We start from the raw sequence: 1,008,433 nt of genomic DNA on the forward strand, positions 1-1,008,433 counted from the left end.
TGGAAAACCTCCCATGTTTTTATAGAAAATAAACTTTAGTGCATGGCAACTCCAGGGTGTAATTTGAACAAACTGTTGCAGAACAGAGAGATCCAGCAGTCTGAGGAACACTGTGCCAAAGTACATGACACTACCCAAAAGTCAGCCCTTAGGATGTTATCACTTATAGTACTACATGTTACGTAAAACCACCTGATGAGTTCCAAAATCTCATAGGCGAGAAGAGTTCTTGCTAGCTGTGGTGCTGCTTGTTTTGGCGACAGAGGTCGACATTAAGCAGTGCCTTTGCAGAACCACCCTTTGCTGCCACTTGTAGCTGTGAAACTGGTTCTGATGTCAACAAAATGCATTTTGTTGTAACTTAATAGGACAGAAACTGCCTAAAAGGGACAATAATTAGGATCTCTGAATGAGTTTAGCTACCCAAGTAAGGCCCTGTGCAGGGGAAATGCTGTATTTCTGAGCACAGCCACAGGGAGGAGTAGGAATTAACAACATCATCGGATCAGATCAAAGCAGAAGGCCCAGGAACTTGTGCATCAGATTATGTACCGATCACAACATGAATGGAAAAAGGTCTGTCAGTCCTAGAACTCAGATAAAACTGGTCATGGGGTAACCCGCAAATACTGCAAAACAGCCTTCGGTTAAGTATAAGGATGCAAAACTTCTAAAATCTGCAACTTGAAAAATTATAGGAACCAGCAGAAATTGTTTCCATAGAGGTCCAAGTTCATCATCCTGTTCATCTCAGTAGGAAATGCCCTGTCTTTCATGCACTTGAGGTAGAAGACTGATAAACTGTATTTCGGTTAGCAAAATGCAGGGAGTCATTTGCCTTTTCTAATTTGCGTAGAAATTATGAAGTAGACACACATCTTAAACTTTTGTTTTTCTCAGATTTGGGCTTCCTCTCCTGCTAGGATAAGGAAACACAGCTTAGTTTGTCACCAAACAAGCCTTTGGCTGTGTCTCAGGGACCAGCAGTAGAAGAGCATCCACCCTGAACCCACAGACAGCACACACTCACCATAAAGTCCAGATACTGCCCAGTTGCCTATTGATACTGGCCTGCCAGAGGTGATTAAAAGATGTATTTAGGCTCTAACAGCGGAAAAGTTACCCATGTCTATACAGCAGATATGGTGGGACTATCCTGTTTAATGGCAAGAACAAAGATGGGGAAAGAGGCTCACACATCTCCCAGTGAAACACATTCCAGATTCTGGGCAAGTTAAAATCACTGGCACTGGCAAGGGAAAGGCTCCTGGGAAGCACTTGCATTTTGGGTCTCAAATTGAGAATGTGAGATTAAACTGAGGAGACGTTCTGATAGTAAAAACAAGTCAGACGCACACAGTTAGGTGTCACAGCTGAGCACAGTTGCAGCACAGACTGACTGTCATAGGCCTCTGGGTGGACAGGCTGCCTCACCAAATGGACCAGGGCACCTCATTAGGCAGCAAATTCCTCTCCAGTGAGAAAGATGGAATAAAGATTTCATAAAATACATAAATTTCAAACAGCACCCAAGTCAGAGGCTCCCTGGTGATGCTGCATCACTGCCACAGTCCTGGGTGGGGGGGATTCATCCCCGAACAAGAGCGATTACCTTCTTCACTAGAAGCAAGTTTGGGTTTCTCTCATTTGATGCACCATCCAGAGCTCTAGCTGCCATTCAGGTGGGCTTGAGTCTCCCATATGACCTGTATCGCACCTGAATGCTTGTACAGATGTCTTTGACATCCTACAGGTCTCCGGTGCCACCAGATACCTGCATGTGGGGAGCCAAACCCTGCCCACACCCAGCGAAACCTGCCAGCACTCACTTGGGAAGCGATGGCTGTAAGACAACCCAGCGAACACCAGATGCCACTGTTCCCTTAGCCATGCTGCAGCATGCTGAGGGAAATCATGTTTACAATGCAGGGGAGATTTTTCCAACCTTTTCGTGCATGCATCAAGTCTCTCAAGCCTGCAAGAACTGGCTTTCTGTTAAAGGTTAGGGTTTAGATATTTAATAATTGCTCTGGCGCTTTCCGGGAGACAGTGGTGAGTCCATCTCTCTTTCAAAGGGTCACAGGGCTGGGGCCCTGGCCTCTGCTCCTGCTTGGAAGTGCCACTCAGCGTGGGGCTGCCTGCTGCAGGAATTAGCATGTTCACTTAGAACATTTATTTTTCTAAATAGAGGGTGACTTTGGCACTGCTTCCTTCACCAGGAAAGGAAAAATACCAAGAATTCTTTAAAGTAAGCAATGTGAGAGGGTTTAAAGTACATCTGGGTTCACCTGGCTTTCAGATACCTATTTTTTTTTCTCGACTTTGTATTTAACTAATATTTCAACTGTGAAGAAAGAAAGAAAAAAAAAGGGGGGACATCTTCCTTCTAGCCATAAGCCATAGACATGCGTCACTCGAGTTTCCTTTTCCTAAGCCACAGTAGAAGCAGACACAACTAGCACAGTTCATGTGATAATTTGAAACAGATAACCACTGGCTATGAATCAGGGTAGCTTCTCCAAAGTGAGAAATCCTGATTTATACCAACTGATGGTCTAAGCTTTATCTTCCACCAGCACCCATTTGGTTATTTCAGACATTGCCTGTATCAATCAGGCTGTTGAGCAAACCTTGAGAAAAACACTTGTGCCTAATTGTTGGCCAATATGTTGGCTTAACAGTGGCTGAGCAGAGTATTTTAGGGTTTTGGGTCATGGGGAGCAACACTGTAGAGTTTCCTTCCTCTAAATTAAAGCTAGGAATTAGATATAGTGCAATTGCTGTCTGTAATAGAAACCAGCTAGAAACAAAAACCAATTTACAGACCATCTTGACTGTGCATGTGCACACGTGGTTTCTTCTTTGTATTTCAAGTTTTCCTAGGACATACATCATGAATTTGGTAGGATGAGAAAAGAAATGGTGGAAATTCACCTGTGAGCTGTAAGACAGGCAGAAGGTGGCAGTGCAGGTGTTTGGTAAAGGCTGGAGCAGCAGCAGGCAAAGGAGATGGGAGGCAGTGGCCTGAAAGGAGTCAGACTTTCCATTTTACTTGCTATGGATGTAAATCACACCGTAAGTTCTGATAAATAATGAGAACGGACATGGGAAAGAAAACTGTCATCTTTTAAATTTCAACTATAGGAAAAATTACCATTTCAAACCACTCAGTTTCAATCATTTCTAATGTTAGAAAGTCCAACACTTACATGCTCTTCCTGGAGGGAAGCGTGTACTTTTCTAATCTAATGAGGATCAGTAACATTGAGTGACTTACCACAAAATAGCTCTCCAAAAGCATTTCTTTGAAGACAAAAACCCATTTTTGCATGGGGAGTCCTTGTTAGGCAAGTCATGGATTATAAGAAACATTTCATTGGCTTAAAACTTGCAGACCTTGCTGACACATCCATAGGGGAGCTGCCCTTGCACAAGGGAGGCCATGGAGAAATCTGCTCACTGGCCACTCCTAAATGCCCTAAGAAAAGACTTGCATAGCCAAAAGCTTGTCTGTTTTTTCTACCAGTTGTCTAATGAAACGTACCACCTTTCCTCATAAGGCTTATCCTTATCCTTTAAGGAGAACAGTCATTTTTCAAAGTGCTAATAAATTCAGGTGACTATTTTGTCTTACTTAGATTATGAAAGGAAGACGCCATGGAGGCTGTGGGCACCCTTGACATGACAGGATTCTAGCAGCATTAAAATAGACAAATTTAGGCAGTGAAGCTAGCGAACAGCCAAAGAGGTACAGCCATATCAAAGCAAAGACAAGAGGGCAGCAAATGAAGGCAAATAGGCACAGCCCAGCCAGTGCCCAAGAAAAGGAAAGAGTACTTGGCAGGTGGAGAAGGTTGTGTGCAATGGGTACAGTGTCGGCGCCAAAATATGTTGTGATGGTGCGGCAGAGCCCATCATCTGGGTAGCACCAGCAGGATGAAATGTGTTTGTGTAAGCCTCTATAACCATCGTTAAAAACCCTGTTTGATGATAGCTTACCAGCAGATCAGAAAGAAGAGATATTTACGAAATTATGTCCTTTCAAGACTGGCAACTTTGTATCTGTTAAGCTGCTGGGATTCTTTCCATTGGCTTGAACTGGGTTTGAGTCAGACTTTGGAGACACAAACACCAAGGCAAGTCCAGACACCACTGGAGTCAAAAACAAAACTTCTGCCAGCTGCCCATCTATTCCTCATCTGCACCAAAGTCTCAAGAATAACAAGTATGGTTTCTGAAAAGATTTCCAGAAGTGATGAAAGGATCTACCTGTACTTGCCTGAAGGAAGAAAATAAAGCCCAAACCATTTCTCATGGCCAAGGGAGCACAGGGAAAATTCAGGTCAGAGGAGACTCCAGGAGGTCATCTCAGCCAAACACCTCGCTTGGAATAATCTCTCCCCTTTTGAAAATGGTGCAAGCAACTTGTATAGAAAGCATTATTGGCATACACAATATTCCACCTAGCCAAAGAAGTAGTGGTTGGTACAATGGAATTGTATTAAATTTTATTTAAAAAGTGGAATAGATTTGTGAAACTCATCTGGAGGGCAGGTTTGGAATGAATTAATCCTTCCATGAAATATTACTTTGATACCTCTAGCTCAAATGACCAGGGTTAGCTTTAAACACGCATTTCCATGCTTCCTTAAGTGAAGGAGCCAGACAGAGGAGTGACGGGAGCCCGGAGCCATGTGGGTTGGTTTACTGTGCCTGGGACATCCCCAGCAGGGTGATCTGGTTAGCAGGGAGCCAGCAGCACCTGTGGAGTCAGCAGTTCCCAGGGAGTCATTTGGGGATGAAGGGAGAAGGAGGGAAGGGAATGGTGTTATCTTGGTGATAGGGAGTTGGCCTAGGATTTCAAAACTCAATTTCCATTTCCAGACCTGCCCCATCTCTGTCTGCCCTTCAGCTCATCCAAGTGCAGGATGGGGAGGTCATACCTACTAAAGCTGATGGCAAAATGGTCTTCCTGCGCTGGAGGTATTGTCAACGTCTTGATATTTCTGCATCTGTCTTCAAGCAAAATTTCATATCTCTAAAACGTTCACAAGGCTATTATCCAAAAGACTCTGCTATAATAATTTCAAGATGTTTTGCTTCAATTTTGACTTTTTTTAATGCTCTCCAGCTTTTTAGTATAAGCCAAATAAAGCATTGTTTCTATCCAGAAAATAAAACTTCAAATTTAGATCACAGCACTGCCTTTTAAAGCAGTGCTAAACCAGGGTTTTTTGTTAATTCAGGGGAATACCTATTCCCACAAATAGTTTCAATTCTGATAAATCAGCATTTCCAGACAGAAAATTGTTTAGTTTAGTTTTAAATCCTAACCCTGCCTAATACTTAACTCTTTGTTGTGAACTACTTTGAGATCTACTAACAAAGTGTGCTGCATGGCGGTCAGTAGTATCATGATTATTTTTCAAGCAAAAATTATGTTTCAAAACATAAGCAAAAGACATCTTTTAATCATTTTGACGATGTTTAAGTGAGATCACTAAGAGACACTACAGCTCTGCAAAGGACACGTGCAGGCATGCCTAGGAATTTGGCTTGCCTGCAGTTTATCTGTCCCAATTAAAGGCAGATGCAGCCTTTCACTTGCATGAATGTTTATGCACTGGCAGCTCTGCTGAACACGGAGACAGTTAACATACAGCAACTGGTCCTGAACTAATCAGACACACACTTTTACAGTGTTGTTTGGCTTTAACTTGCCCAATTGCATGAAGAAGATTTTCAGTTTTTGTTCCTACCTCCTTGGACAAGATGAAACACAGAAATTACCCAAGTTTGGGTAATCATGTAGTTTGCAGTTTGCGTCACTTCTCCAAAGTCTATGACAAAAGAAGGGAATTACAGGATGCACAATGTATCAACGTGGTTTATGCTCTAATTCTGCTTTGCAGAAGAGAAGGAGCTTCCCCAAAGTACATGCAAACATACTGTGAATGGTGAACAGTTCAGAAAGCCCAACAGCTACTTAAATCTGCCTCTCACTTAAATATTCGAAGAGTTGCGCTGGACCTGAACACCACCATTCCCATACTGAGGTGCTTAGTGTTATCCTGCTGATGAGCACATGATCCCTGGTGAAGCTGCAGCCAGGTCTCCACCAGGGCAGCTCCAATGAAGTGAGTGTACCTACATACCTGGGTCATTGCACACTAGGAGAAAAGGAGACCCAAGTCAACTCCCTTGCAGCCCTGATGTCTCCCATAAGCTCAATTCAGCCCAGACACACTTCAGAGGTCAGACACAGTCACAAACGCAGCATCCCCTCACTATTACTTGCTCCTCGTACAGCAGCCATGCACAGAAAGCTTAGTTTCAAAAGGCTGTATGGGCAATCAGACCAGCTGCATGGATCAGGCCCCACTGGTTGCAAGCCAACACAAACCCTGCTAGACAGACGACAGACAAGCAGGATGTTTAAAGGTAAGCTCAGTACAGTCTTTGCTCCTATACTCATAAATACCACTTGCTAATGTTAATTTCTCTTTAAATGATGTATATGTGTTATTGAAGGTCTCAAGAAGTTTAACAGCAATGCTCATGCTTCACGCTACTGCAGAACACCTGCAGGATCAGAGCAGCGGTTTCTTTCCTCCCCAGCCTGTATTTTTCTTAACATGACAATTTACATTACTAGTTATAAATACTGGGGCTCATTTTTCAACCCATCACCTTTTTTCACATTCTTTTCTTACATTTTATTATTCTCATTTCGTGTTAGGTTTGCCGTTACAAGTTTTTTTACCTTTGAGCCTTACCTTTCACACCTCCCTATTTCCTAGTTTATATTATTGTAAACCTGCACATTTTAAAAGCTAATGAGGTGGTAGGGGGCTGACTGGGAACAGGACCACCTGACGTCAGTGATTATCAGGCTTTTCCTATATTTAGAACACGATGTAACCATGAAACTACGTGAACTGACAGTCGGCAAACCTAACAGCTATACTGTGAAATATGTGGTACAGACATAACCGCCAGCCTGGGACTGACTCTCCCACCCACCACACTGAGCAGAAAGACTTGCTAGAGATAACAAAACTCTTTCCTTTTTTAATGATTCATGCAAATACAGCCATTTATTTCAGTGGAGAGAGCTCAAGGCTTAAATCTCAGAGGGCTGGTAGTCACCGTGCAGTTTCTAGGTAAAAAATAAACGCATTTCTCAACACTGAAGAAGGATCATCCAGAAAGGGAGAGTGGTCCACACCACCCAGCTTTTCATTCTTGTGTTTGCAGCTTCTTTTGGAGATGCTATTCCCTATTTTTTCCATTTCTTTTACATTAAAGATTAGTTGCACTTGGTGAACTAGCACTGGGTAAAAAGGTAGCCTTCAAGGAGGGGAAAAATGAAGATGAGCAAGCTGGAGAGGGATGCCAACAATCCTGATGTCTTGGACAGTTAAAGATTAGGTTTTCCCTTGCTAAGCTACAACTATGAGAACTAGGCCTGCAGGGCAATGTCTTCCAAATACACAAAAGGACATAATAGATCCATTTAATCTTACAATCTTGCATGGAGAGGGGGTTTTATATGCAGGGAACAGCGAATTGTAGGTAAAGAAGAGGTCAGCATGGATGTCTGTGACTAAGCTGTAAACACACCTGATTGAAGCAGTTTATCTTCTTGCTTTAAGTGCACCAAATGCTATTTTTCACTTGGATTCCTTTCTCAAACCCCTCCCCGGTTCAGCAGGATGTCAGCCTGTGTCCCCCAAGCCAATGGAGCACCATCACTCACGGCAGACAGCATCCTCAAGATGCTTCTGTAGCGTCAAATGTTTATGAGCAGCAACAGGGTGTGAGGATACCCAAGCCTTTGTGTAACAGGGTTTCCAGGATGCCATCTCGTCAGACTCCTTCCTATCCTGCAATAAAGGTGGATGTTGCTCAGGACACAGCCCTCTCTTGATGGCTTTGGCAAGCTATCCTGGATGAGATCAACTCTTCAACCGATGCACAAGTGGAGGGGTCTGTGCCCCAGAGTTCGCTCACATAAATCACCGCAGCTCTGCCAATTCCAGGTGCCTCAGGACCTGGCCCCAAACACTGTATTTGTACGATTTCTTCTGTCCATGACTCCCTTTGAATGATTTGTGTCTTTTGAAGATGCAGAATTGATTTCATCCTGAGACAGGGCAGCAGCTCCCTCTGAGAGCTGGTGACCTGTTGCCTGGGTTGATATGTGATATATGACAGCAAGGAGTGAAGGGCATTTGCTCTGGCTCTCAGATATAAGTCTTCAGTAAACAAGGGGACAGAATCAAACACACGCTTTCCTAGCTGTTAACTTTTCAGTTTGAATTTACAGCACTTCTTACAGCTTTTTTCAATGATTTTCTACACCAGGAAAAGGCAGATGTGATGTTTTCATAGGCTGCATGTACTTTTGCTTGCTTTGCACTGCACAAGTCAGCATCTTGCTTGGCTGGAGGATGGGGGGCTGAAGAACATCAGTGGGTACAACCAGTTTTTGCCATTTCAATTGAGGTTTTTATTTAGTTTTAGTCTTTTTTAGGATCACACATCTGCTCTGAGAGGAAAGAAGGATTCCTTGCCAGGCAAAGGTGAGCATTTAGGCAACACAATTTGATGGGCAAGCTGAAAAAAACCCCAGGACCCTACATTTGCCCACCCTGGAGCACAGCAGTCTCTCTGTAAAAGACTTTGGGAAGAGGAGGAGGTAGCAGTCAGCTGTCTCCTTCTACCCTCACAGGCACTAGCCCCTCCTGAGCTGATATTATTCTCAATGAAAGACCCTATAAAAGATTAAATTCAGGCTATCTGTTCCTATTTGTATTCCTCCTGTGTACTCCTTTGAAGCATATTTTAATTCTCCCTGTTCCCCAACCTCATTTCAGCTGGTGGTGCTGGAAGGTATTTAAAGTTACAGCCATACTCCCCTGGGTCACCATGAAAGAAATTAGGAAAAAAAAAAAAAAAAAAAGGAAGAAACCCAGAAAGAAAGCCTGAGTCTGTCTGATGCAGACTAATGCTTATATTTCAATTACAGAGAGTGAGGGGCCAGACTCAACAGAGTCTGAGACAGGGAAAGGAAAAATTATGTTGAAAAACCAGACACCGAAGCCATAAAAGAGCAACTGCTTGTAAATGGCTAATCCAGTTAACAAAGCAGGCAGGTGGCAACCATGCTTTCAATCCGAATCAAGCACTAACACGGCAGGGCACACTTATTTACTCCGCCTGAGGGTCTGACCTGCAGCTGTGCTGCTCCTGCAGGGCAGGAATGATCCACAGGCCCATGTGTGATGGTATTAAAAAAACCAACACACCAAAAAAAAAACTGCTCAGCCCTCCCTCCTCCATCTCACACAGAGCTGATTCAGAAGAGGCAGCTTCCCAGCTCCCCAACACCATTTCCTTGCTCCTTCCTTCCTCAAGACATTGGTAGAGGGGGATTACTGTCCTATCCGCTGGCAGTAGGTGCTTGCCTCCTGCAAACAGTATTTCTGGCAGGCCTGATCCTGCTGCTGCCAAACCTTGCACACACACACACTGCAAGGGGAGACGAAGGCATACCCCAGCTGAGCCAGCCTGAATCCCCGCAGGAGGGATAAAGGCACAGCCCCATGCTGATAAGGAGGCTTGCTTGCGCTGAATCCCAGCCCAGCCCAGCCTGGGCAGGGCTCCCTTCACAAATATAGGGCTTTTGTGGGATTTTATGAATGAGGCTGGGCAGGGATTTGTGTGACAGAGGTGACACGGTGCAGCTGCCTCCCCAGGGGAGACTGAAGGCGAGATAAACAGCCCAACTGGCTCCTTGAGGCCACTTCTCTGATTACCCAATATTTTCCTCTGGGCTCTGGTCTCCATGTCCCATAAATCCCCTTGCTGTTTGGCCCCCCGAGCAGTGATGGGGGCTGTGAACGTGCGTCCAAGCAATGCGCCCTGTTCCTGGGCTAACAAGGGACTGTTTGAAAGAAACACTGAGCAGGATGACGTCAAGCCAGAAACCTCTCGGAGGATGTTGCAAGCTGGGCTTTGAAGGCAGGGTTTGTTTAGGGACATCAGGTTTCAGCTGGATCCACTGATACTGGACATGCCAATAAGAAATCCCAATTACCAGGCAAAATTGAGTAAGAGACTTTCAGGCTGCGGGTACCTTTAGCTGAGCAGCATGTAAACATCCTGCCCTCTCCTTGGCATGGACGGAAGGCAAAACCACTCCGCCTTATGTGCTCTGTCTGAATTAAATCAGGGCTCTCAGACTTCCCCAATAAGCACTGCCATCAGCAACTCTTCCTTCATTATGCACCCAGCAATAACAAACCAGGGGTAGCAGAAAGCCAGCAGAGACAGTATGTGTTGAAGAGGGCTTTGCTGTGCCCCCCCATCAGCACCTGCATGCACAGATCCTCTTCAGCAACAGCGTAAGCCTCATCCTCATCCACTCAAATCCACATGCAGAAGCTTTTCTTGAAAACGAATAACCACCCGAGATCTTATGCATCTTTCTTTAGAAATGCTATGCAAATAGATGGCCTAAGTTTTGAGAAGGGGCTAGTAGCTTTTGTTGGATTTGCAAAGGGCTACAAGGAGACACCAGGGGAAGGACAGCTGTTTGACACTTAATCCTCAGGCACTGCTGAGGATTCTGCGGTTTGGGACTCAGCATATCTCTGTAGGACATTTAGGGGCAGGGTGGTATAACGAGACTGCGCTACACTGTTCTAAATCAGTGTAAAGGAGAATTACACCTGAGACTAAAGCCGAGATGCTAGATTGCACTGTGATCCTATATAGATGTCAGTCCAGGCTTATTGAAGTCACCAGGAGAGCTGTAAACATACAGTGCTTCATCTTTATAAATAAACTAGTCAGAAATCCTGCCTGACATCAGGGATAACCAAAGAATGGGACATGGCCTTCTGAATTCCCAAATTGTGGCTTGTATCCAATGCTATTAAAAATAGGGTTTCAACAGGAGTTTAATTCTTTCTGCTCCTGCCTGCCTTTGGCCAAGCTTTTGCAACAGGAGATGGGGCCACCCTGGTCTTTGTCCAGAAGTTGTCACTCAAAGTTGGGGATGCTTTGTTTTCTCTGGTTTGCTGCTCTCAGTTGGGTCACATCAGAAGTCCCAAGACCTGGAAGCGGTATCAAACAGCTCGATGCTTTTAGAAGATGCAACAGATGCAGTCAGGCTTTTATCTTCCAGGGCCTCCAGATTGCTGGATCTGTATTTTATTTCAATGGTCTCTCAATTGCTAGTCATTTACACAGAGCAAAAGAACAGACCCATTTGGATAACTTGTTGTTTCGTCAACGCCTATATTTAACTACAATTCCTGCCTCCCTTTCCAACAGTCCATGATAGGGCTTCTTTTCCAGCCTGCACCCGAACACCCAAAAGTCCTCAAGAAATCAACAAGTAGAACTGGAAATGATCCATGCTACCCTACCTGCCAAGAGCAGAGACCTACGCTTCTAATTGCTGTGAGCTTCCTTTACCCATCAGTGAATCACCAACCTGTAAAAGTGACAGGAGAGAGCTGCTGCACCCAGCTCTCCACACAAACAGTAGCCTCTCCAAACGATTTCATTTCATGCCATAGCTATCCATCTGCAGATGTATTCCACCAAGTTGCTCTTTGGGAGCTTGCTGACCTTATAAAGCATGATTTGGTTTTGTTTAAAGAAACAAAACTGACTGCCTGCAGCATACTTTGATCCTAAACAGTATTTTTAAGTAGTGGGGCTGGGTGAGGCTATGAAATGATCTGCTGGTGAGTCACGACACCACTTTCCACAGCAATCCGCTTTGTCAAATAGCATACCTGATTTTCTTGCTCAGTTTCAAATATTTGCTGTCTGTCTGAGTATAAAGGATATTTCACAGCAAAACCAAATGTCTATCTTTACAGTGGTGCATTCGTTCACTGCTGGCTATTCTCTCTCACACACGTGTAGACACACTCAGTTGTGCAGAAGAGCCAGACATAAAGTGAAGGTAAAAAACCAGTAATCAAAGTTGCACACAAAGCAAAAGAGACACCCCAAAAATGCCATTAGCTTCCAGGAAACAGCAAGCTTTCAGAGTCCAAATCACCCTTGGTGAGAGCAAGCCCAGCTCCATTAAATTCAACAGACACTGTTACACTTCACTGAAGTAGGTCTTTTAGGGTTTATTTGAGGTTAACTGCCCAAATCCCTGGCTTACAGACCTCTTTATGTCCAAGATAACAAATGCAAAGGCAAATAGGAACTAAGAAAGAAGCCGTGCTAGCAGCTGGGTCCCTGCCCTCTGGCTCACTGTGTTTGCTGACAGCACAACTATGCAAAGCATTTGGCTCGACACACATTGTGGCCGTCCTGCTTTAATTTCAGCAGTTCGCTGGATACAGCCCTGCTCTCCTGTGTTTGCTCTACAAGGACTTTGCATAACAGCCAGGTAGGGATACCCACATAAAGACGGGGTTGCCAGCGCTGAGGAGCACTGTTGTACCCAGCTCCCAAAGGCAGTGAGGTGTCTTATGTTCTATGCCCTTGGCATAAAATGGTACCTTTTGTATCTCCACTGAGACAGCACCATGCACAAAAGGAAAAAACAAAAAGCCACCAAAACCAGACACCCCCCACCTTTGTTTTCCCATACTTGCCTTTCAGTAAGTACGATTCTCCTAAAAGAAATAAGAGAGTGTTTAAAAAATGAACATTTATAAGAGTAAAGCTATGGAATAACCTAAGCTATTAGGCTCAGCAGTGGGGAAAAGGCTTACTCTTTATCTTGGTATTTTTTCCTCAAAGCACATCTTAGCCAAGCCACCCTTATGCTGCAAGAGGCAAGAGCTATTGGTGTTGGAGAGCTGCTATGCAGGACAAAGGCTCCTAGACCAAGGACAGTGGGAGAGCTGGCCATGCCTCAGCTTAGCCATGGTGGGGTTTTCCACCACTGCTCAGCTCTTTGCAAGATACAGGTCCAAGATGCTCCCACAGATGCAGGTCAGCAACAGGCAAATGTCTTGGTGCCTGGTATCCCATCATCTCTCTGTATCATGCTGTTATCTCATACCCAAGCAAGTCTCTCTGCTATGTGCAAGTCCACTGTTTCCTGCAAACATTGCTTACCCCATAGTCTCAGTGTTTAGTTCCAGGCCAGCCCTAACCATCCTCCAGTGGAAAGGAGAATGGCTCTGTGGGAAGATGAAACCCGAGCGACCTCTGAAGTGCCTGCAGCTCCTGACCCTGTATATTTTCAATCCCTTGTTGAGCTGGTCTTACTGAAACCAGACTCTTCTCAGGAGTGCAATTAAGCTTGTGTTCAAGTCTGTGTGATCCAGACTTTGGATCCATTAACCATATAGTGAAACACCAAAACAGCCTTTTTTAAATATATACATATCTCAAAGATCAATAATGGACAGATAAATTGGGGGGGGGGGCAGGAAGAAGGAAAATGCCATTAAAGACTAGGAACTGAACAAAATGGTGCTATGATTTTATTTATTTATTTATTTATTTTTTAGTCATGCCCCTGGGATCAGCAGTAAAACAGATCTGGATCTCAAAAGATGACGCACACTGGGTGCAAGCTGTTACAAAGCAGAAATCACATGTTAATAAGACAGGGATGTCAGCACACATGCAATCTGGATCAAGAGGCTGGTTTGCATTGCTATGAGATGTGTTTCTTCCTGGTTAGCATTCAGACAGCACCTCCCTCCTGGGACTTTTTCTCTCGATATCAGCAAACAACATCCTCAGACCCAGCACTGGTCAGCATATTGTGAATAACATGCAAGCAATTGCTCACACGCCCTTTCCCAGTGCTTTCATTTTCCAAGATGCAAATTCCCATAACACTGCACCCACACTAACCTTGGGTAACTCCAGGCCTTCAATTTTACCCAGCAGATTCACAAATGCATGCTGTGATTAAACATCAAAGAGGAAGCCAAGAACATGGTGACCAGTCCCAGGCACTGAGCTCTCGGAGATATGAATTAAGTGGAGAAAGTCCAAAAGGGAACAGCAAGAAGGGGCAGAAGACACAATTTAGGAGGAGAAGGTGAAAGAATAAGGGTTGTTTGGTCTAGAAGACATATGATCATGACCTTCAAATACATGCAGGACAGAGGAATAGATTAATCCTTTCTCAGCGGTTGTGGTGGGCAGTAGAAGTAGTAATGAGCTTAAGTTGCATCAAGGATTATTTTGGTTACACATTAAGCAATACTTTCATGCTTTCCTATGCTTGCTCTCCAAGCTTGCCTGTGGAGGCTTTCTCCCCAGATTTTTAAAAACAAGATGAAAAATTTTTTTTTTTTTATTTGCATCTAGTAGGAGTGAGGGGCCTTAGTTTCTCCTTGTTAAGTTGATGGGGTTTTGGGGGAGGTTTTGTTTGTTTGTTTGTTTTAAAATAGAATCAGTGCAACCCTCACTTACCAATCTACTTGTTGGTATGGAAAGAGTTCCCATGTGGAAAGGAGTTTGTGGATCAGAGCCCATTATTATCTTGGAGCAAAACAGGGTCCTTCATAACATAAGAAAAAGCCCCAAACTGCCAGACACCTCAGGTGAGATGCTGTGGTGCCTCTCCCAAAGACACAGCACAAAGTACCAGTTGTGATAAGGGCTGAAGCACCATTTCTTGCACTACAGGAACACGAGCATCTCCCTGGGCTCCTGCAGAGCTTCAGGAAGGAGCCAAACAGTGGTCAGGGTAGCGCTTGTACCTGGGTATTCCCAGTATTTTTGTATTTTCTTTCTCTTTTGGGATCATCTGCCTTCATCATCCAGTTTCTCTCCTTGCTCTCAGAGCCTCTTGCAGCTATTTACACTTCCAAGAGAAGCGTAACTACCAACAGTTGCTGGCAGCAGCTCAGTCTTTCCAGGATGAGGCAGGGAGCACCATCCGATTTACTTACTGCAAATAAATGCTCCTTGCCTGTAATTCCCCAAACCATGCAGGAGTGCAGAGCCAGCCTCGCTGGTCTTGCTCACTGTGCCTGGGGACACCTGAGAGGTGGGAGGTGTGGGAGAAACACACCGTTCCTTACAACCACTCATGCCCGCAGCCTTGGGGAGCTGTGGCGTTGTGGCAATTAAAGACAACCACCTATTTCCTAGCTGCTGTTTCCTGCTGTTTCCTCTCCCACGGTCTCCGTGGCCACAGCCCACAGGTTGGGACATGCTCCACTGACTGTTTTATTCAGGATAGAAGCGCCTCAGTGAAGATGCCCTATCTCCACCTATCACACAGCTTGTAGAACGAAGCTTGTTAGAATTGTACTTAGTCCTGGCATTGGCACACGCTTGCAGCAAATTGATCCAGTTGCTGCCTTGTGTCTTAGGTTTGCTGATGTGTTTAATCAACCGCCAATGCCTGATTGATGTCTTTGGTACCCAGCAATAACCAATGGGATCTGAGCTGCATTACAGCTAATGTGAGTTAGCAAAGCTTTGCTCTCAGACCTCCACCAAGCAACACCCCCAAAATTGCCTTGAGTGATTACAGTCAGCCAAGGGCCTTATTGTATTTTTTTTTAATTAATTGTGACATTTGGTGAAAAGCTGTCACCAACTTTCCTATCAATTTATGATCATCACATTCTCACCCCCATATACAATACTAGCATTTCTTTGGACTTGAAAGACCCTGCTACCTTTTCTTCCTCTCCTAGTAGGCAAGGCTCAGTGGTTTGGGGTAGTTTTTTCTTTTGACAAATAGATTCCACCCCCCCCCCCCCCCCCCCCCCCGCCACACCAGAGACCCTCATTTCCTGCTCCTCCTATTTTAACCACTGGTCACAACAGTTCACGAATACAAATCCTGTCCAAGTCTCTGAAGTCTAAGAAGAGATCTGTTATACCAGGCACTATATAAAAATAGCTACTGATGTCAAACGCTGACAAGAGAAAGCTGTCACAGGGTGAGCTCGTGGGATCATATTTAGGTGTAAAATAGAGCAGTTCAATGTCCATTCTTCCCCAGCGGCACCCAAAGAGTTTGCTTGACCCCATGCAGCACACCAACAGCGAAAACTTGTTATCCTGACAGCAACTGATCCCCAAATTAGTGACATCTCACTCTCTCAGATACTGGCAACCCTCAGAAATGGACCAACTCAAAGCATCAACTCCACAAGTTGCTTCAACCCGGATACCAGTACTGATAAGCTTAGTCCTTCTAACATTAGGTTTTTAAAAAGGTCCATAAACTCTCCTGAGAATCGAGAGGAAAATTATCCACCTGCACCAGATTCTCACCATTTCCAACCAGGCTGTTGTTGCTTGCTTGCAACAGAGCCTAAAGCCAGCAAGTCTAATTCAGGCTGCAGTCCCACGTCAGACAACTAAGTTGGTTAGCAGCTGATTTGGGGCTGGTTTCTAGAGCCCTGGACACAGGGGCAAGGACATAGCGAGTGCTGCCCTTGCGCCTCAGCAGGAGATGGTGGGATGTGTTATCTCAGGACTGCCAGCACGTCCGGGACAGAGGAGTTCCCAAGGGATGCTCTGGTCAAGGGAAGGCAGCTGGGGAGATGGTGGGAAGGGAAGGAGGCAGTGGGGGAAGGCAGAACAATAGTTATTTATTTTGATTTTAAAACCCAAAATTTCTAGTTTGTTTACTCTGCACTCTGGGGAGAGAGCATAGATTCCCAGAAAAAGTGTCTGGGAAAAAGAGGATCCCATGTCCTTCAGCCCATCAAAGAATAGGACCACAATGTTTATTTCACTTAAAAAAAAAAAAAAGCCAAGCAACAGCCCCACAACAGCCCTTGTCCCCAACCACACATGTGCACGGGCACACATGGACACTGGTACATGCTTGCCCAGATTGCCACCTTGGTCTTCTCCAAGCTTACCTTGGTCACAGAGCAGGTCTGCTCAAGTGGGTTTTATGCTCTGAACAGGCATCTTTATCCCCCACAGCACTGGTCCCTTCATCTTATATTCACCGCCTTAAGATTTTGGAGGGAGGATGTATGAGAGAGCAGGGAATCAAATGAGCAAGTATCTTAACTGACAATCCCATTGTTTCAGTTCACATAAATCCACAATTTAGGAATTAAAGAGGACATCTCTCCTCAGCCACTCAATCACTTCTGTCACTTATATGAATTTTTTCGATTTTCAGGACAGCTCACTCTCACCCCAAGGCTGACAGCCTATCTCAGGATATGATTACACACCTGAAGCACACACCAGGACTTGCTATACTTGCTATTTCACTACCCACCCTTTTGCCAACTGCAAAGCACTACAAGGAATCCTGAAGCAAACCTTGAGAAGTGAGGTAAGTGGCTTACCAAGTAGTAATAACTTGGGTCCTTTTGATCTCAGTTTGTCAGACAGTAGTGTTATATTTTCAGGCTTTGAATCTACAATTACAATAGCTAGGGTTTTATTAACTGTTTTCACCTCTTCAGTTTATCTCAAGGTCCTCAAGCACAAAATAACACAAGAGTTGCAAGAGCTGGTGACACTGCCAGAGAGCAAATTTTGCATCCTTCTGACCTCCACTCTTAGAATTGCAAAGGGACATACATTCAAAGAAACAGAGCATCTTTCAGTCTGAATCCCTGCTCCTTTTGCAAGAAAACTCTTGCCTCTGCCTGCTGCAGGGTGTGAGATGAAGCTGCTCTGCAAGAGCAGACCTGGTGGGCTGCAGTGGACCTTGATAAAGCAGAGAAAGGGCTTTGTAGTCCCAAAAAGCACAGCTATACCAGAAAGAGAAGAGCACCAGATCCCCAGGATGGCAGAAGAGGGAAGAAAAGGGGGAAGTCTATTTAAAAAAAAATTATAAAAATATTAGAATAAGATGTAAGAAAACACACTGCACATGTTTGTACTTGGCAAATAATTCCAAATGTAAAGCAGACATCAGTCTGGATGAACACTGAATGGCTGCACACCACAATACCTCATGCCATTAGATCTATCATAGAGTCCAGATATAGCAGAATTAAATTTATTCCATTTTTCCTGGATAGGTTTTAGCCAAAGCAACAGCTTAACTCTTTGGTGTCCTGTAGCAGGCACTATGAAATATTACACATCAGCCTGATGTGTGACCTAAAAGACAAAGACCCTTTTTTTGCTTAGGCCTCAGACTGGAGAAGTCTGATTTGGCACTGCTTCAGTAGGGGAATAGAGCTCACGTTCAGCAGAAAAACACCCTTGAAAGCAGGCTTATTGCAAATGTTGGAGAAGGAACCTTGCCTGCAATTATTCATGAGCAGATATCTGGTACATCAAGTTCATGGGAACAAAAAGCGTATCCATAAGCCCACCTGGGGACAGCAGTTCACATGCTGGTGGAGCAGAAGCTGAAATGCCTAGTTGCTGCCCAGGAGAGGTGTGTTTCTGCAGGGAGTGATGGCAGGGAGCCAAGTCAGCCACAGCCCATGGCTCAGCTCCTCACTGGATTTGGGATAACCCATGTCAAGTGGCCAAGGTGAGATCAGAGAGTGCACAGCTTTGCACAGGGAATGGGAGAGATGCAAGAGATTCTGTCCCAGCCAGGGGAGAGACATGCAGGAGAAAGACTGGCACTGAAGAGACCTGGCATGGAAAATACGTCAAGGAAAAAAAACTAGGTGGAAAACCACCTCAAATACATATACATGTCTTGGGGGTTAAGTCCTGAAGCAGCAACAGGGTCCAAAGTACATCTATTTGCCTGGCTCAAATCAGCTCAGGAGCCATTTTCACTAAATTGCAAGAATTAGAGACAGATGGCAAGGTCTGTGTTTCTCTCACCCATCACAAGTACTGCAGGCGTACTCCCCCGACATGTTTTGCAATAGTCACTTGCTGCAATATTCCCTGGATGTGGTTTATCTCCACGCTTCAGAGAGGCTTCCTGGACTCCCACTTTAGCTACATGGGAGGGAGATGACTGCAATTCCTGTCATTTCTTCCCCTCCTCTGCAGAATGTACTTTGAATTTAACACCCTTGGTGGACATTGGAGATCTTGGTGATGCTTTCTCAAGGCCAGCCACTAACCAAACCTGTCCTAACTTCACTCTTCTCACTGTTTCTCTGACATATTTGCAGGCTTCATAGTTACTGGGGCTCAGGGGGTGTCCATTGACATTAGACCCCTGTTCCCAGTCTCTGTTTGTGATAGACAAGACAGTATTTGGTCAAATTTTGGTTCTCACCAGGGGCTGAAGGCAGGGAATCGCACACCAAGAGGTGCAAAAGGCTATTTTTATCCTGCCTGGGTTTACACCCACATGTGTGGGTTTGCTGCATGAGCCAATTCTCAGCTGGTTTGTTGATAAAAGCAAAGAACAACTCATAATTCTGAATGGAAACACCCTGATTTAAAACAATGAGTGATCTGGCCTCTAAGATCTACTGCAATAATATAAGTATGCATTCCTTGCTAGTAAGTTGTCGAGAAAATAAACTGACAATTAACTCATTCCAGTGTTATTAATGTCTAAATATATTTAACCTCACAAAAGGAGGCTATTGGAAGAATTTCTGATATGTAAAGTGCCATTAAGTTGAAAAGGAACATACTAAAATTTGGTATCTGGTAGTCAGCTCAGAATACTAGAGAGAGTAAACCAGACAAAAGATGTAGACACAGCCTTTGGGCTTCAGAGGTTCCCAGGCTGGAGTGGCAGATGTTGGGTGGGTAAGTGCATAGACACTGCACTTTCTATCGTGCTATTCTTGCATTCTTGCCCTCTGTACCCAACGCTGGTCACTTGTGAAGGAAGGATACTGGGAAAAATTAACCTTTGCTCTGAGCCACTGAAGATGTCCCTACATTTGGTAAGCAAAGATGATTAGGCAGAGCTTTTATTCCCTTCCTGTAAATTTCCATGTTTCCTTTCTAATAAAGTAACCATTACAGAAACGACTTTAGGAAATAAAGTGCAAGGAGCAGCCTTGTCTTGTTTTCTGGCAGCAAAAACATGGAACAACATGCAAGAAAATTCTCTTGCTTTGCAATTCTGTGTATCTTTCAAAATGCTTCTCCCACTGCAAGCAGGCCTTGAGATTGACGATGAGTGCTTCCCAGCCCATGGAAGTGTTGCAGCAAGCAGGATTTACATTATGAACTTCCCTTTCTTCCTACCTCCTCTCCCCAGTACACCTACACACTGATGCCTACCTACACATCCAGAAGATCTGTGGAAGCAGAAACTAGAGGCTTCTCCTTTGGGGAAAGTGGGAGTTGTTTTCTTTTTTTAATGTTGAACTTCTTACCCCTTCTTTATCAGAGGCATTACACATCCTGCTGACTAGGCCCTTCATACACCAGTTCAAGCTAAGGAGACATCCCTGACCACATCTGAACAATGACAGCACAAATTCAAGATTGTGTACATATTCCCCCCCACCAAGTTTCCATCCAATGCGATTGATCAAATATTTGCTTTTCTCAAAGCAGATAACATTTGTGAACTTACAAACTTCAGCCACAAACCCCTATTCCCCTGTGCTACTTATCTCAAGAGTACAAAGGCCAATGGATTTCTTCCATGACAGCCAGACCCAGGCTCTCAGCTTTCACCCCTGCTGTGGTTCCTGGTTTTAGTATTTGGTTTGGACTCATTTGATTTAGAGAACAAGGGAGAATACTAAGGAGAAGAGGGTCAGCAAGGAACAAATGTGAACCTAAAATAGACTTAACCAGTCATCTGAGTACAAAGAAACCATTCAGTTCCTCTCCACAGTGAAGGACTAATGCAGCCCATAGTCCTTTAAGGCAGTCACATCAATTTCTGGCACTCTGAATGGAGGCTGGCACTTGCAAAAGGCAACTCCAGCCTCCTAAACGAGTTAGAGAAACTACACACCCCACTTCCAGTGGCTAAAGTTACCTGAGTAGAGTCTTCAGTCAGGGAGTGAATGCCATCCTGCCAGGTGCTCTACAGACCCCCAGATATCAAATCTGGTTACAGTGTCTCAAAATTAACTTTTGAACTTTGAAACATCAGGTCAAATCTCCATCTTCAATTGAGAATCAGAAGCAACATGCTAGTCTGCAAGCCCCAAAGCACAGAAGGAGGTAGCTGGAGATACTGGCAATAAGAAAAGCACAGCTTGGCATAGGGACAAGCTATCACTGCTTCTTAGTTTCCCTAACAATTTTCAGGTGCAGGCCCACCAGGCCAGGGAGGCTGCTGGAAGAGCGATACCATGAGGATCTGCAGCCTTACGATGACCTTGAGAAATGGAATCACTTCAGAAAACAGAGCTATGAGAAAAAGATCCATTTAAAAAAAAATACAGTGGAAAAAATGCATCACTTGGCTTAGTTTTAGTTTTGAATGTAGGGGAAAAGCCTTAAGTTTCTCACTCCTGCATTTTGTTTTTCTTAAGCCTTCATTACAGAAGAGAGATCAGTTCTGCCTGTGACTTGTGGCTGTTGCCTGAATGCATGGAAAGCTGCATCCACTGTTTGTGGGGGCCTCCCTTATTACTCCAAATAGCTCAAGAGCCAGTCTTTTAACTCTGTATTATGTCTGGCTTTAAAGTGGCAGAGAACTACTCCGCAGGTTTCCCTGCTGCCCTTGTAACGACCCTTTTCACTCTTCAACTGAGCTGCCTAGCAGGACAGTTGGACACCTCAATCATTCAGTTCAAAGAAGGCCTAATGGCAGGGTATTCTCCCCTTTAACCTATTTGAAATTGTCCCTTCTTGGGCACTGATACTGTGAATGGAAAGGAGACAATAAGAATTAATCCTTTCCAGGAGTGCCATGAGCAGGAAGAGTCAGAGCCAGGGCTGGACAAGCTCAGGAGCATGCAGAGGGCTCATGTATAAAATCAGGTGGGCTGGAGAAGCTGGTAGAAAAAAAATCAGAGGACAGAGAAGCAGCCTCCATATTCACAGACCAGCAGGGAAGCTTCTCGGGAAAGCAGACCTCTTGCTGGCAGCCTTTTGTGGTATTAAATTTGGCACCCTGAAACTTTGGGTTCCCCCTTCAGGTTCAGCTTACCCATATCCTTTCCTCCCCCATGTACCACTCTGCCTTTCCATCACGCTTTGTAAAAGACTCCTTTAAACCAGTGGTCTAATTCAAGTTTCTCTTGTTTCAAAGAAAGCTGCTGGGGAAGAGAATATATAACTGGGGAGATGCTTTTTGCTTTTGAGCCATGCTGATGAGTCCTATACCCAGAACATGAATGGCTGAGATGGTTCTTGAGCCAATTTTCCCCACTACATCTGTTCCTAGAATTAGTCATCATTGGAATAACAGTAAGAGTGGGTATTGTTGGAAGCCAGTTGCAGCCCTGAAGACCATGAAATAACTTGATCCAAAAGCTCACTAAGGCCTGCCTGGCACTGAGGGGGAGACACATGATTTCCTACTCAGCCGACTAAGTTTTTCCTGGTATTTTCTCATTTAATCACAAATAACGTCATCTGCATAGCATAGATACAGGAGAAAAAAACACAACGCAAGAGCTTCATGCTGGAAACAGAACACAAGAATCAGCCAAGAACAATAATTTCTGATAAGACTTCTCACTTCAGACATCTTACCCAACTGTTTGAAAAGCATAGTGGAAAAGGAGACCTTATAATGTTTCCCTCCTACAAAATCCCTTAGTTCTTGCAAAAGAGCACTGAGAATCCTGGCTGTGGGTAGATGTGCCCTGCAGAAAGCTTCCAGTATCCTCAACAGGGGACCCTATTGTTTTCAGCTTGGTTTTCTGTCTTCCAAAAGACACAAATAGAGCAAATTCTGCCAGCCACTACTATCCCAAAGGGTACCTAGGTGTGCTGTCAAGGCATGAGTTGCTATACCACTTCTTCCAGAAGCATAGCTGTTCTTCCAACTTCCCTCACCCACACATGCCCTTGAACACCTCACAAGATTGAATGAGATCATTAGACATAGACAACATAATTCAGAGCCCGTCCTCCAGGTTTTTTGCTTTTTGTTGTATATTCCACTCCCCACCTGGTACGTTAAAGGATACCATAACATGTTATCTCTCCACAAACCAGAGGTGTTCTGCATTGTTGTCCTCTAGATACACAGGACATTTACTTTCTTTAAGGATTCTGAAAGAAAGGGGGGTGGGGGGCAACAAGATACTCTAGAAACAGGCATAGCTCTGTTGAAATTGCCATGGTTAAATCAACATACGGAAAGCCGGAGTCAGGAGCAATCCCATTAATTTCAGTTTACATCAGTTCAGAACATGCCCTCAAAGTTTTAGGGTCACTTAACCTAGCTTTAAGGAGCTATGTATTATGGGATCCCATTCACTTTATCACCGTGAAATAACATATCTGGAATTTGGGTTGTTTGTACATGAACTCAATAGCAAAGATTAATGAAGTGGGAACTGCCCACATCTCTTGCATATGGAAATCTGTATTTAAAAACAACAACACCCACACAGCTAATCATCATGAGATGAGTTTCTTGTTGTTTATAGTTGTGCTCACAATAGAAACACTGTTCTGTGGTACAGTATTTTCAGCCTCAGGTCTTATGATTCTCATGGCACTTTTATTTGCACGTCCAGTCTCACTGAAGCCAGGAAAGTCAATATCAAATGGATATTAACAGCTTAATGATTCACATTAGAGTTCTTGATGACTCCCTCATCAGAACTGAGAATCAAAGATGGGGAAGAAGAAAGTGCCTAGGCTTTAGAGGATGTAAGAAGAGTCCTGTGTCAGATCCATGTTGAACCAGTGGCAGAACTAAGTGGTTGCTTTTAATCTAACCTCCCTCATCCAGAAAGGTTGCTTATCCCCGTTTAATCTCCTCATTTTAAGAGCTTGCTAGGAGCAGCCTAGAAGCTGCCAAGCCCATTCCCCGTGTGAATTTTGTCAGATGCACCTCGCACCAAGTCCAAAGGCCCCACAAGCATGGCAGCCAGTCATGCCGTGCTTCCCAGGTCAGTGCCATTTCTGGTTCCACTTGGGTCAGGCTGGAAGCAACTTCTTTGATTAGGGACCTGTCACCACATGCAGCAGCTGACTGTCACAGCCCCTCCTTACCAGTAGCATCTACTGGCATGGACCCTTACAGTCTCTGCAGGAGTACAAAGCTTTTATCATTCCTCATATTTTATAGGGGAAGCAAAATTGAACAGGTTTACCCAGGAAATCTGTGATAAAGAAGAAGAAGAAGGAAAAAAAAATGAGCAAGATCTCCCAAGTTTCTGCTGTTCCTAAACCAAGAGTCAAGCCTAGAAATACTGCATGACACCAGGTTCCTAGAAAGGATTTCACATTAAAAGAAGTTTTTAAGAAGGATTTCGTAAGCTATTTCTTCATTTGCTTTTACGTGCTGCAGTAGCACATGAGGAAACATAATGTCTCACCTATTAGCAGCTATGGACTGAAATGCAAGTCTCTTGTCTCCAGTGCCTCTTTGATTATGACTTCCTACAGGGAAGGCAACAGTGAACATGATCAGCATCTCCTAAATGGTTGTACCTTTGGCTTAGCATGCATGCTTGGACCAGAGTCACTTAGAACAGGGCTCTCTAAGACAACATTATTAGAAACAGATACAGCATCAGCCCAGCGGCTGCTCAGCTAAGACCAGTGAGCTCCATGGTGCTCCAAGGAAGCAAGGCATTGCTCTTGAAGGTGGTCTGAGGCAATAACATTTGACAACTGGGTTGGATAAAGGGGAAGCAGCCACATCCCCTCCCCAGCCACACAGTGGGCCAGTTCAGCAGAACGTGAGAATAAGGCCCACCCTCACTTCTTCTTTGGACAAACTCAAGCCCTGCCCACAGCCACATTCCTCCACAGGAGGAAGAGAGCGGTAACATCAGCACTCCTACTTGTTGACAGCCCTTCACACTCAGCTTTCCCTGGAGAGCAGTGAAATATTGCTTTCAGTAAGCAAAATGCATTTTTTCCACAGTGATGAACAGGAGAGGTTCTTCCCAGCCAACCATGAGAACACCCCCCCCCCCCGTAAGTCCCCATAGCATGCACACGCCCCACAGACAGTGAGAGGATTGCAGCAGGTTGCAGCTAACCGGAGTAGTGCTGCCCTCAAGGGACGGCAGCATTGGGTCAGCATGAAGCACTGAACATCACTTGAGACTCCCTATAAAACTCCTTATGTCCCACATAAGCTGCTTGGAAGCTTGCATTAGACACAAGGGGATAGGTGAGGATGTATTTTTCGTGCCCTCTTGATTGAGGAATAGGGGATCTGCTCTCACCAGACCAAACTATGCAGTAGCAAGCATTGGCCCCAACGACCACTGTTTTGGTTCATCCAAAGCATCATGCAGAGACCACTGCAGTGCCTGTGGCTGGGACCAAAAGACTCCTATCATCACGGCCTCGGGCACAGCAGGGAACACACATCATGTTACTGGGCTGGTTTTGTTAATATTCACTGCTGGTTCATGGCCTCAGGCTGGTTTCTCCAGAGCAAAGAAAGGGCGTGAAGTGGAGGAAGAAGCAGCTGCAGCTGCCAGGACTTCTCCTGCATTCAAGGGCTCATAATCAGAGGTCAAATCCATGTTGACTCCTGGCAACATGCACACCTCTTATAGAGGACAGATAGGTCATAACCTCTGCTCGAGTGGCTCAGTACATCTTCCAAGAGACCTGTGAGACAGCACCAGAAAAACACCCCAAAGACACAGCTCTCCTATTCCCTCAAATACTGTTCCATCCGCCACACAGAGGAGAGTCACTGGCCTTTGGACCTCTGGGGCTGTAGAAGCTCTCCATGATGCTTTCCATGCCTTGACCCTTTTGGCTAGTGTGATCCTACACTCAGGTAATGAAGCCAGCATTAACACTTCACAGGATGGGTTTAAAGCCAGGATGAAGATGCAGAGATGCTGACATGGCTTTCTAAGCCCATGGGGAGCTCGAGTCAAAAAACTAGAACGAGCAAAACCAAAACAGGGCAGAGGAGTCTTTGTCTTTCAAATTGTGACAGTTGCCAGCTCTCCTTTACCTGCTAAATATAGCTCAAGCATGTGGAAAAGCATTTGGGAATGAGATCATGACATCAGCTGATCTTGACATCATCTTCTTGCCTAATGGGCCAAGATGCAATCAGCTTTCTTAGGAGCAGAGCGTGCTTGGGGCCAGGAACAGGAGGACTCACGCCTGCAGGGAAGCTGACCCGGGGCAGGATGGGCTGATAGCCACCTATCAGCAAGATTTCCATGGCTAGTAGTTGGCAAAGTCTCAAATCTGCTTGGACTGCTGCCCCACTCCCTCCTTGTTAACCCAAACTTCCTCTGCTCCCAGCCACCTCTCAGCATTCCTCCACCACAGCCCTACCAGGTACTGTCCCAGGTGCAGCTCCTTAGCCGATCCCATCCAAACATCTCTGGAGGGCTGTACACCCCGGTGCAATGGCTGGATCTTTCAGTGGGAGGTATGGAGGAAGGAGGATTTCACTCCTTCAGCTACCTGCAGGCCCACCAAGGGCCACACAAATCATACATGGTGACAACCAGCCACATCTCACTTCTTTCAGCCTGTCAATTCTTGGAGCATATATAAAAAACCCTACCCTAAAAACCCTACAACAAAAAAGACCCAGTGGACATCTGTGCAAATACTTGGTTCAGATGTATGTCAGCTGGCTGCCGGTGTGGGGTGTGTACCACATTTAGCAAAGCATCAAAAGACCCGTGGTTATAAAGGGCCAGGGGAGACATGCTAGAAGTGGGAAGGAAGAAGGGGTTTTTCCTGTTTGCACTGGATGGATTTGTCTGACATGCAGTACACTTGGGCATAACAAGTCCTTTGGAGACTGGCAGCAAGGGAGAAGGGAGTTGGGGTTTAGCCCATCACCTGCAGCACAAGAGTCAGATCACACTTGGTCATGTACAGAGGAAAAAAACCAAACCAAAATACATGCCCACAAACACACATACCGAAACAAAACAACCCACCACATTTTTCAGTGTAACAAAAAACAAGTAAGGGGCCATGAAGGTCCAGGCCAGGTAAGAGGAGTCAGGCAGGGAGGTTTGGAGCAGGACTCTGGAAGAAGCTATGGTTGGGAGTCAGGATCCCACCCTTCCTCATCATTGAACTTTATCCCCTTCACTGCCTTCAAGCTACCAATCCTCCAACATGCCTGCAACACCAGCAGCAGCCCCCTACCCCCCAATGCCTCTTCAGCTGACCACACTAGTAGGGCTGCAAGTGGACCAGATGTGCCCCTGGACCCAAAGCTTGTCATGGCCACAGGAACACTGTGTGATGCTACATGAAGAGCAAAGCCAACAAATGCCACTAAAATACTCAAGCCCTGAGAAACGCTCATGTCCACAAGTGGGATTTTGACAAGTTTCTACAGCCTTCTGAATCTTAAAGTACCACAGCTTAAAACACAGAATTAAGTAGGTCTGAAAAACAGAGGCTAAAGCCAGGAAAGAACCCCAAATACTTCCACTTCAGGGACAGCAGGAGAAAGAAAAAGAAGTGGTTAGTCCAAAGAAAGGAAACAAAAAAAGTGTTTAAAATATATTTCTCAGCCTGGACTTATCTAAGGGAAATGGTTCCTCTTGTGTAATAGCAACAAGTTGACAAGGGCTGAAACAAAAAACCCAACACAAACATAAAACCAACACATTACCCTCGAATACCAGAAATGCTTTCCTCACCAGTGGAACCTTTGCTGCAGGACATCACCTACAGTCAAGCACTTGCAAGATCTCAACTACGCACTGCTATGAAAAGTGAGGGCACTCAGCGCTGTTACGCAGCATTTTAAGAGGTTACAGACCTCCTACTTCAGAGCAGGACCCAGGCTGAAGGGTTGGGAATTAGCCTTATCTATGAGCAGTTTATCATTCATAGTCTGTGTTTTACCATGCTACCTGGAGGCAGCCAGAAAAACCTGCTGAAGTCTCTCATCCATGTCCAGCTAAGATTAGTAGCACTGTGGGTTTTAATGTCACCCAGCAGAGATGCTGCCATCCTCACAGAGTGGTCACAGGGTAAAATATTGGATGTGCAATCTCTGTAACAGATTGCTACTGCCTATTCTCATTGGTACCCCTTTTAGACGTTGCCAGACTACTTGCTGCTAAATCTATGGCTCCTCCTGCTGTCAGCGTATAGAGGATGCATATTTTCCCAGGAGACATAACATAACAAGGCAGTAGGCCCTTGTTTCTTGGCCACAAGACACAGAAGTGGTTAATGTCTCTGCCAAAATAGGGCTATGCTTGGCCTGGATCCACCTGCCCACCTACCAGAGGTAAACTTGGAAGACTTTGGTGGAAATTGAACCAGGCCCGCATGAAGGGAGGAAGGATATAATGAAAGAACAACAGGGATCTGATGAAAATCTAGTAAAGTCACGTCTTTTGAAATAGATTTCTGAACTTTCCTGGGTGCCCAGCTACTCTGGTCAGACTGAACACATTACCCATGCCCATTAATGGCCCAGACTGACCAAGAGTTTCACAAGAATGACAAGAATTTGTCCCCAAAATATGCAGAGAAGTTTGGAATCACCAAGGCAGTTTTACCACTTCAATAAAGGAAACCAACAGATTATTTTTTCCTCCTTCGAATTTGTCAGGTTTCCATTCAGTTTGAGGTGGAAAAAAAAATGCGTTTTTAATATGCTGTGATAAAGACATAATGGGTGAGCTACTAAGAGATGCTGTGAAGCATGAAATAGGTTTTTAGATTCACTCTGCTTTAGCACGACTTCACCATGACAAGTTTGGTGAAGGAATCTGGCAGAGGGATACATTCCTGGAAGTTCCTACACTTGTTGTCTGTGCAGCAGCTATTATCAGGTTACTGAAACTCAGTTCAAAGGACAAACCATGGCACCTGATTCAGGACACATGTCAAGAGGACGCAGATCTTTGAGGGAAGAGGCAAGAGCCAACCACAAGGAGCACAAGCTAAGCACTAACCTGGCTTCCCAGAAAGAGGACAGGCACTCCCAGGCTGGCTTGGCTTTTGTTTCTTCCCTGCTTGTTTACCAGGAGCATCTCCATCAAGGAATAAGGTCTATTTTATTTGAGGACATATGAAGTGTCATATCTTCTTTTAGGAGCTTGAAAAACGCACATAAACTTTTCACAATAAACTGTCCACAGCCCCATCGGCAAGATCTTCTTGGTAATTAATTGGACAAACCATTTATTTAGTCACCAAATGTGACAAAGCAATTGTCAAAAATTTCAGGTCATAAACTCAGCACCGAAATTCCCATCCCAAGATCACAGCATGGCTCCTGGTGAGCAGAGCAGGCAGCGATCCAACCTTCAAGAAAAAACAAGGCACCCTTATGTGAACCCAGCCCTTGGGGCTTCTCTTTGTCGTACAAGAGTAATTATTTTGCATATCTCATCCCTGGGTAAGCTTGATGGTTGCATTTCATTACACCCCAGGCACAGGTGTTGTACCAGGCTTTAGGGAGAGCAGATCCTGAGGGGGGCAAGGAGGACCAGATATTGAGAGACTATTAATATGTATGCACTACTAGAAAGAACACAGTAGGTAAAACAAATATGGCCCCCTTAATTATGCCCAGGCAGTAATTAATTCACGTTATTAACTAATTAATGACTCACTTCAAGGACAAGGGAAAATGGTCTGTTTATAGCTTAAAATGATGTTATTCCTGCTTAGAAAACAAAAACAAAACATCAATTGAAGATCAAACAGCACTGTCAAGGCCTGAATTTGTTTCCAGGAAATCCTGTGTTCTTCTTACCAAGGAGCAGTGATTCATAGTTGTGTCTTGCTAAACAGACTGAATCTGGGTGCTCTCATTTGCTCCACACTGAGAAGTTTTTACATTTTTTTGTCCAAATTCACAGATTCCCAGAGCCAAAATAAGCTGCAGAGTGTCAGACAATAATAAAAATTTTAGATTTATTATAGGGCTAGTATTATTTTAGCACTTCGGAGACCTGGTAGGAAGCCAAGATGCCCTTCTCTTTCCTCTTTGCCAAGTATTGTATGAAACAGAACAAAACAATATGGTGCCTGCCCTCAAACACTTGCGTCCCAGCACAAGGGGACAAACACAGGCAGATGGCAAATGCTCCAGGTCATGCAAAAACAGTGATTTTCCTGGGAGGCTGCGATAGCAGTGCATCACACAGTCCCACACGTGGGATTGGTGCAACCAAGTTTTGGAGAAATGGATGGTGATCTTGCAGTCCTGTTGCTCTTCTGTCTCCAGTAAAGACTAGCGTAAAAAGGCACAGTCTCTGAAGGGAGGCAGAGATTTAGAGATGATTCTACTCTCTCTCAGTCCATTTCAGTGTCCCATGAAGCTGGCTCCTTTAAAACGGTTATAAGAAGCCACCTGTTTTGTACAGAGGGGGCCCCAAGCTCATACAGCTGCTCCTTGGCTGAAAAAGCAGTAACATCTTAAACTAAACAAGTATGTCATTTCCCATGCAAGATGCATGCTGAAAAAGGTTTGTTGGTGCTGCTCTAGAAATGAGAGATCTGGGGCCAGAATCTCAACTATCCAAACTTGTATGAACTGGAATAACTCTGCTGATTAGTTTACAGATGATCAGGTTGTAAATGGCAGTTCTGTCCCATTTTGTTTTTCTTCCAAATTTCTCACAAGAAGCCTTTCTGAGACAAAGCAGAAGATACAGCTTCTGTCAATTGCTTCTTGCTGATTCTCCTTCTTTCTATTATGATGTGAATTTAGTCACCAAGCTAAGCAGAAGCAGATGGGGAAAAAGCCAAGTAGGCCTATAGCATTGTAAATCAACTGCCACGGCAGAAAAAAAAAGAAACAAAACAACAACAACAACAAAACCCTCTTCCAACAATCCCTCCCCCCCCAACTCAGCCCACCCTTATTACTTCAGTTGCACTAAGAGACAAATTGGTCTATCTTGAGCATCTGACAAGAAATACAACCATGCCCTAGGTAACTTATAATTTCCAGGTCCTAGTGGAAGGACCATTTCAGGAAACAGAGGGGCAAATTACAGCACCAAAGAGCACGCATGAGCATTTGCAATGGGTTTGTCAGTAGATATGCTAGTACTTGACTCCCCAAAATGCTATGGAGAGCATCACTTTCCTCTTTTCAACTGAACTGATGGACAGTTGCAAATGATAAAATTACCCAGATGGTCTGTCATTCTGATTATGAAAATAATAATTGCTGTTATTATGACAATAATCACAGTGACTACAACAATGAACTGAAAAAGGGTGTTTAAAGGCGGAGGGGATCAGCTTGAAACTGTCATAAGTATCAGATGCTAAGCAACAACTAGGTGATGAATAAGAAGAATCTCAAAAAGGGCAAAGTAATCATGGTAAAATTATAATGGTAAGTTAAGTATTATTGTGGCTTTTTCAAGGTTCTTTTAGATTTTTCTTTAATAGTCCCCCAGCCATTAATAATGTTACATGTTTAAGGGTCCCACCACCACTTGTCCACTCTGCTGCTTCTCAGCAGAGATGCTTGAGGCCACCAAGTCAGACTGGGAATTCCTGACCACTGAGCGGTTTGCTATTTTGCAAACAGCACTCAATGACTAGAATAGACATTGAAGACCAGGCTGAAAAAGACGATGGATATGAGGACTCTGGAAACATAACTTGGTTCTGAAACTCTTTTCTGCCCTGAGCAAACCATGTTACAAGAGTGCTCAAAGCACTTTCCACATTAGCTCGCACTGAGAACAACAGAGGGGAAAAAAAAAAATTCTTTCAAGAGGGGGAAAATATGAGAGGTCTTGATTTGGCAACTCTTAGAATAGATTAGCCTTCATCTTAAAAACACATTCCAAGTAAAAACATCAGTTCAATAGGGAAAAATACCACTCCAAAATAGTATTGTTTAGGGGAAACAGCAACTGAATGTTTTAAATTGTATTGTTTTCCAGAAAGCTTTGAAATTAAAGTAGTTTTGAAATGTTCACAATTCTCACCCTAACTCTTTTCAAGCTGCTTTACAGGGATAATTTAAGAAAAAACATCCAGGTCTGCCTTGCATGTGGCTAGATGTGTGCAAGACATCAGTACATGGGCAACTATAGATATTGTAGCATTTTTTTCCAGACACACTGGCATGCTTTTCTGTAATCTTCTATCTGTTTCCAACAGGATTAGAGGGCACAAAACACTGCCTTCAACAAGTTATACTCTTTTGGATGTAGTTTGAGTTAAAAAAAATAAAAATCAGAAAACTGCTGTCAAGGAAAAAAATGCCAGGGGTGGAGGGTGGAAAGGAAGGGGATTGCCAAGAGGGCTACAGTTTCCAGAGAACAAAGCATGAGTCAGCAGAGTGATTTATTTTTTTTTTTTTTTTTAATATCACAGAGCACAGGGATGTCCTGAAGACCACAACAGATGAAACCTCTTTACTCCAAGCCTGTGTGTATTTTATCAATCAGGCAGCAAGATCTCATTACTTCCTGACAGAGAAACTCCCTGCAAAAACAGCTGTGATGCTTTTTTTTTTTAAAAAAAAAAAACAAACAACAAAAAAACCCAAACCAAAACCTTGTTTATTTTTTTAAAGAGAGCTTGGGCAATCTACATGCCCTTGAAGGGCTTGCCAGTATGAGCAACTTCTATCTGATTTGTCACCACAACATACGTGAACTTGCTTTTCTCTCTCACTGAACTTACAGCTTTGTAGGATTTGGGAGTTCTCAAGGGTTCCTTTTATTTGCTCTTAAATCCTGCTGAAAACTTTCCCTTTCAGAAAATATTCCCATCTCCTGGTGGCTGGCTATCATTAACATCTACCACAGCAGTCAGTCCCTTTTGCTCCACTTCATTGGCACTTACACACCACCTTTGTGGCTACATTTGACCAACACCACACCTCTGCAGAGAGAACGTGTGAAAGCTGCCCTGTACAAAATCACATACCAACTTTGTCTTACCATAGAGACTAGAAGACGCACAAACAGGCAAAACCCCAGAAGCAGTCATACATGTCTGCACACCTCAGTCTCACCACTCAAGCCTTCCCTGGGGTCAGGTCCAGGTGCTTCAAGACCCTTTAGTCCCCCAAACACCTCTGAGCTTTCATGCAACCTACCAAAATTGCCTGGTTTTTTTTTTTTTCCTCCCAGTAACATTATAATTTCCAGCCCTCTGCTACGTAAACCTCCTGAGGAGCCTCATACCACCTAAGTGCCTGATTAGGATATTTGCCACTCAGGTACCAATAACTCGCTGTCAGACTAAGGACTCTGGCTGGCAAACCCCTGCAAGAAGGATGGCAGAAAAAAAAGATGCAATACCTGCATATCAACCGCCAAGCCCCAGCACAACAGAAGGAAAACAAACATTGTAAAATGATAAATACCTGTCCCTCCGCTCCTGGGAACAGGCAGGATCCAAGGGTCAGAGTGCAGATCTCACCCTATAAGAAGAGCTGCCTAATTGGGTGGCAGAGCAGAGATGTTGGGGAGAGCTGGACCTAATGCAGCTGAATCAACTACCCATTTAGCAGCTAGGGCAGGTATCCTTAGCCAAATTCCCACTCTTCACAGTTTTGGCCTGAGATGCAAAAGCACTTTTCCCAAGCTACCTCAGAAAGCATCTCAGGAGTGTTGCTTTTGTGCCATCTGCCTCTCCAGGACTGTACCAGGCCCCTACTTGCCTTCAGGGCTGGACCAGGGCAATCATAAACACGTTGCCCGTGGAGGCAGACACTTTCTGGGCAAAGTGACTCAGAGCTTGGGTCAGAGTGACCCTGAACTTTCTACATGTTGCAGACAGTCTGATGGTCCTTCACATCGCTGGAAGGGATAATTAGAGCTCTTCAAATGCAACCAGACTTTCATCAAAAAGACTCCAAATTGTGACACTTTAGAAAATGCAAAAGTGGCTGTGTCTAGTTGGTAATTTCCCTAGACCATCAACAGAAGCCTCCAGCACTACCCATGTGGGGAGTGCCTCTGAGCTGGTTTTTCTTAGGTGTCAGGAACAAGCTTGTCACTTTTGAGCATTGCATGTCCCACCTGCACAGGCCGAGGAAGAGCGTTATCATGCTCAAGACTTGATAATGCAAGCAGGCTTTAGGAGAAGTGGCTTGTTTCCCTGTCCCTTCTGTGTGAGCACATGGCTTTCTCAGGAGAGCTGGGCTTTTATTCTGAAGCAAGAGCTGTAACAGCTTATCCAGCCTGGGCTGCGCCTTTCGTCTCACAAAGCATTCCTCCCCACGTCTGTGAAACATCAGACGCTTTCTGTTTAAGCACATGTGGGCTCTTGCCCAGCTCATCCTCTCCTCTCCCTTGTCTCTGAGTAGAGCCAAATACTTTTCTGTTCTATTTCCCCTGACTGCAATGAGTTTTGACCTCAGTGCTGTCAGACCTGGGGGCCTGAATGTGTGACCTCACCACTCATTTGTATAAAAGCAGGCTGTGATACCACAGACAGAGGAGCGAGGAGATCCAGCATTGACCCAAAACCTATAAGTGTCAGTAGGAAGGCACTCAGGGATGTCATCAGGTTTTGCATATTGCCGTGGATGCCAAGTTCAGGGGCTAAAGCAGAGAAGGCGGCAGTGAAGGGGTTCTGCTCTTGGCACTTGGCTGCTGGGTCCCTCTGTATTTCATCATACTGCTTCCATAAAACATCTCTGGCGTGATACAGGCCCCCTTCAAACCTTTGGATGGAAAGACTTAAGAGCCATTAAAAAAGCAGCCCACTTTTCAGATATCAGAAGGCTGAAATGGAGCCTTCTCAAATGAGCTGTGCCACCAAAATTAGTTACCAGGTAGTTCTGAATTATGAATGTATCAGGGAAAGTCAAGGTCAATTTGCAAACAGACTGAACAGGAGGAAATCTGATGCATAAATAATCTGTCATGAACTATTCACCCGTTGCTATTCCTATTACATCCTCAATAAGCTAATAAGCAGTACTGTTGCTCAATGAAAGATTGACAGATTTGCCTTCTGTGGTGTGATGTGATCGCTCCTAATTGATTTTGGCCACTGACTTGTAATGTGTGGTGGATATCTGGGAAGAGCAATAACTTTAACATGCAATCATCCTGGTCAGTGACCAAGACAAGCTATTCTCCAACAATCACTGGATACCTTCCCACATGTAGCTTCAGTGCTCCAGCTTAGCTCATAAATTGGGTGTCTTTCGTTTACAGGCCTGAAGCACCTGCTTTCCGGAAACTAGGCCCCTCACTCCTGGCCATTTAACCTTGTATTTCAGGACTTTGGTCATTTATGGTGACATATTTTATGTTTTTCTTTGGAAAAGGTGAACTCCTCTGTTAAAAGGACTTGAAAATCTCTGTAAAATAGTAACTATGTGACAGACTTTGGAGGTATGTAGAGACACAGCTGAGCCGCTGTGAATGTTGGAGTGGGTGACACAGTACAAAAATAACTCGAATCCTAACAGAAAGATAGCCCCCTCCTTTGGTACTGTTGCATTAGTATTTCCATACCCATTACAGCCCCAAACCTCCCCCTCATCATCAAATACTCTTTTTTCTGGCGAGATCTCCTTTCAAGATCTACTGCTTGCCTTGTTGGATTGCTCACAAGAGGTGTTTAATTTATTGCTCTGAAAACAACCACCCTCAGTTCATTGCATAGGTTCATCTGCCACCAGATTTTAGGACTTCCCAGAAGTCTCCCACCAGGATCTTGGACCAGAGTTTAAACTGTTGGTGTCAAGAACAAGGGTAGATAACCTTACCTAGCTTGAATGGATTTTTGTTTTGTAAATCAAAAGTAAGTACTGACGGCACAGATTTAAATAAACCCAAAACTTCTTTACCAGAATGGGAGCTTCCAGCTAAGAGTTGGACTAATTTGTAAACCACTGCAGGTTCATAGACCTGCTCCTGGGAACTCTCTTCCATCCTGTAGCTGTGCATAAAAAGGCATCAGTGCCCTTAGCTTCTCACCACCTTCCTTTCAGCAGAGGTTGCTTGCTGATTCCCAAAAACATTTCAGTGCAAGCATGGCCCTTTAGCTTAAGCACTTTAAATAAAGAGACTTCACTAACACATATAGCTTTGACTGAGAAGGACCAAGGGCAATCTGTGCTAGAAAAGGGGAGGATTATCTTTAGGAGACGGTCATGGCAAGCTGCTGGAGCAGGTAGCATTGTAAGGTCTTCAGCTAGAAAAGAGCATATGAATAGACCCTAACGGCAGCTAAAGATATGGCATAGGGTAGGAAAGTATCACACGAACAGCTCCTTCTGAGGTCACATCAAAGGCCCATCAAAGCTAATATGCTGACCATAGATGGGGAGTGAGGGTAAGAAGAGGGCAGCCTGCAGGGATCCTTCTCTTCACATGCCCTCCTCCTTGCAGTCAGCAGTGGGTCAGGGACCGCCAGCGGCATGGGTGGACTCTTCCCTGAACCTGACCTGCTCTGTGCTGAATTCTGCTACATTTTCAGTCCCTGACGAGGAGTTTCTATGTTGTACTCCCCGTGCCATGTGTGATTGAAAGCCCGCTCTCATATCCCTTCAAGGCACTCATTCCTTTACTTGTTTTCCTCCTCTGTGTCTTTCTACTATATCCTTCATGAGACAAGATGAATAGAACTGCACACAGAATCCCTACAACAGGGATTTATATAATCACAAAGAGTTTTTTCTGTGCTGTTTACTATTTTTCTGTGAGAAGTCTTACTTTTGGTGTCTAGTGAACACTAAGCTGATATTTGTACAGGCCAATCCATAGTAAACTTTCTGGACCAGTGATAACTGGGTATGCCTGTGCTTGGGGTCCCTTTCTCCTGTGTGTTTTACCTTGCATTTGGCAAAATAAAATCTCATCTGCCATTTTACTGAATATCCTCTCAGTACCGGGAGATCCTTCTGCATCTCTTTGCAGCCAGCTTTAGTTCTGAATAATTATGTATTAGTAGCAAACATGATCACTTTCCCTGCCACACTCCTGAGTGTTTGTAAAACACTTCACTGTAAAATCTGAAGATTTTGTCCTGTCCTTTGTTTGCTATTAGTACAAGTTTGTAACTGGTGAAAACTCTTTCCCTCTGGTGAGGGCCCTTGTTAAAATTCTTCTGACTCTGTCAGCCAGCTCAGCCTTAGCTAAGGGTTGTTTGACACTTCAAATAGTTGTAATAGATTTGTGAAGTGTGATTTCTCCCTACAAATGCCATGCTAACTCCTCCCCAATCTATCAGTTTTATCCAAGTGCCTACTAATTCTAAAATTTCTGCCAGTTTGTCTGACATAAAAGTCAGGTGTCCTGGTATATGGGTCCCGGGAGACATTTTAAGAACTGGTGACATATTTACCGTGCTCCAAACTTCAGGCACAGAGACTGATTTAAGCAAGAGGCTTCACACTATAGCAAGTGGTGCCGTAGTTTCCTATCTAAGCAACAGTAGAGCTTCTGGGAGCAAAAAATTCTAGCAATTTATTGCTGTTTGTTCTCTCAGCTTGGTCTGATCAAGTTATCATGGGTTAATGAGCCATCACCCACCAGGCACGTTGACCGCATTCACGTCCCATTACAAAGACAGGGGATTTTAAGCTGTTGAGTTTTACTTCACAACAGAATTGATTGAAAAAGACTCATTTATTGTAGCTTTTCTGTCAGGCAGTAACTAATTAGGTAGGACAATTTCACTGCTTGGAATTGTAAGTCACTGCCCTTGGCACACACGATGTTCATATTCCAACCAGCTGTAAACTGCCCCCAAATATCTACCAGTTCTATCAGCCACCAAAGGACTTTCAGTCTAAGGACATGACAGGCACAGGGTGCAGATGTTTTCTGAGGATGGGGGAGCTCTGCACAAACCCTTCTTTTTGCTGTAGAGCCTGGATTTCAGGCTTACAACCCCAGTCACTCCAAGAAAATTGTGCCGTGGTAGGATAAGCTGGGACTGAGTTTGCAGGGGTGAGAGGTTAAACAACTCTTGAGCTACACACTAGCTGAAAATACATGAAGAGAACCGTTGCCAGGTTAACTCCTAGAAAAATCAGCCTTGGCCCAAAGGGCAGATAATAAATCGGTGTATAAGCTAAACAAAGTGCTGACGCAGCCTTCACTGGAACAGCACTCCTAGTGCCGCTGTAATACAGGGCCAGGATGAAATTCCGCTGTGATTGACACTCTGCCATCACATCATTTGTTACCAATCCCATTTTTCCTCCCTTCCTCTGCTTTTCACTTCAAGGGACAGGACCTGCAGCAGCACAGCCTGCAGAACCTTCCTTCGATCTGTTTTCCATTTAAGCATCCTCCTCTGAGGATTGACTCATGCTTCTTGACATAAAGCACCGCCTCTTTGGGCTCTTATAAGGAAATAGCATGAGAGAACTGTCTAATTCAGACTTTTTGGCAGACTTCATATACTATGCATTATAGTGTACATTTCTAGCCAATATCTTTGCCCTTTAGTGGTCATCTCAGAACAAACTGAGCTGCCTCCCTCAACATTTTGGGTACTTCTGCAAACTTGCAATGTCTTAGACCAAACAGAGTTTTGGAATAAATCAAACTTTGGTGGAATTATTTTAACATATGATCAGTAAACACTCCTCTTCTATTTCTGCTTTGCTACTAATTCACATCACAGTTACTCCAGGATTTTGCTACAGGGAAATACATTTCAGCATCAGACACGACAAATGAGATGCACAACTATTATCATGGCTATTGCCTGTGTTTATGGGAGCCCTGGATCTGTCCCACGCTCAGGTCTTTAAAACGAGCTGTAAAAAAATGTCTGTAGTGAAACATGAAACCAAATGAGACTGACCTGGACTGGGATTTGGTTATACATGGGAAAGTCAGGCTAAGTTCACCTAGAGAGTTGTGAAGGTTCATGAACCTTGGCAGTGAGCAAAGGTCCAGTTCTGAACAAGCCTAGTCAAAAGTCTTCCAGCAATTTTAAACAACTATGTATTTGGGAACAGAGAGACCCTGTAAAATAAATAGTTTTGATAGGAAATCCATTGGAGAGACACCTGGTGGGTTCAACAATGTTTGGCATTAATGCGTTGAATGAATTGAAAGTTCAAGCTCACACAGAGGCTGAGAAGTGTTAAACAAGTAGGACTGAACCACAACCCCCTTGTTCCTGGGCCTCCAATTAATAAATGTGTCATTTGCAGCTCTAGAGTTAAGGAGAGTTGTATTTTGCTTTATTGGATATCTGCACTATGTCTGACATATGGATGTCTCTAGCTGGCTGAGACCTTCACATATGAAAGCATCTCCTCATTTTCTCCTGAAAAGCCTCTCAGGAAAATTTTTTTACTGTAAAATACCAATTTGCCATTTGTGGTCCTCCTTTTGGCCATGCTCAGCAAAATACTTCACAAACATGGATGCAAGCTAACTGAAGTAAGAACTATTGTTAACAAAGAAAGTATTCTTCTGAAAATCACAAATATTTCTGCAGAACAGATCCTTAGAGACAGGTCCTCTGATTATCAGTATTATGATACCCTAAGATAAAATCTGGGAATTCACCAATATAACAGATTTTCCTTGATGCAAAGAAATATGCCAGCAACTTGACAGGGACTGGGGATTTTGCTTTGGGTCATGACCCCAGCTTTTTTTTCCAGATTTGGCCAGAGGAAGTGGAAAAAGATTTACAGTACAGCTAAAGACCAGCCACACAATCTCTTGACTTATAGTTTGGTATCTAATCTTTAAATTAGAAAGGAACCAAAGCCACGGCTTCAGACTTTCGTTACACTACCACGTTCTTAGAGCTGGGGGAAAAAATACAATAATGCTTTTAAATGACAGATCCACAGTCTTATTAACATTCTGCCATATGGTAGACAAGCTGGTCTCAAAGTGACTCTTTTGTCCTTTAGTCTGTGGGTCTGAGCAGCAGTGGTGATGCACAAAAGCATTTATATTCTGCCCTGAGCTCCAAACAGGAGGCACATTGGTGGTCTTGGCCTCATGACCATGTGGTACTGTCAGCAGAAGAGGAAAGTGGGTGTCAGGGGATCAAGCTATTTTGGTGATGAACCTACCCTTGATACACCTGGCTCATGCCCCACCTGATACACTCACTCCAGAAGTGAACAAAGACAGACAGGGCAGAGCAGTCAGGTCACCTAGGAGCTTAAAAAAAGAAAGGGGGAAAACTTCACAGCCAGATTTTTTTTTCTCAACAGTAAGCCTAGAAATTAGCCTTGCTTTCCCCAAAGAAAACTCCCCAACCATACTGTGATGGGCAAAGGATTAAGAATTAAGAGACAGAACTGTGGTGCGCATGCCATAAATATCACTGCCATGTGCACTCAGTTGCCAGAGCACACATAATAAAGCTTAATTTCCTGGTGCTGTGCCCTGACTGTAATACACTGCCCAGATCTTCCTCCTGTTCTCAGCTGAGAGCCAAGTCATTCTATAGGATTATTTTGTTAAGAGTAAAGCTGTTTGATCTGAAGAGATTTAGCACTAGATTATGACCACAGCTTTTTCCGGATCAGCGGCTGCAGAGGAAGAGGGCAGGAGTTATCTGGTGATTTGAGTTGGAGCCTGGAGCTTGGGAGACCCAGGTTCAGTCCTTACAGCAAGTTCCCCATATATCCAGAGATAAGATACCTTCTACTGCTATTTCCACACTGAAATATAGGGTTTGAGGAAGGTGATTATGTTAAAGACAGTGAGATGCTCACCTATTATGACAGGGATAGACAAAAGCTTTGATGCCAGCATACCCCAAACCATCTGGAAGCCAGAAGCCACACGCCCTTACAACACTCCTGAACTCCCTTCCGCCAGCCCCATGCCCCATCTCATGGCCCAGCACCTCCACCCTGAAACCAGCTGTAGCACTGTACGGGCTAGCAGGGAGAACCAGCCCCACGCCAGGCCTCAAAATGAACTGCGGTTTCTTTTCTGCCTGGTTGGAAGTGCACATGCCACTGATATAACCTCACCTTTCACCTCTCCTCTGTCATGGGGCTGGCACTTTCATTGCCCTAGTGCACCAGAAAAAGCAGGTTTTAATAGAGGTGGTGATTTAGGGAGAACTCCTGTTTTTCATTGCTGTCCTTTGTTTCATGAATTGTTTAAAACAATGAAATTGTTTTAATGAACTGAAAACGAATTCTGCCTTGGACTCTTTAGATTGCAAATACATCTTTTTTTGCACATAAATATTCACTTTACATACAAATAAATCTAACTTGCATGGGGAGTGGGAATAGTCTTACAAATTTCATAGTACCAGCTTTCCAAATCAGCCAGTTCCAGCCCGTGCGGTTTACAAAAATTTTCTTTGGACTCTCGCACTGTTGGAAAGTGTTACCTGAATATTTCTAGTGAAACACATGTATGAACACCTGTCTAAAAGGTGTACAAAAGTAGATTGTACAGATGGGTGCCATGGCTTTCTGGAGATATGCATAGACAAACTGCTTATAAAAGTGCTCTGTGACAACTGTTTGCTTATAAGAAATGACTGTTGCTACCATATCCTCCCCCAGAAATGCTCTTCTGCCACACCTGCAGCTCTACAGGGAAGAATGTCTGTCTCAGGGCTCTCAGTTGGGTTGACACCAACATAACATCATTGCTACCACCATGAAGAAGTCTTTCTGTAGTAAGTACAAGTTATTGTATAGAGGGAAGATCTTTTCAGAATTTCAAATTAGCTCCACAGTTGGGAAAATGAAAGGTACCACACATCCATTCCACCCCATGGGCTGAAACTGCACCTGGACTCCCCATCCCATCCAATCCCATCCCATCCCATCCCATTCCCCTCCACTTCCCCAGCCTGTCTCTATTCCATACACCAAAACCATGACTTTTTGAATTTTATGCACCTGGAGCAAGCTGTGACTCAAAGAACAGCAATAGAAACCATAATCGTAACTCCCATAACCCAAAGCAGCCATCACAGGATGCTCTGAATCTCTTCCAACTTCATAAAACAATGTTAAAATATCCTTTGATTGCTGTGGGAGCAGGTTTTAGCTCTTTCTGAACCAATTAAATACTTCTTTCTCCAGGGCCATGCCTTAGGGTTAATTCTTTGTAAAATACTGACAAAGCCATATTCCTTTGAGAACAAGAATGTAGTAGGTAAGTGGTTCCCAAATCTGTTTAATTTTCGTGTGTGTGTAACTACTAAGCAGCAACAGGAACCATCACATACTGGGGTCCACATCTAACATGTGAAGCCCTGTGGCAGTGGGACATAGAGCTTCCTATCAGCTGGGGCGGGGGGGGAGGGCCTCTTTGAATCTGCAGCCTGGTGCAATCCATGGACCAGCTCTGGGACAGTCAGCCTGCAGGGTTTTGTGGGCCTTAGTTTAGAAATCACAGGACTACCTCACAAAAATAACATAGTAACATTACTTAGACTGGAAAATAAAAAAGTTAATTTAAATAAAACATCATGGAATATAACTACAATTGCAATATTACCAACTGTGTCTCCACTTGCACAGCCCTGCCAGTTACTGGAAATACTGATCAACCTAAAAATACAAAACAGCTACTCTTAGAATTGGATATACTAGTGAATCTTTCTTCCCAGCTCCATGATGAATTCCTGGATGGCTAAACAAGAAATTAGTATTGGACATGGTACACGTGCTATAGGTATGAACCACTAATGGGCAGATACAAAATGATGGTAAGCGATGGAGACGATTTCAAGCCTTAGTTAAAGGCACTCTATTCATTTGATGGACTTGCTAATAGCTTGTGCTAATTATTACATTTTTACTGTTATTTATGGATTAGCTCTTTATATTTCACTTGCAGATTAACTTGACTGATGTAACAATAACCCCAGGCCTTCAGCTTCCCTACTGTAAGAGCAAAGCTGAAGGGCTGGCCAGTGAGATAAAGTCTGCAAAGTCTGATAATGTGAGAAACATGGCACAGACAGACATGGTCTCCTGAGACACGTAAGAAGGCATAGACTGGCAGTCCTGAGCCTCTACTGGCCCTTGGGAAAAGGCGGTACTGAAAAGGTGGTGTGTAGGAGCCATCACGGTGGCTCTTCCTGTCCACTCAGCTGCAGAAGCCATGACCTCTTTAGACTACAAGCGATGCCACCGGGATTGTGGGCATCATGTTGCTTAAAAGCTTCATGCTGAAGACTCTAGCTGAGGCAATTTATTACCTTTCACAGAGGAACTGTGTACAAATTTGGCTAGGGACATAAATAAATATGAGATCATTTTCTTAGTGCTGACTTACGTGATGAATGATTCATGTTTAACTGTTTCCATTGTATGTTGTTCAAATCCTGGAGGTAGTGTCCTCCTGAAATCAACAGAAGCTGCAGATGCTCTTCACCTCAAAAAACCAGGTTTCTTAGAGCCAAAAATAAGCACCAAGCACTTTTCAACTCTCTCTTCCAGGATTTTGTATTTGCAGCATTAGTTACCAAAAAATCAAACTAGTAGTTGTTAAAGCCATGAGAGACAAATCATGACTTGTCTTTTTCAAATTTCCATCTAGACTATTTTTTACACTTATACTAAAATGCTCACCAAGTCTAAGTGTTTTGCACCAGATTTTTCTTCATGCATATATATATTGAAAGAAACCTTTAAAAGTAACAATTTGTAGAGGAAATGTCAGTGTGATTTCCAACTGTTTGAGATTCTGATTATTCAAAAATTTATCACAACGCTCAGATCTCAATATTAAGCCTCATGTGTGGAGTTCTGTCTGAAAGGATCTGACTTTAGTGGCATGATTATGCACACAGCATTAATAAAATGTAGAACATGGCTATATATACTGCTATAAATCAGAGTTTGCACTGGTACCCAATTAAGCACTCCAAGTACAAAGTTTGGTTTCTACCATCAAAGCACTCTGTGAACAATAGGAGTCTGCACTGAAATAGCTGCATGTTTGTATCGCAGATGGAGGGAAGCTGTGGATGGCCTGGGGGGAGACTGAAAGGAGGAAAGCTCTGAGCTCCGACAGATTTGCTTTTGTCAGAGGAAGCACCAAGTTTAGCATAAATCTGTGCAGCATCCTTCATGCAACTGAAGACACATTACCAACAAGCTTTTGAACCAGAGACAATATCACAAGTCATGAAGGGAAAATTTCCAGGTCAAAACCCTATAGCTTTTGACTGCCCTGGGAATAGCTGCAGTAGTATTATAAGCTGGAGAAAAACTGTGCTGTTTTAAAAGCTGTGGGCTTCTATGTTCTTAAAGTGAGATATACCATGTAATCAACCCCTGAAATAGTATCTTGGGCTTTTGAGTGTTTTACTTGAAGCTTCAGCTCATCAAGTCATGTACCAAAGACCTGTAGAAGGCAGTCTGGGGCTCAGTGGAGCATTTTAAAGCTCCTTCATGCTGCCAGACAGCTCCTGTGGCCCTCACCAGGGATGCTTTCATGGGGATGCTACCTGCCTCAGGTCCTGTGCACCAGGAATCTGAAAGAGAACAGCTTCCACTCTTGATCCAGGTCTTGGTGAAACCTGCTTCCCATCCCAGCCCTGAATTTCTAGGAATAATCTGCACATACTCTGACAGCTGCTAAGGGAATCACAGACTATTCCTGCATTCATCTGCAGTGTTTGTTCCGCCAGCCTGAGAATTGATGTCCCCAGAGAAAACTCAGGTAAAACAGGCCAAGCAGAACATCATACCTTGTTATCCCAGGGTGCTCTCCTAAGATGATCCTGTTATGCTTCATGTTTCTTTAGCCCTGACTGCAGCCAACTTGACTGAACCACAAAGAGCTACGAGCCATCCCTGCTAGTACTGCAGGGCCATTGGACTCTGGAGCATAATGTGTTTCTTGCAAGTGGCTCTCTGTGCAGACAGTCTGGGGAAGAAAAACAGACGTAGCAATGGTTACCCCCCATGCTCCTAATGTCCACCTATACTCAGGTCTTTAAAAAAATAATGTTGTTGCTACAAGCACCTTGCTGACAATAAATCCTTTCTCGTACATCCTTTTAATGCTAGCGCCCTCAGGCAATGCCGAATGGAAAGAGTAAGGTTTCAGGCTCTGTACCGAAGAATTCCTGTTTTCAAAAGGCCAGGCACAACAGCTAGGAAATTTTTGGTTATTGCTGCTTTGTGTCAGCTCTTACCCTTCCTAGAGGGGGGTGTAATTTCTGAAGCCTAACAGCATTTGAACAGGCTGTGCAATCTTTGAATTATTTTTTGGCTGACATTTCACAGAGGTGGGAGTGTGTGTACTAACACATAGCTATATGTGTGTTTTCTATCTGTATATATACACACATGCCTTGCGGGGAGGAAGGCGGGTAACTCAGCAGGTCTACCTTCAAAATGCTGATTCAGTAAACTGGAAGCTGCCTCCAAGTTGCTGATTTACCAGACCCTGCCTAGCTTTCAGCCAAGATGAGTCCAGGGATGCTTGAGATAATCTGCTTAGGGTGAGGGTCCAGCCTGAAAAGCAGCGGCTGCTAGCAGCACTACTGGGCCGTAATTACTAACAGATTTGTTTTTGTGGTATTCACATTCTCAATGCTTCCCCTGCCTTACCCCCCTCAGGGAGCTGTCTCCTCCTCCTCACATACATGCCAAGCCCCTGCAGGGACACATATTTCCATGGGTAGCAGCAGTGGAGAAACCATAGTGCTAGCCCAGTTGTCTCCTAGAAGCTGCCCCTTGCTCTCTCCAGCACCGCATTTCCATTACATCATGAGGGGGCTTTTCTGTCCTCTCACAGGTTCTTTCGCCCTTGGATCCTGCCATGAGCAACAAAAAGGTGTCATTTTTGCTGGTGCCTACAGTGGTAGTGTGGCTGCCCACACAAATGCACACATACCCACAACCATTTCTTTCCCCAGACTCTTTCAAGACACACATGTGCACAGAAGAGGAGGGAATCTCCTCATTTCCAGGAAGGGCAAACAAAGCTGTCTGAACATTTAGCCCCCAAAATTTCTGGACAGGAGGTGAGAACTTCAACACGTAGGACAGAGCAGTACTGGAGACCTGAGACTAATCAGACTGAGCTCTGAGTGTTTGATCAGTCCTTCACTGCCCTCCTGTACATGCATGCTTTTGAGGGCTTTGTCCTGTTTTTGCCATCCCAAGCATGCTCTGCCATGGGCAGGGAGTATCCAGCTGCATGAGCAGCATCAAGACATGGAGTAGGGAAACAGAACCTCTAACCCTTAAGACTCATCTCCTGATAAAAAGTCTGAGGCATTTCAAAGCCATGGCCATCTTTTCTAGCAAAGACTTTATGCCTTGAATATTTTGCTTTCACAAGTTCTTTGGGCCTGAGCCTAAGGAGGAATATCTCCTCCTCTTCCTCCCACCCGCCTGGACCTACAAATGCAGGTGGTGAGGGCATTTCTCAGCACTTGCCTGCAGGATCTTGAAGAGGCTCTGCAGCAAGTCATTGTCGCTGGGTCTGCCGGTCTGCCTGTCTGTCTGCCTCTCTCATGTGGGGATCAGGACTCTGCTGAGAAAAAGCAGATAGGGTTTCACACAATCCAAAGCACATGTACAGTAACTAAAGCTGCATAAGCACTTTTATTTCCTAGGGAAATTTTCCAACGTATGTTTCAAAAGAATGTGAAAATATTCCCCCTCCTTTCTCGCCTGCTTCCTATAAATGCAGCCTGATGCAGATGATCCCCTTGGATGCTCTTCAAGAGGGCTTTAAGGCTTGGGAAGGGGCAGGGATGACAGCAATGAGAATTCATGCCCCGAGCAGCCAGTGCAGAGCAGGCCCTTGGAAAGGACTTATCAGCCATGGAAACCACTTAAGGTTAATCACACATTATTGCTGTGAGGAAACACGCTCAAGCAATCAATTCCAGTGAAAATGGACGTGTTTGGGGTTTTTTTTCCTCTGTTTAAGCATCATCAGATATTTGCATCCTCCACAGGCAATTCAGCATTTTGGGCATCCCCTCCTTCTCCAGAAATGTCCATGCAAAAGGTAATTTCTCCATGGGAAGTAGTTTGTCTAAAGACATTTTTCATGGGGGAGGGGAAAAGAAAAGCCTTGACCAAACATTTCTGACCAGCTGCTTTGTGCACATATAGGCTGCAGTGACCAGCTGCTGCAAAGAGCTCCAAAAACAGAGCTCAAGGAGGAGAAGGCAAAGACAATGTGTGATGGGCAACATCCACTGTCTACAGATAGCCTTGTTGTGGCCGGCAACTCCAGCTGCAGGAGCCAAGCTGGGGAATGAGCCTTTGGGACAGCCCGCCATGAACACAGGGCCACTATGCCCTGCTGATCCTGTGATGGCTGACTCCAGATCATATGTCCTTCACTTACTATGCGAGAAAAACAGATCTTTCTGTGGTGAAGCAGGTACGTCCATGTGTACTAACATGCGAGCATGTACATAGCTCCTACAGACTCCTGCTTCTTCCACCTGACCCCAGCGGCTGAGCATGGCCCTTGCCCAGGGTGGAGGGATGCTGGCTATGAGCAAGGACCTGCAGGGCCGTGTGGGAAGCAGCTATCCCTTGAGAAAAGGTTGAGAAACACTTTCATATCCTCGTTTCTGCACTGCAGATCACCAACACAGAGCTGAGTCATTCCAGACAAACTTATGGGAGATGATTTCTCCTTTGAAGCATTTGCTGGGTTATAATTACTCTTCTTTAAAAAAATCATTAAAAAAAACCCCACCAGATAAAGCCTCCTCCTCCAAACACTGTATACATAAAGTCATGGAGAAGGAATGATAAACTTCCAGGGTTTCTGGTGGGTCACCACATTAATTTGCAGGCTTTTTTATTCTTGCAAATTGTCATGTCAGAGATCTGCACACAGTTCCTGTTATGACTGTTTTATTTCATATATAGATTTAACCAATAAACCTACAGATCAATTTACGCAGAAGGAAAGCTATAGGTTTTGCAGGAGACTAAGTTCCAAAAACCTTTCCAGTGTCTCAGTCTGTACAAGTGTGCATGCGGGTATGTGTGTGTGTCTGCGTTTGAAAGACAGACAGAAGAAGTGAAGAGAAGGAATAAATGTTTGGGCCTTATTCCCAGTTAATGTCAGTCAGCATAACTGCATTGTGTATTTGTGTCTATTTATACCCACCAAGGATCTAAAATTACAGCTTTAAGCAGGAAGCTAAACCTAGAGTTTTTAACAAGTCTAAGCAGTTGAATTTAATGCTCAGGAGCAGGGGGGACAGTTCTAGTACTAACTGGGAGGAGAGCTAGACTTGAGAAATTGTAATAGGAGACAATTTTCACCTTATTACCCACCTTATGAAAACCATGCCTTGCTTAATATGCCTCAGGATAGAAGCCACAAAATGTTATTAATGTTGGAAAAGCCTTTCTGGGACTTATAGCAGCTTTCAGTCATGGAAAGGCAAAAATACACCCAGATCCTCTTTTCTTGCAGACAGCTCCAGATCAGAAACTCCTGACACCAAACCTGCCAAAACTGTCCAGACTTGCTCAAAATCACAAACACAAATGGATTGCAGTCCCAGAAATGGGAAGGGTCAGAGGCCACTAACCAGGAATCTAATTTTGTAACCGGGACCTTTCTTTGATCTCTTTTACAGGTAACTTAGTCCCTTGATAGACCTCATGCTCAGCATCCCTTAGAGAGGGGTGAGAGATAGGCACGAGCTAACTAATCCTGAAAAATTCACTGTGTGGGGGAAACTAAGGCAGGCAGCTGTGAAATGACTTCTTACAATCATGCTGCCAGCCAGGAGCAGGACTGAAAAGGAAATCTCATCTCCTGGGTCCCAAGGGCATACAAATGCTGAAACTGAGGTTACACCTGGCCTGCAGGAAAAAGCGTGAGCTGGAGTGAGGTAAAAGCCCTGACCTGTCATCAGCTTTCCCTCCCATGCCCCATAGCAGAGCAGCAAAAAGCAGATGATAGGAGAGTTACCCAATTCTTCCCATCCGTCCCAGCTGCATCTGGGGCTGATGACCCCTCTCATCAGCCTGCAAAGCCCATTGCCCAGCTGTGCTGGCCACTGCTGGGAAGCTCAGGTGCAGGGTGGAGCAGGTGAAGACAGGACTCCTGCAACTCCGGGCAAGGATGCAGCTTCCACTTTAAAGGGAAAATATCACAGAGGGAGCTACATGGTCCTATCCCCAGCAGCTGCTGCATCAGCCAGTACTGCTTCCCACCATAGCATCATTTTTATAATCGCATTTTTAGCTGGAAACACTCTTCCCTCCACTACAGCTCTCTCTCTCCAACCTTGTTCCAGGGGAGTCTCATAAGGGTTTGTCTGAATCTGAACTCAGCATATAACCCTCTGGCACAGAGGAAAAAAAGCGTTCTTCAGTAGCTCGCAACCAGATCTCAGTCTCAGTTCAGTTATTATTCACAACAGCTCTGCCTGGAAATGACTACGAACACAAGCAAAAAGTACCAGACTGTGGGGATGACCATGCAAGCAAACTTCCAGGACAAAATTTCTGTCTGTCCTGCTCTTTTTGGGAGAGGCTGAAAAAGCACAGGATCCCTTTTTTCACTGTGGTCCAACAGTGTGATCCTAAAGCACCCAGGACCTAGTGCAATTCTCAGGCATGAGATTTCCTCTAATATGCAGCCTCTTATATTAGCCTTTTCAGCAGGCTCTGCAGCGATTGAGTACACTTCACAGTGCAGTCTGATTTCTAAGTGATGCACAGAGTTCATAAATGGTCAACAGAGCTCCTTGAGCACGTTACAGACAGGAAAATTACACACTAGCAACAGCAAGCTGCTGGGTGCTACCCATTGATTACTCACTAAAACACAAGCCCCTTTCCAACCACTTATAAATAAAAGACTTGCTATAAAATGCAACTCTTTTGAAAGCACAGAAGTGCATGGAAATGAAATTCCTTCCCAGACATGGAGGTGACCTGTATTTACTGTAAACATTATCCCACATATAAATTTGGAAATGAAACAAGGGTGAGGCAAGAAGTCCAGATTCCGGTCAGAGCTTCCCTGCAGTTGGAGGTGAACTCCGCTGCCAAGGCTTACTTGAGTCCTCCTGCCTGCCCACTTTCACAGAAACATCTACTTTCTTTGGATCACTTTGTATGTGTCTCAGACTGGGTGGGGAAAACGTTCATTTGCACAGACATCTGATGAGGCTTACTCACATGTGTTACTCACCAGCTACTTGCTTGTGGGGAAGGAGAAGTTCGAGCCCCAATCTTTGCTCAGACCCAAGAAATAGCTGCAAATTACCTTAAAGTGCTGGGTTTGATTCAAGATCATGTACCCTGCAGTTTGTATAAAAAAGCAAGGTTGGAAGGAGTTTCTCTCATGTGAAAGTCAGGAAAAACATTTATGGCTATTGAATGGTCTGGGTATTTCTTGAATGCCAGAGCACAAAGAGAGTTCTCCAGGGTGAGGAGCAGGGGGAATCCTTCCTCGCTGCCAGTTGTTGTCTATATGGCCAGCAAACCCTGTTCAGCAAACCACCCTAAACACGTGCTCAACCTCAGAGAACCACATAACCCCTTTGACTGCCAAAAGTAGCAGCACAAGGCTAAGTGATGCCTCAGTGAATTAGGATGCTAGCGAGTAAGTTCTCTGTGAAGGAGTTACTAACATGTTGCTAACTATAGTGTGCTATATATGTTGTACAGGGTGTGGGTTTTCACCTGTGTAAATGGGAAAGGGAGGCATTTGGCATTTTCAATGAGTGTATGGAAACCCCTTTTCAGGAATGGCCCTATCTTTCTGCCTGCCTTTTCTGAAACTCAGCATAAGTAAGGAGTCAGGAGTCTGGTTTGCACATTTAACCAGTGTCCCATTCCCTTTATGTGAGGTTGGAATTCTCACTCAGGCTTTTGCATCCTACACTCACATTCTAGCTGAACAAAACCAGACGTTGCTGACTTGAAGTTTGAAGCTAGCTCCCATTCTGAGAGGGGCTGAACAGGAAATTCAGCTTGCTTCGATCTAAAGTTTAGGAGGTCCCACTGATGTTGAAACATGCCCGGATCTAGATTCAGCTCAAAATTGTATCTCTACAAGAACTGGACATCTGCAAGCACAAAGCTGAAGGCTGACAGCACTCATCAGACAGGCTGTTCTCCTGGGCTTCCCAGCCCAGCCCTACAGCTCTGAGAGAGCTGCAGTGAGGGTCCAGTTAGCCTGTAGACTATAACAGGTTGTTCTTGTGACTGTCATGCCTTGTCCTGCATTGCTTTTTTTTCTTGAATCCAGCAGTATAAAGAGTTCAGTAAATTAAAAATTGCCTAAAATCAGTTTTAATTAAAAAAAAAAAAAAAAAGAAAGGGAAAGAATACTTTAAATATTCCTCCACCACTGCATAGACTCTGTTTCCTATTAAAGGCAACTGTGTGCAGCATTTCTATTAAGATTCTGCTTCCTGTTGTGTAATATGGAATGTTAAAAATCCCAATATCACTTAAGAAGTTATTACAAACTCCAGAGAGTTTTCTATTCCCAAGAAATCTCTCCCAGTGGGAAGCTGGAAAAGTTCCTGTTGAATTTACAGTAAATGCCTCAGACCCTATGTAATATTTATGGTGTCCCTCTCATCTTATCCAGGCTGGTTTACTGTTTTGCTGCTGTGAAAGAAAAGCCTGTTTCAATGGTTAAGGGCTGTGACATTCACTTTGAAGGATATTGAAGCGGATACGATAGCCACAGGAAATGTTCCAGTCTCGCTGAGGTACCTCAGAGAGGTATTTGGTCAAATGAGAATTCACTAATTTGATTCCCAGGAAAAAATTGCAGTAACTTCATGAAGAAAGAGAAAGAAATGTGACAGATCCGCATTCATGGCTTACCAGATCTGGATTCCCTGAAAGCCAGAGGAAAAATTCCCATTCGTTTTCATGGGAATGGGATTTTGACCCCAAAGAACTTCCATTCAAACAGAATTATGTTGCATTTTTAAACTTTGTGAGAATTAGGTGGTGTCCATTTGCATTAAAAAATAAGTCACTGTATGATATGATGCAGATATGTATTTGCATGGCCACAGACTACAGATACTACAGCCCTTCTTATTAGCATATCTCAGAAATGTCTAACAGGGGCAGCAAAACAACCTAGGTAGGGTCATCCACCATTTCACTAGCTGAGTCAGGAGCAGAGATGCCACCTCCACAGTGCCAGTCCAATATTACTCCACATAGAAAAGTGCCTGGGCCGTAACAACTGCAGAATAAATGTCTTCTCAAAAGCTGTTCCGACTTTACTGCCTGCAGAAGACATAACATGCAGTGGAAATAGTTGTGTATTCAAACCTGCCAGAGAGTGTGGAGATAAAGGGAGGATGCCTCGTTTGAGTTGAGCTTGGTACAATATGTAAACGATACCTAGATGATGTATGCGTACTGACAACTCTCTTAGCGAATCCTTTTTCAGTCCTACATTACAGCCCACTTTCAGAACTAGAGGTTAGGGCTTAAAGTCCATGTTTAAGTATCTAGAATTGACCACAATTCACATGTGCTCAGCACACAACAGCTTTCATTGGTCCTTAGGGAAGATGCTGGGTGCACAATATTTTTTAAAATATGGGCATTTTCTGAGGAGATGTGAAGCTTGTACCCAGAGACAGCTTGTCCCAGAGGTGCTGGAGGCATCAGACAAATTGAAAGGTGAGGAAATGGCATGTGGCACCTGGATGAGGGGGATGAAACAAGCAAAGAAGAAGCTAGGGGTCAAAAATGAATCCTGACTGTGAAATATGCTAGATCGTAGCATTAGCTCTTAAAGGGAACAGCCTGAGCTTGAGTCATTGCAAGGTGATCTGAGCAAAGTCCTGGAAAACATTGCCAAGATCAGCCTGCCCTGTTCTCTGTGGATGGGCGACACAACCCAACAGGTCAGCCCATGTCTCTCACTGACTCCATAAACAGAGAGAAGATTATGTGGGAAGGAGGAACCCATATTAGCTGTATCCCTGAGGGTAAATTATAGTTCAGGAGACAAACAGTACTATGAGCAAGAAACAGCAGGGGTGCTAAGCCTATATGTTTCTTTTTAGTCTCGCTTGCGTATTGACACGTATGCAGAAAGAGAACTCATTGCACCAAATAAACCACAACCCTGGTTTAGACATGGACAAATAGTCCTGAACAAAATGGAAGGTGATGTTGCAGTGAAAGGAAGAAAACTTTTAGTATGATGTCTCAAGAGGCATTCAGAGTGGAGAAGATGTGAAACCCTTCATCCAGATAGCAAACTGATGGAAGAACCATAGAACAAGAAGAAATAGTAGTTGTTCCATACTGAAAAGCAGACATACTGAGGGGAGCGGTAAAAAGATTAAAATTGGTGTCTGGTTTTAACAACCTCATTAATTCCCTGAGAATAAAAGGAGTGAGTACATTCACATCTGAAACGCCTTTGAAAAATGCAGCCAACATCCGTGTTGCACTGACCACTTAGAAATCCGAGGAGGAAATAGTGAAACGAGACTCAGTTTAGAATAGTGAATGCCAGGGAGGGAGAGTGATCCAAAATGCAGATATTCAGTGGAAGCAATACAATTTGAAAGTGGGCATCAGGGTGGAGGTTATCACCTGAGACAAAGATTTATAAAACAGTAAGGCAAGATAGCTATAATAAACTTGTATTTAACTGTGCTGTGTGCATTAGAGATGGTGCATCTCTGGCATAGGGATCACTAGTGAGACTACATGGAAATTACTGGTGATTCCAACCCTAAATGGAAAAAAAGGAGAAAACTCAGGCACGAATAATAGGAATGATTAAGGGAGAAATGCTTATAATTTTAAGACACATTGAAATACTTAAACTTAGAAAAAAGAAGATAAAGTTACCCTTCGAGAGTTGTGATACCACTACTCCAAAAACACTTACAAGCCCCCACTAGGTACTAGGTATTTGTTCAGAAGAATATTCCAAAAAATGTTCAAAATCTCAGACTTTCATAAATCTAGTAAGAGACCTAGGATGTGGGACAAGTCAACTAATCTTTCTGTGAAATGGCAACAACTGCAGTGCAGAGATACAGTCATCTAGGTACTGAAGACATGTTATCAGCTCTCTGGTATGCAAAACTAATCTCTAGCCAGGATATATGCCTGTTTACCTATTAACCAGATTTTAAGATCGCATCTGTGAATCTACTGTTTGGGGAATGTTGGGAGAAGCTGAGTTTAAGAAGATATATCTCTGCATATAAGATCTATTCTTGACTTGTTTATATTTTTCTTTCCTGGGGTGATTTCAAATGAGTTTTGCTCATGGCTGTTGGTTACAATTGGAGCATGCAACAAGGAGGAACTGATGAAAATGCCGTTCGGGATATTCATGCTAAATATCAGAGCACTCTCCTTCAGTCTAGCAGCCTGATTAGACTACACAAAGCACTTGAAGAACGAAAGTTTATCTCAGGAAGCAAGTCTGCGTGGAAGAAGGCAAAGACAGGCCTGGTTCACATCAATGGCAAATCCTGTGCCCCCAGGAATCCTGGATTTCTGCAAGCCTCTCCACAGAAGCAGGAGCTGGGCTTGGGTCCTGGCTCTCTCAGCAGCAGACAGCACGTGGTTGAGGCTGCTTAGACAACATGGTGTAAGGGAGCCTATCTTTCATGCACAATGTTTGGGAATTTCTTGCGGGACTAATGGCTTGATAGTTAGCCAGAGAAGTGCTGAGTTCAACATACATTCCTCTCACCACCTCATTACCTCCCAGCCATTCCCCCGTCTGCATCTGTTTGTTTAAATGCAGCTCCTTAAGACAGAGGATGCTTGTTAGGAGCCTGGTATGATAAACATGGCACTTGTATACTTGCCTAATTTGATACATCTGATGAGCCAGAACTTAATAAATGCAAACTGCTACCCAAATTACTTAGATTTGCTCAGTTGCTTTCTGTCTTCTTCAGCATATTCTATGGGCTGATCTCATGACATTCTCCTTCATGCCAGGTTTTTTTTGTCTCTCTGAGCTTTCTTTTTCCACTAGAAGCCTCCAAGCTGGGCTCCTCTCAGGCACTTTGCGCATACTATTTCACTGCTTCAGTAGAATGGTTCAAATTATAATTTTCCAGCTGAGATACGAAGACTAATTCATTCAAGACCACTTTTGTGTGTATGACAATGTGGATTCCTCTGTGGCCCTTGAGGAGATAAAATGCACCCAGAGTGGTGTGGGAAAACCAGCATGCTAGGAGCAAGTGTTTGGACAGAGGAAGCAATTTGTGCTCTGTAAGTAGAGCAAAGTCATGTGCTTTCAAGGGTATCCCATCTACTCTTTGTGGATGAGCTGATTGTCATCTTGGGATGATGGGAGAGAACACAAGATACTAGACACTGAGTAGGAATAACAAATGACAGATAAAAACCTGAGTTGAAATCCTCTGCTGATACTAATCAAATGTAACCTACAGTAGTAGACAACGCTGAGAAATTGGCTGCTAATTTTTGTGGCTAACCAGCATGGCTGCCCTCAAGGCTGCTCCAGCAATGATGATCGGTGCTGCACGAGGAAGCCCAGGAAGTGATATGCATTCTTTGCCTTGAAAACTCGGGCCACCTGTGAATGTTGTCATTGTTGATCAGGACCTGGGGTGACATGGACCTCCTACCTTCAGCTGTCTGCCCATGGAGTGGGTGGCCCAGCCTCCTGCTCAGGATGGGATACCTTAAGGAGAGGGGAGATTAAAACAGCAGCTTTCCTGGGCCAGCCAGCCCAGAGCAGGGCTGGGAGCCTGTGGCTTTGAGAAAGGCAGGAGATGTCTGCTCTGGTGTTTGTGTCAGGGATGATCTCACCTCTAGCTTGTAGGGAACCAGGCTTAGGTGCTTCAGAGCTTTCCTGGGACAGACAAACTGGGCAGAGAGGCTGGGGACTGGTGACATGCCAGGAGACTTCTGGATGCAGCACAGTGCGTCATCATCTGCGCGTCAGCATGCAGTGTTTACAGCTCCAGAGACTGTTTCATGGCCGTAATCCTGGAGAAGGAGTTTGGGGCACCTGAGAGATGTGCGAAGTAGATGCCTAAAATTAAATGTAGTGAATGCAGGCCTTAATGACAGCCTAGCAGAGCAAAAGCAAGCAGCTGGGTCTCTGATCAATGCACAACCGTTTCTTCTCCTGCTGGCAAAGCATAGCTGATACTCAGGCTGCCCTCCCGACACTGACCTGCATGTCTTAACAAATGTCCATGCATAATTCTCCTGGTACACTGATGAAAGCATATCTCATTGGAGTGGCCCCACGATGACAGTGAGGAAAGCAGGCTGGCCTGGAGCTGGCCCAGGAGGACACTGAAGAGATCATGCACAAAAGCAGATCATCCACAAAAGTGCATTTGGCAAATAACAAATCAGTGTGGGCAGTGGGATATCACGGCACAAGGGGAAACACATAGGGAAGGCTGAATCCAGGTTTATTTCCACCACTCAAGAAAGAAAAAAAGGGCTGTTTCGTGGCCATAATCCTGATACTTGACAAGTAGCTTAAAAATTCACTTCCGAAGTAATCTTATAAAGTAAACAGCTTTGAGCTGGTGTGTTTAATTTAAAGCACTTGATGTTTTATTTATTCTTTTACTGTAAGGAACAGATTGCACTTTCTTTAGTAATGTCTAAGAAATAAGGGTTTCCAATCCCTACACAGAGGAAAATTCATACCAGCAATACAACTGTGAAAACTGATTTCCTCGAGCCTGTTCTCATGGAGAAGAAACAATTCCTGTGCCTTAGGAACTGATGTGACCATGTATTGAATTGCAATGCACCAAATACCTGGATGAATATTTTGAAAATTAACTCATGGGTGATTCGAGAAGTTGGTAAGTGCTCAGTCACACCAGCAGCAAAGAGCAGATATGATGATAAAAATCCTGGTATGCCATGGACAATTTATTAAGGACCTCAGGAAAAAAAAAGAGAAGAAAAGAAAAAAAGACAAGAAGAAATCAGTTTGCAAAATATGATTGTTTTTGAAATGTTTGCCTAGCAACAGACCAACAAATGCTCCAACTATGGCCTTATTTCATATTCTTACAGCAATACCACATAGCGTTTCAACACAAGCCAGCTCTCACTCTGAAATCCACCCTGGTGACCTCAGCTGCCCTCCTCTGATGGTTGGGCACCTCACAGCTCCCACTGCACACCCTTCCCAAGCCATGGCTGATTGCAGCGCTGGCCAGCCGTGGCGAAGCAGAGACTGCATCTGTTTCCGCTTTCCTACGTCGCAACAACCTATTCCCCCCAATTGCTCTCACTTGGCACGAAGGAAGAAAACAACTTGATGTGCCAATTTCCTTCTCTCTGCTTCTGGTGCCGTGCTTGTGCTGCCCACCTCTGCTCACTCAGCTCTGCTTGACCACTTTCCCAATACGCCATCCGGATTCTCCCTCTTGCTGATGGAGAAGTCAAAGTAAGGTCAAGTTCTTATGTCCTTTCTTGTTGGACACAGAAAACAAATCAAAGCCCGGGTAAAATCTCTTCCTCATGGAGCTGTGTTTACTTTTTCCATCGTCTCACACATGCCAGTCCTCAGGCTTTGGGAACACAGCTTTGCTTTTCAGAGCAGACTCAGAGGTATGAGATGGTACGCCACTTCCCCAACTTCTTATTTTGCTGTTGAGATAGGTATACCACCAATTACAAAAACAGAGTGGATTTAGGTGTCCCTGCCTCTCACAGCTGCAAGACACATCTCAGCAATGGTATTTGCCTCTGAAGAAAACTGCAGGATCCTAGATTGCCTGCTAAGCTCTGTGGCACCCTGATGCTGCAGAGGCAATATCTTGGGAGAATGGCTGGGTCTTGGAGCTCCTGCTGAGCTCTGAACTGTGAGGAAGCTGCAATCCAGCAGCTGTTGTAACCTACATCCAAAGATGTCTCTCTATCTACTTTCTTATTTCCTTTGCCAGTAGAATAGCAGAGTGGTAGGCAGCAGAGCACCAAAGGCAGAGACAATTCAGCCCTTAAGATCCAGGGCTTCTTGCCTTCGTGCCTCACTGCCCTGTTTGTTAACAGGGACAGCAGCACAAAGCTATCTCCCAAAGCTATAGTCTAGCCAGCAGTTTAAAGGCTGGATATTCTGGTGATGGACATATTAATGCATGCTAGATAAAGATGCCACTAGAGATGAATCGCTAGCTAGAAGCATTTTGTGGGTCATCTCCAAATATGCCCCATCAGCAAAGAAGAGGCGTGTGCCCAGGCAACGGCTGGCGTGTCTGGAGCAAAGGCTGAGCAAGGCGGACGTGCGCACAAGCTTATTGCATTAACTTACATATGTACGTACCCTGCTGAATCAGATCTTGGTGACATTTGAATTGGGCTGTGCTGGCCAAAGACATCCTCATCCCTGACACAACCTCACCATGCCATGAATTAAGATAAGCACATATTGTCTTCTGCTAATGTTGCTCTGGATAGGCAATCTCTGGCAGAGGGATGAGGCAAACAACCAGGCAGGTATAGTTTTAACCAGACCCAGTTTTGAGGCAAAATTCCTTAATTTCATCACTTTTCATTACAGGTTAATCAACATTGTGTCACTTTGCAATTTGGGCAGGCTTTGAGCACATGCATAGGCAGTTAAGTGCAGGGCAGCTGACAGGTACCTGCTAAGCCTCAGCAGCTCTGTTGTATTGGGTAGTGCACCTGAGCACTTACTTCAGCTGCAGATCTTTTGCTAGTGTAAATTTTGTCCACAGCAGGAGGGCCAGCGAGCTCAGTTAGACCAGCTAATCTTTAAAACACAGACAAAGCCAAACCCAAGGCCACCCAGAAGCAATTTCGAAGCTAGAGGCTCAGCAACTGTCCTTGGGTGGCTAAAACCTACTTTTATGAGCCCAGTTGCAGGGAGTCAGGACTGCAAATTGTCACCTTTGTCCTGCAGACCTCAGTTCCACAGTAACTGGAACGAGATCTATGTACTTGCATTGTGGATGTAACCCTCATCAGGCCAGCTCACGCAATCACATTTTTGTAAATTATCCAGAGTATATGAGAAGGAATTGAGCCTGGCTTTGTGCTTTTATGCTAGTTTTGGCCTGGCTGTCAGAAATCAGACAATACCTAATGTAGCATAACACTTGCCAATGCTGAGTTAACCCAGCTGCATTTTTTAGAACATTTTTGAGGTAGAAAAGTGTCTTTACACTGGTTGTCTTGTTTTGCATCACTCTGCCATCACGTTTTGATGTAGTGCTAGGAACCCGAGAGCTGGATTTACTGTGCTACCAAATCATGGTCTTCATTACCCTATCACGAATTGGAGGCAGACAGGTCAATGGCTAATTAGTTGCTGTCTGCAAAGCACTCTGAGGCCCACAGAGAAAAGCATGGCAGTAAGTGACAAGTGTTGCTTACTATTTTCCAAGTTAATAGTCCTTTACTTTGTGGTGTATCTTTGACCTTAGCTATCATACCCTTCCTACCTCCCCACTCCAAACCACAGAGGGTTACAATACAGAATACATCTGTTTCCTGTTTCATAAATTGCAATTGCACATTTCCAACAAGCACTCTTGTCCGAGATTTAGAGGCAAGCAATTTTATTTACAAGTATGTGCTCCTGAACCTAGCTGGCTCCTTTGCATTGTACTGCCTGCTGAAAATGAAGAATAGCCAAATATAGTAAAAATTACTTTCCCATTATTTAGAGAAGTTTGCATCATCCCCTTTTTCTCTTACTGCTATTTAAAGTAAATAGGTATCTGATATATTATGATATATTTGCTAGAAATAAATAATTTAACACACAGACAGAAAAGACATGCAGCAATTATTCAAACTTGTCATAAATTTTCCTCAATAAGTTATTATTAATATTGTTCTTGTTTGTCTTGAGAACCTTTGGGCCAAGTAAGAGTATGTGCTGGCTTCACTGCTTCACTGAAGTGAGGCCAGTGGGTAAAATCCTGGCCAAAAGAAATTAGTGGTTAGAAGGCCCCAGTGACTTGGCTACAGGCTACATCACACATTTCTGCAGAAGTCTCTCGCAAGCATCATCTTTCACCTACTGAGAAGCGCAATGAAACTTAGAAACCAAACGCCCTTTTTCTACACCATTGTGCATTATGTCTTTGCAGACTTTGGGAAGAGGCTTGGGGTTGTGTATGCCAGTATGCCAGTGTAACAAGTCACCACTGTTGTCTGCTGAGCCACAGAAATTTACTGTCCAATGGGGAAGCAGCACAGTCCCACTCCTGGAGATTTTGGCCCAGTTCCTTTCCCTCCCAGGCGGGGAGGCTGTGAGCACACCCTGCCAGTATCTGCACCTCAGTTGATGAGTGGTAACTTCTTAAACTGCTGAAAATCAGTTGCGTGTCTGGGCTCATAAGCTGACATCCACTTGATGAGGTTACCCTTGACTGAGAGCATCAGCCAACCTGGTGGGATCTAGGCAACACCTTCAGGAAAGGGCACACTTTGTAACAAATGCACACCAAGGCAGGGGCTGCTCCCAGCAAGGTTAGAAACAGAAAGGTTTTGTGCAATATCAGCTATTCAGGTCCATCCAAGATGCTCTGGGACAAAGGCTGGCCATCCCACAATTTAGGCTTTCTATCACCTTCTGCTAGCACTTTGGACGCAGACTGAAGCTCTCTCTTCTGCCACGATGGTAGCCAGTAAGGCCGAGAGAAATGCATCCATTTGACCACTCCTTTCCCTTTGCCTTTTCTATGCTCTGGTGCTGTTTAAAGGAGGGCTCCCTCCAAAATGAGCACAGCTCCCTGCTGTTTCAAGTTAAGCAGCTTGAAACCGATGGGCCCAGCCATGTGCTTAGGGATAAACATTTGTGCAAATATTTGCAGATGTAGGACCCTAATCTAGAGAGTAACATCTATCCCAGATATCATTTTGTTTATGAGCATCAATCCTGGGGCCTTACCAGAAGCCTGAGGGAAAAGTCTGTGTTTCAAGATGCTTACAGTACCAAGGGCTTATCCCACGCCTGTCTCAAGCGAGCTGCCTTTACTTGCCAGAGCAATGAGTAGCTACTACAGGACTGAAATTGCAGGCTGGTGTAGAATGGATACATTTTGCAAACAGAGTTGGAAGTTGAAAACATGCAGACGTGCAAAAGTATTGGCACTTTGCAGGACAAGAATTTGCAAATGTTTTGGCCAGCTCTAAGTCCATCCACAGTAAAAGCTTGCATGGACTGACTGTGTGCGGAAGGAGGAGAGAGAAAACAAAAGAATGGCTGCATAGGCCTGCTGTTGCTTAAGAAAGTGAAATACCCATCTCATTAACTTCATGCTTGTTACTTAGCATATTCCTTTCTCCTTGCTGATGCACCAAATGCAAATGTCTGGATCTCTCACAGGCTCCATGTTGTGTTGATCCGCAAGGTATCAACTCTCTGCTACAAGCTCTTGTCTCTCCAGTTCTTTCTTCTAGCTCCTGAGCTGCAACAAGGTCTTCCAAAAGAGTTGCTGCTGCCCAAACGTGGAATAGGAACCAAACTTCTGAACCTCAGGTGCACACTGTAGATGAACATTCCTTCTCCCCTCCAATAAGTCCACGCTGCAGTTCCTCTTTTTGCCAAATAAAAGTTATGGCACCTTAGCTTTTAGCTTGGAAAATTGCAGCCTGGGCTTTCAGTTTGGCTTAAACCTCAGCATGCAGACCAATGCAATGACCATCACGCACAGCTTCATTCCAGAAGCTAATATTTTTTGAGACGTAATTTTAGCAGGCGCTTTCCAGGCTCAGCGTCACAGTGCTGCAATAGTGACAAACCTGTCAAGAGAAGGGAGAACTGAAGGAATGCCTGAATTGCAGGCATTTGGCTGTTTTTTCCCGGGGCAGAAACCAGTGTTTGGGAGCTACAAAGTTGGCTTTGTGTGTTTACAAGAAGATCTGCTGTGCACGCAATTTGCTGATGTTTCCCAGGCAGCTTCACAGATGTGACAGGGATAAGGATAGGCCCCTTGAGACCCAACTTGCTTATAAACAACACTCGTATTTGCAGTGGCTCTTTTCCTGTGAGATCTGAACCCAGCTCGTCTAAGAGGTTTTCTGCAGAGAGTAAATCAATTAATGCCCTTAAACACTGAGCATCATTTATCATATATCATGTTTCTGTAGTGAGAAGCTACACTGTGCTGACACTGTGATGCCCTCTTACGGTGATGTGCCAGCTTCTGAAGAAACTTTTGGGCAAGATCTCTGCTACATATATAGCTGTGAATATGATTTTATGACAGGCAATGGGGCTCTTTTTCTTGGACCATCACTTGATGTGGTGGTAATGATTTTGCAAGAGGATAATATTTTTATTTACCTCCTTTTTTTCCTAAACTTAACAGACTGTTTTTGTTGTTTCTTCTTTTTTTAGCCTAAATTTCATCTCAAAGGAAGCTTTGATTCCCCTGTGTACACAGCGACAGTCGCTGGTAGATGATGGAGGCTGGAGAACTGTGAAGATCCTACTTTTATAGACTACTCAGATTTTAAGCTGTATTTCAAGAGGCCATACCAGATTTAGGGGGAAGGAAAGAGAAAACATTGTGTCAGATCAGCATTAATTTCAAGAGAAGAAAGGGGGGAATCCTTATGTGTGTTTTGTCTACCACAAATAGGAAATGCAGCAGACACATCTCTTCAGCATCATCTGCTGTCCTTATTCGTTCTCCTAGGTTGAGGCGCACTGGAGAGAAAAGATTTTGCAGACCCAGCAGAAATGTTTGTGAAATGTTTATCTGATCAACTAAAGATTTTGAAGGCTTGCTTTGGGAAAGAGTTCTAACACTTCATAATTCAGATGCAACTGAAACACTTGGTGACTCCTTCTTGCTAGAGAGGCTGGCTTTTTTTAGGGCAGCAAATTGTTTTTTTGTACCAACAGCAAGAGTTAGGACGAAGTCAGAGTGCCACAGTTCACTGAAAATATATATTTTTATTTTTTTCTGGCCAAAGCTAGAGATGAGGTTACACACTGTTTCATGTTATCAGACCCTCTGTACTGTTCACCACACAAGCCATCCCTGGAAGGGGGAAAAAAACCCAATCCCAAACCCCAGTTTTGTGGCTAACTGCAGAAATCATCTGCAAATGCACAGTGAGATGTATGCTTTCTCCCTCTGCTCTGCATGGAAAGAAAACCTGATACTAGCCTTTATTATTCCTTTCTAGGTCAAAGAGGAGACTGCACAGTAGAGAAAAAGCACTGTATACAACTCTGTGCTAACATTAAGAGTACTGGCTTTTTGACATGGAAAAAATGATGCGACTGTCAGAGATACATAAGCAGCTTGGGAAGAGCCAGTTTACTGACCTGCTCCATAGCTTATCAAACTCCTGCCAGGCTCTGCTTCCTGCTCTATTGCCTGTGATAAGGGTGAAGCTTAGAAAAAGCAACCCCTGTTATGATCTTTTTACACTACCCAGCACATCCAAACTTCAAGGTCAGACTAACAGAAAGATATATGGAAAGGTTTTGGTGTGACTCGTTGCCAAGCTAGACAGTTATGGCTCACATCAAGCAGAACTGTGTGGGTCTACACAGTCATGTTCTGTGTTCAGGGTTACATTTGCAACCCTGCAATCTCTGCCTTGATTTCAGGTGTTCCTAGCAGCCTGGCTACTTGATGCATTTCAATGGACAAACGCTTCTGACTTTCCATATGATGCCCACTATGGACACTTAAGACACCTTAAATGGCAGCTGTACTGAGCTCACCTTTCTGACTACTGTTTCAGAAGTTTTCAGCTTTCTCCCCAAGCTAGATCTTTGACTGCAACATTTCTCTTTGCCTGCAGGTATTACGTATTCATTCATGTCATCCCAAAGACCATGAGCTCAGATGTATGTCAGTCTGAATTTCCAGCTTCAAAGGAAAATAACCCCAAACTCAGAGAGACTATAACATGCCTGCTCCTACTTCTAACCACTTGGAGAAATACCATTTTGTCATAAGACATCAGCTCACCATGCAATTTCTGAGCTACATCAGATTCACTTTTAAAGGACATCTACCCTTCAGTCCATTTTTGTCCAGGAAACACACGCTGTTCTGAGCTCAGCATTGCAGTGGTGAGGACATATTGATACTTCAGCTAGTAGTTTAAAGCTAGCTCCTTTTAAAGCTAAATATTGAAATACTAGGACTGCAGTAGAGACAATCTGGGCTGAGTCCAACCTAGTAATGCCTGAATTGTCAGCAGAGAAATTCATACCAAGCATACTCAAGACTCATGGTGGGAAAGTCTCCCAAAAACGAGTGATGATCCCTGTAACTTCCATTGGCAGTAACTTGCTTAAATGCAATTAATTCCCATAAATCTCCTGATGATAACAGTTATCTCCTACAGATACTGCTGTAATCTCCTATAATCTTCATCTGCAGAAAGAATATATAACTTTCATTTTCTCTATGGAGTACATCATTACAATTTCTTTCTTACTTTTCGGTGTCACAGAGTTGCTCTGAACCTTCTCCCAAGTCTCTTTACCTTCACCTTCCTTTTTTTTTTTTTTCTTTCCCAGAAGTGGGTTGTAATTTGATTGTATTGTTCCTGGTATTGCTTCATCTATGTAACTTTCATTGCTGAAGCAAATGGGACTGGGGCTTGAGCAATGTAAGTTCAGAGCAACAAATGAGATGATAACTGAGGTGGGAATGAGACAATATGATGCCTTGCTCATGCGAAGGAGAAACAAATTGTTGAGATTGTAAACAAGTCCTTCCTGGTGGATCAAAAACACAGCATTACAGGCAGCAGCAAAGGATGATTTCAACATTTTCAGGGCTGTGGTGTTTAAGATTAATTTAGCATATTTGCTTCTGCCATGATTTTAAATCTCTCATATCGCCACAAGGCAATGAGCAACAAGCACTGTGTATTTTAATCTTTGCACTTCCTCAAAGATATTGAAATGTTTGAAACTTGTTGCACATTATGGGATGCTTGAAAATATTCCTTCAAAAGGAAATTATGGTTGAGATGATATCATTTTTCTGAGTTCCATTAGCTACAAAGAAAATGTTTATTTTGATGTTTCCTTCCATGATTCCTTGAACATACTGAGGACTATAAATGTTTCTAGCAAAAATTACTTTTATTTACAAGTTTTATTAGCACTGTTCCAGATGACTAGATGTTAATGAGTAGGTTGGTGAAAATATTAAAAATATTATTGAGTGTGACTATCACATTCACACCCAAAGGGGGAAAAAAACTATAAAGAGGCAAAAACATCCTGCTTTGAGGAGAATAAAATCTACAAGAAAACTCTAATTTAGAGGATGAGGTGAGGCACAGAGAAATGGATGGACCTGCCCAAGGTCACCTAAGAAAGTCACATAGTCCCAGATTATCCTACATTTCCTCATTCTTACTTTGACTTATGTCCAGGGTGAGAACCATAGATATTTCACAGAGAAATCTTTGGCCACTATTAGCTGCTTCTAGAGCTGTATCATTATTCATGTCCTTTTGGGGTTTTTTTGCAAGCTCCAATCCCATCTTGGATTAATTTAGGACACAGTGCAGCTGGGCACCGCAGTGCCATGCATACAGTGAGCTGACAACAGTTAAATCCCACCCTAAATTTGACCCACTTAAAGTCAGCAAAATACGTTGTCAGGTGTCAGACCTATCTGCACTGATTTTCTTCAGCAATGCTTCAGGCTTCCTCTTGTATTCATCTACTTGCAGTTTGTATTCAGGAAGATCTGGCTTGCAGCGGAGGCACAGGAATTTGCTTGATCCTACATAGTAGGAAGAGGTACAAAATAAATAGCTTCCTGGGGCAATGTCAGCAGAAGACTGACAGAGGTTTTAGAGCTTAGTATCAGAGAGTTTAGAAAATCTCAGGCTCTACTAATTAATTAATTGCTTCTGTGCTATTACATCTGATACAGGACATGCTGATAGGCTGTTGTTTTCTGATGAAAAGCCATTAAAATGAATGCAGTCTATATTTCTGCTCTTTGGATATGTGTTTGCAGTGCCTGTCAGAAAAACTACAGGAGTATCTTCTGATTTCTAGTTTTGTGCTGGGCTGCATCTCTCTCTGCTCTAAGATGTAACAACAGAATGAAATCTACGCTGACACTGCATTTGTTCAACATTGCTTTTCCTTGTGAGCACAATGCAGGAATTAATATATGACTGTGAACTTTCCAAATTCACTTACAATCTGGATCTCTGCTAAGCAGATCGCTACAGATAACTGTTTCTTCTTAAAAACTAAGTTCCAAGTTTCCTAACAAAAAAGTATCAATGAAATCCACAACCAAAATAATAAAAATTTTTTTTCTAACTTTTATCCGGTTTTATTTTGACTTTTATACATTGACTTTTAGACATCAGCAAATGTCATCAGTATGACTACATCTATCAGTACGATTCATCTATTGGTACAATTTGCTATTTGATTTGAACTTTGAGTAAAAACTCTTTCTGTCCTACACCCTGTATCCTTGTGTTTTGATTTTCTTCACTGCAAAGGAAAACAAAAATAAATATTTCTACCCCTTTTGCACTGGTATAGGTAAATGTCCAAATGTGTAACACAGCTATGGAGAATGTGGTTGTCCTGTAAGGAGAAGCTTGGGAAGGAAATGGAGGACAACCAGCACTTGTGAGTGGGTGATTTGAACTCAAGTGAAAACCAGCATCCTTTTCTTATCTATACCCCCTGCTGAATTCACTTTGGCTTAAACCACCCCCACAGGGGCTTCTCTGTGTGGAGAGGCTGCAGTCAGGGTTCAAGCTTAAGCTAAAAGTGCAGTGGAAACTCATCCTGTGTCAAGGCACAGTTCAAAAACTTCGTATTTTTGGTGTCCACATTTCTAAGATGTCGTAAGCTGTCCCAGTCTTGCTAGGGGGAAAAAAGAGGTAAAAAGAGTGTTTCTGATATTGCCAGTACTAGAGACCAAGCAGAAAATCATATTTCCTGATGGAAGAAAAACACTTGGCTGCATTATTTTCAGAGAAAATACTGTTCTCTGTTGTTGGGAGAGAAAGAGATAGTATTTTGGTCCACCATAGCGCTAGCCTGTTTCCTCTAGCCTCAAAGAAAGCTTTCCACAAAGTATCCTGATACAGCTACAGGTAGAAGGATGAGCCTCATCTTCCTATGCAGACATCTCTGCACTGAGAATATCCTACGCAGGATTAGTGAGCTGCTCACAGCTTGCCTGCAAACAGAAAAGATACTCAAAACTTTCATTTCAAGCAGCTAATTACCACTGATCTGAGGAAACAGCCCTCACCTCATTTTTTCCATGCAGTACATGGCTAGTCCCTGCCACTGAAGAGCATGAGCCTGTCAGCTTAGCAGGGACATAAAGAAATTATGGATGACAACTATATCCAGAGTTATCTAAATCAATCAGAGACACTTGGAAAAGTTATAATATATATTTCAGGTTGAAGCTGACCTTTAACTACTGCAGGCTGAAATATTTTTCTGAAGCAGAGTGTCTTGAGAACTGGTTCATAAAGGGGTTTCTACACATTCTTCTGAAGCACTGAGCAATGACCACCCTTGTAAACAAGAAACTAGCTATGTGAACTGTTGGTCTAATTTGGGCTTGCAACCCCTGGTTCTTAAAGGTTTCAGGTGTGTATAAACATATGCATATACATGTGTGTGTAGTTTAGCAGAAAAAACGAAGGACAGATGCTTCGAAAGACTTAGAGGCAATCAGGATATCATTACTAGAGTTGTACTCAAGTTAAGCTGTTACTATTCTCAGTTTTATTTGGATTTTACTTTAATCCTGAAGAATCCCATAAAATATACCTTCCTGGAAAATATAATATGGAAGGATCCTATTGAAGCACCTGCTGTCCTTGCCAATGAGCTGTAAAAGAGAGAAAGACATTTGGAAACTAGTGTTCAGAGACTGGGCAGGAGAACTGGAAACTTTGCAGAGATGCTGTTCTGTTGTCCTGTCCTGTTTATCTTCTTTTTCTCTTCTTGCTCAGCTGGCCAGTGGTTAAGGAGAAGTATTTTGACGCTTGTGAGTCATACTTACCAGAAACATTTTGCTTTGGGCATTTCCTTGTTGCCATGATCCTTGTCCCCCTTCTTTCTGTCTTTCCTATTTAAATGGAAAGACATCAACTACTATGTGGAAATATCACATGTTCTTGTATGAAGAGCACTGTATTGGTCATGTCCAAATCTTTCCATTACAGCAATCCAGGAACAACTGCAAATAACATTTGTAATCAGAATAGGACCCATAAGATGAGCCACTGATGTCAGAGAGGTTCCTGTCTATGGCTTAAGCAGCTCCAAATTCATGGGAAGGGGGTGGTTAAAAAGCAGGACAAAACAAAGTTTGGCTCTGGTCCAGACTCATATCTGTACTGGAAATGTGGAAGAAAAAATAAAAATTTTCCAAAAACACAACACAAGAAAACACCCATTGTTTCTTCCAGTCGTCTGTTATCTTATGGGGTAGTGTAGTTTGCTCATGAGATGAACTCTGACCACATACAAGCAGCTGCTCCAGAGGTTTCTAAAAGGGTGCAAAAATTATGCTTCCAGTGTCATGGAGAGGGAAGCAATGGTCATACTGCCCTGTCTCTGCACTGCGGGGGCTCCTAGAGTAGGGTGTGCCCTGCCTCTTTCTTTGGGTGCTGAAATCAGTGGCAAGTCCCTCAGGACTTCAAGTTACTGTGAATCACAGTCCCTTTTCAATTTTGAATCACAAAGAAAACAATCTCAGTATGAAGGAATTATCCACAGGCTCTGTTCAGAGTGCCCCGGTCCCATCTGATGGAAGCCATGGGCCTGCACCAACCATCAGAGAAGAGGCACCAGCTTACAGCCAAAATAGCTAGCATGGATTCATGCCTACCTCTGCCCTCTCCTGGATGCATGATGAAAAGTGTGGCATGCCTCCAGACAATAAAGTGTTTCAGTTTCAGGTTTGGTTATAAGCAAAGTTTCCTCATTTCTGTTATTCAATACCAAGAATTGCATTAGAGTCAATAGAGATCCACCAAATAGCTGTGGTGAGAAAGGCCACCAATATAAACATTTTGTCAGATATCCTGACTATCTGAGAAGTTTTGAAAATCAGAGTGATTGCCTAACTCAGAAACAGGTGAACCCTCAGCAGCCATCCCCTAAGTTTCTACAATGTTCCTCATCATCCTTCTCAGTACTGTGTCCTGAACCGAGGGCAAGTCCACTCTTCTTGGTGTCTACTATTTGCAAATGTTACAGCTGAGTGGATCCCAAACATTTCTGAGGAAGGAGCCCCTCCCTGTCCTCAACATTACTCATTTTTTAACAGATGTGTAAGTGAAGGATGGTGTCTTGAAGGTCACTCTACAGGGCCTAGCAGACAGCCAGCAATCTTCAAAGAATATCTGGAATCACTGCGCAAGTGGAAAGTATTAATAAGCACATGTCGCAAATCCACATTGACTCCACCCAAAAATGCAGTGGGGTTATCCTTCCTTTCTCCAACAGCCTACCTCAGCCTGTGAGCTATGGTAAGTATTGGAAGGAGCTGGAGGTCTGGATCATAACCGCTGCTTTTTGCAGGGCACGTTATAAGTTATAATAATATGGTACAAACCCAACCCTTTCCATGGCTTCTGACTCCTGTAATAACGTGTCTTTCACCCTGACATGCAATCAAGTTTCGCCTGTTGTGCTGCCAGTGCTCTGACTGCTCCGATTGCCTAGCTTCTTCAGAAAGATCCTAAAGTTTTCTGGCCCTCAGAGGCTTATCTTGGTCCACGGAGTCCAGCAGAGGATCTCTGCACCAGAAATTTTCCTTTTTTTTGTTCATCTTGTGCTGAATATCCATCCTCCTACCTCCTGAAATTAATATAGCAAAAAAATTATTCCTTTCCTATCTATCAGCAATCCATCTGAGCCACACAGGTCTGTTCTCACCCTCATTTTAATTTGTCTGGACCAGGACATGAAGTTCAGACCTCTATTCAGGCTTGACTCTGCTATATTTAACTTCACATCTGATTTAATCCTCAGATTTTCCAGAAGGAGCCCAGATGAGATTTTTCAACTATGCACCATTCACAGCTGAGGTCAGTGGACCAGCCCCCCCCCCCCCTGCTTTCAAACATGGAGATATGCAACAACATTTCCAAGACAAACTCAGCATCCTGTACTTTGACACCCAGCTGAAGCCAGACTTGGTTTAAGGGACAATAATTCTCACCCAGGAGGGCTGGGTATGTTTCCCTGTTAGAACAGGAAAAAAGTTTTTGTAACACTCAGTGGCCTCACACCTGGCTTGAGTGTTATGTCTGGTTTAAGTCCTGGAGTCAGTCCCTGACCATCTTTGGTACAAATTTAAACCAAACCTCAGGCTGCCCTAATTTATGCTAAGAGTCAGGATGAATGCCAAGCCAACTCATGATGCAGAGATTCAAAAAGTGACTGAGAGTCGTATTCTTTCCTTTATTCTTGTAATGACGACTCCATTGCTGCAGATCTGAGCTGCAGAATGAATACTGCAGGAAGCCAGCAGAAAGTGAAATAATCTTGTGACATGCCTTAACTACTTACTTGTGGTTTCAACAACATGGCTAGTGACAATTTAAACTTTGGGGCAGGAATCTGTAAATTTGACTACTTCAGCGAAAACTAAAATCATTGCACTCAGGGAAACTTCTGCAGTGCAGAACCTCTGGTTTGGCTGACGACCATCATTTCCCGCTATCTTCTGTAAGCCAAGTGCCTCCCATGGTACATCAGCACCCTACCACAAGAAAAGACATGACAGGAAGGCATCCTGGGAAATGCTGCACAGCTGAGGAAGCCTGGTGCTATAAGGCATCTGTGCTAGAGCTCCCATGAATTAGCACAGTATCTTTTCCAGATCAAAAAAATGTGGTTTGGGGTGCAAACCAGAAGCATTTCTGTATTTCTTGAGTGCTCATCTTAAAGGTAGAAGTTTTCCATGGATATTTTTCTATAGTTCACGATCTTCTCATTAAAAAAAAAAAAAAGCAACATTTGCTTTTTAAAAAGTCATATTCCCTGATAAAAAAACCCTAAATGGCCAGAGCATTTCTGATCAACCACAGATATGCTACAGATTTATCTGACTTATCACTTAAGAATCCTTAGCAGTGGATAAAAGCTGGTGTTCCACCTCAGCTAAGCAAATGATGTTTGGGAAGGTGCAAGGCATAATGTAAAGCAAAAGGAAAGTGGAGGGAATGAATTACTGGTCTGTGGCTGTTTATCAGCTCTACTCTCACTTCTCTTATGCAGCTCTGTGGGAGGCATTTCTGTGCACATGATAATAAAAGCTGGGAAGTTTTTCCACCCAAATTTTTTCATGCTTTCTTTGCTCTTGCTGTAGATCCCAGAGACCAGATGTCTCATATTAAAGAAATAATAACTTACTTAACTTCTCTTTGGGGACATATTTGGGGAAGGAAGGGAGAAAGAGTTTGTTCTTTTTGAAATGAGAGTTAAATTGACACATGGTGGATAAACGGCAAGCAGAGGCCAGGCATGTTGTTGATAGGGAAGAGGATAACCCTGAACAGCAAGGCTGATCACCACAGGAACTGAAGCTATTTTCTGAAAATAACTTTCATCAGTACAAGCTTCTCTGTGACACCTACAACAAAGTACCTACACTTAGAAATTCCCCTCTAACAGCTCCCACTTGACACTGTCTATTAAAATATGCTCTCAGCTTACCTAGCCAATTCATGAGATTTTTACATATCTTTTAAGTTTCCATTGAGTGTATTGTATTAAAACACATCCCATGTGCTACAGTCAACTGGTGAGGAGAGCTGGAAAGTCAGGAAGGCAACACTACCTTGACTCTATCCATGACTGCAGCTAGCCACCATGCAGATGGGAACTGGAAAATGGCACTTCACGTCATTGCTCCTGTGGCTCCTACCTACCCTGGGCTTCAGGCTGCTTCTGCATCACCCGGCTCTGGTATGCATGAGCACAACACCCAGCCTGCCCAAGCCCCATGAAGCTCCCTTGGCCATCCTATACCTAAGAGTGACCTGGGCACTTGGTCATTGTGAGGACCTTTGTCTCACAGGGGATCCTCCCCATCTCCTGCTTTTCGGTGGACCCTGATCCAGCCCAGCCTTGCATCAAGTGGGGCAAGGCTGCAAGGGATGACATAACTTCTTCATCTGTGCAGCTGCCTCAACTCTGACAGCAATGAACAATGGCAGTGTGTTGCAGTGCCTGCTGATTACAGACACGTTAGTCATCCTCCCACTGTTATTTGCGCTTCTGTGTCTGGCTGGGTTCATCTGTTAGTCCTTGTAAAACACTGACAACATAAGCCATTTCCCTGCACAAGGAATCACTATGCTTAGCAAATTGGGACCCCAATCCCCCATTTGAGCTTCTTGCTGATACTTTGTGCAAATGTCATCATTCATGAAAGAAGCTGTACTCAGTAAATCACTCCCTTGACAGTGCTTTGAGAATGGGATATGGCAGTCACTTACTTTCACTGGACTAGAGACCAGCTGGGGCACTGAGATCACTCCCCATAAATCCCAGAAAAGCACAGCAGTGGTGTTTTAGTCCAGTTAAAATCTACAGCACATCCATTCCACACTCATTGCAACCATAAGACAGACCTAACAAAATAAGGCTGTTAGCAGAAAAGACCAAAAGCCTCAAAAACTATAATATGTTATTGGAAGGGAGTGAGACACCGCAGGCATTTTGGTATCCTGAGGTCTTGCAATGGTAGAGAACTGGCATGTCCTTAAGAAACAGACTACAGCTGATTTATTTCAATGCAAACACAAGGGCATTTCAGTGTTAGGTGGCACCAACACATGGTAAAGCAAACAGATTGCTGCAGTGTCTTCAGCTACAGATGTGCAGAACAGCTGAAGGACCGCCACATGTTCCTCAACTCTTCCGAGCTTCCTTCAGTCTTCTGATCTAGTGTCCTCCATTCATGAAGAGTCCTAACAGAGCTCATTTCCTCCATCTTTCCTAGAGTTATAAAGTGGCAGCTACTCAGTTAGGATTTATTAGCTCCCACTGGGAGAGAGGAACAGAGATTCATATGAGTCATTAAGTTTAAGTCCTGCCGGCAGGACGACCATGAAAAATGATATTTTAGAAGGGTTTTCATTGGCACTGCTTACCCAGTTAAATGCTTATAACATAATTACTAAGGGAAAAAGGATGTTTTCTGAGAAAAAAAAAATACAACCCAAACAAAAAAATACTCCACAGAACCCGAACAAATGACACACATTTCTGCAAATTATTTATGGTGGAATTGGCTGTTCTGCTCAAACAACTTACAGGGATCAGGTCCTCTGTGTCCACAAAAGCAATAACCTGCCCAGAAGCTTGATTTTCATTTAAGGGTGAGCAACAGAAAGAACTACCGTCTGCTGCAGAGGTCATTAGAATAAAAATAGACCTGGTCAGACACTATTCTCAGAATATCTTTTTCTTTTGTGTGGCATAAAACTCAAAAGGATGCTTGAGCTCAAGCTTGCTTTTTACTTTCAGTCCGTGCTAGGAAACCCAAAACTTCTAGCCAAAAAGCATTCATCATGCAATCCATGCAAGTATCTGAATGATATTTTTTTTTTCTGGTATTTTGACTAGATTTAATGAAACTATGTCATAACTGTAGATAATTATTAGCAAAAATCACCATCAGCAAGCTCTTTAAATTTTTCATTTTGTCACCCCTCAACAGAAATTTCGCCTCCTACAACTTCAGTATTACCACCATAATTAGCGCAGCTTCCTAACATATTGTAAACTCAGATTATCCGTCTGCCTCTGCACTGATTTACAGGGAAGCTGTGGACAGCAACTTACAGACGATACTTTCCAGCTGTCCATAATGTTCCTGCCACAACACTGGTGCAGCACAATGACACCTACGTGCTATACCTGTGAGGTGAGCTGTTCAGATCAACATGTGGCTGCCTTGTCACACTGCTCTCCTTGTGTTGGACAGTGCACTTATTTCTCCACCTAGTCCTCTAGCAAGGCTCCTTCTCCCTCTCTTGCACTATTCAGTCTCTTCTTACCACCTTAGCAAAGCTCCTGACACACTGATGGGGACCTAGGGAACGAGGTCCAGCACCTGAGCCCACTGCTACTCTACAGCACGTAGCTAGAAACTGTCCTGCCATACAAGCACTGCTTTGTAACATACTGAGAAATACAGGTTCCTTGGAATTTGCCTTAGCCAGAACGATCAGCTCCTGATGACCATCTATAGCGATCCCACCAGGGCAACAGGAATTGATTGTATTGAGAAAACATGCTATAATTAGAAATGGGTTAAAAACAGATGGACAGATCTCATCACTTGTTTTGTGTTTGCTTTTGCAAAACCAATACCAAGAATGGTTTGGCTGCAGGCCTTATTTCTGAGCTCATAATATTCATGGGTGGATCTTGGGATCAGAGAAATGGTTTCTGTCAAAAGCTGTCAGCAGAAAAAGAGCAAACTATTATCCATTTCAGCATGCTCCCACATTTGTATAGCTGAACCTGCTCTGACCATCACCACATCTGTCACTATGGCTTTAGAAATTAAAGGACTGAATGAATCTGTGAAGCTGCTTCACTGCACTTCAGTGATGGAGTATCCCCTCTGTATTCAGACTGGGACTCTACAGAAGATGCACCCATTCCTCAGCCAAGGATCAGCAGCTCTGTAAGGTGTTCATAGAGCGGCCGAGCACAAACTAATATTGTAGACTGTAGACTCTGCTCAGGTGTGAACAAGGGGCTTTGGTCATGCAGCAGACAGTCCCCTCCCTATTCAGATAGCTCCCCAAGTCCCACAGCATGGGGCTTATAGATACTGTAATATCTCTGGAGACGGATACTGCCAGAAACACCTAATTTCCCAGAATTGAGACAGGACAACAGGAAAAAAAAAAATCTAGGGGCAGTGCTGACTCCCCTTCTGTTTACCTCTCTCCTTCCTTCCACTCACATCTATGCAAGTCCACATGTACATGAGTATCTGACCAAAGTCTTGTCAAGTGTTACCCAAAGGTAATACTACTAAGTTCAATGGTATTGTTTGAGCCGCAGCTACGTGACCTGACAATTGCATAAGCCCCTGTATTTTAGGAGCCTAATAAGTCTCTAGTTAATGTGCAATAAGACAGGTTTAAGTGCTGTTACAGCTCCAGAATGTCTTATGGGTCCTACAATCTCAACCTAATTCAGGAAAACGCTTAAACAAAATTTATCTTCCACACTACTCACATCCATTGGACTACATTTGCATCAATACACTGCTTTATAAAGCATTAATCAGTAGAAAGCCCCATTATTTTTGGTGTATTAACTTTTATGGAAAATAACTTCTCACCTCTTTGTGATTTTACTATTCCAGTATCAAGTGATGGAATATTATTATTAAAAGTGTTTCTTCAGGCCTTATCACTCTCATGTTCCATCAGCTGCCTTTTTTTTTTTAATAGATTCTTTGTTTGTAAGGAAACATTAAAGCCTTACTGCATGGAAGGTCTCATTCTTAGTCATTTGTTGTTCTTCCCAAGCGTTAAAAGTTCTCCAGCTAAAGGATCTTCTGGTCCCTACGATGCACTGCACAGAGTGATCTACAGACAGAAATACTCTATCAGAACACCTACTGCTGCAGAAGAGTATCAGCACAAACTTCTGTACATATTTCAGTCATCAAGACTGAAGCTAGATCTGTGGGGACCATGCCTGGGTACAAGAAGGCATTTAAGCCTCCAAGCCAATCATTCCTATGTATGTGGTCCTTCCAGCTAGGGTGTGAATTTGTGCCAAATGAAGTGATTTGCCATCCTACATCCTGTCCACAGCATTGCAGCAAACCAACTTACTTTGTACAGATGTCTGAACAGGCTGTTGTAGGATCACTGGCTTCAGTAAAGATGGGAGAGCCACTGCCAATTAACTTCCCTTAGCATGAAGCAAAGTGTTTCAACCTTGGCAGGACATAGAGAGCTGAAATTCACTCAGGCAGTGACCGTTATCACTGTTCTGTTTGCTTTTGCCTCACTGTTCACAATGTATTTTACTTGGTTTCTAGAAGTAATAGCAATCTTTTTGTAACTATAGCAAATAAGCAGGTATTCAGCTCTTCTCCCATTTAATCGGCAAAGTTGTGCTATTAATGGTGTTAGACCGATTGTTTGCAATTGCAATTTAGCCAGAGTTACAGTGATTTTTACTAACCAAGGATCTGATCTAATACCTCTGAATTCCTCTGCTTGCTCAAGCAAAGGTACAAAGCCTTTGCTGTGATTCTGCCAGCTTTCATCAGCTAAGTTGGTCAAGCCCAAACTCTTCCTGGATGGGAGCGTTCCAAGAAAAATCCAGCGACAAGCCAGCCCTCCAGCACAGTGTTCGTGGGCACTGTGCTGTCAGAGGAGCTGTATTTCAGATGCAGTCATACCCAGGCATGGATTCAGGACTGATTCAAAGGGAAGAATACCATGCCCTGAATCACCAGCACAGTTTCCTGCAAACCTTGAGGTTTTCTGGCCATACATCAGAAGAGGTTTCTGTTCCTTTTGACATTTTTGTTTACCCTCGGTAATTTTCCACTATGCTAGACTTCCATGAATTTTTCTCATTGGAGCAAGACAGACAGTGACCCAATCAGTTTACTTTGTTTATGACATGCCAAAGACCTAGCATCCCACACCACACCCTAATGTGAGGAGCTGGGGCTTTCCGGCAGCTCTGCTCAGCCATGCCAAGGTGGGCACTCTCACCAAGTCTCACATAGGAGCTTGGTGCCTCAGCTGATCTTCTCTAGGGCTTCTCCAGTGTTACTGAGAGGAAAAATAAGGAAAAAAGGGAAAATTCAAAAGGGAAAAGGAACAAACCCACCATTCCAACTACTTCTTATTTCCTCCAGAGCCTGTACCTGGCCCAGCAACACTCACCATCAGGTTCTTATGCAGCAAAGGCTTTGCATCCAGCCCACCATCTTGCCAGAAACACTATGCAAGTCCAAAAGCAAGGCTTCCTCCACCTAGACCCTTGCAGTGAGCTCAGGTACAGATCTATTCTTTCTCCAGGACTACTTCCCAGTTCAGTGCTGGGCTTTGCAGCTGTATGCTTGTGGGTGGCATGAAATTGCATCAATGGATAATAGCTCTTTCATGTCTCCCTGTGATATAGAAACAACTTTGACAAATTGCTGAGACTGAGGGTTTGAAATCATAGAAAAGACCTTTAAGATCATCAAGTCCAACCATTAACCTAGCACTGCCAAGTCCACCACTAAACCATGTCCCTGAACACCACATCTACATGTCTTTCAAATACCTCCAAGGATGGTGACTCAACCACTTCCCTGGGCAGCCTGTTCCAATGCTTGGCAACCCTTTCAGTGATTCCTAATATCCAATCTAAATGTCCTCTGGCGCAACTTGAGACCGTTTACTCTTGTCCTATCACTTGTTACTTAGGAGAAAAGACCAGTACCCACCCCACTACAACCTCCTTTCAGGTAGTTGTAGAGAGCGATAAGGTCTCCCCTCAGCCTCCTTTTCTTGAAACTAAACAGCCCCAGCTCCCTCAGCTGCTCCTCATAAGACTTGTGCTCCAGCCCCTCACCAACTTGGTTGCCCTTCTCTGGACACACTCCAGCAACTCAATGTCTTTCCTGTAGTGAGGGGCAAAAAACTGTGCTGAGTACAGGGGGGACAATCAATTCCCTAGTCCTGCTGGCTACACTATTTCTGATACAAGCCAGGAAGTTCTTGGCCTTCTTGGCCACCTGGGCACACTGCCAGCTCTTACTCAGCCGGCTGTTGACCAGTACCCCCAGGTCCTTTTCTGTCAGGCAGCTTTCCAACCCCTCTTCCCCAAGCCTGTAGCATTGCATGGGGTGGTTGTGACTCAACTGTAGGACCCAACACTTAGCCTTCTTGAACCTCGTGTAGTTGGCCTCAGCCCATCGATCCACCCTGTCCAGATCCCTCTGTAGAGTCTTGCTACCCTCAAGCATATCAACACTCCCACCCAACTTGGTGTCATCTGCAAACTTACTGAGGGTGCACTCGATTCCATCATCCAGATCATTGATAAAGATATTAAACAGAACTGGCCCCAGTCTCTGCCACTCCTTCCACCTCAGGGGGAGGACTCCTCATTATTCCCCTGCTCCAGCATGAGGTCCCTCCCACAGGAGACAGTTCTTCATGAACTGCTCCAGCATGGGTGCTTTCTGCAGGCTGCAGTCCTTCAGGCACAGACTGCTCCAGCGCAGGTTTTTCCGTGGAGTCACAGCCATCTTCAGGGGTATTCACCTGCTCTGGTGTGCAGTCTTCTACAGGCTGCAGGTAGGCATCTGCTCCACCTTTCACCTCCGTGGGCTGCAAGAGGACAGCCTGCTGTCTCACCACGGGCTGCAGGGACATCAACCTCCTCCAGCGCACCTCCTCCCTCTCCTTCTTCACTGACCTTGGTGTCTGCACAGGTGTTTCTTTCACATTCCACGCCCCCTCTCCGCTGCATGTTTCCCTTCTTAAATATGTTATTGCAGAGGCGCTACCACCATCGCTGATGGGCTCAGCTTTGGCCAGCAATGGGTCCAACTTGGAGCCAGGGAAGCTTCTAGCAGCTTCTCACAGGAGCCACCCCTGTAGCCTCTCCCCCACTACCAAAACCCCACCACACAAACCCAAAACACATAGGTAATCATTGCTTCTTCCCTGCCCTGGGAAAATAGTTGATACACCTTTTGAGGTTGTGGGCTTTTGGTGGGTTGTTGTCAGGGGACTCAGGAGAGGGGGAGGTGCTTATAATTAAGGAAAGATATGTAGGCGTTGGTAAATTCAGAGCATGAAAGAATCTGCATTCATTCATTGCACTCCCCGTTGTTCTTTTCCATTCAATGCAAGGCTGCAACAGCCTCAGAGTCCCAGAAGCCTAATAACATTCAGAGAAGGTCCTGGAGAGGTAAAAAATCCCTCCAAAAGCCTGAAGCTGAGATCAAAAAGCCCACACATCTTTCTACACATGCCCTAGACTTCATAATTATGTTCAAGGAAATAAACTAAGCTCCTTTATTAATCTCCTTTACCTGAAACTGATGCTTCCCCTGACCATACAGTTGGAATACAGGGTCCAAACTTTATTCCAGGACATGGTTTTGAGCTCAGATTTGGGGGGCTTCTAGGATTCTGGTTATTTACTCAGGGCTGTGCAAATTCCTCCTACCTACAGGCCAGTAACAGAGGCCTCTTTAGCCAGACTCTAGTGCTGGATGTTTTGACTCAAGGCTGACTCATCAAGCCTCTTGCCCCTGCAGATGCTGCAAGACCATTTGTGTGTGACCTGACTGGTATCCTGTTTGTCCTCTTCTTGCTGCAAGAATGGGATGGAGGGAGACGCCTCATCTGCATATAGCTACAGAAGGCCTGGCGTTCAGAGAAACACAAAAGAAGTAATTTCTAGGTGCCCAAACTTCTGGGAGGAAGCATAGGGGGATCAAAACCAGAAACTGTCTGATCTGCACTGTGCCTGAGAGAGAACACAGGCTGGCTAGCCAGCCCTATGAAATGGGCGGTGTGAAACACTCACAGTATAGGTAATAAAGCAGGGAAGCATTTAGGAGGAAGAAAGTGGAAATTAGATGGGAAGGCACCTTAACAGAAAAGATCCTAGCCTTGATAATGACTCAAAAGAAAAACAAACACAATGTTTTTGAATCTGTTGGCCTATCCTGGGCACTTGCTATTGGAAAATACTATACCAATAAAGGAAAAAGTAACAGTGCCAGCAGAAGCAAAGGAATGACAAAAGCCAATTGTACTAAAGCTAGAAAAAGGAGGAGAGTTTCTTGCTGTGGTAATCTAGACTTCCCAAGAAAATTCCTCTGCTGATTTTAGAAGAAGATCCTTCGACTAAATATTTTGTTAAGGAAGGTGTGCCTTTGCATGTGCCTTTAGTTAGCCTAAAAGAACACACACTAGCAAACCTATTGTGTTTCTCAAGCTGTCTAAAAATACTTTTTGGAAGGGAGTAATACCACACTGACATGGCTTTAATTAAAGAGATCACCTGGTAAGGTAGACAGCACATCTGGTCTGCTGGCCAGCTGAACTGTTCCCATGCCAGAGAGCTCTATAAGCCTACGTCATATTTAATCAGGAAACCATTTTCCTTTCATGCTCTTTCTTACTGCATGTACTTACTGCAAAAGATACTGCAGACTACTTTTGCATGCTTCAGCTCTTCCTCTGTTCAGCGAGAGCTTTGCTCAAGTCAGGAAATTTGTGGATTCATATATTTTGCTAAGGCCAGAAAGGACCCCTTTGTTCATACACCTTTACCTCTTCCATCACCCAGGCCAGTGAGCCTCTGTTATAACTTCTCTGTCGGTGGGAAATACCTTTCTTTTCTACCTAAGCCACCACTAACAGGCCCAATAGCTTGTGACTGACTTGGGACATATTTTTCAAGAACACATTCTTGAACTAAGGGAGGAACATGAACTGTGATATAAATGGTTGTACTGGAACATGCATGTTTCTTCTGCAGCCTTTCTGCTCTGTCTCTTTGCATTAACAGCAAAGTAATGTGATCTTGCAATGATTTCCAACAAAATGGTATTTGATATCATGAGTGCAGAAAGAATGTGATAACATGATTCCTATTCTCTGTTGTCACTGTGCAAAATTCACAGATCATTCAGATAAAGAGGCAGACTCAGATTCCTGCTAAATTGGTAAGAAACTCTACTGATTTCACCTGGATTTTCTGAAGAGAAAAACTTCTGCATACAAGTATCAGCTTGGCTGGTTTATGTGTTTTTCCTTACACCCAATGCCTGCTCAGCTAGCTCAACCTGATGCACTTTTGACAAAAAGAAAAATGTCCTCCATTTGCTCCACCCAGTGGAAAGTGACCAAAGACATTTATTAGACTCAGGTGCTTGTTTGGTTTTCCTTGGTCATAAGCTCCTGAGAACAGTCAGAAGTATTTCCTATTACTTCACCCACCTCTGCACAGGCCTCCACATTTGCACAGAAATTCTGGAGATGGAAGGAGAGAAGGAGAAGAGTCCAGCTTCCACAGTCCTTGGTGAGCATTGGGGCAGATGCTCATACACAAGCACACCCACGTGAAGATGGGAAGTGGAGCTCTGCACTTGAGGGAGCCTCAGCAGCTCGCACTTCTGCCAGCAACAGAGCACACAGCTTCTGTGGTTTACCCAGCCCTGCCGTCAAAGCTAAACCTTCTCAGAACTGGCAGAGTAGGGAGGCATTCAGCAGCTGCTGGGGAGATTGGCCTCCATAGCAAAGGTGCCCTCCTCTCCCTGGCCACAGTTTAGTCATGACACCCAGAGAGACCTCTCCCTATCCACTCACACCCACTATGCTTCCAGACATTACTATATTCAAAAGGAAAATTAATAGATTCTCCTACTTTATATTCCTTGTGTAACACACAAATATGTAGAAGCCAAGCAGGTATAAAGTTACTCAAGGAAAAAACAAAATCACTGCTGGAAAACAGTAACACAGATATGGGGGACCCTCAGACAACCACAGCTGTACCCACAGATCCTCACAGTGTTGTATAAGATAAATGTGCCCAAATAACAGAGGCAGCTGCCCCTAATCCCTGTGTGTTTCTGGCTAAGCCAGGGTCTCCCTGGGGCCAGTGCTGACCCCATGCCAGGCACAGCAGAGCCACGTCCCATGACAGGACTCCTGGGCTGGGCAGCAGTTCCAATTAAAAACACTTGCCTGGGCAGCGGTGGTGTCTAGGCATCTCTCAAACTGTGTTGATTTATTCTCCTCACAGCTCTGCGTGGTGAGAAAACACTGTTGTCTGCACTTTCTGCACAGGAAAATTTTGGCATCTAAAGGTCACCAAGTAGCTTTGTACATCCCAGACAAGCCACTTACGCAGACAGGCTTCCTTCCTCTTTCACTAGGGGCATGCTGCATGGGTTATAGCTGACCTGGAGGAAAAGGTTACTCCTCCAGCCCTTTCCCACCCGTCTGATGGCACCCCAACATTAGAGCTTACTGGCTCTTTAGTTTTGTGGTAACAGTGCTGTTTCCTAACAGCTTCAGGCAAAATGATCCTGCTTAGCTTTACTTAATTCTTCTCTTCCCCACCCTGCCCCAGGTCATCATTCTGAGAAAGGACTACATGAGAAAAAAGAACTGAAATACTCAAATGTGGCTCTAGCTTCTCAATACAGTTTGGGGGATTTTTAAAAAATGCCTAAAGAATTAAGGGCTCACTGAAGCCAAGAGATCTACTCCAGTCATCCTCAGGAGGCATCTGGTCAGGCAGCAGAGTCCTGCTTCCACACCATTTGTGCTTACAAATGTTGCATCAAAAATCTCAAAGACAGCACAACAAGGACATAAATGCACTTTCCCTCCCTTCTCTGACTCCCCTTGCAGGGCCTCCTGTTTCTTTTGCAAAGCCTTGAATGGCTGATGTGACTTTGACTGCAGGCTTTGCGGAGTCCAACAGGTCTGGTGCAGGCATTAGTAATCCTAGAGCCTTGCAACCTACAGCAGGCAGCAGCTGACAGGTACTGAAAAAGAATGTAAGGAAACTTTGCTAAAAGTCAGAGTCCTGTTTTTCTGCAGAGACCTAGCTTTTCAGACCTCCTCTCCTCTTCTCTTAGCTGACATTTGTCTTTGCAGAGCGATGCATGTCACTATTTGGGGGAGCTGGGCGAACAAAGAGGAGGTTTGGGGGAACACAGACACGTGTATAGAGAGGGAGACACAGCCAACAGCTTCTGCAAAGTCACCGAATAAGAGCCAGCCTTAACTGCATGTGCTTATTTAGTGTAACTGTATGTATGTAGTCAAGCATATGCACGTGTGTTTGTATATATTAGATTCTCCAGCATCTATATTCAACAAAGGCATATAAAGCTGCATTTTCACACACCTCTGCTATATCCTTTGATGTACTCACAGCATTGCCAAATTTTATGCGCTAAAGAACAAGGCAAGACTCAATGCTGGAGGCTGCTTTAAAAAACATAGCCTACAAACACAACTAGTTTTGTATTTCTAGTGCTTTAGAGGTGCCAGAACATGAAAAAGAGCTTATAGACACATACCCAACTGAGCATTCAGACATCTCCAGCTGATTCTGGTAATTCTGCACTGCTCCAACATATAATCAGCCTGGTCCGTAGGCCATAAAGAAATAAATTCTGCATTTTTTTCCCTAAGAGTATGACACTGAAATTGCCCCCCTTTTTTTTCCTCTTTCAGCACCTTCTGCGTCTGTTAAACAAAATATCTTACAAGGATGCAGAAACAAAAACAAATTCATCAGTGCCTTCCCACTTTAGCATAACTAGCTGCTGCTTAAAGAATTGTATAATAATATGCAGTAAAAGAAAACCTCACTGAAAATGAAAGTTTTTCACAAAGCCCCTTTACTTTTGTTCAGTGGAAACTCATTTAAACTTGATTTATTGCACCTTGGAATTTGAAGCTTTGGATGAGATTAATGGGCTGTTTTCTGGTTACATCATCTTCATGGATTGTCAAGACAAGCCTACACTTAAATCACAAAGGAAAGTTTGGTTACAGTCCCCTGTTAAAACACTGGAGTGACTGCTGTTTCTAAGTAACTCAATTGGATAACATAACAGATAGGATTCATGAGAAATAAATATGGAATTTCCACTGTATTTGAACAGCAAGCTGTAGCAATGTTTTACATTACAGGAACAGGCCATATATTTTTAAATAGATCAGATATGACTCATTCATTTGTCCATGCTCTGATTGGCTGTGAGAACATTTTTTTCCCCTTTTGGACTGCATTTTTTTGTGAGTTTGAGCACTATATTTACCCTTTCTGGTATGGTTAGGTTGTAAATTGATAGCGATAGTGGATAGGCTGGAGGGGGAGGATTTTCAAAGGCAGAAAAGATCACTGCATATACTGCTGCTGCAATCTAAAGCCAAAGTGTAGGGACAAGCAGCACCTGCTAAAAGGTTTATATTAGAGTGGCACCTACAGACACCTTGAAGTTTGGATCCCATAGGTTCAAAGCCAGCAGCAAACCCATCCTCCTATCTTGCAAGTGAAACAGAATTCTTAATTGCTGTTGTGAAAAATGAAGGTTTAGTCCACAACCATGTTCCTAGAAGAAAGATCAAAATTGTCTAGCACTTCAACTTTGACACATTTTGTTGTTGCTCTGAGATTTCCTTAGGAATAGACAGTGATTTCCATCAGATACCCATACTGGTACATAAAGAAAAGTGAAAACTAACTGCAAGTCGCACAGTCAGCCAGCAAAGCCTTAGGACCAGATCACAAGTGGCACGTGAGGGCTCAAGTGCCCACCCAGAATGGCTGGCAGGAGGAAGGACAGAAGACAGGATTCCCCCCTACACCAGCCTGCAAACAGAAATTCTCAAGAGGTTATGACACAGGTCCTTGCAGAAAGCCACATCCATTCCTCAGCTGGTAACACAGCCACTTGTTTTAAGGTGGGAGCCTCCCCCATAGCTCCCCGACAGGCTCCACACATTTTAGCAGCTTGACAGGCTTCCAGGAACGCAGCCTGAAGCCAATAAATAAATAGCTTAGTAAATATAAGATGCGAAGAACGATACTGTTTGTTAATGTACATCCACCAATACAGATAGCCAAGCAATTGGGTTTGGCTTAGTTTCCACTCAATTTCATTCCCTAGGGGTATATAGTTCAGAAAGCAAGTTTCTTTACAATGAAATGGATTTGGCAGCCCTGCTGCAAATGAAGTTCATCTTCAGGGCAAAGAAAAAAAACCCCAACACCCTCCAAACCCTGCTAAGCAGTTGCTGTGTAATTTATGTCAAATTATTGGTTGCTAGGAGGAATAGATCCAGATTTGGCCACATTTACTACAGAAAAAAGATTATAGATCTTTCATTCAGCCCATTAGAAGCATTATCAGAGCTGCTACTTAGTCTGCCAAATGTCTGATAAATCACCTTTGGGGGATTTTGTCCTTAGAGGTTTCATTTCTTTAACAGCCTTGTTTAAACCATGGAGAAGAACATCAGCCGACTGTAAAGGTTGAGCCATACATGGAGCTCTTGGAGGACCAATAAAATCAGAGTATTTGAGCTTATAAACATCTCAGATTTTTAAATCTCCAGAGGGGAAGGTGTGAGAAGGTGCAATAAAAACGGAAAAGTAGATATTTCTCAAAGATACAAACCAAACAGGAAAAAAAAATAAAAGGAAATTAAAACAGACTTTAAAATACACACTTCCCTAAAAAAAAACAAAAAAACAAAAAAACCCACCAACCCCCCCCCCCCAAAACCCCTTTAGTTTTTAGACTTCTTTGGGGGTTTATGGTGAACCAGTTTTACTTCCTATGCTGCTATAAAGAGCTCACATTCAAGCAGGAGTCAGGATTAATCAGAAATTAGTAGCACTGCAATTTTCTTCACAAAATCACATCTACAGAAGTGCTCACACTTTCCTTCGTCTCAGATTTGATCTGAAGGAGTTATAGGATCCTACTGAATAAATGAAAGCCAGCTATCAATACAAGCCTGACTGTTCAGAACTATCAAATATATATCTTTTTCCAAAAAGATGAACTTTGTAACACTTGAACAGCTGTTATATCTAGCTCTGATGTATTTTTTTAATGTATTTCCTTTGTATGGGTTGGAAGTACATAGTAAAGCAGCACACAGGGTAATTAAGACTGAGACTGAAAGCCAGCACATTTATGGGCCCTAGTAGACATTTCTCAGTAGTTCATAGGGCTTACCATGAATTTACATGTTTGTTTAACTGACACTATTTGCTAGATGGGATTTTTCTTCTGCTTTTATAGATAATTTTTCTAATGTAAGAAAATATAATTCATGCAAAACCAACATGCCACAGCATAGGATTCTGCAGCTCTGCTCTGGCAGAAGTGCTGGAACAGGCAGAAGTTAAATTTACCTGCCTAGTGCTGCTGACCAAAGATTTCCAGATTGTGACCCGTGACTTGACCCATGGTTTGCAAAGCAGTAGCTTGTGGTCTGGGCACAGGTGAGCAGCACCAGGGTCCTTATTCTTCTCCTTTCTGTCCACCTGCTCCGTCCCATTCAACTAGGGCTTGAATTGAGCTCAGTCCAAAGGTGCTTATTGGTCCTTAGAATGGAAAAACTAAAGGTTGTTGCTCCAGTTGCTGAAGAGGCCATCTAATCACCAGCGGGAGTGGAGGTGGCCTTTACCGTGTGAATTTACCTTGGGGCCATCTATGATTGTGGATGAGACCTATCATGAAGTCAAGATATAGCTGTTTAAGGACAAAAGTTGAAATTCTGCAACATCAGCTGGCATTATTATGTGATTCACATTGCACTGGCCAAATCCCTCCCTCTCTAGAGCAAGGTGGCCTTGAACTTCAACCTGCTGACACACCTTCCCTGGGGTCCCCCTCCAGGCTCAAGCTGGGCTCTTGGTCATTGCAAGCACTGAAGCTGCCAGAGTAGGAGCATGGTGTAGCTGTCAGGGTGCAATTCAGCTCTGATCCAGATGCAGCATCACCTTCGCAAGACTTATTTGTGTGCTGTATGGTGCAAAACACAGTAGCATTGCCTTTGAATTAAAGCGAGTGCATCCATGTACTGCAAGTAGGGGCATCTCTGCAAGCATGGGAAATCAGCTTTGTGGTATGGAAATTCCCTTAGTCTTAGGGTCTCCTAGTGTATCAAATCAGCATAGTAGGAGCTAAGAAACTCCAAGCAGGTTTGCATCTGCATTTACCAGTGTAGCAGCCTAGGCAACTGCCTCCACTGCCCAAGCATAAAAGGTCACCTATTCTCCAATACAAGCGGATGACTGGACAATGTCCCATTAAGCAGGTGTAAGTTTGCTTTTGGCTAACCATTAACAGGAGCTCAATGTACAAACAAATCCTCTTTCCACCCACTCCTCTAAGCCCCACACGGGCAAACCGCAGCAGCAAGTGTAGTTACAGTGCAGTGTGTGCCCAGTGAGCCTTTTACAGTCTTCCCTTTGACCTTTGTTTTGCCCAGGGTACAGCCTTGTTCAGTAGCATTACTTAGTACCCCGTAACATCACCCCTGTTTTCTTGTGGGGAGACACGGCCCTGTGAGAACAAACTGGGTTTTGTTTTGCTGTAATTCCTAAGTAGTTTTTCCTTTGACTTGGGAAATCACATGTATTTGACTATAAGACTATGGAAGCTGTATAGACAAGGATGTATTTGGGACCAACAAATCTGATGAATACACTGCATCAAGAACTTGATCAGAGTTCAGAATAGGGCTCTCATTTCTTTCTGTCATTTTGTATGTGCTGTTTAATAATAAACTCAAAAGATGTTCTTAAGTGCTTCATGAATCTGGAGCCTTCTGTCAAATAACACACAGCACAAATACAACACCTAAGATACACGTACTAATTGATGAGGCTGTGTAAACATGGTTGGGTGAAACTTGACAATTTTTGGCCACTCTTATTTTGGTCAAGAAAAACACAGATAAAGTTGTAGCTTGTTTAAACCAAAATCACTGTTGAAATGAACAGAGCTACACTGATTTGACAGAATTTCTGGTCTTTGATATTCTTAAAATATATATTGCTAGTAGCTGTATTTGCAAAGAAACCTGGTGCTTTCATTGTACCTGTTAACTGCAGCTGAGTGAAATGCATTTTAGAAGTCCCATGAAGAAATAATCTCTCTTCTATATATTCAGTGGCCTTACAAGGGATTCGCTTCAACAAAACACCATCAAGAATCATGGACACTGGCTTTTTTCTGTAACTTGTAAATTTTTATCCTCAGTTACTGCAAGTTCATTAATATGAATGAAAACATAATTAACAAAACATACTAGCCCACCACTGACTCCTTGATAACCATTTTGGTGCTCATACATGTGACTGGTTATGTCATGTATGCATGCTGTTTGCAAAGTATTCCACAGTAACCAAGAGAAATTGGGGGGATGAATCACCTCAATACAAGTTCTGTTACAGGTCAGCAAAGGAAAGGGAGGGAAAAGCCAACCTAAACAGCACAGGTAATTGATCTCAAATTCTTCTGTTTATACACCCAGTGCCCTGAAGGCATATTGCAAGTCCCTCCAGATTGCTAGAAACGTCATCTCTTCCCCACGTTTCCTTAGAGACAGGGGTGAATCAGCCTGGAGAAAAGCAGCTGGAGCCGATAAAAATTCCAGAGGGATAACCTGGCCCCTCCACCTCTTTGCCTAAGACTTCCAGAGCAAGACTCTGCTTTCTCCTGTTACTTCAACCTCAGGGACTTCTGTTTTGAGGGAGGAATGCAACACCATCACACTAAAACTGCAAGGGTCTCAGAGGGGTTCCTATTTCTCTCTGACATTTCAGCTGTTTCCCTATTTTCCCATGCTTTGTTTATCCTCTAGTATCTGTTGTTAAGCGAGTGGCTCCGGCAGTCCTGTTCGTCTGTTCCTGAAGTTTCATTAATGTACAATCTGAGCTCCTCAATTAATTAATTCATTTCCTCTGTTCCTCTGACATACAGAATTATTAATATCCTGGTGAGGTGCTTAGGGACCAAAGATTACAGGCATCATTTGCAGCCCACCGGATTAGAGTCAAGCTCTCATTGCACTGGATCAGGACCAGGAACTGTGCAGCAGAGTTGAAATTTTATTCCCTCACCCACCCTCTTCACCTTCAGCACATTGCCCCTCTAGCTGTAACTTTGGGGTTACTTAGGTGATAAAATATAGTCCTGTTCAGATCCTCTCCTTCCAAGATCATAATTTCTGAAGAGATGCTCTGGCTGGTGGAAAATGCCCTGAATCATCAATGAAGGACATGAGATGTAGCCACCCTTGAAAGGCATGTTAAAATATTCCTCTGAAAGCTGCACAATTCCTGAACCTGTGGGCCTTTTTGTAAATGCCATCCAAATTACTTAACAGGTTAGATTTATTCAGAAAGCAGAGGAATCACAGAAGGGTCAAGGAATGTAAATAAATACAGTTAAAACTGAAAGAAACAGAAGCCTTTAAAAGAAATGGCATATTTGTTATCATTTACCTCTTGGGTTAGAGATAGTGACCAGTGGCCAGAGAAATATTTTCAAGCTGTCTCAGACAATCCTTTTAAACTGATTTCTTTTGTGCTTTAATTTGTATGTTACCTTTATCTCTTTAATAAGCTTAATGCAATCTACTGACTTATTTTTTTATTCTAAATTCTAAGCCTTTAAGCTACTACTACACAGCTCCAGACATTGCGGGTATATATTTAATGTGTTAACGTGTAACAGGTTTCATTCATAAGTCTCAATATACTCTGTAGCATAACACAGCCAGAGTCAGTTCTGCTGTAATTAGCTGAGGCTCCATTCAGGCAGAATGAAACTCAGCCTTCTTGTGAGTGTCTTTTTCTGGGGGAAGCCTTTGAAATCCATAGCAGACCGGAAAAAATGAGAAGTTCCCTCCAACTCCTTCCAATTTCAACAAGTTGCTTCTTTTTTTCATTCATGAGCATAGAAGCTATTAATAACATTACTGAATGAGAATGGTTAACCCCAAAAAGTGACACATACCTTATGCTTTGCAAGCCAACATGACAACAGTCAAAACAGAAATCAGCCTTTCAATACCTCAGCACATAACGCTGTCTGCAGTTTAAAAAAAAATACTGGACGACATCATATCAGTTGCAGACAGATGAGTCACTAGAAAGCTTGAGACAAGCAGACCTAGAGTCACCTCCAGCCTGCAAAACACTTCCCATCTTCAATAAAAAGCAGTGGAGGATTCTTGTCAATGAAGTGAAACGCCTGGCACACAGATGCACGGTACAGAACCCTGTGCGTCCCATCCCCTCCTGGGGAAGGGGGAACTGAAGGTGAAAAGGAATGGCAGGGGGAAAGGGAGAATGAGTTTCTCTCTGGCAGGCCTGCAGTTGGTAGAGCAACAAGATTTTCCCCTGAGCAAAGGAATATGAAAACAGCCTTCAAAGGAAAAACATGGGATGAAGCATAGACATTTGGGGCAAGAGGATAACAAAACCTTTGGCTGGTTGAATTTCTTACTCCTGTTTCATCAAGCAAACCTGACATTTGCTTCTCCCCTCCTAAAAGCAACCCCCCCATCACAAGATTTTGTGCCAGCAAGCACTAATATCTACCAAAGTGACCATGTGTGTTACAGCAAGCGGTGCTAGAAGGGCTCGCAGCAAGATTTGGGCATCTGTTTAGAGGGCTCTCACCCTTAGCAGAATCAATCTATGAATGCAAATGCCTTCTCTCTCCTCTGGCCTGTCTGTTAATAAACTAGCAAACGACCCAATTACCAGGTCCTGTAGCATCTAATTGAGAGCAGTGCAAAGAGGAGGGAATGTTGGTCTCAGCTCAAGGGATCCCTCTTTCCTGGTGCTGGAGATGTCCCAGGTGGGACTCATATCACAGCCTTCCTAAGGCAGCGTGGGTCTGCCTACAGCATGAACAGCTTGGGTTAAAACCTACTCCTCTCTTGACTCATCAGCTTTATTTACATGGTTCTTCTGTTGACAAAATCTTCACCAGTCCTCCCCTTCCAGATTTTCACCAGAGAAAGGAGAAATACAGACAAAATTTCTGCAGCCGAACTTCTCTAAATTAGTTTTCATGGAGGGGAAAAAAAAAAATAAATCAGTAAAACAACTCCCATCACTACCTCCCCTTGCACTTCTCAGATCCCTCTTTCAGGTTTTAAAGAAAAAGAGGCTGCACAACCTCAGACGTATCCTTTGTCGTCAAGGCTGTTAGACCCCAGGCCCCCTTGTGTCCTGCCTTTTGCTACCATCTTCCCTCAGCGGCTCTGCCCTGCAACAGCGAGCCTGCCATGAGATGCTTTCAGGGTGGAGCAGGTAGGGCACAGCTCCCAGCCCCTGGAAAAACATCTCTAAAGGTTTGGCTTGCTAGTTTTCCAATAGATCCACACCCATCGCAAAGCAGCACTCAAGGGCAACCGAGCGCTCAGCCCGGGAACGGAAGGAGAAAGGGGTGGCTGGGCTTAAACCTGGGCAGTTTGCTGGGCAAGAAGAGAAATCAAGCACCTGCACTGCAGCCTGATGAGCCCCTTAGAGAATCATATGCAGCCGTGCAGCTAGGGTATAGGCTTGAATTTCTGTTGGGCATTTGACATGAAAGTTATTTCTTTTGGACAGCTTGCTGTGGTCAGAAACAGCATTTACTGTCTTCACTACCAGGGCAGCTGCAGAGGGAAGATGGGCAATCTAAGAGTGCCTCTGTCTTCAGAGGCCAGTTGAGCTGCTGGACACACGCTACAGCATGTCCAGGCAGGGGAAAAACCCCCAGCCAGGTGAGAAGTGATACACTGAGCTGGAGTGGCTTTGTCAGCCACATTAGGGTGGGTGAAAGGGAGAGCAGAGGTGAGCAGCCTGAGCAAGCCACTTTGCAGCCTGGGGAAGAAGAAGAGGGAGAAGTTACATACAGAAAGAAGAATGTGTGTTACCTTTCATTTAAAGCTAGAGACACAGGGAGGCATTTTTCTTACCCACAGATGATTCTGAGTTAAAAAAAGCCAGATGCAACCACTGGATTTAAGAAAATATAAAAATCTGAGCACAAGTGCAAGACCTCCTTTGATAAATAACGTGCCAAAGGGTCGTTCACCCCTAGCTCAGGCAGGGCCCCTTATCTGACCCTGTGCAAGTCTCTAATTGCCCTATGTTTCTCCCATCTGAAAAAAAAAGAAGGAAGCTTCCTTATCACCCAGAGGTGAGTGGACAAGAGGAACAAAATACAAATGAATGACAGTGAGGGATGGAGAAGAGGGTCAGATACTTGGGAAGAATAGTACAGCATCCATTTGCTCTCAATGGGATGAATGAGACAGCTCAGCTCTGAACAAACATAATGCTTTAAACCCAAATATTTATGAGCCCTGCTTAGTTATTGCTTGTCTGTGCCCCCCCCTTTTTTTTTTTTTTTGCTTCTGTTTCATCCCTTACCAAGATCAGGTCCAGTGTGCTAGGAACAGTATAGGTATACATTAGGATATAGCTCCTGAATATTGTAGAGCTTAAAACAAGCAAAGAGGGGAGGAACACACAACAACGTACTACAGAAGGCCCATGAGTTTTCCAACACCATAAAACTGGAAAGCATTCATCCAGGAAAATACCTGCCTCAGATACTGTATGGTTTTCAAGCCCAATGAACAGAAGTGAATGGCTAAGGGCTGTGTCAACATAGCGAAGGAATTCACATCTATCTGTTGCTAACTGTAGAAATAGTGTTCAAATTCAGGTGTCCAGGCTTGGAAACTTGCATCCTCTAAAATTTTTTGTGTTTTACAACATCTCTTGAAATTTTGCTGTCACTGCCAATTTTGTACATTAGCTGGGTAGCCATCCAGGCTCCTGTTATTCAGCACATTACCCTATCTCTAAGCCAGCCCAGTGCAGGCACTTTCTTTCTGTCCAAGGAAAACAGGACTCTCTGACCCTCATGGTTATTGCTGATTAGCCTGACAGCCTGCACTCGGCTGACTTTCCCACAGAGGACTTGTGCTTCCCCACTGCCTGACTTGTCAGGTGTTCCCAATTCGGGAGCAAGAAACTCACCTTAAACCTAGAAACAGCCTCCTATGTTACATTGCAATTATTGTTCGGTCAACAAACTATCCCCCAGAAAAAAAAATTTCTAATAAGAAAACACAGCTTCCTAACCCTTTTTAGCTACATGGGATAAGGGAGCTCAAATCAATTTCCTTTCTGGACATCTGTAAAATGTTTCATTTTTGAGGACAGGGTAAGTGGTTTTTTGCCATTGTTTGAGTGGAGCTGGGGAGACTCCCCATCCCCAGTGAGACTTCCCAACTGCCGGCTAACCATTTCCCTGCCCATCTTCCAGCTGCTCAGGCTCTCAGCAGAGCTAGAAACAAAATTTAATGTGCATTCAAAGCACTCTACAGATAGTAGTTAAACTTCTCAGCATGTAGAGTAGAGGTATTATTGTTCTGCTCTTGGCTGAAAGGATTTCCCCACAAAACACAGCTCCTGAATGAATAAGGAGCAGTGTACCCAGTGCCATTCCCTTGGGGACACCTGGCCATGCAGCGTCACAGGGAATACCTCTGGCCACACTCTACTCTGCAGCAGAAGATGGGGCAAAAACTTACCACATTATCTCCTATATGCGCCACTGATCCCCCTCATAATCTCAAGCATCCCCTTTTCCAACTGTTAAGTTCCAAAGGAAAAAAATATCCTTTTGTTCCTGTGAAAAGCATCACCTCAAAAAATTGTGTTTAGTCATAATGTCCTAGTATCTGGCAAAAAAACCAAATGCTGATTTATTTTTTTTTATCCCTAGGTGGAAAGGGGAAAAGATTCCCTGTCCTAACTCAGTCCTTTACTGTCCTTTGCAAAGGACTGAGTTAAGACAGGGAATCTTCTTTGCACAGCAAAGGACTAGCCCATCCAAAACATTCGCAGTAGTGATACACACACTACCCAACACCTCTACTTTCTACTAACACAAATACCTCGAGAGCTATAATAGTCATCTCTGTGTAATTTCAATAGCGTATGAAGAAAAATGATACAGAGAAAGAGAAGCGGGGAATGCTAATGGCATGAAGTTTTAAGTGTTGGATGCAAGTGCTTTATTAAATATTGTCCACCAAATGCTCTAACGCTGGAGGAACTTTGCCAAGGAGGAATTTGGGTCTGTGCGCTCCTTTGTCCATTTATCAGGTTTCTTTAAGTCTTATTCCAGCTCCTGTTTCAAGGTATTCTGTATGCATAAGTAGGTCTAAGATAGCAATGCCTCTATTAAGCATTTATGAAGTAAGACCAATAAGGTTTCAAGAAATTCATACTCTGGTCCTAATCTAGCAAAACACTTAAGCAGAATTTAACTTTTCAGTAAACAGGTAGTCCCTGCTGCTCTGTGCAATGGTTACACTTATGCCTGTGCTAAAGATTTTACCTGGTTGTTGCAAAGATACCCTGCAAGTCCCAACTTCATTTTCTGACAATCATGAATATAAAAATCATTACTTCTTCCTTGATTCATTGACTGTTATTTACATTAGCTGATTCCTTCCTTTCTATAACTCTAAACCATAAAATCTTGTTTGACTAGATAACGAGCTACCAGCAAGTGATGTATATTTAAAGCATCTTCAAAGAGCCCCAAAGTCAACAGAACCCAAAGCTGCTCTATACAATCTGCTTGCCTGTTTATGAAACTGCAAAGCAAGCCAGTGTTTTTATATGCCTATTCAAGATAAAACCCGTGTTGAAAAAGACCAGTCTGATAGCTCGGGTATTTTGAACACTGTATATAATAACAGTGACAGATATCTTGATTAAAATGAAAAGACAGGTCAGAGTTGCCCCTATTGGGACTGGCTGGCAGAGACTCTGACCACACAGACAGACTGACACAAGCAGACCATGAGTAACTATAGCAAACCTGAGTCAAGGAAAAAGGAGGGATTAGAGAATGAATGGCTCAACCATGAAAAGGCCTCCTATCTGTTAAAAGCAAAATAGTTGGGTTAGATGAAATCCAGCTATTTGGCTAGAAAAGCTGATCCAGGAAGACACAATTAGGGTAATTTAGTCCTGAGAACTGTCTTAGACCCACACATGGCCATGCTCAGTGGTGAGAAGGTACTGATGAGGTGTGTCCACAGGCTTCCTTGGCTCCCCACTCACCACTTCACTCACTAGCAAAGATGTCGCATATGAGTTGGAAGGAACTTTTAGTCTTTCCACTCATCGGCTGCTCCTATTTGCCACTGGACTTAAGGATTGATGCTGAATATATGAAGTCATTAGTATCCTTTATATGCCTTTCATGCCAAAGCCCTTGGATTCCCTCTCGTTTTTCCTCCCAGGCAATAAATAAGGCCACCACTGTTTGCTACAAGCCAGGCGTGATTCTCAAAGTGGTTTTCAACAGCAAATTTCGAGAAGTTGTAGAAATGCTTCATGGTCAAAAAGACCTTTCTGGAGCAGGAGGATCAATCGCACACAGGCCAGTGGCTCTGAGCATAGTTGAAGGCTGGCATTTGTTATAATTAATAGTATATATTTAAGAATATAATCACCCCTCACTAACCCAGAGTTCTGAATTGGAGTGCAGTTTCACCTACTGAAACTCAACCATCCAAGTTAGATGCACTGCAAAGAATATGGCAGATTTACTGCCACAGAAGAGGAATTGCTCTGTGTCAGGAACTGCACCAGAGTAGTTCCTAAATCCCATCTTCTTCCCATGACTTTAGCACCTAACTTTAAATTGCAAGCAATTCCTTCCACTTGTGATTTCCAGCTCAAAAGCTTTCCTGGGAGCTTATCTTTTAAAGGCTGAAGGAGTAGTTGTGTGGTCCCCCACTTCATCTGACAGTTCAGTGCTTGGTGACAAATTGCAAAAGGGTTCAGCTCACTGCTGGAGGGACTTGAACCTGCAGATCCTGCTTTGCAGGAGACTGCCCTAGGACCCAGGTTTTTTGTGATCGTGCTGCTTTCATTCCCTTCGTTTCCCAGCATACCATAGCCATTAGGCCAGGAGAAGTGAGCTGAGAATTAGCTCAACTTTGTTGCTTAGTGTTTTGGGCAGCAACCTGGAAACAGAGAGGGTTTGGGCGCTGGACTCTAAGCTTGCAAAGAATATGACACTTGTAAGGGGGACTGCTCCATCCCACCATCAACATTTCACAAGCTAGTAGCTAAAATAACCATTGGGGAACAAGGGGGATGATGTGCCAAGTTTGACTCTCCTTGAGAAGACCTGAAGCTCAGCATAACTCATTCTTTGAGTGTGTTATAGCCATAATTCTTGGGTAGAGGCAAATGTTACTGTTTCCCTGAGCTGTGCTAGGCATCCAGCCTGCCTCTGCCTGGTCTAAGAAGGTGCATTAGCTTGAACCCTGTGCATAAGACAAACCAGAGGATAGCTAATTTATGGACGAGCATTAAGAACTGAAATGTCTGGCTCTGCCCAGACCACAGGCATACCTAACTACAAGCAGGATTTTAGGTGGTTGGCAAAGTCAGCCCATGTTAGTCTCAGCAGCTATGCCAGCTTAAACAGCTCCCACCTTTGCCTGTGGCCTATCAATCACCGCCCCTGCTTTGACAGCCCAGTCGATCTCAGGGCTGCCCAGGACACAGCATTAGTGAACACATCATGTCAGACTTTTCTTCTAGGATTATTTTATACCCTGGAACAGTTCACCGATCAAATTTACCATGCTGGTTTACCAAACAGGCATGCCAGGCACTGGGCCAGAAACAAGCAGGTAAAGGGAGGGGACATAGGGGACATTTTAGGCTACTATTGCTACTGAGGAAAGGACCAGTGGATCTGTCTCTGGGATTAGGCAGCAGCTAACTGAGGATGTCGGGATCCCCTTCTGGATTCAGGTGCTTTCAGTCTCCTCTGGGGCAATTCTGTCATTTTGAACTAGGGAATCATTGGCAGACAGCCTCTTTAGGGTTGCTCAGTTAAGTTACTTGTAATTAACATTTAAACCTTCCCTATGACAATGCGTCTGTGCCAGCCTTCTAGATGCACTTTTCCCTAAAATCCCACTAATTTGCCAGTATCGTGCTGTTGATGAGTTGCTCAAAACTGAACACATGTTGCTAAGGGCCATAAACACAGTGCCTGTTACCTCCTTGTCTTGGAAAACAGTGCTTCAAGGCACTGAGCCTACCATTTAATTAACAGTTATCAGGGGTGGGAATTGTACATATTGCAGAAGCAGCCAGTGTAGAAAGACCGTCTGGGCAGGTGTGTCAGAAAAGGGGAACTCTCTTATCCCTGCAGCCTGTGTAGCACGGGGCTCTCGGGGTTAGATCTCTATTGCTGCTTTAACCAACACACTTGTAAATGCAAGGCTAATTCCAGGACACAAAATATTTGTGGCTTAGACGCAGCTCTAGGTAAGCCACAAATGTTTGTGTCCCAGAGCAAGCATTTCCAGGGTGTCCAGACAATCCAGGAGAATGAATTTGATTGAGCTGTCAGGCAGATGCACAGACTCCTGTCTAGACGTACAAAGCACATGTCAGGACAGGGCAGGTGGACAGGACACGTATGAGGAGAATGTGGGTGGCAGCAGGAGATAGTGAAGAGAGTGTGTTCAACAGCATAGCAGATGTCTCAGCTTTCCGTTTGTCTAACCAATGCCAGACAGCCTTACAGGGAATTTATTTGGCAGACAGACCTCCTCTTTGGTCTTCCTTGAGGCCACATCCTGTCACAAGCCTGCGTGAGATTTGGTATTTGCTGTCATGCTTAAGAATGCAGCAACAGAAAAATGGGCACGTAAAGAAAATTAGATTCTAGCAGAGAAGATGATTTGGGCATAAATGCAGCTTTTAAACATTTTTCCCCAAATTATAACTTGTTTCCTTGAAAGAAAACCTATGGACACTTAACTCAAAAACTGGAGCCTCAGCGCTTTGTTGGGGATTCATCTCGGTCTCTTTAGGAACTAAGGTGGAAAGAAGCTATAGACACAGGTGGCCAGGATGTGGCAGGTTGGTTGTTCAACTACCTCTAACTTGCAGGGGATGTGGCAGTGTTGGATTTCTCAAAGGATTTAACACCAGCTCATGTTATTCAAGGGACTTTGATCACAGACAGAGAAACAAGGTAGCAATTAGGCTGCAATGCAAGAGGAGCTTTCACTCTTGCCCCAGATTTAAGTAGGACAAATAGTCCCAAGCAATGCTAAAAACTGAGGCTGGGCAGATCTCAAACCACTGATGAGCAAGATTTGCCAGTCAAGATAGAACTTAGCAACAAAACTTTCCTGAATGAATCCAGCAAAGTATCAATACATCCAGCTGGAACATCTGCCCAGACCACAGAGTTGTTTAAACAGCCTTGCTGGAGAAGTAAGCACCCCAGAAGTCTCCAGTCTGCTTTAACAAACCTTTGCTAAAGCTGGAGTCTCCCAAAAGCTTTAATAAAAAAATATCTCTGCACCCAGTCATTAAAAAGAGGCAACACTGTGTCAGTGACCAAAGGAAACGGCAGGTTCCTTGCTAGTTAAAAAAGTAATTACATATCTTGTTTGTAAAAATGTTCCACTGCCAATGGAAACATAATTTTTAATAATTTTTTTTAAGAGGCTGTTTTTTTAATAACCGCTCTATAAAGCAAGCTGGTAATAAATACCCATTAAAATCAGATATAGAAATCAATATCAAAGAAAAAAAAAGAAACACACTGGGTTTAACTTGGTAAACTTTCTCTTTGTGTCCCAAACCCCACAGAGCTACCTCACTGTACTGCACTTTTTGCAATCCTTTCAGCAATTCCCCCATCTCCACTAAAACCCAGTTGCAGACATAAACTGGACAGGCCAAGCTCTTCGATGATATCAAACCATGTGGCTTTTTACCAGATTATCCAGACCTTCCAGCCCCTGTCCCCTTTTCCTCATTTTTCCCAGCCCCCTTCTTTCTCAATTTCATCTGAAAGGCACCTAACATGAAGCAGTCCTTATACACAAACTCCAGAGAAAACAGGTACCATCCATCACAGCACTTTGGGCAGAATACACTACAACAGAACTGCAAAGAAGAAAAATCTCTAAAAAAGAAAAAAAAAGTATATTTTTGCACTCACATATCAAGCAAATCTCTAAGCATGAGCAATAAAATACACCCTGCACCCAAGAACTTTTTTTTTTTAAATAAAGATGATCAAGTCCAGACAGAAATGAAGAAAATTCCACCCTGCCACATGAGCAGTGCTCTCCCAAGACAGCTTGGTGCCTAAATCCCTTGGGACACTAGCTCAAACTGGAGGTATGAGGAAGCCAAAGGGACAAGCTGGTTAAATTATATAAACCTATTTTGCTGGTATAAAAATAAACAGAATTTTAAATTATTTTTGTTCTGAAAGCATTTAAAGCAGACATTTTTTCAAACCTTCCCAAGGTTTTTAAGAAGGTTCCCCAAGGTTTAAATGCAAATATCAAAAGTACATTCTGACTACCAGAAGACAAAAATGTTTTGATAAACAATTTTGCTGGAAGTTTTATAAGTTTTAAAAAAATGTTGTCATAAAAAATACTTTCACAGAGGTACCTTTCTGTGGAAAATTTTGTTTTAAAAAGCCCATTGATTCTCACACAATTTTTTTTGACTGCTGCTTACGGGATGAAAGCTTGCTCCTATTTATTTCTAAACAGGAATTGGTAGGCAGAAGTTTTGGAGCCCATGCAGGTGTGCACACATAAGCGTAACTTCATCCTTGCCTTCAGCTCCACACAGCCTTGTCTGCTGCATCTTGATGCCGGTTAGATTTTTAACAGGGAAGAGGATTACATTGATGGAGTTGTAAATACAAGGTCAGTACCACATTAACACAGCACAACAGCCCATAGCAGAGGAGGAGCTGCGTTCACTGATGAATCAGTTTAGATGTATCTTGAGTTTCATACTGTAAAATGCAACCTGTTAGTCGGGATGCTACAGCAGTCATCAAAATAGCAGGGCAATGGTCCTCCATTTCCACAGATGCACAGAGAAGGGTGCAGAACTCATGGCAGGGGCTGGAGTGCCCTCCCCATGCACCTGGGGCTCCAGAAGGAGTCACATCTCCTTTGAAGTATGATTACAGCTGTGCAAATAATTACATTTTGGTTCCCTAGGTGAACCTGAAAACACAGTATTTTGTTTCAGACCCATCCAAAATGATTTAAAAATTTTGAGTACACCAAAAAAAATAAAATTCATCTGCCCCTGACCCAGGATCAAACAAAACATTACATTCAGCCCAGAAGGAAAAAGATAACATATTATTTTAAATGTGTGTTTTTAGTCACATTTGTGACACTACCCTCAGCACGCTACAAAAATATATGCGACAGAAGTGAAGCAGCTTCATTTGAAGGGCTTACAAATCAGCACTGCAAATACATAGCATCTTTCAGAAGGATTGACACAGGGCCACGTCAGCACAGGGAGGACAGGCAGGAGGTATAACAAAATGGCTGTAGGTCTCATTCCTACTTTGCCCAGGTGCCACGCGGATGCTTTACTGCACCCTCCCTTTCCCCATGCCCCTTTCTATAGCAGCCCCAGCCACTGACAATTAGAGGACAAGACTACTTGAGGTACCCATCTGAGAAGCCCTGAGCCAGCTTGGTATAGACACATTTCCTAACCCAAACACTTGAGCTCACACGTCGCTGGTGTGCTCGTCAGCTCTGCAGCTCGAGCGCCTCAGGGTAGACCCCATTCCAGCCTAATTCAGCCATGACCTGTATTCAGTAAATAGGTTCCACATTTACACATAGGATCAGGCACATGAAAAACATATGGTCCTTGAAGAAGTCACTCCTGCTGGTATTGAAGTACATATCCCCTTTTGGAGAAGGGCATGGGCAAATACATGGGCAAAGTGATCTCCTTCCAGAAATGCAAAGCAGTTACACATTAACATGAAGGTGTGAAAACCTCTCAAACACACTTTATTCCTACCTGTAAGATCCAGAGCTACCACCACATTTCCACTATAAGAGGAAAGGATCTGGACCAGCCAGACACATGCCAATTCCCCCATCCCAGCTGAGGGCACAGGAAAATTGCAGCTTGTTCATGCACTGGGAGGATTCAGCATATGTAGAAACTGGACCAGGGCAAAGGAGGATCCTGGCCGCGTGTAAGCTTGCGTTCCCTTGGGAGGCCAAGAACTGCTGATTTCAGGGGCTCCTGCCCTCCTTTCCTAAAACATAAGAGCTGGGATGAGGGGTGTGGAGGAACATGCATGCCTATCACCTTCCCCTCATCTGGGATTGCTCTTGGGCTACTAAAACTGCTCCATCCACATGGTGACTCCCTCACACTGCAGGCAATAGCTGTGAAGTTGGTTCTTGCCTGGTGTTGCCATGTGGTTCCTCCTTTCCTTCACAGGAAGGATTTGCAAAAGAGACTACATCAAGCTCCTGAAATTTGTCAGGAGGGAAAGACGCACATAAGCCATGTGAATGCTAAACAGCAAAATATTAGACTCTAGCAGGCCAAATTCAGCAAGTCTGATATACTATGCAAAGGGGAGTACTGAGAGCAACCCTAAAGTGTTTCCAAACATGTTTGGAAAACAAAGTTTGCTACTTATGTCTTTACTACCAGTATCATCTTAAAATAATCTGGAAAAATATTTTGGCTTATTAAAATCAACTTTCTAAGAAGTCGGCATTTATCTGCTCCCATAAAGGTAGAAGCAGTCATCAACAGCATTGCCATCACTTGCTCTACAGCCACACATGAAATGCCAGCTAGGACTCACACAGAACAGAGCAGCCAGTGCCCTGAAAGGCCTCAGCACTTTGAGCTCGGTTTGGAAAAGACCCTCCATGCCAGAAGAGCCCCACAGAAGTCAGTGGGAGTCCATATGACTGAGATTTTGTGGCCAGATCTGGGCTTCATGCATAGACGGAGTGGATGAAAGATGACAGAAATAACAGAGGCACTTGTGTTTACATTGCCTGACACAGCAAATGCCAGTTCTCATCCTCCAGGTACTGCTATCCTGGCCTGACTGTGGCAGTGCAGCTCCTGCTATTATCATGAATATAAGTCTGCACATAAGTCTCCTTAGAATAGTTTGCATATAAAGTGAAACTGGCATACTTTGGCATATAAAACTGTATTTAATGAAGGACTGTTTTAAAAATGCTTGGTAGTTGCCAAGAATATTTCACCAAATCAGAACAGGCACCCGGCCAGGCTCTTGCTGTTCCAGATGCATTAACATTAGGCTCCTATTCTGAGAGGCTGGATGACTCAACTGCAAAAACGCACTCCAGTCCCAGGCTCAGGGCAGAGGGTGGAGGAAACAGGCTGGTCCAACACGAAGACACAGACAGAGTCAGTGGGAGCTTGTGGATTGCCTTTAGTGGCCTTGGATCTGGACCTGGGTGCATTTATGTTCCCAGCACACATTTCTCTTCCCTACCAATATCCCAGCACTGTATAAGCAGCCTGGGACATCTTCCCCAAATCTTCATCTGCCATTTCCTCAGATTTTAGTTTGGTGATCAGAAGTCAAACCTCTCCTGTATTTTTTCCAGGTTCATTTTCTATGCTTCATAGCACAGACTAACCACAAAAATCACATCCAATGTTCTTCAGTCCCTGCAGACTCAAGTCCAACAGTGAGAATGAGACAGTTTAATTACTTGTCTTTTATTTAAGTCAAAGCTGCAATATTATATTGGGAAGCACTTTTCCTCTATTAATTGTTAAATCAGATTTATAAAAGGCTTCAGCTAATTGATATTTACCTATATTGCATATATAACAGAATGAAAAAATGACATCATGAATGTCCATAATAAAAGTCTTAGGGGCAAAACTGTTTGGAAATTTGTGATTTAAGGTCTAGATTTGCCATCCAACTCCTGACTGCAGTTGAGGATTGAACAGAAATGGTCTTATATTCAACAGCTTTAACAAGATATAAGAAAAGGGCCCGAGGCAAAGATGATGGATTGAAGTAGTAGAAGGCACAAGATGGAGGATCAGTCACAGCAGAAAGGGGTCCTCTGTGTTTGAAGATTGCTTGCACCCAACCTAATTCAAACTGGAATAGATTCACTGTCCTAAACTACCAGATTGAGGATAAACAACAATGAAGGCACAATATGAATTAAATGGGTCAGGTCCTCAGTTAATGCATGTAAGTCCATTCCTCGTCTGACACAATTGTGTAGCAGTAAATTATTTGAGACAGCAGTTCAGCCATTCTTTGGGCAGGAGTTATCCTGGTTTACAATGTCAGCAGACCCTTGGCCAGCAGCCACTCTGAGGCTGAATCCTGCAGCGCTGAAGGGGTGCAAGACTCCTTTGCATTCAGTGGGTTTCCAGCCTTATAGCCTATCTATTACAGATTGATCGTGCCATAATAGTGATATGCTACTGGAGCATACTTCACTCCTTGTACTGATACTCCAGTCAAAGTTTCACTGCAATGCACCTACCCCCAAAAAGTGTGCCTGTGCTTCTTTGAAGCCTAAAGTTAAACTTAATAGCGTAACAAAAACAACTGAGAGATTATTCAATGTATCATCCATGGCATTTATTAATATTAGATCACCCATGATCATTGGCTGCTTTTCTTTTCTGAGTAGCCATCAGCAGAGATTTATTTCCTTCCAAATGATGATTTCTCCCTTTTTGAGTCAGAAGGGACCTATGTGGAAAAAGTCATCTTTTGGAAAAATACAGTAAAAGAAAAATATCTATCCCTAAATTGCTCCTTTTCAACACAGCCTGAATTACAGTAGCTTTTAACAGAGTAGCAGAATAGCTCAACATACAAGGCTTCCTTTCTGTTGCAGAAGAGGCTAAGACAGAAAGTTAAAACTTAATGTTTACATCCTTTTCTAGACAGATGGTTGTTTTTCTTCTCTAACCAAATATGTGTATTTGGCCTGCCTCCAGTGCCCCGGTGGTGGTGCTGTCATACTTTACCCTGTTTCCTGAAAAAAAAAAAAAAAAACAAAAACCAAACCAAACCAAACCAAAAAAACAAAACAAAAACACCCCCCCCCAAAAATAAAAACCAAACAAAAAAACCCAACCCATGCTTTTCCTAACATACCAAGCTAGACGCTGTATTTTCCAAGTCTACCACTCAAGCAGTCACTGCTTACCCTTTCAAAATCCTGGAAATGCAAATGACAGCATCTGAGCAGTCATTACTAGCACTGTTGCATCTTTTCATGGCTTAAATCTCTTCAGCAGTGAAACTGCTGCAGATTAATCTTCTGCAGCTCCTTCTGCTAAGCAGGGTGAAAGGTATAAACTGCCCATTTACAGCTTTCTCCATAAATCTTGTTTCTCTCAGGGCTCAGAACCTTGCTGATGAACTCAAGCAAAGGGCTTTCCATTGACATCAGCAAGAGCTGGATCAGGCCTGAAACAGCTATAAACATAAGCTTTTTTTGCCTCTAACAAAACTTGTGAACTTCCGTGCTTGGAATTTTTCACTTTTCAATCCAAACTCGTCAGACTCTCACTCTCTTTCTGGAAGCTTTCAAAAACATTCCAGGGAGAACCTTTCTTGGACTTGCAATCATGTAACTTATCTTTACACCCAGCCACTAAAGAAGTGAAGGCAATAAATAAATAAATTTGCAAATTCTACCTTTCTTCAGCATGACATTCATTTTTAAGTGGCTCAGACAGCAGAAAGCTATAATCACAATTATGCTCTACTTTCCTGAACTGAGAGATTGCAGTTCTGATTTTTGTTAGGTTGACTAAGCCATTTGCAAGGAATTTCACCTTAAGTCAGGAAATGTGCCAGCACATGTCTGGGTTCACACTCAGTGAAAGCACCCTGTCCATGTCATGTATTTTCTTGGGCCCTGTGAGCATGTCCTCCTCCCTAAAACGGAGCCTTCCCAAAGACTTCATGGATTTTGAGTTAGGTATAAAATACTACCATTAACATTGGAACACCTCTTTTCCTGCATGTCAGAGAAACAGTTATTTGCGCTATGCCATCTGCAGTTCTCCAGTTGAGGTTCATCACTGCCTTCCTGACAGCTTCCTTCTAAACTAGTGGCAATTACATGAACATAAATAAGACATCATAATCCTCTAATGTTTAATTAACACCTCTCAAAGTAACAGTTCCACCACAGATCCCAAATCAAGGGAAACTTCATTTCAAGCACCCAAGTGAGTTTGGGTTGGTCTCCAAAAAGCTGATCCATGCACAGTATTATCTATTTCCATTAGGCAAGAATAAACTGAAGTTATGGTTAATGCAACAGTTTCCTAGGGAATCCCCTGTGTCCTTTCCCCACCACCACAAAGGATGAATCATTTGTAAAGTACAGGCACAGGAAGCTTTTCTGAAGATGAATGGAAAGGTCATAGATACACTGCACAGATAAAATTAATCAGAGATACTTACTTTTCGCAGGCAGCCAATTTCACCTTACTGTAACATAAAAGCCTGGCAAACTTCATGTGAAGAGTGGACATGTCTATTAAGGTAAATATTGGTAGAACATGATCCTAAATTTAGTATTTACATGAAGTGGAGCTATTTTAAAGAGTGATTTTTCTCCATTTGAAATTATTAATAAATCCCACAAGTTCAAAAATCAGAACTCCCCAAATACTGAAATTGGGATTCTCACCTTCATTGGTATAGTAATCATGCAAGTGTAAGCAAGCAGAAGGATAAAAGGGGAGATATATCACTGGATCCATTGATTAGATATGAGAAGAAAATGGTACACCAGTTCAGACTAAGACTGGACACTGGATTCCCAGAGAAATAAAAAACAGTTCATATTTTTAGTGAGGACCAGAGAAGATACCAAAGAGCATTCTCTGCTTCCCACTGACAAAAGCACTAAAAGGAAACCCAAAACCTTTGGTTTGGGCTGCTGTTTCTCTAGACCTAAAGGGCAGAAGTTGAGCATTCAACAGGCAGTTGAAGGAAGTTGTCAGGCTGGAACCCACACTGAAAGGTAACTTTCAGGAACAGGAATGCAGAGTGGAAACAAAGATATGGAAAAACATACACTTGTAAGGGCAGCAGAACACCAGAAGGTAATGCGTAAGCTAGCAGGAGAGTACCACAGTCAACAAGTGTTACAACTCCCTTTACAGAGCCATCATCCCTCCTTTCCCTTTTCTTTATAGCCCAGGAAAGGGAGGAAAAAGCAGCAAAACTCAGAAGCCATCTGCAGGGACTAAGTCCAGCCACTCTGGATTCAAGAACACAGCTCTTCTGCTGGTGGAACCACACTTTGTGTTCAGCTTTTGATGGGTATAGGGTCATGAACCCAGAGGGCAACAGGCAACAAGAGGCCACAGACTCACAGTTGGCTGTATAGGCAAGTTGTCTACAGGTTTTTATATTAACCACACTGAGGGCTGCTACAAAGAAAGCAAGCTAGAGCAAGATTTCAGATGGTTCCATTAAATCTTAAAGCACGAGAACTCTGAAGAATGAGCAGATCATATCCTTTATGCTCTCCATGGGAAGGACACAGCATGGAGTTGCATGAACCCAAAGATAATGGAGATGTGTTATTATGTGGTGCCTCTGCAATGGGAATGTAAAGACAGTCTTTCGGTTTCTCACTGTAAATCAGCACAATGTCAGCTCATTTTCAAGTGTTTAGGCAGCTATCCCCATGTTGCTTGGTAGTTTCATGAAGACACTGTCAAACTATCTGTAAAACAGCAGAAGCTCCAAGTCCTTTTGGATCTGTGAGCCATGGTTTCATGCTGTGTCTCAGGAACCTCTGTATACCTGTACCATTAAGCTTTAAATAGAAAATGCCAGAAAGTTGGCATAGTTCCGTGGAGGTGAAGCTAAAAACTTTTCCCATCAACCAGATATTGTCATTTGCCCCTCATCAAGACCTCTGGGGCCAACTCTTCCCCAGTTTTCATAACAGCAGGGGTCTGGATTCACAGTTAATAATTCCCATTGATCCCTGAAGCAGATTACAGAACTTGGGATATGTAGGATCTTAGTGCACATATTTAAGTTAAAAGACTGTTAACTTACAAGCAGCAGCTGAGTCAAACAACTTTAGGCAGCTACTAGATAGGGACATAGTGTGCACTAATAGACACACACACACTCTGTTAATCAGAACATCCCAAATGATATGTTGCCTTGATGATTAAGAGGGACTCAAGACCTCTTTTTAATCTATTGATTCACAGACCTACAGAAACATTTTGTCCCCACTTCCATAAGAGACATATCTTGAAAAAGTGTTTCACATCAGGATATCTTGATAGGCAGGAGGGAATATTTTTGGGCAGGAATCATAATTCTTTCCTGACTGTTAACATCTGTTTGCTAAAGCCTACAGAACTTCCCTGGAGTTTTGAGGTTTAAAAACATTGCTTGAAGATGACATACTAAATATTACGAAAATGTGCCTCACGATCCACACCCAAAACCCCCCAAAGAACATTTCATATTTTCAGACTTTGGTCAACAAAACTTTTGGACTGTTTTTAGTTCCTTAAATGATGGGTGTTCAATTAAAAATGAGCCCATGTACCAGAATTGAGAGGGAACTAGACAGCCATAAACCCACAAGACCAACTTTGAACTAGACTATCATGGGAATATAGTGGTTATATCCAACAACATCATCTTATTGGGAACTGGGATCATTTGCAAACACATTCATTGACCCACCATGTATAGGTAAACAAATGGTAGACAGATACTTCCCATCTCAGACACCCTTGAATGGTCTGCAATGGTGCAGTATACTCCAGTAAACTGTCACCATTCAGAAGGGTGCCTAATTCATCTTTCAGCATACCTGTGATTTGATAGCACATTCTGCAGCCATCACTCCTCTTCCTAGGATGATATTCATTGACACTGCTCTCCCAGTCTTTTTCTGCACTAAATTTGCTAAGCTTTTTCTCATTTATTAATTTCCCCGAAAATCAATCTTGTCCACATTTGTGATTTATGAAGCTTCTCCCCTGCCATCATTCATTTGCTTTGTGCCACCGAGCGACTTGCTCAGATAGATGGACCAGCCATTTTTAAGTTCCCAAGTAGAAACTCACATGTCTAAAATCCAGGAATGGGCAAAGCCTTGTGAAAAAAAAGGGGCCTTTACCAGTGCCAGTAGCTAGAGAAAGGTAACCCTTTCTGCTGATAAAACAGAGCATAAAAGAACTAGGCATACAGGTCTATTTAAATATAGGTGAACTCTTTTTTTCGAAAGATCCATAAGGATACAGATTTTTCCTTAAAATACATGGGAGTAAAATGCCCAAGCATCTTTTTAAATATCTAGCCCTTATTGCCTTTTAAAAAAAAGCAAGCCCAGAATACTAGCTCCTCAAAGGAAAGAGGGTAGAAATCCAAATGGTAGCTCAGGGGATATGATGTCTCTTTGGTTAGTTCTGCAATACAGCAGCCAGCCTTTCAACTTTAGCCTATTGAATCAGGAAGTTTTTACCTGTCTTGCAGGACTTGCGTACCATGGATTAGACTACAGGGCTATCCAAGCCCAGTAACCTCCCTTCAACTGCTGCAGCCAACTATATAAGGAAGCATGTGAGGATAGGCATTTAGCAACACCTCCCATTATTCTCTCAGTTTTTGGTGGTGGGCAGCTCAGACTTCTTGAGCCAGAGTCCGCATGCTTAAACAGACCTTTGTGTTTAATAATCCCAAATAAATCTTCTTTCCAGTAATTTCTCTAAAGCCTTTTTTTGGATTTCAGCAGTTACGTGGCAACTTTTGGCAATGACTTCCACACCAGATTCATATATTTTGTGACAAAGTACCTCTTCTTCATTTTGAGGAATCTAGCTAGTAGTTTAATTTGATGCCTCTGATTTTTAAACTATGAGTGACTAAGCCTTCCCCACTGACCTTCTCCCTGCAGGTCATGAAGCTAAAGACAGTTCTTTCTTGTTCATCTCTTCCATGCTGAAACAAATAACACTTTCAGTCACCTCTTGTACAAAAGCCATTCCACACCCTTCATCTATTTTTGTCCTCCTCTGTATACTTTCTTCTTTTATATTTGAGTACCAAATACCATATGCAGTTCTTAAGGGAAGGATATGCCAAGGATCTATACATTGCCACAAGTTTGGTTTATTCTTTTTCCTGTCCTCATAGGTCTTAGCATCATTTGATCTTTCTTACCCCAGCTGAGTTGCTATTTTCATGTAATCACCTATTACAGCTTTTAAGATGTTGGGTTTCAAAACTTTCCTATTCACTAGAAGTTAGAGTTGCATCTGCATGATGAAATGACAGCCTGGTCAGAGATGGGATACAGCCATATTAACCAAGGCAAAATGGCATTCTAAAGTGAAAGTCCCTCTTTGAGCTCAGGAACTAGCAGAGCATCTCAGTGCTGCTGTGCGGCAAACCTAACGTCACCTCAAGACCTGGATGTGAACATAGTTCTTGCAATCTGACACTGTCCACCAGCAAGGGACAGAGCAGGACTTCATCCTTTAAGCAGGCAATGGGCAAACATCAGCTTGGCCATAATGTGTGTTTATATATGTATAAATATATATGTTTATATAGGTATACATATAGAGAGATTTTTAATAAAGTCAGTTTGAACTTTATTTTTAGGCCAGCAGAAAGCCACAGATGAGGAGGCCTGCTCTGTGGCAGAGATCCAACTGTGCACATTTTTGGCATCTGGAATGCTAATGAGTCCAGCTCTATTAAAATGAGCTCCTTACCACTTTGCTTGTGCCAGCTCCCTAAAACAGCAGCCAAACAGCACTTAGCATAACACTCTTCATAAAAGATGAAAGGACAGCTCAAATACCTGTTAAAGCTTCTCTCCAAGGTCACTTCCAGGATCTGTCTTGCTTTCAGGATCTGACTTGCTTTCAGGATCTGACACACGTGAAGCTAGAGTATCCAAAACCATCAGTAGGGAGTTACTAAAATTTGTAGCCAGTGAAGAGAGATCAGAACCAGACCATTAATGAAGTCAGCTCACACTCTGGTACGGTAGAACACCATCTCTAATACTCTGCTGTGTTTCTCGTATAATGAAGTCTCGGCGATCTTCATAGTAGACTTAAAAAGTACAGACTACCTAGAAAGAGCATCCAGTTAAGTACTGGACCAAGATTCTCATTTAGCTCTCAACTCTGCTGTAGGTATGCCCTTTCAGCATTGATCTCTGCAGGTATTTTGCACCTCTCGTTCTCTTTCAATTTCAGAGTTGGAGACTCTCCAAATTCGGAACTTAGATTTGCCTGGGGTTTCTCTTCTGCTAAAAGGACCTAATTTCTCCTATTCTCAACCTTACCTGTTTAAAGAGAGAGCATTTGAAGTGGGAAGTGTACTCAGGTGCCCGTCCCTAACTGAGACTTCAGTATTGGCTGGGTTGCAAGAGGTAAATCACTGTCTAATATGTTCAGAAGTTAATTAATACAGCAATAGGCAGCACTAAGTTAATACCATGTTTTAATATTGATTATCTGTGCTAGTTTATGAGTAAATAGCCATGACCATTCTCTTACTCCTTTTTTTGAAAGCTCTGAAACTCACCCTATTAAGTGCAACATTAGGAGATACGTTTCTTATTGCCATATTATTTTTCCTGAAAATATTCATTTGGTAAATGCCATTATAAGCCATCATGCTTCTTTATTCACCTGTAAAAACTGAGCACAAAGCCTGGGTATTTTCAGTCTGTTTGGATTATTTACATTTTGCCCAGCAGTTTAATAGATATTACAAGAAGTTAAAAATGGAACGAAAGCTGAACAGTTTGTCAACAGTTTGACCTGTTCTGGAATATGAAATTTCAAGGAAAAATTCCTACCATTTTGATTAGATTAATTCAAGGGCAAGGGAAAACAGAAATCCCGTAAAAAGTTAAGTCCCTTTCTCCAACAAAATTCAAAGTGTTGACAATGTCAAATCTATCTATTTCTTGTGTTCTTTTCCCTTGAATCTATTGGAGTCTATCAAAACACATTGGACCGGTTCAAATCAGGGTCCTCAGCTCTGATACCCCATGTATAAGTGATTGGGCCAACAACAAACGGCCCCTTTTAAAGATTGCTCAGCACACAGCCAGCTCTGTCGTTCCTCATCCCCTCTTCTCCCCATCAATAATGAAAAATCACTTTGCAAACAGAGCAACAGATGGAAGGGGAAAAAGAAATCCTTTGCCTTGCCTGGGCATGCGCTCAGTAAGTGGACATCTTCACCATCATCATACAATGTAAAGCCTGGGGCCCAGGTTACACAGGTCACCTTCTGCCTTTATAGTTTTAAACAAGCTATGCTATCCCCAAGACATAAAAGTCTTCCAGGTACGAGTTAATCTACTTTCTTTATATATCTGATACTTTTGACAACCTTGGTTTTGTTCAGGTTTATGTTAAGACTCATATGATGCAATGTTTCTTGTTAATAGGGAAATGGACCAAGATTGTCCCCAAACATGCCAGCCTAGAATATGCTGAGTGCATCCACTGTAATCGAACTCTGAAAAGGACATGGGGAGGTTCCCTCTCTTGTATACTCCTGCAGAGAAAAGCATGTTTCTTCCACTAAGCTACAGCAAAAAGGTAAGGCCATTTTACTAACACTTTCCCAAACTCCATTTCCAATCATATTGACAGTAATTCATGAAACCTCACCCCAGCACCAAGACAGCCATCAAACATGATAAGTATTAACTTTTTAGATGAAATCTAAAAACTAGCTCTGTCTAGACAGGAAAGGATGAGTAATCAACTCTCCAATCAATCCAGCTGCACAGGTTTGTAAGGATATTTGTTTTAGCCAGCATTTCACTTCTTACTGGCAAGTTCTACCTTATGCTGATACTCCTATTATGCTTCAGCTTCATTTTCTAACCCCAGGCTTATGAGGCCTCTAATGAGGGGGGTCCCTTTGCTTCCAACTGGCAATGCCTTCCAGCTTTGCACAGCTTCTGTTTCTCCTGGACTAGAGAACAGAGAAAACTTTTTTATACATAGTTAACTCTAATCTGGTGAGTTACCTAAACACATGCCTAACACAGAAGTAATCTCAGTGAAGCCAATAGGGCAGTCCCATGCATAAACCTAAGTACATATTTAAATACTTTAACTGCAACTCTAAGATATAACTATGAAGGACACTTAAAAAAAGTAGTGATATTTAACTGCCATCTATAAGTGACAAGATCAGTGGCAGGGAGCTGCGTTGGTAGCAGAAGTCACTAGTGAGTTCACAGGATTAGTAAATTGATGAGGCTGGTCTAAAGTGGCAAATTCAGCTGTTTTGAATAAATGGTCATCAAAGGTCCCAGCCTGCTGACTGAATGGCAAAGTGTTGTCAGCTGACACCAGCTCATTACAAGGTCTTCCCAATTAAAAAAAAAAAAATCCATTTAATTTTGTTGAACACTGCTCAGTGTCTTCACTCTGTTATAACATAAAAGCCATACTCTACATAGACCAGGAAAAAAAGTGACTTTTGTCAGAGGTAGCCACATTATATAAGGATTGTACAACACAGCTGTCCTGTTCCTTCTCCACTAGTTCAAATTGTTTTGGGCTTTCAGTGTAACTACTACAACCATTAAAATATAACAGAGAAACAGACTGAGCAAATGCAGGGAGCCAAGTGAATATAAAAGATGCAATGGCCCTTACTTTGTAATGAACTGAGAATTTTAGATAGTTACTGAATGCCTCAGACTACATTTACTGCTGCAATCAGGAACTCTTTCCAGTGGGAATCCCATGGGAGCAGATTCTGCACATAGAATTCCACATCTGAGATCAGCCAGTTCACCCAGCATCATTAGCTGCTGCTCTTTTTGAACATGGTGTGGTCTGATTTTTCAAAACTCAGCACAAAGTAATAATACTCTCTGGAGGAGAGGGGAACCTCAGCCTTCAAGATGCTTAAACAGACTCAGGATATTCTCCTAGTCATGAGATTTTGATCCTTCCTTTGCTTTCCAATATAACGGAACATCAGTCAGCAAAGGTTTTCAGAGGCTGTTCAAGCCTTTAGGTGGCTTCAGGAATTTTAAGAGAGCTTAGCACTAACTACTGCTCTCAAGGCACACAATGCACAAGAGGTTTCAATCTGCTGGGCACTGTTTCATCTTCAGCCACTCATGGATTCTCCCATCTCTATCATCCCCATTCACAACCCTGAATTTCAGACTTGACCCTATTTGTGGCCATCTTTGTTGGCTCCCTCCAGATGCAGAGAGAAGACATTGGTCTGAAAGTAGGTCATGTTTCCAAGACTGCTAAAAGAGCTCCCCAGATCAAAAGACTCAGCTTCCAAGAGCTTTGGTTCCCAGAAAGGGACCAGGTCAGAGTGGGTGGCCACTTGGTAGAACTGCTCAAGAAGTAAAAGAATTGTGATTTTTTTTTTTTTTCCATATAGGTATGTGTATATATGGATATTCTAGAAGAGTACCTACATTATAGAAGAGTTCCAGAATTTTTCTTGTATTATTTGTGGAACCAGAGTATTCAGTATCTTCCGATATTGGACAACAGCCCAATTCCCCAAAGTTTCACTACAACAGACCCTTTTGTCTGACAGCTCATTACAAAGTTTATTATTTGCTCAGTGCTCTTACTCAGAGATGTTGGTCATTCAGCTGAGGTGACACAAATCCCAATGGCAGAGGTAACTAATTACAGCTCCCTCCCCTCTTTCACCTCCAAACTGTCTGAAGTGAAGCGAGAACAGCCCAGAAGCAAACTCACATTTGCCCACCTATCTTCCCAGTGGGTGGGCTTCAGCACACTATGTGATATTTTACTTGCCCATGCCAATGGTGAAAACTTACATGTTTGTGCAGAAAGCAACCAGCCAATAATCCATATTCTCCTTTTAGTTCCTTTGGATGAGTTCAACTTGTTAGAAAAGGGCTTTTGGCTCTGATAAGCAGAGGAAACGGAAAAGCCCAGGTCTGCCTTTATCCGAGACTTACTTGTCTCAATCTGTGGTAGGTTTGAAACTAGTGAGTTGTTTTGGATAGCAGAGTGGTTGGCTTTTTCAGCTATGGCAGGTTTAGATTCAACTTGAATGGGATTCAAGATGAGAACAGCTAGTAGAAATGAATGGTCAGATAAAAAGCTTTCTCTGGAGAGTTTCCAATACTGCCACCTATGCAAACTGAACTCTGGCACAAAATCTGGAAAAAGCGTTGGCTTGGATTTGTCATAAGTTTCCCTAGTACTGTGGGAAGCCTATAACCACAGCAAGTACTATTATAATCTCTGCTTTAAATATAGCATTCTAATCCAGCCTATTTTTTGTCTACAGTGATAAATGGCAGCTCAAAATGTACGTTTATACACCAACTTTGGCAAGGGTGTGTGTTAGATGTAAAGGATCCTATGTCATACCATACACAGGCTAATGACCAAAGCTAGCACCAACACTCGGTTGGCATTCCTATCACAGTCAGCAGCTCCCAGAGCTAACAAAGTTATGCCATTAGCCTATAGACCTCTTCTGTCTTCCCAGATAAAGTCATTTTGCCCATTGAGCCTGATGCTCAAATTGTTGCATTTTCTTAAGAACTGTTGCTACATCTAATATTGTTTCTGCTCATTTTCCCCCCATATGTACATCCTCATGCAGCCTCCTTTCAGGAGATCCTCCCCAAAAAACACTTGGCAGTATGGAAAGCAGCTTATTCCTTACCCAGTGAGAGCAGGGGGCTTATTTGATAAAAATCGTACCAGCTAGACTATGGTGTGATATTTTTTTTGGCAGTTCAGTGGTTTCTCAAGCAGGGGCTGCCTCATACAACATTATCCATGTAACACTGACATTGAGGGATGACTGGTACCCTGCCTACTATAAGAAAGAGATAGAGGTTGTCCCCTTTGCTGCTTTGAACATCTTATGCATGGTCTCCTGTGACCATGAGCTTTGTTACTTTAAGACAAGAGCTATGGTAATACAAAAGAGAAATTTTCAAGGTAACTTAAAAGAGCTAAAATGGCCCATGTTGGGAGTGGGACATGTGACTCTTCCGGGCTGTTGAGCACACCAAGCTTTTTTAAGTAGCAGAAACAGGCATCTGCTTTTCCCCTGGAAACAGCAACAGAATAGGTAGTTACATGAATAAATGAATAACTGTTGTCTGCATGACAGCATAGATGAATGTGAAATGATATTTTAAAAAGGGCAAAGTGTTCAAACACAGCATTAAAGAGCAATATTGCTGAGCTGTCACCATTGGACCACCACTGTGGCCTGAAGATGAGCTGGGGAGAGGAGAACACAAAGCCATCTGCCCCCGAACATTAAAAATATAAGCATGATCAATATTGCTTTATTAAGAGACTAGCCTGAGAACTATGGAAAATGAAAAATGCTTAGAACAGAGGCACAATTTCCAGCTCTTAAACCACAAATTTCAAAATAAGTGTTTAAAATAGACAATTCCTACCCACACAAATCTAGCTCCAGAGTTAGATGAGTTTGGGACACAGGGGAAGTTGGAGGTTTTCAGTTCAGTCCACTATAACTTAGGGTATTTATCTAAGTGGATTTTGAGGCTATTGAGAAAGCAAGATACTATTTATACAAAGAGGTTTGGTTCAAACACTCCCTCCCCAAGTTTAAATGTAAAGAACTGAATGCCAGCTTAGACTAACAGCTCTTTGCATGACACTTGTAGCATAAAAGGGATCTGCTCAATAACCTTTCCCAGAATCATGCAGAAAGACTTAGTATATCATTAAGCCTCAAAAGGTTCTTGGTTTCAATAGGTGTGTGATAGTAATATATTGATAAATTTAGACTTTTAACAAGTATTTCAATTCCCTCCCAAAATAGACCATGAAAGTGATTACAGATCACAAAATGTTCCCATCAGCTTTTCAACAGCACAGTCATAGCCAACATTTTTATCCATACTATGTTTGAATACGAAGAGCAAGGCTCACTAGTAAGTTCTGGTGACTTTGTGCTGCTCTGGCACTGCAGAACTGTTAATACAGCACCATTACAGCACCTCTTGATCAATGGAGAAAACAGCCAAAATACACTAGTAAACTTCTTGCTAAGATTATATTAAAAATAACAAACCTTGCTGAATAATAAAAATAATATTCACCATTAATAGAAAAAGCAATCAAGAATGAATGATTAGACAGGCAACTGTCTACAGAACTGATCTGGTTCTAGATAAATCAATAGTTATTTATCCACAATAAAAAACAATAGAATCAACTTTTGGAGGTTAGCAGTTGGGCAACTATGATTTCTGCTATAGCATCTGGCTAAAGTTTATATTTCAGTAAGCACCATTTGATTCAAGACCCTAAGTCTCATTTTTCTAGACTGAATTAGACAGGTGAAGGCCAGGGCAGACACCTAAACACCTTAAAGATTCTGGGACACAGGACCAAGTTAAGATCCATTCTAGGCATTTAAAGATGCAGGCTGACACTGATTAAAAGAGGTAACTTTTTTTTTTTAATAACTACCTTATTGAAAGTACATGCAATTTTTAAAGGCTCTCAGTGACTTGGAAGATTAAGTAATTCTTAGTACATCCAATGTATTTTAGTTTGTGTATTACATGCATAGAGAAAAAAATCACTTAGTTCATTCAGCTCATCAGCATTTTGTATTTTCCTTCAAAGAACATGATTACTTTTGAATTCCCCATCGATCTAGCTTAAACTTCAGGGAACGTTAGGCATAATTGTAGCTAAAAACTTATTCCAAGTATCATGCACATCTCATAAAACTTAACAGCTCCACTTACAAACTCAATGCCTATCAGAATTTAGTGTACCGATACCCTCAAAACCTCCAGACAGAAGACAGGAAAGAGAATGAGCCCTACATGCACAGCACCAGCTACACGCAGAGACAGGGCATGATGCTACAGAAGTGGGAGCTGAAGAGTCCACAGCTTGTCTTCTTTCCCACCAACAATACAAATATAGCTGTATACTTCCACACACTCAGCTGTATCCTTTCCTAAGTAAGGACAAACACAAGATAACAAAAATTGATCAATTCTTGGCTAATGAGACCTTTCAGCTGCTCACAACCAACATCCAGCAGTAAGGACAAACACAAGATAACAAAAAATGATCAATTCTTGGCTAATGAGACCTTTCAGCTGCTCACAACCAACATCCAGCAGCACCACAAGTGCATTATAGCAGATGCAGACCATGAGTGAAAATAACGTCTGTAACACCTACAGCAAAAGAAACCAAGACCATTTCCACTTACTGGCTCCTGCTTCACTCTCCAGTAGGAGTTGGCCATTCATCTCATATATTGCTGGTCATCAGGATTCACAGATATTTTGCAGCTCCTTAGTTCATAAAAAGCTCAGTGAGATGTGAAATAGGTCAAGGATTTATCAACTGCTTATACAGTAACCTTTCATCAGCCTCTCAACTTCACAACTATTTTTATATATATTATATATGTATGTATATTTGGCTTGCAGCAAAATAGGTCGTGCTCAGTAAAAGGCACATTCTGAAATAGTTTTTGCCAAGTCAGCCATTACACAGATTTCCACCCAAGGTGTAGTTCCAATACTACTGTTCATTTTGATTAGGATCTCATTGAGGGGGCAATCATGTTGATTGTAGATGGTGACATCTGTACCTCACTGCCTGAGGCTTTTAGAAAGAGTGCTCAACTAGATGGGAGCCACACCACCAGCCCTCTCTGGGCAGAGACATAAGAGATATACAAAGACTACATTGAAACTCCATAAATTCTGTTAAAGTTATTGAGGCTGGTCTTTGTTAGATTACAATATTGATGGACAAGACTGACTCCATCCCTATGCACTACCAGAAAGATAAGGTGTTGAAAACTCCCAATCCCCCTTGACATCTTCTGCAGGTTTCAGTGTCCCTTGTCTTTCAAGACTGCATTCTCCATCTGAGAGCAGCCAGGTACACGGTGCACAGGAAAGGGTAAGGTCTGAGGCACTGGCTGTATCCTACACCAGTCGGTCAGACAGGGAGTGGTGGCAGAGGTTCTCCCCTTGGGCATCCACACAAATGCAGCCACATCACCATCTGCAGCACAGGGAGGAAATGACTGGAGCCTCCAGACTGAGACATGGGGCATTTCTGCCTGGTCTACAGTGGCAGTGCTTTCACAGGAGTCGGTTGTTCAGCCTGTGTACTTAAAGACTTGGTAAATAACTACTCAGGGGATGGTTTTTTCAAACACACTAATGATATTTTCATCAAAAGACCCTTTTTACAGAAATAGTCGAAGGAGAAAAAAATATTTGTTCAGAGTGTGTTTCATGGAAGCTCCATTGGCTGGTGTTTTATGGTAAATGATTACAGTGTTCTGGGGACAAACAGACCTGGCAAGTCAGACTTACTCCTGTTCTTGAACTAGCACAGGTGCAAGAGAAAGAGCTTGTACCTTGTCTACTCAGACTCTGCTGAAGGAGAAGGGATTTTTCCCTCCAGTCTTCTTGAGAATAGCCCTTTAGTGCACAGATATCCACTGGAGCATAACATTGTCCCCATCATAATACCTCTTCCTTCTCCATCTCTTACTGAATCTTGCCAAAGAGACGGACTGATTGGAAAGCAATGGGTTCACCCCCACACCCTCCAGGCTTGCTGGGCTGCTCAGTCACACAAATATTCAGCTCCCCTTTTGGAATAACAACTTGCAGAAGATCCTGCAGATACATCTGCCTCCAGTATTTGGTTACATATTCTCGTCCCCAACAGAAGTACCTCTTACCAGCATAACCAAGACAAGTTTCCAAAAAAGGAGGAGCGTAAGGTCATTCTAAGCAGCAGTAGGCCATAACCTTTCTTCTCATCTACAGAAGCGTTCATCCCTAATTAGTATTCCTACCTTTGGGCAGGAATTTTGGGTGGTCTCTTTTAGGAGCACTTTGGAAATTTCCCTCTAGCTCTGCAGTCAGCTGCTTTTAAGTCTGTCTGCATCAGCAGACAATGGGAAACAGCATGAAAGGATGGATCCAGTTGGGCTAGCACTCAGAAAACTGTTCAAACCAGGATCTCTCTCACAGTTGCTCAGACAACTTGGAATATTATTATTCTTAAGTGACTCATATGGTGGCATACTGTCAGTAAGGCTGTGGCCTTCTGTACAGAGCCACAAGTCCATGTCGTGCCTCTGTCCAAAGAAGGGAGAGATGCCACACTGTTCCACATCTAATAAGCAAGCAGAGACATGCTGCCAGTGGTGCAAAAAGGGACATTTGAACTGGCCAGCTACTCAGTTCTCAGGAAGATATGCAGTCAAACAGCCTGATACTTGCCACAAGGTCTGAAAGCTGCAGAAATGGAAGGAATCCCTCCCCCTTCTCCAATGCAACATATTTTTGGTGGATCCCAACAGCTGAATTTTGAGCTGTGCTTTAGGATTGGAGACAAGGCTCCTGCATTGCTATCCCCTATGAAGTAGGGGCTCCAAGGAAGTCAGATACCTGTAGAAGCTTGCATTCACTGGAGCTCACATCCTGCTTGTGACCCATTCATTTTGGAGTGGGAATGCAGGTTTAACCTCCTGCAATTCCCTCTGTTACTCCAAGGATAGAAGTGGTCTCCCTCGCTGCAACTCAGTCCAAGTTCGTCACCTTATCCAGTAATGAGCACGCCATCCTGTAACAAGCCACAAAAGTCCCTCCAAGGAGGAATACTGGCTTGAGGAAAGTGGAATAACATGGTCCTGGCTTCCTGCTTTGGCCGATCACACATGGCTGAGTGCTCAGAGCTTAGTAAGTTACATGACTTTACAATGAAGGACCACAAATGTTTATATCATGCAGATACCCCAAAACTTGTGGATTAAGCTGCAAGCATGGCAAGATTTCTCTGCTTTGCAAGTGTCCAACAGCAGCAATACATCATGCAAGCCGCTCCCAGCTGACCTTTTTAGGCAGATTTAGACAAAGATGCCTCCAAGTTGTCCACAACAAACTGATACTTTTCCAAAAAGATGCATCAGTGTCCTGAAATCACTTAGACTAGTAACAAATACCACCCACAATAAAAAGAAGGCCAGTGGGCCTCATAGTTCACCCTACTCTTTACATGACATGATCTTCATAATTTATTTATATCATAGCTGAGCTCAAGTACGCTACAGCACAATGAGCATCTGCTTGTTTTTTCAGCTCATTCATTATGGGCCAGATTTAACCTCACTGCATGTAAGTGGGAAACCCTCTGATGATTTGATTTGGTCCTGTGATATGCAAGAAATTGGTTTGTGTACTCAAAAGTTGCAGGGGGAGAGAGACAGACACATTCAGGTAACAGACAAATGACTAACAGATCCTTATAACTAGATGAAGATGGAAGAGTTATTATTGACTGTTTCATGCACTATAAAACCTGTTAAGGTAATTGGACATGAGGTAGCCTTCACTCCCTTTTATACACTTTGCCATGTGGTTCCTGCATTTACAAGCTTGCCTGGATTAATACATTAAGTGGAGTTAGCCTTCCTCTGGGAAACAATGCAAATCTGCTCAGAATAGCATTTCTGAGAAACGTAGACAAGCAGTGGGCCAAAGTCTCTTCTGGCCCAACTCCACTGAAATCGAAGCAGCAGCAGATAATTCAGCCATACATTCTTAGAGCATTACTGCTCAAAAATCTCTCCCAGAGGGGGACAAAAAAAACAACCAAAAACAAACAAGAGATATATTCTCATTAACAAGAAATTAGATAAATTTATTTAATCAGAGATAGAAACATTCAACTCCTACCTCTCTATATAAAGAGTTTCCCAAATGACCATCACTTCAGACTATGAAACCTCTGAACTTCAGGAACTAAGAAAGAGAAACAAACAGAAATGGAAGGGAGGTGCTGTTAAGGGGAAAATAATTTATTGATTTCCTCAGAGCTAATATTTCTTTTTAGGAGACCAAAGCGACCATTGCTTCATTCAGCTTAAGCAAACAAAGCAGCAGATCTAAACAAAGCATTTTAACAGTAAGTTCCATTAAGAAATTGCTTCACACATACAAATTGGCATGACTAGATAATTGCAAGAAACAAAATGCTTTAAAATTAGTGCTGCCAGTTAGGACACAGCACCCTCTTAGTCAAAGTGCAACAAATGACCATGTCAGTCCTACTAGTCTCTTTTGATGCAAATCAAAAAGGGGGGGCATGAATTAGTCTCCCCTGCTCCAGCAGAGAAAATGGTGGCATTCCCAAACAGGCAAGCAGGACATTCCCAGCAGTACCATAAGCATTTCCAACCTCGAACGACTGATATCACAATATTGTAGCTCACCTACTCTTCTGTAATTGTCATGATATATCTCCTAGAGGAGAAAGTGCATAATATTCAACCAGGTAAAATTTCTCCAAGACCTATAAACTACTCATGTCCCTTTCAAGTCACCGGAGTAAATGTTCACAGCATCTAGTAGAAGCCAACCTGCCATTTCCCTAATGAAAATGTAGAAGTGAGAAATAGAAAATATTCCAGTACCACCACAACCTTCAACACCCTCTGAAAACATTCTTTACATTAAAGAAAGTAAATACCTTACCATTGGTACACTGCTAAGTGATGCTAGTAGCAACGAGAAGAATTAGGATGCTTTAGTATGCCAAAGAGGGCTAAAAGATATATTGAAGTTCAGTTAATTCTTATGTGTGCTGTCTCACCAGTACCCAGAATATCCTCTCCCCGGTACAGTCCACCAGATGTGCTCAAACTGTGCATTGCTTCCACTTAAATAGCATCACACCCGCACTTTGCGAGATATTTAACAGAGCAGAGAATATATCTGAGGTTTTAGGTGTCCTGAGGTATCTCAGTTTCCAGGCTGCACAATGGCTTCTGGTTGTAGCCATCTGCAGTGCTGTAGCCTCAATGTTTTGCTGGATTATGACACCTCATTCTTCAAATTGGTGATATCTTTCAAAGGAAAGGGCTCCAGACACAGGTGCAACTGGAAACAGAATGTCATCACAGGGAAGAAATGTAGACTGAGAACATGCAAGCCAAAAGATTTGAGCTAATTTCAACCTAAATTAGTTCCGAATCTTTTGGTGCCTTTCAAAGCTTTTGCAATACTGACCTAAGTTTTTGGTATTGATGGTTTTGGGGGGGGGTTTTTTACTACCAGTTTTTTCAGTGCCCAAATTCAGTTCCAGATAGGATATTGCACCTCTGAAAATCCCACTTCCTTCAAGATGCTGCAAATTGGTTACTCTGAAAAAAAATAAAACTGCAGACATCTAAAAAAATGTAGGTCTCTTCAGCTTCAGTGGTAGCTCAGCACTGCAAGAAATAGTGACACTTGCCTTTCTGCAGCTCCAAACAAGCACCTGACACCCGGACTGCAGAGCATCTTTCACTTTCCCCTCCATATTTGATGGGACAGATCCCCCCTCCCCCCCCCCGCATCCCTGCCATAGAAAATAACCACTGTGAGACTGCTTTGATTATCAAGTTTTTTATATAACGAGATGATGGAACTTAAACAGTTCCCAACACCCACTACTCACTGTATTATCCTCCATCTTGTGACTTAATGAGCATTTGTAATGACTCAATCAGCTTGCAGTGAGACACATGCACTGTTTCTCACTTTTTTTTCAACAGCTTTTCTGAGGCAGGAAAGAAATTTGACATGGTAAAATATCCACTTGTCAGTCCTTGCATTTCTCAAGTGTTACATGGGGTTTCATTATACACCTTGGAGGTAGTTAGAATTAGAGATTTGATTAATTTGCTAAATATGATCTACATAAGCAGTTCACTCACTTTCTCTTGAAAATTGTTCCTAAGCTCATGTTTTTCCATCATGAGATACTCATGAAGGGCAAGTAGGGCAATCTATTCTGCTGGAATTATGAAGCAAAAATAGTTTTATTTATACCTAAGATGAGGGAGGGAAGAGGTATTAAAATAAACCAAGTGTTCTTATGGGTTATTATTTTTACACTAAGTTTGTTTGTTCACATCCCAGTTGTGGGAAACAACAATTTGCCTCTTCTAGCAAGCAGTGAATTTCCAGCAATAGAAGCCAAAAGAAGTAGACGAATTCAAGCTAAGCCATCACTCCCCAAAGCTGTTTTTGCTCCACATCTGTCCAGATTTCTTGAGGAAGTGTCTCACCCCAAAATACCCATCTCTGCAATGTATCCAGTACAATCCAATAGCTTTCTTCTCCATTTCAAAATTGGGTGCACTTGTATTTAGACAGAGGCTAAGCAAGATGAGATTAATTCTTTGATTCAGAGTTAAGCTCTTCTGATGAAACTACCATGTATTTGTTCAGATTCAAAATACTCCCTATATCCTCTACCAGATGGGCAAATCACTTTCATCTGCTACAGCATCTTTTACTCCTGAGGAGTGGCCTTCTGTGTAAAAGAAAGGCAGAACTGAGCACTAAACAAATCAATTCACTCACTGTTACCCTGGTCAACTGGGATTTTGTTTGTTTGTTTTTACACAAAGTAAAGCTTCCCTGGAGAGTTGTTTCACAAAGTTTCACCCTGCTGAAGTATTGTTCTAGCATGCGAACTGGAAACAGCAAGATCTCCCAAATAAAATTTTATTCCAAGCCCATCTTATCTAGCAATGCAAGTTTTTAGGTTTTAGCTGTTCTGCTTTCTCCACAGAAGTGGAATTCAGCTCAAAAACTGTAAAATAAGGAAAGTTAAAACCTCAAGCCTTACCTTTAGTCTGGTACTGCAGTCAGTGGGTATGGCATTTGACATTAAGAACTGTCAAGCTAAACTCTGACCTCTTGGCCACATCTTATCACAACTGAAATCAAAGCTGTTGAGGGTTGATGCCAGTCTGGAAATTTCTCCCAATAAAGTTGATATGGTTTCAGAGGCTCTAGCACTGGCTCTTCAAATTAGTTTATTTATTATTTCCTATTGATGGCTTTGTTTCTCACATATGAAGCCAGATCATAACCTGGGGCACCCTGAAGTTTGGTATTTTTTAATAATTCTTACCCAAGGGTTTTGCAAGCAGACAGGCCAGAGAGAAATGGGTTCCTGAGAGCCAAATGAGTTCATCCTATATCATGTATGAGCTCTTATCCTCCCAGATATAGACCAATTAGAAGGCCGCTACCAGATAATACCCTATAGACTTTGAATGTACCCATGTTATGCAAGTATACTATCACAACAGTTCTTATCAGAAATGTGGGAATCTGGAACGTTTACTATTTTCTTGCACTCAGATTGCTGATATCTTGTTGAAAAAGGACATGGTAAAGAGAAACATGCGGCTCTGCAAGAAGAGGGGGTATAAAAGCTGGATGGTATCCCTGCAAATCTAAACATTTAGAAACAGCTTAATCTGAAACCAGAAAAAACATTCATGATTACCAGTGCATTTAGAAACCCCCAAGGCAGAGACATGTGGTATAGAAGTCTCTGCCATTCTCATCCCTGTTTCACCGAGATCTGATGCAACTTGCTTTCAAATGTTAAGCTGCCTGTGCCATAATGGTGCAGAAACTCTCCCTGCAGGGGTACAAAACAGCACTGGTCCTTTCCAGTATCCCAGGCAGCAGAGGAACTTGAAGGCTAGAAGAGCAGATCAGAGCTATTTAGCCCACCCACCCACTGTCAAAGCTTTCTTTGAAGTATAGCTAGGCAGCCACTCTGACAACATTTACTGAAAAAGAATGCTATTTTTCTTCTTAATTAAGAGTTAAGCATCAAACAGGGATTTATTGGTATAGAGCTGCTGTAAATAAAGACTACAGGCTTTGAGTACAGCAAGAAAGCACAGTTTGTCTACCATGAGTGCTACAAAAAAAAAGCTGCCTGCCTGCAACATATTGGTTAAACACAACACAAATATTAATACAAAAAGTGTAGTGCAGAAGAGGTGGACTCGGGGAGCCAGCACAGCTGCCAGCAGCAGCGAGAATGGAGAAGCGTGGACTTTTAGCACAGGGAAATAACCTACTAGGTGCCCCAAGGGTCTTGCATCACCCTTCTTGAAGTTTGATCTATAATCCTTCCCTGATTACTTATATATTAGCTAGGTGGACACTAGTTTGGACATAGGCATACTAGTGACCACAGTATGGAACTGACCTTCTTAATATTTAGAAGAGCAAACCAAGTGTTTCTAAGAGCATTCAAAAAATCATGAAGCCAGACTGGCATGTAGCATGAACAATAACTTCACCAGCTGTTCCCAGGTGCTTTCAGGAGCATCCTCACATCTGATTAGCTTTGAAATCTAAAAATCAAAAGTGCAAGCTTCAGCTTCAACTGCAGCTTTTCCTCAGCTTGGACCATTTACAGAAAACTCTCCCTGATGGGGACTCCCAAATACCTTCTGTGTATGAGGTTACAGTTCATAGCTCAGTTGCTCCACAGATGTTGAGTAATATTCAAAACTCAAATCTAAAGTAAGAACAATCAGATATCCGCAACTTGATTATTTGATAATTATACTGAGTTTTAGAACTGAGATTTCTTTAATGATTTAAGCACCTAATAAAAGAGACAGTGTACTTAATATCTAGGTTAAAGAGAAAAAAACATTTGGAGATTGGGGAAGAAAACAAAAAGCTTAGAAATAGGACAAGGAGGGCTTTCTACAGAAAATGAAAGTGTTCAAGAGAAACACTGGCTGGCAGAAGGTAAGAAGAAATGCCTGGAAGAGATGAAACTACATGTGGATTTACCAGTCTCCTAAGACCATTCCTATTGGAAATTCACTGCTCATCTGCAAGAACAAGGGTTTACTTGACCATAGCTGGATAGAAATCAAAATCCTCAGGAACATGTTCTAAAAAGCAAGACAACTTAGTTCTTGACATTTTTCTATTTTGCTCCTTACATAATGATAACATTAGAAAGACTGGACCCACTGTGTCTCTGGAATACTTACTCAAAACACAGACTATTCTGTAAGCGTTTGGAGCCATAGAAATGCTTGAAACAGCTGGAATCATATTTAATGACAAATCAGGGAATGAATACCCTGATACATAAAATACAGAGGAGAGCAGCATCCATGTGACATGCAGCAACAGTGCAAGGTCTCATGCAAACTCACTCAAAGCCTTGTGAAACAGGACAAAAGTGAAGACCTCATGATATGCACAGGTCAAGGTGCAACCCTGGAAGCACAGGGGGAGGCAGGAGCTGGCTGTATTTGAAGACACAGGTCTAGGAGAGTCTAGAAATGGTGTGGGGCCTCCCTTGCATCAGCAAGTTTCTCACTGCTGCAGGGAAAAATAGGAGAAACCCAGAATTTATTTTAAAGTGTCTCTAACTGGTCCTTTATGAGGACCATATGCTTTGTTAGAAAAAGACAATCAGAACTTGTGTATATTTCTTTATACCAAAACAATAGTAAAAGCCTTTATACATAAATGTTTCGATAACATTCTTACAGTCATAAGTGATGGCTAAACCTAGATGAGAAGTTTTGGCAGAAAGAAGCAGCAGGAACCTAAGGAAGTTTTTTTTTACCAAAAAGACAACAATATGTGTTCTTGTTTGCTTCAGTTCAGTGGATAAGGCATTCAGGGATACTTGAAATCTTTATTCACATCCCTGCTCTACTTCACTGTGCTCTATATGCCAGTCTCAACTACAGCATTGTTGATTCTGATACAGATCTTGTTATAAACTTCTAAAGCAGAACCTTAATTGAAGTGGTTTAGGATAAACTTTTCATCAAAACAGGTATGTTTACAGTGAAGCTTATTGTTGAGGAGGCTTCCCCTGATAATACAGATTATCCTACGGAAAAAAATAGTCTCCACAATGATGGTCACTCAGGAGCAAAAAAAAATAATTCTGTGCAAAGTGTGAAACATCTGATCCAAGAAATCATAGGAAATGATCTTCCCAGTCATACAAATAGAGATACCCCCTTTTCTCTCTTTTAAGCCGTTGCTTAAAAGTAGAAAAATAATATTTGGAACATAGCAGAAGTAGCAAGAATGACTGTGAACTGCATGGCTATGTTTGCTGTGTCTTAAAGTGCATTGCATCTGCAACTTGGGACAGTGGGTTTTTTGCTTGTTTTATACTTCTCCAAAGTGTTCTTTTCTGGCAGGAAATTGATGATTTTCAGCTAGAGTTTTAGAAGTGTTTTCTTGAGAAGCTGAAAAATTCTTCAAATTCTTATTTTAGTTATAAACCTGTGTTATACTTGATCTGAACAAAATCCAGGTGAATCAAAATTCCTAATTTGGAATGCATATTGGCATTAATCATAGTGCCAGTCATGACATGTTTGGGGGAAGGATATGCTGCTGTTATACTTGATTTTTAAACGTATATATTTGTTCATTACATTTAGAAGACTTGCCATACATTCTCCATCATATTATCCACACATTTGAAGTCACTGTACAATTACAATCTCCTCAGTGATGTTGCAGGGCCAGGCTCTGGCAATGCTCTCTTTTAGAAGGTAACCCCTTGCATTGTACACCGTAGTCTCCAAATTAAGCATAACCCCCCAATAAAAAGCATGTAATTCTACACGCTAGAGAAACATCTAGACAGGAGGTGGTCTTCCCTTCATTTCTTTACATGCCCAGTTTACAGCTGCTCTGACAATTCCCTGTTCACATTTGAATATATTAATATTCCTACACTATCATTTTTACCTATTTCTATACCTCTTTGATAAGCCACTAAGATAATTCACATTTGTTGCTTTTTGGACACGTTGAGGATATAAGAGCAATGATGTTAGATCTAACACAGTATCTACCCTCTAACCACAGCTAACAGCAGATTTGGGGAGAAGAGGGCTGGGTAGAAGAATAAGGCCACAGGAATATCTCCCACTATACTCTCCTGGCTTTTGGAGATCAGTGGTTTACTAACCCTTTATCACAATTGCATCTGTTTAATGCACCTTGATACACAGAGTTACACAGATAACGTACCTTAAAATATTGCATATATTTTGGATTCATAAATACCCAGCATTAACTCCATGTCTTTTCACAAGTTCTCACTGGTTCTCACTTGCACTTGCGAATGGGGTGAGGTGGAAGGCACCATTCTCACTCTCTAACTTCAAGCACCTTATTAATAAAATTCAATGTATGGGCTCTCTGCCTCCCAAGGGAACCTCCCTCTTGCTTCCAGACTTAACCAGACCAAATGCGCTCACAGAAATGCATAGCCACCCCTCTTTTGTAAGCACACCTAGTGTTGTTTGCACATACAAGCGGATGCATGTGTGCATGCAGCACATACCTTGCTCTCATCTACACACCATTAAACGAACATTTTCCATTTTATTCTTTACATCATCTTCTTGAGGGGTCCCTCTCAGTCTCCCAAGTTTTCAGGGTTTCATGTTTTTACTGCTTTTATTTTTAATAAGTATAGGAATTTCAAAGCACCGAGTATTTCCACATGAAAAGCCTTCACTGTTGACTACCAGGATCTAACACTGAAGGACACAAAACCCAAATAAAAGCCATATTACAGGTAAGAACATTCCCCCCAAGCCCTTAGGACTGTATTACTTGAAAAACTACAGCCATTGGGGTGAGTGACTTATTTCATTGTGCATTTCAGACTTAAAATAACTTTTGCTTATGTTTATTTATAATGACATTCGTAAGAACAGCATTGTGGATGTGTATAAATACAACACTGTCATAGCTGAAACAGTATCCAAGATCAAATAATTAAACCTGGGATATGGTTTTGAACATACAGAGTTGATTTAAAGCTGCATAGCTCTGCAGCCACACTATTTTGAGGCATGTATTAAGTGTGCAGCTCTACAAACCCAATTTATCATTGCCTTAAGTACATAGTCTTAATTATGCTCCTGTCCAAAAATCTTTCTTACTATTGCTCTGTGAAATATAGAGTGTATACTGCAAATGAAAAAATTAAGAGAAAGGGTTTTATTTGGTTTTTACATTTAATGTAGCTTTTGTATGAATAGTTAAACTGACTGTATTTAGTTTGCTTTGCTGTTTGTGTGTTTTTCTCTTAGCAACAAGGAGAAAAACAGTCTTTTAACTATAGGAAACCATAACTGCAAGATCATAAAAATTGGCATAGAAAATAGGATATTTGAAACTACCTATAAATCATTTACATTGTTTAAGCTACAAATTGAAGGTATTCCTTTAACTTTGAAGGAATGTAGTTTTGTGTAAATACAAACAAACATTTAGAATTGTATTTTATACAGAAACTTTCTTCCCAAAGAGCTTTACATGTGGAACTCATTCAAATCCTACGAAACCCCTGAGGACTTTTGTTTATGTGAATATTCCCAACTCAGTGAGATTATTCATTTTTAAAATTCATCAACAGTTTTTGTATTTGCAGAAGTGAGTCTGCATGAAAGATTTCTTATATACCACTGAAATACAGACACCTCTAAAGCAAGATAAAGTTGTTCAGCAGCTCTATACCACAGAAGGCACCAAGAAATAAAGCCATCAGGTTTGAATGAGAGTTCAAGAAAGACACAGAAAGGCAGAATGTAACAGACTAAGTTGAAACTTAACCAGGACTGGACTCTACATAATTTCTCTAAACAAAAAACATACTGCAAGGTATTTAGCAAAATGTTCACAAGTCAAAACCTTGCCTCAGCATCTCATGAAAAATCTGGTCTCTGCCAGAGACGGTGTATCCTAATTTAGCAAACCCCAGAGGAAAGTGCCACTGGTTTGAGCACCATTAGCATCATCACCTGCAAGAGATGTGATCATGCACAGCAAAGCTTAAGAGAGCTGGAGGGGAACATACTCCAAAATTTCACAGCCTGGAGGCTGCAGAATTTCTACTGAGTAACTGGAGGGGGGAAGTTTTACTAAAGGAAAACTATTAGCATACAGCTGACAAAAAAACTCAGAATGTTATCATCCTGTAAATCTTAAGCTGAGAATCACTGCCATGGCCTGTTAGGCATGTCCCACACAGCCTTAAGGCCTTCTAAATACCTCACTGCAATGACCAGCTCCAAACCAGTAAGCAGTACTGATCTCTGCTTTTCACAAAAATATTCAAAACACAAATATTTGTTGTCAGTAAAACATTAAGAAAAACATGCTCACCTTTGCACCTTTCAGCATGGTTTGGAAATTAATGACCCATGAGTTGGCAGCACACCTTCTTCCTTGGGCTTGGAATAACTCAAGTAAATTATGATAGCAAATTGCAAAACAGGGTTTAAACAAGAGACTTCCCAGAGTGTTGAGATTTTCAGCGAATTCCTTTTTCTTAATCTCCATTACTGTATAACCAGCTGCTGTTTGAGAGTTTTCTGTGGGAGGAAGAAACTAGCTCTTATCAGGTGGGAGAAATCAAGGTTCAGAAAAAGAGCTGGGCACTGCTTAAGCCCCTCAGGTTTTCTTTCCTCCATCATCATGCTAATCTCAGCCTGAATATGCCCACAGGTAAAAGCCAAGCCCCCCTGCAGTTAGGAGAACAAAAAGGCAAAAAAAGATTATGATCTTAAAACAAGACAGGGGAAGCAGGTGTTATTTGCTGCAATGTTTTTGAGGGTCAGCACAACTCTAGCAGGACTAGTCATATGCTAAGTGATTTAGCTGACAGCAGGGATGGTGTTATCCCTTTTCCTGTACAAGACCAGGTATAGTGGGCAGTGACAAACTTCAGCAGGGTCTTTGAACATTGCAGTATCACCAGTACTTGTGTTGCTCTTAAGTACCTATATTGATCAAGTCCTAAGGCCACAAGCTAGTTTTGTATACGTAGCAATAAATCGCACAAAGCAAGTCCTTCAGCATTTAAAAGTATACCTGCACTAGCTATTTGTAGAGCCAGAACAGCCAAGACAAGCTGGTGCATCTGTACTGTCCCAGGCTTAGTAGTCAGATGCATTTAACTATTTGTGCACCGTGCAACACCCCAGCTGTGTCCACCAAGTATTATTCACACTGACAACTGCTTGCTCTGGGTTGACACAGAGACTCCGGGAGCTGGGTGCTAAACTCGAGCTAATTGCTAAGCTCAAGCTAATAACCCTGCAGCTTTTGATCCACTCAGCAAGCTAAAACTGCATCTGATATACCACAGATTTTCCCCAGCACTCCCTGCAAACCTACAGCACACCCTCCAGAGGCACAGTTCTGGCTCACGGCATTACATTCCCACTAGAGCTGCCACACAAATGATCTGGTGGCACACAAACATGCAAACACTGCTCCTGGCTAGCGTCTTATCAAAAAGGCACCTTTTTGGTAGGAACTGTTGAACAATAACTTCCTTCCACAGCATGTAGCAACTTTATCTAAGCAGTTCTGCAGACTGAACTATACTAGCAGTCTTGGTGGAGAAACATTACTGTAGAAATGTGTTTCCTTTTAGCAAACTCAATGTCTCTTGTCCAATTTCAGAGTGGAATTAGTTGCTTTCATTCAGGATTTTCATTTTAACTCAAGCCCACAATTAAACTGTATGTAGATTTGAGCTATACAGGTTTATTGGAAGTGGCAACCTCTGAATGACTGGCATGCTTCCAAACTTGTGAAATAATTACACTCACTGCAGTCCTGCTACATCCAGGGGACCTTGAAACCAAGTCTCACCAGTTCCTGTGACCTAAAGTATGTTCGCACGGTGTCTGGGCAAGCCCAAAACAGTCAACTGTACCTGTGAAGATCAAGGGGACATCAGTAGACAGGATCAGCAGATCCAGAATGCTGGAGTTTACAACATTTACTGGAGGGGTTTTGAACAACAACCTGACTGCATCTTTTGTTTACTCAAAATAGACTAGATCCTTGTTAATGTACTGCTGCCCATGGTACACTCCCACAGAGCAGATGCAGCAGCTGGGTATAGTCCCTCTGGTAACCATATCTACCTCATCCCCTCTAATGCATCCTGGAAACGATCCCATCAAGGAAGAATTCAAGACAGGGAGTCAAAGAGGTAGCTGCACAAAAACAGTCTGTAGGCTTCCGTCACAATCTCTTTGGGGTCAGTTTTGCAACCTACAGAATAGGGGGAATGTGATGGAAATCCTGAACTTCCTATGAAAGCATCATCACTTGATATAATGGAAAATGATACAAGACAGCCTCATGGGTCCTGGGGCTCCTGCCATTCCAAGCTGTACATACTGTCCTACTGCAGGCAAAAACCTTTGTGTCAACAGGAATATAGCTAAATTAGTCCTTAAATTAGTTAAATAGTCTGAGGTCCTTACATAGTAAAGCCAAAAGCAGTTTAAGTCCTGAGCAGAAAGTATTATGTTTGGACAGACTGACAGAGCACCAATATAACTATGCTGGTGCTGATTAAACACCTTCATTACAAAAATGTAAGCTGTAAGCACATGCAGGAGCACTGTTATTAGCATGAAACATGAGACTTTAAAAGTAAACTGTTTACACATATAAACATGAGATATGTGAAAGAAAACCGGCAGGATGAATCAGAGAGGTGGTTTGAAAAATGCTTCCAGGACTTGCTGTTAACAAGGCTGACAGCATTCTGGTTTCTTAAATGATTGCACAGAGAGCTTTGAAGAAAAAGAACACTATAAAAACACTTCACAGAGCAAAGTAAACACTCCACCCTAATAGGAAGTCTCTTGCCCCCCCTTTGGATCAGGCATTTTGTTATGTTTTCAAGCCTGAATTTCAGATCCAGCCTCAGAAGAAGTCACAGTCTGATGGCTATTGGACAAAACTCCAGTATCATGCAGTAAGCCACCTTATTCCAGGCAGTGTCCTCACAAAAAAAAAACAAAAAAACAAAAAAACCCAAAAAACCAAACAAAACCAAACCAAAAACAAAACCACAAAACCCCCACACCAGTAATCTGGTTTTATGTTGGATTTCCTGTGCAACATATCTTGGTATAAGGTACACAGGAAAATTCAGACTCTTATGCTAATTAGAAACAGCAACTTAAAAGCCATTGAGAACTCCAAATTAAAAACAAAACTTAAGAAGTCAACATCAGACTTCAAGTGATTCTAATCCTTTTGGTTTTGTGACAAACTCAAGCCAATACCATACATGATCAGCTGTTTTAGTGTCTGATGCAAAACACATCAATTCTAATCAACAAAGTCCCATCAACTCATTCCAGGCCCTTTGGATTACTTTTTATTTTGTATTAAAAGAAACTTATGATTGATGTGACGTACTTCTTCTTCCCTGACCTCCTGCTGAAATACCACTGAAGCTTTTTGCATTCATCCCATTGAACATTTTTCCAGTGCTGTTTAACCCCTTTTGCACATTTCTGCCTAGCATTGTACCTATTGTACCTACCATTTACTTTCACTGTCAGGTTTGCACCCGGTCTCATGGCTCACTGCATGTTTGAACCCAGAATTAACTGCACTAAAGTGGGAGGCGAGGACCCATTTACAACTACAATAGCAATAGATTATTTTTTTTTCCCTAAAGTGGTCAAGAGAAATCACTTTAGGATCAATACTGCGGTGACAAGGAACAACACACACTTCTAACAGTCATCGACTAGCTTCCTCACCTCAAATATTAGCCATGTCTAGAGCAGAACATGAGCCAAACCATTTGGAGGTTCAAAAAGCACTGAATTTGAATGTTTTTTCCATTTGCCCATTTGGAATAGGCAAGATTACTTTTGGCTTGTAGAGTGTGAGAAACTTCCTTCTCAAAGCTTTTCCAAAAAATAATAGAAGCAAAAAGCACCTTCACTTATTAAAAAAAAAAAAAAAAGAATAAAAAAATCTGTTTCCAGAACATTACAGCAATTGTTTGTAGAGGCTGTGAAAAACTGGATGAGCATTAGCTCTCCTACAAGCAGAATCAAATTCTGGGTATTCTGAAATGAGTCCGTCCTTAATCATTAGCGCAATTGTTTTTTGCCCAATGAGTTACTTTACACTTTCAGTAACCATCTCCACACATGCTTGAAAATACAATCCTGAAAGTTTCAGAAACTTAAAAGAAAGTAGGAAGAAGTGACTTTCCACTGTTTTAGCTAGTAGACCAGTATGAGTTGCCTGAATGGTAGGATAACAAACCACCATTACACCACTTAGAAATAATATTTATCTACTGAAGTTGTGTCTGCTGCAATAGAGTCATCAATTTTGAGCAGTTTAAAAAAGGCACTAAATTATGGAGTGGAAGTGCTTAAACAAACAGCTTTATCTGCAAGGAATTTGCATGACAGTTTTGTTCTTTTATTAAGAGCTGGCAAACACAGATTTAGCATGGTTTTATGATCCTGGCATAGAGTGGATTGTGGCTGATGTGACCATTTAAGGCCTGATCCAAACACGTACAAGCTTTTGCCATTTACTGACTCCATTCAGTGCACTCAGACATCTACATCTAGTCTCACAAGAGACGATCAGCCCTGGTCCCAGTAGGACTGGTTTGGGGTTTTTTTGTTTTTGTTTTTTGTGACCTAAACTCCACCCAGAGCCAGCCAACTGCCAATATTTTGGATGTGGAGAAACATTTTATTGCAGGACTGGCATCAGTACCTACTCCACCCTCTTCACAGTGCTCAGAGTACAGGGCATAGCCAGGGCAAAATGAGGTAGAAAATGCTGTTTCTAGGCAAGTAACACTAGGAGTATTGGAGGGCACCCAGATCTTATTTTCTTAGCCCAAACCCAATACAAAGCTCTGTGGCAGATAGAGAGGACACGGACTTGTAAAGCAAGATTTCTGAGGTCTGTTCCCGGTCTGTCACCTACCTTGTGATCTTGGACAAATTCTCTTCTTTCTCCCTCTGGGAGGATACAGCTCATGGTTTATTCATATGACCCAGAGGTACAAGATTCCTCCCACTTTGTGTATTAGTGTTGCTTTCCAGTTTTGTCTGAAAGCCTGACATCAGCAAGAACGCAATACTCATCTTTAGGTGATAAACTTCCCAAGTAACAAATCCTTCTCACAACATACACCATTCCTTGTACATCACAGAGCTCTGATCTTATACTTAGCTTTCTGGGGACTACAGTGAAGAGCAAGAACAGTCCCAGAACTCCTCCAATTTGTGCTAGCAACCAAACTACCTCATCCACTACTGCCTCTTCTTGATCGGTCTGACATAAGAACTTCATAACACAGAGGGCAGAGACTTTTATTGAACAAACAGAAAATCTCTTTTGCCTTTACTTTTTCAAACTGTTCACATTTTTCTGTCACTACTATTAAGCAACTGTTTCTTGTCTGGGGGTACTTAAAAGATCCAATCTACTGCAAAAGCATTCTGCCTAAATAGGCTTTATTCCTTCAAAGCAAATAGTCATTATTTGGGAACAAGCAAAGGCTCTTGTTCCCCTAACTATCAAACCCTACAGCTGACCCCTTGAAGAAAGCTGTCCAAAGGGGAAGAAGTCTTTCTACTCAAGAGAAGCAGAAACCAGGGCAGACAGCTGGCCAAGGAGACAGATATATTCTACAGAATATTTTAAGAGAATTATGTCCCTAGCACTGAGAGGGCAGCAGGAGGCTGGTTTGCAAAGCCAGGCTACCATCTCTCCTTCCATGCTTTGGTCATGAGTCAGCAGTCTGATGTTTAGTCAATGCAGCTGAAGTGTTTCTTTGCTGCGCTCCCCCCCCCCCAGTCTTCTGGAGCACAGTCAGAGTCAGCTGCTCTGGGACGGGCAACAGCCGGCACCTTCGTCCTACAGCTGGGGAAGGAAGAAGTCAGACAGCATCAGCTTCAATCAGTGGCATTCCTAACAGGCAGGTTTGGCCATGCCTCAGGGAGGACTGGTTTGATAGCACAGCTCTTGGGGCAACAGGCTATGGACACAAGTGGTAGGTGGGGAGAGGGCCATCGGGAGCATTGCTTAGCAATCCTTGACAACAACAGAGATTTCCAGCCTGGAGGTTTCTCACTTCAGGCATCTGCCCCTTTTGTTCACCTTTGTGGACTCCCTCATAACTTCCACAGAGGTAGACTCAGCTAAAAAAGGTCACCCCATGGGACTTCCTACCTTCATAAGCCCATGCCAGCAGTATCTTAAATTGTTTCCTTCTGTAGATGTTTTCTTCACAGTCTCCATTTAACACTTAAATACACACCCAGCTTCAGCCACACAGGAGCTCAAATTAAAGGCTAACTCATGTTCACAGCATTGACACTCAATGTTTTGAGGAGTGCTTAAGCTAGTCTCCACACCGCCTTCCTAGCACAGTGGGTCCCCAGCTCACTCCTACAGTAAGTGAACCACTTTCTCTGTACTCTCCCCCCCCCCATCATTTGTCATTTTCACGGCCACTTAATTCTCCATTGCAGTTTGGAAAGGTAGCTGGAAGACAGCTAAATAAGTTAGAAGAGGCTTTAAAGATTCAAATCAGCATGTCGCCTTATCAGGTATGGATTTGAGGATCTCCGAAAGAAGCAGACTACAGTTCCTCTTCCACTGCCAACTTGTACTGAAGTTCTGTGAACTACTCCCAGCACTGTGGTATGTAGTAATTGATTACATAGGAATTAAATTCATGAAAGTGACATTCTTGGAGTTATACATTTAAAACAGGGTTTCCCATTCCCCCCACCCTGCCATTCAAAGTTTCCTTCCGTATGTTGGACATAGTCAGAACTCCCAATTAGAGACATAGGAACTGACATTTCAATTTTACTGAAAATGTCCAAGTCAGTTTTCATCCCAAATTAGAGAAGTTTCATGTTTCAACAGTTAAATTACCATCTCAGGAAAATGTCTGTTGGAGTCAAAAAATCATTCTATTTCAATAAAATGGAGAAGATTTGTTCAAACAATGGTGTTTTGAAGTTTGATAATACTGTAACTCAACATTTTTAGTGAAAGCATTATTCTGAAAGGAAATCCTTCATCTTCATTTGCTTATATGACAGAGCTACACCGATGCCAGCATTTTACCATAAAGGCTTTGAATTCATTAAAACAAATTTTCTTTGTGCGGAAACTTTCTGTCAGGCTTCCTACCACATCTGCTCTCAAGAGTCTGCCTCCCTAGCTGTCATCACAAGCCTCTGTTGAGCAATACACCCTGTGAAGAGGAGTCAGTAGATTACTGACATGACTACTAGTGATCAGCATCTTCGTACTGCTAAGAGAGCATTGTTTACGTGTCAACGAATGTTCAGCAATATATGGTTTATATTCCCTAAAACTGCCCCCAGCTTCTCTTCCTTGCCTATTGCTTCAGCCTCATTTATGCACAGTTTCTCCACCTCATAATGATTTTAGATTAACAAACAAAGTAAAAAAAACTTAAGGCTGTAAATACGTCATTTATAAAGCTTCCAATCTCAGTTTCTACTAGGCATACTTCAGGGTGGTAATTATCTGGGCAACACCTCCATTAAAACCACCAATTTGCTGTCCTGGGGGTTTCAGCCAGATGAGGAGTACTCTAGGTATCCATGAATCATATTCCCACCCAGGCTTTTGAGACATACTTAACATTTAATAAATGGTTGACTTTCTGTAATATAGGACTAGAACCAGCAGAAGGTTCACTCATAAGCAGTTTCCACTTAGTAAACCATTTGCACTATGCACATGAATAATAACAGCTCCTGTAATCAATGTTCTTCTGCATGGAACCAGGGAATCGGTGGTAAATTGTATTTGCATGAGAGCAGGCACAAAGCCCACACCCTGGGACATCTCCTTGAAATAACTATGTTCAAAGACGTTATGGCAGATACCACTGTTCTACTCTCCTGTATTTAGAGAATGAAATGCTTCCAAGAGGTAGATTTCAGACACACACACCAAAAATTAATCGTACCAGTAACTTTCCAGTGAGTTGAATTTGTTATGTTTGTTCAAAAGTAGCAATCCAATGGAGAAAAAGTAGCCTTGATATTTTACTTGCATAATCAGCAAATGAGCCAGAAAGAATGTCAAAGCAAAAAAACAAAGGGCTGGCCAGCAGAAAAGAAATATACAGATTTAGTGACAGTAATGTTAAGACCGGGATAATCTGAGATGGGGAAAAAATGGGGAATATTGGGACACAGCCTCCAGTCTTTTCTTTTCTGCCTGTGCTGTTGAATGTGGTGCAAGGATGATGGATTTCAGCCACTGTTTGGAAAATGAGTTATCCACTGTATAGGTGTAAAGCCAGAGGCAGCAGTAGGGGGAGGGGATAATATGGTTGATCACAATAGCCCAATTTCCCAATTACCTACTGGTAGGAAGATTTTACAGTTTGCCATCACATCAGAAATAGCACAAACTAATTCTGTCTGTTATTCTAGCTAACTACTGCCTGCACTCAAGATACTCTAAACTGACTCAACACAGACTGGACTCTCAGCTAGTTAAAAAAAAGGATAGTACTTGGTTATATCAAGCTTGTAACCTCCCCAAGCTGTGAGCTGAATGCTGCTTTACATAGCATAAAGTTGATAACCCACCACCCCCCCCCTAGCAGGAGGTCAAAGGATTCATTTTACCACAGAAGAGAACTGCAGGGTGAAGCCCAAAGGCATTGATGTCTGCAGCTGACTGAAGTGCAAGCATTTGGATTTGCATGTGCTGTAATAAAAGTACCAATATGATATTTCAGTTTAAATACATGAAACTCAACATGACAATGGTTCACACTACACTTCTTGAGCCCTCAACAGAAAGCCTTGCCAGAGTTGTAGAAGCAGAAGCAAGGCAGGGGGAAGACACAAGTCTCCAGGAGGGATCCTACACCTTTGTGGTAGACAGGAGGTATCAGACTTGGTGTTTTAAGTTGGACTATAGCACTTCCCTCAAATCTATTAATTTTGGGGTAAACTTCCCATCAGCTTATATTGGCCACAACCATAGGCAAATATAGCAGCAGAAAACAGTCATTAACTTGGACAAGACTTTGTGCCACAGCTCCTTGTTCACAGACACTCCAGGTGGAGATTATCCAGTTCATCCCACACTCAAGACATGCCTTGCAGGCTGACAACATACCTTAGAGGAGCAATGCTGCTCTTTCACCAGGAAAAGTGGGACAGACAAGAGGTGGGAGCACCAGATGCATGGGGAAAGGATACATTGCCTTTCTTCGCATCCTTCTCTCACAGTTAAAGAATGGCTGTTTCTGACAATTGGCCAACCACTATTTGTTTCAAAGGCATCAGCAAAAGGCTAAGGAACAGGCTTGCCTCAAATGAACATCTGTTTCTAACAAAAGCTGAAAGAAGTTGGCTGACAGACATCCAAGTGCCCTCAAGACCAAAGTAGTACCTGGCTTTTAGAAACTGGCATGCAGAAGGAAATACATTTTGTAAGGATCACCAAGAGCACCAGGAAACCTTCCTACTTTCCTTGGTTGTAAAACTGTCCAAACAAGGAGAGGAACTTTTAAGAGCTTTGGGGGAATTAGTAGTACCAGCATTATCCACATTTTTAAGAGAGTATTCACAATTACTGCCTTCCCAGACCATTATCTATTTAAGCTTAACATATACTGTTCCCAAAACAGATCGTTAACAACAGGAATAAGATGACAGCATTTTACATTAATACCTTACTCTGCTTGTTCCCCAGGGACTAGGAGTGTAAGAAATGGGTGAGTCTGTATGGGGAAGACAGCAGCTATGAAAGGATTCCTCTAACCCTTAACTGCTTGCAGCTGCTATCTGTGCCATACTCCATAAACAAGCCAGGCTTTGTCTCCGGCTGTGTTTCTGTGCATTGCTCAAACAGGGAAATATCACTCTGTCTAGACCTCCTTACAAAAGCACTTTCAATGTTTTCTGCAGAAGTATTAACACTCCCCCAAATAAGAAAACAAGACTTTTACCACTTTCATATGAGAACAAAGAAGTGGGTTTAAAATGAAAAAAAACACTAGAATTGGGATAATTGACAAAATACAGTAAACTCCTATTTATGCCCTACACATTTTCTTCTTAAAATAAATTTGTCTCCTTGTCATAATGGCCACAAAACTGAAGCAAAATTTATTTTTAGGACAAAAAGTAATTTTATTTTTCTTCTGTTTGCTAATACGATCTTTTCAAACACTGTCTGAAATGTGCAGAGAAAACTACTCCCTAGGGAAAAAGCAAGAAAAAAAACCAGTATTTGTGATGCTATTTCTCAAGAACATCATGGGTGATGTCTCAGGTGAATCAGTATCTCTTCATCATGGTCACTCATTCACTGTTCATTTGCTCATTTCCCACACACATGAAGAGGTGCTGTCTTTAAGTTTCTGGACTATGAATGGCCTCAATTTCTCCACATGACAATATGGAGAGCTATTTCAGAATACCTGAAATTTCTACTGCTACATCTTCTTTTTCACTCATTTCCACATCAGCACCAAGAATAGTTGTCTTACCTGTAAAACTCAGTGAACCAGACTGAAAAAAACCCACAAAGCATACCGATAACCTGGTAAATGAAAGGCATTACCTGCTGTACACATTGAGGCTGTTCTCTTCACTCAGTCACAGAGCTGTAGCAGATCACTTGCTGGCATTAAATGTAAGTTCATGCACAGGAAAGCACAATGCTGAAGGAGAGCACACAAAAAACCCCCATGTTAAGTCATCTTCACACCTGGTCTTTCATGGGGTTTTCTACCCAGTCTCACACTCTAGAGCTGCTCAAACCAAGCAGGGGTAAGAGGAGTACAAGGGTTTATTCCAGTCACCATTGATCAGTAGGAGCAGAAAGCACAAACAACACTGAAAGCAGCAAGAGGTTGACTACTCATTTTAAACATCCTCCTGTGCAAAAGGAAGATTTAAAAAGTCAACTCGACTATCTGTAAGGCTTTTTAGCTTTTAAGGTTAGCAGGGCATAATTAGAATTGAGCAAAGTTGTCAGCATCTAGAAACCCTCCTCCACACACAGATACAGCACCCTTCTAAGAGCAGATTTTAGCTTCAGAAAAGGACAGTCCTATATAACAAATTTTCACACTTTTGAGCTTGGAGAAAGCATCATGCAAAGTTGGGTCAAGCAATAGAAAAAACAAGTAGAAGGGACAATCAAACATAACCAGGAATACCTCTTCAAGCAACAACAAGCCAATACCCATCACAAACTTTACACCTCTAGGGATACCTAATGAGAGACTCTCCCTTATAAAGCACCACCCAAAGAGCTTCTGCTCTTTCTTTTCACTATCCCCCCACTAAGAAAAGTTGGAAAAGGGAAATCCACCAGGAAAATGTACGAGAAACAGCTTTATTAGTTCTCCTGCATACTTCTAACCATCACTCTTTAAGCAGCATGTCTTGCTCCCAGGGAGGTGAATGGCAAAACTCACCCTGGTTCAGTGGAGGGGAGGGTGATTAAAAGGCTGGAAGGGAACCACAGACAATATTTCCAGGTTACTGGTCCAGGAGTATCCCACATCATCTGCTACACAGATGTGTCCAGATGTGACAGCCTCCTGCTCAAGGGCAGTCACATCTTACACAAAGACAGCTCCCAGGCAGGGTAGGGTACGGCAGCAGACTCTAGCTCCTGAGCTTGGGAACACCAAACAAGAACCACTCTCTTCTCCATTAGCAGCTATATCATGATCTTATTTTGCATAGCCTCAGAGGAAAGCGTTAGCATTTTGACCAAAGTAGCAGCTACCTTTGAAAAGATATAGCTCAAGAGAACTCACACAATTCATGACTGTGGCCTTGGTGGCAGCGAAGGTATCAATGCCTCACCTCTTTCTCATGTAACCAACAAAGTATCCTATTGCAATAAGGAAAGGGTCAGATGGTGGGGCAGAAAGCAGGTAAAGCCTACGTATCTGTAGATTTGCCTGGGTCAATAGATCATGGAAGCTATAGAAGGGGTTTTTTTGGTTTTAGTCTACAGACAAAAATAATGCTCTACCAGAATGTGATATAAGAATGGCCAAACGAAGGTTGCACACAGCACACATCCCATTTCTGCACATACAAAAGGGCTTTGAAAGAAAAAAGTATCCACAGATCTGCAGTAATGATTGTTTCCAGTAGAACATAGGAAATCCTCACCAGAGGGAAGACTGAGGCCAGTGACTCACTTGGTGCAAAGCAAAATGACTACTTCAGCATCAATTAAATTAAGCTGATTTACAGAAGCTGATGCTTTGTGTCTAATGAAGTTGCACAGAGAAGTTTTCTCAGTCAGCGTTTTTCCTCACAGTTACCAAGAGCTTGCATGTGTCCTCTCCACCCTGTCTCCCCTCATTTTGGTTGGAGGGTATATTATTTCAGTAATACCCACCACCACCCCATGGAAGAGAGTTGAAGTTTATCTTGGAAATAGGCATTTACTCTCAGTTATAATTAAAAAATTAGGGGCCCTGGTCAGCCAGAGAGACACTCTGAAACCCAGTTTGTCACATTTCTTACAGTCTTTGCCAGCAAAATAGAGAATCAAATGTCTACAAAAAAACATGTTACCATTTCTTGCCATTTTTAATGGGTCTTTCGACATTTGGTTATTCTCCTTAATGCCCCGGCTTCTGCATAACATGGTAAAATACTTGTCCTGTTGCTAAATTCCTGTTCCTGTTGTTATGCTACCTAATAAAGCTAGAGTCTAATGTAACATCTTTAAAGATATCACCTAAAAACCCCTGGTAGGGGAAGAACAGGATTTATTGTGTATAAACCCCTCATGATAGCTAAGCTAGCTTCATGGTCTGAGAGTGCCTGATTCATGAGTTCGTTGTCTGAGAGGCACAGGTCTTTGAACTCTCTCAATTCTTCTAGGCCCTATCTCATTTCTAGTTTTCTCTTTATGGGCCTTGCTTAAATTTTCCGGATGAAAAAGAGAGATTTGGGTAGAAAAAATCTGTGGGAAGTTTCCATGCCTCTTTTTTCCTCTGAAACTTGAAAAGCTTGGTTTCATATCCATGTAGAACAAGGGAATAAATCATGGATGGAGAGAAAAAGGCCTGCTATTACTACAGACTCTTGCCTCCTGCAAAAGCCAAACCCTAGATATCCCCACGTCCTCTTCAGCAGAAATAGCAGACTCAGCTATTTGCTTTTCAGGTCTGGCATGAGGAAGTGGGTAGCAGGACCATGATCTTTTTTTCACACCTCCAGCAGGCTTCTACCCTCAGCAACTCTGCCTGCACTCAGACCTAGATCTGGAGGGACTTGTTGGCCTCAATTTCCCTCAAGCTGTCCAAGTCTTCTAGTTACAGGGCATTGGGTGCCTGCCAGTCAGATTGCATATGTCAGCTCAATTCTTCAGCCTTATTTCTGCCCATCTTTCAACAGATTGACACAGAGTGAAAAAAAGAGGATCCTCAATACTGGACTGCTTTGCCAGTAGTAGTTGACTTTCCCTTTGATGACTGGACAGCTTGCAAACATCTTCAAAGGGTGTTCCACAATGAGCCAGCAATGTCACAAGAGTCGTAGCATCGGACTCAGAGGCCGATATGGGTTGGAAGGGACTTCTGGACGTCATCTGGTGCAACCTGCCTCCTCTTCAGAAGAGAGACAGCTTTGATTAGGCTGTTCAAGACCTTGTCTAGGCAAGTTTTTAATATATAACTTGAGCTATTTCAGGAAGCACAAAGAGACCTCAGGGGTAATCGACGGAGGCAGCGGAATAAGTCAGTTGGTGGGAAGGTATAGGGAAATGGAGTGAAGTGTATATACGGAAGCATATTTTTTTCTATCAATTCTACCCAGCATAATGGCCATGAAATTGTTTCCTGAGAGTTCATAGATTCATGGAGTTCCTGTGGCACATTACCTCTGGGCCTCCATACCATTATAATCCAAGATTCTCCAAAGACCTCTGCTGTGGCATCAACACCTTTAATTTTACCATTAATCTCAATTTATTTGGCATTTTTCTTAACAGCTCAGCTTCTAAAGACATAGAGCTGTAGAACAATGTCAACTTTCATGGTAAAAAAAAAACCTGCTAGATTGTAGAGGAAAGCAGAACAGAGAACCTTACAAATTCAAAGGCCACCAGTCAAAAGAACTCCCAATTAATTTTACTAGTTCAACACACAGTGAAAGCTGGTTTGCTACTGAGCCACATTGGATGTGTGGATTCTCAATCATTTCCCCATTAGTGGAGCTTTCATAACATCTCTCCTGGGGACATTCAGACCTACTCACGCCTGAACTCACACTTCAATCTTTCCTTTCAGTCACAAGATCTCTCTCTCTCCTACTCAACAATTTATTGCTGACTCTTACAGAAACAAAATTATCTTTGACATTTCTACCTTTCTGGTGAAGTTCATTGACATTAGTCAGTGAGTTCAGAAGTTGAGGGGAGAGGAGTATGATCATGTAAGGAAACAAAGCGTAGGCAACACAGCTAAAATGATCTCACAATTTGTAAACCAACCTCATCCTTCTCAGGGATATGACTCCCTCTTTAAATGCCTGTCCTTGCAAGGTAGAAAGACTCAAAGCAAGGCTAAAGCTGATAGCAGAATTTATCACAAGGAGGCTCAAATATGAAACATGTTTTAGTATTATGGTATGGGTGTATAGATAGACAATATCATGCTTTATCCTAGGAAGTAGGAGGCATGGAAAACAGCTGCTGAGAGCATGACCACTTATTTAATACATTAAGTACAGACATACTATAAAAGCAGATCACCCCATGTATTATCAAATTAAAAAATAAATATTGCAGTGATTTATATACTGGTTTCCTGTTGCTGAAGAGACACTTGTGACTAGCTTTCCAAGGAAGTAGTGTTTCACAAGCAGCTATCTAATTCTAGCTGGTGCGTCATGTTTTAAAACAATACCTTTTTCAGAACGTTGGGCTCACCACCCATTTGTCTCAACAAAATTCCCTACAAATCTTTCCCTCTTTTTTCTCTCTGCTACCAATTCTGCCCTTCATGTCTGAATGATGTTTTTCTACAAAGAATGATAAATCCAGTCTTTTCTCTGATCACCTTACTCTTTTTCTAATAAAAACCTACTTGCTTCTATTAATCACCAGCTACCTGATTAAGCACTCTGTTTAATGTCCTGTGGTTGGAAAGCAAGATATTATTGCCTGGGTTTTTTTCCCTTCCAGCAGTTTTGCCCATCCGCACCTACGGAAAGTGTTTAGCATTTGTCCTTATCTTGACCCTGCCTTTCTAAATGATTTCTGCCTTGTAAAAGACAAATTGCCAAATCCTTGCTCTCAGAAACTTGTAAAGATCCCAAATGCATGAACAGAACAATCTCTTGCTGCAAGAAATGGGGGTAAATCTCCCCCATTTTCAGACACATTGACTGATTTTATACTTCTAACCATTCATCCAGCGTTTAATCCAATTAAGAGTTACTCCCTGGATTTTAAAGATCTCCCACATACTCATCTCATCCTACCATTCTGATCTCATGTTAACTTGGTCCCCCAGAGACTCATCTTATTACTTTCATTTGGACTTCCGCTCTGCCTAATTCACCCCAGTGGAGAATTGTTATTTCATTTGTGTGGGTCCATCTCTTTGGGATGCTTTCTCCTGTTATTGAATCACTTCCTCTACAACAAACTCTTTTTTAAAATTAGGCTGTGTAAGAACTGATGGTAAAGCAGTTTACAACATGCTCTTAAAAAGACCCACAGGGGAAGAAAATGTATGACAATATTTCTGAATTTGAGTTTCTCGTGAGCTATTCAGCAAGGGCTCCATTTAGAAATCATGTTAGTGAAACCATCCAACTTCATAAAGCCAGGTTTTGGGGAATTAAGTAGATCTTTGGTGGTCAAGACCAGCTGAATGTATTCCAGCCTTAGAATAGTGAGTAGGCTGTGTAAATGGCCTCTAAACTGCTAAATTACATGGCATTGTTTTTACTGAATGATTAAAACACTCCAACACCCACAAAGAACTTCCAAAACAGCTGAGCAAATGCTTTCAGAGGGTGTCACACTTTTTCCTTTCCATATTTGAAGCATGCTCTTTTCCATGAATACACTGTTGTAAATAAAAATGGTCGGACAGATGTTTGCAGAAAACAAAGAAAAGGAATCACAAAACCCATCAAAGCAAAATCAGCCCTGTTTTGAGATGGAGAAATGGCTCATGGTTTCTTTTAAAAAATAAACACAGATTCATCTAACTTTATCAGCAAGTCACAACCCATGTTCATTGTACAGTCTTCCGAGGAGAGTGAAGACTGATGTAATAACCATACAACACTGAGCCATCACCCAGAGAAGGAAGAGCACAGAGAAAAGAATAACACTAGAATAGAAAGGTCAGAAATCCTTCTAAAAACAAAGCACATGATTAAATGAGAAAAACAGTTCCATTAAACATACATTCTCTAATATCTGAGACAGCAATGTTCACTTTTATCTTATGCTAGCACCATGAGGCCTAAAATTGTGATCAAGAACTCTAATGCATGATGTTTTGTAAAACAAACTATAAAAGAGTCCTTGCCTTGAAGTATTTACCGCTTCAGCATGAAAAGCAAGAGGCAGAGGAAAAGAAAATCAAGGCACCAAAGAGTTGTAGCAAAGGGAATGGAAGCAGCACACTGAGTCCCCTGACACCTGTTAAATGTTCAGTGCAACAACTCCCTAGTCTATTATTTTCCTGGTGGAATAATAGATCTCTGTCATTTAAGAAATATTCATAACTTAAAACTATTTTTACTACAAAGTCTGAAGTGCTATTTTGTAAACCCTTCAGCCCAGTCTTTCACCAGTAATGTCTTTGTATCAATAAGGACAGTAAGAAAGGTAGAAGGAAAGAAGTAAGGAGAGGCTGTCCCAGTGCACAGGAGTGGCCTGATAAAGCTGCATTCTTGTGGTCACAGGGACTAAGGTCTTCCAAAAGTATCTGGTCCATGGATCAGGACAAGATTGCCAGCTGAGTTATCCTGAGATGGGAATCAGTGCCACAATGAAATGACCTTGGTCATGCCACAACACAGTTGCAGTTCACAGCTATCTTTCATCACCATTTATAACCTGACATCAGGGCAGGGTTTTCCATACCTGCATGTTACTGGAAACACTTTGCATTCACGCAGCACTCAAAACAGGGCTATGGAGGAGACTGAGGACATTTTGGAAAAAATAAATCAAGTTTCAAGTCACTCCAGGACACGATATATACCTCAACATGAGATACACAAACAGTCCTCTTCCCTATCCCAACCAGAGGATATAAATAATCAGCTGTCACAGTACTGCATCATGTTGTTGTGATACATGTTGGGCAATAAGACACCCATGTAAAAGGAACATTTCAAAGTTATGATGCCAGTTTTCACCAGGGCCAGTCTAGGGGGTGAACAAAGATCACTTCAGAGAAGGCAGGTCCTGGTTGAAAACAGGAAAAATTAATTCATACAGTGTCAGTCATCTCCATCAATTCCAACGGGTGCCCACCAGAATAGATCTGTGAAAGTGAACTGGCACCAGTTGAACATCTTGACACTAAATACCTGACTTCAAAGAAATAGAAGTGAAGCGAATTTTGGTATTCACATGCCAAGCATGAAAATATCCCCTCTTTGTACATATATGCAGCAATAATGCCCCACTCTAACAACCAGGGCCAACACTGAGTTGTGTCAACATATGACTCAGAAGAGGAGGAGGAGAAGATGGAAAAACAGACCAAAGAAAGGCAAGACTGCTGGAAGAAAAGCAAACAAAAAACAGCAGTCAAAGCAGCTGTGTTCTGAATGGAGAGTACGCAACTCGGAAATATGTTAAATTAAGGGGAAATTCACCTTTCATACTTCCTAATACCTATAACAAGCCCATCTCACATTCTCAGAGGGGGCAGGGGAATGAAAGACATACTTTGGGATAATTAAGCAAACACAGGGTGATTAAGAAGGTAAAGTTGCTCTCCCTTCGATCCAAACCACCATTACCACCGTTCCAGCTCAGAGCACATTCCATCCTTATTTTTCAAATCAGCCCACTCCTGAACTGCCAGCTGCTTCCCTAAGCAGGGAATATAGCAGGTTTTGCAAGCCAGTGGGACAGAAGTCCAGCCATGCACAAAATACATCAGGAGCTGATATACCCCGTACAGGTATTTACAATAAAATGTTTCAAGGGAAGCAGCCCCATCCTACTTGTTACAATTCCTATTTGATTGAGCAGGGCAAAAAATCCCAGAGGATCTCATGCTTGTGCTGCTCCCAAGATCCAGAAAAAATAGAGGAAAGAGGCAGTTGTTTTTATTTGGTGGCCTCCCCAAGACCGTAACACAGAAGAAGCATTTAACAGACATCAGGTACATACCTGTGCAGAAAGGTGAAGTTAGCCCTAAGTCATTAGAATTTCTTGCATATCAATGAGGTTTAGTACAGACCTGTATTTGAGCTAATAAACCAGCAATCTGACTTTCTGATCAAAGCAGACTTGCATCCAAGACATTTCAAAAGTCCTGCAACTTCAGCATTTATTTTCATTCCACATTAAAGAGGTATATTACTTTTCAAGATTCTGAGCAAAACAGAAGTAATCTGACCCATGTTTCATTTCCATACCAGCTTTTAGAAGAAATTTTTCTTTAAATTTTTGAAATTTGTGTAAATTTTAAAATTCAAATTTTCTGCAATTTTGGAGGTATTTGATATTATCAAAATGCTGGATCTAATTGTCTATTTTTCTGGGCATTTTACTTACATTTCCAAAGTTTTGACTTTGAGTACCTGCCATGTATGTTCCACCAGAGCATTTGAGTCCCACAGATTTTCACCCAGGAGTGCACTCAACACCCAAGCGCACTTGGATCATGAAAGAATTAAAAGTAATAGCTATTAAGTTAAAGAAAAAGAAAGATACAGATTCCTAAGCAACATATAAGACATTGCACAGCACTTTTGATGACTGTCACCTAATGACAAGGACATAGGATAAAGTCCATTGGGAAGGTAGAAAATGTCAATGGAAGGGGATCCTCCTGCTTCTCACAGGAGGCATTGCTCTACATCATTGACTGTATCTTATTATTAAAAACCCCATCACACTTGCCACAAGAGTAGGAGTGGTAGCCCACAGCCCTGGCTCAGTTTCAAAGGGAATTTCACCTGCTTATAATTTCACTTGTGGTTTCAACCAGGAAAGTTGCTGTTTCCCTCCTGTAAATGCTGTTATGCACGAATGGTGCGTAGATATGCTGCTTCATTCCTCCCTACTTTCTCCTGAGTAATTATTTCCCTTGAATAAGTATTTCCACTGAATAATTATTCTAGTGAATAATTAAAAGAACTTCAGGATCTTACAGGATGGAGCTGTCTCTGATCAAAATACATTGTGCAGCACATCTCCCATCCCAAATGTGGAACAGCTACAATAGCTGTACCTTTGGCCTCTCTCCTGAACCCTTCATTTCAAGCCTGTTTCAGAATTGCCTATGGTAAAAATAAAGCTCTGTAACAGCCAGCTTATGAATAGCTAAGTCCTCAGTGCAAGCCTTTCTGAGGATTTCCATCCACACTGTGTGAGGGAGAGTGGCTCCTCTGGAATCTATTAAATTACACCAAACTGCACCAGTTAAAGATCTACTTGGGTTATTTTCATCCTCCCCTCTTGTCCCAGCTCTGCAGCAAGAGGAGTTCATGCCTCCACAAACACCCTTCATCACACTCTCCCTGAAGTACGTCTCTGACTGTTTTGCCCTGCTTTGTCTACACAACATGCTGGCTGTTGTAATATCAAGGTATTTGTATTACCAGGAAAAGTCTTGGGTGTGAAAGGAAATTTTAATTTCCTCTTTAGCTGAGCGCTTTACAATATGTGTTTTAATAAAACAGAGAGAGTCAAATTATTTGCTTGTAAATGCCAATGCGCAAGAGAATTAATTAGGGCAGCAGCAGCCCGGCTGTAGAGCCTCTCTTGAGGGGTTTCATATGCTCAGGACAGCCAAAGCATGGATTCCCTGAATAAAGGTCTTCTAAAATTGCAAGCTTATACATTTAATCTCTATGCAAAAATGACTGCTTTTGAAATCAGACTCATGATACACCAAGGGCCAAGTTTATCTCTGTTCCTACAGTATCATCCATCAGCCCTGAAGTCAATGAAGATCCTGATATCAGGGAGGTGTGGCTGCCAATGAGTGTAACGTATTCAGTAACCTGGTGGAGATTACACGTTTTTTTTTTAGCTCCCAGCTGGAATAAATCTTGAGGGGTATTAGGCAACATGGCATAATAATCCTGCTAATCTGCTCCTCCAGAGATTGGGTTTAGGCCAGTATGTAATCATTTAGTAAAAAAAATTAAAAATGTAGGGGACAATCAGCCACTATAAGCTTAGATCCAATAAATAGCCTGAGTGTTTAATTGTGCATCATTTTACATGCTGTAATTCCTCCACCAACACCTCTCTGCAGCTCAAAATGCTGTCAGTCACCTTAAGCTTTCACAAATCCTTCAGCCGACTGTAGGAGCGAGACATACTTTCTTTGTCTCTCAGAGCTCAGTATAACCTCTGGCACATCCTCCAAAATTGAAAGTCAGGTTACAAAATCAGGAGAGAGTGCAGGATGGTGTGATAGGCAGGGTTAATGTGGCTCCAGAGAAGGGAATAGGAGCAAGCAGGATCTTATGCTCACAGGTGGCTGCGGTGGGTCAGAGGACAGAGGATGTATCCCCAGAGGAAGCCTGGGTGCACAAGAAGAACCCATGCGGTTCCCAGAGGCTGAGCATGCTCATCAGAAAAAGCACCACCATTACAAAACCTGCAATTTCCATCACACCAGGGTAGCAAAAAAATGAGCAAATGACGCAGTAGCTTCTCCCCATGCAAACCCTCCCTGAGTCAGCTTTTCTATCAAAGGTAGGCTGGAGTGCTTCACTTGCAGCAGTCTCCTACCCACTGAGTGCAACAGTCTTGGCAATATCTTCATTTTTGCCAATATTAATTCCCTGCAAAGTCATTAGAAGAAATCGCATACTCAGTGTTATTGGTAGCTGTGGGTACTGGGGCAGTCTACTTTCTATAATGAAGACTGGTAAAAATTCTCTCAAGTAATGTAGTTACCCCACTGAATACCTACCAAATAATCCCTCATTTTTCATGGGCTGCAATATATAGAGTGTGGTTAAACCAGTAGCATGGCTGGATCTATGTTTAAAAGTCTGTTGGTGAAAGAACACCATCAGTCCTCAGTATAATTACTGGGAATGCAGAAACAGACACAACTGATTAGGAATATGAAGTGAGGGGAAAAAAACCTCCTTGTGATTCATGCAAGTGAGAAAACAATTGCCCTCCCTACCTGCCTGCTGGCAACTGATTTTTCCATGAGACTGCTATTCTAGACTCTGCCAACAGCACAAGTCTGTGAAGCTCTTCCAATATGATTCACCCCAGTTTGTTTTCAAAAGGCACATATATACACAAACATGTACATGAGGCACATAAACTGCACTTTGCGTTAGGAGCAGAATTGCTGGTTTTATACAGCTCAGCCAGAAAGAAAGGAATTTTTGTTGAAAGTTGTTCTGTCTATTACTCTGTATGTAAACTTTACATATTTCCTGGGATGCTACCTCCACAGCAAGTAAACAGAATGCACAGAAAAAAAGAAACATTTGCCACATAATCCAGTTTCCATTTCTCTTTTGCTCCTGCACTTTATTAGCACATTGAACATAACTGCTAAGGCTCACTTATAAAGACTATGAATGAATCACTTCTTTGGCCTCTTTCAAAAATCAAAAGAAAGAAGAGATAAGGTAGGATAAGTATTCCATTAAATATGATTATGTTTAGAATTTCTTCAGTCCTGAACACTCTTTTTTCAAGGACTGACTTTAAGCTAAAAATTCAAATTATTTCAATTAAAATATGGTTCCTTAATACACCTGTCAAGAATAAATAGAACATAACTAGGACATTTGTGTGTGGTCAAAAGTCACAAAAACTTCCAAAAATTTCAAAGACAGTGTTAGAATCCAAAATGACATCACCCCTGAAATCACTAATATGAAAACTGGTAGAGACAAGTGGAGATTGCTCAGTGATAAAGTAAGCTTATGTGGTTCAGCAGCAGAACTCTAGCAAAGAATTAAGGGATAAGAAAAACTTCAGATTATAAAAAAAATCAGTGAGATTCTGTTGCCAAAAATTACAATTCTCATTCTGGGCTGTAGGAATAGAGAAAAGCAGTTATAGTGTAGCCAAGACTCAGAGGATTATTCCCCAGCTCTGCCTGATTGGATGTGATGCCACTCCCGTTATTCTGGTGCTCCAGCCTTTCAACAAGTTGGCTAGGGACAAATTTGAAAGAGTCTGGAAGGGAGCAGTAGGAAAGCTATAAAAGGTGATCAGACATGAACTATGAAGTGGGTTTTATCTGGGGGGAAAGAAAAAAAAAAAAATAAAATAAAATAAAATAAAATAAAAGAAAAGAAAAGAAAAGAAAAGAAAAGAAAAGAAGAAAAGAGGAGAAGAAAAGAAGAAAAGAGAAGAAAGAAGAGAAGAAAAGAAGAAAAGAGAAGAAAGAAGAGAAGAAAAGAGAAGAGAAGAAAAGAAGATAAAAGAAAAGAAAAAGAAAAGAAAAGAAAAAAGAAAAGAAAGAAAAAGAAAGAAAGAAAGAGTCACCAAGTCAGTGCCCTAAAGTATGTACACAGACATGTTTAAGAAAATCAAGATTAGCCACTCTCCAAGGCCACTGGGGAACACCAACAAGAAGAATAACTTAGTAGAGTTTTCAGCTCTGGTGGTTTAAGAAAAACTTTCTGAACTAGGAAGGTACAGCCCTGAGAAGGGTTATTGAAGCAATCTCCTTCACAGGAGGGGCTAGAGTCAAGGACAAGCCAACATCTGCTGGAATAGTCTACACCTCTGGCATATTCAAGCCCAGGATTAGAGCATGCAATCTTTTGAGTCCTGTAACCTTACTTTCCAATGATTACAAGCACCCACAGCAAACAAGCCTACATCCAATTCCTCTCTGCCGTCAAGATGATTAATAGCTGAAGCCTTGAACTTCTTAGAACTGATGGAGTTCTGCCACAGACTTGAAAGTAGCCCAGATCTCAAACTTTGAATCCTAACTTCTTCAATGTGAAGTTGAAGGACAATAACCAGTGAAATTCATGGGCTTAAGTTTTCTCTGCTACAGCCTTGCGAAGTACTTATGTCCATCACGTTGCAGGTTAGCTGTACTTCTCAGATACAGCTCGCCAATATACACGGCTGGTATGAAATACAAGCTGTGACACTTGTCCACCTATACACACCTGTGTTTCACCAGTGGAGCCCAGCATATGTTTAAGTGGAGACAGAAATGACAGTTCTTGGAAAATAGTATATTTTTTTTGGAAATGCAGTAAATTATTTTGAAGACTCAATTCATCTTCTGTGTTTGTTCTCAGGGTAAGGTTTTTATAAATCTGAATACACTGGAGATGCTGAATGTTCTTTATCTTCTATACAGTAATACCTTCAAAACAAACTAGCATGCATTTGCATACACACAGACACATTAGCAGACTAAGTGGTTGACATTAGGATCTGCAGAGTGGAGATCTCCATCTTTTTCTTTTGTTTATTGTACCTTATGTCATTTCCACTTATGATATCCAAAATAGATAGCTGGTTTTATGGCCTTTTAACATACTTTGCAGGAAACAATCCTTGCATTAACATCTTTCCTTCCTGAATTTCCTCGGTATTGTTTTTCAAGTCAGTATCAGGATAACTAGAAACTTTGATGGACATAGAATTGGTTTATATTTTCATTTATTATTAGAATTTGCCATGACATTTAAGTTGAAACATTTACCTGACTTTTTTCTTTACATAAATGATACATTTAGTTTGTTCAAAATACTTTTTTCCTTACACAGATGAACTTGAAAACTGATTTTCTCCCTGTAAACTTTCAGTTTTTCAAAGGGGAGGGCTCCCAAAGTCTTCTGACTCAAAAAGAATTTGAGGATAAAAAAAGATCATAGTTAGCATCATGCTATTCCATGTAGCACCTGACCTGAGGAAACCTAGGGAAAAGCAGTCAGTGATTATTTGAGATGCATTTGTTTCAGAAAGGGAAACAGGCTTTCAGAAGCATCTGGCCACATGTGAATTCCTTCTGAACACAGGGGGACCAATTCTTGCAATCAGAATATTTCAGTTCTTTAAAAAAAGAAACATATTTCTTAATATTGCAGTTGGGTTGAGGACAATCTGCACGTACCAGAGATGTGGTTAAGGGAGGATTCCTGGAAGAGGTATCTGTGCACAGGGATGACTGACAATACAAAATACACAAGGAGTCAAGGTATTTTACCATAGTGGTAGCGGACATGATTTAAGACAGATACATGCAAGCCAAGGTTTGTACATAAAGGCCTTTGATATTTTAAACAAAAGGAAAACAGGCTGTGATACCACCATAAAAGATGGCTATTACTGTAGTCATAACAGACCCACTATAAATTCACTTTTTGTCTAGCTTGGTCCTCTGCCATCATCTGTTGTAAAATATCACAACGATGCCTCATAGCCTTCTTTGACATAGCATCCAAAAATGTCTTGCTTTGGAAGTATGCCTCCAAATTTCCATGTGTAGACTGTTATTTTAATTCCTTGGGTCATCTTGACACCCTATAGTGTTTTTTAGATGTCACATAGCTGCATATAGGTATATATACACTATGTTAGGAGAAATTAGACTTGTTCTCAGGAAATCGTTTTTCCAAGATCTAGCTGTCTGCAAATATTAGATACAAGCCATGTTAGAAACTGTCCACCAGAGCACCACAGAACAATAATACCACTGTTAGCAGATAAGAATAAACACCTTATGTCTGCGTTTCACTATCATAAAATCTATGGTTTCCTGCTCTGAGTCCACTGCAGTGAAAGGGAACATTTGCTAAAAATGTCACAACATTAATTTTAAAAGAAGTTTTGCAATCCAATATAGCAGCAATTTTATTTCGAGAAGCATCTGGATTTTATTAGATGCAAACACAGTTGGTAGAAGTTTGGAAGAGGAGAGAGATAAAAAATGTTCTCTCTGGAATATTTTAAATCAGAAGCATTCATCATGCTCAGCATACCCTTATAATATAACACAGGGGTTTAGGGTGACTGTGCAGTTCACTGCAAAGCTATTGCTACTGCAGTGAGTTATTGTATTTATACTTTCATTGCCTCTGGCAACTTGCAAATGGTGACAGGTGAAAAATTTTCTTTCTTCTTTGCAGGATTCGGCAGTTGCTTGCAGCCTCGCTCAGATTCCCTTGCAGCAGGAAAGACTGCAGGCTGATTTCTAGACATTTCCAGGAAGGTATGGGCATTTGCTGAGCCTTTCCTTACAAAAAACCCTTACTTTTGGGAAGACATGACTCACAGGTGATGCTTGCGATGCTGCCCCTGTTGTTGACTCTTCCAGCACCAGTTTAGCAAGGTGATGTTTTCTAGTTCCCACCCAATGAACATTATGTAATTTGTTCATATATACAGAATTTATACAACATGAATATCTAGTATATATATGAATGTAAATTTGAACATGAATCTAAATTTAAAGGTCCCAGATCAAAACACCCTGAAGCTATGCTTGGATTTAAAATCAACATCAAAACTTCAGTTTTATAAATGAAGTCTCTTCTTTTAATGAGGCAAAACAAATCAGTGACTGATATCTAGTGTGGCATTTGAATGTCAGAAAGTGTTACCTTCCCTGGAGATGAATCTCCTCTTTAAACACATAACTCAACTGGAACTATATATGCAAACAAGAACGTGCTTGTCTAAAAACTACATAATCACAGCCCATAGTCACATACACTATGACATAACTTGCACTGGCAATGATATCAGCCGTATAGCAGGATGGTTAGATGCTGATCAGCTGGTATGGCTGGCTGCATTCACACACAGGTGCTAAAAAGGATCCTCAGAGATCTAGTGGATAATTTTTATGGGGCAGGAGGTGCACAGGGCTGCTTTCTCAACCCTACTCTTATCTGCCTGTGGTCACTAGTCCAGGCAGCATGGCAGATCAAATGGACAAGAAAGCAACATGGAGAAAGCCACATTCATTACAGCAGCCTACAGCAGGTCTAAATCTCTCCTCATATTTGGAAACTTTTCTCATCAGGGAAGTGTATGGACTGGCAGTTTACAAAGCTCCTCCTTGCCTTAAACCCCATAGTAGAAGAAAGGATAAAAAGACACTCATCAATTACGAGCATTGTGCAAACTAGCTTGTTTGAGAGGTACCAGTCTCTTTTCCACTTTTAAACCTCATATGGCAGGCAATGCCAACTTCAGTAATGTTTATTTGCAGCATTCATGAGGGAAACCCTGAGTACGCCCTCTGTTCCTGGGGGACCTCATTCTGCCAGCCGGCTTTCTACCCTGGGGCTCCCATTCACCTAACACACTCCCACCACTTCCAAGAGTGAACACACCATTCTGACCCCATCTTGTCCCCAGGACGGATAATTTATCTGGGGAAGGAGGTGAGCATAGTTCACCATTTTATTTATGTTCTGTCTACCATTTAGAAGAGAATTTGAGCTAACAGGACTTAAAGATGTAAGCAGTCACCCTTAGCTGAGGTATGTTTGCAGTGTCCCTGTGCATTCATAAAAAGAAATGGTGCGCATAGCACTGGACACACTATGGGGCATGTTTTTGAAATTAATTTTATCTGCATATGATTTCTGATTTAAAGTGCTATGATTTGGGAACTTGCTTCAAGTGTGTGCCCCACTAGTGAGGTAGTGAAGCATGCCCTGAATGCACTGGCATATTCTTCCACTCCTAAAAAAATGCAGTAATGTATGCAGCAGTAATAAATAAGCAGACTTCTGGAAAAACTCAGTAGTAGTGAAACCTGCTGTGTGGCACTTGAGGACAACCGCAAATGAATCATTTTAAGATTGTCTTGAGGATGGATTAAGCTCAGGCCATTTCCTATTCCCTCCAGCAGATTGGATATAAGCAGCAGTGTTGGAAGGCACATTTTGTGCATCTGAGGACCGGATCTAAAAAGCCATTTAGTACCACTTATAAAAGTCAGCTAAGAGCATAAGCACACAAATATTAACTCATGAGGTCTCACTGATTCATGGTATAAGCCTACGCAGACAACAGCAGCTCTCCAGGGAGGGGACTTTGGCCAATATGCTTAAATCATGGGAGGGATTTTCACAGATGCCAAAAGGATTAGGATGCTCCGTTTTCATTACTAATCAGCCATCATGCAAGGACCCACAATGTCTTTGAAAATTGCTCTCCATGTGTTGGTTTCAATATGAAATCATCCAATGTGCTGTATCATCCAGTAGATATCTGTTTCTTTCTTTTAAAAAAATTGACTGCCTTCAAGAACAGGAATAAACTCTTAGTAATGGGGTAGGATTTAATCAGTATATACAGACCATAACCAATACGGCATTATGGTTTTTTACTTCCTGTTTTGTGTTGATTTTTAATTAATGTTGACATTTATATATAAAATAGTTGGTTTTCAAAAGGCCAACTGGAAACCCTCTTGTGGATTATCTCATCTAAGCACGGATTTTTTTGTGTGCATATTTCTAATTGTTTGAAGGTTTTCCAAGCATGTCTTAAAGTGACACTACAGTTTTCAAACACATTTATAGGAATGTTACAAGGTTATGAAACTTCAAAGAAAAAAATTATTTTTACACAGTAATGGTGTTTAGACTTTGTGATGGACACTAGACGTGGAAAGAATATTTAGGCCCATATCCCATGAAAGCTGGTATACAAATTTAAGGATATAGCTGCAGTCCATGGGTTTAAAGATAGGCATGCACAGCATACATGCTTTTGTGGCATTGTTCTGGCCTGCTTAAAAAACAGTTGCACTTTATGGTTTTGATTTTGGCTTTTCTATAAAGAAGGCAGAATTTCTAACAGTCTGAAAGCATCAATCCTTCCCTGCGAGGTTAGACAAAAAGAAAAACATTAAACAGAAATTAGGAGACCAAGCCTGCTCCTGAAGAAACCAAGGTCAGAAATGGTCTCATTTCAATGGAACAGAGTCTAGTAATAAAATTTCTGCCTTCCTCTTAAATATTAGTGTTCCTTTCCTTTTCTCCTCCTCCTATGTCTGCCATAGCTCTCATCTCTCCAGTGGCTATGATCTGCCACCAAGATTTGTTCTACTCTCCATGTAATTTATGACCCTGTCATGCAGCTTATTCATACACACTTTCCCAGTGGCAAGGCTGAGGATACTGATGTATTTAAATGCTGCTCACAGAGGTGCAGGGAGCGGGCTCCAGAGAGACAAAGCACATGCCTAGCTTTATTCAGGTGACAGTCAAGGTAAATCAAATAGTGGAATTACTGCAGCAGGTAAAGCTAGACACTTTAATTAATCCTTGCAGGGTCAAGATCTGAGCCTTTCAGCTACAAAAATTTCCTCGCAGATCTCTAAGCTGTGAGTCAACAACAGCAACGAGTTCAGTGCACTGGGTTGCCTCTAGCCTAACGCTGCTTCCCCCAGCTGACCTACCTTCTTCCCCTTGGCAATGTTTCTACCAGTCACCGGTGCCAGAGGCCTAAAAGGCATGTCTATATAGACTCAGGTACTGAGAAACCTAAATTGTACTGTCTTTCAGTGAGACTTCTTAGGCTCACAAGTATTTTGGACCTGGCCTGTCAAACAATCTTAGGTCTCAAACATATGGGAGGCAGGTGTCCATATGTCAACCCAAGCCCAAGGCATTTCAGAGGTGCCTAAACACCAGTACTCTAGAGCTCAAAGCTCTACCATAGAGTCATCTTACAACATTGGTAAAATACCACTGATTTTCATGTGATCCTTGGAATTTTTTGGTCTTAAATATTTCTTTCCCATGCACAGATGCTCTATCTTTTATAAAAAATTCCTATCAAAGGTATGTTTCTCTCTCCCCTTTTTGTTTCCTCCTTCAAGGTTTTCCATATAAGAAATGCCTCAGGCTGTTTTATTTGCCAGAGGAAAAAAGAGTAATTTTTAGAAGCTATGTTTCAGCAAAATATTCTCTAAAGACAGGAGACTTACACAGGCCCTTTACAGCCTCCCATTTCCATGTCCCTGAACACCACTGAAACAGAACCTGAAAAAAGTGAGAAGGAAGTGTCAGTCAGGAGATAAATGCCATGTGTAGCACTTATTTTCAATATTACACATGACATTTCTGATTATAAATTAATCGAAGAGACATACTGGCAAAAACTTTCCCTTCATTTAATGTGTATGTAATTTGCATTTTATACTGAGGCACTCTATGGAAAATATGAATGCTGTTCCTGGAAAGTCAGCTATGACCTCTTTCCACATCATGTATAAATCTGGAGAGTATAATCAAATGCAGAAGCAATGTATATCTCTAGACTCTGAAGCTTCTGCCTGCCCCTATAAATCTTTCAGTTATGGAATGGACAGCAAGTGGGTTTATACTAATCTAGCCAGATTAATACCTTGATTTGATGATACATATTTAGATAATGTTTTCTTTAATTTCTGTATGACCCAACTAAGCAAAAATGTGCCTCCAATAAATATGGCTGGCTTGGGACATATTCAATGAGTAAAAACACCAGATGCATCATCAAGAGCTTTGGGATATTTGTTTTTAGCATATGACCACAAGATATGATGCATCTTTGCAAAACTTCCTACTTCACTTAAGAATTACGCTCAACTTTTTTGGTGTTGCCAGAAGCTACCCTGGACAACATAATGATAAGCTTTCCTCTCCAGACTGTGTCAAACTATTTAGGCTTTTCTTTCCTTTGAACCCCTCCTTTTTTTTTCTCTGTTTCCATATCTATGAAAGGGAAATGCTAACAGTTACCCACTTTGGAAAGTGCCTAGATCAACACACTGACAGTCCCAAATCCCACTCCTTTTAAGACAAATGTGAATTTTACTGTTCAGTTCAACAGGCTGGACTGCAATCACCTTATTGTAATCAAGTTAGGGATTCAGTTTTCCATCCATTACATGCCTAAGTGCCTGCCTGGCGACTGCTCCTATGCCTTTACAGGAGAGGTGTACACAAGAAAGTGTAGGTTAAATTATGATGCTATCCCTTCCCCACACACCAGTCAAAGGTGCCTTGAGAGGAGAATTCTGCAAGAGAAGAGGTGTGTCTGAATCACCAGCTTTCCTGCAAAACACTTTGAAGCTTTAAATCAGTGTGTAAGTGCTCAGAAGTAGTGAAATGGGTTTCTGGAACATGGGCACAGCTCCTTGTTCTGGGTAGACAGACATGTTTTCACTTGTGACGTCCCAGCGGAAAACCTCTTGCAGCATATCTAGCTAAGCCAATCATACATACATCAATTGCTAAATACTACCGGTGATAAAACTTACATTTGCACACAGAAACTCCTTTGGTGTGACTGTATCAGTATAGATGGCAGAAAGAATTATGTAAAATGGCCCAAGAAAACCATGTATATTTATTGTTACTACAATAATTCATCATCTCAACAATAAGGAACACTGCAAACTCCATAAATACTGTCAGAAAGCTAAAAAATGTAAGTGATGACTGTTGGAAAGCATCATTTCCAATCTGTATGATTTCATGGATAGGTAGTTCAGTATAGACTGAGAATACAAACTCCAAGCCAGTCCAAGATGCAAACCAACCCCAAAACCAGAACAAGGACTATAATCAAAAAACCACATGCAGACTATTGTAGCGTTCGCTACATATCAAGGTGCCACGCTTAGATCACTGGTCGGCCCGGACCAGGGAAAGAGACAGATAACACACGCAGTGTGAGCGCCAACTTCCGCCTTTTATTGCGCAGTTAATTCCTTTTATACTAACAAGGGGAGGTGGGGTTACAGGTACATCACAAGGCTGCGACTGACCCTCTAACTTTCCGTGCCATCGCGAGATCTTCCGAACGCCGAACCCTACAGACTATTATCAGTTTTGAGTGCCAGCAAAAAAAAAGATCTAGCCCACTATAATCAACATTTGAAAGTAAGGAATTAGTTCAAAGGATTAATGACAGAGCAGAAATTCTCTGAGTCAGTACAGAAAGTCCTTTGCCATGAGGTCCAGCTTTCAACCAAAAATTAACCAAAGCACATATAGATTTAACATAAATCCACACCAGAAACAGTTAAGCAATCAGATGTAGGACTGAGGTAGCTCCATTTCTCAGCCTGACTCTAAAGTTAGAGGTTTCCAATGGAATTGACTTGGGAGGAAAAAAATCTTATCAATACCTATGCTTATATAGGACCAAAACTCTCCACTGGCAAAGTTCTTCAGACTAATTAAGAGTCTACTGATTGACATAGAATGAAACTCCAGCCCGCTTTACTAAAATTTCTTGCTAGAAGCTCATCTTCCACAAAGGGTTTGAATAAGTCAGAAACAGCCCTTATGCCTTGCTCTGGGCCTCTCTCTCTGGGCTGGATTCCCACCCACAGAAGAGAATTAGTTGTGAAAGTCCTACAGGAGAAGTGACACTATTGCTGGGCCACAGAAACAGCCAAGTTAAAATAAATACATCAGAAACCAAGAAACATCTTGCTGGCCAGGAGACCTGGACTACCGGCAGGGAGAGCGTTGAAGATTAGGGAAAAGAAAGTGAGAATGAAGATGGAGAGAAGACCCAACTTCTTCCCCAGAAACTGGAAAGTATAAAAGGCGGCCAACGAGAACTTCTGGGCAGGGCTGAAAAACAAGTGAAAGTAAGAGCTTCTCTCATCTCTGAGAGTGCAGCCAAAAAATCAGGTTACCAACAGTAAAAGAACGAGGGGGGCGGGGGGGAAGCAAACCCTTTGAAATTGGCAGCAAAGAACTGTCCACACTCCTTGGCTCCGTGTAAGGCTGGGTGGAAGGGGTAAGAAGGAAACAGGGGACAAACTGCAGCTTGGAGCTAAAATATTTTCCTTCTGGATGCTCCTGGCTCAGTTCAGCCCTTTGTGACTTTCAATTTCAACCCGTTACACACTCCCCCATAATCATCATAATAAATAGCTGTTTGCTTGCTCAGTGTATTCAACTTCCTTGCAGCAAGCCAAGCTCAACCCAGCACTAGCATTTATTTTTGGATTTTGACCAGGCCTGCCTAAAACCAAACAAGACTCGGTGTGATTTGCCATATTCACTGGGACAGAATAAAAGCAATTGCACTCAAACATCATGATTTGTGGTCAAGTTCATCTCATGCTCCTGGTGGTGATATCACCATTATTTCACTTTGCTTTAGTACTTTTAAGACTGCTGTGGAAAAAGGGAGGGTTTCAATTCTGTTTCTGGGCTTTGAGGGAGATGCAAGTTAAGCTAACAACATGGACATAACTAACTGTTGTCCTTCCATTACAAGAAAAACCCCTCTATTACTCAAAAGTCAAATTATTGTTAGAAACCCAAAATGACTAAATAAAAACAGCCACTAGAATTAGGAGCCTTTCCCCATCACCACCACTGGGTGGGATTTTGGCCAAAACGCAAAAACTGAAAAGAAAATAACAGTCATAAGAAACTGCGCTTTTCCAGCTGTCATAACTTTTTTCCTTCCTTTGTCCATGCTTAATGTGTACTGGTTTGCACACAATTGCAGGCACTGCTAATTCTCCCCTGTTAATTGTGGAGGAGGTTTCTGGCTCCTGATGGGTGATCTGTCACCCCTGTGCTCAACAATGCAAACTCCTGTGCTGCCCAGGCTCCTCACAGCAATCCTCTTTAGCACATTTTGTCCCAGTAGCCCCGTTTCAGAGCCTTTTGGAGCTCTCTCATCTTTGCTTTGGTGAGAAGCTACAGCATCTCCTTCCATTCAAGGAGTACTGGGCCATGAGCTGAAGGAAGAGAAGGCTTGCCCGTTCCCTGCAGCAGTCCTTGGGGACTGCTTAACCTCTGAAAGGAGGAAAGTAAGTGGCACAAGCAGCCAGTTAGATGGGTATTTCCTTTGAGCAGGGCAGACATCAACTGGGGAGATGGAACATCCCTCATTAAGACAAAATTGTTCCAACTCCACCTAAAATAAGATCTTTCAAGAGCTGGCAACACTGTGCTTGTTGTCCCAAGCGAGGTCCCACAGCACCTCAATGGTGCTCATGACACATCCTAAAACACTGATTCAGACTTCCAAAGCTGCCCTGAGAAGCTCCCAGAAGTGCAACAGAACTTCCCAGGCAGGGTGTCAGGCTGGGATTTCCAGAGGATTTAGGGCAACATGAATAGGATTTGGGCATCTGTGAAAATCTCTGCCAAACATCTCAAAATGTGATGAAGAACACATTTTCAGCTCTTTCAAGCTGTTATTGCCCTTTCAAAAGCTTCTCCTGTGAAGGAGGGTCTGTCCCATGCTACTTGCCTGGCAATTCATATTGTCATGGGTCTCATGAGAGTTCTCATCTCTCTTGAAGTTCTGGCATTAGGAAGCATGGCAGAATCTCAGTTTCCATTCTTAAATCACTTTGTATGTGATGTAAACACGTCCTTAAAGAATGAGGAAAACAAACAAACAAACAAACAACCTGAAACCCCCCAAAGAACTCCTCTACCTGGAAAAGAATGACAATCTCTCCCCCGCTGCCCTGCAAAGCTGTTACCCTGATCCTGCAGGGTGTGACCCACGAGTGTCAAACACCTGGGGCTGACAGTACTGCAGACCCAATTGCAAAACCAGAGCTGTGGCTATGAACTTCTCATCACTGGCAAACTACAACTGTTTGGTAGACCAAACTGAGTAACATAATCCATGGACAGCTAGAGAAAGGAAATGCGTTTTTCTGTGTTGATGACACTGAACATTTTGTTAGGAAAGACTGGGGAGCAGGGAGAAGAGAGAGGAATTTCCATTGAGAGTGCCAAAGATCTAATTAATGCCTTACTATGGACCATTTACACACGATGAAATTAATTCCTATGCTGAGAGCCGGCATAAAGTTACATACCGCTGAAGTTGCAGTTAACCAGCAGAAGGAATGAATTTCATTTAAAGAGCAATGTTCCAGATTCCTGGATGAGACACTCAGGAGTGAATGAAGCACTGTGCAGTGGATCCTCAGCAGTCTTGAAATGAATTTTGCTGTGACTTAACAAAAACCACAGACTTGAAATTGTGATGATTCAGAAATTTTCAGCTCGCAACAGGAGTTCTTGCAAAATATTTGGGAACTGCAGGAAGCATTTAATGGTCTCCCTATGTCAAGGAGAGGAATCCTGACCTCTTGTCTTTATGGTTCTTGTTCCTATGAGTGATAATTTTAGAAGGTGATGATTAAGCCCATGTGGCCTTTCTTCTAAGGTTGCTAAAAGAATAACAAGTGACCTGGCTTGGTCCTTTCTGTACTGATTCATCTTCTCTCTTTGCTATTGGAATTTGCAGGAGAATGGTTACAGGGACAGACTGTGCTCCCAGTCGTATGTGTAGCCCCCCACAACTGTGTGCAGTAAAGGAAATCAAGTCAACGCAGTGGAGAGGTTTTTCTGCAGAGCAATACAATGGAGCAACAAAAGTCAGGAGAACCTTATAAGGGCATGTGCCTTTTCTAACCAAGAATCGAAAAGTTAGGATTTCAGTAGAAAAAAATTTTGAAAAGACCAAGAACATGAATCAGAATACCCATGGCTTAAGCAGAGGTTTAGGACATTCTTAATCCTTATTCGGATGCAAAAACCATGGAAGGGTGGTTATAAATTCAAGCTGATCTCATTCTAAGGAAGACTTCAGGTGAATCTTCCTTTCATTTCCTGTTAGCTTGAGGGACGAACTGACAGCAGGACAGACAAAGGAGTTACATCCATTTCCCAAAATAAGACACATCTCAGAAAGTCTAACCGCATGCAATATAATAATTACTACATGTTTGTGTCATAATTACTGTCAGAGATTCCTTTAGAAGTGAAACCAGGCTATTCCAAATTGTGTTGAAATACAACTCATAAGATTATTTCTGGCTGCTAATAAATAATGACTATGCAAGAAACTAATTTCAGCATCACTGAAAAGGATTGTTTTGTTTTGTGTGCTTCCAGTAATGTTTTCTTAAACAAGAATCTTACATTTGTGTCTGTATTTGTGTAACTAATGCTGTGGAAAGCATTAGACACAGTCACACACTTGCTAACACTGTATTTCTCATTCAATTTTCAGACTGAATTCCATTTTCAGTTTTGTGAAAATACTTATACTGTCCTTGAAGACCTAAGTGCAATGCAAAATTACATGAACTGGACTTAAAGCAGACATAAATGAGGTCAATGTCAATCATTTAGCCTTCATGGGGAGTATATCCAGTATATGAAACTCTTAAATGTCATTTTAAAATAGTCGCTAAAAGCAGTATGCTGGAAATGGGGGTCACTAAAAGCAGCGGCCTGAAAATGCATCTAAAAGTCTTGTTTCTTGGGAGCCCGGACTCTCCTCCTCTAATGCCTGCAGAGAGCTGGTAGGTACTATGTGCCTAGACCTACAGAGGTTATAGACTGCCAGGAGTACTCTTCGGCTATGTCTGCACAGCATCTAGCACTCACAGGCTCTTGCTCCACAGTGAGGACTGCTGGTTGCTTCTTCATGTTTGCTTATTCCACCATAGCCTGTTCTTTATGGATTACCTGTACTTAGTTAGCTCTTACATTTTAAGCAGGTTTCCCCTAGCAATTTTTATCTATCATAATCCTCCTCTACTTGACTCCTCATTATCCTTTCATTTTCCATGTCAATTTAGCTTAATTAGCAGCTTCCAGCAGCAGTAGGACCTATTCACACACTCACTGGAAGGGTATGCAGAAGCAAGCACTGTGCAGAAGCAGTGCTACACTGCATACTGTCCAGAAGAAACTGAAAATTTGACCAAGACCTATACATAGTAACTGGAAAAACAACCTAAAATTGCCTCCTCGTTGCACATACATGTTTCCTAGAAGGAAAACTTCTTTTCCACTGATTTCCACTCAGTAATGTTTCCTTTGGAGCCAGCTAGGTAAAGTACATCCCAGTTACAAACAGCCATACAATATCATTTTCTGACAGTGTGCTTTTCACCTTGCTTTTATCAGAGAATTCCAGATATGTTGTAAGCTGGAACTTGAGGATGGCATTTCATATCTTAGGTCTCAGAAAAGCAGGAACACTTTCTGAAAAGAGGTTCTCATTTTAAGAAACTGGGTATTTGCTAGTTTATGATGATGTGTCCCACTTCAAAAGCTAATGCTCTCCTTCACTATGGCCACCTTAGTTCTGTGATTATTTTGAGGGATAATGTGTGTCTGGTAACTCAAAAAAATGCAGTGCAGTAGATCTAAAAATAAAAATTAGGAAATATGGGAATTAGCTCACCACAGCTCACCTCAATTGCCAGGTCAGGTTTCAATTTCCAGTAAGTTTTCAGCAAGGATGCTTGTGTTAATATATCTGTGGGCATTCCTCATACAGAGGAATAGAAATTTCTTTGAAAACAGATACCTGACATCACAACTATGTGCTTTCCTGGAACAAAGCATGTGCTGGATCTGTACACTGTCTACTGAGTCCTCATCCCAAGTGAGATATTACTGCTTGCATTTCAGTAAAGATAATACAATTGGTTTGCAGTAAGTGGAACTACAGCTTGGTGCTCAACTTGCTGAAGAACTCTTATAGAGACCTGTGGATGTTTAGCTTAAGGTGTATGGAAACACTGTAGACTACTTCACACTCACATTTGTCTGCAGAGTTGTTTTAATAGATCAGGAACCACAGTAGACTTTTAGATTAAAAATCCCTTTGCCAAGACACAGTATGTGTGAGAGGCATGAAAAAGGTTAGCAACATGACCTTCCTATATGATCTGCAATGCTGGTCCAGGCATAGTACCAGCATGGGGCACACTGTGCTTCGCTCACTAATGGCTTCCTGCTTGAGAGCCATAATTACTGTGCATGCTCTCTGCTTTGCAGTATTCCTTCAACCTAGGGAAAAGAGATCCCCCTCCAAAGCAGCAGAGATGGTTATGGGAAGAAGACAGAGGAAAGGACAAAATTTGCATACAGCAAGGTTACATTAGATCATCACGCTGGCAGTCCCATGTACTTAAAAGGGGTCCAAGGCCTAGCATTTCTTTTTTCACTTTTCTTTTGTTCTCAAAATTGATTTTGCATAGCAAGAAATCAAGTCAAAGAAGGAGGCTATTAGATTTATTTTAAGCAGAATGTAACCACACTGTTTTTTCCAAGTGAGGTGTGAAAGATTTTAACCTTGAGTCATCAGCAGCAGATGAAACATCACTTAGGGTTTCCTATCTCAAACCTGTACACTTATGTTATGTCTCACCTTCTCCCCCGTGCAGAGCATTATTTCTGCTGAATGGAGCCCTATCAGCTTACAGGCAGCGTTGCTCAAAGGAAAAAGAAAAGTTTGCCTCTCCCCCAAAAAGCCATTTTGTTAAGCCAAACGTTCCACAAAATGGCACGACCTCCTTACAGCCCGCTCTCCTTGCGGGGACGGGCCTCCCACCCCAACTGGGCTCCCCGCGCTGCCCACCGCTCGCAGCCCCCGCCCCGCCCGCCTCGGCTCGGCTCGGCTCAGCCCGGCCCTTTGTGGCAGCCGGGCCGGGCCACGCCGGCTGCCTTCGCTGGGGCGGCGGCGGCCCCCGCCCGGCCCCCCGGCGGCGTCGAGGCCAATGGGCGCCGGGGCGGCGGCGGCCGCCCCCTCCCCGCGCCGCCCGCCCTATATAGCGCCCGGGCGGCGCCACTGTCCCGTCCGTCGGGCTGCCTGCGAGCGGCGCCGCTGGCCGTGCCGTGCCGTGCCGTGCCGTGCCGTGCCGTGCCGTGCCGTGCCGTGCCGTGCCGTGCCGTGCCGTGCCGTGCCGTGCCGTGCCGTGCCGTGCCAGGATGCCGGGCCGCACCGTGTGGCGGCTGGCGCTGCTCGCTCTCTGCCTGGGGGTTGCAGCGGCGGGAGGTGGCGACGGACAGCGCCGCGGAGGCGGCGGCAAGAGCCGGCGGCAGGCGCAGACCACCTCGGTACCGCAGGGCACCCCGGCGCAGGGCAAGCGTGAGTACCGCGCCGGAATGCGGTCCCGCGGGCGGAGCAGGGCGGGGTACGGTGGAGGGCTCGGCTCGGCCCGGCCCGGCCCCCGCGCAGCGCGCACGGGACGCGAGCGTCGCCCCGAGCCCGCGGAACGCCGCGGCAGCCGGAGCCTCGGCCCCGCTGGGTGCCTCCCGGGCGTTTTTTTCTGTCCCTGGGGCTCGGCGGCTCGGCTCTGCGCTGCCCCTCGGGCGCGGCGGGACCCGCACACGTGCGAGGCTGTGGCGGAGCAGCCGGTGCCCGCTGCCGGCGCGGTTTGCCTGTGCCGTCCCCCTTCCCTGCCTGCCTCTGCCGTCGGTAACTCCGAACTTTTCTTTCTCTTCCCCCTCTGCATCTTTCCCCTCCTCCTCCTCTCCCCTCCAGAGACCTGTTATGACAATGGAAGATACTATCAGATAAACCAGCAGTGGGAGCGCATTTACCTGGGAAACACGCTGGTCTGTACCTGCTACGGTGGAAGCAGAGGGTTTAACTGCGAAAGCAAGCCTGAACGTAAGTTCGTGGTCTTTTTTTGTCTGCTTCAAGACCCCAGCATGGCTTTTGATGCCGAGTAAGCTAAGCCTTGTGCCGAGTTATACCTGGCAGACCAGGTTTTCAGCTGAAGTTTGATACTTAGGGTCAGTAACGGATCTACGCTCAATTACATTGAACATCTGGCTTGGCATTTTAAGAAATGCTTTTCATTAGCGATGGGCCTGCCACCAGAACCCTGAGCCAAACATCACTCATCTCTCTGGAGGATTGGATCTAAACATTAATTTTGGAGCCAACCTCTTCTTTATAATGAACTGAACTGACTCCTGGACTTGCATGGGGAAGTTCAAATCTGGAGTCACTTTGCAGCTCTGGCTCTGTGCTGTTTGATTGCTTCACCCCAACTTTTCATAGCTGTGCAGTGTCGTCAGCTTGTTTAAAAATATTTCAACTTGCAACTTCCCACAGCCCCCCGGTCATGCTGTGAGCTTTCTATAATAGAGTGTAAAATGAGATTGTTTAGTCTTCTGCAGAAAAAGTTTAGGTAACAGAAAGAACTTTAAATGCAGTGTCTGCTGGAAGATGTGTCTCTCTAGGATGCAATGTAGTTTATCAGATGTGATCGGTCTGTATTTGTTGGTCTGAAGCCACTGGTTCGCCATAGCTCTTTATGTTGCTCTGGAGATAAGAGGAAAAACTGGTTCCTGGCTGACAGTGTTCATGTAACACAGATGGGAGCATCCCAGCAATCTGTTTTGCAAGGCTTGTGTGCTGCCTGCCTCATGGCTAGGATATTTTAAGGAATACTCAATCCCCTTACTCCCCCATAAAGGGGGTTTAATCTACCTTTCCTTCCCCTGCAGGGATTCCCAAGTTTGACAGTTTTGAAGTCCAATAGTAAGTTTCCTTTATGGCACAGTTAACTTTGTCCAATAACGAAGAAGGTTCTTCTGTTGCAGATCTCGAGTCTGGTGGCAGCACTGACATAACCATTCTGTAATCACTTACTCATGCGTGAGTGTGAACAATTAGCAAGTAGTGCTGTTGACTTCGGTGGGACTGCTGCAGAATTTGGGATTAATATACTCAATTTTTTGCCAAGTCAGAATGAGGAGAATTAGCATGACAAAGCACACAGCTTCTAGGGGATGTTTGCTCCCTCCTGTCTTCTGTACTGTTGCACTTCAAACAGCTGGGATTGATCCTTTCAGGGCATGCCTGCCCATGTGCCATGCTCAACTTTTGGCTCACTGGGGAAGTTGAGGTTATTCAGCATCATGAGGACCCTGAGGGGGTTAATTTCACCCAAATTCCTCTCTGCTGTTCCATCCCAGGAAGAAAGAGGAGACTGAGATGCATTTTTTTTTCCCCAGAAAAAAAGAGCATCTGTGTGAGGAGGCAAGGAATGTGTGTTTCTGTTGACTGTACATGTTACTGGTATTGTTACATGAAGTTGACTTTTCTCCCCTCATAGCTGAAGAGACTTGCTTTGACAAATACACTGGATCCACTTACCGAGTAGGGGAGACTTACGAGCGCCCCAAGGACTCCATGATATGGGACTGTACTTGCATTGGAGCTGGACGTGGGAGAATCAGCTGCACCATTGCCAGTATGTAACTAAGAACCTATTACTAGAGCTATTGTCCTTAGTGTCATATTTTCCAGAGCAATTTACACAGTATTCCCAATGCCCATTAGCTAGAGTTGGGGTGTTTAATCCGAACAAAGCCCACTAAAATCTTGGAATTGAAAGTCCTTGCCCAATGTACATACACTTGCACAACCAGATTCCCCTTTTATTTAAGAGGTAAAGTGCTATGTGTAAAAACATAGGACAAAAATTACTGTTAGTGTCCAGCCATAAAGGTTAGTACATTTACTACGTACAAGAGTGTATTACATCTTCACAAGCGCATTTACAACAGTAGTATTTTGACTGGAAAAAAAATAGTGAGGGTCTGCTCTGCAGCTGGGGAGTCAGAATAACACCACCAGCATTAATGGTACTACTCTGAATAAATAATAATAAATACCATCTGAGAGCCAGTCCCCCTGTCCTCCAAAAATGTCATGCCAACACTTGTCCCTGAGGGAGCTAGTATTTGATACCCAGACACCAGGTCAACATGTTTATGCAACTCCTTTTTCACCAACCTGACCCATACTTTCCTCTTGTTCCTCTCTCTTCCCTTGGTCCTTTCTCCCCAGCTCTCCTTTTCATGTCTCTGGAAATCCTTTCCTTATTAAGTCACTGAATTGTTCACATTTTCCCTTCAGTTCATAATTAGACTTTCTGTGAGCAGAGATGAAGATCACTGTGTGTCAGGACTTTTAGACTGAGATTTCAAAGTCCCTGAGACACCTTTTGAGAAGAGCCTTATTCTTGAAAGTATGCAGTTTCTTGTTTAAGACACACATGCTGATCCTAGTAGCATTTCCACAGAGGGCTCAGAAGCCAGCCATCATTATAGCATGGAAAAAAAATGCTTTGAATCTAACAGGTAGAGCTGAAGCCCTTCTGAATTTAACAGCATTTTATTGGGCAGGGATGTTAAGACTTGTAAGAAAAGAGTCGGTAAGGAAATTGCAAACATAAGAGCGGTCTCATTTTGTCATCATCAACCTGGTTTAGAGGTCACTGGAGAGTTGCATCGACTGCAACTGGCTTTGAATCAATCTTCATAACTCTTAGATTCCTTGCTTTCATAAATGAGCTAATGAAACATTTTAGTGGCTCCTAATAAATGACCAGGTATGTGTTTTTCCTCATTTCCTTGGAAGAAGACCCTATGTTTGCAAAATGCCCTTCACCTTCTTTCACTCCCTGAGCCTGGGCCAAGTGGTGGGTCTGGACTGCCTCAGGGCTGTGGGGCACCAGCGGGTTGGGAATCTGCCTTTCCAGGGCAGGGTTTCCAAACCCAAGAGGACTAATGTCCCACTGGGGTGTCACACCAAGCACCTCTTTATTCTCCACATGCTGGCCTGGCCACCATGTCCCTCATGCTATATGGGGATGGCCACGGAGAGTCCCAAGCAGTACCACCTCAGAACAAGATGGAGGCAAACCCTCCCTTGCCAGCCCTCAGGCTGTGAGCAGGGCCTGAGGGAGAAACAGCACCTCCTCAGGCCCTGGGAATTCCCCTTTCACCAGCCAGGTCTCAGCCATGGTTTGAAACCTGGAGGGGGTTAGCTGAGGAGAGAAGACAGGGCCTGGGAGGGTCAGAAAATGGCGGGTACCAGTGGAAAATGGTAGGTGCCATTTTGCAGGCTGGAGGAGGTGGTGGCCATTGCCTGCCCCCCTCCTTCTCCTCACTGCCTCCCACCTCTGCCCCAGCTGATGGCCTTCGCCCCTGGCCAGGTGCCCCTTACCTTGTCCCTGTGATGCTGTCCCTGGTGGTGTCACTCACCTCAGCTCCCATCTCTCCCATGGCAGATCGCTGCCATGAGGGTGGCCAGTCCTACAAGATCGGTGATACCTGGCGCCGGCCCCATGAGACTGGTGGCTACATGCTGGAGTGCGTGTGCCTGGGCAATGGGAAGGGCGAGTGGACCTGCAAGCCTGTGGGTAAGTGATGGCTCCCTTCTCCCCCAGCTCGGTCAGGGTGTATGGCCTTTTATTCCTTGTCTTCCTGGAGGCGTCCCAATGTGGGATAGCCCTGGGTGGACTCTTATCCCCTTCCCTCTCGCAGCTGAGCGATGCTATGACAACACAGCCGGGACGTCCTATGTGGTCGGTGAGACCTGGGAGAAGCCCTACCAGGGCTGGATGATGGTGGACTGCACCTGCCTGGGGGAGGGCAGCGGCCGCATCACCTGCACCTCCAGAAGTAAGTGGTGGCCTGGCACCTGCTGGCTGCTCTGTTTTATTCATCTTGCTTATTTTTCAAATCTGTCCATCAAAAAGAAAAGGTATTCCTTTTTCTGCACTGTTGCAAGTGACAGTAGTTTTAGAGGGATGGCCGTTGCCTGAAAAGAGGTGGGAAACGGATCCCACTGAGGTGAGAGGGGAACGTTTGCGCATACTGGTTGCCATTTGTCATCTGGGGACGTGCGGGAGAGCTCATGATATGTGCTAGTGACAGAACGGCTGGATTATTTAGGGTTTTAAGCTGCTTTAGAGAGAAAGGTTTAAGAAAACCACAGGCCAGCTGAGTCACATCCGCGCATCCCCCAGGAAGTCGGGGGAATTGCTTGGTCTGCAAAATGGCAGAGAGTTTGGCTTAATATCTGTTTCTGTTTTTTAAAGTAGCCTCCTGAGGGAGAATTAGGTGCTTTTAGAGAGAAAGAGTTACCTGCTCCAGCAGCAGGATCTGCCAGATTAGAATGTTTTCTTATTTTTTCTCTTTATTACTGTTCAATGTATATGTTAGCTGAAACAGGGTTTGTTTTGTCTGCTATCCCATCTAGCTTGTTAGTTTTTCCTACCGTTTTGTCTTCAGTGTAAACATGCTTCACCAGTGCAGGTGACTTTTTTAGTTTTTACATCATTGAAGGACATTACTGTAAATATTCTATTTTATTTGTGTTTGCAAAGCAAACAGGGCTTTTCAAATCCCAAATCTTGCTTGTTTATGTGCCTTCTGTTCCAGTTTTGTTAGGAGCAAGCTCTGTTGTGGAGCTATCATGGTTTACACCAGTTGCCTCAAGAAGAGTTAACTTTGTACCTTATACCTTTGTTATGCAAGGTTTGAGAAGCTCTTCTGTAGCCTTTAAATTGCCTCGTATTCAGTTGTCTTGGGGCACACAGATAATGGCTTTCTGCTGGTATAAACAGCAGAGCTGTAAAGAACTAAAACACTAAGGAGGGTTGTGATTAAAACTGAAGATCTGGAGAGACTTGGTCAAGAAATAAGCTGTAAAAATCAAACCAGCCTTGACAATATTAAGTCTGTTAAAAACACATGGGGAAAAATCATTAATTGTCAAATATGAATTAAATAAAACAGAATGTGTTGTTTGTGAATTTTGGAGGAGTTGTTATTACTAATAAAAATGATTTGGCAATATCTTTCCTCCCATTAACTGAGGCTGGCACTGTTGTATCCTAGGGGAAATTGCAATAAAATGACCTGTTCATTTTTCATTTTGTTTTTTTCAAATGTAGTCAAATGGAGAAATTCAAATTTATGTATGTAAAACAATAGCTGTAGCCCACAAAGTGGCATTAAGCTTCAGTATGTGTTGCTGTTACATATCTTAAGGCCAGTGTTTTCCAGAATCACAGCTGATTTCTTGGGGGACATTTCAGCTTTCAGTTGTCTAACTTGAGAATCTGAGTGTCCGTAAGACAGGGTGGGGTTTTTTCGCATTTGCAAATTTATATTGTGAATACTACACCAATTTACCACCGTTCTGGCAAATACTCAATTTTTGGTCATTTTAACTACTGCAAATTAGTAATGTGTATTCCACATTCATATTCTATCCTGTGTGATCCTTCAGTGGCAATCTGGCATGATGCATATGTCCTTCCACAGTTCTTCATAAATCTGTGTTCATTGATCCATGATTATATTTGAGCCACTGTATCAGGTTGCCCTTGAATGAGAAGGTAAAATGTTGTAATGGAAGAACAACTAGTTAATCCATGTGGATCTGGCATCCAGACAAAAGTAGTTTGTTATGCTGTCCTTTGAACCCATTTACTCAATTCATCAGGGGCTGTGGGTTATTAAAGACAACAGGGAGATTTAGAAAGTCTAATATTCCTGGTACGACATGAGCAGCTTATATTAACTTTACTGGAGCTTCAAGCACACTTCTTTTGGAAGAAATGGAATTTAACATATTGCCCTCAAACAGGTTTTGGTTTCTTCTAGCTGAAATAGAGCCCTGAACTTGAGCTGTGCACTGTGTATAATATGAAATGACCCAGCTACAAACAATTCTGCTTTTAAAAAAAAAAAAGACATTAAAACAAGTTTAAGCTTTAAAGGTGTATGTCAGACAGAATGGGCTTAAAATAGCTTTAAAAGTAACTAGCAGGAATGTTTTCAATCCAGAATGTGCTTTTTCACATTGATTTTGAAGATGGCTTACTATGTTCACACTGGTAATGTTATGGTGCTAATTTTCACAATGGCTACAAAGTGAAATTGCAGTTTTGAAATAAATGGGTATTTTCCCTTAAACTAAAGCATCAGGATTTTCAGATGCTCTCAGCCTATGCAGTTTAATGCAGGCTTTAGTGCATATGGGACTTGCAATAGTGGGCCACAGAAAATGATGTGGGCTTTCAATAAAGGTTTTAAACTATCAGCTCATTTGATAGTGTTAGTGGTTCAGTACTATAAATTGCATGGTGAAGCCATCTAACGCAGAAATAGCTAACAGTCATGTTCCTTGTACAGATAGGTGCAATGACCATGACACCAAGACTTCCTACAGAATTGGAGACACCTGGAGCAAGAAGGATAACCGTGGAAACTTGCTTCAGTGCATCTGTACCGGTAATGGCAGAGGTGAATGGAAATGCGAAAGACACACATCCCTACATACAACTAGCACTGGTAAGCAGGGCATCATAGTGTGTAAAGTAGGGGAAGGGACAAGGAATGGCACATTTTGAATGGCGAGGACTTGGTGTTGAATTGTGCCATCCTAATTTAGGTATTTAAGAGTCTTGTCAGGGAAAGATCAGCAGCAAAGAGGGTCAGAGTTCCTGAGATGCTCCTTGTTTACGCATGTGTAGAATAAGATTAATTTATACCTTGTTTCCATGTACAAATGGGGCTTGCACATACAGATGTGATTGCCTCCACAATCACAGTGCAGTAAATCACATCTAGGACCATGCATCCACAGGAACTATCTACTAGCTTTGTCTTGGAAGCATGGCACTTCAAGTTAATAATTGAACTTGTATGTATTTGCCTCAGGGTAACTTTCTTGAAATGTCCTTAATTTAAACTCCACTGAGACCATCTGGTTTCTTTGACAAGATAAATACACCTACTAATGGTTAAGCTTTAAAAACCAGAAATGTCAAGGAATGCATACAATGCTATTTAATACACGTACAGTAGATAGCTTGTAATTTTGGTATGAAATACTACCTGGTTTATAGGTAGTATATATTTTTTGCCCAACATTTGTTAAAGTCTTAAGCCTCTAAATTCTTTTTTGCTGTTTTAAGGATCTGGGTTTCCTGTTGGTGAGTGCAATGTAAAACTTCTCTGATTTCCTGCAGTACCTACGTTGAATTTTTCATGGTAAATGACCTTTAACTATTCAGTACCAGCAGGTTAACGTCAAACTCTCAGATCGAAACTTCAAAATGCACAAAGCTTCAAGGGTGCCAGTATTTTGTTTCCATTATTATTTCCCCTATTTCAGCAGAGCTGAATTTGTGGAGGTTCCTGTGGGAATCATTAGCAAAAATTTCCATAATGTAGACAACAAGCCTCTTTGTCTCTCAGTATTATTCCAAATGATAATGGGCCAAAAACTTTGATTCAAAGTTTAAAAATTCCAGAGTAAATGAATACATTTGTGTTTTATTTTTCTTTTTCAATGAAAAATTCGAAATGAATCCTTTTGCCTTATCTCCCTGCTTCCTCGGTAATTTTTTATTGTCTTGTCACTGATCTTGATTTTTCTATTCTAGATTTCCTTCAACTAAAAAAATTTTTCCAAAAAAATTGTTTCTAAACAATTCCTGTGAAAAGCAGTTGACTCTCTTAATCTTTTCTAAAGTCACTCTACAGAGGTGGAAACCCGAGGCAGTTGTTCTTTTAATTTTGAAGTTTGCTAAGTGGAATAATTCAAATGTGTCTAGGGAAGCTGAGAGAGTTGTGCCTTCAGTCTGATGGAGTGCCTAATGTTTTATTATCTCAGCATTTAATTGAAGCATTCTGTTCTTCAGCTTTGCATGTAACGTCTCGCTTCTCTCCCATGTTCTGCTGCAGGATCTGGCTCTCCTAGCTTCACGAATGTGCAGACTGCGTTGTACCAGCCCCAACCTCAACAGCCCCAGCCTCAGCCATATGGCCAGTGCATAACTGATAATGGAGTGGTGTACTCTGTGGGTATGCAGTGGCTCAAGACACAGGGCAGCCAGCAAATGCTTTGTACCTGCCTGGGCAATGGAGTCAGCTGCCAGGAAATAGGTATGGATTTGTGTTTAGTGCCTGTTCAGTTCAGTGAGATCTTTGGGACTGCCCTGTGGTTTAATTTCAAAGTAGAATCCTTTTGTGTGTGTATCAGAAATGTCTTCTGAAGAAGACATACTGCAGAAAAGTGCAAGGGGTGAAGAAACAGTTGTTTTGGTTATTTGAAGCCTGGTTCTGTAGGGCAGAAACATTTCCCAGTGAGTTATATATAACCTGTTGAGGGAAAACAGAGCCCTTGGGGAGTAGCATTAATAACTTTATTCAAATCAAGCTGCAATAATATATGTTTGCAAAAGAATGTAAAAGAATGACACAGCTGCGGAGCTAAGTCATCTGTTGGTGTGTATTGGCCCAGGTCCATGGCAGTCAGTATGGGTTCGTAGCAGCCAGTGACTTGGCCCAGAGGGGCTATTGCTGTTTTAGAGCCATAAGATTTGGGGATTGCTTTAAGCCAGAGTCTAATACTGTGATTTGCTTGTTTTAAAGCCATGACCCAAACGTATGGTGGCAATTCTGATGGAGAAGCCTGTGTTCTTCCTTTCACCTATGATGGACGGACTTTCTATTCCTGCACCACAGAAGGCCGCACAGATGGGCACCTCTGGTGCAGCACCACTTCCAACTTTGAGCAGGACAGGAGATACTCCTTCTGTACTGAGCAGAATGGTAAGTTCTTCTTGGAGGATCTTCACATACACGTGACCCTCGTGCACAGATGGAGGGAGGAGCAGAGAACATAGGGACAGGCTGCCTGAACAATTCCGGTGGTTTGGAGGGACTCTAGCCATTCCTCAGCAGCAACGCAGCCCTGTGAATGGGAGGGCTGCCTAGTATCAGGGTACTTTTGTCCCCTTGGCAACTTTGGAGGATGCTTAGGATGATACAGGTGTAGTCTGAGTCCTGTTCTCTATCCTCCGAGCTGGCCTTAGAACAGGAGTACCTTATCAGGATAGAGCTTTGGCCCAAAGGATACTTGGACTTTGCCTTTGCTTGGATGAATTGCTATGGTAATGTCCATATTAGGCTGCGAAGAAGAAGATATCCATGGAGTACAGTTTGTGCAGTCCTCTGTCACTCCCTCCGTCCTGACTATCTAGCCACGTTGCCATATATAGCAGTAATTTTAATGTGATTTGTGGTCCCTGATCAAGAGCTGGTGCATGACTAATGTGTCAGCATTCCCTCTTGTCTGTGGATGGTCAGTGTTCCCTTCACAGCACAGATCTACCTGTGTGGTTGCACTTCCTGGAAAGCCCTTCAGACATCATGGAACAGTATCCAGGCAGCTTCTCTGGGATCTGACCTTGGAGAGAATTTTTCACATTCCCACATGAAAATAGTGCTTACTCTGCATAGTTTTTTTTTTTTCTCTGTTCTACTTTAGTTGTTTTTTCTGACAAAAGTCAAGCCTTTCTCTGCAGCACATAAAATATTCTTCTTTAAAAAAACAAAAATAAAACCAACCCAAAACAAAAAAACCCCACTGTCCCTGTCCACACGCACATTCTTGTTTTAGTGAGACTTGTAATACACTGTGGGGAATGAGAAATATCAATATAGAAAAACTTCAGCAAATGCCTCCTTGTTCTCTGTTATTTGTAAAGCAGAGTTGCTCAAGAGGTGAGTAGTTCAGATAGATTACAGCCCTCTTTCCACTGCTGCTTGCAAAACATGAAGCTTCCAACCAGCAGAGAGGTTTTGACTTGTTGTATTGTACATAACTGAATTCTAACCCTTTCCTGAGGGCTAAGGCTTTACTTTAAGCCAAAGGGCACAACAGGGTAATAGCCTCAGTGAGATAATACAGGTATGCTGAGAACTGTGAGTTTGATTCCCTGGGCTTTGGCACAAAGGGTCTGCAAAGCTAATTCCCAAACACAGTAAGCTTTGGTTTTCCCTATTCCCCAGGAATTCCCATGGTTGGCTCCGCAGCTCCTTCCAAAGCAATGTTTGAACTGAATTGACCTTGGGCAAGGCTTATGTTTCCAGATCTGAATTAATTAAAGCCAAGAAGGAGGCCTGTGGATAATATACAGGGTACATGTGGGAAAAAATAGTGCTCGTGGTTTGTTTTCCAAGCTCTTCCACGCATGCTAAGGGAGAATGCAGGCTTCATTTGCATCTGTTTTCTTTTCACTTTTGTACAGTTTTGGTCCAGACACGTGGTGGCAATTCCAATGGTGCTCTGTGCCACTTCCCCTTCCTGTACAACAACCGCAACTACACTGACTGTACTTCTGAGGGACGGAGGGACAACATGAAGTGGTGTGGAACCACCGAGAACTATGATGCTGACCAGAAATTTGGTTTCTGCCCTATGGCTGGTAAGGCTGAGAGCCGTAAAGGTATTATGGAGTACCTATAAGTGGTTCTTTGAGCTGGGAAGTAAAGAACTGTCTGTCGTTGGTCAGTTATTGATGACTTCCAGTGAACTGCATTCCAGCGTAAAACCCTTTAAGGCATTTCTGAAGTTTTGTTTTGTCTTTTTTTTTTTTCTTCCCACTGATCACCTCTAGCAGAGACTTAGGCAATGCCAGGAGAAGGCAATTTTCATTATTTCCTTGCTATAAGCCAGTGGTAGGCACACTCCTCAGCTGGTGCAAACTGGTGTAGATCCATTAGAGAACATTGAACTATAGTGCTTTGTAGCAAGTGAGGTTTTTATCTTGCATCTACCAAAGCTTCTCCCTCATGGCTTATCACTTCATCTTGTGCAGTCTGTGGTTAGGACTAAGTCTGTACTTGTAATATCAGTGTGTTACCCTGAAAATGGCGGTTATGTCAAAATCAATGTTGTAGTCCGTTCCTACAATCTATGCTAGTCTCCGTGATGTCAGGAGGGGACATGTGTGAGGGAGTGTGTCTGCTAATTCTTAAATGAAATTTGATAACTAATGGCAATGCAGCATCCGAGTCCTTAAACAGCTTGTGGAACATGCAGGTCTTCAAATGGCTATGCTCATATAAAGGCATGTATGTAACAAGAACTGCTTCTTTCACGCAGAACCCCTTGGACGTTGTACAGAAGCTATTTCTAGTAGCTTTCAAAAGAAAATTGAAATGAATGAGCCCCTACAAGGGATCTGCACTTACAGAATGTCACCACCCAGCAAAAATGCTGTTTGAAATTGAGTGGATGCCTAAAGCTTCCTTGTTAAGATGCAGAAACCACTACACAGTATGAAGGGGCATTACAAATGCTCTAAGCCCTCAAAATCTTGTTAATTCTAGCCACATAAAATATCCTCTTGCTTTCTTCTCAAACAGCCCATGAAGAAATCTGCACAACCAACGATGGTGTCATGTACCGTGTTGGGGACCAGTGGGATAAACAACACGACATGGGCCATATGATGAGATGTACTTGTGTAGGAAATGGCCGTGGAGAGTGGACTTGTATTGCCTATTCACAGCTCAGAGGTACTGATTCTCATGTTGATATCACCCCTTTAGTCTAAGTGTTTGGGGGGTGGGAGAAATTGTTTTTCTTTTCCATCATTGTGAGTTAGAGCCTAGGCTCAAGAACTATATATTATCAAGCTTTTCTTTGGAGTAGAAGGGGAATCAGAGGAGCTATGCAAAGTTCCCGTCTTGTTTACGTGCTGGAAAAGTACTATTTCAGCTTGTGCAGGCTAGCAAGCAGAGGGAAACCTTGATTAGCTTGATCAGTAGGTATCCCTACCTCCTTTTGTCTACCTTTAGAAATCGGTACCACTGTGACTGTGGAGAGCTTGGTAGAGGCACCTCCGCTTCTCAAGAACAGACAAAACTCCAGAGTAGTCTGCAGTTTGAATGCAGAGCCATTCTGTTTTATAGTTCTGCAGTGAAATTTTCAATTCCTCTGTGCTGGATTAGCCCTTTGCTGGCTAATCTATATGAAAAGTTGGCAGGACAGCACTGAGATTACTCTTATTTATTTACTTATTTATATGAGTGGTCCAAGTGGAGAAGTGCTTAAGCAATACCAAAAAAAGAAGACTTAAAAGCACAGACATTTGATCATCCTACAGCTAGCTCACAGCATTGGCTTCATGTCTGGAAAAGGCAGGGGGGTTGTTGTCAAGCAGCCAAGAAAGGACTTTTAACACCACTGCTGAAATGGGATATAATTTATAGGGAAAGGCTCACTCAAGGGCTTTGGGAGGGGTTTTTTTTTCAGGAGTTTCCTTCAGAACAGTGAGAAATGCACTGCTAAAAGTTCTGGTCTGTAAAACTCCTTTTTCCACATACACAGCTAGTTCTCTGCAGTTTCATTCTGGAGTTAGTTGCCTTTCTTAATGAGGGGGGTAGAAATACTTTGCTTTTTCAAAAGGCAAAGGTTGTCTAAGTAGAGCTATTTAAACATAGCATCCAGAGAAGGTCCTTGGTGCCCACAGGAGGGTCTGAGCGCTGTTTGGTTTATCCTAATGCCGTGCCCGTGGTGTGGGAAAGTATGATGGGGAATGAAAGCCTGGGATTAACTGAGTCAATTCCCCAAGGACAAATGATCTGTGATTGACTCCGGAACTAAACTTGGGTTACTTGGGTCCCAGTTAACAAAACAACATGCTTTTGGGGTGGTTTTTGTGTTTGTTTTGTTTTTCTTCTCCTTGCTGTCATTAGACTGGCATTAAGAATTCTGGGTCAGATATCACAGATGGATGCATCACCATTGAAACTAATAGACTGATACCATTGTATTTAAGCATGGGATTGGGATCTGGTTACTGTGTTTTGAGGGAACAGTAGATTAGTAAGCACCAGTAGCATCTTGGAAGTGTAATAGATCTGCTCCTGTCTTCAGATTACTACAAAGTGTAGCAGAGAGACCCAGCAGAATAACATCATGAGGGTGTTTGTACCCCTTTGTGGTATCTTTATGAATTTGGAGTAGCCCTTTTCTAATGATTCAGACAGTAGTCACTGAGGTATTTCAGTCTAGACCTTCCTCAGAGGAGGCAGTGAGAGACTTGGTGTGCTGTTTTAGATTTTCTTTCACACGTGGAATCTGTCAAAAGGAACAACCAGGCAGTTTTGTAATTTGAGTAACGTATAGTACTTTGGACTGCATCCTACAGATCTTTTTTCTACAAGTGTTGCTTATTTGCATACTGCTGATAAATGAACTTGGGAGCAGTGGTGTGTATGCAGCACTAATCTGTGATGATTGCAGATACCAGGAGGGCTCCCTTTTGCGTGAATGGAGCTTGTCATGGTCAGTCTCTGTAAGCTGATCAAAAGGAGGGAACAATACGCCAAGCAGAAGGATTTTGTCTTAAATTTTAGAGCTATTGCTGACAAACTGTCTCTGCACTTTCTTAAACAGACCAGTGCATTGTGGATGGTATCACCTATGATGTGAACCAGACCTTCCACAAGCGTCATGATGAGGGGCACATGTTGAACTGCACATGCTTTGGCCAGGGCCGGGGGAGATGGAAATGTGATCCTGTTGGTAAGTCACCAGCTGTTCCTGCTTGCCAAATGCACTGTGTGGCTGTGTAGAAACTGGTTATGGTATGGTGAAAATGATGTGTGAATTTGGGCCCAGTCTTTGCCCACTTTCTGCCCTGAATTGCACAACTGCAAAAGTAGAAGTAACACTGGATTTGCTGGAGGGTAAGTGAAAGGGCATTCTTAGTTTTAAGGACATAAACTTGGGTTATCAGACATGCCACAGAAGAAGTCAATGATGATGCATTGGTAATGGATTGTGGCCACATACCTCTTAAAATGTAGCAAGTTGTGGTAACAGGGCACATTATTCCCAGGCTGGGGTGATTTGGCTGAGTCCTGGTACTTAAACTGTTGGCCTAGCAGGCATGGCTCTCAGACTGAATGCTGATAAAACAATATGCAGCTAGGCACTAATGCTAGGATCAGTTTTCTTTCCTTTCTCTATCCTAAAATCTTCAGGTCTCCTCATTGAACTGAAAAAGGAGCGCCAGCATATATTAACTTACCTTGGAATAAATTGATTATTTTTGGCTGCCCTTTGTTCTGGCAAAGAGAGAAAGCTCAGGATGAGAACACGTGTTAATAGCACTCTGGAGGTTAGCTAAAACCATCGTGGTTTTCTGTAGGAATGACGAGATTTCATCTCTTCTGCCTCCCCCCCTTCCCTAGTGAACCTTGATTGGAAGATAAGACCTGGCTGTTTAGTTTGCAATTACTAAATCCAAGAGAACTTCAAACTATTGCCAAGAAAATCTATTAGAAATTACTAGTGGTTAAGTTCTGCTTTATTTACAGTAATATCTGTACAGGTTTACTGGAGGAACTTGGATTGTAAAGCTCCTGAAAATTACTACTTTGGAAGAAGGGGAGGGGGAATGATTTTGGCTATCTGTAAAGGTGCAATCGATTTAATTTTGTTGGCTCTGTCTAAAGAAGGCTCCTGTTTAGCCAAGTGAGCATAATGCTAGTTCTCACTGGAAATTTCCATTGAGCCAGAAACACAGGCATAGGTCAGAGTAGAAAGTGTACTGAAGCACTGGTACTGTGTTGTATTTATGCTAGCTAAGCTGATTTCAGGATTTGATCTGTCCTCCTTTGGTTTATACAATAGTAAATCTAGAAAGACTCTGCTGAAAATTAATGGGTCACTTCAGACTTATAAAGTATAACTGAATTCTGCTGAAGCCAGTAGGACTTTTGCCATTGATTTTCTTGAGAGCAGCATGGTTTAGCTTTGGATGAGAACTTAGTTGACTGGAGTAGAATTGGGCTCCACAATAGATAGTTCAAAATAAATCCTTTCTTGAAGGAACACCCCATTGACTTCCGTGGAAAGCTTGCCAGGTGGACAGCCTGTATGTAACAGTATCTTAAGAAATGCATCACAGCTGAATTAGCCCCCTAGTATCTAACTTAACACATGCAGTGATACATCAAGAACCTTGATTTGAGATTCAATTTCTGTTGCCACTTTCTCTTTATGTAACTATATTTGTAAATAAATGTTGTTACATTTCTTTGTGTAAAAGTCTCTTGTGACTTAACTCTTCTGTGTTCAGCATAGATTTTTCACTATAGTTTCAGTCACAGGCAGTGGTTAACTGTCTCTTTTGTGCCTTTAGATCAGTGCCAGGATTCAGAAACCCGTACCTTTTACCAGATTGGAGATTCATGGGAGAAGTATGTCCATGGTGTCAGATACCAGTGCTATTGCTATGGTCGTGGTATTGGAGAATGGCATTGCCAGCCTCTGCAGACCTACCCTGGTAAGAAACCCAACAGATAACTGACTCATCTAACTGCTAAGACACGAGGAAAGCAATTTTTCCATCCCTCACCTGTTCAGGTTTCTGTATGTTATTCCTTTTGGTTTCCTTTTTAAACAGAGCCATTTCCCCCCCTTTGTTAGCAGGCACAAACAGGTGTCATGATTATAAAGAGGGGGCCAGGCCCTATTCCTGAGGCCAGGGTTCATTGAGAGAATGACTATCAGTCCACACAACAACTTGGGTTTATGTTGCATCTTAGTATTTAGTGATATCACACCTGCAACCTTCAGTTTCTATTGCTTAAAACTCTTGCATGTCTAGTCTTTCCTTTTCTACTCACTACAGAAGCAAAATCCACCATAGAATGAAACATTTTTCCTGATCAGTGCCCTGAAGAAATTAAATATTTGAACTTTCGTTTGCCCAGTCTGTTCCAGGAAATCTTTATAGGGACAGGCAATGCCTGTTTGTTGGCTTGTTCTGTTTCAGTTCCATGAACAGAATATGATAAGGGGAACCTCCCTACTTTCCTGTTTAAGGTTGCAACTGCCACTGTCTTAATCTGAATAAAATGAAATATTAAGGCTGTGTTTTGGCTTCCCTGTTGGGAAGAGAAGACTGTGCTCATGTCATTGGTTCCCCAGCCCATCTCCGAGCATAAATGTGGAGGAACTGCATAAGGATTGGATGTAGCAGTTTCAATGCTGAGGTGATTCTCTGCCTTTATATCAAGATAGATTAAGAAGAGTCTGTCCACTCAGTAGCTGCAATGTATTTATACCCCAAGTGCCCTGCGAGGTAAGAAAGGGAATGTGAGGCTCATTCAGAAAGAGGGTTTTAATATAGGTGCCCCTGCTGTAGAAGGGCACTAGCCCCTTTGAAGTCTATTGCAACAACATACTTCATGTAAATAAGGTGAGTACCTCTTTATGACTTGCTTCACGCACACTGTATAGAAGGTCTTTGTGACAACACCCTATTGAACCTGACCTATACCCAGCAGTGTTGTCACTGAACTGACTGCATTTGTATTTGTGGCCATACAGCTAGTGAGCTAGAGACAAGGCAAAAGGACACTTGGCAGACAGAACTATGGACTTGCCTTTCTTTAGGGCAGCAAACTAAGGAGGGCAAGAATAGGAAGCAGGCCTTCTTTGGACTTTTTTTCTTGAGTTTCTTACTGGGGCTTGCTGAGCTTCATTGACTCCTGTCAGACTGCTTAAACAAACATTTCCCTGAGCTATGTGAAATATGCATGCTTCCAGACTGGAGTCCAGGGCTTTGGGCTTCTTTACACACAAGAGTGACTGAAAATGTGTAAATAACCCAAATCTAATATTTCTGAATGTAGGTTTGGGGTTAGGTGAGCTTTGAAATTTTCTGCCTGTGGGCACATGTTTGTTTGCCTGGAAGTCCCATTAAAAATGGAGCAGGTATATATGTTACACAGTTGTCCAAATAAATTATAATTAGAAGTGTTGGGAGTTGAGGGAGGGTGAAGGTATTTAATGGCTAAAATGAGACACTTTCCTGCAGATTCCAGGGTGCTCTTTGCTGGGATTTTCTGAGAACTAACATGAGGACAGTGCTGCTGAGCGTTCGGTGAAACCTCCCCAGCAGGGCTGGGAGAGACTGAAAGGAGAACCATGGGATCATAAACCTTTTCCTTCTCTATTGGAGAGCTTTGTGGAGAAAATACACCTGAGCCTGATCTAGCTGAATGCAATTGGTTGTCTTAAGCATTAGAGCACTGCTGAACTTGTATTTTCATGAGTTTATGGGCCTGATCTGTCTCAAGATTTCCACCAACCCTTCTGGTGTGGTGTGTGTGCAGAAGACATGCCTCACTACCTGTGGAGTGCTCCACAGTGTCATGAAAATTCAGTGTTTCAAATCAACTGATTGAGAAATTTAGTAAAATAGTAAAAGCCTAGTATCTCTTTGCAGGGTGTCTTCAATGTCAGATCAGGAGTTTGCCCTCATCATGCCACAAAATTAGACCTGGATTTGGCAGACATTTCTCATCTGTTTCCCTGCTCTCATTGCAGAAGATATTAATTGATGAACGTAGTTAGTTGCTGAGACTCTCCCTCTCTTTGAACAGTATGACTTTGCTTAGCAGACTTTTTCTATACTAGACCACTCCGGTTTTCTATTTCATTGATAACTCAGGAAATTAACCCCAAAAGTGCATGTTAAATCCCCCCCCAGAATATATTCTAATTCACCAGTTTTCTATGTAGTGATGAAGCGTTAAGGATAGGAAGACAATTTAACTTGTTTCCCATGTATAGAAATAGTATACCAGCCACGCAACTTTCTTGCTTTTTGATGACTCCACAACGATGGCAGAAGAAAAGCATCCCCAGTATGTTAAAAATGGCAATTCTTTTTTTTCAGGGTCAACTGGGCCTGTTCAGGTGATCATCACAGAGAGTACAAATCAGCCAAACTCCCACCCTATCCAGTGGAATGCTCCTGAACGATCTCACATCACCAAGTACATCTTGCGCTGGAGACCGGTGAGTGCCACGTTGATCATCATTCATTCATCAAAAATACTGTATTTGGCTTTTTCTGGTCTCTGAAAGAGGCTGACACAATTTCAGTAAACTTTAGCTGCTGATTCAGTCTCCTTGTCCTTTTGAGGTCAACAGTTACTCTGAGGATCAAAGACAACCAGTCCTGTATGTTACTCAAACACTTGATGTTTTCCTGCCCTAACTTTACTAGTTGCTGTTTTCATGAAGTATCTTACTAACCAAAGCACTAGCACAGTAAGCGGACAAATTTATATCCTTGCTCACTTTAAGTAATGTAAATCCTTGTGGAAGCTTCTTTATTCTAAGAAACGTTGCTTTAGTACCATGTGCATATCCAGAGACAAGTGGGATAGATTTTATCCTATTAATGAGGAGGTAAAAATGAGTAGGATATGAAGATATAAACAGCTAGCATTGGATTAAATAAACAGTCATCTCCCATCTTCTCTGAAGTCTAAACCAAAGCTGGTTAACCACTGCTTGTTGGCTCATTCATATTTGAGGAATGATTAGGTTTAACCAATGTAGATGAGTTGTGTTACAGTTCTCCTGAGTACAGCTTCACAAAAGACCACTTAATGATTAAGAACATTAGTACCTCGATGCTGCCTGTTATTAAGAGAACAATAAAGGCCCTGATCCAAAGCCATTAAAGGCACTCAACTCTTTTTACTGACTTCAGTGTATCTTGGATCAAGGCCTGAATGAAATGGACTTTAAAGCACTGGAGTACAAACCTCAGAGGATGGAGCATTATTTTAGAGCTTCCCATAGAGTTCAAACACAGGGTAGAAGGGAAGAACTTTTCTGTATATTGTTTTCAGATGATGGCTTAGAGTATTATTGTGAACAGCCTTCAAATATGCATTTTCCAGCCATGCCTTCATGCCTTACTGCATTTTTGATAAAGGAATGAGTTTAGTTTATATATTACAGATAATGCTTCTTTTAAAGGAAAAAGTTCAAAGCTAGATTGTTTTCCAGTTTACCCCAGTAAAACTTAATTACCCAAAAGGTCATTAGCCCTGCTTCCTGGCATACTTTTCTCATCTCCTTCAACTTGATTTCATCTGTGCATTAGCCATTCAAGTCATATTTGTGTTTGAGTATCACAGTCCTTGGTAACCATATCGCAGCTTAGGTCACTAGATACCCCTGCTTGCAGGCTAGGGAGTGTCTCACTGTTTAAGTGCCCTTGTTCTTGCAGAAAAACTCTGGAAGGCAGTGGAAGGAAGCCACCATCCCTGGCTACCAGAACTCCTACACCATCTCAGGCCTGAAGCCTGGTGTGATATATGAAGGACAGCTCATCAGTGTTCAGCGGTATGGCCACAAAGAAGTCACCCGCTTTGATTTTACCACAACCAGCACCACAGCAGTAACAAGTAAGTTGAACAGTGGGGCATCTGGAAAAACCTAATCTCCTTCACATAAGTCTTTGTTCTGTGCATCCCAGTTAACACAGAAGTAGCAATGGTTAATTAAACCTCTCTTTCTTCTCTCTTGTAGGCAACACTGTTTCAGGAGAGACAACCCTTCTTCCTCCCGTGGTTGCTACTTCAGAGTCAGTCACTGAAATCACAGCCAACAGCTTTGTTGTCTCCTGGGTTTCTGCTTCTGACACAGTTTCTGGATTCCGTGTCGAGTATGAGCTGAGCGAGGAGGGTGATGAGCCACAGTATCTTGGTGAGACAATATTTGAGTCTACTAGACCAAAGCATTGTTAACAGTACATTGCTGTTTTCTGTGATGATCAGTATAGCTAGCGTAGTGAGGGTCTTGCTATCTTTCAATATGATTCAATTAGGATATGAGAGTGGCAGGACTAGCTCAGATTAAAAGCTCACTTAGTTCATTGTCCTTTCTTCATCAATGCCTGTAAGTTCATGTCCAAGGAAGAGTATGAGCACAAGGCAAGTATATAGCAGTACCCCCTCATAATACTGTCCCAGAATCCTGCAGAGCAAAACTCCCTGAGCCGGAGGTGGTGGATTTGTAATAACTGTGGGTAGATCTATTTATTCTTTTCAGCTCCATTAATTTGTCCAGTCTTTTTTACCTTTTGAAATCATGTAAATTTACTCGCTTCCAGAGCATCCTGAAGTGAGGAGCAGTGCCGATGAGAAGAGAACCAAATCTATTTTTCAAACCTGCCGCCTGGCTAATTTCCTTTGCTGTTTCTTTGTCCTTCCATCAGAACGGACAGAAATCTTTCCCAAGTGCCCTCTCTTGGCTACTTTTCATCTCATGGATGTCTGTTCCAGTCTGCTCTGTTAGTTGTTTTGTTTGGATCAGATCTTACTCATCTTTGATTATGTGACAACTTAGCTAAGCTGGGAAGCTGGTTAAAGGCACCGGACTCAGACCTCGGAACTGAATCCACTTTTCCAACGTCTACTACAGAGCCTGTGTCACTACGCATAATTTCATCTTAACTTCTTTTTCCTAATTTCCTGTCTTAACAAAGGTAATAGCAATAACTTACAAGGATTTGAGGTTATAATAGTTATTTGGACTTCAGTGCGATAGAACAATGACATGAGAAAAAGAACAGTAATCCTCTGACCTAATAATTCTCCCTGGACTGTTGCTCCCTGAGCTCGCAGGCTTGGACTCATGAGCAGAAGTGCCTTACACTGGGACTGCCAGCACTGTCACCACCTTTCTTGTCTGCACACTGGCTTCCCAGACAGCTAAGCTGTGTTGCGAAGCAGCTCCTGAGCTCATCTGTGTATAGACAGAGGTTTACAGGCAAATTGAAAGGCAGTTCCAGTTTCCCTTAATATGCTTGGCTTCAGTCTGGCCAGTAAGGAGCTGCTTCAGGGGGAATTTCCTACATCTGGCATGTAGGTGGATATGTGGGGGAAGGGATGGGGGAGAGGAGTTCCTCAGCCCTCATAATGTCGTCATTCTCCACTCATGAGTCAGTCTTTCCACATAATCTATTCCTGTGAAAGTTTTTCCATATATTTCTGTATTGAAAATACAAGTCAGGGTATGAAATGAGTACTCAATTAGCTGAGATGGCTAAATGCCAGCAGCATGCAGGGGGCTTGCTGCTCAAGTTGCCCTGGCATATCACACATCAAGCCTTGCTGTTCTAGGTGTTGTCTGCTTGCTGAGTGTGGAGTCCTGTCCCAACTCTCCACACAACTTTTCTGATGTGGACTGAAGATACAGTGCAGAGCAGTTGCTGTTTTATTGCAGAAAGACTGTGATTCAGCCCAGATTAGAACAGAGGTCTCTTATTTCATTTGGAGAGAAAGCAAGAAGATAAAATTGCTAAGGCAATTTTTTCTTTCCTGCCTTCCTTAGATCTTCCAAGCACAGCCACTTCTGTCAACATCCCTGACTTGCTTCCTGGTCGCAAGTATATTGTTAATGTCTATCAGATCTCTGAAGAGGGAGAGCAGAATCTGATCCTGTCTACTTCACAGACTACAGGTATGTGTGGGTGGGTGTTGCTGCAGTTTGAAAACTGTTTTTGTTTGCTCAATACATTTTTGTTACCTCTTATCCTCATGCTTGCTGTCCACCTCTTTTTATTCCCTTAAACAGCTCCTGATGCACCTCCCGATCACACCGTGGAAAGTGTAGATGACACATCAATTGTCATTAGCTGGAGCAGACCACAGGCTCCGATCACAGGTTTGTCTAATTGAAGTGCACCTATTTTGCACTACTGGTAGAATCTGAAATCTAGGTAAAATAGAAAATGAAGTGTAACTCTGGGACAGAGGGCTAGTGCATAATCCTGCCCAGTCTGAGACACCAGCTGGAAATCACGTGGGCAGTTTAGCATTTGCTTGGTTTCACTGTCTGAACCAAGCAATTCAGGAGGCTGGATGGAAAATGTTTCCTTCTGGATTTGTGTTAAACCAAAAACAAGCCCCATGACCTTCTCTTCGTATCTGTCACCCAGACCATCCCTTAACAAGCATGAGAACTGTAAAAAAAATCCACATGTCAAAACTCAAATAGTCTAATCCAGGTCAGTTTATGCTTTGTAAGGCATTGAGTGTGTGATCTGTAGATAGGACATGAGTACAGGCAAGCCACAGGTCCTGCTGAAGATTAGGACTATTTTTATGAAACCTCAGTAGGGAGATCAGTTTAGCTCTCATTTCTAGCATTCCTTGTGCTGGCTTACAAATTGTGGCTGAGGACTATATATACTTCTCTTGCTTTAGGCTACAGAATTATCTACACACCCTCCGTGGAAGGCAGCAGCACAGAGCTCAACCTGCCTGACACTGCAACCTCTGTAACACTCAGTGACTTGATGCCAGGTGTTCAGTACAACATCAGCATCTACGCAGTGGAAGAAAATCAGGAGAGTACTCCTGTCTTCATCCAACAGGAAACCACAGGTGTCCCACGCACAGGTAATGGTCAGCATGTTCTGGATATTAGTCACTGAATTTTCTGTTAGTACATATGCCAAATGACAATGCAGGCTCACATTGCTTTAGCGAAATGAATCTGTAAAGGAAGTAAATTCTGTTTTTTGTCATGGTTGTTGTGGTTTTTAATTGTAAATGTCACTGGTATTTAAGTTCTATAGTGAAGTCACACTCACTTATGAATTGACACAGTCAAGACACCACTCTGTATTAACAGGGTTGTAATTCCTAGGGATCAGACTGGAGGCAGGTCAAAAGATTGGTCTTGCATTTTGTCTACGGAAAAGAGAGATCAGAGTTTCTTAAATTGTCTTAAGGGGATTCTGCTAAGAGATTTTCTTAAGAGCCTGGTAAATCATTTTGCCTCAGTACTTGGCCTGCAGATGTTTAAGGTTAGGTACTCGGATGCCACAACACAAATCTGAATTGTTCACCTGACTTCTCCCTCTCCCTTCCAGTCCTAACCATTATTTTCCATTGCGGTCAGTGGGGATGGGAGATTGCTCACCATACGATCTAAACTTGAGGCACCCACAATTTAAAAAACTGCTGGTTTCAGGGTTCTTTAAGTATCCAATTGGGCTGAATAGCCAAACCAAAAGAAAGGATAGTGAAAGAATTGGGATCTGATGTGGTAGCAGTGGAATTTGATGGTCCTGCAAGTTGCAAGCACGTGTTTGCAAATGGGAATTTACCAGGAATGAACTCAGCTCAATGACTTTATGGTTTGGCATCTGTATCTTCCAAAAATGTGCACTGGTTAACCTTAGGGCAGTATTAGTCCTAATCTGAAGAAACTTAATTTGAACATAGGAATTCAAGGGTGCAGTACTGGGGACAACACAGAGGGAACTGGATCTTGCCTTTGACTATAGTAAGGCCAGATCAGCCCCTGTACTTGTTTAATTATAAAAAGTGGATTTGAAGTTAATTATAGACATGCAGAACATGCCATGGGTTTTGAAAACCCTGTCTTAATTTTAAAAGGAGGTTCCTGTTTCCAACCCCTGGAATATTCTGCGCCCCCCCCCCCAAGCTTTTGGTTCTGGATATACTTGAAGTTCTGTAGCATTTTACATCTGGTCTTTCAGTTCTCTTTCTGTGACAGCAAGATACCTTCTATGACTGAAGATGTAAAATACTTGGGACCATGTAGTGACATTTTGAATTGTAGTCTGCTTGAATATTGTCTGGGAATGTGTGTACACATGTTTACACTAAGGTTACCATGATGTTTTTATTTTGGTAAATATTCTTGGGCTAGCCATTGTTCAATCAAAATTAACTTTTTTTTCTTCCATGTAAACCTATAGCCTCTCCTGCCAATTGCTAAGGACTCCCTCTAACACTGTTCTGTCACTCTGCTTTCAGATGAAGTTCCTTCACCCAAAGATCTGCAGTTCGTGGAGGTTTCTGATATCAAGATCACCATCATGTGGACCCCACCCCAGAGCCAAGTGTCTGGCTATCGAGTGGAAGTGATCCCTGTCAATCGCCCCGGCCAACATGGTCAGAGACTGCCTATTACCAGGAGCTCTTTTGCTGAAGTTGTTGACCTGCTCCCAGGAACAACCTATCTCTTTAAGATCTTTGCTGTGAGCCACGGCAGGGAGAGCAAACCTTTGACTGGAGAGCAAACCACCAGTGAGTGTCTTTCCTTCATGCTTTTTTCAACCTTTTGAAGTGCATGTTTCTCTGTCGCTTAGAGAAATATAAACAGAGCACTTAAAGTGCAACAGTTATAGCCCAGGAGGTATCCCATAGCTAGGATGACAGTGCTGGGAATTCATTCAGTCAAACAATGATCTCTTCAGCAGATTTATCCTCCTCCAGGGCTTTCCAATGGGAGTTTAACTCTCATGGCACTTTAAAACAATTTTGTATGGCTGGAATTCAACTCTTTTATTACTGACTGAAAATTGATGGGCCCTGTAGTTCTTTTACAGCACAGATTGCAGCGTGTGGTTTTTTTGGGGTTTTTTTTTTTGATGATACCTTGGGGCAGATTTCAGCATGACTTAGGAGCCTTGCTGAGATTTCTCTGAAAATCCCATCTCCTTTCTGACAGCTATATACCTATTTGGCTCCACTGTCAGCAGTAGGAGTTCTGCATACACATATAAGGATAGGCCTTGTCATTGAAAGGACTGCATTTCAGCTTTGCCAGGTCAGGCCTGGCTTTCCACAGGCTGTCTCACCACCCCAGAAATTTCACTGTCAACCCAGTGAAACCTGGGGAACTGGTTTGCAGCAACCTCAGTGGACTGTTGACAAGAGCCATGGGGAGCATATGTTTTTCCGGAAAGGTGGTGCAGGATCTCTTGGAACCCGATTGCTAATGATCTAGTGGCAGTGCAGCACATCATCAGTGTGAGGCAAGATGACAAGCAAAGTACACAGTCTGTCAGGCATTGCTTTTTGCTTTGCAGAAGTGCAGAGAAGAGAGGAGCAGTGGCTGGGCAAGGTGTAGGCTTTCAGATGGAAGAGGAGGAATTGAGCATGGGTTTGGGTGGTTATCTCCATTTTTGATCAAAGAAGAGCAGGCCAGACAGAACCTGGGATGGGGTTCATTTGAACAGATCCTGTTTATTGGGCAATAGAAGAGTGACTCTGTGGTGTTCTTTGAGTGGGTCACATTATTCAAAGGACGAAAATTCAGCTATGCACATCTGCTGCTGTTCTGATACTTTTCAGTACAAGAGAGCAACTTTTGAGAATCCAGCCCAACTCTTAGAAAGATGAGAGAGAAGGAAAGGAAATGGGATAATCTGTGAATATAGCCATGCTGTTTGAGAAATAGTATTTACTTACGTCCATAAAGTTAGGAGCCATGAATAGTCCCTCTCTCTCTTACCATCTCCCTTGACTATGCAGGGACAATGGGATCCTTATGTTTGTCCTTTGACATAGGTATCTGATTTCGGTGTAGCATAGATGGCGCGAACACCCTCCCTCCTCTTTCAAGTGAGGCTTTCAAAAGCAAGGATGCGACTTAGGAGTCTGAACTCTCTTAGAAGCATTTAGAACAAGTAGGGCTCAGTTCCCAGTTAGATCTGTAGTTTTTTGTGGTTGTTTTCAGGAGCGTTGGCTAGGTGTAGAGCTCCTCTGAAAGTCCACACAGAGAGGAGTACATCAGAGCATAAGCATTTGATTCAGACAGCACAGGGCTAGTTACAAACGTCTGGAAGGAAATGTCCTAGGCTATGATCATCCACTTAACTGCTTTGCCTAAACCACATTTCAGAAAGTATTCACATAAATTGCATCCTGTAATCGAAAGTCCTGGGAAACAAAAATCATTCAGAGTTCCCAAGGAAAACCCTGCAGCAAAAGTCTCTTCCCACGGTGTAAATGTGATCCTCTTTTTGGCCTTCCGTTAAAAAGCAGTCTACAAATAAACTCTGAGTGTGTGTGTGGCTTTTTAATCTTCCCCCTTTTCCTTTAGTATGGGGGGAGGAAGTGATAAAAGCCTAATAGAATTGGCAAATTAAATTGTGCAGAAAGGAACTGACTGTAGGCTACAAATCGGAGGAAGATACAATCCTTGTCAGATGAGACTTAGCACAGATCTAAGTACCAAGAAGAGATAAAACTGACTCTCAGCCCATGGGTTGGAGATAGGCCTGAGGAAGGTCACTCTCATCCTTTGTCTTTTAGAACTATCTCCCCCATCTTTGCAAGTGGTGGAAGAAGGAAGTCCTCGCTTCCTTTTTTCCTCCCTCCTCAAAAAGGGAGAAGGCAGGGGGGGAGAAAACAAAAAGGACAAAAACTGCTTCCCGCTGAATCACTGGGAGAGTGATGAAAACATTAATTTTTGTCACAAAAATGTTATTTAGTCAGGGGGAGAAAAAAGCATTTGCTATCAAAAAAGAGCATTGATGGAACCTTTCCTCACTGCTTGTAATTTCAGCATATGATTGGGGCCTAGAAAATGTGCAGAAACTTGCCAGGTAGATGCTATAAATTCTTTGCTGCAGCCAGTGCTACACTGCCTGCTGTGGGGGAAAATTGCTTAAGTGCCTTTTGCCCTCTGAGCCTCATCTTGTCTCAGCCAAATGTAGTGACTTCTCTGCCATTTGCTGGACTCCAGTGCAGTGCTGAAGAAGCTGTGTTGCTTCAGCCTCTTGTTCATGTATTTTTTTGGGTTATCAGTTTCAGCAGCTTCCCAAGGGCAGTGATAAAAAGGGGAGGAAGCCTGATAAGAGCTGTTGTGTGAGTCCTATGGGAGAGATGAGCATGCTTAGAATTGTTGTATAGTCAGTTCCACAGTGTGATTATTTTTAAGTAGATCTAGGAACTGGTTTTCTGCAGAAAGTTGCTGACTGCTATTTATTTTTACATTAAAATGACAAAGTGGGGGTGTTTTGTTTTGGGAAGGGACTTTGAGAGGGCAGGGAGTAGGACTGGGCAAAGATTTAAAAGAATAAATCTTTTTAACGAAAAAGGGCTAAAGTTAGGTTTCCGTGCTTACACTCACTAGTCTAAACTGAGCTAATTTTTAAAAAATGCTCAGCATTCATGAGAAACTATTGAAATTCCTGAGTGCAGTTGGGTTCATCTGTCTCAACTCAGCCATTAGCCTGACTTCCCCATGGGATGAGCACATATGGCAGCAACCCAAATTGGCGCAGCCTAGAACATGCATGTCTGCCTGGCCCAGCATATTACTGGATGGCACTGAGGCATGGGTATATTTATTTCACTTCTATGTTCAGCTCTCTCATGGTCCCCACCTTCTCTCTTCCCCCCTGTTGCACTCGTGCCCCAAGTGAGGAATACAGGCTCAACAACTTCACTGTACACCCATGTTTTGTGCGTAGTAAAGGACGTGCTTTGGAAGTAGGGGTGAAGTAGAGATTCAGCTGGAAAATTGATGCATGTTATGCTTTTTCTTCCCCAGAGCTCGATGCCCCCACCAACCTGAGATTTCTCAATACCACGGAGCATTCAGTGTTAGTGTTGTGGACACGGCCCCGTGCTGTGATCACAGGATACCGGCTGACTGCAGGTCCCACAAGAGGAGGTCAACCAAGGACCTACAATGTGGGACCTTCTGCCACCAAGTACCTTCTCAGGAACTTGCAGCCTGGCACTGAGTACACAGTGTACCTTGTGGCATTTAAAGATGACTTGCAAAGCACCAGAGAGACTGGAGTCTTCACAACTTGTAAGGACAATAGGCACATATTCCTCTTCCCTAACGCCCTAGCCTTTCTCCAAAACTTGTGCTGAAAGTGGCTATTGTGAATTGGTTTATAGAAGAAGCCTTTTGAAGTAGCATTCCAGCAGAACTGCTTGGGAAATATTCCTTGTTCTTCTTTCTGAACTATTTGGCAGGGAAAAGAGAGTTATTTGCATCAGAAAGCTTTTAGTAAAATACATCTCAGCTTTTTGGTGATTAAAAAAAAGGGAGAACTTACTACTGGTACCTCAGATTTTGTTTAACTGAATGACAAAGAAATTTAATTTCACTTGATCTTTCTAAGTTGTTTGGTTTTGGCATGACAAATCAAGGAAAGCAAACAGCTTCTTTAAAACGGGTAAGGAATAATTAGTCTGTCATTTCTATAAAGCTGAAGGCAGTCATTTCTCAAGCCCAACCATACCATCTAAGGCAGCTCAACTGCAGTTACAGAAACTGACACAAACATTGCGTTCTACCCTTCCTTTATTTTATTTTTTTTTTTACATTTCAGTCATCTGTACTTGTGCTGTTGGCTTGGAAGAAATATTAAGCAAACTTTGGGAGGAAAGGAAGTTCCGTAAGAACCCACACATACTTCTACAAAGAACAAATAGATTCACTGTTTAAATAATGATGAAGTAGTCATATAAACTAACAAAATTCAAAGCCATCCAAGCTCAGAACCACATCCTCTTTTCAAAAGAGAGTGTGGTTTCTTTTAGAACATAAAATAAAGGTTCAAACTTTTAACCAGAGTAACACTGTTGACATTGGCAAGGTGGCAGCCAGACTTATCTATCTCAGATGAATATTGCCTTCAAATTCTGGTTTATCTGAATGAAACCAGTCCAGTTTAAGACTATAGATTAATAAACCAATCTCTTCATTAATAACAAAGCCAATTCAGATGAAACTCAGTGGAGTTATTTAGACCGGTTCTGGAGTACGCAAAGGCTTTGGCTTCTGTGTGATGCTCCTGACAGATATCAATGAGACCACAGATTCCTCAGATTGACTTTGAGCTCCTTTTCACTCTGCTGACTTGAAAAGAGTTGAAGATATTGGTGAGGGATGAGATGGTCCTAGCTGGGACAGCTGGATGACAGACAAGGGTGTAGTATTCTGCTGATTGAATGGCATATGATGGGTGAAGGAAAAAAAAAAGCTGTTTTTTGAGGAACACTTTAGATATCATGCCAAAAACAATATTCCCCAAATTCTTGGGGTTGGATGCATAGAGGACTCATGAGGCCCAGTTCAATATTTTCTTTTTCCTCAGGAACAACAAAAGCACTGGCTATGATTAGACCACTTGCATACTCTGTCTATCAAGCTCAGCAGCAGACAGAAGTCATCTGTCAGATCCCTCCCAAATCACTGGATTTTCAGAAGTAATATAGTTCAGCACTTACTACATACCTCTTGCTATTTGGACTGCTGTAGGTCAGGTTTTCTAACTGTTTGGTCCCATCACAGCAGCTAGACTTCAACTCTGTCAATTCACTTCACAGATCAGCCTGTTGGCTCTGTTCCTCCTTATAACACAGAAGTGACTGAGACTTCTATTGTCATCACCTGGACACCTGCCCCAAGGATTGGTTTCAAGGTAGGAGAAACTGAAGTCCTGTGTTTCTTCTTCATCTTGCTTCATTGTGATAGGGAGGACAGATTAAAGCTGTTTATTATGGACTGTGGTGAAGATAGTAGCACAAAGGAACAAGGTGCAAAAGACATGCTGCTTACAAGGGGCAGGTCTAAGTCACAGAGGTCATTGCAAGCATATCCTCTGGGCTTCAGGTCAAGTTCATCAGTGAGACATCTAAAACACAAGTTACAGGATTAACAGTTGACATGAAGCATGCAGACCCATGATAATCATGTTGGATGATAAGTCTGGATGCTGATAGTTAGCTGAAATAGGAATATTTGAGACTAAAAAGCAAACTTTGCTGCTTCTCTGCAGCTGGGTGTGCGCCCAAGCCAAGGTGGAGAGGCTCCCCGGGAGGTCATCTCTGATTCTGGCAGCATTGTGATATCTGGCCTGACCCCTGGAGTGGAGTACACCTACAGCCTCACAGTCCTGATGGACGGCCAGGAGAGAGAGACTCCGATCATCAGGAGAGTGACTACACGTACGACACATTTGCTTTTCCACAATTATTCCTTCTTCCACTAGCTTCCCTTGTGCTCCCAAGATGAATGGCTGTCTTCTGGGAGTCAGTTCTAGTCTTTACCTCCTGTTGTGGTCTGGAAAGTGTTTTCTTTTTGATGCGTAGGTGACAGTAGCACTAGTTCTTGCAATGCAGGGTCACAACTTCAGGAGAATATTTTTTAGCTAATTCTGAAGTGTAAGGATAGAATCTGGGGAGGAGGGATGCTGAGGGAGCTGGCATGATTCTCAGTGCCATAAATGACCCATTTGTCTGAACGCTTGCAGCATTGTCTCCACCAACCAACCTGCGCCTGGAGCCCAATCCTGATACTGGGATCCTGGTAGTCTCTTGGGACAGAAGCACAACTCCGGGTAACTATGTGAACTCACACTATGCTCGAACCTCCTGTTGTACCAGAATGCTAACATTTGTTCTGCAGAGCCTTGCAGTTCATTAAGGAGACTTTGATGGGAAGCTTGCTGTTGAGTAATTTAAGGAAAAATGTACTTATTTCTAGATATATTCAAGGATATAATTCACAGTTAAGTATAGGTTGCCATAGGACTCTTCATGATTTACATTCCATGTAAAATGCTATTTTGGAGTATGAATGTGTTTAAATATTTCAGCTGTTCTAGGGGTTTGAAGGATTTTTTTTTTAAAAGTCCAAGGGAAGGAAAGCAAAACGGACCAAAAAGATTTCTGACAGTGTAGAATGAGCTCATGTTATTGAGAGTAAGCATGGGATTTCTGAAAGTGTTCAAGATGAACTCTTCTCCCACAATAGCTGATGGGAGCTGTGCAACTGACTTCTGCAAAACAAGGATTGAAAGCTTTTGAAAACCCCGCTCTCAGTCAGTAGATGTATCTTTTTTTGACATGTCATGAGATTTTCAGTTTGGTAAGGTCTCAAAGGGAACTGAAATTATGCTGTAAGAGTGGCATGGCTACCTCCCGGGAACCTTATTTTGGGGTGCTTGAGAAAACAACCTCTTGCCTGCTGGGCTCAGGGTTTCAAAATCACTTGTAAAAGGTAATGTGCTTGCTTCAGTCGTTTATACTGAGACCTGATGTAAATAAATATAGCATAAGATTACTGCATACTGGTATATCTGTATTTCAGGTATCAGTGGGTACCGAGTGACCACAGCTCCTACCAATGGGCAGCAGGGCTCTACCTTGGAGGAAGTAGTAGGTGCAGATCAGACCACCTGCACCTTTGAAAACCTAAACCCTGGTGTGGAGTACAACGTCAGCGTTTACTCAGTCAAGGACGACCAGGAGAGTATCCCCATCTCCGAAACCATCACACAAGGTAATGAAAGGATGAGCAGCAGTTTTAGCTACTCAAAGTCAAATTGCTGAGCCCAAGAGCCCTACATTGCAGAACTCCTATTAGTCTGATGGCAGAGGGCTTAGGCTTTATATTTAGTCTCAAGAAGCAGAATAGCCATGTACCAACATGTGACAGCAGTTTTTATACCCGTGTACTTCTCTGCATGGGCAGCCTAGATTGTCTGTCAACAGGGTGGTGGTAAGGAGATGGATCTGTTTTATCAGTACACTGAACTGGAGAGCAACAGAGATTTAACTTGGCCCTGCAGTGCCCCAGCATCTGGAGCACAGCTGGTGGGAATAGGAAGTAGGTGAAGAGAGCTGTGAGTGGGAAGCAAGCACAGGAGAAATTTTGGCAGCAATGGTGGGAGAAGATCACTTCAGCACAATGGAGAGGAAAACCAAGATTGAAAGGTCTGTCTCTGTAGCACTTCTGGGACACAAAGTGATGTGTGCCACCTCACATTACATGCTGTGATGACTGCAGAAACTACCTTTGTAGTCACAGTAGCAAAATTAATATGCATCTCCTCAAATGGTTTAATTTCATTTTCCTTTATGAGGGCTTTGTTTGTTTTTGTTTCTGCTCAGCCCTGAAATGATGCCAGCTACTGTGTTTGCTTGCTCTTGTAACACTGCTTTAAAATTTCTATGCTTCACTGAAGTGCTGTATGCTCCCTGGGGGGTGGACTAATACTGTGATACTGCATAATTAAAGCAGTAATAGCTTTAGCCCTTTACCGTCTTCTGGTGGGGGAAAGCTAAGAATGTATGTCTCTGGCTTTTAGCACTCTTTAAAGGTGATATGGTACATGCATTCCATGTGGATAAACAATCATTTTACAGAAAACTGGCATTTTTTGGCATCTATTCTGTAAAATAAGTCTTCTCCTAGAAGGGCATTAAAATAGAACATAACTACTATTATTAAAGCCAGTCTTTTGCAATATTACGGTCCCATAATTCTTTTTCAGGCTAACTTGTAATGATCCAACAGAATGGGTACCGAGCCCTGCATCTTTGACTCACCTACTGGTGATTGATCCTGAGTGAGGAAGAGCATCCATTGGCTCCTACTGATTTCAGGATCACCCTGCTAATGTTACACAGCCAAATCTTGTGGCTTAAATCAATACCAATCCATTGACTTGAGCAAAGAGGGTTTGGCCATTGTTGATTAAAGATGCATCTAACATTCCCCACTCCCTGCCCAATTCTGTTGGTCCTAACATGCAGGAAAAGAACAGCTTTGCTAATAGGAATAATGTTGATAGTGAAAACAGTCACAGCTGTGCTTTTTTGCCATACAGAAATTTAGGCAACATCTAGAAGGTCATTAAAGAGGATCCTTATTCAGTGGCTCAGTTCTGAGATTTTGAACAATTTAGCCAACAAATCAAGTCAGCCTCTTGGCCATGTCATGTGCTAGGCATAACCTCTGAATATGGGGATGTTGTCACTCTTACAGAATTCTTATCATATAAAGGTCATTTTTAACCATTTGCCATCTTTCCAAGAAAGTGTTTTATTACTCACTGTTCCATATCGTCTGTTTTTAGCACATATATTGCAGCAGCTAGTGGTAAGTAGAACTTGAGGAATTCTGTGCCAGATCCTCAAGCTGTTACAGGGATTTGAGACTTTTTTCCAAGTCCAGTGTCAATAGTTCATATAGTGGATGATCTACCCTGAAGCTTTGTGATGGTTCTCACCAGCTGAGGGCATAGTCTGATTTAGCCCCTTCAAATGGGTTGATATTTTTATGATCTCAATGATAAAAGTTAGACTTACCATTCAAACAAGTAAAAAATTCTAGAGGGTCAATCAACTATTATTTCAGAGGAGTTGTTTTATTTATACATTAATGGACTTTGATCTCATGTTTTCTACCAGCAAAAAAAACCCCTCGGTATGTTTTTTCGGTTCCAATTCTCATCAAAAAATGATGGGTCTTTATGGCTCATCATTGCTCAAAGTAACTTAGTTGCAAGTTAACTGCCTCTTGTAGGTCTTTCTGAAAATTGTATGTCTAAAGTGGAAGTGCATTGTCTCAGGGGACGGGGGTTTCAGCTTCTGTCTGCCCCCGGGGTGGCAGCTGGAGACTACATTAAAGGGTACAATATAAAAAGAAAAAACAACCCCCCCCCCCAAAACCCAACCCCCAAAACCAAAAACCAAACCACTAAAAAAACCTCCTTTTCCCCCAAACCCCAAGAGAAACTTTGCATATCACCGCAATTGCTTCTAAAGTTCTGTCAATGTTAATAGTGATGAACACTGCTTTTTTCTCCTTTGTCTTTCTTTTGCCTCTATATGTCTTTGCCTTTCCCGTTTGCTCTTTAACTCATTAGAGGTGCCCCAACTCACTGACCTAAGCTTTGTTGACATAACTGACTCAAGCATCGGCCTGAGGTGGACCCCGTTAAATGCCTCCACCATTATTGGTTACCGCATCACAGTAGTTGCGGCAGGAGAAAGTGTCCCTATTTTTGAAGATTTTGTGGACTCCTCAGTAGGATACTACACAGTCACAGGCTTGGAGCCGGGCATTGATTACGACATCAGTGTAATCACACTCATTAATGGCGGAGAGAGCGCCCCTACCACTCTGACACAGCAAACGGGTGAATTTTGAAAACTTCTGTGTTTTGTGACATGGACGGTGTTTCATGCTGTCACTGGCTGTCGGGATGACAGGGCTTTGTCCAAAGAGGAATTGAGCCACTCACTGGGGGGAAGCCAGACAGACCCAGCTCACTCCTTTTTCTAAATGGCAGCTGGGGATGGATATGCACTGCTCAGTTTTCTAATTTGAGGCATTTTAATACTGTGTATGGCTGCAGACTTACCAGGCTCATTCACCTTCTGCTATTCAGATTTCCAGCATCCAGTTGGAACCAAGAGCCTGAAACATGAGCTGTATATTTGCCAGACTTTTAAACTGTGATTCCCCAAAATAGAGTGCCAGAGGGCGGAGCAGTTCAGCAGACACGCTCAGCCTTGATAGCTGTTTGAGCTTCCAGCAGTCTTTTTCAGTGGTGGCCCCACTCTTTCCACAATGCCCCAAATGATGCAGATGAAAGGCTGCTCCCTGAGTACATGCCACTGACAGCCATGCCACACCGTCAAGGGTCTCTATAGTGCATGAGCAGAAGGCGAGCTGAAAACTGGTTCTTGCATGAAATCCTATTGTCTTTGAAAATCCTGAGGCTGTAAATCCTTCGACACAAGTAGAAGTAGAGTCATAGGAAATTAGTGATATACCCTCTCCTCTCCTGTGTGTGCATGTATGAATTCTAGATGAGATTACTTTTCCATCTGTAAGCTGCTGTATGGCAACTTTAAACCTCTCTTGGCTCCGCTTCTGTAATACGAAATCCAGCTGCAAGAAGCACATTACTGAAACTTGCTACCTTGTTTTCAAATTAGCCCCACAGGGTATATTTAAAGTATCGGGAATTGCCAAGAGGCTAAAGGAGCCTGACAGTAGTACAGACATATTTTTCTCTTAACTATAGTAGAACCGACTGTAGTTTAGAAGTCTGTTTGCATGGGTCTGACACAGTAGTCTGTGATGCATGAGATACTTTCTCTGGTGATACCCTGAACATACATCTTGATCAACTTTTATGAATCAGGGAACTAAGATACATTTGTTCTTTGCTATGTAGCTGTGCCTCCTCCCACTGATCTCCGTTTCACTAATGTGGGGCCTGATACTATGAGAGTGACTTGGACTGCACCAACTTCCATCGTTCTGAACAGTTTCTTGGTGCGCTACTCGCCTGTGAAGAAAGAGGAAGATGTTGCAGAGCTGACAATTTCACCCTCAGACAACATGGTGATCTTAACAAGTAAGAAAGTTACATATATAAGCCAAACAAATATAAGCAGCCCCTTATATATAGGTGGAGACATGACATAAGGTGAGGCAAAAGAAAAATTGCTTGCTCTAAGTGTAACTGGCCAAATTCTCGGCTGATCTAAGCTGATGCTGAAGTAGCCTCATACAAACTCACACTAAATGAGGTTTGGCCGCTTGCTTTACCCAAGTTAAAGCCAAACCATGGGAAAGTTTTTTTGCCATCAATCCAAGGACAGTGATGAATCAGACTATGGGATAATTGCATTGATTTGCAGCCTGGTTAGGTATTAAGAGTAAATACATATTACTCACCTGGTTTGCCATAAGTGTCAAGGACTTGCAGTGCAGAGCTTCAGGAAGAGGATCAGAATGTGCAAAAGGTCATTGCTCCTTTGGCTTTGTATGCTCAGTACCAGAAAATAAATACTGTTTGGAAACTTACAGGACGTGGCAACAAAATGTGGGCATTTTCAAAGAGCCGATGTTAATTTTTGCTGCTGCAAAAGCTGTGTTATATTTGAAGTTTTTTTTCTCCATCCTAGAATGAGCTTGGTTGAGTGAGAGACAATACCCACTTTCAGAATAAAAGACCAGATGTGGAGCTCATCGGAGTTAGAATAGCTGTGTTGGAAATCCTTGGTCCTATTCCAGTTTATATGAGCTAAAGCTTTGGCCTGGTGCATAACTAAACTACTAGATAACTAGAAGGGACCTTGCAGAAAACTAATTGGTTCTAGCCAGTCTCCACAAACTAATGAAGCAATGATACAGGATACCGTGCTCCTTCAGGCTAAAACATTGCAAGCAACCATAATGCCACAAAAAGAACTGATTTAAATTTTTGACTGTCCTGGAGGCTCAGATTTTCCATCAAGCAAAACCTGATTACCCCCCTTAAACACAGTTAAAATTGTGTAGGCTGAGTGACTTCTAGCTATTAGTAAAGAAATATGTCTGAATGCCTGTACTTAAACTCCACAGATCTGCTCCCCGGTACTGAATATCTGGTGAGAGTCTACAGTGTTTCTGAGCAACATGAAAGTGCACCTTTGTCTGGAATCCAGAAAACAGGTACTTAGGCGCAGCCTAAGACACATGTGCCATCCATTAAGATTCATTAATGGGACTTTGTTGTTCTTTCTTATGTATTGTCACCTCGTTGATGGGGCATCAGCTAGATATCAAAGAGCAATGCAGATGCACATCTTGGGAAATGCTCAGAAATCTCACATCTCATTATGTCTGAGAGCCAGAACTTCTGTTGGTTTTAAATAGAACATTGTAGACCCTGTTGTGAATGTACCAACAGTGTCTGCCCAAGAACGAGCCTAGGCAGAGCCTATCATATCTATCACTTTCGTGTTTCGTAACTGGGTAACAGAGTTTGCTGGTCATGTGTGTTGTTTTTTTCTGTGTTGTCTGTGTGTGCCATATACTCTTTCCCTGCAGTTGCGTTCCAGTGCTTGTTTATCTCGCTTTGATCCTGAACACATATGTGTTTAGTTCCACAGCTGAATAGCATCTGGCTTAGGATCTGGCAGTGTCGTGGTACTGAGCTTAACGAAACATGACCAGTAGTTCAGCTGAGCTCAGTCTCTTGTCTCTTTGAAATGCCCAGGTCTTGATTCCCCCACTGGCCTTGACTTCTCGGATATAACTGCTAACTCTTTCACTGTCCACTGGATTGCTCCTCGTGCCACCATTACGGGCTACAAAATCCGGCATCACCCAGAGCATGGTGCTGGCAGACCCAAGGAGGACCGTGTGCCCCCCTCGCGGAATTCCATCACCCTTACCAACCTGCTCCCAGGGACTGAGTACGTGGTCAGCATCATTGCCATCAATGGCAGAGAGGAAAGTGTGCCCTTGGTTGGCCAACAAACAACAGGTAAGCCTTGAGAGAAGGCTGGCTAAAAGTTACCTCGAGGATTTTGGGTGTCTTCTAGCAAAGTAGTTGCTGTTAAACCAGATCTTCCCTACCATGAGCTGGTGAAACTGCTCATGAGGAAGGCACCTGTGATACTGATTTAGAAAAAGGTTGGAGGACCCACGCTACTTTCAGATCAAGTCAGATATCTTTAGAGCCAGCAGAACTTTTTTCATTGAATCTAGTCCAATGCCAGATGGTTTTTTAACCAGATATATCATTTGTAGAGGTGTGTGCACTGGGCTAGAACTTAGATGAGTAGCAGAGGAGCATGATATAATAGGTGGAATACGTAGCCGATATACATTAATTGTGTTTAAACTCTCTCACTTCTCTTTTTTCCTAGTGTCTGATGTTCCGAGGGACCTGGAAGTCACCCCCACCAGCCCAACCAGCCTTGTGATTTCCTGGGATGCGCCTGCAGTGACAGTCAGATACTATCGGATCACTTATGGTGAAACAGGTGAGAGCAGGCTGCTATGGCCAGTCACAGACCAGAAGCTCTATTCTGAGGCCATTAGGAAGCTACAGAAAATGGCAAAGGCAAGTTTGACTGCAGCAGACAAACTCTTGTATCTCTGAGATTCTTGCAACATACTTGGAGAAGATTAAAAAATAAGGCACCTATATTTGACAAAGGAAAGCAAATCATTTTTTGTCTACCAAAAAGAGCATCTGGAGCACTCCAGTCATTTTAGATGTGGTTCTGTGTATGTATTTCATTCTTTTCCTTGGGTTGGTCTGAAAAAGACTTTGACCTGAGATTCACTGAAATCAACAGGGTCCTATGTTCAATCTGATGCATATAGGATTGTTCAGGTTTTTTGTGATGATTTAAAATGTATAATTTAGAGATCCATTACATTTCTTTTTCCACCCCACCCTCCTTAGGTGGAAGCAGCCCTGTGCAGGAGTTTACAGTGCCTGGCACCATGTCCACTGCTACCATCACTGGCCTCAAACCTGGTGTAGACTACACCATCACTGTGTATGCTGTAACTGGCCGTGGAGACAGCCCTGCCAGTAGCAAGCCAGTCACTGTTACCTACAAAACAGGTGAGACCTGTTTGAACAAAACAAAAAACTACAAAAAAACCCTACATCTTTGTGTTGGCTTATCCCCATAAATTTGTATCACTGATCCCTGGTTTCTTTTAGAAGTCATGGGCTATGTTGTAAGCCTCTCATTTTCAGTGGAGCTGCATATCGTGGTGGCCCAGCATGATAATGACATGACACAGAAGGGGATCGTGGTCTTGGACTTTTGGAGGAGGGAGACCCTGTGGAGTCCAGATGGGGTTACAAGCAATATTTGACTGTTTACTGCAGAGTGGAAATTCTGTTGGGCCCTCATATCATGGGGTCACTGTTGGCTTAACTCTGGTGCTTCTGGGGCACTGCCATATTATGTGATCCTGATGAGACCTGACTTTCTAACTCCAGGACTGTCGTCTCACTCCTGATCTGGAGATAGCCTAATCCTACTCCTACTGTAGCTGCAGATAAAGGCATTTAGTAGCCTTTAAAACAACAAAAATCCTCAACTAACATTGATACGAGGTCAGTCACCCCCACATCATAGTTAAGGATTTTTTGCTCTGGGCTAGCATGAGGGACAAATAAATACAACATGTGTTTTCTGTTCTAAAAAGCACAGCCTAGAAAAGAAAGAGCAGAATAAAATTCAGCTAGGAGGCAACAGTGGAGGGGGGGGTTTCCTGTACCAATATCCTCAGAAAAAACTGCTTTTGTTGCCCAGAAATAGACACACCATCCCAGATGCAAGTTACTGACGTCCAGGACAACAGTATCAGCATCAGATGGCTCCCTTCAACATCCCCCGTCACAGGGTATCGGGTGACAGCTGTCCCCAAGAAAGGACATGGGCCCACAAAAACTAAAAATGTCCCTGCAGGTAAGAGTACACAACATCCTTCATCAGATCTATAAACAATACAAGACATGACCGCTAGAATCAACACTATCAGGCACTAGGCATATGCTTGAAGCCAAACTTTCTCCTGCTTGTACCTATTTTTTTTGCTGTCCTGCTGACATCGGTTGGGTCTTACCCAGGAGAAGCTAGGGCATATTTTTGCCCCAAAAGCTTCACATATCTTTGATACCACTGTGCTGCAAAGGTTTGTTCTTTGCAACCTCAGTGTCTCTGAAAGGCACCTGGATTTCAAAGAAATGCCATTGGATTTTCTAGCATCCAGGAAGTCTTCCTCTGAAATCCTTTGAAGGTTACATAATGTGACCCTTGGTCATAGCATGGACTCAGTCACATACACTACAGGCTTGACCTCGTTACCATAGAGCCCGCCTCATCAGCTCTCAGGTTGCTCTCGGCAACACAGTGTGTTTTGTGGTATTTGCAGAGATTAACACTCAGGGATGCTTGTAATGCAGTTGGGTTAGTGGTCAGTCTTACCCCAGAAAATGATGAAAGCTGGTCTTTTCCTTTATTTTTTTCTACTGTGCTAACCTGCCCTTTTGCCTGTGGGGCCTTTGAGCAGGTACAAATTGCAGATGCCTTGTCGTGCACTGCCAGAGAAGCATAGTGCAAGCAAAAGGCAAACTTGATCTGTCAATCCCGTCTTGTTTTAATGACGTTTATTCATGGTATGGTTCATACGGGCCCTTCAATCAAGGACAGCTCTCTGCAGCTGCACAAAGCTGCAGATGGACTAATGTTTTTCTTTCCTGCCAGATCAAACACAAGTCACTATTGAAGGCCTGCAGCCCACAGTTGAGTATATGGTCAGTGTCTACGCTCAGAATCAGAACGGAGAGAGCCTCCCCTTGGTTGAGACAGCTGTCACCAGTACGTATTTCACTTCACGGTCACAAAACAAATGTTATCTGTCGATGTCTGAATCTACCATGCCCAGTGACAGCAAGTGGCAGGTGCCTAGCCTCCAGGAGAATGCAAGGTGGTCTGCCCTGTGATAAGTACCATGCACCCAAATTGCAGATGCTGGCAAAAATGCAGTCCCTCTCCCTCAAACACTGGCAAAATGCAATTCCCCACCCCCTCAAAATGCTGCACTTCTGATTTTCTTTCACTAAAGCCTGAAAGTCTTTTGGGGTTTTGTTTGCTGTCGGCCAATCGGTGGAAAAAATGTGCAAAGATCTTTCTTGGAGCTAGGTGGCAAAGGTGATTACTGTTAAGGGACTGCTCTGGGCTTGGGAGCACTTGGCCTGTGTAAGGGAGTAAAGGAAGCCACATGAGTTACATCAAGAACTTGGGATGAAGCACTGCAAAAGAAAGGACAGCTCAGCCCTCGAATTTCTCTATCTGCCTGTACAAAACAGCAGTACTGCTCTGGACACAAAGAGGAGGCAAGAGGGAACATGTAACTCAAAGGGATATCTGATGTAAAGTGTTTTTTTCAGGGACACCTCTGGGGTAGGGATTTGCATGCATGTTATGCCCTTGCTCAGGCTTGTATTCAAAACCACAGCTCAGCCCCATATACTTACAGAATTGTCCTAAAGGCAACAGGAGCTTCTCTGAAGCTTTGCAGAGGTGGGAAGAGAGTCCACATCGATTTCAAGCCAACAAATTCCTGGACAAAAATCACCTTTGCCAACTAGAAAATGTAGAAAATTCAGGACTAATATAACATAGCAAATGAAAAAGTTGAAGTCTTATAGAAAAGCATAATTTGGATCCCATATAAAAATGATATGCCAGATCCTCCCATTTACAAATGGGTATAGCTCTGTGGTAGCCACACTAGACTTCTCTGGAGCAAGGCTCACTTACCTTGCTGTCTAGCAGTGAGCTCCCACCTTGCTAGGAAGATCTGATGAATTGGTCTAATTAGGAAGTGTGCATCTCACCCAGTTGCACCTGTGGACATTCCCTATGCACTCAATACAAAGCTGAAAAGTTTGTTTCTAACTGATTTTAAAATATAATATACTGAGTAATTTGCTTTCTTGATTTAGTGTGTTAATTGGATATTAATTTATGAAAGAAAATAGTGGGACTGATTCTCCTTGGACTGGCACTTTGCACAGCAGCTTACAATAGTGAAAAGCAAATGTAGCATGAATCCAAACTTACTGAGTCAGGTGGGTTGTCTGGCTGCCTTTAGCACTAGCAACCAGTTACTGGTTCTGATAGTAGAAATGGGTCTTAAAATTCCCATTTCTTTTTTCTCTTGACCACTTTAAGGTAGTTTAATGCTGCTAGAGTTGTGTAAAAGGGGTTTCAGTGCCAAGGGGACTCAAATGTAGGTAAGGATTGGTGTCCTGCCTGCTTTGAAGGTGGCAATGCAAGTCCTTTTGGTTTCAACAAGGCCAAGATTGCCTTCCTCCTGTCTGGCACCTGCAAACTCTCAGCCTTACTCTGCATGGGTGTAAGCATGTGTGCAAGGTGCAGCACAAGAGGAGAATCAAGTACCCCCTTTCCTGCGCAAAACTGAAAACTGCTTTGCATGTAATAGAAATGCTTTTTATTTTCCTCACCCACAACCTGCTTTTTATCACATAACCTCTTACCGTTAATTTGCCTAACAGACATTGACCGCCCTAAAGGACTAACATTCACTGAGGTGGATGTTGATTCCATCAAAATTGCTTGGGAAAGCCCGCAGGGGCAAGTCACCAGGTACAGGGTGACCTACTCAAGCCCTGAGGATGGAATCCATGAGCTATTGCCGGCCCCAGGTGGCGAAGAAGACACTGCTGAGCTGCATGGCCTCAGACCAGGTTCTGAGTACACTATCAATATCGTTGCCATATACGATGACATGGAGAGCCTGCCCCTCACTGGGACCCAGTCCACAGGTACACCTCTAACTACACCACCCAGCAGGTCATGGCAGCAGTGGCTTCTGCCCTGTTGGGTAAAGTGTGCTTCCATGTGCAACTGGTGCTCCGTGCTGGGGAAGCCCCAGGGGCAGCCAAGGGGATATGATTGCTCTTGAGAGATGGCTTACTTGGTGCTGGAGAGCTGGCTGTCAGCAGAGTCAGCCTACATACACATTAGGGAAGGCAGGGAATGCAGGAAAGATCAGCAGGATTGAAGGAGCAGATTCTAGAGAATGGAGGGATGTTACCTTATAGCCTTCTCTCAGTCCTCAAGTGGGTCAGTAACGTCCAGTCCCTAGTCATGGGGCCTAATTCATGGTGAACCACCCTCTCACAAAGCTCTTGTCTTGTGTTTAGGATATGGGGCACCTGCAAGCAGAGGCAGTTACCAGCAACAGAGAGATTAGGGCAGCTTTGATCCCCCAGGGTCCTTGCTGTTGGATGGAGCAAAAGATCAGCATGAAGGGCTAGGAGGTTGCTTAACCTTCAGGTCTCACAGAGCCTCCAGATCCTTCACTGGTACTGCCCTAAGGACCACAGCCAATGTGCATGCCCACACCCTGTGCTCACATCACCTCGACAAGAAGAGGACATGCTCCATTTGGGGGAGTCCCCTATGTGCCAGTCTGATCCAACTTCATGTAGAATACATTTAAAATACCTTTGTGAAAAAGGACAAGGAAGCTAATTGCTTGAGATGAAATTACTTCCAGCAATATAGAATCCATTGCAAAGCTTCCAGCATTACCAAACATCTTTATTACAAAGGTAGCACCTTTGTAATAAAGGTTCCGCATTCATTTGTAGATGAAAAGTTGGCACTATAATTCCAGGGGTGTAATGAAGACAGTGGTTCCTAGTGTACAGATTGCTATACTAAACGGAACCAAGGTGCTGTAATGATTGAAACAGCTGGCTGACTACCTCTCAGGAATGCAAATATAGTAATTTTTAAAACCCTCTCTCTGTGGTTTACCCTTTGTGGGCTGTTCAAAAGCATATTTGAAGTCATTCAAGACTTTCCACTGACTCTCATGGGCTTTAGCTTGAGCTCTGAGCAAAGCAACAAGGGAAAATTATCTTGTATTTCCACTCTATAAAATCAGAATACTTCACAGAAACATGCTAATAGCAGGCACTATGGTAAAGGTATATTTTTCCCATGTTTACAGCCCAAGGATTACCAACAGTAAGGCAAGAAAATGTTTCAATGGATGGTCCTTTTTTATGCAAACATTTGTTTTTAAAGATAATCAGATGTGTTAGCTCGTGAACAGACCCTTGCGTGATGAGCCTTATGGCCACCACAGCTCTGCTTTTCCATTGCCTTGCTCTCTGTGTAGTAATTTACACTTGTGTAAGTGGCTGTAAAATGCTTCCCCTCTGCATTTGCAGTATTTTTATATCCTCTTTGCAATTCCTGTGCCTGCTTCCTACTTACTTTTGTAAATCATCCATCGTATTTTAGAAATGAACAGAGATAGGCAAGTGAAGCAGGACTAAACTATTAGCTGTGTGATGAAAAGCAGAGACAGGCAGAAGAATTAAAACAGGCTGGGCTACTACAGATTTAAGCACTTCCCGAAGCCTTCACCTTATGTCACAGCAAGTGTTGTTACTCACTTAACTTGAGGGTTGAAGCATCCAGATCTCCTTATTTCTGCTGAAAAGTGTTCCTGTAGATTTGAGAATCTCCTGAATGCATTGTCCCCTTCCATGGTGCTTTATGCCTGCATCTGCAGAAGGCACACCACTTTCCTGCCCACATATTTCAGGCCTAAACATCTCTCATGTTCAGGAGAAAATATTGTTTTATCCAAGATTGTCTTCTTTAAACTAACCATGTGCCAATCCGGATTTTTGCAGCAATTCCACCACCGACAAACCTGAAGTTTACTCAGGTAACTCCCACCAGTCTTACCGTCAACTGGAATGCACCAAATGTTCGCCTCACTGGCTACAGAGTCAGAGTGAACCCCAAAGAAAAGACTGGACCTATGAAAGAAATCAACCTTTCTCCAGACAGTACATCTGCTGTTGTGTCTGGATTAATGGTAACTCTTTTCTTTATGTAATGCAGACTGTGTTGTGGGAAGGAGATGTTAGGAGAACTTGAAGTGATTTCAAATTCCTGGGTCAGGAACCTCAGCTGGAGTAGATCATTACAGCTCCTAAGGGTCTGACTCTGAAGTCTGACTAGCCATCAGCTGTAACTACTCATTACCATAGTTTTTAAAAGGCAAGGAATTGGCCTGCTGAATCTGCACTCTTTCCCCTTCCTCATTTAGCACAGAGAGACTGGATGCCTTAATCAAATGCAAATTATCATGTTCACAATCAACAGGAACCCAGTAAAATGCTTTTACACATCTTTACAAAAGTGGTCAGATAAAGTGACCTAATGCAGAGGTTTTCAAGCTGTGATGTGGGAGCTCTGGCAGTCTATTGCCTATTTTTAAGACATTTGCAAAATGTAAGTAAAAAATGCAAGTCTTTTGTGAGTAGACCTAAATTTGCTATATAGCCGTCTTCTTCACTGGAAACATTTCGGGAGTTTCTGAACTGGAAAGGGCTGAAAATCACTGCTTTTATGGTTTCTGCTATCTTAAAAAGGTACTGATCTGTTTTTAAGGAGTTTTATGAATCATTTTCAAAAATGAGCCTTGAAAAACATTCTAATCTAAGTGGACTCCTGGTCTGATGCAGTCAAGGACAAAAGATCATGCTGTAACTTCCACCATTCTCTTTTCTTCACAGAAAGAGCACTTTATCATAGCAAATGGTATCCATTCACCACAGGAAAAACAGAATGTAAATTAGTTTTTTCTGAAGATTCAGCTTTGAAGCACAGATTCCAAAATGAGGGATGACAAATAAGCTTCTTCCAGGATTTCCTCTGCTCCTGGGTGTGCACATGTGCACTACTAGTATTATCAGGGTCCATGTCTACTCATATTACAGCTGGAAATAGTTAGAATTAACATGTCAGTCCTTTACTGATTTGAGTTATTTTAAGGTTTCAGTAAGTTACTTCAGTAACTGATGACCCAAGAAATGTGGCTCCACCAAACACCGAACGAGGGCAGGAGTATTTCCCACTGTGCCGGGTCCTTCTCATAACATGGTATAACTTTGTCCATTCTAGGTAGCAACCAAGTATGAAGTGAGCGTGTATGCCCTGAAGGACTCTCTGACCAGCCGACCAGCCCAGGGGGTGGTCACCACTCTTGAAAGTAAGTAGTGATCCTCCACAAATGACCAATTAGTTTTGTGATGGATGCAGAGACCCAGAGGCAGAGCTCTTACTCTGTCTCAAAAGCTATGATCTATACAAAGCTCCATCAAAGGCCTTCACAAATGCTTAGCTGGTAAGATTCACAATCCCCACAGTACTGACAAGAGACCTTTTCCTTCTGGTGCAGATGTTAGTCCCCCTCGCAGGGCCCGCGTGACAGATGCCACCGAGACAACCATCACCATTACCTGGAGAACCAAGACTGAGACCATCACTGGCTTCCAAATTGATGCCATCCCAGCGAGTGGCCAGAACCCCATTCAAAGGACTATCAGCCCTGATGTTAGGACTTACATTATTACTGGTAAGTGAGGTGCTTCTGTAAGTGCAGGAGCTTCCAGGGTCATATCAGAAGGTACACTAAAAGACATTCTGATGCCCTTTTTAGATGGCTTCCTCAATTAGCTAACATTTATGTTTCAACTTCATTTTAGGCTTGCAACCTGGCAATGACTACAAGATCTACCTTTACACTCTGAACGAGAATGCACGCAGTTCCCCAGTAGTGATTGATGCCTCCACTGGTAATGATCTTGTCTGATTTTTCTGCTCATGCTAACACAGTAATTACATATGGTCAGGCAGAAGTTGTCTATATCTGATCACGTATAATATTTACTATGACTTGCAGCAATATGGTTTACTACTGAGTTTGAGAAGGGCATCAGATGATGCAGTTCAGGTAAAGAATATGCTTGCCTTTACTGCATTTGACTTGTTTCCTTTTGTTTTCACCTAGCTATCGATGCTCCTTCTAACCTGCGCTTCCTTACAACCACAAGCAACTCCCTCCTGGCTACCTGGCAGCCTCCACGAGCCAAGATCACAGGCTACATCATCAGATATGAGAAACCTGGCTCACCAGCCAAGGAGGTTCTGCCTCGCCCTCGGCCCAGCACCACCGAGGCTACTATTACTGGTACCTGTCTCTGTTTTGTTGGGGAGCTCTTCACCTGAAACACTTAAATTTGAAGAGAGAGGGGGAAGGCCTAATTGTAAATTGTTTGATGGTCAGCTAAGAGAAAGACAAAATTTTGTTCCTTTAATGACGGACAGCAGTTTTATAAGCACACCTGTCCTACAGACACAATACACTTCACTAATCCGATCAACCATCAAATTTGAACAATCCATAGATGTTTGTTTCCACTGCCACCACAACTATCATCCATTCAAGGAAAAAAGCCGATGACTCTGGCACCTCATCAGTCACACATTTTGAAGATTTGTTATGTTTCATGCTTGCAGCGTCCATGATCCCAGCTGCCATGGTCAGATTTCAAACTCGCTTTGAGGAGCAGGAGGCTGGACTCTTTGTACTGTCCTGAAAACCTCAGATCCAAAATGCACATACCCATACTATCGCCATACCCGCCTCTCATTCTGCCTTAGATCCCACACATAATCATAAAAGAAAAGCAGCTTTTAAGCTTATGATAGCTTTATGTCCTTCCTCCCTCCTTAGGTTTGGAACCAGGAACTGAATACACCATCTACATCATTGCTGTGAAGAACAATCAAAAAAGTGAACCCCTGATTGGCAGAAAAAGGACAGGTAAAACAAAGCTCTGGATTGTTGTGTGCCAATAGGAGATTATGTCTTCCACTTGAAGAATACAATCTCAGGACTGAAATAATTTATTATTTTATTCAAAATATCCTGTTATTTAAAATATCCTGTTCATACCACTCAGCCACACCTTTTTTATGAGTCAAATAGGCTTTGTAAGGAGGTTTTCCTTTCTAGGATGCAGTAGGTAAGATTCTGAAGTTACATTAATCACATATAGCTGTGTTTGAACGCTAAGAACAGAACAACATGCATGGTGCTTGATTCTTGCCTGGGTACCTAACTGATAATTAAATTAGGGTTAACATTCACATTTCCGTCTAGCACATGATGGCATCAAAGGTGGAATCTATTCATTTGTTGCCCATTGAATTTCTCTTACTTTCACACTCCACAGTGTGACATTGAGATACCTGTAGCAAGCAAAATATCAGCTGTATATCCAAATGTGATCAAGGAGCTAGTTTCTTACTGCACACCAGTGATTTTTCTTAAACTGATAACCTGTGAATATCTCTTGTAATAATTTCTTCTCAATTTGAGCAGTGGTGGCTTCTTTGGGTTGCAGTGTTCAAAACTTTTGCTCAGCTGTATGAAATTTTCATTCCAACACACTTCTTACGCCTATGTATGAAAGATATACATATATTTATATAGTATATAAATATATATATAGAGAGAAATTACCTCCGCAATCACGAGGTCATAAAAAGTGTGTTGCATCTTGGGATGATTGCTAATCTTTGATGCTTGGAGCGGTGTACAGCATCCACTCTAGGTGTTTAATATACCATTGTTAATTTGCCACGCTCTGCTTTATGGCTTCTAACCTTTCTTTGGCTAGATGAGCTTCCCACGTTGATTACCAGACCGCACCCCAACCAACCCGACATTCTCGACGTACCTTCCATTGATGAGGGGACCCCTTACCTCACAAACAATAGGTATGACAATGGAAACGGTATCCAACTTCCAGGCACCTCTGGGCACCCGCAGACAATAGGACACCAGGGTCAACAAGTCTTCTTTGAGGAGCATGGCTACAGACGGCCTGTACCCACTACAGCAACTCCCCTTAGGCCAGGGTCGAGGCGGCAACCACCAAATGTAGATGAAGCAATTGAAATCCCTGGGTACCAAGTGCCTATCATAGTTGAACCTTCATACCCTCACTCCCGTGGGCCCAGGCGCAACGACAGCACAGGTCAAGAAGCTCTTTCTCAAACAACCATCTCTTGGAGGCCGTTGCTGGAGAGCTCTGAATACATCATCTCATGTCAGCCAGTCAGCCAGGATGAAGATACTCTGCAGGTAACTGAACGGTCTTAGCAGAGGAATGGTGTTAGCCTCACCTGTGGCAGTAGATGTCTCTTGGGAGTCTTTACTGTGTTAAGGGAGTGACAGTTGGAGTTGGCTTAAAGTTGTACTAACATGTAGCTGAGAGCAGGATAAATGCCTCCTTCCTTTCCTTCATGGAGAAGGCTACAGGATAAAATTGCTAAAACAGAAAGCCCTTGACATGCTGTCAGTATCAACATTTCACCAGGGAAGGGGGCAGTCAGGGAGATGATTGGGAGTTTCAAAGACTGAGGTGCTGCTTCTCCAAGTCAAAAGACTCCCTTAGCTCCTCTCCTTTTGTCTCCCTTGTTTCTCTGAAATGGCAGTAATAATATATCCCTCATGAACCATAGTCCAGAGTAGTCAAGTTTAACTTGGTATTGTTTGAAGTTCTCAGAATGTCTAAGGGGAATGGGCTGGCTCCATCAAGGTGTAGAGCATAGAAGTCAGTCTATCACTCTTCCCTTTCCAGTGACTTCGCATTGCCTTTTGTTGCAGTTCAGGGTTCCTGGCACTTCCTCCAGTGCTACGCTCACTGGTCTTACAAGAGGGGCCACCTACAACATCATAGTGGAAGCCCTGAAAGATCACCGGAGACAAAAGGTGCTGGAGGAGGTAGTCACAGTTGGCAATGCTGGTAAGTAAAAGCTTTATGGAGTCTAGGTGAACCTGTGCTGTCCCTGACTCATCTTGCTTACTCAAGGCAACCTACGTGGTGCCCAGGCTTGAGAATAGTTCAGAAAGGAAACTTCTCCTGACAAGGAGAGTTCACAGCAGGGCACTGGGACGAGTGATTTGTGAAGTCCACTGGTTTTGGATAACTGACATGCTGATGGTGTGACTGGAGCTGTTCTGTTGTCTAATCATGAAGAACGTGCTTTGAGGCTGCATACACTTGTCTAGGGTCAGTGCCCGAGAGAGCAAGAGATCTGGTACATACTGCTCTCAAAGAATGTCTGGGATGACAGTGGTGTTGCAGATTCCTGCCCAGCAGCAAAGATCTCCTGTCACAGTAACACATCATACTTAAGGGAAGGTGCTGGTGGCCAGCTTAACTGCTCTGTCAGTCATTTGCCACTGCTTCTGTGCTGGTTATCCAGCAGCACTGCTAGATCATCCTAAAGGTCTGGCAGCAGGGCAGGCTGCCTGCAGAGATGCTGATTAAGCACAAACAGGCAGCACTTACAAGCCACGTGACCAACCACAAGTACTTGTGGTCCAAGACAGCACTTGCCACAGCTGGAAAGCCCAGAGCCCACATGCACCCTGTGGGGCCTGGGCTCTGCTTTTAGCAGCACAAGCGTCTGGTCCACAACTCTTTCTCTCCCTCCATCTCTTGTGTGTGTTTTGAGGTCAAAAAGAAGAGGAGGACAGGATGGGAGAAGAGGAAATGAAGAGTTAAGGTTTACTTTGGCCACCCATTAAGCCTTTCCATGCAGCCTCCTACTGCCCCCACCTCCCTGGGAAATAAGGCTGTTTCTCCCCTTCCAGCACCCCAATTGCCTTATGTCTGTCATAGACTGAACCGAGGGCATTAACTCTTGACCCTGATCAGCACACACCAAACTGGTGGTTGTAAAACACCCACCTTCCAATCAAGGCACACCCCTAAGGTGGAAATCAGTCTGTCCAACAGCATGGTCTGGTCTCATTCTCCCATTCCCCTGCCATGAGCTTGAATCTGAAGTGCCCCCAAAAAGTGCACACACAGCTACCAACTTCTTGCTGTTCCCCAGCATCTCACAGCACGTTTCTCTTAAAAATAGGATAAGTCAGGTTGTTGCTTTCCAGCAGCAAATGTGAAAACTCACACTTGTTTGAAACTTGGCAAATCAAAATGAAAATGGCTTTCATGTCAGGTTTTTTTATCATTCAACTGCTCTGACACATGCAAATGGAAAATAAATCACAGGGCGTCTGGACTGCTGACAGAACCATCAAGTATATGCCCATGGGGTAGCTCCATTACTGCCAGGATATTGTAAGAAAAAATTTTAAAAAGCATGTATTCAGTGAAAATCATTCTGTCTTTCACTAGTTCCTATTGCTGTGTGTGATGACTGTTTCTTTTCGTTCCAGTGTCTGAAGGACTAAACCAGCCAGCTGACGACACCTGCTTTGATACTTACACTGGCTCCTTCTATTCCATTGGCGAGGAATGGGAGCGGTTATCTGAAACAGGCTTTAAACTCTGGTGCCAGTGTTTAGGCTTTGGCAGTGGTCATTTCAGATGTGATTCTTCTAGTGAGTAGCTTGCTTTTGACCATCCCTGTCTCCAAGCTCCCTGAGCACTAATGGCATGTTTGACAGAACCAATGTCATCCAAACATGATGCAAATGAATGCAGGCTCTTAAGTTTTTAAACCAAAACAGTGTTTTGCATCATGAGAAGTGATGGAAAACTTTGGTTGCTTCTGAGCTGTGCAGCTTATCTAGTATTGCCATTCACTGCATCAGCAACAATCAATATTCTATTGATACGTAATGACTTTTTCACCAAAGTTAAATGTTTGTTTTATTTTCCCTACCCTTGCTGGGTATGTCTAGGTAATGTGTAAAAGTGAGATAGGCAAGATGCCTATGTGACAGCATCTGAGTAGCCATTTAAGAGGACAGCTCTGAATACTGAATTATGGTTGAATCTTCAACTCCTATTATACACATCATTGCAGTGGGCCAGACAGAACTTGTGTGGATTTCAGGGTATTACAGCATCTGTTCTGCATTGCAGACAGCCTTTGCAAAGCATCTTGTGGAACCAGTTTTCTAATTTTTTTAGCTGTTCTTTGAAGCTCTGTCAAGCAGGCAACACCTCTGCTGGGGCACTAACTTTTATTCTTTACAGGACTGTGGTTTACATGGAAGAGTATCAAACTTCACATAAGGGAACGGAACAAAAGTCTGTGATTGAGTGCTTTAACACAGCACATATCCAACTAATTTAAATTGTGCTTTTAAATTGTGGATTAAGCTGAGCAAAGAGGGTATTTCTGCAATTTGCATAGACTCAGAGGAGTGACTGCAGGGAAGACACTTGTTCTACAGGATTAATATTTATATTTCATCTTTGATACACATGGCTTACCCATTGTGTTTTTCAGTCTCTGTGATACAGTTTTACTGGGTATTTGCTCAAAAAAGAGCATTTAAAATATTTTTCTCTCCCTTCCTGCCCCACGTCTATTAAATTCTCTTTCATTTCTCTTCTTCTCCCCCTCCCCACTCTTTGTCACATCCTACTTACTCTTTTCCTAAGAGCCTCTAGCCATTTCCTAGAGCTGTAACAGTCCTCAGCAGTTAAAAGCTGCAGGAGCTGAATCCATTTCCAGCAGGAACCCATTTCCTCTGTGGGACTTACATGAGCTGGAAAGATTCTTTCTCCTGCCTCTCTCTGGGTTCCTGAGACAACACCAAGCTGTTCTCCTCCTGCTATATCGCTGCAGCGTAGGGGATAACTCCTGCTTCTCTTGTTCCTCTGCCTTCTCCAGAGTGGTGCCACGATAATGGTGTAAACTACAAGATCGGGGAGAAGTGGGACAGGCAGGGGGAGAATGGCCAGGTGATGAGCTGCACCTGCCTTGGAAATGGAAAAGGAGAATTCAAGTGTGAACCTCGTAAGTCTCCTTCTGATGTTAATTTCATTGAGCTCCCATTCAGGAAGTTTCAGCATCTCGGGGCATTCCCATTAACGTCCTGCTGTGGGGGCAAGCAGAGTATCAGTGTGCCTGATTCAGGTTTTGGAGGCTGAACTAGTGACAGATTGAACCTGTTCTCACAGGAGCTGAAGGCATAAAACTCACATTCCCATTCTTAAAAAGAAGAAAATGCTCTTTTGTTAGCTAAGGTCACAGCACACTCAGCATCTGTCTGCCTTTGGCCCTGGAGCCACACAAGAGGGACATGTCACTGCACTAAGTGGTGTAGATTACCCTAATCAGTAACAAAGGACTTTTCTGCAGGGCCTGTCACCTGAAGATCCTCTAGGCTTTACACTATGGACTAAAGTGCATTGCTCTTGTCACACAAATACCCTCATGTTTGAGTTTAAAGCTGGAGAGCTATAAAAATGACTGATGTTCCCCCTGCCAGTCAGTGAGCCTCCAGTCAAACAGGGAGAGCTCACTGGCCAGAGGCTCCTGTTCTGATCGCCAAGCTGCTCTGAGAATGCTTAAAGCCAAGCACAGGCCGTGCAACTGAGCTCTTCTTGTTCCTCCACAGATGAGACCACGTGTTATGATGATGGGAAAATGTACCAAGTTGGAGAGCAGTGGCAGAAGGAGTACTTTGGGGCCATCTGCTCCTGCACTTGTTACGGAGGACAGCAGGTAAGCAGGAGGGACTTGGCATGCTGAACACAGGGAATGAAGAGAGGAGGGCTGTGCTGGAGACTGCTGGGTTTCAGGTCAGATGGTGTCTAATGCGTGGCCAAAACAAGCCCATAGAAGAAGAAAAATAATTAGTAGGAGAGCTTAAGTACTTGCAGGGACTTGGAGTCAGGGCCTGCATGGTATAAAATGGGCATAACCTCACTGGTGTTGGTGGAACTGTACCCACATGTGTGGATACTGGCAGCCCCTTGGCCATCCGCATCAGCGGGGTCTGACCGGTGCATGCACCTTCTGTTTCTCCAGGGCTGGCGTTGTGACAACTGCCGCAGACCCAGCGTGGAGGTGGCCCCTGAAGGCTCTGCTGGCCACACCTATACACAGTTTACACAGAGATATCACCAGGCCACAAACACTGTGAGTACACTTTCCTTCTCTGCCCTCCCTTAGCTGAGAGTCCGGTCTATGGCACAGATATGTGGGGGTCTGTACAGGGCTCGAGGGATAAGAGCAGCGTGTAGCTTTCTGCTTGGTCAGAAGTGCATGATAGCCACTGATCCAGCAAACCACCACTCTGCACAGCACAGAATAGACACTTGAGCTCATGCTTCCACACACAGTGTTCAGTACCACACTCACATCAGCGGGACTTCTTGTGCTGGGATGTGCCTGCATGCTCTGGCTGAGGCGGTAGTGCATGTAGCAATTTCCTAGTGCTCACTTGCTGCTGAAAACCAGCTGTGTGCTTTGTGCTGAGAAAGCTGAACAGCTACTGGGGCTGGCAACAATTCTCAGCCCAAACCACACCACAGAAGTGTCCGTCCTTACAGGACAGAGCGCTAACTGCTTTCCTTCCCTCCTGACAGAACGTCAACTGCCCAATTGAGTGTTTCATGCCCCTAGATGTACAGGCAGACACACAACATCCACGGGGAAAGTAACATCCAGCAAGACTTCTTGCGGCCATGGCAACAGACAAACCAAAGTATAAATACCTATGTGCCACGATTACCATCCAAACTGGAGTGATGCTAGCAAAACTGCATCTTTTGAGAATGGCCCTCCTGCTCTGGAGCCATTTTCCCAGCTTAAGCTCAACTCACAGCTTCTCCAAGCGCCACTCTTGGAGTGTTTCAGACTTTTCTCACAATTGATAGCGATTGTCTTGTTTTTGCTCAAAGTGTTGAATACTAGTCAGTATTTTCAAATTTAAAGAAAAAAAGGGAGAAGATGCTAAATCACAAATTGGTGAGGGATCAAAATATTAAGGGGGAGGGAGGGTGTAGAAATTAAAGGCTCCCATGCTATGCCAAGAACATTTGAGTACAACATTACTGATGTTTAGCAATAGGAAAGTCCACCAAACACTTCTGCTTTCACATAAGCGTGCAGCCAGCAATAAGATAGGAACAGTAAATCCAATCACTGTGATATTTAAAATATGCACAGTCCTAATTCTTTCTCAATGATCCTAGTATTTTTTCTAGCTGTATCTTTATATCTTATACCGTTATTTATCAGTTTTGTTCCCCTGACCTTCAAGTGTTTTTATATGGGAATAAAATGTATTGAAGACACTTAGTATGCAGTTGACGAAGAGGAATTTGGTGTAATTATGATCAGTGATTATTTTTATACTGTAAGTGCCAAAGCTTTACTACTGTGGAAAAGAAAAAACAACTCTTTTAATAAAAAGATTTACAAACCAGACATGTAGTTTTAAGTGATTCTCTTTACTACCATGGAATCTAGGATGAAGATTATTATTCTGAGCTGGAGTAACATTGCCTTGAAACAAGATGGAACAAACATCTCAATGAAGCATGAAGTAAACCTTCAAGAGAATATATGTAGAGCAGTTTGTTAATTAAAGACTTCCAGCTGCACCCCCTGCCCCAGTAGAGCGCAGAGACACTCTGAGTATGTATGCCATGCTGCAGGAGGCAGAGGCTTGCTTTGCAGGGAATAGGTGGAGGAGAGAAAGCGGGGAGGGAAAGGAAAATACTTCCTGCTTTGGACATTAACTGAGGTAAAGAGATGGTCCTCAATGCAGCCAGACACTTAAATACCTAGAATCAACTATGCTTTCAGTGTTTGAGTTGCCAAAATTAGCAAGGCCATCCACACCTGTGAAGTTGGATGTGTTCAAAGCTTAACTGCAGTGACTCCCCCACAAGTCCAAATGGCTGCTGGGTCTCTGAGACCCTGCTCCGTGCCTTGCCCCTGGGGAAGACCACAGTTCACCCCTCTCTGCAGTGGAGGATAACTAACTTAGCTGTGACGATCTAAAGAGGGGCTATCACAGCCTTCTTTCAACTCTCAGCTATTCCATCTCTATTTGCAACATGGTAAATTCAAATAAAGTCTGGAACTGAGCCTGTTTAGGTCCTAGTGAGCAAGCTCTCAGGCACTGCTGCAACAACATCATAGAAATCCTTCCCTTAACCCCTGCAGAAAGTCTCACAAAATGGAGGGGGACGGATAGCACCTGGGCCTATGTCCACATGTTACAGGCAAAGACAGCTTTCAAGTCTACTGTGCTGCTACCTCATGGGGTGGGGAGGGAGGTAAATGAAATTCTCCTCAAAACCTTTTTTAAAACAAAGCCAGTCTTGGTTACAATGAACAAAGTTAGCAGTACGTCCCTTTAGCTTGCGCTGCCACCGCTGCAAAAACCTGTACAGCATTTGTAAATACTGAAAGGTTCTGTCATGATTCCTCAGGCCGCATTCCTCCTTGCTACAAAAGCACTGTATCACTCAAGTCAGTGGCTTTCTCTGGATTGAATAAAGCATAGCATGAAAATAGAATTTGGCTTCTTGACATGAGACACACATAACAGTTGTTTTCACAGATTGCTAGCTATAGAGCAACCAAAACATTTACAAATGGTAAAACGATTGCAGCAGAAATCAGTTAGATCCACCAATGTTCAAGAGCCAAACGAGTACCTAAAATACATGAGAACTAAAAATGGCATAGACACAGAATACTTGCCTAATAAACCAGGTTTCTATTAAGTTGTCCTTCCCACATGAGGGTTGTCTACTGGTTTCCATCAATTGCAAAGATCCCTACTTAGTCACTTTGCCACTAATTCACTTCAGAGACACAAAGGAATTGCCCAGCTGAACAGTAGTCACAGTCCACCTATCTCCTCACTCTAACATCACATCACTTGTAAGAGCAACACCTCTTCCTTCCCCACAGTAAGCATTATAGGATAAAATTATTTAAACAGTGCATTTGCCTAAGAAGTTCTCTGTAGAGGTTTGTCCATGCCTTAAAGCAGGAGGGTTTACATTGCTGATAATTTCTGTTGAACGTTTACTACTATAATGCTGGGTATTCTGTCATTCAGCTAAAGCTTTTATTTTCAGTTACATTTGAAAACCACTAGCAGAGCACAGCATAGAGGCAGTAGAAACTTGTGAGATCCAAAGCATCAACCACAAGCCTTTCCTTTTAGAAATAATCAATCAGCAACAAAAGGAACCAAGGTTTTTGAAGGTTCCCATGCTTCACCCAGGCCGTACTGCATAAAGCAGCAACCAAACAGCCGCTGGACATCAAAACACAGGCTCGATTTATATCTGTGATCCACCTGAGCACAAAGATCAACTAAGGTCCAACCCAAGTTACCTTCAAGGCAGGGTCAGCTGCCCAGGTGGGGATGAAGGGAGCATCTGCCCCTGTTAGCAGGGAGCTTTCAGACGCTCTGGGCTCCCAAACAGAGCACTTGCAGTTATGCCAAGCCCAGTGGCATTTAAGACCTTGGCTGTTTGAGAAGTGGAGGTGCATCTCCACATGGTTGCCTTCTCAGCTAACTCAGAGCTTCTGTTAGAGCACAGGAACAACCAGAGCCAGGACTCTCTACTCCAGGGAGGCGCCCCTTGGTGGCTGATGCAAAAAAAAAAAAAAAAAAAAAAAAAAAAGAAAACAAATCCTCTGTACTGACTGCAAAGGCTGAGAATGATTCCTCCCTGCTCTCCGTTTACTTCCACACTTTTGGGAGCTGCTGTTCTGCCAGCACAAGACCAGCCAGGGGCAAGGCACCATACGGTGATGGTGCAAAACAGAGCCTGTCAGCAGCCTACTCTTCAAAAAACATCAACTGAAGGGAGCAGACCTAACTCCCTGTGAGAAGAGACATGTCCTTTCCTGTGGGAAACAGATACTAAGCAGAGCTACACAGTTCACTTTTAATTATTGTAAATATCAAAGGGAGAAGTCATTCATTGAACTAGCAGATCAGCATACCTCATAAAGAACCCTTATGGACCAAGGAAGCCCTTTCTTACAAAGAATTACTCATCTGGCCTGCTGCCCTGGGGGAAGGCTCACAGCTCTTAAGCCTGACTGTCAGCAGGGACTTACTACCAGCAGGGACTGGATCCCCCTTTCAGGGCACCTCCCAGCAGTTTAGAAACAGCAGCTTGTGATCCAACCTCATACAGCAGCAGCTGGAGCCCTTGCTTCCAGACCTGCAGCCTCCTACAAGGACACCCATGGCTCTGCACCCAAAACAGGAGGCGGTCAAGTGCCTGAGCTTCACACAATGACAATTCCCTTCAAGGGGAAGGCTTCAGGCTAGTTGAAATTGTCACCGCAGCCGGCATGACAAGCAACCCTGGGAGGGCATTCCTGTGAGGTCACCCCACACCTGGAACTAGACCAGAGCTTTTCACCAGCCTTTAGTCCGACAAGTGAGGCAGGGTAGTCAAGGTCACTGCTTGGGACATGGGACTCTTAGGTGCAATTCCCCAATTCTGTATGACTCCTTTAACCTTACCATAGGCACAACAGGAGGCAAAAGCATCCCTCTACAGATGCTGTGTATGTAGAAGACTGCAAGCTCCTCAGCACAAGTAACACAGCAGACAGGCCCCAGATGATAGGTATCACCTTAGTTAGACATTTACTAGCATCTCATGCAGAGATCTCATCTGGAAGATTAGTACCTATTAACTTCCATCAGTAGATTAAACAGTGCCCCAAGGACAGCAAACAAAGGGTAAATGATAAGCAGGAATACACAAGAACAGGAGCTGCCAGATGCTTATTACCAGTCTCTATTTTAGCCGAGGCTTTAGAAGAGGCAGGTAAAGAACAGGCTAACGGATTCCTGAGAGAACCTCACAGTATGGTATGTACCAGTTACAGTCAAAACAGCATGACAGAAAAGACATGTAAGGAGGAAGAGAACGGTGGAAGAAAAGAGTCCAAAACCCAACTTCTAAAGTATAAGCTAATAAAAACAGGGAAGACTCCAAACAGTGGCAATCTATCAGAAGCAATGGCACAGAAAGCAGTCAGGGGCCAGGGCTTGCATTAGCACAGCCGACAGGGAGGCCATTAAGCAACAGACCATTTTTATTTTGGACTACTGTCTTAATCTGGGCCCAAAAAGTAGAACCCTTTCTACCCTGTCCTGCCTAATTCAGCCACTTGGAAATATTCTACTGTAGAGATCAGAAAAGAAAAAATAATCCACTGTGGAGATCAGGAAAGAGAGGAGACTGCTTCCTTTCAGGCCAGAGCAAGGGCAGTGCTGGGCACACAGAATTCCTGGGCAGTGCCCAGCGCCCAAGACACAGGAAGGGCAAGGGGAGCACATGTACATAGACCAGAAGGAATGACAGCATTAAAGGAAAACAAGCATGTGGATTATGAGATCTTAATTTACTCATATCCCCCAGGAAGTATTTGTGCTTTGCTCCGTTCGAACCAGTCTGGATCAAATGGGCAGTTGGGTAAAATAAAATACATGCCCACAGTGGCGGCAAGTCAGCAGCAGAGCCAGGAACACAACCTGAATTCCCCCTCTTCCAGGACTGCCTCCTACCTATGCACCCCTGCTACTGCTTGAGCAAAGGGAACACATGCAGGCTTTCTGCTCTGTACCAGCTGAGATCAGAGCTGCGACAGAAGTGTTTATTGCAAAACTGTGGACTGTTCCTTGCCAAAACTGAACAGATTTTATAAAATGGAACCAAAAAAATCCCTTTGAAATGGTCACAGCAATTGCCAGCAAAAACGTGTCTGGGCTGTTACTTCATTCATCTCACTGTGCTCCAGATTTTCACTTTGTTTTTCTAATCAGAGTTCAAATCTGCTTAATGCAAATTGTGCACAATGGAGAAGGGAAGTGGCTTCAGGCAAGATGCTTCCCAGATGCCTGCCTATGAACTCTGAATTGAACTCTCCGGTATGAGAACAAGCATGTCAAACTGGCAGGAATGAGTCTTTTACCTTGGAGAAAGCAATCTGACACTGCCTCTCAGCCCAAAGCACACATCTAGGGCAGGATTCAGAGCACCAAACTCAAGGTTGCCTTGCACAAAGGACCCACTCCCCTCTCCTCACAGGGGAAGAGGATAATAGATTAGAAGCACCTGGAGAAGACTACCTGCTGACTCCCCCCCCCCCCGCAAAGTAGTTCAGTTTACAACACCACAGATTTTTTATCAGTTCATTAAGAATTTGGATATAAGCCAGGCTTTCATACCATCCCATAGGCCTTCTAATGAATTACTAAAGTCTGGACCATAACATTTACCTCAAAAATGAACCTTTTTCCTGAGGATACAGTATTTGGAAGACACAAGACTACAGACTCCACGTAACTAAGAACCATATGTTTATTTGCAAAAGAGACTTATTTTCTACCTTGGAGGCCAAATTCTTGCACCTTCATTCTCTGTTAACACAGGGAAAGATCTCATTTACGGATCTTACAAACACTTGCTAAGCACAGACTGCAGGTGCCTCCTAATTAAGCTGGCGATTTTCCAGTCACTGCTGCTGGTGAGACTGTGACCAAAGAGGGACCACAACATCCCACGGCAAACTCAGTGATGAAACAGCCGAAGATTGGTGTGAATGAGAGTTATCCCCAGCTCATTGCAAGCTTCGATCACAACCTCGTCGGCAGCTGAGCCAGATGGGGCAGCAATGAACTGTACTCCGCTCTGAACAAAGACAGAGATAAGTGGAAGGATTAGAGGATGGAAAACCAAAATCACCCTGAAAAGGAGCTGGCAGCCCCAGCACTTCATCCACATCCCACAATACTAAGCGTTGAACAAACAAAGGCTTCCATTGCCCAAAGACATTCACAGGCGAGTTCCTCGTGTGAGTAGTCAGTTCTCTCCACAGCTCAGAAATAAGAGTAAAATGGTTCCTCTGGAAGCAATAGGCCTTGTCTTGATATTCTTAAAACGGTTTAATAAACTTTAATCCTCTATTCATCCCAAATGAATGAACTGAGCAATGGCTGGATAATTACTATCCGTGTGAGACCAGTAACCACGAGAAACATCCTTCCCAGGATGCGCTCTTTTAGCCAGCAGTGCAGAGCAGAGACATTCCTCAGCAGTCCACAAAAAATTAAAATGAAAAGCCTGGGCTGCGCAGACATTTCCTTGGAGTCACCCTGACATCCTGGCCCTGCCATGACCTTACCCGTTTAGCTCTGTCAACGTTATCCCTAAAAGGGAAGAACGCATCGGAGCTGAGGGAGACAGCAGTCAGCTTGGCAATCCACTGCTTCTTCTCTGCTTCCGTTAATTGTGCAGGCACCTCTTCAAACAAAGCCTGCCATTTCACCAGGTCTTCATCCTGTGAGAACAAAAAGAGCCAGCTCAGCCCCAAAGCACGGGCTCCTGGCAGTCCCCTGCCAGGAGCACCTAAGGATGAGTGATGATGGCATCCCTCTGACACTCAGCTCAGCTGTAATTTCTGCTCCCATAGCTCTCTGCTGCTGGGAGCTTCATCCCAGGGATTTTAAAATCCCAAGTGGTGGTGGGAACATGTTACCACCACCCACTCTTTTTGCATCCTTTTAACTCCTTTCCTTCCTCTCCTCACCACAGGGCTTGAGGGAATCCTTCTCCCCCAGCCTTTAATTCCAAGGTGCTCTGCTTGGCTTGCCTGCAGAATGCTGCTCGGTGTAAATGCCAGCACACACAAACAGGATGTCATAGATGACTTAACACATGACAAATGCCAGCTTGGTTTATGATTCACCTTCTGAAACAGCAACTGCTCCAGTTCTTACCCCCTTAAACAAGCAACTGCTCACAGAGATGATTCATGAGGTCCCCAATCCAGCTCTTGGTTTTCAATACTTAAAAGGACATACTGTTTTCTTGTCTCACTATTGCTTGTAACAGGGAGGTCAGAAGGATTCTGAGAATCCAAAATGCCACACAAGCAAATAGCACCATGCGAGAAGGGAAGGACAGCTGCCCTGACAGGGCAGTGAGAGTTGAAACATTAACTGGAGCTTTAACCCTTCCTCACTGCTGGAGGGAATTATCAGATGAAACCAACTGCACACCAAAGCACAGGGCAAGTTCCAGCACCTGGAGTGGTGGGTGCAGTATCGGAGGGGCAAATCAGGACACTTTGCCACTGGGCCATTAAATGACCTTGGGGAAGTCACCGTCCTGGGCCCTGGCCACTTGATCCCCCAGCTCTTTGGGATCATCTGTTACTAACACTCCCACACAAAACTCAAGCCAGGCTTAAGTACCATGTAAAGACTTTTGTTTCACAGAAGCTGGACTCTCCAGGGAAACCTCTCAGCCAGCCCTTACCTCACCGATGGTCCCAGTGACATACTGATCAATGGCATTGGAGATCTCTGCTCTCTTCACACCCGCTTTGAATTTCATGGAGAGCACACGTGGGTGGTGCCGGAGCCACCAGTTGTTTGCCTTGTCACCAGCCAGACGAGTGCAGTGGATCCGGGACTGCTGGCCAGCTCCAATACCTATGACCTAAAGCATATAGGTACAAAGCACAATCACACCTTGCTGCACAGAGATCACAATCAGAGCTGCATTCCAGCCAGGCAATTAGGAAAGACCTCCCACAAATTAGCTACTCCTCACTGAAGCAGATAAAGAGTGTAGATAATTAACGAGGAAAACTTTGAAAATACCTGCATCCCCAGTCCTGTAAACTGGTTACAGGGTAAGCTCTCTGCCCTGCTAACTTCCATGGCTCTACTGAGCCAACAGTCACTCTGAACACACTACGTTCTTTCCATCCATCTAAATAAGATTAGATTAAGCAAATTAGATTGGAAATTAGGAAAAATTTCTTTACTGAAAGGGTTGTCAGGCATTGGAACAGGCTGCCCAGGCAAGTGGTTGAGTCACCATCCCTGGAGGTATTAAAAAAGCACGTAGACAAGGCACTTCAGGACATGGTTTAGCGGGCATGGTTGATGGTTGGACTCAATGATCTTAAAGGTTTTTTCCAATCTAAATGATTCTATAACACAGCCCTAGCCATCAGAGTCAAACGGTTAAACTCAGGAGAGTGATCCAATTACGGCTTTTGTTTAAGGCAAAATTGTTGGTTGTAGAAACAAATGTGACTGCTAAGAGATGGTAGGCTGCCTACCTGTTCTTGAAAAGGGCACTTCAGTTAGAGTATTAAAGTCTGAGCCTGGGTCACCCAAACACCATCAACTTTCCTGGTGGGCCAGGCATACACAGCTTAAACAGATGAACTGTGATATGTAGCGGATTACAGGGCAGTTTGTCAAGGCTAATAAGAAAGTAAATCCACTGCTCAGTCAGGAAGGCTGCTCAGTAGGACCATTACATCACATGAATTGTCAAGGCCCTGGAGCTACCAACACATTTCCTACTCTGCCATCTGCCAGAGAGTTCCGGATTTTTAAAATAGCTGCTGCTAACCTTATTTAATAGCACTTGTGCTTGATATCAAACAGACCTCACGCTTCTGGAAGCAAAATCCAAAAGGTGATCTTTTCCTCAAGGAAGCCACTACGAAAATACGATGTTTGCTCAGTTTCCATTTGCTTTTATCAGACCACTTTCTTTGGAGTTCTCAGCAGACACATTCAACCTCTGTCAATTTTTTTCAGGTACACTATAGATTAAAATGTGTAGGGACTCTTTGGAGTCTGGTGGTCAGGTAACTCTGCAAGCCATTTGTCACAGTTCAATGCACAATACAAACCAGCTCTTGCACCCTGTCTGGGCTGGTGCAAATTCCCACTGGAGACAAAGGCAACTCTTAGGTGCTGATGCCACTGAAAACTGAATGTGGCTGGAGACATCTTGGTGACTGGACACTGGCAGAACAACCCCTGCATATACCATCTGCCTGCAGTCACAACTGGCAAATACAAAGGACTGAGCTGAGGTCTCTTGGGCTCCAGACTGTCTGCTGTCCCTCAGCTTTGCCTCTGCCATGACAGTATGCCAGGCACACAAAGGCCAGACCTAGCCACCATAGCTGTCAAACTTGGGCTGGTAACCTTTCTCTGTGGCTTTCAGAGCTGTGGGTCCTGCTTTCCAAAGAATGCTCCTGCCATTTCAAGCCAGAGATCTGACAGAAAACAAGTCTCTCTCCCATAATTTCCTCCTCCTCCTATGAAGCCACAGCTGAACTGTTCACCAAACTGTTCACGTGGGGGACTGCTCCAGGGACACTGTGTTGAGGCTAGCGGTTCTGGCCAATGCCTCAAAGTTTCCAGCTCAGACTGAAACAGATGGTAAAGCTGTAAGTCAAAGGCTGCCCTCAAAGGAATGAATCATTTGTCTTCTCATTCATCAAAACACAGTGACTTCACCTCTTACCAGAAGCATGAAACACGCTGCTGGAGACTATTCCCCCAAGGAGCAAATGAAATACTTGGGCTGCTATCTAATATCATCTGCTCAGCTATAACTGAAGTCATCGGTGCTTAATAAATCCATAAGGATATTAGTATTATCATAAATACTAAATAGATGCAAAGTTTCTCATGGCTTAGTGACACCTTCCCCCTCCACAAACACTCCTGATGTCCAACCTCCGCTCTCACACCCACCCTGTTTAACCTTGAAACTTGCAGGGGACCCTGCATCTCAAAGGAGCTCAGTGCCAGCTGCACGTAGGTATACTGTCTCTTCCACAGAGGTTTTTCCTCTCTCTGGACAAAGAAGAGGGCTTAAAATAGTCATACACTGCACTTAACAGTGGGCCTAACAAGCCAGGCTAGGCTGAAATTTTTAGCTGGGGGTGCAGATGTTAGAGTGTACTGGACAGACTGCTGGTAGCAGGGGCCAAAATATAATGAAACATTCCAAAGCTGCTAAAAAATGTGATGTCACGTGCCAGAAGTGCAATGTCCTCTCTGCCCTTTCCCAGCCAGAATGGTGCCTCATCTTCATCACATAATTGCACTCCTGTGATGGAACTGGCTAGTCTGCTGCAACCCCTGGTCTTCAGTAGGCAAGGGCAACGGTACTGGAGAAAAGTGTTTCCAGGCCAAAGCAGCCCCAAACATACACAGCTCCTTCATGGGCACACATTAGAAATCAAGCTCTCCTACCTGTCAGCACCCAAATCACCCTTCCCAAAAAGAGTGTTTCTCTTTCCTCTATGAGCTACTCAAAATATTTTACATTTTTTGTAACCTAAATTTTGTCAGAAGATCCATAACTGAACCTTGGCTCGCATTCAACAACTCCGAAATGGCAAGAACTTTGTACTTCAGTTAAAGTGATGTGTCCTGTAAACTCTTCACAGACATCCCCAAATCTACAGAGATACTATCTGCAACCCATGGAACTGTTTTTATAATGGCTTAATGGGCAAGACAATACAAAAGCTGCTTCTCTGTGTCTCCTTCTGATAAGCCCACATTGTTCTAGAAGGAAGTTCACAGTTATAGCCTGGGAAGAACGTGCTGATCAGATGCACTTCACTGGAGAATGGTGATCCAGGGGAAGGAAAATCCTTTTTTGCAGAAAAATGTGTTTTGATGCAACACTGCTGGGGAAGACTTCTTCAGTCTAGCCTGGAATTTCTGGTCCAAAGAACAGAAATCTGAAGGTTGAGCTTCTGCTTAATGCAAACTATAGACCTGTACCTGAATCTCTCTTCATACTGGCCTGTCTGAATATACCTATTCTCCACCTTTTTCACTCTGTGTGAAGTGAAAATCCTTCTTCCTACACCTCATCTCTCTCTTCCTCAGATGTTGGCTTTCTCCCATACAAAACCAGCTGAAACCTCAAAATCCTCCAAACAAAGGAATCCTTCCCCCTCTATTTTCTGCCTATTTTCTATTCAAAAATTAAGTAAGTTTCTTTCAAAGTTTAATCTCCTGGGAATCGAAAAGTACTTAAGCAGAGCCTAAGTGTGAGGCGTGAAAGGAGACAGTAATACAAGGTGAGTAGAAAAATCACTTAAAAAAACCAACCAAACTTGGGTGAAAATTGAGAACGACTTGAACGAAACACTTTAGCTCACAGGAGAGCCAAACATGCCCCATAGCTGGAATACTGTGCAAAAGCATGGAGCGGGCAAGATGGATAACACCCAAAGGATCCTTGCAAAATGATCCAGATTGGCCTGGATTTACTCAGATTTACCCTGAATAATGAGTGAAAACAGAAATCCTAAATACAGTTGGAATTAGAAAAATCAAATAAAGGACTTCACAATTGGGAAGACAAACAATGAAGTAACTGACAAACGTCTGCACCATTGGTGGAAAACAGCAAGGTAGATTAACAGGTTTGGTTTATCCTACTGTGCAGAGAATAAAGAAAGAGAATAATTTTTAATTGCCAATTTAAAACATGACGGTATCATTAAAGAAAGTGTAAATCAACGTTATAGACTGGCTTCACTGTGCTGAAAGCAGACAAAACAAATTAAAGTGTTTATTGCAATTAGTGGCAGCTGGCTTCCTGCAAATTAAGTGACACTCAAGTCCATAAACGCTTCCTCCCACTCCATGCTTTCCTAGAACTTATTAACACAAGCAGCAGCCCTTGCTGGTGTGGCCAATCCACTCATGAACCCAACGAAGCCAAGCTGTCAAAAATGTTCTGGTTGTCTGATACAACAGTTTTGCTAGGCAACAGGGATGCTGTGAGGCTGAAGTAACCCCTGGAAAACTGAAAGCAATGGAACTGAAAGCAAGCTGGACTTCCCAGGCTTGGCTCATACAACCCAAAACGAGCCAAATCCTGGAAAAGCATTTTAAGTGTAATAGTGTGGAAGTTACCTTCCATCCCTGGTTCTTGATTTGTGCTATTTTTTTGTTTGCACCCAAATTTTCCTGTACACATCCGATGGTGTCGTGGTTTAATCCCAGCCAGCAACTAAGCACCACGCAGCCGCTCACTCACGCCCCCCTATCCAGTGGGATGGGGGAGAAAATTGGGAAAAAGAAGTAAAACTCATGGGTTGAGATAAGAACGGTTTAATAGAACAGAAAAGAAGGAACTAATAATGATAATGATAACACTAATAAAATGACAACAGTAGTAATAAAAGGATTGGAATGTACAAATGATGCCCAGGGCAATTGCTCACCACTCGCCAACTGACACCCAGCTAGACCCTGAGCAGCAATTCCCCACCCCACTTCCCAGTTCCTAAACTAGATGGGACGTCCCATGGTATGGAATACACTGTTGGCCAGTTTGGGTCAGGTGCCCTGGCTGTGTCCTGTGCCAACTTCTTGTGCCCCTCCAGCTTTCTCGCTGGCTGGGCATGAGAAGCTGAAAAATCCTTGACTATAGTCTAAACACTACTGAGCAACAACTGAAAACATCAGTGTGTTATCAACATTCTTCGCATACTGAACTCAAAACATAGCACTGTACCAGCTACTAGAAAGACAGTTAACTCTATCCCAGCTGAAACCAGGACAGATGGTATGTCTCAGTAGGGGATATGACCAGTAGTTAGTTCATCACAGCATCACCGAAAAGAACGTAAGCAAACCATTATCTTAGTAAGACTGCTTTTCAGTGGACCTTCTTCCCCCACCTGTACATTAAGAACAATGGCCACAATACTTAACAGTCTCTTCAAAACCAGAAAGGAGCTCCTGTCTGAGCTCCTCCATCATTACCTATAACATGCCACACTGCTGTTTCTGCATTTAGACTGTGATGAGTCTCTTAAGAAAGATGTTAAGCTTTGATTTGAAGACCCCAACACAGATTCACCACCTCCTCAAGTAAGTGATTGTAATGAATGCTGACCCTTACTGTTAACAAAGTCACTTGTTTCTTAGTGCAGTACACGGACCTCTGATCTTGGCCTCCCTGTCACATACACAGCAAACCAAGCCAATGTACATTTGTATTTGATTAAAACATATGCCTGCAAATATGCAAAATATCACTGAAGCCCAGCTAGTTAAATCCCTGTCTGCCTACACTGCTTTTCACTCCTCCCTGATGCCTTCTCCCTTCCATATGGTACATGCATTACCACACACATTTCAGAAACATCTGCAGCACCGCTTTAAGTCCAGACTTGCAAAAGCACTGGGGAAATTGCTGCCGTAATAAGGGAAAAGGAGCAAAGATAGTGACACCTTTGTTCTGGGGCTACAAGAACTAACACTCTTGAGTACACAGAACCATTTAAAAGCAAGAAAAAAAAAAACAACCAAGCTGAATAAAAGAAAAATGCCAGATCTCTAGAGACATGTTTTCAAGAGCCATACAGCACATGACCCCAGAATGTACTGTGAGACATTGCTCCAATGTTTTCAGGCTGTAACAACAATCTGACAAATGCATATGAGTACCAATGCAAAAAAGACACAGCACTGCAGTTCATTCAGTCCTCTGTACCGGTAGAGTACACTGTTTGGCCCATTTTGCTGATTTATGATGTACTAAAGTTCAAGAACATTCTTTGCCTTTTTCTTCTGTATTTTTTTTTTTTTTTAATAATCCTGGCCTATGGAAAAGTTACCATGGAGAGCAGAGAACCAGCTAAACAACAGCATTACAAGAAGGAGCTGCTGGGCAAAAATACCATTTTCAATACGCTTACAACAACTTTTGGATAACTTATTTAAGCTGAACACCTAGTGATGACTTGGAAATAAGGGTTTGTTTGTTTGGTTTTTTTAAATTCAAGAATCATATATCAACTACACATTTGATAATGTGCCTGTAAATCCCAACATCCATCATAAGCTTTTAAAGAAAAAAAATAAATCAGGCACAACAGAAGATTTCTAATGCCAAAAGGGGAAAAAAGAAAGCACATCCCATCTTTCTTATAAAAAAAATGAAAATAAAACTAAGAATCATTTGGACAGTCAGAATCCAGCTGTGAAAACTACTGTCATTTCCTAAGGCTCTATACAGACTACAACATATGTACATGCCCTCAAAAAATGATAAAAAAAGGACGGAGTAGTTAGAAAGAAATGACTCTAGGCCAAACTTGCAGAAGCACATAAGAACTTTTCCAACCTCATTATTGAAAGGGCCAGCCCTGTCATTACCACAAAAAAATTACACCGAGGTTTTGAAGCAGCCTTTTGAGAAACAGAGATTTAGCTACTGTTCTGCATGGCACTGTGTCTAGGGCAGTTAATCTGTACCTGTTTAATAGCTTCCTGCATGCTAAATTATTTTAAAACTCAAGCCTGACAAAAGCACTCTCTGACCAGCCTGGCTGTGAAAGCACGCTCCAGAGAGCTGTCTGGTTTGGTTACCTGCCCATCCTTGGCGTAGCAAACCGAATTGGACTGGGTGTATTTGACAGCGATGCTGGCAACAATCAGATCTCGGACAGCAGGCTCAGGCAGCTGAAACAAAATCCCATTGTCAACGGCCCATCCTAACAACCGTGACTAGCCAACTGGCTAGTGATCCGCAAAGCCCCAAAACCATCATGAGTACTGTATCATAAAAAGGGAAAACAAGGTAACTAAAAATAGCCTGTTTTGTTCAATTATCAGCAAATTTTGTTTAGATTAAAAACCGTAAATGATTGGTTTGGCAGCTAATCTCATCGCTGATAGGGATAAGACTCAATCTTACCAGGTCAAGAGGGGTCTATCATTGGCCCTAAGCCTGCAAAGTCTTCTGTATTTGCTCACTGTCATCAGATGTGCTCGTAGGCAAAAAGCTAAGCACACGCTTAAGTACCCACAGGACCACAACAATAATAATAGCTCCCAATATCTGCATTCAGTATTATTTTTAAGTCCATTCCATTACTAATTTATTAAAATTTTTATTACCTCAATGTCTGAACTTGCTTCTAAGCCCGTGACTAAACACGTGCTCATTAACATCTGTTTTTTAATGAGAACAAGATCAGAGACAAAGAAATAACTGATAACTTTCTGATGATGTGAACTCTAAATGATGAGCAATACCAGTAGGGCCAGAGTTTACACAACACACTGTACACAGGAGGGAGAAGTAAACAGTGAGTCAGAATAAGATCACAATGGATCCTTAGCACATGGCTGTCTTACCATAAGACATTATACATGCTAGCTTCTTATCTCTAAGAAATAAAAATATTTTGGTAGTCAGAGATAACGGGCAAGGTCCAGCTCCTCTCATTTTTGCAAGGAATCAAAACAAAGGCAAACTACCCTGATCTACTCAAGTATATTTGGCCCAGAAAGTTTCTTGCATTGTTTTGTTAAAAGACAGTTAAATCACATTAAAATATTTTAAGAGCTCTTAAAATAGAGCAGCGATGACTTCCTTGATGAAAGCACACCAGTTCATTCCACCAGTCTTTAAGCTCATTTATCTTCTGACACTTACATTTTTATTCTTTGTAACAATGTTCTTGAATAATGACCGGTCGATGACTGCATTGTTCCTCTTCTGCATGAGATGCAATCCATAGAGGGTTCGAATCTCATTGTCATCTGGCTCATAACGGGGATCCATCTAAAAGCCAAAGGATAGGCCAATAAAACATTCTTAAAGCAATTCAAAGCCAACATCCAGTAATAGCTTAGGTTAAAACACATTATCTAAAGAATCCAAGAGAAGTCAACTGTTTAAGGAAAGCAATATCAAATCATCAGAACTAATTAGAATTAACTGGAGCAGCAAGGTCTCAACAGCACGAAGTGACATTTACAGGGTGAAGAGAGGTAACACAGTATAGGTGTTTATATACAAATGTCCATGTTCCAAGCCACAAAAATCTACAAAGCCTTTCACAGAAAGGGGAAAACATCCACACACAAAGAGTCTTCCAGAGGAAGGTTGAAATGTTTTGAGTTGCTTCATACATGCCTCAAGGTACAACTTGCAACCTTCTTTGACAGTAAAGGAAACGGTGAATGCGATTATTTCCAGAGATGCACCCTCTTGGGGCACATTTCCAAATAAGCATGCAGCACAATTAATTTACACCAGAGTAAGGGATAAAGTTAAATGGAACTGTTCAACTGCATTCAGGTCTCTCCATGCATGGGCTTATTTAGAATTTTGGTAGCCCCAGTGCAGGTTATTGGGACATGAAGTAAAACAGATTAAGGCTACCAGCTCTAAATAGGAGTGTGCACATGCTTTATGTGTTTTCCCCAATCCATTTCAATGTGTTCAAAGCAACTTTCCTTAGCAACCCTCTGCAGACAGGCCTTGAAGATACAGGCTTAACCAATATGACCTCATCCTTGCAAAGCTAATTGAATGCAGGAGGTAATCAGCTGCCAACATTATCTGCAATTTCATTGCTTCTTGCCTGAAGCTCCTAAGCCATCTTCTACAGCTCCTCTTAGTAGTAACACTACAATTGCAACTTCAGCTAAGCCTTGGATTTTCTTTTTGTAATGTTATAGTAAAGTTCTCTGCCTATTTGTCTCTCCAAGTCAGGCAGAAATAGGACCTGTTTGGCTGCTCTGACAGTGTTATGTAATCTGTTAGTCATGTTCACCAAAACTGGATGATTCTGAAGTCCCAACAATGACTATGGGAACTAGGAAGGCAACCTGATGCTGACTTGACCACACTATATTAATATTCCTTGACAAGCATCCTGGTTGCAGTATGTAAAGGTGCATCATTCCAGGTCCATATTCTGCCAGTGCTGCTCTGTTCACCACTGACTGTACTGAAGACTGCTCTACAAATACCACATACCCAGACAAGGCTTCCCCCAGTGATATACTACACATGCTTCTCACTGCCAAGACTCACAACATCACTGAGGCACTATATCTTAAGATATAAAGAATTCAGGGAGGAAACAAATTCAGCAAAAGCGAGAGGAAAGCTGGCAAAGAGTGGAAAGAGAGCACAGAAGTTCTGTTTCTTTGAAGTACTCTTGCTGGTCCATAGATCCAATTACTTTAAACCCACATAACTTTAAAAGCCAAGGAAGGCATTATGAAAATACTCTGCTCTAGGACTATAGGCTAAACGTGACCACAACACTGCTGGTGGAATTCCAGCTCATACAGGAATCCCCAAAGACCCAGAGGAAACACTTCCATGCACTGCAGGGGTGCCTGGATCAGCCCCCCAGCTATTTGGACACTAACATCTGTGAAAAGCAGGTACGGTAAGAGCAGCAGAGGGTTATAGTGGAGCAGAAGTACAAACCTGGAGGACACAGTAACCACCATTCTTCTTTTTGGCAAGTATTTTGAGAGCTTCCTCCTCATAGCCAGGAGCTACCACACCATCAGATACCTGCAACGCACACAGATTTCAGCTTCCACACACAAAAAAATAATGGGGCTAATACTGAATGCTCCACCTGCCATTTCCAGAAAGGCAATGAAGGCACATCTCTCGGGGTCCATATGTACCATACAATACCAAAGGCACTATTACAATATTGGTTTCAGTCCTGGAAACAGGAAACAGCAGAGTGCTATAAGCTCTTGGCAGGAGTTAGTAAAAAATACCCCACCATCACTTTAAGCAGAATGGAACTAATATCTGCCTCCAGGGGGAAACGGCTCATGCATGACATCCCTAACAGTAAACATGGCTTAAAAAAGATAAATCCTTATTTAAACAGTGACACTCTGGATGAGACAAAAATATTGGCAAAAGAGCTGTTAACAGCATTGAAACTAAGAGGAGTTTACATTCATCCGTGCCATGATGTGATATGCACCTTTCACATTCTTGTCCCACAATGTGGGTGGGGTTTTTTTGTTTTTAAGTAATAGTATACCAAATGTTATCCTCACAAACCAGTCAAGCGTGCTCTTTCATCTGTTTGAAAAGAAGTCCCCAATGTACAACACAGTCCTTTGCATTGTGCCTTCCCCCTCTCAGAAAAATTGTAAGCAACATGTAACAGGATGAACGTGTTTAGCAAAGCATTAACTCCCAGTTGTTTAACTCTGTATTGGAAATAGTGACTTGTGCAATGCAGTCAGCTATGCAGTTAACATTGAATCCAGCGAAGTAAAAAGTGCAGCCTGGTAAGTGGCTAAGCCTACAGACAACTTGTATCAACTGGTACGTAGCAATCTATATCCACATGCCTGCCTTGGGCAAGAGGCTGGCCATCAGCTCTCTGGTCCTCTATTGTTCCAATCACAGCCGTTCAACCAGATACTTGTGACAGTGTAATCAGGGCTCATTTCCAGAGGCCTACTTGGAGGCAGAGGTTTGCAATCATCTCTTGAAAAGCAGCATTTCAAGCACTGCTATTTCACAGGCTCTTGCACACAGCCAGGTTTTAACTGGTAGGAAGAAAAATGCATCAAAAAATAGGTGTAAATTCTGCACTCCAGATACCAAATTACACAAATGTACCAATAAATAGTCTTCAGTAAAATGGGTCAAGTTCAAACAGAATGGCTGTTACAAACCAATGACTCCATCTAGTGTGATTCTCCTTTCTACACTCGAATGATCTGCTGCTGTTTAACTAACCTCTCTGGAAATAATCTTGGCAGTAGCCACATCACAGGTATCAGACAGGGCAATGAAGTCACCAAAAGAAGACATGCGATCAGCACCTGCAAAATCATATTTTTAGTAACTTAGCAAACTATAGCATAATGCAAAGAAAATTCTTTGCATCTAGTCAATTTCCGTGAAAGCTAGTAATTTAATCCCACAGCAAAAAAAAATAAAAAATAAAGGCCATATAAGAGCAACAAGGATAAAAAAATCCTACCTCAAACAAATGCACCTTTAAATATTCTCATAGTTCAGATACTCTTCCCTCTTCACTGCATTTGTCAAACCTCTAACTCTGTAATGACTACCTCCATTATGGCAAGCAGCTCTGCTGTAGCCATGGTGGCAAGAGAACAAGGAGAGGTAAGGATCATACAGAAAGATTTTAGATGGGAGACAGCTGGAAAAAGAGGAAAGCTTTTAGATGCCTATACTCCCATCTAGCTTTTCCTGCAAGAAACCAGACCCAGAAATGTAGCTAAAAGCAGTTTTTAAAATATTTTTTTTAAATAAATATTTTCTATATTTAATGTCATAACTAAGGTGAATTCAGCTCCCATCACAGATACTCTACTACTTAGCAAGGTCAAGTCTTTCCTCCCTGCCATTCTAAAGGTTTATTTTTCTACCAGTCATGCAATGGTTTTCTGAGGGCAGTGTTCAAAAGTGGTCTTTAAAAGTAGTGAAAAATGAATCCAAGCCAATGTGCCTCTTACCAAGTAAATTTGCTTTGTTTTCTATAATCTGTCCAGATTTTCTACGAATGCTGTGGAAACTGAGAGAATTAGCAAAGTATCTCAGCCAAGCAGAGGAAGCTATTTTTATTTACTTATTTTTAGCTTTTTTGGTGAGCTCTGCAGTACAAAAGCATTAAAAAACCATCCACCAAATACCAGGCAGAAACATTTCTACTCAAGTTAAGTATTCCTGAGCACCCCATCTACAGTGGAAGGCTGAGTGTGCTACCAGCACAGCTGTTTATCCAGATCCTTTAGCCAAAACCCCACAGATTTATGTGTGTATATTCACATTTAAATGGAAAAAAAAAAATCTCTACAGGTCTTCTATATACAACAAGGAATAGAATCCAAAATGGTTTTAGCCTCTTTGAAACAATATACAAGGTCTGCTCATGCGGAGAGTAATTTCTGATAGGCAGTCAGTTCATTTAGTCAGTCAGTCAGATCCTTATGGAGAAAAACCCTACAGAGAAGGAGTACAGTGCAACAGGAAGAGCCTGTGAAGTGCTAAACATGCTGCTCAGGTGCTGAAAATTAAGCTCAGCTCTTGAGACATGCTAGTTTATTCCTGGGCTTCTCACCTCTGCTTCGTGCGTAGGCAGATGCTAAGGGAGTTAAGATCTTGTGGAAGTCATGCACCATGCAGACTTGTGCCTCCTCTTCACTGAGAGGTATTCCAACAGCAGCACCTAGTGGGAAATACAAGCCAGGGCACTCAAACCAGAACCTCTCGCTGGTCCCTGCCCCTGGGACCTCCCCAAACTGCCAGGGTAAGGGACACAGATACACCACTGGCAGGGCCTGCCAAAAGTCATAATCTGTTCCAAAAGAAAAGGCAAGGCAACAAGGAGCCACCCACCTGCAGGACTGACATGTTTGAAGGAGGCTGCAGCAGGAATGCCTAATGCCTGCTTGAGTTCCTTCACCAGCTGCCAGGCATTGAGAGCATCACACAGGTTGATGAACCCTGGAGAGCCATTCACCACTGCAAACAGAGCAGACAAATAAGACACATTAAAGTGGGCAGACCCCTCCCCCCAGAGTCTGGAGAGCAAGCAGAAGAGATTTCTTCCACCAAGAATTGAAATCACTACAAGTTGTTCTTGTTAAATGACCCTGGCTCCTCAGCAACTGTTTAAGTGCCCTGAACAGCTTCAGTGACTTGTGAGGAATGCCCAGGCTTGAGACTTGAGAGATGCAAATACAATTCTCTTCCCTACCAGAAGCTGCTGATATGACCTTGGAGCAAGACACACGCTGACTCTGTGCACCTCCCCTCTTGTGAAAGGGGAACAAAAAAAAGAACATTTCCCCCTCATGTTCTTTGAGTTCGACTGGCAGCCATTTGAAACAAGAGCCATCTCTTTGAGGGAGCCTGCCAGAGCTTGATTTTGATCAAGGTGCATAGGCAGAACTGTCAGGGAAGAACACAAAAAGCACATCCCCTGCTCCCTAGCAGGTAGATTTCTTTACAAATCTCGTAAATAAATTTCATATAGTGACTATGGCTCTGATTCAACAAAGTACTCAGGCACTAGCCAAACTTCAAGCACATGTTGTCTCTAACTGATGTCAACAGAACCACTCACAGCCACAAAATTTAGGGCAAGTTTTTATTAAAATGCATAACCTGGTCCTGTCATCAGAAATCCATGCCAAGAGTAAAGGTCATTTAAAAGTCTGCTCTCAAAACCTTTTGCTCTGGCAAAGAACTGCTTGTACTGACATGGCAGGACTGTGAGCGTTTCAGGAGATGGGAGGAAAAGATCATTTTGGCAACAGTCCATGGCCAGGACAACTGAACACAGTGTTGTTCTGCTGCCATACTGGGAGGCAGACTTGCAAACAAATCAATTTCCAGTGCAGGATCGGAAAAAGCTTCCTAAGAGGTCCCAGAGCTGAAATCAGGAAATGCTGCAACATAAAGCTTCACTGTCTACTCAACAGGACAATGCCTGCACACAAGGCAGAGCTGGTTTTCACCAACATTGAAAGCAATCTCAAGAACAAGAGTAGGCAGACTTTCTCTCCAAAACAGGGGTCTCCCTCCCTGTAACAATGCTGTGATGAGTGGCACACCCTGTAAAATGGCAGAGAGACACACCAGACCTGTCCCAAACTCTTGCAAGTGAGACCAGTATCCCTTCCCTCTACCACCATCAGCAGAAGCAGCATTCTGAAAAACTAAGGTAATAAACCTCTTCACATAACCATCAACAAAAAAGAACAAAACCCATTCAAACCTAGAGAAGAACAGCTTGGTTTCTAGACAGGGTAAATGGTATCTTCCCAATCTTTTTTGTATCACTAAATAAGGAAAATGGGAAGTAGCAAAGCATCTGAAAAGGATGATGAGGTTTTCCTTTGCAAAATCTGGATCCAATGTCAAGAAGAAGGTGCACCATGTAAATCTGCTTCAGCTGTCTTCAGTGTGGACACACAGTCCTACACCAACAGAGAAAGTGGAGCTACAGTAAGTCTTGTGGGGGTCAGGAGACAAACTTTTGTCTCGCACAGCTCAACCTTTTAACTGCAAAGCTAGTGCCACCCAGTAATAAAGCAGTTGTTAAGGCACTGCTGGCCATCCCTTGGACTAAGGTACAAGATGGTATTTCAGTTTTAAAGACAACCAGCAGACATGTCCAACCATCTCCTTTCCTAGCTATCCCAGAGCTCCCTTTTGGCCAGCATGGCCTAGGCCTCACCTGTCAGGGGAAGTTTGGATCTCATCGTGTAGAGCTGCGCAGGACTCTGGTGAGGATTCATGCCATACCTCAGGGGCAGCTGGGACACCCCCTTGCTGTACTCTTTCCTGAAGTAGTCAGAGATGGCTGCATCATACTGGGCAGTGTGGGTGAAAGCCTGGAGACAGAATGAGGAACATCTGTCAACTTACAAACATCAACTTACAAAGGACTTGGTGTTTAAAGAAGTGAATGAATGAACGGCAAACAAGTCTAGCCTAGCCCTTCACAGCAAGAAAACATGACCAACCTTCAGTGCAAGGTGACGCCTGGTTTCCATGGAAGTGTCTTTGTCCCTTGATGTTGCCATCTCTTTAGCTACTGCAGAGTAGTCTGCAGGGTCACACACAACTGTCACACGAGCATGGTTCTTGGCAGCTGCCCGCAGCAAGGCAACTCCTCCTGCAAGGACATAATCAAGATCCACATTTGAAGCCAAGATGGGACATGCACCAATCGATCACTCGTGCCAGATGAATGTGCCCCCCTCTCTCCAGCAAGAAGGGACTTGTAAGAGTACTCTTCAAAACGCACAAGGCTGGTGAGTTTGACTCAATCCACTGGTGAAGGTGCACATTCATTGGCCTTTGCAGATAGAGGCAGAGCTGCAGGGGCAAGAAGACAGGTTATGCGTGGGTTGTGATGAGCAACTGGGGCAAGAATACCTTCAAGCAGCACAGCCACATCCTGAAGAGGATGGCTGTCTCAACATACCGCTTAAGCACCATCTTCTGCAACACTGGGCTGGGAAGGGGTCTATTGAAAGATTTACTTCTACACTGCCAAGCAACTGAGGTTCCCAAATCTCTCTGCAAGTATTAATGAATCCTGTCCAGGTCCTCTGTGTAAGGTAAAATGCCACACTTCTCCCTTAAATCTGACTCTGCGCAGCTATCGCAACACTTTAAATCATACAAGATACTATGCTGTTGGAAAGGAGAGTAGAGGCTGGCACTGCTACATGCAGAGTGAGTACTACTCCATAAAACATTTAATAGAGAGCTCTGCTGGGCATCATTTGGACTAAACTACTGCAAGAAAATTCAATCCCAATCCAACCTCATGGCACAAAACTGCCTGTACTGTTCACAAGCTGCCAAGCAGAGATGCTGCAGTGAAGGAACGGCAAGCCTTTTGGGGTTAATAACTAGCAGGAAGAGCAAAACTGCTGATGATACAGGCGTCCACGCTTCCAAACTCAGGTACTAACTAACTCTCCCACATATGCAGATCAACCCCTTTCCTTGTAATGGCTTCCTGCAGTAAAGTTTTCAGCAATCCCCAGAGCACTTTCAGCCGTTCAGCTTTTTCTCTCCAAAGCACATGGTTTTTATTTTTATTACACTGCCAGAGGCTGCAAAAGAGGTTTAATCTGCTCTCTGTGTTTCAGTAGGAAGCATGCTCCACCTGGTCTTTCCTAGCACAGCCTTCTACAGTACATCAGGCTTCTTACTTTGGGCAGTGCATGACTTGCCCACCTATGCAGCATGGCTTGCCAGCCTGTTACAATAGCTGCCTGCCATTTTAATTGTAGGTCTGCTTAAAAGCAATGAAGTTTACCCAACTATGCTTTCATTCTGGTCCTTGCAACTCTTGCGCTCTTTAGCAGACTTCCTTTATGGGTACGCAAGGCCACCAAACAGAAAAGACCACTTAGAGACCAGAACCATTCTGCTGGGAGAATAGATCTGCTCTCCCTTTAACTTACCAATATCAATCTTTTCCACTGCCTCTTGTACAGTTACATCCGGAGAAGATACGGTCTTCACAAAGGGGTAGAGGTTACAGACTACAACTCTGGGAATTGAGGGGAAAAGCAGGTTACTCAATGAGAAATAAAAAGGCTAGACTGGGCTTGGAATGCACAAGATACCACCAGTGTTTTTATGGTCTTGTCTCTCAGATCAGGGACCAACATAAAATCCTGTAGACAAGGCTTCTTTCTCCAAAAGACTTAAGAGACGGTGGTGTTCAGCCAAAGGCCAAGTGATGGTACAATGCATTATTTAAGCGAACTCTGTGCACTAAACAATGTTACAGCAGAGAGAACCACAATTTACGGAAGTTAGTTTAAAGGAAGTGTTTCTTTAAATACGTGGGCCTGTATTTAAATTTTAGTGATTTTGGTGCACAACTTGAGCCATTTCAAAGGACTTCTAAGTGGACTCTCAGCAATACTGAAAATAGGCATCCACCAACTTCTGTAAGAGTAAGCACCCAGGGCAAGGTCCATTGCAAACAAAGTACAATCAATCTAATTTTCCACAACTTTTCCAAGAGCAGAAAATGACCTACATATCACCTTCTGGACTTTTAAAATACCAACAGCATATGAAACATGAGTGCACCGTCTGGATCACATAAAGCCTCTGTAGCACATGAAAGCAGGGCGGAGAAATTACCTTCCCCTCTCAAGGTAAGACTGGACTGTACTGGAATTAGTTTTTTGACCTGATCTGGAAGCAGCCACAGCCTGTATTCCAGAAAGCATGAAGTAATAACTTGCCCTGTCCCATCCTACCAGTGCAACATGAACTGTAGTGAAAGAAGGTATGTGTTTTGACCTTCACAAACAATGTTTTTAATCCAAGAGAATTCATGTACTCCCTTGATCTGAATATATGAAGGTATCAAACTTCAATGCACACCCAGTATTGGCAGTGAATTGCTGTGATGCATACACTTGTGTCCAACTTTTAATATTCCTTTGTTTCCATACTGTGTGATGAACTCAAGTGGAAGGGATGATCAGTTTCCAGTTTGGTTTTCAGAACCCCCTATGTCTCTAGATTTCCTACGATGTCTTTCCTTGTCTGTTCTATTTCTAATACCTCTTCCTCCCCAATCCATTCATGCTCCCGACCTGTTGCAAACCATCAGGAATCTGTGGACTTTAACACTGCTAATGCTTTTATCTGTGTAAACCAGATAATCAGTATCAAGGTTTCCTACCTTGACTTGGGTATGTAAATTTTATGCAACTACACAAAGACACTCCTGCTGAGGATCAGCTCCTTCTGCTTTATGTAAGACAACCCAAATCCAAATTATTACTCTGGATGCAAGTGCACTATAAGTCACTGATGTAAAGGCATGTTACACCCTTGCAATTCAGCAGAGCCTGCTTTAATATGCAGCATACTCTGAAGAGCCACCACTGCTGAGCCATCTATGAAGATTCCTGTGGGTTTAAATTTCAGGTTTTCAAATTCAGCCTGGGAATCCATCCATCCTAGGCACATCATTTTTTAAAAGTATTTTAAAAGCTAAGATGCATTCTGGCCCAATCACCACAGTCAAACTACACCTTCCACTACGGCTACACCTACAATTTTCTATGTTCAATTCAGCCATTCGTTTCTAAACCAGGAGCTACCCACTGACATAGAATCAGTTACTCACAATCAATCACTAGTTAGACGCTAAAACCAGTTAGTTAATCATAGTCCCAAACTGCCCTGTGAGAGTGTACTGAGTAAATACATTCTAACAAAAACAGAAAAAAAAATCCTTGGTAGTTAGTGCACAAACTGCGTTACTTCAATTTCTGGCTGCAGCTCACTTGCTCTCGTGATGGCTCTCAAAGTAAGCTTTCTGTCTGTTATCTGTGTGTTTTCTGTCTGTACAAATGATGTGTGTTCCTGACCTGCTTTTCACGTCTACTCTTTATTTATGTGTTGAAACTCAGTAAACATTATGCAAATATCAAAGGGTATATTTACTAAGCAAGTATTTCAAAATCAGGCATTATCATCTGATCAGACACCCAGAGCCAAGCTGAGGGCAGATGCACCAGCTTCTAAAGCACTGAATTCAACTCTGCAAGAAATGTAATGTGGCCCAACACTGACTAAATGTAAACTGTCAAAATTCCCAGATAACCAGAAGAAATTAAAGCCTCTGTGCCCTGTGGAAACTACAGTGTAACTTTGTCTTAGTTTTCTCCTGCTACAAGTTATGAACATGCATCTGTAGAAAATTGTATTTTTAAAAACATAGTATCTCCTGACAGGCAAAAAGAAGAAGATTGCAGATCTTCTGTTGTGCAATGTTACAACCCCTACTGCTCCCATTCACTGGTGTTGACCGGTCTCCAACGTTCATTTTTGATTACTGATGAATTGCACCATGTCCCCAACATTTACCTTACAAGGCTGAAATCTTGTTTGTTCATATCAGCATCATCTTCTGGAATATTGCGAGCCAAGATGCCTAGTTACAAAAAACAGTACATCTTTATTAAAAAATAATTAAATCACCAATATTTTTTTTTAATTCAATATCTTCCTTCAGATTGTGCTCTTCCTCAGAGACTTTCTATCACAAACTTTCTGATTCTAGTTCAGACAACAGTACTCGGCTCCAACACCCCTCCTTTTACTCCATTTCACTGACTCTTTGGCTGTTCAAATTCCATACTAACAGGTTTTTTTTCCCCCAATGCTAAATCCTACAGCATTCCAAGTGCTGAACAGCAACCTCAAAAATGTACTTTATAAGCATTCAGTTGCTACTCTTAAAACACCAAAACTGTCATTAAGGAGCTCATGGAGTGGAAAAGGGCACCTGCTGCTCATCAGCCAACAACACACAAAGCCTATGAAACAACAGAAGCAAGAGAGGCTGTGCCTCTAGCTGACCAGCATAGGTGGCTGGCTTGGGTCGAGGAACTTGGAGAAACACACAAGCAACTGGCTGGCACAGAGTACGCAACAGCACAATCCTGGGTTCAAGGTTGTCAGGAGACTGACTCCAGCCCTCAGGTATGATGGGCAACAGGTTCCATTTGAGGGATCTCAAGCACAGTAGAAGATGATGAAAAAACAGATGGGTTAATGTGCAGATTGACCAATTATCAGACATCTTCCTTGCTGAAGAGGAGGAATATTGGAGCATGCAGAAATCACCCACTGAAGACTGTGCTGTCGAGTTCCTTATGCTGCACACCAGATTCATCCACAAGTTAAATTCAGTGGAGCTCTCTGCCTGAACAGGTCTGAAATTGACTCTGCAAAGGCATTTACAGAGAAGCCCTGACACTTGCAGCCCTGAGGAAGAAAAGCTCTGCTAACTGCATAGATGCCAGCGTAGCAACAGAGGAAGTAATGCAGCCACCTAGCACCACTTCTCCACCCCGTGCTTTTCACCTCTCCTGCTGCTAGAGCAAATCTGTTCTCATTACTCAGTTCTTCCACACAACCCTTAAAAAAGACATCTGTCAACCCGTTCTTCCCACCCTCACTGCCCATGGATTTCTGTTTTAGACTGAAAATATATTAGCAGAAACATACCAGCATGGACTGCAGGATGAAGGGTTTTCACACGTCCACCTAACATCTCAGGAAATCCTGTCAGGTCTGAAACATCTCTGCTCAATGAGAAAAGCATAGCATGACAATAGATGTGGCATACTAACTTTATCTATAGGTTGAATGTTTATTATTTCCATCAGGGTAGTAATTCAGATCTACTGGCAATGCTAGTTTTACTGGAAGATTTAAACTCTAGGAGTTTTGAAGGCAGCAAGTGGTGGGGGAATTAAACTTAGCTTTCTTTTGAGCCATCTGTTAAAAAAAAACCACCACCCTTCCTTCAATGACAGGAGGAGTGTAGAGGGAAAACACATGTATGATTGCTCCAAACTTCAGTATCTTGTATCTCAGTAAGAACACAACATATGGAAGGTGTATTACTAAACTGCTAGGAAAAACCTATGCTGAGTGACAGACTAGGATACATCCTTCTTGCGGAAGGCTGGGAACTAGTTCTGAGATGGGGCATTCGACATTAAGACAGATCTGACTTTTTATTATGGTTGGCATCTGTCAACTAGTTAGCAAAAGCTGCTAGGTACAGAAGGATTAGTAGAAACAGCCAAAATGTTGGTTTAATGCTCCCTCACTCTTCACAAGGTGTTGATCTAAATCTTAAGCAAAAGCTGCATCTGACAGAAAACAGAAAGGATGCTGCTTTCTAATAAGTGACCCAAACCAAAAAATTGTATAAATTTCACTACAAAACCCTCCTATGCCGAAGGGGCAATAACTGCTTTTTCCATGAATGGAAATAAAGTTCATGGGTCACACTCAACTAAGCAGTAGAGTTGTTTTTTGAATACACTGAAATAACCAAGATAAGCAAATCTCAAGTCAACATGGTTTACAGAGAGAATGGAAGACCATGCTCAGAAGAAGCAATACCTCAGTACCTCTCTTCCCAGCTTAGCCAAAACACTGACATTTTACCACTCCCTGTGACTGTTTGTGATGGTAAAGGAACAATAAATTGGAGATAGAAGGGGAAACATGACTATCCTTTGCTTCAGGCTTCACTGATAGTGCAACCAAGCAAAGAAGTTTGAGAGACATGGCCAAATGCTGGATAACAGCAAGGAGATGTGTCCCAGTGGCCTACCATTGCATTCACTGGAAGCAAAAAAGAGTCACAGTCACCCGTCCTGCCAAATAATTGACACATTTTTCACCACTGTACTGGAAAAAATTTTTATTTGGCCAAAGTTGTTTTTTTAATCACAGGATGGAAGAAACCAAAACAAATTTCCCCAGAATCATGGGCCAAAACAGCCAGTGACAGTACATGCCCCTTCTCAATCAGTGGATGCACAACACATAAAGGCTCTGTCTGAAAAAGTTGACCATCATGCTGGGAAAATTACTTGTGATAAATGATCTCCAGTGAGCTTCAACATATTCCTGACATATGTCAGTCCTGTCCCAGGACCAGACAAAGATCAGCTTTCACCTGGCTGTGAAGAGCAGCACTAGGGTCAGATTATGAATTTCAAGACAACTGACTGTCTCATGGGAAAAAAGCTGACTCAAGGCAGACAAGGCATCATCTCCAACACAATGCTCCTGACACCCCTCTGTGTGCTGACCTGCACAGTAACACTCTTTGACCTCAGTCAACCAACTTCTGGCCAAGAAAGTTCTGAGGTTTCCTTTGGGGCAGGGGTTTTTTTGGAAGGGAAGACTTGCTTTCAGACCAGTTTTCAGTAATTTTTGCTCACAAATGGAGAAAACAATTTAAACAACCTCAGGACCCAAATGAGCATTTTTGGTGGAGATGTGCAAGAAAGGGTCAGTACCTGACAGGCAAGCCAGCATCCCTCAGGGATTTGGCTGTTCCTCCAGAGGCAATTAAACCCAGGCCAAGAGCATTCAGACTCCTTGCAAATTCCACCAGGCTGGTCTTGTCAGAGACGCTGAGTAAAGCTAACAGGTGGGAAAAGCACAAATATTTTGCTTTTGAAAGTGGAACAGAGAAAGAAGACAACAGGATTAAGAGTTGGGAGCCTTTATAAGTTCTGTAATTTATGAATCTTCTCTGATGTGAGGTGACGGGGGAGGGAGGAACTGACCACCAGTACCTCACGCTTCCCCACCTCCACAACGGAGAAGCCCCCCCCGCCCCACCCCCAAGGCGGGAGGAGACAGCACTGCCCCTTTCGCGCCCCTGCCTGAGGGCTCCAAACGCGGGACATCCCCTCACCGCCGTTCCCACTCCTCTTCCCCCCACTCTGGAGCTCAAACCCCTCTTTCACACAGCGGCGGCCAGCTCGGATCGAAGCCAAGGTATAACCAGCCCGGAGGGAAAGCAGCGCCTCCCCCACCCCCCTCAGGGCACGGGAACTACGCGGTTGGAAGCGGCGGCCCCGCTCCGAGATGAGCGGCACCCGGCCGCTCCTCTCTTTCCGCGGCCGCCCTGTTTAGCTGAACCCGGCAGCCGGGAAATACCCCTCCGCCCGGCGGCTCCGGCCCACCCGCCTCGACGGCTATTTCGGGGCCCGGCAGGAGGGCAGCCCCCCTCCACTCCCCCCACCCCGGCAGCTCCAACGGCCGCGACCTGTAGTCGCTGCTGCTGCTGCCGCCGCCGCCGCCACCACCACAGCGGGCGGGCGGTCGCAGCCCACCCCGGACTGCCGGGGCCTCGCCGCCTCCGCGTTACCGAGCTGCTGCCGGGCGGCCATGGCGCCGTCGGTGGGTGCGCGTTGGTGGCGGCGAGGCGGCAAGAGGGCGGGCGGGAAAAGAGCGAGCGGCGGCAGCCCGGGGGGATTTGGGCGCCCGCTACACGGGGCGGGAGCCTGAGGGGCCGGCCCGGACGGGGAGGGGAGGGGGCGGGGTGATAACGCGGGTATGCAAGGCACGTGTGTGTGGGGGGCAGCCGCTCCTTTGCCCCCCACGTTTGCCCCGTCTGGGCTGCAGCTGGTGGTGCCCTCGCTCACCAGGTCCCCGTGGGGACGGGGTGGTTGGCCACAAGTGTGGTACACGCCGGCCAAGCACCTTCAGGCCAGGGCGTGGGGTTTTCTGGGGCCTCTTTAGGGATAGGAAACCCAGCTTCCTAGGCAGGTGAAAAATGAGGTGTAGGTGAGGCAATACCTCGTTGCAGTGAAAGGTGGTGCAATAAGGACAATTAATTTTTCGCAGAAATAACTCGCTGGAATTTCATCTGTGGAAAATCCTCTCGCAGAGCTTACAATCTACCGAGGAGTGGGGGCAAAGACAAAGCGCTTGTTTACCAAGTCTGAGGTAAAAAATTAAGCTTGCAGATAGTAAAGTTATGCTTTTCTTCCCTTTATTTATTTTTTATTTTTCCCTGTAAGGGGAATTAACAGGGGGAGCTTTTGTCCCCTGCATGCCTCCAAAGTTCCTGGAACTCCTTGCAAAAGAGTTTTCCTTGTTTTCATTTTGGCACTGACAAAACATGTTGAGTTTAACGTTGCTGGTTAAAATCTCCACTGTGCTCAGATACGCCCCAGCAGGGTTAAAGTGCAGCAGTGCAACAGCAGCAACCCATGCTGCTTTGCAGGTGGAGAGCTCTGCAGTTAATTTGCAGCACAACCCCTCGCTGCCAGTGTTTGCAGGAGGCCTCTCCATGGCAGCCCTGTCACTTCAACAGCGTGCAGTCAGTGCTGCCATTCCCAGCGGGTAGCATGGCCCAGCAAAATGGCAAACATTTTGCAGGTATCAGGTCTAGCAAGCTGGGACCTGGTCGCCTTCGTATAACATGCACATCCCTGACATATGTTACCTCTGAGGTGGTGGGGGCCTGGTATATGGGTTTTGAATCGGGTCCTTAAGCAATAAAGCCAGCATGGGCAGGCCCCCAAGACATCCCTGTATACTTCTCTCATGTCTTCATCATCTACATAGGTGTTCACTGTACACTTGCAGCTCCTAGAGCTGGCAGACTGCATTAGGCTCTCCACTATAATTAAAAAAGAACAAATAAATGAAAGTTTCTAGATCTTGCAGACAAAAAGCTGGGAAGTGCAAAGCAAGTGCAACTGGAAAGCCCAGAAACTTGGCTGTTTTGATTTGTGAATCTCTGGGCTTGGGCAGTATTGTCTGTATAAGAAAGAGTCAAACAAGAAATACTAAACACACTAAATAAACCCAGTATATGTGTTACTCTTAGTAGCAGCTAGTGACAAGCCGTAATAAATTACTGTTCAGAAGTGTGGCTGGGGCCAAATGAAAATATACTGTTAAGTGGTACATGAGCACTATCATTATGAAAATACACACCTTTGAGAGAATAAAAGTTGTACGAAGAGTACAGATCTGTACAGCTGAGGTGGGCTTTGGGGATGATTAATATATGTGAAAATGAAAAATTTGACAGAGCTCTGCATATTTATCCAATGTTGGAGAGCAATTGCTTATTCTAGTGCAGCGCCCGAGCAGCCAAGGAACAGCACGCATGCTGTTTGTGAAGCAGGGTGTTTTGTGTTATTGTAGAAGCTGCATGCGAGCGGGTGGCCATGTCAGCCTATGCACAAGAGGACAGGGCCACTACTGCTTTCAGACAAACAGTCGGAGGGACGTTATCAGCGTAAATAGCGGCATTTGCTTTTTCAGCTTGTCCAGCAGTTTGTTGTCCCTTGGCACATGAGACCAGGTTTCTGTTTGCACAGGGACTTGCGTGGCAGGAGGGCAGTTTTGGTTTACCTGTGTCCTTTCTTGGATTGACATCCAACAAGGGGTGTTCTGGCTGCATGCTAGAGGGTTGTATGGATTTGGATGTGACAGATATGTCCTGGTTTTGGGATGGCCACGCAGGGAAAATAAACAGTCTGCCTCCCCCAAGGTTTAGTTTTGCTTTATAGAGCTTAACCAATTAACTGTTTTCGGTGATGTTTAGAGGATATTCAAATATCCTGTGTTCTGCTCATGTCCCATCATTTATTCAGTAGGAACGAGGTCTCACTGGAGTTTTTTCCTGGTGATTTAAATCATTGCAGAAGCTCGTCTTGAGCCAAGAATGCAGTAACATCATATTGGAAATCATGGGAAGAGGTAAATACTAGAATTACAAATACCAGATTAAGGTTATTTCTAAATCATATGAGGGCCTACATCCAAGAAAGAAAAATCAGGCTTAATTAGCAATGTACTCTGCTGTGTTAATAAGGAGAAGTAAAAAGAGGATGAAGCTGAATAGAGACATACAAAAGGGATAGTGTTCCTGGCTTTGCCGTTGTTAGGACAACACTCTAGATTCCCTTCTCTTGAGACTGTAGGGAGTAATAGCAATGCTTTTTAGCTTGGCTCTGAGTCCCTATTGTAAGTCTGTTCTCTACTGGTTTTTTTTCCATATAGCACACCAAGAGGAGTGTAGGAAAAACGGGTTAATTTGGCTATGTGTTAGTTTGTTAGGGTAGGAAGTCAACAAGCTAGGATTCTCCAGCTAATACTGCAGCTGCCTGGGGGCTAGCAGAGGAGTGGGCTGGGCCTGACAGCGGACCAAGGAAGAACCCAGCTGAAACATAGGAAACCAAAGTGGAAGTCTGTGGTTGGTCTGGTTTGGGGCAACCTGCACTTCAGAAATGAATTGTCATCGGTGGTGTTACAGCAGTGGTCTGATCTGGATCTGCCCTACCCCAGTAAATGCATCTCACTGCCATGAGGCTGCTTTGGAAAAGCATGATATTGTGGGCATCTCTGCCTCTATAAAAACAATCTTCAACTTTGAAATTCTTCATCATACGAAGTTTATTTTCCTTAACTGGGCCCTGCTTTCATTCATATACCTCCCCACACTCTAGTCCCATACAAACAACCTCTTGCCTCTTCTATGCTCTTTCTGAGCTGCCTTCAAGCAGCAGTTGCGCTCTTTCAGCGTGGTCATATTTAACATGATCTAAGACACATACATGTCTGTCCTACCCAAACTCCTGTTTTCTTCACTGACAGTTATTTAAATGGGAAGCAAGGAAGAGTAAGTGAGGAAGCTGTTACATTCACAAGGGGCACTGCTATCATCTGCATTGTTCTGGTATCTGGTATCTTCCTTCAGGATGCTGTTTGCCAGGCGCTGGGCCTCAATTTCTCCAGTCTTACAGAGACCACAGTCTTGCAAGCACTTGTATATACCCCTACGCTCAGTACTATGGGATTATGTGCCTCAAAGTTGAGTACTTGTGAAGGTGCATGCTCAAGCAGGCTTCAAATGGCCTATCTATCTCAAGTGTTACACAACAGTAGAGATGGGAGTGGAATTTAATACAGGCTATTTCTCAACATTTACTGCTATATCCAGTCTTTTGCTTTATCTGCCTTTTGCTTTAAAGGTTCATGAGAACTGCAGGGTGAAGTCTTTTTGGTGTATTCCAGGAGAAAAAGAGCTGCTAAGTATTGCTCTGCTGAACCTTGTTCAAAAGCAGCATCACACTGCCCATGCCACATGCCACCAGTTACCAGATCTCTGGGGTAACTTCAGCAGCTGAGCTGATGAACAGGCTAGCCAGGAGTACTCTACAACAACTGAGAGACTGAAGGCTTCTGATGCATCTTCAGTTTCTTTTTCAACCCTTATCAGCTTGGAACAGCTTTTGTTTTACTGTGTTCCTTGGAGGTCCCATTTAAATCACATGCATGGGACTAGCATACTGTCTGTATGATCAGGGTCCCATGTCACTGCAGAGATGATGGCTAGCCTGTTAGCTAAAGTTCAGAGACACCAAAGAGCTTTGCGTGTACAATTTGACCTCGGGTTTGAAGGTTACATCTCCTGTTCGAGCACCAACATAAGTGGTCGGTTTTCCCAAACCTTTGATATTGCTGTCTAATGCTTTTCCTGCAAAAGAAACAATTTCCTTGTAATAGAATAAATATTGCAGATTTTAACCTGAGTTTTTCTTGTAATGCTCTGGATTATGAATGAGACGCAAAGGTGTATAAACCAAACAACAATTTATTTTCTGAATGATCCCATTCCTTTCCTCACAGAGGCTTGTTCCTATCCAAGCATAGAAAGAATAATAACAATAAAAAGGTAAAAAATAGTTTCTCCTGTTGGTGAATTGGTGCCTACTCTATTGTCTGAAACCTCCATGCAGAATGAATCCAAGAACATGAAACCCTGTATCAGTGGGTGAGGAAGCAGCCTGTTATGTGTAAGCAAAGGGGCAAAGCGGTGTTTTACAGAAAGGTCTTGTGCCCTCAGAACAGCCTTGGCTGGGCAAGGTGGAGGCAGTGGTGGTGGTATGTTACTGACGTACAGGGTGCAGGTATGGGAGGAAGATGATGCTTGAAGGGTGTGAGTGAACAGGGCTGTGTGTACTTGCAAATACGGGTTTTGCAGTAAAAAAAAAATCTCATCCACTCTGAGTTTCTTTACATGTCTCCTTGAGCTATTCACGTGATAGGAAGAATTCCCATTGAAAAGCAAAGCGGGGAAAATGTTTTGGGGTTTGTTTTTTTTTTTTCTGTAGTTGCAAAGAAATGACATTATCCTCAAATAATACCAGGCTGGTTTACCTTTTCTCTAATCACACCACTGAAATCACTGACCCTTTCCCAGTGGAGCTGGTTTTACAGTTGCCTCCCTTCACCCCCAGCTCTTCGGACACCTGCATTGGATAGTTTTGTGTCCTTGGGTGAGAAGGAGAAGGGTGCTGCTGGGAGAGCAGCCTTGCAGGGATGCTGTCGCGCTGTGCAGGGAACGGGCTCCCACTAGAGCGCGCTAGGACAGTTAAAATGGGGATAGTTTTCTTCTGGGATCAGAGTGGAACCTTCAAAGATGCCTATGTAAGAAATGGCACCTTCGTTTATAAAACAGGGAATCTAGCTAGTTTCCTCATCTTTTGCCTATAGTTTCCCCGGATGAGGCTGAAGTGTGCTGCAAAGCCAGCTGTAGCTGCCTGACTGCACTGAGGTTTGGGCTGAGTCAAGTGCTGGGAAGGACGTTTTGGAAGACTCAGCCTGTATGCAGAGGGCAGGGAGAGGCTTTGTTCTCAAGCCTTTTATTTAACTTGTCTCATCTCACAGTCCCTCTGTTTTAGCTTACTGCTCTGTACGACAGAGGAACTGGAAATCTGTGTTGTATTTCGACAAGGACAGGAGTCCATCTCAAGGTCCCATTAATGGCCTCCTATTGTCATTTGTGCATTTCAGAGCTGTCCCTAACAAACTTGCCCATCATCACCCTAGAATTTTCTGCCTCAGCCAGTACTTGAACCCAGGCTCCTAGACCCTAGCTCTTGTCTGCTACCCTAGTTTGCTTCATGTTTGCTTAATTAGCCAGCTGAAGCGTAATTCCTTTCACGATCTACAGTCTAATACATAAAGATGACAGTGACATGAATCTCAGCTTAGGATTCAATTTGCATGTTAATTCATTGTGGTTCCCCAGATATTTGGAATTTGTTCTGACAGGATCTGGGAGATGATGAAATGCTCCCTGGGTGGGGTGTTCTCCTGTCTCCCAGAGAGAGCCTGGAGGGATAGGTGACGTTAATTTTACTGTCCACTAGGCATCATCTGTTGTAGAGCGTGGGGGATCTACAGCAAAAAGCAAAGCAAAAGCAAGAAGCAAAGCAAAAATCGTCATCAAGGAGGAGTTCTTAGTACACAATGCAAATAGAGTCAAGGCTGATAGTAAAGAGTTGAGAAGCATCTGGAAATCAGTGAGAGAGAGCCTGCAACAGATTAAGAAGGAATGCAGGCATTTTATATAGCAATCCAGCCTCAGTCATCTTTGGTTCATGAAGTCCCTGAGACACTTCTCTAGGGAAGAGAGAGGCTTTGGAGACAGGGAGGAAAATGTAATTTCCCTGAGTGGAAGACTAGCCCGTGTTCACTTTGAAGGGTTTAGGCACAAACCCCATCACTCACTTCCATCAACTTTCTGCTCACCTTTCTGTCTAATATCCGGGAGCTGGCTTACAGGGAAGGGCAAATGCTGTGAATCTGTATTCATTTCCAGCTCACTGGGGGACCCTGTGAGATTGCTAAAAGGCTCATAGGAGACCTGACAGCAAATGCAGACAGAGCTGCCAGTTTGCAGCATGCCTGAAAAAACGGCAGCTTACCAAAGATAGCACAAGGAGGGTCTCCTGGAAAGACAGTCATGGATGGTTATTTATGTGTGTTACTTTGGAGCTAACTGTGATCTGGACCCCCGAGAGCCAGGATATAGGATAAAAACAGGTCTTGCCGCAAGACCTTGTGATGTGAATAAAAATTATGGCAAAATAGGAGGATGAAAAAAGAGACAGAGTCATATGAAGAGACATGTCCAGCATCGTCCAGTATCATCCAGCAGTCAGTGCCACAGCCAACGAAGGCTTGGAGCACTCTCTAACTGGCAGGTGTTTTTATTCTAATAGAAGATGTTCTTAGTTGCAGCAAATCGTCCTTTTTCAGATTTTGCTGCTTTTACACATAGTCTAATTTTAACAGCAAAAAAAACCAGAAGGAAAGAAAGAGTGAAACATTTTTTCATAAATCACTTTTTTTTCCTCCCAAGAAACTGGACCAGGTCACTGTATTTTGGCCTTAGAAACATGGATAACATATTAATAAAGAATTGTGGAGAAAAAAATGAAAATAAATGTTTCTTTTCTGTGTTCAAAACTCAATGGCTTTGGATTCCCCAGGAGTTTCTTGTGCTTTCTGAAAGGCTGTTATCCTGTATGCCCTGCATTCATTATCAGTTGTGGCTCCTTCTTTCTTTCTATTCTGACCTTCCTTGCTCAGTTTCCAGTCGCAACAGGACAAATTCTGGCTTTTCAGAATCATCTTACTGAAGTTTTGTGGCTAGGAATGACTAGAAAAGGAAGGGTATTATTGCCCAGAAAACATTATTAAACCATACCCTTTTATTTTTCACCTCAATCAAAGCCAAGTTTTTCAGCTTTTCATTAAAAAGCAAGTATTTGAAATTGATCAGGAGGCCTTAAAATGAACATTTCCACGTTCTAGAATAAACAATGTCATTTTCCAGATAATATTTTTCAGACAAATAGTATTTAGTCATGTAGCTACTATTCCATTAACCTGAGTCCCCAGGAAAACTTTTGAGCAGGCTTTGCATGGCTCTGGACTTGGGAAATGCAAGTTCTGCTTCCTGCATGATAATCCTATGCAAATTAAGTGAGGGTTGTTTGGGTTTCCCTGCATGCAAACAGGGGCAACAACATGTTTGCATTTGCAGTGCAGTTGAAATCTATTGATGAAAAGCCCCGGGCAGGACTGAGTTACATTAATCGTAGGCACAGACGCTGCCTATGTGGATGTGGCAAATCCACCTGTAAGAGGCAGGGAGCCTCCAGGATGGGGGTGACAAATACTACCCCTCATTAGGCAGAGCTGAGGCAGGTACTAATTACCCTGGAGCTGCAGTTGCGATGCTTGTGGTTCCTACCGGCGTGCAAGCTGTGTCCTGACTTGCTTGTTGATCCCTGCAGATTAGCAGCAAAGAAGGTGGCTGGGTCTGACCCTTTTGGAGCGAGAGCAGGATCAGCATTGGCTTTGCAGTAGTGCACTTTTCCTCCACACTAGCTTTCAGTTGTCTCCGTACATTTCAGGCATTGAAACTGTGTCTCTGTGCCCATCTCTGCTCAGTGGCTCTTGTTCTGGAGCCACTGGAGCTATCAGTCATGCTTTAATTGTGTGGAGCTGTTTTCTTGGGCTAAATTAACAGATGCATGGGGGTGACAATTTGAGTTCAGTGGTAAAAACTGAGCCTGGGACTCAGACTAAGGCAGCAGGGCCAGAGGGAACTTAATGGGACTTCCTGAAAAACACAACTACAGACTTTCAACCGTGTTCTTCAATTTACCTAACTAATGTTTTCTCAAGCCCTGGTTTTTAATTAATGATAATATCATTAATCACATAATTATGGCCTCATTCCATTGTCTTCTAAGACTTGGGTGAGTAACAAGGACAGGGTAACACTTCAGTTTATTTTGCTGTGTTTTATTGACTAATTTAATGTAGTTGAAAAGAAGAGAACATGCTGAGGACAGAATTCCTGAAACATAAAATTTTGCTGACAATATGCAACATTTAGCTATTTCTGGAGAGCTGGAGAGTAGCTTTTTTTTTTTATCTACACTATTTTTCACATAAATACACACCTTGTCAGAACCTGGAAAAATACTTGCTGCTTGGGTCTGGTCACATCCATTTAACTCATCTTGTGGCCAACAAGCACACACCAGCATTATAACAAATACATGGGGCTAGAACAATTTCTCCAGGCAAGAGGCAGTTTAATCACAATGGGTTAAATAAAAATCCTTTAACTAGAACATGGGGAGTTCTTCATTTATAGATTAACTCCTGCAAGGGGCTGAAATCCCAATGTTAGGTAGCATCAAATCCCACTGATGCCATAAACCATAGCAAAGAGCACACTGAGACTAGGAGTTGAGAACACATGTGCTTGAGTTGTGAAATGTTTTTTACTCTTGGCTTAATGTTAGAGACTCAGGTCTAGTGTTGTAGTTTGGGGAAAGGATGGTTAATTCTTCACATCCTATCTTTTTGTTCAGTTTTGATGTTTCTCTGCCAAAGTCCTCCTTTATTGATCCACTGTTCCTAATTTTACTAGACCATCAGCATCATCCCATCTGGAAAGAGGGCAGCTCTTTTGTTCAGAGACATTTTAGGCTAAAGAGATCCTCTTCTAAGCCTCTTGGGTGTAGGGAAGACCCTGAATGCTGAATTTTGTGGGGTTCCTTATATTCCCAAAGAAGCAGAGATAAATGACAAGGCTGTGGGAAGTCCAGCATTTGCAGTCTGATCTCCAGCTCTGTTGTAGACCTCCAGTGTGACAGTTGGAGCAGATTCTACCCTTGCACAACAGAAATAAGCCAAGGCTGTAGTAGGGAGTAGATTTAGCCTTCACAGTTTAATCCATAAAGAAGTTTCCACATTATTAACAAAAGCATACGCCTTGGTTCCTGCAGCCACAGCCGACATTGCTGACTACGCCAGCCTTGGCTTATCACAGGGCTGTGGCTGGTTCTTCGTGGCTGGTGCTGGTTGGAGGCTGTGCCTGGGTCTCCTGGTGTTCGCCCTGGCAACCCTATCTGTGTTCAGGGGTGGTGTGAGCAGGAGTGGATTAAGGTGGGCTCTCTACCTTCAGTGCCTCACTGGCACCAGGAGCAGCAGCCGCTGCTCTGCCTGCTGTCACGCTGCTGTCTGTGCACGTGTTGTTTTTATAAACCTGTTAATTTTCAAGGCAGTTTCAGTTTCCAAGCCTAACTTGAAAGTTTTGAGTGTTGGGGGTAGGCAATACTACACAAATGATATCCAGCTCTTGCTGGATTCACCCCATCAGTAGTACCTATATATGCATTTCCCTCTGAAATCAGCCCATCTTGAAAAATGCTCAACCAAATACACTCTACTGGTTTTCTTCCCCACAGGCCAGTCTACCATTCTGAGTTGGGCAGAAAGGACCCTGCTTAACAAGGTGCCTCAAAGCTGCTCATCTGAACCAGCCACCATTAGATTAATTCCTTCCAGTTCTTTCCCATCTTCTGATTTTACCTTTTCACTGCCATCAGTATTTATGTTCTCCTCTGTCCAAAGACTTATTGTTACTTGGTTTGCAGCTGGCTTTTGCTGATCGCATGATTTCACTGCAGATCTTGGAATTAGTGGTTTGGATTTTTTCTGAGGATGAGGAGGCTTTTGGTGGTTTGTTTTTTGGTTTGGTTGGTTTTGGGTTTGTTTTTTTCTTTTTTTTTTCCAGAAAATGCAGCTCTAGTTCAGTTACTGCAGAAAACTGAAAGTTGCAACTGAAAGTAAAAGGTTGAAAACCAGAAGACAGACATTCAGAATATATGGAGTGTTTTGTTTTTATAAACCTGTTAATTTTCAAGCCAGTTTCACAGTTTCCAAGCCTAACTTGAAAGTTTTGAGTGTTGGGGGTAGGCAATACTACACAAACAATATCCATTTCAAACACATGTGCAGCCACAAGACTCTCATTGTTGGCATGGTGAAAACATTGCTATTTCTGCTACAAATAATACCATGCAATATTATTCATACTAGTTTGATGTCTCAGTTGCAGCTGTGTCATGCAATGCACCAGTTTTGTTTTCCTCTTGCTACTAATTTCTTTTACTTCCACCTGGTAGCTGAAATACTACAGCCCTCTGAGCTTGTTTTACTGTTTTCCCGATTTTCAGTTGTGCTCAGATTAGCACTTACTCGTCTTTGCAGTCCTTGCCTTTCCCCCTTGTTCTGTTCTCTACCACATGATCAAAATTTGCACAAGATTTTTATGAACTTCTGCACTCACTAACAATGGGCCAACTTGTCTCTTTTGAAGTTTCCCCCATCAGTTTTCCACTTTGACATCTCCTGCAGCCTGCCATTCCTTAGCATTAAGTTCTATCACTTCCCCCAGTTTTCCAGGAAGAAATTCTGATTAGGCAATAAATGCTGGGCTATCCATCATTTTATGCCAGTCACAAGTTACAAGGTGCTTCTCGGCCTATAAGGCACAGATTGTTCTTCATCAACTGAAGTGAGCCATGGGTAAAAGAGCTAAAGACCTGATTTCCATTGCCATCCCCTTGCAGTCCTGTCTAACACTACAGAAGTAAGGCAGAGCCATTGTAAGTGCCATGTAACAGTGCAGCACAGCTGATTAAAAACCTGCAAAGCTCAGATGGTTTCACAAAAGTCCTGTCAGTCAGCTTTCATTTGATTTCAGGGCTTATTTTCATTTATTTACAGTATCGCCCATTATGTGTAGAGTGTTTGCTAAACACTGAAGAATAATGGTCCTGTCCCACATAGCTGAGAGCAGAAGGGCTGACAAAGGGAAGGAATGCAGTAAAAGTGGTAATTTATGTATAAGTCAGGCTTCCCAGCCAGCTGTGCTGATAAAAAATGGCCAGTTTTATGGGAAGGCTGGAAAACAACAACAACAAAATTACCTTTGTGAAAAAAACCCACAAAGTATTTGGACCAGCACTTTGATTAAAGATGACTTACTGCCAACATCACAGGGAAGGGAGTCCTGGAGAGGCATTTAGATTTATCAGATGCAGGCCTGTGTAGGGGAAGATGTTTCTGGCATAGACATCTGCACCTAAGAAAATATGGAAACAGCAGCAGCAGATCTTGCCTACGGCACAGAAAAAGCTGATAAGGAAGCAAGAAAACAGAAGATACTAAGTGTGAGAGATTAGAGTTGATGAGGCAGGGTGTCCTGGTTTCGGCTGGGATAGAGTTAATTGTCTTCCTAGTAGCTGGTACAGTGCTATGTTCTGAGTTCAGTATGTGAAGAATGTTGATAACACACTGATGTTTTCAGTTGTTGCTAAGTAGTGTTTAGTCTAAAGTCAAGGATTTTTCAGCTTTTCAACCCCAGCCAGCGAGAAAGCTGGAGGGGCACAAGAAGTTGGCACAGGACACAGCCAGGGCAGCTGACCCAAACTGGCCAATGGGGTATTCCATACCATGGGACGTTATGTCCAGTATATAAACTGGGGGGAGTGGGGGCGGGGATCACTGCTCGGGGACTAGCGGGGTGTCGGTTGGCAGGTGGTGAGCAATTGCACTGGGCATCATTTGTACATTCCAATCCTTTTACTACTACTGTTGTCATTTTATTAGTGTTATCATTATCATTATTAGTTTCTTCTTTTCTGTTCTATTAAACTGTTCTTATCTCAACCCAAGGGTTTTGCTTCTTTTCCCGATTTTCTCCCCCATCCCACTGGGTGGGGGGGGGAGTGAGTGAGCGGCTGTGTGGTGCTTAGTTGCTGGCTGGGGTTAAACCATGACACCTGGGTAGAGTTATGAGCAGAAGGCAGTTGGTGAGGCAGGGAAGGAAGTGATTGGAGGTAGTTTTTTGGCAATTTGCCAAATAGTCCCATATCCACCTGATGCAGAGAATTCTGCAGGGAGGTTTGTGTTTTCATCCACCAGTGTGACTTGGGGTCTGACTTTGCTCCGCTTAGAGGCTATGACAGGCTCCTGTTGATTCATGGGAGCCTTAGAAATCAAAGAAAACTTGCTGTGGCAAGTGGCTAATTCAATAAAAGCATTGATTTCTCCGGCTGGACAATTAAAGAGCATGAATGCAGTGTGGCTGATTTCTGTCTCTGAATTAATTTAACAAATGATCATTGATTCAAGTGAGAGGAAACTGTACCCCAAAGGAAAGGACCTTCCATATTAAAAAATCCCCCAGCCTGTGTGAGTTGATCTTTAATGTGCCACAGATAGAGCTAGTTACCATTCATTGGGAACCCTTTGCCTGCATTGCCCTACCTAACCTGTCACTCTGTTGTAGAGCACGCTTGGGTTCTGCATCGACAGCCATGGAACAGTGTGGGGTTTGTCTGAAACCCTGACTTTATCAGCCAGAATTCCTATGGAGAGTTTGAGAGTCACTCTTTTGGACTGAGACTCTTTGGTACCCACAGAACAAAGAGCAGCTTAGAGCCATGCTTGTCTATACTTGGCACAGCTGATTTGTCTGTGCCTGGTGTTTATTGTAAAACAAAACCAGTCTTCATGTTCATACTTTTCTCCCTTTAATTCTCCAGCAACTGAAAATGGGTTTCCCTCAGCCACAGTACAGTGGCACCAGTCTGTAGGTTGTTTCAGCCACTTCAAAAAATGGGATGAGGAAGAATCTCAGCATCTTCTCTATCTTTCCTCCTTAGGCAGTTCCTTGTTTCTCATGGACATAGAAATCAAATACCGTATCTGCATCCCCACTGCAGCTAACGGGAGCAGGCACCTGGACGCATTTGTCCCAGGGCAAAGATGAAGGTGACTCATCTCTGCTCTTCGCAGTAGGCATCTGTGTTGGTTAGAAGGACTTAAAAGAGTTACTTGACTGGGTCCTCCTCACCTCGCAGAGCAGCTGAGGTAAAGGCAGACACGCAGGGACAGGGAAGACCCCAGAAAGGGGATGCAGGAGCCTGTGGGGTTCAAAACAGGTAGTGGGAGCACCTCATAGCCATCACTTCAGATGAATGGCACTAGTTTTCCCCTGGGTTTGAGACAGCTGTCTCTTCCCCCACAGTGGGGAAGGTGCTTTGAGCCCCACATCAAAGCCATAAAAAAGGAACATCTCAAAGCACTCACAGTAGCTGAGAATGGGCCCTGATATTTTCAGGGCTTCTGGGTAGTTGCAAACTTAGGTTATAACTTCATGCTTTGCTGCACTAACTCAGGAGTCAGTGTCTGATGCAGTATGATGATACTTCCTTCACAGGCAACTTGTTTGCCACTGTCCATTTGTAAACCCCTTTTGTGGGTTGAGAAGAGCTTTAATGGTCTTGAGGCATATGGCTGAAACTTGAACTAACTGCACCTAACTACACCACAGAAGCCCTGGCAGGTCAGACTGCAGGGGTCCCAGCTGCTGACAAGACCATCCACCAAGGGTGACTAGCCTTGCAGCAGGGAACACATCCCGGTGTCCCCGGCTCCTAATTTGCAGGCTGGCTAGTGTATATGGGCTGCCAGCGGAGGTGGGTGCCACGGGTATGCTGCAGTGCTGGCACAGAGGCTTCTGCTGTTCCCTGCTAGGTAAGGTAACTTGGGGTGCAGGGGCAGGACAGGCAGTAACATTTTAACAGCTATGGTTGTTTGCGTAAGTGTATGAGAGGCAGGGCACTGACCTGGGGAATGTCTCGTTTTCATTTTGATCCATGGGCTTTGATGTAGAGCAGGCTCACCTTGATAAGAGATGGGACATCCCAACACATGCTGACCTGCCAGAGATACCATCTCCTATCATCACCTTGCAACAGTAGGCCACTGCTTCCATGCTTGATGCCTTTTTTTTTTCCTTTTCTAGTAGCCCACACCCACAATAGTGATGTTCTGAGAGGCCCCAGGAGACACAATGCACCTTTTGCTCTTCATCACAGGAACAGGACTTAAGAGGTGTGATAAGAGTTCTGAAGCATTAATGGAGCAGGATGCTCAATGCTAGAGGGGTGGAGGGATATTTTGATCAGTCAACAGGATCAAAGCTAAGCTGCTTTACAACATAACCTGATAGAAAGTGGCTGTTAGAAAAATGTGTCTATTAAAAGGTCAGGTGTGGTCTTGCGTTCTTGACTGACACTTGCACAAGCTGGTAGATGATATATAATGAATACCTCATTAAGTTAATTTTGTCTATTTGGGGTCGCCATGAACAGCCCGTTAGAAAATGACAGTTTTCTCAGAGGATGCCAAATTGCTGGTTGTTATTATTTCTGCAAATAATACTGAATCTGTAACTTGTTTGAGAGCAGCTTATTGCAATATTTGGTGGTCAAATTTGGAGCATTAACTGGTTAGATAGCTACTTAGTGTGCTTCTCTGCTGATCATGGGAGCATAACTCCTAGAATCAAATTTCTCATGTGCAATGGGCATAGGGACAACCACAAGTTCAGTTTCACTACCCCAAACCATTCAAAAATTGTGACATCTTTCCATTATGTGGTCTTTCTGTTGTCCATGTCTTTTTAGAGTTTATGTTTTTCAGAATTTTTTTTCAATTGTGAGAGCTGAAAATGGATCTTTTGCTTTAAGGAAAGATGGTTCTCTCACTTATACCCCAGATCCTGGCACCGGGAACATTAGGGAAAAAATGAAATACCTGCAAGGACAAAACTGCAAATGTTCTTTCAGAATAAAACACAGGATTTGCTCCCAGTAAACTGTTAGCGCTCCTGCTGGAAGTATAGAGTGCTTGCTGAAAAGCTCTGTGAAAAGGACCAGACTTCTTTAAAAATTCAGATACACATTTACAGACTTAGAATTTTTTCCCCTGTAGTAACATAGCTCCACTCTTGTAACTGCTGGTAGCTGTCACAGAAGCTTTTTGTTTCCTAGCAAAAAGTACCAGAGGCAACAGTGGTACATTCAAGAGAGCTTTGATGCAGAATGTTCAAAAGCATGATTTCTATTCCCTCTCCAAAGCCTGGCACCCAGAAACCTTCCTTGACCTCTTCCAGGTATGAAACAGTCCCCCATGGACTTTGGTGCTCTTCTTCATAAGATTCTTCCATGTCCTCCCCACATGCATCTTGCCAAACAGAAAGCTGAAATGTTACCAGCAACGCTTTGTTCTGTGGATGGATTTTGATTATTAATGAGATGGTCAGGAAGAATGGGACTATTTCATGTCTTGTCAAAGCAGCACAAGTAGGATGCTGCTTTTATGAGACTTGCCACTGCCCCTCCCTCCTCTATATCATCCCTTTTATGTGCCTGAGCAGGACTGAGATGATAGTCTGCTTCATGAAGAGCTGTAACAGCATAGGAAACAGCTCAGGAAGTAGTTTACAAACAGCAAGGAGAAAACTCAGAGACAGAATGAAAAAGAGAAAAAAAAAAGAGCTGATTGCTGTTTTAAGTTGAATTTCCACTACCTTCCAAGCAGGCATTCCAGTATGTGTACATTAAATTCATGTATTACTCAACAGCCAGGGCTATTTAGCAATAAAGACCTCTGGCACTGAAAGAGACTCAAACCAAATCTTTCCAGCCAGCAATAAAACGCAAGAAGCGTCATGCTTAAGATCACTGGGTCGCATAGCTTGTTAAGGCAAGAGGCTGAGGCTGATTTGTGCAATTGCTGCAAGTGACGTCCTGTGACACACTCACTGTCATAGATAACTGCCTTGGAGATTAAAAAAGAAAAAATTAAATATACTCCTACAAATGCAGTTCTCTAGCCATCGTAAATTAAATTGTGCATACGCGCACACACACACACAGAGAACATGAGGGCTTTTTGAAAGTTGATCCAGGCTGCATTTGCAATTGGTTTTACAGCTGTTGATTGTTGTCTGTGGAAAAAAAATAGCTGCAAGCGACGCTTGTTGTGCGTCCCAAAAATGAGAAAAAAAAAGGCTCGAAGCCAATGCATGCAGCAGAGTCTTGTCAGGAAGTCCCCAACTTCCAGTCCAGGGCAAAGGAAGAAGGCAGTGCAAGGTTTTCACATTTTCTCATGTGAAAAGGAGAAGATGCCCAACTCCACAGTTTTCCCAAGATTTGAATAATGAAATAGTTCTGATGTTTATATTAAGGTTTGACTTCTGTGGTGTTTTGCATTGCATCCACAGCATGCAAAGTGCCTTACTGCCATCAAGGAGAGGCCTCTGGCTCCCACAATCTGGAGCCCCAGTCCTGCAAGGATGCCATCACAGGCTTTTCTTCCCATATGTGGGTAGCTGTTCCACGTTAAAGTTGTCTGTGGAGTTAAGCATGTGTATGAATGATTGTAGAAGTGGGCTTTGGGTTATTTAAGGGCTACAAATTTTAAGATGGTTTCTTCTGGGGATTTTGCAGGCAGATGTGAATTTGCTCTGCCCATACTCCAAGGAAAACCTCAGCTGTGGAATTGTGTCTATAGTTAGCTGATACACGATGCCTCTCATCATGGCTGCATTGGCATTGTCCCTGCTCAGCTTGGAGCTGAAGGAGAGGTCACATCTGTATTATTGATTGTGGCTGGACTACCCACACCATAGTGGGAGTCCTGGCTTGGATCTTTCTTCAGCAGCAGGGAGGAGGGTGATAGGAGAGTGACTCAGTGCATCTAAGTTGGCTGCATGCACAGAAATGGTCTATGAAGCCCTCTGGCACAAGAAAACACCTGAATGTAGTGTTACCAAGCTACCTTACTACTAAGTGAAGTCAGAGGCCCCCAGATAACCTAATTTTCAGGGGACTGAACATACTTAACTCTAAGCATTGCAGCTACAGCTATTCATGCCTCTAAAAATCAAGGGAAATATAGGGACTCTTCAAGGAAAGGTGCTGCTGAAACTACCTACGCTTTCACCCCAGAGTGTGTGTGGGGCGGGGAATTATTCCACCTTCTCACATGCATGAGAGTTTTTTGTCAAAGTCTATCATCTCCCTTCCCAAAAACATTATTTAACCAATGTTTGATAAGGATTTTAAATTAAGATTTCCATCAACTTTTCAATGAAATTTAAGATACTTCACTGTCAAACCCCATCCATTTGGACCACTTGTAAGAAATTGCATCAAGGTGGCATTAATGTATGAGACTGAGCAAGTCTCTGTAAATACCAGTGGTGTAGGAACGCAGTGTTTTACATTAATGGAGCCCCAAGGCTCTTGCCTGTCTCAAAATGATGTCTTCTTGGGCAACCTTTGTGCCCAAAGCAATGTGAAGATAGTCATGCAGCTCAGAATTGTTTGCAATATTTTATTCCATTGCTAGCCTAGCCTTTCCAAATTAATCTGTGCCTAACTCGTTTCATGTAAATGCAGGAGACAAAATGTTGGTTCTACGGTAGCTGGAGTAGTCATGCAAGCCAGTGTCTTGATATCACAGACTCCCCAGTGTTGCTGTTCTTGTGCTGAGAGGAGAATTTTTTTCCTGTGGGAGACAGTTGATCTGTTGGTTGACGGTTTCTGCTATTACATGTTATGTTATTTGCACACCCTAGGTTTCTTCATACGAGTTAAACAGCCTGCACTGGTGAGAAGGTTAATGTCATCTGACTGACACTGTATATTATCTCCACATTTATCCTCTGGTTTAACTTCTAGGAAGAAGTCATTTCCCAGATAAATATCACAATCCCATTTGCCCTCAGAAGTCCTTACTGCTGTCTTTGAGTTATCAGAATGGCACAAACTGAGGCTTGTTCACCCATTTCTAGTGAGATACATATATATATGTATGTATATTATAGTCTGTCTTGAAACTAGTTTTGGAAAACAAAGCATCAGCTAGCTCCTTTCAAAGGGTTAAATAGATTAGTGTCTACAGAGAGTGCACTTTTCATGGTATTTTTCCTCAAGCAGATGTCTGATGCTACTTCTGTTTTCTTGGAGGCAATGAATGTTGCTTCCAGTGCATCATCAAATGTCTCGTTATTAAGTAATTAGAGAATGTTTTTTATAAGCATTTTGACTGTAAAGAGCCCCAATTACTGTTATTACTACTACCTTCTGGCAATGGAGAGGAAGACACTGATGAATCCTCCTTTGATGTCTGTTCAAACAAGCTGAAGAAAAAGGGCAGACCTTTGGATTCTAAATAATGATATTATCCATAAATAATAAAGCTCTTCAGGGCCCTTTGTAGACAGACTGTAACTTCCTGCCAAAAGGTATTCATCTTCACGCACAGGCACAGTGGCTATCCTGTGGTCCTCTCTTACCACTGGTCCAGCTGCATTTTGTGGCTATAAATTTCTTACAGAACATATTTCTTATTGTGGTAGTTGTAATGGCATCCAAAAGGACACACATCTAGGGTGGGGTGGGGGTTTTTTTGATAATGTAAAAGTTTTTCCAGACAGAGATTTTGTTTGGGCAAGAAAAAAAAAACAGAAGCAACAAACAAGGTCATTTGAGACTTCCAGACATCCAGACTGGAGTGACTAGAATTCTGGCCAGTTCTGCAACTTGGTAGCTGCAAAACCCAGCAAGTCATTTGGGATATCTTGGACTTTGGACCAAGGAGCCCTGAATATAGTCACCAAACAACCTTGCTAACAGTTGGGGGATCTGCCAGGCCTGCCAGACATCCAGAGGTCCTGGACTCATGGCTCTAGACAACTTGCTTTTCAGCTTTGCAGTGCACATGTAGTAGGACCAGTACAACCAGGACCTGTCTGACCTGCTGAGGAGGTCCTGCATGGTGGATTGCTATATGGCCACCAAACATGGCTTGTTTTGGGTGTGATTGACTATCTGTGGCTATCCAGAAGGTGCTGGACTTGCTGTGCCCTTAGTACAAGTTCATCCAACAGTACATGAGTTTAACTTCTCCTCTTTCTCTGTTCCATACCCAAGAAAGATTCCATGTGATGGCAAAGTCACAGTATCAACTCTAGACTTTGTCTTGCTGTCGTTTCTATTTGAAGAATGAAACTGCAGCATGCTGTTAGATAAGTCCAGCAGTGAGAACATCCAGGGGCGGGCATATCATAGCTAAAGAGCTCTCTGTGTATCAAGGGCAACTCCCAAGATAAGGGCACATCATGCAACCACTAGTGAGGGCGTACTGGTGGCAGACAGCTGTGTAATTGCAAACTCTAGGTCTGCAGTTGAGGCCCAAGTATATGGCAGCACATGTTACAGCAACTCCCAGGGAGCCGCTGTCTTCCCCAGCATGTGTACCACACCTGCTCCCCAACTCTCCAAGGTACACGCTGTGTGCCTTGTGCTCAGGCACATACAGATTTTGAAATAGGGGCCATAAACTCAGAGCATGCCTTATAATAAGCACTTCTCATGTGCACTGCCCTGCCTTCAGCTCAGTGAATGAGATAGAAGCCCTCATGAAAGACTAGACTGTTTTCTCTCAGGAAGGGTGCCTGGGTGCTAGTCATTAGGGAAAGGAGGGGTGAGCACTCTCTCCCAGGCTGATTGCTGAGCCTCAGGTTGAGCTACCCTCCTCACCCATTCAATGAAGATTGCCCATCTCCATGGTAGAGTCAGAGAATCAAACCCTCTTTTGGGACATCTTTTATCAATGACCTGAAGAGGGAAAAGGGTTTTTTAACCATTCCTTTGCTATAAATTAAGGAGCTTTCAAAAACAGTCTGTAGGTGAGCTAGGTTGCCTCTGCTTCTGTCTGTGCTCCTCCATCAACATAGTCCTTGTATAGGATTATTACAACATATATTTTTCTTCTACAGCAAGCAAGTTCCCAGCTATAGAAGGTTGACTAGCCCTGTGTAACTTGTCATTACTCATCAGCACTCCCTATACTCGTTTAGATCTCAGGGTGTGGTTTTAATTAGCTGATTTTGTAATAACACCCAGGTGACTTGGTGATGGATAGACACCCTAGAAACCTATTAAATAGGAGTGTAGTGACTCCATGTTCTTAAGAGTACTCTCTCAGCTTGTTGTTCGCTTCTAGAAATTGAGTCTGTGGGCTTGTTTGTCTATCCCTCCCCATAGCTTCCAAACCTGTTGGTTGAATTCAGGCAGGTTATGCTGGTGGATAAATCTCACAGAAATGATCAGACCTGTAGATATTTCGTAGCAATGTGCAACTAGGTAGAAGAGGAAGAATATGTTAAGTGCCTGGACTGAGAATCCTGTATTTGTTTAGGTAACAGAAAATCCATGTGGGAAGGAACATGTATGAATGCCCCAGCTATGGGGGAAAAAAAACGTTGCTCACAACTCAGTTACTAAATCTGAGCAAACTGGACTATAAGTAGGTGTTTTATTATTCTATAATAACCTATGTTTTTTTCTGTTGCTACTTTTAAGTTCTCTTATCTCAGCAGCTTAGTGAAGTCTTCAATTTTGCTGAGCTTCTGTGGTCTTCAGCATGTGTCAACCAAGTCTCGTGGGCTTTTGCTGAAGCTGCTCGGGGCTTTGAAATGGTCTGCCATCAAGGTATGTGCTTGGCCAAGGACTTTTTACTATTTGATATCAGATAAAGTCAGCCTTGTATATCCAAAGACTCTATATTGTTTGGTTCTAAATAAAGCCTTGATTTGGTTGTCTTTATGACACTGAGCAGGTTTTTGGTCTAGTTGGTTGCCTTTTGAATAGCTCAGTAAAATCAAGTGGTACCCTCTATACAAGTTGAACTTTCACTTTACCTCTGTTTTGGTGGGGTTTCATTGGACTTATTTTTCAGTGGTGTCCTTAGATCTGAAATAACAAGCTCTTTTTTAACCTTATGCAGTCAAGACCATTAAATACCTTCCCAAGAATGTCTTGCCCCATGTTCTGCAAGTTAGACAGTTGTTTGGTCATCTGCATTCATCTATACTTGACCCAGAGATGTATTTTGGTCTTTAAGCCTGCTATTTCAGGCTCAGTGGAAGGGTGTCTGTCCCTACATAAGCATACTTGCTGGCTGGTCCCATTTTTATATGGGAGGAGCAAGATGAGTGTTCTTTTTTTAGTACTGGTCATCACTGCTGTGTTGATACTGGCTTCGTATTCTGTGTTGCAGGATCTATTAGGATATGAACTCTTCGTGTTATTTCTTTCTACTTTTTCAAGTCAACTAGCTGTGAAGCCAATCTTGCATTTATTATGGAACAAAGAAAAAAACTTCTTTTCTAAATCCACATGACTGAGGGTTTATCTTCCCGTAGTGTGCAGGTGACTATAGTTCAATTTTTAACTTGACACAATTTTAATCTTTCAGGAAATGTATGTTTCCATTGCTTACAGAACAGCACACTCATGATACAGCTGTTGTCACAAGCGCATCTTGCCTCTGCTGTTTTCTTATCCTTGCAGCCTGTCTTTAGGCCTTTTAATTTGAAAGCTGGTTTGTTGGAGTTTTTTGTCAGCTTTACTGACTCTTTCATTTGGAAAGCACGGTTGTCCCCAGCCTTGGAAATACCCATTGTTCTTTGCAAAGTCAAATCCATTTTTCACAGTGACCTTGCTTTGACCTTGTTATCAGTCTTAACATAAATAATGTGATCTCTAATTAGTCCATCTGTCAGCTGTCCAGGTTCACGTGACAGGACATAAGCGTTGCCACGCAGTTTGGAAACTAGCTGAATGCACAAAGAATGATAAATGAGAAATGTCAGAAGATTTGGATGCTGATAGCTGTCTAATGTTTTGTTGCAAGCCTTGGCATTAGATCTGGTCTTAACATTGTTAATAATCTGGAGGAAGGGTTAAAGGACATACTAATGAAACTTGCAATGATACCATCTGCTTGCTCTTACAAAGCAAGGCTCTTGAGCAAAGTTTGCATTGAAACAGACATGCCAGTTGTTGCATTAGGTAATGCCCACTTGCAAGCCTTGGGATTCAGTGGGTTTGTGTAGAATGAAAGTTAGACCCTGGCCCTGAAAATAAGAAAGGGGAGAAGGGAATTTGGTTGAGGCACCACACATAACTGAGCACAGTGGACCCCAAGTTAGTGAGCTTGAATGCATAGTCTGAAAAGCTATACGTTGTTGGGTTTAATTGATGAGCAAGAAGGTGGAATACAAGGGGTGCGTGGCTCTGCTGGTGAACTTTTACTGTACCAGGGAGATACTAAACTGGGGTAATTGGTGCCTGCCAGGATCTATCAGGAGTAGCTGCCTTTCACTGTCCATTACTCGTGCCCACAACTCTTTTCTGACTAACTCTTAATCCTGATTCAGTGTTGTGTGTGAATGGTATCACAGGAGTTTGTAACCGATGGAAAAGGGGCAGTGTGAAGCCTGCAAACAGTCTGTAGCAAGGTAGGTGTATACGTGGGAGCCTTACAAATAAAGCCCTCAGCTGCTAGGCGTGGTGGGAAATGATCCATGGACCTGTAAGTTTGCTAGGACCAGATGTAGATGAATGTGACCTTAGGAGCAAATAAGCAGAGTAAAGGGCTGGCTGGTAACACTGCAGTTCTGAACAGAGGCAACTGTGGCTTTAAAGCCAAAAGTTGCATTTCCCTACCCTTCCCTAAATCTGCTCCTGCAGAACATTGTTGACATAAGAAGAAAAACCCATTTATGACTTGTTCTGAAAATCCTTTCCCAAACATTTTCAGACTGGGATGCCTCTAATTCACTTGGCAGGAACTCAGACATTTTGATTTTGGTGCTTAACTGCTTTGATAGCAGAGTATCCCAAAACTTGCACTTGGTCTGAGGGCTTGTTCCTGGAAACAAGGCTGCTCTGTAGAAATAAGCAGTCAATATCCCAGGGCTTTGAGCCAAAAATCAGCAGCACAGTTCTCCTTGAACCCTTTGGAGTGGGTCATGTGTGACAACATCCGTGTATTTCCAAGCCAATTGATGACTGTGGACCACTGCAGGGAAATCTGCTTCCAGGAGGGGCTGTTTTGCAAATGCATTTTAATAAGGGGGGAAAAAAATCACCAATAAATTGTGGAAATGTTTTTGCTGGTGGCAGAGTGGTACTGTGGTGATGCCACATCACCCACAGTTTCCATAGTGGCTAAAAATACTGCTGCCCATCTTAATTTTTCTGAGGGTTCTGATTTTTTTCAGAAATGCTGAGTGAGCATCTCTCTAAAAACCATGCCTTGTTCAGGTGCCTGAAATTAGGCACCCAGGAAACGTGGAGGAATTTACATTTCTAGGCTCCTGCCATGCCTCTGGAAGGAATTTGGAGTGACCCAGAGAGTATGTGTAGTTTCTCATTGGGGAATGCCATGGGCTGCTCAGCAAAAGCCTTTTTTATCATGTAGCAAATGGTGTTCCAGTTTGCACAAGTGTCTTAGGCCATTTCAGCATCATCCTGCACTGTGCACTGTGTTGCCTAATGTTGTCAAGTCCTCAGGCAACTGCTTCTGTACCTGTGAGGAAGGCAGTGTTTTAAGCTGGCCATAGACTTTTAACTTTTACTTTCCTCGATGCTGCAAGGGTATGTGATATTCTTTGATTCCTACTCATTCTGGTTTCAGAGCATCCCAAAACTTGGACTTGGTTTGAAGACCTGCCCTTTGACAGAGGGCTACTCCATGAAAACAAGCAGCCAAGGGCTTTGAGCTGAAGATTAATTGTACCCATTGCATGAAGGCTTTTCTTGCTCTGTTCTGCACCAGTCTCTCTGTTCTGGTAAAAATGGTGACACTTGTATTTCGTAGTGTCTTGCTAGTGCATGCAACCTTAGCAAAGTGCCGTCTAGTAAGACATGTAAGCATGCACTTACCTTTTAAGCAGATAGGTCTGCTTAGCACTGGTTTGTGAGTGCCCTAGAGCTTGCAGAGTGTGGGGCTGAAGCCTGTTCACTCAGCAATCTTTGGCCTGGCTGGGTTTGTGGATAAGAGATCACAGCTAAAGTCTATGCATAGCATCTTTGAGATTTCTGAGGGGAGTGTATCAAACATTTGAATAGTATTAGCTTACACAAGCCATGAGGAAAGCCCATCTGTTGCACAGTCTGGACTTGTTCCTAAGCTAAGTTCAGTAACTAAAGACACTGCAAACTCTGTAAGAGGAAAGTACCAAATTCAGAGTCCTGCCTCTTCATGAGTCATGGCATTACCCCATCGCTCCCCTTGCAGATCCCTTTCAGTTCATTTTGCTTTGAGTATATTTCTCTAGCTTGGTAGTTAATCTGGTTATGCTTCTTCACTGACTGCTGGTGTAATCTCTCCTCCTCCAGGCCCCCAAGGGCACCTAACCACTGTTTGCCTGTGTGCCTCTGGAAGTCTCTGCTGTGGGTTAGTTGTAGCATGCACAGCCACTGCAAGATTAGTGTTTTGGTTTGGTTTTTTTCCTGGTAGCCAGCAGAATAGGGATTTTTCTTTCTTGTCTGGCACTGACTTCAAGGGGGTAAATATTCTGCCCTGCCAGATTTGCTCCAGCTACCCCATCTTTAAAAGCCAAGAGTGGTAATGGGCAGACAGCTGTTTGCATTTTCTGTTACTGGTGTGGGGACCTGTTATTTTGACCAAGCAACTAGTGAAACGTTAGCTATAAGGCTGCCCATTTCTTCTCCTCCTCCCAATGTGTTAGATCTGGAGGGAGCCCTCCATACCCCTGATGTGGCCCTTTGCAGCAGCTCTTCCACAGGACAGTTTTCTCTGTTCATGGGTCCTTCCCTTGCATTGCACAGTGCTGCTGCCTGTGGCACACACAGCTGCTGGTCCTGATACAGCAGGACCCATAAGGGCATGTCCTTCTGGAACCTTGTTTCCAGCACTCTTGCAGATTGTTTGCTCATGGACTTTATCCTCTTGTCTTACCAATTCTGTCTTGCATCACTTCCTTAAGCTTTCATTTCTCATAGAAGTAACTGGCACACCTGGAAAGCATGGGTGCATTCATTTTTACTGAAGTAAAAACTCCTCTACTTGAAAGAACGCCCTGAGGAAAGGTCTCAGTTTGTGAGTTCTTGGTGCATGGGGAGAGTTTTTTTGCCGTGGAGGCTACAACCCCTGCTTGGCACTTTCATGAGCTACAACCACCACTGTGGTACATGTGATGAGTAATGTCCCTCAAGACCTTCATTGAATGAAATCACAGTTCAGAGCTCCCCTGAGGGTTTCCTCAGCTTCAGTGTCACAGAAGCAGATTCTGCCTTTCTTGCCTGTGATCTGAACCAACCATTTGCCCTTCAGCCCAGAAGAGCCCTAGTTCTTCAACCAGAGGAATAGACCAACTGAGGATTTATTGGGAGAAGGAAGAATTTGGCCTTTCCCTCCTCTGCCTATATGGACATTTGCATTGTCACTGGGATATCTGTCTGCTCTGGTCACTTTGTCCAGGAGTGACCATGTAGTTGCACAGCCTCCTGTGCCATCTGCAGGAATTGTTAAATAAAGGAATTAAGAAGCAAAAAGGTATAATGGCTTAATAGAGTTCTCATCTTGTGTTCTCAATCTGGAACAGTATGGTGTTTGGAGAGTTGAGTGCAAGTGCTCTGGGAGCCAACTGACATTGAGTTATTCTGGTTTTACAGTGGTGAACTCAAACAGTTTACCTTTTGGGTACATCCCAAGGGGAATGTTTGTTGACTCAGTTCACAAAGGAAGTAAGGATGTGCATTTGCTTGGGAAAATTATTATCCAAATCACAGTGTTCTTTTGAAACGGTTGTTTGACTGAATACCAAAAAGAAGCAATCAGACGCTTGCCTTAAAAGACCTTGGCAAAGCAGTGAATGGTGAAATTATAAATTTCTTCTCTCTTACCCCCTCAGAGCAGAATTATCTATATTTGGATTTCTTTTTTCAGCCCCAGAAAGGAAGTGAATCAAGTTTGCAAATGCTCTTTGGACCAAATGCAATGAATCTGGCTGTGCCTCTTACGTGTAGCTGAACTAGAACAGTGCCCTGAGGAGCAGTGCTTGTTCTTGACTCACAGACCAAAACACAATCCCTCTCTCTCCTAAGGACATTTGATAGAAAAAAAATGTGAATGTAGAGCTGGGAGGTTAGACGTTTGGGTTTCTTCCCATTGCTATCAAAACTATACCAGGGAAGCCTTTTAGGCTCATTGTAGTTCCACTCCCACCATTGGAATGTCCAATCTATTTAGACTGAAGGTATGTGGGGCAGGGACTGCTCCATCTCTGTTGCTATTCCCACCTTTGAAGTATTTCCTAACCAATCCAGAGAAGCTGTTTCTCTTCACTGTGTACCACATCTCTCTCTTTCCCTCTCTCTTACTCTCACTCAGAGCTTTTTGCAACCCTTAGATCAAAGCTCCTGTGCTCCAAGATCATTCTGGATGGAAGGGCTGCCTCCTCCACTTTTGTCCCTGGGTGAAGTTTGGCAAGGACTCATTCAGAGTGTTTTTCACTTCTGAGGCACAAAGTTAGTTTGTGGCTGAAAGAAATGCCATGTGGGAGATTCTTTTCTGACCTCTTCTATGGAATATGCTGAGAGCAGTGAAGTCTTCCATGGCTTGCCTAGGTACTTTGAGGATGATCTCAGTGTTAGCGGATGGGGTACTTGAGTATAAACGCTACTCGTCTAAGGAGGACTAGAGTTCTGCTAGATGACCAGAGTTCATCAAACAAGTCTGTATCTGGTTTCAGAACTCAGATTTGTTATAGTCCTTGGTGCAATGAGCAGTCCCCTCTGCAGTCATTGCTTCCCTCTGTACCCACAGTTTACTCTTTCCTTTTATGTCTAGCTGTTTTTTTAGATATCGTTCCACTAACTTAAAAAATTTAATGATCAGTTGAATTAGAACAGCGTTCAAGCTACACTGGTGTTCTGAAGTCTTTGTGGGGTCTGATTCTGCAATTCCATTCCCAGTGGATTTTATGTGTAATATTGAATTCAATCAGTGAGAACACCAGCACTGATCTCCTGGAGGAAAGGGAAGATGCAAGAAGCTGAGCAATTAGATCCATCCCTGAGATTTTCACTTATATATGTTTTTAACTCTTCAATTTAATTTCCCTGGATGGGTAGGTTTGAGACATTCAAAAGTATTAAAAAATCCCCTATATCCAAATCAGCAATGCCAGGAAGACGCAGGCTGTAGCTGTGGATACTTTCTTCTTCCCAGCCGTTCCCTGTGAACTCAGGGAAGTCTGACTGGCCTGGCAAGTGGCCTAACTCTTTGCTGTTGATGACACCTCTCCAGCAGAAGCAGTGTGTGGGCAGGCAGGTAGTTTCATCATGGGGAGGAGGAGGAGGCATGCATCACCTTTTGTTTAAGCAGAAGCATCTTTTTGGAATGCTATCCATTTTATCAGTTAGGGCTTGAACAACAAGCAGCCAGGAGAGGCTGGATATTGTAATTAACACAAGTGGAGGCAGGCTGCTGCATCTGCCTGCCTGCCTGGAGAAGAATTACCTGTTGAATTTGCTAGGAGCTATTGCTGTGAGGACAAGAGCTACAGTTACTGGGAGTACAGCAGCCACAAGTGGATGAAGTAGCTGCTTCAGAGCTATGCTGTGGGGAAGAGACACAGGCTTGGATATCGGACACTGGATGCCCATTTGGGTTAGAGCCTGTGCTTTTGCCTCCTAAGCCTGGGGAGGAAGAATACGTAGCCCATACGCTTTTGGTTGGGTCAGCCAAGGATGGCTGCACTCTCTCAGCACTTGAGGATCCTGCTGTGGAAGAACTGGCTGAGTGTCAAGAGGCAGCCGGTGAGTATGGAAACAAAATAGTAGAAGAGGGGTAACCTGAAAATCACAGGAGCTGAGGAGCAAGGGGGGCACTGCAGGAGAGGAAGGTCACAATATTAAAACAGAAATACTTTAAAGGCTGGTGATAGAGGCAGAAGGAACAAAGGGAATGGCATGGAAGTGAAGGTGGGTCTTTTTAAGACAAAGTGATTGGGTCTTGCGTTGGAGCTCGTGCATGAGGGCTCAGGACTCCAGATTGAATACCATGGATACCACTGTTGTTCCCTCAGGGCAGTGGTCTATGCAAACAAACCCATGCACAAACTTATGGGCAGACTTGAATTAAGGCTGCAGTTCTGTATCAGTTCTCATGTGAGCAGACCCCATGGTTGGCATACAGCCTCCAAGAAATCCCTGGGATTTGGGGGTGCTGGAGGGGGTGCCCTTATATAGAGCCATTTGTAAAGGATGGACAAAGAAAAAAGTAGCTCTCAGAGATGGCAGGTAGGACAGATTTCCAGTGCAGTCCAGTGTATTGCAAATCAAACACCCCAAATGGTCTTTCTTTCCAAAAGATAAACCATTGCCAGCAATGTCCAGAGAACAACGTGAACTGCAGCAGCATCAGGGAGACAAATGTTCCTTTGGGTGGTATTGCATGTCCAGGCAAAGCCTGCCCAGTAGTTTTGTACCAGTCTGGTTTCAATACAGCTGTGCTGTAACTTCACCATAAGCATGCTGCAGTTCATGGACTTGTATTGTGACCTGACCGCTTGCTAGTAATCTAAATGTGATGGTTTTTAAACTTGCTTTGGTTGAATGGAAGCCTTGACAGGTGCAGAAAATGCTGACAGAAGAGAAATGGCCATGGAGGGTGTGATATGAGGATACAGTGAAAGGCCTTATATCACCGCATGCTTTCTGCAAGGTCCATTCTTGCCTGCCCTGTCCTGCTTCTCTGTTTTGGAGCCTGATTCAGAGAGATGCTGAGTTCATCTGACTCCTTGTGATCCTCCACAGGAGCTGTAGACATGCTGTGCACCTTAGAGTATCCTTCACTGCTGCGAAGGGTACAGGAGACTTTTTCTGAGATGCAGAGGAATCCCCCAAAATGACCTGTAATTTCTCAAGAGAAATTGTAACTGCCTTTTTAAAAGCAGAAGGCTTGGGTCTCTTTCAGCTCTTGTCTACCCAGAGTAAATGCTAACCTAAGCCCTGCCTGTACTTCTGACCATAGAGTCTCACTTGCTTTAATTCTGGTTTCCTGTAAAGTTGAAATATCAATTCTGTAGAACTGAAATGCCAATTAAAATAAAAATCTGGCCACTACTGATTATTTTATGGCAGGCATTCGCTGCAACCCTCCTTCATTTCTCTCTTGCTCCAAATTAGGGAGCTTTCTCAGACTGGAGAGGGTGTGAAGAGGTAAACCCAGATCTCTGCTCCCAAACGCATTCCGATTCCTCTGTCCTCCTGCTTCTGTTCTGTTGTGCTTCTCAGTTTCTGATAATGAATGAAGGTGGTTCCTGCCACTGCAGTAGTGTTGGCTGCCTTTGCCAGGGCTGATTGGAATGTCATGGAATGGTCTGACGCTAGGCAGCCCCCGTCCTCCCCCCTGCAGACTCGAGTGCTTTCCTGCTCTGTTTATCAGCCTCTCCAGGGCTAGCAAACACATTTGCTTCTGCCTTTTGCTTTATACTTTATTTCCTCTGGGAGTTCTCCGCAGACCCCGTGGAGAGACTGCCTCTATCTGTGCAGCATGGGGAGAGCTACAGCTTGCTTGACTGTCAATTTGTTGAAATCAGCTGAAGCTCTGCATCCATGGCCAGGGAGTACCTCAATACAGTTTACTCCTGCTGAGAAGGGAATGGTCATGAGTTTAGGTGGCAGTCTTCTCGGGAGCAAGGTTTGGCCTGCACACCAGGGGGAACTGGAGAAATCAGTGTGTCTTGCACTTCTGTTGCTTTCCATCTGTCACTTCTAGGCAGCTTGGTTATTTAAACAGGGGTAGGAGAGAGAGAAAAAGTGCCTGCATCCAGAGATACTAAGTAAGGTCTGAGCAATTGCATCTACTTTTAGCAGTGAAATAATCCAGCAACCAAAGGATTGTGCAACCTACATCACAGTGCTTGGTGTCCCAAGAGCCAAACTGAGGTTGGTTATGGCTCCATTCAAGTCAATGTGTTCCACCTCCAAGCAGTTTGGCCAGGGTGGTTGTCTTGGTTTTGTTAACTGGAAATGCCGGAGACAGTGGGAGTGCTGTTATGTTGCAACTGATGTGCCCAGCTACTATTAAAGCCAATTAAGTCAAAGGACAGAGAAACTAAGGGAAGAGCTGTCTGGAAAGTGGGGAGTATAAGCACTACTTTAGCTCAAAATGGGGAGATACAAAGATTTCCCTAGGTAGAAACAATCAGTATTCATTTCTTGTCCCAAGAATATGACAGATCTCTTGCACTTCCTTTAGGCAGCTTCTGACTAATATCAGTTTCTGTGCTGTTACCCCATAATTTTACTTTAGCCTACGTAGTACTAAACAAGGAGGATACATTAATAATACCATTTGCATGTGAATTAATCAGAGTTAAACAGCGTGTTTGGGGACTGATTATAGGGAAAGCACATGATATAAAAATTATAAAAAGATGTTAGTTTCAGTGATCAATCTTGTTATAAGTTGGCAGTGTATATATAAAAAGCAGGAAGAGTACTGTCTGTAAGAACTAAAATGTTACTGAATGCTGAAATTATAGGAGTACCTTCTCTGAAGGGATGTGTGGGGAGGTGCCTTGTGGTTTGATGTCTGTCAGTTGCCTATTTTGGGGCATGAATCTTGCTCCTACTTTCATGGCTGTGTCATCTCATCATGGATGATAGGGATGGTGTTGCTGTAAAACAACCATCTTTAAGCTGAATTGCTCTTCAGGATTTGTTTGTCTGTTTGTTTGTTTTTATGTCCCAGTAAGTGTTACAGGAAATGAAAACACTGTTATGGGCTTGGAATTACTTTGGAAAAACAGTTTTGGGCAATATGTGCTGATCTGAAGAAAACAGCAACACAACAATGAAAAATGGGATGATTTTGAAGAAAGACATCTTTGCAGTTTCAAAAATTGGCATGAAGATAGCACAGCAATTTTGCAGCACAGAGTAGTTTGAGCTTAACTACTGATGGATGGAAAACTCTAATCTAGTAAGCACAGTAGCAAGCTAGCCAGCTAGTGCAAAAGCAGTTGATTATTTGAATAATTGCATTTTTCTAGCTCACAAAACTCCAATGCTTGTAGTTTTAAGACTGACTTTGGGCCTCCTACCTAGATTGATTTACTATACTAGATGATTAGCAGACTGTATTTTCTTCATTCTCGTCTATTGAAATGGTCAACCCTCATGTCAGAGACAACAGCTCTATAAATGTTCATGGTTTTTCCAACATACTAGGCCAATTTTACATCATCTCTCTTCCATCTCAGCTCATCTCTATGGACTGCTACAGTCTGGAAATGGAAAGGTGCCAGGCAGTTAAGTTCCTGGGGTCAGAAGCTCATATGAGGGATCCTGGTGATTGGTGTTCAAATGTGACTTCTCCAGGTGACTGGTTACACAGTTCAATAAACCCTTTCCTTCACCATGCTTGAGCACTACATCTTGTAAATGACTACTATGAAAATCCTTTCTTTCTGCTCTACTGTGAGGTTCAACTACTGTTTGTGAAGAACAGTGAAACTTTTTTGGGGAAAAAAATGCAGTAGACTTGTCAATGTACTTGTCAAACACTTTAATTTTGAGGTATGATCAAATCGAAGTCATCTTAACCCATTGTTTGAGCAGTGCTGTTCACTGAAACTGAAACCAACCTTTTGCCCTTCAGCTCTCTTATCTTGCAATCAGTGCGTCCAAAAGCCTTGTACTTCTCAGCGTGCTTTTACTGTTACATAGCAGTGTCTCAAATCTGTGTAAACACTGTCCCCCATAATTATCAGCCAAACTGAAACACTGGAAGGCTTGTGTTATTTTCAGTCTTGTTATTTGCTCTTGAAATCTTACGTAGTTTTTCTTCCTGCATAGATAATACTTGGGTTTTAATAGTATGCATACCAAGACAGGCACGATTTACAGTGCATCCTATAACTCAATTAGGGTAGTACTTGTACATTCCAGACAAGCTCTGAAACACATCAATACGACAAACGTAACCAATATATTTTCATTGCTGTTTTATAGGTATGGTCGTTCATTTTAATTTCCTGGCCTGTGGTTGTTTTCATAATCTTGGCCATTATCCGTCTCAAATTCCCTCCAGAACCACAACCAAACTGTAAGTAACTGGTTTGTTTTTATGTCTTTGTGATTTAGTTCTCATTTTAGTGACTGATGTGTTAATTTGACATGTTTTGTTACTTTTACAAATTTGGTTCTTTGTAGTTTCTGGTGGAGATTTCCTGGGATGCAGCATGCTGTAAATAAAATGTCTGTGTTCCTCTGAGGTTGTTTCTGTTTGGTTTTTTTTTTCAAATTAGTTTTAAAATTAGAAAACAACTTTAAAGAACTGTCTCATCAAGATGCACTCAGATGTTGCTGTTGTAGACAGCAATATAAATTTACATGATAAATTGAGGGACAAGAGGGCAGCTGGGGGAGATCTTACTCAGTAAAATGAATAAGGGCATAGGCTTCAAGTGGGATTATGAAGGTGAGGTAACAAACATGAGCTTGGTCAGCATGAAAGATTTTACCTTGTGTGTGCTGCAGGCAAAAAAGCTCCTGTTCAGGCAGCTTGCTACTAAGGCTCAGCTGAAGAGTGGTAACTTGTTTGGCTCCTGTGACCTGATGGTCTATGTGAGCCCTTTCTAGCAAGTCAGAGAGAGCAATTTGGGTGGGTAAATAGTTGTTGGTAGTTAAATGGGTAAAGAATTTACATAAGGTGGTTTTTGCTTGCAAGCCTTGCTTCCTTGGTCAGGAGAACGTGTCTACATCTCAGAGCATGGCTGTGCCTGAATCTGCTTTAAAAAGCTTACGCTGCTTTAGTGGGTCCTTATCACCATCAGAAGCAGCATACCCCCAACCCTGGCCACATTTGTTCATGAAGTTATATGGTAAAACAGAGCAAGGAGTTTACACAGTTGGAAGCCTTTTTGCCTACCAAAGTGTTAATTTTGAGTTGGATCAAATCCCTGATTCTGATCTCTGTGGCCTCAGAAGTGCAGTCCCAAGGGAGAGGGGAGAGGAGTGGGTGAAAGGACTGGGCCCTTCTTTTCAGTGGTGGCCTACCTTTGTGTACCTTTCGAGCTGCACTCTTTGTTACCTGCTCATTAGAGGGGTTCCTTGCCCTTATTGCAGAAAGCCTGAAAGTGTATGCAAGATTCTTGCTTCATGTTGCATATCTAGTCTGCTGAATTACATCCATGTGCTGCAGCACAAAGCTGTGTGGAGAACTATTAGTGAGAGCCATAGTTTCCTAGCACAGGGTAGGAATAGGCCCTCAAAAATTACCCTTACAAAAAGATTTGCAACATCTGATTCATAGGAGAGACACAATCATGGATGACCTGCATCAGAGTGTCATTGACTTGACAAGAACAAACCCCTGGCATGGGCAATGTTGGATTTTTGTATTTGGCATGAGGAGTCTGATGCAGGGGGAGAGAAGGCAGACTCTGGCAGCAGTGAGGACAAGCAGTTGTCTTCCAGAGTTTGTAGCTATCATCACATGTGTAAAATGTGGTTGTGAGGGATCTATACTTGATGATGTGTGTGCGCACTGGAAATGTTTGACCCAGTGACCTGTGTGATTCTCCTATTAAGGAGTCTTTGTTTCTGTATGGTGTGTGAGAAAGGGACACATTGTGACAAATACTGGATACACAATTAGGATAGCCCTTGTGCCAGAGAGCTTGCAGCCTAATCTGACTAAACGTTTGTGTACCTCATATTATAGACAGGGATGGAAAGCCAGAATAAGTGACTTTCTGAAAGTATCACAGGAAATCTTTAATGGAGAAGGACATTCTTGGTGTGTTAGGGTGGTCTTTTAACTCCAACACCATCTGCTGTCAGCAAAAGGCCTCTTTAGGCATGTTACATATTTCAAGTTCTCCCAAATTCCCTTGAACCAGTTGGAGCAGGCAAGACAGGACACGTTGTACTTTGTGAAAACCCCAGGTGTTGCCAAGTGTGGAAATGGCTGTCTTCCCACCCTGCTCAATTGGTTGTACTTCCTGTCCCTGATAAATCTGATAAGATGAATGTCAAGAGAGCCAGCTGGATGGTAAAAAAAATTCTTTTACTCTACATGGCTATTAGTTTGAATGTGTATTTAATTTGAGCATGTTTGCTCTGGATGGTTGCATCTCTGAATTAATGGATTGAAAGGAATGTTCTTAGGAACAGCAAGTAGCTCCATCAGTTGTGCTTTGCAGGAAAGGGGAAGATTGGGCAGTATCATTGGAGTAGTTCCCTTTTCTTCCATAGATTAATTCTATTTTGGGGCAAGTGTCAGTAAGTATGCAAGTAGGTATCTATCTCTCGGAAGTGGATGATAGGAACTCTCTATTGCAAGAGAGGTTTTATAATGGAAAATAATGGTTGTGGTGTATTCTTGTGCTCAAGTTGTTCAGAGACCGTCTAAGAATCCCAAGCACATGGAGAAGAACGTTAACCAGAGCATCAAACAGCCAGTTTCTGCTGGCTAGTTATCTTTTCCAGTTAAGTCAGAATAGCTGCTTGACAATTACCTTCTTTTTTTGACAACTGGAAAAATGTATCAACTTTTTGCTTGAAAAGCAAGAGAGAAATCATTTTGGAATTTTCTCTTCTGATAGAAAAAAAGGGCAGGTGGACACATCTAGGAAAACTATTACAGGAGGGGGCTTTTTGTTCATTTTGAACAGGAATAAAATCCCCTTTATGCTGAGTTCCAGTGCCTGCCTTAAAAGGCACAATTGTTAAGTAGTGACAAGAAGCTGTTTCCAGTTCTGCTGTCAAGAGACTATTGCAGGTGGACAAAAGTCAGGAAGCACAGAATCAACGGCACAGAAATAGAATAAGCTACTAAAATGCTGAGTTTTGAAGCCTTAGAGATAACCCCAGAGAAGATCTTGGTCTGTAAGCTTATCTCATGTATTCAGGGCCACAGAAATATCATGAAATCTATTATTTGCTCAATTAAAACAGCTCAAATTTGAGGCAGTAAGTTCTTCTGAAAGATGTCTAATACACATTCAATAGATTGAAGATTATGTAGAGAAATTACCTAGCAAATATCCATCAAGAATGAACAAGTGGCAAGAGCTTCCTGCAAGAGCAAGTTGCTTGCTTTGAATTATGTTGGTAGCACCTAATGCAATGGGAGCTTATGCCAGACGGAACTCCGAAGGGAAATGTCATGCCAAATAAATGTCACCAGTCAAGAGGATGCTCATAGGAAGATTAAGAACTGAGGAAAAAAAGGAGCTGATATCCATCTGATATATAATTTTCTTCACAACTAAAGCATCTAGTATCTAAGAGGAAAAAAACCATCTCTCTTCTTTCTCCTAGGCATCTGTTTGATTATGTATTTCCAGGTCAGCAGAGATTGTTGTCAGGAGAAATGAAAAAGAGATTTCTCCCTGCATACCCAGTTCCTGTGATGATCTGGGGGTCTAACCAAACAAAATCCCCATCCAACTTACTATGCACATCGCAGTTGTGGCTTTTGACCTTTTTATTACAGCCTTTGTATTTGCGAGGAGGCATTGGGATGTGTTTTGTGGCATACGTGTGGAATAGGAAGCTCTGGATTGGAAGCCTGCAGTGTGAAAGTCAGTGAACTGGGTTTGATGGTATCTTCTAGGCTTTTGTTCTTGTATCACCTGTTTTCTAGAGTGAGTAGGGACAAAAGTCCCTTTCCATCACTACAGGTTTTTGCAAGGTATGGGAATTGTGTGTGTGAGATACAATCTGTCCCTCAGGGCTCAACCCACTCAGTCTACAGAGAAGCCCAATTACACTCCTGGCTTTAACTAGCACTGTCACACCCTGTCACGCCCTCCCCACCTGCTTTCTTCCTTTTCTGTTCTCCTTCTCTCCCCTCCTGCCAGTTTGACCTCATCATTATTCTCCATAGAAGCTCTCTTGGGTGTGGTTAGTTGTCCACTCATTCAGAAACTCTGCTCTTTAGTGCTACAGAGAAGATGTGGTAGAAACCTTGCACTCTTGTTAGACCCAGGGCTCTGCTCCCCCTGGCTTTCCAAGGGACAGCCTGTGGGCTGTGAAAGCCATGCCTCATTCACACATATTTTTCCTTCTTCATGGAAGGAAGCTGTGCTTTCGGATCTGGTCTTAAAATCCACCAGATTCTTTCTGCCAGGGAATTGGTTGCTTGAACTCTTCTCAGTGAAGCACATCTTACCCTTCATCTCTGCCCAGAATTTCCACTGGGATTTCATCACCATCATGGAGATGCCTGCTGGGTGTATCGCATTCACTCAGATATTCGTGATAGACTCAGTAGCAGAGTGCTCTGCAAGGCTGCTCTTTGCAGCCAATATTCTGGGGGAATATTGTAATAGTTGAGCACTAGACTGCTTGCCAGTACCAGCATAGCTGTTTAGGCCTAGTTTAGAGCCAGAGCTGTGTGGCACAATACTACAAAGGAGCAGATACTCATAGTCTTCTCTCATTCTTGGCTCCGGTGGTCCTGGGAGAGGGCCCAGGATAGGAGGGTCTCTGAGCTACACTGCATTCAGTCTTACTGTGATCGATAGCTAGGGTTTGAACAGGTCCAGAATTGGCTGGAAAAATCTGTATGAATCACAGAGCAGAGATCTGAGATGCCGTAGGAAAGAGGCTGCAGCTTGTTGTACCTGCAGATGGAGCTTTCCTGTGATTTCTGTGCTGAGCGCTATTACCATGTTAGACGTAACTGAGGCACAAGTTACACTGGTCAGAGCAGTGTCAGAAAAAGAGGCAGGATGCTCTATATAGCTTAGAAGAAAAGGATAAATGCAGATAGTATCCCCTTTCCCATATCACTGGGAAAGGGGATAAGGCAGCTGGTTGTGATGGGTGCAAGGTGTCTGTTCTGCCAAGCATATGGCAGGCAGTACCTGTCACTCTCCATCCTTATCACCCATGCATGTCTCTGCCCTTCTGACTGTTGCAGCAATGTGCTTCTAGATGAGTTCAGGGGGTTCCTGCCATGTGCATCTGTGTAACTAAGGACCTCAAACCACTTTTAGCTCTGACAGTTCCCTGCCTCAATCCCACCGTGTTGCTCTGATGCAGAAACCCTTACACTAACTTTGTCCCACTGCTAACAGAGAAGGACCTTGAGCTGGGTTAGTTCTCCATGTGAGTGATGGCTGTGGCTGTCAGGAGGACACATGTGACATCAGATGGCCACAGCACTATCCTTCCTCTGAGATACCATCCTGGAGATGAGGAAGCTCTGAAAAGATAGTTGGAAGGACCTGAACTCATCTTTTTTCCCAGTAGTGTGGAAAAAATTAATAGGTTCCCATGCTAATTACAGGGAGTTGAGATGGTGGCTCACCTACACAGGTCACTCCATTCATTTGGGTAAGTCATGGGTGTTTATGCGAGGCATAATCCACCCCAAGGATTCAACCTAATCTGTATACACAGACAAGCCCACATCAGGCTCCCAGCTCTCCTTCACTATTTGCCCTTGATGGAGCAACCCCACTCCTCATTTTCCTTTAGATTGCTTCATTTTCCTCCCCTTCTTTTCTGTCCATTTTTTCCCCTTTTCTACACGACCCAACACCAGATTTTTGTCTGTGCTCAACTGCGGCATGATTAGCAAAATAGCCTCATCAGGTCCCTCCTTAGGCATCCTTACTTTGGTATGAACTTTTTTTTGTTTCATTTTGTTGTGTTGCCATTATGCCAGGGAGCAGACTGCCATATAGTGCTCTGTTTCATTGAAACAGTGCTGAAGGAGAGTATGAATTGTATCAACTGTCCCCACATTTGCTGGAATAGACATGTACATTGATCTCCTTACATACATAAGCAGTGCCCAGCCATACAGTTCCCTGCAACTTGCCCAAGCTTCCACTTAGCTCAGAGACCCATAACCTAAACAGAGTGCTGTGATGTTTATGCCTCCCTTTTCATGAATCTCCACACCTCCATTTCTTTTTACAGACTCTTCCACGTCGGGAGGTGTGACTGAAGGATGTTTAGAGTTGGAAATGGGAACTCCTGAGTTACCAGTATTTTTTCCTCCCCACTGAATTACAACAGGGCCTTGAGCAGTCACTTAATTCTAATTGACTTCCTAAAGCATCTGAATCCAGATGCTGGGACTGAGAAGTGCAGAAGTATTTTTTCAAAGGTGCTGAGCAGTTTGGCTTGGACAGAAGTCAGCAGTTGTTGATGTCTGTGTTTCTGGAAAGGAAGTCACTTTTGTTTAAAGAATGTTAACCTGGACTCTGGAGACTGCCTGGAGGCACTCAGCATTGAAAGACGTTGGTTTAGTAAACATAGCTTTTGTGCAAGTTTTTTTCAAGACTCTAGATATGGATTTAAACTTTTAGATTCCAGCTTCTTGCTGGGAAACATTCTGACTCTCTTCTTAGGTCCTGTTTGTGCAGTGCCCTAGTGCTCGTACAGACAAGAGCAAGTTGGCTGTATTACAAGAAGACCAAGTTAGCTTTGTCTGCATTAAATATTGCTTTAAAAAGCCCTGTAGGAAAAGGACTAGTGCACAGTTCCTCCTCTCTTGGTGTGTTTGTGCTTCAGGCAGTGGAGCACCCCTCCACAATGCAGTCAATCTTCAGTGTGATCCTTCCTCATCAGGTCTGCCCTGTGGTACAGACATCAGCTCTGTCATTTCCTCATCTTGACCTGAATTTGTAATACCTCTTAGAAGGTTTCCATCTCCCTTCCTTTGTTATTTGTGTTTGGTTTGGGGGTTCTTTGTCCTCCCTTTACACCTCCTCCTTCTCCCACTCCTTTGCAATTTTTATTCTCTCTTGTCTTTGTGATCTTCCTGATCAGTATGTGAACGCAATGCATTCAGATTCAAGTGCTGATTTTTAATTTATTAGACAAGGGGGTGGAAGGTGAAGGTGTGTGGGCAAGCAAAACTAGCTTGCATAGTCTTAATAAGCATGGAAGTAGATGCTGTCTGCTGTGGGCCAGCCTTATTTGCAGAGCCTGAATTGCTTGCGGGAAGAATTAGGCAATGAAATGCTTCCCCCATTGAGGCCACCGACACAGGGAGGAGTCTTGTAGTGAGTTGTCTGCTGCTTCAGTCTCACTGTCATAGGCAGACAACTGAGGACATCGTGTTATTGGGACAACTTGAGAAAACAAGGATGCTGTTGCTGTAAAGATGAAAAATGGAAGCTCTTGAATCTCTCCCAGCCATCACTGGGCATCTGGGGGGTTGAATGGAGTTATCTGGGGTCCTGCTGAGTTTTCATTTTGAAAAACAGGAGCTGGGTAGTGGGTGTATGACTTGTAAATCAGGGTAGGCTATGTGGTACACAGGTGAACTGATGTATCTGCAATAGATGCTCACAACAGCTTTTTGTTACTTAATGATTTGTATGGGGGAAATAAAAAAAAAATCAAATTAGAGTTGAGGGAAAGAAGACCAAGGATGACACTGCTTAAAGCATAATAGGAAGGCAGTGAGGGAATTTGTGTGCTCCAGGGACAGTGAGACTTGGGCTAACATGAGGTCGTCATAATTAACGTGCGTGGTGCAGAGCCCAGCTGGCAGGTTTCCCTGTGCTGCATGCCATCTGGACCTGTGCTGGTGTGCACAGGCAGCAGTATGTTGCACTATGTGTATTTGAGCTTACTGGGTGCCACCTTGCAGCATGAACCTGTCCTGATATGCAGCAGTGATGGAGGCTTGCAGAGGAACAAAAATTACTCCGATACAATAGATACTGAGGCCGTTTGGTGTTTTGCAACTTGAGGGTAGGCTCAGGGAATCTTTTCTTCCAGTGCTGTATGCTCAACAGGTGAGATTGCGGAGGTAAATGACAGTTCTGCTGGCTGGCCAAAAATAGGGTGAAAGAAATCGCCTGCTAGCTCTAGAGTGGTTTTAAAAATGGGCTTTGTGATATGAAAGGCAAGAGTGTAGGGTCAGTGCAATAGGGAATGCAATACTGAACCATTAGCTCTGATCCAGCACAGCTCTTAAGTATGTGTTTAACCTGAAGTCTGAGTAATCCCATTAAAATCAGTAGGGCTAATCGCTACTGTGCTATGGGCTTTGGACACACTGAACAAGATTTGGGCTGTACTGCCAGGAACTGTAATGCTTGCTGCCCTCACCCCTTTTTTTTTTTTTTTTGCAACAAGTGTGGGACTTGTGTGGGCATTGGTCTTGCAGGTGTGAAAAAGGTAAAGCAACGGCTCAGCTGGGATTTGCCACCTGATCCTGCTCCCACTAAAGACCTAGGTAACTAGGAACATGCAGGTCCTTTTCTCCAGCTTCAAGGTCAGATGTGAGTTTCAGAGTGCATAAATGTCACAGCTATACACATGCCATGGCAATTAAATACTGTCTTTTTATAGACCAAGAGATAGGCCAGCTGGCTATTTGGGCCATTCTCCATGTGTTTAAAAAATACCCTGGTTCAAAATTAATCTTATCCCATAGATTTGATGATCAGGTTTAGTCTTTGGAGAGAGATCAAAAGTCCTAGCATTATTATAAAGCTTTCTACAAAAGATAGGCAGTGTAAGTTGTTATTCATAAGCAGATGTGAACAAAGCTGGAAATGGGCAGTTGCATGTGGTTGAAGAGAAACAATATCAGTCATCATGTTATGGAACAGGCATGTTTGTCTTTTTGACTCTAACAAAGCAAAGGAATAAAGTTTAAAACAATGCTGTGTGACTGGGAAAGACTAGAAAGGAAGTGAGAAAGTTGTGTGTACAGAATATAGCTAAACATTTTGCTTAGAAAGTTGGAGCAGATCAGCATAGCAGTAAATATTTTCATTGTATGTTTTGTGACTTCTTAGGTAAATATAAATTACAGCTGATAAACAGTCAGAATTACCACTCTGCTGCTGCTCAGGGATGATTGAGAGAGTGTGCAGGAACACAAAGCACAGAGTGTTTGCTCCCTTGGAAAATTTTGAAAGGTTTAAGGTTTCTTCAGCCAGAAGCTGAAGAGCTTGAATCCAAGTGATCATACTTAATAGCCACTGACAAATCTATTTTTATGAATTTGTCTAATTCTTTTTAAAATGAATGTCTACTTTTCAGCATACACCACCCTGTGGCAGTGAGTTCCACATTTTGGTGATTGTTAAAAAAGGTACTTTCTGTCTGTTTTGCCTCATGATCTCATTGTGTTTCTTTGTCCCTGTGCTGTGAGAGATGATCATTTACTCACCATTTTCATCACTGATCATGATTTTATTTACTTCTCTATCAAACCACTTTTTGGCCATCTTTTTCTTTGCTGAAAAGTCCCAGTTATTAAGTCTCTTTGTATGATTTAGCAATGATTGAATGCATTTTCAATTAAACACAATACTTCCTAATGAAGTAATTTGCTCATTAATGCCTTTAATTCACCAGTGGGGGAGTTGAGATTTGTATGGATTTTTTATGAACTGTGTAAGGAATATGGAAGGACTTAATGCATAAGGTATATGCAGTATCAGAGTGTGTGAAATCTGAAGTCAAGAGAATTTTTTCATGCCCAGGGAGCGATAGTGATATGACACTGAACTATGGGTGGTTAGAAAGCAGAAAAACTCAGCATTCCTTTTTAAATTAATGGTAAAGGAGGAAGAAAATACACTGAATGTACCTAAATTTATTTAAGAAATAGCCATTCATAATGAAAATCCAATATCTTTGATATGAAAACCATGGAATATGAATTTTGTTCAGTTTTTGCAGTATGGATGGCAGAGCTAGGTAGGAAGCCCTGAAACCAGAAATACAGTGTGAACAGAAAAGGAAGAAGGAATGCATGGGTGATATTTTGCAAGCAAAAGATATGGTCTGCATATCTTCATTACATTTAAGGGGATTTGCATGTTCAAATGATGGGGCTGCAATATATATAGTTCACGTCTCTCAGGGTAGCAGAGCTGAGACTGGGGAGTTGAGGGAAAGGAAGGTACTTAGTAGGACACTGAGTGAACTGGTTGCTAGTTTACACTGGAGACCACTGGCTGATATAAATCAGAGTGTAACCTGTACTGAATTGGTAATTTGAAAATACTGCCTATTTACTGGCCTTTGCTCTGGTGTGGATAATAATGGCTGCTATCCTCCCAGCACTTACACCTCCTCAGGGACAGGCAGCCCTCACTGCCGCAGGCTGAAGGGGCTGACATCGGGGACTGCGTTCATGGTGCTATGCCTGTGGTCCACTGAAACGCCCAATTCCTTGAAGTGAATGGTTGGACTCAGCTAATGCAAATGCCTGAAACTTCAGTGCGATGAAAGCAGCAAAATCAATGTGGCAATGTAAAACATGGTCCTTTTAGATTTAAACATTTCAGTCAATTTCAATTAATCTTACAGATTGTAGTGAAATAGTAATTTTCATCTTTCTTGTATGAGATTTATTATTACCCTGACATTTTTCATCATTATTATACCAAACACCTTCACCTGAAGAAAACAAAATGTTTTGCTCATGTTGAAGGGAAGTATGTTGGAATTTACAACATTCAGGGAAGTAAGAGAAATTAATTTTCTTCATTTTATTCCAAATAAAAGCAAATGTGGAAATGCCAGAATTTCCAGTGGCATGCATGTATTATAGGTATCTTGTGTTTATTATTACTGCTCTGCATGCCTTATTTCTTTTCAGCTCTTGCAGATGTGGCTGGCCTAGCTAGATGCTACTGAGCAGGGAGAACCAGCCAGCCCATGCAGCACTGAGCCCTTGGCCTCTTCTGCCCTTTGGGATGCCTGTCTTGGTTTCTTCAGGTTCAGCACCCTTGGGGATAGAAAATCAAAGCGCTTGGTGAGAGGGGACAGCATAATCCTCCGCACTTGGGGTTCTGCTGCTGGCAAACCCAGAAGTCAGTCTTTACTAACAGGGTACACATCTGGGCTCAGATTTTGGTTGCAGACAAGTCAGTTTGACCAGAAATATGCTAGGGTGACCTCTCAGCTCAGACATGGGATAGCAGTGGGTGCAGTGATCTCTCCCTCTTGGCTCATAGGCAGTGTAGTGGGACCCTCCAAAGGTAATTATAGTTTTAGGAAATTAAGAGGTTTAAAGCTAAAGGCAGTGGGGAGAATGAAAAAATCTGTCACGTATTGTGGATCTGCTCTATCGTGTGATGTGGGATCATAAAGTTGGGGACTACAGGGCTAGGGGAATCCATATTCCTTGGATATGGCATTGCCATAAACTTCAGTGGGAGAAGGAGCTGCTTCCTGCAGCATGTGGAAGATTGAAGGGATTCCCAGCAGTAGAAATACTACAAAAATCACTAATGGTGGTAATTGTTATGCTTCAGATTGTGAAACTATCCCCATCAAAAGACTGTCCTTTAAAATTTGCAGAGCGTTTACAGCTTTCCTTCAATAATGTTTCATAGCTAGTGCTTACGTTGTGTACTAATGTAATTGATGTGCTGGCTAAATCTCAGCCAAGGGAGGGACAGGTATGAATGTCTCCTGAAGCACTGAAAGGAGTCAGGAGCCAGCTTTCTCCCTGGCTGTCCTTGCAGCTGCGTATGGGGCTAACATGGGTGATGAATTTGTATGTGTGGGCAGAGCAGCCTATGTGGCTCTGTGGAGTCAGGTCTCCTTACTATGAGCAAGTGGATGGAGGGCGGGAAGTTGGAGCAGGGAGCTCATTAATCTTTTGACTCACCTTCTAGTCAGTAAATTCCTTCCTTTGCAGGATGAGAGGGAGTTACAGGGAAGAACTCTGAGGCTACGCCATGTTTGTCTGGGACTTGGACTCCCAAATCAGCCATGCTTCTTGCGCCACCTTACGCTCTGGCTCTGCTCTGATCTCAGGCACACCGGCCAGAGGCAGCATAGTCAGAAGCTGAACTTCCTGTGGCTGTGCTGCTCAGCTTTTATTAAATTAAGTTGTTGGCCTCTGTGGCCCCTGAAGGACATGATTTTCAAGGCAGTATGAACAGAGGGACAAGTGCTTGGTGGTTCTGATGGTGGTGAGATTGACTGCTTGTTATCTGGGAGTGACAGACGTGTCACACTATGCTGGCCACCCTGTTCTTGGCTTGGTAGGGCCAGTGCGTAAAGAAGGCAGTGTGAACAGTGTGGCTCCTTCAGTATCATCAGCTTGCCACACAAGAAAGCAAGGATGGGATTCATCTCCCAGCAGTACGTGTCTGTGGAAGGGGTGCCTGCATCGGAACCAGGTCTTTAAACTTTCTGTGGAGTCAGTGGAGATCTCATCAATGCAGGCAGCAGAGCCAACGTAACAATTAATTTCATCCTGATGGATAAGCCTGTGTGTTATTTGTGTGCTTGACGCAGAGCGTGCTTGTGCTAGATACTCAGGGTTAAGAACCAGCATAGGTCTAACTTACACCAAATGGGAATTTGGCCCAGACTTTTCAGATTTTTCTGTGTCATGGTCTTTCTCAAAAAACTTCCTTAATTCTCTAATTACTGTCAGAGTCCAGGCCTCTTCCAGAAAAGTCCTCTCTGGCATCGCCACTGCTTTTGTGCCAAGAACTTCATGGGGTTACACTGGTTCATGCCTGCAGTTGACTCAACGATGGGTCAGGCCCCATGGTTGTATCCAGGTGCCAGCGAACTACTCAACATCTGATGCGAGCTGGCAGAGCCTCACTTAATACCTCAATCGCATTGGGCCAATGATGTCTTCACAGGCATTGTGCCACCACCATGAGTAGCAGTGCTTCCAAACTTCAGGTCGTGAATTCCTGTCTCTATTTTTCAGGCTGGTGTTTCAAAAGAAAAGAAGAGAAAGAGCTGGTATCATCACTGTGCTCTTACGCTGTACACCTCGCTTGTGATACAGCAACTGATTGTTTAATTGTCCACTTAGTTCAAAGTGTATTGCCTTGGAGTCCAATTTTAAAATCTTTTTATTGCTACTTATATCTCAAGGAAGTGTCTTCCTCTGCTCTGGATTCATCAGGATCTCTTGCATAATTGTCTCTGTAAACATCTTGCATCTCTCCAGAGAAGACCAATGCTCCCCAAGCTTCCAACCCCATCCTTGTGTTCCCTGCTCTGCTGTCCAGCTAGGAGTTATGCAGCTTTAGCTGCTCCAGCTCTACTAAGAGACATGAGCTTAGATCCTGGCCCTGCTTGTCATTGATAAATGTGGATGGCAGTGGAGGATGTAGCCATTTCCCTTCTAGCTCCTACCTGTCTCACTTCATTGTGGTTATGCTCTCCATCGTGAACCTCATGGCTTCTCAGGTCTTTGAGGCTTCATTTTGGTAGGGATGCTGATAAAGTGAGGTCTGTGGTGTGCATTTTTGGACTGGCATGAGTCAGTTTCCTGCATGGGAATGAGGGTGCCGGAGATCAGAAGGAAGATGAGGGAAAAATGCCATTTTGCAGGGTTGTAATTGGTGATCTCAAAGGGACGTTTGCCAGACACAGCAGGGATATTCACACAAGGATGCTTCTAGATTTAAAGTGCCTTACTCTAAAGTTTCCCTCATGGGCAGCAGACTTAATTACACTTCAAAACCTTTAGAGTGACGTATGTTTGGTCCTTTGGCCCTGACACCAGAGGGACTGCCTGTACGGACAAGAGAGATCTTTTACTCTCCTTGGTGCTCCATGGGGCTGGCTCAGTCTGCTGTGTAACTCGTGGTCGCCGAGGGGTGCAGTGAGTGTTGGGGGTGCAGTGAGTGCAGGTAGCCTTCTCCTCTGGCAGGGTATCTCCTTTAATTTTCTAGGGCAGTTCTGCACTGAGGTATACAAGAGAATCACAACAACACTCAAAATGGGTGCCTTTGACTCTGCAGGTCTCAGCAGGTCTCAGCAGTCCTCTGTGCCAGTTGCTATCTATCTGGCCCGAAGCAGTGGGAACTCCTGTGCTAAACCATGAGTTTTTGCATTTTGACCCTAAAATGCAGTGCCCACTGATGGGCTGTGACCAACTGTGATGAGGAAAGCTCAGGAAAGTCAAGTCTCCTTCAACGAGACTGACAGCCACGTACTCCACCTAACACTGCCATCCCCTTTGGGAACATCGGGTTTTTGACCACTGCTATAATTAATAAATGTAGTACAAATGTAGTAAGGTGTCCTTGTTGGAGGGGTTCGAGATAAAGCTGTGCCTGGGCAAGAGTCACAGGTCGTCTTTGGAGACTAAAGAGCAAGGTAATCAATTACCACAAGCCTGCCTGCAGGCCTTTTGTAAATCTGGCTCCTTTCCATAGTAGAAATAATAGCAATGTCCTTTGCCAGGTAATTTTCCAAATGATTATTTTAAATAATATGTTGCTGCAATCCAGCAAAAGAGTTTGGAGATTTATTAGAGCATTTGTCAATGAGAGGAAAAGCAGCCAGTGAACTCTGTGGGCTGGCAGTAAGCAGCACGGGGCAAGTGGCACATAAAATACTAAAGTCTCTAATTGCTCAGGTCCGCTCTGTGTTTGCAGAAATTGGAGACAGGGACATACATCTCACCCCTCAGCGCTTGCTGCCAGCATCACAGGTCACCAGGCAGATGGTACGGGAGTTGCTCTGAGATGGCAGGAGACATGGAGGGGGTGGTGGTGATAGATGGCTCCTCTCCCTTCCCTGGGCAGGTCTGCACAAAAAGCAAAGGAGGTTATCTGGTCCTGGATCCATTGCCCCTTCTTGTGGTGAAAGCCGAGACAGAGCCCTGTTTTAGCAACCTGGCTTGAAACTGAAGATTGTGGCTTTGCATAGAAACTGATCCAACCAAGCCTTGGAGAGCATGCTCTTATGGGTGCTTCAGTTTACGCTGGCTATGTGTCTGCTTTTATTTTATTTTACTTTTTAAAGGCAGAATTAGGATATTGTAAACCTAGGGTGCTTTTGTCATTTCTTGACTGTTTCTTGCATTTTGGAGCAGAGGGGGGAATCTGCGGTTGCTTTGGGACTGACAGATATCTTATAACCAAGTAGCTTGACTCTTTTTCCTATTAAATAGCCTTTCATGGCTTTGTCAGTGTTGAGGAGGTGCTTCTAGTAGGATTTGGCAGATAGTGCTGCCAGGGTGGAGTGAAAGAGCCTCAGTGAAACTAAGAATCAGTCCTATGGTTTGGGACGAGAAAATAGCACATACTGATAGAAACACAGGGCAAAAAAGTGCATGTCCACATCATAATGGCATTTTCTTTTTAATCCTTCCTCCAGGTTACCTTGCACCCCGAAACCTTCCTAGTGCAGGCTTCTTCCCATTCCTGCAAACTGTGCTGTGTGATTCAGATGCCAGATGTAAAGGCACACCGTACACACCAGAAGATCTGTTGCCAAGACTTAATGACATCTCATCTCTCAGACTGTAAGGGAATCTGAATATATCTGGGTGTTACAAGCTGTAAAGCAAAACTTGCTTTGAGGTGGCGGGAGCAGCCATGTGTGTCTGTATGTGCAAGTGTGTCCACAACAGATAGATCATCTCAGGTATCTGTTATAACAGATATAGTCTCAGATATCTGAACACTTAGAAATGAGAATATGGGCTGCAACATGGGACACTTTAAAAATGTCCCTATAAGGGACAGCTCTCAGTAATGTGTCAGTTGATCCAGGCTTCATATAGTAGAAAAGAATTTTAGTCCCTGAGAAAAATGCTTCTGCTCACCCAGATCAGAGCAAAAAACCTTTTTTTTTTTTTTGCATAATTGTGGGTTAAGTCCTGTAGGGTGTCAGTGGATAAGATTTGTACGAAGAGCAGCCCAGTGTGCTGATCTGCCACTGTGGTGATTGGCTCAGGACACTTTAGGTGGAAGTAGCAAATGTTTTCCAACATGTCTAGTTTGAGTTACACTTGTTCTGGAGTGACTGCTCTTTCAGTAGCTCCTCTGGGTGCCAACCAGAATGGGTGTCTTCTCTGCATGTCATCAAACATTGGGAAACAGATGAAAATGGGGAGACAATTTTTGCCCACAAAAGCATGTAGATTTGCAGCGTGGAGCTGGCTGGCCTTGTTTTGTTGGAATGTCGGTTCGTTGAAATTGAAATGTTCGGTGGAGGCATTTCAATTTCATTGATGTTCCAGTCAAAGCCAAGTAGCATTTGCTTTGAGACATGCCAGCCAGCGTTGTTTCTATGTCTTGCCTGCCTGGTTCTGGCACACCGCTGGGGAACATGGTTACTCTGAGACCTGGCTGTTTAATGGAGAGCTGAAAATCTGGGTGTGTCTCATACAAGGTCCCTGGTTGCTCATCTGTGCTTTCAGGTGAGAGGCTGCTTCATAGTGGCTATCTCAGAGCCTCAAAATCCCCCTTGGCCAGAGCTTGAGAGTCTGAAGAGGTAAGGTGGGGCCCATGCCTTCCACCGGAGAGTCCAGCAGGCAGGATGGGGGATCCTGGGGTTGGTGGCTCCTCAATGGTCCTCCTTAGTCAGTGCAGAGGAATGGGCATTTTCTCAGGCTAAGTCAATGGTCAGGATCTGTCCATTGATTCAAAAGAGTCTGGATGGCTAAATATGTGGATGACTGAAGTAATGCAAGGTGAATCCTAGTCAAATTCAAGGTCACACAGCAGAAGAGGACAGAGCTGCACAGAGACTGGATGTCTAGATTCACAGCTCTCTACTCATTTCCTCAGTGTCATTGTTTTTCCTGGGCATGTTAAACAATGCTTAATTTGGGGTATTGAAATGAAGAAATGGGAACTTCTATCGCCAAAGCTGGAGGTCTTCCATGCATTTCAATAGCTACAAATCTTCCTTGCTTTCTGTTTTTGGTTTCTGTACAGCTGTTTAGGAAATAACTGTTTTTTCCTGCCAACTGAAAATCAAAGGATTTGGCCAAACTATAGCTCAAGTCACATGAGTCATTAATAAGCATCTTGACATCTATTGATGCTGAAAGTTGGCTATATGTGAAGTATCACGCAACTATGTGGGTATACCTACCGTTGTGTGGTCAATGTCAGCTTTAGAAATATATTGTATTCTACAGGAAAAAACACCCAACTATTAAGTAGTCACAGCAAACCTAGCAGGATATAGCAGAGTATAAAACCTCAGCAGAAGGTTGACTGGGTAGGGGAAAGATCCAGAAGGCAACATGAATAGATGCAGGTCTGCCCCAGGAGCAGAATGACCATGGGTGAGTTTGTCATGAAGGCAAATTATTTGAGCTGTGACCCTTCACTGGATATATTATTGTGTAATATTCTAGAGTTTGTAATATTCAGCTAACCCAGACTGGGTTTTTTCCCCTACCACTGTGCAACTCACTGAAGCTCTTATTAAACTGTTTTATAACTTGCCCTAAAACTGTGTCTTACCAGTGGCCAGCAGAGAAAATGGGAAAGGTTCTTATCTTTGAATCTGTTCCTTAGAAGCATTTACTAAGGTGCGCAGGACATGGTTGCTTGAGATTTCCTTTAATAAAAGGGAACTAAGTAAAAAAAACTGAGCTCAACACCAACATCTTCCATCCTTTCTTTTACCCTGCAGTGAAATGTTTGGGAAGGATGAAGTAAGGTCCTGACGTCTTGAAGGATTTCTTGGTAGGGACATGCAACCTGCTGTTAATAGCTTAGAGCTGTTCCAGCTTACATCAAAGGCCTCTCTGCTCAGTCCAAGTGTCATTAACAGTGCCATGAAGTTCTGCATTGTTTCTTCTGCTGAGCATATGTTGGTGGAGGAAAGAATAGGACTTGATAGAATGAGGCCGCCTTTCCAGAAGTGGGAATTTGTTTAAGATTAGACCAAATACGTATGTCAAGCCTTGCCTGTCCTTGGTGTCCCTGCAGAGCAGGCAACAATGTGGTCCCCTCCATCTGTTTTGTGTCTGAGAGCACTGCAGTGTGCTTCTCCAGAATACATTCCAGGCCTCTAGAAGGAATCAGAATTTTGCACAACCAAAATTTCAACACACCTGCCATGAGTCACGCAGTAGTTAAGTGTAAATTTAATCATAAGAAACTCTGTGAGTTGTTACAGGTGTCTTTTATTTTTGCCTTTTTTTCTTTTTATTTTTTTTTTTCTTCCTTCCCCCAGTAAGCAGAGGAGCTCATTCAGTGCAGCCAAGGACAACCATCCATCACCATGGAGTGCAGAGGTTCCTAAGAGCAGGAACGCTTCACTGGGTAGGTTATGCACTGCTCTGCAAAGTTCTGGTCTTTAAAGGCTATCCTTTGAAGCCCTCTGGACAGAGATGCAATTCTTAGAGCACTGCTAAAATGATTTGTGTGTTCCATACGGGGATGTGACCATGGCCATGACATTAGTGTAAATTCTTGAGAATAATTACAAGTAACTGTCTGTAGAAAAGACTTTTGGAATTTGTCCAAGAAGCCAGGATTAAATCGTTGTGCTTCACAGGAGCAATGTGAGATTGCAGACTGTTTGGACGTTAATTAAAGATTTGGCTATTTATGGAATATTGCCCTTTTACTGCCCACAAATTGTCCATAAACAGCTTACGATTTTTTTTTTCAAACATATTTCTTATTCACAGTTATCCAGCAAATAAGTCTTCCTCTGTGCCACAGTGGATATTTATTGTTGGTGATGTTCTGATGTGATTCTCTTTCCTGAAGGAACTTTCAGACTTAAATTTTCCATAAAATCATTACAATTATTATTTATTGATGGTAATGGCTAGTACTATCTGCAAGCCATCATGATGGATAGTCCTTTCTCCAGGGAGCTCATGATCAAATGAATGATTACAGATTTGCATTCTCTGACTGTTCTGCCCCAGCCATTCACTATTGCAATTAGCATTCCTGCCAATGCGCTCACTCTTCGGTCTATGGGCAGAAAAAGGCAGAATGCAAAAGGGACTGAATGCAGAGGCGTGGGGGAAAAAAATCATTGAACAGTTATGGGAACTATCAGCGCATGCTGGTGGCCACAGATGGTCAGGGAGGAACTCAGTTCTACATCTTATTTAAAAAAATAAAATAAAAATCACAGGTCATAGCTTTTGCTGGTGTAAACTGGCATAGCTTCTTTGGTTTCAGTGAGCTTTGAGAGTGCAGCTCAGTGCAAGTGTTGGCTTTGGTGTGTGTAACCTGGAGACCTGGCAGTGTGCCACCATTTGTAGTGCTCCAAATCTCTGTTGGAGCCGTTTCTGAATAAAGAGTACCACCCACTGGTGCCAAAGACACCTGGAGAGTTCTTCCTTACAGCTATCAACTTGAGCCAATGCGGGCTTCCTTGTAAGGCTACTCATTTCTCTTCCTGCCTGGGAGAGCTGCAGTACTGGAGAAAAGAGGTGGAAATTAATATTGAACTGCAAGCACATGGTTAAAAGCATTTAATTTTTAAGAGTTGCAGAAGTAAATAATGTAATCCAGGATTTAATTACGCCAGAAAAAACCTTAAGTAAGTAATTACAGGATGCCATTGGCTGTACCTTTGGAAACAGATTAATAATGATGGCATGCCCAAAGCTGTAGTCAGCTATCCTCTGTCATAGTTTGATGTAGCAAAGAGGTTAAAAGACATTAAGTAAAATACAGTGTTTCAAACTGTATTGCAGCATTTGGGGATTTGGTATTTCATGGAGAAAAAACCCTTCGGAATATTTCATCACCATCCAACTTGACTTCCAGCATCAACATGTTCAACAAAATCCTCAATTTTGGGAAGGTAAGTCTGTATTTGCATAATAGCTGAGTGTCAACATTTATGTATTGTTGTATTTAAAGAGTTAGAAGCTCAAAGTACCAACATACAGCTTTTACTGCTTTGAGATCTCCCCTATTATGTGAATGTGCTTTATTTTGGAAAGAGGAAGGCAGTAACTGTGGGTGGACTTTTAAGCTTTGTGGTAAATTTATTATCCTCTAAGCAGAAACCAGATAAACCAGACACCTTGGGACATAATACCATGAATTACCAAATACAGTTGCACAAAATACCCTGAGATATTTTGCTCAAAACTTGTGTGAGTTAAGGTGTTTAGAGTCTGTTTTCTTTCATGTGAAATTAAAGATATGATGTCACAGGCTTTGCCATTCAATTCATCATTTGCCCACAATACTACTGCAGTGGTATCAGAGGTATTGTGTGTTCATTATGTAGGTGTTGACTACGTATAGGAACAACTCCTTTGTAACAGAAACTTGGAACCATGTAATGGACACCAGCGTGCTTATGTTTTTGTATTAAGGCCTACAAACACTCACACATTCCTCTTTGTCTGTATGAGGAGTTTGAGGGATTTCAGTGACACTGTTCACCTGTTAGAATTCTGTATGTGTGTAAGTGCTTGTAATGACAGTGCTTTTCAGATGTCACTACTACCCTTTAAAAAAAAGTCTCATCACTGCATTTAAAACCATAACAAACAGAGTATTGCTTTAAAGCTACCTTTAACGTTACATCTTAATTTTAGAGCCAGACCCAATATTCAACTGCAGCAAATCTCAAAGTCATTCTGTGTGAGGTCTTGTCGCGATACATAGCACATCCCATTCTCACTGAAGAGAAGATGGCAGCCAATATCCACCAGACATTCTGCTTTACTGACTCATCGCTTTTAGAGTCATTTACCCAAGAGTTCAAAAGTCAGCTCTCTCAGGTAAGTGCCTGGGACCTTTCCTAATATCCACATCTAGTAGCTGTGTTAGGTCACATGCGTTATTGCCATGTTTGGGAGATGATAGAACGTGACCCCACCTTGCTAGGAGTTGCTCATCTCTATACCAGAGTGCAGATAGTGCATGATGAGGCTGAGCTAATTCTTGTGAATGGGATTAGCCCAAAAACCTTAGAGTTGAGTACACAGCTTGGAAAGGCAAGGACATCCAGCCATCAGGTAGTGGCCACTAAGGGTCCTCACCATGCCTAGGTCTTGTTTCTCCTCTTTATTTGCCCTGCTGCAGTGTGAGGATGTGGTGTAAATAAGAATATTTAAAGCTAGAGGAGGCAATAAATTTAATCGTGTATTACCTCAGCCGTATAACTCCATCTAGTAACTCCTGCATCTGATCCAACAATTCATGACTGAAGCAGTACTTTTCTTTGGGAAAGCTATATAATTAAAGCAAATGAATACTTTAAAGGTAATGCCTTCTTTTTTGCCAGGGTGAGGTTTAATATTAATTTTTCTTGTATCCCTAGTCTTTGGACTGTTTGGGACATTCTGAATCGTAAGGCATGTCTAAACAGAGAATTTATTGTACAATCTGGGGTGTGAAGGTAAAGCACAGTCACTCTCTCAGTTATTGCCTGTCACTGGAGTCCTTTGAATGTATTATTTGTAGAGTTGTGTACAAGTGCAGTGCAAACTGAAAAACAAAAAGACACATCGGCAGCAAGGGTTCTTGTTCTTAAATAATTTCTTGCATTGTTTTTGTTAAGGTGCAACACAACACACAATACCAGGCAGCATTCGTCAATGAAATGGTCTCGTTTCTAATGCTCATCTCCCAAGTGCAGAATGACACCTCTCTGTGGCATCAACTTTTGCTGGCTCCAGATGTGTTTCAGGGCAGCATTGATTTCCTTCAGAATCCAAGCAGGTAAAAATACAGAAAATGGCAGGAGAGGCACTGAAAGTTGGTGGGTTTCTCATCTTGAAGAAAGTGTGTTAGCTTAAAAGCATGATTTATTTGAGTGATGGTATAGCTCCATAGTAATGCATCTCTAATGATCTCTATGGCCAGTGAGCAGTGTTTTGATTTTCAATGACTCTTGTGTCACTTTTTAAATGGGAGCTTGTTATGAACTCTTAGTTTTCTTCCAGCAGACAGAAAAGGTGGTGAGTAACAGCCACTGCCTTTGGTTGAACAAAAGCCCTCCTGGCTGGATTGTTGTTCCGCTAAAGAAAGCAGCTGGCTGCTTCCTTCTAGAAAAGCACAGAGCCAAATTCAAGTTGCTTTGGAACACCTCAAGCATTTGTAGGGGAGCCATAAATTCTCTCTCTATTTTTTTAAATTGATTACCTGATTTACTGCTGTTTTATCTTTCAAGATTGTTCCCAAGAAAGCAGAGAAGAGAGGGAGCCTGGTTTTTAGCATATGGGGCTTTGAATATGTCTAACTTCAAGAAGAAAGGACCAGTTATGTTCTTGCTCAATGGTTATATGAAAAACAGAGCTGGCTTAACTGCATTAATTAACTGTGCTGAAATATTTGATGCTGTATGCAGCTGGGACAATAAAAACTCTTCTAAAATGGGCTTAGCCTTGAAAATCCCTTTCCCGGTCTGTATTTGAGCTGAAGTCTCACTGATCTCTAGAAGACTTGAGTTACTCAAGAGATTAGGGAACTCTGCTCCAAATCATCTACAGGATATGTGACTGACACTGCTATAATTATTCTGAATAATCCACTTGTTACAGCACAGGAAGGATAGCAAGAAACTGAGTGTCTTCAGACTTTTTTTTTTCCTTGGATACATGAGCAGTTGGGTAAAGATGCCAAAAGAGGTTGTAGAAACTTTGCCACTTTGATTACACTCAGGCTTAGAGAGACTCACTTTTCATCACTGGCATGTTGCCAAGGCACTTAAAAACCTGTACATTTAATATCTAGGTAGTTTGCCATATTGCATTGTGAGAACTATTTGTAAGTTGTAATGTCCTTATCCTTAAAGGAGTCAGTAGCAGTGTGGCAAGAATTTTAATTTTATTCAGAGTTGTTTTGTCCATGCTGCTGTTTCAGTCACAGGATTATTGCATTTTTTTGCATTTATTGGCTTGCAGAATCAAGCCTAAGAACCAGCACTGTTTGAGTGCCCAGGAAGAATTAATATTTACTGTGCTGCTCTGCTTTGCTCTACAGCTGCAGAGCTAGGCAAAGTTATCATAGGCACAACAAAGAAGCACATAGAATTTCATCACCAGAACTGTGCAGTGCTTTTATGCCTAGCATCTGGCAGTGTAAGTGCATGAGTAAAGAGTTATTGCAAAGAGATTGCACAAATAGTTTTTTTAATGATGCTTACAAAAGCACATCTTAGCGAGCCTGGCCATGTCTTTTACTCAGGCAGTACTGACCTCCTAAAGAAATGCTGTACAGGGATTTTTTTTGTAGTATAAATATGAAGATACAGAAGAAAAGAACTTTTACTCATTGTGGCATCTGTATTAACCATGTGATAAACACCACCACTGTGAAACCAACTTCAAAGTCATGAATACTGTAGAAAGTTTAGGAGAAAATTTTATTACCCATACCACCCTGGTTTACAGACAGAATTCCCAAAAGCTCCTGTTTGTTGCTTTAAGATGGTTTCTCAGAGAAGCACATAAGCTGAACTTTTTCTCTAAAGCCAATGTCTGCAAAAGCGCTGCAAGACTGAAATAAAAGGACAACAACACTTGTTTCCATGTTTTCTACCTTCTGATCTATATATGCGTCCACTTTTGACAAGCCTATGCCTCCCTCCTCCTTGGCTCTGCCATTGCTCAACTAAATATGTCATTTATAACTGCAGTTTCTTACCCCTCTTACCCCTCTAAAATTCTTACTAACAAGCACCTCTGCAAAATGGAAACGGTGAGCACCAAGTCCACAAAACCTGCATGGAGACATTATGTTAAATGAGGAGAAAATAGATCCCTGGTGCTCTGTCCTCACTAGAAGTCTGTTCCCACAAATCAGTATGTATTTATTCATGCCACTGAAATCACCTCAGCTAGGTTCTTCGTGTAGCACCTGCAGAACTTCAGGCAGGCAAGAGATTGTGCATTATTTCACAGTGACCCTATGCCCACAGTGAAGAGCTATTCTTTATACAGGAGAAGCAAAAGGGACTAATAATCACCATGAGGTTTTCAGTAACCTGCACACATTGAACAGTCTTTTAAATTATGTCCTCTGTGATACAATATGCCTGATTATCACCTTGTTCTTTCCTAAGACTGAAAAACATTCCTTGCTTTCCTGTCAGCCTGATTGTTACAGTATAAATGAGGAAAGAAGGAGAATTGGAAATGGTAACAGTTATTTGTGATTGCTTCTTCCTTCCCCAGATGTTGTCCCCTAGGGATCCCTGCTCTCCCTGGAGCCTAGTCTGCTAGCTTCTTGGTTTCTTTTAGGAAGAGATTCACCCACAGCAGTGAATCACTGGGCTGGCATATCACCTTAGTGTTTTCTAAGACCTATTGTGAGGACTTAAGTGGTCTATAGATTTTACATAACCCTTTGAATAACTGCACCTAATGAGTGCAACACATATGTTTGTGCTAATATACTGCTGTGGCTTTCCCATCAAAGCCCTTTACATTTTGTGCATGATCAAACAAATAATTAAAAATAGGGGCAATGAGTTGTCTGTCAGACATTTTAAGAATGATAGGCTGTACTCCAGCTGTTTCCTCTTTGAACACTTGTTTTATTTCTTCTCATAAACCTGTAACCACAATTTATTTTTCTTGGTTTTTTCTTCCCTTTAGTGTTGTGCTGGCAGCTCAGAATGTCTCTGCATTACCTGTGACTGATGATAGATTCAAAACTGTTCAGAATGGGGTTACAGATCCTCCATATTCCCTGAACTGCTTGGAGCGAGGTAAGATGCCTGCATGTAGTTATATCTCTGCTGAAAACCTGTGGTGCTAAGGAGAAGCAAACTGCAGGCTAATAAGTAACCATACAGATTGCGTACTGTTCAGGGCTCAGCATAATGAATTCTTCTTTCAACTTTTTACAAATGTGAATAAAATACCTCATTTCAAATGGAAAAGTAAAAAAGCTTGGTTTTGTCAGTAGACAATGAATTAACATGAGTTTGCAGTCTTGGTGGAAATGGGGAGCAGTAATTTTTTACTGTGATTTTTTGGGGGGGTCCAAATCAGCCTTTAGTTGTGGGTTCTGTCAAACTTGCCTCAGTATATCAAGGTAGGGGCTGAGGCTGAGCTGCACAACAAGGTGTATATGTCAAGATTAGCCATTTCTCTAAACCCCTGTCGGCTTACAGCAGAGGAAGAGACCTCGGCATCTAGCTCTAACTGAGGTTATGTGAATGGGCAAGGGAAGGGTACAGCATCTAAATGCTACAAGGGACAGATTGGTAAATGCCATCCATTCTCTACCTTTTGTTTGATAGAGATTGTGGAAGTTGGGGTGGATAAGAAGAAAGCAGATTAATGCAGTGCAAGTAGGGAAAACATGGAGATGTGGCTAGTGAGAGGACTGGATGTGTGGGCATACCAAGATGGATGTAAATGGCTATGGGAGACATAAATGATGCTGCAGTCAAAGCCTATGTGTGGGTAGTAAAAAATCATTCCAAATGAAGGAAAAGAAACAATAATAAATATTAGGCCAGCTTGTACTGCATCACTGATGGCAAAGTGCTCCTAAAGCAGGAGGAGAGCTCTATTAGCACCCAGATCACAGGGGCATTGAACTGTTCCAGAGATGGAAAATCATTTCTGTGATGACAGGTAACATCCTGACTTCTTTCAGAAGGCCAGGAAGATTTATACCCTAAAAGAGCAATCAAATTTTGAACCAGGATCTTGTGTCTTGTCGTAGGAGCTTAACTTCATACATGCATGTTATCCTTAATAGATTTGCCATAGGGCTCTTTTCAGTTTCCAAATTAATGTGATCTTGTCCTAGTTTCAGCTGGGCTAGAGTTAAATGTCTTCCTAGTAGCTGATACAGTGCTATGTTTTTGAGTTCAGTATGCGAAGAATGTTGATAACACCGATGTTTTCAGCTGTTGCTAAGTAGTGTTTAGACTAAAGTCAAGGATTTTTTCAGCTTCTAAACCCCAGCCAGCGAGAAAGCTGGAGGGGCACAAGAAGTTGGCACAGGACACAGCCAGGGCACCTGACCCAAACTGGCCAACAGGGTATTCCATACCATGGGACGTCCCATCTAGTTTAGGAACTGGGGGGAGTGGGGGTGGGGAATCGCTGCTCGGGGACTAGCTGGGTGTCGATCGGCGGGTGGTGAGCAATTGCACTGGGCATCATTTGTACATTCCAATCCTTTTATTATTGCTGTTGTAATTTTATTAGTGTTATTATCATTATTAGCTTCTTCTTTTCTGTTCTATTAAACTGTTCTTATCTCAACCCACGGGTTTTACTTCTTTTCCCAATTTTCTCCCCCATCCCACTGGGTGGCGGGGGAAGTGAGTGAGCGGCTGCGTGGTGCTTAGTTGCTGGCTGGGGTTGAACCACGACAGATCTTTAGTAATATACTCTTTACATATTTGTTGTAGATAAAGAAGAAAACTTGATGACCAGATACATTTGTAATCACTTTAACTGGAAAGACAATCGGACTTTAGTGTCTGAATTGGAGGAAGTTCTGAGGTAAGACATTAGCTACAGAGATATTACTAACAGTATAATTCAAATCTATGAACTTTGCTCTAAATCACTTTACATTTCCACTTGCATTGATTTCGTATTCACTAAAATGTTTTGGGTTTTTTTTCCCCTCCAGAAAAATAAAGTCACCAGAGATTGGTGGAAAAGACTCCAAGAGGTCCATTAATTCAGGTGATTTAGAAGCCATACAAAAGTCTCTACATCGTCTAAAAGGCTTTGAGAAAAAAATGAATAGAAGTGAATTAAAAAGCTTAAATCTATTCAGAAATTTGAAGAATGAAACATTACAGAAATTGTATGCAATTCTTGAACTGGGAATGAATCCACATCATGATTATAAATTAAAGGAACCATATAATAAGGAAATAATTGATGAAATCTATAACTTCACATCACTGCAATTACAGAGTGACTTTAATGGGACTTCCATTTTCAATATAATGACCCAGTGGAAAGAAATTCAGAGTGCTTTAAAATTAGCTGCAATGATTTGGAATCCAGTTCTGTTAAATAATTCTAAGTTTAGTACAGCGCAAACTAAGGATCCTCTCAAAATGTTGCTCTCCACTAGCATGCCATCATTTCTGGAAGACTTCAGAGACCGTTTAAATGGAATGCACAAAATACTGTCTTTGTTTTCTGATTATGTACTTAAGCCTGTGTCCTACAGAAACTTTCCAGACCAGCTCCTAGCTCTTCAGAAGATGTTTTTTATAATGACAGACACCAACATAGGTTATCAGTACTTACTGATGCCTGTGTTTGAACTGATGCGGAGAGTAGAAAGCTCCATGGGTGAAGCCTGGTGGGATGAGTTGAATGCCTATTGGCGCATTGGGGAAAAACTGAGATCGATGAAGTGGAATAACACAAGCATCACAGCCTATGGGCAGTTTTTAGAGGTATTAAACAGTCATTTACAAAAGCTGAATAATAATCCAAGTAGTGTCTTCAGTGGACAATTGGATCAACTGTCAGAATTTGTAACAGCCGTGTTTAAAGAGTTTGGGGAAAATTCTGAAGTAGCCAGTATCTCACTAGTCAGTCAAGCCATACAAAAGACCTTGTACATATTAAAAGACTTACAGCTGAATTATAATGTCAATACATTAAAGTCTATAGATATTTTCTTTAATTTTGACAATAAAACCTTGGAGAGCTTGTCTGAACTTCTGAGGACAGGAATGAAAATCCTTCATTATACAAGTGCCAGTGAAGCTTCAAGTGAGGAAATAATCAACCCTGTCTATAACTTAACACATCTTCTACTGCAGGAGTTCAGCCAGTATTCCTCACAGCACAATACTTCGCTAGAGGCAAAGATTTGGGAGTTCTTGCATTTAGCCTTGAGTCCTTTCCTTGAAAAGAGCAACAATGGTTATAGGACACCCCAGAACTGCTCCGCTGGGGATATGCTCCACATAACACTTGAGATGCTGTTTGAAAATGCCACTCTAAGCAAGTCCTTAGCCGGGAGCCCCTGCAAACCCCTCTTTGATTCCATGGGCATGGAGGGTGGAACAGTATGCAATGACACCTTTACAAAAATGTTCCAGCTTGCCATAGCAAACCTGAAACTGTCTCCAGAGCTTGCTGCCATCTACAAGAACCGCAGTGAATGCTTTTCCAAGGAGCTGTCGTGCATCATCCAGTCTCTGCAGTTTACTCTGAGTTTCCTTTCCAAATTAAACCTTGTCTCTGAGCTGGAAAACTCTTGGGTACAGGAGAAAGTGAGAGCTCTGACTGCTGTCACAGAGGGGCTGCTGCAGAGTAATGCCTCCTGCCCCATCCCAGTCCAAGATGTGGGTGGTGTTCTCCCATCCCAGCTTTTGAACATGCTCCTTCCTTTCATGCTGAGTGAAACAGTACTGAACTCCCTAAATGTCTCTGACAGCTCAGCAGACTGGCATAGGCTGCCTGTGTTTTCCCATCTGTTACCGACTGTTTTCATTAGGAACAGCAGTATATATGAACTGCTACAGGTGAGCAGAAATGCTTCCAACCAGTCTGAGTGGAGACATTTCTCACGGCTGTGGCACGCCACTGGCAACTTGTTGACCACCAAATGGAACCTAACAGAAGTAGGTGAATATGTGAAACTCCTGGAAATTATGAAGAAAGCTCTAATTCTTGTGGACTTTGGGGTAGCTCCTGGAAAAACATTAGTATATCAGATCTTTCATAATTCTAGTGGAGGAATTAAACCCTCAGATCTGAATTACTTGTATAGTTCATTAAAACTCTTCTTCAATTCAACTTCTGCCACAAACAGCACACTGGACTTGGAAAGAATATTTCAAGAAATATTCCCACTGTATGAAGTTGATGGTGAAGGATTGTTCTACCCTAATCCCTATGGAGAAGAAAATCAAGATGTTGTAACTATGGCTGCAGTGATTTGGAATCAGACAATGTTAAAAAGGACTCATTTTAATACAGAGAAAGCATGGGAGGTTATCAGAATGATTGCACTTCATGCGGTCTCGCTTGAAGACACTGAAAATTATCTCAGCACAAATGAAAAAGTGTCATCATTATTTTCTGACTTCTTGTTGACCCTGGTAACTTCTGAAAATTTTGTAGAACAGCTCTTGTCCCTTGAGCAGCTTCTTGCTGCCATGGCAAAGCTGAATACCAGTGATCATTATCTTCTGATGTCTTCTTTGTCTAAGCTAATGCAGAAACTTCCGAGTTCCCCTCATGGAAGGCAGGGAAATGAACTTCATGCTTTCTGGCATATTGCTGAAGTACTCCAGTCCATGAACTGGGATAGTACAGACAGTCTCACTTCCCAGTCACTTCTAGACATGCTGCAAAATCAGTTCAGTACCATGAAAAATGATTCCAGTCTTCCCTTCAGTAAGGAACTGAAGCACTGGATAAACTTTGCATCCTTCATGTTTGAGCTGTATGGTAAAGAAGACTCCAGAGGAATGAACATCTCCATATACTCGCAGGCCATGCAAAGCAGTATCTTAATTTTAAAAGGTTTGCAGAAAAGTTATAATATCAGTGAGCTTGAAACTATTAGCCTATTACTTGATTCTTCGAGTAACTATACCCAGAGGCTGATTGAAATATGGAGAGCAGGAATGAAAGTCCTTCATGACACCAACTTAAACAAAACTTTTGAAGAAAAAATGGATATTGTCTACCATTTCTCACATTTGCTGCTGCAAAAGGAGTTTAGTGAGTCTTCCTCACAGCACAATACTTCGCTAGAGGCAAAGATTTGGGAGTTCTTGCATTTAGCCTTGAGTCCTTTCCTTGAAAAGAGCAACAATGGTTATAGGACACCCCAGAACTGCTCCGCTGGGGATATGCTCCACATAACACTTGAGATGCTGTTTGAAAATGCCACTCTAAGCAAGTCCTTAGCCGGGAGCCCCTGCAAACCCCTCTTTGATTCCATGGGCATGGAGGGTGGAACAGTATGCAATGACACCTTTACAAAAATGTTCCAGCTTGCCATAGCAAACCTGAAACTGTCTCCAGAGCTTGCTGCCATCTACAAGAACCGCAGTGAATGCTTTTCCAAGGAGCTGTCGTGCATCATCCAGTCTCTGCAGTTTACTCTGAGTTTCCTTTCCAAATTAAACCTTGTCTCTGAGCTGGAAAACTCTTGGGTACAGGAGAAAGTGAGAGCTCTGACTGCTGTCACAGAGGGGCTGCTGCAGAGTAATGCCTCCTGCCCCATCCCAGTCCAAGATGTGGGTGGTGTTCTCCCATCCCAGCTTTTGAACATGCTCCTTCCTTTCATGCTGAGTGAAACAGTACTGAACTCCCTAAATGTCTCTGACAGCTCAGCAGACTGGAATAACCTGTCCATGCTTTCCAGTGTGGCACAGGATGAGCTCCACATGAGCAACCTGCTGCAGAGACTCCAAGGCACCTTCAGCCTCACCAAATGGAGTTATTACTCAAGGTTCTGGGATGTGGTTGACAGTTTCCTAAACACCAAAAGGAATCTAACTGAAGCAGCTGCCTTTGCAAAGTTGTTGGAAGCAGTGGCAAACAACTCTGCCAATGATGTGTCAGCTCTAGAAATCACAGAAGCCAGTCGCTATATTCTCAAGAGGCTGAACTCCTCTGATCTGCTAAATGAATTCAATATACATTCCAGTTCGGCTTTTCTCTCCAACAAAACTAGTTTTGACAGTGTGATTGATATTGTTGCTCGTCACTTCATTGTCATGGCAGAAGCCCTGTATAACAAGACCCTACCTTGGACTCAGAGTGACAAAATGTTGTCACCAACCAGTTTGATTACGCGGTGAGTTTGCTTTTTGGGTATTGTAATTGCATTTATAGGTAGTGACCACCATTCTCGTTCCAGCATGAGAAGTATGTAATTTTCTTCCAGTGGAGCAACTTAAGCCTGAAATCACCATAATTTAGGATACTAGGTGTAATGTGGGTTATACTGAAGAAGAAGAAATTTCTCCTTGAACTGAACAAACAGCTAAAAGTGAGGCTTTCAAAAATTTTCTGTGTTGGCATGTATCAGTTCACAGTAGAAGCAGAATCCTGTAGGAGCCTTGCCACCAGTGGTAAACTCTTTGGAAACCCTTTCTTTGTGGTATGGCTCTCTAATTTTTGATTCTCAGTCTCCCCTAGGCAGGCCTTTTCATCTATATATTGTATCCTCAGTGAACCTTTAAAGTGCGTTTTCTTATCCATATGGTTTGAAAGTGAATGACAGCTTTGGGAGATAACAGCAAAAAGAATTGATAAAATAAAATTGCGAGTATACCCACTTAGGAGGTGTCATGGGAGACACATGGCTTCATCTGGAATTCTTATTTACACTGCTAAGGAACAGCATCTACACAGCTGACAGGTTGCTCACTAATATACCTTGTTTCTGAAAGAGATGCTGGTTTAACATCCTATCTTATTTTTCAGATTTCTGTTTTTAGAATTTGAAAACACCATCTTACAGGTGACAGTGAATAACAGCTATAACCCTTACCTGATGTGTTTAATAAATGCCACTGAAATTGAAGACAGAAAATTGACAGGTAATCATGATTTCATTAGTGTTGTGGGACCTCAGCTGGAATATGTTGTGCCTGTCTTTTTAAAGTGTTTTGTCTAATGATGGGAAGGAATGGTGCTATGTGTTTTCATCCATTGGCAATTAACTGGAGCTGTGAGACCTTGGGAAGCCAGACTCCCTTTTTGTTTGAGTTATGTCACATTGTGGATTTAAGTTTTCCATCCAACTCTATCCAAAAGACATGTCTGCTCTTCACTATGTGATGGCAGGTTGCTGACACTCAGATAAAGAAATCTTACAAATAGAAACCTATATTCCCTTCACAGCTTTATGTAGCCATAAGATAACAGCAGTTATTTTTGAGAGTTAACATGGTATTTCACATAGATATTCATCTTATGAGCTTATTGTAAAATCTGAGAGGTTCATCTGCTCACAGAATAGAGATACTGCGTGTGCTCTGAAGGGCACTGTCAGAAATCCTGTTACCAGTGTGGGGTGGATTTCTTTAGACCCAGAGCACCTACTCAGACTGGATCTGTTATAATCCAGATTACAACCTGGGTCTTGGTCTGTGATTTCAGAAGTCCCGAGCCATGTGAATTTGGTGGGAAATAGCAGTGCTCAGTAGGCCTCGGAATAAAAGTGCCAATATTCCCATCTGCAAAGTTTCTGCAAGTCTGGTATTTCTGTCTCAAGTAACTTTTGTTTTCTTCCTTGCACAGAAAACATCACACTGCTTTTGAAGCAAGCTCATCTGAAAAAGAACCCTTTTATGCAAAATAATACCTCTGAGAAACATTCATCCATACCAGAGCTCCTGAAGCTAAAAGTGAGTCTGCTTAAAATGCTGACTTGAAGGACATCCCGCAGTGATACATGAATGTGCAATAGAGGTTTTGAAACACAGCATATGGAAAAAAAGTTTCTTAAAAGAACAGCTGATAAAAACTAGAACTGAAACTCTGTTTTCTGCCTGCTGCCTATATTTAAAGGTCACCATTAAATTGGGCTGAGGAACTTGTTCTTATATGAGTCCCTACCCAGTGTACACCCACTTTTCTGAGAAGGTAGAGGTGTTCCTATCCTCCCAGTCCGTTGGATAGAATGGCTTCTGCTTTCCACCAGCCATCCCAAAAGGATGAGCACTGGATAGGTTGCGAGTGGAAGCATATTCCTTATAAATCAGTGCACCAGTATTTTTAAAGTTCAGTACTTTGAGACTTAGCAAAGCACCTTGCAGAGCTGAGATCATTCTGGGATGCCTCCGCTTCATTTGAGAAGTATGAAGGGAGGAGTCCTCAAAGGTACAAATAGCATTTAGATTCCTGTGCCCTGCTGAAAATCAGTGGAATTGTGCATACCCAGTTGGCAGTTATAAGGATGACTAACTTAGTTACCACTGTGCATAAGGAGCTATACAACACCAGCTTGGCTGGAGTCCAAGTCCCCATGTGTTCCCTTAGCCCTAGATGTCTCACAACACTATAATGGTTTCTGAGATTAAGCACCTAAGGAATATTGATTCATGGATTTCCCTCACCAGCTTTGGATTTGGCAATGCCTCATTTGAATAAAATCCTTCTTACACCATACATACATGACTGCACTAATAGCTGCTTCATATATCTGTAACAATAATATGATGAGTCTCAGTGTGACAGGTACTTATATGCACAAAACAGAAAACAGTTCTTGCCATAAGAGACTGATAATGTAAATAATGATGTCAGACAAGAGGGAAGCCCATAATAGCAGAGTAGGCAAAGGACTATAATTTTACACAGGTTGGCAGATATGGAAGTCCTGACTTCTAGCCAACTCCATTTTGTATGCTGTAGTAAGGATGACCTGGTGGTATCTGGAAGGCTAAACCTGTTGCACAAGGTAGATTTATTTGGTCTCTGGGAAGATTAATTGGTTAACAGGTAAGTCGAAATGGAGTATTGCTGTGTATGCATGTTGGGCAGGGGAAATGATATGTTAAGGCTTGCAAGGTTTATTAGATCCTGTGCAATGTTGTGTAGCCAGGTCTGCTACCAACTCATGTAGGAATGATTGTTATGAACTGTTCTGTTGGAGACCTTTTGAATGAAATAAAAAGATATATTAAAATTTTAATCCTAGAGAAAAATGGAAAGGGACAGCTAGACTCTTTAAAACTTGCCTTTTATAATTCTGTCATCTAACTGGTGTTTGTGCATTTGTCTTCCTTTTCAAAATTTCTTTGAAGATCTCTCGCCTCCGGGATCTGACAACACTTCTTTGTGACTATGAGAGCTTTAAGTCAATACAGCATATTTGCCATCTCCCTAATGTTGGCTTTGGAGAACTGTGTGAAAAAAGTCAATCTCATGAGCAGCTCCTCCGCACCATTGAACTGAGCAATCAAGTTGTGACCAATGTACTGAATTACAGAAGGATCTCCCAAGAACTTCAAAATATACTGATTGGGGATGCCACGAACATCCAGACACAAATGAAGTGGTGAGGCTCTCCCTCTCAGTTAGACTGCTTTACTATTCTATTTATGAAATGATGAAATGGCTTCTTGCCTTCTTTTCATATTCCCAATTTTGTTCGTTGTTTTGTTTTTCCAATTTAGGCTTCAAGAAAATGTACCAGAAATTGCTTTCTTTCAAGAGATTCTGCAGTCTATGTCTACTTTGAATTCCTTGTTGAACATCACCGAGAATTTAACAGATTCTAGCAAGCAAGGTAGTTTTCTGTATTTACTTTAGAGTGTTGGTAAACACCATCACTGGTACCATACTTTCTGCTGGAAATCCCAAGACTTGCTTAGCTGCCAGGAAGAAGTGATATTAATGAAATAACCATACACCATGTCCTTGGGATCCTACATCTAGGGTAATTCTAGAGCCTATTCTAGATCGCCCTTTGTTTTCTGTACTGCCCAAATAGTCCTATGTGCTGAAAGTCCCAAGTCTCTTTGCATTTGAGCAACTTTTGCTATCACTGGACCTGTCAACTGCAGCCCACAAATCGGACTGTAAAACCTAGAAAATATGACTGTATTTTGCAAGTTGTTGGGTTTTTTTTATCAGCGGTGATGTACCGCACTTCTGTACTTTACCTAAAGGCCTCTCTGTGTGCTTGAGATTGCTGTATGTCTGGAGAAAGCTGCTACATCAGTTGTTCTTTGTTCTTTACAGAAAAGTTAAGAAATGTGTTTAAAAATGTGGACCAGCTCAAAGAGGATCTCAGAAACACAGTAGGAATGTCCACAGCCAGTATTGATGCTCTTCTGGAAGCATCTCTCCCGGAAAACAGCAGTCAGGTGAGTTTGCTGTCATCCTGGTAGAGATCTTGTTGCTTTCTAACTCTCAGACCATTAAACCCAGAATTTGTTAGTGAATGCAGCTAAGCAGATCACTGCATGCATGACAGCATAGAGAGGTAGATAATCCCACAGGGACAGACAGCATAGCATGTTATGGCTCAAAACAGCCATCAGAAATGTAGTAAGAGCAGTCATTGACGTCAGTTCAGCCATTGGAGAGCAAGAGCCATATGGTCTTTTTGGCTGTCACCAGTAGCTGGTAAGCAGCCATGTACTGCCTGGTGAGTGATTGCTCTGATCCGTTGCAAGGGCACAGTTCACTGTAACAGACTAATGAGGACTGAGTGGGGTCCTTAGTGGGGTCCTCAGTGCTGAGAAATTGTTGCAGTCCAGATGGAAAAGCACACTTCTAATGACAATTTATGAGAGCACTTGGGGTCCAAAAATAGCCTCCCATAATGAGAGATGAGCTTGCCTTCCTCAGCCTCCTGCGCAAGCAGAGTTCCAGATGCTTTTCTCCTTCCCAACCATCTTGTCTGGACTGAGCCCCGAAGAGCGCACTCTTTTCCAAACTTCACAGGCATCAGTCAATGGGAAATTGAAACCACAAAAGCTTTTACTACTGTGCAAACTGGGCAGTAAAACACAATCCTTAGGATTTGTCCCTGGAAGCAGGAGTAATGGGTAGGCATTTTCTGGTTCTCAGGGACACTGCGGAAAGAACAACAGCAAGGCAAGATTAATCCATGCATACTGGAGCAAGCGGTCTACCCCCTAACAAATCTTTTCTTCCTTTTTGCAAACACAGCTCATTTCTCAGATCTTCCAGCTGGAGTCCTGTACCATCCGTCCTACTGACCCACAGCTGCAAACAGTAGCAGAGGAGTTCTGCAATCTCTCTCTTTCAGAGAGGACTCGTGAGACATACATCTTGGGGGTCACTCTGTTACGACACTTAGACATTTACAATTTCTTATACAAGGTTAGTGCTGGATTTGTAGAGTGCTTTCTATAGTCTTTGCTGCATATAGTGGCTGAAAGGTCATAAAATATCATTGCAGTGGCCAGAAGCTATACTGATTTACACAAGCCAAAGATCAGGCTTTGCTCATGCAGTAATTTTTATTGCATATCCATGCTGTGACAGTGTGGATATAAATGAGGATCTCAGCTGGTGTAAACCAGCAAACCTCATTTAAAGGCACTGGACCTACTCTAAATGCCTCCCTATCTGCTAGTATCATTTATATGCTGTCACAACCTCTTGAGCATTCCTAGCTCTGTCCAGGCTTCCCAAAAATAAGGCACTGGGCTAAATTTTTTTATTCCTTGAAAAGGAAAGCCCTGGAAAAAGTCCTGTAAAATATATTTTCCTGATCTAGTTGGCACTGCCAAGTTACTAAATGATTCAAATATCCCATGCACACAACTATATAAACAGCATGTAAAAATACCATTCACGGAGAAGTACGTATTGAATACATATTTTAAAATGCTGCAGAAGTGATCCTGGGGAAAAAAAGTTATTAAATGAGAATGCCAATGAATTTGGCTCAGGTCAAAAGTCACTCGTAGTGTTTGACATCTATGTTGTGTGAAATGCTACCTCTCAGAGACTCAAATTATATCCCAGCCAATATCTGATACACATTTCCCAACTGCAGGTGTTTGGAAACATGCACTTTTCAGAATATGTAATATCCTCAGGGGATTGGTTTGCAAAAGCGCTTGGGGATTTAGGAATACAAATCCCATTCATTTCCCATGGGACATCCGCTCCCTAAGCCTCCTAACAGTTTTGAAAATCCCACAGTCTTTGTCTTGGAATTAATACAATATGGGTGTGTACATGTTTGTGTGCACAGATTCTTGCTAATCATAATTTATTTCCTTCCTGCCTCTTGTAGATGTTTTTCCCTAAGGAACTTCAGAAACCCGTGGACAAGATGTTAGGTCTTCTGACAAAAATGAAATATTTCAGACACCAGGTTGAATCTGGCGTTGATCCATTGCTACAAGCTATTCATTCCCTGAAAAAGCTCCGGCAGTCTAGAAATGTGCCACTGACTAAGGTACGTGTAGTCTGCATGTGCTTTGGAGGCAAAACACCACTGGAACAGTTTGCACAAGAATTTCTTACCCTACAAGCCAAAGGTGCATTAAATCATAGATTACTGATTCTCTTTTAAAGCAGCGGTGTCCTAAGAAGAATCTCTATCAAACTTATATACTGCCTTCCTGGGAGAGCTTTGATTTGGAACAGTGGGACCATCATGTGCTTATGACAGGGGGGACAATAGGAACATATGCTGTGGGGAGGGACACTAGGAACAAAAATGCAAGGGATGAACAACTGTCTTGAAGGAGGGTAGAATTCCAACAAAATACTGGAAGGGGTCAGCTTGTGAAAACAACTGGAGAACTGCCCACTAAAGGCTATCCAAAGCCACGTAAGTCAACAGCAAAAATTTGCTCTAGCTTTAGTGTGCATTAGATTACACCTAAAGCCTCAAGACTGCCCAAAACATTCAGTACAAACCCAGTCCTGCTCCAACAGCTGCAGTAATTTCAGGTTGCACTAACTTCATCCAGCACTGGATCCAGTCTCTCTGATCCATAGTCAATGACAGCATAGATCACAGGAATCGCTTCTGGTAATTAGTTTGCCTGTGGATTGCAGGACCATGTGCAGTGGGTCACCAGGCACACATTATAGGCAATTCCTGTACACACGTTATAGGCAATTTCCATATTAGATCTCATACCTGGAAATGAATTTACCACCTCTGTCATAGCAGAGGTTAGCCAAAAAAGCATGATTTCCATGGAAAGTCCTTTTTTTTTTTTAGAGACAAACTTCTCATAAGAAAGCAGTCTAAAAATGTTCAATCCATGCCTTCTAATTTTATTATTTTTTTTCTCTTGGAATGGGATGCTTTTAGTATGCAGGTTTTATTTGCATTCTGTCTTTTCTGCAGGAATTGTTTAAATCAAACAACTTTAGGATAACACGTGACACATTTAAGTCCATGTCAAAAGTTCTCTGCAACCAGGAGATCACACCGCTGTTTTTTGAGTCCTTGCTTCCAGATTTTGGAGACCCTGTAAGCAACAGTTCTTCTGTGGAGGATGTCTATGTCCAAAAGATGATGAGGAAATATGGGATTCCTCATGACTCCAGTAAGTCTGGCTTTTCCTTAAGGCAAAAACATTTCAGAGCCAAACTCTACTGTTTCCAGAGAGATCCAGTGCTGAACTGTTTCCCCATATGTCTCTGGTGGGCTGTAAGTGCTCATGATTTATGCTAGCTGAAGATCTGCACTGCCTTAACTATTGATGTTTTATTTCCATAAATGTTAAAAGGAAAACAGCATATGTACCAGAGCAGTGCTTGACACTGCACTGTTTTCCATTTGTTGATGATCTGGTCTTAGGGCTTGACAGGCCACTGCTTTTTCTTGATGTGTAGTTTTTCGACTATACTGACATTATTAGCTCCTCTGAGTTCACAAAAGTCCATTTAACCTTCAAGCAGAGAATCTTGGCTCAAACAGTCAGACTCTTGTTGTTTTGAGTTCAGCAACAGGAGATCTTGGGGGTGGATTGCTTTTGTCAAGACACATTATATCAGCCAGTGAAGACGGCCCTGAAGTCATTCACCGGACACAGCAACATACTGGGCAGATGGGAAAAAATACACTGGTAACTTTCTTTGTCTGGTTTATTTGTGCTCTGTGCAATTTGTTTGCTTTTCTCCCCCCGCAGCACCATTTTGCTTATCCTTTTACCTGGACCTGGTCAAGACCCCAAGTGGAGCTTTAATTTGGTCTTTTTTAAAACCAATGGTTCTTGGGAAGATCCTTTATACACCAGATACCATAGAAACTCAAGCAATCATGGGAAAGGTATGGCTCTGTTTATAGTCCATCAGGATATGCCCACTCAAAAGGATTGTAATTTATTTAGCACGGTCCTGTTTCTTTGAGAAGCAGAAGTCTATTTTCTGACTGTTTGGAGTATTAGTCAAATTATCTTTTCCTAGTTGCATTGCTGGTCATATGAGTCATCTTTTCTCTTTGAACAAATCTTACCTCCAAAAACTTGCTGTTGGTCTAATATATATAATACAATTTTTTAAGGCCTTCAGTTTATGAAGTTTCACCCCCGTATTTTCAGCCAGTAGTAGAGAAGTCTCCCAGGACAAATGCTATAACCAGTACTTGTTCGCAAACAGACCAGTGGTAGAAAGAAAGCTGATATCGAAGACATACTCCAAATGTCACATGAGGCCATATTTTTAAGTACTTGCATCCAAATTCAGTGTGTTAAGGGGCATTTTTCCAAACAGTGATAGGGTGCTAAGAAAAATCCTAAGGAAACCAAATTTGGTCTTAGCTATTTTATTGATTTATTTATTGCCTAAAAGCTGTAAGGTAATGAATAAATGAATCCTTATATGTTGTGGGCTTTTTTTATAGTCTAATGCAACCCTGAAGCAGATGGCTGATCTAGCCCTGAAGTCCCAGGAGTGGTTGGACAAGTCTCCTGTCATCATGAATTCACTGACTAAGTTAAATCAGACAGTTCCAATGATCAAGGTATGAGGTCCTACCTCCCCTGTCTCTCTTGTGGGAGGGAATTGGGAGGATGGATTCCTTCACTGAAATAAACAGGGGTTCCAGGGACCTTAGGGACATCTTAGGTCAGCTGGGGAGACCCTTCTCAGGCTTTTGTCCTGGACTTCGCAGTGTCTGTGCCTGCCTGCCTGTTCCCATAACAGAAATACTCCTGACACACCTTTCCATGCAAATCCTCTTTCTGAAATGATCTGTTTGTAATATGCTCCCTGACATTGGCCACCCTGAGGCCTGCTGGAGGGCTAAGATGAGCAGGGAATGCTCTTCATTTTGTAAATTAACTTTCTGCTTGATGGAGTGATCCAGCCAGCCAAGACCAGGCAAGAAATGACTTTTTCAGAAAATGAAACAGTATCTATAATAAGCATGTAGCTCTGGGTACACACATAAGAGCTAGAAGATGTCTTTGTAACTCAGTGAATGTAAATAAAATTTCTTTTTCCTCCACTAAGGAACCTAGCCTTGCATGGATACAGAAAGCAGTAGGCTGTAATGTTTCACATACTTGCTTCCCATTCTCCACAGTAAAAATTGTCCTCTTTTCTTACAAAACTATGAAAATGAGGTCTCTAGAACCCTAAAGCATTAGGAGTTAATTTCAGTGGCTGAAATTCATCGTAATTTCCATGGTAGTGACAGAAAATCCAGAGTGGAATATGCAAAAGTGAAATGAAGTATTCTTTGCTGACTGTGCTCATTGGTAAAATAATAAACTATTCAGCCAAACAAAAATCTGTCTACCGGTCTCCAAGTTGAATTTTGGTCACCTACCCACTATGCTCTGGCTGTGTTCACAGGACTTAAGCAGACACAAGTGAAATGTACTGCACTTTTAGAATAGCAAAGATTATTCACGATTTTCCCATGGGACTCTAGTGCCTCGTGGAGACTCAGTAGGCATCCTCTCTTGACTCCAAGAAACACTAGCATGTATTCACAGGGCTCTGTATGACATTTTCATTGCTAACATTTCCCTGTCCTGATAAACAGAGTGAAATATGGAAGGTCAGGAAAGGAGTAGGAGGGGGCTGAACAAATGCTCAGTGAAGGCAGCTGGTCTGTTGTATTTTAGAAATACACTGAATAAGCTCAAGGGGCTTCTGATCAAACTGATGCTTTTTCTTTTTGCTTGTTGATAGAACACCCTGCAGAATCCCTTTGTGCAGGTCTTTATCAAGCTGATGGTGGATTTGGATGCAGCTGAACTCCTGAGTCAAATAACTGAACTGGGTAAGTTGTTCCACCACATGTATTGCCCTCCTATTTGCACTTCAGGTCTGGGAGCCCCAGAGTCATCAAACTGTAGCCATGCTCTGCTACTGCTCTTCTCTGGTCAGTATCAGATACTTTAGTGCAAGGCAATCGCAGCTGTGATTCAAAAATCTTGTGGTCTATGGGAAAAGACTCTTAGAAAGCAAAGGGCTTGTGTGAAAAGATGTTTCTCGTGAGTGTTGAAGGGATAGTAGGATGGGAATCTCTACAGCTGAGTGTGGCCACTGGAGGACACTGTTTAGCCATAATTATCACTTCAAATGAGCTACCTGGGACTCTCCTGGGAAATGTCGTGGAGAGCTCACTTGCATCACATCAGGGTTCAACTTAAAAGTTTTTCAGAGCAGAAGAGCAAGGGATGAGATAAAAGTGCCCAGACTGATGAAGCCAGAGGCATCATTACAGGAGATGGTCTGCTGGAATTTGCTGTTCTCTGGTGGTCTTGGATGTTCCTTCAAGGTGGGAGTTGCTGATCTGCACTCTGGGAATTATCAGCCAACAGCGGTGGTGGATACATCCCCTGTTAGTGCACAGCACAGTGATCACAGTCCCTTCCTAGCTGGTCTTACTGTCCCTACCTGCTTTTTCAATGAGTGGCCCTACTCATTGAAGTCAACATAAATCTGGATTATGCCAGCAAAACCCAGCATAAACCAAGAGTAGTTGTAGTCAACTACAGTCAGGAGGATATTTACATACTGCTCGTGATGACCCCTGTGTTATTTCATGAGTAGCATCTCCTGTCTTAACTCCCCATAAAATCATCGTGCTTGCAGCAGCTGTTCCATATTAGTTATACTGCATTATGCAGTCACCTTTTAAAACAGCCAGGAAACAGCAGCATCTTTATTAAACTGCATTATCAGGTTTAGTACACACATCAGCACAACAGACATAACTTTTCCTAGATGTGCTTGGATAAAGCACATTCTCCCCTGAGACAGAGCAGCTCAACAGAGGAGTTGATTACATCAAAAACCATAAGATGTGGAATGAATGGTGAGCACCATATGCGAGTCTAAAACCTCAGCAGGTTAGTAACAACTTATGATTTGGGATGGCTGTCACATCCCATTGCTGGCATCCCCCCAAAGGCGAACTCACGAGCATAGTACAAGTGATTAACATAAAAATTGGGTCAACAACTTGCCTTCATTGCGCTGCTAAGTGCAGAAATGTATTGTACACTTAATGTTTAGTATGGTGGGTTTTTCTTCCTTTCTAGTGTCATTGTTAGTGTAAAGAATGGAATGATGTGATGGATTTTTTGCTGTGTGTAGTGATGCTGCTGGTTTTGTTTGTGTTTTGGTTTGTTTTTTTTTTTCAGATGATATTCGGCTGGAATTACAGAACAACGTTGACATTGTCAATCAGCTGAATACATTAGCTACCCTTGCTGTAAATGTGTCCTCCTGTGTCTCATTTAATCGCATTCAGGCAGTCAGAAACTTAGAGGAAATGGAAATGGTGGCTAAAGAACTCTTTCTGAAGAATGAGCTTTTCGCAAGTATGTGACAGTCTCAAATGCCCCTGTAAATTAAAGTTAGCCTGGTACAGGGTGGGAGTCCAGAATAAGAAGTTTGGCTTTCCACCAGCAACTGTTGTGGTCACAGCTCCCACCACACAGCAATCGATTTTGAGCCAGTGTGTGTGGGACCTGCACACTGAGGCCTCCTTATGGTAGTGTTTTACACTCTCCTTTTTATACCTCCTTATCTCTTACACCTCCACTGTCTATATAGAAAACCTTTGGTCAACTGGGGTTTTCTCCTAGTTAATTATCAGTTTGAATGAAATTTCACTGCCCTTAGGAGTTTTTCATCACAGCTGCCTTCTTTCAGCCCCCCATGGGAAAAGATGTTTTAATCGAGAAAGATATCATGGAATCACAGAATCGTTTAGGTTGGAAAAGACCTTTAAGATCAACTCCAAACATGAGACAGCTCAATTTATTAGAAGGTCATAAAGCTCTTGAGATGTTCCAGCCAAACACTGCAATATTATATTGGGTCTTTCCAGTCACTTTTCACATTTGTGGGGTTGGACTGCAGCTTCAGATCAGACCACAGAGAGAGGCAGGGGAGTAGAGAATAGGAACATATATTAATTTGAATGTTACAAATGTGCCTTAATTTTTAAAGAATCCCCAATATCTCCTCAATTAGTATTTACTTATAAGTCTTGTGACCTGTTTGGTTTTATACCTTATAAATAATTTTTCTTTTCTTGGAACTTCAGACCCTGATAATATTTGTCTATTCCCATAAAAGCATTTTTCTTCCATGTTTGTCCTCCATTCCATTGTATGCTTTACATATGGAATAATCAGGAAAAATATTTTGGAGAGAAAAACTTCTGTGGTATTGCCTCTACTCAAACAGACATTTTAAAGGAAAAAAAGTCCTGTCTGTCAAACTGTATCTACAGCATGCCATTTTGTAACAGGAATTTGCAAAGCTTTTATATTCTTACACATCTCAGCTTTGCAGGAATTTGTGTAGGCACAAAAATATGTGTGTAGGTCATGAACAATTTTCAACACTGCATTCCTGAGGTTTTTATGTTACAGCATCACTATGTGAGCTCTACTGATAGAGTACCTTTGGGCACATTCATGAGAGGTGTGTGTGTTGAGTGACATACCTAACAGATATCTGACAGTCATGTTAACAGCAAGATTTTTCTAAATACAGCTGGTTATTTCAAGAGCCTTTGGTTTTGAGTGCTCAGTGGGAGAAGATTTAAAGGCTCTGGGGGTGTCTTTCGCACCCAGAATCATTGGTCACATTTGAAAGTATGAGTAGCTGCAGTGATGTATAGTTTCCGCTTCTAGACCCTCGATAAGCAGCCTACTCATGTGAGCATTATTTGTGCAGCAAAGAAATGAAATGATGGATTGCAATGTAGAAAAGGTTTATAAAGATGAGTTCCTACATATCTGTGTGTACTGCTCCTGTGCTGTTGGTTCTGAAGGAAAGCATTTTCCCTTTCTTTTCCAAGGTATCATTTTCAGGCTGCCTTCAAGTCGTAGCAGCCCTGGACGCTCAGTTTATGGGCACTTGACCCTCCCTCCTGTGCTCAACTACACCATCCGAATGAGCAGCAGGATCACGCAAACCACCAACAGAATAAGGGAGCGCATCTGGACAGTGGGCCCGCATAATTCCACCTCACAAAGCCAGATTTACAGCCGCGCATTTATTTATATCCAGGACAGCATTGAAAGAGCCATTATTGAGTTACAGACTGGCAAGAATCCAGAGGAAATAGCTGTTCAAGTCCAGGCCATGCCTTACCCCTGCTACAATAAAGATATGTAAGTTTGTGTGGCTTTTGTCTATGCTTTGTGTAAGCTCATCTTGTCTGACTGGTGGAGTTCACCAGCTGCGCTGGTCTCCTTAATACCATGTTCACATGGCACAGAAATAATTTTATTTGGTGTTTGTTTTGTTTTGGTTTTTTTCCAAGTGTCTGACCAAAATAGGGAATTTTGGACTCTAGTATAAATGGTCTATGTTTAGTTTGCCTAATCTTTTGTTTTCAGTGCTCTGTATGTACCTGAATTGTCATGGTAACTATAGGTTTTACAGCAGGTAAAATTCGCTGTACCTGTTTTACTACACCTGGTGGAACTGAGACTGGGGTTGGCAGGGCTTGGGTTAAATATGAGTGTTGACTTGTTCTGCAGATGTTTACATGCAGACAATGCAGCAGAACTTGGGAAATGTATTTACTGGGCAAAAAAAAAGTCCCTAGTTTTATGAGCTTTGTTCCTAGAGATTGCTATCCAGCTGTGCTATTTGTTACTCATTCCAGTGATTCTAGCTAACTTTCAGTGTATAGTGAATAGTTCTCAATACAGGTGCCTATCAGATGCTTTAAGAAGGATAAGGGGGAAGATGAAATTGTACCATTCATCTCTGCAATAATGAGGGAGGACAGAAAAGCTTTTGATGCACTGAGTTGCCAGGGTTAACAGCCTGTTATACAGAGCAGTGCAGCGTGAACTGTGTGTGTACCAGAATAAGATTTGAATGGTGAAGCAGATCAAAAAGTTTTGGATCATCTTCCTTTCCGCTCATCTTGAGCCAGATCTGCAGCTAGTGTAAACTGCATCTCTGCCAAATGCAATAGAGAGAAGCAAATCTCTCACAGCTGAGGACCTGCCCCTCTGGCAAGGCAATTTTGGTCTGTGTTGGAAAGCTGGCAACATGGTACTTCCTAAGAGTTATTACCCTGACCACAGCTGGTGGCCAAACTGAGTGGAAAACACACAGGGAAGGGATTTCAATGTCCATCAGAAAGCACTGAAGGATCTTCAGCAAATAGTATTGGTTAGGTTGGATGGTCGCTCCGCCCTGACATGAGGGTCTCCCTTGGACCAAAAGTACAGACTAGACCTAGGAGCTCTTTCTATTGAAAAGCCTGCGTGACTACTGCGTGAGCTAAAATATTATCTGGGAGCTATAGCTGCAGGAGCTATAGCAGACCCGTTAACTTCCTGTGTCAGCCTGTCACTTAAGAGAGCTGGGGACCTATAAACTCTTCTCAAGGTAACAGCACGCAAAGTGCCTGCAAATACACAGGCAGTAAGCATTCAAGCCAAGTGTCAGCTTCTTGCAGCAAATACGTGGATTATTGCTGTGAGATAGTTTTGTACAATGATTAACTGGCTGCTGGAGGCATTTACTACAGTGCTATCTGCTCCTTTTCTTGTTCTTGGGCTGCTGAGAAAACCACTTGCCTTCGGGTTTCCATCCCCACGCCAGATTTGGAGGGACATGAGTTTGCTCAATTATTAAAATACCTAAAGGCGTGGATTTGCATCCAGTAGAAGTCATCATAAAATGACTGTTTATCGATTGTTATTGCATAGTTACCATCCTGTAGGGAAGAGGAGGGAATATATATACCAGTATACAGAAGGTGATGGGAAATGCTGAATTTTTAATAGCCTAGAGATCATGCACAAGGTGGTAGCCAAAAAAACCCCAAACAACAAAGAACTAGTAGAGCTACTGAAATGCCTTTTCATTGTTCTTTATCAATATGGCTTCATTTGCATGGAAGCATTTCCTGAAAGCGCTGGTTTATGGGAAATTTTTGGCTGTACAGGTAAGAAAATTTAAAAAGAAATGTAATCATATCAATTTCTTACTGTTGTTGTACATTAAACCTTTCCCAGGAATAATACTGATTTATTTTTTTTTAAGCCAGGTTTAGAAATGAGGAAGGAAAGTATAAGCCCTGTAGATACAATGAAGTGAATCTCCTGCTATAAAAACTTTCTTCCCATCACAAAAGGAGAAATTTACTGTTGGCCATTGTTGTCTTTTTTCTGTGCACATTTGGCACAGGAAAAAGATTTTAACTAAAGTGAGGAGCCAAGAATTGTGAAGCCCACACTGTAGACCTGGATCTGCAATACCTGTCCTGTGGGGGAAGGTATTCCGCTGAGGGGAAGCACCTATATCCAAACTCCGGCACCAGGAAATATGGACTGATAACAAAATTTGGCCATTATATCTATTAACAGAAGTGGGAATTATGGATGGCTGCTGAGATGTTTCAAAATGGGATGTACCCCATCAGAGAGCCAGGAGATGCCACTGCCCATGGCAGTTCCTGCCCCTGCCAGTGGTGCTGCTAAGCAAAACTTCCAGAAGGCATCTGGAAATCCCTAAAAAGAAAACAGTTTTGAACAGTCAGGAGTTTCATGAATAGAAAATCCAATGCAGTGGCAAAATAGCCTTTTTTGTAATTATTAATTATGCTCCATGTTTTGAAATACAAGCATGTCTTCTCCTGTGCCAAAGTATTATTCTGAAAAATATATTCTGTATAAAACCTGAATCCCCAGAACATTTCATATTCAGCTAAAGCCTGCATTTGCCTTTTACAGGTTCTTAACCAGCGTGACCTACTCTCTTCCATTTGCTCTGATGGCTGCCTGGGTGCTATTTATAGCTGATTTTGTTAAAACACTTGTTCAAGAGAAAGATCTGAGACTTTATGAGGTATGGTGAAACCTTCTGGGACGTGCAATATTATAAACAGATTTTCCTTATTAGTTGGTAGTATGTCTCATGCAATATTAAATGAAGCAAAACAAGCATTAAAGAAAATAATATACCAAATACCTATTGTTTGACCTGAAGTGTTTGAATTCTGACATTGTAACCAAGCTCAAAACCACAGAAATGCAGGGCATTTGCCCTTCAAGTGGTGAGAATATTGCTTTGCAGTTCTGAACACTGGAAACATGGGCACCTCACAAAATTACAAGTTTTCTGAAGATTTAAAGCTCTCTAAAAATTGACTGAGTCATACCTATTGGGGACAAAGACATGAAAAGTGACTTATTTCCTATCCTTGAAGTTATTATACTTAATATTTCAGAAGGTGGTACATATTACATTAGCTTCTCTGAAATGAAGTTCTTCATTCACGTTGTCTATTGGAAAAGAAATGACATTGAGACATAGGGAATTTATTAAATTAACTCAGGTTTTCAGTGTGAACACCATCAACAGAGATGAGCAGCAAAGAACTTTTGTAAAACTAAGCTTCAGCAAGCAACAAAAGCTCAAGCAGATTTGGGTTTTATCTGATACCATGGAAACAAATACTGATTCACCAAAAACATTTCCAAGAAAGGGCACTCTATGAACTGATGAGATTGAAAATGAGTGAACCCCAGTGGCTAGCTGACAGCCAGCTACTCTAGTTTAGGGAACCCAGTTTCACTGTCTCCAAGAACTAGGGTGTCAGTAGTCTTTTTAGGTGTGTAATAAACTGCAATCAGACACCAGCACCTGTGGTTTCTTTTGGCTTTAACAATACAGTTTTATACAAGTCTTGTGGACTTGATTATCAGCTAATATATTATATTGCTTCCTCATAACTATCATAATTTAGCTATTATTCGTTGTCTTGAGGTTATGTGGGAAATGGTTTGGTTTCAAAGATACTTAAGAGCCATTGGATTGGTTAGCATTATTTTAAAAAATAACTAAAATACTTTAGAAAAGTTACAAATCTAAAGCCAGAAGTTGCTTTGGAGCTTGTGGGCTGCAATGCTTCATACTTGCAAATCCTGTCTGTGCTGTTCTTTTGCAATAGACTGCTTTGCAAACCTAGGGCATTCCAGAAATGTGAGTGCATGGTTTCTCCCTGGTTATCAACATGCCATATACGAAAGTATAAAAGAGCATAATTTGGTTGCATGCCCTGTCCAGAAACTGAAAAAAGAAACAGTTCAGTATCAGCAGAAAGATCTCTTAATAAACAGTTGTCATTTGTGATTCTTTTTTTCACCTTTCTCTCTGTAGTACATGAAAATGATGGGTGTTAATGCCAGCAGCCATTTCATTGCCTGGTTCATAGAGTGCGCCATCTTCCTTCTAATTACTATCACCTTCCTCATCATTGTTCTAAAAGTGGGTGACATCCTTCCCAAAACAAACACAGTGCTCCTGTTCCTGTACCTTATGGACTACAGCCTGTCCATCATAGCCATGAGCTACTTCATCAGTGTTTTCTTCAATAACACCAACATAGCAGCCTTGGTGGGCAGTCTCGTGTACATCCTCACCTTCTTCCCCTTCATCGTGTTGCTTGTCATCGAGAATCATTTGAGCTTCTCTGTGAAGAGCCTACTGGTAAGTTCTGCTTTTCAATGACAGGGACCACGTGTATGAAGCAGACACTCACCTTCAGTAAACTTCAGCTCTTATTATAGCTTGTGTCACAAATATACGTGAGTTGGGTGCCTTTCTAAATTCCATCAGTGGGTGTTGACAGGTATGACAGCACGACAGGAGTGTTAGCTATGGCCTGTTTGAGGGACACCTGAATTAATTGTGTCCCATGACTGAAAGCAATACTTGTGGAATTTTAGTGAGTTCCCACCTGCCAGCTGAATCAGAGTAGCTTGAGCTATGTACTTTGCCCTTTTGAGTTGCAAAGCAAAAGCACTGTGAAAAATGAGGCTGTCTCAGCAAAGAGTTAGGTAGCAGGGCTGTGAAGGAGGGCTGGCTCTGCTCGTCTTTTAGTTTCATGTGTCTCAAATTCCTAGCCGTGGAAATAGATGTAAAGCCTTGTTTCTTACCAAGGGTGGAAAAAGCTAAGTATTGGGTTCCAGAAGTCAGCCTGTATTTCAGAAGTCTCAGATAAAGCCCTGTATGAGAGATGAAGTTGGGTCCTGCGTGTGAAGGAAAAGGCAGGCAGGCTGTAAGAAGACATTACAGCCCATCACCAGAAGTGTTATCCATCATAAGCCTGGTCCAGTGTTCTTTGTGACTGTTGGAAAAAGAAACCCACTAATTTTTCTGGCTACTGGACCAAGCCAATGAGGTAACTTATTGGTTGACTGACTTGATTTCTCTTTGAGACTAATTCATAAGTTCTTTTTTTTCAATTTTGTTTATTCCGCAGAGTCTGTTGTCTCCAACTGCATTCAGTTATGCAAGCCAATACATTGCCCGATACGAGGCACAGGGCATAGGTATGTTTATTGTAGACAAAACTAGGCTTTGAGCTCCCATGGTTGTAACATTTCATTAACTAATATGGATTCTGTTTGTATTTCTAAATTCCTTTCTACAGGCCTGCAGTGGGACAACATGTACAAGTCCCCAATGATTGGAGACAACACTTCCTTTGGCTGGATGTGCTGGCTCATTCTGATAGACTCTTTCATTTACTTCATCCTGGGATGGTATATAAGGAATGTTTTCCCAGGTAAGGATACAAAGCATTGAGTCTGGTACTGTACCATCTCTTTTGGAAAACAATGAATATACCACTAGCCAATTCCATGGTTCAGACAGTAAGACAGTGTGCACATAGAGGACACTTCTGTTTCTAGATCAAAGGGAGCATGACTTTGTAGATGTCCGAGAGCATTAATGAAACTGAGACAGAGCAGAGCAAGGGACAATTAGGGTCCTTCTTCTTATCACATGGGTAGGTGGGTCTCCTGAAGAAGCTGAAGCCAAGGACATGGGAGGATGTGTTTGCGGTCTGCTCAGTGAAAATGAGAACAGAGCATGTTAGCCTGCATTTGACAGTTGAGTGATTTTGTGTTGTGTTACTTACATAATTTGATTTCAAAAAGTAATTCCTGCCTTGGGCAAGAGCCAGTACATTTGTCTTTTGCTTTTCTTTACCACCTAATGAAGCAGTCCACTGGCATACGGAAATCTACCCAGTGGAAAATGTAAAGTACTCCTGCCCTCCAGCTATGAAGTTACTCAGAATAACAAATTAGTGAATGCTTACTATTGTGTCAATTGGGCAAATTCTGCACCAAGTATCAGTAGTACATGAGCACATCAAGAGGGGAGAGACCTCTGTGGAGTTTATTTTTGCTATTTTGAGTGCTCCTCAGTAGTGATACTTCCTCAGAAACAGATATCTGAATGAGTTTCCTCTTCTCCTTGCAGGTAGATATGGCATGGCTGCTCCCTGGTATTTCCCATTGCTTCCATCTTACTGGGTCGAATACAACAGTTACCTCCCCTTTTGGAATGAGAAACGAAGAGGCCTTCTCTTCACCAAGCTGATGTTAAGGAAAGAAGCCACCCTCAACAATAAGATATGTATGTGAATGCTAGATGGGGTAGAGATACTAACTTATGTTTAAGGTAAACGAAGCCAAATTTGTAAAGGGGCACCATACTCAGAAAGCACATTTGTCTATTCATCCTTATTTCGTAGCTCAGGAAAAATAGGAAGCCATTCTTACATGAATGGAGATTTGGCTTTTAAATTATACTTGTTCTTCCTTTGTGGTGTGGAAATCCAGTACTGATTTTCACATGCATATTTGTGTATGTTGTAGTTGGGCAGTTACCTTAAATGCATATATATCAGTCTACAATGCTCTGTGTAGAAATACGCTTTGGTTTGTGCAAGCAAATACAGGTTTCCATATGGCAAAAGGGATGAGTGCTTCTTTGTTCATCTCTTCAAATATTTAGCCTGTAAAATACTGTGAGAACACATAAAAACTTGCTGATTCTACCTAACTGAAAATAACTCAGTAGTTTTGCTGTATGTTCTCCAATTTACTGTGCTTGCTTAGTATAAATTTGTTAGGTGCTCCAAAACATCTAAATGAGACCTTTTTAAAAGCAATTAATGCTTATCATCAAGAGTTATTAGAAGCTGCAGAAGTAAAAAGGAGAAATCCCAGAGAGAATGATACAGATCCTGTGAAATGTTCTCTACGTTCGCAGCTGAAAGGCACCTACTTTTGCCGTCTTTTGTTTTTAAAAGCCCTGCTTATTTCTGAGGTGAAAAAGTAGCACAAACACCTGCTGCAGTGCAGTAACTGTCCTCTGACCCTTCCCTTTGATGTCAAAGGTGCCCCCCCACCTCACCTGGAACCAGAGCCCACTGATCTCACCTTGGGAGTCTCCCTCTGTGGTATAACAAAGGTTTATGGATCCAAAGCTGCAGTGGACAACCTCAGCCTCAACTTCTATGAAGGGAATATCACTTCCCTGCTGGGACACAATGGAGCTGGGAAAACTACAACCATGTGCGTATCCTTTAAAGCTGGGGGGTTTTTTATATACTGTGGGGCATGATTGGGTGAATGAAAGAGCAAGTGGGGCTCTTCAATGTTGGGAGACTAAACAAGATACTTTATTAGGCCAAATCTCTCTTGTAGTTTTATCTTGCTCATGGATGACCTCAGCAGTCCCTTCATCTATTAGAATTAAAGGTTCTTTTCTGCTTAGGAACATGCTTTTTAATCTGGTGGGATACCTGTAATACACAGCACAACAACTGTTCTAGCATTTCGTTCCATGACACTTTGGTCCCTGGGGTTAGGTTGTTCTGAAAACTATGGGTAGCTTTTGCACACGCCAAAGCTGAAGTGATATTATCAAAAAAGCTTAATAAAGGTATACTTCAGCTGTACATACTCATGTGTTGGCTGGGCTGGAATGGCAGTGGGTTAATACATGAGCATTTCGACCCTTCCAGCCTTGCCATTTATAAATTATTGTTTGAGTTGTTAGATAACAGCACTTAAACGGACCTGTAGAACTTGATTTCTCCACTGATATATATGTGCATCACTGTGAAAGCAACATTAAGCTGATAAATAGAAGCCTCAGAAGAGCCAAAATGAGTAAGACAGATGTGTACTTCATCTCAGCTCATTATCAATTCATCTCATATCCTGTTTGCAAAGTGTAGGCAAAGGTGATACGCAGAAAAGTATAATAGCTTCTTGAAACTTAGTGCAGGCTTCAAATTCTGAGTAAGGTCAGAAGTAAGTTACTTCTTTCCTTTCTAATGATGGTTAAAAGTCCCAGGAGAGAGAAGCTCTGGGAGAGTGAAGGGCAGTCTGAGATGCATCTTCTCCCTTTAGTCCCTGCAGGACAGCACCAAAAATGACCGGTAATGTGCAAGTAGTTATTCTGAGCAGAAGGTGTTTGACTTGGGTCTGTTGGGTATTCCTAGGTAGGTAATTATTTGCTTGAACTAGATGAAAGTGCTGCCCACTGTGAGTGTCTTGTCTGGAAGTCCTCTCCCATGTCTTGTTAATAATGGCAGTGAAATCATGTTTTCATGCTCTGATGTGGTTAGTAAGATGAAAATGTGGTTTTCAATCTCTGTTGTGGTTAGCAATATGAGGCTGTCTGGATACTGCAGATAAACCTCAAAGAATGAAGAGTAACTGCATTATATGAATTCCCAGTGATTAAATTGGAAGTCAAGGGCATTCACGAATATTAATGAATGGGATATGCAATGCTCTGACTTCGGGAGATGAAGGCTGAAGAAGATAAAAGTACATGTGAAAAGTAGTCAGAGCTCAGTGTGTGAGCTTGGTACTTGCTCTTGCATTTCTGCAGAGGGGTGTGAGGATGTCCTTTGATGTTAATTGGCCACCGCTCTGCCAAAGCATGGTCAGACAGCAGAAGAAGCAGTGGTCAGTAGTGTCTGGCTGGAAGAAGTGTGATGGTGATGTAAGGAAACTTTGAAAGTGGCGATAGGTACAGGACCATGTGAAAAAATTACCTATGGCTTTCTCCTTTTTCTAACTCCCTTTTCTATTTATTTTTCCCTTTCAGATCTATTTTGACTGGGTTGTTCCCTACATCATCAGGTACTATCTTTGTGTATGGCAAAGACATCAGGACTGACCAGGAGGTTATCAGGAAGAACATGGGCGTGTGTATGCAGCACAATGTTCTCTTTAACTACCTCACCACGAAAGAACACCTGCTGCTCTATGGGTACATCAAAGTCCCTCACTGGAATAAACAGGAGCTCTACCAAGAAGTGAAGAGGTATAAAAATAGCAGGGTTGTAGAAGGGAGAGAGGGCTGTCAAAATTATTGTGTGGTAGTGCCATTGCCACTGCAAAGCTCAAATGAATGGTTTTGAGAAGTGTTGCAGACCCAGTGTAGAGTTCAAATAATGCCTTGGTCTAACTAGAGGAATATATTGGTATCTGTGGCTGTAAGAAAACAATGTCTCTTCTCCAGGGGGTTTATAACCTTCTGTGGCAATTCTTTGGAGATTAATTTATAGGCCTCAGGATCTAGTCCTTGCTGCTTTACAATTTTCCCCAGAAAGAGATTTAATCAACCAGGCAGAAAGATGGTGTCAGCTTTATTGGTTCTGCAGAGAAGTGAAGCAGCCAGAACATCCCAGGGAGTTTGGATCTTGGTGTTCTCACGTGATGAGGTTGAGCCTTTAACCTTGACTTGTCAGATGGAAACTTTGAAAACATCCTAAAAAAATGTTTTAAATTAAAATCCCAGTGACTGAGTTACAGGGTGAATCATCTCCCTGCACTGTGACCATTCAGTCAGTTTGAGTAGTTTTTCATTTGCACTTATGGGTTTTGGGGTATTATCAGATTCTCTGCCTTTAAAAGATACCTGAAGGACAACCTTTGGGCATTGTTTTTTCTTTGTTTTCAAGGACTTTGAAGGAGACTGGACTGTACAGCCATCGTCACAAGCTAGCCGGCTCCCTGTCTGGGGGGACAAAGAGGAAGTTATCTATAGCTATTGCTCTCCTGGGTGGATCGAGGGTGGTGATACTAGATGAACCAACCACAGGGGTGGATCCGTGCTCTCGGAGAAGTATTTGGGAAATTATCTCCAAGAATAAAAAAGGTACTGTGATGAGACAAGATGCTGCCTAGTGGCAAAGGTGATTCATGGTATCAGTGGCTTTGAATTATGGGTTTTGGAGACCACAGAGAAGGAACTGTGGGAGACTGGGATTTTGCAGGCCCTCTGGGTGCATCCTGGCTGGTTTCTGTAAATTCACAGGTTCATTTGAAAAGTAACTTTACCATAATACACAATTTACAATACAGTAACTTTCAGCTTCTCTTTAATGTTGCCTTTCATCCAATTTCACTAATAATTGCAAAAAAGCACAGTTGATTTTCACCTGATACTCTGTGTCCCCTCATTCAGCATAGCTTTCACCTGTCTCATGTAATCACATGTATTTATTCTGTGGTGGCTGACATCAGCTTTGTTTTTTCCAGGCAGAACCATCATTCTCTCAACACATCACTTGGATGAAGCAGAAGTTCTGAGTGACCGAATCGCCTTCCTAGAGCATGGAGGGCTCAAATGTTGTGGTTCACCATTCTACCTCAAGGAAACGTTTGGTGATGGATACCACCTGACACTCACAAAAAAGAAGGTTTGTGTCTGAGTTAGTCCTAAATTTTCAGCATCTTGGGTGGGAAACTGAACCAGTTGTATGACAGGAAGGAAGGAGGCATGTCATAGTGTCCCACAGAAATTTAGCATGCTGCAGAAGGTTTATGTCAGTCTTAGATGTCTGCAGTGGAATGTTTGTTCCAGTATAATTTCACTTTCATGGAATAACTTCTTAATGCAACCACTTTATGCCCAGGTGAAAGTGGGGATATATTTTGGATTTAAACTCTTGGTTTTGGCCACACAGGTTCAAGAATATGCTGGACTGTTTCCTTGGGCTGCCAGTAAGATCACTTTTTCATATTGCTCAACCACTGAGATACCTGGGTTACAGTGCACTCTGCTCTCCAGCTCACTCTGCCTGTCCCATGCTGGAATTCACATGCTTTTTTAATAAATAAGTTTCCTTCAGGAACACGGCCTATATGGAGAGTTCCCTAAAACACAGGAGTCTTAGCTTCAGCCCTCTACACAAAGCCTTGCAGCTCTAATAGATAAGGTGGAGGTCTGAACTTGTGCCTCCTGTATCCCAGGTGCATGATGCAGTCCTTTTTATCCTCTCTTCCCTGCTGGGCCTTAGCTCCCTTTCGTGTCCCTTGAGCACGGTCACCACAGTAGGCACTGCTGGGGGCAGAGGCAGAGATTTTCCTGTCTGCAAGCCTGCATGGAGCTGAGCTAGAGCTCTCAGCAGCTTCATCTCTGAGAGGGGCCATCAAGGCTTGTTCAGGGATGCAGGCACCTACAGCTATATCGGCAGGAGCTGAGTGACAGATCCAAGGACAGTAGTGGTATCAAACAACTATTGAGGATCTGGATGTGAGCACGCTGCTTCTTGGTGAGAGATGCTAACAGAACGTGTGGCCTCCACTTCCCTTGAAGCAGAGAGAGGCTCTCCAGCGGGGCCACCAGACCAGCCTCCATGGCCTTTGGAAAACAGGAAAGTCAGTGCTCTGCTTTGTTGAAAAAGAACAGTGTCTCCTTGAGGGTTAAAGGCAAGGCTGTGTGCATAGTGTGAATTCTGGAGTTCAGAGGAATAAAGCAGATGGGAAGAGTCCATCGATAGTATCTGGCCTGAGGCAAAATGTTCTGCTTGCAAAGAGGAGGGAACTCTGCTCTTGATAGCATTTATTACAGTGCTGTTGGTAGCCCCAGCACACAGAATAACGTGCAGATACCATAAGAGATCATTCTCTCTTCCAAATTGCTGACAGTATAGATAGAGAAAATGAAAAAATACCCACGTGCAAGCCTCATTTTTCATGGGAAAGAGTGTATTTGTGCTGGCAGCCAAGTTCAGGTGTCAGCTCTCTTGTGGCTAGGCTTTTTCTCTGTTGTACTACAAACCCTCTAGCTAGTGCAAAGTGGTTGATTCAGCCCAATCCCAGTATCCCTGTAGACAGAGGGAGCCCAGTAAGGTCTTGGATGGACCAAGATGGACATAGTGCCACACCTCCCTCTTCAAGGGCCAGAAACCCACTTTCATCTCCTTTTGATATTTAACTGCAAATGTTGCACACCTGGATTGAGCTCACCTAATGATTATGCTGAGGGACAGAATTTGGGCTAAACCTGCGGTGGAAGTTTGATGTCGCAACCTTCTTGGTGACCAGAGTGTTTTCCTTCTTTTTCAGAACATGATAGAGGAGTGTGACACCACAGCAGTGACCTCCTTGATCCAGTCCCACCTCCCAGAGGCTTATCTCAAGGAGGATATTGGTGGAGAACTTGTGTATGTGCTTCCCCCCTTCAAGTCCACAGTCTCAGGGGCCTACCAGGAGCTTCTCAGAGCCCTCGATACCAGCTTGAGTGATCTCCACCTTGGTTGCTACGGGATTTCAAACACAACTGTGGAAGAGGTATGAGCTCAGGGTCTGCTTGATTTAATGAAATGTTATGGAGATTAACTTCACAGCACTGTGTAGCTCTGCTTTCTGGGCTAGACAGTGGCATGTTTTGGAAGTAAGAGTTGCAAGCAGGGGAAGAAGTGGTTTTGTTGTTCAACTGTGTTACACTTACGAACATGTGAGTGTGTAGATATATTCATAAATCTATACGTGTACTAATGCACAAAGTGTACCACTGTCTGACCTTGCTAACAGCTTTTTGGCATTTTACTCAGAAAATGAGATACTGGAGTTAGACTAAGGAGAGAGAGCAATGATGTGTTTCTCTTTGAACTATTCTCCTAGTCTCTGCGAGTCTGGGTTTGTCTGCAGATGCAGCCAGGAAGGAGGGAGTTAGCAAACCATCTAAATGATGAACTTCAGCATAGATGCTGTATTATACAAGTGAGTCACCTGGTGCATCTTGGAGTAACACAGGCACCTTTCTGCCCAGGGGAAATCTCTGGTCAAATAAACATTTAGTTGCATCAGAAATAAAAATAAATTATGAGCAGTGATGACCCTTGTCTTGCAGAAAGGAGGGAGGAAGATTGTTAACATTTCTGCTCAGAAATTCTTGCTTGCTTTTAAGGTGTTTTCCTAAGGCAGCAAGAATGAGTTACACAGCATGTACCACGTGCAGCTTGAGTGCCACGAATGTGCACACTGTGAGCATGGAGGCAGCTGGGATTGTTCAGAGGCTAGAGGGGAAAATATCCCAGGGAAACAGCCCTCCTGGTTTCTTCACTGGTGCCATGCAGGGAGAGCTGTCTGTGCGCTGCTCATTGTGTGGGTGTGGAGGGAGTAGAGTTATGTAGGGCCCAAGCTGAAATGCAGCTTTGTTTACACCTACTCAGTAGTCACGTAGCAGGTGGTGTTAGGACAAGGTAAGTCCAGGGTGCAGCTGCAAAGGTTTAAGTTTCCACTGCTGTAGCAGAAGAGAGACAGGATGTGACAAGGAGCTGGACAACAACAATTTTATACTGGAAAAAAGTGAATTTCTCTTGCAGAGCACAAAGGGAACAGAAAGGATTGTAATTCACAATTGCTGCACCAACTACAGCTACAAAGTAGGAGAGTGGATTCTGATTATTATTTTGGTAAATGGAGTCATTTGGACCAATTTTCCTTCATATTTTCTTGCTCCATAGGTGTTTCTCAATCTGACAAAAGAGCTAGTGAAGGACAAGCAAGAAGATGCTGAACTGCCCCAACAGCTGCCTGGAGCCAGTGCTCAAACTGGCAGTGACGAAATGTCTATGAGCACAGATACCTTCACAGAAAGAGACGGTACTAAATTACCTCCAGGTTTCATTCCAGATTTGTTGCAGATGCAAACAGTGACAGATGGACTGACTGAACTCCCCATCTTCTTTCTTCATTGAAAACCATATTTCACCCAACCAGGAACCACAAAACCAGTAAATCACTAGAAGTACAGCACTCAACAGTTGGTTAGATCTACTGGTCTGGAATAGTCTGAATCACAGAATAAATTACAGAGGGGTTTTGTTTGCATCTGCCTTCCTTTAAACTGATCCAGGTTCTAATCTAATCAAATACAGTGTGTGGGTGCAAGAGCAAATGTATACCTCTGAAAGTCATTGCAGAAACTGATGTAGAGAATTGTTTCTACATAACTAGTAGAACTGGAGAGAAACTTTGTGAAAACCCCTTAGCCTGTTGCAAAAGCAGCACAGCTCTGAGCTGGGTCCTCCTTGCTGCTTTTTACTGTGTCTCAGCCATTGCAGTATGGTAAAACAGCTCAAAGGGCCAGACAGTGGGATAAATTCACATGCAGAAGAAAATCAAGCTACACCACTATCTCTGAGGGTTTGAGAGCTGCAAAAGGTGGCATGGACCAAAAATGAGCAAATACCTGGTTGAAATGCTTCTCAGAGCAGAAACATTTTTTGTATTTATAAATTTATGATTTATAGTTAGGGAGGCATCCAAGGGACAGCGAAGGGGTATTTTCGTACTCACTTCTCAAAGCTGACCTGCACTGTAAATGTTACATATTGTAAACAGTAACTCATATGCATAGAGAAGTGGTTTGTGTCACCCCTAATGAGAGCACTGAAAAGGATTTGCTTCATGTTGTATCATATAGGTTAATGTTTCATGAAGAGGAACAGGTTGCACAGGATTTGGCTCTGCTTTTAGTATACCACAACCCTGTCCATGCAAAAGATCAACTGGTTTATGTGCCTTGTTTTCTTATTTCAGGATTAATTCCCTTAGTGATTTGTCTGAGGACCTGCTTTCTAAATTATGAAAATTTTCAGTTTGCAAATAGAATAATATGTTTCCCCTGTAAGTTGCAACTGGGTAGGTGGGATGTAGATAATTTCTTGCATCTGGAAGCCTGTGTTCCTCTTGCAAGATCTCAAAATGGATTCACTACATGTACACATTTGAAATTAAACAAAAAAACTGGTGTCACATGAGCTTATGACTCAAGAGCCAAAATCTGAGTCCTGTCCCAAGCTTGACCCCTGTGTATGTTCCAACTTAGTAGTTTTGATTTGCCATCTGTAAGAGGAGTGCAGGAAACTAAATGTAATCCCAGGGTGCTATAACCATCAATTCCCTGCATTTCACAAATACTGATCCATGACAAAATGCATTCTTTTGTACCCAGATCAGCTTCTGATTAGATCAAAAAGCCTGCAGGGTTTGCCATTGCTGCTTAAGAAGACATCAGCCTTGTTCATTAAGAGATTCCACCATACCCGGCGGGATGTCAGAGGCTTCATTGCTCAGATTGTCCTCCCAGTCCTCTTTGTGATGGCTGCGATGGGACTTGGGACTCTGAGAACTAAGGAGACTGAATATCCTGAACTGATTCTTTCCCCCTCTCTGTACGGCACATCCGACCAGGCAGACTTCTTTGGGTGAGTGGTGTTCTTTGTGATCCTTAAACCCATTTGTTTGTAAACCATCAAGGTTATTTCTAAGCACACCCAGTGGAAAGGTGTTACACAGAGAACATGTAGCTATGTTATCTGTGTAGTTATGTTACGCAGATAATGTGTAGAAATCCTGTTCCTAAAGGATCTCTGGGGGTGATGGCTTGGCTCAGATCAGCAGTCAGAAAGCTTTAGAAAAACAACCTCTCAGTTGGAATTCACGAGGAAATATGTGAGGAATATTCTTTGTGTTTCCCATCGGAGTCCTCTGGCCCTGTGACAGCCATACTATCCCACAGGGATTTTCTTAATGTATATACTTTTCCCCCGATGTGAAATAGAGGTCATTTGTCTCCAACATTACAACTCTGGGATCAAATTCTATTAATCTTGTGAACTGTCTGCATGCTTTTCTGCCCAAGCCCCCCTTGTCCAAGGCACGCAGTCAGTTTGAAGGGTGTGCACTTTTTCAGTGTGATTAAGATGTCACCACTGAATTATTTCATTGTGCTTAAAAATCCTATTACCAAAATGATTATAATTTCTATCATTCTGATTTTATGATGGAAACAGCTGTCTTTCTCTACTGGTTCTCAGCTTTAAGTTGGAAGTATAAAATTTTACTCTAAAGCAAGTATGTGTGCTCTTAGGTATTCTTTCCAAGGACTGCTCATGCCTTTCCACTTCGGTCCTGCTAGATGGGGGAATGAGCCAGAACTGCATGTCTGAGTCCTCTATTCCTAATGTTCTCTGCTTCTCCTGATGAATCATTGCTAGAGAGCTGGGTCAGAAGTGAGAAGCATTTTCTTGAATGACCAAAACCAAAGGGACATCACAGATGAGAGAGCTGATTGAGACAAGACTGGAAGTAGTGCCTGAAAATTGCAGTAGATGCTTTTTCCCTGGAAACAGAATCTTGATTGTCCAAAAGTTCATCAGTATCTTGCTTAGATCTAGCAGCAGCAAATCACTGGAAGAGCTGTGCAGTTCTAAGCAATGAGCAGTCCTTGTAGACCTGTGTGACTGTCCTCAGGTACTGCATGTACTTAAGTGATTTGCAGGGCTAGCACCACAAATAATCATTTATTTAACATCTTAAATGCTGTTTCATTCAGATACAGTTTTCCTCTGCTCAGTGGTAGTTGGAAGTACCTTGAACATTTTCCTGTTTTCTTTTTTCCTTTGTTAACTCTTAGGAATTTTAATGAAACCACAGATGCTTTAGTCACTTCGATGCTTGCTTTCCCTGGAACAGATAACACATGCATGAATGAAAGCAATTTGTAAGTAGTTCTTGGTTTTCTTCCATTTAAATTCCAAATCTGCAAGAGAATTGACATAACACCATTAGCCATTAGACCTTAATAACTATCTTTGATTATCTGCAGAATTTTCATACATCAGTGCCACATGCAGAGAAAAAAAATATCTCCTGCTTCTCTTCAGATTGACTTGCAGACTCTTTCAGCTCATTAGGAGATGTCTAACTGGCCTTTTGCAGGCAGGCACAAGCTTGCACTGCTCACGGACTTGAGCTGGCAGGATGCAAGTCAGTTCTGAGCAGAGAGCCGTATAGTCATGACTGGTGTGAAGCAGACCTCAGCCCTGCCGAGAGCCCACGTGGCTCCCATGCGGCTTGGAGCAAAGGCTTGCATCTGTCAATTACAGAACAGTAGATATCCTTGAAGACAGGAAACTGTACTCTGCTTTAAGGCTGAGACTGAGACTTCCACACAGTCCCAGGACCCGGTCCCAATTTTAACACTGAGCCCACCCAGGAAGTTGTCAGCATAGCTTTTGTTATCTGTATGTAAAAGCTGTGCCATGAGGGCTGGTTTGTTTCAGGCCCTACAGATAATTTTTCAAAGAATTGGTAGTAAAATCCTGGGCAGACTTGCATGCTCATATCTGCAGGTAAATATTTCTACTGAGTATTTACAGTGACTGCCTAGTCAATACAGTCCATCGCAGGACTTCCCAGTTATTGCAATGACAATAGCCATTATTTCTGCACTGTAAGATGATTTTGGCCTTTGCGTGCTAACTCCTTACACTGTCTACTGTGGGAATGAATTGGTGTCTGGATTCCTTCTCATCAGCTGAACAAATCCAGGCACAGAGAGCAGTAGTGAGGGCTCTCTGCTGAGAGGCACTGAAGATGGTGGGAGGATGGGTATTCCCTGAAGCACCTGGAGCTGACAAGGTCTGCTTTTCTGCTGAAGCTACTCACTGCTATCCTTGCTGTCATTAAACATGACAGCAATTAGCATTGTTTGCACACCTGAGCATAGAGAACCTCAAAGGAAAATGTGTTCATTTTCAGGCAGTGTTTAAAGGAGGACATGCTTGGCCAGTGGATTATCAGTGGAAACCAGAGAACTAAGTATTCTGCCTGCAACTGCACAGATGGCATCCAGGTAACTTGAATAAACCCAAAAGTGCGGGGCTTTGGGGGGATATTTGGGGGGCTTGTAGGTTGGGAGTGGTTTTGTGGGCAGGCATGACACTAAGGGGAACTCAGTGTTCAAATTCCTCCTGTCTCTTTCTGGCCTTGTTGAATTTGTACACTGGATAACCACTGTCTGCACGAGTTTGGGGACAGGAAGGGAAAGAGCATCCTCAGAAGATTCACATACTAATATATCTGTCTTACTCCCCATGGTGGGAAAAGGTTTAATGGTGTTTTTGCATGCTGTATCATTGTCCCATTTAGCAGAGGTGAACATGTATTCAAGAGGAAAATTGCATTTTATACAAGCACTGTCATTATATGAAAGCACAGCTATTATTGTTGTTGGCTCTTCAGAATTTAACTTTATCCAAAGTCTAGATCCATCTGCTTTTACTCTGTGCTGTACTATAAATAGTGATGATTAATAGTACTAGTTATTTGCTTTACAGTGGTACATACAGTACCAGATATGGGCACTGCTGGGCTTAGTGTCTTTACATGCACATGGGGAAAAGGCAGATTCTGTCCCAAGGATGTTACCATTTTACAGTCCAGTTTGAAGTTGAGCTCTCCTCCCTCCAGTGCTGTTCACCTGTCTTCAGATTTTTTCTAGTAGGAAATCAGACTGATGGTGCAACGTGATGCCACTTGTAAGATAAAGCATGTACTTAGTGGATTGTTCCTAGTCATTCCTTAAAATGCAGCTATTTTATGCAGTTTTCTGGACATACTTTTAATGATGTGAAATTAAGTGTTTTGGCATCGTTTCTTTGGTAAGTCAGGATGATGTTCAACACTGACTCTCACTTCTAGCAGGCACAGGCAGGTGTTCTTCAGCATGAAGGAAGCTATTTTGCATATTCTGATGCAAAGTTATGAACAGATACACAATGGAGGAGGCCAGGGTTTTTGTTATGGATGAGCTGAAAGAAGCAGCTAGCGTGCTGTCTGGTAGGACACTTCAACCTTACGAAACAATGTGACTTTGACCCTCAGCATGTTAAATTATATATTCAGGACTAATCCAGGGTTTCTCTGAAGCTCGGGAAAATACTCCCAATGACTGACAGTAAAGCAAAAATGTAGAGTGTAGCTGCTGTGAAATGCAAGATGAGAGTTTGAGGCCATCACAGAGTTTTCTGCTCTGTGAGTTGTTCTGCCCTCTGCAGTTGTCTGTGCAGTCACTCTGCTGCTCTGCTAAGTAGGATCAGCCTTAATTCAGCAAAAATCTTCCTACGTAGCATGAAGCACATTTCAAGGTCTTACTGATGTCAGTAGAACTGCATTGTAGATTTAGGTAAATGTTTTTAAGCACCTCACTAAGTATGTTCAGGACAGTGCGCAGGGATGTATGCCATGTGTCTTTGCACCCTGATTTGCGAATCACCTTCTGTAGGCATTAGTCCCAGGACCAGAATGTTGCCATTGCCTGCTCTCAATCTTGTCCTGATATGATAGTTTATAGTTAAAACACAGACACTAACATTTTTGTTTATTTTTTTCCTCTCAGACATGTCCACAGACAAACTACACTCCCCCACACAGAAGGACCTTCTCCACGCGGACACTTTATAACCTCACAGGGCACAATGTGGAGACCTACATTCTGGCAACTACCAAAGACTTCCTGCAAAAACGGTACAGCATAAACCTCTAGTCCTTCTCCTCTGAATTGCACTGGGAGCAGCCTCTTATACATATCATATCCACTGTGCTTGAAGAGGTGACAGTGCAGTAGGGGTTTAGAAGGGCCTCTCTGCTGGTGGTCTCCGTGAATCTGGTGAAAGGAGATAAAATGTCCTGCAATCATGGAGTTAAAGATAAAGGTTCATGCAAGTACTCTGCTTGAGCATAGCAGAGATAGCCTGGGGATAGCCTGTCAATCATCTGATACGTTGGTGGCTGCATCCGCAGACAAGCCTTTGTCTGACTCAGAAATGCTTAAAAAGAGGAAAATCTGACACAGCCTGTCATGAATTCTATATGATTCTATGAAGTAAACACTGGGGAGAGACTTTCCTCCAAGTTTGATTCTCTGAAGAGTCTCAGTGTGTTCTTCACTTAAACATGTGCATCCGTTCCAGTGAAATTAGAGGCTGAATGGTTTCTTGCACCATGGAGCTGTTAGAGCTATTAGTGTGTCTGGACTCTGCAACACAGCTGCACAGCGTGTCTTGGGGCAAAAATAGCCTGCCATCAAAGTTGTCAAGGAATATGTTCATCTGCCATTGATTTAAACTAACCTGCTCATCTTTGGGGTAAGAAGCAGTCATCTTATTCCTGTGTGGTAGGCAGGTGGGTTAGGAGTCCACACAGCTCCAAAATGTTTCTCAAATGGAGGCTTGCAGAACAGTTTTGTGATAGTGCTGCCAAGTTCCTGTTTCCCTTTTTTCCCCCAAAAAAGGGCTTCTGCAGCAGTTTTGGCTTGGCCACACACTATGTACTGGGATAAATTCTTTTAAGTCAAGCTACAATTAACTGGTGTGACAGTGGCATGCTAACATGCACCAACCAAAGGTATTAAAACTTTTGAATGAGGATAGTAATGCATTTCCCTCTGGTTTTCACTCAGGTATGGTGGCTGGAGCTTTGGGCTGCCTTTGACAACAGATCTCCAGTTCGACATCAAGCCGGTGCCCCCCAACAGAACATTGACTAAGGTAACTAACCTGGATCTGCTCATCCTAGCATGGAAAGTGTGGGACCCAAGAGAAGTGATGTCGAGTTCAGGGATATTTCAGAAAATAAAGTGAAACCCTCTGAAATCTGCAGCTTGGCATAGGAGAGATGACTTGCAGTTCATTTCCTTGTCTCTCCCCATTCTGCTTTATTGGTCTGACTTCTATTGCTAGCAGGAGACAATTTTTCTGCTGCCATAACTTTATTATACAGAGGTGAAAAGATCAATTAGCACCTTTATCTCATGAGAGAGTGTATGTACCTTAACTAGGGCTGGCTGGTGCATTCCGATATACCCGTTTCTCTGTTTCTGCTCAGTGAAAATGTTGTAACACATCAGTGTTAAAATCACCAAGGCAGAAATTTGAGGTAGCAGGGAAATGCAAGTTTTTTGACAGGTTCCTATGATCTTATTGCAAAACCTAGCTACCAGGAGAGTGTTCCTGCAAGAGCAGTGCTGTTTTCAGAGGTGGCTCCAAAAGGGAATTTCACTAATTCAAAAAGGTTTGTTTCACTAACACTCAGAGCTTGTGTAATGAATTTGCAGATGTTTTCACCCCTCCAATCTTACAGCTTCATCTTAGATCTGAAAGCTATAGCTATTTGCTTATCACGTGTCAGATTTAATACCTGGAAACCTTGATAGTGTTGGAAGCAGGGCAGACTTCAGTCCTTGCTCTGCTAGGGCAAGGAGAATGAAATCACTGAGCACACAGGACTTGGGGATATGCAAAGGTGGGTGCTGTGGTCTGTGTTTAAGCCTCTAACCTTAATAGCCTAAGCTCTCTGTCCTTTGGTAGGTAACTTACACCTCCAACCTGGGTGCTGTGGGTTGTGCCTAAAGTAGGTGATGGTCAATACGCCCAAAGTGCATGTCCTGTCATCTGATTTTTCCCCTCAGTTCTCAGGGTTTATCATGGCATAGGCAAGAAAAGTTATCATGGGGAGGGAAGAGCTGTTGCTGAATGAGAAGGTGACGACTGGCTATTTTTTGCCCTAAAGCAACCTTTGTCCCCCTGGCTTTCAAAGGGGTGCTAGACATTTGACTGCTTAGCCTTCTTTGGGAAGTCCCTGCTGCGGGTGTTCATCACATCTGAGCAACGTATTACAGAGAAGAAACCAAATTTCTGTACACTTTATTTCACATATCCAGCTAGTGCTTCTTTCTTCTCTCCCAGAAGGCAAATGAAGCTGATGGGACTGCTTGGGCTGAAGGTGAAACGTGCTTTTTTACTCATTCAGTACTTGATGTGGTTTAATCATTGGACTTTAACTTGTAGAGCTTATCACTTTAGATAACAACCATGGAATGATTCATTTGTGCAAGCAGAACAAACCAAAATGTTATCAGTAACAATTTCTCTCCCAAATTGTTTCAATTTCTCAATTGCATGCAGGTGTGGTATAATCCTGAAGGTTATCATAGTCTTCCGGCCTATCTCAACAGCTTGAACAACTTCATTCTTCGAGCTAACTTGCCAAAAAATGAGACTTCCAGATATGGTAAGTGTCCCTTTACAGCAGCAGATAATTTGTCCCTTTTGGGGGGAAAATCCTGGTTCTGTCGAAACTGATAACAGCACTTACCTTGACTTGAATGAGGGCATTTCTTTATTCCCAATTATGCAATTCCTTTAAAATGGAATGGAAAAACACGAGTAAATCACATATTTCATTTGTCTTAGTCAAGGACTCAGGGGAGCTGGACAAGGAGGACCCCAGCTCCTACATAAGACGTTTCCTTCATCCAAAAAATGCCAATGGTTGCTATTTGATTTATTGCCTCTCATCATGGTACTGAAATAGCTGTCTCTTGATAGGTGCCCATTAGTTATGCATAGAAAGGCTACTTTAGGTCATCTCTGGGGGTGGTTTAGATTAGTTAATTTTAATATGTCACCCTTCTGCTGAGAGGAACTCAGGATGTGTGGGTATGTGTATGTTTGTGTTTGAATGAGAATGAGAGAGAGTGAGATTAAGTGAGAAACATAATTTTCAGCTATATTTTTCCTCTGACACATGACACACAGTTTCCAAGGAGTGTCAGTAGCCGATTCAGGGTTATTGGTTCTCATAGCTTCTCCTCAGTAATGTAATGAAGCAACCCAAATTCCTGCTGATAAATCAGGGCACCCTTTCTTAGCATTTATGGTTTAGCCTACATTAAGGGTGCAGCATAGGCACAAACATGTCTGTGTATGTATGCCTCTCTCTAGAGATGGAGAGGATGCAGGGAGAAAAGAAAGATTTATGTTGATGCCATTTTGAGAAATCTTATACAGAGATTTAGGGGATCTGACAAGAGTAGCAATTGTGTGCAGAAATGCCCTACTGATTTATTTTCTTTGACAAATGGCGCCCTTCCAGCCATGGCCTGATCATGCCTAGCCCCCTCACCTCAGAGACTTGCTGTTCCAGGTGACAGTGAAATAGGTGACAGTGTCTCTGCTCATAAGACTATTCCTCACTGATGTCTCTGAATTGAACTATAATGGAAAAGGCGTCTGGTCTGAAGCTTTGAGTGTCATGCCATGAATTAAAGAAACAGCAGAATGCTGATTACAAGTCAAAACAGCATGTCTCTCTTCCCACCTCCACATACCGATGCACTGAAACTCCCCTCACAGCAAGCCCAGCTCACAACAAGCAAAACCAGTGTCTTGTCCCTGACGCCATCCTAAAATACTCACTGGCTTGTGCCTTTGAGATTTGCAGCATGCCCTCCAAGTCAGAAGGTTCAAGTTCTTTGGTGAGCGCCGCAAGAGCATATCACAAAGCTGCAGCCCCTGCCTGGGTGCAGAGAGAGGAGACCTGAGCCAGGCACTTCCAGCAGCAGGAGCATCCCAGAGCAGCTGAATTATTAAGCAGTGAAGTTTCTTGCCCTGTCTCTGTATTCCCAACACATGCTGTAGCAAGAGCAAAGGCAGGAAGCTTGTGTGAACAGTCAGAAAGTTTCCACAGGGAAAGTTTTATACCAGCAAAATAACACTTTTCAGTGGGAAAGAATAGCAGTTTTTATTCCATCTGTCCTGCTGCTTATGTGTTTTTGGAAAGAAATGCTTAGTAGTAAATGACCAGACAGATAATTCTCTGCTTCCCACTAATGATCTAAGCCATAGAATGGGGGAAATAAAATGAATGGATGAGGATAGCTCCCCTGGGGTAGTGTAAATCCAGTTTCAAATACAATTGAACAGACGTTCTGCATGGTATGTTCCTGGCAGCTAAATCTATTTGTTGTTGAGACAAATAAATGACAGTTTAAGAACCATTGAAATGACCAGATAAAAGTGTGTTGTCATTTCAGCAGTTTGAAAGAGGTGCCAGTCCTGCTTTAGAGGTTTGACTTAGGCTGCGTATATTTTTAAAAAATACATAAAAAGCTTTTTACCCTGTCACTAAGCAAGTCATAATAGCTTTTGACTTATGTATATTGTGCTTTCTCTTCTCTCAATCCCAACCAACAAAAAAGAGAAAGCATTGAAATGGAAATTTTGACTTCTAGCCTAAGCTTCAGTAAAGGAAAATGGCTTTATAGTGAAGTATTAACAGATTAGACAGACGGTATCTTTCCTATTCTCTCTCTCTTTTAGAGAAGGGAAACATTTCCTGGCTGTTTGTGTGGCTTTATCAGCAGCCTGAGATTTTAATTCCGTTTCTCTCACTGATGACAAGACTGAGGGTTTTTTCCCCTCTGAAATGAATTTCCTATGAAATATTCCCTTTCAAATTTATTTGCTCAGTATGGCATTTGGTCAGCTAAACCCACAGTCTCCTCCTTTCTGGTCCCCATGTCACAGTGCTTGTTCTTAAGAAAAATTGCCCAGAATAGTTCTTCCTCGTTTAACTGCTGAAAGCCAGGCACCTGGCTGTAAGGAGCTTAAATTTTATAGGTAGCATGTTTTAGCAAATCTCTGTGGATTTAATAGCAGCCAGAGGTCCTCCAGCACACCCTGAGAACTGAGGCATTTACTTAGGTGCCTAAACATAGATTGAGAACCTTGGTTTTAGGCACATAAACATCTTAGCCTAAACCCCTTCTCAGGTGCTAGAGTCTTAGAGACTGGGCTGTCATCATGGTGGGACTAAGGCAGAGACCTTCACTGGAGGTTGGAACTGGCCCACCAGAGCCCCCTAAGTTCCTCCCTTTGTTAGAAAACTCTCTTTTTATAGGCACAAATTGCCTCCGAACAAAGCAAATGCACCGTGATAAACAATACCAGTATATTTTGAGCTAGATGTTCTCCTTGGCAAAGTACTTAAACTAAATCTTATGAAGACAACTGCACATGAGCAGAAAATTTCTCTCTTGCAGCTTGTGCCTGATACAAACCCATTTTTAAGGGATCTTTTTGGAAAACATCACACTGGGCTTACAAACACAGTAACTAGATTTTTGCTAGTTCCTTTGGACAAAGCAATCTTTTTTTTTTTTTTCTTTTCTTTTTCCTAGCAGCATAAGACAGAGTAGTTCAGAATTAACTCATTGCTAAATTGGGAACAAAAGTGTCTGTAGCTTACTTGGTTTATGCTAGCATCTCAACAGGTGCCTGTATTGAGCAAGACATATATCATTGGAAGATTGTAGTTGTGCAGAAAGCCAACATGGAATGATTTGTTTAAGATGAGAAAAGAACAAATGAAGTGAGATCATCAAAAAGCACCTTTAAAACAAAACATATTCATCAGTTTTGAATGTGTCGGTGTTGAGGAATCTAACCTAAAATACATGGACCCACAAGCATGTGCCTAATTTTAGGTGTGAGAGTGCTCTCACTGAAGTGAATGATACTATCAGCCAGATAGATGCTGAAACAAGGCCTAGGGTTTGAATTTCAGATCTGCTGTGCATTGAAGTGAAGTCATAGGAAAAATGAGGATGCTCGAAATTCTGCCCAAGATCACACCAAGACGACAGAGCAAAAACCAGCTTTTGATCTGCTTTTCTTCTCTACTCACAGTTTTCTGTATTACTGTCAATATCAGGAACTGGTGAAGGAAGCTTTAAGTTAGCCACATTTTAAATTTCTTTTTTTTTGTTGTTTTTGTAGGTATCGTCTTATCAGCTCACCCATATCCTGGAGGACAGAGTCAGGAACAAGTAATGTAAGAAGATTCATTTGGCTGATGCCTGAATTGTTTAACTTCAAAAGAAGCAAACCAGCTTCTTGGAAACCATAAACCAGCCTAAATTACTGAATATCTTTCTCTAAATGATGAAACTGCTTTCTTCCTTGTCTTCATTCCCTCTATGCATGAATAGCATCCTGCGTGCCACAGAGCTGCAGATTCCTGTTAGGATTTCTTTGCAGGATCCCATATAGATCTGGAGGTCACAGTTACAGCATCACACACTTTTGTCCTTTGGCACAATTAATAATAATTACATGATTTTCCCTTCGGCCTTTCCAATCAATGCTGTGGTACAGCGTTACGACTCAGTGCTGTGAGTCCTTTTTGCTAGGTGTAATTACCATCAGCAAAAGATGGTGGCACAGAATTGGGACCTCTTTGCTTCTGAGCTCTGAGTATTGCCTCTACAATGAGGGATATCTGCCACTTTGATTCACCATATACATCTTTCTCCACTTTCTCCCCAGGCTCAACAGCTTACTCGACATCATAGTTTCAATGTCTGTTTTGGTTGGCTACTCTATCACAACGGCAAGCTTTGTGCTCTACGTGGTAAAAGAACATCAAACCAAAGCCAAACAACTGCAGCATATTTCAGGCATTGGGATGACAAGCTATTGGGTGACTAACTTCGTTTATGATCTGGTAAATAATTCACATTCCTAAATGCACCAAGAGTAGCATTACACAGCAGGGGAAAAAAAGTTCTTTATTTAAAGTTGGTTGCCTAGACTTCTTAATAGTATTATTACCAAGAGTGTTATGTACTAATTGTTCTCCAAGGCATTGAAGAGTATTAAATGTGAACTGCAACACCGGATTTTGCTAAGCGAAGGCATTCCTTCTCTCTCATGTGTATGCAAAATACTCAGCACATTTATATGAGCGCAACACACAACAGGCCAGAGCTTGATTTCAATTTTAACATGCAAGCAGCAAGCTGCTTTTCTGTTAGCTTGCAGGGCTAGATTAGTTGTCATGCAGGCTTTACGTATCTGGGGTAAGGCTTTGGAGCTTGAGGCTACAGCCATTTTGGAAACCCTGAGAGCACAGGGTGTGACATTAGCAGACATCTCACAGCTGACACTCCCCTTTTGGACAAAAATCCATTGCTGGGTTGAATGCTGTCTTTAAGATTACATATTATAGAGGTTTTTAAGCCAAGGAAAGCTACTAATGCAGCTATATGCCTTCCAGGATCCAAGCAAGTTCTTTTATACAGTGCTGCACTGCGCTGTATAGATTTACCACCTTGTTCCTATAGACAGTTGAGCTCCCCAGCACTGTGCTGCATTATGTGGCATAGGCATGCCCTTGTTCTCCCTGAATTTAAGTTTCCTCATGGTAAAGAAAGAGAGTTAATAGCACTGCTGGAAAGCATCGCTGGGCTAAGAGGAAAAATATGCACAGTGTCTGTAGACTAAAGTGCTTTGTGTCTTATGAATTACCTTCAGTGCACAATGTCAAACCATCCACATAGTTAGAGATCTGCAAGTGCAGACTATCTCTGCTTGTGAGCTTTGGCATTGCCAGCTATGCTGTCATGGTAATCAACTCTACGTATCTGACAAATTTCTATTGATGCAGTTTTGCTAGTGCCTAAAATCCCAGTGATATCATCAGTTCCTGAAAATATGAAATCTTCAAGGGCATTTGGGTAGCCAGCCCCCTTTGATGCAGTGAGGGCTAAGGGCTGAAATCCCTTGGGGAATGTGAACCTTGACTCTCTGCAGAGCACAGCCTAAGCTTCTAGGTGTTTTGGTGTGGTGACACTGATGCACGCTAACAAAGCAGTCCCAACAATACAGTTCTCACCACTAAGTAGTCTAAACTGCCTGCTTATAGGGGCTGGTGTGATTAGGCAACAGCACAAGTATCTCCTGCCTTGCAGGAGGAGCTTGAAAGGGGTCTGAAGGCAGTGTGGCTGCAGTCTGGCCTGGCAGAGCAGCCCCAAGTCATAGCACAGGGGTGAGGATGGGGTAGGCCTGTGCCTGCTTCCCTGATCCAGGCGCTTGCTCCAGCACTGCATATTTGTAAATCAGCCTGTGGAAAAATCCCCAGAGTCCTTGCCACAATCAGTATTCAGCGGGCTGAAACTAATCCAGCGCTCTCGGCAACTTGATATTTCTCAGTGAATCCCTGCCAGTAAATTCTGTTAAATCCCAAAGCTGGGGAAGAGAGGAACCTTTCAAGGCAGACGTTGGTAGGCCCCTGGCTTGACTTAACGTTATAAAGACTAGATTTACAGGGCACAATGAATTGGTCTGACTGCAAGGCTAACAGAAAACCCAAAGGGGTATTTTTCATTCACAGCCTTTTTTTAAGGCACTTTCTGCCCACAGTCCTTAATGTTGAGGCTTAGCCTATTCAAAGTGGCTTTGTGGGAATTCATTTGCAAGACTCCCAAAAGTGTCAGGAGGACTGAGACCCCTCCTATATTTGGTTTCCCTTAGAAAACCCAAGTTGCACTTGTGGGACCAGATTCAGACCTGGCGTTGTTGCTTCTACATAGTTCTAGAAAAATGTTTAAGAATTATCTTCCTTATAACATCTTTTTAATATCATTTTGCAGGTACTTTTTATGGTCCCTATTGGACTCTCAGTAGGAGTTATTTCATCCTTCCAGATACCAGCTTTCTGCAACAATAATAACTTACTGGCAGTATTTCTTCTGCTGTTACTGTTTGGGTAAGTAAGTGTGGAGCTTCGTTATTTAAATATCATTGCACGGAGTGAGGAACTGGATATTGCAGGCTGCTGCAATTTGAGATCCAAGGGAAGAGTACGTGGGCTTTTTTCTTCAATGTGCACTTTACGAATGGTTACTAGTTGCTCCTTCCAGGAGCAGTGAGCTAAACTACTGTTGTCATGCCTGCTTTATTCAAAGTAAACTCTATGTGAGGGTATGAAATATTCAAGGTCACACTGACAGCCCAAGCTGGAAGCAGATGCTTACTGAACTATTGCAAAGTTCAAGATACAGAAGCATTTCGAAATCAGAGAGGGGGAAAAAAAAAACCAAACAGCGGCACAATTCAGGAAAACTTAGCAAAACTGTCTCCCTGGCTTTGAATTCTCCAGGCCCAGTCTGTCTGCCTTCATTCGAGGCTCCATGTTCAAAGTGTGTATTATAAACTTTTTGTCCAAACTGTAACAGATACAAAGCCGTTTTTCCTTCTCTAAGCTCCTGTAATATGGAAATCTAGTCACATGCCAAAACAGAACTGTTGTGTTGTCTGAGGTCTTTAGTTGTTTCTTTTCAATTGCTGTTTGAGTTACCATAGTATTCTCTGCACTCTGTTACTCAGTATTCTCTGGTAATTTATAGGTATGCAACGTTTTCATGGATGTACCTGCTGGCTGGGTTTTTCAAAGAAACAGGAATGGCCTTTATTGTTTATGTCTGTGTCAACTTGTTCTTTGGCATCAATACCATTATTACTCACTCAGTTGTATTTCTGCTCTCCCAGGAAAAGGCCACGGACCAGGTAGGAATCCTACTAATACTAAACCCTTGGTGAAACAACAGGAGGCTTCTTGTTGAGTTTGGTGGCTTTGATCAGGTCCTTAGCAGCTGGCTGGTTTCAAGATATTTGAGGTAGACCAAGCAGAGGACACTAGTTGCAGGCCTTAATGGGGTTCCCTATAGACAGGACATGAGTCAAATATGAATCTTGCTTGTCTGTAAATCTGCACCCCCAGCAAAGAAGGAAATTATGGTGACAGAGGGGAGAATACAAAAAGAGAGGCAGAAAACTGCCCGTGCAAAGAAGGGCAGGAGGTGGTTGTAGATGTTTGATAAAAAGTTGATAGGGGCTTTGAACCATTGCTAAGTTCTTGCAGCAGAAACTGCAAGAGTGGAGAGTGACAACTCGATGTCATTGCCGAGTCTGACGTGCTGCATTAAGCCCAGCACCGTCTGTGTGTTATCTAGATCTGTAATGCAATCATCTTCTCCCTGCAAGAATGAAAAGTGACTCATAGGGAGTGATGATTCCCTAAACTAAAGCCTTCTCTTAAACTGAGATATCCCTGGGAATCACTGGGATAAAATGTACACCTTACGTTTAGTTTTCTTTTTTTTTTTTTTTTTATAAAGGGCAATTACATTGTAAAACAATAGCTGGGTTGGATTTTTCTCTTTAGCTGGACAGTGCTTGTTTAGCAATGCCCTGGATTTTAAGGATGTGCAATTATGATCATCTTTATCCCTCTGTGCCCCAGTGGGAGGGAGTCAGTTTCTTTCCTGCCTCTCCACTTTTCTGTGTGCTCTAATCCTTTCTTCTGCCAGAAACGTACCCAATCTCTCTGTACGAGAGTTCATAAGCATGAGACTGCGCACTGGGCTGTTTTGCCATGAATTAACTGGAAAAGGCCTTCTAAGTCCATTCAAGCCAAATCTTGTGCTTTGTGGAGACATTTGTCCAAGGAAAACAGCACAGTGCTCCAGGGGAGTGGGCTGTGCTCCACAGTGGGCTGGTACGGCAGCTGTGTAGTTTTGGGAGCCACAGTGCAGCTCAGTGGCAGGATTCAGCTCTGGCTTACAGGTAGGTTTCAGGCTGCTGCATGCCCAGGGTGAGGTGGCTGGAGCAGCAGTGAGGGACTGCACTGGGAGCTGGCTGCTGTTTACTATGGGTGATCACAACCTCAGAGCTGCCTGTTGACTTCTCTGACCTTGTGTCTGTGAAACTAGCTGTCTCCAGAGCTCTTTGCTCTCAATTTATCTCTGCTCTGAGACACAAGCAAATCCCAATGTAATTGTTACACTTCAGTCCCACAGTAAAACCTATGAATTTATTCCATGAATAAAAAGAGCGACTGACTGTGTGAAACCTAACTTTTTGATGTTTTTTCAGGGCTTGCGTGATCTCGCTGAAAACTTAAGGCATGTGTTCCTTCTGTTCCCACAATTTTGCTTTGGCTATGGCTTGATTGAACTGTCGCAGGATCAGGCGCTGCTGGGCTTCTTAAAAGCCTATGGAGTAGACTACCCTAACAAAACCTTTGAGCTGGACAAGACCACATCCAAGCTGTTTGCGATGTTTATCCAGGGCACCATGTTTTTTGCCATTCGTCTTGTGGTTCACGACAGGATAATTCAGAGAGTCTGGAACAACATACTACAGTAAGTAACATCTGGAGTCTCGCAATGAAAACAGACCAGGCCAGTGTTCAGTGGCTTAATTCTGTGCTCTTGCACTATCATTGTCAATTATGAAGCCGATAAATTTCCAAGATACTTTGCAAACATGGAGTAAGTTTTCTCTGGTAGCAGTCCTGGTACCTACCAGTAATTAGAGTATTAAATAATGGAAGCATAGGTTACTGGAGTCCCTTGGTAGTCCTTGCTGGCTAAGACTGTGGCCCTTGTTTCAGGGCTTTGGATTTGGTGGGCTGATGTTCAGCTGGTTGGTAAGAACAGTCAGTCCACTGACAACCTCCTCTGTTTGAATCTCCCCATCTCCTCTGGCTTGGGTGCACACAGGGAGAAGTGAGAACAGACTTGTCACCTGCATTATGAGTGTGTCCACAAGGCAGGACGTGCTCCAGCTCAGAATATTTGCTGAAAAAGAGAAAAAAATTTAGGCAGAAAGAGAATACTGGAGTTTTAAATTCCCAAAATGGAGCAAATATCAGGAGACAATAGAAACTGTCTGTATTTCTGAGTATTTTTTGTATGCCCTGGGATCTCGTAGGAAGGCTTCTTAGTATCTATCCCAAGCACACAGGCCCACTGCTGTCTGCTTGCCAGAGGGTAAGGTTCACTCTCTGCCCTCCCTGTAGGTTCCTGTTTGACAAAGTACATGGGAAAGCATCACTTCTGCCACCCGCAACTGAAGAGGATGGGGATGTCCAGGCAGAGAGGAACCGGGTGGAGTCTGGCAAAGCTGACTTTGATGTGGTGCAGCTCCAGAATCTCACAAAGGTCTACCACCTTCCTCACAAACGCATTGTGGCTGTGAAAAACATCAGCCTCGGGATTCCTGCTGGAGAGGTAAGCGAGGGAAAAGGCTGCAGGCACCTTCTACCCTGGGCAGGGAAACTGGAACAGATCCACAGTCCCACTGTCATCTTCTCTCCCAGTCCTTGCCACTGTCCCAGCACAACTGTGATGGTTTGTTCTGCTCTGACCCCTTTGTTTGCCTTATTTGTTGATTGTTGGGGTTACGGTAGTGATGAAAGGCTCCTGGTGGATTTGGGACACCAAGTGACAGTTTGAATGCCATAGAAAGAGGAAAAGTGGATGGGACAGCGATGGAGCTGTATTCAGAGCAAAATGTCTGCATGCTGTGTTTGTACAGCACCTAGCACAGCGCAGTCTTGGGGGGTCACTGTGGATTACCATATGGTAAATGAAGACAGCACAATTTGTCCAGTTGCAATTATTCACCTAAACTGCATGGGAGACAGTGAGTCAGGCTTATCTGCTTGTATTTTCCCATAAGGGAAAGACAAATCACTTCAGCTGAACACACATTTTCATGAATCAGGACTTAAAACTAACTCTAAAGAAAAAAACGTTCTTTGGTCATGTCAGTGCAGTTACCTGCAATAACACTGACTCATGAGAAGAGAAAAGACAGGAGCACACAGAGCACCTCTGAGATCCAGAGGAAAGTGGAGACCAGATTCTACCTCAGGCCGTGCACCTGTGCACAGGGGAAACTTGGAATTAATCCTTGGTACCTCATTTTTTTTAATCGCCTGGATCCCACTGAGGTGGAAGGACGTGGGGTGCTGGGCAGGAGGAATGTGGAGACTGTGGTGTTGATCTTTCTGGCAGAGGATTTTTTCAAAGCCACAGCTGGCATTGAGGTTTCTAACTTCTGGCAAAAGTCACCCTGATGCTGGTGGGGTTTAGGATGCCATTCCCCATCCGTCAGCAGAGGCCGTGGCCCTGCACCGCAGACTGTGCACAGATACTGTCCCTGCATGGACCTCAAAGTGGGAAAGAGCCTCAGATCGATGCTGTGCATCTGCAGTGGGCCCAGCACATGAGGATTTTCAGATCAGCTCATCTGTATTAATGATATCAAAATAATAGTAATTATCAACACAATGGCAATTGCTTATGCAACACACAACTGCATATCTCCAACCTTGGCAATAAAACATAGATTGTAGCATGAGATACTGAACTGCACTACAGGGAGCCAGTTCTTAATCTTATTAATGTAGTGCATTAGTGAGATTATTTGACAAAAATCTGGTGTCGCATTAAGGTTTTACCAATGACAGCACAAACCTCACTCACCTCATTCCTATGAATAGCTCTGTTCCTGTCAATGGGAGGTTTTGCACAAATTAGATGATCAGGATTTGGCCTGTCAGATGAGCGCGCTGCAGAAATGCACCGTGCAGTAAAAGGAATGACTCTATTAGAGACACATCCTTGATTCTTCACCATATTAAACAAACGGTCCTAATATAAGCTGCGGTATATTGCACCATAAACAACCTCCATTATAACATTCCTATGCTCCGAGTACCTCTGCCTCTCTTGCAATTCATCTTGCTCAAGGGTCCAGAGAAAAGAAGAGACAAGATGCACTGAGCACTCATCTTGGAACAATATTTCTGCAGTATAAATACAGCATGGTTACATTTCTCCTTTTCTTTCCCACAACCCAGTGCTTTGGCTTGCTTGGTGTGAACGGAGCTGGAAAGACGACCATCTTTAAGATGTTGACGGGTGATATTGGAGCATCCAGTGGAACGTTGCGGGTTCAGGATCATTCTGGGTATGGAGGATGTGATTTCTGGGGAAGGCGCGTGAACAAATCAGCCTGAGAACAGTTTTCAAGGCTGGATGGCAAAGGAAAAGAAATGTAAAAGTCTGAAACAAAACAAAACATTCAAAACAGTGCAAAGATAAATAAGGCAGGGAATTTCATCCCTTGGAGATGGTATGGTTGCTTCCCCAGGGGGTCTGCATTTTGCTGTCTGTTGTGGTTTAGGCCCAGCGAGCAACTAAGCACCAACAAGCTGCTGGCTCACTCCTCCCCCTCTGGTGGGATGGGAAGTAGAATTGGAAGAAAAAGGTAAAACCTCATGCGTTGAGATAAGTACAGTTTAACAGGACAACATAAAAAGGGAAGAAGTAATAATAACAATAATACTAATAAAAGAATATATAAAGCGAGTGATGCACAATGCAATTGCTCACCACCTGGAACCTGATGCTCAGCGCATTCCCAAGCCATGATCCCTCTTCCACCCGGCTAGCTTCCCCAGTTATATACTGAGCATGATGTCATATGGTATGGAATATCCCCTTGGCTAGTTGGAGTCAGCTGTCCTGGGTGTGCCCCCTCACAGCTTCTTGTGAAAATTAACTCTATCCCAGCTGAACCCAGGACACTGTTGTACCTTTGCTGTTCTCAGTGGCGTTTCTTCCACTTCATTCCATTGCAGATGGGATCAGACTCAGATCCTCAGCTGAGTGTGATCCCATTTCTGAGCTAGTATCTGGAGACCAGTAGGACTCATCTCAAAGCGCTCTTTAACTGCAGTTGGCTTGGTGGCAGCTGTGCCATCTGAAGTGCTGGCAGTAATTGGAAAGCTATGTACTAGACATCGTGGCTAACAGACATTGAAAATACAATTCTTCCTTTGCAGAACTGAGGGCCGAAAAGCTGAAGGTCTGCAAATTCATACCATTTTCCTTCAAGGGTTAGGGAAGGGAGTAGGAAGCAGGAGGAAGGGTTTCTCTCTCTCCTGTCTGATTCCAGAGTGTGTTGGCAATTCAGTGTGTTTAAAATGACTTGTCAACTTCCTTACACAGGTCCTTGAATGACATTAGTGAGGCACACTGGTCACTCTTTGGCTACTGTCCTCAAGAAGATGCCTTGGATGACTTGCTGACAGTGGAAGAGCACATGTATTACTATGCTAGGCTCCACGGCATCCCAGAGAGAGAGATCAAAGGAGTGAGTAACACTGGGGCTTGACTTAAAGCATTTTCCTGTTACTGAGAGCCTTTACATTGATATAATTAGTCTTTCAATAAATAGATGTGTGTGGGGTAATTTGTGCCTGGACTCTTGCTCCCATAGGTTGTACTCCAGCTTCTCCACCGGCTGAATATGATGGCCTACAAAGACAGAGTCACCTCTATGTGCAGTTATGGCACCAACAGAAAATTGTCAACTGCTCTGGCTCTCATTGGGAATCCATCAATTCTGCTGCTGGTGAGAAATGGGGGCCTTGTTGGGGGAAAGATGGGCAGATCTTTGGGCTGGCAGGGGTACTTTGACAGTCTAGCAAAGCCTCCTCAGGCACAGCTTACAGGACACGCCCCAAATGCCCACACTTAGCCTGACAACATAGGAATCAGAGGAAAGTTTAGATTCCAGCAAGCACCCACATTTTCTCTGAGGGCATAAGAGAGTGGTGAGTCTGCCAGTTTCTCTGTTAGCATCTTTCGGAGGTCTAAAATAGATCCTGTATTTGCCAATTAAACTCTCCTTGTTCCCAGCTCGCTCTTGGTTTTTTTTGTATCGACTAACCTGCAGAGTCTTGCAAGAAAAGCAGCATCCAAAGCTCCAAATCTATAGCAGAGCAAAGGAGCAACTTCCCTCAGGATTAGAACATAAAACTATTTTTCTAGGTTTGGCTTCCCCTTTTGTCTTTCACTTTGAAATTTCCAGTTCTTCCATGAGATATGCCATTGCTAAGATATACCTTTTTGTGCAGTTTTTCCACTTGCTGTGTTTTGAATGTGTGCAGTGCTCTGTGAGCAGGTTTCCCAATATTAAATTTGATACCTAGTGGACATAAATCTCCCTTGCCCCAACTTGTATCGAGCCCAGCACTGCTGCCTTTACTTCTGATCACATATACCAGTGCTCTAGCTGCTTTTGTGAGATAAAAAATCCCAATAAAAATAGAAGGTGGGGAAATTTCCTCTGTACAGACTTCTGCCTGAACCCAAGCTGTTTTATTTCTGCATTGTCCTCAACAATAACAATTTGTCAATCAGAAATTGGCTAACAATTTTATCAGCAATGCATAAGATAGGAGATAGTATACCATCTTTCATCTCTGGCTTACTGTCTTTCTAAATGGAGAAATGCAACACTTGCTTCTTCAGCACATGAGAAGGAGGCGAAACGCAGGTGATGTGGGAACCAAGTGCCAGTTGATAGCTGCTTGTCTGAGATTATGCCTGTGGTGTTTATGGATATTTAAAATGCCATGGTATAAAATGCACAGTAGGGTTGATCTTGGGTGGTGCTATCACAGCCAGTCAGTTCCTCTAGAGTCCAACAGAGGTTGAGAGTTCCCACCAGTCATCAGGGGAGCTGTGCAGCTCCAAAGGGCAGCAAGGATGGAGGTCTTGGTCAAGCTGATTTGCTTCTGCTTGAAGGGAGCGTAGGATGTCTCAGTCAAATCCATAACGCAGTTGAAGATAAACCTTCTCCTGGATCTGCACCAGTGTAGGCTCTCCTGTGGGTCCTTGGTAAGAAACATAGCACTAATGATGAACCTAAAAAGACCACAAGTTTTAGGAAGATCAGATTTTGAGTGCAAATTTACATTCAGTCCTGTCTTTCCCAATAGGATGAACCAAGCTCTGGAATGGATCCAAATGCTAAACGCCACCTTTGGAAAATCATCAGTGAGGAAGTGCAGAACAAATGCTCGGTGATACTCACATCCCACAGGTAGGGCTGGTTTGGCTCTGCCTCCAGTGTCAGGATCTGCAGGAGGTATGGAGAGGCCTGTCCTTCACGCTCCCTGTTGGTCCTTGCAGAATTTCAGGGCACTGAACTATGACAGGTTCGGGAATTTGTTGTGGCTGAATGTGGGTGCCCACAGAGAGTCACAACACTTTAGGGAAGATCAATAATGCTCTCCGATTACTAAAATAACTATTTTTTTATACCTTCTGAATGACTTATTAGAGTTTCTTGCTTGGTTTTTCAGCATGGAAGAATGTGAAGCCCTCTGTACCAGGCTGGCTATTATGGTGAATGGGAGTTTTCAGTGCATTGGCTCTTTGCAGCATATCAAGAGCAGGTCAGTAGAATGTACCTATTTCACTTTTACTGAACGGCATGTGGAGTTAGTAACCTACAGCTTTGGGGGCTCAGAAGATGAGACCTGTGTTAACAGGGCATCAAAATAACGTCATTTTCTGGTTTATGTTTCTTACTACAGCATTGAAATTCTCTGTTAACTAATGCACTTTCTACTCTCTCACAGCCTTTTTTCCCAGACATGTGTTCCCCAAAGTAATCTGTTCACTGCTGAAAATGTGAAATACATGTTAGGGTTGAGCTTCGATTTTATTAGTTATCACAATAGCTCGGCTTCTTATTAAGTTTCACTGCAGGTTAACAACCCTGACCCCATTCAGGCTGCACTCTGCCTGGATTAGATTTCCCCAAAGAGGCTGTGCAGCACTCTCAAAGGATTTTCTTTATCTGTTTCTCTTTTCTACTGTGTTAACTGTGATTTTCTTTTACCCCTAGGTTTGGAAGAGGATTCACTGTGAAGATGCACTTAAATAGCAACACAGTTTGCACTGAGATGTTGACAGAGTTCATGAAGTCACACTTTCCAAACACATGCCTGAAGGTAAGCAGGACAAATGCTTTCAGGAAGGGCCCTCTCAATCCCTTCAAATTAACCAAGAGGATCTTGCAAGATAGACATCTTGTAACATACTGTGCATATAGATCTGTACTCTCAGAGTGTAAGGGATTCATACACGCACACTTGTCAGTGCTATCAGCAACATCGTCCAAGGACTGGAGCACCCAAGTTCCTTGGTGGCTTAAATAACTTCAGCCAAACAGCTGCAGTGATCCTATAAGGCAGCTGTTAGGTGACCCTGTGCCCCTGGTAATGGTCCCACTGAAGTCTGGACTGCATGGAGACTCACTTCATATTCAGTGGGTAATGAGATGGTTGGGTGCTTCCAGTAACTGAATAACTGTAAAACCGGAGTAACTGAGTCACAAATCCCATCTGTTGTCCATAACCCAGTCTCTGCATTAATCAAAACGGCAGACTTGGAGCCGGAAAATGCTACCACCACCCTCCAGCCTCCAGCTCTGGGGCTTAGTTATCATCTCCCAGTCACAAAACCCACAAAAAACTCTCAATAGGGAAACACGGGTCAATACTGGACAATAATATTCTTCACCTTTAGGAGCCAGCAGGGGAAAACACACCCTCTGCCCCTTCACTCTCCCATCATTCAGCTCCTCTTTGCTTTCGTTCTGAGCCAGACAACCATCAGATCTGTTGGCTCTTCATAGGCAGCAACCTCTTAACTTTACTCCATTGTTCCTGTTCCCACAGGATCGGCATTTCAACATGGTGGAGTATCACGTTCCAGTCTCTGCAGGAGGGGTAGCAAATATATTTGATCTCCTGGAAGCCAGCAAAGCAGCCTTCAATATCAGGCACTTCTCAGTGAGTCAAACGACGTTAGAGGAGGTAAGGAATTAAAGATGTGTGGCCATCCATTTAAAACTGTTAACAAGGGAGCAGAGTGATGGTTACACATAATGGACTGCTGCACACAATAGACCACATTTTGAAAGGGATTTCCATCTATATTCCTCCTGGGGATACTTTATCAGTGCTACTGCCTCCAGATACCTGTGCTGGTGCTAGGAGAATGCACATAGAAAGCTGCCTGTAGCATAAAGGATCTGTTCTTCCCTCTGTCCCTGCTGATTTCAGCAGCCTCGTGGGTGTGGATGAAGGGCAGGATTATGAATCACCCCTGAGTTCAGTGCTAGGCTTTCCACCAGTGCTGGAAATTTGCTTGATTTCGCTCTTTCTTGTACTGTATTTAGGTTGTAAGTTCATTTAGCATTACTCCAAACTTAGCTTCATGGCTAAGTTCCTTCCATTTTCCCTTGGAAGAACATTCCCACTGGCATCAAAATCTTGTAGGAAACACATCAGCTGAAGGGGTGCTGCAAGGACTATCCAGAAGAAATCATCCTGTTGAGCATCAGCTTCTGATATATTAGGTCTGTCCCAGAGAGAGGAGCAAAACCTGCAGCTCTGTAATCCTATGAATTGTTAAACAGAGATCTGGGGGAAGAGAGAGAGAGAGGTCCTCAATACTGTTTTAATAAGGGGCAGTGGTTGTGAGAGAAACAGGCAGGCAAACCACAGGAAGCCCCGTGTCATGTTTCATGGGAGGACAGCTTGGATTTGTGTATATGCAAATGTGCAGGCAGCGTTCTAGTAAGAATATTTTATGTATTCATTAGATACTGTTCAAATGAAGACTGTTACGTGTGATTATATATACCTATCTATATAATGTGCAGTTGTGCATGCACAGATGTCAATTATATATAGACAGATAGGTTTATAATAATATAGCTGTATTACACTGTGATCAAAACGAGCCACCACACGGGTATTACCTCGCTAGTACTTTTGAAACATGAACTGCAGGACAACTAGGTTCTGTACAGGAGTGTCTAGCTTTGCATCCCGGCTGTTGATTCAGCGGTACAGGAGCATCCATTTATTTGCGTTAGCCCATAGAAGCCCAACATTTCATGGAATCATAGAATGGTTTGGGTTGGAAGGGTCCTTAAAGATCATCTAGTTCCAACCCCCCTGCCATGGGCAGGGACACCTTCCACTAGATGAGGTTGCTCAAAGCCCCATCCAACCTGGTCTTGAACCCTTCCAGGGATGGGGCATCCACAGCCTCTCTGGGCAACCTGTTCCAGTGCCTCACCACCCTCACAGTGAAGAACTTCTTCCTTACATCTAATCTAAATCCACCCTCTTTCAGTTTAAAGCCATTACGCCTCATCCTATCAATTTGCATTTCTCAAATCCAGCATGAATCCATTCCTGAGTACTTTCTCCAGGCTCACAGTCAAATAAACAGCCATTCCTTTTTTATATTCATTCAGATTGTAAATTATTTATGCTGTCACATACTTGTCACACAATGTTTTCCTTTAAACTTCTAGGTTTTCATCAACTTTGCTAAAGATCAAGCAGATCCTGATGGCTCAGATGCAGGCCCCGATGTGGCACTGGACAGCTCTGACACAAGTAGTCAAGATAGCACCATAAGCTCCATCTATTGAAGTGACCCAGCCACAGGGGATGATAGAAGCTGAGGAAAAGACCTGATGGCCCCTCAGGGTTCTTCCAGCCCTGTTTTCTATGATTCTGGGATGGTGGGGATAAAAAGTCCCATTTCCTTAAAGTACTTTTTTTTTTTTTATATGCACTTATTTTGTTAGAAGGAACATGGTAGGCATTTGGTTACAAATCAGATTGGTCTTTCCACAGGTTCTTTTTTTTCCTGTTCCCCAGTTCTTGTTTTATGATCACTTTAATGACTGTGAGGACTTAGTTGACATCACCTGGTGCTCGTGGCCATTTGTTTACAGCAGAAATGGCTGTGATGGAGCAGAGGAGCTGTCAGCAGTGCAGGGTGTTTGACAAAAACACAGCCCCACGGCTGCCCTCTCTGAAAGCCCAGGCTCCACTCCTTGGTCAGCAACAGACTTTCTGGGTGACCACGAAAAAGTCACTCAGTTTTGACAGCTTCCCCACTGGTGACATGGGGTTCATGGCCTTGCCCTACCTCACAGGGGTGTTGTGAGGACATAGGTGTTACATACTGAGAGTCACATATACCGTTGGTGGGGGCCATCACATCTTTGGTAATGACATAAAGCATATCTGTATGTGTGGGTTATGTCAGTACGAATAGAATTATTTTAAAAGTCAGCACTTCCAATGGTTTTGGTTTGTTCCTGTAGTTTGTTCCAGCTCTGTGTAACTCCTCAAGTTCTCCAGTTCCAGGCAGTTCCTGGATCTTGGTACCCAACGGAAGATCATTCCACCAACCAGCCCCTTTCTCCTTTTGGCTGGTGTTCAGGGCTTCTCCACTACAGCAGAAGAATGGTACGAGGCAGGTAGAGTTGTTGAATCTGCTGATATGAAGAAGTTTACTTCATCAGATTGTGTTTCCCCAAGCAGAGTAAAAGCAATGAGCATCTCCCTTGCACAGAAAACCTCCCTCTCCTGGGCAGCTCTGCCTCTCTGCTTCCTTGTCAGTGACCTTCCTCCTCAGCACCCGAGTGGAGGCTGCCCCTGTAACTCTAGAGCTGTGTTTTCCCACATAATGAGGCATAATTAGCTTCTCCTTCAAAGACTCTGCCCACTGGCTTTAAAGGAGACCTCTGCCTACCTGTGAGCAGCAGCCCCCTAGCAGCTGAGTTCAGCACACCAGCATGCACATCCTGCTTTTTTCCCCCAGAATCATTAATAGATAGAATAGTTTAATACGGCTCTTTGTTATATGTATCAGCATAAGGCCTCAAAGACTCAGTTTTGGGTCATTGATGTACGTGGTGCTATTCAAGCACATAATGAACTTAAACTGTTTGAGCTCAATAAACTTACTGTTGCTGGTAAAAGAGATTGCCAATAAAGCCAGGTCGTACTTACCTTGCAACACCTGGGAAGGCCTGTACGGTACTCAGTTTTGGGTTCACATGCACAATTCCAGCCAGAGGGGCTTTTTTTTTCCTTTTTTTTTCCCCAAAGCTGATTTGACCAAAGGAAACTTCAGATGAAAGCTGCAATGACACATCTTTCTCACCCTGACCATCAGAGTGGTTTTACTAGTTCAGTTCCCATTTGATGCTAAGGCTTGCTGAGATAATCACGCAAGGATTAGGTACTTTAAATATCAAGGGTGTTCGGGATTTTACAGTGGGATACTGAAGTTCAGAGTTTAGCTGTTGCAAGGAGGTCACTTTTCCTCCTTGATCTCAGTGTAAACTTCTTACTAATAGCAGGAGGAGTTCTGTGCAGATCAAAGGTTTTATCAAGCCTTGAATTATGCCTCAACCTGCTGACTGTAATTAAAACTGGAATTCGGCTTCTATCCAGAATGCATTTGACACCTGCAGTTTATAAGTAACTGAAAAAGCTGCCCAGACATTCATTGTAGCTTCTATTATTATGTCTCCAGCTCTGCAAAAGCTCTTTTTTTCTCATTTTCATTGCATATCTTATACAGATCACAGTACAAAATTAAGCTTTTCTCTAATGGTGGAAGGCTTCTGCTCCCTGCAAAGGACTCAGAGCATGAATGCAAATGATTTAAATGCTGTCTTGTAATACCAATCAGAGTATTATTTTATTATGTCGATGGCTTTGCAACTGCCAGTGAAGGATGGATCTTCAGACTCTGTCCAGATGTACTTTACATTTAATTGAGGGAGACTGATACAAAGCTATTCTTTTGTTCCTTTACAGCCTGCTAATCAAAAAAAAAAAAAAGGAAGTGATTCATTGGAATACTTCAGCAAGTTGCAGTTTAATTGGGTAAAACAGAGTTTTCAAAAAAAAAGCAAAAAAGCATCCTTTGAATTTCCACCCAATTCTGGCATTAATAGAAACATCTGCTTCACGCAAAATGTGTCATGGCCATTATATACACTCCCTGTTTTCGCTTGCAGGTAAAAATAAAACATCTGCTATTGCAATCAAGTCTGTAGGTATTGGTCCAAACAAGCCAAATTTTACATACTTCAGGGAATTTAATTGAAACCTGTGGAGAAGCAGTTACAACTGTTTAGGGGGTTGAAGCATCTGGCAAGGAGGTTGTATATAACATCACCAGGGGCTGAATTACCTCTTGTGCCACGTTACAAATACTCCTACTCCCTGCAGAGCCTCATGGATTCAACCTGTCCCTTTCAGAGGTAGGACACACCCTGGGCTCGATTCTGAGGCAAAAAACGTGGAAGCTAATGCTATCCTGCTTCGGAACACTAGCTCCAGGTTTCTCATTGCCCTTTTGTCTCCCCAAGGAGGGTTAATCCTGGTTCCAGGGGTGGCCAGGAATACAGAGCCCTGACTAAAACAACTGATAAAATCTGTGTCAAAGATCATGAGCAGGCTGTACATGTCAGGGGAAGGGTGGGGACGCTCCCCTACCTTTGGTTCTTGCGGTGATCTTCACCCCGCTGACGTGCGGGGGTAATAGCAGGTGCCCCCTGTGGTCAGCCCTCTCTGAATCCCCTCAGAAATTTTGGCTTTACATGACTCTGCTTTCAAAACAAGCCAGGCAGCCAACAAGCTCGGTCCCTTCTTTGGTCTGAGCAGGGGGATAAGATCATTGAAAACCCTGACCCTGGTGCTCCAGGAAGGGACAGAGGAGCGCTTTGCGTACCCCTGCATGTCACCTCTCCGGGTGCTAGAGATGAATGCTGTAGTCTGGGGTGGGGTGAAACAAGCTTTTCATCTCACTTCTTCAATGCAATCTTACTTCAGCTACCCTAATAACCCCTTTTTGAGGCAACAGGGAAGCCCTGCCAGAGCAGCCCGTATGTGTAAATTGGAACTGCATGGGCCTCAACTGAGCTTAATTTAAAAACGCTCTAAAATATTACAGACACAAGGTATACGCAGTGTAATCGCTGAACAAGTCCAGGGAGTCAAGGAGGAATTTCATAATTGGTTATGTGGATTGTGAGACTGATTCAAATCAGGTTTGTAATTGGAGCTGTGGACTCGGAGAGGACAATTCAAATCTCCACCCTGGCTCTCCTTCATTTATCACTTTGCGGTGCTGCTGAGAGCACGGCACTTCTCCAGCCTGATCCTTGCTTAGCTTCGGTCTCCATGCAAATGGCCACTGAGGGCTTAACTTGCAGGGTCAGAAAAAGTCAGGCAGGGGCCAAGGAAAGCTGTCCAGAAGGGCCAATGTTAAGCAATGTTTTTCTCACCCCTGACCAGTACCATAAATATAAATTCAGGGTCTAATTGGATTTTTTTGTCCTTTCATGAGAGCTGCAGGAGTGTGTTTGTTACTGGGTTGGATCAGGAAACACGTTTACAGGTCAAATGAATGCATCCAGGTCAACATAACTCGGTGACTAGTAAGTACAGCACAGGAGCGGGTGGTGTGCCCACAGACCTGTTGCCTCTGCGGACTCACTCTTGGGATCCAGGATTTGCAGGATCCAACCTCATAACAAGCTCAGGATGGGGCCCCAGCCTGTTGTAGGGGCTTTGGGTTCCTTACATTGCTGCAGCTTCACTGAAGCCACTGTGAAGTTTTTTGGCTTTTTACAAGCTAAGAAAAATGTATGCTCCTGCACTTAATAGGGGAAGGGTTCTTTTGTGAGCTGGTGAAGGAAGAAAAATGATTGTTGGATGGCAACAGCACATAGCATGATTTTACTCTCTTCTTTTTTTTTTTTTTTTGCAGACAACAGCTGTGATCTTGCATAGCTATAACAAAATATCAACAGTGTATTAAAAGAGAGCGCAACTGAGAAAAGAAGCAGTGGGGAATGACAAAAAAAAAAGAATTCACCAGAATCATTATTATTCCACAACAGTATTTAAATTAAAAAAAATCACTCTAATTAATTTAGTTGTTCAGGGAGAGGGTGGAGATAAGGAAGGTGGCAGTGAAATAGTAAGAACAACATTATTAAGAGACACAGCCAGCACTAACTTACTGTTGGCTCTGCTCCTCACGCTACTCGCATACGCAGCACTGGTAACGAGGGAAGACGATCAGCCCCGCAGTGCTGGAGCCACGTAGGGGACACAGCCCATTGCTGGCCAGACCAGGCCCCTCAAAATATCTGTGGCATGGGGGGAGCTGCACGAGACCACCCCAAGGGGTATCAGTATTTTGGGACTGGGACCTGACCCATGTCATGGGACAATCCTGCAGCACCTGAAAGCTGGCATGTGCCAAAGCAGGGGCGAGTCAGAGTGGCCACATTCAGCCCAGGGTGAAGAAAAAATACAGCTTGTGCTTGCGACCCCATGGAGCAAAGCTTGAAACCATGTGCCTCCCCACAGTGCTCGGTTCCTGGGGGGTACAGCCCCCCACTTCATCTCTAATTGCTGCTAGAAGAGACTTTTGGAAATAGGTCATTGGCAGGGAGAGCAATTCTGAGGGCCCCGTGCTGGGAGATAACAGAAATAAATGGCAGCGCTCCCACAAGCTTTCACGCTCAAAGCAACAATCTGATCATCTGCCCCAGCCTCCAGTTTGATGGAGGCTCTTGAATTTTAAGCAGTGGGTCTTTCACTACAGACAAATGCATTGGGTAGAAATGAAGCATCTCTTAGAAAGAGCTCAGGTCTTCACGGACTCCAAAGAAACAAAAGAATGCAGCTTCAGGGCACGACAGAATTTATGGTAACACATACGAGATAAAATCCAAGTGAAGACAGGGTAATAATTGAGGTTTTTACCTCCATTAGCAGGTCAAGGTGAACTCTCAGACCTCTGCTGTCTGTGTCCCAGTTACCAGCTAAAGGGGTTTTACACAACCCTCTGCTTTAACGTGCAGCGGCTTTCTCACAGCCCAGAGCCTAAGAAATTGAAGCGCGTCCAAAATGCGATGGGGAGGAGGAAGCAGGATGATATGCCTCTCCATAACCAGACCCAATTGGGTTATTCCTATGCAAGACAGCAATGAATTTAAGTTAAAATGATACCAACCAGATTGAAATGCAATTAAAGGAGTTCCCTTAGGGTTGCACATCCAATTAGTAGAGTACCTTAATTATACCAGTGCAGTTTCAAATAGGCACGTGCTGAGAGGACCATCAGCACAGAGCTGAAGTCTGCCTGCTGACCTACATCCATGAGGGCTCCCGAGGAGTTTTGCATGGGTTTGTGTCACCAAGTGGTGGTCCACTCTTCTACTGGGGGAAGAGCTCCTGGGGTGGCCCAGCCTGGCCTAGGAGAAGGGTGATGGCTTGCACAGGGCACCCAGCGCTCCTCGGGGTGTCAGTCCCAGTTTTGAGCACCTCTGTGTGAGTGCTTTTCTTTTGCTCCTGCAGCCTCAGCATAGCAGGGCCAGTGGTGGAAAGTCTTTGCAGACAGATCTGCTTTGGAAGGATCTCAAGGCATGGAGCTCGACAGAAAAAGCCCTGAATCACCTTCTCAAGGATCCTGTCTTTGCTGGGTGGCTGTAGCGGGAGCCTGGAGAAGCTCCCAGGCTGCGTCGGGGCCCTTACCTGAGCAGGGTAACCTAACCCCAAAGGGCTGCCTCTTCTTTATCTTCAGCCAGCCCTAGGAGCAAGGCAGAGAAGAAACACACAAACCATTTTCAGCTTTTTCCCAGCAATTTTCTCTAATAAGTGTTTCATAGAATCATAGAATGGTTTGGGTTGGAAGGGTCCTTAAAGATCATCTAGTTCCAATCCCCCTGCCATGGGCAGGGGCACCTTCCACCAGACCAGGTTGCTCAAAGCCCCATCCAACCTGGCCTTGAACCCTTCTAGGGATGGGACATCCACCACCTCTCTGGGCAACCTGTTCTAGTGCCTCACCACCCTCACAGTGAAGAACTTCTTCCTTACATCTAATCTAAATATATCCTCTTTCAGTTTAAAGCCATTATCCCTTGTCCTATCACTACGTGCCCTTGTAAAAAGTCCCTCTCTGGCTTTCTTGTAGGCTCCCTTTAGGTACTGGAAGGCTGCTATAAGGTCTCCCCGAAGCCTTCTCTTCTCCAGGCTGAACAACCCCAACTCTCCCAGCCTGTCCTCATAGGAGGGTGCTCCAGGCCCCTGATCATCTTCGTGGCCCTCCTCTGGACTCACTGGAACAGGTCCAGGTCCTTCTTATGTTGGGGGCCCCAGAGCTAAACACAGTACTCCAGGTGGGGTCTCACAAGAGCAGAGTAGAGGGGGAGAATTGCCTCCCTTGACCTGCTGGTCACACTGCTTTTGATGCAGCCCAGACTGTGGTTGGCTTTCTGGGCTGCAAATACACATTGCCAAGTCATGTTGAGCTGGAAAGCAATTAAGATCCAGGTGCTTCTGAAAGGTAAGAGATGTTTACACTTTTTTATACATAAGGTTTCCCTCTTGCAGTAACTGAACACACCCTGCTCCCCGGAACTGTGGAAGCTAAAAGGTTTGAGGTGACTTTGATAAAAAAATTAACAATGCAAACATTAGAAATGCTAGAAACACCAGAGTACTTCTAGGTGTTCCTCAGCCATCTCTGGGGAGTTACGTGAGGTATAGGAACTCAAAATACTTTTCCACTTCTAATCTTGAGCATAACAACACCCTCAAAGCAGCCAGATGCAGCGGGTGCAAGTCAGGAGTGCAGTCCTTGGCTTGGAGCCTTGGTTGAAGTCCCTGTCAAAGCCCTGACTGCACTGGACTGCAGCAGGCTGTGGGACCACATTTTGCTCCCCCCAAATTCCTATTTAAAATCCCATCAAAGAGAGAAAACAAAGCTGGAGAAGACTCCTCTTTGCCCATTGTACCACCAGCCTGAGGGCTGGTGTGTGTTGATAACCTAGGGATCCAATTTTAATGCAAAATCACGTCACCTTGCCCCAAGATCCATACTGATAGGTGCACAGAAGCACGTGCTTCATACATCTTCATATGCTCCTTCTCAAGTGTTTCTTTAAGTACCTTCAATGTCACTAAGACGAACAAAATTTGAGATCACAGACTTAATCAGATTAACAATTATAATAATTCCCATCCATCACCACAAAGCAGGCTGCAATGCTGCTGAATCCGTTCTGCTTCAGGAACCCGGGAAATCAGAGCTGCACCTGATCAGCCAGACAAGGGCAGCTCGAGGCTTGCTGTGGAAGAGGAAGAGAGTGATTGCTCGGGCTGACTTCTTTATTCATTTTTTTTACTAGCCTTCAGAGCCTCCCTAGAAATTATTAACGCTTCTCCAGGGAGTGCAGCGCTGCAAAGGAAGTGTTTACTCATGGGCTGGTGCTTCATGCTGCAATAACCCTCTGTGTGAACATGCCGGAACGGCTGTACGGGTTTCCTCCCTCACATGGGCAGTGAGGCCACTGCTTTAACCTGCTTTCTATGTCTTCAGCATTTGACTGCCCTCATTACAGACTCGGCAAGCAGCTTTGGCTTTTTACCTGTAAACAGCTCTTTGCCACGCATCAGTGGATGGCAGCAAAGGCAAAGCTCGTATGTTTGTTATAAATCATCCTGGCTGGCTGGCTGAGGTTTGCTGGGTTAAGTGGAGCCTTCTGCTCCTCAGGGTTGGGTTGTAAACTGGGGTTTGTGAAACTGGGCAGGATTAGGTAATACCACGGGGTTGCAGCAATGGGGACCTTCACTGGGAGGTTTTGGGCTGAAAACTAGGCAGTGTATGCACACTGGAGGTACAAGCCTGTGCTTGGGAAGGCTGCTTGTGAACTGTTCTCCCATCAAGCTTGAGTTTTAAATTGGGAAAAGGTCTTCTAAAAAACAGCAACAACAACAACAAAAACCCCAAACACAAACAAAAAAAGCCCAAACCTTCAAAGGTCCTTAATGTGCCAGAGCTTGTCCCCCAGATGACTGCAGGGATGGAGATAGCAGTTGGAAAGGGCTCAGCCATGGCTGCCTGGAGGAGGGATGGGACGGTTTGCTCCCTGCCTGTCGCCCTGCCTTTGCTGACAGTGGAGGCAGAGCAGAACTGAGGGATGCAGTTTCAGACAGAGCTCATATTGCAAATGTTCCAGAAATCCCATGTGCTGAAATGACATAATTCTGTCAGCGTACAGAAAAATGTAATTACTGGGTGAGCATTAGTGGGGCTTCAGCCCTGACCCATGAGAGCAAGAAACCTCCACAGCTCCCTTGGAGACTCTTGATGTTATAGGGGTTATTTTTCCCCTGTGAATATCCCACACGGGGTTATTTCAGTGCTTGAAATCAGCTCGTATGTGACACTAATATAGTGACCCTTTGAACAATATACCACTGCTTTTCAGGCTAAGTTAAATGGGAGAGATAGGTGTCATCCCAGGACTGCTAAGTCTCCGTATTACTCATCAGGCTCATCCTGATAAATCAAAGCTGCTGTGTTGTATTTCCCTCCCAATCCCTTTGGTGTTTTTGAGCTCTGGCTCAAGCAGAAATTACCAGGTGAGATCGCTTGGCCTGTGTAATGGAGCATGCCAGCCTACGTGGTTATACGAGTCCTTGAAATCATCTTAAAAAATGGGAAGCTGTTTTTCCATCCACCCAGGCTGTGACATTCAGAGGTGCTCAGCACTGATCTAATGAAAAGAGGAGGGTCCGTGCCACTGGGCTTTCCCATCCCCAAGGGCCTGTTTGTGTGGTGAAGCAGGAAAAAGGAACCTTTTGGGCTTGGATGGCTCGGGGCAAGGGGAGTCCTGGCAGTGGGATGGAGCAAGCATGGGCGCAGGGCAGGGGATGTGCACTGGCTCTGGGAGGGGAGGTTTCTGCAGAGGAGCTCACAAACCATCTCAGTTGCCTCAAAGATAAACCAAGAGGAGGGATTATAAGAAAATCAGAGCACAAAAATAGGGGTTAGCGATTACAGCATGGTACGTTCGAGTGACAGACCCTGATAACTCGGAGGGGAGGGTGCGATGGTGTCAGTTGCTGCCACAGTTTCGGCACTCTTCCTTGCAGAGGCTGGCAAAGCCAGACCTGCCCCCCAGGCCAAAGGGAAACAGCCCCTGCGGCTCTCAGGTCAGACTGGCATTCCTTCTGGCAGTTTATAGCAATCCTATTTGTGGATTAAAATGCAGCCGTCAAGGCTGCTCGTACAGGATTTACGACGTGGCCTCAAAATACAGGAGAAAAGGAAAGTTGAACTCTCCTTTGATGTTTGCAAGTGTAAACTGCAGACCTGAGCTGAACACACTGTAAATAAGGATCATTAATCATCAGCTAAGCGGCACGCGGCTGCTGTTATTTATTATAACAACATAAATCACTAGGAACTGCTATCGTGTTAATTTGGATTTGGTATGGATTAGCATAGAAAAAAGAATATCCTTACCTATTTACAAAATATATACCCTTACTTGTAAACACATATAGATGTGCTGGGGCTTTTGTCCTTAGTTTCCTCCTGCTAGGAAGTGAGTCGAGAAAATGCTCTATGCGCGCTGCATGTGAGTGTGAACAATGGTTCAGGCCAAGCTGCGGCTGAGCAAAATCTGTCTTGTGATTACACACTAACTCGGCACATAGGGAAAAGCAAGAGCAGGAGGTCTCCAACGTGTTTTGGAGGGGCAGGTCTCTGTGCCACCCCCCAGCCCTTCCTCCAGCCCCTGTGCAGGGGACAGGGCTGGCATTTCCCAGGTACTGCATTGCATCCATGTATCGCTGTGGTGACCCCATGGTTTTCCTTAATTTTTTAGTTGCAGCTCAGTTGTGGCTTTTACGTTTAAATAGCGTGAGGCATGGGTTTTGTGGGATGCTGGAGCCCTCTGCTCCTGCCTTTGGAAGGAAGGCTTAGCAGGGAAGGAGCATTTTAATTTAAATTAAGGGAGCATTACCCACGTATTTCATATTCTCCAGAAATGCCAGCAATACTCCTTGCTGATACATTTTTTTTTTCTCCTGATTTGACTTTTTCCGAGCTAAAAGGTGGGGCTGAGCTGCTCATGCACCAGGGCATGGCTGGCAGAGGCACCAGTATGACCATACCCAGTGTTTTGGCTGTGGAGCTCACGCCAGGACTAGAGAGGTGGCCCCATCTCTCCCTGCAAAGCATTTCTGAATTCGGTGGGGATGGATCTTCACCCTACAGGGATCCCCATCTTGGTGCTTGGACACATCAGTCCCTGCCCTTAAGCACTTGGGCATAGCCATGAGGTGTCTACTCAACCCCCCAAAAATAACTTGAATTCTTCAAAGTGAGTCAGGTCTGTTGTTAACAAGTCATGGCAAATATCTCTCCGAAATAAGCACAACACCTGCGGTCCAAGTAATCTGTTTTATCCTGATGAAACTGGAGCTGCTGAGCCCTGACTGATGGTGTGGAGATCTCTGGCTGACCTCATGGAGCACACAGCAATGAAAAGTAAATTTAAAAGCAAGGGCTTCAAAGGGACACTTGGCTGTGCGTCTTCAAAAGGAGACGTACAGCGTAAAACGGAATTAAATCTTGACAAAGGCACCCTGACAGAAAGGAAGTGATGGTGCTTTCTTCATTTAAAAGAAACCCCACAACACCAAAAACCCCAATGTTTACAGTGGAGCATGTGCTGCCTTCAGTGTTTTCCCTTAGGATGCGATGGACACGGAGACTCCAAACAGATGCAGGGTCCCATTGCGGCACGTCTGTCACAGCCCCATCGTGGCTCTGGAGCTGTGGTCCGCTGCCCCATCACCACCCTCAGCACAGCCAGGAACCCTCGCCAAAACCTTTAATGTCACCAGCACTGTCTTAGCCGGGGGTTAGTCCCAATTAAGAAATGGGCCTTGATATCTGGGAAACTGAAGTCAGAAGAATTAGGGTTTGGGTTTTTAAACTTTAACTAAAAGGGAAATAAAAAGGATTGTATGTTTTGGGGTGGCCCAAAGATTTCCCACAGGCTTGATACTGCAAGGCTACATTTAACAACAGGGTTGTAAATCACAGGTGAAAAGGACAAAAATGATGCTGCACCCGCACCCTGACTCTGCCGTGTCCGAACACGCAAGCAATTACCTTTAATTGCCTCCATTGCTTTTAACCTTTTTTGTGCATGCCAGATGAACAGTCACCAAACCAGGGAGAATTTCTCCAAGTGCTGAGCCAGAGCTGAGGCTCACATTAATTAAAATGGGTTAATTATAATAACTCTAGTACAATAGGAATAGTATAATAGGACTAATTAGAGTGGGGCTAATAATAAGAGGGCTCAAGCCACAGCAGCCACTGTACAAAGCCTGCACCCAAGTTCTTCAAAGGTTTCCCTGGACTTGCATCCCACTGAACTCAAGGGCAATCCCACATCTAAAAGCTGCTGCAAAGCTTTGACTGCGTTTTCCTGAGCATCCAGGCTTGCATCGCACCGACCATATGTCTGCCTCTGCCTGCTAGCAGATTGCACCAAATATTTTCCTTTGTTATCGTGGCTGAGCAAACAAACACCATCTGTGGGGCTCATCGAGGGAAATCCTGGCCCCCTCCATGCCAATGGGAAGGCAGCCGCACACGTCCGTGGGGCCTGACGTTTCTGCCATCCATACCCTGAGATGAGAGCTTTTCTCTGCTCCTCATCTCTGCTCATCTGCCAAGTTGAGTTAGGACTTGGCCTTTTGCAAACAGATTTAAAATTTGGATTTTCTTACAGAAATGCTGGTTTCCTTCAAAGGAGAGTGCCTAGCATTGACCCAGGCTTGTGGGACTGCCTTGGGGTAGTGGTAGGTGGAAGAGGGCAAGAAGGCTATTTTATTTGGTGGCTCTGTCCACACAGGTATTTCTTGGATGTATCCAGGCTGCTGGGGGCTTTGGGTCCTTTCCAGCCATGCTCGAATCCCTGGCCCAGGTCTGATGGGGATTTTTGGTCCTGCTTGACCTGCTTAGAACCAGGGGTCAGGGTGGGCAGCTGACAGAGAGTGCAAATTATTCCCTGTTCAAACCTTTATTCCTCTGGAAGGTAAAACTCCTGGGGGACACCATTTGATATGGAATCTGTCATCCATTTGTGCACCCCAGCACTGGCTGGGAGCAGGGGAGCATCAGCAGCTGCTGAAGAAAATGTTTGCACGTGGTCCCCAGCTGCATTGCTGGGCATGGGGCTTCCTCCTGCTTTGCTTTTCTCTGTTACTTGCCTTTCTGCTGGAAACCCCTCTCCTCCCTCTTCTGGAAAAAACAGAAGGGTGATCTCAATTTTGTAAAATCCCCCGCAGTTTTGACCCAGCTAGGGATTCACAGAGATCTCCTGCTGAGTGATGGGCCCAGCAGATCCAGGTGTAAATTACCTGTCAGCTCGGTTGCTTTTCCACTCACGCCTCTGCAGCACCGCGTCCAGAGCATGTGCTCTGACCAAATCTTTTGTACAAGTGCCCTTTGGATTTAACAATTTGTATGGCAGAAGCAGAACCGATGAACCACAGGCTTCTCTGCTGCTGCCTTTAATTAAAAATGCCATGTTTAACACCAGCAGATGTTCCTGCTATCAAGACTTGACTAATAATTTAATGCCGTGTAATGCGATGCTGACTGTGCTGCTTAGTCTGAAAGCATAATAGAGGTATTTTTATTATTATTATTTCTTTTTGGAGATCAAATCCCTCAATATCTGAAATCTTAAAACTTGCTAGTCTAATGGTCCTAACCAATCACTGTGCTGGCTGATCTTAGCAGTCCCATGTCTTTCAAGTTGGCACCGCAGCCCACAATGCCTCTGAGACCACAGTGAGCTCGCAGGGCTTTGGGTCTGTGGCAAAATTGGCCCCAGAGGGGCAGCCTGAGGAGCAAACTAAGCCTGTAAAAGGCTTTGATTCAGACATTCGTGGAAAGAGGGAATTCAAAGCATGAGGCTGCACCTCCTCCCATTTTTTTTCAGTCTTCTGCTGAAGCAGATTCATCCTGTCACTTGCCGTGGGTGCTCGGCACGTTGGAGCTGAGCACCCTTTCCTGGCAGGATGTGGTGGTTTTGGGATATGCTCCATATTTGGTTGGACAAGAGGAGAGGCACCCCCTTTTTGCAGATGCTTTTACTCTTTTAACCCTCAGGAAAATGACTGACTTGTGAGACCTGAGGGAATTGCCTCCCTCTGCACGCTGCTTCCCCATTACATGGTGAATCATGTAACAATTGTATATTTATTGAAAAACAGCTGGAGAACTTCACTAATAAATAAAATTTCAGGTACTGGTGTATTTACATAAAAGGGTCTTTACCAGATGGGCAACACTTTGAAATGAAGCAGGAGGTAGATAAGGATTTTTTACCTTCCTCATCAGCTGGGAAACCAAGCACCATCCTTCAGCACAGGTTTTGCTCCAAAGCCCCGCATTGTTTGAAAATCACACTATCAGTTTAGCACAGTGAAGATGATCGTTGCCTCGGTGGGGTACAGAGCAGCTGATTCAGGCACGTACCGAACGCGACGGTTGCACTATATCACACCACTGCTGAAACCGTTTTACTGGCTTTCTGTCATGCAACAAATTTATTTTAAAGTGTGTGGGCCTTATACTGCCTGGAATGGCTTTACTTGTACTTTAAATACTGCATAAACCAAATTTAGAGATATATTTCTTGCTCCCCCCTGTTCTCTGCATCATTTTTTTTGCTTCTGGCTGTCCAATTGGTTGCAGTAATTCACTGCAGAGGAAGACGTTTCTCAGATTTCCAAGAGTGCCAACTCCTTAACCTTTATAAAATTAGGGAGAATGAATCACTCGTGACTTTTACATCTTTCTCAAACACAAGTATTTGTTAGATGCTGGCTGCCCAGGGCAGTGCTTTGCCTCAGTTTAACTTAGTTGTAAATGTTTGTAAATTCGCACATAATGTCTCAGCACAATGGAGACCATGCGTACGCACGTGGATTTATTGAGAGGGACACTAAACATATTTCAGCTAGAGGAAAGGAAGACGAGGTACTTATCTGTTTTATTGTCCTATACAGTATATATTGGCATCTCATATTTCGTAAACATAAATGCCAGGTTGACTCAAGAGATCTATGGATCAAGTGTTGTTTGTAACCTGCGCTGAACGCTTCAAATTGTGTTAAAGTTTCATCTCAGCAGCAAGGCCTTTTGCCATCTTTCAGTAACCCTGCTGTACCGGGAGACACTGGGTGCTGCTTTTTTGGAGCACAGGATCACACAATGGCCAAGTAGGAGGGACTAGGATGTTAAGCTTGCATCTGGCAACTGTTCACTTTTAAGGGACAAGTGACTGTTTTAGCTTATTTTGTGAGTTTATTCTGGTTTTGGCGGCATGAGGGAGCAGGTCCCTGTCCCAGCTCCATCCCCTGCAGCCCGAGTAAAAGAGCGAGGGTGCCCTGTCCAGCTATGTCCCTTGCTATCATCCCTCTCCTGCATCCAGATGTTTTGGTGCATGCACACAGGATAGGAAAAGGCACCATGGGATGTGCCAGTCCCACACCTCGCTGGGCTTGGGGACAAGCTCCCCTTTGGGCAGGACAGGGCCCAGGGCACCTCTCCCTGTCCCCTTCGTCCTCCAAGATAGGCAAGGAGGATGCTGTGCTCTGAAGCAGCTCACCAGTCAGCTCCTGCCAGAAATATGCTTGAGCCTGCCTGCTGCCCAGGAGCATCCGACACCTATGCATGTCTCTTAACAAGGTGTGGTTTGCATTTGATTTTGTTTTACTTCCACGTTTGCCTCTGCAGCTGTTGTTTCTTTCCCCAGAGCTGCTTCCCTCCGCGGCAGAGGGCCTGCCGATCCCCACCGCCGGGGATGACAGGCCGTTAGCAAAGGGGACACCGCTCAGTGTTATTAAGGCAGAGGGGGGTTTCCTGAGCACCAGAAAACAACAGGGTATTATGGAGATAGAACCACACTTTTCACAGCTGGATTCAAGTGCACAGATGCAGCTACTGTGCTGTTGATGACAAGAAAGAGCCTTCCTCTCTGCCCTGGCAAAAATGAGATGCATGCGGATGGGGACACCTCTCCATCCATCTCTCTCCCTCAGTGCTCAGGCCCTGACTCTGCAAGGACAGAGTCACCTGCAAAGGATGGGCTGTTGTATCACCCTTCGGACCCTATACAGTTTCCTTTCACATGGATAAGGATCAGGAGTTACCATGAATGCAGAGAAAGCCAAGGCACCATTTGCTGGGGTCAAGCAGGTTAGGAGATACAACGGCATTGATTTAATAAAGGCTGAATATGCCACCATTCAAATCAGCATGACGGTGTTTCACCCTGTGACACAACAGCTTGTCCCATTTAACAGTAGCAAATTTTCCGGGATCAATAGAGCTGAAAGATTTCACAATTCCCCATCCTGTATGGTGCTGACCTCCTTGCACTTCTGGCTAATATTAGTAGCAAAGATAAATATTTAACCTTCCATAAACAAAGCAAAAAAAAAAAAAATCCCAATTTAAACCATCCCTGGTGTTCAGGAGCTACGGAGGGAACGAACTACCAAAGCAGAGGAGAGTGAAACCTGAAAACTGAAGAACCTCCTTCTTGGAAGACATGAATAACTTATAAAGAAACGTTTTCAGCCCTGATTTAACGCTCATCTGAGGAGAAGTCCTTCTCTCTAGAGGAGGTAAGAGCTGTGGACAATGCCCCTGTTGCCACCAGTGGTCAAATGAGTCCCTTTCGTCAGGCTGCCATCACTCAGCTGAGCAGCAGTACCCAACATCTTGCTGCTTTTATTCCGCCTGATGAGTGGGGGCGAGGGGAAACCATTCACCCACAGGAAGCAAACAGAGGGAGACGTGGGATGAGAAACACCACCAAAATTTCAGACAGGCTGCTGGGACACCGCTCTGACGGCTGTTTTCTATGACTGTCACCAACCAAATTTTGTGGCCTCACGCTGCCGCGTCCTTTTATGATGAAGTTCCCTCAAAGAATAACTCGCTCGCTTTAATCATGTTTGCTCCGAGATTTATGGCTTGATGCTTATTCACTGGCAGAGCTTCTCGACACAAAATGTCAGTAAGCCTGTTATAAATCGCTCCTGGCATTCCTGCTCTATCTTTTATTTGGCCAGGAGTTTTTCTACCTGAAAGTGATAAATTCCTGCTATAACTGCTTTATGTGCTTCAGTAATTACACTGTACAGGGATGGCGGGGGCTGCATCTATGGAGGTGCCACCTCAAAACCAGCAACCTGTAAAAAGTGGGAGATGGGCTGAACCCTGAAGTGCTCACTGGACGCGCAGGCTGAGGAAAAAAACCACCCTCAAAACCCAAAGTGACAGTGACCGGTGAAGTATCTCTGCAAGACTGAAGCTGGTGAATGGGTGGAAGAGTGGGAAGAAAATTACATTTTTAAAGTCAGAGTGGAAAGGCATCGTGACAGGGTGGGTGCCCCTCCCTGGGCTGGGTGCCAGGTGTGAGGGGAGGAGGCCGCGCACACCCACCTGTTTCAGGCGTCCTTTGGGTAACAGATGTTTGTGCTGCATTAGACACGTTCGTTACAGATAAACAGATACTGGCAAGGGGTATATAGACGCATTGGGTGTGAGTATTTGGTCGATCTGGAAGCTATTGAGGCAGCTCAACCCCGACCTTCAGGCTGGCTGGCAGCCATCCCGCCGTTCTCCTCAGCCCGCCCCTCACGGGTGGCCCCGCCCCTTCCCGCGCGGCCCCTCCCCTCCCCTGACCCCGCCCCGCTCCCGAAGCGCGGGATGCGCGGCGGCTTGGGGGCGGTGAGCGCGGCTCCTCCCGACGCGCATGCGCGCTGGCGGGCGCGCAGCTTTCGGCGCTTGCGCAGTGGTGGCGGGCGGGGAATTTGGAGTAGTGGCGGCGGCGGGAAGCGATGCGGGAGGTGCTGCGCGGCCGCTCGGGCAACCGGCCCCTCACCGCCACCCCCATGGCGCTGCCCGGTCCCTCCTGGGCCCGCACCCGCGCCGCGCTGGGGCGGCTGGAGAGGGCGCTGAGCTGCTCCCGCTGGTAACGGATGCCCCCCCTCCCCTTCCCCTTTCCACCCCGGCCCCGCGGCCGTTACGTCCCGGCTGCCGGCAGGCGAGCGGAGCCGCTGGCGCTCTCCCTTAAGGCCGCGTGTGTTAAAACTGCCGCGTTTCTCCTTCCTCTGCCCACAGCGCCGGCGTCCTGCGGGAGCCCGTGTCCCTGGGGCACTGCGAGCACGTCTTCTGCCTGTAAGTAGCGGGGTGCGGCGGGGCTCGGCCGTTCCGCCTCCCTCCCCGAGCCGCCGGCGCTTTGAAGGCCCCCCCCGCCCTCCTTGCTGCCGTGTTTCGGAGAACAGGCTGGCCGGCCTTAGGGAGGTGGGCACCGGTGGTGCTTTCGGCCGGGGGGGTTGAGTGGGAGAGGAAAGCTGGAGCTGCTGTTCGCCTGTAGGTCCGGCTCGCTGCTATAGGGCGGGTGTCTGGCTTGCCCGAAGCGAAAGCCAAGCTTTCCGAGGACTGGTTTAGTCTTCAGGTGGTTGGCCGGGCGTAAAGGGAACCGTCAGCCTGATGGACGGGGAAGTCCACTCGCAGTGGGGTAGGAGGCGGAAACAACTTCCAGTTCTTCTCGTCACCTCCAACTCCTTCTTCTTCCTCCCTTCAAAACAAACCAAAAAGAGCAGCCTGGAAAGATGCTTCCTGTTTCCAATGCGGTTTTGCTCTGCTTGAGAGGATTGGTGCTGCTTGTCATTGCTTTGGCCTTCTGCTATGCTAATGGCTTTGCTCCTTCAGATCTGCCACTGTAACTGTTCCTGTATTTGTGCCCATCTGAACATGTTGGGACAGCACGAGTACCTCTACTTATAGTTTGTAAAATAATCTGAGTGTTTAAAAAAAACCAAAACGAGTTAAGTTAGAAATATCCTGCTGATGAGGCAGTTCTGAGGAGATGGTAGTCACTTGGTCTGTCTTAGGGCAACTCACTGCATTGTCAGTACAGGCAGAGTGTGAAATGTTTGTGCCCCAGAACCTCATTTGGGGAAGGTGGTGGAACCTTCTGGCTGTCTTGTATGTCACTGCTCTTCATGGCATGCAAATGCAAACATGGGGACTTAAAAGGTCAGTCATATATCTTAAACAGTTTCTCTGCAGAGCAGAGATGTGAGCTGGCTATGAAAATCGTATGCTTTTTATGGTGGAGAAGGTAGACGCTTTCTAACCTCTGCTTGTAAGCCAGTCTAGAGATTCAGCTTTGCCTCATGTTGATACTGTAGTGACCATGCCAACTATGTCAAAAGCAGAGGAAAACCCTTCCCTCCCTCCCTTGTGGCTGTGTATTCACTCCCTGTCTTCAGTTGCACCTTTCTAATGGGAGCTTAAATTGTTGAAGGCCTGAAGACTAAAATACTAGCAAAAGATTTTCTTGCTTCTTAAGGAGTAACTTGGTTAGGGGACAGATACCCTCGGCATCTCTTCCCCCCCAGTATGGATGTATTAAAACATGCACAAATGATTTATTTCTATCCAGAACTGTGGGTTCTTTCCCAGCTTTGGCCATTAACTCCTATATAAGATTCTGCCGTCTGAAGCAAATTTTTTGTCATGTGTTCTATTTGTACTACCTGTCCACAGAGTACTTTGTAAAATAACCCCCAGAAGCTTGTATGAGTTACTTATAAATATGTTCATATCTATCTTACAGAATCTTTTCTTTCTCAGGTGTAGTGTGGATTGCTGAACGGTAGTGCAAGGGTGGCTTAATAACCATAATTGTTTAGTTGTTGGGCATCTAAAGCCTTGTGGTTTTATTTTGGATAACGCCAGTGTATTCTAGGTGATAGATTTCAAACACCCACTGTTTGTTGAAGTTTGTTGTTTTTTGGGTTTTTTTTTTAAGAAAAATTTTCAAGACATCAGAAGATGAGGCAGTTTGCATTGATGATGCTGGAAAGAATAGCTAATAGGAGTCTTAAGCACTCATTAGCAGCTGTTTTTTACTCCAGAAAAAGAGTTTATTTGCTCTTATCCAAGTTATTGTTATGCCTGTTCTTTTCTCTTTTGTATGCCTGACCTTTTAGTCATCAATTTCATGTGCCCTTTGATGACTGAGTCTTGGATAGCAGCAATTTTTTTAAATAAACCTAAGGAAATTTAGATTAATTTGTTTACCAGCAAATTCGGTAGGGTATGGGTTGATTCTGCAGTAGTCTGACATGAACTGATTCTGGTCCATTGCTAAAAACAGGTATTTATTAATATATCCGGGAAGGAATGGGGTGAATGGCTGGAACTGGCTTCTGACTTATGATGTGAAATATGTGAAACTAATGAACTGAAATAATCAGGTCACACATAATGTAACTGGTTCTCCCTCAGCATGGGTTTTATTATGGGCAGGGATATTTATTAAGATCTGTTTCTGCAGTTTTGTCTGAGTAACTCTACTAAGTTAGTTACAGTCATTATCCATTAACTATAAAAACTCAACAGCTAGAAGTAATTAGGAAATGTCATGGTATAAAAGTCATTCTGCATTTCCTTTGCACTACCCTTTACAGACGTGGGAGACCTGAGGCCAACTTTCCTAGAGAACAAGACCTGGTTGGTTTCTATCTTTGCTCCAAGTGATTTGTCAATGTCATCTAGAATATGTCAGAGCCAAGAATTGTACTTCAGTCTCCCGGCCATAGCAGTGTCTCAATCATGAGATCCTTTGCCTACTCCCGGCAGGCTGTTTAAAGCACAAAAACACCTAGCACAATTTTTACATACCAAATTTCCTGTCTTGGAATTAACTGAAGGCATGATACTTGTGTGGTGTTTGAGGGACAGGTGCCAATGCAGAGAACAGATCTGAACATAACTCTCTTCTTAAGGAAAGTGGTGGTAGTAGTTATGATTCTGATATTGTTAACTGTTACACTACTAGTTTTGGGGTGTATAACTCAGATTCCAAGCTGATTATATGTTTAGACTCTAGATCCATAGACTTTGATCTTCCTTTCCAAGTAGCAGCACATTGATATTACTTGCATTCTGTTCCTCTGAATGTTTTAACATGATCTGCTCACATTTAATTTTATACCTTTGGCTAGAATTTTGTGTTCTGTGTGGTGGTAAGATAACGGAGACCTTTGAAGTTAATTCAGTCTTGGGTATATGAAATTATAACCTATATTTAATAGGATAGATTGGAATTGAGACGTAACAGTGGCCATTGAATGTTGCAGCTCAGATGGCAAATCATGAGGTCCTCTCACTGGACTAATCAAATGAGTAAGAGATTTTAGGCTTATATGGGAGAGTAGTATTGCTAAGAAGTTACAAGTGTTAAATGACCTTTATCAAGTAAATCTGTTCCCCCCACCCACCCTGCCTTGATCATCTCCTGACATAAATGCTCTGAAAGAGAAAAGTGATGGAATACTCTGAGCACCTGCAGATCCTCATGCGACTTCTTACAGAAAAGCATTCAGACAGGTGAAACTTGACAATATCAAGAAAACTAAGTAGGAAAAAGTGGAAAGATAGTTTACTATAGGTTCGCTTTCTGTCACTTGTTTAAAAATAGAAGGCTACAGAAGAATAGCTCTACCTTTAGCTGAGGTGTAAAAGAATGTGTAGTTTTAACTGTTTGAGCCTAATTGCTGTTTGTCTCCAGATAACAACGGAGGTTTAGCATACCTGGAAAATTTGTGAGTCTGTGGGAGTCACAAGATACCATGCCTTTCATGAGAGCGTCCTGAGAAGGCTCTGGACTTGGCTTGCTTAATTATGGCTTGTCACTTGCCATGATAAATATGTCCTCTCCTGCATTTGTGACTAAGTCATGTAGGCTTTACAATAGTGGTTTGTCAACGCTAAAATAAGAGATTCTTGCTGAGCGTTTGGCTGTGAAAAGGTTGATAGTGATTATAGTGGATAACTTATGCTGGATAATGGATTTTTACATTTGACTTTCAGATCTTGCGTGGGTGACTGTGTTGGCACAGAATGCCCAGTGTGCCACATGCCAGCCTGGGTGCAAGATGCACAGATAAACCGGCAACTAGACAACATGATTCAGCTTTGCAGCAAACTGCGGCATCTGCTAGGTGCGGACACCTCAGGTAAGAGCAAACCTGAGTCTCTGACAGCTGTTGAATCCAGACTGCTCCATTTCATTTCATGGGCTTTGTAGAGAATGAGCAGTGCAGCCCTGTTTAAGATTCTGAAAGGCTGTTCCAAATCATGTTTGGAAATTTTGATTTGAAGAGAACTGTCTGTATGGATTGCTTGTTCTGTGATCTGTTCTACTAAGAAATCTGCATGAGCTCTTTAGTCCATAATTCATTAGAATCTGTCTTGCAAAATTAGATGAAAGTGGGATAGATTCCCAAGTCATGTGGCAGTTAGTTGCACAAACCAGGGGCACAAGTTGTCTTATCCTGTGCTCTTAGGGGAGCACTAGTGTGTAATGTTCTGCAGTGTACTCTTCTGTAGGGGGGGCCCTGTTAAAGGATTAATGCATATATTCCCTTGCCTCTTGTGTATTTGTGCACTGAGACAGCATGCTGGCCCAGTAACTTTCAGTTTAGGGTTTTTGCACATGGCAAAAATGATATGTGTTCCTTGCCTAAAAGGGGAAGGAAGCAAATCTTAACTCATTTATTTTCTGGTCCCTAACAATCAGCTAGTCTGCTGCAATGGAATTTTGTCATTGCTGACTGTGCTAGAAGATTGCAGAGATTGTACTCTGGGAATTCATCTCTTTATCAAATTTTAGGCTGATTGTCAAAGTAGGAGAAAATGAAGTGAAATAAGTATAGGTGAATGTGTCTCTCTTCTGCAAGCTCAGAGGGGAGCATATTTTATGTAAGACCAAGTTTTAGAAAACATTAATTTAGCTGTCAGATACAGAAAAAGTAATTCTTCCTTCATTGTTGCTTCCTAATATGTTTGTCTAAATTAAAGATTCTTTTTCTAAGTCTAATCCCATCAGCACCTTCATGCTCATTTATGGGGTAGCTCTTTATTGACATCAAAATGCTTGTAAGTGAGGAGGCTGGAAACCTATGTCCAACTGTAAAGGAATACATTTTATATAGATATAAAATCCTATGGTGACTAAATCTTCTGGAGCATAGAAAATATAGATGATGGCTTAAATAGGATTTCAGGGAAACATTTTAAGTGGTGAAGGCTTTCAAAAACATAGTTGGAAGAGAATCTCTGAGAGGAACTATTTGTGATGCTATAAATAAAGCATTTAAAATACACCATGAAAGTATTATTGATACTGTTTGGACATTTTGGAGAACTCTTACAGATGGATTAACTCTTAAAAATTGGTCTGATGTTTAACTGTACTAGAAGTTGAATAATACATTTAATCCCATAGTTCTTCTAAAATGAAGTTTGTGTGGTGTGGCTAAACCACAGAACAAAATGAGGTTCTTTCTGTTATTCTTTGTTCTGACTTAAAAGCAAGCACAAAATTGAAGTTTACAGGAGTGTTTTATTTGGAGCTAAAATTATGAACTGATGTGGGAGATTAATTTCCATCACTTGTAGTCTTTGCACTGTACTACAGATTAATGGCCTTTCGGATGTTTCATACCGAGGTTGAGGGAAAAACCTCCTGAATTGGTGATAGTTCACTGTCAGGAATGGTTTGGATAAGTAAGTAAATGAGCATACCTCTAAAAACAGCCAATTATATGTTGTATTATGGCAAATCACAGGATGCTGTAGCTTTAGAGATTTTGAGAGCAAATCCTTTAGGATATTTTATCCCTCACCTCTGGCAAATCTGTCACTTCCCATAGATCTGTGTCTTGAACTTAATGTATACAAAGTACAATACGTTTGAGTTTGGAGAATTGGGGCTTCTCTTGTTAAGGAGTTGCTTTCATGTTCTTACAGCACTGTACTTCTGCCACATTCCTGTCAACAATATTTTCTTTCCTTTTTTGTTAGAAGGTCAGAAATTGTATTTTATGTTCCAATAAAGCAAACAAGAATGAAGAATCAGTTCTGTGGAGGAAAGGAAGAGAAGCAGTTGAAAAAGGAGTATTTCCTTATTTGTTTTATATCCCTTTTGCATATTTGTTTTATATGCCTTGTTTTGAGACAATTGTGGCTTGTCTCAAGGCTTCTGTTTGAGATCCTTGTTGACACCAAAGTTTCTAATGCAGATGCATCATACTACCATTTTTTAATCTACAACAGACCTAGTGAATGCAGTAAGTTGTGTGTTGTCTTTAAAAAACCACAGAACTACTGTGACTGAAAAGGATAGGGTTAAGCTCATGTGTTGAGTATTTCAAGTATAAAAATCCTGTGGAACCTCAGGTTACAAGTAGGTATGAGAGAGATCTTACTTCATACTCCATTGGGATAAGAATAGCTTTTTGCCAAACAGCATGTGCATTCTAAGAAGCAGCAGCAAGTAATTCAGGAAAGACTGCACAAACCAGCTAATACTTCCCTTTTAAATTAAAGGGAAGCACAGCAAATGACACTACAGGATAGTACTGGGGTGACTGAAGGGGAATTGGCAATCAACGAACATGAAACTGGCTAGAAAATAGGTAGCAAATGCTAAGTTTCAAAATTAATTTGCTTGTTAGAGATGTCCTTAGTCTGTGGCAAGAAAAGGAGAGCTGTCTGACCTTTTCGCTGTGGTGTGTTGTACCTTTATGAGGGTAATGGGAAGCTATCTGGCTGGCAGCCTTCATAGGTGGGATGTCTGCACCTCAAAATCTTTAGCTTTAATGTTGCAGAGTCCAAGACATCTCGAGAATTGGAGTTGGTGGGATGATAGGCTTCATAGGTGAGTAATTAGTAAGAACTTGTTGAATTGTGGACATAGTGTGTGTAGTATACTAGAGTTGAAGAAAGTTGATTTACAGTAATGATTTTGAAAGTGAATTTCTAAATACTTTAGCAGATTCTTCTGTGTGATGTTCTTTAAAAATAAGAGATTGTCATAAATTTTTACAACATCCATTTATAGATGATTTAACCTTATTCTTTGTAAAATAATCTGCTTTGCTCTTACACAAACAGAAAGCCTTCCTCCCCCCTTCTCAGAAAGCTAGACCTTGCAGGTGTTGGTCAAAGCTTCCTAAGCTCATGTTGGTGCTGGTAGACAGTAGGAGAGATCAACTTTTGATTAGCCTTTATAGTATCATAATTCAGTTTCTCAGTTACTGTTGTGGAGGGAAAGATGTTGAACTCCTCTTGTAACAGATTACATTGCACTTCATGTATACTATGACATTTTTCATAATAGCTAGAGATGAATTTTTGCATAGCTGGAATTTCTCCCTTCCCCCCCTCCCCCCTGGTGTTGAATACTTAACTTGCAAAATAATCATTCTTCAGTGAAGGCACTAATGTTGCACAGATGGTACCAAAGCACTTCCCTTTGATTTTTAATAAGGGACTAGTTTGTCAAAGAGATTTCTCAACTTCTGTTCTGAAACCCATAATAGAGAATAATTTGAAAGGCATGCAATGTGCATCATTATATTCCTTTGATGCAGATTAATGATAGCTAAACCACATTTTCTAATTGCTCCTTTTTTTCCTGCTCTAGCCTGTTATTGCACTACAGCAGAACTTGGGAGATGTAGCTCTCTATTTGCAATGCACTGTGTATCTCCTCTAATATTTTTGTCTACTCTCAACCCTTTCAACACTTAAGAAATTCAAGTCTGTTAAATTCCAGCATTAAGAAACTTGTGCTTATTATGTGCAAATAAGTCTAAGTTAGAAAGATTTCAGTTAATGTATTGTGTGTATCAATGTTATGTTTAATAGGTAACGGAGAGGAAATTTACTGCATTTGCTATAGGCTGATTCTAATACTGTTATCGTGGGCAGTCTTTACATTATTGCAAATGCTTAAAATCTAGAATTAGTAAGGCATACTTCACTGATTTACCTTGTCTCAGTGCATCTCTAAAAATTTTGGGAGGATGTTTCTTATGTATTAAAAAGACAATTGAATCTTAATCGTATATAGTAATTTTTTCACTTGTGTTGAGACGCAAGCTCTGGCTTCTAACTTGGAGTCAGCAAAGAATTCCTTTGGATCGATTTTTCTATGAGCAATTTTCTCTGAAGGTAGTTTAACTGAATGCACTAGCTACCAGATAATACCCTCTTTATATAAATTAACATTTCCTTATTAAACCATAAGAACTTCCTTTTGGTTTCTTAGCACTGTGTCTGTTTTCTTTCTCCCTCTCACAGCTCTGGGTCCATCAAAGGATTAGATTTTCAGGGAGGGTAGAGTGGCCATTTGTCCTTATTACTTCTACTCCATACCTTGTACACTTTGGATATGGAGGAAAGGGGCAGCAGAGTCTAAGAATAACGTTTTTTTGCAGATGCTATGCAGAACTGTTCAGGTAAAGTTGATGTTAGCTACAGAGTATTCTGAAGGATGGATTTATTGAAGAGTGGCTGAGAGACAGCACACACCTTGGCAGAAATTGCAGTTTCTTCGCCAGTAGGCTATGGAGATGCCCTAGGTGTGCATGGCTGGCCTCACGATGTGACAGATCTCTTTCACAGTCTGCATGGCCTTTTAATCATGTTCTGTGAATGCCTCCCTGTTCTAAAACATACAAGATACTCTTCTACACCTAAAGTAGTTGCATGTGAGGAAAAATAATCCTGGGACAGTATTTATTTGGTGTATTTTCAGCATGTTTTTAATAACCTGACTAGTAAGTTCCTGCTGAGCAACTAGTAATAAACAGATCAGTTTAAGAAACTTGTGGTTGATTTTTCACAAGCTTTCTTGCTACCAGAACTGGTATATACATAGCTTTCAGTGTAAATACTTAATTGTCTTATGCTGCTTTAGATTGTACTTCTGAAGGACAATGCCTTTGATTGAATTTGTCACTTGGACTTCAAAGTCTTACTGTGCTATACACATCAAAAAGAATTCTGGCCATCATAAAATAGTTGCACAAATGACTTTTGCAAGCTGATTTTATTCCTCCTCTTTACTTGGAGATGACTGATAGTTCTAGCAAGGTAAATATTTTAGAAAGAAATCTGCTAGTTGTCTAAACAGTGAAGGCAAGACAAGTAAATAGTAACTGTGGTTTATATTTTGCATCTGTTTGCAATCAAGCTCTTCCTTTTTTTTTTTTTAGATGTTATTGTCAGAACGAAATTGGATATGGTATCTTTCTGAAGGCTAGCTAGTTAGGAGATTTCAGTCTCAATTTCAGTGCTTTTTTTCCTGTTTGCACCAAGCCCAGCCCTACAGGAAAACCAAATAGCTGCAGTTCTGTGCTTGATGATTATCTTTAGATACCTAAATGATTGATTAGCTAGCCTCAAGCTGTATTCTTAAAGATGATTTTGGTCTGATGTCTTACATATTCCTCTAGCTAAATCTCCTAGTATCTAGCACATTTTAATTCAAGGGGGTAAGTAGGGTAATTTAAATCAAGCTTGAGGAAACATTTAACCTTGAAATATTGCTTTAAAAGAAAACAGCAAATGCCTATTTCGATGTTGAATTACTAGCTATACAGTTCTGTTTTAAGTGAAATTTCAAACGTATTTTTTTGTGGCTAAGGGAGTGGGACTCGTTTGTCTGCTATCTGTAAGTTTATCACAGTTTGCTGTGGAAAACAGACTATAGTTACTAACACCAAAAACAGAAGAGGAGGTATGGGGATAGAAAGTTAATGCACTGAAGTGAAAGTAATGCACTGTTGCAGTGAGTGTCTGTCACTTTTAATAGTCGAGACCTCGTATAGTTTATTTCAAGAATGTTTAAAAAACCCCACTGATCTTTGTCTTAGTTCTGTTTAAAAATAATACTAATAATACCCTACTTGCCTCACTAGGCAAAATTAATATTGGTTTTGTGATTGAGTGCTATAAATCACCAAGACTTTTGTGAATGGTAGTCCCTGAGGTTGGGGGCAACAGACAGAATGAATTGTGCATTTACTTTGGAGGACTTGTCCAAGTACCCTAAAATAACTGAGGTTTCCAAGAAAGAATCTGTAAAATATCTGTTATAGTTCTTTTGCATTGAAAGAGTTGTCAAATTAAATTAGTGTCTAGCTTAGAAGTCACTTTATGCTCCTTAATTTATTCTTGAGCCATTGAGGACACCATTTATAGCCCTTGTTCTCAACTGTTATTTCATGCACTGGGAGTACAGGATATTCCTCCGTCATCTTGGTTATTGATTTGTAATATGCTGTACAATGTGACTTATAAAATTGCTCCACCGCATATTTTTAAAGAAATGTTTGAGATCATAAAAATGTTTAGCTTCCTTGGAATTATTTACTATCAAGGGGTAAAGGATCAAATGACAGGACACAATTACTTACAGATCTTCTATATATTCCTCTGATTCATCTGCTATATCTGTGGAATCAGTCAAAATTTCTCAGGAATGTTCAACATTTTTATAAGGATTTTATTTTTGCTTGCTTGCCGTTATTTTTCCTGTTCATCTTCAGATGAACTGTAATATCTTTTTAGAAGAACATTTCTGTGCTCTTTTGTGTATGCACAGACTACTTTGTTAAACCTATTTCCAAGGAAAACTCAGTGAGAGAACCAGCTTCTCTCCTCTTTAATCTGGTCAGAAATCTTCTGTCCAGATGCTGCATTATGAACCCAGACTGTTAAAGAAATTTCTCTACCAGGCTGCTGACTTGCATAGCAGATAGCTTTAGCTGCACTGGGATCCCTCAACTCCAGAGTGGTGTGTGACCTTGCCAGTTGTTTTAAAGCCATTACATGTGTCTTTTCAGAAGAAATGAAGGCACTCATAGGTTGTATTTAGTGACATTTCATCAGTTATTACAGTTGTTATTCTGATGTTTTTTCTTTGCAATGTTCTATTGAAGAGTAGTCTATAAATGATTTTTCCTCTTCCCTGATGCACTTAGGTTCAACAGAAGCCACATCCACACCAACTGACTCAGACTTTGGAAAAAAGAATAAGAAGAAACAGTTAAAAATGTGGTTCAGCCCAAGAAGTAGGAAGATTCGATGCGTCCTGAACAAGAGTCAGCCTGAGACTAAAAGTGATGACCTTTGTCTAGACACATCTTCAATTTATGATTTCTTTCCTTCCCCTCCTCATGAAAAGCCCTCCAAGCCAACAAAAAAGCCAACACAGAGACAGAGTAAGAAGATGAAGAAGAAGCGTCTATCGGACATTAACAAAGTGTGGAGTTTAGAGAAACCTGAGCAGAAAGGAGGATTTGAGAAGACTCCTAAGGAAAAGTGTGTGACCATCTGCAGTCAACCGGTAGCCCTGTGTACTCCAGAACCCAATAGCCCTGAAGAGACATTTCAGCAGGAGTCTATGAAGGAAGCTGACTCCAGCAAAAATATGGAAAATGTGGAAGTATTGCCACAGGTAAAATCCTCAGAGAAGAAAGATAGCAGTGAGGTTGCGTGCCCTGTGCAAGTCAGCAAGGAAAAAAATTGTGCTACAGAGACATCACTGTCAACAGAAAATGAAACTACATCTTATAAACGTGGAAGGGAGCAATCCAGACTTCCATTTACTTCTCAGTCTAAAAGACCAAGAAGAACTGAGAGGGCCATTATTGGGAAGTCAGTCAGTCAGGCAGATTGCTTAGAGGAGTTACATCAGGGCTGCCCCACCTCCCCAGCAACTGAACACAAGACACCAGTTCAGATTTCTTCCTCTGTATCAAAACTTACTGACACCGTAATGAAGACAAGAAGCTCTGCAGTCTTTCAAGCAATAAATAGTCCTTCACTTTCAAAACTTCCCTCTACCCCATCTAGTTCTAAGACTTGTGATCAGGTAGGAATACCACACAGCCCTTCTGTGTTGAAATCCCCTGGTGGTAACACAATTGCCAGAAGAAATTACAAAGGAGAGACTTTGCTCCATGTTGCTTCCATCAAGGTAGGATCATCGTCTTCTAGTTCAACTTTAAACAGGGGTTTAAAAAGACAATGTTGTATTAAAAATATCCTGGAAACCAGTTACTTCAGTACATCCTATTTCTGGGGGGGGAAATCTCATTTTGTGTGCTTTTTCTTCTAGGTTTATTGGGGAGTTTCCAACCTGTTTCTCTGATTTCATAAAGAAATGACTATTGGAATGATGAATGATTGTTATACTTGAGAAATGCGGTGTACTACAGTGTCAGTTATGAGTTCTAGGAAGTGATAAGTATTCGAATGTTTTGGCTTTATATTTGCCAGAAAGCTGGCTCTGATTTGTCATAAGGAGTTTTGCTATGTATTTCAGAGCTCACAGAGCGATCTTGATCAGTTTAACTTGACCTGGTGACTCAGCCAGGACAGGATCTGAATTATCTGCATAAAGATAACACTATGCAACCTTAATTGAAGTTAACTATTGTATAATCTTTGAGATCCTCCACCTGATGCAAGTGTTGGCTCAAGAGGAACAAAATGCTGCTCCCTGGGATTCCCATGCTGAGCCCTATGTTCTGAGCATGTTGTCATCACAGACTGTGGAGAAGGGAGAATTATGAGATAGTTGGGATGTTCTCAGTAGACTTCACTTTTATGTAGGCTCAATGTTATTCTTGGAATGACAGCTGTCACTCATTTTGCTGTTGTTATCTTAGCCAGTTCCTGCTGTGGTAGAACTTCATGTCTTTGCTCCTTAGAAGGGCTGTCCTTCCCTATTACTACGCAGAAGCTGGATGCAGGTAGGGCGAGTTGAATGCTTACAGTCAAACTCGTCAGATGCACTAACATGGCAGCTCTCTTCTGAAAGGTCATTTCAAAGAGTTTGTAGTCTAGCAATTTAAATGTACTTTGTGCTAAATCATAATATAGAAATACTGTGTAGCTAATAGACTGCCCATACTGGTAGAATTGATTCACCTGTAAGCATCCTGACATTTATACAGCACTTCTATTTGTTGAGACAAAAGCTGTTCTTGATAAATAACTGTATCCTCTTTCAAAGGCATTCTAATAAGCCACTCCTGCTGCATGAGACCTTTTTAAATGGAAGTGGCAGCTGAGCTGAGTTGAGTTCAAGTATCTTACTTGATGCCATTAATACAGAATTAGGGAGGAGAAAATGAAACATTGTCCTCACAGGACTCAAGAGCTTGAAAGGATAGATCTCCTGTTACCTCTCATCATAAGTCTTGTATATTCCTCTTCATTAAAGCACTGTTTACAAATTATCCTTCCATGATTTTCTGCGAATTTGTAAGGAATACTGTCATGACTGACTGGTTTGGGAAAAAAAAAAAAAATTGATCTGCCTTGGCAAGTTTTCACACAGGTGTGATTTCCAGCAATGTCTGATACTTCTTTGGAACAGTACTTAATCTAAGAAAACAGAGCATCTCTGCTGCTTATTGTGAGACTTGGAGTAAACAGTGATATGCCAATAAGGTGGTTTTTTATTGCAAAGCATTTTGAAGATAAATGAGTAAAAATTAAGCAGTTCATGCTATAGGCAAAAAGGATAAACAAGTTTTGATTATCCAAGTTTAGGGGTATTAGCTGGCACTGCTTGTTGGCATTGGTGCAGCCCTCGGAGAAAGGGATAGGGCTATTTCAGTGGGCTGAAAAGCTGATCTCCAGCTGTAGTGTAGGTGGTGGGGTGGGCATACACATTAATGCTTTTTTCAGTCCTGTGTGTGAATACATTTTGGTGTTGTCTTTTAATGTTTATAATTATTGAGCTAAAATGGGAGTTTGCTTCTGTTCCTCATTAGTTCTGCTGTGGTTTGAATCCATCAATTCCATTTGCGTTGAGGTGCTCATTAGTAAAGGCTTGTTTAACTAGGTAGGGCTTCAGGGTGATCCAAAAGTTACCACTCTCTTTCAAATGTAATTAAAATAAGGCAGGAGAGCAGTCTTTTGGTTGTGGTTGTTTACTTGCATGTATCTTTATTATGAAACTTCCAATGGAACTCTGAGAAAGTTGTTTTACTGTCTCTGAACCTCAGTTCCTCATCTGTAGGAGTTTATACAGATTATCTCCTTTCATTTGTGGTGTTCTTTGTTCTTGTTATATAGCTTAATCATGGGTATGTTATAGCATTCCTGAGAAGTTGCTCCGTCCCCTGGTAGCCAGTAAATGTAGGCACAGTTACTAGCCCATGTCAAAGTGGATTAAGACTTAAGTTGCTCAAGCCAGCATGATGTGAGGAGTTGGTCTTTCTAAAGAACTATTGGTCATGGGGTTTGGTATCATTTTACTTTGTGAAGCAGCAAACAAGAAACAGTAGTGATTAATTGCCATGAATCTGCTGATGGTATGTGGCAATTGCAAGAAAACTTTTTTTTTTAAATGCAGGTATCTTTCATATAACCTGTATGTTTCTAGATGACTCTTCTAAGTTGTAGGAACCCTGCTATGGAACTGATAAATGTGTTTTCTCAAAGAAATTGATCTTGAAAATACTAGGCTTTATACTGTATGCATATTCTCATTGTGGTGTTTTTGGTTTTTTTTTCCCAAATAGCCCTGTCATTTTTTTCTGTTTCTGGAAGAAGTATTTCTCTAACAGTGTTGTTTTATAGGTTATTTTTTTCTTGTTCTTTCTACAGCCAGTAATGTTTTTCCATGTGCATAATGGGAAATAGACTTGTAGCTGCCACCCTCCAGCCAAAGTGAAGTAAAGTCTAATTCGCTGGGACTTCATTAATTATAAAAATAAATATTATTTTCAAGAGTAGTTAGGGTCCAATACCTTGAATTTAATTAAAGCTAATTGAGTTCTCCTGTTTTTCTTATTTAAAAGAGATAATAAACAACATTATCAGGCATTAAAATTAAATGTATTGTGCTGTTTCAAATGATTCTGAGGGATTGTCCTTGTTTACTACTACTAGTCATTAAGTTACTGAAATCAAAATGGTTCTCAAGAAAGGGTCTCGTGTGGATGAACTTAGTGCTGAGTTAAACTAATAAATTAAAATAAATGTGGCTCTTCCCATAGCAAACAGCAGTCATGTTTATCTTCCTCCATAGTCGTTAAAGGTAAAACTTCCCATTAGTTAAAATACAAAACATGTCCTATTGTGCTCCTAATATTCTAAAGTAGTGGGAAATTGCCCAATCAACAGCCCTTCCACATAGGATTTTTTTTACAGTGAAGTAACAAGTTGTTCACAGGACTAACTCTTATGTGGCAATTAAAAATGCAGCACAGTACTACTCAACTAGTTAGTACAGAGTCTTAATTCTAGTACGGAGAGAAAAAAATCATAGTTTCTTGGTACAGTATTTCTGGTTGTGGTTGTGCCTATGTTTCTTCTGCTTTGACAAGGGAGCTGATGGCACAGTTCACAGTGTGGAATCGCTGCCACTACGGATTCGAGGCAGAGGAATAGCAAACTGCAACACAACAGGGTAGCAGAAGACGACAGCAACAGCCACACTGTTACAAAGGAGTGGATGGGAGGTAGCTGGGAGAAGGTTTTGATTTTTATGCTTTAAGTTAGAAGCAATTGGAGAGTTGTCCCTGTTCTGAGGAAAGAAGAAATTGCATCTATGCAGAGCATCTACTTAATCAGGAGAAAGAGAGAAAGAGCATTGGGACCAGTTTTGGTTACCTCCTGTTTCAGGGATCCTTTAGTTTTGACAGCTGACCAGGAGGGCCTTCATAAAGGCTTCACCCATGGCTAGCCTGTTGTGCTGGACCCTTCATATTCATTATACTTAACACTGTAATAACTACTAGGTAATTCCTTCTGAGCCTGTGAGACTGTTCTTCCTTTTTATTGCTTTGTTACCAGGTAATGACACATTAGAAGGGAGAGTGAGAGAAGATTTTGTGGTTTTGTGATGATGAGATGGCCAACATCAGAATACTTTTTAGGTCTTTTTTCAGGTGTCTGACCTAGTTGGCTGTTCAGTTCCTCGCTTTTGGTACCAGATGGGTATATATCATGGTTGAGTGTTGGGTCACATGTGTACATAGGAAGAACGTGTTCCCCTCCCTCCTTTCCACTCGCACCTGTAGGTACAAGAGGGGTTTGTGCTGCTGCGCAGTCGGGCACTCCCAGCCTCCCCTGAGTAAAAAGCAGTGGATGGACAGCATCATTCCTGCCAGCTGCTTCACAGTGAATGAATGCAGCTGTTGGTCCAGAGTCTTTTTGTCTAGACCTCGTGATTTTGTGTGGCAGGTGACTTAGCTGTGTGTATAATATCCATTTCATTGGAGCAATGAGGTCTGCTGGCAGAAACTAGCAGGATAACTCAGATGCAGGTGTGGCACCTGAGACTGCTTTGAAGTTGTAGTTTGACATTGGCTTTCTAATGTTAAAGCCAAATGGTATAGGAATGGCAAGCAGCTTCCTGATTATGGGTAGTATCCAGCAGGTAGCTTAAGACAAAAATGAAGAGGTGTAATGGTTTCAAATGTATAGAACTTAAGAATATGAAAATTGGTCACAAGTCAAAGCAATCCATCTTCCCAAGTGTTGATTTGAAAGCTTAGAAACAAATTGCCATTTCTTTTTTAATAATGCTTGGTTGTCATTTCTCTTGTTTCTGAAGTGGGTTAAACTGAACTTCTTGAATGTTTGCTTTTTGTTAAAGGTTAAGCATAGCTATTTGTATGCTTGTTAGTTAATAAATGATCTGCTGGGTAGGAAATTAATTTGGAGAAATTTGAGGTGAGAAACTTGCTGGTTCCTGGAAAGAGTTGGTTGTAGCATTCACAATTACTATAAGCACACTGTAATTCATATTTGCCCTCTTTGACCACTTAGGAGTAGTAAATAACCTAGTTGTCTGTCCTGTCCCCCTGCTGTAACTTAAACAAGCAAATGTATTTGGGTTTGAAAGGGGGGGGTTGTTCATTTTTTTTGACCTAAAGATTGAAGTCACTTGGTTACCTTTGCAAATAAAGGGAGAAGTGTTTGGTTGAAATGGTACAGGTTTTTAGCTTCATCTTCATGTACTGCCCTAATTCTTTGGGTCTCTCTTGAACTGGTAGAATATGTTTTCATTAACTTAGTAATTTTGATGTGACTTTTGGGTGGAAAGTATCGATGGTTAATGGAAATAGTAAAGGGTAAAATGGGAAAAAAAACCCCTATAAAATAGGGCTGAAAGGACGCTTGCTGTTCTTAACCATCTGTCTGCATTAAAGGTTGTGACACAATGGACTTGGGGGGGAAAAAAAAAACCCCAAACCACAAACAGGCCCAACCAAAAACCTTGTCTAAGCCAAGTGAGGATGGTTTTCTGGGCTTATGCCATCTGCATCTGCAGGAACTAAATTCTCATTGGGAGGGAAGTATTTCTGAAGCTGTGTAAATACCCTTCTCTGTGTAAGCTAATGCTGTCGTCTAGATCTGCCAACAGATGGCCCCAATGCCTTTCTTGCTTCTGTGGTTTTCAGAGCTCTGTTAAGCTGTAGCAGAGGAAGAGCAAACCCATTGCATTATTGTGTTGTCACTATACATAAGCTTTGTTTTGAGCTTAAAATGTCCTTTGCTTTGTTTCTTCCAAATGGGTAACTTTACATTCCGCAGTAGTTTCTGCCTCTTCAGAAGCTGGTTGTAATCCTTCATTGATAATGAGATTTAAAAATAAACACTTCCCTGTGAATTGTTAATGTTAGCATTTTCTACCTGGTGTTTATCCTGTTTTCTGTTTCTGGACAAGTAGTATCTCCAGTTATGTTTCCACTCTGCTGTTGCTACAGACTGCTAAGACAAGCTGTGAGGGCCCCTCATCATATCATCTGGTATGGTTATGACTCCGTATTTAGGACTGGTGATTTTATGCTGGCATTGCTAGATCAAGTAAACTCAAGGGACTAAGTGCACAAAGTCGATTTCAATATTAGTCAGAGCACAACTTTATGAAGCGTGTTTGAATTAGCAATTCCATACCAGTCGGTGTAGTCTCTTCTGCTTTCTTACTTGTGGAAGACAGACATATGGTATATAGATATTTGTGGCTGGGACTTGCCCCTACCAGGTCCTTATTCTTTCTTGTTTAGAGCTGAGCGAAACATTTATTAACTTTTAAATGTAGAGTAATTCCATCAACTTTGATAGAACTGGTCAATGTGTTAACTGCACTTTTTTTACTCATGGATCACTGTCAGATGATCCTTGCAGAAGGGACTTGATAACGCATCTGTTAAGGATGTGCTTCTTGAAATTTAGTCTTCTGCTTTTTTTTTTAAAAAAAAACCTAAATATTCACAATATGGTAACTCGCTGAAGAGCCACTGAGGGGACAAAAGGCACGTTCTAGCTATGAACAATTTTGTTAACATCTCTTGTAATCCTGATTGACAGCACCCATCTAGTCATTGTGCAGTACAGCTGGCATGACAGCTTCCCCTCCCTTTCTGTCACTCTCATTGCTAGGTGCTGGTTGCAGGGAGCAGGTTCCATTTACAGCTGAGGCGATGGCAATATTTGTCTTCTGTAAACAGCAAAACACCAATTTTCTAATTTTGACTTAGACCTGGATTTCAGTCTGTGGATGTTGTCAGTACTGGTGTCCGCACCAGTGACATTTCCTTTGATAAAACTGCAGCACTGTTTTACAAATCAATGTTAATATAAAGTTCTGAAAACCTGTGATACTACCTAATGCCCACACAAATTATTAGCTATGCTTGCTGCTTTAAAGGAGTACTCTTGAAATGTCAAACCCTTGATGTACATGTTTGCAAACTTAACTTTAAATGATAAGCTTGGATCTCACTCATTATAGATAATTGTATCTTCTCTCTGTAGAAAAAGATCTAATGCTAAGCACTCTTAACTGCCTCTGAATAACTTTTCAGATTTGATGCATGTCTGTCACCTTGTAACCATAATGAATAAGCTGCTGTTAGAATCCTTTAATTGCTTTGAAAGGCAACATTTTGCTGGGACCAAAAAATGGGATCGAGTTTTTGTTGTATCTAAAGCTTAATTTAAAGTTCTCTCACTTTTTCTAAGGTACACTGTGGAGTAACATTTAGGAATTCCTTGATTTGCTACTACTTAAGGGCATGGAACTTTCTGTATATCATGGATTAAACTTCTGTTCCCCACTACAGGTCCAAATATTCATATATTGCAAGTTTGGCCAAGGACAAGAGCTAGATACCAGTTTGTATATTAGTCTTTTCATTTGGGATCACAAAACCATGGTCTAGGGAAAGTGTTAGTGGATCCTAAAAACCCAAACCCTAAAATAGAAAGAATTGGGGCATTAGTGGCAAGCCATGCAGAAACTTGAGGCCTACTAGGCTAGTTTAGTCTTTGAAAAGCTTGCATTATTTAGGTAGTTGTGGTCATTAGATGACATTTGGCAATCTCCTCCTTCCCTGTTACCCTGTCAGCTGAGAAATGGTGTGTAACTGCTCCTGATCTGTAATAGTGCAGGTAAATCATTGCTTTGGCCTGAGAGGTGGTACCTGATGCTAAGAGGTGTGGGTCAGCCTGGCCCCATTAGTTGTGTACCTGCAGCTGTGGAGGGTTCTCAACATTGCAGCAAAGATATTTTTTTTGAACAGAATTATGGTGCCTCTTTCAGTAGGTCAGACCTTTGCAATTGCTACTCTGTAGTAACAAATGCTGGAAGCAGGAACTGGCTGATATTGCACAAACTGAGTTTTAAGTACCAACATGCTGGGGGTGGGGGCAGTTCTGTGAAAGAAGGGCATCAGAGTCTGTTTGGTTTTAGTCTCTTTGGGTTACTTTTCCCACCTGCCTTTAAGAAGACCTGCACTGCAGAGATTTCTTTGCCTCAGCTTCTGCAGGAGGCTTCTCCTTGCCTATTTATAGCTGCATCTGTATATGCTCCAATCTTATTACCAACTTTCTTTCTTATACTTGTCTTTTAAGACTGTCAAAACCTCTGATTCGCAGTTCTGCCCAGTTGCTTCCTTCGCCTTCTCTACTCAGCCTCTTTTCTCTTCCCATGATCTCTGCATCAGTTTCCAGCCTTTCCCACATACATTTCCTTGCTTATAGTAAAAACTGAATATAGCGTTCTTCCAAAAAGCAAATGAAAACTATTTTGGTAGAATAACTGTCAGAGAAAGTGTCAGCGAGATTCAACATGAGTAGTAACTGCAGTGTTAAATAAAACTCTTTTCCTTTTGACTTGTGGGAAGACAATTTCTAGAATCTTCTCAGGCTTATTAATCTATTTCGCCTATGCATGTTTCTAGCCAGTTATTTAGATTAGTTTGAAAAAAATTCAGTCTGAAGGACAAGAAAATTCTCAGTAAATGTTCCTGACTTTAATCCTTGCAGTTGACTCTAGTGGACAGATTGCAATCAGCACAGACTTATCCATTTATTCTGAGTTAAGACTGTTACGTGCATTGTTTTTATCTAGAAATATATAACTGTGTAAAATGTATAGCTGCTTCTAAACAAACAGTAATGATAAACTGTGGTCTCCAAACCAGTTGAGTTTTTGTCATCCTGACAATATCTAACGGAAGACTTGTATCATTACACTTTTTTGCAGCTAAATTATAATTTTGCATCTCTTAAATTTTTGTGTCTTTGTGTATCTTCTTCATTACTTTTTAATAACTATGTTTTTTTCCTGTGTAGGGTGACTTAGCAGCTGTTCAACAGCTGCTTAAAAATGGGGCAGATCCCAATGTCAAAGACAATGCTGGCTGGACACCACTGGTGAGTGTTGAAGACTTTATTTTTTTTTTTTCCTGTCACCTGTCTTCTGATCAGATTTCATTTCATCCCTCCTTTCCTCTCCTATATTTTAGTTCCCTTTACATGCATTTAGGTGACAAAAAATTATGTGAAGTGAAGAAGTGACAGTAAACAAGTTTAAAAGAATTTATTAGCAACTACTGACCTGCCCAAATCCAACTGCTTTGCTGAGGTAGGGCATGCCAAGAAATCTCTTAACCTGCGATTCTGTAAATGCAGAGGATATAACTATGATAACTAGAAAATGATCAATTGCAGACAATGTGTATGTTTTATGGGTTCTTAATGTCCTAGGTGTTTTTTTACCATTTTGGAAATATATAAAGTAGTTGAATGAAAAAATTGCTCACTTGAATTGCAGAAAACAAACAAAAGGTTCTTTTCAACCACGACTACTACTTCTCCTGAAGAATACCCTTGACAGAGTCTGTAATCTGGGAGGCTTTGTTCCCTGTAGTATAATTTGCACACAGTTGGCCTTTGTTCAGTTCTTCTCTGTGCTTTTTATTAGTGCCAGGTTCCAAGGTTAATTCATGTCAGGAATGTAATGCAGTATCTTTGCATCGTCTTCCCCAAGCATCTACTGAGAGGTGTTTGAAAATGAATGTGTTACTGGTGTGACAGGTCCTTCCTCTGAATTCTGTTTTACTTGAGTTTTCTCTCTTTACTACTTACGGATTTACCTAACTAGCACGAGGCATGTAATCATGGGCACAAAGAAGTGGTGGAGCTGTTGCTACAATACAAGGCATTAGTGAATACTACGGGGTATCAGAACGACTCACCGCTTCATGATGCTGCCAAGAACGGGCATGTGAGCATTGTTGAGCTGCTGCTTTTGCATGGTGCCTCCCGTGATGCAGTGTAAGTAGATGTGGGATGTTCTTTTAACTGCGGCATTCATTACAGCTACAGCTTCCAGGGTGTATGTTAAGTAAATACAAAGCAAAGCTAGTAATACATGTGATTTATTTGAAGCGAGGGGGTGGGTGTTAAATGTATGCTCCACTATACTCGTATCCTCCTTTTCCAGGTAGGGCTTTCTGTTTTGCTTTGTCCTAAGCTTTACTGAGGACGTCCGAGTCATAGATAGCTGGAGTATTAGAGATGGTACTAGGAAAGTAACAAAATAGGCTTACCCTATTGTTACACTTTTCAGTTGGCATCTTGTTATAGCTACTGTCAGATCTAAGATGCTGAGCTAGATGAGTTTTGAACTGCTACAGCTGTCTTTTTGTTTCTTTACTTTTACTACACTACTTGCTAGCAGAAGGTGTTTCTGTCCAGTCTGTTCTACCTTCACAAATGGCATAGACACAGGCTGAGATCTGGGTAACGTTTTTTATTTTTTCCATTCTGGATCAAAGCTCTAATCCTTAGTATACTTTTTAATTAAAACAACAACAACAAAAAAAAAACCCAAACAAAAAAAACCCCAAACCCTTAGAAATATTTTTACTTGAATCTTCTATACAGTTATGCCTTCTGAAGATATTGGCATTTGTGTATAAGAGGTGCTAAGGTATCTGTTAGTCTATGAATAACCCTGTGAGCTATTAGTACTTCAGACACTAAATGTGGGTTTAGGTGTTGTAGTATTGTGCTAGGGCCTGTGTGTATAAAATGAGTCCAATGCACGTTGTCGATAGGTGTGTGTGTGTATATAGTAACATGATAGGGTGAAGTCTTGCATAATGCATAAAGAAGCATAAATAAGTTCAATTTAATCACTTCAGCTCTCAGTATTCACTCTTCAAGCTTACAGAATTAAGATACTCTATGCAAAAGCATAGGGTTTTCAAAAAGAGTCTTAATCTTCAATACACTGGATTTAAAAAAAAAAAAAAAACAACACAAAACAAACCCACAAAACTTCAGCATGAAAAAGTAAAACAAGGATCATTTGTTCATCTTCACTTTGTGCTTGAACAACAAAGACCAGCGCATTACACCTTGAAAAGCTGACAGCTTCAGAAACTGATTTTCAAGCCACTTGAATATTGGGAACTGGTTGTGTGACACTTATCACTTGTCTCTCTGGTATTTGAAAGCATAGCACAGACAACACCTTTGATGCAAGGTTTTGACAGGACTTAAACACTGGAAGATTTGCACAGCAGAGACTCCAGATTGCAACAGTGGACTCTTTGGGTGTCTCATTAGCCTTAGTTTCTGCTGCATGTGTTCACACAAACCGAGATGAAGCTGAACCTCTTTCAGCTCATTCTACATGAACAAACGTGACTTCCTATTTTTAATCATGGAATGAAAGATGTACGTAAACCTTAAGCTCTGGCTTAGCTTTTCACTGAATACAGGTAATGTTCAGTTGTATATTAAAACGGTGTGACGTGGGATATGTCACAACTCTGCAACTAGGTACCTCTTGCAGTACCTCTGAGTATCAAAAATGGCTTCTAACCCACTTCTAAGTATGCACTGTTCTTGACTTAATATCTAGGGTACTTGGAATCTCTAGTGTGTGGTGTTAATAAGTTAAAAGAAAAAAGTATATATATTTAAAATCTTTTGGGGAACAAATTTAGCTGCCTTTAATCTTTGTTTTATTTGTCTGGTAAAAGGAACCACAGGTGCTTTGGCAAAAATCCAGTCCTGTATGCCCCCCCTGGAAAAACTGAGGCTTCCAAATCTTCTGTAAACTATCTCTGGCTGAAATGCTACTGTGCATGTTACTATTGCATTGATGATGGAAAGGGGTTGGGGTTTTTTTTCCCTATTTTTACAGAGAGTGTTAGAGACACAGAGGAAGGGATGTACAAGCAAAGTGTTCAGGCTTGAATAGTAAGACTTTACAGACCTCTTCCAAACACTACCAAGAAAGGATAGAAACAAGAACAGTATGTCTGAGACTTCTGAGAATGTCTTGTGCCTTCCTTCCTGTGCCTTGCTAGCTTCCAGCAATGAATTGTACCATGATCTTTCCCTGGATCATGACTTTGCAAACCTTATGCCTTTTTTTTTTTCTGCCACTGCCTCTGGTAGTTGTAGTCCTGATTAAACAGCGATGGATTTGTATAGGTAAGTGGATTTGAATGTTCTTTAAGGTAGAAGGTTTAAATATTTTTTTTTCTAGTGGATGCAGGTACCCTTATAATGAAGTCAAATCTGACAAGAAGATTGCTTTTCTTCAGTGACTTTTTTCCTAGATCCCTGAGATCTGCAGACCACAGTTTTAAAAACAGAAGGTGGAACAGGGTGATCACTTAAGATGGTGCAATTATAGTTCTTTTCAGTATGACTAGTTATAATTGGCCTCTTTGTACTTAATGCAGGATCTGCTCACCTTTACATCATTACTCTAGGAACTTTAAAGTAGAAATTGAGCAGTGATGAGTAGAACTTGCATCTCTTAAAGTTTTATTTTATTTAGGAATATACTTGAGGAGTGCCTTAACTTTAGAGGTATGCAATGTGTGAGCTAAGACTATACCAAACCAATTTTGCCAATCTGATAAATTTGTCTAATTTCAGTTTGCATTTTGTTTTTGGTGTATGAAACTTTCTAGTCCTTTTGTGGGCTCTTCAGGCTTTCAATGAACTAACTTTCAGCCCAGGAGAGGGCCCTCTTTGTCCTGGCATATTAAAGTGATTCTTCATTTCCTCACGGAGGCAGGAAGGAAAGTTTGATTAGTTCACTGTGGTTACTTAAGTCTATTCCTTTAGCTAAGCTAAGTAAAATGTGAACATGATAAACGTATTCAAATGTTACTTGGGACACTGAAATGTATAGCATGAAACCTCACAAAAGTGACTGATGTCTTGCTGCTGTTTTGACTGTAGAATTAACTCAGTTTTGTGTCTTAATGTCCCTTGTGTGTTGGAGAGTTAATCTACTGGAATAAAAACAGAGCTTGTGTTGAATAGCCTGCTTAGAGCAGTAGTTTTGAAATTTAGTATGATACTCAATTGTGCAAGATGAAATACTGTTTTTAAATTTGTGCAATATTTAGTGACTGGAGGCCCAAAGGCAGGTAAGATCCACTGGTCTGTAGAGGAATGCAAGATATATCTGGGAGCAAATACAGCTACTTTCTAAGGGACCTCAATTCATGAGGCACACAGATGTTAGCATAGCCCTAGCCATCAGGGAGCTGAGACTTTGCAGTTTCAGATTTAGATCATCAGGTTCACAGACCCATCAAGTACATCTCATTCCGAGTGTCTTTCAGGCTAGTTTTTTTCTCCTTGCGTGTTAATACATAGTGCATTAAGAAGTAACTGGATGTAATATGAAGCAGCTACATATCTTCTGGACCAAGTGAATACAGATGAGAACTACGTCTTTTGCCAGAAAGCAGTCCTGGGATTTCAGTATTCCTTGGTAAAAAATGTTTTGGACATCTGTAAGATTTAATAGGTGTGGCACTTCATTTGCCATTTGAAGTTTTCACTGACTGGGAAAGATATGAACTACAAATGAAAAATATTACGTGGATCAGTGGACCTATTAATTGTCCTGCTGGTCTAGTTAATTTTTTTAAGTTAATCTCCTACACATAGCTAATTTTTATTTTTATAGCTTTTTTTCATGTGCTCTCTCTCTTGAATTCTGTCTTTTTTCCTTGCTTCACAGCAAGCCAAGTGATTTGAAAAATTAGATCTGTGCATTTGCAATTTCACAGTACTTCCTAAATGCTTTCACTCAAATGGGCTATCTTGCCAGTTCTTCATGCACAATAAGTTTAGCATTAGTAAAAATTGTTGTTGCCCTATTTTTTCTAGGTGTTAGCTGTCTTTGAGAAGTTGTGAGTCTGATTCTGAACAAACCTATGGGAATGCTTAGGGATAGACCATGGTCTTCAATTATGAATGGCATAGGGGCAAAAGCTACTATAATCTACAGTTAATTCCAGGAAGCATTAGACCCATGACACTGACATAACTTTGTCTGCTTTTTCTAAGTCAAGATAGTGCAGGTCTTCCCTGTTTAAGTGCAAGACAGTATGCTTAACTTCCTGCTGACAGCAGGTTAATTAAAACCCTGGCCCTGTTTAGTTATCTAAGATGGTCTTTTTGGCTATGCAGATTAAATTTTTTTCCTTCTGTCAGGTTGAAAAAAGATTTCTGCTTACCACACTCTCGGAATACGGATGCTGACTGTAGACCCCCAAACTGGTCAGATTTCCATACGGGAATTAGTGGTTACAGTACTGCACTGGGACCTGGTTGTGGGACTTTCATTCAATACTGAACTCTTTTTGTGAGGCTGGGGTAAAACTTGGTTTATGCTCATCTGTGGAACAGCAAATAACTTCTGGTGTCAAAATGGAGCAGCTTAAAACTCCTGATTACAAAGTATTATATAGTCATTGTTTGATTGTATCAAAAGCTGTGAAAGTTTGGGGCTTCTAAAGAATTGACAAGGGTGTGTCTCCCTATTTATCTTCTCTCCTGGCTGCTGAAAGTTTAATGAAATATTTAGAAGGTAGCTGTTAAGTTTCTTTTTGACTACAGCAGTAACCTATGTTGTCTTCATACCTAAGACTTCAGCAATGTTGCACCATAAACTGAATCCCATTTCTAAAGCTTTTCATAAGAAGTTCTTTGATCTGTCACTCCTTAAGATACCATCTGTCATCTCATGTAAAGTCATACTCAGCAGATTACATTGAGTTGCTCTTCATTGGGCCCATCTTTGTTCTCAGCACAGACATCCTACTCTTTGATTGGAATTTGTTCTAGTTGTAAGAGCCCTCTACTGACTATTCAGTACCTTGATGACTGACTAATAGGAGACTGCTTGCATCAAAGGATACATCTGACTCTTGAATGTTTAAAACAACTTGCAAAAAGCCCGCTTGCATTCTGGTAGAAAGAAGTATGCCTTAGAGACCTGGTCTTCTAGCCTAAGCACCAAAGATAGTTACTTCTCTCTTGTAGAAACAATTGTGTCTGTCTTCTTTCTGGGTGCAGAACTTGTCCTGTTAAGCAGTCACATGCACCAGACCCATTCTCAACAAATCCAGACCTGTAGTAGGAGCACACAAACGCAGTTATGGATATTTCTAAAAATACTGTGGTTTTGTGTCAGGGTGGACCTAATGTGCATGTCCCACTTAATTTTGTTTTGCAAACTGGATCAAAATTCATTTTTTACTGTGACCAAGGTAGATGATTTCTCTTGTTCAGCTTGGCTGAATAAAGACAAATTTGAGCACACATTTTTTCCAAAAGCTTCTGTTTCCCATTCCCATGCCTTACTGGTGTTCTTGTGGCTGCATAGATCTGGTCCTTGATCCTGATCATAGGGCTAAAAATGACATACGTTCCTAATATATTAAAAACGGTTCCTCAAGTAACTGCACTGGTAATTGTACCAGCTCGGCAGACACTGGGCAAGGTCTCTTTCTGATCATAATTATCTGCCTTTTGGATGGTTAGTGGGTGCCTAACTAAAAAGAACAGATCTGGTTTTCATCCTTTTTCTTTGAAAAGGATGTGTAAATTAAAACATTACCATGCTCAAAACCTATTGTCTGGATATGTTCCTTGTCTTAGTTTTTATTTTGTAAACTGTCTTTTCTCCTATTTCAGCTACTTTTTCTCACTTTCCTGAAGGTCAACAAGCTGCTTTGTTGCAAATATTCCAAACTCTTAAACCCATCCCTTGGGCTGGTGTTCCTTTTGACAGACCTGAGCTCCCAAGTTTGTCACATTTTACTTTAACCGTGCCACCTTAACATCCTGTGATTAGCCATTAATTCTTCAATGCTGCATGATGATGGGATAGCATTTTGCAACACACTGGTAAGAAGTGACTGAAATGATCTTAAAAATGGAGAAAAGAAAAATTTAAGTGAATACAGAGGGGGTAGCTGGAGCTTTTATTTGTACATTTTTTTTGGCAAAAAATGTTCTGTATTTAACTGGTGGCCTATATATTTATCTATGGTAAACATTCATGAGGTTTTTTCCAACAGTCAAGGATCTTCCTGTGACTTGGGAGGGGGAGACACTCCCAAACCTCTGCTACTGACATGCAGTGATTTCCTCCCCCTGCTTAGTTCACAGTAAAAGGTCAGCCATCTAGTCTAAGGTGATTTTAGTGTATGTGCTAATATACTCCCCCCACCCCCGGATGCATTGTTCAAAGTTACTCTATCCTGCAGCAGTTTGAGTCGAATATGGCCCTTATTTAAAGAAAGGGCAAGAGCTACCCTGGTGATGCATGACAAAGCAGGAACAGCATGACAGTATTTAATGGGCTGCAACTCCCAGGACTGGGCTGAGATTTAACCAATTATCTTTTAGTCTTCAGAATTTGTATTATCCTAGCTCATTGCTCATTAGTAACACAGAAGAGCTTGGGGTTGGTAATATCGTAACACTAGCTATTGTAAAATACCATCCCAGAATCTTCTGTGTGGGATTTTTGTGGATTGTTGTTTTCCTAAGAGGCTATATCAGTGAGCAGTGCTTGCTTAGTCAGGAGCATAGAAAGGTGCTAAGGTCAGATGCATCTTTCAGCTTTGTACTGGCTAAAGCCCCCCAGTTAAGTCAGAATGAAGACTTAATGATTTGAGCCTCTCTTTGGGCTGGAATGGGTTATGACCTTATGTGGAATTCTCTATAAAGCTTCCTAGATTTTTACGCTGCACAGGAACGTGTGGCTCACTAAGAGACAGTGCTTCGAAGATGCAGTGGTTTTTTGACCTCTTTAAATGTTTCACTGTTTGATGACTATGCTTGCCGGATTTCAGATACTGAGTCAGGCCTTTGTTCTCGGTGACAAGCTTCCCCTTTATAACAAGCTCTTATTATGCCTTTTGAGAGCCAGAGCTACATGAGGTGGGGAGAAGAGGATCAGCTGGAATAGCCATTATTCTCACAAAGGGCAAAGCAAGCAGAATGTTTCCCAAGAGTACTGGCAGAGGATCGTGTTTGTTAATGGCAATTATACCTGTTCTGCAGTTTCAAGCTTTCCTCTACTCACTACTGTCCTGCAGCTGTGAAGTTGTGTGAAGAAGAGATAGAAGCCATGGCTGTGCTTGATGTTGTGTTTACAGCAAATCGTATCTGTCTGAGTAATAGTAAAAGAATGGGGGAGAAAATGGGTCTTGAAGTATATCTAATAACTATAAGGTGCCACATAGGCTGGATAGTATTCAACAAAATTGGCAAACCAACTAAAATCTGAATGAATTGGCTGTAATGTGTTCTGTGGAACAGCATATTGAGGGGAAAAAGAGATGCATATTCAAATTTTGGAAGTGTGAGCCACAGTTCCCAACTAGGAAGCAGATAGCTTTTCCCATAAAAGCATAACCCCATCAAGCTCCAATGTTTAACACAGTATGTAGAATCAGGTAAGCCAAAAATACATTTCTTCATTATATGACTGCAATGAAAGATTAAAGCTGAAATTTCTGGGTCTTGTGAATGATATCAAAGCGCATCTTGAAACGGTTTAATAAGGACTGTGGTTTATTTAACTGAACATACTGCCCTGAACATCCCTTACTCCTCAGCTGAATGCAGCAGCTTGTAATTCAGTATCCATCTGTCTTGGATGCAATTCTTACTTGAAGCTTTGTGGTTTTTAGCTGAAATTACATATTAATAAGAAAGTGGGAGGGAAAGCTACCCTGCTAATGTGCCCAGTTAGTTAAGAATCAAGTCACATTTTATTTACTTAAACCCATCTGTGCTTGTTTTGCCAGTAATATATTTGGTCTGCGGCCTGTGGACTATGCAGAAAGTGAAAAGATGAAGTCTGTGCTAATGTTACCAGTGAAGAATGAATCATTTTCACTTAACCAACCCTCTGAGGTAAGTGTGTGTGTGGTTTTTGTTTTGTTTTGCTTTTTAAAAAAACGTAAGTTCATCCTGCCACTAATGAAGGCTTGGACCTAAGTACAATACATCACCTGCCTTTACAGGGGGATTTAAAATAGGCTAGGAAACTGACTTGGGCAATGTTTGTAGAATGTAGGTGGGACACTTACCAGCTAAGATATTCTGTGTTATAGCTTTATCTGGGAAAACAAAGCATGTTTCTTGTAATGTGGCTTTATTATAGGAGAATGAATGCTGTGTTATTCTTGAAGTATCATTGATTGACCTTTGCTATTGTTATTGTTTTTCTGCATATTTAAATTTGTTCTACTTGCCAAACTGGCTGAAAGCAGCAGCAGTCTTTGCTCCAGGTGCCTTTTGTGTGCCTTTAAAAGGCTGCTCCAGTATTGTCCTTTGTCCCACAGTGAAGATATCAGTTCAGCAGTTGAAAACAGCTTTTGGAAGATTGTTTTTGGGGTTTTGTTTTTGGTTTTCCCCTCCTTTTTGCCAAGAACTCTCAGGACTTGTGGCCAAAATCAGGTTATTCAGACTTAAAAAGCTACTGCATTGTGAAATGCTTTGTGCTTCCTAATGAATAATGATTAAACTGACCTGGCTGATACAAGCAGTCCTAGTCTATCTAGGGTATACAGCCTGTTATGATCCCTTCTCATTGAGGTAATAAGATACCCGTTAGCCAAAAGTAAACTGTTGCAGCTAAATCGGCAAGGATATGACTGTTCCTTCCATCTGTAGCAAATGTAAGATGCAGCTCTTCTGTCACAAACAAAACACTCGGTATTTGCAATTTGCTTTGTGATGGGTGTGTGCTAATGGACGGTTACCAGGTCATAAGGGTGACTTGATCCAAAGCCTGAGGCTTTAGGGTAACTGGGTCTCAAAGGTATGTCTGTACTATGGAATCTGGGAATACTTACGAAGACCCAGGAGCTGAAGTATCATATCGTTGTCAGCATAAAACTTGAGCAAGCAGCTCCTCTTACTTTGTGTTAGTAGTATCCGCATAAAAAAACTTAAACATTCATTACTTACAGGGCAATGTATTAGGGACTTTTAGGAAATGCAGGTGTTAATTATATAGGTTACTCAACGTATTGTTAGCGTATCTGTTGGTAATACTTCACTAAAAGTAGGAGGCTTTACTACTTTATTGGCAAATTTTTTTCTTTTTCAACACTGCTGTCAGCCAGGCTGTTTACAGTGTTTAACGAGCTATATGTGTGCACACCAGCACCTTTTTAAAAAAAAAAAAAAAAAGGGCAAGGAAGAAAAAAAACTGATGCACAAGCTGTTTTGGTACCTTGCGTAAGCTAAATGAAATACCTCTAATGTCAAGCTTTTTTCCTCTAGAGCTGGTTTGTTATAGAGACTTATTTATGGACCCTGTCCCCTAAGCTTGCTATGAATTGTTTTTCAAAATGCTTATTCCTATTAAATAAAGCTGTCAAACAAGTTAGTTGCTTTCTTTGTTCCCAAACATTCAGCTTATTGTAGGATTTTCTGTTTGTGCAGGCACTGAGCCCCAGCCAGACAAGAGATGGACCTCTTGGTATACTGGGGAGCAATCTTAGTTCAGAGCAACAGAAATTGCTGAACAAACTAGCAACAATTCTGAAGGCTCGAAGGTGTACTGAATTTAATGGCAGAGGTATGTAGTCTTGTTGAAATGTCTCTGTCCAAATAGAACTAACTACAGTTCTGCACTTTATCCTTTAAGATAGTAGCTCAAGCAGGTGTTTTTTTATTGTTCCTAATAAGTGCAGTTTCTGAAATCCCTGAATTATAGCCGTAGTAGAATGATGGTGTGTTGTTGCATGTAAACACATATAAAGCCTGCCTGGTTACTGAGGCAGGAGACTTCTAGGGGAGCCACAGTTTGACAGTATATTGTCTGTTATTTAAAATCCCCAAGTCCTCCTCAAAGACCTCTTTTCTTTACACTTCTTTTAGGTCTTTTGCAACTTTAAGGTCTATGCTCATATGAGATATCCTGTAAGGCTTTTGTCTTCCAGAAGTGAGTTTTAGGCAGGTAGTGTCTTTAGAAAGAGCATGTCATTGACTAAAAGTTGACAAATTTCTTCTCACATGCTACCTTCCTTCAAATTTTGTTCTTCATTAAGATGATGGAGCCAAATTATGGGGCTTGGGGGTTTTTTTTGTTCCTTTTTGAGGAGGGAAACATTGTCTTAATTCCTCCTATTAGTTTTTCTTTGGAGTGCTGCTCTTCCTTCTTGTGAAAGGAATGCTAAAGTAATTTTCCCCCACCATCTTTCACACCCTGATTACTATTCCAGAGTTGTGAGTTGAGTTCTGTTAGCTTTATGTTAAAGCAGTGAGATCCCATAGTAAGATTCCTGCCAGAGTTAAATATAACTTTAAAAGGATTGAAAAAATGTACTATTCTATAAACCGGAGCCTCCTCCGAAGATTTAAGTGTTAGCTTAGAACTATAAAAACGTGACTTCCCTTTTTCACAGCAAGTATATGTTCAAACCCACAAAATTTCTAATAGTGCTTCTACTTACTCGTATCTTAGTCTCAAAAAAATCACATACTTGTGCTGGAAAAAGTGGTTGATAAATTATTATAGTCTGTTTATTCTTTAAATGGTGATTGATTGCTTTACAGCCAGGCATGGTTCTGATTTTTATGTGCTCTTAGTTCTACTGATGTAATCTTTCTCCTAGTAACTCACCTTGTTATCCCTGATGTTCCAATGCCAAGTACTGTCAAATGCATGATGGCTGTTCTGACTGGATGTTGGGTCCTCAAGTTTGAATGTAAGTATTAAATATATGGGATTCTTTGGGCTTTTTAACCAGAAATTGTAGATGGGATTCCAGAGAAAACTTTCTTTTTCAACAACTGCCTTAATATCAATACTAGCTGAACATAAAGTGTGAGGGTTTTGTTTTTTAACCTCCTGAATGACAAGAGATTTAATTAAATACAATTACTCCTTCCTTGGCAAATGTGTGCATTTCATTATTAGATGTATCGGGTAGGTCACACCCTGAGTATCAGTTAGGAGTGAATTTGTTCATTGCTCCTGGGAGAGGAGGAAGCAATGTGTTAAGATCTTAGATTTCTTATAAGCAGCTGCCATTGAAATTGATAGGAAACTTTTGCTAGCTTGGGGTATGTGATCAAGGCCTGTAGGAAGGTAAGGTGTTGCCTATTTACATGTAAGCTGGGATCGGTTGAAAGTTATAACTTCTAACTGAAGTTAGGCTGTCAGCTGTTCATAAACCCCTGTTTGTACTTTCCACTAAAGTTCTCTACTTGTTGAGAAAATTGCTTTATGCAATCATAGGCTCAGGCAGATCAAATCTATATGTAACTTTTGATACCCATTTCTGTATATGCCAGCCCTGCAGACTGGAGTACTCTTCAACTAAAATAGTAACCTCCAGGGAAAGATGACTTGCATAGTGTCCCCTTAACATGCAGGTAGTTTTCATGTCATCTTTCATGCAATCTGTAATTAGGTTTTATACAGTACATGCTTTTTTGTACAGATGTTCTGTGGAATTACACTCCAAATTCTGCTTTTTATTCATTGTTTCTAATGTATTTCTTAGTATCTGCTTTCACAGTAGTTGTAAAAGCCATCTTCTTCCCCTTGACCTTTATGGCTAAGTTCTTTTAGCTAATAAGTACACTACAAGTGAGTTAATTATCCATGGAAAACTCACAGACAAATTTCATTCTAGTCTTCTACTGTGTGACTAAACATCAGAATATAAGGATTCTTTAACGGTCTAAATTTTCCAGTCACTAATGTTTATGAAGGCACTGCTTAAAGCTTCAAAAGATGCATAGTAGTTTTTCAAATAAGGCACATCATCAGAGTCTTTGAACATTGGACTCTTTTTCAAAGAGTGTTCATTTGGCTTCCAGATAGTCAATGGACTTGTTCCCTGCTTCTTCTAAAGGGTCTGTTGAATTAGTATCCCCTCAGAAATGTCTTCTGCAGCACCTGCAGTGGCTTCTGTTCGTGGCCTTATAAGCATTTGAAAAAGGAGAACGTTGTGTTGTCTTTTTCTGTGATTCTTAAAAATAGGAGTAGCTTGTTATTGAATATGTAACATGGAGAAATGCTGTTTATGCTTAAGCAAGCAGATGGATTTAATAACCTCCAGACACTTTGTTGATAAGCGGAAGGGAGATGGTTTCCTGTTTGGAGGTAGGAATGCAGCAGGAAACTCAGAAGGCCTAGAGGCGATGTTTGGGTTGTGTAATTGGAAAGGGTGTATTCAGGTGCTCTGGAATGATATCCTGTTAAAGACTGAATAATCAGTTTCTGTGGTGAATCACTTTGCGGTTTCTTGGCTTCGCTCAGTTCCGGAGGTCTGCATACCCTCTATCATATGTGCTAGGGTGGTTTCCCTTTCTTTCATTTTATCTTATTGCTAATCAGCTGCTTAGAAAACTTTAGCTGAGTGGTAGGGAGGTTTAAGTAGTGAGACCTGAGTTTAAAACTTTGTGGAAGAACTTTCATATTTAGAACTGATTGGAAAAGAAAAAAATAAATAAGATAGTGTGGGTGTTATTCAGGAAATATTTTCATATTTTTTGTTTGCAGCTGAGTTTTATTTTATGTTGTTAGTACTGATTAGTTACAATCCTGACTGCTAACGTTCCCAGCTTAGTAAGCAACATACTACTTAAAAGCAAATGATTCTCCTCCCTAGTGGGAAATGTTAGTAATAACTCATGGGGTCTGATGCAGCTAAGTGCCTATAATTAACAGCACCACTCCATCTGTTCCCACCAGTCTGTTATTAGTCTTCTTCAGAGTCATTACAAGTTAAAGATTGTTATAACAAATAATGGGACTCCTGCTGATGGAACATTTGTCTAGGAAAAAGAGGTCTTTGGTTTTCTTTTCCATAATTTCTGTCTTTATCGTGGCTTTTTGACTTCTGTTTGGATAAGTTTCCTTAAATGTGATGCAAATAAACTTCCAAAAGTGTGTGCATATTCTGGCTCACTTCTGCCAAAGCCACTGCAAATAAATTGAAGGAGTTGCTTATAGTTCAGTGTTCTAAACCACTGACTTAAAGTAAATTCATGTTCAAAACTTCACTGAAATATATGAAAAAACAAAGCTCAGTGTAGCACTTAATGAAATGCTGACTATGCATAAGTGAGCATTTGAATTTTTTTTTCTTACTACAAAGTAAGCTGCATTTGACTGTTATTTGTAAAGTTATATTTATAGACTACACATAATTATACCACTTTTTAAAAAAACATTGCATCCTTGCAAAAAAAAAGTATTTCATTTAAGAGTGTATTTCTTATGTTAACTTTTCCATTATAGCAGGCTTTCAAGCTGTGTTTCTCTAATAAAAAGCGATTTCCTTCTCCTGTATAATTCTATGGTGCTTCTGTTTACGTGTGTCTATACACATAGATATAGCATCCATTAGTATCAGTAGAGAGGTAATGTGGAATTTTCCAGCAGAGTTTGAGCTAAATGTAAGGCCTCTAAGTATTAGAGCACTAAGATTTAAATATATATCTTTAGTTTCAGGGTTCCCTTTTGTCTTCAGGTAGAAGATGAGGATGAAAGCACGTCACCACTGTGCAATACAAGATCTTCACAGAAGAAAAAATTCACCTTACCCATTGCAGTTCTGTATTTTTCATATATAATACATCATCAGCAATATATCCACTTTCAAAGCAGCATAGAATTCAATTGACACTGTTGTCGCTGTGCTCCTTGCCCTTGGCCATATCTTTCATTGGTTTCATTATTTTATTGCCTTCATTATTTCTGGGATGGTAATAGGGCACAAAGTAGCATATCATTATCCTTCTGCAAGTAGGCTGAGACAAAGATTCAAGTATCACTGTATTTCCCCTATGCTTTTTGTAGAGCATAGAATAGTGTAATTAAAACCAGTAGAATTCTTTAATAGCTTTTCAGCTTGTTTTTTCTTAAACTGATTGTCATCTGTTAAAGCAGGGGATGAAAAATGATCTCAGTAACGATATGCATTGAAACAAGCTTGTGTCAGTCTTTGCAGTGAAGTATCTGGCAGAATTTTAAGCATCTGATTGCTTATTCCTTCATTTGTTTTGCTTTCCTGGAGCGGCAGCAATGATTCAGCTCTGATCGTTTAAAAGAATGCAAAAAACCCCTGCTTTTCCTGTAAGGACTCAGAACAACTGGGAGTTGACTGGAAGAGCTAGAGGATTGCATGACTGACATTTCAAGGCCAAAACATCTTTCTGAATCTCTTGGAGCAATATGCCCATCCTTGTTTAGACTATTAGACAAGGGAAGTGCAAAGCTGTTTGAGCTGACTGCTTCTCAGGCTGGACTGTCTCTCTCCCGTACATAAACATCTTTTAGATAACAGGCTGATAATTGGCAAAGCCCTTCCTCCTTAAAACAGCTCAAAACTTTTGATCCCTGGAGTTTCACGCTTGTTTTGCAGTTGGAGACTTACTTCAACTGCCTCCTTCTACAAAAGGACTCACAGCTCTGTGGGAGATGGTAGAAATCTCTAATATGCATATGCATGTTCTAGTTATATTGGGTGTATAGCTGAGGGGAATGTTTCACATGCACAGGGTCTGAACTTCTGCACTCCTACGGTGTCTGCACCTTCTGGAAAGGACGAGGGAAACAGCTGTGCTTCAAAGTCAGCACAAATTCAGACCATGAAGCTGCTGGGGTTTGCAGAGGAGAAAATGGGGGTGAGAATGTCTTAAATGTGGTGTTTGCCTTTGTCTGCAGAGCTAGGAAGTGGGCCGATATGAAATAAGGTCTAGAGGAAAAGGAAACCGTGTTTCCACTGCTCCCTTTGTTCTGTGTCATCCAGACACTCATTTTTTCATATTTAGAGAGTCTTTTTGCTGTAATTCAGTTTTGGTTTGAAGAAAACATTGCATTAAGGAAGCCCATTGTAAGGAAAAGGATGGGAAATATTACCTCATTCATTTAAAAGCATGTGACAGGATCCAGAGGATGAGCACTCTCAGTGGAATTTAACCTGACTTCTGCACCTTAGGAATGGCTACCTCCAGTCACTTTGATCAGTCTAGAAAACAGCTGTTGCAAAGTGGTTTCTTAAAGAAGACAGGACACTTGGGTGTTTAAGTGAGGTAATGATTTTTATATTACGTGCTCCTAGCTTCTGGGAATTGATGTTTAAGGACTTCCTCAGCATCTGCTCCATTATGTTTAATAAATATCACCTGGATTAACTTGTTAACTACCATTCTTAAGCAGATTCATTTTAGTCTCTGCAGCACCTTGTGTCGTTTCCATGTGTTAGAAAAACAGATTGCTCTTGTCTCACCAAATGACATCTCTACCTTGCTCCATGAAAATCTGTGATTCTAAAGTTACTTTATAAGCATGTAAGAGACAGTATAAAAATTCTTTGCTGTGCTATAGCAGAGACCAATAATGCTGTTGATGAAAGCAAACTGAAGCTAGCCATGCCAAATTCCCCTAAGGCTTTATCTCAGTCCAGATTTCTTCCTTTTCTAGGAAAATAATCTCATCAAGCTTTACTCAATCTGCATGTAAGTCTTAAAACCCAGTGCAGACTGAGCTGAGGAAGTTTCAGCTGCAATCTCTACTAGATCTTGGATGTGTAGTATTTTATCTTCTTTGTTGCTATTATGTATTTCTAAATTACTTTTAGCTGTTCTAAGATTTTTGGGACTAACCCCTGCTCTTTGCTTTATTAATGCAAATCCAACAAAACTCCACTAAGGCTAATTGAGTTACTGAGAGCTACCCCTGGGTATCTGTGGGTGATTACAACTTGTTCTTGGCAACCCGTTCTTTTTGTACTTCATCCTGTTTAAATTGTTTTTACTGATGCAGTTAGTTTCATTATAAACCAATAAGACTTTCATGAATAAGTATTACAGGGCTCTGATCTTAAATTTTGCAAATAATGATTTCTTTATTTCCAGTACTAGTAGCTACAGTTGTATCAAAGGTCAATTAACAATACCATTGGAGTGGGCACCCTTTTAACCTGCTTGCTCCTTATATACTGGAAGGTGAAAAGGTAGGGGCAGCTGTTCAGTGAGGTAATAAGGATCCGTGTAAGTAGTGATGTTTTACTGATCTTGCTAATGGCGGGGGGGGGGAGAGCAGTATTCTCCTTGCCAAATGTGGTGGCATCAAGCTAAACTGCGGTTCTATTAAGCTAAAACCTTTTTCTGCAATATTTTCTAGGGACCTTAATGCAGGCTTGGTTTTTGCTTGAATTTGGTGCAAATCATCTTGGTTTATATCTACAAGTTGCACCTGTGAAACCAGCTATTTAAGAGGCTTTTAAGCTTCTAATGTTCTGTATTTCTAGGGAAGAACCTTGCATGACCCCTCTGCACACGCAGTCTTGCCCCAGTATGGCCTTCCGTCAGGCAAGCTTTATTAATGAGTGCTTGCACACTTGAACTGGCCATTGCAAAACAGCTCTGGTCCATGTGAAATGGAAGAATGCTACTTGCCTTGTTACAAGTCTTACCCTTTTGTGGGTAGTTGATCCAACTCCTGCTATTAAACTAAAGGGCCATTAAAGTGTAGTTGCAATAATCACTCTCTTCTCTCTAGGGAAGAGAACATGTTAAGTGAATAAACTTGATCAGTCTCAAACCTAGAACATCCACAGCTCTTATTGGCAATAGTATCAAGGAATAAATCAAGATTAGTGGAGATGCTGAGTAAGTTGAATGGTCTTACTTTGTTTTATAACAGAATAGACTAGATTTTTAGCCAGGCTTGCCTGTAAAGAATGCAGACTGTGAATGTGGGAAGGAAAACAATGCAACCGTGATCTCTACCCCCTCCTAAAATTACAGGTGTCCTCTCAAAAGTAAGTTTACTTTCCCCTCCATTTTCAGACAGCTTCTTTAAAGATGGCTTTGTTTTTCTGAAATTCAGTCCTGTTCTGAAATTTTTTTTGCATAAGTACTTAAGATGTCCATCTCAGGTTCAGAAGGGAGATGGCATAGTATTGATGGTGTCCTGATCACTTTTTAATTAGGATAATAGCAATTCCCTTTTTTTAGTGCATTCATTTGACCAGTGTCTTGGCATCAAGTTCTCACTGGTGGCTTTTCAATACAGTGCTGAACAAATGAGAGTCTGTAATCTCAGGAGTTCTGGGAATCAATTTAACATGGCTCCTGTTTGAAGCCAAAGGCTGCTATACCTCTGACTTAAATAGTAGTGCTGTAAGGTCAACAGAACTTCTGGAAATGTCCCTGTAAAAGTAGTGGAGTGATATACCTTTGAGTACTGTATGGAATTTTATTTCCTTTTATATGTCCTCTTAATCAGGATGACACTCAGATGGAGAGACTATTAAAAGGGAACTGTCATGTATCCAGCCACTTACACACGTTAGCAGCTTTAAAATTAATAACGCCTACTCAAGAAAAAGACCTGGGCTTTACTGAGTGAACTAAGTTTAGCACTCAGTTGTCAAAATAAAATCCCCATCTCTAAAAAAAAAAAAAAAAAAAAAAAAAAAAAAAAAAAAAAAGTTGGAAGGGCCTACAGTATGCTCTAATCTTCTGTTTGTATCCCTCCTCTTAACTGTGAAATTGAGGGGTTTTAGCACAAGGTCATCTTGTGGTAGTTGTACCATCTATTAGAAGAATGATAAGTCTTGTACATGCCTGGTGCTTCCAAATGATACTGTAACGCAACCAAAGCTGATTATGCTGTCTTTGAGAACCTCACTTGGACTATTATGTCCAGTTGGAGTCACTGCATCTGAAAATGGTAATGCAGAATTAGTGATCTAGAAGCAAGTGACTTAACACTAAGTTTTGTGTGGAGAGGGAGGGAAATAATGGGCAAATAAGAAACTTCTGTTTAGACAAATGCATAATGAATTAGGTAGAAACACAGCTTGAGCCCTCTGTCATTTTATGTCAAATATGAGAACAGGGGGATATTCCCCTTTTTTGTTTCATTGATTTCTTTTTTTTATTATGGTATGTGAATCCTTTAATTCTTTAATACAAAATCTCTTCCTAGTATGCAGGAGTTGCTGAAGAGAAATGAGCAACTTGGGGAGGAAATCAGTGTGAACAAAGTCTGCAGTTAAAGGACATACTGGTCTCTATCGCTTAAATTATTTTAGCTTTTTTCTAGTTAGGAAGCCTTCCTCCATGGGTAGATATTCCTTGACTGTTCACCTTAGGGTTGTAAGCACCTTCCTCAAACATCAGTTGCTAACTATATCAGTTTTCTGACTGTATAGCTATACTGTGATTCTGATGAGACATGACATGCTGTTTGCCTCATTTCCTTGTGCCTAAGGCTCTCCTTTCACTGTTACCCTGTCTGTGTTGTCTTGTCTCTTTCCAAGTGATGCTCTTACTACAGATGAGTTGTGGTGTTGATGGTAAGATTGCCATGAACTATGTTGAGCCCTGAAGCACCACCTCTTCTGAGCTTGAGGATCCCAATGACTTTCTTTATTCTTTTGCTACCTGCATGTAGACAAAGTGTTTGATGTGACTGCTTGAAATGTCCCTGAGCACAATGGTTCCAAAAAGCATTTGTTCTTATCTATCAAATATGACAAGACCCGTGAGTCAGAGCAAGTTCTGCTTCTACATGTTGCACGAAAAATATGTTCGGGAACTGAAAATGTACTATTTTTCCATCACCAAAAAACGTGGAGTCTGTTGCTCCACAAAGGGGGTGTTGCGTGTGTGTAGGCCTAACAGTGTTGCTGCTTAACGTATTTTCATTAAGCACCTGGTCACTGAGAACTTATATGTTCATGGCTTTTTATCTTATCTGTAATACATAGCTTTTGTGTCACAAATCTGTTAAGACACAGATCTGTTCTGATTCTAGCTGGCTCAGAAAAGTTTAATGCTGATCATGCAGACACTGGCTAAACAAATGGTCTGTTTGCATATTTCCAGTTTTTCAAGGAAACAAATGTTTATTTTGTGGTTCTTATAGATACAATGAAAAGAGGACACATGTAGATGAGTCTTTCTTCTTGCTCTCTTGGAGGATTGTCATTATGTGTGACAAGGAACTCTGAGGTGTACAGATTCCTTGGAGGACTTGGCAGTGTGAAATGGACAGATATATGTATGCAAAACGGACGTAACCTATTTTGCATTTTCTAACAGACATTCCACTAACATTAGTCACTTTCGTGACTTCATTTTTTTTCAGGCAAGTAGCAGTACAGAAACACATTGTAGTCTTTTGTATTCATTCAACCTTTTATTACTTTTGTTATCACATTTGCTTCACTTATTGATGCTGGCACTGGATGCTCAATTTGTGATGTATAAAAACCTCACGTCTGTAGTGAAAGTCATTGAAATTGAGCTTTTGATAGTAGACTGAAATAAAACATGCTCTTAATGAATGGACAGTTCTCTTCTTAAGACTACATGAGACAGTTTTTCCTTTATTGTAAGTGGCACCCATTAACATCTGTATTTTCTTGGAAGGAAAGAATAGCTATGTAAGAGGCAAATTGACACAGGAAGTCTTGTTGAGTTGTGATGATAAAAAAATTTAAAAAACAACTGAAATAACTTTTAGATTTATTTTTGAGTTATGAGTACTTTGAAAATAAGTTATCAGTATTCATTGCTGTTATCAATAATGAATACGTAAGTTGCTTTTCTGGAAAATACATGACTAGGTTGCCCTTCTAGTTCATGTTAATTTTCTTTGAAGGAATGAACAAGTGCAAATAATCAATCTGATACTTGTACACGGAGGGAGATATTTGCCATAGTATTCAGCCAGTTGTGGTTTTCTGTATCCATTTATCTTTTTTGATGTAAGTATATTGGAGGACTTCTAGTAACTAAAATATGAATTCCCATTGCATTTTGTGAGTGTGTATGAACTGCTAGTAAATTACTGACAGGGGGCTTTCAAGATCTCTCCAGATTAGATATTCCTATCTATTGGCTACTTATTGCCATGGTATCTGAGTACCTTTGTCAGTGATACTTCTCTTCGTAGTCTTGGGCTTTCTTCCTTTTTAGGATCAACCCCCTATATTTTACTTCTGATTTTGTTCAGTTTGTATTTTTTTAGATACCATGGGTTTTGTATCTGCACAGTGGAAATAAGTTGCCTGAATAAGAAATGCTGTGCAAGGAGTGTGGTACTACTTTAAAAGTTACAACTTCGACAACATTGTAAATCCTCATGGAACAGTTTTCAAAGTCAGCTTTGCTAACTTTCTTGGGTAATTTTTGTTAATGAGTGCAATGTATGTGCAGGCAAAATGTTCCATCTTTGAATGGGTGACCACAGCAATTTCTCTTTCCAAAGTGAGGTCAGGTAGTACATTTAACTAATGTTAGTGATACATTAGCATCAGCGCATTCTGTATTGGAAAAAACAACTAGCCTTAAAACAAGGTAAAAACACGTTGACTCTAAAAGACAATCTCATTATGCAGCAGTGGTAACAAAAATGAATGCCACTCTTAAACCCTAGCATAAATCTTCAGTTTGTGCTGATCTTGGAGACCTTGAAATCCCTTCTGATTTGTTATTTGAGGCCATAGCTGTTCAGAAACAGCTTTGTGCTTGCTTTGTAATTGCTCTTTATCAGGCAATTGCTTCCATTTCATAACTGTGGAGTTGGTTCTACATGCTGGCTTTAAGCTTCCAAATGATCAGCAATTTGACATTTGACATTAAGTGGTTGACCTTTAGTGGATAAGAGGAAAAGCTAATAATTCCTAGTGTTTACAGCACTGATTTTAGTGTGATACTGCTTCTTTCCATCTAACTTGCATCTTCAACCACTGTTGTAAATTTTTTCAAGTTTAAAAGCAAATTGCTGAAGCACACAAGCCTTGATGCTATGTTTTGCATTGTGGGTAATCCTTTTATTTTAGTGCAACTCTTTAGTCCCTAAAATGACATGCAAGCCTCTGTTAAAACATGGGATCTCTAATCTTTGCCTTCCTTATTGCGGTTTTTGTAGGGGTACGAGCCTGTCTACAAACCACAGTACGAGAACAAGAAGAGAAGTATGAAATCCAAGGTGGCCCACAAAGAGGCCGGCTCAACAGAGAACAGCTGGTGGGTTTTATTGCTTGAGACAGATTATCTTAATGACCTTTGGTTCATACACTTTTGCCCTTTGCCACATGTGCAGTAGATGTAAAATTTTAATGTGGTCTTGTACAGAAATTTGATTATGTGCAAGGTGATTGAAAGAACTGTGAACACCCATAAAGCTGTCATTTTTCTCTATTAGTGGATATGTTGCTATAACCTTGTCAGAGGGAATGCTGTATTACATCCATGGAAGAAGCTGTATGGGACAGGAAGTGATGCTGCTTTGACCTTCTCTGCTCAGCTTTAGAACCTTGTTGAAATTATCTGAGAGTTGAGAGAAAAATGTTTTTATTACTTCTTGTTTCCATATAGGGCCACTTTTATATTTAACTGGCTTAATTTCTAGTTACTTTCTGGATTACATTGGAGAAATTCATTAAATGTATTGTAACAGTAGCTGTAAATATTCCTAGCTCATAGTTCAAACCTTGTTGTGCTGGAAAATATTTAAACATAAGCAAGGATTTACCACGTAAGCAAGCTTTTCTTGATTGCATACTTGTACGGAGGACCTTACGTGTTAAGTTACTGTTCTAGCTTCCAGCATTGGCTATTTTAATTTTTTTTTTTTGTAGACACTGATTGTTCCTTTCTGCTTTTTTCCTGTGTGCTCAGTTGTGAAGTCCTGTATTTAAACTTGTTTTTTTCTTTCCACTTAGCTGCCTAAGTTGTTTGATGGATGCTACTTCTATTTTTTGGGATCTTTCAACCATCACCAGAAGAGTGATCTTGTGGAGCTGGTCAAAGCAGCAGGAGGACAAATTCTGGTTAGGCAGCCAAAACCAGACAGTGATGTGACGCAGACAATCAACACAGTGGCATACCATGCAGAATCTACTTCTGACCAGAGATTTTGCACTCAATATGTAATCTATGATGTGTCTTCTAAATTCAAGCCAGAGAAAATTCGTCAGGGCAAAGTCTGGATGGCCCCCTCCAGCTGGCTTATAGACTGTGTGATGTCATTTCAGCTCCTGCCTGTAAAATGAATAGCAACATCTCATGAGTGAGTTGTGAAAATGTGGTGAATCTTGAGCAGTTGGAACACTCTGGTAAACACTGGTCAGAAGCTATGATTTATGTTTTGCACTTAGGAATACAGGAGAGCTTTGACCATTTAAATGAGTTACTAAGATCACTGATATGCTGGAATAAATGAATTTACAATGGAGCAGAGAGAGAAATATACTACATTGAAAAATGTGCCTTGGGTTATTTAGTATACTTTATTTTTGCATTTAACTTAACTGTACTAATCACTGACATTTTATAATTAAGATTTTGCAAAATGAAACCTTTTGCATTCTTGATTTAAACCAGCCTTTTGTATATGGTAGAGCATGACCCTATTTCTTTTCTGTTTAATATTCATTGACAAGGCTCTACTGCATGTGTCTAGATTTCCCAGCCAGGCCAGAATTTGTATTTTTTAAAAAAAGGAATTTGCATTCGAACATAGTCATTTGCCTGTGTAGACATATCTTCTACCAGATGACATGATGTTTCTTATAACATCTTACAGCTGAATTCTGCAGGAAATTCTTGGCATGGGATAAGCCTTGTAAAAATTAGAGTAGAACTAATGGCCTGAATTCACTTGAAAGCAGACAATTTTTAAAATGCTATCTTTAAAAATCTTGGTCTAAAATTCCTTATTTGTAGCAAGAGTAATGCTTTATTCACTTCTGTCCTCTTTCCTGCTTGTAAATGTGTAAGTCAAATTTGATTCTATTTTCTGAAGGTTTTTAAGTGTCATGATCCTTATTAAATTATAATCAAAAATATTTCTGTAAGTATGGATGGTTGCTATCATGGTTATTTTAATGAAAAAAAAATAACGATCACTGAAGAATTATGCCTCACTTTGCACGATTGTACTTAAACTTAGCAGGCTACATTGGAGCAGTATTTGATTCGTTCATATTTGTTACAATGCTTCTCATAATTGATCATAAGTTATTGTCAGAATCTTACTTCCTTACTTTGTGCTCTTATGTAATGTCTTGCATCTTTTGTGTTGCCTTAGTTTGTAAATTCATAATTTAAAAATGGTGTGTCATAATATACAATGAGAATGATGGTTGTGGGATAAAACAGTTTCTTGTGTTTTGCTTTTGTATTGCTTATAATAAAACTTTTAGTGCCAGTAAGTTTGAAGTATGTTATTGCATGAGCTTCGCTGCAGAGTAAGTACATAGCCCATCTGTATCTCAACAGGTAAATGGAAATGTAAGTACTTTTTTTTTGAACTTGATACAGCTGTGAAGATAGCATATACATCTGCAAAAGCAGCTCTTCAGTGTGAGAGGTGTTTTCTGTAACCATTGCCATTGGAGATCCTATGCCAATTTTCAGTATGCTCTATAGAACTCTTACAGCTATACACTTCAGATATAACAGGAATAGTTTTCAATAACATCTGCTAGACTTCAGTAGCTGGAGTATCTTGATCTATCACTTATGCTAGACTGAATCATTGTTCTTCACTAAATGCAGTTCTCAAGTACTTGCACGTTTGTGTGAGTGAGCAAAAATGCAAGGCTCATTAATAAATGGAACAACCCATGGGATTAATGTGTTTTGGGTTTTTGTGCAGGTAAACACTGGCAGCAAATAAGATACTGAGTCAATACTGTGTGGACTTCATCATTTATTTTAACAATTGTACCACATTTTAACTTGGCGTTTCATAGCACATCAATATACCTAATGTGGTATTCTTTGCAAAAGTAACAGTGAATCTCTGCAAAATTCTTAAGAATGGAGCTTTTCTGCTGTGTACCAGGAAGAAATCTGGCCCATCTGTAATCCGGTTCTACATCTTAAAGTAGAGGCAGCAGATTTACAGATTTTAAGAGCCTTTGTTGCTTGGTAGCTGAAAAGAAACTGTTAGAAAATTGCCTTTTTTTTTTTTTTCTTTTTTTTTTTAAGCCACACTCTGAATTCTTCCTAAGGTCTTGTTCCTTTGAATCAAGTCATGTTTTCAAGCAGTTACTATCAAATCATATCCTCCATATCATACTGAGGAGTGATCCTTACCCTTCTCACTGAAGTGTACTCAAGATTAACTCTGGGCCTTCTCCTTCAGGTCTCTTCAGGAATTCAGAGTTTGAATGTGATCAACGTATGTAGACTTACGCACTTAAAGAGCCTCACAGAACTGCAGTAAGGAGACTTTGCTGCCAGAATTGCAGCAAGTGTTGAACACTACTCAAGCAATAGGTAAGTACACAAAAGACAGAAGTCAGTGACATAGACCCTGCTTAATTCACTCTTGCAAATCATTAAAAGCAGAGGGATAGCCCTTGATAAAACATGTCCAAAAAAAGTCTTGTAGTAAGGATAAATCAAGTCCCTTAATCCATTGGATGGATTTTGGCTCATGAAAGCAAAGTTATAAAATCATGAGGCATGTGGTAAAGGGTGTGTAGGGATCATTTCTCACTGTCTCTTCTAGTCTAAAGCTAAGGGTGCGTTAAAGGAAGCTCATAGGAGACAGGCTCAAAATAGAAGAGATATTTCAAGCAGCGTGAGTAGACTTGTGGCACTGACAGCCATAGCCTGGTTTGGGTGCTGTATGTTTTGGCATAGTCCGAAGCAGGGAGTAGGTGAGTTCATCGAAGAAAATCTGTTAAAGGTTAGTAAAGAACTTTAGCTATAACATGAATTTATATTGGTATTCTGCTGAAGTGCATGTACTTAATGTGCATTGATGATTGGGGCATTTGAAGAGGTGGAAGTCCAAGACTTGCATTCTGAATTATAGGTGTTTTTATTAAGCTTGTATTTATACCTCAAAAATGCTGTGACGTTCAGGCTAGTGATTTTCAGGCAGCTTCCCTTGAAATTTATCTGTTTATCTCATTATGAATTAGTTCATCTGGGGCACCTTATAACACCTTCAGTAGCAATGTCTGGGGTTCAGTGACATCAGCTTAACATCACGAATAGTTGATAATATTTTTAATACTGTATAATCTTTTTGAATGGCTGTAGCCTGTGGTCTAAGGGAGGATATATGAAGCCTGGCCAGTTTGTTTTTATGTGGGTTTGGGGGGTTTGTTTTGTGTGTGTGTGTCCGTACTGAAGTGAAAGATACTTGAGAGAATGGAGGTTGCTTCCTTGCATCAGTGTCCTGGGTAGATCCCAGGGAATATTGTCATAGAATAGCTCATACTTTAGGCTGTTTCCACCTCTGTTTGGTTACTTGTTTTCAAAGATCTCATAAGTTTGTTTTTTTTTATCCCTAAAATACCAATAGTTCTCTCTGGTCTTTGTTCCTCTGGCTGTGAAATAAAATCTGTTCTCTGTTGCTGAACACTGAGGATTCATTTGTTATTTGAGCTACTCAGAAGTGACTTTCCTGAGGTAGAAGCGAGTGGCCCATAAAAGAGCTTATTAGAGCAGTCCAGGAGAACTGGATGTTGCATTATTTCTGCAAGTGTTTCAGGGAAACAACCAGCAAAGTAGTAGTACCAAACAGTGGTAGCTGCTTTCTGCTTTTGAATTAGAGTGGGCATGCCTGGGAGATGTTCGAGGTCTGTTGTCTCGCAGTCCTCTTCCAAATGAATAACAAGCATGGGAGGGTCCAAAGGCTTGCATTGCTCTAATAACAAAAGATGTTGGCAAATGTTTCACCCAACTGGCTTCTACGCAGCCTTCGTTAGGCTTGAACTAAAGCCCCTCTTTTCTGCTCAATCACAAGCATCTCAGCTGAGGTTGGACCTGAGTAGCTATGTGGGACCCAACACAAAGTTATCTGTCATCAGCCTGGGCAAGGCTCACAGAAGGAGCGAGAGTGATTGAAGAGCAATTATTCAAGGAAGGGAGTAATTCTAGGTAGGGAATTGAAGCTGGATGCATTCCCTGCCTAGGTCCAGAGTCTTATTTAAGACTGAACTTAATCTGGAGCAGTTATTTTATGCTGCAGTCTTCCAGGAGATCAGCACTTTGGCTAATGAAACTCTCACAGATATTCTGCTCAGGACAAAGATATCTGTGTGGAAGCCATGGACTGTTGTAAAATTACACGTTGGTGCGTATTATTTGGGGAAATCCTGTAAATGTCAGGATCATCTGGTCCCCCTGCCTGTGCTTTCTGTGCTGCTTCTGATTCATGTGGGCTAGCTTTCCTGTCAGGGTGATAGAGGGAAGGGGAAAAATTGGTTTATAACTGCCAGTGCTGCAGTGCCAATGGAGCTGCTGGGCAGGAGCGTCTGTTCTGGCCCATCTTCTGGATCGACTGAACTGCCAGCAGAGTCTGGATAGCAGCATCCTGGGATCTTGCTGAGATGAAACATGGTAGATGAAAGCTTTTCTTTTTTCCTCCCTAAACTATTTTGTACTCCAGTGCTGGAGGATCACCTGTTTTTGCTCTTGGAAATGGGGTGCACTTGATGTCAAATTAATTGGTATTAATTACTTTGGCCCCATGTCCTTTTTCTGACTTTCTCCCATGCTTTGCAAGAAAAAGCAGTTTGATGGAAAGGTTTGAATCTTTCTCTCTGATAGCAAACCAGACTGCACTGTGTTGTAAAAGCCAACATAGTAGGCTTAAATATCAGCTTAAAAACTACAGAAAGAGGTCTTTGGACAGCCAGATAGTATTGCCTAAGAAATGGGCAGTAGTTCTCGATGGAACAAATGAAGATTCAGCTGTTTTTAATAGCAGTGCAGTACGTTCTATCTTTTCAGACTTGTTTCATTTAAATTAACGGTAGTTTAATTAGTGTTAAATTGCCCTTAAAAGCAGAAGAACATTTTGTATGTAATCAGATGGGGGAACGGGAGGAAGGTTCCCACCTTCCTTTTTTTTTTTTTTTTTCTATGGAGAAGATGCATTTTCTGTGCTTCAATTTAATTCCTGGCAGGAGGTCTGGTCTGATGAAGTAGCAGAGAACCATCAGCTCCCGCTGCGTGTTTGAGACACTGCTGTCGTTCACAGAGTGGAGATGCTGAGGCAGTGACAGGCAACAGGATGGCTGGTACCCGTGGTTTCGTTATGCAGCAGGGGTTGCGATGTCTTGCTCCGGTGGGTGTTGGAAGCGTTGTGCACCACAGCTGGGAGAAGTTAACCATGCAGTGCCATGGTTAGCTGTGTTACAATATCTGCCCTGGACGTCCAAGTGTGTTTAAGAAGCAGAAAGGTTTCTTCCCTAATGGGCACAGCTGTAAACCACAGCAGCCCTTTCTCAGGTCTCGGTTTGCTTTTGGGCTATGTCTATGCAGTTAAGTTACAGTGAGCATGCTGAAGAGCAGTGCTGTGCTATGAGGAGGGCTGTGCAAGAATGAGCAGCAGTTACCTTCACAAGTCCATAAGCTAAACGGATACACAGTGAGAATAGGGTTAAAATACATATTTAAAAATGGGATGTGAAGCAGCAGCTAAGCTGGCTGTCTTGCTCAGCTTGGTGAACTGATAAGAATTTACTTATTTCTTCAGCTAGTGTGGGGCTGGGTTAGTTTCCTGCTAGTTTAGCAAACTACTAGTTCTCAGAGGAGTCAAAAAAGTATTTGGTGGGGGGAGCAGGTGTAAGGCTGCGTCTTTTAGCAGTGATCAGCTGGGGCTCAGTTGTGATACGAAGGCTCCCAAAGTGAAGTTTTCCAATTGCTGCACACGCTCGTGCACTCCACGTTCCTCTGAGGGAGCATCCCAGTTTCTCTGTGGGGTTTGTACTGGGTGATAGTGGCAGCCTGACCAGGGAAATGGTTCTCTCCTGCTCTGCTGGAAGGGTTAGCTTTGAACAGCTGGTGCCAGGGGAAACCCAGATCACCTATAGTTCAGGTCCAGCTGGAATTCATGGTCTCTAGCAAAATTTAACTTTTTTTTATGCAGCATAAAAAATCTGAAGAAACATTTAAAAAAAAAAAGACGATATTGGGGGCCTTTTAATTGAATTAAATATTAACATGGATAATGCAATCAATGCTCTATTGATTGCATTAGCCACAATAATGCTTAATTCAATAAGTCCTCAGTGCTGGATCTTTTTCTTCCCCTGTGTTTATTTTATGCTGTGCAGCAATGTAATGCCCATATGCTCTGCCCGGCTGTGTCCGCGGGCAAAAGAGCCAGGCTGCACTCCTGGTTGAACTTGTTCACGTGCCCTCTGGTTGACTGTATAGAGTCAGGTCACCTGCGTGGCCAATGTAACCTGGATTCAAAACAGCTACTCTTAGTGGCATGCATAGTTTTTAAAGCTCCCACACAAACAATATTGGTATTAATGTAAATATTGCCCATGACCTCCATGTGCTATGCTTCTGGAGCTGATGCAATGCTTCATTCCTGCTCTCAGCAGTTGAGTCCCAGCAGCTGCGTGTGTCAAAATGGGAAGAGTTTCTACCCTAAGCTCTCTAACGTGCTTCTGAAGAGGTGCCAGGTTCTGGTTTTAAACTCAGCCAAGCTTGAATAATTTTATCTGTGGTTGTAAGCAGAAGGTTTTCATTAAATTAAAAGTCACAGTTTTGTTTAACTGAAAAATTGGAGGCAGATGTTCTCCCCAGCTCAATTCACTCACAGTACAAGTTTTCTGGTCTCTGGTTCTTTGCCTGCTGTGAACCTGTTGAACAAGGTGTGGTAAAATCATCCGGGAACAGCCTGGAATAAGCATTTGTTTTTTTCTGGTGATGTCTTTTTGTAGACTCTTTCAAGAGTTTCCATGGACTATTGGCTTCTGGTTTCAGAAAAACTGCGTGATGAGATGGACCTTGACTCAATAATGAGAGATGGAGAAGCTCCTTACACCAAATTTGAAGTTTCTGTAATCTCTGCAGCAGCATACATCTGTGGCTTAGCAGTGGGGTGTCCCTAGCTAGCTCAGGTCTTGTGAGCTACAGACTTGCTCTCCCAGCCATCGCAGGACACCAGGCTTGCCCACAGAGCTGGATGGGTGCTTGGACACATAGCCTACCCTGCACCCTGGGCTAGCAGCACAGGACACAACTGGTCCCGCTGGCAAGGCAAGCTTTTCCTAATCTCTGCGGATGCTGAGGATGCTCTCATCAACAGGCAGAGAAAGTAGGGGGAGAAAAGGGGCTGGGATTGATTTGTTCCTGTTGCATTCCACCTACATTTGTCAAATCCAAGGAAAATCCCATAACCTTGCTTTTATTTCCTCCTTATGGGGCCCATGTGTTTCAGCATGAAGCCTTATTAGCGTGCCGGGAAGTAGGTAGGTACTAACAGTATCTGGGTGGAAAAGGGATACACACAGTAACCTCAGCTGTAGTCAGCTAGCTGGAGGGACCGGGTTTGGAGATAGCCATACATTTTCACTTGGTTTTGAGCACCTGCACTCAGGTACTTTAAACTGGATTTAGACTGCAAAGACAGATTGTGAATGCAAAATGGAGCTCCAGGCTTTGAAATGGAAGCCCCCAAATTCACGCATAAAGGAGTAAGTGATCAGATGCAGCAACTCCTGTGTTAAGATGCCATGGTTGTGTCACACCCCATTCAAAGGGCAAGTTCTAGAAGATCCACAAGTCAGAAGGAACCACAGTTCCTACTGAAGGCCAGGCAAGGTAGTACCGGCTCTGGATCAATCTCTGGATGGCACTGTAGTGAGCTGTTAAATTGGAGTTGGCACTTGCACTACAGGCATAAGCAAAGAAGTGACAGAGCCGGAGCAGAAAAGGAGAGAATAGTCTTCACAAACACACAAGGGTGTAAAGTTCTCACTCGCCTTCTCCCTGCAAACAGCATGCTGGAATCCTGTAAGGATGAAAAATGTGCACCGTGGTGAGGCAGGAGGAGAACTGGCTCCATGTTTAAGTGGGCAATGCTCAAGTTAGCAGAAGAGGGCCGTAGACGGAAGATAACTCTTCTTAGCTCATACTCACCCCAGGTGCTGTGCTGATGGCACCATAGAGAAAGCCCCAAGGCCAGAAGATTGCAAAAGGTATAAAGAATCTCATTCAAGGTGCAAGCTGCCTTTGAGGTGGTGGTGTATACCTGGTTGTACCTACACTTAGTCCTTCAGGAACTTCACAGTTGGCTGGAGGAGAGGACAGAGATGACAACCAGAGACCTGAAGAGGTTTCATGGGGAGCTGTGGCGTGAAAAAAGTACTGGTAGCTCTAGCACCCAGTAAGAGAGAGTTTTTGTCCAGGATCAAGCTCCTGTCCTGGCAGCCATAGGGAGTCCCAGATTGGTGCTGATGGCTTCTGGCTGGCTCCAGATGTTAAATGAAACTGGACTGTGGCCTCTTGTGTTTTAGGAAGATTGCTGTTAGCTGTGACTGCCAAGGAGGCTAAATCACAATTTTCTTCTGTGCCCTACAGGTGATAAATCTTTGTACATTTTATAATATTTGATCATGGTAGCAAAACGCGCCTGACTGCAGCGAGGAGAGAGGCTATAACCAGCCCTTGGGGATATGTTGCGTATTCCCACACCTAATTAGTGCACATTAAGGTAACTATCGAAACTGTCTTTGCTTATTAAATGATAATATTCACTTCTCCTGGTCTCATTCTTTCCCCTTTCTCTTCACATCCCTGAAAGAAAAGCACTTAAATGTTACGATTTTGGAGGAGAGCACCCAGCAAGTGAAAAAATCCTCAAATTAAGGTATTTGAGGCTCTTTTGTGTCTTCAATGCCATGGTCACCCATCCCTCTTCTCTACCCAGGCTGCTCCTGGTATTTCATCTTCAAAGAGAGAATCTTAAAAAAAAAATAAAAAAAAAAAATAAATTTGTACCTGCTTGAAGGACTGAACAGTTGATTTCTCTGGGCAACTATTTCTGGGAGGATGCCCCACAGAAGGATGGCTGTGTTACACCACAAGGGGTTTTTCCTAGTGATTCTGCAAGTGCTGAGGGTTACTTTTCCCATGACAAGCAGGAGCTCAGGTACCCAGAGACTGGAAATCATTGTTTTGGTGCTGCCCAGGCCAGTACGAGAACTTGGGAAGGAGCTCATGTCCATACAGAGTGGTGTTGCACTGCCCATCATCCAGGCACCCATGGTGAAAGGCTGTGTTGGAGTAAGCAAAGCCCTTTTGTCTCCCTTACCACAGCCTCCACCAGCGTGCTGGGCAATGCTTGCATAGGCAGGTAGGCAAAAGAAGAGGAAGGTGCAAGAAAAAGCATGCGTGTGGCAGTGGAAGAGATTTATGCAGGTGCTTCAAAGCTCTGCCCTCGGAGTGAGCAACACAATTCTCCTGCAAAAGGGGCAGCTGCAAAGCTCAGTTTCCAAATCTTCACTTCTCCAGGCCCTTTTTGCAGGGTTTCTCTGCCCAAAGCAAAACAGAGAGCTTTCTTTAATCATCTTGCATTTGCAACCACCTTTGCATGGGTCTCTGTCCATGCCATGCCCACTTCAGATTTTTACAGACATATTCACTGCGCTATAACATTTACGCACCATGGTTTCCAGACATTTCCTTCTAATGGATTTTGCGTTAGTAGCTAGTATCGGGAAATCTAGTACCAAAAGGTTAATGTACATCCATTAGTCCCTTTTTTTCCACCTTCTTCTTTATGTGCTAGTACAAGACAACCAATTTAGTAAATACATTAGGTCTGGAAAGGGTCTGGAAGCACTTGAAATTCTGTACATGCAAAGCTGTGGGGCTATTAATATTGTCCTGTCTAAGCACTGCGGGTAAAGTGGGATTTGCAGATGTTGACTGATACCTTTCAGGTGTTTTCCAGCCTCCACAACCTTTCTTTTCCTTAGAAAGAGTTGGGGTTTTTGAGACCTGCTCTTTTCATCAAGTGGATTGCTTGCTCTGCATCTCTTGCTCTTACTCCTACATCAGTAAGGATGCTGTGCTTTCACCCATGTGCTCTCTCAGCTACAGGCAAGCTAAGGAGGAACGATGTCGGGGTAGTTCAGACTGTTGTGTGGGCAGCTGAGCTAGCTTTAACAACTAGACTATTCCTTGATCTGCAGCAAATGGTTTTCTCCCTCCTCCCCCTAAAGGCAGCATGACAATTTCTGTCCTGCTAATTGGAGCAAAGCTGAACCCTAAGTGTATCTTGTTGCATTCTCTGATCTGCACTTTAGACAAGGTCAAGCTTTTTCACTGAAAAAAATCTATTACTCTAATGACCATAAGCAGCAAGTAGGAGGGGTAGGAAGGGCTGGCTATTTGTTTTGCCTCCTGATGTATTTATGATTTGCAGAACTTGCCATGCTCTTTAACTGAAACCTTATGTTTTAGGACTGCAGACCTTTGAAAGTTAGTAATTTAGGTCATGATACTCTCATGCTGGCTGTCTTGTCTTTAGCAGGTAGTCAGTACAGGCTGAACCTTCTCGTCCTTGGGGCTAGCTACCAAGACCCTAATTGAGAGCCACACAATTGCACTCAGTCTTCTCACACCCTCTTGCCCGCCCCAAACCAAGGACTCAACCCTCAGGTCTCCAGTTTCCCCAAGGTCCTTCCACACGTCTTTTACCTGGTTCTCCATGCTCTATGGTATCCCACTTTCCATCCCTGGCAGAGCTGAGGGGCTGGGCAGCAGAGCAGACACAGTACATGCAAGATAAGGTATGGCCAACTCACTACACTGTGAACCAGCAGCTCCTCATTTCTGAATCTTGTCACTGTTATTTCCTGGTACTACACTGCTGTTCAGACCAAGGATTTGTGTCTGGCACGAAAAGCTGTGGCTCATGGAGAATATCTGCACTGGTCTTATTTGAGCCCCAGTGTGGACACCTCTGTGATGACCATTGCAGGCTGAGCTGCTGCAGGGTGGTCTACCACCATGTATGGGGCTCAGTTCTGCAAGGGGCAACATCCCCATGCTCCTGACTTTAGCTGACTGTTCTCCAGGTAAGCTCTCCTCTACTGGATGCTCACTCACTTGAAGATATTTAGGTGAACTGGGGGTACACAAAGCTGGGTGCATGAGCAGCTCTGGATATGCAATTTCAAAACATTGCAGAATCAAGGCCAAAAGAAAAGAAAAATATCCCATGCGCTTTAATTTCACTTAATGAGAAACCATTTACAGCTTTCCATTTCTGATCCGTATCTTTCCATTTCTATTCTAATGGTGATTACTGTAGCAGTTTATTAACAAAGAAATCATTTGATAGCTTCCACATATTCCCATACTTCAAGTATCTAACAACCTATTGATTCGATATCCTGGCAGCGTTCCTGATTGAGGAGCTGGAGTTTGATTTTTTTTTTTTTTAAGCACTTTGATCATTTCACATGCAAAGGATAATTATTTTTCTGGTTGAAACAAGGGACGGATTGCAGATCGATGGAGTCTACAGTATGTTCTTGTGTGTGATCCCTGCCGCACCCACAGTCAGGGCAAGCAGTGTCTGCATTTTCTTATAGAAGGACCTTGAAAAATTGTCCTTGGGTTGGATTTCTGATTCCTGAATTACTACAATCAGCAATGAAAAGGTATGCAACAAACGTGCAGAGAGGTAATTTCAATATATGATGCTACTGAGCATATCTTTATGAAGGGGTTTTGTGTTTGCAACTGTATGCCCTGCTTTCCATTGGGCCCCAGCAAGATGCTGCGTGGAATGGGTTTCGCAATGGCAATGCATTTTCATAGCCCTCACTCATGCTGCAGACTGATGACACTGCTGCTTGCTTCACCACCCCTGCTCTTGCCTTCTGGATGGTTCCTCACTTTTTCAAGGTGGCTGGAGAAATTTTTCCCTGACACCAGTTCACACTGATACTGAAGACCAGGACACAGAAAGAGCTCCCGGAGGGCTATGCGACGTGTGATGAGTGAGTCTGCAACAGCACACAAGCCCAGCCATGGTCCAAGGACGGTCCAGGCCCTCAGAAATAACCAGCAGCCAGTCTGCCACTGCACTGGGATGGCTGGTGTGCATGAGATGTGGCGGAGGCTCACGGGAACGAAAAATAAGGTGGTGTTTCTGGAAGCAGCATGTGGCATAGACTGCTTGTGCACATTGCCATCATGCTTTTTGCAGATTCCTAGCAAATTGTGCCCAGTTATGTTGGAGCCCTACATGGGAATTGTATTTCTGCTATTAAACAGCAGGGAAATTTGCCTAGAAAGAGGCTCCAGCTACTTTAGTAAGAAGATTTAGACCAAACGCCTTTGGTCCTAGCATGAGCCCTTCTAGAAGGAGTAAGGGGAGCAGAATGGATGGAAGCGATTTGCTGTAAGTTTTCTCGTGCAGGTTTGAAAAGAACAGAAACATTTGACCTCTATAAGGAGAAGTTGCTACCTATGTCCTCGCAGGGCTTTTTATGCACATGACCCTAATGGGCTTCCTAACTGGTTGGTTAATAATTCATACACTTCTGAAATGGTCTGGTTTGATCATGCAATGCCTAGGTGACCCTACAACCTATTGGGAATAGGCTCCAGGAGAACTTGAATTACAGGTTAGTCATTTTCCCATCTAATATATCACAGACTGAAAGCTTTATGACTTCAGAGCTTACTGTATTAATTTTATGCATGAGTGCTTTATTTTTGCCATATGAGATATATCACTGGCTTACTAGAGCAAAGTATCATTAGACCTGGAAAGGGATTTGGTCACTTACACTTTGTCACCAAGGATCATTGCACATAGATTATGTAGGGCCGTACTGTGCCATTTCTCATGTGTTTATGAAGTGATTATAAATATCGAACAGCGTGCCTTCAGGGGACACTTGAGATCTGTTATTGTAGCAACATTTCATTTAGAAAGATGGCACACACGCAGTGATTTGTGCCTTGGGAGGGTCTGTCGAAGGGTTTGTCTGATGAGAAGACAGAAGTAACCTGTTCTGCCTCGAAGCAGCTCTCCTTCATTGTTTTTAGTCTTAGCCGTTATCATTGTGCATCTTCTTTCATCCTGGTGGCTGGTGTCAAGGACAGGATCCTGAGGCACCCCGAGTCCAGCCCTGCCTGTGCTGAAGCCCTTGACTACATCACATCAAACTACTTTGGGTCCTTTGGTTTTCTCTATCTCAGTTCAGGATGTCAGTCTTGAAAACACCACAAACTTGACTTTCCAGAAGCAGTAAGCCCTCAGTCTTTATTGTTTCAATGATAATGAATGGGTTTGTTTATACGAACCCATAAAATACAGCTATTTACCCTGAACATTCAACCTACCTCCGCACAAGCCAGGAACAAAGAGCCTGTGGATGTACCAAGGGCTGAGGGATACCTGTGTCCCAACTTCTTGAGATGTTGGTGCTGTTTCCACAGCCTGAAGCTATGCAGGAGTCCACCTTGGAGCTCTTCCACTCCTCAACCACCAAGACCAAAGAGCAGTCCCCATCTCCAGACTTCGCCTTCCATTTCCTGCCAAGACTGCCGGTGAGCTGATGTCTTGAGTCAAGTTTTCAGAAGAGCTCTGTACCGCTTTCGTCACTGCAGTAGGTTTGATTTTTCCACAAAAAATTGGTGAAGGGTGGGCCTCTTCTGGAAACTGATCCTTCTTTAGGTCCCTTCTTTTCATTTAAAATTTTATATTAAAATGTTTCCTGCTGGGTATGTAAAGCACAACCTGAAAATGTAGCTGCTCTCTATCTCTGGATTTCCACTTAAAACTGAACAACACAGGCCCACCTTTGATTAAGTGATCCACAGAAGAAAAAAAATGCTATCTGCCTCTTAAACGTTAATTAATTCTTCCATGATTCATTAATGAAAAAGACCGAGGTGAGAAGAAGTAGGTGAGCAGTAAAGAGCTTCATAAATTCACCAACAAAACTGATAGAAGCCTGCAACTGTGTTCTGAGACTGAGAACACGGGGAAATGGGGTAAAAATGATTTGTGGCCAGGAGAAGGAGGAATTTCCTTGTGTTACATGACTGCATGCTTTTATTAGTTTGATGATGTACAGTGGGACTATTTCTCTTGGAAATGGCTTTTTGGTTAACATTTCATTTTGTTTTCCAAAGTTAGCTCTCGCTTGCAGTGATATGAAACATAGCTCCCTGCAATTGGCTATCCCCAAACTTTATTAATACCACTTGTTGGTGTTGTAAATGGTCTATTTTGAAACAAGTAATAAAGCTCTTGTTTTGCAGGTAAGCAAGCCCTCGCCCTTTATCGCATGGCATTTCTACAGCAGGGGAAGAATGAAAAATTTGTTAATAAAAAATAGTAAGAATAAAACTCATAATACATTGCATTGATAGTTATATCACTTTTATACCAGCCGCTTCCCTTTAGGAATTTGAGGCAGTGCACTAGTTTAATATAACTAAATTGGCCTGGTTTTTGATGTGATCTATCCTACTGATATTGCATTTCCAGCTGTTGTCACTTTGATATTACATGGTACAACTGAATAATAGCATCTGGAAAAATACCAGTTCACTTTCGCCTGCAAAAGGCACGAGTTTCCAGGGCCAGAGAGGTGGTGCAGATTAGCTGGCATTGGATTAATGTACGTTTATCACCAAATAGATATGAGAAAATTGGATTGAGGGGTCTGTTGCTCATACCCATGGGAATAATTTCCCATGGTGAATGGAGCTATTAATATTGGGACTGGGGAATCGTGAGAGACTCTTGGTGTCACTGTATGTAGCATCTTCGCATGAGGCCAAGTTTTTCCCCTGCATCTTCTCCAGGAGCAGGTTCTGGTCCAAATTTGTGCTTGTTTGAAGGGAATGTGGCTCAGCTGTTTTCATGTTTCTTTCTTTTCATGTTTTCTAACCTGCTTAGTTTCTCTTTTCTCTTTATTGGTAACAGAAAGGCTGTGACACCTCAAGGTTTCCCCAGGACAAGGCTCCAGCACTGTTGCCCACTGGTTGCCCCTGCACATGGAGGTAGCAAAATCTTTGCTATGTGTTATGTTCCTACAGGTGTTTTTATTCTGTCTCAGAAACTAAGGCCAAATGCCACTTGTTGGGCAATACTAGTCGAAAAGCATATCTGACAAAATGACAGAACAAGTCTGTGGTGCATGTGGATTTCTCTAAATGCTCAAGGTTGGAGGTGCAATAGGCCAGGCCTGGTCAGTGAAACCTTCCTTGCTGAGGCAACTCCTTCAAAGGATGTGTGTCTGCTTCACTGGTCAAAAATTCAGACATGCATCCACTTAAATTTCTATTTCTATGTTGACCTGCTCCTCAGGATCTTGTCTCCCATTCAGCAACTTCTCATTTCTGCTCTTAACATGGTTTTGTAGAAGAAAATTCCTGTATTTCCACTACAACATATCACAATCTGTGATAACATACAAACATGGGCTGAGTTTGGCCTGGGAAATGATGGTTTTGGTTTGTCTTCCACTTTCTTAGATCCAGAAGGATGGAGCCCAGGTTGCCACTAACAATTTTGGTGAGAGGTGGGATTGCAAATGATGATCAGTCCCCAGGCTCCAGCTAGATAGACACCAGCCTTGTATCTTCTCAGAAGCACCCAAGAGGAGCAGGCAGGGAAACCCCATTGTCTCATTTGTGCTATCTCCACCTCATGGGATTTACGGTATCTGTACTTTTCCTGCGCTGTCCAGTACCCCAGGGAGACTCTCACCATCAGGGAAATTTTAGGGGTTGCAAAGAGTTGTCTTTCCCTACGTGCCTCCTGCTTCCTTGCCCGAGGTGCCTGCACCTCCTTCCAGTTGTTTTTCATGCTGCTGACAAAACCAGTGGGATTTAGGATGTTTTAAGTAAAATCATAAGGGCTAAAGTATCCCGTGGGGATTTACAGCATGATAACAAACACGCTTTATTTTCCAGGCACGTCTCCATTTGCTTTCTTTTCATGCTGGCGGGGTGAGGAGGGGCAACACTACTATTTATTTAGAAATGCAATTAGCCCAAGTGCGCAGGCCTGCAGCAAGCCAGGAGGATAACCTTGAATCCAGAGAAAGTTAGGGGAAATTTAAAGCCATCTGCAGCTCCAATGGGTCCCCGCGCACCCCTTTTGCTCGCAGTTTCTATTCATGCCGATAAAATGCCAGAAGATATGCAATACAATGGGAAATTGCTTCTTTGGGTATCGTAGCATCTTGACTTAGAAGTGCTTTAACCTTGGCCTCATGCTTCCTGCGGGGCCTGTTGTCTTTGCTACATAAGTACCGACACCAGCCAGGAATGTGTAGGATTTTTCATCTGAGTAAAATTAAACCCCAAAACCTTTACCATCCTCTCTATGCCAGACATGCTCTACCTGTATTAACTTGAGCTTAATGGACTGCAAAATGAGTGTTTCAGCATGTATGGGAGTGGATTATTTGCGGGAGAGCAAGTTTCTCACATTTTTATCTCTTCCTTTTCCCAAAGCTTTTGTCCTTTAAAAAAAATAGAGAAATGGCAAATACAGCTAAATTATAGGAACACAGCCAGACCCTAGGAAATCCAGAAAACTGTTTGAGCAAGGCAAAGGTTGCATCCATCAAGCCAGTTAACTAACTAATGAAAAGAGCAAAGATCACCAGTCCCTATCTATTAAACTGAAATTATTTTTATTAACCAAATACTTGATAGCAGTGTTAAGGATGATGTAAACACTTAAAGTGACACTTTTCAGCAGGCCAGCTGAACACCTCACCCTGGCTTTATTGCAGCCTCTTCTGAAGTCCTTCAAGGTAGGACCAAAGCCTGCAAAAGGCGGAGCCCCCTGGGTCCAGCCACCCCAGCCCCTGGCATACTGGCTACATGGCCGGTGGTAGGATGGTCCGTCTTTGCAGCCCACCCCAAGGCATGGTCTGCAGTCTCCACTTTCATCACCATACATCATTTAGAGGGAAAACGTAAAGCCTGGCGAGCCCCATTTTTCACCTGCTTCCTTGGAGTTTTGCTTTCCAGAATCATGTTATTTTTTCAGTGCTCCCTAGGCTGGGATTTGGCCATTTCTCCAAACACAGAAGCAGGCCACCGCTGAAATACCTGATGGGATAATCCATGTGGGTAACAGGATAATCCCTATAGGTAACCAGGTTGGAGAGTGGCCTGGTGGTTTCTCTTCAAACTTTCATATGTTATCACTATAAAGAGAACAGCAGCATGAAACATCGTGTGTGTGTAATGACCAAAAATACCTTGACTGTGTCCTTTCTGGTGCCAGATGCCTTACAATCTAAATGAGCATCTTTAATAGTGGTATTAATTATTATTGAAATCCTGCTCTGTCCCACTGAAACAAGTCTAATAGCTCAGGCTTGCTCTTTCTCTCTCTCCCTCCTTTCCCCAGATCACCATCTCCTGTATCTGAAGCAAACATCAAAAAATCACATGGCAAAGGGTCCTTTTGCCTGACTGCTTGGGCCACCAAAGTGGAGACACTATGGGGCTCTGCTGAGCCCCGTGTCAGCCAGGTGAGCAGAAAGCACTCTGCGTTGCATGGAGGACACAGCTCTGAGCGTGCAGACAGGGTCAGGCATGAATGCCAGCACCAGGGATGCTGCGTGAGCTGAGGATTGGGAAGGATGCCCTGAAACTGTCAGATAATGGGTCTTGGTGCTACTCTACCCACCCTCTTGCCACCTTCTGTGCAAAGCCCAGTGCCAAGAAAATATTGACTGGCAGCTCCCAGGGACACAGATAACTAATTAATTAGTGACCCCAGGGGAACCAGCATGGTCAGAGGACACAAACTCTCCAAGAAAGGAGAGACTTGGTCCGGCTTTTGCTAAATGGCCATCAGTAACACCCAATGGGCTACCTGCCCAAAAGGTGAGACTGTGCGGATGGTGCAACCATCACCTGTCCCCCTGGCCTCGGCAGGGTGGACACCAACCAGCGCTGGTGGGGGACACTGTCGAGTTCTGTGCCATCCCAAAGGAGCCTGACTTAGCTTTCTTGTTGGGTTTTGTCGTCTTCTGGTTTCCTAGTGCATTATTATCCCTTTGTCTGGGCTCGCACAACCTGTGTCCAGAAGCATGCCACGGCTTGGCAATGGCTTATTCTTCCATGCCTTGGGCTGTTTATGAACATAAAGCACAGTAAGGCCCCAAGTAATATTTTATATGGCTTAATATGTATCCCTTAGCTACATCAGGGCCTCTGATTGCTGTTTACTGATGGGATATTGGTGCTGGCCTGCCTGCTCCCCATTCACGGACTTCCGGCACGCATGTCCATGGGTACAGGGAAGGGAATTGCCAAAAGGAGCAATTCAGTGGCCAAGGGCAGTTACCTGGGTTAAGATGATATGTTGTAGGGGTTCCTATGGATCCCAGGTGCTTTTTTTTCCATGTGGAGCTGCTGGAAAAAAATACCAACCATCTACTCTGTGCTCCTCTGCTATTTATTTGGACGCCAATCTGTGGCCACGGTGGCTAAAGGCTTTCCAGGGTCAGCTTCTGTCTAGGTTGCCTGGAGGGTGGACCAAATTCATGGTCATCCTACAAAATCCTGTGCATTGAGAAGCCCCTTAAAGAGAACTTGGGGGATCTCCATCACCCTAGTACGTGAACTGAAATAGTCACTTTCCCAGAGCTCCTATGCTGACAGGGAAGTACGTGTCACCATGTCGTGCTGGACAGTGTCCCATGTTAGGCGTATTTGGATGCAAAATTCTCACTGCAGCCTGTGGCACTGGGGTGTTGCTGGTTCGCCTGGGAGCATGCAGGAAGAGTGCTGCTGAGTGGGGGCATGAACTGGCATCTTCTGAGAGCAGAGCTCTTTTAGATACTGAAGTTAGTCATGGTAAAAAGATATTTTCCCTGAAAAAAAAATCACTCTGAAAATGTAGGAAGTACATCTGCAACTATAAATACATACATATGGTATATTAAATACATACAGGCACTTATTTCCTTTCCATGCACTCTATTCCCTGTGTTTTAAAAGCTGAACTTCCACACTACAAAGGAAGGTGGATTTTTGATAAATTTTTCATTTTCTGTATTGACTTGCTGTTGCAAACCCATGTAATTTTGCTATATAAAAGGCATTCATTTGCTATACATTCACATGGGCCCTCTTTTCCCTTTAACAGCCACCAAAGAGAAACACATTATTGCTCATGCTGTGCTGGAAGCCAAGGATTTGCTTTTTGCCTTTACATTTAGCAGAGCTGAGGCTCAACAGGGATTGCTGCAGTGGATCCGGTATCCCTGCTGACTGGGACAGCTGAGCCAGGGGACAGTCCCATCTGATGGGACTTGACTTGTTATGTGCCACTGAAGCCATTATATGCCGCTGACTCAGGAACGCTGGTGCTCAGTATCCCAGTACTGTGTGGAGCCGTCTGGGTAGGATGGAGAGTATCCAAAGTCCAGGTTTTTCCCAGCCTTAGCCTTGTTTTGAGTGTGCCTTGCAGGCTCCTGGGGGAGAATGACATCGCCTTGCTGATGCTTCGCAGGTGATCCAGAGCTGAGACAGCTCCCCCCCAGGGTGTGCAGGAAATAATCCCATAACTATAAAATAATCTTGGGTAACATCATATTAATGAGGATGGGGAAAAGGTGATGTTCTTGGGGTGGGCTTTCCCACTGCTTGGAGGAGGAGGGAGGCTGTACACAGCTGCTGCACTTGAAGGGGGGGGCAAAAAATGGCATCACATCAAAGTGAGACTTGGGTGTTAAGCACCCCAGGAGGAAGGACTGTCCTTCTGGCTCTGGGTGTGTTTCTTCTGCAAAATTCACTGTTACTCATGCTGAAGGTGTTGCCTCTAAGCTATCCGCTCTCTGACCCGCTCTTTTGCTCCAGTTTGAGACCTTTTGGCTCCCTTCTCTATCAACGTCTCCTAGGCTGTATCATTTCTATCTCCTCCACGCTGTCCTCTTTATCCCTCATCTTTCCAACCGATCAACTCCACCCTCCCCTGCTTTCTGCTTTACCAAGCCCCCTGCTCTTCTGTCTACCCCTCAGCATCTTCCTTCACCTTTGTCCACCTTCTCCTCTTCTCCATCCCAGAAATACCTCTTGTATTTTCAAGAGTGTCAGCCCTGGGGGGACGGGAAGGACAGCACCCACAGAGGAGGTTGTGCTCCCCCATCTAATAGCATATGTATCAGACACCTTTCCCTTGAGATGACAGCCTCTGGAAGCCCAAGACGAACCTTTCAACAAGATTAAAGAGATGGTATTAATTGCTATCGATCATGGGTCAACAAATTAAATTGCATCTGCAACTGCATCTCTGAGAGGTCTAAATGAGAAGAGTAGTTAATGGGTCTGGCTGGCCCAGAGCTGTGATTAATTAAAGGGAGAAATGAACTAAAACATTAAAAAAAAAAAAAAAAAAGGGCAGAAAGAAAGGAGATGATTGAGATGAGGCTGAAACTCTTTGGTTCAGAAAAAATAGTGTATCTGCAAAGTGCTCAATGGGTTTTCAATTCTGGATCCACCCTCTCTGGCCCAAGATGGGCTGCTACGAAGCAGAGCCAGTGGTAATGATTTTTTGGGGCTATTGCTCCAAGCACCCCAGATGCTGTGGAAACACTGCCCACCCATGACTGGCGACTCTTCCACGTAAATCCCCAGAAAAGCTGATCTGTGCCCATTACTCCTCCCTGTGATCCCAGACCTTGCCCTACCACTGCCTTGGTGCTTGAGGAGAGCCACAGGATCCCTCAGCAGGACCGTCTGCCTAACACTGCTGGATTTGGAGGAATCAGATCCCTTCTACAGTCTGAGCCAGCATTTTGTGGAAACCTTGCAGAAACATCTGTGATGGGATCTGCAGGGCTTCCCCCTCATTTTACCCAAACACATGCTCCAGCTCACTGTGCATGGCCCTTGGGGGGGTCCTGCTGCTATCAGCTTTTTTTTTTTTTTCCCCATTTGTTTTTTAGACTTAATGCCCTGAAAGGGTGAAGGGAAAAAAACAAGCATCCTTATGTTGCTTATCAATCCCACTTGCCGTAGGTACTGCTCTTCCTACTCCCAATTCTGCGCAGCAGCCAGCCCTGCAGCATCCCGGTGGGAGCCAGGAGTAAAGTACTCCTGGGTGGGAATAAGGGCACTGCCGCAACTCCTTGGGAAATAATGAAGTAGCACAGCATGGAATGGAGATGGTGCTTAATTAATAATGAAGAAAATAATAATACGTGGCACGTATAGTGCTGTACTTGTTCCAAGCACTGTACAAACATTAACTACAGTAATTAAGCTGTAATTAATTAGAGTAACTACTAATCAGTGTAAATAATGATGCATCTGGAGGTACCAAATGGAGTTTGTGAACTGAAAGCAAATTTTCATGTTCAGGAAATGGCATCAAATATAAAATGGCACTAGTAAAAGGCAAAACCAGATGGAGGTTAAAGCAAGAGCCTGAGAGTTGAGTCGGTCCACAACAGCTCCCCAAAAGGGAATCCTGGTTTGGCAGGTATCTTGTCACAAAGCAAAGCTGATTTACTGCTGAGGAGCTCCCTGGGCAACCCATCTCATCTGTAGGACTTTCTTGGAGAAGATCAGGTTCAAGACCATCTAAAGAACCTGAAGGTGCACAAGTCCATGGGACCTGATGAGCTGCATCTGCAGGTCCTGAGGGAACCGGTGGATGAAGTGGCTAAGACACTATCCATCGTATTTGTGAAGTCGTGGTATCCAGGCAAGTTCCCACTGACTGGAAAAGGGGAAACATAACCCCCATTTTTAAAGAGGAAAAAAAGGAAGACCTGGGGAACAACAGGCCAGTCAGTCTTACATCTGTGCCCTGCAAGATCATGGAGCAGATCCTCCTGGAAACTATGCTAAGGCACATGGAAAATAAGGTGGTGATTGGTGACAGCCAACATGGCTTCACTAAGGGCAAACTGTGCCTGACAAATTTGGTGGCCTTCTATGACAGGGTTACAGCGTTGGCGGATAAGGGAAGGGCAACTGATGTCATCTACCTGGACTTGTGCAAAGCATTTGACACGACAGCCTTGTCTCTAAATTGGAGAGATATGAATTTGATGGATGGACCACTCAGTGGATAAGGAATTGGCTGGATGGTCGCACTCAAAGAGTTGCAATCAACAGCTCGATGTCCAAGTGGAGAGCAGTGACGAGTGGCGGTCCTCAGGGGTTGGTCTTGGGACCAGCATTGTTCAACATCTTTGTTGGCGACATGGACAGGGGGATTGAGTGCACCCTTGGCAAGTTTGCCGACAACACCAAGCTGTGTGGTGCAGTCAACGCGCTGGAGGGAAGGGATGTCATCCAGAGGGACCCTGACAGGCTTGAGAAGTGGGCCAGTGCAAGCCCCATGACATTCAACAGAGCCAAGTGCAAGGTCCTGCACGTGGGTCAGGGCAATCCCAAAACCAAATACAGGCTGGGTGGAGAATGGATTGAGAGCACCCCTGCGGTGAAGGACTTGGAGGTATTAGTGGATGAAAAACTGAATATGAGGCAGCAATGTGCATTCACAGTCCAGAAAGCCAACTGCATCCTGGGCTGCATCAAAAGAAGCGTGACCAGCAGGTCAAGGGAGGCTACTCTACCCCTCTACTCTGCTCTCGTGAGACTCCACCTGGAGTACTGTGTTCAGCTCTGGGCTCCCCAACATAAGACAGACATGGACCTGTTGGAGTGAGTCCAGAGGAGGGCCATGAAGATGATCAGGGCGCTGGAGCACCTCTCCTATGAGGTCAGGCTGGGAGAGTTGGGGTTGTTCAGCCTGGAGAAGAGAAGGCTCCAGGGAGACCATACAGCAGCCTTCCAGTACCTAAAGGGGGCCTACAGGAAATACGTGGAGGGACTCTTTATCAGGTAGTGTAGTGATAGGAAGAGGGGTAATGGTTTTAAACTGAAAGAGGGTAGATTTAGATTAGGAAGGAAGAAGTCCTTTACTGTGATGGTGGTGAGGCACTGGCACAGGTTTCCCAGAGAGGTTGTGGATGCCCCATCCCTGGAAGGGTTCAAGGCCAGGTTGGATGGGGCTTTGAGCTACCTGGTCTAGTGGAAGGTGTCCCTGCCTGTAGCAGGGGGGGTGGAACTAGATGATCTTTAAGGTCCCTTCCAACCCAAACCATTCTATGATTCTATGATTTCCAAGCTCCAAGCCCGCTCCTCCCACACCAGCTGCATTGCTGCACTCACCAATGCTGCAGAGAGTCAGGGGCTGAAGCAAGGACTGGGATGGGGAATTGGGAACTTGAGGGATGATGATCAGCAGAGCAAAATACACCACAGATATATAATTTGGGGTTGGTTTTTTTTTTGCTGGTTCACACTCTTTATATTTAACAAAATAATTTTTTAATAATATAGTCTTTTACACATCAAATATTGTTTCTAGACCCCCCATTTTTTTACAGAATATTTTTTTTCTCACTAGTTTCAGGCACACTATTGTTTGAAAATTTTGAAACTGGATAGTCATTGACAGGCAACAGCTTACAAAGAAATGTGGTGATGACTTCTTTAATGGTACCAGCTCAACTCGTAGGAAGCCAATGCTCAGCTGAAGTATGGTAATTGCTGCACTAGTGCTTGTCCTACCCCCTACCCTCCGGTAAAATGCAAAAACAGGGAAGAAATAAAAATATAAAGGCAACAATGTGCATAAACCGAGACTGACCATGCTGATCCGCTTCAGTGGAGGATGCTGTAAGGAGGATTTGGTGCCATTGCTGTTAAAAGCAGGTGCTGGACTGAAGTCTGAACAAAATAAACACCATCACCCTAATGGCCATGACCAAAAAGCAGCAAACCAAGCGTGGACAGGGATGGGAAAGGCTCCTGCACTCACTTGGGCAGGGCAGAGTGGGGAAATGACATTGGTGGCTTTTCTCTCACAGTATCGCTTGGAAGCTGCAGCCTGAGAAAGCAAGAAGTGCCGGTGTGAAAAAGCCCAAAGGGGACCCTTGGCTGCTGGCAGGGTCTTCCAGCAGGCAGCCACACAGCCGTTTTCTAGAGACCCTTCACCAGAAGCCAATACCTGTAGATGCAGCCAGCCCATCCCCAGCCCCCCGGCTTGCTTTTTCCCCAGCAGTACCGATGCTCCAATGCTCCTGGGACTCAGGTAGAGCCAGGGCTCCCTGTGTGCTGCAGCAAAGGGTCTTTTACCCACCAGCTGAGCCGGTTTAGTGCCGGCACAGCAATGGGACAGGTCTGGAAACCTCCCTAAGGGTGACAGGCAGAGTGGGGGTATCAGATATTTTAATTTTGACTCGTGGCAGCCGAGTCCTGGTATTGCTGAAGTCAATGAAATGGTGCCCTTGGCTCCAGCAAGAGCAGCCCCGACGCCAGCAAAACAGGGCTGGGGCAAGGGCAGGTGAGCGCCTGCTCTGCCCAAGGGCCAGCGGGGCCGCGGCACAGGTGAGACCCTCCTCCCTCTGCTCCACCACTGACTCCCCGGCCAGGCATTACGCAGAGACAACCCAGGGAAGATGTTGCTTTCTCGGTGCCTTTCCAACACTTTATGGTTCTGCCCGCGCAGCCAGTGTTGGCTCATGCTCCCATCATGGTCACAGTGACTGTGTAGGTGTCTTCAACTTTATTGTCCCCACTCAGTGGGGAAAGTGTAACACAGATACAGCTTGTGTCTTGGGTGTCCGGTCGTATACCTGTGCATCTACCTCAGTCATTCTGAAGGTTACATTCCAGCTGGGTTGTTGGGTTTTTTTAACCCCTTTTTCCCCCTCTTAATTTCTACCTCCCTCCTGTCCTTAGCAGCCTCCCCTTACAGACACAATAAAAATGATCCATCGCTTCACTCATAGCTGTATTGCCCCAATGATCCCAGCTTAGGAAGAGGCTTAAAAAAAAATAATTTTAAAAAAAGCACAATAGCAAAAAAAACTTAAATAAATAAATGTGAAAAACCCCGTGATCCACATTGTAGAAAGTGAGAGCGGTGAATCAATCGGTGTCTCAGAGGCATCACCAGTCCAAGAACTAGCGTGGGCCATTTTTCTTCTTTCCTCCCCAAATCTGACCACCGCATCCCTACCAAGCACTGATATTACAAAAGCAGAGTTGATACCTAGATACTGGATACATAGTGTGTAAAGTGAGAGAAGAGCAGGAGAGGGGGAGGACAGGGACACACTTCCCCGTGAGTAAAATCTCTGCTTGTGTGAAACCCTTGCAGGTTTTGCTGGTGACCCTGTTGCAGCTGGCGGGAGGTCAGATGCGTATGCAGCCGTTCCTTCGTCATTGGCGTCATCGTCATTGGTGGGTTGTTTGGCTGGCGGTGCCACTGGCAGGGGGGGTTTCTGCTACAGAGCCTGCTTGCCCTGGCACTCGCGCTTGGAGCACTGCGCCGGCTTCCACCAGTCCCCATTGTGGCAGTGGCAGATGTTACAGTCATCCACCTTCACTTCAATGCCGGCGGGAATTATTGTGGTTCCTGCAAAGCAGTTCGGACCTGCAAAAACACACGGAAGTAATAGAAATAATAAATACTTTTTTGTTTCTAAATTGGGTGTAGCAGGTCTGCTATAACTGCCCAGGAGCAGGCAGGTGCTCAGCCCAGCCCCTTGCCGTGCTCCAGCCGCAACATTGCCACTGCCAAAATCAGCAGCAATGCTCCCAGCCTGCTCAGCACCAAGTCTTCGCCCCACGCCTATCACTTGTCACATTTTTTTTGCCTGCCTTCAGGCACTAAAGGAAAAAAATGGCCTTGAAACTTTCCTTCTTGTGTTTCTGTACCAAACACCTAGTACAAATGGCATCAGATGCTCCATTGATGCGCCTGGCTTTTTCTACCCATTTGCCCACTAATTTAGCATCTCTTTTTCCTAAAATTTGGCTGTGAGACAGGTAAGACCATGAGGACAAGCATCAGGACACAGCCCAGCCTTTGCTGCTCCAGCCTGGTGTGCTTGCGCCGAGCTGTAGGGACCGGAGATGATTCATCCCCCAGGACCACGGCAGCCATGCCCGAACACCCAGCGACCCCAGGGACCCCCACCAGCTCGGGGCTATTAACCATAAATGATTTATAGCATCCAATTAACAAAAATAATTCTCCTCCCAAATAAGCTTTCTGATCAAATCTGGTTTTTCTCAAGGTCAATTCCTTTAATCTGCTCATTATTGGTAATTTTTTTGGCTTCTTTGTTATACAATATCAAAGCTGAGCAGCAAGTCAGCACGGATCTTATTTTCCTCCTTCTCATAAAAGCCCCACAAATACCAATTGCCCAGCTGTCCCTCTGCAAACCCTCTCCTCCTCCCCTCTTGCTCCCACATCTGTTAGAGCCAGGAATTAATGTCAGAGCCAGCAGCACACAGAAAAAAAATCGAGGCGGTTGCATTTGTGGCATCAGGGAAGCGTGAAGACATTTGAAAAGTGTCTCATGGCTCAAGTGCTGCTCCGAAATGTCACCTCTCGGCTGGCCACCGGTTTTAATCTATGCCTCCGGTGCACGAGATGCATTCAAAAGATGAGAGCGTGTACAGACATGAAATTACAGGCAAGTTGTTAGTGCTTAAAATAAGGCTTAAGACTAATGGGAAAATAGGGTCCCTACGTGGCTGGGAACAGGGTGAGCTGTAGCCAACCCAGTACTAGGGTCTCATGTTTTATAGTCCTGGAGAACTATTTATTTCATTTTGCTGATTTATTAGTGCCCTGACTTTATTAAGATGCTCCTCAGGACCCTATGTTTAAGCTCAACAGGCCATGAGTTTGACAGGGCTGGGCTTAACCAGACATAGGCAATTCAGGTTGCTGCTGAGCCAAACAGTGCCTGAATGTTGTTTGTGTTTAAGTGACCTCCCGCCTTTATTAAAGGCCTCTTCAAATACAGATCAGCTCTACAGCAACTTTTCACATCTATCTCACTGAAGTCACAACAGAAGGGCCTGAAAAAGATGCCTCTGATGGCTCCTGTACCAGAATTTGGGGTGACTGGGTGTACTCCAGGGCTGCTGTTTCCTTCTATGGGCAGGACCTGGGAAGGCAGGCTGTGGTGCTGGGATGGTCTGTGTGTCTCCATGAAAGGAGGATGATGTCTCCTCCTTTGCCTGGCCAGCATGCGAATCTGTCAGGATGCCAGGAAGAAGCTGGCTTTTGCTCCAAAGAAGGAAATTCAACACCACTTGCTGAGCTAGAGTTCAGGCTATACTGGTCTGCTGGCAGTTGAGGAGCAGTACACTGGGCATGGGCATGTTTTAAGTCTGCTTTGAGCTGGGCTTTGGGCTGGACAACCTCCAAAGGTCCCTTCCAACCTCAGTCATTCCATAGCGCAAAGAACTTCAAAGCCAAAAGTTACCAGCCAAGGACACACAGCACTACAGAAAAGCCAAACGCTTTGTATGCACACATATATACTAATATGTTTTTCTTTACAAGCATGTGGTTGAAAAAGTCATGACCTTTTTTGGTCATGAACTGAAGATTTCCAAAGTTGGCATCTCTCTGGAAGACACAATCTTGGTTGGAAAGGCTATGATCCCAACTGCGGTATATCTTTGGCAACCCTCTGAAGTTGTCACTTCCTCCCACGGCTTTTGGGTCCCTGCGCTGGCTGTGCCGCTGCCTCTGCTCTTCATCACAGATTTTAATTCTCTGCTTTGTCAAGTCTGGTGGGTGTTGTGTTATGACACCCAGTATGGGCTTCGCCATCACGTTGGCTCATTTGCTGCCATTAAATGCCCAGGGTTCAAATGCAATGCAAATGCCAATAATTGTAGCTAGCAGTATTTAACGCTGAAGTAAGTGCCTGTGCCTCTTTAACAGGATGGTCTGATTGCCTGCTGATGGTGGGGATGCCCAGGATGGGCAGCCTTCACACAACAGCCTGCTCCATGCTCCCAGAGCAAAAATCCCTTTTCATTAAAATTTAAACAAAAAGCTTCCTCTGGAGATTAGGGTGGCAAGGAAAGGGAAAGATTGTTTTGTCTCTTGTTGCCCGGTGGCTGCCTGTTAATCATCTCATTTGAGAAGCCAATACTGCCTTGACACCCACACGCATCTCCAGACACAGCCTTCTCCGGGTGCTGAACAACAGCAGATTTATAGCACCACCACCCTATTCAATGTGCCTGAAAACACGCAGGAGGCTGGCAGTGACGGGAGCCATCATGTTTTCTCACTCGCAGGTGGGCCAGCCTTCGTCGCCCGGCCTGGGTTTGGGGACCCAGCGTCCTCCTCACAGGGTTTTGGCTGCATCCCTGCACTGAAATGCTGCAGGGGCAGAGCATGGCTCGGAGTCACAGTCAGCCTAGGGTGAATGAGTTGGGACTGGCTGATGGGGTACTGCCAACTGGGGAAGAGCTTATTTTTCCTTGTGTCCTACTCATCTGTCATCCCACGGCTGCTCCATCAGCCCTTCCTCCTCCTCCCAGCAGCCCCAGGTCCCTTCTCCCTCTTGAGCATCCCCAGCGGGGTCATCTGGAAAAAAAATAATCATTAAACACCCCTCATTAACATCCCTATCCCAGAGCCGAGAAGCAGAAAGCAGACACCATGATGAAAAGAGGAGATGGATGAGGGGGATGTACTAAAAGCATCACCCATGTCTTTGAGGTCCCCAGCCAAGAGGGGATCGCTCAATTTGGGGACAGTACCACAGCAGCAACGTCCCTGCCCCAGCCAAGGACGTAGGGCAACTCTGCAAAATAGTAATTAAACACTAATGATCTGCCCCTCTGATCTCTGGCATCTATTGAGCCAGGAAGGACCTGGCAAGCGGCCCCGCATCTAACAGAAAATCCTTGGGATGCTACCACCCCCCTCAAAGGGGCTGGGCAAGAGGAAGAGGAAAAATTACAGCTATTTTGGATGAATCATAGGGACTAAAGGCTGCGAGGAACATTGGGGGACAGCCAAACAAGCCCACTCTGAAGCAGCACTGAGCATCCCTGGGCTGGCCAGCTAAACATCACCTGAGCATACCTAAGGAAGAAGCCGTATTCAGAGGCTGAACCATGGGAAAAATTACAGCAAGGGGGTTTGTTTTCCTTCTTCTTGGCTTTTAGCAAAATGGATGAAAACCTGGCTTTGGGCTCTACTGACATCTGCCCTCCTATGTGATGTTTTGGTGCCATTTCAGAACATCCATCTCTTCTGTCAGATCTTAGTACTTTTAATTTAGGCCAACACTACCACTGCTCTGGACCTTTCTTTTCCCCAGCACTCTCTCAAAATAGCCACCTCTGCATTGCCAGAGTGAAATTTTTCCTTTTGCACACCACAGCAAGCTGGGTGGAGCATTTTTGCATCCTCTCTCCCCTCCCTGCTCTCCCCACCACTATAGAAACATGGATTTCTAATGGAAGGCAGAATTTCCACACTCCATTTGTGATAATTCAACTTTAGTTCCCACCGCCTGAAAACCAATTTTCCAGCACAATCACTATCAGGCAGCCCCTTTCTTTTCCTATCTAAACTTCTCCCACCTTCATATTGGAAAAGGGGATCCTGTTTGTTCAAAATGGGATGCAGTGAGCATCACACCTGCGGCAGAGGCATGAGAAAGATGCACTTGGAGAGGGACACTGCACTGCTGAAATTTAGTGGAAAAATATGCCTCAGACAAGTGGCATTTTCTATGCAACGGCACAAGTCACCAGGGAGTTTTCCAGCAACCTTGGGTTTTATAGAGCCAACAGCTAATGCATTGCCAGAGATAACATCCAGCACCTGGGGATGCTACGTGGTTTTGCGATGTGCCTTAGAGGAGCTGCAGCCCGTAAAGCTACAACTGGATTCACAGCAAGAAACCAAGTCCTTTTTTTGATTTGCAGCAGAGCTAACTGGACTTCTTTAAGGTCTCTAATATTTATTTCCCCTCCCTTAGATCAGCCTCCCAACATTTCAAAAGCTCAGTGCCCCAATCCCATGCTTCTGGGGACTGTCCTGAGCTCTTCCCACTGTGGCTTTGTGCTGCTCAAAGGAGAGCCTGAGACCAGGATCTGCCCAATTGATGTAAAAAATCACAAAGAATGAGACAGAACAGCACAGCAATGTGTGTGTGTGGGGTTTATTATTATTCAAAGGAAGATGCTGCTCAGAAACATTTGATGATATGTCAAGCACATCCATCAAGAAAGTTACTTATGATAATAGCAGTAGGAACAAGAAGCTGCTTTGGGCAAGGGCTATCGTCCTGGTCTTTGTAAAAGCATGTTAAACCACGACCGTAATGAAAACAGGACAGTAATCAACCTCTTTTCCTTGCTCAGGAAGACTGATGGGAGAAGTTTGCTGCTCCCACAGACAACGTAATTGTGAGATTTGCTTTGCTTAACATAGTTAATACTCATAAAAGACCACAGCACTCCAGGCTGTTTGCTAGAACAACTGTGAAGATTTTTATGGAGATATATTAGGGACATTCGGATGCTGTTTTGATGGGAGAGATGTAGAAAAATCATACACAGTTTGTTGTTTGGGAAGAGTGACAGCAAATTTTGCAACTGTACGTGCAAGACCAGGCAGCTGGGTGATGACCCACGTTGTGCTGCTGAACTGCACCCCTGGTATGGAGGGAATACATCTAATCCCATGTGCAGGCATTAATACACGCCTGCTACATCATGCAATGCTACCCAAGGGTGTGAGATTAAGTCCTCTTGGGACTCAGTGGCACGGTCATTCTTTAAAGAAACTCAGAAGCCCCCTGATCTGATGCTCCCTATCACGCTGGAAAAAAAACCTCACAGCCCAAATGCAAGAGGAGCAGCCATTCTAGCTCATGAGCACACTGCATCTTCTGCACTGTCCCCACCACAGCACTATGGGCTTGCGAAGAAAACATGTGAATCCAAGAGCACCCCGCATGGATGCTGAGTTAAAGCTGGAAATAGCAGGAGCGTGGGGCATGATGCTCTCCAACATCACAAGCATACAGTGTCACACTGATGCTTTGGAGTCATTTGGTGCTGAACACCAGCCCAGCTACTGGGGGCTGCGGGCTGCAGGCTGTTCCCAGCTGCTTCACAGGTGAGTTTTACTGAACTCAATGGCTTTGCCAGTGGCTTACAGCAGCTCTGAATTTAGCTTTGTCTGTGCAAAGAAGCAATAAAAGGAAATCAAATGTTAAGCACCGCAGCAAGCACGAATCACTTCAGGCCAACTATGATATTCAGATTTGCCCTGAATAGCATCTTGCACCAAGCGAAGCTCATCACCTTCACCGGAACTTCTCATGGTACAACGTCCTATTTCAGCAAGGAGCAGTATTTTCCTCTTAGTTAAATATTTTCTGATGATAATCCTATGTCTCCCGCCACTCCTTTAAGAGCCTCCCAATCCCTTTAGGAAATATTAATGCTGACTCCAAGAGAATTTAGCTTATTCAGTCAATGGATAACGTCAAGGAGAGATGCACTGATGACTACATTTACCCACCTTGCACCGGTAGTTTAGATAGATAGATGCTAAATAGCAACTCAATTTAGCCAGCCATCCCTCAGGCTCCTGTGTGATGTGCCCCACAATTAAAGTTGCAAGAGATAAGCAGAAGGTGGTGGTGTTTCCCAACAGTATTTAGGAATAGATACAGCCTGAAAACATCCCCATGGACGCTCATTCAGCTGAATGAGTCTTGATGGCTTTGCTTTTGGAGCTTGACCACGAACGCAACAGGGCATGGGCATTTACTGCTAGCAATGTGTTGAACTGGGGGAGCCGTTTCTAGTGAACATGGCCAAGTGTCTTCTCAGTGGGAAGGCGGATTTTTCTTTGCATGTCTCCACAAAACAAGTATCTCATAGTCTTCACCATGACCATCCCACACCATAAGCCATGAGGTCTCCAGTGCTGGTGTACAGCACTCCCAGCACCGCTCAGCTGAAACAACCACTTGCAAAGCAACTACCAGGTGAGGATTACACCCTGAAAACCATGCAAGGATGCTCGTGGACAACTCCCCAACAGAGAAAGACGCAAAACACAGCAGAAATACAAGTGATCCCCACGCTCTGGCACAGAGGGCAGAAATCACCAGCTGCCTGCACCTTGGGACTTTTTCCAAGTCCAGGCTAAACAATGTGCTCAGTGGGGGGAAGAAAAAACAACATCTTGTTTTTAATGACGGCCTCTGTTTCTGGAGGTTAACACAGCTCCTCTCTGCTGATCCTGCAGGATATTTTCAAATGTTCATTTAGCTCTGTCAATGCTATTTATGCGTTCACTTCGGATTGCAAGAAAAGAGCTCAATTTGTGGCTTTAATTAACGAGTCGAGAAGGGAAGAAGTCTTGTTTTAGCTGCCTGGTATTGAGACTGCCTGCCCCCTCACCCAGGGGGGGGAGGAGAAGGCAGCGGGTGAAGCTGGAGGTGAGACATAAAGAAGTCAGCTGCTGATGTTGAGCTTTGCCTTGTTGAAAATTAAATTTGGTGATGCTCTGCAGCGGAGGCTGAAAACCCCACCAAAAGATAACAATCCTGGGGCTTTTTTTGTGTTAGAAAGAGGCTGAAGCTGAGCATGGCTGAAGCCTGAGGGTGCGTGGGAAACAGGGCTGCCATGACTATGGCTTAGGGGGGTGTGAGTTTACACCCCGATAACACCCAGATCTGATCCCTGGTCTGTGGCTAGTTGCTTCTTGGTGGTGGCAGGAGGGAGTACACTGTGGCTCTGCCTCCTCCCTGGACCCGGAGGTGATGTCCATGTCCCTCAGGCTATGGAGGACACAGCTTTTTGCAGATTAGAGGACATCTGTTTATCCCACACGCTCCCAATACATACGCCAGGTGAAAATACCCTCCCCTGGACTCCCCTACAACCCAAGTCCAACCCCACCCAACCTGCACAAAGGCTCCTGCAGGGCTATAAACAGGACGGTTTCAGGCCAGTGCCCGCATCCAAATCACCAGCAAGACTTTGAAAGCCCCTTCCCAGCCCGCTCACCCTCTCTGGCAGCAGACGCACTCTCCTAAACTGCCTGCACACTAACATGGAAGCTGCATCAACACCTCAGCCACCACCCCAATAAAATCTGGATGCTGCTCCATCTTCAGGAGGGACTAGGAGTTGAGCCTACCAAACCCTGCCAGCCTCAGCGCTGCAAATTAAAAATCCCTACAGCGAGCAGGCAGGGGGATGCTGGAGGTGTCAGTCCTCGCTGCCGTAAGCAAAGCACTTTGCAGAGCCATCTGCCACCCCAAATGCTAATCGGCTGCACATCTCAACTTGGAAGCGCTGCGTGCTGGAGCACGTCAATGTTTTCAGCGTGGGTAGGTGAAAGTTGGTCACTAGCACAAACAAGCCATCGTCTGCTCATCCCACCCCGCACCACCGCAGACCTGTTGGATGGCAATAACACGCTGTGGGTATAAGGAAGCCTACCCAGTGTGGCAGCTGCCAGAAACGCGGCGTCTCCATCTGGCAGGCGAGGGAGCTCTGTCTCGCGGTGGGGCGGGCAGTGAACAGCGGGGAAGAAGGCAAAAGAGGCGCTGTTTTTTTGGCAACAGGCCCACAAGCGAGCGGATGCTGGGATGAAATTGCTGTGGGTTTCGTCCCATCCTCCTCCACGAGTTGAGGGACAAAAACCAAGGCAGGCATGGAAAGCTTTGAGGAGGAGATGTGAGTGAGCACAGGGCTAGCAATGGCCCCAGCAGCCCCCCGGCCCCTCTGCCATTCAAAAGCTCAGGAATTGCTCTGGGCCCTTTTTTTGGTTGCTGTTGATATTTTAAAATCCCCAAAGTGTTTCATGGACCTGAAGTACATAGCTATGTGTATATATACATATAAGCAAAGCCAAGGAAGTCTGAAAGATACATTTCCCACAGCCTTTTTTTGTTGTTCATTTGCTTTCAGCCAGTGTTTTCCTGGAAGGACAGGAGGTTTGTGCAAGCTTTTCCACCAAATCTCAGCCTGCTCCGGTCCTCATTCACCAGCGCAGTCAGTGCAAAGAGCTCCTGGTGATGTAGGTATGTCACTCCTGCCTTCTTTGCTACAAGGAACCAAAATATAGATACATGCAAGGATGGACCAAGCGATGTTTCTGTGACAAGGCCACCTTCTGCCTGGGATGTTTCCACTTTTAGGCAGAGTATTGCAGGATGATGGCTCTTAGTCATGGTAACAAGTGTCACCTCCTCGAGGTGACCCCAAGGTCGAAGGTGCACTCTTCCTTTGAAACCTTCTCCAGCCACCCACGGAGAGATGGCACCTCCAGTAAATGTCTCCACTTTCACTGTGTTGTCTAAAATGTTGCAAAATGAGAGCCTTTTCTTTTTTTATTTGTGGACAAACCCCACTGGCTCTGGCTAAAAGCTCCCTGGAGTCAACTGGTGGTATGTCCTAGCCATCCATGAACTTTCAAGCTTGCACACTGTTGCCCCAAAGAATTAATCTCCTCCGAAGCTGATCTGCAGCTGGTTTCCATTGTTCCTGCGTACTTCACTCCTCATAGGACGATGCTAACAGCCCTTCTCAAACACTGCCTATTTACATGACAGATTTTTCCAGCCATAATTCACATTGCTGGGTGCCTGAAGATGCCTAAAAGTTATTTAATCTCTGCACTAAAAAAATATATATATATCTGCAGTATCCTTCTCCAATCTAAATCCAAGTTTCTCACTCTAAGCAAGCCCTACATCATTAAAAGGAGTGCATTAAAAGGAGAGACGGAGCTGAAAAGCTAAATTCAGGGCAACAGGAGCCTTTCCACTGACTTTTGCCAGCGATGAAGCCAGCACAATAAATAAGATAAAACACAAGTGCAGCTCTCAGGCAGCCCAGTGGGACAGGGATCTCCTGGTGGCCCCATGCCACCTTCTGGCTCTCCCCGTGCAGTGATGTTCACATCATCCGGACTTTGCTCAGACAACCCCAAGAATCCACTGCCTTGGAGTCTAATGAATGCAGGGGACCCACTCGAGTTCCCTAAATTATGACCTGGCTCCCAGTGACACAGAGTGATTTAATCCTCAATGCTTTGCACCGCGGTTAGAAAATTACTGATAGCTCGTTATCCATCTTAATCAGGAGCAGCAAACAAATGAGGGCCAGGGAGACATCCAGAAGGGAATACACCACATTACTCCTCCTTATTGATAGTGCAGTTACTTAATTTGATGTGGAGACATAACTTCAGGCATCACTAAATACTGGAGCAGGAATGTTTTGGCGCAAGGAAGATCTATGGGTGCAATTTAAAAGCAGTCTGTTTAGAAGCGGTGACCTCTACCAGAACCGATACAGATCTGAGCTGTCCAGACAGGCTTCAGATTATCACTCAGCAAGTTAAATAAAGACAGCAGCTCTTCGACAGTTAAAAAACACCAGCTGAAAATTGCAGCCCCACTTCTCTCTTCATCCGCTGTGCTTGTGGGATGAGCATGACGATGGGGGACCAAGCTCAAGGTTGATGGTCACCTCCAACCCGTCCATCCCTGGGCAGCGACACTGTTTTGCTTTCTGACACACAGCACTGCCCACGCTGGGATGGCAGCAAAGCCCTAGATTAGGCATTTGGCATGGCTTGCCGCAGGGAAGACAGCATGGAGATGATGGAGAAAAACACATGTTCAGTACAGGCATCTGCAGAAATCATAATAATTTCTGCAGAAATCAGATCAGCGGTGCCAATGACTGACAGCCGACGTTGCCACTGATGGGTACAAGGGAATGCCAAACTGGGCAGTTCCCAAGGTTAAAGCCCAGAAGGAGCGGAACTTTTCCTCCAGCAAGAATATTGTGGATTGAGATATGATAACAAACTGTGGGGAGTCTCAGCTGTGAGAATGAACCTTTTTAATCAGTTTTTAACAATCCAAGACCAGTGCAGATACTCTAATAAAACTGATCTGGGCACACTGAAGAAAATAGGGCAAGCAGTATGTTTCGCGCTGCTTTAGACTATTTGCCTCATAGTATGGGCATTTCCTCCAAGCCCATGCATCCAGCCTCTCTATTTCTGATCCCAAGTGCACCAAAATCAAAGCTGGGAGCACATCTGAGTGTACTTCAAACTCCCTGCAAAACCTCCACCCCAGTTTCCCCATTTTATTGGGTTTCTAATCTAGTAGTGAGCTATGGACTGTTGACCAGCAGGGTGAGGCATTGCTGCAGTGCAAATTAATAACTAATATCAAATTCATAATAATTTACCCACTCTGCTGATTGAATAACACACCCAAATTGAGAGCAGCATTGAAGTTGAATCACTGCCACCAAGGTCACGGAGGAGCCAATGCACGGCGTATGTCAGGATCAGCTCTCAGACAGCAGAAGAGCAAATCGCACGGCTACAGACCTAGCCTTAAATGTAGGGTTTCCCCCTCCCTTAAATATAAAATGCAGGTTGGCATTTTCAAAGAAGTCACCTATGGGACTTGCACACCAAATTCCTCTTCATTTTAAAAGGATCTACATGTGCAAATACCTTAATCAGCACTGAGAAGTTTAGCTTATGGTAAAAAACCCACACAGACAAGGTGCTCAGCATTGCACAGGCAGACACTGTGCATATAAAACAGCTTTTCTGAATCAGATTTTTACTGTGTACATTCAAGGTTGAAGAAGGAAAATAGTAACACCTCAAAGACAGCAATAACCATCTATTAAGTGAGAAATGCATGTTTCAACATTTATCTGACCAAACGAAAAGGATTAGCTCTTAAAAATCTCTTTGCAGACAGCATAAAGCTTTGGGAGAATACCATAGATTTTTTTCAAAAATATAGGTAGATTTTAATTGCAGGCAATGAAACCTACTCCTAGGTCATTACAACCTTTCAGGTAAGTAATAGGCTTTAAAAAAGTTGTCTAAATAGGTATTTCCCCAAATGAACTCCAACAGCACAGAAGGTACATTAATTCTTTTAATGTTTCAAACATGGCAAATAAGGTGAGGTGGCTTTTTTGGAGCTGGTATCAAACAGGTTAATTTAAAAGAAATCAATTAATAAAACTACCATTAAAATATCACATCAGCTGACCATGTTACTGGTAAAATCAGCAGCCAAAGGCAGGAAAAGTTGGATCTTCCAAGAGAATAAACCTGTAAGTGAAGAAATATATACCCAGAGGGTGTATATATATAATGTGCCATTGTGTTTCTGCTGCCTTCACCTTGCCAGCTTGCGTCCCAAGAGCAGCCATGGGACAACGCATGCCATGGGACAGGCTTGGTCCTGGTGATTTTGCCCTTATAGCCGGTACTTCCCCCATCACCCAATAAAGGAAGTGGGTTGCAGAGTGGCAAACGTGGCCGGGCACTTGGCTGGATGTTCTTCCTGCCCACTGCAATGGTGCAAGGCACTGTCCTTGGACACCGGCAGGGAGCAGTAGCTCTTTGCCCATTCAGATGTGAGGGGAAACCCTTACCTAGAGAAGCTGGTGGCAAAATAGCCCTCAATTGTCAAAGTACCAGGTCTTCACTCTCTGCCTGGGTATCTCCATTCAAAGGCGAAGGTTAACAACAAAAGAATAACAACAGGGACTTTTTCTCTGGGTCTTCTGAGCTTTTAGCCAACTTACTCACCTCTTGGTTGTGCTCGGTGTGAAAATTTAATGATTTTTATGGCCCATTTTAACATTTTTATGTCTTTTTTCTTCAGAAAAAAAAAACACATTTGGTGTAAGAATTAAAACAGTATTTCATCCTTAACTGCAATCACAGATGATGTATGGAAGAGAGCTGGCTGCATGTCAACTCAATATAAAGCCAGAATTGAATCTAACTTGGTCACTACAGCTGTGCATGATGTTTTATGGGGTGGGTTTTTTCATATCAGTCATAAATGAAGTGGAAACTGTGACAGTGCTAATTTTGTATAAAACAGGAGGAATGAAATGCAAAATGGGGGGGTTAAGGGGGAAGAATCAGGATTACTATGCATTTATCTGAGTTGTGCATTTAGATGTGCAGTCTACTGAAAACCCAACCCACTGCTGGATAATGAAACTACAGTGATTAATGAATGATGACAGTCGCACCACCTACACATTAGTTGCAGCAATGGTTGCCTGTTGGTATGGGTAAACCTCTGTGCAAACCCCTTACCAGGGGGGAGAAGGGGAAGAAACCACATGCTCAGGATGAACCTTCAGCTCCTGTCTGAAAAACAGAGCTTCATCGCAATCCAGATGACTGTGGGAATGTGTCGGTAGAAAAATGCCTTTATGCCTTTCCACCGCTGTGAGATGAAATGTGGCACTTTGAGAGCATCAGCATGGTCCCCCTTTTTTTCTTCTATCTAGCAACAGATTTTTCTGATAAAGGTTTTGAACGTGGGATCGTGTTAGAAATGGAACTTCAAAGCAAAGCAAAAACTTTTCATGTTAGAAGAGAAAGCTACTGAAATCATTGCTTTATACTCTCGTCTCGTGTTTGAGTTGTTGGGTTTTCTGCTGCCGATTTTGAACAGAACCCCATTTTCACACTTTGTGTGACACAGCAAGCCCATCTCCTGCCGTCTTCACCACCATTCCCATCCTCCTGGCCTCCACAAGGACGGACACAGAAATGACTACCTGCAGGCAGGCAAGACCCAAGTGAAAGGTGAATTTAATGAACATGTAAGTGTATAAAAGCTAAAAGTCTAAGTCAGTCACCAAAGCTTCCCCTTCTAGTCAAAGGATGGACTCTTCCGGAGGGTGTTTAACAGAGCCAAGTGGCATCGTCCTTTGGATTTGCCTTTTTTTCACCCATATAAACTCAGGTTGGGCTGCAGTGGCAGAGCTCCCACTTCTATGCAAATCTGTACAAATGATTGATTATCTGTAGAAAGGGAATAACCACAATGGCAGAAATATAATTTCTTAATTTGTGTGGGGAATTTAATTACCTGCTTCAGACATGGAAGAGGAAACTTGAGAAAAAAACCCCCTCCAACCCCACCCCAAGCAACTGATAACCTTGGTGTTAGAGAGACAAGACATAGTGCTGCTGTGCCGAAATTTGCAGCTCCTGAGGGAACAGGAGGAGGAGGAAGGGGCAGCATGGATGGACCTCGAGGGCACACGTGGGGAGAGCAAACCACTGCAAGGATGGGCACACTTTGGTCTGATGGACAGATGAGATGCACAGAGGTTGGTGCTTCTGGAATGAACAGGCTCCTAAACCCTTCTGCTGGAACCTGCTCTAATTTCTCCAACAGCTGCAGAAGCAGCTTCAATCCATGTTTTGTCCCCCATATTTCGCTCTTCCGAGGGCCCATTATGCTACCTGAATTTAATGGTATCCATGGCATTTCCACAATGCTTTCTGATGGTGCCGTGCAAAGAGTCAGGTTGCTAATAAAAATAAAATGAGTGGTGCTGGTTTTGCATGTGAATAGTTGCATTTAATGAAATCATCAAATGGAAAAGGATCATCCTTTCCTTTGCTAATAATTCTGGGTGCCACTACAAAATGCATTACCACAATCTATGTGGGCTTTTATACTCCAGCAGATGCCATGTGATATTATGCTGATGTGCCAGGATGGCATAGTTATTTTGCAGTGTAAGGTAGCAGCGAGGAATGACTAAAGGCCAGGGAAAATTTATGGTGGACATATGTGGTTCTGCATCCCTCCCCCCCCAAATTTTCAGAGAGTGCTTCGTTACCCTTCATTCTGCTGGTCTGCTTTTATTACTTAATTACTGGGTAAAACTATTACTCACTCTCTGGTCTCGGTGGCACCACAGTATCCAAATGGCTCACAACCAAGAGCCTGTTATCATCACAGCATCCCTGTGGGGCAGAAAAGTGCACAGGGCAAACTGAGGCACAGAAGCAGTGCCCTGCTTGAGGGGATGCGGGTTATTAAAACTAAACCCAGCAGACAACTATTTTTAACAAAACTTGCAGGAACATGACGGGTTCAATGCTGCAAGCTGCATTCTCAAATGTGATGGAAATTGGTTCAGACCTTACTGGCAGGGGGAAGGAACTGCAGGACAGAGCAGCAAAGGGACGGACAATGACTTCCAAATGAAATTCCCTATTTCTGAGGGTTTCCACACTCTTTAGCATGTACTCCCTGCCTTGTTTTTCCTGTGTTCATTCTGTCCTTTAGAAATTTTTTTAAAGCCAGAAAGGGGATTTAGACATTAGAACAGCTACTGACCTGATACAAGTTAACGATTTTATAAAACACCTAAAAAAATGCTTTACTTTTAAAAAGATTGATGTTTCCTATTGTATTTTTTCAGTGCCAATTAATTACTTAATTCATTAGCAATGTAACACAAGAATAGTCTTTGAAAATCTGGTGCTTTGTGTAGATGCCTTTAATTATGGATAATTAAATACGGTGGAGGGACCTGATTATACCTCTGAGCATTTTCTAATCTGGGAAATGAAACACACTCTTATACTCTTGAATGCATGTAACAAAGGCTGAGCTCAACAACTACATGCACTAAAAAAAGATGGAAAAAAAAGCACCCCAAAATCCAGACCAGCCCCAAACCCCACAACTAAAGGAGGGCAGAAATTCCTGGGGAAGCTCGACGGCTTTGTGCACACCCTGCCTGCTTGAGTTCTCTGCACGGGGTTGTACCCAGTCCCTGCCTTGTCAGGGATACGAGTGGAAGCCCAAGCGAGCTCAACACAGAGACGCTGCAGCCAGCGAGCAAACACGGGCTCAGGACAACTCGATGTTAACGCTTGCTAAAGTTGGGAACAGATTTCCAGATGGTCCTTTGTACGTATGGCTGCAATAGCCAAAACTGCTAAAAAGAGCAAAGCAGTCTCCAAATGAAATCAGGGCTGACCTTGGAAGATGAAAACTTGCCAACACCAGAAGTTACTCTATTAGTTTGGCTTTGCATTCCCTCCCCTTTGCTTTTTAAAAAATTTGCTCCTCTTCATTCCTCCGCAGCGATCGCAGTGAGAAAGTCAGCATCCACAGGGCTATAATAACCAGCATCACTGTCTCAGAAAGGGTTTTAATCTCAGAAGCAAGCCACGGAAATGTTTGTTTTGAAGACTGCATCGCCCCAGCACTTTCAAGACAGATCCCTTCCCTACCGCAGCTGAGATCCTGCAGTAGGGCCCAAGGAGGTTTATTTTTGGCTCTTTTTGTACTCACTGGAAAAAAGTGGAGGGAAAGGAGGGGCACTGATGTCTAAATAAAGCCAATTTGTGCTGTCACGCCAGGCACCCTTGCTGTGTACGCCTTCCCTTCCTCCTCTCCCCAGCCTCTTATTTATACCACAGACAATTCCTCCCAGCATCCTTGCCCCTCCTGCGCCCTCCGCAACCGACTGCCTTCTGCCTTAATTAAAAGCCACCAATTACGGTGCCGAGAGATAAAACGAGGCCGGAGGCTTTTCGTTGCTAGCGGCTAGTCCTACTTGGCTGGCTGGGAGCTGACTTTTGCCACTGGTAGCCCGGCCCAGCTCCCTAATGAACGGTGGGTTATGGATGTGCCGAGCACATATGCTGCAGAATGGGGCTGTTAAGCACCATATCGCAAGTGAACCATCAGCCAGCGAGACTATAGAGAGCACAGGCCAGGGCTGGGTAAACCTCCAGCAGATTCTTTTGAGAGCATCTATTTATCGCCCCTGACTCTTATTTTGCATCCTTCTTCCCTGGGCCATGAAGTGATTGCCAAACTCAGTGAATAAACTCTGCTGTCTTTATGGAAGATGCTTCTCAGCAGGAAAATTTTGGGAGAAAAACCAGGACAGGTCCTGTGAAAGCTTAGGGGCAGGATGACACAAGGGGGGACAAATAAATGAGCTTCACACTGGCACTGATTGATCTGGAGACACAAAAAGAAGGAAAATGTCACTCCTAACATGTGGGCGGCCTGTTTGCACTAAGTCGAAGTAGCAACCGTGACTTTGTGGCTGCTGATGTCCAAGTGTGGGGTGTTGCTCTGCCCCAGAGATCCTCTCCTGGGGTGCACAGCCAAAATCCTTGACGCAGCAGCTGATTTCAGCTGAGAAATGTAAAAACTCAGCCACCATGAGGTGAAATGCACAACTAGACACTACAGCATATCAGACATGTTATCAATGCCACCCAGCGACATGGTACCTACATCATTTGTCAGGATTACCTATCTGACGCTGCCAGAAAGGCTCCTTCCTATAGGCAAGAGGTCAGAGACTCACTGCCAGCCCCTCGCCAGGAGGTTACTTCCTCCCAATGTGATAGCAGTGGGGGTCACACTGAAAGACAGGGGTGTACCAGACCTCACAAAGACAGCAATAACGCCTTATAAAAGGTGCCATTACTAAAAGGACATTAAAAGGTGCCATGCCTGCAAGCACTGCCAGACTCACTGCTGCTTTGACCTTACCAGTTGGGCAAGTTTTGGACATCATAATGAGCTTATGTGGGGGATTTTATTTAATTCCCCCCCCAACAGATTAGTAGAAAACAAAAAGCCAATGCTATGTAGCCCCTTTGGTGACCCCCATGGCAGTGACCTGCCTATTAATACATACAGCGATGGAGTACCGTTGGGTTGGCCCCACTTAGGAGTCTATATTCAACCAGCACATCCAATACTTGGTTTACTGCAGATTTTCCTATGCTAACAATTTGTGTACCAGAGCAGGCTATGCCTAGAAAGCCCAATCCTCAGTCAGGAGGACAAAATGCACCGATTTCCTTGACGCACCTTGAGCATCACCTTCACATCTGGCAAATCCTATTCCAAGAAGGAAAACCTTTCACACGCTGCTTTGAAACCCCAGTGCATCCACAAGGCAGGGAGAGCCCAGCCTGTTTGGTGGGCACAGACTGTCCCGGCCAGTCTGCTGGTGCCTGTCAGCATCCCACGTGAACCTGCCAAACGGCATCACTGCCACTGCTCCCAATTAGCTAGTGGTCTCCTCTAATCTCGTCTCTGGCTATGGGATGGCCAAGGCGCTTTGTTTAACCCGCAATTAGGAGAGGAGCTTCTTGCTTGCTCACATGTGAACCCAAGGAGGGAAAGCGCAGGCAGCGCTTCCCTTAGATGGAGAAAACAAGCAGGGAAGAAGGGGCAATGCAAACCGCAAAAAACACTACTGCATGCAACAGAGGAGTAAGGGAAGTCCTGGTTTTGTTGCTGGGGCCTTACAATTCCTTCCTTCAAGGCCATTCCCCTTCCATCACCACTCCTTGAGCCTTTAGATCCATAGATACAACTTAGGCTAAATCTGTCAAGAAAAGTAATTACCTTTATTTCACAGGTTGACCCACTTGGGAAACCCAAGGGGCCATTTGGGCAGGGAAGTCCCCAAGTATGGGTGAAACTGTTCAAGAAGGAGCTCTGGGAAGTTCACACCAAGCAGTGGGAAAGCTGAACCAAGCACAGCCCCTCTGCGTTTCTCAGTCCCAAACTCAGATTTTGGCAAGATCTTTTTGGCAAAAAATGGCAGCAAACCAAAGAACGCAGAGCAGCAATGTAGCGGGGAGGGGGTGCTGTACGGACCATCCTAGCTCAGATGAGCAAGCTCCATTCACAGATAAATGCACCCTGGGAGGACGGCCAGCTGTAACTTCGCCATTCGGACTCACCGTTCATCTCAAGGGGCAGCGCTGCCTCGCAGGGGCAATGGCAGCAGCACCCCCCAATTTGGAGGCGTGAGGCCGGCTTATATTGGCACAGGAACCGGCCCTGGCTATTTTTGCTTCTAGTAACTTTGTTGTCGAGCTGTTAGGACAAATGAGAGATGGAGGGGCAAATCCTCAGCTACTGAAAAAGCACGGGTGTTTCTCTTGGAGCAAGGCAGCCAGGCCAATTTACACCAGTCTCAGGAACTGGATCACAGCGTATTTGCTCTCTAGGGGAGGCACAAATGTAGCCAAGAAAAAACGTGGTTTCTGTGCAAAACATAGCAAATATATCTGATTGTTACTACTGTGGACATGTTTCCATTTTTAATCGCAGTTTTCCAAGTCCTTAATAATTATTGTCTGACATTTCCTGTAATAATACATTTCTTTTTTGTTTGACACAGCTTGAAAAGTAACCAAAAATTCTGTCTCACCGCTTTCCTTGTAGCACAGCAAGGGTACCAGAGCCTCACACACATCAACTGAAGTGTGTCAAACTAAATTCATTCATCAATAGCTGGCAGCCACTGCCCTGATCCGTAACCCAGCAGGCATGTCTGTGACTGCTGTGCCATTGGGAAGGGGCTGGCGCCCACACTGCCCACGCGACTGCGGACCTCTGCTTGCTGGGAGATAAGGGATGACACATCGGATGCTGCTGTGGACCTGGTTCAGATGAATAATCCGCATGCAGAAGGAGTCCCTTGGACGTCAGCGGTGGCTGCGATGAGTCAGAGATCAGAGAACAAGGCTTTTCTGGATGGAACAACCAACGTTGCCTCAGCCCTCATGAAATCAGAGTCTTTGACTTGCGAACTGAGCTGGCTCAGCACCAAAACGCTGCATGAGGGCTGCAATGCGTTCCCCAGCCTCTGCTCAGACACAGCCCGAGGAGCTGACGGGGGGATTATTTACTCCCCGGTTTCTGTAGTCCCTTCTGTATGCCGTGAGAGCTGAGAGGGGACAGCATGAAAGCACGCTGGTATTTTGGTTCACAAGCCAGAAACCAGGCAAATGCACTGACCTGAGCTAATGAGACTCAGGACTACTGAAGCAATATCGAACAAGGACTCTTCCACCCGCACCTCCTGACATTTCCTGTGCATTTCAATCAGATGATTATGTGCAATTCAAGGTGCTATTTTGCAAACAGCAAAGCCTGCGGGACTGATCCTGCAAGGTGTGGAGGGTTTCCTGAGAAGCACTGGGTGCCAGCAGCCGTCTCCAGCCAAGCGTGGATGGTGGGACCCCCAAAGGCATCTAACCCCAGAGGAGTATTTTAATCCCATCGTGGACCTGACTACTTACCCAGGCGAGGCTGAGAGCTGAGCAGGAAGGACATTTCTCATCGCAGTCGGAGCTATTTCTGCTATTCCTCTCCCACTCAAATAGGGAGGAAAAGTCAAAGGCGCAAACACTTTCGGTTTTAATAAAAATCAGAGCAGGCTGTCTGAAAAAATTAATTGGGCAAACAGCTCCTTCATTTCTGTCTTCCCTATTTGAAATGTTCCAAATTATAAGATAAAGATCTACATCCAAAACCATGTCACCCCCTCCTCCCTCCCAGATTTGTGTCAGTTCATTTTGGAAGCACTAAAATGGGGCATCTGATTATTTCAAGGTTTTATATGTACAAACAGCGAGTTTGCTATAATTGGCCTTTTTCCCAGGGACGTTTCAGTGAGTCAGCATTTTCTGACCAACATATTTCCATTTTCTTCAAATACTCTCAACCAGCTGCAGTGAAAAAAGTCCAAGCTTTGAAAGGTTGTAGAGAACTGCATGTGCTCATCTTCACACAGACCCATTTCTCTCAATAGATCCCTGTACAGGGCTTCAGTACTTTTCTTTTTGGCACATCGGCTCCTGCTCCATTTATTCTAACAAACATGAGCTCCCCTACCAGCACTACCTGGCACAAAACATTTTTAACTGGGACAAAAATGGGGCTTAGGTGACATAAAATGAGTTATACCAGTTTCCATCAGTTGTGGGACTGTTCCATATCTAAGTTTTTTTTTCTTAAAACTACTTACTGAATTCCTTGTGGCAATTATGATTTCAGAAACAGATACGAGTGGAATACGCACATCCTAGAGCTTACCTGAAAAGAATAAACCTGGGGAGCCTCCATGCACAAGAAATACAACATTGCTCACATGGTGCAGAATATGTGTGATGAGGCTGTAGGAGCTCGGGGATACCTAAGGGGAGTTTTGACTGCCCTTCCACCTTCCTAGGAGATGACATCTAACCTGCAGTTGACATCTTTTGTGCAGTAATAAGGTTGAATCATACATACAATTAGATCACACACATCCTGACTGCATCACAGACAGGGCAGATTTCAAACTCTGTTAGGTAGGACTGCCAGTCTGTGGTTTTTTCCATACTGTTTTGAAGGAGTTTTACCTTGATTCTTTGAGTTTCTACCATAAGCAAATTCTGATTTTTACGGCTTTAAGTTTCAAGAACTTGTGTACAAAAAGAAATTATAAGGAATACAGGCACACCTACATAGGGTTGCTAAGAGTGACCATCTTTAGCAATGAGACCCACCTAATACCTACACCCCAAAGGATGGGTTCCTTCAGTCCAGCAGAAAAGCAGTATGTCCTCAGGACACAGACAGAAGTTAGGAGGACCGTGGGGCTGTCATTGTCTTTGCTAATGACCTACTGTATCACCTGGGGTGCATCACTGCCCTCCTCCCTGCCTCCTCTCCTCCCCAGTCCCTATTTCAGGTGTAAGCTCTGCACTTCAAGTCTCTACACATGAAGTCTCCTGGTGGCTTAGTGCTTCTGGAGACAAAAATGATAAGGGATAAGAGTGCAGTGGCAGCTTTTCTTGTGGAGAGACTCAGAGTTTATACTTATCTATACTGCTAAACAAAACAGGGCATGAGACTCTCCTCTGGCTCTAATGCCATGTGGCAAAGACTGGCCACATCCTCACTACCTGGCACTTCTCCTTGGACCTCCTCCAGACCCCAGGTGGTGCCCTCTTCACCCTAAGACGTAATTATTGTGTGTGCATTTCTTTGGACTACTTGAGCTAGCAGGAGGGCGGCCCTGCAGCCCAGCTGGGTGATGGTCCCTTAGCACCAAGGGTGCCATACATGCCTTGGGGTTGGGCTGAAGACACGGCTGGATGGTGGAGCATACAAAGCCTGCTAAAACAGCACTGGCTGACTGCTGCGACTTGCATGTGTCACCCATTACAAAGTGCTGACAATCAGGGTCCCATTGTGGTCTGCCCAGCCCTCCTTTATTCAGCTGTACCAATATGGCCACAGGTGTGAGGAACTGAACCACACCAACACAACCAGTCAAAGCAAAGAAAACCACATCCTCGCCTCTTTTCCACTGGGCTTTTATTTGCTGATGACCAAGCCTAAGCTCTTCAGTCTTAGGTATGAATTCAGATCAACACTGCAGAAGGTTTTTCTAAACACAAACACAGAAAGCAAGAAATTATCCCCAACCAGCCAAGCTCTTTGCAGCACGTGCTGCAGGAATTGAGGCGAGAAAAGCCTCAGGCAGCAGGATTGATGCCCTGGTGCTTGAGCTCATAGACCTGCACTGAGAGCTGAAAGAATCCTTGGAAAGCCAGAGCATGAAGACAGCTAACCAAGAGGGAGAGGGGTGGGCCAAGGGGGTGGAAGGAAATGGATGCTGATGTTCATGGGCAGAAGAGCATCTCTGGGCAACAGGGACCGGCAATATCTGACGGCATTCTTGGCACTGTACCAGCCTCAAGCCTGTCCTACAGGAACCTCCTCCAGGCAGCACAGCTCGACCACTGTCACACAGCAGTATTGCTGCCACATATAAATAACGTTCTTTCACCCTCACCCTCACATGCTGTAACAAACTGTGGGTCTCTCTGGCAAACGGTTCTACCAAACTTGCACTTATCTTCATTCTGCCCAGGAGATGCACTCCATTAGCAAATCAGGGATAGAGATGAAGAAAAATGCACCTTAAAAATACTTTTTTAGTCTCTCCAGTTGAAATCACTGGTGAGTTGGCAAGCGTCACAGGTTAGGCTGATGTGCAAACATACAGTAGTACCCAGAACGAGATTACTGCACTGATTTCTTTCACAGAGGTGCATAGATGTAGAAGAGACAGAAGGCTGTGGCTGAAATGCAGGACTCTACCAAAGGAGCAGAGAGGATGGAGACATAGAAAAGGTGGAGGGAAGGAAAGGAAGCAGGAGGAGAAAACTTCTAAGTGCCTTTTTTAATTCTGTGTTTTCTCAGACTTGCTTAGCTCTAATCTTTAATTCATATTTTCATTACAGTTTCTTTGCTCTGTAAAGTCTGCATTTCATGTAAAAGGAGCAGCTCAAACATCAATTATTTGACATAAGTCAACCCCTTGTTAAAGTCCTCTACTCTACATATATGTAGGCTCCAATAAAAGAAGCATTAAACATTCATTAAATTAGAAATACATGAAGACAGTGTCTGCCACTCTTCTCGTACAGATATGCTCAATAATCCCAACCTTCTAGAGCAGCAAAAGCAAACCCATATCTAATCCTTTTAGAAAGCCTGACCATGCAAAACACCCCAGTCTCCTGCAATTTGCCTATGAGTCACACAGGGACTATTAGCTCTTGCAGGTCAGATCCTCAGCTGGAGTAGATCAGAATAAAACAACGCTGCCGGCATTACACCAAGTGACACAGACTCAGGATTTGGCTTTAGGCTTCTCACTGCAAAATGATTTACAGCAATGTAATTGGATAATAATGTCACTTTTGGTCTTCTAAGTTACACCAAGAATCTGATCAGGTGGGGAATAGCAACACCACACCTGCTTTAATTTCAGTACTGCCCGGGCTGCTTGTGTTCTGCAAAAGAAACCTGGTTTCCCAACCTGTATCTAGGAACTTTTTCCCCCCCAAAAACCCAATCCCACTCCCTCCTCTACAATATACTATCGTGATGATAGTGGATCTTGAACTACCACTGCCATAGGCTTGTGCACACAAATTTCAGCAACATTCTCCCAAGGGGAAACAATCACCGATGAGCAGATGCTTCTTCATAAATATTTCTGAGTTTAAAGAGCAATGCAGACCATGCAACATGTTTCCTACATCTCTGCGAGCTGTGTCTGCTTTATGAGAGCTTTGGAGCAAGTCCCATCCAACAAATGGTTTCTCATAATCCTCCCCGACTCTTCTCTTTAGGGTGCCTGTAGACATTAATATTGAACTCTGCTGGGGTGGAAGCATGGAAACATGGTTAGGACCTGGGGTACAAATTCAGGATAATGGCTTTCAGCTCCTGCCTGGCAGAGTCTTCTCCTGCCTTGTTTAATATGTGAATTATCCTTTTCTTGCTTCCTGGTCAGAGGAAGAGACCGCAAATGCTCAGGAAGCATTAGCTGACCTGTGAGCATGCAGTCAGGTCAAAAGGAGCTGCTGTCCCGCCGGCTCCCTACTGCGGCACTCTTTGAATTGAGTTTTTCCTGGCAGCGTCCCTGTCACTCTGATGCTACACAGTCCAGCAGCTACCACTTTGTGTGAGCACTGAGCTGTGTGATAGAGTTAATCACATTAAGCGCTGTTCAGTTTGTGTCTTTTTTGTTCTCTAAAGGCTTTTCCTCTCCCTTGCCTCTTTTAGTCTCTCCTTCTAAACTTCAGGAGGTGGCAGATTCAGCTCAGCCCTCCTTGATGCTATCCAGCACCAGGATGGCTAATTTTTGAAGGTTTAACCTCTATATACCTTTCCAAAGCTTTTCACTGTTATTAGATGACTCTTCCAACAGCTGTGTCCACAATGAGCAGGTCATAGTCTGGAGTCAGCAGGGCTTTTAAGCAGCTGGGTAATCCAACTGTGTGAGATTTCCAAAAGCAATGGAGGGGTTAGCTCTTCACAGATGCTTATGTACCTAACTCTCATCAGCAAGTTCAGCATCTACATGCCTTTAACCACTTGGCCCAAAGTGATGGAGGTGAACAAGCTCCACTGAAAATAAATTTCAGTGAAATGACTTCTTTTCTCAAGGAACAGTAAAGCAAGAACTGAACTATTTTGTCAGGTCAGTGACTGCCTGGCCCAAATATACCGCCTTGTTTTCAGTCTTGATCTTCTACCAGCTTTTAAATCAATCCTTTTTTTCCTCTGTTGGTAACCAAATCACTCCTTTAATTGAGCTAATAGGGTACCACAGTTTACATTCCTGTTGGTAAACACAAAGAACATTAGCTGACAAACAATCAAAACTGCATCCTTTGTAGTCTCAACCTTCCAAAACCATTGATTTTCATAGCTGGCCATGAAGCCTCGGTGCACTGGGCTCTGTCATCACAATGTTAAGGTGGCTTCTACAGGCTCTGCAAAAATGGAAGCTGATTCATGATTTGGGGTGGCATCGCTGCATCAGCACAGGAGCACTAAGGCGTCAGCTGTGAAACAACCGCCAGCGCCCACGCACTGGGCACATACTGCCCGAAGAGGAGCAGGTCCTTCCCGTGACTCCTCAGCCTGACATCTGGATGGGGTGGTGGTGGTGGGGTCAACTGAGTACCCAAAAAGCTGGCTGGCTGCCATGAATACTTCATCCACCAAGAACGAAGAAGGGTGATGCGGCTACGCTACACCACTGGCTTCGGTCTCCGGGACCAATGAAGAGGATCGTGGAGTCCAGCAAAGTCCAGTGTGGGGGAATACATCTTCTTCTTGGCTGGTCACATTCAACTTGCATCTGCACAATCAATCAGCACATTGCATAGACTTTGACTGAAGGGGTTTTAACTGCAATCTTAAAATCTGGCCATTTCAGGAATTCCTGAAATAAATTAGAAGAGGAATTTTATTTAGTTGTTTTTTTTTTCTAAAGGAATCTCCCCATGGCTCCAAACCACTGTTTTCCATAAAGTAAATGAATATGAAGTCTTCTCTCATCCTGTTGCCACATTTTCTGTGTCATCTTTATCCTGCAACAGTTGTATATAATCAAATGGCAGACAAAATATCCTCTCCCCAAAACCTTCCTTTTTTCCTCAAACTTTAGTAATTTTTTTCCACACTTCATTGCTTTTTTTTGTCACTGATCATGTTAGAAGCAGATGCTTTCCAAAACAATGACCTGGAGATTCAGTGATCCACATCTTGCAGATAAATAACAAGCTATATTTATGCAATAAAGCACAGGTAACTTAATATCCAGGCACTGGATTATTTGATATTAAAATCTCGGCACTTTTCAAGATAGCTGATAATTTGGAACAATAGAGACCACATGGGAAAGTTCTTTTTTCCAACATTGGTTAACAACTTGCACTGTTAATCCATTACCTTCACCTAAAATACAATAAATAATTTACATTTATATGGAGCCTTTTGTCCCCCAAATCCCAAAGGGTTTTGCAAAATAAACACATCACATTGCACCCCTAAGACAATACCTGGGCATTGATTTGGTTGCCTCTCTGATTCAGAAAGAAGAGTCCTGTTCCCTGACTGCATCACCAACACCTCATTCTGTGGCATCTAGATTTTCCTGGGAGGTCTACCCACCCAAGTGGTAATCAGGATTAACCCTGCCTAATTTATGAATGTAAATGAAGTTCCTGAACCAATTTTCACCCAGCGCGTGGCTGGGCAGGACGGGAACAGCCTGGCCTGGGGGCTGCCTGCCCATGTCCCGGCACCAACTCCCCCAGCTGTCCACAGCGGAGCTTTTCCAAAGGGACACCCCTTCGGCCCTTGGGGACTTCCAAAAATCTCTCGCTTAGAAAAAAAGGCATTTCTACATACTGCTTGCTAGGAAAAGGCAGCCTTGCAGGTCAGCCCCTGGGTGCTGTTCTACACAGTGGCGTGCAAAATTCACTTAGGAACACATGTAACGCATATTTGTTTGCTAAAGGAAAGGTTGCCCTCAGCTTTGATGAGCTGGGAAAATCACTGGGGGGTTTCCAGGCAAAACATGCCATGTTACGGAAGGAAAAGGCTGGGCTGCAGAATGCTTATTTCAAGTTAACTCAAACAGAGAAATAATGAGAAGCAAGTTTATATTCTCAGTAAATTAAGAGAGAAATGCAGCTTTATATGCATGGAAATAAATTATTATTTACTCGCTTTTGTGCTCATGCCCTCAAAGATGAAGACGTTTGTATGGAATTATTAATATTTATAGCATATTACAATAAATACCCATAAGAGCTTTGCCTGAATACAAGCTATTTTACCGAGGCAAAATCTGTTGAAGGTCAAAGGGATCTTTTACTTGTGTGTGGAGGGCAGGATCAGACTCTTTACTTTGGAATCTGTATCAACTGTGATAATTTAAAACTTTAATTAAAGACTCAGTGACAGATTATCTACAAAACGTCTTCCTGCTGCCCAGTATTTCATCACGAATGTCTCCAGAAGCCCATGCTAACGTGAGTAAGCACACTTGCCAGGAAGTATTTCATTGTGGACATGTTAGCTTTTATCTGTCTTGTTGGGTAACAAATTCTTTTGTTGAGGATTGGTGGCAACAAAAATTAAATTAAAAGCAAAACCAGACCCCAAACCAGAAATTTATAATGTTTATTCTGTTCATCCCTCAAGAAAATGAAAGTGCCAAGGCAAAGTCTATTTTAGCAATTGCATTAATGTATGTGTAAATGGGTGAAGGCGCCTTTGAAATGCTCTGAAAAGAATTTCACACTTTAAAGAGGAGAAGAAGTTAACAATTCTATTGTGGCATTTATTGGAATTTTTAAATTAATTTCCCTGACACAGCTGTGCCATAAAATCCCCCATGATGATGATTTTTTGCTAATGTTGAGATTATTTTTGGATACAATTCTGAAGGAGCACTTTGTAAAATCAGGAGAACACGGGTCGCCGGGAACGCTGCGCTGCCCCTTCCTTGCCTCCACTCACCTCCAGCTTTTCCCCGAGTAGCTGCGAGGCTGGTAATTTGAAATTGCATCTGTTTTTTCTTCCACAGGGCAGCAAACAGGGGACGGATGCACAAGTGGTGTGAAGCTGAGCCCCCTTAGAGCAGTGGGCAAAGATCGGCGTGTCACTAATGCAGCATGGCACTGGAGGAAGGACCTCTGAGGCCACCTGGGGGCTCCCCGCTGGAGCACATCTGCTCACCCTCCCCAGAAAGGGCATGTTGGGAGTGGGTGATTTTGGCCTAGAACAAACAGCACTGCGCAAGGCAAAAATGCAATTAATTTCTCCCTTTGTGCACAGCAGTAGGTGAGAGTTGTTTGGAGTTGGCAAAGAAGAGGAACCCATTTAATCTGGATCACAGATTAAACCAGATTAAGAGACGTAGGTGACGATGCAGTGGATATCCCCCCTGGTCCCTGCATCCTCGCCAGACTACATCTAAAGGGTTGAAGGAAACGTAAAGAGCGACCTTGCAGCAATGCATAAGGAAGGGCTTTAAAAACCACACGTCCCACCAGTAACGAGGCTCAACCTGCAGCAGCGGATGGACTTATGGGGAGGGACAAGCAGAGGTTTGGAAATGAAAAGCTGATGGTCAGGTGAGAAGAGCCAGGGGAGGCAAGAGTAACACCAGACAGGCATGTCTACAGTCCTAGGCACAGGAGGATGGGACCTCGTGGGGGATTTTTGCTCAGAAAGGCTTCGGTGTAAGCAGAGTGGATGGATGTTCTTGTTGAACTGCAGGAGAACCCGGGAGGTAGGAAGGATAGCACAGATGGTAGCAGCCACGAGCTTGATTTTAACAGTGATAGGCAAGTTTTAGATCCCGCAGAGGAGAGAGTTAACAACAGCTGACACACTTTTGTCTGGAGAAGTCACAATGACTAGAAATAACAACTTAGGGCCCTAATTCTGCAGTCTGTCACTACCAGGAAATGTGAAAACCAGCGACCTTTCATCTCCACGACAGAAATGCTGCAAAGCACCTGGAGCCATCACCCTTAAAATCCACTCCGACAAATTGGATGATGGGACACGAAGGAGAAAACGTCCTCACCCTCCCTCACCCCCAAATTTTAGCCTCCCAGTGAACTCTGCCTGCTCCACATATAATGTGGTATCCCTTGCCGAGCAGAGCCAGCTTTGCACAAGCTACAGCATTTAGCGGAACACGAGATAACAATTCTATTTCTTTTGACAATAAGAAATAAATCTCTAACACCACTTGTTCAGACTGCTCTTAAATGATGGTAGAGGGAGGGAAATTGATATTGGCTTTTTATGAATCTTCAGGTCAGGTATGTTAGAATCAACAGATTTTTGCATTAACTTCACTGCTTCACAGCACTTTTGCCCTTGGCAAGACATAATTAAGAAAGGCATGAAAATCCATCTGAATGTATCTAGAGGAAATTATTCTCCTGTTAATGGCAGCAACAGCTAAACAACCAGGCAAGCCATGCTGCTAGCACAGTGCAGCAAATGATGCAGGGCTGGGTTTTAACCTCAAATGAGGATTCTCCTTACCAAAATTTTAAGGAGTAGCTTTTGAAATGAGGATTTACACTACATGTTGTTCTGGGGATTAACTCCCTGCACCTCCCCCCCCCCGCCAACAGCTGTAGCCCTTGAGCTCTTCTGTTTGCCAGTCTAAAATGATGACCACAGGGACTGAGACTAAGCTAAAATCTTTTAATCACACTGAAACATGGCACTGTAACTGTCTTCACCACTTTGGTAGACAGCAAAAGCTTCTGGATGGAAGGAAAAAAACCAAATAAACTAAAAAAAAAGGGGGGGGGCGTTCAGTCATTTAAGTGGGTCTGTCAGCTTGTGTTATCTTCATGCATTTGTGAAACTGAGCTTTAATTGACTGGCTGCAGTGGAGAGCCAAAAGATAAAATCATGGTCTCAGGATGAACAGACGGCTTAAAGTGTTGTGATCCTCATTCATCAGGATGTGTCTGAGGGATTCAGAGGGGGAAGAGACACAGCAATGTCTGTTACCCTTTCACATGAAGCTCCCAAAATGTAAGAGGGAGGCGAAGGGTGCCTTCCACACTCGGAGCCACGTCCAAGAGCAGTAACAAAATTTGCTCATCAGATTCCCTGTGACAATCTTGGCGCCTACTAATTTCTATCACTGTGTGAATTATATAATTTCATTTGTCAAGGATAAAGCCAAAACTACAAGCATTGGCCAACTATAGCCAGTCAGCTCCAGCTGCAGCAGGAGGAGCAGAAATCCCTGATAGCTGGGGGGTCTCGTATCTCATCCCTACAGCCAGGCTGGGATGGTAGGAGGGGTTCAGCTCCCCTCCACAGTACCCTCCATGTAGATATGCTCCTCAATCCCAAGGAACAGCCACACCACTACACTGTCTCTCCCCTTCATCCACCACTGGCTCAGAGCTGTGCTGCACGCCCCAGTCTCCCTGGTCCCAGAGACCAGGATCCCCAAGGCATGCAGGCTGCTCTTAAGAGGATGGTGAGAAACACTTCCCTGCCTAAAACAGGTTTCAGAGAACTTTATATCTGTATCTCCAACTGATGAGTTAAGAGAGGAGTGGAGAAATTTGGCAAAACCATGGAGGAAGCCTCCTGGCTCCTAGCTGAGGGTTCTACATTGTGCCTTGGAGCCCCTTCAGTGGGTGGTTGATTTTCCTTCTGTCCTCCTGTCCTCACTCCCATCAGTCAGAGCTGCTTCCTTCCCTTTCCTCCTGGTTGTCTGGGCACTCTGACTGTTTTTGGAAGAAAGATGCTGCCCACTCCCAGTCACTAGGGATGTTGGGGACTGCAACACAGAAAGCCACCCACCCCCAAAGTGGCGGAGTCTGGTTATTGGGGGAAATGGTCATCGTGGTGAAGGGCTGGCAGGGAAATCCAGCAGCTCCTGGACCTGTGTGAAGCCACCTTTGAGTCTGCACTCCTGGGAAGAATGAGCGATGCTCACAGTTTGGATTCATGTGACACGAACCAGATGGAAAGGAATCGGCAAGTGCTGCCACTGTAAATGGGGGGATTCCGCATGCTATCCTATACGCTATGGGAACATAGAGACCAAACACACACGAGTGGCGTTTGTTCGGGTGTAAGTGAGTCTGAGCTACAGTGCCTGTCACGGCGATGGCCAGTGTTACCCCTCCCAGTCATCAACCCAAGACATCAATTTTGTTGAGTGTGATGGGAAACCTCACACCCAAGCGCAGTGAGCCATATGCAAAGGTGGTGGCCAGAGGTGGTTAACATACCTTTTCTCTGAAGTTCATCATCAACAACAACAACAAAACAATGGAATTTCCTATGAACATTTTCTGCTTTTCAACAGAAACATTAAACTCTAAACGAAAACCTTTCAAAACATTTTTGAGTAAAAATCATGGTTTAATATACACCTCAGGATTTAAATTTTGCCAATTCCTTTAGTAAAAATATTTTGCATTTCCAACTTTTTGCTTTTTCTCTGTCTTAAAGAGCAGAAAATGTATTGAAAATGTTATTTCTTTGTAAACATTTTCATTTAGATCCAAAAGCAATCCATTACTCTTATCCAGCAGTGGTGATGTATGAAAGAGGAAATATATATGGATCGTGAATTCTAAACACAAGACGATGAGTCTAAGTAGCCATTTCTTAAATGTTAAGAAAGCCATGAAGAGCTTTATGTGAAGCTAGTTCACCTTTTAATCTGTTTCCACATCTATGTTAGGAGAAAGGTGCTTTTCCAGAGACATATGTGCATATGGGCTGCAGTACAAGACCAGGAAGACCTTGGAAACAGATTTATTTTCCAGAGAGATAGTTTCAGTCATCCCCAAACCCTTCTTGAAATATTGCTGAATCAGCCTGTAATTCATGAAATCGTTTCAGCAGGACAATGAGGGCCAACGCTACACAGACTCCAGCATACAACTAATGACATTACAGGCTTGGGGGGTGTCTTACTGGCCCCAATGGAAGTTTTGCCATTGATTTCGGTGAGTTTTCCCCTGGTCTTAGGTAATAACCATTGGTTTCCTAATTTAGGGACAAAGACTCTCTCTTGTCATACATACTTGATTTCATGTTAAACTAATTATGAGAAAAAAGCAAAGACATGAAACGATTATCACTGATACCAGGACTCAACCCTATAAAGCCTTACTCAAGTCAGCAATTCCATCAGCTTCAATGAGAAGACACAGGCCAGGATTGGCAGCCTTAATTTTCGCAGTTGTCACCTCATAACTGAAGCCCATGCACAAGGAGAAGTAACTATGCCGGCCTGTGCCAATGGAAGCAAATCTCCTGATGATGCATCAGTAACAACATTTTAATAAAATGTTTTCTTTATATCTCTTTGTTAAAGCCAAAACAGTACTTTCTTACCATTTTTGCAGACAGGACAACACTGTTCTGGTTCATAGACTGGGTTGACACACTCAGGAACTGCGCAGTCTGCTACAACACAGTGAACTTCATTGCTGGGCTCACAGCGACACCATTCGCATGGCGAGGGCTAGGAACAAATCTAAAATTAGCCCATTTCATCCCGCAGCTCACAAGTTTGCAACATTTCTATCTTGCCATAAGATAAACATATCAGTGTTCGATACCTCTTGACTGCATTCATTCATCATTGGTAATACAAATTAACCTGTAGGACAAAATAGCAACATCTGAAACAGGCAACCAGAACATTAGAAAAACCAACAAGCATGATATTTGTTTTCTCAGAAAGGGTGTGGGGTTTTTTAGCTTTCATGAGACTTTAGGTCCCTTCATCAAAAAGACCAACCTGAAGCCATTAGGTCATACCTCTGCTCTACCTATCTGTTGTTATCTTACACATTTGGCCGGAAGCAGAGCAGGGTTTTTGGAAGATCACAAGTGGTGATCCTTCATCCCAGGAAGAAAGGACAGGGTGATTTTCCAGGTCATACTCATATCTCATGTAGAGCACCACTGCCAGCAAACCCCAAGCTGTCAGACAGGTGCTGCTGGGGTTGCCTGTCCATCCACCAGCCTCTTGATGTGCTTTCATTCCCGCTTTTCAGACCAGAGGAGAATAGTGTTGTTCTTGGAGGGGCAAAACCATTTTATCCTGTGTTTGTGCAGCACCTGCATCAGGGGTCTGTAAGTACTCCCATAACATAACCATTAGATCTGGTCCTGGCCCCACTCCTGCCTGTTTCAACAAGGTTTGTGAGCAACTGCCTCACACAGAATATGTAAATAATTCAGAGCTTGAACAATTTTGCTGAAGTCAGGGAGTTCTGGATTAAAGCACCCAGCTAAATGGTTTCGTTTCAGCTCCATCAATTCAAACACCAATCTCTATCTACCTCCAAATAGAGAGTTGTCACTCTCTCACCCTTTGAAAAGCTGTGGAAATCTGTTGAAAAATAGAAAGGTCAGTGTTTTAAGGTTCCCAGTGTCCTTATGTGTGCGCAAGTGTGATGAAAGGATGACAACAGAGCTAAGAAAGGAGAATAAGAGGAGAATTTAAAAGGAAAAATAACTTCCTTTCAGTACCTCTAGGTTCAATACTTAAGTGCCAATTCCTCAGCAATGGTAGATCCATCACTAACACTTCAACGAGTAAATGTGGGTATCGGAAAAAAAATCTGCTTTCTGTTGCATTGGTGGGAATCTGCAGCAATGGGAATTCCTCCATATTAAAAAAGAAAGTGAGATGCAAAGGAAAGGAGGATTCACCCCCATGTGTTTCAGACTCCAGTGATGCGTCACTCATTTCTACAAGACACATACAACCTGTGAACCCTGGTTCTGGCAGGTAAAAAGCTTTTCAGTTCACCTCTAAGAAGCTCCATATGTCTTGAGTCAAATAATTTATTCCCAGGAAATTCATTTCTACCTTAAAATGCACTAATTAAAGCTTCCCTTGCTTTGTCTCAGCATCTGCAGTCTATAATTCCCATCACCTCTCATTTGCTCACGGCTTTGGCAATTTAGATAAAATCAGCACTCCTTGAGTAAGGGAAGAAGTCTGTGGAGGTGGAATTCCTCTCTCTAATTATCTTTCCTCATTTAATCCTGCTTTGATTTCTGTCTGAAGCACCAGGAATCTAAATTCATTTGGCCGACATTTCTTATTCAAGGCTATTTAATAAGAAGAAACAATACAGAAGAAAATAGACAGACCTATTTGCTGAGGGATCAATAAGAAAATTGCTGCTTTGTTTTTACTCATTTTAATCACTAATTATATGGAGCAGTAGAACTAGATCTTGTGATTTGTGGAGGCTTTCACTGATGTATCCTTCAGGACTTGTCCCCATCTTCACTACTACAGTGGCTGCAATGCCAAGAAATATGTGATGCATTTCCAGGACTACAGCCCAATCAACAGCTTAAAGATGATCAGCACAAGTAGAAGATGCCCCTGAACAACTTTGCAACTGAGTAAATGAGACACGACACACACATCTTTTGCTTGTGCAGCCTGAAAATGACACTGTAATGAACCACGATGTTGCTTGACACTGAAAGCAGCTTTTCAGGAGGGAAGAACTGCACACAAAGAAGGAAAGCACACCTCGGTGGTACAAGGAACGAGCAGCCAGCAAATAAAAAGGCTGCTTTGACATGAGTGACAAGACTTTTCTTGGCCACCTCCTCTTCCCCATCTTATCAAGTTCAAGGTACTTGGTCTTGCCTCTAGGATCTGCTTCTATCTGACTGTTTTGGTCAATTGCCGGTGCCCCTTACTGTGGCTCTTACCCAGATGCTCACCTCCATCAGAGACTCCAGCATTCCTGTCCACTTATTTTATGAATGTTTAGGTACTTTCTCCCATGGGATGTGCTTTGGGATCTGATTTGCAAACCCCTGCCCTTTAAGAAAGGACTTTGCCCAAGGACTCTGATTGAGCGTCTTTTTGCTGTTGGCTATATGCTCTGCATCCCTGCTATTAATTTCCCTGGAGCTACCCTTTTTGTGAAATAACTATGGGACATTGGCCAAAAAAGTCCTCTATTTATTTACATAGGCATTATGTAGACCAGGCAGCAAAATGACAAACTGGGAACCAGTGAAGAACAGGGAACCAGTGAAAGATGTCCCAAAGTTTTGTTCCCTTATTATTCCATCTACCTCATCTGCTCTTATTTTTCTCCAGATCACAGTAGTTACTCTTTTGTGGTCAGTGACCTTCCCACCCACATGCTGCCGCTTCACTTGCTGTCTGTCCCAGTGCAAGTACTGCTTATGATTAGGAGCATTTCACAGGATCCACTAAGCAGCTCTGTCAATCTTTGCAAGTCCCAGAATCTGGATTTAAAGATTTATCCCCCCTGGAAGAGGGGTGGTTTACACTTTTGTAGTCACTGAAGTTCAAACACCAGCAAACGCCAGTGCCTCAAAAGAAACTCTTATCCCTACTGAAAAACAAGGTTGAAAAAATACAGAGGGTTTCTGAAGTATGAAGGAGCGGGGACACAAATCAGAGTCTATGGCATTCCCACATGGACAGTGCCAACGCTTTATTGGTGTCCCTTAAACTGATATTCTAGAAAAAGTGTTAAGACTAAAGGATCATAAAAGGCTTGGGCCAGAAGATGATTTATTCACTCCACTTGTCCCAGGCAGAATAATGTCTTAGAAGACTCTATAGGGAAGGATTTGTTAGAAAGGATTTCAAGAGATGTTGGTGCAGAAACATTCTTCTCACCACTGTCCAAAAGGAAAGGATGTTCACAGTGCCCAGCCATAACATGGATACAAGTCCACACAATTGCATGGTCCCTCACTGTTCAAGGTATGTTTTAAGAAACAGACCTATCATTAAAACCAGCGGAGCAAACTGGGTCCTTTTGTTGAAGGTATCAGGACAGCATTTTGACTTGGGAAAACTGATGCAAAGCACCTGAAATTCTTTTTACCTGATTTTCACTTACAATGGGGCTGAGAGCACTAACCCTCAGAACTAGTGAGGAAATACATTCTTTGATGTTGTTGTCAGCGTAGGGGCCAAGTCAAGCCAAGTTGGTGGGAAGCAGACGTGGCCAACATCTAACCACCCTTCAAGAGCTTTTGAGAGCAGATGAAGTGGGACACAGAGCACAAAGGACTTTCTCAGTCTCAGCACTGACCCTGGTACACCTCTCCTTCAGCCAGTCACTTCAAAGAGACCAAGGAAGCACAAGGATGTGGACCCTGAACCCCCCTGTTTATAACCACACCTAAGATCACGGCTCACCTTCTATTTCTCTTCTGTTCTATTGATCTCAAGGAGGACTGTCACCCCAGATTTGGCTAGGAGAGCAGGCTAATCCCCTACTTCTACCAGGGGATGGCTCCGTCCCACACAGCGGGGCAGTCAGAAGAAGGAGCTAGCACTCATTCAGCTGTGTGGCTGGAAAACCTTAGTCTCAGGTGCTGTCAAATGGGAAACATCTGCAATCAGCAGAGTTTGTTAACAAAGAAAGAAGGAAGGAGAATTAAAACAGAGAATAGAGAATACACATGGCTAATAAAGATTTTATGTGCATGAGCATATAATGATAAACTTGATAGATGATATTAACAAACAAAGAAGGCAGCAAAGGAAACAGAATGAAAAACAAGATACACCCTGAGTAGGGGAAATGAGGAAGTCAAACAAGATGTGGATACTGTATCTCCTAATCTTCACTCTCCTTCCCATACACACTGACTCCCCACCATTTTCACCCTCTTCTTGGAAGCAAATGCCAGCACATGTAGGAATTATGATGGCTAACATCATCCAGCTACTCCTTACAGTGATAACGGGCTCCCTCTCTTATGGGGTTGGGTACCACGCCAGTCCTTCTTTAGTCAGCTACTAGGTTCCATAAAATCACAGAAATTCCATACCTCTGACAGGTCTACACTTGAGGGCTCCAGCAGGCCCTCAAGTCCTCCAGAAGAACTGGTGGACAGACAAAGAGATCGCATGATCAAACAGTTCTTCAGGAAAATAGCCTAAAATACTAGTTCTTCCCAAACTTAAGGGAGAGGTGGGGAAAAGAAAATGGAAAATTGAATTCAAAACTCACGTCTAAATTCACTCTTTTATGCCTTCCTACAGCTGAAGAGATCTGAATAAAACATTTTTTTAGACCAAGGCAGCTGGTACAATCACACATATAAACGATACACAAAACTTCAAGTTTTAGGCATGATCTCACAAGAAGCTTCTGCAATACCTAAGCTTTACTGTATCTGAGCCATCTCATCTAGTCATAGAAATTCTCTTGTCTCAAATACTTACTGAACCTCACCTGTATTTCACCCTTAGCTCATGCCTTGTCTACAACTACAGCATCCTAAGCCACCTCTCTGCTTGCCAAACACGTGAAAGACTTTTCTATAACATGGAGATTGCCCTGCAAAAGCTTATTACTGAGTAGTAAGTATTCTCCTTGAGTGAATGAAGGAAGCATATACATATGAAACATTATATTGCAGCCCTCCTCTTCCCTGCCTCCAATAAGGATTTCTCTGTCTACGCATCTGCTTGTCAATCACTCTTAGCTGCTTCTACAGAAACATCTCTAGGGAGGTGGAAAGGGAGTGATTTACCCAAGACAAACGAAAAACTCTGAAGATGACATCTGATTGATACTTTTTCTTTACCTGTTTGTTCTGTCAATCAGAAGCAATTTTCCTCAGGTTTTTGCTCTGCTGACACATTCACCACGCTAACTCTGGTTTCCAAGTGCACTCATTTCAGTCCTACATGTGGGGTGTTACCCAGCCCAGAAGAGATCTTGGACTGAGTTTTAAGGCTGCAGACTCCTGTGATCAGCTGTGATTAATCCAGTTGGCTTCACTCAGACTTGGAGTCTGAGGCTCATACCCCTCCAGCAGCTGGGAAAACGGTGCCTGAGACCAAAGTGTTATTTGGTGCCTAAGTATTTCAAGAGCCAGTGGATCTTGCATCATTAAAACAGACTATACACAGACCTGTTACTCCTTGAGACTTCCCACTCTATGAATTTAGATGCCAGCTCCTGATTTCCTCCAGGCATATCTAGTACAGCCACTTCCTGACACTTTGGACCTCTCCTCACCTTTTCCAGAAAAGACTTTTAATTGCGTGGTACTTTCTTCGTACCTGAGTTTTCAGCCTCATGGAAGAAAGTTTACATCTTTGCTGAGGCTAGTGTACAGGCTGCTCGCAGCTACTTCAAATTCTTGCCATTGCCCTCTAGTCATCTGTTCTGAGATCGAGTTATCAGGATTTATTGGACTGCTCTCTTCCCCCTCCTTTCTACACTCTCCAGCTAAGCTTGAAGAGGGTATTTGTACAAGAATGTCCCATAATCCCATACTCGAAGACTTCATCTCATTGACAAGGTGCCATGAAGTGGTCATGTAAGGACTATGTCCTTGTGCTGTCTGACTATTGCAAAACAGCCCTTCATCAATTATACACAGCTACTAGCAAACAACTACAGAGCAATACAAACTTTAGAACTATTATATCACAAATACTTGACATTTCTTTTGAGGAAGGAAATAGAAAAGCTTCATGTAAGTGTTTACAACCATCTAATCATGTTACAATAGACACATACTGATCATCATGCAGAGGCTGTTCAAGTTGGTAGAAGACAATCTAAGTATTTCAACTGAATTGAATAGACTTGCAAACCTTAATCAGGCATGTTAGCTCCCACCTCCTTCAAACAGCAAAAGGGAAATGGTGCATAAGTATATGCCTTTTCTAGATTATACTGCAAAGGGAAGAAACGCTTTTCATGGTAGTTTTACTGAATACAGAGTTGCAATGATTTCTCCCCCTTTGAGAACATGTTAGAAAAAGAAATGCAAACCCCTTAAAAAAAAAGATGCCATCATCTCCATTTCTACTGATGTCAAGGCAGTTTTGAATGCAATGGATCTAACTTGGTACTTCTGCACACATTTGTCAGTACCTTGCCTTAGATTCGGATCTGCTAGCTGTATCCACATGCATCTCCTGCCTACGTGTCCCCGGGAAGGACTGGATGTGTCCCATCCCCTGTGAGTGCTGGACTCCAAGAGAAGTAAAGCTGAAAACCATCACTGCTGGCAATCTCTCCATCTTTTAGTTTTCAAGAGACTGTGTGCCAGCGCTCATACGGATAATCACATTCAGCCTCTCCCCTCAGACAGGCTCAACTGATGGCATCCTCCTCTATGCAGATAAAACAGCAGGAAAAGCAGAGCGATGTAAAGTGAAGTCTGTCAAATTGGGCACTTACCTCTTAAGAGTAGCTATAACTTTTAATGACACTAAGGACAATGGCAATTCTGATGGAAATGATTTTTGTAGCTACAGTTTCAGGTGGTGAATTTATTGGCAGGAAGCAAGGAAGGGGAGAAAGCTAAAAAGGACCTGATGAATAAAATCGGAGGCAAAAATGGTTTCTGCATTACAGCGGAGGTGGGAAGTCATAAACCAGGCGAGATGAATAAAAAAGAAACTGGGATAGCATTCATTGAAGATACTCCTGGAGTCAAAATTAGAATCATTTTCATTGTTATTGAAATTGCCTGTGATCTCAGGCAGATTAGCAGGAGATTGCAGGGAAGTCCAGAGAAAGCTTTCAGCTGAGAAATTTTGCAGGTGCCAAACTGCAGAGAATGGGCTAGCTAGGGAGTCCCACCCGAAGGCTAGACTGAAATCAGCCCATTCCTCTTCTGTGATGCTCATTTTGCCTTTACTAATCAGCAACACATAAATAACTGTCTAAATTGTGTTAAAGATTTGGTAGATGGCTCTTTTGTGTGTGTGTGTGTGTGTATACACGCGCACACCACTACAAGAATGTGCATTGGGCAAAAATTTCACTCATTTTTGTCACTCACTTAAAAAACATAAAAATCATCCATCCAGCTAGTGGACACAGTATCAGTTATGCTTAAGAAATGGTAATGACTTAGATTTTCCATAGGTGGAAAGTTGCTCAAATAAACAATCTGCTGAGTGATTATAGATGAGTACAATCACTGAAAACACCATCAGGTTGCAAATGATTTTGCAACAGGAAAAAACTACTAAGTCATTAGATAATTTATTTGCAGTGAAAAACTGGAGCTGTATCCTACTTGCATGGAGTACTAGCAATACAAATGAACTGTACCATCCAAAAATTGAAAAATGTTTTCACCACACTGCAGATCAGCTAAAACAAGGAGTTGGCTTCCAAGAAGCAGCAGAAGTGGATGCTGAGATCCTGTATTTCTATGGGAGCCCCCAACATGCACACAAGCATTACTAATGTAAGACTGAAATGAAATGACAAATGTCTCACTCAATGGAAAGGACAAGAGAGACACAAATACATTACTGAAAGTATTTTCTGTAAATGGTGACTCCATCCTATACTCAAAGCAACCCCATCACAAGGAGGCTGAAGATGACTTGCCTATTTTCTTAGCCTACAGATGCTGCAGCTCTCCAACCAAAGCTCGATTTTAGTTACCCGTAACTGCTGCTTGTCTATTCTATTCACAGCTATAAGAGTCTTTCCAGCAGGCTGGTGACCAGGCTTGGATTCTGGAGATGGAAATGCATAAAGATGCTGTCATCCCCCCAGGTCATGTATACCTCTCCTCCCCTCAGCCCCAGACCATGCCTGCCCATACCTGGAAACAAAATTATTCTTGTCATCCTTTTGTAAAAATTCCTGGGGAGCTACTACAGATCAGTGAGCCAGATGAGAGACAGAAGCACAGAAGATGTGCCTCACCATGGGTATCCTGGGCCCACATCTGATGATTCAGGATTGTGATGGTGTCAGGAGCTTTGTACTCATATATTTGCTACGTGCTGCACAATTTGATGGGTTTAAAAGGCTCCTGGAACCACGTCTGGATCTGGAGAGTGACTCCTCCATTAGCTGATGAGAGAGAGACAACCTTGAGCTGAGCCCTGGCCCTTTTTCCACGGGAGCTGTGTATCTGCAGTCTCGTGGTTGCTTTTCTCTCCCGAGAGCAGCAGTGGAGCTTTCCGTAACAACATGACTTTGCACTTCTTTCATAAGAACGCTCTCTGTGTTTTGATATATGTCTCATTTTATTCCTTACAATAGTTGCACCTCACCTACCTTGGGGCTGAGGGGACTGGCGTTCTCTATTACTTTGGTGATAATTTTTATGACTCTATTACAATACTTTTTTAGTTCAGACATGCCCAGTGCACAGGGAACAGGACTCCTTTTGAAAGGTTACAGATACGACAGGTGGGACTGTGACTCAAACGTGTGATGCACAGCCCTGTTGGGACACAGACAAAATGTTTGTGTGTGCTTCACATTTGTTAAGCTCCTTTTAATACCAACAGGGAAAGCAAGCCCAGCTGGCAGCTTCCCGCTCTCCATTCCCTCCCTGTCAGCCCTTGCAATGAAGCAGCCTTGTCTAGCAGAAAGCCTCCTGGGGCAGGGAGAAAGGAATCGAGAACCTGGTCAGAAAGGTGATCCCTTTCACACGTCTTTTCCCTATACCTGAATCTGCTGTTTCCCTCTTCATCCACGCCGAAAGATGGGAGGTGGTAGCGAGATCAGGTCTACATACTGATAAAATACTGAATTTGTATTAAGGAGGTAGGCATAACATAACCAGCCATCACTGAGGAAGAGATTGGATGTTGGTCCCATCCCTTCTCCTGCAGTTTTCTGTCTGCATCATCAGATGCGCTTTCCACAGCCACAGTACAGGTGAGGCAGATTTACACCAGTGATGGATTTGGCCCCGTGACTCTTTTACTCACAAGATACCCATATGATGGCTGTTTGTACTGAATGCAATCTTTGGAGTCGGTCTGCTTTGTCTGAAGACAAGCTCCGTGTCTCTGTGCAGCTCAGGCAGCTGGAAATAATCACCCTGGCGGGTGATTCCTGGCTGGGTCGTGGCAGTCAAGGGAAAGTGTGAGCTCCTCTTGCTGTAGGCTCCACGCTGCAGATTTCAGTGCTGTATCATCCTCAGCCTCAGCATTTCGCAGTTTTGCACCTCTTGTGCCCTAAGGGAAGACGGTCCCACCCCCTCGGTACTGCAGCGGGAGCTCCTGCATCCCACCAGCACACAACTATGCTCCCTCCTTCCCCCCGAAAGAGCAGCTCTTTCCTGAATGCTTTGCTCTTGCTCACCTCTGCCAAGCTCAGGATTCCCTCCAGCATCAGAGCTGGAGACAAGACCTCATTACTGATCTCCATTAACACGCTCCGTTGCTGTACTGCCCTTTTTTCCTCCCAAGGAAAAACGTGTTGGCTGAACCGAAGTCTATGGCTGAGGAGCGGTTAGGAGCTGACTTGCCTTTCTCCTTAACAGTGCTGAGGGTACAGGAGTTCAAGGGTGCCGAGCACCCACGATTACATCTACACACACTTCTCCTTCTTGTTTGCTGTCTCCAGCCGTGTCCTGCCAAGAAGTGAGCTGTGGTTGCACCAGTGGGTTAATATCACGAGTCTGCCTGGGTTTGCTGTGGTTTTGGTTTCCTTTGCTCCTGGGCTTTGACACCAGTCCTATTTTCTTTGCATGTTGAGAGGTGGGAGAGGGGCAAACACATCATATCAAATACTGACTTGTTCCTGGTTGCTTTTCTCTCTTGTTCTCCATTATCTGTACTTTTTTGATAGCCTAGCCTAACTTTTTACTTTCTGGCAGCTGGCAAGGAGGATTAGGCTTCATGGGAGCTCCCTCGGGCAAATCCTTATCTTGGGTCAGCATCACGCATACTCCACAGAGGAGTATCTAACTGGTACCCAACTTTACACCAGTGCAACATCCCAAAGGGCCACTTGTGATCCATGGAGCTGCAGTGGTTGACAGCAGCGTAGAACCTGCCCCACCTGCCCCAAAGAACAAAGCAGCTTTTTACTAGCTGGCACTATGGAGAAGGCATTTTCCAAATTCTCCCATCTGCCCTTTGTATCCAGCTGCCATTGCTTAAACCCTCAGCAGAGAAGCCAGCAGGGTCCGGGAGGTTTCTGTCACTCAGGGGACATTATCACATTTGGTTATGAGCACAAGCTGGGAAGGATGTGAAATGAAAATGGGTGTGAACAGGTTATCTGCGATGAGAGAATATGCTGGGGTCTGCTAACACAGGGAGCATACTTGGTTAACCCTTAGTCAGAAAGGTTTTCCTGCCTGGCATGACCACAGTTAACAAACTGAGAGATTCCCTGCTTTGAGGAGCCGCTTCAAACCCTAATGCTCCTCCAAGCATACTGATTTTATTATAATTCCCAAAGAATTACCTCTGAACTGTACCACAGAACAAAGAGTAAGGACGCCTAACGCTACAAGTATTTTTATTTTGCAACTAGACCGAGCGTTGTCACTACATGACTTATCTAATTATAGTCTTAAAAACAATAACTAGGATAAGTAGCTAATTGAGCATTATTTTTAATGAACGCAATTCTGCATAAAGCACATTCCAGAAGCAACAAACACACACCTGCACTTCCCCTTGCTCTGGTAGGAAACGGTTGTCTAAAAGACTTCTTGCCTACGATCTGTTAACATTTCTATGGATGACATGCTTCTTCACAAGCTGATGACCTAAGAACCTCATGCTCACCAGCCCTACATAAACGTCTTGGGTGACAGAGATGGGACACAGCTTGGGAGAGCCAAGGGATGAGCGCTTCTCTCCTTGACCCCACTGAGCATTGCCTGGCACGATAATAAAGCCTCAGACTTGATTCTACCACTCTTGGAAAGAGATGGTAACAGTTGCATGTACTACACATCCCATTTTCTTAACAGCATGGCTCCAGCAGCAATGGAGGGGAGAGGAAGTGCCAGAGCTTCTTCTCCAGCTGTGCAGAGATATCTCCTCTCTTTCAGTAGCTCTCTGGACAGCCCCCAATTCTGGAAGCAAGCAGAGCCGATGGGCTATTTCCTGGAGCGAACATCTGAAAGCCGAGTCACAGCTTTGGCGGTACAACTGTTGGGCACATGTTAATTCCTGTGTCATATTTACTGGAAAAATACCAATCCCTTCGGCTTGCATGTAGAGGCCAAACTCTGCACTGAGCTCCTGCACCAGTGCACTGTGACTAAAACTCAGGGGCTTGTGCTTAATTCCTGCTGATTTTGAATTGTGCTGATGCTCAAGTTTTGGGTCTCATCTATTTCAATGAGGAGCTTTGAGAGAGTATGTATGTAGCGCAGTTGGCACCACTGAGCTCTGAGCTTTTGGGGCCTCCATGTATTACTGTGATCTGGGTAAAACAACAGCATGGATTTTTTTGTAGCCAAATTCCGAATACAGGCCCCTCTTCTTTCACCTATTGTAATAATATACTTGTGCATAATGTAATACATATGTTATAGAATCAGTAGCTAAGTACATAACATAATTTAAAAAATAGGTATCACTATAGATCAGTGTGACAGGCCTATCTATTTTAGTATGTTTTCTTGGTACAAATTATGACAGAAATACAGTAAGTTAGTAATTTCAGATTCCTTTGCATAGACATTGTCACTGTAATTTTGCCAGGAGGGAGATAATAAATCGTACTTTTCCATCTGACTGATGTTCTGTTTCCCCTGTCTGATTTCAATGGCTGTATGCTATCTTCAGAACTGGCATTGTTCATGGCTCCTTTTATTAAAGCAGAGGCACGTTATTGAAATTTCTTTTGTATTATGATTTTCTAGCCATACATGAAATTGCAGAACACACAAGAAGAAAAAAAAGCCCCATTTGTTTGAGTCATAGCAGAAAAAAACCCTGCTGCACGCATCTTGGAGAGAAAAATGCCAATATTAAAACCGGGGCCCCATGCTGGCTTGGATTAGTCATCAGTTTCGTGGAATTCACGAGTGAAGACCTAAAAACTACTAGTGATTTGGATGACCGGTTTAGTATACTACCAAAAGGTTTTAATAACGCTAGTTCTTGCAATGATTAGCCTGCCATGATTTGAGCACTTTCCAAGATTCACCAGGAAACTGAACACTCATGTAATAGCGGAGAAAACTCAGCAAAGAACCTTCCTTTTCTCCCTACTTTGTTTTTCTAGGGGCCTAACGAAGCTTCTCAGATTTAAGGTGTCGTATCTCTATTCTCTCACGCTGATATAAACCACAGCATCCACAGTCCAAACCTGCAGCTGGACAGTTCAATACCCCTGGGCAGGGCTGAGGGACTCTCAGAGCAGCCCCCTGCACCACCCCAGGCACCGGGTGGTTGTACACTTCTCCCCCTCGCCTTCCCCTTTCAACCCAGGGCTGCAACAAACTCTTGGTTTTCACCTAAGAGCATCATCCCATCAGTACTGCTCCGGGAACGTCCCAAGGGGTTCATTCATATTTGATAAGGTTGCACTCCCAGGCTGGGTACCTAGTGGTCAGAGCAAGGCTGTAGTTTGTACCACTTAATTTCTATTTCTGGCATGGTTCTGGCGGTGGAGAATCACTTTTTGGTTTCATTGCTGCCTTTTCTCCAGTGGCAGAATGGACACACTACATTTCAGGGACTGAGAGATGCTGGAATAGCAGCTGAATACACTCTTACATGTACTAATGCCTTTTGATGAGAAGTCTTATTTTGTTAAGTTATATTGAGATAATTGCATTAATAAAACATTTTTAAAGAGCATTAACAAAGGAGAAGGAGGTGTCACTATTCTCAAGTAAAGGTTTCCATAATGAGCTGAGAATTAGTATATGATAATGCTATGCTTATATAGTCCCTCATTTATTTTGGATTCTGATTATACCCCAAAGATCCCTGTTAGAACTGTGATCTCTACTGTGCAAAGTGCTGCTCAAGAAGACATAAAGTCATTGAGATACAGAAGCCCTAGCTGAAGGATTACAGATGATTTGTGGACAAAACAAAGCAATGAACTTAAGATATAGTGGCAGGAAACATGGGAAAGAAAAATAAAGAAGAACTCCAGCAGTGAAATCCTGGCTCTTTTCAAGTCAGTAGAGGTTTTGCCCTAGAATGAAGCTACAATTTCCCCTTTCCTGGATTTTTTGTTTCACAGTGCAGAGGCCTGCGAAGGGGCAAGGGTTTTCCTGGCATCCCTCCACACTTGTGCTTGATGCAAGGGATAAATATTTAGGCATCATCTAGGGGCTTTCTGAGCGAGGGTGGGTTTGGGAGCAGTGAAGGTGGAAGGGAAGAGGACAAGAAGGTGGAGGAGTCACTGGGAAGGGCGAGCAGATGAAGGCAGCAGTTAAGCATTGGCAGAGCCAATGGCTAGAAGAAATTGCAGCTCTGTGCTTGGCAGAAAGCAGGGCAGCCACTGAAGAGCACCCAAAAAATAACCCTGATGTTCAAGTTCACAACTGAAGGTTGAAGCTGCTCTTCTGACCTGAATATTACCAGGAAGGCCAACTTGTGATGTCAAAACCTCTCGTGTTCCCACCCAAAGAATAACTAATTCACCCAATGTCCTGCCAGGCAAATGGAGATATTTTAATGTCCGTGGCTAGAAAATTTCTGCCATTGACTTTGAGAAGGATGGCACCGTGCTACCAAAACCCATGTCACCGGGACTCACTCTCCTGTAGGGACAGGGAGCAGTTCCCACCGGTAGGGTCTAAAATGAAGAGAATGTTTCAAGATGTCAGCTTGACAGTCTCTTGTGATCCGATCATTCATTTTCCAGCGACGGTATTTTGCTACAAATTCATATAGGTCCATAGAAAGAAGTTTATGGATATGTCTGTATCAGGTGATGAGAGATCTAGGAAGTTCAGAAGTGATTATGGACTTTTCAATCTGACAACCTAATCCTTTTCAAATGGCTCCTAACTGTGGCTACAAAGGTACCTTAAACCACGCCATAAATTGCATTTCTCAAATCTGGGTAGGCATGTGGTTTCCTGTCAGTAAGTTATGCAGGAGAGTAAAAACTAATCAGCACTTAGGAAAACTGTTGTCTCACTGACATTTGCACCATTCCTCCATAAGCTGCCAATGAACATCCATCACGCTGGCGGTACACTGTCTCCTTAAGTTTATATAAGCTGCTATCTGAGAACATTAATTTAAAAGACAACGATGTGTACTTACAATAACCGAGACCGCTGAGTTGTTACTTGCTTGTTTTCTCTCTCTGGGAAGAAAGGGGAAGGCTAACAACCTCCCTGAAAAATCTCTGCTAGTAGAGGCAAGCTCAGAGCACTTGGGACTTGGACCTTAACCTCCAGGACTGAAATCAAAACACAGCTGATGTGTGGGAGAAAAAGCAAGCTGCTAAGTGACTCCGAGAGTCCCTGCCAGATCTCTCTGGAGAAAACGGAGAAACTGCCTGAGACTTGCAGCATCCTTCACACCTTCCCTGCAGCCACCGCAGCTGCCTGCCACTCTGTGTTTGCCTCTGAGAGGGACCAGAGGAGCCCTGAGAGACCAGATTCGAGGCTGACAAGGACAGAACTGGATAATGACATTGGGAAAGATATAGAGGGATCCCAGTAAGAGCCACCAGATCTCCCCTTTGTCCTGTGCACTGCTCCACAGGAGTCAAAATCCTGAACACCAGGCAGCAATCTACATATTATACATGTTTGAGTCAGATCTTGATTCACATTAGGGAGACTGTGCTGACCTTTTCTGCGAGGGTTTCCAGGTGGAACTGCAGCCTCAGCCGAAGTTGGGGGTAAGTCCTAGGCAAACCAAAGGGATGAGGCAGGCTCCGTATGGGCAGCTGGAACTCAAAACCCAAAAAGGTCTCCCAGGACCCATAACAGAGCTATGAAGATGTTATGTGGGGTTACTAAACCATCTGTCAGGGAGACAAGGTTTTACAAAAGGACACAAGAAAAGCTACTAATAGGTTTAGATTTACAATTGAACTTCACTTTGGCATTTTGTCTGTACATGTTAACAATTTAGGGGCACAGGCATAAACATTTGGACAGCTGTCTAAACTAGATGGTTTGTTGTCATGTTTATATTTTGCTCTTATGACTGTTGTAAGTCAAAAAAAAATCAGAGGAAGAAGATCAGTTCACTAGAAGAAAGCTAAATATTCAAGAAATGGGCCTTTATAACCACTCCTTTACCCTAAGATAGTCACAGTTACTGTCAGTGGTAAGAAAAAAAAAAGGTTAAATCGCATTTGGATTTCTCACCGCAAACCTAAACAGAAATCTAGAAACAAGGCAGGAAGATTCTCCCAAATGGAAACCTCTCACAGATTTTGATATCCTAGAGAAAAAAATTTCCTAGAGAAAAAAAAATCCTAATTTGTGAAAGATCAGGCAGTTGAAATTTCTACAAGATAAGTCAGTCCTGGTGCACACACACAGACACACACTTACAAAAGATTTTTAAATGGATGCTAGTTTCAGCTGTAACTAAGTAGTGACAAGCACTTCTGTGGATGATGATTTGGAACCTACATATTAGTGAAAGTAAATCAAGTGGGTGAAAGGGTTACGAGCCCACCTAAAACAGTGCCTCTATTTCCACTGAAAGCAGTCTGTTATTGGGTCAGAACGACTGGAAAAAGCCTCTCCTCTTTGACTTGAGCGTGTGTGGAACGGACTTCAGAAAGCTTGCAGACCTTATAAATTCAACAGGACAAGGGAAGAGCAGAGTTCAGAGCCTGTAAAACCTATGAACTGCTCAGAATTTCATCTGTGGAGATAGCAGGTAAAATCTTTGTTCCACTGAAGTAAACAGCAAAATGCTTGGATGCTTCAATGAAGTCAAGATTTCACTTCATAGCAGCAGTTTCCTGAATCTTGAAGTTCTGTCCTGCATCTTGAAGTTCTGTGTTTCCTATAGCATTTATAAGGTCATAGTTAACAGGCGCTCCTTTTTTCCCCCCAAACACCCCTGGAAGTGCACAGTAATCTTCCATTGCCTGAATCTCTTCCACTACTTAGAGAAAAAAAAGAATTTCACTATTTATTCTAGGTAAACACATAGGTTTCAAAAAAATCAGTTTCTGCCCTATTCCATAGGGTATCGAGCTCTCAGCAAAACACAGGCCCAGGTCAAAAGCTCAGCTGTCAACTAAATTAAGTCTGAAGGATCTCAAATGAGTCCTGGACTGAACGTTACCATGTGCGAGCGTGGTGTGCCACCATCTACTTTGTGTTTCTCAGAGGGTACTGGAACTTCACTTTCCATGCAACACCCAACAGCTTTTGGACACAGCAAACAATGAGCCAGATTGCTCTAACTCTAACAGCCTTTCTCCCCTAAATTCTCTTTCTCTATCCTTTAATCCATTATCAGGGTGCAATTATTTCTTTCAGAAAAAGTGATTAGTACTTTTGTACTTCATTCATATGCAAAAGACACTTTAATGAGAAGATCCATCTCATTATTCTCCCACTGAAATCTCTCCAAAAAGAGTCCTTCTAACTTTCCCCTTCCTAAAATCTCTCCAAAAAGAGTCCTTATAACTCTCACACAAGAACCTGACCATATGTCAGACTTAGAGCTAGGTGGGACACTTCACCACCTGACAACACAGCAGTCAAAATGGGACCACTGAAGCATGACTGTGGGATGAAGTTGGGCTGGGCCTTCCTAGGGCAAGAAGAAACTGTTATTTAAGCAGTTTACAAGATCAGCATCTTCACATTCCTCAGCAAAGCAGCGAACAGTGGATGAGGATGGCCCTCAAGGAGATGTTCCTCATGTATTTGTTTTGCCTTGTGTCTATGCCATTAAACCGTCTTGCCCATACCGAGTGATTGCAGTTACAGATGGACAGAAAAAGATGAACATAAACCATACATGATAGAAGAAAGGAACTAAACACCACCTCCACTGAAAATGAAAATATCTGGGAAAAAGGGAATTGTGACCTTTGTTACTGAGAACTCGTGAAGTACACAGACCTATATGGAAGCATTTTCATTGTCAGAAAAGAAAATAAATTGGCAAGTGTATAATGAGATTGGGCATACAGCCATGAAGAGTTATAGGCTGTCATTAATTATGGAGGTACGAATCTTAAAGCCATGCGACCCGGGAGAACAAACTCGTGTATGTACCTAGTGCATTTACAGACCTGGTTCTTCATTGTGAAATGTTATTTTCCTTAGCAGAATTGAAAACATGCAGTCAAACTCATTAGAATGAGAGATGCAGGTTGTGTAAAGGGTAATGGTTTTTGCAAATCTGTTTTATTTTTAGCATATATTCCAGAAGGATTTCTTTAAAACATTCCTAATAGGAACTCAACCACTATAATTAAACCCCGTACTTCTCATTACTTGAGATGGTCACCTGCCTAGGAATTCACCTTCTGCCATTCTAGACAGCCTTATCACAGCTGAAATGAAAATATTAAATATAGCTTGCAATCTACTTGCTTGCATTTTCATACAGTTAGGAGTAACAACTCTCAGTAACATGCCATCAATTTTTGCTATCCAAATTGGAAAAGGAGTTCTTAAAAAGCACTCAGTAGTGGTTTACCACCATTTTTGCAGACACCATTGGTAGTCCAACCTGATTCGTGCTATGAGCAAACAAGGAGGTTGTCTGGAGTAGCAGATTCAGAGGGCTGGCATTTCACACGGAGGCTTTTGACTGACCATTGGCTCTCAGTGATTGTACATAAGAGGGGAGGTGGCAGCTTTTACCTTAGCCAGACCTGCATCACAACTAAAAAGGACTTCAGCTTTAGCATCTATTAATAGCCGTAAGCAACTACTGAGTGCCTTTGTGAGTCCCCGACAGAAATACAATTCCTATAGCATACCAATATTAAATACTGAAGAAAGAGCTTCATACCTTAAATTCCTCCAGGATTTTGTAATTTTTCCCATGATATTCACAAAAGTTTTTCACTTCCTTGCATTCTGGACAGCATCCATTGTGTTCCACTTTTGTACACTTTGGGTGGATTTTAGGGCATTCCGGCTGATCGCAAACAGGTCCATCCTCAGTACAGACACAGGGACAGTTGGAATGTCCCGGGAAAAAACGTTCTCCCAGTTTGTACACAAAGCCACTGTCATCCACGCAGCCCTTCCCTCGGTAGTCATCAAAGATCAGATTGTCATTGCTGGAGGTCTGGTCCCCTTCATCGGCAGGGTAGTCTTCATGATTGATGGCAGCTGGAGTGACCAAAGCAGGGATTACAAACAGAAGTATCCAGGCTTCATGGATATGAAGAGCCATTCCCCTCCTCAGCTTCTCCATGGGATCTCAGTGCCAGATAGAAACAGCTGCTTCCATAGGGAGACCAGTGTTGTGGTCTGAAAACAAATATTTTAAAGTGAGAACAAACTCAGAATTCTAACTAATATTGACTTATAAAGGCCATAGTTTCAACCAGCACCCAAGAACAAATCAGTGCTTTCAAACTGCACAGATAACTATCACCATTTCATCAAGCCTCTTCTCAATTACTGTTGAAGAGAATAAAGCATATGAAATACAGAAATTAGAAACACATGCCTGTAAGCATATACCCACAAAATATCTCTATAGAAATGGTGGCTCACAGAATCGATCTCATTTTTACTTTCCTCATTCGTGCAGCTGAGTTTTCTGATGCACCAGAAATTAAATTAGCTGCCTGAAATTGCATGGTGATGGGCAGCTCAGAGGGATTTGAACCCAAGTTTAAGCATGGTCTTAACCTCCTGCTGTGGCCACTGTCCCTCCGTGCTATGTGTGGTGCACAGCTCACTTCATTAAACTGTGGTGGGAAACCCAAATTGGAAAATGAGATAAGCATAATCTGTAGGTAGATCTGTGTCCAATATGAAAGATAGTGCTGGGTTATATCTGGTCTGCAAGAGGTGGAATAGTACAGAATTTTATATACAGCATTTCTGAAGAGGAAGAGGGACTGCCTGGGCTACCAACACAGTCCAGCCTGCGGCAGGTACATATAATCCCAACAGAAGCAAAGATGTAATTCACCTTCTCCATTATTCAGCATTTCAGTAATTCCCAGAGAGGAACGCAGAGAGCAGGATGTTAAATGCCTGTGTAATGCATGGAGCCGCTGAAATGTGTTTGCCTGATTAAGCTGGAGCATTTCTAAAACTTTGGGAGCGACGCAGCATGGCCCAACCTTTGGAGAGCTCTGCTGAAGTGGTCGAGGCGAGGACTGACCCAGAGAGTGAGAGGAGCTTCGCACTGCCCCCGGGGAGAGTCAGCTCCGGGCGAAGGCTCCTTCTGTGTGTTTTGGGTGCACTATTGGCTGCCCGCGGTGCCACATCACTGCCACCAACGCACCGTCCTGCCTGCACACCAGCCAAGAGCCGGTGCAACCCCAGCAGCAAAATGGTTTCTGACCTCTCCTAAGAGAACTGGGCAAAGTATTACAGGAAACTTTTAAATGAGATGAAGTATTAGCATTATATGGCTTGAGGAACAACGGAGGCAGTTGCTGGCACAAACCAAAAATGGACTGTTTGGATGTGGGTGTCATTCCTTCTCTTCCTCTGTTCCCATAGCGTGCACACACAGGTACACACAGAGTATATACAAACATGCATTAACCTACACACAGAGGCAAACACGTACTCCCCCTCCACCCCTCTGGGAGCTATTTTTTGTGTGTCGGGATTTTTGGCGGACTGCAGATGTTCGGCAATTAATTCTCCCTTAATTGAAGTAAAAAAGCAGCAGGAGGAGGAGAAAGCTTTAATCCTAGAGAAGCAGCTAAGGGATCCTGTTGACAAAGCAGTTTTTCCAAAGCCACAACAGAGGGAGACACCGGATATTACACAAGCTTTATCAAATTCAAAAGCTATCTTCTTAATTGAAGTACTAGCTACGTTTCTATCATAAGGACTATGTACCCTGTTACTACTATCAGCGATAGCTATTGTAACATGTTGTTTGGAAATCAAGTGATTCATGCAGATACGGCTGCTTTACGTATCTACAGAGCAAAGAATCTTGCCCACCTAAATGCTACAGGTAGGTTGCAACATTGCAGATTGGTGGGCATTTAAGGGGGGAAAAAAAAAGCAGAAGCAAATGAAGAGGTTAATATCTGAGGAGATGTGAAACAATGGAGAGAATATGTTGAAGTTTGATGAGGAAGCTCTCCAAATTATAAAAAAAAAAAAAGTTCTCCAAAGATGATAAATAAGACCACTATATTTTGCTACAGCATCTGAAATGTCCCACAGCAACTCACAAGCACTCGGCTCAGCAGCAATCCTGGAAATCAGACAGACTGCAGACGGCTTGCACGTACAGATTTCAACAAGTAAACAAATGCTGCTCAGCTCAGAATTAGTTTACAGCTGAACTTTCTCATCATTTCTCATCATGAGAGAGGCCAGGATTGTAGGTAAGTCTCTGAGTAAAACGCTTCCATCCGCCTTCCCTCACCCCAAGTGAATAATTTACACTTACCTAATCAGACTCGATCTGAAAGCTGAAAGGGGTCACAGGCCAACATGGACTAAAAGGTTAGAAACAGATTAGTGAAAGCAGTTCCTCCTAATCACATTTTCAGTGTTGACTCACGGACAAGCCTTTTTCCTCCACCTCCCATGGCAAAACACGGGAAAGCGGCAGCCCGGCAACCACAACATAAGAATTAAGCTTTAACCCAGCGTTCAGGATTCAAAGCGAGCAGCGGCGAAGCGGTCCAGAGGCAGGGATGCCGCGGAGAAACCCCGATGCCAGCAGCACAGTCATCGCGGCGAACTTGGGCTGGATTTCCTCAGGTCTTGTGCGGGGGGAGGGGGGGGGGGGGGGAGAGGAAAAAAACCCATCTATATCCCCTCCCTATGCCCAGCGGATCTCTTGCGATTCAGGATTTGCCACGGCGGGGGAAGGGGGGGGGGGGAGAGGGGGCTGGTTAGGCTGTAGGCAGGCGGGAAGGGGAGGGCGGAGGAGCCCCGCGGCCGGCTGGCGGGCGGGGAGCCCCCGCGGCGGGCCCCGCTCCCCTGCGGGGACTCCCCGGGCCGGGGGCCGGGCATGCCCGCGCTGGGCCGCGCAGCTCCCCGCTCTCTGCCTATTATTATTATTAAAAAATTAATTTTTTGAGGGGCAAAAAAAAAAAAGAGGGATGGGGGAGAAAAAAAAGAAAATAAAATCCAGCGGCGGAGCGCTGGGGCCCCGCGGGCCTCAGCGCGGGCGCGCCATGGCGCGGGGCGGCGCGCTTCCCCCGCGGGCGGCGGTGTTTCCGCGGGGCTCCGCGCTGCCGCCGCCGCCGCCCCGCTCAGGCCGGCGCCGGGCGCTTCCCCGCCCGCAGCTCCCCGCGGCCGCCGGCTGCCCTCACCGCCGCTCTCCCCAACTCCCGCTCAGCCCTACCGGCCTGGCGGCGTCCGGAGCGTTTGCTGCAAGGAAGAAGAAAAAAAAAAAAAAAAAAAAATCCTCCCCCCCTCCCTTGCTGCATTATTAAAACTTCACATCTTCCCCCAGGCTGGCACTGGGGAAGGGGCGCCCAGCTCTTGGGTCTCGTGTTGTGTTCCATTAAAATCAATCTCCTTGCAATTCGGCTGCTCTGTCATTAGGCGTCATTGTAAAGCTATTTCTTCAGAAACCACCGAAAGGCAGAGACTTGATGTTGGGTAAAACAGAGTGTCGACAGAGAGAGGGAGAAGTTGGGGGTTTTATTTGGATAAAATGCAGAATAATAGTCCTTTCAGGCGATTATTCCCACTGCAAACATTACCTATGGAAGCACGTCACTAAGCCCTCACCACTATGTTGTCAAACCATGTTCTTCTTGAGATTAAGGTTACGTTAGGCAGGGTGCTGCTGCTCTTCGGGTCCAGAGACAAACCGTACCATCGGCACCCCCAGAAATTAACTGCTCGGCCCTGGGATCGAAGATAACGCTGTGCACTTCGCCGCCGTGGCCCCGCAGGCTGGAGAGCTGCCCCGACTCAAGTTGCAGAACCTTAAGGGATCCATCGCTGCTCGCCAGAGCCATGATATGACCTGAAATTCAGAGGAAAGTTATCAAGGTTTGCGAAGGCAAAGTGCAGTGGAAGTTTTGAGAGTGTTGCTTTAAAGACACCCATGCATACTCCTGTTTTCTGAGATAAATTCTCAGAAAGTTGGACAGATCAGTGAGATTGGATTTTGGAGTGATTAAGCGAATCTGGAGACCCTGGCATGCGACTCTGTAGGAGCACTGCTATTTTACTTATATTGGGATACAATTATTCAGGGGCAGATTCTGACACACAGACCATGCACCGAAGAAGTAGATGCTCTTCTGATACCTGGAGGTATCAGCATCAGACCATGCTCTTAACGCTGCTTTTCTTACAGCTCTCTAAGAAATTAAGATGTGGGTTCTCAACTGAATTTCAAGGAGGTCAGGCATCTGACTGAACTGAGGGCCTTGCTCCCTTCTGTCCTTCTGGAAAAAAACGACGATCATGAAATTGTTAGTGTAGAATTGGGTCTAACAGTAGAAAAAATAAAAGAAAACCTAAAAAAGGTTCTCAGGAGTTCCCAGTTTCCATGTGTTTATTTATGAACCAAATGGACTCAGTTTTCATCACTCTCAAGGAGGCAGAATGTGTTCATAAGTTTATTATCTTCCTGCTTAAATAAAAGCAGAGGTAACAGCTGGTAAGTGATATGTTTGAAGCACTTTTTATTTATCCACCCACCAGATAAAGACTCTCGTCTTCTAGAAATTAACTATGATGATCATGAGTTTCACATACAAAAAAAAAAAAAAGAGGATCAATACATTAATTTCGAAGCCGATGTGGTCCTCCCAGCAGCAGGATCATTGTACTGCCAGTCATGATTTTGGTCAAACACCTTTTTCTATTAGGAGCAAGTTCAACATACCCTCCAAATGATTACAGCTCTTTTTATGTATCAGGATTTTCTCTCTGAAAGCAAAGACATTGCCAGCAGAGGAATAATTAATATTGACACTGGCAAAGTCAGTCTGGCACAGAGGTCATAATTTTTGGGCGGATTATGAAAAATGGGAGATATTTTGCTAATTTTAGTCATTCAGATAATTCACCAAGTAGCCAATGGGAACATATTGCCCAACAGAAGTTAGTATGGAGGAATCTGTCCAAATTTTAATAATGGGTAAGCCACAGGGCCTTGGGTGTGCCTACGTGACGTATAGTTTATCCGGGGAATATATTGTCCCTCCATTCAAACTAATTCGTAACAATGATGTTCTCTGCTCTGCTCCTCGAAATCCGATGGCTTCATTTGACAGGCCAGGAAGTAAACAACTGCCATTTTCTCCATTTATCAAAGGAAAGACATAGTGCAAAACATCTTACAAATGCATTGAGAATATTTAATCACAAGTTCTGCTTAGTGTGGTCATGGATATTTGTGCAAGAAAGGGAACTAGAAAGTAGAGCTAACCATGATAAATATGCCCTATTTGCAAACCTTTATAACTACCCGGCTTCTTCATCTAGAACAAAGCCTGACACAGCAAAGATCTGTAGGATGGATTAGAGTGTCCAAAGCAGCAGATGTGAATATTTATTATAAACTCTCTTCCAGCAAGTCTTTGCTGACAGAAGCATTGCATAGAGATTTCTCTTGTAGCCAGACTCTCCGGGCAATCGCTGGGATGACTTCTCGAGGAGCCAAACAAATGCCATTTCGCCTGGAGCCCTGAGACCACAACAGCTGGGCAGGGGGTTAGTGTCACTTTCAGCTCCTCAAAACCAGTAACAAACCCACTTGTTACAATGGGAGAGGGATGGGAAGGAGAAAAGATTTGGACAACTGCAGTTCACTTCCCGAAAGTAAGGGCAAGACAGACTGATAACTGAGAGAACAGTGCTCCAGTGTCGAATTCACCCCCCCAGTTTGGCAGCAGAGCAGAAGCAGACCCCAAAGCAGCATTTTTCTAAGCTCTTTGCTAGATAAATCATACGCCCAAAGCAAAACAATAGCACTCTCATCCGGTCAGTCCATGCCAATATTCCGACAGTATCAGGAAATGACAAAACCAATAGGAAAACAGAGGGACAATAAAAAATGACTAGCTAGGAGGTACAGTAGGAAACTGCACGTGCCTTCATTGCTTGCACTCGCTGGGGAAAGGGTTTACGTGTATGAGGCAGCTCTAGTGAAGAATGATTCATTTCATATGAATTTTTGTTAGCTGAGTTATGATGTGTTACTATCATTGCCTATGAATACAGCCACTTCCTTGCTCAGTAGCAGTAGGATGCACAGGCAAATGCATGCAAGAAGGAACGAAAGAGGAGGGGAACGCACAAAATGAGAACATCTCATTTCCGTCACCCTTTATGTCAACACTGATCTACGCGCCTATAACAATTTGCTCATTATAATGTAAATTTACTCCCTCCTTCCTTCCAAAAGGAGATGTTTCGTTTTGGAAAGAGGGAACAAATTGTGTTTTATTGCTCTTTCAAAATGTTCTCCAATTAGGAAAGCAAACAAAAACTATTACATAATTGTCATGCAAAGCTCTGTTTTTATGAAGGATACTTACTTGTGCACTAACAAAGGCACTTTGTTACAACACTCAGAGGAAGATAAAAGCCTGGAGATAAATTTTTCTTTATACCTTTGACCAAACTGTCAGGTGGGGCTGGTCTATGCAAACTCACTGAACTCAGCAGTTACACTGATTTGCATTGAAATGAACAGTTTCTCCTTAGAAGATGCAAAGCCTCGAAGACTCTGACCTCTAGATCTCACAGCCTCCAGATCTCCTGCTCACGAGGCTTCCAAAGGACCTGCTCTGGATCTGCTGGTGCACCTCCTAGATAGGCAACACAGGGGGCTAAAATGAAGTTTTGCTCTGGCTGGCCCCACGCCAGTCCTGAGCTCATCCTTCTTCCTCAAACTGGCAGACAGCACTGATGACAAAGCACATTGCCATGACAGAGAGACCCTACAGTAGCAGCCTTTGTACTAATTACAGCTGATTTGCTGTTGCCCATTGCTAGAACATAGGTACTAATTTTTCTGATGTACCCCTATTATGTCCTTAGAATAACATAAGCTCTGACCATCTGGTCACTTGCTTCAAAAAGAATGCAGCGAGTTAGAAAAGGTAGAGAGAGAAAGGCAGCAAAGGTAATGAAAGGTATAAACAACTTTTGTGCAAGGAACTGTTAAGAGGGATGACAACTTACCCCAGAAAAACCTATTTGCCCTCTAAAATGTACTTTGCCGATCATGCTTTCTCCATATGCAAACCTCAAGCTTCAGTCAGCCCATTGTATTGCCGCTGCTTCCCGCCCTGGGGATCCACAGAAAAATCCAGAGCTGAGTCAGACCCCAAACTACCACCCAGGTGGTGTGGGTGAAATGTGGAGTTTCCATCAAAATGCTGGTCTGAATCCCAGCTAATGTGGGAGCCGTGAGGCAGCCGGAGAAGCTGTCAGAAGTAGTGCAGCATGGAACACAGTATTTCTATTTTCATCTTGGATGAAACTGAACTTCCTCTGAGCGATCAGTGCACTTCAGCTCCCTTTTTTCCCCAGCATTTGAGTAAGCTACAGCTGTAGGTTTCCAGTCCTGGTGTCCTACAGAGAAAAACTCTGTTCCTGATCTCATGTGTGCTACCTTGCCAGGCTGCCATTTCCAGACTGACAATGCTCTTGTTTTTAGGCATTGATTAATTACAAATGCAGTGCTGTTGTTTGGGCTGGAAATACATTTCTACTTAATAAAACAATAAAAATTACTCATGCCCCTCTAGAAAACGACTACTGATACTAAAACCATAACTCTATATTGTTTTGAGACAAGAACTGAACCCTAAAATCAATTAGTACCTCAAAAGATGCGATTAGTCTTAAGACATGTACCCCACTTTGAAGAATGGGGTAATTAAAATGAATTATCTTGTATGGAAATCTGGCCCTGTAAATTTTCCAAATGTACATAAAGTTATGGGCCTAAGAAAGGCCATAGCCATAGTGTCAAAAGCAAGAATCTGGCAAAAAAAAAAAAAAAGTAGTAATTTTACTGGAGTCTCCACACTGACCCAAACATGTGAGCTAATTAAAATCAAAGTTATTCCATTTGGTGAAGCTCAGTTATGTTACATATAAGTAAGGAACATGCTTTTTCTCATCTGCAAGGAACTTTGCATACCTATGCTGCTATGTAAATACTAACAAAACCAAAGCCACTCATGTGAATACAATATGAAATCCATCTCCTAATTTGAATTGGTGGATAAATTTAAAATAGTGCTGGTATGTTGAAGCAATCTAATTTATTACTGCATTTCTTCAGAAGACAAAACTAGACAAGATTAATTTGCTGGGTTGATGGAACCAAATTACTTGGGGTAGAGGGAACAAAACCTGTACTTGTCAAAACACAGTTTGACAATTTATATTCTGTAAGAGCCTAACAGAAATCACAGCCATGATTACTGTCTTCTTTGTAAAATGAATTTTGAGTGAACACTTGCCAAGACCACATTAAGTACTGGTTTATGCATTCAAACAGCTGAAAACAGTGACATCTTTGGACTGGGAAAGCCTAAAAAGCAGACCAGTTTACTGGTGTTAGGCTCTGACAGTCAATGAATTATGTTGGCCAAAGCCTTGAGATTTCATCTTTAAAACTATTCACAACTGTAAAGGCTGTCAAGCAGCTGATTTCTCAAACCGTTGGAAACAGAGCCCTCTTTAGAGCAAATGCTCCAACAGACCTAACCTGCCCTCTTCGTCCCAGCGCATCCCACTCACATTGCACTCTGCTACATACACACACTGCTGTGTCGGATCAAATCACCACCACTGCTCCTCATTGGCGAGCCCTTTATAGACAAGTTGAAGCACTAAACTTTTCTTCAGGCAAATTAATTTACAAATTATGCAACATTCGATTATCAAATACTCTGAAAATTCCTGCTTTAGCAGACAGGTACTTAATGTTTCTAGAGTAGTCTAGCAGCTTAAATGTTAATAAAATAGTATTGCAGCAAAAGTCACAAACTCCACAACTTACTGTAGCATGTTAGGCTGAGACATTCATACTGATAACTAGCACCGTTTGCTGTCTCAGAACAATTTTTTCCATAGACTCAGCAGCTAACATTAACTCTTTTGCTCAGATACAGAGCAGAACAAGGACAGTGAAAGACTGAAAACTCTCCTCTCTGTTCCAGCAGCTCTTACTCCCAGAGTGAACAGACTAGTTGACATGCTGGATGTGGACAACTGCTCATAGTAAAAGTACAGCAGTTACTTTAGACTTTCTTGTAAATAATTCAGATGTAGTAACTTTCCCAATTTGAAAATACTTGCACTGCCTAACTGTAAGCAAAGCATTCATCTTCAAAGACACAAACTCAGTTATTTCTTGTTTCATTAAAATTATAATCTTGAATGGATTTAAGAAATTCTGTTTATCATAACTAAATAGAGAAGCCTGAGACCATTACTAATGGCAGAGATGAAATAACATATCAAAGAAAGAAAGAAAGAAAAGCTTTGATCAATAGGGAAATGATTTTTATACACATCAGAACCAATTTAAAGAATTCTCTAGGATCAATTTAGACAGACAGAAATGCTTCTCAGCATTTATTACCTGTGGAGGGAATATTGATCCCACCCATTGATTCCTCCTATGCACATAGAGCAGCATCTGGTTTTGTTGTGGTTTTTTTTAAAGAAAGATGCCCCAAAGTGGAAAGTATCAAGAAACTACTTATATTTTAAAGACTTACATTAATGGTTCAACCAATGTATTACTCAGAACTTTTAAACTTTATTCAAGAATGGGCAAAATGTAATTTAGTTTAATTTTGGCACATGATTGTTAGTCAATAGATTGTATTTTAAATGAAGGGTTTTTTTGAAACCTTACTTACCAGAGGCTACTAATTCCTTACATAACACATCATACCAAACATATTTTCTTTCCTGTTCCCTTTTTAAAAGGAATCTCTCTTCACGATATTATAAATCACACAGCCCTAGTGGATTACACTCCCTTTGAATTAAGATCTTTTGTCACTGTTGGAGCTGCACCCATTTGCATCGTCATGATGATCGCTCAGCCTAGAGAGTCTCCTAGGAACCGGGCACCTCTCAGGTTAGGTGTAAAAGGCAAAAGTAGCCAGTCCCTGCCTTGAATAATCTGCAGTCTAAGTGTAATTAAAAAACAACCAACCACAGCCAGGAATACAGCAAATAGATCAGGAAGGACAAGACTACAGATAAGCATAAACTTAGTTAGCCACTATCACGCTACCTTCCCATAGTTAAATGTTTTATGGGCGTCCTGGCAACAGGAGGGGACTTGGGTCTGAAGTCTTGTCTATGCACTGCACCACGTAGAGGTACCAGGTACCGCACCCTATACAAAGCTAGTTCAGGTATACAGAGCACATCTAGAGCAGTATAGGTATTTCGGTGCACCCCCCTGGCCAGTACGACTTGCTTCTCAGCCTGGATGCGCTATGGCATGACAGTGGCTGTGTGACCTCCAGCTTCTGATTTGGCATCGCCCATGCTGCAGAGAAATGTGAACTGGGTGGGCTCAGATCCTTACCTGGGAAATGGGAGGGCACTGAGTTGCTTTACATCAGCTCATGATCTGGCTCACAGTTTTTACTTGGTATCAAGTTAGACAAAACTTCTAATTCTGAGGAACCTTTCTGAGGGGGGTAGAATGGCAGTTGGAAAGGTTGTCAAAGACTACAAAGACTCTTCACGCATATGTTAGTGTGCTTGCCTAAATAAGAGTAAATAAAATGCTTATAGATGCTGCAAACTATGACTGCAGTGGCTGTAGATAAAATTCTTCATTACCATCACACCGAGCAGAATGTTATTTACCAGGCAACTGATTTCACCATACGATAGATGTTGTACTTTTTTTTTGTTCTATAAACAGCTTTCAACAAATATAGCAATTATTTCTCATCTTCCAAATGTACACTATGTTTTGCTTAGGAATGCACTTTTTTGACATTGTAAGTCCTCCCTTCTCAAATGTGAATAAAACCTCCTAAATATTCTTCTCTTGGAAATAATGGCAACCCTCTCCTCCCTTTGCCTGCCCACTGTGTTTATTTAGATCTTTCATGCAAGAGGGCATATAAGAATAAACTTGAGCAGGTTGTAATTCACTTGCAGCAATTTACTAAATATTCTCACTAATGAAGACCAAAAAGCAAACTGGGAAGGAGAGGAGAGGTCCAACAATCTTCTGATACAGGTTTTTAATATATTAGTACCAAAATAAAATCCTTTTGTCATTCTCTAATGTAATGACTTTTTTTTTTCTTTCTCAGAAGTGTTTAAATAGACAGAGATTTGGCAAAGTATATTAGGGAAAATTAGCTCATCTCAGTATGCACTTAAACTCGTGACTCACCTTATACGTGTGAAGTCATCCAATTCAGTGTAATCTTGTACTTAAATGATGGCAGGATCAGGGCATCACAAACAGATTCATTATTGCAATAATGAGTTACAGCACAAGGTCTTATAATGAACAAATTCACTTTTATTTGGCTTTTAGCAGTACACTAACAGTTAGACCTTTTAAAGAGAAAGGCAGCTTTATAGACTGAGTAGGGGCATATAAATGCAGGTTTCCTAGACCCAAGTATTAGAAGAAGGTAGCAATGGAGATGTAAGTGCAGAGAAGTTTCTTAGACAAATTGGTCAAGAGACATTTGCAAAGGTGGAAAGTGATTCCCCTGGAACACAGGAAAACTCAAATTACCCAGGCAGTGTGTTAAGAGAAATTCAGTTATTATCTTTAAGAATCTGCATATAGAGATTTGTCCTGGATGAGAAGTGCATGAGCGGCAGGATATGGCCTTATGCATTTCCCTTGAAAGAGTAAGGGTGTGGAGTAATGTTTGGCCAACGGAAAAAGAGGACTTCTCTTAACTTCTTACTGTGTGGAAAATGTGACCTAGATGAAAGGGCATTATTTCCAGAGTTTAAACAGATCTCAGAACTCGACAAATCCTTTTTCAATCAAAAAATCACCAGAAAGTTACTCAGAGCAAAAAAAGCATTTATCTGATAAAAGAAAATCCTTTATATAAAAGAATTTAAAGCCTTTTTATAAGCATTTTTAGACCCAGACCATTAGCGTAAAGCTACCTTTCAGCTGGACTTGAGCTTGTTTATATTAGATTTTAGTTGGCCTTTTGGTCGCATTTTGGATTTTCAAAATAGTTTCAAAACAAACCAGAAAGTATTAAGGCAGAAACTGTTGGAGCAGAGTCTTCAAGATGTCAAAACCTTTCTGGACGTGTTAATGAGGCATGCTTGAATATATTTAGATTATATTCAAAAATAATATATTGAGAATAAAAGGACAACAGCCTCCATCTTCTGTCCAGGACTGGAGGATTTTTCATGAAAATTTCTGTCAAAGAAGAATATTTTTCTGCATTTAATAGGAACACATTTGTCTAGCTTTCAGTGTTACTTACAATATCTGTATGTGGGCACACATGTAGGTCTATGTTTCCAAGTGAATCTACCTTCAGCTAAAAAAACAGCTGAGGAACAAGACAGATGGCCTTCTGGCAAAAATCCTTGGACTGCTACTGAGTGTGGGACCTCAGTCCTGCTGAGCTCTTCTGAAATCAAAAATCCCAAAAGGCAGCGTTTTGTTTTTATAGTACCATTAAAGGCGAATGTGTTCAGTGACACTGCATCAACGGAGAGCTGCCTGGAGCCTTGGCAGAGCAATAACCTCCTCAACACTTGCTGGCTGAGAAACTTCAGAGAAGGTGACATCAGTAATGTTGTTGCTGTAGTTGTGCGTGTGCTGCCCAGGGCAACAACATGACAAAAATGTTGAATTTTAAAATGCTGCATGAGAAGAAAGCAATGGAGGAAAAGAGTAAAGATCAGTATCATCTGATGATCTTCAAAAAGGAATAAATCACCATAAAATTATCTGCAGAAGTTGCCAAGCTGAAGCTCTGCTTACAAAGAAACTTTCTGAAGGACTTTTTATGTGATGGCAAATGCTCCAGAGCATGGTTAAGGTTCACACTAAAATCTTGTTCTGAAGAACAAGCTTTTCTCTTCTGTTAAACTTATATATTGAAAGCAGTGCATCAAGTAATGTACTGCATGTAATATTATTTCCATAATACATTAGCTGGTTTCTTGGTTTTTTAAGAGTCTGAGAGGAAAAAAAGTCACACTTATGTTAAATAAAAATTTTCACTAAGAAAAATAAAACTTACTGATGGGTTAACTTAGAAAAATTAAGTCACAGCCAAACTGCTGTCACCACAAATTGAAATTTATTCTTGTTTCTCTTACAAGTGAGGTCCCAGAATATAGATTTGGGTGCAAAAACATGCTTCCCTCTGAACTTCCTACTTGACTGCAGCTGTATGTATTTTAGGCATCAGAATGTCTCATTTTTAAGAATTCAGTGAAATTGAGCAATGTATAAAGACAAGAAAAATTCCAGGTATGCAGGAACATAGCTCTGACTAATGGAAACACCATTTTAAAAACATTCAGAGAATAGAAGATAACCTTTTTATTAATATTCTATTCTTTCTCTTTCCCCCACTCTCCATTTTCAGATGCCTGCAGTCATTCAGTTAAAGCCTCTTTGATCCTCCTTCCTTTCTCAAATGGCAAGACGGATATGCTTGTGTTACAGAAGATGAGACCAGGATGTGAACAATGATTTATTTTTCCTTTGGACAGCGTATGCATCATCCTTTCCATTAACTCTAAAGGAATGACCAGATGCGTAATCATTTTTTGACACAGACTGGGATTCATCTCATCTAACCTTGCCATCCCAAGACGAGTAGTTAGTTCATCTGGGCTCCTTCTGCAGCTACCAGGGAGAAAATCTTCCTTTTCAAAGGAACTCACCCTGCCTCTTTTAGACAGCTATCGCAGGTGATCATCTCTGTGCGCTGACTACAGAGGGGCTCTACGTAGCTCGTTTTCAGACAGCTGAGGCAGGGTGAGATTAAATCCCACTGCAAACTTGCAAACAGGCACCTCAAAGATATTTTCAGTAGAAAGTCCCTAATTTGCACTGCTGGCAGACTTGTGGATATCAGAGCTTCTGAAAATGTACCTAGGCACCTGTATGCATCTCCAGGCACTTAAATACCGTTGAAAGTCACTCACATAGGCAATGACCTCTATTAAACCCAAGCCTTAATCATTTGGTGTAACTCTCGTGCTGTGGCAACAATCCATAATTTAAGTAGCATTTGGTAACAAAGCAGATCGTGTGCATTGTCAACATCCTGTAACCCTATTAACTCTGAGATAATGGACTTCGCTCTATTTCTAAGCTTATTGAAACAGGCTGTAATTAGCACTTCCTTTTTTATACAAATCTCTTGACCCCAAGAGCCAGCTCTTACACCACAGCTAATAACCACTGCAGGTGATCAAATCCTGAGATGAAGGTGGACTCAGACAAAAGGGTTTGCCCATGCAGACCTGGAAGCCAAACTTCAGTTTACTTCTAGAGTTCAAGCAGGAGTCATGAAAACTACTACTTCAGAGAAAATGCACTTTTGAGGAAAAATAATATTTATCTTGCTTTACCTCACAATGTTCTGCCTAAATGCTTTATCTCTGAACACGCTTCTTAAAGAGAAGTTCAGTGTCCTTATAAGCCCAGATCAGAGCAGAAGCTCTGGGTAAACATTGTTGATACCTAATACTTTTTGCACTCATCAGTCTTTTCTAGCAAATAAGATCAGGAAATGCTTCTGTTTTGTCCTTAAAGCTAGTTTGTTGTTATCATTATTATTTCAAGCTTAGAGGATGATCTAATGTATGTGGATTCTGGTTTTTGTCACGCAAAATCCTTCCCTACACAATGCTCCCTGGAGAGGAAGGCTGATGCAGAGCTGGTTAAGGCACTGCTGAGACAGCTGGGAAAGCCAAGCCTGGCTTGTGCTGCGTGTGCCTCTAGCTTAGCCTGAGGTTACCTTCCTGACTTTTCTGTGCCCAGTCTATTGTAGCTGTCTGGGTGTTTTCTATGGTGACTGGAAAGAGACGAGTGGAATAAATGTACTCTGCAGGTCCCTGCTCTCCATTCACTCCAGAGGTAGCCCCATGACTAGCTTGAACAAATTGCCTCATTTTTCAGTAGCCAAATATGGGTTCAATGCTATCCTTAATCTTCTCAAACTTCAGCTCTCCCAACTCTTAAGTTGGTTTCTTTTGTCTGTTTATAAACATCTCAGGATTAAAAAATGGTGATTTTTAATCAATGCAGCCTTCAGATGTTGCCTACACTATCATGGTAATTTAAGTGAAGCAGGAGTGTTACAGAATGACTTGCATCTTTCTTCCACATTACAAATAAATAGTATTTTACCATGGTAGTAAAAACAGACAGACACACAGGAAGAATGAAAACAAAACAAAAAAACAGAAGTAGAAAAACAGGGTTAATAAAATCTTCTCCAAGTAAAAGCTCAAACAAAGTCTACTTTTAACATAAGCATGTTATTGTCAACAGCGGCATCTCTATTAGGCTTGTTCCCTTACCTAAACATTCCTATTACTGTCATTTCTCACGGTTGTCATATTCACTGCCTTGACAGCACAAACACTATGCTGTAAAATCTGTCAAAGAGGCCAGTTGATTTCCTACATCTTCTGACACTTGCAGGTCTTTAATATCAGGCTGTCAGAACACCTAAGAGAAAGGCGGGTGCTTCCCTGTTCAGTGCTGTTACTGTGACTACCATCACACATACTTTAATCATTAGCCTTATACTACTATGAAATCCTGACTTTTATGACCTTGAAGTCCCATGCTAGAAAATGCTGCTGGCATAAATCTATCATTGAGGTTAGCTGGCTCACTTACACATGGAGTTATATTTGTAAAATAAAGCCTTTACATTTTATGAAGCTTATATAGTTTTTTCTTAAACTTTCTTCTATAACTTTTTTTTTTTTTTTTTGGAGAGGGGAGCTGTAGTAGGTGTAACAATTATTCAGTGACAAGCGTAGGTGAAACTCAGCTGCTTAAAATAAACCCCTCTATGCCTGGCCCATTTTGTCTTTAGGTATACTAATGTAGCAGATGAGCTCAGTGGGCAGTAAGTTTTCCGTAATGCAAAACACCTTTGATTCAGTGTTGAAATGAAACCAGGAGAAGAAGAAGAAGAGTAAATCAGACCAGAACAGTCAATGGCCTTTAAGTGTTTACGGCACTCACTTCACATGGAGGAGGATATCTGTGTTCCTGCTCCTGCTCTGCTGTTGTCCCCCAGTGACACTGAACAAACTAGTTCCTGAGCTAATAATTATCCTGGGATAGGCCTTTTTGAACCTCTCCTGTTTTAGCGTTCTACCCAGATCAGGGTGCTGCCCTGAGATGTAGCCATCTCTGCTATTACTAACAGTGAAATTAATCACACAGTATGGCATGGCTCCACAGAAGCCACATGGTTGATGGATTTAGGAAACCCCATTGCAAGAACTAAGAGTGTGATAAGCAAAGCACATACTTCCAGGTGGTATGAGCCAGGTAAGCCGCCAGAAACCATAGATGGATGTTTATGTAGCTTTAAGTGACTGTATTGATGCTCTAAGAGTTTCTATTCACAGAGAAGGGAACAAAAATTTAGGTCTTTAGTACTCTAATTGTGAAAGAACATTTGCTGCAGGAACATAACAACTTTTATATGCATGAGTCCATGAACACCCTGCAAGAGCATTAGTGGAGAATCAACAGACTTGTGGCTGAGGCAGAGGTAGGACAGGTTTGGAGATCAGTTCCAATAACTGCCTTACTCCCTGACAGTACACTTCATTTAATTTCCCCATGCCTCAGCTCCCCATCTGCAATAGCAAGCAGTAACACCGCTTTGTTCAGCATATCTCCTTAGACTGACTGGGTCAGGGACTCTTACAGCTTGCCCAGTGGAGACTCTAGGCATTATTAAAAAAATCATAAATAATAACATAAGTGTTTACTGCTGTAAGTCAACACCAGATCTCATGGCTACATGTGCACACAGGGCATCAATTGAACCATGGGAGATAACACACAGTGTCACTTCCTTGGGCTGCTCCGCTCCTGCCGGCTGCCAAATTACTCTCACCTCTCGTCAAGTAATGGCTAAATACTGTAAGGAAATGCAGTCTGGCTGCTATTGCTTACAGTAATGAATGCTGCTGTCAAGTATAACAAATGTCATATGTCATAACGGCATTTATGGCACTAATACTGAATCACTGGATAGCATCCAATAAAAATCTATGGTGAGGTAATGGGACGTAGCTAGAGAGTGTTGAAAAGGAATCCTGAGTTAATATAGTTCTTATAGTTTCAGGTATACACAAAATATTTTGTAACACTACAGCTAAGTGATAGATAAGAACCAAAAAAGCTCATTGTAGGATACATTAGACATTTTGCAGATTTATGGTACTTTGAATGCAGCTCCTTGCAGTGCTCCCTGCCAAGGTTTTAAGTGGGGTTAACGCTTTTGACTGTTTTGTGGCATCTCCTATGCTTTAAGTGTCTGAAAGCTATGAATTGTTTTTCACTCGTTGTCCTGGACTGACTGGTACATTAATGCTTTTATTCACAGCCAAAAAATATTTTTAATTCTTTATGGATTATTCGTTCCTTGCCTGAGAAGCCAGGGACATGTGTTTGTCTCAGACCCTGCAAACTGACTGCTTTTTCAAGCCTAAGTCCATGATGTGTAACAGTTTCCAAAATGGAAATGTCCTACTAGACCCAAGTAATCTCTTGTATATCAGGTTAACATATAAAATGTGCCTTGAACTGTGTTCCTTTTTGTTGAACTTGCCATTTGCAATACTAGTGATTGCTTAGAGATGTTAGTTGCTCTTTCCTGTGCTCGCAGAGCCAGTTACATACTAAAATTATGTAAGTCCAATCCATCCCCTTCCTAGGACTGCATAAGCATGGGTAGTTTAAATTATTTTCATTTAAATCCAGGTTTCCAATCTATGGGTGGGGTACCTTTCTTCCCCTCTCCTTTCTCCTTCAGTCCAGTTACAATGGTGTTTGAGAATTTTGAAAAATGTGAATACTCCTGGGGTGTTGGGACTAGCATGGTCCTAGCCCTACTGCTAGGAATTAGCATACTTCTGAATGTGGTTCAGCTCTCGTTTAAGGTTAAACAGCTGTTTAAGAAGAACACCCAGAGATGTGCCCCAAGGCTGGATAATTATGAGTGGCAGGGTGTGTAGGGTAGTATGGGCAAGTACCTAGAAAAATGGGCACCTCCAATGTTTTGGAAATTCACCCCTGAACAAGTGCAGGATCCAGAAGAACTAGTAAAATATTTGGAAAAGGTATGCTGTCACCCCGGCAGCTCCAGAGAGATACAAATCACTGCAACGTGCTGGGGCCTGGCCCATGCCTATCGAGCCCTGTTCGACACCACTCAGTACCCTCAAGGGGAAGAGAAAGTCTCTGGACCTAACAACAAAAAGATGAGCACCACAGCCACCCAAACCTTGGCAATGGGCGCTGCAGCCTCTCCAGCCCCGGCAAGGAGCATTGCAGGCACCCAGACCTTGGCGACAGGCACCGTGACCCCTCCAGCCCTGGCGACGAGAACTAGGGCTACCCAAACTTCAACAACAGGCACTGCAGCCCCTCCAGCCCCAGCAATGAGCACAGCAGCTACCCAAACCTCGGCGACGGGCACTGCGGTCCCTCCAGCCCCAGCGACGAGCACTGCTGCTACCCAAACCTCGGCGACAGACACTGCGGTTATCCAAAACCCGGTGAGTGATACTGCAACTGAACCAGCGGACCAACCTGCACCAGCATCAGTTGCCCCCATACAGAAAAAGAAATATACAAAAAAATCAGTTCGCTTAGCGAAGGATGAAGATGAACGAGGGCCATCACGGGAACCGGAGGAAGAGGCAGAACCAGAGGTAATAACCCAATCCCTATCCTTGAGTGAGCTGCGGGATTTGCGAAAAGACTTTGGCCGCCGTATAGGTGAGCATATTATCACCTGGCTCCTCCGATGCTGGGACAATGGGGCTAATAGCTTGGAATTAGAAGGTAGGGAAGCCAAGCAGCTGGGATCGCTTGCCAGGGAAGGTGGCATTGACAAGGCAATTGGAAGAGGGACACAAGCCACCAGCCTCTGGAGGCGACTTCTGTCAAGTGTGAAGGAAAGGTACCCCTTTAAGGAAGATGTTATATGTCAATCAAGCAAGTGAATCACCATGGAAAAAGGTATCCAATATCTGAGGGAATTAGCTGTGCTAGAGACGATTCATCATGATCTGGACAACCCACAATTACCCAAAGATCCAGACGAAGTCCAATGCACACGACCCATGTGGTGGAAGTTTGTATGGAGCGCACCATCGTCCTATGCCAACTCACTGGCAATAATGGCCTGGAAAGACGAAGAGGCACCAAAAGGGGATGAAGTGGCTCGCCAACTCTGTCAATATGAAGAAAATCTCTCCTCCTCCCTACAAGCCTGCATTTCAGCTGTGGAGAAGCTGTCCGAGGATTTCCAGCAATTCAAAGAGGATATGTCCTACTCCATACGTGCAAGGACCAATGTCTCAGCTATTAGGAGTGAGCGTCCCTCTGCCTAAGAGAGATAATACATAAGGTACACACCGCGAGGTGCCCTGTGGTTTTACCTATGTGATCATGGAGAGGACATGAGGAAATGGGACGGAAAACCTACCTCGGTCCTAAATGCATGGGTATGTGAGCTGCGAGGAAAAACCACCACAAAAGGGGATTCTACCAGGAAAAATGCCGCTCCAGTTTCCAAACAGAGTAGAAGGGCTGATTTTATTTCCAATCCTCTTGAAGGGAATTCTGAGCCAATTTTACGAGAAGTGAATACTGAATACTCTGACCAGAATTAGAGGGGCCCTGCCTCCAGCCAGGTGGAGGAAAGGGATAACCAGGTCTATTGGACTGTGTGGATTCGATGGCCTGGCACGTCAGACCCACAGGAGTATAAGGCTCTAGTAGACACCGGTGCACAGTGTACTCTAATGCCATCAAGTTATAAAGGGGCAGAATCCATTTGTATTTCTGGTGTGACAGGGGGATCCCAAGAGTTAACTGTATTGGAAGCTGAAGTAAGCCTAACTGGAAAGGAATGGCAGAAACACCCCATTGTGACTGGTCCAGAGGCTCCGTGTATCCTTGGCATAGACTACCTCAGGAGGGGGTATTTTAAGGACCCGAAGGGGTATCGATGGGTTTTCGGTATAGCTGCCTTGGAGACGGAGGGCACTGAACAGCTGTCTACCCTGCCTGGTGTCTCTCAAGACCCTTCGATTGTGGGGTTGCTCAAGGTTGAGGAACAACAAGTGCCAATTGCTACCATGACGGTGCACCGGCGGCAATATCGCACCAACCGAGACTCTCTGATTCCCATCCACAAGTTGATTCGCCAACTGGAGAGCCAAGGAGTGATCAGCAAAACTCGCTCACCCTTTAATAGTCCCATATGGCCAGTGCGAAAGTCTAATGGGGAGTGGAGACTAACAGTTGACTATCGTGGCCTGAATGAAGTTACACCACCGCTGAGTGCTGCCGTTCCAGATATGCTAGAACTTCAATACGAACTAGAGTCAAAGGCAGCCAAGTGGTATGCCACAATTGACATTGCTAATGTGTTTTTCTCAATCCCTCTGGCAGCAGAGTGTCGTCCACAATTTGCCTTTACTTGGAGGGGTGTCCAGTACACTTGGAATCGATTGCCCCAGGGGTGGAAACACAGCCCCACCATTTACCATGGACTAATCCAGACTGCACTGGAAAGAGGTGAAGCTCCGGAACACCTGCAATACATTGATGACATCATCATATGGGGCAACACGGCAGAAGAAGTTTTTGAGAAAGGGAAGAAAATAATCCAAATCCTTCTGGAAGCCAGTTTTGCCATAAAAGAAAGTAAGGTCAAGGGACCTGCACAGGAGATCCAGTTTTTGGGAATAAAATGGCAAGATGGACGTCGTCAGATCCCAATGGACGTGATTAACAAAATAGCAGCTATGTTTCCCCCGACTAATAAAAAGGACACACAGGCCTTCTTAGGTGTCATGGGGTTTTGGAGAATGCATATTCCAAATTACAGTTTGATTGTAAGCCTTCTCTATCAAGTGACCAGGAAGAAGAATGGTTTTAAATGGGGTCCTGAACAACAACAAGCCTTTGAACAAATTAAACGGGAGATTGTTCATGCCGTAGCCCTTGGACCAGTCCGGACAGAACAAGATGTTAAAAATGTGCTCTACACTGCAGCTGGGGAGAATGGCCCTACCTGGAGCCTCTGGCAGAAAGCACCTGGGGAGACCCAAGGCCGACCCCTGGTGTTCTGGAGTCGAGGATATCGAGGATCCGAGGCTCGCTATACTCCAACTGAAAAAGAGATATTGGCAGCATATGAAGGAGATCGAGCCACCTCAGAAGTGGTTGGTACTGAAACACAGCTCCTCTTAGCACCCCGACTGCCAGTGCTGGGCTGGATGTTCAAAGGGAGGGTCTCCTCTACACATCACGCGACTGATGCCACGTGGAGTAAGTGGATTGCACTGATCACACAGCGGGCTTGCATAGGAAACCCCAGTCGCCCAGGAATTTTAGAAGTGATCATGGACTGGCCAGAAGGCAAAGATTTTGGAATGTCACCAGAGGAGGAGGTGGCATGTGCTGAAGAAGCCCCGCTGTATAATAAACTGCCAGAAAATGAGAGGCAATATGCCCTGTTCACTGATGGGTCCTGTCGCATTGTGGGAAAGCATCAAAGGTGGAAGGCTGCTGTATGGAGTCCTACACAACAAGTTGCAGAAACTGCTGAAGGAGAAAGTGAATCGAGTCAGTTTGCAGAGGTGAAAGCCATCCAGCTAGCATTAGATATTGCTGAAAGAGAAAAGTGGGCAGTGCTCTATCTCTATACTGACTCATGGATGGTGGCAAATGCCCTGTGGGGGTGGTTACAGCAATGGAAGCAGAGCAACTGGCAGCGCAGAGGTAAACCCATTTGGGCTGCCGCACTGTGGCAAGATATTGCGTCCCAGCTAGAGAATCTGGTTGTAAAAGTACGTCATGTAGATGCTCATGTACCCAAGGGTCGGGCCACTGAAGAACATCAAAACAACGAACAGGTGGATCAGGCTACCAAGATTGAAGTGGCTCAGGTGGACCTGGACTGGCAACATAAGGGTGAGCTATTTATGGCTTGGTGGGCCCATGATACTTCAGGCCATCAGGGAAGAGATGCAACATATAGATGGGCTCGAGATCGAGGGGTGGACCTGACCATGGACACTATCGCGCAGGTTATCCATGAATGTGAAACATGTGCTGCAATTAAGCAAGCCAAGCAGTTAAAGCCCCTGTGGTATGGAGGGCGATGGCTGAAATATAAATCTGGGGAAGCCTGGCAGATTGACTATATCACACTCCCACAAACTCGCCAAGGCAAGCACTATGTGCTTACAATGGTGGAAGCAAACACCGGATGGCTGGAAACATATTCTGTACCCCATGCCACTGCCCAGAACACTATCCTGGGCCTTGAGAAGCAGGTCTTGTGGCAACATGGCACCCCAGAAAGAATTGAGTCAGACAATGGGACTCATTTCCGAAACAACCTCATAGACACCTGGGCCAAAGAGCATGGCATTGAATGGGTGTATCATATCCCCTATCATGCACCAGCCTCTGGGAAAATTGAGCGATACAATGGACTGTTAAAGACTACATTGAGAGCAATGGGGGGTGGAACTTTCAAACATTGGGATACACATTTAGCAAAAGCCACCTGGTTAGTCAACACCAGAGGATCTGCCAATCGGAGTGGCCCTGCCCAATCAGAATTTTTACATACTGTAGAAGGGGATAAAGTCCCTGTAGTGCACTGAAAAATATGTTAGGGAAAACAGTCTGGGTTACTCCTGCCTCAGGCAAAGGTAAACCCATTCGTGGGTTTGCTTTTGCTCAAGGGCCTGGGTGCACTTGGTGGGTGATGCGAAAAGATGGAGAAGTCCGATGTGTGCCTCAAGGGTATTTGATTTTAGGTGAAAATAGCCAGAATTAAACTGTATGATATTAGTTGCTATATAACCTTGCTGCTGTATGTTATCATTACTATAATTGTTATATGTTATATCCATAGTACTATAGTAAGAATCACTTAGATCAAGCAAGAAAGAACTGTGATAAAACTGAGCAAAGCGCAGTAGTGATGGAACCAAAACTGACTCCAGCATGCAACAATCCAATGGTGCACACCATCCTCCTGCTGCGTCAAATGTCATCTGCTCATCACACCGCACAGAAGCCCAATTCTGCTCTACCGACTGAGAGTACTTTGCACCATCCCTCCTGCCCAGACAGACTGGTATGACAGATGGAGCCCAGAGTCGGAAACTAAATGAACTCAACAAACGTTTTATGAACATAACCCATGAACTAAAGGAATGATATCTCTGTGTGTGTATACATCTATACATATATATCATTGTTCATATGTCTCAAAGGGATGGAAAGGTGATGATGATTGATCAGGATGTAACTAAAGGTATGGGAACTGAGCATGATGTCAATGGTATAGAATAAGGGGTGGATACTGTCCTGGTTTCAGCTGGGATAGAGTTAACTGTCTTCCTAGTAGCTGGTACAGTGCTATGTTTTGAGTTCAGTATGTGAAGAATGTTGATAACACACTGATGTTTTCAGTTGTTGCTCAGTAGTGTTTAGACTATAGTCAAGGATTTTTCAGCTTCTCATGCCCAGCCAGGGCACAAGAAGTTGGCACAGGACACAGCCAGGGCACCTGACCCAAACTGGCCAACGGTGTATTCCATACCATGGGACGTCCCATCTAGTAGAGGAACTGGGAAGTGGGGGCGGGGAATCGCCGCTGGGGGACTGGCTGGGTGTCGGTCGGCGGGTGGTGAGCAATTGCCCTGCGCATCATTTGTACATTCCAATCCTTTTATTACTACTGTTGTCATTTTATTAGTGTTATCATTATCATTATTAGTTTCTTCTTTTCTGTTCTATTAAACTGTTCTTATCTCAACCCAGGAGTTTTACTTTTTTTCCCGATTTTCTCCCCCATCCCACTGGATGGGGGGAAGTGAGTGAGCAGGTGCGTGGTGCTTAGTTGCTGGCTGGGGTTAAACCACAACAGCAGCCCTGTCAAATAGAGGCATCCACCTTTCATATGCTGGATGGCTTCAGCTAATATTTAGGCTGTCATGGTCTCCACAAGAGGAAAGATTGCAGTCTTCTCCACCATTGTATTATCTTTTCTCACTGCTTTTTCTACTTCTATATTCTGGCAAACCCACAGTGATAAGAGGTAATTCTAGCTTGTAAGATCTTAGAAGAATTGAATGCAAGTCCCAATGTATATCTTTCATATCTAAATATGTAATTTTCTGCAACCTTCCCACCTCCTTCCAGTTTACCCAAAAAAGCTCCTGGTGAATACCTCACTGTTCTCCCTTTCTTTGAAAATGTACACTGTGTTCTAAGAGCTCTTTTCCTTCTCCATCAATAATTTTCCTTCTTCTTGTACTGAAGCTCTACATCTACCTGCAGGTGTTGTTCTCAGTGTATCTTGGTTCTTCTATGTCCTCTTCACCTTCTACATCAGTCCAGTTCTTTGCTCCACACTCCTTATTCTTCATCTTCTCACCTATGCTTAAACTGGTCCCATTGCAAGCCATGGTTTCCAGTTACCCCCCCATCATTCCATTCATGAGGCTAACATATCCTTTCCCCTCTTCCAGCCCTCCCACAAAACCTGCTCTTTTCCTGACATTGGCTTGCCTTTTCTTTTGCAAGTTATGCGTTCTTTTGATGATTTCTAAAAAATCTTTTTCATTTAGCTTTCTAACCAGTGTATTAATTCAAGTAGGCTTCTGTAACCTCATAGACTACTAAATCACCTAAATGACTATTCTGATGGGACAAAAAATGATTGTACAGAAAATCACTTATAAATTCCATTGCTCCACACAAATTTTAAATGCTGTTTTAAATGCCTTCTCTATTATTTTTAATTAGGAAGTTGCTTATTAATATTGTACTGACATTGTCCTATGAGGAACCTGAGCTATCACAATGCACAATTTTCACTGTCAAAGCACAAGTCTTATTCTTGCAGTGCCATGTGTTTTGGGACAGCACACAGACCCAGGTACCGTTCCAAGAAAAGCTTAGGCTATATGGTGGGACAGAGTTAATCTGCCACACCTAGCCAAAGAAACTACCAGCCTCTAAACATTCTCCCCTGGTAAACAAGAAAGAATGATCTTAGGGCAGAATTCCAGGAACTTATTTTCTGCACAAGGAGACTGTGGGTTAGGTTGTGTTCCTCCACACTGGGAGAACTTTTGTTTTAAATACTCTATTGTAGTCCCATGATTCCATTCCCAGGGATGCAGAGCTTCTTCATCTGAATTCTCCAGGTGAATAGATGATTCCATAATGCAGTTAACATTTGTTATTAAATTTTAAGAATCTCTATGATTAAATTAATCTGACATTTCCATTAGATGATACTTTTATTGTCTCTATTTTCCCACTGTAAGTGATCCTTCAGATCTGCCTTAAAGCTGCAAATTCATGTAGCTTCATTAAATTATATTTCTTTTAAAACAGGGTTCAGATCTGGTTCTAGATTTTCTCAAAAGCTTGAGATGCTCAGGATTGAGGTTTATATTGCAGCAACTACTGAAGGGAAAAAACAGCCTCCGCTTTCATATCCGACCTCTCTCTGAGTCCCATATATGTGTATATATATATCCAAAGGTTTGATTCAGATTCAGCTGCTATTTTCCTTAGGCAGTACTACTACTTTTGCCAGGGAGTTAGTTTGGTTTCACAAGAGCTTTAGCAACATAACCAAAGCAACCATGCCAACCTGCATAAATGGAATTTCAAAAAGTCCTTTTGAACAGAACCTCTTCCCAAAATTGTTTTTCTGTAATTGAAAAAATGTCTTTCAAATGGAACCACTTAGCATAGTTCTGAACTGTATCCAGAATGGTCATAAACTGCTGCTCACAGGCTAAGGGCCAAGATTTTAACTTCAGATATAAACCCAGTAGCAGATGCCAATACTGCTAACACTGAAATCTGGCCTGATAAGCTTGATTTTAAAGGGTTTGTTTCTTTGTTCTCATTTCTGCTTGTAAAATCAAGGAATGTGTTTAAAGCAGAGCTCAGATGAAATATTCTTTGGGAAGACTCACCATGAAAACTCTATGCAACCCAGGCTTCTGGTCTGCCTCAATCTCATAACCCAGATAGCTTGTAAGGGGGCCTTCTCCAGACTCCCTTATTCTTTATGAGCAATAAACAGGTCAAGAACCTCAGCATTAGCTTCAATTCCTTTCATCAAAACACTCCAGCTATGTATGGTTTCACCACTTGTTCCCTGACATCTCCAGTGAATCACCTGTAGCTCCTTCTCACAATGTCCTCCCTAATACCTACCACTCTGTTGTTCTGCCTTCCCCAGAGCAAAACACTGCTGCTGAGATCATCATTAACTATTCTCACCATACCACTCAACGGCCTCCACTCCTCAATGACACCAATTCAAACTTCTTTCTCCAAAGATGCCTCATTCATTTAGGTTTTTTTTCCAAATCCCTCCATTCCACCTGTTTAGCTTTCAATGTCTCATTTGCCTGAATCACCCAGAAGTCTTTATGCTGAGAAGTTCCACAACTCAAATAACTTATTGACACTTTCTTCAAAAACACGGAAGACTTGAATAACATCAATTGAAGCCACTGATGTCAAATTTCCTCAATCAGAAAGCTGTTCAGCAGAGTTCCTTCTGCTTCAGCAAAGGCACCTGTTCTTTAACGTTCTTCCTGCTTTTGGTAATGGCTGTTGAGAAAACAGCCTTCACAGGACTTACTGCAAATTCAGAAGTCTGAAGAGGGGTAGACACGGTTGATGGCTTAACGGGTAGAAGAGCATCAGCAATAAATCAAGAAAGCAGAAGAGAGGGGAAAATACCTCTTATATTGTATCAACCTGTTTATTCTTGTTTTACCCCAACATCAAGAACACAGCTCTATAGGCAGCAATCATGCCACCTCTTTTACCTTCACTCTATCCTAATTATCAGGGTACAACTTAGATTTTCAGAATGACTTAGGGCACCAAAGTCTCAGCTTCTGCTGAAAGTTATTTTGATTTGGCATCCAACCCTCAATTAGATTTCTGGTTAATACCTCTGGTGCACTAAGAAAGAACTGCCCTAATTCCATTGCACAAGCGATGCTTTCTCTGAAAGATGTACCACTGGCATGGCTGCAGGCAACAAACAAAATACGGATTTTGGTGCTTTGCAGTGAGTAATCATTTAGCAAAGAAACATAAGTTTCAAAGGGATCCAGCCTAAGGAAAAATCTAGTTTCTGTATTTACTGCAGCTGTTCCTGAGCTAATATGTCTGGGATAACAAGGATGAGAATTCCAGCAGACAGACAATAATGACCAGAAATAATTGAAATTATCTGTTTCTCTATCCCTACTGGTGGAATATTTTGTTCCTTACAATTTTGCTTCTGCACCACAATAAATCGTGGGTAAATTACTGATTAAATCTGATGTCCTAAAGACATTAAGTAATTGTAGTAACTAGTATGAGAAAATCATTTAACTCTTAGAATCTACTGATTAACATACAATTCATGTGATTCTTTTTGTTGTTATAAATACAGTTTAATTTAAAGATAATCTTCTAATCCACTGTATTAAAAAGCAATTATGGCAAAAGTGCATTAACTAAGAATCAGTTGCACATCCCAGAGACATAACAGATCCAGGACTTTATTAGAATTCATTCACATGGAGGTGACTGAATGACTGGGGAGGGCATCTGTTAATCCACTTAATTATTTAATGCAGTAGAATTTAATTTGCTAACAAAATTCATGAAGTTGTTGGATACTGAAAACATGCTGGCTGGTGAACACCAACCACAGTGCTCGCTATCATGCAAATACTCTTCCCTTCATTTGCAGACATAGTATTGCGGTGGTGAATTGGTTATGTGCAGTAGCAATATTGAGGAAGGCTTTTCAGATGCCCTTTTAGTGGAATTTAGAGACTGAGATGCTGGAAGAAGAAACAGCAGTCAAGCCCTCTGGTGCACACCACCAACATAGCTTCTGCAAGTGTCTCCTGGTCTGTATGAGATACACTAACACTTTTCAGGAAATCTGGAATCAAGTCTACAGTTTTAGACAGAAATGTAGAATAGTCTCTAAATTAGCGGGGGGGGGGAACCCCACACAGACAGAACTCCATTGTTTTGTATGCTAAAGAGAGATTCTGCTTAAAAATTAAAATCACATTTTCCCTTAGTACCTGAATATCCATAATTCAAATACTTAAGTTAGCGAAAACTGTTCAGTGTTGGATCTGAATGAACAGAAGAAGTCAATGGCAAATTCAGGATTAGGACCTGAATCTATTTCTCAGAATATTAAATCATGTCAGAAAACCTCCTTTTGAAATTCTCTTAGTGCTACATGGATCAGTTCTCATCACATCGGCTGCCTCAATAGGACACATGGACTAAGACTTTAATTCCTCTGAAAGGCACGGGCATATTACAAACTGATAGCATCCTCCATTGCCTGTATATGCAATTCATATACCCATTTGTCTTCTGCACAACTATATTTCAATCTTATTTTCATTAGTAACTTGTACTGTGTTTGGATTAATTATTAAATGAAAAAGAGTATCATTATATATGGCAAAGATGAAAAGCTTGCAAATGGAGAAGTGTAATTCCCTCATTGAGGGTATTATACTCTCTGCCTCTCAGAGTGTGTTATAAATCCACACATGCTCAAGCACTGAAATTCTTCACCTGTATCTCAGTTAGGTAAAACACTGTCCCCTTTTTGATATCTTCAAGCTGCAAGATTTAGGTGGTCTGAAAACAGAATGTGGCCCCAGTAGCTTTATATTATTTATTGATATTAGCTGTATCTCACTAATCTGCCCTATGGAAAGAGAGAAGTTTCCCTGTTTCAAAGACAGATTTATCTGGAGAGCTGACTTTTCATTGTTTAAAAGCCTGGCCCAAGCTTGAAGTATGGCAACAACTAAAAGAAATGAAGTCTGAGTAGAGATTTGTTGATGTATACTAATGATTGTTTCTTAAACTTCAGCTCACTGGGATTTTACAGGAAAGGCAAGCACAGAAACCCATTTCAAGTTAACCTGGTTTTATCTGGACTGGTAAATTATTTTTGAGTGTGTAGTATCAATTAAGAGGAGTAAGCTGCTCAAATAAGCAGAGGAAAGTTCTGTTTGGAGGCCACAGGCATAAAAGATAAAGAAGTGCATCAAATTAAGCAAGAGGCCACTTATGAAAAAACAAAATACAGGTGATGCTAAAAAAACAAACTATGGTGAAGTGAGTTGAGGCTACGTAGGAGCCAGGCTCTAAACAGCAACAACAGTGCCAGGGATGGAATAGGAGAAATACCATACTGGAAGAAAGCAGAAGTTAATTTTTTCTTGATGAATGCCCAACAACATTGTGGCTATGAACACTGTTCACACCAAAGGATGTCAAATTAAGTAAATAAGCCATGTAAGAGTAGTTCAGAATTAGCATTTTTAGGTGGGTTGAAACGAGATGGGATGTAGTTGTGAGGCATGGAGTACTGCAGAGGGGTGTGCAGCTAATAGGGGTTACCTTCTAACTGCCGCTGCTGGCTGGACGTAGGAGAAAGGCAATATGAGGAAAAAATATCCAAGAAGACATCTACGTACAAGTGTGTTCTGAGACTGCTGGTTCTGCCGGAATTCAAAGCCATTACCTGGTTAATATAGAGGTTTTGGAGAGCATATAATTGGTTCAGGGAGAAAAGATGCACTGGAGATAGCTCTATTTGTAGCTGGAATATGTCACAGAGAAAGAAAGAAGAAAGATCCAAAATGACAGTCACCCAGGATCATGCACAAGGGACAGTGGGGAGGGCTGGGCTTCCTCCAGAGATGATGGATGATTTCCACTGCATTAGATTTCTAGAGTGGAATGAGAAACTGCATTTTTGCTGATTGATACTAGTCATTAGAAAAGTAGCTAAGCAAAATCAGGAAAGAGTTAGGAAAAACAGCTTCCCAAGTAAGCTTAATGATATCCTGAGATGAACCATGAATCGGTTTGCCCGTATGTTCCTACCATCACTTCACAATTCAGCATGCCTACTTCCCTCCCATCTATTTTGTGATTTTAAGATGAAACAAAACTAAAGCAATGTTGTGAATACATCTGATTTGCTTAAAGAACAGAGATTTTCTCATACTGTTTATATGTGGCTGAACTTTATGAGCTGCATTTATATTGCCTAGTTTGCACAGTCTGGGGCCAATCTGGATGTTTTTTAAGTAAGAGTTGTTCATTTAGCAGGAACAGGTAATTCACTGACTATCTGAATTGTTTAGGCAAATTCCCTGCACTATCAAAGCTTTTGCTTCTTATATGCTTAAGAAGGCATATAAGGCAGCTTATCTATTACTCTTTGAAACGCACACCTAGAATCTTTTACTGCATTCTGATGGCCAGAAACCTATGGCTGGATTCAAAAATTATGATTTCAGAGGCAAAATACCAGCATCATCGAGTCCTGAAAGTCATCTCTCTCTGTTCCCACTACTGTTAAGCTCCAGATTTCTGATCTTAGGGACCTGATGGAGAATAAATACATGTTTTTTATTTGATTTATTTCTGTGTTATTAAATCTTGTTTGTGCTTTGCCCAGGTACATGCAACAATGTGAACTTATTTCACGCCACAATGGATCATGTTACCAAAAGTCATTACTCCCATTGGAAATACTGCAGTTGTTTGCAGACTTGGGAGCATATGATATTCCCAACTCAAGAGCCTGTGATGGGAATGAAATTCATAGTAAGTTGGTAATTACATCTGGTCCTATACTGTGAAGATACAGGCACTCAGAGACAAGCATGTCAATACTCTGTGTTTATATTTTTGCAAGATAGGAGAAATTCAATTTTATTCAGCTATCTCCCAGTGACTTTCTGCAACTATGTATCAGCAGAACTTTTTTTCACTTTTTATTTTAAAGATAAATTGGTTGGTGCACTATCAAGGATACTTAGAATTTAAGAATAGAACCTATTAGTCTGTCAGTCTTCCAGAGACACAGACCTTGAAGAGTCTGAAGAAGTAGTCTTTATGTGACAGCATAATAAGGATGTCAGGCCCCCTCCCTCCTCCCCCAATCTTCTTGAACGACATTCTCCCCAGCAGGGAAAATTAATACACTTCAAAAGTTGTAACATGCCAGAAAACATACAACAGCCATCAGCATGGTTTTCTAAAATGAAACAGTGTGGAAACCACATTCTTAATCAACTTTCGTAAACCAGCTCTCTTTCCTTTTTCTAAAAAAAATAAAAAATTAAAAAAAGCACTTCATAATGCTTTTACTGTGTAGCATTAGATTTGCTAGTGAAGTGCGGAATATTTTTCTTCTTATGTTATTAAATTTCAAAGACATACTCCTTAGGGCTTGTCTTAAGTCTGTCATCTGTGCTGCTAGTAAAGACTCTTAACACTTGGACAGCTCCATCCCTCCCCTTAGATCCCACCAGCAAATCAATCAAAATGGCACCACCTCTCTTCAATGCAGGCTTTCAGCAGTGTGCCAGAAAATGTTTATATTTCATCACCGCTTAGCTGGCTTTTGTCATCACTTGAGAGTTGTCTGTATCACTTAACAAGAAAGGGACACACACAAAGGGGTTATCTCCTTAGTGTCAGAGGAAGTGCAATTATGTTATTTGATCACAGCAAAGAGAGTGGCTGGTATCTTGCAAAGGATGGAAAACAGAGAAGAAGTTAGGGAATTCAACTAGGGCAAAATAATACGAGGAGGAAAGAAAAGAGAACAAATAAAGAGAAAATGGAGATGAATATAAGTAAGAGGAAAATGATAAAGGATTAAGGAATATGAATCAAGAAAATATTATGTCAACAGGAAAAGTAAACATGCTAGAAAAAATAAATTGAGATAAAAGGAAACAATATGAAACAAACCCAGCAGATTCAACTTTAAAATAAGAAGGAAGGTATCATTATTGATGTTCACCTCCCTGCCAGTACCTTCTATACTGTTTTCTAGTTGTGTGCAGAGAGCTATATATAAATTATTGCCCATCAGTGGAAAACACAAGACAAACATCAGTTCAGGGAGAAAAGGGTACCATTTTCTGACTTGCTGAAGATGGGAGACTTCACTTTCCAGCATTTCTAAGGACCTCAGGAGAAGTTCAAGCTACAGAGGAAGCTCAAAACAGATGTCCTTGACAATGATTCATGTCAACAAAAAGAGAAAATATTCAAAGCATTTAGATGTTTGTGTCACTGACTTGCCTGTGTTCAGGGAACTATTAAGACTCTACATAGCAAACCAGTTCCCTCAATAGCGTCAGGCATGCGATGGAGAATCAGATACTAGTTAAGAAATCTGTGAGCAATCTAAGAGTCCAGAATTATATCAGAGAATTGCCATGAAAGTGCTGAGCCCAAGTTAGGAATCTTGCAAGTGAAATAGGAAGGTCTAGAATGGTATTAAAATGAGTAGATCAAATCTAAGCTTACAATGTCTCAGAGCCAATGCAGCAGGACTAGACAACTGCAGCATCAACTAAGGACTTTAAAATCCCTTAGAACACAGCTGAATTAGACCAAGTAGAACCACAAGCATCTGTGGGGAAAAATTAAGAATACTGAATGGTGCATCCCACTGACTGAATGCAGAGATGTAGCTTATATGTATTTCAGAAGAACAGATAGTCACAGGAAAAACAAATTCTGGCTTTGCACGGTGTTTGAAGTTGAGAAGGCGACTGGTAGTTGGTAGTAGTTTAAAGCACTGCCAGTTTCCTGATTAGCTCCCTTAGAAATAAAACAAATAGAGATGACAGATGATGATGTCCCTATCACTGAGCAACAGTTTTTGCTATACAAATCATGTTATTTTCTGTTTAGAGGAGGCAGCATGGTTATATCATTAAAAGAATTGCTGACAGCTTCTGTTATTAATGGTCCCAAATGTGCCTCCTGCCATCTGTGATGGGCGAAAGATAGTAGCAGGCAATGATCTGCATTGAAGTTAGCTTTCCTGACTACTACTTAATGAAAAGGCAGAATTTTCTGAAGAACAGATCTGTTTCTTAGTGGTCTTTAAGAATGCTCTTGATATGAGTCATCTGCTTTGTGAAATATGGTAATTTCACAGAGAAGAGCCACTGTTCTAAAGAGTAAAGATACAGTTTGCCTTTATGAATTTATTTTCATTACAAGCAAGTTTGGTGGGAATTGACTTTGATATCAGTACAGCAAACCAGAACTAGGAAGACTGGCAAGCTTCAGAGAAGTAGCCTGACTTTGAGGTATTGTGTGTTTGCGACAGGCTACAGTCTCTGTTCATTTCCATGAAGTGTTTGTCCAGGACATCAGGCATCTGCGTAGCCCCAAACAGATGTGTCAGGAGATTGCAGGGCTGCTCTCCCCCTCAACCATCACTTGGAGGGCTTGTCAACATACAGTTTTTGCTATAACTGCAGTTTGAGTGGTGCTGGGGTTAAAATTTTTCATTAATTTTCTCTTCCTTTGCAATTTCAGTATGCTATTTTTTTTCTTTCTAGAAGAATATATTAGTCAACCAAGTTGGGGCTAAGATGGCAGCCCCAGATTTCTTGCATCAGCTATCTAAAATTTCAAAGAAACAACTTGAAGAATGATCAAAAAACCAGAGCAAGCTGCAAAATGGCTTAGTGTTTTTTTTAATAAATCAATAGAACCCAACTGACTTGGTGCTTGATGATTGCTCTGAGCATTTCTGCAAGCACAATGGGAGAGAAAAGCATGTGCAGGACTGAATTTCACTGACAGGTCAAGTGCCAGCAAAGGTGGCTTTGCTGCAGGCTAGTTAGATCTCCAATTTATCCAACATAATGAACACATATTCTCTTTCCATTCTAAACTGAAATTATAATCTATCTGTGAAAAGTTTCTCATTCCTCTAATTTACAGTCCTCTAAATACACAAAACGTATTAAGCTTTATAATGTTTGTAATGAGGTTCTAATCATGCTAAACATTGTGTCTTTATAGAAATCTTCAGGTGCAGCATTGCAAGCTGATGACTGGATTTGCATCTGGTTTGGCTGTTCTCAGAACTAGCATTCAAGAAACTTGCTTTGGAATAGGAATAGATGAATGCCAAACTTTTCTTAAATAAAAGAAAGGGAGTTTTTGAAAGTGAAGATGAAGAAAGTTGGCTGATTTTTTTTTTCCCTTCTCAAGTAAACAATGCAAGTAAAAATATTTTCCACTGTTTGTTTAGAACAGAAGGATAAAACCATCACTTTAGGGTCAAGTACAATACAGAAAAGTGAATTACTGACATTGCAGGAAATCCTGCCATCAGTTGCAGCAGACTGCACTCAAAAGACAGACCTCTTCTTGAGTTACGTTATGCTATTAATTTTCAAAGAAAAATTAGGGTGGTAACACTATGAAAAAAACCCCTCTAAGCTGTAAACAGTTTCTGTACTGAGATACGCTTGACCCTGGAAAGAGGACAAAATGAACAAGGCTGGTGTGGGGGAGGAAAGGCAGCATAGCTTCAAATGTTGCCTTAAACAAGCTCAATCTACGGCTCTACTACAGCATTTGCACACCATGTTATTTTAATCATGAGTAATTACTGAGAAACAAAAGCAACTCATGGCAGGGTAAGAACTGTAATAAAGAAATCATTGAAAACATCAGGGGATTTCTTTTAAGACCAGATTTAAAAGGGTCATGCTTTTAATTTTAATATTATCACCATAAAACATAATTTAATGCAATGGAGCTCAGCTTCTATTTAGGTAGTTATCATGCTGGATTAATATAATGGTTAAAAAAAAAAAGTCAGTAGTTGTATTTAATCTATTCTAGCACCAAATTAATTTAACAGTGCTCATGCTGAACCCATCTTAGGGAGGGATGGATCTTTGATTTCAGGATCTAGTCCCATGGCAGCGTGACAAGAAGTCTTGTATTGTACCAGAAGGATCCCTGAGCTTAGAACCTCATCTCAGGGTTTCAGTGGTGAAAAGATGTCAGCCCACCCCATGTCTATATGGAGATACGTTCAGTTATATTGATATAGTTCTGCTGATTTTCAGCAGTGTCAGAACAGCATAGCACCAGTGTAAAAGGAAGAGAATCAAGTCCCAATCCCTCTCGCTTATATGCATCTCAGCTCTCATCTGGAACCTCACAGATGTGAAACAGAAAGCCAAGGGCTTCCTCCCGAGAGAAAAAAGGTGAACTGCTGCTGCATACCTAGTGCTTTGCCATTAGATACTCCTTACAACCACCAGAAGTAGAGGAGGAGATAAGAAAAGGAAGAGATCAAACTAGTGCATATTCTCATTCATTTACATTAAGTAACTTTGTATCTGAGCATAAAGCTGGCTGCAGAATACTTGGGGAAAAAAATCACTGGAAAGCAGATTTGTTCACAGTTCTCATCTCATGGTCCTTTTGCATGCAAAATTCCTATTAACTTGTGCATTTGAAACACAGACAGGATTCTATGCAAATTTGCCCAGGCATCCTCAATGTATATTCATTTAGATACCAGAATAAACAGCAGTCAGGCACTGCATAATTCTCTGTAAGGACACTTCAAAAATACAATCTAAATTCTCTTTTAAAGATGATATTTGAAATTTTGTGTCTACACTGGAAGAGAGGGAGGTTTTCCAGGCAATTTAGAACTAGTACTACTTCCAGGTAGATAGGAATCAACCCATCCATCCATCCATCCAAATAGTAAATGAAAGAATGGCCGTTGTCCAAAGCTGGGTTTCTGATAGCCACAGATTGGAGGGGCCGTGGAAGAGCTGTCATTACCAACAGATTTATGTTCTGTAGTATCCTGGCAGCAGATGCTGCTGTTGCTGACAGGATCTACAGCACCAGGGATGGATGAGAGTGCCTTTCTGCTGTGGCACCAGAGAGACTTGTCAAGTGCTCAAAAGCGTTTGCAAGAAGCTGCAAGACAGAAGGTTGTCTCTTACTCAAATGGGCATAAACTCGCCACATGGAGACAGAGAGAAAAACATGGGCTGGGAAGAGGTGTACAGGGTAAATAATAAAGAAAGTACAATGCTGGGAAAATGAAGCTTTGGAGAAAGCAACAGAAAACCGTGTGCTCATTGAAACGAGAAATGTGACATTTAAATGACCTAGTAAGTTTCTACAAGCAGTCATGGTAGGTGTGTTGTTACAGCATTTAAGGGATTTCAGCCCTCATACTTCAGAACATAAGGCAGTTGCTACCTGCTTGAGGTTGGCCAGAACTACACCCTCCCCCCCCCCCCCCCCCAGCATGTTATTGCTGAATTATCCATTATAGGGGTTTTAAACCATTTTCTGAAGCATCTGGTCTTGGCTCCTGTCAAAGGCAAGGCACCTTAGAAACTCCAGATGAACCATTGCTCTGATGTGTTATGACAATTTCTGTGTTCCTACAAATGTCTAGATTAAACTCAATTTTTATTTCAGCTTAGTGGTTCACTTGACAAAAATAGCTTGTAGAAATACTCGGTGGAAAAAAGAGAGGACAGTAACCTGCCTAGAATATTTCGTGAATATGATAATTAAAATATAGTATCAAGGGCTTTGCCTAGAAATTATTTTTAAAAGAATAATTTTATACTGTACAATGTAATGTCAGGCAATAGGTATTCCCAGTCAATTGACAACCCATCACACCAGACTGAGAAGATTAGTTTGATGCCTGTTTAGTTGCTCTGACGGTGCATTGTCACAAACCTTCTAAAAGGTTAACCTGGTTTGCAACAGTTCTTGCTAGTGAATAAAACATTAACTAGAAACCCTGGATGAATGCTAACTTAGTGAGGCTGACAGTGCCAAAAGTGTTCCTATCAAGAACAATGGAAAATTATCCCTGGGGTTTAAGCTAAAAAAGGGCACTGAATGATTTCCGAAAAAGTAAAAACTCTTTTGATTTTAAATCCTTGTAAAGCAAAGTAAAGTTGAAGCTGTCACCATAATCTGAATGGAAGTTTCATTTCAAATCCCTCACAGCCTATAATGTTCTGATTTTAAAGGTTAAACAAGCAGTAGAAACACAAGTTGATTAACCCTCGTCTTCCCCTCTCCTAAACCCCAAACCAACTAAACCTAAACCAGCTAAACTAGTTGGAGGCCAAATTTAACGTGGTATCTGACAGCTGTTGGAAACACTGATGGAGGAGGAGGAAGATCAAGAAAACAGGAACTCTACCAAACTTGAAAATGATGTCTTAGAAGATTTCACTCATCTTAAACTTCTGGCATCAGCCACTTCACAAAAGAGAGAGAGGGAGAGGGAAGAGTTCTCACTGGAGAACTCTTTTAACACACATGAACACACAAGGAAAACGTCTTGTTCCCCGTTGCCGGTCTGGTCTGTCAGAATGAACAACTTCCAATCCAAAGCAATATCCTCCTCCTACTTTATTAAAATACTTTGTTTTACAACATACTGGATAAGATCATTTACAGATCTCCCAAGTCTTTTTTTTTTCCCCTGCAAAACCTGGGAGTTATATCTCTCTTCACTCCAGAAGAGGGAGGACTTAGGCTAATTAAGTTCATTTCTCTTTGGGAAGGGGGAACGTTCTGGTGTTTTCATTACAGCATTACAAGCTCTCCTCCTCTTCACAAAGCAAGAAACACAAATGACCTTTTCTATGTATGTGTGAATTGCCAGACAGCGGGGATAAAGATCCACAGGTTCGGAAAGACACACAGGACATATATAGAGGGAGGAGAAAATATTTCTCTATAACATAACTAAAGGTATATAAATTTTCACAATGTGAATATTTTCATCAGCTTCCAGTGAAGGAATGGCTTCCAAGAAGCTATCCATATGTGAAAAGTTAAGCATGTGCCTCACTGTACTGAGATCAGAAGGACAGATTACTTATTATTGCTCTGGTTCTCTTATTAATTACTTCCCTGACAGGCTGCCTCTCCCTCCCGCCCTCCCTCCCTCTCTCTCTCATATCAATGCAGCCACTCACTGGCATGCGACCTATCTCTTGATTTATGTAATCTCTAAATTTGCATCACATGAAGCTGAATGACTAGGTGACAAAGTTCTGAAGATCTGGTGACTTCACATCTATCATTGACTTAACCTGTTTTCCTCTTCTGCAGAGGAAAGGCCATGCAATAAGAGGAATGACATGAAATTACTGTCTTTCAACCCTAAGAAAGGAATGAAGCTTTTCTCAGAGAGCTTAGGTTCAACAGGGCATCAATCCCAGGCAGATCTCCAGCTCAAGGAGATTCATGTTTTTGCCATGAATAAAGGAAGACAAATTGACTTGCTCTTGTCTGATTTTTTTCCCCCAGATGCTCTCCCTAATGAATCCATCAGGAATCACAACTCCCTACTGCATAAAAATGAATGACCTCTGCAATATACCTCTAAATTTGAGCAGAAAAGTGCTGGGTGGTTATGCATGACCCAGTCTGACGAAGTTGCTTATCTAAAGCTCTAGGCATCATCAGTGTCAAAGTATAACAACAGAATAAATAACCAGAAACCACAGCCACAACAGAAGAGCCAACAGCATAGGAATGCTTCTCGGAAGACTTCAATATCCTCCATTCCAGCTGGGAACTGTTAAGAAATATTTTGTTTTAAGCTGGCTAATGTTGGAAAATCAAATCCTAAGGGATTGAAGTGTTGAAACATGATGTCTCAGAAAGGTTTCAGTTTCAGAACTAACCTTCTGAGTAGATTTGCATGGGAATGGGAAACACCACGATATGAGATAGTTAAGCACTCCACCTGTGTTGCAGACATCCAGCAAGAGGCAAAAGACATAATTATCAACACTGTCTTGGTAATTCAGGAAAAAAACTCCAAGAGAATCCCAGTCTTTTAAGCTCCACTAAGAATATGTTGGAAATCTCATCAAATCAAGCCTTTAAGATCCTGCAATATGTCCATAGTTATGTCCCATGCTTGTCTTTGGGGAAACACAGCTACAGCCGTAAAGGCTTCTGTGTCTGTAACAATTTGTTATTAGGGAGTTTTCAATATAGGAGAAACAGAGATTTGCTGGATTTTGTAACCCAGCTGACTAGAACAGCAATGTGGGTAAGAGAAGGGAGTACAATTTCCACAAACTGACAAGGAAGAAAAGTGAAGTCACCAGTCATAACCTGAACAAAAGAAGAAATTGTATGGGTGTTGAGACAAGAAAGAAGTTTCAGCATGCATCAGGAAGCCTAGCTAACTGCCCTGTGAGCATGGTGCCTTTGCATCTATCCAACACACTCCTCTCACGTGAATCTCCTTTAAAAAATGTCTTTTTGCCAAAGTAACTTATCTGTCACTGAGAACACCCCTTCACTCTTATTGCTGAAAAACCATTTCCATTAGAAATGCAAAACCAGCAGGCAAATGTTAAAAAAGGGTTATTTACATCACAAGAAGCAATTCCACATAATTTTAAATTCTCTGCATTATGTCTTATGTCCTGGTATTAAAGCCGTTAAATTAGGTTAGAATCCTGTCCATTGACTGTAGAACTACTCATAATTTAATCTTCCTAATAACATTAAGAGTGCAGTAGGATCCTTCCAAACTAAGGGTAGGATGATCTATTAGCATTTCAAGTGTGTTTTCATGCAGAGTTACTGATAACAATATAAACAAACTCTCTAAAGTATGAGTAGTTTCAATACGTTATTTACTGAAACCTGAAAACAGAACCACTGCCTCATCAAAGGTATAGTTTAGGCTTTTTAGGAGACTTCTGCAGAATTTATCAGAGATGAAATGAAAAGTGTTCTGTAAAAGCATAATGGGGTTCTGTAGAAATGATTCAGAAATCCTGCTGTGGTGAGCAGAGAATACTTTTTACTCTGTGTAATTGTAAAAACAGTGAAATGAATAGAGAATTAAGGGGCAGATACTTGGCATTGGCTCAGTGAAAGTAAGATTAGCCTGCCTGCTGTGGATCTGGAGCTGCAGGTTTCTGTGCATGCATTTACAAACTCCTCAGAAAAATGAATGCACGTTTACCTTCCTTGCACTCATTCTGGGGTGTTCTATTAAATTAAAACTGAACGAAGTATACAGAGTAGTGCTTACAGTCCAACAAAGATTACATATTGAATATATCCAGCTATCTCCTACTCTATTTTCAATTACTTGCCTTTTCACATATTTACCCCCACTACATGAAAACTCTTTACAAAAAATTATGTAAGAAAATATATGCTCTTGTGAACACACTTTTCTGAAACAGAATGATACAACTCTTCCAAAGTAAGTTTGAAGTGCCTTTTTTTGGTACACTGCTTGTATGGATCTTGCATAAATAATAAAAAACAGAACAAATTTTTCTGCCTTTTAAGAGGTTTCTATGGCAGACTAACTCCAAGGGTGAAGCCACGTGCATTTAAAAGGCTACTATATGTTGGAATCACTATGGACAAGTAAATATTAAAAAATAGTGAAAATGAACCAGGAGTTAGAATGAGAAACAGGTAGAAATTTCTAAATCAGGTGGTTCTAATAGTTACAACACTTCAAGAAAAAACAGGCAGAAGAGCACCATATAGTTAGATTTGGGATAAGGACTAAAGCACAGGTTTTATTTTTCATGTGGTGTCAAACACTCATATTTAAAGTACACTAACAAGTATTAGTTACCGTTTCTCCTGGCCATGTTCATTTCTTCTCACTGCACCACTTCAAGATAGAAATTACATATGTGTAAATGTGTTTTCCCATAAATGACTCCTAGCATGTTTGAAAAAATAAATCATCTCCTTTTTTCATCTATTTCTATCTCGTTTTAATGTCTTATTTAGTTATCTCAGCAATACTTTTTTTTTAACCCAGGCTAAGAAAGAGTCCAGGATTCATGAATTTAAAAAGCGGTTTTGGCTTCGCTGAGAGCCCTAAGGGACCCCACTGTGGATAGCAGGCAATGAGTATGCAGTCAGGAGTGATATCCCTTCTCTTATGACCTCCAGTTTTCTTGACAGACAAAACACCTCACGGAGTTGTAAGATAAAGGTCTGGGATGATTTTTGAGGCCACAAAGATTCTGAAAGTCATTTTTATATTCTTTTTAATGGTATAAAAAAAGGACAGCGGCAATAATAGTGCTATAAATGACTTTGTGAAGAATCTCTCCTGATCTTCACACCCCAGACTCTCTGTCACAGGCACAAGTCTAATGTTTTCATTCATCATCTCAGCATAGATAAAAATGATCCATTTTTTGAGGAGCTTATTGTCTTTGGATTACTTCTTCTAAACACATAACCTTATCTATTCAAGGTGGATGCCTGGCTCAACCATGACCTTGTCAATCTCATTAAGTTGTGAATGAATTTTCTCAAATTTTCTTATCAATCAAGGTAATTGCTTCTTGCAGGAAATCCAATCTTCTGTTAACCACATCATTACCTGGTGATCGAAGTCCTCAAACTCTGTGTAAGCTGGAATCACTCAAATCACCCAAGAGAACAGAGAAGCCTAAATTTATAAACAAATCTCCACAGGTCATTTCCATTTCAGCAGCTATTCCCCAGTTTGTCAGATAACTTGATCTATTTTTAAGAATTAAAAATACTTTTTTACATCAGGCCTTAGAGTCATAATAGATGACACTATCCTTGCAAAGGCTATGTAAGATGAGAAAAACATGAAAAGAAGGAAGAAAAAATCTCTGGAAGAAGTGGATTTTAAGCAGGGATCTGAATAGCATAGTAGATAAAAACCTAAGAATATAAGAAAATCCATACAGATGGAGCAAAAGGTCCATTTAATCTAAATCCTCCCTACCTGGGAAAGAGTATAAGAACAGGGCAGGAATGTAGTGATACCTCCTCAGAGTCTTTCCTGGCTATCAGCAGCCTGCAGCTTTCCTGAGCTGGGGCAGTCTGGTTGCATTTAACAGCCCACACTGGATTTTTCTTTTGTGATTCCATCCAGCTGATTTGAAGCTATACAAGCTTTTAGCACATACAATATCTCCATCTCTGTTTTACCCATGAGTGGCTTGGATGCCATGCTAATTCAGGCCAGGGATAAAGTGCTTAATTTTGAAATACGGGAATGTAATTAAGATGATTGTGAAGAAAGGTTTGGCGAGAGCTGGGAGCAAGTAAGGAAATTTGCTGTTCTGTTGATACAGATCATAGAAAGATTTACCAAGAGGTGCCCTACTTTCAGAGAGACTACATGAATTCTTCTACCAACACAACAGCTCTCATGCTGTGGAGACTGGTGTTGTATGCTAATAATTCTGAGCTTTTATGAATCAAAAATAATTACTTCTCACACAAAAATAAATTAGTATTTCTAGTACCAATTAATACTTTTACCAACATACAGCTCTGATATTTATTTTCAACATTTGATAAGAAAATATATTAATATAGAAATCTGTCTTATCCTCTCTCCTAAGGATCTAGGCAGAAGTCCTTGTCCTATTAAGTTGGTGGGAATGCCATCGACTTCACTGCAGCCAAGATTTTTGCTATTGATGTGTTGTAGTCAAGCTGGTGGGAAATCTAACCAGGTCCCCAAACAAAATCAGCAAATTCCTCCTCACATATAAATCTGAGGTGACTATGCACACAAACAAGTGTATGCCTTACATAAATCCTGTAACTCTTTAGCTTTATGTATATATGGACTGGCTGCAAACTTTAATGTAAGAAAATACACAATCCATCCAGCCGCATATCTATACGCCTTCCAATTCACTCCAATTAACAGCTAGACAAATGGTGGGTCCGTTGATGTTCTCTGCAACGGAGGTATGCTGGATGACGGTATCAAATAAACTCAGGTCAAACTCTAATCTCCGGAAAAGCATGTTTAAACTTTTTCTCATCTCATGTCCTTTTCCACACAACACAAGTAATTCATCATATTGCAAAACTTATTTTGCACTACAGTAAGTATTTCTCAGTCTGTTAAGCTGCAGATTAATTTTCCTCCCATCTCAAGTCTGTTACATTAATTGGAATGGTTACTTTCCTTCTGTTTCCAAACTTATTAGCTTAATAGAATAACTCAAATTGAATGCATGGAATGGTGCTTCCCAGTGGTTAGAGTATCTGTGGCTAGTATTTGATTAACACTAGCACTTCTCCGGATCACAACTAATTCATACTCATTCATAAACCTTACTGGGCAATATCGAGTTACAACACACAGCTGCAACGAAGAAACTTCCAGAGGACGTCTGTGAACCCACTGCCTCGAGCCATCTCTGATGCCACACAGTGAGCCAAAAGGACCAGACATCTACATGTTGAGCAAAGATAGCCACGACTTGAAGAGAACATGTTTTTTTGCTTGTTTGGAAGAATTACAACTTCAAGTCTTTTGGAAAAGACTCAGAAAAGACCTAAGGCAGATCTAGGACCTAAGACAGACTCTTCTTGGTGTGAAGTAGGAACACTTTTCAAGTGACCATGGCCACTCGGCATCACCAGTAGGTCTTTGGCACATCCAGATAGAGACCCCACCTCCACTCTGGAAACTGTCACATATTGCAAACCTAATGATTTATCATTACAGTCAGATTTCTGTTATTTCGTTCGTTCGTTCCCCACCCCGCCCCGCCAAGAAACCTAACACTATGACAAACAGAATAAACACTTTCATGGAGGCTTTTGTAAAAAGATCACTAAGAAGAACAGAAAATATGTTATCACCAGAGAATTGGGGCTATCTGCTGGAGGACTGAGGAACAAGAAAATGACTGTGATTGTACTTTACAGTTCACCTCCTAGACAAACACAAGGAACCCAAGGAACCCAAGGACAAGGGCAGCACAAAAAAGGAGACACACAAGTGAGCTACACAAAGTCACCAGCCACTTTCTTTTCCCTTTTACCTGACCTAAATCTTTCCCTTTTATCTCTTGCTCTGGTCTCATAAGGAAAATAAATCCTGGATTTCTGGATAGCCTGCACTTGCACAATGACTATATTTAAGCCTGAAAAAGATTTTTGGCTGACTGCAAAATTTCAAGCCATGTTTTGCATTAAAAATAAGACAAAGGCAACTACAAGGTTTTCATCTTTTCAGAAGTGGAATTCTCCGCAGTTGGTGCCTATCCAAGGCAGGAAATGACAGCTTTCCACTTGCAAACTCCTAGGTAGCTCTGCAGAAGCTGAGTAGTCCTTACAGGATGCATTTCAATACTATTAGCTAGGAGGAGTCAGTCATTAGCAATAAATTTAGCCTGAGATAAACAGCAGATGGAAAAATCAGAATAAAGATCCCAAAATGCAGTAAAGCAGCAGCTTCTCTTAAGTGGAAGGAAAAGAAGATGTGGATGCATTAGTGCTGTGAAGAAGACTGCAGAAGATGAGTATGTCCAGACTTAAAACTATCCGTTCAGAAACAGATTCACAAATTTCTATTTCTTACATAGAAGATATTCACAAAATGAGCTTCAGTCTTCTCTCTCGCTTCCTTTCAATAGCTGAAGATGAGAGACAGGACTCTCCAGAGAAGTCTAGCCTTGGGGCTTTGAACGGCCTCCAGCAAAACCGATCTCTCTCTACCAGCCTAAAAAGGGATCGAAGAGAGTTTGGCCTTCCAAACCCAAGCTTAGCTTATGTAACTTCATGTTGTGGAAGCCTAAGAAAAGCTCCTTCTGGGGATGTTTAATCCATTCTGATAGGCATCTCACCTAGAATAATGACAGGATGTCAAGAAATGACATTATTATACAGTGAGAGCTTTATTTTATAATTTTTATTAGCCTAGTCTATGTGTTGGTATCCCCCCAGGGACCTCAATCAATGATCAGGGGTCTATTCAGCACCAAAATGTATTCTTATATAGTGAGAGTAGGATCCCAATAAACTGTCACACAATTACTATATGCTAAGAACATAGTGGTGACTTTTAAGATTGGTAAATTAGTAACTTAATTTTTTAAAATTACTATAGCAGTGTGTTTACACATGCATAATTAAGGCTTTGCCCTATTATTTGTGAACACTGTTGCTACTGATGTGAATGTCTCATACACTAATTGAGTTTAAAGGTTACGGTGCACCCTTCCAGATGTAGTGGCCCTTTTAATCAGCAAATGAAAAATGCAGCAAAAAATAAAAAAAGCAGCACATTCATAGAATCATAGAATGGTTTGGGCTGGAAGGGACCTTAAAGATCATCTAGTTCCAACCCCCCTGCCATGAGCAGGGACACCTTCCACTAGACCAGGCTGGAAGCCTCAAAGCCCCATCCAACCTGGCCTTGAACCCTTCCAGGGATGGGGCATCCACAGCCTCTCCAGGCAACCTGTTCCAGCACCTCACCACCCTCACGGTGAAGAAGTTTCATTAACACGATTTTAAAAATCCTTTTGGATGATAGACAGAAGTCAAGCATTAAAAATATTCACTTGAAATTTCCTTTTTCTAATGCTTAATGTTCCTTTCCTATAGATATGGAATTATCTGTAAAGCTAATTCCAAGGTAAAAATAAATATAAAATTATTGCTAAATAAATGATTGCTTCTTTATTGCTCATGCATCATATAATTAATACCATGATGTGATCTAACATGTTAAGGAAATAAGAATTTGCCATCAGCAGGCTGAAAGAAATTTGTTTATTAGTTTACTGTGATTCAATTTATGAGAATGTGCTTCATTGATCTTTGCAAAAGAACCTTAATTGGAATTGAATTTCACAATCTATTTACCACACCACTAAACCCAGTCTGCTACAGTTCATTTAAACTACACCTGCTACTTAATTTGCCAATAAGAGAAAAACTTTGAATTAATACAATAAGAAGCAGTTAGAAAGTAGGCTCAGTAGACCACTGTTTTAATCAAGGTGTTCCTTGCATGCCCTTATGAAATTCTGCTAGGAGCTGATTGGGATTTTGTTTAGCGTTTACACCAGACCTTGAATTCAGACACGGTGCATTTTGATTACTACTTTCAACCTGCAAAGTCATTCCTCCTTTGCCTGAAAGACCTAAAATCTACATCCAGCATGTAGATTCAGAAGAAACATTTCAACACTTTGGACGATTGATGCTCCTGCCCTAAACCAAGGGCAAAAAGACCAAAATGAACATTTTCCATCTCTTGTGTGATCTCTGGAGATTTAAACTGGGGGCTGTGTCATGTGTACCTAGAGAAGTGAATTGAGGAAGAAGACAACAGAGTATAATACCCTCATGTCCTAGCCTCTACATTTAAGCAAGAGTCAGAGCAAACCTAAAGGTCTTGGAGTCTCTGGAAACTGTATTATTTGTGGGCTTTTTCCGAGGACATATACCACATCTGCTGCCTTTATTACTAGGTGGGGCAAGGGGTCCCTTTTAGCTGGCTGACTAGGGGTGAGGAATGACCCGGGTCCATATTTTGTGATAGGACTGTCACAGAACTCAGGATACAGGTCCCTCTTGCCAAACGATGGGGGGAAAAAGCATCGCCAGGTTCAGCAGGCTTAATGCAGGTCTTCACACACCACTCCTCTGAGCCACAGCACACCCTCATGGCCCCGTTCAGATTTACAAGCACTTACAGTCTGTCAGAAAGGCTAAATTCCTCACAACATTGCATGGCAGCCCACAACTAAGTGCAAAGTCAGGGCTGTTATCCTTAGCAACAGGACAGCAGGAAGCATGCAGGATGAGCTGAAAGAAGAGAAAGGCTGAGTCACAGTGAGTATGAACTTGCCATGAGCAGGTACCTCTATGACCTGCTGCAATGAGTATCCCACCTCCCCAAAGAATCAGCAGGAGCTTGCCAGTGTAAGGCAAAGCATCCCTCCACGCAGCAGCAGTACCCAGCTACTCAGGTGAGCAACTGGCCACTTGAAGTTACATGCACTGAACACACTTTACATTAGAGAAGAATGAAAAAATCATTAGGAATAACTAAAGATTTATTTGAATATCTCTGACCATTTTTTGTGACTGCTTCACTGGAGTCTCTTCTATTCAACATAGCTGTGAAAACAGCAACAAACCCCTAACTGGGCTAGGACTGAGAGGTTTTCCCCCCCAAATAATCATCACACTCACAAGTAGTCCCCCGCTCCCTCTTCCCACTAGTCAGTCATTTCTGTGCTTAACTGTGGGGCCAAGATTTAATCTTGATTTAGTAAAGTTCCTCAACAGTGAGCTTACTAAAAATATATAGCTCTTTGTGATGTAATATGTTTATCCTGATTGAGACACAAGCCCACAGTGAAACACTGTAGTCTCCTTCATAAAGCGTTTTTCATTTTAACACAGTATCTAATTAATAGGATTCTTTTAACATGATTACCCTTTCTGTAATATTTTAAGAGATTCTGAAAAATTAAATCTTTTACAGGTTATACTCAGATTGTTATAATTTTTCATTAAAGATGTTTGCGGGGTCAACTTCTGAACCTGCATTTTGCAAAAATGACAGGCACTAACTACTGCAGAGTTATCATAGATTCATCACGTCAAGAAAACATGGTATTGTAAAGCCTCATTGGGAACTTTACCCTCTGGCTAGTCAGACCATCTCTGACAGAATTATTTTTTTCCTCTAGAAACACCTATTTGTCAAAATTGAAACGGCTCCCCTGAATGAAGAGGTTTCAGGTGATTCTCCAGACCTGGAAAAATGTTGGGAAAAAATGAGGAATGAGCAGAATGTTCATTCTGACATCTTTGGGGTGAGAAATCTTAAAGGGAGGTTTGCTTAAAACCACTTCTCATTTTCAAATTTAATTTCACATCTGTTTCCAAAAAGGTGAAATATAAAATGAAAAAGAATGAAGCTTGTAATGAAATATTTTGAAGATAATAAAAAATAAATATTTTGAAAATATCAAAAGTAAATATTGTCACTGGCCACATGATTTTTGCCCCCTGTATGCTAATGCATGAAGATTGTCAGATCACCTTTTATCTCAACTGGGAATATTCTTACAGGAAGGGATGAATGGTTTCCATTTAGGTCTATTCTCCATCCTGTGAAGAGGGGGCTTTTCAGTGAGTACCTATGCATAAAACACAGGAGGAGTGCTGACAACATGGCCAGACACTTCAGAAGGCCAAGATCGGCTGAGGATGGAGGCAGCTCAGTGGTCTGTGTGACGAGTTGTGCTAATGCTTCACCGCATCAGAGATGAAGGAAAGCCCTTTAGCAGGGCCCGTTTTTTCTGACTTTCTGCATGGGCCTGAGTTGGACCGTTACATTAATTTTCCTGCACTTAAATTGTTCCCTACTGGCTTATGAAAGTATGATTAATATTCTTCAGGAATCTGTTATTAATTCTTCATTACAGTGTAGTCACACAAAAGGCAAGGGGAATATTATGTCTGGCTTGTTGCACCTCACCAACCATTTCAATAAATATCTTAAAGAACAGAGAGTGTGCAGCGAATGAAGAGTACCGGGGACTGCTTACATTCCATGCACTGCAAAATAGATCACCAATCTGTCTGATTTAATAAAAAAATAGTACAGAGCAGAGTTAAATCATAGAGTTGGATGTTGAAAAGTACAGTATTGTGAATGTGCCTCAATATATTCAACACTGAGATGGATATGTATTATATATGTTATTTATTTTAGCTGCACAAAGGCAAAAAGGTGGCTTTTATATCCTATACTGTTCTAATAAATATAGTGGTTCCAAACCAAAATTATGAATGGTATTAAAAATGAAGTATACCCAAAACATGCGACCTGTAAATAAAGAATATCCTATGGGGGAAAAAAGAGCTAAAAGAATTCACCAGTGAATAAATACAACACAGCATAATTACAAGCTCTTGTGTTTTTCAGCCAGGGTACAATCATACAGTTTACTCAAAAGTGTTCTAATATCCTCTGGGTACATACTGCATTTACAAGCAAGCTTTCTATTGTGAGCTCTCTCTCTTCCCTGCCTGGCCCTCCACACTCTTTAAAAGTACTTTTGGGAAAAAGTCTGCACTTGAAAAGGGATAGAGCAGAGTCTTGGAGAAATAATTGGTTTTTTGAAGTTCTAATTTTGACCACTCTCCCTTTCTCAGATTCTCCAAAATCCAAATTCCACTGATGTTCATAGCTATTTTTCAGTTGACTCTGATTGGCCTTGGACCACATTTTTTGCTGCTAGGTCCCAAATTTATTTATTTATTAATTTTTTTCTGCCTATTAAAGAGAGGAAAAATATTAATAATTCATTTATGCTAAGTTATCGCCTTACTATTTTTAGTTAAGACAATTTAGCAAATCAATCATTTTAAAGATACTGTACTACCATGGTAATCCAAGTATGTGTGATCACACATATTTAGTGCCACCTGTGCCCACTTCTCGCCATTATGTATCTTCTGGTGACATGGAAAGTGTAAAGACAGAAAAAAATGTTTTTGCAAAGTATTAATGTAATATTAATATTAATTATTAATAATGATGCCTAACTTTAAGGGAGCAATTATTCTGAAGTAACGTGACATTACGAGTGGACTGCAGCACTATGTGTTAATGCCAAGTAATTAGAGTTTCAGCTATTCCACCATCAAGTCAGATGAGATCTGGTACTACTATTTTTTCCCCTGCAGGTCACAGATATTCAACAAAAAAACTGTGAGTTTGGGGAGATAGGTAAGTATTTATATATAGTACTTTGACTCTTTATTTTGAGACTTCTACAAGACAGGGAAAATTCTATTGCAAATCCAGTTAAAAGCAAAGTTAGAGAGATCTTTTGTAGAGATTTTTTACTTTAAAAGGACCCAAATGTAGTATCTTAAATCCATTTGTCATTGATACAAACGGATTTGCCTCTTTCTTGCTTTGATCAATGGGAATTTGGTAGTTTGTGAGGGAGTTAATCTTTCCAATGCTTTCCGAAGGCAAAAAAAGGCTGCTACAGGTTGTGTTTGTGGAAGCACCAACTAGTGACAATGATAAAATTTGACTGATTTGCTAAACCATGAAATCAAAGCTTGCTTTGTTCAGAGCATTAGCACATTTTCTTTTGACTGTGTATTTATTATAGAAGGTGCACTTAAAAAAGAAAAAAAAAGAGATAAAGCTATTGGGATTGCAATCACGGGGATATTGAATCAAACCCAGGTTTACTCAGTTAACCACTAACAGAAGTTTGTATTAAGGTACGTTTTAAAACAGTCTTGGGATCCGAAAATAAACTGTCTAGATATGAATCTGAATCAGCTCAAGGATACTGTTATTTTTACAGAGAAAGCTGAAGCTTTATGAATGAAGGTAGACTGGCTAATTCAAGGTACAGGACTGGATATAGCACCAGTCTCAGAGTGAAAAGGATCAAACCAGCTTGGTCCCCCGACACAAATTACACGTGTTGAAGTGGATTACAGAAGACACACATTCTAACGAAAAGTACTGCAGAGTGAACACTCCTGAGATGACAATGAGATGAGAACTTGTTCTCCAAACCCCACTCTCCAAACCTCTCTTCCTCCCAGCACTTTGGCACTCCCAAGAGCTCTCAATCACTCCTTTCTGTTAAGTACTTGCTGTCTCATTTCCCTCCTGCTCATCATTTACCTGCTTCAGCTCCTCTTTGTTCCCTTAAGAGCGGATTAAACTTTATTTCCCTCCCCCTCAATAACTAACCTCATCTTCAAACACAACCTCCAGCCTTTACCATCCTTGCAGTAGGAACCTTGCAAGTACAAGTACTATGTTAAGAGGAGGACTTTCACTGAAGCTTTTATTCATGCACACTTCCCAAGGCACACAATGCAGTGCCCAGGGGAGCAGAAAGGCCAGGTTGGACCAGGACAAGGTGAAAGGGTCCTCTAAAAATTAACAAGACACCCTGCCTTTTCCTTCCAGTCTGTTGCCAACATACTAATTAGCTGTGAAAGGTAAAAAAGTTCAGGATTAAAATGGGTAAAAATGAATGTCCTGAAAGATGGACATGGATCGCTTCGGAACATGGAAGAAATAGAACGTGGTCTTGATCTTTATTATATGTCATTTTAAACAAATCTTTAATCTTCATAAACAGATACAAAAACTCCTACAGTATCACATATCAAAGGTGAGGTACATCTCACCCCACTTGAGCTATGTACAGGTTATATGTCTAGATTGTACTTGTGATTTATTTAAACTATTTTTGGATGAGATGAATCATCATTCAGGAAATAGCTCTTTATCTCTCCAGAGACCACAGAGGGAGCAACTTCTAGATGATTAGTCAGTTGAGGTGAAGTCTTTCAGAGATAGATGAAAAATCATACAAACTGTATAAATTAGGAAGATGTAATGGAATATTTTGCCTGACTTTCAATTGAAACACATTAATTGGCTATTATTTGCATACTACTGACTTTGTTTAAACATACTTAAACAACAGAATGTAGTTAGAGAAGCAACTTCTATTGTTACTTTGAAGCACTGATGTTAATTTGGTAAATTTTGGAGAAGCAGTCAGATATAAATTGGAATTGCCTCTAAACATAAAGACACATCTTTAATACTATTCTTTCTCACAAGATGCATGGTTCACAGGCAAAATTTCTTTTGTAACCAGTAACTGGTTCAGTCTTAAATGACTGATCTTCATACCACAAGATAAGCAGTTCACATTCAATGTAACAACCAAACCTGGCAGATAAAAAATTTGAGGAAATGTAGTTACACCTGACATGAAAATATAAAAGAGATCCAACAATATAAACTAAGTAAGAAGCTTTGATAAAAGAGTATGGTGAACACAATTCAGAAATACTCATTCATCAGATAGGTCTGTAGAAGTCTGCACTGACATTCTGAATTTGGACAAACTGCACAGGTTTTGATCTGTGTCTGGAAAGACCAAGGAATTGCTACTTCATCCAGGATATATACTAGAGAAGGCTTTTCATATAATTCAAATGAGCACGTAGTCTAGAGAAAGAATAAGAAGATTCTGATTCAAAATCAAATCCGAATAGGTACAGGGACTGTGAAAATTGGGATTCGTATGGCATAGTCTGGGTCTGAAAAGATGTAACTTAAAGATTCAAAGCAACTCCAGTTAGAGCTAATCAACAGGAATATGTTGAATTTGTAAGGGCCAGATTCCAGTTACTTTGCTTATATTGAATTAACAGTCTTCCTTTACAAAAAGCCCCTCTTAAATCAATGAGTCTACTCGTGAAGCAACAACATCACATCCAGTATTCCTTATGAGTTGATATAAACACATCACAGATGTCTTGTAAAGATAGTCCCCACTATCTGCAGGTGCACAGTATGGAGTAGTTGTCATCCTAATATTGATTATTGGTTAGATTACAGATGCAGATTACAGATGCACGTGAATGAGAGATTCCCACAACATGTCAAAGTGGAATTAACTTTCTCATGAAATCAAAATAATTTAAAAAAACATTTTTTGCTTGGGTTAAGCATTAAGATGCCATGACGGCTTTTAACACAAAGATTTACTGCATATTTATTCCAATCAAACTCCTAACACAAACAGAGATGAGTTTTAAATGACTTACAACCTCTTCAGAAAAGATCTAGGAGCCATTGCAGACAACTCAGTAACTCACACAGCAACATTCACACCAGCAAACCAGACTGCAGGCTCCATGATACAGGAGTTCCTATATGAAATATGTATTAAATGTTGGCATTTAATAGTCTTAAAAGACACACTGAAAAGGTCATACTAGAAGCAAAGATGCTTCAAGGAAAGGCGAAGCAATGGGCACAGACATGAGAGAGGGTGTTCCCAAGGAAAAATTACATTTGGACGAGGTGAACATGCTGTGAGCACACTCAGCTCCGCTCCTGTGGAAGGACTGCAGTGTGGTCTTGTTTCAGTGGCAGTGTATTCAGCCCACGGGGACCACGGTATGCTGGCAGAGGCACAGACAGACAGACTACTACAGATAACCACATCAGTGTAAGAAACAACTGCTTCAAGTTATACAGACTGCCTTTTTGCCAGGAATGGCCACTCCTCTAGCAGTCTAGAATACGAGTGCAAAATCCAAAGGCCTAGCTTATATTGTCCATGGGAGAAGAAACAACAAGCAGCACAAGGTGGTAGCATTTTAACTTGTCAGAGATGTCTGGACAGTAAATGAGAGGTACAGGCCTTCCAGAGAGCAGAGACTGGCCAATGCCAAGAGCCAGAGCTGCGGAACATGGCTGTCTGTAGGGACACTGGAGACAGCCTGGCATGAAGAAAAGCGGCGTGTATTAAAATAGATGGGGTAAGAGGTTTCCTTTCCCACATTTCAGCCTGTTAAAAAAAAAAGACTAAGACAATATACTGCAGTTGTCTTGCAGAGCCCAATGACACTTCACCTTTCTGAGTATCAGAACCTTATCTATCAACTTCAGAGTGTTTCCCAAGACCCTGAACTCATTTGTTTTGTACTGACAATTACAATTCCCTGCGAAGGGATATGTTTGAAAGGAGCTGCTATTCTCCTCATTTCTGGGGACACAAATAACCTTAAACACAGAATAAATTTTCTGTAGAAACTGGGGAAGGTCTACAGACTGGCATATGGTTCATCAACAACTTCACAGCAACCCAATCTACTGATCACAGAGAGAGTTCACTGATCATGCCTGCTACCTCTCCTGCTTCCAACGTCAGGCCTGAGGAAGATGCATTTGATCATAGGATAAATGGGAATATACAATGCTCATAAAGGAATATTAATGCCCTTTTCAAAGTTCATCATGCAACTTCATCTGGAATACTGTGTAAACTGTAGTTTAACAGCTTAGTCTAGTGGAACAGCAGGCAAGCCCAAGGAGAAGATCAAGGAAGCAAGGAGCCTAAAAGATGTAATGTAGCAGATCAAAAATGGGGCCTAAGTGACGATAAGTCTGTTGTGATAATGTAACCTACAAGAGTAAGCATGATGTTTTAAGTGAAAGAAAAATATACAGGAAGATAATTCAGTATGAACTGACCAGTTATGAACAAATGTAACTTAGAAATGAAAACCATTAGAAATGTGTGGTTTTCAAACAGCCTTACAGTAAAATTAGTGGGGGAGCAAAAAAAAAAAAACCCCACAAAAAAACCCCTGCTGAAATTATTTTTAAAAAGAGCTTGAAACTTTACGTACAAGGAAGAAAACCATCTGTGATTGCTACACTAAGAATGATACTACAAAATCTGTGGTTTAGGACAAAAAATTTATCTTCAACAGGAGTCGAGGTGAAACCAGTACACTACACATACTGCTGAAGAGTATAGACTAATGGACCACAGGAGAAGTCAGTCTGTTTCAATAAAGTAAGAAGTATACTAGCCTCTTTCACAAGCTAGCTGAAACCAGTGGTTTTCCAGTACTTTTCAGTGAAATATGAAACATATCTTATTGTACTGGTTTCAGCTGGGATAGAGTTAACTGTCTTCCTAGTAGCTGGTACAGTGCTATGTTTTGAGTTCAGTATGCGAAGAATGCTGATAACACTGATGTTTTCAGTTGTTGCTCAGTAGTGTTTAGACTATAGTCAAGGATTTTTCAGCTTCTCATGCCCAGCCAGCGAGAAAGCTGGAGGGGCACAAGAAGTTGGCACAGGACACAGCCAGGGCACCTGACCCAAACTGGCCAACGGTGTATTCCATACCATGGGACATCCCATCTAGTATAGGAACTGGGAAGTGGGGGTGGGGAATCGCCGCTGGGGGACTGGCGGGGTGTCGGTCGGCGGGTGGTGAGCAATTGCCCTGCGCATCATTTGTACATTTCAATCCTTTTATTACTACTGTTGTCATTTTATTAGTGTTATCATTATCATTATTAGTTTCTTCTTTTCTGTTCTATTAAACTGTTCTTATCTCAACCCAGGAGTTTTACTTTTTTTCCCGATTTTCTCCCCCATCCCACTGGGTGGGGGGGAGTGAGTGAGCGGCTGTGTGGTGCTTAGTTGCTGGCTGGGGTTAAACCATGACACTTATCCATGTATCTTAGGTATTTCATTAAGTTTTTCACTTACACCTATGTTTAGTTAGTTTTCAATGACTGAGAATTACTAGGCATACCAAGATTCACTTGCCATCCAACCTTTTTAAAGATCAGTAAGTTAATGGATCTAACATTTTGAGACATATTTTACCCTTTGTACATTCCTATTAACTTCCACAGAGTAGCAACGGGAAAGACTGCTGCAAAGTTCCCTCATGTGGTTAATTTACCTGTAGAAAGACTGAGAAAAGCATCCAATACAAAAACCATTTCAGCTTGAGAGGGAGAGGGGAGGGACACAGATGTTATATGCACAGAAGATGGAAAGGCAAATAGGAAGGGAAAGACTTGAAATAGTAATGTCTTGGCAATAAATGCCAGCCTATCTGAATTTGAAGGCAATGAAAAGAAAAAGTAGATTAAAAAAAGGTGCAAATAACAATATTTTGAATTGCTAAAGATATTGTTTTCTCTTTGGAATAAATAACTGTTTTATCATACACATTAAAATGTATGATTTGCTTCATTAATCACCCTCATTTCCTTTCCAGAGGTATGGATATGATCACAACTTATTTCACAGGACCAATATAAAAAGGTTGAGCCTTTATTTTCTTTCATTTGAGTGTTCAGTCTGATTACTGTAAAAAACTTTTCCACCCTGAAAAGTTTAAAAGCTTTGTATCTGAATATACAGGCTGCAATAGCCAGCAGCATCTTTTGCCTGCCTGTAGTTTCAATTCCAAATTCCTGACTCAGGAAAGAGAGATCAGTCATTTATTTCTAAACAGGTTACCAAGAATAAAAGATCTGGTTCTAGATTTTTGGACTTGGAGAGAGCAAAGCCAGCTGCAGCACGGATTAAAAGGGGAAGACGACGAGAAAAAACATATGCAAGGTACACAGGTATGCCTTTGGAGTTATGTGGTACTCAGTTAAAACAACACATATTAATAGAGGGATTAATGAGGACTAAAAAGGAAACATTCTGGAGAAACTGAATGGAGCCAAACATTAAGGGTTAGAAATACATGGGGAAATTACTTACTGAATCATCAAAAGAAAGGAATGACAGGTCATTCTATCAAAGAAACTTAGAAAGGCAAAGTTCAGCAACACCATGGTTTAAAAGCTTCCTCCTAAGATGCATTAAATGAAATTCACTTAATATGAAGAAAGCTTCTCCTGAATTTATGGGCAGAATTTGTCTTTGTGCAGCTACCAAGGCGAAAAGGTAAGTGAGATCGCACTGAATAACAATCAAGAGAAGAAGGGGAAAATTTTCAAAGACAAAATATGTCAGCGGAGGGCTGCCTGGAAAAGGGGGTTATTCTCTCCACAAAAAAGAACTCTGGATGAACAACAGGCATATCTTCAAAATATTTTTTTAGTAAATAGGTTAGTCAATCCAGCCAGAACTGCTTTACAAAGGCAAACTAGTCCATTGGAAGTATTGCTTTGGTATGAAATTACAGAAGATTCATTAAAACAATGCTCTTAGGCAGGTGTTTTTCCTGGAAACTAAAAGAAAACAAGAGAAATCTTTACTAAAAAAAAATAAAAAAAATTATATGAAAGTAACAAACAGAAATCAGATTCACAGCTGGTATAAACTGGCAGGAATTCTTTGTCTTCCCATTGAGGACACACTTGTTTGAAGCAGCTGCCCAATAAGAGCAGTGCCTTTCTTTTTTTCCACCCATTCATCATTTCTACTCTTTCCCTCAGTCCTTGTTTCATTCTGCTACAAAAATGAGCAGAAGAGAAAGGGAGTAAAAGGTACTTGTCCCTATCAGGTTTTCCCATTGTTCCCTTCCCATCATCCACAAAGTCAACGTGACTGGACTTTCTTTGGATTTTACTTTTTCCACAGATTATATCCTGGTAGCAAATGCACCACCTTTCCACATGTAAAATGTTTGCTAAGAGCACATGCCAGAGCTGCAGCTGGAAATAACTCCATTCTCAGCACAGGAATTAATTTGACTTACAGCAGCTGTGGGTCAAGTCCTGTGTCTGCACAGAGTAGTACCTGTATGTTGAATAAAGGTTTGTTTCTTGGTATGCTCAAAAAATCATGAACTGGATCTTCAGCTGTCATACAACAGTAGACACTCTTTAGAGTTACACAAATGTCGACTCTCCAGCAAGGAAAATGGCACAGAAACACAGAGCCCAACTTTTCAGCAGGAGAAAATTAAAATTAACATCTCAAAGTCAAGTGACCTCAGCTGAGGTTCTGATTTATTGGTTTAAATGTCTTTTGCACCTTGAAAGATCAAGTCTGTATGTACCTGATTTCTTCAGTATTAGCTACAGCATGCCTTGAGTTATGTCTTCAATCCTGCAAAGCAGAGGTGACAGTATGTTTGCCAATTGTTTCTAGAAGTTAGATGAGCTCCCTGGTTAACTGGTGAACTCTAGACCTCCTATATCAAGAGAAAGTGTTTGTGTTAACAACTGGTTTTAATGAATCTGCATCTTCATAAACTCCAGTAAGCCTAATATTAATTTTATTTTACTGAATTTCTTTTCTTCCCTCTGATAATTTGTGTGTGCATCTACCTCACTAAAAGTTCTAGATATTACATTTTTATTTGTATGTTAATTTAAATTGCTGTTTAAACAAAAAAGACAGGATTGGAATGATCACAAATGTGAACAGAGTCTACTCAAATATCTTCATCCTCTGTGCCACAATGGTATGTGTGCACTTAAAGCATTTTCCTCATTAAACACAAAGTGTTGGAGCAATATAAAATGCTGCTAACATTCTTCTAATGCATCACTGGTTTGGAATAAAGCTTTTTATTCCATTTGAGCTCAAGTGTCTAGGTTGCATATGAATAATTAAAAAAGTACCAACAAAACAAATTTACCTATGTTTGCCAGGAAAAAAATAATCCTGCAATTAAGTAGTCAAAGGGTAAAGAGAAACATCACCATCCAGTTCAAAGGAACTCCAAAGTAGTAACTGGATCACAACAATATAAAATCATATCTAATAACATATTATCCTGTTTGGGGTAGTTCCCATCTGCGTCTACAAACGCATAGTGGCATTGACCGTCAGTATCTTTACCCAGCATCCCGAGGCTGCCGCAGGCTCACCCCATCACCTTTTATGAATATTCATCCATTTTGCAAACACGTGAGCCCATCAGCCTGAAGTAAAGCTTGCTCCCTCCATTAGAAAGTGTTTCTCTGTCCAATTGGTGTTACACAATATATCAAGATGAAAGGCAGAAAACAAGCCTCAGTCCTTCATCTCTCTCTCAAAAGCTGGTAGGTCCTCTTTACCTTTCTCTGGAACTAAATTTAAGTTCTTGAAACAGCTAAGTAATGTCTCCTGTGTAACAAGGGAAAAACTCTTAAGTTCTTATGCAATATGAACAATAACCAGTAATCCAGATGTCCAGCAAATAACCTTAGACTTTTAATGTAAGAATCTGAAGAGTTTTTCAGAATTTGTTTTGGTGAAAAAAATGTTTGTCATCTAGGAATGGCCACATTATTTGAGTACTTATGGTCAGCATATATGAAAAGCGGTGCGGAGTCCACAGAAACCAGAAGTTCAGGAGTATTCCTGCCAGAAATACCTGTTTGTGTTGATCCGTCAGATACACAAGCATGGGCATCCCTGAGCCCTGAGCACCATGACCAGTCACGCTCAGTTCAAACCTGCACCTTTCACAGGTTTCTCTTTACTGAGAAACACATTGGGCTAAAAGAGAGGTTCTCTGCTGGGAAAGAAATGAAGATATAAACTCAGAATTATAATATGGAAAAATAATCAATATTCTCTGTACCAGGCAGTCACACTAAATGCAGATGATATGCACTATATGATCCCATTTACTGACTGTGAACTGCTTGAAGGCATGGTGGATTCACTCCTCTGAATGGACAGACATGGATTATTGTTATTGCCACTTATTTTATGGCACACAAATAGTGAGCTAAGCACTTCAGAGAAGTGGAAGGATATAGTCGCCTTATCCCAGTCGCCGTGTTAATTCATGGACCGAAACCCAGGGCTTAGGAACTCTCCTTACTCTCCTGCACATTGACTGAGTCCAGCTTTCACAATTTCTAAGGCACTCAGAAACCAGAGAACTGAAGGGGAATATGAAAGAAAAATTCAGGTTGTTACAGCGTGAAGGCCTAAGGCAATTAATGCTTCAATCGACAGACAAAGTACTGCATGCATTTCCCTAACAACCTGAGATATGCTAATTTAGGAAATAAAAAAAACCCACAAACACAATGACTTCTAAAATTTGAACCCAAGAAGTTCAGGCACAAAAATATTAAAACTTTTGAAATCCACATTTATATGGAGGCATGGCAAGATGTTTATCTCCTTCATTTACATACACATGTCTAGTAGAGATAGATACAGCCTACCCACTTCGATCTGGTTCTAAGACACACCTCACCTTTCCTAAATCTGATTTCTTCACACAGAAGCAGAGGTGCACAATAATTTCCTGTTGCACTTCAGAGGCCAAATCATAGCTCCAACAAGAGAATGGCTCCTTGAATCCAGCAAGAGTTGCGTATAGCTATAGATGAGACCTCTTATCCCCGTCCACAGAGGGTTTAATTTCATGTTCAGGACATCTTCCTGGAGAATAGTGGGAAGCCACTTGGGGTAACTTATGTTCACCTGTCACTTTTACTAGCTTTAACTAACTAGCTAAACATCTCTTAGGTCAGCAAGTATGTCTGAGTAAACATACTCCTTTTTTTTCCAGAAGTAAATCTAATTATTGTGTATCTGATTCTGGAAGGACTTCCCAGATCTGCAACTGGTTGACAGCCAAACAATAGCTATACATTTAACATCTCCTCTAGGAAAGAATATACTGGTAGACTATTAAGCTAACTGAAGTTATGTCTGTAGTTATCTGTGAATGCTGGATACCGGCATCTGCTCTCACTAGCTCCAAAGTTACACATAGCATCAGGCTCACTTGCACAGTGTTTGCCCAAAGCACAGGTTGTTAGTGCTTGTAGAGCAATGCCACAACTAGATGAGACGCTGATATTTCCAGATTTATTGTGCAGCACATACGTACCTATAAGGCTGCCACATGGGAACAGCATTCAGAGTCCCAAAGCTGAGAGTATTACCTTTAAAGAAAGTCTTTTTTTCATTTGTTCTGTGGACACACCCTTCATAATGCCAAGGGAGAACTCATGAAGGACTCTACAGTGCTACTCCAGTAAATGATGTCTGATCCAGACCCACTAACTTCTCTGCTCAGTGCCAGTGATGGGACAACTGTCCAACTAAATGCAGAAAAAATCAAAACATGACATGCACATTCAATGCATGTCAGTGAAATGAAAAAAATGTGACACTTTTGGTGGGGTTTTGATATTGCAGGCAACTTATACTATGCCACTATTTAGCTGTGACAGAGCAGACAGAGGGTTGGCTTGACTAGCCTGATTTTGCATGTGTCCTCTGTAATGACACAGGGGCTTATCAGCTTCTCACACAAACATCTTTGTTCCTCCTTCCTTGCAGTCTGTACACGTGGCACCGCCTTTCTCAATTACTTTGTTAACCACCACATTGCTTTTTTCATACTTCTTTTAGACCTACCTATTTCAAAATTACTATAAGAAAACGATTAATAATAACACTTACAATATCAGGGAGAAAACCTGATGTATTTGCATGATGGTTTTTTTCCATACAGACAGACGTTAAACAGCTGCTTTTCTGAAGAAGTGGCGTCAACGCAACAGGATTTAATTTACTTGGAGTCTAGAGCTACCTGCTATACCCACAAAATAAAGGCCTGCCAACAGAGAAATCATTTAAGGCATCTCGAAGAAGCATAAAACATAACACACTAACAACAATATCCTGAACATATGGTTTTCTTGAGTTTCATTCCTGTGAACAGGTTATAGATGACTTTTCAAAATTAAAAGCAATAACCGAGCTGCTCCATAAATCACAATACAGAAGTTGCTGGTAAACACATTATGGCAAAGATCTATCTTGATTCCAGCGAAATAACTTCTAGTAATTCTTGTACTGAGCCTCTCTCTTATGGATATATATATATTACCTCTTACTATACTATATCCCAGTGGTATATATTACATTGTACTTCTTCCACTCCCATACTTCATCTGTCACTTGTATATGCTTATAAAAAATCTTGGGGCTTACGTAAGTTCTTGGGAGAAAAAAACACATCTATATGGATGAAGATAACACCAGTACAATGCCGTGCCATTTCTGATGACAGCCTGGAGGCATTGCTGTATAATGTAAACACCAATTAACCAGCTGTGTGGGTGTACCTGGAGGAGGGACGCAGCGATTCACAGCTGCTTTGCTGCCCCTCGGAAGATGTTTTCAGCTCTTGTATCACACTCTGGCCGCTGTTCTGCTCTAACCTCTGCTGGATCTGAGTCAGCACACAGCTAGGCTGGAAATTAAAACTTCAGCTTTCTCTTGTCAGGTCCCCTCTGAGTCAATATGAATTCAAGATTTGGATTTCTTAAACTGTGCCGTTCTTCCTGAAAAATCATTTGACAGTGGCCCTAAGAAGAAAAATGTATTTTCCACCATGCAGTCCAACATTTCTTTTCATATTAATCACTTCTTGGTCTTAATAATACGAAAGTTAGAACATCCACACAAACCCATAAAGAATAGTGTGTCAGAACGCCTGAAAAATTCCACAACTTTGGCACTGATGTGACTCAGATGATGAAAGGCATGTCCGGTGGCAATGCCTGAAAGGTTCAATATATTTTGTTTCCACAAATTCTGCAGACTTTGTGAAAAGCCCGCTGTCTGCAGCGTAACCAGAATTCCTGTTAAACCTCACAGATTCTTCTGGTTCCTCCCTTTCAGGAATTGCAATTTTCAGAAGTTGTCACATCTGTTTTAATGTTTAGCAGAGAATAAACTAGCCTGAATGGTTCTTTTGCTATTTTAATTAAGCTCAAGCTTCCACGTACTTACATTTTCTTTAAAAATGCATAAAACTATGAATTAAATATACGCATCATTACTCATCAAATTGTTTATCTCTGTACTAATTTTATATATATACACAGATTAAATATTCATGTGCTCCTTTTCCCTTTCAGACCACAGTAACTCCTAGTTCCTTATTCTCCCACATTGGTGTTTCCAGTTGCGTTGTATAAGTTGAAGATCATTTAGGTAAAAGCATCCTTAGGGACTTCTGCCTAAAAATTCCAAATTAAGTGGTGGGTTTTTTTCCCTATATTAGTAGTGGAGAGCTGTCCATATGCTTACGTTAAGCCTGACAGATCTTCGATTACCCCTTAGCTTGTAGTTATGCAGCTATAATGCAGTTTAGATACATTCCATAGTTGTTAATGGCTCAACACACTGAGACCTTGAAGAATAACAACCAAGGTTATTTAGTAATGTAACGCAATAAAATAAAATAGACTTCACCATGTATGCAAAAGTAGTAAATGCTTTGCTGATTTTAAGGCATATGTTTCTTTGAAGTTCTCAGAACTTAAATGATTTAACTGCTACACACACGCACAAACAGAAAATCACAAGCCAAATTTACTGCAAACTTTGCAAGCTGCAATAAATAGGTAAAGACATAAATTGCTGGCAATTAGGAATTTACTGAAGAAGGTAGTTGGGGGAATTGCGCTGATTCAGAGAGATGAAATGCAAATATATTGTGCTTACATGTACGGGGCCACTGCACCTGTGCCCTAGCTAAAGCACTAAATCAGCAAGCCCAATCCAACACGCAGACCTGAGGATACAGATCACAATGCAGCAGTGAAATCCTAGAGATATGGTGTTCCTACTGAGGTTAACCAGAACTGTGTTTGTTTGGCACCTCTGAAGACCACACCGCCAGCAGTACACTGTATTTATAAAACAAAAACATGCAGGCAAGCACTGATTGTCACCGACACTGCTTCCAGTTACAGACTTGAGACATTTTGAAACTGGTAGTGGCAGGAAGATGCTGGACGTGCTTCTCTTCAGAGAATGTCTCTCTGCATCCATGTGTCCTGCTTTTGTGTCACACTGAAGGGCGATGGTTGTTACTGTAAGAAATCACTAGCACTCTAAGAAGTGCCTGCCTATAGCCAAATTATCATTAGCAGAAGCACTGTTTCAGTTCTTTGAGATTACACGGCTGAGTGAGGCCATTCATGGATGGGTATGGATCAAAATGTCCCCACTGCCTGTGGATTAGCAAACCTCCATGTACTGAGTTACTTCTCTACCAATGTATTCAGCTTGCAACAAATTGTTGTGGAGTAGTCTAAGCTGCGGAAAAGGGGTTGGGGGTTAGGTGAGATACCTCTCCCGAGAACGCTCAGCATGGCAATGCCACTTCTGTAGGGGCTCCAGCAGCAGGGTGAAACAGAAGGGTGATGACTTATAAGCCAAAGGAAATATAAGTGGGAAGGACCATACTTGAACCTCTACAGTGTACAATACATAGCAATCACGCACAGGCTCAGTGAAGCCAACACACAAATGGAACAGACCGTCATAGCTGTCACAGAGCCCCAGCAGGCAGGAAAGCCCCTCCTTTCCCTGCCAGCCTCTTTAGCAGTCCTCGCCCCAGGACAGGCATAACCCAAATCCCCAAACTGCTACGCAGGTGGCAGATGAACTTCCGTGCAGAAGTTGCTTCCGTGCTTCAGTAAAATCTATGCCATGAAAAGTCTTTTTCTTTCCATTCCAAGTACACGGTTCGATAACCCAGAATTGCACTTAGCATCCAGTTGTTACATGTTCATGACTGCTTGAGTCTCTGCGCTGGTGCATGCAAGGTCCTCTGCCCTTAGATCAAGTGAGGTACGGCATCCGGTGGAGGCAGCTGTTGGCAGGAGTAATAACTATTGTTCAGATTCAGTCTATAGCTAAAATAATCTGTAACACAAGCCAGGCACGAGGGAAATCCATTCAATGAGCAGCTTGAACAAATCTATGTTCAATTAATGTAGCTTTTCAAACACTGTGACAGTGTTTGTGCTCTAAGATGATGGTTAAGACACTGCTGCCACCAATCATTACGGCAGTTCTCCTTCCTCTCGGGAAGCAGTGTCAGTCCAGGAAGGGAGCACAATTAGCAGTAACAAGAGAGTGTGGGGGAGTGCAGGATGAAAGGCAAGACTGAATTTACTATTGAGGCATTCCTTAGGGGAAAACAAATCTATGAAGAGAGGATGAGGACATGGAGGTGAAAGATGGAAAAAGAAGGAAAGAGGAAAGCATTACTCTGCGATCCATGGTATTAATGTTGCCTAATTTGGGGTAGATTTGTATCTTCTGTTGCTTTGCCCCTGCCCTCCTCACCACAATTGCCCAGTTAAACCCACCTATTGCATTTGGTTAGCGCAGACAAGAAATAGCACCGAGCTACAGAACGGATAAATGGATATTACTGGACAGCCGTTTTCTGCCAGATAGACTGTATAAGGGCTAAACTCTCTTACATATTCCTCTATCCACCACTCTCACTCTCTGTCTTCTCCCCAGTCACTCATTTTCACAAAACCTTAAGGAGTTTGCCATCTTGTGCTGTGCTGCCCCTCCTTCTGGTTTAGCTGCAATTAGCAAACAGGTTCCAGGTTATTAAAGGAGGATTGACAAACACACGGAGGGCCTGACAGATGGACCAATTATATAAGCCTTATTTCCTTAGGCATCCAGGCTGAAAAGAGGACAAACCACAAGGAACACAAGTCTGCTGAGAGGAAAGAGAAAGTGCGTGGCTGAAGGGGTGGGGGAGCAAGGGAATACAAAACAAAAGAGATTGCTGTAAGGGAGTTGAAAGGGAAGGGAATGAGCAAGAGAAGGTGGTGATGTTACTGGTAGGGGTCTGGAGTTACATGTAAAAAAGGCAGCTGGTTTTGAAAGGAGTGTTACCTGGAGCTGTAAGATGCTCTGTAATGACAGGAGTTTGCTGGGAATGTGATCCAGGAAGTAATAAAGGGAGTGCAAAAAGTTAGGGGATGAGGTAAAGGACGGAGAAGCTGTGAGTAGCTGTTTTAGTCTTCAAAGGATGAAGAAAAAATGAAGAATAGAATAGATCTCTTGCTTGTGCAAACTGAGATTCACTGAATTTGATGTTGTTATGGTGATTTACACCACCTGAGGACCCAGGTTCAACTGTTTAAGGCAATGCATATACTTATTCTTTTTATTTTCCCAAATAAATACTTGCAGCCTCTTGCTTATATATAATGTGTTCCATAATTCAGAATTCTGCCACAGTTTGACAGATGATTGATGTACTTGCATTACCAAAACTAGTAGCAGTCTTAACTGGAAAGGTGCAATTAAGAAGTATGTTATGAAACAAATGCCCTTTACAACTTAAATGGTATCTGAAGAAATGTGTTTTATCTAACAGGTTTGTACAAAAGAGAAAAGAAGAAAAATTCAGTCTTTAGAAGATTGGTTTCATTTAAAAAGTAATGAAAGGACAATAACAAAGGATAGTGCTTCAGGTGTGATACAGAGAAAGCTGTGTTATCCTGTGTAGACAGCAGGGATTCAAGAATCCAGTTCAGCATTACTACAAACTTCGACAACTTTTGGCAAGTTATTTAAATCCCCATGCTTCTGTTTCTCAACTTGAATAACTGCTGGAACTAAACTTACCCTACGGATGTATTTTGAGACTTCAGTAATAATTCCTAAGTGCTCTGAAAAGTGCTACATCATGTAAGTGAAGAATGTTATTATTAAAATTGTGCTTCAGAAATCATCACTAACAAGGATTTGTTCTACAGCTAAAACTGCGCCAAAAACATTATTAGCTTGCAAATCACAAAGCTCCCATCAACACAGAGGAGAGAGGCACAGATGAGAGCTGCGCCTGTACTGCTAGGGTAGGATACGTACACCCAGCATCACTGCGTGTTGTAATGCTCAGCTGCTGCTACCAGTTAACATACAGCAGTGCAAAGCTCACTGCAGACCCACGTGCACAGTCCCTTTTCACCCGCAGACATCTGACCAGCAATACCTCAGCTAAGTAGTAAAAATGTTAAGATTATGTCTGCTGGCAGATGCTGCGGTCTCAGTTGCAGCATAGGGGTAGCCTGGCAAACACCAGTCATTGCTGGGGTTAGCTGGAAGAGGGGTACATCGCTGGAAAAAGGTAGTATGGCCACGTTGAGGTGTCAGGCTTGATTCCTGTTCTGGGGTCTGACAGTCACAGTTATTCTGTTCCTTGTTTCTAGAAGATGAATTTGTATCAGCTTAGGGTTCTAGGACACCTTTCTTTGCACGGATGTTGGTTTAGTACAGCCACTGGCTTCATATTGAAAAATTGTATTTCAAGATGCATTTTAGAAAGAAGTTTAACTGACTGAATACAGTATAGGGAGGGAGCTTTATTTAGGAACAACAAGGAGTGTATGTAAGCTTTAACAGAAACATTAATTATATGAAAAGCAGGCTTATCTCCATCTCACTCTGCATAAAAAGTTATTAAGCTTAGGCTATTAGAAAAGGTGCTAACCATTTTCTTAGACAACACACTTTTTTCCTGTAAACTCTTTAATACTCTGAAATTTTAGGAAAGCTGCTTGTGATTTGGAACTGCTCTACATAAGTTGTTATTTCTTTCTAACATGCTTATCTCACATGCAGGACAATGTTCATATAACCTGATATCATTTTTATGTAAACACTGAGATGACTGATTGTGTGATACAGCAAGCTTACTTGATGCTATGACTGCCTGCTAATGTGAAAAGCTTGTTAGCTGTCTAGTTGTCTGGCAATGCTTAACCAGCTTTGTCTACAAACTCAGACAGAAAAATTATCAGCTTTCTAAAAAAAAATTTCAGAAGAAGAGGCAATCTCTTCTGCAATACATATGTAATCACCCTCTTTCAAGATTTCATTCAAAAAAACAGTACTTGAAGCATCCAAGGTATGTTATACAAAGGCAAGCCTTTGAACTTATTTCAACCTTTTTTAAACTTCATTTAAATTTCAACTTCTTTTATACCCAGGTAGGGCAAAAAGAGTATTTTGAAAAATAAGAATTAAAAGAAGACTTAAAATCCTACCTCTGGTCTGCGAGTTTCATGCAACAAGAACAGATGCAAATAAGACTACATTGTATTTGTAGTGCACAAATTATGTATGCATGAACTGAAAAGCTTACCAAGACACATGACAATGCTGAGCCAACTGAAGGGTAAAAGCTAATTTTGAATCCAGACGTACTTGAAAAATATAAGTTTTTCCACCTTCTATGAAATGGTGAGGAAAAAGGTGTTATGAATGTTCTTAAAACTGAATGTTGAAATTGTTCATTCAGCACTTTTTCTGCAATACAGTATGTGCCTAACCTTTATAGCTGGGATGCCTCCCGAGGGAGATGCATCTCTCCAGCTGAGAACCAATGGCTTAAACCACATATTCCTTCAGACAGAAAATGGTTCTACCCTTGATTTACCTGTTCCAGTACAGCACCTTACACAGCTTTTTGGAGTAAATGACAAATAATTGCCCTGTGTTCATAAATCTTATCTAAATTTACTCCAACTGGCCACAATGGAAGTACATAAACTGCTTTATTTAGCTGTGATGCATCAAACACAAAGCCAGGATTCAAAGACAGTTTTGTGTTGATTTGCAAACTACTTATTTACCTGTGGTATATATAAAGATGGGACACTGTACTGGAACTCATTGCTAGTGTTGGTGTACTCTACTTCCCTTCAAGAACAAACCTACCGACTAAAGTGAAGCATAAACTAAAGAGGGGATACAGAAGGGACTGTAAACAAAGTGACTGGAATTAGATTGCAGTTTTACTTTGAATGCTTCCTGTCTTAAAACAGCAGCCATTCCTCATCACTGCTTGTTTTTTGGCGATGATGTCCCTTACAAAGTCACAAAGAAGATCAACCACTTCTGCACCAACAGAAAGAATCCGAATCCTCCATTTGTTCATGTAGAGACAAGTCTTGAGGCTTAGTCTGAAGAAAAAAAAGCAATACCTCCTGCTGTTTTCAGGGTGTATTTTAGATAAAATATGTCAATATTCAACAACTCAGAATAGCTCCTCTTGCCTCACCCCAGGCCACAAGAGTCACTGAGGAGACTCTGCCCCAGTCCTAATGCTGGCTGGGCTCCATGCCCACTGCATCACTCTATGCAGTCACTCTGTGCCTCCCTTTGCACCTCTACAACTGCCCCTGATCTCCACTTAACACTGTACCTTCCTGCCTGCCTCAGCTGCTCCTCATTAGCCTTTTCATGCACTGCATAGCATACGGGGACATCAGCATTGGTGGAGGCTCTTAATTGCTGCTCTAATATTTAGTAATACTGGAGTATTACTAATAAAGGTGCATAAATATTTGGCACGTTTGCACAAATGCTCTCCCACAGTCCCCCTTCATAGCATCTTTCAGGATTTGATAGCACACCTTTAAAGCTGGAAAGTTAAGTAAAAAAAAAAAGCATTTGTTGTGTTCTGGAAAAATAAGGCGTACAAAAGTCACTGCAATCAATCTGAATTTCTTCCTGTTAAAATCTAACCCTGTCTTACAGCTTTGTTTTGTTATTTTTGTCAGATCCCCAGATTCATCTTGTAATAATGTGCTCTCTCCCCAGAGACCTAGCCGGTGCCTTTCATCAGCAACAGCCTTCCAGAAGTTCCACTTAGCTCACAAAGCAAACACAATGTTTGGCATAATATTTCAAAAAGGTCATACTGTGCTTCCTAACTTAATGGCCATTTATATTGCTTTACAACATTTAAATTCACACTCTGCTATCAAGTGGAGACATGTCATCTAAAAATAAATGCTTAAAAGCTAAATAAAAAAAAATATGCCCTAGATACCTGAGTTTGGAAATGTTTTCTGCTTATCTGAAGACAAATTCTGATGCCTTCTTCATAAGTCCTTTAACTCAAGGGTAGGTCCGCTGAAAATAGCAGGATAGATGCTGAGGCCATTACTCTCAAGTATTAGATAGTGCCATAGGTTCCAAAATACCCACAATCTACCCCATATGGCCATCAGAGCAGCATCCAAGGACCTTGAATTTAGTATTTATTTTCACAGCTCACCTTTGACAGAAGGAAAGGGTATTAATCCCATAGGACAATGATGCACAGAGAAATTCAAAGCACGTGTATGCCATGTGCAACAGCCACAGACCTGCTCTACACATACATGAACTAGCACGAATCCAGAAGTCTGGCAACCACACAAGACTGACACTGACCCAAACCTGGAATCCTGCTCATAGGCAAGCCTATGAATTTTAGCTCAGCATGCCGCTCCCACCCCTTACCTGGCCCCTGGCTCACATCTGATTTCCAATAAGCGAAAAGGAATTTCACTACAGCTGATGGTGCCATTTCAGAATGTGGCTGCTGAAGAGTCAGAAAAAGAGGCATTTGCCCATAGGTAACCACTTAACCTAAAAAGCTGATAGTAACTCTTCTTTTGCTGAAATGGAAAAGTTTAAACCTGGACTATTGTTTCTTTGAGGCAGTACAATCTGATTAACCAGCACAACAAAGCTTCACAAGAATTTAAAGCAAGCACAGCTTGAAAATGCAGCCACTGTCATTAAAATAAGTTATCCTTTACCACTCTTATGCACATCCATAGATGAAGATGTATTCTATCAATTCATTCATTTAGACAGGGCATCAGCTGAAGGGCACAGGGCATTTCTTTGTGATTTGAATTATTACTTACTTCTACTTGAACCACTGCATCCATACTCTTTTCACCTGCACAAGTGAAGTAGCTCCATATGAAGACCATTTACGTACAAGCTCTAAAGCCACAAAATTGAAGTAGCTGGTGTCCCACTCGTACAGGTATATAGGGCACAAACAGTTAAAACGTTGACATTTTCCACATCACAGTGTTTACCTTACCTGTAGTATTTGCAGTCATTCCCTATGCTTTGAGGGGGAATCACTGCAAATGCCACTGACCCAATTTTTGCTTCATAATTTGCATTTGCTCATACATACTTCATTTTATTGTCTTTCAAGCTACACCAAATCTTTGAAAATTGCAGTGTGCCAAAATTGTAGGCAATCCACACTGACAATTTCACAGGTCTGAGAATCCTCCCTCATTCATTTGTTCCCACTTATTCAAACCACAGGTTTTCACTCACTTGCCTATGAAGATAAAGCAATCCAAGTGTTTCAAATATGCACGTTCAACATTGTGTTTTCCAGAGAATGTTAAAAAGACCCCTATTCTATGAAGAAGTACTACATCAAGCTATGAATTGGCACATCAATATCATAGCAGATCAGAAAAAGATACCTAAACCGAAAAGCGTAATTTTGCTCTTTTTACATTACTTTTCAAGTAGCTATGCTATGTAATTCTCTATTATTTTAAAAATCTCCATTTCCCACCAAAAGATGGTAAAGGCTAGATTAATCCCCAAAAGTTATTGAGTCCATATTGTAATTAGCAATGTCCAAATTTACTATGCCATGCAGTCACTTCTGTATTTCTGATTTCCTGTGAAGCCTGAATTTTGCTTATGTTGATATCACGATGGATTATGTACATTGTGTCTTAAATTTAACACATGTTTTACACTAGTTTCAAGTCTCCACAATTTTTCCTTTAGCATAATTATGGAATGGTGATTAAGGCATGTATACAAAAGGCTATGAGAACATTTATCCTAAATCCAGATGCCACAAAAGCCATGTGTAATTTTTCAAATGGATGTGGACTCATCAACATTAGACCGATCTCAGGCAGCTCTGTTCAGCACTTTCCCCTTAGTGTCACTATTCAGACTTCCTTAATTTCTGCCTCTTTGATATCTCCTCAAAATATAGCCTGAATTTAATGATAACCAAATATGCTGGGGGGTGGGGGGTGGGGGGGGTTGTCCCTTGACTTTCAAGGGCTTTAGGTGAAAAAATCAGGATGTACTTTGTAGCTCTCACAGGCAATGGCTCTTTGCGCACACTACATGAAGAGCCATTCCATTAACTTGATCTGCATAGCACTGGGGTGGAAGACAAAACTGGAACTATTTTTTCTTCCCCTAGACAACGGCAGTAGAAAAAACCTCATATTTCTCCAATAGTTGCTACATCTAGATAGAAAAGTGACAGCAATCGTCTACCACATCACATCCTACAGATCTAATACTGCGCCAACCTGCTGTCCTGTACTGAATAGGATGGGAGGTGGCCAAGCATGAAAGGAACATTTTCCTTTCCATTCGTAAAGATTCTGGAAACAATATAGCTTGTGTCCTGTCTGCCCTAAACCCAGGAAAAGCCACACAATCACGAGACGAGTGAATGGAGTAACAAGCAGAAAGTCTGCCAGAAAGAGGATTTCTGTGCCTCGGCTTCACAGAGATCACACCAAACCACAGAGAATGTCTGACTGACAGGACCCCTGAAGAACTGCCTTGGCCCCAAGCAGCAGCTGCCACACCTTAACATCAGGATGCGGCTCAGTATCAAAAATCTAACCTGGGCTTTTAATGCTAAAAATGCCTTTTTGTAACAGCTGTTTATATCCTCATACAGCCTCACCACTGGCTGTGCAGTGACTTGGTGACATTCCACAAGCGTATAAAACATGAACTGTCTGCCATGAGACAGAACAAACAAATATTTTCAAATGAAATAACCTTTTCCCTGCTACAAAACAGAGACTAATACTGCAATATTCCTAAGTTAGTTGCACAAGTGAGGAAAGTAATAGTTGTGTTAAATTATTTCATCTTATAAACCTTTTCCTTTGGGCACAAACTACTTTCAGTATTTACAATTTAAATAACTAAATGATATTCTTCCATGAACAGAGAGAATAAACTAGAAATCAGATGCATGGTCATCTCCCATCACATTTTTGTGGATCTATAATGAAGCATTTGGGAAACCATAGATGCTGCCTCTGATCATGATTGTTCTGTTCATTAGTAACACTTTCACAAGTAAACTTTCAGCCACAGTGCCAATTAAATCAACTTGTGTTTGGAAGTTCATTAATAGTAAATTAAAGCTCTGAATTTCATGCATATTTTTCATCCATACATTAAATTTATCTCATGGCTGGCATTTCAGAAGAATTTTTTGTTAAATTATTTTCATCTGACAAAGGAAGCTGCTAAAATGGCCTTTGTCCTTTGTTTTGTGGTGTCATTGAAAGGCATCCTTCAGGATATTTTACCAAATATTTTCAAGGAACCCTTTCTCCCTCTTCATATTTGTAGTAGCTGTCTACATTGCACTAGCATGAATGGAACTTCCATCAAAAACTGGAAAAAGAAATCCTTCAAGCTCCTAACTGACTTCGCCTTTGTCTACTCACACTCATGGGACAGTGTTACTCCTTTCCAGCTAGGAGGCTACCAGATGTGTTAAAAGGAAGCCAGATGAAATCATCTACTCATCAGATAAGTAGGTATGTCTAAGACAGATTTTTTTTTTCACATTAAAATATTTATATGGTAAAAATGAATTAAAACTGACATGCAAGAGTAGAAAACAGTTGAAGAACAGCTCAGGAAAAAAGAAAAAAGGGTCATAATTATTTGTCAGACTTTCATGCTAATTAACTGATAGACCATTTTTTCCATAAGCTTTCTATCACCATATTTTTCACAGAGAATCAGCTAGTTCTTTCATCAGTTTGCTTCTATATATGTTATGGGCTTTTTAATATTTCCAGGTCCAGACTTGGGTCTAGGTTCCACTCCGGCCATGGGTCACTGAGACATCTCATGGAGGGGCACATGGTGAATCCCCTTCGCAAGAGGAAATACTGCAGCAGGCCCAAGCTAAACGTGCTGTTTCCTGAGGCAGCTTTCCTTTGCCCAAGAAAACCAAGGATCATGCAGGAACTGTTTACTGGAAACAGGGAAAATCCAAAGTTGGGTGCCTGGTGAAACTATAGCAAATGGTGAAAGATACTTTCTTGACTTCATTCTGTATTGCATGCTAGAGCAGTGACTGGGCTACAGACCCAAATCATGATAGCAAAACAGCCTAAGCCCTGGGACTTCCTCAAAATCAGGGCCAAATTCTGTATTACTAATTTTTCTGTGTCAGCAGCACACATGGAAGGAGGACTGCAGTCCTCCATATTAAACCAATATAGCCGTAGTGACTCTATTTGCATTAGCTTTCTTACGCATCTTGACCGGATCAAGAGTCAACAGCACAAATCCACCTCACTGAATCTCTGGGGCCACTGACTTCAGTAGAGTTGAAAGAGGCATGAAACCGCCAATGACCACAACATCCGATTCAAGATTGCAAATTGCTTGCTCAGGAACCCATCATGATTTCAGAAGTCAGTGGGAAGAAGAAGGAGCCACTAGAAATGGAACATAATAAATTCTTTCTGATAACAGCTATTGTAAAGAGCGGTTGAGGTCAGCTGTAAAATACAGCTGTAATTGTACAGCTTAGCCTCTTCGCTAATACAGCTATGCCATCTTACACTAAGTAGTCTGTGGTATGGAGCTTATGGAAACATTAAACTTGCTTAAAATTCCACTCTGTTTCAACAGGATGACACTCAGAAGGATGTCTGGAGGGAGCGTTAGTTTATACGTAACGCACAGTTCTGAGTCACCAGTCAGCTATGTGATATAATTGTCTATGTAATTCTAATAGTGACCTACTGAATAGAAGCTAAAACCGACAAGAACCATTAAATTACTAGTTATTCTGAAATAAAATGTGTTTGAAGAGGGTTTGTGATCATGAGACCCTTTCTGTATGCTCCACTGCATGTTAGCATGTCAGAAGACATGATAAATAAAGAGATCACAAATCTCTGTAGTTTCTTCCAGTATCACTTTAAAATAATGCTTCATCTGATTTTCTAACTATATTTAAATTAGTCAAAACCCATTTATCACTACAAGTTCTCTGAAGTACTTGAGGATTCGAAGTCAGTTTTTCTTGCTCTATCAAATATCCTACTTTTCTGAGTGGGTAGGATGTGACCTATAAATTACCATGATGAATAACTTCATGAGTAAGAATGTGGGTCAGTTTTTCATTAAAATTAAAAGGTCCTGATTCTCTGTTGTCAGATTATCAAGTGCTGCTGCAAAGGGAAACAAAGCGCTGTCAAAGCAGAGTGATGTTATTTTACATCCAGTTTGCCCTGGTGTAAGGAACACGTCACATTATAGGACACTGCGTAGGCAGAACCATTATGCTCTTTTTCAAGGACAGCAAGTAAATTCTGATTTATTCATGGAGAAGTAATTTCTTGCTGGTTGAAACTCGCTTCCATGAACACACAGGGTCAATGTACCACTTAATTCCTACATAAATCTTCTGAAGATGGACAAATTTCAAGTAGCACAATGGTGTATCATTTTTACCAATCTGAGGGAAAGACAGCGTTACTGATAATTCCTTCTTCTGATCCAAGGGTTTTGAAAGTCAGAGAAATGTGAGCAGGCTGTCAAGTTATGGAGACTGCTGGTGAAAGACAGATTTTAGGGTATTTTTTAAAATGCAGCAATGAAGCCTCCTGGCATTACTGTGCATTTTACAGAGACAGAAACCATCAACAGTACAAGATGCAGCTGAGAATCCTTAAAGAAACAGTTGAAGGTAAACTAAAAGCAAGTTCAAAAGCAGCTTGAATACTCACAGGACATGACTTTGCAACTTCAAATTATACCTTTTCAGGATGGGGACAGCTGCTCCCAAGTGACAACCTGACAGATGCCATGTAGAAACAGTGAAACTGCTTGCAAATGAAGTATTAAGTGCACCAAGGAACTTGCACAGAGAACAGAAATACATTTCTCTAAATTACCATCATGGCCATTTGTAAGAATCATAAAGGAGAAAAGCTCAGCTAGAAACATGATGTTTTTCCATTAGAAGTGCCACCTCTCTGGTCTGCACATGACCTCAGTCTTAGCCAGTGGGAAGTGCTGGATGAAACTCTGTCGTGCCAAGGGGCCGCATTAATGCTTAAAGAACGAAAGCTGCTTTTAGGCACAGCAAGGTTCCTCTCTTGCCATTCTTGTCAAAGACAGGAGGCACCTTTGCATCTCCATCCAACCCACTTCTCCAAACCAGTCAATTCCCAGATGAAAAAGCAACACATCTGACAGGGCTGACATTTTCCATTTACAACTGTTTTCTGATGAGAAAGGAAGGGGATGATCGGCAGAGAAATGGCAACCTCTTGCCCGAAAAGGAGAGTTATCACCTACAAAAAGCCTCACTGACCTCCGTAAGATAAGGAGGGAACCACAGATGAGCCTCTGCGGCTCTGCCCTGCAATCTGTTGTGCTGGTAGATACTTTGCAAATTTGGTGGTTATTTACTGATTTATAACAGTGTCCTTCACAGAGATTTACAAGATTGTATAAAGCAGAACAAAGAAATGTTCCAAATATCTCGTCTCAAGTGAGTAGACAGAGGGAATTTTTAATGTTTGACCCTAAACATATTGAAAGTATAATATGGTTTCATCTGTTTTCTCAAACGAGAGAAACATCTATACCAAGAAACTGCAGAGGACATAAACAGTACATGAAGTGAATTACCTGACCTGAAAAATAAGGCTTTGGGCAAAGATGTGAACATTAATCAGCATACAAAGATAAGGAAGAGCCAAGGAATGAGGATTTTTTCAATAGAAATAATGAAGATTTACCTTTTAATCATGATTTAGTGCTAAAAGGGAGCTAAGGAAGCTGCCTGAATAAAGATGTGAGAAAGACAGATGGTAGAGAAGTATATTAGAAATGTTACTGAACTCTGAATAGATCAAAATAGGTAATGAACAAGACAAAAACACAATACAGAAATACCGTAAATAATCAAAAATATCACATATGAGATCATATAGAACGATACCTTACATAACGCACACTATGACAAAAATCATAATATGATACGTGAAGGCAAAAATATGAATCAATTTCTTAATGGTTTAACTCATGCAGCTTTGAGCAGTAAGTTACTTAGAAGGACCTTATAATGATTTTATGATGTTCTTCCTGAAAACACCAGCTGATTCAGTCTCACACCAGACTGAAGAGTGAAACAAAATGTTCAAAACAGTATTGTCAATCACATCCAAGCTTTAGTACCCAATACGATTTACAAACGTGTATCCTACGCGCTAATGTGTGAGAAACAGATTGACTGTCTGCCCAATCTATACCCACATTGTCCCTGCATACCCAGATTGACTGTCTAAGGTCATACAGCATCATTGTTTCCCCACAGCGTGGGAAAGAATTTGGACAAGACAGCTTCCACAAGGAAAGGAAATGCTACATGTTACTGGTGGCAACCACTGAGTTTTAGAGAGGCTGTTGAGAAGGGGAGATGTGTTCAGACTCTGATTTATTGAAGATGGCTATAGGTGTCCCTGGAGATCCTGGTTTAAGGTATTTCCCTAAGCCAGCACAGGGGATGCATGCTAACCAGTATGAAGTACACAGCTTGGCATTTCCAGGAGCTCAGCACACAAACAAAGACAAATGAACAAATAGCTGCCTTTTTTATCTTTTAAAGAAAAAGGGAACAACCTAGCTCATCGAGGACAGATGTCAGCCTTCTAAGCGCACAAGTATCAGCTATTTCTGTGGATTTCATTGACCTGAAATACAAGTTCTAAGAGTCACAATGTGAATCTTTTGAACTTACATGCTCAATCTTACTACAAAGATATGTTTTTAAAGAGAGGATTTTATAGTGAGCAGCAAAGCATAGTAATGATTAATACCCTGATTGCCAGCAAGTGCTCTGAACAGCTCTTACTCTGCAGACACTGACATTCTCTTGCCAAAGAAAAAACAAAGTGGCATTTCACGTTAAAAAAACAATGTTCATTGAAACAGAAAAAGCACTAGCTGGCAGTGAGAGTAACAAATGAGAAGGTCAGCTGAACAGACACAAACAGTACAGAACATATATGCAACATATTCTATGAAACAGATACTTGATTCACCCTATGCAGTATTCACTTTAGCAGTATTAAGAAAGCTTACATTAATTTATCAAAAAGAAAAAGGTATTATATTAAATTTTCTGATTAAGTTATAACTCTTAATCAGCATCTTTTAGCAGGGTCACTAATGGAAATGCATTAATTAATGCTGGACACTTATAATTTTATTCTGGTTTTAAGCGTCACTGTTATTTGCAGTTCTGTTATCCAGAACAACATCCGTAATATTCAGAAAACCCTATCCAACCTTCACAATAGAGTTTTGGACTATGATTCAGCAAAAGCTCATAGGCTCATATGCTTCAAGTCCTATCAAAATAAAATCTGAAGTAAGCATCTATCAAATCTTTTTCCAGGGACGGAACAGAAAAAAAAAACCTCCTACTTTTCCTTTATCAGATGCATCTAACTACCTGAAATCAAGGAGAGCGAATGCTCCCTCTGTGCACTCCCAGAGGGCTTATGGTACTCTAAAAAGGTAAGTCAAAAGGTATCTCAGACTAAGATATGAAGTAGCTCTAGAGCTTCACTTAGCTTGCATGTATTCCTCTGTGCCAGGAACCTCATAGATAAGGCAACAGCAACCTGGCCCTGAAGGCTAAAATCCAGATTAAAATATATAATTAACATCTGGAGCAAAACACACTGTGGAGGAGCAAAAACTACACATATGCAAAATTTGTGTACATGGAGGGGCACATATGTAGGAGTTTTAAGTAACCAAAAGCTGAAGAATAATGAACTAATGAAGTATTTCCTCTAGTTTGGGGTATTAACCCTTAACTACAATTTTTTCTGATGATAGATAGAAATACAAGTTAAATTTGTATCAAAAGAGTAGCTGCTTAAACTATGCTTTAGACTACTTAAAGTCAGGTTGTATTATCTTGTAAAGGGAATATGTAAATGATAAGAAATACGGTAGCTCAATCAAACCTCTGTGCCCCCCCCCCCCCCCCAAGCTCCCTGTGTGTAGATATAAAACAGTACCATAAAACCTGGCAAAGAAAATGGGAAATGCTTTGGATTCCTGTGAAACAAATGAAATTTCCAAACACCTCTCGATGGATTGGTTTTTAAAAAGGAAAAGCAATACAGGAGAGAGAGCAGAAGAGAGAACAATGATGGCATTCATGCAGTAGGAATCAAACAAAAGTATTTGTAAGATCTACAGATTTTAAAATAAATCTCAAGAGAGAAACTAAGAATGGTTGTATTGGTTTTATGTGGCAAGGTTTTGGTAGCGGGGGGGGGGTTACAGGGGTGGCTTCTGTAAGAAGCTGCTGGAAGCTTCCCCTGTGTTCGAGAGAGAGCGAGCCCATACCAGTCGGCTCTGAGACGGACCCGCCGCCGGCCAAGGCCGAGCCAATCAGTGATAGTGGTAACGCCTCTGTGATAACATTTTTAAGAAGGAAAAAAAAGTTGGGAGAGTGAGAAACAGCCGCCGGAGAGAGGAGTGAGAACGTGTAAGAGAAACAAGCCTGCGGACACCAAGGTCAGTGAAGAAGGAGGGGGAGGAGATGCTCCAGGCGCCGGAGCGAAGATTCCCCTGCAGCCCGTGGTGAAGACCCTGGTGAGGCAGGCTGTCCCCCTGCAGTCCAGGGAGGTCCACGGTGGAGCAGATCTCCACCTGCAGCCCGTGGAGGACCCCACGCCGGAGCAGGTGGGTTCCCGAAGGAGGCTGTGACCCCGTGGGAACCCTGCGCTGGAGCAGGTTCCTGGCAGGACCTGCGGATCTGCGGAGAGAGGAGCCCGTGGAGCAGGTTTTCTGGCAGGACTTGTGACCCCGTGGGGGACCCGCGCTGGAGCAGTGTGCTCCTGAAGGACTGCACACCGTGGAAAGGACCCATGCTGGAGCAGTTCGTGAAGAGCTGCAGCCCGTGGGAATGGCCCACGTTGGAGAAGTTCGTGGAGGACTGACCCTGTGGGTGGGACCCCACGCTGGAGCGGGGGAAGAGTGTGATCAGCCCTCACCCTGAGGAGGTGAAGCGGCAGAAAATAACGTGTGATGACCGTAAACCCCATCCCTGTCCCCCTTGTGCCGCTGGGGGGGCTTGGTGGAGAAATCCGGGAGTGAAGTTGTGCCCGGGAAGAAGGGAGGGATGGTGGGAAGGTGTTCTGAGATTTCGTTTTATTTCTCATTACCTTACTCTGGCTGATTTGTAATAAATTGAGCTAATTTTCCCTAAGCTGAGTCTGTTTTGCCCGTGACGGTAATTAGTGAATGATCTCTCCTGTCCTTATCTCGACCCGCAAGTTTTTGTTATATATTTCTCTCCCCTGTCCAGCTGAGGATGGGGGAGTGATAGAACGGCTTTGGTGGTCACCTGGCGTCCAGCCACAGTCAACCCATCACAATGGTTAAACACAGTGCTGACTAGGAAACAAACTCTAATACAAATAGTACTTTTTGATTCGTTGAATTTGAAAACTATTAGAAAAAGACATTTGATCATCACCAAATTTTAAAGAGATGGAAAAAGTAAATACAATTTGCACATTTAATTATTTCCTCTCACTGAAATAAGAATAGATAATTGTAATATTTAAACAGATCCCATACTAACTCTTCCATCTGGATGCATTAACTGGATGCATCAAAGTGAAAGACTCTTGCATAATGTGCAAGCTTACCAGCTGGAGTGTCATGTGCACGGTAGTATTTACAGGATCCTGAAAGAGCAAATGGATCCTGAAAGAGCAAATGGATCCTGAACAGCAAGTGGACAGTGAAGGGGTTCCTCTGATTTGTCTCTCAGGCTCATAAACTGGGGTACTGGAGCTCATGCACATTGCAGAGATAGCATGAAAAAATCACCATAAGGATTTTACACGCATAAGTAAACATTCAATTGGAAAACACATAGAATAAATAAAGAGGCCACTTTGGGACGGTAAAGACTTTTTCGCCCTCTCCAGAGAAAGACTTTAGATACAGCCACACACCTATACAACACCTAATCATATCGAGGAACTATGTTATAATACAGTGGATGTTGCCACTTCTTCTTCCTAGATGTTTTCACAGTCTGACAAACTGCATGGATTTTGGGAGGCTTGTACCCTTGTAGAACTAAGCAAAGAGATCCTGTCTGCTTTAAGCAATGGTAATTTATAGCCTACTTCCAATAGGAATGGGTGTTATCATAGAGTATGGAAACTGGATTTCCTAACCTCTGCCCTGAGGATGCCAGCACCCTCTGAGTCCTTGGCACACCAGCACACCTCCCAGTAAAAAGGGAGTGGGAGTATAGCAGGTTGTAGCGTACATGTGTGTTCTGTTAACCTAGGCACTATGGGTACCAATAGCAGTAAAAAAAAAATATAGCTCGGGCTTCAGCTCAACCACAGGTGAAGATCATGCCTTTTGGAGAGAGTGTGTGTGTGTGTGTGTGTGCGCGCGCGCGTGTTCAGGACACTAGCTCCCATCACTGCTTCTTCACCAGTAGTTTTTACCATAACCACACCCTTGTTCTCCTGTGCAGATGTATTCTCAGAAATAATTCCCGGTAGCTTATATGTAAAGGATGTATTAACAATTAAAGGTTTATCATAAAGAGCTTTGATATATCTTAAGGAAATTGGAATTTATCTGTATTAAGCAGGTGACATAAGCTCGTTAATACTTTCAAAAGCGTATTTGGAACAGAAACAGTTTGCCATAAGGTCAGTGCTATCACGTAATGAGGGGCTCTGCCATACTGCTGTAGGAACAGCAATGAACAAAATATTTTAAATTAGAGATTTGTCATTTTTTTTTAAAAAAACAACCCACAGACCTTAGAAATAACATTTTCACCCACATACTTGACATTACCTAAAATCAAAAAGGAAGACCAGTGAATCAACCTCTCATCACACATTATATCAGTTCAAAAAATCCCTGAAAACGTGGGATACATGGAAAACTGAACACTGTATGGAGTGGGTTTATCACCACAGCAAGAGACACTCAGTGCTTTTGTAAAAAGACAATTGATTTTTTTTTTTGGCCAAAAGAAAAGTAAATAAACTTTATCAGGATTCCTGTAAAGTGTCAAATTAACTGCTACATGGGGAAATTATTAAGCTCAAAAATATTGGAATTAGCACCAATACATGCTCTAAAAAAACCTAGCTGAAGGGGATGAAATAAGATGTGGTAAAAGAGAAACTATCAAATGGGGAGAAGCTTATTAATGCAAAACCTCCAGGGCTGGTCCTGAGACTCATTTTATTTAGCATTTTCATCAGTTATCTTGGCACAAAATAGAAGAATCAAACTAAGTAAACATTAATGGCACAAAGTTAGATGGCAGTGACCATACTGATGAGGATGACAATCACATACAAGAAGAGCTGGATGACATTAAGGAGTGGACTAACAAAAATGAAATAAATTATGATAGTAAGAAATGCAAGGTCTTGCCCTGGAGATTAATACAAATTTCTGCTATAAACTGAGGGCACGGGAGGTATAATGGCTGGTCATGGGAGGATGATGCTCCTTCAAGGTGATACAGCCACACACATCAGTGTGATGCAACCCAAGGAGATATCACATTGAGGTGGAAGATGGGGTATATTAGCGTAAGGGTCATCAGGAAACTGGAGAGACAATCTTATGAGAGGACATTTTAATGCCCTAGTTATCTATCCACGCAAAACAAAGGCTGACAGAGCATACAACTGCTCAGTAAAATTCTGCTGAAGACTAATACCAACAAGGAGAGAAGGGCCAATATACACAGGAGAAGAAAAGGTACGCTTACTTTGGGGCTGGAACTCAGAATAAAGTTTTTAACTCTCTGGAGAGTAAGGTTCTGAAACAGTCTTTTAAAAGCTAATAATTTTTAAGGCTAATTTTATAAAAAAGGATTATCTGACATGTTTGTCTGCAATTACAAAGAAGTAAACATGCTCACCCAGGAGAGCTGCCTTTTACTTCTACATTCTCTGTTCCTAATGGCCAAAACCAGCTCAGAAAGACAGATGGAGCTTCATGTCTTCTGCCAAGCCTTGATCTGAACTTACAGATCTCAGAGACCAAGACAGTCAGAGACATAAAAGAAATGCAGTTCATATCCCATCCTACTGTGCTCTACTATTTCATCTCCAACAGCACTGTTGATATAACTCTCTTTGGAGACCTCTGCAATCTCTCAGCAAACTGGCAAAAAAAAGGCAAAAAAATTTCTATTTCATTCTGAGTATTTTGGCAGTTGTTTTCATGTGATTTGCCACATTATTTGAGTGAAGGTTTTTTGAAACCTTCATAAAATCCAAATATGCATTACAAGAAATGACTATGTTTATGACCTGACATTATGTCATATAATTACATATTAATGTAATTTTTAAAATGACTGTTTTTCTCCTGATTGCAGCAGAAATGCTGCACATTCTGCCACAAACATAAATCCAACAATATTGTGTCTTGCTTTAGAATATATTAGTGTAGAGGAGTGGATTTTTTGTCTGACTTTGAAAAGCGAGCACTCGCTCGGTATATGCTGTCCTCACAGAGGCAGCTCTACATTCTGGGCAGCGGAGAGGGTTATCCCATGTCACCAGAAAATGTTACACGGCAGCCTCTGAGACATTTCCAACTCCACAGGTTCACCAATGCTTTAGTGACTGGAATCCAAGAGTAGATTTACTGTATGACTTGGAAACAAATCTACTCGAGTGCAGAGATTTTCAACAAAGATTTCAGATGCAGAGTGTTTCAAATATATATTTTGGTAATGTAACCATGAATTTTAAGTGGTCTAGTTTTAGCCTCTCTCTATTAGAAACTCTTAAGGAAAGCTTAGTTTTCATCTTTCAGTTTTGTCAATTGTTGGTGTTCCTAATCAAAATGAAAGACATGAAATAGTGTTTAATAATAATGAAACATTATAATTTTAGTTTTTCTCTCAATTTATTAGCAAGAATTTTTGCTCTATTTGCCATTGGGCAAAGAGCAATTACTGATTTGTTATGGAGACAGAATTATTAAAATTGTCCTGACCTATTTTATTTCCCTACTTATGCAAGGATATCCCCTAAAATTACACTAAAATAATCCAAACTCTGCTTTCATAAATCAGAAGCCTGAGAGAGCAAGGCAGCATTAAGAGAAGGCAGATCTTCAAAATGCTGAGTAATGCCTTTACTCCATCGATCTTGTACTCTGTCAAAATATTAGCTTTTTACTATACCACATTTTCTGTGCCACATACAGCAATTACGAAGTGACTGAAAAGAAAGGAAGCCTGACAGGTTATGCTCCTGTACAGTCTCCAGATTTTAATGGGGCTGACAAGTCTTAAGGACTCTCCTACTGCAGTGGAGGTGCTGTTCTACACAGTCTTTCCCACAGCCGTGACAAAATGCAATAATCAAGTTCACATGTTGCTTAAAAAAATAAAGCAGTAGTGGCAAGGAGAAAAGGTAGAAAGCTGTATATAGGTTAAGAGCCAACCATGGTGTAAATCTCACTGGATATTTGCCAGTTAGTATTCATGTATTTGAACTGGCATGTGCAGAATCATGTAAGTCCTTCCTTATCTACATAAGGAAACAATATCAAATCTCTTGTCATTGCATGGGAAAGAAGAGGATTGAAATTATAGTGGGCCCAGCATTACGTCACTGAATTCAAGCATAGTTCCAGCCCTGACCTCCACCTGATCAGAAATGGGCCTAATGCACTGCTGCACTGTCTGTGTTCGCTTGTTGCTGGAGTTCATGTGGTAGTTCTGTTATCACTCCAAGGAAAACTGACTGCAAAAGGCTTGGACAAAAAGCACTGTTGCAACTGCTTACTGATGTGAACACAGCAGGCAAGCCTCTGCTTTTGTCAGCTACTTCTTTTGAATTTTTCTATTCCTGTTCCTCCCCACAAGCAGTGTTGCAACTGCACAACCCACAGAAACCTGTGTGTATCCAGCGTAAGATAGAATTGTGTTTGGCAGCTTCACTCTGAAAGCAGCAGCTCTAGGGACTCTGAAGCCATCCTACAGTACCTCCCTTAATTCTCAGCTTTCCAGAAGTGCTGGCCTGGGAGTACTGGACTAATGGGCTGGCCTCCCCCATCCACTCCTGAGAAAACAGCATCACCCTGCAGTGTAGTCATGCTTCCACCCCAAGCAAGTGCATTTTGCTTTTTCTGCAATTTGGGGGAAGAGGACATGAACAAGAACTCTTAATTTCAGTGGCCTTATTTGCCGTTTCTTCAACAGCAAGAGAACTAACACAGCATACTCCATCTGTTGTAATGTATTATGAGCTTCCATTAGATGCAAACGTAGTTTGGGGCCAGTCAGCATTAATACAACACAGCAGCCCTCTAGCCAGAGGTCTGGGAGCCACTGTGCTTTAGCTGCTCAAGATGCCTTTTCTATAGCTCCTGGAAATCCAGCAGGCATTTCAGAATCTCAGAATTCAGGGTTGGAAGGATACTTAAGAGGTCATTACTCCTTCTGCCATCTCAAGGCAAGATCAACTTTACCACAACTCCTTGTGACAGATCTTTGTTCTTAGAGCTGTAAAATGCTGGAGCTCCCACAGCTCTTCTCAGAACTGTTTTTCAGCAATCGTTAAGCAACTTTCCTCAGAAATTCACTTACATAAAGAAGTTTGCACCTCAAAGACTTTAGAAAAGAACAGGTATTTCATTCTGGGCAACACAATTGCTGCAGTCAATGTTGATGTGGGGAACTTGAGCTTGAGATGTCTGGGGGCCATTACTATCCTGACCCTTACAGCTATAATTCCCAGTCTTTCTGATAGTAAAAAGCCCCAAGTGAGTCATTCATGGCCTTCCTGCTTCTTAAACTCTTAGAAAGCGAGAATATCTTTCTCTGATAAATTCAAATCGATATCTAACATGAGAATCGCTGGAAACATTTTTCTGTATTGCAGAGGGTTACAACACAGACTGGAATAATTTACATTACAATTACCTGTCCTATTGTTGTAGAAGAGATCTGCAGAGAGCGTAATGCAGGGAAACATTTCACTCCACTTGCTGAGTTTGAGCAACCTATAAAGAGTTATTCCATGAAGACTCGGAGAGCTGCTGTAACGTGTGCAGGCACTATGCATTACTTCTAAAAATAGGGCACCGTGGAGTAGGGTGGAAAAAAAGAGAAAGTCAGCAACAAAAATTCATCCCCAAATTTTCCATTTTCCTGTCTTACCTGAAAAGGTATCTTGCACAAAAAAAAGGGAAGATGTGATCTCATACCCTCAGAGCCCTGACAGCAGGGAGAGTGACACCCAGTTTGTTAGCTCTGTTACGGGTGTTGCCGTATAACCTTGGACAAGTCACCTATACCTGTTTCTCTGCCTATCTTCCTTTGTATTGTCTACTTAGATCATGTAGCTTAGACTCCTAAAGGTACTTAGGCACCTAATACCTCCATGGACACATCTCGAAGTCCTCCAGGTGAGGTACTGTCTCTTATACTGTGTATATAGCGGTTTTGATCTTACCTGCCATACTTCCATCACTACTGATACAAAAGTTATCGTCACAGCTCAGCTCTGAGCTCTTCTGTCCTACAATATGAACAACAACCACAGGACCCTGTGGGAGCTAACAAGTGACTTCACTTCTTTTATATATTCACAAAAGTCAGGATAAGAATTCAAACAGAAGGAAAAGCATACTGAGAATCCATGTCACAAAACCACCACATAAAATCATATCCACAATAATTACTGCTTGATTTTAACTGTAAAATTCATACAGAAGAAAAATATGGAAATATCAGTTATTTTGAGAACAGAAACCTCCTCCAGCATTTGCTTCTCAGCAGACAATGGGCTCAGGATGACTTGGCTTTCCTAAGCTTTAGCAGCCTCATATGGCAATGTCCAGAGCAAGGGGACCAAGGGGAAGTTGGGACAGTTAAAAGTATGCTCCAACTTGGACCAGGTGCGAGGCAGATGCAAACCCACTCAGATTCACAAAATGTAATTCTTGCTTATGAAAACAAAGGCTGAAAGGTGACCTTGCTGCAAGTGTAAGCTTACACACAGCAGCCTTAGGGACTGATCACATGGAATTTGTCAGTCTTATTAGATAAAGGCATAATCAAATCCATTCTCTGGAAGCTAGAGAAACTTGGTCCTAAAAAAGATGCAATCTTATGGCGGTGTGTACTTAAATGCTGAGGTGGTTATGAAAGTGGTGGTGCACAACTTGAATTTTTTAGATGCTTTGCAGAAGAACTACTGGGAAAAAGTCTAGCGTCTGTATATACTAATCTGGTCAGATGTTCATAGCCTGGGTACAGGATGATCTACCTGCTGATACCTCAAGATCTCTTTGAAAATATTAATATTTCTTATTATTTCTGTATTTCTATAGTGGCTCCTTCTGGCCTCAGAAGATGGAATTTGCCCTTGCTGAGCACTACTGCGGTGTCCTTATCCAATCCCTGAATAGAGGCCAATGAATAACATGCCCCATTTGGCACGTGCTTTCTCAAGTGTAAACAAGTGTGTTTTTAAAATGCCCCCCTCCCCCCTTTCAAAAATAAATGAAATTCACCATATTAACTGATAAACTGTGTACTAAAGTAGTGACAACAACCAGCAATAAATAATAAAAGCACAATTCTGCATTTTAAAAGAAGCCTTAGGACAGAAAGAGAGGTTATCACTTTAGCTCCCTGTAAGAACAAGGCTAAAACTGCAGTAAAATTTTGTACTGTGTTTTAAGAAAGTGGTGATATCAGGAGGAAAGCCACTGTAAGATTTCAAATTATTACATGGTATAGTATAAGCTCTATAAGGATCGAAATGCTCATGTCTTTTTAAACATTTAGATGCTTCAGGTAACATTCCTATTACATGCAATAAAGCAAAAAGTACCCAGAAATACGTTTTCATTGTTCATCTGGTTCCTTAAGGAATTTCAGGAAAAAAATCAAAGCCTGTATCCTTGGTTTTTACACATGCTGTACATATAGGAAAAAACCAAATCATAAAAAGCAATAAATGTAAGAATTAAAAGCAGATATTTGAAATAAAAAAATTTGAATGCTTAACTAGTAAAATTTAATGTGCCTTTTGGTCGATAATGTTTTAATATTTTCTATATTTTGACTGTTTAATATTTGGCCTTTTTGCTATTTTAATACATATTTTGATACTGTTGAAAAATGTTTTCTTTTAAAAAATGAGGCATAGCACATGTAGAGCCTTGTTTTCAATAGTAAACTTCAAATATGAAGTAGGTGAAGGCAAGGTTACCAGGTTATTGGTCACTGTGATTTTTTGAAAAAATCTTATAGACCCACAGACTCAGAATGATTCAAGCTGGCAGGGATGTCAGGAAGTTATCGGTCCAAGCTTTTGCTTGAAATACTCTCTGAGTACTTTGGGAACCCCTTAGAAAATTAAAATTCCTCCTAGGAACCAAAGTCCAGAACTGAGATAGTCACCCAAATTCTTCCTACTGGCAGCAAAGAAGTCTTACATCATCCAGGGCTGTACTAATAGAAGCACAGCCAGTTGATCCATCTTTAACTAAGCACTTGTTAGACTGTATCTAGATAACTGCATCCAGTTTGGGGCCCCCAATATGAGAAAGATGTTGATAAACTGGAGCGAGTTCAGTGGAGGGTCACCAAGATGGTCAAGGGCTGGAGCATGTGCTCTGCGAGGTGGTGGATGGTGGGACACTGAGAGACAATGGGCATAAACTGAAACAAAAGAGATTCAGATTGGATAAAAAGAAACTTTTCCACAATAAGGACAGTCGAGCAGTGAAAGTGGCTGTCCAGAGAGGTTGTACACTCTCCACCCTTGGAGGTTTTAAGGAGCAGCCTGGTCTGATGTCATATCTGACTCTGCTTTGGGCAGGAGGTTGGACTAGAGACCTCCTGCAGTTGCTTCCAACTTGGTTTGCCTTATGATCTTACTTTCCCCGCAACACTTAAGACAAGTGAATTCTGAGAAAAATGGCAAAGCAACCAGGTATATGAGCTAGCAGAGAAGCAGAGAGAGTGATGAGAAATCTTTCTCTATCATTCTTCAAGGTGACCCTTATACATTTTCATATGTAAAATTCTGGACATTGCCTGCTGTAAAGGCAGAACAGTTTACAGTGTAACTGGGGAAAAAGGATGGAAAAATTGCTTTCCCAAAGCAAACACCTCATATGCATATAAACAGATGCTATCATTGAAAGGGACACAGAAAGAGGTGGATATGAAACTTTAGATCCCCAAGCATCAGGTAAAAGAGCAGACATTCTCTGGTATTGGTCTTCTAGTGTTGAGTTATCTCCGAGAAGACCTAAACAGAAAACAAGATGCTCCAAAACCTCAGGCACTGTATCCCAAGAGCTGTTCCAGTGAGACTAATACCTTGCTGTGCAAGATGAAATGAAAAAAGAAAACTTCAGGTTTTTTTAAAGCATGCTTATAGTCAATCCCTGCACAGACAGACGTGTACGATTCTGATGGTGAAGCTATTGTCTCAATACTTTATTTGAGAGAAAACCCTACACTGTCCCCAGGGAGCTCAATTTTAGGAGGAGGTAATCCATGTTTAATTCAAAGAATTAAACAGCACAGAGAAGCAGCACAGAGAAACTTGTCCAATATACAGAGGTTTTTTCATTCTCTGTAACTCTGACAGATTCCCTGATGTAGAGACAATTTACGATTCTCTTATGCTGGTCTTTGAGAGCAGGGAAAACATTAGATTGAAATGGGGCTTCAGATTCAAGAAAAAAAATTACTACTTGGAGAAATCCCTTTAAATGGAGGCATCTCCAGTTAAGGCAGACTCCCATCTTGTACAAAACCACACCAATAACACAAAACATTAAAGACCCTGATACCAAACAGGCACAACAACAGAATCAATTGATGGAACTAGTCTTGCAACCATCGAAATGATGCTGTGGCTGGATCCCCTAATTACTGCAAGCTGATCATTGCAATCCTCACATCGAAACTTCCTTTTCTCCCTCACTTCAGAAGCTTCCAAAATCCACCAGAGCTTCTGCTTTGCCCTATGTATAGAAAGGGCCTTCACCAGGAAGAAATCTCAGGTTCAGACACAGAGATTTCAAAATAAACAGAACATTAAGAGTTCAGTGTGCCCAACCCTCCAGGCCCGAGGCAGAGAGACAGGTCATTTTAAGAAACAGCTTTTTGTGGGATACATCAAGTCATAGAAAGGGTACTCTGCTCTGGGAAGATACAGAGTGAAGGACAGTGATTAAGTTAGGTTTTAGGGAGAACACACATAGAATTTAAAACAGTGGAAAGACAAAAACTGCAGTGTCACAGTATGACCTCTGCTAGTTGAGGGGTTTCCATCCCTGATGCATCCCATAATCTGTGCCTGAACAATGCCTCTAAGAAGTCTAACATACAAAAGTGCTAGCAAAGAAGAAAAAATTCTTAATGTATAAAAAACTTCCAGTCCTCTGCACTCAGTACACAGATCTTCAATACTAGCTGAGTGTGGAAATGGGAAGCCAGCTGGCAGAACAAAATCTATCTGTATTAATAAATACCTGAATGGAAATCTGCCTTCAGGCCTGTTACACAAATTTGAGGATGCAAAGTCTTATTCACTGTTCTTGAGATGATTTTCCACTTTTCTTTCTATTAAGGTACATATTTGCAGCGTATAAAATTATAATTAGGAAAGAATATTGTGGGAATTCAAAATATATTCCAGTTTAAATACAGAAAAATGGTTAACAGAGCATTTAAGAACCATGCTTTTATCGTATTCCACAGATTAAGATTCACCGATATCTCTAGACAAATTACATGAAGAGCCAGCATTTCTGTCAGAAATGAGAAGTCACAGAAATTATTTGCCTTTGGAGACTGATTCTGGTGTTTTTCTTATATTAAAGTCAAGTTCCTACTAAGTCTTTGGATTTACTGTGACTGTGTCCTAAATCTTAGGAAATGCCAATATTTTCCTCACTTACTTTCCCATTTATTGCAACATACTTCTTCTTCTTCTTTCTATCAGCCTCCATAATTGGTGGAAAGTAAGAGAAAAGCCCAGCATGGTGCTGAATCAATCTAATAGTGAGTTACAATGATTGCTGGTGGATCTGAACTCCTGGAGGGAACGGGCTGTATTTTCACAAAAGGTAGTAATCTTTTTATTTTGCTGTCAGGGGCTTGGGAGGAACAAGTAGGCCAAGCAAATGGCATATCACTTAGCACAGCTCAGCGCAGAACACAAGGGTGTTCAATGTCAGATCCAGGGTCTACCATAACACACAAGGTAAGTGGGTTTTTTTGTGGGATTTCCCCCTGCTTCCTCCTTTTTATATATACTGAACCTTTTAATTCCATGCTTTTACGCAGCTAACTTCCATCTTACTTTCCCGAATAAGGAACTACAGGGAGGTAGCCTGCTCAGAATAAGCTTCTGGTATGTACTATTAATAGAGCAGAAGGAGAACTTTGGGCTGTAAAGAGTTCCTGGAGTTCAGACCCTTAGTGCACTCTGACACTACACCAGCTTAGAGAATATTTAAACTTTGCTGGGCACAGACATAGATTAAACACCCAGGCTAAGATAAAAGAAGCCATCTGAATGGTTTCCTTTGCAGTTACTATTCAGCTACAGGTAAGCAGGGGTTCCTTTCTTTTTTTCCTGTTGGTGCTCTTTTTCGTGCCTTTTTTTTTTACTAGCATTCCTCTGTTTTGCTACCTGTTTTTATCCATTCATATTGCAGAGGAGGAAAACTAAGCAAATTATAGAGTGAACCAAAAGAAAAAGATAACAGCTTGAGGTTTTTAGCAAGACGTAATTTCATCCAGTAAGATGCACTTAAAATTTAAAAGCAAATCAAACCCAATTTATAGCTATATAGATATACATGAGCCAAATAAAGCACAACAGTTCAGCTATTCTTGCTGAATTTCAATTACCATAAGACCCCACACATTTTAGAAGTAACATTAAACAATGCTTATTAAGCCATCTGATATTCTGAAATATATTTTTGGATGTGTATTTAAACTTTTAAAGCAATTTATATAAGATTCAGATTTTGGCTCCCTTAGGAAAATACATTAATGATTTTTATGCTCATTTAAGATAGTCACTTCCCTCCTGACAGATTCAAGTGCTAAACAGAAAATTTTTTAGATGATTTCAAGCATTATTGCTCTCTGATATTAATGCAGCAGCACAAGAATAAATAAAATGAAGCAAATTCTTCCTTTGGAATTCACTTAAACAGCAATACTCTAAAGTCATCCTGAATTCTACTTAAAAAGTGGGATGGATTTTTTGGGTTTCTTTAGAAGCAAAGCAGAAGTTACATATCAAAATAATGCAAATCAATCAGGAGCCTCTGCCTGTGCCTATATTTACTTTCATGAGGGACTGCATTAGTATATAATAGAAAAGCTTTTCCTTGCGCATACTTGTCAGTCATTGTTCGGATTACATGCCCTCTCCTTGCTTGTCAAAGCAAAGAGACACTGGACCCACACTCCATCAGCAACTTAATAGAAACTGCCTCCACAGGAGGTAGAGAAGCCAGTAGCTCCCCATGCACCCCATTGACTGAGCCTGCAATGATCCAGCTTAACCTCCCTTGCCTGAATAAAACTAAGCTTTCCTTATTTCTAAGCATAATCATGCATTTTGTTCCGGTTGCTTCTACTCCCCAGACTTTGACAACCTAAGAAATGTGTATTGTATTTGATGAGCATTTCTCAGATCATCTACGACTCTCCCTTTCAGCAAAGAGGTCTGTGAATATAAACAGCCATTTGATGCAAAAGTCTCCCATTCAACCAAACGCACAAACATATACAAGCTCATTGTTTTCAGCACAAAATAAATCTATTCCCTCCACCTGGAACTGGACAGCATCCCACTCATGCTTTAAGAACAGAATATGACAGGAAAGGAAAAAAAGAGCTGATGTATTATTCTTTGCTCAGTCCAAATTGGAAAACTACACGCCCTAATGGCATTTTGGTTTCCAAATGAGTTCTTTGAGTAATATTCCCTTCCCCTCTTTCCATTAGAATCTCCAGAAATTAATAATTTAGTCTAGTCATACCATAGGCCATGAGTGGTAACTTTTGAATAAAACAATAACCATTCATAGCCACATTTAAATTGCTGGAAGGCTTTTGAGGTTCAGTGCCAAATAACTAACCCATCTCAAGCGTCTGTAGTAACTGGGACTTATGAAAAGCGGCTGCAGCTCAGTCAGCATTAACTTCAGTTTAGGAGTTTGGTTTTAATTTGTTATGCTGACTTGTGTGGGACTTTATATCCACAGGGAAAGGGACGGACAGAGAGTTTCATTTGCAGTAACAACATAGCCATGCCTTCTACAGCTAAATACAGCTTCCAGGGCTGCCATTCGCCCCTGTGACTTTTTGTATTGTCAGGTTACAGAAACAGTTTCTAGACTGCGACCCTTCTGTCGGCCTTCTATGAAGATGTACGATCATGATGCTAATGTCAGGCAACACAGTGAGCATGTTCACAAATTGAACCAATTTCAATATCACTATGTTTGGAAATTCTGCATTTCAGGAGTTTCAACCAAGCCTGTGACAGGATTCAACGTTTACGGGACTACAGGGTTCATCACTATGTCTTTTAGGTGCAATCAGGGTATGGAGTAGGTGAAAGGGAAAAAAAATGAAAGGGAAAGAAAGAAAAAACATTCTGTACACCACATCACCATAGAAAACTTGATCCATCTATTGCCAGGTAGACTCCCTAAATGCTGAGGTTGAAAGGTTGAAAACCGCTGCATTTCATTAGAAGGGAGCACAATAACAATTGTGGAGGGTCGACCCGCACAACCCTGGAGGGTTTAATCCTCAGCAGTGAAGGAGCAGTGTCCCACAAGCCAGGGAAATCTGCTTAGCACTGACTGCATGCATCTCTGCCTGCAGACTTTCCCCTGCTGCCGACTCCATTTCTCAACGTTTATATGAATTAAATTCTCCACTTTAGCACGCTGGCTTGAAATACAGGCAGGGATTAGTGAATATAATTCCAGACTCCAACTGTGATATTAACACTGAAACACGCACAGAGCATGTTCAGAATTAAAAAGCCTGCTTCCCCCTCTTTTAAATGATGAGACAAAAAGGATTCAGATGTCTCAGACACAAGTGTATCAGAAGCAGGGGCTTATGTTAGTGAGAAAGAGTCTGTTACATGCCTGTTATATGCTTCCAGATTCTCAAAAGCATTACTTTAATTTTGCCACTTATTTCCATTATTCTCTTCTTGCTTATTCCCAAAGCCAATTAAAATGCAAACAGGAGATTTTAAGGCTTCAGTTTGATAACAGGCAGCAAGACAAGCGAGGCATGGGACAGCACTGAAATATGGCTCTTTAATGCCAGCATATTAATAGAAATAATTGGATTTCTAAAGTCTCACAATTGCAAGCGTTACCTCTTATCGTCCATTAAATCAATTGACATCCTGCATTTGTTATTTCAAAAGTGTTATTTCAGGAGAGTGCTAAACATACTCAGTTTGCTCTAATGAAAGTTGTGGAGTTTTCTTCTGAAGTACATACTAGCCTCATAGCATGTAATATATCCAATGGATTCATTAAAGCCAGTATGGTAAATGTTGGCCTTGGAGAAGTTAAACTCTCAATTTTCTTTTTAGCAGGGCCAGAGTTTCATCCAAAACACATAATGTTTTATTAAGCTTTTAGTAATTATAATAAAAGAGTTAATGAATTTAATCTCAACTTTTCAAAAGAGCCTATGGGAAGTAGATGCTGGAACTCATCTGAATTTCAATGGGAGACTTAGCACGTAACATCCTTGGGAAATCCCTGCCTTATCCTGCTGTTGATTTCTGAATTTAACATCCTCCTCCTTTTCCATTTTATATGTTCAATTCAAATTATTTCCCCTGGTTATGACTACTGGCAGTTGATATGGCTAATGCAGTCTTTAACCCCATCCAACAAGGCAGTGCCCAGTCCACCTTACACCCCCCTGTTCCTGCCGCTTCTCTTGCATGACATTCATGCTAAAGAGACAAAAGCAAAGGAATACAAACACCCCCACACATATCTTTTTGTTTGTAGGGTTAATTTTCTGCAGGTTTAGCTCCCCGAACTGGCTCATTGAGACATCAGATAAGACCAGAGTCTGCTCAAGGAAGCAGAGGGAGAACATGGCAAGGGACAAGGAGAGAAGAGGAAATAGGAGGGCAGAATTGCCTCTCAGAGTTACAACTAGCCATTGAACTGGTTTCGCTTTCTTGTCAGACCACATGCTGCTTATGGCTGCAAGGATTAAGATTCCCCCCTGCCTCTGATGGTCTAATTTCAAGTTTCTTTATCCCAGCAGCAAGTGCGCTGCTGACACAAATGGTGGTTCTGCTCTCCAGCCCACTCCCAGAAGCGTGTTTCTGCTCCTTTCCTTTTTGCCAGCACAAACATCCTTGTGACTGTGCTGTGAGCTGAAGTGGGAAACGAATACAGCTGAAAAGTAACTTCCATTTTTCAGAGTGGATTTTATCTGAAGTGGTTCCCTGGTCTGGCTCACAAAGCAGCTACACACCACCAGTGCCAGGAAAAAGGAAGGGGAGAGAAGAAGCATCCGTCCCTCCAAGAGGCACTGTGAACTTATGCCAGAACTGTTCATAGAGCTACAGCTGTGATCCAAGAGCTGAAAGCCAACCCTTCAAAACTGGGAAATGAAAGCCAGCCTTCTAACTTTGTTTACAGCATACTGCAATATGTATATAGGCTCTTGAATGGCTTAGAAATGAAGGTCCACTGATGATGAATTAGAATTATTCCCCTGTTAGGTATGGTTATACATCCAACTGTAGATTTTAAGCACCCATTTAAAACATAAATTAATATTAAAAAGATAAATCTAATTTTTTATACTTATTAATTTTCTATTACTTATTCCAACATGAATATTTCCCTATTTATAGCATGATAAATGATATTCTATTTTTAAGTCTTCCTACAAGCAAGATTTCAGTTCTCTTTTCACCTCCTTCAGATACTACCTTGTACAGAAATGTTCAAGTGCCATGTTTTTATTACCACTAATGCAGAATAAGTCATTTTGCCAGTTGAAATTATGACAACTATGTCACAAAGAGAGAGTTAAGAGCAAAAACGTGTCTATGTTGCTTTATTTAATGGTTAAAAAAGAAAAAAAATGAACACTTTTGTTGTATTTCCTGGAAGAACTGTCTGCGGAAGTTGAAGAGCACTTAACATACACCTTGTGGCCTTGAACACTAATAACTTCAACATAGGGCTGACTGGGAAATTGCTTTTCACTTAAAGGTAAAAACACTAAAATCTATGTAGGGGATTAAAGATTTCCCCAACAGAAAAACTAAGTATTTCAATTGAAAAGTTGGATTACTTTTTTTAAGCAAATGGAGGGAGAAAATAGCCACATAGTTCACTTCTGACAGTTCTGTCCTCAGTTCTGGATCTCTTTATTCATATACTTAAACATATTGCATGGAGTACTTCACACTCAAACATAGATAAAATAATGAAATACAAAAGGTTAAGAGATAGAAATAGCACCAAAAATGGTCAGCCCTCAAATCACGAGCAAAGTAATCCATTAAGAAAAATGCAGAGACTAAGTTCACCAACATAATCCTTCTGCTTTATGCCACTCCTGTGAGCTTATAAATGCAGACTGAACGTCTCACTTCCTTCACTGAAGTGGCATCATGCAGAGAAAAAGCATCTTTAAAAATTAAACTAATTTGGGGCCACAAACAGAAAAATGCCTTAATCATAATTTTATAGCAGACTTTTATGTCAGTACATAGGTTTTTAGATGCCTTAAACTGCTAATTTCCATAAATTAACATGCCTGGGTCTCTTTTAATAGTAATCATAACTTTGCATTTCCTGCTTGTAATGCTTGGTTTTAACATAATTACAGTATGTTCCTTGTTTTCAGTCCCATACAGATCCCCCCTCACTGCTCTCTCCCCAGTCAAGCTCTGCTCAACATAGTTTTGTATTAGCAGAGGTGCAAAATGAACCTGCAAAATTTACTCAGAGATTTATTGCATACATAACACTTGCACATGTATATGCAAACTCATATTTGCATATTCAAAATGTCTGTCTGCTGTTGCGAGTGAAAATGTTTTATTTTTGCATGCTATGGCTGTACATGCAAATTCCCTTCTTCCAGCATCAATTATCTACTCCCCCACAATCAATATGTTCCCTTTCCTAAAACAATCCGTTCCAGACCCTATGTTACTTTGCTTTCCCAGAAGTCAATAAATACAGCCATGTCCCCCTACACAAATGTCTTTGCCCAATTCTTTTTACTGATTCTGTCAGTTAACTGCTTGTCCCTGTTCTCTTTCCTAAATCTTCAGCTTCCTCCCTCTTCATTTGTCCGGACCCTGCTTTTGCTCGCTCCATGCAGGAGAAAGAGCAGCAGCTCTACCTCTTCGGCTGCCCTGTTTCTCTTTCTCACTTGTCTGACACAGAGGCACCTTCTGCTCCCTTTGCTAAAGAAACAGCATCCCCAAAAGGCAGCGTTCAATAGAATCCATGTAAGGGACCTTGACCAGAAGCACCTGCCAAGGACAGGAATGAACAAAATATTGCAGAGGAAAGGGGACGAAAACACTGCATGGATAGATCTCCTTGATATCTACAACAAAATGCCATTTTTTATTTTATTTTTTTATGGGAAGCACCGGTCTTGGGAACTAAATGTTGCAGTCTCCATAGCTGTGTGGACAAGGGCCAGGGCAAAGCTGCTAAATGCTCTGCCCAAGAGTACTGTTAAATGAGATTCTGCATTGGGATTCTTCTGCACTGGGGCTGACTGCATTAACCAGTTCATCACCAGAGTACACATAACCCCCCTGAATCAGTTAGGGGCTAGCAGGTCCCAACCCACCTCATTTGAATGCTTCTGCCTGGCAGTATTTCAAGCAGTGGCAATTTTGCACAACACATGACCCACTTGCTACCTCTCCCCTGCAAAAGTACTTCATATTCTATCTGAACATTCATGGTGCTGCCCTAACCACCAGTGCACGTGGGCACACAAACAAAATCTCTACATGAAACAACAGTGCTATGGTGAATTGCTTCCTAAACTTTCATTTTGCTAACCCTTAACCTGCAGTTGTGCCAGACTGTATACTGGAGTCAAGACTGTGGGGAAAAGCAGTCAGCTGGAGTCTTTATAATGAAGAAGCCTCTCTCGGCTTTACCCCCATGGGGCTGGCTCAGAGTCCTCAGCTTTGTCCTGCTTAGAGTACACTTCACAGCTGAATGAAGAAAAGTTTTATTCTCTGAAAGAATCAAGTTCATGCTAGTTGTAATAACTGAGCTAGCTAAACTACAAAAATTTAACTATTGATCATGACCATTAAACCACTTTAAAATATAAAAATAAATTCAAATCGGACTTGGTAGGCTAAATTTACTTTCAATTTTTTCCCATTTATAAGGCTTATTTGCCTAATTTAATGTTTTACAGCTATCTTTAATGTCCAAATACTTTCTATGGTGAATATGCAATATTAAAAAAAAAATAAAATCAGAAACACTCATTCTGAGTTTTTGCTGTTTATTTCCTTCCTGAAAACCTAGCTGACTGAAGTCAGGTTAATTGCCTCTAAGTCTCTATGAATAATGTCACAAAGCCTTACACTGACAGTTACACCATTCTTCTGCTAGTCGTGTATCCCAGAGCTATTTCAATGTATAACTGTAATTCATTTTGGCTGCTAGATCTGCGTGTAAAGATAAAAGCCAATAGCAAACTTCCTTAGTCTGCCTCTGGTTTTCATCAACTTTCTATCCAGTGGGTGTAATTTTGGAGATGTTACTTGATCTAACATGCTCCAAAATAATGGAAGTCTTTGCTCCCTTTGATATATTCTCTGCACATTGTCATCATTCATGGTGGTAGCAGCGGTACGTTGGCTCATTATGTTGTACTAATCTTGCTACCCAGTATTCTTTTCACCAGTCAGTCTGTTGATTACAGCCAGTTTAAATCTTAGTGATAAACAGGATTCTGAGATTTTTTTAAAGGACAATGGAATATGAATTAATTAGCATCCATCAGAGGAAAACCAAAATCCTCCTACAAATAGAACTGAGAAACTTAATAGCCCACAAGGACAACATTTATGGAGCAGCGGATGCGCTTTTACACACTTGCAGTGCAGGAAAGCATAGCATCCTCAGCTCTCAGTGTAGCAACCAGGCTATGGAGAAGCTAATTCTCACACAGAAATTTATTAATTACACCTTGAAACTCTACCAAGTTAGCCTGTTATTAACGCCAGATCTCAAACTGTTCTGATTCATAATTCATCTTTAAAACCTGCAAGCATAGAAGATTTGAAGCTTCTGTCAAAGTATTTCCAGGTTACACTTACTGTTCTATCAACCATGCACCTCACAGAGCCAAAAAACCCCCAGTCTAACATTTACATGGACAACTAGGGGAAATTCATATAAAAAGTGGGAAAAATCATAACTGTTTTCTTCAAACTATCTTTAAAGTATGTTCCACAGTTGGCAACTTAATAACATTACTAACATTAACAAATTCTCACAACTTAAGTGCTTTTCAAAGAACGCTACAATACTTGAAAATGTGGCCTTTGAAAAAGAGGTAAAAAAAGAGGCATTATTAACATGGCTGGCATTTAAGGAAATAACAAAAATCATTCTCACTTTTATGGACAACAGTAACATTTGCAGTCCAAACAATCATAAATGTCCTGTAACAGATGATGATAGCCTCGCCGACATGACAAATAAGAGGCATTTAATTTTTAATGGCTTTTGTAATTTTTTTTTCCTTACAAGAGCAGCACACTGTGTAAAATGTATTTTAGTCTTCAGTACTTGGAAGCAACGTCACACATTATTATTCTACATTAGCTCCATTTGTCGATTTGATGACTAAAGACCTATTGGCCAGATGCAAATGCTGCTTTCTAATCTTGATCTATAACACAGAACAGCCATGGGTTTGTCATTCCTCATGAAGGAGAATGAATCAGGAGAATCATTCTGTAAGGTACGATGTAAAGATAAACTAGATGTATTATCTGAAGGAAGTTCTTGCTTACTTGTGAGAATATTTAGTTGCATAAAAAAACAGAAAAGAAGCCCAGGAGTAAAGATAAGCCCCGTCAAAAGTGTAGTCTTTCCCAGTCAAAAGATGCTGGCACTGGCCTTGACTCTGTATGTTGCAGAGCTCTTTGCCCTTGATCAGCCACATATGAATAGTCTAGAGAAGTCAACAGGAATTTTGATGCTTTACTGGATCAAGGCCAGGAAATCTAATATACTTTATTTGTCATTTCCATCATATGTGCATAAGATGATATCCTTTAATTCAGACACATATAAAATAATTTACTTTTTTTTTTCCTCAAGTAAGCATCAGGTGAAAATAGTGAGATGTGTTAAGGGTTTGCTAATTGATGACATATTGCCTTAAATTAATTTTCTACTGTTAATGTTACTTAATGGAATTTCATGTTTCTTATTTGAAAAGTGAGGGTCAAAGGAAGCAATGATGAGAGACAATTACAATTACCACTTAGGACCATTAATATGTAAATATATGGGTAAGTTAAGATTCCTAATTTAAGTTGCATAATTGCTGGATATTTTTGAAGTTAGAGCTTAATAGGTTCTGCCATTATTCGCATCTATTTTATGCATACAATGTCAATGATTTTTATTCTTAACATACCCTGAATAATAGCATCGCATTTATTTTATTAACTGATATGGGCATTAATGTCACATTATGCCATTCAGTCACTTTATTTCTTTCTAAAAATACAACAGGTTAAAAAATTGTATCACTTACACACTTTCATGCATCAGCTCATGAGTCAATCACAAGTAGCTGGGTTTGAGAAGCAGCTTACATATGGGTAGATTTCTCCATAATTGCCCAGCGGCTTTTTTTTTCAACCTGTCTTTGCAACATCTGATATTACAAACTTTAAGGCACAAATATTTTTTAAAAGGTCAAGTTAGAGAATGGATTTGACCCAAGGATCCCCAACTTCACAATCCAAAAGTCAAGAGAACTCTATCAAATGTCAAGAGAAACTGGGAAAGACTTGAACAAATTATTTCTGCAATACTTCTAATTTATGCAATGTGTGCACAAGAGAAATATTTTAACCAGTTCTAATTCAATGATATTTTACAAGTTTCATCTTATTTCAAACATGTAAAGTACAGACGAGGAGAATTGTTTCAATTATGATTTTTTAATGAATTTTTTGCTATTACCTAAAACTTTGAAATCAAGACTGTCCTTCAAAAAATGTAATCCTAAACTATGGCCTATATTACATGGACCATGAAAATAAAATCAGAAATAAAACACTGCAGCTCACTTATAATCCCAGTATATTCTTCATTTTAATTTCAAATAGATTATATGTTCTCAGAAAAATTCTGCATAGACTGCCATGCATTCTCCTCACAGAAGTGTGAAAAAATGGTGATGGCTGTAGGAATTTTTTATATATGATTTTAAGAAATTTTTCAAAATATGTTTTTTTTCCTTGAGATATACCTAGTGCAAGTTTTCAGGTGTCTCACCATAAAAGAAAAGCTTTCAGTTTCCAGAAGTGCAAGGAATTTTCAGTTTTAAGCAGATTTGATAAGATATAACCAAACTAAAATTATTAAGATCTTCCTTCTCTTTGCCTTGCATGATTTAAATTAATGCCTGACAGTTTTAGGGAGGCATAAAATCAAATCAAATACTATCATCAGGTAAAACAACTTTCTTTGGTATGTATAAAAGACTTTTATATAAACTACCGTCAAGCACATCCTAAGTATAAACAAATGTGTTGTCAACTTTTTGCAACAACCTAAAAAGAATCTCGTTTTATTTCTGCATTCTCTGTTCTGGTGAAAAGAGAAGAAGTGTTTTGGGCCCATGAAGAAGCAACTACCTTTCCTATTTGCCCTTTATTCTGTAATACCTATGATGTGGCCTTCCTGTAGACAATTCACTCATGTCACTACAGAAGATATAAAGAATAAATCAAGCCCAATATCTGAGCCATCTGTAATAAAGTTTTAACTACTGATTCAAGAGATATTTTTTCCCATGAATTGACTCACTGTACAATCGGGCTTGCTCCAAGCCTTTAAGACTTTATCTGCTAACCATTTGGAAATAGTAGATGATAACTCCCCCATAGCTGATAGAGCCAAGTAGTTAAAAAGTGTTTTAGACACTATCTTCAAAGGCCTCAACACAGAATCCCATAATACTCTAAATTTCTTTAGCTGTGATCTAGTCTTAAATATAAACCTCTGCTTTAGATTGCTGGAATCACTGGATGGGTTGGGAAAAGTATTTTGTTACAGCTGAACAATTGAAGAATACTATATCCAGATTCTGAAAAAGATACAGAGATATCTATTTAAAATCTATCTAGAAAAAGACATTGTTACAATAAACAAAGCAAAAAAAGAGGTGAATGCTGTTTATGACAAATACCTACTAAAGGAAAAGTTAACACAGTAAAAAAACATTAGTCAAAATCCAGCTCAAACAGCACCTCCTAACACTATGATAACTCCAATACAAGTCAGACAGAAATTCAGTTCTTGTGGGTTACTGAGGAAAAAAGACCAGGGTAGTCTGTGCACTGTTCATTTTTCTAAATTAACTTCTTCCCATGATTCAGATGTTATCCGCACATTCTCAGGTACCACTTATGTAGGAAACAGCAACACATAGCCCACTTTGTGTATAATCAAGAAGATCTCCATGAAAAGGTGCACCAGTGCAGTCAGGAGCGTCAAGGCCAACCGACTCAAGGACCAGCAAAAACCCTTCAGCGTGCTGCTGTTAGCATGAAGAAATCAAGCACTAATCCACATTGGCTAAGGTTTGCTGTCCCACTGCAGTGAAGAGCCCCTAGATACAGCCCCTAGGTACAGAGAAAAATGTCTATAGCCTCACTGGTCTTAAATACCTGATCTACTTCTGCCTAATCTTTTTTTTGCCCTTCATGGGGTAAAAATGTATTAAAAACCCCAATCCCAAGAAGGTTTTCAATTCAAGAGTCAATCGGTCCACCAGTCCACTTCATCTTCCACACAGATATCAAACCCCGCAAAAATGTCGGGTGATGGGACCTTTGCACACTACATCCTACCCCAGCACTTACAAAGAGATGGCACCACGAACATATCCCACAACCTGCCTTTAGCCCTTCCCTGTCAAGAGGGTACTGCCTTTCCTATTTCCTTCTGTCTTTACGGCATCTGAGGCCACAAACAGGTTACTGTGGAATAATTTACTTACCTAAAACACAGCTAGCCACTGTTTACAACAGAGACAATAAATATTAGGTAAAAAATTATTCCTCACAAGTGGTGCAGAAACCCTAGTATGACCTTGGCAATGCAGGATGGAAGTTCATAGAAAATCTGTGCTCGGAAGGGTTGGGGAGTATAAATGTGTGTATGCTGGGAAAGGATGCTGGAGCCCCTTTTCTCTGCATGAGATATATAGCATGCACCCAGACCCACAAATGAGTAGCAGCAGCCTCTCAGCAAGCAGAAAGCATGAGAGAGAAGAATGACATTTCAAGCCAAAGCTAATGTTAAGAGAACGCTAATAAAACTGAATAGCAATAATGGATACTTCAGAGCTACAGCTTACTACTAATATGACCTTCATTTATGTGTTTCATTCACTTCCTACCAAAGCAAAAGGAATTTCGCTAGGAATTGCATCTGGTTCTAGACAACTTCAGTTGTGCAAAAGCATTAATTAATTAGTGCAACACATTGCTCTGACCTAAGTTAACCCAACCACGTTGGTGCAGGCAGGCTGCTGGACTCCTGCAGAGGCATGCTGAAGCAGATGGGGCATGATTCAAAGCGCTGCAGCTGGCAGAAAAGAACAATCAGGTCTTCCTGAAATACACCCCTCTGAATAAAACACAGGCAGAGCACAGTGCTGCGCTTCCTGTCTTCAGCAGCTGAGAAGCCCAAAATTTAAGGAATATTCAGGTGGTCAGAATGGAATTACCTACCTGGGAAGAGAGCAGCACACGTGAGTTAACAGCCTTCCAAGCACCTGAACCACTATAATTGGTTGGGAACTGACTGTTAGAAGTGAGATGAATTAACATATTTCAGTTCTACAGAAGCTGTTAGGAACCCCCCCCACCCTTACTCTAAATCTGTAATTCAAAACTCGAAATCAAGTCAAGATTTCTTTGAAGGGGCTAATTGAATTTGCTCCTTTTCTGACTTGACCTCATTTTATTTTGTATTTGCTGTGTCACTTAAGTTTATGTAAAGAATTTACACTTTGATAATTAAATCAGAAGTTAGAACTCTCAGAATTTTTTTTTAGTTTGTTCTAAGAATCCTTAAACAATTCACAGAAGTTCAATAGAGTAGGAAGATTAGGCCACCAAATGAAAGAAATTCAAATGATCTTCAAAAGCTGGCCTCCCCCCATCTTATCTTTGAGAGTGGATAAACCCACTTTGATACTAGGATTTAATAAAAAGATCAAAAAAGTCTACATGCTTATATCTGATGTTATTCAGGTAATTTTGTTGTTAAAGTAGTTCTGAGGATGAAACATAAGCCTGGGAATGTACATCTGCTGCTTCTCAGCAGTAAAATATTAGCTCTACATTTGCAGAACTCCTAGGACTGGGGAATACAGGGAAACACTAAGTTTGGAGCTCGTGAATACCATTTTCTTTTTTTAAAAGAAGTTTTATAATCTGTCACTGACCAGATACCATGTAAACAGCAAACAGCCTTTCCACATTATCAGTTTGATATAAAATAACCTATACCTTAGGTTTAACAAGAAATGGTCTGAGGGCTTCAAGATGAGAATGAAGAAATGGGAGTGGAGAGATAAATAGAAGACAAGACTATAAGCTACTGTGAGTCAAAGGTATATGTAAATGGTTTGCAACCATTTCTATTCATTACAGAATCAGAAGAGAACAAACTCATCTAATTTTATATGCCAAGTCCATTATTTGTCTTGTAAATGTTCTAAGAGACAGCACTGAAAACATTAATTCTATAGTTTTTTATAAAGGAAAGAGAGAGAACAGGAAGAACATTCTTGAATGATAAAATGTCTGAGGGATCTGGTGGGAATTCTTCACATAAGATGTATTCTTCTTTAGGGAACAGGCGTAGATGTAAACAGATGGGCTTATATAAGTAGAATTGGCAGCTCCACAGATAGCTGATTTCTTTTATATATGATTTTTCAGACTCACCAGGGTATTCAGGACCACTCTGCTTAATTATTCTTAACATTCTGCCCATTTCATATGTTCACAATATAATGGCCAAATATAAAAATAATTTAAGCAAATTGTAGTTTAAATCTCAATGGAAACAATGAATTTTATTCAAACAAACCACTTAAAAAGGGAACTGTCTGTTTTATGAATGTTAGTCCATCTGTTCACAATAGCTCCTTTGGAAGTATTTGTTTTGCTTAGAAATACCAAAACTTATTATGTATGTGGTGGTAGATGGGCTGAGGTGTGTTTGCTGCTTTGAAATCACTGAGCATATAAAGGTGTTCTCTCTTTGGTCGGTCTAGTACAACCAAAGAAAAGAAACGCTTGAATCCATGTTCACTGAGCTACGCTGCACATATGTTCTGTCCAGTAACTATTGCAGGTGTTGCTTTTCTGGAGAGGATGTAGCAGCAAGCGTTGTGTTTCCATGATGATGGCCAGGTTGTACTGCGATATGGTTCTCGCCTCCCCTCCGCAAATTATAAGGAAAGAATGATTCAGATAACACTAAAGAGTAGTCCAGTGCAGCACACTTCAAATACATGCATACATGGTACAACTGTGCTTATAGCCCAGCTGATAGAGCCACGCTAGTAATTCAACCGTGAGCATGGTATCTACTATTTTACAATGGCAGGACCCTAATGGTCACTCTGCCACATCTTTACGCAAAAACCAGCTTCACACACCTAATGGGGCAATTTTTGGTAATAAAATCTCCTTGTCCAGCCCTTGGTACATCATTCTAAAAAGCCCAAACAGACTGTGAATATATAGATTAAGAGAAAAACTGTACAGAGCCCGAAGACTGTAATCTGCATGTACTTGTACATAAGGTGAATGTCAGCTCTGTGTTAATGGGTCTGATTGTGCTCTTGTCTATTGAGCAGCAGTTTGTGTCATTTTGGAGCCAGTCCACTGAACTATTTAGACATTCACCTCAATACTACTAAAACTTATAATTGCAGAGAACATCAGGACAAATCACAGACATGAACGTCAAATAAGAGAAGAGCTTTTATAGCACTAAAAGGAAAATAAAAACAGAAAACAAATGAGCAATGAATGACAAGGAATTATTATAAAATACATAGCAGAGTCCCTGGTTAGTGTCAGAGTTTGAAGCAGGTAGCCCCAAGAGCCCTCAGGCCAGCAGCATACACGCACAGAGGAAATTTAAACTAGGACTCCCAGTGAAGCTGTGTTTGAAAAACATCACAGAGCTGAGATGTCCAACCTAATGAACCACTAACAGAGTAGCCTGCTGCAGCATTCAGATGGTATCTTCTTAGTTGGGTCTCCTACAGTGTCTCAGAAAATATACTGGACAGACAGTAATAGTGCCTGCTAGACAGAAGCTGGCTGAAGCTGGTTAGGTCGGACTATGGTAACAGCAACCCAGAGCATGTTGTACCAGTATGACAGAAGTCAAGAAGAAATACTCTATGGTGGTGTGAGGCTCAGACTTCTCTTCCCTTGAGAGGACCAACACTGAGACTCAAGATGCCCTCTACCTTGGTCCACTAAGTCCTAGCTTGCCACAGAGAACCTGGTGCGCAAGGTAGGTGATGCCATAGGGATGCTCAGCACTTGCTAGCAAACAATGTCAGTCTTCTCTCCAAACTTCAGATCTATCTACCAACTAAGACTTTGGGTGATATTTCAGGAGAGCATCTTTTTTTCTTCTGCTGGGGGGTTCTGAGTGAGGCAATGTTCAGTAATTTCTGTTGGGTTGGTTTTCCTTACTGATTTCCTATCCTGTTTCCTTTCCCTATGTTTTGCTCTGATGCCAGGGAAGAATTGTTCATTATACTCAATAACCTTGTTTACCTTGATTTTGCATTACCATTCCTGCAATGTCCTATCAAGCATCAGAGCTGTCTACTAATTTACGCAAATATGTTACGAAAAATCTATAACATATGTGTTAATGAAAAATTACAGGAACATTACATCAATCACAATACCTGTATCCTAAGGCTCAGCAGTCCCAGATTCAAATGCTTCACATCAGATGTAGAAGCTGTAATGGGAAGGCCGTGTGTTTCTAGAGCCAGGGAGTTCACTCACTCCTGGCATTTGAAGCTGCTCAGGGAAGGGGGTGGAGGAGCCCTCTCTGCCACAGCACTGAGTGAGGCCAGCATTGGCACAGATCCGCCCTTCTTATGGTGTGACTCAGGGTTCATCTCCTTAAATGAAGCCCATTATTTTGCTGGTCCATCAGCCGATGACTCTAGGCAACTCTTTATTTTGCCAGTGCCTAAACTTAGCTTGCTAGCACAGCTAAAATATTAATCATTAATTACAGTCACTGCTATAAATGCCCATTATACTATCAGAGACATTCCCAATGTCATTCAGGCCGACTGGCTAGTGTATGAAATGGAAGAAAGAAGAATACACAATGAAAATTTAAAAAAACCAAATACTGGACACAAAATGGAGAGGGCTAATTCCGGTGATGTAAGGAAAGACCTGTTTAGCCAAATACACGATTGTATATTAGAGTTTTAAGTAGACAGCTGTGACTGCAGTCTGGAATACAGAAAGGGATGATCCCAAATAAAAGCCTGTTATCAACTACTACTACAGTTCTGGCAAGGAAGCCAGGGAAGGCAATGAATTTAACAGACTATGTTTTAAGTTCTGCTTTTTTATGGAATGCACAATGAAATTCTCAAATACAATGAATCTTGCACTCCAAGGACAGTGTTAACAACTTCACTCCTGATCTTAACATCCAACTTCAATGTTACCATCCAACTTCAGATGCACATCCAGCTGAGAAAGCAAAACACCTTATATTATACAGATAGATGTCTTTGAAGGAATTGCTGACACATTCCTTTACTGGGAATAGTCATCCATTCCTTTAAAGATGAGGTCATGCAAAGAAAGCTAGGTGCCCCCTGTACCAATGGGCTAAATCCCTCTCCTCTGTGATGGATTTCAAAGCCACCTATGCATTATTTCAACCATATCCAACCACCTTCAATCACACCAGCAAGCAGAACTATGCAGAGAGCTGACTGCTTTTGTAGCTCCTGTGACATGCCCTGGTTGGGCTGTTTTGGATTTTTAACATGGAACAGAAGTCCAAAACCTTAGAATAAAGTGATTAAATATTTGCTAGAATCAGTGAGTATTCAAACAGGAGTTTTATAAATCCAATAGGACAGAGTCAGGAAAAGACAGGAGCAGATTACCAGAAGAATGTGACATCTATTCTGGGACCTGTGCTAGTCAGCACATTAATAAATATTTTTTTTTTTAAAGCGTGGGAAGGTGAATATTGAGGTGACATTCACTGATAGTATAAAATTATTCATGTTTTTCAAGACAACAGCACATTTCATAGACTCATTGAAGAATCTCAAGATGCTACCAGATTAAGTATTAAAGTGGCAGATGAAACTGAATTCTGAGAAACACGAAATGATTCAAATGAACAAAAATATCCTTAAATATACAAATCCAACAATGGCCTGTAAACTATCCTTTGTCATTCAGGAGAGAGATCTCACAGCCACCATGGATACTTCTCTGAAAACATCAGCTTGGTATAATGTTAAGATCTATTGTGGGGGGGGGAAAAAGGTAGACAACAAAACCAGGAAACCTTGTTAGACCTCTATTTAAAACCATGCTTTAAGCACATCTTAAATGGATCATACAGGCCTCGTCCCTGCCCTCCATTTCTAAACGAATGTACCCAAAATAAGATTTACAGAAGGGCAACAAATGAAGAAAGATGTGGAACAGCTTATGTATCCAGGAGATTAAATAGACAGGGACTCTTCAGCTCTGCAAAGAGAGTAGGGGAAGATGTGTCAGCATGAAGAGGCTGAACAAGGAACTTGTTATTATTCAATAATTCTCACAGTATGAGAATCAGAATGCATCATTAAAAGATTTAAAGCAAAGGCAGGGAAGTACTTTGTCATTGCTATGGGATCTGTTGGAAGCTGAAATATAAAGAAGTTCCAAAACAAAAGATCAGACAAGTTTAACAGAGGAGAGAGAGATCCATGAACACCAGACAAAGTGCATGAGTTCCCCAGCTCCTAATCCACAGGGCACTGGAGAAGGGTAACAGAGAAACCTCAGTGTTTACTTACTCTGGTTTTATCTATTTTTCCTAAGCATCACCTCCTGCCCACTGCCAGAGATGGGATACTGGCAAAACAGATCTGTGCTACGACCCAGAAACACTCCATTTTTGCTCTTCTGTGTTTCCAGGCAGGATCACTGGCATATTCCATGCATATTCATTTACAATATAAAATGTGAAAAGGGGAATGATGTTTGACATGAACCCAACATTAAAGAACTCTCCGTCATCACCACCACTCCCTCTTTTGCTTTATTTGAGAAAGGGGAAAAAAAAAAAGGAAAAAGAAAGGATTAATTAAGTTATTTCCTTTTTTCACTCAATTTAATTTAGAGAGGAAAGACTACAGGTAAGTAGATTTTACCCTACTCCCCATGAGCATGTGATACTCAGAGAGATAACAGCTCTACATAAATGATATTTTCACAGGTTTAAAGACAGGCAAAGAAATAAAGTAAGTTCATTCCAGATGAAAAAAACAAAACAAACAAACAGTTCAAATATCCAAGTCAGGCTTTGGAGGCTGTTTATAGAATTTCTTTTCTTCCTTATTTTTCCATTCACCATCATGTATAGTATTTTGCCACAGAAAAAGAAAGGGAATTAAAATACTTTATTTTGTTGCCCCAAAGTCGCAGTACAAAAAATGTCTTTCTGCCCAGGAAATGACCATGTGCTTGCTGGTGTGAGCCTTTACAAAAGGACAGGCAATATTTTTGAGCAGTTTGAAGGCTTCCTAGTGAATATCCATCTGGAAAAAGTGGATATGCAAGTTTTGCACTCTCTCTCTCCTAGGTCAGTTATCTAATCCTAAAATTGCATCCAATTTTCTCTGAGGAATAGTTCTGCATAAGTGTAAGTTAAATGCCTCAAAGGCATCTAACTCATAATTTTCTTACTAGTGGAACATCATTAAAAACAAAGAAATGAAAACCATGCTTTCATGACAAAGGGATTTTGTCTCGGCCCTCAAATTCATTTCAAGCCAATGGGTTTATTTTGTTGGCATGCAGGCTTGACAAAAAGAGGCTGGCAGATACTGTGATAGGAGCGAATTTCTGGCATTCTTTCCTTTTCAGCAAACATGATGCATTTCTGTGTACATTAGAGCACCATTTCAGCTAGTTCTGACTGCTAGCAGCAACAGAATAACTGCAGAGATGCCCTGAACTTTGTCTCACTCACCTTTTTCCACCTGGCCCATGAAAAGCAATCAAGACTCCCAGACTGGTTCATAAAAAATAACAAGCACTCCTAGGACATCTATATGGAGATTATATTGTTAATCAATTTATTTTGCATAGCTCCATGGATCACTTGCTATTGATGATTATGCATTTTAGCTCCTGTGACAATTTGTCAATAAAATAAAAATAGGCTAAGGACAGCATACTTTTAATTTAAAGATGAACTCTTTCTTAAAAAAGACATGACACTTCCCAAGCTCTGAAAAGAACTAGCACATAAATATATTTCATTTACCAAGTAGAAGAGCTGTTCAAGGAGTCAAAACTTTTTTAGTAATCATAATACAGGTATCCAGAGGTGAATAATTTTCTTTTAGAATTCAGTTACTTTTAAAAATGAATATTGAAAAAATAGCAAGTTTGATAAAACATAGTTTTTGAGTTACTGAAAGTGCGTTATTTGAACTCAACATAGACTGGCATAGTTTTTACCCCCCAAAAAGTGGAAAGCTAAATACTGTTTATGGATCATTTTATAGATTTTTTACATGAAAGTGTCTGACATTTCATTTCAAAGTTTTCATTCAAAATATGAACTTTGCTTCTTGAAAGGGAAAAGAATGGTGGGTAAATAGACCGAATTACCTAAATTATCCTTAAGTTTGAAACAACATACTTGAATTACTTAGGTTGTCACAAGAATTATTTTTTTCTCTAAAGCATCCAATCCCAATGGACTCTGTCTCCTTCTCTCGTAAGTATTTGCTTCCCTTAAAACCACCCAATTTCTTCTTTTCATAAACATATGTTCTACGCTCCCAGAACAATTCTGGATCAGTCCACAAAGCTACCAGATAACTAATGACTCTTGGTTAGTGATGAAAATATGTTTAATTTCAACAGTGACAAAGATGCAAATTGCTGTCACCTTACAGATTCCCTGACCTATCCAGTCCCTGGCAGAGAATGCTATGGCTGTTCTATCTTGTGTCTTTAACACATAGAAAGTACACACAAATACTAGATCAATATTATACCTTATTTCAAAAATCCCTTCCTTGTATTACAGGGTATGAATGATGAATGCAGTATCGATTCATTTCTTTACATACCATACAGATGCTTTACTCAAAACAGAAGACCTGGATAGCTGTCGATATTTAAAAGGAGCTTTCATGGAAGAAAGGCTGTGATGACCTTCAGAGGTCCTTACTTTCTGACTGTCTGCAGGAATAAGTTAATCAGGAGATGAAGCTCTTGTATCTAAGCCAGGCTGGAGATGGAGCTGTGCAGTGTGACTGAAGGAAAGGAGTTCTCATTTAATCACTGTAAATATATTCAAAGTGGGAATTTGCTAATTGCAGCACTCTGTAAGCTGGAATTAATATAAACAATAAATATAAAATAGAACACATGGACCTAGTAAAGTCACAAAAGCAGTAAATGCTAGAGACGAGATGTTAAATACATTAGATTTGTGCCTAGTTTAAATGGGATTAGGAAAAAACCAACCTGTTGCAAACCATTTTAATTCAGTTTGTAGATAGCTGCTGGAGAATCAAAATTTTGATCAGTTATGCCCCACTTGGGATGCATAAAGCTCCAGTTTTCAGCTTCTGTTAGTTTAATACAAGGATGGCAAAAATCATGTGGACATTCCCTTCATTTACTTTTGGAACAAACAATTTGCTCATCACCATGTTTTGGCTGACTGCCTGAACAGCTGAAACTGTTGCTTCTCATTGAAGAATAACATTTAACTGGTCAGATAATAATCCATTCAACGTGGAGTCCTCAAAAAAAGTCCTAGCAGGTCAATATAATGCTCTAATGAGGCACAGGCCTGGCTTCCAGAACGTTGTTTTTATGCTGGGTATACACAGGCAAGTGAGATGGGAATATTTAGTACTGCAGTATCTACTTGAAAAAGGCTGGCTCTCTTAAATAGCTGTCCATCTTCTCGCACTCCAGGGAAGGAAGCATTCCTCTCTAACAAAGATGAAGGGAATATCAATGGGGCTAATCTCTTCAAAGTGCTCAACGCTCAAAGCAATTGCCTGCAGTAGTACACAGTCCCCACCCTCATTAGCTCAGCAAAGAAAACACAGCCAGAGACAAAATACTATCTTGCATCTAGGGCAAAAAATGTAAAATAAGGGGTTTCCAAGCCACCTCCCTTTCCTTTCCAAAGGACAAATATTTCATACATTTTAAATAATGTGTGTACTGAAAATAAAGTCATATATTTTAAGAATCACTTTTCTTTTATTTCTAGCATATTTAAATATTGTAAAGATTGCTCATATTGAAAAATAGTCATGACACAACAGAAATACCGTGTGGCACAACTCTTCTGATCAACAAAAGGGAAAAATTCATTGCCAACATTTTCCCTTTTGAAAAACTGCAACAGGCAGAAATAAGGAGAGTGATAGTTTCATACCCCCATGAAACAAGGAGACAAAATGATCTGTCAATCAGCTTATATGTGTGTAAGTTCCAATCTACCCACTACCTCCAAATTAAAGAATTTTATGGTCAGGAAAACAAACACTGAGAACGAGAAATGAAACACAGCAGCATTGAGGGGAGAGGTGAGAATTATGAGACAAGGAATTACTGTTGAATAATGTAGTCTTTCAGCACATCCTTTTACTCCCATAAACCATTGCTATAACCATAGCAATAATTAAGGATGGTCAACAGATGTTGTAAGCACTCCTTCGAGAAAGAGGGCTAACACAGACGTGTTGCTGATCTGACTTCCAAGACTAAGCTGCATGATCAGGACTGGAAAATAGGTCATGACTTGTTTAAACCAACTCAGACCACACAGGAATCTCTCCAGGGAGTCCACTAATGGATTCGTCAGTTCAAACACTCAGGATGGGCAGGCCGCCTAGGGACAAAACATCAATATTGGTGCATTGTCTAAGAGCACACAGTTGGAGCAACAGCATTTGTTTATTGCAAAGCTCTCCCAAAGCAGGGATTTCAGCTTGAAGGACAAAGCACAAAACCTTTCTACTAGAGTGGGTGAGGTGAACAAGCCCACCACTATTCCCTCTATCTGAGGTATAATTTTTTAAAATCTTTTGCTTGTATAAAAACAGCTTGGTCAACAAATGGTGGACCTGAAAGTTTATTTCCCACAGACCAGTTTAAAGTAGGGATGCACAGTCAGACATGGGCCAAACACATACCACAGACTTTAAGAGTGTCTTTCATTCTCCCTGTAATCCCATCTGTAAGTCTGATTGTAGATTGATGGTTCCTTTATTATGATAAGTTTTATGAAGGGATACTCAAGTTTGGAGTAATGGGAAAAAGAGAAAGAGAGAGATGGACAAGACAAAGGAGAAATGGAGACCCACCACTGCTTGCAACTTGCCAGTGTAAAGTAAAAACTTGACTTTGGCATTTAACCCTATCCCATTTTGGAATGAAGAGGTTTTTGTGACTGATTGCTACTTGGCCCAGTTTCTGCAGAAGTGTCCCCTGCGCTGGCCTGGCAGAGGAGGCACGCATGAGAACAGTGCTCAGATGCAGAGCACTGATGCAGCACTTGGAGATGCGCTGAAGCCAAGAAAGTGAAGACAAACTAAAAATGCTGATCGCCAAATAAAGAATGGAGAACTAAGAGATGCGGGTGGCTGCATTTGTGCTCATCAAGCAAAACCTGTAAGAATGTGGATCAATTATATTTAAAAGAAACAGAACATGCGAATCCTTAGTTTGTATAGAAAAGGGTGTGTAAGGTTGCTGTGAAAACACACATATCTTGCAGGGCTGAACCCATAGCGAAGAAAAGGGTTCTGATGGGACAGACATTAAACAATTCATGGTGGTAGAAAGGAGAGGAACGAGTGATGTACAAGATTGTAGCCTATGCTTTATGAATAGACTTGAGAAAAGCCTCAATCAGAAGCAAAGCGGGCAGCAAAATAAGGAAGAACTAGTCTCCATTTTCTAAGTAAAGAGCAAATGCTTCAAAGGAATTGGAAAGATGTGTTCCAAAACCAAGGCTTGATCACCTTGCTGCCCTGTTAGGTGGAGCTATAGCACTGTAGCAAGTCCAAACTTATTAACAACCGGAACTGGGAGCTGTCTGAGCTCTGTGCCAGGACAAATCCAAAGAATTACACCTATATCTATTTCAATCTATCTATACAACAAGGTCTCTTTTCATACAGGGCATCAATTTGCAGAGTTTACTACATTCATGCACGAGCGCCCAATTAATGCATGCACAAGCACGCAATTAGTTCATGCATGAGCACCGAATTGTCTTATGCATGAATGCCCCATCAGTTCATGCATGTGTGCCCAATCGGTTTATGCAGTGACACCCAACTAATTTACACATAAGCCCCCAATTACTTTACATGAGCACCCCATCAGTCCATGCATGGATATACACCCATGTCGGGGCAGGGACACCTGTGGCCCGTGGGTGACCTACAGTGAAGCAGTGACAGCCTGGAGCAGTGGAGGAAGAGCAGTAAGGAGCACAGAGGAGTGGCAGACAGAAGTCATTACACACACAACCCCAACATCTCAAATCACCCGTTGCTGCACCAAAGGAGTTGGGATGGTGGGGCGCAGCCCACAGCAAAAGCAAGGCAAGCAGAGACTAGGAAGGGGGGAGGAGAGATGTTTGGCTTAAGCTGAAACTGGGAAAGGGGGAGAAAAAGCATTTACTTAAGCAGTTGTTTAATGCTTCATGTTTTCTTTTTTCTCAATACCCAGAATCAGTGATCAGAAGTTTGCATTAATTTGCAATAACTTAAAGTAAAAATTTCCCAAGTTGAGACTGTATTGCCTGTGACAGCCTATACGTAGTCAGAATTGAGGTAGAGACTCAGGCATTGAACCACAAGGGGAAAAGCACCCTAAGGAATCAATTGATGTTATCAGGTAATCTGCCTTGGAGATTAAAGAACACAGAGCAATAAAGTGTTGTAATGAAAAAAGCTTTTTAGTCAGAAATGGGGGTCATAGGGAAAAACACACATTAATGTCAGCATATAATTGCACTATATGGACAAAATCAGATGCTGCAAAAAAGATTACTGTGGCAAATTCCACACTAGAGGATTTTTCTCCCATCAAGCATGACTTTAACAGTAAGCAAGAGGGAGACAAATACAAAAAGCAAGCTTCAGAAACTGCAAAAAAAGTGAGATAAACAGTCAAGATCTTGTCCTGCTCTGGTTCTCTTGATACCTGGACATAGTCCCCTTCCAAGATCCGAGAGGTGCAAGTGCATCCCCTGCTCTCCTCACATCTAGCTGCTAATTGCAAAATCCACTGCACAGCTTCCCAGCAAAGGAGAGCTTCTTCTATCCTGGAAAAATCCCCCACCCTGCCGAGATGAAGCTTTATCTACTCAGTGCCACTTAAGTGGTATCGATTAACCAAAAATGTGAAGGAAAACAGGAAAGAAAGAGAAAAGACAGACATCTGGCATCTCAATACAAGCTTGTCTTTGCAGACAATATACCAACCAAAATTGAGGAAATCAAAGAGAAAATTGAGTGGGCACCTCACTGCAAGATCAAACCTCTAAATAAATGAGACTGCCATCTAATAAATTAATATTGTTTACGTTTCCTTTAAGAAACAGAATATATACTCAGCTAGGCACAGATGAATTTAAAAATACAATTTATACTTCTGAACTTTTTCCCTCAATTTACAAGGATGATTTCTGCCAGTTCTGTTCTGAGCACGGAAATTGTTACCGGATAAGGAATCTGAAAACTGTAATTCTGGAACTCTACCTGAAGACTCAGTATCTGCAGAAATTCTAACAATCTGAGGTTTAATCTCCATCCCTCCATCCTTCATGAGGCCTGTGTGGATAGCCAGTGGCTTTAATATCATCAGTGATAGCCCAAATAATGTCAAGTCAAAGATTGAAAATACTTCAGCAATGGCAACCTAGAAAATCCCATCAATAATTCTGTATTCAGTAAAGGGTGGGTAATATACAGAAACAAATTCTTTAGACCACTATTTAACACCAAAACCAACTCCAGACTGAACAGCAAACAATTGTCACCCATTGGACTAATGGCTGTCTCATGGTAATGGTCCTGCGTAATGTCATGTGATGTGTAATTAAGCAAATTAAGCTTGCTTTTAGATAGCAACACTGAGCAGTTACCCTGACCCCACCATGGTTGACAGTGGTACCATTTGTTCGACAGTCACTTCCCAAAACAATGAGTCTCCTGCACCTCCAGAATTCCTGTCTCCTAAAATAAACCACTTGTCTCATGAGGTAACCTTAATCCTGGCATTTCTCAACTTTCACATTAATTTACAACCTTTACATTCTTTTAATATACTCTCCTTCTAAATAAAATAGGTATATCTTGCCCTTTGAGATGTTCAGAGGCATTGTAAGGCTATTTGTTTGTGCTCTGGCAGAAGAATCACATACCCTTCACACCTCTTCAATGCTGAGAGCAACACTGCCAAGCTTGATGGAAGCAGATTAAATGATAACATGTATCTCCGGATCTCAAAATTTAGCAGTATATTTTTCCAAATACTGTTTGCTTTCCCTTGGCCTTACAGTAACTGCTAGTGATTTTGGACTGCTGCTGTTGTATTGGGATTTGTTTGGTTTGTTTTAATACATTATGATAATAAATAAATAAGTAGCATGTAAACTAGAATCCTCTACAGCTTCTGTAAGTCTTATATACACAACACTGTGTTGTGATTAATCATATTAAGTACATTTTCTAAACAGCAACTGGAAACACAAAAGGTGATGACAAGAGGGTGTTTAAGGGATTAATGAATGCTACACAAGAATATAAGCAGATGGAGATGCTGGTTAACTTGCATATGAAAAAAAAAGTGAATTTAGTTAAAAAATCAGTTATATTGTGGTCCATCTTGCACAGTAACCACAGTTGGTCCCCTCTCTGAGACCATTCACAGCATGCAGAATTCAAAGGACATATTCCTTTGTATTTCTGATATTAAGCATAATATTGAAGATCATTGCCCCCAGTGGGCTCAGTCCTGGCCAGCTCCATCACCACCTCTCATTGCAAGACCATGAGCTAGTTTCAGAAGGACTGGGGGGAAGAAGAAAATCCACATAAAGTGCAATGGTAATTAAGCATGTAATCAATTTCTTCTCATTCACAAGCATGCCATATCGAAAAGTCCACCCCTAAGATGAGCTAAAGAAAAGCTAAGGCAGAGTGCAGCTAAAGCAGAAAGATTTATACACAACTTTTTTCATTAACTTATTTAAGATCTGTGTGTGGCTCTGATAAGGCAGAAAATGGCTTTATGGTCAAGCATTTATGCCATGAATAGCATTCAGATCACTAGAGTTAGCAAGGACCATCCCCAACAATGCCATCCAGAGAATCCCAGGAACTTACAAACTCATTCTTGGTACTAGCTCTTTGTTAAGCAACTCCCATCCACTGCATGTCATACCAACAAAAGATAGTACCACTTAAAAACAAAAGGTAAGATGTGTTTGTCTACATTGCATCTGCAATGAAAATTGCTTGAAAACAATACACAGAAAAAACAAATAAAAATCGTCCATTAGTTGGGTCCTTACTATCTCTGACCTCAATCTTGTTTGCTGATACCCCCAAACTTTTCATAAACCCCTTCTATCATTATTAGCTATAATTTAAATAATTACCGGGCAGAAGAAAAAAAACTGCTCAACCATGGCTCTGTAACCTAGTAATTAAATCCACCTGTAAGGTGCTGAACAATTTGCTTCCAGTGTCTATGACTATTAATGCAGTCAAGTATTTTACATGAGGTGGTGTAACATCACCAGAAGAAAATGAGGGATACAGCTGAAAATTAAGCCATGCTTTGATAAGGTCAGAAAAATCCACCCAAGCTTCTCCACAGACAAAGGTCCCAAATGAGACAGATGTCCCTTGCCCAACGGGCTGTTAGTTAAACATAGGATTTATTCTCCCATCACCATTTATTTTTGAAGTATTCTGGCTGTTTGACTTATTTCAACATGGTTATTACTTTTAGTTAACTCCACTCAAATGACTGACTGAATGGTTTAGACTGACCAAATCCATGAATTACTGCTTAGACAAACAATGCAGGAATCTGCTGGATCATTTTATCTAGTCCTCTGCTGCTGCAGACAAGCACATCATTCAGCCTCTCTCATTGATGTATCAAGGGCCATTTTAGGACTACACAGGCTACCTCTGGTTTAGGTAGCTTGGCAACTCTGGTATTAGCAAAAAAAAGCTATGACAACATGGTGTCAGCGCAAGTTAAACATCCACAAACCCAGGGTCCCAGAGATATTCACCTCAGACTGCGTCCCACACTGCATTGCTAGCAGTAACCAAACCAGCTGCACCCAAGCAAAGCCAGGTTTGCTAAACTATACCGCATCTTTCCCCCGGATGTAGTGCAGAAAATGTGTTCCTTCCAGCCACTCATCAATTAAATGAAATACTGCTCCAGAACAAACAGATATTAGTATGCTTGCATTTCTACAAGGTACCTATTCAGAAAATGCATTGCCTTTTCAGTCTGTGTGTGTGGATAGGGCCCAGTATGCCTCGTCTTTTGTCCCTAGTTAGGTGACGTAGGCACTATCTCTCTTCAAACAACAGGAGTTGTGATAGCCTCTTTTAGCTAGATATTTTCCTATCTTTAGCTAGGTGCGATTGCATCCTGTTGCATTATGCTTCATTGTGATCATCCATCCCAATGTGATCTCTCTGTTGTGTGGTTACCCCTGCAGAGAAAATTTTGGATTTTATCCAAATGATGGGAAAATTTGCCCATTTAGATTACCTGAAGCTGATAACCTTTCTACTGGAAAGTTCCCATCTGGCTAGAAGTATTGCTACTGCATTTTTCAGGGATGCAACTCCTTTGCAAATGACCCAACATTATAGTCCAGAAACAAAAATGCAAAACTTCTTCAAATCCTCCTGAACAAAAAATGAGCTCTTATTCCAAATTACATACATAAACAGAATAGTGGTTAAATTTGGGTTTGGGAAGCTGTCAAAAACGGACAGTGTCAATGCATTTTTTTCTCCTTAGAAATGAAAATACCTTATTTAATAGTTGTCGTGGTTTAACCCCAGCCAGCAACTAAGCACCACGCAGCCGCTCACTCATTCCCCCCCATCCAGTGGGATGGGGGAGAAAATCGGGAAAAAAAGTAAAACTCCTGGGTTGAGATAAGAATGGTTTAATAAAACAGAAAAGAAGAAACTAATAATGATAATGATAACACTAATAAAATGACAAGAGTAGTAATAAAAGGATTGGAATGTACAAATGATGCGCAGGGCAATTGCTCACCACCCGCCGACCGACACCCAGCCAGTCCCCGAGCAGCGATTCCCCACCCCCACTTCCCAGTTCCTATACTAGATATGACGTCCCATGGTATGGAATACACCGTTGGCCAGTTTGGGTCAGGTGCCCTGGCTGTGTCCTGTGCCAACTTCTTGTGCCCCTCCAGCTTTCTCGATGGCTGGGCATGAGGAGCTGAAAAATCCTTGACTTTAGCCTAAACACTACTTAGCAACAACTGAAAACATCAGTGTTATCAACATTCTTTGCATACTGAACTAAAAACATAGCACTGTACCAGCTACTAGGAAGACAGTTAACTCTGCCCCAGCTGAAACCAGGACAATAGTACAGCAGAGAGATCTGTGAAATCACTATACAAATAATATAGAATTTGATGGCAAAGTTTTCTGCCAAGTGACTTAATATATTGATATTATGCATTCCACAGTATGTGGGTCATTATGACAAAATATCATACTATTATTTTTGTTTAATGATTCCTTAATTATCTCTCATATTCTATTGAAGCATTATATTTTATGCACCTAACATAAGCAAATGTAGACATATTTTTCAATATACCTATACATATTACATTATATATTATTGTATTATATCATATCATATTGTACTACCTTTGAGTAAGAATGATTTCCTAAGCTAGGATCTAATTCTGTGCTGCAACATGAATGCTTGTCTATGCTTTGGAATTGAAGATTAATACTGGTTTTAAAACAAACAAAAATTATTTTACAACAGCCCCTCTTCAAATGAAAATGCATGTTTGCTCACAATATTGCTGACATGATAATACATGGTTGATGATGAAAAATAACTGGTTACTTCATTTATTTGTGCATAATAAGCAGTCCTGTCAACACAAAGAAGTTCTGAGGCAATTATAAGAGGACTTAGTAAGATTGGTTATGAAATGCAAGTACAGACTTAGCTAATAAAACAACAAATAGTAATGGAGAATAAACATCACCAGAACATAGGTAATCTCCCTAAGTTTTTTATGCCCAGTGATCAGTTCTGTATTTTATGTACTATTTTTGTAATTAATTGCACTTTTTTTTATTGCACATTTTTCATTTTATATAAATGGACCATTAGTCCAACTTGCCAATCTAGTCCATAGAAAACAAGTGTATTGATCATTGGCACAATCAGGCACCTCTTCTTTAAAATTAACACATCTATGCTGTTTCGCATGTGCTATCTGGCTTCAGAATGGGAGAGAGATTAGAGAGATTTCAAAACAAACCATGCCTTAGGTAGAAAAAGTTTAGAATCCTACCAGAGTGATCGAAGACGACCTGGTTGGCAGGATGTGGGCCTGCATCTACAGATAAAATAGGGACCAACTTCCGAATGTCCCAGAGCTTCATCATGCCGGAGGAGTCACAGGAAGCAATTGTATCACCCTGTCAATGTTGGAAACAAAATAAAAGCATGACTTCTGTACTTCTGCAAAGAAGAAAGCCTATGACACAGGGCTGGATACCCACTGATGCCAGACATAGTAACCGTACGTATTTAAATAAATGTAAGTTATTATATGTGAGGTTCTCATAGCCTCTTAACTATGTTGACTTGAATAGCAACAATACAATATGACTTTTAAACAGAACAGTTCAGGAGAAACTGTAAATAAGGAAGAGAAAAAGGTTATTTTGAATTTTGATACCAGTATCCCCTAAGAATGTGGCTTGTGATTATGGTTTTTTCTCACAGAGACACAGGAATGGCCCTTTAGCCCTGATTTTTAATTTGTCTACTCATGTTTTCAATGTGAAACATAACATTAGAGCAGAACAGACACTCCTTCATTGTTGTACATTCATTAACAGCCATGCTAAGGACAATCTCACTCATTTCAGTGAATCAGAAGCATGCAGAGACTATCTATGTGAGGAAAGATAGCAGGACCATGAACCCCCCCATGTTTCTCTTCAATATTAATTAAAAAAAAGCCAAAACAAACAAACAAACAAACAAACAAAAAAAAAAACACCAAACAAAAAAACCCCTAAAATTGGCAGAAGTATTTTGAATATGTAGCATATGAACAAATGCAAAAGTCAAAGAAGGTAGGGCAAAGGATGCCCAAACATAACTTTGTTAGCTAATTCCTGCCACCGTAATAGAAAGAAACCCCTAGCTACCAATGTAGAAACATTTACTTTTCATTTTAACCTCCTAAATAAAGATTCAAAATGCCAAAACCAGCTCAGCTGGTGTGCACTCAAGTTATCAAAGTCAATGTCTTTTCCAATTTATGCAAAAGTGTAAGATAAGAGTAAAGGATATTGTTTTGAAGGAGAATCACAATGGTATGAAACTGAGAACCAGGTAAAACATGGGCCAGATGCTGCATCCGTGACTTTTTTTACATTCAGTTAATTGTTACACCTTTCATGTAAATAATACCTGCAAGAAAGTGTGTGGAGTTATCTAGCAAATAGAGGAATTAAGATCTGAAAATATCCATTGCCTTCTCAAGTAGAAAGTAATGGCCTGTGAAACTCTATCATGGTATAAGTATAATGAAATCTTTAGGTTCATTTGGAGATCTAACATGTCAAAACTCCATTCTGGCTTGTTACAGGGACTAATACAGAGTAACACCAAGAAACAAAGTAATCATTACTTGGAGAATTCAGCTGGCAATGTGTAAGCTCTCTGCACTTGCTGTTTTGCAAAAAAGCTCAGTAAACTTAACTACATCCCACCTCAATATAGTGGTGCTGAGTACTACGGAAAAGCTATTTGTTTAACTATCTCACCAGCTGTACCCACCTAATTCTCTTTCATTTCATCTGGCTCCTTTCATGAAGTTCAGCCTATACAAACAACAAGGTCAAGCAGGCCGTTTGGGCTACAAACGAAAACCCCCCAAATACAACAGCTACGCTCCAGATTGTTGCATGGCTTCAACTGGAGCTCAATAAAGCAAATTTTTAATGGGGAAAAAAAAAAAAAAAAAGCAGCATCATAGATATGAGACTGGAAGAGTCATCAAATCCAGTCCCTTACTCTTACAAGCAATGCTTTCATATGCTTGCTGTGATAGAAGACTGAATTCCAGAATAGCAGCAGTTCTGCCATCCACCCCCTGCTGCTGATCTAGAACCTGCCTGTCCTTGCATTTACAAATCTTTCAGTCCATAAGTATAAAACAAGGGTTTAAAAGTACTTGTTCACATGCAATCTATATCCTTTAGGTTAAATACAAGGTGTTTTTTGCAGAAAGACTCCTCCCTTCTTCCCTGTCCCTGATGCATTTCACTTACAGTATCTGTATTGTTTTCTGGGTTAAACAGCTGAAGCTTTTCCTTCTCTCCTCCCCAGCCTTTTCAGATAGCATGTAGTCTGGATTAACTATGAAAGTACCCATCACTGATTTTTATAAAGCAACTCTTGCAAAATTGATCGCCAGTTTTGGAAGCCCATTCTGAGATCCCCGTAACCTGACTTTCATAGAGGTTAAAGATGTATATCTCAGCTGAGCAGAGGTTTTGGTGAAGATGGCACACAGCAGCAACTAGCAACTGTGAAACGGGAGGGTGGGACACACACAATCAAGTGGGGCGTCTCCTTTCCTTAGGTAATTTTTACCATGCCAGTAAAGGGAAGAGGAACAGAGCATGTTCCTGTAGAAAGATCCCTCCATTCGTCAGTGTAAGTACTCAGCTTCTGGACCAGCATTCCACACCTCACCATCCTCTTTCTTTTCACTTTCTTCTGCAAAGCTTATGTCTGTCACTATCAACAGTCCACTTAGAAAATCACTAGTATCCCTTATAACTGTTATTTCATAATCTCTAATATGACTTAGACATATTCATGGATTTTACTCCTGATCTTTTTCTATCCATAGAGGCATTTTAGTACATAATACCTTTTCAGGGGGTTGGTTTTGGTTTGTTTTGCTTTAGAAAATGCCTGCCTTCAAACTTGCTTTGCATGTGTCCGATATACTTCATTTCAATAAATGCTCCTTAATTACAGCTTTGGTAACTCAGCAATTTTGAACTAGATCAATGGACAGCCCATCTGGGTAAGACTGCACATAACCCACTCAGTGTAGTTATGGAAGACACTCCAGTGGATTCTCTGTGACTCCTCCTTATGTCATCAGCTGTTGTGTCGATGGATTTTCAATACGACACTTCTCTCTTAAGTAATGGCATGGTCCGGCTAATAGATCATAATAGCACCAAGAATGCTTCACTAAAATAGATATTATGGAAACATTGATCAGAGACAGTCCCTGACGCAAAGTGACTGCAACTGTAGAGCTGACTTTGACCTTCCCACTGGCCTTGATTAAGGGATCGTTACTAGTTGCATAATTACGAGGAAAACAATTTTACCTACTTTTATTACCGGTTCTTCCTTCTAGGAATTAATTTTTCTACAGTAGCTGGCACACCACAAGAAAAGATCCATACCCCATCCTCTTTCAATCTTGCCATCCTATTCTCTGCCGTATTTATTTTCTCCCATTTCTACTACAGATCCCTAAGAAACACAAGGGTAAACAAACCTCCCCTCCCATAGAAATTTACACAATCAAATCGTTAGTAGGTACCAGATACATTGAACCATCCTAACTTGTTATTTAAGCTCTCTTTCACAAGGTGATTTGTGGCCACATCAGAAAGGAGGAGCCCCTCTGATCCTTGCAGACAGTATTTGAACAGAAGCAGTGCTGGAGAAACCTGTTCTGGGAGCACCACCCCACTGTGCTAGGTGCTGTGCAAACAAGCTAGAGAAGATGGTCTTGCTCCAAAGGGTTTACAACCTATCTTAGTAGCAAGATCAACCAGTTCTTGCTGTCGACTTTTTAGCAACTTTCTCCCAGATGCCTGATATAAACATACTGTGTACAAAATGCAACACTCAGTAGCATATTTTGCCTGATTTCCATGTAAAGACAGTAGGCCTCATCTGCAAACAGAAGAAAACACAGGGTTCTGATGGTAACAGGTCAACACAATGCAAACAGGTATTTCATCAGCCTCAGCATACTCTGTCCACAGACTTATTATTAAATGCGTTAATTATTACTGATACCTAGGCAGGTACTACACTAAAAATGTACCAAAAGGATTTCGTTAATGAGCCAGCTATTATATTTCACTACTTCTTCGCTTGATGTCATCTCTATTACATACCTTTTCTACATCAAGTGAGCTGGAGATGTGGGATAACAACTTTTCAATAGGAAGAAATAAACCAGTAATGTAATCAAGCTTACAGATAATTTGAAGCTACGTGCCATTCAAAGAAAAAGAAAGGGATAAGTCATATGCTAAATTAACTCATTTGCATCTGGCCAGGGGCCATTTTCAAAAGCTTTAAAGTGGAATCACTTTGAATTCTCCTATGAGCTTTTGGCTTTTTCATTCCTTTTACAGTTACTGTTTTAGTCATTCATGGAAGAGCCCTCTGCCTTGCTCTTCATTTTCTTCTTTTTGTTTCTTGCCACATTAAAGTCTTTCTTATGATGTCTTTTTGATGACATATTTTACTGAACAGCAAGCTGGACCATCAGGGCTTGACTGATTTTCCTACATGTAAAAGGAGGAGACAATGAGATCCAAAGAGAAAACGTGCAAAAGCAGATTCCCGTTGTACTGATTTTCATTTACACTACATTTTATGCTACAGCAGCCACAGCTTAGTTCTATTACTTCCTCTAATCAAAGAGCACATAGAATGATTCATAAAACTGGTAAGACTTGCTTCCTATTCTATATAATCAAGTTGATACTTCTTTGCGTGTGCACACTGAAGTAATTAAAGAATTTATACATGGATTCAATTAGTCTGGATTCAAAGACTGGTTCTGTTCCAGGCTCCACTTAAAGGACTTTGCAAGTCCTTTAATTGCCTTTATAGTTCCACCCTCTACTCTTTACCTTCCCTGCCAACTTAACGAATATCTTCATATCACAGAAGATCTCCCATTAAAATGGGTATGCTTAACTCCTTATACATCATAATCCCAATCTCAATTGGGATTTGCAAACCATTGTAACAAAAATAATTATAACATCAGGAATTAACAGATTTATATCATTTCCAGGAAGTTTTAAAAATCTCTTTCCTTCTTTCCTTTTTTTTAAATATACATTTTTTTTTCTTGTGAATATTAATAATGATTAACAATAGGACTAATCACCAGGTACACTTTAGGCAAATATTTCCTGAAAATTGCTGTTTCACACCAGCGATAAGGATAAAAATCTGAATAATTATGTCTCTTGCTTATGAACACAGCTCTGGATTTACTGCTGAAAGATCAATAATATATGAACCACAACAAGCGGCTTTATCTAATTTAGACTGAGATAAACCCCTCCCAGGAGTATCCTCTTCAAAGTTTAATTCCGAAGGCAGGTCAGTAGTTGTTTCATGACCTTTTGCAAATATTTTTAAAAAGGCAAAATAGTGAGTGAACAGGCAACTCATTTTCCCTATGACAAGTTCATATCAAATCAGTCAAGTTTACTGATTTGCAAGTCCTTTGTTTTCAAAACAGCTATAGCTGTATGAAGCGTCTTTTAGGGACTCTTATGATGACAAGACCAAGATTTTCATCAACTTCAGTGGAAACAGATTCAAGCTCTAGGCCCCTTGCTAACTAGAAAGAAGCTTGATAATTATTTTCCCTTTCCATTACTATTGGGAATCTCATTGACCTCTGGTATAACAAAGGGTTGATGAGCTTGATACTGGTCTTGCCAGTCTTGTTACCAGTCTCTGAACTAAGTAAAAGGAGTTTGTTCTGTGTACACAAAGCGTGGTGGAAACTCCTTGCCATTAACTGCCGGTAGACAAAGTGGCCACATGAGGAATAGCTTTGGCTACCTCAGACTGAGACAGACTCAAATAATCTGCATTTCTAAGATGCTCCCCGTGGGACACATCCTAAGTCACTTTACCACCATTTTATATGCGTTAAAGCGAATTTTTTTAAGAGAAGGAATCATTACCTCCCACATTTACAGCATGAAGTACATCAGAAACCTGATGAGAGTTACTACCTCAGGCCTTGTTGTAATGCAAAAACTAACTATGCTCAGAAAAAATAACAGGGGGCACGCATGCACGGCAGAGTCCCATCCCTGTGCTACCCTATCCCATGGGGTGTAATTGGGCTTTCTGAGGAGCAGCGAGCAAGGGCAGAGGGATCTCAAGAGAATCCAAGCAGGGGAGAGTGAATCTGCTGTAGTCACTACATGGAAAAAGATTTTAATGTCCAATTAAGCCGAATTACGTAAAATATGATAAAGATAGAGGAAAAAATGCAGATGTAGTCTATTATTAGACTGATGACTAATCAATCACCACCCATTTTTGAAATATCAGGCTTAAATCATCCCAGTTTCAAATGAAAATAACATCTTCTTAGAAAGACATGGAATTACTTAGCCTGGCAAAAATACAGAGCTACACTGATTACCACTTTGGAAGTGTAGTGAACTATTTTTAATAATTATTTTCATCAAGAGTGAGGGAAAAGGGGTGATTAAGGGTTATTTACAGGCACCACCAGTGTTTTCCCATCTGCTTTTTTACTAGCTTTTTCCTTTTATAGTTTTGACTAGAAGCATCGCGATCAAAGTGACAAAGGACCATTTATGTTTCAAAGCAACTGAACACTCACAGCTCAAGCAACTGCAGTCTGGTCCTCACTCCCTGTGACATTTTTTACAGCTTTGAACAGACACAAACTGGTGAGACATCAGTTCTTCTGGAGGTGAGATGAATCCAAGATACTGATGCAGAAAGAATCATCTCTCAGAGCTTCACTGTTGGTTCTTACAGAAGAACCCTCCAACTTTATTAGAAGTTGTCAATGCACAGCTCCTAATTTTGCCCTGTGCAGAACTCGTACAACTTGCTGTAAGAATTTGGCTATTTTTGCCATACCTATTGTGATTACTGATCTATTGTAATGCCTTGATATTATGGTTCAATGTGCAGGTTTTGAGAGCGTACTGACTGTGCATGCTCTGGAGCAAAAGCATCCTCCTCCTCTAATCCAGCTCGATGTGCACTGTAAGCATTTGAACAAACAGGCAATACAATATCTATTATTAAATAACATTATGGATTCAAACCTATGAGAATCTGTTCCAAGCTCTCTCTTAATCCCGCTTACATGACAATATCAGCACCTACCCCGCTAGCTCAAAGGAGACGCCTCAGGATAACTGATGTTTTATGCCTGTGGGAAGCAGGGATCATTCCTGTCCCAGCTCCAATTCTTTTGCTGGCTGTTTTTCCTTCAGGCGCCCCAGCAGCTGAGGTTCATAATGATGTGGTAAGTCAAACCACGCTTTGCAAACATAATAGGGGAATTCTGTGTCAGTGCTTTCCTCTTTCACATGATGCTGCAATCCAGAACACAGACATACTGATCACTTACTGTAACGAAGGTGAAAGAATGTTAGCTCATCAGAAGTGCTGTAAAAATGTAGCATTCTTCAAATTAGCCACTCTATTGTCCAATATCAAATACTTTGCAATTGCTGTTGGTACATGCTGGGACTTGACCAGCTTCAGCTATAACATGAGGACTGTCTGCAGGTACTCAGAAGTGTGCAGTTGGAGACGGCAAGTCCTGGTGGGAAACGCAAAGGAGAGATGCACGCGGAGAAGCTCTGGCTGAAAGGTGAGTGCTGTTAATGCAAACAGCCAAAGAGAGCAAAGGGAACAACCAGACAGTCCTCAGGAGATGTTTCAAGCAGAAGGGAAATTTATTACAGAAGGGTAGAGGCACATAGATGCCTCTTTAATGTGATCAGTGACCAAAAGTCTATTGCTATTAGAAAGCAGAGGAGGAACAAACATATCAGGAAGTGGAAAAAACATGTGGATGAGATGTCTGTGCTGATAAATGAACAGGTATGTGGGCCATCGCATACTCAGAAACTTAAAGATGTTGAGATAGAATTTTTTTACTTCCTATCCTCATTTTCTCAGTGATGATTTTGATCAAGATGAAGAGTATCGTAAAATGATATAATTTCTAGGTTATTAATTTTATCTTTTCAGAGCATATGGAGGCTCATAAAGAACACCCCTTGCGTCCTCCAACGGTTGCAGCAGAATTTCCAGTTCTTCTGACTTTCAAAAATAATGAGGGATCACGGGTCTCTTGTTTGTTTACATGCACTCTGCAGGCTTTCCTCTTGCTGTGGTGAAACAGAGGGAATCTCTCTTCCCTTTGCCACATCAAGTAGCATGAAGTGCCTTGTGGTGTTTGAGGAGAACAACACATGCTAGGCTTGCAGAAGCTTTTTGCACAAATTTACATATGAAACCCAAGATCACTACACTCCCTGCAGAGTTACTGCTAGCCATAGTTGACATTGCACTTGAAACAGTACTGCAAAGAGAGCAATATCTTTTGCAGAGGTTTAAAATAATCAATTTTGTTTTTCCTTTCTAACCATCAAAGAAGTGCCTTTGAATTCTGGGAGCTGTGCAGTGAGAGGAGGAGATGAATGATAATTGCCATTACTGGCTTTTCTCCATATTTTGAGAGATACCAAGACTAAAGTGAAGTTAGTTGCTATCATTACCTGATTAGACACTCCTGAGAGCGATAAGCGTAACAAATTCCTAGGGTATGCCACATTCAAGTACAGGGACTTTATTGTCACTCAGTTCCTTAAAGTCTAAATAAATGCATTTTTAAAAATGGGTTAGTATCCACTGCAATAATGTTAAAATATAGATGTAATACATACTTTAATAAATTCACAAATTAGTATTAAAGGCAATAGATCTATTGCTGAAATGTGAAATTGTCCATTTTAAAATGCAGAACATCTAAGTCACTGAAAGAAAATAAGTGTCAGGAAACTACATGTGTTTTTTTTAACAGAAACTATCAAAGGAACATGTAAAATGAGAAAGTTCAACTTAATATTTGGCTCTTTATCTTGTCTTTGGGCATTTTTAAAGGGAAACTAAATGCATAAGAAATATCAACACTATATAAAATGTATGCACAGAAGCTTGCCCAGTTCTGAACTCTGGTAAGTGTATGAATGTTTCTCCCAGTTTCAAAGTATTTCAGGCGAAAGAATGATCAGTTCAACAAATCTCATCCCATTATTTTGAGAACTACCTCACAAAAAAAACAGCTAAATATCAAAATAGAATAATCTGCATTCCTATCCCTGGTGGACATCAGCTGTGCATTCTCAATTATTTTCATATTAAATCAATCTGATACTCAAGTACCTTCTAAGAGTGATATTTATTCAACTACAGATTAATTGCATTTTCATTAACAGAGAGGCCTTTCCAAATTTGGCCCTACTTTCACTCTTGCATAAATTCATTTTAAATCCAACTTTGTATTGTATAAAGCCACTGTTGTGTATACTACACAACCACATAAACAGCGCTGTTTCAAGTACCCTGCTTCCCTTTGGCCATGATTTGATAAGTGGTAAACAGTTCAAGAGTCCTCTTACCAAACACAAATCATTGGTCTAAACTAAACCCACTTCTCTAACCCAAATTTAGTTTAAACCCATTTGAAAAGTCAACTTTGCACAAACGTGCTTTTTGTGGGAAAAGCTGTTAACTGTCTGCTCGTAACCGATGCAAAACCATACCAATAGCACTTATTTTAACAGGTAACTTGGCTAATGTCACGTAAGTCCCCATCCACACCTGACCACAGCAAACTGGGAGTGCTGGGTGAGCTGGAGTTGAGCAGATTCAGCGTGAGCAGCCACATCTGGAGGACTGGCCTCACAACTCAGTGCCGAGTGTCTGCAATGATTCCCATTCAAGTCAGTGATAACAGCAGTATGGATAAAAGTCTCACAATGTATCAAGAAAATGACTGTCACATGAGAGAGTTACAGGATAGAGGGTAGGGATAGTATGCTGCTTTCTCATGTATTTTAAAACATAGTTGCTTGTGAAATATCACAGAGAGACAGCTTTCACTGTATTGCATGTGGGAAATTGAATTTAGAAGAATCTAGATGGATCTTTGTATTCTGATTTCATTTGTTTTGCAAAATGACAAGTTTAAAAACCAGCTGTTAAAATAAAAAATTAATTATGCTGGGGCCTGGACCCCCTGTGTGCACCTGCCACAGGAAAGTCTGGCGTGCTGGGCCAGGAGATGCAATTTAAAAAAATCCTTATTCCTTAGGATACACAAATTAATTCTTCTCCTCTAAGAAAGAAGGGCAAAGTTTTCCACACTGCTAGCAGTTTTGCATGCTAAACGGCACTTGCTTCATGTATTGTATACACAGAGGGTCACATTCGCTGCAGAACACAGAATTAAGCAAACAAAATCACATTAAAAGAGATAATCTCTTTTTCTTTTGGTTATACTTATGAGCCAATGGACATAACAATATGTTTCTATTTGTAAATATAAAGTCTGAAAACATACAAGAAAATACTGTATGGTCAGTTATTTATCAGTTTCTGCTGAGGGTCTTTTTTAAAGTTATTCAAAACCAAATTATGTCCAAGCTAGTTAAAAATGATGCTGCATTTTCTCTTCTTGGCCTTTACAGAGGTGTCTAAAATCCAAATGTCTATGCAGTACTCCAAACTTTTATCATGAAGAGTTGAGACAAAGCTTCATCATATGCAAATATTTAAACGAGAGCAAAATCTGATTAAAAGCTTCAATTAGAAAAGTTAAATATTTCATTTACTGCTGGTTTAAAACAAACGAATGAGAGAGTATGACAGCAGACACCTGCCCTGCTTCCTACATCTCCAAATGGTCCACTTATGGAGCACAGAAGTCTCAATGATCATGACTAGAGGCTTTCAGCCATCATGGTACATGCAGCTTGCTCCCAAGGCAGAGCAGCTGTCCCTCAGGTATTTCACTATTATAGAGTCTAGGTGCTAGCAGACTCCACAGTAACCTGAGCTGCGTCCTGTACTCACAGCACCGAGACCACGTAGAACTACTGGGATCCAGCGAAGAGTACATACCGCAAAGAAGGGACTGAAAGGACTGACCAGGTAGCAACGCAATGCCTCTTACAGAACATGGGCCTGTAAGGTAATACCTGCAGACAGGTAGATATCCATCTTATAATGCCTGGTGACAGAGAAGGCTGAAAGTGATGTCTCTACAAATATCATTATTGCGAAAAACTATGTGCCTTCTTTTTCCCTGGCAAAGCAAGAAAAGAGAACACAAGGCAGTGGCTTTTTTGGCAATGATCACTGTTACAGTGAGATTCTTTGCTTTCCATTTCTTGATGGGTTTGAAATACTTTCCTAGAACCTACTATCAGGGAGGACAAAAGAAGGTCTTCTCAAATCTAAGCTCCTCTCTATTTGTTTGGGCGAATGTTACAAGATACTTGTGATTTACTGAGAGTACCTGCATGGTGACAACAAAGAGCACCAGAAGGGATTCCTGGAGACTGGAGCAGAGAGGTCCTGTGGCAGAGGGAACTAACCTCACCTCTCATAACACAAATAATAAAAAGTATTAAATGCTTAAAACAAAAGAATGTGAATTTTCTCGACCTGTGGTTATTTTCAGGGTTAGTAATCTTGATAGGACTGGGTTTAAAATCTCAAACAAATAAATTACACTGGGGAGAATAGAAAGGCTGGGTAATTCTGTGTTTCCAAAGGCAACCTGGGCCTTGATTAAACAAACTTCAAGTCTAACAGAAAATACTTTTTTTTTTTTTTTTCTCCAGAAGAAATTATAACTGTGAAATTGATCCAAAACTAATCCAGGAAACCAAATTTCTTTTGAACTAAGACAGAGAAGGAACTGCATTTTGCCTGATTTAGAAGTGCAGAGGTAAACTCTAGCGGCAGTCGGTGCATTCAAACACTGACACTGAAGGTTTTCTCAGTCACAATTATCTGCTATGTGTGAAAGAATAAAAGGATTTTTCTCTGTCATTGACTTATCAAGGTGTATGACACCTATTACTAAGTTTTTCTTTGCAAATGATCTCTGATAAGAAACTAGAAATGGAGACAGGAAACTGAATGACACAAACAAGGTGTGACATTTAAAAACAAGGCTCAGACTTTTTTCAGTCCCATTGAAGCGCCTTGGCTAAGAGACTGTCTCTTTCCTTAAGGACACAGGAATAAAGCACCTTGGGAGAGCCACCCCCATACAAACCAATACATCATGAATTTTCTTGGCCTTTTGAACAAGCTCAGAAAAGTCCATACATGTTGGAGCTTCCTCACAGAAAGAGCTGGAGGAATATTTTTTTACTTCTAGGATATCTGCTAGACATATTCTTACTTGTTTATCCAGCCTTCTATCTTAAGACTCTGATACCAGAGTCGGATAGCAAAAATATTTAACCTGATCAAAATAAAGATGGATCTACCTGATTCTTCCAGAGTGGTTTCAGAACATCTTATCTGGTCTACACATAATGTATAGAACAGGCACATATGTGCTAACTGTAGGGGTCTGTGAATAACAACAGCATCAGAGAGGATGGGAAGAGATTAAACAGTATGCCTGGCCAAGGTAAGAGAGCATTCCAGGAAAATTACTTCCCAAAATAGGGAATAACATGAATATTTCAGAGAATGGATGTGGGAGTGGATTCTAGCACAGGTTTCTGAGAGTTTCACTGTTATCAGAAGGAGCTTTTTGCCAGCAGGTGAAATGAGAGTACGCTGATGCAGATTTTGTTTGCCATGACACAGAGACAGAATAGATTCATTTTTTTACTTTTAATAATGTTCGATGGCCTGAAAATGGTTAACTAATGATACTAAAATCTGTATTTAAAATGTAATTCAGTTCTATAATTATATTTCTTATGCATGGAGACAGAAATAAACTAGAGGAAGAACCTATTAGCCCTTTTGCATGTATAATTGAACACATTTAATATTACTAGGTAACCTTTGCAAGTAACTGGCTTTGAGTTTATGCAAAGAGGTGAACACTTTGAATACATAAATAACAATAAGAGCAGATAGTTTTTTGATTTTGTATTCTGTTCTTTTCTTGTTTGTGTCTGGTAGATGCAGTCAGACATCCCTGGCTTTATTTGGCCATCCATAGAAACATCTGAAAGATCTGATTTTCACATCATTTGGGTGCAGTAATGAATAAGAACTGACATCAAATATCAATATTATTGGCCCAGCTAAATGGTAGCTGACATCCAACTGGAGTGCTGAAGAGGTAAACAAAATTGAAATTTTGTTTTTGTTTAAAAACTGTCTGACATTATTTGTCCTTCAGTAAATCAATGGAAGAATGACCTAAATGCTGTTTGCATTTTGGCTTGGGGAGGTAAAATTGGGCAGTTGCTATCAAGCATATTTTTTGTAGTCTTTTAGGTTTTCCTAATATAAGATGTAATTCCAAAAATACTTTTTTTGTTTTAAGGAAACTTGGTAACCTCTGTAATGATTTCTTAACCTGCAGACATCATAGAAACACAGCATGGCGGATACAAACACAAGTGAATGAGAATCATACTCTTACTTGAACACAAACAGATGTATATACACACACATAAGGGAGCAAATTTTGTTCTACTTCAAATTCGTAATGATTCAACCAAGCATCTACAGTCTTTGTACTTCATTAGCATAGGTGATTTGCCAAGCTGGGAAAATGCTGTGCAAAGAATGGACAAAACTTACCTCAAATGCTATTTAGGCCATACTTAGATTTTATATTACATGCCAATGTTCAATAACAGATCACCATTCCTCGTATGAATTCTATTGTATGAAATGGCATTATTTTCCCTTGGTTGTTGATCAAAAACATGTACTAAGGTAAAAATGTTAGGGGTCTGATTTTTCATATTTGCATGAATTATGCAGATGCACAATATCCTCTCCATAATTATCCACAAGACAAAAGGAGAGGGCCAGGGCTGACTTGGACATCCCTGCCTTGACGTTCAGATGTAGGCATTTTGCCTTTCCACCACCTTTTGCCCACCTTAAGCCTACACTTGTGCCATCATATGGAATCCAACAATTAAATGGGGTCACCTCAAATCCCAGTGACATTCAAAAACTGAGGAAACTACTTTGCCTCTTAGGTGCAGTCTTCACTTGGGTTTCCCTATCTTTGCTTTCCCAGGTAAGGTATGCTCACATACATCTTTTACTGCACTCAGAGCCTTTGAAGAGAGCTGGAGCACATGCAGTAGCCTCTAAAAAAACATCCTTAAAAGCACACACACATGTTTCTACTCAGAGGCTTAGCCCTCAGTGGAAAAGAAACATCTGAAACATTTTTCTCTACAGAGATAGTTGTGTTACGGGGACATGGGAGTAAAAGGAATGGTAACATTAACTTTTAGGAGGAAAGATGCATTTTTCTACATCTTCAATTCAAAAGGAGCTATATGGATTTTGCTCAAATTTTCTCAAATTTTCCACAGGCAGAGAAACAACTTGGAACACTGCAGAATTCATACACTGCTGAGACTGTTACCTTTTAAGTCCTGACATTACCACAACTACAGAAGCTTCTATCAGGGCAATGTGACTACCCACCAGATTCTCCAGAGAGCTCATGTCCCAGCAAGGCAGCCTCCAACAAATGGCCACATTTCAGCGGCCAAACTGGCAGTTATGTTGCATAGACAAATGGCTAATTATGGAATCTGAGCACTATTAAGAGTTCTGGCTGTAAATGTTGCCCACTTAACAAAAACCTATGAACTACAGTTTCAGAAGCATGGTATAGTAAATAACTAAGACTTAATCAGTTTCACAGAGTTTAATGAGGATTTATTAAATTTATATAAATGCATTATTCTTTCTTTCCTTCTTTCTCATACAATACTCTTCCCCTAAAATATCCCTCAATTTTTGGTCACACTGCCTGGATGGCTCTCTAAGTGGAAAACTTGGTCTTTGTTCTTGTATTTTCTCTACAGGATATTGTGCAATTAGAATTTCATGTTCTTTCAAAACTCTGCACTAAGCAGCCTGAGACACGACTATCACAAGCCCACTGAAGTGACTTAGGAGCCTACTTAAACTGACCTATATGCTAAGCAGAAAGAGTTAATGTCTTAGGATCTTTCACCATTACAGCACTGCACCCAAACCCCAACCCTACAGACAAGACTTCTGACAAAGCACAGGATGTGCAGACCCATGACATTAGTGCATTTAAAAAAAAAAAAAAAAAAAAAAAATCCAGGTGGGATTCTGTCAGCGATCAGCCTTCAGTTTTGCCATTTCAGACTTAAGAAACCAGACTTTTCCAACAAATCTTTGCATGGCTGCAAAGCTTCTTTGGCCAGGTTTAACCTTTAGGCTTTCTGTTGGCCACTCTGGAAGTGATGTTGCACCTTTGTCCAAACAGTCCACAATCAATCTCCAAAATCTTTCCCATGAAAGTATTGTTGAAAATACTAATATTTCTATAAAAACCTTTTTTCCTCATAAAACATAGATCTTTTAACCAAAAAAAATGTCACTCAAAAAAGCTTAATCGGCTTGCTTAGGGTGGAATATTTTAAATTCTTAGTGGGCAAGCACTAGAGGGTAAGAAAACAGTTCTCTAGTGCTATATTTGCTTGAAATAAAGCCCTTTCTTTGCTAGCCAACCAATGTGACAACTGTAACTTGTACAACCCGGGACCAACTGCTTAGTCTTTTCAGTAGTTTTCCAGTACCTACAGAGTTAATTTGTATAACTGCAATTACAGCTTTTGAAATTATATTCCTCACTCAGTTTAATCAATGCTGCACTAGATGTTTCCATTTTTACTAATTCAATCATTGAGAATGTCAACCAATGATTTTAGTCTAGAGTTTAATGCCAACTATAATATTCTTTATGAAAATAACATGCTTATCTGGAAGATTATCAGCACACAGTCTTTCAGCTTCCTGTTAATCATTATAGGTCACATTAGAGCATGAGGCTCTTTGTAAATACTCACGTTAAAGACAGTGCTATAGTATTGCTATAGTATTTCCCTCACAATTCTTGCTACTGTTAAATATTTTTTGTTCCACACCACGGTGTTTCAAAATACCGAGAGGCAGGTTGTGCCTGCCAAATATACAGATACAGACATGCAGCCAAGAAAGAATTAAGATGCCTTGGGAATTCTTATTCCCGTCCTTGACATAAGCTTATACTACACTTTCTGCTACATCAACCCCTAGGGTTTCCCCTATAAACACATAGGGTTGACGTAAGCAGTTAGTAAAGCAGTAGCTGATACTGAACAGAGGAGAATATTCAGGATCTCCTACAGTAAAAATTAGTATCTTGCTCTGCTCGTAATGAAAGTGGCCATGAGAGCACAGGGAGCAGGAACACCATTGAGATATTTTTCAGAAAAGATGGTCGCCGAGAGAAAAGAGTGGAAGTGGTAGCAGAAACCAGCACATGCCTCGGCACTTCCACACCAGCTTTAAAGAGCAGTGTGGCCAGGAGAGCTAGAGGAAACATACATCACAAATGTTTTGATTGTTTTAGAATATTTCACGTCACCTCAAAGAAACATTGTGGAAAAATTACTTTCCTTCCAAAGTTAGTAGGCATTCAGATCACAGTCTGTCACCAATCCGAATCAAAATGATTCTTTTTAGACAACAACTATAAAACTAACCATCCAGGAAAAAAACCTAACAGCAAATTTCATTTAAGTAAAGTAACTAAATGATCATGACAAAGGAGAATGGCTTAGATGTCATGCGCTGATCAAAGGAGAATGGAGGTAGGCCCAAGGAGGGGGCATCTTTATTGTAACAGTCTCCGGGACTCTGCTCTGGCTGGCAGGTGCGTGCCACACTGATCCACTCTAGAAGTCATTACTAATAGTGAATTCAGCGGCAGAGGTATCTGTTTCACCAAAGTGCATGACAGTATTTACTAGAGCAAGGAACATAATGATAAAAAAAAAAAAAAAAAGAAATTTGTACACATAACTTGCCTTCATGTTGAACGTAGCATGATTACAGGAATGCAGGTGACCATAGAATGTGTAAACACGGAGACCCTAGGAATTAAACATAAAAAGAAAGCAATTAAATAAGTTATAGTGATATAAATTATTCTATACCCTTGTAAATAGAAAGACCTTGAATTTATGGCTGTGTGCAAACCAAGGCACTTTGTGTGCTAAAAAACAGCTCCTGGTTGCTAAAGAGGAACACATTTCTCACAATTACTAAGGATATATATCCTTAGTTCACATAATAGCTAGCGGAAAAGGTGCATTCAAATATCACAAAATAAAGCCTTGCCAGAGGGTTTGAATTAGAAGGTGTGATCGCTGCTTCCAAAAGACTGAGCTCTTGCTCTTAGGCAGTGATTCAGTACATGTCTCTTGATATTCCACACACACCATTAAAGTCTTCCTTAAGGAACCACAAGCATGAAATCAAAATTAATTATCTTTTGTCATCTTCCACATTAGACTGTAAGTGACCTACATAGTGCAGTAACATATGTCAGATGTCATCACTGATATCTGACTTGTTCTCCCAGTACAGGAGTCATCCAACCACAGTATCTCCTGCTAAAAACCCTGAAGTCTTCAAGACTTCCCTGTTTTCATAAAGATCACTGGCTTCATGGGTAACAGTAACAAAAATACTTTCTATTAAAAGTGAAACCGACTTTGAACAGTGTAATCATATCCTGAAGAACAAGTTTGCACTCTAAGAAAACATTTTATTGACACTGGAATTGAATGACAATTTGTTACATTTTTCTAGAGAGACGAGAAAACCCAAACCCAAGATCTGAAATTCCTGTACTCATCCTAGTAGTTCTTCTTTGTACTTATTCCAGTGTGAATCAATCTCTTGGGAGCAGGGGTAACATAGGTTTATCATACCGCTGTCATACTTTTAGAGTTTATACCATCAGCTTAATTCCATTTTTATTTTCCCAATCCGAAAAAAAAAAAAAGAGAAAAAAAGAAAGAAAATATCATTCCTGCTCTGATGTAAGATATTTGTTTTCTCTTTTTTACTGACAAAACCTCCTACGTTTTTATCATCAGCATGCTTTATCAGTATATTCTCACTGTTTGCGACAAGTCCTTTCAGGAAAGTAGTTAATGAGGTTTGACCACAAAGCAATTCTGGAGGGACACTACTCAGTAATACTCTCTAGTTCATATTACATCTCTGAACCATTTAGGAGAACTCTGTCCAACAAAACAGCAGTTAAAGAGGATTAGATTGCTGTTGTAAGTATCTCAGGTGTTAAGAACAAAGAGGGGAAAAGAGCTATTGAAGCTGAAGAGCAGTATTGATGCAGGAACATATGGGTATCCATTATCTGCAGATAAATTTCAGTCGGAAATTAGAAGACAATTCTCAAACAGCAAGATACAAAAACTCCCCTCCACTCCAATTATTGGGGATAAAAAATTCTCATTAATTGTAAGAAGCTGCTTGAAAAGTCTGGAAATAAATTACCTTCTTCTGCATGTGATCTTTTGCCTGAACTTTGAGACCAAGAAGACTCTTTCCAGTCTTGTTCATAGGGCATTAGAATACAAATCTCTGATAAAGCACAGAATTTAATGCTTCGCAGTATTCCTTTTGTTTAAAAAATGTCACCAAAAAAAGGCAGCAGGCTACTTTGGCAAGCATCATTTTGTATCTTACTGTATTTTTTCATTTACATTTCTGTCTTGAAGTAGTCTCTGCTTCAAGACCACATATACTATTGAGATCAATCTAGGAAATTAGTATTATTCCCATGGAAGGATTGCAAGACAAACATAACAAGAAAAAAAGGCTCTGGACTATTAAAAGTCATCCACTATCTTTAAAGAGCAAGCACACCATCCACTTTTGGCATATAAAGGTTGCCAGAGAGCAGTTCTTGAGTCCTCCACAGTTTTCAACAGACTTGCAAAGGGAAAAATTGCTATCACCCCCCCCCCAACCCCTTGTATATTTACATGATTTCTAAATAATAAAATATAAATGAGGAAATCCTAATAAAAATGAAATTTAAATAATTATTATCCAATTATAACTTCACTGTTGGAATAGAAATGTGATTACACAAAATTCCACAAGATATTGACAGGCAAATTAAATTTGATAAAGGTAACATAATAGGAGACAAAGATAACCCAACACATAAGAGCAGTCTAGCAAGAAAAAATTTCAAGGACATACAGTCTACCTGGTGGCCTAGCAGCAATATCAGTTATACCCAGTTCATGGTAACAAACCAAATGTTGGTGCATATTTTGCATGTAAAAAGTAGCCCTTGTAAATATAACTGCTGTTGCTCAGCAGGGCATAGTATTTACCCTCAGACACTCTCAAATGCCACTATATAGACAGTAACCTTTCCACAAATACAGAAAAAGCATGCTATCACAAACCAAAAAATAAGAAAACCACATGGATGCTGTGCCATAAAATGAATGTGAACTTTCTGATTTCCCTTCTGCAAGTCAATTCAGTATAAACCATCTGAAAAAGATTTTAATAAAAGTAATAATAATAATAATAAAAAAGCTAGACGAAGGCAATGGTTCTGTAAAGTGTTTCTCAATACTATCACTGAAACTTAATTTCCAAAGTGCCACTTTATTTTTATTCAATGCACAGCTAGTGTTTTCTTTGCCAACACCAGGAAATCTGACTTTTGCAGATATAGATGCCATAAAAACAAAACTGGAAAGCTTTCTATTTAGCTGAAATGTCCCAGCAAAATCAAACAGTAAAAAATATTCTCTGGATCAGAGCTCATGTTAGGATAGCACTGAGCTTTCAGCATCAAGAGCTCAGCAGTTATGTTAATGATACCCCTTTTGCACATGCATTCTGCTTTTCAGTCTTTAATAATAAAATAATCTACTATAACACCACCAGGACCCCTGCTTCATTCAGCGTGGAACTGAACAGGGTGTCCACATTCCAGGCTTAATCTCCCTTGGAGTGAAGTTTGGAGCATTTCTTCATCAGGGGAATTTCACTGGAGCGCCTTGCAAGTTGGTCCTTGGCTTACTAACAGCTTCTTGTCATCCAGGAACCAGCTATATTTAACTGTATTTAACTGCCATTTAACTGAGTTTCTTTAAGGTTCAAGACAAGCAGGGGCAAACATCTGAGACTTGTATCACAAGGAAGAGAGCAGAGGAAAAAAGAGGAGCTTGTCTTAATGTTAGAGAAGTTGTCAGTTACGGAAAATTACACTCCATTGCTGCTACCTTCAAGGTCTCACTGACCATTACCACACTGACAGAGAAAACATTATCACAAATCGAGAGTAGGAGAAACAAAAAGACATCAGAGCAGAACTCTGCAGCTGTAAAAAGGCCCCTCTTTTCCACATTTAACCAATGGGATCTATACTGTCCCCTTGCATATGACACTCTAGCAGTATAAAGAGCAGTAAATTATGTAGAATACATTGTTATTGTTAACTGAGTCATCAGGTCTTGACTGAAATATTAATGGAGGAAATCTCAGTTCTATTCACTCCTTGAGCTATTGCCTAATTACATTAATAACTATACATTCTTCCTCTGCAGAAAATACACAGTTAATGGCAATGTTCAAAGAAAACAAAATATGAAGAGTTCTGTGTTGTTTTGTTTTTTTTTTTAAAGTACTTATTCAAACATGCACACACACATATCATTTTCCAGTTTGAAACCCAGAAATTAATATTAGAATCAGTGGTTAGAAACACCATGGCATTATGTTATGAAGCCTATCAACCTCTCAGCTTCCACTGAACACAGACATTAATTGCCTGCCTTGGACTGGAGCTATCTAAAAGACTTCAGATAGAGAAAACATTTCTTTTTTTTAAAATGCAATCCAGTATTGTAGAAAAGCAGCCTGACCTTTGGAACTATGGATCTTAGAACAGTAATCCTGCTGCAAAAGTAGTTAAACAAGGAACCTAAATTCAAATGATTTTTTGTTCTTACTTTCGCAGGATAAAAGCCCAAGATTTCAGAATCAATAATGAAATTCTGCTGTAAATCCTCCCTATTGTGTCCATATAGGTATACAAATACCAGGGCAAGACAAGACAGGCTGAAGACAATCATAACTAATACACTACAGCTTCTTTGCATCGGTAGAATCAAGTTCAACCATTAACATGTAGCAGTTGAATCATCCTATACTTATTTTAATTACCAGTTTTTAATTACCAGTTTAGCAGCAATGACAAAAACCTCCCAAACCTAAGAAGCCATAATTCAAGCACCTCTGGAGAAAACATACAGCCAAGAACTATTGAGCATCATTTAAAAACTACTCATGTTTTTTAAACTCTGCTTTTTCGATTATTTTTCTGGATTTTTAACACACTGCTATACATGAAAGTCTGACATGAACAAACTTACTTTGCCAAGTTCAAAATTCAAGGTAATAAATCCATTAGATCAAGCTGAGTGTAATATACTAGGTGCAATATATAATTATGTTTATTAGTTTGATATGATATGATATTTAGATAACAACATCCGAGTATGAGATTTTTCTAAACAGTGTTCAGATATGAGATTTATTTGTAATTTCTTGGTTCATTTAGAAATTAACTCAAAGAAATATGTTCATTCAGAAGGATTGAACTAAGAAAAGTGTTCAAACCATGAAGCACTTAACAGTGGAACTGTTCACCTCATTCTCTTTATTAAAAACAAACAAATCCTCCCAAGAGTTTTTCTTGAAAGGTTTAATTTTATTGGGCAGAAAAAACTAGTGTCTTGAATGCAAATTCTGATCTTGCATAGGTAAATTTTTTTCCAGAAAGTCAAATAATCTAATACTTAGGAAGCTCACTTCACTAGACTTGAACTTTTCCTAAAGCAAGCATCGTGTTAAGCGTACTGTGATTACTAGCTATTGACTCATTGGGGAAGGTCTAACCTTTCTCTCAATCTCCCTTGCTGAATATGGCCAAGGGGTTCCCTTTTAACAGCAAAGTGCAAAATTAAAAGCGTGACTCCTACTCAAATCCTTGCCTTATTCATGACCTGGTCTACCTGCGCTTTGCATCAGCAAGGCGCTAGCAACCGCTGAAGGAAACATGTGACATATCCAGTAGAACTGTGGGCTCTGAAGTCACTCCACGCTGCAGGGGAATTGCCTGCATTGTTGCCTTGAAGTAGGTGCACTGGAAACATCAAAAGGGATTTGCATCTCTTTATTAGAATGCACGCTATAACAAAGTAAATTTTAAAAGAGAGAAAACTCATTTTCATGGGACATGACTGGAAACACAAAAACTGAAAGAAAGACTCTAAAAACACCTACCCCCTCTACCATTGCAAGACGGCTCCTTTGTTTTAGCCTCTCCTTTCAGCCCAGCCTGTAATAACTCACTTCAGCAATTTCCTGCATTACATGAAGTCTGTGTGCATCCCGGGAAAGGCCAGCCCAGCTGCTCGCAGCAAGAGCCACTGTCTTCTCCATCTGCCCCATCCTGTCTCATCCAGAGGGCACCACTCAAAGGAAGGCAAAAATGCATCCATCTCCCAGCTACTCCCAGCGGTGTTTGCGAGCACATGACGTACAGTATCTGTACTGTAAGCAGTGAACAAATTTGCAAAACAATTTTACCATCTGTCACCACAGGTTTTACCTGATAAGCTCAAGCACAGAACCTCCAGTGTGGAGTTTGCTTCTGTTCTCCTCACTTGGAATAGACCCTTGGGGAAAAAAATCATGCGGAGAAGACTGTTTCTTGATGTTAGACCAAGGGTAAGGCCAGGGCATTACTCAGATGTTTTGTAATCCTGTATTTGGGGAATAAAATTAACTTGCAACAGTCATTTGTGTGCCTTATTAGGCACAAGGACTCACAGAGGCAGGTATGTACACCAAAGTTGAAGTACATCAGCTGTTGGGTTCTTTTTTTTTTTTTTTTAACTTTATTCACTGCATCTTCCTAAAGAAATGAAAGAGAATTTTGAATCTCTTTAAAATGCATGAACTTAAATAACAACTTTCAGACTGTGAAACATTAAAAACTTGAGAAACAGCGTTTTTCTAAAGCTGCTAGATAATAGAAACTAGAAATAGAGCTCTGCCTGCCAGCTAAGCCTAACACCATGCTTTTCATCACAGACCAGCCTTCCTTTCATTTCAGAGTTAGTAACACCTCCTATTAAAAATACAGAAAAAACTAAAGCAACCTTGCTCTGGGACACTCCTGAATTATTTCATTTTTCTGCATCTGAACTTTCACCTGAACATAGCATTAATATGTCTTTTGCACTGAACATGCAGTCATATTCATTTTCTTAATTGGGAGGAAAAGTATGTTTCTAGGCCAAGACCCTGTATGCTAAATCTGTTCAAAGTGAACCTCTAAGGCTCTCCTAAAAAACACTAAAACCAGGAGTTTATAGTAGAAATGCTGACAGATTATATTCTTGCCAGCATAATATAACCTGACTCTAAGATAAATGTTTCATGAATTAAAAAAGTTGAAAAAAGCTCCTCTGTTCAGCTTTGTTCTCCAGATGAAAGTGAATTATCTTTTTGTCTTCTACTGACACTTGGATTTTTGTACTGCAATCTGCGGAAACCTGTAACCACAGGCAGTATTTAAACAGACATCCCATGTGGGATTCTCTCTTCACTAAACTCCTGTAAGAGACATCAAACTTCTAACTATATAAGGAGGAAAAAAGATTTTATAGCAAGCAGATACCTTCCTGTACCTGCTTCTCTGAAGAGAGAGAAAAGTAATCTCTACCTGAAGAGATGACACACAAGCACAGTTCCACCTGCACGGCCATGACAGACCATCCAGGCAGGGGGAGAGACAAATTTCTTTGCTGGACCCATCATTCCTTTAAAAGAAAATACACAGAAAAAGAAATTCCCTCAAAGATATTGAAATTCTTTCACTAAAAGCAGACCTGACCCGTGTATTATTCCCCGGTTGATATTGGGAGATGGCTCCAGTAACAGAAGCTACTGCATCTTAATAAGGATTCGTAAGGCAGGCGAACATACATCACCCTGTCAGCACCGAAAGAGCCAAACTTGTTAATTGCATTCCTCCTATCCAATGTAACTCCTGGAGTTTCAATGTTCCAGTGAGGGAAGGATCAGTGGTGCAAAAGCAGGGATGGCCAGGGAAATCCCGCATGCTTAAGTCCATTAACTGCAGACTTCTCAGCATGGGATATGGCCTTTCCCCCACAGAATTACGTGGCCCGTTTTTACCATAACTAGAGTCTATTTAAAATTAACTTGGTATTCCAATGCTTTGCAAAACATACCAACTGTTTTCAGGAGAGTAATGCGTGAATGACAGAAACCCTGTAGGACTGTCTAACTTTAAACCTTATGAGCTCTATTGTTTTAATGTAAAAAAGATCAAAAAGATGAATTATAAATGAGCGGAAGTAGCTGATGCAATATAACTGGAAAAATTATGAGTGCAGTGAAAGCGCAGAAAAGAAATAGAAAAGAATTTCTGTTGGCTTTGAAAATGAAATTACATGAAAGCAGAATAAAACAATGAATACATAATTTAATTATATATGAGAAAAAGTGAGAGGGCTACATGGGAAACCCTTTCTTCCTTCCTTCCCACTTTTAAAGGTAGAGGGTTTGAAATTTTCATTAAAAGTTTCATGCTTGGAAAGTTTTTATTTTTCCTCTGTTCAGAAGTGAACAGTGTCTGGCCTGCAAGAAGACTACAAAAGGCATGAGAAGCTGTTCAGTTGTATATCGTTCAGCTTCTGCACAGATATGGCTTCTGCATCTGAATCTACCACTCCTGTGCATTGTCTTTAGTGTCTGCACTCAAGAATTGTGCTCTTTCCCATGCTAATCTGATTCTGCTTCTGTAACAAAAGTCTTAAGAAATCAGCATCTAAGCAAAGAAACATGATGCATTATCTTCTGATCTTATCTGAAATGAGAAGTTGAGTATCAGTCTGAAGGATTTTAGTGCTCTTAAAACCTGAAGCTCAATTTTGGCCTGAATGCCAAACTGTTGCCTTATGTGAATTCATACCAGAACACTGGTTATTTTTCCTAACGAAAGAAAGGAAAAACTAAGTGTTTTTAACTGAAAAAGACAGTATAGAGGCAAAACCAGGTACATACACAACTATGATTACTAAGTAAGACAAATGAGGTGGCCCTAAAGTTTAAAAAAAAAAAAAAAAAAAAAAAAGAAAAAGCTGAAGAATTTCTTCCCTTCAAAGAGTCAATATAAATCAAGAGTAAGCCAATAAGATCAAAGTTGTTACTTGTCTGACAGCCATTTAGAGAGTGTTTACTTCTATTGCTATAAATGAATTTGTAAGCATCTTGCATTCACACTATGAATTTTGTTCTGGCAGTCATTATGCACCAAGAGCATCTCATCCAAATTTAAAATGGCAGATGCACAGAGGAAAATACCAAAATAAAAAAAATACCAAAATGAGAAAACCATTTCTGCAGTTCTCATAGCACTCCTGAAGTCAGGTTCTTCTTTGATCTCTTTTTTCTCCATTAACCAACAGGAAGGGACTGACTAGTTCCCAAAGTAGGGGTCTTGGCAAACAAACCAGGATCTGAACTGAAATGGAAAGCACATCACTTGTTCACCATGATCCGGTTTTCCTAACTACTGCCACTTTGGGAATAACAGTATTGCTCACCTGAGGGACTGAGATCACAGAAGGAAACCCAGACTATTTGGCTAGAAATGCTGAAGAAGATATTAATTGGAAAAAAGTCACTGAATTTAAAAAAAAAACACACACAAGAAAAAAAAGAAAAATGAACTGTTTCATTTTTAAAAAGTCTTTAGATTTCAAAATTTGAAAAAGAAGTATCACCAGTGGAAGAGGAGGAAACATTGAAATCAGGTCTTATAAACACACTGTCCGTAGATTCTATGCACAAGATCCTGCATACACTGTCTACATGTTCTGAATCAAAGGAGAAAAAAGGATTGTAAATGCCTATCAAAAATATTCCTAATCTTCTGCAATTTCAAATTCAGAATTTTGTAAGTATTCAAAATGAATTTCATGTCAATATTTTCAAAAGTGAGATTTTCTAGAGAAAAGAGAAAGTAAAGCAGGAAGGTCTGGGTAGTGATGGAAATAGTTACATTTTTTAGTAAGTCTGCTAAGTTTTATTTAGCATTCAAAGCACAAATACTTAATTACTATCTCAGTGTCTCAATAACATGATGGTTAACTTCCATTACATTTAGGAATAAGCAAACTTTGTCTCATAAACTTGCACGCTTTTTATGTTATGGGCCTTACATATTTTTGGCCTCTTGTTTAGCTGAAATACAGATATTATGTGAAAAGGCATCATCCTTCTTGTCATTGCCTTACACTACCACAAGGACGTATCACAAAATAAAACAGATCTGGGGCTTACTGAAGCTAACGACAAAATTATTTCCAGTTTCACTCACAGAATGAGGACACTTGGTAATGCCTTTGCTAGAAAAAAACTTCCACCTGATACCAAGTTTCATTCCATATGAAATTACCTATGCCAATAAATATGCTTATGCTCAGACCAAAAGATGTGTAAATACATCCTTTTGACTTTCATCATACAAAGCACTCCCATTGGAATTATCTTGCTGAATCTCAGTCTAACGATTACCAATATTACTCTTTCACCATGGCACTGCCCCCAGTAGAAACCTGTATTCAGTCTCAGTGGGAAAGGAATTAGGCAAAACACCAATTTTGAAAGTCCCACCTGCTTTATAGAGCTTATTGATCATTTCAGAGAAAAAATATATTAATCATTAAAAATACACTCTAGTGGTTTAGCTTTGTTAAGCTTATTAATATTTTCCAATAAACTTAATGACTTAAATAAGAATAAATTTATTTTTTAATCCATCAATACTGGCACTGTATCTGGTGACTGGACTCACAGGACTACAGAGTATGTAACTATTTATGTCACCTTCAAAGAAGCACATGTAGGAGGGCTGAAAACAGAAAATCTTTACTGGGAATATCCAACAACAAAACAAATGTCATAATAAGTTATAAATACATACATACGTATATACATAAATGCATAGTCCTTCATGTGCAAGAAGATAGGTCAAAGAATAAAAATATTGAAAAAAATTATTCCAAAGCAATATGAACACTTTCCCCAAAATGTTTTTTTCTGGTGCTAACAAGGTTATTGGGGGCAAGGGCGATAAAAGCATTTAGCATCTGAGAAGCAAGACCTCTTCATCTGTTTTAGCACCATTTTCCCAAGATGCTCACATTATGGCACAAATCACAGAGATACTGAAAAGAAGTAAAATCCTGGAAGCCTTTTCAGAGACCTCCTGTAAATTTACAGCATGATTACATTATGTCTTAAATTAAAAATTTTCTTACAAAGTTCAGCCTAACTGTCAGAGTTGCCAGGATTAGATCTGGGACCAAATGTATTATGACTAAGCTCAACGTTGTGTAAATATTAGGTCCATTATTCAAACTGCTCACAGGACACAGTGAGCTTGATTTTACATTGATAAAAACTCCCCATGAAATATCTTTCCTGTGATTTTTCCCTAGTAGGTGTTGTGGCACAGGCCCCTATCTGAGCAGAAAGAAAATGTAAACAGCAGGTTCCCATTAAAGGACTTATATCATGTATGTAGCCTCAGACAAAAGAATTCTAGTAGTTGGGGTTTGTGACTTATTAACAGCAGTCTGGTCTGTAATTGTCGGTGAAATAATCTCATTGACACATACAAGTTAGGAAATAGAGGTCTCATTAACAAAGCCTCTAGCCTTTATTAGATCATATAAATAACCAAGAGAGCCTGCAAAAGATCGATTACAGCCTTTAAATGTTTACAGAATCAGTGTTTAATTAAGACAATTTTAATATGCAAATTAAGTCTAATTATCATCATTTGTTAATGTTAGTTTGCCTGTGCTCTAAACAGCTGCAAATATGGTAACAGTATCATATTTTTGCTGCTTTTTTTTCCTAGGAAGAACTGCAGAGGAAACAATCAGGTTGTGCTACCAGTACGTATGAAAGCTTTCAAAACCACATTTCCATTTACCATTTGGAGATGAAGGTCAAAAAAAGTGCTCAGTGTAGCATAAAATCTAGCTGAAATGTTATGCATTTCTTCACCCACTATTTTCTAGAGTGCTTTAATTAATGTATTTCCTTCAAAGTAACCAACCCCTCCGGGAGCTTCTTTTGATGAAAATCTGCCCTTGTTCAATGCAGTGATTGAATAGATGGGTTTCTAACACAGACCATTGTCACTCAGAAGCTGTTATTGGGACTTTTTTCCTTCCTACCTCCTCCGCCCCGGGAATGATAGGTAACCCTCCTGTGCTGAGAAGCCACAGCATTATGGCAAAGCCCCTGGAAATTAAAGTGTGAAGCAAACAAGAACACAGCCTTCAGCAACATTATGGGAGGAGCAGCCAAGGAGGAATACAATGCAACAGGGGAGAAAACAAATGTCTGTGTTCTGACTCTTGAAAAAGTAAAATTAAAGCCTCAAAGCCCTGTGAATTTGTTTTAGGAAAGAGGGTGGAGCAGCTGCAACACAATCCTGGTAAAAATCATCCCCTTTTCCTGATGCTGCTGCACTCCTGCCACCATGAAAAGCTGCACAGATTAAAATGAAGAAAAAGAACCACTCACCATTGGGCGGTATTAATTTGTTGTTGAATGCTTACACGTTGACAGAGAGGAAAATATGAAATAGGCAATGAGTCTTTCAAGACAGAATGAATACAAATGTAATAATCAGAGTAGAAATACAATACAAGAGACAACCTGAAAAGCCCCAATTCAAATGGGAGCAGAGTGACTCTCACCCAGCATCTTGACTGACTAGTGGATGAAAAGACTTCACACAGAAACTGCACTTGGGTACAGCGCAGAGCCATGGTTGGGTAGAGATCTGTCAGGCAATGACTTCCCAGCTCCCTTTTGAAAGGTCCTACCTGGAGATGGTCTTGGAGAATGGGGCATGTTCAATAAAACCTGTGCATGCTACTGGCGAAACAGCAAGTCCACACAGAAGTTGAGCTAGGCTAGGGGACAAATTTGGGCTAGGTGACAAAACCTTATATAGCAGGAGCACCTAACACTTGTGAACCTGCAGGCAATGAAGAATCAAGTCATAGAATATAAAGCTGTTGAAGGGGCTGCTGAGGCAGCTGACAGGTGTTGATGCTGGATTTGTAGTGTGTTCCCACTGAGAGCTGTATGCAAAGGCACAGGGTTTCTGCGCAGACTAGTGATGACTGTGGGAACTGTGATCATTTCTGGGTGAATATCTGAACCTGAGAAAACCACAAGAATTTGAACTAACCATACATGTAAGGGAGCACCTACAAAGTTTCATTTTTCTAAAGCTCTCTATTAACTGTAATGAAAACTTTTTTACTTATCCTTCATTAGCTAAAATGGCCAGGATTTTCACAGACCCTATGGAAGCTTGAATTTCAGTGGAACTTTGTGTAATGAGTGGAAGAAGTACATTTTCAGGAAATATGTGCAAACCCAAGAGCAGGGAAGAAAGACTGGAAAATAAATGCAAACTAGGGCATATCTAGTAGGCTTAGTGGAGAAGTTTTGTGTTCAGACACAGTATACATACACTTACACCACTGAGCTCTGAGCTACACCATCAGGACTAGGACAGGGACGGAAAGAACAGAGAAGTACTTCAGAAATTCAGTTCATTCAGTCATTTACTACAGCGCTGCAATGCTGTGTTAGCTGGTTTTGCCCAGTGGATGTTTTCCTAAAAGGGGAAGTCAACAGCGCTGGTACACTTCATACAGACAGTAAACTGACAGCAAAGGAAAGTGAAATGACCAAGACAATACTTGAACCACTAATTCACAGCCAAGTGTTCACATTTTCCAGGTCACCTCCATGCTACTTACTAACATTGGATAAAAGACAGTCCTTTTTATCCCAGCTGAAACTTCCCCAGGCATGGGAAGTGCTGTGCCCTGGTATACCTGCTCCAGTTTTCCAATCCAGTTGCACACAAAACCAGCTACTTCTGAGGAAAGTTCTCTTATGGAACAGGTAGCTATGCTGTCCATAAATATTATTTCATATTCTCAAGTCTAAACTTACTATTCATATTAAAAATATATGAAATACATTTTATGTTTGACATAATGTATGGTGTCATTATGCATACAAATGTCCATTCACTTTTGTAACCTGCTAAAGTATTGGCCTCAGCATCTCAAACCTGCCTGCAGCTCCAGTGATGGAAAGTTAAAAACATTCTCAAACTCCCTTCTATCTCTCTGAGTGTTGTTATGTGCACTCAGCAACATAAAGAAGTACCTGAGTCACACACAGATCTGATAAATTCCTAAGATATATAGACATATCTCCAAGTAGATATACTGTCAAAACCAAAAGAGTTTTAAAAATTAATTCAGAAAAAATTATCTGCATTAGACATGCACATCAACAATCCTGCTCCATAACAATGTTCAGGCATCTACCAAATTAAATGCTACTTCTTGTGTAGTGATCTTCACAGTGTTCAATCTTTTGAGCATCCAAGTTTCAAGGACATTATTGTAAGAACTGTCATAAATAAAAAGTACTACTTAGACAGCATTTTACACCCTGAACAGATTAAGCCTCTGTTGAAGTCTTACTCTCCAATGAGAATGGAATTAGTGCCCATTTTACAATGTGGTGAAAAGGAATTATGCTGGCATACATGGCTGAAAGCTGTGGGAGGAATCCTGACACTATGCTTAAGCAAAGCAGGGCAAAACAAATTTTCATTCCATTTTTCAGCTAACACTTAGCACTCAGCATGACTCTTAGCCTATTATATATGTTTTGCAGGTCAAAATTTTCAACCACATGATTTCCATTAGTAAAGAATAAAATACAACTAAAAGTTTGTCTTTTCAGAAGACACCATTATATTTTTTTTTAAATGAGAAATGACATTTTAATTTTTTTTTAAAAAGTGCCTTCAGTGTGATTTGATTATAAAGCCCCAACAAATATAAGACGTCTTCCCTCCCCCCCCTTCTCCTTTCCTGTCTCCCTCATCACTAGGGATGGTATACATAGTTATTCCCAGATCTGAAAAGTAGAGCTCATTCATTAATTTTATTGGGTTTGTAATTTTTCAATTTAAGCCAGATCTTTCCTGATTATTGAAAGACAAGTAAGGATACCTCTTTTTTTCTTTTAATTATAAAAAATATGCATTTAACAAAAAGAAGCTCAAAAGGAAAACACATAATGAACTTTAAATGCAAATGACCTATAACTTGCATCCCATTTCTGCAAATTTTCAAATAAAATTCTAAAATCTCAACCAAAGCACTTTGGTTTTGATTGCAGCTAGCTTTGCCAGGCTTGTGTCCTTACCTTGACTCCCTGCAGGAAACTAGCAGGAAGCAGGATGCCCTGGGCTCCCCCTCCAGCCAGAGGATGCTCCACAGCAGCACAGGCTGGCCCAGGTTTGCGATCCTGATGTGGCAGGGCTCTGCCCTTTGTGCAAGCCATGCTGCTGTACAGCAGGGTCACCGCAATGACATGGCAGAGCTAGCTCAAAATTAAATTCATGTCCTTGCATGTCTTCAAGACACATATGGAGCATCTCTTATACACGGTAGGAATATATGACTAGAATAGCCTCTCAGGTCTCATTGGGATGTATGTCTACCCACTGTACAATACAAGATGGCACAAGAAGCATTGCATTGTGAGATATCACGTTATGTTCATTTTCTCTTTAGTGAACTGAACTACAAATAAATGACTCTGAAACCAGCATGAAATGAGGACATATCACCAATGGGGTTTTATAAACATTATTTGTTAGAAGATGTAACTCTCTTAACAATATATGACCCATGACTAATTTCAGGAGGTCAAGGTGATCTTTGCCCTCCACTGTGTAGAGCATTATTCTTCTCTAGAGAAGTTCAGAGGTTAATGAATAAAGTGACAGCGAAGAAGAAACAAGACTAAGCAAGAAAATGCTTGTTCTTGGGCTCTGCTATAAATAATGCTCTCATTAAAATTCTGCCTTGGAAGAAAGGCAAGTCCATTAGTCTAGGAGCTAATTTTTACTGGCTCCTTAGATGTATGCATATTAAAAATTCAGCCTTTATAATTGCCAGCCATCAACCACCTAGTCAGTGCTGTTCTTGGAGTTTTTAATTATTTACTTCATTTGCATAGACACTCCAATTTATGATCAACCATTTAGTTATCAAGGGACAGTTTTAGCAATTCCTCTTTTACATTTTTATTTATTCCTTTGGTATCCCTAGCAGGAGCGCTGAGGAGGCCTTGCCCGAGCTGCGCAGCAGTGGGACAGGCCCACCCCGGCACCTGCAGCCTGCCGCCATCACGTGTAGCTGTGCTTCCCCGCACCCTTTCTGCCGGGGCCAGGGCACAACGTATGGTGCAGTTATGCAGCATCCGCTAAACACCCATATCCCACCTCTCAGCGTCACAGTAGGGTGCAAGGACATCCCTCCTACCCGAGACCTTAACCTCCTCCTCAGCTGCTGCTGAAGGCCCTTGCCTAGCACCTTGGCCTCAACAGAGGACGGAAGAGCTCACACCTGGGAACGTGCTGCCTCTTTGCTACGAGTGCTCTGGCACTTTGCCCCAAAGCTGTTCTCCTTTGGGTTTTCAGTTTGGAGCGGTTTTCTCCTCCTCCCACAACCTTGCTCTGTTGCCTGAGGATACTACTGCTGCAAAACCTCCGCCACCGTTGCCCTTCCTCATTGTGAACAGGTCTTGGCTTTTGTCTGTTCATACTTCTGAGCAGACAGTACATGTTTCTCCTCAAAATGCTGTCTGCCCAGCTCCTTGGACACACAAAAAGGTGAGAAAATATAGGAAGACACAGGCTCTGAAAAGAATGAGTTCTGCAGTTGCACAGGAGCGCGCCTGTCCCACCACTCCCCCCAAGCGCACGCCCTGGGCAGCCAGGCTGCACTACTGCTGCCGATGCACTCTCCACATTGTCCCCCTTGGGCACCGCCGGCCCAGAGACAGCAGTCAATCTTGAAAAGCCACCCGACTTTTTGTTCATCCTTAAAAACAACTAAGTTATCGAACAAAAGACGTGTTGTCTGTCTTCAGCGTTCAATGGCAGGCTCCAGCAACAATGGGAATGATTGATTTGTAATCCCTGGTATCATTGTGCTCCTCCCTCGGTACCATCTCTGACGGCTTTTTGCAGACAGGATACCAGACAGCAAATGCGAAGGGAGCAAAGCAGCCTTGCCTGGCAGGAATGGAATTGATTACCAATCCCTCTTTCTGCCAGGCAGAATTTCTTTGCTGCAATTCATACTTTTCAATGGGCTGTCTACAGACAGCCTCCAGATGGCTTTGGGGGAAGCGAGGGCAACGACACTAGAGATTACAAATCAATCACTATTATAGAGCCTTTTATTTGGTAGAAGCTTCTGAGCAGAAAACAGATACCAAAAATATGTAATATGTCCTGATTTTTTGTTTGCTGTTTCCTTTCCTTAAGCTCCTTTATGTCCTCTTTTCCTCCTGACACCACTGCTTTCTGTTTTTTCACTGCTTTTACTTCTATCTTTCTTACTACATATTTCTCATTTATACTTGATTTTATCCTTCTATCATCTTTCTCACTGCTAACCTACACCATCCATAGCTACCTGATATGGAAGTAAAACATGATCTTTCTACTCTACGCTGTTGTCTTCCCTTTCTTTCACACCCAGATCCCTCTTCTCAAAAAATGGGACAGTAACACTGACAGAGAATGGAGCAAGGTCTACCTAATTTTTACTGACTTGAAGCCACCGCAATACATCATTCTGACTGCTTTTGCTCATAGCAGTATGTCGGGTTTAGTACGATAGGATCCACACAGTAAGGACAGAAGGTAACAGAGAGTCTGGCAAAAGATTGCAGCCTCTCAGCTGCAATATAAAACATCCAGGGAAAGCTCCCCATATGCCAGGGTACACCCACACTGCTGGGCACTGAATGTGACACTTGTTGCATGTGTGACACTTCTTATCAGTGCATTAATTTTACAAGGGAGATCATGGGTGCAGTCCCAACTAGCCAGAGGAAATCAGAATATATTGTTATTCCAGAGCTTTCATGTGAGAACAGTCCTGAACACCCAGCACACAGGTCTGATTTTACTCGCATTTATGCTTTCCTTCATGTTTTAATTCATGTTCTGTTATTAAGAAAACTGTTGTCAACTAGAACAAGTGAGACAGGTATTGACAATGTGTTTGTTGGGGGGAAATAGACTTCTTTTAACAATAGACCTGATCAAGAAAGAGGTCAGTTTAAATAAATCAAGTGACATGCATTTAGTAAAATAAATATCAGCAGCATTGAAAATCACCTTCTAAAAAATTTTGTCTTACTGAATCAAAACAACTTTCTGTTCTAAAATATTAACAAGTTTAGATTTAAGTATATTTTTAGACACTGAAAAATAGATCAAAATCGTCAAAGGAGAATATTCAAAATTCTGGAGACACTACAGTTTGGTTTTGCAGAACAGAGACTTTATCCATGTATTGGTACACACAAAGTTTTCAAACTATTGACTTTTCATCCTAATCCAAGTAGGAAGTTTTTTTTTTCAGAACCTCAGAAATGCATTTGATTGTTAAAAAAACACTTCCTCCCAGGAAGGATGTCACTTCATTGTTCAGAGATCCAAAATTAGGGTAGAAAATGTGGATATACCTCTTAGAACCAGCATTTCCCCTGCGTGAAACATCCACTATGAATTTTCAAGTATACTAGCTGTTGCAAGGGACGCTTCTGAGTTGTGACACCACTACTGTAAGGTAGACTACATGACACAGTTCAAGCCAGTCATCTTCTACAATCAGATGAATTACTACAGCCAGAGAGTAGCATTTTCGTAACAACACAAGAGCACAAAGCTGTGGGCTGAAGACTGCAAAGAAAACACTTTGCAGCGGGGCATGAGAGTGCCATGAAAACAGCATGGCTTATACAGCAAAGAGTGAAGCTCAGATTTGATGTGTCTTGCTAAAGTAATCAACACCGTGTCCCTTCATACCTCATCCAAACTCTTGAGAAACACAGTAAGATGGTGGAGGATGTTTTTTTTACTTAAGTTTGTTCCATTTTGCTATATCTCCAGTTGCACAGTATTGGGCTGAAATCAAGAAGTGAAAAGAAACAAAATTAAAAAGAAAAAAAAATGCCTGCATGACCCATTTTACGCATCTAATACAAGATATGCGGATCCAAATTTCTATTTATGATAATTTTTTTGAAAGTATCAATTCCGGCCAGACATACTTGGGCTCCCCCAGAGCAGCAGAGCAGCTCTTTTGCACAGCCCATGCCAGGCACTGTAGAAGGTCTGTGCTCTGACCTCAGAAGCCCTTTTGGAGGGGCCAGCACTGAAACCCTCCAGCTTCCCTCCCAGGGGATGAAGAAAATTTTCACTGGGATGCTGCCTAGCATATAAGAGACATTTGTAAAACAAAGATGTTTCCACAGAAATATTCAGGTCAATCAGCATTTTATGATGAAATTCTCTTTCACCAGATAATTTTCAAACAACATTAACAGAGATTTTGTGTTTAGGTTTATAACACATCCTTAACCTCTATAATTATTTGGAAAACTATATATGACAATAATTGTGTTAATCTACTGATTGAACTATTGGAAATCTTGAGATTTTGACAAAATATTTCTTTTTATTACACCATTTCTGACAGTTGAATATTGCTGAAAATAAATAGCAGGAAATTATTTTAATACAGTCTTACTGCACATTACTTTAGAAGATTGGTCTAAATTGCTAAAGACAGAACCAATTTATCTAAACAGAAGTATTTAATACCAGTATGGATTACCATTATATAGTCAGGTAGGCAGAAACTATGGATAGAAACTGCAATGCTTTTTCCATTTCTTGTCTTAAATTAAGAAAAAGAGGGCTGCTCTAGAACAAGTCAAAACATTGCATTTTATACTGAAAAGAACATGTCCTCCTTCAAAATCTCTGCTAATTTAGTGATACTCATAGAGCAATTCGGTGATATACAGAAAGTTTGTCTTATTTGACACCATTTGCAATCCATGTTACCTGCACCTGAAGGCTTGATCATTTCCTCTAAGCTCATACACACAATGGAAGAAGATTGATAGAAAAGAAAAACAATTTTTTGTGGCTTTTTTGTCTGCGAATGAAGGCAGTAAGCCACTGTTTTTCTGAATCTGTAATTTTTTGCCTCTATGTTAGACAGATGTTTATCTAAATCATTTAAATCTCTGTCTTTTCTGTTTTAGACACATTTAGTATTAAGGGATGCTCCCTGAGTAACAGCATACATTAAAAGTTAATTAAGAGGAAGTTAAAGGATAAGGAAAGTAATTACTTTTTTCATACCCTCAACAGGCATTTATTTCATTTTGGCAGGTTAAAAACGAGAAAATTCAGAGAAAAGGTATGAGAATCGGCAATACATATTTTTTAGGAAAAAGCTTTATTATCCATTTCCTTACATGCTAACTAGAAAATGCAATCCACTTGCTAATGTTGAGTGAGACTAGTAAGTAATATAAGTTGCTTCATTAAATTGTTTAATAACCAAACTTTTCAGAAGTGGCATGTCTAAGTCGAATTGCAGGCAGTTATGGGCTGTCATCACAAAACCAACCCATTTTTGAACATTACACTAGTAGACATTATTTACTGGTTTTTTTGTTGTCATGCAGTGTTGAAAAATAATGTCTTTATCATTTTAGGTTTAATAAAGCTATTTACTCTTGACTACTAATTAATGTTTCTGAGTGTCGTGGTTTAACCCCAGCCAGCAACTAAGCACCACGCAGCCGCTCACTCATTCCCCCCCGACCCAGTGGGATGGGGGAGAAAATCGGGAAAAAAAGTAAAACTCCTGGGTTGAGATAAGAACGGTTTAATAGAACAGAAAAGAAGAAACTAATAAAGATAATGATAACACTAATAAAATGACAACAGTAGTAATAAAAGGATTGAAATGTACAAATGATGCGCAGGGCAATTGCTCACCACCCGCCGACCGACACCCCGCCAGTCCCCCAGCGGCGATTCCCCGCCCCCACTTCCCAGTTCCTATACTAGATGGGACGTCCCATGGTATGGAATACTCTGTTGGCCAGTTTGGGTCAGGTGCCCTGGCTGGGCATGAGAAGCTGAAAAATCCTTGACTATAGTCTAAACACTACTGAGCAACAACTGAAAACATCAGTGTTATCAACATTCTTCGCATACTGAACTCAAACATAGCACTGTACCAGCTACTAGGAAGACAGTTAACTCTATCCCAGCTGAAACCAGGACACTGAGAGAGCAAAATACATTTAGAAAAATGTGTGCACACATACTCATCCACATTTGTAGACGCACATTTTTTAACTTGCAGGTATGTGTTCAACGATTGTTTAACTTTCATTTATAGCAAGTCACACTCCATTGGAAACACAAGGTTCTAAATTAAAAATAAAATCTTGATATCAATATATGCATTTTTCCTCCAGAAAAAGAGTACTTTCTGGATTAAAAAAAAATTAAAATTAATAACAAAAAAATGTCACGAAGGAAAAAAAAAAATCAGTCTTAGCCACAGCAAAGCTGCTCTATTTAAAGTAGGACAATTAGACAATTTTTCTTCTAAAATAAAGCCCTCAAGCTCCAAAGATGTTATGTGTCCTGATGTCAGGTCTCAGAAAGACTGTACTGGAGATGAGTGCATGCATACCCTTAAGGCTGATCAGCTGCAGGGTGTCCTCAGCCACCCCCAGAAAGGCAGTCCCCCATGGGGGAATGTCAGCCCTCTCCCTGCCTATGCTCAATTGTATGCAGCTGAACTTCATCATCATGGGTCATGTCTGTTGCTGTCCGTGCCGGGTAGGGGGGAAGGAATTTGAGACATGAGGCTCTGCATTATTCAGAGAGGAACTGACACACGGCTTATTTTTAATAACATGATTAAAAGGCAACAAAAAATGCGAATACTCTGCAAATCCATAGAAGATCTTGCAAAATCCTTTTTTCAGATTTGGAAAGGAAAGATTTTAGAAGGAACCAAATTCACAAAGCCCCACCCCTAAACCAACATTATTCAAGTATGTTACACAGTTTTTCCCAGGATAAAAACTGTGGGGTTTTTTTCTTTTATTTTTTTTTCCCCTCAAAGCATGTTGCATTTCCTATCCTATTTCATACAAACTTGACTTTTTAAAAATTCAAATTATATTCATTACAAATATGCCTGAAGCCTATTAGCGCTTTAACTGTGGAAAATAAAATACTGAGGCCCCAAGTTTCTTATGTGAAAAGGTTTGACTTTAAGTTATCCCATAGCCCTTCTCTGTAACAGTGGCACTGCAGGAGAGCCACAGAGACAATTTGGGGGTTGGTGGGAGACCATGCCTAACAAGGCATGTTCATGAGGTCTCCCAAATGCTGCAGGGCCAGTGAGGGCAGGTCTCTCCATTTCTTACTTAACCAAAGGAAAGCAGAATGACCAGGACCAACATGGTTAGGATCATGGTTAAAATACAAATTGTGTGACTGTATGCAAATTTTCACAAAACACAGAAGGAAAAGAAAATAAAAATAACAAAAGTAACTGTCACAATTATAAACTTTAAAATAAATGGCAAGTAGAGTTAACCAAAGGGCATTTTTCAAGAGGATGCATACTTTCTGGGGCACAGGCCCTGAGACAGGTGGACATGCTACCTGCATTTCCAAAAAGCATTGAGTCCCAGACTCAACTTTGTAGGGTTCCATCTCAACCAGTAAAACCAGTTGCATGCCATTACTGGATGAGGCTGAAAAGGGGGGAAGGGTTTGGCAGCAGGATTGGGGTAGATCTTGGAGTGCAATGTGTATCCTGACCACTCCTGTGGCTTCTTGCTAAAGCAACTCTTTGTTGCTTTTGCACAAACCTAGTATAAAACAGAAGAGATTTAAATAAAAAGTAGGACTGTGATATAGTCATATCAGCATACATCACTGAGTACCTCCTTTCCTGTGAGCTTGTTCACAGTGGAAAATTGGACCATTGATATTTATTCTAGTCACTAACTGGGGAAGATTACGTACAAAGGCTTTGCCACATTGTTAAATTTTGCTTCTCACCCATCAGTTTTCTCCCAGTGTTTCCAATCTGTGTGTGATAAATGTCTTATTTCTGAAAGATTATTGCTTCTCTATAAAACATTTTTGAGGAGAGGGAGAGGAAAGAAACAATCAGCTAAGGGACTGGCATGTAAAATACTATCATTTACAAAATATTGGCCTGAAACCCACTTGGAGGCAGAGAAGCTGGGCTTGAGCCACAAAAGAGGAAAAACAGGAATGTGATAATCACATTTTTATTTTTAGAGAAAATGAAAAGCTAAATAAACTGTAAAACTAGCATTTACCAGTAAATCCTTTCTGTCCTGAAAACCACACTGAGTGATGCAGGAAGTCAGTTCTCAGGGGATCAATTGGTGGTACCTTTTTGGCAGCGTCTCATTCCTCCTGTGTCGGTGCCAGGACACTAGGTCCTGAAACAATTAATTTTAGTAGTGCTGCAGCAAACTACTGCCAGAAGTCTAAACTTGAGAGACAACGATGCTGCTGCTGAAGCTTGTTTTTCTGCCCTAGCTCTGAAATCACCTCACAATTAAGAGGGGCTCTGAGATTGCACTCCTGAAAAGAAGCTGACGGACCTCAGCCTGCCAGGAAAGCAGGACACGAAGCATCCAAACATAGCATCTGTGAAGGGATTAGTGCACTCACAATTGGATTTGGCATGGGATAGTGTGTGTGACTGGGACTTATGGTAGGGATGAGGAATTGTGTGCTGACTGCTTTGATAAATTTTACAAGGATACACAATTGATAAATGTGTATCCTTGAGGTAAGCCTAATTGTTCTAAGGAAAAAAAAGGAGATACCATTAAACACAGGAGGAGAAAACACACACAGGAAGTTCTGTAAGCAATCCCACAGCACTCTGAGGAGAAGCTTGCCTCCAGATGAAGAGCCTGGGCAAATGTTACGATGCAAGAAAACCTGGCTGTTAACTAGAATGACACAGCAATTCACACCACTGATTGGAATACAGTCCTGCTGTTAGGAAAGTCCAGACTGGCACAGTGACAGAGACAGATCTCTTTTCATTGCTTCACATAAATTACAGCATGTAATTTGCATTGTACTCATTGCTGCTCAGTGGGGACACTTGGGGTTCTCAGGATACCAGAACAGACAGTTCTCCACAAAGTGAGTCACTGCTAGTTTTGACAATTTCACAATTACAACACCATCGCATCACCTCATCTGCAAGACAACAAAAGAACATACGCTCCAATTTCTATAGGCAATACAAAATCCCATCAAGGTAGTCTACTGGAGCAATTTTAAATAGAATTGTACAACACAAATTAGGTGCTGCCTCATTGCTTCTCCTCTCGAATAGCCCGTGCTAATGTCTCCCAATGTCGACATCAATACTGTACAACACCTGAAGCTCCTGCTCAGGACACCTGTCATACATTTTTCATTCCATCTCCACCACTTTAGCAACCAAGTCTATCTCTCATTTGCATCAGTTTAATCCTTTCTACAGAATCACCCAAAAGACATGAGGGGAGAAAAAGATTCCAGAAAGAGAGAATTGAATATGTTCGTATTTTAGGACCTCAGCTGAATCATCTTTAGATTATTAGTATACAGCACACAGTGAGATGGCAAGACTCTTACTTTTTAATGTGGTTTTTTTCCACGCCCTATGCTGCAGTCTACATCAACAAGAAAGGGTGAAAGGGGAGATGGAAAAGAGGTGAAGTGACATGCCTGCTACTCATAAGCAAATTCCTGGCTGTGTGACGAAGAGAAGAAGCATCTCCCAAATTTTCCATCAGTTTCATATTAGACCAACCACACTGCCTCTTAACATAAAATGTCCTCAACTATTTATCATGCTTATAAACATGGAAGCTGAATTCAGTTATAATCAGAGTTGCATTTTGGCCTCGGACCATCAAATGTGAACAACACCTCGCTGTGCTGTTGCCTTGGGGGTATCAGAGCATAAAACTCTTTTAAACCTGTGTCTATCTGGCAGTTTTCTGTACATTAAATATGTACTACAAAAATTCTATCATATGGGAAATGTTTGAAGTATGAATTACAACTGCAAACTTTTACTATCCATCGATGCTGCATGGGGCATCCTGCTAAAAACCAGTTTGACAGCCTACAGCTTTTCCTTCAAAACTAGGACCCTCAACTGTTTTGCAGATGACACTTAAAATTGACTACCTAAGATTTCTTGAAGCAGCAAGAAAATATTTTTAAGCAAATATCTTGCAAGGTCTGAAATTCCAGTTTTTTGAACACAGAGCTGAAGTCATCCCAAAGGTCTGCCTCCTTTTCTGTTCAAGCCATTTCCCAGACAGTATCTCATTTGGTATTATGAAAAGGACATGTGAGCAGGAAGTCTAAAGAAGCCACCCACTGAGGCTGTGGGGAACCAGAATGGGAATAAGTCTATATACAAGCAGTAGCGGTTAGAAAGGAATAATCTATACAAAGAAACAGATTGATTAATCACCAACATTTTGATTCAGTATTTACCAAACTGGAAAGCTATTTATTGAAAATATATTACTTACCTCACAAAGTTATTATTAGTAGAAAGGAAAATTATTTGTAAGGTTTGGGGTTTGTTTGGTTTTTAACAGATCTTTTTGAGAATGTGTAGCCACAGTCACCATGTCCTTAGACTTCTGAAACTTAAGTTCTTACAGCTATGTCTGGGAAGGGACAGTGGAATACATGGTTTGATATATAACAGCTCATGCTTGGACTAGATAGTCTCATCTTTGAATTTGAAAAGTAAAAACCCATCATAGCATATTCTGTGTAGACAAGTGTGTCCAGATGCCTTACTTCAACCTGACAAAACAGCAGCTCTGTACTTAGTAGCACATAAGAACAGCTTGTGGGGAATCCAGATAAAAGGAAAGATAACAAACAACTCTTTTTCTTCAGCATAACATGGTAGAGCATTGTAGGTGGGCAGGTGGAGAGGTGGACATGCTGATCCACTAAGAGGACCTTTCATAAAAAGTTCAGGTCTATAATCTGCTTTCCTCAATTAATATGTGAGGAAAGAAGATTCCACAATTAACTGTGGAAAGGAAAAAGAACATTTAAGATGCAATGCCTTTAACTTAACAGACTAACAGATCTTTCTATTTCTCATACAATTCCCCCCCGCCTCATCAAGAATAGGAATTAGTTTTGAGCAAATGTGTTGAAGCAGAATCTAACTATAGAAAGCATGACAACTACTATCTAGAGAAAGTGTTTACAGTTGCTGTGCACAGTAACTATTCATGGGAGCTCAGTTTCCCAAATGTCTATAAAGCTCACGATATCGGATGACTCCTAGATACCCTGACATATACTTCTTTGCTGTACATGCTTATCTGAATTCTGTCTCCCTTGGTTTAATGAATTTCCCTGTGCACAGGAATATACATGTTCTACAGGCACAGGAGGTGCTGACTATGGCAGGTGTTTGCTTAGCAAATTTCCCCATCCATGCTTCAAAGTTTGCCTTAGTTTCTGATTAGGTTGCACATGCAAGCAGTATGGTGATAACTGAACTACATTTTCAACAGGCTCCAGAACAGGCTGTCTTCATACCTATGAACTATTGCACCAATTAGCTACTTTTGCAGTGATATGCAAGTTAGACATTTTATACTGACAGATCTGTGGCACAGGGTAAAGTATTTGTAATAGAGCTTTCATCCCAAATGTGTTTCTTTCCCTGACTTTTCAGGACATGATAGCTAAATTTCAGAGATGATGCAAAAGCTGTGACTGATTTTACTTCATATAACATTATGAGCACCTTGTGAAAAGCCCGCAGTACAGAATACAGTCAGTATGAAACTCAGTAGTTCTCCATTCAGGGGAAGGCAAACAGTGTCTGGCTGCGTACCCTGCTTACAAGTGACTATTTTTTGCTTGTAGATTCCAAACTTCCTATCAGTTCTTAAATCCTCCAGTGTCACCTTCACTTATGCTCTGTCAAAGGCAACAGTGTTAAGTGGTCTTTTGAAAATTTTCTGGCAAACACCTTTGTGCTTTCCTCCCTGCTACCTTTCACACCTATAAACAACCATGCACCAACTTGACTGACCTCTGAAAATTTCCCCTTACTTCTCATGCCTATAAAAAAGTTGCCAGTAAATGGTCTGTGTAGTACAAAGCATTGTTTATGATGTTAAACCATAACATAACAGTTTCACTGAAATTTTGTGCTCTCTTTGGCTGAAGCTTCTGGCTTCTGATTTGGTTATCAGCTGTCTGGAATAGAAGCATACTACAGCTATATACCTTCTACTGCACTTCACACAATGGAGGCCTGGTCTGGGAAGAGAGGTGTTAATATAATATCAACTAAGTAAATCTAGCTATTATTTTTAATTAATTTAGGTATTGTGTGGCCAGTGGTAATCTGGTAGGAACATTATTACACACATACACACACTAAATTGCTTTTTTACTAATGACTCATTTGTTCTATTCTTGCCTCTTTCAAAAAAGCGATTAAGTTGAAAATGACCTTTTGAAGATTGTACTTGTGGACCGATCTTTTCATTTTTAATTACTTGCTTGGCTTTAATTGTTACATTAGGTACTATTAAGAAAGCAGCCAGCTTCATAATCAATAATTTAACTAGAGTTTTAGGACCAGGAAGTCAATGCAAATCTTATTCTGCAGTCAGGCCTTTCCCAAAGCCTTTGAAAGAACTTTACTCCCATTTTGTTTCAAAGTGACATTGGCGACACAAAAATTAAATTCATACTTACTGCAATATATCATGCACACACTTTATAGATATACATAGGCAGCTGGTAAGAAGTCCACATTCAGGTCATTCTATTTGCTGCCCAGACAGGAATACAGCCTGCTCCTCTTACTTAATTTCTAAATAATCAGTGACACAGCCAAATGCCATTACACCGCACACTCCTACAGAATCCGCTCCCTGTATAGCACGCCAGGAGACACGCTATCTAAGTGTTTACTGAAATCTATAGCCAGACTTTTCCCCTGGCTAGAACTTCAAATATTTTAAATTTATCTATTTATAGTGCCCTAATTACTACTAATATTCTAAGATAACCAGCAGCAACTGAAAACTGATGCACTCTAATTTTACAACTGATGAAATCTGATTCAATCAGTAGTGAATTAATATCCTCCTCCATTTCACTTTTTCCTCTCTGCCTGCCCTTGCAAGTTTACAACACATCAGCATCAGTGATATATCACAGGGAACTGTCACAGTGGAGCTGTGAATTGCATGCCCTGCTGCCTGGAATATGGATATTCCTCATTTGTAATTATAGTCATGTGTTTCACATGACTACATCACTCCAAAATGCCTTGCACAGAAGCAACCCCCTAGCTGGTAAGGCATGAGTAAATAGATATTAGTGTGCTGAGACACACAGAGCCAAAACACCTCCCCATCACCTGTCCTTAGATTAGGGGGGACCATCCTGGGGAATGCAAGGGAAACAGCACGTGGATGAAAGAGAGCCTTAAACCAGAAGAGAAGCTTTGATGAAAGGCACAAAACCTTGCAAAAGGGTGGCTGCAGTGACCTGCTAGGAGGGTGGGAGGCAGGCAAGCAGGTGTGCTGGGAGGTTTGTGAGCTCGGCAGCAAACAGGAATTCAAAGGCCTATAGCTTGCTTGGGAAGGATCAGAGGACTGCTCTGACCATGGGAAAGCCAACAATAGGAGAAAGGAGCCAAGACTCGCTCTAAGACACACACTAAGTTAAAACCAGACCAGGCTGCACTGCAAGAAGCCTTGCCTGAAGGGTGTAAGCTTGTAGCTACAGGAGGAAACTCGGGCAGAGCCCCTGGGGAAACCACGACTGTACAGGAACAAAAGCAGCAGGCTGCAGAGGACCCTGTTGCTCTCTTCTCTACTAGTAGCAGCTTAAATGACTGTTAACATCATGATGAAAAGATGTTACTTTAATCTAACTAAATAACTACATCACTGCCAATAAGAAGCCATTTATACATTTCACATGAATTGGGAGTCAAGCTGGATGTTAAGCTTTAACATACAGAACTGTCTTGTCTTCTCAAAGACTTCTGTGTGAAATTAAGTAAGAGCGTAGCTTTTCTAGGTTGTGGAGGCAAGGCAGAGGAAGACAACGTGTTAAAAGGGGCTGCCTTCCCACAGGCAAAAGGACTCTGACATCCAGTGGACAGGCCTAGGCATGTCAATGAACAGGAACAGCTTCATAAAACAATAATTATAACCTCTTAAGAGCTGCTAATTCACCCAGAGCTTTAGAATTGTAGAATCATAGAATCGTTTAGGTTGGAAAAGACCTTTAAGATTATCAAGTAAAACTGTTGAGCTTTGTAGAACAAGGTAACTTGTCTGATCTGAAATGTTTGGAGTCTCATTTAAACCTAGTTTAACAGGGGAAAAAAGCCCATGAGTTCACCTGATTATACAGTTTGTTAAACTTGGAATTTAATGGTTTGATTTGGGAGTGAAGTAAGGAAGGCAAGAAAAAGGAGGGAGAAGTCAGTAATGGCAGGCCAAATGAAAGACAGAGTCATAGTTCCAGTCTGAGGGTTATTCTGGAGACAGCAGCCAAATAGTTTGAAGGGCAATGGTTTTCCTGCCTCTCAGGAAGAAAAAAAAAAAAACCACAGCAAAACAAGAACATAGGATACTTTCTTGTTTCCATCTGGGTCAACTGATCCAACTTGCAGAGTTATATTATCATTATTTGAAATATTTTATTTTAATCCACCTTCTTCCACAGAAGTTACTTTGGAGGAAAGTCAGAATGTAGCATTTTTAAAAATGACAGTGACCGTATCAAGCTTTTTTCCCAATTATTTTTCAAGATTAGAAAGAAATCAAGACATTTTTCCTCAGCGGTCTTTTTGGTTTTGAAAAAATTGGCACTAAGACTCTAGGAAAGCATTCTAAGCAGATTTAACATAAACCTCTTTAAGTTTTACTTTTGTCTTTCGTGATATTACTTCTTGGAGGAAACATAGTCTGTATTCATAGCTATTTGTTCTTGATTTCATATTTTACTGTGACTCAAACTCCTTTTCATATTAAGACAGGGAGTTTTAAAATATGAACCCATTATTTACAAATATGTAGAACAGAATCAGGAACACAAAATTTGTTACACTTCATGGCAGTAAATGGACTTATCCTTGCATGTCCCCTATTAACGGCAAAATAATTCAATTACACTAAGAGATTAAAAGTTTGCATGGAAGAGCTCTTCATATCCAACACTGACGACTTCCATCTTTGACTTTTGAAGAGGATTGACTTGAACCATTATCTGCCTGTCAAAGATTTTTTAAACGACCCATCCTGTCTATCCACTCAGCTCTTGAATTCATTTCTCAGGAGTTCAAAAGGGTTCAAATAAAACTGACAAATCCAATACCCTGAGGATATTCTGACTGACAATTTTGTGTCTAAGGTGTTTACTGGGGGATAAATCAACCGGAGTAAGCCAAAAAATGTAAAGATGACCAGATCGGCTTTCAAAATACCTCCCTTTGGCTCCTCTGTGCCTGTCTCATATGCCTGATGCTTAAATACCCTGACATTTTTCTGAATTTGCCTCGTGAATGCCCACTCCAGATGAACATAGGCATAAAAGCTCCCACCACAGATGGGCAGCATCCCTGCAAAGATCTGGGTGTTCCCACATACTCTAAGCTACTGACAAAAAAGTTCTGACAAAATCCATGTTGAAAACCAAGTAGTCTAAAAGATAATTCATATTTCACTGGAAGAAACAAAAATGGAACAGGTTATTTTAGAGAATTACTAATTTGAAAATTACTAAATTCTGACAAAATCAAAACTGAAAAATAAGTGGAAATTACTAGTTTGGAACAATTCCACTGAATTTAATCAAGTAAGAGTTAACTAGCTTTCAGGCACAATCCAGCTGCAACAGGAACTGCAGCAGGGCTGTCCCATGCCACAGACATCACACAGTGGGGGAAGATGGGCTATGTTGTGAAGGAAAAGATTGCAAGACTGGAGCTTAGATCAGCATCATTATAATTGTTCTACATCCATATAAAACACATAAGCAGCTAAGCCCTCACATTAAAATGCCGCACCACAGCTGGCACCCTTAGCAGAGAGCTCAAAAACTGGTATACATAAGTATTTATTGTCTGGTAGCACACAGTGTGAAAAGCCCTTCTAAATAGCCACTGTCCTTAAATGATCTGTATGACTTAAATCAGATGCCTTTTACAAGACCACAAAAATGCAAATTACACTGCACCAAATTCTTGGGTATTTACTCCACTATTTCTTTGAACTCGCAGACAGATCATTTCTGGATCTAAAGGTCTGTGGGGTAGATCACGAAAAGCCAAGAAAGAGAAGTCCCAAGCAAGCGGTATCTTACCACCACCACCTGTAACCACTCTGTAGAACAAGGGTGGCAGGGTTGCTGTGGGCGACAGGAAAGGTGGTGCCTGACATGAGGGCTGAGCACCCACTGTCACTTCTCCTACCAGATGGGGCATTCATTTGGGTTTCCCTGCTGTTGCCCAGACCTAATTGCATGGAAACTTAAACTCTATCAAACCTTGGCTAACATTCAAAAGCCATTAGTAGAAAATGATAAGCAGACATCGCGAGTACAGAAGCCTCAATTTATTAGGAAATAACGCTTTTAAAAGGACTGTACATAAGACCCTTCTTAATCCAATACCACATTTAAAAAAAACTGAAAACCTCCCCTAAAAGAACACCCAGCTGCCTCTCACTCTTTTCACTGACTACTTCTTCCTAATGTCTTTCTCTTAGTGTGGCCCTAAAAGTCCAGCCTGCCCTACTATATAAAATGTGGCTATACCACACTCACAAGCCATTTCCAGGGGCTGAGAGAACCAATTTCTTCATGCCCATAAAGAGATACCCCTGCACGAACCTGGAAGAAGGCTCTGCCTGGACTCCTACTCCTCTCCTTTGCTTTGGGGCAGGGGGAAACTTTACAGCAGTCTTTAAGGAGTATGATGATGGCCACAGCCAGGTTCTGGCTCGATGAGAATGAGTTATCAATTACTGGAAGTTATTTGCTGCTGTTAAGACAGGATTTTGGACAATCTCATTCTGTTTTTTCCTTTTTCCTCTGAGATTGGTGCCTTCATTATTCATCAAAGACCACACTACCTTGGAGCTTCTAACTTTTGGTTGTGCTGTTCAGCCCACAAATTACTGTCGAGGATAAAATTTGATGCACAGAGCTAGAACTTGCATCTGGTCAGTGTTCTGCTGCACTGTCTTAACCCTATTTAAGTCATCTTTGACCCAAATAGTAAAAAGCTGACATGCTTGATGCCTTCCTGTCTGGATGTCAGGGATATTAGTTTGATAGTGAGGTGGGAATGGGAACCTTTAATTTGTGTTATATGCCAGCAGGCTTCTTCAAAAGGAATGCAGAAAAATAGGGCTCATCTTAAATCACTGGAGTATACTGCATGAAGTCAGAAAGATATCCAGGATAATTAAATAATTAAATGACAAACACTTGAATATCAGTGACCACCAAAATGGACAAGAATCATCAAACAATATCTCAAATGCTTAGTATTTCACAAAACCAAATAGAAAAATAGAGCACTGTATGAATCTAGCTTTTTACAGAGCTGTGCATGTGCTGAACTTTATTCACAAGAATAGTATCACTGATGTGAATGGGACAGTCCAGTTAAGCAGACACACAAGTCTTTGCAAATCTTTGTCAGATGCATTCCTTAGGGCTAAATGCTGACATCTAAATGACAGTCACTGCACAACTTTTTCCAAAATGAAATATCCAGTTATAGAACTTGACATTTCAAAAATCAGAAAGCAGGTGAGGTAGTTAGTAAATCAATAAGTTTCAAATATTTAGTATGAAAAATCTGAGTACTTTTTTCCCCTCTATTTAATTATTTAAGTGTATAAATATTTGGCATTTTGTCTTTCTGAGAAAGAGCAAAGATACAGCTTGGCTCAAATGTTATCCAGACAAATCTGACTAGCCCCAAGAAATTACTCATCAGAATATGGGAGATGCAGATGAGCAGCAGACCGCTTATCATGAGAAGAATTAACCCAGGCAGGTGAACTTGTACTCTTGGGGTCTCATGTTCTTTTGCACCTCTCACATTTATCATTGGACACACTTTGCAATTCATGAGTAGAGATGCTCACTCTGATGTGTCAGCGAGAAAATATTCTGGTGAAAAGCCAGAATATGCTTGTCTTTCTATGAAACTGGCATAAAGAGAAATAAATTCCACAGCTTATCTTGGCATGAGAGCCATCAGCTTTACTGGCAAGAAATTCCTACCAATGAATTGCAGCCTCAGTCTCATACACCTAAATCTACTGGGAGTCTGGCACAGCATGAGTATGGTTCCTATCCAAATCCAACACCAACTCCATATTTTCTCCCACAATGTTTGGAAAGAGCCATAATCATCTAAATAATATTCATCCTTCTGTGCTCTCATTTCCCTATAGGCAATATATATCTTAGGTTTAAAATTACAGTCAACGTGCTGTAGATTTTTTTGAACTACTAGATCTGACCCTATATTATCCAGAAAAAAAAAAGAAAAAAGAAAAAAGAAAAAAGTAATGCCATGTGCTTCCAAAGTCTGAAGGCTGCCTTATAGCTTCAGCTTAGTAATTACAAAGATTTATGTTCCATTCTGCCCCAAATCCAGAGCTTATTGTCCATTCAACTTACGCCGCTTTTACTTACACTTCTCTGCATCCATTATCTTTAATAATAAAGAGCTGACTAAAGTTAATGATTGAAGAGCAAGATGTGATTAGTAATATGAATCTAATTTATGAGAAAACAAACCGGAGTATGATTTTCATGTTTCATTAAAATTATCTTAAATGTACTCCTTAATGCTAATTGATCTCACAGAGGTGAGAAAATATTCTATTCCAAATTAATGGGAGAAAAATAATTCATCTTCTTTCTGGAGGGAACATTTAATATCATTCAGTATTTAGAGGGAGACAGCATCTTCACAGTGATTTCACCACTTAAAGTGACACTTCAATGTGGGCACGTGTCCGAAATCTGCAAGATTTCCCACTGAACAGGGAAACAATTCAACAGAATAAATACACAACAAAATGCCATGCACAATGTTTTCTTTTCACAAAAGGTCTTTCCTATCTTAGCAAAATTACCCAAAGGTGAAAAATGGTGCTGGTGAAAGAAAATTGAGCAGGCATTTTCATAAGTTTATCAAAGAAATACCCTTTTATAATTCTGTTAATTTGCTATGAACACGAGATTACCAAGACATATGCAAGATAAAGTTCCCTGCAGGATTTATTGAAAACAAAACAAAGCAGAAATCTATTTTTCCACTGAGTTTTTCACTTTTGTTTGCATTTCAATATTTTTTTCTTTTTTTGAATTATTCATATTTGGATATAAAAAATTTTTACAAACCAACACATTTAAGAATAAGTCTTGACTGGCTTCATTTTAACTTGTGCTTTAAGCCCAGGATTATTATTAAATGACCCTCTATAGTCTGTTTCTATGGTCCATAAATAGAAATTGCCTAATGAGAATCTCAAATATTCCACTGTCATTTTCGTATCAGTTTTTCTTATCCTATGTTTGTATAGCTCTAATGGCAATACCTATTACAATACTCTAATTACAATACCTAATACACAGCGATAGCTCTTTGCTTCCTTCCTCTCAAATCCCTTCCATGAATACAACCTTCTCTATTCTTGGCCGGAATCTTATATCTTTGCACTGTTTGAGAAATGCAAAGTGACCATAATACCAACTGAAGTAGCAACTTGAGAATTTCAAGAGTTGCCCTATGAGAAATACCACAACAGCAGCAGTAATTATTGAATTTTCTGATGAAAGAGAAAAAAATTCCTCTTGCCTTGTTCTCATATTCTACTTGAACAGGATTTATGTATTTGGTCTACAAAGCAGCAGGGACAAATACACTCTCCGAGGTACTAAATCCATTTATACCTATACCAAAGAATGAAGGTAGAGAAGAATAAAGGAAGACATACAGAGTTCCTGACACTACCTACAGTGATATATTATGGAGATATTGCATGAGAAATCAGCTGTGAGTTTGGGGGTGGGGGTGGGGTGTCCCTTCTAGAGGAAGAATAAACATATTAGATTTCTATGCAGCTTGTTTCTTCTATGGCATTTCCCCCCATTTCCTTTGTACATAATGTAAAGGACATGCCAGCACTCACAAATGAAGCCAGACAAAACTGACCTTCAGCTGCTCTATCTACTGAACTCATTCAGCACAGTGTGCAGCAATGCAGTCTTCCAGACCCAGACCATTAGTTGCTAAAACCAGCACCACCTAATTAAGTCTACCTGTTTATTCAGTGATCTCAGTGCATGTCCATTTGTTGCACTGTGAGGACTCGGTCATTTCAGATGTCAAGGAAATGTTATATGGCGATATTTTTTGGTCAGTAGATAATAGCTGTGTTAGTGAATATTCTATTGCCACATCACCCTTACTGTCTATTTTCACTGGCTTTCATTTTTTCTCACACCATACATGTCATCACTTCACTTGAATTCAAGAAAGACCAAGAAAAAGACTGCTTACGGTTCTGGCATCCCAGAGAGATAAAGTCTTGTCAGCAGAGCTAGTGAGAACAGTGCTGGAGAACGGAAGAAACTCAATGCTATTGACTGAATCTTTATGGCCACACATCGTATATCTGCATCTCTCACTGCAAAAGAAAATAACAGAAATACAGCACTTGCCATTCAGGATAATAAGAACAAGAGATAAGTTCAGATAAATTAGTAATGCATTGCATGTGTCTTTCCTAGCCACTCTTTAGAAAAAAATGAACATTGACAGCTATTCATTACCCAGAGAAAATAAAAAAAACCCAAACCAGTTAGTGTTTGCTTCCCAGTAATGAAGGCCATAGTGGGAAGCTAAAAAGAAATGGAGAAGCAGGTTTTAAAAGATTGAATTGTAAGGAGCAACAATGAAAGCACCATTATATGTTTCCTGGGTGCATCCTCAAAAACCTTGTTGATGTAGAATTTAAAAGGAACATGGATGAAAAGATAGGATAGGGACAGCACCATTTCCTTTTTAAAGATATCTTATTCCTTCTTGCTTACAAAGGGTCTAAGAAATCTATAGCACCATCCCAATATGCACCTTGAAGAAAGCCAGACGGTGCTGGTAGCCTGCCTTTCTTCTCAAGGTCTGCAGAAAAACTTATGGAAACTAAGTGATGTCTGGGAGTTCTTCACTGAGGGTAAAGTCTTGTCACTGTGGACACCCAGGAGGCCTTTTCCCTACAAAGACGTCTCTTGCTATGCATGAGCCCCACCAGTAGCCATTATAAGCTGTAAGTTCTTAAGGCAGATGTGAGGAAACAGAGGTGAACCCCAAGCATCGAGGTCTTTACCATGAACTGACCACAGCTCAGATGGAATTACTCTGTGACATGATTTGGGAAGTTCTTTCAAGGCTGAAGACTTCCAACTATCCCGCCTTCTCCCAGCTGATCAGCTATGAAGTAATACCCTAGAGGTTTTTGTTTTGCTTTCTGTCCTGGTTTCAGCTGGGATAGAATTAACTGTCTTCCTAGTAGCTGGTACAGTGCTATGTTTTGAGTTCAGTATGTGAAGAATGCGGATAACACTGATGTTTTCAGTTGTTGCTCAGTAGTGTTTAGACTATAGTCAAGGATTTTTCAGCTTCTCATGCCCAGCCAGGGCACCTGACCCAAACTGGCCAACAGGGTATTCCATACCATGGGACGACCCATCTAGTTTAGGAACTGGGAAGGGGGGGGGGGCAGGGATTCGCCGCTCGGGGACTGGCTGGGTGTCGGTCGGCGGGCGGTGAGCAATTGCCCTGCGCATCATTTGTACATTTCAATCCTTTTATTACTACTGCTGTCATTTTGTTAGTGTTATCATTATCATTATTAGTTTCTTCTTTTCTGTTCTATTAAACCGTTCTTATCTCAACCCACGAGTTTTACTTCTTTTCCTGATTTTCTCCCCCATCCCACTGGGTGGGGGGGAGTGAGTGAGCGGCTGCGTGGTGCTTAGTTGCTGGCTGGGGTTAAACCACGACACTTTCTTATTTTTTTATTTTGTTTTCTTATCTTGTAATGAGTTAATTTCTGAGACAACACTACTGATCCTTCTCAGTTCAGGGTATGAACCTGATACAGATGGAACACAAGACGGGAAGCTTTTCCCATTGTAAGGAATAAAGACAAAAGCACTATGACACTGCTGTAGAGAATCAGTTCGCTCACAAAACAGCTGGAAGTTGGCTATATAGCTATGATCTTGTAAAAGCTTTTTGGCTTCTGTTTTGTTTTCTGTGTGCACACCAGAGAATAATGTTCCTTAAACCAGAGTCCAGGAGAAGAGAAAGAAGAGCCCAAGGGTGACTTACCAGGACAATACAGAAGGTAACAAACAAATCTGGGATTATTCAAACGGAACAGAATGGCAAAGGCTTAACTCCTACACAAGGATGTCAAGAGGGGAGACAATTAAAATGAACTGGCATTCACCACTCATTATGGCTGTATACAAAAGTTGTCCATGCTGATATGGGTTTCAGTCTATGATTTCTTTAGATATACATGAAACTTCATGAATTTGCAGTGTTTGTACTGTTATATCCTGTGAAAACATACAGGTAGATGACCATACCATGGAAAAACCTAATCAATGTAAAGTCAGTAGCAGTTCTATCCTCTTTGTTCAGCTGAGTCAAAAATAGTATGAAAAAATAAAAGCCAACAACTAATCATGAATTATTACAGCTTTCAGTGAGAGCTCAGAATTTTATTCCCTGCTCATGTGATTCTGACAGTAGAAACACACCTCCCCTGAGCTGGCTGCTGAATATATCATTGGGGCTTGCAAATTAGATTACTGGGTGTCTCTTAACGAAGAAATTTCTTACAATATTTATTAAGGAAGCTGTCAGCAGAGGGAATTAAAGATGTGATTTTTTTTTTTTTTTCTTCTTTTCTTCCTGCCTGTATGTCACCAGAAGACTCTTGGAGCTCTTGCAGGTTTTGTATCAACAGCACAGAAGATCAGTATCTGCAGATCAGATACAGTCCAATAAAGCTAAAGGGTTTTGATGGACACTACCCCTGATCAGTGATCTAACAAAGTGACTTCTCAGACCTATTTTAAAGCCTTGCCATTTCCCAGACTGAAATGCATATGCTGCACTGAGCTAAGCACCAAGCCTGTCCACACAGAAGGGATAGTAGAAGGAGATAAGTTGTTTCCGAGTAGAAATATTATCCAGGAAATATATTTCAAAGGAATATTAGATTCCACTGGTATCATTTTACAGAATCTATGTTTTTCTGTTATAGATAATACATTATACTATTCAGTTTTATCTGTTATATAGACTACATGTGTTATTTTATCACAAGGACTCATTTTAAACTAGTCATAAAGTATTGTGGCTGTTAGAGCTCGGTGCACAAGATACCTGATATTCATGATCACTTGATGTATGACAATAAAATAACTTCAATAAAATAATTTTTTGTTTCACAGTCTCATGGCAATGTTTTACACCACAGAATATGCCTTTTTCATCTCAGATCATATACTTTTATTTGTGTATAGGTATGCCATTTTTTAAAAGTGACCAATGATCTCTGGCTTGCCTGTTAGAGCATAAGGACTTTGAGTCACCAGTTTCTGACAAGCAAAATCCTACTGTGTATTTTTGTGGGCTCTTATTAGTTTTGAAAACACAGACAACTTTACATACCACAGTGTGACAGTGTTCCACTAGAAGAAAATGGGGTATTTTCCTGTAGTAACAGGATGTATGTAGATCCTTTTCAAAGGCAGGAGAATAACATCTTCAACCTTCTTGAGGGGGCTTCAGGTGAAAGAACACAGGAAGAGGAAGGAAAGGAAAAAAGAATATTTTGTTTGTGAGTCTCTGACATAAGATATGGACCATCCCAGCCAGACAGGGTGCAAGAACAGGCTTGTGAGAGATTAATTAGGTGCCAAAGCAGGAAGGCCCATTCAGAATCCCTTAGCAAGGTGAAAATGGACTAAAGTGATGGACCATGACAGCAGCAGAAGGGAAGGAAATGATTTGTACTTTTCCATCAAGAACATAAACACCCAGACCTGATGCAGTTGTCTGTCTCTCTCCTTGCCACTTCCATATCATTGCGTACTGATGAGTGAGCTCTGGCTCTCAAGATTTAATTTACCACTCTGGTAACTGACTGACTGATATTTCTAAGAACCTCCAACTGCTACATAAAATAAACTCATCTTTCCTTCCAGCTGAGATATAATTTCAGCAACACTGTCTTGTACACAAGCTATTTTTTGGTTGGAAAGGGAAACATTTTATTTAGATGGGTTTTTTCCATAAAAAAGAAGTTGATATGAAGGGTAGACCGTCACCTTGTTTTTCATGGGAGCTGATATTTCTAACAAATGGGTCATCTACATTAGAATAAATCTGTAGCAACATTCATTATCTTATGGTTTTTTCTCATTATGAACACATAGCCTCATGGATATAAGCTTCACCATCTCTGAACATTTCAGTTCAGAACAGAGAGGGAATCATCTATGAATAGTAGGTTAGGCACTTGCAGTACTCTTGTTGCTTACGTCCAGAGACAGAGAAAGAGGTCCTGACTAAATGATGCCATGGTGGAAATACTGCTCAGTAGTTCAGTATTTTGCAGATTGCATCGTGAACCTCATCTCAGACACCAATTCCAACCCTCATCTTTTACCTGTGTTATTACTACTTTTTCAATGTAAACCATCAGTTAACACATTTTCTTGACTTGACTAATCCTCAGTGTTCTCTTTTTTTCTACAAAGTCGATTTCCCTCTCCTTAAATCCAGGTAAGGTAAAAATGTCCATCAGTAAATCAGCCTTTATTCTACCTCACCAGGTTTTGATTTTTCTCAACAGGTTCAAACAAACATGGACAGACTATTATAATTATAAAGAAGCACACCTATAACATGAATGTTGGCATTTAAATTAATCATACCATTATCTATATCACTAGCTCAACAGTGATGGGAAGATTTTACTTGCTCAATTTTTAGAGACTTCTCTTTTGAGAATCACATTCTGGAATGGTTCATTCAAATTCAAAAGGGCTTGCAGTAAAACCACATTGAAAAAGGAAGATATGAAGCATTTCCACTTATATAAGACTTTGCTGAATATTAACAGGCTGCCGTCTCTACACTAATGTACAATACCAGCCAAATAATGCACTAGTTAGATATTTCATCAACTGTAAAATAATTGAAAAGAAAACACAGATAGTGGGTAGATTTCTGTTACCCTGTATACTTTCCTATCTGCACAGACCGAGTTAAAACTCAGGAAGGACAACAACCTGGCACACTCTCATGGGAACATTTTACAATTGCCTGGTACATATTTACTGCTAAAGGCTATACAGGGCACAAAGCATTGGACAACCTGCAGTGCTCCACACCAGCTTAGTACTCATTTCCAAAGACACACAGCAAACCAGAGAGACAAGTAAGATTACCTGTTGCCAATTCTTTTGCTATTTAAAAGTGTTTAAAAAAACCCAACCAATAGACAACACATGCTTACTAGCAATCCTATGAAAACAGGACAAGCACTGCCTCCTTTCTTGATTTTTTTTTTCTTTTTTTTTTTTAAAAAAAACATGTGGTTTCTATGTTCAGCTCCAGATGGAAAAATTAGGGGGTGGGGGGTGATACCATTTCAATGATTAGTTAGCTAGTCATAGTTCCTTATTTTATTGACATGTCATATTAAATCTTATTTCAAGCATGGTAATTAAAAGCACCTATATAGCCAATCAAAATTAATGAGATTTTTAGCACATACTTCTGAGTCAGTGCCTCTACCAACCAGCTTTTTACATGCCTTCCAAAGGAATACATTAAATGCACAAACACTCTCAAACTGTACCATCTTTCCCAACAACTACTGTCTCAAATCTTCCCATGGAACAAACACTAAACTAAACCCTTTCTCATGTCTACTGAATAACATTCTTCTATGTGAACTGCAGTCATTAGCAGGTAAAATGTCAATGTAAATTATACCAGAAAGTCATCTGCTATGAAGGTGGACACAACATTTCTGAGGAAGTTTTGTAATCAGACTCCAGTCCTGTTATAGTGATATAATTGTAACAGTTAAAAGGTGAATAGTTTTAACAAAAACAAATCCTATCACTTTCTTATTATATGGCTTTATCTCAAAATGTGTTTATATTAGGCATAGAACTTCTCCAGCAAAGATCAATGGACAAGTATAGCAAATGGGCTGGCTTAAGACATTAAAATGCCAGTTTGGTTTATGCTGTTATAAATGCATCCTATCATGTCTTTACATTTTATGACCTCTATTTTATTTCTAGGTAGCTTCACATATGACACATCCAATTATTCATGTCAAGAATGTAAAACTACCAGTATTTCAGTAAAAAGTGCCTACCATCATTTATGACGATGATTTTTTTTTTTCTTGACCCATTATTTCACTAAATGTAACACATTTTATAAGACACTGACATGTGAGGACACTTCCTCTATAAAGTACATTTGTCTCTGAAAAGATATATGCCAGTATGATGCTGTCAATATGAGCCACTTTGTTCAATTATTACTTATCTTCAAGAAAATGAAGCGGTCTTCCAATTGTGAACATTCATTTGTGCCCTCTTTCAAACTAGCGTTTGACACTTTGAAAATGCAGCGCTAAAGTACATGGTTCTACTGTATTTGTGAAAATGTAAACATTTCTTCTCCAGTATTTATAAATATTTAGAAAGAAAATATAAAATTATATACTTCTCTGTGTAATTTATCTTCATACTCAGCACTCATGGAGCATTTTAATCTTTGCAATCTGAGTGCTCTGCAAGAAAAAGAGCTATCCCCCAATTTAAAAGAAGCTGTAAGTCAGGGTTTCTTTAGCAAGGGCCAGTTTGCAGAGTTACTCCTGAGTTACTGAATCATGTGAAATCACTTTATATTGTTGGTTTCAGATAATTTCAATTGTTACACTTTTTAAATTCACAGTGAGCAGAAGCAGGATTAAGTATTAAACCTTCCTGTCATCACTCACATCAGAGGCTGCTTTGAGCTCAGCCAGGTAAGGCTGGCTGAATCACACAAGCATGTTGTGTAAGTCCTGCTCCCACTGAAAGCAACACAACGTTTGCCACTGATGTCAGCAGGAGCAGGATTAGAGCCATGTTTATCACCACAGGAGCCTCACAGCTCACACTCGCATGGCAGGTACACCTGCCCTGATAGAGACCCAAACAAACCCCAGAAGCTGCAGTCTGGGGGTCGAGCCACCCAGCCCGTGTGGTGACTGTGGTCACATACACACTTCAGCCGGTTGACGACCATTAGGTATACACTTCAGTCGAAAGGCAAGACCTTCAGCCAATGAAACACTTTGGTCAAAAGAAACTTCTCAACCGTTGACCATATATGACCACAGATCAGATTTGACTAGGGTATAAATGGAACCCTGCCGGAGGACAAATTGAGCCAGCCTCCCTTGGAGCAGTGGGTCTGCAGCCGGGGACTCTCCTCTTGGGTTGGGATACCACCCAAGGTAATAACTCATGCAGGTTGAGAGCCCTCACCTTTACAGGTGAGTGATTCCGTATTTTTGATCCTCCTTTCTAAAGCTTAAGAATTCTGAAGTCAGTTGTGCAGTATTAATTTCCCTGTATATCATTGAAGCTGTGGTTTGCTAATGTTGTCGGAGTCCTAAACTATTTTGATTGAAGAATAAACTTTGTTGAGTTTAACACCTGTTTAACTTGACTGTGTGACCCTCTGTGACAACACTTTTGGTTTAGTGCACAGTAAATTGAGCATGTAAGAGGAAACTGATCTCTGAAGTGGTATGGACTTAACTGGTAAGTGCAAGGGTACGATTCTTTCCCTTCTCCATCCTTTTCTTCCTCCTTCTGCCAAAAGCAAAGCAAAGGCTTAGCAACTAGGAAGGCTCAACCAAGGAAGAACGAACCCCAAACATGATATAAATGTTTCATTAATATTTTCTAGGTATATAAACAAACATTACTCATCTGACTCAGCAAGTTTACAAGTCTGCAATAAAATACTATTACATCCGTTTCTTAGACCTCCTTGAGAAACATAAGAACTTAGGGGTCATACTCTTAAAACACAGAGGTTCTGAAATGGATCACATTGCTTCTTTTAATTAAAAGGACATAAGTCAACTTTAATAGTTACATTTTTGTCTTGCTTGGTAAGTTTTGAAAGGCTGCAGCAGTTTATTTTTCAGAGTGCAAATTTCTTCTCTGAAATTTAGCAAAGTTCTTTTCCCCTTCCTTTTCAGGAGCTGAACTGAGTATGGCAGCTTTCCTTTAACACCAATTTATAAAGACTCAAGAAAACTGTCACCAGCCCTGCTTCAGTTCCTGCTGAAATCAGTAATAAAAACTACAGTGATTTAGTAGGTGAACAGATACTACCCTGCTGCAAGTGGGAACCATAATTACAGTCCTCTGCTTGTATAAGGAACACCTTGCACACACAGGGCAGGCTTTTGTGCTCACACAGGATGCAACTACACCTTCAGATAAGCCCCCAGTCCGGACTGAATTTGTCTAACATACATGGCAAGCCCTCCCTTTTAGCAAAACCATGGGAGAAAAATGAAAGGCAAAGTCTGAGCATGACTGGCCCTTAACTTCGGACTCTCATATGAGGTCTGAGCACACTGAGTGCTCCCCAGCCCAGTCTAGTCCCACGTATTTTGGGTTTCAATCTTGCAAGCACCACGTAAGTGTTAAAATCTACCTACAGCAGGAATGTGGGCCAAAAGCAAGTCCATCATAGTGTACACATAAGCTTGTCTGTAAAACTTTCCTCTAACTCAAAATACAAATATGGGCTTCTCTTATTCTGTGGTGCCACCTCCACTAGTGGTGCACAGCCTTGCTACCATTTATGCATTTGTGTGCTGTTAACAAGCTACTCAGTCAACAGCAACACCCAAACAGAACAGGAAAGCTATTATGCTGTGTTGTGTTGGAAATTTCTTTCATCTCCAGGGACCTTGCCTCCTTACATATTTTGCTGTTCTAAAAATTACTTTGTCCTATTTCTATAACTTGAAAGAGCCTTTTTGGCAAACAATACCCAGAAAGGGAAAATTGAACATACCTGAGAACACAAAAAATACAAAAAAGCACATGCAGAACAGAAAAAGAGGGCAATGCATTACATTAAATGAAGCCTGATAGCTTGAACTTCAGCTTCAGCAAGATCTAATAGTGAGGGGCATTGGTCAAAACTCCCCTAATAAATTTATAATTACCCGGCAGAAAACAATGGTCCAGTCAGATTTCTATTCTGCACTGAAATTAGGTAACAGCCAAATAATCACAGTCCTTGAAATAGTGTTCTATAAACGCAAGAGAAAGAGGTTGCAAAACTTCATGCCTTACCTTTGGGATTAGAATGCTTATTTGTCTCAATTCCTTGTAATTTATGTAACAGAATATGTCTTAGTGGAAAAGCAGCCAATTACAACACTGTACTTATTTTTCTGGAAGCGCTCTACTATACGTGTTTTAGTAGAAGCTGTGTATTTATTGAGTGTGTGGAAACTTCCACTACTAGTGAGATACTGATCAGCTTACTAAAACATATCACTGAGAAAAAAATACTCTTAGACAAAAAAGCACAAAGCCAAAGTTTTAAGGACACAATGGTTGCTATGGTGTTGAACACAGACTTGACTGCCTGATGCTAGTCTGAGAAATAATACGAACGCTTATTTTCTACCATTGATTATCAAGCATGTTTCTGCATAGAGCGCATACAGCTAGTGGTTGGCTGGGTTTTACAGAATAAAACACTTTCACAGGTACCACGTTTGGTTAGATCTATCTAGCAAAAGTAGCCAAAAATAAATATAAGTAATTACATTATGTTCTTTGAGTGATTTGAATACTACTCAAACCCAGCATCTATTTTGATAAACATTGAGAATAATAAATATGATTGACACTAGCTTTATATGTTTTTTATGGGTGAAAAGTGAAAATTACTGAATTAATAATATTCTACTTGGGCTTTCACTAGAAGGTGTGAAAAACTAACAGTGTATGCTAATAATCTATCTTTTTTATTGGCTTGAAACATGAATAATGAATCTGCTCATTATTATACTGAAGATTTAGTCTCTTAACATCTTACATTTCTTTGAACAAGTGAAGCATTGTGTAAGAAATATTATTATTTGTATTATTTTCTGCTTCCAGATAGAGGGTTTTCAGTGTGAAGCTTAATTTTTTTAAAAGGAAAGATTAAAAAATAAGGCATAAGATCTCTGCTTAAGAATGGTTTACAGTCATTTTGTTCTAACTTTCCCTGTTAACAGTATGATTTTATATCAATATAATTAAACATATATAATCACAGTGCACACCCAAAATAAGTGTCACTGTATGAGAAGAACAGTATCCACAATTACAAGGTCAGACTGATTTCTAAAGCAATATAATGACACTGTAGAGTCCTTTACAGATGTGATCTGGAACTAAGCACATCTTTAAATGTAAGTATTTTCTTAAACGTTCAGCTGAACAAGGACCAGAAGACACATCACTTTGCCAAACTTTGCCTAAAAATAGCTACAGAAATTAGTACTTCCATAGCTATGTCAGAGATGCCAACAAGCGATCATCATGAATCAAAAGAACCATTTTTTCACGTGTAGCTGCTCTGGACTGAGTCACAGTAGCAAGGGAGGCCAGAGAAGCCTGAATGCCTTGGCAACACACCATGTCTACCCTAACAGCAGAAAAAGGGTTGCAGTTGCCAGGTCTGTCTTCAGGAGGGCAAGGAATACTTTTATAACATTTCAGTCGGTTCCAAGAGGACAACTGCTGAGATAAAAAGTTTTGCAATACAGCATGTACATTTTCATACCAGATTGTAATATATTCTTCATTACCTTTTACTATGTAGGCTTGGTTGAATTCTGTACCTTGTCAAGGTATCTTTAAAATCTCACTAGTCAACACCTAATCGTTGGCAGCACTGGGCATTTTTCAGCTCATGGCAACAGCTGTTGCAAAAGCTCACTTTCCTTTGAAATTGGGCTCCAAATCAACTTCGGTAATTTATTTCAGCTACTTTAGTTTCAACAGAAGTATGTTACTTATAATCCAAATTTTTCAGAAGAGAGATGCATTTTTATATGCTTCAACTTTGGATTATTTTGCATTTGAAAAGGGCTGTATTTTCCCAAGGTTAGAATCAGGTCAATAAAAATGACTTTGAAAGTCATGGCACAGGAACAAGATTTAGGCATTTATATCCAAAATCTAGATCTTAATAAGTGCCCTTTTCAAGGACCATCTTGGTCATATACAGAACCTTGGTCTTGCTTGTAAAGATCAGTAAAAGACTGATGTCTGGGAATGGTCCAAAGTATTTTTATCGGGGCATTATTTAGCAAGTTGTAATCTAGCTCACCCCTGAACTCACTCAGAAACAATAAGTTTGTTAACACTACTCTAAGGAACTCAACTTCGCAGGCATTCCCAGGACATCTGTAACATATACATGTAACATCCCAGAACATCTGTAACATCCCATTACATGGGATTTGGACCCCACATAAACTGTATTGGTACCCACTCCTAACATGATGCAGGAGCACACACCCTAGATTCCTTGATCAAATTTCAAAATCTAGGTTTAGTTCTTCCCTCTGCCTCAGGCAAGTAAATACCCATGCATTAAACCATCCGTTCATGGCTATAACTTTCTAACTGTTTCATTGAGTCTGACTATGTGCAGAAAATAAATTCAGTCAGCTGAAGAAAAAAATTTCTGCAGACCAATGGTCACAGCGCTTGGAGTGACAAGATCTGAAGGGGTTGCCCTCCAAGGTCAGCTCTTGTATTTCATAGTTATTGAATAAAATGCCATTTAGGTCCTTAGGACAGGAACTAGAACACAGTCTTCTCCTCCTCTGAGATGCCTGGCTCTCCCTTGCAATACATGGAAAGCATAACCATCTATCCCAGAATTATTGACATCAATCGAGGAGCAAGGTGCATACAGGTTCAGAAAGGTACATGGTGATGCTTATATTATTTTTTTGACTCTAACTCTCGCTCAGCACTTTCTGCAAATCAAGCTTCCTTAAAGGATTTTTTTGTTTGGCAGTTAAAAGATGGGAGCACCAGAAACCACTTATTGAAAACCATAGCCTTATTTTATTAAACAATTATCTCCTACTCCCTCTAGGCATATGGGTACTAGATAATCAGATAAGTGCAATCTCACTAATAATAAAATAGATTTAAACCATTTAAGCCGACATTAAACACTGCAGAACTAGTACAAGTATGTTTTCTGCTCAGCAGTTCTGCAGCCAAATAAGCGAAGTCTTGCTCTCTGGTGACAGTGGGTTATCCTCAATTATCATATCAGCTGACATCAGCATTGAACTGATGTCCTGTTTTTGCAGTCAATACAGAAGTTGCCCTTTTTTTTTTTTTTTTAAATAAAAAACTTTACAGGTAAAACTTCTGCCTTTTCTGCCTAACCCTGAACAACTAAACCCAGGTGTTTCTTAATTAATGCAAAAACTTACTGCTGTTGATTTTGAAAGATAACAGTATAGATGTAGTTTGATGGATCACTGGCAAGTGATTTAATTTTGTGTGTGTGTATATTAATACTTATGTTAGAACTGTTCTATTCAAAGAGGTTATTGTACAGTTTTAGGCTTCTGCTGTTCAAATAAAATATTGGGGAAAAGGTGAACCATCTAAACTCAACATTCAGATCTCCTTTACGGTGCATCTCAAGCTCCCTGAAGAGTTTCTTTGTCATTTCATTCTCTTCCTTCTCATCATTTATTTTGCTTTTCTACTTGATTGTGTTAATAGATAAAGAATATAGCATTATATGCACAACTACTAACTGGTCACACATAACACAGAAAATGAGAAATGTGACAATGAAAATTACAATTTGAAAAATCTTTACACCAGAAGACCAGATAAACTTACTATGCTATACTGGAATGCACATTTTCTGTTGAATTTTGGTATCTTACTGTGAGGCTGATCTGATCTATTGCTTCTAAAAAGTCACTGATGAATGTAATAAATAATTGCTTTTTATAGGATTTTAAGTCTGTAACAGTATATATCAGCACATTTTTAAAAAATGCTACTCCTGTAACACTTAAGTCTAAAATACCTTGCCTAGCCTACTCTGAGTTCATCCTGTAGAGATCCATCATACCATATTCTCCATAACTTTATACATTTAGGATGAGATTTCCAAGCTTCCCTGACAATGCAGAGTCTCAGATTCATATAGCTTTTGGGTGCCTAAATAATAAATTAGATCCTTAATGGGATTTTCAAAAGTGACAATGTGCCTGCTCCAAAGGATTTTCAATCAACCCTTCAGGCACTTTTAAAGATCCAACTCTTCATGCATATTACATCAAGGGAGCCCACCCTCTAACATCTGCTTATGTGAGAACTTTGTTATTTGATTTTACTAGAATTAGGCAGAAGCTGAGAAGGAGAAGACTTGTCTCACTGAAGAACAAGAAGTGATTCTCTCAGGCTTCTGTTTGCTACGAGTCAACATTAAACTGCATGAAGGATGACCTAGGTTTTCACTGTTTTTGAAACAAAATTCTTGCCTTCCTTCTAAAAAAAAAAAAAAAAAATCAACTGTTGTAAAACTACTGATGAAAGGGAAAAACTGAAACAAGAACTATATAGGAGAGCAGCAGAAAAAAATCTAGAGAAGTCAACTACATTCACATAATTTTTATAAAACTGACTTAATTCAGTGATCAGCCCTCAAAAAAAAAAAAACAAACCAACCCCAAAACAACCCCCAAACCAAACAAAAAAAGCCTCCACCATTAATTTACCTCAGAATCCATTTGCTGGTCTAGATTTACAGTGATGAAATTCCATATAGGATAGAGAAAGCAGTACCAGAACTTTATAATTTATTTTCATCAGCTTCTTAATTTAGTTTTTTATATGAGATTAGACTGACATCTTTATATCTTAATCCCAACCCATATTCAGGAAGACTCATGTAAGCAACATGGGTAATTTACACTGTTCAATGCACACGTAAAGGGACTTCTGCAAGCTGTGTTCCCTGAACATGGCATACAAATCCATAAGGCAGCAAAAACTATACGCACACCATGAATGATTCTACTAGAAGCTGTCCTACCATTTTCTGATACATAAAAAGAAAATGCCTTTATCAAAAAAGTTAGATGAAGAAAAACCTACAGTCTCAAATTCAAAAATGCAATGACAAGTGAATGTTAGTGGCCCCTTTCTGTGTATTACTATATTGTAAATCTGGAACTTTAGTCCTTCTCATTTTTCAAATAAAAAAATATTTTACTAAAACAAAAAAAAGAACAGTCAGTTGCAATAGTGCAAAGAACCGTGACAACTTGGGCCAGTACTGTGGTATTGTAAATTAGTATGCAGTTACACAGAATATTAATGGATGGGTTTAAACTACAGAGTGCAGACTCACTGCATAAAAAGCAGTGTTACTCTTGTCATATGTTAGTTTATTTTCCTCCATATTTTAAATTTACTGAAATTCCTTTAGACCTATTAAATGAGCAAATCCTTTTTGAAAACTGTACAACATGGCTGAAATGCAATAAATATAAGCACTTTAATATTTAAGTGAGGAAAATTAATTTCAGTGTGTTTTCAAATCGGTTTTCTTCAGTGCAGTTTCTTTATTTGTCCAAACAAAATGGATTTGAGTGGGTGCAGCTTTAAGGAGATGTGCAGCACTATTCAATGGCTTTGTGAACTTGGGAAGATATGAATAATGGATTTGCTGTGCTCTTAGACACAGAGCCACAACAAAAACAATATCATTCTAGGTTCTCTAATAAGCAGCTGCTGGAGTAAGGAATAAAAAGTCTGGCCTCCTGATTTAAGCTACAGGTGCTAGCATTTTTGTTCAGATCATTATAGCAAACTGGGACTGGCCCTGTGTTTTCAGCAGGAAAAATACTCAAACACAGAGTGTGAAGGGCTAAATTCCCAAGGTTACCTCCCACCACTCTGATTTGCTGCCTTCTTCTTACATGCCATTTTTATATTGTACAGCACCCCCACTCCCCCCAAATAGAGCTGGAAAAGGGCTGTATTTCCCTCTGTCAACAGCTGGAGGAAAAGGTTAACTTGAAACACATGCACAAAATAATGAGTACTGGTTTAGTTTCCTCCTTTAGTAGATGTGAACAAATATCCCCTTTCTCAAGGAGAGAGTCTCCTTTGCTTTATTTAGTAATTAATTTAAAATACTTAAATTTCATAAGCAAGTAACTCTTAAGCACAAATGGAAACAACATCCAACTGTTTTCAATATAGACAGATTTGACCAAAATAAATTTGAGAAGTGTACCTCCTGGTCCTTTTGATAAGAATCTGGCCTCAGTCTGACAGAAAATCAGAACAGTTTGGGACAACTAATCCATTCCTAACAGTGTGCAAGTTTTCAATGCTTGACACCACAAGACTGGAAAATGTAGCAACTTCTCTGAGGACTGGACACTTCAGAACAGGAGGAGATAGGATATCTACCTATTGAGGTAGAAGGATCTTATCCTCATTTTCTTCCTAAACTTGCAAATGCAAAAACTGTTCACTTTACACGCATAGACACATAAAGTAGTTCCTCATATTAGTATGTCTAAAAGTGTATTGAAGAGAAGCTCAGTAATCAGGATCTCAAATTCTGGTCCCAAAAGCCAAACTGGTGTATCTGATAACCAACAAATCAGTAGTTGCCAAGATTTTAATACTGGCGCTGTAATTCTAGAAGTTGTGACATCTTCTTATCTTGTTGGTAAATATATCTCCAGCAAGTCACTACTAAAATCTTAGTTGCACATAGCAAAGCTTAGTTTATACTATAGTTGTACGTGCTGAATATGTAATCAAAGTATTGTCAAGCCACAAGCAATAACCTGATAAGGATTACTTAAAAAGGTTGACAGAATTAGTTTTTTGTCAACCCCCAGTGTTAGCTGCTTACTTCACACCTAGTATTGCATACTGCATCCTCAAGCCCTTATTTTCATCTTAACCTTCCAAACACAGTTAGCTGAGACCTATATTACTATGAAACAAACTCTGATATGAAAAAAAATCTATGAAAAGGGCTTTTTAATCGGCAGAACATAACTGCAGAAGATCACATATAGTATTTTCATTTTTTTCTTAGAACTCCAGAGGAGAGATACTTGTATAACTTAACTATGCTCACACAGTGCAGCTAACTAGCATGCCCTTTTTGCAACAGAAATAGTCCATGACTATCTGCTCTGTATTAAATAATTCACTTTGTTTTTTGACATTTTATTGCATTCTCGATATTAAGACTCCATTATCTACAATTTTTGTTTTGGTGACAGAAATATGTTTGAAAGAGATACTAAAATATAAAGAAATTCATTGGTTTTGCATCAACTGGATAATTCCAATACATATTTAATAGGTTTCCCACAGACACACATGCCTTTGCAGGCTCTGAGTTCAGTAAATAGATGCATAAAAATAGTCTTTCAGATGGTGAACTGATTCCTAGCTGGGAAAGATACTGGCTGGTCTAGAAAAAGATTTTTGCATGATTTTGTGTCTCAATTCACATCAGAAAGCCTACTCTGAATATTGGAAGTGCAGAAGGGAAATTGACAACATTTTTGTTTTCTTCATCCTGATCTTCACCTCCATTAAGGCATCCTCCCCCTTATTTTCATAAGAAGCGTCACACTGGCTATGTAAACAGTTCAAAGACTTAACCACTTGTATCACATGGATATAAGCTTTATAGCTTTCAAAGTCTACTCTGAAGATTCCAAGATCTGGCTCAAAGAAAAATCTGCACAGGGTACCAAAAAAAATTGTAGTATATGTATGGGGTGCTACCATTTAGAGAAATTTAAGATTTAGGACAGAAATGAGCCCCAAGTTTTTGAAAACTGTCACTGAGAAAAGAAACCACTGTTGGGCTGAAAATGATATTCATTCAGATTTTAAGAAGGTACAAACACAATTCATTGTCTTCCAACTTCAGTATGACCCAGGAGACACTTTTTGTATGTAAGAAGTCATTGTTTAAGGATTAAGATGTGACTTGTGTTTGTATTCCAGCTGAGGCTAATCAAAGACAAATTTAGTTTGCTTTAACAGGATACACATGGTAGACAACTAGAATTCCAGCATTTGGGAGAGAAAATAATCTGGCAATACAAGATTTTGTGTAAAGTCTGAACCCCAAAAGCATCAAACATACACACACATCTCTGAAGACTGCCTGAGCCAAAGGACAAGAATTCAAACAACAGGAATTTATATGTATAAAGGCATCCATTACAGCAGACTTTCAATTTCAAATCAAATGACCAACTCATCTAATTTAAAACTAGAAGACATTAGCAGCTAAAAATAATTCAACATGCAGGTGGATATGCCTATCAAAGTACTGCTGCTTATCAACAGTAAGACGTATTCTTGTTCTTTTTAATTCACTGGAGATACAAGCAGGGAAACAACCTACAATTACTTGCATTGCAGCTAACTGTGACTTAAGGTAACAATACTCCACTTTAACATGTATCACAGACTATACGTTTAATATTTGCACTAACTGGTACTGACAGGATATGGTTGTGATGATTGAAATACATCATTTTAATGAACTGCTGTCTTCACTGAATTCTGTAATAATATCTGACAGCTTTCACTGCTGTATGAATTACTCTGTTGGTACAATTCATTTTTGTTTTGGTTGAGATACTGTAAGACAATATTTCTAGGAAAACAGGTTAGGTAAAGAAAAGACTGCCAGTAATCAGCGAATGTAACATGAGGGAGAAAGAAAACAACTGGATAATGAGCCTGGATACATAGTGAAAAACTATACTATGACTTAAAACTGCTGAATGTCTGCAGTGCTGATCGTTTGCATTTGAATACCAAAACTGACTGTAGGACAATGGAAACACCTTGTCAAGATCTGAACGCTATTTTGCAGAAGCCACAGCTATAATACCTGCACACTTGCAAATAAGACAAGGAATTCAACTTGCACATTGTCAAAGAGAGAAAAAAAACCCAACCTGAGTACAGTATACACGATCAAAGTGGACAGAGTTTTCTGGACCTGCCAGCTGGTTTGGTTAGCATTTGGTAGAAGGAAGCCTAAGTATTACCTTCATAATTCATCCTGCTCTTGAACTAGTTGTCAGGGAATCTAGGAGGCATTTTGACAAATAAGGTAAACCAAGTAGAAAGGTGTCCAACTTACAGAAGATCACATTACCTTAGCAGTTCAAACGAATAAAGCATTCTGCTGTCCAACAGGAATCTCTCAGCCAGCTATACACAATTTAGGAAATTTGTGCATCCCTGGGCTGACAGAGGGCAACTGGAACATAAAGAAACCCCAACCACATCTAATAAGTTTTTCCAATCCATATTAGATGCTGAAATAATGGGAGCAAGGAAGCTGTTGAGATAAGAAAAGGATACATCCTTTTATGCAAATCAAGTGCAACTTTCTGTGCTATCTTTCCATAAAGAAGGAAATTTTATGTAGTTAACTGATTGTAGAGTTCAGACAAGCCTAATAGAAATATTTGCAGAGATGAGAACTCAGACATTTTAGAAAGCAGCTCCATTCACCACACCCTATTTTAAAAAAAATAAAGTAGTAATTTGATTGTTTTTCCTTTCCTCCGTTAATCAAAAACAGTGCTGTACATTTCAAGACCAGTAGCAGAAACCAGAAAGCAAAGCTTTTACATTTCTGTCTTTTCAATGCTTTAGAAAAAAAACTCAAAATATTTTTTATATTTAAAAAAATAGCCATTTTAACTACTAAGAAATTCAAATATGCTTCTTATGTACAAGCTAAATTGTCATAGACAGTTCCAGTGAAAACCACAGAGAACAATCATTTATCTAGACCTGTAGCCAACAGCCACCAATACAAACATTTCAGTGGAAGCTACACAATTCCTGTCATGTTTATGAGTGTAATTTCACAGAGACATGTTTCTACTGTGTCCCAAACGGCGATTAGTTTATGTCACAAAGTGTGAAAGCTGACAGTCTTTGCAATATTGCTAACAGCATATGCATTTAATTTCTCTAAGTATATGTGTGCTTTGAATATTGCTACGCAACTGCAAACAAGTCCATCATTGCTTTATCAGTGCATCCTGATCATATAAACATATGTTTCTCATGAATCTACATTACTACTGAAATCCAATTCTGATTTTCTTTCTTCTCACCCTGTAGGAAAGTTTGAAAACACTTCATTTTGGCATTTTTTTTAATATTGCCAAGGAATGGAAAGTTAGGTTTTTAATGTTGGCTTCAGTAGTAACTCAGTATATGGCGTTGAGTAAAGCACTTCACCTCTTTGCTTAGTTTCACCAAATGTAAATTATTTTATCACTTGCCCAGTTTAGGCATTCAATGGGAATTAGGTAAGACTCATCTGTTTTTTTGGACTTGCAAACACACGACCATATTAAACATGTCTCATTATTAATGCCTGTGTCTTGTGCTAAATCTGTAAGGTGATTTAAATAAGTTTACAATAGGGAGTTCAAGCTATACTTCTTGATTAAGTTTTGTCCTTCAAGATCCATCTTTTTCAGTATTATGAAGATTAAGCCATATTTTCCCCTTAACCGAACAGCTATGCTTTGGATATCATTTTCTCCCCGATAATTCACATCTTCAAATTGATTTTTACAATTGGCTCTCTGGGAATTCTAACAACCAGGTTTTAGACTTTCTTGGTCCTGAAAAATGTGTTATGGAATCCTAGCATAATTATAAATTTGGAGACCTGGGCATAGGCCTCATTTTGATTTGAGGGATTAATAGCAGGTTGTCTCTCCAGTACTCCTCAGAGGACTCCAAAAGGAATTCTCCTTTATCAAAATGGCAAGCATTTCCTGACGTGCTGTCAGGACAGACATTACAAACTACCCAAAGACAGTCCTTTCACATTTCCTCTGAGTTCTTCTACCTACCTTCTAATTTCCTGGAGGACATTTGTCTTTTCTGAAAATAGGTTAGCTTCACTTTTACTGGAATCAATTAAACATGGTATCTGGCCAGAAGAGCTTGTGGCTTCTGTCCCACTGAAAAGCGAGTCAGGTAAGTGTCATCTGAAAAGGGGTATTTTGACAAGGTGACACGCCCTCATTCTGATTCAAAATGTGAAAGTAGGTAGCATTTTGAAACTAGACAATCTTTATGACTTTGTTCAAAGGAGAGTACTGATACACATACATTTGGTGTGGCAAAAAATAACTACAAATCTGATAGTAAATATTTCACTTAAAAGCTGTCCATTGCCTAAGGAAAAAGGAAGAAAAAGAAACAGAGTATGAATATAAAAGATGCCAGGAGAAGTTAGGCTAAACTCTGTGCCTTTTCACATTGCCCTGATGGTACAAAGGAACTAAAGGAACTAGTTTGAGTAGCTGACTTGGCAATTCAAGCAACATTAACTAAGTCCTTCATTGAGACTAAAGAAAAAAAAATAAAAAACAAAACAAAACACCCCCCCCCACCTCCAAAACCCCAACCAAAACTATAACAGCAGTTTAAAATCAACTTAATCTCTTGCAGTGCATACTGTCAAGATGTGTTAATAATAAAAAACGTGCAGTATCATCATTGCATGGTATCATTCCAAAGAAAGCTATAGTTGATTAGGGGGTTCTAATAAAACAAAATCCATCCCTGCTTAATTTCTTTAAAATGTATACTAATCCAAAATTTCTCCAAATTAAAAGGCTTCTTATGAGAAGAAACAAAACTATAATCAGCAGTTATCAACTGGAGAGAAGTTATAACAGAAGCTAAGAATCTTAATGTAGGCTTAAGAACAAAAGAAGGAATTATTTAAATAAACTAGCAAATAATTTATGTTAAATACATCTGACACTAGGTAAAGAAGTGAAAATTCCCGGTCCTGTTGTAGAAAAGCAAAAGGTGTCAACAATTATTTTTGTGTATATTTGGAAATAAGTAAAAGAATATATTAATACTTTAGTAACAAGGTACTATATTAGTGGTTGTACAGAGTAATTAACAGTGATCACGATAGATTACTTACTTAATTTGCACCTGAACAAATGCAACAAAGGATGCTTATAATGACTGAGGATTGATGTAAACAATTACATTTTTTAGAATTTTTAAAATTAAATTTTGATTATGGGAGAAATGTCAGAGAGCTAGATGAAAGTTACTGTGTTAAATGAAAAGGAAAACAAATAAGTGATGGATTAAAAAGCAGGAAACAAAACAGCAATGGCTCCAATTCGCAAGCATTTATTCACCCTGAGGTCTGCTGCAGGACAGCACAGAATTGCATTTCTCTGTGGCCTAATGTCACTGTACTTTGCACTATTGAAAGAAACCAGAGAAAAATGGAGAATTGGTCCAATGAGTATGTAATGGATAAACTGGAGAAAAAAAAATTCTGAATGTTCTGACTTCAGTGCAAATAATTTCTCAAGCTTAAAACATAAATAACAATGTTTGCATTAACATACAGTCTACAGCATATGTTTGCAAAACTAAATAACCGTCTGTGTTTACATGAGATATATGATGTTCAGTTTGATTTGCATATCAGACATCAGGCTGTAAATCTCTGATGATATTTACAGTTGGATAATTGAAATTAATCCTGTCAAAATGATTTTGACAGTCTTGAATTTATGGTCTGAGAAAACAAGTCTGGAACTGTTTGTCGAGCTATTAACATGGCTGGCTATATATTTTCCATCTGAGCTATGCTGCTGAATAAAAACCTGTTCACAGATTATAAGCCTCTTCCTTTCTTCCCCCACTTTGTGTTCAAGTTGTTTCCTATAATAATTAAAAAGTTGGGATAACCTTGAAGACAGCAGATATGCCTGTGCTCTGCTGGTTTTGTTTGGGTTTTTTTGTTGTTTTTATTTATTTATTTATTTATTTTTCTAACCATGGCAGGTACATTAGTTGTCTTTCTTCCCTGCCCACCCTAACCCCCCTTGCCGATGTTATGCCATATTCTTTTTAATTTCCTTTAAAGCAGCCAATTTTCCCAGCAGAAAGCATCAAGAAATTCCAACACCAGAACTCATAGACTCCCTCCAATCTTTCAGTAACTTGGATCATGGTTGCATCTCAGCATGTGTCTTTGTCTTCAGGGAAGAAGAAGAGTGCTTGGATTTTGTTTGTTTATTTTCTGTTTTGTTTTTTAAACTCAGATCATATTTTTAAATAGAAGGCACATGAGTTGTCAAGAAGAACATTGTTAACTACAAAGCTACCTCATATTATCCTCCTGGTAGGAATGCCATTTGTGCCTAGATATGACAGCAACTTCCAACATACACAAAAGAAAAATGCTTGTGAATAATACCCATCGAAAAAAAGATATTCAGCAGTAGTTTCACCTTCTAATAAAAAAAAATTCAAACAATTAGCAGGCTGAATTTTCTTATCATTGGCAAAGAATTATATAATTTATTAAAACTGATGGCAACCTTTTCCTATTTAAGAGACATTGCACCTCGTATTCTTTGGACTCCAATAATGGACTTGATAATTGTGGAAGTTGCACCTTGGGTTATGGTGCTAAAAGACAGCAAACAGCCTCCCCACTTTCTTGATACCAAGTTTCCAACCACAGAGAACTCTGTTGTAGCTATTTCAAAAGCTAGTTTTATCTGTAAAAAAGTACGTTTCTAACACATAAAAGCAGCTTTTTGAAGTCTGGAAATACAAAGATGACTGCCACCCATTACAGAAATGTATGTATTTATATTTGTAGCATTTATTTACAACCTATCTCTTTTAGAAAGGTGGCAGTGATAGCTTGGATATTCATCTTGCTTTCTTTTTCCCTCCTACAATATGCTGCTTTCCAGGACCATTCGATTTGAAAGCAGGCATCCATCCAAATATGTAATATTAAGGAAGACAGACAGGTCTCATTTATAAAATATTAATTCCTTATTAGTGGAAGGAATAAATCACTAGATTAAGCAGAATAACTGTAATCACTGATTATTATTCTACCACAAGTATGTTATCTTGTGCTCTGTGCCCTGTTCAGAGCTTGTGTCAACTGGCAAGACAGCTGGAGAGGGAGAATTCTAAAGATGACAACTAGATAAGCACATATTCTGTGAGGATGGGAAGAAAAAAAAAGCTTTCTAAGCATTGAAACCCCTTGTGGAAAGCATGCTCTACCTTCCCATTTTGTTGCACACACCCAGACTATAAAGGAGTCCGAACGAGGTTACGTATTTATGTGGTACCTAGCACAGCTGCCTTCATTCATATCAGAGAACTCCAGGCACATAACAAATGTACAGGTGACACTCTGGGAAACATCTAGGACTCATGTTGCCAAACTCAGCCAATTAGCTTGGCAATTAGTACTGCCAAGCCAAAATATACTGCAAGTTCTTTTGTATAGCATTACTGTATTTAAGCATCAGCAAATTAACAATCCATACTGGAAACTACCAGCTTGATTAATCTGTCAATAGCTTTCCCTTATTTCCACATCTTGCCGTATATTCTGCATGGGTTAATTTTTCACTTGAATTACTCAACAACGGGCATAAGGATCAATTGCAGCTGAATGCTCTGCAGAGTTAGGTCTTCAAGTGGGATGTCTTAAGCTTGAAACAGCCATGTCTTGTTGTCGTCAAATCCCTTTTTACAGAAGCTCTTCAAGAGCATCTAATTTTTCCACGGTACTCATTTTATACTAAGTGCATACACAACATACACTTCCACAGCACATCTTACAAATTCATTTAAACAGACTAGCTAAACAGAACTCAATTGTCTTTTGGACTTAGGTAATGTAACGTAAATGAACACATGGGCTTTTATTGTGAACAGCATGGAAGTCCACCGGTGAGGTCTCCAAGTGAGGCTTTTTTATTTCATACTCTGAATACTCCTATTTTAAGCATACTATGCCACATTTTTATGCCACATCCTGCTCCCTTTAGCCACTGAGATTTTTGCATGACTTAAGGTTTCAATAATTATATGCTGATAACTAACCTTTCACATCATGGCTGTGTTCCTTACTCTTTTATTTTCAAATGCAAAATGCACATCAGATACACCGAAGGTAGAAATGTGAGTGGGAAATGAGTGTGAGTGGGAGGCATGGGTTGGTGATAAAGATTTGCTTTGATTCCTCTGACTACAAATGCTTCCTTGGTAGAGAAGATATTTTAAAGTGTCTCAACAAAACCTTTGTCTATGCAAATTCAAAACCATTCTGACATAAAATTAAAGCTATTCTTAGTATTATTTCTTAAAGGTCATGAATATGCCATAAAGGATGATCAAAGTATTAAAATCCTATACGTTAAAAAAAGATGCAACAATACAATAGATTTCTGGTGTTTTCATTTCTAAGCAAAGCATTGACCATTAATTCTTATTACTGATAGTAATGGTGGAAGCATCATCTGTTATCAGAACTGGCTGACAATTTCTGTTATAAAGCCCACTTCTCAGTTATCTTGAACTTTGCCAAACTTTAACTACTTTGCCTGTGATTTTATAAAAACTTGAATATTTGTTTCAAGCTTTAGTTTTAAGTAGCTGCTCTCAGCTTAGCCAAAATAATTTGGAATAATTCATGAAAGGATATGTTGCTTATCCCATTTTGAAAACAATGTTTTTATTATTATTTAATGTTTCCTCAATTCACGATTTGAAAGCAAGACTGAAAACCTGATACTGACAGAGTTTTAATTAGCTCTCAAAAAAATCTGGCTGAATTACAACATTTTGAAAAATCTCAACTTATACATGCTTATCAGAGAAGTACTTCACTTTTACAACAAACCCCTCAACACTCCTGCTTCACCAAGCACACTCCTAAAATAGGTCTCTAGGTCTCAAGAGCAGGGCTTGGTGCAGTTGCAGCAGACTGGGAGTGATCTAGGCAAAAGGAATGAAAGAAGAAAGTCTCCCTTGCTTTTTCGGTGAAGCTTCTTTCCCTGCAGTGGCCAACAAGCTTGAAAGAGTATTTCACCTCATTCAAATGCAAAGGAAGAAAAAGATGAGAGGAAATTGAAAAATCCATTAGGACTGGATAATAAAGAACCAGGTAACACACCTATAAGACTGGAGACTTGTCTGTGGACTGATGACATTCAGCTGTTAAAATCAAACCTAGTACAGTACAGTGGTGTCAGTAACACTAAACCTAAGTCTTTCAGGAGTCTAGAAGGAACAGTTTGGGGAAAAAAAAAATAAATAGATCCATTCCATTCCTTAAAGTGTAAATTAATCAAAATATGTCACCTCAAATATAACTGAAGAAAGCTGAGGAACTAATAATTAATTGGTAAGCAGGAATATACTAATATTCTAGAAGAACCTTCATAAAAACGTGTTTGCCTGGATAATAAAGAAAATGAAGAGGTATACGTTGATTTATTAATCAGGAGTCACCTTGCCAAAACATATATAATGAATAAAATAAATTTCTACTTGTCCAACCTTAAATTAAAGCGTGTTGCATACTCATGAGCTAGAAATACTATATAGAAAACTTACTTAAATTTTTGTTCAGTAACTTAATTTACATATTGAAGTTCCACAAAGCTCTGACCTTAAAAAAAAACAACAACAACACAGAATAACAGATGCCAAATAAAAGCTAATACTTTTTTTTTTTTTGGCACTATATTAAATTAAGGCCTTCCCAGCTCCCTATTTAGTAAAGCCTTTATCTAGTAAATCACATCAAAGCCTGTTTTTTTCACCAATCCTTTTAATTTATCTATGTTCTTAAAATGAAGTCTGCAAATTGATGCCAGACATCTCTGTCTCACTGGGCTAAAACATAAACCAGTGGTTATTAAGTAAAGCTATCAATCAGCTAATAAAGAATCTCCAGTAACTCCATACCTGTTAACATCCCATATTTTACTTGTGTTGTCCATGGAGGCAGAAGCCACAAAATCACCACATGAATGCCATGAGCAGTCCCATACAGCATGGGCATGTCCTTCTAAAGTCAGAATGCATCCACGTTTTGAACAGTCCCATATCCGCACTGTGGTATCCCCACTTGAAGTGACCAGCTGTCTGCCACTGTTACAAGGAATAAAAATAAAGAGTAGTTTTTAGCAAGGATATAGGTGAAGATTTTTCAAAGTACACAGCAAAATAATTTAACTATGCTTAGAAAGACAGGTTAAGTAGCAATTGTTGGTTTTACATTAAAATACATATGAACAAAAAATTATGTTTGAAAACATTCATATTTTTACTTTACACAGTTTTCTGACGCATCATAGATCAAGCAGTCATGTATTAAATATGCTACCAAAAGCAAAGAAAAGGAGATATGAAGTAGCTATCTTCCATGGGAAAATAAATAAGGGTTCCAAAAATTACATTCTTACTTTTTGTAGTCTATTTATGAGTTTATCAGTAAAATAACTTAAGCCCAGAGAACTGCTTTCAAAATAGAATAAAATAGTTTCAGGGAAGAGTATTTTCTTATTTCCCAAATCCATACCATTTTCTACATATAAATTATTATTTAAGCATCACAATTTTGTCTCTTCTGACTCAGTATAAACACTTTAACACATTCACTATCTTTGGGGGTCATTGATATGTTATAGAAATGAAAAATAGAGTTCAATTCAGATTTTTTGGCCAAATCTTCAGAAATAAACTAGTATAGTTCTATTTCATTTAAGCACAGACATACAGCTTCAGACTAAATGTCCATCTAGTTCAGTACCATGTTATACAACAACTAGTAGGGGATTGTTAATAAAAAGAAAATAAGAAGTAGGTAGAGTGACTCTCCTATTAAACTCTCCCAGAATTAGCCTGTGGCTCAGGATTTCTTTGAGACAGAAGCTTTGTGCTTAACAAGCATCCATAGAGGGTTTTTTCCATGACTAATTAATTTTTGAATATATGCAAAGCTTTGGCACCCACAATCTCTTTTGTCAATGAACTCCAAAATTCAATTATGCATCGTGGGAAAAACTATTTTGGGGTCTTAAATACCTTGATTTCATTTGATGCTTCTAATTCTACTACTGTGGTTAAAAGTAAACACCGACTACACATTTACCATCTCTAAACCAATTGTGATATCATAGGGCCCTATCACATTTTACCCACAAAGCTGAAGACTCCTACTCTATTGACTCATTCCTCATTCCATCTCTTTGATCACATTTACCATCTTTCTTAGCACCTTTTGAGCTGAAACTGAAGAAACAGGTATCCAAGGAAGGTATATAATGCCACAGTAGTGTTTCTGGTTTATTCTGTATTCCTATAATTTGATTTGCATTTTTGGCATTACTACACAGAAACTTTCAGAGAACTGACCACAATGGCTCCAAGATTTCTTTCCTGAGTACTAATAACTAGTTTAGACCCATTCTTATCTATGTACAATTAGGACTATTTTTTCTTATGTGCATTACTTTGCATTCATCTGCATTGACTTTCATCTGCCACTTCACAGAGTCAACCGTTGCAACTGAAATTCTTTTCCTGTCATTCTTCACATGCAACCTTCATTTTTACTGCCCTGGCTAATTAGCAAACTCATCCAGCTTATTCTCTTCCCCAATTTCCAAGATCATCTTAATAAATGGGTTCCCAGCACAGATCCCTGTGGGACTCAATAATTTCTCCATTCTGAAAGTGACATTTTATTCCTATCCTTTCACTAGTTTTTAAACTCCCAAGATAAATTTCTGCTTTATTCAGGACAGTTTTGCTTCTTTGAGAGTTTTTGTCAAATGACCTTAAGAAGAATTTACTGAAAATCCAAGTATACTGAATTTACGAATCTCCCTTGATCAAATGCTCAGCAAGCCCTTCAGAGAACTCTAACAGTTTTCTGATACTTAATTTCCAAAGCCATGCTGACCCCTCCCAACGCTCCATTAGAACAAACGCATCCATGTATCCTGTAATTTTGCTTCTTAATATCATTTCTATGAGTCTTCCCAGTATAAAAGTTAGATTAAGTGATCTACAGCCCCTTCATCCCAAACTCTTCTAAAATATTGGAAAAAAGTTAATGCAGCCTTCCCAAATTATACCAGGAATAATGGAGGTTTTCTACTGTGTTTACTAAAAAACCCAGGAAAAACGTTTGGGGATAATACACAAAAATACAGGCCAAAAAATATTTTAAACTTGGGTTTTCAGACCAATTTCTGCTGTTATCTCACCAACATCAAAAAGATCATCTTGCCTTTAGGAACCAATAAACTCTGCTTTTATTTGAATAATGAAAAATGTGCTATCACAGGCAGTAGAAATCCTTCTTCCAAATCTCTGGATAGAAAACTGTGGGAACTGAAAACAGCTCAAGGGTTGATCCTAAGCAGTACTGTAAAACTTCATCCTAAGAATATATTCAGAGATATTTACTTCACTGTTCCAGTGTAAAAAACAGAAGAAAAAAAAAACCATCAGGGAGGGGTGGTATCAAACTTTTTTTTTTATATTCTTCCTTTCCTCCTTTTCCAATAGGTGTCCACCAGATTGTTCTATAAAAGTACCTACTAAGACAGCTTGAAATATGTGCATCATTTACCTGATAGATCTTAAGGGGGAACTTGCCATTATGAAATATCACCTACCTAAACTTTTGACTATTTTTAACACTTACAGTTTAGATTGCTATTTTTTGTGAAAATATCATTATAATCCTCATTAAGGCAGTTACACCCCCATGCCTAAGACAAAGTTTTGAGAGATTAATCTCTCAAAAATTTTAACATTGCACAGGAATAATTGTGAAGCTTTTTTCACACATACCAAAGCATAAAGGATTGAAGCCTGAGTAAGGGTTCAGAGGAGACCCTAATTTTGTCAAGCTGCTAGGAATAAATGTCCTTTTATTAATGAAACACTTGTACTTTTAATAAATCAAGCTAAATCTCACTTCTGGAGACAGATAAAATTAGCGAAATGACAAATTATCGTACCCCTTATACATTTATGAAATAAGAGCTATTTTAAAACAAATTCAGAAGCAGGTATAAAGTGGGACTGATGAAATCTATAATTGATTCAGAGGGTAGTATGCACTGGCACTGCCGTGAATCACAAAAAGAGATTTATTGCTTATGCATTTTTTAATATATAATCCCCAAATGCTACATGAAGAACTGGTTCTTTGGGCTGAATTTTAAGAATACACCATCCAGGCAGTGATGAAAATCTTTCAGAAAACAGATATGAGCAGTAAGGTAGTTCAAATGGATTCAATTTGGCAATCTGTGGCAGGGGAAAGAGTTACAAATGAGGTTTAGCACTCCTTACAGATGAAAGGAGAAAAAAGTGGAGACTGAAAACAAAAGTGTAGCTTGTGCAGGAAAAAGTTTTGGGGCACAGGCTGACAGTGGAAGCAAGGGCAAAATTACTCAGGAACAGAGGGACCCAATGCCCCAGTCCCCTGCAACACAAGCTCCCTAATATTTCCTGGGCGTAAAAAAAGCATCACTTCATTAAAGAAAGGGGAGTTGCATCAGTTGAGGATCTGTAATTACACATGTACGAACTTAATGTCAGCATTTCTGGGAAGCACAAACTGCTGCTTATAGGAATGATGGCTGTCAGAGCTGTTTCAGCACCGGGCCTGCACTTTGTGGTCATGAAATCTTCGCCACACACTAGTATTCAAACCAGACACACATATAATGAAAAAAGCGCTATGTCAAGCCAAGTCAGCCATCTAAATCAAAATGCTGCTCTTAGAAAAAAAAGTCCTGTCTACTTAATAGCTGATCAATTGATCAATAATGACATACTTTTTCTGATTTGCAGCATTTTTTGGTCCTGGGAGATAAAAGAAACACCCCAAATTCTGAGGTAATGTTTTGTTACCTATAGCTGCAACATTTTTTTTACTGCACTATTGTTCTATATGTATGATATAAGATTATCTGGGGAGAAAAAAATATATCAGGAAAAGTAGATGTTTTAAATGATTTAGGCTGTCAGTTTAAGAGTCTGTGATACCCACACAGTCCTCTACCATATGACTGATTTTGAAACAAAATGCATACTGATTTTTATATTAAAAACATATGGAAATATGACAGTAGATGCTCAGCCTTAATTATCATCAGCTATATATATAATCTCCATTTGAATTTAAGATTGATAACTAACAGAGAAAGCTCCAAGTAAACCTGTGAAGTGTGTATATCTTTCATTCAGAGGATAATAAAACACTAATTCTCTTTTACCAAACAAATCGAAGAACCAGACAATATATTAGGAGACAAGAGCAATGTAAATCCTACCTTTTTCTGTCACTTGAAACACATTCACATATATGCAAATAACTTTGTCAGCTTTTAGAAATTTGGTGCTAGTAATTTTTTTTAAAGAAAGTAGCACCACATTTGTGTACGGTGCTCTATGGACCCGATCAGTTGGGTTTGTATGGACTTGCTTGGTCTGTTTTGGGGGCTTTCTGTTCAGACTTTCTAGCAGACTAAAGCACTATAAAGGATGAAATACGTCTGTACAGTTTAGAACAAAGTATTTATGTAGAAAAAACTTTCAAAAGTTCTAGGCAATGGCGAGTCTATGACACCTGTAACCCCTCCATTGTCTCTATGGATACACTTTTTTTCTTAATACTAAATACACATACAGTTCTACCTTTCAACTGATTTCAGGTATTCCTAATTGATGCTATAAACCTGCCCTTCCAGAAACAATTAGCGTGGAAAAAAGCCTTGGGAAATGTTAATTCCCTGTTCCACAAAAGCACATGGAGCATTAACTTCTCAAGCCTTAACAAATCTTTCCTCCCTCATATTCTAAACACACACATTTCCTTTCATTATACATTCCTCCTTCTTCCAGCTTCACTGTTCTCACTACAAGATGCCTCTCCATTTATAGTTACTGAGTTGTAGACATATCAATAATTAAAGGTCATATTCAGCAACAACATGAGCCTTGGCACAGAGTTATTCTACAACATTTTGGGTGACTGATTACCTTTCTGGAATACCAGTCAAATGAAGGTAATAGCTATACTGATAGCATTGCCCTGTAAATATATCAAACGTAATATCAACAGTCAAAGCAGCTTCAAATATTGCACCTCATTCAAATATTTCTGGATGATGGACTTAGATCTGAACCTCAAGCTGCTCCAGGGGTATTACTCAGGTTACATCTGAAGATGCTGTGGAACATAGAGCTAGCAAGGTATTCTGCTTCACAACATCAGCTGCCAAGTAGGAGCACAGATCCCATCCTTCAAAATTTACAAGGATTGTCATTTGGCATCAGCCAAAAAAAAAAAAAGATAAAGCTATTTGTATCATTAGATCTAGCTGCCTAGGACATCTGTCTTTCAACCTCTCGTATCATGGACTGGAGCAATACCTCTCCATAACCACTAACTATTCTTGGTCAGCTTTATTTGGAGTACTGGTGGAGAGAGAGAACATCTTGCCCCTCAGTTTATTTCATAAATAATAGTAAGGTAGACTTCTCTGTCCAACATATCTCATCTTAAGAGTTAATTGCAGGAATATTACTTTTAGCAGTTGCCAGGGACAGTACTGTGAACCAGACAATTTGTTACTCTGTTCTACATGCCATTAAGTGAATGTAGCAACATCTGTGCTGCTAGCATTTGCATGTATTATTTATGTAGTGCTGTGGTCATGCCTGGTGTTCTGCAGACAAACTAAGATACAGCTCCCTTCCTGAGACAATTGCAGTCTAAATCAAAAGGTGGTGAGCAGAGCCTTACACACAGTGCTGTCAAACAATGGTTCTCAAAGCAACACGCTAAACCAAACACAACTTGTGAATTTTTGTGTCCTAAAAGAGCTGCAGCAACAGGTAGCATCTGACTGGAACTCAACTGTACAACATAAGCATCAGCAACTCAACAATACATTTTAAACATACAGTCTAAAACATTACAGGATTATCAGTCTTTTACCATGGCAATTAAAAAACACTTTAAAATCAATATTCCAATTGCTTAATTGGAAAAATGATGTCTCTTTTATTTAACTCTATTCATGCAATTATTCTAAAGCAAAATTCTAAAAGCTACTCTACTATTTGCAATATCAGCACAGGTAGACCCTAAGCACAGCAAATCCCAAGGGAAGAACCGCAAATACTGTTAGAGATTACTTTAATTTTGCTGACATTTTATGCTAGGTCATAAGAAGAAAGAAAAAGAAAGGAAAAGTCTAGAAAAACTGAGTTATTCCATGAAAAACCAAACTAATGAAGCCTGAATGCCTATGGAAGTATCTTTTGTTTCTTCACCCCATCACCTTAGCTGTTGATTAAATAAACGTATCAGGAATTGATTGATCCTTTAGACTTCTGCTTTCCAAGTTTTGCTAGCATCAGCCTGCAGGTTAAAAGTTACCAGAAAGCATGGGAGAGGGAGTAAGGAACATGCACAGAAGAAGCAGGGGTGGAGATACATCCTTGTAAGCTTCATTTTCCTTGGAAACAAGGTTAAAAACAGTGATCCAGACAGTTACTCTTAGGAAAGTATATATCTACCAATGGGGTCCCACCTTTGGTTATGAGACCTGTATTTAAACACTGTCTTTTCTATTTGACACTAAAAACAGTGTAAGGTATGGAAATACCAAACATCAGTTCAGCTGTGCAGTCATCCTAACTCTTCTTTATTGTCCTACTTTGCTGTGGTGTGTTTCTGTCATAGCCCCTCATTTTCTTCTCACCAGAGAAGGTGAAAATTTGGCAGAATTTAAAAAAGGTTGGGGTCAACATATTATTTAAAAAGTTCCCATAAAAAACACTGAAGAGACAACAGTTGGGTTTTTTTCCACACCAGGCAGGAGACTTGCACAGTTCCTTGATAAAGGATGATGTGGATCCAACTCCTTGTGGGTACAAAGGAAGGTGGGACAAAGAGCTGGAAGAGGAATACATCAAGGTTTACATGGAAGCTGCATCTGGCTCAAGAACCCTTGAAACAAGAAGTAAAGTCCAGGAGGGTACTATGACAAAACCTCACAAATGCCTTTCCTATTATCCATTCCTAGGCATCCCCTGGTACTCACTGCTGGGGACAAGATGATGGTCCAGAAGGATTTGGCATGTGCAGCCATCCTGATGTTCTTAGTATGTATTTGAACTAAACACTCAGTAGCAAAGATTTTGTTTCTAGTAGATTTTGTAATCTTGAAACAGGCTGGAGATATAGTTCACTTTTTGTTACTGGAACTCTGAGTCACATTAATTATTTACAGTGACATTTCTTATTAAAACCCCTAGTTTTTTTTGATATCTGTGGTTCATTTTGGGTGTTGCTTTCACGGACGATGTGTCTAAGACACACCTTATGTAGTAATTGTAATATGTTTCATCCTTCAGAATAATCTCAAGCCCAATTGTACTCCTGCTTTATTAATAAACATAAAATGTCATTTATACAGAAGGTGAATGCCAGAATACTCAGCAGTAGAAATACAAAAATACCTTTTCTTTTCCTCGTTTATCATCAAAGCTGAGGACAAAAAAAAAAAAAAATTAAATTTCAAAAATGCAAAATTAATCATAAACTGACATTCTATAAACCAATGAATACATTTCAAAGCCAGGAAGCATGGCAGTAACCAGCAGATGGTGGACGGTACATAGGTACCTGGCTTTTTGTCTGAAGAAAAATGCAACCATCCTGCAAAAACCTGTGACACAAGGCTATTGGCTGGAAATCTTCAGAAAACTGTCTATGCATAGTATGCCAAGTGCAAAACTCAAGGTAATTTTTCATTCTACATTACCTAATTGCTAGATCTTTTTATCATATTTCATGTTTATATATTGACCCAAGACAGGGTAACTGTTTCCCCCTGCCATTCTACCTGGCTGACATCTGGGTGTGACATCAAGGGGAAAAAAATAGAGCAGTCTTTTGGCATAGCACCACTTGTTGCTGCCTCTAGATAAGACAGACACTGGGCATCATAAAAGCAGTAATCTTTTGTTTTAATGAAGTTCACTTTCTTCCTTAAAACTTCCTTGAGGCTATATTACACTTCAAAAGCGACAGCTTCACATCTATGATAATTTAAATATAACATGCTCCTACTAGCAAAGAGCGTCCCAGTATTGTATCTATGAAGTTTCAGACAACAAGTTTCAACCGAACAAGTCCTCCATATTTTGAAGCATTTTCCCTTTCTGAACTGAGTACTGATGACGGAAGCTGGCATATCTAACCATACACACACAGAGAAATCCTGTTTCGCCTGACGCCTTTCCCACCTCTCTTACCAGCTTGCCTCTGTCCCAGTGCACAATTAGTCCTTTATTTCAAGGTTTTGGCCTGCTGTAAACACAGTCTATAGTTCTGCATTCAGTATCACCTTGATGATTTTTTTATGTCCACAAGGTAGCAGACTGCTCTAGTTCAGGTTACAATCTATACAGACCAGTCAGGCCTGCTACATTCAAAACCATTAGCTTACTAAGATTAGCTTGGTATCTCCACAAAAATATTGAGTGTGTTACCATTCACCGCAGGCTAGTCTTCTTAACCTACAAAAAAATGTGTTAGCTGTCTTTCAATGTCATGTAATTAAAAGTGGTTAAATGAGATTTTAAAATAATTTAGGCACCTGGTAGAAGGCAGTTTTTAGTACATGTAAAATTGCCTTTTAGGAGGCTTTGGAAACACACCAGAAAAGGAATAAAAATGAAAAGACAAAACTTAAACTAGTTACAATACTTGGAGATTAGATGTAGCAAAATATATGTCAGCAGGACAGCAGGTGCTAGACAACACAGGGCTCTATGAAAGATTTAAAGACCAATGAATAATTACCTTTTCAACAACAACAAAAAAATTCTTATTAATAAGAAAAAAGATGTACCTTCTAAAAGCTTTCTGCCAGCTCATGTCCAGCATCCCACACCAAAATTCTACACCTATTTACCAAGGGGTAAATAGGGCATCCTGTTTGAAGCAGGGAGCTCGTAGGAGCCTAGCCAGTGATATTTCCAACAATTATGATGGCTGCTTATGCTGAAAGCAAACAGTGTTTCTGGCTCCAGTTGTGCCACCTTACTTTACTTTAGGATACTGCCAAGTAAATTTTCCTCCATTAATTTCATGAGAAATAATTATTTTACATGAAATCAAATATAATGAGTAAACATTGCCAAACTACCATATTTTCCAGAAATGGTAGCTATTCAGTACCACTCCAATACTTTCCCTCAAACAATGCCAATGTAAGTTAAAATCTACCTATACTCTATTACATTTAAAAAATAAATTAGTGTATTCAGCCCACATAATATCATGCATAGTACTAATCAATATCCATAACATATATTAAACAGCGTGCTATTAACGTGTGATACATAATCTCAACACCCATCCAATCCAGCATGGGTCGTTTCTCCTCCATTGGAATGACTCCAAACCCTCAAATTTTAATGAAAGGCTGTTGAGGTAGGGAAAAATGGGGTTTGGAAGGAGTTCAGATACATGAATTCCATGTACAGAACAAATTTATGACCTATATTAACAATGATAATCCTGTGTCACAGTTCCTCTGAAATGCAAAGTTGTGGATCAGTCATTTCAAATCCATTATCATCCCCAAACAGTTGTCCAGTGATGACTAATCTCAATCAATAGCCAGTAATGAACCACAGCCATTAATCCCATTTGCATGTTTGTACAAAGCATCATTTTTAAGCTGCATTCATAGACAGTTCAGTGAGCGTATAGAGATTTCGCAGCCTGTGGAAAGTCCTGCGCTGGGATTTGAACATTTCCCAGGCACCTGGAAGAATATTTAACTCAGACTGCGTAATGATCTCAACAGTGAAGCCCAAGAAAACACACAAGACAGTGCACTAGCCAAGTGTTTGTATTTTGGGCAACTGATGATCTTACTGAGCCATACCCTGGGGATACAAACATAACGAAAGGCAGGGAATTAGTTAATGGAGACAGTGACTGATAACAATTTGAAGTCTGAGAGGGGAGGAGGCATGAAAATGTTGAACATTAACAGATTCCTGGGTTGGTAGCAGAGAAAGCAGCATACCAAAACTAATACAATCTTCCACCCTTTCATAGAAAGGCTTTGGATGAAAACTGAACTTTCATTCATGAAGCCATGCAGTCTAACAGCTGATTGCTCAAGAAAGGTGGAAACCCAAAAAACCCAAAAGCCTCAAACCCAACAACTCTCAAAGCTGGTCTAAAGTGTGGACATACATATTGTGGCCTTCTTTCTTTCTGTTCCCCATTCATTTTATATATACCCTACTCAAATGCAAAGAATACAATTAAAACAAGTGCAGAACAGGGTTCCACATCCTTCAATGGTCAAACAAGTCCCAATGCTCATTCACAGTTAGTCAACTCCCCCCTGCTACTTGTGCTACTGCAACTGTTTTGTGCCAGAAGTTATCCAAATTACTGCAACCATACAGCTTGAGGGGAAAAAAATAAATACAACAAATAAATGACAGTATCTGGAGTTCACAGGCAAGACAAATTTTCCTTACTTCAACCATTAAACCTTATCACATGCTAACAATGATTTTTGAAGTAATCCACAACTGAAAGCAGTAACATAAGGTCTAGTCCTTGAAACAAGATTCATGCCAGGAGATCCAACATCTCCATGGATTGATCCCAAAACATACTGCCAAAGGTTAGGGCATAAATTCCACATGGTTTACTAAAAAAGCATATTAAATACAAAAGAAACACATTAGGCAATGCTACAAATATACAATGAAATTAAAGAGTATCCAGGACTAAACCAACCATATTTAAATCCTTGCAAGGATTAATCTTGTATAATTGAACTAAAGTATCTAATTAAAGGTAATGCATCACCAACCAGTAAGTACTCATCATTCCCACATCTACTGAACTGTACTGGTTAGATCATTTCTGGCAAGATGAAATAAATGAAGGACACTGACGCTATTGTGTGAAAGGGAAGGTCCTGACTTCAAATATGACAAACCGGTAATCAAGTTTTTCCTCCATCTAACTCAGAACACTATTTATCATCCCAGATAGATCATTGTGACTAGGATGAGGTTTCACATTGTGTTCCAGAGCCACACATTCCCCTTGTTAGCATTACATTAGCAGAAGATTAATCCTGCAGAAAAAATGTAAATGAAGTTTCCTGGCAGTTGAGTTCTCCAGGAGGGGTCACTGTACCAGAACTGTCCAAGTCCAGCAACTGGAAGCAAGTGGCTGGATACAGACCGAGGAGGAAAGGCTCGGGATCCTCCCCTTCTGCAGCAGCTAGCCATAGCACTGGCACAGGCATAGCAAAAACCTGCAGCATCAGGCAACACAGGGATTTGAACCTCTGCCTACATACTTCAAGCCAGAAATGTAACCAAATAAGTCAGTCATACTCATAAAAAAGCCCCTGACCTCTAAAATCTTTTTTAAAAATATCAAAGTGATATTTGTATAAAACCTAAGACTCCTACCTTGAAAGCGATATTTCAGTGCAATTCAATTTTGCAAACATTCTAAATATTTGGAGTTTATTTCCAAGTCAAATATCTTAGACATTGCCTCAATTGAATTGCCATTCTCTAGTCAACTCTAACACTAATGTTTATTAATTTAACAGCTACACTTAAGGAAACGCACATTTTAATGATATAACAAACATGGATATCTCCTTAGCTACTCCACTAGAACCCTTGCAGCAGACTTTAGGGAAAAAACAATTGCCTTTATTGCACAGAAGAAAACAATAATGAACCAAGAATGTTAAAGGCATCAAGATTATAATTGCATTCAAAGAAACATAACACAAGAGATTCTATTAAAAGAGACATTTTGACATGTATAACATCTCTGAATAGAATGAGAGTGACATGTTGAGCAGAAACACAGGATCAGAGCAGCAAAACTGAGACCAACCCAAGCAAGGAGGCAGCTAGCTCTCTGTAATTCCAACTCCCCATCCTCAAATAGGGATGCTGCTGAAGCTAGAGGAAAACCTAAATGACTCTAAAACTGAAGGCACCACAGTGAACAATACCTTTTTCTCACAACCTAAATAAATGAACTGAAGATCCACAAAACTAAATTGCTTCTGGTGGCTCCCAGACAGCAGCTGTACCAGGACCAGCAGAAACTGAAAATCAGGGTGATGTGTAAGAAAAGAAACCCAAGAACTCCTTGAAGAGCAGACAAATTTCTGCAAAACTTTCACAGAACATATTCATGGCTTCACTGAAGCTGAACTAATAGGTTTACAAGTATACCATTTTACTGGTACTTTATAAAAAGATTTCAACTGCATATTCCTCCTCCCTTTCTCTATCAAAGCAGTTATCACATAGAAATTATTTTCCTTCTTTCAAGTAAACACCAGATCTCATTACCCACTCAGCTGACCAGAAAGTTTCCTCTTAATTTCTGAGTCAAAACAATCACATCAAGATATCACTGAATTTGAATAACTGAATAAACTTTTGTCTTAAAGAGAATGATTAAGCTTCACACCTGTTTTATGAAACCGATAATCATACCTTTTCAACCAATATGATTAGATTGGTTTAATGCTCCCAATATTAAATATGGCTGGCTCCAGATCTAAAATTCAGATAATGAGTCAACGTAGAATACAAGACAATCATTTAAGAATAATGAGATTATTTCTATGTAAGCAATGCATTCAGTATATTTGAAAACTATTTACTTTGTAGACAAGCATAAAACATAAGTAACATGTTATAAAGATAAGATAGCTAAATAATAATTTAAATAATACCATACAAAGACTAGATATCTTTTTATTCCCATTAGGAGTTCAAATGTATCCAAGGTCAAATACTTCATACTGTGGGTATGAAGAGCAAGGTCTTTTTCAAAGAGGCTTTAAAGAGATGTTTCATATCTGTGATGAGGGGGGGAGGGAGCAACAAATTAATCAGTAAAATGGCATTAGTTCATATGGGGAAAAAAAAAAAGAAAAGAAAAAAGATAGCAAATGAACAAGGTAAAGATTAGACAAAAGAAACCACAGAAGCCCTGTAAGAACTCCATAACAAATTCTGAGTTTGAATTAAAATGTTTGATTTGATCAAAATGGAATTCCCTATTATCATATTAAAACTGTTTCAAAAACAAAACTAGAGTGTTGACATACCAATCCTTTGGCACCCCTTCTCACTTTCTCAGGGAAAATTCTTTGAAAAATTGTGGCCAAGGATTCAATTTTATTTGAGAAAATGCTTGTGTGCATGTGTATAAGACTGGCCAGACTCTTAACATCTAAGAAGAAAAAAATCTTGGTAATTATATATTTGCTACATAGATAGTATAGAAATATCATCCAATAAAATATATTGCATAATTAAAAAAAATAAGTAAAATCAAGGGTTATTTCTTTGTAAGGGAAATGCAATCCTTCCCCCAAATTACAGCTGTAATAATTAAGAACTTGTTTCAGCAGAAAGTTACAAAAAATAAGGGTTTCGTGTTGTCACAGTTTCCAGTTTTCAAGCTGCTGACATTTCTGGCCAGTGACTGTGGGCCAAATCCTTCCCTCCAGCCCCTTGTCCCCTCCTTAGGAGGAAAACAGCTAATGGGGCTTCACTCGGCACCAGCAGCTGAGTGACTGCCAGAGCAGCAACTGCTCCGAGCGGAGCAAACTGGAGGAATGTGCTGCTTCTGGTGTTACATCTGGCTAAGGAGGTGGTGGGGATTGAGCATCCTCCAGCAAGCGCAGAGAACTGGTCAGGAGTTAATGTCACTGATGTTTCTCTGGGTATTTCTCTAGGTATTTTGTAAGTCTGAGTAATGTCCCTCTGAAGTCGGTTGCCTCCAACTCTTCTTTGCCCTCTTACATACACTTTAGCTGTCTCTCCTAGCATAGTCTTTGCTTTTGCTGAAAGCAAACTGCTGCTCAGATAGTCTTAACTCTGGGGAGCTCAGGAAAAACATGTAATTTGGTAGCCTGCTGGGAAGCAGGAGTATGCTCATATAAACGTCCTGTGAAACAGGATTTACATTTCAGAAGACACATTCCTTTCTCCCTCCACCAAGACAAAGAGAAATGAAGTTTCTCACTATGTATCCATACAAAAAACCCCTAACACACAGGAGACAGAAAACACAGACAGAAACGAAACCAACTACACTTTTCACAATGTTTACAACTGCAACTCCTTAGCAATACACAAGAAACAAAAAAGAGAAAAAACAATCTGTGTAAGCATTCTATCATAAATTTCTAAAATGCAAGAGACCTTGCTTCGTTTTAGTTACAATAATGCCTTAAAGGCTACAGCGAAGCACTTAAAACACCACAACCAGACTCCAAACACCTTTTAACCAGCTCCCACTGTGCAAGAGCTTTTTAAAAATCTGAGCCATGTGCGCTAACCAGCAGAAAATACCTAAGAAGACAACCAACAGAATGGCTGTGATCTTAAATCTTTGGTCTTCAAAATAATATGTCAAGGCTCATCTTAAATATTGGAAAGGTTTCCTACTATTTATTAGTTTCACACAAAAAACTTCAATCAGTTTTCAATCACTGGTTTTGAAATTCAGTGTGTAAAGCCACCTGTGAAATTAGCCACAGAGTGGTTTCATCAAAGGGCAGCATTTTATTACAATGTATTTTCTTCCTCTAAGTATTTCAGATATACATTTGAATTGCTCAATAGGAGGACTGCTTCTTCTGTCAGCCAGTTTCCTCCCCTTCCTCTCTCCAACTGTCATTGGAATTTCTCTCTCCTGCTGTTTGCTGAATTATTGTAATGGAGATATTATTAGTGAATCACTCGAACTTTGAGTGGTCAATATTTCCACCAACCAAGAAATAGAAGCCAAAAGTAGTTTTTCATTAAAGCATGGTCATTCTGGATGAAAAGTGAAGCTTATTCAGTAACCACACTATGGAACTACAGACTGTTTGCTTTTCAAAATCAATATAATGATAGACTCTTAAGGTTCCCAATAGAAAAGAAAGAAGTTGCATTTTGTCCCGCAAAGTATTTCTAGTTTAGAATAGCTTTCAAGGACAGTTCTGGTAACTGAAGGACACATTTAGAAGTGATGCAAAGTCCAAACAAATTTCTACAATTCAAGCAGCTACAACTCAACTTCAACATGCATGTGATAGTAACTTTTTTTTTTGTCTTCCTATTGATGTGGAAAACTACTTCTTTAGAGCAGAGGTAACATCCTTGCAGAACACTAATGGTCTAATTATTAATGTTTCTAAAGTCAAATGTTCCAGATGGCCTGTGGTCTGCCAGTACAACCATCTCAAAGACAGAAAATCAGAAGGACTAGGGTAAAGAAGACACCTGGTAATTTGGCAACAAAGAAAATCTCCAGAAGTTTGGAAATCTGCTGGGTACCCTCACCTGTGTAAGAAAATGCTCCTCAGCATGGCAAGAGTAGCAGAAAAAAGGCAACTTCTGCACAACATACCAGTATCTAAACGTGGAGCAAATTTACCATTATTATCACCCCCTATTTTCCAAAAGTACATTGCAGAACTGATCTCGCTAAAGAAAAATAAAATGAGATACAAACACATTGCTTTTTCTTAAAAGAGGTACTCATCAATAATTAACACAGACCTCTGAAACGGTATAAAACATATTATGTATATATACATCCCAAAACCTCACAGAGAATAACCAACAGTTACACGTGCCAGAAGATATTAGTATGAGTAGAAACATTTTGGCTTGTGGGAGTGGGTGGAAGGGGAAAAATTTTAATCAAATCCATTACCTGGTTATTGATTTCTCTTTGCCAGACTGATCCTGTAGAATACTTATAAAGCCTTTGACTTTGAGACGTTTGGCCAAAGATATTGGATTAGACTAAGCAAAAGCTGAGCTTCTCATGTAATCTCTCATATTTCATTTATATGTGATTTATTCCTTTGTCCAGCAGAGGCTTTTTATTGATAAAAATAATGAGATTGAGAATCCCAAAGGAAATCTAATGCCTACCCACTCAAACATGTTTGTGAAGTAAAAACAGTAGGCTCTGTAGGCCTGAGAGAATGATGTTAAGTGAAGACTGTTTCCTTGTATAAAAAGTATGAAGCTTGCCAAATATTTTGAAATAAACAAAGCTACTTTTGAAATTAAAAATTTGCTGTACTTGAAAACACTAAGTACACCGTCAATACTGTATGCTGGGGAACTGACTGAAAGACTTCTGAAATAGTTTTTTCTTTGCAGAATAAATTAATGCAACTTTTTTTTCTTTCAACTTCCTGTACTAGCTCAGTTTGATAAAACATCTTAACAAATGTCTAGTCTGCTAAATATGACGTGTTACATAAAGCCCGTTAGATGACTGAAAATTCATCGTGCCACTCAAGTTTCTAAATATTGTCAAATTTAGTATGTAATCTGGTAACTAATGGCTTCATTGAACTATATGATAATCCAAGATTCTCTAAGAAATTAAATCATTATGCCTTTCCAATACAAATGCCATTCAAAAGTCCAAAGTAAAAAGTAGCAGACTATCTTGCATTTCTTTAATAACTATCAATAGTAATAAAAGGATAAATAAAAACCACCTGCTTCTGCAGTGAACCCTGAATTAGGTTTTAAAGTCTCTATTTCAAGGCACAAATCAGAATAATTCTATTCCACTGATAGACAACAGAGACCTTGGTGATTAGCGTGAGTCTTGCAACTCTTTCTTATGTTAATGCTTAAAGCAGAGTGAGTGGCTTTTAAGTCTCAGCCTCGTTTAATGTATAATGTGGAACTCAGCATTTATGACTCAAAAACTAGCAGAAAAGTCTTCTGAAGCTCACTGTTTATGGACCATTTATTAACAGTAACCTCCAAGATCCTTTCACTGAGAGGACCATAAGGCTGGTTGGCTCAGTGGCCAGATGGAAAGGGTGAACGCTGACATTTTTCTTCCTCCTCCTCCCTGGCTCTCAGATGTACACAGCAGCTTGCCTGACCAGTCTTACTTTCATCTAAACACAGAGCTTCTCTTATCAATGACCCTTGTGAAACTTCCTGGGGTAGTGAGGTCTCTCCCTTCCCCATCTGTATCTACAGGCCATGAGTATTGTTACCTACAAAGGCCAGTTTTGCCTTGTTTCAGCTCCTTACTGTCAGACTAAAAGATGCAATTAACGGTACTGCATAATTTAAAGAGTGATTGTTCATGAAACCATCTCAGCTTTTTTCCAAGATTTCTGTATACAGAAACCTCTATTGTCCATAATGAATCCAGCAGTTCCCTGAATGGGCAGAATGCATCTCTGGGAAGTATTGCACTTGCTGCACATCTGTAGGCTACCTGGGCAGCCTGTGCGCAGTACTCCTGACTTGTCTGGAAGTAGTTGACAAACTGGAAGCATACTGCAGAGCAATGCAGTGCCTACACACTAAATTATCTGGGAGGCCCAGGACCTGCGTAGACAAGTTTGGGCTTGGGCAGTAATCCCGTGAAAACACACACAACCCTTTAACGTCACTGGAAAAACAATCTGGAGCACAACAAACAGGAGGGTACCTGAGCATATCACAGCTGAAAGCTTTCCATATTGGAATTTGAAAGGGTTCCTGATGGAGCAGAATTCTCAGCCTGTTCCTCCCTTGACATCTCAAAAAACTTCCTTGGGTCCTGAGGAGGTTAACATGTATGGTGTTACCTTAGCATGACTGTTGACCCAGCCTGGGCAGCGGCTCTAGGGATGGGTGGTAACAAAACCCAACACTTTAAAATCACTGACTCCGAACCTTTCTTCCTTCCTTCCTGTTGGCAGATTTTTTGAAGAGCTCCAAAAGTGTATGTGAAGGTTTCTAATTAGAAAGAGCCTCCAGTACCACAGTCAAATCACACAACTTAATGTTAAATTACAGCTTACATACAGACAAATACTGTGGTATTTAACTAAAACAAACATTAGCTTGTAGCAACATTTTGTAGATCCTGGAATCACAACTTAAGCAGTAACTGTTTGATCTGGAAGTCTCCCTACTTTCACCAAATAACTACAGCATCAATACTTTAAAGTCAGTACAGTAAACAAAATGGCATAATAGAAAATTCCTGTTTCTTCTCATAGAAATAAAAATAAATCTAAGACTGGCATTAGGAATTATTAAAGTATGAAGAGGAATATATTTGATGTCAGTAGAATTTTTTAAATTATCCTGCTATTGTGACTAAAGAATCTAGTCACTCAATACACCATTAAATGTTTTTCATTTGCTGAGGCTTCATGGGACATGTAGAGTTTCAGTTATTTAAAAAATATTATTTGCAACATGTAAGCAGCCATTTATCTTTAGTGTCAGATTGTCTGTCTGACTCTCTTCATACCCTGTAGATGTTTCTCACCACACACTGATACAGGAGAATATTATAATTGGCAAGAAGATTGATGTGGATCGACACATTGGCATCTGCCAGTAATGGGACCCTCCTCACTAGTTCAGTCTGTAGAGGGCCAAGAGCTGTAGAGGTGGGAGACAAAAAAAGCAGCATGCTCCCTGCTTGTAATTCACCTTGATAATCAAAGCACTATGGGCTCTCAAACTACAAAAGTGTGTCCACTATGAAATTCTGCAATTGTACATGTACCTGCCAAGCTGTCAAGTCTGATTTTTGCTCCTCAACATTTCCCTCCTCCTCCAAGCACAAGTCCTCTGAGATGCAGCGAGCAATGAGCAGTGTCAGATTCTGCCCGTTACCTCTGAACAACTGATCATGGCTGGCTTGAAATCCGGCCTGCCTCTCCTTTCTGTGAATGTCTTCCCTCCTGAATTTTGCCCGTCTCTCCCATCACTACTCAGAGGTTTCTCCTCTCTCCATTCCTTGATTACTGTTCTGCTGGGCTTTGCAGTCTATTATTTTTTCACATTAAAACTCATCTCTTGATAGTTTATTCACAAGTCCAAATGACAACATAATAAAAATATTAAAATCATGTAAAAAATAAAATTAGGGACTTACCTGAGCAAGAATTCTTTTCAGTTTCTCAGTTATTCTGACTTCAATTGTGCTCAGGAATTTACTTTTTAAACCCTAAAAGTTTTTGTACAATGAGGAAAACACTTCCACTCTGACAGAGTCTTACTTCCACAATTTCATATTTATCAGTCCCTGCTCTTTAAAACTTTGAGAAAATATCACTACCCTGGCCCCTTTCTCTCATTCAGGATTGTCAGCAACATTTTGGACTTAGACTCAAGAGGACACCACAGTGCTCAGTCACCCACAGCACTGCAGAGTTTAAGCCTGGAAAATTGCCTAAGCATCCAACTGGATTTTCCAAATTGTCTCCCGTGTTCCCCATCTCGAGCCTTACATTTCCACTAGAGACAGGGCATAGCTACAGTCAAGCGCAGCCTTCACAGCTTTTGGCTGCCAACACAAGTTCAGCAGTGATTTTGTGCTGCTCAGCTTTACAAAGCTGGAAGAGACCTTGGTTTTAGACACAGGTGTTTAGAGCTTTTGGCAGACCAAGCATTCATAAATGTTTCATTGCTGACTACCCATAACCCCCCAGTCACTCAGGGAGCATCAAAATCACTGCCTCTCCATAGCGTGCTCTGATGTGCTACAGAATTCCCCTAAAAGCTTCTTGTGTGAATTCAAGAGTTGCTATTCCCTCCCCAACCCATTCAACCACTCTTTGCATCCTCACATCCATCCTCAATATATTTTGCTAATTCCTTCTGCACCCTTCTCTACAAGGTTGTCTTTCTCATCTATCCATGCATAGATTTTCATCAGGGTAACATCACCTCCTTCAGCTTCGAGAGATAGTCTAGAGCTGCTTCTGTTCTTTCAGAACACGGGTTGTTCTTTCAGCCCAACTCATCATCTTTCTCTTGCATCCACTCACTGGCACCCTCTTCCAGCATATCAAACATTAACTACCTTTATATTCAAGATGCTTGATGCATGAATGTACTTATCCTTCCCCCTCCCCCCCCTAATCATCGAGGACACAATACCCACCTCCAGTTTTCCAACAGCAATAGAACTTGAAAATCCACACAGTTCAAGGTAACCACTGGGGTATTTTTTGGTATAATAAAAAAAATTGGTAACAGTTCTGACTTCTTTCCTCAGTAACTGTGACAGTTGAAATAGCAACAGAAAGAATACATGCAATTCCACTTCTGTCTCAGGTGAACAGGACATTACAAAGGAGTTGACAATTTGAAAATTTTCAGTGCAAGTTTTAAATAGCTTTAGGAATCTACAGTTTGTACTTCTTTTCAATTCAGAAATTTATTGTACTCCACAGACTCAAACAATGTTTGCATGAAAAGGGCTACAAACATTTTAGAAGAGTTGACTTGATTAATATTTATGAATATATTAAGGACATTATGTATTATACCAGCACACATGCAGAGCAAGAATACAATATTTTACTGTTCACTGGGATTTTATCGGTCATTAACAAACACCTCTGCTATGCTGCAGAGCTTGATTCTTTAGCTACCCAGGAAGGTTAGTAATAAAGATAAATAAATCTAGTACATGCCATGAAATATCTTAGTGTAATTAGAGTACGGTTCTTAAAGGTGCAGCATTAACATCCTCAGCTTCTTCTGGTAACTGGCAGAAGATGTAGATTTTTGTCTGCTATTCCAAATGTTGGGGCCACCTCGTATACACAGGTACACTACACAGCTCTTCTCCAGCTATCCATATTTTGAACATGAAGCCTGTGTGGATGACTGTGGCAGGAGTCATTCTGACTCCCTCACTCCTTCACGCATACAAAAGATAAGTTGGAAAATATTCCTGAATTTTTCCATAGTGACAGGAAGTTGCAACCACTAATCATCTGCAAAGTACTACTCAGCCAGACTGGAGTAAAAATAGTGTTTGTTTTTGAAGTTAGACCAGTTGTCACCTCAGCTTCAAAAAGGAAGCGCTGTTCTCCTCCCTCCTTCCAGCTGCTGCACTCTGTAGATGACAGGACCCGTTCGAAGTTTTACTTTTATTTAAAAAGCTTAAGGCAAAATTTGACTCTTAGATCTGCAGAGAGCATCACAACAGAGATGTTCTGCTCTCCCCACATGCACAAAGCTAGTCCGCTCCCCTTCATCTGTTGTCCTGGGAGCCACTGCCATGCAGAAAGGACACAAGGGGAACTGAGACCCTTTGTACAGACAGAAGGGCCCTGGGTGCAATACAAGAAATGATACACCACCAGACTCAAGAGATTCAGCAAACCACATACTCTCACCTTACTCTACTTTGCTCACATGTGAAAGAGATGTGGTTTTACTAAAAAATAATCATGGAATGAAATACATTGTCAGTGAGGGGGAAAAATAAGACTCTTCCATCCAACAACTCTTCAGAAACTCAGTGGCCTTTGCACATAAGATTAAATGGCATCATGATACTTAAGGATATTGTTGTACATCAGTACTGGGAAAGATTCAAATGACAATCCTCATCACTACTATGTATTAGTCAGCGGGCAAGGTCCAGAGCCTAAAACATACCTTTACCCTTTTATTGTATACAGGTAAGTTCCTACTACCAACCCACATTCTCTTGGAGAGGCTGAGGATATACAAATCCAACAGCACCTTTAGCTTGAAGATTATAGATCTTCACAGCTACCAATGAGACTTGCAACTTTACCCCTATTTACACAGTGGTAGAACAAAGACAACCATGAGAAAGACCCTTGTTCAAGCAGTAGTGCACTGTGAACATGTAAAAATGAATTTCTGGTATTTTAAGTCATTTGTATGTGCAGAAACACCTGTTAAATTCACATCATAGCTCTACATTTGTTTCTTCTCAAATTATTAGTACACTCAATGTCAGTGTGTGGATTATTCTGATGCTGTCCAAAGATGATTTGGAAGTGGACCTGTGTGTGTGACTGTGCATGCACACGTGTCCTGTGGCTAGACATAGCATATTTCTTAGACCAGAGGTGGAGATTGTTCTAAACCTGATTTTACAGATGGACAGAAGAAACATACAGGAGAAATGATCTAACAGAAGACAAAAAGGAAAGACTATACAAGTGTGGGAGTTCTACCCAAATTTTTGGATCACAATTTAATAGCCTAGTGCCACAAAAATGTTTTTCTTTTCAACTTTTGGATGAACATATTTTTATATCTTTAAAACGGGAACAAAACTAGAAGCTATCTACATTTGATTCCAGAAATATTTTATGAAGACTTTCCGTTTTTATTTGATTGTTTTTACTTCTGGAACACCTGAAGTCCCTACTTAAAAAAAAAAAAAAAAAAGTATGATTAAATGTATTCTGTCACATTATATATATTTTATCCAGTAATGGAAGACAATATTTTAACAGCCCTGCTTTTGAATCACTCCAGAGCATTCAGCAGGAGTCAATTTATATTGCAAGAGAATGATGATGTATCTCAACTCATTTTAATTTCAATAATTGAATGAGAAATGGGAAAGCCTATTGAAAGTACTGTATTCTGGTCAAAGACTAATGAGAAAATAGTTTTGAGTCTCTGAGTCAGCGGGCGTCATGGTAACAATGCATTATCGAAATCTGATTAGCATGCCTAGCAGCTTTATAAATGATAACATGCTCTTCTAATTGTATTTCCCTTTCTTTCCCTGTGATGAGTTTTATATTCATAGCAGGTAAGAAGTAAGGCAGCATTCTGTTTATCTGCAAGTTAGACTTAGGGTGTCCAGCACACTCACAAGCTCTGTGCAACCTGTCATTCAGTAATAGAAAAATTTTCCTACCATCTTAAAATAAGAAGCTGAGCCTTACATTTCTCTCCTTTATTATACTTAATTATTTAAGTCAAATATTATTCTCCCCTTTTAAATATACAGAATTATTTCTAAGGATATACACATGAAAAAGAGAACATTGTGAAACACACACATCTTAAGAAAAAAACTATAGTTCATAGGAGAAAGAGATGCAAGAAAAGAGTAAGTACATGTTTAATTCATCCCAGAAAGCATGACTCCACGTTCTTGAGGTTTTGAAAAGAGGGAGGGGATTTTCTTGTGTTTAGAGGTTGTGTGTGTGTTTGCTAATTCATTACAATGCCAGAAATCAGGAGGAACCATGAAATTAAATAGGATAATTTTCCTTCTCATGAAGGAGAGAGCTAATATTGCTTCATAAAATAAATACAATGAAAATACTTGGTTGGAGGTTTAATAATGCTCTCTTAATAAGTGAACCTCAGGTGACTAGCCTGGCAGACCTTTATTATATTAACAGTAAAGAACTCTATTACAACTGCAGCCTCACAAATCTGATGCAAAAATCATTTTAACATATAGAGGCTCAGTCTTACCAAATGGAATATTTTTTTTTTGAGAGAGAGAGAGAATAAAATGCATTCTATTTTTCAACAGAATGACCAAGAAATCTACTTCATATTTGGCCTATTTCATGACCCTTGTAACCTAAATATTTATTTCTTATTTTCAATGTTCACATTCAGCTTCAAGTATGTATAAAGAGAAAGGAGGAAATCTCATATTCTTATTCTCTAGGTAAACTCGAATACTCTTAGTCATATGACTAATAATACCTAATACAAGAAATCAACTTTTCTGTATTATTAATAGTGGAACCATGCTTGTTATAGTGCATGAACACAGAGAAAATGAATACAGCGAGACCTAAAAAGCTTATTACTCCTTGTTACGTGCACTGGCATGTGGACAAATTTTAAGATGTACAAAACACTAAAAGCAATCAGTCTTAAGTCAACACACTGAAAGCCAGAGGAACATTTATCTACATGTTTGGAAATTCAGCAGAGAGCGCAGGGTTATACTGAGAATAGAAAGTCATCAAAGCAGGCCAGTGAACAAAGAAAGAGCAAACAAGTACTTCCCAGAAGGGATTAGTGCTAGTTCAGGGGACTGTTTGCACTAACCTTGGATGGAAGCAGCAGCCTGAAAGCCAATCAGTGTGACCTTCGCCTGTCATGATGATGTTCCCATCAGGTAAAGCCCACATTTTCCAGAGATGGTCATTACTGCCAGTGACTACAATGTCTTTTCGGTGATGCAAAGCCAAGCTACAACAGAAAAGAAAGGCAGATTGTATTCCGTACCAATTCCATTTTATATAAAATTCATTTAACTCAGGGCAACAGCTACAGAGGACTCTGATGCTGGATGGACTGAACAAGCAGTGATGCTTTCTATGCTCAAGAATTTAAAACGCACGCTATGTAGATGAGTTTCTGTTGCTGCTGAAGAAAACAACAGAACATGACTGACTTTTGTGAAACCAGAATTGTTTTCACACTTTCTTGAAGTTCCACTTGATTATAACACTCAAATACGTTTTAAAATACTTTGTTAGATTTTATTCTTACAAACACACAACAGGGTAACATATGAACAAGCCATACCAATGTGAATCACTTTTTTTTCACACCCAAAATAACTTCAAAAGCATTGGTTTGTCAGCCCGCTGCTGATGGCCAAAGGGAAAAAGGACAAAAGGACTCTCTGCCTTTTTTTTTTTTTTTTTTTAACCACTGTGACCACAGGTCTAAAGTCTCCTACCACTGAGAAATAACTCAAATGGTAATTACAGTCCAGGAGCTACAGTCTTTGCCATCACTTTAGCACCTATTCACTGGGACTAGGTCAGAAAATCCATTTCAATTCTATACTCAAAATGCGTTACATGTTTTCATTTTTTATTATGTAGCACATGGGGCTGTAATGGAAATCATACACTTATCACACCCCTGTACTGAAAACTTGGTTTATTTTTTATTTGGCAATTGCAGTGCAGCTTAAAATGGATCCAGGGAAGAAAATAAATCTGTTGGAAAGATAACAAGTAGTGTATTTCGTACGGATTTGGTTATTCGATTTGAATTATTGTAATGCTTTACTATTTGTTGAACATCAGAAAGTACCTAGAAGTTGACTTAAGTCCCAGGAGTAGATTATTTAAATAGATTAAATCTGGAGTTCAGAATCAAAATGCAACAATGGGGAGAGGAATCATAACCCGTGTGTGCACCTATTTCAGTTGTGCATCAGAGCCGACAGTTTGCAGAGAAAAACGCTTATTAAAACAGAATAAGAGTAGAGACAGACGATGCTAAGCAGCCAAATAGGGAAAAAAGAGGGGTTTTAGAAGGCACACTATTATAAAAATCTCTTTTTTAATAGTACCTTTCTCCTGCACTCAAATTATTTCATAAAATTCCTAAACCAGAACCACAGCTTCTACTATTTGGGGAAAAATAATTCCCTCTACCAAATCCATGCTAAAAACATATTTACGTCAACTAGATTTTCCTCAGAAAACACATCTATTCTTGCCTTTTAAGGCACAGCCTAGGAAGATTCCTACAGATTCATCAGTTGAATTCATCTACTCGACCACGGAGCCTGGGTTTTACTCATTCTCTAGTTTCTTAGAGAGAAAAAAAAAAAGTTTTCTATCTTTGCCTAAAGAAGACAAATTTCCTCTGCATTTATAGGGAGAAAAGAGGAGGGAATGATGCTATTTAAATTCTCTAGAGATACACAGAGAGCAATCGTATCACTTAGATTGGCCACAACAGATATCTAGAAGAGCAAGGAGGGAATAGAGATAAAAGGAGAGCATTAAAGGCTGAAAGAAGGCACGCCAGTGGCCTGCAAATTACAGGATGAGAACAACTGTCCCAGAACCCCTCTACTATCAGAGACCTCTGACACACCAAAAGTCCCATTGCCATTTTTCTGCAGCATGCATAGGCACGTAGCATTGTTATTCTGAGGACTGCTAAAAAGGAGAGCAGCTTCACAGAAAAATGAGTGGGCTAATAACTATAAAGATAAATCCATCAGGGCTGCTACACACACTCTTCTCTCAGCCTCTAAAACAGAGGACATTCCCCTCCAGCATGCACCTGGCCATGAACGACACAGAAGTGAGACCAGGAGAGGAATATCTTTTACTTGCTAGCAACAAGGTCCTAAACCCTGCTGGATGTAGCAAGGGAATGGCAAGGGAAAAAGAAACCCACAGTAGTGGATTCAAGAAAACCAGAGAGGGAGAAGAGGATGCCTGCTGCAAAACCACTGACAGCACGGGCTCCTGCAGGAAGCTTAATCACTGATTCAGGCATGTCTATGATGCAGTTAAAAGACTGGATTTTTCTGTTTTGGGAACAACCTTATCATTGTGTTATTCGGAGAAAACAAACAAACAGTGTCATATGGACACAGCTTACATTATTCTCTTAATCTATTTCAGACACTTCAGATACCCTCCAGTTTTTCCCTCCAGATATTTCTGCTATTAGTTGAGTGCATGCCTGTTGTGAAGTCTTTCCATCAGTTCTCTCTCCTACATTCTTCCTAAATATCTGCCTTCTCAGTTCCCAAGATATGTTACACAGTCTAACTTAAATCACCTTCAGGCCACCTTTCACTCAAAGTAAAGTTTATCTACTGTCTTCCTCCAGGTCCTGACTCGCTTTCTGAACAGTCCTTGCCCACTGGCTTGGCCACAGCTGCCTACAGATGTGAGTTGCATTGTCATTTGTCCTGCCTCAGCTCCCAGGAACATTTTTCCTGTCCTTAAACCTCCCAGGACACTTCCAGGCCAACTTTTGAAATGTCCAAACTTCTTCAGTGACTAGACATTCCTAAAGAGCTTTGAGACAATCCATAAAGTGGATTTCATACAGATGAAAATATCTTGCTGTCACTATGAAGCCTGCAAGTTTATTTTGCACAGGCTTTTCTTTTAATTGCAGAGCTCTTGTAAAACGCTGCTACTGTCCAATGTTTTTTTTTTCTCCATGTCATTTTTACAGGCACACAGTGAACACTATCTAATTAACAGCAAATGTGTGACATAACAACTGTTGAGAGGCTTCTGGGAAAGGGAAGCCCATTCATCCAAAAGGCGTTCTACATGCAACATTAATTAGGCACCCTTGTCTTCATTTCTGGCAATCCAGCATTGTATAGATTTTTGCTTCATTTCTGTTCACAGGGTCTAATTATTTCCAGCACTGGGTAGATTGGAATAGAAATCAATAATGGAACATGTGTGATAGGAACATTAGTTTTTTCTCCTCCTCCTCCTCCTCTGGGATAGAAGCAGGATCAAAGGAGACTTGGCTGAGAAAAAAAAAACAAAAAACAAACAAACAAACAAACAAAATACCCTCTGAGAGATTTGCTGCTGTTGAGCATATAAATACCCATGTTTACACAACTCATTCTGGCATTATAAGACATTCTCATCTCTTCAGCACTTGCCATGGTAGATATATAGTGCTCCCAGTAATTTGCTTTCAAAACAATCATCGATTATTTTAATTTATTTTGACTGAACCATAAATAAAAATATGATATCTTCAGATGCAAAATACTTTCAGTCTCAGCATGTACTACATTTGATTATTTCACATGTATAAAATCAACCTTCAGGCTAAAAAGTGTTAAATCCAAAGCTGTCTGCGTAACCTTAACCGTGTATTCATTTAATGCTAACACTAACTACATTGCACAGAGGCATGGGAGATTTCAGTTAGATGTGAAGGAAAACTTTTTGGCAATAAGCTTTCTGAAACACTGGAACCGATAGCCTTCTGCCATTATTAGCCTGTTCTTCAAGCTCTCAGCACACCTATCACATTACCTAGGTAGATTACTTTCATCATGGTTAGGAGAACAGACTGGTTCATGTCTTGAGGTTCTTTCAGGTTCTAAGGTAGCAATGTTCCTACATGATCCCTGGTTCATTTGATGCACAAAACAGACAGTGCTTATATGTGAAGGGCAATTACAAAACAACAAAAGCACCACCTCAAACTTCTAAGGCATAACAGCAGTTAAACGCAATTGCACAGATGCAGGACAGTAAGGCATAAAACCCCCCCTATATTTTAAAACAATTTTAGTGGCTAAAATATCTCACAAAATCACCACATATTCAGCCTTTTTTACTAACTTCCTACATATCTCAGGAGATTGCAAGAACAGGAGGAGTCCAGAAATAAAAACCTAACCTAAATAGTCTCAAAATTAGGCACTCTGAGAATGAAGAATGCAAAATTAATGACCATCTTAAAGTACTTTAAGTGACTTAGCCAGCCTTGCCCAATTGCTCTGTGGCAGAAATAAGGACAAAATCTACTTTTCTGTGGTTTCACATATAGGAGTTGTACAGAAAAGTATGTTCTCAATATAGACAGCATTTAGCTGCCAAATTCTAATACAGCATTGTACTGAATATCACTTGCAATAAGTAATTTCAGAACTTCACAATTTGATCAAATTTATTTGCATTCCCGGATACTGGCAAAGAGGATTGTTGTTAATGCCAGTTACTGCTTTCGGACAAGAAAGCTCTTCTGCTGCATTTCTTGCTTCAAAATTTGAGAGCAGCAGAGTTCCTCCAAGATTAAAAATGAAAACACACATTTTTCTTGGTCACAGAAACATTTTACTTCACATTTTCTTACACAAAAATTTAGCCTTACTCACGATACCTAGCACAGAAAATTTCAGTCTGAGCAGTTACATTTGGGTGAATTTATAAAGGCCTGAAAAACTCATGTTTATAACAGAAGATGTTGGGGAATTGCAGGTATTTCTTCCTCTACCATCAGGTTCTCTAGGTGTGTTGGAATGGAAGAGCAGAGCAGGTTTTGAAGGCAAGGACATCACGCGCACTGATTTCTAGAGGATGGCTACTGATTATGGCCTCAAAAAAGAACAACAAATACATGCCTAAACATGAGGACATCAACAGCCCTGCTGAAATCAGTGATATTGTTCACACACATATACTTAATTATATTGCTGGACTGTGCCCTAAAAATCTAAAGAATTTGTAAAAGCTGAAATACCACTCCAGTCCCAAATTTGCTGGTCACTAGCCAGTTGCGCTAAAACCCAAGAAAGTTAACCAAACCATTAGAAACAGTTTCTGTAGCAACGGATGGGCAGATTGCACAACCTAACATCATTTTCTGACCTCCTGTGTTTGCAACAGCTTTTGAGGCAACATACCCACCATCATCCAGTTAGGTCCTAGGTGCGGCTGCTACGTGTGGAGGATCGGCACTGCTTCCTCAACTCTGCAACCACACTCCGAGGATCTAACTATAATCAAGCTCAATCTAAAATTATGACAGGTAAAGAGGTAGAAGACCACACAAAAAAATTCAGATCAATAGAAAGGCCAATTATTGTGGATGTTATCTACCTTGACTTCAGCAAGGCCTTTGACGCTGTCTCTCACGGTATATTCCTTGAGAAGCTGGCGTCTCATGGCTTGGATGGGTGCACTCTTCGCTGGGTGAAAAACTGGCTGGATGGACGAGCCCAGAGGGTAGTGGTGAATGGGGTGAAATCCAGCTGGAGGCGGGTCACAAGTGGTGTTCCCCAGGGCTCAGTGTTGGGCCCCGTTCTGTTTAATATCTTTATGAATGATTTGGAGGAGGGGATTGAGTGTACCCTCAGCAAGTTTGCAGATGACACCAAGTTTGGAGGCAGGGTTGATCTGCTTGAGGATCTACAGAGAGACCTGGACAGGCTGGATGGATGGGCCGAGGCCAATCGTATGAAGTTCAACAAGGCCAAGTGCCGGGTCCTGCACTTCGGTCACAGCAACCCCATGCAGCGCTACAGGCTTGGGGAAGAGTGGCTGGAAAGCTGCCCAGCAGAAAAAGACCTGGGGGTGCTGGTTGACAGCTGGCTGGATATGAGCCAGCAGTGTGCCCAGGTGGCCAAGAAGGCCAATGGCATCCTGGCCTGTATCAGAAATAGTGTGGCCAGCAGGAGCAGGGAGGTGATTGTTCCCCTGTACTCAGCACTGGTGAGGCCGCACCTCGAGTCCTGTGTTCAGTTTTGGGCCCCTCACTACAGAAAAGAAATTGAGGTGCTGGAGCGTGTCCAGAGAAGGGCAACCAAGTTGGTGAGGGGCCTGGAGCACAAGTCTTATGAGGAGCGGCTGAGTTTAGTTCAGAGAAGAGGAGACTGAGGGGAGACCTTATCGCTCTCTACAACTACCTGAAAGGGGGTTGTAGTGAGGTGGGTGCTGGTCTCTTCTGTCAGGTGGCTGGAGATAGGGCAAGAGGAAATGGCCTCAAGTTGCGGCAAGGGAGATTTAGGTTAGATATTAGGAAAAAATTCTTGACTGAGAGGGTTGTCACACATTGGAATAGGCTGTCCAGGGAAGTGGTTGAGTCACCATCCCTGGAGGTATTCAAAAAGCGCATAGATGGGGTACTCCATAACATGGTTTAGTGGGCATGGTTGATGGTTGGACTCAATGATCTTGAAGGTCTCTTCCAACCTAAATGATTCTATGATTCTATCACCTCACGATGGACTGAAAGGCGATAGCTGTCAGACATGAAAATCCCTTCACTTTATGATCAGAAAAGGAGCAACATGCAGTGAAAACATGCAGTGAATCCCTTTGCAACACCTTTTAGCATATCTCTTATTTTCCTCCTTATCTACGTAATGGCAGTGCGGTGGGGGCAACAATGAGAAAAAACAACAGCAAACAGAAGCATTTTGTCCAGCGTGTAAATGAGGAGGTGCTGGCAGCAGTGGGGGCTGCAGCGTCAGCTTCTGTGAGGAGAGGTGGGGGCTGCCCCACGCCAGGCACAGCCCAATCCAGCCAGTTCACACCGGGTCCACAAGGACCCACCATGGGATATGGCAGAGCCCATCAGCAACACTGGTGGCACCTCTGGGAAAATGTGTTAAAGAAGGGGCAGAAAATGCTGGACAGAGAGAGGAGGAAGGAATAAAAACAGTGAGAAACACCAAGGTCAGAGAAGCAGGAGCTCCATGGTGCTGGAACACGTTATTGCCTGCAGACAGCCCATGCTGGAGCAGATTTTCCTGACAGGAATTCAGGGCCATGGAGAGCCCATGCCATTGCAGACTTTTCCTGCAGGTCTGCAGCCATGTGGAGACCCCACATCGGAGCAGGGGAAAAGTGTCAGGGGGAAAGAGCAGCAGAGAGAAACCATTGCGTACTGGCTATACCTCTCTGCCCCTCATGGAAGGGTTGAGGGGACTGCAGTGAAGGAGTGAAGTGGAGCTGGGCAGCGAGCGAGGGGAAGGGAAGGTGCTGCTTTCATGTTTGCCTTTGTTTCTCACTACCCGAACCTATTTTAATTGGCAATAAGTGAAATTAATTTTCCCCAGGTCAAGTCTGTTTTGCCCACGATAGTAACTGGTCTTTATCCCAAGCCATGCACTTTCTCAGCCTATTTTCTCCTCCTGCCCTGCTGAGGAGGGGGAATGAGCAAGTGGCTGGGTGGGCCTTTGGCCCTCAGCCAAGATTAACCCACCAATAAATTAAAACTGAACGTATCACAAAAGCCTAATCAATCATTTTGCCTGCTACAACTTATCCTAATATGTTTTCTTTGAACAACTTCTCTCTAATATAGTTATTTCTACCACCTTTTTATCTTGGCTTGAGTTATCCAGTCTCACCTACCGGCATGCTTCAGCAATAATTATAACCCTGACATTTAATCCAGGGTTTTATTATGCAAAGGTAGCATAACTGAAAAGCTTTGCTTTCCTGTTTGAGGTCTTAAAATTTATCTTTCCATGACAAAATGGAAGAGGGGAAAATGCCTTCAAAAGAGAAAATAAGAGCCAAAACAAAGAAAGGATAAAGCAAAAAAAACCACAAAAAGAACATAAGTAGGGGAAAATACTCATAGCACAAAGCTCGTATCTTTTGTTTCATTTATGCAAATGCACGTCTGGAAGTCAGTGATAGACCTCACTCACAGCAATGCTTAAAAATCTCTATCCTGCCTAGTGAAATTTCTGGCTGCTTCCCAAGCTCCTATGATTCAGGATTGGGGGGCGGGGGGGGGGGCGGGCGGTGGAACTTGCTAGGATCTCAGCATACATAAAGTTAACCTTCTAGACTGCCCAGCAGATCTTTGTACACCTTAGAAAATAATGACAAAATAGTCTTCCAGAAACTTAAACCTGTATCTCTAAAAGGCCAAAAGACTTCATAATTTACAGTGCTAGCTTATGCACTTATTCTATTCACCAGGCACACAAAATCTTCAATCTTAGCTGCATAGCAATAGCAAACATATTTATTCTTGTGAAGTGGAATAAATTCACACACTTTCTAACTTGCCAAAACCAGCTGTCCTCTCAACAAAAAACAACTTCAGAAAGTGAACACTTCATACAATGTATGATGCCCCCACAAATAGTTGTACTAAACATGTCGTTATAACTCACGGATATAGACACAGTTGTAGTGATAAATTAATAAAGTCCATTTTGTGATGCTCTGTCTTTGATCACTTTCTGTTTATCAATCCTGTGTGCAATTATCAAAACGCATTAATTTGTATTAGCTGAGTGTTGTAACCTATCTAGGTTTTATCGCATTAGATCTGATTATGTACATGCTGGGCCAGTCTAAAATAATTTTCTTCTTAGCAACAAAGTTTGGCCCCACATCAAATCTTAGAAAAATTCAAAACTATCCTGTTGATCTGCATGTGTTTTATTTAGGTCTTAGTCCTTTGAAGATATATGCACATTCCTGAATTACGCACTCCTGGGAGTCCTGATGATTTCACAACATATTAACTTAAAAACATACATAATCCTTTTCAAGATAGAGTCCTTAATCAGATCAGAAAAAGAGGATTTTTCTAGAACCTATATAACAACATGCAAATTGTTTATGTCATTATAGTCTTGTGTACTGTGAACCTCTGCAACCTAATGTTAAGCCTTTTATCTAGAATGCTTGTTCATAACAACTGGCATGCATCTAAATCACTTCTTAAAGAATCTTTACTTATTCATTCCTTCCTTTTGCTTACAAGATTGTTGATAACTACTGCTGGCCAAAAAAAAAAATAAATAAAAAAAAAGTCACTTAGGCTACAATGTCAGCTATTACACATTACAGAAACAGTGCAATTCTAACCTGCCTTAAACAAAAGCAGCAGAAAGCTAAGAGATCTTCACGTTACTCCATAGACCAAGGCACTGTTTATTTTCAATCTGCAGAATCTATGGGGTTTTTGGTTTGGGGTTTTTTGTTTGTTTGTTTAATTTAAATTGTCATACAGTTTAGATGATGACAAAGCTGTGAACAGAACAGTAGACAGATCAAATAGTTTGCAGTATCTTTTGTAAGACTGAGGATGCTTTAAAAAACCCAATTAACTCAGGAGTCATTCCCTGTGATTCCAGTAGCTCACAAGCTCTTATTTAATATGTATCTGAATCAATTTTTTAAGCTTTGTCAACTTACTAGGTACCCAGCATAGTTTAAGGAGAAGTAATTAAGCTGAAAAGAAAAAGAGAGAATGAAAGTAGCAACAAACAAGTAGATGCAATTAAAATGTTAAAACATTGACATCCCTTCCTGATATGTCCCCTCTGGAGTGAAAGCTGTACTTCCTTGCCTGAAATGATTTTTTACCATGATTCATACTGCCCATCACCATGTAACTAATCTTTTACTATCACTTCCTTTATGAAATATGCTACATCACTTTCTTTTAGGGAAAGGCAGTCCCATATGAGTATAACATTATAGCATTCAAAATAGTATTGAAACAGGATTAGTTTAGATCTGCACAGTCAAAGCCATTTCTGAAAGAGATCGCAGCTCACAGGACAACCCTCCAGAGCAGCAGGGAGAAGCTATAGATACCCAGGGTTAGACCATGGGCAAACCTTGGCAAAGGAATGTGCCATATATTTTTACACTGCACCTGTGGTTGTGAACGACTTCACAGGCAGAGAAGCAGAGAAAGGCAATGTAGGCAAACTTGCATAAAACTTTCCCTATTCAATATATAATTGTAGCCTATTTTTTGACCTATACATTAGGTACTTGTTGGGTACTGAGATAATAGCTTGTCCTCCTTCGTAATGAAAGACAAACTGCTTTTTTAAAAGGCAATTTTAGCTTGACCAACTTGAAAAGATGCAGATTGCTTTCGCAAAAGCTTCTACCTGTGGCCTGGTTTGAATTAGTTTTCATCATTACTGTTAGCAATTCCCAGTCTTCTGTTGCATGGCAGCTTTTTCACAGATGATTAGGAGCAGTGTTGTGGTATATAAGAGTTTGGAACAAAAACTACTTGAAACTCACCAGTTGGTAAATTCTGTTAAATTATCAAGGTTGATAAAAGAAAATATTTAAAAATATAATTGCAATTAGAGCATCAAACTGTCAACTCACATTTCTAAATTAATAAGAAACCAAAGCATTAACTTTCCAAGGTCAGCTTGCCTCCTGTGTTTCTTTCTCACTTTTGAAAGCAGGGAAGGGTATTATGTTCTGTGCTCTATTTCAGTACCGTAATGCTGAAGAATGTTTCCATCAACAGAATTAATGGAAACTCTTGTGGGAAGAAAGTTATATAAATAAATAGTTTCTTCACAGTTAGGACTAAGAGGCAAAGTTGATACCTATGAATCATGTTCTTCCTCTGATGATCTTCGTAACCGGACATATATGTATGAGAGAGAAATGGATTTTAGGTTCAGAAAGGATCATGGTAATTCTCTAGTCCCATGATCCCTAAGCTGTAGGCTGTAGAACCCAGCTGGCCTGCAAAGCTCTGCTGAGTAGCTTGTCTGCCCCAAAGGCTCTGCAATTTTCCCCACTGCTGTTCAACTTTTCCATGATGTTTCAAGAGAGAAGTTTTTCAAGCTATGTGTTCTACTGTCATCTCCTGCACAGAATTACAGAAACACATGCTGAAAGGCATCATCTAGTCCACCTTGTGGTAAGGAACGATTGTGTGGACTCATGCAACATAGATCTGTATAACTGTTCCTTGAAAAGGAGGTTCTACAACACCTCTAGGTGGTTTTTTCTGGGGTTCATACTTCAAAAAGCATTTTATAAAATACATCCCTCACCACTCTAAATGCAAATTACTGAGATATCCCTTAATTCTTCTCTCAGGAATATGGAGAACAATTTCTCTCTACCTTTTGTATTCAAATCTTTATATATTAGATGGTTGTTACCAACCGTCTTAAATTAGCCAAACTCAATTCTCTAACTGATGCAGTTTTCCAAACTTTAAAAGTCATGACCAAACATGGATACAATATTTCAACTCAGACCTCACTAACCCTAATTTGGAATAATTACCCAACATTATAGACACCACATCCCTCTTCACACATTCCAGAATTACATTTCCTTAAGTTTGCAACAGCAATGCATTGTAGACTTTGTTACACATTTTTTCTCTTGACAGGTATTCCCTATCTTGTATTTGTGTATCTGAATTCTTTTTTGCTAAATACATCGTATGGCACTTCACTTTATTGAATTTCATCTTGCTGATTTCAGACCATCTCTCCAATTTGCCAAGTTTATTTTGAATTCTGATCTGATACAGAAAGGTATTTGTGACTCCTCACAGCTTGGTGTCATCTGCATATTTTATAAGCTATTCTGTATTCCATCACCCTCACTGCTAATGAAAACGCTGAACAGAACCGATTTCCTAAGCAAATTCTCAAACTGAAAAGCGGGCTGTGGAGTTCAACTAAGAGTCCTGCACCCAATCCATTACATTGGTTTGTACTAAAACTTACACTTTAGAAAGGCATACGATACATGTTTTAAAACCTTAAATGCAAGAAAAGCCACCATTTGCTCTGCTAAATTGTTGAGATAGTTAATTATCCTCTTTTTTCTTCTCCCCCCCCCCCCCCCCCCCCCAGAATTTCACTTTAAAATCAGGCCAGCTTCACTCTCCAGCTGCATATTACACTCTGTTTACTGTATCAGAGAGAGAATACCCATAGAAAAGATTGACTTATAGAATTATAGACTTACTGACTGATACATTCTACCATATCATCCCTTAAAACTTCTATGGATTAATCTTCACAGACAGTATTAACTGAGGTTAAGAATTCCTGAAATGTTTTGTAAGACTTGAACAAAGTAATGCTGTTTTAGGAGAATCAAGTCATATTTTTTGTTTGCAGTTCCTGGCTCTGCTATGGAATTACATACAATCACTTGCAGAAAAATATTACCCTACTGGGCAAAGCTAAGCACTTTAAGACCATGTAATTTCTAGAATATTTGCTATGCGATATTTGGCATATTGGACAAATTCTCTGCCCCTCCCCCCCCCCCCCCCCTTTGCTGTCCATAGGCATTAGGGGGAAGAAACCAGAAAGCAAAGCTCTTCAATACTGGAAAACAACATCAGAGAGACCCAGATCCATATTTCTTTATGAAAACTAGAAATACGTCTCAGGATTCCCTTCAACTTCCAGCATGTGGAAGAACTTGGGATAGAAGAAATAAGAGACTTACTCATTCTGGGACACACACACACAAAGCTGAAGACATATTCCAAGTGCTGTTAGCTAGAGATAAAAAACAAAACAAAACAAAACAACAAAAAAAAAACCAAACACCAACAAAAAGCCCCCACCAAAACACAAAACAAAACCTTTATCTGTTTTACAGCACTTGTGACGTTTATCCAGCCCTATAAAGCACAGACAATGGGCCAAATTGTCTGATTGCTTAAATACCTACAGTTCTTCAGTGTAATACGTACGTGCAAAAATGGAATGGAATATATGCATTCCATTTAAGAGGTCAGGATTCAAGTAACATTTTGGTGACCAGAATGTAATACACAAAAGGCAACCATGATCAAGTCTACTGTGATGCCTGGACATGCCATGCTGCCCTCCCTGGCACAGGAAAGCGTATGGCTGCTTTCCCACCTTTCTCTCAGACAAATTCCATTTATACCATTATCGTCTTAATATTATAGTACTGAATGCAATGTTTACATTTTGACAAGACCCTGAAAACATTACTTGTAACATTCACCGCATACCTCCATGGTTGAATCTCCCAATTGCCACCTATTTCTCTACATCCTCCTAAACTCAAAAATTATAACAGACCCTGTAAATTCTTAAGTAAGGTGGTTCTAGCCTTTATCAAGTATAAAGATGCATTAAAGAAGATTGACATAAGTGTTTGAAATAATATGAACATATACATATTAAAAATTACTGCTGGTAAGCATGAGTCTCTCTGATACATATGGGAGCCTTATAGTCAAGTTACAGGAGTTACCTATCTGAAAGGCGTTATCTCAAACTTGTCTTCATGCTGTTAAATATGTGATGCTTTTCAAGACTTACTGACATCTACAAAACAAACCTCTGAAGTCTCAGAGTCATACAGAATACAAATTTTCAATTCAAAGCTTATTCAGAATAAAATGCCTTTTCCTAAGTCACATCTAAATGAAAATGACGGGATTCCAGATTTCAATTTTTCACCTTTCTTAGCATTCTTACTATCTGCTTCCATTTACAGACCCCAGATGTATGTTCAGAACGGGTTCTAAATCTTATGATGGTCCTAACAACCTAAATCTTCTGCCGTGCCATGGAGTTAGCCTATTAACTAGCTGGCTACCATTAATCTCCTTGAACACAGTATCATACAGTATCAAAAAGACTTTCTAACCCTCCACGTAGCCATTTTATTAGCTGTTGTTGTCTGTGGTAAACATCCAAAAGCCAGACTCCTGCAAAGACAGTGCTTACATAAACTGTGCTGGAAGGGTAAAAACATACACACAACTCAAACAATTTTCAACAACTGCAAATTTATAGCAATACTAACCTCAAGGGTTGGCATTTATCCTGCTTCCAAATGACTTGAGTCACTTCAAACTCAGCTATAATGAAGGATAAAGACCAGTCTCAAAAGACCACTGCTGCTTTCTTCAGTGCTCATTAATGACAAGTAACAAATATGTACTTTTAAAGTACACTACACAGCCCTGCTTCCGGAACAGGAAAAGGAGGGAGAAAGTTACCTGTTGTAGTGCTGTAAGACTCTTAAGTCATCACTCCAATGGCAAGTAACATAGAGTCCATTTATAGAAAGATGTACTGTTGTCTAAGTGTTTGGTATCCTATGTCTGAGTCTTAAAAGAGCTAAAAACATCTTGGTTTCACTTTGGGGCCACCATTTTGTGTCCTGCAGCATGTGCACCACATACCTGTTTATGAAAAAGAAAAAAACCCCAGAGTCCTAAACTTTGGTTTGCAGAGAGATAAGGACCTCTAAGTATGTAAGCAAATGCTACAAAAAAACCCAACAGCAACTTTTCTAAAGGCTTTTTTTTTTTTTTTTTAACACATGCAAATATTAGTATATCATTAAGGTGCCAGAGGACTATAAATGAGAGAGGTTTCTGCTTATTTTGGACATGAAAGACTAGATTTATAGGAAATGTTATTCTTATGCCATCTATTCTGTAAAAAAATAATGATGTCTTTAAGAAAAAGATGGATGAACTAGGGCACTGCAGCTTGCACAAGTCATTCAGAAAATGTTGTGTATATAGTTGCAAGATTTGCTTCTCATGAAGCAAAGGTACAAAGCATAACCTCGAAGAAGAGTTTCCTTTTGAGGGTAAGCATATCTGCATTGCTGCATATTTTTACCAAGACACTGGCTCTTTAGTGAACAGAACCTGGCATGCCACATATGAAAGGTTGCCAACAGCTGCTTTAGAGAATCCTTCTGGATGAAATGTTAAGATACTCATCGATTGCCTGTTCAATCATTGCTGAATCTGTATATTTTTCAGCAGTACCTATATGCGTCACATCTATATATTGTCTCCAGAAAGACCATTCTAGGTTGTTTTTTTAAAAAGTACAAACACCAATTCCTCTAAATTCAAAATACTGGAATATTTGGTACCATGAAAAAGAATCCCTTTGTACTAACTAAAAACCAGCAACCTAAAAGCCAATTCTTGATCAGCTTTACAAAATAGCTGATCAAGTATAGTATGTATTAGGTCTATCACACATTCTAATTTTAACTTCTGCATAATACCATTTACATTTGATCAATATATACTGCAGACTGACCCCCCCATCATGCCTATTGCAAGCTCAATATTATTGTAAATTTAAGAATTATTAGGAAGTAGAGTGCGCAACAGAACTCTATATTTGTCATAGAAAAAAAAAAATCATCAATATGGTAATTGTAGAAGTACGAAATGCAGTTTAAAGACCAATGCTGGTATTTTTTTTTATTCCACATAGCAGGAAAACTAATGAGGCACATCTTAGATTAGTTTAGTGTAATACTAAAAGCACTAAATAACACTTTCTATATAAGTACTTTAAAGTAGATTGCTTAAAGTAAAAACAACACAAAAGATTCCACTCTAATGTTACAGATGCAGAAACATATCAGTTTAAATCACCATTAAATCAGAAGTTACATGGACTATTTTTATTACCATTAATTACTCCAATTTAGCAGAATACTTCACATCATATTAACTTCAATTTTAATATGAATATTGTTTAGTTTTCTAGTTAAAAACCACCTAACTTAAACCCAAAAAACAAATGCAAACAAATAATACTATCCACTAGACAGAAACATCAAAAAATCAAAGTAAACAATAGATTTTAGGGCAGCCACTCTATATAAAGGTACACTCATCTATAACAAGCCTCATCAGTTCCCCTCCCATGTGGAGTAAAAAAAGGAAGCGATCTGAGCATGAATAGCTTAAACACTCTATCTTAAAATGGGAACTGTACAGACAAAAATCTCTTAAAATAGCTACAGAGAGCTGGAAGTAGAGTCTCGGTCAGTAAATGAGCTACACCGGTACTCAAGTTAGCTTATCAAGTAAAGGTGACAGGCACACTGCTCTCTCCCACATGGCCATTCATGACTATTATGAAGAGCAGAGCAGTTTGTTACGTGTAGTGGAAGTTCATAATGCCAGCAATGGAGAAGTTGACCTCCTTTTTCCCCACTCCACTCCAAAAACATCCAAAGGAACATCCATAGCAAGTCCAGGGCCCGGTTTTGCAAAATTCCTTATGTGGCTTGAAAAAAGAATCAATTATAGCAGTTCTGTGTACCAGAGCCACACCTTTATTATGAAACATCTGCCCTGAAATGGGGTCTTTTCCAGGTCTGTTCCAACAAATTCATTTTTATCTATCAGTCTCATTACAGCTTGTAAGGGGTCAGGAAGAGGTACGCTTTCAAAGCGGTGTTTGGGGTTATAGCCACAGGAATCTTTTTAACATCAAGAAATTTCTTTACATACCAAAATATTATTTTCATTTGCATGTAAGAGGGATAGAGTTTTGCAGTGTTCACACTTGAATCCCTGTAGCCAGATGCTAAAGCTAATGTAATCAATAGAAATCCTTTGTTCATTTAATGGGACTTGTACAGAAAATTGGTTAGAAGAAAAAAAATACCATTAAAGTTCATGGGAATTTGGACTGACTTAGTATTTCAGCGTATAGCACTCTGCAAACAGTTGCTTAATGTGCTTGATTCTCCTTCTGTAAATGCCACTGATCAGCCGTGTGTACCTTGCAGCAGTGCAATACGCTATGTCCTATTCCATGAAATAACTGCACTTACAGTAATAAAATAGGGATTTATAGAAACATCTACTTTAAACTGTTTTTAAAGCTTCTGAAATATATCTGGTCTAGTTTATTTTACCCCTGCAAACCTGTACAAATAAATGTAGTCTGGCCATTAAGGCTTTACAAGTAAGAAAACACAGAAGGTAGTTGTACCAAGATATGTCAGTCTGTTAAACCACACCTAAAATCTCTTTTAAAAATAATAAATAAATCAGAGGTTATGTGTATAAATGAGTACACAACAGTGGAGCTTTATAATGCTCTAAGACCTGCTCCTGCACATATAATGAGCCGGAGAGAGGAATTTGGGCTCTTTGTATAAATTCAAGTGTTCCAAATAAGAGCAAATTTGGAAGAACAAGGCTAATTGAGGGGGATACAGAAATTGAGTGCCACTATGATATTTTAAAATATGATCCTGTATTGTGCTTTAAGTTCCAATTGTGATGAAGTTAAACATTTAAGTTACATGCATAACTTTATGCACACAATTAGCCCCACAAAGCAGAGCTGAACAACAAACTACAGCAATTTATTTTGGTGTCAGTAGGATTAATTACATCCTTAAGCTTAACTACTACCCTGTGTACTTATATCGCTTGCGCAGAAGAGCAGTTGATATCAACACAGCGCCACGCACTTACAAGCCCCTATTCCCAGGTCCTTCGTATCCAGTGAGCAGGTATTCCAGTTCTTGTCTGAGTTGTACACAGTGAAAAAAATATACTTTATGAACCTGAAAAATAATACATCTTGCCCTTGTTATTGCGTATATATATATTACCAAAGCTTGCTATTGCAGCTGGCCTTCATATTTGTATATAATGAAGTAGAATATTGAGAACAAGTATCTGTGTAATTAGCACATCAATCATGTTGTTCTTTAATAGAAATGAAATATTAATTCACTTCTCCATAAACTCCTTCACCATAACTAATGCAAATTATTAATTAGCTAACCACAAGCAAAAGAAGTGCTGAAAACCACTAGAAGCACACAAATTTCAGCAGCCACTGCTCAGGCAGCATCCATGGTAGTGACCCACCGTCCCACCAGCCATGGTTGTGGGCAGAGGCACGGAGCACCCTGCACGCAGAAGTTTGCCAGCTTCAGCATCAAACTGGGCATCTTTGTCACCCGCTGGTGCGCAGGTTGCTGCGAGCTGTGGTCCTCTCTGCTTAACTACTGCTAGAGCTCCCATCTTTTTTGTGACCATGTCTTGTTACTGAGAGCCAAATATTCCTTTTTCAAGGGAAGCGAGAAAGGTTTAAGACATGTCTTTAACATTTTTTTATGAGGGCCCTGTAGCTTCCTGCAGGAATACCATATAACCATCTTCCCAAAAGGCTTTCTGAAATTCTTCCAAAGCCTCTGCTGCAGAGTGTTGGGCTTCTCTCCAGATAACACCATGGCTGCACCAATGCAAGGCAGGAAGTCTGGTACAAGGTTAAGGTGAAACCACACCAGGAAGAGCAAGACTGGCCCAGACACACAGCACCAGTGACACATGTGCTACGATGTTCCACTGATCCTGCGCTTAAATACAGGCAGTTCACTCCGCTGAATGACTTGCAAAGCTCTTATTTGCGTAGCTGCAGGTACTGTCTGCTTCCTTCCTTTCTTCTTATTCAAGCTCAAAAAATTATTCTAAGAACTAAGCTAAGGCCCTCACTGTAAATGCACACCGACCCATGAAGCAAGCCTCTCCAAAATCAGAAAGGAATAAAATGCAGGAAGTTGTTACAGTGTTAGCATCTGTCACTGTAGTGTAGCTACTCGCTGTGCTCCCAGACAACAGCCTTCTTGCTCTGCTTTTACAGATATCAGTACAGATTTCTAAAACCATCAACTTACTGAACCCCATTTCTCCATTTCTTGTGGTGCATGTTTCTCCCCACACATAATGGTTTTTCACACTGCCTGCGACAGGGAATTTGCCTAGCATTTTTCAGTGCCACGCTACCTGAGAATTCAAATCTCTTTCTTCATATCTACACTGTGCACATATACTTCATACCTGTATTTTTCACAAAGACTTATACAAAGAGACAGCAATAGAAGACCATCCTTCCATTTTTTTCCCCAAACTATGTAGTGACCTTGTTTAGAGGCCATGAGAACCTCAAGACAATTATTATAATACTGAGAACTAGATACCATTCTGAGACATACCCCTCTAAACCATAGAGCACAGATATCTTTTCCCTTAGGGACATTACAATTTTAAATGTAATTTTCTTACTTTTGTTTGCAAAAAGAACCATTTTCCTCTTCCTGTATCCATTAGCAGCAAATAAAAAATTTAATTTCATGGAGATGTTTTGAAAAGCTTACTCATAAGAAACAGTGCAGCTTTCCCCACTGTATGAGAGTATCAGACTTCACTGGCACATGGTGGTATGGCTGCATAGCACGTCCTACAGGTTTCAAACAACATGTGGACATGTTTGTTTGAGGAAGAACATTGTCTGTTTAGTCACTACTGTACATTATGGCAAACAGTGTTAAAGAGTTCTTTTTGAAAACCATTGAGTTTATCACAAGAAATAAATGTTGATCATTCTCGCACCCCCAGATAACTGTTACTAAAGTCATTGGACATCGATAACTGCTGAAGAGCTCCAGTGCCATCCAGTCAGCTGTACAGGGTCACCTTTTACAGAAAAAATGGAAAAATTCAGTTTACTAAGAAAGGCAATGGCATAAACACTCCATTGAGGGAAGAAAGGTGAAATTGCTTCTCTTGATTTGGCCAGCTGTCCTTTCAACATGATTTAGTCAAATAATCTTCCAAAACTTATTTACACTAGGAAGATGACAAGCTGTAAAACCCTTCACCCTCAAGAAACATTTCTATAAAGTAGCTATTAAAACTCCTGTGGCTTTGAGTGTACAGGTACAGGATTATTCGAGCACCTTGCCTGAAATCCCTTCCTTCATCTTCTACCTGCCATGGCAGAGCCCTGGAGCTGGCTGTGGCCTATGACACATGTAGGTAAATTTGGGTCTGGAGGCCTTTTTGCAAACATAGACATCTGATTTGGTACAACCCACATGGGAAAGACATGATCATTTTTGCCGTTTTGTTCCACCTTCCTTGATGCTTAATTAAACAACTGTTTCTTTGCCTGATAGATAAAAAAAGTTGTCCTGAGGTTAGACGAATGGTATTTCAACTTGCCTAAGCCTTCTCTTCCTTGTGTCTTTCCCCAAAACCAAACAAAACAAATGAGCACAGCCGAGTACACTGAGCACATCCAGGGGCACTGCAGAAATCAGCCAGCACTGTGCTATCACTGTGTGCTTAGCTCTGACTTCTACAGCTTCTACGTGGCATGCAGATACCTACTGCGGAGAGGATGGGATTACACAAGAAGGAAAAGAAATACTGTTGCAGAAGCAGTGGTAAAAGGCTGGTTGGCTTAAAAGATCCTTACCCACCATTGTAAACAAAAAATTAATTTCAATTTTGATGCTGTGCATTCATCAGGAATCCTACCCTGTATCAAATAGTCCTGCCTGACAGAAGCAAGGTATAGCGTAGTTCCCATGCTAGTCCAGTCTGATGAAGCTGGTTGAGGAGAAGGGGAGATGACAGCAGCAGCAGAGTAGGAGAGACCCTGGGAGCCCAAAGGCACCAGGAGTGGCATTCTGGTGGGCAACAGGAGAAAGAAATAATGTATGTGTGTAAAAAGAAAGAGGAACTATGGAGGGAAAAAGTGGAGGTAGCAAGTTTTAGCTATAAGGCTACAAGGCTGTAAGCCACTGGGCTGCAGTATACAAACATCATAAATACACACTGGGAGCAAAGAATCAGTTCTAACAGACTGGCAAGGCTTGTCCTGAGACACCTCGCTGTCTTCACAGGTGTTGAGACTGCTGTAAAAGCACGAGGTGGCTCTGCTGACTCTCTGAAGTTTGTGTCCAAAATGGAATCATTAAGTACAGTATAATATACAAAGAAGGTCCTATCACTGGAAAAAAGGAGGCCAAGTAAAGAGACAGCAGGTAATTCCCTTTCAAAGAGCCAAATTCCACCACAGCAATAACCCCACACGTACATCAGCAATCACCAGATGGCAGAATTTACTTACTAAACTGAAAACTATTCCCACATCTTTCAAAAGCAGTAAGGGAGCAGAGAAGGACTCAAGTTGCTCACCTACCGCAGTTACTAGCTAGGGACAGAAAAGAGGCTAGAAAGGAACGAATTAGAGATGCAGTAGTGCCATCCAGATCTAAATGCATTCTGTACTATGAATTCTGTTAATATACCTCTAGTTCATTAACTTTTTTCTATTGATGTTCTTTTTTTTCCTCCCTGAAGGATTCTAGATCATGCTTCCATGGAAAGAGTGAAGCAGGAACATATAACACAAACCAACTTCCAAACTCTATTTTTTTTTTTCCCCCTTCTCCTTCTTAGACGTGCAAAGAAATCAGTAGTGAAACACTTTACATTTTTACCTTGGATTGGTTGCAAGAGATTCTGAAAAAACTCCTAATCCAGTTTTGCAAGTCAGGTCTCTTCTGCTGTCTGCCTTCTAATTATCAAATGATAAATGATCAAATAATGAGGGATTTGGTTGGTTGGTTTACAATTCCCTTTGAAGTGAAAAGGCTCAGCATAAAGAATCCTATGAATAAACAAATGCTGCCATTTCCATCTGCCATTTTACTTTATGGATCACACGTTTTTCACATTTTACCATGTCCTAATGGTTGAGCATGGAAGAAATGCTGAGTACACGTCCAGACAATTTTTTGTACCGCACCCCAAAGGGTGAGAATAAGAGTTGTAAACCATCCCTTTTCCAATGACTCTCTGACACAGAAATAGCAGCTACAACACATACATAGGGGTAGAGGGAGAAGACAAGGTACATTTCAAATACAGAATTAAATCTATGTGCAATCAATGCATAACGGACACACTGACAGATACTTGAGCAGAAAGTCTCTGTAAGATAATGTATGTGAAAAGGGTATTTTTTTCAAATAAACAAAACTGTGAAAGCTTTTTTTACGAGAAAGAATTGAAGAAAAAGTAGGCCTAATAGAATAATACTGGAAAGATGGAATCGTGTTGCACAGCAATTGACATGGGCAATAAGTGATCATAGGGGGAAAAACCCTCATTCTGAGAGATCCAACAGAGTTCTCTCTCCTGTACTCTTGACACTGTCATAACAGCTAATTACTCTGATAAAATATGATGTTATTTATATACATACACACACAAGAAAATCTATTTTCTAGCAGCCTTGCATGAATTCAAGCAAACCCCTACCAAAGTGCAGCAACACAGTTCAGTTTAATCCACCAATACCAGACTAAGCAACCCTCAAATCCAGTCCTCCTTTTGTGTTAGCTCTATACTTGATTTTACATGTCCTACAGGAGGGAAAAATAAAAAAATATTAGTCTTGCATATAATCTCTAGGGCAGCTTGTTAGAGTCACACCATTCTAAACAAAGGAATAACTCTTAAAATTGGAAGCGTTTGTGCCAGAGAGAGAGAGAAAGAAATGTAAAGTTTTGGATTCTGCAAGGAATGTTTTTTTCAGCAAGATTCATATACACATACAGGTTGTTTCCAGCCCTTAAAAGGTCTGTTTGACCCTCCCCTCCCCCCATCATTTATTGATACCTGGTACATGACCACTGACATACTTATGCCAGTGCTTGACAAAGGCATAGAGATCCTGACACACAAGCTCACTTACATTACTTGGAGGAAACAGTTCAACTACATGGGACGTGCTGGGAGAGTATTCCCTGCAGGCTGAAGACAAGGAAGATGATGGCCTAACTCCTGTGGGATGCAGAAGGCTTTGTGACCACACAGGACAGTGGCAGCAGAACTCTGCAGGGCAAGAAAACTGATATGTCACACTAAATCTGGTACACTAGAGAGGTATGAATAGAGGGCATCCTCATATTTCACACAAATTAGAATCGGTTTCTTCTGGCCAGTGCTTAGGGGTTTCTAGCATCAGGCTTCATACAATTGTCTATGGCAGGAGAGAATAGATAGACAGTATTATCAATTTCTTGTTAATTTGTAAGCTTTTAAAAATAATTCAATTGTGTGTTGGACAGGAGACATTTAACATACAGAAATTTGTGTTTTCCAACTATTCCACAGTGCCTAGAGCTGTGGGCTGGTGTCCTAAATATTCAATAAATATATAAAAAACTCAAATGCTTCATTTCCAGAAAACTTATTTCTAAGCTTAACACAGTAAATTTTCATTAATTTCTTCCCCTAGGTTAATAGGAAACAAATTACATTTCAAAAAATGTTAATGGAATTTCCCTATAGTTTCTCTTGTATGTACTTGCGCCTGTAAATGTTTAAATATTATAAAAATATATAAGTAGAGCGAGACAACAGACAATTTATTCTACTGTAAGCACAGTACTGCATAGGATGGATTGAAAATATGAAAACAAACCACATCTCTTAAGCTATCTGAAAGGTCTAGCAGGCTTACTGCAAGAGTTTGTTCTGTTCTTAAAAGAATTGTTAGAGTAATGAAAGCATTAGATGGTGTCTTGCAGCATTAGAGCAGAAAGGGGTGGGGACGCAAGGTTCAGTGGAGAAGAACAAATGGTAACAGGTACAGAAATAAGATCAGGAAGACAAAATAAACAAGGTTTGGGGTGGTTCTCCTATATCAGAATAGGCAGAGAATATCACTGACAGCAAATCAAGAAGCCCAGATGGTACTCTCTACTACAGAGGCGTAACAGTACATGATTTCACGTTCCATTTAAACAGCACTTAGTTCTATTCTTCCAAACCTTAGGATAAACCTACTACTGAGTCAATACATCACCTTTCAAAATGAGTTATACATATTGTGATAATACTGTTACGTATTTTTTACTTTTTCTGTTATGACATATCCACCCACAATGAGAACAATTTCTAATAGATAGCTAAAATTAAATAGTAAAGCAGGTATCTTCAAACATACTTTGTGTTCTTTTTTGATGCTCTCTCTAAAATTTTAAAGCTCCTCATTTCCATTTCTTGTGCACAAATGACAGTCAGAAGTAGAGCTATTTCAACTGATTCACCCAATTCACTTTTCAAGTGCAAAACTGCAGATGAAATTTTGCCAGTCTACACCCCAGTGTTAGGCTTACAAAAGGATGTTTCCCTGCAGTGGATCAATGGCAGAGGTTCCAGCAGCACTTCATGTGGCCAGTATGAGAAGTCTCCTGCTAACAGGTCGAGCCCCCAATGAACATATGGAATTTTGTTTTAAATGGCACCTACTTGTGGCAGCCCCTACTTTTCCCCTGGTATTCCAAGAGGTAGAATTTCCTGTAAGGATCCCTAAGGGGCAGCACAGCTCCACAAAAGTGCAACCCTGATTCCAGTGACTATCGCAACCCACATTTTACAGGGATTACATGCCTTTCATTCTGAATCTTCAAGTACCAGACAATTCCTAGGAAGATGCCGTTAAGGTTCCCATAGACTCGGCACAGAACCCCCACCGCTCATGCATACATGCCCTGCAGTTCCTAGCCCACATTTCACACAATAACTTGTTATGATACACTTTGCAGGCAGCTTTGTGCGTATCCCTGTGGCTTGCAGGAGCAGAAACCTCCCTTTACACAAAACAAAGCTTGAGAGCTTCCACATGTTTTAACACTCTTAGATGGAGAAGTTCCTTTATAAATTCAGCATCAACCCAGTCTTTTACAGTAAGGGACAATCAGTTATTCCACATGAGCCTCAGTAGGTGGGGGTCAAACTTCTGGTATTCATGAGAGATACGGTCTATAAAGAAGTGTGGAAAATTATATGGTCCACCGAGTTCAAGGGGTGTGAGCAGCAGTATAAAGTCCAGGTGGCATCTAGTTAGAAGTGGCATTCCCTCAGGGTTAGTGATGGGGCTGAGACTATTTACCAACTTTATTCATGACCAGGATGGGGGACCTGAATGCATCCTCGGCAAGCTTGCAGCCACGCTGGGGTGAGCAGTCAATATGCTGATGGGAAGGCCTGCTGTTCAGAGGGAGCTTGGCAGACTAGAAATGTGTGCTGACAGAAATCTCATGAAATTTAACCAAAGCACGTGCAAATTCTTGCATTTAGGATGCAAATTCTCTGTAAAACACTGCAGGGTAGGTGTTGGAGTGATTAGTGAGCAGCTTTGTGGAAAAGGCCTGGGACAAAGTCAGGGGGAGGGGCAAGTTGTGGTGGACACAAGTTGAACATGAGACAAAACTTGCCCTTGTAGTAAAGAAGCCAAACACATACTGTGCTGTATTAGCAGCAAGACTGTAGCCAACAGGTTGAGGCAGTGATAATTCCCCTCTGCCCACCTCTTGTGAGAACATAGCTGTGGTATTGCGTCCAGTTTTGGACAGATGTCCCCAGATGGACACTGACAAACTGGAGTGAATCAAGTAGAGGGCTGCCAAGATAACTATAGGCTTGATGGCGCACACGACATACTGGAGAGGCTGCAGTGTACTCAGACCCATAAAAGTCCCATTATCAGTCTTAATACTCACAATACATCAGCGATTCCGCTTTCTTTGCACGCTATCTAAAAATAGTAATCAACTTACTATCATTTAGGAAAGATAATCAAGTACGGTGAATATTTTATAGGAACTACAGCTTATTCCCTGTGTTAAAATGGCATTTTTGTCTCAATTAGAAACCACCCTGTTACTCTAAAACATGGATTTCATCCTGTCTCATGGTTGCTTGATGGATTGTTTGTCTTAAAGCAGAAGCAAGCTGAAAAATTATGTCACTCCTGCTCCCATTTTACTTAGAGTAGACCTTTCTTAGTCCCCCAGCCTTCACAGAGGGAGATTCTCATGCTGTCAAGTGATGCACAAGATGCAAAACTACTCAAGGATGTGTGTATATCTATTCATCAATGTTTGCACACACAGACACGCACACTTCCCCCCTCGCTCCCTCAAAAATAGGATCAGTCCTGTATACATGTAACAAAACAACACAAAAATCGGAAAGCGGAATTCTGCCCAGAGATTTATTTTCAGGGAGTCTCACTTTTGATATTCTGGTTTCCTCTACCAGCACCCACATTTCAATAGGAAATTTAACTAAGGCAGAACACATTATACAGTTCAAAGAGATGGGTCTGGAACCTTGTTTCAACTTCAAAGAAAAAAGTCACAATTAAATTGGCTGTAACAGAAGATCATTTTGACTGATGTAGAAAACAACACTACTTTAATTTGTATTTCCTTTCTGTATGGTCCATAAAGAGAATCTACAGAAGAGAAAGTTATTTTAAGACTGAATGAATTAAAGTAGTTTACAAAAGCCAATGAAACTATTGAAAAAACAGTCAGCATGCCACATTTTAAAGAAACTGTGTCAATTGAGAAGAGAAAACTACTGGCTTATTTATCGTTAAATTCACTTCCCTTTATGCTAGGGTATTATCTGTGTTTCATAATACTGACACATAAACGACATGCTATTTTTTTTCTGATCTAAAATAACAAGGTACTGGATTGCGCAACTAATGTAAGAAACTGTGCTTTTGTATGGCTGTAAAGAAAACCACAAATTCAGAAGTTTCATGTCTACAAATGTTAACATTTCTTACTCTGCTGGTTTTGAAATAAAATTATGGATTACAAATGCTAAATTCTGTTTTATTAATATTAAAGTTCAGCTAAATTCTTCAGGTTAATTAAGGTTAATTATTAAAAGGTTATCCCCCATCATAATGGGGATAACTTGCAAGACATAATTATAAAGTACAAATTCCAGGAGAAGAAGAATGGATGGAGTATGGAAACATACCTGTTATGTATAATGCAAAACAGTTCTTGGCAAACAAGGAACTAACAGGCTTCTATTAAAAACTGCACACCAGTGCTTAGGTTTAAAAAGACATTCCGTTCCTTTCAGCCATCACCCTTACAATAGTGTAGGTAAGCCTTGGCTAAATCTAAACAAAAATCTTTGGACAGAAATTTGTGAGTCTTCTCAAATCACTAAAGAAGTGCAGGATGTGAAATTCTGCCCCACCTGACAACCACAGTAACACCTCCCACTGACTTCACTGGAATCAGAATTTCACTCCAGTTGTGTCTGGTTAGGGACTGCATAGTTCTGATTTTTTAAAACTTTGAATTAAAACCTAATCCTTTAAGAACCTGATCCATACAGGTGATGATTTTGTTGCTACGTATATTTATTAGCACAAATCTTCCTGCTCACACAGATAATCCCATCAAGTTCAAAACCAAATACCGTGCTGTACTAAAGGTTTTTACAGGGGAAAAGAAAGGTGGTCACAGATACCAATGGGTGCAATGAAAACAGAGCAGAGCCTGAGAAAATCAAAGAGCAGAAGGCTAAAGTGCTGAAGGAAAGAGATGAAAGCCTGAAATCACTGAAGAGTGGGTGACATAGCCCCAAGAGTGGGAGAAAAGGGCACCTCTGTCAGCAATGTTTTCTTTAGACAAACAAATTGGGAGGGTATGAAAGAGATGAAGGGAAGGCAGGATGGCGGTGTTTTTAATCTGCACAAGTCTGAGTACTGAAGACCCCTAAACATTGAAAAACATCAGCAAACCTTCATCAATAAAAAGGAAAGAGGATAGTCTTAATGGAAAAGAATGAGGAATACAAGATACCAAGGCTGGGAATAAATGTGGAAGAGTAATGCAAGATTTAAAAAAAAAAAAAAAAGCCAAATACAAGCTTATATTTAATATAATGAAAAAAACCTCATCATTTCCCAATAGCTACAGGCTCTTTATCTGTGTCTGTGAAAACTAAAACAATGCACTTCACAATGCCAGTATTGCAAGGAGAAATCTTGAACTGGTATAAGCAAAGGCATATACTGTAATTTCTACCTCTAATTTATTTTTTAGCATGGTTATTAAAGCCCCCGAAATACTAGTTAGGTTCTGCTGAAGTGTATGACAAAGCACAAGAGAAAAATATATATGAATCCTGTTCCAACATCCTGCATTTCCACTAGGCAGGTATCAAAAAGACATACGTGGAAGAATATAGATCTTTTAAGTTAAGTATGTCCTATGGATAATATTTCAGAGGAAATCTCAGTTTAAAAAAAAAAAAAATAATTAAATAAAAAGGGGTGGGCTCAATGACATTCAGAATATCTGGTTACCAAGACAAATGCTAGGTTATGTGTTGCAATTCAATACGCTTCCAGGAAAAGGCGAAAATTAACAAAAGGCAACTAAACGCTACAGTAGAGACCATCTATATTTAAATCCTAGTCTAATATAGATTAAGGACAACAAGGAAAGTAAGAATTTTCAGTGAATGTTTAAGTGTTGCAGTCAATCAGGTTAAAATTGGAGTCTTGTTTTTCTCCCCAGTGACTCCTAAGCATCTTGTTAGATGCAATTATGAGCTAGTTAATAAAAGCAGTTTAAGTGGACAACAGAATGTGGGGTTTTGTTAAACATTCTCGAATAGAATGAAAAATGCAAGCTTTCTCATTACACAAGCACCATCACACACAAGTATCACAGCAGAGAGGAAAAGCTGAAGTAAGATCCTGAGCCCTCTGGATGACCAGATCCTGATCTACCTCTGGATGGCTAGATGAATTTTACATCTACTCCTTGCCAGCAGCATGATACACCTGGGACAGATTGGCGCCTGCAGTCATACACAAATTAGCAGTCACTGAACGCACTATTCTATAGTGAAACAAGGTGATAGCTGTGTTGTGTGTTCAGTCATACAAGAGTGAGTCCTGCCCTGTTCTACGCAGTTTCTGGTATTCTCAGTCAAGCATCTGCCGATGAGCACCGCATGTACATTTATAAATAATATAAATACACATTTATTTTGATGAGTATGCCAGGAATTAAAAAGGACAAACCTGTGTTGTAGAAGAAGTGCCAAGACAAAGAGAGATCCAGCTAAATTACAGCCATCATGGAATGTGCTCGACTGCGGTGGGCACTGCTGTCTGTACGGCTGTTCTGGTGGGAAGTACACAATTGGCAGGGCAGGTTTCCGCAGTCCTGCAGCAATAGCCTTGGAAAACCACTTCATGGGTGAGAAGCCATTAAGTCTCTGTGTCATAAACATTCTTCTTAAAGTCATTTGGGACTATATTTGGGACTCAATGACCTTAAAGGTCTTTTCCAACCTAAATGATTCTGTGATTCCATACTGACCGCTCCTTTGCATGGCACACTACTCTTACCTTTCTTTGCCATACAGTTACAGTCACAGAGCTCGTAAGTGCAAAGGGTGAGAATGAGGAGCAGCAGGATGGGGAGATGGGAACTGGTTGCTTAAAAAGCACAAAGTAGGTCTCACAGTAGGAGCTGCCCATCTTCCCTGTGACACCTGAGGTTATTCACAAGAAAGGGTTGCAGAGTTAGTACTAGGGCATGCAGCTTCTACAGTGTGACTGCTAATCAGATCCATCCTGTAAGCTCCAGATTCTCCACCTGGAAAATGCTAATTGTAACTCTCTCTCGTTGCTTAAAGCTCCTTGAGCTCAGTGCTGGGGGCTAAGAAAGTTCAGTGAGTTTTGGGTCTCAACCATGTTGTCCTGAAATATATATACACACACACACACACATATATATGTATGTATGTATTAAATCCTACAGTGTTTGTATCTCCTCCTTTACAGTGTAAACTTATTGTTGAAATCTTGTTATTCCAAATTGACTTTGCAAGTACACAATTTAACAGATAATTCTTCCTTGTATAACCACAGGGCACAAGAGATAATCTCAAAGCAAAACCTTTGAAGGAGGTTTATTAAGATTTTACATATTGTGACTACTAATAAGCTAATGAGAAAAAAAAGATTATTTAAAGAAATTTTTTCTGTAGTAGAAATTAGCGATAAAAACGCCTAAAGAAATCAACATTACCTTCATCACGATGCAACAACAGCCATTCACTGGGATGAATATAGCTTAGAGGCTCAAGCATTTATAAGGTTGCGTGTCGATTCAGAAAGGACTTCTGAATGTAATCTCCTTCCCACAATATAGGCAGAGTTATAGTTTTGCTTAGAGCCAAACTGTCATAAAATAGTTCATCCTAACACATAACCATTTGGCAACAGAATTATGGTATGTTACATACCACAGAATAACAAAAGAGTATAATCTTCTCACCAGGAGGCTGCTGAATCAATTTTAAATTTTACACCTGAACTGTCTGGATTTAATTAGAGTGTTGCAGTATCTCAATGTTGCTACTAATAACAATATCACCAGTATAACAGATACCGATATTAGAGGACCCAGAAAAACCCTACTGTTTACTGCTTCTAACTAATCATGATGCAGAGACTTATACATGCTATTTAATCAGCATGTAAGAGGTAACAATTTTCACTAACTTAGAGGCAGCAATCAGTAACTGCTCACTCATACACAGATTATCACAGGCCTGAGTTTGTTCCCAACTTTTTATTGTTCTTCTCTGAAGAGCTGAAATAAATTTATGCTTTTCAGGAAATTATCAACTCCTTATAAAATAATTACCATCTTAAGTATCTCTTCAGTGCTTCCAGCAATATTTACTTTCCAAAATACACATTTTAAAAGGTGACTGGGGTCGAGGGGTGACATTTCTGAAGCAGCCATCCTGAAATACCTTCAACAGTTTGATTTGCAAAATCACAACTTTGAAATCCTCTCCCAGCTGTCACTACCTCAAACCTAGTATTAATCATCAGTTTCAAAAAGAAAACATTACATTCATCTCAACAAAGCAGTATTTCGTAAATAATTAATAAGGAAATTGATAATAGAGGGAAAACAGTAGCAGGAGCAAAGAGCTTCCTTATTTATTTTCCTTAAAACCCATCCACCTTTCAAGCAAAATATCTAAGTATGAACATCATGCTATTAACTTAATAATACCTAGGATAATATTTGTACTAAGCCTTGAATCTGCCACTGTAAACATGACTTTTCCTAAATCTGCAACTATCTGAATATGCTTTGTGCTTACAGAGTTAATAAATCTCCTCTTGCTAAACCTGACTCCAGAGCTCTTATTAGGTCTCTAAAACACAGTGTGGAGCATTTCTTTTATTCAGGATTTAGATGAATGGAGTCACCAAGAAGTCAATTGTGCCTACCTAAAATAATCCAGATCCAATCTCCCTTTTCTCCAAGCTTTTTTAATGTCTAAATAATTAATGCAAAAGGAATCCTTTAAAATCAGCATAATTTATTGATATTTTTCAACATTGGCCTGATTAACTTTACCATAGCTGACACTATTCATCTGTCAATAATATAATATTAGCAATACTGGAAGCCATGTAATTAAAAAGAAAAGAAACACCTGCTGTAACATCAGAACATTGCTGGCTATGCATTAGAATTTCAACGTACTCATCACACAAAGTCTATAAGGTCAATTGTATATAAGATGGCCTTCAAGTTGCTTAGCCAGTCATGACAACTGCAATTAAATATTCACATAAAACAGTCCTGAAGTTTCTCTTTTTTTTTGACCAAAGCAGCACAAACACATCCCTATTTTGTAGACAATTTTTTATCCTGAATAACCCTTAATTTTTGAATACTAAAAATAGAGATTTTCATGGGGTTTGGGTTTTTTGTTGGTTGGTTTTTTGTTTGGTTGGTTGGTTTTTTATCTAGACTGCCATAACACAGCCAAGGTCAGAAGTCCCCATTATACACCTGGATGCCATTCTGCATTTTTTATATGAAAAACACCACTGCTGCTGGCTTCAGACTGAGACAGAGCAAGGCCTTTTTTGTCTGGATAAGCTGCTTCTTGTCTGGTTTCACATAGAGATGATACCACTAGAAAACAGACAGGAACAGCATAAGGAAGTCTCATGTCAAGCAGAAATGATGGTACAACAGAAAGGAAAAGCCTCCTGGCTTAAGGGAAAAACCTGGCAAGATGGTTGAGGAAAGTTCCTTGGGCTTTTATATAGATGTAAAGACACACATTTTTCTGTGGAAACGGAACATGATCTACTTATAAAACCTCATTCTAGCCAACATTTACACAGTAACAGAGTGGAGGAAGCAAGCAAACATGAAAATCCAAATTAAAACTAATGTGATCTGAGTAAATGGGTAAAGCCAAAGTTGCAAAATAATCTTATCCTTCTCTAGCATAAAAAAATATGCTCCATCCCCAAAGAATCAAATCATGCACTCCTGCAGAAAACAGATAAATAGTGAGACAATATAGAAATATTCTGAATTAATATTCCACTCAGCTCTTGCTCTTCCCTAGGAGAGTCAAGATGCCCGGTTTCCAAAGGATGTCAAACAAAAAAACTCTGACAGGTAACAATCAACTTTTCACTTGAATTTCAATACACAGGGAGAGATTCAGGCTTTTTTTGTTAAGAGAACATTGTAGATTTCTTAGTGATAATGGCTGCAAATTTTAGTTAGACAAATTGTAATAAACTTTCAGGAAGAACTGCAATTTGCCATGTATTTTCACAGCAAAAAAAAAAAATCTAAACTTTGTTCCTTTAGGTTTTAAATAGTAATAAGTAATAATAATAATAATAATAATTTATTGCTGAATATAAAACCTTTGTACGATCTGTACTGTAAAACATACCGAAATTAATATGAAACCTACCTTCACCTTTCCTTCCACCTGCCCTTCTCCTTCAAAAAGCAAAGATAATGTTGAAAATCCATCCTAATAATGACATGTTAATTATCGTATCAAGAATCCCATCTTTGGCCCCAGTATCATTGACTTTGTGCAGATCACAAGATAAATTAACAATCCCAGTTTGCAATTTCTTATCTACCATCCTGTTCCTGTATGTATATAATTTTACTTCTCAAAACCAAATTCCACTGCACTACTTTTGCCACGATGGAATATAAATTGAAGGAGATGAAAAGGGCAATAATTTGACCGTCATTTAGCTGCCACCGATTCACCAGCTTGCTAGCCTGGTCTACAAATGACCATAAAATGGCACATAAAAGTTAGGGTAAGCTTTTTGAGATGAAAGACATTTGCTTTCTTCCTTTCTGATACAAATGAAGGGAATAAGCAATGCCTACAGGACCTGCCAAAATCAGTCCTCAATCAGTCAACTAATAATTTCCTTATATGCTATAAGCAATAGTTACAACCATTGCTAGTATAGTAACAATATAGTAATACTATTGTAATATTTCTCCTCAATTGCTAGCTGCAGATAGTAACAAAATTATTCTAGGTGGAGCAGCTCAATTCTTGGAATAAGTCCTTGGCTTGCGTACAGACAAAAGTTGGATCTCCTTGATTGAATTATAAAAACACCAATAGCACTCTATAGCTTTGAAAGGTGTTTTTTCTGCTTTCATGCTGCTGAAGGAAAGCTTCATCAGATGCTCTGAGGCATACAAATTGCTACACGTTGCAGCAAATGGACCTTGTTCAAACCTGCAATTGAAAGAAACACTCTAGAACAGAATGGAAAAATTTAGCTTTGATCAAAGCCTTTAACAGACATCATCTTTAATGTGGTCATTCAGGTGAGCAGAGCTCTACATGGTCCTCATCTTAAAATTTATATATGCATACCTAGCACACACCTATGACCCTTGTGTATTCTGACATCTCTCTCTTCCCCTCCCCCCAAATTCAGTCTTAATCCCCCCTCCCCCCCTTTTTTTTTTCTTTAAAAGAAAACACATTCTGCTTCTCAGTGATGTTTTTCCTTTATACAGGGGTATTATTACAATTCTCTCTCTCCAGAAAGAGATCATACACATTACGTAGTGTGGATCTTTCCCCAATGTACAGGCTACAACGGCACTAACCAGAGTCAGTAGAAGTAACCCACCCAAAGCTTTTGACCTCTTCTCACACTGGGAAGAGCCAGTCAAATCTATTTTGTCCCCTGCTTTACTTGAAAAGAAAAACATTACTGCTTAAAAGCCCAGTCACTTCTGGCTTATCATAATGGTTCTCAGTTTCTTTCAACTCCTTTGGGTCCCAGCATTCATGCCAAGGAACACTTGTGGGTGTAGATACCTTTTACACATAGATTTATTTATTTTTTTCCTTCTTTTCTAACGTATAGCATTTTCTAATGTATAGCATTTTGGCTTTTTCAGGAAGTTTCAGAAAATGCTACATTTCTATTCTGACATTTTTAGGGGAACAATATGAATGTAAACTACACATATTCTTAATGATACAAAAAGTAATCTAAAACCCTCAGTGAAAAACATTCTTTATCTAAGACTAGAGGAAGCCCGTTATGTGCTGACCTTCACTGATACCCTTTTAAAATCTCCAAATGGTTGCAGCTGCCATGGTTTCTTTTGCAGGTCAACAACCTTTTCTGATTAAGTGTTAAAAGAGCCCTTCTCATTACTTTTGGAAGAAAGTATTTCTCCAAGGTTTGTTAATTTAAATGAACATTTGAGTTTCCATCTTTTAAAGGCTGTTATTTTCTACATCCATTTTCTGAACTTAGAACAGAAGATCCCTTTAACTCCTTTAATCTTCGTGTTAGCCATACCCATCTGTCCCTGCAAGAATCTTGCAGAGTAGCAAGTAACACAGTTGGCAATTTGAAACCAACATGTAATCATTAGTTTCAAAGTCAAATTTTAGGATCTTCAGCTTTAGAGAACAAACAGCCTTTCTCCCTTGACTTTTGAAACTTATTTTAATTCTGACAACACTGGAAACTGTGATTATACTAAAAGCATTTAAAAAGTTGAAACTCAATTACTGATAGATATGCATTAACAGAGATGCTAGCCCAAACAGAACCCTCAAATAGAGGAGAGTATCTGAAGGGAAAACACACCCACGGAGAACACAAGGAAGGAGTACATTACAGAGGCAAACTCAAACAAACAAACAAAGCAGCACAGAGTTTTCCTATTATTTGTCATATTGCAAACAAGAGAAAAAAAAAAAGTCTCCTGGTACCACAGCCACTAAACTAATTCATTTACTGACACCAATAGTTTCAAATTCATTCCCACTGACCCACAAAACTTGCTAATGCAGACAGAGGCACTGAAAACCAAGCTGGCGGTATGGCTGGAACTACTGGCTTTGCTTTCCTGCAGTTAAGAGTATCCTCATCTGCACTACACCTTATCTATTTAAAATAAAAAATGGCATGTCTCATCAGGTCACATAATTCACTATGAGTAAGCAAGCTCCAGCCTGGTAAAAAGCAAGCAGAAAGGACAGAGCAACACCAAACCTATTTGCATTTAAGACATTTGCTGTTTAAAACAATGCTTAAGCCACCCAGGGGCAGTCATTTATTAGGCAGCAAAGAAGTTAATAAATACCAAGGAAAGATATCCCCCCCCCCCCCGCAAGTGATCTGTGATTGAGGAGGCTGAACTGAGTGAAGGGCTCAGTGTAAAATCCAAGCAACAAGACAGAATGACAGAAAATGGAATTTACTAATTAAACAGCAGTTGATCCAGTTCGACCCCCAGACAGAGGGCCTCCAGCACCAGGAGAGCCCTATCCTGGAACAAATCGCAGGCGAGCTAACGAGCGCGGTCGGGGCTGGCGGAAGGATGCAGCGCAGCAGTACTTCTTTACAATATGAGGGGACACTTGGTTCTGCTTTCCTCTTACAGGGCGAATACAGGCAACTAAGTATATGAGAAAACAGAAATAAAATGCAAGCATGTATAGCACATACAGCACAAGTATATAGAGCTCATGCGCTATGCATATAGCATGAGTTTGTATTTATAGCATGTTTTGGTATAAGAACCTGCACCCTACTGGTTTTTATATTAAAAAAATGAGCTAGTGACGTTTTGTCTTGATGTTTTCTTAGCAAACTTCACCTACTTATTAGTGCCCTACCAATTAGATTGTTCCAACACAGCAGCAACTTGCTTGTCAACTGACAATTTACCAATAATGAGTGAAGCTTTGCCTTCACTTATTTCTCTACTGCCTCAGAGGAATCAAGTTATCAAATAAGGACCAAACCTCCTGAGGATGTACAAGTTCCAAGTGAGTCAGGCAGCCAGTTGCATTTCGGCTTACAGCAAGCCAGCACAAACTCTGGGATGGTTTACAAACAACACACAACTATATGAACACCTGTGAAAAAACTATTTAACATCACTGTGATGCTTATCTAGCAAGGACTTATCTTTCAATCTTAGAATGAAAGTGATAGTAAACCTAAAATATCTTCAATGCTTCTTTTCCTTCCCCAGGATTACTCAAAAAGCTGTTGAGTACATTACATGAATTTAACAGTAAATAAGCACAAATAGCATCTTCAGTTAATTTGAGTAGGCATTAAAATAAAGCAACATGTTAAGTAAAAAACAGGCATAGAAATACGAGATCAGAATAAGAAATAATACACATAGCTCAAGAAATTACACCAGAAAGTACTAGCTGTTTGCTAGTGGGACTCTTGGCTTTGACTACTACATTACAAATCCGTTGGTGCAAACACTGAGAAATGTGAATGATAATGGTGCTACTTCAAACACAACTATAGAGAAGTAATTCTCAAAGTAGAAATACTGATAGCACGTGTATTTGTAGAAACTTACTGGAACCCCAAAGAGCTGTGTCCTCAAAAAAGATTTTCCCTTCACTGAGATACACTGAAATATTCAGAAGTGCAAGAATTAAATCACAAAATTAATTGAAGTACAAATGCAAATGAAGGAGTCATATCCTGATACAGTTATTAGCAATTTGCAAAGCTTCCTTTGTGAGCTACATACAGAGAAGAAACATGTGCTTTGCCTTGTTTTTCTGCTGATGCTTACTAAGATTTGTCTTCTATACACACTTTGTTAAATTTAATCAGTTGCTAAGTAATAAAATAGATTGCTGTGGGGGTTTTTTCGTAGAATCACATAAAGGTAGGAACAGATGTCTCTAGTCCAGACTCCTGACTGAGGCAGGACTATCACCAACACTGGTGTGGCTTACTCTAGCCAGCTCTTGGAAACCTCCAAGAGTAGAGTTTCTACCACATCTCTGGGTACCCATTTCTGGGCTGCACTATCATCCTGGTGATAAGGTGTTTTCTGGTGTGCAGTCTGCACCACCTAAGCTACATCTTGTGGTCACAGTCCCATTTTATCATCTGCCACTATTAGAAGGAGTTTGGCCCCACCGTGTTTGTAACCCCCCTAGAGTAGTTGTATGTCAGCTGAAGTCCCTCTTCAGTCTCCTTTTTGTGGATAACTAAAGAAGACCAGCTCTCTCAACTTCTCTTTCCAGGTTGTGTGCCCTATAACCCTACTCATTTTAGTAGCCACCTGCTAGATGGTCTCTGGTTTCTCAAAACCCATTTAGACGTGAGAGGCCCAAAACTGGATGTAGTTTTTCAAGTGTGGCCTCACCAGCACCAAGGTGAAGGGAGGACAACTGCTTCCCTTGTATCTACCAGCCACAGTTCACCCAGTACAGCCCAGTATGCTGGGATGACCGCACATGGCTGGCTCGTATTCAACTGCATCTTTTCCAGCAGGGCTGCGACTAGGCTGGCTTCCAGCCTGTACTGATGTGTGGGGTTATTTACCCCAGGACAGACTTTCAATCTTAACAGATGTGTCTCCAGGTTTTGTTGTTGGTTCCCCCCCACCCCCCACCCCATATCAGGATTTTCTCTAGCTCCCCTGCCCCATGCCATTCCTTCAGGCATTATTTTCAAGAACTTAACTGCAAATTCACAGCTGAATCACTTTGCCCATCCAGAAAGATGATGAAAATGCATCAAGCCAGGCAAGGAATTAGTTTGTATCTTTAAGTGTCTCTGAACACTGGGCTATATGACTACATAAAAGTCAGAGTTAGCGTATATTCATCATGTAAGTTACCTGGAAGCTGTCACTGATCACTTTGGTAACTTGTTCTACCTGCTTAAGCCAGCACCAAAACACTGACTGATGGGAGTCAGTGAATGTTTTTTATTGACTACTACTATTGTACATTCTTCCTGTGACCTCTCGCTTTGCAGTAACTACATGGAATATGAAATTATAATTTTAAAACAGTTTATTTTGCCACTATTTTAACTGATTAAAAGATTAAGCATGCCTTCCTGAAAACTCAAAAAAGATAGCTAGAAGGGTATTTAGGATAACAAGGCAGAAATCTAAACATAGGATATTAAAAAAAAAGTTCTGGATTTCTTGCTTCACTGGTTTTTGGACTTTCCATTTCAGGATCCAAAATGAATAGTGCAATAAACACCACAAAGCCTAAGAGACTGAAGCCATCATTCTGTGGCCTGAGCATAGATTTTATTTTGTAATTTCATACACACTTTACAACTTGCTGCAGAGGTTCCATGCTATTATCAGTTCATGTTCTTAGCATAAAAGAAATAAATTCTGCCAGTTAGCTGACTTTCCATCACCATATCTGGATGAAGTAGTATTAAGACTGAGCTCAAAAGAAAGGTAATGAATTTTTGTAACACACCAGATCAGTGATCATCTTCACTAAGCAAAGCAGAGAGGTCAGAATTATGTCCTGAAATATGGGGCATTTAAGCTGCAATTCATCTTTGTTAGCATTTTATGTGTTTGTTGTCTGTTGGCACCAGTGTTAGGATGGCTCATCATAATATTTAAATTCAAAGCAGAGCACTGACTCATTAGTGAAGAAAAACAGAGGGGGGGAAAGTCTTTTTTTTTTTTTTTAAGATCTTCAATTCCTTCCTTTCACATTTTAGAACTTTGGCAAGATCTTCTTTGAAAGCCAGAGCTGGCAATGCTGGCAGGAGATGGAAGCAGCCCAGAAATCAACTGCTATCTCCACATTTGTGTACTTCGCAGCAGATCATACCCAGAACTACACCAGTTCAGCCAAACTTTCCAAGAAGACAGACAAATGAGTAGAATCATTTTAGTATCCAGCTATGGGTAATTAAACAACTAAATTATACCTTCAGAAAATGACTAAGCACTCTGAGATAAGGAACTTGAGCTCTTGTATACTGGGACCTACACAGCATCAAAGTGCAGTCAGAGCATTAATGGCCCTTATAGCTGTACATCAAAAGGAGCTGTGTGGAATAGCAGAGCTCAGAGGTATATACTGTAGCACTATTGTACCGTATGAAGACATATAGACAATAATTGTGATTGCAGCATTGACTACAGAGCTCATTTATTAGTCTCTGCAGAAAAGTAGGATAGGTTTTGATATTTTCTACTGACACTTGAAAGCCAAGTGATCTTACTATCCACGTAAATATTGTCTAGTTCATCGAAAATTTCCTTGGCTAAACAGCTTTCTGCTCAGCTGATCTGCCATTATGTCAGTGTTCCTCCACTATGGATGGATACAAAAGACATTGTTTGTTGTACCTGGAGAGCCCTCCATTGATGATCCTTTGCTATTCAGGCAACAAGACTAATTATCCCCTCATTGTTATTACATGTTGGAGGTTTTGTTTGGGGTTTTTTTTCCTAGTTTCTTTAGTGCTTCTGCTTTCTGCAGTTTTAGGGAATGTGTACTCCCTTCTCTACCTCTCCCCAGATTGTACAGACAACATTTCTCATGTAACAAGCCAGATCTTCAACACAGGCATTGACATCTGCAGTGGTGAGAAAGCTACTTCCAGTTACAATGCCCCCTCCCAAGACAAGAGGTTCTAAAGGAAAAGGATCAAAGGTTCCTATAATTCCTCCACTTCTTTGGATGTAAAGATTCATTGGGATGTATTATACATGCCATTTTATAGCAAAGAGTAGAATTCTGGAGACTCATCCATTTCCGACAGAGGAAAGGCTTACCATGCAGTTACTGCAACCATCTGTACTGCAGAATGGACTACTGGGCTAAAAAATGAGGCCATCCTTTACAATGTTTGGGCACCATTCCAGCTTGCTTGCTCTACTCGCCTCATCAAGCCACCCATCATTTGGAGACAGATAACACTGCTTTACAAGCAGTCAAGCCTTCCCTTGCATTTTCAGAAAGCTTGATGATGAGGTTTGTAACATCCCTTTAAGAGGACTATTGCATACATGTATGATGCCACAATCTAGACATTGTGATAAACAAAAGTAGCAAAACACATACTATTCTTTGCCTTTTGCCAAGCCATGCTAAGCAGCAGACTTCCACGCCAACAGTTGTAGTACTAAAAAGAGATCACAGGAAGAAAACAAGATCAACATGTACCTGATGCAACACAGAGATCAGGAAAACCAACTAAAATGCCAAAAAAGTTAATAAATATCATTTAACCAAAATACTGCAATTTATCATACAACTATTTTAAGTGTCACTGGGAAAATTTAATAATACCTTACAGAAGAACAACAGAAAACCAGATATTTTGAACATTAAACTGTCTGCAATATTCATTCTGTGATCTTGGTATTATGATAAAGAAGAAAAACGCTTAAGTTTTTGTTTAGTACTTTTCAGGGTGATAACATAAACACCATAAGAGGAAGCTCTGGTGAGAAATCAATTTCCATATGCAATTTGCTGCAGTGAGATCACCAAAGTACACCACTTCCATTAAAAACTGAAAGCTATTCCTGTATTACCAATGACAAAACATTCACCATCACAAAATCAGCTGGGATATCTGCAAGGTTTTGAAGCAAGGCTTCACACAATCAAGAGCCATAATTTGCATTTACAAGAAATAAAGGCATCCATTCCCTACTTTGATGTGCTAAGTGAGAAGTTAAGAAGATAGTCACTTCAAAGATACCTTATTTCACTGAAGGACTTTCAATTGTGCTATCAACAGGACAAGGATTCCTTCTTCCCAGCAGTCTCTGGTTATTGGGTGGCACACTTTTTAAGCCATCTGTGCTCAGAAAAACCACAGACCCCTTTGTATAAAAAAAATAAGAAAAACATGTTGCCCATGGAATTTATGCTGTAATACATTTTTGTTCCTCCTCTATTTAATGCAGTCTTTTTGATCTCTATGTTTCTGCAGAGAATAAAACACTTTTTTTACCACTGCTGTTGCAGTTTATTTCATATATGCACATTCTAGTTAAAGCTCACAAGATACAGTAATTTTAGCCTCACAAGCTAACAGAAGAGCATAAAATCATGTGCTGCTACATCTTTTCGACAAGTTATTTTTTCCTGTGGTCAGTGAAGCCAAGGGAACCAACAGTCTAGTTCTAAGGAGCCTTTATGTATAAAGCCACAAGCGAAAGCAATTCATCTGTGCTATTCCACAATCCAGACAGACATAAATTCTACAGGAAATGCCATGTGGATTGGAAGTTTTAAGGAGTCTTTACGACAAAGGAGGGTTAAAAGTCATTGTTTTAAATTCTGTAATCTGCATTATTGTAATTAATTTTTTATGCCACAATCTTGAAATTTAAAAATTATATTTCATAACGTTTAAAATAATGAATGCTGTACTGTTGGATCAAAGAAGTTTTATGGATTAGTGCTATTACATAATACTCTATTACTGCTCTTCTGGTTTTAAAGTATTAACTTTCTATCATCATTTCCCAATCCACTATTTCTCATACGTGCTTGCAGCCAAACCTCAGGATGCTGTGTCATCTGAATTAACTACACCATCAACTTTGGATTCGTCCATCCTGTTTAACACTACATGCATAATTCAAGTATCTCACTAGTAAACATTTTGGGTATTCACCTCAAAAAACTACTTTTCACCCAAACAGAAGCTCTGAAATTATTAATTCAGACTGAAATACGTGTTTTCAGATTGAATTTTCCTGAGGAAGTGATAAGAAAACAAGCATCTTTTCTTTAGTCCTAAATTTTACTAAATTTACGATCCAGCCAAGCCTCACATTTGCTCTTCTTTTTTCCTCCTGAAATAGCTGACACTCACATACATTCCATCTTCATCATTGAAAGGGATACATGTTTTCACAAGTTAACTTGCATGAGAAGTTTTGTTAAATGAATGCCGATTTTTAAAAGACATACTTAGCAATTTAGCTTATAGTTAATTTACTAATTTTTCGCAAAGTTAACAGAATAAAAAAGATTCAAGTAAATCTTAAAATAAAATTACTTCATTTTGATGGAAAAAGGGCTATATTATTAATTACTCTACTAGCCGTTACTCACACAAGCAAGTAATTGCAAGAATAGGAAATTTTTTGTTTTCTTATATAACAAAAAGGAATTTATTCTAATTTTTCAGAATTCTTGCACATTCCAGGCTTCCTTAAAAACAAAACAAAAACCAAGAAACTATGTCTGACCTTTATAGCAATACATTTTTTTCTGAATGTAATTTCTATATTCCTAGATACTATAATGGGAAAGGTAAAAATGTTCTCTCTTTCTTTATTTTAAAACCTCTCATTTTTCACACAGTATGTATTTCTTTTTCTCAAAAAAACTTCTAACAAAGTTTGTAAGAAAACCAGCTGTAAAAATAAAACAAAATTCACCAGCTCTGCAATGGGCTGTTTTTCATTTCAACGCTTTATACTAATGTAAATCTACATGCTGTAATTTAACTAGCAAGAAGTTTTACATCAATCTGACAGTCTTATTAGCCTCAGTAGAAAAGGAAAACAAAGAGGAGGTAGCTAATAGGATGCATACAAGCTTTCTGCATCTCTCCCCTATCTTTTCAAATTTCACCTTGGTATTGGAAGGATCTTAGTACTTCTAAGAAAACCTAGTTAACTCTATATAGCTTGCTACTTGTTACTTGTGTCCATTCTAAGGCCATCTTTAAATTAGTCAAGTTCTTACCCAAATGTTTAACACTGCTCTGTTTTTAAAAAAGCTAATAGAATAACCAGGATAATAGGTTCTTCTCCTTGTGTAATTTCATTTTTCTCTATTCTGTTCATAATAAAACAAGTACAAACCTAATATAAGGAAATGGACAAGGGAAATTTTTGATCATAAATACAGTAGTTTCTTCATTCATTTGTAAAAAAAAAAAAAGAGAGAACAGCTGCTTCATTGACTTTTATAAGCAAACTCAGATTAAATACTACAGGCTGTTTTCCACTAGTAGCTAAATAACTGATAAAAAAGCATTTCTATTGTTAGGAAAAAGAACCTCACCATGGGGTCACTGGTAAATGCAAGCCTAAAAGTGAAAACCTGTATAAATTCACACTCTTGGGATTACTTACCAGGGAAAAAAGGTTAATTGATTTACCACCTCCAGCCAGTAGTTTTTAAAAAGTAACAGTTTCCCTAGAATTGCTAAATGGCAAGCACTTTTTAATATGAGAAATTACAAAAATCATCATTTTTAATACTTTCAGAAGGCTGTTTCTCTACTCTTGTCTCTCAATTCAATAAACCCAGCAAGTCTCTTGGATACATTACCTCTTTAAGGGATACTATGTCATAGACCAGTATACCACAGACCAGTCAAGCCATACAGCTTATATTCCCAGATCCACCTATGGAATGATGAGGATCTCCATACCAGTTCATCATCATACACATTTTCATGGCCTCAATTCATTCAGGAGTTATTACATTTATTTTTATTTTAGTTCCTAAAGAAACAAGCAGTATGACTTACACATACAAGAGGAAAAAAACTAGGTCTAAACTATAACAATCCCAGAAATTAAAACAAAAAGCTATTTTCAGGCTAATGGTAATAGATTCTGTGAAATCACATTCACAAAATTTAAGTAGAATTGCTAACCAGCTGAAAAGGAGAAACAAAATACAACCTTAATTCCTTTAACTGAGTGATGCAGGAAAACAAACTATAAACACAAATATATGAGCTGCCGTGAATCATCATAGCTCCATTAATTTCCACTTTCCACCTGGAAATGTTCTTACCCTGACACTTAGATATGAATATCTGCTTTGTCTCTCTTCTGAATTTAAAGTAGCTGTGCTGCTAGTTCAGGCATTATAGTTAATGCAAATTTACTTATTCTCATTTGATCTGTGAAAAACGAGTGTAAGCTTCTATACTACAATGCCAATCTGTTTTGGGTTTGTTTGTTTTTAAAATATAATGCAACACTTTGCGAATTCCTGAGCTCTCCTTTCTTCTTACAAATAGAAAAGGCACCATCTGAATTAAATACCCTGCTGGAAGACCCCAAGGTCTATTATAACACACAAAACATACATCTTTCAGTCAATGGGTTATGGAGATAATTAAGCAAAAGTGGTGAAACTTCAGTAAAAGTTCATCATTTTAAGAAGGACTCAGATCACTTACTATGATAGGCAGATTATTTCAGACCAAGAAAGTAAGATGATCCACATTAATTTTATTAATAAGATCTTGTTATTTAAAAGAAATGTGAAGGAGCGACACAGCCTGCAATGGATTGATGAAAAATATAGCAAGCTGACTGTTACTGCTTTAAAGAAAACCTGTTAGCGTGAAAAATGATACCACCATTCTGCTCTCACAGATGAAAACAAAATACATCTTCCATGCATTCACCATAGTGCTTTCAGTGTGCAAATGAAAATGTGCCATCCATGCAGTTTCCAAAGAAGAGAATATTAATTTTTAAAAATTAAAATTAATTACTGATGATAACCAAGTGTATTCCTTAAATGTAGTCTTATTAAGATACTATTGCTCATAATGCTTGAACGTACTAGCAAACAGTGCTACTGCTCTGATTAAAGATCCACATAACCCTCTATCCTGTTTCTCATACTTGCCAAAGGTGGATGTCTAGGGGAGAAAGAATAGGAAACTGTTACCTCCCAGCTGTCAGCCACTTGCAGCTCGGAGACTTCTTGAGCCAGATACATTTTCTGTGAACTTCAGAAGTGTTTCTGTTCCATGAGATTTGTCTAATCTCCTGTTGAGCCTCTTGCAAATATCCACAATGGATAGATGCAAGAAGAACCACTCTTTTGTGTTTGCTTTCAACACACCTCCTGTTGGTTTAATTTCTTATCTCCTAGTTCTTGTGTTAGAAGAGACAGTAAAAAAACCCCAAACCAAAACAAAAACACCACCAAAAAAGCCACCAACCCCTTTCCACTCTCCCTAAACCATTCATGACTCTATAGCCACCTGTGTTCCAGGCTGAAGAACCCTGGCGTACTTGGGTATTCCTTATAAAGCAGCAACTGGCAACCCTGTTGCTATTCTCTGGACACCTTATGAATCCACTATATTGTTCTTGAGATGTGGGGACCAGAACTATACAAACTATTTTCTGTTGTTGGCAAAACATAGATTTATTCAGTGATGTCCCCTGCTTTATTCTCTATTCCGTTCTTAAGAACTCTTAATGTTTGATTTACTTTTTTGGCCACTACTAAGTGCTGAGCTGATGTTCTCATACAGCCACCTATCACAATCTCAAAAACATTATTCTGAGCAGTAAAGGTCAGCTCAGAGCTCGTATTTGCTACTTCTAGTTCTCAAGTACTAAGGAAGTATTAAGGAAGACATTATGCATCACAGTTAGTAGTTAAGCTGTTTTGGCTCCAGTTCTTGAGTCAATAGGATCTGATCTTGGCGACTCATTACTATTCCTTTTGTCCATTTATTCCATGCTACATAATCCCATGATCTCCTAGGAGACATTTAGATTTCAGATAGATATTGTGCTAAATCCCCCACAAGGAAGGATTCCCATGTGGGAACCACATGAACACAGGTTAAAATAATTACTCCAGATTCTTTGCGATGGCCTTATCTTCCTTGTCTGCTTACCTCTATATTATATAAAATACCAGCTACAGACATCTACAGGCTTTCTTCTTCTTAAGTGATCTTGCCAGTTTACCAAAGGAATGGGCAGTGTCTGTCTACTAAGGGGCACATGCAGAAGTTTGCCATTGCTTTCCATTCGCAGATCTCAGAATTAATTTCAGCAAGTGTATTTTGTATATAGCATATTATCATCTCCATCTCAACAATTATGCCTAAAAACCATTAAAGTGTATTTGTGGAGAAAAGAAAACCTATGAAGTATTACTGGTAACAGTTTAAATATCTACCAGTGTCTTAGTAGCATAAAAACTCACAATAAAAGAGTAAAAACTAACTTCTTGGCTTTATCTTATTAAAAAGATTAGACAAATGCTGCACAGATGGCAAACAAAAGAGATATTTATGCAAGGATACACAAAAAAAGTCTCAAAGCCACAAGATTAAGAAACTAAATTTGAAAGGAGAGAGCAGGGGTATTTGAGAAAGAATGAAAGCACAAAGAAAGAAATACTGAGAACAGAATAATTAGGAAAACATTCTAGAGAATTAGAGAAAATTAAGGCAGACTCTTAGCTACGTAAGAGGTGTCTCAACAGCTTTCTAGAAGAAAAGAACATGAAACCATTCACCAATAACTTGGAACAAAAGCAGAAATTCTACTTCAGTAGGCTGAACTGTCTCAGATAAAGAAGATCCCTGTAGGAGTGGCTAGAATGGATAAACTAAAAACACTGATGGTAAGGAAGGCAATTAAAACAATAGAAGTATAACTTTGAAAGTACAGGATGCCTTTTTGTCCACAGCTGATGATAATAAGAGCTAGAAAGAACCTAAATGGAAGGTTGAATTGGGAAAAAAAATGACAGCAGGGACACACATTCAAGATGATGGAAGAGATAATGGTGACGCTAAAGCTAGAGCAGAAGAATTCATAACTGAATGTGTCTAGATAACAAACATCAACTGACTGCGGATGGTAATATGATGAGGGTGGGATAAAAAGTGAGGGACACAAGAGAGTTTTGTAGGGAGAGATACAGAGCTCTGCTTTACCTTTGTTATCAGCAAGCTGTCAAGCCAGAAATGCTGAAGATGTTAGATGAAATACGTGCCTGAAAAGAGGCAAACAAGCCGTGGGCTGACAAACAGATTTGCAAATCATCTGCATAAAAATAGTACCTGATCATGTATGAGAAGAGGACATCATCCGGTGATAAGATTCACAGAGAGAAGATGGTCAAAAGCAACACAGCATTACTACAAACTAAAGGAAGGAACAAGGGAAATCTTTAAAAAAAAGATGATCCAAGAAGCTGGAGCGGTAACTGCAGAGATAGAGAACTGTACAATAACTGGAGGAGTAGGAATTATGATAGAAAGGTGAATGAGTGATCAGCTTTATCTATACAAAAGCATGAGGCAAAGGCTGTGATCTTTGATCAAGAAATCATTATTTTAGGTTTGCTGAAACAGTTTTTGTTAAAAACAGATGGAAAGCAGACTAGGGTGTACTTTGGAGTAAATTTGAGGAACACAGCACTTTTTAGTACATTAATATACATTAATAACATGTACATTAGTACATAATAATATGTGGGGGGAGTACACAAAAGAGAAGAGATGTGGACTAAGAGTAAGTAATAGTGAGAAAAGAAGGTAGCTGTATAGGATGAGGACATGGACCTGAGTAGTGAGTGGCTAAAGCCTGAAGAAAAGCAGTAACAGTAGTTGTTCCTGAGGACAGGAGAAAGAAATCTCCAGAGTGCTGTGAAAGAAAATGCAGAAGCAGGGGAAGACACTAGCACTCAGCTGGGTTTGGCAGTCTGATGGAAATACATAAACTATAAATGAAGTACTTGACTGTGAAGAATAACAACAAAATTCAAATGATGGGATTAGGGAGTCTGTATGTTAAGAATACAAACTTACCTTTATAAGGAAAACATAGTGGCACTGGAACAACAGCACTGGAAGCAGCTGTATAGTTAAGAGTTAGGAGTTATAGTTAAAAGTTAGGAGTCTAGTTGAGAAGGATTATACAGTAGTAGGAAACTTGGGGAAACCAAAGTTAACGGTATTGACTGCAAAATTATTAATTGTACCAGGCAAGGTGAGGAAGAAGGAACTAAGAGATGCCCTGAAATGAAAAAATATTAGTGGGTCATTAGTAATTGGGGAGAGGAATAATTATGAAAAAAAATGAATCATGAAGAGAAAAAAGTCTATTAGTGCAAACAGGTGAAACCAAGAGAGAATTTGGTACATGCAAGAAATCCAAATTATGATATGAATCAAGAAAGGCTGGATCAAAGGGCTAAATTGTCAAGTAAGTGTAGATGAGGGATTAAGGACTCATTGTGAAGCCAAAACCAGGGTGGGTCCTCAGAAGATATCTCTGACGCCCTCTGGAGATGTACATCAAGATTTGTACCAGTGGCCCATGGTGATGCTATCTGCTACATCAAAAAAGGGAAGAGCCCAAGAACAGCCAAAAGTCAGTATGGTTTTCACATTACCAGACTACAAGAGGCGAGATGACTCCTTAAAGAGTTTTGTTTGTCTTTAAGAATATGCAAGGACTCATGTGTGTTAGTTGTGGTAGATCTGCCGAAATTGGGAAAGCTATGAAGTTTACATGAGGCAATACCCAGTTCTTTGTCTCCTAACTCATTGTCCTGTGATTCAGTCATTTACCTTCCCATGCTCAAATCACATTTCCTCTCCCGGTCTGCAGAACTAGACTTCTTCATTTTTCAGCATGAAATCTACTGTTTGTCCCAAAAACATTCTGCTAATAATAATGAGCCTAAAATTTACAGGTGTTTTCCAGTCCCTGCAGCCAATGTATTTTCTCATTACCCAAACAAGATTTATTACAATAGCACTTCATTAATGAGTCTTAGAAAGGGAATATAGGATTGCAAATGAGAAAGCCCTAAGCTTAAGATCCTTCAGGTATTGTCCTGAATGTCTTCTGTGACTTATTAGTCAAAACTCCTAAACCACATTGGGCCAGACTGCATCCTTACCAAGTTACCTACAAGCTTTCTTAAAGAATAGACCCATAAAAATCAATAATCCTGCTTATAAAGTAAGGTGCTATTCAGTATGAAAAGGAACCAAATAGTATTGCAATACTTGTATTAGTGCACTACTGCAATTCCCTCTCACCAATGGGATGTCCAATAAAGTTTAAGAACAAACAAGTTTTCAAATAACTGATTGTTTGTAACTACAAATTGAAACCCATAATGTTAGCGATAGCTGTTCTAGAGCAATTCCATGAAAACTTTCTATTACTGATTCTAAAATGAATCAAAATTCACATTGGTATTGAAAGATATAACATTTTTATCTCACTTTGCTTACTTGGTAGTAGGCAATTTCTCTTGCCATTCTCTTTTTTTTTTAAAAAAAACATATTAAATTAACATCTTGGAAGATTTGCTGTAAGCTGATACACAGGTTTTACATGCTACAAGAACAAACATCTAAAAAACCCTCAGATTTTTCTCCCATTTCACTAAATACACAGAGATCATCTCTATTATGAGTTACACAAACAGCAATGTTTAAAAGGAGTGATGAACAGCTTGATACATAAAACTTTAATCAAAAACCAGAAGCTGTAGATTTACACTGGTGTAAATGAACCTCATCAGTTGTTCTCAAAATTGTTGTTTAAATCACTTAGCTATAGACTAAGATCACACTAATCTGCATGAACAAGTAGGAGAATAATTGAGGTCTTTGTGGCTGTTTACACTGTATTTACAGTTGCTCTGCATGACTAGAGCAGTAGAATGAACAACTGGTGCATGCTAGTTAATCTGGCTCATTTATTTGTTCGTTTATTTTGACCACTGTAATTTGTTTCACAACATTTGTGCCTTAATATAACTCTATAGTAAATGTAACATAGAACGCTCCATCAAGTCAATAAAGTCAATGGGAATATGAGCCCTCAGTACAACATCCTGCTGTTAAACCTTTGTTAAACAGCAGGAAGAGAAAGGCACATTTTCTATGTGGTAATTATAACGTGAGAGGATTAGCGAGGTGTTGTCATAACGTGCAGACTAAGCTCAGCAGCTCCTGGGTGTTTGTTTCCAACCTGAAAAAGTTTCATTTACTTCAAGTCAAGTCTGTTTTCTCTCCAGGATCCTGTTTTTCTCCACTATAACCTGCCGAGAATCTACAAGACATCCTGGTTTTATTTTATTTTATTATGGCAGTAGTACTTCATATTTAGAATCAGTTAAATGCTGCCTGCCTTCGGTTCACCAGCAGGATTTTCCTCTGAGACCACTATTAAACTCACTTGGTAAAGCAGTTGCTTCCAAGAACATATAGGAGTCCAGCACTGGAGCACTACCTCTCTCCTCCTCTATCTTTAAAGTCCATCAGAGCAATCAGCAGTAGTTCCTCGTGTTTAAAACCTCCAAATATCTCCGTAGCCCAGTTATGCAGTGGGCAGAGATGTGTGAAGAGCTGTAGAGTGGTGGTGTTTAGAAAGACAACACCACAGTAATCAAGTGAAAATGTAACTCAACATTATTTTGCTGAGAAATCATGAATTGGACTGACAGAAGCAAAAATCATTTATGTGTATGATTATATCACTGTTTTGCTGGTTTGTATAGACTACCATGCATAGACCTACTGACTGTAGTACCAGAGTAAAGGACATGTGCTGTGTTACATGTAAATATGCAAAGGTTTTTTTCTTATTCATATAAGAACAAGAGTCCTAAGACTTATTTGAATATTGTATTATTACAGACTGTTTTCCTTTTTATAGGTGGCAAAGAAATTCCCTTCACATTTAAACTATATGAGGGGAAAATGATAATGTATCGCTATGAAAAAGGGATAATTCCATAATACTTTGGGTATTGAGTGATCAAGCATGTTCAGATCAAATTACTTCCATTTCGTACTAAAAATCAGATAGATAACTGATCCTTTCCCTCCCCTGCCCAAACATACACTATAGCTCTGGAAAGAAATACAGTGAAAGCAGAGGGAAGCTACAAAATTAATAAATCAAATGACATATTACAATTATCCTAGTTGAAAGCTATCATGTGCTTTATAAAAAAACCTTCTGACTTTCTTAATTTCAATGATTTGGGAATTGTTTTGTTAAAATACCGATGTTCCATTTAATAATAAATTACTAACAAATTTGGGAAACACCTATACTCTGCCAGGGATTTTTTAAAGCAGATTTTACTATTGATTAATGGACAGTTCTGCTCAAAATTGATGCCATAATACAGTCCTGAGACTTGGCTACTGGCAAACTGCTCTGTAAAGACAAGCATTGCACCGATGTGAAGTCCTAATGGCTTCAAAAGGAGGAAGTGTTCTTATCAATGTGATTACAGAATTAGGGCTTACAATGTTACCAGTCATTTTCAGCAAAATTGTCCAACATTTCTCATGGTTGCACGATGTGTAACAGATTTTCATATTAATATTTTAATAAATTTGTATGTTAATTAATCTTTCATTGTACACTTTTTTCTCCTTTTCCTCTCCCCCCTCCTTTTCCCCCTTCACCCCCCCCCCTTTTTTTTTTTAAATTCACGGTTGTATTCTTCGTATATTCTAAGCAGCTTTGCAGTCAAAGTTTTACGATCATTACCAAACAGTTACTACAGATGTCTTCTGGTTTAAGTACAGCATAAAGCGAGGCAATTTCAGATGCTATCTTACAGTAAAAAAAAAATTTACTTTTAAATACACAGTACTATGTAAATGGAAATTCTGGGAAGTCTGAAGCGCTGTGCACTTCTTGGCATAGTGACCTGTACAAGCAGCGCTCTCTGGGACTAGCAGTGTATCAGATATGCAAATCCTGTGCAACAGCTGTGCTACATTTGGAGATTTTCAATAGCAACCCTATAGCGAAAAAAATAAAATATTTAGAGGCATCTATGGACACACTTGGCAGATTGCCAATGGCAGTATCCATATGGTTCCCCATAGATCTGGCAGTATCAGCTTTTTCCACACTAATATCTTCTGTACTGAGTTCTCCTGCAGTTCTGCACTAAACAATGATTACAAAAACCCTCTACGGGGAATTTGACTTACAGTCATCCAGAAGTTTGTGGGATGTTATAAATATTCCTCTTCCACTGCCACTAAGCAGTATAAGCAGCAGAATGAGCCCAGCCTGGCTGCAGCCCAGCTTATCCCTGACCACTTGAAACACCAAGTGCAATTTGTTTAGATGTCCACTGGAAAATAAGTGATTTCTCATTTTCTTTTGTTCCAAAGACCTCTGCAGCAGGCCAATAATTTCTTCCAAGTTTAGTTTAATTGAAACTGGAAGTCAAGGTAATTGAGAGCCTAATCCAGAGGCTTTAATAGACGTGGTGTCTTTGAGGTTGTGCTGCTGGTAAAGCACTACCTACCAATTTAAAAGCCACAGTCTCATGGAGGTGATCAATCAGAATTTTGTGGGCTAGAATATCACTTGACAGCTGCAAAGATTTCACTTTCAATATCTAATCATTTAGGTGTAACACCAGTACATGTTGCCCAGTAACTAAACAAGAATTATCAGGAGATGAGTCAAAAATGCTGCACAATTACACAACTCACCTCCCTAAAAGAAGAAACAGGTAGGTAGAAAAGAGAAACACCCATTATTAATAGTTGTTGTAAGTATATTGGAATAGCGAGCAGAAATTGCTGAGCAATTTTAAGTCTGCAAATGAAAAAAAAAAATGAAATAAAAATCACCATTACTGTCAGGTTATCATTTTGCCCACCCTCCTGCAAGTTGCCGAAGACCACCAATAAACCACTGAAAAAGCATTTCAGCAAAGTTTAAAATCTGAACTGTAAGACCCATGCTAAATATTACAGTGGACATATTAAACTAAAGAACCTTTTTGCCCCTCTTCACTTTTAGTCCACTGAGACCTCACAGGTTCTGGCAGACACTACAAATACAACCTTTTAATTGTACAGATTGTGACATATTGGAATAATTTGGCTCCCCCCCGCTCCCTTCTCTTTTGCAGTTTCAGTGAGCTCTGTACTCTTGACAAGAAAGTTCTTGTGAAAAATACACTAGGGTTTTTTTTCTCTCTTTTCCAATTGCTTTAAAAAATTTGAAGTGGTTTAATTTTACAAATACACACAATATAAATTATTATCTAGATGTCAAGGTGTAACTGCAGCTTCCCAGCGTGGAATACCTTAGAGACATCAGAAAAGACTGGAACAGATGAGTCCCTTCTCACCGATATCTCATGCTCTATTTAACCTGTTGCTTCCCAATGCACACTAGCAATCTTATTACAAAGAAACTGCACAGTAAACTGACACTTTTGAAATTTCTCATATATTTTCTCCAGTCTGCAATTGCTGACCACTGTGCATATAAAAAGCCTGAGTGATGACTCTGTTGGGTTGGGGAGATCAATGTGGAGTCCGGAAGAGGACTTTTATTGCCTTATACAAATGAAAAAGGAAGAAAATCTCAGAAAGTTATAATGCCTTTGACCTCTGATATTACTACATCTGCACTCTAATCACTCAAGACTTAATCCAGTTGGGTCCTGAAAGCTTCCAAGGATACAGACTGACAGCTTCTCTACACAACCTGTCCCAATGCTTGGCTGTCTTAATGGTGAAAAAAGTTTCTCCCTATATCCAGTCAGACTTCGACCTCCAACAACAGAGATGTCCTTCATAATCTATATTATGGAATCCTTTCACAGAAAAGGGTAAGGGCAATGTATGAATATTTTTATTCCCAGTTCACAGGCCAAAATATATTTTCTTGGCTGGGACCCCAAGACCCAACTTCCAGTTATTTGCATGCATGCAGCTCTCATGGGTTTTAGAGGGAAAAGTACTTCATGCTCAAGAGCAGAATATAACTGGAAATTACTAACTCTATTTGACATTAATATCACAATTACAGTTCATGCACTGTAGCTAGTCAATTCTCTCAGCTAAATTACTTCATCTTATTTACTAATCATCTGGAGTAGGATTCAGGATTTTATGATGATGGCAAAATGGAGATACAAGGGTGTCATTAACTTTGCCTCTATTTTCACATTATTTTGATGAAACGTGCTCAAATTTGGAGAAAAAAATTAACTTGGCAACATATTTGATTAAAAAAATGCCCTAGGCACTAAATTACTAAAACATGCCTTTTTTTCTTAAGGAACGAAAAAAGATTGATTTTAACTAAACAATTTTAAGGTTGATAATGTTCCCATATCATGGATATATTATTTCCTATACTTTATGGAAAAGTTTGAACAACTTTTACATTAAAGACACGTAGTGCAGACAATAGTGCACTAGACAATATACACAGAGTTAAAAAACATTATTTTCTCATTAACCTAAGTCTGTCTAAACACTGATGATAATAAAACAACATATATACTTTCTTTTCAACCACTACTGGTGCTGGTGATCTGAAGGCACTTCACAAACGACACAAGACATCTCAAAATACATGGGACAGATGAGATGTTCAAATCAGTCTTCTTCAGCCTTACAGTGAGCAAGCATCTACAAAGCTACACACGCCATGATCATCATGTAGGTAGGATGCACTGAGCAGCAGAGAGAGAGTGGATATATTGAAGGACATATACACACTATAGTAACTATTCCCATAAAAATTGCAACAACACCTTTTGCACACATGCAAAACATGCAGTACTCTGTTGCTTTCTGTCTTATGTGAACAGCAAATAGGCTGTCTTAATAGACAGTCACTAAGAAACCCAAAAGAGGGAAGGATGGTATTGTCTACCTGTTCAGCTATCACATGCTGAAACCCGGGTATTGATGTGAAGCTCTAAGTCAATAACGGTATAAAGAGGAAAACAATTGCTCCCATAAGAGCAATCATGCAGTGCTAAGACAATGATTATGTGATCCTCAGTGATGAGGGTATATAAGAACAGAGTACGTTCTGTGGCACAACCTCCCAAATTTCATTTAGAGTCTTTGCAAAGGAGCTGAAAAAGTTAAGGCTATAGTGACAACATGCCAGCAGAATACATTTGTTTCTCTTAGAGGGCCCCCTACCAGAATGTCATGTTGCTCCCTGTAAGCACCATCCATGAATCTTGCACACCTGGTTTCTCCCCACTGAGCACCATCTCTGCCCTTTTCATTCCTCTATGATACATCTCCACAATTTTGCCTTTATATTGCTCCCAATTCTAACTGTGTCAGGCTTTCATTCACTTTGAAAAATACCAAGAAAATGAGTTAAGAACGTCAATACAAATTTATGGAGGTGGCATTGCAATGTCAAATCAGGAATATGGTATCAAGATGAAATACACCAGTGTCAGGATAAATGTACCAAGCTGACAGCACAAAGTCAAAATGCAGCAATGTCACTGCAGATCTACAGAAACAACATTCATCTGTCAAAACAAAATCATGTCATTACACATTAAAGAATAGCTTAAATAAACTGGAACACGTAAGTATTCATTCAGATTAGCAAATCCCACCCACACTCTCTTCCCAGCATGGAAAACCACAAGTGTTTGGCAGATGTAGGCAAGTAAACATTGCGATGGGACTTAATACCACAAAACCAATTGGTCTCAGAGCAGGAGAGCACGCTAGTATAAGGAAACTTCCAAGTAAGGATCAACAACCACTGGTCAAAGCACCAAAGTAATGACCAAAGTAATTTCCAAAGAATGCCCCCAGAATGAGTAGTGACTATTCGTGCAGGAGCAAGTTCACCCATCAACTCATTTGCAGCTCTACACTTTCATACAACTGAGGTATGCTTCTTCACCCATTACAGTTCAGTTCTGAATAACCTAATGCCTCACCCTTACTCACTTGGGTAGCCCCAAGCAAAGGTCTCTAGAAAGCCCTCACAGACATAGACCTGCTCTAATCCTATTTCTGGGACTAAGGTCCTCATTAAACTAAATGTAGAACACTTGTTAAAAAATGTGTCTTGAACTCAGGACTGCTAATTTTAAACTCCACGTGGCTAAACATGCAGTTGTTCCCATCACATGTGCAAATACAAAAGGAATGCTTTTAGAAACATTTGAAAGTTACCACAGTAGAAGCAAGGTCAGGTACAATGGAGAGGTAAGCAGATGGAAGAATGCTCCTGTGAGTCACTGAGTGGGTATTCCTTTCAGCGATGCCTGCTGTAATCTTAAATTATGAGCTATGTGCTTAATCTCTACACTGTTCAGCCCTTCAGCCCAGTTCAGCACAGCAATCACTACACATGGAATAAACACATCAGCTATAGCATCTCCATTTTTCAAATCAGGAATGGAAAAAATATTGCTTTCTTTTGGTCTTTGTGTACAAAGTCACTTAAGATTACAAGTCTCTGTCTGTCTGTACGAAATATAGTATTAAGTCTAAGAGAACTATCCCTATCTTCATTGATGATCATAATCCTGATTTCAGTAAGTTTGATTCTACAAGCTCTTGGTTATAACAGCTCCAAATTTGACCTGAAACTAAAAAAAAGTAGTTTTCTCAATGCTAGTAGCTGTATCCATCAACACATCATTCACACTCTTCAAAATTGGAGATTAAATTATCAACATTAGGAGCATATGTACGGAAATACAATGCATTAATTGAATTATTTGAAAGGTATGATTTTATGTCTGTGTCTCTAGGTTTCTAGTGAATTAGAAAAGAAAACAAACAAAAAAAACAAACATGAAAAATGCATTCTCTCTGTCCTACCATAGCTTTAGTACAGAAAGGAACTATGGATTGGTGGAAAACTGTAAATAAAGTAATCATAATTAAGGAAAAGATTTCTTATTCCTAAGGGAAGAAAACAGGTAGATGAAAGTTTGTATGTCATTGAAGAATGTCTAACATTGGTGCTTACCCAAGTCGTCTTCAGGAAACCTGGTGAAAATATCCATGCTTTTGATGTTTCTAGCCAGGAAGATCTTTTATTGCAATGTATTCTCTTTTATATATCACTTTCCTGAAATAACTTTCTGGCAAATTAGATTTTTATCTTCTATTTAAAAAAGAGGAGGGGGAAAAACCCCAAACAAATCAGAAGAACAAAAAGGCAATCCACTTTACATTGAGAAAGCATCACATTAGTCATTGACTATCGATTTCCATGAGACATCGGCTCGACATGTTAAGTGTAGGGATACCTCTGTGAAGGACACATACCCAAAAGTTAAAGAAGATATAATTGTGTGTTATTTCGTATTGCTGCAGAACATATCAGTTAACCAAGCATAACCCTTATACCCTTCCACATGCTCCTATTTTCAGCAGTTTCCAATTAAGTGAAGACTGCAGGTGTTGAGGATTCACATAGGAACATCTGTGCTAGTCAACCATCTCCAGTGGAAGGCTATACTAATTTTCCTATGGTCAATATTTTAACTGGATCCTCAACCTATGGCCATGAACACACAGTATAGAATTAGAAATTGCACTTATACCCTCATAAGACACTTCATAGCAGTACATGGTAATTTAACATAAGAGTATGTATGAAGAGACTGAGACACTGACCTTCAATAGAGGCACTGAACTATGCCCTTCCATTTCAGAGGCAGGACAAACTAAGATTCTCCGTGGGGATGGTTACAGCACTCAAGATTAAGACTAAGTCTTGTTCCTTTCCTCAAAGCTTCAGAGATTGGAAGTGGAGCTAAAGTTTAATTTGGATTCTTTCTTTGGAGGGGTTGTTTTCTCAGGCAACATTGGTATGAAACAAGCTACGTTCCTTTAATAACACAATGTTATTCCTTCCTCCCTCCATCCAAAAGGATTAAATGAAGCTAATAGAAAAAACATTAGGATATTCTAACAATGAATAGTTAAAACCTCATGGTCAGGTAAGAGAAGGTGTACAGATGAAATATTTTGCAAGCACAAATCCATACAACTTATGTCAACTGAATCATGATCACAGAAGCAAACAAGAACGTTATTCTGAGGTTGTCCATTCCTTTAATTACTTACCCTCTTTTGTGATGAAACATCACAAAAGCAGGAAGGCGATCAGCTTCGGAATGACTTATTATGTGAATTCTTTCAGACACTACTCAACTACCCGCTACGCATAACCAAAGACAAGGTAACTTATTTCTTACAATCTGGGGAATTTTATTCCTCCTTTACAACCCTTTCTTTTTAAGTATCCATATTCAGCTTTTCACCAAACTTGCTATCTGATTTCGGACCAACAGGAATCAGCAGGGGAGCTTATTAAATAGAGATGACATCTTCATCACAAAAACACAGACGACATTATCCTGATATGTTATGGAAACAGGCACGATGCCCATACACAAACACATACTGTTGAAAGTCTCAGAAATCATGTTTTTATAGTGTCTTGCTATTAGAGAGGACAGCAAAGCAACAAGCTATGCTCCAAATATGTTCATTTACCTTGGCTGAAATCAGGGTAATTATCTAGCCCATCCCTCCTACAAATCCCAAACTACCTCCCAGAGCATGCCATATTCTAAGCCAGATAGCAGGGAAGTCTTCACTACACCCACCATTTTGAGCAGAGGATCCATACAGTTCAGTGACTCCTTAAGAGACACTACCAGGAGCTCCCCCCTGTTGGTATCAACTCTCAAACACTGAAATCTTTCATGAAACGTAATTGCAGTTCTCCTCTATACAAGGCCTACATCTCTTAGGACTGTATTTTGGTATACAGCACTAGTGATAGCTATTATGAAGCATGATGATAATAATTTTCCAGAACTGTTGGCTCCCACAGCTGAAACTGCATATAAATTTTAGTGCTGCAACAGATGCTAATACATACATTTACATTATCTAAACCATTACTTATTAAATAATCTGGCCAGAAAGATTGGTTTGTATTTGCCAGTTCAAAGATACAGTATTTCAAACTAACGAAGCAGCTTAGATTCATGGAGAGCCTTTGCAGTTTGCCTTGATATTACATTGTGAAACTGCTGCCTAATACTTTAAAGTTACATATTACTTAAATGTTTCCCATGTGGAACAGGCACTAAAGGAAAGAGGCTACTACCCAGACTAAAGAAGGTATTTGTAATCAAGTTCTGCTTAAACATGAAGAAAAACTAATTCAAGCTGCTATGTCTCCTTTCTTGTTTCTATGTGGCAGGCTATGGATGGCCCAGTTAGTACCAGGTAATCCAGTTTGCAAGGTGCTGTGTAAACAAGTAAGAAAGTGTCTGCCTCAAGATCTCCCACCTTATCATTACGAAAAGACACAAAAGATAAAGCAGAGAGAAGGAAGAGGCAGCAGCAAGATGAACGTTGTGTGCATAATAAGCAATTCCCCTAGTGCTACCAACACAGCTACTGAGGGGAATTATGATGAGCTATTCTACATATGCCTAGAGCTAAGCATTGAAAGAAAAGAAAAAGCCTCTCCTTCAAAAATGAATTCTTACAGTTGCTGAGAAAATTGTATTTTTTAATTTTTTTCCAGCTTCTCTAAATCTAATCACCCCACGGAAGCAATATCAATTTAGCAATGTTTTGATGAAAGCCAGGAAAATCCTTGAAGGATTTTTAGTTGTTTCTTCCTACCTTGCCCACCAAGTTCCTTGGTGCCCTGCCTACCCGATGAAACACTCTGGAGTCAGTCTGCAAGACATGCACTTCTACAGCAGCTCAGACAATTTTTTATTTCACAGTGAATTCCATAATCTTGGATTGCTTCTTAGAAAGAGTTCAATCTAAAATCCTGAAGTACTAACATCCTTCACAGATCATAACTTCATTTTATTTCTTAACTCCAAAATGCTTGTTAATGGTGTCACCATACAAAATCATAACTACCACAATTTCACTCAAGAAATTTGGAGAAGTGTTGAATTTCAATTCCTGTATTGCAAATCATCCAAATGGTTTAACTCTACAGAAGATCCAAACAGTGGTGGTCTCTCTTTTCCAGTGTACATATGCATAAAAGAAAAGGTTTGTTTATGAAATTTAAACAGAATTTTTCTAAGAAGATAACAGCCATTCTAAGATTTATAATGGTTTGTACAATAAATACTTGCTCATATGAATACCTCCATTAACCCAAGTAAAACTGTCACTTTCCAAAATCATTATCAACAAGCCTAGCCCAAATTCTGAGTTTGCTGAGTTTGACTGCAGATCTTAGTATGTAGAATAGTCTCCCTCTTGAGGCAGTTCTGGTCTTGAAACAAACCTGAACTTCCAGATTATGAGGTGCTCCCCACGAAAATGTATTGGCAAGGAGGGAGGAAAAGTACCTGCAGAGAGAACCTAAGCTCTGCCTAGAAATGCCCCAGCAATGATAAGCACTGTAAGGACTCCCAAGCCATGCAGATGGGCAGTGGAATGGCACCAAGGGGAGAGGAAAAAGGCTTGTGTGCTGTTGCCAATTCAAAAATCAATTGCAAATTCAGTACTTCCAAATGAAGCAGATAACTAACTGAATAGATCACTACCAAAGCTACTGTGAAATAAAATTGTATTTGTCTCGTATACTGAAAAAATACTGCCACACACTCCCAAGGTGTGACTGTGCTCCATTTTCCTCACCGGACCTCTGTATTTGGAATCATGCAGACTCCGTGCTTACAAGACCACCAGTTTGCCTATCGGGTTTTCAGAAATACTGGATGGTAGCGTGAGTTTCTGGGTTTGCTGGTTTATAAGAGCATTCAGCTAGCTGAATCTGGCCCTTGTTCCTGCTGAGTACGTGTGACAGCCAGTTTTCCACGCAAAGCCTCAACAGCACTGCCACTTCTGCTAAGGATACCCTCACGTCACCAGTTTATGAGGAATGAGATTAATTGCGCTCCTTCCTCCGATCCAGTTTCTGTACACCACATCCCACAGAACATAGACCTGTGCCAGTCTAGTCAGGAAACAGACCTCTCTTAATCATCACGCATCATTTTTTTAAATCCTAAGCTGCAAGATATTTCTCCTGGACAATTAATACAGGTGTAATAGATGACTGGTACACCTCAAACTCTCTCCTATAGCTCACAAACGTGTCAAAAATATCTTTAGGGAGGCATATATCACAATAAACCATCTGCTAAATAGCCCATATAGCAAAATAACGGACTTCAGCTATTGATAACATGGTATTAAAAAAGCTTAAACTACAGCAGTTTTCTTCCTCGTATTTGATACAAGAAAAACAATTTCATTACTCTGCTCTTAATAAAGAACATCTGCACATTTTGTTGTCACGACTGATATGAGCCCTTCATTTAAATTGTTACTGCTTCTCCTGTCATTAAGATCAAGTTCAGAGCCTGCAGAATTGCCAACTCCATAAGATGCTTTACACAAGGGAGGAAACAAAACATGAGAGGCCAACTGTTCATAGGATAACATCTTCACATTGTGGTTTAGCTGTCTACAATAATTAGAAGAGCTTTGATATGTATCTCACATTTGGGTGAATGTTGCTTTCACTTCTGCAATAGTGTGAACAACTACACAGATATGAAAAGTGCAAGTCAGTTATAATCATTTAAAACTGTGTTAAATTCTATTAAAAAAAAAAGTAGCCTGTGGTTTATTTCTCACATGAAGTGTTGGGGTGTTGATTTTAAAAATTACAGCCTACAGATATTAGAACTCTAGTTGAAAGCATTTTCTTGACTGGGAGATTTATCCTGGACTTAGTAGTAGTGATTCCAGACAAATACATAGTTCAAAAACTGCAATGTAATACATTGAATTACCATCACTTCAACCACATCATCCTGTACTTTAATACCTTCATCAGCAAACAACAGAAAGTTTCTTGAGAAATGCTTCAACTACCTGCAAATAGACTATGGTTACTTTCTGCTGGATATGCAAGAAGAAATGAGTGGAAGTTGGCATCATTACCACTTGAGCTACAATGCTCACCTGAGCTCAGGCACTAGTTATTAGATGTCACTTATCCAGGACCATTGGTAGAAGGCCATACACTCCTGACACATTAACTCCTACATCCAGTTATTACAGAGCAGCTCTGTCCAAAATCTGACACTGCACAAGATAAAACAGACAATCTGACACCAACTAGATCCTAAAATTTCAATTGCACACTCAACACTGAAGAGCACACTAAGCCTGTACATACTCAGAGTTGTCATCAGACACCCAGCAATTCAGCTGAAATACCTGTATTTGATAGTCAGAATGAAGACATTGTAAATATACATTGAAAGTATGTACAGTTTTGAATAAAATAAAGCGACAAATACATTTTAAAGCCAACATTCTGATGTTAAAGGAGGTTTTCTTATCTTATTGCTTGTTTTTAAGAAATGGGACCCAAGTAAGTAAATCACAGTGGATCTGGGAGATGCTGCTCCAAGGAGCTTGGCACTTCAGTCACTGAAATTTCTGTGCTGACTGGAAACCCTGACAAGCATTAAATTACATTTACATATTCCACTGGAAGATCACTGTAAGGTATGTCAATACAGAACCGAGACACCTTTCAATGTTCATGCAAATGATCATGAAACTCATTAATAACCTTTTAAAGTCTGTATATTTTAAGTGATTAAAAAAAATGAGCAAGAACTTGGTTTTGCAATGCCTCTGAAATCAATTAGGTTGCAAGGAGATTATGTCAATGATGAATATTGTTAATGTGTTTACTCAGCATACAGATTACCTGTGTATGTTTTAATATAAAAATTACTATGAAATGGAACCCAAACACTTAGAGAAATGTACGTGCAGGTACCATACCTTATTCTGCATGTTGAAACCTACAAAGAAATTGACCCGAAAAAGTATGGTGGCAGAGGCACAGTTACGTCAAAGTAAATTATGACAATGGAGTCAAGGTACAGAGACGTTACAACTCCCAAAGAGTAAGTCGGCACCAGGCTCAGAACAGCAATCAGATCCATGAATCCTTATTCTGGCCATCAACCTCTGGAGCATCATTGTTTCTCAACAACACTGAAAAGAATGAGATCTTTTTAAATAACAACTTTACACTGAATTAGCAGAGGAATTAGAAGCAAAATCTATGAAAATTTAACATTTTGCATTTATGTTCTCATTAGTTGTCCCTCACGCACACACTACCCGTTGCCACTGTCTAGTCCCTTTCGCTATCCTTTACCATCCCTTTTTGGCTTAAGCAACAAGTAAAACAGGCAGAGACTGAAGAAGTAAGCGCACAGACAGTAACACTCTAAAAACAGCCTGGAAAGCTTAAAAATAAAGAGGTAGAGCTAGAAATAAACAATGGCATGAAAACATAAACCCCTTGCATTTAAAGTACAATGCTCAGCTAGAGCTTCTGCAACTGTTTGTGGGTGTCAGTGTCATTCATATCTACCGTGTCTCTCTCAGTTTGAAAGACTTAATTTATTAATTCTCTTGTAAGTTAAGTATATGTCTACATCCAGATACAACCACACTGGCATAATGACCTCAACAAGCTTGGCTTGTACACAAGGTCCAGGCCAGCAAATTTTGTAAGCTAATTTGGGCTCCGACTGTAAGGTTTTCAAAGGGGACATGTTTTCCTGTGTTGTAGAGGACCTGCTTTAATGGGGCAATAGTACCACTCAGGGTCTTATCGGGCTTCATAACACAAAGATTATTACATTACTAAATCAGTGCTGTCATGGCATTGCCATCTTGATTGAACCACTAAAAAATGTGCACATCCTGTCAAATGAGAGAAACACAAGCCATCAACTTACCAATTATCTACTGCATACAGGTTAAATACTAACAGACACTGTTTCAGGATCTCCTAAATAATAGGAAATACAATGAAAATAAAACAATCCAAAGGATCTGCTGTCAGTTTGATAAAAGAAAGAGAGTGAGTCTGACATGTAACACCACAGATCCTTAATGTCTTTTTATATCTTTAAGCCCACATGGGCCCGTGTCCTTGCTTTTGCAAACATGTTCCTGTCCCAACCCTGGTGAAGCCACTACTCCCCAGCCCCGCTCCCTGCTCAAGCACAATCACTGAGCTCACTCCATTCCTCAAGAGGCTTCTTTCTCCTCAGCTGGTCATTATAAACAAGCTGCAAATCTACTTTGTGGCAGCCTGCCTGCCCTAACTAATCCACATCCACTTGGTCTGTATTTCATTAGAAATCAAGCACGTAAAACAAGGTAACCTGGCTGGCCAAGAATCCCAGGCATGGCTGTAATTATCATGATGAACAGCTCCAACCGTGGAGCCTTAAATATTACACTCACAATACAGGTTTCATATTATCTAGTTTGAAGCCTTGTATTAACACAGTATGACTCCAGCGTGAGAACTGCCATGTTAATTTGCTTCTACTTATGCTGACAGCCCTCTGTGGCCTCATGCCAAATAACAGGCACGGATTAATATATTTTATACCTGCCATGTTTTCCTGCCTAAGAAAGGATATGAAAACCTTCCACGGACTACATCCCGAGGTCCTTAGTTTTTATTCATACCCAGCCTAAGAAATTTCAACTAGGTCTAATAGAATTTTGACTAAGAAAATATTTTTAAAGGGGGAGTTCCTGCATTGTATGCATAGTCAATTTTCACAAGTGTCCTGAGTACTGAAAGGTAAAATTATTTTAAAAGCACCTATAATTGCTACAATGACATTGAGTAAACTCTGCTGTGTGGTTTATGTGTACTATGTACATACACAGTATTTATTCCGAGTTCCACAAAGCAACACAGAAACAGCTGGTGCAAATAAATGTATATTTGATAAAGAGGAATTCTCCTTGACATACTAAAATAGTTAAGAACAACAACAAACCCACCAGATCTAATACAGATACACAGCTGATGAATCCATGGGTTAGCTTAAGCATAATTCATAGCTATTAGGATGTTCTCAAACTGTTTGTAGACACACCTTATGCCAGAATCAGACAGCACTTTGAGAAAACACTGCAACCCCATTCTTTCCATTCTCTCCCGTCTCCTTCCTTGTGTATAAGACCTTTTTGGTATAAGACCTGTATAATGAACCAGGGTCAGCGAACTCATCTGTGTTAAAAATAACTGCACTTCATTTTACTGGGCTAACTTTGATCTGTACCAGCCTTCTCATCCAGTTCACAGCGCAGCCACATGAAACTGCAGCTACAAGCGCGAGGGCAGTGAAGAGACTGGAAAAAGGGACTGAGAAAGAAACAAGAGGAGGTTTGTTCCTTTTGGCAGCAACACCAGCTTATGCCTCCCTAATGTACCCACAGAATTGCAGCACTGGTTTCAGCCAAGACAGCCCCAAGACACAAAATGCCATTTCGGCAACTACCCCAAGAACAGCAGATCAACCTCGGCACACTGGATTCCAAATTTAAACACCTACAAGTGAGAAGGCCTTTCTCCTAGGCATTCTGGAATGTTTTTGATATACTGACTTAAAGACAAACTTATTCAACCATGCACTGGGATCTTTGTATTTTGCCCAAGGTTTCTGCTTGTTTGTATTTTATATTTTTAACCCCATTTGCCTATCTTGGATTTTTGAAAGATTTGTATCTTATTTTTCCCCAAAGCTTTTACTTCTATTCGTGTCATTCTTCCTTTAAACAACGAAATGAGGTACACAAGAAGAGCAAACGAGAGAATGCTTTTCAAAAAAGAAAATAGTCACAGTCTAACTTTATAACATTGAGCTTGAGGCCATCTAACTCACCCCACCTGCTTTCTTTCAGATGCTTGTTTTTGCAGGGAGGAGAATTTAGATGGAGAACAGGCTTTCAGAAGATTTCTTGCTACATTATTAATTCTAAAATTTCCTCAAATAGCAAATTTGATGTACATCTTCCACGGGACATAGCAGAGATACTCTTCAGACATTCTCTTCCAGAAACAAAAGTGAACAAAAGCACTGAGAAAATAGCTTATCTCTGTGGGACGTGAGAGTGAGGGGCAAAAAACCACCAGACAATGAAGACTCAATCCAATACAAAAGCACTTCATCTGATCTTGTCCCATCACAACAACACAGAAGAGTAAATAGATTATATTGGTGCACAATCTGTTCTCTGAAAATTGATTCCCTCCAGAGCTTTTGTATTATCTTTTAGCAGCACAGTTTTTAGGGGTCCAGTACCACAAGACAACTAGGTTTCTAATTTGTTTGCAGCAGGGAAATTCAGAAAGAGGCCTGAAAGCTGGAAAGGGACACATTGATCTGCAGATGTCTCAGCATTACCCACTGCCACAAAAGGGATCATCTCTGGGACAGTAATCACTAATTTTCCCTAAGAGGTGAACATGAAGTCTTCCTGCTACAAAGCAGATTCTGTACAACCATTGCTACATTGCCAAATTATCAGAAGTAAACAAACTGTAAATAAATGTCTTCACAGTCCTAGCCTTCTAGTTGAGAGTGTGTATTATGCCATATTAAGGTATTAAAATATAGGTTAAATTCATCAGTACAGAGAAAGAAATATAACACTATACATTTTCAAGTGTGATCCTGCAGAAAGCTGCTGCTTGGAAAGTGACTTTCCAGTAAATCCACCTGTCAAAATTCAGAACTGAAGTGCATTTTTGTTTCAGAGAATAGTTCTGCACCAAGACACCAATAACTCCCAGCCAGTATAAAGGTATTTTCTGTAATATTCCACACATGGAAGATGCCCTTGAATCAAAAAAAGAAAGAGATCAGGTACAATGTTTGAAGCTCACTTCGCATGCTAGCTAGGGGGAATCATGGAAGATGTCTTGAAAAGAAAAATACATCATCCATGCAAAAGGAAAGAACAGTCTACTATGCCAGGAATTACAAAGCACAGTACAGCTGCCCAATAAACTCCTACCGTAAGTGTGGCTTGGACTGGAATAGCTAAGGGCAAAGCCATTAGACAAAAAAAACCCAAAAACCAGCAACAGCCAAACAAAACCCAAACAAAAAAAACCAAACCAAAACAAAAAAACACAAAAACCACACAACCCAGGAAATAAGCCTCTATTCCCATCCTTGTAGCATGATTTCTAACGTAAGATGCTTTTAGCAAATACAGACTGAATTCAGCAAAGTACACATACGTAGACCACAAAACCAACAAGTTAACTAGCAACGCCTACATGCCTTATAGTAAAGAATGACCTGACTGCTGCAGGGTATCTCATCCATCTTTGAGAGCTCTGGTGCCTTTAACGTAATCTCTTCCTGCTGTGTAAGTAAAGCCTTGGTCTAAACGCTGCAGAACTACATCAAGATCTACAGGCATGATCTAACTGGGCTGCAACTTTTCAATTCAGTAGTAACTTGCAAGGACTTTTTCCTATATTGTTCCAGGATATCTTTTTCATTTTGACCTCAGTACATCAGCAGGATGCCAGTGTCTTCCTTCCCCATATGTAAAGGCAAAGACCATGAAGCTGAAGAACACGCAACCCTCTAGTGTAGCAGGCTTAGTCCCAATTTAGACACCTTCTCCCAAGTGTCCTTTTCCTTCACTATAGTAGGATATTAAATCTTTCTGGATTTAGCAGTAGTGCTGGATAATTGCTGTCTACCTAATATTTAACAAAATCAATCTTTTTCCCATTCTTCATCAATATAGAAAAATACCCACTTCCAGCCCAAAGGAAATATGACTACTGAAATAGCCACTGCAGATCATGCAACATGCACCCAGTGGTGGCACTAATTAGGACACAAACACCTGTGCAGGCACAAGAAGGTCCTGAGAGGCTGGATTATAAATCTCCTTCCTGTGCCTTTCTTACCCCAGCCTAACCAAGTGCCTTGCCCACTGGCTACTTCTGATCAGTCTCTGTTTGGAGATGCTTCCCTCTATCCTAGCCCTGGCAGCAGCGGTGGTTTACTGAAACCTATTCCTACTGCCAAGATAAGGCCTCCTACATACTTTCTGAGACTAGCTTTTTTACTCCTACTGAAGCCCTATTTTATTTATCTAGAATATATCTCCTAGCAACTAACACTATCACAAGAATTTTACCTGTGCACCTTTTGGAGCTATCATGAATTTCTATTTCACAGAGAACACTAAAATAAGCACGGCCTTTTCTTTCAGTTAAACAACTGCCCTTGCACATCTTTCCCGTATGGCTACTTAATGGGTGTAAAAGATAATGTGCCAGATACATCACACATTTAGAGTTTTCGGTCTCATCATCACGCAGCCACAGCTCCTGATAAATATTTCCTTTCTTCTTATGAGACTTTAAGTAATAATAATACTTGGCACTTATACACTACTGTACATCTTGAATGCACTGTACAAACATGTGCCTAATCAATCTTCCCAATTTCTCTATGAAAAAAACTACAAGGAACTAAGATTATTAGTAATCGTTATTCTATTTATTTGTTAAATTCTGATGGACTACTTGGCCCTGAGGATGAAGATAAATTTATCTGCCTCAAGGACTTCACAATCTAAATTGTGAAGAATTTGTTGAAGAACTGCCAAAGGAGCACATTATGCTGACAGCAAACTTCAGCCCCCAAAAAAGTTCAGATCAAATCAAAAGCCAAAGTCAAGTTTATGATGGAAAAAAAACAAAATAATTTCAACAGTAAACCAAAATTTTTAAACCCAAAATCTTCACCTGAAAATTTGTATTGGAAACAAGCACAACAGGATCTCTGGGTGCTTTATTTCACGTGACATAAGACTACCATTCAAGCAACAGAGTAAATGCGTAAATTTAAAAAATAAATTCTAACAGGGGGAAAAAAAAAAAAAAAAACCAAACCACAGGTAGCTTATTCATGGTCCTGAAAAATCAGTCATTACAATAACCAGTTTTCTTATAGTTTTGTTTACATATTTGATGGCTTTTTAAATTTCATTTTTCTACCAAATCCTGATGAAACACATAGGGTATTTTATTACTATTAAAGCATGACCTTCTCCTGGGTTTGGACAAGAAACAAATACTGCCTCTCTCAGCAATCTTTAATGCAGTGTTGATGCACGCACACTAAATTGGACACCACAGCTTCAGGAATCTTTTTAAGACTAGGATAGGTAGTTACCAAACTCCCAGGCATCATATAAAACATCTACATGTCAGAGTTAAAATTCATAGTCCATGTTTTGTTTGTTAAACCTCATAAAAAAACAGATTTGTGTTGTGCACTTAAGCACCCTGAACTGTCAAGCCTCCTCTGCATGATGATTCTAACACCAAAGAAAAAAGAAAAGGATATCCTTCCTGGAAAAGTCAACACTTCAGACTCAGGTGGGGAACAGGACTGGATTTAAGATATAATTTACACATAGATGAGACACTGCATTGCATATCATTGCATATCATGCATATATTGCATATCATGCATATATTATTGCATTCCTATGAAGTCAATGATCTCTTCAAGCCACATCCCTGCAGCTGTTCAGCTAAACATTTCAGAACAGATTCCCAGAGTTCAGAACCCAGCGTAAACAAAATTAGGAGCTAACTACTGACAAAAAATCCAGCTTCATTACTATTCGTTACCTTCTCATTTTGGCTTAAATTTGAATCTTACATGATTTAAGCTGCTATCAAAACTGATGACACAAAGTCATCTAAATGGCATATAGCTGTGTATCACATACCTTTCCTGGGAGGATTTGCCATTCAACAGCAAGATGGGGTATTAATTTATGAACTGCAGTTTGTACTGCTCTAATACCTATCCCTATCACTAGAACAAATGTACTCCAATATACATCAGCTTAGGCATCTAGGGGGAACATGGCCTTGGTAAAGTAAGAAAATAGAGAAAAGAAAAAATTATGTGTAGTAAGGAGGTAAAACAAGACAACAGTAAAAACCAAGAGTATATTTTGAGTCACCATCACTGGAGGTATTCAAAAGACATGTAGACATTATGCTTAGGGCCATGGTTTAGTGGTGGACTTGCTAGAGTTAAGTTAATGGTGGGACTTGATCTTAAGGATCTTTTCCAACCTAAATGATTCTACGAATCTATGATTCTGTATTTCTTGGGGAAAAAAAAGACAAGCCATCAGACACAATTACAAAATACAATGAAAACATCCAAACAAGATATAGCAGCTTCCTAGTGCACAGAGATCTAAGGCATGCTGGCATGTTGTATCTGAAAGCAGGATTTCCTAGCAACTATCACAATTTACCACCTCTTGCAAAACACTGTATACATTTTTTTTCACTATGTTAAAAATGTTGACACATGTAACAGATTGAAAGATCTTAAATTAATATTTAAAAACTGATTATTGAATATTTCTTAATGAAATTACTGATATTTTAAAATTATTCTGCTACTTTCTCTTCCAAAACACATACTGAAAATGAGACACACCATCTTAAACACCAATTTACCTTCAAAAAAGCAATTGTTACTTTGCTTCATATCACAAATTCACTTGTGTGAAAACCAAGTGATAGGTTCTCAAAGTAAAATAGCACTTAAGAAAATAGCATGACAGCTCTTTTACACAGAAAGTAATTTGAGCTAAGCATGGGGAACTATTGAGAAGAAAATGGTAACTGTCTAATAAATATTCCTTTTAGATTAATGGGTTTCTATTTCTTTCCATTTTGTAGCTTGAATATGATGATTCACTACTAAAAAATTAAAGTTAAACATTAGTACTGGATTAATTTAAAAGAATCAACCCTAGGATTACTTGTGAATAGAATTTATATAAAAGTTCAAGGGATACCAATTCTTCTGTTGTGTATGATTCATCAGAAACTGAACTAAACCAAAAATACTACTTCAAGGAGTTTGACTTTGATCTCAGTTAAACCACCTTTGGCCTCAGACATTGAATTGAGTTGAGAAAAAACTTCCCATTTGCAACACCAAGTTCAATGGACCTCTTGGATCCAGGGAGATGATCTCATTATGTTCTTATGTGATCTGCTGACAGGGTTTTGGTGGCACCATTTTAACTACTGGAACTTAGAAGCCATAGAAAATTTCCTTTGGAAGCTGATGAAGGGGAAAACATTCCTCTCTTCCCGTAGCCTAGAAAAGGGAATGTAGGAGACAAAGAGGCCTCCTTGCCACAGGAGAAATTTAGCAAGAAATTAAACCTACTGTCAGTGAATTGGCATAGCTTCAGACTTATCACTTGGTTTGATCAGCAACTTCCCAAAGGACACAACAGGTGGGGGTGGGTTGGCAGTACTCTTCCTTGCTACTACAATTGCATTTCCCACATTGCTTGGCTGCAGTTCCATAATGCTAGTGCAACATCTTGCCAACCATAAGGAACTTCAGTAGCTTACTAGCTTTCATCAGAAGACAGATAAACTTCCTCTCTTAACCCACTGTGGTGATTAAATTGGATACTAAGATGATGCCATGAGTTTAACTCCATAGAAAGGGTAAAACAAAGCAATTTGTTCTTAAGAAAAGGGTACTAAAGCCCACCCCTCTTTTCTAGACTGCAGAGGAAAGCCAGTGTTTTCCATATCTGTGGAGCGTATCAACCTTACAATTTCAGTTGCATGGAGACCTGGACATTTTTCAGCAGCAAAAGGACTATATTCTACTACCACAGCAAGGCTGCAGCTGTCTACTAGCAGTGACTTCACATCAACCTTATGCTACCAACCTCTTCTGCTTACTATGTCTTATCACAGCACTAAATATCTAGCATCTGGAATTCTTTCTTGCCTTCCCAATCCGGTCCAACACAACAGACTTTGATTTAGGAGCACACAGCCTTCAAAAGTCTCAGAATACCCTGCATCATAACTGAACTGGAAACCTCAGCCAGCACAGACTAACTCATCACTGAAAATTAATGTCTGGCAGTAAAGTGGGCCACAGACCTCTCTCTTCTACTTAGTAAGTCCCCTCTTTAACTACACGTTGTAGAGTAGTAATTGATACCTCAAACTTACACATTGTCTGCGCTGTAGCTTTTAACATCACTAATGCATCCTCCCTCTCAACATGGTGGAGGGCAAATGACAGAAGGACGAAGAGGTTTGGGTTTTGAGAAGGAAAAAAAGTGGAGGTGACTTCATGACCCTAGTAAGGACATATCCCCAATGACACCCAGTTCCATAGGAAAACCAAGCAAAAATCATGCAGGCTGAATAGCCACACCTCTTCAAAAGGATCCTAGAGACTCATGACATGACTCAGGTCCACACAGGTGTCAAAGCCAGACCTCTCCTGGAATGGTTAACACTGACTTCAACAGAAGTATGTTGATTTACATCAACTTGGAGCCTGCTATCTCAGTTAAGGCCTGCTTTTCCTCTTGTTACACAAAATACAAAAAAAAAAAAAAAAGAAGAGAGAGAAAATCAGATTTTGCTTCTTAAAATTTAGTATGCAATACCTCTACTTTGATGTAGAGTCAGGCTTTTATTTCCCCAAACAATAATAGTTAAAAACATCCCAGCTACACCAAGAAGATACATAGGCACATACTACTCATAACTTATTTTAAATTCTTCCCTACTCCATTCTCTTGATATTGTTTGTTTCTCCTAACTCATTTTTTCAGATCTAAAATAATGTTGGACACCCTTCTGAACATAGCAAGCATTCTTTGCTCCATCTGTAAAGCATATGACATTTGAAATACTGTATTAATAACACACACTTCATCTAAACACAAATACTCAGGTTCAGAAGAGAAGGTATGTATCAATTGATCCAGGAGGCAGATTAGTAAGCAAAGTCATCTTTGTCTAAAAGTAATTTAATTTGATCTCTTAAGTCCTACTATTTTTCTGTGTATAGACTATGTAGACTATACAGAAACATTTAGACTTAAGGTCAGTGTAGACATATGATTATAGGAATCTACAATGTAGATTTGCACCACAGCTTTATCCCAGAAATGCAGTTCTGTGCAGAATACAGGGATTTTTTTTTCAAGGCAGTTCTGGGAAGAGAAGCAAAGGATATTTCTGTTGCTGCTATATTTGGAACCACTATCACAGTCGAAGAAATAACAAAGGACATGGCATTCCCATTGTCTATGCAGCAGCCTACCTCTCCTAGAGGTTTTCCAAGTATTAATACATGCCCGTGGAAGTGTGGATACAGGGACATAAAATGTAACTCCTATGACATTAAGAAATAAACAAAGAAAAACATTCCCAGCTTTTATTTAGTGCATAAGACATTACTTGAGGGTATATATGTGAGAGAGAGCTAAGAAAATAGCTCGCTTATTATTTAAATTGGGGAGTGGACTCAGTTTTTATTAATGTTCAAAGAAGTAAAAAACCAGAATCTCCTTATTCAGACTATATCTGCCTAAATTCTGTTTACAGCACAGACATCTGACAACACTATTGAAGTTCTAAACTATTTCTACAGCGTAGCAGTACTTTGGGTAATTTTTTCTGCTTTTTTCCCCTTATGTATTAAAAATAATCATGAAAATATCCTTCCAAGGTCACTTTACCCAATTCCTCATATAAGATAAAATGACAAGTCCATAAATCATTGAAACAGTGAAGTATTGTAAAGTATATCTAGAGTTCAGTACCACAACGTGCAGTGAATCATCTTCAATCAATTAACAGATTATCTTAATTCAGCAAAATCCAATACCTGCATTTTCCTTATTAATACCTTTTATACTTCTAGAGTTCTGGTAATTATTAGTAGAAGTACCCACTGAAATTAAAGATGGATTATACGTTTGTGTATACAGAATGTGAAAGCCTGTGAGACCGGCAGAAATCTCCCTTAAATAGATAACTGTGATGGCTAGAGCTGTGCATGTTATTGACAAAATTAGGGTTCCCATACAGATTGATTTATCAGGGTCTAAATGCTGTCACCTTAGAAGGCTTGGTATCAAGATTTCTAAAATACATACCCATTGGGGTATATACATTGGTATGTACTCACAGTCACAATGGTTTCTGTCTGGGATAGGGCATTCCAGTGCAAAAGTCCCTACATTTCTGCTAACCTGTCCAGAAGTCTGATGGGATCAGTTTGGTGGCACCCTGATGCAGGTACTTCTTGCAAAAACCCTCAAATACAATCCAAAGTGCAGCTACCTCCACTGACTCGAGACTGTTGGATTATGGGTTCTGCAAAACAAACTGATCACTCGCACGCATCTTGGGATGGCAAAGAGCTAGGGCCTCCAGCTGGAGTAACGGCTGCCCTTCTACAGCCATTTCTATGACAAACCCTTCTAATGGCTTCTATGTGAAAACTCCTCAGAAAGGACCTGATTGCTGTCCAGCAAGGGAAACAACAGCTGTAAATTCCCCAAGGAAATGCTGATTAGCCCAGGCTGGAGATGGCATGACAGGAGCTGAAAGTATTGCAAGTGTTTAAGGCATATTGGGAGAGCCAGAAGCAAGACGAACATATCAAGGTAGAAACTCAAGGTAGCAGCAGAAAGAGGCAGCTAGCAGAGAGCAAGAAGGGAGCGTTCAGTAGGGACGGTGTCAGAGGATGGAGGCAAGGTGCCCAAGATGAGCCTGCCTCTGTCCTGCTAGTAACAGAGCACTTGATTTGTGCTCTCCTAAAACCCATGAGAGGATTTTCTTCTATGGACTATGACTAAATCCCACTACACCGAAATTCAGGAAAATACCGACGGCAGCTAGGCAATCATCCAGCAGACCAGAAACAATAGTTCTACCTGATAAAGCGAGCCCAATACTGTATCTTTCAGTAACGGGTAGAAGTTCAGGAGCTGGGCTCCCATAAAAAGATTGCTATCATGGCAGTGCTACATGAAAATGCTGGGGCTAGCTTTAAACTCAATTGTACAACCAGTAATATAGCTGCAGTGTAAAGACATTCACAGTAGGTTACCCAAGAACATGGGCAACAATCAAACACTTATCCCGAGCTAAATTTCATGCTGCCAGTGTTCAAGCTAACTACTTCCACACGGGTTTCCTTAAGTGTACACAATATAGTAATCACTGGAGCCAGTGTAGATGTATCTTTAGTTATCTGTGATTTCTAGCCATACTTTTAATTGGCAAAAGTATAGTTATTCTAAACTATACATCAAAATACACAAAAATTGCTACTACTCTAAAGAGTGACCACTCAAATGTCTAAACAGAACTGGGAAAACTCCAGCCTGTGCAACTCCGATATTTTACTGCAAAAACAGTTCAGTGTCATTAAGATTCAGAAAACAGGTCAGCTTCAACATTAACACGTACATGAGCTCAAATTTACCATAAAAAAAACAAACTAGAGATTCAGACAACAAACTTCAGTATACCACTGAAGTTAATGAGAAAGATGAAACCAAGGTTATACAGTATACTACAGAAACTCTCACGCATGCAAAGTTTTTTCTTGGGCAAGTAACTAACTGACTTTCAAGTAAACACAGTCCACTAAAATAAACAGATTTTTTTCTAATTGATTAGACTTTAAGATTTTGTACATTTTCCTACCCCAACAAAACTCACATTAACAAGGCAATGTACTATCTAAATAGCTATACCAATATTAATTACATGAAAATAAAAAGGAAATTTAACATTGCAAAGTCTTAAAATTATCTTATCTGTAACAAAAATTGTATTACCCTGCTTTAATTAAGATATTATACACTCATTTTCCTTGGATGCTCACAATCATAATTACTGTATGCGTGGGTGAGCCCTGGAATTACGTTTAATAGAATTTACCATGTGTATTGGTTCCCCACAGGCAACAGCATATTAATAAAAAAGCCACCTCCCGTCAGCGGTAAAAGAAAAGTGTAGATAGAAGCTAATTCTACAAAAAAAAGCAACTCTGAAGAGAGAAGTTTAACAGAACTTAAATTTAAGTCTTTTTTTCTAAGTCCCTGAGGAATATCACCATCACAGACCTTTTCTTATTTAGCTACCAAAATGTCTAAACTCCACTCATTGCAAACACTACTGACATGACAGGCTCAAGTTTTTCGAGACATTCCTCGTGCTTCAAAATATATAATTTTTCCAATTTCTGAAGAGTTTTACATACATTCAAGCAGACACAGCTGTATGCCAGTTGGCACTGTTGGTAAAATATGACATCAGTTTCTTTAACACCTGCAAAGCGAGTATGACAGGATCTTACAGGAAGACACTATGCTGTTAAGTCTTTTGTCGCAACAGCTGCCAAGAGGAGTAGGTGATTAAACAGCCATTATTCACATTATTACTATTTTAAAGGAAAGCTAGCAAGAATTGAAGTACTAAACCCCTCCGTATTATATATAATAGACTGTTATCATCATATATGTATGTATATAGCAGTAAATCTATTATATATAAAGTAGTAAATAAAATAGATATTCATACACATATGGAAAAACAAAGATGTAAACAGTGTGATTGAAAGTCTCCCACTCGGCACCAGACAATGAATTCTGCTGTCTTCAAAGGCACAGAAGCAGCAGATATGACCTCCCTCTTACATGAGCTGGCTGCGAGAGGATGCAAGAAAAAAAAACAAAGCAAGTGCAAGGTTGTCTTTCCTTCCTGCATTTACTCTAGTTTACAAAATAACACTCCACACAAATATGAAAGTATTCGCTACAAAGATGATGTCTTTTAAAAGACTGTCAGGAATGCGGACTGTAAGATATACAGAAAGGCTTACATATCTAGCAGACTAAGCCATGAAAGACTTCAGATGCACTGACATCTGAGTAGTTCTTCCATCTCTTCTACTCTTACTTATGTCAACGCACTCGGTATGCACTGAGCTGTGTACTCCATCGCCTTGCTGTATGTCAAACTTTTCCTGGAAGCACATCTTTTTCCCTGGGGCTGTCTGATTTAAGACTTATCCATCACACTTTTTATGTCCTTAAGAAGTTCATTAGGGAGCTTGGATATTTAACTCCCTGTGTCCCAGTTTTAATAAAATCATGAAGAAGTACAGCTTATTCCCAGTTTTATTCCCACAGTAAAGAAAAAAAAACCTTTATTTAAAAATCTAGTCGTTAAACATAAATAAAGACTTAAAGAACATGAAACAACATTGACTTTACATATCACAGTTGTAAAACATCTCACACAGGGGACACGGGAACTTTGTAATACATTCCCTGTCTTCATCTGCAGGGCCACAAACATTTCTCAGGCAGTTAAGCTGAAAATGATTTTGCATCTTCAGCAAAAATTATGACTGCGTGAATATGGCCAATTGCTTGGGAAGAGTAACTTTTGGGCCACGATATTCAGTGACAAGCCTAAAATCCTGGACCATCTAAGCTGCATTTACTTTCATTTAGCTAAGTAAGTGTATTTATTGTTTTCAAACTTTAGGGAGCATCACATACTTCTGCAAAAAGTTTTGAAGTCCCAGGCAACCAGCAAGAAGGACGCTCCAGAATCCTTCAGGCAAGGGCATTTGAGGAAAAAAAAGTGTATTTTTCCAAGTGTACCTAATGTTTCTGCCTAGAAGCTTCCCCTAAGACAAAGGAATAACCCTCTTAGGAGAACAGCATAAGAACTGTTTCCTAAAACAAACACATGCTATTGTCTAAAGAACCCTTTTCACTGACTCTATCTCCTCCACCCCCTGCATCATTCTGTCTACCAGATAAGGATCATGTTTACTTGTTTATCCAGTATTCTTTCTTTTGTAGTTCAATAGTAGATAGAGCAAAAATATCATTACAATTCCTAGACTAGAAATAGATCTGTAAATTCAGCTTCTGATTCCTCCACATTCTTAATTGTGGAATCATTATTCAGTTGCTTTCTTTCCTCAAATGCCCTTGGCAGAAAGAAGAAAAAAAAGGCAGAGAGAAGGGGAAAGAGTGCTCGACTTCTCAGTTTCTTCTGCTAATGTAGCATTTTGGTAAGATATTTCCTTAATTTAGCACAACACAACATGAGCAGCCATCTAGTTCTATACTTGTCAATGCTCAATGGAGTATGTCACTGCTGCATTGATGATGGGTGGGTGTGCCCCTCAAAAAATTCTGCACTAGTTGCACTGTCCACACTTGATATTGCCTTACCTCTGATTCATGAAGTTGACTTGCTTCAGAATCATTATTACTGATTTAAAGAAGACCTTTACTATTTTAAAAATAAATATCTATTTATTGAAGCTGATGAAACAAGGCTAATATTGCCAACAAGAGAATTGCAAAAGCAGACAGAATCTCAACACAGCTGCAGTGCCTCAACAGAAGCAGAGGAAGCTAGATCAGTAATCCAACGCTCACCATATTCCACGTCTCTACCAGAAAGTAGGCTCACAGTCCCCAATTCCTTAAGGGTTTCAATTCAAACTTCATCATAGATACCTAGCAACATTATCTGGATTGAGAACATACACAGAAAAATAAAAATTCTCCTCCCAATGTTGATAGTCACCTAACAAAAAGATCCTGTAGTGTTCCTGTAAACCACAGAAAAACAAACAAAGCACATAAACCCAACAATTTACAAAGGCCCTTCAGGCAGAGAGATCAAAGAAGAACACACAATATCCCTAAAAGCTTATGGACTGCTAACTTTCACTAATTTCTCTTCAATCCTAATACCTGTGATTTCAAAACGCATTTATATACCATCTTTGAATATGTATTTTTGGAAAATTAGTATCTATCTGCTCATGAAAACAGTAAGTAGGATATGTACATTGTCACAGACCTACCCAGTCAAAAAAAGCCAGTTTTGAAGGCCATCAACCATTAGAACAGCTTTCCCCAACAGGAGCACGAGAGCAGCCAGCCCTTCCAATGCTAGAAGGAACTACTAGCAGCTGAGGAAGATCGAAAATGGTGTCTCTGCAGCTAGTGCTTCAGAGGCAGACTCCATTCTAGGAGCACTATGCCTCCTCAACACTTTGATTAGCTTTTAAATTTCACAAGTTTTATGCATCTCCATTTACTAGCTGAAAAGATTGATTATAGACTAATTCTTGCAAGTGATGTCTCTAATTATCAAAGTGAGGCTGCTTTACTAAATGATTTTTAATTTAATAAGGCCTTTCCATAGGTAGTAATCATCTCATTATGTGACAGCAATAGCAATACTGTACTTGACTCCCATACTAACGTTAAAAGGAAAGAACTGGAATTTTCACTGTACTTAATTTCATACCTCTAAAACCTAGTTTGAAAGGGTATCATTTGTTTAGATAAAGGGGGGGAGGGGGGGGAGGAGGCATCTGAGTACCAACGTTCCCCTGAAAAAAATTTCACATTCATCATGGCATCAAGAGTGCTGACTTGCTGAAGTTTGCTTTCTTCCCAAACTTATATTTTCCCATTTGAAAGACAGCTAAATAACATTTCCATTCTTTCCACTAACACGGTAAGTGAAAGGCTTTCTGATGTTTTATATTTTCCTGATTTTAGAAAATACAAGTGAACAAAAGGTGAAGAAAAATTAAAGTGCTAAAGAAAGCTCTAAAAACACATCACTAATGAATTTCTCAGGTTGCTTTCAGCACTTAAAAATGGGAAGAATTAAGAACTACTGCTATTCTTCTGATTATAGGAATCATCAGCGGGAAGACTCCTCAACAGAAAAAGCAGACTTGTAAGTCTTTTATTGTGAGCCTCAGATTTGAAGCCTATTACATACCAAAATCATAGCGGTGTTCTTGGTGCTTCCATTATTTTCAGGTTGCTATAGAATGATGATAAGAAACAGTAAGCTGTAGATGCTACAACGTGGTTCAATTTTTGTACCTACTTTAATTGTTGAATCAGTAATAATTTTCTATAGGAAACTAAACTCACATACAGCAAGAACTGATTGGCAAGTCATGATATTTGAAAGATGCTTCATTAAAACTACAGATGGTAAAAAAATTTCCAAGGTATTATGGATGCAATATAATTTTAGCAAGGATTTTGTTCTCTAGCCTTCCACTAGACTTTGAATCACAGTAGGAACTGGACTGCAAAGACTGAAATCAGGCACTTCCTCCCTTTCTCAATAAAAGGTCTTCTGGGGGAAAAAAGGAAAAAAAAAAAAAAAGAAGAAAAGGAGGAAAAACAAAGAAAGAAGAAAAAGGGACAGAAAAATGTTTCTATTATCTATGTTTTTTTTCTTTCTTCAAGTTAACTCCAAGGCAAATTCTTAGCAATGCTGTTCATCCTTTGAAGAGATGGCAATGGCTGATAATTTAGAATGAGCTTCTAGATAAAGGGTCAACTAAATTGCTCATTGAAATTGATGAAGCACACTACGGGGAAAAAAAATCCAATAACTTCCCCATGAAAAGGAGACTTAGGTTCTGGCTTGCACAAAACTCCTTAAGTCAGGAAAAGAGTTGGCTTGATTTGGAGGATGTGCCCTGCCCTCCCCGGCCAAGTGCAGTTCAGGTTCACTTTGAAATAATCCCATTTGCACTGAGTTTTTATGCACATCTTAGGTTGGATTTTTTTTCCCCACTATGTCAGAAAGGTCAGCTTTGACACACTCTGTAGGAAATGTTTAAATGTTCGACATCGAAATACTTCTAAATGTAATAATAAAAAGTTCAAAAGCATCAAATCAAGATGAACTATGTAGCCTGGTTTCAAAAAAAACATGTTTATTTACTTAAAGCCATTTTTTCCCAATTTTCTTCCTTCTCTGAAGAACATGACAATATTATTTGTGGACAACCAAAACAAGTTTTTCTGGACTTTATTGCAACTGCCAAACTGAAAAGAAAACTTGCAAAACTCTCAATAGTGTACTATCAGCTAGTAATACCCCAAAGATCTACACGGATAAGTAAAGCTACTTGCAGGCGAAACTGGGTGCTAGCTGAACAGAAGAATTAGAATTAAACTAAACTCAGCTCAGGTTTTGTGTTGAAGACATTGCTAATCTGTACAGTCTGTCCACACGTGATTTTTCAAAAAAATTCCAAATTCAATTTAAGTGTTTCTCTTACTCGTAAAAGACCAAAAAAAAGACTTTTTTCCTAAACTGTGATCCATTCAAGGAGAATGTTATTCTTTGCTTTATTGAAATAAAGGAAACAGGCTCAAAGCATTGCTTGTAGGAATGTAACAATCCCCTAATATAGAATAATATTATGTTTTTAGAGAAACAGATGTCCTTATAGTTATATAACAGGTAGCTAATAAAAATGAAAGTTATTAATAAAAGCCTTTAAATCAAGCATGATTTTTCATAGGAACTGCACATCTAGTTGAGAATTATAAAGAGCAGAAATAAATCTCGCAAGTCTCCCTGTTCCTCACTTTTCCAGTAGAATATATACCCCACATTTTTCACTATGCTTCTGAGTTAGAAGTCTTTAACACTAGCCCCCACTTAACTTCTACTGTACCACATTAAAAGAGCCTTGCAATCTTAGATACTGTTTTGTTGTATGAAGATTAGTTTACACATGGGTAATTTATCATTTAATTACTCAGTAATAATTGGAAAAAGATCAAATGATTTCTCCCTTTATAGATCAGATAATTAATGGTTATTTCTATGGTAATTTGTCAAGGCACAGGTGGAAGAATTAGACAACTATTCAGCTAAAGTGCACATAATCATTTTAGCATTAACATCACCTGAGGAATACAACTATTTCTGCAATTAGACATGGCTCTAAGAGTCCTTACCCCATCCATTTACAAGGACCTAAGTGAGTATGTATTTTTTAAAATATCCAGTGAACACCTGGACGGAGGGGAGGGGTTATCAGTTTAGCAAAATACAAAATAAGTAAAACTAATCCTGTGATCATGATATATCATTATTTCTGAAAATTTAACTGCAGTCCTCCAAGTGCCAGAAAGGGAAGGACAGACTGCAGAACTGGTGAGCCATGCTGGCTTAAAGTATACCTTACACTGCAATCTGTGGTCAGTAGATCCTGTCCTGTAGGAAGGTTTTTCTTCTACCACATATAAGTCTTGATAAGAAAGCTTTCTGACTATTCATGTTTGTAACAAATGTGTTTGGCAGAAAGATAAACTCTATCAGTGCCTCCCTTGGTTCCTTTTATCCTTTTTTTTTTTTTTTTTTTAAACTGCATTGTCTACTTAACGGAACAGGTTTAAAGAGAGAGGTGCATTAATTTTCTATGCCAAAGAAATGTATTCAGATGCCAAAAAGTTACCTTCAGGTTAAAACTAAACTTCAATGATCTGCAAATTGCATTAATTTTTTCCACTTTGATTGTCATTATGGAAACCAAAAGTTCCTTTGTTTCAAAAAATGCCTTGAACAAGTTTGCTAAAAGAGGTTAAAAAAAAGAGAATAGCAGAATCATGAAAAATATAACATAAACCAAACACATGGTTCCAGCCTAGCCACATAGCCCCCATAAACTGAGCTAAGTTCTGCCCAGGTCACAACCACATGGGTTAAAAACCATACTTCCAAATCTACTGTTGCACTTCTCTGTACACGTATATTTAATATATGGCTTTTCTATAGAGAGGTTCAATTAATTTTGAAACTGCTTTCTAGAAAGCTGAAGAATAATATTAATTTTTCTCATGTTAGAACATTTACAGTATTCCATTACGAACAGAGGAAAAAGGCAGCATATTGTCATGGTTTAACCGCAGCCAGCAACTAAGCACCACGCAGCCGCTCACTCACTCCCCCCCACCCAGTGGGATGGGGGACAAAATCGGGAAAAGAAGTAAAACTCGTGGGTTGAGATAAGAACGGTTTAATAGAACAGAAAAGAAGAAACTAATAATGATAATGATAACACTAATAAAATGACAACAGTAGTAATAAAAGGATTGGAATGTACAAATGATGCTCACCACCCGCCGACCGACACCCCGCCAGTCCCCGAGCGGCGATTCCCTGCCCCCACTTTCCAGTTCCTATACTAGATGGGACGTCACATGGTATGGAATACACCGTTGGCCAGTTTGGGTCAGGTGCCCTGGCTGGGCATGAGAAGCTGAAAAATCCTTGACTATAGTCTAAACACTACTGAGCAACAACTGAAAACATCAGTGTTATCAACATTCTTCACATACTGAACTCAAAATATAGCACTGTACCAGCTACTAGGAAGACAGTTAACTCTATCCCAGCTGAAACCAGGACACATATTCAAACTAAGTTTTACAGTATTGAATTTACAGCAGCAAACCTGGGAACTTGCACTTGCAGAGGTTCCAGTAAAGTCCTGCAAAAGATGAGCCTTTGGACACTTAAGTTTGCCCTGAAACAACAGGCCAGGTATGAGCATCAGATGAATTTGAGCTCCACCTAAATTAACTATTTATGACCTTTTACTACTGTAAGCAGTGAGACACGGGATTCACCAAGAATTTCATCTTCTTTGAACTGCATTTCAGTAATAAAGTTCTGTTCTACCTTTCTTTGTCGTTTATTTTCAGTCAGCTATATTTACTAAAAAGCATGCAACAAATACGATGAAGAGGTGGTGTGTGTGATCTAGACAGTGTACAAGAAAAGCTTTTTCACTTTTACAGAGACCCAGATAAATGGTTGTAATTTGATCTGCAAAATGAGTATCCTATTTTTTTAAAAAGGAAGGGTTATAATAATGCAATTTTTTCCGGGTTGAAGGCACTTCATGCTGGCTCAATATTAATACAAATCTGGCATCAATATCTTAAACCCATATATGCTCCTATACATGTGTCTATTTATAGTACTATTAGTTTATAATACAACAGGCCACTTCTAAAGTGTGAAAAAAAAACCAAAACCAGCTGTCAAGCAAACAATATCAAGCTAAAAACCAAAACCACTCACATTATGCAATTCCTTAGGCCCTTAGCATTTGAAAACATTTTATCAAAATGACAATTATTATTATATTGCTTTTTCATGCACATTCGTGGTGTAACTACACATTAAAGATCACCCAAGTGCTGAATGCCAGCTGCTGTATTCATGGGAATCCAAGAGCCAGCTGGGCCACCAGTTCCATCAGGAGCAGTCACTGCAGGCAGCAGTGTCCCCATCCAGTTTTCATTTAAACAGGATTAGAAGCATTCAGCCCCATTCTGATGGACTTCTATCTAAGTGAGTACAATTAAATACACACTTAAAGTAGAGATTTTATTAAACAACTGCAGGATGTGCTTGAATGCCATGCTGTATAAGAAACTTAAACCAGCGTCTGCTAGTCAGAGAAATTTCAAAGAAACTGGGTGAGGGAAGACAAGACACTGGTTGTTCAAGTCATTCATCTTGTAAATGAAAAAGATCATCATAAGAATAAATTTTTCTTCCACCCTCAAACCCTAGCTATATAAATCCTCATTCAGAGTGGAATACAGCCCATTGAAAGAAACAAGGCTGAGGAAAAAAACAAAACTGTTTAACAAATCTGCATTCACTCTAGAATAATAAAAGCTGGAAAAGAAAAGGCAAATCCATTAACCAGGATTTTAAGTAACACTAACCTTGGTCCTGTCTGACTGGAAAGCAGCAACTCAGAATAGCAGCACCAATAATGCCTGCAGCTGTAGTTAAGGCAGAGAAAGCAGCTGGGCCATTTTAAAATTTGATATTATCTTGAAAGTATGCAAAGCTTTAAAATAATTTTTGCAGAAAACAATAAGCAAAATACAGAAGTGTTTGAACAAACCCCACCAATTTTACTAAACATACCATTCTGAACTAATTCAGCAAGGTAGCCAGTGTTCAAGGCAAAGCTGGTCAAAGATCAACTGAGGAGACAAGTAGTATTTAATATTGCCATAAGCAACTCTTAGACAAACACTGGCATTCTAATGAAGGTCGTAACAAGAAGATGAGACTGCACTGCCAGTACATAGGCAAACTGGAGGACTAAAACTGGATGTCACTGTGGATCAAAGCAAGAGAAATAGGAACTACAAACCAAGAGGTTATGCAACTGCCTACAATAATTTCTGCTAAATTCTGAAGACACTGACAGCTGGAAGTGAGCAACATTATTTATATGAAGAAAACTACTTAACACGGCCATAGAAAAGGCTGCCACAGTCTTTGGCCATAGTTTCATGAATAGCTGAATCAAAATAACAGTTTGTCTTAACCCTGTTTCTACTTTCCATGATCCTCATTCTTCCCTTGCCAGCTCCAGGCCATACAGTCCTGCCCCTTCCTTCTCACAGGTGTCTCAGGTCCATCCGTGACTCAATTCAACACAGTGGCTTTTTTTCTTCTCTTTTTTTTTTTTTTTTTGGGGTAACATACCACAGAATCACAGACCACTTGAGGTTGGACAGAAACTTCTGGAGGTTACCTGGTCCAACCCCCTTGCTCAAGCAGGGCCAGCTGCACAGGACTGTGTCCAGATGGCTTTTGAAAATCTCTGAGGATGGAGACTACACAATCTCTGTGGGCAACTTGTGCCAGTGCTTGGTCACAGTCACAATGAAAAAGCATTTCCTTAAGTGTTTACCCCTCTTCCTGGGTTAACACATTAAACAGTCTCAGACAAACAGGATCAATGGAAGGTAAGCAGAGGGAGAGAAGCAGGACCTTCCTCTGTCAGCAGCAGCGAGCTACTAAATTGGCTCATTGCATATGTGAAAATAAAGCCTGGAAATGTATCAGATGAGAAGGGAATGTATCACACCTAAAGCACCAAACCTTCTTTTAAAATGTATGTAAAATTCTGCTTCCTTAAATTCAAGAAACATAAACCCAAATTGGAAAGGGTACAAAGGAAAAAAATGGAATAATGCACAATGAAATGGATAGCTGAAGTTACAAGAGGAGACTGACTTCTTTAGCTTGATAAACCAAACATTGAAGGATACATGAATGTTTACAGTGTTATTTGGATTAAATTCTAAAAGCAAGATGACAACATTGTAAAAACAATAATGGGTATCTCATGATTAAACCTGAAATCTGAAAGATTAGTGAATAATGGACATGAAAGGTTTTAGAAATTAATTTGATTACAAAATTTAAAAATATAAAACCCTGCTTTTAAAAAGAAATTAATTGTTAAGATGCAACTTAAAAGTATCAAACTCTGTGGTTGCCTGTACCAATACTGGAATGCAACATGAACACCTCTTCTGTATTCCTGAACTTGCAGTATACGGTGCTAATAAAACAAGTGTAAGGCTGTATAAAATTACAAACAAAACGCGAGCTACCTCACCTATCTTTGCAACAGACATTTTCCAGGGACTGTTACAATCTTGCAGAATATATTATAAAAGTTTCTGCTATTGAAGCATCTATTCATTTGCTATGCACAAAGATCAGAACTGACTGTTCATGACCTCAACAGTTTGGGGAGGTTTTCCCCTCCCTTTCTGCTGCTTCTTTTGGTTTTGCTCCTTTCTCTACCTCCAGTGTTACTCACCATAAAAGAGAGCGTTTTGAATCTGATTACCATTCCACAGTGAAGGCTGCATTCCTGGATGCCTGAAAAAACTAAGTGAAACATTCAGTTAGATACACTGCTCTTTTTCTCCTTGCTGAACAATGCATTCTTGATGCACTCTGAGCAGATGAGATCACATACCCCTTCCACAAAACTCAGCATCCTATTACCAAGAAGAACAAGGACTGGAGCTCAGGCTTCTCTCCAACATATTAATCTCCTCTCCAGACAGTTGCAGGAAAAGCAGCAAGGGAAAACATGGGGCTCTGAAGCAGTTTCTTTTCACAAAGTGAGAGACTTGGAATTTCCTTCAGGTTGTGAACTCCAGGGCTCAGTTTATCTTTTGTGAATTGGTGTATTCTGCAGTAGAATTGTAGACCTGATGTGCTGTAAAGCATGCTAAATTCTTAGGTGAACAGAGTTATATAAATATAAAACTTTTCCATTAGCATGGTAGGCCTGTATATTGTTGGAATTTTTGGTTGAAGCCATCAGAAGATTAGGACGTAGGAGCAAAAACCTATGACTTTCTGGCTCAAACTAAGGTAGTTTTTTTCTTCTTTGGTGTGCATGAGATAAATAGGTGCAGCACATAAAATCAGCCCTTAAACTTCAGGGAACAGATCAGTGGTTGTGTGGAATACTGATCACTTGTTGACAGACACTTAAAACTTCAAACTTGTTGGTCTAAGAAGATAACATGATTGTGCCAGTTTTCTTTCTGGCTGTGATCCAACTATTTTCAATAATTTAAGTAGCATCATCAGAGTGGATTTCTTAAAGTATTTATTATGCTTGTTCAGTTTTGGACACATGCAGGAACTTTCTTCCTTCTCAAATATGCCTGTTATTAAACTTTATGTATTACATTTATATGACTGTCATATAGGATTATTCAGAAGGGGCTAACAGGACTGAACCTTCTAACATGGAGAAGGCAACCATATTGTTTGCTACTTATGGTTAAGCAAAGGCTGCAACCAAAGCAGTAGCAGCAAAGCACAGTAAAAGTTACTCTCATTTATCTATATGGTAGGACAACTTCAGCTGTCTTCAATCCATGTGGGGTGCAACAGGAAAGGAAGAATGCTCTTGGAACAATCCCAGTCATCAGCCAAGTCACACACTCTGCATGAGATGCATTTGCAATCTGAAAGTTGGAGATACCTCAGATTTTTTTGTTTATGGTGCACAAGCTACTTGAAATCGGGTGTCTAACTCAAGTCACAAGCAGCGGGTAGTCTGGCCAGCAGCTGGATGGAACAGGCTAGTTGTCTAACATAATGAAGACAGGATGGAGTTGGGGCTGGTGGTATGTGTTTGGTTTTTTTAAGTACAAGTCCTAATTGTTATTTTTGATGGGTCAATAACTCTCCTGGACACATTTTCATTAACTCTACCTGTGTGCACAATGAACTGCAGACATCAGAGATTTGAAGTGGTACTGTTTCCCAATATTGCTGCAAGCAGTAGTCTTGACACAGATATTATAAAAAAAAAAAATCCAATCAGCTTCAAGAATACAAATGTTTATACAAACATAGAAATACTGAAGAACCACAACCATCATGTCCTGGAAAAAGCTTAACTAGTAGACATGGAAGTAACTCCATAGCATCCCCTACAATTTTCAAAAGAAAAAAAGAAAAGATTTACACAACTGACATTGAATCCAAATTCATTTTATCTACTATTACTGAATACAAAGAAATTTATTCCTTTTGTAAGTCAAGCCTTCAGCAATTGCTGAGAAATACTAGAGAGCTTACTCTCATAAGTATATACCTGTAATTCTTTAGAAGATATTTAGTCACTATACATTATACGGTTAATGAGATAAGTTTCCCAAGGGAAACTTCTCAAATGCCATTTAGCTTGCAAATCACCTTTTTTTTTTTTTTAATATAAAAGCAGGAACCAACAAATCAAGAAATTTAGCACTCACTTGCAAACCTTATTCTGTGATTCCTTTCATCATAAAAGGAGAGTGAAATCCTAGTGTTTAGATATCACCACCACATTAATTTTTGTGTTGGTTCGAGATTTGTACCCACAAACTTCCACAAATCCTCAAGACATTTTTATCAACACAATAAAGGCATTCAGAAGAGCACTCTCATCAAGCACACCAGCTAGATAATGGACTTCCAAAGGCTGGTCAAGCAGAACTGATGCATCCTGTAAACCCTATTTAATCCTAACACTGTCAGGAGCTCAGACATTCAACAGCTAAAATTGTGACTGGCTGATGCTGCAGTTTTACATGGCTAGCTTTCAGCTTCTTGTCTCATTCTTATCACCACACATGAAATATGAAGTCCTGATGCACAAGAACTTCCAAGAAAACCTGACTCCATCCTTTTGGCAACAACCTGACAGAAGTTACGTTCAACAAACTAGTGGATATAAGTATGTGGATTTGCCTGCTGAAACAGAATTGGCATCCTTTTGGAAGGTAATCTGTCACAGAATTTATGGATGACATGATAATCTGATAAACACAAAATTTTGATCTCAGACATCTCCTCCCAAGACTAAAAAAAATAAAATAAAGATTACACAATATTCAAGTGAAAAATTTCTGAAACTGTGGTAGCTTGACAGGAAATGAGCATTTCCCGTTCAACAAAGAATGGCTTGATACCTCATTCCCAGTTACTGAAAACATACCTTAATGGAAACATTAAATAGTTCTTTAGATGCATTTAAATTCCTAATTGAGTTTTCTTGTAGCATTTTTTGGTAAGCTGTAAAAGCTTATCTGTTTGTCCACGGCTGAACTTGCTGAAAATGCCATGGAATAGAATAGATCTTGCTTTTACAGTAAGCCCTCCATATTACCTTATTCTTTTTCAAAACCTGTCTTAGTCAGTACTGACTAATTCTGTGGGACTCAATATTGAATTGCAGAATACCTCATTTCTCTGAATCTGAAGCAAAACTATCACCTGGGAACACCATCTGTGTAGCCAGTTAGCTGACAAATTTCTTCTTCATTATAATAACCCATAATTAAAACCGAGATGGAATATTTTATATAGTACTTTGTATCCTAAATGCATTTGCAGAGCCAACCAGATGCCTCCTCATCCTGCCTAAGTTAAACATCCATTTTTCTCATTACTAAATCATAGCAACAAACTAGAAGATTGTCAAAGGTTTACCTTTTTTATACTAAATGAAGGGAAAGAATCAGAGGCTTAATCCCAGTAAAATATTTGTTCATTAATTTCCACTTGCAGAATAACTTCTATTTAACTTAAAATAAAGCTGTTATTGCAGATACCTTAATGACTTTATCTGCACAGTACTTGCAAAGCAAAAAAATAAAATTAATGTCCCTCGTTTTCTGCTCTTCCAAAAGAGAATTACAGTTTGGGTATGTTAGGGCAAATGCTTTCCCTTAAAGTATTTTGTGAACCCTGTTTCTAGACACTGAAAGATTTCTTAGTTTTATTTATTTCATAACTATGAGAAATCAGGAAAATTACCAAGTTAGTTAAGCTTGAATACTTTCCATGTATTAATTAGTTTTTCTGCTTGGTTTGAGGATTTAAAACATGAGCATGTTCCACAGCAAAAACATAGTGTCAAATTAGTATGTTTAAGACTTGCAGTCAGTATCAATTATAGTATAGGAGAATTAACATCTTTATTAATGTATTAATGTACTCTGATGCATTAATGCATTTTGATGGAAAACTATCAAAGGCCTGAACTGAACTTACATAGTTTTCAAATACAGCCTCAAGCTCACTTTCAAATTTGTATAAAGATCTTAAAGAAGTGTTTCTGGACTGATGAATAAGAAATTTTTACTTCTTTGGTCAAGTTCAGGTGGATCTTCGGTTCACAGAATGACATAATGACAGAGGTTGGAAGGGGACTCTAGATATCGTCCAGCCCAAGCCTCTGCTCAAAGCAGGGTCATCTAGACCAGCTTGCTCAGGACCATTTGCAGTCAGATTTTGAATATCTCCAAAGTACATGGGGACTCTGCAGCCTCTATGGGGAACCTGTTCCAGTTCTTGACTGCCCTCAACATAAAAAAAGTTTGTACTGATGTTTGAATTGAATGTCTTGTATTTCCATTTGCAGCCAGGTTCCCAAGTCTGACTGTCATTCAATTCAGCTGCCTTTTTAAAAAACTTCTGTGCAACTTGTTTCATAGCCTCTAGTTGACTTTCAATGCAATAAGATAACTTCTGGTCAAAGTTTCTTCTACAGTACTTTCAAAATAAGATTATTTTGCAATCGTATCGATAAATCTTACGTATTTACTCAGCCTAAGACTGATGGTATTTATCATCAGTGATGGCCTAGAAACTTCCATATCTTGAAAACACCAGTTAATTAGCAAAAAAGATTTAGAGTTGTAATCATGATCACTGTCAGAGCCTGTATTTAAATGTAGCTGACAACCAAACAGAAAGGTTTTAAAATGCCTACTGACCTTAGGAGCTCCCATTTTCCCCTCCTCCATCTTAAAACACTAGAGTTCTTTCTTTTGCACCTTCACAGAGCAAATGAGGCAAAAAATACATGAACTTACATACACAAAATAAAAATAGTATCCACCCCTATTAATGCAATCTCCATCTAAACCTAAGTCAATTAAAATGGCTACACAAAGTACTTAAAGATTTTCTGCCTCTCCTCCAGCTCAGTGGGTTAGAGACCAAGCCAAAAATTTCAGAGAACTTATTTATGAATCATCTTTAAAAAAATAATCATCTCAAGATTTTGCCATACCTATTATTACCATCTGGATCAAGTCCTCTTTCAGCTTCTGAACTACAAAGTATTCAATGAAATCTCTTAGCTCACTATTAAATGTTCTTATAAGTTTCCCTTGGGGAAATCAAGTTCTGTAGTTCACATATAATATTTTGATATTCACTATAAAGCATAAGGAAATGGAGAAGTAATTTTCATGAAAACTTAGATGATAACTTGGTGAATACAGCTTCCAATGCAGTCACTATTAAAGAACCTGGAAGCCTAATTCCTAACATGCTTTCACTGCATATTAAAAAAGCCAATTTGTCAAACAAAACACTTTTTCTTATAAATCATACTTTCAAATATTCAGAATGTTTTATATAGCAGTGCAAACGTCCCATGATAACATTGTATTCCTGCACCAAGCTAAGTATTTCATCAATAAAAATCACATAACTTTATCTCAAATTTCATTACACTTAAACATTTCAACATATTGAATTTGTCTACAGAAATATTCTTCCACTCTCCACTACTTGCAGTCATCTAGAAGCGCTGTCCTGCAAGTGCTGACTTTCCTGCAATAAAAAGAAATTTTATTTCTCCTTTACTTTGTTTCCTTGCAGTATATCAGGATGTAAGACAATAGTTATGCTGCTATAATTTGATTTTCATTTGATTCACAGCATACTTAGGTCAGATGCTGAAAGCTCGAAAGTAAGGACACTTTAGAAGGTTGACAATCCTATTTTTAAACCTCTCCTGCTAGCTATGTACTTCTCCCTAGACATATTGCAGTCAACATTAAAAATAAATGTATTTGGATTATAAAGGCAACAGTCCCAGCTCTGTCAAAAACTCCTTGGTACGAGTCCTTTTTCCTAACAGGTAAATGCCTTTAAACTTTCATAAGCAAATGAAGCAAAAGCCTGGCAAAGTCTCCCTTATTGCCCATTTATGCAGAGAGCAATTCAGCCTATACATTTTGTTTGCTCACATGTTCTGTAAAGACATCTATATTACAGCATAATAATAAACAAAATTTGTAACTCTTTCTGGAGAGAACTGTTTTCATTATCTAGACACATGCTAATGGAAAGCAAAAGGCATTGTATTCCAGTTGCAATTAAGAATGCTTTGGGCAAATATCATCATGGTAATATTCTTGCACTAAAAAAGTAAAACCCATTATCAAAAACCCCCCAACCCAGAACACCCAAACCCCAGCCACCAAACTACCACCACTGACAGAGAAGAAAAAAAGATGACAGCTAGTTAGAAGGCAGGATGATTATTTTTATCTGTAAGCAAGTAAACTAAACAGCTTAAAATCAAAGTGATTGTTATGCAACTGTATTGTGAGGCTTCCATATGGCCACACACCAACGCACACCTACTACCCTGACTTAAAGAATATTCATTATTTGATACCAAAGTTTCGATCATAATATATTCATTATTTGATGCCGAAGTTTGGATCATAATACACAGTTATTGTATCAATGATGTAGGACTCAATCTCATCAGCCAAAGGGAGAGATGCAGAGATTTACAAACCACATTTTGACTTCAAGAAAAAGATACACTAATCTTTCTCACAATATCAAATGAGTGGGTTGTGGTTCTTTTTTTAAAAGGTAGTCATTTGGTTTTAAATACAGACTTAAGCATAAACATTCATACTTTAAGAAAATGATTACTACATTTAGATTAAGTTAATTTTATTAAACAGCACGTCTCAATTAACAAAGTAGAAACATCAGACCTTTATGCAGAATAAAAGAAACTTATTACAGGAACATGTGACAATTAACCACACAGCTCACAATACCTTCTCCAAATTTCAAAAGGAAAAGGAGCCATGTTTCAGAGATTCTGACAATTGCTTTGTAGCAAATACCTTGCATTAAAACAAAGCAGTCCAAACATTTTCTTAACTCTTACCTCCTAACTCTCAACCAAATGTGCTCATTTAAAATTACATATGAAGAAAGGTATAATATTAAGACATTAAGAAACAGAAGAAGTTTCCTATTCTGCATTCTTTCCTACCAGGTAGATATCAGGCATGATATGAAGGAGGAGAAGAGGAAATGAAGCAAGTAATGCAATACGAAGTGCAAAGTCCTGTGGCAATTCTTTTGGTTCTGCCATCTAAAAGTTATTTTATTGACTCCTTCAGCATTCTGTGTTAAATGTAAAGGAAATATCAAATCACTAAGACTATTCAGACTTAAAAAAAACAAAAACAAAAAACCAAAAAAATCCAAAACCAAAAACCCCACAACACCCCAAAAAAACCAACTTAAGAGTGATCAAGGTAGCTACCTGAGACCTTGCACATATGATAGATGAGTACAGCCAACAATGACAATTTCTCCTTGCCTGGAGGCTTTCCAGCCTAATAACTCACTTATTTTTAAGTTGTACTGGGAAATAAGGCCCCTTTGTGACAATTACTCCCTGAAGAGAGTTATTGAAACAGAACAGTGTTTGAGAGGCTTAGCTATAAAGTAACAACAGTTATATTTGTATTGCACATTGATAACTTTGCAAAACCGATGAACTTCGACTGGTGAGCAGCACTACCACTGAAGCCGTACGAAATGATACAACAAAGCCTAAAATACTATATATTCTTCATCCTTACTACACAGAAGGCCAAAGAACAGATAGAAAATTAAATAAAATGTAAAATACTGTAGGAAGTGATCATATTTTTAAGTCATTGACACAATCACTAACATCAGACATACATGAGCAACTGTATTCCCATTAGCAAAGATACTCAGAAACAGAGGTGAGGAAATAATATCCAATTATTTAAATAACCTCCATACTTAAGGAGGTTGGGATTTAATCATGTGAACTACACAGGATCACTATACACCATCAATAAAGTTGAGTCTCACTGTTCAGAGGGACTTAATGAAAACATCTATTACCCTGACTTCCCCTAACCGGATTACGCGAAAGGTGACGGCACTGCTCTTATTCTGGGTAGACAGAGAAGGAGACTGAAAAAGAAAAAAGGGAGAGGAATTTTCCTTATGCTACCATTACAAAGAGATCCTACTCCTGCTGTAAGCACAGTGGCATTTTCTTCCTTATTTCAAGAATGTAATTGACTGTAGGAAAAAAAAAAACATCAGCAATCTCATAAAGCAATAAAAACATCCTGTGGAAAAAGCAAGCTGTTTGTAAATGTACTACAGTTTACACAGTTGGCTAGAATATGGTTAATATTTCACACAAGTAGTATCAACAATAACCTAAACTGTATCTAGATATATGTAGCTATGCGTGCATACCCACATTTCAGAGCTGCAATCCTACTTTCTTCTAAAAGAGCATCTGCTCAGCTAGGAGTTTCCTGTTCATTAGGGAGCCTGATTTCACATCAGAAAATAAGCACCTCTTCATCAATGAAAACAGTTGCTTTCAAGTTGATGAAATTAGTAACTTCCTTTTTTTTTCCCCAAGTTATTAAACATATGCAAGAAACTCAAACGTTGAACATAAACTACGCACTAATTTCTCCATTTTCTTTCATCAGAATAACCATTGCCAATTTAGAAGTCAATGCCAAAACTTCCTCCGTTCATATACATAGTTCATGGAGGTATTAATACCAAAACTTCCAATTAAATTAACTTTATACCACCAATCATGCAGAGAATTACTGAATGCACTATGAAATTCATAGTCATTTGTATTTTGCAGACATAAATAGCATAACAAATGACAATTTATGTTGAACTATCTTAACAGATAGGCCTCTCAGTGGAAAGTTTAATTCAGTCAAAAATACTGACTGATAAGTAAATTCTAACAGTACTAAGGAAAGTAATTTTGTATTTTAAATACCATTCCAGCAATGTAGTATGACCGGAATATTTGTTACAGAACAGTTACAGCACTATAGCTATTCCACTTTGTGCTATCTGTTCCAAAAATTATGGGATCCTCAACATCCTTTAGGTATTTCATAATATTTTTTTAAGTGCTCTATTTCAAATTTGCCCCAGTGTGAACATCTGCAGTTAAAAAGTGACCAATGAATTAATTACAGATAGGTGAATTTTGGACAAGGGGTTGACAAAACTATTAGCTGAACAGAATACATTCTTCAAATTAAAATAGCATAAAACCAAAAACAAATTAAGGTTGTTAAAAGTAAGTGACAAAACACAGTTACCATATATAGTTTTTAAGTAGAAAGCATTGATTCCTGCTGATATTTAAATCGTATTAATTATTATTGCATCTTTTAATAAAGATTTTAAAAACTTGAGAAAAGGAAAAGTTATTTGGCAATGTTTTTTGGTCTAGGAAACCAAAAGTACTTTCTGGGGTGGGGGGGACGGGGGAGTAAACCAAAATCAGCTAAAGTCTTATTCCCAATTTACATACAAACTTTAGAATGGCTCTTTTTCTAATTGGGATTTTTTTTTGTTGTTGTTGTTGAAAGTTGGAAACTAGCGGTCTGAAGATCTATCGAGGAAATCATGATTAAGTTAAGAGCCGTCTGCAAAAAATATACATGTATACATTATGTTGAACTCCTATATGTGCCTCCAGTCTAAACAATCACTTTGTATCCTGAAAATAAAATGTTGGCACCTTATCTTGTTAAATGCAAAAAAGCTATTGTATTCATTATACTTCTTGCAGCAAAGCCTGCCACATTTCATTAAACAATATAATACTGTGATGTGCTTAGTAATAAAAAAGCAATAAAATTTCATATTTGAATTTCGTCTGGGGAACACACTCATGATTTATGTAGCCTTTCCTACAAAAAGTGACATCTAATGGTGTACACAATTGATGTACATCAGGAACGCCAAATTGTTTCGTTTAAAGAGAGAGGAAAAACAGTTTATTTCTGTAAGGATATATCTTAAAATCAACAGTTTACTTAAGACCAAGAGTTACAGAAGATTAAACAGCATCTTTTTTGTGCAAATAAACTACATCATGTATCTTAAATATAAATCTTGACATTCTTTCAAAGATTTGCTGTCAAATTTTGTTGGTGGTTTAAGCTTCTGTTTTTTCAGTAATGCTCCATTTAACAAGTTAATAGACATGAAAAAATTGAATACACAAATATGTTTTGCCTCTTATTTACACACAGCACAAAATATAAATGCACTAGATCCACGATAATCCCTACTGACAAGCAACACCTGAATTACTTGTGTCTTTCATACTTGCCTGCATAATAATTAGCATGTTACTATCATTTTTGAAGTACTGGATTCCTAAACCATAATCCCAAATATGGAGCTAAATCTGGCTCAACACCTTAAGAAAAACCCCTTAAAAAGGTGAAAGTGGAATTAAAATCTAACCAATTAAGAAAAAGCTGAGTAATTCCAGACCGCAAATACCTTATCAGTTTTTGTTTTCTTTTGTCATTACAAACTTTTCTTCTTTGTTGAAAAAAAGATACAGTAAAATAAGAAAACCTGACACAAAGGAAAAAAGGTAAATTAACCCCTTTTTTTCCTTGACCACTTACCATCTCTACTCCCATCAGCATCTTAACTTCCCTTTATGTCCTATCCTGAATGGGAGACAGCGGGGGCTGGTGTAAAGCAGACTGTAATTTCTGTACAGCCCATGTCCTCAGGAGGAAACCATTTGGTATATCGTTCTTCTAGTCAACCACTTATTATGAATGAAATTTCGGTCTGCCTTTCAAAATCAGCTGGAATTGACCTGTGAATTTAGTGGTTATGGGAAGAGAAGGAGGACAGACAGTACAGACCAAGTGTAATGTCACCTAAGTTTTGTCTCCACTTTTTCCTAATGACCTGAAAAAGTAGAAAACCACCGGGAGTGCGGATTTGCACTGAAGATCTTATTCTGCTTTCTTAATAAGTGGAAAACAATAGATACATGATAGAGCCTTACCGTGCAAGCTTATAAAAGAAAGATCTGCTGTAATTCCATAAGTAAGTCTAAAATAGCACTTAGTGCTCTCTCCCCACATTTTTAAAAAAGCCTACACCCCCCCCAGCCTTTTTACTTTCAACTGGATTAAAATATTTTTGAGGATTTCACAAAAAAATTGGAAAATATTAGATTAAAAGCATCTATAAGTTTCAGTTAAGTAACTTGCATATATTTTAGTCATTATTGCTGTTATGGTCTCACCATCCTAGCCTTCTGGATAGTTCTTTTAACTGAACACATTAAACACCTGTTTATATGAGATACAGATGCCTTCTCTTGAAAAGGCATTTCAGGGAAGGACAGGAACAACCTTTAGAAATCTTTCTGAAAGAGAACTATTATTTTTTTTCCAGTTTCCCCCTCAATTTGAGAAGAGCAAAATGTTAAAAGAGATATTAGTGAAAGAATTGTACTGGTGTGATACACTTGCTTTATTATTAACACAGATTTGGTATTTCAGTCTTTTTACTGAAATTCTCAGCCTTTAAGGTATCAGAAACATTAAAATATGAAACACTGACGAGTTCAGACTACAGAGTATCAACAGAAGTAAAATAATCATCTCCTTTGAACATTTGTTAGTGTGGCTAGGAAAATACTAGTAGTAAAGTATTTTCACTTGTTTGTTAAATGGGTTGTGTAAAGATGTAGCTAAAAATTACAGAAGCAAAAAGCTGATAAAATGCTTAATCAGAAGAGAAACATAGCATAAGCTCTTTCTACTTTTGCTATAGAAATTATTTTTGTCACCCCCCCAAAACACCCAATCATTTTTAGCAGGCAGCCCTGAATTCAGACAGTTGATGCATCACCCAGAGTCGCTGAATATGAGGAAAAAAAATCAGCGAACAGAGTACATCAATAAATGCCATGGATCAGCAGCTACAATTACAGCAGTTACTTCGAGAAGTTCAGTGCACCTCTGAACCATTCACTATACTCTTTAAATAATTTGGAAGCGTGTTATGCAGGAACACTTAGAACAAAATCAGTTTGGTCACACATGCCATCCATGGGTATTTTTGCTTAAAAAGGTGTTCTGGTATCACTACAAGTATACATTCACACCCACAATGCTTGTCCAGCAGCAGCCTGGGACAGTGCTGTCTGAATAATACGTCACGTGAATTTTAGAAACATATACATTAGGCACAGCGAGTGTCAAAAATAAAGCATACCTACAGCAATACAGGTGCTGTCATTAGTGTATTTTTATACAGTGTAGAGAATGAACTGTCAATGAATAGTTTGTATGGAGTCTAGTGATCACTAACAGCAGCAACACTCTTTCACATGAAACACAAACTATCTTGATATTATAACAAAAAGTCATCAAGGTCTAAGGAAAAAAAAAAACAAAAGAAAAGAACAATCCTTAGAAGAGATTCCTATTACCTATATATTCATACATGTTGTTTAGAAAGCTGTTGAGAAAACATACACCTGTGAAATAATATATAGCTGTTCTCTGTTAGCTTTTAAATCCCATTTTCTAACACCTTGTCATTGTGCTGTGAAATCTAGTAGAACGAGACTCATATACCACAGTGCAAAGAAAAGCAAAAACTAACTCAAAACAATCTTGAATTGAAATTACTAAAGTGGCAAAATTGAGTATCAAAAGCTAAATGTGTCCACAACTCCCTTTCAAGTATATAATGACAGCTTTCAATAACATGACCACATGGTTCTTCAGGGTGGACATTGCTCAATCATCAAGTGATTTATCAGTATTGAATCCGTGGCCTTATGCTGAAAGGCATGCAAGCTACTACTATTATTGTTATTAGGTCATATTAATAAAATCCAGTAGCCCCTTACAGTGAAGACAAAATTAATGGCTTCAGTTGTGGGTTTGGGTTTTTTTACAGCAGTTTTCACTGACAGCATTTAAGTCCTTCAAAACTAGTAATTAATCTTCTCAGCCCAACAATCTCATGAGCAAAACTATTTACATTTTAAAACAGCCTCAAAAAGGCTTAAAAGTGTCTAAGTGAGGAGGCATAGGACCCAACTTGACAAAATACTCACCATCGCAGAATATTCAAACACAGCTCCAACTGACATCCGCTCCCACCGAGTGCTTACCTTCTGTGCATGTCATGGTCTTAAAACTGGGCATCAGCTAAATATAGAGCATGTATTTTGAAGCAAGTGAAATAGTTTGCATTGCACAAGAACCGCCAAAAGCAAATTCCTGCAGAAAGGCTACACATGGATAATCTTTGGTCCAAACTCTTTCCAATACTCCAAAAGAGAAGAATCGCAAATGTTTTCATTTGTATGCATTCATGTGATATTACTGTAACCAAGTACCACAGAAAAACTTTGATTAGATTGTTCTTAACCATAACAGCCTATTATTTTCACTGTTTTTCTTAAGAGCAGTAGTAGATAACAAGGATGAACGTCAACACTGTAAAGTTTAACATTTGCTTGCCATACACCTATTTGGATGAAAATGAGGCATTTTCCAATGAGGTACTCTGGATAGTACACAATTATTAGAATTTAGTATATACTCCTTAACTCTTAAGCAAAAACCAGGGTATAGGTTTTTGTTTTCACAAAACTTTGTCATTGTTATGTTACTTTTCAAATCCAATTTGCATTTACCATAGGCAACACACTATATGAAAAAAGCAAATCAATGCCAAGATAAAAGCACATCTACCACATATGCTTTTGGAGCTGAGGCATCCTTTTCTTAGTGCAATACTAAAAAAAAAAAAAAAAAAAAAAAAAAAAAAAAAAATTAATTATAAAAATCCTTATCCACTGGGTCAAATATTTTCATTTGTTTGGTATTCCTCCCAGTACATATTAACACAAGATAGCTAGCATTTTACACTCCAGTGAAGTTAACTTCTCGCAGTCCCTATTGCTTCCTAGTCAGTGCCATTTCACTTGACATACTATTAATAAACATTAATTTTGTTACTACATCATGTTTGAAAACTACTCAGTGAGCAAGAAAAAAAATGTCACTTGCCACAGTGCCCTTTTGGAAAGTGTTATTTTGATACTGAACATTTGCATATTTTGAACCGAGAATTATTTCTGCTTAGAAGTAATATAGTGACAGTTGTCACAGCTCCACAAAGTCAAGAATCTGTGGATTTTTTCACTCTCTTCACCAATTTCACACACTACACACTCAAACCCAAGTAAATTATGGGACAAAGAAAAGCTACTGAACTTATAAGCAATGGAAGCATAATGGCACTCATAAGAGAGAAGTCACACCAATTTTAAGTTGATTTCTTGCCTAAGTACAAATGCAACAAGCAAGGCAGTAATTCTGTCCAGACACTGCAGAACTGTCGAATGTTGAAAAGGAAACTAGACCCCTTCCTTAAGTGCACAAAACATCTGCTCGGTAGACAAGAGACAAACAAACCTTCACGATTCCTGGCTATCCCGTACACTGCACAACTCAAAAATGCCTTGAGATCATCCTAATTAATGCCAAATCTCATATACTACACAGCCCAGTTTCGCTTCATCTTTCCTCCATAAACACATATCAGGGTTCCAGTACTGCTAGAGTAGTACTAGTAATTTATCGTTAATGCTTACTGCTGGAACAAGGGAGTTTCAGGAAGACTCAGCATGCCAAATATCACCTCCAACTTTGCACCTATCCCCCTAGAAATAGGTATCTTGACAGAATTAACCACCTAAGAATTTTTGGTATAATGCTTTTCCAAAAGAAAACACTAACAATTTTTTTAAAACCAATATCAAACCCACCATTTTCCTATATAATGCAGGCATATATCTAAATGCAGACAATTAAATGGGTCAGCACCACGTCCTAGGCCTCAAAGAGTTAATATTCACCATTCACAGGGATGTGGCATTCTGGACACTACTGATAAGACCCCATCCCAAGCTATTTTAGTTAATGGCTCCCTTGATACACATTACACTGCTTTACCTTGAAATAATTTGGGTCCAGCAGTGTGTCAACCTCCAGATCTGCAGCAGTGTTAAATCAGTATTAATTTTCACCAAAGACATTAGTACAATTATTCAGATCACTAGTATCTGCCTCTCCTCTGTGCCCACAACTTCTACTGAGAAACTGTGCCATACAAGCTCCCATTTAATAAATTAAATCCTCCTACAGAAGGCATGCTTCTTTCAAGAACCTTCTCTCCCTTTGAAGAGCTGAAGTTGCTCACCCTCACTACCACCAATCTAAGAGTACAGTATGTTACCCCTGTCCCATATATAAACATCATTTACATAAAATGTCAAACATAAGAAAACAGAACCATATTTTTGTGTTTCCTTCAACATTGCTGTAATAGCCACCACACTGTAGCCATCAATAAAGCAATCACTCTCTTGTTACTTTCCACATTATAACTAAACACTGCTATTAAATGGCTATCATTTAACTTAATCAGTCTGCTATAAGCCAAAAGAATAAAGAAATGATGAAAATAATTTCCAATCACTTTCTAATCTGGCAGTGAATAGCAAACCAATGCATCTTGTGGAGATTGACACCTGATGATCATTTACTTTCAGCCAATTATTATTTAATGAAGCACAAAACCACAATGATGAAACTCACAAGGGTGATTGCAGAGTACATTTTCAGTAGCATATTACTGAATAATTAATGTTAAGATAACTTACAGAACAATTTCAGCATGGGGAAATAAAGGTAACTAGGACTTTCAATAACACAATGCCTGCTTGTGGCATAATAATGATGCATTGGTTTTGCTCCAGCAATCAGTGATTAACTAGCTCTCCTCATCCACCAGTAACTCAAAACCACACTTCACTGAGAAGTTTTGATTGTCAAGGGATGCATTGACATGCGTGTAGACATTATTTAGCACTTCACAGCTATGAAATTAAAACCATAGTAACACACTAATTACCATTATGTAGTTCAAACTCCTGTTGGAGATATACATTTTACAGAATTGATAACCCTATAAAAGAATACAATGCTTGCTTAAAACTTTTGCCAAATACTAATGGTGATTTCAACTTCAATTTCTAGCTCTTTTTGGTTGTCAAAGATACTTGCCTTTACAGCAAGAAAAAAACCCAGTTGCTCCCATTAAGTCACAACAACAGTCCTCCACAACTACCTTTTCATTCCATTAGCCAAACTTCTGACAGCATCCACATACAAAGTTTTTAAAGGGAACCCAAAAAGTGAAGAAAATGTCTGTTTTGATGTATTTAAAAAGCAAAGCTGCATTTCTTTTTAAGTCAATTGACAGTAAACAGACTTGCCTGTCTATCTGTCTTTGTCTAACTTTTTCCAGCTGGATAAACCCAATTGCTATTAAAGTTGACAAAAGACAATGATATTATTAATGAAAGCAGCTACACAATATTAGACTTTTCATTACAGGTTCCTAGTGAGCTTCAATTAATTGCATGGCTGCTATGCTTAAAAAGGCTGCAGACAAAAAGAAGAGTTAGGGGGCAGGGGGAAGTAGGTATTTTTAACTTTTTGCTTTAAGTAAGGTGTTCAATCCATCATTTCCCTCCTCAATTTTAAATAAAATATTGCTTCAAAGAACGCCTTTTTAGATTAACCATATGTTTTCTTCTTCTAAGCACAACCTATATTAAATTACACATCTGTATTTTCCAACTATTTAGACACCTTCTGACACAACGAAGGTTTATATGCTGTCTTCAATGATGCCGTATTTGGTTAACAGATTTGGTTAACAGATATAATTTTATACAAAGCATTTCTGAATAGGATACAGAAATAACAACGCTGTCACAGGGAACCTTTCTCCTGTCCTGCTGTTTCCAGGATGCTCTCCCTGATCACCCAAAGGCACTCCCTCCACACAAACCTTCAGCTTCGCAGCTTGCAGAACCAGCCTGTGCAGCTTAGGTAAAATACCTCCTAGTACTCTGAAGGAACATACTCCCTCTTGGTGGCTTTCTGACCACCTTCTCTTTGTCTGAAACTGCAAATACCTTGTTAGCAGTAGAGAAGCAAATGAGAGCTGTGCTTGATTGAGCTGTCTGTAAGTTATCAATAATTCACATTTTAGGTCCTCTTTCTCACCCAGGAAGGCAGCATGGATATGTCTCTATGAATGCTTTCCATACACTGAGCTTTGTCCTTCCTATAAACATCTACATCAGTAGTTCATACAGACATATAAATGGAATTAATCATTGCACTTCATTAGAGACTCTTTGTTACTGACACATCTAAACTCAACTACACTTTAAAATGGCGGGCCTTCTACCCCAGCTTTGAGACCTATCAACAGACACCTAAGAGAAACCACGGATTTTCCCAACACAAGAGTGATATTCCCTTGTAAGCATTTCCTGACATCTAGTACCTTGCTCTCTTTCAGCACAAATCTAGGTAAAGGCTGAAGAAATTAAAGTTATTTCTTGGGTCATGGACTCCGGCCTTTGTAACAAGTGCTTCAGTTACCCTATCCCATTCCTACAAATGTTATATCCAATTGTCTCTTAATTAAAGCAGTGAAGCTTCAATAGCTTCTAAGGGCACTACTCCTTCCTTCAGCTAGCCTTACCTGTACGTTTTTCTAATTCAGAAAACTTCAGTTGAATTTTGCTTTTTCTGCTAGTATGGTCTCATCCCTTATGATCTTGCAATGACCTCAGACCATCTTCTATTTTGTACTATCAGATGATTTTTACATTGGCGTCACCTTTTACTGAGTGTTTCAGGCCCTGAACAATTTATTGATAGAGACACAGCTTCTGTCCCAAACAACTTGCGTGAGCAAATCATTAATTCTTGCTTTTTTTCTCTATACCTTCTAATATTCATCCCACTTTGAGAAGACCTTTTATCCTTTGTACTGATTTTCATTATGGTCTTGCTGAAAAGAGGGTATTACAAGCATCTTCAAATGCATAATTCTGTTCTGTCTTAGGTTTCCTACTTATTTACTGTTCTCTCCTTTCCATCTTTCATTATCATTGATTTTATGAGCAGGTAAGAAGCAGTAGTTCAGAGTTCTGTACAACAATTCTTTTTCCATCATATGCATTTATGCAGTTGCATTAATTGCTGTATCTTGGGTAGTACATAGCTAAGTTCAATTAGTTTTAGTTAACCTTGCAAAAAGTAATCATCAATTAAATATTTCAGTGGCTAGTATTCAAACTGGCAACTCTGTCTCCACTAGCAGTCAGCAGTTGGTTGGTCCTGCATTAAGGAAAAGCGATTTCAGACTGAAGCCTTCTAGAGTTCTTAAGAAAATATTCAGAGAATGCCTTAAAATCCTTAATGCATTAAAATATTTAAGCCACGTATGCAGCCTAGAAAAAGAAAGGTCTCTCTGCGTGCTCAACAGTCAAATAGTTTTCAGATTTTGATTTCACTCTCCACTTTTAGAGACCGATAGGAATGCTCTCACACACATGGGTTACATGAGCAGCTCTTAGCAAAGTAATGCACTGCACATTCTATCAGTAAGTGCCAAGAGCTGCTTATTGCTGCTGTACGTGAACCACAGCTTTCACACATGAATTCAGGAAAGTCATCTAATGGTGTCTTATCTTCACATCTCAAAGTAATGCTTTCATTCTCAGTTAATGTCGTGGTTTAACCCCAGCCAGCAACTAAGCACCACACAGCCGCTCACTCACTCCCCCCCACCACCCAGTGAGATGGGGGAGAAAATCGGGAAAAGAAGTAAAACTCCTGGGTTGAGATAAGAACGGTTTAAAACAGAAAAGAAGAAACTAATAATGATAATGATAACACTAATAAAATGACAACAGTAGTAATAAAAGGATTGAAATGTACAAATGATGCGCAGGGCAATTGCTCACCACCCACTGACCAACACCCAGCCAGTCCCCGAGCGGTGATTCCCCGCCCCCACTTCCCAGTTCCTAAACTAGATGGGACATCCCATGGTATGGAATACACTGTTGGCCAGTTTGGGTCAGGTGCCCTGGCTGTGTCCTGTGCCAACTTCTTGTGCCCCTCCAGCTTTCTCACTGGCTGGGCATGAGAAGCTGAAAAATCCTTGACTTTAGAATAAACACTACTGAGCAACAACTGAAAACATCAGTGTTATCAACATTCTTCACATACTGAACTCAAAACATAGCACTGTACCAGCTACTAGGAAGACAGTTAACTCTATCCCAGCTGAAACCAGGACAGTTAATGCTTGGAAAATCCCCCAGAAAAAGACACTAGTGAGTATCTTCATGACCTTGCAGAAGGTAGCAGGACTACTCATGAGACAGAATCCCTTCTGATGAAATGATAAAAAACTGCAGAGAACTGATTTTTTTTTTTTTTTAACTACGTCTTCCTAATTGTCTTTGGAATATATCATTTATGCCACAAATACTACACTGATCAGATAGGAAGCACAAAACTCAAGGCTAAGAGGTACCTAGTAGGTACAGCTGTCTTCTCTTATTGATTTCATTATTCACTGCAAACAGAGCTCAAAATAACAAAGATAATGACATGTTCCAGGAGGGGCTTTCTGCACATACTGCCCACCAGTTCTCAGAGCCAGGATTCCCTGAGTTTCCACTTTTAGTTAAAAAAACTTTTCATTAAAAAAACAAGTAAATTGCAGTGTACATATGGCAAGCAGGTAATGTTTAGGAAAAATGCCAAGATAAAAAAATACTACTTTTCATGTTTTTAAACAATGTTTTGAACTTGTGGTTCCATGACAATTTCCTCATTTAATTTTGCTATCTTGGGACTTCCCACAGAACAGCAGTTCTAATTTTTGGACAGTTTTAGCCAACATACTTCTTTCTGAGCATCTTAAAGTTGAGAACAATGGCCAGTCATAGTACCATTCCACTCCTTTTCCATTAAACAAATAGGGTTGTATTCTCTTCTCTTGACAGTGCAGGTTTTGGCATTGATGTCATCTGTGAGGAATAAAAAAAACCCTGTGCCTTTCACTACCATGGTGGAAAGGTGAAAAGGGTGTAAGTTCTGGAGGAAGTGAACTCCACAGCTGTACAATTTCTGCCTTTCCAGTATCGGTAGGTTCAGCTCACAATAAATCTGGCTGTTTTAGAGGGCAAAGATGAGGGCACCCACCCACCTGCCATATTCTTGTGCAAGAGAAGAAAAATGTACTGGAATCTAGTATTGGAGAAAGAAACCCATACTGGAAATGTAACAAGCAATTGTTTCAATGGGCTTTTAATATTTACTAAAATTAAATACTACAGTATTTACACTTCCTGGTCACAAAACTATTTACATTTCATACTGGAGTATACCCAACAAGGTGTATAACTATAGCTAGTGCCAGGCATCAGAATTTTATTTTTTTATTCAACAAACAATGTAATATAAAACTTCCCATAATCTGTAGACAATACAGTTTCCAGTCTCCTCACTGGAGGTGACTTTGATATGTCAGAGCTCATTTATAAGTCCTTTTATATGCATTTTGTGAAGGAGCTTGAGCAACCTAATCTAACTTTAAAACTAGATCTTCTAGAACAGGTTGGACTGGACAACCTCTTACAGTCCTTTCTAGCCTAAACTATTCTGTGATTCAATAACATCATCCTGGCCACTACAGAGGGCCTTTTGATAGCAATTAACATGTCTGCTACATAAACTGGATGAAATGGAAGATTATAAACATTGTTATTTTCTTACACAGGTAAGCATTATTAATTTTCTTGCATGCACATCTGCTCTTTATCATTTCTCTGTGCTTTCTTAAAATAGGCTATCTACTTAATGGACTGAAAACAACATTAAAAGCACCTTGAAATAGAATATTGCATTCTAGTAATCGAGAAAAACAATCTTTCCATGTCACAATCCGCAGTTGTTACCCCTCAAAATTCAGACACACATTCAATGATAAACTTTACTCTCTTAACAAAGCTGTAATACATACAATGCTTAAACAGGGTATCACATATGGCCCTCAAATTTCATTAGTTTTAGGAAATACAATTTTTACATATTTGTATGAAGAAGTGCTAGACACTAAATAAGGGACGTACAGTATCTCCTTACAGAACCACTGGAGCACTTCCAAAAAGCCTCCAAAAAAGAAATGTCCTGCAATGAAGCTACACACAGTGCAAAGTATACGTCTTGCTTTCTTACCGATGTTACCTACACTTCAACAAACACAGAGCTTAGACTCATTGCTCCCTATCCACTTTTTCAGAGACCAGGATCTAACAGTCATACGCAGACTCCTCACACTTGCAGGAACCAGTTTCTTAAAGGATAACGTGAATAGCCAGTACAGGAACATAAAAGACAGCTCTTGCACCCACTATAATTAAGTACTGCTGTATTAGTGAGACCACCATGTGTCTGTAAGTGAAACAAGGATGATAACACATGTACCACTTCTGTTTCTTACTGTGTTCATCTCCTTACCAGTCTGCCCAAAATTCAGTCATTCAAATTTACTGGGTTTTTCCCACTCAGATGTGAATCAGTGAGGCTCTCGTACACATATTGCTCAGTCATGTAACTTATATTACTAATACTCCTTGCATAATAAAATTACTTTTAATAATAACCTTTGTGATGAGCGATTCTGTATGCTTAACTGTTCAAATGGAATACAGGAGAAAATAGAAAGCATTACCACAATGTCATCTTTTCGCACTTCTGAATTTTATTATATAAAGTCTTCATGAATGTTGGATGAGGACAGCACATCTCTGCAAAAATAACATTAAAAGCTTTCAAAGTGTCCAAATAGCACAGTTAATAAATGTTAGCATAGGTCTACATTTTGATAGGTTACATTCAATTTCCTGTTAAACAAGCATTATATTACTATGAGGAAGCAATCCTTTTGATAATAAGTAGTGGAAGACACATAAATGGTCTATTAAAGGATAAAAAGAGGAAATGAAATAACTGAAGGTCTTTTAAATCACTTGTGTGCCATTTTGATGCATTCAATGTGGTACTTATTTTAAACTCTTTATTTCATAAAGTACACGAAGTTCATGATTTAAAACAAATTTCCTAAGAGACTGATTTGCTCCTTTTCTTCTGACCCATTTATTGATTAAAAGCAGCAAAGCTCTGGGATCATACAAGGACATGTTATTTGAAACTTGCTACCTTTGCATATCCTTTACATTAAATGACTTCATTAGTGAAATTTCTATTCACAATCACAAATATACTTTGCTTAACAGTTTTAATGACTGCAGGACTGAATGAATGGATTTTAAAAGTTAATAAAACTTAATAAAAATACTGAGTGATCCCTAAGGTCTATAACATGACTCAACACAGATTTACTAAAAAAGTACTCATTAAGAAATATAATATAGGTGATTTGCTAATCTGCTTACAGTTGCATACATATGTAGGTATAAGTTTGCCAAAAATCAGTCTTTTAATCTTGCTTTGTGGAGTTTCACTTCCTGAAAAGACAGCAATAAGTGTATCTTTCCTGCCAATACGGGACTTCAGCTGATGATTAGCGGAAATCAAACTTATGCAAGAATACTTAAAAAACTAATTTATTGAGTTGTAAAAGAATGTTTTACTTAGCTTGGACAGTAATTTCATTATTTCAGATTTAATGAAATTATAATCAGAACACCACCCCTTTCAAAAGTGGCCAGAGTACTCTCTAACAATAAAACTTCTGCAATTAAACCTCCATAAAACCTTAAAATATACTTTTAAAGAAAATACAGATACTTTATTTCATCCAGTTACTAAAGCAGTTACTTGAGAGACTCTAAAAAGGTGCTGAGATGCGTAAGAGTGCATTCAGATGCGATTCTAAGGGGAACCTAGAGAAGTTGCCTTTAAGCTCACTTCTGATGTTTTAGTAAAGCTCACTTCTGATGTTTTAGTCACATATCTTGAAATGTGTTGGCATTTAGAGTATAACATAGCTCCACACTAGTATCACATCATTTAACTTTTATATTCCATTCATGAGAAAACCCCCACAAAAATAACAAACAGAATATCCATAAATATCTATTGGGAGAAACAGATGCAAAAACAGCTCCAGGAAGTACAGGAGGGACAAACTGCAGCCTTTGACGCAGCAAAGAATTAGGTTTATTCAATTCCTCAATAGTGTTTTCTGGGGATTTTATTACTCTCAAACTTGTATAAGCAGTATGAGTTATTATTGCCAGTATGTCACTCTAACTTTCCTCTATTTCCATTAGGTTTTCCTTAATTGCTTTTTGGAGCACAAAATAATCACTTGTAAAAAGAACAACTTTATTTTACAATGTATACTTTTATGCTCTCAGAATTTTCTGTACATCTTAGATTAATTCATCTTACTTTCTATAGATAAATCTGGGTTTTTTTAAGAAATCTTGAAGTTAGAGGTTACAAAACAGGAGAAAATACTGAATCCTGAAGTGTAAATTAAATTGATTCTCAGACTAACAGATGAAAGACTAATGGCAAATCAGCACTAATGATGAAAACAGAATTCTGACTCCAATTTGCACTTGCTCTCTTAAGGCTAAACATTATGCATGCGTGTTTTGCTGCCCTTTTTATTGTCTACCCTTCACTACTATATCATAATATGATGCTTACAAAATAGCCAATGCTGACTTGTTGCTAATAACTATAGGTTACTAATAGCTACACATTAGTTACATAAAGGTAAATGTATCTCATTTTCATGATTTTTTTAAAATTTGAAACTCTGAAGGTGTTCCTTTAACTGAAATAAAATATCTTCTGCCACAGTAGAAAGACTTATAATAGGTGTGACTAATACAAGCCAAATGCACAACCCTAGCATTCATTTTAATGTTAAAATTATTTCAAGAGTGTGTAATTGTTTATATCTTTTTATATATATAGATATATATAAAAAATCTTGAGCCTCTGCATACATCAAGATCTTACTATTTAGCTGAAAATGACAGACATGGATTTAAAGAAAATTTAAGCAAAAAAAATACACATCCATGCAAAGACTGATTATCTTCTCAGTATTGACAGAAGTGACATTTTTCAGCTCATTAATGCATAGTCTGCCAAATTAAACATGTAAATCATGGTCAATATAAACACCTGCTATTCAACTACAGCATTTCTCAGCCTTTATAGCACATTTTATTCTCAACTCAGACGCTTGTGCAAGGGCTAATAGTAAATAATTTCATTTTACCATTTAAAAGGAAGTAAAAAGAGCAAATATTTTAAGTTACTTAGCTCTAATGATACCAAACAGTACATGCACTGAAAACTACCTAAACTGAAAGATTTGATACTGACAACTGGGTAACAGTAACAGCATGATAAAAATGCTTGATTCTGGACAAGACAGCAAATTCAAAGTTCCCCTAAAATATGGCAAAAAATGCATCTTGTATGAACCAAATTATTTCTGCCCTGCCTTGCCTCCCCCTCCCCAGCATTACATCCCCTGCTACCCTTAGACTTGGACTCCAGATTTTGAAGGTGAAAAAATAAAGTCTTGAAATCTGGGTCATAAACAAGAAAATTTTTCCAGCAATAATGAAAATTTTTTAAAAAGGGGGAGGCAGCAGGGAGATGCTGCTATAAGTGAAACCATAGGATCAGTATATAAGCCATTTTCTTAGCACAAAAGTATTATAAATTCACCTGCTACCCAACAGGATTTAGAGCTGATCAATAAACAATTCAGATTTTGCAAGCCAACCTGTGAGCAGGCACTGCATCTCCTGTACTTCTACAGGTGCAGACTTTGCTGTGCCATGTACGTTGGTTATAGCACTGTACTTTGAAATGAATGACCTCACCTGCTACAATTTGCTTATCAGATGGAATAGCAATGAAAAGAAAAAGGGAATTTGCCTGATTGAATAAAACACAAGAAGAAAATTGAAAATGCGATAATACCATTTCAGAATTCAAGAGAATTCAATTCATAAGTGGTCTTTCCATCCAGGAAAGATGAGCTACAGGAGAGAGGATATAGTAGATATAGATGGCATTTAAAGCAGGACAAAGATACAATTTTTAAACTGTAAGTGTTTGTAGGGTAGTCTATCACCAACAACAGCAAAAAGTAACATACCTAGATTTGAAATGAGCTTTGCTGTATTGGAAACTTAGGTCCCTGGCCCCATTTTTAAGGTCAGAAAAACACCGGTGATGGAGAAACAGGAAAAGAAGGTGCAGCTATACTACTGTAAAGAAAGAAACAAAAAAAATCTTTGAGCTTAGTTTCTAAGGAGAAACTCTCCTCTATATGCCCATTTTTCTTCTGTGAGAAAGCAACGACATCCCCGTGGAGAATAATAACTGATGAAAATGATTTTTAACAGTAAAGTTTTATGACACAATTTACATAAACCAGCTGTTAAAACTGCAGGAGTAAATTTGTGCAATGATAACAGAGTTACAAGCATTGCTATTGTTACAGCAATTGTTACTCTAACAAAAGAAAAAAAACATCTCAGCCCAGACAAGCTATATTTTTACTATTCAAGGCAGAAAGAGCAAGAGCAGTTATAGATACCTACTGCTGTTCATGTCTACACACGCACCCTTACTGCTCCCCACAGCCGGTCAGCGCCAGAAGCATCCTTGGCCAGAGGCAGCGCCCCAGGGGCTGCACTGCTGCCCAGGCATTGCTTGGGGCTGTCTCACCCTTGCCTCCATTTGGGTTTTGCAGCAGACAGGAGATGAAGACGCCACTTTAAACCATTGTCTACTACCCCAGAAATCCTCACCTTTCTGGATTTTGGCTACAATTGCCATTCACACATCAAACTCTTCCAAGATAGACACATGAGTTTGTCTAATGATAACATTTACTGTGGCTACAAAGGCATCATTGTACTACACAATCCACTACACTACCTAGTTTTGTTGCACACATCATCATTCAGAAACTGCACAAAAATAATTAAAGATTCTAATTGATTTTCTGTCAATAGAGAACAGCCTAAATGTTCTGTACTGAGTTAAGGTCATTATCCTTTTGTCAAAAATTACTCTGAAGAATGGTAATTTGCTCATAATTATCACATGCACAGAGTTAGGAAATTCAATTTAGTGTACTAGCATGCTCGACACAGGGTTGAACACTCATTGTACAATTCTTTTTTCCTTTAAACAAGTGTTCTCTAATCAAACAAGGTTTTACTCAAAATTAGTTGTATCAGGTTGTACTATCAACTTCTCTACAGTAGAAATAGCCAATGCATTTCACACGATTTCCAGCAGGCCTATTTCAGGGAACTGACCAACAATGCAGGCTGAAATACTGCCAGGTATTGAAAACACCAATTGTATCAACTTACCTTTCTTCCTACAAGAAGTCAATGCTGACCTCAACCACACTGCTGAAAATCTCAGTTCACACATTTAAATAAGAGACTTGACTTATAGCATTTACATAAACTAATAATTCTGTTGTGATTTCCACAGGCTAAATTTGTTATTCATATAGCACTGTACTCTGCAAAAAAACAGACCCTGTATACCCTACAGAGATACTACAGAAGATGACTTCCAACTACAAAATAATCAGTTTTAATTCAGCATGAAGCGGATCATAGCCAGTCTTCACTCAGCACTGGATAATACCTTTATCACGGCCAGAACTTGGTGTCCAGAGACAGCAGGGGCTTTTCTGGACAGAAGTGCATACACACGTGCGCACTCGTGCGCACTCGTGTTTGCACTTCATGCAAGAGACTGCACATCTATGCTGTCACAAGAAGTAATAGAGGAGGTACTGGGGGTGGAGATGCAGGCATTTGGCTAGCTGAGAAGTGCCATACGTAAAGCTCATTGCAATAGACAGGATGGCCCATTTTTCCATTTAACACTCTATTCTTCTCCTGTGCAGACTGTCAATTTGAAAACACTGACAAGACAAAGACAATGTCATTTCATTTATTCAGCAATAAAATACATACCTGTCCCCTACAGCCATTAACAGCAGCACCATTACGAGCAAACTAACAGGCTTCGATAGACTAGTCCCAGGGCTTTGTAGCAACAAAAATGAAAGGAAGGAGGGCAGTTGGTTGTTATGCAGAATTTGTCACTGGCAATCTGTGCTGGATTTTTACCAGGAGGAAGCTTCCACGAACTGCTCCAGTGTTGCTGGAGCAACACTACTAGACTGTAGTTCACATACTCCCTAAATGCAGCAAAGAGCAACATTTAGTCGATCTAGAAGATCTAGTATTTTAGAGCTGATTTCCACCTAAGCACACCCCTAATTTTCTCATGACCATGCTGAAGTGATACAAAAATGTTAAGAAACTGTTACCTATAGTATCTCTTAAAAATAAACATTCACTTCAGTAAAACTGAAGAACAGACAAGATCTATCACTGCCTGATTCATGCAATATGACAAATCTCCAACGACACAATGGCTCAAGGCTTCTGCAAAACCAGGTCTCATACTGAAATACCGATAGCCCAAAGACAAAATATCAAATTGCACCTTTTACTTAAAATTAGTTGTATCAAGTCATACTGTCAACCTCGCCACAGTAGGTGTTGCACCTAATTCTTGCAATATTTGAACCATCTTCCCAACAACAACAAAAAGACTACTATAACAAAAGCGTACTTAAAGAAAACTACACAACGCTACTTTAGGACTCCAGGAGTGACTCTACGAGTCTACGCAAAAAAACTTCTGGAGAATGTTTTAACTTATACACATAAGTGTGAAAGAAACAAAATACTAAGACTTAAAACTAAACATTTCAGCAAGACAGTTTACAGTGACTATTGAATTGAAACTCAATAGAAAAAAAAATTGTCTTGACAGAAAGCTTCTACTACCTTTGGCTTTCACTCTGGGCCCGAAAGCTACATTCCTCAAGCTATGTTCCTTATGTTCACTAAAGAAAGCCACTGTTTCGAGATAACACTCCACTCCTTAGAGTAATTTTGCAGGTATCCAGGCTTTTTAACTATAAAGTTAGACAAGTGTAACATCAGCTCAGCAAAAACACCATTCACATTCACTACAAAAATAAATTCCCTACTTGGTGTTCAAAACTCGGGCTCATCATCACCAGTGGCTCCCAAGTTATCTCAGTTAGGCTACGTTGGAGGTGCGTACACACCTTGCCTCACTGGTTCTCATCTCTAAAGGAGCAACAGGAAAAAAAAGGTTCAGTTTGAAATAAAATTGTTGAAATGTTGTGCATGAGGATGTCCATTGGTTTGCTTAATCCTGATGAGTGGAAGAATTTCTGAAGTGATATTTGAAAAACTACTTTAAGTCAACCATCTAAGTAACAATAAAGCACAAATACATGTTTTAACGTATCTAGTAAGGATCACTTTTTCAAAAGTTGGCCTTTAGTCTTGAAGGAGTATTTGTATACAGTGCCAGATTCACAAGTGCCTTTGTGTCTGTAAATTTTATCACCTGATCTATACAGTTGCAACAGCAGCCTAACATTTAGATCTAATTCATCTGAATCTTACTGATACCAAAATAGTGACACTGAAAATTTCAATTTCTGATAGATTAGATAGTCTGAACAGACGTATTATTATAAACAAAAAAGAAAGGCTGCCTTAAAAATCCATAGAAATCAACCATAAATGTAGATACATAAAAAAAACCAAAACAAAGCCCCACCCAAAAAACTTTACAGCCTTCTGAACATCAGCAGTCATACAAAAAGTGAATGGTACGAGGAAAGAGGAAAGCTTATTCCCCCACCTCCTTGGAAACCCAAGTTTCAATCTGAGAACAAAATCAGTTTAAAGATGTTTTGTTAACCAGTCATTTCCCAGCTTCTTATTATCCTACAGCATAGACCTGATTTTGCCACCTTTATCTCCCAGAGATCTTGAAATGCTTCAGATACAGAACTGGGTCTGGAGTAAGAGCATTGACTTTTGTAGAGCTATTACCAATTAATATGCCTATTTCCAAGGAATGTTCATGTTCTCTACCTTCCTTTATTGGTGTCTGTTCAGTCAGAACATTTAATCTCTGGCACTTCAGAATCATCGTACTTGGCTTTATCATCCACTGGTAAGCAACTACATTCCATGCACTTTCCACAGTGTGGATTGTTCAAAACGAGAAATTTCATATTTTAGGTGACCTTAGCAGATGTGGTTTGGTCATTATTCCCTTAAGCCTTTTAATGTAAAGCACACTTAGACTCATTTTCATCATTCATCTTTGCAGCTGCTGAAGTCACAGTCCACTCTTTTAATCCCACAAAAGGCCTTTTTAATGGCTTTTATGTATGAAGTCCATGTCACCAAACATATAACACAGGATTCATGGAAGAAACAGGGCTATGGTACCCACCATATACTTACTCTTCCTTTCACACGTAAGGTTGTTAGCCTGCTGCTCTGGTTGTCAGTGTCTGTGACGGGGAAGCCCTGCAGAGGTGACAGGTCTAGAAGATGTTTGATGCCACGTGTCTCTTACTGTACCCTCAAGTTTTAGTGTACAAGTTTTTCTTCCGTGGCTTATTGCTACCAGAAGACTGTTAAATGGCTAAAAGCTTGAACAGTAAGCTAGCTTTGGCTTATTTTTCTTTCTTTCTTTTTGTTCAAAACAAAAATCAGGTAGTTCAAATTCCCTAAAGGCAGCTGAAAGAAACCACCAAGATAATTGAATTCAATTTTATTAAACAAAATATTAGTGCCATAGATACTACATTTATTTGTTACAGCACAACAACATGTACAAAAACTATCAAATATGTCTTTAAAAGTTTCAGCATATATTGTTCCTGCAGTTTTTACTTATTGCATAAAATTTAAAAGATGTTACGTAACATGCAGGTATGGAAAGGAAGCCACAGCACTTTCATAGGTGAATGCACATAAAACCAAAACATATCCATTCCAACAGTTACAAGTTAAAAAATGCAAGCTTCAGAAAATTCTAGTTACAGTCCCTGAAGTAACTGGAAATTAGATTAGTTGAACATGCAAGAAATAGCATGGTACTGAAACATGCAGAGTTCCTCATTCCTTGTTTGCACATTTATAGTTGCAATCATGTAAGGTTGGGAGAAGGCATCCAAGATACAATCACACACACTATAGTTTTTTAGTCTGCAACTTTGAATAATTCTTGATCCTAGACATGAGACACTAAAGGGAACCATACAGAAATTATTTTCAAAGTCTGAAAATTAAAATTCCATGAGGTATTATTGGACTTGACTAGTATAGCAACACAATTTTTATGTAGCACAGGAAGCAGAAATACCTGATTTTTTAAAAAAATAAACCTGAGTGGGTCAACCTGGCACATTCTGCCAAAAATCTAAAAAGCTAACATGACATGCTTTTCATCAAAATACATCAATAGAAGCACACACAGGTATAGGCCAGAAAATGTTAAACTTCTTCAAGGTAGGTCACCTCTACTTGCTGAATTTTAGTAAATAGTTTCCTTTCTTTTACTTTAAAGATCTACACCAAAAAGAAAGCTTCTAAAAATTCCAGTACTTGAAAAATCAAGATACAATTATTGAAATACTTGAATAAGAATACAGTACATATGAAAACAAAAGCATTCTCAGGAGCAAAGTAATTTACACAGCCCCATTCCCTACAAATATCCATTTCACCACTGACTGAAAACTGACTTTAATTCCTTCCAACTTTTCTGACATTAATAAAAAAATCTCTTAATCACACAGGTTCTCTAGCATCAATAAATGTGGGATCACAGAGCAATCTCTCCCTATTTGGGTACTTTACATGATCACTCTTTTCTCTCTGATCTCATTTTTATGTGGCCAATGATTTCTAAAGTGAGTGCAGTAACAAACACACATACATACTCTCACACACATCAAATTATTTCATAGATCTCCTTTTCTTCAGGAAATAAACGTAGTATGAATACTGACAACAGAATCATATTACTCATCATACACAAGTTTATTCCACCCTCCCTCCCAATTTCTTTCCTCCTCTGCTTGCTTACTCTTACAAACTCTTGCTAAGAAATGAAGCCCTAATTCAATTGTAAAATAATCATCTAATGACAGCTCATGAATCCCAGAAATTTAACACCTAACCAAATAAATTTTGTTATGTGGGTACGCTGCTGTATTAGTAGAAAAGATGCAGGACACTCGCCCCTATTGAACAGTGGTGTTAAACCAGATGAGAGAGATGATCCATCCAACAGTCTGTCCATAGTGCCAATGTTGGTGCAGCAGAAGACACCAGCAGAGACTCATTATGTTTGCTTTTGAGCAGCTGTAGACTGCATTGCTTCTGCCCTTTTTCTGCCTCTGAGCTACTTGACTGTGCAGAGAACTACAGCTCAGAGATGCATGGTAGAGCACTCACCACATCTCATTTCAAAGCCACAAATGTCTTCCGAGACTACCTCATCCTGTCCTGTGCTGGCCTAGAAAGCTGGCTTGGACCTGTCACCTCACTGAAGTTAGGAAAGATAATCCCAGTTACCAGGTATCCAATATTGAAAGATTCTTGTCCAAAGTAAGATTTTGCCCTAGGTACAGTTTTGGCATTAGGGTATTACTTTGCTGTCAGTGTTACAATTACAGATTGTAACTAACTGAAAGTAAGGTCACGCTGTGGAGTAGTGGAAGATCTTCTAATCAAGCTCCATTCCCCAAGAACAGGAGAAACACAGGAGCTCACACTTCAGCAATAATAAAAGTATTGTGAATTAAGTCAGGACTGAGACTTCATTTTAATGCAATTACTTGTTAATTTAATATCTCCGAATCATTATTGCTCCAGGGCTTTTGCCTATAACTTCATTAATTCTTCTCATCTTATTCAGCTTGTAGCGTACTGAACTATACTATGCTAATGGATAAGTTGCAATTATTTATTTTGTGCATTTCCTGCTGACTGAGGTTATTGCACCATGCAAGAAATATCAGTGTGTTAGAATAAAATACTGATAATGGCAAAAATACTGATACGACGAAGTAAGAAGAGACTGCAGTTCCATCATTTGTCACTGAGTTTTTGCCTTTTGGGTAAGCAGAAAGGCATTAAGTTGTTAAGTGAAAGGATGGCATTACTGAAAGCCTATCTTCAATTTTCAACAAGAATTAGATGATTTTTCCATTAATGAAATATTCCAAATTCCATTTAATTTACTTAACTATGAAATGCATACAGTCGAGTTCATACTGTTTAATCCAGCAACAGCTGCTTAAAACACCTATTATAAACATGTTCAAAAACTTGAATGCATGGAGGTTTATAAAAGAAATGAAAAATTAAGTGACTTTTCTGTAAAAACCTAAATTACATTGTATTATTTTGTACCACTAGGTTACTTAAACATCAGTAATATAAAGAATAATTAATGAAGGAAAAGGTCACACTGCCAAGTTCTATAGGACCTTTATTCAGGTTCTATAAAGGCAGGACATTTCAATGTAAACAGATAAAAAAATAGTAATTAGAGTGAAAAGTGAAATAAGTTTTCACATATCCACTTACTAGCATATGACAATTCATCACACTATATGACATTTTATTCAAGCCAAATGAAGCCTAAGGTAACACTGCTACAATACAGTCATGGAACTGTATTGCTTTCTGAGAAGTCACAGGGTTAACAATGTACCAATGTTCTAGCAATCTACTCCGAACTGTTATTAAACTGACTTCTGTAGTGCTAAGGAAGACTGCTGTGGTTTATATTCAGTAGCCTTTATGAAGCACATCAGTACACCAACATAACCTTACAAAACGCAAAAGCCACCAAATTATAAAAGGTAAAAAACCCCAACCAACAAACAAACAAAACTCACATAGATTAAAATATAACATGAGTTCATAAGAAAGTAAAAAACATTTACTCGGGGGGGGGGGGAGAAAAGAATACATAAAACTCTTAAAGGAATCAACAGAACAAAAAAAGCAAAAGCCAAAAGATATGTCATCAAAACATGGAAGACTTATAAACTGGAAAACAGGTTTGAATTTCAAACACAGTGAAGAGTCCTTAGCTAAAGTGAATTGCTGGCAGAAATGCTGTCTGGTTCTACAATCATCAAGTCAGAATTAAAAGAATAGATTTTAAAAGCAAACAGGAGAAAGAAAAAAAAAAACACAACATTCCCCTGATTTTGAATTGCTCTCCACAGCAGCTTTCTTTTATTGGTTGTGGGTTTTGTTGATTTTTTTTTTTTTACTAGAAGAAAGGATCCTCATGTATTCAGTCACATATTCAGTCACACAAAATAAGACTTAAACTAACAAAGTCAAAAACCAAGCCAATTCCATGAAACTTGTCATGTAAGAATCATCAACACTAGAACTGGCTTACTGCATATAACCTTAAGAGTTAAGGTTAAGAGAGTGTTTAAAGAGTTTATAGATTATAAGTAGGAGAACAATTGATTTAGGACAGCATATTCCCTACTCAAGCCACCGAATGACAGAACAAACTATTCTGCTTCTTAAAGCCACTGTCACCATTCAAGGCAACAGGCCTCTTTCATCTGCAAGAGCAAGTCTCCAGATACAAGATTTTGGAGGACTTTCATTTTAATGAAATTAAATTAAGCAGAACTTTCATACTAATAAGCATTATAGTGTCTATATAGCCTAAACTATCTTGTTAACAGATTTTTTATCACCTGAATTTTGTAAGCTTTTCCATTTTCTCAGGATAAGAAGCTAAGATTTCTCAACTTGAATACCTTTTGTGCCATTTAAGTCACAGAAGTTCCTAAATGCCTTGAACATCCAATTTTTATAATGAAAGAGCTTTCATTTATCATCCAATCACATTCCACCAACACTGTTCTATTACTTTCAAATGCAATAAAAAGTATAAAACACTCTGTGGGGCTTATAACAGCGTGGAATGAGAACTGTATTAAAGCTGATGCCTCTTGACCCAGAAAAAAGTACTCCCTGATTGTACCTTTCACTCGTGGTAAGAACCGTCAGTCAAGCTGCTCAGCAAAAGAGCAAATCACTCAGGAAGCAGCAGGTATTTAAGTCTTGCAAAAGGTTTGGTAACATGTGAATTTCATGGCAAATTAACATCTTAAATCAAGCTTAAAACTGGGTTTATTATTTTGAAACCCTTCACTCAGCTGAAAGGTTCTGCTGATGGTACAGGTGGGTCACAAAAATCAAAGTTAACACAAAAAATAAATTCTAAATTTGATGATAAAAGTTAAGCCATAGTTCTAAATTAAAAGAGTATGAAAGTTACAGACAGCACCTGAGAAAAGAGCCTCATATGACTTCATTTCAGCAAATGTAGCACAGCTCAGTAAAGGGCTATCTTTTATCTAGAAAAGATGGCTTTCAAACTGATAAGCATCCATCAGTGTGTGCTCCAAATTATACCAAAAAAAAAAAAAAAAAAGGAATTTCAAAGGCAGAAAGGACAGCAAAGACCAACTTCCAGTGCAAAATTAATTCTGAGGTGCTCAAAAAGCCCACAAATCTGACTCTGTTCTTAATAAGGTCCTTATACTTTTTACAGTCATATGTATCAGTGCTTCTTATTTTTCTCTGCAGACCAGCATCATACTGTCTCAGAACTGGCCTGACCTCAACAAGAGAGAAGAAAGCAAATAGTCATAAAGGAAGGACATGTAAATGAAACTATTCAAGTTTCTTTAGTTTATCTGTTTAACTGTAGCTTCCCCCAAACAAGGAAGAACCAACAAAAAAACACCTCAAAACAAACAAACAAAAAGGGGCCTTAGAAAGAGTCACAGAGGTTTTACACAACAGAAAAAATCGTCAGCAGGTATAAAGGCAAAAAGAAAAGGGATTAATGTCATCATCAAACTTCATTCTAAATTAGACTAGAATAAATAGTAGTGCTTGACATGTATTCCATAGGGAAACTTGAGTCATCGATAATGAAAAACAAACCACCTTTGCAGACTACCACACAGCAAGATTCAGCTAAAAACTTCAAAATGATACACTAAGTAGAAGACCAGAAGAATTGATATATAAGACTTTGACAATAAACAACAAAAGTGAAGAATATAAACTTTGAAAGACATTGTAAGACATGCCTCTAAGCCTTGTTCAGGTATTCTCTGTATGTCAAAAAATCTGACATTACACTGTATTATACAGTTTTCCAAAGACAACAGTGATGACTGATTTAAAGTGATGAGAGTACAGATCAAGGCATGATTACAGTAATGTGGATAAATATAAAGATCACATCAGTAGTAGTAGTAAAGTAAGTAGCAGTGAAGTAAGGATTGGAAGACTGCTTAGTTTATGCCTGGTAAAGAATGCTAATTCATGCTATGGTACAAAGTAGTAATCTTCCTGCAAAGATGCTGATTCGATGTGGAGGTCAAAGTCTAGACCACTACATTTCCCAAAAGTGAGGCATGCCCCCCCCCTCCCCCACACCACCCAGTTCTCCCAAGTTAGCATACACCCAGTTTCTTGCTCAAACTGCCACCAATATCACTTAGTCTTTCAGCCTGCTCAAAACTAGTGCAGATTCAGTTCTCATATGTAAGTTATGAAGAGTCCCAGATGTATAGATGGGGGGAGGATAACCATCCAAGTGATGTATAGAGTGCTCCTCTTCTTGGGCAAGTTGTTCCTCTTCGGCTTTATTTTGAAATGTTTACCTCCCACTTAGTTATTTCTAAATCTTAATGTTATCTAAAAATTCTTTAATTCATATATTTTGTGTAGATAGGGAAAATAAAATGAGTATAAATGGGTGATTTATCTTTATCATGCCTCTTGTGAATTCCTGTCCTTCCATGAACAGATAATGTTTAATCTAGTAAACTTTGGCATAATTTAAAATAGCACTAGTCTCAAAAGCCTTGCAGATTTCCAGCATTTGGAATGTTATTCTTCAGGGAACCCATTAATCTTCACAAAAAGGTCTCAAAGGGCTCTATTAATTAACAGATCCAAGTAATATACAAAAAGTGAAATACTGCCAAACCACTCTGCACGTACTCCCAGCTCATTAAAAATACCAAAATCCTCAGAACATTAAATACTTCCCAGAGGACTTTCAAAAAAGCTTACACAAGTACGATTTTTAAAAATTGTTTTAAATGCTAGGGAAATTTACTGTGATTTATTATCACAATTACACATAATAAGCCTTTCAGAGCTATGGTTCTAACATAAGTTATAACTGCTACTATGTGATAATACACTTCATTGTATTTCCTTTCCATATGGATTTTGTGCTCCCACTTGCCCCTGCTTTTTATAGAGCATTTTGTTCAATCTGTCCCAAAGAACTGGATTGGCAAAGAAATGGCATAAATGTAGAACAAAAGTTGTTTCTCCCAAACTTGAATTTCAGTAGCCACCAGAGCCATTCCTTGCACTCTAATGAAGCTTTCCTTTCAAGATTTGCGATACTAAGGAAGTCACAGCATATGAGTTATTAAACAGTTACAGTTACCTGGAAAATGACAATACAGAAAAACCTCAAAGTCCCTTTCTGTTGTTGATCCTTCTCTTAACACAGTCTTTACTAATTAATAGCACGGTTATTTGTTTAGCTATGCCAAATTTCACAAATATACTTGAAGAAGTCCCAGTTATCTTACTGGACATTATCATCTTCATCTGACTGTATTTTTATTGATCACCAAAAATAAAGGTATGGAGTAAGTAGTTATACTTTCCAGGGTAAAAAAAGACAAAAATTCAACATTCCCTCATCAACTCAATCTCAAAAGCATTCCTAAATTACTACAGAAACAGACTCAACTTTACACCACAATTATTATGAAGTCTAAAGAGGATGAAGAGCTTAAGAAGTGATACTAAAATGTGACAGGAACCAACCCTAAAGAGATGAGGAAGCAAACAAGGCCAAGTAGGGTATCATTTAAACATAAAAACAGATTGAGAAGGATGCCCATGGATTAGAAATTATTTTTAAATACTTAGCACCTACTATTTAATTCAGATGGCTCTTGAGAACTCTTACCAAAAGAATGCACTTGGAAAATTTCAAAGACTATCCAAGTTATGCCCATAGTTGCCCATAGTCCCAACTTTATTCTATTAAAACTGTACCAACTGTCATATTTTCTTTTTTCTTCTCCTTCCTCCTCCTTTCCCCCACACCATTGAGCATGACTGCGCACAACCCAATTTCACCTGTGTCCAGTTCCCAACTGCAAGGTCACACAACTCTAACGTCATTACAAAATTCAGGCATTAAACTAAGCAGTTTTTCTTTACAATCTGTCAAAGATAAACCATGTCTTCTTTTCAAGAAAAAAAAAACAAGATAAAAAAACAATAACAAAATAAACAAACAAACAAAAACCTAGAAGACTTAAAAACCTCATTTATCCCCATCATATCTGGCTTTCAAGTTTTCTACTTCTTGGACTCTGTCTTGACTATACTCTCTTAAAAGAACATGTTTACAGTACCTCTTTGTCCGCATTTGAATAAAAGGTCTTTGGGTTAGTCCTTTCCACAAATACACTCTTAAACTTGTATAATGGAATTATAAACAACTGCAACAGTGCAGACTTTGTCACAGATATTCATGTGAAAAGCACATTCAAGTACTCTACCACACAGTAAGGTTAAAGCGCACAGAATATCACGTATGTTGAAGCGCACCATTACGTCAGGATATGACATGCACTGCACTATAAGATAACAGAATACTTTAAATACCTGAAATATACACTGCAGTGTTTTGCTTTGTACAATAACAACATGCAACACAAAAGGGGGTTGAAGGACATTTCAGTATTGAAGGCACCAGTTATCATATAAGCAGTGTAACCCCATATATCATTATATAGCTAGGGAGTTAAAATCAGTCCCCCAAAACCATTAAATCAAGCATTACTGCTTCATTTTCTGAGGCACGCTGAGTTCCATGCATATTTAACTGCTTGCCAGTACATCAGGATACAGTGTTAAAACAATGTATTTTTTTTTTTCTACTTTTTCCCCTGACTATTCAGAAACCCAGGGAAGTTATTTTTAGACAGAAAACTCTCACTGATCTTAATGGCTATCAATCTTTCTTCATTTACTGTTGTCTTGTTTGTCCTTTCCCTGCCACCATCTATCTTCTGAGAGGTAACTGATCCATTTAAACACTGTTCGAAGCACAGAAGTTTCCTTGCCTCCCTAACTCCCCCTGAAGCCAGCCAGTAACACCGCAGTTAATTTCGTACTTTGGGAATAACTAAAGGATGCTACATAATATAGTTTGAAAAACTACATGGAGCTGCACCAAAAATATTTCTGATTGGGTGAAGCAAGTACTACTCATTTTCTGGCTGATGGTACCTCTGCTTTTGAAAGCAGCTATATAAATATGTACATACAGATGACATTTTTATAAGGAGGGGTACATTAAAATAACAGTGCTTGGGAAAAAGCACTATAGTATTTGGCAGCCATTGATTCCTGTAAAATTTTACCAACCACCTTAAAGATGTCTTAAAAGTTGATTTACCGTCATTTAGACAGCAGAATTATGGGGTTTAGTTTCCCAGTACTTTCAATCCATAACTCTGAAACACATGGAAAAACCAAACAAATACCAAACAGAAGCATAGGGACTTTATTGATTTTAAGTTTAAAAAAACAAACATACTTTAATTCAAAGAAACTAAAAAAGAAACTAACTACTCTACAAACTTGACGAATAAATTAACCTGAATGAGTTGACTTGATGTGCCTACACCAGGGATACCACACAGCTACATCAGAGAAGCAGCAGCCACTCACTTCAGACCTGTACAGTCTTCAGAAGGCACAGAAACTACTCCTATTACCTCACATGATCTTGAGGTTTGGTTTGCTTACCAAGCATTTGGTGTCAAGAGTACTTCTCTAAAATATCAGGTAAAAGAATATTCTTTTGAGGTAAGTAACTAATACAGCAAACCACAAAGCGTAAAACAGCATATCAACAATAACACACAGCTTAATAGCACTTTAATGATACAAAGATCTAGCAATGACACAGTGAACATGAAAACAACAAAAGCAACATGCAGATCCTAACCTGCATTACCCAAATGCCAAGAACAAAGGAGAAAAGCTCAATTGGTAGCAAAAGATCAGTTACTAACCAGAAGTTGGTGTTAGAAAAAAATCAGCATTCACCTGCTGAAGAAAACAATTTACCAAGTAAAAACTAAAAGATTCTTACCCAGTTATCCATGCCTAAATTTAATGAAGCAGTATTTGGGGTTGTGGAGAGTTTTGCTTTGTTTTTTTCCAGGTCAGCCTTAAGACACTTTCCATGGCTACCTCTGCACTGGAGTGTTACAGCCACCAACACCTGCCTCCCACTGCTCTGCCAGCTCCCTCCCACACCAGGCCTGCCCCCAGCTGCTGCCACCACGCTGGCCGGGCAAAGCCATCAAAGGGAAGCCCTCAGATAATTAGTTAATTAGTCTTGCATGAAAAAGGGTGGGAAAGCTTGAGAAAAGCCAAAGTAGTAAACAAATACCGCCTCCTTTGCAAGTCCATTCTGGAATAACTGGGGCAGTTTTGGCAGGATTCTTGGCCAGCAGGGTAAAGCCAGCCAACACAAACCCACCATATTAAGGCTTTTATGTCTCTGCTTCAGAAAATCATTTTAGGTGCATGGGTGTGTAACTTTCCAACTGATATTAATGTTTAGTGAAAAATCTCTTTGAGCTGTGCACGGGAAAGAAACGAGCTTTTCAAAGCCACCCCTTTCCAGGGAAGGCAAGGCACCTTGGCTGCAGGCTCCATCCCCAGGCAGGTGAAGAGGTTTGCTGGCCACAATAACATTGAAAAGACTTTTGACCAGTGTTTGCATGGAGGGCTGCCTCTCTTCCTTGACTGCTGCTTCCAGGATGTAGAATAATTTGTCTTGCGGTTCTATTTTTTGGGGGGGTTATTTTCTATTTTGGGGGGAGTTATTTTTTCTTTATTTTCTTGTTCTCAAACCTCTGCCATTTTGAAGACTATTTTAAAAGGAAGATGTTTTTGAATATCCGCTAGAAACCCATCCAAGATATTTTCCTTCATAGCAAAGCACAAGCTTGCTCATTTCAATATAAGAAATTAATGGAAAAGATTTAAAATAACTTCTGTTTCTGCATTAATTTTTAAATCAAGATATAAAAATAAAGCAAGCTAAAAAAAACCTGTCTGCAGCTACATGGACAACTGTAAGCTATAAATTTTAAGAAAGCAAACTTGTTTTATTTTAGGCAGCCTCTGCCTAAAACATGCCATTTCACATAGAGATGGTTTTATTTTTAAGGGGGAAAAAACCCAACAAATAAATATCAACAGTACAGAAGCTCAGTCTGGAAATAGCCCTGATAAATGTAGAAACTTCAGTTTCCACTGTTGCAGTCCATTAACTTTCATGACTATGAACACTCACAAAGAAACAAGCATGATCACAGCCTTAGACACCACATTCACCTGGTTAACATTTTTATTTTCAAACGCAAATGTCTATGTCCCAGGGACTGGAAATTGAAAGCTCCATCAATTTTGTTTTGATTATAAGTTAGAGTTATAAGTCTAATTGTTTTGAAACAAGAAAAGAAAAAGATATAAGAAAATCTGGCAAGTACTATTCTAGCAGTAAGCGTAAAATGAAAATCAAGATGTTCTTTTGTCTGGTTTGACAGAAGAAGTTTGTTACTTGCTTACCTCAGTAGACACTCTGTCCTACATTGATGATTGAAAAATCTTAACATGAATTTAATGATGTAGTTTAAGACTGAACTAAAAACTCCATAGATTTTCAAATTTTAGCAACATGTACACTTGGGATGAGATTTTCAGAATATGCTGAGCATCCCCAAGGATATCTAGTCATTTTGTCCAAGTCTCTACATGGGAACTGGTCTCTTCTGAAATATGGATGTTTTTTTATACACCTGTGTAGTAGCTGCTGAAAGCTGGATCTGAACTAGAATTTGAGCACTGAAGTGATATAGGAAGTTTGTCCCTGAAGCTGAGAACAGCCCCTGAAAATTTCCGCATTAGTGAAAATATTCAAGTAAGATTATTACTGCCATATATTGGCTCCATTTCATAGTTGTCAAATCCCTAGTTACGGATCCCTTACTCCTTAACTGATCTGCACAGAACCTAGTGTAGGTAAGAAACACAAACCGATGTGATTTGATTATAACGCTCAAGAAATTTTCTAGATTTATGCCAGTCCTAATTAATTATAACAGCAGCAATTAAAGTCTATTCTGTAAATAAACCCATAACCATAACTCATCACTGTCACACATCTTTCACCTGCTCGTAAGTCCTGATTTCAATACAAGGACATACCATCATTCTTCCAGCTAGGAGAAACAAAACAAAAGCACCCATTACAGACAGTGCACAACCTCTTATGTTTATGGCATCTCCTTCAAAATCAAGCTTTATAATCTATCACTGAATTCCTGGCAGTGGTATGTTATTCCAAGCTCCATTAACAATAGCAAGAAATATGCAAATTCTTGGTGTAAAAAATACTGCTATAAAAATTGGCATCAGGTACTGAAGCGAAACTACTGAAGAGGTTTTTTTTTTTAAAAAAAAAAGGCAAACTTTGGTAAAGCACTCCAAATACAAAGGATTCTCTATTGCTTGATTTTCTGACCAGTTGTATTTGGACATTTTATAATACAATGCTGGCAATTCTCCAGGGAGATAGTTGTGAAAAATTAAGAATGGAAATCAGAACTAGAGGTACATGGAAGGGATTGTGTTGAGAACAGGCCAACAGGTGAAACAAACCTTTAAAAGTCAATTTCAGCATTTCAAGTCATAAACCCAGGAGAATTTACTCTCCTCCCATGGGACTTGAACATGCTTTTCAACATTTTTAAAACTTCACCTTTCAAACTGAGTTCAGCTCTTACTTTTTCTGTTAATTTTATCAGTTGCATACTTCAAAGTGTGTCAATACTGATATTTTCAGAATTTACCATGAAGAAAACATTGAAATTGGAATAAAAAGAAAATCATCAGTAAGAATGACAAATAAATAAGAAAGACAAATAAGAAAGACAAAATAAAAGCAATATGTATATTTTATAAGCACATTCAATATGCATGCTTTTGTATATGAAAAAGATGAAATGTGAAAACACACAGGCACACCTGCAAATGGGACAGTAGCAGAAGCATGAAGTCATTCCTGTGATCTGATTTGTAAGGAAATCAAAAGGTCAGCATTTAGCAATCATACCAGATATTTCACAAATATGGCATCTTAAATTTCATTCAATTATAATTCTGTCTTGAAAGTACAGCTCTGTAATACTGTGTATTTTCAAGTGCAAGAGAACTGGCACTTGTTCAAGAATGCAGAGCCCAAGATACTGAAGTTGTAACCTTGGAGAGGCTTTTTCTGGGCAGTTCAGATCACCCTGTAGTGTGAAACCACAAGGAAGTGCTGTCTGACCTTACCTTTTAGGCAGGCATACCTAGTAAGTGTAAAAAAAAAAGGCAATCCTCAGTTATTTTGAGCACAGAACTTTGTCCTGTGTCCTATGTCATCTTCACATGGAGTATACAAAATTGGTTAAGACCATTTTTCACGTGTTTTCTGTTCCACTGTCCTGGGCAAAAATCTAGAATTATGTGTCTATGTGGAATAATCCCAAGCATTTGGTAATAGTTTAAAGGTTATTCCATGACATAAAAAAGATAGTATCTGAAAAAACTCTACAATGGATATGAAAAGTTAAGCTTCATCTTAACCATATTGAAGCACAAATGATGTGAATGTCCTGAGGAAATACTTCATTCATTTTTGTAGTGACTCCAGTTCAGTTTTCACAGATATTTCTCCTTATTGCTCTTTTGTTCTTACAAACTTCCATTGAACAATGCAGCAAGATTGTCCACAATCTAATAATTCTTTTTTTTTTTTTTTTTGTTGGCCTGCTGGATAGGTACTCACTCAAACACAAGAGTAAATACACCTATTTTCTTCTTTAAATTTCTTATATTTGTGTTGCTTTTCTTCAGACACACTGCAGCTACTACAGTTCAATTACTAGGTTCGTTTTAATAATTGAAAATCTTCTTTAAAAATATTTAGATAGTGAAAAAACAGCTGAAGATTTTTTTTTAAAATTCAGATATTAACATCCCACAAGATAAAACACCAATATGATATTTTCCAAGCCGAAGGGATTAGGAGATAGAGTTATGCAAATAGATACTGCCATCTTTATGTACCTCTATGTTACTGTTGTATCTCTAAATCATGGCAACCATAAATACTCAAAAACCTTTAGTGATTTTACATTCAGGTTATGAAACTAGCCTACAAATGAATGGTAGGCGATTTCAGTTTCTATTATCTCAGCCAATAAAAAAAGGAATTGTTAGTGCAGTAGGTTTCTAATACATGCACATCTTTTCATAGGTCAGACTAAGAATAAGGAAAGATCAGAAGCATTACCAGATCAATTTACAATTTCTACAAGATAGTATCAAAGAGAGTGAAAAGTGCTTTATGGTATTAATTGCAATGCGTTAAATGTTTTGGCAAATAGAATTCTGCATTAAAACACAGCATGTGCAACCTCACACACTATTTCAGAGTAGCAACTGATTTTTGTATATTATGCATTATTCCGGTATTGATGTAAGTCACTTCTATTTATTTAGAATATATAAATTTTAATTTAGCATTATCTTTTTATTATGTTCCTCTTCCTTTTTCTCTACCACAATATATTACATATTGAACACTCTCTGGTTCTCTCAGAGAGTTCTCTCTCTTTACATTCCCCAAAAACAAACTGCTTATCTATAGCCTAACCGTATATATGTTGCTGACTCTGATATTTATACAGTCTTGATGTGACTGCCTAAAAACTTTACTTTTAAAAAAAATTTACTTTTTCAAAAGATATATATTTCCTTACATGGAGAAATTCATTGCCAAATACTAGAAAACTTAAAAACTGACATATGGAATCAAAACTAAGCTTCTTAGATAAACACTTCCTTCCGCATTTCTTGACAAAGAGTAGCTCTGAATGGGTGCTAAAAATATAATAAAAATGCAAATGACTCTTCAGTTTACAAGAAAATTTCAGTATTGTACATTAATTGAGGATCTTTTTGCAGATAAATATTTAAAGTTGTATCAAAGTCAATGAAGTATCAAGACAGATATTATTCACCTTTTGGAAATCCTGGAGTTTAGCATTTTCTTGTTCTAAAATAGATTGAGCACTTTAAAAAAAAAAACAACAAACCAACAACAAAAAAAAACCCCACACCCTCCATTTCCACAATGTGAGTTTCCTCATGCAAATTAGTATCTGTATATTTCATTTCAATAAAATCTCAACATCTCATTCATACTTCATAAAATACATTTATGAACTTATTTTCAAAATAACTTTCTTTAAAACTTAGCACTTCATCCCATATGACAAGTGTCGAACCAATTTCTTTTAATTTTCATAAATTACATTTGTTCAAAATAACCACACTTCAAGTGAATATTTAGTTATTACTGTATTTGATGTTCAGAATAGTTGGATCACCACAGGCAGACTGTTTTCAGTTAAACACTTATCAGAAAATTACTAACCCAATCTATTCAACCCCTTTCATGTCCACAGACTATTGGGAATAAAAATAAAATAAACAAAATTTAGTACAGCTGACAGTTACCAGCCATCATACCTTTCAGTCTACAGAGGATATGTAAGAGCCTTAATAAAGTTAAGACAATATCTTTTTACAATCATGTTTTTGTAAACAAGTACTTCCAGGTTTTTCTGCAAAGTCTCCTTTAAAAACTATGAAGGTAACCAGTTAAAAAAAAAAAACAAAACAAACACTATATGCTTTCCCCCTGTTGATCTTCCCTGAAAAATTTCTGGTTTTCTGATAAAGATGCTTGTTCACTAACAAAATTACAGAGATACCTAGCTCATTTCATGTGTGCACCATAAAACAACACAATATGACTTCAAATTATTACTGCTACGGTTTCAAGCTTCCCGTTAAAGTGATGGCCAATGCCTTCCCACAGGAGTAATCACTTGTGGCCAAAGTTGTAGACAAAGCTAATGAGAAATAAAAAGACTTCTTAAGACTATGATAGCCAAAAGCTTATAGAGAGGAACAGGAAGGAATATTTACCAGGGAAAAAGTGAGTGGGGAGAAGAGGCAAATGTGGAGCTAAGGGAACCATTTACTTCTCTTATTATTACTGCGTTAGGTAGAAAAAGCTACAAATGAGGTTGAAAGGGTCGTAGCCAGGAGCTGTGCATTCATACCATTGCTGCAGCAAGCCCTCACAGAGCTTATCAAAGTGAGAGCCACACAGTTCTCACTGATTATTCACAGAGCTTACTTTTTCTCCTTATTAAACTGCATTACATGGAGCTAAACCACATTTGACATTTTCCTATGAGTACTTCTTCCAAATAAACTGCATTAAAGCTGTTACAGAGACTGTACGATAATGAACAGACTGAAGTCCGTGAAATAATCTCTCCATTACAATATGGGCCTTAATGCAGAAAGAAATTAAGAACTTAATTTCTATTGGAAACAGTGATACTCTGAAATCAAAGGTTAAAGCACTGAACTGTGACTCAGAAGACATGAATTTAATTTCTGGATCTCCCACTTAGGTAATCTTGCAGAAGTTATTTCACATGAGGACAATACCACCTTGCAGGACTGTTGGGGAGATAAGTGCATGCATGAGGTCTCAGCTAGCAGGAGAGAGCTGTATGAGCACATAACACAGATATATATGCCTACTCTGTCTTCACTGCACATTAGATCTAAATTAAATCTGTGCTGCTCACTGCAGCCTGGCACTATTTAGTCCCTGACTCAGCTTTTGAGTTTTCCATGCTGGTGCTTGCTGCAGCTTAGGCTGCAGGCATCCACATTTCTGAGAGCTTCTCAAGCCCAGGCTGCTTTGCACATATCTCATCCAGCTGTGCCTGAGATGGCACCAGACCTCTGGAGAAAGGACCTTGGTGCCAGTCTGTGTGCCTGACATCAGCCACACATGCTTTCACAAGGACAGAGAGGCAGCTGGGGCAATAAGCCAGACAAAGCATATTCTTCCCATCCTACTGTAGGTGTTGTTACATGTACCCACCACACTTTGCGGCTTTAGTGTTGTCACTTGTTCTTTGGCAGGAGGATAAGAACTTCATTTATTTGCATTGTAAACACACCTTCATACTTCTCATCTAGGCCAGCAAAATGCCTTTTCAGTCATGGGGAAAAAAAGGCATAAATGCAAGCATTTATGAAAGGAAATTACTTGAATTTCCTATATTGTAAGGATAGAGCTAACAAATTTATTAACATTAATTTAATGCTAAAATACTTGACAAGATGTATCACATAAAGCTAGTAGTTTAAAACACCACAAAAAAAACCCTTGCTGCAAGTGTGCAGACTGATCTGTCCAGAGTGACCCAAGCAGAGTTGCTCTTGTTCCTCCCCTGCATCAGGAAGCTGCACTGGGTGACTCTTGTTAATTCTACATTTAACTGTCTCTTGCATTAGCTCCTTCAGACATATTCGAAGGTTGTTAAAATGGGAAGAGGGGAAATAAAATAGGAGAAATAGGAATTTCTTTGCATATATACAAGGAGATAAGGATCAACCCAAGCTTCCACTCATATTTCTTCTACTTTTGAAAAAAGGCAGAATTTGAATACTTCAAAAGAGGCAGAACTGAGTATTTGAATATTTCAGCACACGCAAAAATCCAATTCTGCAACTACACTGTCTATGCTTATTCAGCAGACATTAAAATTAATAGCACATACATCTAAAAGTATTATTAGATAGATATACATGTTCACATATGTGTTTATGTGCATTTCCATATATAATTAAATCACAGAATGCTTGAGGTTGGAAAGGACCTCTGGAGGTCATCTGGTCCAATGCCCCTGCTCAAGCAGGGCTACATAGAGCCAGTTGCTCAGGACCCTGTCCACATAGCTTTCCAGTAACTCCAAGGGTGGAGACTCCACGACCTCTCTGAGCAACTTGTGCCAGTGCTCAGTCACCCTCACAGTGAAAAAGCATTTCCTGATGTTCAGAGGGACCCTCCCACTTCAGTCTGTGATCATTGCCTCTGGTCCTGTCACTGGGCAGCACTGAAAAAAGCCCGGCTCCGCCTTTTTGCGCCCTTCCTTCAGACACTTGCACACATTAATTCATGAGATCTGCCCCCATGCCTTCTTTTCTCCAGGCTGAACAAGACCCAGCTCTCAGCCTTTCCTCATAGGAGAGATGCTCCAGTACTTTCTTCATCTTCATAGCCCTTTGTTGGACTCTCTCCAGTATGTCCATGTCTCTCTTGCACTGAGGAGCCCAGAACTGGACTCAGCACTCCAGGGGTGGCCTCACCAGTGCTAAGTAGAGGGGAAGGATCGCCCCCCCTTGACCTGCTGCAAACACTCCTAATGCAGCCCCAGGTACCAGTCACCTTCTTCACACAAGGGCCCCCAGGTCCTTTTCTGACAAGTTGCTTTCCACCTGGGCAGTGTCCACCATATACTAGTGCATGGGGTTGTTCCTCCCCTGGTGCAGGACTTCACAATTCTCCTTGTTGAACTTCAGGAAGTTCCTGTAGGCCCATTTCTCCAGCCTATTGAGATCCCTCTGGATGGCAGCATCACCCGCCAGTGTGTCACCTACTCCTCCCAGTCTGGTATCATCTGCAAACTTGCTGAGGATACACTCTGCCTCATTGTCCAGATCATTAATTAAGAGCTTAAGCAGGACTGGACCCAGTACTGATCTCTGGGATAACTGCTAGTTACTGGCCTCCAACTGGATTTGGTGTCACTGATCACCACCCTCTGTACCTGGCCATTCAGCCAGTTTTCAATCCACCTCGCAGTCTGTAAATAACAGTCATACCTACATAGTAGGGAACTGAGTATTTTTATATGCAGGTGAGACTCACTTTCTTCATCTTTGACCTCAGTGTTATATAAGTAATTTGAAGAAATAAAGCTTTGGCTTTTGAAGAACAATAACAGAAAAGGGATATTTGCAGTTCCAATAAAAAAGTAAGTTCCTTACATAGTAAGTCTTTGAAAGGTTCAATATTTTAAATTATTTGCTTACAGAATTACAAGGACTTAAATTGGCTTTAATGGAATGTCTAACATCTGAAAAAAAGGGCCTCCTCTCCTAAAGATATTTTTAGAAAGGTGGTCTTTGTCTCAGCCAAATTATATAAATGTTTTCAAAGGCCTAACATGAAAGATCCCATGCTGGGATGGTTAGTCCCAGGGAAATACAGACACCTCAGGATTGCAGAGCAGTTTGATATGAAAATCAAATTCCATTCTGGAGCTAAACATTAGCTGTCAGAGATACAGCTTTGAAATCCACAATTTAAAAACACCCAAATTTCCTTTTAGCAGTCATGGACTTGAGTTTGAAGCATGGAATGGAAATGAGAATGAATAAGATAGAAAACAAAGTGAACAGAACAAAAATAGGTGGCTTCTGAATGACAGAAGTTGGAAGGCAGGGAGTGTCATACTGCCCCAGTAATGCATGCAAGACATGCTCCAAAAAGCTTCGAAATCTGCTAAGCTGGAGCTAAATTGATCAAAATGGCTACAGCATGAGAGGTTAGGATGTGCAGTAGCTACCTTCTATGTCATATTCCTTTAAAAACAGGTATAATTTCCGTAGGAAAACTAAGCAGCAGCTAATGTTGCTAATGCAAATCTCTAATTCACTGCAGCTACTCATGCAAGAAATCAGCACATGATGGCACAATTTAAAAGTTTTACTGTTAATGGAAAAATGTAGTTTAATAAAAAAATATCTTTTCTAATGCCCCAAGGAGGCAAGAAGAAGGCTTAAATAATTAATAAGGATTTTCCTACCTCCCTGAATTTTTCTCCTTCGACAGGAAATTTCACCACATGAATTTTGGACTTTGAATCCTCTGTTTTCTAGTTTGTGTTATACAAGGACACAATATGATTCATATGACTGATCACCTCTTGGTAGATGGACGCTATTTTGCTTGGCATCGTTCAGACATGGAAAAAAATGACATTACTTCACCACCTCTAAGACAACAGAGAGATGGAAACAAGTGGGCAGAACACAGGAAAAAGGGTGACAACATTTGTCAGTATGACAGGCAGCAGTCTCAGCAAACCATCAGGATAAAGAAGTTCCTCATGTCAACACACACAAAGAATTCTCTTTCCTGCAAAGATTAGTAGTCTGTTTGCATGTGTATGTGCATCTGTGTGTACATATGTATCCCTATGTTTAGAAGGAGAAGTAGTAGTAGAGGGGAAAGAGTACAGGGGTTTGCAATAATTTCTGTGCAGTTTTACCTCCGCAACTTTGCACAAGGCACCACAAGACTGTAACTTTAATTTCAATTTGTGAATAAGTCTCTTATAATCACTTACACAATTTTATGCTGCAAGTTAATTTGCATGGTTCCCAAGGAGATGAGTTTTTTAAAATCTTCTCTGGAATCCACTGATAAAAAATGGGGGAAACCAGTATTATAAGATATAATGATGAATTAGTCCCTATAGAAAAGTTATCTTTTACTAAGCCCATCAGGAAAGCCTAGATAATCACAAAGTATTTTGTATGTGCTTTTCTTTATTATCTCCAGCTTCATATTTTTACTGCGCCTAGGCAGAGCATTTGCGATTCTCTATCTTTTTTCTTTTACAAAATATCAAACAAGGATAAAGGATTTGGGAACATCAGGTTACATGTAAACAAGAATTATATATGATACATTTTCTATTTATGCAGGTATGCTTACTAGGTAAAGCATCCATTTAAAATATTAGCCCATATACTTTACAAATTCTACCCACAATCAAAAGTAGCATTTTTACAGCAATTACTATACATGATAAACATCAAATAAGCTTTGAATGGAGAATTGTAACCTCTGTGCATGAGGCATGGGAGGGAAGGAGGAGGACAAGATGACATAATCTTAAAAATTAACAAAAAAGGGCAAGAAAAGGTGATAGAGCCTTCACTTCTCATTCTGCTTGAGTTAAGGGCTATTAAAAAAAAGCTCATAATTAATGTGCAAATAGCCAGTATTTTCATCACACTGATTTTCTGATGTGAGATTTAAACAAGAGAAACAGAACCATTTTCTACCTACAAAATACATTAAATTATATGCTAAATATCGTATTGTAAATTACTGCTAACATTCCAGATGCATCTCAGATAAGCATCTCTCCAAAGCAATACATGTCATTTTTCTATTTTCCAACACTGTACTAACCATTAAAAATGCACTGAACGATGTTCACAACTTCCTTTTCCCAAGTGAAGACAATATAAACCATGACAGATGTACTATTGCATATGGTGAGAGTAGAATTACCTTCCATGGGAAGTCATGCAAACCCCTGGGGGTTACATGAAAGATGCAGACAACAGGTGAGGAGAAAGTGAACAGTAAGCAAGTAAGATTGGGAAGATCATTTAGGCATTATGGATCCTACAGTGATTCTTGTAGGCAGATAAAGATTTACCAGGATATTTACAAGGACACTGGAGAAATGTGAGCTTAATGCAGAAGAGGAATGCCTATGTGATGATTTGAAAAGTGGGAAACATTCAGCTTAGCAGAAAACAAACATGGTTTCCCAAGGGATTCCCCCCCCCCCCCCCACAAATACAAGTTTCAATGAATACTAATGAAGGTCTAAAGAACTAATCTACATCAGCTTTACAGCATGTAAAAACTGTGAATTTGGATTTGCAGGTACTCCAATTTCTAGAGAAATGTAAAGGAACCTAGTAATATACACACACGAAGCAGATTCTGTTCTGTCTTTTTGATACACTGGTTCTGATGAGAAAAACCTAAATCATAAAAAGGCAAATTTGGTCTCCTAAGTCAATAGAAAGTTTTCCACCTATCCTATGGACTACAAGAAACAATTCTCATCTAGTGGATACTGATTTCCACCTTCTGTCTGTAAACCAAATAGACAATCATAATTACTATAAATACATTTAGTGAAAGTTTAGAATTTCTTTAAATGGGCCATTTTTATTTAATTCCCTATACAAAGAATTTAATCTAAGTCATTCTTCTCTGAAAAAAATCTCAATTTATGCATTTAATAACCTCTTGGACTTCCAAGGAACGCCAGATTCAGAACTGAATAGCTGATGTGTCAAACTAAAAATGATAACCCAAGCTCTGTGTGCATTAGCTGTGTGCCTTGAGATTGGACTCCATAGCATCTAATAAGGAATGTGCTCCATTCGAAGCTCTTCCCAAAAAACAGAGTATTAGTAACTTCTCTCCTCTCTTTGAATTCTTAGCCACCTGCAGCCAACAGGGTACTAAAAGTGACCCTTTCTTCAACACAGAGATCTGTTTTCTTGAAACACATGGGAACCTCAGTACTTCTGAGTCTGTTATTACTCTGTCAAATTTGTTTGAAATTGGGCAGGGTGTTAAAAAAATACTGTAGGTCATGCTGTCAAAAAAAAGGCCTAGCTTTAGCAAACCAGGTGACAATATAGCCGTTAGCATTAACAAGAGAACCAAAGACAGTCTTTCTTCTCAATCACTTAAAAAGACTGATTTTAAGTAGAGGTATTCAGATAGGAAAAACTCTTTGTTAATGGAAATGACTGTAAATTTTAAATGTTTTTTTCAGACACGGTTCAACATGTAGAAACTATGATCCACCATGTACACAAAGAGATTATTAAGCAAATTAAAAGTTCAATTACGTTGTGTACATTTTTTCAAGAACACTTTAAAATTCTTCTTTTGTTCTTTACGTGGTTTTATATTTTTACATTTTTTAAATAAGCACTTCATTTAATTTCAGAGCACTATCCCAAGCTCCCATTTTCTTTAAAGCATTATCTTTACATGAAAGTCAACTTCATATTGCCAGTATATGAAATTATATACACATCCTCACTGGTTTTTTTATTTAGTTGCTGTTTCTCCAAGCTAGTTCTAAAGTGTTTCCAAATAAGTTTAAAAACATCCAATTTAATTTTATTCCAGTAAATTGCTTTCTCAAGTGGCATTGTATCCTTAAGGTGTGATATCTAGTTATTAGCTGTAGAAAATACTTAGAATTCCCCAGCACATAAGACTATCTCTTCTAGCAATAACTAGAAGCACTGGATATAAGGATCTAGAATAACACTTTCAGTCAGATATAAAAACATAATTCAAGAAAGATAAGGAAAACAAGGAATAGTCATACATGAACATGTTTGATATTTATCTGTTATTGTTCAACTATAAGATAATGGAAAAATTTAAGTAGAGATGTGCTTTCTTGACTAGCCTATGAGCTTTTACTATTTTCAATTAAATATTACAGATTTTAACGTTCACAAGTAGTTTGTAACACCATTCAAAAGTAATCTGCAACTCAAACCCGGCCTCCTACTACAGGTAAAGGCAAACTTTTAACAAGACAAACAGTAACATGAAAATGATTACTTTAGACTTGCCCACCTGTAGCGCAATATAAACTTTGTGATGATGTACCCCGTAAAGGTTACATTTTGATCATTGTTCCACCCCATTCACTGAAAATCCTGCCAACTGTGGAAGTGTCTTCCTCCTCCTCCAGACTGATTTTTCTTTTCTTTTTTTTTTTTTTTTAAAAAAACAAACAAACCAAACACCATTCTTGCACCTAGCGTTCTTCAGATAAGCCCAATAACTCACTAATATTTTAGGTGGATTTACTACAGCCTCCTCAGAGTAGCAGCACAGAGACACCAGCTGCAAGCTTTCTTTCCTGAGCAGACCAATATGACTATACAATACAGGAGAAAATTATTCAAAATATTGCCTTATGATTATAGGTTAGGAATTAGCCAGACAGAAAACCAGAACCTGAGCATCTGAGAGACTAAGCAGAAGCCTGCCCAGCTAGGCCAAAACTCAAAGCAGTACGGTGGATATTTATTACAAAATATGGGCAGCCACCTAAAGAAAGTATCTGTGACCCTTGCATTATAATTATTAAATCTGTAAACATTGTTTCCATTTTCACAGACAACATTTACCTTAGACCCACATCAGTATGTTCTGATTTGTGTCACTGCTTTCCCTGGCTATGATTTTGTGTACTATTTATATGGTGTACTACTCTATTTCTTCACAATACTGATTTTTTTCAACAAGTCAGTCAATCTCTTAATCCACAAGAGAATTACATTGCCCAAGTTTTTGGCCGTTTAAAACATAACTACATTGGATTATGTTTCTTGGATGCAACAAGAAATGAAGCTTCTAAAATTAAGTGTAGGAATACAGTTTTTCTTTAGGGAGATACCTTCAGAAGTAATCTACTAGCAGTCTGAGTGCAGTTAAGAACAGCATCAAGCTACATAAAGTTTATCTGAATGACAAAAGTATTAATTATTCTTAAAATTTATTTTAAAAAAATTCATACCTAGACAATGTGTCAGAATTGTCTGAGCTTTGCTACTAGCTCTAACATTTTTTTTTTCATATTTTTATGTTTATTCTTCCTCAGCTGCAGCTAGCAAGCCCTGAAATGTCATTGCTTACAGGCTATTTGCACACTCAAGCTAATCTAAATTTAAACTCTTCTGATTTTTGACCCAAGGGAATAAACTGCAAACAAATACACATTACAAAAATATTCAGCATTATAATTAGGTTTCCTGGAACCTGAGTTTATAGTCATATCTGGTTCCCATTTCTATATCTACTAACCAAATCCCACCCTTCTTACATTAAAGATGAATCTCAATCTGTAAACAGTTCTGCCCAGGTGTTTTACTGTATTTATGCTCCCACTAAATTTCATGATTATTTTTTCTACTTTCACATTCTTCAGACAGAATGTCCCCAGACTGCTGCCAGTAGTTTTTCAGAAATTTACTTAAAACAAATGCTTCTCAATGACCTGGTGAAAAATAAAACTCAACATGTATATAACAATAAAATTAATGTACTGTTAATTGTTCCTACCAGTTCACTGCTAAGTTGTGCACTTGGAAAATGTTGCTCATTTTATACTCTCCAGATTTCAGGGGTTGAATATATTCTGTAGCATGCACAAGGTATGGGTTCACTTGAGTATCAACAGGGAACTCTGAATCCTGGAGAAAAAATAAAATTCTTAATTCTCAGAAATGCTGTGTAAATTCCTACAGTGTACTACTACTTATGTTACTATTTTTAAAACACAATTTTGTCTTATTTTTTTCCACTCTATTTTTCTCCTCTGCTCAATTTTTACCAATTTTTTTAAATCACTGTTGTCCTGATTTTATTAATTTTGATATGTATTGTTAAAGCTGAGTGCAGGCATAACTGGTAGACTGGGGTCCCTAGTGAACAACTGAAAACTATGAGAATTATTAGTTTGTTCTTCTAAAATTATATTACTAAGAGTTAACTTCTGGACAGTTATATTAATATAGCATTGCTCTAGAAAGAGACCAACCATCAATACTAATCATTACCTGCAACCAAACATAAATTCACCGTTTATGCCAACAAACCCCCTTCTTCCCCCAAAACAGAAAAAAAAAACCCCACCCACATAGTTCAACATAACAGCAATGGGAAAGAAGCAACTCAACACTGTGAATATGGTGAGATCGAGCAAAATATGGCAAATAAATTGCTGCTGTGATTTATACTCATAACAAAGTTTGTGTAATGATGTGGGTGTTAAGTGACAAAAACTTGGCCTGATACTTTTAGTGTTAATGTCATTTATGTACCTGCTACTGGAAGAAGATAGGATGTTTAAAACCAAAGGCTGTTAAATTGTTAGTATAAAATCCCCTATATAAAATTCAGGAGAATCTCTGGTTTTAGTAAGTATTTTGTGAAGGGCAGTCAAAATTTAGGTAAATGTATTATTTTTCCTTAAACAGAAAAAAATGTTTTAAAATTGTTTAACAGTAAGTTTAAAACTACCAATTTAAGATGCAGTGATCTACCCTGGAACAGACTGTCTCGCGATTAAAAGAAGTTAACTTCTTGAATCCTTTCAATTTCATCAACTGGCACCTGGAAAGCTCCTCAATTTGGAATGGAAGAACTACTCTCATTGTCCAAATCACTCCATTTATATTTTATTTCCTTCTCTTTATTTTTCTTATGTGTACCTCCCATACTGGAGATGAAAAGAATAAAGTTCAGTCCTACTGAGCTGAACTGCTCAGCAGAGTGTGGTCTGTAGTGTAATCACTGACTTATCACCTAAATGAAACAGTATCCACTGTGATTATAAATGAAAAAAAATCATACAAACACAAAGAGAGGAGGGCTGTGTATGCACATATAAACAATACAATGGAGAGCAGCTATAAGTAAATAACCTGTTTTCTCCTTTGACTTCAAATACATATATATAGATCTAGACTGTAACTCCAGATAGTATTTCCCAAGGATCACCATTACTTGGATAAGAAGATCTTTGTCCCTACTTGAATAAAGACTGAAGGACCAGTTTCACACATGCCACACAATCCCCAATAAATTCACCAACACAGTAACACTTGTTGAAGAGGGAACTGGAACTCCAGGCTGCAGTTCAGAGGACATATTTTCCAAGTCAGCTGCTGATGCTGTTTAACAGCATTGACTACACCAGCAGGCGCTTCCAGATTTGCAGCTTTTTAACAGTGTCTCCAAAGCAGCAACCCAGGGAGACAGCATCTGCCTCTGTAAAATTCAGTTACAGACCTGAAGCAAAGTCCTTTCTTCAAGGCTCTTGTTCGCTCATCATAAAAGGAGAAAGATAGACCTAACATCCAGGAGGTCTCAGTCCTGGAAGTCTGTGGCTTCAAGAACAAACAGGAAAGCTAATTTTGCAATTCAGATGAAACTATTTATACATTACACATCAATTTAGAATAAACTCTGAAGATAACTCAATCTACATGGACATCTTAAGAGTATGCTATACAGAATTCTCTCATTTGGTAGAAGTGACAATCATCAAGAAAAACATCCTCATCATCAGATAATGAAAGGCAAAATCATACGTTGATTGAAATGGATTGCTCAGCAAAGATTCATGGGTAACATGCTTAAGATCCACGGCAGGACTGCATTCCCAAAAAGGTCCAAATCCTTCAGATGCATATACTGAGCAGACAGGAGAACACAAAAATACTTAACACCAACAGAATACTAAGACACCCTGAGCTGTTAGCCCAGTTTTCTTCAGCTCCAGCAGTTAACCTAGAGGGATAGGAACCACAGAATTATTGCTGGACTGTGCCAGGTTAGGAGCAGAAAATCTGGTCCCCTGGACACAGCAGAGACATTCTTGCTATTAATCAAGAACCTTACTGTAGACTTGATATTTGGCATGCATGCTATCAGATAGAGGGGGCTGAGGTTTCCACAATAAACCTTCTCAAACTGACCTCAAGTCAGACATGAGCAGACTTGAGTTTTCAGACTCTTCACCAAAAAGAATACAGATTTGCTGGAGCCAGATCTGGCTTTACCAGGTAGAGGGGCAGAAGGGTTTGCAGCATAAGAAGGATTCTGGATAGAAGGAAACAAACACATCAGCTTTCCCAAAGAGGGAACTAGGAAATTATTCTGCATAGAATAAAAAAAAACTGGCTGTGAATTAGAGAGAATAGCCCTTCGTACTGCCATACAAGTCATAGAAAAAGAATTTCAGATAGCTGTTTGGACATCATCAACTGCACTTATTTACAATCAGCTTGAAATAACTGCCCAGCTTTTTAGGCCAATAAATGGTGTACAATGGTATTCAAAACTCATGACTTCAAAAACATCATCTCCACTGAAGAGAGTTGATATTTCTTCTTGCTACAGAATATTTTTTTTGTCAGTATCTGCATGTGAGGGTATTGAGTACATTTGAGCATCAAGTTATTATTAATGGTTAACCATGTGCTTTAAAATAATGAATGAATTCTCCAGACCAAAAGAAAAACATGTTACTATGGAACTGGGTGATAGAGCTAAACTGACAGAATTAAATGCATGTATATTTAGTATTAGACACAGAGTTTCTGATCTATGGCACGTCACTGTACAGTCCGATCAGAAGCAGATCATAGTCTGAGGTCACAACTATACAGTCCACTTGATCTCACCTATGCACAGTTGACATGTCCCAAAAAGGGGATTATACAAGTATGATCAAGTAGTATTAAGTTGAGAATATCTGTGAGCCTCTGCTGGCTTTACAGTCTGCTCCAGTGACATAGTTAGAAAAGCTAAAAAAGCTCTCTTGTAAGTTCCAAGAGTGAACTACATTTGCCTAGTACAATGTGGTAGAAGGTACCAGTTTAGGTGGTATTAACAATGATCTACTTTGACCTGAGACTTCAGAAGCCGAGGACAAGGACAGAAATCTTCCAGGTACACCAGGCAGTGAAGAGCAGCTGTATCACAACATGGGGCTGAATTGTAGAGAAGGAAGCTTCAATAGTTGCAAGAAGCCTCAAGGAAAAAACTGGATAAGATAAATGGCATACTACTGACATAAAACACTGGACTAGAACTGGGAATGAAGGTTTATATCAGCCTCCCTCTGTGAGATTACTGGCATGGGCTATTTTCCAATTTTCCTACTACTATTCTTTCTATAGTATTCTATTCTATATAGTATCTATTCTTTTCCTACTACTATACTTTCCTACTACCACTATTTTCTAGGAAGGTGAGCTCTATGACTTGCATTGAGAGGCAGATCTTCTGTATTCTTCAAAAGACTCTTCTTGCAAGTATAATGCTGATAAAAAGCCAAAATACATACACACATATAGTTAAACTCTAGCCTCATTTTCGATCAGTGTGGTCTAAGTTATTTTCTAAGAATAGTCAGCAGACTAAGAGATTTATTACTAACTCTAATTAACCAAGCTAAATGGCTTTATTAAAAATAGATTGTCATTAAAGAATGTAAGGAGGGTAACTGCACACAATATATTTTAAGGACTACACTAGTCATTACAAAACCACTTACAAAGACTATACAGTTTTCTGAAGACTTAGCTGATCATTCACGTTTGCAACATTTTCAGGACATCCTGCTGTGAGAAGCTTTAAAGGAAAGACTGAAATTACCATACTCTTTAAAATGCCCATCAACCACTAAGATTAAGAATGGAATAAAATCAATGTATTTTAATCTGAAAATGTACACACACAGCAGGGATAACCACTAACTTTTTTTTAGAATTTGTTTGCACTTAACTTGATGGTAGCCATCCTGTTAATTTGTAGGAATGAGCATACAGCAAATTTCAGGACTACAGACTATCAAAAGAATACCATTTTTTCTCCCATTTCAGAAGCTTTCTACACTGCATGTTCTATAAGAATGCTATCAACCTGAGTCAAACTTTTTAAATTATTATGAAAATAATTCAGCTAGTGACTTAATGATCAGTGCAACCCCATCTATTACAGACCCAAGACCTGGAAGACATTTTCAGTGGATTGCAGCTTCAATCACATACACAGCCTAACAAACCCACTAGTTTTGAATTTTATGGTTTTTAATTTGATTATAAAAAAAGTAAGACTGGATCTGACAGAAGTTGCAGATGCTCATTGCTAAGTTTTGTTCCATCTAAACCATATTTATGTTTCCTCTTTGAAGCTAAGAAGCTACATATAGAGTTTTGTTTGCAGAAAAACTTCTCAATATTTTTATGCTATACAATTATTTTGTAAGCTTTTATAGATATGCAAAACTTTAGCTTCAAACTGCCTTAATGATGCTCAGAAATCACATTCCCAGAACACTAAACTCAATTTCCATGGAATGGTAGGGGCTTAGAATGGTAACTGGCATAGGACATTGGTCTTATCTTTCTTCTCTGACCAGAGAGGAAGAGAGAATCTGGGAATCATGGGGAGCAGATGACCAAAATCATCCCTTGTTGTCTTAACTCAGGTATTAGCAAGATATATAGATCTTGTACTAAGGTGCTAACTAAACATCTATGTCTTGAACTAGCCTTTTCACATAGATTAGCTGTCTGTCTAAATACAGTTTTCCATATTTCCACTTACTTATGCATACTTAGGGGTGTACTAAGAAGGAAAGAGGAGCCTAGAAAGAAAATCAACCTCAAACAAGCACTTAAATTCTTAAAATTCTATTTGAAACTTGTGGAAGATAATTGTTAACAGATTTAAAAATTCTTCTTATCTCACAGATAAGAACAGTTTTGGAGAGAAAGGTTAACTATGTGGGAAAAAAATCTAAACAAAATCAGAAACTTTGAGAATTAAGAAATAAATATGTAAAGTACAAATAAGTAAAGATTAAAGATTACTTCAATCTTGCATTGTTATTCCTGGAAGGAATGTTTGTGGCTAAAGTTACACATTTTTATAGAAATACATGTCAAGTTCTGATTATGTTACAGCCATAATATACCTGCAGATCTCTGGAGCTAGTTTCAAGAAAAATCCATGCATTTTCCAAATTTAGGAGTGATTAAAATGAGTCTGCAGTATTTACTATATACATACAAAAGAGCAAAGAGGTTAACTAAAAGTGAGCATAGCCCCAATATGTGACTCCATGCAAATCTTAGAAGCTTTACGTGCTCCTTGTCTTATAAAGTTTTAGCTTTCAAGAATTTCAAATTTGAACAACTAGAATTATAACATAAAAAAAGCTTACAATCAACATGCCTTTTGTAAACTGTGTCTTATTCACTTTCAGGAACAAAAAAAATTACTAAATGTAACCAGACTTATTTCAGAGTGAAACAATTCTAGGAAAGCCGAAGCATTCTGAAAAGAAGCGACTGGAAGTCTTGCATTTTTCAGTAGAAAAAAACCAGATACTACTTCAGGAGATACTGCTGTACATTGTTGCTGTAAAATTCACAAATATAGTCCAAAGAAGAGGATAATATAAAAATACTAGTATTTCTATCATTCCTTACTGAATATCTGAAGTATTTCTGAAATTGTCATTTTTACCTCCTTTGCTGTGATAATCCTTTATTTTTCTAGAACATGAGATTCAGCCTCAGTTGTTGAGATAATTCATACCTATGGTTCATACTTCAGGGTCTGAATGGCATGAACAGTGATATCATTTGTCGTGGCCAGGTGAAATGCTGATTCCAGTAGCTTCCCAGTACACACCAGGTAGAAGCCACAGTTTAAACATATCAAGTCTGTTGCTGAGTTGATTTCCTGCCCAAGAGAGCTACCAAGGTGTTTAGAAGCAATACCAGCTTAAGGTGTTCTCTCACAGCATTTCCAAAATATATTACTACTGTACTGATTTATCAAAGTTTCATTGGAATTTCAATTTATGTGAGGCATGTAGATTCTGAGCTCCTCTGAAGGAATACAAACAAGCTACCTATGAAATAGGTCAATATAGATTCCACTCCCCACCCCGATACAAATATTTGTCACTGTGAAACAAATGTGGTATCTTTATCCTACAAACTTCCTACAATAAAAATGCTCAAGAATGCTAATATGAAGATGCTCACCTCTCCCAAAAGGATTTTGGCAATGAAGTGTCATTATTTAATCCTTATTCTATTATTTTCAATTGCTAAATTGTAAGGAACAGAGAATCCATTACACAAGTTGAGATCTTGCATAACAAGGCTTTGTGAAACATATTTATTTCAAACATTGTTTACAAAGCCTGATGCTACTTTAGCATCAGCAATGGTAATGTGCATGCCAAAATTCAAGAAACACACGTACTGAGTGCTAAGGAGCCAAAGCAATATTATGGTTTTGTTCACTCTTGTATCTGCAACGTACCAGACATTTGTACTATGACGAACTTGAGAAGCTGTTAAGCTTTCTTACATCAGTATAAAAGAGAAAGTAATTAATTTCCTGCCCATGAAACTAAACACCCTATTATTTATCATCAAAGGCAAGGAAGATTACATTCAAAATAGTGTCCTAGAAAGAATCTCTGTGAACCATAACCATTCTGAATGCATGTCTTCAGTCACTGACAATGGTGAAAGCAAATAGTGCAGTGTATCTGCCCAAACTGTCATTCAGAAACTACACTATCATGATCTAAAGTTACAGGTGTAACAGACTGTCAGCCACTCATAAGAAGTTAGCCATGGCCCTTAGTCCATTTACACGTAGTATTTCTATGGCCCTCAAAAATATTAGCGGAAGGGAGTAAGCATCATTATTTCCATTTGTTCTATAGGCACAGGAAAGACATCCGAATGGTAGATCCTTGGCAAAAGGTAATAATGCAAACCCGTCTACACCCCCAAGTAATAAAAGGATCTATTGCTGATTCTTATGATTTACCTATAGACCCCTACAGAAATCAGGACTGCATGAACTCATAAAAGCATTCCCTGCCCTAAGACCTCATGGGTTTATACACAAAAACAAACCACAAGAGGAATGGCTTTTTTTTTTTTTTTTTTAAGAACCTGAACCATATGAGGATTTAGTGATTTACCCCAGATCAAGCTGAAATTCTCTGGGAGAGCTTGTAAACCAAACTCATATCTTCAGAGTCTCAAACCATTACTTAATTCTCCCTAATAAGATACAAATCTTGTCTTGATGGAAATTGTTATGCAATTATGACAATTTACCCTTAAAAGCTCTTAGAAATCTTTTTCTTTCCTGTCCTGAATTTTTACAGTAGACTGCCTTTTTGCTTCTGATAGCAGGGCTCTTCAGAGCAAGTCTATAGCTTTCGTTTTTCCTTGAGGAAGATGCAAGAGACTCATTTGTCAAAGCATGCAGAAAGCAATGAATAGATAAGTGGAACAGATCTAAATCATCCCACAGCTGAGAAAGATGTAGCATAGTTTAATATAAAACAAAACATCCAGATCAGTTTATCTAAATCACATCTTGGCCTTGTCTATATCGTTATTACACATAGTTCTAAGTTTCTACTTACTCAGATGTTAAAAATTGAAGTCGAAAAGAACTAGCTTCACTATGCAATTGCAAGCAAGATCAAGCCTTATTACTTTATTTCTAAAAGAAATTGCAAGCTTCACTGAGGCAAAGATCATCAGACTAATTTGGTGATTCAAAGTCCTTCAGTGAGGGAGGAGGAGCAATCTTTTTTTTTTCTTCCTCAAAAATTGATGACTATTATCAGTATCTCCAGTCTGAAAATTATCAAGGTCATTCTAAGACTGCAGTCAAGACATGCACAAGGGGCACAATCATAGTTACACATGCTGGTGTATCCACACATTCAATTTAAAAAGCAAATACTAGATATTTTGTTCAGAAGTGAGAACAAAGTAATGAAAATGGAATTCTTCTTAGGGCATAGCTACTCTCTATGGCCAGGATTCAGCAAGACACCCTGACTTGTATCAGTAAATATTTTCAAGGAAATATTTTGTTCTTGATTCTCACCCAAAAATCAGGATTATCTCTGCTTTTCTGTACTTGGAAAAGCACTGCACTTGTCACTGATAGCTGCACTTATATACCATTGAAATCATCTTTTTACTCAAAGTCGAAGAGATAGGGGAAAAAATGAGTTTTAATAATTGATTGTTTAATTTTCCTGAAAAATCTGTCATGTTTATATTATGGATGATATATTTTGTATTTTTTCTTTTCTTTTAGATTAAACAAATTTTAATATATTGAAGTTTCCATATTTTAGTTCTTAAATATCAAAGCAGTCCCATGGAAATGAATAGTCCTACTCAGAAACTCCTTATTAAATATATAATTTTCACAACAGGACTTTAGTTTTACACTGTTTCTCAGTTTTTGTCCAAACTATCACAGCTTTCAAAACAACCTAAGGATTACTAAGAACCCATACATTCAAGTAGTGGAAATAAACAAAAGACATTTTAAAAATACAAATATATAAATAAGAATGAAAATAGTCTTGGCTGTAATTGCTCACAATGAATGAATCTTAGTCATCAGACTATCAAAAATAAAGTATATCAAATAAGCTAGAACATTTAAAAAAAAGCAAACTACAGTATGAGATTTTCAAAGCCCATTTTACTTTTCCTCTACTTTTCATTTTTACAAGACTCAGACAATTCCTGAGGAAAGATGTGAATAATGATCACTATTAAGATAAGACACCACTTAAAATTATTTTAAGGTTCAGAGTAAGTTAAGAGAGATTCAAATCTGTTCCTGTTTCCCTCTTTCCCATGATGAAAATACTGATACTCTGTTCTCCAAGTAGCTTAGTTTTGGTGCAATGGAGATAGGTGGCTTCAAAAGGAACCAAATACTAAACAGGAAACTATTGAATTAGTATTAAGTGATTTGCTGCAAAGAGTTACAGAAAATTAATATAAAATACAGTAGCTGAGCATTACTTTATCTTCTTTTTCATGTTTTCTGTAATACAAGGAATAAGGTATCCTCTTCTAGCAGAGTATGAAAGAAATGAAGAAATTTAGTGCACCCACTGAACAGAATACCATCAGCAAAATATTCAGTAGCCAATGCTGTCCGATTCTTAATGCTGAAACAACTTGATTCCAAAATTTTCCAGTGTCTATAGTAACTACTATAACACACTTGCACTTTATTTTACTATTTTAATCATGACCACAATTATTGTATAAACATCTGAAATGTAAGGAAAGGAAGTTGAAAGAAATAGCAGGAGACTATAGTAAAACTTCTATTGCATACTACATCTTGCTTGGCTTGCTAATAAAAAAACATTAAAATCACCTACAAAGGTTGTGGCCACATAAATCCTCCTCATTCAGTTTATAACCCCAACAATTCTTTCCTTTTTTTTTTAAATAAAATAAACATGAAGATAATATGTAATAGGTAGTAAAAGTCACATTAATTAAAAAAACAATGGTAAAACTGTTCTGTCTTCATATTCAGGGGTAGTGTATTCATGCAGCTCTTCAGACAGTTTGTGAACTGGTGCTAACAGTAAATTTAAACTTGAAACTGCTCCTGACAATGTCAGTTTTAAGGATCTGCCAAATCAATTCTTCCTACAGCCGCTGCCTATGCAGTAAAGAAACTAGAAAGCACCACTGCTATAAATGTGTGACTATACCCCAGACACTTGATACCTTTTTGACTAGACCTCTTATTAGCACCCATTGATAAATTTACAGAAATTATTTTCTACTGTAAAAAGGAGAAACTTGAAGATCGAAAGCTGCTGCACTTCGCTAGTGTTTTGTTTCTTTTATAGTGGTTATTAAAACCATATTTTTCAATGATTAATAATCTGAGAGATTTGAAGATTAAGAGGAAGCTAACAATTATAAAAATATCCATCACTGATACGTAACTTTCTTCCAATTTTTAGCACTACAGCTTGTTTAACTTTTATGGCCACTATTTCAGAAAGTAATGGCATAAAAGGAAAAATCTTACTCTATGCAAAACATACTGCCCAACCCTACAGAAATAAACTGTAATATTTTAGCTTCTGCTAAAACTTGAAAACTTCTTAGCAAATACCCAAGTAAAACACATTTCTCAGTTTAAAGCAGTATGATTGTTGATGATGCTGGATAAACACGCCACTCAAATGTGGGGACTACAACATAATTTGTACATTATAGACAAATGCCCAATGAGTTGCATAGTTGCTTAGAGGACTGAGAGCTTAGAGTCTCAGGACCAAGAGTCAAGAACCAGAGAAAGGCTCCTTGAGCTTGCTCAAGACTGACCATGGAATGATTAGTAGATTTAAGATGCTCTTCACCCACACTGAATGGAAAAGAAATACTTAAGCTTTATAAAGATGAACAGATATTTTTTCTAGAGAAGGAACAGTCTTCAAAATAAATTATTCATTGAAGACCTGTTCTATCTTAGAAAGCATATCTATGCTGTGTGGAAATACTACATGCAGCTTCTTGCATCATTTCTACCACCCCAGTTACCTCATCAAATGTATTTTTAACACCTTCTTTTCATTAAGCTAGTCTGTTACAAGATATAGCATGACCAACAATCTCTGTTGAGTCAAGAAGGTGAGGAGTCACGGTGAAATTATTCTAGTACATGAATGTACTAATAATTCTGAGTGCTAAGTTCAGTTACAGTCTAAATAAAGTGATATAATGATCATCCAACTTTTAATTTACTACTCCTTGATGGTGGGAACTTAACTTAATACATGCAATTAAAATTAATTTCTTAATTTAAAATTATGCAATTCAACATTACAACTCTAAGATATGAAGTCTATATAGGTACTGATATGCCAGGATTTTAAATATCTGCTTCTAATTACCATTAACAGGAATTATGAATGTAAAATCATCACTTACAAAAGAATGAATTCAGCATTATTTTACTGGTAGCAATTCTGAATGTGTCGACCTGATTCTTGTCATCACAGCATCACCACATCATAACAATAGAATATGCTTCTCCTTGTTTTTCAAAATAGTATTACACGTCATACAGATAATCAACCTTTTACAAGGCACAAAACAATATCTATGTTCACAGAATACAGATGTACAGCATAACTACATATATAACTTAATCTTGTATAAACAAGTGAAAACACTAATACTGAACTCAGCTTGATCATTTGCCAAGGAGAAGTAAAATAACATTAATGAAAATGCTGCAAAAAATTATGATGATACATGGCATGCATTTTGTTGCCTGGATTTTCATAGCGGTTTTTTAAGTCACAAATAACCATGTGCTATTCCCAAATATGTTCCCTATCCTTTCCTTTAAAAGGCCTATGCTTGAAAAGCTGCTGTATTTATGATCAATGTTAAAATAAACAATGGTGCAATAAAATATAGAAACTTCTTCCAATTATAATTTTATTTTGTAGATTTAAATTTTGATTACAGTGCAATTAAACTTCAGCAATATTTTAAGTTACAGCAGCACATGCTGCATACGCCATACAATTCAATTAGGCATGTTAAAGAGGTAATGCTGATTATATAATAGACATCGTGTTACTTCAGTTTTCTGACATATTCCAAAATATGTTGCAGTGTTGCCTTTTTTAATATATATTTTAAAAATTGTTCATAGAGATTAATATGAATTTTCTCTACTACAGAAGTATCCTATAGTAGAGTCAATTAACAAATTTAGATGCTTTCTTCAAATAAGTTGTCTAATTTCTGTTTGCTTCCTTGGAACAGCCATATGAATCAAGAAATTAGTAATTAAACATCACATATTCAGATCTAAATGTATAAAAAGTCCCCAAGATCATACATACTGATATATGGTATGGTATCATAGATACCATGGTATAATATTTATCAAATCACAACCTATATCAAATGCATGCTTCATGTATGATTCTTCCCATTGCAGTATTCAAACTGATTTAAAGATCCTAGGGTTAAAGCTAGTAACAGGTACACTGCTGCCCACTGTTTGGGAACCTAGTGTTAAAAAACCAAATATATTTAACAAATGTGAAAAAAAAAACCACTCTTAAATTCAGTACACATTATGCAATAAGTTCCAAAGAAATATATGTATTGATAACCTTTTCAAAGTGGAAAAGAAAACATACCTAATGAAAAGAACTTTCTGATGTGCTTAATAAAACTGTATTTCACCCAAGCTCTGTATTTGAAAAATACTTTTTTGCATGTCATTATAGCACAGTGTAGTTTTGCTGTGAAAACAAAATGTATTCACATCATCACCAAGACAAAGCACACTCCTAACCTTCCGTGGGAATGGGTCAAGTTATAAACTATATGGGCTACTTTGTCCCCACTTACACAGTTCTGGTGTCAGCACCAGGCCAGGTGGGTAGCTCTGGTCAACTCAGCGACCAGAGGAGCTCAGAGCCTCTCCTAGCATTCACTGCCTATATAGCCTGCAGCCTGGCACACACTTTATACAGCACAACCTTATCTTATGCATCTTTCTGCTTCTGCCCTGCAGGCAGGATCATCATTGCGTATCCGCCTCCTTGCTGATACTGTTTCAGACTCCATTACCTCCAGTGGGAAGGTAAGGAAGTTTGCCATAGTGATGGTGCCAAAATGCACTACTGCAGTTTCATAACCATGGAGTATAGTATGTCAAGGTAATCCAACACAGATGAGGACTTCACCCCCCTTGTACTCCTATCTCCACAGAAACACTTTTCCTTTCATCCCAGAGCCACTTACATATTTGTCAAATAAACGTTTTTTTGGATAGTTCATCACACTATGTGAACTCAGTTTAAGAGTGATCTTATTCACATGTGTGAACTACTCCCTTGTGCACCTCTGTCACTAGTCAGCAAGAGATGCCAGGCTGCTGCTGGTGCTGCCTTGGAGGCTGGGGGACATAATGTTGCAGCCCAACCCTGAACACCAGTGTTATCATCCATGGCCCCTCTCTCAGCAGCTGACAGCGTTCCTTTCCCTTTTGCATCACAAGAAACTTGGGTTATGCATGGGCTGAAACAAGTGCTGAGAAGATTTTGGCTGTGTTGGTGCAGTGTAAAAGGTGCAAGCTTCCTTTGGCCTGAATTGTGGCTATGGACTGCAACTGCAAATGTACAAGCCTGTACAAGTAAACAACGTAAGTAAGCTGTTTTCTTCTTAAGGTATAGCACTAATAAGTAGCTATCACATCCATAAACCATCTTCAGGAGAGAAACTTTTGGCCTAAATTTTGCCTTAATGATTTTTAATTAAACTAGGTGCTTTTAAACAATTTTAAGAGTTTAGCTCACATCTACTTCTATCAGAAGTACTAAGGAACAAAGTAATTTTAAACTTTTAACATAGTTTAAAGACTTTTTTTTTCCCACACAGCATAATATAAATGTCAGTATTACATTTCTGTGGAATTACCAGGTTATTTATTTCTTCCACATTGTCTTTTCACTCAAATATTTCATTTTGAAAAGTTTCTCCCAAGTGTTACCAGTTCTGCTTTTGCTGGGTTTTTGGTTTTGTTTTGGGGGGAGGTGGGAGGATGGGGGTTTGGTTGGTTGGTTGGTTTGGGTTTGTTTGGGATTTTGTTTGTTTGTTTTGTTCCCCCCCCTCCCCCTTTTCTCCACTGAGGAATCTACAGGACCTCTGAATACCTGATATATAAAATCTACCTCCATGTCTACAGAATCCCAATGCACACTAGAAAAATAATACTGTAATTGCACAGTAGGCTGGGAAGATAAGAGATTTACATAGGTAGACATTGGTTCTTTAAATATAGCAAGACCGCACTAAAATATCTCTGAATGCGTTTTATAGAAATAGGCTTATTCGTTTTAACAGTAGGACTAATGCATTGCTCTATAATAAATATAAACTGTTTTAATTATATAATAGCTATTATATATAAAGACTATATGTATTGCATATGTACAGAATATATATATATAAATTTTATACAAACATGTACCTATATGTCCATATATAAAACCAGTGTGCAAGACCTGAAGCAAGAGGAAGAATCTGAATTTACAAATTTTAAGTATTACTGCATGCAGTGGATGTTGTTTTTCTTCAAACTAAAAAAACAAAAATAATTATTCTTTGGGAAAAAATGTTGCTACTTGACTTAAATGCTAATTAAAAGAAATAGAAAATGAAAAGACTCCTACCCATACAGGCCCTGTCATGCTTAAGGCTGGTATGTCAAATAGTGATTTATAACTATTAAAATTAATTTATAATATTTTCCCAACATGGGCTTGTTAAGTCATTATGAAGTTTAGTCCAAAAGATTATAATTAAAAACAAAATCAATTTTATCCGTTATCAAAATGTTTTGATGCTACAAAATACTGCCAAATGTTTCTTCACTAATTCCTTCCACCAGGATATGTGGTACATCTTTTGTAAGAAGTATCTTCCCATTGATTAAGATGACAAAATTACAAGCATAAGAGGTCTGAAATAACAACCAGAACAATTCTCTTAGCACATAAGCTATTGGACAGATTTGCCATGAAACTCAAGCCCTGTCCAAACAAAAATTGCTACATTCTTCTACTTTACATACAGTTTTCCCAGGGTTACCAGCAATTCTAAAGGGGCTTTTTACATAGATTGTCTATTTAAGCTAAGCAGCAGCAATTACACACAGTTAGATTCCCAGAACTGTAAGCACTGTCCCTACAAATTCTGTGCAAAATAAGAAAAAAGAGAGTATGAAAAAGTGCCAGCAAAAACCCCCCAAACATCATGTGAGTGCAAGTAGAAAGCTTTACGGAAACAGCAATGGCAGAACAGACGATGAAATTCCTTAGAAGCTAATACAAGATCATACATTCATTTACGGATGTTCCAAAGTACAGTTCATCTGCATTCAATTTGATTTTATTTTTATCCTGTGCACTGTTAAAAAGTGTGAGAAAACTCTATTATTTTTTGGATGATTTAGTTTGACATGATCCTATCTTGCACTTGTAACAAGAGAAAAATACATCTTCTCCTAAAGGCTCTCCTACCACTAGTAATGTCCAAATATTGATACTAGAGGTTCAAATAAGTTTTAAATTTTGCCATTCTTTTATTAACTTTCTAGATGTTAACAAACATGTTTCATTTTACCTCAAATTAGTACTCCACTTTTAAAGCATTGTCAGGAACCTCAAAAACTGCATTTGTATTCTCAGTATCTAGTATACACTAATTTTTCATATGACTGAAGTACACATTGTAATCATCTCAATAACTGTTATAAGGCACACAGGTTTTATAAAGGTCCATATATCACTACAATGAACTAGTAAACACATTCAGGGACCATTACTTATTGATTTATTTCCAATTAGCCTTTACAGATGCTGTCCGTATTACTCCCCTTTACATTTAATCACACAGTTTCAGGACAGGTAGTAACTGTTATTCCAAGCTGCACATAATGATAATTAATAAAAACAAAGCTGTAAGAGTACTTTGACACGCAGGTACAAAGCACTCAACTTGCCAATACTGGAGAATAATGGATTCTTTATAATAAAAAGCTAATTAATTGATTACAATAGTTGTTAGCAGTAAGTACTAAGTCAAATAGTGATAATGCTGATCATCTATCACTGTAATTCAGCACAAATATTTTCAGCACTGCAGGAAGCAGATACTACAGAATATGTAGGTGAGGTACTGCCAGACTGACTTCACAAACATGCCAGCAGTGAAACTAAAATGCTAAAAAACTGCCTTAAGGTGCAAAGAAGCCAGTCTGTTCTAAATTCATCAAGACATAGATTATAAAGCCAGACCAGACAACGTTTGTAATTTATTTTGGACCACATAAAGCCAAGGCTGTTGCACTTTCTTGAATTAATTCCTACTTGAGCTAGACATAGCTTTAAAAAAGCCATTATTTAGAAATTGTCAGTTTTTTCAAGACTGACGAATTTACTGTAACTGCCAGTACGTTTGCGAAACGCCTAGCTACATTCTCTGTTAAAAAGCAACACTTTATTTCTAACGCAGAATGTCCTTAGGTTCAATTTACGTCTACTAAATCCTATTCTACTTTGTCTGCTAAGTAAAGAGTCCTATTAGGAATATATTTTGTTCCCTTTGTAGATAATCACAGTCAACGATGAAGAACTCAATTAAATTTTTGAAACTATACAGATGGCATAATGGGACACATTTTTCAATTTTTTGCTAGCCTCATCTTCTCTACCCTAATCACACCACCGTCATATACAGAAATAACAATTTTCCTACCTTTCCTCAATATTCCTTGCCTTAGACCTGTTAGCACTGCATCACTGTCTTTAGCAGAGCACTGTATATGGACCTCTTGTTCAACCATTTAAAATATACTTTTTTTATCACTCCTTTCCAGTAATGACATCTGTTCCCTGTGTTTCTAGATAACTTTAACAGACACTGTAGTAAAAAAGTAGAGTTTTATTTCTATTAAGTTTACCAAGTGATCCAGACTTCACCTCCTCATCTACCTGGTCTCTTCATGAAATAAGACCTCTCCAGTGCGTCATGTTAACTTTATCAGTAGCTCTGAATCAAATACTAATCAGATTTTTGAGGTTCTTTTCTTCCAAGTCACATATAAAAATGCTAAATAGCTTATGAGAAACAAAAATATTTCTGAAAACATTTGATGATTCTCCCTTTAAGGCTTCTTGTCAGGCTTTACCGTATTAGTAACATTATTTTATGCTGATTTTGTACAATTGCTTACTGTGGGTAACTATCTCCTACAATCACAGGATAATTTGTATTAATGTTAGTACTAATCATATACACTTTTTAGTTCTCTGTATTCTAGTTGTCCATTTCATGAGTCACTTTTTACATCTTAATAGTTTTGGAACTATCCACAGATTGCTGGCACAATCTCACTGAGACAATTTCTCAGTACAGGAGATAAAAGAATGGAATTAGTTTATTACCACCTAACTCCTAAGATTACAAAACTGAAAGACTGAGCTTTTGTGTGGGATACCAAAACCTGCAAGATTTTATTCAATTCTTGAAACCAAGTCCATGTACTCTCAATAGAAAAGTAATTGGTTTATGTCAGTTAGGACAGATGGCATGGGGACCTAAAATGAGTTTTAGTCTGAAACCCAGCAATGGTTTACCCAATAGATCTGTTCTGGCTTTGTATTCGAAATCATATATCCTTAGAAAGAATGCAAGTAACAGTTTTTATTGCTTTTTATTACCATTAGTCCCTCAAAACCAACTAATTTTGAAATGGAACTAGATTCTATTGGTCTTTTTTGGTCTCCCTCTTCAAAGTGTAGAATACCCTTTCATATGCAGCAGCTTTCTGTTCCATCCACTCTGACAAATTCAGAGTGAATATCTGAAACCAATTATCCACAACTGCTCATCTACAGACAGAACCAAAACAACTTGCAATTTCATTCTAAATCTAGGCACTTGGGCACTGCCTTAACAGTTTCAAAGCTTTTGTTGGAGATGTCAAATTTCATTCATCAGTAGCTACAGCACAGGATGAGTATGAAGAATGTGGGCATTAGCTTTATTAATTTTTAAGAGTGCAATATATCAATATACCTCTGTGGGCTCAGAGAGTAATGGTACAGCCAGAGATACAAGTGGGTAAAACCCCACAGAATTCACTGATCACAGTTTTGAGCCTAATGCTTAAAGAGACATGTCCTGGTTTCAGCCGGGATGGAGTTAACTGTCTTCCTAGTAGCTGGTACAGTGCTATGTTTTGAGTTCAGTATGTGAAGAATGTTGATAACACTGATGTTTTCAGTTGTTGCTCAGTAGTGTTTAGACTATGGTCGGGGATTTTTCAGCTTCTCATGCCCAGCCAGGGCACCTGACCCAAACTGGCCAACTGTGTATTCCATACCATGTGACGTCCCATCTAGTTCAGGAACTGGGAAGGGGTGGGGGGGCAGGGATTTCGCCGCTCGGGGACTGGCTGGGTGTCGGTCGGCGGGTGGTGAGCAATTGCCCTGCGCATCATTTGTACATTTCAATCCTTTTATTACTTACTGTTGTCATTTTACTAGTGTTATCATTATCATTATTAGTTTCTTCTTTTCTGTTCTATTAAACCGTTCTTATCTCAACCCAGGAGTTTTACTTCTTTTCCTGATTTTCTCCCCCATCCCACTGGATGGGGGGGGGAAGTGAGTGAGCGGCTGCGTGGTGCTTAGTTGCTGGCTGGGGTTAAACCATAACAGTCCTTTTGGCACCCAACGTGGGGCACGAAGGGTTGAGATAATGACAAACCTGACCAGAGCTCGTTAAAACAGATTTGTTCTAAGCATTCATTATGTTGATTTATGTATTAGAGTTGTTGCTCTGGTTTTTAAGGCTCTGTTACGTATCTCCTCGCTTGCTGTATGTAGTTCCTCTTCTACTGCTTATCATCCGTGGGAGGTGGATTAAGGTTTTCGCTTTGATGTATGGTATAACTCTGGTTTATGGTATGATAAAGTCATCAGCTGTGGGATTAATCCGGTATTTGCACTTAGCATTGTCACCTTTATACTGCGGGAGCCGTTTGCGGGAAACTATTAATAATTATACCATTTACCTTTCCTCCATGGAAAACTAGTCTATGGGTGGGGTACCTTTCTTCCCCTCTCCTTTCTCCTTCAGTCCAGTTACAATGGTGTTTGAGAATTTTGAGAAATTTGAATACTTCTGGAGTGTTGGGACTAGCACGGTCCTAGCCCTACTGCTAGGAATTAGCATACTTCTGAATGTGGTTCAGCTCTCGTTTAAGGTTAAACAACTATTTAAGAAGATCACCCAGAGGTGTGCCCCAAGGCTGGATAATTATGAATGGCAGGGTGTGTGGGGTAGTATGGGCAGGTACCTAGAAAAGTGGGCACCTCCAATGTTTTGGAAATTCACCCCTGAACAAGTGCAGGATCCAGAAGAACTAGTAAAATATTTGGAAAAGGTATGCTGTCACCCCAGCAGCTCCAGAGAGATACAAATCACTGCAACGTGCTGGGGCCTGGCCCATGCCTATCGAGCCCTGTTCAACACCACTCAGTACCCTCAAGGGGAAGAGAAAGTCTCTGGACCTAACAATAAAATTATGAGCACCGCGGCCACCCAAACCTTGGCAACAGGCGCTGCGGCCCCTCCAGCCCCGACAAGGAGCATTGCAGGCACCCAGACCTTGGCGACAGGCACCATGACCCCTCCAGCCCCGGCGATGAGAACTTGGGCTACCCAAACCTCAACAACAGGCACTGCAGCCCCTCCAGCCCCGGCAATGAGCACAGCAGCTACCCAAACCTCGGCGACAGGCACTGTGGTCCCTCCAGCCCCAGCGACGAGCACTGCTGCTACCCAAACCTCAGCGACAGACACTGTGGTTATCCAAAACCCGGTGAGGGATACTGCAACTGAACCAGCGGACCAACCTGCACCAGCATCAGTTGCCCCCGTACAGAAAAAGAAATATACAAAAAAATCAGTTCACTTAGCGAAGGATGAAGATGAACCAGGGTCATCACGGGAACCGGAGGAAGAGGCAGAACCAGAGGTAATAACCCGGTCCCTATCCTTGAGTGAGCTGCGGGATTTGCGAAAAGACTTTGGCTGCCGTATAGGTGAGCATATTATCACCTGGCTCCTCCGATGCTGGGACAATGGGGCTTATAGCTTGGAATTAGAAGGTAGGGAAGCCAAGCAGCTGGGATCGCTTGCCAGGGAAGGTGGCATTGACAAGGCAATTGGAAGAGGGACACAAGCCATCAGCCTCTGGAGGCAACTCCTGTCAAGTGTGAAGGAAAGGTACCCCTTTAAGGAAGATGTTATATGTCAATCAAGCAAGTGGACCACCATGGAAAAAGGTATTCAATATCTGAGGGAATTAGCTGTGCTAGAGACAGTTCATCATGACCCGGACAACCCACAATTACCCAAAGATCCAGACGAAGTCCAATGCACACGACCCATGTGGCGGAAGTTTGTACGGAGCGCACCATCGTCCTATGCCAACGCATTGGCAATAATGGCCTGGAAGGATGAAGAGGCACCGACAGTGGAGGAAGTGGCTCGCCAACTCCGTCAATACGAAGAAAATCTCTCCTCCTCCCTACAAGCTTGCATTGCGGCTGTGGAGAAGCTGTCCGAGGATTTCCAGCAATTCAAAGAGGCTATGTCCTACTCCACATGTGTAAGGACCAATGTCTCAGCTATTAGGAGCGAGTGTTCCTCTGCCCAAGAGAGAGAATATAGAAGGTACACACCACGAGGTGCCCTGTGGTTTTACCTATGTGATCAGGGAGAGGACATGAGGAAATGGGACAGAAAACCTACCTCGGTCCTAAATGCACGGGTACGCGAGCTGCAAGGAAAAACCACCACAAAAGGGGATTCTACCAGGAAAAATGCCGCTCCAGTTTCCAAACAGAGTAGAAGGGCTGATTTTATTTCCGATCCTCTTGAAGGGACTTCTGAGCCAATTTTACGAGAAGTGAATACTGAATACTCTGACCAGAATTAGAGGGGCCCTGCCTCCAGCTAGGTGGAGGAAAGGGATAACCGGGTCTATTGGACTGTGTGGATTCAATGGCCTGGCACGTCAGACCCACAGGAGTATAAGGCTCTAGTAGACACTGGCGCACAGTGCACTCTAATGCCATCAAGTTATAAAGGGGCAGAATCCATTTGTATTTCTGGTGTGACAGGGGGATCCCAAGAGTTAACTGTATTGGAAGCTGAAGTAAGCCTAACTGGAAATGAATGGCAGAAACACCCCATTGTGACTGGTCCAGAGGCTCCGTGTATCCTTGGCATAGACTACCTCAGGAGGGGGTATTTTAAGGACCCGAAGGGGTATCGATGGGCTTTTGGTATAGCTGCCTTGGAGACGGAGGGCACCGAACAGCTGTCTACCCTGCCTGGTCTCTCTCAAGACCCTTCGATTGTGGGGTTGCTCAAGGTTGAAGAACAACAAGTGCCAATTGCTACCATGACGGTGCACCGGCGGCAATATCGCACCAACCGAGACTCTCTGATTCCCATCCACAAGTTGATTCGCCAACTGGAGAGCCAAGGAGTGATCAGCAAAACTCGCTCACCCTTTAATAGTCCCATATGGCTAGTGCGGAAGTCTAATGGGGAGTGGAGACTAACAGTTGACTATCGTGGCCTGAATGAAGTTACACCACCGCTGAGTGCTGCCGTTCCAGATATGCTAGAACTTCAATACAAACTAGAGTCAAAGGCAGCCAAGTGGTATGCCACAATTGACATTGCTAATGCGCTTTTCTCAATCCCTCTGGCAGCAGAGTGTCGTCCACAATTTGCCTTTACTTGGAGGGGTGTCCAGTACACTTGGAATCGATTGCCCCAGGGGTGGAAACACAGCCCCACCATTTGCCATGGACTGATCCAGACTGCACTGGAAAAAGGTGAAGCTCTGGAACACCTGCAATACATTGATGACATCATCATATGGGGCAACACGGCAGAAGAAGTTTTTGAGAAAGGGAAGAAAATAATCCAAATCCTTCTGGAAGCTGGTTTCGCCATAAAAGAAAGTAAGGTCAAGGGACCTGCACAGGAGATCCAGTTTTTGGGAATAAAATGGCAAGATGGACATCGTCAGATCCCAATGGATGTGATTAATAAAATAGCAGCTATGTCTCCCCCGACTAATAAAAAGGACACACAGGCCTTCCTAGGTGTCGTGGGGTTTTGGAGAATGCATATTCCAAATTACAGTTTGATTGTAAGCCCTCTCTATCAAGTGACCTGGAAGAAGAATGATTTTAAATGGGGCCCTGAACAACAACAAGCCTTTGAACAAATTAAGTGGGAGATTGTTCATGCCGTAGCCCTTGGACCAGTCCGGACAGAACAAGATGTTAAAAATGTGCTCTACACTGCAGCTGGGGAGAATGGCCCTACCTGGAGCCTCTGGCAGAAAGCACCTGGGGAGACCCGAGGCCGACCCCTGGGGTTCTGGAGTCGAGGATATCGAGGATCCGAGGCTCGCTATACCCCAACTGAAAAAGAGATATTGGCAGTGTATGAAGGAGTTCGAGCCGCCTCAGAAGTGGTTGGTACTGAGACACAGCTCCTCTTAGCACCCCTGCTGCCCGTGCTGGGCTGAATGTTCAAAGGGAAAGTCTCCTCTACACATCACGCGACTGACGCCATGTGGAGTAAGTGGATCGCATTGATCACACAACGGGCTCGCATAGGAAACCCCAGTCGCCCAGGAATTTTAGAAGTGATCACGGACTGGCCAGAAGACAAAGATTTTGGAATGTCGCCAGAGGAGGAGGTGACACGGGCTGAAGAGGCCCCGCTGTATAATAAACTGCCAGAAAATGAGAGGCAATATGCCCTGTTCACTGATGGGTCCTGTCGCATTGTGGGAAAGCATCGAAGGTCGAAAGCTGCTGTATGGAGTCCTACACGACAAGTTGCAGAAACTGCTGAAGGAGAAGGTGAATCGAGTCAGTTTGCAGAGGTGAAAGCCATCCAGCTAGCTTTAGACATTGCTGAAAGAGAGAAGTGGCCAGTGCTCTATCTCTATACTGACTCATGGATGGTGGCAAATGCCCTGTGGGGGTGGTTACAGCAATGGAAGCAGAGCAACTGGCAGCGCAGAGGTAAACCCATTTGGGCTGCTGCACTGTGGCAAGATATTGCGTCCCGGCTAGAGAATCTGGTTGTAAAAGTACGTCATGTAGATGCTCACGTACCCAAGGGTCAGGCCACTGAAGAACATCAAAACAACCAGCAGGCAGATCAGGCTGCCAAGATTGAAGTGGCTCAGGTGGACCTGGACTGGCAACATAAGGGTGAGCTATTTATGGCTCGGTGGGCCCATGATACTTCAGGCCATCAGGGAAGAGATGCAACATATAGATGGGCTCGAGATCGAGGGGTGGACCTGACCATGGACACTATTGCGCAGGTTATCCATGAATGTGAAACATGTGCTGCAATTAAGCAAGCCAAGCGGTTAAAGCCCCTGTGGTATGGAGGGCGATGGCTGAAATATAAATTTGGGGAAGCCTGGCAGATTGACTATATCACACTCCCACAAACTCGCCAAGGCAAGTGCTATGTGCTGACAATGGTGGAAGCAACCACCGGATGGCTGGAAACATATTCTGTACTCCATGCCACTGCCCGGAACACTATCCTGGGCCTTGAGAAGCAGGTCTTGTGGCAACATGGCACCCCAGAAAGAATTGAGTCAGACAATGGGACTCATTTCCGAAACAACCTCATAGACACCTGGGCCAAAGAGCATGGCATTGAATGGGTGTATCATATCCCCTATCATGCACCAGCCTCTGGGAAAATTGAGCGATACAATGGACTGTTAAAGACTACATTGAGAGCAATGGGGGGTGGAACCTTCAAACATTGGGATACACATTTAGCAAAAGCCACCTGGTTAGTCAACACCAGAGGATCTGCCAATCGGAGTGGCCCTGCCCAATCAGAATTTTTACATACTGTAGAAGGGGATAAAGTCCCTGTAGTGCACATGAAAAACATGTTAGGGAAAACAGTCTGGGTTACTCCTGCCTCAGGCAAAGGTAAACCCATTCGTGGGATTGCTTTTGCTCAAGGGCCTGGGTGCACTTGGTGGGTGATGCGAAAAGATGGGGAAGTCCGATGTGTGCCTCAAGGGGATTTGATTTTAGGTGAAAATAGCCAGAATTAAACTGTATGATATTAGTTGCTATATAACCCTGCTGCTGTATGTTATCATTACTATAATTGTTATATGCTATATCCATAGTACTATAGTAAGAATCACTTGGATCAAGCAAGAAAGAACTGTGATAAAACTGAGCAAAGCGCTGTAGAGGTGGAACCAGAACTGACTCCAGCATGCAACAATCCAACGGTGCACACCATCCTCCTGCTGCATCAAATGTCATCTGCTCATCACACCGCACAGAAGCCCAATTCTGCTCTACCGACTGAGAGGACTTTGCACCATCCCTCCTGCCCAGACAGACTGGTATGACAGATGGAGCCCAGAGTCTGAAACTAAATGAACTCAACAAATATTTTATGAACATAACCCATGAACTAAAGGTATATACTTTTATATATATATATACACATATATATATATATCTCATTGTTCATATGTCTCAAAGGGATGGAAAGGTGGTGATGATTGATCAGAATGTAACTAAAGGTATGGGAACTGAGCATGACGTCAATGGTATAGAATAAGGGGTGGATACTGTCCTGGTTTCAGCCGGGATGGAGTTAACTGTCTTCCTAGTAGCTGGTACAGTGCTATGTTTTGTGTTCAGTATGTGAAGAATGTTGATAACACTGATGTTTTCAGTTGTTGCTCAGTAGTGTTTAGACTATGGTCGGGGATTTTTCAGCTTCTCATGCCCAGCCAGGGCACCTGACCCAAACTGGCCAACTGTGTATTCCATACCATGTGACGTCCCATCTAGTTCAGGAACTGGGAAGGGGTGGGGGGGCAGGGATTTCGCCGCTCGGGGACTGGCTGGGTGTCGGTCGGCGGGTGGTGAGCAATTGCCCTGCGCATCATTTGTACATTTCAATCCTTTTATTACTTACTGTTGTCATTTTACTAGTGTTATCATTATCATTATTAGTTTCTTCTTTTCTGTTCTATTAAACCGTTCTTATCTCAACCCAGGAGTTTTACTTCTTTTCCTGATTTTCTCCCCCATCCCACTGGATGGGGGGGGGGAGTGAGTGAGCGGCTGCGTGGTGCTTAGTTGCTGGCTGGGGTTAAACCACGACAAGACAATACCAGAAATCTACAACAGAGAGAGAGATAAAACACAACTCTACCCAGAAAAATTAAAAATTTATCTTATCACAGGTTGTAACAGCCTGTTCTAATTCACAAGGTATTTCTAGAGATAAACTCTGGATAAAAAAAGTCTTAGAAAAACTAAAAGATAGTCTGGATATAAGGGGAGCAATACAGTAGTGGGAAAAAAACAGGCTGAGAAGTGGACACTCCAAAGAATTCTGCCTTAAAGCATACTGAACCCAGCAGCATACAAAATTAGTTTAGAGAAAAATAAAATAAATCGTGCAAACAGGGCATGTCACCCAGCTTTCTAGGAAAGTATCGTCCCAAGTTGTTATTTTGACTATCCTTTATCTTAAACTATTGTCTTTGTTTCCTCCATCTACCCCTCTAGCAAAGGCTTTTTCTTGTAACTTTCCCAATTCTTGAGAATCTACAGAGGTTCAAACTCTCCCTTAAGCCCTGATTCACTAGTCATAAAATTATGTCTAACTGCCCTTTGAATATGACTCTCCCTTATACTCTGTAATAACCCATGCAAAAATGTAATTAATCAATTCTAAATCTGAATTTCGCGCCCACTTGTATTATGAAATAATTTGTTTTAGTAAATGTCCATCTTCTACTTCATCTTCTTGGCATCTTTCTCTGTGACTTTAGTAAAAGCTTTAGGATTGCAAGCCACCTTAACACATTCCTCTTTACAGTAAACGCAAGTAGGTAGGAGTAGGCAAATTAGATTTCCTTTGCCAATATTCTACCTGTATCAGAAGTCCCCTCTCATTCTCTATTGATTTCACAACACAGAAACTACACTGCACCTTTCCATACACAAATTTAACTGTAGCTTTTTTGCTGTACTTTTGTCCTCTGAAATTCTAAATCATAATAATCTCCTATCCCTTTATTTTTTATCATCTATAATCTGTATCATTGCCTCATTCTTTGTTTACTTGCAGTTCATTGTAATCTGCCATGTTCTTACCAACTTTTCACTCTTTTTTCTAGCTTCCATGTGTTCCTAGATACTTACATGATATGTGGAAAACGATGTGGAACATAATCATTCCAGTTATGCAGAGAGAGACTTGCACTGCCACCTTCCCCATTTTAAGTCCTACTCCAACTGGCATGTATCTCAAAGTGTTCTTACAGTGAAAACAACATAAGCACAGGAGTAGTTTCAGGAAAACAGCATTTCTGGAAAATGCCTTTTGGATGTGGCTATAAAAGCTATTACTGCTGGCAGGTCTTCTTCAGTTTCTCATTTCTGATGTAGAATGCACAATTTTCAACTTTCACTTGTTGGTATTCAAGCAAACATAGAATTGTTACAGCTCAATTTCACCTGCAACACAAGATTCACAATCACCTGTTCTCCTCTATGCTTCCCCAAGCTTATGTTAATTTCTGCATTACGCTGCAAATTGCCTTTTTATTGCAAACTCCCCAAAGATCCAGTCATCTTACAGAGCTACCTTGTCTTCCTCACCTGTCATTTCATTCTTTTGTCTTTCATTTCTACCCTCAGTTGTCACACCAACACCTGAAATCACTTCATTTTTTGTTGTGCTTCTGCCTTCAATCTGCAGGCATTGAAGGCAATATTTGGCAAGAGCTTTCACACAGTAAAACTCAAAAAAGCCCAACATAATTTTACTCAAAGGAACTGCAGTTACTAAAGGCATTTAATACATCTTTAAAAATCTTTTCTATGTGATCACAGTCATTGCTGCACATCAGATAAAAGGCCTGTAATGTTTCAGCCATTAACTGTACCTTTGGACCCCCTCCATATTTCCCCTGAAGGAAATCCTAATGAAGACTCCAACTTTCAGCCCCTAACTGATGAAAAATTCTGTGATACTGCCTCCAGATCAGACTCAGAAATTTACTGGAATCACACTGGCAATTTTTTAGCTATTACAGAGATCATTTTTTTGTGCTATGGAGGAAAACCAAGGACACATTCACAATTGTAGTTCAACTGCATAAAGTAGTGCTCACTAAAACATATCAAACATCATTCCTCAATTTCTATCATTCCCACAATTAAATGCATACTTATCCTTTTTCTGGAGTTGAAAAAACTTACATTAAATATATACAGGTGATGAGTTTCAATAAAAAGATCACAGCATCTCTGATTTTGTTCTCTCAGGATTACCTTCAGACCAATAGGTTCTTAAAACAATATCTTATTTATTCAGAACAAAAGCATTTAAAAGACAACACATTTTAAAATTAAGAAACATCTTACACAAACACCTACTCTACATTCAATTATCAATACACCATCCAGAAAGACTGGCAAGTCTAAAATCCTTCTAGTCCTTTCATTGGTGCCAAGTCTCTTACTGAACGTCGGACACATTACTGCAATGAGGGGACCCTATAGAGAAATTCAAGTTTTTTGATGCCTCATCTTTTGAGTCAGGTCATAGTACTCTCTCTTCCTTCTTGCTAGTTCAGCCTGATTCCTTAAGTATTTCAGTATTGTCATCAATGTCTAGTATACTCAGTGATGACAACTTCTACAGGAAAAACCTTCTACAGCATATGACCACATTTTCATGAAAAGAGGAAGAAAAAATGCTGCAAGAGCCTAATTAAAACAGGTTACATAATCACCTGTAGATGATCCTGTTAGGATACTGAGAAGCAGGATCCTAACTCCACATTTCCATGTCTAAATTAAGCTATGTGGGATTTTTTCATCCAAGGTTTTACTGCCAATACAAACTCACACTATTTGTGTATGCCTCTGACCTTAATACTGCCTTAATCACATTTTTTGGAGGCTTCTATCAAATTGATGAGTACCTTGTCTCCAAAAATTTCCTTTTCTAACTCGGAATCTAAAGAGAATGTAAAGAACAAAGCAGAAGACAAATTGTATCATCACAGAAACCCAAAAGAGTAACACTTAAAATTTTCAGATTTTTTTTCTTTTTAATTTAAGGCTTAAAAAATTTATGGTATAATAGCGCATAAAGGACATGGGGATAAAACAGCACGGAATTACCTGGATATTCCTGGGGGAAGGAAGAAACAACTACAAAAAGCAGCCTTTAAACTAACAGCTGAGAGCAGCAGTTTAAATATCTATGGAAAAGACACTGAACAGAAGGTCTAACGATATAACCAATACGTGTTTTGCACTGATATATAAGGTCTCCATATTTGTAGCTTGTATGCACACTTCAATAGAAAGGTAAAATGCAGTGATTCATACAGCAGGAAGTCTTTACCATAACACTAGAATTTCAGCTTCCTCAAACCAAAAAAACCCAAACAAGGCATGCCTTACTGTATTATCTGAATAGGACCATACAGAACTTAAATATGTAACATTCAGAAGAAAGGTGTAGAAGAAACACACAGGTATGAAGTCCTCTTTACAACTAAACAGACTCTCACCATTGCTTCAATTAGCTTACATGCTCCTCAACAACTTCAGCAGAATTCTGTCTCAGATGTAGAAAGGCTGTTTGACTTTCGTAAGAATCACCACAAACTTGAAATTTCCCCCAGAAACTGTCACCTACTATACACTATATAGAAAATGAAAATGAGATTTCATGTAACATACTAATCTAACAGCTAGCAGCCATAGAGATGATCCTGTGCCCTCACACATGCTAAGGCAGCTTCACCTTCCCTTGCACTCAATAGCATTGCTTTGATCCCATGGTAACCCTGTTCATGTAACTAAACCAGCAGAAAACCACCTCCAGAAAAACGGATGCTTCTCCGCAAAGAATGAAAGAAGGGAGAAAAGAAAATAGGGGCATAAAATTGTAACCTTGACAGTGGCAACAAGCCATTAGATCTCTTTAACTAATTATTAAGATACTAGATTACCAGAAAATTAACCTTTGCAGTACAACATTCTATAATGATAGCTGATTTTAAACAGAAGCTGGATACTTAACTGTCTTTAGCATGCTTAGAAAATTTGTTAGACAATAATATCAACCCAGTCTCAGCATATAAGCCTTAAATTCTCAAAAGCATTTAGGCATCTAATCCTACTAACTTCTATGACTGGGAACCTAAACACCTTTGCAGAGCTTTAGATACTAATTGCTGCTAAATGTATAGACACTATTTTGAGAAGAATAACTGAAAACCTTAAAACCCATTGGTAAATGGCTTACATGTATTGGGTGTGCAGCTAAAGTATATCAAGACAATATAAACTACAAATAGATCAACCTCTCATTTGTAAAACACAGGCACATACTTGGGTAGCTAAAAATAATAGCCAAATTAGAGGTGATGCAGACTCATCAAAAAGATAGCACCAATAAAATCAAATCTCAGCTGGGTCATTAATATATTGACTAGAACAATCCAATGACATACTAAAATGATATTCAAATACATTTGGCTGGGAAGAAAAACAAAAAGGTTACCCTTTTCTTGTTTCTTCTCATTACTTTTATTACAGTAACTTACTTTTTACATGAAATCCATGGTGAATGAATTCAATTAGTAAAAAGATTTTTAGAAGTAATAAAAACAGAATTTGTAATTTTAGGAACAATATTTATAGCTTCAAGTCTCCGATTTAAAAGCTTTCCTGATATTCATAAATTATTTAAGGAAACAAACTTATTATTCCAAAGAAACAGAAAAGGATTGTTTCAAAAGATATACAATTTAAGACAATCTAAAGCATTGCTGAGTAGCTGATACAGCTGAATAACAATAGTCTCCTGCACAGGTGTTGGCACGTTCTGACTAAGCTCCTAACCACAGCTGTGGCACATACAGCCTGTTTTACTGCCACTGGGACTGTCTACTCATACAGATTACCAGACGGTGGCTGGAAGCTTACTGTGTGTATATCCTGATGAAAATGGAAATAAAACTACACGCAGATTGTAAAGACCTCCTTGCTATGATTCTCAGACCAAAAAATCAGTTAACTTAGCACCAAGGTTAAGAATATATTCGAGTATATTGGTTCGTCTGGTTGTGTTTTTATAAAGAATACAGGAGTTATGGAATACAGCACAGGACATATCCAATTAACCGTAAATGTGTTCCAAATATTGTCAGCCTTCCCCTCTCATTCTTTTTATGTTTACACAGCTTCTAAAATACTTAATAAGTACATAATAGGTTGTCTTCCATTAAAATAAAACAGAAGTCTATAAATAAAGAATAGTGCCAACAAAGCCCTTTCAGCTTCTCTTCATTGTTATTTCCAAAACTACTTTAGCCTGGGTGGATTTTTGAGATCAAAGCAAGTCTACATAATACTGGTTGTTCAAAGCTTTGGTGGCAGGCAAAAATTGGCCATGAACTATTAGTTTGCAAAACAGAAGAGAAGCTGGAGAGGCAAGATCAGAACAAGGGAAGTTTAGTCAACAACAGAACAGGAGCAGCAGAAGAAAAAGTTGCCAAAGCCTTACAACCTGGAACTCAAGAGAACACCTCTTTCTAATTACTATTAATGTTTGGACAAAAACAATCACTTAACAACTAACCGTATATCAGAAATTCCAAGTAAAATACACTCAGAAGGAGGATTTTTTTTCTTCCCAAAGTATAATATTCAAAAGTAAAACCAGCTCCTATTTCATCTCTATCTTCATTACTATTTTTTTTACTTGTAATAATGCAAAACCAAGCACAGTATCTTCACGTTAACCAACCCTGTGATCTATGCTGAAACACATAATTGGGGTATTCTCCCTAACTATTACATTAACATGGATATGCACTGCTCTTTCTGATCATTTTATCTGCTAGGTCCAAGCCAGGGCACGTACACCATATAGCATAGCAACAATTTTTACATGAAGTGTGAGTAAGGAGGCTTGTGAATTTCTTTACTATTACAAACATCCTTTTATGGCCTTTTTTTTTTAGGCTATGGGCTTGAAAAATATATATATAAACAACTGAGAGATGTCACAGCTATATGCATTGCTCCTAAATTAGCTACAAGAGCTAAGTATTCTAAACAAGATTTAAAAAAAAAAAATCCGCCTACATCAGAAGTGTGGAAATATAGTGTACAGAAAGAATTTTCACATTAACAAATACCACTGGTACACTTGACTAAATTTTTAAAAACACTATGCATAGTGATTTTTTTCTTGTTTATTTGTTCTTTTATTTTTTAACCTATAAAAATTTGTGGAAAATGCTTTTAACAGATTTAAATCACAGCAAACAATCTCAGTTTTTGCGGTATAGCTTCAAGAGAACAATTTATTTACGGGTGCTACAGAAATATTGGGTAGGTTTGCTTTCTACCATGAGTGAAGCATTCCTGCAAAATTAAAAGCAGCTTCAGATGTGTAGTAAATTAAATATCTGATTGGCTGACCTGCTTTGGATGATTTACAATATATAGCACATTTTCTGAATTGTATATACACAAGATGATAAAAACTTGTAAACCTAAATACAGAAAACTGTTGCAAAGTATACAAGAGACTTGTAAACTGAAGCCGTCCACTGAGTATATGGTAATATTGCTATCACTTCAGCATGTTTTGGCCTGGGTTTTGAGTAACAGAATATTATACTAGACTTTCAAACTTGTGTAAATAACTTTTTAATTCACCACCTCAGTTGAAGAATTCAGAGTATTTGCAAAGAGAGTAGAAGTAGGAAAGAGAAGGATAGCTGTTAGGGAGAAAAAAGGAGGACTGAAAGAAAACAGAAAAAAAAGTGTTCTTTTAGATCAGATGGTGAAACCACTTGAGTACAAAAAAATACATTGTGCTTTTTCCCCCAAAGACAAAGCTCAGACAGATCACAGCCAAACTCCGCAGGAAGACATTATACTGCACTTATATAAAAAACCAAATACTTTAGCAATACAACATGAAAACATTCTTAATGTGTCCACAAAATTGTTGTCTGTTGTAGAGGGTATGCTGTTTAGCAGTTGTGCTTTACACAAGTGGTTGCATTTAACAGCAGCAGATTTGATCCACCTTTATCGTCTAAACATCACTCTGTGAAATTATTTCTGTTCCACTGGCATAAAAACCCCACCTGTATATACATCATTACAGGTTAGTTTCCAGCAGAAATCCTTCACCAAGGAACCTTTCCTCAGGAAAGCAAAACCCTTACTGACAGAAGGGAAGGTGTTAACATCCGACAATTGTTCAGTGATCTGTATAAAGTGAGCTGGTGTTAAGGACAAAGAAAGTATAAATGGGGGTAGAGGGCAGCAACTTGATAGGATCTCAGACAACACAGAAAGGCCAACAATAGCTTCTCTCCATCCCGGTCATGTTTCTCCTGAAGACTATGGAGATCATAAGTTTTTAGTACTCTGTCAGAACTCAGTCTTCCTGCTGACAGAGATTTCACTTTGGTTATTGAATGTAAGAGAAGATAAGATCAACAAATCCATGATTATACAACTAGTTTTAACCATGATCAAACCTGTTAAGCCTAGATTTGAACTGGAAATCCAGTTATGAAGAGTCCTGTGATCCATTATCTTCATAGTATGTGACACTCCAATGGAAAATGATTAAATTTTCTGGAGGAAATTGTCTGATTATTAATTCATAAGCTGTTTGGAATACAGCCTTAACATTTTATTTCATTTCATTGTATTCAAACAAAAACAATTAAGACTTTACTTTCTACTCCCAGAAGTACTGTTTGAATATACAAGACAAACAACCCTGAACATGATGAGAACTGCATGTTCCTGCCAGAGTACTTATGGTATGTTAGAGAGATTTGTTACCATGAAAACTAAATGCTAATGTTGAATTTCATTTTCCTTAAAGTCATGTTTACATATGCAAAGGCTTTGTTTAAATATTGGGAAAAAAGATTGAAACACCAAAGTCCATAACTTAGTATAGAATAGCTAATTTAAAATATAAATACCACAGTTCGTGAGCACCTGAGCCCTTCCTTCCAGATTTTAGGGGTCTGAGTGCTTATTTCATATTTCAGTCACATTTCAGTAATTTGAAAGGGATCTAGTTTTATGCATAAATAATTTAAGCTGAACTACATTAAAACAGAAAAACAAAAAACAATTAGTATTGTTAACTTTGGCCTCATTTAATCTACTTTTCGGGGGGTAAGTATATCATGCAGTAGTTCACATATTGCCCTTCCTTTTAACCACATCCCTGGACACTAATGCAAGTTAACTGCTAAATTTTATATTGCAAATGTTTCTTCTGGAAGAATATTTCTTTAAATATAGAGTGGTCATTATTTCCCCAGTTCAAATGCATTTACCTTTCTGAACATTTTGACTTGCAATTGTATTATCAATTACAATTAACACTTTTACATGTATTTTATCAACACCCAAAAATACCAAAGCAGATCATTGTTTTTGTTGTATTGGGAACTAAAACTATGTATAGAGGGTTCCAGAATTATTATATAACTCTTCCCACTTCTTGCATTATACATTTTTTGTTAAGCAACAGACCTTAAAAAACTGAAGAATTATAATTGGAAATAGACTTCTGTGGAATTTAGATTTTTCCTCTCACACACACAAAAAAATCCCTTCTTAAAAACAATCAACATTTTTCAAGTGTAATGAATTTTGCATCAATAACATCATAATCAATATATCCAACCAAGGGTGCACTGCTATATATGTCTTGTGCAGTACAGCCTAATGATACTTAGTGATTTCTCTTTCCTTTAAAAGAATAGAGACCTTGGCAAAAGTTAAACATTCAAAAGAGCATTACAATTGCACAGTTACAGAGAGAAGTTGTACTGGCAGAATCCCATTTGATGGCATTTCACCTAGCATGCTTCAAAAAGTGTGCTGTAAGCACTGCACATTTGTTAGTGAAGGAACAAGCACAACTAAACCATTCTCCTCCTTCACCACTCCAAAATTCCCAAACGATTTCCAAGAGAAATTTTAAGGTCCTTACACTTTAATTAAAGGGAAAACAAAGCATTATTCCAGAGTTAATGAAATTACTCAATTATGGTCTCAAAGGCCAAACAATGCTGACATTACTAATAGTTGTACAGGCATCATTCTGCTACCTGCTGGGCACGCTTTGTATGGAGGCTAGGGAAAGCATTGCAGGAACTCCTGTGGGATAAAGGAAACCCTTATGCACAGCACATTTCCCAGCTCTCCCCATTTGACAGGGCTGTCCGTACTGAGAAAGACAGCAACAGCAACAGCTATCAATAAAAATAAAGAAAAACAAATATTTTAAAATCTTTTTTTAATATATAAATTCTTTATATTTTTTACATTTTCTCAGTAACTTTCAAAGGTTTTTTCTTAAATTAAATATAATTTCAGTAGGTCCATTTTCCAGGAAATAAAAGCATTTGCATTTAAAAAGTAGCAATTTATTATCAGCAGTTCTTGCAAATAATTATAGCAAGAGTGAGATTCACAGTCTCACAAAAGACTGGCTATTTTTCTAAAATCTGTTACTATTTACACTCAACTACAGAAAGCAGTATATGAATATGCAAAGCATATCTGCAATTAGAATTAGGATCAAATGCATTTTACTTTCCAACATTCTTCTGTATTTGTTTTCAGTCTTGGGGGCCTGTTATTTTATTATTCTTAGCAGCAAGTAATGACTCAAAATAAGCAATGTTCTTTAGCACAAAGAAACTCTTTGGATGCTCTGCAAGGTAATTTTGTCAAGTACCAATGCCTTCAAATATCAAACAATCTATTTGTAGAAATGCATGGCTTTGGGTGTCTTGATTTAACAAAGCTGCAATGATGGATGGAAAATTATATCCATGTTGTCTTTTATAAATTTTTCTTGCAGTTGTATGAATTTTTTTTTCTATACAGCTTTATTTGTAGCTAACATTCTTAAACATTTTCTTATTTTCTCCATGTATGTCTGTCAAACACACGTTCACACAAAGCCTAAAACTAAAGCCATCATCACATCATCTATTACATACAGAATATCACACACAAAATAAAACAAAAGCATGGACTTCATCTAAAAAAAAGTTTTCACCATTTTCAAGTCTATAGTAGGAGTTTTTAAAAAAATAAAATGTTACCTAACAAAATATGTAATTCTTTTAAACTAAATTCCATCAAAATCAACTAAAGAACGCTTTTTAGCTTATGTCCAGTTATTCTTGGACCATATTCTTAACATTTGAGTCACAGGACATTAATTCCGTAAGTAGAAGCAGAGAGGCATCAAATTCTAAAGATACATATTCTTTGCTGCTTAATATCCACTATCACCGCAATAATGCCGGCTCCCACTGTGTATCTGATGACAGCCCCACTGCACAAGAAGCTGCACATGCTGTACTTGTTCTAGAGCCACAGTCACGCTCATCAGTTCACAAATACTCATTTGCTGACTGGCATATCTTCTGAATGCTTTCCTATCTGCAGGCACTACTGTTGAGTCCTTCCCCTTTCCCCAGCCATCAAGTCTAATGGGAATTATAAAAACTTATTTTGATACTGCTATTCTTTAATAGAAGGGTAAAAGTGGCCTGCTATTTTAGTGCAAGGCAGAAAGCTTCTTCCCTTAAGTACTATTTTGTGGGGAAAATCAAACTAATAATGACAGCTAAACAAATCCTCTGCTGGTCAACCAGTAGTGCATCCCCTTTCCCAAGGGGACACCGCACCTATATTATTCCTCAGAAAAACCTGTCTATCCTGTTCCAATGACAAAACCTCCCCTAGGCAGTCTATTCCAGTGCTTCACTATATTTACTGCCATAAATTTTGTTTAATATGTAATCTGAATCTTTCTTATTGGATTTCTACTTTATTACTTCTTGTTCTAACAGGTTTTTTGTTGTTTGTTTGTGGTTTCGGGGTTTTTTTAAAAGAATTCTGTTAGATTTTAAGAACATATCCTGTATCACCTTAGTGTTCTTTTCTGTAGACTACACAATTTCACTTTTCACCTTTTCTTTGACAGCTGTGTTTCATAGACTTCTAATCATTCTTATTGCTCTATTGTAGATGCTCCACTTGTCTCCTGAAAAGCTTTGATCAAACTGAACACAATACTGCAGCCAAAGCTACATGCCAACTGAACAAATCAAGAGGAATATTCCAATTCTCCATACAATATTCCTGGTTTACTCTGCAGTGTGGTGTTCAGCTGTTCTGCAATATTATGTCATTGTTGACTCATGCTAAGCTTGCTTTATACAACAAACCCTAGAGTCTATTCTAAATAAAAGCTATTTGATCAACTCTTTATCTTCTTGCTCTGTACTTATACATTTGATCATTTTTTTTAAGGTAGAGTTTTGTACCTTTTCTTACATTGCATGTTATTTCCTTAGACCAATTAGCCAATAGGTCAAGTTTTGAATCATACTCCTATCCTCAATTGTGCTTGCTGTTTCACCCCCACCAAACCCAGTTCACTTGGTCTGCAAGTTTAGTCAGCATATTTTCTGTTCTATTTTCCAGATCATTAATGACAACATATCCCAGCAAAAGCCTATTCAATATATCTGCATGTTGCCATTCCAATCTGCTTTCCATTAATTTAGGAAAATTTCTGTCAGGCCAGATTTCCACAGCTGCTAATAGGAATGAGCTGTGAGACAGTATCCAAAGCCTTATTAAAAACATAAGAGCTCTTATATCTTAAGAATAAGATAAAGTTAAATTTACTGCTCCTCTTCTATCCGTGAGACCTCTTATCCTGTTATGGATGCAATTTAAACTGGATTGAAACACTTTTTCCTTGCAAATCCGTTTTCACAGTTACTTCTTTTCCTGGTTTCTTTCAGAGTTCAGTAAAGTTTCATTTATTCATTACAAATTTCCTTGGGAATTTAAGTTATACTGTCTAGTCTACAATTTCTTAGCTTTTACTTTTTATCTTATTTGAAATACAGACATTGTATCTTCTTTTACCTTCTCTAGACTGAGGTCTTATAGCTTTGTAACCCGTATTAATTTTCTTAGCTATCTATTTGAAGTTTTACTATACCAGTGAAGGACTGCAGAAATAAGTATTCCCTGTATTATCTGTCAGTCATCTTCTCTGTACTGAATATCAAATCAGTGCTTTCTTAGCAACCTTACTACAAACACAAAATGATTGCCTATTTCATTTATGACCCTTCCTAACTCTTTTGGGACCTCATCTTTCCGATTCTGTCCCAATATGCTTGTATTAACTTATATTCAAGCTCAATAATCTGATTAAGTAATGATTTGGTTTTAGCTTCCCTTCTGTTGGAGAGCACTGAAACAGTAGTTCTTCTAAATTTTGTATACTTTCTTCCGTAGAACTGAGGAGAAACTTGGGGTTATACATGCATATATGTGATATTTCGACCCAAAGTCTTATTAATTACAAAAACTATGTTTGTATGATCATTGGATTTTACTTCTGTATTTTTTTAATATACCATTGGCCATAATTTGAAAAGCTGTTCCACAGGAACAGATAATCCATTGACTCCAGAAATGTCCAATGCACCTTTTGATAAGTTTTACACCAAATAAAACTTCAGAAATTTAAATTGTGTTGTAATACATTATATGTGGAAATAGAATTTACCAAAAATAAAGAAGCTGCAATCACCCTTCTAATAAATAATAAAAGCAAATAGAATGTACTCTGTGAGGAACCTGAGAGAATAAAGTTATAAAAATAGGAAAAGTGTATTTCAGCAGGATAATGAAAAATCACATTATCAAAGGTTCTCTACAATTTTAATGACCTGTGAGTGTATTTTAATTAATTTAAATGTTTAAAGCAATACTCTATGCATATTCTTAATCTAAGAATATGTATGCTATTGATACTGGCTTACTAAGGGGTAGATATGTAAACAGTTTAGCTTAATTGCCTGTTACCATATAGTTTAATTGAGTCTTGTAACAAAGATTTTAAAATCAGGAGAATACGTTCTCTCTCCAAAAAATACCCGTTGCTTTTTCACTGACAAAATTCATATCAAAGGGACCCTAGGTTTTAAATTACATGTCAGCTTTTACAGGATATTACGATAACACAATATATGTCTGTCCTTGAAGTAAATGTTCTAGCTCAGCTATGAGTCATATTTGCATCTACTTAAAAGTAAGCACAGGCTTTTGTTAGGTCATTGTTTAGCTACAAGACACAGAAAAGATCTTAAATCATTTTCATCACCATAGTTCACTCCTATGTAACAGTACAGTTAATACAAACATTTATGATTTTGTCTCAAGGATAGAATTTCATGACAATATATTTGCTTTTTACTGAACGTGATATAATCCAAATGCCTAAATTTTAAAATAGGGTAAACTGTTCACTCTGACCTTTTGTAAACTTTAAATGTTTACTTACATTTACTGAAAAGAGTTAAACAATATTTGACAGTGAATTTTACCTAGATTTCCCATATTTTCTGTTTTCTTTTTCTCTATTTTGTCATAAATGCACTGTTTCAATACAGGATTTTTAATTGCATTTATTTCTTCTATATATTCCTCACCTGAACTCCATGGAACTGACCAATTTATGGTCTGACTCTTACTTCCTTTATGGTATAAAGAGAATTTAAATGAAGTGTAATCTTAATCTGAATATGTGTAAATCAATTTTGCCCCCCCCCCAAAAAAAAAATGTAAAGTGTTATTTTTATTATTGTAAATGAGAACAAGACTATTATTTATGGTACATTCTTCAATAAAGTCATTGCCATGTTGAATCATTGCAAGAAGGAATGTAAGTCACATAAAACATGGCAGAATTTAAAAGATCTTTTGATATAGGTCAAAGGAGATGAGGCATCACACAAGTTTGATTCCAAGTATCAGAAAATGATCTAAGGAAGGCAAAGCACTCATTTATACCTAACCCCTTTCACTAGAAGAAATACTCAGACAACTAAGCTGTTGAGTCAGAATGCACTATTTTAATAAAATAATATAGATTAGAATTGCAGTTCAACAAATGTGCTATACAGGACAGAGTTCTGTGAGTATCTTTGTGTTGTGGTTTAACCCCAGCCAGCAACTAAGCACCATGCAGCCGCTCACTCACTCCCCCCCCACCCAGTGGGTTGGGGGAGAAAAATCGGGAAAAAAAGTAAAACTTGTGGGTTGAGATAAGAACAGCTTAATAGAACAAAAAAGAAGAAACTAATGACAACAATAACTCTAATAAAATGACAACAGTAATAATAAAAGGATGGGAATGTACAAATGATGCGCAGGGCAATTGCTCACCACCCACTGATCGACACCCAGTTAGTCCCCAAGCAGCGATTCGCCCCGCCCCTACTCCCCCCAGTTTATATACTAAATATGACGTCACATGGTATGGAATACACTGTTGGCCACTTTGGGTCAGGTGCCCTGGCTGTGTCCCCTGCCAACTTCTTGTGCCCCTCCAGCTTTCTTGCTGGCTGGGCATGAGAAGCTGAAAAATCCTTGACTTTAGACTAAACATTACTTAGCAACAACTGAAAACATCAGTGTGTTATCAACATTCTTCTCATACCGAACTCAAAACATAGCACTGTACCAGCTACTAGGAAGACAATTAACTCTATCCCAGCTGAAACCAGGACACTTTGTTTTAAACACAATTTTAACTCACCCCTTCACCCTCTACAGACTCATCATTCCCCCTGCCATTTATTTCTAACAGCCTAAGAAATAAGACAATTCACATGCAGTATAGAAGGTAGCATTCTTTGTCAGGGGAAAGGAAATAATTAGAAATAATAGATCCAGGAAATGTGAAGTGAAAAAAAGGTATTTATCCATTGTTGGAAAAGGTGTTAGTCTCATACCTAAAGTTTTAGATTATTGCTTAGCCATGGTAAAATCTAGTACATTCAAACATGCCCATAATTTCTGATGTCTTATTTCTGGAGCTACTCCAGTTTTCTAATCCACTGATTAAATAAAGACATCAGGGTCTCTGGTAAGACTCATTTGGGAAACATAAGATGTGCAGAAACACAGATGCTGGCCAGAACCAGTCAACTAACAGTGCTCATGAATTTCAAAGAACAAGAAAGAACCAGACAGACATACTACCTGTGTAGAGCTTATATATTCTGGGGGTGAAGCATAACTCCACTGAAGTTTACTATAAAAATCCTGATGACTTCAGTAGAAATAGGTAGAAAAAAATAAGATTTCATAAGCCAAGATAAACTCATTTGATCACAAGTCAAAATGAAAAGAAGAGAAACCTATAAGAGTCTAAGATGGAAGTTTCTAACCACTGAATGAAAAACAGGGAAGGTAGAGATGGACTGACTGGCAGGTGCCTCAGTAATACTCAGATACTAATAGGTGGGAAGACAGTACAGAGAATTATTTCCAATATGTGGTGAGAAGTATTTCAGAAAGCAACTGAACATATATTTATGTTTTTTTATTTGGAGGTTCAGGAGCATGAAAAGGGATGAAAACAGAAATAAAATGGTATGTTCGTCAGAGGAGAGGTGCGTTGCCAGTGTCAGATAGAGGAAATGCCCTTGCAAAACCAGATAGAAACATACAAAAAATAAATCACTATGGTCATATTCTTGTGGAGACAGAGAAAGGAAAGACTGAAGCTGATTCTGACTACATCAATGTAAATTAAAGAGAGGTTTTTTTCTTCTCAAAAAATACAGTTTAAACTCTAACTGTGGTTCTCAAACAAAAATAGGCCAGTGTAACAGTTCTAAGAGCTTAAGAAATTTTAGGTATTAGAAGGTTTACCTTGATTTGGAAAAATAAAAAGCACTGTTATATAGTCCCAAAACGCAACCTCAATAAATAAACCAAGTAGAATAAAGTAAGTGAAGAAAAAAAGTTCCTTTCAACAATTTAAAAAAAAAAAAAAATCAGTCAGGAATTAATTTTGATTTTGCACAACTTCCAAACTGAAACAGCAACACACCTTTGGTATCCTAAGTTTAGAAACTTTCATTGACTATTAAGAAATCACCAATTTTTTGCCCTTAGTCTCCCAAATGTCATACCTTTTAGACCCAGCTGAAACAGACAGGTTGAAATGCTTGAAAAGTTTGCACGCGCTATGGAATACGTCAGGATTTCTCCAGTTACAAAAGAAACATAACAGAGCAACAAGCCTTTATAGCCACTGCTCTTCCTCTGCAGTGTGACTACGTCAGGCTCTTGAAAAGTAGCTTGCTAGCTTCAACTAATCAGAGTTCCTATTATTGCCTGAAAAATTAATTGCAATAGAAACTTGTATTAAAAAAAAAAAGCAAAAACCAAAATTGTTACCTACCTGTCCTATTTATTTTTACTAAGCATGACTTCTTTCAGTCACGTTGGACAAGTATCTTTCACCACCAGCTTAGTAAAAGTTTAAAGTGTACTTTGGATTAGATACTGAGAAAGAACGCTGCATACCTTTGGATATCTCTTGCCTATCTCCTTCTCTGCATCTTTGACTGGATCATATGAAGAGCTTTCAGCATCAAGGATTTTTTGCTGCTTGGCTTCCTGAAGAGCTTTCTGGGTGGGGCCTTCCAACCCTTTCTTCCTTCGACAGTCATGGCCTGCTATAAAATAAAACCAACAAAAATATCATCAGAATGCATTTTTTACTCACTCTTATAGAAGATCTCTCTTTACTTAACATTAGCTAGACATGTGAAATTCTAAAAGAAACACCACTTCATAAGAAGATATTCAGGCTACTGTGCCATCCCTGTAAAGTATTCCAAGACTACATATAACTGCTCTGCAAATTGTTTTGGTGTGATCTATTTCAGCTTACCTAATAGTACGCTAGATTTTGCCCCCCAAATGCAGCAATGATTTTGAATCTTGCAGTACAGGAGAGTCACAGTAAAATGGATGCAGTTCTTCTTTTCCATCAGAGCCAGAAGAAACATCATCTCACTGCATCCTATACAGTATCTACCACCGATGCATTATTCTGATTTACAGCCTCCATTCCCTCTTGCTTCCCTGCACTTCCTCCCAACCCACCTTTTAAACAAGGAATTACTTACAAATAGGTAACTCAGCAAAGAAATCTTAAGCAGGTAGCATAGTTGTAAAGCATCAGAATAGGCTGAAAGACACACAAGGAACAGTATAGCACATGTGGACTACTGTACAATGATCTGGCAGAAAGGATACTGTTCTCTGACAGTCTTTGTATTGGCAGCTCACACATCTGAATACAGTCCCTTGTAATCCCTGTATCTTGTTGCAGTATGTACATGGGTGTCGTGGTTTCAGCCCAGCCGGTAACAAAGGACCACGAAGCCGCTCTCTCACTCCTCACGCCCCGCTCCGGTGGGATAAGGAAGAGATGGAGGAGAGAAAAGAAAAAAAACCTGGAACCTCGAGGGTTGAGATAAAGGCAGTTTACTGGGACAACACACAAAAAAAAGTTTACAACAACAACAACGGTACTAATGAAAGAGTATACAAAAAGAGTAATGCACAGTGCAACCGCTCACCACCCGGAATCCGACGCTCCGCCACTTCCCCCACCGAAAGTCGAGAGAACTCCCCCCAGCCCGCTCCCCATTTATATACTGAGCATGATGTCACGTGGTATGGAATAGCTCCTTGGCTAGTTCAGGTCAGCTGCCCCGGCTATGCCCCCCACCTCCCAGGTTCCTGTAAAAATTAACTCTATCCCAGCTGAACCCAGGACATTATCCACCCCTTATTCTATACCATCTACATCATGCCCAGATCTCACATTTTCCAATCAACCACTACCACTTTCCTTGTCTTATATATATAAGTATATGGTCACCCTCCTCACACACACACACAAACAGTATTCCCTTAGTCAATGGGCTATCCCTCTAACATGTCCATCAATTTTATTTAGTCCATGACTTTGGGGCTCCATCTGTTGTAACAGTTCTTCAGGATAAGAGAGATGGTGTGAGGTGTTAGGTTGTTGTATGCTGCCTCTGGAACTTGTGGCTGGTACATTTGGTGCAACCCACACCCTTGGTCTGCAGGTCGAAGATATTGATCTTGAGGAAATTGCTGGGCGCCAGTTCAAGTTCTATCACTGTGTACTTGGCTCAGTTTCAAAGTCCATCCTTCAGTCATTTGGGTAATTCTTACAGTAATACCCTTATACGGCATATAGACGCTATAGATACAATGACATACATTGGCAGGTTATTTAGTACTTAAATATCATACAGCCTAATTCACTGGCTATTCTCTCCCAAAATCAAATCCCCTTGAGGCACACATCGAACTTCCCCATCCTTCTGCATCACCCACCAGGTGTACCCAGGACCCTGAGCAAAAACAACCCCTTGAATGGGTTTGCCTCTGCTTGAGGGAGGACTAACCCAGCCTGTCTTTCCTAACATACTCCTCATGCGCACTACAGGGACTTTATCCCCTTTTACAGTATGTGGAAGTCTTGGTTGGGCGGGGCCAGCCCGATTGGCAGATCCTCTAGTATTAACTAACCAGGTGGCTTTTGTTAAATGTGTATCCCAATGTTTGAAAGTTCCACCCCCCATTGTTCTCAATGTAGTCTTTAACAGTCCATTGTATCGTTTGATTTTTCCGGAGGCCGGTGCATGATAAGGGTTGTGATATACCCACTCAATGCCATGTTCTTTGGCCCAGGTGTCTATGAGGTTGTTTCGGAAATGAGTCCTGTTGTCCGACTTGATTCTTTCTGGGGTGCCGTGTCGCCATAAAACTTTCTCTTCAAGGCCCAGGATAGTGTTCTGGGCAGTGGCATGGGGTACAGAATATGTTTCCAGCCATCCGGTGGTTGCTTCCACCATTGTAAGCACATGGCACTTGCCTTGGTGGGTTCGTGGGATTGTGATATAGTCAATCTGCCAGGCCTCCCACTGTTTATATTTCAGCCATCGCCCTCCATACCACAGGGGCTTTAACCACCTGGCTTGCTTAATTGCAGCACATGTTTCACATTCATGGATAACCTGTGCGATAGTGTCCATTGTCGAGTCCACCCCTCGATCACAAGCCCATCTATATGTTGCATCTCTTCCCTGATGGCCTGAAGTATCATGGGCCCACCGAGCCATAAATAGCTCACCCTTATGTTGCCAGTCCAGGTCCACCTGAGACACTTCAATCTTGGCAGCCTGATCTGCCTGCTGGTTGTTTTGATGTTCTTCAGTGGCCTGACCCTTGGGTATATGAGCATCTACGTGACGTACTTTTACCACTAGCTTCTCTATCTGAACAGCGATATCTTGCCACAGTGCGGCAGCCCAAATGGGTTTACCTCTGCGCTGCCAGTTGCTCTTCCTCCATTGCTGTAGCCACCCCCACAGGGCATTTGCCACCATCCATGAGTCAGTATAGAGACAGAGCACTGGCCACTTCTCTCTTTCAGCAATGTCTAAAGCTAGCTGGATGGCTTTCACCTCTGCAAACTGACTCGATTCACCTTCTCCTTCAGCAGTTTCTGCGACTAGTCGTGTAAGACTCCACACAGCAGCCTTCCACCTCCGATGTTTTCCCACAATGCGACAGGACCCATCAGTGAACAGGGCATATTGCCTCTCATTTTCTGGCAGTTTATTATACGGCGGGGCCTCTTCAGCACATGCCACCTCCTCCTCTGGTGACATTCTGAAACCTTTGCCTTCTGGCCAGTCCATGATCACTTCCACAATTCCTGGGCAATTGGGGTTTCCTATGCGAGCCCGTTGTGTGATCAAGTGCAGCCCACTTAACTCCACGTGGCATCAGTTGCACGATGTGTAGAGGAGACTTTCCCTTTGAACATCCAGCCCAGCACTGGCAGCAGGGGTGCTAAGAGGAGCTGTGTTTCAGTACCAACCACTTCTGAGGTGGCTCAAACTCCTTCATACGCTGCCAATATCTCTTTTTCAGTTGGAGTATCGCAAGCCTCGGATCCTCTGTATCCCCGACTCCAAAACTCCAGGGGTCGGCCTCGGGTCTTTCCAGGTGCTTTCTGCCAAAGGCTCCAGGTAGGGCCATTCTCCCCAGCTGCAGTGTAGACCACATTTTTAACATCTTGTCCTGTCCGGACTGGTCCAAGGGCTACTGCATGAACAATCTCCCACTTAATTTGTTCAAAGGCTTGTCGTTGCTCAGGCCCCCATTTAAAATCGTTCTTCTTCCGGGTAACTTGGTAGAGAGGACTTACAATTTGACTGTAATTTGGAATATGCATTCTCCAAAACCCCACACCACCTAAGAAAGCCTGTGTTTCCTTTTTATTAGTTGGTGGAGAAATAGCTGCTATTTTGTTAATCACATCCATAGGGATCTGACGACGCCCGTCTTGCCATTTTACTCCTAAGAACTGGATCTCCTGCGCAGGTCCCTTGACCTTACTTTCTTTTATGGCAAAACCAGCCTTCAAAAGGATTTGGCTTATTTTCTTCCTTTTCTCAAAAACTTCTTCTGCTGTGTTGCCCCATACAATGATGTCATCAGTGTATTGCAGGTGCTCTGGTGCTTCACCTTTTTCTAGTGCAGCCTGGATCAGTCCATGGCAAATAGTGGGGCTGTGTTTCCACCCCTGGGGCAGTCGATTCCAGGTGTACTGGACGCCCCTCCAAGTGAAAGCAAACTGGGGCCTGCACTCCACTGCCAAAGGAATGGAGAAAAATGCATTAGCAATGTCAATTGTGGCATACCACTTAGCTGCCTTTGATTCCAGTTCATATTGAAGCTCTAACATATCTGGCACAGCAGCGCTCAGCGGTGGCATGACTTCATTCAGCCCACGATAATCTACTGTTAGTCTCCATTCCCCATTAGATTTCCTCACGGGCCATATGGGACTATTAAAGGGTGAGCGAGTCTTGCTGATCATTCCTTAGCTCTCTGATTGGCCAATCAGCTTAATGATGGGGATCGGGGAGTCTCGGTTGGTGCAATATTGCCGCTGGTGCACCGTTGTGGTAGCAATTGGCACCTGTTCTTCTTCAACCTTCAGCAACCCCACAACCGAAGGGTCTTGAGAGAGACCAGGTAGGGTAGACAGCTGCTCAATCTCTTCCGTCTCCAATGCAGCTATACCAAAGGCCCAACGGTACCCTTTTGGGTCCTTGAAATACCCCCTCCCGACATAATCTATACCAAGGATGCACGGGGCCTCCGGGCCAGTTGCAATGGAGTGTTTATGCCACTCATTCCCGGTTAGACTCATTTCAGCTTCCAATACGGTTAGCTCTTGGGATCCCCCTGTCACACCAGAGATACAGATGGGTTCTGCCCCTTTATAACTTGATGGCATCAGGGTGCATTGTGCACCAGTGTCTACTAGAGCCTTATATTCCTGTGGGTCTGATGTGCCAGGCCATCGAATCCACACTGTCCAGTAGACTCGGTTGTCCCTTTCCTCCACCTGGCTGGAGGCAGGGCCCCTCTAATCCTGGTTAGAATATCCGTTACTCACCTTTCGCACACGCGAATCAGAAGTCCCTTCAAGAGGATCAGAAATGAGATCGGCCCATCTACTGCGTCTGGGGGACTGCTCACGGGAAACTGGAGCAGCAGTTTTCCAAGAAGAATCCTCTGTTCTGATGACTTTTTCTCACAACTCCCATACCCGTGCATCCAAAACTGAGGTAGGTTTTCCATCCCACTTCCTCATGTCCTCTCCATGGTCACGCAGGTAAAACCACAGGTTAGCCCGTCGTGTGTACTTTCTCTCTCCTCTCTCTTAGGCAGAGGAATGCTTACTCCCAATAGCTGCGATGCGGGCCTGTACAGGTGAGGAGGAGGACATATCCACTTTGAATTGCTGGAACTCTCGGGACAATTCCTCTACAGCTGAGACACAGGCCCGTAGGGAGGAAGAGAGACTTCCTTCGTATTGCCGGAGTTGGACAGCTAATTCATCCACCGTTTGTCCATAGCCTTCTTTCCAGGACATTACTGCCAATGAGTTGGCATAGGTTGGTTATGCACTTTGTAGAAACTTCCACCACATCGGTTGTGTGCATTGGACTTCATCTGGATCTGTGGGTGACTGCCCATTTTCTGGATCATTATAAATCACCTCCAGCACCGCTAATTCCCTCAGGTACTGGATACCTCTCTCCATGGTGGTCCACTTGCCTTGGTGACATGTAACTTCATCCCTGAAGGGGTATCTTTCCTTTACACCTAACAGAAGTCAACTCCAGAGGCTGAGGACTTGTGTGTTTCTCCCAATCGCCTTGTCGATGCCCCCTTCCCTAGACAGAGATCCCAACTGCTTGGCTTCCTTACCCTCTAATTCCACACTACTAGCCCCACTATCCCAGCACCGGAGCAGCCAGGTAACAATGTGCTCACCTGGGTGGCAGCTAAAATCTTTTTGCATGTCACGCAACTCACTCATGGATAGAGATCGGGTAATTATTTCAGGTTCTGCCTCTTCCTCCTGTTCTCGCGATGACCCTGGCTCATCTTCATCTCTCACTAAGTGAACTGATTTCTTTGTGTGTTTCTTCTTCTGTACAGGGGTGACCGATACTGGCACAGGTTGATTCTCTGGTTTAGCTGCAGTATTTGTTGTCGGGGTTGGGGTAGCCACAGTGCCTGTTGTCGGGGTTGGGGTAGCCACGATGCTTGTTGCCCTGTTTTCCATCTTTTCCCCCTTTTCCCCCTGAGGGTGCTGCCTAATATCAAGCAGTGTTTGGTAGATACTGGCCAGGGCCCAGCACAGTGCAGTGAGTTGTACGTCTCTGGGATAGCCACAGCGTTTTTCTTTCAAATATTCTACCACTTCATCAGGGTTCTGTAGTTGTTCGGGAGTGAACTTCCAAGCCACTGGAGGTGAGAAGTTCTCTAGATATGTGCCATCCCACCCACGAATATCCAGGGTACTCTTAAAGACCCTTTTTGTAGCCCTAAACAAGACCTGAAACATATTCAGGAGGCATAGCACTAACAGCACACTGGCTTGCGCATCCAAAGGATATTAAAAATTCTCAAAAGCTGTTGTAATTAGTCAGAAGGAGAGAAGGGAGGCGAACAGACGGGGGGAAGTATCCCCCCCTAACTTCCCCATGGATTGGGTGTAATTACCAATAAAATCTGATAGAAGGTGCTCGAAGTATGGAAATGATATCACTGCCTCATACAGATACCAGCTTAACCTCATGACCAGTGATGTAATCATTTCACAAGTCGACATTGCCCAGTACAGCAAAATGATAATCCCAATCACTCTCCCAGAGATGAGAAACGTAACTACAGGCAATACATAGAGCATATAAGAACTTACAAAATGCCACCATGTAAACAAATGAATCAACATTGTGACTAATATCTATTTATCTAATATAAGAAATGCATATGACAAATGTGTTTCAACACACTCTGGCCAGATCTGTCATTATCTCAACCCTTCGTGCCCCACGTTGGGTGCCAAAAAGGACTGTCGGTTTCAGCCCAGCCGGTAACAAAGGACCACGAAGCCGCTCGCTCACTCCTCCCGCCCTCCTCCGGTGGGATAGGGAGGAGATGGAGGAGAGAGAAAAGAAAAAAAACTGGAACCTCGAGGGTTGAGATAAAGGCAGTTTACTGGGACAACACACAAAAAAAAGTTTACAACAACAACAACGGTACTAATGAAAGAGTATACAAAAAGAGTAATGCACAGTGCAACCGCTCACCACCTGGAATCCGACGCTCCGCCACTTCCCCCACCGAAAGTCAAGAGAACTCCCCCCAGCCCGCTCCCCATTTATATACTGAGCATGATGTCACGTGGTATGGAATAGCTCCTTGGCTAGTTCAGGTCAGCTGCCCCGGCTATGCCCCCCACCTCCCAGGTTCCTGTAAAAATTAACTCTACCCCAGCTGAACCCAGGACAATGGGTCTACAGGAAAAAGAATTGAACACTGAATTCCAACAGGATTTGGGTACCTATATCTCTCCAGTTCTTTGAAAAAATCTCAGATTGAAAAACACATTACACAGCTAAAATCCCGACTGAAACAAATGTACTTCACAGTATGCATTTCTAAATATTTGCTCTTTTAAACTAGTTTTATTAAGACCTTGATGCCAAAATGCAAACTTTCTGACTTAAAGGGGAAAAAACCCACCCTCTCCACTCTTGAGGCAAAAAAAAGCAGATCAAGGAAACACAAAACCTTCCTGGATACCCAATTTGACTAAAACTGATGAAAAGAACTGTGCCTGGTCTAACAAAACGTCTGTATTCTCACTGCTTTAAGTTAAAGCTACTGTCACAGATATCCTGAATAATAATTTTCTCTGAGGAACCATATACTGCAAAATTGGTTTATGTGTCAAACACTTTCTACACACCCAGTAACTGCTACCCACTAGCACATTGCTCATGGAGCATTTGTTTGTTGGTGCTTTTGAAAGACACATAAACCAACAGAGTTATGACAGTTGAAGGGCTTAAAAAGTCAGTAACCATTAAAAAAATAAACAAATTCTAAAGAACTGTTGCGATTGCACTAAGACTTCAACAGCTTGTGTTTACAGATTTTCTATTCAGACTGCATTGTAGATGGAATGGGGACAACAAGGTTTAAGTACTTTAACTGGTGCATTTTGAATTTCTTTTTACATGACCTTCTAACAGCAATTACATTAGATCAAGGAAAGGAAAAGCACAGTTAACAGGCTTAGCAATGAGTTAATTCAACCATGAGTAAAGAAACTCATTGAGTTCAACTTCTGAATATAATTGAGTAGTAAATAAGCAGCTGTTGTTTTTAGAAAATACAAGAAATGTACTGAGCAAGTAACAGTTTTATAACAGGTTTTTAGAACCAGTTGTTATAGCAGCGTTCACTTAGGTTTATAAGCAAGCCACAATCAACATTGCTTAATTCCTTCAGGAAAAAGCGGTCTTTTTTCAGAGCACCACTTAACACTGTGTCTTGATCCCTAAGCAAGGATGCAAGTGCTCTGTTAATATACACCAATAACCTAAATAAAAAAATCAGTTATTTCTCTTTGATAATTAGATCCCTCTGTGTATGATCTTGCTACCACATCAGGGAGGACCCAATTTAAAACAAAAACAGAACCAGTTTTTAATGCAAATCTTCTTAAGTGAAACATCCAAACCTTTTTAAAAACAATCTCAACTCAAAATACAACTTTTCTTTCAGAGCTGGCTTCTGAGGGAACATAGCAGGGACAGAGAAACACTTTACAAGATGACTGAGTGCTAATCCTAACTGTTAACTAGTTCCTCTCCAACTATTAAATGTCCTTTATATCAACTTCAAACAAGCAAGGTAAGTAAATAGCAAATAAAAACTTAAACTTCTAATAATTTTTAAGACACCTAAAGAACACTTTCTTCTGAAGGATTTGTGTACGAAGCACTGTTTGCAAAGCTAAACACCAGTCTGGCAGTGGGACAGCAAAAAAATCCTAGTAAATAAATTACATGCTCTGTATTGTGGACGCTGTCCTCTTCAATTTTTTGAAAGGCATCAGGCTGAAAGCTGCTACATCAAATGCCTAAGTAATAAGTCCAGAATAGTTGTCCTAAAATTAACATTAACTACTGTAATTTTTTTTTTTCTAGCTAGCCACCAGATACAAATTTACAATGCAAACTCATTGTGCATACTATGAAGCTTCAGGACAACCAGGGGATCAGGCCCAGCCAGCATGGGTTTATGAAAGGCAGGTCCTGCTTGACCAATCTGATCTCCTTCTATGACCAGGTGACCCACCTAGTGGATGAAGGCAAGGCTGTGGATGTTATCTACCTCAACTTTAGTAAGGCCTTTGACACTGTCTCTCATGGCATACTCCTTGAGAAGCTGGCATCTCATGGCTTGGGCAAGTGTACTCTTCACTGATTAAAAAAACTGGTTGGATGGACGAGCCCACAGGGTTGTGGTGAATAGAGTTAAATCCAGTTGGTGGCTGGTCACAAGTGGTATTCCCCAGGGCTCAGTACTGGGGCCAGTTCTGTTTAATATCTTTATCAATGATCTGGATGATGGGATCGAGTGGAACCCTCAGTAAGTTTGCAGATGACACCAAGTTGGGAGGGAGTGCTGATCTGCTTGAGGGTAGCAAGACTCTACAGAGGGATCTGGACAGGCTGGATCGATGGGCTGAGGCCAATTGTATGAAGTTCAACAAGGCCAAGTGCCAGGTCCTCCACGTCGGTCACAGCAACCCCATGCAGTGCTATAGGCTTGGGGAAGAGTGGCTGGAAAGCTGCCCGGCAGAAAAGGACCTAGGAGGTGCTGGTTGACAGCCGGCTGAATATGAGCCAGCAGTGTGCCCAGGTGGCCTAGAAGGCCAACGGCATCCTGGCTTGTATCAGAAATAGTGTGGCCAGCAGGAGCAGGGAAGTGATTGTTCCCCTGTACTCAGCACAGGTGAGGCCACACCTCGAGTACTGTGTTCAGTTTCATGCCCCTCACTACAGAAAAGAAATTGAGGTGCTGGAGCACGCCCAGAGAAAGGCAACCAAGTTGGTGAGGGGCCTGGAGCACAAGTCTTATGAGGAGTGGCTGAGGGAGCTGGGGTTGTTTAGCCTGGAGAAAAGGAGGCTGAGGGGAGACCTTATCACTCTCTACAACTACCTGAGGGGGGGGTGTAGTGAGGTGGGTGCTGATCTCTTCTGTCAGGTGGCTGGAGATAGGACGAGAGGAAATGGCCTCAAGTTGTGTCAGGGGAGGTTTAGATTGGACATTAGGAAAAATTTCTTTACTGAAAGGGTTGTCAGGCATTGGAACAGGCTGCCCAGGGAAGTGGTTGAGTCACCACTCCTGCAGGTATTCAAAAAGCACATAGACAAGGCACTTCAGAACATGATTTAGTGGGCATGGTTGACGCTTGGACTCGATGATCTTAAAGGTCTTTTCCAACCTAAATGATTCTATGATTCCCTTTGTTCTTCACTATGCACTATACAACTCAAAAAAACCAACCCTCAAAAAAACCACAAACCAAAACCCCAACCCAACAAAAAAACAAACTCACAATGGATTGGGTGTGCCTCACTGCCACTGTTCAAAACCTTGAACAATTCAGCAGATCCAAAACTAATTAAAAGCCACTCTCAGTGCCCTCTAGCCAAAGCCAGCATTCTAGGTGTTCTGCAATCAAGTCAGATTGTGGGACAGAAGCAGCATTAGGAGCAGTGACAGGCAATCTCCTGCTCCCGGGCAGAGCCATTCTTGTTCCTTCATGCTCTGCACTGCAGTGAAAGCACACAGCTGGCCAGAAAAGGCATCTTACCTTGACAAATGACAACTTGCCAGTCTGAATGTTCATTATCTTCTAACTAAAACATACCAATGTACTAATGCATAAAAGTCAGCCCTGAAGAAACAGCAACTGAAAAAATGCAGCTGTAGGTCTCCTTACAGCAGAGATTTGCAAGTCCAACAGCACTGGTTCGTTCCAAACTAAGAACTTAAATTTAGAGAGAAATGCAGCAAACATTTTTCCAGTATCTATGCACTGCTTGCTTCTCAAGGTTGCATTTATACTGTCTCAGGAATAAGAATTTAAGAGGCAACAGGACATGACCATCTTTTAAGAGGCAGCAGAAAGTATCTGAGTAAGAGACAGTATCACCCACTGAGACATGAGTATGACCTACAAAAGGCAATGAAAATTATGTAGTATTAGAGGACAAAGTACTGGAAAGAAATGAACTGAAATACCCCTTAATTTATGATGCACAAGGTATGTAGCAAATTAAGGCTTGTACAAGCACATGGGTGGCTGGTAAGCTTAATAATTGGTGTTGGAGACTAAGTGACCTTTTTGGTTTTTATATTATTAATGATAAAGTGCTCCCCTGCTTGTCACTTTTTGGTTTTATAAAGTGCTCTGAAGATTTTTGGAGAATAAACATGTACTGTGAACAGCCAGAGAGGGGTTTTTAGAATCAGTCAAACAACAAATGGAACTATGTGTAATATGAAAAAGAGACAGATGGGGCATCTCTACTGTAAAACACTATCATGGGAGAAGAACCCAGACTATATATTCTCAAGCCAGAGTATAATGAAAAGTTGAATGCTATATGCCCTAAAGTAACAGAAAATAAAAAGCCCATTCTCTACCTCCTTGTCTGAAGTGGGATGAAAATGAGCTGTGCTCTTTAGTGGGCAGAAACTTATACTTTAAGTTGTAACAAGATTTAAAGACTACAGCAGAGCATATCCAGTACATACAGCCACAGAAAGGTATTTTGGGGGCCTGAAATGTGCCTTGCTGAGGAGGCAAATACAAAAAAAGGCATCAGAATCCCATACCAGAAAGATACTGTGAACACTGAAGAGGCTTGCTGCCTGTACTTCAGTATTCCACCCTGTTAACACATCTGAAGTTTATATTTGCAAAAGTTATTAGTTCAGTAGCTACTTGCTCATGTACAAAACAAAATCATAGCTTAGTTTACACTGGGTAAGACTACAGAACCCTTTTGGGTTCTCCCAGAAATGAAAGCAGCTATGCTCTTAACTAAACAGTAGTTTAAGAAAAGGAGTAGGGTGTGCTCCAAGGGACTTCTCAGCTATGTAAGCATCCCACTGCTGCATGGAAACCAAGACTTGAGCTAGGATGAGAGGCATCTTTCAGATAATTAGATCTCAGTCCAGTGCTCATAGCAATTCACGACAATTTAGGAGACCAACTGCTTCAACCTATATTAGATAGAATTTGAAGGAAAAAAATCAAACTGAATGTGCTACGTTCATAACAGGCAGGCAGTAGCAAAGATCTGGACGGTAGTTGAAATGTCTGCATTAATGTCCTGGTTTCAGCTGGGATAGAGTTAACTGTCTTCCTAGTAGCTGGTACAGTGCTATGTTTTGAGTTCAGTATGTGAAGAATGTTGATAACACTGATGTTTTCAGTTGTTGCTCAGTAGTGTTTAGACTATAGTCAAGGATTTTTCAGCTTCTCATGCCCAGCCAGCGAGAAAGCTGGAGGGGCACAAGAAGTTGGCACAGGACACAGCCAGGGCACCTGACCCAAACTGGCCAACAGTGTATTCCATACCATGGGACACCACATCTAGTATAGGAACTGGGAAGTGGGGGCGGGGAATCGCCGCTGGGGGACTGGCGGGGTGTCGGTCAGCGGGTGGTGAGCAATTGCCCTGAGCATCATTTGTACGTTCCAATCCTTTTATTACTACTGTTGTCATTTTATTAGTGTTATCATTATCATTATTAGTTTCTTCTTTTCTGTTCTATTAAACCGTTCTTATCTCAACCCACAAGTTTCACTTCTTTTTTTCCCGATTTTCTCCCCCATCCCACTGGGTGGGGGGGAGTGAGTGAGCGGCTGCATGGTGCTTAGTTGCTGACTGGGGTTAAACCACAACAATTAATAGTAAATAAGCCATCTTAATAGTCAAGGAAATGCTTGCTAGCCTCTTCAATCAACTACAGATCCAAAAAGAAACAAAAAAGTTTGTGGCTACTATTATTCTTCTCAGCCTTGTCTTTTCTGCAGGACTTTTATACAATGGAAGTAACTCCATGAACTTGGGAACTAATGAAGCTTGATTGTCAAAAGCTGGGGTAACTTGGTGCCTTTTTACCTGGGGTATACTACCCGTGCAAAAGGAAGTTTAGGTTTTTAACACATTAGAAAAAAAACCACTAAAGAAACATATAACAAAATGTCCTAATTGCAATAAATGCTTCACCTGGGTATATAATTTGATACCTGGTCACCTATGTGGCTGAGAAATTTGGGGTCCTCTAATGTCAAATAAACTGCAATCTCTGATTGAAGTTCTGCTCATGACTGCACTCATGCAGGTGCAACATCCCCTTCTCATGTGAATATTCTGTTGTCAAAGAGGGTAGAGCTCACTGTTTCCCTTTTTCATCATATCATCTCTTTTCAGGGGTCTTTTAGAAACCCGGTTTCTTTGAGACTTATCTCACTGTCAAACGTCGCTGCAATTGCGAAAAAGGTTCAAAATTATTAGGGGGAGTGATGCTCACAAAGAATGTGATAGCATGGGCTTTATTTACTTAGGAAAGCAGAGGTTCTAGGGTTTTTTTCTGATGGAGTTAGAAAAATAACTTAATAATTATGCATTTATTCAAAACACCAGGGAAGTAGTATAGTACCATACAGATAAAGATATTATTCCAGCAGGTATTATATAACCTTAGCAACCTCCTGTAAAAATGAGACATGCTAAAATAAGAGGCTGGATTTCGTAACAACAGTATTTTCAGAATGTGTCCAGACCACCATATATACCTTTATAAGAGTGAGCTGAAAAAGAACACTCGCATTAAAAAAAAAAGTATTAGTGGATAAAATAATAAAATCAGACACAAAGTAGATTTCTAGGATGAAGTCCTTCCATAGTTACTCACATATTCCATATTGCCATCAGCAGTCTCACTGTCTTTAGTTGGTACATTTTAGAATAAATATTCAAATGATAAATTGCTGCTCTATCACCAGGACAGTTGATAAAATGTTTATAGTGCAATAGTTTTTATTTACCATTACACCAAATTTTGAAATGCATCACAACAACAAAAAACCTATAACCAGTTTGAGCTTGGTGATGGGAATATTTTACCTTTTGTCACAGGAATCTGAATAGCACATCTGGACTCTAAATTTTGTAATGTGGCTTGCAAACCTGTAACCTAATTTTAAAAAGATAAGAGAACAAGGAGAGGCAATATGAAAAAATTGCTTTCCAACTGTCTGTTCACAACACACAGCATTTATGCCTGCATATTTAAGTAATAAATTCCATCTATAATTGTTTACTTTTATGATTATTGTATCAAAGTTATAAACATTACTCCTAATTCAAGATTTTGCAAAGGCGCAGTGAAACAGTGCGATAAAATACAAGCCATCCAGAATCTCTCAAAATACTTTTACAGATCTATTAAAACTATGCAAACATAGAATACTAGGGCTTGTACTACACCATCAACTTTTAGCCACTGCTGTCACTGCACTGATCTTTAACTTAATAGCACAATATGACATATAGCTTTGTCATAAGAAAATGCCAAAAAATATGATGTTATGTGTTACCAAAGAAGTCATCACTCCAGAATGCCTACAGTACATAACTGGATAGGCCTTACATACGTTCCTGAAATTTCATGTCACTGGAACTGTTACATGTTTTGTACTCCTGATTCAGCATAACTGTATATGGACAGTAACCTTTCTTTTTCTATAGGACATTTTCGTTTGCTTAGTGAAATTTCAAACATATAATCTTCAGTCTTTTAAAAGTAAGCCCTCAGGTGACCTGAGAAAAATTGGAGGCAGAGGAAAGGAGGAATTGAGAGATGAGGACTATTAGAAGAGAGTGCAAGTATGGTAAATTCCTTTCATGTTACCCACATATAGTTGATGCTACTGCTGAAATGCAATGCATTTGCGATGTTTTTGTCTTTCTTTTTTTCCTTCTCTTTTTGAACAACCTATTAGTTAAACACATGCAAGATAATTTTCTGTTCTTCATCCATCCTTTCTGTATTTATAGTGGAACCTGCTAAAGGTGCAGAATATCTTGCATACTAACCCATACATCAGATAAGATTATAGGAGTAAAATACTACTCTGCTATTCCACTCACAAGACAGAAAAACTATCTCTGATCTCTTAATGTATTTTTTCCTAAACTAGTAGGTCATTCCTGGATCTATTTAGAAAAAAAAAATAAATAGTAATAAAGAAAGTTAAAATAAGAGCTTTCTGAAGGGATAAATGGAAGCATGTGAATCTGTGGGAATATCACACCTTTCCTTAATCTGTTGACACTGGAAGTATATTAGGGTCTGCACGTTGCTGACTCGTGTAAGAGCAGCACTGAGCAAGTACAGACTGAGAACTACTACTTTTTGGCACTAAGTTTCACATACTTTCAATATTAATGTTTCACCAAATATCATGAAACTCACTAAAATATTCTGCTTCAAACTATTGCATAAGTGAGTTGCTTTAACAGAAACATCCTGTGTATTTAACAAAGTAAAAACCAAAAGCATTCCTTACAGCTTTGCAAGTGGTGTTCACCATAGTTTTACCTGCCCAACTGCTCTGTCTCTCTCCAAACTAGTTAACGTTTTCTCCCTCAGTGTAGTCTGGTATTTTTCAGTCAGCTGCTTCAGCACTGGTTCATATGATGCATAGTGTGCCTTCAGCCTGTGAACAAGAAGAGGACAAATGATACCTCAAAGATGAGTTAAATCAGAGATTTATATCTGTGTAAGTTTTTCCCTCCCCAAATAAAAGACTAAAAGTGCCAAAAGATCAACACAGAGGAGATAGCAAAGTTATTTAGTATGTAACCACCCAACTGGAATACCACAAGAAAAAAAAAAACAGTCAGATCAATAAGAGGATTCATAGTTTGTTTAGTCATATCTTTTAAAACAATCCATCCAATTCTGACCTATTCTTAATCCTTTATACACATACTGCACATTAATTTTTGTTAATTTCTGTTGTCTTGCAGATGGATGATATTTCACTGGAAGAAAAAAATTACAGCTATTATCCAACCACCAACTAAGATCCTAATCTAGACAAAACAGTCATAATATGATTACTATGTCTTTCTTCACTGCACATTACATTCAGAATACTTAACCACTTTAATTCTTCAGACCAAAAGTCAGATATATAATCTCTCAAGAGAAACACATGACACTAACAACTTGAAAAATACTGCATTGTACAAATAGCTGACACACAGAGGATAAGTCAGTGACTAGTGCTCTCTTGCATTAGCATGTATGGATTTCAGGATTAAAAATGTAGAACATGTAGCTGCTATTACATGCATTGATGGATAACAATATCAAAAAAACTCTGTGAATTGTTTGGAGCTGCAGATGTTTTAAAATAACATTGGGGAGTAGCTTACAAGTGCTGGAATAAAAATATGCAAAGAAGAGATTCTAAACTCAACTCTTTCACCTGGCCCACTGATCTTCAGATGAAAAATATAAAAGTTCTACTCATAGAGGCAAAGTAGCAAAACAGTTAATAGAAAACTTACAGAATCCCAGAATGACAAAATTAGGGAATTAAATATTACAAAATAAATTATTATAACTCAGTGCCAACGCACTAGTTCGGGCTTATTTGCAACTAAAGCAACATCGCGAGTTTCATATAGGAAGCTCAAGATGTAAAAGGACAGAAAAAAAAAAAGCAACAGGAATCATGAACACAAAGGTTCTAAAGTCAGTATAATACCAATTACCCTTAAAATGGATAAAGGATCTAAACCCAGAAATCACTACATATTTACAGAAAAATATCTGGGTAAAAGAAAATGTCATCTATATTTTCAACTATTAGAAATACTGTGTATTTATTAATGCCTGTTGTGGTTTCAGCCCAGCCAGTAACAATGCACCATGCAGCTGCGCACTCACTCCTTCCCCCGCCATCGCATCCCAAAGTTGGAGCGACGCAGGTTCATGGATTTCCTTCGTCAGAATTAAGTTGAAACGACACCAGGGGAGTTCAAACAACAATCAACATTTATTCAACCTAGCTCACCTTGCCCAAATACAAGTGAACTTATCAATATGAACCTTGCAACATGTCATTAAGCCACTGTTTGAAAAGGGAGGAGTAGAAAAAGAAATGGAAAAAGGAACATGAAACTGTGTCAGTAGGAGAGCCCTCCCGTTGAGTCATGAGGTTCAGAGCAGACCCCCTTGCTTTCTGGACTCCTTCTCAAAGAGGAGCCCAGGGGTGGCTAGATCCACTCCTAGTCTCAGACTTGGTCAACAGTTTATGTTTAAAAGGATGAGGTGTAGGGACTCTGGAAAAGAGAGAAGGAAAAGAGGGAGAGAGAGAAAGTAAAAGAAAGAAAGAAAGAGAGAAGGAAAGGGTTTCACCAGTCGTGGGTCCAGCATTGGTCCAGCCAGCGTAGAGATCCAGTTCCAGAGGGTGTGCACCGAGAACTCGTTCACCCTTCTTTTATAGTTTGTTAGTTGATGGTCTCAACACGAGCAGTTCCTATTCCCGGGGTTCTCCGCAATCGGTCAGTGAGCTTTGGGGGCGGGGGTTCATTGCAGAGCTGCCTCTCTTTTCCTGCTGGTATGACCGTTTAAGATAGAAGCACAGTCCCATCTTCCATGGGGCATCCTCCTCCAGGCGCATATGCTGTGCTCCTTCTCCTGGTCACTTAAGATAAGGAATTGCGGCTTTGGAGAAGTGCGGTCCCACCCTCCGTGGGGCCCTCTCCTCCGGCCACATTGTCCTGTTCACAAAACTCCAGTGTTTTTACAGAGGCCGTTTTCTCCACCAAAGTTCTTTAATGAATGTTTGAGACATTGACTATAATTTGTCAGACTGTGACACCCCCCGGCCACAGTGGGATGAGCATAAAATATAAAGAAAAGCTTGTGTGTCGAGACAAGGACTGGGAGGGATCACTCCCCACTTACGGTCACAGGCAAAAGACAGGCTCAACTTGGGGAAGAAACAAAACCAATTTAATTTACTACAAAATCAATCACACCTTTCCCCCACCCCTCCCTCCTTCCCAGCTCAACTCCACTCCTGGTTCTCTCTACCTCTTCCGCCCCGGTGGCGCAGGGGAACAGGGGATGGGGGTTGGGGTCAGCTCGCCACACATTGTCTCTGCCGCTCCTTCCTCCTCAGGGAGAGGACTCCTCACTCATCCCCTGCTCCAGCATTGGGTCCTTCCCATGGGAGACAGTCCTTCATGAACTTCTTCAACGTGAGTCCTTCCCACAGGCTGCAGTTCCTCATGAACTTCCCTGGTGTGGGACCTTTCTGCGGGCTGATCTTCAGTCACAGCCTGCTTCAGCGCGGGCTTTCCCATGGAGTCATGGCCATCTTTGGAGGCATCTGCTCCCCCGCTCACCTCCATGGGCTGCAGGGGAACAGGCTGCCGTCTCACCATGCGCTGCAGGGGCATCAACCTCCTCCAGCACACCTCCTCCCCCGAATCCTTCTTCACTGACCTCAGCATCTGCATAGATGTTCCTCTCACATTCCAATCCCACTACTCTCTATCGGTTTCCCTTAAAATATGTTCTCCCAGACATGCTACCACTGTCACTGATGGGGTCAGCCTGGGCCAGAGACGCATCCGACTTTGAGCCTGGGAAGCTTGTAGCAGCTTCTCACAGGAGCCACCCCTGCGGCCCCACTCCTGCTACCAAAAACCCCACCACACAAACCCATAACAATGCCACATCGCACCATGGAAAATATTCCAAAAACACATTAGAAATTGTTTAAGAGACATGGCAGAATGGTCAGATAGAACTGCTATTTACCAGGACACTCACTAAATGCATCAAGCTTTACTTTAGCACTTCAAATTCCACAACATTATCTCAATACCAGGCAATAATTAAAGACATTATCTTTAATGCTTCATGTATAGTAATTAAAATAATTTTTTTACCTTTTAATGTCACAAATAAGCTTGTTTTTCTCCTGGACCACTCGCTTATGATGCATTCGATGGAAGTCACGTTCTTTCTGCATTTTTAGGAAAGCCTCTTTAGCTTTGCTATATGTAAACAGAAAATGCAAGAAAGAAGTATTAATCTCCTCCTATTAACTGCTCATCAGGTATGCTGAATACATATAGAATTAATTTTCAGATATGCACATGCCTACTGTATCCAAGTTGGAAACTTTTAGTAGTATGCCCTGTGGTGGACAACATGTACTTTGGAGGTCTTTTTGCTGCCACCTGATGTAAAAAACCATGGGTACTCTTCACCTTCCCTCAGTTCCTTTCGATAGAATCCATAAGAATTCTGGCATTATAAATCTCAAGAGTTGAGGTCAACCTTACTTTAAGCACAAGAGGTCTTGTGGAAGTACACATTTAAATTACAGGTGATTAGAAAACAATACTTTTGTTGTGGGTTTAAAATTCTACACGAAAAGGTACTGCAATACTGATTTTCTAATATCTACATCACATCTGGAGCCCAACATAATGGTACATGCTAGAAGGACACACAAAGGATAACTGTATCATTGCCTTGCAAATACATGCATTTAGAGAGCTTCTGGAAAAACCTGTGCTAAAAAAGTTCCAGGCTCTGTTCAATCATGTTTGCAGCCTGTCCCCAAGTGTCCCCTGTATGTGACAGCAGGAAGCAAGAGGAATCCATTTCAGAATTAAATGCAAACATACTGATAACCTGTTATTCTCTAAGCACATTCCACACACAGCCATGGGACACCCTGAGATACTCTGCTCCATAAACATAAAAGAAAATACTCTGTATATATTCCATACATTTTCTCCTCGCCTTTACTGATACGGGTTTGGCAGGAAAGATTAGTACATGAATCGTTTAATTGCAAAGGAAGCTTGAAATTACCCTGTACAGAAATTAGATATTTGCTCTTTGCAAAAATAAAGCTCATTTCCTCTACAACAGGAGTTGAAGAGTTAGGAAAACCACTATGACAGTGGAGTATGCAAAAATCACAGGTCCAGGAAGATGACCCATAGCTGCTAGTACGTTATATTTAATGGTACAAATAATTTATATTTATTACATATGCATTTGCTATATTTATTACCTATACAAACTACCATACTTATACATGTACATTCATATGTGAATCATTGCTTGTAGCAGGAACAATTAGAAAGACCTGAAGAAGACCACAGTGAATTAATGCCGCTACGTATTAGTCAAAGCTGAGAAAAGCTGGCAGGGAAATGAAAACAGGCAGGGCTGCCCCTGCAGCAGCCCTGTGAAAAGCTCAAAGGAGCTGTGGGCATGCACATAACTTTTGTGTATGCGTGTGTACAAATACCAGAAGTTGTGAAACAGAGTAACTTAGGATATTGGTATTGGGATGCAAAGTACAGAATAATGATTCTGCTCAAGCTCCTATGAACAGCGAAACACTTGAGAGGTAAATGAATCAGTGGTCTCAGGATAGTTCTGTGAAACAACTCCATGACACCACTCACAAAATCTGACTTGCCGCAAGATCTTGAATACAAAACCTGCCCCTTCAGAGCTAAGCAGATGGCTTGTTCTAAGAGTAAAAGGTATTGCTACAGCCATAGCAAAGCCAAAATCCATTTCTTAAGATATACATCAAAGACTGCAGGTCTCTCCATTTAAACTTTTCTCAAGCAAGTCGTTTCATAAAAATAGCAGAAGAGGACAGGGTGCAATAAATCCAAGCAGGGATTTTCAAAGCTGACTTACATGCCCTGTTCCCACTGAATTTAGGTGTGACTTTATTCCCCAAGATGCTGCAAGTTGTAGCCCTAAATTTTTTATAAAAATAAAGACAGTTTCAGAAAACATACACTCTCATGCTTTTACTCTATCTAGTTTATATAGCATTTAGCAGCAAGGATGCTAAATGTACCACGTAATTAAACAGACACATTTAAATATGGTGTACAATACAACTAAGTGTGCACTTTATTTTTTCCATGGTATAAGTGGAGAAATATGTGTGGGAACGGTTAGATTTTGGCACAGAAATAGTAGATCAGCTGAGGCTTTTATTGCTGGTGATAGCACTAACAGTAATAATAAATATGATTTCCAGGATTGCTTTATATTTTGACTGTTACTGTGGCTGTAAACTGGGTGTGTATTTGTGAGCGTGTTTCCAAAAATCAGTACAGAAAGATACCTGCAAATGTTTAAACTTCCTAACTGATGTTTGTGAACTCACAAACCTCAGACAAAAGCTGTACACAACGTTCATTCCATCTACCTAATAAATTCCTAAATGTTTAAAGAACTTATATATATCACAGTTAGCAGTCCCTGTGATTAACACAATCTTCAACCTGATATACCATTATGTTGTCTACCTACATGTTTAAATACAAAGGCAATACAAAGGGTCTGGCCATAGGAAAACAACAAAATATATGGGATTCAAGCTATTTTAAATCATCAGACAAGCAGAGTTTAATGTTTCTATGAAATCGCAATCTATTATTCAACTCAAGCAAATATTACTAGAATATTAAATGCTTAAATAACAAATCATCACTGAAGACAATGAATTCAAATTAGTCTCCTGTAAAAGTTAACAATTTTCAGAGATATTTTCAAATTTTTTTTGCATATTGGAAAGAATATCTATGCTTCCATTAGAGAAATATTGCAGCAGATAACATCCCTTACCAATCAATCAGGGCTTAACTGTAGCCTTCAAGATAAAAGAGAAGACAGTACACTTAAGGTACACTTTAACTACTGTGACATGGCAAACCAATGTAAAATTAGGTTTGATTTCTATCGCAATACAATGTCTGTTTCTAGAAATAATTTAAATAAAGATTAGTAGTGTATCTAAACCATCAGGTAATAACTATCACTAGCTTCAGAGTAAAAGAATTATGCTGATATTTCTTTTAATGCATGCATTCAGGGGCTTTGTTACATCTCAAGATGCCTTCAGACACTAGACAACATATTAAAAAAACATATGCACTGTATACAGGAAGTGAAGCTGATTGTGATTTTCTCTTTAAATAATGAAATGCCACAGTGAAATGTAACCAACAGCCAGCAGTCTACTCTATTTGCCCACCTGTTTGCCATCCAGTCATGTAAATACTATATTAAAATAACCAAAATACAATTACAGTTAGCTTCTAGACACTGAATCTCTTCCACCAATTGCTAAACAACATTAAAGCAGGAGATAATTGGTTTACAGTCATTTATCCTCGGCCCCCATACTGCCTAAGTCCCAAATAACATCTCTCTTCTGCAAGATAGCAAGAGTACCAAGCTCAGAAATACTAAATGTAATTGAAAGCTTTCTTCATCACAGCACTGTATCCCACAATGAAAGTTTTCTGACTAATCCACAGAGCAAAATATGAGACTTTTTTTGCTTACAAATCCTTCGTTTCTAACCAGTCAAATCGGCATTTCTTCAGTGCTCTTAGGCATTTTGTTTTCAGCATAAGCTGGTGAATTCTTTCTCAACTCCAATTGTCCTCCAAGTAATTTTGGCCTCTGCTGGAATATTTGCTTTATCATAGCAAGGGTACTGACTCCAGTTATTGAACGTATGAACAAGAAAAAATGCTGTTAATGGTCACAACAGTGAATGGATTTATTATAGAGTATTATGATGAGGGTTTATGCAAAAGACACAAAGGAACACTGTAACTCATGGTACATACAGCGAAAATGCTCAGTTTCACCCATTATTCCAGAAACAGTACTGGTTTAATTCATAAATTATTCAAAGCAAAGTGAAATGAATTTCACAGAAGTGCTGAACTGTTAACATTAGTATCAGTGGAAACTTTGAAAGTTATTTGAAATAAAAAGGTTGAAAAATGAAGTAGTGACCATTAGCACAAACCAAGTTTCACATCTATATATATATTCCATTTTAGTATTAGCAGAAAGACTGAAAATAAAGCTCTCCCCACAAGTGGAGAAAGAAGGACTAATTTTAATAGTGTTTTAACAAGGTACATGCAGAATAAGTGCAGTATTTAAGAGTAAATGCCAATGAACACAATTTACCCACTTCTAATTTGTCATATAGAATTGCCGTATATCTCACTGCCCTCACTGGAATACCAAATAGGTGACGACTCATGTGTTTACCACCACAACACTGCTATTTTAGGTTTCATCAAACACTACAATGTGAAAAAGCAGGGCACAGTTTCAGTTCATGGATTTATTTATTTTTTTTTAGCACAGTTCACTTAAGTGAGTGTTGGGAGTTTATTTAACAGATAGCCTGTAGGGACATAGCATACTCGTGATGTCTTTTCCCTCTCCTGCTTTCTTCCTGTTGCACATTATCAAGTCATCTTTCAGCCTTTTAACTAGGCATCTGGTACAAAAAATTTTCTGGCACCCCTGTCGTGGTTTTAGCCCAGCCGGTAACAAAGAACCACGCGGCCGTTCGCTCACTCCTCCCGCCCCCCTCCGGTGGGATGGGGGGAAGACGGAGGAGAAAAAAGAAAAAAAAAACCTGGAACCTCGAGGGTTGAGATAAAGGCAGTTTACTGGGACAACACAAAGGAATTACAACAACAACAACGGTACTAATGAACGAGTATACAAAAAGAGTGATGCACAGTGCAACTGCTCACCACCCGGGACCCGACGCTCCGCCACTTCCCCCACCGAAAAAAGGATCCACCCCCCCGGCCCGCTCCCTACATATATATATACTGAGCATGATGTCACATGGTATGGAATAGCTCCTTGGCTAGTTCAGGTCAGCTGCCCCGGCTATGCCCCCCACCTCCCAGGTTCCTGTAAAAATTAACTCTATCCCAGCTGAACCCAGGACATTATCCACCCCTTATTCTATACCATCTACATCATGCCCAGATCTCACATTTTCCAATCAACCACTACCACTTTCCTTGTCTTATATATATATATAAGTATATGAACTTGTTCTTCTCCCCCCTGCACACACACACACACACACAAATGGTATTCCATTAGCCTATGGGCTATTCCTCTAATGTGTCCATCGATTTATTTAGTCCATGACTTTAGGACTCCATCTGTTGTAACAGTTCTTCAGGATAAGAGAGATGGTGTGAGATGTTGGGTTGTTGCATGCTGCCTCTGGAACTTGTGGCTAGTACATTTGTTGCAACTCACGCCCTTGGTCTGCAGGTCGAAGATGTTGATCTTGAGGAAATTGCTGGGTGCCAGTTCAAGTTTTATTGCTGTTGTACTTGGCTCACTTTTAAAGTCCATGCTGCAGTCATTTGGGTAATTCTTACAGTAATACCCTTGATATGGCATATAGACATTATAGTTACAATGACATGCAGTGGCAGGTTATTTAGCAGTTAAATATTATACAGCCCAATTCACTGGCTATTCTCTCCCAAAATCAAATCTCCCTGAGGTACACATCGAACTTCTCCATCCTTCTGCATCACCCACCAGGTGTACCCAGGTCCCTGAGCAAAAACAACTCCTTGAATGGGTTTGCCTCTGCTTGAGGGAGGACTAACCCAGCCTGTCTTTCCTAACATACTCCTCATGCGCACTACAGGGACTTTATCCCCTTCTACAGTATGTAAAAATTCTGATTGGGCAGGGCCACTCCGATTGGCAGATCCTCTGGTGTTGACTAACCAGGTGGCTTTTGCTAAATGTGTATCCCAATGTTTGAAGGTTCCACCCCCCATTGCTCTCAATGTAGTCTTTAACAGTCCATTGTATCGTTCAATTTTTCCGGAGGCCGGTGCGTGATAAGGGATGTGATATACCCACTCAATGCCATGTTCTTTGGCCCAGGTGTCTACGAGGTTGTTTCGGAAATGAGTCCTGTTGTCTGACTCAATTCTTTCTGGGGTGCTGTGTTGCCATAAAATTTTCTCTTCAAGGCCCAGGATAGTGTTCTGGGCAGTGGCATGGGACACAGGGTATGTTTCCAGCCATCCAGTGGTTGCTTCCACCATTGTAAGCACATGGCACTTGCCTTGGTGGGTTCGTGGGATTGTGATATAGTCAATCTGCCAGGCCTCCCACTGTTTATATTTCAGCCATCGCCCTCCATACCACAGGGGCTTTAACCACCTGGCTTGCTTAATTGCAGCACATGTTTCACATTCATGGATGACCTGTGCAATAGTGTCCATGGTCAAGTCCACCCCTCGATCTCGAGCCCATCTATATGTTGCATCTCTCCCCTGATGGCCTGAGGTATCGTGGGCCCACTGAGCCATAAATAGCTCACCCTTATGTTGCCAGTCCAGGTCCACCTGAGACACTTCAATCCTGGCGGCCTGATCTGCCTGCTGGTTGTTTTGATGTTCTTCAGTGGCGCGACTCTTGGGTACATGAGCATCTACGTGACGTACTTTTACCACTAGCTTCTCTATCCGAACAGCGATATCTTGCCACAGTGCGGCAGCCCAAATGGGTTTACCTCTGCGCTGCCAGTTGCCCTTCTTCCATTGCTGTAGCCACCCCCATAAGGCATTTGCCACCATCCATGAGTCAGTATAGAGATAGAGCACTGGCCACTTTTCTCTTTCAGCAATGTCTAAAGCTAGCTGGATGGCTTTCACCTCTGCAAACTGACTTGATTCACCTTCTCCTTCAGCAGTTTTGCAACTTGTCGTGTAGGACTCCATACAGCAGCCTTCCACCTCCGATGTTTTCACACGATGTGACAGGACCCATCAGTGAACAGGGCATATTGCCTCTCATTTTCTGGCAGTTTATTATACAGCGGGGCCTCTTCAGCCCGTGTCACGTCCTCCTCTGGCGACATTCCAAAATCTTTGTCTTCTGGCCAGTCTGTGATCACTTCTAAAATTCCTGGGCAATTGGGGTTTCCTATGCGAGCCCGTTGTATGATCAATGCGATCCACTTACTCCACGTGGCATCAGTCGCGTGATGTGTAGAGGAAACTTTCCCTTTGAACATCCAGCCCAGCACTGGCAGCAGGGGTGCTAAGAGGAGCTGTGTTTCAGTACCAACCACTTCTGAAGCAGCTCAAACTCCTTCATATGCTGCCAATATCTCTTTTTCAGTTGGAGTATAGCGAGCTTCGGATCCTCGATATCCCCGACTCCAAAACCCCAGGGGTCGGCCTCGGGTCTCTCCAGGTGCTTTCTGCCAAAGGCTCCAGGTAGGGCCATTCTCCCCAGCTGCAGTGTAGAGCACATTTTTAACATCTTGTCCTGTCCGGACTGGCCCAAGAGCTACTGCATGAACAATCTCCCGCTTAATTTGCTCAAAAGCTTGTTGTTGCTCAGGCCCCCATTTAAAATCGTTCTTCTTCCGGGTAACTTGGTAGAGAGGACTTACAATTTGACTGTAATTTGGAATATGCATTCTCCAAAAACCCACAACACCTAAGAAAGCCTGTGTTTCCTTTTTATTGGTCGGTGAGGACATAGCTGCTATCTTGTTGATCACGTCCGCAGGGATCTGACGACGCCCATCTTGCCATTTTACTCCTAAGAACTGGATCTCCTGCGCAGGTCCCTTGACCTTACTTTCTTTTATGGCAAAACCAGCCTTCAAAAGGATTTGGATTATTTTCTTCCTTTTCTCAAAAACTTCTTCTGCTGTGTTGCCCCATAAATGATGTCATCAATATATTGCAGGTGCTCTGGAGTGTCACCTTTTTCTAGTGCAGTCTGGATCAGTCCATGGCAAATAGTGGGGCTGTGTTTCCACCCCTGGGGCAGTCGATTCCAGGTGTACTGGACGCCCCTCCAAGTGAAAGCAAGCTGGGGCCTGCACTCCACTGCCAAAGGAATGGAGAAGAATGCATTAGCAATGTCAATTGTGGCATACCACTTAGCTGCCTTTGATTCCAGTTCATATTGAAGCTCTAACATATCTGGCACAGCAGCGCTCAGCGGTGGCATGACTTCATTCAGCCCATGATAATCTACTGTTAGTCTCCATTCCCCATTAGATTTCCTCACGGGCCATATGGGACTATTAAAGGGTGAGCGAGTCTTGCTGATCACTCCTTGGCTCTCCAGTTGGCCAATCAGCTTATGGATGGGGATCAGGGAGTCTCGGTTGGTGCGATACTGCCGCCGGTGCACCGTCGTGGTGGCAATTGGCACCTGTTGCTCTTCAACCTTCAGCAACCCCACAACCGAAGGGTCTTGAGAGAGACCAGGTAGGGTAGACAGCTGCTCAATCTCTTCCGTCTCCAATGCAGCTATACCAAAGGCCCAACGGTACCCTTTTGGGTCCTTGAAATACCCCCTCCCGACATAATCTATACCAAGGATGCACGGGGCCTCCGGGCCAGTTGCAATGGAGTGTTTATGCCACTCATTCCCGGTTAGACTCATTTCAGCTTCCAATACGGTCAGCTCTTGGGATCCCCCCGTCACACCAGAGATACAGATGGGTTCTGCCCCTTTATAACTTGATGGCATTAGGGTACATTGTGCACCAGTGTCTACTAGAGCTTTATATTCCTGTGGGTCTGATGTGCCAGGCCATCGAATCCACACTGTCCAGTAGACTCGGTTGTCCCTTTCCTCCACCTGGCTGGAGGCAGGGCCCCTCTAATCCTGGTTAGAATATCCGTTACTCACTTTTTGCACACGTGAATCAGAAGTCCCTTCAAGAGGATCAGAAATGAGATCGGCCCATCTACTGCGTCTGGGGGACTGCTCACAGGAAACTGGAGCAGCAGTTTTCCAAGAAGAATCCTCTGTTCTGATGACTTTTTCTCACAACTCCCGTACCCGTGCATCCAAAACTGAGGTAGGTTTTCCATCCCACTTCCTCATGTCCTCTCCGTGGTCACGCAGGTAAAACCACAGGTTAGCCCGTCGTGTGTACTTTCTCTCTCCTCTCTCTTGGGCAGAGGAACGCTTACTCCCAATAACTGCGATGCGGGCCTGTACAGGTGAGGAGGAGGACATATCCACTTTGAATTGCTGGAACTCTCGGGACAATTCCTCTACAGCTGAGACACAGGCCCGTAGGGAGGAAGAGAGACTTCCTTCGTATTGCCGGAGTTGGACAGCTAATTCATCCACCGTTTGTCCATAGCCTTCTTTCCAGGACATTACTGCCAATGAGTTGGCATAGGTTGGTCGTGCACTTTGTAGAAACTTCCACCACATCGGTTGTGTGCATTGGACTTCATCTGGATCTGTGGGTGACTGCCCATTTTCTGGATCATTATAAATCACCTCCAGCACCGCTAATTCCCTCAGGTACTAGATACCTCTCTCCTTGGAGGTCCACTTGCCTTGGTGACATGTAACTTCATCCCTGAAGGGGTATCTTTCCTTTACACCTAACAGAAGTCAACTCCAGAGGCTGAGAACTTGTGTTTTTCTTCCAATCGCCTTGTCGATGCCCCCTTCCCTAGACAGAGATCCCAACTGCTTGGCTTCCTTACCCTCTAATTCCACACTACTAGCCCCACTATCCCAGCACCGGAGCAGCCAGGTAACAATGTGCTCACCTGGGTGGCAGCTAAAATCTTTTTGCATGTCACGCAACTCACTCATGGATAGAGATCAGGTAATTATTTCAGGTTCTGCCTCTTCCTCCTGTTCTCGCGATGGCCCTGGTTCACTTTCATCTCTCACTAAGCGAACTGATTTCTTTGTGTGTTTCTTTTTCTGTACAGGGGCAACTGATACTGGCACAGGTTGGTTTTCTGGTTTAGCCGCAGTATCTGTCACCAGGATAGGGGCAGCCATGGTACCTGTTGTCGTGGTAGGGGCAGCCACGGTGCTTCTCGTCGGGGTTGGGGTAGCCACGGTGCTTCTCGTCGGGGTTGGGGTAGCCACGGTGCATGTTGTCGTATTCTCCATCTTTTCCCCCTTTTCCCCCTGAGGATGCTGCCTAATATCAAGCAGTGTTTGGTAGATATCGGCCAGGGCCCAGCACAGTGCAGTGAGTTGTGTGTCTCTGGGATAACCATAGCATTTTGCTTTCAAAAATTCTATCACTTCATCAGGGTTCTGTAGTTGTTCGGGAGTGAACTTCCAAGTCACTGGAGGTGAGAAGTTCTCTAGATACCTTCCCACATTCTTCCACATGCCATGCCACCCATGCATATCAAGCTTTGGGACAGATCTCTGGGTGGTACTCTTAAAGAGCCTTTTTGTAGCCCTAAACAAGACCTGGAACATAGTCAGGAGGCATAGCACTAACAGCACACTGGCTTGCGCATCCAAAGGATATTAAAAATTCTCAAAAACTGTTGTAATTAGTCGGAAGGAGAAAAGGGAGGGGAATGGACGGGGGGAAGTATCCCCCCCCAACTTCCCAATGAATTGGGTGTAATTACCAATAAAATCCGACAGAAGGTGCCCAAGGTATGGAAATGATATCACTGCCTCATACAGATACCAGCTTAACCTCATGACCAGTGATGTAATCATTTCACAAGTCGACATTGCCCAGTACAGCAAAATGATAATCCCAATCACTCTCCCAGAGATGAGATACGCAACTACAGGCAATACATAGAGCATATAAGAACTTACAAAACGCCACCATGTAAACAAATTAATCAACATTGTGACTAACATCTATTTATCTAGTATAAGAAATGCGTATGACAAATTTGTTTCAAACACGCTCTGGCCAGATCTGTCGTTATCTCAACCCTTCGGGCCCCACGTTGGGCGCCAAAAAGGACTGTTGTGGTTTTAGCCCAGCCGGTAACAAAGAACCACGCGGCCGCTCGCTCACTCCTCCCGCCCCCCTCCGGTGGGATGGGGGGAAGACGGAGGAGAGAAAAGAAGAAAAAAACCTGGAACCTCGAGGGTTGAGATAAAGGCAGTTTACTGGGACAACACAAAGGAATTACAACAACAACAACGGTACTAATGAACGAGTATACAAAAAGAGTGATGCACAGTGCAACTGCTCACCACCCGGGACCCGACGCTCCGCCACTTCCCCCACCGAAAGGAGGATCCACCCCCCCGGCCCGCTCCCTACATATATATATACTGAGCATGATGTCACATGGTATGGAATAGCTCCTTGGCTAGTTCAGGTCAGCTGCCCCGGCTATGCCCCCACCTCCCAGGTTCCTGTAAAAATTAACTCTATCCCAGCTGAACCCAGTACAACCCCATAGAGTATATAGACATTCTTATGGGAAAAACCCAACTCATTCATGACCATGGTTTTGGTGAAATGCTTTGGAGCTTTATGTTCTTAAACAATCATGTAGCAAGGCAACAAACCCAGGAAAACTCTTACCAAGTCATAATCCATTCAGATTATCTTGTAATAGCATGTTCTGCTTCGGGGGGGGGTGGGGGGGGGAAGGTAGGAAAAGAAAGAAAGGAAAGCCTCTTAAAATTACTACTGACAATAATAAATTTCAGGAGGGCCAGATTTTATCTTTCCTTCCTTTACTACACATTACTGCTTCTTACTCTCCCACCCAAATGAGAGACACAATCCCTAACTACCCATTGTCCAAAGAAGCTGCAGATTAAATAAAGGAATGCTTTTGGTATGGCCCATCTTCCAGTGCAACAATATATTTAGACTACACATTATTTGACTTGATTATTAGAGCTGTTTACTTAACTATTAGACTTTGGCCAATTAATTTATTAATTTAAAATGAAATAAATCATTGTCATTGGAAAATAATTTTATTATCATTATTATCAGCAGCAATGATCATTTAAGATCTGAGTAGCTATTTTTCACATAAAGGAACAATCTAAATGAAAATTAGTAGCTTGAGCAATCTTGAGGAAAATCAAAGAGATGGAGTTAACATTTTTTTTACAGCTTCATATTTTAAAACTATGCACTGGCAAAATTGAAGTGAGTGCATTATTAGGTCTCAGGGTAAATTCTCAATGAACACATACATGTGAAGACATACCATTCTTCAGAAAAGGCTATATTACATGTAGTTCATTATTGCATCTCTCCATCATACAGACTAAATATTTTAACTCTCTTATGACTGAAGTACAACTGACTTTTAAAATCAACTACTACAATGTACACACAAGTATAATCAATGATGGTAATTTACACTGACATACCATTTACCACTAGAGCCAGAGTGACAGATTTTTTGCAATTAAAAAAAAAAAGGAAGTGTATAGTGATTTTTTTCCTATGTTGATCTTTTGTGGTATCTGTAATTTATAGTACTGTATTTTAATACAAAATGCATATAACTATTTATTTTTTAGTTCTACATATTATACTGTCATGATTCTTTGTAGTAATTTGTTTTGATTACCATATATTGAAAATTATTTTCTATAGCCCAGTAAATACAAATAAAAGAAATTAAGATTTAGGTTTCTAATAGAGCTGAGAAACATGAACTTTAATTATAAGTGTCACCTAGAAGTAAAAATACATGCAGCCAGCATAACAAACAGGAACTTCCTATTTCCATTAAGTACTTGGGTTTACTTTATCTGGCCATTTACTACTGTATATCAAAGTTTCATTAAGACCAAACAACATACTTTGCAGTAAGTTTATAGTTTTCCAAATCTTTCCTCAAACGCATATTCTCAGCCTCAAGTTGCTGGTTGCGGGTACACACAGTTGGAACCAATCCAATATCTTTGGCTGTGAACATACCTCTCTGTACAAGTTCATACCTAGTAGAAAAGAAACAGAGAGATTTTTTATTCCATGTTTCCTTTCTCTCACTTCACTAATGTCTCCCTTTTTACGCTAGCATTTACCTAAACTAGAATCACAAAGATATTTATCATCTCAAGGCATTTACCATTAATGATCATTAACAATTAGCAACAGTACTATCCTACCACACCGTTCTATTTTACTGCTTTTCACTCTAAAATGTATTATTGTTCATAATAGTCAAAAGACATGTCCTGTATAACACAGTACTTCAATTTAAACAATTGTTCTTTCCCTTCCCTTCTTCCGAATAGCTTAAATAAAAGACAGAAAAAAAAATATTCTTGTTCAAATAACATTTGTATATACTCACAGTCTTTTTTTATCTCATATGCTCCAATATATCCAAGATTTATTTTTTTTCTGAGGACTCAAATAAGATGACAAAGCTGCAGATAACCTGAATGAATGATTCTATGAGCTATCTTCAACATGGAATACAGACTTCACCTAGGGAAATTTCTTCATTCCTTCCTGTTTAGTCATCTTGCCCTCTCCTTATTTAATTATATTTACCAATATTTACCTATTTTACTAGCCCCTGAGAAAACATGATTCCCTGATGTAGAAGTCTGAAGGCTACTTTAGTTAAATACTTGTACAGACTAACTTGCATTTTGAGAAGTAAAAGAGAATCTGGAGCAGCATGTAATGCTGTGTAGCAACTCGGGAATCTCTATAAGCCCTGGCCATAAAGTCTATGCAGTCAGTCTCGTATCTTTTAGGATTATCCATCTTTTGGTAGGATGTCAATGAAAGCTAAGAATACTCATGAATATGAACTTTTATAGACCAACTGAAGACAATGACATAGCTACAGTTGTGCACAATGTCGTGGTTTAACCCCAGTCAGCAACTAAGCACCACACAGTCACTCACACACTTCCCCCTCACCCAGTGGGATGGGGGAGAAAATCGGGAAAAAAAGTAAAACTCCTGGGTTGAGATAAGAACGGTTTAATAGAATAGAAAAGAAGAAACTAACAATGACAATGATAACACTAATAAAGTGACAACAGTAATACTAAAAGGATTGAAATGTACAAGTGATGCACTATGCAATTGCTCATCACCCCACTGATCAACGCCCAGTTAGTCCCTGAGCTGCAATCCTGCTGCCCCTACTCCCCCCAGTTTATATACTAGATGTGACATCACATGGTATGGAATACCCCATTGGCCACTTTGGGTCAGCTGCCCTGGCTGTGTCCCCTCCCAACTTCTTGTGCCCCTCCAGCTTTCTCGCTGGCTGGGCATCAGAAGCTGAAAAATCCTTGACTTTAGACTAAACATTACTTAGCAACAACTGAAAACATTAGTGTTATCAACGTTCTTCTCATACCTAACTCAAAAACATAGCACTGTACCAGCTACTAGGAAGACAATTAACTCTATCCCAGCTGAAACAAGGACAAGCTATGATATCAGTTCAGCATAGGTTCAGTGGAGCTATAAATAATTTATATCAGATAAAGACTATAGTCCCACAATCTTCTTCCCTGCTGATCTTGACTGTAGCTGGAAAATATTCTGTGTGGGAACTCACTAGAACGAGTAACATGAACAGTATTTGCCTTTTCAGGTGAAAAATATATTGAATCTGTGCATTACTTTTCTTTCCAAGTAATAAGTAAGTATGAAAAGAACAGCCATAATCAGAGATAAAACTATACTAAATGCTATCTCTTGCACTTGGACACAAGCAGCAGATTTGAAACTTGACAGTAAGCACAGCATTCCTAGATCAATAAAACATGTTGCAGAAACAAAAAATGTTTGTAGAATAAGGGATTCTTACTTGACAACAACTTGTACTTAACATCTTCCAAAAAAATTAAGGGGAATGTTAGAAACTCTTATGTCTAAATGCTTCTTATCTGCATTCTGTGGACACTTCTAGGAATGCTCATGCCTGTGAATTAAGCTGTCACCCACATTCACCACCAGTAGATGAAAGGTTTTTGAAAAGTTAAACTGAACACGTCCAAAGCAAAATTCATTCTATAATCACTTCATTTTCTTAAGCAAATTACAGTAGCAACAGGCTTTAATACTGAGAAAGAAGCTTAGTCTTTTTTCTTTTGTTTTTTTTCAAATGAACATTGACTGATGAGCAGGTACAATTCCTACTGGAAATATTACAAATAAGGGCACTTCTCATTGCAGATGATCACAACTCTACATGCTCCTTCATCTGCCAGAAAAGTTTCTCCACTGAATGCCCTAACTACATCTCATGAAAACCATCAAGTTTCTGCAAAGACACATCAGACATGGATAATTGATGAACTTAGCCTCCAGCAGAGCTAAGAACTCTGAAAGATAATTTTAATGAAATACAATTAATACCAATGAATTCACTATGCCCTTGTCTAAGAACACTACTAAAAATGAAGGCTTTTGTGCATGTAGCAGAAATAAAATAGAAAACCACACAACAAAATTGCATTGTGAAAGCTCATTATCTTTCATGAACCTAGTCCTGTAAAACTTGCAGAACTCCTACATACCTAGCCAACGGCCAAATAGCTGTTGTTCTCACTTCTTTCCATTACAGAAGGGAACTGTGTTGCAAATTAAATTAGTTCCACGCACACACAGGTATTTTTCTAAGCTTTTCAGAACAACTGAGTTATTACTTTTGAATCACACTTTAAAATTAACCAAGAATCTGGAAACCTAAGGAACAGATGATCAAAGCCCAGTGCAGACTGACTAAAAATAATACATTGTTACTATATACATTACACTGAATTCAAGTTTCTAAAAGTTCTAAAGGAAACAGGTTGAAGAGAGGACCTGCAATAAACTAACTGATATGTAGCTCAGGGTAATCCTTTACTGAGGGATAACTCACCTAGAGATGTATTCCGGGATTAAAATTTCAAGGTTTAGCTTTTACAAGTACTTCTTACTGAAACTTATCATTCCAATTGATAACCTCTTAAACTGTTTCAACAGAAGGCTGAGAAAGTAATAAGCACAGAAAAATAAAGCACCTTTTTGCCCTAGAGTGCTCCAATCTATTACGGCATATAACTAGAACATTTATATTATCATATTATGCTTGTCAATAGGCAAGAAAGTAGGTATGACCACATGGCTTTTCGCAAAACAAACTTGAGGTTACTTCACTTGTGTTCTGAGCCAGTTCTAATCCAAAACTTGAACCTGTTTTAGTGTGATGCTGTCCTGGAACTGATAGCCCTCGTTTCTCTCAGGATTTAAGAACTCAGAGAACAATGTACATTAACGTGACCATATGACTTCCAGGCCAAAGAGAACAGAGAGCGGAGGAAACTCAGGTCTGCCTGAAATAAGCAGATTGTTTCCACTGTCTTCAGGGAGTTGTGACATGGAGGATCACAACGTATATCCATTTTCTTCATTCTGCAAAAGGGAATCTTTTTTGTAATGAGTCTACCTTTATACTCAGAGAAGACACAGTAGCTTTGTTGCATGTGCTCCATTATGCACAACCCAGGCAATCTTTGCAAGGCATACACAATACAGACATAGCTTTTAACCTTGCTTGGTCACGTAAGTTTATTCATAATTTTAACCACATCAAACGGAAAAGAATTTTCAAATCGTGTTTCCGTAATTAGTCGGCAGCTTTCCTTTTGCTCACAGGCTGAAACACTGCCAGGTCTCTAGGAACACTTAGAGATTACCAATCCAATGAGTGTATTAACTAATCACAGTGATAGCTCCGTGCACATGTGTGAACAGCAAATGATTCATCTGCTCATCAGACTGGCAACACGCTGCCAGCAGCACTGAGCTCTTTGGGATTAGGAGGTATAGACTGTCAGATACATGAATTTACAATTGATCAGCCCTTGCACTTCATACTCCAAAGCTGTCAATCCAATAACTTTAATAAGCAACAAAAGCATTATGAAGTCTTGTATATCAAAATGATAGAAAATTTAATGGTAAATTAGATACTCTAGAAGTAATTTAAGTCTAATTTAAAGTTCCTTAAATTACAACTGGAAGAAAAAAGTGTACGTGCAAAAAAACTACATAAGGAAAAAAAGTCACTGCAAGTGTGATAAAATTATTCATTGCATCATAGAAAAAGAGTGGGTTTCGCTTAAAATAAAACTTAATCAAGTCATGACATTTTATACAGCTGGACAGTAACAGAATGTTTTCTCAAACTCTGAAATAAACACAGATAATTTGGTCCAATTTAAGTGACCTTTAGATCTCAGACAGACAATTATTTCAAAGCAAGCCTTTTGATAAATCTTCTCTACGTTAATTAATTTCTCATTTTAAATTCCATTAGTACTTGATCACCACAGCATGAGAGCAAGAGTGTCGTCCCAATACATAATGAGGAACCTGAGTACACTAATCTTCTCTCACTTTCATTAATATTGTAAATTATCTGTTTCAAACCAACATGAAACATTTTGAAATAAGGTATTAATGCAGAAAAAGTCTCAATACAGTAAGATTAGATCCTGACATGCTGAGCTCATTTGTAATGCTACTGAAATTAAAAATATTACTTACAGAGAAAAAAAATATACATATAGCTAAGGATTTACAAGATATGGCCTGCTAAGACCTGCACTTGCTCTGTTAAAAAGCTATTTGAATTTTGCCATTGAGATAATTTCAGACTGTAAGTCCTTCAAAGAAAGCTGTAGTTTCATAAAAGGGTCACTATTTATATCTGTTTAGTATTAGTTATCTTTTAGCATAAAAACTGTTAAACTTCAGAACTTAATGCTATTCATGTCAGTTCTTTCGTTGAAAAAGAATACAGAACTATAGTGCTCTTCTCTAAGGAATCATTTAAGTGGAACTGTTATGCTACCAAAAAGCAGATCATTATTAATTCCAAAAGCAACGCCTGATTGGTGAGCTCTACGCTAATAAGACCAGAGCCTTGCAAATGACAGCAATGATTCCCCATTAGAGAATATTTCTAAGAAAATTTAAAAGCTTCAAGGCTTTTGTGGGAAAAAATAAGATGTTTCTAACTTTTCAAATTCACTAATTTTCAAATTAAACAATTTCAAAAGGCCTTATTAAAAAAATCTAGGAACCTCTCATGTTTAAAGACTGCCTACAAGGTAATTCAAAAAGAGGTGTTTCCACGTCTCAGAATCTTTCTTATGTAACTTGCAGATTCAAAGCAATCTTTTAACTGTAAGTATTTCAATAGAACTTTATGACAAGTGTCATCTTTTGCTCCAAAATAATTCATCTCTCCTTTCAAGCTTTGCAACATTCCTGGTACATCATTCTTAATCAGTATTAAAAAAAGTATACATCCTGTAGGATTCTGTATATAAAGAGAGCAGTGGAGGGAGTGGAGTATTTAGACAAAGCTGCATGTTTAAACTTCTACACAAAAGATGGGCAAAATTCCTGCAATCTGTATAAGCTTGGAAAAAGAAGACAGCAACAGCTCAAGAGCTTACTCTTCTGATTATTATATGAAAGAAAGAAAAAACTAAACCAACCATATTATTTGACTGATGTACCAAAAATTACCAAATATCAAAAATTTTAATTATGCTACTTAAAACACAAGGTATATATGATGAATGTCCAAACACACCCAAACAATTAAAGGTGCAAATACTATAGCATACTACAAAATACTCAGTTTTTAAGCCAGCACCCATGTTCTGGAAAGGAAGAAAATCACAAAACCACATGACTTCTCAGCACTGCTAAAATGAAATGCTGGTCGTTTTGCATTGGACTCATTTGATCCAGTGATGCCTTCTGCACTGCAGCTGGTTTTAGTTTTCATTGGTAGTCAGTGGAAAGCAGAATATACTTGAAAAAAGTGTAATTTAATTCATTTTGTCTTAAAGCAGACAGCTTAAAGAACTTAGATGAGTTGCATCCTGAAAATGAGTATTTCTCTTCACTGGTCACAAAAGCAGCCTCAGGTGACCACTTCAGGCTTGTAAATGTCTAGAGTTAGGCAAAATGCATACAGTCCTTAAAAGGTACCTGTTTAGGAGCTCCCTGGAGTCAGCTTTCTTGAAAGTCTGTCTTTAAAACAATAGTTTGCATCCTCATTCTCAACATGAATATAATTATTTGGTAAAACACTACTTATTTAAGAATGACTTGTACTCAGAAGAGTTTTCTGGAAATATGTCCTGAAATACTGGAAATATTAGCATCCTGAGCATCTACTTCCTAATTCTCAAAGTAACACGGTCACTTAAAATATTTTTACCATTCAGTCTGGAAGCAGTCAAGAGTTCTGGACATTCCCAATCTGACCAGGAAATTGCAGAAGAAATCATCCATTGCTTCAGGTATTTCAGACACTGATTTCTCAGAAGTCAGAACTGACTGCAAAGCCTGAAATAACAATTATCGAATTTTTATTAAACATGTAAGAAAAATGTAATTATCATACCTTCTATTTCTGAAGTAATTTAAAGTCACAGATCTACTGAAGTACAGCTGAATGTTTCCCTTGTCTTTATTGATCACTTTAATCACTGATCCTTCCAATGTCAAGATCTGTGAAAGGTTATAGAGAAGCTAACTCAAAAATCACCTGATTTAAACAAGTATTCTGAACCTGACTTGAAACTATTTAAACTGATGGATGATCTTCTGTCACTGACTAGGGAGTTCTCATACTCCTGCATCCTTCAGCAACTTTAAAAACTACTAATAAGAAAAATCAGTACTTCATCTAATGAAAAATGCAAAAGTCCAAGGTGACAGTAAAATGGCTTATATTCTTTTTTGCAATGATGCATGCAATGGAGAGACGGAAAGAACTGCATCTCCATCATTAGATCTCTTAAGAAGTATCACAAAGATCAATTCTCCTCAACATCCATATGCAGACACTAAATGAAGCTGCCAGACAACATTGCTACAAGTGCTAGCAGAATGCAGATGGTACACCAGGCTTCACATGCAGCTCCTCCAGTGCCATCGAGATAGACAGCTATTCAGATAAGATCAGCTCATGGGTCAAGCACAGTTGCCAAAAGCAGAATCAAAACAAACCAGAACAAGCCTACTATGGAGAAAAAGAAAATCCCTTTCACAGTTTCCTGTTGCAATGCAAATTTCTTTCCTTCACTCAACCCCATTCAGCCCCCTCAGTGCTTAGCTTGATACTAAACTCTCCCAGAAAGATTTCAAGGTGCAAGGAGGTATGAGAAAAATAAAAATACAACCTAGTCTGAGACTACTCCCCCACAAAATGCATTCAAATATAACCAGATGAGAGAGACTGCCACAACCTGGCAGTCAAAGAGGTGCCCTTAATTCATTCAGACTTCAAATGGATTACAGCAACTTGGCATTGCTAAATATGAGGGTCTCGGCATTTGGGAACTCCACATGGGCACAATGCTACAATGGACTTGCTCAACGATGCAGGCTACTATCCAAGACAAGATACTGCACTGGGCATGCCTGCCTCCTGGTGAGAGGATGACAGAACAAACCTGGGCCTGACAACTATCACTCAGCACACTCTTGAAAGAAACTCAGATTCTATGATAACGTGTGCCACATATTATTAAAAAAAAAAGATACCACTATAGAGAAGAGATGAGAAGCAGAAACAGCTTCCACACATGCCTACCTTCTTTTCTTCTTTTCAGTACTAACAAAACTGAAAAAAATTCCAGTGAGATATTCATCAAGACATGCTAAAGGCTGTGACTGCAAATTATTTTCTCCATCCATTTAAAAAAGAATCTGTAGGCCAGGGATTTTTGATAACTCCATTCATTTATGGCTTATTCATGTCCTTAGTGGGAGCTCTATTAACATGACTGCATAAATTACCTGGAGATAAAGGCATCTCTCCTGGTAAAATAAAAACCCTGGAAAAATCTCATAGCCATTTTGTCTAATACACAAAAGAAAATGTTGTGTTTAATCCAAGCAACCTACCTAATATAAACAGAAAGAATTGTACATGGATGATCAAGGCCATGTAACACTCTATTATGAATAATACAATATGCCAAGTGCAATGTAATATTTAGCATATTTTCATTACTAGAGATACAGTACATCAGACAGCTCTATTTTCTAATTGTGGTAATACAAGAACCAAAAAGAGTACATCTGCAGACATGCAGCTGCATCCCTTTTCTTGTTTCTTTTCTTTCTTTAGTCTAAGTGAGGCAAATATCTAATATTGTTGCTTGTAGTTTTCCAAATGCATCTATAAAGCCAGTCTTCGGAAGAAATGACACAGCTTGATTCCCTTAGTAAATGGAAATATGATAGGAATTCATTTCATCTGTGCAGAAGAGAATTTATTAGCTAGATACTAGCACTGAGAATCATTTCAGGAACCGAAGCTCGAGCAGGGAACAATGTAGGAAAAATGAATGCAGTCTAACAGGCACGGTATTGGAACAGGGCCTCAGGAAACCAGAATTAAATTCCTAGCTCTTCTGCAGACTTCGAGTGATACTAGGCTAGCAACTTTCTTTAATTTAATATTAACCTTGGATGACTACCCATAGAATGGCATAACAGTAATTTTTTTGTATATATTTACCTATCTAGAAATGAGGAAAATACAATGTATTAATTAATGTGGTGCAGACACCCTATAGAAGCTATATAGAAAAAAACATCTTATTAAAGGATTCCAACCATTAAATCAAAATAAAAAACCTAAATATTTGCTTTGTTAAATATTTGTTAAATATTTCTTGGTTAAATATTTATTTTTCAATTAAAATCTTTAAAACATTTTGAGTGTAAGGACTGCACATATGGCCAGTAAAATAAAATAATCGCTAAAAGCTTAACCTTAAGGACTTCCACAATACTCACAAAAATTTCTGTCAAATGAAGAAAGATTAACACCAAATAAATTAATAATTTCTCGGGAAAATAAAATGAGATGTTCTTACGAAACTTACTAAACTAAAAATGAATAAAAAAGGTAATTCAAAGATTTTTAACATGATCAAATAAATTATAAATCAAACCTACATAGAATATAACGTTAATGAAGGGCCATGTGACTTCAGAGTATCATTGGGGATATTAAGAAAATAAAGATCCTGGAACAGAAGTGTAATAGCTGTAACTACTGAAGAAAGCATTTCAGCCAACTTTCTTTTGTGTGTGTGGTTTTCCAGAAATTCTGCATCCTTATCCTAGGGTCCCTATCAGCTGAAGATTTTCTTTCATATGCAAAATATTCTGTTCCTTGTGTTTAAAAATAATTTGTATTACTTTACGATGCCTCAAAACAAGGACAACAGAAAAAAATCATGACTTGTGACTGAAAAGGAAAAATTATGACTAGAACAGGAGGCAGAATCACTGCTATCCAAAGCATATGCTGCCCAGCACAGCTGTATTTTGAATCAGCTGCCACTGTTGGGATCCAAACAAAAACATGAACTGTAACTGTTGAGGGAGCCTCACCAAACTCCTTAAAGACCAGTAGTTCTACGGCACACATGCAGAGATCCAGAAGGAGAGAAAACATGCCTCAATATCCCCTGTAGAAACATAGCTTTAATTCCTACACACCAATTATTTTCTTTTAAAAGGTGAATAGCATCACCTCTCATTTGCTTATATTTGCTTTTCTTAATTTAGTAATTAGTGCTAATTACTTTGGAAGGAAATCCGAAAATAAGCATTTTTCTTAGATTTCCCTGGTTATACTTGACCTTTTTAACAGAGCGTAAAAAAACTGTAGTTACTTAATTTAGAAACTGTGGATATTTATAGTATCTGCATTTGGCAAATCACTTTCTGGATGCTCACTTGATCTCTATATAATTTCTTTTCCTTAACAAAAAGATTTGCATCTAGTACTGAAATGCAATCTTTAATATGGGTTTAGGTAGAAAAGTTACTATGAACAGCAAATATACACAGTCACTTAAAACTGTTTATCATAGAGCAGCTATTCCAGGATATGGTTGTTACATAATTTAACCTATTTTAGCCAAGATTAGAAGCTAATAATTGAAAAAGCATACCAATTATTTATCATGTGAAGATGACAGTCTTCTACTGTGCTTCTTAGCTCAGAGTTTGGATATTGATCAAATATTAATTCACAGGAAACAGTGCTTCTAACTTGGGTCACCAAAAGCATTTGCTGCAGCACTTGGTCTTTCCAGTGAATTAGCATCAAACAATCTAGTCAGTGACCCTCACAAAATACACAGTAAATCATTATGAAAGCTGTCAAGCAACTAGCAAGTGTATTAAAATATTTTTCTATTCAAGTCTTTCTGTCTAGAGGCTGAAAATATTATTTCCATTTCAAAATTATGGAAAAAATGAGGCCTCCAATTAATGAGTCAAGAAGCAAGGCAGGTATCTATTCGTATAAGCACAAAATCAAAGAAAATTTGAGTTTAAGCACACCCATTCTTCTGTTTTAAGGAAAGGTAACACTTCCTTCAGTTTGATTAAATGGGATAGATATTAGCATATTGTTTCCTACCACTCAAAGTCCAACAAATCAATAAAGAGGTAAAAGATTATATAAATATAGCACTGACAAAAGATCAAGAGATTAAAAACATTCTTCCTTGTTTCACTTTTTATTTGAATGTCAACTCACACAGTAAAACAGACATAACTTCAGTTATCCCTAAGAACATTAAGAATTTCCACTATTCAGTTAACATTAAGCATGTTCAGTTTTAAAAACTTCTGCCAACCTTCCCTTAATTTTCAGGCACATACAGTTTCATAACAGTTAACATTCTGGTATTGTCAGTTTCATTCAAAGTTGATCTAAAATACAAAACTGATCTGTTGATAGGCACCAGTGCAGAAGAAAATACACATTTTTGCTCCATTTTGATGTTAAGAATCATTCACAATTTTATCTTTTCATTATTAATAATTTGCTTTTGCAAAACAAAGACTATGACGATAGCTTACTGATGAGGCTATAAGATAGTGGCAATATTAGAAACACAGCAGGGAAAAGCACTTTTCCTTTAGATTGTTATAAGCAAGTAAATTCAGGTAAATCATATTTTGGAAAATGCAATATAACAATCCCATTGTGTAACTCTGAACTATTATATGACTGTTTTGAAATCAAACTGTAAATGTAAGAACTGTCAAAAACTAGTAGTATGAAATGATTGATGATTTCATTAATATTTTGATTTTACATAGCATAACAGCCCATTCTTTATTTTCGATATATGAATAATCTTTTTTAGCAAAGTATTCAAGTACAAGCTTCTGTGGGTCTTAAGCATATGCAGTTTCTTTCCTGTGTCAGGGATCACCCTCTCATTCAACCTATTCAGATAAAGAAACAAACCCTAAAATAATGATACATTGTAATAACATTAATAATTATATGGATAGATAATTTAAATATGTTACATGTATTTGCAGTATCAAGTTGTTTATGGAACATAAAATGAACAAAAGTTAAAGGAAGATGAAACCCATGAAACATAAGTTGCCTTTTCCACTGTGGCATTTGTTTACCCCTAGAAACTTCTAAAATATAAAGAGACAATCTCTTCTACACAAATATTTCAGCATTAAAATAAATTATCATATGTAAATTTTAAGCCACTGATGCCAACTGAATTACAGAGTCTTACAAAATTTAGGAAGTTCTTACTAAAATTTGGGCATCTTCAGCCTGCTCTTGAATAGTCTGCAAAGCCTTTGGCAGATCCTCATCATCTTCCTGAAGACTAAATTCATCATCTGCTGGAATCTAGATTAAAGGATTTAAAGTTAGGTATCAGCATATCTGATACATCTTTCTTTCAGAATACAACCGTTTCTACTCCCAGGACACCTACTGAAAATAGTCTCATTCTTGTTAAAATAATATTTTGCCATATTTAAACAGAATTTATATTACTGAAATATTCATTATAAATAAGCTGAAACATCTAAATAGAAATACCTGTATCTTTGAAAAAGTATTTAATGTTCAAATAAAAGTAAAACATTACAAATCAACTGACACTAAATCTTCTCCTGAAAAATAAAGATATGCCTAGCATCACCGCACTTTATAAAATGAGATTCGTGTCATTCTTCCAAGGATGTTTTTGTGACTGATGAAGTAAAACAAAAGAATGAAACATGAATACCACATATATCAGAAGATTATCAATTTAGTAAATTACCTCTTCATACTGATAATCATCTTTAGAGTCGTCCATTATGGTTAATTCTGCAGATTTTGTTAAGTCTGAAACAGCTGATGCAAGTGATGAGTTCCAACTTAAAAAAGGTATCATAAACCCACCATCTACAAATGTTATCGCCACATTCCCCCTTGTTCTTTTTGACACAAGACTTCACACTTTCAAGGCTTCTTTCAGCCTTTAGGTGAACAAGCCCAGCTCCAGTGAAAACTATGTGCACAGAGACAGAATTTAAATTCAAAGTTTTTAAAGCAGGCTCAAAATTTGCCTCATCAGATCAAAGGTAGAAGTCAAGCACTGTTCTGAATTAAACAGTAGCTCAACTCTGCTCTCACCCAATCATCAGTTTTTGCAGGGGTCTTACTGCACTGAGACTTTCACAGACTTTGTGCTTCTAAGTATAACTAGCTTCAAGCTCTCAGAGAATCACATTTTCTATCAAATTCAGATGTACAGATGTTCAAACATGAACATCTGAAATCAAACACTGAATACTAAAGGACCATTTACTGAAGCTGATCAAATGCCTCAATAATTACAACACAGCTACAATAAAAAGATAAAGAACTTTCAAAATGTAAAAATTAATTTGGAAATTATCTACAGTTCCTCCAAATGCCTTAGAGTCAAACTTTTCACTAAAAAATAACTACAAATAGAGCAAAATGAAACCCAAATAAACATTTTTTCATCCACTAGCCTCACCGCCCATGAAAGTACAATGAAAACGTTTTTAGCAAGATGCTCTGTTGACAGTTTCCCTAGGAAATCAGTTAGCCTACAAATGACCCGTGTAAATAAACCAGAAATTAACTTCCGAAGAAAAGAAAAGCTGGCAATTCAGTACTTCACACACTGAGGAAAATAAAAAGATACATGGTTTTCCAGCTTTGAATCAAGTTTCCCAAATCTGAATTATTCTCCTAAAAACCAGGCCTTTTGCTACAGTTCTGACAGTACAATATATGTGTAAAAGCATCATCTGCATTCATGACCCCAGCATCACAGCATCAACAAAACTATCAGTTAAATTGTAACCATCTGGAAGGCTAACAGCTGAAGATCATGTCCCAAAAAATGATAACCACCATTTGGTTTTCAGAGATGTTTTTCAGAGGGTTAAGATAAAAGATGGAGAGATGTCATTTTCTCTTGTGAACAACAAGAACAAAAAAACAAATAGGGAAGTCATTGAGTGAATAAAGGCATAATTTTCAGTAATCAAGTTGAAGCATATCTGTGTACCTCCAACTACATGATAACTATAAAAATGGTATAAATAGGAAACTGCCATGAACGCTTCTTAAGAATCTCCTATTTAAGCTTAGTACATGAAAGCAAATGCCTGTAATACATGTGCCCGCAAATTTACTTCCCAAATTACTGCATCACAGACTGCAGGTGTAGAACACAGGACTTGAATTCAAGTCACCACCTCTCTGCAAAAGCTTCATTTTCTAACCTGACTGATTCTTGAATGTTTAATTCTAAAACCTGAACTATGCAGAAACTCATCTCCAGAAAATGTGCTTTCTTTCATAAGGGGGAAGAAAAAGAACGGAACATCCAAACTATTAGATTTAACAGGCCTAAGTCTGTTCTCTATCACACCAGAAGAAATCTGGATTAACTCTTCTGACTTTAATGGGATGACATAGAAATTGTGCAGTCAACAAGTGCATCTTTTCTCAGCATGGTACTTCAGGACCATATGTGGGTCCACCAAGGTAAGCAAAGAGAACGGAGATGAACACACCTCATGTTGAGACACAACTGTCAAGAGCTGACCCAACAGACTTGAGATAACAAGCAGAGACTCGGGCATCAGGCTAGCTTTTAATTGTCTGCCTGCTCCCCAGCATAACAGGAACGTTTTAGTCCTCGCATCAGTGTCTGACCACATCCTAGTAAAAGTCCTGGACTTTGTTCCTTCAACTCGGAAGGAGAAAAGTTCATCTGAACTGCTGATTACATCAGAAAAAGGGAACAACAGCAAGGTGCGAGTGCAAAGCAGGAGGAATAGGTTTCCTTTATTGTTTGAATAGGCAAGAAGGATGCTTGCAGCAGGCAAGTCAAGATAAGACACAGTAATATTGAGTGACTAGTTAGGGTAATGTTCTAAAAAGCCCCTTTTTTAATTAGATTAAGATAACCTTGCACTAGCTAGCTGCCTACATATTCTGTCTTTAAAGAATGAGAATTTAAAGTGTGGTCGTGTTTGTATAGCATGAATACTTGGGTACAACATTTTTTGTATGAAGCAGGGGACAATTTCCCTATATATATATAGTAATTCTACGTACAAACTAAGTATCTGCATAGAATCATAGAATGGTTTGGGTTGGAAGCGACCTTAAAGATCATCTAGTTCCAACCCCCCTGCTACAGGCAGGGACACCTTCCACTAGACCAGGTTGCTCAAAGCCCCATCCAACCTGGCCTTGAACCCTTCCAGGGATGGGGCATCCACAACCTCTCTGGGAAACCTGTGCCAGTGCCTCACCACCATCACAGTAAAGGACTTCTTCCTTCCTAATCTAAATCTACCCTCTTTCAGTTTAAAACCATTACCCCTCTTCCTATCACTACACTCCCTGATAAAGAGTCCTTCCACGTCTTTCCGGTAGGCCCCCTTTAGGTACTGGAAGGCTGCTGTATGGTCTCCCTGGAGCCTTCTCTTCTTCAGGCTGAACAACCCCAACTCTCTCAGCTTGTCCTCATAGGAGAGGTGCTCCAAGCCCCTGATCATCTTCATGGTCCTCCTCTGGACTCACTCCAGCAGGTCCAGGTCCTGCTTATGTTGGGGGCCCCAGACCTGAACTTCTGCATATTTCTGTGGAACTCCTAAGCCTCTTCATTACTTTATAGCACAGTATTTATCAACTTAAAATTAATTTAAATAAAGTACATTTAAATAAAATACTGTACCCAGCAATTTTTCATACCATCTTTAGTGATTTGATCAGAGACTTTTTTTCTAAAGCTATCTTTTGTATGATCTTCCCCCCAACTACTTCTTTCTGCATTTATCAAATCTTTCAATGCAAATAGAAACATCACCACAGTATACCCTTCATAAGTAAAACACTTTCAAATACTGTGGTTTTTTCCTGAATTTTCTACTGACCTGACTGTCCTTGTGATCCACTATCATCTAAACTAATGCATCATTGCAAACACTGTACACAGACTAAAATATTACGTTAAAAATCCTGATTTATTTTTTCCTCCTTTTTCCAAAAATCATAGCTAGGTGCACAATAAAACAGAGGAATTAATTTTTAAAACTGTTGTGTTTTCCCAGCAAATGCTGACAATTTTTTTTTTAACACATCCTGATGCAGTGGTTTTTTTAAGCACACCACATAGTGTGAAAACAGCTGTGCAGTTCCAAGGAGGTAGAAACTGAGGCACAAGCTCACAAAGGACAATCTTCCTTTTTTTTTTTTTTTTTTTTAATTGCTTTTATATTGGCTTACATCTTAATTCTAGCAAGGCAGGAAAAACTAAAGTACTGGTAGGTCTAACACTTAAGCTGTGATTGTTTAACCTCTAAAACAAAGCTTGAAAGATCTTGATTTGGCAGCTCACAGCTGCAAAAGAGGACAGAGCTAGTCCGATCTAATGACAAAACTAGAATTTGGGTTGTCTGATCAAAAATTACATATTTAAAAGCCATAAACTCTTAAAATAATTGCTACAATTCAGTTGTGAGAATTCTAACTGATCTTCCCCCCTCCCCCCCCCCGCTAAAAGCCACAGCAAATAGAATTATTTCTAGGTTATTGTATCATAATCTTTATAACTTGCTCATACACAGTACTAAACAAAACCACAAATATCTAGCCAGTTACTCTGTGTGGCAGGCACTGGGGAATTAAGCAGCACCTTTTACAGCAGCACATTGGGACTGAGTCCTAATAACCTCCCTAGATATTTTGCATTTACTGATCAACAACTAACACAAGACAGGCGACAAGAGTGTTTAATTTCAGGATTTTAACTCTTGCTTAGACTGCCCCATCAGCAAGAGAGGATAAAACTACTCTGCTTTTCCTACGGGTCACTCAGGGACTCTTACCCTTGGCAATGAAAACAACCATCACGTTAAAAGTGAGCAAGACCCTACTGTCTCGGCAGGTGGGGAAAAAACAAACAAACAAACAAAGAACACTGAACGCCGCATATTGCCCCTTTTTAGCCTCCAGGGACAATAACCTACAGAAAGAAGCAACAAAGTACTAGGCCTTTTTTTGGCTTTTTCCCCCCCTTACTCTGTGAAACAACTTCGCAACCCGCGGGTCTCCCGCTGGGACGGTCCTGCCCCGGCTCCCAGCGAGCAGCCAGCGCCACAGGCAGGGCTGCACGGGGCCCTCGCCCTGCCCGACCCCAGCTCCCCCCACCCAAAAAAAGCTGCCCCCGAGGCAGCCCCCGGGGTCCCCCCGCCTGGGGAGGATAAGCACACAGGGAGGAGAGCAGGAGCGCTGAGGACACGGCCCCCCCCGCGCCGCTCGCCCCCTGAGGCGGGGAACCGGCGGGACCCCGGGGCGCCCCACACCCCCCAGCCGCCCGCCTCAGACGAGGAGGAAGAAAATACTGAGGAGGAGGAAAAGGAGGAGGAAAATACTCCGGAGGAGGAAGGATACTCTGCAGGCAGAAGGACGCCTCAGAGCCCGCCGCCTCCTCCATGGCCGTTGCCTCCCCGCCGTCGCGCCGTGCCGTTGCCAGGGGCGGCCTCTCGCGAGAAGAGGCGCCCGCACCTGTCCCACGGCCAACGGCCGCCGTGGGGCGGGTCGGTGGCGGGAACAGGCACCCAGCGGCGATTTAATTTAATTTCGTTTAATTTAGCGTTACTCACACCTCGCTTTGTTGCCCGCGGAGGTCTCAACGAGTGCTGTCTTTAAGCCGAGGCGAAGCTTCTCCACGCATTTTACTAGCAAGGGAGTGGCCCCGGGCCCGGCAGGGACCGTGAGGAGATTCTAGAGATTTCCAGGGTGGTCGCTGGCCAAGCCTGGGCGGGCCTCGGTATCCCCTCAGGGTTCTCCCCACTAACTTCTGGAACCTTTCTGACTAGGCTATACTGCATTTTCTTAAATGGAAGGAAAGCAACAGGAGAAGGGAGGGGAAAACTGCTTCAACCTCATAAGAAGGGACTAATTTCTTCTTTAGAGGAAACATTTTTGTAGCTGAAACAGGTGTTTGCTGGTTCACCTGAGCTCAGTCCTGTGGGACTAATTGCTTACATTAAGTTCCTGCAGTATGTTCAAGTTTAATTAAGAGCAGGAGTTTTCCCAGGCAAAAGTTTGGGAAAGAAGCATACCATATCCTATACATTTGTGGAGAAAACATGTTATGGTTCTTAGGAGTTTGGGATGAGGCTGCAGGAATCAACAAAAAAAAAATCATTCCTTTTTTTTTAAAAAATAAGCTCAGAAGTCCCAGTCTCAAATTTCCATTGAGTTAATGGGCATTGCATGCAGTAGGAATTCAGAATCAGTGCTTGAATTCATGTACAGTAACTGAAAATAAATGCCCAAAGTCTCGGGGGTGGGGTGGGGTGGGGTGAAAAAAAAAGGGCTAATGTCTGGTCTGAAAAGAGAGGCACCAGTTTTGCTTAAAGCTTTAAAAAAATATAAAAACCTAACCATTGAAATACAGTCTGAAGATTAGAGAAGATGGAAGTGGGTAAAATTGAATTATATCATTCAATCCAGTCTTCAGCCTGAAAAAACAAGATGCAATCCTGCAAGAGGGCCTGTTACTTGTGAAACTATTGTTTTAGCATTTTCTTTCCAGAAATCTTCACACAGGATTGCCGTTCCTCTCCCATTGTAGACACATTCTTGAGAAACAATCAGTACTTTGGCACTGTCAAAATCTCCAAACTGTAATAAAAGAACAGTGTTTTGGCACAAGATCATCACAACACTGCTAAGGTGACAAGAACTGTTGTATTCCTTCATAAATTCTCTATTCTCAGCTTTGCCACTGGGTTGAATTTGATATCTGTCAGGGCTTGAACTCATCTGGGTTCAAGACATGGAGGGCAAATGCTGGCATACCTTTCTTTTTGTCTTGCAGGGTTGGTTTTCTCCCTTCAGAGGAAAGGAATGTGACCAGAACAACATTCTTTCATCCATATCCAGCCCCACAGAGCAGTCCTGAACTACAGCAGAGCATCTCAAAAAATAACAAAGAATAAGCAGAAGTGACATCATAAAGCACAACACCCATGAGTCAGTACTTCCAAAACTGTGGGATTAAAAAAGTCATAATGCTGTTGGGATGGCTTCAAATGAAGGTTTCATTCTCTTAGGGAAGTTCCAATTCCACCACAAATCACAGAGTAAGTGTAGCTGTACTTATGTCATACAGGCAAGCACAGCTGATTAATATCATAAGTTAATACCACTCGTCTCAGCAACAGGTTTACTCTTAGCCTTTACACAGAGTTGAACAAACAAAATGCTAAGCAGTACCCTTCTCTACTTCTGTGAGTTTCATCTGCCTCTACAGGCCTAACTTCTGCCTACAAATTTTTCACAGGACTTCTCTGTCTCACTAAAATATGGAAATATATGGTATCCACTATTGAAGAAGGCTGATGAAAGCTTAAAAAGGGCTGAGAAGTGCTTTAGGAAAGATTAAGATTGGAAAACAATTAATAGTGAAGGACAAAAGGATCTCAGTCTTCTTGGTTTATTCAAGGAATAGTTAAACAGCTTGATCAAAGTGCATGGGTAATAGATTTGATAAGAAAGGCTACGCAAAGATAGAAACAGATCCAACCATATCGAGAATTAAATCAAAATAAATTACAACTAAAAACAAAGGGCAAATTTTTAACAAATAACTATTTGACTGATTTTAAAGTATAATGGAAACTATTCCTGGAGGATTTTAGCAGTGACAGAGTTTTTCATAAAAGTTATGTTCTACATTCAGACACCAGCTAGTTCAGGATGTCCTATGGCTTACATTTTCAAAAAAGTCAGATATGGTCACTGCAATGGTACTTTCTGTGAAAAAAAAAAAGTTGAAATGAGAAGGTAACCAGTTCTACCATATGTGGAGATTTGCCAGTATCCTGAAGGACCCATAGAGTTCATCTGTTTGCTTTTAAAGATGAATCAGTTGGTCACTGATTGTTATTTTCCAAAGGTTTAAAGCTTTGTTTGGAAACAGTGTTTAGTTGGCAACTTCTAAACTATTTATGTCATCCCATCGTGACTATATAAATGAGCTGATAGTACAATAATTTTCCTCCAAAAGGCATAAGTAGCCAACTTGTTTCTTTCTACCTTATTGAGAGCCACCTATCATAAATACATTATATTTGGTTATTGCTAAGCTGAATTCCAAACACCCAATTCACCCTGCTTTATAGCCTCATAACAGTCTGAGTTATGAATGATTATCCTCTCCAAAATGGCAATAACCAATGCTGTTGCTGTATCCCATAACTTCTCGTGACAAAGACACGGAAGCAGCATCTGCTGTAGCTTGAGCATTTCATTAGACACACTGTTTACTTTTCTCACACAGCAAAGACTAAGCCATGCACCTTAGCCAGATATATCAGCCAGACAAGTTACAGTATTTGAAAAAGATCATTCATGAAAACTAGGTAAACTGGAATGCTCCAGAAGTGTCACACGTGGTCCCAAGCCCTAAAGGCCAGATAGTCTTACAGCTTTATACCACCAGCTGAAGGATCGCAAGACTATCCTCTCATTCAGAGCAAAATATCCCCTCCTACTGAATTCAACAAGCAAACTGACTACAATTCTGACAAGTTGAGTTAAAAAAAAAACTACAGAATGTCCATGCAGGCTACTTTCAGTGACTTTCCCTGCTCTGCAGGAAGGCATCTAAAAGGTCCAGTTTATGCACTTCATCACAACAGACAAACCACCAGCGAAGAATTATCTGCCCCACTGACTTTACACACACATTTCTCATTGTTCTTCAGTACAGCTTTTGGGGAGGAGGGACAAGGGAATGTCATCAATTCAGCTTTTTGAAAGAGCACATAGTGTGGTCAGGAACACTGTAAAGGCACTATCATGGTGACAGTCAAGAAGTCATTGTCTGCACGGTCATGGTGGAGCATGGGACCACAGCTGGAAGCCAGAATGAGTTGGCAAACATCTTGTTCCAACTTCTGCTGTGCCATCTGGCATCCAGTTAGGTGACTGACTTTAAATGTATTTTCTCCGTATTACCATCTGGCAGCTGCTTGTACAACAACAGAGGAACATGCAGAATTTGGCTAACAGTTATCCTAAGAATCATATCAAGGATACTTGCAACACAGACTCTGAAATGAAAAAAAAGCTTACAATGAAAGTTTCTTTAACTGATGGCAGTACATGCTCAGAGTATTGCAGGTGGGGAACAGGGAGTGGGAAGTTATACATCCTTATGTTTTCCACGTATTTATTTTCCAGAGTTCCCCTAAAAGATTTTTTGGGTTTGTTGGTTTGGGATTGGTTGTTTTGGTGTGGTTTTTTGGGTTGGGTTGGGTTGGGTTTTTTTGGGGGGGGGTGCATACAGGTTTCCAAAGGAAGTGAACATTGTATCCAATGAAATGTTCCTTCTTGAAAACTACCAACACTTTCGCCACGATATGGAAATACATTCACTTTTCCAAAACTAGAGAAGCAGGACTTTTTTTTAATTATTTTGCTGTAGTGATGCATGCCAAATGTAGTTTTGATAAAGGAAGCAAATTAAAGGAATTGGTAAGTACAAACACCACAGTCTCAAAAAGATGGTACTTCAACAAAAATTTCATCTAAAAATGTAAGGAATGCCAAATAGAGTGTAACTACAGTATGAAGTACAGTGTAATAGCTGTAATGCCAGGGCTTCATATTTATAAAGGTCACACTTGCAGAGCTTAGGGACCATAGTACCCTGGCAGGGCTTTAAATGTAACAGAATGGGGTGCTTTAAAAAATGGAGTAGGATTTTCAATAAATATGATCCCATGACAGCTTAAATCAATACATTTTCTATTCTGCCTCCTGCTGTGCATTCCTGCCTCTTTCCTTGCTCCTGTGCTGGTGCTCATGATTCTCAAATAATTTAAACCTTAAAAAAAGCTAATACAGATGATAAAAAAAAGAGGGAATTGGTTTTTTGTTTGGTTGGGGGGGGGTTGTTGGGGTTTTTTTTTGAATGCTAGGAAAAGCAATACTAAAGTGCTATGGGTTTGGCATTCAGAGTTAAGCTGAAGTTATTAAATGTAGTACTATTTTGTCTCTACTTTGTAGAGAACATTCAACGTATAATCTTCTACTATATTTCCAGATATTTCTATAGATTAATCTAGGATATACTAAGTCTCTGAAAAGAAGGGTTTGAGTCAAGATCATATGAAAACAAGATTGTCAGTTTCCCAATGCATCAGCACTTCTGTTGATGTTCATTGTCCTAAGCATTTTATTAAAAGCATAACTAGCATTAGCTGGAATACTAGTTATACTATTTAATCACCTCATCCAAAAGCTGTTTTTCTTTGATAAATTTCTAAAATTTAGTCTGCCTTCTATTTTGCACAGCTCTTTCACAGGAAAGAATGAGACAATGCTCTTCTCAAAATGCAACGATATGAGTGCAAACAAGTATATAGAGATTTGGCTGCACTTACAGAAAAATTCAGGAGTGAACAGTCAAGTATTTTGTCAGCAATGCAGAGAGACATCAGTACAATGTGATCACACAGCACAGGTTTTACAGGGCACAGTACTGTGAAGTGCAGGTTTCCCACTGCAGACACTGGAACTGTAATGTATATAGTCTAGTCTGTACACTGTAATGTATAATAAAAGAGTTATTCTATCCACACTGATGCTGCCGTTTCCAAGAAATACAGCTTCCACCTCTTCTGTTGTTGTTGCCTTTGAAAATTCTCAGGAGCATTGGACAGATGGTACATTTTGGCTCTTCATGTACTAAATTTGGGAGTATTTCTGCATCACAGACAAGAATAAATCCTGCTAAGAGAGAGAAGAGAGGTGACATATAGTATTTTTTTTTATTTAAGAAGTGTAAGTGACCCATGTTCTCTCTAAACTCCAGCTTTATGAACACAACATTATTTATGCAGCTTATAGGAACTAATGATCATCTGTTCCTGATAATTAGAGGCTTTTCATTTCATATGTTCTTCTCCTCTTTGAAATTAAGTTTAGTTAATATGCTTTTCAAAGTTAGGTAACTTTGACCACAAAGCAGCTCATACACTCCCAATACAAGCTAAAATGAAAAAAAAATTATAACTATGTGACAGTTGGAAAAAGGAAAGCCAGCATCCTTAACACAAAAGACCAGAGAAAACAAAGTGCTGTATTGTTCTAATCTGTGCTTAGTAATAGAGGCAAGAATTGAGATGCCATCATGTCAGAAAACACACAAACTGAAGGATAAGCAACAGAAAAGCTAGCAGAAATTATTACTTTTGTTTATTTTACCATGCTTCCTAGTAATCCACTACTTGTTACCCAGGTAATGTATCTTCCCATTGGAAGTCTGAGTCTCATACTAATCAGCACATGCCAGAATCATTTTAGCTGGTTTCCCTAGAAAGAGTTTGTATGTGCACACATTAAGACCTGACATGACCAAATTTTCTCTGTCAAAATCAGACTAAAATATACATAAAGGAATATATCTTGTAAAAACATAAATTATTTGAAACTGTTGGGTACTTCAACAAAATTAAGTTTTCTCCCTGCACTCAATCCTCTCTCTCTGTTATCTGTATCTTAATCAGATACAGGACAGAATACTTCACTTCTTTTCACCCTTGTTGCCCCAAAACACGTTTGCCTGCTCTTTGCCACTTTCTTCACTTGGACTCATTGTTTCTTTTTTGCTTGGGTTTGCCCTATTCTGACCAACCTCCTTTGAAATCTGACCATTTCCATTTGTGTTTTTAGCAAGCTTGGCAATCCTTGGGTATTTCTTCAAGATATATCTTTTCAGAGATACACCCAGAAGATATCATGTATTCCTGTTGCAGGAAAACAACCAGGAAATTATATATTAAAAAAAAAATTGGTCTGAGAAGTCACAAAATTTGATGCAAGACAGGCAAGGACTGGCAGGGGATTTGTAGCCAAGAGCAATGTTTGCTACCAGAGTATTTATCCAAGCCTTTCACTAACTGCTTAAAGCCGGTTGCATTCATCAACACTGAGCATAGATTTTTAACTCACTCTTTCTGTTACTTTGTGGCTCTTAGTGCAACAGCATTTTCTCACATACAGAATGTGAAGATACAAATGATGAGAAGTCAAGTCATCCACCTCTAATCTCTCTTAACTCAGCTGAGGGTGGCAGTGTATGCTAGTTTCTGTATATTAATATATAATGGAGACTGCACAGTCTTTATATCCATGTTTTTGCTATGTTATTATTAACAGAGCTAGAATCATAGAATTGTTTAGGTTAGAAAAGACCTCTAAGATCATCAAGTCCAACCGTTAACCTAGCACTGCCAAGTCCACCATTAAACCATGTCCCTGAACACCACATCTACACATCTTTCAAATACCTCCAAGGATGGTGACACTACCACTTCACTGGGCAGCCTGTTCCAGTGCTTGACAACCCTTTCAGTGAAGATATTTTTCCTAATATCCAATCTAAACCTCCCCTGGTGCAACTTGAGGCCATTTCCTCTTGTCCTATCACTTGTTACTCGGGAGAAGAGACCAGTACCCCAGCTCACTACAACCTCCTTTCAGATAGTTGTAGAGAGTGATAAGGTCTCCCCTCAGCCTCCTTTTCCTGAAGCTAAACAACCCCAGTTCCCTCAGCCACTCCTCATAAGACTTGTGCTCCAGGCCCCTCACCAACTTGGTTGCCCTTCTCTGGACACGTTCCAGCAACTCAATGTCTTTCCTGTAGTGAGGGGCCCAAAACTGAACACAGTACTCAAGGAGCAGCCTCACCAGTGCCGAGTACAGGGGGGGACAATCACTTCCCTGCTCCTGCTGGCCACACTATTTCTGATACAGGCCAGGATGCCGTTGGCCTTCTTGGCCACCTGGGCACACTGCTGGCTCATATTTAGCCGGCTGTCAACCAACACCCCCTAGGTCCTTTTCTGCTTTCCAACCACTTTTCCTCAAGCCTGTAGCGGTGCATGGGGCTGTTGTGACTCAAGTGCAGGACCCGGCACTTAGCCTTGTCGAACCTCACACAATTGGCCTCGGCCCATCGATCCAGCCTGTCCAGATCCCTCTGTAGAGTCTTCCTACCCTCAAGCAGATCAGCCCTCCCTCCCAACTTGGTGTCATCTGCAAACTTACTGAGGGTACACTCGATCCCATTGTCCAGATCATTGATAAAGATATTAAACAGAACTGGCCCCAGTACTGAGCCCTGGGGAACACTACTTGTGACTGGCCACCAACTGGATTTAACTCCATTCACCACAACCCTCTGGGCCCAGCTGTCCAGACAGGTTTTTATCCAGTGAAGAGTATGCCCATCCAAGCCATGAGCAGCCAGTTTCTCCAGGAGAGTGCTGTGGGAAACAGTGTCAAAGGCTTTACTAAAGTCCAGATAAACAACATGCACAGCCTTTCCCTCATCCACTAAGTGGTCACCTGGTCATAAAAGGAGATCAGGTTAGTCAAGCAGGACCTGCCTTTCATAAACCCATGCTGACTGGGCCTGATCACTTGCTTGTTCTGTACATGCTGCGTGATGACACTCAGGATGATCTGCTCCATAACCTTCCCCATCACTGAGGTCAGGCTGACAGGTCTGTAGTTCCCCAAATCCTCCTTCCGGCCCTTCTTGTAGATGGGAGTCATATTTGCTAACTTCCAGTCAACTGGGACCTCCCCAGCTAGCCAGGACTGCTGATAGATGATGGAAAGTGGCTTGGTGAGCACTTCCACCAGCTCCCTCAGTACCCTTGGGTGGATCCTATCTGGCCCCATAGACTTGTGTGTGTCCAAGTGGTGTAGCAGGTCACTAATCATTTCCCCTTGGATTATGGGGGCTTCATTCTGCTCCCTGACCCTGTCTTCCAGCTCAGGGGGCTGGGTACCCAGAGAACAACTGGTCTTACTATTAAAGACTGAGGCAAAGGCGGCATTAAGTACCTCATCCTTTTCCTTATCCTTTGTCACTATGTTTCCCCCTGCATCCAATAAAGGACGGAGATTGTCCTTAGAGCTCTTTTTGTTGCCAATGTGTTTACAGAAACATTTCTTCATTGTCTTTTACAACAGTAGCCAGATTAAGTTCTAGCTGGGCTTTGGCCCTTCTAATTTTCTCCCTGCATAACTTCACAACATCCTTGTAGTCCTCCTGAGCTGCCCACCCCTTCTTCCAAAAGTCATAAACTTTTTTTCCTGAGTTCCAGCCAAAGCTCTCTGTTCAGCCAGGCTGCTCTTCTTGCCCGCTGGCACATCTTTTGGCACATGGGGACAGCCTGCTCCTGTGCATTTAAGATTTCCTTCTTGAAGAATGTCCAGCCTTCCTTTGCTCCTCAGGACTGCCTCCCAAGGGACTCTGTCAACCAGCGTCCTAAACAGTGTGCCCTCCAGAAGTCCAAGGTTCTGCTGACTCCCCTCCTTACTTCTCCAAGAATGAAAAACTTATCATTTTGTGATCACTATGCCCAAGACAGCCTCCAACCACCACATCACCCACAAGTCCTTCTCTGTTCACAGGTCCAGCAGGGCACCTTCCCTAGCTGGCCCTAGATGTAGGACTTTGGGCAACAATTCTGTAAAAATCCAACATGTCAGATGAAAGAAGTCTTTTATATCCAACACTGACTGCAATTTGTGATGTGAATGAAGCATTTTATGGTTTTCATTTTCTTGTATCTCTGATGAAAACAATAGTACAATATTGACACCCTATACTTAAATGTCAAAGCTTTGCTTTGTGGTTTTTGTAATATTTTGTTTAAATATTGAAGTGCCATGAAATTGAAGTCTGAAAATGCTATGTTTAAGTTCTTTGCTTTTACCTTCATATTGCTTGTAGCACAGCCATAAATTCTGCTATCAAGCCATTTGCTCATTTTGGTATAGAATAGAATGGGCAAATATTGATAATTCAGCTTCTCTTAAACTATACCTAAATCTTGGGCACCCTGTATTGCATTTGAAGATGTCCAAACTGGTTTAAAATGTGGTGACTCACACACTAGAAGCTTAACTTAGTATAAACTCTTACTGTAATTCACTCCACTTTATAATTCAGATATGCTCCCAGTAATTTAGAGCCAAATCCCTAAGATAAGCTGAGAATCTAGAGAGGCCTAAAGGGATCCGGGCACCTGAAACCAAGAGGAAAATCCTCTATGTTTTCACTGACTGGGAATCCTCAAAATTGGCTTTGTCCCCTTTCTTAAAAGAGCAATTGCAGTGCCAGTATCCAAAAGATGCTTGCCATATATGGGCCCTGTCTCTTCGCCACTCCTCTGAAGTCAGGGATGAGGTACCCAAGCCCTTGGAAAGGATGTCATTTCAGATCCAACTCTTTCCAGCACTGTGTTTTGACCAGATGAGACAGTTCCTTGCTCTGTGTGTTGATTACTATACTACCATCCTGAGGCAACTAGTTGTCCAAAACATGCATTTACAAGGCAGTCTGAGGGCTGCTGCTTCCTCTCCACTGGTCAGGAATAGAGAGAAACATAGCCTTACTTTTAATAGTAGTTTATTCCAGTGGAAGTTAAGACGATATAGCTATTCGAGGATGTGATGGGTTGACCCTGGCTGGACGCCAGATGCCCACCAAAGCTGTTCTATCACTCCCCCTCCTCAGCTGGACAGGGGAGAGAAAAATATAACAAAGAGCTTGCGGGTCGAGATAAGGACAGGAGAGATCATTGACCAATTACCATCACGGGCAAAACAGACTCAGCTTAGGGAAAATTAACTCAATTTATTACAAATCAACCAGAGTAAGGTAATGAGAAATAAAACCAAATCTCAGAACACCTTCCCTCCACCCCTCCCTTCTTCGCGGGCACAACTTCACTCCCGGATTTCTCTACCAAACCCCCCCAGAGGCACAGGGGGATGGGGATGGGGTTTACAGTCATCACACGTTATTGTCTACTGCTTCATCCTCCTTAGGGGGAGGACTCATCACACTCTTCCCCTGCTCCAGCATGGGGTCCCACCCACGGGAGACAGTCCTCCACGAACTTCTCCAACGTGGGCTCTTCCCACAGGCTGCAGTTCTTCACGAACTGCTCCAGCATGGGTCCTTTCCACGGGGTGCAGTCCTTCAGGAGCACACTGCTCCAGCGTGGGTCCCCCACGGGGTCACAAGTCCTGCCAGAAAACCTGCTCTGTGGGCTCCTCTCTCCACAGATCCACAGGTCCTGCCAGGAACCTGCTCCAGCACGGGCTTCCCATGGGGTCACAACCTCCTTCGGGAACCCACCTGCTCCAGTGTGGGGTCCTCCACGGGCTGCAGGTGGATATCTGCTCCACCGTGGACTTCCGTGGACCACAGGGGGACAGCCTGCCTCACCATGGTCTTCACCACGGGCTGCAGGGGAATCTTCGCTGCTGCGGCTGGAGCATCTCCTCCCCCTCCTTCTTCACTGACCTTGGTGTCTGCAGGCTTGTTTCTCTTACACGTTCTCACTCCTCTCTCCGGTGGCTGTTTCTCTCCGTCCCAACTTTTCTTCCTTCTTAAAAATGTTATCACAGAGGCGTTACCACTATCGCTGATTGGCTTGGCCTTGGCCAGCGGCGGGTCCGTCTTAGAGCCAGCTGGTATGGGCTCTCTTGAACACAGGGGAAGCTTCCAGCAGCTTCTTACAGAAGCCACCCCTGTAACCCACCCACCTGCTACCAAAACCTTGCCACACAAAACCAGTACAAAGGACTACAAAATTTATCTGTTTAAATTAACCAGGTTTTTTAACAAACACCTGCCTGTAAAGGCATTTCTGACCCTTCAAAATAGACAGCTGGTTCAGAAGAGAAGAATCAGAATTCCCTCACCCAAATTCACCTCTAAACTTCTGAACACGTTTGTACTTTACTGGGACATAATACAAGTATCTTCACAGGCCAGCATGACCATCTGTCTGACCATCTTCTCCCTTACAGAAGATCCACAACTCGCCTTGCTGCTGTTTGTAAAGTTGATCATTCTTGAAATGTCTCTGTTCAAAAATGACTTTTCAATACCAGCTCAGCATTGTGTAGTTCCATATCTACTACCCTTTCCCAGGGTCAGAATCAATTCAAACCCCACCTCAGAGCATATCTTCTTATAGTCCATTCCATATGATAGTGGGAAATCTGAAACAAAGTATGGAAAGAAAAGGAAAGTAGGCTGAGTAGCCCATGTGACACTTCCATCACAGACATCCAATTTTCACTTTCTATACTTTTTATAAAGTTTTTTAAAGCAGAAGGAAACATTACAGTTTTCACAAGCTAGGGACTTCAAATCAGTGTTTTTGGACATATGACAAATGACTACAGTTGTAATTCCCACTCTTGCAGAAGGCAAGATCGTTTGCTTTAAAAAACCAACTCTGTGGACAAAAACGTCTTTACACATGAAGTCGGGTTCTGAGCAAGCTGGAGTTGTTGCAGGAGTACATATCTGTCCAGACCCAAATTCCTTCTCCCTCTCTCTGTCCCTATCTGTTCAGGAGGGCGCATGCATAGATGGCACAATGCAAAGTATATGTCCGTCTTCAGCTGTCCTCATAGACTTCACATGAGATCAGACCCCTGGTGTCCCATCAGCTGGATCACCTTGAAACCTGGACAGCCTTTCTTCTGTCCATGCCCAGTGCTTTCACAGTGAGCTGGCAATTACTCAGACAGGCATGTGGTCAGGTCACACATCAAAGACATTTATCTCATTTACAAGCAGAAGATTCCCCAATGAATAATTCAGAAAGAAAGAATCACCTTCATGGTCCATTTTTCCAACCCAGGGCTTTGTCTCTAACAATCACCGGGTGAACCTAGTGAGACATGTTGACTACAGAATAAGCAATTTAAAAATCATTGTGTATACCATGCATGCAGACATCACCCAGTGACTGTACTCAGTGCTAAAGGCAAAAAGCAACCTGTTGGCCCAACCCTCAGTGAAATCAGATGAGGTTTTCCTATTAACTTAAGATGGAGCTGTAATGGATATAATAAACTGAACCCATAATATCCATCATTCACAGGCTCTCATCACAAGTTAAACTACTGGCTTTTTGGAAGCTACTTGTTATTTTCTTTTCAACAGCCACAGGGCACATTGATTTGCGTAAAGCTTATAAAAATAGAAAGAGTTACAATATGATATTGCCCAGCAAATCTAAGGCTAAGGAAGGTAAAGTTGACGTCAGCAATGTTTTCTTCATCCCTCCATTTTTTACATGAGATTTGCCATACTTCACAAAGATACAGCTAAGTCTGTTTTCTCCTAATTTGTGCATGAATCTATTATAAATATATTTAAGACAGTGAAAAGAACTTCTTTCTTACACCTGTATAATATCCCATGGGTTACCTTACTTTGTGCAGACAAAACAGCTAAGTTTTGGCAATTAGATTACACAGGAAAAAGATAATTTGTGTTAAATAGAAACTCTGATGAAAAAGTGTAAAAAAAACCTTTTCCCCCCAGTCTTTTTTCATACTGAGAATGGCCAGCTAGATCAGTGTAACTGTGATGTCTAGCCCAAATCTTCTTATATCTGAAGGAGGACAGGTAGGACCAAACACAAGTCCATTTTTTCCTAACTACATCAGCTAGTCTAATTCAAAAATATTATCATTCCTCCAAAACTGTACCTAAAGAATAGCAGTTTTAAACACAGGAGGAATGCAGGAATAACCTCTTAAATTTCCACATTAATTTATGTAATAGGCAAAATAGCCCTATAGATTTTGGCTTTATAGCAAGTGGCATAACAGAGCACTGGTTTTCTATACAACACCCTAAGCTGTTTAATTGGACTTTCAGACTTGGCATCTCTCTTGCCTCATTTTCCAGAATCCATCATGAGACTCCCTGTATGAAATTGGGCTCACAGAACGAAGGCACCTGAACTGAACAAAAACTGCAGGCATCTCGAGCTACAGCCCTGCTAGTGCTTTCATTCTCCACCTGTAAAATGGAGGTGAATGCCCTCTAGCCAACTTCAGCCATTCCCCGCTACCCTCAAATGAAGAGTACAGTCCGTATATGAAAAGTATTGTGACCATTAAAGCACTTTGCCTCTTTCATCATCACACAGAACACAATGTCTTAATTAGCATTTGATTAACACTACCATTAGTGTAGATTAATATTAACAAGTAACAATAATTCTCAACATTGAGAAAACATTGATGAAATTGGTCCCTGTGTCTGGGTATGACAGCAGTACCAATACACACAGACCGAAAGCTTCATTCTGAAAATCCAGACTGAACTGGCACTGAAAGCTGGAAACCAGCACAAAGTCCAGGTTTCACAGATAGACTTTGTAAAATCAGCCAAAGCCTCCATGCCTGAACATTTATTCTTGCACATGTATGTAAATCTAGATCTCAGCTTAGTCCGCCTTGCAGTTATCAAGCATGATGACATTTCATTGCAAATGTAGTTTTACAGAGCCACCGGTTGTTAGGATACAGCTTTGTTCACCACAGTTAACCATACCATCTCAATTCATCATGCACCCACTGTACCATAAATCTATTAATTAAAGAGAGACTCATCTTCTACTACAGTATTTTTATAACAGCCTTCCTCCTAGGCACCTATTCAGTTATGTTTCTTTCACTGTACTGTATCAGCTTTATGTTTCCACTGGTCACAGCTAATTAGGACTGAGTGAGCTATGCTATTGTAGATCTAAAATGTTGGTGTTATAAGCAGCTCATACTCATCTCTTGCCTACGTCCCCAACATGGGAGGGCGAGAGGAACATCCTGAAGAAGCAGGACTTTCCGTAGCAGCCTCCCTGCTCCCCTGGCCATAGCCACTGCTTTCTGCATCCTCATTAAAGCTGTCCAGAAGGAAAGACTAAGCAAAACTTGGACTAGGCTCAGCTGGTTTTAACACCAAAGCTTGTACTCAGCTGCTGTGAAGAGCAGCCAGCGTCCAGTGGATCAAATACGAAAAACTGGTAGAACAGAGGGTCTCCACATCTGAATGCTTACAGAAGGGACCATTTGACTTGGTGACCATTAACCCACATGCCATTAGCAACGCTGAAAGCCTGTATGAGGACTGTCGGCTTTGCCCATAAAAGTTCCCTGCTTTTTCTGTAATTGTATCAGTGAAAATGAGGGCCCATAATGGGGATATTTATAATCTTTGTCTGAACCATCCTCTTTACTCCTTAGCCATTACTGCATAAAGATCTTTACTTCTGCACAGGGAATTTATATTCCAACTGTGTCAATTCCTCTAATAGTATATTGGCTGTTCCTTTATTACAGAGAAAATTCAAGATCTGTTAAAATAAAGGAAAAGATCACATGGGAGTGAATGGTCTTTGGGTTAGGTCCCCGTGAAAGATTTTTTTCCTCCTAACAAAGCAAATTTCCACAGACCAAGCATTATTGAGGCAACCCATTAATAGCAAAAAATCAAACATTTGCAATTTTCTTCCCTTCTCACCTCAGGTGTTGTCACGTCAACTTGTCTCCTGTGGTAGTGGTAAACCATGGCCACCGGGGACACATGTATGTTGTCCTCAACTAAATGAGAGACAGTGAATCTCTAACAAAACATTTCTTTCCTCTAAAGCAGATAAGTGGTGCACATAGTGAAGATATACATGGTAGTTAAATTGTCCACTAAGGCACATGGTACCCCCTCCTCCCTGCAGCAGTCTGTCCTCTACAGAAGAAAACATCCCTGGCAGAGCCAGGATCCCTGCCAAGTGCCGCTTTTACTGAGGTTTCTTGTTTGTCCCAGGGAGTTGTCAGGGTGATTACCCTACAGCTATACAAAGCACTGGTGCCTTGTCAATACAGGTAAAGGGTCTTGAAATACTTTTCCTGAATAGCCCATGGATCCTCATCCTCTGGTCACCTTCTCCAACTACAGACAGACCTAAAAATCCCTTTTCCTCACCTCAGCTTTCAGTGCACTGGCTCACATAGTAAGATCTTCTCAAAACTTCTCCACACATCACATATTGTCCTTTTATTTGACAAAAAACTTATTTTTTAATGTTTTTAAAAAAGGAAGGCACTTTTACATTATCAGATATTTGGGTCTGAAGCGCAAGGCCATCTTGTAGCTCACGCCTTGAATTCATTGTGGTATTTCCCAAAGGACATTGCACTACCCACTTTCACTCCCAACCAGCAACTTTACAAATTGACAAACTATAAGAAGGGCTTCTGCTACAGAATGAAGAATCAATAGCTGTCTACTTGGATAGCCTCAAAAAGTGCTTAACTTTTAATTGAACACTGGAAAAGAAATTGCAAAGCACAAGAGCTCAAAACAGCATGAAGCCTGCATAATTATCTTTCTTCTTGCAGTTCCTTATGCAGGCTGGAGACTAATTAAACACATGTGCAGGATAGAAAATGATTTGCAAAGATATATCTTTTGTCAGTTTGCAAGGGGACCTAACCAGAAGCAAAGTACTAGCAAGAAAAGGGGGACATTGCCAGCTGTCTTGTACTGTCATTTTCACTACTACCTTGGCTTTTAATTTCACCCTTCTAGAGCACAGACAAATTAGATTTTGCATCTGCTTTGCAATGAGATGAACAAAGTTCAGAACAATGGTGAACTCAGGCCCCAGGCTTCAAGAGCAATATAAACACATATACAGGGGTTTTAAAGCATTTTGGTGCTGGCTTCATGCACTACACAAATATCTTTTCCATTATAAATCTACCTGTCCTAACATGACCCATTTATAACATAGAAACAAATTAAAATAAGTATTTTTCTTGCTTCTGTTGCAGAAAGGCAAAACCAAGTAAAGCCTTTAGTTTTAAAATCTGTTCTTTAATATTTAGCATGCTAACAAAAAGGTCTAAAACATCCATTAAAAAACATACTTAGTAAAGAATTTCTCCAACATACAATCACACCTACATCTTCTCCCTCCTTTCCAGGAAAAAAAAAAACCAATAAACCTCAGCCTACTCACCAGGGCCTTAAATCATGTCTCTTTTCATGTCCAAAGTGAAAGCACCTGCTCAGGCTGGCTCTCAGCTGGCAGGATTGAATTAGAGCCCAGCAACCATTGCCTTGATAGGAGGCAATATTATTAACTTTAATTCCTTCACATCAGCATTGATCAGAAGTGGTTACTGAGTATCAGGAAGACATCATGATGTCAGTACATGCTGCTCAAGGCCAGTGTAATTACACAGAAATGAAAGATGCTGTGATCAGTCCAAACAATTGTGTGTAATTATAATGGAAAACTCTGATCTTCTGTGGTTTTCATCCCACATACACTACCTAAAGACTTATGTCATTTAAAGGCTTGTGGTTTCTGTGAGTCTGAAGTCCAAAAAAAAAAAAAAAAAAGGCGTCAGCTGCTCCAAAAACTGTAGCCGGTGAGTACATTTTTAAGGTGATGATGACAATCTTCAAATGATATTTTCCACCAGTGAACCACTGTAGGGCAAGAGAAAGGAGACTACGCTTGCTCATAAACAGTGCTTCTCCAGGCTTTCAAACCCTGCACAAATTAAAATGAAATTATAAGTATGTTATGGCACTGCGTGGCTCTGGCAGGATGGTTCAGTGCCACTTTAGGATCCCAAGAGGACTGGTGGAGCAAGACTGCAAGACTTTGGATGTGTCAGTCTCTCCCATAAAGTGTTAGTTTTAGATATCCAAAAGCCTGAAAACCCACATGTAGAGGGATGCCTTCCTGAAAACAGGTTTGCTGCAAGAGGGGCTGTGGTAGAAGCTCAGAGGGGAGAAGTCTCCCAAGATGAATGATCCTTTCTCATCTTTAGCAGCGATTGCACTCCATCTTCATCATTTTAAAACCTCCCATGGAAATAAATGCACTGCTACATCCTGTCTCTGGTTCTCCTCCATTTCCCCGGTTCCTCTCCTCCTGCCAGACATCCCCTTTCTCCCTCCACACCTGGGGAAGCACAGGAAGGGTTGGGGGGACACAGCATTGGCAGACAACTGGTCTCTTCTGCTCTCACTCAAGTGCCCTCCGGATGAAGTCCCTTGCATTAGCATCACTGCCCCCCCCCCCCCCCCGGAGGAACTTTCTGTCCCCAAACTCCATCCATCCTCTTTCCAAAACACTGAAAGCAGGAGCGGACAGTGGTGACAAGGAGGCTGTTTGCTCACATGTGTCCTCACTATGGCAAATATCATGCTCAGAGTCAGCTCGGTGAATACCAGGTGGCCACACGCGGGCTGCCAGGGGCCACTTCATGCCATAAAATATCCCAGAGCTGTCAGAGAGTAAGACTTCTAATTCCAGCATGGTGAAACATCAGCTCTGGAGGAGTTTTGCAGGGCCTGGCCGTGAGTGCACTACCGGACTGCTTTGTGTCCCCATGCACAGCCGGCCCTGCGCTCCCCTGCTTGCACAACCCTTATAGCTCAGCACCTATCACTCATACAGGATGCACGGCTCCTACCAGCACAGCCAGGGCTGCTGCAAGTCCCCATTGCGTGGCCAATGCTGCCACCCTAATGCAAAGCAAAGAATATTTCTGCACCAAGCAAGAGGGGAGAGCCTCCGCCACCATCCCTGCACCCCCGCTGCGCAGCCCTGCAGTGTACACACAGAGCCCATCAGGGCACCAAGATGGGGGCATAGAGCTGGGGGATGTTTTATCTGCTGATTTTCAGAGATTCAAGACTAGGTGTAATCAGCCTCCTTCAAGGCGTGGGAGTTTATCGGAAAGCCATCCCAGGCTGGTAAAACAGATGGACAGGGCTATCGGTGTGGCCCTCCCTGGTGGAGAGCGGGGAGAAGAGAGGCCACTCATCCTTCTCAGACCCTGTGTGGTCAAACGAAGAAATAGCAGTTTCATATATTCTCTTTCTCACAGTCATATGATGTGAAAATCTGTTAAAGAGAAACCTTAAAAGAGTACCCAGCAGAGCATTAAACTGATGGAAAAAGACTTAGCGCTGATATTTTTATCCATCTTAAGATATTAGGTAACATCAATATTTTTTAAAAAGCCCAGAAATATGCAGAATAGCTAAAATAAATGTTCTCACCTATTAGTTTAATATTTTCTCTATGTGAATATTTCACTAATTTCCCCTCCAAGGAAGATTTCCTCCCAAAAGTAGCCAGAGAGGCTGTTCGGTGGGCTTGCTCCCCTTAGGAAAATGGCAATGCTGACATCTACTGTCAGCAGCACAGAATCGCCTGCGCCATCTGCTCGCAGATGGGTTATCCCTGGGCCAGGTTTATTAACTAACAACTCTAGCTGAGGGCAAACACGCATACCAATAAACTAAGGAAATGGAACTCATGCCACGATGTTACAACCCCAGAGAATGATCTGAAGTGCAAATATTTATAGAAGGGTGTATCACACTGATCTCATTTTTGTTACCAAGCTAAGGTAACTTCAAAATATACATGCTTGGAGCAGGTAAACATTTGCTTTCTTTCGGAGACCCACAGGACTTTTATGCATTAATTCTCTCCCCCTTCTAGATTTATTTTCTCTATTAGGTTTTACACTGTACCTTTCACCCAATTAGTACTAAAAATCTTCTTTTTTTTTCATCACAGTGCAGATAAGAAACATGTTTTCTTTCCTGCAGCAAGAAAGAATAAACTGCCAAAAAAAGCACCTTAAAGATTACAAATGAAGCTTATAACAGTGTTTGTGCCTCTGCTGCAGTGTTTGAATGCTGCATCTCTAATAACATTTAAGTGACATTCAGGAACCCCATGTCGTGTACATTATAGGAAACATCAATGGGGTGGGGGAATAAACCTTGAAGCTGCAAACCAAATGCAATACTGACAGACACTGGCAATTAATAGAAACAGAGAAATTGTGTATGGCTGTGCATACACTAGGGAGGATAAGCAGAATCCACTGTTTCCACAGGCAGCAAAGCAGGCAAAATGACTTTTGGTTGCGCATCAAAAAGTTGCAAAAGTTTCTTGTAAGAGGTGTTGTTCCTGATTACATTTTTAAGAGTGCCCTTATTGGAGCATTCCCAATTATAAGCAATTAATTTCTTTATAAACTGATACTACAGCCATTCCAGCTAGCATGTCCTCAACACATTATACACAACAAGCAGCTATGGGTGCAAAGTACAACAGGGTTCTGAAATGACCCTGCCCTTTCTGATGCATTTCATCAGAAGTCATCTGAAAATAACAGAAGCTTGGGACTTATCTTTCCTCTCCCATCCTTATCAATATTCAGAGCTAGTATGCACAAGGCCCAGCTGTGGTGCATTGGCATGAAACTATGTAAGATCAACACCTGATGAGCATTTTAACTATAATACAAGGTGTATTTGAGCAGGAGTGATGGTTTTGGTGAGGCTCTTGGGAGGAAGGCAGCAGCTGGGCTGGTCAGAAATTGTCTGATGAAAGACTTCATCAGGAAGAGAAACTCCTCAGACAGGTTGGTAATGGTAGGACTCTCTGGTATGCTGGAGAGCTTGAGCCAAGCCCCTCTGTTGCTCAATTTGGGCTATAAACATTTTTTTGTTTCTTGTGGTGTTGGCTAATCTGGAGGAGCAATGTTGTGGTTTTTTTTTTTCTCCCTGCTTCAACAAGGTTGTATTCTCCTGAATTGCAAAGGAGGGAACCTCAAAAAAGGTCCCCTTTTTGCAAGATTGAAAAATGGTATCTGAGCTGTTCTCTGTCCTAACATTTATATTGCAACACTATCTGCTTCTTGCAATGTTTGCTGTACCTGTACCATAAAGAGCTGTTTGTTTGGTGGATGGATGGAGGAAGACCAGTGAGATCGTGATGCTGCCTCTGTCCCACTTGTCTCTTTGTGGTTAGTTCTGATTTTCTCCTTGCAGGAGGTCACGTGTCCCTTCTGCACAAGAGTGCAATGTCTCCTGTCGTGATGCTTATTTGTATTAGGAAAACATTTGCAGACCCTCAGCAGGGAGGAGAACTTTGCGCTGTGGGCACTGAGGACAGAAGAGCTCCCAGGTAAATGGCAGAGAGGGAGGAGGAGGAAGGACTGCATGAGCCAGGAAGGTGGGGGCCAGGAGTCTGTGGGATCCTGGTGGCCACAGACACCCCCTGCCACCACCCAGCAATGGGGACCTGAGCAACACATTGTCATCTTGGCTGAAGCTCCCTGGGGAAAGAAGGGGTCTGGCCAGTTTCTAGGGACCTCCAGCCTTTTCCTTGTAGCACAGGAGGTCCCACCTACAACCCCTAAATTGGGGGAGACTATGGCCTATGTGGAAAAGCTGCTTTGAGGAAGATGCAGTGCTTTCCAACACAATCATAAAATAAAACCTAGCTGTCTCTAAATGGAGGAAAAAAAAAAAAAAAAGAAAGCATTGAGTGCGATGCTCTTCTGCCCAAATTCAGAGCATTCAGCCCTACCTGTATGCCAGGGTGCTAAAACCAGCTGTGTATCAGCAAAGCAGAGACAATGTGGTGCTGGGCTGGGGCTGGCTGCTCTAGGTCAAATACTTCCATGGGTTTTGGGGGTGCCTACAACTGGCACCTTCCAACTTAGGGAGAGGTGGGGAAAAGTATTTTGAAGCAATGATATAATCCCACTCTATTTTTTCAGTGTATGAGGTAATGAACATCTTTAGTGCTTAAAGGTGCTGCAAGGAGCTGCAGGGCATATGTGAATGCCAACGTTTTATGGAAGGGGTGGTTTTACTGCCAGCAGACTTTAAAAAAAAAAAAAATTCCTGCAGCTTATATTAATAAGACTGGATGTTATTGTGTGTCAGGATTTATTGTGATTTATAAAGTACTTCTTACCTGGTGTGTAATGAAAACACTTGGCTCTCAGTCCTAGTCACTAACGGGAGATGATAGTAGCTTTATCTGCGATAGCCAACTTGACCTGGAACCTTCTATCATTTTTAACAATATTTTAGTGCTGCCTTTTGCTTTCACCTGAGCTTACGATAGCCTCAACTTTCTAATGTTAATAAATAATAGAATCCTTTTTCTAAAAGAAGGAATTTAAGAAAAAAGGAGACAACAGCACTGCTTGGTATTAATTCCCCAAACAGCACTGCTCCATAAGTGCAGATCCTCGTTGTGCAATGCTGCAGAATTGGTCCTTTAATAACCTGCTCTGCTTGCTGTTACCAAGCAAGCATTCAGGACTATTATTCTTCTGTTGAGAATTTGACACATGTTAAAGATGCCAAAAATATAACAGGGAGAAAGGGGTAGAGATGGGTGTAAGTAGATGGATGGGTCCAGAGCTAAATAATTGTTCCCAAGCATGCTTCTTTGAAAAAACACCCTCTATTTAATACCAAAAGTGTATTACTGTGAAATAGCTGTGAGTGGGGAAAAGACCCTTTCACAAGGGGACTTCTCAGGACCACACTGGATTACTCTTTGTCCTGTGTGCATATATATAAAATTTAAAAAGCAAGAGAGCTGACATGCACAGGGCTACCTTTGCTACTCCCCTGCTCAGCTGTTCTTTAAATGATTAGGTAAGGTATGGGTATGGCTTGATAACCAGGGATCACTGGCCCTGCAAAGGTAGGGCTGGCTCCTAAGATAATGCCTTCCCCTATTGGCTCCTGCCATGAGAAAACAACCCAGTATAAAACTTTCTACCTGTGCATCATCTTGACAACATGAACTATTTCAGTATAGTTCTATGGCATCCTTAGGGTTAGAGCAAATGGCAATCACTGGGAAGGCAGAGAATAGCACCATGAACTCCCTGCAGTGGAGGGGAAAGGTGTCAAATTGCTTCGACCTGAGCAAAGCCCTAGTGCACACTAATACTGCACTGGGTTCATCTAGCTGCAGTGAAAGTTTTATTAAAAAAAAATGATATTAGAAGTAGCTAATGCATCCTGCTTCTCTAAATGTCTACAGGGCTTCTGCCCTCCCCTGGGAGCAGCAGGGAAACTGGGCACTGTGGCCACTGCATCCTGCGGAGCTGTGTTTCCATGCTGAGTGTGGCTGCAGGTACAGGGGACACCCTGCCCTTGCCTGTCCCGCTGTGCCTGTGATGGCCTGTGTGCTGCCTGCAAGAAGCCTGGCCCACCTGGCAGGGAGCTAGCAACAAGCATCAGGCTTGGGCTGCTTGTAAACTGGATGCTGGAAACAAGTACAATATAATTTTTTCCAGGGGTAGGGAAAAGAGCTTCCCAGCTAGGGGGCTGAAAAATCTCATAAATGCCCAGAAATTGGGTCATTTTCTGGCAGTGAAGGTGGGTGATATCACCTGATCTTCTTTGGACCTCTTGTCTTGTCCCTGAGCAAGGCTGGCCCCATCCAGTCCCACTTTGCATGGAAAAAAACTCCCATCAGGCTCTCGCTGAATTTCCACACCTACAAAAGCCCATGAGCTATTTCACTGGCAGCTGGGACATGTGATAGGGCCAAATCAAGAAGCTGGAAAAACCTGGGTGAAAGAAATTGCTGCTAGATATATTGTCATTGTACTTGGCAATCCAATCTTTTAGGTTGTGCTTATTTTATAACTAACTGCCAGATCAGGTCCAAGGCAGAAATACAGTGTGAAAGGACAATAAAGATAAAATACACTTAACTTCAGGCAATGAATGCCATCCTCCTTTGAGATAGGGAGGCACACCAGAAAAATGGCAAGGAATAGTCTTCTATAGAATTACCATAGCAGCCATGAGAGCCAAGTACAAGGGACTGTACAATTACCTTGGAGAATGGCAAATATTTTACAGGCAGCCTCCCTCTGAAATGCAGGTGGAGAATGACCACAGATGCTTACAGGAGACTCAATTGTCCTTGCCAGCAAGGCTCATTATCCATACATAAACATATGTGCTGCTTCTTAACAGCAAAGTGCATTTTTTCAAGAGAATATTTTAAATCTGAACTGCTTGTGTCAAATTAGTTGAGTCTGGCTTCGTTTTAATTACACCAGCCATTGGATTGTGCGGGAGGATGAGCGATGTGCTACTTTCGTAGGCAGAAGAAGATACGTTTGCAAAATTACTACCTATAAAACATAGCTCTGTCACTCAGCGTTGCCGCAGGAGCAATGTCAGAGGTTGGTAATGAGTCTTAATGCATGTTTCAGTGGGTTTTTACTCAGGTCCTCAGCCAGAGTTAACTTCTTAAGAGGTTTCTGCCTCTTGTTGACTGAAACCATGTAAAGTGAGAGCTGCACCTTGGCTCTGTTGCCCTACATGTCCTGGAGTCCCTTATACCGGAGCAGGCAGGTGGAAAACACAGCCAGGTTAGGCTAATAACTTTTTTAATCCATGTTCTCCATTTGTGTAAGGCACTGGAGAGTCAGACCCCAGAGAAGCAGGCAATTTCCTGCACGTATTTAACAAGGTGTGGCAGGAAAATGGGGAGAGGGTAGTGGCTCTGGAGGCAGAATTGCCAAGGAAGTGTTTTTCTCTCCTCAGGCACCATTTATAACCGCCTTGCTGGTGATGAAGATGAGGCCCAGGTACTTCAAAGCACATATAATGTTGGGAGTGGGCTCAGAAAGAGCAGCCTTTGAAGTGTGAATTGAAGAATAATGGGTTGGGCATAGGACGAGAGGGGTGAGCATCCTGACAAGTGGAACAGGTTGGGTGAAAGGAGAGAGGGGATTTTTTTTCTAAGCTATTGTATCAATGTTAACCAGGAGACCTGTTCACATCTCTTCAGCTTGGCCAGATTTTTCAAATAATAGTTAACTGTGGCAGTAATGAAACTGCTGGATGTTCTAGTGGGTGAAGTACATTTGAAACATGCCAGAATGCAGCTGCTGTCAGATGGTGCTCGATGAGCAAGAGGGTTGTCATGGCCTGGTGTTCACTCCCATCTTTTGATGGGCAGGAGTGAACAAAACCCAGTTCAGCAAGTGAGCTGGCCTTGGCTGGGGCACGATGCTGCAAGCTTGCAGAGGTCTGGTAATCCTGCACTTCACAGAAAATTAAATAGAATCACCAGGGTTATTTTGCAAGTACCCAGTCCTTGAAGAAGTGCCCTGGGGGTCCCACTGCTGCAGCTCAGCAGCACGAGGGGACAACTGCTAACACAACCTCTGCTGTCTGCCCACAGCCTGAGCATGGCATTTCCAAAGCACAATTTGTGGGTTTTATTTATTTTTATTTCCTAGGGCTGAAAAAGATGCCTGGGACAGCATGGATGCCTGTCAGTGTGAGAGGTGTCCTTGCATGGGCTTTTCCCATAAGCAGGATGGCAGATTTTACAAGAATGTTGTTGGGGTTTCTTACTCTTTCTAATAGTCAACTCATTACATTTGAATGTGGCTTTTTGGGGATGGTAAAAGCCAAAGTTACAGTTCTGAAAGCCTGTAAAAAGTCGATCTGTCCTTGCATTGTAAACTTAGCAGGAAAAGCTGTGAGCTTGCAGGAGTGGAAGCCCAATGCCTGCAGCGAGTCTCTCAGCTCATGCTGCTTGCGAATAAAGGTTAATAATGTTTGAAACTCTTAAAACTCAGAGTTCAGTCTACCATCCTTAGGCAAAAAAGAAAAAAAAAGACCTTTAAGAATTAATTCAGGATTTCCCTTGTCAGAGCAAGGCCATGAACTGAGGCTCTGCAGCCTCCTGAGTGCTGCTTCCAAAATCTCAAGCCACTTGGTGATACTCATATCAAAACCAGGAGGGGAAATATGAGAGATGCATGTTCCTTCTAAATCTGTACTGAAGTGGGGAGTCCTGCCTGCTTGTTCCAAATAAAATATCATGTTGATAGGGCTGCTATTTGCTGAGCTGTTCAGACTGTAGCCAGTGTCAGACTCTATGCACAGAAGGAAAACAAGTAGCGTGTTTTGTCCCATCCACTACTAAGAACAGTAAACCACTGTGTACAATTAAGCTCAGGCATTTAAAAAACAAACAAACAAAAACAACAAAAAAAAAGCCCCAAACAAAACACAATAAAGCCAAAGTATAACTGACCAAGCAGCAAGAGATTAAAAACCAGAAAAAGACATTACAGTCCATTGTAATCCCCACTTCACTAATGTTTCAGTGTTTAGGTCTCACGTTCTTGCTTTTCTCAGCTAAAGGTGCTTAGCTTTCACTTTTTTCTATCTCCACCGCTACCACGAGCTTTTAGTCACAAAAAAAAGATTTCTAACTCTAGTGGGACATCTAGAAAACAAGGTGATGTCCCAAGACTGAGGCTGAAGTCACAAGCAATGCTAACACGTTGAATGAAATGGGGACAAAACAGACAATTAGAGGAACATCCAACATACTTGTATCTATCTCCCTCCTCATTAGTAAGACCCCCCAAAAGGCACAAACCCACAAAAGAAAATTCTCTAGTGAATAGGAGGCATGAATAACAAGCATATCTGAGCCCTGATGGCTATTCCTGCTCCTGCGGAGGGAGCGATGGCTGCAGCCCCACAGCACGGCTGGGGGGGGGGGGGGCGAGAGGAGACACAGAACTGGGGGACCACCTGAGGACAAGGGATGCTGCCAATATCTTGCCCTTGTTTGGATTCCAACCCCCCTAGTAGTTGGCTTTTCCCCTGTATTCAAAAATTATGAGCCAAATCCTGCAGAAACTAAGTCAGTGGTGTTAAAGAAAAGCATCCCAAACCAGGATTTTTCATTGATCTGTTGTTTGTTTTCTTTCTGGGTTTTGGGGCTCATTAAGTGTTGCTGAACCTGGTTTTTCCATAACCATGAGAACCACACATTTGCCTCTGAAAACCTATGAAATCATTTGGGGTACTGACAAAAAATCTGGCCATGGAGCAGCTTTGGGATTTGGCTGCAGCTGAAGGTGGTGACATTAACAGCTTTCAATTACTGTCAGCTACAACGTGAGGTCTGGGGCTTGTTAAGGGAGGAGTATTTTTGGTTTAAAAGCCCCCTGCACCCTACTTAGGGGTGCACTGAGTGAGGGCTTTGAGCTCTTGGCTATGTGTGGTTGTGAAGCTGCTTGGTGAGTCCTGTTGCATTTATCCTTTGGGGAATTTGGAGGTTTCTCCTTCAGCTGGTCCTCTGTGCCTGTGAGGGTGTTGTAAGCCTGCTCCTGGGTGTAGGTGGTGGCTGCTGCCCACAGCATGTGGGCTCTGTCTCTTATCATTGTGGCCTAGGTCCCAACTTAGTCCTCCAGGAGCGAGCAAGTATTGTCCTCATAAATAAGGACAATGATATTCCTTGTTTGTGCTAGTCTGGATTTTTCTCTTATCTTGCTTGTTTGCAAGGAGGTAACTTGCCCCACATGCCCAGCTTTCTGCAGCAAAGCCCGGGCTCAGCCCAGTCAGGGTAGAAAAGTCTCACTTGTACTAACAAGGTCATAAATCTTCTCTGGTCCCACACTGGGCTGATTGCCCTTCTGAGGAGTTTGCTTGGAGCCCCTGAAAGCGCTGGAGCCTCCCACTGTGTGTGGATCAAAGGGAGAAGCTCTCTGTGATAAAGGTAGGAGCTATCAGGACATCAACAAATAAATGGGATTTCTGGCCAAACTGTCAGAGCTTGTGACTGAGCGCAGGGTGGGTGACAGCCAGGCTCTATTATTATTATGATGATGGAAAATTTCATATCTGAGATGATATCCCCCTGACCCTCTTCTCCCAGGTGCTATACACACAAAAAGTCTCTGCCTTGAAGTTCTTACTACTTAAGCAGGGTTACATGGGAGGGAAGGGAATTGCTCCAGGTTACATGAGCTCAGGGCAGAGCTAAGGATAGACATGGGCTTTGCCAGTTGTTGTCCTAGCAGAGTTTGCACGTAGCTCCCACAACAGGAGTGGGCTGTCAGTTCTCATATTGCTCGTGCAGGGGAGGGACATCTTGTAAAAATAATCAAGTTTCTCTTTTCACCTATTCTTGCTCACTTTCCTATTTCCCAGGGGACTTCTCCTGAAAATACCAATGCTGTAGTGTTTGTGCACGTGAGGCAGGCTTCCTCTAACATCTGGTCTTATCTCGCCGACCCCATCTTGCGTGTCGGCTGCTTCCCCTGCTCTCCTGCCTGCATGCCTTCCTGGGGAGTGCAGGCTGCAGCCTCCTCCAGGTGTCCTGCCTGAAAGGGCTTTGCCAAAGTCTTGCATACAAATTTGCTGCCATCGGGGTTTTCTTTGTTTTCCCTTAGCTGAATTATTGTGAAAATTTAAATTTAGTAAGAGAAGAGCCTGCATAGTGTTGACTTCTGTGCTCAGGGAGAGGGACTGCTGCTTTTTTTTTAAGGTTCCCCTAAAAAGTGCATGTTGCAGAAAGAGAAACTGTGCTACTACCTGCTTGGCTCCTCTCTTTGCTGGTTTCAGGATGCTCAGGTGGTGTTTCAGGGCACACCAATGAGCTTACCATTGCCGGCAAGCCTGCAAAGAAAGGCTGCTCTGCGTGGGTGACTATTTTATTTTCTTTCCTTTTTTCTTTCCCCCGCCCCAGCCAGAGCCTTGGCACAACTGCTGGCTCTCCTACGTTGCCATCTGACTGCAGCGCGTGCCTTGCGCAGTGGTTGGCACCCTCAGAAGAGTGTCTCGGGCACGGCTTTTAGTGAGGAACCGTGAAGTCCCTGCCCTGTGCTAGGGATGCAGTGCAGCAGGATGCAGCCAGCCCTGGGTTGGCATGTGTGATAGCCTTCCTGGGGCTTTTTCCCCCAGTGCCCTAACAGGGAGCTCTCTCTGCAGAGGAGAGAGCAGAAAAAGGAAAAAACAAAATTCAGGGTTCTGCAAGATGTACTGTGCATTAGCTAGCTTGCTTTCAGTGACTTTAGGGGGGATATCAGCATCGTTTTACCTCTTACTTATTTTTGAGACCAGGCAGAACTCTTGTATTTGTCATTGCAATTGCATAACATGGCATCCCTTCCCTTCCTCCCTTGAAGAAGTTGCTTTAGAAATCATCAACTTTTTTTTTTGTTTTTTCTTTCAACTAATGGCAAAAGGAGGCTCTTGTTACTGAAACATACTAGTTGGTTAAATGCATGCATGTGTACTTCTGAATTTGCTCAGAGGGCTGTGAAAATCCCCAAACCTGCTGCAAAAGCCAGCCTGGTCTTCCTATCCTCTCTCCTGTGGGCAGCTTGTGGCAGCCTGAAGTTTATGGCTGGGGGGACTCAGGGGTGGGCTATTAGCGCATTTAAATGTTTCTCCTAAATGCTAGGAAAGGCCTCCTCGGTAGGGGAAAAAAAATTAGGATGCTTAATTAACTGACCAAGATAATTAATAGATGCCCAGCTCCAGGCCTGTGGGGAGGGTACCAAAGTCAATGGGAAGAGCCGTGTGAGGTTTGGCAGACATTAACCCTGCACTTTGCCTGCTGAATTAGTGCTGGGATGACAATGCACGTGGGGTGTAAAGCCCTGGTTAAGGGATCTTGCAAGCTGGGGGGAGACTGACTGGGTTTAATGGCCAAACATCCCTGGCCTGTGGACCCAGCTGTTAAATAACAGTGGTAAATCTATCCTCTGCTCCACTGGTGAGGTTATGAGAAGTGTGGTGGACTACTGTCTTTTATAGCTGAAATGTTAGGAAGAAGCCATCCCAACTCTTTTAGAGCATCAGGGCTTGGGGAATTTTCTGCTCCAGGCCAGAAGAGGTTTCCTGCACAGGGCAGAGCCTGTTCCTGCCTGACCCTGGCATGCTTGGGGTGGTGGATGGGGATGTGGAGCTTCTCCAGGTGCCTTTGGGGAAAAAGCTGCCAGGCTTGGGATCTGCCAAGCCTTGCCTGTGGGTAGACTGGAGGTGAAAAACAAGCAGGTTTGTTCCATGCTGAACATGCCCACGTCTTGTCACACAAATGTGCAGCATGGATGAAAACAAAAAACAAGCTACAGATGGACACTGGCAACCTGTCGCTAAGCACAAGCCTCTAAATTCAAAATAAACATAATGCAGCAGCTAGCATCTTCTGAATGGGATCTGCTGAATTTCTGTCGTGATGTTGAAATGTCCTGATCGTTGTTTGCAACTGGGACTTAATTTCAACTTGAATTTCATCAGCCTGTAAAATAAATTCCTGAATGGGTCATGAATTCTTATATTGGTTATTGGTGCTGCAGGGCAGTGCCTGAGTCCCTGGTGAGGTATAAGACCCCTGGGAACTACATCAAGCTTGGCCAGAAGAGACTCCTGAGAAGATGACTGGATCTGTCCTGAGACTTGCAGATGCTGCTTTGGTCACCCCTGAGAAGTTTCTCCAATCTAGAAAACACCAATAAAAAAGATGCCACAACCTCTACAGGCAACTCATCTATTCCCATGCCTGTGTCCCCCTGCCACTAGAAAGTTTTTCTTTAATGCCTCTCCTAGCTCATCTTTGCTACAGGTGGCACCTCCTGCTTGCCCTGTCCTGCGCCAAACAAGCCCAGGAGAGGAGGCAGCTCTCCCCAGGAGGTCTGGTGGGCTGCAGGTGACAGAGAAATAGCCAAAGGAAACCACGCAAACATCGCTCTCGACATATATAAGTGTCCTGGCTAACAGGGGTTGTTTCTGGAGGGCAGGAGCCGAGGGCAGCCCGGGCAGACTGAGTGGGCGAAGGCATTTCTCTAGAGCCGCAGCTCCTCTGGGCTGGCTCCCACGCAAAACTTTTCTGGAGGAACTTAAGAGACTTTGATTCAAGCTGCTTGATGGTGCCAAGGCTTTCTTCTCCTACCCAAGGAGATAAGAGCAGCTGTGCTTGGCCAGACCCAAGCTCCCTCTCGCCTGGTATTTTGTCTCTGGCTGAGATCAGAGGTGGCTGAGGAGGGAAGGCAGGCGCTTTCCCTCTCCTAACCTCCTTGCCAGCTGCATGGCCATGGTTCCCAGAGCACTGCTTCTCCCTGGAAGGGGCTGCTAAACAGGCACAGGGGAAATTGAGGGCCAAATTGTGGAGAAAAGATTTTTTTTGTTGGCTGTGGTGGAGTCCCTGCGAAGTTCACTGAGCTCCGAGTAATTAATTGCAAAGCACATGTATTTGTGTGCATGCCCAGAGTAATTAACTGAAGTGAAACACATGTATTTCCAATCTTACATGCTGTGGTTAAGATAGAAGTGAAGATGACCATCAAATTGAATTATTTCTTTATTAGCAAGACTCAGGGACATCTCTACAGCTACATAATTAATTTTAATTGTGCATATGAGTGACTCCTATCAGAGTTTGAAGTGAGATGCTGCATCTGTATCCCACAAGGAAGACCATAACTATTAGTGTGTAGGAAGGTATATGGAAAGTGAGGATTTGGTGACTTATTTTCCTTTCATGTTTGAAGATTTTAAAGCTGATGAAAGTAGAGAAGCTCTTCCCAAGAATACACCTCTTCACCAACGGACTGAAGAAGGGATTTCTGCACATCAGTATAGAGCCTGATGTTTTATACTTGGATTTACACAAAAAGAGACTGAAAACAGAATTAACGCTCTGGGGACACAAATATTTTCTTAAATGCCACAACGGACACCAGCCACCCCACAGTGAGATGCGAGGACCTCACAGACATTCATACTTATTCACATTCACCTCACTTGGATCAGTTGGGGTTTATTACCCTATCTCTGCTATTTTAGGTGGTGTGCAGCCTCCAGGTATGTCAAGGAGTCTCTTGAGTACATTAATATGCACACAGGGAGTAAGTTACAGCATAGAGAGGAGAAGAGGCCATTGAAGGAACTTATTCTGTTCTCTCTGCTGTTAATTTGCTGAAAAACCTGGACAGAGACAGCAGCAGCCTTTTGGCTTTCCCTGCTGTTAAAAGATGCATTGTTTCTGGGTCTCTGTGGCATCACGTAGGGATGCTCAGAAATCTTTGTCGGACAAAAATTATTCATAGTTAAGCTGTTGGAGGAGACATGCATGTGAGTGCAACAGAATTACAGGTGGGGTCGAAAAATGCCAAAATGGGAAACTCTGGCAAAGCAAGGCAAGTCCTGCGCTTGTCTCCCTTTGTCGTGAAGCAGGTATAACCCTTCTGTGTGACACACAATTTTTAGTTATTTGCATAGTAATTTAGCTTAAAATATTTTTAAAAGTCTAAGTGCTAAAGCACAAAGCAGAGTTACAAAGTATAACCTTTATCGTTATCATTATGGAGAAAATATTTACGCTATCTTAGCTTTCATTTGCTGATGAAATACTATCTAGTGGCATCAAAAAAAAAAAAAAAGAAAGAAAAACCCAAACCCCAGACTATGCTACTTTTTAATTGCAGCCTGGCTTTTGATCAGATGTGTATTTTGGAAAAAAAAAAAAAGGAGAGAAATGTGGCTTTGTGTGTATTCTGTGTTACATTATTATTCAGTAAGTCCTAAACCACAAAAGCTCCTACGGGAAGATTCATTATCACATTAAGCACGAGAGAGAAAGGGGATGCCTTGCTGGCAGTCGCAGACAATGTGTTACTTTTTTTACTTTGTTTGGGTTGGTTCCCCCCTCCCCTTTGGGGGCTGCGTGCTCTAGAGAAACAGTTTAAAACACAGTTGGATGGAAAAAAAGAAAAAAAGAAGGGAAAAAAAAAAGTCAGGCAGAAGGAGGCAAGTGACCGCAGTGCAAAGCACTGTTTCGGCAGGCTGGAGGTTTTTAACGGCTCCCCTCTGACTTCAAACGCCTCCCCAGCCTGCAGCGAACCCTCGCTGTGCAACTTTGCAGCCTGATAAGCATCGCCAGTGAGAGATGCTGTGGTACCCAGCATCCCCCCGCGGTACCCAGCTTCACCCCACAGGTATCTCCCTGTCCCTGCAAGGAGCTGGGCTCTCCAGCCCTGCGCCAGGGATCTCCACCCTCTCTACTCTGCAATGCTGGTGTTTTCTTCTGCCCTCTGAAAGGTGTTTTTTTTTTTTTTGCTTTCCCTGGGGAGCTGGGTGCTGTGGGGTGATGGCAAGCACGATGGCCCAGATCTGTCGGGGAAAGGACTCTCTGGAAATAACCAAAAATAGTTGCAGAGCAGCCATATCTCTGTGTTGCAAGTAACAGGGAAATGAAAGCGTTTTCTTCACCAAATTGCTGATTTATGGTGGCTCAGCTTGTGGGTGACCAATCTGAGCCAGCACTGGAAAAAAAAAAAAGAGCCGAGATTTTGGAAAACGCTCAACACCTGTCTTCTGACAGAGGCAGGTTTCAGGTGTATCGTAAGGGATGCTCACTAATGAATAGCCTGGCAAGCAGGGGTTTTTTGTGTGGTTTTTTTTTAAAGTGTAGGCCATATTCTCAAAGTAATGATACATTTAAAAACAACAACAAGAAAAGATATTAAAGCCCATTTATTTTGCTTTGAAAATTGAAATCCATGTGATGGAGGCCCTGCCTGGATTGTTCTTTTGGTTACAAACCCCCCATTCTTCCTGTAAGGGAATTCCACAGCTTCAAGACTGACTGGTTCCGTAATTTGTGTCTTTAAAAAAAAAAAAACACAAAAAAAAACCCAACACAAAACCAAAGATACATCACTTGTATGTTACATTTTATTGATGTTACTGTAAAATACATATTTGCTTGCATTCCTAATTGGGGAAGCACAGATGGCAGTGGCTTCTGCTAGAGTGATACGCTCTTTAAAATATCTGGTAACATTACAACAAAGTATAGTCATTAAAATGAGTGCCTGCATGTGCCGCAGGAGTTTCATTCTCGGGAGGAAGGCGCTCTCCTGTTTTAAGGTGGGAGGGCTTGGTTTAACCCATCCCTGGGCTGGTACCAGGCATGGTGGGATAAATCTGGCATGGTGGGATAAATCTGACGTGGTTGACCTAAGCACAGTGCTGCCGAAACCGCTTGCTTGAGGGCAAATTTATCCTTTCTGCGTGGAGGTGTTCATAAGGGGGTGATGTGCCCATGGGGTCTGGAGCTGGTAGAAGTAATAGGTAAATTTATTCTGGTGTCGTGTTCCTTGCGTGCAGTTTGCGCAATAAAAGGGGAGCTAAGGAGCAGCAACTGCCTGCCTGAAAATGCACTGGTGCTTACAGTGTCTGGAGGGCTCGGCCCTTGGAAGGGTAGTGCTGCTTAGAAAGAAAAAGTAAGAAAGGGGAAAAAAAGAAAAAAGGTAGTAATGGATGCAGGTCATTCATCTTCTTCAGAAGACTGTTTTAATTCTCTCTTCTCTTCCAAATCAAGCTGTCATGAACAACCGCAGAGCAAGTGAGCAGCATTTTCCAGAGCGCTTGCAATGTGTTGGCAGCGAGCACGTGCCAAGAGGGAGGGGGAAGCTCTTTCAGTCATTTCATTTTAAAAGCGGTTTCGTGATAAAGCCACTGCCGTCGGGTATCCTATGCTCTTTGATAACGCTCCTCCCCCCTGCTGCAGCTCCCTGCCCCAGAAAGCTCACTGCGACTAGGGCATTTTACCACCCAACACCTCAGCTCCTCTGCTTTGGGGACAGCTCTGCATACATCAGTGCCCTTACACCTTCCCTCATGTTAGGAGGGTTAAAATACTAACAGCTCATCAGGAGCTGGAGTTTCATTAACTTTCTGTTTTCAAAGGCTCCGCACCAGCCAGCCATTCGCGTGTGTAGCTGATGTTGTTAGTTTTGCAGTCTCCGGTGAGGCTAAGTGTGTGCCTGGCTTCTTACTTGCAGCATCCCTGTCGGCCAGGGTGTTTTTTGGGTGCCTTGCCGAGCCTTCGCGGAGCTGTGTGTGTTGGGGGCGGGGGGGACAGCAGAGCCCCCTCCCACAGCCAGGCTGCCAGTGTGCATCGTGAGACACTCAGAGCCATCAGCTCCTTCGGTTTTAATTAGAAGCCTTAACGATCCAGCTCGCGGAGCTGTGCAGTTATAAGGGCCTCCACGTTGTGGTTTGCTATGGAAATTAAGGTTGGCTGGTAAAAATCCAGCCCTTTGGAGCAAGAGGGAGCAAGCAGTGTGATGACAAGGTATGGAAACCCTATGTCGCCTCCCCCCTTGTCCCTGCCTGCTCTGGTCCACTTTGCTGGAGTGGAAAAGGTTGCCATGGGATGGCTATAGGGTCAATATATGGCTTCTAACAGCAAGCTTGCCCTTTGTTCAGTTGTAGCAGGATTGAACATGCCACAGGGAATGCCATGGATGTAAATAAGTCTTGTTGTTTAACAAAAAGTGTGATTTACTAATGAGTTGGGGTTTTTTTCCCCCCTGCTATTTGTGGGTTGAATTTAGTAGGTGTGTGAGGATTTGGGGGAGAGTGAGGAAAGCAGGCAGGTGAAGCCCTAGGGAAGGGTTTCCCTCAGAGCAGCACACCTTCACACTTGCATTTTGGAGAGGGATGGGTTTCCAGCACCCGGGACTTGGGGAAGGCAGAAGAGCTGACCCGCTCAAAGCTTCGCATGAGCTGTCAATGCACTGCTAAAAAAGAGTCGGCTGGGGAAGAGGATGCCTCTGGCTTCCTGTTCTCCCAGGCAGCATTCCCTGTGGAGCACCAGTGCCTTGCTGGAAGGAGGGGGTACTTTGGGGGAGCGCTCCAGCGGCGGTTAAGCGTATTTCGCACAGAGCAGGTAAGCAGCAACAGTCACACACAGAGCGCTGGTTTTGTCTAAGGTATTGATACGCCTCCAGCCAGACTGGGCGTGGGGGGAGGAGGGTGGGAAGAGAGGGGAGTGAGGTACCAGCTGCGTTATTAAGCCTGATCCCAAACCCTTTGAAGTCAATAGAAGAATTATCCTCGACTTTGATACACTTTGGATTGGGCCTTTTAAGTCATGTGAAAGACATTCATGTTATTAAAACAGCAGCAGCAGAACACCGCCGGTTACATCTGCTTTTATTTTTTAATGGCAATGGTAGGTTTAGCCTTGGGCACTATCTGAGACTCATAAATAACCCATGTCAAGTGTAACACACCTACTGAAGAGCCACAGAAGACAGAGGACTTGGCTGTTTATCTCCCTGCATTTTTCAGTAACGAGCCACTTCTACTCTAGGAGGGGTAGATGTCCTCTAGCATTCATTAATAAAGCATCCTTAAACAGCCAGGCTTCTCCTTGATCATGCAGGGCTAATGCGATAAATATCTTCTTTCCACACTCTCCTGACAACTGAAAGACAGGAATGCAGTCTAACTTACCATGTTAGTTGTGCAAGAGTATCACAGGACTTATTTCTTGGACGCATGTGTCATGTCTCGGTACGGCACCCGCTTGCTGCCAGGATAACGAAAGCAGAGTGGGAGGCTTTCTGAAAAAGCATTCCCAGTACAATGCTGGAGTCACCCCCCAGTGAATACGGGATAGTATGAAACCCCATGGGAAATCCAGGATCACGTCAAAACATTATTCCATAGGTGCCCACATGGATGTGTATGCAAGCCCCAGCCTGCTCAGGAAGCGAGGTGCAGCTGACGAAGGTCAGACACCACTATGAAAATACCTTAGGGACCACCATTTGCTCTCAGGAGTCAAAGCAGGCCTAAAGTATCTGAATCTGTTCAGCACTGCTTTTATCCAGTGTTTTGGTTTCTTTTTCCCAATGGTTCATTCCAGCAGGAAGGCCTTATGTAAATATGTATTACTGTTCACACTGATAATGTATAGATACCAGCCATGCAGCCATTGACCTATGGCACCAGCATGTCCCACAGCAGCTGCAGAGAAGCATCAGTTTAATTCAGGCAGCACAGAATCACACTGGAGATTCAATTTAGACCGTTGCATTGCTTGCAACACAGCAGTCCTTGAAAATCCTGCATTTGTGTGAGCTTGCATTTGGTTTTTTGCTTAACGAATGTGTTTTATTTACTTCCACCTCTTTCCAAGCATGTGGGCATCTTGTCCGAGCCCTCCCATTTTTGGAGAGAAGAAGGGGACTTATATTTTTTTTTTTTCTTTCCTCCTTCCCCCCCTCCCCACCCCTATATTCTTACTCATCCTCTCTCTTCCCACCTCTGCCACCTGCTAATGACCAAGGAGGGCTATCCCATTTCCAAACAGCCCAGTAGCTCTGGGACTGCCATTGCTGGGTAGTGTCATCTCTCCCCCATTTTACTGTTGATTTAATAGCGAGGCAAAGCCAGGGCTTCCCACTTAGGAAGTTTGAGTCATGTGGTGGGGAACAGGTCTGCAACGAGCTGTGTTTGCAGTTAAAACAGCAAGATTACTGGAGACGTCTGGTCTAGAGCAGCCTGAAATGCTGATCCAAAGAGGGTTTGTTTTTAAGCTATTTAACCTCTTAAAAGAAGAAAAAATGAGGTCAACCATGAAAGGGAATTTAATAAATGCAGCTCATACATAAATATTTGCTTCTGCTCCCAAGTGGCTGATTCCTCTAGTTTCTCTCATTAAAGAGGAATACCCATGGGACACTCAAGTTTAAAAATGTTTGTTTCCAAAGCTTTTTTAAGGACCTTACATCCATACAGTCTGTATTGCTCAGGGGCAGGGAGAGGGGCCAGAAGGGACCGTCATATGCAGAAGCAGCTCTTTGACAACTCCCCTCCTCCCTGGGTAGGGGTGCAGAGCAGACCTCCCTCCCTCCAAAAAGTTGTTACCTGCTTTCTTCCCCTCCCTACACCCTGACCTGGCAGCAAGTCAAGGTCTGTAAGGCTTTCCCCCCCGGCTTCAGGAGCAGACCCATGCCATCCTCAGGGCAGCAAAATTCACGGAGAAGCGCAGTGAAATAGCATCTCTGGAGCTGCAAGTGTATTTCCAGGCCGCCCTGCCGCAGAAAGGGCAAGCCGAAGGACAGCGCTCAGGCTGCAGCTCTTTGTGTGTGTATGGACTGGGCTGCAGGAGCCACAAGAGGACGGAGCAGGCAGGGCTTCAGTCAGGAGGGTGCTTTAAGGGAGTGTGAATTAATCCCCCTCCTTAACCCCTGTTTAAATGGTCACAGGTTGGAGGGTATTTTAAAAGAAGCTAAAAGGCAGGCACTTCACCGCCTTATCCCTATGCGTTTGGATTTTCAAAGGAATTTGAGTATCCAGAAAGATTTTTACTCCGCAGAGGCCATGTGTTCTCAGCAGTCTCCTTTTCTTATGCTGCCTTTTCATCTCCCTGATCCCTTTCTCCCCATCGCTGAGCCACATCTGTCTTTCCTGAAACCAAAGCCTCCATAAAAACCAGACAGTTCGAGCATTCAACCTCCATTTTCCTCACTGAGATTCAGACGTGTAAGCGACAGCCCTTTTTAGCAGAAACCTTAGAGAAAAAGTGTTAATTGCTGAAGATTTGGGGTTTGGGTTTGCTAACCACAAATGCAAGTGGAAACAGCCTCATAGGACACAGTTGTGCTGAAAGCTGGCAGGTGTTAAATAGCACACCCAGGGCTTCAGCATCCTCCGGCTCCACAGCTTTGTGGTGGTTTCTGACTAATAGGCACCAACTTCATTTTTACCTTTGAGGAGCCTTGGCAGGTACTCACTGAGGCCCCTCCTTCCCCAGGGTTCAAGCCACACTAAGTTAAAACCTTAGTTAAACCCTCGGAGGCATAGTCAGTCCCACAAACCGATGTATCAAATGGGGCTGCTCCAACGACATCTTAAAAGCAGCTTTCCACTCTCTTGCATGTGGGCAGAAACACTGAATTCTAATGACATCTATATGAAACTGCCTCTTTCATGTCAAGCAGTTACCATCCAAGACATGGAACCGAAATTTTATTTTGACGTATGAAGTGTTCCTGAGGTTAGTTTCTTAGAGGGCAGGAGATAGTTGCTTCCAACCATGAAGAAGCAACCACGAGATGGTTGCCGCCACTTTCAGAACACAGATCTTACTCAAAGACCATTTAAACATCTTCCTTCTCCCCTCAACCTCTTCTTTCCACCTCCTGCTCTTTTTCACAGATAGGAACAAAAGTTTGTTTGCTGACTTGCTGTATTTCCAGCACCAGATGCCCCAGTGGGACATCTGCACGTGTGCCAGTTTGGAGAGCCAAAGCCTGGACCTGCTTTGGTTTTACAATACAGGGCTGTTGGCTCAAGCACACACATGTGATCCTGTGTCTAGACTTGACACATTTATGATCCCGTGTGTGCAACAGGCCTTTTTTAGTACAAGTTGGTTATTGGGGCTTTCAGGATCAGGAATGCGCTAAGTTTCCCTCTTAACTTCTACAAAAAATGAAACAGCCAAGAAGCTCCTGATTTTGTCAAATCTCACAGCGTTTCTGCTTATATATGAAGAGGGTTTTACATGAGAGCTGTTTCTAGCCCTCGTGCTTCCAGCCGAAAGACCGAGCGTGGAACCGGCACACGTGCCGAAAGCCCAAACCAGAGCGGTAGCAAGGACCAGGACCACAAACTGAAGATGCATTTTCAGGTGGGCAAAGAGAGAACCAGCTTTCCCCAGTCCTGGCAATTCAGAGTGCTGCTAGTCCAAATGCGATCAAACCAGCATTAAATCTAGGACAACTATATTGGGTAGAGGTCATCTCATCCCCCCGGCACGCTGTAGAGGAGACATGACCAAGGCTTTCCGAGCAGAGGTGATGCCAGCACAGAGGCCACGGTGCCGTAAGGAAGGGGCTGTGTGCTCCTTCTGCCTGTCTCGGATGCAAAAACGGCTCCTTAAATGCAGCTTTTCCCATCTAGGGCCTCATCCTGCCCCATATCTCTCATCTCCTTGCCCTTCCCCCTGCACACCTGCCTTTCTCTTTTGTTGGTGGGCTTCTTTCGACTGCCTGAGGCTAGGGGACACCCCAACTGCACCGCGTCTCTTTCCCTCTCTCCGCCAGCCCCAACCCTCTGGGTGCCCCCAGCAGCATTTCGGCCAGGTTTGATGAAGGGGCAACCACTGTCAGAACAAGCAGCACCCTCAGTTTTTGTGACCGGGACCAGCTGGGGAGCAAGGAGGCACCCAGATGGGTGCCTGCTCTCCACCAGCACATCTGGAGCCCACAGCTGGCAAGCGCCGTCAGATGGCGGTGGTTCTTCCATGCAGAGAAACCTTTTTTTGGGAAAGGGTGAGAAATTAAGAAAGCACAAGAAATACATGGATGCTTGGAGGGGCCGGCGATGGGGTGGTGTAGCTGGAGCAGGGCAGCTGGGGAAGCCATCACCTCCTCTTTCTTTTCAACCCTTTGGGCTTGCTCAGGGGTAACCAGTAGCTCACCCAGCCCTCTCCTTTTGAAGGACCCTTTCAGACCAGTTTTTCACACCGTGTCCAATATACTCCTCTGAGACCAGTCTTGGGCAGACCTTCTGCAGGAGCCTGGACAACAGGTTCCCCTGCAGAACCTTTCCCAAACCCTGACAGCACGCTTCCCTCCTTCTCCCTGTCTGCCCTCAGTTGGGCCCCTTGGATGCCACAGCGTTCGAACTCCCCCTTCGCGGATGTCAGACCCCCAACCCTGCAGGCATTTGGGGCTGGGCACCTTGGACCCTCCCATGGCCTCCGCCAGACTGTGGGGGCATGCAGTACCTCTCAGGGCTCCTTGTATTTTGGTCCAGTGGTATAAGCATCCCTACTGCATGGCCTAGCCAAATTCATCCTCTAAACAAAATTAGACTCTTAAAATGCCGTGGGAGGGGAAGAAGCGAGTACTTTGCAGGCATTGTTAGTGTGGCACTTTGTGTTGGTAGTATTTTTTTCTTATTTTGTAAGACCTGAGACTGGGAATTGGAATTTATCAAAATGTCCCTTCTTGCACACCTGGTAAGAGGGAGGAAAAGAGATTTTTTTTGGTTTTTTTACCTGCAGAATGTAAAGGAATTAAAACATCTCTGCAGATCTTAAAATCCTTATTACTTCTGCATTCACTCAGAAGCTGAAGATGAGCAGAGTTGCATTTTAAAGCCCTCATTCTGTGCCTTTGAAACAAACACTCTCTTCCTTCTGATAAATGATTAAAGTACCAGCAATTTATTTTTTAAAGGAAAAGATCACAGGAATTTCTGAGCTGTGCACCCCGACTCAGGTATAAATTTGTCCTTGCTGAGGTGATACTCCTGTACTTTAACCATCGAATACTTCCTACCCTAGTAACACAGGGAACAAAAAGGTGTTGCCCCAAAATAATAAATGCAGCGACAAAGAAATTGTGGTTTTAGCAAAGTTTTCCTTATATGCTTGATATACCAATTTCTAATGGTGACATTGTGACATTGAATCCAGGAACAGTGAATTTGTCTTTTCAGGGTTTTTTTGTGTGTGTGCTTTGGCTTTTAAAAAAGTTATTACAACCAATGTTATGGACAAACTTGAAGGTGTAAGATTTTATTCTTCCTCTGCCACCACAGATAATGAAGTTTTATCAACTCCCTTTTATTACAGTAATCTAAAACTGTATCCTGTAATAGGGTCATAAACATTTAATGAAACTCAATGCTGCATGAGTGAAAAAATAGAGAGGAAGAGAGGCTTTAGGGTGGACAAATGGAGACCAAAAGGGAATCCAAGTAGCTCGGGTGTCTCTGGTCCAGAGCCTCAGCAAATGATGCTCCTCTATCCTCATCTCTGTGCCGGTGTGTAGCCTGGGCACCTCTTGCTTAATTCCCAGGCATTAGTGGGATTTTGCCCTGGGTTTAAACTTTACCATACCCAAAGTGATGTGCTGAAATGCAGCCCTGATCTTTATGAGGTTGTTTTGGGTTTTTTTTCCCCTACCATTTAAACTCTTTCTGGTATGTTCTGTGGGGACTTTTAATGTATTGTTTCATCACGAACTTAAAACGAAGGGGATGTTAATTACTCTGACACCATGAAAAACATAAATACTGCCTAACTGACATTCACCGGTGCATTTCAAAGAGCAGATGTATATTACTATAGGACGGCAGTTACATCAACTCTGTGCAATGACAATAGGAAAAACTGATAATAAACATCAAACTCATCTGCCTTTTACCCCAGAAAAAAAGAAAGTTCAAGTGTAGCGGAAAATTTTGGGGGTGGTTTTGTAAATTACCTCTTGCTTTCTTGCTCTAAAACCTTTTGCTGGGGAAAGTTTTCAGGCTGCAGAAGAGAGCAAGCAGCCCACATGCTCCCTAATTCTGCTTTTGCAAGAGGCGCTTGTGACCCTGCTTTCCTCTCATGCAGGGGTTTTACTGGGACACGTTGTGAGGATTGTGAAGAGTTTGGGAAGGATGGATGCCATATGCAAATGGATCTGGAGAGCACTAGGACCTAAGTTAGTGGAGAGATGCGGAGCATGTTTTGCTCTGGAAAGGTTCAAAGAGATTCCCTGCAAATGCGTGCAGCTGCAAAGGCAACTTCTGCAGTGCAATGATTTTATCATCAGTTCTCAGTCCTTCAAAAATGCACACCTAAAAATATCCGTCATTAATTTTGGGTAGCCAGCCTACTGTAAATGATAAGGTATATTCCCTTGCTGAGAAGTAGCTGATATTAGACAAAATATGATAACCTGGCCTGTTATCAAAATATAACAACATGGCCTTTGCCATACCAAAATTGGCTTATAGTGCCCTAAAACAAATAGGTATATGTAGGGGTAGGAGATTATATATCCCACTGGTTTTCTTACTGGCAAATATGAAAATGGCCAGAAATATGATAGTGCCTTTTGTGTAAGGGCTGGTTGATGGGAACTGCTCATGCTCAGCAACGTGAACCTCAGTTTGTGCTGAGGGTAAAATACACAGAGAAAAAATGATCTGGAACACTCTGATATTTGTGACTGTGGCCTTGGTTTAATTTTTTAAATATGGTGGCAAGAAATCATTGAATATTGGGGTCTGTTAACTCTGAAGAAGGAACTTGATCAGAATAAGGCAAATAATATTATTCATTAGTTATTCTCCACGTGTTTTCCTTTCACAGAGCTTTTGCTGGGGACTTCTTGTTTCTGTCCTCTCTTCAGTCTGTTGCCATGCCTGCAGCAATGGACTAAAAGCAAGAATAAAGAGTAAAATTAGCTGAAATTTTTTAATTAAAAAAATTTAACAGAAGATTTGAATTTAAAAAAATTAACAGTGAAATAATTTCTATTCACTGTGCTCATTTTTTTCCTTAGAAAACTGAAGACCCCAAATCCAGAAATAAGTTTCCAAAAGTAGAAAACTTAAGTTTGAGGTGGACATTTTTCAAGTTTGACTGGCAGAAATTAAAATGGAGGAAAACCAACAGTTTGCATTTTTGATGGAAAACATTCCACTAAATTGCACATTTTTCTATCTGGTGAGGTAAATTGTAGGGGATGAGTCTTCAGGTACAATAAACTTGCATAGCTTTTTTTTTTTTTTTCCTATTTCTCCTATTCTGAACTAATGATCTTGACAAATTTATAGTAATTTGTACTAAATCCTAGCTTTCCCCTATTTTTTTGATCTTACTATGCATGGTATAGCTTGTGGCCCAAAACAACTGATGTGATATAGAGAGCAACATGGTGGAAATTTTATTCTTCATCTACATGGGTTTCCCTTTGGTGTATCACAGGTGGGCTTTTTCCCCCGCTTTGTTTTAGTGAAAATGGAGAACATCGTTGTGAAAAGGGAAGCTTTAAAAATAATGTGTGATCTGGAAGCATGAGTGCATAAATTATCAGAGCCACTTCTGAAATATGCATTTGCAAGTGTTACAATCAGACACGTTTCCGAAAGTAAACTGTAGTAGTTGTAAGATAAATGGGTCCCCAGAGGAAAGCAATAAATAGTACAGCCACACGCTTACTACGCCTCGGCTGTGTACTTCCATTATTTATGGAAAGGTAGAAAGCAAGCTACAATTCCAGAAAACCCTTTGACCATTGTATTTATTTTTCAAATATCTTTAAAAATAATATTACCCCCCCGCAAACAGAAGAGTCATTGAAAGACTGGAAACTGGCTGTGGATTTTAAATATGGATGAAGGGCAAAAAATTGGGATGAGCACACAATTTCTCTTGAAACCTTGAAATCCATGATACTGCAAAAAATTATTAGACGACTGGAAACCAACTCTTTTTCTGCACTTTATATTGCCCTTTCTTTCTCTGTCCTTGCTTCTTGTATATGTAGATTATAACATATTTGAGCTTTTTTGTTCTGCGATGGCCATGGGAGGCTCTTACAGAAAGTATTAAGTACTGTTACTATTAATGTGTGTGTGTGGGGTGTAATTTAGGTTAGAAGGGACACCTCTGGAGCTCATCTAATGCAGCTTCCTGATGAAAAAACAAAAGGGCTAACTTCAAATGAAGACATTGGTTTAAGCGTTTTGTTGGATTGAGATCTAAACCTGAAAATTGAAAGGAAAAAGTCTACATGTTTCATGCGGCTGAAAGGAAGGCTGAAAACGAAGAAAAAAACCCCAACCAAATCTGCAGTTCTTATTTATCAAAGTAAAAAAAAAGCAGTTATCTCGCAACAGAAACATAGCTGGTAAAATCATGGAAATACTGGTTGTGAGTCTATAAACAAGTTTGCCTTGAAAACAGTTAAAACTGGCTTTTGGGATTTCCTCCCTGAATTCACATCACTTATAGAAAGTGTCTGGATTGCACGTCTAGACTGGATGTCTGTACCTCTGTATAAATTTTGAGGTATCTCAGTGAAGGTATGGCAAGTCAGAAGGGTTGACTTTTTTCAGGGTTTTAGTGTCTGGAAGTTCTTCTAATTTTATACCGACCCCTCAGCCAGCATGTAAGCATATATAAACATACAGTGATATATGGGTTATGTGATTAGCCTTTATCCAGTAGCAGAAACTTGCTGGGTACCATTTCCATCCATGTGTGATCCCAGTGAAATATACTCATAGATGACACTGAATGGTCTCCACGTTGTCTCTCTCTGAGGGATTTCTCAGCATCCAAACCTTCAAAGGTGTTGGTGTCAGTTTGCAAAGGGCTTTGCGTTTCAGAAGTGTCCTTGAATCATTTGTTGCTATGTAGGAAAGACTACCATTTCCGTTGCTGCAGATACATCACTCAGTATTAACATGAGAAGACGGAAACATGAGTAGTAAGATACTAACCTCACAGTTTATGGCACAGTGAAGAGGTCTCACTAGGATGCAGTAGAGTGGATGTGATGTCTAGTTTTAAAGAGTCAGGCATTAATAAGATCAGGGTTGTACATCAGCACCATATGCTCAATATGGACTTGGGAAATTGCAAAGCAGAGACACCCCACTATAACTCATATCTAAACAGGACTGGGCTTTCAGAATGGTGACCTGATAGCACAAGAGAGTGCAGGGACTCTGTGTTCAAACACGTTCGCAAAATTACATGGCCAAAACGGGTCCCATGCCTCTGCAAACATACAGCCTCTTCTTGTGCCCCCACGCTGAGAGCTGAAGCAAATTATCCCTCTTTGCACATCTTGAATAAGCAAATACTCAGGAGGGCAATGGGGTGGGTCCTTTTTCAGAAATTGCCTTGAAAAATGAAATTTGAAAGCTAAACAATGTGAGGTTCATCTATATAAACAATTCTCTACCCCAGGAATCCCACTCTATAGAGACAAATATAGTCTGAATATGGAAAAGAATATTCAAATGGAAGCCAGCAGATAAAGCATATCATTTGTGTGGGCATGAATCGAGGTGGGCACTTACCCATACTCTCATAACCCCGCCATTACCTAAGGCATAGTCTGAAAATCCCAGGACTCTTTATTAAGCACCTTTTTTTGCCTCCCCTTTTTAACATAAAAAGCAATTTACTGACAAATCATTCCAATGTAAAGGATTTTTGCATGCCTGAAATCATGGCTAAGCTTTAAGCAAGGAAAATCAATAAATGATGTGTAGCCATCAGCCATGTGTACAGCAGCTTAGTATTATTGTAATAATGTTATCACTGCAGAAGGAAAGCGGGGGAGAGGTATTTGCTGCTTCAGTTCAGCATTCGGCATGAGCCCCTCTCTGCAGATGGAGCACAGGGAGCCCAGTGTTCCCTGCCCAGGGAGGCAGCAGGCTGTCCCCTCTGTCCTACCAGCGGCCACCGCCCCTGGGACATGGTGAATTCTGGCGATGAACAGGGTCCATATTCTCCAAGTAACCTCCTCATCCTCTGTCCACGATGCTGTGCATTTTCATTTGGGAGAAAGTGTAATTCAGGCAAGATTAAAACCACAGTGAGAAGCAATAAAGAATATTTGTACCGTGAGGCACAGGTTCCTGGTTGGCGCTTACCATAATAACTCTGCTGAAGCCGACAACCCTTCCCGGTCTGTCTGCGCTCGGATGGGACTTTCTCTACAGCTCCTTCCCTGCTGCTCCCAAATGCCTGGGCAGACAGGGCATCTCTGCCTGCTCACAAATAACATCGTACAGCCGTGGGCCAAGTAGTTCTCTCTTGTTAACCCAGATGCATGCCTTGTCCCTCGCTGACCCCTGTGAAAGGCTAACGCTTCGGAGCTGGGGATGGACTAACAACCGGGCTATGTCAAAGCAGTTGGACCCTGGACTTGGGAAGTCAAGGTGGGATCTTCCTCACTTGTAAAACTGATGCCAGGTTTGTGGCAATGAGTGGCCCTAATACCTCTGGCCAGTTCCCCCTGACGGCACTGTCAGAGGTATTTGTGCTCGTGTTCCCTAAGGACCCCCCAGCCTGCGATGCAGCCTGTCATGAAGTCAGGCCATGGCCGAGAGGAATTTGTTGAGGCTGAAGTGGATATAAATAGCATGAGGGAAATACAGAGCAACACTGTGGCCTCTGTTCATTTTAGAGAGGCTGCTGCCACATGTTGCCTTCAACTTATTAATTAACCAGCTATTAAACATCATCAAATAATCTTGTAAATTCATCAAGTTCCTCTAAAGCAATGCACGGTGATGTTTTGCTCACCTGGAGAAGTTAAAAGCTGAAAGGAGAACTGTAAAATGAAGTCAGAGTATTCATTTCTGAGAGGGGTCTCCAAAAAATAATTGTTTGAAATATTATAGTAGCTTGTCTATTCTTGAAAACCCTTGTGAGACAATCTGAATGTATGAGTGTTCAGAAAGGGAGGGCCCACTTTACCCTGGTTTCCTTTTTCCCTTGAGGCTGAGGCAACTCAGGCAGTGGCACAGCCAGGGAGCCTGCACACGGATGAAGCTGCTCAGTGTTAAAAAACATTCTTCCCTGTTTAACGACAGAAGTTACTCTACACTGCCTGGAAACTGTGATAAGAAACAGGACAGCGCTTTAGAGATACCATGCTTTAAATTTTGAATAATGTACTACCAGGATGTTTAAAATAGCTAAAGTGCAAACTGATCATGCAGGCATAAAAGGGCACACTGGTTACATAAAATATAATAATGTACCCTTCAGCAAAGTGACATGTTCCATGTAGAATATAATGTCCTATATGAAATCAGTAACATATAAGAGAGTGGAGAAGAGTTTCAAAAACCAGGCAGGAGCAAGGAATAATACCAGAGAGTAGCACATGATGATACATGACATGTGGACAAAATAAGAGAATTAGATTGAATCTCGGAGAATATTGAAGTTCTCCATGAGGAGATAAATATAATCTAACCCAAAGATATTTGGTAGGAAGGAGCTACTTACAAGGCAATCATGTTGGAAGTGCCTAAGTGGATTGCAAATCAGATATGAGCATGCAATGCAATTGAAAAATAAATGTATAAATGCCAGTGTAATTCTGGCCTGTGCTGTGACAGGGAGACGGAAAGGGACACTTCTTCACACAACACACAGGCGACTGTACTTGGTAGGAAACATTATCTTTGGGACCCTTGATAATAAAGCTCCAGCGACTGGAAGTGACAGCGTGACAAGGAACGAGGATACTGCAGAGAAATTAGGGATGGAGAAGAGACAGACCTCTGCTGGAGCAGAATTGAGTAGGTCTGGCTGAGTGGCAACTGGCACATGGATGGCTGCTCGCAAAGAGCTGATGCAGGGAAGTGCGGTGGACTGCGGGCACAACAAACCTGAGATTGATCAAATGAAACGTCATCTTGATTTTGGGGGAAAAATTGGTCAGTAAAGCTGCTCCATCTTCCTACAGAAAGGAGTAGGAGCCCCGTCATTTGTCATGTAAAAGGATTTTATATATCTGATTCCCAGAGGAGCGAAAGGGAGCCTGAGCATTACGTCATGCATCGTCCTACTTCATGGCAGTGGGGTTTGGGGGCTACCACTGACAAAGTTGAGGTCATGCGCTGTAAGGAAGAAGGGCTGAGATGAGCTAGAAGCTTGTTCCTCCTCTCCTTTCTCCTGCTCTGCCCTGAAGCAAGGATTGCTCAACAGCTCATAATGTTTCAAGTACTGGGGGTGGCCAGTGGGTGTCAGTTTTGCTCTATGAAGCAGCTGATGGAGCTTCCCTTATCTAAAGTAAGAAACTACCTCTTAAAGGAGGTAGTGGAAAAAAACCATTCCCATGGAGAAATATTAGGTCAGCCCCATAGTTTGGCGTTTTGTTTTTTTTCACAGCTCCGTCTACTTTAAGAGCAGTCAGAGATAGTAATTCTTAGAGAAGTTGTCATCTTAGTTTTTCCTCTTTCAGTATCTCTGATTTTAGGGTGATGACAAGTAAATGAGGGGTTTCAACAGAGCTCTTTTGTCTTACGGAAGAAGAAGCCACCATCTACAGCCAGACAAACACTTTATTTCAAAGAGTCGTATGTGCAAATGTGCAAAAGTCTTGCATGAGCCATCTTAGGATAACCTTGGTGGAGGGTCATGATTTTGTTGTCAGTCAGTTAAGACAACTCAATATAGCACAGAAATCACTTAAAGATCAAGTCAATGCTAAAGATCTATAGCTACTTTGAATACAATTTCCATGGAAAACATCTTCAGATTTTAAGGATCATTTTCAATAGCTATTTTTAACCAAACTTCAGAGCCAAATGTGAAATTATACCCTTGCTGAATTAAAAACCGTCTCAACAAAGCCAAACCAGCAGCAAGCCACTACGAAAAGCATTTATTTGCCTTTCTAATGCAATGAGTAAGCTGAGACCTGGTACTTCTATAGCGCTTCATAATAACCTCTGTAAATGTTTTGCATGAGGAAAGTTTTGTTATGAGAAGACCACTCTTTCGCAGTGTACGAACGCAATAAACTGGCAAAATCAACTCAGAGAAGAATGTGTAAGACAAAAGTTATGATAATGTCTGCAAAGGTTTTTCTATTTGTGTCCTCATTCATAATGCTGTAAAATTTGAATCTTTATTTTTTACTTTTGTAGATTTTAGACAGGGACTTTTCAGCTGAAGTCAGTAGGAGAATTTCTATTGATGTTAGTCGTATAAGCTCAGGCCTATGCAGTGAAGAAAGGATACCTAATAAAATGACATCTTCTTTACTCATTGTTCCACCACGCAAAACCTTAATTAGAAGAATCCCTCATGTTGCTAATAATAATGTTGCAGCACAGAGGGGCCTAATCCCTGCCTTGCTCCCCTGGCCTGGGACAGCTGCGCCCGTCCCCTGGTTCAGGTCATGTTACAGAGCCCCACACCTGCAGGAGCTGCTGTCACCCTGAAATATGCTTTAGGTGTTTAGTCCCTGACCATCACAGCAACTAGTTTTCAATCCAGCACCAACTGCTGCCTCTCCCCGGCTCCCTACAAGCACCAGCATGATGCTGGAAAAGTAACATTTGTTCTTCTAGATCTCAGAAAAAAATTACAGTGTATTGGCAGTAGCCGGGAGTAAAAGATTGTCTCTTTAATATAGAGACTGAATGATGTCTTCATTGATTTAAATCCCCAAAGGAGATCTAAAAAATAGAAACGCCTCCCTCTTAAAAACAAATAAATAAACAGGAAAAAGGAGGCATTTTCAAACCACAAGAATGAAGTTATGTTTTCTTTGCTTGCACAGTTATGTGTGGGTAATGCCTGGATGTAGAGAAATGTTATTCCTTTCCTGGAGTAAAATAAGAATAATAAATAAAACTTTGAAAAATGAAGAAATCCTCTACCACTAAATGAATCAGTCTCCTAAAAAAGGCCGTGGAGCACTCCATCAGCTGTGCTGCTGGAGTGAGACAGGGGAATGCTTAGCAATAAAAATTAACATGCAGCTTTAAAAGGCTGTGGTCAAATGTTGTTTCATGTAGCACTGAGAGGAGTGTAAAAAGATGCTAATGTTTTATTTTTATGATCTAAATTGTTGCTTGTGGTTAATCAAAGTTAACCCGGCTCCACTTTAAAACTGATTAACAAATTAACTGGCCAGTTAATTTAAGGTGACTATTTTCACAAACCAACCCCAGGACAATTCTATGATGACACTTTGCTTATGGGCAAGAAAGGCCTACAACCCCCCTACTTTTTAGATGGTGCTCTCTTGCACACTCGCACGGCCTCCATCACAGCTGTATCCAAGTCCCTGCCCCTCTCACTGAGGTGTTCCTGAGTCTCAACACAGTTGACAGAGGAGAAGAAATACTATCAGCTTTATTTTCTAGGTGAAGAACAGTATGAACAGGGATATTCACCCACCAAAACTAACTAATTTAGCCAGCTGATATCTCCAGACTCCCTGTGTAGTCACCGGAGAAAGAAATGCTCCCCCAGAAAGTGACTACAAGCAGGAATCTAATTTTGGTGCTTGGAGTTGCAATCTGGATGCATCAGCCTTTTCCACGGACTCCAGAAGCAGCCGAGGAACAGGAGGCTAAACAAGGTGCCTGTAGCAGAATACCCCTTGCAAACGGAGGGGGAAATGAATATCCTTCTCCAAAGCAAGGCATTGAAAGTGAGTCATCCACAACCCAGACTCAGGCTTAGTGCCCAGGCTGTCCTTCACCTCTGAGATGACAGAGTGTCAGCCCTTGGCTCAGCTGTGCTGCTGCTGGAGGTGGAAGGTTGGGTGGTTTTGTTTTCTCAGACAATTTTACGCTCTGACTTCATTACTCCTGAGACTCTGACAACATACCATTTCTGCAATGATCAAGAGACTGGTTTGGAAGGCAGCTTTTCACACCCAGCGCTCACTATAGTGGTGGTACTTCACACAGAACTGCTCGCTCCGAGTCCATGCGTTGTATGGAGCAGCACAGAGGGGCCTAATCCCTGCCTTGCTCCCCTGGCCTGGGACAGCTGTGCCCATCCCCTGGTTCAGGTCATGTTACAGAGTCCCACACCTGCAGGAGCTGCTGTCACCCTGAAAGATGCTTTAGCTGTTTAGTCCCTGACCATCACAGCAACTAGTTTTCAATCCAGCACCAACTGCTGCCTCTCCCCGGCTCCCTACAAGCACCAGCATGATGCTGGAAAAGCAGTGAAGGAAGAGGTATAAGGACTTGAGGAGGTTGAAGTACATGCCAGTAAATACGTGCTGACTTTTTTGTAGTGATGCATGCTGAACAGAGTCGGGGGTGTTGTTTTTGGAAATGTGGCGAGTGAGGAGTGAAGTGAATAAACAGGACATCCTTCAGGTGTTTTGAAAAAAGCCTCTGGGACCCTGAGGGAAATCATGCAACCACCCAGGTAGAATCAGGGAAAACAGCCTGTTTAAGTTCCAGAGAAGTCTGCAAACTCTTGCAAGGTAAGGCGAGACATGATCTTAAAACATGCCAGTTACTTCTCTCATGCACAGCATCCCTCTTCAGTGAAGGAGGAGTGGGATGCCGAACAGCTCCTGCTGAGCAAGAGCGTACACAATTAGACTCCCTAACTTTACCATAAGGTCAACTACTTGTTTCCTTGTTTGAAAGCTCCTACCTGTAGTTGTTCAGAGTTAAAGCTGAGCTGGCAGTGTGACGACACTGAAAGCCCTAACAGACCTTAATGACTGTGATCAGCCACAGCTGGGGCCTCCACCCACATTCCTGCCATTGGGCCAGGAGCCCATTAAGCTCGGCCCCATGCTTTGCTCTTTTTTGGGGGCTATGTTTGGGGAGTGCTGGTCTCCTTCTTGGCCAAAGTTGTGCCCCTGCCTAGCTGTGGACCTTGCTGATCCTGATCTGCAGATTGACTTCTTGGCTTGGCCTCAGACCTGCCTCATCACTGCAGACTTGCCTGAAGATCAGGATTGTTGGTTAGACCTGGCCATCAACTCAGGCCTGCCCTATCCCCTTGCTGGGGGTTGTGGGATGGACCCTGGCTGCTGAGGTTCCTGCCATGCTGGCCAGGGGCACCCCTGTGGCTCCTGGCCCCCAGGGAGGCACTGGCTCATGCTGTGCACTTATAGGTAGGTTGGATTCAAAGAGAAAATGTCTTTATTCCTCAATTCTTTGCCAAGGTTTAAAGAGGGGTAGTGGAAACTCTTTTTACATTCAGAATGTATGCATAGGGTGGCCTTATTTATTCTATACTTCACCCAGGATGAGAGCTATGAATATAGCTGTAGTATATCAGGTTGAGCCCAGAAGCTGTCAGAAGCCTAACAAGACCTGCTCCCGTGGTGTTTGCAGCCCAATTTGGTAGAAGTCTTCTGTATTGTAGAAGCCCCTTGAAAGCCAAATGGCAACTCTTGACCTTTTGAGATTCAAACTTTATGTTAATCCTGTCATAGAGAAATGGAAGAACTCTATTTGCACCAAATTTTCAGATGTTGCAAAGCCATGAGCCTGGTCATTTGTCACTGAATGTTCCCTGGTACTTGGCAATACTCAACATAATTGACGCCTATAATTTTGCCAAATTTCAGCTCAAGTAACAACTGTCTATCCACCTAAATGCCTTCAGCAGTTCCAGTGATTTAAATAGATACAGTATGCTTTTATATCAGCTGCTTCATGAACTTCATAATCCTGTGTTGTTCACTGTTCAGTATTGGATGTATGCATGTCTGTTGGTACTGTGATTTCCAGCCATAAGCAAAGTAAGAGTTAATTCTTATTTTTGTTGAAGTACTAAGTGGGAAGCTAGGTCATGCATAAATCCTCATTGTGTTAGGTGCTGTACAAGCAAAGAATAAAAATGATCCCAGGCTCAAGGCTTCTCTGTTAGTAGCTTGTGTCATAATTAAATTTTGTTAGGACACTTTAGAATTGCCCTTCCTCATAAATGATATATACATTTATATCTCCATAATAAAAGAGAAACGTGTACACTTTTATTATTGATAATAAAACAGAAAATATAATACTATTTTCCAAGTAACTTGGATATGGCAATTGGAATACACAGGGGTGAGGGAAAGGATCTTTGTTTCTTGTATACTTTTGGGTTATATACACCTAAAGTTGTCCACTTTATAGAAGAAGGAGGAAGTATTTGTTGTGAAAATTGTCTCTCACAGAACACACTGAATTCAGGTGGAAAGTACAGAGCAGGAGCTGGTGCCCTTTTAAGAATCAAATATTGTGTCTTCGTGAATAAAGCTCTGAAAGTAAAGATAAGAGAAGAAAATACAGCAACCATGTGATATATTAGCAGAATGTTTTACAAAGTCCCCCACAAAGCATCCGCTGCTCTTGAAAAGCCTAACCAGCCCAAGTGAGAAACTATTCACAAATTTAGTATTCAGATTACATACTCTGCCTTTTCAACTGCTCTCTGTACAATGAATGCCTGTACAACTACAGTAACAGACACAGATCTACAGTTTCTGTGGCCTTTGAGCTATTATGAGTATTGTGCCTCTCCATAAATTACATCTGCATGTCCTGAAAATACCAACTGTTTTAACAGGAATTAATCTATAGGCTTTTATCTTGGTGAAATACAAGGGGTACAGTATGTTGTGTCACTTTTAAAATTAATAGGGTATGCTCTGAAGATATTCAAGGATGTTCATTATTTTCTTTATAGGTCTCTTTATTGATGCATATAAGCATAAAACAGTGCTTTATTGTAGTAAAGAGTAGGAGATGGAATAATGAATAGATTAGTCCTTATATAGTTTTTTAGACTGCCCAACACACAGTAAGTAAAGAAAGGTCTACATTTGTCCTCTTCAAAGTATATTGGGATTTCATCCAGTTTGTCTTCAAAGTGCCCCTTCTGTGGGTAGAGAAGAGAGGGTTCAGTCTAAAGGCAAGAAAGCTGACGCAGGGGTCTGCCGCTCTGTGGTGTTCATAGCTGTCCAAGGCAACAGTGTGTTAGGTATGTCTTTTTAATTTGCTAAATCTAAATAAAGCTGGAGCTTTTGCTGCGATTAACTACTATTTATGTGAATACCTAATACAAGCTTTGGGGGAGTGAACTCCTAGACTACCTTGACCTTACACAGGCATATAAAAAAAGGATTAGATAATTTAAGCCAGAATTTACATAAAAGCATTATAGCTGTTTTGAGTAATAGTTCTCACCCGCATGCATGTGCATATGCAGGCATATATATGGGTTAAATGTTGCATATTTTGCTAAAGACAGGCTGAGCCCATCACTGACTTATCCAAGCATGTTACTGACAAGTGATAAGGAATTAAATTCTCCTCCCAGGGGTCCCTGTGAGATAGAGGAGCTCTATTATCTCCAGCACACAGGAGGAGGACTGAGGCCCATGGAGACTGAGAGAATGTCTGGAGGGACATCATGGGTCTCAAGAGTAGGTGGCTGTTGGCACAGCCTGTGATCCCCAGGGCAGCTGGGCTTGTGCAGCAGGACACTGTCCCAGGGTAGGCAGGGCTGCATGAAGGCTGCTTAGGTCTTGTCAATGGAAATGGAAGGGAAAGGGGCTGCCCACTGGGCTCACAGGAGCTCCAGGGATGGCTCTTTCAGAGATGTGCTGAAGTGACCTGTGTAATATGGCAGAAGTCCATGGCAAAGCTGAGAACTGCTCTTGGGGCGTTGCTTGGCAGAAGAAAAACTCTCCTTGCATATTTGCTGCATTTTAGAAATGGAGAAGTGAAACGCAGAGAAATAATGACTTGGCTGAAGTTACGTGGAGGACCTCTGACCATGGTTGGATGTGAATCCTGGTTTCCTGATCCCCAAACCATCACTGGGTCCTCAAGATCATGACAGCTGCTCTGCTGAGTATCATTTGCGGGCAGGTGTGTTGTTGATGTTAATCACCGTGGAGCTCTTGCTGCAGCCTCCAAGATGAGTTTTGCATTGGAGCCAGTGATTCACCCCTGTGTTGCTGTAGTGAAGATGTGCTCATCTCTGCAGTCCTTGGAGTTAACAAGCTGATTTTTAAGGGCAAATCCTTTCACTTTATTCCCTGTCCCTGACTTTTCCTTTGGTCGCTCATCCTTGTTTTCACAGCTTCATTTGGTTTTGAAAGCTTATGGAGCAGCAGGATTAAAAAATCAGAAATAATTATGGTAGAGGATGGGTCTAGCTTTTCCCATCAGCTTCCATGGCTCAAGCAGGTTCCAGCAGCTTTGGGAGAAAAGCTGTTAGCTATTAAATTATTACCTGTAAGGAGAGCCAGCTGGAAGCTTTCAGTTTTCAACATTTTGATGAAAAGCACCATAAAAATCTTGACAACAAGACTTGTAGCATTTCAATGACATGTTTTGCATTTGTCCCTGCTTTTCAATGGTCTGTAAAAGAGATCAAAGGCTTCAAAACGCTGCTGAGACCCACATCTCAGGAATTTTTCCCCCACCCCCTCAAAATGAAGGCAGGGGGGAAGGCAGACCCCAAAGTGTGTGCCGTTGAGTGAATTCATTTGGACAGCTTTTGGGAAGTCACTTTCTATCTGGAGGAGGATGTCCGCAAGGAGAGTTATTCCGGCATAAACTGTTATGGTATAATTACACAGCTATAGCTATGCCAGTCTCTCTTCTTATGTAGGCAAGCCAAGTCTGGTTGTTGAAATGTAGGCGTGGGAAACAAGAAGTCTGCTTTCTAGGCTCAGCTCTGAGTGCTCTTTGTGGCCTTGGGCCAGTCCCCTAACCTTTCTGCCTCCTTCCTATGCAAAATGAGAAGAGTTAAATTAACCCACTTCACAGATGTGGCGTAATGACTAATTGGCTAAAATTTGTAGTGCTGGGGAGAGAGCTGTCTATTAACTTCAGTGTCTTTGGCTGGCTGAATAATTTAATGTACTTTTAAAAGTGGAGTTTGTCTCCCTCTCTCAGGATAGGGTGGCTCTGCCACCACAAAGTAGAATGTCATTTGATGTGAAGTGGCTGAGCTAATTAAACCTGGGTTTTACTTTACTGCCTCTAGCAACAGTATTGTGCTTACATGTAGCTAGAGCAAGAGTTAAGGCTGCAGTTAAGATTTTGCCTGAAAGCAAAACTTACAGGTACCTAGAGCCTTTGCAGGCTCTTGACACACAAAGAATGTGGGTATGTAGTGATGGAGGTACTGTCGTCAGTACATGTCTGAACCTCACTGGCAAAATGCATGTGTTATTCCCCTTCGGTGCCAGTGAAAATAAAGCATAACTCCCTGTTATTCCTGTTGGGTGAAAAGGCTCAAGGGTGTACAGGCCGCCTGAATTCCAATGCTTCCTAGTGTTTGTCTGCTTAACTTTCCAAATTTAGATTTAATAATAGCTGCGTATACAATGCACAACATACACAACCAGAGCTTCATAATGGACTGTTAACTCTGGTGCCTAATAACGGCATTTGCACAGCCACCAGTACCCAGCAGTTCAGCTTCGATGCAGAGGTGCTGGAAGAAAAAAGGGATGATGCTATTGCACCTGAGCCAAGACCTGTCGAAGGCAAGGGGAAGCTCCCGCGAGAGAGCGCATCACACGTTCGCGGTTGGCACTGAAGACACGGGGCGCTGCCTTGCCGTCTGCGGTGGGTTTGGGTCAGGCCCCCGAGGTGGGACGGTGGCACTGGGGGTTGTTTCTTCAGCCTCGGCTGCGAGGCAGAGCGAGGGTTTTCCTCGGGAGAAAGACGCTGTTTCTTCCCCTCTCTCCGCCGCGCCGGCTCCGCAGGAGAGGGGGGAAAACCAGCGTGGAAAGGCTTTTATTTTAACCAGGCTTTCTCTCTGAGCCCAACACTTACAAAAAGGAAAAGAAATTACCTCACGTTTACTTTGAACTACATACCACGCGCGGCAACTCTGAAGCCTTCCTCTCCGGCCGCCCCCGGGCTCCCACCACCCCCGGGCTCCCACCGCGGCGGTTAATTCGTGCGAAGCCGATACGGGCGGGAGAGCGGCGGGACGAGGGGCGGCGGGCGCTGCGCACCCGCGGCCGCCCGGCGGTTAAAAATAGAAGTGCTGAATCATGACTCCGCCGGCAACTTCACTCGCCCGGCGGCGGCCCAGCGGCTGCCGCTCCCGGGGGGAGGAGGCGCGGGGAGCGGAGGCGGGGAGGGACGGGGTGGGGGGGGTGGGGACGCGGGACGACGGGGTAGCCCGGTGCCCGGAGGGGGGTGACAGGGACGTGGCGGTGCCC

General features: G+C 41.0%; 6 protein-coding genes across 10 annotated transcripts; 3 read left to right on the top strand and 3 right to left on the bottom strand.

Moving 5' to 3' along the window:
* The first annotated feature begins 166,790 nt into the window (after window positions 1-166,790).
* Window positions 166,791-221,371, top strand: FN1 (fibronectin 1). Of its 4 annotated transcripts, XM_075027907.1 has the most exons (46): window positions 166,791-167,074; window positions 167,471-167,599; window positions 169,056-169,193; window positions 171,018-171,149; window positions 171,274-171,411; window positions 173,935-174,093; window positions 175,492-175,692; window positions 176,182-176,361; window positions 177,843-178,019; window positions 178,963-179,115; window positions 181,001-181,129; window positions 182,754-182,897; window positions 185,301-185,422; window positions 186,651-186,828; window positions 186,953-187,129; window positions 188,759-188,887; window positions 189,002-189,091; window positions 189,634-189,828; window positions 191,218-191,490; window positions 194,747-195,013; window positions 196,543-196,637; window positions 196,995-197,163; window positions 197,469-197,555; window positions 198,308-198,499; window positions 200,871-201,143; window positions 202,191-202,373; window positions 203,366-203,455; window positions 204,003-204,272; window positions 204,658-204,774; window positions 205,203-205,367; window positions 206,071-206,226; window positions 207,025-207,138; window positions 208,842-209,111; window positions 211,002-211,189; window positions 212,281-212,368; window positions 212,558-212,734; window positions 212,865-212,954; window positions 213,170-213,349; window positions 213,896-213,985; window positions 214,845-215,311; window positions 215,837-215,975; window positions 217,418-217,582; window positions 218,827-218,952; window positions 219,557-219,663; window positions 219,970-220,080; window positions 220,530-221,371. In XM_075027907.1, exons 1-46 carry the CDS (start codon window positions 166,915-166,917, stop codon window positions 220,602-220,604), a joined length of 7,455 nt encoding a protein of 2,484 aa, XP_074884008.1. In that variant the 5' UTR covers window positions 166,791-166,914; the 3' UTR covers window positions 220,605-221,371. The 4 variants fall into 4 exon arrangements, with proteins under 4 accessions (XP_074884008.1, XP_074884009.1, XP_074884010.1 ...); XM_075027908.1 differs by lacking the exon at window positions 208,842-209,111; XM_075027909.1 differs by lacking the exon at window positions 200,871-201,143 and having other exon boundaries at window positions 166,792-167,074.
* A 4,915-nt stretch (window positions 221,372-226,286) lies between these two features.
* On the bottom strand, window positions 226,287-250,919 carry ATIC (5-aminoimidazole-4-carboxamide ribonucleotide formyltransferase/IMP cyclohydrolase). The gene is made up of 16 exons (XM_075029280.1): window positions 250,816-250,919; window positions 249,956-250,082; window positions 248,139-248,215; window positions 246,993-247,059; window positions 244,556-244,644; window positions 243,098-243,249; window positions 242,809-242,965; window positions 240,963-241,088; window positions 240,685-240,792; window positions 239,334-239,419; window positions 238,041-238,130; window positions 236,247-236,375; window positions 235,175-235,267; window positions 228,264-228,446; window positions 227,128-227,283; window positions 226,287-226,634 (listed from the first exon to the last, which is right to left on the bottom strand). The coding sequence occupies exons 1-16, from the start codon at window positions 250,835-250,837 to the stop codon at window positions 226,515-226,517; spliced, it is 1,782 nt and encodes a 593-aa protein (XP_074885381.1). The 5' UTR covers window positions 250,838-250,919; the 3' UTR covers window positions 226,287-226,514.
* A 27,314-nt stretch (window positions 250,920-278,233) lies between these two features.
* ABCA12 (ATP binding cassette subfamily A member 12) lies at window positions 278,234-366,660 on the top strand. The gene is made up of 54 exons (XM_075027911.1): window positions 278,234-278,629; window positions 282,833-282,926; window positions 297,911-298,058; window positions 300,734-300,822; window positions 302,223-302,332; window positions 303,081-303,266; window positions 304,049-304,209; window positions 307,089-307,201; window positions 308,867-308,960; window positions 309,094-313,251; window positions 313,884-313,999; window positions 314,703-314,809; window positions 316,211-316,464; window positions 316,583-316,695; window positions 317,151-317,275; window positions 318,087-318,260; window positions 319,186-319,350; window positions 320,257-320,458; window positions 321,044-321,183; window positions 321,757-321,876; window positions 323,055-323,145; window positions 324,515-324,694; window positions 326,188-326,503; window positions 329,090-329,204; window positions 330,519-330,848; window positions 331,624-331,693; window positions 331,795-331,929; window positions 332,634-332,789; window positions 333,556-333,733; window positions 335,283-335,501; window positions 336,142-336,338; window positions 336,722-336,882; window positions 338,534-338,758; window positions 339,937-340,075; window positions 341,430-341,682; window positions 342,894-342,980; window positions 344,021-344,114; window positions 345,660-345,787; window positions 346,722-346,809; window positions 348,226-348,331; window positions 351,880-351,934; window positions 352,429-352,606; window positions 354,534-354,649; window positions 355,290-355,449; window positions 356,818-357,086; window positions 357,746-357,956; window positions 359,594-359,703; window positions 360,747-360,891; window positions 361,018-361,152; window positions 362,525-362,628; window positions 362,891-362,983; window positions 363,439-363,544; window positions 364,274-364,411; window positions 365,926-366,660. Exons 1-54 carry the CDS (start codon window positions 278,561-278,563, stop codon window positions 366,043-366,045), a joined length of 11,946 nt encoding a protein of 3,981 aa, XP_074884012.1. The 5' UTR covers window positions 278,234-278,560; the 3' UTR covers window positions 366,046-366,660.
* Window positions 366,661-383,174: 16,514 nt separating this feature from the next.
* Window positions 383,175-428,009, top strand: BARD1 (BRCA1 associated RING domain 1). Its single transcript, XM_075027913.1, has 11 exons — window positions 383,175-383,310; window positions 383,460-383,516; window positions 387,225-387,370; window positions 394,190-395,187; window positions 403,815-403,895; window positions 404,626-404,798; window positions 412,616-412,724; window positions 414,264-414,399; window positions 415,439-415,531; window positions 425,731-425,828; window positions 426,527-428,009. Exons 1-11 carry the CDS (start codon window positions 383,177-383,179, stop codon window positions 426,854-426,856), a joined length of 2,355 nt encoding a protein of 784 aa, XP_074884014.1. The 5' UTR covers window positions 383,175-383,176; the 3' UTR covers window positions 426,857-428,009.
* Window positions 428,010-449,865: 21,856 nt separating this feature from the next.
* On the bottom strand, window positions 449,866-504,394 carry VWC2L (von Willebrand factor C domain containing 2 like). Of its 2 annotated transcripts, none has more exons than XM_075027915.1 (4): window positions 504,255-504,394; window positions 501,663-502,129; window positions 483,347-483,476; window positions 449,866-452,043 (listed from the first exon to the last, which is right to left on the bottom strand). In XM_075027915.1, the coding sequence occupies exons 2-4, from the start codon at window positions 502,071-502,073 to the stop codon at window positions 451,895-451,897; spliced, it is 690 nt and encodes a 229-aa protein (XP_074884016.1). In that variant the 5' UTR covers window positions 502,074-502,129; window positions 504,255-504,394; the 3' UTR covers window positions 449,866-451,894. The 2 variants fall into 2 exon arrangements, with proteins under 2 accessions (XP_074884016.1, XP_074884017.1); XM_075027916.1 differs by lacking the exon at window positions 449,866-452,043 and adding an exon at window positions 476,591-476,873.
* Window positions 504,395-504,647: 253 nt separating this feature from the next.
* Window positions 504,648-952,082, bottom strand: SPAG16 (sperm associated antigen 16). The gene is made up of 16 exons (XM_075027914.1): window positions 952,040-952,082; window positions 947,373-947,446; window positions 946,853-946,951; window positions 941,465-941,592; window positions 935,061-935,198; window positions 922,541-922,648; window positions 919,167-919,284; window positions 917,690-917,759; window positions 903,567-903,718; window positions 862,055-862,185; window positions 723,052-723,195; window positions 699,031-699,216; window positions 673,532-673,658; window positions 638,750-638,815; window positions 622,099-622,225; window positions 504,648-505,793 (listed from the first exon to the last, which is right to left on the bottom strand). The coding sequence occupies exons 1-16, from the start codon at window positions 952,080-952,082 to the stop codon at window positions 505,591-505,593; spliced, it is 1,914 nt and encodes a 637-aa protein (XP_074884015.1). The 3' UTR covers window positions 504,648-505,590.
* Window positions 952,083-1,008,433: the final 56,351 nt, after the last annotated feature.

Source organism: Buteo buteo, chromosome 5 (genome assembly GCF_964188355.1).
Source record: "Buteo buteo chromosome 5, bButBut1.hap1.1, whole genome shotgun sequence".
Taxonomy (NCBI): Eukaryota; Metazoa; Chordata; class Aves; order Accipitriformes; family Accipitridae; genus Buteo; species Buteo buteo.

Bases quoted from the DNA above. Each gene is read 5' to 3' on its own strand.
- FN1 (XM_075027907.1), top strand. From the start codon at position 166,915: ATGCCGGGCCGCACCGTGTGGCGGCTGGCGCTGCTCGCTCTCTGCCTG. The intron at 174,094-175,491 runs GTAAGCAGGGCA...GTTCTGCTGCAG, and splicing joins CCTACATACAACTAGCACTG to GATCTGGCTCTCCTAGCTTC. The intron at 188,888-189,001 runs GTATGTGTGGGT...TCCCTTAAACAG, and splicing joins GTCTACTTCACAGACTACAG to CTCCTGATGCACCTCCCGAT.
- ATIC (XM_075029280.1), bottom strand. From the start codon at position 250,837: ATGGCCGCCCGGCAGCAGCTCG. The intron at 248,216-249,955 runs GTACTGACCCTT...CTCATTGAGCAG, and splicing joins GATGCTGGCTTGCCTGTCAG to AGATGTTTCAGACCTGACAG. The intron at 247,060-248,138 runs GTATGTTTCTGC...TTTTGTAACTAG, and splicing joins TCATCCTGCAGTCCATGCTG to GCATCTTGGCTCGCAATATT.
- ABCA12 (XM_075027911.1), top strand. From the start codon at position 278,561: ATGGCTGCACTCTCTCAGCACTTGAGGATCCTGCTGTGGAAGAACTGG. The intron at 278,630-282,832 runs GTGAGTATGGAA...GCTGTTTTATAG, and splicing joins TGAGTGTCAAGAGGCAGCCG to GTATGGTCGTTCATTTTAAT. The intron at 313,252-313,883 runs GTGAGTTTGCTT...CTTATTTTTCAG, and splicing joins CCAACCAGTTTGATTACGCG to ATTTCTGTTTTTAGAATTTG.
- BARD1 (XM_075027913.1), top strand. From the start codon at position 383,177: ATGCGGGAGGTGCTGCGCGGCCGCTCGGGCAACCGGCCCCTCACCGCC. The intron at 395,188-403,814 runs GTAGGATCATCG...TTTCCTGTGTAG, and splicing joins TCCATGTTGCTTCCATCAAG to GGTGACTTAGCAGCTGTTCA. The intron at 414,400-415,438 runs GTATGTAGTCTT...TCTTTCTCCTAG, and splicing joins TACTGAATTTAATGGCAGAG to TAACTCACCTTGTTATCCCT.
- VWC2L (XM_075027915.1), bottom strand. From the start codon at position 502,073: ATGGAGAAGCTGAGGAGGGGAATGGCTCTTCATATCCATGAAGCCTGG. The intron at 483,477-501,662 runs GTATGAAGCTCT...ATTTGTTCCTAG, and splicing joins AAATCCTGGAGGAATTTAAG to CCCTCGCCATGCGAATGGTG. The intron at 452,044-483,346 runs GTAAGAAAGTAC...GTGTTTTTGCAG, and splicing joins TTGTCCTGTCTGCAAAAATG to GTCCGAACTGCTTTGCAGGA.
- SPAG16 (XM_075027914.1), bottom strand. From the start codon at position 952,082: ATGGAGGAGGCGGCGGGCTCTGAGGCGTCCTTCTGCCTGCAGA. The intron at 699,217-723,051 runs GTTAGTGCAAAC...TCCTTGTAACAG, and splicing joins GGCTGCTGCTTCCATCCAAG to TGGCAGACAGCTGGTCACTT. The intron at 505,794-622,098 runs GTAGGATTCTAA...TCTGAATTTCAG, and splicing joins GGTCGTCTTCGATCACTCTG to GTCATATCATGGCTCTGGCG.